Consider the following 1,153,433-nt stretch of genomic DNA (forward strand, 5'->3'; position numbering starts at 1 on the left):
ACCGCAAAGTAAAATACCGACGCAACCAAATGAGAATGTAGCTCGTAACCAAGGGAAGGGAAAATCCGGTAGGGGCGACCCAAGCCCAAAGAATGTTCAGTCCGAAACGGTCGTACACGAGTCACTGGAGGAAAAATCAGAAAGTTTACCAGGAAATCAGTCTGCTTGCGTTACAAGAGGAAACATCAGAAGTAGGAAAAAACGGGACAGTAACTAATAAACTAATTGAAGTGTTATTCCATGTTCAGTCATCCGAGGAAACTGTTACAGCTTAACTCAACCCTGAACCACAGGAAACTAAATTAGTTCGTCAAAACAACTACATAGTGACAGCACAATGACGCAATCTTATTCTGTCACCACTATAAACATAAATAAAATCACGACCGGTTTGAAATTATCGGCCCTTAAAGAATTTTTGTACGAATCCGCGACTGATATTGCCCTGTTACAAGAAGTTCTAATTTCGGATTTGGTAATTCCCGGTTTTGTCAGTTACATAAATGTGTCTCCCGAAACAAGTGTTGGAACAGCTATTTTGGTAAGGGAAGGGATTACAGTAAGCGAGGTGGAACGACTAGAATCCGGAAGGGGAATAGGACTAAATATCTATGATGTGACTATCATCAACTTGTACGCCCCTTCAGGAAGTTCTCATCGAGCTGACAGGGCACGTTTCTTCAAAGATGACCTGATATACTTGTTAAGGAAATCGCCAAGACAGTTATTACTTGGAGGTGATTTTAATTGTGTTTTAAATCGAAAAGATCAGTTACCTAATTTTAATTTCTCAAGTGAACTAAAACAACTAGTTACTGGTTTAGAATTAAAGGATATATGGTAAATCAAATACCCCTCCACTGTTGAGTTCACTTATGTCACGGCAACATCACGTAGCAGGATTGATAGACTATATATTCCTAAAAATCTTGAAACTTCCGTGACGAAAGTAGAAACCATTCCTACGTACTTTTCAGACCATTCAAATGTCTTAGCTTGCATAAATCTAAACAAGACAGCCGGTTCGCCGATTCAAGAATCAGTGGAATTTGAACACTTCGTTGTTAGTAAATCATGATTTAGAAGATCTGATTAAAGAAACATGGGCAATATGCCTGCGAGCCCGTAGTAGATATGCCACTGCTATTGACTGGTGGGTTAAAATGGCAAAATGGAAATGCCGTGTGGCTAGGGCCTCCCGTCGGGTAGACTGTTCGCCTGGTGCAAGTCTTTCGAGTTGGCGCCACTTCGGCGACTTGCGTGTCGATGGGGATGAAATGATGATGAAAGACACACAACACCCAGTCATCACGAGGCAGAGAAAATCCCTGGCCCCGCCGGGAATCGAACCCGGGACCACGTGCGCAGAAAGCGAGAACGCTATCGCAAGACCACGAGCTGCGGACTAAAATGGCAAAGCCAAAGTTGAGGAAAGTTCTTATTCAATACAGTGCCCAGAGCGGAAAATGCGCTATAGAGTATTACTATTCCGTTTTGAGAGATCTATATGATCAAGTCTCAGCAGGTTCCTCACTTCGGATAGCAGACATCAAAACGGTCAAAGCCAAGTTACTTAATATCAAGAGAAGTCAAATGGAAGGGTTGAAAATAGAACCGAAGGCAAATTCGGTGTCAGAAGATGAAACTACTTCCCTATATCATTTAGTGAAGCATACGAAAAAGGGGAGAAGGACTTTTGTTGATGAAATTCGAACAAAACACGGTATGATTCTCAGAACCCAGCAGGATATCATGGAAGAGATCTATCGCTATTATTGCGAGCTATATTCTGTACATCAAAGTAGAGATGCTTCCTTGGAAGAATTCCTTGACATCCTAGCCCCACAGCTGACAGAAGGTGACAACGAAAATTTTCTCGAGGTTGTCAGCGAAGAAGACTCTGTGCGCCTCATCACCAAAAAAATCTGCAGGACGGGATGTTCTGCCAGCAGAGTTTTACATCCGTTACTGGCCAATAGTAGGTGAGAAAATCACGAACATTGTAAATGAGGTTATTCAGGGTAAAATGATTCCGGCTGAGTTTAAGGAGAGTAAAATTGTTCTGGTGCCAAACAATAATGGAAACAAAGATTTAAATAATTTTCGTCCAATTTCACTGCTGAATTCTGATTATAAATTAATAGCTAGAATAGTAAACAAGAGAATTTTATGCCTTACAGATAAAATTATTAGTCAACATCAGAACCGTGCGCAAGGCAGTACCATTTTTCAAAATCTAGCGGAATTCAGGGATATCATTGCAATAACTTCTGTAACAAACATAAAGTGTGCTTTAATGTTTTTAGATTTTTATAAAGCGCTCGATGTAGTAAATCATGAATATCTTCTACAGACATTGAAGAAAATAGGTTTCAACGATAGGGTCATACAGTTCATTAAGAACATAGCAACTGGAATAAATGCTAAAATAGCGGTGAATTGTCAACAGTCCAGGCCGATGCAAATACAACGAAGAGTTCCTCAAGGAAGTCCTCTGTCCATGTCGCTCTTCGCCATTTCGCTGGAACCTTTCCTCCGACATGTCCATGCTAGATTAAAAGGCTTAACATTATCAGGAAATAAAACAGTTATAAGAGCCTATGCTGACGATATAGGGGTCATTATAAGGAATAATGACGAGGTAACCAAGCTAGCAACGGTGATTGATTCGTACTGTAGAGCATCTGGAGCCAATGCAAACGAAAAAAGAAGTAAGATGTTAAATCTCAGAGGTTTTGATAATATCAACGTCGAGTGGGCAAAATTAGTCCGACAACATAAAACACTTGGGATCACCCTGACAGCATTTCCTATGAAAATGACGGCTTTAAATTGGAAAGTTGCAGCAGATAAAGTGCAAGGAGCCATTGTAGAGAATTTAACTCGATATATGAACCAAGTTCAAAGAACACAGTATATCAACTCATGCATCCTTCTTGCTAAGACTTATTATACTGCCCAGCTGTTTCCAATGCCGAGAATGATAGCGAGGAGAATAATGTCCAAAATCACAAAATTTTTGTGGAGAGGTGAAGTGCTCAGAGTACCTGCTAAAGTAGCCACTTTAGATCCTAAAAATGGTGGACTAGGATTAACTGATATAGCGGATAAAGCCTCTGCTCTTTTTATCAAAAGGCAAGTTAATTTAATAACAGACTCGAGAGAAGGCATAACCAGCCAACTTTTCGAGATCATTAAACCTCCAAGCCTGCTTTCCCAGATTGACGTGCAGTATATCAACAGTCGCTTACAGCACGTGAGGATTTTCTATGTTGAGTTTAGTTATGTCAGTGTCGAACTCAGGCGGTCCCGACACTTAACATCGATTAGATTAGATTAATACTAGTTCCATGGATCATGAATACGATATTTCGTAATGATGTGGAACAAGTCGAATTTTCCAATACATGACATAATTAGGTTAATTTAACAACATACTTAAGTTAATATAACAACTTTATTTTTTTTGTTTTTCTTTATTTCTTATTTTTATTTTTTTTATTTTTTTTAATATTTTTGTTTTGTTTTTTTTTCCTTTTTTTTCTTAATTTATATCTAAAAATTCCTCTATGGAGTAGAAGGAGTTGTCATTCAGAAATTCTTTTAATTTCTTCTTAAATACTTGTTGGTTATCTGTCATACTTTTGATACTATTTGGTAAGTGAGCAAAGACTTTAGTGCCAGTATAATTCACCCCTTTCTGTGCCAAAGTTAGATTTAATCTAGAATAGTGAAGATCATCCTTTCTCCTAGTATTGTAGTTATGCACACTGCTATTACTTTTGAATTGGGTTCGGTTGTTAATAACAAATTTCATAAGAGAGTATATATACTGAGAAGCTACTGTGAATATCCCTAGATCCTTAAATAAATGTCTGCAGGATGATCTTGGGTGGACTCCAGCTATTATTCTGATTACACGCTTTTGTGCAATAAATACTTTATTCCTCAGTGATGAATTACCCCAAAATATGATGCCATATGAAAGCAATGAGTGAAAATAGGTGTAGTAAGCTAATTTACTAAGATGTTTATCACCAAAATTTGCAATGACCCTTATTGCATAAGTAGCTGAACTCAAACGTTTCAGCAGATCATCAATGTGTTTCTTCCAATTTAATCTCTCATCAACGGACATACCTAAAAATTTGGAATATTCTACCTTAGCTATATGCTTCTGATTAAGGTCTATATTTATTAATGGCGTCATACCATTCACTGTACGGAACTGTATGTACTGTGTCTTATCAAAATTCAGTGAGAGTCCGTTTACAAGGAACCACTTAGTAATTTTCTGAAAGACAGTATTGACAATTTCATCAGTTAATTCTTGTTTCTCAGGTGTGATTACTATACTTGTCTCATCAGCAAAGAGAACTAACTTTGCCTCTTCATGAATATAGAATGGGAAGTCATTAATATATAATAAGAACAACAAAGGACCCAAGACTGACCCTTGTGGAACCCCATTCTTGATAGTTCCCCAGTTTGAGGAATGTGCTGATCTTTGCATGTTACGAGAACTACTTATTTCAACTTTCTGCACTCTTCCAGTTAGGTACGAATTAAACCATTTGTGCACTGTCCCACTCATGCCACAATACTTGAGCTTGTCTAGCAGAATTTCATGATTTACACAATCAAAAGCCTTTGAGAGATCACAAAAAATCCCAATGGGTGGTGTTCAGTTATTCAGATCATTCAAAATTTGACTGGTGAAAGCATATATGGCATTTTCTGTTGAAAAACCTTTCTGGAAACCAAACTGACATTTTGTTAGTACTTCATTTTTACAGATATGTGAAGCTATTCTTGAATACATAATGCAGGAACGAAAGAAAAGCGAAGGAAGAAACAAAATAGAACGACAGTTTCCAAACATTGACTGGACTGAGATTTGGAACAACATTAGTTCTAATGTGCTCACGTCTAATATAAAAACGTCATGCTACAAGACACTTAACAACACAGTTAGCACCAATGAAAGACTGCACGCAATCGGATTCTGTGAAACAAATTTATGTCAACAATGCCATCTAGGTGACACAATAATTCGTAGATATACTTGCCGTGGCCACATGAATAGTTGGAAGTGGATCCTGGAGCAAACAGCTCTGATTACAAGAACATCCCCGGAGTATATATCGCTGTCATTGATACACAGGCCTGAAGCACGCCATTTTCCAGAAGCAAAAAATAACGCTGTGTACTGGTTGCTCGGAAATTTTGTTAACTACGTCCTTAACAAATTAGGATCCGACAGCATCATAGAGTTCAAGGTACACATGCTGTGTGAGTTCCACAAAATTAGAACCTATTCGAATCACAAGGAAAAGTTCGGTAATATGTTAAAAAATTGTATTTGAAAGAATAGGCATTGGTTAATATAAAAAAGAAGACTGTGTTGACAGTGATGTATTGTAGTTACCTTAAGGATACTATTTAAGATTTTACAGTATATTTATGATGTGTGCATTTTCTACTTCAGAGAGTAGTTTTTGCAATTTATAAGATAATGTACAGAACTTATGTGACATTGAGATTGTGTGTCTAATAGTTTCAAAACACAAAACATTAAGGGTGCATTATTGGCTTATACTAGAAATTTGGAAATAGACAGTTTTTATAGAAATGTCCTTACCGATTGGTTAAAACCATAAGATTCTATCTGATAAATGTAATATTCAATGGCTGGCACATTGCCCTGTTCATTTCTGCACTGTGATCTGTAAGTCAGTTTCGCAGTGAAAGACTGATTATATAGATCTGATCCAGTGAAAGACTGATTATATAGATCTGACCACTTCAGATGCTTAAGATTCAATTAATGTCCAGAAAGTGTAGTTGGAAGGTTAGTCAACTTTATTATATATCTCCTTTCCGCCATTCTCAGGTATTTCAGAAATTGTCTAATATGATTACTAAATTGTTTTATATTTAAAATTATCCCACCAACTTGCTGATATCCATCATAAAGAAATTATGCTTATGTAAAGATTGCAGCTCAGATTTTACTTCTTCAGGTTGAAGTTTGAATGTCTGTATAAAAAAAATTTTCTTGATGTTTAACCGAGTTCTTTCTGGTAATTAGTCAGTAACACAATCTTCTGTTGTCTTTCCTTAACGTCAGCGTAATTGAAATGATCAAACCGTTTTGTTTAAATAACTTCATGTATGTATAACTTAGTATGTATTTGGAGTGTAACATTGTTTCTTTAATAAATGTTTTTATATAAAAAAAGTGGTTATGATACTGGACTGTTGTATGGAGGGTCGTGAGTTCAAAACTCACTTCAACGGTAAAATTTTAATTTCTATATTCGGTTCCAGTACTTTCTAGGAGCATCCTCAAATGTCAAGAATCATTGTACTGGAATGTTCTGTAACTGTATATACAGGGTGTTACAAAAAGGTACGGCCAAACTTTCAGGAAACATTCCTCACACACAAATAGAGAAAAGGTGTTATGTAGACATGTGTCCGGAAACGCTTAGTTTCCATGTTAGAGCTCATTTTAGTTTCGTCAGTATGTACTGTACTTCCTCGATTCACCGCCAGTTGGCCCAATTGAAGGAAGGTAATGTTGACTTCGGTGCTTGTGTTGACATGCGACTCATTGCTCTACAGTACTAGCATCAAGCACATCAGTACGTAGCATCAACAGGTTAGTGTTCATCACGAACGTGATTTTGCAGTCAGTGCAATGTTTACAAATGAGGAGTTGGCAGATAATTTGATGTACGGATTAGCACGGGGCAATAGCCGTGGCGCGGTACGTTTGTATCGAGACAGATTTCCAGAACGAAGGTGTCACGACAGGAAGACGTTCGAAGCAATTGATCGGCGTCTTAAGGAGCACGGATCAATTCCATGGCCTCCACGCTCTCCTGATCTCAACCCTCTTGACTTTCATTTATGGGGCATTTGAAAGCTCTTGTCTGCGCAACCCCGGCACCAAATGTAGAGACTCTTCGTGCTCGTATTGTGGACGGCTGTGATACAATACGCCATTCTCCAGGGCTGCATCAACGCATCAGGGATTCCATGCGACGGAGGGTGGAAGCACGTATCCTCGCTAACGGAGGACATTTTGAACATTTCCTGTAACAAAGTGTTTGAAGTCACGCTGGTACGTTCTGTTGCTGTGTGTTTCCATTCCATGATTAATGTGATTTGAAGAGAAGTAATAAAATGGGCTGTAACATGGAAAGTAAGCGTTTCCGGACACATGTCCACATAACGTATTTTCTTTCTTTGTGTGTGAGGAATGTTTCCTCAAAGTTCGGCCGTACCTTTTTGTAACACCCTGTATATGGTATGTGTTCTGGCCAGAGGCAGTTCGCTCTGAAAATTGCAGATTTTATAATGAGATAAAATTCCGAAAATGTGAAATTTTTTTTCTATTCTAACTCACATAAATGACTACTCCCTACAAATTGCTCACATACGGACTGTGAGGATAAGACTAGAGTAATCACTGCATACACAGAGGCATTCAGTTAATCATTCTTCCCAAGCTCCATACGTGAATCGAACAGGAAGAAACCCTAATAATAACATCTACAATGGGACGGGACGCACACTCTGCCATGCACCTCACGGTGGTTTTGCAGCGCGTAAGTGTAGATGTAGATCTGTAGCGTCGTTTGTTTTACAAGAAAATGAATGTACTACAGAGATGCTTTATTATGCCTTGTGGATACAATCTGTGAGTTGTTGGTCACACACGTTATAAAACCCTCGATATAACATACACATTTTGTGCCACAGTGGTTCTTCGTAAAAATTGCCCAGGTACCAATTGGTCTCACTCACTGAGGGTTCCGTACAAACTTCATTATGTTTTCAGACAGTTCAGCAATTCCGGGAATCGTGAATCTAGGCCATTTTTGCCTGTTATCAACATTGATACTGGGAAGATATCGGTCCCAGGGAGTCCAAGATTTCCGAAAATGTTTTAATTTCAGTCAAGAAACGCAGCCAAACAATCAGGTGAAACAGAAAAGAAGGGAAGGAAAATAATCAGGAAAGTCTTGGGAACAAAATATGAGAATGGAAAATGGAAATTAAGAAGTAATATGGACAGTGTCTTGAAAGGAGGGTATAAGATGAACATCAATAAAAGCAAAACGAGGGTAATGGAATGCAGTCGAAATAAGTCGTGATACTGAGGGAATTAGATTAGGAAATGAGACACTTAAAGCAGTAAAGGAGTTTTGCTATTTGGGGAGCGAAATTACTGATGATGCTCGAAGTAGAGAGGATATAAAATGTAGACTGGCAATGGCAAGGAAAGCGTTTCTGAAGAAGAAAAATTTGTTAACATCGAGTATAGATTTAAGTGTCAGGAATTCGTTTCTGAAAGTTTTTGTATGGAGTGTAGCCATGTATGGAAGTGAAAGATGGACGATAAATAGTTTGGACAAGAAGGGAATAGAAGCTTTCGAAATGTGGTGTTACAGAAGAATGCTGAAGATTAGATGGGTAAATCACGTAACTAATGAGGAGGTATTGAATGGAATTGGAGAGAAGAGAAGATTGTGGCACAACTTGACTAGAACAAGGGGTCGGTTAGTAGGACATGTTCTGAGGCATCAAGGGATCACCAATTTAGTATTGGAGGGCAGCGTGGAGGGTAAAAATCGTAGAGGGAGACCAAGAGATGAATACACTAAACAGATACAGAAGGATGTAGGTTGCAGTAAGTACTGGGAGATGAAGAAGCTTGCATAGGATAGAGTATCATGGAGAGCTGCATCAAACCAGTCTCAGGACTGAAGACCACAACAACAACAACACGATTTACAATAAACTTTTCACTAATCTTTTCTCACACAGTTGGCTCTAGTTCTTCATATCTAGGGGTCACGTTCTTGAAGCTGAAATTCTCACATTTTGGGTTCTCATGGTTCAATCGATCTAAATAATTCTGAAAAATGTCTTTGCAGAATTGTTGTTTTCACGATAACTTGTTGTCTCACATTGTAATATATCACAGTGTCTTTTGAATTTTCACATTAACGAAGCCGAAATTACATTGATGTCCAAAGTATAAAAATACGTCCGATCACATCAGAGGCATGGTTTCTATTACTTCACTCGGCGGAGTAACGATATTCCAAATGGTTTACAATTTTTCTTGACAAATGAATTTCTATTAGTTTTAATTATTTCTTTATAAATCAATCTAGAAATAAACGTAATAAAAAGTACTAGATTGCATAATTAATAACAGAAATTTTAAATGTGCCAAATATTTTGTAATTTCAAATGTTTCTAAAAAAAAGCAATTTTAACTGTACATTCAGAGCTAGTACATATCGACTGTAACAGCGAAAACGAAGTAATTCCTTTTTCATAAATTTTAGCTTGAAATATAACATATTGTGTATTATAATATATGAAATTTTTCAGAAAAACAGCTGAGATAATTCTGACCTGTCCGAAATTCGAAAAATATTTCTGGTATCGACTACTACTGTTGAGGAAACATAATGCTAGAGGAGGATGTCCCTTAAACTCTGAAAATTATAAGACTTTTTTTAGAAAAACAGCTGAGATAATTCTGACCTGTCCGAAATTCGAGAATATTTATGGTATCGTCGTATAAAATTTCCTGGCAGATGAAAATTATGTGCCACGCAGAGACTTGAACTCGGGACCTTGAACTTTCACGGGCGAGTGCTCCAAACTGTATCCACAACACTACCGCAATCCCCGTTGGGTAACGCTGACGTTTTTGTATTTGTTTACTAACAGCCATTCATACAGTTGCAGATGACATTATGTATGCCCACAAAAACGGCAAAGAAAAAAAAACCGCACAAAATATGCTGGAGACAGCGGCAAAATATGTGAAACGCAACCAAACACACCGTGGCATAGACAGGGGTAGGGATGGGAGTTTTTGGTTAGAATGGTTTTCTTCATTTCCAGTGTAACATGACTGCTAAAATCACTCAGGATAACCTGTTTCTGGGATCACAGATCTTCAGTTTTTCATTCTTATAATTTCCAATAGCAAATGGAGACATCGCACAAAGGCTGAAATATTCTATGACTCTTCATACTTCTGCATTCTACATGTCCGCCAGCTTAGCTGAGTCGCCGGCACGGTAGGAGCTAATCGATTAACAACGAACTTAAACGGATGTCTTACGACGTTCGCCCCGAGCACATGCAACGAATGAAAGCGGACAAAATCAGAATTTAGAAAAAAGGTGGTAACGTGCTTGCCTCCCATGCAGCAGGGCCGGGTTCGATTCCTGGCTGGGTTGGAGAATTTCTTCGCTACTGGACTGATTGTTGTGTTGTCCTCATCATCATTTCATCCTCATCACCGGCACGCAAGTCGCCCAATTCCTTTCTTCATATCTAAGTGAAATATCAATTTTCATAAATTTAGCTTCAAAATTTTTTAATGTTTCTGTTGTGGTCTTCAGTCCAGAGACTGGTTTGATGCAGCTCTCAATGCTACTCTATCCTGTCCGAGCTTCTTCAACTCTCAGTACCTACTGCAACCCACATCCTTCTGAATCTGCTCACTGTATTCATCACTTGGTTTCCCTCTACGATTTTTACCCTCCACGCTGCCCTCCCTTGATGCCGGCCGGTGTGGCCGAGCGGTTCTAGGCGCTTCAGTCTGGAAATGCGCGACCGCCACGGTCGCAGGTTCGAACCCTGCCTCGGGCATTGATATGTGTGATGTCCTTGGGTTAGTCAGGTTTAAGTAGTTCTAAGTTCTCGGGGACTGATGACCTCAGCTGTTAAGTTCTGCTCAGAGCCATTTTTGATCCCTTGATGCCTCAGAGCGTGTTCTACTAACCGATCCCTTCTTCTAGTCAAGCTGTGCCACAAATTCCTCTTCTCCCCAATTCTATTCAGTACCTCCTCATTAGTTATGTGATCTACCCATCTAATCTTCAGCGTTGTTCTGTAGCACCACATTGAGAAAGCTTCTACTCTCTTGTTGTCTAAACTAGTTATCGCGCATGTTTCACTTCCATACATGGCTACACTCCATACAAATACTTTCAGAAACGACTTACTGACAAATCTATACCCGATGTTTAAAAATTTCTCTTCTTCGGAAACGCTTTTCTTGCCATTGTGAGTCTGCATTTTATATCATCAAAAAAAATGGTTCAAATGGCTCTGAGCACTACGGGACGTAACATCGAAGGTCATCAGTCCCCTAGAACTTAGAACTAATCAAACGTAACTAAGGGCATCACACACATCCATGCCTGAGGCAGCATTCGAACCTGCGACCGTAGTGGTCACGCGGTTCCAGACTGAAGCGCCTAGAACCGCTAGGCCACAGTGGCCAGATTTATATCCTCCCTACTTCGGTCATCATCACTTAGTTACTTTGCGTCGACTGAAATAACTCTTGCACTCGGCGGCCGAACTTCCCCGGACGTGGCCTCCCGGCCAACAAAGCCAAACGCTCATTTCACTTCATTTTGCATTATACGTTTCAAGATACATAGAATGAAAGTAGCGAATAAAATGGATAAATAAAAGAAAACTTAGTCCATATGCCTTTTACTGCTTTTATCGAAATGTAATGAGGGTTTGAATACTACAAAAAAAAAAAATTCGCCAGTATTCCGCTACTGATACTAATTTTTTAAATCTCTGTTAAAATGGTGTTGTAATCGAGGATCATACCACTACTTGGGAATTGCGAGTAGTCAGCGCTAAAGGGTGAAAACTGAGGCTGGGTAACTCTTTTTGTCGTCTTAAGTTACCCGTTTGCAATGATCGCGAGCAGATAAAGGCACAGTATGCATATACAGGCAGCAGATCAGCTAATTTCTATTGTTATTGTAGACAATTAATGAACTGTGAAGTTCTTAATTAATTAACCTTCTCATAACTTCCTTCCTTTTTAATTACTTCCCAGGCAAATAATACCTTTCGTGTACAATTTGTAATGTACTTTTTCTTTAACTTTCTTTCTTTCTTTGTCTGGGCCTTTGTCCCGCTCCAACACTGTGTCGGCTTTGTTATTACGGATGTAGCAGCGTTAGTTGCAGAGGGTGGCCGGATGGCCTTCCTGCCGCCACCCCGAACCCCCCGGGACGGAAGTAGCGAACCCCAGCTGTCTGCGTCCAGCGTAAGCCGTGGAATAGTGTGAATGTGTTTCAAATGTCTGCGAGTCGTGCAACTGAGGCGGAACTTGGGGACCAGCCCGGTATTCACCCAGCGGGATGTGGAAAACCGCTTAAAAACCACATCCAGGCTGGCCGGATTACCGGCCCTCGTCATTAATCCGCCGGGCGGATTCGATCCGAGGCCGGCGCGCCTACACGAGTCCAAGAAGCAGCATGTTAGCCCTCTCGGCTACCCTGGCGGGTCTGGACTTTTTCTTTAACTATTTCTAACGAAAATGCCGTTTTGAGTCACGTATGACAACCGTTCAGCAAGCAGTGCAACACTTTTTTCGGCCAATTTCTGTTGCAAAACTGCGGAATTTGTTATGGGATGTCCTGGAATATTCGCGCTTCAGCCCCTATAGTCTAATGAAGTTCCGTCAGGTGGCGGCGCTATGCTTTTTTTAATACTTATTACAAAACCACAATAATTATACAGGGCTATTACAAATGATTGAAGCGATTTCATAAATTCACTGTAGCTCCATTCATTGACATATGGTCATGACACACTACAGATACGTAGAAAAACTCATAAAGTTTTGTTCGGCTGAAGCCGCACTTCAGGTTTCTGCCGCCGGAGCGCTCGAGAGCGCAGTGAGACAAAATGGCGACATGAGCCGAGAAAGCGTATGTCGTGCTTGAAATGCACTCACATCAGTCAGTCATAACAGTGCAACGACACTTCAGGACGAAGTTCAACAAAGATCCACCAACTACTAACTCCATTCGGCGATGGTATGCGCAGTTTAAAGCTTCTGGATGCCTCTGTAAGGGGAAATCGACGGGTCGGCCTGCAGTGAGCGAAGAAACGGTTGCACGCATGCGGGCAAGTTTCACGCGTAGCCCGCGGAAGTCGACGAATAAAGCGAGCAGGGAGCTAAACGTACCACAGGATGGTGCTTCACCGCACTTCCATCATGATGTTCGGCATTTCTTAAACAGGAGATTGGAAAACCGATGGATCGGTTTCTGCAGTGCTCAGACGTGTGAACACACTCATTCGAGGTGACTGACGGATCAGAATCAGACATCTCGCTGCTCAACCGGTCGTCCCTGTTGGTAGCGCTCACCCTAGTGCCTACCATTTGTGGTACTCAAAGGTGTGTGCCCAGTGGATTCCTCGCTGGCTAACAGAAGAGGTGACTGTAACTATCAGACCAATTGTGCGATTGGATTGACGAGTTCCTAGATAACAGAACGCAGCATGTTATTCTCAATGGAGAGAAGTCTTCCGAAGTAAGAGTGATTTCAGGTGTGCCGCAAGGGAGTGTCGTAGGACCGTTGCTATTCACAATAAATATATAAATGACCTTGTGGATAACGTCGGAAGTTAACTGATGCTTTTTGCGGATGATGCTGTGGTATATCGAGAGCTTGTAACAATGGAAAATTGTACTGAAATGCAGGAGGATCTCCAACGAATTAGTTTTGGGAAGATGTGGTTCATCTCTAAAGGAGACCGCTTATAGAACACTAATACGACCTATTCTTGAGTACTGCTCGAGCGTTTGCGATCCCTATCTGGTCGGATTGAGGGAGAAGGAATTCAGAGGCGGGCTGCTAGATTTGTTACTGGTAGGTTTGATCATCACGCGAGTGTTACGGAAATGCTTCAGGAACTCGGGTGGGAGTCTCTGGAGGAAAGGAGGCGTTCTTTTCATGAATCGCTACTGAGGAAATTTAGAGAACCAGCATTTGAGACTGCAGTATAATTTTATGGCGCCAACTTACATTTCGCGGAAAGACCACAAAGATAAGATAAGAGAGATTAGGGCTCGTACACAGACATAAAGGCAGTCATTTTTCCCTCGTTCTGTTTGGGAATGGAACAGGGAGATATGCTAGTTGTGGTACGAGGTACCCTCCGCCACGCACCGTATGGTGGATTGCGGACTATGTATGTAGATGTAGACGCATAGTGCAAGGAATGGCAATTGAATCTCAATGTAGACAAGTGTAATGTGCTGCCAATACACAGAAAGAAAGATCCTTTATCATTTAGCTACAATGTAGCAGGTCAGCAACTGGGAGCAGCTAATTCCATAAATTATCTGGGAGTAGGCGTTAGGAGTGATTTAAAATGGAATGATCATATAAAATTAACCGTCGGTAAAGCAGACGCCAGACTGAGATTCATTGGAAGAATCCTACGGAAATGCAGTCCGAAAACGAAGGAAGTCGGTTACAGTACACTTGTTCGCTCGCTGCTCGAATACTGCTCAGCAGTGTGGGATTCGTACCAGATAGGGTTGATAGAAGAGATAGAGAAGATCCAAAGGAGAGCAGCGCGCTTCGTTACAGGATCGTTTAGTAATCGCGAAAGCGTTACGGAGATGATAGATAAACTCCAGTGGAAGACTCTGCAGGAGAGACGCTCAGTAGCTCGGTACGGGCTTTTGTTGAAGTTTCGAGAACATACCTTCGCCGAAGAGTCGAGCAGTATATTGCTCCCTCCTACGTATATCTCGCGAAGAGACCATGAGGATAAAATCAGAGAGATTAGAGCCCACACAGACACATACCGACAATCTTCCTTTCCACGAACAATACGAGACTGGAATAGAAGGGAGAACCGATAGAGGTACTCAAGGTACCCTCCGCCACGCACCGTCAGGCGGCTTGTGGAGTATAGATGTAGATGTAGATGTAGAAGAGCACAAAGAGCAATCAAGGACCATCTGTGCGGCGAACATATTCCCAGGTGATGAAAAGTTTTTCGCCACTTCGAAATGAAAACAAAACGGCAGTCCATGGAGTGGCACCATAGAACCTCTCCTCCAAAGAAAAAGTTCATAGCCGCACCCTCCGTCGGTACAGTCGTGGCGACGGTCTTCAGGAACACTGAAGGGATTATTCTGTTTGATATCCTCCCTCATGGTGTAACGGAAGTGTATTGTGCTAGCGTCAGGAAGTTCGATAAACAACATGTTCGGCGCCACAAAAATGGAAACGAACTCCTCTTCCTCGACGATAACGCCAGTCCTCACACGAGTGTGCACACCTGAATAAGCTCACAAAGCATCACTGGACTGTTCTTCCTTTTCCACCCTGCACCTCAGATCTCGCACCTTCCGACTTCCATATCTGTCTGACCCAGGGAAGGATGCACTCTGCGGCAAGCAGTACGTGGGGGATGGGGAAGTTGCTGTTGTATCAAGACTTTGGTTCCGACATCGACCAGTAAAATGGTATCATACGAGCCTACAGGCCTCCCAGTAAGGGGGAGAAAGGCCGTCACATTGAACATAGATGATGTTGGAAAACAGGATTTAACAGCCAAAAGATTGGGGAATGATATGGTGTGTTGGAAGCCTCAATGAAACCAACCTGCTTTCATAAGAAACAATGTTGTTTTACATATTGAACGCCCCGGATACGAGGGTCGTCCACAAAGTACACTACTGGCCATTAAAATTGCTACACCAAGAAGAAATGCAGACGATAAACGCGTATTCATTGGACAATTACATTATACCAGAACTGACATGTAATTACATTTTCACGCAATTTCGGTGCATACGTCCTGAGAAATCAGTACCCAGAACAACCACCTCTGGCCGTAATAACGGCCTTCATACGGCTGGGCATTGAGTCAGACAGAGCTTGGATGGCGTGTACAGGTGCAGCTGCCCGTGCACGACACCACAGTTCATCAAGAGTAGTGACTGGCGTATGGTGACGAGCCAGTTGCTCGGCCACCATTGACCAGCCGTTTTCAATTGGTGAGAGATCCGGAGAATGTGCTGGCCAGGGCAGTTCAGAAAGGCCCGTACAGGACCTGCAACATGCGGTCGTGCATTATCCTGCTGAAATGTGGGGTTTCGCAGGGATCGAATGAAGGGTACAGCTGCATCTGAAATGTAACGTCCACTGTTTAAAGTGCCGTCAATGCGAACAAGAGGTGAGCGAGACGCGTAACCGATGGCACCCCATACCATCACGCCGGGTGATACGCCAGTACGGCGATGACGAATACACGCTTCCAATGTGCGTTCACCGCGATGTCCCCAGACACGGATGCGACCATCATGATGCTGTAAACAGAACCTGGATTCATCCGAAAAAATTACGTTTTGCCATTCGTGCACCCAGGTTCGTCGTCGAGTACACCATCGAAGGCACTCCCGTCTGTGATGCAGCGTCAAGGGTAACCGCAGCCACGGTCTCCGAGCTGATAGTCCGTGCTGCTGCAAACGTCGTCGAACTGTTCGTGCAGATGGTTGTTGTCTTGCAAACGTCCCCATCTGTTGACTCAGCGATCGAGACGTGGCAGCACGATCCGTTACAGCCGTACGGATAAGATGCCTGTCATCTCGACTGCTAGTGATACGAGGCCGTTGGGATCCAGCACGGCGTTCCGTATTACCCTCATGAATCCGTATTCTGCTAACAGTCATTGAATCTCGACCAACGCGAGCGGCGATGTCACGATACGATAAACCGCAATCGCGATAGGCTACGATCCCACCTTTATCAAAGTCGGAAACGTGATGGTACGCATTTCTCCTCCTTACACAAGGCATCACAACAACGTTTCACCAGGCAACGCCGGTCAGCTGCTGTTTGTGTATGAGAAATCGGTTGGAAACTTTCCTCATGTCAGCACGTTGTAGGTGTCGCCACCGGCGCCAACCTTGTGTGAATGGTCTGTAAAGCTAATCATTTGCATATCACAGCATCTTCTTCCTGTCGGTTAAATTTCGCGTCTGTAGCACGTCACCTTCGTGGTGTAGCAATTTTAATGGCGAGTAGTGTGTTCCGTTTCTATTTCTATCCGCGGCAGCGCTACGAACGCAGTTCCGAGTATGCGCACCAGTTACTCTGACTCAAGGATCATGATGATGATGATGATGATGATGTTTGGTTTGTGGGGCGCTCAACTGCGCGCTCATCAGCTCCCATACAATTTCCCAACCTTTGCTCAGCCCAATCTCGCCCCATCATGAATGATGATGAAATGATGAGGACAACACAAACACCCAGTCATCTCGAGGCAGGTGTAAATCCCTGACCCCGCCGCAAATCGAATCCGGGACCCCGTGCTCGGGAAGCGAGAACACGACCGCCTGACTCGAGGAGAAGACATGTACGCCATTTTGAGATCGCTGCTGCCGACTTGTGCTTTGTAGTGCTTCTTTATGTCAGCCGAAATTGAAAATGCCGCCGCGTGTTAAATCAAATCTGTGATTCGTTTTCTAAATGCAAAGAAAGTTAAACCAAAGGAAATTCATTGGCAAATCTGCGAGGTTTACGGACAAAATGCTATGAGTGATTCAGTGGTTAGAAGATTGGTCACACTGTTCATTGAAGGACATGATCAAGTTTTAATATCCACGACACTATGTCCTAACCACAAGATGTTAAAATGAACTACGTGTACAAACTTCAACAAATATTATCGATACTACGAATAATAAAGACTGTATCGTGTAAAAATGACGATAATTATTTCATTATTTCTGTAATAATTTAATTTCTGTGTGAATTATAACTATTATCAGAGAAGTAAATGCATAGACAACGACAATTATAATTTTTTTGTTGTCTGTGTTAATTGTGGTTTAGTTGTTCTTCCTGTTCTGACGGATGAACTGTTCGGACGTGAGACGTGTGAGGTCTGTAAAGAGAAAACCTGTAATTATATTGTTAATTATTATTTGAAAAATAGGGTCGCTATTGTCTAGACGTGGATTTGTATTTATTTCAATTGTAATCCAATCTAATTAAGGCTTTTAAGTGTTAATTTTCAGCTCCACAATTAGGGGCGCAGCCATTAGCGCTAGTAATTTACAGCGGAGTTTACTAGCAGTCGATATAAAAAATATGATCATTTTTCGTAGAGAATAATTTTAAATGCTAAAGAATAGAGAACAAATGGCTTTAAGACTTTTATCTGAATATATTAACTTGATATAAAAGGAATCGAGAATAACAATATGTGGGGCGGCGGGTGGAGTTATTGTTATTATAAATATGTTTTGTTTGTTTTTCCCGGCGGATTAGCCATATGTGGGGCGGCGGGTGGAATTATTGTTATATAAAATGTTCCTATTATTTATTTAATGCTGTGTTGTTCGCCGTTCTCAACACTGGCTCTCTAACTACAATATTGGCAACCAGAAAGTGATTAGCAAAACGTGAAGCCTGTAATTAGAATTCCTAGTGCCCACTTCATCTGAGAAATACATTTATAGCTACAGCTTATAGCTCTGAGGAATTTGGAGATTGTCTGGGATTCATAATCAAAAACGATTCTCTCTAAAATGTTCACTATATTCTGAAAGTCACAGACCAAACAAGAATCCACACAATCCAACTACCAGAGCAGTTCAGAGTCTAATGCGCTGATGCAACTATAACTGTCCAAATTAAATGTTTAAGTGAATGCTCGCCATAATTTGATGACAATGCTCATCAAACGCCACGCTAATAATGGTAGAATGTCTGTCCTGCGGCGGCACGTGAAAATACGACATACGGAATCAGAAGATAGATCATTAAAGTCATCCCAGAATTATCACTTCTCTCGAAAATGATTTCATGGTTACGTGCATCCCGAGTAACTTATTACTGCATCCGAGGCTGTTTGTAGCAGTGATACCGACGAGACGCGACTCCCGCCACAGGTGGTGTGCTATTCAGCGTCTGGAGGGAACTGGGGCCTTCCTTCTTTCTCTCTCTCTTTTTTTTTTTTTTTTTTTTTTTTTTTAATGGACTTGTAGTCCGGGGTGGCGCAACGTTCTTATATATAAAGCCGCGGTGCGGACGGCTAAGGGAATGCCTGATCAAATCGGCTCTCCCGACTAGCCGCTGGGCTAGTAATGCACCGCGTTAAGTTATCGAATAAATCATTGCTTCCTTTGCTGATGGCCGATGAAGCTCTCAATTTAAATGTGCAATCAGCACACAGGTACGTAATCATAATAAATGTCTGACGTGGATAAATCAAATATTTTGGGCGAGAGAATTAATTTAATTACGCTACACGCAGTAGACGAGCTCTGAACTTGCCCTTTGGAGATACGCTATCGCTATAGTTTTATAGTTATTCAGTTGAAGCTTCCCATATCTTTATGATTATAGCGGATCTCCCTTCTACTTAAATTTAAACATCCTAGCTTTATTTATTCGCCTACTTAATCTATCTTGCTTCCTTAATTTTTAAGACAAAAACCAGAAAATCATGAATTTCAACTAAAATTTTAATTTGTGAGATCCAGAATACTGTTTCTACTAAATTGCTATGAAAAAGGAATCTAAATATAAATTTTAAAGTTTCTAGCTGTTTTCTGTTGCGCCAATGATTTTTACAGAAAAACGTCCAAATTTCGAAAATGGTTAAAGTTATTGAACTGATATTCAACACACATTGATTTAGTGTTACTCCCGACATGCTAGAAACGTTTCAGGTTATTTACTTGATTTTTAAAGTATTGCGCAACATTTATGACGTCAGAGCTAGTTACAGCGGACTGGCTGGCACACAATGGAAACCCTGATGTGAATTTTATACGGCGTGAGTAGGCTGCTTCCCTACAAATAGACAAACTGACTATCGTCTGTCTGCCGCCATCTTAACAAAAATATCTCCGTGACAGTTTTGAATCCAGAATTTTAACAAATATAAATGTTGTTAGATATAATTGAATGGAAGTAAATGTGCGCTGGTGGTCCCGAATCTACTTTAAAAGACAGAATTCAACTCAGATTGAATCCTTAAATACAGTGCTCACAGCACGTTACGTAATATCAATTTCTTATTTGCTGATGTATGAAACCTAATTATTTCGGACGAATTACATGAAATATCTTAATAGGAGACTACGTCAGTGTTGTGCGTGGGTAGTATTTGGTGACTAAATGTTCCCTTTGCTAGAGAAAAGTGTTTCCATCTTAAGTAACAGTTGTGTAAAATCTGATAAATTATATACAATTTAGTGCCACTCACACGACTTTACAGACAACATTTCTACACAGCGTCAAGTGGAGAAAATGGTTCATATGGCTCTGAGCACTACAGGACTTAACTTCTGAGGTCATCAGTCCCTTAGAACTTAGAACTACTTAAACCTAACTAACCTAAGTACATCACACACATCCATGCCCGAGACAGGATTCGAACCTGCGACCGTAGCGGTCGCGCAGTTCCAGACTGTAGCGCCTACAACCGCTCGGCCACTCACGCCGGCTCAAGTGGAGATTATTTAGCACAGTGACAAACATTAGCCGGGATAATCATTTTTGAGATCAAACGAATTGTTCCCTGTCAATAGGTAACTGGTTTTATCTACCTGAAATGTCATTTATAAGTAATTAAAGTCACGAAATACTATAAACCGGTTCCGCCACAAAGTGCACGGTGAAGAAAGAAATGGACGCCCGTCTGTGGTTACTGATAAACTGGTTCACACAATTGAAGAGGAGATTAAGCACAACCGTACGTTTACACCTAGTGCCCTTGCTACGGAAGTTCCGCAGATCTCACGATCAATAATTCATGAAATTGTTACTGAAAAAACCGAAATTTCGAAAACTTTTCTCACGTCGGGTACCCGGAATTCTTACTGAACAACAAGGATAACAACGGATGGGCTATGCACTTCAGTTTTTGACACGCTACAATGAAGAAGGCGATGGTTTTCTTTCTCGGATAGTCACGAGGGATGAAACTTGGGTATCACACGACACCCCTTAAACAAAAAGGCAATCAGTGAAATGGAGGCACACTTCATCCCCAACAAAGGTGAAGCCTAAGCAAATCTGGACATCTCGAAAACTCATGTGCACCGTTTTTTGGGATAGAAAAGGCATTTTGCTTATTGATTTCTTACCACGAGGCCGAACAATCAATGCACCTGGTTACTGCGAGACCATTAAGAAATTACGCCGCGCAACACAGAACAAGCGCCGAGGATTTTTTTCACGACAACGACGACCTCACACGGCGACTGTGACCAAACAACTCTGACGGGAATTTCAGTGGGACGCGCTTGATCATCCATCCTCCGTACAGCCCGGACCCCGCTCCTAGCGACTTTGATCTCTCCTTACACCTAAAATCTGTCCTTTGTGGTCAACACTTCAACGATGGTGACGCGCTGAAAGAACATGTTACCACACGGTTGAATACACAGGCGCCAATCTTCTCTGAAGAAGGCATACAAAAACTTGTGCCACGCTATGACAAGTGCCTACAAAATTTCGGAATCTATGTAGAAAAGTAATTTAACAGTTGTAGATTTTTGTACAATAAATATTTTTTCTGTGTCTGTACATGTTTGTTTTATATAACCAAACGGAACTTACTTTGTTGGATGTGAGGTCCGCCAGTTATGCAAAACACCTTTTTTTATTAGTACCCAAACATGTTTCGGCACGACTGTGCCACCATCAGTGGGTTTTCGTTTTTATATATTATGTAATGTGAACATTTTCGTTAAATGATTATAAAATTATGTGGATGTTTAGTTCAAACAATAGATTGTTTCTTTTTGTAAATACCTTCACATTTGAATCTTTCTGGCAGATTAAAACTGTGTGTCGGAACGAGTCTCGAACTCGGGACCTTTGCCTTTTGCGGTCAAGTGCTGTACTATCTGAGCTACCCTAGCACGACTCACGCCCCGTCCTCAAGCTTCACTTCTGCCAGTACCTCGTCTCCTATCTTCCAAACTTTACAGAAGCTCTCCTGCGAACCTAGCAGAACTAGCACTCCTGAACGAAAGGATATTGCGGAGACATGGCTTAGCCACAGCCTGGGGGACGTTTCCGGAATGAGATTTTCAGTCTGCAGCGGAGTGTGTGCTGATATGAAACTTCCTGGCTGATTAAAACTGTGTGCCGGGCCGAGACTCGAACTCGGGACCTTTACCTTTCGCGGGCAAGTGCTCTACCAACTGAGCTACGCAGGCACGACTCACGCCGTCCTCACAGCTTTACTTCTGCCAGTTCCTCGTCTCCTACCTTCCAAACTTTACAGAAGCTCTCCTGCGAACCTTGCAGAACTAGTACTCCTAAAAGAAAGGATATTGGGGAGGCTGCGAAAGGCAAAGCTCCCGAATTCGAGTCTCGGTCCAGCACACAGTTTTAATCTGTCAGGAAGTTTCATATCAGCGCGCACTCCGCTGCAGAGTGAAAATCTCATTCTTGAAACCTTTATATTTGGTGTGCATGAATTTTCCTTATCACTTGTGTGTTAATTACTACACTTACAAGGGAACCTCCCCATCGCACCCCCCTCAGATTTAGTTATAAGTTGGCACAGTGGATAGGCCTTGAAAAACTGAACACAAATCAATCGAGAAAACAGGAAGAAGTTGTGTGGAACTATGAAAAAAATAATCAAAATATACAAACTGAGAAGTCCATAACCAAGATAGGCAACATTAAGGATGGTATGAAATCAGGAGCGCCGTAGTCCCGTGGTTAGCGTGAGCAGCTGCGGAATGAGAGATTCTTGGTTCAAGTCTTCCCTCGAGTGAAAAGTTTAATTTTTTATTTTCAGACAATTATCAGAGTTCAGGAACTCACACTTAATCAATTTCGCTCTCCAAAATTCCAGGACATGTTCAGATTTGCTTGGACATATGCAGGATTTGACAGTCTACACACGGAAAAATTTGGAAACGTTAAAAACACATGTTTTGACAGAGCACAGGGAAAACTGTGCGACTGTGAAACTGTTGCATTCATTTGTTGCAGTTTATGTGACAAACTCTTATGTTTTCATCAAATCGGGCAAGGTAGAAGAATCTTCTTACCCATTCGCCAAGTGTACAAGTTAGGTGGGTCGACAACATAGTCCTGTCATGTGACGCACATGCTGTCACCAGTGTCGTATGGAATATATCAGACGTGTTTTCCTGTGGAGGAATCGGTTGACCTATGACCTTGCCATCAAATGTTTTCGGTTCCCATTGGAGAGGCACGTCCTTTCGTCTACTAATCGCACGGTTTTGCGGTGCGGTCGCAAAACACAGACACTTAACTTATTACAGTGAACAGAGACGGCAACGAACGAACGGACGGATCATAACTTTGCGAAAATAAAGAAAGAAAACTTTTCACTCGAGGGAAGACTTGACCCAAGGACCTCTCGTTTCACAGCTGCACACGCTAACCACGGGACCACGGCGCTCCTGAGCTCACACTGTCCTTGATGTTGCCTATCTTGCGCATGGACTACCCAGTTTGTATATTTTGCTTATATTTTTCATAGTTTTACACAACTTCTTCCTGTTTTCTCGATTGATCCCTGTTCAGTGTTTCAAGGCCTATCCACTGTGCCAACTTATAACTAAAGATGAGGGGGGTGCGATGGGGAGGTTTCCTTGTTTGGACATACCTTGTATATTGAGACCTACAGCTGTGAAGCGGCAGTAACGTTACACAAAGATGAATGAGGATGCAAAAACAGATGAAAATTTTAATGTTTGGATGTCTCTGGATGACACCTGTGTTCAGCAATGAATGATGAATGGCTGATGATGGTGACAGTCAACGCTAGCTTTGTAGCAGGGCCGAGGATTTCCCCGTCGACTTCGTATATGGGGAAGACCAACTTCCTCCCGTGGAGGTGACAGAGACCAACTCGACCCGCGCTTGCTGCAGCCACGTAACTGGACACACGTTGACGCAGGTTAGTGGGGGCCCCTACCACCCCTCCTCCCTCCCTCCCCCCCTTCCACCAACGGACTGGCTGTCTGCCTCGTTCGCCGTACCCAGCACTCCAGTAGCGTGCCGGACTTCCACGGAGACGCCGGCGTATGACGTCATCTGCCCCGGTCCAGGAGTTCGCGCTGTCTCGCCGACTCCAGCTAAGTCGAGTCAGTATTTTATGGCACATAGTTTTCTACTTTCACACGACACGGAGCTACGGCCACGATTCCCCTTCCTCGATCATCATCCGACGATGCTCTGTACCCACCGAAATTGTTTAAACAACTCTACGAGCTTTCTTCCCTACCTTTCGTTCGTGTAAGGCAGCGTTTCCCAACCTTTCTTGGACCATTAACCCTGAATGCAATTGGTGGTCATTATTCGCTAGCCCCCCCCCCCCCCCTCCGCGCTCCCTCTGCTGTCTATAGCCCCCCCACCCCCCCGGCCCATATTATGACCAACTTTTGCACCTATCTAAACTATAGAATGAAAGACTTTTCCTGGAATACTTTTATGTTTAAAATGATGAAACTGAATGATATTCACGTTTGTTTGTCTGGCCATCTTCCGCAGCAACTATATAAATACTTGTTTTGCAAATCGAACTGCCTTTTCCTGCTGCTATTTATTTCATTTAATCCATACGCGCTTCGCCTTCTACTGTTTTAAGGCATCATCGGTGGGATCTATAATGATGCAGTTTTGTTAGTTATAGATTATCAAACAGATCACTTCGCGATTTTTTGTAAAAATGTAATTACTTAGCCGGCCGGGGTGGCCGAGCGGTTCTAGGCGCTACAGTCGGGAACAGCGTGACCGCTACGGTCGCAGGTTCGAATCGTGCCTCGGGCATGGATGTGTGTGATATCCATAGGTTAGTTAGGTTTGAGTAGTTCTAAGTTCTAGGGGACTGATGACCTCTGAAGTTAAGTCCCATAGTGCTCAGAGCCAATTGAACCATTTGTAATTACTTACGATTTGCTGATTTGCGTTTCCCTAATCTGGTCTGGAGGTCGCACTACCACTTTTATCACCGTTCTATATTCACCTCTTCCTGTTTTCGCCATCCACACACTGCTCAGCATGTTTGTCATCCTTTTTTGTGGTGGACTATCGTTCTTCTCTCACTCGATACAACTATTTCGTCGTACACTTCTTTTCACAGCGTAAAAAAAAAAATCGGCTTTATCCCACCCCTCTCTCTCTCACACTCATACGCACACAGACGGTATAAACAGCATAACAGGGTAAAAAGAAGTTAGTAACGAACATATACTTCGTTAGGTTGGCGACACATAAGTAAACATACCAAAGACGATGAAACACGTAATGGAGTCGCAGTATTTACGCTGTGAAAAGAAGTGTACGACGAAATACTTGTATCGAGTGACAGAATAACGATAGTCCACCACAAAAAAGGGTGACAAACATGCGGAACAGTGTGTGGATGGAGAAAACACGAAGAGGTGAATATAGAACAGCGATAAAAGTCCTAGTGCGACCTCCAGACCATATGTGAGGAAACGCAAATCAGCAAATCTACATCTACATTTACACTCCACAAGCCACCCAACGGTGTGTGGCGGAGGGTACTTTACGTGCCACTGTCATTACCTCCCTTTTCTGTTCCCGTCGCGTACGGTTCGCGGGAAGAACGACTGCCGGAAAGCCTCCGTGCGCGCTCGAATCTAATTTTACATTCGTGATCTCCTCGGGAGGTATAAGTAGGGGGAAGCAATATATTCGATACCTCATCCAGAAACGCACCCTCTCGAAACCTGGCGAGCAAGCTACACCGCGATGCAGAGCGCCTCTCTTGCAGAGTCTGCCACTTGAGTTTATTAAACATCTCCGTAACGTTATCACGGTTACCAACTAACACTGTCACGAAAAGCGTCGCTCTTCTCTGGATCTCCTCTATCTCCTCTGTCAACCCGACATGGTACGGATCCCACACTGATGAGCAATACTCAAGTATAGGTCGAAGAGTGTTTTGTAAGCCACCTCGTTTGTTGATGGACTACATTTTCCAAGGACTCTCCCAATGAATCTCAACCTGGCACCCGCCTTACCAACAATCAATTTTATATGATCATTCCACTTCAAATCGTTCCGCACGCATACTCCCAGATATTTTACAGAAGTAACTGCTACCAGTGTTTGTTCCGCTATCATATAATCATACAATAAAGGATCCTTCTTTCTATGTATTCGCAATACATTACATTTGTCTAAGTTAAGGGTCAGTTGCCACTCCCTGCACCAAGTGCCTATCCGCTGCAGATCTTCCTGCATTTCGCTACAATTTTCTAATGCTGCAACTTCTCTGTATACTACAGCATCATCCGCGAAAAGCCGCATGGAACTTCCGACACTATCTACTAGGTCATTTATATATGTTGTGAAAAGCAATGGTCCCATAACACTCCCCTGTGGCACGCCAGAGGTTACTTTAACATCTGTAGACGTCGTAAGTAATTACATTTTTTACAAAAAATCGCGAAGTCAACTGTTTGATAATCTATAACTAACAGAACTGTATCATTATAGATCCACTGGTGATGCCTTAAAACAGTAGAAGGCGAAACGCGTATGGATTAAATAAAATATAGTCGCAGGAAAAGGCAGTTTGATTTGCAAAACAAGAATGATGTTCAGTTTGTGTGTATGTGTGTGTATGTGTATCTCTGTGTGTGTGTATGTGTGTGTGTGTGTTTTTTAGAATGAATTACGAAGGAATTCGTGGTGCATCGCAAGTGCTACACACAACTCCTTCTCAGAAAAGACAGCTAACTACCCACAGTGAGGGCAGACACTTGTTACAAAACAAGTTTCCCCTGCATTACTCCTCTCCATTGCGGCACTTGCTTGACCGGCTCACTGCAAACCCATTTAAAATCGACCAAGTTATAACGTATACACTATACTTACTGTTCGTAAATCATTCGATCGCTGCTCCTTATTTCTGACCGAGCGATGTGGCGCAGTGGTTTGCACACTGGACTCGTGTTCGGGAGGACGACGGTTCAATCCCGCGTCCGGCCATCCTGATTTAGGTTTTCCGTGATTTCCCTAAAATCGTTCCAGGGAAATGCCGGGATGGTTCCTTTGTAAGGGCACGGCCGACTTCCTTCACCGCTGTTCCCTAATCCGATGACCTCGCTGTTTGGTCTCGTCCCTCAAAACAACGCAACCCAACCTTATTTCTGAATTGTCAGAAATTGGAAGACTTGAGGCTGTTTATGCACTGTGCCTGACCATAGCCACTAATATTATTATTATTAATAATAATAATAATGAAATGTGTATAGCGCAGTAGTTGTCCTTATGTAGTTACTGCTATGCCGTGCTGTAAATGGATTCATTTATCTGTTTCGAAGCGAGTAATGAAGCAATTCCTGCACTACTGCGGGTACTAACTACAACTTGGAGAAGACCTTTTCTTAATATATTTAGTATTTGTTACCTATATGTCTCACTTTTATCATCGGCGATGTACGGGACAAAGGTCGGCCGTGGTGGCCGAACGGTTCTAGGCACTACAGTCTGCAACCGCGTGACCGCTACGATCGCAGGTTTGAATCCTGCCTCGGGCATGGATGTGTGTGATGTCCTTAGGTTAGTTAGGTTTAAGTAGTTCTAAGTTCTAGGGGACTGATGACCTCAGATGTTAAGTCCCATAGTGCTCACAAGGGAACCTCCCCATCGCACCCCCCTCAGATTTAGTAATAAGTTGGCACAGTGGATAGGCCTTTAAAAACTGGACACAGATCAATCGATAAAACAGGAAGAAGTTGAGTGAAACTATGAAAAAAATTAGTAAAATATACAAACTGAGTAGTCCATGTGCAACATATGCAACATTAAGGAGATTGTAGCATATGGAGCGCCGTGGTCCCGTGGTTAGCGTGAGTAGCTGCGGCATGAAAGGTCCTTGGTTCAAGTCTTGCCTCGACTGAAAATTTTACTTTCTTTATTTTCGCAAAGTTATGATCTGTCCGTTCGTTCATTGACGTGTCTGTTCACTGTAAGAAGTTTAGTGTCTGTGTTTTGCGACCGCACCGCAAAACCGTGCGATTAGTAGACGAAAGGACGTGCCTCTCCAATGGGAACCGAAAACATTTGATCGCAAGGTCATAGGTCAACGGATTCCTCTACAGGAGAACATCTGATATATTCTATACGACACTGGTGACGGCATGTGCGTCACATGACAGGAATATGTTGTACACTTAGCGAATGGCTAAGAAGATTCTTCTACCTTCCCCGATTTAGGTTTTCTTGCGGATGTGATAATCACTCCCAAAAAAGTGATGAAAACATAAGAGTTTGTCACGTAAACTGAAAATAAAAATTTAAACTTTTCACGCGAGGGAAGACTTGAACCTAGGACCTCTCGTTCCGTAGCTGCTCTCGCTAACCACGGGACCACGGCGCTCCGTGACACCCATTGTCCTTGATGTTGCCTATCTTCGCATGGACTACTCAGTTTGTATATTTTACTAATTTTTTTTATAGTTCCACACAACTTCTTCCGGTTGTCTCGATTGATCTGTGTTCAGTTTTTCAAGGCCTATCCACTGTGCCAACTTATAACTAAATCTGAGGGGGGTGCGATGGGGAGGTTCTCTCGTCAGAGCTATTTGAACCATTTTGCACGGGACAAAGCCCAAAATATGTGTATTATGGTCTCTGTTAGGAACCTGTAACCTCCATCGCTTTAATGCGATTATTGAAAACTTGTGTAATCAATACTAGATGATGATGATCATTGGTTTGTGGGGCGCTCAACGGCGCAGTTCTCAGCGCCCGTACAAATTCCCAACCTTTGCTCATTCCAATCTCGCCACTTTCGTGATCAGGACACCACAAACAGCGAGTCATCTCGGGGCAGGTGAAAATCCCTGACCCCACCGGGAATCGAACCCGGGACCCCGGGCTCGGGAAGCGAGGACGCGACCGTGAGAGCACGACATGCGGACATCAATACTAAAGTCTTGCAAAAATGTGATAATAGTAATGATCTTTTATAAGTAATTTAGTTTCGTGTCCGAAAAAGAATCCAAATCGTAGGGTGGGAAGCACTGATGTGGCATTATTCGCAATGACGTCGCTCGCGACATGTACGAAAGAAGCAAAAGGATGCTTTCTAGTCTATGTGCTGTGTCAATAGGACATACGAGTACCACAGAATATTCGTGTCGCAGTCGTGATTTTATTCCAATTCGGGATGCATTTCGAGTCCTAACGTCTCACCTTCAGTTGCTTTGACAATCTACATTGATTATTTGTCCATATTTAGGCTAATTCTGGTCCTAGTAAGACTACAAAGTTTACAAAACTAACACAAATCGAAAAGTAACGGTTTCCAATGGTGGATACATGGTTTTGAAGCACACTACGACTAAACATGTCTATGTACATATGTACACCTTTCATTCTGTAAATACAAGTCGAAACAAGCCAAATAATTTCGGATGTGAAGATGCTGCACTTCTACAAATACACGTGTGTTATTATTTCAGAGGAGATACAAAGCCATTATATTATTAGTTATACAGGATATTTGTGAATATGTGAAATGTGAATAATGTTAGCAAATGGTTGCACTATAAAATATTTGTTTCAGTAGGAAAGAAACTTCCGAAATTACTGAAAAAAATTGTGGCTCCTAAACTCTTGTTTGTTTATTCAACGTGTTTTCAGAAGATTTTTCTTTGTGTAACACTATTTTCTAATTGTTCTAGTGGATCAGGTTTTTTACCGTGGTATTCTGTGTTACAAAGAACACGCCTATGCTTTTAGACTTAACCACTTTGACAAATTTACAATAGCCAACCATACATACCTTAAGAGACACAGGCTAAGTGACATTCACAACAGCCTAAATGTATTCCACACAGAAAGCCATGGTAATAAGCTTGATTCATTAGAACAATGAAATAATGTTACACAAAGACGTTGAATGAACAAACAGAGTATAGTAGAAATTGTTTTTTCAGTAATTTTAAAAGTTTAATATTTCCTGAAGAAGCAAATACTTAATAGTGTGACTATTTGCTAACACAATTCACATTTTACCTATTCACAAAGAAATATTCGTTTTGTACATGACATCCTCTATAACTAATAATACACTGTAGAGCCAAAAAAACTGGTATACCTGCCTAATATCGTGTAGGCACACAGAAGTGCCGCAACACGACTTGGCATGGACCCAACTAATGTCTGAAGCAGTGCTCGAGGGAACTGACACCATGAATCCTGCAGCACTGTCCATAAATCCGTGAGAGTACGAGGGGGTGGAGATCTCTTCTGAACAGCACGTTGCTACGCATCCCAGATATTCTCAATAATGTTCACGTCTGGAGAGTTTGGTGGGCAGCGGAAGTGTCTAAACTCAGAAGAGTGTTCCTGGAGCCACTCTGTAGCAATTCTGGACGTGTGGGGTGTCGCGTTGTCCTGCTGGAACTGCCCATGTCCGTCGGAATGCACAATGGACACGAATGGATGCAGATGATCAGACAGGATGCTTACGTACGTCTTACCTGACACATCTACATCTACATCTACATTGATACTCCGCAAGCCACCCAACGGTGTGTGGCGGAGGGCACTTTACGTGCCACTGTCATTACCTCCCTTTCCTGTTCCAGTCGCGTATGGTTCGCGGGAAGAACGACTGTCTGAAAGCCTCCGTGCGCGCTCTAATCTCTCTAATTTTACATTCGTGATCTCCTCGGGAAGTATAAGTAGGGGGAAGCAATATATTCGATACCTCATCCAGAAACGCACCCTCTCGAAACCTGGCGAGCAAGCTACACCGCGATGCAGAGCGCCTCTCTTGCAGAGTCTGCCACTTGAGTTTATTAAACATCTCCGTAACGCTATCACGGTTACCAAATAACCCAGTGACGAAACGCGCCGCTCTTCTTTGGATCTTCTCTATCTCCTCCGTCAACCCGACCTGGTACGGATCCCACACTGATGAGCAATACTCAAGTATAGGTCGAACGAGTGTTTTGTAAGCCACCTCCTTTGTTGATGGACTACATTTTCTAAGCACTCTCCCAATGAATCTCAACCTGGTACCCGCCTTACCAACAATTAGTTTTATATGATCATTCCACTTCAAATCGTTCCGCACGCATACTCCCAGATATTTTACAGAAGTAACTGCTACCAGTGTTTGTTCCGCTATCATATAATCATACAATAAAGGATCCTTCTTTCTATGTATTCGCAATACATTACATTTGTCTATGTTAAGGGTCAGTTGCCACTCCCTGCACCAAGTGCCTATCCGCTGCAGATCTTCCTGTATTTCGCTACAATTTTCTAATGCAGCAACTTCTCTGTGTACTACAGCATCATCCGCGAAAAGCCGCATGGAACTTCCGGCACTATCTACTAACTCATTTATATATATTGTGAAAAGCAATGGTCCCATAACACTCCCCTGTGGCACGCCAGAGGTTACTTTAACGTCTGTAGACGTCTCTCCATTGATAACAACATGCTGTGTTCTGTTTGCTAAAAACTCTTCAATCCAGCCACACAGCTGGTCTGATATTCCGTAGGCCCTTACTTTGTTTATCAGGCGACAGTGCGGAACTGTATCGAACGCCTTCCGGAAGTCAAGAAAAATAGCATCTACCTGGGAGCCTGTATCTAATATTTTCTGGGCCTCATGAACAAATAAAGCGAGTTGGGTCTCACACGATCGCTGTTTCCGGAATCCATGTTGATTCCTACATAGTAGATTCTGGGTTTCCAGAAATGACATGATACGCGAGCAAAAAACATGTTCTAAAATTCTACAAGAGATCGACGTAAGAGATATAGGTCTATAGTTTTGCGCATCTGCTCGACGACCCTTCTTGAAGACTGGGACTATCTGTGCTCTTTTCCAATCATTTGGAACCCTCCGTTCCTCTAGAGACTTGCGGTACACGGCTGTTAGAAGGGGGGCAAGTTCTTTCGCGTACTCTGTGTAGAATCGAATTGGTATCCCGTCAGGTCCAGTGGACTTTCCTCTATTGAGTGATTCCAGTTGCTTTTCTATTCCTTGGACACTTATTTCGATGTCAGCCATTTTTTCGTTTGTGCGAGGATTTAGAGAAGGAACTGTCGTATCTAGACGTATCAGGGGCCCCATATCACTCCAACTGCACACGCCCCACACCATTACAGAGCCTCCGCCTGCTTGAACAGTCCCCTGCTGACATAGAGGGTCCTTAGATTCATGAGGTTGTCTCCGTACCCGTACACGACCATCCGCTCGATACAATTTGAAACGAGACTCGTCCGACCAGGCAACATGTTTTCTATCATTAACAGACCAATGTCGATGTTGATGGCTTCAGGCGAGGCATAAAGCTTTGTGTCGTGCAGTCATCGAGGGTACACGAGTGGGCCCTGAAAGCCCATATCGATGATGTTTAGTTGAACAGTTCGCACACTGACACTTATTGGCGGTCCAGCATTGAAATCTGAAGGAATTTGCAGAAGGGTTGGACTTCTGTATCGTCGAACGATTCTCTTCAGTCGACGTTAGTCCCGTTCTTGCAGGATCTTTCTCCGGCCGCAGCGATGTTGGAGATTTGATGTTTCACCGGATTCCCGATATTCACGGTAGAGTCGTGAAATGGTCGTACGAGAGAATCCCCAATTCATCGCTACCTCGCAGATGCAGTGTCCCATCGCTCGTGCGCCGACTGTAACACGACGTTTAGACTCACTTAACTCTTGATAACCTGCCATTGTAGGAGCAGTAACCGATCTAATAACTGCGCCAGACACTTGCTGTTTCATATAGGCGTTGCCGACCGCAACGCCGTACTCCGCCTGTTTACATATCTCTGTATTTGGATACGCATGCCTATACCAGTTTCCTTGGCGCTCCAGTGTATAATAGCTTTGTATCTCCAATAACAATACGCGTGTATCTGTAGAAACGCAGCATCTTTACATCTGAAATTTTTTTACATGTTTTGACTTGTTTACTGAATTGGCTGTAGAATAACGTGCACCAATCATAATCCCACCCCACACCATCAAACCACGACCTCCATACAGGTCCCTTTCAAGGATATTAAAGGGTCGGTATCTGGTTCCTGGTTCACGGCAGATGAAAACCCGGCGAGAATCACTGTTCAGACTATACCTGGTCTCGCCTGTGGATATAACCTGGGACCACTGTTCCAATGACCATGTACTGTGTTCTTGACACCAGGCTTTACGGGCTCTCCTGTGACCAGGGGTCAGTGGAATGGACCTTGCAGGTCTCCGGGCAAGTAAACCGTGTCTGTTCAGTCGTCTGTAGACTGTGTGTCTGGAGACAACTGTTCCAGTGGCTGCGGTAAGGTCCCGACCGAGGCTACCTGCAGTACTCCGTGGCCGTCTGCGGGCACTGATGGTGAGATACCGGTCTTCTTGTGGTGCTGTACACTGTGGACGTCCCGTACTGTAGCGCCTGGACACGTCTCCTGTCTGCTGGAATCGCTGCCATAACCTCGAGATCACACTTTGTGGCACACGGAGGGCCCGTGCTACGACCTGCTGTGTTTGACCAGCCTCCAGTCGCCCTAGTATTCTACCCCTCATAACGTCATCAATGTGTGTTCTTTGAGCCATTTTCAACACACGTCTGAAAACGTCTGCACACTTACTCGCTGCACCGTACTCAGACATGCACCAACACACCTCTGCGTATGTGGACTGCTGCCTGGCCGGCCGGAGTGGCCGAGCGGTTCTAGGCGCTACAGTCTGGGACCGCTCGACCGCTACGGTCGCAGGTCCGAATCCTACCTCGGGCAAGGATGTGTGTGATGTCCTTAGGTTAGTTAGGTTTAAGTAGTTCTAAGTTCTAGGGGATTGATGACCACAGCAGTTAAGTCTCATAGTGCTCAGAGCCATTTGAACCATTCGAACTAAACACAGCCTTCCGAAATGCCTTCACAAAAGAAGAGGAAGTAAATGTTCCAGAACTCGAATCGAGAACAGATGCCAACGAAAGTGAAGTAGAAGTAAATTCCTCGGAGTAGTGAAGCAACTTAAATCACTTAATAAAAGCAAGTCTTCTGGACCAGACTGTATACCAATTAGGTTCCTTTCGGAATATGCTGATGCAAGAGCTCCGTACTAAACAACCATATACAACCGTTCGCTCGACGAAAGATCCGTAACCAAAGACTGGAAAGTTGCACAGGTCACACCAATATTCATGAAAGGTAGTAGCAGTAATCCACTAAATTACAGTTATCGCTAACGTCGATATGCAGCAGGATTTTGGAACATATATTGTGTCGAACACCTCGAAGAAAACGGTCTATTGTCACACAGTCAACATGGGTTTAGAAAACATCGTTCCTGTGAAACACAACTAGCTCTTTATTCAAATGGAGTGTTGAGTGCTATTGACAAGGGTTTGCAGATCGATTCCGTATTTCTGGATTTCCGGAAGGCTTTTGACACTGTACCACATAAACATCTCGTAGTGAAATTGCGTGCTTGTGGAATATCGAATCACTTATGTGACTGGGTATGTGATTTCCTGTCAGAGAGGTCACAGTTCGTAGTAACTGACGGAAAGTCATAGAGTAAAACAGAAGTGATTTCTGGCGTTCCCCAAGGTAGTGTTGTAGGCCATTTGCTGTTCCTTATCTATATAAACGATCTGGGAGACAATCTGAGCAGTTGTTTGCAGATGACGCTGCCGTTTATCGACTAATAAAGTCATCAGAAGATCAAAACAAACTGCAAAACGATTTATAAAAGACATCTGAAAGTTGCGAAAAGTGGCAGTTGACCCTAAATAACGAAAAGTGTGAGGTCATCCACATGAGTGCTAAAAGTTATGCGTTGAACTTCGGTTACACGATAAATCAGTCAAATCTAAAAGCCGTAAATTCAACTAAATACCTAGACATTACAATTACGAACATCTTAATTTGGAAGGAACACACAGAAAATGTTGTGGGGAAGGCTAACCAAAGACTGCGTTTTATTGGCAGGACACTTGGAAAATGTAACAGACCTACTAAGGAGACTGCCTACACTACGCTTGTCCGTCCTCTTTTAGAATACTGCTGCGAGGTGTGGGATCCTTACCAGATACGACCGACGGAGTACATCGAAAAAGTTCAAAGAAGGGAAGGACGTTTTGTATTATCCTGAAATATGGGGGAGAGTGTTAAGGAAATGATACAGAATTTGGGCTGCACATCATTGAACGAAAGGCGTTTTTCGTTGCTCTCTCTGACTTCCACCTTTTTCGATCAGTGGCATACAGTCTGGCTGACCAGCACTTCCGATCAGATGAACAAGTGCAAAACTGAATAGAATCGCGGATCCCCACGAAAGAGGCCAGTTCTTCCGCCACGGGATTCGTATGCTGTCCGAAAGATGGGAGATTTTAGTGGCCAGCGGTGGGCAATACTATGAATCATCATTTTTTGGAAGTTTTTCACAATAAAGCCCCGGACTTCGAGAAAAAAGCGGAGGAAGCAAAGTTGTAGACCTAGTAGCTACGAATACTGTTGTAACAATTCTTCGATCGTTTGAAGTGAGTCCGTGATATCGTGAGTTGAAAAATAAATTTCATGTTAACGCAGGGGAACTAACTTTTCGGTAGCGACAAAACAAATGTGATTGACGTTATCACATGAAATAACCTTCAGATGCGAAATGCTTTGCGTTGCAAAATGTGCACGAAATTCATTGCACCGCAGTTACAACTCTCAAAAATATTTGGACCTGCTTCTACATCTACATCTACACCCATACTCCGCAAGCCACCTGACGGTGTGTGGCCGAGGGTATCTTGAGTACCTCTATCGGTACTCCCTTCTATTCCAGTCTCGTATTGTTCGTGGAAAGAAGGATTGTCGGTGTGCCTCTGTGTGGGCTCTAATCTCTCTGATTTTATCCTCACGGTCTCTTCGCTACATATACGTAGGACGGAGCAATATACAGCGTCACTCCTCGGTGAAGGTATGTTCTCGAAACTTTGACAAAAGCCCGTACCGAGCTACTGAGCGTCTCTCCTGCAGAGTCTTCCACTGGAGTTTATCTATCATCTCCGTAACGCTTTCGCGATTACTAAATGATCCTGTAACGAAGCGCGCTGCTCTCCGTTGGATCTTCTCTATATCTTCTATCAACCCTATCTGGTACGGATCCCACACTGCTGAGCAGTATTCAAGCAGTGGGCGAACAAGCGTACTGTAACCTTCTTCCTTTGTTTTCGGATTGCATTTCCTTAGCATTCTTCCAATGAATCTCAGTCTGGCATCTGCTTTGCCAACTATCAATTTTATATGATCATTCCATTTTAAATCACTCCTAATGCGTACTCCCAGATAATTTAAGGAATTAACTGCTTCCAGTTGCTGACCTGCTATTTTGTAGCTAAAAGATAAGGGACCTATCTTTCTATGTATTCGCAGCACATTACACTTGTCTACATTGAGATTCAATTGCCATTCCCTGCACCATGCGTCAATTCGCTGCAGATCCTCCGGCATTTCAGTACAATTTTCCATTGTTACAACCTCTCGATATACTACAGCATCATCCGCAAAAAGCCTCAGTGAACTTCCGATGTCATCCACAAGGTCATTTATATATATTGTGAATAGCAACGGTCCTACGACACTCCCCTGTGGCACACCTGAAATCACTCTTACTTCGGAAGACTTCTCTCCATTGAGAATGATACGCTGTGTTCTGTTATGTAGGAACTCTTCAATCCAATCACACAATTGGTCTGATAGTCCAAATGTTCTTACTTTGTTCATTAAATGACTGTGGGGAACTGTATCGAACGCCTTGCGGAAGTCAAGAAACACGGCATCTACCTGGGAACCCGTGTCTATGGCCCTCCGAGTCTCGTGGACGAATAGCGCGAGCTGGGTTTCACACGACCGTCTTTTTCGAAACCCGAGCTGATTCCTACAGAGAAGATTTCTAGTCTCCAGAAAAGTCATTATACTCGAACATAATACGTGTTCCAAAATTCTACAACTGATCGACGTTAGAGATATAGGCCTATAGTTCTGCACATCTGTTCGACGTCCCTTTCAGTACACATTTAAATGAATCTTTCAAAACAACAATAGAATTATCGTTACCACTGTCCACATTGTTCCTTTTACTTTTGTCTTCGCAAAAGTTGTCCCTCTCTATCTCTTCGTTTTTCTGTTCGCCCCGTTAGTGTTCTTCTACTACGCAAAGCCTTAAAAATATATAGTTTCCGTGTAAATAATAAGGAAAGTCGTAGCTATTCAAAATAAAGGAACTGAAAATTATAATCTTCAAATTCTGTGATTACCCCGCAAAATGAAAAACAAACGTAATTCCTTTTACGATTAAACATTGGTAAGTAAAAAAAAGGCGCCAATAAACAACGTTATGTAGGGCCTGTGTTGCCCACGATAGCTTCGTTGCTATGATGTTTTGGTTCAAATGGTTCAAATGGCTCTGAGCACTATGGGACTTGACTTCTGAGGTCATCAGTCCCCTAGAACTTAGAACTACTTAAACCTAACTAACCTAAGGACATCACACACATCCATGCCCGAGGCAGGATTCGAACCTGCGACCGTAGCGGTCGCGCGGCCGCAGACTGTAGCGCCTAGAACCGCTCGTCCACTCCGGCCGGCTATGATATTTTGTTTTCCTCTGCTGACAACATCAACGATCTGACAGTTGTGGCATCTTAGCAGTCCGGTATCCGTGTATTACTGCAAATGTACCATCTGCAGCATTTAAACACGAAAGTACGTAGAATGCGGTTTCACGAAACGTTGTTACTTTCGTGAGTTGTTTCTACCACAGCGCCTGAACCTTCCGCAGGTTGGAAGTTGGTAGCGGTGTGAGAGACGAGGAAAACTTCCCTCGTGTGTGTGTGTCTGCTTCCTTTTACCTCTCTTAACGGCGAGGTACACACATGATATTCTTTTTGTGCCATCTATTGCAAAGTACCTATCGAATTACATCTTTCTTATATAATTAAAGGTAAAAAAAAACGGTACTTCAGTTTTCGCTGCTCACGTATGATTATTATGTTTTTATTTTATAAGTCTTTGTAGCTTAACTGTTTACAGTGGTGCCTAATACGTATGCGTTCTGGGTGTTTACAAATTTTTAAATACAGATAAATATGAGAGTGTGAAATTAATAGCATATGCTGTATAACAGTAACGCTTATCACCATTACTACAAAACTTCAGCCACTGTCAATAATAATAATAATAATAATAATAATAATAACAGTAACAACAATAAAACCGTTTTAAAAATAAAATACTAAATTTGGAACGCTTGGAAAGCATAAGAAATTAAAAATCAGGACAGCATGGACAGAAGAAAGGAAGACACTTCATGGGAAGAAAATGAGGGAATACTGGAAAAATAGGAAACAACAACAAATGAAGAAGATGAATTGAAGTTGCTAACGTGATCCTAGTTGGTCAATACGACTGTATAATAATAATAATAATAATAATATGCATAACTTTTCTGGAAAAAGGAAGGCTCAAATGACTCTGAGCTCTATGGGACTTGACATCTGAGGTCATCAGTCCCCTAGAACTTAGAACTACTTAAACCTAACTAGCCTAAGGACAGCACACACATCCATGCCCGAGGCAGGATTCGAACCTGCGACCGTACCGGCCGCGCGGTTCCAGACTGTAGCGCCTAGAACCGTCGGCCACCCCGGCCGGCTGAAAAAAAGAAGATTTTTCTTTTTTTGTGAAATTTTGTTGTTTTGTATGTAATTAAGTACGGTTTATGGCAAGAACGCAATAATGAGCGAAGTAATGTTTAAGCTTTCGCTACTCTCCGCTTTGCATTTTTGTGTAAGTGGGAATTTTCGTGCTTTTTTTATTTTTTGGGAAAAATGTACAAGATCCCTATTTCATATATTAGTTAGCGAATTAACTTCCGGGCTGAAAACCAGGTATCCGCAGGTTGCACCCACACAACTCACGCTTATTATACACTTTTTTGTTAAATGTTCGCTTGTAGTCGCGCTTATTCGATTTCGTCGCTTTGTCGTACAACGCCCTGCTTCCTTTGCGGCTAACTTTTCCTGGTAATTTTTTTTCTGCTAGCGCTTAATACAGGTTCAACAGAGTTCATACTGACTCTGTACACGAAAGACGCTTCCTGCACAGTAAAAGACCAGCTCCAAACACAAACTGCCGTTTGCGGAAATTATTAAATTCAAATAGTACCATCACCCATGAGGGTCACCTGACTAGAATGCAAATGCGCTGAGAGCCATAAGGGCCAAAGGTACACCGTCTTCGATCCTCATGGTAGTAGTAGTAGTAGTAGTAGTAGTAGTGTGGTATTCTGCCTTACGGCAGGTCTTGTCATGGGTTAAGCCTCTTCCACTTTTGTCCGTCCATAGCCAGTCTTTTCATTTCTGAATATTTGTCTCCTTTGATATTGTCCAGCATTTGATATCTGCTTTTTCCTTTTCCCCTCCACCATTCCTTCTATTCCTTCCTTCAATAAACAGTTCCTCCTCAACGTCCAGTCCAGTTCTGTTTTCTCTTTCTGATGACTTTCAGAATGTTTCTTTCTTTTCCAACTCTTCTTAATACTTCTTCATTCTTTACTCGTTCTTCCCATTTCATTTTCTACATTCTCATCCACATCTCTAGTGCCTCCAATCTTCTTTCATCTTCCTCCCCCAATGTCCAGGTCTCCGCACCATACAGTGCAACACTCCAGATGTAACATTTGGCAAGTCTTTTCCTCATATTTGTTTAGTAGTCCACCAAGTAATTTCTCTTTGCTCTTGAATCCTTCTTTTGTGACTGCAATTCTTTTCCTAATTTCTGTTGAGCAAAACATATCATCCATTATTACACTTCCGAAGTAATTGAATTTATTCAGTTGCTCTATTTCCTCTCTCTCTATTTTCATACGGTATTTTCTCCCCTTTCCTCCAATTACCATGGCTGTTAATCTTCATTCCATATTAATCGACCCCCATATTTAAGTGAATGTCAGAGTACCCAGTGAGACAGGTTTTTGTGAAATTTCATATATATATGTACAATGTGGCCGTACAGGACAGATAAACCTGACCCGTCATAACATCAAGATGTCAGAAGCATGAATAAATGTTTCAGTCTTACAACCAACGACGATGTAGTTCCCGGTTCTCAGCACCTGAAATGGATGCTAAAATCCAAAATTTAATGTGCTATATTTCATTTAGAATCCAACAAAATAGGTTTTTCTGTCAGTATAACTATAACAGATACCGATGACCGATGTAATGTTACTGTATAGTGAGTGAATTGGCGTATCTACCTAGCGGGATTTATGCCAAGCGAACGTGGATAAAAGTCTGCTGCAGTGTGCTACCGCACCTGGTCGCATTGGTGTGATCTTTTAGATGAGTAGTAAGGCTTAGCAGTGTACGCCGTGAACCGTGCCCTTTGTTTGTCAAATACGTATGTTTTTGGCCCGTAAAGCAATTATCACACCAGTTGCGCATGCGCAGAAGCTCTTTAAAACTTGCACAACTTAAGTTATGCTCGCCACCCTGATGCCAAATTTCACGGAGTCTAGAGGAGTAGCAATGTAGCATGCCTGGTACAATTACTGCGTGTATTTCTGATTACCGCCTCTACATCACGTTTAACAGCATTCAAAGAAAAATAACCAATGAATCGGCAAGGTGTCAAAAGTTAAGACTGTTCATGTGCTCCTGTGGTCTTACACAACAACCGCCACTGACTGTTTATGCATTACGCTTCTGAGACCAAGATGGAACAGCAAAAATTTGGTACTGGACCAGTTTTTGTCAGTCTGGTTGGCAAGCCTGCTGCGCCATATCCACGACACTGAGCAGAGCCGCAAGCTTGTCCGACGTGCATCCAGGCAATGTTTCGCGGGCCCAAGTGGTGAGATCAAGTACCCTTTCCCTGTTCGTGCTGGGGATATTTGTGTAGGCGAAAAAAAGGTGCCATTTCTGCAGAAGTCTCCTGTATACTTCTTGAGCTGTTGCTGCTTCAAGTCTCCAATTCCTCCAGCTACATCTGCATACGTTCTCTGCAAACCACTACACGGTGCACTGTAGAGGGTACCTTGTACTGCTGCTCGCCGTTCCCTCTCCACTCCCACTCGCAAACGGAGCCAATGGAAGACGATTACGGATGATATATTTTGGTGGCGGTAGAATCGTTCTGCTGTCAGATTCAAATGCCGGTTTGGTTCAAATGGCTCTGATCACTATGGGACTCAACTGCTGTGGTTATCAGTCCAAATGCCGGTTTCTGTAAACTTTCTCAATAGTTCGCCGTCTATGCTAATATAAAGATGAGTCGTTACCAAAAATCTCGAAAAGTTCTTGGCCGACCTACATCAAATTTTTACACCACGGACATAGGCTACACAGTTCGGACGGACATAGGCTACACATTTTTAAGGTATATGCAATTCCTGGTGCATAGATATATGGTACGGGTGCAATCGATGTTGATGGAGCACTCTCAACACCGACATTTTTGAGATTCCCGATTCTCGCACAATTTGTCTGCTACTGATGTGCGTATTAGCCGCGACAGCAGGTAAAACACCTACTCGGGCATCATCATTTGTTGCAGGTCGTGGTTGACGTTTCACACGTGGCTGAACACTTCCTGTTTCCTTAAGTAACGTGACTATCCGGCGAACGGTCCGGACACTTGGATGATGTCGTCCAGGATACCGAGCAGCATACATAGCACACGCCCGTTGGGCATTTTGATCACAATAACCAAACATCAACACGATATCGACCTTTTCCGCAATTGGTAAACGGTCGATTTTAACACGGGTGATGTATCAGGAAGCAAATACCGTCCGCACTGGCGGAATGTTACGTGATACCACGTACTTATACGTTTGTGACTATTACAGCGCCATCTATCACAAAGCGAAAAAAGTGGTCCAACTAAAACATTCATATTTCTTTACATACTACTATGAATATGTAATAAAAAATGGGGGCTGCTATTTTTAAAAAAAACGCAGTTGATATCCGTTTGACCTGTGGCAGTGCCATCTAGCGGGGCAACCATAGCGCCATCTTGTTTCCCCCTTCAAGCCAGACAAGTTTCGATCTTTGTAGTTTTTTCGTTTCACGCTTATTTCGTGAGATATTTGGTCCGGTCACTATCAATGGACCACGATATATATATATATATATATATATATATATATATATATATATATATATATATATATATATATATATATATATATTCTTGATCGATTTACTTCAAATTTTTCCAATATTCTGTAATGAACATTCAGTGGGACATATATTGAGCAAGCAGTAAAGGAAAGAAAAGAAAAATTCGGAGTAGGTATTAAAATCCATGGAGAAGAAATAAAAACTTTGAGGTTCGCCGATGACATTGTAATTCTGTCAGAGACAGCAAAGGACTTGGAAGAGCAGTTGAACGGAATGGACAGCGTCTTGAAAGGAGGATATAAGATGAACATCAACAAAATCAAAACGAGGATAATGGAGTGTAGTCGAATTAAGTCGGGTGATGCTGAGGGAATTAGATTACGAAATGAGACACTTAAAGTAGTAAAGGAGTTTTGCTATTTGGGGAGCAAAATAACTGATGATGGTCGAAGCACAGAGGATATAAAATGTAGAGTGGCAATGGCAAGGAAAGCGTTTCTGAAGAAGAGAAATTTGTTAACATCGAGTACAGATTTAAGTGTCAGGAAGTCGTTTCTGAAAGTATTTGTATGGAGTGTAGCCATGTATGGAAGTGAAACGTGGACGATAAATAGTTTGGACAAGAAGAGAATAGAAGCTTTCGAAACGTGGTGCTACAGAAGAATGCTGAAGATTAGATGGGTAGATCACATAACTAATGAGGAGGTATTGAATAGGATTGAGGATAAGAGGAGCTTGTGGCACAACTTGACTAGAAGAAGGGATCGGTTGGTAGGACATGTTCTGAGACATCGATTGATCACCAGTTTAGTACTGGAGGGCAGCGTGGAGGGTAAAAATCGTAGAGGGAGACCAAGAGATGAATACACTAAGCAGATACAGAACGATGTAGGTTGCAGTAGGTACTGGGATATGAAGCTTGCACAGGATAGAGTAGCATGGAGAGCTGCATCAAACCAGTCTCTTGACTGAAGATCACAACAACAACAACAACATGCCTTTTCAAGAGCACATACAGATAATCACGCATAAAACCTATCAAAATTAGGCATTCGAATACAGGGAAACAAGTTTGGCAAAATCTGTTATGTCAAACACACAAACTCTGACCTCAGCCAATTGGAAAATGTGACAAAATCTGTTATGTCAAACACACAAACTCTGACCTCAGCCAATTGCAAAATGTGAAAGTCACATGACACGAAAGCAGCGCATTTGCTGCAGGGAATGCGAAACTGCCAAGACGCCTAAGTGAAATTTTCATACTTTCTGCTCTCGCACCTTATTTGTGTTTATATGGCAATATTTATACAGTAAGCACTCATTATGATATAATGCGTAGGCCCAAGCAGCGTTTCAGTTTGCCCATCTCTGGTTCACAGTATGCTCTTGGAGTGGTCGTGCGGGAAATCCCCTGCTTCGTCGCTGCCTTGGAGAGGATGTACCCCATCGCTGCTGCGTAGAATATGCCATTGTACTTATAGCCGCAGTAACCGATCAAACAACTGCGCGAGACACTTGCTGTCTTGTATAGGCGTTTCCGACAACACTCCCGTATTCAGCTTGTTTACATATCTCTATATTTGAATACGCATGCCTATACCAGTTTCTTTGGCGCTGCAGTGTAGTATTTAATGATAGTAAGTTGGATAAGCCCTGGCATGCTATTCAATATTTTCATGTAACATGCACATTCCATGTTGTTGTTATTGTGGTCATCAGTCCAGAGACTGGTTAGATGCAGCTCTCCATGCTACTCTATCCTGTGCAAGCTTCTTCATCTCCCAGTACCTACTGCAACCTACATCCTTCTGAATCTGCTTAGAGTATTCATCTCTTGGTCTCCCTCTACGATTTTTACCCTCCACGCTGCCCTCCAGTACTAAATTGGTGATCCCTTGATGCCTCAGAACATGTCCTACCAACCGATCCCTTCTTCTCGTCAAGTTGTGCCACAAATTTCTCTTCTGCCCAATTCTATTCAATACCTCCTCATTAGTTATGTGATCTACCCATCTAATCTTCAGCATTCTTCTGTAGCACCACATTTCGAAAGCTTCTATTCTCTTCTTGTCCAAACTATTTATCGTCCATGTTTCACTTCCATACATGGCTACACTCCATACAAATACTTTCAGAAACGACTTCCTGACGCTTAAATTTATACTGGATTTAAACAAATTCCTCTTCTTCAGAAACGCTTTCCTTCCCATTGCCAGTTTACATTTTATATCCTCTCTACTTCAACCATCATCAGTTATTTTGCTCCCCAAATAGAAAAACTCATTTACTACTTTAAGTGTCTCATTTCCTAATCTAATTCCCTCAGCATCACGCGTCTTATTTCGACTGCATTCCATTACCCTCGTTTTGCTTTTGTTGATGTTCATCTTATATCCTCCTTTCAAGACACGGTCCATACTTAGGTCTTTCAGTGCACGTTCCATATAAGTGATTACATCTAAGATATTCGCAATAAAATCAATACCAATAATTTTGGGGTGAAGCAAAACATAACAGGTGGATGGGATCCATCTGGTTTGTTACAACTCGTTACTAACAGCGCCCTGTCACGGACGCTTAGGTACCACATGAAACGCTAACGACTTCTGCTTTCACCACAGAGGAGAATTGCCTGCGTGGGCAGAACCGCATGTGAGATTAACATCGGCTCGGCAGTGTCGGCAAAGTTAGGCGGCTCTGAACTGAGCGACACGTGAGGCGAACGCTGCGGCTTTCGCCAGGGTCAGGCGAACCAGCCTTAGCGGAGAAACCGGTTGCCGCTCGCGGCACCGCAGGACCTGCGCCTCTGTGGTTTGGCCTTCGAGATCCTTTCTAGTAGCGACGTACGTCTCTTCCTAGTTGTTCCCCAAACGTCTCTGCGCAAATTTTGCAACGCAAAGGGTGCTACGTATTAGCCTGAGGGTCTCGATGTGTCATGTGGGGACACGTACACTACGTGATCAAAAGTATCCGGACACCCCCAATATCGTACATTTTTCATATTAGGTGCATTGTGCTGCCACCTACTGCCAAGTAGTTCATATCAGCGGCCTCAGCAGTCATTAGACATCGTGAGAGAACAGAGTGGGGCGCTCCGTGGAACACACAGACTTTGTAAGTGGTCAGGTAACTGGGTGTCACTTGTGTCATACGTCTGTACGCGAGATTTCCACACTCCTCAACATCCCTAGGTCCACTGTTTCCGATGTGACAGTGAAGTGGAAACGTGAAGGGACACGTACAGCACAAAAGCGTTGACTGACAGAGACCGCCGACAGTTGAAGAGGGTCGCAATGTGTAATAGGCAGACATCTATCCAGACCATCACACAGGAATTCCAAACTGCATCAGGACCCACTGCAAGTACTATGACAGTTAGGCGGGAGGTGAGAAAACTTGGATTTCATGGTCGAGCGGCTGCTCATAAGCCACACATCACGCCGGTAAATGCCAAACGACGCCTCGCTGGGCGTAAGGAGCGTAAACACTCGACGATTGAACAGTGGAAAAACGTTGTGTGGAGTGACGAATCACGGTACACAATGGCAGGGTGTAGGAATGCCTCAAAAATAAATAAATAAAAGGTTCAAATGGCTCTGAGCACAATGGGACTTCACATCTGAGGTCATCAGTCCCCTAGAACTTAGAACTACTTAAACGTAACTAACCTAAGGACACCACACACTTCCATGCCCGAGGCAGGATTCTATACTGCGACCGTAGCGGTCGCGCGGTTCCAGATTGAAGCGTGTAGAACCGGTCGGCCACACCGGCCGCCGTGGGAATGGCGGTGCCCGGTCAACATCATCTGCCAGCGTGTGTAGTGCCAGCAGTAAAATTCAGAGGCGGTGGTGTTATGGTGTGGTCGTGTTTCTCATGGAGGGGGCTTGCACCCCTTGTTGTTTCGCCTGGGGCTATCACAACACAGGCCTAGGTTGATGTTTTAAGCAATACCGTGCTTCCGACTGTTGAAGAGCAATTCGGGGATGGCGACTGCATCTTTCAACACGATCGAGCACCTGTTCATAATGCACGACATGTGGCGGCGTGATTACACGACAATAACATCCCTGTAATGGACTGGTCTGCACATAGTCCTGACCTGAATCCTATAGGACACCTTTGGGATGTTTTGGAACGCCGACTTCGTGGCAGACCTCACCGACCCACATCGATACCTATCCTCAGTGAAGAATGGGCTGCCAATCCCCAAGAAACCTTCCAGCACCTAACGTATGCCTGGGAGGGTGGAAGCTTTCATCAAGTCTAAGGGTGGACCAACACCATATTGGATTCCAGCATCACCGATGGAGGGCGCCAGAACGTGTAAGTCATTTTCAGCCAAATGTCCGGATACTTTTGGTCACATAGCGTATTTGGTACAGCCCCTTGAACACGTGAAGCACATGGCGCGGAGGATGCAGATCTGACCACAGATTTATCTGACTGTCTGACTGACAGTAGCGTCTGGATGATTCCCAGACTTACCTACCAGAATGGAGCAAACAAACTGAGAGGATGGGAGTCAAGGTATACCTCCTAATCTCGTGTCCGACTACCTCTTGACTGGGATGTTGTAGCAACTCCACGTGGCATAGACTCAGCAAGTCGTTAGAAGTCCCCTGCACAAATATTGTGCCATGCTGCATCTAAAGCCGTCCATAATAGCGAAAGCGTTGCCGCTGCTCTACTTTGTGCCTCGTTTATGTCCCATAAATATTCGAGGGACATTCATGTCGAGCGATGTGAACGGCCAAATCGTTGGCTCGACTTTTCCAGAATGTTCTTCAAACCAGTGGCTACATGGCTACAACACTAGGAGAAAGGATGATCTTCACTACTCAAAGTTAAATCTAAGTTTGGCTCAGAAGGGGGTAAATTATGCTGCCAAAAAAGTCTTAGGACACTTACCTAATAGCATCAAAAGTCTGACAGGTAGCCATATAGCACTGAAAAGGGAATTAAAAGAATTTGTTAATGGCAACTCCTTCTACTCATTAGGTGAATTTTTGGATACAGTAAGTGGGTAATTTTCCCAACCCCTACAAAAAAATTAAAAATATTAAGTGTCATGAAATATATTGTGTAATGTAATATCTTGTATAGACATCTTTTATTAACCTGACACGTTCCACATCATTACGAAGTGTCGTATTCATGATCTGTGGAACAAGTACTAACCTAACCTGTCGCGAACAACTGTTGCCAAGTGACATGGCGCATTGTCACCCATAAAAATTCCACCTTTGTTTGGAACACGAATGGCTGCAAATGGTCTTCAGGTAGCCGAACATAATCATTTCCAGTCGACGATCGCTTCAGTTGGACTAGAGGGCCCAATAAATTCCATGTAAACACATTTCACACGATTATGGAGGCACCACGAGCTTGCACAGTGCCTTGTTGACAAACTGGGTTCATGGCTTCTTGGATTCTGCGCCACACTCGAACCTTACCATCAGCCCTTACCAACTGACATTTGGACTCATCTGCCCAAGCCAGGAAAGGCGCTGCAGGCCATTTTGTGCTGTTAGCAAAGGCACTCGCGTCGGTCGTCTCCTGCCATACCCCATTCACGCTAACTTAAAAAAAAAGAAAGAAAAAAAAAGTGGTTCAAACGGATCTGAGCACTATGGGACTTAACTTCTGAGGTCATCAGTCCCCTAGAACTTAGAGCTACTTAAACCTAACTAACCTAAGGACATCACACACATCCATGCCCGAGGCAGGATTCGAACCTGCGACCGTAGCAGTCGCGCGGTTCCAGACTTTAGCGCCTAGAACAGCTCGGCCACACCGGCCAGCCACCAAACTTCGCCGAACTCATTTCACGCAGTGTTTCTCGGCTGTTATCACTGACAGCTCCACGCACACGTGGTTGCTCTTGGTCGTTAAGTGAAGGCTGTCGGACACTGTTGTCCATGGTAAGAGGTAATGCCAGTAATGTGGTATTCTCGACATACTCTTCGATTGTGGATCTCGCAATATACAGGGTGAGTCACTAACTATTGGCACCAATGATAGGAGCTGAAAAGTTTGTGGGACAAAAGTTGCATGGGATAACGGGGGCCATAATATGATGCTACTTTTTTGTTGCTAGGTGCGGTCGCTTCAGAGATGGTTCAAATGGCTCTGAGCACTATGGGACTTAACATCTAAGGTCATCAGTCCCCTAGAACTTAGAACTACTTAAACCTAACTAACCTATGGACAGCACACAACACCCAGTCGCTTCAGAGAAATCAGCCTCAGCTTTTTTTTTTTAATGGGATGCTATAGTTTGGTACTTATTTTCTGATAGCGGCTATCGAGACAAATCCAATGATGTGTAACAGTAAGGTCACAAAGGTGGCATGGACGTCCATTTACAGAAGGTGTTCCAAGTGATGACCATTGGTATCAATGCAGTGCTGCAATCTTCTTACCATGGATTGAGTGGTATTCCTTATCACATCGGTACTTGTCGAAGCACATGCTGTGACAATCCTCTCTCGCATATCTTCAGGTGTTGTTGGAACGTCTTTATAAACAATGTCTTTTACGAATCCCCACAAGAAAGTATCCAGAGGTGTCAAGTCTGTCGAACGAGCCGGCCACGACACATCTCCTCCACATCCAATCCAACGAATTGAGAATTGTCTCTGCAACTCATTTCTAGCCATCAGCGAAAAATGTGCCGGACACCCATAGTGTTGATACCACGTTCTGTTCCTTGTTCCTAAAGGTATTTCTTGCAATAAGAGACCTAACGTTTCTTGCAGGAATGTGGTGTACTTCCTACCGTTAAGATTCCCTTCGATGAAATACGGGCCTATTAGTCTGTCCTCCAGAATCCCACACAATACATTCACCGACCACGGTTTTTGGTGTGCAACTTACCGCAGCCAACATGGATTTTCAGTTGCCCAATAATGCATGGTATGCGAATTAACATTTCCATGGTTCGTGAATGTAGGCTCGTCAGTAAATAAAATCAAATTAATAAATGTGTCATCCCTCTGAATCTGAAGTTAAGCCCATCGGCAGAATTCAGTGCGGCGCATACAATCCGTAGCAGTTAATTCTTGGTGGAGACTGATGTGGTAAGGATGATATTCATGGCGATGCCAGATTCCCTTGCGATTTGACGCGAATTTAACACAAGCACCTCGAACCACAGTGGCAAGAGTTCAAATTTCCGTTTCCTCGATAGTAACTTTCCTTTGCCGGATATGTTTCCGATGCGTTAAAGATCCAGTTGTCGTCAATTTATTATACACATATTTAGATGTAGGACGGTTAAGGTGAATATGTTGAGGATATCTTTCAGCGTATCTCTAGCTCTCACTGAACTTCGTTGCCATTCTCCATAAATGAGAAGCATATCGACTTTTTCTTCGAAGGAATACATCACTCACATTCGCTTGATTAGACGATACTAGTCTTACTGTTCCTATTAGTGTCGTATTGCAAAACCGTCGAATGGCGTTTATACGAGGTACATTCAAGTTCTAAGGCCTCCGATTTTTTTTCTCCAGACTGGAAAGAGATAGAAACATGTGCATTGTTTTAAAATGAGGCCGCGTTCATTGTCAATACGTCCCAGAGATGGCAGCACCGTACGGCAGATAGAATTTTACCACCAGCGGCGAGAATGAGAACTGTTTTAAATACTTAAAATGGCGACGTTTTCCTTACTTGAACAGCGTGCAATCGTTCGTTTTCTGAATTTTCGTGGTGTGAAACCAATTGAAACTCATCGACAGTTGAAGGAGACATGTGGTGACGGAGTTACGGATGTGTCGAAAGTGCGTTCGTGGGTGCGACAGTTTAATGAAAGCAGAACATCGTGTGACAACAAACCGAAACAACCTCGGGCTCGCACAAGCCGGTCTGACGACACGATCGAGAAAGTGGAGAGAATTGTTTTGGGGGATCGCCGAATGACTGTTGAACAGATCGCCTCCAGAGTTGGCATTTCTGTGGATTCTGTGCACACAATCCTGCATGACGACCTGAAAATGCGAAAAGTGTCATCCAGGTGTGGGTGCCACGAATGCTGACGGACGACCACACGGCTGCCCGTGTGGCACGTTGCCGAGCAATGTTGACGCATAACGACAGCACGAATGGGACTTTATTTTCGTCGGTTGTGACAATGGATGAGACGTGGATGCCATTTTTCAATCCAGAAACAAAGCGCCAGTCAGCTCAATGGAAGCACACAGATTCACCGCCACCAAAAAAATTTCGGGTAACTGCCAGTGCTGAAAAAATGATGGTGTCCATGTTCTGGGACAGCGAGGGCGAAATCCTTACCCATTGCGTTCCAAAGGGCACTGCGGTAACAGGTGCATCCTACGAAAATGTTTTGAAGAACAAATTCCTTCCTGCACTGCAACAAAAACGTCCGAGACAACGCACTCGCACATCGAGCTAACGTTACGCAACAGTTTCTTCGTGATAACAACTTTGAAGTGATTCCTCGTGCTCCCTACTCACCTGACCTGGCTCCTAGTGACTTTTGGCTTTTTCCAACAATGAAAGACACTCTCCGTGGCCGCACATTCACCAGCCGTGCTGCTATTGCCTCAGCGATTTTCCAGTGGTCAAAACTAAAGAAGCCTTCGTCGCTGCCATGGAATCATGGCGTCAGCGCTGTGAAATATGTGTACGTCTGCAGGGCGATTACGTCGAGAAGTAACGCCAGTTTCATCGATTTCGGGTGAGTAGTTAATTAGAAAAAAAAATCGGATGCCTTAGAACTTGAATGCACCTCGTATGTCAACGACATGTTAGTTGGATACGCCGTATTCGACGAATATTTACTATTTGCACGATGTATGAGAGAGAATTGTCAGAGCATGTGCTTCGATAAGTGCCCCAGTGCTAAGGAATACCACTCAATCCATGATAAGAAGATTGTAGGACTGTACTGATACCAATGGTCATCACTTCGAACACCTTCTGTAAATGCCACCTTTGTGACCGTTGACCTCCAAAGATCTTACCGTTGTACATCATTGGATTCGTGTCGACAGCCGCTATCAGAAAATAAGTACCAAACTCTAGCGTTCAATTTAAAAAAACAAAATTGACCTTGCTATGCCGGCCGGAGTGGCCGTGCGGTTCTAGGCGCTGCAGTCTGGAGCCGCGTGACCGCTACGGTCACAGGTTCGAATCCTGCCTCGGGCATGGATGTGTGTGATGTCCTTAGGTTAGTTAGGTTTAATGAGTTCCAAGTTCTAGGCGACTGATGACCTCAGAAGTTAAGTCGCATAGTGCTCAGAGCCATTTGAACCATTTTTGACCTTGCTATCTCTGACGCGACGCCACCTAGCAACAAAAAACCAACGTCATATTATGGCCCCCGTTGTGCCATGCAACTTTTGTCCCACAAACTTTTCAGCTACTGTCATGCTTTCGGAGTTATTGTAGGTGGCAATAGTTAGTGACTCATCCTGTACAATTCCCTAACGATTTTCGAAATGGAATTACCCATGCGTCTAGCTCCACTTCGTCTGTTAGTTCACGTCGTGCGGCCATAATCACATCGGAAACCTTTCCACACGAATCACCCGAATACAAGGAAAGTTCGACCAATGCACTGTCCTTTTGTACGGGGTGTGCCAAAAGTCTCTCCACAGTGCCGTATGATTGTTAGCTGCGCGTGCCGTGTGTCGCAGTGAATATACCGAAATGAAACTCAATGAAATACAAGTTATTAATTTACTGATTATTCATTTTTACTTACAAATTTTCACACTGAATATTGAAAGTGTCCCCCCTGTTGTTCAATACACACTTCGTCTAATCACGTTCCCAAACTCAAGCTGTAACATTTCTTCTGTAACAGAAGCTTTGAAAGTGGATATTGCAGTTTTCAATTCATCGATGCATTTTGGACGGTTTTTATAGACAGTTGCTTTCGCTGCACCCCAGAAGAAAAAGTCAGGTGGTGTTAGGTTAAGCTATCGTGGAGGCTAAAGTCTCTGTGAAATTATGCGATCACCAAAAACATCAGCAAGCAGTGACATGGAAACGCGAGCTGTATGCGCGGTAGCACCATCTTGTTGAAAATAACCCTTCAGTATTTCACTTAACACAAGTTCTCTTATGAATGGGTACAGAATATCACTGCAGTATCGTTGTGCGCTTATTGTTTCGTCGAAAAATATGGGACCCACAATCCGACGTCTAGAAATTGCAATCCAAACTCCTATTTTCACAGAATGAATTGTTTCCTCATGAATACACAATGGATTTGCAGTACTCCACATACGAGAATTTTGCGAGTTCACGTATCCGGATAAATGAACGTACGCCTCATCAGTGAAAAACGTTTCATTAAGAATACCCCTTCCAGTTTGTTGAAAGAATGTTCTGAACCATTGACAGTAATGCAGTCTCTTGCCGTGATCAGTATTTTTCAGTTCTTGCACGACTGTCACTTTGTTTGGGAAAAGTTCTAATTTTTTTCCTTACAGCTGTGTGGGCCGTTCCGACACTGACATCGATTTCCTGGGCGAGTTTTCTTACTGACTTCTTCGGACCCGTGTACATTTTATCGGAAATATCGAGTAGTTTATCCTCAGACAAAACGCTATTACGACCACTTCTCGGCGCATCTGTCACTGAACCCGTACTTCGAAATTTGTTAATCAAATCACGCACAGTATCGCGATGTGGGAGTGTTGCCTTTTAATGTTTTACGAACTGAAACTGTGTATTTACCGCCAGCTTTTAACACTTGTTCGACTAAAAACACACGTTCTTCAACGGTTAGCATTTTAACAGTGACAAAAACGGAAACAAGCGAACGAAGCAACTAAACTTGAACGTCCATGACAACACGTAACGACACACACCAACGATACTACTGACGCTGGCAGAGATAAACGGAACAGTGGGATGTTGGGAGAGTCCACGTTGAAACCTTCACGTCTCCTCTATACCTCTTTTGTTAATGATAACCTTCCCTTTTACAATAAACTATGAAACCTTTCCTTAGGATTTCTATCTCTTGCTTAATAATAACAAATGAAATCTTCCCTTTGAAATTTATTCTCTTTTTCTATCTTCGCATAAAAATTTAAATGCTGCTAATTAAAAGTGATTTTCTGATTATTTCGACGAAACATAGAATGTGTCGTCGTCGTGGCCCTCAGTCGTTACCTGCAATAACCCAAAACTGTTCCTTACCTTTTTTTACTGTTACTGGATCGCCATCTGACTGCTACATCGACCTGCGACATGAATATACTTACTCTGGTTTACTATACTCTATTAGCTGCTGGTGGGCTGTGCTAATAAGTGGCTGTATTTATTACCAAAGCTGACGGTATTCTTTAACAGCAAAGCTGACGTTATTCTTTAATTAATTTGACTGAAGTTACGTAATTCATAGTTACACTTTTTCTTGACAACAATAAAATTTTGCAAAGTTTTACGTTGATGGTTTTTGGGGTGGATTATAATTAGAAATGCAATATTGCTGGCAAAAGTTAATTATATTCTGAATGAAATGATTTTACAAACGTTCAAATGGGACTTACTTTTTACAATAATCTTACAACTAGCAATGCGCAAACATACCATCAGTAGTCTTGAGCTTCGCAAAGAAAATAATTCAATAACATTAGTTCCTCTTACGATAATACGAGCTGATGTCTCTGTTCATCCGTTTATAATCTCTTGTAAATCACAGCTGGTGGCTGGCAGGCACACCGCTCCTCTCAACCTCTCGCTTCAGACCTGCTACCGACTCGCTTCACATCTCGCTTACTACTGACTTCCTACGAACGCTAAAGTGCCGTTTCTCCCGCCAACAGTGCTTTCTGGTGCAGACAATCCCTGCCACCATTACAAAATGTATCAGTGCGCGGTCTTTCCCGCTCTTTTCTTAAAATGTATCCATACGCGGTCTCTCCCGCCATTTTTTAAAATTAAATCAATGTGCGGTCTCCCCCGCCAACAATACTTTGGTGCAGACATTCCCCGCTACCACAATTATTTCCAATATGACAAATATTAATTATTCCTACTTAATCCTATTAGTAAAATATAGAGATGTTCATAAATTGTAATTTGACAATAAACAATAGGAATATACACGTCTTACGACTTGAAGGGAAGTAACCCAACAATCATACGGCAAGCGCGGCTAACAGTCACACTTGCACTGCGGAGAGACTTTTTGAACACCCTGTATGTTGCGTGACCTGTACTCCGGCCAAGCATATACGTGTATATCGCTATCTGATCAGTTTTACCACTTCAGTGTGCACTCGAAGAAAAAAAAAAGAAAGGAAGATGCACCATGAAAGAATTATCGGAATGAGACGGGTAACCAAATGATTATAATTTCAGAAAATTTGTATGATTTGTTCAAGAGAAAAAGTTTCACAAATTAAGTCATAACTCGTTGGTCTACCTCTGGCTCTTGTCCGCAGCTCGTGGTCGTGCGGTAGCGTTCTCGCTTCACGCGCCCGGGTTCCCGGGTTCGATTCCCGGCGGGGTCAGGGATTTTCTCTGCCTCGTGATGACTGGCTGTTGTGTGCTGTCCTTAGTTTAGTTAGGTTTAAGTAGTTCTAAGTTCTAGGGGACTGACGACCATAGATGTTAAGTCCCATGGTGCTCAGAGCCATTTGAACCTCTGGCTCTTATGGAAGCAGTTACTCGGCCTGGCATCGGAGCTGCTAGATGTCCTCGTGAGGAGTATCACGCCAGATTCTGTCCAACAGAATTGTGCAGGTGGTTCGATGAACCCTCTGCCAGGCACTTAAATGTGATTTGCAGAGTATCCACGTAGAAGTAGATGTAGACCATTAACGTCTTGCAACAGACGTCAATGTAAATGCGTTTGAATTTCGAAAGAGCGAATAATTTAGATATGTACCGGACGAGAGTGAGCCAAATTGCTGGCGGTGAGTTTTGTACGAAACAGGAGCTCCGCAGCGGAGCTGTTACCTCGCGTATGCAAGGGGGCAACTGCTTCCGAGAATCCAGTTTACGTCATCGGCGGCGCCTGAAGACCTGCGGCGCAGTGCGTGCAACATGCAGACACCTGCTGCCTACCACTGACTACACAGAAGAGAATAGCGAAGCGAAGCGAAGTACTCGGTAGTGAAGCCACTTTATAAAAAGGGATACGGGGATAATGTTGACAATTATAGACCTATTTCTATGCCATCGGTGTTTTTTGCTAAAGTTATCGAGATGGTTGTATACAGGGTGTTGCAAAAAGGTACGGCCAAACTTTCAGGAAACATTCCTCACACACAAAGAAAGAAAATGTGTTATGTGGACATGTGTCCGCAAACGCTTACTTTCCATGTTAGAGCTCATTTTATTACTTCTCTTCAAATCACATTAATCATGGAATGGAAACACACAGCAACAGAACGTACCAGCGTGACTTCAAACACTTTGTTACAGGAAATGTTCAAAATGTCCTCCGTTAGCGAGGATACGTGCACCCACCCTCCGTCGCACGGAATCCCTGATGCGCTGATGCAGCCCTGGAGAATGGCGTATTGTATCACAGCCGTCCACAATACGAGCACGAAGAGTCTCTGCATTTGGTACCGGGGTTGCGTAGACAAGAGCTTTCAAATGCCCCCATAAATGAAAGTCAAGAGGGTTGAGGTCAGGAGAGCGTGGAGGCCACGGAATTGGTCCGCCTCTACCAATCCAGCGGTCACTGAATCTGTTGTTGAGAAGCGTACGAACACTTGGACTGAAATGTGCAGGAGCTCCATCGTGCACGAACCACATGTTGTGTCCTACTTGTAAAGGCACATGTTCTAGCAGCACAGGTAGAGTATCCCGTATGAAATCATGATAACGTGCCCCATTGAGCGCAGGTGGAAGAACATGGGGCCCAATCGAGACATCACCAACAATTCCTGCCCAAACGTTCACAGAAAATCTGTGTCGATACCGTGATTGCACAATTGCGTGCGGATTCTCTCCAGCCCACACATGTTGATTGTGAAAATTTGCAATTTGATCACGTTGGAATGAAGCCTCATCCGTAAAGAGAGGATTGACACATTGTCGGATGAACCATTCGCAGAAGTGTCCCCCTGGAGGCCAATCAGCTGTACACGGTACGGAAACAACTGGTTCTCCCGTAGCACTGTCCATACAGTGACGTGGTCAACGTTACCTTGTACAGCAGCAACTTCTATGACGCTGGCATTAGGGTTATCGTCAACTGCACGAAGAATTGCCTCGTCCATTGCAGGTGTCCTCGTCGTTCCCCAGTCGCGAGTCATAGGCTGGAATGTTCCGTGCTCCCTAAGACGCCGATCAATTGCTTCGAACGTCTTCCTGTCGGGACACTTTCGTTCTGGAAATCTGTCTCGATACAAACGTACCGCACCACGGCTATTGCCCCGTGCTAATCAGTACATCAAATGGGCATGTGCCAACTCCGCATTTGTAAACATTGCACTGACTGCAAAACCTTGTTCGTGATGAACACTAACCTGTTGATGCTACGTACTGATGTGCTCGATGCTAATACTGTAGAGCAATGAGTCGTATTTCAACACAAACGCAGAAGTCAACATTACCTTCCTTCAATTGGGCCAACTGGCGGTGAATCGAGGAAGTACAGTACATACTGACGAAACTAAAATGAGATCTAACATGGAAATTAAGCGTTTCCGGGCACATGTCCACATAACATCTTTTCTTTATTTGTGTGTGAGGAATGTTTCCTGAAAGTTTGGCCGTACCTTTTTGTGACACCCTGTATACAAGGTTACTGGAACATTTAAATTCACATAATTTGCTGTCAAATGTACGGTTTGGTTTTAGAAATGGCTTAACAACTGAAAATGGTATATTCGCTTTTCTATGTGAGGTTTTGGACGGATTAAATAAAAGGTAGCGAACGTTAGGTGTTTCCTTTGATATAACGAAGGCTTTTGACTGTGTTGACCACAAAATATTACTGCAGAAGTAGGACCACTATGGAGTAAGGGGAGTAGCTTACAATTGGTTCGCTTTCTTACTTAAAGAACAGAAAGCAGAAGGTAATTCTCCACAACATTGAGAGTGGTAATGATGTTCAGTCGCAATGGGGCACTGTTAAGTGGGGCGTTCCCCAAGGGTCGGTGCTGGGGCCACTGCTGTTTCTTATTTATATAAATGATATGCCTTCTAGTATTACAGGTGATTAAAAAATATTTCTGTTTGCTGATGACCCCAGCTTGGTAGTGAAGGATCTTGTGTGTAATATTGAAACATTATCAAATAATGTAGTTCATGAAATAAGTTCGTGGCTTGTGGAAAATAATTTGATGCTAAATCACAGTAAGACTCAGTTTGTACAGTTTCTAATTCACAATTCAACAAGAACCGATATTTTGATCAGACAGAATGGGCACATTATAAGCGAGGCGGAACAGTTCAAGTTCCTAGGGGTTCGGATAGATAGCAAGCTGTCGTGGAAAGCCCATGTTCAGGATCTTGTTCAGAAACTAAATGCAGCTTTATTTACCATTAGAACGGTATCTGAAATAAGTGACATTTCAACACGATAAGTAGTCTACTTAGGATATTTTCATAAGCTTATGTCATATGGTATTATTTTTTGGGGTAATTCTTCTGATTCAAAAAGGGTATTTTTGGCTCAAAAACGGGCTGTTCGAGCTATGTGTGGTGTAAGTTCGAAAACCTCTTGTCGACCCCTATTCAATAGTCTGGGAATTCTGACATTGCCTTCACAGTATATATTTTCTTTAATGTCGTTTGTTGTTAGCAATATTAGCTTATTCCCAAGAGTTAGTTGCTTTCACTCAGTTAATACTAGGCAGAAATCAAATCTGCATGCGGAATGCACTTCCTTGACTCTTATGCAGAAAGGAGTGCACTATTCTGCTGCATCCATTTTCAATAAGCTACCACAAGAACTCAAAAGTCTTAGCAGTAGCCCAAACACTTTTAAGTCTAAACTGAAGAGTTTCCTCATGGCTCACTCCTTCTATTCTGTCGAGGAGCTCCTGGAAGAGCTAATACATTAAGCAAATTCCAGTGTTACATTGTTGATTTTCTTTATTTAAACTTACGACTTGTCGCCTGAATATGTTTCTTATATTTCATTTTATCTATTTCTACAATTGTGTTATAATTTCATGTACTGACTCGTTCCATGACCATGGAGACTTCTCCTTAATGTGGTCCCACGGAACAATAAATAAATAAATACAGATGGCGGTGGTATCGCGTACATAAGGTGTAAAAGAGCCGTGCATTGCCGGAGCCGCCATTTGTACTCACAAGGAGACGGCACGTCCGTGGGGCCGGGGATTTGTCCGAAATTTTTTGTGTGGTGAAAGAGGACCCCTAACACCTCACGTGGTTCAAATATTAGGACGCACTACTAGGAAAATCCCGAGAAAAATCGATCCAAAGTTTCTTACAAGGGAACCTCCCCATCGCACCCCCCTCAGATTTAGTTATAAGTTGGCACAGTGGATAGGCCTTGAAAAACTGAACACAGATCAATCGAGAAAACAGGAAGAATTTCTGTGGAACTATGAAAAAATAAGCAAAATATACAAACTGAGTAGTCCATGCACAAGATAGGCAACATCGAGGCTAGTGTTGGGTCAGGATCGCCGTGGTCCCGTGGTTAGCGCGAGCAGCTGCGGAGGGAGAGGTCCTTGGTTCAAGTCTTCCCTCGAGTGTTAAGTTTAATTTTTTATTTTCAGTTTATGTGACAAACTCGTACGTTTTCATCACTTTTTTGGGAGTGATTATCATATCCACAAGGAAACCTAAATCGGGCAAATTACAAGAATCTTTTTATCCATTCGCCAAGTGTATAAGTTAGGTGGGTCGACGACATATTCCTGTCATGTGACGCACATGCCGTCACCAGTGTCGTATATAATATATCAGACGTGTTTTCCTGTGGAGGAATCGGTTGACCTATGGCCTTGCGATCAAGTTGGTTGGTTGGTTGTTTCGGGGAAGGAGACCAGACGGCGAGGTCATCGGTCTCATCGGATTAGGGAAGGATGGGGAAGGAAGTCGGCCGTGCCCTTTGAATGGAACCATCCCGGCATTTGCCTGGAGCGATTTAGGGAAATCACGGAAAACCTAAATCAGGATGGCCGGACGCGGGATTGAACCGTCGTCCTCCCGAATGCGAGTCCAGTGTCTAACCACTGCGCCACCTCGCTCGGTGCGATCAAGTGTTTTCGGTTCCCATTGGAGAGGCACGTCCTTTCGTCTACTAATCGCTCGGTTTTGCGGTGCGGTCGCAAAACACAGACACTAAACTTATTACAGTGAACAGTAAACTTATTACAATGAACAGAGACGTCAATGAACGAAGGGACAGATCATAACTATGCGAAAATAAAAAAAGTAAACTTTTCACTTGAGGGAAGACTTGAACCAAGGACCTCTTCTTCCGCAGCTGCTGACGCTAACCACGAGACCACAGCGCTCCTGCACTAACGTTCTCCTTGATGTGACATATCTTGCGCAAGAACTACTCAGTTTGTATATTTTGCTTATTTTTTTCATAGTTCCACACAACTTCTTCCTGTTTTCTCAATTGATCTGTGTTGAGTTTTTCAAGGCCTATCCACTGTGCCAACTTATAACTAAATCTGAGGGGGGTGCGATGGGGAGGTTCCCTTGTTAGGTGCCTTATGAGTATAAAATGTTAGTCCACTCCCGAGACGCCGTAGCGGTACCTCAGCGTGCTCCGTCAGAGGGCTAGCTGCCGTCTGTAATAAAATAACTGAGTTAATGGATCAACAACGAACTGGAACGGGTGTCTTTCAATGTCCGCCCAGAGCAGATACAACGAATGAAAACGATCAAAATGAGATTAAAAAAAAAAGAAAAAAAAATATGTTTAGCTCTCGGACGCGGACTCTTACGCCAGAAGTCTCGGGTTCGGTTCTTGTACTTTTGTTTTTCCTTCTGTTTCATTTTCTTTTGTTATTACACCAATTGCTCAAATAGTTTCCCAAACCTACATTATTTTAGCTCAAGAACGTAAAGTTTTTCATTCAATGAAAAATATTCTTGCCTGTTGTTCTATGTCGTTTTACGGGGTTTCATGGTTTAGAGGGGCTTTGTAAGGGTCCCCTTGCGATTATAGCGGCCATCTGCCCATAGGACTGTGCGCGAGCCGCGAGAAGTAAAGGGCAGTTTGTTTTTCGATTTCGTCGTGAACAGACGTGCCTGTTTCAAATTTCAACGTGTTATTCCGAACCGAGGTTCAACATGTCCACTGAAGAAGTTGCTGGCTCATCTCGAATAGGAGAAGAAATTCCTGAAGACTCCATTCGTAGCGATCTATCAAAATTACGGTTGAAGGACGCAGTGGTGTATTATGAAAAGCTTTGACGGAAAATAATTTAATTGCAAAAAAAAGGATGTCGCCAACTGAAGAGAGAAAGAATATCTTTCACAATGGGAGAAAGATATTAAAAGTGGTGGTATGCGAATTGACAAATTTGAGGAGATAGATTCGTGGACCTACGACCGTTTCGTGGAAGCAAGACAGCAATATCAGCAAGTCACGACAAGAAATTTACAGCAATGGGCATTGGCTGCGGCTGCACAGTTCGTCGATTTCAAATTCGAGGCGTCTGATCGATGGGTCACGGCATTTAAACAGAAGCACAGAATTTCACAACGCAAGTTCACGAAACTGGTTTCGAAAAAAGAAGCGGCGTCAATGGAGGACATCCAGGCGTCTGCGGAGAACTTTCGTCGGCAGACGTGCCGTTTAATCCCTCAGTACCATAAGGATTATGTGATAAATACTGACCAAACGGTTAAATACATGTTTTCTGCGTACAAAATGTTTTTGCCGATGTAAAATATCAACGAGCATGACCACGAATATTTTTCAGTGAATGAAAAACTTTCCGTTCTTCAGCTGAAATAATGTTTTAAAAATAATTCAGGTTTGGGAAAGTTTTCGAATAATTGGTGGAATAACAAAAGAAAATGAAACAGAAGAAAAAAAAAGTGCCGGAGGAGGAACCGAACCCGAGACTTCTGGCGTAAAAGTCCGAGTCTGAGCCCTAACCTTCTAGGCCAGACGGCTGCTCGGCAATGGACGAACATTTTATACTCATAAGGCACCTAAGAAACTTTGGATCGATTTTTCCAGGGATTTTCCGAGTATTGCGTCCTAATATTTTGACCACGTGAGGTGTTAGGGGTCTCCTTTCACCAAACGAAATTTCGGACAAATGCCCGACCCCACGGTCGTGCCGTCTCCTTGTCAGCTGATTCGTGTGGAAAGGTTTCCGTCGTGGCTATGGCAGTACGACGGGGACTAACAGACTTTGAACGCGAAACGGTAGTTGGAGCTACACGCACAGGAGATTCGATTCCGGAAATCGTTAGGGAGTTCAATACTCAGAGATCCACAGGGTCGAGGGAATACCAAAGTTCAAACATTACCCCTCACCACGGACAACGCAGTGGTCGACGGCCTTCACTTAACGCCCAAGAGCAGCGTCCTTTGCGTACAGTTGTCGGTGCTAACAGACAAGCAACACTGCCTGAAATAACCGCGGAAATCAATGTGGAATGTTAGGACAGTACGGCGAAATTTGGCGTTAATGGCCTATGGCTTTGCTAACAGCACAACATCGGCTGCAGCGCATCTCCTGGCCTGGTGAACATGCCGGTTGTGAGACATAGTTGGTAGGTAGAGAGCGCACAGGTAAAGTCGTGGATGGGGCCATAAAGAGTTACTGTAAGTTGCACAATCAAACACACAACTTTATTTTTCTAAGAACCACTTATTTACACATTGGCTTAAAAGATCGCAAGTAGCCGGCCGCGGTGGCCGTGCGGTTCCAGGCGCTCCAGTCCGGAGCCGCGCTGCTGCTACGGTCGCAGGTTCGAATCCTGCCTCGGGCATGGGTGTGTGTGATGTCCTTAGGTTAGTTAGGTTTAATTAGTTCTAAGTTCTAGGGGACTGATGACCACAGCAGTTGAATCCCATAGTGCTCAGAGCCATTGGAACCATTTTGATCGCAAGCAAACAATACGGCTCAAGGCCTAGTTAAAGAAAACTTGAGGTGTTTTCTGGGCTGAAGGCCAAAAACCACACAGCAACACACAAGAACGGTTGAAGTCCTGGCTTAGAAATCAAAAGCAATTAAAAATAGAAGGTAAAAAAATTAAAAAATGCAATGAAAACAATTAACGGCTGGAGGCGTCTGCTACATATCTGAAGGAAAACTGTAATTAAGGCACATTAATAAACAATGTTTTTTAGCACTAAAATTTCTTTTTAAGCAGTACAGTCGAAACGTAATCAACTTATTGCATGGCTGAAGGCCACAAACAAATATGAAACAACGGCCGAAGGCCACAAACAAATATGAAACAACGGCTGAAGGCCTGAACAACAAGTGAGATAAATAATTTAGAATAAACCCCTTGCTTCTTACAAAAAAAAATTCCTTTGGAGAATACAAATGGCTCAAGACCATATTAAGGGGTTCAAGCAAATCCTGAGCTGAAGGCCAGACGTATGAAACGTCCCCTTTTTGAGGAATTATACAAGACTGTGCTTATCCTGACACACAATATTTTTAGCGCAACGCAATCTGACTTTCAAAAAATCCCTACAAAAGAATGGCCCTGACTAACATTAACCTATACCTTTCACAAATCACTTACCTCACAAAAATCTTCGTTACTGGAACTACTGCAATACAGCGAGCGCCACTACTGCCAGCTAAATAAAAGATTCAAACTACTGAAGGCACTAACTACTGATAGGCATAGTTAGCAAATGAAAGATTTTAATAGAGAACAAACAATGTATTTACCTTAAAAGTCATAATATATATAGCAGTTCATGACAGTCTTAGAAATTTCAAAACTCCGCCATCTCTCTCCCCACATCCACCACTGCTGGCGGCTCACCTCCAACTGCGCAACGCTACGCGCTGTTCACATCCAGCTGCCGCTGCCCAACACTACAATGGCAGACAACAATGCAAACCAGCCACAGACTTCACACAGCACAGCCAGTGATTTGCATACAGAGCGCTGCATTACGTTGCCAATAAGAAAACATAAACAGCCTACTTACACATAACACATGGAACAAGTAATGGGTTAGGACCTTGATTACAAACAATTTCAGATAGATCAATTTCTGTGAATAAAAAAAGAAATTCTAAAACAATCAATGCTCAAAATTTTAATTTAACACAGCTGAAGGCCTTTATGTAAAATTTAAAAAAACTGAATTAATACACGGCTAAAGGACTCGCACAATACTTCAACTAAAATGAAAATCACAATTTAAAACAAACAGAACAAGTGGTGCTCAGAAGTCACCCAAGGTCCAAAATGGTTCAAATGGCTCTGAGCACCGTGGGACTTAACAGCTGAGGTCATCTGACTGAAGCGCCTAGGACCGCTCGGCCACAGCGGCCAGCAGAGTTCCAAGGGTCGGCCTAGGAAGGTAGCTCAAACGTGAGGTGACGAGAGACAGGCAGCCAAAAGTTGATGTTAGGTAATCGGGTGGCAACCCAAACTAGGGACGGCCCAAGGACCGACCAAAAGTTTAACCAATTTCCTTCCGTTCGACCAACGGCACGATGATGGAGAATATTGGCCGAGGTCGAGGATATGAACAGCACTACGCCTCCAGAAATTGGCATCTAAAAACAGCCATGGGAACAATGACCACTCTAAGCAAATATGAACCAAACGAAGGCTGTCGAACCACTCGCTGTGCCGGACTGCATCAACATGACGAGGAAAGATTGTGTGATAATTGAAGTCACAAAAAGCAGCGTGATATTTCTATTTGTGTCACTTTTGTCAATCAAAGTAAGCATAGGGCGCTTAAATAATTTTGATTATGGTTCAAATGGCTCTGAGCACTATCGGAATTAACAACTGAAGTCATCAGTCCCCTAGAACGTAGAACTACTTAAACCTAACTAACCTAAGGACATCACACAACACCCAGTCATCACGAGGCAGAGAAAATCCATGACCCCGCCGGGAAACGAACCAGGGAACCCGGGCGCGGGAAGCGAGAACGCTACCGCACGACCACGAGCTGCGGACGATTTTGATTATGATAGTTTTGAAGAAACATTTCAGAAAATTTTCCTTTCTGTCAGTTTTAATGAATAAATTGAAATGTTCCGCTTCTGTGCCTTTTGTTATAAAAAGTTCATTCTTTTCTTATTTAGCATTGTTAGCTCTTCCAAAGAAACGGGACACCCTTGATTACGAAAGTAAGTCAATTATTATCCGTAATTTGGTTATATTTTTGTATATTTTGGTAGGACTGGCCTTTTACGTTGATGACGCATGCTTTGTTTATTTGTTGTTATATCTTTGCAATTTTAAAGCTGCTAGGTTAGTTTAGTTATCGCTGCCGTGGTGTTAATGATGGCCGCTCCGCTGTCTATTTGCACCAAAGAAGAGCAACGTTCAGCGATCCGTTTTCTGCGATCGGAAGGCGTATCAGGGGCCGAAATTCATCGAAGACTTTCGGTACAGTACGGGAACAATGTTTTGCCACAACGGAGTGTCTGGAAATGGATTGAAACATTCCGAAATGGTCGCAGAAGCACGATGAAGGAGCCGGACGACAGTTTACCGCCACAAATGAAGAAACCATTGAGCGTTCACGTCAAAAATGATTCTCTTAGACAGACGATTAACTACTGACGAAGTGGCACATCGTCTGCAAATTAGTCACGGTTCTGCCTACGAAATCATCCACAACAGACTTGGGTTTCATAAAGTTTGTGGAAGACGGGTCCCAAAAAAACTCACACAGTTGATAAACAAATGCGCTTGGACATCTGCAAGAAAACATTTGGATCGTTATGGTGACGAAGGGGGACAACTTCTTAGATAGGATCATTACCGATGACGAAACATGGATTCATCATTACGAGCCGGAGAGTAAACGGCAGAGTATGGAATGGAAACATCCCAATTCACCGTGCAGGGAAAAGTTTGAGACCCAACCGTCCGCAGGAAAACTGATGCTTACGGTTTTTTGGGACGCACAAGGTCCAGTACTGGAACATTATGCGGAAAGGGGGACAACAATAAACAAAGTGTACGTTACAGTGAGATGCTTACTGCCAGGCTAAAGCCTGCAATTCGAAGCAAACTGCGAGGATTGCCGTCAAAGGGTGTTGTGTTGCTGCAGACAATGTCTGTCCGCATACTGCTGCCCACACTGCTGAAACGCTCCAGAAACTCAAGTTTGAAGTGCTGCAGCATCCTCCATATAGTTCCGGTCTTGCCCCCTTCTGAGTATCGGTTGTTTGGTCCACTCAAACAGGCATTAAGGGGCCGTCCATTTGCCTCGGACGAAGCAGTGAAAGAAGCGGTGCATTCCTGGCTCGCAGCTCAACAGAGAACCTTCTTTTATGAGGGCATCAGGAAGCTTGTACAACGATGGACCAAGTGCGTCGAAATGCAAGGAGACTATATCGAAAAACGATGTTCTTGTGAGTTTCCGATTTGATTACAATAAAATTTCATAACTACTTTGCGGATAATAATTGACTTACCCTCGTATATTGTGAATTGTATTATTTGGGACGATTTATTGTTGTTATGAGTTGTTTCGCTATAGAATAATTATTTTCTAACTTTCTCAGTTGTGGAAGTTTTGAAGAAGTGGATTATAATATTTTGAGTTGTGTCATTTTTCAAGAATGTACTCATCGTTTTCTGTTCCCTTTTCATGCAGAATAATGGTGCTGTAATTAGTGTGTTCGCCTGTCATTTTGTAGGATAATACGGAGCATGGACATTATGCTGATCTAAATAGAAGCCCATGAAACAAATCCAAGGGTCAAGGAAGCAAAGGAAGAACATACTGAAATACCTTATGAATTAAATTGTCATCATCTCTAATGAATTCCTATAATGAAATAGGATCAGTTGTTGATGCTACCAGTTCCGATGCGGATAGAAGTGACGTTTTACTGTTGTATGCAGATCAAAAAGAAGATTGTTTAAAGCTTATTCTAATCCGTTTTCTCTGTCTGACAACAAGAAAAAACGGAATTCAACATCTCCAAACAATATCGTTCCAAATTCTTACTACTAATTATAAAGGCGTTCCCGGTATTAGCTGAATATTTGATCTGTTCGTTATGATTCCATCATTTTAGTGTGTGATAACTGTTTGACTTGCATAATGCTAAATGATACTACGACGGTTGACTGAAAAGTAATGTCTCCACCTTCGTAACTCTGCAACAGTTGGCAGCATTGATATGCGGCAGGTACTGGTTTGTTCCGTAGCCTCTTCTCTACAGCTCCAGTTGGCGGGAAGCCTTAGCATTGAACGGTTGTGTCGTTACAGTGTAAGGAAAGGAATCCTGCGTAGACGGTCGCTCAATGCAATTTAAGCAACGTGCAGTCACTGAATTCTTGACAGCAGAAGGTGTCACCCCAAAGGAGATTCATCAGAGATTGAAAGCAGTTTATGGTGATTGTGTTGATGTGAGTACTGTGCGTCTTCATTCTCTTAACGCTAGAGGAGTTCCTGGCAAATTTCAAGTCTGTGTGCTTTCATTTCAGGAGTCAGCATCCGGGGTACCCACCGTGCACATATCTTCCGATAGCCAAGCAAAGCAATAATGTTACCCACACGTTCTTGTGAAATGCCGATTGTGCTCCATAAACTGCTTTCATTCGCTGATGAATCTCCTTTGGTGTGACACTTTCTCCTGTCAAGAAATCAATGACTGCGCGTTGCTTAAATCGCATTGACCGACCATCTCAGCAAGATTCCATACTATACACTGTAACAACAGAACCTTTCAATGGCCAACTGGAGCTGTAGAGAAGAGGCTACGGAACAAGCCAGTACCAGCCGCATACCAATGCTGCCAACTGCTGAACAGTTACGAAGGTGGAGGCATTCCTGTTCAGTCAACGGTCGTATCATTTGACTTATGCATTCGAGTCCATGAAAGATTGTGTTAAATATGTCTTTGCAGCAATGGATACCAAAAACTTATTAGTCAAAATCTGTTCTACACAATTTGCGAATAATTAGAAATAAAGCATTATTAATAAGCACAAATGGATCATAAAAAGATGCATATGTATAAGTTTTATTCTCAAAAACTGCCAGAACTCTAAATAATCAACAACTGTATGTTTGATAACTATACTAAACGTGACATAACTGAACTGCTAGAAACTACTAAAACATCATTTGTCTTGGTGTTGTGTCCATTCTGTTTAGTGCTGATACATTTGTTTGTCTTAATAATATTTCGCTATTGCCAAATAATACGTTGGTTTACGGAAAACCTGACATTTTGAGTGGTGTCACTTTTGTAGCAAAAATGGTTCAAATGGCTCTGAGCACTATGGGACTTAACATCTGAGGTCACCAGTCGCCTAGAAGTTAGAACTAATTAAACCTAACTAACCTAAGGACATCACACACTGCCCGAGGCAGGATTCGAACCTGCGACCGTAGCGGTCGCGAATCCCAGACTGAAACGCCTAGAACCGCTCGGCCACAGCGGCCGGCTTTTTAGCAAGAGTGTGATATGTCGTTCATTGTGCATCACGGCCTTTGGAGTTGTTTCTTCGAGCATCCTATTTTCCGCAGAGTACATATAAACAGACTCTGGCCTAAATCCGCACAACTGAGGTTCGGCTTTGCTGTCTCTCGTATCTCAAGCTCAAATCATAGAGAACTGCAGCCATTACCAAGACTCTTAGATGTTTTCCATGGTGGCTCTCTCTTTTCGCTGCTTTTATCAATTAGCATACACATTCTAAGAAAAATGCGACGCACAAGGAAGAAATTATCCGAACGGAACGGAAATTCGTAGCAATGATGTACAAGTAGAGACAAAAAACGACTACATACTTTCAGAAAAATTGGATGATTTATTCAAGAGAAACAACTTCACAGATCGGGCAAATCGATAATACATTGGTGTACATCTGATGCTGACGCAAGTAGTTATTCCGCTTGACGTAGATTGACAGAGTCGTTTGATGTCCTCCTGGGGGTTACTGTGCCAAATTCTGTCCAATTGGCGCTTTGGATCGTCAGAATTCCGTGTTGGTTGGAGGGCCGCGCCCGTAAAGCTCCAAACGTTCTCAATTGGGCGGAGATCCGGCGCCCTTGCTGGCCAAGGTAGCAGTTGGAAAGCACGAACATACGTAGTAGAAATTCTCACCAAGTTCTGGCGGCCATTATCTTGCTGAAATGTAAGACCAGGATGGCTTGCCAAGAAGGGCACCAAAGCGCTGCGTAGAATATCGTCGACGTACCGATGTGCTGTAAGGGTATCACGGATGACATGATTCTACACTCATGTTCATAAATTAAGGATAATACTGATAGATGGTGAAACAACGTTCTGGTGGGCGGTTTGGGCTTTAAATCACCTCGGCGTACGACCGTGCGGTGCATTTGACCTGCGGTCGTCGCACGGTGGCGCTGGCAGCAGTCCACATACGCAGAGGTGTGTTGGTGCATGTCAGAGTATGGTGCAGCGAGTAAGTGTGCAGACGTTTTCAGACGTGCTAATGGTGACTGTGTGTTGAAAATGGCTCAAAGAACACATATTGATGACGTTATGAGGGATAGAATACTAGGGCGAATTGGGGCTGGAGAAACACAGCAGGTCGTAGCTCGGGCCCTCCGTGTGCCACAAAGTGTGATCTCAAGATAACGGCAACGATTCCAGCAGACAGGAAACGTGTCCAGGCGCTACAGTACGGGACGTCCACAGTGTACAGCACCACAAGAAGACCGATACCTCACCATCAGTGCCCGCAGACGGCCACGGAGTTCTGCAGGTAGCCTCGCTCGAGACATTACCGCAGCCACTGGAACAGTTGTCTCCAGACACACAGTCTACAGACGACTGAATAGGCGTGGTTTATTCGACCGGAGACCTGCAAGGTGCATTCCACTGACCCCTGGTCACAGGAGAGCCCGTAAAGCCTGGTGTCAAGAACACAGTACATGGTCATTGGAACAGTGGTCCCAGGTTATGTTTACCTACTAGTCTAGGTATAGTCTGAACAGTGATTCCCTCCGGGTTTTCATCTATCGTGAACCAGGAACCAGATAGCAACCCCTTAATGTCCATGAAAAGTATCTGTATGGAGGTCGTGGTTTGATGGTGTGGGGTGGGATTATGATTGGTGCGCGTACACCCCTGCATGTCTTTGACAGAGGAACTGTAACAGGTCAGGTGTATCGGGACGTCGTTTTGCACCAGTATGTCCGCCTTTTCAGGGGTGCAGTGGGTCACACCTTCCTCCTAATGGATGATAACGCACGGCCCCACCGAGCTGCCATCGTGGAGGAGCACCTTGAAACAGAAGAAATCAGGCGAATGGGGTGGCCTGCCTTTTCTCCAGACCTAAACCCCATCGAGCACGCCTGGAATGCTCTCGGTCGACGTATGGCTGCACGTCTTCAAACCCCTACGCCACTTCAGGAGCTCCGACAGGCACTGGTGCAAGAATGGGAGGCTATACCCCAGCAGCTGCTGGACCACCTGATCCAGAGTATGCCAACCCGTTGTGCGGCCTGTGTACGTGTGCATGGTGTTCATACCCCATACTGATGTCGGGGTACATGCGCAGGAAACAGTGGCGCTTGGTAGCACATGCGTTTTTCGGGACGGTTTTCTCAACTTACCACCAATACAGTGGACTTACAGATGTGTGTCGTGTGTGTTCCCTATGTGGCTATGCTATTAGCGCCAGTTTTGTGTAGTGCCACGTTGTGTGGCATCACATTCTGCAGTTGTGCTTAGTTTATGAGCATGAATGTAGTTCAGAAGCTGTGGATTGAAATTGCAGGTTTATTGGAAACAACAAGCAGGCAAAATCTTTTTCGGAAATTTTAGGTGTAAATTATAACCTTAAAAAACAGCTTGTTCAAGTGAGAAGGATGGCGTATCTAACGCTTAAAAGTTACTCTTTTTGCTCTTTTCTGGGTTCTGGTATGCAGACATTCGCTGACTACAGAATATTATTACTACTTGCTAGCGTTTTTATGCCAGTAGGGTAGCGATTCTGTTATATGAGGTGATTTGAAAATGTGGTGTTATGTGTGTCCACTTTTTAGTGCTTTACGTGTTCTAAATCTGAACTTTATGTTCCACGCGTATGCTAAATGACAGTCATTGAAGGTTAATTAACGTATGACTGCACAACTTCAATAAATTCAGCAAAACATAGCGTTTGTAATCTTGCTTTTCAGGGTCATCACTTATCTTCTTGAGTATGTAAAGCCGAAGACTCAACAGTGGAACACTTTCGCATAACGAAAGCTAATTTCGAGTACTTGTAGAGGCGTTATTCTAGCTCGGTTAAAAAAACCGACACTTACATTAAGGATGCAGTTCTGGCACAAATAAAAGTAGACGGGACACTAGACATCTGGCGATTACATCTTTCCACTACTGAAGCCTATATCAAAGTACTGAAAATCAGAATTCCGAAGTTTTTGTTTGATATGTTGGATGTGTGGTGTCACCGGCAGACGCCACACTTGCTAGGTGGTAGCCTTTAAATCGGCCGCGGTCCGTTAGTATACGTCGGACCCGCGTGTCGCCACTGTCAGTGATTGCAGACCGAACACCGCCACACGGCAGGTCTAGAGAGACTTCCTAGCACTCGCCCCAGTTGTACAGCCGACTTTGCTAGCGATGCTACACTGACAAAATACGCTCTCATTTGCCGAGACGATAGTTAGCATAGCCTTCAGCTACGTCATTTGCTACGACCTAGCAAGGCGCCATTACCAGTTACTATTGATGCTGTAAAACATGTACAGTCAAGAGCGATGTTCACCATTTATGGATTAAAGTTAAGTATTCCACAGCTACGTCCTTTTTTGCTAGTCTCATTTCCTTGACCTGTTCCAGACCTCACGCCAGCCTGCGTGAGCTAAAACGCGTGCCTTTCGGCTTCCTCTCATAACTGGTCTTGGCTCTCCTGCCAACCCACAACAGGATGCTTTTTATGATGCTCTGACGACTAAGTTAAACACTAATATCTTCATTCTTGCACACGAAATACTACGAAATTTTAAAATCTTCACTATGTGATCAAAAGTATCCCGACACCTGGCTGAAAATGACTAGCAAGTTCATGGCGCTCTCCATCGGTAATGCTGGAATTCAATATTGTGTTGGCCCATCCTTAGCCCTGATGACAGCTTCCACTCTCGCAGGCATACGTTCAGTCAGGTACTGGAAAGTTTCTTGGGGAATGGCAGCCCATTCTTCACGGAATGCTGCACTGAGGAGAGGTATCGATGTTGGTTGGTGTGGCCTGGCACGAATTCGGCGTTCCAAAACAACCCGATGTTGTTCTATAGGATACAGGCCAGGACTATGTGCAGGCCAGTCCATTGCAGGGATGTTATCGTCGTGTAACCAGTCCGCCACAGGCCGTGCATTATGAACAGGTGCTCGATCGTGTTGAAAAATGCAGTCGCCTTCCCTGAATTGCTCTTCGACAGTGGGAAGCTAGAAGGTGCTTAAAACATCAATGTAGATCTGTGCTGTGATAGTGCCACGCAAAACAACAAGGGGTGCAAGCCCCCTCCGCGAAAAACACGACCACACTATAACACCATCACCTCCAAATTTTACTGTTGGCACTACACACGCTGGCAGATGACGTTCACCGGGCATCCGCCATACCCACACCCTGCCATCGGATCGCCACATTGTGTACCGTGATTCGTCACTCCACACAACGTTTTTCCACTGTTCAATCGTCCAATATTTACTCTCCTTACACAAAGCGAGGCGTCGTTTGGCATTTACCGGCGTGATGTGTGGCTTATGAGCAGCCGCTCGACCATGAAATCCAAGTTTCTCACCTCCCGCTTATCTGTCGTAGTACTTGCAGTGGATCCCAATGGAGTTTGGAATTCCTGTGTGACGGTCTGGATAGATGTCTGCCTATTACACATTACGACCCTCTTCAACTGCCGGCGGTCTCTGTCAGTCAACAGACGAGGTCGGCCTGTACGCTTTTGTGCTGTACGTGTCCCTTCACGTTTCCACTCCGCTGTCACATCGGAAACAGTGGACCTAGGGATGCTTAGGAGTGTGGAGATCTTGGGTACAGACGAATGACACAAGTGACACGCAATCACCTGACCACGTTCGAAGTCCGTGAGTTCCGCGGAGCGCCCCGTTCTGCTCTCTCACGATGTCTAATGAGTACCGAGGTCGCTGATATGGAGTACCTGGCAGTAGGTGGCAGCACAATGCACTTAATATGAAAAACGTATGTTTCTGAGGGTGTCCGTATACTTATGATCACATAATGTACTTTATACCGAATTCTGAAGCTGTGCTTTGTGCAAGTACGCTAAACAGACGGTGTGGTATAGATGATTTCCTTCATTAAACGCTACACTCAGTCTGAAATAATACTGCCAACACAAACCTTGTTACTTTCTTTCTCAAATCCACTAAGCAAGTGCTTGAAGGGCATTGAAGTTTCCAGTACTAGAATCTGATTATCGAAATATTCTGCCAGTATTGCATTAATTTTCACCAGTAATGGGAAATCACATATCTATTTTTCATTAATAAAATAATACTTGCTTTCTCGCACTCAAATTTTATGCATCATATGGTAACAGAAACAACATGTACTTTCACCACGTAACCATTACGGCCTCATAACCTCACTGGCAAAACCTTCATAAACCGAAGTCGCACATCCCACCACAGTAGCGTAATAAACCGTACTCGGAGCTCGTCTGAGAGAGATCATTAATGCGATGTATCACCTAAACTACATATTTTCGTAATACATTCTTATAAGTATGGAATGCACCAAGAACGGCATGTTCGATTCAAAGGTCGCTGGTATTTAAAGCAGCGCCACGCGGAAGAACCGGGCAGTTCCCATTTGAATAGCGAACTCATAAAACGATTCCAGATTGAGATTTTCACTCTGCAGCGGGGTGTGCGCTGATATGAAACTTCCTGACAGATTAAAGCTGTGTGCCGGACCGAGACTCAAACTCGGGACCTTTGCGTTTCGCGGGCAAGTGCTCTACCAACTGAGCTACCCAAGCACGACTCACGACCCGTCCTCACAGCTTCAATTCAGCCAGTACCTCGCCTCCTACCTTGCAAACTTTACAGAAGCTCTCCCGCGAACCTAGCAGAACTAGCACTCCTTGAAGAAAGGATATTGCGGAAACATGGCTTAGCCACAGCCTGGAGGATGTTTCCAGAATGAGATTTTAACTCTGCAGCGGAGTGTGCGCTGATATGAAACTTCCTGACAGATTAAAACTGCGTGCCGGACCGAGACTCGAACTCTGGACCTTTGCCATTCGCGGACAAGTTCTCTACCAAGTAAAGGTCCCGAGTTCGAGTCTCGGTCCGGCACACAGTTTTAATCTGTCAGGAAGCTTCATAAAACGATTCTTTCTACACGTCATACGAACAACGAGTGCAAGTTAGTAAATTTTGAAGTGTTTACTGTAGGTATAAAATGGCGTGAAGTCTATGGTGACATGTGCTTCTATGACTAAAGCGTTGTTGTCTAATGTTTACCGCCTAATAAACTTATCATAGCTTACGAAAATGCCTAAGGATGGAAAGAGGAAGTATCACTTTTTGGATGATTACCGAAGAGAGTGTTGTTGTTGTGGTTTTTTATCAAGAGAGGAGATAATTATCAGGAAGCGTCGTGTGACATTTCTAGCTGTTTCACCACAGTAACTCACGGAGGTAAGGCAGATGTGAGGCATCACATTTCTACGAAGAATCGAACAAAGAGATTCGCGGTATCATCGACATTAAAGCCTGTTTCTACACACATGATTGCGCAAGATACCAAGGAAGAATTGCTCGTTGCTGATGCAGAACTAACAACAGCGTATAAAGTTGGCAAGCATTATCAATCCTTCAGTTCTCTTGACTGCGCCATGAAACTGAATGTCGCAGTGTATGCTGACTCCAAGGTCGCCACAAAGCAGTCTACAGCCAACACGAAAGAAAGATACAGCGATAATTTGCACAACGAAATTCTGTCTCGAAATCTGGCAGAAAACCCAAAGAGATTCTTCGTATATCCGTAATTGAAATGGACGATTTGGGACGTCAGCTAGTACAATATACAGGGTGAGTCACCTAACATTACGCCCGCAGCTCGTGGTCGTGCGGTAGCGTTCTCGCTTCCCACGCCCGGGTTCGATTCCCGGCGGGGTCAGGGATTTTCTCTGCCTCGTGATGACTGGGTGTTGTGTGATGTCCTTAGGTTAGTTAGGTTTAAGTAGTTCTAAGTTCTAGGGGACTGATGACCATAGATGTTAAGTCCCATAGTGCTCAGAGCAATTTGAACCTAACATTACCGCTGGATATATTTCGTAAACCACATCAAATACTGACGAATTGATTCCACAGACCGAACGTGAGGAGAGGGGCTAGTGTAATTGGTTAATACAAATCATACAAAAATGCACGGAAGTGTGTTTTTTAACACAAACCTACGTTTTTTAAAATGGAACCCCGTTAGTTTTGTTAGCACATCTGAACATATAAACAAATACGTAATCAGTGCCGTTTGTTGCATTGTAAAATGTTAATTAATCCGGAGATATTGTAACCTAAAGTTGACGCTTGAGTACCACTCCTCCGCTGTTCGATCGTGTGTATCGGAAAGCACCGAATTGCGTAGGAATCCAAAGGGAACGGTGATGGACCTTAGGTACAGAAGAGACTGGAACAGCACATGACGTCCACATGCTAACACCTTTTTATTGGTCTTTTTCACTGACGCATATGTACATTACCATGAGGGGTGAGGTACACGTACACACGTGGTTTCCGTTTTCAATTACGGAGAGGAATAGAGTGTGTCCCGACATGTCAGGCCAATAGATGTTCAGTGTGGTGGCCATCATTTGCTGCACACAATTGCAATCTCTGGCGTAATGAGTGTCGTACACGCCGCAGTACACCTGGTGTAACGTCGCCGCAGGCTGCCACAATACGTTGTTTCATATCCTCTGGGCTTGTAGGCACATCACGGTACACATTCTCCTTTAACGTACCCCGCAGAAAGAAGTCCAGAGGTGTAAGATCAGGAGAACGGGCTGGCCCCATATGGTTTGTATTAAACAATTACACTAGCCCCTCTCCTCACGTTCGATCTGTGGAATCGATTCGTCAGTATTTGATATGGTTTACGAAATATATCCAGCGGTAACGTTAGGTGACTCACCCTGTATGTTAAAAAATGACGAAATTCCTCCAGCTGTATTAAGGTGTTGGTTTTATTGGCGACTAGTTTCGATGTTGTTACAACATCATCTTCAGGTCCATACTTGTTGACAGCAACCGTATGTGTGTAACACTAGTAGTCAGTGGTGAGATAGGCGTGTTCCATGAGGAAGGCAGGTAGTAACTGATACGGTTGCTGTCAACAAGTATGGACCTGAAGATGATGATGTAACAACATCGAAACTAGTCGCCAATAAAACCAACACCTTAATACAGCTGGAGGAATTTCGTCATTTTTTAACAAGGAGATTACGGCCACACACAAAGCACACCAGCGGCAATGCGCAATCAATACCTTCACTGCGCGATAACAACGATGAAGTCACTGACGACAGTGCCACTAAACCAGAGTTATTAAACACAGTTTTCCGAAACTCCTTTGGCAAAGAAGACGAAGTAAATATTCCTGAATTCCAATCAAGAAACATAGAAATAGATATCCTCGAAGTAACAAAGCAGCTTATATCACTTAATAAAGGCAAGGCCTCCGGTCCAGATTGTATACCAGTCAGGTTCCTCTCAGAGTATGCTGATAAAATAGCTCCATATTTAGCAATTATATCCGACCACTCGCTCACAGAAAGATCCGCACCTAAAGACTGGAAAATTGCTCAAGTCACACCAATACCCAGACAGGGAAGTAGGAGTAATCCGCTGAATTACAGGCCTATATCACTAACGTCGATTTGCTGTAGGGTTTTGGAACATATACTGTATTCGAACATTATGAAGTATCTCGAAAAAAAACGATTTATTGACACATGGTCAGCACGGATTCAGTTAACACAACAAGCTCTTTATATTCTTGAAGTAGTAAGTGCTATCGACAGGGGATGTCAAATTGATTCCATATTTTTAGATTTCCAGAAGGCTTTCGACACCGTTTCTCACAAGCGTCTTCTAATCAAACTGCGTGCCTACGGAGTATCGCCTCAGTTGTGCGACTGGATTCGTGATTTCCTGTCAGAAAGGTCGCAGTTCGTAGTAATAGACGGAAAGTCATCGAGTAAAACAGAAGTTATATCCGGCGTTCCCCAAGGAAGTGTTGTAGGCCCTCTATTATTCCTGATGTATGTTAACGACATAGGAGACAATCTGAGGAGCCGTCTTAGATTGTTTGCAGATGATGCTGTCATTTATCTTCTTGTAAAGTCATCAGATGATCAAAACGACTTGCAACATGATTTAGATACGATATCTGTATGGTGCGAAAAGTGGCAGTTGACCCTGAATAAGGAAAAGTGTGAAGTTATTCACACGGGTACTAACAGAAATCAGCTAAATTTCGATTACGCGAAAAGTCACACAAATCTGAAGGCCGTAAATTCAACTAAATACTTAGGGATTACAATTACAAATAGCCTAAACTGGAACATCACGTAGATTCTGTTGTGGGTAAAGCAAACCAAAGACTGCGGTTCATTGGCAGAACACTTGGAAGGTGCAACAGGTCTACTAAAGAGACTGCTTACACCACGCTTGTCCGCCCTATTCTGGAGTACTGCTGTGCGGTGTGTGATCCGCATCAGGTGCGACTGACGGATGACAGCGAAAAAGTACAAAGAAGGGCAGCTCGTTTTGTATTATCGCGAAATAGGGGAGATAGTGCCACAGACATGATACGTGAATTGGAGTGGCAATCATTAAAACGAAGGCGTTTTTCGTTGCGACGGGATTTTCTCATGAAATTTCAATCACCAGTTTTCTCCTTCGATTGCGAAAACATTCTGTTGGCACCCATCTTCATAGGGAAAAATGATCATCATGATAAAATAAGAGAAATCAGAGCTCGCACAGAAAAATTTAAGTGGTCGTTTTTCCCGCGTGCCGTTCGAGAGTGTAACGGTAGACAGACAGCTTGAAGGTGGTTCATTGAACCCTCTACCAGGCACTTTATTGTGAATAGCAGAGTAACCAAGTAGATGCAGATGTAGATTGTTAAAAATATTCTCGCACCATATTCCGTGTCCGAAGGTGGGCATTAAAGACATTTTGCGGCATAGGCTCAAAAATGGCTCTGAGCATTATGGGACTTAACATCTGAGGTCATCAGTCCCCTAGAACTTTAGAACTACTTAAACCTAACTAACCTAAGGACATCACACACATCCATGCCCGAGGCAGGATTCGAACTTGCGACCGTAGCGGTCGCTCGGCTCCAGACTGTAGCGCCTAGAACCGCACGGCCACTCTGGCCGGCTTGCGGCATAGGCACCGACGCCTCGAAGCTCAATGCTGAAAGGTGTTTCCTTCAGTTTTTCTATACTGACGGAATCCAACAAAAGCTGTTGAAGTTTGAGTCGGTGAATAACGAAAGATCGGAGACAATTGCCAAGTTTTGTCTAGTCTCTTTAAGGGGAGGTTTACTATATTTGGCGCGAAAAAGGCATGTTCTTTGAGAATGTTTTTCTCGGTATGTGCTATGGATATCAATGTCAAATTTGGTCAAAATGTTTATTGATATTTGCCCCGATATCAACAAATTTCTTTTCTTCAGAAACGTTTTTCTTGCCATTGCCAGTCTACATTTGATATCCCCCCTCCTTCGACCGTCATCGGTTATTTTGCTCCCCAAATAGCAAAACTCGTCTACTACTTTAAGTGTCTCATTTTCTAATTCCCTCGGCATCACCTGAATTAATTGGACTACATTATATTATTCTCGTTTTGCTTTTGTTGATGTTCATCTTATATCTCCCTTTCAAGACACTATCCATTCCTTTCAACTGCACTTCTAAGTCCTTCGCTGTCTCTGACAGAATTACAATGTCATCGGCGAACCTCAAAGTTTTTATTTCTTCTCCATGGATTCTAATACCTCCTCCGAATTTTTCTTTTGTTTCCTTCACTGCTTGCTCAATATACAGATTGAATAACTTCGGGGAGGGGCTACAACCGTGTCTCACTCCCTTCCCAACCACTGCTTCCCTTTCATGCCCCTCGACTCTTAGGACGGCCATCTGATTTCTGTACAAATTGTAAATAGTCTTTCGCTCTCTGTATTTTACCCCTGCCACCTTTATTTATGTAGATGTCATTAATAACACAAATATTTGTGAATGTGGTAAATGTGCCTATATTTTCTGAAATGGTTACATAATTGAACACTTGTTTCTGTAGGAAACAAACCGAGTTTAGCAGTCACAATCTTTCCAGTTATTTTAAAAGTTTATTGTTTCCTACAGAAACAGGTATTTAATAATGTAACCATTTCATAAAATAGGGATACCATTATCACATTCACAAATATTTATATTATTAACGACATCTATGTAATAAAGTAACCTTGTAAATAATATCTGTGTATTTATAAGAAATGAAGCATCTTGATGGTCGAAATTCATTGACTTGTTTTGAATTGTGTTCGAAAATGTGCTGTGTCAAAATGTTTCTGCAAATGTGCTGTTCAATAGAAAGTGTATATTTGTACATAAACGTTCTCCAGTGCCATACACCTGCTACGAGAAACAGTAATTTACTTTTCGATTAATGATAGTTTTATAAATATATATTTCATAATGCGGCATTTTGTAATATGACAATGTTATCTAGCCAGGCCCAGAATTAAACGAAATGTAAAGTTGATGTAGACTCTCAAAGCTCCTGAAGATGAGCTCTCACGGATCTAAATGCATCATGCATTTTGATAAAATCACGATTTGAGGCTGAAGGTGGTTGTTCTTTATTATTACGAAGCTGAAATCTTTCGAAAAGTATTGTGTACCAATTAATTAAATAAATTTTTTACTTCATTTCTACACCCTCATTTCAGAGTGTCCCTACGAGGTCCCAGCTAGCAATGGCCACTCTAAAGGTAGCTTCTAGCAGGCTGGACGTTGCCGATATATAATACAAAAAGCTAACTACACTGAAGAACCAAAGAAACTGGTACACCTGCCTCATATCGTGTAGGGTACCCACGAACACGCAAAAGTGCCGCAACACGATGTGGCGTGGACTCGACTAATGTCTGGAAGTAGTGCTGGAGCGAAGTGACACCATGAATCCTGCAGGATTGTCCATAAATCCGTAAGAATACGAGGAGGTGGAGATCTCTTGTGAACAGCACGTTGCAAGGCATCCCAGATATGCTCAATAAAGTTCATGTCTGGGGAGTTTGGTGGCCAGCGGAAGTGTTCAAACTCAGAAGAGTGTTCCAGGAACCACTCTGTAGCAATTCTGGACGTATGGCTTGTCGCATTGTCCTGCTGGAATAAAATGGTTCAAATGGCTCTCAGCACTATGGGACAACTTCTGAGGTCATCAGTCCCCTAGAACTTAGAACTACTTAAACCTAACTGACCTAAGGACATCACACACATCCATGCCCGAGGCAGGGCCGGCCGGAGTGGCCGTGCGGTTCTAGGCGCTACAGTCTGGAACCGCGTGACCGCCTCGGTCGCAGGTTCGAATCCTGGCGGGCATGGATGTGTGTGGTGGCCTTAGATTAGTTAGGTTTAAGTAGTTCTAGGGGACTGATGACCTCAGAAGTTGAGTCCCATAGTGCTCAGAGCCATTTGAACCATTTTTGAACCCGAGGCAGGATTGGAATCTGCGACGGTAGCGGTCGCGCGGTACCAGACTGTAGCGCCTAGAACCGTTCGGCCACCCCGGCCGGCTGCTGGAATAGGCCGAGTACGCCGGAATGCACAATGGACACGAATGGATGCAGGTGATCAGACAGGATGCTTACGTACGTGTCACCTGTCAGAGTCGTATCTAGATGTATCAGGGGTCCCATATCACTTCGAATGCACGCTCCACACGCCATTACAGAGTCTCCACCAGCTTGAACAGTCCCCTGCAGACATGCAGGGTCTATGGATTCATGAGGTTGTCTACATACCCGTAGCGTCCATCCGCTCGATACAATTTGAAACGAGACTCGTACGACCAGGCAATGTGTCCAGTCATCATCAGTTCAATGAGGGGCTCAGGCGAGGCGCAAAGCTTTGTGTCGTGCAGTCATCAAGGGTACACGAGTGGGCCTTCGGCTCCGAAAGCCCATATCGATGATGTTTTGTTGAATGGTTCGCACGCTGACACTTGATGATGACCCAGAATTGCGATACGCAGCAATTTGCGGAAGGGTTGCACTTCTGTCACGTTGAACGGTTCTCTCCAGTTGCCGTTGGTGCCGTTCATTTAGGGCTTTTTCCGGCCGCAGCAATGTCTGAGATTTGATATTTTACCGGATTCCTGATATTCACGGTACACTCGTGAAATGGTCGTACGGGAAAATGGGCACTTCATCGCTAGCTCGGAGATGCTGTGTCCCATTGCTCGCAGACCGACTGTAACACCGCGTTCAAACTCAGTTAAATCTTGATAACCTGACACTGTAGCAGCAGTAAGCGATCCAGCAACTGCGCCAGACACTTGTTGTGTTATATGGGCGTTGCCGAAAAATGGTTCAAATGGCTCTGAGCACTATGGGACTCAACTGCTGAGGTCATTAGTCCCCTAGAACTTAGAACTAGTTAAACCTAACTAACCTAAGGACATCACAAACATCCATGCCCGAGGCAGGATTCGAACCTGCGACCGTAGCGGTCTTGCGGTTCCAGACTGCAGCGCCTTTAACCGCACGGCCACTTCGGCCGGCGGCGTTGCCGACTGCAGTGCCGTGTTCTGCCTGTTATCTCTGCATTTGAATACGCATGCCTGTACCACTTTCTGTGGCGCTTCAGTGTAAAAAGTTAACTAATACGAAAAATGCGACGTAAGGAGTAATAATAGCAGTACCAGTAGTGGCAGCTGTAATCGTAGAAGAAATGTAAACAGAAACTATACAGGGTAGTCCATTGATAGTGACCGGGCCAAATATCTCACGAAATAAGCATCAAACGAAAGAACTACAAAGAACGAAAGTAGTCTAGCTTGAAGGGGGAAACCAGATGGCGCTACAGTTGGCCCGCTAGATGGCGCTGCCATAGGTCAAACGGATATCAACTGCCGTTTTTTAAATAGGAACCCCCATTTTTATTACATATGCGTGTAGTACGTAAAGAAATATGAATGTTTTAGTTGGACCACTTTTTTCCTTTTGTGATAAATGGCGCTGTAATAGTCACAAACGTATAAGTACGTGGTATCACGTAACATTCCGCCAGTGCGGGCTGTATTTGCTTCGTGATACATTACACGTGTTAAAATGGACCGTTTACCAACTGCGCAAAAGGTCGATATCGTGTTGATGTATGGCTATTGTGATGGAAATGCCCAACGGGCGTGTGCTATGTATGCTGCTCGGTATCCTGGGCGACATCATCCAAGTGTCCGGACCGTTCGCCGGATGGTTACGTTATTTAAGGAAATGGGAAGTGTCAAGCCACATGTGAAACGTCAACCACGACCTGCAACAAATGATGATGCCCAAGTAGGTGTTTTAGCTGCTGTCGCGGCTAATCCGCGCATCAGTAGCAGACAAATTGCGCGAGAATCGGGAATCTCAAAAACGTCGGTGTTGAGAGTGCTCCATCAACATCGATTGCACCCGTACCATATTTATATGCAGCAGGAATTGCATGGCGGCGACTTTGAAAGTCGTGTACAGTTCTGCTACTGGGCACAAGGGAAATTACGGGACGATGACAGATTTTTTGCACGCGTTCCATTAAGCGTCATTCTCCAACAGCAGTAACGAAAACCGGCATAATACGCACTGTTGGGCAATGAAAAATCCACGATGGCTGCGACAAGTGGAACATCATTGACCTTGGCGGGTTAATGTATGGTGCAGCATTATAGAAGCAAGGGTAATTTTATCGATGGCAATCTAAATGGTGCAATGTATGCCGATTTCCTACGTAATATTCTACCGATGTTATTACAAGATGTTTCACCCTATGACAGAGTGGCGAAGTACTTCCAACATGATGGATGTCCAGCACATAGCTCGCGTGAGTTTGAAGCGGTATTGAATAGCATATTTCGTGACAGGTGGATTGGTCGTCGAAGGACCATACCGTGGCCCGCACGTTCATCAGATCTGACGTCCCCGGATTTTTTTCTGTGGGGACAGTTGAAGGATATTTGCTATCGTGATCCACCGACAACGCCTGACAGCATGCGTCAGCTTATTGTTAATGCACGTGCAAACACTACGGAAGGCGAACTACTCGCTGTTGAGAGGAATGTCGTTACAGGTATTGCCAATTGCATTGAGGTTGACGGACATCATTTTGAGCATTTATTGCATTAATGTGGTATTTACAGCTAATCACGCTGTAACAGCATACGTTCCCAGAAATGATAAGTTCACAAAGGTACATCTATCACGTTGGAACAACCGAAATAAAATGTTCAACGGTAGCTACGTACTGTATTTTAATTTAAAAAACCTACCTGTTACCAACTGTTCGTCTAAGATTGTGAGCCGTATGTTTGTGACTATTACAGCGCCATCTATCAGAAAGCGTAAAAAGTGGTCCAAGTAAAACACTCATATTTCTTTACGTCTACACGAATATGTAATAAAAATGGGTGTTGCTATTTAAAAAACGCAGTTGATATCCATTTGACCTATGGCAGCGCCATCTAGCGCGCCAACCATAGCACCATCAGGTTTCCCCCTTCAAGCTAGACGAGTTTCGTTCTTTGTAGTTTTTTCGTTTAACGCTTATTTCGTGAGATTTTTAGCCCGGTCACTATCAATGGACCACCTTGTATACATTTCAAGTATAAAAAAATACAGTGAAAGAGTAAAAAGGAACGGGTACCAAAAAGAACGATCACTGGACCACCCTGTGTATTGTGTCCTTCATTTCTAAGTTCTAAAAGTTGCAAGGTTCTTCGAGTGCAGTCGAGTGAACGTCTCTGGTAGCTTACGAGTATGCTGGCGACGTTTGCTGGTCTTTCCTACGCGCGTAGCATTCGCAGAATGCGTAATAGGGGCCCCCCGTGGGGGAAACAAGTCATTTCCTGTTGGGAAACAAATTCGCTCGCGGCGGAGAACGAACTCTCCTCTGGTTGTTTCCCGGATGCGGAAGGTGGCCGCAACGTAGGTAGCCCGGCGACGTCAAGGCGCGCTTCGCGGTAGGTCCGGCAACACAGCTGGCGACGCTGAAGCACGGGGCGTTTCCCCTCATTACGGAACAGTCTGGGGTACGAAATGTAGTTGACGCTGACAGCTATCGGCCTCACACGAGCTAAGATACACTCCAAGGAAAAAAAAAAAAAAAAAAATTATCCGAATGGGACGGAAATCGGTAGATGTTTTGTGCATGTTGTTGTTGTTGTGGTCTTCAGTCCTCAGACTGGTTGATGCAGCTCTCCATGCTACTCTATCCTGTGCAAGCTTCTTCATCTCCCAGTAATTACTGGAACCTACATCCTTCTGAATCTGCTTAGTGTATTCATCTCTTGGTCTCCCTCTACGATTTTTACCCTGCACGCTGCCCTCCAACGCTAAATTTGTGATCCCCTGATGCCTCAGAACATGTCCTACCAACCGGTCCCTTCTTCTGGTCAAGTTGTGCCACAAAATCCTCTTCTCCCCAATTCTTTTCAATACCTCCTCATTAGTTATGTGATCTACCCATCTAATCTTCAGCATTCTTCTGTAACACCACATTTCGAAAGCTTCTATTCTCTTCTTGTCCAAACTAGTTATCGTCCATGTTTCGCTTCCATACATGGCTACACTCCATACAAATACTTTCAGAAACGACTTCCTGACATTTCAATCTATACTCGATGTTAACAAATTTCTCTTCTTCAGAAACACTTTCCTTGCCATTGCCAGTCTACATTTTATATCCTCTCTACTTCGACCATCATCAGTTACTCTGCTCCCCAAATAGCAAAACACCTTTACTACCTTAAGTGTCTCATTTCCTAATCTAATTCCCTCAGCATCACCCGACTTAATTCGATTGCATTCCATTATTTTCGTTTTGCTTTTGTTGATGTTCATCTTATATCCTCCTTTCAAGACACTTTCAATTCCGTTCAACTGCTCTTCCAAGTCCTTTGCTGTCTCTGAAAGAATTACAATGTCATCGGCGAACCTCAAAGTTTTTATTTCTTCTCCATGGATTTTAATATCTACTCTGAATTTTTCTTTTGTTTCCTTTACTGCCTGCTCAATATACAGATTTAATAACATCGGGGAGAGGCTACAACCCTGTCTCACTCCCTTCCCAGCCACTGCTTCCCTTTCATGCCCCTCGACTCTTCTAACTGGCATCTGGTTTCTGTACAAATTGTAAATAGCCTTTCGCTCCCTGTATTTTACCCCTGCCACCTTCAGAATTTGAAAGAGAGTGTTCCAGTCAACATTGTCAAAAGCTTTCTCTAGGTCCACAAATGCTAGAAACGTATGTTTGCCTTTCCTTAATCTTTCTTCTAAGATAAGTCTTAGGGTCAGTATTGCCTCACGTGTTCCAACATTTCTACGGAATCCAAACTGATCTTCCCCGAGGTCGGCTTCTACCAGTTTTTCCATTCGTCTGTAAAGAATTCGCGTTAGTATTTTGCAGCTGTGACTTATTAAACTGATAGTTCGGTAATTTTCACACCTGTCAACACCTGCTTTCTTTGGGATTGCAATTATTATATTCTTCTTGATGTCTGCGAGAATTTCTCCTGTCTCGTACATCTTGCTCAGTAGAGTTTTGTCAGGACTGGCTTTCCCAAGGCTGTCAGTAATTCTAATGGAATGTTGTCCACTTCCGGGGCCTTGTTTCGACTCAGGTCTTTCAGTGCTCTGTCAAACTCTTCACGCAGTATCATATCTCGCATTTCATCTTCATTGAGCATGTAAAAACTATGAATTTTGATTTTTTTTAAATAATCCGAAATCTGATTCACGATATTTAAACAAATATCGTCATCTACATCTACTACATCTACATGATTACTCTGCAATTCACATTTCAGTGCTTGGCAGAGGGTTCATCGAACCACAATCGTACTATCTCCCTACCATTCCACTCCCGAGCAGCGCGCAGGAAAAACGAACACCAAAACCTTTCTGTTCGAGCTCTGATTTCTCTTATTTTATTTTGATGATCATTCCTACCTATGTAGGTTGGGCTCAACAAAATATTTTCGCATTCGGAAGAGAAAGTTGGTGACTGAAATTTCGTAAATAGATCTCGCCGCGACGAAAATCGCCTTTGCTTTAATGACTTCCATCCCAACTCGCGTATCATATCTGCAACACTCTCTCCCCTATTACGTGATAATACAAAATGAGCTGCCCTTTTTTGCACCCTTTCGATGTCCTCCGTCAATCCCACCTGGTAAGGATCCCACACCGCGCAGCAATATTCTAACAGAGGGCGAACGAGTGTAGTGTAAGCTGTCTCTTTAGTGGACCTGTTGCATCTTCCAAGTGTCCTGCCAATGAAACGCAACCTTTGGCTCGCCTTCCCCACAATATTATCTATGTGGTCTTTCCAACTGAAGTTGTTCGTAATTTTAACACCCAGGTACTTAGTTGAATCGACAGCCTTGAGAATTGTACTATTTATAGAGTAACCAAATTGCGACGGATTTCTTTTGGAACTCGTGTGAATCACCTCACACTTTTCGTTATTTAGCGTCAACTGTCACCTGCCACACCATATAGCAATCTTTTCTAAATCGCTTTGCAACTGATACTGGTCTTCGGATGACCTTACTAGACGGTAAATTACAGCATCATCTGCGAACAACCCAAGAGGAACTGCCCAGATTGTCACCCAGGTCATTTATGTAGATCAGGAACAGAGGTCCCAGGACGCTTCCCTGGGGAACACTACAGTTTTACTCGATGATTTGCCGTCTATTACTACGAACTGCAACCTTCCTGACAGGAAATCACGAATCCAGTCGCACAACTGAGGCCATACCCCATAGGCCGGCAGCTCGATTAGAAGTCGCTTGTGAGGAAATCTAGAAATACGGAATCAACTTGAGATCCCCTGTCGATAGCGGCCATTACTTCGTGCATATAAAGAGCTAGCTGCGTTGCACAAGAACGATGTTTTCTGAAACCGTGCTGATTACGTATCTATAGAATGTTCCGTTCGAGGTGATTCATAATGTTTGAATACAGTATATGCTCCAAAACCCTACTTCAAACCGGCTCTTGATGAACCGTAAAATAGCATCGGTATATCGGATGAGAAAATACCAACGTACATAAATATCGGCTGCACATTGTAAACATACTGTCGGTTTTAGAGCTGTGTATTTAAGCACTGGCTTTTTTTTCTCATCAGTTTTCTGACTGGATTGATGCGGCCCGCCACGAATTCCTGTCCTTCGCCGACCTGTTCATCTCAGAGTAGCACTTGTAACGTACATCCTCAGTTATTTGCTTGACGTATTCCAACCTCTGTCTTCCTCTACAGTTTTTGCCCTCTACAGCTCCCTCTAGTACCATGGAAGTCATCCCCTGATGCCATAACAGATGTCCTATCATCCTGCCCCTTCTCTTCAGAATCTCTTCATTCCTTACCTTATGAGTCCACCTAATTTTCAACATTCGTCTGTAGCTCCACATTTCAAATGCTTCGATTCTCTTCTGTTCCGTTTTTCCGCAGTCCATGTTTCACTACCGCACAATGCTGCGCTCAGTATAAATTTGAAAACTGAATAAATCACAGAATAATGTAGATAGAGAGGTACAAATTGACACACATGCTTTGAATGACCTGGGGTTTTATTAGAACCAAAAAAATACAAAAGTTCAAAAAATGTCCGACAGATGGCGCTTCATCTGATCAGATAGCAATAATTAGCATAACAAAGTAAGACAAAGCAAAGATGATGTTCTTTACAGGAAATGCTCAATATGCCCACCATCATTCCTCAACAATAGCTGTAGTCGAGGAATAATGTTGTGAACAGCTCTGTAAAGCATGTCCGGAGTTACGGTGAAGCATTGACGTCGGATGTTGTCTTTCAGCGTCCCTAGAGATGTCGGCCGATCACGATACACTTGCGACTTCAGGTAACCCCAAAGGCAATAATCGCACGGACTGAGGTCTGGGGACCTGGGAGGCCAAGCGTGACGAAAGTGGCGGCTGAGCACGCGATCGTCTCCAAACGACGCGCATCTGTCCGACATTTTGTGAACTTTTTTTTCGGTTCTAATAAAACCCCATGTGATTCCAAGCATGTGTGTCAATTTTTACCTCTCTATCTACATTATTCCGTAGTTTATTCAGTTTTCAAATTTATACTGACTTTGTGATCACCTGGTACATTCTCAGAAATTTCTTCCTCAAAAAAAAAAAAAAAAAAAAAAAAAAAAAGGTTCAAATGGCTCTGAGCACTATGGGACTCAACTGCTGTGGTCATAAGTCCCCTAGAACTTAGAACTACTTAAACCTAACTAACCTAAGGACATCACACCGCGTGCACCTAATGGAAAGTTGGGAAAAGCAATTGTCACCGAAGTTAATTTGTCGGTAAAGAGGGAGGAAAGGGTTACATCTAAATGAAAGGAAAAATGTAAATGAAACTGGTGGAAGTTAATTTTGAAAAGGGGTAAAGTTAATAAAGAAAGTAAATGTGCGGTCGTGACGTTAACAATTAATCGGCGTTAATTAGATATTTGAGATTTGGGGAAAATTACGGTCTCCAGTCCTATGGACAACTACTGTAATAACTGAAAATGAAAGATTAATGCACATATAATTAGCACTAAAAGCGTGGCAACTGAAGGTTGACAAGTATAGTGTGAAAACTGAATGTTTGTCAGAAGTAATAAATTTCGCTATACTCTGACTTAATTTAGCGAAAGACTTAATAAAACCGGAAAATTGGAAGTTAATTTAGTGACTGAAATTAATAGTGAACTTTGTTTGTGAATCACTACGAAATTCAATAAAATAAGGTTAGTCTTGGGCTACCTCAACAATCATTTCAGAAGCTACTTGAATCTAAGCAATTTAGAAAGAAGAGATTTAACTTTGAACTTGAATTAAATGATTCTGAACAATTAACAATAGAAATATTTTGTATGTACCAAGCTCAGCTGCAGTCACAGGTAAGCTAAAATATGGTAACAAAACTCGCACTCTTAATTTGTGCTTGCGTAATCTAAATATTGTAGTCAGCTAGGAATACTTTAACTGAACTTTGAAATTAAAGCAGTGAAATGGGATGATATTACTTTAATACTGGCGTTTGAATTTCAACGACACTCGGGTTCATTCCGGAAAAGGAAGGGACCCAGCTTGGCAATGCAATTGGTACAATGAGCAACAAAGGTTCATGCTACGTTGCTGTAATTTTGTGAGGCAAATGGAACAGTTTGAAAAGCTGAGGTCTGCCATACAGTTCTCAAACTTTACGTGGTTTTAGTCTTCCTTGTTGGCTGATTGAAGGTTTGAAGCCGTCGATCGAGGAGGTGGCGACAGTCCCTCATTGTCGGCCGTCGCTACTGCAGAAGCTGGATGTTGGCGCGCCTTCTTCTCGACACGGTCACCAGGCGAAACGGGCTCTTGATGTGCGCCAGCTAATGCTTCTCGCCCGCGACACCGTGCCAGAAAACTTTCATAGCAAGTCGAGCGCAATTACATGCTGCGAAACCCCGAAAGCGCGGTAACTCGCGGGAGCGTCACACAAGACACCTGCTCCACCGGCCTACTCCAGCCAGACTCCGCTCTGCGCACACTCCATGCGGCAGAGTTCACACTACCAAAGATCCTAAACACTTTGGTTCTCCACACGGCATATCGATGTAATCGTTCGATAGCATAGTTTTCCCTAGGCCAGACCCAGCGTAAAAATACAAAGAATATTTACAAAACAAACCAATTGTACATCGACATAAATGCATATATATATATATATATATATATATATATATATATATATATACACTCCTGGAAATGGAAAAAAGAACACATTGACACCGGTGTGTCAGACCCACCGTACTTGCTCCGGACACTGCGAGAGGGCTGTACAAGCAATGATCACACGCACGGCACAGCGGACTCACCAGGAACCGCGGTGTTGGCCGTCGAATGGCGCTAGCTGCGCAGGATTTGTGCACCGCCGCCGTCAGTGTCAGCCAGTTTGCCGTGGCATACGGAGCTCCATCGCAGTCTTTAACACTGGTAGCATGCCGCGACAGCGTGGACGTGAACCGTATGTGCAGTTGACGGACTTTGAGCGAGGGCGTATAGTGGGCATGCGGGAGGCCGGGTGGACGTACCGCCGAATTGCTCAACACGTGGGGCGTGAGGTCTCCACAGTACATCGATGTTGTCGCCAGTGGTCGGCGGAAGGTGCACGTGCCCGTCGACCTGGGACCGGACCGCAGCGACGCACGGATGCACGCCAAGACCGTAGGATCCTACGCAGTGCCGTAGGGGACCGCACCGCCACTTCCCAGCAAATTAGGGACACTGTTGCTCCTGGGGTATCGGCGAGGACCATTCGCAACCGTCTCCATGAAGCTGGGCTACGGTCCCGCACACCGTTAGGCCGTCTTCCGCTCACGCCCCAACATCGTGCAGCCCGCCTCCAGTGGTGTCGCGACAGGCGTGAATGGAGGGACGAATGGAGATGTGTCGTCTTCAGCGATGAGAGTCGCTTCTGCCTTGGTGCCAATGATGGTCGTATGCGTGTTTGGCGCCGTGCAGGTGAGCGCCACAATCAGGACTGCATACGACCGAGGCACACAGGGCCAACACCCGGCATCATGGTGTGGGGAGCGATCTCCTACACTGGCCGTACACCACTGGTGATCGTCGAGGGGACACTGAATAGTGCACGGTACATCCAAACCGTCATCGAACCCATCGTTCTACCATTCCTAGACCGGCAAGGGAACTTGCTGTTCCAACAGGACAATGCACGTCCGCATGTATCCCGTGCCACCCAACGTGCTCTAGAAGGTGTAAGTCAACTACCCTGGCCAGCAAGATCTCCGGATCTGTCCGCCATTGAGCATGTTTGGGACTGGATGAAGCGTCGTCTCACGCGGTCTGCACGTCCAGCACGAACGCTGGTCCAACTGAGGCGCCAGGTGGAAATGGCATGGCAAGCCGTTCCACAGGACTACATCCAGCATCTCTACGATCGTCTCCATGGGAGAATAGCAGCCTGCATTGCTGCGAAAGGTGGATATACACTGTACTAGTGCCGACATTGTGCATGCTCTGTTGCCTGTGTCTATGTGCCTGTGGTTTTGTCAGTGTGATCATGTGATGTATCTGACCCCAGGAATGTGTCAATAAAGTTTCCCCTTCCTGGGGCAATGAATTCACGGTGTTCTTATTTCAATTTCCAGGAGTGTATATATAGTAAAACAATTACAGTATATAAAGACACAGAAATATCATATATTCAGGTAACAAAATAAGGAAAAAAATTTATAGTACAATAGATGGAAATAGGAGGATATGCATTTCTGGCGTTACAAACTGTAACTGATCTGAATGCAACTTGTCTTACATTACATGCGCAACTAAAGTAAAACAATCATCTTGTGGTGTTGCAGTTCTTCTTATGTCCCTCCTTGCTATGAAAATAGGACGAGGAATTCCGCCTTATGCAAGACACCTTTACGGTTTCGTTTTACCCAGACATGTTTCAGCACTTTTTGTGCTAGCTTCAGTGGGTTATTCAAAAATGGTTCAAATGGCTCTGAGCACTATGGCACTTGACATCTGAGGTAATCAGTCCCCTAGACTTAGAACTACTTAAACCTAACTAACCTAAGGACATCACACACATCCATGCCCGAGGCAAGATTCGAACCTGCGACCATACAGCAGCGCGGTTCCCGACTGAAGCACCTGGAACCGCTCAGCCACAGCGGCCGGCCTCAGTGGGTTATTTTCTTACTGTAAAATTGTTGTTACATATTAACATTTAGAGAAACTTTTGGTACAAAATGTTTACAATTGTGAATGAAAAATTGTTGTACAATATTATACATCATTTGTTCACAGTTCACAGTTGAGATATGTATTAACGACCTCATGCACTGTGTGTTGTTTATAACATTATATCTAAAGTTCTAGTTGTAGCTTCATTGGCAAAAGAGGGTATGTATCATTAGTTTACATACCTTACGTGAAGCTATTTGATATTTATATTGGTAGCTAGTCTGCTATACAAAACAACTTCTCATCTACAAACAGCAAAACGTAATTTTTTTGTCTGTTTATTATGCATTTACAAATGGAAATGAGTATATATGACGTTTTTTGTGTGTAACTTACAGTTTTGATGTTGTAGTGTTTCCACATATGTTATTGGCAAGGTGAATATGGCCTTGTCCTCTACTCATTCCTGCTTAACCTTTCTATTTTTTAGGGGTCTGTATTCCCTTTCGCTTGCTTCATTTGCTGCATGCTAACATTTTCTGTCTTCCTCTATTAAATTCAACATCTGTGATATCTGGCGTTCCCAAAGGGAGTGTTAGAGCTGCTCTGTTGTTCCTAACCCATATAAATCACTTAAGAGACAATCTGCGCATCCCTCTTAGTTTGCAGACGATGGTATCATTTACTGTGTTGTAAAACCATCAAAAGATCACAACCAATAGCAAAATGATTTACGATGTGTATGTTTCTAAAAGTGGCATTTGACTCTATGTAATGAGAAGTATAAAGTCATCCACGTAAGTGCTAAAAAGGAATCCGTTAAATTTCGATCAGATGGTAAATCACACAAATCTAAAGTATGTCAATTCCACAAAATGGTTAGGCGTTTTAGTTACAAGCAAATTGAATTGGAACGAACGCATAGGCGCCTTCAGGTTATTATCTTTTCAGCTCCCTGAAGGCAGACACTAGTTGAATTAAATTTTCAGTCCATGAGAAGGTTCAGAAAGAGGTCCCAAAGTGGCGCAAGGAGTTGGCGGGAGGCTTCTTCGACAAAGGCACGAAGAAGATTGTGTCACATTTAAACACGTACATTGAACAAGTTGGCGATAATGTGAAAAAATAGTCAACCAGTACATCAACAATATCTTGTAATTTTTTCAAATACACTTTTTCGGAAAAATATAAAAATCTAGTATACTTATGTCCTGCGCATGCTACATAGAAAAATAGCCTACTGTCACCAAATTCTAACCCTTAAAAACATATATCGATCATTTATTTAACGACCTTTAAGTACGGATAATAATACACTACTGGCCATTAAAATTGCTGCACCACGAAGATGACGTGCTACAGACGCGAAATTTAACCGACAGGAAGAAGATGCTGTGATAGGCAAATGATTAGCTTTTCAGAGCATTCACACAAGGTTGGCGCCGGTGGCGACACCTACAACGTGCTGACACGAGGAAAGTTTCCAACAGATTTCTCATACACAAACAGCAGTTGACCGGCGTTGCCTGGTGAAACGTTTTTGTGATGCCTCGTGTAAGGAGGAGAAATGCGTACCATCACGTTTCCGACTTTGATAAAGGTCGGATTGTAGCCTCTCGCGATTGCGGTTTATCGTATCGCGACATTGCCGCTCGTGTTGGTCGAGATCCAATGACTGTTAGCAGAATATGGAATCGGTGGGTTCAGGAGGGTAATACGGAACGCCGTGCTGGATCCCAACGGCCTCGCATCACTAGCTGTCGAGATGACAGGCATCTTATCCGCACGACTGTAGCGGATCGTGCAGCCACGTCTCGATCACTGAGTCAACAGATGGGGACGTTTGCAAGACAACAACCGTCTTCAAGAACTTTTGCAGCAGCATGGACTATCAGCTCGGAGACTGTGGCTGCGGTTATGCACGACCGCATTTTGCAGGTCCTGTATGGGCCTTTCTGGATACAGAAAACGTTCGACTGCTGCCCTGGCCAGAACATTCTCCAGATCTCTCTCCAACTGAAAACGTGTGGTCAATGGTGGCCGAGCAACTGGCAAGTCACAATACGCTAATCACTACTCTTGATGAACTGTGGTATCGTGTCGAAGCTGCCCGGGCAGCTGTACCTGTACACGCCATCCAAGCTCTGTTTGACTCAATTCACAGGCGTATCAAGGCCGTTATTACGGCCAGAGGTGGTTGTTCTGGGTACTCATTTCTCAGGATCTATGCACCCAAATAGCATATATATGCCCAATGAATACCCGTATATCATCTGCATTTCTTCTTGGTGTAGCAGTTTTAATGGCCAGTAGCGTATGTGTACTGTGCATCGCATTTTGCAGTTATTTGTGAAACGTAGATCAAATAAAACTCTGTGGTTCCAGCGACCTTTTCGAGTCTTGAAAAACAGCTGTGCTGTATACGCGCAGAGTGAATTGACGAATCAAAATGTTTACCAAGGCCAGGTTCCGAACATGGGTCTACCCCTAACTAACAGATGCGGTAACGACTACGCCACCATGGCAGAGTGGCTTTGCACAACTGCTGTTCGAGTTTAGGGGGAATATCAAGGGCACTGAGGCGTGAATGGGAATTGGGATTGAGGGCGTGAATGGGAATTTGGATTGAGGAGTTGTGCAAAGTCAGGGTGGCGTAGTACTTAGCGTTGGGTGATTGGTTAATTTAAGGGAGGGGACCAAACAGCGAGGTCGTTGGTCCCATCACATAAGGGAAGGAACCATTCCAGCATTTGCCTGAAACGATTTAGGGAAATCACGGGAAACCCAAATCAGGACCGAGCGAGGTGGCGCAGTTGTTAGCACACTGGACTCCCATTCGGGGGGACGATGGTTCAATCCCGCGTCCGGCCATTCTGATTTAGGTTTTCCGTGATTTCCCTAAAGCGCTCCAGGCAAATGCCGGGATGGTTCCTTTGAAAGAGCATGGCCGACTTCCTTCCCTAATCCAACGAGACCGATGACCTCGTAGTTTGGTCTCTTCCCTCAAAAACAACTGTGGTGTGTGTACTGTAAGACCTTCGGTACACACACCATCAGATTATTTGACTTGTCGCTCTAACGAAGTATGCGAGTGTCAGCAATATTCCTCGTGGTCTTATCGTGGTGTGTTTATCTTCTGCCGTTAGGTCAGACGATAGAAATGCCACTTGCTCGCTTAGAGTAGCAGATTGACGGTGACCAACTTTAAACAGAACTTGATTAATTTTCACACACATTTATTAAAATAATAACAATCATAAACCTTACTTAACTTGTTCTGGATGCTATTTACAATTGACAATCTGAAGTTCCTTTGGTCTTGGTACGTTAATCTTATTCTCACATATCTCTGATACTTGACAAAGTGTCTATACATTTATCTTCATGGTTCAAATGGCTCTGAGCACTATGGGACTCAACTTCTGAGGTCATTAGTCCCCTAGAACTTAGAACTAGTTAAACCTAACTAACCTAAGGACATCACACACATCCATGCCCGAGGCAGGATTCGAACCTGCGACCGTAGCGGCCTCGCGGTTCCAGACTGCAGCGCCGGCTATCTTCATGGCTATGTACAGGAATATGATAATCTTCTTAGGTGCAGACTGAAACTTAACTATAGATTGGTACAGACTAATGCAGACTGACTAATTGGAGGTCTGTACACTCGTTATAATACCTCGCGCGTTCCGGTATCACTGCGTGAGTGTGATCCGCGAGGAGAAAAGGTTCTACATTAGCAGCAATCTCATTGGCTGCATTACACATTAATACGTGGATCGGCAGAAGCAGAATTTGGTCCGTCTCTGAGACAGCGCCATCTCGTAGTGCGGAGACGGACGAGCGCTGCGCCTGCGCTGTTGTGCTTAGCGGGACGCGCTCTAGTGGGAAAGTTGTGTACGCGCTGACTACGCGGGACTATGTACACAATAACAACCCAACCCCAAATCAGGATGGCTGGACGCAGGTTTGAACTGTAGTCCTCCCGAATGTCCAATGTGCTGAGTAACTCGTCACCTCGGTCGGTAGTAAACAGCACATCTGTCTAGCGAGCAGGAGGCTAGCGAGTAGGAAATCTGGGTTCGACTCCCAGTCTTCATACAAATATTTATTAGTAACTTTAGTCTGCATATATACACTGATAAGCCAAAACAGTATGACCACTGCCCAGTACGACATTGGATGCCACACGGTAGCATTGCAGGCACATGACACAGTACCAAAAGTACCTAAGTGGAGCACTCACAAACGGGGCATCACCCTAGTGAAGATGTGAGCTGAAAATGGGGAATTTCATTGGGATAATCCTCTTTGACAAAGGGTTGAATGTTATTACACAGAGCCTGTGAACGAGTGTGGCGAAACTGGTCGAATGTTCACGTGCTACTGTCGTATCTAAGGAAAGAGGTGGAAGGACAGTAAAACTAGGTGTCAAATGGTTGGATGTTCACGACTCTTCACAGAACATCAGAGGCCTGTCTACTCTGTATAATTAGATGGATGGTGATCTCTGGTATCTCTGCCGACAGAACGCAATGCTAGTGCACGCACAGTGGTTGGCACCCTGTTCATTGTAGGCTGTTGAACATGGAGCTCCTCAGTAGAACACCCATTCATGTTGACGCCACTACACCGTCAGTGACGACTGCAGTGGGCAGAGGACAACCAGGATTCGACCGTCGATCAATGGGAACGTGTCAGCTATTCGGATGAATCACACTTTTGCTACACTAGGTCGGTGGTCACCCCCACAAATGTCGTCATCGACGTGAACGGCGGCTCGAAACGAGAAGCGCGCCACAGACGCTATGGGAGGCATTCTCGTGCGCTTGAAGCGGATCTGTAGTAGCAATCGAAGACACGCTCCCAGCTGCGAACTACCTGCATCCCATCATGCTCCGACAGTGATATCGTCTCCCAGCAGTATAACTGTCCTTGTCTTGGAGCCAGAACTGTACTTTCGTGGTTTGAGGAGCGTTACATTGAAGTCACGTTAATGTCCCTGCGACCAGATTCGCGTGGTCCTATGTCACCCATCTCGGTAGCTATCGAGCGCTGCGTTATCACCACGTATGCAAAGCAGCGTCCCATTATTTATGTGAATTACGCACACTAAAAAAAGTTTTGCATACCCCAGTTACCAGAACTCCTGAAGATAGACCTTGACTGTGGGTATTGTATCACAGGCACAGTCTGGCTGTTTAGTCTGGTCGAGCGGCAGAGGCGTACATCGGCCCCACATAATGCGACCCCAAAACATCAGGGAACCTCCACCTTGCTGCACTCACTGGACAGTGAGTCTAAGGCGTTCAGCCTGGCCAGGTTGTCTGTTGGCTGTTCAGAGGTGTCACTAAAGCCGCCCAAAGACGTAAACAACCATGCATGAGCAACACCTATTACGTGGAGGGGGTCAGACAGCCGATCAGTTCCAGTCATTCCACCAGGAAGGAGGTACACGGCTCGTGTTTGTAGTTCAACCGTGCCTAGACAGTCAATACCGCGGTTCGGTCGCGTCTGCATTGTTACTTTGTCCCAGGGAGGGCTCCCAACAAGTGTCCAGGCGTCTTGGAGTGAGCCAATGCGAAGTTGTTTGGACGTCGATGTTGATGACATGCCTCGCTCAGGGCGCCTGAGGGCTACTACTAGAATGGATGAGTGCTACCTACGGATTATTAGGAACCCTGACAGCAACGCCACCATGTTGAATAATGCTTTTCGTGCAGCCACAGGATGTCGTTTTATGACTCAGACTATGTGCAATAGGCTGCATGATGTGTAACTTCACTCCCGACATCCACGGCGAGGTCAATCTTTGTAACCACAACACCGTGCACCGCGGTACAACAGGGCCCAGCAACATGTCGAATGGACTGCTCAGGACTGGCATGACATTCTCTTCACTGATGAGTGTTGCATATGCCTTCAACCAGACAATCGTCGGAGACGTGTTTGGAGACAACCTGGCCAGGCTGAACGCCTTAGACTCACTGTCCAGCGAGTGCAGCAAGATGGAGGTTCCCTGATGTTTTGGGGTCACATTACGTGGGGCAGATGTACGCCTCTGGTGCTCGACCAGAGTGGCCAGCATGTTCTGCAGACATGAACCCTATCGAACATGCCTGGGATAGATTCAATGGGCTGTTTATTATGTGACCCACCAACCTGAGGCAAGTACACCGAAGCACCCTTGAGAAGTGGGACAATCTGGGCCAACAGTTCCTTGATGAAGTAGTGGATAGTATGCCACAAGGAGACAGGCATGCATCAATGCAAGAGGACGTGCTACTGGGTATCAGAGGTACAGGTGTGTACAGCAATCTGGAGGTCTCGCTATATGGTGGTACAACATGCAATGTGAAGTTTTCATGAGTGATAAAAATGATGTTCATGTTGATCTCTATTCCAAAAATTCTGTGCAGGTTCCTGAACTCTCGAACCGAGGTGATGCAAAACTTTTATTGATGTGTGTATGTGGCCTATGCATAGACATGTAATACCACATACCTCCACAAATCTACCAACAAATTGCTGGATTCCTCATAGGCAGAATCCTTGGAGCATTTCGTACCAGATACAGACAAACAAGCTATTAAGCAGTTGGTCATAATGTTTCGGCTCATCAGTGTACATGAAACCTCTATGTAGTTAGCTGACATTGTTTGACAAGGTGCTAACCGTGTGTCGGGCTGTCTGCAGGATGCACGTGTGCTGGTGGCGGCTGATCGTGGCGATGGTGGCGCTGCCACTGGTGGCGGGCGTGGTCATCATCCTCATGTGCTTTGTCTGCTGCCCGCTGCTGTGGAAGGAGATACCCAATACGGAGCAGAGCGACTACTACCGCACGCCGCTCTACGTGGTGGGAGTGTTGGCGCTGTGGGTGCTCTTCGCCATCGGCATCTTCTTCCTCTGGTGGCGCCGCAAGCCCAAAGTGATCGTCGACGATTCCACTGAAGTGATCGTCGACGAGCCCATCAAAGTGATCTTCGACGAGCCCATCAAAGTGATCTTCGACGAGCCCGCCAAAGTGATCGTCGACGAGCCCGCCAAAGTGATCGTCGACGAGCCCGCCAAAGTGATCGTCGACGAGCCCGCCAAAGTGATCGTCGACGAGCCCGCCAAAGTGATCGTCGACGAGCCCGCCAAAGTGATCGTCGACGAGCCCACCAAAGTGATCGTCGACGAGCCCAGCAAGGTGATCGTCGACGAGACCACCTTGCTCCCTGCCGCCGTGGCGTGACGGCCCGTCCACTTGCCGGTACCTCCGAGACGCGACGTATGGCTGTGACATCAATGAGGCCACTTTGTCACGTTTTGGTAGGCCACTGGGATGTACATCTCTCCTGGAATTGCGACCTTCATATTGACGATCCAGCATTATATGGAACAAATCTCCACATTACTCTGCAAGTTTTCAGCTGACACACAGGTGTTTGTACCTGAGGCTCCAGTTGCGATTCGTGCTATGCGAAAATTTTTTGTCGATGCGGAGCTTCTCTTGCTACAAACAATGCAAAGAGCGCGAAAACACTGCAGGGGAAGGTCGATTTACTCAGTTGTATGGCACCCCATACTGTACCCTAATATGAAGAAAATACACTCTAAAACAGGAAAAGGAGACATGCCACGAAGAAATTATCCGAATGGGACGGAAATCGGTAGAAGTGATGTACACATGCATACACACTAATGATTGGATGTACCGCAAAACTGGATGATATTTTCACGAGAAAGTCCTTCACACACTGAACAAGTCAAGATCTCGTTAGTCCAACTTTGGCCGATATGCGGGCAACTTTTCACGACATCCCTAAGGAGGACATCCAGTAACGTAATCAATCCATCGCAAGCTGAATAACTGAGTGCATAAGGGTCAGAGATTGAATTCCTCAATTTGTTGAGTGCTTTCTGTTGAATAAATCATCCAATGTTTCTAAAATTGTACCTTTGTTTGTTTGCCTGTACACTTACATCGTAATTACCGTGTTCCGACTCATTCGGATTTTCTCTTGGAGTGTAAATTCTAAAACCGACATTTATAATTTTCTATTGTGCCATAAGAGGTTTTGTTTTATAGTTTCGTGAAATACAGATTGACAAATAACTGCACAATACAGGTGAATGTTTCTCAACCCATTCCCATAATGGTCACAGAGAGAAAGATGATGGCCATTGTGTTTTGAAGTCTGGTACGAGACTATGAATTTCTCTCACAGATGTTCTGATAGGCAGTCAGAAGTGGTTTTTACTCTCAGTAACACTTAAATAAAACTAGTTTGTGCATCATTCTCAGTAAGTTACAAATAACATTTTCAAAAATCACTGTACACATCCCACTACAGCGTTCAATAAAATATTTAAAACAACTGTAAGTTGATTTATTTAGATCCTATAAGAGCCACCCATGAAATGTTAAAGTAATTATTTGTAGAATGCACAATAAAGCAACACTAATGTACAAAGCTACTGGTACATGAGTTGTACGAGTACAACAAAAAGAGCACTTTCCACGCATGAGTGCAATATCCAAAACAAACCTCAAAAAGATGCAGACTGTAACACAATATATTTTTACATATTACGACTGGGAAATAAGTTAATTAACAGTGTTTAGCAGAGATTAGAGGAAGACGAAAATTAGTGTGATTTACCATGAGGGAGTTAGTTCTGAATTACGTTTTAGTACGATTTCGCGTAAGTTTCAGAAAGTAATTTCAGACAGTTTACGGCAATTCAACTTTCAGTGAAATAGACTGTAATGACAGGGAGGCCAATATTACACTGAGCGAGGTCGTGCAGTGGTCAGCATACTGGACTCGCATTCGGAGGTCTACGGTTCGAATCCGTGTCAAGCCATCCTGAGTTAGGTTTTCCGTGATTTCCCAAAATCGCTTTATTCAAATGCCGGGATGGTTCCTGTAAAAGGACATGGCTGATGTCTTTCTCATCCTTCCCTAATCTGATGAGACTTATGACCTCGCTGTTTGGTACCCTTCCCCCCCCCCCCCCCCCCCAAACCAATCAAATGGTTCAAATGGCTCTGAGCACTATGGGAGGTCATCAGTCCCCTAGGACTTAGAACTGCTTAAACCTAACTAACCTAAGGGACATCACACACATCCATGTCCGAGGCAGGATTCAAACTGCGACCGTAGCAGCCGCATGGTTCCGGACTGAAGCATTACCACTGCCGGCCCCAAATCAATCAACCAGCCAATATTACGATACAATTTGCAGTCTACCAAGGCACCTCAACATGAAACGACTGCTCGGCCTGAGGAATGCCACACCGATGGGAATCGTGAGTAGCAAAGTTGTTCATAGTGATTTTCCAGCACCTGCTCCTTCATGTAACGGTCAGGAATCTGTCAGTCGTCACCGATTTCCACGTCTAAGAATGAAGAACCTTCTGTACTGCGAGCATACGTCTCTCGTACAAATGTCTTCCATTATCTCGCAGAACAACCCACCCTCACAGATGCGATGTCCCCAACACGGAAGTCCAGAAATTCAATATTTGCAGAATATGGAATTTTTATGTGGTAAGTTCCTATGGGACCAAACTGCTGAGGTCATCGGTCCCTAAGCTTACCTAACTTAAACCAACTTACGCTAAGGAGAACACACACACACGCTTACCCGAGGGTCAGGGGAAGCCGCGCGAACCGTGGCAAGGCGCCTCGGACCACGCGGCTACCACGTGTGGCTACAGAATATGCTGCCCATTTTCATTTAATGAATTCGTGAACTATTTTAAGTAAAACTAGGCAGCGACACGAAAGTACGAGGGGGTTCAATAGGTGAAGCAGCTCATTTTGTTTTGTAGGCCTTCAAAATGGCGTCTGTAACGTAGGTGTACTCTAGGCAGAGAGCTGACACTGAGTTTCCTACGGCGGAAAACCAGAGCATCGTAGGTATTCGTAGGAGCTTGCTGAATGTCTACAGAGAACTGGCAGTGAACAAAAGCACGGGGAGTCGTTGGGCAAGACGTCTGTCAGGGTCGCACAAACCAGTCCGTTCTCCCCCTTGCCAGCCCGCCGCACACAGCTGTGACTCCTACAACGCCGGAACGTGTGGACACTCTCATTCGAGGTGATCCACGGATCGCAATCAAACACCTGGCTACTCAACTGGACGTCTCTGTTGGTGGTGCTGACACAGTCGCCCACCAGTTGGTGTACTCAAAGGTGTAGGTGTGTGTGTGTGTATGTGTGTGTGTGTGCGTGTGTGTTAGAATGAATGACGAAGGAATTCGTCGTGCATCGCAAGTGATACCTACCCCTCCTTCTCACATAAGAAAGCTAGCTACCCTCAGTGAGGGCAGAGACTTGTTACAAAACACGCTTCCCCTGCAATGCTCCTCTCTGTTGCGACACTTCTCCACGTGCACACTGCAACCCCATCTAAAATGAAACAAGTTCACATGTGTGCACTATGCTTATTGTTCGTAAATCACTTGATTGCTGCACTCTTTACTTCTCAACTGGCAGTAATTGCAAGACTTCAGGCTATTAATGCCACGAATAGTAATAATAATAAGAATAATAATAATGTGTACAGCAATATAGTAGCCCTTATGTACTAGGCTATTACAAATGACTGAAGCGATTTCATAAATTCATTGTAGCTCCATTCATTGACATATGGTCACGACACACTACAGATACGTAGAAAAACTCATAAAGTTTTGTTCGGCTGAAGCCGCACTTCAGGTTTCTGCCGCCAGAGCGCTCGAGAGCGCAGTGAGACAAAATGGCGACAGCAGCCGAGAAAGCGTATGCCGTGCTTGAAATGCACTCACATCAGTCAGTCATAACAGTGCAACGACACTTCAGGACGAAGTTCAACAAAGCTCCACCAACTGCTAACTCAATTCGGCGATGGTATGCGCAGTTTAAAGCTTCTGGATGCCTCTGTAAGGGGAAATCGACGGGTCGGCCTGCAGTGAGCGAAGAAACGGTTGAATGCGTGCGGGCAAGTTTCACGCGTAGCCCGCGGAAGTCGACGAATAAAGCAAGCAGGGAGCTAAACGTACCACAGCCGACAGTTTGGAAAATCTTACGGAAAAGGCTAAAGCAGAAGCCTTACCGTTTACAGTTGCTACAAGCCCTGACACCCGATGACAAAGTCAAACGCTTTGAATTTTCGGCGCGGTTGCAACAGCTCATGGAAGAGGATCCGTTCAGTGCGAAACTTGTTTTCAGTGATGAAGCAACATTTTTTCTTAATGGTGAAGTGAACAGACACAATGTGCGAATCTGGACGGTAGAGAATCCTCACGCATTCGTGCAGCAAATTCGCAATTCACCAAAAGTTAACGTGTTTTGTGCAATCTCACGATTTAGAGTTTACGGCCCCTTTTTCTTCTGCGAAAAAAACGTTACAGGACATGTGTATCTGGACATGCCGGAAAATTGGCTCACGCCACAACTGGAGACCGACAGCGCCGACTTCATCTTTCAACAGAATGGTGCTCCACCGCACTTCCATCATGATGTTGGGCATTTCTTAAACAGGAGATTGGAAAACCGATGGATCGGTCGTGGTGGAGATCATGATCAGCAATTCATTTCACGGCCTCCACGCTCTCCCGACTTAACCCCATGCGATTTCTTTCTGTGGGGTTATGTGAAAGAAACGTGCCAGAACTGCGAGCTCACATCAACGATGCTTTCGAACTCATTGATGGGGACATGCTGCGCCGAGTGTGGGAGGAACTTGATTATCGGCTTGATGTCTGCCGAATCACTAAAGGGGCACATATCGAACATTTGTGAATGCCTAAAAAACCTTTTTGAGTTTTTGTATGTGTGTGCAAAGCATTGTGAAAATATCTCAAATAATAAAATTATTGTAGAGCTGTGAAATCGCTTCAATCATTTGTAATAACCCTGTAGTTACTGCTGTCATACTGACAATTCATTTATCTCTTTCGAAGTGAGCAATGAAGCAGTTTCTGGACTACTGTAGGTACTATCTTCAAATTGGAGAAGACATTTTCTCGAGATATTTAGCATTTGTTAAGTACGTGTTTCACTTTTACCGGCAGCGACGTATGGGACACATCACAACGTATGTGAAGTGTGTGGACTATGTAAGGAACTTCTGACCTTCATTATACGGGGTGCTCAAAAAGTCTCTCTGCAGTGCCGTATGATTGTTAGCCACGCGTGCCGTATGACTTTTCGCCTGCCTGGGTTACTTCCCTTCACGTGGACTCTCCCAACATTCCATTAAGTGAAAATTTGTAAGTAAAAATGAATATTCGATAAATTAAAACTTGTATTGTACTGAGTTTCATTTCGGTATATTCACTGCGGCATACAGCACGCGCGGCTAACAACCATACGGCACTGTGGAGAGACTTTTTGAACACCCCATATTAATGATACTGATTGAAAAAAGTAATTATATTCTAGCAAAACTGTGGTAAAAGTAATGATCTGTAGCAAATTATGTAGTTTCTTGACTGAAACAGAAACGAATCTTTTAGTTTTTACCCCTCAGAAAATTTCATTTTACCTCTCAGGGAGTAATTAGGCCCAAGTTGGGAACCACTGCTGCAGACAATACACTGATAAAAGCTAGGTCGCTATAAACGGTATCAATTATACATTGAACTTTTCTATAACTTTGAGTCTTAATCTGTTTTAACAGAGTTGTACAGTATCTGATTTTTAATTCAATATTGTTTTAACAAAAAACTGTCCTGCCAAGGTAGCCGAGAATGCAGTCGCACTGCTTCCTGGACTCAGGTAGGCGCGCTGGCCCTGTATCGAGTAAGCCTGGCGGATTAACGACGACGACCGGTCTGCCGGCCAACCTGGATGTGGTTTTTAGGCGGTTTTCCACATCCCACTAGGTGAATACCGGGCTGGTCCCCAAATGCCACCTCACTTACACGCCTTGCAGACATTTGGATACGTTCGCGCTATTAGATGGCTTACACTGGACGCAGACAGATGGGTGTACACTAATTCCACCCCTGGTGGTTCAGGGTGTGGGCAGGAAGGGCTTCTGGCCACCCTCTGCAACTACACTGCCAAATCAATAGTAACACAGCCGAACATGTGTGATGCGGGACTAAGGCTTCAAGCAAGAAAGAGCGGTTTTTACAGAAAACTAATACATACTTTTAATTTTTTCTACTGTAATCACTTCTGTTGCATTTAATAAATAACAGTTACTTGTTTTTGTACACGAAACTATACAGGAGAGCCCATACGACAGTTTGTAGGTGAGGTGGGCATGGGCTAGACCTGGGGTATGGAGTATTTTTAATATTTTGGACGACGAATGGCGACTTTTAAGTAGCCATAACAAAGTTCCATTTCTGACTGTTCTAAAGACCAGTGTAACATCATTTTCTATACAGAAAAGCAACTGACTACATTACATTTTTATCTCTCCCTGAGAGCTAGGGGTGGAGGGGATTACCGTCCAGCTCTTGCCCCAAGTATGGGCCCACATGCAGTATAGGTTTTGCTAATATCCGGTTTTTTAAACCAGATTTCTCAAAACGACATCGGTAATCAGGCATAACTGGTAATCAGGAATCGACAGATCCTCAATCATACCGGATTATCAAGGTCCTACTGTATTTGTCACGTAGCTGCCTCAGTTGCGCTCTCATAGATCCATGGTATTCACCAAGGCGACGAAAGTCACTGGATAGTGGTATGCACATTGACAGGTGGCTATAGTATCATGTAGACAAGGTATTAAAGGTCAGTGCAGTGGCGAGTTGTCATTTGTAGTCAACTGATTTACTGAAATGTTGTTGTTGTGGTCTTCAGTCCTGAGACTGGTTTGATGCAGCTCTCCATGCTACTCTATCCTGTGCAAGCTTCTTCATCTCCCAGTACCTACTGCAGCCTACATCCTTCTGAATCTGCTTAGTGTATTCATCTCTTGGTCTCCCTCAACGATTTTTACCCTCCACACTGCCCTCCAATACTAAATTGGTGATCCCTTGATGCCTCAGAACATGTCCCACCAACCGATCCCTTCTTCCAGTCAAGTTGTGCCACAAACTCCTCTTCTCCCCAATTCTATTCTATACCTCCTCATTAGTTATGTGATCTACCCATATAACCTTGAGCGTTCTTCTGTAGCACCACATTTCAAAGGCTTCTATTCTCTTCTTGTCCAGACTGTTTATCGTCCATGTTTCACTTCCATACATGGCTACACTCCATACAAATACTTTCAGAAACGACTTCCTGACACTTAAATCTATATTCGATGTTAACAAATATCTCTTCTTCAGAAACGCTTTCCTTGCCATTGCCAGTCTACCTTTTACATCCTCTCAACTTCGACCATCATCAGTTATTTTGCTCCCCAAACAGCTAAACTCCTTTACTACTTTAAGTGTCTCAGTTCCTAATCTATTTCCCTCAGCATCACCCGACTTAATTCGACTACATTCCATTATCCTCGTTTTGCTTTTGTTGTTGTTCGCCGGTCGCGGTGGTCTCGCGGTTCTAGGCGCTCAGTCCGGAACCGCGCAACTGCTACGGTCGCAGGTTCAGATCCTGCCTCAGGCATGGATGTGTGCGATGTCCTTAGGTTAGTTAGGTTTAAGTAGTTCTAAGTTCTAGGGGACTGATGACCTCAGATGTTAAGTCCCATAGTGCTCAGAAGCATTTGAACCATATTTCGGCCCTCAGTAGTCCGGCCTCTCACAAGGGAACCTCCCCATGGCACTCCCCTCAGATTTAGTTATAAGTTGGCACAGTGGATAGGCCTTGAAAAACTGAACACAGATCAATCGAGAAAACAGGAAGAAGTTGTGTGGAACTATGAAAAAAATAAGCAAAATACACAAACTGAGTAATCCATGCGCAATATAGGCAACATCAAGGATATGAGCTCAGGATCGCCATGGTCCCGTGGTTAGCGTGAGCAGCTGCGGAACGAGAGGTTCAAGTCTTCCCTCGAGTGAAAAGTTTACTTTCTTTATTTTCGCAAAGTTACGATCTGTGCGTTCGTTCATTGACGTCTCTGTTCCCTGTCATAAGTTCAGTGTCTGTGTTTTGCGACCGCACCGCAAAACCGTGCGATAAGTAGACGAAAGGACGTGCCTCTCCAATGGGAACCGAAAACATTTGATCGCAAGACCATAGGTCAACCGATTCCTCCACAGGAAAACACGTCTGATATATTCTATACGACACTGGTGACGGCATGTGCGTCACATGACAGGAATATGTTGTCGACCCACCTAACTTGTATACTTGGCGAATGGGTAAAAAGATTCTTATACCTTGCCCGACTTAGGTTTTGTTGTGGATGTGATAATTACTCCCAAAAAAGTGATGAAAAACATAAGAGTTTGTCACATAAACTGAAACAAATGAATTCAACAGTTTCACACTCGCACAATTTTCCCTGTGCTCTGTCAAAAGATATGTTTTTTTTTTACGTTTTCAAATGTTTCCGTGTGTAGACCGTCAAAACCTGCATATGCCCAAGCAAATCTGAACATATCCTGGAATTTTGGAGAGCGAAGTTGTTCATGTGTGAGTGCCTAAACTTTTCACTCCAAGGAAGAATTGAACCAAGTACCTATCCCTTCGAAGCTGCTCACGCTAATCACGGTACCACGGCGCTCCTAACATCATATGATCCTTGATGTTGCCTGTCTTGCGCATGGACTACTCAGTTCATATATTTTGCTTATTTTTTTCATAGTTCCACACAACTTCTTCCTGTTTTCTCGATTGATGTGTGTTCAGTTTTTCAAGGCCTAGCCACTGTGCCAACTTATAACTAAATCTGAGGGGGGTGCGATGGGGAGGTTCCCTTGTCAGTAATCCGGCGCACGTGCACAATGAATTATCGTGCGCAACAATACTTAGTTAAACAATGCTTTATATACTGTATTTGAAATTGTAGCTTTCTTTACAGTTCGGAATCAGGTCTTGTAAAAGGAAACAAGTTACACTAGACCTCAAGCAGAAACTCAAAATTTCAGACAAGTTAAATCGAGGTTCTTCACAGAAAGCCATTGCTGCTGCGTTCAATGTTGGACGAGTAACTACTTATGACATCAAAAAGAAAGAAGATGTTATTCGACAGTACTCAACACAAATGGATAGTGAGGTGCGAAAACGGAAGGTTACGCAAAAGAGTGAGAATGAAGAACTGGACGTAGCTGTTTATAGATGGTTCGTACAACAAAGCAGTAAAGGAATTCCAGTGAGTGGCCCGACTATAAAGGAAAGCATTTAAGGTAACTTACTAGTGAACGGCTGGAAAAACAGCAACAGTTTTCATAAAGTTTATGATTGTCTAACTACATAACGTGAACCCTGAATACAAAGAAATTTTAGAACAATGAAAGTGTTTTAAGAATGAAGATTTTGGTATATGAATAATCAGAATAGCTTTGATATAAACTTTATTATACGGGGTGTTACAAAAAGGTACGGCCAAACTTTCTGGAAACATTCCTCACCCACAAAGAAAGAAAATATGTTATGTGTACATGTGGCCGGAAACGCTTACTTTCCATGCTAGAGCTCATTTTATTACTTCTCTTCAAATCACATTAATCGTGGAATGGAAACACACAGCAACAGAACGTACCAGCGTGACTTCAAACACTTTGTTACAGGAAATGTTCAAAATGTCCTCCGTTAGCGAGGATACGTGCATCCACCCTCCGTCGCACGGAATCCCTGATGCACTGATGCAGCCCTGGAGAATGGCGTATTGTATCACAGCCGTCCACAATACGAGCACGAAGAGTCTCTACATTTGGTACCGGGGTTGCGTAGACAAGAGCTTTCAAATGCCCACATAAATGAAAGTCAAGAGGGTTGAGGTCAGGAGAGCGTGGAGGCCATGGAATTGGTCCGCCTCTACCAATCATCGGTCACCGAATCTGTTGTTGAGAAGCGTACGAACACTTCGACTGAAATGTGCAGGAGCTCCATCGTGCATGAACCACATGTTGTGTCGTACTTGTAAAGGCACATGTTGTAGCAGCACAGGTAGAGTATCCCGTATGAAATCGTGATAACGTGCTCCATTGATCGTAGGTGGAAGAACATGGGACCCACCTCGAGACATCACCAACAATGCCTGCCCAAACGTTCACAGAAAATCTGTGTTGATGACGTGATTGCACAATTGCGTGCGGATTCTCGTCGCCCCACACATGTTGATTGTGAAAATTTTCAATTTGATCACGTCGGAATGAAGCCTCATCTGTAAAGAGAACATTTGCACAGAAATGAGGATTGACACATTGTCGGATGAACCATTCGCAGAAGTGTACCCGTGGAGGCCAATCAGCTGCTGATAGTGCCTGCACACGCTGTACACGGTACGGAAACAACTGGTTCTCCCGTAGCACTCTCCATACAGTGACGTGGTCAACGTTACCTTGTACAGCAGCAGCTTCTCTGACGCTGACATTAGGGTTATCGCCAACTGCACGAAGAATTGCCTCGTCCATTGCAGGTGTCCTCGTCGTTCTAGGTCTTCCTCAGTCGCGAGTCATAGGCTGGAATGTTCCGTGCTCCCTAAGACGCTGATCAATTGGTTCGAACGTCTTCCTCTCCGGACACCTTCGATCTGGAAGTCTGTCTCGATACAAATGTACCGCGCCACGGCTATTGCCCCGTGCTAATCCATACATCAAATGGGCATCTGCCAACTCCGCATTTGTAAACATAGCACTGACTGCAAAACCACGTTCGTGAAGAACACTAACCTGTTGATGCTACGTACTGATGTGCTTGATGCTAGTTCTGTAGAGCAATGAGTCGCATGTCAACACAAGCACCGAAGTCAACATTACCTTCCTCCAATTGGGCCAACTGGCGGTGAATCGAGGAAGTACAGTACATACTGACGAAACTAAAATGAGCTCTAACATGGAAATTTAGCGTTTCCGGACACATGTCCACATAACATCTTATCTTTCTTTGTGTGTGAGGAATGTTTCCTGAAAGTTAGCCGTACCTTTTTGTAACACCCTGTATAGACATTTATGTCGGTCAGTAATTTAAAATTTTTCCTGCCAGTCTACGTTTGAAGTCTATACACTTATTAACTACTTTTCTTAGATGCTTAAAACTTGATGCACACATTTATGGCATTGTTATCTAAAAAGTAGACTGAAATCAAATGATTTTAACCAATAGTTTTTATACTACAAATACATAAATTTGACAGTCAAAATTAAGGTAATTTTTCATAGTTAATAAGGTTATATTATTCCTCCTGGTGATAGTAAACTGGTGTCTGTAGTATACGTTTCTCGAAATGGTAGCCTGAAATATCGCAAAACATTTCAGACCTCTAGCTCAAACAGTTGCATAAAATAAAAATGTCAGAAAATTTGATTCTTGGGGAACTCAGTTTAAAGGTACGTTTCATTTGTTACTCATCTCTGTTGTTTTTAATGCCCTCCACTTGCATAATATTCTTGGTTTGTGTGCTCCTCATCTTCTATCTTCCTTTTCTTACTCCTCTTTGCTATTCTGGGCTCTTTAGTTGCCTCAAGAACCCATGTTTCGCCTTCGGTACCTCTCAAGGAATCAATTTCCATCAGTGCTTGTCTCATATTCAAACCAGGAGTTAGTCCCCGCAGCTCTAAAACATCACATCTGCTAACTGCCCCATCATTAAAGCAAATAACTGCATCTAATACACCTAATCTCATGGTATTGAGCCGGCCGCGGTGGCCGTGCGGTTCCGGCGCTGCAGTCCGGAACCGCGGAACTGCTACGGTCGCAGGTTCGAATCCTGCCTCGGGCATGGGTGTGTGTGTGATGTCCTTAGGTTAGTTAGGTTTAAGTAGTTCTAAGTTCTAGGGGACTTATGACGTAAGATGTTGAGTCCCATAGTGCTCAGAGCCATTTGAACCATCACGGTATTGAAGCCAACAAACACAGTTTTAGCCAGACTTTCCCATATCACACGGTTGTAACATTCATCAACATTTTTTGTGTTTCCATGTAAGCACCGAGCCAATAGTTTAGTGTCACTTAAGTCCCTGTAGATGGGTTTAATTGCTTCCAATACCTCAAATGGCAGCGAGTGATGGAGTCCATAAGTCTCACAATTTGCTATTGCTTTTTGTATCCACACCATGTGTCTACACCACTGCCGCAGAGGCTATCCTGTGGATGGTCATCCGTAGAGGCTTTATGGAAAAAGGCAGGCAATACTGCTTTCTTCATGGCCTCAGTACTGTCTCGATTCCTTCTTATGGCTAAACCATAATAGAGCTGCAGTTTGTCCACCTCTTCCTTAGTAAGACGACCCCGACCACCAGTTGGTTTGCCATCACAGAGTTTCCCCTCCATATCTCTTATTAGCTTACGTAAACGTGTGGACATGACTAACACACACTAACTGTTCAAGTCTTACAGTTCTTCCATAAGGCATATTTTCCAACACGTTTACAAACCCTTTGGACTCCAAGGCCGCATGTTGTTGTTGTTGTTGCTGTGGTCTTCAGTCCTGAGACTGGTTTGATGCAGCTCTCCATGCTACCCTATCCTGTGCAAGCTTCTTCATCTCCCAGTACTTACTGCAACCTACATCCTTCTGAATCTGCTTAGTGTATTCATCTCGTGGTCTCCCTCTACGATTTTTACCCTCCACGCGACCCTCCAATGCTAAATGTGTGATCCCTTGATGCCTCAGAACATGCCCTACCAACCGGTCCCTTCTTCTTGTCAAGTTGCGCCAGAAACTCCTCTTCTCCCCAATTCTATTCAATACTTCATCATTAGCTATGTAATCTACCCATCTAATCTACAGCATTCTTCTGTAGCACCACATTTCGAAAGCTTCTATTCTCTTCTTGTCTAAACTATTTATCGTCCATGTTTCACTTCCATACATGGCTACACTCCATACAAATACATTCAGAAACGACTTCCTGTAATTTAAATCTGTACTCGATGTTAACAAATTTCTCTTCTTCAGAAACGCTTTCCTTGCCATTGCAAGTCTACATTTTATATCCTCTCTACTTCGACCATCATCAGTTATTTTGATCCCCAAAAAGCAAAACTCCTTTACTACTTTAAGTGTCTCATTTCCTAATCTAATTCCCGCAGCATCAACCGATTTAATTCGTCTACATTCCATTATCCTCGTTTTGATTTTGTTGATGTTCATCTTATATCATCCTTTCAAGACACTGTCCATTCCGTTCAACTGCTCTTCCAAGTCCTTTGTTGTCTCTGACAGAATTACAATGTCATCGGCGAACCTCAAAGTTTTTATTTCTTCTCCATGGACTTTAACACCTACTCCGAATTTTTCTTTTGTTTCCTTCACTGCTTGCTCAATATACAGATTGAATAACATCGGGGACAGGCTACAACCGTGTCTCACTCCCTTCCCAACCGCTGCTTCCCTTTCATGCCCCTCGACTCTTATAACTGCCATCTGGTATCTGTACGAATTGTAAATAGCTTTTCGCTCCCTGTATTTTACCCCTGCCACCTTTAGAAATTGAAAGAGAGTATTCCATTCAACATTGTCAAAAGCTTTCTCTAAGTCTACAAATGCCAGAAATGTAGGTTTCCCTTTCCTTAATCTAGTTTCTAAGGTAAGTCGTAGGGTCAGTATTGCCTCACGTGTTCCAATATTTCTACGCAATCCAATCTGATCTTCCCCGAGGTCGGCTTCTACCAGTTTTTCCATTCGTCTGTAAAGAATTCGTGTTAGTATTTTGTAACCGTGGCTTATTAAACTGATAGTTCGGTAATTTTCACATCTGTCAACACCTGCTTTCTTTGGGATTGGAATTATTATATTCTTCTTGAAGTCTGAGGGTATTTCGCCTGTCTCATACATCTTGCTCACCAGATGGTAGAGTTTTGTCAGGACTGGCTCTCCCAAGGCTATCAGTAGTTCTAATGGGATGTTGTCTACTCCCGGGGCCTTGTTTCGACTCAGGTCTTTCAATGTTCTGTCAAACTCTTCACGCAGTATCGTGTCTCTCATTTCATCTTCATCTACATCCTCATCCATTTCCATAATATACTGAAATATATTTAAATTTGTTTTTAAAGATGTTCCCGATGTCCGAAGCGATTCATTCAACTACCGTTTTGTTCACAAAACTCTAAATATTGATTTAAGACGGAAGAAAACGAATTTTTGAAGCAGATTCACTAGTAAGTGACCTTAACAAACAACTTGGCGACAGTAACTTGTTTGCAGCGAGCGAAGGTTGGCTATCAAACTGGAAAAAGCGACATGGCATTCGGCAGCTGTCAGTCGCTGGGGGAAAGTCGCTCAGCTAATGATAAGGCTGCTGATGAGTTTGTAAGCAAGATACGGAGGATAATAGAGAGAGAAGATTTAACTGCTGATGCCTTGTATAATGCTGATGGAACAGGACCCTTTTACAAGATGCTTCCTTAAAATACATTAGCTGCCAGCAACGTGAAGGAAGCTCGTAGTTACGAGCAACAGAACCAGCGCATAATATCAATGCCGTGTTGTAATGCAAATGGAAGTCATAAACTGCTGCATATGGTGATTGGAAAATCCCAACATCTACGTTGCTCTAACACAGTGACATAAATACTCTACCAGTGCAGTATTGCGCTCAGAAGAAAGCGTGGATGGACAGACAAATATCCTCTCGGTGGTCCCAGAAAACATTTGTACCATCAGTGAGAGGACAGCTAAGAAGAAAAAAAAGCTTCCACTTAAAGCCATCCTTATAATTGACAATGCTCCCAGTCATCCTTCAGATGTTTCTCTAAGCCGGCCGCAGTGGTCTAGCGGTTCTAGGCGCTCAGTCCGGAACTGCGCGACTGCCACGGTCGCAGGTTCGAATCCTGCCTCGGGCGTGGATGTGTGTGGTGTCCTTAGGTTAGTTAGGTTTAAGTAGTTCTAAGTTGTAGGGGACTTATGACCACAGATGTTACGTTACATAGTGCTCAGAGCTATTTGAACCGTTTTGTTTCTCTAAAGTCCGATGGTATACAAGCACTCTTTCTGCCACGCAGTGTAACAACCCTAATTCAGTCCATGGGCCAGGGAATTTTGGAATCAATTAAACGTCATTATCGACTCTCACTACTCGTCTCCTTGCTCAACCAAAATGAAAACGGCTCTATCGAGACTATGCTGAAGGCGTGGAAAGCAATTAACATACGTCATGTTGTTTTTCAAGCAGCCAAAGCATGAGATGGAGAGCCGGAGAAAATTGTGGCCATCCACTGATGCCGAGTTGAATCCTGTAGTGAGTGACAGCGATGAGCCAGTCAGCACGGAATTATCAATTCAAAAATGGTTCAAATGGCTCTGAGCACTATGGGACTCAACATCTGAGGTCATCAGTCCCATAGAACTTAGAACTACTTAAACCGAGCAATCAAGAGACATCCATGCCCGAGGCAGGATTCGAACCTGCGACTGGAGCAGCAACGCGATTGAGGACTGGAGCGCCTAGAACCGCTCGTCCATAGCGGACCGCTGGAATTATCAATTACTTTGTACACTGACATGCTCCACAACCTTCCAGGAAGAGAAGAAATTGATGATGACGCTACTAAGTGGCTGAATGAGGAAAACTGTGATACGGACCAAAGTCTAACAGATGAAGAAATAATCAAAAGTGTTCAAAACAGTAATGATGAAAGAGATGAAGAAAAGGACGCAGGAGGAGAGAGCATAAAGATTTCTGCCACTGCTGCTGCTGAAGCTCCCGAGATCTTCCTGGAGTACATAATGCAACAACCAGGTACATGCAGTACCGATGTAATGCTCGTAAAGCGGTTGCGTGATAAAGTATGCCACCGTCGCGTATGGTCATTGTGACAGCTAAAAATTGGGGACATGTTTCATAGTGAGTGATACGACTACAGGGTGGTGCGTTGATCGCGACCGGGCCAAATATCTCACGAAATAAGCGTCAAACGAAAAAACTACAAAGAACGAAACTTGTCTAGCCTGAAGGAGGAAACCAGATGGCGCTGATAAATGGCTCTGTGACAGTCACAAACATATGGCTCACAATTTTAGACGAACAGTTGGTAACAGGGAGGCTTTTTAAATTAAAATACAGAACGTAGGAACGTTTGAACATTTTATTTCAGTTGTTACAATGTGATGCATGTACCTTTGTGAACTTATCGTTTATGAGAACGCATGCTGTTACACCGTGATTACCTGTAAATACCACATTAATGCAATAAATCCTCAAAATTATGTCCGTCAACCTCAATGCATTTGGCAATACGTGTAACGACATTCCACTCAACAGCGAGTAGTTCCCCTTCGGTCATGTTCGCACATGCATTGACAATGCACTGACGCATGTGGTCAGGCGTTGTCGGTGGATCACGATAGTAAATATCCTTCAACTTTCCCCACAGAAAGAAATCCGGGGACGGCAGATCCGGTGACCGTGCGGGCCACGGTATGGTGCTTCGACGACCAATCCACCTGTCATGAAATATGCTATTCAATACCGCTTCAACCGCACGCGAGCTATATGCCGGACATCCATCATGTTGGAAGTACATCGCCATTCTGTTAAAAAAAAAATGGTTCAAATGGCTCTGAGCACTACGGGACTTAACTGCTGAGGTCATTAGTCCCCTAGAACTTAGAACTAATTAAACCTAACTAACCTAAGGACATCACAAACATCCATGCCCGAGGCAGGATTCGAACCTGCGACCGTAGCGGTCTTGCGGTTCCAGACTGTAGCGCCTTTAACCGCATGGCCACTTCGGCCGGCTCGCCATTCTGTCATGCAGTGAAACGTCTTGTAGTAACATCGGTAGAACATTACGTAGGGAATCAGCATACATTTTACCATTTAGACTGCCATTGATAAAATGGAGGCCAATTATCCTTCCTCCCATAATGCCGCACCATACATTAACCCGCCAAGGTCGCTGATGTTCCACTTGTCGCAGCCAACGTGGATTTTCCGTTGCCCAATAGTGCAATACGTTACCGCTGTTGGTGAATGACGCTTCGTCGCTAAATAGAACGTGTGCAAAAAATCTTTTAACGTCCCGTAATTTCTCTTGTGCCCAGTGGCAAATCTGTACACGACGACAAAGTCGTCGCCATGCAATTCCTGGTACATAGAAATATGGTACGGGTGCAATCGATGTTGATGTAGCATTCTCAACACCGACGTTTTTGAGATTCCCGATTCGCGCGCAATTTGTCTACTTCTGATGTGCGGATTAGCCGCGACAGCTTCTAAAACACCTACATGGGCATCATCATTTGTTGCAGGTCGTGGTTGACGTTTCACACGTGGCTGAACACTTCCTGTTTCCTTAAATAACGTAACCATCCGGCGAACGGTCCGGACTCTTGGATGATGTCGTCAAGGATACCGAACAGCATACACAGCACACGCCCGTTCGGCATTCTGATCACAATAGCCAAACATGAACACGATATCGACCTGTTCCGCAATTGGTAAACGGTCCCTTTTAGGACGGGTAATGTATCACGAAGCAAATACCGTCCGCACTTTCGAAATGCTAGGTGATACCACGTACTTATACGTTTGTGACTTTTACAGTGCCATATGTCACAAAGCGAAAAAAGTGGTGCAACTAAAACATTCATATTTCTTTACGTACTACACGAATATGTCATAAAAAATGGGGGTTCCTACTTTTTAAAAAACGCAGTTGATATCCGTTTGAACTATGGCAGCGCTAACTAGCCGGCCAACCATAGCGCCATCTGGTTTCCCCCTTCAAGCTAGACGAGTATCGTTTGTTTTCGTTTGATGCTTATTTCGTGAGATATTTGTCCCGGTTACTATCAATGGACCACCCTGTATAATACAATGTACAGTATATTGTACACTCAAGTACTATGTTTTCTTTGAATATTAATGTGCTTTTGGATTTAATAAAGCATATCGTCTATGTGCTAAAATTGTATCCTTCGGTTTGATAAAGTACAGTACACTATATCCACTATGTTTACATAATAAAATGAATTTAAAAAAATTCCAAGACTCAATAATCCGGTACTTCCGCTAATCCGGCACCCATATGTACCAGGAATGGCCAGATTAGCGAGAGTCTAGTGAGTATTACATGAGAAACACACAGAAAACGATAAACACTTAACTTACAGCTCTGTAGCCGTGTATCAGCTGAGAGCTGGAGCATTACGTCAAATAAATCGCTCCGTTTCCGCATTGCGACGACTTTTGCAGTGTTTCCAGCGTCACCCCCGACACACTTTATGTGCCTTCACTGCTAGTGTGGCAGTAGCCGTCTGTGATTGGCCGTCGCACATTGAGGTCGAACATAGGTGGTAGTAACATTATTGTGACTGTACCGTGTATATTGCGCTTTAGGGGGAACAATTAATTTATGACTTCAGCTGCTATGATGCGTGGGAGCGTCGTCCACACCATGGGTAATTTCGGCTTAGGTCTTTCAGTGATCTGTCGAATTCCTCTCGCAATATCTCATCTTCACCTTCATCTTCTTCTTCTCATTATGTGATATTCTCTTCAAGTTAATTTACTGTGTAGAGCCTCTCTGTGTACGCCTTCGATCTTTCTCCTCTCCTTTCTTTCCTAAGTACTGGCTTCCCACCAGAGCTGTTGACAATCATACAGTTGCTTTTCTTATCTCCAAAAGTAATATTCCAGTTGCCTGTCTCTACCTTTCACCTAGTTATATCTGCTACTACAGCCTTGCATTTATCCTCTAGATATCCCTGCTTAGTCTTTCTACTTCCTGGCTATCTCATATTTTAGGCGACTGTATTGCCTTTCGCTAGCTTCATTTGCTGCATTTTCACATTTCCTGTTTTCGTCTATTAAATTCAACATCTTCTGTGATACGTACCGTTCCGAAAAGAAGTGTTATAGCTCCTCTACTGTTCCTAACCCATACAAATCACTTGCGAGACAATCTGAGCGTCCGTCTTAGACAGTTTGCTGACGATGGTATCATTTCAAAAAAAAAAAATGGCTCTGAGCACTATGGGACTCAACTGCTGAGGTCATTAGTCCCCTAGAACTTAGAACTAGTTAAACCTAACTAACCTAAGGACATCACAAACATCCATGCCCGAGGCAGGATTCGAACCTGCGACCGTAGCGGTCTTGCGGTTCCAGACTGCAGCGCCTTTAACCGCACGGCCACTTCGGCCGGCGATGGTATCATTTACCGTCTTGTAAAGTCATCAAAAGATCACAACCAATAGCAAACTGATCTAGGCAAGATATCTTTATGCTTCGAAAAGTGGCAGTTGTCTCTTTGTAATGAATAGTATAAAGTCATCCACGTGAGTCCTAAGAAGGAATCCGTTAAATTTCGATCAGATGGTAAATCACACAAATCTAAAGTATGTCAATTCAACAAAATGCTAAGGGATTGCACTTTCAAGTACGTTAAATTGGAACTAACACATAGGCACCTTCAGATTACTATCTTTTCACCTACCTGAAGGCACACCCTAGTGGAATTAAATTTTCAACCGATGAGGAGGTGCAGAAAGAGGTCCCAAATTGGGGCAAGGAGTGTCCTCCCAGGGGGGCAGAAAGAAGTTCCTGCCACAATTCACCACATGCACCAAAGAGAATAGCGATTATGTGGAAAAATATACAACAAGTGAATCAAGTATATCTTGTAATATTTTCAACTACACTTTTTTAAAAAAAATATATAAAAATGTAGTACACTTACATTGTGAGCATGCTTCGTAGAATATTAGTACATGTGATAGCCGATTCTCACAAAATTCTAACTCCAACAAGATATATGCACAATAAAATGTATCCTCTGCATCGCATTTTTCAGTTATTCGCTCTGTCTACGCTTCCTTTTGCTTCGTTTCCTGTTTTTCCCTTTGTTCATTTTCCCTTTCTTTTGGTTCCCTTTCTTGTCTATCGCGCTGTTTTTGTGATTTATAAGCTTCCCTTTCCAGAGTCTCCTGTTCTCTTTCTTGAAGAAAAATTCTTATGATTTCAAGCATCGAAAATTCTCTCGCTTGCTGTGACGACACGTCACGCACACTATCGTCGTCTGCCGCTTTCCACATTCGCGAATCGGGTCTGCCTTTTCCCGTCCGCGAACGTGGTGGGTATGGTTCAAATGGCTCTGAGCACTATGGGACTCAACTTCTAAGGTCATTAGTCCCCTAGAACTTAGAACTAGTTAAACCTAACTAACCTAAGGACATCACACACATCCATGCCCGAGGCAGGATTCGAACCCGCGACCGTAGCAGTCTCGTGGTTCCAGACTGCAGCGCCTAGAACCGCACGGCCACTTCGGCCGGCGTTGTGGGTATGACTTGACAGTTGTGTCATCACTGTTAGTCGGCTTGCATCTGTCATCTGCCATGTTTATTTTCAAGCTTGTGACGTAACTGCTCAGAGAAATCTTTTTCTGCACGACGATCGTCAACACTCTGTTGGGCACGCTGCGACGCTTTCTGATAGTCAAATGTCACACCGCGGTGGCTGACAATTGCACAGCTATGCCGGGTAGAAGACAAGATGGCACCTGGCTTTGAAAATAAGTGACAATCACCTACTAGACACTGAATCCTGCTATTATGTCATCCATCTTGTGTTCTTAACCGTAGTAACAATGGAGATGCCAATAATGCTAACAAATAAACTTTGCATAAAGGGATGATCAGAAACGAATTCTAACTACGTAGATAAACAATTCTGCAAGGAAATTGGCAGCGATAGGATAAAATGAAGCAGTAAGGAAAGAAATTCCGGAAATTAGTTTTTATATATACACTACTGGCCATTAAAATTGCTACACCACGAAGATAACGTGCTACAGATGCGAAATTTAACGGACATGTGATATGCAAATGATTAGCTTTTCAGACCATTCACACAAGGTTGGCGTCGGTGGCGACATCTACAACGTGCTGACACGAAGAAAGTTTCCAACCGATCTCTCATACACAAACAGCAATTGACCGGCGTTGCCTGGTGAAACGTTGTTGTGATGCCTCGTGTAAGGAGGAGAAATGCGTACCATCACGTTTCCGATTTTGTTAGAGGTCGGATTCTAGCCTATCGCAAATGCGGTTTATCGTATCGCGACATTGCTGCTCGCATTGGTCGAGATCCAATGACTGTTAGCAGAATATGGAATCGGTGGGTTCAGGAGGGTAATACGGATCGCCGTGCTGGATCCCAACGGCCTCGTATCACTAGCAGTCGAGATGACAGGCATCTTATCCGCACGGCTGTATCGGATCGTGCAGCCACGTCTCGATCCCTGAGTCACCAGATGGAGACGTTTGCAAGAGAACAACCATCTGCACGAACAGTTCGACGACGTTTGCAGCAGCACGGACTATCAGCTCGGAGACCGTGGCTGCGATTACCCTTGACGCTGCATCACAGACTGGAGCACCTGCGATGGTGTACTGGACGACGAACCTGGGTGCACGAATGGCAAAACGTCATTTTTTCGGACGAATCCAGGTTCTGTTTACAGCATCGTGAAGGTCGCATCCGTGTTTGGCGACATCGCGGTGAACGCACATTGGAAGCGTATATTCGTCATCGCCATACTGGCGTATCACCCGGCGTGATGGTGTGGGGTGCCATTGATTACACGTGTCGGTCACCTCTTGTTCGCACTGACGGCACTTTGAACAGTGGACGTTACATTTCAGATGTGTTACGACCCGTGGCTCTTCCCCTTCATTCGATCCTTGCGAAACCCTACATTTCAACAGGATAATGCACGACCGCATGTTGCAGGTCCTGTACGGGCCTTTCTGGATACAGAAAATGTTCGACTGCTGCCCTGGCCAACACATTCTCCAGATCTCTCACTAACTGAAAACGTCTGGTCGATGGTGGCCGAGCAACTGGCTCGTCACAATACGCCAATCACTACTCTTGATGGACTGTGGCATCGTGTTGAAGCTGCATGGGGAGTTGTACCTGTACATGCCATCCGAGCTCTGTTTGACTCAATGCCGAGGCGTATCAAGGCCGTTATTACGGCCAGACGGGGTTGTTCTGGGTACTGATTTTCCAGGATCTATGCACTCAAATTGTGTGAAAATGTAATGACACGTCACTTCTAGTATAATATATTTGTCCAGTGAATACCCGTAAATCATCTGCATTTCTTTTTGGTGTGGCAATTTTAATGGCCAGAAGTGTATATACAAGACACGAGATTTTATGCGTAAAGTAAACCGTACTTACATCCGTCATTTTGCTCACTGCTGTCATTTTTCGAAATTTTTAATACTTTCACGGTTTTGTTCAGTACTTCATTTATGGCTTTCCTATGTCCACCGGATGATGTCGTGATACAATAACCGAACAGATTAATTTTTTTTTATAAGACCGTGCTCGGGAGCCACATCTAGTATGATAAAAAAAATTAAATTAAATATTGAAATATTTCAATTTTTTCAATTTTAATCTAATACTTATGTAGGTGTTGTGTTTCACACTAGAATGTCGTGTTCCCAGTTTGGCATAGCTTTGCCACGGGAATCGCGAAAGAGGCAAAAGACGTCCTTCGTGTGTTCGGCTCCTGATCGTTGTCAGAAGGAGGCTAGTCTTTGATTACGCAAAGGCTACTATTATTTGGAAAAGAACAACCCGCATTTCTTTACGTAATCAGTATGAATTTTATAATTACCTAAGGGACATTTAACAATCATCAATAAAAATTGCATTTGCAAATGAAATCATTAATAAATGGGGCGGCTATGAGTTGTATAGAAGACAAGGGGCGGCCTTCTGTCTACGAAGAGGATACCGCAGTATTCTCTGCTGTAGTAAAGGCTGATTGACATTTATAAAAATAATATGAAATGGAGGTAAAAAAAAAGGAAAAGAATAGAATAAGAATTCTGGTAAACACTAAATATATTCAAATATTTCTCACAAGCAATTAGGGGTTATTTATAAACAGTATAAGTTATATAAGTAATTTTCTGACTGTTGGTGCGATAAGATATCAGCTTGTTCTTGGTTCACGTCTATATAAAAAATAACACTAATTATCTTTCTCTTTCGATGCAATTATTTCACTGTTCGACACTTTTATAACAAAAACTTGCCGATTTACGGTAGAGAACACAAATGACTAGACTTTTACCAATTAATAACTGCTGTCTGCACGCTGGCAAGACCGTTCATTGTTATGGCTCACAATCGACCTCTTTTACTCTTTCACATTACAAGAAGAAGTGCGGCAAAATCTGAAGATGCACAAAAGTTTTTACCGCCAAATTTTTTATTTAGTTCGAAGCGGAACGATCAGTTCAGCTTCTGTTAAAATGTTTCTCTAACTGCGCTGTGGATGTATTAGCGTTTGCGCTAGATGCGCATCTTTACAGTTACGTAAATTATACAAACCAAATGTCTTTCAAAGATTAGGTCTCATCTTGTAAGTTGATCATTTAATACGTAGCTTGGTGAATGCCTTTCCAAAGGTACTTACAGCTTTCATACGACGGAAAGTCCAATAATATTCCAAGGCACATGCTGGTGGGAGCAGCATTATGCTATGAGAGGCATTGTACTGTGCTTGCATAGGATCTGTGGTAGTAACTACAGGGCTATTACAAATGATTGAAGCGATTTCATAAATTCACTGTAGCTCCATTCATTGACATGGTCACGACACACTACAGATGCGTAGAAAAAATCATAAAGTTTTGTTCGGCTGAAGCCTCACTTCAGGTTTCTGCCGCCAGAGCGCTCGAGAGCGCAGTGAGACAAAATGGCGACAGGAGCCGAGAAAGCGTATGAAGTGCACTCACATCAGTCAGTCATAACAGTGCAACGACACTTCAGGACGAAGTTCAACAAAGATCCACCAACTGCTAACTCCATTCGGCGATGGTATGCGCAGTTTAAAGCTTCTGGATGCCTCTGTAAGTGGAAATCGACGGGTCGGCCTGCAGTGAGCGAAGAAACGGTTGAACGCGTGCGGGCAAGTTTCACGCGTAGCCCGCGGAAGTCGACGAATAAAGCAAGCAGGGAGCTAAACGTACCACAGCCGACGGTTTGGAAAATCTTACGGAAAAGGCTAAAGCAGAAACCTTACCGTTTACAGTTGCTACAAGCCCTGACACCCGATGACAAAGTCAAACGCTTTGAATTTTCGGCGCGGTTGCAACAGCTCATGGAAGAGGATCCGTTCAGTGCGAAACTTGTTTTCAGTGATGAAGCAACATTTTTTCGTAACGGTGAAGTGAACAGACACAATGTGCGAATCTGGGCGGTAGAGAATCCTCAAGCATTCGTGCAGCAAATTCGCAATTCGCCAAAAGTTAACGTGTTTTGTGCAATCTCACGGTTTAAAGTTTACGGCCCCTTTTTCTTCTGCGAAAAGAACGTTACAGGACACGTGTACCTGGACATGCTGGAAAATTGGCTCATGCCACAGCTGGAGACCGACAGCGCCGACTTCATCTTTCAACAGGATGGTGCTCCACCGCACTTCCATCACGATGTTCGGCATTTCTTAAACTGGAGATTGGAAAACCGATGGGTCAGTCGTGGTGGAGATCATGATGAGCAATTCACGTCATGGCCTCCACGCTCTCCCGACTTAACCCCATGGGATTTCTTTCTGTGGGGTTATGTGAAAGATTCAGTGTTTAAACCTCCTCTACCAAGAAACGTGCCAGAACTGCGAGCTCGCATCAACGATGCTTTCGAACTCATTGATGGGGACATGCGGCGCCGAGTGTGGGAGGAACTCGATTATCGGCTTGATGTCTGCCGAATCACTAAAGGGGCACATATCGAACATTTGTGAATGCCTAAAAAACTTTTTGAGTTTTTGTATGTGTGTGCAAAGCATTGTGAAAATATCTCAAATAATAAAGTTATTGTAGAGCTGTGAAATCGCTTCAATCATTTGTAATAACCCTGTAAAGACGGGGTGACATCTACGAGCCGCCTGCATGCTTTCATGCATAACTATCCCGACAGCGATATCATATTACAGCATTATAATTGTACTTGTCTCAGAACCGGGGTTTGAGGAACATTATAGTGCACTCCGGTTGATGTCTCAGCGACCAAATTCGCCTGATGTACACTTTGTGATGAAAGGTACAGACACCCCCAAAAACATACGTTTTTTCATATTAGGTGCATTGTGCTGCCACCTACTGGCAGGTACTCCATATCAGCGACCTCAGTAGTCATCAGACATCGTGAGAGAGCAGAATGGGGCGCTCTGCGGAACTCACTGTCTTTGAATGTGGTCAGGTGATTGGGTGTCACTTGTATCATACGTCTGTAAGCGAGATTTCCACACTCATCCCTGAGTCCACTGTTTCCGATGTGATAGTCAAGGGGAAATGTGAAGGTGGACGTACAGGACAAAAGCATAAAGGCCGACCGAGTCTGCTGATAGACAGAGACCGCCAATTGTTGAAGTGGGTGGTAACGTGTAATAGACCATCACACAGGATTTCCAGACTGCATCTGGATCCACTGCAAGTACAGTTAGGCGGGAGGTGAGAAAACAAGGATTCCACGGTCGAGCGGCTGCTTATAAGCCACACATCACGCCAGTAAATGCCAAACGACGCCTCGCTTGGTGTAAGGAGCGTAAACATTGGACGATTGAACAGTGGAAAAAAGGTGTGTGGAGTTACGAATCACGGTACACAATGTGGCGATCCGATGGCAGGGTGTGGGTATGACGAATGACCAGCGAACGTAATCTGCCAGCGTGTGTAGCGCCAACAGTAAAATTCGGAGGCGGTGGTGTTACGGTGTGGTCGTGTTTCTCATGGATGGGGCTTGCATCCTTTGTTGTTTTGCGTGGCACTACACAGGCCTACATTGATGTTTGAAGCACCTTCTTGCTCCCCACTGTTGAAGAGCAATTCGGGGATGCCGATTGCATCTTTGAACACAATCGAGCACCTGTTCATAATGCACGGCCTGTGGTGGAGTGGTTGCACGACAATAACATCCCTGTAATGGACTGGCCTGCACAGAGTCCTGACCTGAATCCTATAGGACATCTTCGCGATGTTTTGGAATGCCGACTTCGTGCCAGGCCTCACCAAACGATATCAACACCTCTCCTCAGTGGTCGGCCGTTCCCCAAGAAACCTTCCAGCACCTGAATGAAAGTATGCCTGCGAGAGTGGAGGCTGTCATCGAGGATAAGGATGGGCCAACAGTGTACTGAATTCCAGCATAACCGATGGAGTGGCCACGGACTTGTAAGTCAGTTTCAGGCAGATGTCCGGATGCTTCTGATCACATAGTATATATCCTGTGGAACCCACCAGAGTCGCTATCGGGTGCATGTAAAGCGGTGTGCCATTATTTACGCGATGTGTATGACCTATGCATAGACATCTAATGTCACATATCTCGCCGGCTGCTGTGGTCGAGCGGTTCTAGTCGCTTCAGTCCGGAACCACACGGCTCCTACGGTCGCAGGCTCGAATCCTGCCTCGGGCATGGATGTGTGTGATGTCCTTAGGTTAGTTACAGGTTTAAGTAGTTCTAAGTTCTAGGGGACTGATGACGTCAGATGTTAAGTACCATAGTGCTTAGAGCCATTTGAACCACTTGACATACCTCCACAAATGTGCCGTCAAACTGTGCCCTGATACGCAGAATAAGTGAGGTATTTCGTTCTAGAGATGGAGATGGACAAACAAGCTGTTAAGCAGGTGGTCATAATGTTTTTGCTCATCAGTGTACTGAAATTATTTGAGAAGGTGCTAACGGTGTGTGGGGGTGTCCGCAGGATGCACGTGTGCTGGTGGCAGCTGAGCGTGGCGATGATGGCGCTGCCGGTGATGGTGGGCGTGGTGATCATCCTCATGTTCTTCGCCTGGTGCCCGCTGCTGTGGGCCAATGTGCCCAATACGGAGCAGAGCGACTACTACCACACGCCGCTCCGAATGGTGGGGGTGCTGGCACTCTGGGTGCTGTTTGCCGTCGGCATCTTCTTCCTCTGGTGGCGCTGCAGGCCCAAAGTGGTCGTTGGCGAGCCCACCAAAGTGATCGTCGACGAGCCCACTAAAGTGATCGTCGACGAACCCACTAAAGTGGTCGTTGGCAAGCCCACTAAAGTGATCGCCAACGAGCCCACTAAAGTGATCGTCGACGAGCCCACTAAAGTGATCGTCAACGAGCCCACCAAAGTGATCGGCGACGAGCCCACTAAAGTGATCGTCGACGAACCCACTAAAGTGATCGTCGACGAGCCCACCAAAGTGATCGCCAACGAGCCCACTAAAGTGATCGCCGACGAGCCCACTAAAGTAATCGTCATCGAGCCCACCAAAGTGATCGGTGACGAGCCCACTAAAGTGATCGTCGACGAGCCCACTAAAGTGGTCGTCGGCGAGCCCACTAAAGTGATCGCCGACGAGCCCACCAAAGTGATCGGCGACGAGCCCACTAAAGTGATCGTCAACGAGCCCACCAAAGTGATCGTCGACGAGCCCACCAAAGTGATTGGCGACGAGCCCACAGCACACCTCTCTGTCTAGGCGTGACGGCCCGTCCTTTGCTGTTATCTTCAAGGTGTGATGTGTAGCTGTGAAATCAAAGGGACCACTTCGTCATGTTGTGGTATACCACTGGGATGTACATCTCCCCTGAAAACCGGGCTTTATATTGACGACCCACCATTATATGGAATAAATCTCCACATTACTCTGTAAGTTTTCAGCTGACAGTTTTTGTCGATAGCTGAGGCTCCGGTCGAGATTCGGGCTGTATGAAAATTTTTTGCCGATGCAGAGCTTCTCTTGCTACATATAAGCGCAAAGAGGGCAAAAAGATTACAGGGGAAAGTCTTTCCAACTTTGACGATTCATCCACTTGTAGGTCATAACTTACTGTATTCTAATATGACAAGAAATACACTCAAAAGCAGGAAAAAAGACACGTCACAAAGGAAGTATCCGAATGGGACGGAAATCGGTACAAGTGATGTACATATGCATACACACTAATGATTACATTTAGCGAAAAATGGGAAGATTTATTCACGAGAGCAAGTCGAGACGTCACTAGTCCAACTTTCGCCCACATGCAGGCAGTGATTGGATGTTTTCCTGAGGAATATCGTGCCAGATTCTATCCAATTGGGGCGTTTGGTCGCCAAAATCCCGAGACGGTTTGAGGGCCCTGCCCACAATGCTCCATACATTCTCAGTTTTGGAGATATCTGGCGACCTTGCTGGTCAATGTTGGGTTTGGTAAGCATGACGACAAGCACTAGAAAACAACTTTTGATGTTTCTGAGCAACAGTAAATGGACACACCGCCATTTGACTGTTTTACTGTTTATTTAAGTAAATCCAGGATTCGTCCTTTTGTACCATTTTCAAGCTGGTCCACATGCAAGTAGTGATAAGATTTAATCCAGATGAATATCATGCCAGATTCTGTCCAATTAAGCACTAGAGAACAGTTTTTGATGTTGCCGAGCAACAGTAAAGAAACACACCGCGAACATCAAACGGGCCGACTTGGAGCAGGAGAGGCACCACAGGATATTCCTATTTCCACTGTCTATGCTTTTACAAATAAATTCATAAAATTTTGAAACTTCCTGGCAGATTGAAACTGTCTCCGAGACTCGAACTCGGGACCGAAGGATTTCCACCCAATAATATCCAGACAGCAGACTCTGTACACACTTTACTAAATTGCCAATACTACACTCTTTTAAGTAACAACAAATTCATATAACTTATAGAACTTAAGAAATGTTTAAAAGAATGAGCTTTAAAAACAATAACAGCGGCTTACCACCATAAAATGAAAGAACCTTTTACAATAGTGCTTTTAGATTTTACCCAAGAGACAAAATCCAATAATAAGTTAACTTGGCAATACAACCTAAGATCATTTACAAAAACCTTTAAGAATGAGATTGACACCTGGCACCAATAATAATAATAATAATAATAATAATAATTGCAACTTGGCACCATGAAATAAGAGAAATTTCTTCTGCAAGAACGAATAACAACGGTGTTTCAAAAGATTTTACTCCACAGACCAAAATCCAATAATAAGTTAACTTGACATTACAATTTAAAATCATTTATATAAAAAAAACTTTGAAAAAGATAATGGCACTTGGCACCATAAAATCAAAGAAGCGCAACACACAACCAATAAATATAATAAGAAAATAATGCCAGAATGAGATTTTCACTCTGCAGCGGAGTGTGCGCTGGTATGAAACTTCCTGGCAGATTAAAACTGTGTTCCCGGCCGAGACTCGAACTCGGGACCTTTGCCTTTCACGGGCAAGTGCTCTACCATCTGAGCTACCCAAGCACGACTCACGCCCTGTCCTCACAGCTTTACTTCTGCCAGTACCTCGTCTCCTACCTTCTCCTACCTTGGAGGGTAGGAGACGAGATACTGGCAGAAGTAAAGCTGTGAGGACCGGGCGTGAGTCGTGCTTGGGTAGCTGAGTTGGTAGAGCACTTGCCCACGAAAGGCAAAGGTCCCGAGTTCGAGTCTCGGTCCGGCACACAGTTTTAATCTGCCAGGAAGTTTCAACAAAATAATGATTTGATACAACCAAAGGGCGAGGGCAACTCCCAACGCAATCACAGACGAGCGAGCTCTCGACACTTCGGAGCCTTGCCACTAGAAACGGTCCCCGAAATAAACCGCTGAGAGCTCCCCGACACGCCTCCCACAACTGCCCATCACCTACGCACCTTGGTTATGTTCTGTAACACACGACAGATAATATAAACAAAAGATAAAATTCAAAAATCAAATAACAATATAACATCCCGACGGCACATTATAACTACGGCGCCGTTGACTCGGGCGCTCTTAATAAGAGCCTCAAGGCACCACACACAAATCTTAAGAAACAATTCTCGCTTCTTAAAACAAAACAATAAAAGCCAAGCACACATGAATAGTCAAACGACAGTCTTAGAAGTGCCTTAACGACACCAAATGCGACTATTCCACCAAGTTAATAATAACACAGTGAGATAAAAATACGGAACTTACCACTAAATCCTGTTACACAAACCAAATTGGCGAGATCGTGTTGTTCAGCTCCCAGAAGACCACATATACCAAGCAGCAGTAATTCACTATACATTGTTGTTGTTGTGGTCTTCAGTCCTGAGACTGGTTTGATGCAGCTCTCCATGCTGCTCTATCCCGTGCAAGCTTCTACATCTCCCAGTACCTACTGCAGCCTACATCCTTCTGAATCTGCTTAGTGTATTCATCTCTTGGTCTCCCTCTACGATTTTTACCCTCCAAGCTGTCCTCCAATACTAAATTGGTGATCCCTCGATGTCTCAGAACGTGTCCTACCACCCGATCCCTTCTTCTAGTCAAGTTGTACCACAAACTCCTCTTCTCCCCAATTCTATTCAATACCTCCTCATTAATTATGTGATCTAGCCATCTAATCTTTAGCATTCTTCTGTAGCACCACATTTCGGAAGCTTCTATTCTCTTCTTGTCCAAACTATTTACCGTCCACGTTTCACTTCCATACATGGCTACACTCCATACAAATACTTTCAGAAACGACTTCCTGACAGTTAAATCTGTACTCGATGTTAACAAATTTCTCTTCTTCAGAAACGCTTTCCTTGCCATTGCCAGTCTACATTTTATATCCTCTCTACTTCGACCATCATCAGTTAGTTTGCTCCTCAAATAGCAAAACTCCTGTACTACTTTGTCTCATTTCCTAATCTAATTCCCTCAGCATCACCCGACTTAATTCGACTACATTCCATTATCCTCGTTTTGCTTTTGTTGATGTTCATCTTATATCCTCCTTTCAAGACACTGTCCATTCCATTCAACTGCTCTTCCAAGTCCTTTGCTGTCTCTGACAGAATTACAATGTCATCGGCAAACCTCTCCATTGATTTTAATACCTACTCCGAACTTTTCTTTTGTTTCCTATGCATATACTGTCCAAAACCGCATTTCTTAGGCAGCCTTTACCTAACGGATCAAATGCCGAATATACCACACATGAACGCAACTCTGCGCAGGTAACAGGCACCACCTACGTGAATTCCTTCAAAAAGGAACAAAAAGGCACCACCAAAGGTAATGCTGAGTGGACCGGGTGGGCAACCACCCACTCAGTGGGGTAACCAAAAGATACTCCAGTTGAGCAAATAAATTAGTACCAACACACACACAGCAAAAACTTCCAACAACGCCGTCCCAACAACGCCCCTCATCAGAATGGAGTTCAGAAACCGCTGCTGGAGCTTCCAGCGGAACATCTGACGAGCCAACCGAGCCCACACCCTAACCTGACAGACGACTCAAAAATTCAGCAACTACAATGAACTGAACACTCTCAGCTGCTTACAGGCGTTGACATACGTCAACGGGGACAGACGAAAATGTGTGCCCCGACCGGGACTCGAACCCGGGATCTGCTGCTTACATAGCAGATGCTCTGTCCATCTGAGCCACTGAGGGCACAGAGGATAGTGCGACTGCAGGGACTTATCTCTGGCACGCCTCCCGCGAAACCCACATTCTCAACGTATTGTCGCGCACTACATTCGTAGTGCCCCCGCCCATTGTACTCATTACTCGCGGTGCATTGTCGATTTCCGTAAGAGTTCGGGCAGTGTTTGTGCATCCGCACAGAAGAAGAAGATGGTAAAGTGTCCGGTGAGCCTTAACTAAATATATACTAAGACATGTCCGAAAGAACATATACCATCCTAGTATATATATATATATATATATATATATATATATATATATATATATATATATACACATTCGTAGTGCCCCCGCCCATTATACTCATTACTCGCGGCGCGTTGCTGATTCCCGTAAGAGTTCGGGCACTGTTTGTGCATTCGCACAGAAGAAGAAGATGGTCAAGTGTCCGGACACTTGACCATCTTCTTCTTCTGTGCGAATGCACAAACAGTGCCCGAACTCTTACGGGAATCAGCAACGCGCCGCGAGTAATGAGTATAATGGGCGGGGGCACTACGAATGTAGTGCGCGACAATACGTTGAGAATGTGGGTTTCGCGGGAGGCGTGCCAGAGATAAATTCATCTGTCCCCGTTGACGTATGTCAACGCCTGTAAGCAGCTAAGGATGTTCATTTCATTGTAATTTCATGTCCGAAAGAAGAGATACCATCTTACAAGGGAACCTCCCCATCGCACCCCTCTCAGATTTAGTTATAAGTTGGCACAGTGGATAGGCCTTGAAACACTGAACGCAGATCAATCGAGAAAACAGGAAGAAGTTGTGTGGAACTATGAAAAAAATAGCAAAATATACAAACTGAGTAGTCCATGCGCAAGATAGGCAACATCAAGGATGAAGTGAGCTCAGGAGCGTTGTGCTCCCGTGGTTAGCGTAAGCAGCTGCGGTTCAATAAGTCCTTGGTTCAAGTCTACCCTCGAGTGAAGAGTTTATTTTTTTGATTTTCAGACAGTTATTATCTGTCCGTCCGTCCGTCCGATGCGAGGTAACTGCGCCGTAGCATGAGGATGCTACACCTAAACAAACATGTAAATACACGACGTCAGACGACAACAGCGCACGGAAGAGTATTCCTGCTAACGAGTCTCCCTGGCTGGCAATTGACTGTTCGCTACTTTGGACGGGAGTGCATTAAATACGTGAGATGTATTCCGTGGGCAATATGAATCCAGCAAATATAGCTCGCGACTTCAATAACAAGGTCAATGAATATTTTCCGAACTGTAAGTTTGCGGTGCGGTCGCAAAACGTAGACACTAAAGTTATTACAGTGAACAGAAACGTCAATGAACGAACGGACAGATCATAACTTTGCGAAAATAAAGGAAGAAAAATTTTCACACGAGGGAAGATTTGAACCAAGGAACTCTTGCTCACGCTAACCACGGGACCACGGCGCTTCTAAGCTCACGTTCTCCTTGATGTTGCCTATCTTGCACATGGACTACTCAGTTGTCAGCGGCACAATCCGCCGCTCTTCAGCTGAGTGACACTACAACTAAAACAAGAATAAAATAATACATACATAAGGAGATAAAAAAGGGGAACATAAAACAGAGTAAGGGGAGAAAATGGAGGTAAAAATACACTGACATGTAGACGTTCATTGGGGACAGTTAAAAAAGGCACCAGAAAGTTAAAAAACACAGTTGGCGATTCTTAAAACACAGAGAAGACACTGGATGCGTATGCACAGGTTAAAAGTTGGCCACAGTATTAAAAACACTCCGAAACAACACACTTAAAACCCACTTGTATTAAAAACACTCCGAAACAACACACTTAAAACCCACTTGGAGTACACACGACGAAGAATAAAACTACCAGGTGGGACCTGCCGAGGGAAAGGTCAGAGAGGATGGAAAAGGAGGGGAGAGCATGGGGCAGCTGAGGAAGCGGCGGGATGAAGAGAGGAGGGGCAACCGTTGGCACACGAAGAGGCAGGAGACACGTGGGGCGGGAGAGGAAGAGGGAAGACAGGGCAGGAGGGAGTGCAGAGACACTGAAAGAAGGCACAAGAGATGGAGGGGGAGTAGGAGGGGAAAGCCGCTCAGAAGGAGGGAGGGGGAGGAGAGGGAGCCCTGAGGAGGAGGCAGGAAGAGGGGGTTAGAGTTGGTAGGATGCGATGGGGAAGTTCCCTTGTTAGTATATATATTCAGCAACTAGTTGTCTCCGGGCCAGAGTATCACAGGACCCCACCGGACCTCCACATCAGACAGGCGGGAAGAACGAGTACGCCGACTCCAATTCATCGCCACCGCATGGCCAGCACAGTGACGAGTCGCCTCCGCCCCAGACCACTCTGCTCATATTGCGAGGCCCAACAATCTTAGCGCTAGTCACCAGCAGGTCAGGCAGAGCGAACTTCACGTTCCGTGCGGTACCCGGAATCCGACTACCCTCTCGCTTTCCGCCAGCCACCGCAAATACACGCCAGCGACGTCATAGCAAATCAGCACCGGAGCGCCACCCGCACCAGTACAGCGAACTATAATCGATTATAGCGCGCGTTCTGAACAAGATCACAGGATGTCGGCGCGCACCATATCAAGACAAGCACTAGAGAACAGTTTTTGATGTTGCCGAGCGACAGTAAAGGAACACACTGCGAACATCAGACATGCCGACTTGGAGCAGGAGAGGCACCACAGAACATTTTAATTTCCACTGTCTATACTTTTACAAATAAATTCATTAAACTTTGTCAGCATGACCAGGAAATATTCAGGAGTCACACTCATAGCAGTAGAAGTTCAGAAACACAACAAAATATTTTATTTTAAAAAATTAGAAGTTCCATCAGTTTTTCACTTACTGTTGCCTGCATTTGCTGCTGTAGGTACATTACTCTTCATAAGTAAGAGACATTCTTCGATGACTTTATGAGCCTCCAACCAGCTTGGGATTTTAACGATGTGTCGCACCATTACGACAGAACGTGCTACGATATAGCTGAGGGGGACACCCAACTACTCGGTAAAACTCTCCAAAGCCGAATAACTGTGTGCGTAAAGGTCAGAGGTGGACCAATGTGCTGTTGACTTCCTCCATTTTTTGAGCTCTTTCCCTTGAATAAATCATCCACTGTTTCTGGGTTCAAATGGTTCAAATGGCTCTGAGCACTATGCGACTTAACTTCTGAGGTCATCAGTCGCCTAGAACTTAGAACTAATTAAACCTAACTAACCTAAGCACATCACACACAACCATGCCCGAGGCAGGATTCAAACCTGCGACCGTAGTGGTCGCTCGGTTCCAGACTGTAGCGCCTAGAACCGTACGGCCACTCCGGCCGGCCGCTGTTTCTGAAATGTTAACTATTAGTTTGTTTGCCTGTACACGTACATCAATCGACGGTTTCTCCACTCATTCGGATTTTCTCTTAGAGTGTAAATTCTAAAACCGACATTTATATTTTTCTAGAACTGGAGCTTGACAGAAACCTGTGGCTTGCATGCAGTGCCATTACAGTTTTTGTTTTATAGTTTTCTAAAGTACAAATTGTCGCATAACTGCATAATACAGGTTCAACAAGGAAACGTTTCTCAGCCTGTTGCAACTATGGTCAAAGAGAGAAAGATGGTGGCCATTGTCTTTTGAAGTGTGGTATGTGACTGAATTTCTCTCATTGACGTTCATTTTCTGATAGGCAGTGAGAAGTGGTTTTTACTTTCAGTAACACCGAAATAAAACTATTTTGTACCTCATTCTCAGTAAGTTACAAATAACATTTTCAAAAATCACTGTACACATTCCACTTCAGCGTTCAATAAAATGTTTAAAACAAGTGTAAGCTGATTTATTTAGATTCTGTAAGAGCTACCTATGAAATGTTAAAGTAATTATTTGTAGATTGAGCAAGAAAGAAACACTAATGTACAAAGCCATTGGTACATGAATTGCACAACGAAAATAGCGCTTTCTACGATAAGTGAAATTTCCAAAGCAGACCCCGAAAAGATGCAGGATGTAACACAATATATTTTTAGATATTACGACTGGGAAATAAGTTAATGAACCGTGTTTAGGAGAGTCTTCTTCTGAAGACGAAAATTAGTGTGATTCACCATGAGCGAGTTAGTTCTGAATTACGGTTGAGGACGATTTCATCTGTTTCAGAAAGGAGTTGCAGAGAGTTTACTGCGATCCAAGGTTCAGTGCTGATATCGCGTACACAACGCATAAAAGGCGGTGGATTGGCGAGATGTCATTTGTACTCAGCTGCTTCATGTGAAAAGGTTTCCGTCGTGATTATGGCCGCACCACGTGAATTGGCATACTCTGAACACGGAATGGCATTTGTAGACAGACGCACGTAACATTCCGTTTCGGAAATTGTTAGGGAAGTCTTAATTTTCCGAAACTCACAGTGTCAAAAGTGTGCTGAGAATACCACATTTCAGGCTTTACCTCCCACCACAGAAAACGCAGCGGCCGATAGCTTTCACTTAACGACCAGGAGAAGCAACTCTGCATGAAATAACCAGAAAACTAAAATCTGGGACGTGCGACGCACGTATTACACTCATGCTCATAAATCAAGGATAACGCAGATACATGGTGAAACAACGCTGTGGTGGGCGTTTTTTGGGTTTAAACCACCTCGGGGTCTGACCGTGCGGTGCATTTGACCTGCGGTCGTCGCACGGTGGCGCTGGCAGCAGTCCACATACGCAGAGGTGTGTTGGTGCATGTCAGAGTACGGTGCAGCAAGGAAGTTTGAAGACGTCTTCAGACGTGATAATGGTGACTCACAGAACACATATTGATGACGTTATGAGGGGTAGAATACCAGGGCGACTGCAGGCTGGTCAAACACAACAGGTCGTAGTACGGGCCCTCCGTGTGCCACAAAGTGTGATCTCAAGATTACGGCAACGATTCCAGCAGACAGGAAACGTGTCCAGGCGCTACAGTACGGGACGTCCACAGTGTACAACACCACAAGAAGACCGATATCTCACCATCAGTGCCCGCAGACGGCCACGGAGTACTGCAGGTAGCCTCGCTCGGGACCTTACCACAGCCACTGGAACAGTTGTCTCCAGACACACAGTCTACAGACGACTGAACAGACGTGGTTTATTCGCTCGGAGACCTGCAAGGTGCATTCCACTGACCCCTGGTCACAGGACAGCACGTAAAGCCTGGTGTCAACAACACAGTACATGGTCATTGCAACAGTGGCCCCAGGTTATGTTCACGGACGAGTCCAGGTGTAGTCTGCACAGTGATTCTCGCCGTGTTTTCATCTGGCGTGAACCAGGAACCAGATACCAACCCCTTAATGTTCACCGAGCGGGGTGGCGCAGTGGTTAGACACTGGACTCGCGATCGGGAGGACGACGGTTCAATCCCGCGTCCGGCCATACTGATTTAGGTTTTCCATGATTTCCCTAAATCGCTCCGGGCAAATGCCGGGATGGTTCCTTTGAATGGGCATGGCCGACTTCCTCACCCATGCTTCCCTAATCCGACGAGACCAATGACCTTGCTGTCTGGTCTCCTTCTCCACAAAAACTAACAACAAACCTTAATGTTCTTGATAGGGACCTGTATGGAGGTCGTGGTTTGATGGTATGGGGTGGGATAGGGATTGGTGGACGTACACCCCAGCACGTCTTTGGCAGAGGAACTGTAACAGGTCAGGTGTATCGGGACGTCATTTTGGGCCAGTACGTCCGCCATTTCAGGGGTGCAGTGGGTCATACCTTCCTCCTGATGGATCATAACGCACGGCCCCACCGAGCTGCCATCGTGGAGGAGTACCTTGAAACAGAAGATATCAGGCGAATTGAGTGGCCTGCCTGTTCTCCAGACCTAAACCCCATCGAGCACGTCTGGGATGCTCTCGGCCGACGTATCGCCGCACGTCTTCGAACCGCTGCGACACTTCAGGAGCTCCGACAGGCACTGGTGCAAGAATGGGAGGCTACATACCCCAGCAGCTGCTCGACCATCAGATCCAGAGTATGCCAACCCGTTGTGCGGCCTGTGTACGTGTGCACGGTGATCATATCCCATACTGGTGTCGGGGTACATGCGCAGGAAACAGCGGCGTTTTGCAGCACATGTGTTTCGGGACGGTTTTCTCAACTTCTCACCAGTACCCGGAACTCACAGATCTGTGACGTGTGTGTTCCCTATGTGCCTATGCTATTTGCGCCAGTTTTGTTTAGTGCCACGTTGTGTGGTACGTCATTCTGCAATTGTCCTTAATTTACGAGCATGAGTGTATTTAGGGCAGTGCAGCAAAATTTGGCGTAAATGGACTGTGGAAGCAGACGAGCGACGCGAGTGCCTTTGCTAACAGCACGACATCACCTGCAGCGCCTGTGCTGGACCCATGACGACATCGGTTGGACCCTACACAACTGAATAACCGTGGTCTGGTCAGCTGAGTCCCGATTTCTGTTGGTTAGAGCTGATAGGGTTCCAGTGCGGTGCAGAACCCACGAAGCCATGGAACCAAGTTGTCACCAAGCCACTGTGTCAGCTGGTGGTAGCTCCATAATGGACTGTGTCCTCTAGAGGTTCGGCTACTTGGAGACCTTTCGCAGCCGCTCATAGATGTCATGTTCCTAAACGACGACGGAATTTTTATGGATCAGAATGTTACGCGTCACTGGCCCACAATTATTCGCAAATGGTTTGAAGACCATTGCAGATAATTCGAGCGAATGATTTGGCCATCCAGATGGCCCGATATGAATCCCGTATAACATTTATGGGACACAATTGAGAAGTGAGTATATTCACGAAATCCTTCACCGGCAACATTTCCGAAATTATACACAGCTATAGAAGTAGCATGGCTCATTATTTCTGTAGGAACTTCCAACGACTTGTTGACTCCACGTGACGTCCAGTTGCTGTCCTACTCTGGGAAAATTAAGGTCCGACACGATCTACATCTACATCTACATCTACATCTACATGGATACTCTGCAAATCACATTTAAGTGCCTGGCAGAGGGTTCATCGAACCGCCTTCACAAGTCTCTATTATTCCAATGTCGTATTGCGCGAGGAAAGAATGAACACCTACATCTTTCCGTACGTGCTCCGATTTGCCTTATTTTATCGTGGTGATCGTTCCTCCCTATGTAGGTCGGTGTCAACAAAATATTTTCGCATTCAGAGGAGAAAGTTGACGATTGGAATTTCGTGAGAAGATTGCGTCGCAACGAAAAACGCCTTTGTTTTAATGATCTCCAGCCGAAATGCTGTATCATTTCTGCGATGCTCTCTCCCATATTTCGCGATAATACAAAACGTGCTGCCCTTCTTTGAACTTTTTCGATGTACTCCGTCAGTCCTATCTGGTAAGGATCCCACACCGTGCAGCAGTATTCTAAAAGAGGACAGACAAGCGTAGTGTAGGCAGTGTCTTTAGTAGATGTGTTACATTTTCAAACTGTCCTGCCAATAAAACACAGTCTTGGGTTAGCCTTCCCCACAACATTATCTGTGTGTTCCTTCCAATTTAAGTTGTTCGTAATTGGTAATTAGATATTAGGAGGCGTCCCAAGACTTTTGTGACCACTGTCTATGTTGCATAATACTGGAGCCAGCATTCTTCCCTCGGGAAGGTCATCCTTCTCCACTGCCCATCGACTATTTTTGTCATTTAGAGACACAAAAAAGTTGCAGCAGACACTGTTATTAGTTATTACATACAGCTTGTTTGTTAGTTTTTATGATTCATGGTGTGACAAGCATCTGTAAGACCGATAAAGTCAACTCGTGTAACCTGATTTCTTTCACACCTTTCCTCAATGTGCTGGGCTAAATTATGTAGGGGACTAGTACGGAACTGTACTGGTCTGAAACCTCATTGTTCTTTATCTTCCTGTCGACAGACTCACAAATGCTATTCAAAACTATTTTCTCCGGAACTTTAATCAGATGACACAGAAGTGATGCACATCTGGAAGTCTTGAGGTTATTTGTTTCTTTGCCTGATTTAAGCAATACGCCCACTTCTACCTTGCGCCAGATCTTTGGGCATTATCACGCTATCAACAAAAGTGTTCATCATTTTAAGGATACCGAACCGTGGCGGGACCTGCGCCAGTAAAGTGCGCGTCATTTGCGACGGCGGCCGTGTTTAGGTTCGTTCTGCGCATCTGACGTCACAAAACACAGTCAACCAATTAACAGAGAACGACGTTGCCAGAGCTCGACTGCAGTGCAGAGCTCGGCCGAGTGTCTTCAGTTTTAGAAACGTTCAGTCATAAATAAAGGAATTGAACAAAAGCAATGTGTTTGGACTCTGCTACTCACTCCAACTGCCATCTAGTGGCAGCTTCAGACTGGGCAGGTCAGACTGCCCAGTATAGTCTGCTCCCTGTCGGAAGAATTTGCAACCTACGTGCAGAAGTGGATCTCCCAGGTGCTTTGTGCACGCAGGTAGGATTAGCCGTTGTAACGGCCGAGAAGGTAGCTGCGAGACCCCGTAGCGGACGGGCGTGTATGTCTTCCAGCCAAGGCAGGAGCCGCAGTTGGCGCGCTGCCTGTGCAAGTTGTAACGTTTAATGTAATAAACACTTATACCGTACAACTTGTTCCGTCTAGTTATTGTGAGTGGAAACAAGGGGAGGACAGTGAGTCCTCTCGTACTATACATTCACACTCCAATGTGCCACCACGGGAAGAAGAGCTCGCGGCACACAATGTCTTGATAGCAGACTTTCTATAAAAGAAAGTTTGGAAAAAGAATTATTTATAGCAATTGCTTCATATGCTATTAATTAATTAAACCAAACAAGCAGTAAGCCTCCTAATTCAGCCGATAGCAAGGAAATTCATTCTCACTAACCGCTTTTTCGCAATAAAGAACAGCGGTAATTGTTTATTTGGTATTGTACTTCGACGAAACGCGAGTAATTCATAGTTATACCAACACTTGGTAGGACATGTTTTGAGGCATCAAGGGATCACAAATTTAGCATTGGAGGGCAGCGTGGAGGGTAAAAATCGTAGAGGGAGACCAAGAGATCAATACACTAAGCAGATTCAGAAGGATGTAGGTTGCAGTAGGTACTGGGAGATGAAGAAGCTTGCACAGGATAGAGTAGCATGGAGAGCTGCATCAAACCAGTCTCAGGACTGAAGACCACAACAACAACAACCAACACTGTGTGTCGGTTTTTTGCGTGAGTCTTTAAAGTGCTCCAGGAACTCAGTTGAATGTTGACCTGCGTTAGCGTAATGGTTAAGGTGTTTGACTGCTAAGCAGAAGGTTCTGAATTCTAACCTTATTTGGTGCTTAATATTTTCTTTATTTAAAAACAATATCGATATGTCTTACTTCATAAATTTTACTCGTTTGAATGTAATTTTTTGAAATTTCTAGTGGCAACTAAAATCGAACATACGGAAACCATATGCTGTGAACTTTTACCTCTGCAAACTCCTCAAAATTTAGTGCAATGGTTTACTACATTTAATGCTGTACAATAACTGCGTTGAACATCGAAACAAAATTCAGTCATTTATGGGGGAGGTATCAGTCAAGAAGATGTGTAAAAATCAAATTTTTGTGCCACATAGTTTTTGTTAAATTGAATGATAAGTGTGTCAAAGCAGTCGGAACTCCGTGTGTCTGCACAGGCGAGCAGTGCAGTGATGACAAAATCACGCACAGCGCGGAATGCGGGGAGCACGTCGCTGTAGCAGCGAAAGGGTTAATGCGGCCGTGGTGGCTTTACTTCATAAACTGCGCGCTCCCCCCTAAACGTAAGTTTGCGAACTATACTGTACTATGGCGCTGCTTCTCTTGGTGCGTGCGTCGTTTGCAAACTGGCAACGCAGCAATCTCCCGCATCTGGGCGGGCATGCGCGAGCCGCCAAGATAAAAGAATTCAACTATAGTATCTCTGACATGAGTACGATCGATTTCCTAAGTACAGAGGTTTGTCTTGGGGCTTGGGCCGGCTCGGGAGATAAGCGAGTGCCGACCGGGAGTAAAGAGGAACAACGCTTTCAGAACGGAAGGCGGAGGTGCGCGAGTCGGCGATTGGCTGAGGTCAGAAGCGAAGACGGCGTGCCCGAGGCCGGGCGGCGCGATTGTCACGTGGTTGTACTGGAGGCGGAGGGAGTTGACCGGCGCTGGGCATTCTCCGGCAACCGCGTGAGCTGTGGATGTGTCCGCTTCCTTGGAGGCCCACGCTGTTAAGGTCTTGCGAAGTGATGGTCTGACGTCTTCGCAAAACCACCCCAGCATCAAGACACCCAGTTAAGTACTGTAATTACTGAGAGCGCTTAGTTAACGCTGTAGTGACCAAATTATTTCCGGAAGTTGTAGACTTTTTATGAACACTTTATTGGGCTAAGAAACTGTTCCTAAAATCATAGTTTAAATCTTGAAAGTGAGAGTTTAGCCTACGAGTATAAAAAAATTAGTGGGAACTATTGTTCCCGCCGAACTCTGGAGTAACTTCACTTGCTGATTTAAAAAATGTATTTCCTTTATTTTTTAGTAGAAAAACATGTTAAACATTACATTTATATTTGTGTTGGTTCATACTGTCCTTTGAGTTCACTAAGGTGATGTATTACGGAACTTAGAGAAGCGTGGTGCTACACATAAAGGTACATGACAGTTGCTACACATTATTTTTGTTCTCTTTCTTTGTTCTTGGTGCTACATTGGCGGCATCTTCTGTGTTTTGTACCTTTTGTAGCGAAATGAGTTCCAACTTTCTCCAGACAAACTTCGTCTGATACTCCAGACACACCTCTTTTTGGTGTTTGAAAATGAACAGGCCTTCCTCTTCTCTTGCGACTTGAGAAGCCAGAGATAAGCTGCCTTGCCAAGTGCAGACTAAATGTTAGCTGGTCTGCTTCTGTCTTCTGTAGCTTCCACATAACGCAGGAATTGACAACTGCCAAATCCACAAGAAAGAAAAGCAGTTTGTGCCACCAGTTCCATGAACGACGGCCTACAGCATACCGTTCACGCAGCTGATCGAATCCATCCACTCCTCCCATTATTTTATAATACTCTGCCACAGCCAATGGGCAGAATACTTCACTTCTGCTTCCACTAACTTACCTTGTAATATTTATGCAATTTTCAGTCAAATCCAGCAAATATACACGAATACTATCTCCCTTATAAATATAAAAGTAGATAAATACAACACAAGTCAGTTCACACGCAAAAGGAAAGCACACTATCTAAAAAACGCTGTAGCGGTCGAAACAGTGGCTCCTTTCCATGTGGGAACTGCGCTTCTGCATTGATTAACTCATAAGGTAGAAATACAACAGCTTTCGCCTAACCGTTGACGATCTACACATAGTTAGCACACTCTAACAGAGATGGTAGCACAAGTTAGAAGTGGGATCACGGATTACCACTCAACTTACAGCGAATACAAATAAGTGGGAACTATAGTTCTCACTGGTCACTAAAGGGTTAACTGTGATTGTGGTCGCTCTCGGTACAGTAAGACTTTGCCGGACGCGTGATGTTACGTGATTTCGATTTAATTTGGTGCCTCCTACTAAGCGTGTGCTCTGCTTCCGCATAATATTGATGTATTTGCAGAATGTTGGTTCATTAGCTATTATTAGCAAGTGTTTAATTTGCTTTTGATACCGGTTAACCCATGTCAATATGTCCTATGCTGGTAATCTGAGTTTTTATTCCTAAAGGTTACCGTGTTAAGGTTGCCGATATGTGTGTCATTAAGTTCTAGTGAGTGTCGGTTCTCGTGAGCCAGTTCATTTCCCAGTCTTAGAGTTTGTTTATCAGGTACTGTTTCACCTTAAGAAAGGGCTTCCGAGCGAAATTAGTTGTTGTTGAGCCTTTATTTTATAGTGTTAATTTACTGGTCAATCTTGAATGTTAAAAGTAAGAAAGGTTATTTTGGGCCTTCCGTTGTCGTGTGTGGTCTGTGTTTCAGTGAGCTGAGGCAGTGTGTAACCGAAGCGCAGGGGTTCCCTTTAGATTACAACTCTGGCTTACGGGCGGTGGACTTCGGCTGAGCTCGTGTGTTCCTCTTCGGTGGTGTTTGCTGGGTATGCGTTTCAGTGGCCTACTCGACGTGGGGCTGCAAACGAAGCCACGCCTTGGTTCGAAGTTAAGTATTACTTCCCTCAGTCGGTTCCACCGTTCGTAGTTAAACTTTGGCCTTACAAACTTGGACGTTACTTCTGTGTTACACATTTATGATTGTACAAAGTTGCAACTTTCTATGCCTAAAAACCCATCTTACAGGCCAATGGGCATTTGATGATTTCGTGGTCCGCTCTGCAAGGTTCTCTAGTCTAAGTAATTTGCAAGGTTGCCCAAGTTACGTTTTAACAAATGTGTTCTAATTATTCGTGTTAAAATTGATGCTGTGTGTCCACTGTTATTCTACATGTAATGTTAAAGTATTGGAATTGAAAGGGTCCTAAATAACGTGTCTTAACTACAGTTTGTTTTGTTAAAGTTATGGTCAGATTGAGCCTTAGCGGCTTCTGTCAATTTTTACATGAGATCTTCGCTAATGGTTTATTAGTTTATTAGTTCTTTTATGCAGTCAGAGAGTATCTTAAATATTTTTTCTGAGTGGCGTTGCTCAATGTTTATGGGAGATAGTTCGCTAGTGATTTATTGACTTATGTTTTTATGTAATGAATGTTTTGTAAATAATCTTGTCTGAGTGGCGTCTGTCAAATTTTATGTGAGATTGTTGTTGGTAGCTAAGAAACACATGGAGAGAAGTCTTCTGAAGAAACAGTGATTTCAGGTGTGCCGCAGGGGAGTGTCGCAGGACCGCTGCTATTCACTATATACGTAAATGACCTTGTGGATAACATGGGAAATTCACTGAGGCTTTTTCGGATGATGCGGTAGTATCAGAGGTTGTAACAATGAAAAATTGTACTCAAATACAGCAGGATCTGCAACGAATTGACGCATGGTGCAGGGAATGGCAATTGAATCTCATTGTAGACAAGTGTAATGTGCTGCGAATACATAGAACGAAAGATCCTTTATCATTTAGCTACATTATAGCAGGTCAGCAACTGGAAACAGTTAATTCCATAAATTATCCGCGAGTAGGCATTAGGAGTGATTTAAAATTGAATGACCATATAAAATTAATCGTCGGTAAAGCAGATGCCAGACTGAGATTCATAGGAAGAATGCTAAGGAAATGCAGTCCGAAAACAAAGGAAGTAGGTTACAGTACGCTTGTTCGCCCACTGCTTGAATACTGCTCAGCAGTCTGGGATCCGTACCAGATAGGGTTGATAGAAGAGATAGAGAAGATCCAACGGAGAGCAGCGCGCTTCGTTACAGGATCATTTAGGAAACGCGAAAGCGTTACAGAGATGATAGATAAACTCCAGTGGAAGACTCTGCAGGAGAGACGCTCAGTAGCTCGGTACGGGCTTTTGTTGAAGTTTCGAGAACATACCTTCACCGAGGAGTCAAGCAGTATATTACTCCCTCCTACGTATATCTCGCGAAGAGACCGTGAGGATAAAATCAGAGAGAGTAGAGCCCACATAGAAGCATACCGACAATCTTTCTTTCCACGAACAATACGAGACTGGAATAGAACGGAGAACCGATAGAGGTAGTCAAGGTACCCTCCGCCACACACCGTCAGGTGGCTTGCGGGGTATGGATGTAGATGTAGATTGGAACTGAAATGTTCGCTTTATTGGGTGAGCCCTTCCACTCCCTTTAGATTTAAAGGTTAAACAAATCAGGAGTTAAGTAAACACGTTCCAGATACAGTTGACAGTAACGGGGCTAAAGTTCTTTAGTTTTTATTTCATCATCGCTAAAATCACAAGAGACGCAGGAGACAAGAATTCTGCACGGATGTTGCCGTTTCCTTGATTAGGGACATCCTAGAATTCATCACAAGTAATTTTCCGAAGCCAGTGGAAAATTAAATCAGGGTGTCTGGAGGTGTGTTAGTAACTTGATCTTCACATCCAAAGCAGTTTACATTCCACTAAGTCGTCAGCAACTAGGAGAGTGTTAATGAAACAATTGTTATACCCTTCACAGCCAATGGTGTTTATATAAATAGTAAATAGTAGTAAATAATATAAGGGACTTTCAATCCGTAATACAACACAGTTTTTCTGGAAGTAGGTTCGTTGTATTGAGGATTCCAGTACACCATATTATTCCTCGGTCTTTTGCCTATAATACCCTATCTTTCATCGTAATCTACGTTCCATGCGGCGGCCTTCAGCCACTTTACTTGGAGGATATGAATGCCCGCTTGGTTCCACTCCGCAGGTCTACGTGATTACTCTGTTATTCACAATAAAGTGCCTGGCGGATGGTTCAGTGAACCACCTTCAAGCTGTCTACCGTTCCACTCTCGAAAAGCGAGCACTTAAAATTTTCTGTGCGAGCCCTGATATCTGTTATTTTATCGCGATGGTCATTTCTCCCTATGTAGATGGGTGCCAGCAGAATGTTTTGGCAGTCGGAGGAGAAAACTGGTGATTGAAAACGCCTTTGTTTTAATGATTGCCGCTCCAATTCACGTATCATGTCTGTGACACTATCTCCTCTATTCCGCGATACTACAAAACGAGCTGCCCTTCTTTGTACTTTTTCGATGTCATCCGTCAGTCCCACCTGATGCGGATCCCACACCGCACAGCAATACTCCAGAATAGGGCGGGCAAGCGTGGTGTAAGCAGTCTCTTTGGTAGATCTGTTGCACCTTCTAAGTGTTCTGCCAATGTATCGCAGTCTTTGGTTTGCTCTAACCACAATATTATCTGTGTCGTCGTTCCAATTTAGGTTATTTGTAATTGTAATCCCTAAGTACTTAGCTGAATTTACAGCCTTCAAATTTGTGTAAATTATCACGTAATCGAAATTTTGTTAATTTCTTTTAGTACTCGTGTGAATAACTTCACACTCTTCCTTACTCAGGGTCAACTGCCACGTTTCGCACCACACAGATATCTTATCTAAATCATTTTGCAAGTCGTTTTGATCATCTGATGACTTTACAAGCCTGTAAATGACACCATCATATGCAAACAATCTAAGGCGGCTATTCAGATTGTCTCCTATGTCGTTAATGTATGTCAGGAACAATAGAGGGCCTATAACACTTCCTTGGGGAACGTCGGATTTTACGACGTCTCAAGCAACGTCTTGCTTCATCGGTAACCTCCCCATCATCCATATACTGCTTTTCGTAGACTGCTGCGCCGGCCGCAGTGACCGAGCGGTTCTAGGCGCTTCAGTCTGGAACCGTGCGACCGCTACGGTCACAGGTTCGAATCCTGCCTCGGACATGGATGTGTGTGATGTCCTTAGGTTAGTTAGGTCTAAGTAGTTCTAAGTTCTAGGGGACTGATGACCTTACAAGTTAAGTCCCATAGGGCTCAGAGCCATTTCGTGGAGTGCATCCTTCTTTGGGCCAAACAGATGGAAGTCGGAAGGTGCGAGAGCCGGCCTGTAGGGTGGATTAGGAAGAACAAAAAATGGTTCAAATGGCTCTGAGCACTATGGGACTTAACATCTGAGGTCATCAGCCCCCTAGAACTTAGAACTACTTAAACCTAACTAACCTAAGGACATCACACACATCCATGCCCGAGGCAGGATTCGAACCTGCGACCGTAGCAGTCCCACGGTTCCGGACTGCAGCGCCTAGAACCGCACGGGCATCGCGGCCGGCGGGAAGAACAGTCCAGTGAAGTTTTGTGAGAACGTCGTGGGCGAGAAGAATTGTGTGAGGTCTTGCGTCGTCATGGAGAAGAAGTTCGTTTGCATTTTCGTGGCGAGGAACCCGCAGAGGTCCTTTATTCAATATCCTGAGGGTAGCACTGTACACATCATAGTTGATCGTTGTCACTTTGAGGGAGGACGTCAAAGAGAACAAACCCTTCAGAGTCCCACAAGGGCGTTGTAATGGCTTTGCCAGTTGAGGGTGCGACTTTGAACTTGTTCTTTAGAGGAGACGACGTGTGGCGCCAGTCCATGGATTACCGTTTTCTTTTCGATGCGAAGCGATGGACTCATGTTTCATCGCTTGTGATGATGTGTGACAAAAAATTCTCACGGTCAGCTACGAAGCTCCACCCCCAGATGGTCTTTCGCTTCCCGTGCTTTATGATGTCCCATAGCAAATTCCGCATTTTTTTTTCAACGGGAACTGGCCGAGAAAGCAAAATGAGTTGGTTTACTTGTTGAAAGATGTAATGTCTCTTTCTGCTATAAGTTATATGAAGATTCTATTAAGTTCTGAAGTTAAATTTCGTAAAGCTATGTTTCATAAAACCTCGTCAGGAACAATTGTTGTTGTTATGGTCTTCAGTCCTGAGACTGGCTTGATGCAGCTCTCCATGCTACTCTATCCTGTGCAAGCCTCTTCATCTCCCAGTACCTACTGCAACCTACATCCTTCTGAAACTGCTTACTCTATTCATCTCTTCGTCTCCCTCTACGATTTTTACCCTCCACGCTGCCCTCCAATACTAAATTGGTGATCCCTTGATGCCTCAGAACATGTCCTACCAAGCGATCCCTTCTTCTGGTCAAGTTGTGCCACAAACTTCTCTTCTCCCCAATCCTATTCAATACTTCCTCATTAGTTATGTGATCTACCCATCTAATCTTCAGCATTCTTCTGTAGCACCACATTTCGAAAGCTTCTATTCTCTTCTTGTCCAAACTATTTATCGTCCATGTTTCACTTCCATACATGGCTACACTCCATACAAATACTTTCAGAAATAACTTCCTGACACTTAAATCTATACTCGATGTTAACAAATTTCTCTTCTTCAGAAACGCTTTCCTTGCCATTGGCAGTCTACATTTTATATCCTCTCTACTTCGACCATCATCAGTTATTTTGCTCCCCAAATAGCAAAACTCCTTTACTACTTTAAGTGTCTCATTTCCTAATCTAATTCCCCCAGCACCCACCGTCCTATTTCGACTACATTGCATTATCCTCGTTTTGCTTTTGTTGATGTTCATCTTATATGCTCCTTTCAAGACACTATCCATTCCGTAAAACTGCTCTTCCAAGTCCTTTGCTGTCTCTGACAGAATTACGATGTCATCGGCGAACCTCAAAGTTTTTATTTCTTCTCCATGGATTTTAATACCTACTCCGAATTTTTCTTTTGTTTCCTTCACTGCTTGCTCAATATACAAATTGAGTAACATCGGGGAGAGACTACAACCCTGTCTCACTCCCTTCCCAACGACTGCTTCCCTTTCATGCCCCTCGACTCTTATAACTGCCATCTGGTTTCTGTACAGTAGTTTACGCCTGCCAGCTTAAGAATTTGAAAGAGAGTATTCCAGTCAACGTTGTCAAAAGCTTTCTCTAAGTCTACAAATGCTAGAAACGTAGGTTTGCCCTTCCTTAATCTAGCTTCTAAGATAAGTCGTAGGGTCAGTATTGCCTCACGTGTTCCAACATTTCTACGGAATCCAAACTGATCTTCCCCGAGGTCGGCTTCTACCAGTTTTTCCATTCGTCTGTAAAGAATTCGCGTTAGTATTTTGCAGCTGTGACTTGTTAAACTGATAGTTCGGTAAACAATTGTAAATAAGCAATATTACATTTGCAGGTTGCCAAATTAAAATTAAAATTCTGATTAAAAACGAGCGTCAGGCTCCCTACCAATAATATCAGATGCGTTAGAGTAATAAAATTTATGCAAAGAGGCATCTGACCTATAATAAATTGTATCACTGAAAATAGTCACTTTATGACAAAATAAATCTTATGATTTGACGCCAATTAATTTTGGTAGTATTTTTAAATAAGTTCTTCCGCTCCGGCTTCGTCGTATTATCTGTGGAAAAAAAAAATTTAAATGCTGCGCGTAATGGCGGCCAACTTTCTCAGTCAAAGATGATCGCAGCTAGCTCCGTAGCAGCTGCAAAAAAATGCTACACAAACTCTTGCGTTATAACAGATGTGACGAGGGTTCCTTAAATAATTACTCTGCACTCCAGATTAGCTTATTATATTTTTCGTAACTCTTTTACACATCAGTTATGTGCTAGTAATTAAACGAGAGCAAGACAAAAGCTATCGCAATACAATCGTACCTTCTGCACTCAAACAATAGCTAAGCCACAACAAAACATCAGAAGATGACTAAGTTCATTGTCCTCCAGTCCTTTTATAATATAACAAAGATTATACTGTTCAGTTCTTTAGTTTCCACATGTGATCGTATGTCACGGCGGATAATATCTTTTTTCTATTATCAGAATCGATAAATTGTCTTTAAAGTTATTCCGTCACTTTGTCCGTATCACAATTAGGCATTAAAGTTCACACAACATTACACATGTATAGTTCTTTTGTCGTTATTTATATTGTTCATGTCAAATGTATGGAAAGGGACACTACAAAGAGTTGGAGAAGAAAGAAACATGCTGAAAGTCATCAGAAGAAGAAAACGGAACTGGATTGGACATTGTTTGAGGATGGAATAGAAGGAATGGTGGAAGGAAAAAGGGGAAGACGAAAAAGAAGATGTCAAATACTGGACAATATCAAAGGAGACAAATATTCAGAAATGAAAAGACTGGCTATGGACGGACAAAAGTGGAAGAGGCTTAACCCATGACAAGACCTGTCGTAAGGCAGAATACCACACTACTACTACTACTACTACTAATTTCTTGAAAGCCCATCATACTTTCGTATTTGCGCCAAGTTTTAATTAAAATGGTTCATTAATACAGTAGATAAAAAAGAATAGTACATTCTGTAAATAAAGATTCATTTTTAAAACTTCCGTGGTGCACGCTTAATACCTGTAGGGGTGGGTTGTTCTGTGAGATAATAGAAATCGGTGATGATTGGTGGTCAGTGTCCTGCTCATTACATGAAGGAGCAGACGCTGCAAAATCACTATGAACAACTGCCTGACATTTGAGCTTGTGTTAGCCCCAAATGGGAGTGCATCGTCTTTCTAAGATTTCGTTACCACGACGCAGTAGGATTGCGTGCTGTGTTCTAGTTTCGGGCTTGCTGCACGTTACAAGAATACGATTTGTGAGGCTTTGTTTGTAAAATGTTCGTTTTATCACAGCAGGACGTAATGCGAGAGTATGTAAAATCTTTCATCACGTTGCAGCTTTAATCCACATCGCATTAATGTCTGAAATGACAGATCAACCAAAAGCTGTTATGACGTCTTGTGACCCATTTCGTCTGCCTTTGCTTCAGTTTACTGCTTTTAATGGATTTTGGTAATATTTCAAAGGACTGACGTTGCTATTAGTAATACAGTTTTCCAGGTTTGTGATTGCATTTGAAAATGACGACTCAGTGAGTCCAAACTACACTCCTGCTCATAAATTGAGGATAACTGCAGAATGTGGTGCCACACAACGTGGCACTACACAAAACTGGCGCTGATAGCATAGCCACATAGTCAGTACACACGACACACATCTGTAAGTCCACGGTGTTGGTGATAAGCTGAGAAAACCTTCCCGAAACAGGTGTGCTACAAAACGCCACTGTTTCGTGCTTATGTACCCCGACATCAGTATGGGATATGATCACCGTGCACACGTACACAGGCCGCACAACGGGTTGGCATACTCCGGATCAGGTGGTCGAGCAGCTGCTGGGGTATAGCCTCCCATTCTCGCACCAGTGCCTGTCGGAGCTCCTGAAGTGTCGCAGCGGTTCGAAGACGTGCAGCGATACGTCGACCGAGAGCATGCCATACGAGCACGATGGGGTTTAGGTCTGGAGAACAGGCAGGCCACCCCATTCGCCTGATACCTCCTGTTTCGAGGTACTCCTCCACGATGGCAGCTCGGTGGGGCCGTGCGTTATCATCCATCAGGAGGAAGGTGGGACCCACTGCACTCCTGAAAAGGCGGACATACTGGTGCAAAATGACGTCCCGATACACCTGACCTGTTACAGTTTCTCTGTCAAAGACATGCTGGGGTGTATGTGCACCAATCATAATCCCACCCCACACCATCAAACCACGACCTCCATACAGGTCCCTTTCAACAACATTAAGGGGTTGGTATCTGGTTCCTGGTTCACGCCAGATGAAAACCCGGCGAGAATCACTGTTCAGACTATACCTGGACTCGTCCGTGAACATAACCTGCGAGCACTGTTCCAATGGCCATGTACTGTGTTCTTGACACCAGGCTTTATGGGCTCTCATGTGACCAGGGATCAGTGCAATGCACCTTCCAGGTCTCCGGGCGAATAAACCGTGTCTGTTCAGTCGTCTGTAGACTGTGTGTCTGGAGACAACTGTTCCAGTGGCTGCGGTAAGGTCCCGAGCGAGGCTACCTGCTGTACTCCGTTGCCGTCTGCGGGCACTGATGGTGAGATATCGGTCTTCTTGTGGTGTTGTACACTGAGGACGTCCCGTACTGTAGCGCCTGGACACGTTACCTGTCTGCTGGAATCGTTGCGATAATTGTGAGATCACACTTTGTGGCACATGGAGGGCCCGTGCTATGACCTGTTGTGTTTGACCAGCCTCCAGTCACCCTAGTATTGTACCCCTCATAACGCCATCAATATTTGTCCTGTGAGCCATTTTCAACACACAGATATGATACACGAGTTGGGATGGAAGTCATTAACGCAATGACGTTTTTCGTCGCGGCGAGATCTATTTACGAAATTTCAGTCACCAACTTTCTCTTCCGAATGCGAAAATATTTTGTTGAGTCCAACCTACATAGGTAGGAATGATCATCAAAATAAAATAAGAGAAATCAGAGCTCGAACAGAAAGGTTTAGGTGTTCGTTTTTCTCGCGCGCTGTTCGGGAGTGGAATGGTAGAGAGATAGTATGATTGTGGTTCGATGAACCCTCTGCCAAGCACTTAAATGTGAATTGTAGAGTAATCATGTAGATGTATAGATGTAGATGTATGCTCCTGGCACCATGTTTTACTCTTGTTTGCGTCTGCTGTCGCCACTAATGATTTCGCTATAGCAGCACGTCCACGAATTTTCACTTTATGGAGTTCTCGGTGGACAGTGTGGGTAGATACGGGATCTCGAAGATGGCTGTTGACCTCTGCAGTCACTTTAGCGCCGTAGTTTTGTGTTGTTTTGACACAATTCGTGTTAGCGTACGAGATCTCTGTCATTTAGTTTTGATCTGCGCCCACTATTACGCTTACAAGAGGATGTCTTTCCATGTTTTGTGTAGGCTGTCATGACTTGAAACAGTTGCTGTCGAAACATTCAGTAAGTTGGCTGTCTCGGTTATTGATGCTTCACCTAAACGGGCCCCCACAATCTGTTCTCTTTGGAACTCTGCTAGGTCTTTTATTGGGCGTCGACGTCGTCTTCTGAATGCAAATACGAAGCGTGCACTACCCGTAAACAGCCCGCACTGATGCCTAGCCCGTGCTGAACAAGCACAGTCCAGAGTGACACGTGCCTTACCGGCGATGTTTACCGTCAGACACAACCATCACATTACTACCACTATTCACATTATTTTGCCTGTCCCCTGCACAGAAACTCAGGTTATCCATCCATTTATTGGTGTAATTAAAACCACTTAACACGCTCATTATAACTGGCACCTGTACTTCGAGACACAAAGGAATAACAGAGATTGGCTGCAATGTGGAAAGTTATTCGCTGGAACAATATTTGAACCCATATCTCCTGCTATCTAGGCAGACGCGCCGAACACTGCGCCATACGTACACAGCGGTCATCGCAAATGCACGGACTGCTATAGCGCGACTCCGGTCAGACCCAGACACGCAACTTATCCACACACTATTCTCAATTATCCTCATTACTCACGATACTTCGCCGATTCCCGTAAGAGTTCGAACTTAGTATGCACCTGCACAGAAGACATCATTGGCCGTCCTCTGCTTGGTTCCATTTATGTTGTATCTGCTCTTTCGGACATGTCCAAAAGAATAGACACCACATATACGTATACTTCGAGTTACGATAATACTCGCTTTGTTGTTGTCGTTTTTGTTGTGGTCTTCAGTCCTGAGACTGGTTTGATGCAGCTCTCCATGATACTCTATCCTGCGCAAGCTTCTTCATCTCCCAGTACCTACTGCAGCCTACATCCCTCTGAATCTGCTTAGTTTATTCATTTCTTGGTCTCCCTCTACGATTTTTACCCTCCACGCTGCCCTCCAATACTAAATTGGTGATCCCTCGATGTCTCAGAACATGTCCTACCAACCGATCCCTTCTTCTAGTCAAGTCGATTCACAAACTTCTCTTATCGCCAATTCTATTCAATACCTCCTCATTAGTTATGTGATCTACCCATCTAATATTCAGCATTCTTCTGTAGCACCACACTTCGAAAGCTTCTTGTCTAAGCTATTTATCGTCCACGTTTCACTTCCATACATGGCTACGCTCCATACAGAAACTTTCAGAAAAGACTTCCTGACACTTAAATCTATATTCGATGTTAACAAATTTCTCTTCTTCAGAAACGCTTTCCTTGCCATTGCCAGTCTACATTTTATATCCTCTCTACTTCGACCATCATCAGTTATTTTGCTCCCCAAATAGCAAAACTCATCTACTACTTTAAGTGTCTGATTTCCTAATCTAATTCCCCCAGCACCACCCTACTTATTTCGACTACATTCCATTATCCTCGTTTTGCTTTTGTTGGTGTTCATCTTACATCCTCCCTTCAAGACACTGTCCATTCCGTTCAACTGCTCTTCCAAGTCCTTTGCTGTCTCTGACAGAATTACGATGCCATCGGCGAACCTCAAAGTTTTTATTTCTTCTCCATATATTTTAATACCTACTCCGACTTTTTCTTTTGTTTCCTTTACTGCTTGCTCAATACACAGATTGAACAACATCGGGGAGAGGCTACAACCCTATCTCACTCCCTTCCCAACCACTGCTTCCCTTTCATGCCTCTCAACTCTTATAACTACCATCTGGTTTCTGTACAAATTGTAAATAGCATTTCGCTCCCTATGTTTGACCCCTGCCACCTTCAGAATTCGAAAGAGAGTATTGCAGTCAACATTGTCAAAAGCTTTCTCTCAGTCTACAAATGCTCGAAACGTAGGTTGCTTTTCCTTAATCTATCTTCTAAGATAGTAGGGTCAGTATTGCCTCACGTGTTCCAATATTTCTACGAAATCCAAACTGATCTTTCCCGAGGTCGGCCTCTACCAGTTTTTACATTCGTCTGTAAAGAATTCGCGTTAGTATTTCGCAGCCGTGGCTTATTAAACTGATAGTTCGATAATTTTCACATCTGTCAACACCTCCTTTCTTTGGGATTGGAATTATTATACTCTTCTTGAAGTCTGAGGGTGTTTCGTCTGTCTCATACATCTTGCTCACCAGATGGTAAGGTTTTGTCTTGGCTGTCTCTCCCAATGCTGTCAGTAGCTCTAATGGAATGTTGTCTACTCCCGGGGCCTTGTTTCCACTCAGGTCTTTCAGTGCTCCGTCAAACTCTTCACGCAGTGTTGTATCTCCCATTTCATTTTCATCTTCATCATCATACTCGCTTTATTTTTCAATATGACGGTTTTTGACCACTGGCATTGTACATTATTTCTTGTATTTCACATATATTACTGTTTTCAGTTGTGACCATTTTATTTCCCTCTCTTTTTAATGTTTTTCTATTTGTTACTAAGTAGCGAAGACCTGTGTTCCGCATATCGTTACTACACATTGTAGAAATGGAACATAGTTCGTTACAATTTAAATAACGTAAATCTAGTAGAAAGTTCTTTACGCTGCTGTTCTGTATGTTATTACACAGCCACGACTCTGAACTTCACAGCAAACATAAACATAGCCATAGCCTTGCAGACAAACAAAAATTACACGAAGCCAAATGTAGTGTGAGGAGGGCAATGCGAGAGGCGTTTAATGAATTCGAAAGTAAAGTTCTGTGTACTAACTTGGCAGAAAATCCTAAGAAATTTGGTCTTATGTCAAAGCGGTAGTTGAATCAAAACAAAATGTCCAGACACTCTGTGACCAAAATGGTACTGAAACAGAGGATGACAGACTAAAGACCGAAATACTAAATCTCTTTTTCCAAAGCTGTTTCACAGAGGAAGACTGAACTATAGTTCCTTTTTTAGATTGTCACACAGATGACAAAATGGTAGCTATCGAAATAGATGACAGAGGGATAGAAAAACGAAATCGCTCAAAAGAGGAAAGGCCGCTGGACCTGATGGGATACCAGTTCGATTTTACACAGAGTACGCGAAGGACCATGCCCCCCTTCTTGCAGCGGTGTACCGTAGGTCTCTAGAAGAGCATAGCGTTCCAAAGGATTGGAAAAGGGCACAGGTCATCCCCGTTTTCAAGAAGGGACGTCGAACAGATGTGCAGAACCATAGACCTATATCTCCAATGTGGATCAGTTGAAGAATTTTGCAACACGTACTATGTTTGAGTATAATAACTTTTCTGGAGACTAGAAATCTACTCTGTAGGAATCAGCAAGGGTTTCGAAAAAGATGATCATGTGAAACCCACCTCGCGCTATTCGTCCACGAGACTCAGAGGGCCATAGACACGGGTTCACAGGTAGATGCCGTGTTTCTCGACTTCCGCAAGGCGTTCGATGCAGTTCCCCACAGTCGTTTAATGAACAAAGTAAGAGCCTATGGACTATCAGACCAATTTTGTGATTGGATTGAAGAGTTTCTAGATAACAGAACGCAGCATGTCATTCTCAATGGAGAGAAGTCTTCCGAAGTAAGATGAAATTCAGGTGTATCGCAGGGGAGTGTCGTAGGACCGTTGCTATTCACAATATACATAAATGACCTTGTGGATAACATCGGAAGTTCACTGAGGCTTTTTGCGGATGATGCTGTAGTATGTCGAGGAAATAGTACTGAAATGCAGGAGGATCTGCAACGAACTGACGCATAGCGCAGGGAATGGCAATTGAATCTCAATGTAGACAAGTGTAGTGTGCTGCGAATACATAGAAAGAAAGATCCTTTATCGTTTAGCTACAGTATAGCAGGTCAGCAACTGGAAGCAGCTAATTGCATAAATCATCTGGGAGTAGCCATTAGGAATGATTTAAAATGGAATGACCATATAAAATTAATCGTCGGTAAAGCAGATGCCAGACTGATTCATTGGAAGAATCCTAAGGAAATGCAATGTGAAAACAAAGGAAGTAGGTTACAGTACACTTGTTCACCCACTGCTTGAATACTGCTCACCGGTGTGGGATCCGTACCAGATAGGTTTGATAGAAGAGAGAAAGAGAAGATCCAACGGAGAGCAGCGCGCTTCGTTACAGGATCATTTAGTAATCGCGAAAGCGTTACGGAGATGATAGATAAACTCCAGTGGAAGACTCTGCAGGAGAGACGCTCAGTAGCTCGGCACGGGCTTTTCTTAAAGTTTCAAGAACATACCTTCACCGAGGAGTCAAGCAGTATATTGCTCCCTCCTACGTATATCTCGCGAAGAGACCGTGAGGATAAAATCAAAGAGATTAGAGCCGACACTGAGGCATACCGACAACCTTTCTTTCCACGAACAATACCAGACTGGAATAGAAGGGAGAACCAATAGAGGTACTGAAGATACCCTCCGCCACACACCCTCAGGTGGCTAGCGGAGTATGGATGTAGATTTAGATGTAGATGTAGTACGTCACTGGCTAGTAACGACACGTGACAGCGCTTTCGTATAGCAATAACGCTGCATAGCTGATGTGTGTTCGTAAGGTATGACAGCCATTATGTAGCTACTTGTTTGTTCCTGTAACACTGTGAGCGACGCACATGGCTACTGACAGACTGTATGTAACTACGACGAAGTACTTTAGCTAACTCCTTCCGTACAGCCCTCAGAAGACCAAACGGATCCGACCGACCGCCGTGTCAAAATGGCTCTGAGCACTATGGGACTCAACTGCTGAGGTCATTACTCCCCTAGAACTTAGAACTAGTTAAACCTAACTAACCTAAGGACGTCACACACATCCATGCCCGAGGCAGGATTCGAACCTGCGACCGTAGCGGTCTTGCGGTTCCAGACTGCAGCGCCTTTAACCGCACGGCCACTTCGGCCGGCTACCGCCGTATCACCCTGAGGCTATAGACGCCACTCGATACAAGTTACGGAGTGCAATGAAGTCAGCACACTGCTCCGCCAGCCGTTGTCAGTTTTCCTGACCGGAGCCGCTACTTCTCAGCCAAGAAGTTCCTCAAATGGTTCAAATGGCTCTGAGCACTATGGGACTTAACAGCTGTGGTCATCAGTCCCCTAGAACTTAGAATTACTTAAACCTAACTAACCCAAGGACATCACACACATCCATGCCCGAGGCAGAGAAAATCCCTGACCCCGCCGGGAATCGAACCCGGGATTTTGTAGGTCTCTATTTTGTCACGATCTATAGAAAATTTTTTAATTCTTACATGACAATAAAGCGATTCAGCTGAACAGGTTATGACGATGTATAAAGCCTGGTAGCTGGTATACAAGGAATGAAATAATAAAGTTTTATTGGCGTGTATCATACTTGTACATAGGTACTCCACAAGCAGACGGTCGGTGCGTGGCGGAGGGTATCCTATACCACTACTTGTCATTGCCTTCTGTTCCTCTAGCAAATAGATGGCTCTGAGCACTATACGACTTAACTTCTGAGGTCATCAGTCGCCTAGAACTTGTTGTTGTTGTTGTTGTGGTCATCAGTCCTGAGATTGGTTTGATGCAGCTCTCCATACTACTCTATCCTGTGCAAGCTCCTTCATCTCCCAGTACCTACTGCAACCTACATCCTTCTGAATCTGTTTAGTGTATTCATCTCTTGGTCTCCCTCTACGATTCTTGCCCTCCACGCTGCCCTCCAATGCTAAACTGGTGATCCCTCGATGCCTCAGAATATGTCCTACCAACCGATCCCTTCTTCTAGTCAAGTTGTGCCATAAACTTCTCTTCTCCCCAATCCTATTCAATACTTCCTCATTAGTTATGTGATCCACCCATCTAATCTTCAGCATTCTTCTGTAGCACCACATTTCGAACGCTTCTACTCTCTTCTTGTCCAAACTATTTATCGTCCGTGTTTCACTCCATACAAAAACTTTCAGAAACGATTTCCTGACAGTGAAATCTATACTCGATGTTAACAAATTTCTCTTCCTCAGAAATGCTTTCCTTGCCATTGCCAGTCTACCTTTTATATCCTCTCTACTTCGACCATCATCAGTTATTTTGCCCCCCAAATAGCAAAACTCCTTTACTACTGTAAGTGTCTCATTTCCTAATCTAATTCCTTCAGCATCACCCGACTTAATTTGACTACATTCCATTATTTTCGTTTTGCTTTTGTTGTTCATCTTATATCCTCCTTTCAAGATCCTGTCCATTCCGTTCAACTGCTCTTCCAAGTCCTTTGCTATCTCTGACAGAATTACAATGTCGGCCTAGAACTTAGAACTACTTAAACCTAACTAACCTAAGGACATCACACACATCCATGTCCGAGGCAGGATTCGAACCTGCGACAGTAGCGGTCGCTCGGTTCCAGACTGTAGCGCCTAGAACCGCACGGCCACTCCGGCCGGCCTAGCAAATAGAGCGACGGAGAAACGAATGTGTATATGCCTCTATATGAGCCCTAATTCTTCGTATTTTATCGTCGTGGTCCTTACGCACAATGTATTTTGGCGGTAGTAGAATCGTTCGGCAGTCAGCTTCAAATGCCGGTTCTCTAAATTTTCTCAGTAGTGTTTCTCGCAAAGAACGTCGCCTTCCCTCCAAGGATTCCGATTTGAGTACTCGAAACATCTCCGTAACATTTGCGTGTTGTTCGAACATACCAGTAACAAACCTAGCAAATCCGCTCCTCTATTGCTTGATGTCTTCCTTCAATCCGACCTGGCACGGTTCCCAAACGCTCGAGCAGTATTCAAGAATAGGTCGCACCAGCGTCCTAAATGCGGTCTCCCATACAGGTGAACCACTCTTTCCTGATCTTCGTTGATCCATTATGGATCGTGGGACGGAGGCTGGCATGAACTTCTTGATGTAATAATTTACCAACAGCCGTATGTATTGTAGAAATTTATTTTAATTTATGAACTTCTATGTGCACTGAAAGACCTAAGTCGAGGCAAGGCCCCCGGAGTAGACAACATTCCATTATAACTACTGACAGCCTTGGGAGAGCCAGTCCTGACAAAACTCTACCATCTGGTGAACAAAATGTATGAGACAGGCGAAATACCCTCAGACTTCAAGAAGAATATAATAATTCCAATCCCAAAGAAAGCAGGCGTTGACAGATGTGAAAATTACCGAACTATCAGTTTAATAAGTCACGGCTGCGAAATACTAACACGAATTCTTTACAGACGAATGGAAAAACTGGTAGAAGCTGACCTTGGGGAAGATCAGTTTGGATTCCGTAGAAATATTGGAACACGTGACACAATACTGACCCTACGACTTATCTTAGAAGAGAGATTAAGGAAGGGCAAACTTACGTTTCTAGCATTTGTAGACTTAGAGAAAGCTTTTGACAATGTTGACTGGAATACTCTCTTTCAAATTCTGAAGGTGGCAGGGGTAAAATACAGGGAGCGAAAGGCTATTTACAATTTGTACAGAAACCAGATCGCCCTCTGAAGAGTCGAGGGACATGAAAGGGAAGCAGTGGTTGGGAAGGGAGTGAGACAGGGTTGTAGCCTCCCCCGATGTTATTCAATCTGTATATTGAGCAAGCAGTAAAGGAAACGAAAGAAAAATTCGGAGTAGGTATTAAATTCCATGGGGAAGAAATAAAAACGTTGAGGTTCGTCGATGACATTGTAATTCTGTTAGAGACAGCAAAGGACTTGGAAGAGCAGTTGAACGGAATGGACAGTGTCTTGAAAGGAGGATATAAGATGAACGTCAACAAAAGCAAAACGAGGATAATGGAATGAGGTCAAATTAAGTTGGGTGATGCTGCGGGAATTAGATTAGGAAATGAGACACTTAAAGTAGTAAAGGAGTTTTGCTATTTGGAGAGCAAAATAACTGATGATGGTCGAAGTGGAGAGGATATAAAATGTAGACTGTCAATGGCAAGGAAAGCGTTTCTGAAGAAGAGAAATTTGTTAACATCGAGTATAGATTTAAGTGTCAGGAAGTCGTTTCTGAAAGTATTTGTATGGAGTGTAGCCATGTACGGAAGCGAAACATGGACGATAAATAAATGGTTCAAATGGCTCTGAGCACTATGGGACTTAACATCTATGGTCATCAGTCCCCTAGAACTTAGAACTACTTAAACCTAACTAACCTAAGGACAGCACACAACACCCAGCCATCACGAGGCAGAGAAAATCCCTGACCCCGCCGGGAATCGAACCCGGGATCCCGGGCGTGGGAAGCGAGAACGCTACCGCACGACCACGAGATGCGGGCGACGGTAAATAGTTTGCACAAGAAGAGAATAGAAGCTTTCGAAATGTGGTGTTACAGAAGAATGCTGACGATTAGATGGGTAGATCACATAACTAATGAGGAGGTATTGAATAGAATTGAGGAGAGAGGAGTTTGTGGCACAACTTGACCAGAAGAAGGGATCGGTTGGTAGGACATGGGTTGCGGCATCAAGGGATCACCAATTTAGTATTGGAGGGCAGCGTGGAGGGTAAAAATCGTAGAGGGAGACCAAGAGATGAATACACTAAGCAGATTCAGAGGGATGTAGGCTGCAGTAAGTACTGGCAGATGAAGAAGCTTGCGCAGGATAGAGTAGCATGGAGAGCTGCATCAAACCAGTCTCAGGACTGAAGACCACAACAACAACAATGTGCTACCAGTTTCGGCATTACATTGATGCCATCTTCAGGCCCCACACGTCATAGTCGTAAAATCGCTACACACGGAGACTCACACTGTGTCACCTGGCCACCAAGAGCTGTTGCATAACGATTTGATTCACGGATCCAGTTATTGGCTCCTTCCGTGTGTAGCGATTTTACGACTATGACGAGTGGGGCCTGAAGATGGCATCAATGTAATGCCGAAACTGGTAGCACATAGAAGTTCATAAAATAAAATAAATTTCTACAATACATACGGCTGTTGGAAAATTATTGAATCAAGAAACTCTTTCCTAAAGTTCTCCCAACAAACCAAAGTCGACCATTTGCACCGAGCGAGGAGACGCAGTGGGTAGCAAACTGGACTCGCATTCGGGAGGACGACGGTTCAGTCCTTCGTCCGGCCATCCTGATTTAGGTTTTCCGTGATTTCCCTGAATCACTTCAGGCAAATGCCGGGATGGTTCCTTTGAAAGGGCACGGCCGACTTCATTCCCCATCCTTCCCTAATTTGATGAGACCGATGACCTCGCAGTTTCGTCCCTTCCCCCAAATCAACCAATCGGACCATTTGCCTTCCCTATCACAGATCTCACATGCTCTTCCACCTCATATCGCCTTGCAAGGTTACGCTCAGATATTTAAACTTGACGATGTGAAACAGGACACTAGAAACACTGTATCCGGACAATACTGGTTCGTTCATACAACTCAGCGCGTTAACTTACATTTTTCCACATTTGGAGCTAGCTGCCATACATCACACCAACTGGAAATTTTTTGTAAGTCGTTTTGTATCTTCCTACAGACACTCAACTTCGACATCTTATCCTACACCACAGCATCATGAGCAAACAACCGCAGATTTGTGCCCCCCTACCTGGGTCCGCCAAATCATTTATGTATACAGAGAACAAAAGCGATCCTATCACACTTCCCTGGGGCACTTATAACGGTACCCTTGTCTCCGATGAACACTCGCCGTCGAGGACAAAACACTGAGTTCTATTGTTTAAGAATTCATCGAACCACTCACATATCTGTGAACTTGCTGCATATGCTCGTACCTTCGTTAACAGCCTGCGATGGGGCAGGATGTCAAATGCTTTCCGGAAATCTAGAAATATGGAATCTGCCTCTTGCCCTTCATGAAAGTTTAAGTATAAAATGTATTGCCATATTCTTCATTTCTTTATGCAATTTTCTCTATTTTAGATCTGAAGGTTGTTCGTCAATGAGCTGAAACTAGTTATCAAATACAGGAGTTTTAGCGATCTTGACCTAGAATTTTTTGTGCACATATATTGTATTTTAGTGTTCTTTGGACCCTGGTAAACAAATAAATCCTGGTGAGTCGATAAATACGAACCTTCTTTCTTATGCTTAGGGAGGATCACAAGTAACTAAACTAAACTAAAGGATCGTCAGGCGAACCCCTAACAAGTGTGATAGGACTGCTGTTCTCTATATACCGGGTGATCAAAAAGTTAATATAAATTTGAAAACTGAATAAATCACGGAATAATGTAGACAGAGAGGTACAAATTGACACACATGTTTTGGAATGACACGGGGTTTTATTAGAACCAAAACAATACAAAAGTTCAAAAAATGTACGACAGATGGCTCTTGATCTGATCAGAATAGCAATGATTAGCATAACAAAGTAAGACAAAGCAAAGATGTTCTTTACAGGAAATGCTCAATATGTCCACCATCATTCCTCAGCAATAGCTGTAGTCGAGGAATAATGTTGTGAACAGCACTGTACTTCCCCCATGAACCATGGACCTTGCCGTTGGTGGGGAGGCTTGCGTGCCTCAGCAATACAGATGGCCGTACCGTAGGTGCAACCACAACGGAGGGGTATCTGTTGAGAGGCCAGACAAACGTGTGGTTCCTGAAGAGGGGCAGCAGCCTTTTCAGTAGTTGCAGGGGCAACAGTCTGGATGATTGACTGATCTGGCCTTGTAACATTAACCAAAACGGCCTTGCTGTGCTGGTACTGCGAACGGCTGAAAGCAAGGGGAAACTACAGCCGTAATTTTTCCCGAGGACATGCAGCTTTACTGTATGATTAAATGATGATGGCGTCCTCTTGGGTAAAATATTCCGGAGGTAAAATAGTCCCCCATTCGGATCTCCGGGCGGGGACTACTCAAGAGGACGTCGTTATCAGGAGAAAGAAAACTGGCATTCTACGGATCGGAGCGTGGAATGTCAGATCCCTTAATCGGGCAAGTCGGTTAGAAAATTTAAAAAGGGAAATGGATAGGTTAAAGTTAGATATTGTGGGAATTAGTGAAGTTCGGTGGCAGGAGGAACAAGACTTTTGGTCAGGTGATTACAGGGTTATAAATACAAAATCAAATAGGGGTAATGCAGGAGTAGGTTTAATAATGAATAAAAAAATAGGAGTGCGGGTTAGCTACTACAAACAGCATAGTGAACGCATTCTTGTGGCCAAGATAGACACAAAGCCCATGCCTACTACAGTAGTACAAGTTTATATGCCAACTAGCTCTGCAGATGATGAAGAAATTGATTAAATATATGACGAGATAAAAGAAATTATTCAGGTAGTGAAGGGAGACGAAAATTTAATAGTCATGGGTGACTGGAATTCGTCAGTAGGAAAAGGGAGAGAAGGATACATAGTAGGTGAATATGGATTGGGGGGAAGAAATGAAAGAGGAAGCCGCCTTGTAGGATTTTGCACAGAGCATAACTTAATCATAGCTAACACTTGGTTCAAGAATCATAAAAGAAGGTTGTATACATGGAAGAATCCTGGAGATACTAATAGGTATCAGATAGATTATATAATGGTAAGACAGAGATTTAGGAACCAGGTTTTAAATTGTAAGACATTTCCAGGGGCAGATGTGGATTCTGACCACAATCTATTGGTTATGAACTGCAGATTGAAACTGAAGAAACTGCAAAAAGGTGGGAATTTAAGGAGATGGGACCTGGATAAACTGAAAGAACCAGAGGTTGTAGAGAGTTTCAGGGAGAGCATAAGGGAACAATTGACAGGAATGGGGGAAAGAAATACAGTAGAAGAAGAATGGGTAGCTCTGAGGGATGAAGTAGTGAAGGCAGCAGAGGATCAAGTAGGTAAAAAGACGAGGGCTAATAGAAATCCTTGGGTAACAGAAGAAATATTGAATTTAATTGATGAAAGGAGAAAATATAAAAATGCAGTAAATGAAGCAGGCAAAAGGGAATACAAACGTCTCAAATATGAGATCGACAGAAAGTGCAAAATGACTAAGCAGGGATGGCTAGAGGACAAATGTAAGGATGTAGAGGCTTGTCTCACTAGGGGTAAGATAGATACTGCCTACAGGAAAAATAAAGAGACTTTTGGAGATAAGAGAACGACTTGTATGAATATCAAGAGCTCAGATGGAAACCCAGTTCTAAGCAAAGAAGGGAAGGCAGAAAGGTGGAAGGAGTATATGGAGGGTTTATACTAGGGCGATGTACTTGAGGACAATATTATGGAAATAGATGAGGATGTAGGTGAAGATGAAATGGGAGATAAGATACTGCGTGAAGAGTTTGACAGAGCACTGAAAGACCTGAGTCGAAACAAGGCCCCGGGAGTAGACAACATTCCATTAGAACTACTGATGGCCTTGGGAGAGCCAGTCATGACAAAACTCTACCATCTGGTGAGCAAGATGTATGAGACAGGCGAAATACCCACAGACTTCAAGAAGAATATAATAATTCCAATACCAAAGAAAGCAGGTGTTGACAGGTGTGAAAATTACCGAACTATCAGTTTAATAAGTCACGGCTGCAAAATACTAACGCGAATTCTTTATAGACGAATGGAAAAACTGGTAGAAGCGGACCTCGCGGAAGATCAGTTTGGATTCCGTAGAAATGTTGGAACACGTGAGGCAATACTAACCTCACGACTTACCTTAGAAGAAAGATTAAGAAAAGGCAAACCTACGTTTCTAGCATTTGTAGACTTAGAGAAAGCTTTTGACAACGTTGACTGGAATACTCTCTTTCAAATTCTGAAGGTGGCAGGGGTAAATTACAGGGAGCGAAAGGCTATTTACAATTTGTACAGAAACCAGATGGCAGTTATAAGAGTCGAGGGGCATGAAAGGGAAGCAGTGGTTGGGAAGGGAGTGAGACAGGGCTGTAGCCTCTCCCCGATGTTATTCAATCTGTATATTGAGCAAGCAGTGAAGGAAACAAAAGAAAAATTCGGAGTAGGTATTAAAATTCATGGAGAAGAAGTATAAACTTTGAGGGTCGCCGATGACATTGTAATTCTGTCAGAGACAGCAAAGGACTTGGAAGAGCAGTTGAACGGAATGGACAGTGTGTTGAAAGGAGGATATAAGATGAACACCAACAAAAGCAAAACGAGGATAATGGAATGTAGTCAAATTAAATCGGGTGATGCTGAGGGGATTAGATTAGGAAATGAGACACTTAAAGTAGTAAAGGAGTTTTGCTATTTAGGGAGTAAAATAACTGATGATGGTCGAAGTAGAGAGGATATAAAATGTAGACTGGCAATGGCAAGGAAATCGTTTCTGAAGAAGAGAAATTTGTTAACATCGAGTATAGATTTAAGTGTCAGGAAGTCGTTTCTGAAAGTATTTGTATGGAGTGTAGCCATGTATGGAAGTGAAACATGGACGATAACCAGTTTGGACAAGAAGAGAATAGCAGCTTTCGAAATGTGGTGCTACAGAAGAATGCTGAAGATAAGGTGGGTAGATCACGTAACTAATGAGGAGGTATTGAATAGGATTGGGGAGAAGAGAAGTTTGTGGCACAACTTGACTAGAAGAAGGGATCGGTTGGTAGGACATGTTTTGAGGCATCAAGGGATCGCAAATTTAGCATTGGAGGGCAGCGTGGAGGGTAAAAATCGTAGAGGGAGACCAAGAGATCAATACACTAAGCAGATTCAGAAGGATGTCGGTTGCAGTAGGTACTGGGAGATGAAGAAGCTTGCACAGGATAGAGTAGCATGGAGAGCTGCATCAAACCAGTCTCAGGACTGAAGACCACAACAACAACAACACAGCACTGTAAAGCATGTTCGGAGTTACGGTGAGGCATTGGCGTCGGATGTTGTCTTTCAGCATACCTAGAGATGTCGGTCGATCACGATACACTTGCGACTTCAGGTAACCCCAAAGCCAATAATCGCACGGACTGAGGTCTGGGGACCTGGGAGGCCAAGCGTGACGAAAGGGGCGGCTGAGCACACGACCATCACCAAAAGACGCGCGCACAAGAGATCTTTCACGCGTCTAGCAATATGGGGTGGAGCGCCATCCTGCATAAACATCGTACGTTCCAGCAGGTGTTTATCAGCCAGGCTGGGTATGATGCGATTCTGTAACACATTGGCGTACCTGTCACACGTCACGGTAGCAGTTACAAAACCAGAATCACGAATTTCCTCGAAGAAAAAAGGCCCGATAACGGTAGATGTGGTGAATCCAACCCATACCGTGACTTTCTCGTCGTGCAATGGAGTTTCCACGACAGTTCTAGGATTTTCGGTAGCCCAAATTCTGCAGTTGTGGGCGTTGACAGACCCCCGGAGCGTGAAATGCGTTTCGTCGGTCCACAGCACGTTACTCAACCAATCGTCATCTTCCGCCATCTTTTGAAGCGCCCACACCGCAAATGCCCTCCGCTTCACTAAATCGCCACGTAACAGTTCACGATGCCGATGGATTTTGTACGGATAGCATCGGAGGGTACGCCTCAGTGCCAACGAAACAGTAGTGTATGGAATGCCGGTGCGACGTGCGGCTGCACGAGCGCTGACTTCCCCGTGCATAGATGAACCCGCTACAGTCTCCATTTCTCCCTGAACTGTCTCAGCAGCATTACGCCTTGTGCTCGGTCGGCCACTACGGGGTCTATCGTCTAAACAACCCGTGGCTTCGAACTTCGAAATCATTCTCGCCACAGCTGCATTTGTCAACGGACATTTACCCGTTCGAATCCCCTTCCTATGGCGATAGGATCGTAACGCTGAACTAGCACATCCCCCATTCTGATAATACAGCTTCACTAACAGCGCCTTTTCAGGTAACGTCAACATGCTGCGACTGTTGGCGCTTCTGATTCTATCTATCATCACAGCTCCTTTTATACACGATTGTCATTCGCAGTCACTGACGTTTTGCTGTCCGGCGCCATCTGTTGGACATTTTGTGAACTTTTTTTTTTGTGTTAATAAAACCCCATGTCATTCCAAGCATGTGTGTCAAATTTTAACTCTGTCTACATTATTCCGTGGTTTATTAAGTTTTCAAATTTATACTGACTTTTTCATCACCCGGTATATAAGTGATTTGGCGGATGGGCAGCAATTTGCGGTTGTTTGCTGATGATGCTGTCGAGTGCGGTATGGTGTCGAAGTTGAGTGACTGTAGCTAGACAGAAGACGAATTAGACAAAACTTCCAGTTGGTGTGGTGAATGGCAGCCAGCCCAAAATGTGGAAAAATGTAACTTAATGCGGATGAGTGGGAAGATCAAACCTGTAATGTTCGGATACGGTATTGCTAGTCTACTGCTTGACACAGTCAAGTCGTTTAAATATCTGGGCGAAACGTTGCAAAGCGATATGAGATGAAATGAGCATGTGAGTACTGAGGTAGGCTGGCTCGTTCAAATGGCTCTGAGCACTATGGGACTTAACTTCTGAGGTCATCAGTCCCCTAGAACAGAACTAGTTAAATCTAACTAACCTAAGGATATGACACACATCCATGTCCAAGGCAGGATTGGAACTGTGGTGGGGAAGGCGAATCGTCGACTTCAGTTTGTTGGAAGAGTTCTGGGAAAGAGTGGTTCACCTGTAAAGAAGACCACGTATAGGAAGCTGATGCGACCTATTCGTAAGTACTGCTCGAGTGTTTGGGATCCGTACCTGATTGTAATGAAGGAATACGTCGAAGCAATTCTGAGGCAGGCTGCTAGATTTGTTACCGGTAGGTTCGAACAATGGCCAACGCCCTTGCCGCAATGGTAACTCCGGTCACCGTCAGATCACCGAAGTTAAGCGCTGTTGGGCTGGGCTAGCACTTGGATGGGTGACCATCCGATCTGCCGAGCGCTGTTGGCAAGCGGGGTGCACTCAGTCCTTGTGAGGCAAACTGAGGAGCTACTTGAGTGAGAAGTAGCGGCTCCGGTCTCCTAAGCTGACATACGGCCGGGAGAGTGGTGAGCTGACCACATGCCCCTCCATATCCGCATCCAGTGACGCCTGTGGACTGAGGATGACACGGCGGCCGGTCGGTTCCGTTGGGTCTTCATGGCATGTTCGGAAGGAGTTTAGTTTTAGTTTTAGGTTCGAAGAACACAGGTATTGAGATGCTTTTGGAACTGAAACGGGAATCCATGCCCATCCGTATCTGCATCCAGTGACGCCTGTGGTCTGAGGATGACACGGCGGCCGGTCGATACCGTTGGGCCTTCATGGCCTGTTCGGAAGGAGTTTAGTTTTAGTTTTAGGTTCGAAGAACACATAAGCGTTATTGAGATGCTTTTGGAACTGAAATGGGAATCCATGCCCCTCCGTATCCGCATCCAGTGACGCCTGTGGTCTGAGGATGACACGGCGGTCGGTCGGTACCGTTGGGCCTTCATGGCCTGTTCGGGAGGAATTAAGTTTTAGTTTTAGGTTCGAACAACACATAAGCTTTGAGATGCTTTTGGAACTGAAATGGGAATCCGTGAAGGAAAGGCGACTTTCTTTTCTAGAAACACTGTAGGGAAAATTCTAAGAACAAGCATTTGAAGCTGACTCCCGAATGATTCTACTGCCGCCGATGTATATTTCGCGAAGGGACGCCGAAGATAAGATGCGAAAAATTAGGGCTGATACGAAGGCGTACAGACAGTCGTTTTTCCCTTGCTCTGTTTACGAGTGGAAAAGTAAAGGAAATGACTGGCAGTGGTACAAGGTACCCTCCGCTACGCACCGTACGGTGGCTTGCGGAGTATCTGTGTAGGCGAGGACGTATATGTAGATGACGTGTGACGGAGAACGCGCGTGGGAGCAGAAGGCGATGGTGTTGATCTCAAATAAACCATCCTGGCATGCTCCTAAAACAAAGTGGGGAGGTAATAGAGAAGATGAATGTGAAATTTCCTGGCACGTCAGAACTGTGTGTCGGACCGAGACTCGAGCTCGGGACCTTTGCCTTTCGCGGGCAATTAAATCTGTGAGGACGGGTCGTGAGTCGTGCTTGGGTAGCTCAGATGGTAGAGCACTTGCCCGCGAAAGGCAAAGGTCCCGAGTTCGGGTCTCGGTCCGGCAGACAGTTTTAATCTGCCAGGAAGTTTCATATCAGCGCACACTCCGCTGCAGAGTGAAAATCTCATTCTGAAGATGAATGTGGATGGTAAGGCAAGGGATATGAACCTCGTTCGTTCAGAACGCCGTGCTGCCTCGCTCAGTAGTAATGAAAGTGCACGTACTGACCACAAAGGAGGGTGTTGGAATAGCGGACAAACCTGCTGTAGCGGGAAGCGGCCGGTGGCTTTCTGCGAATTGGAAGCCGCAAGTAGCACGCCTTCGCGCGGACCAGTCCAGCGTGGTGGGAGTTGGGGGCAAAGACCCTCCTTGACCTCCTTCAACCGCGTCGGCACCTGGGTTCCTCGGCGATGTTCTGGTGCCCGACACAGTCAGCCACAGCCCTCTCACATGTCACGTTATTTAGACAAGCTTTGAATGAAGTGTGACCTAGTAGATAGTGTCGGAAGTTCCGTGCGGCTTTTCGCGGATGATGCTGTAGTATACAGAGAAGTTGCAGCATTAGAAAATTGCAGCGAAATGCAGGAAGATCTGCAGCGGATAGGCACTTGGTGCAGGGAGTGGCAACTGACCCTTAACATAGACAAATGTAATGTATTGCGAATACATAGAAAGAAGGATCCTTTATTGTTTGATTATATGATAGCGGAACAAACACTGGTAGCAGTTACTTCTGTAAAATATCTGGGAGTATGCGTGCGGAACGATTTGAAGTGGAATGATCATATAAAATTAATTCTTCGTAAGGCGGGTGCCAGGTTGAAATTCACTGGCAGAGTGCTTAGAAAATGAAGTCCATCAACAAAGGAGGTGGCTTACAAAACAATCGTTCGACCAGGCGCGGCTCGTAATTAAAGGCTCTGAGGCGGAGCCGCCCCAAAATATATGTTAAAGTAAATTTCGCAAGAACGTATTACATAATTTAAATTATCAGGACGAATTTCGCATATTTCCCGTTCCGATTAAAATAACGACGGTCAACATTTTTGGAACTGTTTGTATCGATAGATGTTTTCCGAATGGTTAGTAGTGTTTAGGCTGCGCCTTGAAACGTCCGTAAGCTGCATGTAGTAGCGGTTTGGGGGCGTGGCTTCTACAAAGTACTGCTCTTTATGGGCGACCCGAAGGCTCAGAGCTTGCAGCCTAAGGGTGTCGTACCAACTACCACATATTTTTCAGGTTCCACTATCTATGTAATAAAGGAATGGAGAGTGGCCGAAACTTTGCTATCCAATCTCTGTCTCTGCATATCTCTACTACGCTTCGATGCGTCATTAATCGACATTTAGTATTATTGTTTTGATAATGTTTTACATAGTTGTTTTGTTTCTGCTATTGGCTATTTTATCCACATTTAGAATAAGTTTGCAAATATCCCGCCAGAGTGCACTACACTACAGTAACGTACCAGTACTGCCATCTAGCGAGAGTTTCATAAATGGTTAGAGGACAACACGCGCGAAATTTGTCCCGTTACTTTACCTTCCTTGCTTGCTTGCTGATGCTGACTGCTTTTGTTGATACCGTGTGATATTAGCAAGTTTCTTTTTCGGAGTATATTTTGCAGGATTTTAGTGAGTTTTACTTGCTGGTGAATACCTGCAACATACCGCGAGTGTGAAACAAGCGCAATATGAATTCAGTGTGCAAATTAATAGGTAAAAACTTGGAACACGGCCATAGGATGAAAGTGAAAGAACTTGGTGCTTCCAGACCCGCATTAAAGATCTCTCCGAAACGCGTCTTTTCATATGATTTGCTGCAAAGTGTCTGAAAATGCAATAATGACGTATAAAAACACTAACCAAAGATTTTAACACGAAGTTAGCTTCTAATGATATTTAATACCTGATTATAGAAGATACAGTACGTAAAATTATGGGTAGAGCGTGATCTGCCCACCCCCTCCCCCTGAATTCTTAGTTGTTTACGTCAGACTAATCTGTAGCGTAACCCGAGGTCTATGTTGGCACTGATCAATAAATGCCACAGCCTTCCCCCGTATAGAAACCACGAGCCGCGCCTGCGTTCGACCTATACTTGAGTATTGCTCATCAGTGTGGGATCCGTACCAGATCGGGTTGATGGAGAAGATAGAGAAGATCCAAAGAAGAGCGGCGCGTTTCGTCACAGGGTTATTTGGTAACCGTGATAGCGTTACGGAGATGTTTAATAAACTCGATTGGCAGACTCTGCAAGAGAGGCGCTCTGCATCGCGGTGTAGCTTGCTCGCCAGGTTTCGAGAGGGTGCGTTTCTGGATGAGGTATCGAATATATTGCTTCCCCCTACTTATACCTCCCGAGGAAATCACGAATGTAAAATTAGAGAGATTAGAGCGCGCACGGAGGCTTTCAGACAGTCGTTCTACCCGCGAACCGTACGCGACTGGAACAGGATAGGGAGGTAATGACAGTGGCACGTAAAGTGCCCTCCGCCACACACCGTTGGGTGGCTTGCGGAGTATAAATGTAGATGTAGATGTAGAAGTACCACACGTGGCACGGGACGAAGAAGAAGCCATAAGTATGAGTCGAGGCGGGCAGAATTACACCAGGATGCAGCGCTGGATCTGCTATATTTCCGAACAAGGGGAAAAACTTGATAGTGCTGCCCCCCATAAACAAGCTGAATGGGGCGCTGCGGGCGACAACGTGTAGTGTTTCGGTAATTTAGGCGTAAATTCTAGACCCACTCGGCCTTATACCGTCTCGAGCACACGATATTTTAGATGTGAGAGTGGGATGATAGAATCCTACCTACTGCGCGTCGCATGTTCGTGTGTGCAGGTCTAAAAACAGTCACGAGCAAAAGGTGGACGCGGCGGCCGAACGGCGGCCGACAAGTACCTGCTGTACGATCCGTAAAGTGTCAGTGTATGTGTAGAGAAGAGTCCGAGCTATTCTCTGCTGGTTTACTGACTGTGATGATTGTTAAGAACAAATGAAGGAATGAGATTAGACCTTTTAAGTAATTCGTGTCTTGGACTTGCTAGAGGCAAGATATATTTTACGATATGTTTGCAGTAGACACATGTTCGTTCAGCCAACTCTTTTCCAAATGTACCTAAATCTTATATTGTAACAAATAAGCCCTCGGTCACAAATATTAAGTCAAAATTGACCTGGTTTCGACGCTACTATGAGCGTCGTCTTCAGAATTAGACTAACTGTACTAAAACATTAGGTATATAGTACATTAATAAAATTAAAGTTTGTACTGACTCGAAAAGATGCACCTCAGCCTTGTTGCAACCCTTGTCCACAGTACGAGCAGCCCTTAGCGGCTAGCCATCTCACAACTGTTCATGATGTCGCCTTTCCGGCTCAGATCTTTTTCAATATGTGACTTGTAAGTACTGCATCTTTTCCAGTCAGTACAAACTTGAATTTTATTAATGTTTTAGTACAGTTAGTCTAATTCTGAAGACGACGCTCATAGCAGCGTCGAAACCTGGTCAATTTTGACTTAATATTTGTGACCGAGGGCTTATTTGTTACAATATAATTCTGACACGGTCACTGAACCTTAGCAGGTATGTTCAAAGGACCTATATCTGTTTCTAATGTGAGACGATACGAGTTACTTACGACAAGTTAAATGTTTATATGCGAAGTGTGAACTTTGTTGTTATGAAGCTCAAATATACCAGTAGTCAATGAAAAGTATTCTTCGAGTACCAAATTATTTCGCAAGTAGTGAGAGATTCTTAAGGTTACTGAAACTAGCATCATTCTTCGGAGAAGTAGTTTATAGAGATTACAGCAGCCGGCTATCCAGAGGAGAAGAGCGGCTGTATACACCAAGGAAGTCGTCTAGTATAACACAAGTGCGAAGGTTGCAATTTCAACTGCACACATTCTTGTCGTCAAAAAACGTTAGAAATGCCTGTACAAGACAACAAGTGTCTGGCGCGGTTGCTAGATCAGTTACTGCCGCTACAATGGCAGGTTATAAAGATTTAAGTGAGTGTGGACGTGGTGCTATAGTCAGCGCACGAGCGATGGAACACAGCATCTCCGAGATAGCGATGAAGTGGGGATTTTCCCGTACGACCATTTCACGAGTGTACCGTGAATGCCAGGAATCCGGTAGAACATCAAATCTCCGACATCGCCGCGGCAGGAGAAAGATTCTGCAAGAATGGGACCGACGACGACTGAAGAGAATCGTTCAACATGGCAGAAGTGGTGCAGATTTCAATGTTGGGCCATCAATAAGTGTCAGCGTGCGAGTCATTCAAATGTTCAAATGTGTGTGATATCTTACGGGACTTAACTGCTAAGGTGATCAGTCCCTAAGCTTACACACTGTAACGCTGCGCTTTGGGGCACACGACACTCATTAAAGCCTGTACTATGGTAAGTTGACGGGCTTCACCTTATGAGAAAGGATTTTTGTATAGAAATTGACCGCGTGTACCTGAATGGAAGCAAATCAGACTTACACCCACTCGCTAATAACAATGATACGTCAAGCAAGTCCGAAATGCAACTACACGTCAGGACGGACAAGAAACAACACAGAAGATGCTACCAACTTGTTAATTATACGGTCGCCAGCCTAATTAGGCATTGACTGAGTTTCTTCCCTGTACAAGTTGATGTACGTTCATGCAAAACAACACGTAATAACACTGCATAATATGGTAAATTTTAGAACCAGAAAATCTACTGAACTGAACTGATAAATTCACTTTCTATACTGATATGAATAAACCATAAATACATAACACCACACTACAATGTTTACTACAAAACTTCGTAGTGGCTATTGATCTGATTAAAATCGGGCGTAGGTTACCCTAGAAATAGCACTTTCGAAACACACACACAATGTCAATTTTGATAAAGCTAAACACTGATAAATTTTTGTTTCTATTTTGGCTTTGACTTTGCTGGTCAAATTAGTTTAGAACACTTCAGAATTCAAATGAAAAAAAAGGGGGGGGGACCCTGAAACAGTTATGATCACTGTATTAAAACAATTAATTACTGAAATCATTATGCCCTCAAGATTTCCAATATTTGATTTACTACTCTTTTTGTCTTATTTCTTGCTCATTTAAATACCATTATATCTGTCTCGAAATAATTAAGTTTCATTACTAAATCAATATCAAAATTATCTTCCCACTTTGTCAGACCTTTGTTATTCGTCTATTAGTTCATTAACAAAAAAATTCTTTAATCATCATTCTAACATAGCTAGGTCTGCAGGTAATTATTATTAACACAAACTTTAATTTTTCATCTTGGGACACTCGGATTGCACAACATTTGGAAAGGACCCTGTCTAGGTTAGTTGTGAGGATAATTAAATGATAGGACAGTTCTGGTAAAATTTAAGTTGTTATTGAACAGTATGGAACAAAAGTAACACTGATCCACACGAATATAGTACTAAATGTTTCAACCTGTTCGTATCGATGTGGCGGTTGGCGGGCGGCGAGATGGCGAGGCACAGAGCACACATACAATCACAGCTATGGCTCTTGATGTATCGGCACTTTACTTCTTCATAGCGTCGCAATACTTTTCCATTTAGTGCCTATGGAATTTTGCCATGCTGTATAGGCGTCGGAACGGCATATCCGAGGCTCAGTGAAACTACGTCTTCCAGGAGAGCCTCCTCGCTCCAGAGGGTGTTGCTCGGACCAATGGCCAACTCCGACTACTACTGCTGAGCCCGTTGTGCCGTGCAGTGCCCGCGCGCATTTTCCCGCGCTCGCCTGCCATCCACCTTTTACCGCTCCCCTACAGACAGGGTATTCACCAGAGGTTTTGCATTCTACATATCCTAACACATTGCCTACGTATGGACCAGACACACAATTACTATTTTAACGTCTTACAATAGTTTCAACGTTTCTTACATTTCAATTCTGTTATAATATTGTTTGACATTTGACATAAACATTAATATTCACATCGAAATTTGTTTACAGTTTTCTTAACACAATGGCAAGAAACAAAAAAAAAAAAGAAATGAAATCAGAACATCACTTACACTAATTTATCGAAGAATCAGAAGAGAAAAAAAAACCCATAATATTTATATGTACAATAGTACAGCGTGGTTGTTGTTACAACACTACTTAACCTAAATTATCCTAAGGACAAACACACACACCCATGCCCGAGGGAGGACTCGAACCTCCGCCGGGACCAGCCGCACAGTCCATGACTGCAGCGCCCTAGACCGCTCGGCTAATCTCGCGCGGCGCGAAACATTCGACGAAACATCATCGACTTGGGCTTTCGGAGCCGAAGGCCCACTCGTGTACCCTTGATGACTGCGTGACACAAAGCTTTACGCATCGCTTGGTGCTGTCAATACCGACATTGGACTGTTGATGATTGGAAACACGTTGGTGGGTCGAACGAGTCTCGTTTTAGGTTGTAGCAGGGCGATGGACGTCTACGGATATACAAACAACCTCATGAATCTATGGACCCTGCGTGTCAGTAGGTGAGTGTTCAAGCCGGTGGAGACTCTGTCCCATGTTGTGGGGCGTGTGCAGTCGGAGTGATATCGGATTGCTGACACGTCTAGATACGACTCTGACAGGTGACACGCAAGTAAGCATCCTGTAGATTAGATTAGATTAGTACTTGTTCCATAGATCATGAATACGGCACTTCGTAATGATGTGGAACGTGTCAGGTTAATAAAAGATGTCTGTACAAGATATTACACTACACAAAATATTGCATGACACAAATGTTTAAGTTTTTCTCTCCCTTAATTTATATCTAAAAATTCAGCCAATGAGTAGAAGGAGTTGTCATCCAGAAATTCTTTTAATTTATTTTTAAATCTTAGTTGGCTATCTGTCAGGCTTTTGATGCTGTTTGGTAGGTGACCAAAGAGTTTTGTGGCAGCATAATTTACCCCTTTCTGTGCCAAAGTCAGATTTAACCCTGCATAGTGAAGATCATCCTTTCTTCTGGTGTTATAGCTATGCACACTGCTATTACTTTTGAACTGGGTTGGATTATTAACAACAAATTTCATAAGTGAACATATGTACTGTGAGGTTACTGTGAGAATTCCTAGATCCTTAAATAGATGTCTGCAGGATGACCGAGGGTGGGCTCCAGCAATTATTCTGATTACACGTTTTTGAGTAATGAATACTTTTCCGCTCAACGATGAATTACCCCAGAATATGATGCCATACGAAAGCAGTGAATGAAAGTAGGCATAGTAAGCTAATTTACTGAGAATCTTATCACCAAAATTTGCAATAACCCTAATAGCATACGTAGCTGAACTCAGACGTTTCAGCAGACCATCAATGTGTTGCTTCCAGTTTAGCCTCTCATCTGGACACACCTAAAAATTTTGAAAATTCTACCTTAGCTACAGACTTTCGTTCAAAGTCTATATTTATTACTGGAGTTGTGCCATTTACTTATGGAACTGTATATACTGTGTTTTATAACAATTTGTCCATTTTATTTGGTCTGTTGAGCTCCGTGGCCGTCGATAATGATATTTCACTGTAAAAATACAGCAACCAGCCACTTTTTAATGCGTTTTATTTATGCCAATATGCATTTCGCGTTTGCACCCATCTTTAGCTGGCAAATTACATGTATCTTCAGTGGTACAATCTCGACAGCAGTTTGGAAGCTGCAGCTGGCATTCTCCTCTCCTTGTTTTTTCTTGGCTTTTCTTCTTTTTTGCAACAACATAAACACTTTCTGTCACGTATTTTACACAGGCGCACTGCGTTAGTCGCCATGTTGTCGACATGGAGAAGAAATAAAAACTTTGAGGTTCGCCGATGACATTGCAATTCTGTCAGAGACAGCAAAGGACCTGGAAGAGCAGTTGAATGGAATGGACAATGTTTTGAAAGGAGGATATAAGACGAACATCAACAAAAGCAAAACGAGGATAATGGAATGTAGTCGAATTAAGTCGGGTGATGCTGAGGGAATTAGATTAGGAAATGAGACACTTAAAGTAGTAAAGGAGTTTTACTATTTGGGGAGCAAAATAAGTGATGATGGTCGAAGTAGAGAGGATATAAAATGTAGACTGGCAATGGCAAGAAAAGCGTTTCTGAAGAAGAGGAATTTGTTAAAATCCAGTATAGATTTAAGTGTCAGGAAGCCGTTTCTGAAAGTATTTGTATAGAGTGTACCCATGTATGGAAGTGAAACATGGACGATAAATAGTTTGGACAAGAAGAGACTAGAAGCTTTGGAAATGTGGTGCTACAGAAGAATGCTGAAGATTAGATGGGTAGATCACATAACTAATGAGGAGGTATTGAATAGAATTGGGGAGAAGAGGAGTGTCTGGCACAACTTGACAAGAAGAAGGGACCGGTTGGTAGGACATGTTCTGAGGCATCGAGGGATCACCAATTTAGTATTGGAGGGCAGCGTGGAGGGTAAAAATCGAAGAGGGAGACCAAGAGATGAATGCACTAAGCAGATTCAGAAGGATGTGGGTTGCAGTAGGTACTGGGAGATGAAGAAACTTATACAGGATAGAGTAGCATGGAGAGCTCCATCAAACCAGCCTAAGGACTGAAGACCACAACAACAACAACAACAACCTAAGGACATGACTCACATCCATGCCCGAGACAGGATTCGAACCTGCGACCGTAGTGTTCGCGCGGTTCCAGACAGAAGCGCCTAGAACCGCTCGGCCACCCCGGCCGGCATCATCAGTTTCACCTTTGACTGTTGGCGGCCGATTTTTTTTTTTGGGAGTGAAGAGTCGGAACTTCCGCATTGTGACGACTGGGATTGCAGTTCTGTCTCAAACTCTCGTATCCAGGTTTCTTCTAGTGCTGTTCTCCTTCCGTCCGATGACGTCGAAACAGTTCTGCGATTCTTTTGCGACCTGCTTTCTGCCCTTCGCTCAGATCATCTGGCAGCAACTTTTGTCATCTTAAACTTTTCAGTTATGTTTCTGTAAACTGAAGGGACACACATTCTTACACGCAATTTCCTCGCATGTTCTTCGTCGATCATCTGTCAAAATGACCTGAGAGGTATCGTCTGTTGCAGTTGATGGTCTTCCACTTATTTCCTCAGTGCTTATCATACATTCACTCAAACGAGCAAACCACTGTGATACTGCGCTACGATCCACTATGCTATCCCCGCACACCTCTCTCGAATGTCACAAAAAAAGCGACACATTTTGTACTTAAAATTGATACAGTAAATACGGTAAATGATTTACACCACCTGGTTGTCCATTATTGTTTTCCTTTTTTATTTACCCATCTGCTTCTTATAGAAAACTAAAATATCTACAACATTTCATCAGAAAAGTAAAACCGTACACTACACACACACACACACACACACACACACACACACACACACACACACACACACACACACACACACACACACACACACAAAAAAAAAAAAAAAAAAAAAAAAAAAAAAAAAAAAAAAAAAAAAAAATTGTGCATGAATTTTGTTGTAATAAAAGAAGCGACAGTCAACAATATTGTTTTAGACATTTCTTATTGCGCTGATTCTTACTGTCGAATCTGTTCTAGTTAATTACGGTGCTATGACACTGTATAGGTAACTGTCTGAGGCAGAAATACTTAGACACACAGAAGAGTTTGAGAACCTGCATAAACTGGAGGAAATTAGTCAGGAGACTGATGACTGGATTGAAGAGTTCCTACATAACAGAACGCAGCATGTCATTCTCAAGGGAGAGAAGTCTTCCGCACTAAGAGTGATTTCAGGTGTGCCTCAGGGGAGTGTCGTAGGACCGTTGCTATTCACAATATACATAAATGACCTGGTGGATGACATCGGAAGTTCACTGAGGCTTTTTGCGGATGATGCTGTAGTATATCGAGAGGTCGTAACAATGGAAAATTGTACTGAAATGCAGGAGGATCTACAACGAATTGACGCATGGTGCAGGGAATGGCAATTGAATCTCAATGTAGACAGGTGTAATGTCCTGCGAATACAAAGAAACAAAGATCCTTTATCATTTAGCTACAATATAGCAGGTCAGCAACTGGAAGGAGTTAATTACGTAAATTATCTGGGAGTAGGCATTAGGAGTGATTTAAAATGGAATCATCATATAAAGTTGATCGTCGGTAAAGCAGATGCCATACTGAGATTCATTGGAAGAACCCTAAGGAAATGCAATCGGAAAACAAAGGAAGTAGGTTACAGTACGCTTGTTCGCCCACTGCTCGAATACTGCTCACAGGTGTGGGATCCGTACCAGATAGGGTTGATAGAAGCGATAGAGAAGATCCAACGGAGAGCAGCGCGCTTCGTTACAGGATCATTTAGTAATCGCGAAAGCGTTACGGAGATGGTAGATTAACTCCAGTGGAAGACTTTGCAGGAGAGACGCTCAGTAGCTCGGTACGGGGTTTTGTTGAAGTTTCGAGAACATACCTTCACCGAGGAGTCAAGCAGTATATTGCTCCCTCTTATGTACATCCCGCGAAGAGACCATGAGGATAAAACCAGAGAGATTAGAGCCCACACAGTAGCATACCGACAATCTTTCTTTCCACGTACAATACGAGACTCGAATAGAAGGGAGAACCGATAGAGGTACTCAAAGCACTCTCCGCCACACACCGTGAGGTGGCTTGCGGAGTATGAATGTAGATGTAGATGTAGATGACCCCGTAGTTTGGTCCCTTTACTCCTGAAACCGACCAACCAAATTAGTGACACTCTCATGTATAAATTTTATCTGGATATGAACATAGCAACAATTGGTATACACTTACTGGCAATTTTCTCAAACATACTCCGAAATTTATCTAGCACTTCTCTCGTAAAAACATGGTCATAAGATCGCTGAAATTATCTTTACAATACAAGACCTCATAATACCATGTATCGATAGTTTTCAACATATAAAGTGTCTCATATCTATATGACATTTACAATTAGTACATTTGTTGTGCGTACCTATGAAAAGTAACTGGTGCTCCTTTCACATACTCCTCTTTACACCCGCAGCAACGACAATACTGCACCATAACTGTTGCTAAAACGCGCAAAAACGTATATAAAACAAGGCGAATACGTCTAATATTCAATTTTCGCTGTTACTGCAAATTGTACACGAGCAGCATCGTCCTAGAATCACTTGATCCGTCCAGTTTGATGTTGAGAACATGCGCAGTAGATTATGCTGACTCGCTATATACTTCGTTCATCATAAGAACAAACCAATGTAAACAAACACAAACGCGAACATTCCTCGGCAGCCGTAGCTCTCATACACTGGTTTTGTTCCAGTCTTATAAGTAGGTCCAACTTATGTACTGAATATCGTATCACTGTGTCACTGTAAATGAACTTTAAGACAGTCTGATGAATTAACAGTCATCAACCTTTTTCTTAATCATACTTAAGCTATCCCCCCCATGAACCATGGACCTTGCCGTTGGTGGGGAGGCTTGCGTGCACAGATAGCTGTACCGTAGGTACAACCACAACGGAGGGGTAAATGTTGAGAGGCCAGACAAACATGTGGTTCCTGAAGAGGGGCAGCAGCCTTTTCAGTAGTTGCAGGGGCAACAGTCTGGATGATTGACTGACCTGGTCCTGTAACACTAACCAAAACGGCCTTGCTGTTGTGGTACTGCGAACGGCTGAAAGCAACGGGAAATTACAGCCATAATTTTTCCCGAGGGCATGCAGCTTTACTGTATGATTAAATGATGATGGCGTCCTCTTGGGTAAAATATTCCGGAGGTAAAATAGTCCCCCATTCGGATCTCCGGGCGGGGACTATTCAAGAGGACGTCGTTATCAGGAGAAAGAAAACTGGCGTTCTACGGATCGGAGCGTGGAATGTCAGATCCCTTAATCGGGCAGGTAGGTTAGAAAATTTAAAAAGGGAAATGGATAGGTTAAAGTTAGATATGGTGGGAATTAGTGAAGTTCGGTGGCAGGAGGAACAAGATTGTTGGTCAGCTGGATACAGGGTTAAATATACAAAATCAAATAGGGTAATGCAGGAGTACGTTTGATAATGAATAAAAAAAAATGGGAGTGCGGGTAAGCTACTACAAACAGCATAGGGAACGCATTATTGTGGCCAAGATAGACATGAAGCCCATGCCTACTACAGTAGTAGAAGTTTATATGCCAACTAGCTCTGCAGATGATGAAGAAATTGATGAAATGTATGATGAGATAAAAGAAATTATTCAGGTAGTGAAGGGAGACGAAAATTTAATAGTCATGGGTGACTGGAATTCGACAGTAGGAGAAGGAAACGTAGTAGGCGAATATGGATTTTGGCTAAGAAATGAAAGGTGAAGCCGCCTGGTAGAATTTTGCACAGAGCATAACTTAATCATAGCTAACACTTGGTTCAAGAATCATAAAAGAAGGTTGTATACATGGAAGAAGCCTGGAGATACAGGTTTCAGATAGATTATATAATGGTAAGACAGAGATTTTGGAACCAGGTCTTAAATTGTAAAACATTTCCAGGGACAGATGTGGACACTGACCACAATCTATTGGTTATGAACTGTAGATTGAAACTGAAGAAACTCCAAAAACGTGGGAATTTAAGGAGATGGGACCTGGATAAACCAGAGGTTCTACAGAGTTTCAGGGAGACCATAAGGGCACAATTGACAGGAATGGGGGAAAGAAATACAGTAGAAGAAGAGTGGGTAGCTTTGAGAGATGAAGTAGCGAAGGAAGCAGAGGATCAAGTAGGTAAAAAGACGAGGGCTACTAGAAATCCTGGGGTAAGAGAAGAAATATTGAATTTAATTGATGAAAGGAGAAAATATAAAAATACAGTAAATTAAGCAGGCAAAAAGGAATACAAACGTCTCAAAAATGAGATCGACAGGAAGTGCAAAATGGCAGAGATGGCTAGAGGACAAAGGTAAGGATGTAGAGGCTTATCTCACTAGCGGTAAGATAGATACTGCCTACAGGAAAATTATAGAGACCTTTGGAGAAAAGAGAACGACTTGTATGAATATCAAGAGCTCAGATGGAAACCCAGTTCTAAGCAAAAAGAAGGGAAGGCAGAAAGGTGGAACGAGTTTATAGAGGGTCTATACAAGGGCAGTGTATTTGAGGACTATATTATGGAAATGGAAGAGGATGTAGATGAAGAGAAATGGGAGATATGATACTGCGTGAAGAGTTTGACAGAGCACTGAAAGACCTGAGTCGAAACAAGGCCCCGGGAGTAGACAACATTCCATTAGAACTACTGACGGCCTCGGGAGAGCCAGTCCTGAGAAAACTCTACCATCTGGTGAGCAAGTTGTATGAGACAGGCGATATACCAACAGACATCAAGAAGAATATAATAATTCCAATCCCAAAGAAAGCAGGTGTTGACAGATGTGAAAATTACCGAACAATCAGTTTAATAAGTGACGGATGCAAAATACTAACACGAATTCTTCACAGACGAACGGAAAAACGGGTAGAAGCGGACCTCGGGGAAGATCAGTTGGGATTCCATAGAAATATTGGAACACGTTAGGCAATACCGACCCTACGACTTATATTTGAAGCTAGATTAAGGAAAGGCAAACCTACGTTTCTAGCATTTGTAGACTTAGAGAAAGCTTTTGATAATGTTGACTGGAATACTCTCTTTCAAATTCTGAAGTTGGCAGGGGTAAAATACAGGGAGCGAAAGGCTATTTACAATTTGTACAGAAACCAGATGGCAGTTACGAGAGTCGAGGGGCATGAAAGGGAAGCAGTGGTTGGGAGTGAGACAGGGTTGTAACCTATCCCCGATGTTATTCGATCTGTATATTGAGCAAGCAGTGAAGGAAACAAAAGAAAAATTCGGAGTAGGTATTAAAATCCATGGGGAAGAAATAAAAACTTTGACATTGTAATCCTGCAGAGACAGCAAAGGACTTGGAAGAGCAGTTGAACGGAATGGACAGTGTCTTGACATGAGGGTGTAAGATGAACATCAACAAAAGCAAAACGAGGATAATGCAATGTAGTCGAATTAAGTCGGGTGATGCTGAGGGAATTAGATTAGGAAATGAGACACTTAAAGTAGTAAAGGAGTTTTGCTATTTGAGGAGCAAAATAACTGATGATGGTCGAAGTAGAGATGATATAAAATGTAGTCTGGCAATGGCAAGGAAAGCCTTTCTGAAGAAGAGAAATTTGTTAACATCGAGTATTGATTGAAGTGTCAGGAAGTCGTTTCTGAAAGTATTTATATGGAGTGTAGCCATGGATGGATGTGAAAGATGGACGATAAATAGTTTGGACAAGAAGAGAATAGAAGCTTTCGAAATGTGGTGCTACAGAAGAATGCTGAAGATTAGATGGGTAGATCACATAACTAATGAGGAGGTATTGAATAGAATTGGGGAGAAGAGAAATTTGTGGCACAACTTGACTAGAAGTAGGGATCGGTTGGTAGGACATGTTCTGAGGCATCAAGGGATTACCAGTTTAGTATTGGAGGGCAGCGTGGAGGGTAAAAATCGTAGAGGGAGACCAGGAGATGAATACACGAAGCAGATTCAGAAGGATGTAGGTTGCAGTAGGTACTGGGAGATGAAGAAGTTTGCACAGGACAGATTAGCATGGAGAGCTGCATCAAAGCAGTCTCAGGACTGAAGACCACAACAACAACAACAGTTAGGTTTAAGTAGTTCTAAGTTCTGGGGGACTGATGGCCTCAGATGTTGAGTCCCATAGTGGTCACAGCAATTTGAACCACTTGTAAACTATCTGCAAAACACGCTGGCTCATGCATCACCAGTTTCGGCAGTTCTTGGAAGAATTAGGAGAGGAGTACGGTGACATAGGTGACATACCGAAGGTAAAATGCTGAAAAGATCTTTAGATTGACTGAACTACATTTCTCAGATGAGAATCGAAACAATGAACCGAAATTAGAAGACCCTTGCTGGATATCAAACCTTACACTTTTCGTGAACATTACGTCTCACATGAACACCCTGAAGCTTTGCAAGGTGAACATAATTTCATTTATGACGTGTTGGAAAAAGTAAATGTTTATGAAACGAAGACTGCTCTCTGAGAGAGCCAACTATTGTCTGAAAACACTCCGCATTTCCCTGTTCTTGGTTTGGTCCACGAAAGTGCTCGAGTTCAAGAATTCGTGTCAGTAATTGTGAAAATTAAGGAGAAATTTTGCGCACGATTCGTAGATGCATCGAGTGCGGCTACTATCAATCTTTGCTTTGCACGGCCGTTTTCAGCATCAGTTGAAGATGTTCCGAATCATCTACTGATCGAAGTGCAGTCCAATACATGGCTGGAGGACAAGTTATTTGCAGTACGAAGTACGAAATAATTCTACGAAATTTCCATGCCTGCATCACCACGAATTCCATGTTCGGACTTACTTGTGTGTAGGAAAGATTTTTGTCTATAATGAAAATGAACAAATCAAGGCTAGATGTGACGACAGTCTTCGCAACTGCTTGCGTTTATCAACGTGCCTGACATTAATTTATCGTCTCTCATCACCAATGACAGACATGTTACGGATCTCTTTCTTTTTCTAATTTAAAATTGTTATTTACTATCTGTGCCTCATCCCGCTACAATTTTACATACGCGAACATTGTCATCTGAATAAACCGATTGTTCAATGTACGAGGTCAGTCTAAAAAGTATCCGACCTTTGATTTTCTGCAGCGAATTGACGCATGGTGCAGGGAAGGGCAATTGAATCTCAATGTAGACAAGTGTAATGTGCTGCGAATAGATAGAAAGAAATCCCTTATCATTTAGCTACAAAATAGCAGGTCAGCAACTGGAAGCAGTTAATTCCATAAATTATCTGGGAGTACGCATTAGGAGTGATTTAAAATGGAATGATCATATAAAGTTGATCGTCGGTAAAGCAGATGCCAGACTGAGATTCATTGGAAGAACCCTAAGGAAATGCAATCCGAAAACAAAGGAAGTAGGTTACAGTACACTTGTTCGCCCGCTGCTTGAATACTGCTCAGCAGTGTGGGATCCGTACCAGATAGAGTTGATAGAAGAGATAGAGAAGATCCAACGGAGAGCAGCGCGCTTCGATACAGGGTCATTTAGTAATCGCGAAAGCGTTACCGAGATGACAGATAAACTCCAGTGGAAGACTCTGCAGGAGAGACGCTCAGTAGCTTCGTACGGGCTTTTGTTGAAGTTTCGAGAACATACCTCCACCGAGGAGTCGAGCAGTATATTGCTCCCTCCTACGTATATCTCGCGAAGAGACCGTGAGGATAAAATCAAAGAGATTAGAGCGCACACAGAGGCATACCGACAATTTTTTTTTCCACGAACAAAACGAGACTGGAATAGAAGGGAGAACCGATAGAGGTACTCAAGGTACTCTCCGGCACACACCGTCAGGTGGCTAGCGGAGTATGGATGTAGATGTAGATGTAGATGTAGAACGTCACTGGCTAGTGACAGCGCTTTCGTATAGCAATAACGCTGCATAGCAGATGTGAGTGCCTAAGGTATGACAGCTATAATGTAGCTACTTGCTTGTTCCTGTAACACTGTGAGCGACGCACGTGGCTACTGACAGACTGTATGTAACGACGGCGAACTACTTTAGCTAACTCCATCCGTACTGCGCTAAGAAGGCCCAACGGTACCGACCGACCGCCGTGTCACCCTCAATATGGATGTCACTGGATGTGGACTATGGAGTGGTATGTGGCCAGCACACAGCTCTGTCGGCCGTTGTCAGATTTCGCGACCGGAGCCGCTACTTCTCAGTCAAGAAGTTCCTCAACTGACCTCACAAGATCTGAGGACATCCTGCTGACCAACGGTACTCAGCAGACCCGGACGGTCACTCATCAAAGTGCTAGTCGAGCCGGACGGCCCTTAACTTCGTGGATCTGATGGGAATCTGTGTTACCATGGCGACGAGGTCGTTGGAATTTTAGGTAAGATCACAGCTTGCGGAGTATGGATGTAGATGTAGATGTAGAAAATAGAGACTATAGCGCGGCGCCGCTGTACACAGTAGAGGAAGAGACGTTTATGCGCATGCGTGAATTTTGTCCCCGCCTTCCAGTGCGTCAGTGGTCGCCTGTCGGTTCCTGGATGAGGCGCTACACAGCGTGTTCGTCGGATTACCGATTCTCTCAAGGTGACTAAACGTGTTGAGCAAAGATATTGCATCAAATTCTGTCAAAAGCGAAACAATTCCTAAGATCCAGCAGGTCTTTGGAGAAGATGCGACGGGTGTAACACAAATTAAGGAGTGGTTCAACCGATTCAAAAATGGCCGCTCATCAGCGGAGAGTGACCAGCGTTCTGGCAGGCCCCAAACTGCTCGGATTGCAGCTGTTGTCGAGAGAGTGCAAAATTTGTTGATGGCAGACCGTCGTTTGACCGTGCAGGAGATTGCCCGAGAGGCTGGAGTGAGTAAACATTCTGCACGTGCAATTTTGCGTGATGCTTTGAACGTGCACCGAGTGGGTGCGAAATTTATTGTCCAAGTTGTTGTCGCCAGAACTAAAAGACCTCCATTTTGACGTTTGCACCTCTTCCGGACACCACCAACAGTGATCCTGGGTTTCTGAAGACTGTGATAACTGGAGACGAGTCATGGGTGTACAGGTATGACGCAGGAACCAAACGAGAGTCGTCGCAATGGAAGCATCCCGAGTCTCCAAGGCCGAAGAAAGTGCATCAGCTGCGAAGCAAAATCTAGATGATGCTGACTGTCCGTGGAATTGTGCATCACGAATACGCACCTGAAGGACAAACAGTGACGAAGGAGTACTATCGATATGTTCTTTGGCGACTCCGTGACGCAGTTCAGCGCAAAAGACCAGATGTGTGGACGTCGCAGAACTGCATCCAGACAACGCCCCCGCACATTCAACCCACTTGATCCAAACTTTCTTGGGCAAACATGGAATTACAGCCGTTCGCCAACCTCCCTACTCTCCAGACATGGCTCCTTGTGATTTCTGGTTGTTTCCAAAATTGAAGACGCCACTGATAGGATCCCGTTTCGAGAGTAGGGAAGAGATAATGTGGAACACGATGATGGAGCTGAACACCATTCCCAAAGAAGGTTTCCGAAGGTGTTTCCGGCAGTGGAAGGATTGGTGGTGTAAGTGTGTGCATGCACAAGGGGCCTACTTTGAAGGGGATTAGGGTCCCAACCCTGTTAGGTATTCAAAATATTTTTTGTGGCCAAAGGTCGGATACTTTTTCGACAGGCGTCGTATACTTACATGCTTAAAAATGATCCTTTAAGGGTGCCGGAACGATGAAAATGAAAAAAATTAACGTTTTTTTGGTTTCTTCATTATAACACTATTTGGAGTTTTCTGAATAAAACAAATCAAGTTTCACCCTTCTAAGTGAATTCTAAGTGTGTTTTTTATCGCTGGAAAGTTGACGTGCCGCGTAAATGGTTGTAGCGGCTCGGTGTGTCACCTCCGATGGTGCCGCTCGCTGGCTGCAAGCAGAGTATCTTTGTTTTGTTTTGTTTTCCAACGTTGTATGGCTTTATCTCTGTGACTGTTCATACTGGTAAACATAAACGCTATACCATGTGTGTCGGCTTGTGGAATTTGCTTTGTGTTGTTTAACTGTTCAATTTTGCATATTTGACGAATTTTGCTCGTACCTGTTTTACATATTAGGTTTGTGTATATCAATATGCCCCGTTTCAGCAATCGAGTGTTTAAGAAAAGGCATAATGAGTGGAAGAAGAAATCTTTTGTTGTTTCGAAGGGAGGTGCTCCTCAGACTGCTTCACCGACTGCTCCAAATGAATGTGATAGAACTTCTTCCAGCAAGAAACTTTGTGACAGCAAAGAAAAATTTGAAAACTATGAAAGTGACAGTAATGATGTGAATGAAGTAATTAACATTTCCGTGCTCTCTAATACACTCCTGGAAATGGAAAAAAAAACCACATTGACACCGGTGTGTCAGACCCACCATACTTGCTCCGGACACTGCGAGAGGGCTGTACAAGCAATGATCACACGCACGGCACAGCGGACACACCAGGAACCGCGGTGTTGGCCGTCGAATGGCGCTAGCTGCGCAGCATTTGTGCACCGCCGCCGTCAGTGTCAGCCAGTTTGCCGTGGCATACGGAGCTCCATCGCAGTCTTTAACACTGGTAGCATGCCGCGACAGCGTGGACGTGAACCGTATGTGCAGTTGACGGACTTTGAGCGAGGGCGTATAGTGGGCATGCGGGAGGCCGGGTGGACGTACTGCCGAATTGCTCAACACGTGGGGCGTGAGGTCTCCACAGTACATCGATGTTGTCGCCAGTGGTCGGCGGAAGGTGCACGTGCCCGTCGACCTGGGACCGGACCGCAGCGACGCACGGATGCACGCCAAGACCGTAGGATCCTACGTAGTGCCGTAGGGGACCGCACCGCCACTTCCCAGCAAATTAGGGACACTGTTGCTCCTGGGGTATCGGCGAGGACCATTCGCAACCGTCTCCATGAAGCTGGGCTACGGTCCCGCACACCGTTAGGCCGTCTTCCGCTCACGCCCCAACATCGTGCAGCCCACCTCCAGTGGTGTCGCGACAGGCGTGAATGGAGGGACGAATGGAGACGTGTCGTCTTCAGCGATGAGAGTCGCTTCTGCCTTGGTGCCAATGATGGTCGTATGCGTGTTTGGCGCCGTGCAGGTGAGCGCCACAATCAGGACTGCATACGACCGAGGCACACAGGGCCAACACCCGGCATCATGGTGTGGGGAGCGATCTCCTACACTGGCCGTACACCACTGGTGATCGTCGAGAGGGCACTGAATAGTGCACGGTACATCCAAACCGTCATCGAACCCATCGTTCTACCATTCCTAGACCGGCAAGGGAACTTGATGTTCCAACAGGACAATGCACGTCCGCATGTATCCCGTGCCACCCAACGTGCTCTAGAAGGTGTAAGTCAACTACCCTGGCCAGCAAGATCTCCGGATCTGTCCCCCATTGAGCATGTTTGGGACTGGATGAAGCGTCATCTCACGCGGTCTGCACGTCCAGCACGAACGCTGGTCCAACTGAGGCGCCAGGTGGAAATGGCATGGCAAGCCGTTCCACAGGACTACATCCAGCATCTCTACGATCGCCTCCATGGGAGAATAGCAGCCTGCATTGCTGCGAAAGGTGGATATACACTGTACTAGTGCCGACATTGTGCATGCTCTGTTGCCTGTGTCTATGTGCCTGTGGTTCTGTCAGTGTGATCATGTGATGTATCTGACCCCAGGAATGTGTCAATAAAGTTTCCCCTTCCTGGGACAATGAATTCACGGTGTTCTTATTTCAATTTCCAGGAGTGTATATTGAAACATAACATATCATACCAAGTTTGCAAGTAAAGAGGACTGGAATTGAAAATAACTTCACACATTGGTTTGGCATGTAAAATGTTATTGAAGTGTAACAAATGTGCTGCACAAGTTTCGTTTTCTAATTGTAACAGTATTCCTCGTAGTGATAATAGTGGAAAGAAGTTGTATGATATAAATGTTAGGCTAGTGTATGGCTTACATTGCATTGGCAAGGGCAGTGCTGCAGGGATGATGTTATGTGGAATTATGAACTTGCCAAAGCCACCAACCAAGTTTGGATTTTATAATGAATTGGTGGGATCTTCTGCTTAAGATATTGCTCAAGCAACAATGAAGAAAGCAGTTGAAGAAGCTGTGACAGATAATGGGAATTGTAGAGATTTAACTGTTGCTTTTGATGGATCATGGCAACGTAAAGGTCATAAATCTCTAAATGGAGTTGTGACAGTTACCAGTGGAGACAGTTGTAAAGTGACTGATGTCGCTATTCTCTCAGAACATTTTAGATGTAAGGGCAGTACCTGGGATGAACATGGTGAAAGTTGTGAAGCAAATTTTAACGGCACGAGTGGAGCGATGGAAGTAGAGGGTCACAGAAGTGGTATAATGTACAATACACTAACTATCTAGGAGATGGTGATTCTAAGGGATATAAAGCTGTAGAGGAACCTTATGGCAATGAAATTCACATTAAAAACAGGAGTGCATTGGACATGTGCTGAAGCACATTGGGGTTCACTTGTGCAAACTAAATCAGCCATTAGGATCCCAGAAGCTTAGTGATGGTAACACCCTTGAACAAAGAGGAAGATTGACAGATGAATCAATTGATAGATTGCAGAGGTATTATGGGTGTGCAGTTAGGCAAAATAGAAGAAGCATTGAGCACATGAGGAGAGAAGTATGGGCATTATTTTTCTACTGCATCAACAAATGAGCACCCACAACTCCACAACATGCACTGTCCCCCACAGGTGATGACTCATGGTGTAAGTACCAATCAGGAAAGGAATACGCCCATAAAAAAAGTTTGCCAAATGCTGTAATTGATGTACTTAAGCCCATATTTAGAGATTTGTCACATCCAAGTTTACTGGAAAAGTGTTTAAGTGGGAAAACACAAAATCCAAATGGATGTGTAAATAATTTAATTTGGATTAGGATTCCAAAAAACGTGTTTGTACAGGTAAAAACATTGCATTTTGGAGTGTATGACGCAGTGGCAACATACAATGAAGGAAATATTATCAAATGTGATGTGCTGAAACGTTTTGGTTTCCAACCAGGACACAACACCATTTCCACAATGTGCCTAATTGATGAAGAAAGGCTAAGAGGTGCAGATAGAAGAGACAAAACCCTACAACATGCAGCAAAAGGGAAGAAAAGACCAGTGAAAAGGAAACTAACACTGGAAAAAGAAGAGGATGCTGATAATCCATCATATGGGGCAGTAATTTAAAACTTTGGAAGCCATTTCCCGTAACTTTAAAATTTTCATCTTTGAGGAACATTTTCTCAAAAACTGCTAACATTATATCAATGAAATTTATACACAATGTTGTCTACTTCTTTTCCTTCATTTTTATAACAAATTGTAAAAGATATTGTATAATTCAAGAGTTACAGAAGAAAAAGTGCAAAATTTTAGAGAAAAAAATAAGCATCTGTTTAAAAAAAATTGTAAAACAAAAACCAATAAATATTTCTTAACATGGCATTATAACTTTGTAGAGAAATATTCACTGAACATGTAGTCCAAATTTCAGAGCAATATGTTTAATGGTTTTAGAAAAATTGTTCCTTCCATTTGCTAAAATTAACATGGAGGAGATGGATCGTTCTGGCTCCCCTTAATTATTGAGAGACATGTTTGATAACTGTACCATGAAGGATATTTAGGTACCTAACATGGGAGTAAAACCAATTCAGAATATTTATGCACCATTTACGTTTGTGTTTTGTTTTAGAAGTACACTGTGAAAAGAGCACGAGACTGCCGCAGGTTCAGTGTATCCCAGATAGTGGGCAAGGTGAAGTGGCATCTGTGCTTAGACATACATTAAATGAGCAGTTTCGGTACGGTTTCCTTGTTTACATGTCTGGAAAGTGAGCACACTGTGATCATGAAGTTGCATGTGTGCAACAGCTCCGCATGAGTGCAGAATTTCTGGCGGCCATAGTTAACGATGAGTGATATGCTCTGTGGTAAACAATAAAGAAACTCCAAAGGAAGCACAGACATATAGGAAGATGCTGAATGGAACATGTTTGGATGTCAAGAGGGCAATACGAGAAGCCTTCCACGTGTACTATAGCAGAGTGTTTTCGAAGGATTGCTAAGAAAACACAAAGAAATTCTGTTCATATACAAAGGCTTTTAATGGTGCCAAAGACGACACAGGGAGTGAAATCGAGGATAGTAAAGCGAAAGTAAAAAGGGCGAACTCCATTGCAAAATCTTCCTTTACAGCGGAAAATCCAGGACTATTGCCCCAATATAATCCTCACACCACTGAAAAATGTAATGGTACAGAGGAACAGCATGTTCTATCGGTTGTAGAGTCATCAACAGATGTAGAGGTGCCCCAGTTAAGTGTTACAGAATCCTTGGTCTTCATGTTGTATGTTAATGATCTTGCTGGCAATGTTAATAGTAACCTCAGACTTTTCTAGATGATGCATTTATCTACAAGGAAGAACTGTCTGAAAACGTCAGGACAAATATTTAATTGTATCTTGATAAGATTTTCAAGTGGTGCAAAAATTGGCAATTTGCCTTAAATGTTCAAAAAATGTAAAACTTTGCACTTCACAAAACGGAAAAATGCAGTATTAACGCGTCACAGGTGGAATCGGTCACCTTGTACAAGTACAGGCTGTAAAAATGTGTGTGGATATGGAACTCAACGATCATTTAGACTCAGTTGTGGGTGAAGCAGATCGCAGACTTCGTTACTGGGGAAGTGGTAGTCAGAGTGCAAAGGAGATTGCTTACAAATCACTTGTGTGACACTTTCTAGAATATTGCTCTAGTGTGTGGGACTTGTAGCGAATAAGACTGATGGAGGATATTTAATGTACACAGAGAAAAGCAGCACAAATGGTCACAGGTTCTCTGGACTCATGGGAGAGTGTCACAGAGCTGCCAAAGAAATTTAACTGAAGGACACTCAAATCTGCCACGCAATTCACATCACTTGTAGACTATGGAAGCAGTGACTATTCCATCTTTCCCTATAATAAAAAAAACATCAAAATTCCAACACTCACTACAAACTATTGCAATACTCTTGTGATTATCTCTCCAAAGTTTTAAGCCACATTTACTTCATATATTGAATGTAAATTGTTAAAACTTCTATGAAGTATGTACAAGCTGCAAAGTAATTCTATAGCTGGTGTAATTTCAAATTTCTGCATTGTATATTTTATGCACCTATGTGGATAGTGTGAAATATTGTCAAATTATTGTACAGACTCTTTCTATGAAGATATTTTTATAGATGTCTTTATATTTTCATTATGTTGTCAGTGATATGGTTCAATAAATGCAAACTAATTTATGACAGTGAGCTTAACAGTGGATGAAGCCTAACCAGGTCAGCTTGTTGTAGTGTACCGTTTTATTCAAATACATGGTGTGTGTAACAGGGCAACAACACTGCTCTCAGGGGACACTAAACAGAAAACTAAAAGAAAAGTGTCACAAGCAGGTACTTACTGATATTTACTGCTATCACAGAAAACATGTAACTGGATTGTTTTCTGTCTGGCATACAATTTTTACTTGCCACATAAAATTCTGTGAATATGCTGGTATATGTGGATATCTTTCTTGCCAGTGATCAAAAGAAAATGTAACTATGAGACACTGATTGGCACAGATCTTTATTAAGGTGTTGAAGTTGTTAGTAATGCAAATTTATTCACTTGAAATATAAAACCAGATGTGAATAAATTTTTAAACATTTCAGAAAGACACACCCATTTTTCAGATATTCAGTTATCATTCCTACGTACAGTTTGCAATGCAAGTACATAGAGAAAAGAAAGAAAATTAGATAAATTACTTATAAAGAGGATAATCTATCCAAGTAATGGTTTAGAAGAGTGTGTGATAGTATATGACATTTACACAGGAGAAAATTATAAAACTCTTGAGATGTAGGAATAAATAAACTGTAACAGAGTGCAAAGAATTTTTATCTTATGTCATTATCACAAATTAGCCAGTCTGCATGTAAATTACACACAGTAGATTTTTACAACCACCAAAGTAACAGTTATCAAATTTCATAAACATAGAATACAGGAAAAATTTAGGTGATGAGATTGAAATAACAATTCTATAAATCTGAAATACTTTTACATTTGAAAAAATAGCTGCAATTGTACAATGAATCTTGTAAACTTGCTGCTGAAATATAAATTTATTTTATTTTTTCCTCCTTGACTATAAATCAATGTATTTCATTTTTCCTCCTTGACTACACAAAATAAGCGGTTTGGGTTGTAGTATGACTTAAAAGCTGAAATCTGAATATAGGAAAACCTACAAATAGTAAAACACTTAAAGGTATCTGCACTGCCTATCCATACACATCACATCTTCTGGAATTTCAATCTTATTGCTTACAAACATATTTTGGTTGCCAAATGTTACAAAATTTCAGGAGGAAGATAAAAAGTTTTCAATGCGCTTAAATTATTTATTTTACAAATGATTTGTCAATGAATAGAAAGTGTTCATACATGTGACAGTTCAATCTAAATTAGTTACTAATTATCTCATTTCCAGGAATTGCAGGTAATTTGTAGTATATAGCACATGAACTTTTTTACATGCAATACCTAAAATAAAAGTTTTACTGGCTTTGCATCAAAACCTTTAGGATGTTGAGTACTTTTATTTCATCACCTCTTGTATAAAAAGTAAAAGGAAGTAATTTTTAAAAGCATAGTTGCTAGCTGCTGTACACTTTGGTAAGTACTTCACCTATAAAATACCAGTACAATAAAAAACAATTTAAAAAATTATATTATAAAATTGTACTTAATTGTTTGATGTTTAAGACACTGGCACAAGCCACGTGATTACAGGGAGAGACTTCCTGTTACAGACTATTTCCCAATACAGACGCAAAGGTATATCTTTACTCGTAAGTACTGCCTACAGCATTAGAGAAATAGTCAATCTTAATCATATGGTGTAATATTGAGACACACTTCTAAATAAGTGTGGCAATACAGTTTGACATCTATCCATTCTCAAGCAAAGAGAACGCCATAGGTGTTTTATTTTGTTCTAAGAATAAAGCACAGTTTCTAACATACTTTTAAAAACTTTTTTGGTGTAATATATTGAAAACGTGAGTCTGTGTTCAAAGAAAATCAAAATATCTAGGTTGGAGTAAATCTCAGTTTTTTTAAACGTTGATTAGATATTAGTTCCAGACAAACGTATTGTAAGTTAAGCTTGATATTGCAAAATGGAAGCAACTGCAAAAAATCTGCCAGTAAATTATGAAAATAATATGTGCTGTCTGTCTTCTATAAAATAATGAATACTGTAGTGAACTGTGGTAGAAACAACCTGCAACAGTAATTCTCTTTAATTGTTCTTCTTTACGTGAAAACAGATTGTATGCAGGAAACTTGCATAGAGAATTAATTATAAAGTATATTCCTAATTATCTTATTTGTATTGGCAACAAAATTATGATCTCCCTAGACAACATTTTTTTTTTTTTTTTTGCGTTAGGAACTGTTTGCATTATCTTCAAACAACAGACTCACATTTCATGTGTAACTTGGAAAAGACAATTTTCACTATTTTCATTATGTATGCAAAGATGTTGCCCTTTCATGCACTATGCAATCATTTAAATCTATAAACAAAGCACTGATTCATGGGGAAAATGTACAAGACACTGCAAAGACCCCATTATTGTTATTAAATTGAAAAAAATTACTCTCAGTCAACCAGCAAGGTAACTCAGTCAATGTGCACACTCACCATCCCATACACACACTACACTATAGTAGTTTTAATACCTGGAAAACCCACCAAAACATGTGAGCAATGATTTATTTCTAGCGGTACTAATTCTTGCGGAATATCTTAACAATAATAATATCAACAAGGAAAAAGATTATACAATATTTTAACAATAACATACAATAGACTCTAGAAAAAATCAAACAATGTGCATTATCACAGTGAAAAATGATTTGTTACATTTGTAACAAAGAACAAACTATGCCACAAAAACATTACTGCGACAAATAAAGTCGCAGACCATATGTATCAAATTGATTAAAATAGGATGTGTAAAAAGTAAAGTGCATTAAATTTCTTCCCCTTAACCACTATTAAAACCCCGTCACACAACCGTTTGAGTTAAACTTTCGAAGCATGAAAAAGGACGAAATGCTTTTCTGAGTACCAACATGATATTATTAAAGGAAGAAGTTCTAAGGCTTGCAAATATTGGCTATAGTTGTTATCATGAAATATTTTCGTGTTGTATCGGTTTTTCTCCTCTCATATTATCTTTACTTCACAAAAACTGTAGCATTTACATTTTAGTTCATCTTATTGTACTTGTTTTAGGCAACAATTTCTAAAAGAGCTTTATTAAGAAAAAACGATATGCTCTTTTTTATGCAGTCACTAATATCATAAAGACAGTCCCATTCAACATCTCTGGAACACAGTTAATACATTTCCAAAACGTTTGATAATATCATAAATATCACAATTATGTTGGAAATTGAAAGCACAACACCTGGAAGTCTGTTATTGATAAATTTCTTCACGTCATCAGAATGTTTGTCAAAAGATCCTTTCTTTAAAATATTTTAACAACCACATGGTAAAAACATTCCATAAACTAGATACAAACATGAACTACACAGCATTATAAGGTAGACAGATGGCAATAGGTTACATTAGTATGACAATAAATGTTTAATTTTTTGTTTGTGGAAAAGTAACACGCAAATTGAATACTGTTAAGAAAAAACAGCAACACTAATCCTTTGTGTCATTGTTACCTGGGTTTTCAAGCAGGCACTGAATTGTTGTTGCAAGCGAGTTGCCATTTATACAAAATAAGTTAGCAGTTTCTGCATTGTAATTATATTTAACAATTTTGGCAGTACTAGAATTAGCAGCTTAATTTGAAGTTTATATAAACTGCATAGTTGTCTTGAATGGTATCAACTGCAAAGTAGCTTTTTGTATCAAAGAGGCAGAATCATTTGCAATTAAAAATTATTTTGATGGTAGTCTGAAGTTATAAGTTTCTTGCTGGAAATGACATGAAATACACTTCTAGATATCTGTCTCCAGCATATATATTTATTGTTACTTTCTAATAGAATACTAGCTGAGTTATGCCTTTTTTCCATAACTTCAACTTGCATTTCGCAAATATGTCTTTCGTAGTGCAAAAACATCTCTGATTCCAATGACAGATGAGGTGCCATAATTTCATAGCTATATCAATTATTCTACACAGTGCCCCTTTAAATTAGCCTCAATCTTCTCACTCCTACATCAACAAACAACTACACAAGCTACAGAAGATTTTTTAAATTAATGTCACATTTCCAGAATGGGTCGGATCTTCTGACAGCAATGAATGTTGTTTGTTATTGTTAAAAACAGTGAATTGTGAGTGTAGTTTTAATTCTGTTTGAAATATTTTTGTTGCCCTTGACATAAAGTCCACAGGCCACACATACCATTGTGATTTATCAAAGGCAGAAATATGCCAATTGTATTCTCAGCACTAGAAAAGTTTGGAAGAAAAAAGTACTTGATTAAAATATTTAAGATTAGTCAAAGCAAAAGTTTAAACAAATTCATAGAAAGATCTGCAGGCAGTATTTTTCTGCAGCAGGATTGTTCTTTTGAAGCAGTGCTATTGGATAATATAGTATCGAAATGATTTTCTAGTTACTGTTTAAGTCTATTTAATCACTGAAAGTACTGAAATAATATAGATATGATGAAGAAAAATATTAGAAAGAGGGCTATCAATATATAAGCTTGAGCAAGTTTTAGCTTTCAAAAGAATTAATTAAAAGTTCACTCTTTGATTACAATATATGGACTGTATACTGATTTTCAGTACTACACACATACAAATAGTGAATATAAGTGGTATTAGAGGAAAAGCACAAGCCCATATGGAAAATATGGAGTGCAAAAAATGATGTGTATTGCAATAATGATGTATGATGCTTTGGCACATACACTCAACTGAGCAAAAGTGGCTGTTGAAAACAAAATTTGGTGTTGATTGAAATTATATTATTCTTCAGACACATAAAAGATAAAATCTTCAAATAATGGAGTTTTAGGGATTATAGCCACCTGTTTTGTGTATTAAGAACTCAGTGCAAATTAATGTACACAAGAAGAAAATTATGTTATGGTGGCTAAAAATGGTTCAAATGGCTCTGAGCACTATGGGACTCAACTGCTGAGGTCATTAGTCCCCTAGAACTTAGAACTAATTAAACCTAACTAACCTAAGGACATCACAAACATCCATGCCCGAGGCAGGATTCGAACCTGCGACCGTAGCGGTCTTGCGGTTCCAGACTGCAGCGCCTTTAACCGCACGGCCACTTCGGCCGGCAAAATTATGTTATAATTTTGTTATTTTTCCATCTTCAGTTCAATTACTGAGTGACTATTTAAAATTGTGTAAGGTCAAGTGGCTTTACACTACAATCATTTTGGGCTCTTCTGTTTTTCAATAATTGTTTGACATCTCAACTGAACGTTTTTTAAGAGGGAGAGGCACGCATGCATATTGAGAAAAGGCAAGAAATTATTATCAGGAAAAATAACAAGAATTTTAACAGCATCTATGGACATCTGACTAAATAATTTTTGTCTGGTGTTTCTTCATACAGTAACACAGATTGATGGTATTTATTTCTCATTACCAGTGAAAGATCTCTTATGTATATCTGCAACTTGCTGGAACCGATTTTTTTCCTCTTTTGTTTCCATTATATGAATCTTTCTCATACAACAATAACTTGTTAGAGGCTTTTCATTTTATTTATACATTTACTCCACAGAGTGTGATACTGCATGTGAATTAACATTCTTCATAGTCCTGTCAGCTGTTTCTTGTAAGAAAATTCCAATATAACACCAACTTGCTTCACAGAATCCAACAGCCACCTATGGATATATTCAATGAGTAAATGCAATGAGCTTTATGCAGTGCTTTTGACAACAATGCCAAAGCCTTAACACACTGTTGAGACAGTTTTAATGCAATGAAATGAAATGTATGCTGTTGAGATATAATGGACTTAGATGAGTATAATGTTTGTGGGGCATGAGAATACGGAGAACAGCAGGTGACCGATATGTACCAACCCGATTATTCTTGGTTGAAACAACAAGTAACTCAATAAAACTGTCCTGATATCAGTCCTCTATGAAATTGTTAAAACAAGGAACTCTGTGGACAAGTCATTATCTTTTCATGTTGCTGGATTGATTCTCATGATACACGCATTTTGAGAGTCAGGTGTTTTCAGTTTAAGAAGGAAGTGTCTTTAGAGAAAAATGGCTCAGATTGTGACTTCAATTCAACTATAGTGCTGGTTAATCTCATGGATTGAGGATCACAGTTCTTAAAGTGCAACATCGAGAATTCAAACACCAGTAAAGATAAATACAAGGCTAATTTTCTTTCTTCTGACTAATATATGTTCCAGTATGTTCCATAGAATTTGTACACAACTGGGAAATTACAATACTTCTAATTTTTAAAAAAATTTAAAAATCGTAACTGATGATGAAGAGTTAACAGAAACAAGTAGTATTTTTTGGACCAGTCTGCTTGGACTTTTTTTGGCCAGAGCTTGAACCACCTTCCCCTTGGATGCCAGTACATCTTCTATGAAAAATTGGATGATTTCTTACAAGATATGCTGATATAACGAGCAGTTGTGAGCCACTTTATACCAAGGAAATAAAGTGTGAAAAGACTATTCTGTAGGCATATCTTTCAAGTGCAGTAGTATTTCCTAATATGTTTCATAATTTTAACATCTGACAGCTTTTTTACATGCATTTATCAATGATTTATTTTATAACTGATTTTAGAAATGTTAGTAACACAAAACTTTAAGGGTGATGTATAACAGAAAGAAATTGGTCTTCACATATATGGCATTTAATGGACTTTAAGTTTTTATAGTTCAAGTTATAGTACTTGTAAAGAATATTGACAACAGAAGAAAAACAGTATCTTGAAATATTTTAATTTATTGAAGTTGTTATTTATTGTAAATGACGACTGAGACCAAACAGAACTTTCTTCATAGCAGTTAGCTTATATGTATGTGTATGTGAAGTAAGACTGTTGTATGGTTCATGCTTCCAAATTAAAATGTGTTTGCTACCTACACAGTCCTCTGACTAAGCTTTCATATTTCTGGACATGATAAATTGATGCTTTTCCATACGTCTTATTGAGTTCTGGATGTGAGGTATTCACGTGTAGATCAAAATTACTAATTATCAACTTTCCCTCTTGGTGGATGTCTTTTGATACTTGTCCAGTATTTTGCCATTCTCTTCACTATACTTGCAGATTGTCCCATAAGATATAAATATTGAAAGGGAAAAGACAATGTAAATGGTAAGAGAAGAATTTGAGGTAACGTTATTGTTGTTACCAGGGAAGAAACTGTAGGGTGTTCAATATTCCTTATGATATTGTATCTGACTCCTGAAAGATGGCAAATATTTGTAATGAATCAGACAATAAATACAGTTATATATTACTCGTTTCCAGTAACCCAAACAAAAATATTCATGTTGCTGTCAAATCAAAGTTCAGAATAACTAATTCACCTGTGCAATCAGAATACATTATGCAATCCAATACTTGGATACTTGGATACTTCATTAAGTGACATCTAACGTAGGTACTGGGACGTTTCATGGATTTTGTGATGCTATTTTATCTATTCAAGATGTAGAAATGTGTTTTATTACCTATGGAGATTACAGAATGAAGGAAAGTCATACAGCTGGTTTCTGCAGTTGGCTATCTGTGTAAACAATTTAGCTCAGTATTAAATTGTACACATGAGAGACCTGTAGTGACTTCCAATGGCAATCTGTGCCTGCAAGACATCAGATCAGAAGTGTTTCCACCAGAAACTGGCTCACCAGTTCTAAGAAAAACGAGAGGGAATATCCCTGGGCACTATGCTGCTACAGTCTTGGACAGAAAGACAATCGTTTATACATTGACCTGTAATTGAAGGCTTGTCTCCATGGGAGAGATGTAAAGATGTAAACACACACACACACAAACACACATGCATATACATACATGCTGTCAGAAGGTTTCCCACTCTAGACAGGTTAATTTTACTTTACATTTCACTCTTGAAAATCTGGACTAATGTAGAAATACTGATAAACTATAAAATTTGCATGTGCGATCTTTACACTGATCTTGATTCTGTCATCATGTGTTGTTAGGTAGCTCAGCAGTATTTCCTGTCACAGCATCTGCTTTGAAAGTCTAATACAATGGAAGCAGACTCCTAAACCAGAAGTGCAGCTCACAGAACTTCCTGTTGTTGATAACATTGTCAAGAAGGTAAGGATCATTGCTTGCGTCAGAAATCTCTAGGGCATCTCGGCAAATGTCTTTGGTAGTAAAGCATGTCCTTCACAAGTCCTTACATGGAGACATTATAGAGTGTGTGTCAAATTTAAAAGTTTTTGGGACTTCCATTTGGCAAGGAGATGCATCTGCTCACACTTGATTATGTATGTAGAGTTATATATAGTATGAATGCAGAGCTATAGTGTACAGTACTTTTGAAAATACAAGATCTGTACTATAATGATACTGCCAGTTGAATGAAGTATGTCCATGATTCAGGGTAATTGATGTAAGATTACACATCATAGATAGTTTTCTTGGATGTTTCGTTTCTCCTGCAAATGTGGCCCTGTACATGTAAGTGTGGTACTTCATGCAAAGTTGTATGGTTACACGATTTTCAGAAATCTATAAAAGAACATAAATTCCACGTTTGCACTGCAGAATAGAGTATATGTTCAAGATGATACTGCCAGTAGAGTTAGGAAAGCCCACGGGACAGAGGAATGGATACAGGATGTCACACACATTAAAGCAATTGATACAGAAATTTATCCACACACACCTAGGCACAGATTTTCATATATGTTTATAGGATTACAGGAATTCCAGATATCCATAAAAAACTGCAAATTTACGGATCTGCACTGTCAACAAAGCTCATGAATTTTCAAAATGATAATGCAAGTTGAATCAAGAAATAAAGCAACTGATGAAGTGTACCACAGATTGAATAATGCTGCTGGATGTTTACTTCAATGTGAAAATGTATCCCTGCACATCAGATTATGGAGTTTGAGATCCTGTTGTAAGATTACAGGAGTCTCAGGTATCTTAAAAAAGTAGGAGTTACTCGGTTTGCAGGAAATTTCCCAAATGACCCTGTCAATTGAGTGAAGACTCTTATGGCATGGAGAACTTAATTTAGAATGTCAGAAAGCTGATAATTCTGTTGAGAGTTGCCTTTGTTATGCAAGTACATCTGCGTTTATCTATGTGCGGTGATACATGTAGTGTTGCAGAGTTAAAGAACTTCGAGATATTCATAAAATGGTAGAAATTAGTGGGTTTTCGCTGGAAATTTCCGATAAGCATACTGCGAGATGATTCTCAAAAGCCCGCAGCACAGAAAAATTGATGTACTACGTGACAGATAAGATAACACAGTGTTTGTGTCACACAATGTGTAGTTTCCTTGTCGGGTTTCTGAAAATCACTAACGATTTTCACATATCTTCCATACAAATCAGGCAAATTTGTAGGCATATATACAGTGCTGAGGTAAGTGACTGCACTTGTCCTCCGAGGAACTAATGATGGGAATATTCTGTGAGATGTCACCTCCAGCGGTTGAATGTGACGCAGCACTTCTGGGTCGCTGGCACAAAAGGTTAATGTTTATAGGCTTTCCACAATGGTATCACAGTTGTCCGTTAAAGAATGTTGGCTAGATATGGAGACACACTCACAAGCACCAAACAGTGCTTCACCAGAGGAGGATAGGTCATGACCATGAATCTGGTCTCCAATGATTAATCAAGGCACTCCACTCCAGATCCCGTATGGTTCTGTGGGAACACAACCACAGCTGGTCGCTGATGTGATGGAGGCTGGGACCAAGAGTCTGGCCCCCAATGATCAATCAAGGCACACTCGAGGTCTCACAGTACCCACAGTTGAGTAGCCGGTGTGGTGGTGGTCAGCCTCGCGGCTCAATTGTTCTCTTCCCACCAGCTCTCGTTGAGGCAGGCACCGTAGCTCTCCGCAGCAGCTGCGACGGCCGCGTCAGTGGACAGCGACGAAAAGAGCAGTGGGAGTGTCTCGTCCTCGTCGTCGTCAGCAGCGCCACTGGTGCAGCCACCCCCGACACGGCCACTGCCACCCCCCACTCCACCTCCGCAGCAGCCGGCAGGTGCCGACGAGGTGGACCCGTGGTGGTGGTAGGGCTGATGCTGGTACTGGTAGGCCCCGTAGGTGGCGCTGGGGTCTGAAGCCCCCAGCACGGAGGAGTAGCCGGGGGCGGAGGCGGAGGCGGGGCCGGCGAGCACCGGAAGCAGGTCGCCCACCCCGCCATCCTGTGGGCATACGAGGTCAAGCGCATTATTTCATTTCATTTTAGTCTTAATCCATAATAGACACACTACTGATCATTAAAACTGCCCCTCCAGAAAAGATAACAAATGACAAATTATGCATGGGCACTACAATTGTAAGATTAAATTTGTGGGTGGTTTTGGGCACACAGGATGCGAAATTCAGGACACAGAGCTGTCATATCTGCCAGTAACAGTGGCTCTAACCCAGTTCCACACCAAGTTGAACTAAACTCGGATGACATAAGGACGTGTCATTCAATGTTGCTTCAACTCTTTGTCATGGTTCATCAACTGTAGTGGCTGATGAGTGCTAGCGTGTCAGTGTCTCGGCAACCCGTGACCAGATGTTCTCATTGTGTGAAAGATTCTGGAGAACGTCCTCACCAGGGCAACATTCAAACATTCTCTGTAACGATGCAAGTCAGGGCAACACAGGCGACATAAGGTCTTGCGTTGTATTGTTGAAAGGTAATATCACGGAGACCTCAAAGATGGGACAGCTGATGGCTCCTGTTCAAACTATCAGTGAAGAAAAAGAGAGATGATTATGTTGTGTACCCAGTAGCACCCCATCCAACCATGCTTGGTGTTGATCCCAGATGATGATGACAAATGCAGTATAGCAATGTTCGATTCCATCACAGTCTCCACACATGGATATCTCCATTGAGATCCTGTATCCAGAAGTGAGACTTACCTGAAAAGATTTCATGGTGCAACCCCTCTGTCCACCATTGTCATTAGGCACCCCACTAGATTAACATCTACATACGTGCTCTCAAACCCACCATATGGTTTATGGTGTAGTGTACCATGTATGGCTGCTAGTGATTTCCCTTCCCATTCCATCCGCAAAAGAAGTGAGAGAAAAGTGACTACTGCATCAAGGGAAGCTACAACGTGGTCACTGTCCTTACAGTCTGTGTTTTTTTTTTTTCAAATTTCATTGCATTATTTGCGAGGATGCTTGTCTTGCTATAGAACAAATTTATTTCATGATTAAGCACACATAATGTGATCATACAATCCTGCGTGGCTGAGCTAAAAATATCAGTCCTCTTGGGCGCTAGTCAAGTGGTGTCAGTGACATGATGAATGATATAGATACTTACCATGACATTCACAAGATCAGCATTATCAAAGAACGATAAAATCTAGTTTCAATAGGCCAACATACTGCTTGTCTCGAATATGCTGGTAACAGTTTATGCATCTTACATAAGGAACAACATGATCTTCATACAAACAAACAACATTCAAACAGGATATCTGAATGACAAATTCACTGCCTAATAGTTCCTTGTACACGGTATGTGGATGGCCGACCTACTCTGAGCAGTTGTGCTGAAATGGTAACAGCTGATATCAAAATATGTAGCACACTTGATGCCAATTGGATGACTGTTGCAGGCCTTGATGGACCTGTAATTTTAAGGGCAAACAGTTTATTAGGTGAGTGGAGGGAGGGATCACTAAAATAAAAAACTGTAGTTGGTAACATGGAGGCTACATCAGATCAGCAGGCTGATGAACCACCATGAAGATCGAGTGGAGTATACAATGAGGAGAGCAATGTCCTAGGGAATACGTGTTACCTGAGTCAGCCGAGGTCACTGGATGGTGCAGAAGGGCAGTTTCTGGGCCTGACTGCTGAGTTGCTGATGGTCGGCGTCCTCGTCCTTGGGCGAGCCATCAGCGCCCCCTCCGGGTCCCCCGGGGGGGCACATTGATTGTCATCTAAGCGCCAGGGTGGACACCATGGGTGGCCTCGCTGGCTTGTTGTCCAGGATGCGCTCCAGCTCTGCCATTGTGCTGCTTGTCAGCTTTGGCACCAGCTGTGGCACAGTAAACATAGTATCACAGTCATGTCATCCCTAGGTGCGACATAACACACACTAAAATTAACCACTCTCCAATTGGTGATTACAACTTATTTTGTGTATGAATTAGCTGGCTCAATGTGCTTCTTTGAAAGGACTAGATACCGTCTTTGAATTGGGCTACCAATAGAGTTTCTATAATTTCTGATGCACTGAGCTCTTTGTTAAGACAGTACAGAGTGCACGTTATTTGGTTGATTGATGGACCGACCAGTTGATATACTGATGAACTGACTAACTGATGGATTGACCAACTGAGAGACTAATGGCTTGAGTAAATGGCTGATGGACTGAGCAAAAAGTCAAGTGATTGACTGATTATACAGTGGGTGGATGGCTGGACCAACAGATGGATGAATGGGTGAATCGACAGAGGAACAAATCAATGGGTGATTCGATGACTTGTTGGAGATATTGATAGACTTTGTGTATGAAATTAATGAATGAAGGGTGATTGAGTGATGATAGACTAATTGATAGATTGCATTGCCTGATTATACAGTGGGTGGATAGGTGAATGTGTAGATGGACCATTAATAAACGGTCACAACGCCCATATAGTACTAGCGACAGAAAGTTGGCTGAAACCAGACGTACACAGTAATGAAATCCTAAACTCAGATTGGAATGTATACCGCAGAGACAGGCTGGACAGTGAAGGGGGAGGCGTGTTTATAGCGATAAGAAGTGCAATAGTATCGAAGGAAATTGACGGAGATGCGAAATGTGAAATAATTTGGGTGAAGGTCACGGTTAAAGCAGGCTCAGACATGGTAATTGGATGTCTCTATAGGCCCCCTGGCTCAGCAGCTGTTGTGGCTGAGCACCTGAAGGATAATTTGGAAAATATTTCGAGTAGATTTCCCCACCATGTTATAGTTCTGGGTGGAGATTTTAATTTGCCGGATATAGACTGGGAGACTCAAACGTTCATAACGGGTGACAGGGACAAAGAATCCAGTGAAATTTTTTTAAGTGCTTTATCTGGAAACTACCTTGATCAGTTAAACAGAGAACCGACTCGTGGCAATAACATATTAGACCTTCTGGTGACAAACAGACCCGAACTATTTGAAGTAGTTAACGCAGAAGAGCGAATCAGCGATCATAAAGCGGTTACTGCATCGATAACTTCAGCCGTAAATAGAAATACTGAAAAAGGTAGGAAGATTTTTCTGTTTAGCAAAAGTGACAAAAAGCAGATTACAGAGTACCTGACGGCTCAACACAAAACTTTTGTCTCAAGCACAGATAGTGTTGAGGATCAGTGGACAAAGTTCAAAACCATCGTACAATATACGTTAGATGAGTATGTGCCAAGCAAGATCGTAAGAGATGGAAAAGAGCCACCGTGGTACAACAACCGAGTTAGAAAACTGCTGCGGAAGCAAAGGGAACTTCACAGCAAACATAAACATAGCCAAAGCCTTGCAGACAAACAAAAATTACGCGAAGCAAAATGTAGTGTGAGGAGGGCTATGCGAGAGGCGTTCAATGAATCCGAAAGTAAAGTTCTATGTACTGACTTGGCAGAAAATCCTAAGAAATTCTGGTGTTATTTCAAAGCGGTAGGTGGATCGAAACAAAATGTCCAGACACTCTGTGACCAAAATGGTACTGAAACAGAGGATGACAGACTAAAGGCCGAAATACTAAATGTCTTTTTCCCAAGCTGTTTCACAGAGGAAGACTGCACTGTAATTCCTTCTCTAGATTGTCGCACAGGTGACAAAATGGTAGATATCGAAATAGACGACAGAGGGATAGAGAAACAATTAAAATCCCTCAAAAGAGGAAAGGCCGCTGGACCTGATGGGATACCAGTTCGATTTTACACAGAGTACGTGAAGGAACTTGATCCCCTTCTTGCAGCGGTGTACCGTAGGTCTCTAGAAGAGCGTAGCGTTCCAAAGGATTGGAAAAGGGCACAGGTCATCCCCGTCTTCAAGAAGGGACGTCGAACAGATGTGCAGAACTATAGACCTTTATCTCTAACGTCGATCAGTTGTAGAATTTTGGTTAAAAAAATGGTTCAAATGGCTCTGAGCACTATGGGACTCAACTGCTGTGGTCATCAGTCCCCTAGGACTTCGAACTACTTAAACCTAACTAACCTAAGGACATCACACACATCCATGCCCGAGGCAGGATTCGAACCTGCGACCATAGCAGTCGCACGGTTCCGGACTGCGCGTCTAGAACCGCGGGACCACCGCGGCCGGCGTAGAATTTTGGAACACGTATTATGTTCGAGTATAATGACTTTCCTGGAGACTAGAAATCTACTCTGTAGGAATCAGCATGGGTTTCGAAAAAGACGGTCGGGTGAAACCCAGCTCGCGCTATACGTCCACGAGACTCAGAGGGCCATAGACACGGGTTCACAGGTAGATGCCGTGTTTCTTGACTTCCGCAAGGCGTTCGATACCGTTCCCCACAGTCGTTTAATGAACAAAGTAAGAGCAAATGGCCTATCAGACCAATTGTGTGATTCGATTGAGGAGTTCCTAGATAACAGAACGCAGCATGCCATTCTCTATGGAGAGAAGTCTTCCGAAGTAAGAGTGATTTCAGGTGTGCCACAGTTGAATGTCATGGGACCTTTGCTGTTCACAATATGCATAAATGACCTAGTGGATGACATCGGAAGTTCACTGAGGCTTTTTGCAGATGATGCTGTTGTGTATCGAGAGGTTGTAACACTGGAAAATTGTACTGAAATGCAGGAGGATCTGCAGCGAATTGACGCATGGTGCAGGGAATGGCAATTGAATCTCAACGTAGGCAAGTGTAGTGTGCTGCGAATACATAGAAAGATAGATCCCTTATCATTTAGGTACAAAATAGCAGGTCAGCAACTGGAAGCAGCTAATTCCATAAATTATCTGGGAGTACGCATTAGGAGTGGTTAAAAATGGAATGATCGTATAAAGTTGATCGTCGGTAAAGCAGATGTCAGACTGAGATTCATTGGAAGAATCCTAAGGAAATGCAATCCGAAAACAAAGGAAGTAGGTTACAGTACGCTTTTTCGCCCACTGCTTGAATACTGCTCAGCGGTGTGGGATCCGTACCAGATAGGGTTGATAGAACAGGTAGAGAAGATCCAACGGAGAGCAGCGCGCTTCGTTACAGGATCATTTAGTAATCGCGAAAGTGTTACGGAGATGATAGATAAACTCCAGTGGAAGACTCTGCAGGAGAGACGCTCAGTAGCTCGGTACGGGCTTTTGTGAAAGTTTCGAGAACATACCTTCACCGAAGAGTCAAGCAGTATATTGCTCCCTCCTACGTTTATCTCGCGAAGAGACCGTGAGGATAAAATCAGAGAGATTAGAGCCCACACAGGAGCATACCGACAATCCTTCTTTCCACGAACAATACGAGACTGGAATGGAAGGGAGAACCGATAGAGGTACTCAGGGTACCCTCCGCCACACACCGTCAGGTGGCTTGCAGAGTATGGATGTAGATGTAGATGTAGATTTTGATGAATGGGTGAATCGACAGAGGAATAAATTAATGGATGGTTAGATGATTTGTTGGAGAGATTGATGGACTTTGTTACTGATAGACTTCATGAGTGAAGGATATTTGATAGAGTGATGATTGACTAACTGACAGACTGATGGTTGGCCAATGACAGAATGAGGTATGGCGTAGTTGCTTGATAGAAGGGTTGACCAGTTGACTGGCTGATGGATTGATTCACAACCCAAATAATTGACGAAAGGGTGGATAAATAGATGGCTAGAAGGATGGATGGATGAGCTGAAGTAGGAATGAATTAATGAATGGAGAGATTGATGAACTGTATGACTGACAGAATGATACATCGATTAATTAATTGATTATTGGTTGCTTTATGTAAATTATTGATCAGATAGCTGAATAAGATCTTTTTCACATCGTCCTTATTTTCATTTTCTTCTGAGAACATTCCAGATCACTTGAGAATGTCATAAAGATAAACATTCAGAAAAATCGTAAAAATTTTAATATTTCATGTTCAAAAATAATCTCGAATATTCAATAATACTCATGGATACTAAATCCACTTCATTATTCGATAACACCCTAATTTTAAACAGAGTAAAGTGTCATTCAGTTATTCAGTTCTTTATGAAACACCAAAAGTATACAAAAAACAAACATAAATATTCGAGAACGTTAAAACTTGTAATGAAATGACTTTGATGGAGACAATTCCAATGGCAATGATCTCGTGTAACACATTCCCAACTGGTTCCCAGACTTCCTGTAAGAAGGCCATGGACTGAAGCCCTTTCTACACACCCATATCTCCGAACTCAAACCCTGCAGTTCGGAACGGAAATCTTTTTCAAAGATGGGAATGGAGGGCTGCCAATTCATATAACTGCAGGGGTGGGTCTCAGAGTTTCAGGAGAAGGCATGAACAAATTGTGCTAACATTTATTATATACATTGATTTAAGTGACTATTGATGTATGGATGGATCAAATAACTGATTGATTGGTGTATTAATTGATTATAGTTTTTTTTCAGTGAAAATAATCTGGAACGAGTCACTTTACAGGATACATGTAAATGATAACTCCTAAAATAAATGAACATATTATTTTTCGATCGTACACTGTCATTAGACTTAGAAACTGTGTTTTTCTGAGTACAGTTGGATGACTGACTGGGCTTCCTTGAAGGGACTGTACACCTCTGTAGATCTGCTCAGCAGTTGGAACCCTCACACCAAATGCATCCAAAAAGGATGTGTACTCCCACACAGGAGAAGGATACTGGTACCCCTGCATCAGACTACACACACTCTTTGCCTTGAGCTCATAGGTGATCCACTTTAGGGTACAGATTAGGTGGTTAGATGGATCCACCTTCAGGGACGTACAGCCAGTTCACACATACAGACTCCAGTAGCAGATAGTGGAATCCATCTGTGCTGAGACCTTAAGCAGTGACTAGCTGGTTACGAGAACAGATTGGGCTCACCAGGAGGTTAGATATGCTTAATATCCTTAATAAGATTCATCAAGAAGGAATATGTGCTCAAGGAAATACAGTCAAACCTCCATATAACAATTACCAATACAACGACAAAACCCGGTACAGCGATAATTTTATATTTCTCCGGCTACTATGTACTATGTTAATTACCCCCCCCCCCAATTACAATGATGAAGTAAATTTGGCAACACCCTGCTATGTTTTTGTTGTTGTGGTCTTCAGTCAAGAAACTGGTTTGATGCAGCTCTCCATGCTACTTTTTCCTGTGCAAGCTTCTTCATCTCCCACTACCTACTCCAACCTACATCCTTCTGAATCTGCTTATTGTATTCATCTCTTGGTCTCCCTCTACGATTTTTACCCTCCACGCTGCCCTCCAATACTAAATGAGTGATCCCCTGATGCCTCGGACGTGTCCTAACAACCGATCCATCCTTATAGTCAAGTTGTGCCAAAAATTTCTCTTCTCCCCAATTCTGTTCAATACCACCTCATTAGTTACGTGATCTAGCCATCTAATTTTCTACTTTCTTCTGTAGCACCACATTTCGAAAGCTTCTAATCTCTTCTTGTCTAAACTATTTATCGTCCATGTTTCACTTCCATATATGGCTACACTCCATGCAAATACTTTCAGAAAAGACTTCTTGACATTTAAATCTATACTCTATGTTAACTAAATTCTCTTCTTCAGAAACGCTTTCCTTGCTATTGCCTGTCTACATTTTATATCCTCTCTACTTCGACGATCATCAGTAATTTTGCTCCCCAAATAGCAAAACTCCTTTACTACTGTAAGTAGCAGAACTGATTTACTATTTTAAGCGTCTCATTTCCTGATCTAATTCCCTCAGCATCACCCGACTTAATTCGACTATATTCCATTATCTTCGTTTTGCTTTTGTTGATGTTCAGCTTATATCCTCGTTTCAAGACACTGTCCATTCCGTTCAACTGCTCTTCCAGGTCCTTTGCTGTCTCTGACAGAATTACAATGTCATCGGCGAACCTCAAAGTTTTTATTTCTTCTCTATGGATTTCAATTCCTACTCCAAATTTTTTTTTGTTTCCTGTACTACTTGCTGAATATACCGATTGAATAACATCAGCGGTTGGCTACAACCCTGTCTCACTCCCTTCCCAACCACTGCTTCCCTTTCATGCCCCTCGACTCTAGTAACTGCCATCTGCTTTCTGTACAAATTGTAAATAGCCTTTCGCTCCCTGTATTTTACGCCTGCCACCTTCAGAATTGAAAGAGAGTATTCCAGTCAACATTGTCAAAAGCTTTCTCTAAGTCTATAAATGCTAGAAACGTAGGTTTGCCTTTCCTTAATCTATTTTGTAAGATAAGACGTAGGGTCAGAATTGCCTCAAGTGTTGCAACATTTCTACGGAATCCAGATTGATCTTCCTCGAGGTCGGCTTCTACTAGTTTTTCCATTCGTCTGTAAAGAATTAGTATTTTGCAGCCGTGGCTTATAGTTAGGGTAATTTTCACATCTGTCAACACCTGCTTTCTTTGGGATTGGAATTATTATATTCTTCTTGAAGTTTGGGGGTATTTCGCCTGTCTCATATATCCTGCTCACCAGATGGTAGAGTTTTGTCAGGACTGGCTGTCCCAAGGCTGTCAGTAGTTATAATGGAATATTGTCTGCTCCCGGGGCCTTGTTTCGACTTAGGTCTTTCAGTGCTCTGTCAGACTCTTCACGGAGTATCCTATCTCCCATTTCATCTTCATCTTCCTCTTCCATTTCCATAATATTGTCCTCTATATAGTCCTTCTATAGAATAGCGTACTGCCCCGGGCGTTCTGTGCTGAGCGGCAAACGTCAAAAGCTCCTTTGTTTGTTTCAAACACTGGTTCAGTTTAGTTTGTCCGTTGTTGAGCTTCAGTAGCAGACAGAAATGTTTTGTCGAGCTGATAAGCTTATCTCTGCGATTTTTGCATCCTGTGAATGTTTTTAGTTGATGCAAACGCCTTGGACTTCGCTAAGATTTGGACCGTGGCTGGAAATCGGAAACGAATAAGGTTGGAGACAAAAACGGAGGTTTTTAAAAAACATTGATAGCGGAATGAAGCAAGTAGACGTGGCGAGGAAGTATGGACTTGCACGATCAACGTTAGCTACATTCCTTAAAAACCGAAAAGAAATTGAAGAAAGTTTTGCAGGTGGCAAACTTGAAGAAAAAGAAGCTAGTGCTGACTGTGTAGACAGGGGTACAGTGCGGTGGTTTCCTGAGATGCGTGCGCAGAATGTACTAATTAATGGTCGGTTGATACGCCAAAAGGTCTTAGATTTCCCTAAGTTGCTTGGCGATTCTAATTTTAAGGCAAGTGACGGATGGTTGGAATGATTTAGGGACAGGCATGGGGTCATTTTTAAAGTGATTTACGGAGAAGAAAAATCACCACCTTCAGTCGATGCAGAACTTTGGAGGAAAAACTGCACGTGTAAACTGTTAGAAAAATACAGTCCTGAAAACTTGTACAGATGAGACGGGATCCTTTTATGAACTGGTGCCAGAGAACACGATGGCCTTTAGAGGGGAAAAGTGTAAAGGAGGGAAGCAGTCTAAAGTACGCTTAACTGTAGCAACGCGTCAGGGACACATAAATTGACACGGCTGGTCATCGGACGATCAGCAAACCCACGGTACTGACATTCAAAGTGATCTGGAGATTTATTCAGCAGTTACTGGTAAAACCATAGATGTCTTAGTAGTTCAATACTTGTCAGTGGATGATGAGGCAGCCAGCCGCTGTGGCCGAGCGGTTCTAGGCGCTTCAGTCCGGAACCGCGCTGCTGCTACGGTCGCAGGTTCGAATCCTGCGTCGGGCACGGATGTGTCTGATGTCCTTAGGTTAGTTAGGTTTAACTAATTCTAAGTCTAGGGGACTGATGACCTCAGATGTTAAGTCCCATAGTGCTTACAGCAATTTTTTTGATGATGAGGCGTTGGTGTTTGAAGCATGAACCGACGAATCTATCATGGAGGAGTTAAAAGGTAATGACGATGAAAGTGAAGTGATAAGTGCGAATCACCGTCCTCTGTTGGAGCCAATAGGTCAGTTGGAAACCATTCAGCATCTTCAATACCCAGTGTTTCAGGGCAGCGAATGATTGCTTTAGAGGAGATAAAGACAGTATTCACAAGAGAATCTTCAACAAAAAATAAATAAATGAAAATAAGTGCATTTGTATGAACCCAAAAGTAAGAAATACCACAGGTAAAGTGTTAATAAATGAAGTGAACAAAATGTGTTTCATTATTTTTCTTTTACGTTATTTTTCATCAGAAAAGCACTACAGTAATGTACTTCTCGTAACAAAACCTCATTATGACAACAACCCTGGTACAGTAATTTAATTTTCATGGTCGCATGAAATCATTATGTCGATGTTTGACTGTATGCACACCTGCCTCGAACATGCAGGAGACTCATTTTGGAATATGGGTTAGTTGGATAAATGGTTAGATACACCTCCTCTTATAGCTGATACAACAGGAGGTGGAAAAATATGGAGACAGCAAATACACAACACATTACCGTCTCTAATATGCTGTAGGAACACCAAAACAGCTTCCAGTCCCCTCGGAATGGATAAATACAGGTTCTGTACGATTTTCTAGAGAATCTCATGCTACTGTTCTTGCAAAATACTGGCAATGGCAGCTAAAGATGATGGAGCTGGATAGCGGTAACAGGCCGGCCGGAGTGGCCGAGCGGTTAAAGGAGCTACAGTCTGGAACCGCACGACCGCTACGGTCGCAGGTTAGAATCCTTGGATGTGTGTGATGTCCTTAGGTTAGTTAGGTTTAGGTAGTTCTAAGTTCTATGGGACTTATGACCTCAGCAGTTGAGTCCCATAGTGCTCAGAGCCATTTGAACCATTTTGATAGCGGTAACACACCCATCTCTCGAAAGTAAACCACAAAGGCTCAACAATAATGAGATATGGTGACTCTGGTGACTAGGAGACATTCGACACTTCGCCCTCCTGCTCACAAAACCAGTCGTGGACGATGCGAGCTGTCTGGAAGGGGCTCTCAGAATTTAAGAGAGCGTTGGAAGACTTAGGATCAAACAAGGCAGAAGGGATAGATAACATTCCATCAGAATTTCTAAAATCATTGGGAGAAGTGGCAACAAAACGACTATTCACGTTGGTATGTAGACTCTAAAATAGATTAAGGAAAGGCAAACCAACGTTTCTAGCATTTGTAGACTTAGAGAAACCTTTTGACAATGTTGACTGGCATAAGAAGAAATAAAAGCTTTGAGGTTCGCCGATGACATTGCAATTCTGTCAGAGACAGCAAAGGACTTGGAAGAGCAGTTGAACGGAATGAACAGTGTCTTCAAAGGAGGATATAAGACGAACATCAACAAAAGCAAAACGAGGATAATGGAATGTAGTCGAATTAAATCGGGAGATGCTGAGGGAATTAGATTAGGAAATGAGACACTTAAAGTAGTAAAGGAGTTTTGCTATTTGGGGGGCAAAGTAACTAATGATTGCCGAAGTAGAGAGGATATAAAATGTAGACTGGCAATGGGAAGGAAAGCGTTTCTGAAGAAGAGAAATTTGTTAAGATCGAGTATAGATTTAAGTGTCAGCAAGTCGTTTCTGAAAGTATTTGTATGGTGTGTAGCCATGTATGGAAGCGAAACGTGGACGATAAATAGTTTGGACAAGAAGAGAATAGAAGCTTTCGAAATGTGGTGCTACAGAAGAATGCTGAAGATTAGATGGGTAGATCACATAACTAATGAGGTATTGAATAGGATTGGGGAGAAGAGGAGTTTGTGGCACAACTTGACCAGAAGAAGGGATCGGTTGGTGGGGCACATTCTGAGACATCAAGGGATCACAAATTTAGTATTGGAGGGCAGCGTGGAGGGTAAAAATCGTAGAGGGAGATCAAGAGATGAATACACTAAGCAGATTCAGAAGGATGTAGGTTGCAGTAGGTAATGGGAGATGTAGAAGCTTGCACAGGATAGAGTAGCATGGAGAGCTGCATCTAACCAGTCACTGGACTGAAGACCACAACAACAGCATGTAGAATGTATGAATCTGGCAACATGCCATCTGACGTTTGGAAAAATATCATACTTCCTGGCAGATTAAAACTGTGTGCTGGGCCGAGACTAGAACACGGGACCTCAGCCTTTCTCAGGAAAGTTTGGAAAGTAGGAGACGAGGCACTGGCGGAATTAAAGATGTGAGGACGGGGCCTAAGTCGTGCTTGGGTAGCTCAGTTGGTAGAGAACTTGCCTGCGAAAGGCAAAGGTCCCGTGTTCGAGTCTCGGTCCGGCACACAGTTTTAATCTGGCAGGAAGTTTCATATCGGCGCACACTCCGCTGCAGAGTGAAAATCTCATTCCGGAAACGTCCCCCAGGCTGTGGCTAAGCCATGTCTCCGCAATATCCTTTCGTTCAGGAGTGCTAGTTCTGCTAGGTTCGCAGGAGAGCTTCAGTAAAGTTTGGAAGATAGGAGACGAGGTACTGGCAGAAGTAAAGCTGTGAGGACGGGGCGTGAGTCGTGCTTGGGTAGCTCAGATGGTACAGCACTTGCCTGCGAAAGGCAAAGGTCCCGTGTTCGAGTCTCGGTCCGGCACACAGTTTTAATCTGCCAGGAAGTTTCATATCAGCGCACACTCCGCTGTAGACTGAAAATCTCATTCTGGAAACATTCCACCATGTCTCCGCAATATCCTTTATTCCAGGAGTGCTAGTTCTGTTACGTTCGTAGAAGAGGTTCTATGAAATTGGGAAGGTAGGAGACGAGGTACTGGCAAAATTGAAACCGTGAGGATGGGTCGTGAGTCGTGCTTGGGTAGCTCAGTCGCTTGAGCACTTGCTCGCAAAAGGCAAAGGTCCCGAGTTCGAGTCTCGGTCCGGCGCCCAGTTTTAATCTGCCAGGAAGTTTCATATCAGCGTACACTTAGCTGCACAGTGAAAATCTCCTTCTGGTATCTTACACAGAATTCCGAAGACTGCAACAGCTGACAAGTGCGAGAAGTATCATACAATCAACTTAACAGCTCATGCATCCAAGTTGCTGACAAGAATAATATACAGAAGAATCGAAAAGAAAGTTGAAGATGTGTTGGATGAAAATCACTTTCGCTTTAGAAAAGGTAAAGGCACCACAGCTGTGGCCGAGCGGTTCTCGGCGCTTCAGTCCGGAACCATGCGGCTGCTACGGTCGCAGGTTCGAATCCTGCCTCGGGCATGGATGTGTGTGATGTTCTTCGGTTAGTTAGGATTAAGTAGTTCTAAGTTCTAGGGGACTGATGACCTCAGATGTTAAGTCCCATAGTGCTGAGAGCCATTTGAAACATTTTAAAGGCACCAGAGAGGCAAATCTGACGGCGCGGTTGATAATAGAGGCAAGGCTAAAGAAAAATTAAGACATGTTCTCAGGAGTTGTCGACTGAAAAAAATGTTGGGTAACTTAAAATGGTACAAGATGTACGAAATTCTCAGAAAAGTACGGGTAAGCTGCAGGGAGACATGGATGATATACAATGTGTACACGAGGTGGTGGTGGTTAGTGTTTAACGTCCCGTCGACAACGAGGTCATTAGAGACGGAGCGCAAGCTCGGGTTAGGGAAGGATTGGGAAGGAAATCGGCCGTGCCCTTGCAGAGGAACCATCCCGGCATTTGCCTGAAACGATTTAGGGAAATCACGGAAAACCTAAATCAGGATGGCCGGAGACGGGATTGAACCGTCGTCCTCCCGAATGCGAGTCCAGTGTGCTAACCACTGCGCCACCTCGCTCGGTTATGTGTACACGAGCCAAGAAGGAATAATAAGAGTGGACGACAAAGAAAGAAGTGTTCGGATTAAAAAGGGTGTAAGACAGGGATGTAGTCTTTCGCTCCAATCTGACATCGAAGAAGCAATGATGGAAATAAAAGAAATATTCACGAGTGGAGTTAAAATTCAAGCTGGAAGTGTATAAATGATACAATTCGCTGATGACATTGCTACCTTGAGTGAAAGAGAAGAAGAATTACATGATCTGCTGAATGGAATGAACAATCTATTGAGTGCGGAATATGGACTGAGAGTGAATCGAAGAAAGACGAAAGTAATGAAAACAGCGAGAAACTGAACACAAGGAATCATGGTCACGAGGGAGATGAAGTTAAGGAATTCTGCTACCTAGGCAGCAAAATAACCAATGTGATTCTTGAGTTTCTCCCGGCGTATTTGATAATCAAAATATCCACGGGTGTGCTGCCGGTCTATAGTGTCCAACGGGCACAATATTTCGGCGATCATACATGTCGCCATCATCAGGTGAACTGACGGACTGAGCTCCTGTGAACGTGCCGGCACGGAGATCCGTACGCTATGGCTGCTCAGAGGGAACTGGGTTCGGTCGCGGCGGCGGCCGATTTAAATACCCTCGGCCCGCGGCGCGCTCCCTCCGCCGTCCGCGCCCCGCGCCACGGTCGCGCGGTGGAACAGATTGCGACGGCGTCTGAGATGACGTCGGAGTGATGGCTCTGTCCGCCGTGGTCGTCACAACTATACGTTTGCTCGATTTATTCTCGATTAACCCAATCGCTGGTTCCCAAGCCTTGCTAAGATTATAGCCACAGTCACGGTTTATGAGGTCGTCATTGGTGCGAATTTCGATGGCCTCTCTAACAACGCTGTCCCAGTATCTCGACGTCTGTACCAGAATCCTCGTGCGGTCCTACTCCATGGCGTGATTTTCCGACAAACAATGTTCAGCGACCGCCGACTTGCTCGGATACATCAGTCGAGTGTGCCTCTGGTGTTCACGGCATCGATCCTCGACGGCACGCATCGTCTGACCAATATACGACTCGCCACATTGACACGGAATCTGGTACACGCCGGCCTTCCTCAAACCGAGGTCATCTTTGGCGCTCCCCACCAGTGCACGAGTTTTATTTGGAGGACAAAACACAGTTCCGACCCGGTGTTTCTTCAGAATGCGGGCGATTTTCCCCGAGAGTGCGCCAGTGTATGGAATAAATGCAGTGCCTACCTCCTCCCTCGTGACTTCATCCATCTCAACAGGTTGTGCTGCAGTGGTTGGGCGGAGAGCACGTCGAATCTCCCACTCTGAGAACCCATCTTGTCGAAATACAGTTCTCAGATGTTCCAATTCCTGGGGTAGACTCTCTGCGTCAGAGATAGTGCGCGCCCTATGTACTAGAGTTTTAAGTACCCCGTTCCTCTGTGAAGGGTGGTGGCAGCTGTCTGCGTGAAAATACAGATCAGTGTGCGTTGTCTTCCGATACACCCCATGACCTAGGCTGCCGTCAGCCCTTCTCTTGGCCAAGACGTCAAGGAAAGGTAATTTACCCTCCGTTTCAGTCTCCATAGTGAATTTGATGTTGGGGTGTATGGAGTTTAGATGTGTAAGGAAGTCAAGGAGTTTATCCATACCATGTGGCCAGATGACGAACGTGTCGTCCGCGTAACGGAAAAAGCAAGTACGTTTCCATACGGATGACGACAGGGCTTCCTCCTCGAAGTTCTCCATGTACAACGGTTTCAAATGGTTCTGAGCACTATGCGACTTAACTTCTGAGGTCATCAGTCGCCTAGAACTTAGAACTAATTAAACCTAACTAACCTAAGGACATCACACACATCCATGCCCGAGGCAGGATTCGAACCTGCGACCGTAGCGGTCACGCGGTTCCAGACTGAAGCGCCTTTAACCGCACGGCCACACCGGCCGGCTAAAGTCTCCATGTACAAATTCGCTACCACCGGTGAGAGTGTGCTACCCATGGCGACTCCCTCCGTTTGTTCGTAGTATTCTCCATTAAAAAGAAAATACGTGGAAGTCAAGACATGCCTAAAAAGTTCAGTGGTGTTCTCGTCAAACTTCTGACTAATCAATTCTAGTGACTCTCGAAGGGGTACCCTCGTAAACAAGGAAACGACGTCAAAACTCACCATGATATCTGACTCATCCAACCTGAAGCTATGAAGGCGTTTAAGAAAATCCACGGAATTACGGATGTGATGAGGGCATTTACCCACATAAGGACTTAATATTCCCGTCAGGTATTTGGCCAACAAATATGTAGGTGCCCTGATGTTGCTGACAATGGGGCGTAATGGTACCCCCTCTCTGTGAACCTTCGGGAGTCCATATAGTCTAGGCGGTACCGGACCTTGGGGTAACAATTTCTTAGCGTCACCCTCCGGTAAATCTGCGTCATTGAGAAGCGCCCTCGTCTTGTTCTCCACCTTCTTTGTAGGGTCAACGCTGATCTTCCGGTAGGAATCGTCATTTAGCAGGCTCTGCATCTTATCAGTGTAGTCCTTATGGGAGACAACAACTGTAGCATTGCCTCTGTCAGCCGGTAAGACAACAATTTCAGAGCGCTCCCTCAGATCACGAATGACCGCTCTCTCTGTACTGCTGATATTTGACTTCATCGGTTTGGATTTCGTCAACGCACGACAAGTTTCACGACGTATTTCCTCGGCTGATTCTGGCGGAAGTCGAGCTGCAACCTGTTCAACAGCACTAACAATTTCTGCGACCGGAGTGAACTTGGGGGTGGGAGCGAAGTTGAGACCTTTCTGCAGAACCGAGACTGCATCATCACTCAACACTATGCCACTCAAATTGATGACAGTCTTGCACGGAACCTGCAGAGATGGTTTGTCAAGGAGACGTGAGAACTTAGCTGTTTGACGTCCCGTAGCCTTCTTATGGGCGGAATCAGCTGACACCCAGGTGACACCATCAATCCAATCCCAGGAACAAGAAGTGAACTTACTAGCCAGTTGCAAATGTAGTTTGAGTAATTCCTGTGAGATAAACTCAAGGCTCCGGCGGGTGAGTTGCACTCTGTCACGTACCAATGCGAGGCTGGCTCGTTTCTTGATTCTCTTAGCTGCTGCAGAATCGATGTGATGCATAACCTTAGCAAAATTTGGAACAACATTCTCGGAACGACATCTCTTTAGAAAGGCAAGAGTACTTAGCAAACGACATCTACGGTGGCGCAACTTTCAAATATTGTGCCCGTTGGACACTATAGACCGTGTAACGTCTAGAGAAACAAAAACAATATATTATGTAGTAATTAGAGAATTATATGTATCATATTGTGTTATTGTATAAAATTATGTATTTTTTTTATTATTTATTTTCGAGAATATCTGCGTCGGTGAGTAATGAAACCGCCACAGACGATAAATGTCGAACAAAGATTAAAATAAGTAACTAGTATATAATACGTGACGAATAGCAATTTCTTTGTCTTCTTCATCTGGGAGTCGAACGAGTAAGATATCCTGTGTCGTAGTAGCGAACGCTAGTGTAGCATTCTTTTGTCGAGACTAAGCAATGTACGCCATTACGTGTGAATTCACAAAGGTCTGTAATCACTGAGATATTTAAAGGTTTTAATAGAGTTGTTTAAATGAAAACTTGTATTATTTATTGTTAAGCTTGCTTGCATATTATCCCATCCTGTTGAGACATTTTTCAGTTATATAAATATTATCTGTGGTGCTGAGCTGCGTGGAGAACGAAGAGCCGCTGCCGCGGCGTATTTAAACGACTTACAATATAGTCGAGCATACCGCAAGGAAGCGGTAAAATAATAGTAAAATAATATTATTTCTTTTAGCTCCCAGACTGGCAGTGAAGATCAGCAGATTTTATGATGTGTTGCAGATTGACGCGGGCTGCTGATAGGATATAATTTACAGTGCAAATAATTTAATGTACCTTCAGAATCTGATAGGAATCTTGCTGTGCTCCGTTCTGATCTGGCAAACTTTATAGTGACAACGTATTTTTTAATGAGAGTCTCATGTTCTTGGGCTAGTCGTGGTATGAAATAGCATTTTAACGAGAAATAAAATCCACTGCGAACTTGTGTTTTTGAACGATCACACGGACTGTAACATCAGTGCTCATAACAAAGTAATTTCAGCTTTTAATCACTATGAAGTAGGGAAGATATATTGATTCTTAGCATGAGTTGCAGTTACGAAAAATCGTTCCTTAAATTGTAGGCCAGATACAGAACAATAAGACTTCCATATATACATTTTATTCCGCTAAAGGGTAATGATGATAAAGAAAAGCAAAGCACAGCATTGCTAAAAGTATTTCACGTAACTCTTTTCGTATATGCGATAATAAAAAACGTGAAAACCGGCAGCACACCCGTGGATATTTTGAATATAACCAGTGGTAGACGGAGCAAGGAGGACATAGAAAGTAGACTAGTAATGGGGAAAAGAGCATTCCTGGCCAAGAGAAGTGTACTAGTGTCAAACATAGGCCTTAATTTGAGGAAGAAATTTCTAAGCATTTACGTTTGTAGCATAGTATTGTATTATAGTGAAACATGGACTGTGGTAAAACCGGAAGAGAAGAGAATCGAAGTATCTGAGATGTGGTGCTACAGACGAATGTTGAAATTTAGGTGGACTGATAAGACAAGGAAATATGAGCTTAGAATGAAATTTTCACTCTACAGCGGAGTGTGCGCTGATATGAAACGTCCTGGCAGTTTTAATCTGCCAGGAAGTTTCAATGATGAGCTTGCTCACAGAATTGGAGAGGAAAAGAGAATGTGGAAAAGACTGACAAGGAGTAGGGACAGGTTGGTAGACATGTGTTAAGACATCAGGGAATGACTTTCATGGTACTAGAGGGAGCTGTAGAGGGCAGAAACTAAAAGGAAGACAGAGATTGGAACACATCGAGCAAATAATTGAAGACGCATGTTGCAAGTACTACTCTGAGATAAAGAGGTTTGCACAGGAGAGGAATTTGGGGTGAGCTGCATGAAACCAATCAGGAGACTGATGACTCAAAAAAAAAGTGAAAGGGCTGTCCAAATTGTCACCAAGATCCCACTGTGTTGCACCCTTGGGAGGAGAACACGGGCAGAAGTTGAAACAAGCCTCATCCGACCAAATGACTTTCCTCAGCTGCTCCACAGTGCAGATTTCATGGCTTTGTCACCGCATTATCCTGTTATGGGCTTTTGCATCACTGATGAGTAGTTTTGGAATCCCACCTCGCCTTGTAATTCCCATCTTATGGAGTCCCCATTCTGTTGTTTTGATGCTGATAGGGTTTGTGAATGAGACATTCAGTTGTGGGTCCTCTTACTTTCTGTCACACTCCTCTTCAATGTTTGTCTGTCACGAGCGCGCAAGACACACGTTCGTCCTTATTGTGATGCAAGCGATGATGTTTTCCCACTTTCGCTGTACACAGTATAAATCTTCTCTGTGCTGCCTCTCGAAAGACCAAACACTTCGGATATCTTGGGTCTAGAAGCATCCACCATAACAAGCATCCACAATTTGCGCACATTTCTGACATAATGCACTCACATCTACACTGAAGACTGTTTCGACCACGACTGACACCTGCATGATATTGACGACATTACAAATCAAATGGTTCAAATGGCTTTGAGCACTATGGGACTTAACTTCTGAGGTCATCAGTCCCCTAGAACTTAGAACTACTTAAACCTAACTAACCGAAGAACATCACATCCATGGCCGAGGCAGGATTCGAACCTGCGACCGGAGCGGTCGCGCGGTTCCAGACTGAAGCGCCTGGAACCGCTCGGCCACCACGGCCAGCGACGACATTACACTGGTGCCATTCGTGGTCCAACAGGTTTGGCTAGCTTCGGCATTTATGTTCAAGCATTTGTCATGTGGTTTGCATATTTTTGTCCAACCCTCGTACATAGAGACTCCAGTAACTCGTACTGGAGACCCTCAGTGTTGAGTCCTGAAGACCTGACATGCTGTTTTTGAGAAGAGATTCGATAACTCATTGGGCTTACCTACAAGGACTACACAACTGGCCATTAAAATTGCTACACCAAGAAGAAATGCAGATGATAAACGGGTATTCATTGGACAAATACATTATACTAGAACTCATTTTGTGATTACGTTTTCACGCAATTTTGGTGCATAGATCCTGAGAAATCAGTACCCAGAACAACCACCTCTGTTAATAACGGCCTTGATACGCCTGGGCATTGAGTCAGAGCTCGGATGGCGTGTACAGGTACAGCTGCCCATGCAGCTTTAAAACGATACCACAGTTCATCAAGAGTAGAGACTGGCGTATTGTGACGAGCCAGTTGGTCGGCCACCATTGACCAGACGTTTTCAATTGGTGAGAGGTCTGGAGAATGTGCTGGCCAGGGCAGCAGTCGAACATTTTCGTATCCAGAAAGGCCCATACAGGACCTTGTAATGGTACTTGAATTACGTAACCATTACGGCACCTCAACTCAACCTCTCGATACCAGCAATATTCTACTGTGTTTCTGTTAACTACTTAACATATTTCTGAGACAACATTCAGATTTGATTTCATTTTTCATACATCGATATGTTTATATTGCAATGATATTATTCTTATGTGTATTCTTTCTCTTGTCACTACGATCATTGACGTACTTGTAACTCTGATTTTTGGGCGCGTAAGCGATTATTAGTTAGTTGTTAGAGAGTCGGACCTTGAAAAAGTCAAGTCTTGGACGTCATGTTGGAAAGACGCATATTGTAGTCAGCTTATAAAATGTGAACAGTGAGGAAGATGTTTCCAAGTATGTTTTGTATTGTGAAGTGATGTTTTGTGTGTTACGTGATATTACAACAAAAGCAATAAAAAGGAAGTGTAACTTAAATTCGGAGTGCTGATTTTTTTTTTTACATCACCATTGCGCTAACTTTCAAAGGTTTAAACTTCAAAAATGGTTTGTGAAACACATCTATAAAACTTTTGAATATAGCAGAATAAAACTTATGCCTCTTTGCATCCGAGCTTGGAATCATCACCACCTAGATTTTCGACGATTGAGCCACGATTTTACAACGAGACCAGCGTGGGAAACACGAAAAGATGAGTGCCTAGTTTATTCGTTATTAGACGAAATGAGTTTATTAACTGTGCTCTAATGACACCTGCCACATAATAACTTTGTTGTTGCCCGAAAATGCAGTATTTAGCAGCGTGAGCAACACCACAACCATTATTAAATTTTGATCTTTTTTGTGGTAGGGTTGTTAGAACCTGCAATATGGGGTCGTGCATTATCCTGCTGAAATGTAGGGTTTCGCAGGGATCGAATGAAGGGTAGAGCCACGGGTCGTAACACATCTGAAATGTAACGTCCACTGTGCAAAGCGGCGTCAATGCGAACAAGAGGTGACCGAGACATGTAACCAATGGCACCCCATACTATCACGCCGGGTAATACGCCAGTATGGCGATGGCGAATACACGCTTCCAATGTGCGTTCACCGCGAAGTCACCAAACACGGACGCGACCATCATGATGCCGTAAACAGAACCTGGATTTGTCCGAAAAAATGACGTTTTGTCAATGGTGCACCCAGGTTCGTCATCGAATGCACCATCGCAGGCACTCCTGTCTGTGATGCAGCATCAAGGGTAACCAAAGCCACGGTCTCCGAGCTGATAGTCCCTGCTGCTGAAAACGTCATCGAACTGTTCGTGCAGATGGTTGTTGTCTTGCAAACGTCCCTCAGGGATCCAGACGTGGCTGCACGATCCGATACAGCCGTGCGGATAAGATACCTGTCATCTCGACTGCTAGTGATACGAGGCCGTTTGGATCCAGCACGAAGTTCCGTATTACCCTCCTGAAGCCAGCGATTCCATATTCTGCTAACAGTCATTGGATCTCGACCAACGCGAGTAGCAATGTCGCGATACGATAGACCGCAATAGCGATAGGCTACAATCCGCCCTTTATCAAAGTCGGAAACATGATGGTACGCATTTCTCCTCCTTACACGAGGCATCACCAGGCAACGCCGGTCAACTGCTGTATGAGAAATGGGTATGAAACTTTCCTCATGTCAGCACGTTGTAGGTGTCGCCACCGGCGCCAACCTTGTGTGAATGCTCTGGAAAGCTAATCATTGGCATATCACAGCGTCTTCTCCCTGTCGGTTAAATTTCGCGTCAGTAGCACGTCATCTTCGTGGTGTGGCAGTTTTAATGGCCAGTAGTGTATACACATCAGTGGATTTGGCCAGCAATTGGAAGCCCCATACTAGGGTTGTGTTTGAGTACATCTGAACAGCAGAAGCATACGTTGTACACCATATTAGTTGACCCCACAGTAGATCTGACCTGCCGTCGAGGTTTTTTGGACAGATACACCCGCTTCCTCAAGCCCGTAGGTGATCTGCTTTGACTTATTGGCTAGTCGGCCGGCTGCACCCACCTGGAGGGACTGTATGCTCTCGTAGAGCTGGTCGGCGGAGGCGGCGCCCAGCAGCAGGCACTGGACGCTCTCGTTCTTGAGCCCCCACGCGATGGCCAGCTGCTGCACCGAGCAGCCCAGCCGCTCCGCCAGCTGCGCCACGTCCCGCACCTTCTCCTGCTGCGGCCGCCGCGCCGGTGGGGCGGGCTCGCGGGGCGTGTCGTCGCCTCCGCCCCCGCCTCCGCCCCCGCCGCCTCCACTGCGGTCCTTGACCCACGTGAAGCCCTGTGCGGCCACGGGTGCGTGGACCGGAGCGGCGTGCAGTTGGCAGGTACGCAGTGTTACACACCACACTGTCACTATCTACAGCAACAGCGGCAGCAGCGAGCGGCAGCGACAGCGGTACGAGGTAGGCTGTTCCAGCTCACCACCCTGCCTGGGGGCGCCCGGGCAGACACGGGTACAGGTGGGCAAGGGTGGGCGAACGGATGACAGGGGGGCCTCGGAATTGGGCCGTAGCGTTTACAATCACAGCTCATTGGCTGAGTGCCTGTGAACAGGGGTGGCCTACCAGTTTGTGTATGTGGTACATGGCTGTCTGGTGGGAACTCTACACTTCAAGTACCATTCACGAGTATGTTGAGATGTGGATGTGGGCACCCTTGCCCCAAGGGGGGCCTTGCAATTGGGCCGTAGTGTTTACGATCACAGCTCATTGGCTGAGAGCCTATGAACAGGGGTGGCCAGCCAGCTTCCACATGTACAATATGGTCATCTGGTGGGAAGTCAACAATTCAAGTACCTGTTTACGAGTATGTTGAGAGGTGGATGTGGGCACCCATACCCTATGGAGTGCATCGGTACAGCATGGGTGCAGATGGACAAGGGTGGGCAAACAGCTGACATGGGGGTCTTGGTATTGGGCTGTAGCGTTTATGATCACAGTTCATTGGCTGAAAGCCTGTGAACAGGGGTGGCCAACCAGCTTGTGCATGTGCAACATGGCTGTCTGGTGGGAAGTCTACACTTCAAGTACCTGTTCACGAGTATGCTGAGAGGTGGATGTGGGCACCCTTACCCCATGGAGCGCACTGGAACAGCCTAGTATATGGGATGGCTGTAGGAGTGTCTGTGTCGTTCCGTTTTCATGTTTTTGGATTCCAGAGGTGTTAAAAAGCTGGGAAGACCATAGTCTACTGTACGATACTGCAGTGCCTGTGTTGTTCATCAGTATTGTGCAACATTATGTCAGACATGCACTGTTATAAAATACGTGAAATGCATTTTCTGTCGCGAATATGAACAACCATCAGTGGAATGATGGAATGACGAAAATGGTTTACAGTGTAAGGAAGTTTGCGATAAGTGGCAAAACTGGGCTCGCACCCCAGTCCAGCATAAATATCAGTATGGTCATTCCATTATACAGCTGATGGTCATCCAACTGCAAATATATTTCATTTTCATCTATGATATCCCAAAATTAATCATTGGCTAGGTTCGACAACTGAATATACAGAGTGAACCCAAACTCCAATGACAGAATTTCGGAAGCTATTTAGTGAAATTTTCAGAGTATTTTGGTACAGAGGACACTCGGTTACCAGTCGGTCTTTACAGAGCAATAATGCTCCCAAGCTTATTCACTGACAACGAATTCCTTGATATCAGTTGTATTATTTGTAGGTATACTAGTCACCAGTGACATATGAAAATTTCTGCCGGAAGCGGTCTTCAACCCGATTTGCTACTTATCATGACTGGTCATCTTAACCACTTTGGCTGTCCATGAATCCTCTCTGGACCGACCCAAACTTCCATATGTCACACTGTCTCTATCCTTATGTCATAGTCCACTAAATTCATACCTACTGCTCGCAATATTACTTGAATTCCCGCAACAGGGGAATGAAGAAACGCGAAATCGATAGCAATGTTGTTATCATCTTATGCCCACATATATTACAAGCCTACATAGGTGTATAATGACACAGTATTTCTCTTGATTCCCCGTTTTTCCACTCTCCCTGTTCCGGAATCCAAATAATACTGCTAGCAGTAGGTAATGAATTTAGTGGACTACAATATAAGAACAGAGACAGTGTGACATATCGAAGTTTGGTTAGATTTAGGGAGCGTGCACGAATACTCAAAGTGGTTGAGTGAAGCACTCGCAATAATTGGGAAATCTGGGTCCGAGTACTGTTCCGGCACAAATTTTCATATATCACTGTTGGACAGTAGACCTGTGACTAATGTAGAAAATGACAAGGAATTCGTGATCAGCAAAGAAATCTTGCAGTATTTCGTAAGGCTGTGGCTTGTCACCAGTGTGTGTGTTCTTTCAGACATACATGTGTACACTAATAGTGTTCTTATGATTTATTCAGTATATTATCCCAATTGTCTTTATTCCTCTGACAATAATTTCGCAATAGTGTAAACGCCTGTCACGTGCAAACTACAGAATAACTAAAACATACTGAGACATTGTTCGTGTCGCTGATGGAACAGCTCAGCATATCATCATCACGTTGTTTTCCTTTTTAATTCAGTAAATGCATACACAAGGTACATGTCGGACAACTCTCCAACAGTAAGCCTATCCGTGCTGCTGTGTATTACCATGAACGTAGAAGTAACATTGCTGGAAAAACAAATCTAAGAAAGGACTGAGCAGTGCTGAATGCAAGCTTGAGGTAAAAAGAGTATCGTGGGCATAATGGCTGTCAACAGTGGGTACCTGACAGAATGGGCCGAGTTTGTTTCCAAATAAGGCATATAGCATATGACATCAACATTTATACTGCTGCAAACATATTTTCAGTGCAGTACAGATGCCAACATAAATAGGGGTAAGAAATCAAACGAAATGCAACTGCTATGTAGCGAACCAGTGCAGGCTACACATCCTTCAAACTAAAATGCTCAGAAACACATCTGCACTTTTCTCAGTGTGAAGTGTATAGTTGATGTAAACTGTTCATGATGGCAATTTAGTGACGCTGTCGTGAAAGGGTATAATGCCATCCTTTGAATGTGATTCGGGTGGTTTATCAAAAAGCAGAGTCGTATGTCACTGAAAGTGTGTAGGTCGCCACACCCACAGTCAGATGACACACAAGCTTTCTAGGTGGAGAACCCCTCATGTTGTAAAATGCAGAGTGAGCACAAAGTCCTACCCTGATTATAAAAATGTATAACATAATAAGTCACATAGGTTAGTGTTACTAGTTGTTGTGACCAATAGATGGCGCTAGTGCTCCACAACACCGACGCGGTCTGTTAGGTCACGTTAGTTGCTGGCGAAATGGCGTCGAAGCTGGAGGAAGCGCAATGTGTGCTTTGGTTTCACGAAACGAAATCGCCCATTCTAACATTCTGCGTGGTGTCTGTTTGTTCTAAGTCGTGTCTCCCTACCACTTTCGCGCAACGACGCTCTGAGCGTGTTTTTTAGGGAATTGACTAGTTTGAACCTGGGACCTGTTGCTGGTAAGGAGACGACAGACCACACATGACACGTAGAGTTCAGAAGAGTTCAATGAGACTAGCGATGATATAACCAAATACTTAATGATTTCAGCGTCAGCTCCACTGCACTCCTTGTAAAAGAATCTTAATACTAACTAAATTTAGTGGAAGGGGTTCAAGGCTTTCCTATTTTTAGTTAGCTGGTAAAATAAAGTCGAAAAAGCAGTTAAGTTTACCATTGGAAATTTTATTCTACTCACAAAACATTGTTTATAAATTGCACTATTGATAAAAGGAGCCGGTCGGAGTGGCCGAGCGGTTCTAGGCGCTACAGTCTGGAACCGCGTGACCGCTACGGTCGCAGGTTCGAATCCTGCCTCGGGCATGGATGTGTGTGATGTCCTTAGGTTAGTTAGGTTTAAGTAGTTCTAAGTTCTAGGGGACTGATGACCTCAGACGTTATGTCCCATAGTGCTCAGAGCCTATTCATAAAAGGAAATGTTTTAATATAGGATGATAAAAACCAACTGCGTCCAACAAAAATGTGAACGAATATTCCCTGAATGGGTTTCCAAGTTCTACAATGGATCGAAGGATGACCTATGCCATATCACATCTATAATCTAGGTTTAAATTAAGTTTCACAAAAGAGAAAACTATGAAAATGGTCTACAGTGACCCTCAATTATCGTTAATTACTTACCTAACTTGTCGTAAATTACAGTGGCTGATGTGGCTTCTCAATAACTATATAACAGAAAAAATCATTGCGTTTCAGATTTTTTACTTCAAGTGGCAAATGTGAACACCATGAGCTTTAATTGACGATCGACACTAGTATTACGCAAAAAGGGGGTGTAACAGATGAGACTTCTGCAGTTCTGAGAGAAGCGTTATGTGCTCAAAAATGCGGCATCGTGTGCCTTCATTACCTTGTCGGTGTTCGTCAGGGGGCGACGGGCAGCACAGCTCCGCTCACCTCGCCGTCTCGGAAGCAACTCTCTCCTAACTTCTCCTTACTATAATTTACCGAAGTTGGTCTAAAAAAAAACTATCTGGCTGTGTTTTCATCTGACCAATCAGGGTCTCAATGTTAACCTTAAGCTCTGCCTACAAAAATTCTGTCTATCCAATGAGAAACGTTATACTTTTCGTGGTGGGGCAATGTTTTTAACGTTTGCAACGTAACAGAGACGCGAAAAAGACTCGCGCTAAAACTTGCAGCTGGTGTGGTCCTTTAGTGTTATCGGAAGATCTATACTGTACTTCTGGAGGACTCTATCTTTTAACATGGGCTGGGGGGTGGTCCTAACGTAACAGAGATGCGAAAAAGTCTCACGCTAAAAGTTGCGGGTGGTGTGGCCCTTTTAACGTTATCGTAAGATCTATACTGTTCTTCAGGAGGGCTCTAGCTTTTAACATTGGCTGGGGGGTGGTCCTGACGTAACAGAGACGCGAAAAAGTTTCACGCAAAAACTTGCAGCTGGGGTGGTCCTAGTGGTTAGCTGGCAACGTGGATGTCCAGTCCGTCCCTTATCATAGGGCCTTCTAGCTTAACACGGTTCTGCTCTCGGCTTCTGTTCTCGTTTCTCCCCTCGGAACTGCGTCTGTCTCACGGTGGGAAGGTATGACATGCATTTAGGCATTCTTGTGTTAGTCTGTGGTATTCCATTTGCTCACTCGTTACTCGTATTACTTTGGTTAATTTAATGTCACGATTTATTCGGAGCTATGTGACATACTACTGGATTTGCTTATCATGTCAGGGTTTTCATGGAAGGTGTTGGATTTGCCTGACACCTTACGCCCTGAGTGTTCAGCGTAAATTTCGGGCTTCTTGTGGACGTAGCCCTCCTGACGTTAAATCAGTAAAGCAAACTTTAACGAAACAGGCAGCGTTGGAGATCGTCCTCGAAGTGGCAGGCCTCGTGTGAGTGAAGCAACTGTTGATCGTGTTCGGAAATCGTTTCAACGGAGTCCGTCTAAATCAACTCGTCAAGCATCACGTGAACTTCACATACCGAAAGCAAGGGTGGTGAACATTCTTCATGAAAGGCTTAGGTTGCATGCATACAAAGTGCAAATCGTGCAGGCCTTGCAACCGAATGATATGCTGACACATGCTGAATTTGCAACTGAGATTCTCAACAGGATTGATTGCCCTAACGATAACTTAGAACGCATATGCTTTACCGGTTGAATCCACCTTTCATGTCAGTGGAATGGTAAATAGGCATAATGGGGTTCATAGTCTCCACATGCTACTGCACCGTTACAGCGAGACAGCGAAAACGTGAATGTTTGTTGCAGCCTCATGCATAACAAGGTTTTTGGACCGTTTTTCTTCGTGGAAAAATCCATTACCGCTAACATTTACTAAGATGTTTTTCAACAGTTCATTGCCCCACTGTTAGAAGAATATCAACCATAGATAATTTTTCAGTAAGATGGAGCACGCCCCCACTGGGCTTTGATGGTGTGTGCGTGATTTTCTGGATGAAACATTTCCGGATCGGTGGATTGGAAGGAACGGTCCAACACCCTGGCCACCCCCCTCTCCAGACATTACGCCCCTTGACTTTTTTTTCTGGGCTATATCAAGGTCAGAGTCTTCGCCACACCTGTTGCTGACGTCGACGAACTGAAGGCTAGGATACAACCTGCTGTGGGTACCGTAACAGAACACACTTTACGAAACACCCGGTGGAAAATGGAATACCGCCTCGACGTTCTCCGAGCTACCGAGGGAGCACACGTTGAGGTTTACAAACGTAAGTGGTCTTAAAAAGCTAGTAACGCTAACCTATGTAACGGCATCAAATGTAAATTATTACGTCAAACGGTTATTCTGTAATAAATTGTTATAATCAGGGCAAGACTTTGTGCTCACCCTGTAAATTAACTGTGACCAGATGGATAAAGCTGACATTTCGGCCACACTTTCAGTGGCCATCATCTGTGTGTGCTAATGGAGAAAATTATGTACCATGTTGGCGAACTCTCACACACATTTCGTCATGACTCCCGTACTAGAAATAGCATCACGTCACATTTGGTTTCCTATGTTGGAAGCAGTGGGAAATTTATCTTAGTTCCCTCTGGGGGAAGCAGTCTTCATATGTCTGTTGCTGCTTTCACTACAATGGATGATTGCCAATCATCAGTAACTTGGATGCTGACTGCCGTGAGTAATGATTAGATATGTCACTGAATAATGGAAATAAGCGTACGGCATTGTGGGCTGGGAGTCCCCCATTCGGGGAAGTTCGGCCGCTGAGGGCAAGTACTTATTGCATTCGACGCCACATTGGGCGACTGGCGCGCCGGATGGGGATGAAATGATGATGATGAAAATACAACAACCAATCCCTGAGCGGAGAAAATCTCCTGCCCCAGGCGGGAATCGAACCAGGGCCCCTTGGCGTGGCATTCCGCAGCGCTGACCACTTTTTTTCCAACTTTTATTTATTTACTTATTTATTTGCACTTTGTTCGTCATTGATCGTCGTGTTTGGTCATTGCGAACGTCGCAAGACATCCTGTTCAAGTTAGGTGGTTGATCCTTTCACTCAGTTTTTTTATTACAGCGGCCAACCAGCTCTCTGACCAAACACGCTGAGCTACCGTGCCGGCACCACTCAGCTAACGGCGGCGGTGTAGATACGTCATTGATGACTTGGAGACTTCCATTATGAATTAAGTCCAAAAAGCTGCTTCTTTTTTTTTTTTGAGATGTTTATTTAATCACGACAGGCCTGTTTCAGCACTATTGCCATCATCAGGCGATTTGAAAGTAATGGTTTTATTATATACTATTTTCTAGGGCAGACGGTAGCCTACTTGTCATTTATGAAATTGACAACTATACATTTATGGAATTCTTAACTTCCTATAACATCGGTGGTTAGTCACTTAAGCGTTTTTGTTACGTCTTTTAAAGTTATTTTATGACGTAGCTTTCATAGGCTATCTGTTTTGGAAGTTATAGCCTGAATTTTATTTGTTGTGTGTGACAATTTTTTGATCGACGTTTAACCAACGATGTTATAAGTTAACATCAGAGCAGTTACTTATCGATTTTCCTTAGTTACCGTGTTGTTTATTTTTATCTGTGAATGTGTGGTTGGTTTGGCTTAGCTTATGTCTTTGCTCGTTTATCCGTTTTCATGATCGATGATTTGAATAAAGTTTTCTATATAGTGTTTATGTTTTAGATCTAATTGCTCGTGGTGTATTTCTTGTGGATATTTGTGTGCATTCATCGATCATGAAAACGGATGAACAACCAAAGACGTATGCTAAGCCAAACCAATCACAAATTCACAGATAAAAATAAACAAGACGGTAACTAAGGGAAATCGATAAGTAACTGCTCTGATGTAAACTTATAACATCGTTGGTTAAAGGTCAAACAAAAAATTGTCACACACAACAAATAAAATTCAGGCTATAACATCCAACAAATATAGCCTATGAAAGCTACGTCATAAAATAACTTTAAAAGACGTAAGAAAAACGCTTAAGTGACTAACCAGCGATGTTATAGGTAAGTCAGAATTCCATGAATGTATGGTTGTCAATTTCATATATGACAAGTAGGGGGACTAGTGCAGCAGGGGATACAACCCGTCGGCTTTGAACAATGACGTCACAAGTCGCCAGAGAGCATGTATTACAGAGATGAAAGAGCTGAGGAGAATGTTGAGAAACAAAGGAATGCGAGAGAGATAAACATTGATCTTGTCAAAAGAATAAGTGTTTTTTGACTTAAAAAAAAATCTCACGAGATAGAATAAACTGATCCTACTTTATCAATCTATATCTTGTCAAAAGCCGAGAAGCGATTGTTCTTAATGTTCTAGCTCCCTGCAGTACGTAATAAGTGGTTTTTGACTTTTTAAAAAAAAAATCTCACGAGATACAATAAACTGATCCTACTTTATTAAGGAGCTCCCTTCAGTACCTAATAAGTGTTTTTTGACTTTTAAAAAAAAAAAATCTCACGAGATAGAATAAACTGATCCTACTTTATTAAGCAATATCTTGTCAAAAGCCGAGAAGCGATTTTTCATAGTGTTCTAGCTCCCTTCAGTACGTAATAAGAGTTTTTTGGCTTTTTTTAAAAAAAATCTCACGAGATAGAATAAACTGATCCTACTTTATTAAGCAATATTTTGTCAAAAGCCGAGAAGCGATTCTTCTTAGTGTTCTAGCTCCCTTCAGTACGTAATAAGAGTTTTTTGGCTTTTTTTTAAAAAAAATCTCACGTGATAGAATAAACTGATCCTACTTCATTACGCAATCAGTAAAGAAACGAAACTGAAACATAACAGCAAAAGCACCCAATATCAAGCGATCGCTTTTAGACTTACATTCAATTATTTTAATGACAGTGCTTATTAGAACACAGAACTGCTTTATTATCTATGCCTCGAAGTGAAGACATTACGATCTATGACTAAGGAATGACGTCATTGTTCAAAGCCGACGGGTTGTATCCCCTGCTGCACTAGACCCCAAGTAGGCTACCGTCTGCCCTAGAAAACAGTATATAATAAAACCATTGCTTTCGCATAGCCTGATTATGGCAATAGTGCTGAAACAGGCCTGCCGTGATTAAATAAACATCTCAAAAACAGAAGCAGCTTTTTGGACTTAATTCATAATGTCTTTACACGACATATATCGAGCTGCAGGCCCATTGGAAACAAAAATTTGAGACTTCCGGTGGAAGGTTCAGCCATCTAATTTGAAAGATTCTCCTTCGTCATGCTGCATGGCACCATTCCATCATAAAGTGTGAGTGTTGCGTTGTAAGTCCATCTGTCGAGTGAAGTGACTATGGAGAGTGCATGTGGAATTTTAGTGTTGTATTTGTGATGTTAAGGATGAAAGTGAAGGACTGAAGTGTACAAGTTACTCTTTTGGAACAAGAGCTGGGGGGATGTTGACAGATGGGTCTACATCAACTCTGCGACAGACCCTCACTCCATCAGGCACTGTGACGAAATTTAGAATTTAGCACAAGGCATTTGTGCAAAGCCTGGTGATCATGAACTGTCCCATACCACCTTCCCTCAACTTGTTGCACAAATACTGTCACTGAGAATTTCTTCCACCATCGTAACCAACTGTTACCTACACTTCATGCTCAATCATACAATCGTATATTAGTGATTTGGTTATGGAGTCACTTAGCAGTGACACTTGCTCATCAGCAAATTGGAAATATCCTTAATAGTGTGTAATTTTTTTGCCATAGACCATAACAGACACCCCCCGTGGGACACTCCCATTATGAAGTTTTTAATTTTGCCACATATTTGTTGAGATCAAAGCTCTAATCTTTGGAACCGTATTCTCTAGGTATTTGGTACCACACTTTTACATTAATATCAGAATTACATAAGTACGAGGGTCACTCCAAAATAAATGCACACTATTTTTGTAAAAATACAGTTTTCACTCTGCATCTGTCAAAGTTTTACAGTGTGTAGATACATCCTTCCCGCTTGTTTTCAAACTTAGTTCGACCTGTTCCCGTGAGCGCCGCCGTCACAGCATGTCTTCAAGATGGCTGCTACACTTGACGTTCGTCAGAAGCAACGTGCTGTCATAGAATTCCTGCGCTGTGAAAACGAGACAGTGGGAAACATCCACGAGAGGTTGAAAAAGGTGTACGGAGATGCTGCTGTCGATCGCAGTACAGTTAGTCGGTGGGCACGCATGTTACGTGATGAAAGCGGGCACGGCAATATTGAGGATTGTCCTCGCAGCGGCAGGCCTCGTACTGCACACACTCCAGACAGTATGCAGAGAGCTAACGAATTGGTGACTGCTGACAGACGCATCACAGTGAACGAATTGTCACGCTACGCTGGGATAGGGGAGGGAAGTGGTTGCAGAGTACTGAAAGTGATGACGTGAAAAAAGGTTTGTACCAGGTGGGTTCCCAGGATGTTGGCAATGGGTCACAAAGAAACAAGAAAAACGGCATGGAGCGAACTTTTGGAACAGTACGAGAATGGTGGAGATGAATTTCTTGGAAGAATTGTGACAGGTGATGAAACGTGGCTCCATCATTTATCGCCAGAGACGAAGAGGCAATCAGTGGAGTGGCATCATGCAAATTCACCCAAGAAAAAAAATTCAAAACCACACCTTCTGCTGGAAAAGTTACGGCTACTGTGTTTCTCGATTCCGAAGGACTCTTCCTTGTGGACATCGTGCCAAGTGGAACCACCATAAATTCTGATGCATGTGTGAAGACACTGAAGAAACTTCAAGCTCGACTGAGTCGTGTTTGACCACTTCGGCAAAAGCAGGATGTTTTGCCGTTGCAGGAGAATGCACAGCCACATGTCAGTCAAAAAACCATGGAAGCGATCACAAAACTCGGATGGACAACACTGAAACACCCGCCTTACAGTCCTGACCTGGCTCCATGTCACTATCATCTCTTCGGGAAACTGAAAGACTCTCTTCGTGGAACAAGGTTTGAAGATGATGACTCCCTTGTGCACGCTGCCAAACAGTGGCTCCAATAGGCTGGTCCAGAATTTTACCGTGCGGGTATACAGGCGCTGGTTCCAAGATGGCGTAAGGCAGTTGAGAGGGATGGAAATTATGTGGGGAAATGAAAATATTGTTCCTAAAGGATGTATCTACACACTGTAAAACTTTCAAACGTAGAATAAAAGATGGATTTTTTAAAAATATAATGTGCATTTTTTTTTGGAGTGACCGTCGTATTATTGCATACTTTACATTTTCTAGGGATACACGAAACAAATGGGCACATCAACAGTTTGTACAGATCTGGAAGGAAGCATGCTTCACAGGTAACAGGAAATGTTATTCGCTAAACATGGCAGCTCACAGTACTCAGGCCACAAGCATATCTATGAGGCTACAGGGGAACCAACTACGTCTGAAAAGGAGCGAACAATGTTTGGTCTGACCTCTTTCTGCGTCTCGTCCTCTGTCCAGCTGAAGGAGGAGTACTTGTTCTGAAACAACACAAAACAACACGCGATGCACACAGTAGGGCCGTGTAGGCAAGTACTATACACTATGGAGGAGCACAGGAAACTGCTATCAACAACACTCAACTCTACAGGGTAACTGTACATGGAGAAATAATGAGCTAGATGCAGGTGTTATGCACTGGAGAAACAATTTGCAGTATTAAAGGTTGAGCATTTGACTACCAATTGGTTTATGCATAGAAGGAACATCAAGAAAAAGGGGATCATCTCAATGTATTTACAGAAATTGTACACTGAAGCACAAAAAAATTCTTTTACGTTATATGTCATTCTGGATGCCAATTAAAGTCTTATGGTTCTTCTAATATTTACAAGCGTCTTTTTATGTGATCCTTGCGCCTCGTGGAGATGAAAATGAAGGACAAATATAGAATATATATAAAAATTTATCAGGTTACCCTCCATTCAGAGGCAGGTGCACGCAGCGACTGTTATATTGAGTTGTAAATAATAGATTCTAGCTATCAGTCGTCCTTTTGAAATTTTATTGGCAGATCTAGATTTCAGCTATTCATTGAGTATTCAGTGAACTGTGGATGAAGCCCGACCAACAGGCATTACATGCATTGATCAAAAATGATAGTGCATTGAGAACGGCTAGTTTCTAGCTCAAATCTAGATCTGCCAATAAAATTTCAAAACGACGACCGATAGCTGAAATCTATTATTTACAAATAAAACTATATTATATACTTTGTATTATATTGTACAGGGTGTCCCAGCTATCTTGTCCACCCAAAATATCTCTGGAACAATAACAGCTATTGGAAAACGACTTTCACCAGTATCAATGTAGGGCTGGGGCCCATGAATGTACATATTTGGAAACATTGTAAAACGAAAGCATATGTGTTTTTTAACACAAACTTATGTTTTTTTTTAAATGGACCTCCTATATTTTTTCTTCAGCAATCCACAGCATGACAAAGCACATACAGAATGGCGTTGATTGCATCGCAATATTCCCATTACATCCCGAGATATTGAGACGCGAAGTTGACGCTTGAAACACCCGACATGCGCTGCTAGCGCACGTCCTGAGGCTCAGGCGTGAACCCCATGCTGCCCGTAATCGCGATGTGATTGACAAGTAAGTGTCCCTCTTGATAAGTATGGAGGTGTGATTACCCATGTCAATCACATCGCGATTACGGGCAGCATGGGGTTCACGCCTGAGCCTCAGGACGTGCGCTAGCAGCGCATGTCGGGTGTTTCAAGCGTCAACTTCGCGTCTCAATATCTCGCGATGTAATTGGAATATTGCGATGCAATCAACGCCATTGTGTATGTGCTTTGTCATGCTATGGATTGCTGAAGAAAAAATATAGGAGGTCCATTTAAAAAAAAAAACATATGTTTGTGTTAAAATACACATATGCTTTCGTTTTAGAATGTTTCCAAATATGTACATTCATGGACCCCAGCCCTACATTGATACCGGTGAAAGTCGTCTTCCAATAGCTGTTATTGTTCCAGAGATATTTTGGGTGGACAAGATAGCTGGGACACCCTGTATATTAATAAAACAAATTAAAGTTATTGACATGCCTTGGTTTCATTTACTACTAATCCCTGCTGTCTTCAGAATATCAAAAGGTGTGTTCCAGTAAACACTGTCAAAATCGTCTTCTAAATCTATAACCGAAGGTCTGCCTTTCTTCAGCCTATCTTCTAAGATAATCAGTACAGTCAGTATTGCCTTGTGTATTCTTACATTTCTCCAGAAGCCCAACTGATCTACCCCAAAGTTGTTTTCTACTAGTCTACCTATTCATCTGTAAATATTTCGTGGCAGTATTTAGCAACCATGACGTACTAGGCTGTTTGGCTTCACACCTGTCAACACATACCTTCTTTGGAATTGTCATTATGACATCCTTCTATAGGTCAGAGAATATTTAATCGAGCTCGTACACCGTACAAACCAGGTGGAATAGCTGAGACTGTTAATAACTGTTGCTCCTTTATAAAATGTTTAATCTCAGCAATGAGCATGATGGAGTTGAAGACATATTTCTGGAGCCACACTGGAGTCTAGAGCATTCCACCAGGTATGTGAGAGCTCTCTGTAGTGTGTATTGTAAAGTAGGAAGGCTCTTAATTTTTGAATTTTCTATTTTCTCTTTGCTAACCCTTAGTTTGGCTCCATTGCACACAAAAATGAGTAGTGTGGAATTTGGGCTCAACAGCAAAATGGGAAGGCATGACCCTTGCCAATGAGAAAAAAAGAAAAATCGTATAAAATTTAATTCATTTTATATCCCAAAAAATATCGTTAGGAAGTAGTTGGTTAACCAAAACATTATTGATTGCTACTTTAGTATTGATGTTGCAGTATTAATTTCAATAACAAGGAACTATTTACAGTATGTGGGAAGTAATATGACGAGAAAATCTCATTTTCCAAATAAAATTTTTAATTCTCCGACAAAATCTCGTTTCATGCTCTGTAAACTTACAGCGATACTCGGGGACAAAAAGAGGTACATACTGCGTCCGGTTTACCTGTTTTGTACGTTGTTTGTTATAGCCCTTTATGAACTCGATGCTTCTTTCAGCCACACCGTTTGCAAATTTCAGTTTAATAACCAAGTGTACAACGTTGAAGGAATTTTAATACCACAGTGATAAGTCTGTGTTAAGGAACTTAATACTCAAATCAAACCTGGAAAAAAATTGTCGTATTTTATTAGAACGACGTTATTGATGATTTATGGGATTTGGTAGATTGATGCTTGAATTTTATCAATATTTTTGTGTTATTTTACTGTATGACGATTTACTTCACTGACCATTTTCGTCTCTGATTCAAAAGACTAAATAGCATCAAAGATAGTTAAAGCGACATAGCAGGAAACAGAGGTCGTAAATGATTTTTTAATTTATGTAAAAGTGCACGAACGATGTCTCGATAGACAGTACGATATTTATTAAGGTTTGAAAATATACTGAAATCAAGGTCCCGATGACTGATCAATAACTGACCATCTTCAGTAAAATGAAATGAAAATGTTGGCATAACATTGTTGGCCGGGAGATTTCGTCTGGAGAGTTTAGACACCAGGTGCAAAATCTTTCTGTTTGACGCCCGTTCGCCGACTAGTGTGTCGATAAATATGAGATGAACTGGACAGGGCAACACAAACACTCAGTCCCCGTGTGAGGACGATCTCCGACCCGGTCGGGAATCGAACCCAGGACCCTGCGATCTAGAGGAAGTGGCGTTAACCACACCTAAAGGCGTGGACATCTCCAGTGGTAACGATCCTCAGAGCATTAACGTGTGCTACGTCCACAAATAACGCAAGAAATTCCATTTCTATTCACTTATGAATCTCTGACTACCTTGCAGAAAATTTCGTAGTTGCCCCCATTTTTCATACGAAGCTTCTAACTTTTTATATGTTTTCTCATCACCTGCACTGGAATTCTTAGTTTTCACAGTACAGGATTATTTCTAAAACAGTTTGTGTAGTACTTTTATGGACAATTAACTTAACCTCAAACTGTACATCTACATCTACATCTACATTTATACTCCGCAAGCCACCCAACGGTGTGTGGCGGAGGGCACTTTACGTGCCACTGTCATTACCTCCCTCTTCTGTTCCAGTCGCGTATGGTTCGCGGGAAGAACGACTGTCTGAAAGCCTCCGTGCGCGCTCGAATCTCTCTAATTTTACATTCGTGATCTCCTCGGGAGGTATAAGTAGGGGGAAGCAATATATTCGATGCCTCTCGAAACCTGCACAGCAAGCTACACCGCGATGCAGAGCGACTCTTTTGCAGAGTCTGCCACTCGAGTTTGCTAAACATCTCCGTAACGCTATCACGGTTACCAAATAACCCTGTGACGAAACGCGCCGCTCTTCTTTGGATCTTCTCTATCTCCTCCGTCAACCCGATCTGATACAGATCCCACACTCATGAGCAATACTCAAGTATAGGTCGAACGAGTGTTTTGTAAGCCACCTCGTTTATTGATGGACTACATTTTCTAAGGACTCTCCCAATGAATCTCAGCCTGGTACCCGCCTTACCAAAATTTAATTTTCTACAATCATTCCACTTCAAACTGTTCCGCACGCATACTCCCACATATTTTACAGAAGTAACTGCTACCAGTGTTTGTTCCGCTATCATATAATCATACAATAAAGGTTCCTTCTTTCTATGTATTCGCAATACATTACATTTGTCTATTTTAAGGGTCAGTTGCCACTCCCTGCACCAAGTGCCTATCCGCTGCAGATCTTCCTGCATTTCGCAACAATTTTCTAATGCTGCAACTTCTCTGTATACTACAGCATCATCCGCGAAAAGCCGCATGGAACTTCCGACACTATCTACTAGGTCATTTATATGTATTGTGAAAATCAATGGTCCCATAACACTCCCCTGTGGCACGCCAGAGGTTACTTTAACGTCTGTAGACGTCTCTCCATTGATAACAACATGCTGTGTTCTGTTTGCTAAAAACTCTTCAATCCAGCCACACAGCTGGTCTGATATTTCGTAGGCTCTTACTTTGTTTATCAGACGACAGTGCGGAACTGTATCGAACGCCTTCCGGAAGTCAAGAAAAATAGCATCTACCTGGGAGCCTGTATCTAATATTTTCTGGGTCTCATGAACAAATAAAGCGAGTTGGGTCTCACACGACAGCTGTTTCCGGAATCCATGTTGATTTCTACAGAGTAGATTCTGGGTTTCCAAAAACGACATGAAATCCATTAAAGTATGTTTGACAGATTGCAGTTAACTCGTAGTCATTTCACGCGAGTAATTCTGGAGCGAAAACGTTATGTCGCATAAACAAACTGAAGACATTTATCATGCAGAGATAATACTTTGCTAATGGTGTGGCTTTTCTACACGCCAGGATAGCCGAGAGCCCTAACGCGCTGCTTCCTGTACTCGGGTAGGCGCGCCGGCCCCCGGATCGAATCCGCCCGGCGGATTAGCGACGAGGGCCGGTGAGCCGGCCAGCCTGGATGTGGTTTTTAGGCGGTTTTCCGCATCCCGCTAGGTGAATACTGGGCTGGTCCCTCACGTTCCGCCTCAGTTACACGACTCGAAAACATCTGAACAAGTTCGCACTATTGCGTGGATTACACTAGACGCAGACAGCTGGGGTACACTAATTCCGTCCCAGGGGGTACGAGGCGGCGGCAGGAAGGGCATCTGGCCTCCCCTTAAAACTGACCTTGCCAAATCCGTTGTAACCACGCCGACCCTGCTATCGCTGCGGGACTATGGCGTAAGCGAAAGAAAGAAAGAAATTTTGTGGTTTTTCTATTTTTTTGTATTTTCCGTTTTTGAAGGCTCAGAGGCACCCTTTCCCCTTTATCCCATTGAGCCGAATTGTCACACAGGTCGTTTTTCGTGGAATGTAACGAAGTTAAGGGCAACCCAGGAATAATTACTATGAATTTTGGAAAGTGCCTTATAAGGGCTGCTCTGAGTGTTGAGGGCAGACTCACCTTGAAGGAGGGCCTAGTGAAGAGAGGCATGCCGCTATCGTCCACCTTGCCGGACACCAGCCCCATGGTGAGAGGGGACCACGCCATCAGGCCCACCCCTGCAACCAGAGCACGGCACCACTTCACCACAGCAGGTCGGTCGATTCACTACCGCACACCGTGAATATCAGCACTACCTGGCACTTCAAAGTGGCTGCAAAACTAATGGAAAATTTAATGATGTTGTTCAGTGAAAAGAGACTGAAGGAGATACTGAATACGTCAAGGGAGGCTTGGTCTATGGGGAAAGTCTTTGGTTGGTAACCAAAATGTCCTCGGTCCTTCGCTCAAACCCAGCCAGTGCTTAAATTTTAAACAAAAACCATCAGGATTGATGACAGAAGATTTTAGGTGTAATGAATCCCCCTCAATCTGCCAGCAGTCTTGTCGAACAGGGCAAAGAAGTGGAGAGAGTCTCAGGGCAATATCTTGCCCTTGCAATGGGAAACTACCCCTAAATCAGTCTATTGGAAAAAGATTCCTAACGAAGTCACCATTTGGATCTGCAGGAGAGTGCCAATTGGGAGGTAACCATGAGAAAAAGATTGTAAACTATAATCAACCCAAGGGTACACTTATCAGTGTGGATTGTCAGAAGCTGAACATGGGAGTGAAGCTAGCAAATCTGGAGAGGGAAATCTAAAGGCTCAATCTGGATATAATGGGGTAAGTGAAATGAAATGTTAACTGAATAAGTTCCAAATAATTAGTCCATTTTCACTTTTGTCATTATCATTCTGTTATTTATTTTTTTGACATATATATTGCTTACATGCTTATTCTAACAAATTTCATAAGAATGTCTCATTGCCTTTGGTAACATACAAGTTTATTGCTGATTGGTACTCATCATCTAATATATTGTCAGTGTTGATAAACAACTATATAGTAATTTCCCAAACACTACAAATGCTGGAAACAATCTAATTGAAGTAAAATTACCACCAGCTAAGTTAGTATAGAGTGGCTGCAATGTATCCAGTGTACAGGTGCATGGCTAGTGATACACGGATGAAGTGTATTAACGAACATGAGTGATCCAGGCTAGTGTCAATGAATTAATTTCATACGTAAAAACTATTTGTATTCAGAGAACCTCAAACAATTAATGTAATATCACTTTAAGTGATCAGGACCACATCACAGTGTGCTATTGAGAAGTACTTTGTCACCTGCACGTCTTTCAAAATTTTCTCGCTGCTCTGGCATGCCTCTGACAGTAGCTAATCAGTGGTGTACTGTAATTATAATTCTGAGCAAAACATTTAGCCAATATTTCACTTTTGTGTGCACTTTTGTTGCTTTACAACTGGGAACCAAATGTGCACATTTACACATGCAAACATTTTGACCAGTTAGTGCTTTGTGTGGTCCCTGCCATCATCAGTTGTGAATCTGGTACGCAGCTTAATTTCACCAATATATGTGTAACATTATTAAATGCATACTGGCCTTGTGCTGCATCCCATCTAAAGTGAGGCAAGTCAGTGTGTGCATGTCAATTATAGCGACGGGTATACTACGACAACAACAATTGTCGCATCTTATGATCGAACCCTTGTACAGAAGAGGGAAAAATTAGTCATTCTCAAAGTGAAGTTAGCAGAAATAGTTATATTCTTTTGATTTCCATACCCTAGGATTCATATACACAATACATTTCTCCCTGAGGGAGAAGTACAAAATTTTCAGAAGGTTGAGATGCACTGTCCCTTTAAAGACTAGCAGGATCACAGTACTTACTTTTTTCAATGAGAAAGCTACAACACTGAATACAAAAAAGGGTTTGCACATTAGCAGTCTCATCTCTTTAGAGTATGGGTCACTCAGCACTTTGGAAACACCAGAAGAAATTCCTGTTGTCTGTGAAGCTATACACATTTGCAAGCTGAAGTCTTTGGAGGAAGATTATTAATGAAACTTCCTGGCAGTTTAAAACTGTGTGCCGGACCGAGACTCGAACTCGGGACCTTTGCCTTTCGCGGGCAAGTGCTCTACCAACTGAGCTACCCAAGCACGACTCACGCTCCGTCCTCACAGCTTTACTTCTGCCAGTACCTCGTCTCCTACCTTCCAAACTTTACAGAAGCTCTCCTGCGAACCTTACAGAACTAGCACTCCTGAAAGAAAGGATATTGCGGAGACATGGCTTAGCCACAGCCTGGGGGATGTTTCCAGAATGAGATTTTCACTCTGCAGCGGAGTGTGCGCTGATATGAAACTTGCTGGCAGATTAAAACTGTGTGCCCGACCGAGACTCGAACTCGGGACCTTTGCCATTCGCGGGAAAACGCTCTACCAAACTCTGCCAGGAAGTTTCATATCAACGCACAGTCCGCTGCAGAGTGAAAATCTCATTCTGGAAACATCCCCCAGGCTGTGGCTAAGCCATGTCTCCGCAATATCCTTTCTTTCAGGAGTGCTAGTTCTGGAAGGTTCGCAGGAGAGCTTCTATAAAGTTTGGAAAGTAGGAGACGAGGTAATGGCAGAAGTAAAGCTGTGAGGAGGCTGTGTGAGTCGTGCTTGGGTAGCTCAGTTGGTAGACCACTTTCCCGCGAAAGGCAAAGGTCCCGAGTTCGAGTCTCGGTCCGGCACACAGTTTTGGTTCAAATGGCTCTGAGCACTATGGGACTTAACATCTATGGTCATCAGTCCCCTAGAACTTAGAAGTACTTAAACCTAACTAACCTAAGGACATCACACAATACACAGTATTAATCTGCCAGGAAGTTTCATTGCACACTCCACTGCAGAGTGAGAATCTCATTCTGGTAAGATTATTAATAGCTTTGGAATCGGCAGAAGAAACTCTAATGACGAGCCGAGACTAGTTATGGCCATCCATTGGTCAGCACTCGAATAGCTTTCGGCCAGTCATGACTCATTGAAATTGGGAGAGTGTCTCAGCTGAACACATTGGCGTGATGGTGACTGGATCTGATCACTACTCAAATGAACGTTATATGAGTCAAGCGAGCGTCTGGTATGTGTTATTAGCTGAAGTAGCATCGGCCATATTTGCCAAGTTTTCCCAAGCCATGCCCTCTCTCTCTGGAAGTAGCACACTGGACTCGCATTCGCGAGGACGACAGTCCAAACCCGCATCCGGCCATCCTGGTTTAGGTTTCCCATGAGTTCCCTAAATGGCTTCAGGTGGATGCCAGTACGGTTCCTTTGAAAGGGCGCAGCTGACTTCCTTCCCCATCCTTCGCTAATCCGATCAGACCTCGCCGTTTGGTCCCTTCTCCCAAATGAACCGACCATCCAGCTGTCTGGCACACCGCAGCCCAGCGCAGAGTGCTTCTTGGGTGTGGCTGGCGCCCGCACTCACCTATCTTGTTGTAGAGCTCGGGCATGTAGAGCTCGGTCTTGTCGCGGCAGAACATGTGGTACTCGGCCTGCTCGCAGATGGGCGTGACGCAGTTGAACTGCCGGCAGTTGGTGTAGGCCTCCATGACCTCGACGGGCGTCCAGCGCGCCGTGCCCCAGTACATGGCCCAGCCCTGGCTGATCACGTGGTTCATGGCGCGCACCACCTCTGCAACATGCAAGCAGACACAGCTGTTTGGCACCCTCTCGTGTTCACCTGAGCCGGTGAAACATTGCACTTACGAGTTCGCGTCATGTCAAGTTAGGTTGGCTACACTGCACTAGCGATGTCGCAACAAAAGCCCCATCACACACAGCAGGTGATACAGATTTCCGTTCCACCACGTAAACGTAAGCTACTCAGCATAAAAACTCGTTTTTGAGTTGCTACCGCAGTAAAAAAACAACAACAGCATAATACTGTAGCTATAAGTATAACAAAGCACGCGCTTTAGATAACAGAGCAAAGAAATACAGGTAACAAGCTTTTGATCGTGACCAATATTTTGAAAACAGTATGGTCATGGGTGACTGGAAATCGACAGTAAGAAAAGGGAGAGAAGGAAACATAGTAGGTGAATATGGATTGAAGCTAAGAAATGAAAGAGGAAGCCGCCTGGTAGAGTTTTGCACGGAGCATAACTTAATCATAGCTAACACTTGGTTCAAGAACACATGGAAGCATCCTGGAGATACTAGCAGGTATCAGATATATAGTATAATGGTAAGACAGACAGATTATATAATGGTAGGGCAGAGATTTAGGAACCAGGTTTTAAATTGTAAGACATTTCCAGGGGCAGATAGGGACTCTGACCACAATCTACTGGTTATGAACTGCAGATTAAAACTGAAGAAACTGCAGAAAGGTGGGAATTTAAGGAGATGGGAGCTGGATAAACTGAGTAAACCAGAGGTTCTACAGAGTTTCAGGGAGAGCATAAGGGAACAATTGACAGAAATGGGGGAAAGAAGTACAGTAGAAGAAGAATGGGTAGCTCTGAGGGATGAAGTAGTGAAGGCAGCAGAGGATCAAGTGGGTAAAAAGACGAGGGCTCGTAGAAATCCTTGGGTAACAGAAGAAATATTTAATTTAATTGATGAAAGGAGAAAATATAAAAATGCAGTAAATGAAGCAGGCAAAAAGGAATACAAACGTCTCAAAAATGAGACCGACAGGAAGTGCAAAATGGCTAAGCAGGGATGGCTAGAGGACAAATGTAAGGATGTAGAGGCTTGTCTCACTAGGGGTAAGATAGATACTGCCTACAGGAAAATTAAAGAGACTTTTGGAGATAAGAGAACGACTTGCATGAATATCAAGAGCTCAGATGGCAAACCAGTTCTAAGCAAAGAAGGGAAGGCAGAAAGGTGGAAGGAGTATATAGAGGGTTTATACAAGGGCGATGTACTTGAGGACAATATTATGGAAATGGAAGAGGATGTAGATGAAGATGAAATGGGAGATACGATACTGCGTGAAGAGTTTGACAGAGCACTGAAAGACCTGAGTCGAGACAATGCCCCGGGAGTAGACAACATTCCCTTAGAGCTACTGACAGCGTTGGGAGAGCCAGTCCTGACAAAACTCTACCATCTGGTGAGCAAGATGTATGAGACAGGCGAAATACCCTCAGACTTCAAGAAGAATATAATAATACCAATCCCAAAGAAAGCAGGTGTTGACAGATGTGAAAATTAAAGGAACTATCAGTTAAATAAGTCACGGCTGCAAAATACTAAAGCGAATTCTTTACAGACGAATGGAAAAACTGGTAGACGCCGACCTCGGGAAAGATCAGTTTGGAAACAGTAGAAATATTGGAACACGTGAGGCAATACTGACCTTACAACTTATCTTAGAAGAAAGATTAAGAAAAGGCAAACCTACGTTTCTAGCATTTGTAGACTTAGAGAATGCTTTTGACAATGTTGACTGGAATACACTCTTTCAAATTCTAAAGGTGGCAGGGGTAAAATACAGGAAGCGAAAGGCTATTTACAATTTGTACAGAAAACAGATGGCAGTTATAAGAGTCGAGGGGCACGAAAGGGAAGCAGTGGTTGGGAAGGGAGTGAGACAGGGTTGTAGCCTCTCCCCGATGTTATTCAATCTGTATACTCAGCAAGCAGTAAAGGAAACAAAAGAAAAATTCGGAGTAGGTATTAAAATCTATGGAGAAGAAATAAAAGCTTTGAGGTTCCCTGATGAAATTGTAATTCTGTCAGAGACAGCAAAGGACCTGGAAGAGCAGTTGAACGGAGTGGACAGTGTCTTTAAAGGAGGATATAAGATTAACATCAACAAAAGCAAAACGGGGGTAATGGAATGTAGTGGCATTAAATCAAACTGAGAGTTAGATTAGCAAATGAGACACTTAAAGTAGTAAAGGAGTTTTGATATTTGGGGAGCAAAATAACTGATGATGGTCGAAGTAGAGAAGATATTAAACGTAGACTGGCAATGGGAAGGAAAGCGGTTCTGAAGAAGAGAAATTTGTTAACATCGAGTATAGACTTAAGTGTCAGGAAGTCGTTTCTGAAAGTATTTGTATGGAGTGTAGCCATGTATGGAAGTGAAACGTGGACGATAAATAGTTTGGACAAGAAGAGAAAAGAAGCTATCGAAATGTGGTGCTACAGAAGAATGCTGAAGATTAGATGGGTAGATCACATAACTAACGACGAAGTAGGGAATAGAATTGGGGAGAAGAGGAGTTTGTGGCACAACGTGACAAAAAGAAGGGACCGGTTAGTAGGACATGTTCTGAGGCATCAAGGGATCACCAATTTAGCATTGGAGTGTTGGAGTGCAGCGTGGAGGATAAAAATCGTGGGGGGGGGGGGGGGGGGGAAACCAAGAGATGAATACACTAAGCAGATTCAGAAGGATGTAGGTTGCAGTAAGTACTGGGAGACGAAGAAGCTTGCACAGGGTAGGGTAGCATGGAGAGCTGCATCAAACCAGTCTCAGGACTGAAGACCACAACCGATGTAGCACTTCCCGCTCTAGGTTTTATTATGACAGTGATGGAATGAACAACCGATATCCGTAGCTTTGGGCTAATCATTTACGGCGACAATGGCTCAGTTCCATCCAGATCCCCATCGTCACTGTTGTCGGAATCAGCGCCGAATCCATGTCCATCATCATCATCACCAAGACAAATCATATGCTGTTGATGGTCACTAACGACACCTGCCATTGTCTGTGCTGCTCGAATAAGTTTTTCAAAGTGCTAGACCTTTTTCCTCCATGGCGCCGCATCCACAGTCGCAAGAGCTTTCCATCTCTGTTACGATTGTCCCTTATGTATGTCTTCACATCATTCCATAGCAACTGGGTGTTTTGAAGTGGCAGTGATATTGTGGCAGCCTTATTACAGTACGATGCTGCTCCACGGCGATTTCGTCTACTACATAAGTAGCCATCGCAGGTTTATTCTCTTTAACAAGCGAATATAACAAAAGGTTTGTCATGCTCATTTCCGCAGCAATATTTCGTGTCTGTAACGACTGCACCATTACTTCTTTGCGGTGGTCTGTCGTTGGGACTTAGTTCAGTACCACTAAATTGTGTGGAGCATCGTCCATTACAATTGTTGTAGGGACAGAAAGCTGTTTTAGAAGGTTCCTCAGCCACTCAACAAATCGTTTGTGCTCCATGTCTTCATCGTAATCACCTGTCATTTTCGACAGAAAAACCGCAAGTGCATCGGAAACAAAACCAATGGAAGAACCTGCATGGACACTACATAGTCTTGCTTCTCTTCCTGCCGCCTGATGATCACTACTGTTTGGAGTGTCAAATGGTTCAAACAGCTCTGAGCACTATGGGACTTCAACATCTGAGGTCCTCAGTCCCCTAGAACTTAGAGCTAGGCCTACTTAAACCTAACTAACATAAGGACATCCCACGCCCGAGGCAGGATTCGAACCTGCGACCGTAGCGGTCGCGCGGTTACAGACTGTAGCGCCTAGAACCACTCGGCAACCCGGCCGGCTTGAAGTGTCATCCGTCCAGCATTTACTGATAGTTTCTCCGGCATTAACCCACGTTTCGTCTAGTCATATTAAGGAATGAATGCCCTTGCTCTCAATTTTGTACAACAATAAGATTCGAGCCGTTACAATGTGCGCCTTTTCTAACAGGCCTTCCCGTCCGCCTACCGCTTTATACCGAAAAACCCATATTTTTCGGCACGATCTTCGGTGAAGTTTTCCCACCCTTGAAAAGTTCTCTTCCTGTTAGCGACACTAGGATACTCTTTCCTGCTGTGGTGAGCACCAACACGCCTGCGAACTGCACCAGTCTGCAAAGAATCGCAGTCTGTGACGAGTGTGGCTGCTTTGTTTTTTTCTTTCTAAGAGCCCCTAAAAATATACACTGCTGGCAATTAAAATTGCTGCACCAAGAAGAAATGCAGATGATAAACCGGTGCACATAGGACAAATATATTATACTAGAACTGACATGTGATTTCATTTTCGCGCAATTTTGGTGCATAGATCCTGAGAAATCAGTACCCAGAACAACCACCTCTGGTCGTAATAGCGGCCTTGATACGCCTGGGCATTGAGTCAAACAGAGCTTGGATGGCGTGTACAGGTACAGCTGCCCATGCAGCTTCAACACGATACCACAGTTCATCGAGAGTAGTGGCTGGCGTATTGTGACGAGCCAGTTGCTCGGCCACCATTGACCGGACGTTTTCAATTGATGAGAGATCTGGAGAATGTGCTGGCCAGGGCAGCAGTCGAACGTTTTCTGTATCCAGAAAGGCCCGTACACGACCTGCAACACGCGGTCGTGCATTATCCTGTTGAAATGTAGGGTTTCGCAGGGATCGATTAAAGGGTAGAGCCACGGGTCGTAACACATTTGAAATGTAACGTCCACTGTTCAAAGTGCCGTCAATGCGAACAAGAGGTGACCGAGACGTGTAACCAATGGCACCCAATACCATCACGCCTCGTGATACGCCAGTACGGCGATGACGAATACACGCTTCCAATGTGCGTTCACAGGTATGTTGCCAAACACGGATGCGACCATCACGATGCTGCAAACAGAAACTGGATTCATCCGAAAAAGTGACGTTTTGCCATTCGTGCACCCAGGTTCGTCGTCGAGTACACCATCGCAGGCGCTCCTGTCTGTGATGCAGCGTCAAGGGTAACCGCAGCCTCGGTCTCCGAGCTGATAGTCCGTGGTGCTGCAAACGTTATGATTGAAATTCTTTTCTTTTTCTATTATTTTTCTGCTATAGATTTCCCTCTATTTGTCTCTTATTTGTATTTCGTAAGTTACTACTTGTGGAGGGGCTTGGGACATTTCATGAATTTATATTTCGAGTGCATGGGAGGTAATTTGGGAGCTATTTTCGTTTATTAACACCGAGAGGAGGATATAAGATGAACATCAACAAAAGCAAAACGAGGATAATGGAATGTAGTCTAATTAAATCAGGTGATGCTGAGGGAATTAGATTAGGAAATGAGACACTTAAAGTAGTAAAGGAGTTTTGCTATTTGGGGAGCAAAATAACTGATGATGGTCAAAGTAGAGAAGATATAAAATGTAGATTGGCAATGGCAAGGAAAGCGTTTCTGAAGAAGAGAAATTTGTTAACATCGAGTATTGATTTAAGTGTCAGGAAGTCGTTTCTGAAAGTATTTGTATGGAGTGTAGCGACGTATGGAAGTGAAACATGGACGATAAATAGTTTGGACAAGAAATGAATAGAAGCTTTCGAAATGTGGTGTTACAGAAGAATGCTGAAGATTAGATGGGCAGATCACATAACTAATGAGGAGGTACTGAATAGAATTGGGGAGAAGAGGAGCTTGTGGCACAACTTGACTAGAAGAAGGGATCGGTTGGTAGGACATGTTCTGAGGCATCAAGGGATCAGCAATTTAGTACTGGAGGGCAGCGTGGGGGGTAAAAATAGTAGAGGAAGAGATGAATACACTGGATAGATTCAGAAGTATGTTGGATGCAGTAGGTACTGGGAGATAAAGAAGCTTGCATAGGATAGAGTAGCAAGGCGAGCTGCATCAAACCAGTCTCAGGACTGAAGACCACAACAACAACAACAACAACATCGATCGGAGGATGGAATTCACGTATCGTACAGCCGTTACGCCGCCTTCCGTGACCACCAGCGGCGTACGTCGGCCCCACATAATGCCATCCAAAACAGCAGGGAGCCTCCACCTTGCTGCACTCGCTTGACAGTGTGTCTAAGGTGTTCAGCGGTTGCTGTGTCTTATGGTTTGTGTGTGTGTGTCTATATTCACAGAGTGTTTCAGAACCGATTGTCAATAATTCACACATGGAAGGTACAGGCCTAAAGTAGCTAAAAAGCTCCAAACACGTCTCCTACCATTGTCTCGTTGAAGGCATATGTAACACTCGTCGGTGAAGAGAAAGTGATGCCAATCCTGAGCGGTCCATTCGTCATGTTGTTGAGCCCATCTGTACCGCGCTGCATGGTGTCGTGGTTGCTAACAAGAACCTCTCCACAGGCGTCGAGAGTGAAGTTGCGCATCATGCAGCGTATTGCGCAAAGTTTGAGTCGTAACACGACGTCCTGTGGCTGCACGAAAAGGATCATTCAACATGGTGGCGTTTCTGTCTGGGTTCCTCCGAGCCATAATCCGTAGGTAGCGGTCATCCACTGCAGTAGGAGCCCTTGGGCGGCCTGACATCGACAGTTTCTCTCTCTGTATGTCATCCATGTCCTGACAACATCGCTTTGGTTCACTCCGAGACGCCTGGACACTTCCCTTGTTGAGAGCCCTTCCTGGCCAAAAGTAACAAAGTGGATGCGATCGAACCGCGGTATTGACCGTCTAGGCACGGCTGAACTACAGACAACACGAGTCGTGTACCTCCTTCCTGGTAGAATGACTGGAACTGATCGGCTGTCGGACCCCCTCCATCTAATAGGCGCTGCTCATGCATGGTTGTTTACATCTCTGGGCGGGTTTAGTGACATCTCTGAATAGTTAATGGGTCTTTGATACAATATCCACAGGCAACGTTGCCTTCACGAGTTCTGGGAACTGGGGAGATGCAAAACTTTTTTTGTTGTGTACATATGACAACAACATGAGAGAGAGAGATTAGAACGAATAGACAGGAATAAAGACAGTTTTCCCTCTCTCTTCATGTGAATGGATAGGGAAGAAAATAGGAAATATTGGGCCGAAGTGCCTTCCGCCACGTGCGGTTGCAGTCGCTTATGGAGTGTATGTGTGTGCGTGTGTGTCTACATACACAGAGATCAAAAAGGTTCAAATGGCTCTGAGCACTATGGTACTCAACTGCTGTGGTTATCAGTCCCCTAGAACTTGGAATTACTTAAACCTAACTAACCTAAGGACATCACACACATCCATGCCCGAGGCAGGATTCGAACCTGCGACCGTAGCAGTCGCACGGTTCCGGACTGCGCGCCTAGAACCGCGAGACCACCGCGACCGGCATACACAGAGTGTTGCAGAAGTGATGGTCAATAGTTCACACATGGAAAGTACAGGCCAAAAGTAGCTAAAAAGTTCCAATAAACATGGGTCCACAAAACTGTTGTCGAGATACAACACGTTCTCTGTTGCCTTTCATTAGTGCCTCGCAACACATGACATCTCTAAACGTTAGAGTAGGTGTTCGAAATGTTGTCCGAGCCTCTGAGTGCAACACTGATAAAATATGTGACACATTAACTAGTGAACTATACACAAATTGCAACAGTTGGTAATAGAAGAAAACAAATTGAAAATTAACTTTACTGACATGTTACAAGAGTCTCGCCGAACAAAATAGTATTGACCTTAATAGATTCTAAATTACAAACAGATAAGATATACTGGTGAGATGAAGGAGGTATGTGAAACAGCTGTGAATATACAAAAGCAAAATTTTTAAACAGAGCAAGAGAAATTATGGCAACTGAAATAAAAGAATAGGGGGCATGCGAATTAAGTGGGGTTAGAAGTGGCCAGTGCCGGAACTATGTCTGGCTATACAGCACAAAGATCACGCAGACTTATACACGAAGACCGTTTGAAGAGTCCGTGCAAAAATAAAAACTACTTACGTGTTTGGGGTAAACCATTTTTATTTTTCGACATAGTCTCCTCTTAGACTTATAAACTTCGTCCGACGCTGTTCTAATTTGTTAATCCCTTACGAATAATAGGAATTGTCCAAGTCTGCAAAATACCTATTAGTTGCTACAATCATCTCCTCGTTTCAATCAAATCTTTGTCCCGCCAGCCAATTCTTCAAATTGGGGAACAAATAGTACTCTGAGGGAGCCAGGTCTGGAGAACAGGGGGGATGTGAAACGAGTTGGAATCCTATTAATTTTACGACGACAACTGCTGAAGTCTGTGCTAGTGCATTGTCGTGATGGAAAAGGATTTTTTTGCGGTCCAATCGCCGGCGTTTTTCTTGCAGCTCGGTTTTCAAACGGTCAAATAACGATGACTAATATGCATCTGTAACAGTTTTACCCTTTTCCAGATAGTCGATGAGGATTATCCCTTGCGAATCCAAAAAGACAGTCGCCATAACCTTTCCTTTGGATTTTTTGGTGCAGATTCTCCCTTGGTAACCCATTGTTTAGATTGTTGTTTGGTCTCAGGAGTATAGTAATGTATCCATGTTTCATCCACAGTGACGAAACGACGCTTAAAGTACTGCGTATTCTTCCTGAACAGCTGCAAACCATCCTTGCAACACTTCACACGATTCCGTTTTTGGTGAAGCGTGAGCAATCGGGGAACCCATCTTGCGGATAGCTTTCTCATGTCCAAATGTTTATGCAAAATATTATATACCAGTTCATTCGAGATGCCCACAGCACTAGCAATCTCATGCACCTTCACTCTTCTGTCATCCACCACCATATCACGGATTTTATCAATGATTTCTGGAGTCGTGACCTCCACAGAGCGTCCAGAACGTTCAGCATCACTTGTGCCCATATGGCCACTCCGAAAATTTTGAAACCACTTATTAATTGTTCTAATCGAAGGTGCAGAGTCACCGTAATGTTTATCAAGCTTCTATTTGTCTCCTGAGGCGTTTTGCCTTTCATAAAGTAATGTTTAATCACACACGAAATTCTTATCCCTCCATTTTTTGACAATCACTCGACTTCCTTGATTGACACGAATGCCAGACAAAATAAATAGACCAATATGGCTGAAACTTGGTATGTGGTCTTTCCATAGATGCTACTAATTAAACATGACGTCCATATGCGCCCGTGGTGTCAAATGGCTCTGAGCACTACGGGACTTAACTTCTGAGGTCATCAGTCCCCCAGAACTCAGAACTACTTAAACCTAACTAACCTAAGGACATCACACACATCCATGCCCGAGGCAGGATTCGAACCTGCGACCGTAGTGGTCTCGCGGTCCCAGACTGAAGCGCCTAGAACCGCTTGGCCACAACGGCCGGCGCCCGTGGTGTCATTTCTCGGATTTTGCACGGACTTTTGTAACTCCCCTCATATTTATTAATCTCCATTATCTGAAGATAGCCCGTATTCATTCCTTTATGGATAGAACGTAATACTTCATATTGCACTTCGTGACTATGGCCTTCTTTAAGCATGTGGTCTGTAAAAGTAATCGCCTCTTTTCTAAGTTTCCAACTACCGTGGTGTCCGTTCAAGCGGGTCCATGTTTCCCTGCCATCCTGACCTATTGTAGATGTGTGATTGTAAATGTTTCACTTGACTGCACTAAGAGACGATGACGTGATGTGTCGCAAGGTGGAGAGAAAAATTTCATGAACTATTGGATGATATAAGGGCGTGAAACATGTGCCGAGTCTTTCATTTGCCAACTAGTGCCTCGCTCGCTAACGGCGTTTGCTCCGTAACGTGTGTTAAGCGTAACAACTTTGACGTCACAACTTACGGTGCACTTTGACGGTTTTCGCAAGGTATGAAATTCAACAAAAGCAAAACGAGGATAATGGAATGTAGTCGAGTTAACTCGTGTGATGCTGGGGGAATTAGATTAGGGAAAGAGACACTTAAAGTAGTAAAGGAGTTTTGCTATTTGCGGAGCAAAATAACTGATGATGGTCGAAGTAGAGGATATAAAATGTAGACTGGCAATGGCAAGGAAAGCGTTTCTGAAGGAGAGAAATTTGTTAACATCGAGTATAGATTTAAGTGTCAGGAAGTCGTTTCTGAAAGATTGGTTCAAATGGCTCTGAGCACTATGGGACTTAACATCGGTGGTCATCAGTCCCCTAGAACTTAGAACTACTTAAACCTAACTAACCTACGGACATCACACACATCCATGCCCGAGGCAGGATTCGAAACTGCGACCGTAGCAGTCGCGCGGTTCCGGACTGAGCGCCTGAACCGCTAGACCACCGCGGCCGGCGGTTTCTGAAAGTATTTGTATGGAGTGTAGCCGTGTATGGAAGTGAAACGTGGACGATAGATAGTTCGGACAAGAATAGAATAGAAGCTTTCGAAATGTGGTGCTACAGAAGAATGTTGAAGATTAGGTGGGTAGATCACATAACTCATGTGGTGGTATTCAATAGGATTGGGGAGAAGAGGAGTTTGTGGCACAACATGACTAGAAGAAGGGATCGGTTAGTAGGACATGTTCTGAGGCATCAAGGGATCACCAATTTAGTACTGGAGGGGAGCGTGGAGGGTAAAAATCGTAGAGGGAGACCAATAGATGAGTACATTAAGCAGATTCAGAAGGATGTAGGCTGCAGTAGGTACTGGGAGATGAAGCAGCTTGCACAGGATACAGTAGCATGGAGAGCTGCATTAAACCAGTCTAAGGACTGAAGACCACAACAACAACGACAACAACAACAACAACAACAACATGAGACAGATAGGACTACTGTCGGAAACATAACTTATGAGGAGAAAAAAAATCAGCGCAACGGCGTTGCTGCAGTGGATACACCGGTTCCCGTGTGATCACCGAAGTTAAGCGCTGTCGGGCGTGGTCGGCACTTGGATGGGTGACCATTCGGGCCGCCATATGCTATTACCATTTTTCAGGGTGCACTCAGCGTCGTAATGTCAATTGAGGAGCTACTCGACCGAATAGCAGCGGCTCCAGTCACAGAGAACCATCATAACGACCGGGAGAGCGGCGTGCTGACCATGCGCTCCTCCTATCCGCATCCTCAGTGAGGATGACACGGCGGTCGGATGGTCCCGGTGGGCCACTTGTGGCCTGAAGACGGAGTGCTTTGCTTATAAAAAAATAGGTAGAACTCTATAAATTCGCAGCTTTCCGCAGTATGGGAACCACCAGCGATGCCTGGATGAATGAGTAACTAGCCAGTATTTGGCCTGGCGGTTCACTACTGTAGCAGCCGCAGCGTGGGTGGGCTACGCACCTTCCATGGGGCACATGGGGTCGGCCTTGTGCACGATGACGACGTCTATGTAGGTGAGCTGCAGGCGCTGCAGAGACGCCTTCACGGACTCGATCACGTGCTTCCGGGACAGGCCGCGCTCGTCAGACCTGCAAAGCAAACCAGACAGACCAGCTTTCCTTTAGCGGGGCTCACATGGCAATGACTATGTTCTAAGAAATAAAATTAAAAAAGTAAAAAATGACGCACCACAGAGGAATTACCTGAATGGCATGAAAATCGACAGATGTGGTGTACATGTACAGACAAAAAATGAATACAGTTGCAGAAAAATTGGATGATTTATGCAAGAGAAAGAGCTTGACAAATTGAGCAGGGCAGTAGCGTGTTATTCCTCCTGTGGCCGTTATGCAAGCAGCTACTGGGCTGGGCATTGATTGGTGGAGTTGTTGGATGTCGTCCTGAGGGATGTTGTGCCAAATTCTGTCCAATTGGAGCTTTAGATCGTCATAATCCCGAGGCTTGGAGAGTCCTGCCCATAAAGCAACAAACGTTCTCCATTTGGGAGAGATCCGGTAACCTTGTTGGCCAAGGCGAGGTTTGCAAGCAGTTAAGAATCTTGCTGTGTGCGAGTGGGCATTATCTTGCTGAAACGTAAGCCCAGGATGGCTTGCCATGAAGGGCAACAAAATGGGGTGTAGAATATCGTTGACGTACTACTGTGCTTTAAGGGTGCGGCGGATGACAACCAAAGGAAAATTGGATGATTTATGCAAGAGAAAGTGCTTCACAAATTGAGCAGGGCAGTAGCGTGTTATTCCTCCTGTGGCCGTTATGCAAGCAGCTACTGGGCTGGGCATTGATTGGTGGAGTTGTTGGATGTCGTCCTGAGGGATGTTGTGCCAAATTCTGTCCAATTGGAGCTTTAGATCGTCATAATCCCGAGGCTTGGAGAGTCCTGCCCATAAAGCAACAAACGTTCTCCATTTGGGAGAGATCCGGTAACCTTGTTGGCCAAGGCGAGGTTTGCAAGCAGTGAAGAATCTTGCTGTGTGCGAGTGGGCATTATCTTGCTGAAATGTAAGCCCAGGATGGCTTGCCATGAAGGGCAACAAAATGGGGTGTAGAATATCGTTGACGTACTACTGTGCTTTAAGGGTGCGGCGGATGACAACCAAAGGAAAATTGGATGATTTATGCAAGAGAAAGTGCTTCACAAATTGAGCAGGGCAGTAGCGTGTTATTCCTCCTGTGGCCGTTATGCAAGCAGCTACTGGGCTGGGCATTGATTGGTGGAGTTGTTGGATGTCGTCCTGAGGGATGTTGTGCCAATTTCTGTCCAATTGGAGCTTTAGATCGTCATAATCCCGAGGCTTGGAGAGTCCTGCCCATAAAGCAACAAACGTTCTCCATTTGGGAGAGATCCGCCAACCTTATTGGCTGAGGTGAGCTTTGGCAAGCAGTAAAAAGTCTTGCTGTGTGCGGGCGGGCATTATCTTGCTGAAATGTACGCTCAGGATGGTTTGCCATGACGTACCACTGTGCTGTGAGGGTACGGCGGATGACAACCAAAGGAGTACTGGCTTTTTTGGAGTCACCAGTCTTCCGACCGTAGCACTTGTAACCCTACATCCTCAATTATTCCCAGGATGTATTCCAATCCCTGTCTTCCTCTGCAGTTTTTGTCCTCTATAGCTCCTTCTAGTACCATGGAAGTCATTCCCTGATATCTTAACACATGTCCCATCATCCTTCCCTTCTCAATGTTTTCCACATATTCCATTCCTTTCTGATTCTGTGCAGAACCTCCTCATTTTTTATCTTATCAGTCCACCGAATTTTCAACATTCTTCTTCAAATACTTTGATTCTTATCTGTTCCGGTGTTAGGAGTGTGTCACAACTCTCCGTTACATAAAACAGCATAATCAACTTAACGCTATTCTTTGCATCGTGTAAGCACTCAGATATCGATAATAACAATCTGAGGGCGAAACATGGGAGCGCGATTCTAAGCATTGTTGTGAGACGAGAGGGGAAGTAGTACTGTCGGTCGAAAGCTCGGAAACAGACGTGTCACGATTCCCTCACGTCGGTGATGGCAGATCCTACCACACTCAAGGTGTGATTTCATTTATATAGCCGGGAGAGATTTAGATGGCTTAACTACGCTTGAAGATGGAAGTTGTTGTGGTCTTCAGTCCTGAGACTGGTTTGATGCAGCTCTCCATGCTACCCTATCCTGTGCAAGCTTCTTCATCTCCCAGTACCTACTGCAGCCTACATCCTTCTGAATCTGCTTAATGTATTCATCTCTTGGCCTTCCTCTACGATTTTTACCCTCCACGCTGCCCTCCAATACTAAATTGGTGATCCCTTGATGCCTCAGAACATGTCCTACCAACCGATCCCTTCTTCTAGTCAAGTTGCGCTCCCCAATCCTATTGAATACCTCCTCATTAGTTATATGATCTACCCATCTAATCTTCAGCATTCTTCTGTAGCACCACATTTCGAAAGCTTCTATTCTCTTCTTGTCCAAACTATTTATCGTCCATGTTTCACTTCCATACATGGCTACGCTCCATACAAATACTTTCAGAAACGACTTCCTGACACTTAAATCTACACTCGATGTTAACAAATTTCTCTTCTTCAGAAACGATTTCCTTGCCATTGCCAGTCTACATTTTATATCCTCTCTACTTCGACCGTCATCAGTTATTTTGCTCCCCAAATAGCAAAACTCCTTTACTACTTTAAATGTCTCATTTCCTAATCTGATTCCCTCAGCATCACCCGACTTAATTTGACAACATTCATCCTCGTTTTGCTTTTGTTGATGTTCATCTTATATGCTCCTTTCAAGACACTGTCCATTCCGTTCAACTGCTCTTCCAATTCCTTTGCTGTCTCTGACAGAATTACAATGTCATCGGCGAACCTCAAAGTTTTTATTCCTTCTCCATGAATTTTAATACCTACTCCGAATTCTTCTTTTGTTTCCTTTACTGCTTGGTCAGTATACAGATTGAATAACATCGGGGATAGGCTACAGCCTTGTCTCACTCCCTTCCCAACCACTGCTTCCCTTTCATGCCCCTCGACTCTTATAACTGCCATCTGGTTTCTGTACAAATTGTAAATAGCCTTTCGCTCCCTGTATTTTACCCCTGCCACCTTTAGAATTTGAAAGAGGGTATTCCAGTCAACATTGTCAAAAGCCTTCTCTAAGTACTAATGCTAGAAACATAATTTTGCCTTTCTTTAATCCATCTTCTAAGATAAGTCGTAGGGTCAGCATTGCCACAAGTGTTCCAATATTTCTACGGAATTCGAACTGATCTTCCCCGAGGTCGGCGTCTACCAGTTTTTCCATTCGTCTGTAAAGAATTCGTTTTGATATTTTGCAACTGTGATTTACTAAACTGATAGTTCGGTAATTTTCACATCTGTCAACACCTGCTTTCTTTGGGATTGGAATTACTATATTCTTCTTGAAGTCTGAGTCTTCTTGAAGTCTTGAGTCTCAGATATCTAAGGCCGAAACATGGAAGGCAGAGGGCATGTAACTTGGGGAACGTCGGATATTACAACGTCTCAAGCAACGCCTTGCTGCATCGGTAACCTGCCCATCATCCATATACCTCTTTTCGTAAACTGCGCCGGCCGCAGTGGCCTGGAACCGCGCGGCTGCTACGGTCGCAGGTTCGAATCCTGCCTCGGGCATGGATGTGTGTGATGTCTTTAGGTTGGTTAGGTTTAAGTAGTTCTAAGGTCTAGGGGACTGATAACCACAGATGTTAAGTCCCATAGTGATCAGAGCCATCTGAACCATTTTTAATTCATAAATATGCTGTGGTTTATTAAATGTTAATGTAACTTTGAAATTGAAATTATTAGTTAATCTGGCACTCAGCTATTATTGATACGTATATCATTGTTATTGTCACCATCTATTATTGGTTATGATGATTCTGAAGTTTTAAATAGACTTAATTTATGAAATCCATTCTGACAAGTTATTTAGTAGCTAACAGGACCCAAGTAAACTCCTATTAAATTCATTCTTAGTAACAATAAGCTTTAGCCGCTGTTGCTGTATGCTGCTGCGAATTGCTGTAAACCACATGGAAAACATGTGTGTGAAATCTTCTGGTACCTAATTGCTAAGGTCATCAGTCCCTAAGCTTACACACTACTTAACCTAAATTATCCTAAGGACAAACACACGCACCCATGCCCGAGGGAGGACTCGAACCTTTGCCGAGACCAGCCGCACAGTCCATGTCTGCAGCGTAAACCACATGGACAAGAGGTGAGTGTAAAACTTAGGGCAAAACAGACACACTGACACACCACAACACGTCACGTACTCTAAGCCAGTAAATTCCGTTGCACAAGACAGATACTGTATCACTTGTAAATTCTTATTCAAATACGCAGTCAAATAGCTTATCCAAATGTTAGTTTTAAGTTTCTTATGTAACGATATGTCGAGGGTTTAAATGACAGTGAAACTGACTCTCACACAACATGCGAACAGTGTTATGCAGGTTAGATTCCGTTTACTGATAGCTCAGGTTGTTTATCCAGTCCATTTTCACAGACGAACATAGGCGTATTTGTTGTAGGAACGCCACATATTGGTTGCATATACGTTACACCGGCTTTCTCACCGTCCATGTTTTACTATCATACAATACTATCCTTCAAAGCTAAACCTTTAGAAATTTCTTCCTCAAATTAAGGTCTATGTTTGACACTAGTAGACTTCCCTTCCTCAAGAAAGGCCTTTCTGCCAATGCTGGTCTGCTTCTAATGTCCTCCTTGCTCCGTCTACCGTTGGCTATTTTGCTCACTAGGTAGCAGAATTCCTTAACTTCATCTATTTCGTGACCATCAATGCGACGTTACGTTTGTCGCTGTTCTCATTTCTACTGCTCCTCATTACTTTCGCCTTTCTTCGATTTACTCCCAGTCTATAATCTGAACTCATTAGACTGTTGATTCCATTCAGTAGATCCCCTAATTTTTCCTTACTTTCACTCAGGATAGCAATGTCATCAGCGAATTGTATCACCAATGTCCTTTCACATTGAATTTTAATGCAATTCCTAAACCTTTCTTTTATTTTCATCATTTCTTCTTCAATGTACAGATTGAACAGTAGGGGCGAAAGACTACATCACTGTCTTACACCGTTTTAAATCCGAGCACTTCCTTCTTGGTCGTTCACTCTTATTATTTCCGCTAGGTTCTTGTACGTATTGTATACTATCCGTCTTTCGCTATAGCTTACCCCCATTTTTCTCAGGAGTTCGAACACCTAGCACCATTTTACATTGTCGAATGCTTTTTCGAGGTCGACAAATCCTATGGACGTGTCCTGATTTTTCTTTTAGTGGTTCCATTATCAACCGCAATGTGAGGCTTTTTGAGGATGATGCTGTAGTATGTCGAGGTGTTGTAACAATCGAAAATTGTACTGAAATGCAGGAGGATCTGCAAAGAATTGGTGCATGGTGCAGGGAATGGCAATTGAATCACAGTGTAGACAAGTGTAATGTGCTGCGAATACACAGAAAGGAGGATCCCTTATCATTTAGCTACAATATAGCAGGTCAGCAACTGGAAGCAGTTAATTCCATAAATTATCTGGCAGTAGACATTAGGAGTGATTTAAAATGGAATGATCATATAAAATTAATCGTCGGTAAAGCAGATGCCAGACTGAGATTCATTGGAAGAATTCTAAGGGTATACAATCCGAAAACAAAGGAAGTAGGTTACAGTACGCTTGTTCGCCCACTGCTTGAATACTACTCAGCAGTGTGGGATCCGTACCAGATAGGGTTGATAGAAGAGATAGAGAAGATCCAACGAAAGGCAGCGAGCTTCGTTACAGGATCATTTAGTATTCGCGAAAGCGTTACGGAGACGACACATAAACTGCAGTGGAAGACTCTGCAGGAGAGACGCTCAGTAGCTCGGTACGGGCTTTTGTTGAAGTTTCGAGAACATACCTTCACCGAAGAGTCAAGCAGTATATTGCTCCCTCCTACGTATATCTCGCAAAGAGACCACGAGGGTAAAATCAGAGATATTACAGCCCACACAGAGGCATATCGACAATCTTTCTTTCCACGAACAATACGAGACTGGAATAGAAGGGAGAACCGATAGAGGTACTCAAGGCACCCTCCGCCACACACCGTCAAGTGGCATGCGGAGTATGGATGTAGATGTAGATGTAGAAAGTTGCCTGATATGAAATAAAATCCTCCGACCGATAGTGCAACCGTATCGGCAGCATATTGGTGAGGCATTCGCCTTCGTGGACGACAATTCGCGCCCCCATCGTGCACATCTCGCAAATGACTTCCTTCAGGATAACGACATCGCTCGATTAGAGTGGCCAGCATCTTGTCCAGACATGAACCCTATCGAACACGCCTGGGATGGGTTAAAAAGGGCTGTTTATGGACGACGTGACCCACCAACCACTCTGAGGGATCTGCGCGGAATCGCCATTAAGGAGTGGGACAATCTGGACCAACAGTGCCTTGATGAACTTGTGAATGGTATCCCACGACGAATACAGGCGTGCACCAATGCAAGAGGACGTGCTACTGGCTATTAGAGGTACCAGTATGTACAGGAATCTGGACCACCACGTCTGAAGTTCTCGCTGTATGATGGTGCGACATGCAATGTGTGGTTTTCATGAGCAATAAAAATGATGTTTCTATTGATCTCTATTCGAATTTTATGGACAGTATTCGGAACTCTCGCAGTGCAAAACATTTTCTACATCTACATCTACACCCATACTCCACAAGCCACCTGACGGTGTGTGGCGGAGGGTACCTTGAGTACCTCTATCGGTTCTCCCTTCTATTCCAGTCTCGTATTGTTTGTGGAAAGAAGGATTGTCGGTATGCCTCTGTGTGGGCTCTAATCTCTCTGATTTTATGCTCACGGTCTCTTCGCGAGATATACGTAGGAGGGAGCAATATACTGCTCGACTCCTCGGTGAAGGTATGTTCTCGAAACTTTGACAAAAGCCCGTACCGAGCTACTGAGCGTCTCTCCTGCAGAGTCTTCCACTGCAGTTTATGTGTCGTCTCCGTAACACTTTCGCGATTACTAAATGATCCTGTAACGAAGCGCGCTGCTCTCCGTTGGATCTTCTCTATCTCTTCTATCAGCCCTATCTGGTACGGATCCCACACTGCTGAGCAGTATTCAAGCAGCGGGCGAACAAGTGTACTGTAACCTACTTCCTTTGTTTTCGGACTGCGTTTCCTTAGGATTCTTCCAACGAATCTCAGTCTGGCATCTGCTTTACCGACGATTAATTTTATAAGGTCACTCCATTTTAAATCACTACCAATGCCTACTCCCAGATAATTTATGGAATTAACTGCTTCCAGTTGCTGACCTGCTATATCGTAGCTAAATGATAAAGGATCTTCCTTTCTGTCCGCAGCTCGTGGTCGTGCGGTAGCGTTCTCGCTTCCCACGCCCTGCTTCCCGGGTTCGATTCCCGGCGGGGTCAGGGATTTTCTCTGCCTCGTGATGACTGGGTGTTGTGTGATGTCCTTAGGTTAGTTAGGTTTAAGTAGTTCTAAGTTCTAGGGGACTGATGACCATAGCTGTTAAGTCCCATAGTGCACAGAGCCATTTGAACCATTTTCTTCTTCCTTTCTGTGTATTCGCAGCACATTACACTTGTCTACACTGAGATTCAATTGCCATTCTCTACACCGTGTCAATTTGTTGCAGATACTCCTGCATTTCAGTACAATTTTCGATTGTACAACCTCTCGATATACCACAGCATCATCCGCAAAAAGCCTCAGTGAACTTCCGATGTCATCCACCAGGTCGTTTATGTGTATTGTGAATAGCAACGGTCCTACGACACTCCCCTGCGGCGCACCTGAAATCACTCTTACTTCGGAAGACTTCTCTCCACTGAGAATGACATGCTGCGTTCTGTTATCTAGGAACTCTTCAATCCAATCACACAATTGGTCTGATAGTCCATACGCTCTTACTTTGTTCATTAAACGACTGTGGGGGGCTGTATCGAACGCCTTGCGGAAGTCAAGAAACACGGCATCTACCTGGGAGCCCGTGTCCATGGCCGTCTGAGTCTCGTGGACGAATGTATATATCTTGATGTATGTATCTTCGATTTAAAAAAAAATATGGAGAGGAATTGGAACGAATAAGTTACGCTCTTGTTGTGTAATTGTATGGATGCAAAGAGGGTAGACATTGTCAGTGGATGCCGGCGTGGAGTGCCTGTAGCGGTACGCACTTGGTGTTCCAGTAGATCTTGGTGGTGACGATGTAGGAGGAGCGCTTCCAGCCGTGCCGCTGGAGGATGCGTCCCAGCTCCAGCTCGGCGCGCGGCCCGCTGTACGCCTCGGACAGGTCGAACACGTTGATGCCCGAGTCGTAGGCGAGCAGCACGATCTGCTCGGCCGCCTCCTCCGTCACGCCGGAGCTGAATGTCACCCAGGTGCCTGTCCACAGAGGTAGAGAGAAGAAAGGCGTGAGCATTTGTAGCAAAAGCCGTGATCACACGTATCAGGCCAAAAATGTTCCACTTTGCGCTGTCACAGCTGTGTCGGTAGTCAACATGTCCAAAAGTGTAAGTCTGGCTCGTCCGCGCGTGCAGCTATAACTGTGCAACCTGCCCGCACAGTCCCATGGGTCTTCTGTAGTTCAAATGGTTCAAATGGCTCTGAGCTCTATGGGACTTAACATCTATGGTCATCAGTCCCCTAGAACTTAAAACTACTTAAACCTAACTAACCTAAGGACAGCACACAACACCCAGCCATGACGAGGCAGAGAAAATCCCTCACCCTGCCGGGAATCGAACCCGGGAACCCGGGCGCTGGAAGCGAGAGCGCTACCGCACGACCACGAGCTGCGGGCTCTTCTGTAGTGTGGCAGTCCTCTATCCACCATCTCTGAAGAAGGTTACCGTCAGAACTGCACACATTCGGTTCGAAGATAAGGGTGTGAAAAGAGGGCGTCGCACCAAAGGACTTCTTGACGGAACTCGGTGAACCATTTGGGAATGGCGAGCCGAAATGGCTGAGATTGGCCAGAATGTTCCTTCCAGAATGTTCGAAAGTGTCGGCCTTCCAAACCGCTTGGGACTACTCGACAGCCTTCGAGGCTTTTGAGATTCTTCCAGAAGGTTTGAAGATGTCACAGAGTGTTCTAGAATTTCCCAGAATTTTCGAGAATGTTGCGTTACCCTGTTGTGATAGAGAATTATACCAGTTCAAAAGAACATTATATATATACAGGGTGAGTCACCTAACGTTACCGCTGGATATATTTCGTAAACCACATCAAATAATGACGAATCGATTCCACAGACCGAACGTGAGGGGAGGGGCTAATGTAATTGGTTAAAACAAAGCATAAAAAAATGCACGGAAGTATGTTTTTTAACACAAACCTACGTTTTTTTAAAATGGAACCCCGTTAGTTTTGTTAGCACATCTGAACATATAAACAAATACGTAATCAGTGCCGTTTGTTGCATTGTAAAATGTTAATTACATCCGGAGAGATTGTAACCTAAAGTTGACGCTTGAGTACCACTCCTCCGCTGTTCGATCGTGTGTATCGGAGAGCACCGAATTACGTAGGGATCCAAAGCGAACGGTGATGGACCTTAGGTACAGAAGAGACTGGAACAGCACATTACGTCCACATGCTAACACCTTTTTATTGGTCTTTTCCACTGACGCACATGTACATTACCATGAGGGGTGAGGTGCACGTTCGACGGGCGTTTCGTAGGACGTGGAGGACGCATAAATTGGTCAGCCCGTTCTCCTGATCTTACACCTCTGGACTTCTTTCTGTGGGGTACGTTAAAGGAGAATGTGTACCGTGATGTGCCTACAACCCCAGAGGATATGAAACAACGTATTGTGGCAGCCTGCGGCGACATTACACCAGATGTACTGCGGCGTCTACGACATTCATTACGCCAGAGATTGCAATTGTGTGCAGCAAATGATGGCCACCACATTCAACATCTATTGGCCTGACATGTCGGGACACACTCTATTCCACTCCGTAATTGAAAACGGAAACCACGTGTGTACGTGTACCTCACCCCTCGTGGTAATGTACATGTGCGTCAGTGAAAAAGACCAATAAAAAGGCGTTAGCATGTGGACGTAATGTGCTGTTCCAGTCTCTTCTGTACCTAAGGTCCATCACCGTTCCCTTTAGGCCCTACGTAATTCGGTGCTCTCCGATACACACGATCGAACAGCGGAGGAGTGGTACTCAAGCGTCAACTTTAGGTTACAATCTCTCCGGATGTAATTAACAGCCGGCCGAAGTGGCCGTGCGGTTAAAGGCGCTGCGGTCTGGAACCGCAAGACCGCTACAGTCGCAGGTTCGAATCCTGCCTCGGGCATGGATGTTTGTGATGTCCTTAGGTTAGTTAGGTTTAACTAGTTCTAAGTTCTAGGGGACTAATGACCTCAGCAGTTGAGTCCCATAGTGCTCAGAGCCATTTTTGATGTAATTAACATTTTACAATGCAACAAACGGCACTGATTACGTATTTGTTTATATGTTCAGATGTGCTAACAAAACTAACGGGGTTCCATTTAAAAAAAGGTAGGTTTGTGTTAAAAAACGTACTTCCGTGCATTTTTTTATGGTTTGTACTATCCAATTACACTAGCCCCTCTCCTGACGTTCTGTCTGTGGAATCGATTCGTCAGTATTTGATGTGGTTTACGAAATATATCCAGCGGTAACGTTAGGTGACTCACCCTGTATATATAGGGTGTCTCAGATATCTTGTCCACGCAAAATATCTCTGGAACAATAACAGCTTTTGGTAAACGACTTTCACCGGTATCAATGTAGGGCCGGGGCCCATGAATGTACACATTTGGAAACATTCTAAAACGAAAGCATATATGTTTTTTAACACAAACTTATGTTTTTTTTTAAATGGAACTCCTATATTTTTTCTTCAGCAATCCACAGCATGACAAAGCACATACACAATGGCGTTGATTGCATCGCAATATTCCCATTACATCCCGAGATATTGAGACGCGAGGGTTGACGCTTGAAACACCCGACATGCGCTGCTAGCGCACGTCCTGAGGCTCAGGCGTGAACCCCATGCTGCCCGTAATCGCGATGTGATTGACATGTGTAATCACACTTCCATACTTATCAAGAGGTCCGAAACGAATAATACGGTCTGCTGCCATCAACTCTCATAAGCACATAATGGTTTCCCTCTTCCACGTTTTACGTATCTACGTACACAATATGAACCAGTACCGATCGGTGTACACCCGTCAGGTTGTCTTATTTATCCTGCACACCCAAAATAAGGTTTATCTAATGCGTTATATGACCCATTGTGCCTGTCGCGCAGGGTCTGGCTCTACCTAGTAAAGTGTCCATCGTAGTTCCCACTACTGCCACAGTTACCACTTCGCCTTGTTTATGATTTGCGACCCATGCAAACTCCTGTACTCCACCACCCTCCGAGCATCCCATTTGTTGTTGCTTTGGCGTGCAGTACACCGCTTGCCAGTGTTGTCGTGCATCAGAGTAATCTAGTGACGGCACGGAGGTAGTACACATTGTGAATAAATGTTGTGTTGTGGAACTTATACTGTACAGTATAATGTACACACATGAAGATATGGTAGAAATGCTGCTCATCTATGGAGAATGTACGTTGACGGGAAATACGTTATGAGATTGCTTGTTTGTTGATAGTACTGTTAGCGAACATTGTGATTATTAAGTAAATATGTCTGTTTTCTACCCTACTCTACATACCTGTACTGTACCCTGTTGTAGGTGGACGAAATGCTGTTCAGGCAGAACGACTGTACAGAAGACGATTCCCTGACAAGCCATCGCCTTCGCGCCGGATGTTTGCTCGTCTCACATCTCGTCTACGTGAAACGGGAAGCTTAAATCCGAGACCTCGACATCGTCCTAGAACACGCACAGATGAACGTGCTGAAGTTGCTGTGCTCGCTACCATAGCTGTGAATCCTCAAATCAGCACACGTCAAATTGAACGTGATGTTGGTGTGTCGAAATCAAGTGCACAGCGTATTCTTAAACGTCATAAATTTCATCCTTACCATGTTAATTTACACCAGGGTCTTCATGGAAATGACTTCCGCAATAGGGTAACATTTTGTCGGTGGGCTCAGCAAAAACTTCTGACTAATCCAAATTTTTTTCGCAGATGTTCTCTTTACCGACGAGGCATCATTCTTCAACAAAGGAATTGCCAATATGAGGATTATGCATTATTGGTCCGCAGACAATCCAAAATGGCTCCGTCAGGTAGAGCATCAACGTCCGTGCAAAGTTAATGTTTGGTGTGGGATTATCGGACCTTTCTTTATAAATGGCATCCAAAATGGCAGACAATACTCCAGATTTATACGACACAATCTTCCTGTTCTCTTGGACACCGTACCTCTGAACCGGAGAATGGTCATGTGGTATCAGCATGACGGATGCTCCGCACATAACGCCTAACGAGCACGACGACTTCTGAACCGTAAGTTCGCTGGTAGGTGGATTGGACGAGGTGGCCCAGTTAGGTGGCCTGCCCGATCTCCGGACCTTACACCGCTGGATTATTTTCTTTGGGGAGCAGTGAAGGATGCTGTTTACCAACATGAACCAACAACACCAGAGGACATGAAGCAACGCATTATTGATGCTTATACAGCCATCAAAGAGGAAACAGTAGCACGAAGTGGGGCATCCTTCATCCGCAGACTGACCCTATGTATGCAAGCCAATGGGCATCACTTTGAGCATGAGATGTGAACGCTATGTTTAGTATGTACTGCTGGTATCACAGTGGAAGTTTCTACAAAGGGCCATTTTACCCAGTGATGTTAAGAAACATTTGTTTGCAACAATTTGTCATTTAACGCATTAGATAAACATAACATTCATAATTATGTGATAATAAAACTGTTTGGTTAAACATGTTTACATTCATCTTCTATGTCCTATCTGAACTTCCCAAATCAAAACATTTTTACCTAAACAGCGGTAAAACTTTTAGCTCACTTGCTCGTTTCACTAAAACCATCAACATGAATTTTACTATTACGAGTGAATGATTAACTGTCACTTGCGCTAGATCTACAGTAAAGTTTTAACGTTGAACGGCATTACCTTTTTAGTAACGGATTAACGATAAGCGAAGTTAACTTTGTGACTAACGTTGCGGTACACAGGTATGCTACAGAACCGCGTCACCCCTAGCCTATGGGATAAATACCTGCTGGAATGTACGACGTTAATGCAGGATGGCAACAGGCCGTATTATTCGTTTCGGACCTCTTGATAAGTATGGAAGTGTGATTACGCATTTCAATCACATCCCGATTACGGGCAGCATGGGGTTCACGCCTGAGCCTCAGGACGTGCGCTAGCAGCGCATGTCGGGTGTTTCAAGCGTCAACTTCGCGTCTCAATATCTCGGGATGTAATGTGAATATAGCGATGCAATCAACGCCATTGTGTATGTGCTTTGTCATGCTGTGGATTGCTGAAGAAAAAATATAGGAGGTCCATTAAAAAAAACATAAGTTTGTGTTAAAAAACACATATGCTTTCGTTTTAGAATGTTTCCAAATGTGTACATTCATGGGCCCCAGCCCTACACTGATACCGGTGAAAGTCGTTTTCCAGTAGCTGTTATTGTTCCAGAGATATTTTGGGTGGACAAGATAGCTGGGACACCCTATATATATATATATATATATACACTCCTGGAAATTGAAATAAGAACACCGTGAATTCATTGTCCCAGGAAGGGGAAACTTTATTGACACATTCCTAGGGTCAGATACATCACATGATCACACTGACAGAACCACAGGCACATAGACACAGGCAACAGAGCATGCACAATGTCGGCACTAGTACAGTGTATATCCACCTTTCGCAGCAATGCAGGCTGCTATTCTCCCATGGAGACGATCGTAGAGATGCTGGATGTAGTCCTGTGGAACGGCTTGCCATGCCATTTCCACCTGGCGCCTCAGTTGGACCAGCGTTCGTGCTGGACGTGCAGACCGCGTGAGACGACGCTTCATCCAGTCCCAAACATGCTCAATGGTGGACAGATCCGGAGATCTTGCTGGCCAGGGTAGGTGACTTACACCTTCTAGAGCACGTTGGGTGGCACGGGATACATGCGGACGTGCATTGTCCTGTTGGAACAGCAAGTTCCCTTGCCGGTCTAGAAATGGTAGAACGATGGGTTCGATGATGGTTTGGATGTACCGTGCACTATTCAGTGTCCCCTCGACGATCACCAGTGGTGTACGGCCAGTGTAGGAGATCGCTCCCCACACCATGATGCCGGGTGTTGGCCCTGTGTGCCTCGGTCGTATGCAGTCCTGATTGTGGCGCTCACCTGCACGGCGCCAAACACGCATACGACCATCATTGGCACCAAGGCAGAAGCGACTCTCATCGCTGAAGACGACACGTCTCCATTCGTCCCTCCATTCACGCCTGTCGCGACACCACTGGAGGCGGGCTGCACGATGTTGGGGCGTGAGCGGAAGACGGCCTAACGGTGTGCGGGACCGTAGCCCAGCTTCATGGAGACGGTTGCGAATGGTCCTCGCCGATACCCCAGGAGCAACAGTGTCCCTAATTTGCTGGGAAGTGGCGGTGCGGTCCCCTACGGCACTGCGTAGGATCCTACGGTCTTGGCGTGCATCCGTGCGTCGCTGCGGTCCGGTCCCAGGTCGACGGGCACGTGCACCTTCCGCCGACCACTGGCGACAACATCGATGTACTGTGGAGATCTCACGCCCCACGTGTTGAGCAATTCGGCGGTACGTCCACCCGGCCTCCCGCATGCCCACTATACGCCCTCCCTCAAAGTCCGTCAACTGCACATACGGTTCACGTCCACGCTGTCGCGGCATGCTACCAGTGTTAAAGACTGCGATGGAGCTCCGTATGCCACGGCAAACTGGCTGACACTGACGGCGGCGGTGCACAAATGCTGCGCAGCTAGCGCCATTCGACGGCCAACACCGCGGTTCCTGGTGTGTCCGCCGTGCCGTGCGTGTGATCATTGCTTGTACAGCCCTCTCGCAGTGTCCGGAGCAAGTATGGTGGGTCTGACACACCGGTGTCAATGTGTTCTTTTTTCTATTTCCAGGAGTGTATATACGAGATGCGGGAATAAAGTAATGAGACTGATTTTCTTTGCAAGATGTGGCAACCATGCATGCTTGTGTGGGCACAATATCTTTGACCTCGGTCTATAAGCTGCTTCTAGTCCAAGCGGCACACCGATGCAACTGCTCAGCCATGAGTTGTGTTGTAATAAGTTAACACGTGTTTGTGTCTCTCGTCACGGAAATGTGGCAGCTGATCTGTTAGAGCAAACGGAAATCAATCCAGAATTGTTGAGCCGTGTTATCACTGGTGATGAAAGTTGGTTCTTTCAGTACGATTCAGAGACAAAACGCCAAAGTTTGGAGTGGCGCTTAAAGGGATCACCCAGACCAAAAAAAGCATGTCAAAGTCAAGAGTGAAATGCATGCTTGTGTGCTTCTTTAATTTCAAGGAAATTGTTCATAAAGAGTGGGTGACTCCTCGACAAACAGTTTACAAATATTACTACAAAGAAATTTTAGAAAGACACCGTAAAAGAGTTCTTTGTGTCCGTGCCAACATAGCTAATAATTGGATTCTGCATCACGATAATGCGCCATCACGTACTGCTCTGTCAGTACAGCAATTTTTAACCCCAAAACAAATTTCGGTACTACCACAGCCACCTTATTCACCAGATATCACTCCGTGCGACTTTATTCTACTTCCAAATTTCCAAGAGTCAAAACGGTGGTCAAGGGACATCATTTTCAAACAACACAAGATATCCAAAAAGCTGTGACGAGGGGCTTTGAGGATATTACAGAAGATGAGTTCCAGAAATGTTACTATGAATGGCAGAAGCGTTGGAAAACGTGTGTGCAATCAGAAGGGAACTACTTTGAAGGAGACAACACTAAACTGCACTAAAACAGTAAGCAACATTTCTTTTCACATGAGACTCATTACTTTATTGTCGCACCTCGTACATATACAGCCAACTCCGGCTATCAATTCTTCGTTCTGAAGTGACTCTTCGTCCCACAAGAAAAATTTTCAGTTTTGGAATGAGATGGATGTCTGACGGAGCCATATTAGGTGAATAAGGTGGGTATGGCAACAATTCATATCTTAGTTCGTGTAATTTCACCAGCCCATGTACACATATAGGGGTTGGTGAAACGGGTATGTCGGAAATTGATTAGAGCAGATCAGAAAAAACTGAAACTAACAGAAAGTGAAATAAATTGAAGTGAAAGTGAATTACTTAAACGGCTGAGAAGTATGTTAACTAGAACTTTAATGTATTAAGTAGGGGAGAGCGTTGTACCTGGAGTACAGTGTACCTAGGAGGAACACATGATGTTCTCAGGTGGCTGTTTGAGTCAATGCACTAATTTTAGAATCACATGAAGGAATACACACTAGAAACCGCCATATGTAGTTTGCAGCATTACCTACAGCTTTTGTTGTTGTGAGACATGAGGTTGTCTTTTGTGGAGCGTTTGTAAATATTGCGAGGTGTACATACAAGGGTGGTTTGAAAAGTTCTCGGAACGGAATAGGAAAAAAGTTCTTACATCACTGCTACTTTTTTTTATTTTTCAATGTAGTCTCCTTGTAGATTAATGCACTCGGTCCAACGATGTTCCAGTGCCTTGATCCCATCTCTAAAATCAGTTTCCTCCGGGCCTGCAAGATAGTTGTCAACTCCGGCTATCAGTTCTTCGTTTGAAGTGAATCTTCGTCCACCAAGAAAAATTTTTAGTTTTGGAGAGAGATGGAAGTCTGACGGAGCCATGTTAGGTGAATAAGGTGGGTGTCGCAACAATTCATATCTTAGTTGGCGTTATTTTGCCATGGCGACGGCACATGTGTGAGGACGCGCATTGTCTTGATGGAAGATGACTTTCTTCCTTGCTAAACCTGGACTTTTCTCGCGCATCTTTTGTTGCAATTCGTCCAGAAGGTTAGCACAGTATTCTCCAGTAAATGTTTGACCAGTGGGGAGATAATCTACAAACATGATCACCTTCGAATCCAGAACACTGATGCCATGTCCTTCCCCGCTGAAGGAATTGACTTCGCTTTCTTTGGTGGCGGAGAATCAGCATGTTTCTACTGCTTTGACTGTTGTTTTGCGTCTGGGGTATAGTAGTGCACCCAAGTTTCATCTGTGATCACAAACCGGCGCAAAAAATCTCGTTCGTTTCTCCTAGCCGGCCGCTGTGGCCGAGCGGTTCTAGGCGCTTCAGTCTGGAACCGCGCGACTGCCACAGTCGCAGGTTCCTCGGGCATGGATGTGTGTGATGTCCTTAGGTTAGTTAGGTTTAAGTAGTTGTAAGTTCTAGGAGATTGATGACCTCAGATGTAAAGTCCCATAGTGCTTGGAGGCATTTGAACCATTTGAACTATCGCTTGCGCCTTTATCCCACGGCTGTGCAGCGTCGGTGTCGTTAGGTATGGATTTGACAATGTCAATATTAAGGGATGGCCAGATGCTCTTCCTGCCCCCATCCCGTACCCCTGGGATGGAATCAGTGTACTCTAGCTGTCTGCATGTAGTGTAATCGATGGAATACTGTGAATGTGTTAAGATATCTGCGAGTCATGTAACTGAGTCGGGACGTGGGGACAAGCCCGGTATTCACATAGGGGGATGTGGAAAACCGCCTAAAAACGACATGCACCTGGCGGATTCTATCTGGGGCCGGCGCGCCTACCCGAGTCCAGGAAGCAGCGCACCCTCAGCTAACCTTGCGGGTATTATTCCATATTACTGAATGAAAATAAGCAAAATATGTCAACTTACTGATTTCTCTCTCTCTCCAAGATTCCCAAGATCTGCTATGATTCTAAGTGCAAATGTGGCTGAACCAAGTTGTTTTAGGAGTGCCAAAACGTTTTTTCTTTCCAATTTAAATTCTGATCAATATGGACACTTAAGAATTCTGAAGTTTTCATCCTATGTACTATTTCATCACAATGTGTTACACTTATCACTGGTGCAGTACCCCTAGGGGTGCAGAGCTGAATATGATGTGTCTTTGTGAAATTCAGCGTGAGACCATCCACAGAAAACCAGCCAATGATACTTTTGAGAACTTTGTTCACTATTTCTTACATTTCTGTATGTATACGTGGAGTGATTACAATACTGGTGTCATCTGCGAAAAGAACTAATTCTGCTTGTTGTACATTAGACGGAAGATCATTTACATATATGAGAAACAGTAGTGGACCTAAGACTGAGCCTTGGGGAACCCCAGATGTGATTTCTCCCTAGTCAGAATTATGTCCCTGGATTCTGTTGGTTGGTTGGTGTAGTCTAACGTAATGTTTGTTTTGTATGAGACAAGGGAGACTGTGTTGTGGCTCCATCAACAAACTCAAACATTCTATGAAATAGTCTCCTGTTGGGAGATACATGCTCATCGCCCGGGTGACTATGTTAAGAAATAAGCACGTAGACATAAAGAATGAAGATGTAGAATGTCATTAAAATTTATTTCATTGAAAAAGCTCTAAGAATTTTGACATAAAAAGTTCGGAGACATTACTTTTCCGCGCGCCCTCGTATAAAGAAGAAATATTATCTCCAGAAATCTCGAAAAGTTCTTCACTGATTTGGGTCAAAATTTACATGATGCTCTAATAAGCATTCGGGCAGACATAGGCCATAGGTTTTTTTCAGACGACTGTTTACAGGTTTTCTGTAAAAACAGATTGCCAGGAAGAAAATGATGAACTCTGCTGAGAAAATGTGCATTTTCGTTTTCTCTTTTGCCATCAGTTTCAACTGGGATAGCACACTATTCAAACCATTAGACAAATTGTCTTTCTCATGTTTCTACTTTTATGTACACATTGTATACATTATCATGTGTTCTTTTCTTTCTCTTTCGCAGTTGGATTGAACAGAAAATTTGTATATTACGAAGGTTGTACTTCCATACTGTTGTGTTATGATTAGAGTACTGTTGCACTATCTGATTCGTTACTAACTTTCGAATGCTACCTGATCGAAGATTGAAACTTCGGAAATAAATGTGACGGAAGTAGATGTTACTCTAGTAGCGGGAGCGGTCTTTGCCAAACCCGCTGCACTAATGATCCCAATCCATTTACCCTTAAGTTCGCCGGCCGAGGTGGCCGTGCGGTTCTGGGCGCTTCAGTCCGGAGCCGCGAGACTGCTACGGTCGCAGGTTCGAATCCTGCCTCGGGCGTGGATGTGTGATGTCCTTGGGTTAGTTAGGCTTAAGTAGTTCTAAGTTCTAGGGGACTGATGGCCTCAGATGTTAAATCCCATAGTGCTCAGAGCCATTTGAACCATTTTGAACCCTTCAGTTCAAGCCAATAAAGGTTCCGCTTGCAGTAACGATAGGGAATGCTCATTCAAACAAGTTCGAACTGATTGGTGATCAGAGGCATTTCACTAACTCTCACCATATAATATGCCAAAAAATAAAACTGTATACTCCATACTATTAACACATAGCGTGTATATATTATGTATACAACTGCATGCACAACATTATACGAGGGCTATTCAGAAAAAAGGGAATGTTTCCGTCTGACGCCGCTAGGCGCGCGGCGATCGCTAGGCAGCTCAGTCGGCATCCATCCGTGACAGCGGCAACGTCTCTGCGCGTCTGGTTCTTTCGATATTCGAATCTGAAATGTGCGCTGCAATCGAAAATCCTGCCAACTGTGAGGTGCGGTCTGTGATACGGTTTTTGTTGGCAAAAAAAAACCTAAAACCCATAGAAATTCATCGTGAAGGGAGTGAAGTGTCCGGAAACAACGTAATGAGTGAATGTTCCATCCGGAAATGGTGCGTTCGATTTAAAAATGGCCGAACCAAGCGTTCATGATGAAGAGAAGAGTGGACTCCCGAGCATTGCGACTGACGATCTTGTCGCTAAATTTGATAAAACGATTCGTGAAAACCGTCACAATAACGGAGCTTTCGCTTTCTTTTCCACAAGCTTCACGAACTTTGTTGTTTGAAATTTTCACTCAAAAGCTGGGCTACCACAACTTTTATGCACGATGGGTGCCCAAAATGCTTACAGAGCGCCATGAAGAACAGCGAATGGGGGGCAACGTTGACATTTCTGGAGGCCTACCACAAACATGGTGATTCGTTACCGGATCGATTAGTAACCGGTGACGAGACTTGGCTGAAACACGTCAGTTGCGAGTGAAAATTAGAGTCCATGGAGTGGGGGCACACAAGGTGCTCCCAAGAACCAAGAAAATGTTTGCAAACCTTGTCAGCAAGGAAGTTGATGGCGACAGTGTTTTGGGATAGGCAAGGTGTGCTTCTTATTTATTTTCTCGAACGTGGGCCAACCACAAATTCTGCCTGGTACTGTCAAACTTTGGACAGCCTTAGAAGAGCACTTGAAAACGAACGCCGAGGAAAGCTGAAGTCCAAAATTTTGTTTTTGCACAACAATGCCCGACCTCGCACGGTAAACCGCACTAGAGAACTCCTTAATTCATTCAAATGGGAAATTTCTCCTCAACAGCCCTACAGTTCCGATCTTGCACCAAGCGACTTCCACTTGTTCCCCAAGATGAAGAACTGGCTTGCAGCGCAGCACTTTGATGACGACGTGGAACTCCAGGCGGTTGTGACTCACTGGCTGGAGTCTCAGGCGGAACAATTTTACGACGAAGGTCTTTCGAAGCTTTACCACCGCTGTGATAAGGGCCCCAGTGTGTTTGGTGACTATGTGGAAAAGTAGTATGTCAGTCGCTCTTTAAGACGTATATAATAAAATGTATTTCTTGCACTTTTTTAATGCCAAAACATTAGCTACTTTCTGAATAGCCCTAGTATATACAATAATGGCCATTAAAATTGCTACACCAAGAAGAAATGCAGATGATAAACGGGTATTCATTGGACAAATATATTATACTAGAGCTGACATGTGAATACATTTTCACGCAATTTGGGTGCGTAGATCCTGAGAAATAAGTACCCAGAACAACCACCTCCGGCCGTAATAACAGCCTTGATACGCCTGGGCATTGAACAGAGCTCAGATGGCGTGTACACGTACAGCTGCCCATGCAGCTTCAGCACGATACCACAGTTCATCAAGAGTAGTGACTGCCGTATTGTGACGAGGAAGTTGCTCGGCCACCATTGACCAGACGTTTTCAATTGGTGAGAGATCTGGACAATGTGCTGGCCAGGTCAGCAGTCGAATATTTTCTGTATCCAGAAAGGCCCGTACAGGACCTGCAACATGCGGTCGTGCATTATCCTGCTGAAATGTAGGGTTTCGCAGGGATCGAATGAAGGGTAGAGCCACGGGTCGTACCACATCTGAAATGTAACGTCCACTGTTCAAAGTGCCGTCAATGCGAACAAGAGATGACCGAGACGTGTAACCAATGGCACCGCATACCATCACGCCGTGTGATACGCCAGTATGGCGATGACGAATTCACGCTTCCAATGTGCGTTCACTGCGATGTCGCCAAACATGGATGCGACAATCATGATGCTGTAAACAGAACCTGGATTCATCCGAAAAAATGACGTTTTGCCATTCGTGCACCCAGGTTCGTCGTCGAGTACACCATCGCAGGCGCTCCTTGTCTGTCATGCAGCGTCAAGGGTTACCGCAGCCACGGTCTCCGAGCTGATAGTCCATGCTGCTGCAAACGTCGTCGAACTGTTGGTGCAGATGGTTGTTGTCTTGCAAACGTCAACAAATGTAGACTCAGGGATCGAGACGTGGCTGCACGATTCGTTACAGCCATGCGGATAAGATGCCTGTCATCTCGACTGCTAGTGATACGAGGCCGTTGGGATCCAGCACGGCGTTCCGTATTACCCTCCTGAACCCACCGATTCCATATTCTCCTAACAGTCATTGGATCTCGACCAACGCGAGCTGCACTGTCGCGATACGATAAACCGCAATCGCGATAGGCTACAATCCGACCTTTATCAAAGTCGGAAACGTGATGGTACGCATTTCTCCTCCTTACACGAGGCATCACAACAACGTTTCACCAGGCAACGCCGGTCAATTGCCGCTTGTGTATGAGAAATCGGTTGGAAACTTTCCTCATGTCAGCACGTTGTAGGTGTCGCCACCGGCGCCAACCTTTTGTGAATGCTCTGAAAAGCTAATCATTTGCATATCACAGCATCTTCTTCCTGTCGGTTAAATTTCGCGTCTGTAGCACGTCATCTTCGCGGTGTAGCAATTTTAATGGCCAGTAGTGCACATATATATTGTATATAGAACAATATAGAGGGTGTTGGGGATATACATGCAGATACTTTCATCACTGATACCTTAATGTGTACTCGCTTTAGGTGGTTTTTTTTTATCTGTCTAACAGTCCTCCTGCAAACGCATCACATAATTTACTATCCGATGTTTATGCATGCTCATACCTGCGCCTCTGAATATAGTCTTCTCGTTTTGTGTCCAAGTGTCCACATTTCAACACACGACCTGCTGCCCTGGAGAAAACAACCATTAATGGTTTTTCCTGTGTGACTCTTATATCGCGGTGGTAGACAACATAAACAGCTATAATTGTCAGTCTGCAAATGAATTAAATGCCGGACCGGCCGGTGTGGCCGTCCGGTTCTAGGGGCTTCAGTCTGGAACCGCGTGACCGCTACAGTCCCAGGTTCGAATCCTGCCTCGGGCATGGATGTGTGTGATGTCCTTAGGTAGGTTTAAGTAGTTCGAAGTCTAGGGGACTGATGACCAAAGATTTTAAGTCTCATAGTGCTCAGAGCCATTTGAACCATTTTTTTGAACTAAATGCCAATGTAATCTTATTCAGTACGTTGTCCTCAGTCAACAACAGAGACAGCTGCACTTATAGCCCTACCACTACACACACACACACACACACACACACACACACACACACATACACACACACATCACAGACAACGCAGTGGCCAACGGCTTTCACTTAACGACCGAGAGCAGCTGCGTTTGCGCAGAGTTGTCAGTGCTGACAGACAAGCAACACTGCGTGAAACAACGGCAGAAATCCACGTGGGACGTACGAATAAATTATCCGTTACGGCAGTGAGGCGAAATTTAACGGGATACGGCATAGACGGTGTGTTATTTTTTCCTTCCTTGCAATAATTTCCACTTATGATAGCAGAGCAGGTAAAAAGTTGGACAAATTTTTCGTGTCACGAGCTGTATGTTGCCCTTTCACAGACTGGTATTTCAGTTCATACTCTTGCCACAGAGTATCTAAAAGACGAAAAATGTTGTGTATTCCCAAGTTTCGTGAATGTATTGCGTAAAAAAATTTTTGGAACAATCTTAAAACAATAAAACCGAAAAATGAAGGCACAGGAGTCTTTTTCATTTATATTCTATACGATATATAATGATTTCGACGTCCATTCCTTCATAGTGGGCCAAGTCACATCGAAGAGGCGAAATTTGTGTCCTGACGCAGATTAGAACCGAAACCAAATTCTCATCCCCATGGGGCTTATGCAGTATGGTGAGCTTCCATCGCCCATCCATCAAAAAGGTTTCTGCAACTGAACCAACTGATTTCTTATGGGAAGTAGCTAAAGATGCTGGAAATCTAGTGCCGATACTGCCAAGGCTGTCCTGAATGTTTCCTCTATAATGTTCAAGAATGTTGCAGAATGTTAGAAGACGTTCTACGATATTCCAGATGTTCAAGTATGTTCTCGGTGGTTCAGATATCCTGTTCTTGACAGGGTACGTTCCGGCTCAGAAGGGTATGTATAGGCAAAGGCGACAAGCACGTGTCCGTATACTTTTGCAAATCGATTAGAGCGGATCAATGAAAGTGACAGTGGTAGAAAGCGAAATAAATTTAAGTGGAAGTGAACTGCTGTAGGTACTTAACAGTGTATTAACAGGAATTGTAGTGTGTTAAGTAAAATAAAGTTTTAAGAGGTTGCCAAAACGTAAAGCGGGTGGAGTTCTCGCCAGTGGTGAACTGAGAAGATGGAAACAGAAAGAACAGCGAAGGAATGAAATTCAGAACAACGCAAAATCCTCATGACTGGCTAAGTTTCACGGAATATCGAAATTTAGTGCGGACGTCAATGCGAGATGCTTTTAATAGTTTCCACAATGAAATATTGCCTCAAAATATATTAGAAAACCCAAGTCGATTCTGGCCGTATGTAAAGTACACCAGTGGCAAAAAATAGTAAAAACCGTCACTGCACGATAGGAATGGAAATGTTACCGATGATGGTGCCACTAAGGCGGAGTTACTTCCGTAATTCCTGCACGAAAGAAGACGAAGTAAATATTCCAGAATTCGAAACCAGAACAGCTGTTAGCATGAGTGACACAAAAGTAGACATCTTAGGTGTTGCGAAACAACCCAAATCACTTAAGAAAAGCAAGTCTTCCGGTCCAGACGGTATACCAATCAGGCTCCTCTCAGAGTATGCAGACACAACAGCGCCTTTCTTAGCGATCATATACAACCGCTCACTTGACGGAAGGTCTGTTCCTAAAGACTGGAAAGTAGCACAGGTCACACCAATATTCAAGAGAGCAAATACGAGTAACCCATTGAATTACAGACACATATCACTGACCTCAATTTACAGTAGGATTTTGGAGCATATACTGTACTCGAACATTATGAATCACCTTGAAGAAAATGACTTATTGATACATAACCAACACGGATTCTGAAAATATCGTTCTTGTGCAACGCAGCTAGCTCTTTATTCCCATGAAGTAATGAGTGTTGTCGACAAGGGATCTCAGATCGATTCCATATTCCTAGATTTGCAGAAGGCTTTTGATACCGTTCCTCACAGGCGACTATTAATCAAATTGCGTGCATATGGAGTATCGCCTCAGTTGTGTGACTGGATTCGTGATTTCCTCTCAGAGAGGTCACAGTTCGTAGTGATGGACGATAAATGATCGAGTATAGCAGAAGTGATATCTGGCGTTCCGCAAGGTAGTGTCATAGGCCCTCTGCTGTTCCTGATTTACATAAATGACCTAGGTGGTAATCTAAGCAGCCCCCTTAGACTGTTTACAGATGACGCTGTAATTTACCATCAAGTAAAATCATCAGACGATCAATTCCAATTACAAAATGATCTAGAGAGAATTTCTCTATGGTGCGAAAAGTGGCAATTGGAACTAAACAAAGAAAAGTGCGAGGTCATCCACATGGGTACTAAAAGGAATCCGATAATTTTTGTGTATACGATAAATCGCACAAATCTAAGGGCTGTCAATCCGACTAGATACCTAGGAATTACAATTACGAGCAACTTAAATTGGAAAGTCACATAGATGATATTGTGGGGAAGGCGAGACAAAGACTGCGCTTTGTAGGCAGAACACTTAGAAGATGCGTCAAACCCACTAAAGAGACAGCCTACAATAGACTTGTCCGTCCTCTGCTGGAATATTGCTGCGCGGTGTGGGATCCTTTCCAGGTAGGACTGACGGAAGACATGGAAAAAGTGCAAAGAAGGGCAGCTCGTTTCGTGTTATCGCGCAATAGGGGTGAGAGTGTCACTGATATGATACGCGAGTTGGGGTGGCAGTCACCGAAACAAAGGCGGTTTTCTTTGCGGCGAGATCTATTTACGAAATTTCAATCACCAACTTTCTCTTCCGAATGCGAAAATATTTTGTTGACACCCACCTACGTAGGCAGAAATGATCATCACAATAAAATAAGAGAAATCAGAGCTCGAACGGAAAGATTTAGGTGTTCCTTTTTCCCACGCGCCATTTGAGAGTGGAATGGTGGAGAAGTAGTATGAAAACGGTTTGATGAACCCTCTGCCAGGCGCTTACGTGTGGATTGCAGAGAAACCATGTAGATGTATAAAAAGATGAGGAGCGAGAAGTACGTTTAGCTTCACAGCGGAAAGGGATGAATAGGCTGACAAGGACAGATTTCCAGCAGTGGGATCGACATTCTGCAATCAAATATACGGTGATGTAGGTTAAGATCCTATGTATCAGATGCTGCAGCCATTCAGCCTGACAAAAAAAAAAGTTCGGAAATTTTCGTGATACGCTATAACATCAGACAAGTAGAAATATGTAGGCTGGTTGCATGGTTAACAGATCTAAGTGTGTAGTAGAAAAGGGACCACACGCGCCAACAGTTGTGATGTTCCACAAGTATCGCCCGACATCAGAGCTGGCGCCAGTTTACATTGTCAGTATCCCACGCTCGTTAAACTTTATCCGAAATTATTATCTCAGTAAAAGCTACATAGCAACAGACGTCATAAAACACGGAAAAATTCGTAACGAGTCCACAGTTCTTAAAGGAATACCAATTCGTAATAAACTGGAGGTGCGACTACCAAAGCAAAACTGGAAAATCGTATGGGAAAATTTGACTATGAAAATAATACCAGAAGGCGCCAGATCGACTTGGTACAAAGTGATAAATCAAACAACAGCAACCAGCTCCAAGCTTTACTCCATCCAGTTAACACCGTCAGCCGCATGTGGAGATTGTAATTCGGAGGACACAACCGAACATCGTTTTGAGTGCCCGAAATTGGTCGACACATGGCACACAGCAAGGGACATTAATCGACTGATCAATAGAACGGACATATGCAATATACAGATTTCTAATGCCATAATACCCGAATGGAAACTGTTTGCCAAAGAAAGCGACACGCAGCAATGTGGATCATGGCACACACAGTTCATACAATTTTTGGATTTAAATCAACGGCCATACGTAGGGGATGAATACGATAAAGTGACTCGTCATCCTAAATACAGGCTTAATGTACTGTGAATTCTGCAAAAGTGTCATCTGATACATGACTCAATGGAAAATTTGCTGCAGATTTCTGTACAAAAGGCTGAAATGTGAAACTGTTGTAATTTATATGATTATTTTTGAGACGAGTTTGTTTTCTGTTACTATGTGAAACTGTTAAATGCTAAATAAATGTCTATTTAAGAAAATAGGATAATAGCCGCAAGTGCAAAAGGCCGTGGGTTCGAATCTCATCAAATGCAGTAATTTTTGTTGTTGTTAAATCTTTATCGAATTTACTTTGATCATTATTTTTATTCAATTAATTGCTGTTAAATCTTTATCGAATTTACTTTGACCATTATTTTTATTCAATTACTTGGTTTAAAAGTGATTTCTTTATTTCTGTGCCTTTGTCACCTTATTTTAATCATTATATCAGATGATGCTTTTCTACAATTCACAGTACATTACATTTAGCCTGCATTTAGAATGATGAGTTTTTTCTCGTGTTCATCCCCTATTATTAACTTTTTTCATTTGTTTAACTTTTCCATTATAGCATTCTTCTTCCAATTGGAATTTTTCTAAATGAATTTCATTATATTCATGTACTACAATATTCAATTATTTAAAAATTTCCGATCTATCAGAAAAAAGGAAGAGCGAATAATCTATCTATATTGGCTGTACAGAGGTGTGAAGATTGTATTTTTTCACCAAATGTGCACTTCTTTAGTATGGTAATCGTCATAAACACATTTAAAACATAACCTATATACCTACTGTACTATGGACAAAATAATGAAATTGAAGATTTAAATGAAAGAAGGGTTTATAAGCATAACGAAATTAAAACATAATGAGAAATAGATATGATGAACACAATAATGTGGGCAAAAAATGGAGTGATAAAACAGAAGAAATTAAATCGAAATTAATACATAAAAATAATTAAAAACACATGAACAAAGATTCAAAGTGGAAAAGAATCATATGAAGAAAAATGAGAGGAAATCAGTTAGTTCATATTATGATTAAAATGCTGTGACAAAGGAACGTAAATAAAAAAAAATACATTTACATCAATTAATTGAATAGAAATGGTGAACAAAGTCATTTCGATACAGATTTAAAAATAAAATAAATTTACTGCACGCGATGAAAATCGAACCTAACGGTTTCTGCATGGGAAGTTACTATTCTATACATTATGCCACGAAAGCAAACTATTTCATGCAACTTTTTTAACGTTATTGAGTGTCACACAAAATTCCGAAATATTTTTCGTCAATTACTAGCAAACGTGGGCCGACGAGGGTGAATGGCTGCAGTATGCGACACCTAGGATCTTAATCCATATAACTATATAGATGGTTTCGGAAAGTCGTTCGAGCCTCTTGGGACATCTCCTTGTGAGAGAAAAAGTTAATAAATGAACAACGAGATGGAATCAAACAAGAGGAGTGAAAGAGTCAGCAAGCAGACGTAGAGAGTCCGCTGAAGATAGAAGATTACAAAATGAACTAAGTGGAGCTGCAATGAGTGAAGTTTGTGAAAAACAACGATCAGAATAGCATGAACGAAACATTAATGTGCGACAAGTGCAAAACAGTAAAAGTAGAGATTACAGTTTGGCAGGTGAAGCATTCCGCTATGATCCCACTAAAGAGTACAACAAACACAAACACATGTTGTCACTGGCACTAATTCAGTAGAGAAACACAACAAATGTATGCCATTGGCAGCATTGAATGTGTATCTACCACAACTATTACATTACATTTCTGGAGAAAATTGAATAGGTATGTTGTTATATTTTATAAGTGAAGCAAAGAAGGGAAAGCAGAAAGGCGGAAGGAGTATATAGAGGATCGACAAGGAAGATGTACTTGGGGGCAATATTATGGAAGAGGACGTAGACGAAGATGGGGTTACATTTTATAAGTGAAGCAAAGAAGGGAAAGTAGAAAGGTGGAAGGAGTATATAGAGGATCGACAAGGAAGATGTACTTGGGAGCAATATTATGGAAGAGGACGTAGACGAAAATGGGATGGGAGATATCACACTGCGTGAAGAATTTGACAGAACACTGAAAGACTTAAGTATAAGCAAGGCCCCGGGGAGTAGACTACATCCTATTAGAACTAGTGATAGCCTTTGGAGAGCCAGCCACGAGAAAACTCTTCCATTTACTGAGCAAGATGTATGAGACAGGCGAAATAGCCTCAGACTTCAAGAAGAATATAATAATTAACAAGGAAAGCAGGTGTTGACAGCTATGAAAATAACTGAACTATGAGTTTAATAAGCCACGGCTGCAAAACACTAACACAGAAGAATGGAAAAACTGGTAGAAGCCGACCTTGGATAAGATCAGTTTAGATTCCAGAGAAATGTAGGAATGCGCGAGGCAATACTGACCCTACGACTTATCTTAGAAAACAGATTAAGGGAAGGAAAACCTACGTTTATAGCATCTGTAGACTTAGAGAAAGCTTTTGACAATTCTGACTGGAATACTCGTTTTCAAATTCTGAAGTTGGCAGATGTAAAATACAGGGAGCGAAAGGCTATTTATAATTTGCAGAGGAACGAGATGGTAGTTATAAGAGTTGAGGGGCATGAAAGGGAAGCAGTGGTTGGGAAGGGAGTGAGACAGGGTTGTAGGCTATCCCCGATGTTATTCAATCTGTATACCGAGCAAGCGGTAAAGGAAACAAAGATCAGTTTTGCGTAGAAATTAAAGTTCACGGAGAAGAAATAAAAACTTTGAGGTTGGACGATGACATTGCAATTTTGTCAGAGACAGCAAAGGCCTTGCAACAGCAGTTGAACGGAATGGTCAGTGTCTTCAAAGGAGGATATAAGATGAACATTAATAAGAGCAAAACATTCCAATGTAGCCGAATTAAATCAGGTGATGCTGAGGGAATTAGATTAGGAAATGACACGTTTAAAATAGTAAATGAGTTTCGCTATTTGGGGAGCAAAATAACTGATGATGGTTGAAGCAGAGAGGATATAAAATGTTGACTAGCAATGACAAGAAATTTTTTAACATCGAGTATAGATGTAACTGTCACGTAGTCTGTTTTTAAAGGTATTTCTATGAAGTGTAGCCATGTATGGAAGTGAAACATGGACGATAAACAGTTTAGACAAAAAGAGAATAGAAGCTTTCGAAATGTGGTGCTACAGAAGAATGCTGAAGATTAGATGGGTAGATCACATAACTAATGAGGAGGTTTTTAATAGAATTGGGGAGAAGAGGAGTTTGTCGCACAACTTGACTAGAAGAAGGGACCGGTTGGTAGGACATGTTCTGAAGCATCAAGGGATCACCAATTTAGTATTCGAGGGCAGCGTGGAGGGTAAAAATCTTAGAGGGAGACCAAGAGATGAATAAACTAAACAGATTCAGAAGGAAGTAGGTTGCAGTAGGTACTGGGAGATGAAGAAGCTTGCACAGGATAGAGCAGCATGGAGAGCTGCATCAAACTAGTCTCTCGACCGAAGACCACAACGGCAACAAGTGAAATACGAACATTTTTGCAACCTTTTGTGTTCCCAGAAAAGAAAAGAAAATAAAGGCCGGTTTCCCAGAAAAGAAAAGAAAATAACGGCCAAACAAAGTGGGTCTTTCTTCAGAAAGTATATGAAGTAATGAGAGGTGGGCCGTTTGAGAAGCAACAGGTCCTTCGGAAGGGATGAGGAACGCTCACTCAGTCTTTGTTCCCATACCGTTCTCGCTCTGTCGGTCTCAATCTTTATAGCCTGTTCAGTACAGAGCTGTAGTTCCTTTTGGTCACTGCGTTCTCCCGTTCTGGATCAGTTTCCATTCTACAGCCGATGGTTGTCCATATTCTGAGTTGCGAATATACAGTGTAGCCCATTGATAGACCGGACCAAATATCTCACGAAATAAACGTCAAACGAAAAAATTATAAAGAACTAGTCTAGCTTGAAGGGGGAATCCAGATGGCGCTATGATAGGCCCGCTAGATGGCGCTGCCATAGGTCAAACGGATATCAACTGCGTATTTTAAAATTGGAATCTCCATTTTTATTACATATTCGTGTAGTAAGTAAAGAAATATGAATGTTTTAACTGGACCACTTTTTTCGCTTTGTGATAGATGGCCACAAACGTACAAGTACGTGGTATCACGTAACAATCCGCCAGTGCGCACGGTATTTTCTTCGTGATACATTAACCGTGTTAAAATGGACCGTTTACCAATTGCGGAAAAGGTCCATATCGTGTTGATGTATGGCTATTGTGATCTAAATACCCAACGGGCGTGTGCTACGTATGCTGCTCGGTATCCTGGACGACATCACCCAAGTGTCCGGACCGTTCGCCGGATAGTTACGTTATTTGAGGAAACAGGAAGTGTTCAGCAACATGTGAAACGTCAACCACGACCTGCAACAAATGATGATCGTCAAGTAGCTGTTTTAGCTGCTGTCGCGGCTAATCCGCACAACAGTAGCAGACAAATTGCGCGAGAGTCGGGAATCTCAAAAACGTCGGTGTTGAGAATGCTACATCAACATCGATTGCACCCGTACCATATTTCTGTGCACCAGGAATTGCATGGCGACGACTTTGAACGTCGTGTACAGTTCTGCTACTGGGCACAAGGGAAATTACGGGACGATGCCAGATTTTTTGCACGCGTTCTACTTAGCGACGAAGTGTCATCCACCAACAGCGGTAACGTAAACCGGAGTAATACCGGGTGTTACAAAAAGGTACGGCCAAACTTTCAGGAAACATTCCTCACACACAAAGAAAGAAAATATGTTATGTGGACATGTGCCCGGAAACGCTTGCTTTCCATGTTAGAGCTCATTTTATTACTTCTCTTCAAATCACATTAATCATGGACTGGAAACACACAGCAACAGAACGTACCAGCGTGACTTCAAACACTTTGTTACAGGAAATGTTCAAAATGTCCTCCGTTGGCGAGGATACGTGCATCCACCCTCCGTCGCACGGAATCCCTGATGCGCTGATGCAGCCCTGGAGAATGGCGTACTGTATCACAGCCGTCCACAATACGAGCACGAAGAGTGTCTACATTTGGTACCGGGGTTGCGTAGACGAGAGCTTTCAAATGCCCCCATAAATGAAAGCCAAGAGGGTTGAGGTCAGGAGAGCGTGGAGGCCACGGAATTGGTCCGCCTCTACCAATCCGTCGGTGACCGAATATGTTGTTGAGAACCGTACGAACACTTCGACTGAAATGTGCAGGAACTCCATCGCGCATGAACCACATGTTGTGTCGTACTTGTAAAGGCACATGGTCTAGCAGCACAGGTAGAGTATCCCATATGAAATCATGATAACGTGCTCCATTGAGCGTAGGTGGACGAAAATAAAATAAACTCTAACATGGAAATTAAGCTTTTCCGGACACATGTCCACATAATACCTTTTCTTTATTTGTGTGCGAGGAATGTTCCTGAAAGTTTGGCCGCACCTTTTTGTAACACCCTGTATACACTATTGGGCAACGGAAAAACCACGATGGCTGCGACAAGTGGAACACAGCTACCTTGGCGGGTTAATGTATGGTGTTGCATTATGGGAGGAAGGATAATTGGCCCCCATTTTATCAATGGCAATCTGAATGGTGCAATGTATGCTGATTTCCTACGTAATGTTCTACGGATGTTACTACAAGATGTTTCACTGCATGACAGAATGGCGGTGTACTTCCAACATGATGGATGTCCGGCACATAGCTCGCGTGCGGTTGATGCGGTATCGAATAGCATATTTGATGACAGGTGGATTGGTCGTCGAAGCACCATACCGTGGCCCGCACGTTCATCGGATGTGACGTCCCCGGATTTCTTTCTGTGGGGAAAGTTGAAGGATATTTGCTATCGTGACCCACAGACAACGCCTGACAACATGCGTCAGCTTATTGTCAATGCATCTGCGAACATTACGGAAGGCGAACTACTTGCTGTTGAGAGGAATGTCGTTACACGTATTGCCAAATGCATTGAGGTTGACGGACATCATTTTGACCATTTATTGCATTAATGTGGTATTTACTGGTAATCGCGCAGTAACAGCATGCATTCTCAGGAATGATAAGTTCACAAAGGTACATGTATCACATTCGAACAACCGAAATAAAATGTTCAAATGTACCTACGTCCTGTATTTTAATTTGAAAAACTAACCTGTTACCAACTGTTCGTCGAAAATCGTGAGCCATAAGTTTGTGACTATTACAGACCCATCTATCACAAAGCGAAAAAAGTGGTCCAACTAAACATTCATTTTTCTTTACATACTACACGAATATGTAATAAAAATAGGGGTTCCTATTTTTAAAAACGCAGTTGATATCCGTTTGACCTATGGCAGCGCCATCTAGCGGGCCAACCATAGCGCCATCAGGTTTCTCCCTTCAAGCTAGACGAATTTCGTTGTTTGTCCTTTTTATGTTTGATGCCTTATTTCGTGAGATTTTTAGCCCGGTCACTATCAATGGACCACCCTGTATACATTTCATGTATAAAAAAATGGACAGTGAAAGAGTAAAAAGGAATGGGTACCAAAAAGGACCGATCAACGAATTTCCAAAGGTGAACGAGTATAGTCATTTCTAGAAATTTCTGAGAATGTACGTTTGAAGCACAGCGTTATTTGGTAGCAACTGAAGGAAAACCGGATTCTGCTCCTATTTCTCGAACATATCCGCATCCCCTACACTTCCCGCCTCTCCTCTCCCGCCCCCACCCCCTGCCACACCTTCACTGTTGTGTCCCCCCTACCCTCCACCTCTACACCCTACATCTCCTTTCCCAAGGTGGCTTCCATCAACTCCCCCTCCCAGATGATGCCCTCTCTCCCTCCATTTACCCCTCCTATCAACTCTGATCCTCACTCCCCCTCCTTTCCTCTGTCCTTTTCCCGGGCTCCCTCTCCCCACCTTCCACCATCTTTCTTCCCCATCTCCCCTCTCTTTGCCCCCTTCTCTCCCCCGAGTCCTTTTACATTTCCCTCCTCTGCCTCCTCTCATTCCCTCTCGTGTCTTCCCTTCTCCCCCTTTATTAGTCCCCTCCCTCCTTGGTTCCCCCCCCCTTTTTCGTTTTTTCCTCTCCTCCCTCCTTGCTTTTCCCCCTTCTCCATGTCCCCCCCCCCCCCCCATCTGCCTTTGGATCGGGAGTACCATATTTGAGCCGCCATTTTCGTGCAGTGTTTTACAGTGTGTTTTTCCAGTGAGTGTTCCATGTTGTGTCTTTTGGGAAGTGTAGCGAACAGCCATCATACTGTCGCTGGGTGTGAATTTTTTTATCTCTTGCGAACAGAAACCAGACTGTCGCCATGTTTTTTAATTGTGTGTTTACTATTACTTGTCTGATTCCTGTATATTTTATCAACATTGCCAACCCCTTTTGCTTTATGTTTTAACTTTCCGCATTTTTACGCCATTTTACACTTTAAATCACCATTTTATCGCCTCTTTTTTCTTGTTTCTTTCTTCTTCCTTTTCTAAAAATAAAAGTCTGTAGGCTGTAGAGCAGCGTAATAAGCTGCTGCCAGCCCGCCCCCTTCGGGGGGAATTGAAAATCAATAAAGGAAAAAAAAAAGGAAAACCGGAATAGTAGAGGATAGACGCATTTGAGATGTGGTTACAAACGGATGTTGAAAATCAGGTGGACGGACAAGATGAAGAATGAGGAACCGCGCACAATCCCGTCTCTAATGACCGCAGGGGGGATGTTCCGAAGAACGGACGCAGAAAGGAGTATATGGAAAACAGGAGAAGGGAGAGGATGGTAGGACATCTGTTAACACATCAGGGATTGACTTCCATGGTACTAGGGGGAGCTGTAGAGGGCAAAAACTGTAGAGGAAGACAGAGATTGGAATACATCCGACAAATAATTGATGACGTAGGCTGCAAGTGCTACTCTGAGATGCACAGCAGAGGAATTCGTGGCTGCCTGCATCAAATCAGTCAAAAAACTGATGACGTCACAAAAGGAATATCACTCCACTTTGGCTGTATGATACACCTTGGTTATTCCGTGAAGCACGATATGTTATTGGGGCACCCCCATTTTCGTGCACACTTGCCTTTAACAGTTACAGCTGCACACATGAAAAACTTTAACAGGAATATAATACGCGGAAAAATAAGACAGTAATATCATTACAGTAGAACTACTGCTCCTGGGTCTCTCAAATTAAGTACTAAACCAGTATGGTTGAAAAGCAATGCGAGTTTTCACAGGTAAACGTGTGAAGTGAGGAGCCACATGTTTTAGTGTAAAAACGTCCAGAAGTTCGTATCTACCGCTACACTCACTGCCGCTGACCATGCTTGCAATATGAGTAAAACACCTATCATTGAACACGCAAGCCAGTCACACACGATGAGCCGGCCGTTGTGGCCGAGCGGTTCTAGGCGCTACAGTCTGGAACCGCGCGACTGTTACGGTCGCAGGTTCGATTCCTGCCTTGGGCATGGATGTGTGTGATGTCGTTAGGTTAGTTAGGTCTAAGTAGTTCTAAGTTCTAGGGGACTGATGACCTCAGATGTTACGTCCCATAGTGCTTAGAGCCATTTGAACCATTGACCCACATCTCTACTGAAGTAGTTATAAGTTACGAAACATGTTATGCAACGAATTTAATAATTTTTAACGTGGTTTATGTTTAGTACTATAAAAAAGAAGGGAAAGCACAGATGGAAGGAGTATATAGAGGGTCTATACAAGGGCGATGTACTTGAGGACAATATTATGGAAATGGAAGAGGATGTAGATGAAGATGAAATGGGAGATACGATACTGCGTGAAGAGTTTGACAGAGCACTGAAAGACCTGAGTCGAAACAAGGCCCCGGGAGTAGACAACATTCCATTAGAACTATTGACGGCCTTGGGAGAGCCAGCCCTGACAAAACTCTACCATCTGGTGAGCAAGATGTATGAGACAGGCATAATATCCTCAGACTTCAAGAAGAATATAATAATTCCAATCCCAAAGAAAGCAGGTGTTGACAGATGTGAAAATTACCAAACTATCAGTTTAATAAGTCACAGCTGCAAAATACTAACGCGAATTCTTTACAGACGAATGGAAAAACTGATAGAAGCCGACCTCGGGGAAGATCAGTTTGGGTTTCCTAGAAATGTTGGAACACGTGAGGCAATACTGACCCTACGACTTATCTTAGAAGAAAGATTAAGGAAAGGCAAACCTACGTTTCTAGCATTTGTAGACTTAGAGAAAGCCTTTGACAATGTTGACTAGAATACTCTCTTTCAGATTCTAAAGGTGGCAGGGTTAAAATACAGGGAGCGAAAGGCTATTTACAATTTGTACAGAAACCCGATGGCAGTTATAAGAGTTGAGGGGCATGAAAGGGAAGCAGCGGTTGGGAAGGGAGTGAGACAGAATTGTAGCCTGTCCCTGATGTTATTCAATCTGTATATTGAGCAAGCAGTAAAGGAAACAAAAGAAAAATTTGGAGTAGGTATTAAAATCCAGGGAGAAGAAATAAAAATTTTGAGGTTCGCCGATGACATTGTAATTCTGTCAGAGACGGCAAAGGCCTTGGAAGAGCAGTTGAACGGAATGAACAATGTCTTGAAAGGAGGATATAAGATGAACATCAACAAAAGCAAAACGAAGATAATGGAATGTAGTCGAATTAAGTCGGGTGATGCTAAAGGAATTAGATTAGGAAATGAGACACTTAAAGTAGTAAAGGAGTTTTGCTATTTGGGGAGCAAAATAACTGACGATGGTCGAAGTAGAGAGGATATAAAATGTAGACTGGCAATGCCAAGGAAATCGTTTCTGAAGAAGAGAAATTTGTTAACATCGAATATAGATTTAAGTGTCAGGAAGTCGTTTCTGAAAGTATTTGTATGGAGTGTAGCCATGTATGGAAGTGAAACATGGACAATAAATAGTTTGGACAAGAAGAGAATGGAAGCTTTCGAAATGTGATGCTACAGAAGAATGTTGAAGATTAGGTGGGTAGATCACATAACTAATGAGGAGGTATTGAACAGGAATACGGAGAAGAGAAGTTTGTGGCACAACTTGACTAGAAGAAGGGATCGGTTGGTAGGACATGTTGTGAGGCATCAAGGGATCGCCAATTTAGTATTGGAGGGCAGCGTGGAGGGTAAAAATCGTAGAGGGAGACCAAGAGATGAATACACCAAGCAGATTCAGAAGGATGTATGTTGCAGTAGGTACTGGGAGATGAAGAAGCTTGCACAGGATAGAGTAGTATGGAGAGCTGCATCAAACCAGTCTCTGGACCGAAGACCACAATAACAACTGTAAAAAAGATATTCCATTTTGTACTTCGCTCTCTTAGGGAACGAATTTTTCTTTTTTACTTTCTAAAGTAACCTATTTCCTTCCTTGGGAATCAAGCTATCACCATACAGTATTTCATCTAAATTGGTTCAGCGTTGTAGTCGTGAAAAAGTAGGGAAGGAGCAGTTTCTCGCACGTATTATACACTGACGGCAAAAAGTCGGGGCACCGAAGGACAGTTACGGTACAGTGATGAAATTTCGGATATGCCTCTGTGTAGGTAACATATTGAAGCGATTAATATTGCAAGATGCAGGTTTATGTAAGCGCGAGATAAGCCATTGCAAATGTGAAATGCTGGTACATTAATAATGGGTGTACCTGCCGGAATGTTGAATGCGTGCAACCTGCTTGCGTTGTGTTGTACAGGTGCGACGCGTCAGCTTGTGGGATGGAGTTCCACGCGAGTTGCACTTGGTCAGTCAATACAGGGACGGTTAATGCTGAAAGCTCATCACACAAGCTTTCATTATGCTGCCAGTACCACCTCGTACTTTAGCATAAGGAATGTCTATTGAACCAAAAATACCCTGACACCGCCGATACATCTACATCTATACTCCGCAAGCCACCCAACAGTGTGTGGCGGAGGGCACTTTACGTGCCACTGTCATTACCTCCCTTTCCTGTTCCAGTCGCGTATGGTTCGCGGGAACAACGACTGCCGGAAAGCCTCCGTGCGCGCTCGAATCTCTCTAATTTTACATTCGTGATCTGCTCGGGAGGCATAAGTAAGGGGAAGCAATATATTCGATACCTCATCCAGAAACGCACCATCTCGAGACCTGGCGAGCAAGCTACACCGCGATGCAGAGCGCCTCTCTTGCAGAGTCTGCCACTTGAGTTTGTTAAACACCTCCGTAACGCTATCACGGTTACCAAATAACCCTGTGACGAAACGCGCCGCTCTTCTTTGGATCTTCTCCATATCCTCCCTCAACCCGATCTGATACGGATCCCACACTGATGAGCAATACTCAAGTATAGGTCGAACGAGTGTTTTGTAAGCCACCTCCTTTGTTGATGGACTACATTTTCTAAGGACTCTCCCAATGAATCTCAACCTGGTACCCCCCTTACCAACAATTAATTTTATATGATCATTCCACTTCAAATCGTTCCGCACGCATACTCCCAGATATTTTACAGAAGTAACTGCTACCATTGTTTGTTCCACTATCATATAATCATACAATAAAGGATCCTTCTCTCTATGTATTCGCAAGGCATTACATTTGTCTATGTTAAGGGTCAGTTGACACTCCCTGCACCAAGTGCCTATCCGCTGCAGATCTTCCTGCATTTCGCTACAATTTTCTAATGCTGCAACTTCTGTGTATACTACAGCATCATCCGCGAAAAGCCGCATGGAACTTCCGACACTATCTACTAGGTCATTTATATATATTGTGAAAAGCAATGGTCCCATAACACTCCCCTGTGGCACGCCAGAGGTTACTTTAACGTCTGTAGACGTCTCTCCATTGAGAAAAACATGCTCTGTTCTGCTTGCTAAAAACTCTTCAATCCAGCCACACAGCTGGTCTGATATTCCGTAGGCTCTTACTTTGTTTATCAGGCGACAGTGCGGAACTGTATCGAACGCCTTCCGGAAGTCAAGGAAAATGGCATCTACCTGGGAGCCTGTATCTAACATTTTCTGGGTCTCGTGAACAAATAAAGCGAGTTGAGTCTCACACGATCGCTGTTTCCGGAATCCATGTTGATTCCTACAGAGTAGATTCTGGGTTTCCAAAAACGACATGATACTCGAGCAAAAAACATGTTCTAAAATTCTACAACAGATGCATGTCAGAGATATAGGCCTATAGTTTTGCGCATCTGCTCGACGACCCTTCTTGAAGACTGGGACTACCTGTGCTCTTTTCCAATCATTTGGAACCCTCCGTTCCGCTAGAGACTTGGCGGTACACGGCTGTTAGAAGGGGGGCAAGTTCTTTCGCGTACTCTGTGTAGAATCGAATTGGTATCCCGTCAGGTTCAGTGGACTTTCCTCTGTTGAGTGATTTCAGTTGCTTTTCTATTCCTTGGACACTTATTTCGATGTCAGCCATTTTTCGTTTGTGCGAGGATTTAGAGAAGGAACTGCAGTGCGGTCTTCCTCTGTGAAACAGCTTTGGAAAAAGAAGTTTAGTATTTCAGCTTTACGCGTGTCATCCTCTGTTTCAATGCCATCAACATCCCGGAGTGTCTGGATATGCTGTTTCATTCCACTTACTGATTTAACGTAAGACCAGAACTTGCTAGGATTTTCTGTCAAATCGGTACATAGAATTTTACTTTCAAATTCACTGAACGCTTTACGCATAGCTCTCCTTACGCTAACTTTCACATCGTTTAGCATCTGTTTGTCTGAGAGGTTTTGGCTTGCAGTGAAGCTCTCTTTGCTTTCGTAGTAGTTTCCTAACTTTGTTGTTGAACCACGGTGGGTTTTTCCAGTCCCTCAAAGTTTTACTCGGCACGTACCTGTCTAAAACGCATTTTACGATTGCCTTGAACACTCAACATTGTCAGCGTCGGAACAGAAATTTTCGTTTTGATCTGTTAGGTAGTCTGAAATCTGCCTTCTATTAACCTTGCTAAACAGATAAACCTTCCTCCCTTTTTTTATATTCCTTATTAACTTCCATATTCAGGGATGCTGCAACGGCCTGATGCAGGAAAGTCTTACAGCCTGAGAAACGCCTATGTTACTCCGTTTTTCCTTCTGTGGAGATTGTCGGGGAATATGAGGACAGCGCCTGCTGCCACAAACAGCAGGTAAGTCTTTGCAGCAACATGCGGTATTTCGAGCATGACTACAGTGGTGAGAAGACCTCTTCCGGACGAGTCAGAGACACAATCACACTGCAAGATGTGTAGGTCATAACGAAAAATCTTCATCATTATTGTACATGTTACGAAATTCATTCAGCATAATTCTATCTTAGAAGCTAGATTAAGGAAAGGCAAACCTACGTTTCTAGCATTTGTAGACTTAGAGAAAGCTTTTGACAATGTTGACTGGAATACTCTCCTTCAATTTCTGAAGGTGGCAGGGGTAAAATACAGGGAGCGAAAGGCTATTTACAATTTGTATACAGAAACCAGATGGCAGTTATAAGAGTTGAGGGGCATGAAAGGGAAGCAGTGGTTGGGACGGCAGTGAGACAGGGTTGTAGCCTATCCCTGAGGTTATTCAATCTGTATATTGAGCAAGCAGTGAAGGAAACAATTGAAAAATTGGGAGTAGGTATTAAAATCCATGGAGAAGAAATAAAAACTTTGAGGTTCGCCGATGACATTGTAATTCTGTCAGAGACAGCAAGGGACTTGGAAGAGCAGTTGAACAGAATGAACAGTGTCTTGAAAGGAGGATATAAGATGAACATCAGCAAAAGCAAAACGAGGATAATGGAATGTAGTCGAATTAAGTCGGGTGATGCTGAGGGAATTAGATTAGGAAAAGATACACTTAAAATAGTAAAGGAGTTTTGCTATTTGGGGAGCAAAATAACTGATGATGGTCGAAGTAGAGTGGATATAAAATGTAGACTGGCAATGGCAAGGAGAGCTTTTCTGAAGAAGAGAAATTTGTTAACATCGAGTATAGACTTAAGTGTCAGGAAGTCGTTTCTGAAAGTATTTGTATGGAGTGTAGCCATGTATGGAAGTGAAACATGGACAATAAATAGTTTGGACAAGAAGAGAATGGAAGCTTTCGAAGTGTGGTGCTACAGAAGAATGTTGAAGATTAGGTGGGTAGATCACATAACTAATGAGGAGGTATTGAATAGAATTGGGGAGATAGGAGCTTGTGACACAACTTGACTAGAAGAAGGGATCGGTTGGTAGGACATGTTCTGAGGTATAAGGGATCACCAATTTAGTATTGGAGGGCAGCGTGGAGGTTAAAAATCGTAGAGGGAGACCAAGAGATGAAAACACTAAGCAGATTCAGAAGGATGTAGGCTGCAGTAGGTACTGGGAGATGAAGAAGCTTGCACAGGATAGTGTAGCATGGAGAGCTGCATCAAACCAGTCTCAGAACTGAAGACCCCAACAACAACAACAATTCTTATTCAGCAGGAGCGACGAATGCCAAGTTTTCTGATGTTACGAATTTTCTATCGCTATAGATTGGTTTGCAACAAACATATTGAGTTATGTTGTGGAATTACTAAATGTTTCATTGGTCAGTATATTATTTCCTTACTTGGGCTAACTATCAGTCAAGTTTAAATACACAATTTAGCTGTATTAAGGTCGCAACATTTCGATTAGATGTGTGTTTTGGGATGCTAGATACAAGATTTAGCTAACTTCCCCTGAGCACTGTGGTTCAAGCATTCTGATATTCTTACGCAACAGCAGGCCCCAACTTTCAGAGCTGGAAACCGTGGCCGAGCGGATCTAGGCTCTTCAGTCTGGAACCGCGTTGCTGCTACGGTCGCAGGTTCGAATCCTGCCTTGGGTACGGATGTGTGTGATGTCCTTAGGTTAGTGAGGTTTAATTAGTCCTAAGTTCTAGGGGACTGTTGACCTCAGAGCCATCTGAACGAACCTACATTCAATTTTATCCACTACGTATGAATAAATGAGAGAAATGTATCTAGCATTGACCATTGTGGGGTATCAATGTTGTCCAGTACTGGTAAAGCGTTTTCCAGCAGAGCGGATAAGATCTCACAGTGCGTCTTGTGCAGTGCTGGTGAATAAATAAAGAGAAGTGGATCTAACATCGACCCCTGTGGCATGCACCAGTACTGTACAATGCAGCTAGAGCAATTTTGAGCTCTTTATACAGGTACTGATGAGAATCGAACCGTCTGAGATGTGGTGCCACAGAAGCATGTTGAAAATTAGGTGGACTGGTAAAATAAGAAATGGGGGAACTTTCTGTAGTGTCGATGAGTAGGAAAACGTATACAAAACAGAAACAATATGAAGGGACCAGACGGTGGGTCATGTATTAAGAGGTCAGGAAATAGCCAGAAATATACTAGAGAGAGCTGTAGACGAAGGGAAGTGTAGGGGAAGATAGAGATTGGAATACATCCAGCAAAAATTTGAAGATGCGTGCAAGTTCTACTCTGACAAGTAGAATATACTGAGAGTATCTTCATATGGGATTTGAACTGTAGTGCCCAGACATCAAATGCCTACAGCAGTTGTACACAATACTCAGGAAAACACTAAACGCTAAAAAAATAGCCATTGAAGATTAGAAGGTTTCTGACCATCATTAAGTTCAGGACATTCCAAGAATTTCAACAAACTGACTCTAGTTGAATGGGTTAGAAGATGAACCGCAGTTCATCAGTAGTATACTACACTCATGTTCCACGATAGTCAGTGTTGCAACAACTTCTCTTTTATCCATTAATCTGTAATGGCTAAGGACTCATAGTCAAAACGTCAAGAACTCGGGTTTTATCTAGACATTCTATGAAATTAATAGAATTGGATGTCTTCATAACACTTTGTCTTGTTCAAAATGGTTCAAATGGCTCTGAGCACTATGGGACTTAAGATCTGAGGTCATCAGTCGCCTAGAACTTAGAACTGCTTAAACCTAACTAACCTAAGGACATCACACACATCCATGTCCGAGGCAGGATTCGAACCTGCGACAGTAGCGGTCGCGCGATTCCAGACTGTAGTGCCTATAACCGCTCGGCCACTCAGGCCGGCCTTTGTCTTGTAGTTGGACATAGAGAATTTGGCTGGATGTAGTACCTAGGTGACCGAAAACGGCAAAGAAAAAAAATCACATGAATCATAAGAAATAGGAAAGCACACAGAAATAGCAGCGAGAAACCAAAGACTTACCACCATGAATCAACACTGGGTGTGGATGCAAAATTTTTGAGAAACCAGCGGTTTGCAAGGAAACAAAATCCGAAATAAAACAGTAGCTAAAATGGACAGAAGAATGTAGAACGAAAACACAAGCTGCTCAGCAGAAATGACTGCACATTGTACTTTTTACAATAAATTATGTTTATATTACAAAAAGTGTAGTGTTAAAATTCAGTAAGCATGAAGTTCCTGGTTCGACTCTTGCTAGAAGCAAATTTCTCTTTATTTAAATTCTACATTTGTTACGAAATGAAAAAGTTAATTCTCAAACATTTTAATTTTTGTTTTATGTCATAGTTAATATTTAACTGGGCTTAGCACTCATTGCTTTGCTCGCATTTGCATAGTAATTATAAAAAAAATAATTTTATAAATATAAATTAGGCCTACAGAAAAATTAGTGTGTTAAAGATCTGGTTGCTTTTCTCTGCAATTCTGACCACGACACTTTCTCGTGCTGACTGTTAGCCTTCTTTGATTTATTTCACAAACTGCAACACCATTCAAATTTTTCACGCTAATTATAGTCGCTGAAGTACGGTCTTTCCTGAATCTACTTCTGACCAAAAAGCGATTCTGGTGGCTGAAGTTGTAGGTCTTCGTTAATTCACCCTCGTGAGCTCTTGTGGAGGTATTTCCATAGAAGCTTTCATCGTCTAACACATATTTCTTTACTTCTAATTGAGAATTCACATACCAGTTTTCATACATTTAGCTTTATAAATGTTTCTGAATAACGAAGTATTTTCATAAAAATTTTCATCCCCTATTTCCTACCTTTATCAGTTTAACTTCCATAAACAATGAAATACGTTTTTTTTTTGCTAACTGAGAAGTCAAATACCAGTTTTCGTAGATGAGACAATAAAATTGTTTTGTGAGTTCTTTAAGAATGATTTATCAAATAAAAGTTCACTCATCATTTCAACCCCTTAGTGGTCGAATTCCCAAAAGTTCTGGAACACATATTTCTTTATTTCTGACCAACAAACTGCATAACAATTTTCACAGTTCTGGCTTCAAAATTGCCTTAATAGCGACATATGTTTAAAAACCCACACATCCCTAATTTGAGCCCTTTAGGAGAGGAATTTCGAAATATCCCTTCTTAAACAATCACTACAGTGTTAGATCAAAGAGCAAAATCCTCTCCGGGTTTTTTTTTTTTGGAATTTTGGCCGGGTGATGATGTGTCAGTAAGTCAGGACGTTTCCTTTTATATATAGAGTTCAATTAAGTACATAATTTAATTAATAACTGCATGCATATGCGATTATTCATATTAAATTTAAATGTGCTACAAAAATACAAAACATCAAATATAAAATGAAAACACTATATTTTATTTCTAGAGACTAAATAAAGTATTAATATATATATAATATTTTCATTTAACATTTCGCAGCCTATATCAAATTTTAAATTATTTTCATGCCATTAATAATAAAAATAAAATATAGTTACACTACATCGTATTTACGAAGAAATTATAATTTAGTATTTGTTAAATAACATTTAAATTTCACAATAAACACACAACTTAAACACAGAATCGAACCAGCAACTTCTCAGTTACTAGTCTGTCGAGGTACCATCCATCTTGTTGAAATACTTCAAATGTTTTATTTTTAACGAAGGACCAAAGTCTTCTACTCTTCAAAGGCCCTTATTTCCAATTTTTCTTTAAGAATTGTGTAGTAGTGCTTTACGAAACTGATGTCCAGCCTCTAGCCATCAGTCTCATATGTATGAAGAAGAAGATCAGATAGATACCCTTGACAGATGAAGTTGGCGTAGGAGAAAAGGTCAAGACAGGCCGCATCAAACCAACACTGGACTGATGATAAGAAAAGAAAAGTGCTGGCAGTGAGGCAATAAGATAGACATGCTGTGGGACACCAGTGTTTAATCGATAGTGCTGATAGAGCACTTCTTAGCTGTTTGACCTAGATGTCACAGCATATCTTAACCAATACAGATGAATGAGTAAAAGAGAAACACACCTGAGACTTAGTATGAAGGCTTTCACAACCAGATGACATATCTTCTGGTAAACCTTCCGGGATGTAAGGTCGTGGTCCATGAAGCTCTTCAGCTCCTAACGTTGAACATCTGAAGCACGCTTTTGAGAAAAATGGCTCCTCAAAGAAAGAAGTAAGCAGAATTCTGCATCCCAACAACAAAAAGCATAAGGACAAGCCCGAAAAACGATGGAAGAATACAGTCTCGCTCCCTTTCATAAAGAAAGTAACGGATCAGATTGGAAAGATTTTAAGTAAACATGATATTAGACCTGTTTTTAGACCAACAAAGAAAATTTGTCATGTTCTCCAGTCTGTAAAAGACAAACGCGCTCCTCTATCAGCCAGTGGCGTATATAAAATTCCGTGTACATGTGGAAAAGTTTATATTGGAACAACAAAAAGAAGAGTAAATACACGGTTAAAAGAACACAGAAGTCTTTGCCGACTTGGAAAAACAGATAAATCGGCTGGAGCAGAACACGAAATCATCAAGTGAGGTTTTCCGAAACAAAAATTTTATCTACGACGACGAACTATTACCCACGGCTTTGTAGAGAAGCAATTGAAATATATAAACATAGGGATAATTTTAATCAGAAAGAAGAGATCATGAAACTTAGTGATATTTGGACAGTAGCACTACAGAATTGCTAGACAGTTTTATCCGTGACGAGATTACGATCGATAGTTTTTATCTTTGACAAAGATTATCTCTGCATATCACGTGTAACTCTGGTCACGCCCACTTTCTACGATATATAAGTCGCTCTCAGACGTCCGACCCGTCAGTCGGCAAGACTTACCGGAGGAGAAAACACCCCTCTGAAGATGTCCAGCGCAGCTCTGGACGAAACGCTAGGAGCTGAAGAGTTTCATGGACCACGACCTTACACCCCGGGAGGTTTACCAGAAGATGTAGACCTAAGACTGACATTTGTGAGACACTAGTTTTGTATACACTTGAATCAGATATCACAGCATACCTTATCAGACATACAGATGATTCAAATTGATCGAAGACTGATCCCTATGGAACAGCAGTCTTGTAAATAGTGTTGGTAGAGAACTATTGCGCTGTTTGAAACACACATCACTCCATGCTTAGGCAATGCAGATGAATGAATGAAAGAAGAAGGGATGCAAGAGTAGACCCTAAGGTGTTGTACAGCAGTGGTAAAGGAGTTTGTAGTAGGTATCACAGTATACCTTATCGATTATACTTACAAAGTAATGGAAGAGTGATGGAGCTGACTTTCACCACTGTGGGAGATGAGAGCTGTACAATGCTGCTAGAGCAGTTCTCGGCTGTTTAGAGCAGATATTTCAGTCTACCTTGTCCAACATCGACGTGTGAATGAAAGAGAATTGGACTCAGCACATCCCTTTGGGATCTCTATGATTCACACTGCTACTAAAGCAGTTCTGAGCTGTTTATAGTAGATACCACAGCCTACATTGTCTAGTACAGATGGATGAATGGATAGAAACTAGACCATACATTGACCACAGTGTCGATACTAGTGTATCACAGTGCTGCTTGAGTGTTTCTGAACTGTTGTGAGTAGATATAACCACCTACCTTGTGCCATACTCGTGGATAAATAAAAGAGAGCTAGTCTGAACATAGACTCCTGTGGAACACCAGTGTTGTACAGTGCTGCTAGAGCAGTTCTGAGCTATTTAGAATAGCTATCATGGGCTGCTTAGAGAAACAGACCCAATATTGATCCTTGTGGGTCACCAGTACTGTACAGTGCTTCTAGAGCAGTTCTGAGCTGTTTAATGCATATATGACAGGCTATCTTGTTCAGTACTGATGGATAAATAAAACAGAACTGGACAGAAGAGTAACCTCTGAGAGTCACAAATATGATATAGTGTTGCTAAAGAAGTTCTGAGCTGTTTAGATATGACAGACCATCTTTTCTAGTACTGATGGAAAAATGAAAGAGAACTTGACCCATTGTTGAGGACTGCACAAGTGTTTTGTAATAGTGGCAGAGCTGTTCTGAGCTCTCTAGATATCAGAGCCTACCTCATCCATTACTGACAGGTGAATAAAAGAGAACTGGACCCAAAATTGATCTCTGTAGCATACCAGTGTTATATAATGCTGCTAGAGCATTTCTGAGCTGGTTGGTTGGTTTTGGAAAACAAACAGCGAGGTCATTGGTCCCATCGGATTAGTGAAGGGTGGCGAAGGAAGTTGGCTGTGCCCTTTCAAAGGAATCATCTGGGTATTTGCCAGATGTTATTTAGGGAAATCACAGAAAACCTAAATCTGGATGGCCAGTCATGGGTCTGAACTGTCATCCCCCTAAACGTGAGTCCAGTGTGCTAACCACTGCACCACCTTGCTTGGTCATTTCTCAGCTGATAAGAATAGATATCACAACCTAACTTGTCTAATACTAATAGATGAACTGAAAGAGAGTTCGATCCAACATTGACCCCTGTGGAAAATGAATGTTTTGTAGTAGTGCTGCAACAGTTCTGAGTTGTCTGGAGAAGATACCACTGTCTACCTCGTCCACTGCCGATGGATGAATGAAATGAACCCAAAATCTACAGCTACATCTACATGATTACTCTGCAATTCACACTTAAGTGCTTGGCACAGGGTTCATCGAACCACCTTTGTGTCAGTGAGTGCCACCCCAAATTGCGTATCACATCAGTGACACTCTCACCCTATTGCGCGATAACACGAAACAAGGTGCCCTTCTTTGCAATTTTGAGATGTTTTCCAACAATCCTACCTGGTAAGGGCCCCATACTGCGGGACAATATTCTAGCAGAGGCCGGACAAGTGCAATGTAGGCTATCTCTTTAGTGGGTTTGTCGCATCTTCTAAATGTTCTGCCAACAAAGCGCAGTCTTTGTTTCGTGTTCCCCACAATATTATCTATGTGGTCTTTCCAATTTAAGTTGTTCATAATTGTAATTCTTAGGTATTTAGTCGAATTGACAGCCCTTAGATTTGGGCAATTTATCGTATATCCCAAATTTATCGGATTTCTTTTAGTACCCAAGTGGATGACATCGCACTTTTCTTTGTTTAGTGCTAATTGCCACTTTTCGCATCATACAGAAATACTATCTGTGTATCAGTTCCGTCTCTTATTAACTTATGCCGTATGAATCTATCTATTGCTGTCTATACTGTATCTTTGAATGTGGGCCGTATCTGGTCAACACTTACATAATTAGCTTGGAAGGAATGGAGACTCTCTCTCTTAGGAGGGCTTCAAGCGAATTTTTATCTGCTGATTTAAATATATATATATATATTGCGTTTATTTTAGTGGATATGGTTGATATGATTTTGACCCTCGCTACAATGACTTTGAGTTGGCTAATCGCTGTATCCGTCATGACGCTCTCTATTAGTTCAGGATTATTTGTGGCTAAGAGGTCAAGTGTGTTTTCGCAACCATTTACAATTCGTTCGAGCTCATCAACTCATTGTTCAAAGTAATTCTCAGAGAAAGCATTTAGTACAATTTCGGAAGTTGTTTTCTGTCTACCACTGGCTTTGGAGATGTATTTCCACCAACAAATAGAGGTTAGATTGAAGTCTCCACCAATAGTGATCACTATCGCATGACGCTGCTAGAAAGGTTCTGACCTGTTGATAGTACATGTCAAGCTTAACTTGTTCAATGATGACAAAGGAATGTAAGAGAACTAGGGCCAACAGCGACCCTTATGGGACGTTAGTGTTATAGAGAGTGGGTAGAACAGTTCTGACCTACTGAGGGTAAATATCCAGTCTAACTTCTTTAGTGATGACAAAAGAATAAGAGAAAACTGGATCCGACACTGACCCCTGTGGAACATGAATGTCTTATAGTAGTGCCGCAGCAGTTCTGAGCTGTCTGGAGAAAATTCCACAGTCTACCTCGTCCACTGCCGATGGATGAATGAAATGAACCCAACAGTGACCACTTTTGCACAGTGCTGCTAGAGCAGTTCTGACCTGTTGAGAGTACATGGCAAGGCTAACTTGTTCAATGATGACAAAGGAATGTAAGAGAACTAGGACCAACAGTGACCCTTATGGGACAGTACTGTTGCAGAGAGCGGCTACAGTAGTTCTGACCTACTGAGGGTAAGTATCCAGTCAAACTTCTTCAGTGATGACAAAAGAATACAAGAAAATTGGATCTAACACTGACCCCTGTAGTACACCACCACTGCTGTGGCAGGCCACACAGTGACCCTTATGGGACGGTAGTGTTACAGAGAGTGGCTAGAGTAGTACTGACCTACTGAGGGTAAATATCCAGTCAAACTCCTTCATTGATGACAAAAGAACACAAGGAAATTGGATCCAACACTGACCCCTGTGGTACACCACCACTGCTGGGGCAGGTCCCACCGTGACCCTTGTGGGACGGTAGTGTTACAGAGAGTGGCTAGAGGAGTTCTGACCTACTGAGGGTAAATATCCAATCTAACTTCTTCAGTGATGACAAAAGAATACAAGAAAATTGGATCCAACACTGACCCTTGTGGGCTGGGGCAGGTCACACAGTGACCCTTATGGGACGGTAGTGTTACAGAGAGTGTAGTTCTGACCTACTGAGGGTAAATGTCCAGTCTAACTTCTTCAGTGATGACAAAAGAATACGAGAAAATTGGATCCAACATTGACCCCTGTGGAACATTAATGTTTTATAGCAGTGCTGCAGCAGTTCTGAGCTGTATGAAGAAGATACCACAGTCTACCTCGTCCACTGCCAATAGATGAATGAAATGAACCCAGCAGTGACCACTTTTGCACAATGCTGATAGAGCAGTTCTGACCTGTTGTGAGTACATGTCAAGCCTAACTTGTTCAATGACGACAAAGCAATGTAAGAGAACTAGGGCCAACAGCGACTCTTATGGGACAGTAGTGTTACAGAGAGCGGCTCAAGCAGCTCTGACCTGTTGTTGACGTTGTGATCTTCAGTCTTGAGACTGGTTTGATGCAGCTCTCCATGCTAGCTTCTTCATCTCCCAGTACTTATTGTAGCCTACATCTTTCTGAATCTGCTTAGTGTATTCATCTCTTGGTCTCTCTCTATAGTTTTTACCCTCCACACCGCCCTCCAATTCTTAACTGGTGATCGCTTGATGCCTCAGAACATGTCCTACCAACTGATCCCTTCTTCTAGTCAAGTTGTGCCAGAAATTACTCTTCTCCCCAATTCTATTCAATACCTCCTCATTAGTTATGTGATCTACCCATCTAATCTTCAGCATTCTCCTTTAGCACCACATTATGAAAGCTTCTCTTCTTGTCTAAACTATTAATCGACCATGTTTCAGTTCCATACATGGATACACTCCATACAAATACTTTCAGAAACGACTTCCTGATACTTAAATCTATATTGGATGTTAACAAGTATCTCTTCTTCAGAAACGTTTTCCTTGCCAATGTCAGTCTAAATTTTATATCCTCTCCGACCACCATCAGTTATTTTGCTCCCCAAATAGCAAAACTCCTTTACTACTTTAGGTGTCTCATTTCCTAATCTAATTCCCTCAGCATCACCCGACTTAATTCGACCTCATTCCATTATCCCCTCCTTTCAAGAGACTGTCCATTCCGTTCAGCTACTCTTCCAAGTCTTTTGCTGTGTCTGACAGAATTACTATGTCATCGGCGAAGTTCAAGGTTTTTATTACTTCTCCATTGATTTTAATACCTACTCCTAACTTTTCTTTTGTTTCCTTTACTGCTTGCTCAACATACAGATTGAATAATATCGGGGAGAGGTTACAACCCTTTCTCACTCCCTTGCCAACCACTGTTTCCCTTTCATGTCCCTCGACTCTTATAACAGCAATCTGGTTTCTGTAGAAATTGTAAATAAACTTTCGCTCCCTTTATTTTACCCTGCCATCTTCAGAATTTGAAACTTCTGACCTACTGAGGGTAAATATGCAGTCTAACTTCTTCAGTGATGGCAAAAGGATACAAGAAAATTGGACCCAACACTGACCCCTGTGGTACACCACCAGTGCTGGGGCAGGTCGCACAGTGATCCTTATGGGACGGTAGTGTTACAGAGAGCGGCTAGAGTAGTTCTGACCTACTGAGGGTAAATATCCAGTCAAACTTCTTCAGTGATGACAAAAGAATACAAGAAAATTGGACCCAACACCGACCCCTGTGGTACACCACCACGGGAGACTCACCGAGCCCCACGTTGGAAACGCGCAGGCCGCTCTTGCCCAGGTTGCGGTAGCGCAGCCCCGGCGTCACCGTCGTCTGGCGGGCCACCGCGTGCTCGCCCAGCTGCCCGCCCGACTGGCCGCCGCGCACCGCCGCCAGCGCCCCCGCCGCCCCCGCGGCCGCCGCCGCCGTCACGCCCGCGGCGCCACCCCCACCGCCTCCGCCCCCTCCGCCGCCGCCTCCGCCGCCCCCGCCGCCCCCCGTCAGCAGCGCCTCCTTGGTGTTGGCCGCGGGCGCCGACGGGTCGGATGCGCCCGACCCGAGCACCGCCCCCGTGCCGAACTCCTCCATGCAGTCCAGGCTGGCGATCGGCGCCCGGCAGCTGAAACCACACGTACACGTTGCACGTCCAGTGTCTCCGTTACACTCGCTGTAGGCGCTAACCCCTTTTACAGGGTCTACATCTACAACGAGGATAATGGGATGTTGTCAAATTAAGTCGGGTGATGCTGAAGGAATTAGATTAGGAAATGAGACACTTAAAGTAGTAAAGAAGTTTTGCTATTTGGGGAGCAAAACAACTGATGACGGTCGAAGTAGAGAGGATATAAAATGTAGAATGGCAATGGGAAGGAAAGCGTTTCTGAAGAAGAGAAATTCGTGTCTGGAAGTTGTTTCTGAAAGCATTTGTGTGGAGTGTAGTCATGTATGGAAGTGATACATGGACGATAAATAGTTTGGACAAGAAGAATATAGAAGCTCTCGAAATGTTGTGCTATAGAAGAATGCTGAAGATTAGATGCGTAGATTACGTAACTAATGAGGAAGTATTGAACAGAATTGAGAAGGAGTTTGGGGCACAACTTGACTAGAAGAAGGGATCGGTTGCTTGGACATGTTCTGAGGCATCAAGGGATCACCAATTTAGCATTGGAGGGCAGCGTGGAGGGTAAAAACCGTAGAGGGAGACCAAGAGATGAATACACCAAGCAGATTCAGAAGGATGTAGGTTGCAGTAAGTACTGGGAGATGAAGAAGCTTGCGCAGGATAGAGTAGCGTGGAAAACTGCATCAAACCAGTCTTACGACTGAAGACCACAACAACAACAACAACGATGCTGAGGGAATTAGATTAGGAAATGAGACACATAAAGTAGTAAAGGAGTTTCGCTATTTGGGGAGCAAAATAACTGATGACGGTCGAAGCAGAGAGGATATAAAATGTAGACTGGCAATGGCAAGGAAAGCGTTTCTGAAGAAGAGAAATTTGTTAACATCGAGTATAGATTTAAGTGTCAGGAAGCCGTTTCTGAAAGTATTTGTGTGGAGTGTAGCCATGTATGGAAGTGAAACGTGGACGATAAATTGTTTGGACAAGAAGAGAAGCTTTCGAAATGTGGTGCCACAGAAGAATGCTGAAGATTAGATGGGTAGATCACATAACTAATGAGGAGGTATTGAATAGAATTGGGGAGAAGAGGAGTTTGTGGCACAACTTGACTAGAAGAAGGGACCGGTTGGTAGGACATGTTCTGAGACATCGAGGGATCACCAATTTAGTACTGGAGGGTTAGCGTGGAGGATAAAAATCGTAGAGGGAGACCAAGGGATGAATACACTAAGCAGATTCAGAAGGATGTAGGCTGCAGTAGGTGCTGAGAGATGAAGAAGCTTGCACAGGATAGAGCAGCATGGAGAGCTGCATCAAACCAGTCTCAGGACTGATGACCACAACAAAAACAACAACAACAACATCTACATCTACATGGATGCTCTGCAAATCACATTTAAGTGCCTGGCCGAGGGTTCATCGAACCACCTTCCCAATTCTTCAAAAATGTTCACATGTGTGTGAAATCTCATGGGACTCAACTGCTAAGGTCATCAGTCCCTAAGCTTACATACTACATAACCTACATTATCCTAAGGACAAACACACACACGCATGCGTGAGGGAGGACTCGAACCTCCGCCGGGACCAGCCGCACAGTCCATGACTGCAGCGCCCCAGACCGCTCGGCTAATCCCGCGAGGCGATAGGGCATTTCTTAAGGAATCAAGGAATGAGTTCTATGGTACTAGAGGGAGACGCAGAGGGCAAAAACTGTAGGGAAAGACAGAGACAGGAATACATCCAGCAAATAACTGAGGGTGTAGGTTGCAAGTGCTACTCTGAGATGAAGAGAGGAATTACTCATCAAGTGCTCTATAGTGAGAGCACTTCAATCATAATTTCGAGTATTTCTTAATCTTTTTCTCGTTTACGTGATTAACGTCTAATATTTAGCACATTAACTCCCAAGGGAACTGTCCAGTCCGGTATGTCGAAATATGTCCTAAAATTTTTATATTGGAAGAATACAGCGATAGAAAGAAATGTTCAAGCTTGCCAAATCCAATAGCTCGCCAGATAGCAAGAGAAGTGTACACCCCTGCCGTAGCAGTGGCGGAAAGCGCATGCGCAACACGGCGGGCACATATTCCGGATCGACGGCACACTAGTAAAGAGATAACGCGCCATAACGCGATCGTAATTTATAAAGTGAATTTCATTTTCCGTTGATACTTTCTCTGACACAGTTGTCACAGTTACTGCTCACTCGAATTTGCAACTCATTTAATACCAACAATAATTAGCAGTTCCCTTTGTGGTATCGCTAAGTGTTAGCAATGGTGACAAAACTGAATTAAGTTTGTTTGCGATTTCTTCGCACATGGTTCCCAATAGCATCTGTCTTTTTGCAGGTTCAAAAGTTTCACAGTAATTTCGAATCCAACTTGCAGAGATAAAATATGAGGAACTGAACTGAAATCACCTACTTCTTCTGAAGACCTACAGTCCATGACTGCAGCGCCTTAGACCGCTCCCAATTGTCTGTTATTCGAATCTCGTATAGCGCGCGGAAAGAACGAACACCTATATCTTTCCGTACGAGCTCTGGTTTCCTTTATTGTACCGTAGTGATCGTTTCTCTCTACGTAGCCGGGCTCGGTGGCCGAGCGGTTCTAGGCGCTTCAGTTTGGAACCGCGCGAATGCTACGGTCGGAGGTTCGAATCCTGCCTCGGGCATGGATGTGTGTGGTGTCCTGAGGTTAGTTAGGTTTAAGTAGTTCTAAGTCTAGGGGACTGATGACCGCAGCAGTTAAGTCGCATAGTGCTCAGAGCCATTTGAACCAAAATTATTGGTTAGGCTGACAGAAGGAGGATTGAGGAGCTGATTCCCCACTTTTATGTTAGAGTCTTTTAAAAAGAAGTACTTTCACCTTTTTTAAGCGCCGACAGGAGAATTTTTCCGTTAGTGTAAATAAATGCATGCAAATGCCCATATCACAGAGGCAAAGCTCGAAAGTGTTTGATAACAAGCGACGTGGTGAACACCTCGACACGTTTGGTACTTACAAGGCAAACTCCCCATCGCATCCACCTCAGATTTAGTGCTAAGATAGTCCAACGGATAGCCTGTCAAAACTGAACACAGATCCAAATATGAAAACAGGAGGTAGGTGTACTCAACTGTGGAAAAAGGAATCAAAACAGAAGCAGTGATCGATCCAAGATCAATACGTGCAATATTGAGCGATTTTGGACAACCGTGGAGTTATGGTCATGTGGTGACGTTGGTGGGTTGCGAAGGGGGAGTCCCGGGTTCAAATCCCCTAATGCCCAATTTTTTGTTCACAAAAGTGTCAACCGTCCGTCCGGCTATTGAAGTGTCTGTTCGCTGTATTCAAATTTGCGCCTTTATCGTGGCGTACATCTACATCTACATGGATACTCTACAAATCACATTTAAGTGCCTGGTTGAGGGTTCATCGAACCACCTTCCCAATTCTCTGTTATTCGCTGTTATTCGAATATCGTATAGCGCGCGGAAAGAACGAACACTTATATCTTTCCATACGACCTCTGATTTCCCTTATTGTACTGTACTGATCGTTTCCCTCTATGTAGCCGGCCGCGGTGCCCGAGCGGTTCCAGGCAATTTAGTCCGGAATCGCGATACTGCCACGGTCGCAGGTTCGAATCCTGCCTCGGGCATGGATGTGTGTGATGTCCTTAGGTTAGTTAGGTTTAAGTAGTTCTAAGTTCTAGGGGATTGATGACCTCAGATGTTAAGTCCCATAGTGCTCAGAGCCATTTGAACCATTTTTTGGACAGAACGTGCTGCCCTTCTTTGAACTTTTCCGATGCACTCGTGTCAAACCTATCTGGTGAGGATCCCACATCGCTTAGCAGTACTCTATAATAAGACGGACAAGCGTAGTGGCTCAAATAGTTCCAATAGCTCTGAGCACTATGGGACTTAACATCTGAGGTCATCAGTCCCCTAGAACTCAGAACTACTTAAACCTAAGTAACCTAAGGACATGACACACATCCATGACCGAGGCAGGATTCGAACCTGCGATCGTACCGGTCACGCGGTTCCAGACTGAAGCGCCTAGAACCGCTCGGCTACACCGGCCGGCCCGATAAGCGTAGTGTAGGCAGTGTCCTTAGTAGGTTTGTTACAATTTCTAAGTGTCTTGGCAATAATACGCAGTCTTTGGTTAGCCTTCCCCACAACATTTTCGATGTGTTCCTTCCGCTTTGCCGCGCGAAATGACCGTGCGGTTTGAGGCACCATGTCACGGACTGCGCGGCCCCTCCCGCCAGAGGTTCGAGTCCTCCCTCGGGCATGGGCGTGTGTCTTGTTCTTAGCATAAGTTAGTTTAAGTAGCGTGCAGGTATAGGGACCGATGACCTCAGCAGTTTGGTGCTTAGGAGCTCACACACATTTGAACATTTTCGACCTTCCATTTCAAGTTGTTCGTAATTGTAATTCCTAGGTATTTAGTTGAATTTACGGTCTTTATATTTGACTGATTTATTGTCTAACCGAAGTTTAACGGATTCATTTTTCCACTCATGTGGATGAGCCCGCACTTTTCATGATTTAGGGTCAGCTGCCACTTTTCGCACAATTCAGATATCTTTTCTAAATCGCTTTGCAGTTTGTTTTCATCCTCTGATGACTTTATTAGTCGATATTGACAGCGTCATCTGCAAGCAACCGAAGACGGCTGCTCAGATTGTCTCCCAAATCGTTTATATAGATAAGGAACAGCAAAGGGCCTATAACACTACCTTGGGGAACGCCAGAAATCACTTCTGTTTTACTCGATGACTTTCCGTCAGTTACTACGAACTGTGACGTCTCTGACAGGAAATCACAATTCCGGTCACATAACTGAGACGATATTCCATAAGCACGCAATTTCACTATTGCCTGCTTGTGTGGTGCAGTGTCAAAAGCCTTCCAGAAATCCAGAAATACGGGATCGATCTGAAATCCCTTCTCAATAGCACTCAACGCTTCACGCGAATAATGAGTTAGGTGTGTTTCACAAGAACCATGTTTTCTAAACCCATGTTGAGTGTGTGCCACTAGACCGTTTTCTTCGAGGTAATTCATAATGTTCGACCACAATAATTGTTCGAAAATCCCGCTGCATATCGACGTTAACGATATGGACCTGTAATATAGTGGATTACTGCTACTACCTTTGTTGAATGTTGGTGTGACCTGTGCAACTTTGCAGTCTTTGGCTACGGATCTTTCGTTGAGCGAACTGTTGTATATGATTGTTAAGTATGGAGCTAATGCATCAGTGTATTCTGACAGAAACCTAATTGGTGCCTCACAATAAGATATTTCACTACTTTCCGGGAATTGTCTTAAATGATTAATCATGACATTTTATGCTCCTAACATACATTCCTCTTGAATTCCAGTATTTTTTTTTATAAAAACGGAAATGAAATTCAATTAATTTTAAAGCCAGCTAAAACGCTCTATTCGAGCCATGTGATGCCTGTGACGTCACTGGCTAGTATGCTGCTCCGACTGTCATAAGGCTAATTCACAGTGATGTCTTGTTTTAGAATTTACGTTTCGGAAAACGGGTTACAAATGGTATGTAGTATCATAATGTAGAAATACGTCTATAAAAATTCCTGAAAAGTTATTTTCGAGTATTCCTGAGGATGAAAACGTACATAAAATGTGGTTGCGCTGCACAAGTAAATTGCCACCACGGCGATGCAAAAGTTCACTAACTTAATTAGAAATATGTTGCGCTGTGAAGTTAACATTGATTCATCTCCGAGATATGGTTTCCCACTGTTACATGGAAGGATAGGATCATTCAGCGAAATTAAACTCTAAATGAAAATTGTCATTTTACTCAACTCCACACAAATTATTCGGTAACTCAGCAGATTGTCGAACATAAAAGATGATGTGCACAGATCGCTGGTTGGAACCCAGCCTGAAAGAACGTTTTAACTATTTGTAAACCGACTCGACAGTCCTGTCATATGATAAGCAAATCTCAACTAGAAAATTTCACCACACCGATCGGAAACAGAATGTTATTGCGTTTTCCTTGCTGTTTGTACATGGTTACATTTGCAACCGATGCTCACACAGGTCACGTTCAAACAGATATTTTCTGGTTAATGAACCCCTTTTTATATTATTAGAAAGAATGTTTGTTTATCTTCCTACGGTCCAGGTGGGATCCTTATTGTTTTAAACTTTTCCAGTTCCATCATCTTACATAAAGATGAAGTAAGTCTGCTTGACACACTGACGTTAGTTTACACTCACAAACATCACAGCCCTTACTTTTGTGTAACCTGTCATGTTGTACACGCTTTATATCTATCCGTATAGAAAACTTCATCGTCCTACACCTCGTTGTACTGCGGACATATAGTGATATCTTCACTATTAGCAATGCTTTCCAAAAGAGAAAATTGGTGTTCGCCAAGTACCAGGTGATCAAAAAGTCAGTATAAATTTAAAACTGAATAAATCACGGAATAATGTAGATAGAGAGGTACAAATTGACACACATGCTTGGAATGACATGGGGTTTTATTAGAACCAAAAAAATACAAAAGATCACAAAATGTCCCACAGATGGCGCTTCATCTGATCAGAATAGCAATAATTAGCATAACAAAGTAAGAGAAAGCAAAGATGATGTTCTTTACAGGAAATTCTCAATATGTCCACCATCATTGCTCGACAATAGCTGTAGTCGAGGAATAATGTTGTGAACAGCACTGTAAAGCATGTCCGGAGTTATGGTGAGGCATTTGCATCGGATGTTGTCTTTCAGCATCCCTAGAGATGTCGGTCGATCACGATACACTTGCGACTTCAGGTAACCCCAAAGCCAATAATCGCACGGACTGAGGTCTGGGGACCTGGGAGGCCAAGCGTGACGGAAGTGGCGGCTGAGCACACGATCATCACCAAACGATGCGCGCAAGAGATATTTGACGCGTCTAGCAATATTTGCTTTTTTTTGTTCTAATAAAACCCCATGTCATTCCAAGCATGTGTGTCAATTTTTACCTCACTATCTACATTATTCCGTGGTTTATTAAGTTTTCAAATTTATACTGGTTTTTGATCACCCAGTAAATGCAATTATCCTCTGTTGTCCATTTCTCAGAGTAAGACTAATCTGAAGCTATATATAATACATCCCAAAATCGACACAACTGCTACAATTAGTTCTTGCTAAAGCTATTTTCGTATGTCGTGTAAAACTCTGAAAGTATATGACACTTCCCACAACTGAACATGTAACCTATATATATACGCAGCCAGATGTGCTACCCATTGCGTCACCGATCGCGTGATTCGAATTGTATCTCTTTTGTCTTCTAAACAGGAAATCGCCGCTACGTTTTGCCAAAAATAATTGTATAGTGCTCTTGGTCTTAGCTCATAACTGATGGTCGACAATCTAGTTGCAATATAAGGACACATATGCAAAAGTTCTACAATTCTTTAGTTTTGAGCGAGTTTATTGACGCTGCAGGGAGCAGGGAAAAGAATGTCCGTCACTGCACATATCGCCGCTCTAAGTTGGTAGAGCATAAACACAACAGTTTTCGCAGGTTTCCACTGCCAGAGTTCACAAAATCCTTTTCTATTGTCACTTAAAAGTTGCAGTTGCATTTTCCATCATTAAATAGCTAAACTGTTTGCAGAAAACGTACGTAAAAACCTCGTAACTTCGGAGAACACTCCTGTAACACGCACATAGCTTCGTCTTACTCCTAGTCTGTGACGTCACAAGAGCACCAGCCAATAACACAGCGTTTTCGATCACGTGATCAAATCTTCATGTTTAATGATTTTTAAACTTCAATTACATAAAAGTAACAGGTATTTTGGGAGAATATTAATTGTAAATGTTGTTTGAACGTTATAATAACTCAGAATAACAAACATAGGAACCATATTTTCTACACAGGAAAATAGCCTATTCCTAGCACATGGTTATAGAGCGTACTTAGTATCGCAGACAAAGTTTTAACAAGGCAACCACATTCGAAAATTTACCGTTTTGATATAAAGTACAGTGGTGTGCAAAACTTAAGGACAGTAGTAAATTCCGCGTCACTGCAGACTAACATAGCTCGATGTAAACTGGAGCATAACTAGAAAGAAATTCTGTAACTGAAAGAAATACTCCAGGAAACGAAATGGACACCGATGACATTTTTATTAAAGAAAATAATTACGCTGAAGTTACCACGGCTCATGTAGGTTTCCTGGACTTTACAAAAGGCGGGACATCGTTCTTAAACCTTAACACACCAAGCGGAGTCGTGTAGGTAATCTACTTAGAGAGTGATTTTTGGTCATACTGCTGCAACTATAAGAAGTAATTTTGTTTTTTATATCTGCCCTGCTTCCGTTTAAGATACGTATTACATGATTAGATCTATGATGCATTCCTCAAAATACACTACTCGCCATTAAAATTGCTACACAAAGAAGAAATGCAGATGATAAACGGGTATTCACTGGACAAATATATTATACTAGAACTGACATGTGATTACATTTTCACGCTATTTGGGTGCATAGGTCCCGAGAAATCAGTACCAGCACAACCACCTCTGGCCGTAATAACGGCCTTGATACGCCTGGGCATTGAGTGAAACAGAGCTTGGATGGCGTGTACAGGTACAGCTGCCCATACAGCTTCAACACGATACCACAGTTCATCAAGAGTAGTGACTGGAGAACTGTGACGAGCCAGTTGCTCGGTCACCATTGACCAGACGTTTTCAGTTGGCGAGAGGTCTGGAGAATGTGATGGCCAGGGCAGCAGTCGAACATTTTCTGTATGCAGAAAGGCCCGTACAAGACCTGCAGCATGTGGTCATGCATTATCCTGCTGAAATGTAGGGTTTCGCAGGGATCGAGACGTGGTTGCACGATCCGTTACAGCCATGCGGGTAAGATGCCTGTCATCTCGACTGCTAGTGATACGAGATCGTTGGGATCCAGCACGGCGTTCCGTATTACCCTCCTGAACCCACCGATTCCATATTCTGCTAACAGTCATTGGATCTCGACCAACGCGAGCAGCAATGTCGCGATACGATAAACCGCAATCGCGATAGGCTACAATCCGACCTTTATCAAAGTCGGAAACGTCATGGTACGGATTCCTCCTCCTTACACGAGGCATCACAACAACGTTTCACCAGGCAATGCCGGTCAACTGCTGATTGTGTATGAGAAATCGGTTGGAAACTTTCCTCGTGTCAGCACGTTGTAGGTGTCGCCACCGGCGCCAACCTTGTGTGAATGCTCTGGAAAGCTAATCATTTGCATATCACAGCATCTTCTTCCTGTCGGTTAAATTTCGCGTCTGTAGCACGTCATCTTCGTGGTGTAGCAATTTTAATGGCCAGTAGTGTATATATACAAAAAATAAAAACACATTTGGGGTCCCAGCAGGACCCCACTTGGTATACATCACTACATATTTTCATAGATTTTTTTCTGAATGTGAATGCAATACATTTTCAAAAATAGCCTGCAGTCAAATCTCAGACGATGAGATTATCCAGCTTCCGGATGAATGTGATCTCAGTGACCCAAAAGCTGTACTGAGTGAATCTGTTGACAACAAGATGTGTCAGAATTGACAGATAAACCGGAAGTGAATTCAGAAGGAAGTGACACCGCCAGCGAAAACTCTGATAGGGATTCCGACGAAAGAGATGAGTTCATTGTAAAGTCAGGACGAAAGTGGAAAGTTCAACCCTCCCAGTAACTCGCTGTCTATATTCGCATATTTTACTGTTCGCGTCGCTTCTTCTGTACAATATTTCATTGATTGTATCAAAACTGTTTGTATTATGATACATTCTGAAATTTCGAGCATCCGCAAGTTCAAAATGGTTCAAATGGCTCTGAGCATTACGGGGCTTAACGTCTGAGGTCATCAGTCCCCTAGAACTTAGAACTACTTAAACCTAACTGACCTAAGGACATCACACACATCCATGCCCGAAGCAGGATTCGAACCTGCAACCGTGGCAGCAGCGCGGTTCCGGACTGAAGCGCGTAGAACCGCTCGGTCACCGCGGCCGGTCATTCACAAGTCCCACGGTAAAGTAGTATTGTTATCGTTCATTGTTGGCTTAAACTAAATTGTGCTTTTTTTAAATTTTTAAGCACTGTAGGCCTACCCTCATTCAAAACAATCTTTCTCTAATTTCATTGTACAGTCACATGAGAAATAGGTTAGTTTCAGAATTTTCGGGCGGTTAGAAAGCTATATTTTCGTAAGTTAATGGTACGAGTGATTAGGATAGGTAACTTAATTTATAGCATATCAGCCTTTGTGGTTCACAATTGAGACAAAGTATACATCACCCCTGAACTTTATTGTATATCAACGCAAATAAAGGTGCGTGTTTGACAAGTTTCGTAAGTTTCCATTGTCCTCTATATTATCTACGAGCAATTCCAAACAAACCAGGGTTTGTGATTCAGTTACTGTAGCGATTTTCTAACTCACATTTTGTGTTACATCTGGTTTTCCTTAAGAGGAGTAGCCCTATGTAGTACCTGCATTTATCGTAAATTAATTCGCTTTTCGAGTTTGCTAACAACTGCAATTAACATCAAAAAGTTTCAGGAAACTAGTACTTTTTACGACAGGTTTTTGTGTTGCCTGAATAGAAATGTCGTTTTGTATATCTGCTCCAATTCTTATAGGGAATTAGCCACTTTCTAGCGCTACAGATTGAAAGATAATCATCCGGTTTAATTTAAAGCCCTTTGTTCACTGCCTTGTAACACTCTGCTACAGCCAAAATGCAGGCCCACTGTGAATGCTGTTCTCAAAAATGGGATGAGTTGGCTGAAGTTCGCAAGCATCTGGACATCGCAGTGCTTATTCTAGTATTTGTAGACTTAGAGAAAACTTTTGACAATGTTGACCGGAATGCTCTCTTTCACAATTCTGAAGGTGGCAGGGGTAAAATACAGGGAGCAAAAGGCTATTTACAATTTGTACAGAAACCAGATGGCAGTTACAAGAGTCGAGGGACATGAAAGGGAAGCAGTGGTTGGGAAGGGAGTCAGACAGGGTTGTAGCCTCTCCCCGATGTTATTCAATCTGTATACTGAGCAAGCAGTAAAGGTAACAAAAGGAAAATTCGGAGTAGGAATTAAAATCCACGGAGAAGAAATAAAAACTTTGAGGTTCCCGATGACATTATAACTCTGTCAGAGACCGCAAAGGAACTGAAAGAGCAGCTCAACGGAATGGACAGTGTCTTGAAAGGAGGGTATAAGATGAACATCAACAAAAGCAAAACGAGGATAATGGAATGTAGTCGAATCAAGTCGGGTGATGCTGAGGGAATTAGATTAGGAAATGAGACACTTAAAGTAGTAAAGGAGTTTTGCTATTTGGGGAGCAAAATAACTCATGGTCGTCGAAGTAGAGAGGATATAAAATATAGACTGGCAATGGCAAGGAAAGCGTTTCTGAAGAAGAGAAATTTGTCAGCGTCTAGTACAGATTTAATTGTCAGGAAGACGTTTCTGAAAGTACTTGTATGGAGTGTATCCATGTATGGAAGTGAAACATGGACGACAAATAGTTTAGACAAGAAGAAAATAGAAGCTTTCAAAATGTGGTTCACAATGGTTCAAATGGCTCTGAGCACTATGGGACTTAATATCTGTGGTCATCAGTCCCCTAGAACTTAGAACTACTTAAACCTAAGTAACCTAAGGGCATCACACACATCCATGCCCGAGACAGGATTCGAACCTGCGACCGTAGCGGTCACGCGGTTCCAGACCGAAGCGCCTAGAACCGCACGGCCATACCGGCCGGCCAAAATGTGGTGCTACAGAAGAATGCTGAAGGTTAGATGCGTAGATCACATAACTAATGAGGAGGTACTCAATAGAACTGGGGAGAACAGAAATTTGTGGCACAACTTGACTAGAAGTGGGGATGGCTTGGTAGGACATGTTCTGAGGCATCGAGGGATCACCAATTTAGTATTGGAGGGCAGCGTGGAGGGTGAAAATCGTAGAGGGAGACCAAGAGATGAATACACTAAGCAGATTCAGAAGGATGTAGGTTGCAGTAGGTACTGGGAGATGAAGAAGCTTGCGCCGACTGCATCAAACCAGTCTCTGGACTGAAGACCACAACAACAACAACAACAACAAAAACAACTGTCAAACGATTGTCAGCTGCTGCGAATCGGTGAGCTGGAACAGTCTCGACAGTCATGTACCTCTGATACCTGTACCAGAGGTACCTCAATTCTACCCTTTCCTGTGGAACCTGTCTCCTCTAGAAAGTACATGATCCTTCATTACCCTCGACTGTGAGTAGAGTGTCAATGGCAGGTCTAGGCGTCCTGTGCAGGTTGAACAGGGGCTGGGGAGGACTCAGCGTGTTGTACCGATCCCCCTAAACAGGTGCTGTCCTTCACTGCAGCTGAAACTGAGCCGCTGGGACTCACCTCACCAGTGCTGGGGAAACCTGTTTTGTTCGGAGTAACGAGAAGGCAAGGGCAAAAAAGGTTGGAATCTATTAACTTGCGGCAGTTCAAACGTACATTGAAACATTGTATCCCTTAGGGAAATGGCAGCAAGGGACAGAAAATGATACGAGGTCCACTCAGTGTGTATGCTTGGCGGTCTCATTCAATATCTTGAGGAAGCTATTCCAGCAGCCATTGAAGGAACAGGTTGCAACCAACTGCAGACTGTGGCGCACGTTGGAACAAATGATGCCTGTCGCCTGGGCTCCGAAGTCATTCTTGAGTCGTTCCAATGACCGGCAGCGAAAGCTGAGAAGACCAGACTTGGGCGTGGAGTTTCAACGAAGCTCAGAATTTGCAGCATTTTCACTGAATTCACTGGTTGCGAGTCGAGTGGAAGGATTGAACCAGAGACTTCGAAAGTGCTGTGACAAGCTAGGCTGCGACTTCCTCGACTTGGAGTCATAGGGTTGAGATCTGTAGTGTCCCCCTAAATAGGTCACACATGCGCTATACGTCAGAGGCTTCTACTCAAGTAGCTGACTGTGTGTGGGATACATACAAGGGTTTTAGAGACTGGGCGACTCTCCATCCAATCCATATAACGATAGCTGTAGGAAACTCCAAAGTATCAGTGTAAGATCGAAAGGAATGCCACCCAAAAACGAGAGTATTTAAGTGCTAATGGTAAATTGCCGAATCTTTCGCAACAAATTGCCAGAGTTTGAAGCACTCATGGCAAGCAGTGAAGCTCACATAATACTAGGAACAGAAAGCTGGTTGAAACCTGAAATTGATAGCATTGGGGTTTTTGGGGCAAGGAAAGGAAAGGCAAATGGGAAATGGAGGTGGTGTATTTGTTGCAGTAGATAAAAAACTAAAATCCAGCGAGACAGAAATTGAAGTTGAATGTGAGATTGTTTCGACAAGACTCACTATGAGGAGTGGGCATCACCCACGAGACTCATCTCCTGATGTATCCCAAAACTTCATAGAAAACCTCAGTTCACTTGTACGTAAGTTCCCCGCTCATACTATGACCATTGGTGGAGACATAAATCATTCAACAATGAATTGCGAAAATTACAGTTTTGTTAGTGGTGGGCTTGAAAAGACATTCTGTGAAACTTTACTAAATGCCTTCTCTCAAAACTACCTAGAGCGGATAGTTAGGAACCGTACTCATGACGGAAATATACTGGATCTAATGGCAAGAAATATACCTGACGTCTTTTAGGATGTCCACATCGAGATTGATATCAGTGAGCATGACGCGGCAGTGGGAATAATGATTACCAAACGACAACTAAAACAAACAGATATATATATACAGGGTGAGTCACCTAACATTACCGCTGGATATATTTCGTAAACCATATCAAATACTGACCAATCGATTCCACAGACCTAACGTGAGGGGAGGGGCTAGTGTAATTGGTTAATACAAACCATAAAAAAATGCACGGAAGTATGTTTTTTAACACAAACCTACGTTTTTTTAAATGGAACCACGTTAGTTTTGTTAGCACATCTGAACATATAAACAAATACGTAATCAGTGCTGTTTGTTGCATTGTAAAATGTTAATTACATCCGGAGATATTGTAACCTTAATTTGACGCTCGAGTACCACTCCTCCGCTGTTCGATCGTGTGTATCGGAGAGCACCGAATTACGTAGGGATCTAAAGGGAACGGTGATGGACCTTAGGTACAGAAGAGACTGGAACAGCACATTACGTCCACACGCTAACACCTTTTTATTGGTCTTTTTCACTGACGCACATGTACATTACCATGAGGGGTGAGGTACACGTACACACGTGGTTTCCGTTTTCAATTACGGAGTGGAATAGTGTGTGTCCCGACATGTCAGGCCAATAGATGTTCAATGTGGTGGCCATCATTTGCTGCACACAATTGCAATCTCTGGCGTAATGAATGTCGTACACGCCGCAGTACATCTGGTGTAATGTCGCCGCAGGCTGCTACAATACGTTGTTTCATATCCTCTGGGGTTATAGGCACATCACGGTACACATTCTCCTTTAACGTACCCCACAGAAAAGAGTCCAGAGGTGTAAGATCAGGAGAACGGGCTGACCAATTTATGCGTCCTCCACGTCCTACGAAACGCCCGTCGAACGTGTACCTCACCCCTCATGGTAATGGACATGTGCGTCAGTGAAAAAGAACAATAAAAAGGTGTTAGCATGTGGACGTAATGTGCTGTTCCAGTCTCTTCTGTACCTAAGGTCCATCACCGTTCCCTTTGGATCCCTACGTAATTCGGTGCTCTCCTATACATACGATCGAACAGCGGAGGAGTGGTACTCAAGCGTCAACTTTAGGTTACAATACCTCCGGATGTAATTAACATTTTACAATGCAACAAACGGCACTGATTACGTATTTGTTTATATGTTCAGATGTGCTAACAAAACTGACGTGGTTCCATTTAAAAATCGTAGGTTTGTGTTAAAAAAAAATACTTCCCTGGATTTTTTTATGGTTTGTATTAACCAATTACACTAGCCCCTCTCCTCACGTTCGGTCTGTGGAATCGATTCGTCAGTATTTAATGTGGTTTACGAAATATATCCATCAGTAATGTTTCACCCTATATATATATATATATATATATATATATATATATATATATATATATATATATATATATATATATATATATACGATCAGTAAACTACATAAAACACCTTGAAGAATGGATAGACATTGGACTGACCGAAAAAGAAGCAATGAGAGCACGAATAAACAAAATGAACTTAGCATAAAAACTATCGACACCTAGAATAAGAAGAATATTTCGATAAATGCAAAAGCGAAATTACCGAACAGTGATCCGCCCTGAAGCTCTGTATGCAGCAGAAACTCTCACCTTAGCAAGAACCGGAGTGATCAAGAGGCTAGAACTGATAAAACGAAAGATTCTCAGGAATATATTATGACCTCGAAGAACAGAACATGGTCAATTTAGAAACCGAGCCAACCAGGAACTGTACACCAAGATAGAAAAAATTTCTGACCTCAGCAGGAAAAGAGGAAGCATGCTCTTCAGACACACCCTCAGAATGGACCATGGTAGGTTAACACGGCGAATCACACAATTTATGATGGACAAGAACACTAAAGTAAGATGGATCCAAGAGATACATAGACATCCCGAAGAAATAAGAATACAGGAAACAGAGATATACAACAGGGTGATGTTTAAATAAAAAAATCAGGCCTTCAGAGCTTTCGAAGACAGAACGAGAACCAGAACAAAATCTTTTTGGAGAGAAGAAGTATGAGAATGAAAGTATGTTGGGAAAGAAGAAAGACCAGAAGAAACGAAGCTGAATTGAATTAACGTGGTCCTAAGATAGCCAAAACGAAAGAAGAAGAAGAAGAAGAAGTAGAAACTAGATACATAACTGGCCATTAAAATTGCTACACCACGAAGATGACGTGCTACAGACGCGAAATTTAACCGACAGGAAATAGATGCTGTGATATGCAAATGATGATTAGCTTTTCAGAGCATTCACACAAGGTTGGCGCCGGTGGCGACACCTACAACGTGCTGACATGAGGGAAGTTTCCAACCGATTTCTCATACACAAACAGCGGTTGACCGGCCTTGCCCGGTGAAACGTTGTTGTGATGCCTCGTGTAAGGAGGAGAAATGCGTACCATCACGTTTCCGACTTTGATAAAGGTCGGATTGTAGCCTATTGCGATTGCGGTTTATCGTATCGCGACATTGCTGCTCGCGTTGGTCGAGATCCAATGACTGTTAGCAGAATATGGAATCGGTGGGCTCAGGAGGGTAATATAGAACGCCGTGCTGGATCCCAACTGCCTCGTATCACTAGCAGTCGAGATGACAGGCATCTTATCCGCACGGCTGTAACGGATCGTGCAGCCACGTCTCGATCCCTGAGTCAACAGATGAGGACGTTTTCAAGACAACAACCATCAGCACGAACAGTTCGACGTCGTTTGCAGCAGCACGGACTATCAGCTCCGAGACCGTGGCTGCGGTTACCCTTGACGCTGCATCACAGACAGGAGCGCCTGCGATGGTGTACTCGACGCCGAACCTGGGTGCACGAATCCAGGTTCTGTTTGCAGCATCATGATGGTCGCATCCGTGTTTGGCGACATCGCGGTGAACGCTCTTTGGAAGCGTGAATTTGTCATCGCCATACTGGCGTATCACCCGGCGTGATGGTATGGGGTGCCATTGGTTACACGTCTCGGTCACCTCTAGTTCGCATTGACGGCACTCTGAACAGTGGACGTTACATTTCAGATGTGTTACGACCCGTGGCTCTACCCTTCATTCGATCCCTGCGAAACCCTACATTTCAGCAGGTCCTGTACGGGCCTTTCTGGATTCAGAAAATGTTCGACTGCTGCCCTGGCCAGCGCATTCTCCAGATCTCTCAGCAACTGAAAACGTCTGGTCAATGGTGGCCGAGCAGCTGGCTCGTCACAATACGCCAGTCACTACTCTTGATGAAGTGTGGTATCGTGTTGAAGCTGCATGGGCAGCTGTACCTGTACACGCCATCCGAGCTCTGTTTGACTCAACGGCCAGGCGTATCAAGGCCGTTATTACGGCCAGAGGTGGTTGTTCTGGGTACTGATTTCTCAGGATCTATGCACCCAAATTGCGTGAAAATGTAATCACATGTCAGTTCTAGTATAATATATTTATCCAATGAATACCCGTTTATGATCTACGTTTCTCCTTGGTGTAGCAATTTTAATGGCCAGTAGTGTAAAAAATCGGTAACGTCTCAGTTAGGAAACTGAAACTTTGAGCACAGGTCAGAAGCATGTAGAGGAACTCTAGCTCCAGTTTAAAAGAATAGTTGACCACGCGCTGGGTTGATATGTATCCAATAGAACAGTTCTTAATCGGATGGAACCTCCACGGTATACAGTCACTGTAAAGAAACAGAAATTACTGCACAATAGATGTAAAACAAAGCGTAGGGCTATCGATAGAGAGATGCCAATGAAACACGTTTGGCTGTCAAAAGAGCAATGCGTGATGCCTTCAATGACTACCGTAGCAGAATATTGTCAAGTGACATTTCACAAAATGCAAAGAATTTCTGGTCGTATGTAAAGGTTATTAGTGACACCAAACTTAGTGCCCAGTCCCTAGCGAATGAGACAAGAGTTGAAATTGAGGGCCGGCCGCGGTGGTCTAGCGGTTCTAGGCGCTCAGTCCGGAACCGCGTGACTGCTACGGTCGCAGGTTCGAATCCTGCCTCGGGCATGGATGTGTGTGATGTCCTTAGGTTAGTTAGGTTTAAGTAGTTCTAAGTTCTAGGGGACTGATGACCACAGATGTTAAGTCCCATAGTGCTCAGAGCCATTTGAACCATTTTTTTTTTAAATTGAGGGTAGCAAAGCAAAGGCTGAAATCCAGAATGAGATTTTCACTCTGCAGCGGAGTGTGCGCTGATATGAAACTTCCTGGCAGATTAAAACTGTGTACCCGACCGAAACTCGAACTCGGGACCTGGCAAAGGTCCCGAGTTCGAGTCTCGGTCGGGCACACAGTTTTAATCTGCCAGGAAGTTTCAAAGGCTGAAATGCTTAACTCCGTTCTCAAAATGGCTCTGAGCACTATGGGACTTAACATCTGAGGTCATCAGTCCCTTAGAACTTAGAACTACTTAAACCTAACTAACCTAAGGACATCACACACATCCATGCCCGAGGCAGGATTCGAACCTGCGACCGTAGCGGTCGCGCGGTTCCAGACTGAAGCGCCTAGAACCGCTCGGCCACACCGGCCGGCTCCGTTCTCAAATGTTCCTTTACAAAGGAAAACACAGGATATTGCCCAATTTAACCCTTATACCACTGAAAAGATGAATGAAATAAGTATCAGTGTGATTGTTATTGAGAAACAGCTGAAATCGTTAAAATTGACCAAAGCTCCATGTCCCGATGGAATACCTGTCAGATTCTATGCTAAATTTTCGGCTTAGTTAGCCCCTCACTATAATTTATTGTAGATCCCTCGAAGAAAAAACCGTGCCCAGATCTTGGAAAAAGGCACAAATCACACCCATGTATAAGCAGCGCAGCAGAAGTGATCCACTAAACTATCGTCCAATATCCTTGCCATCGATTGCTGTTAGATCTTAGATCATATTCTGAGCTCAAACATAATGAGGTATCCTGAACAGAATGATCTCCTCAGTCCCAGCCAGTATGGATTTCGAAAACAGTGATCACACGAAACCCATCTCGCACTTTTCTCACATGACTACTCAAAGCTTTGGATCAAGACAACCAGGTAGATGCAGTGTGGTGTTTTTGGATTTCTGAAAAGCATCTGACTCAGTACTGCAACTACGCTTATTGTCAAAAGTACCATCATATGGGGTATCAAGTGAAATTCGTGACTGGGTTGAGGACTTTTTGCTTGGGAGGACACAGCATGTTATCTTGGATGGAGAATCATGGTCAGATGTAGAAGTAACTTCGATTGTGCCTCAGGGAAGTATGATGGGATTCTTGCTGCTCATGTTGTATGAGTATATTAATGACCTTGCAGACAATATTAATAGTAACATGAGGCGTTTTGTAGGTGATGCAGTTTTCAATAATGAAATACTATCTGAGAGAAGCTGCATAAATTTCGGTCAGATCTCGATAAGATTTCAACATGGTCCAGAGATTGGCAATTTTTCTAAATGCTCAGGAATGTAAAATTTTCCACTTCACAAAACGAAAATATGAAGTGTCCTATGACTATAATATCAATGAGACAATGTTGGAGTTGCTCAACTGATACAATACAGTGCCTGGGTGTGACACTTTGTAGGAATATGAAACGGAATGATAACATTGGTTCAGTCGTTGGTAAAGCAGGTGGTAGACTTAGATTTATTGACAGAATACTGGGAAAGTGCAATCAGTCTACAAAAGAAATTGCTTACAAATTACTCGTGCGACCGGTTCTAGAGTATTGCTCAAGTGTATGGGACCCATACAAGATAGGACTAACAGGGATAGAGTAAGTTAGTTTAAGTTCGATTAAGTAGTGTGTAGGCTTAGGGACCTATGACCTCAGCAGTTTGGTCCCGTAAGACCTTCCCACAAATTTCCAATTACTAACAGGGGATACTGAATGTATACAGAGAAGGGCAGCACGAATGGTGACAGGTTTATTCAATCAGTTGGATGGTATCACAGGGATACTCAAGGAACTGAAATGACAGACTCTTGAAAACAGACGTATACTATCAAATGGTTCAAATGGCTCTGAGCACTATGGGACTTAACATCTATGGTCATCAGTCCCCTAGAACTTAGAACTACTTAAACCTAACTAACCTAAGGACATCACACAACGCCCAGTCATCACGAGGCAGAGAAAATCCCTGACCCCGCCGGGAATCAAACCCGGGAAGCCGGGCGTGGGAACGTATACTATCCCGAGAAAGTCTGTTAACAAAGTTTCAAGAAGCAGCTTTGAAAGATCACTCTATGGATATGCTACAATCCCCTACATATCGGTCACAGAGGGATTATGAGGATTAGATTAGAATAATTACTGCACGCACAGAGGCATTGAGACAATCTCTTTTCACGCTCCATACGTGAATGGAACAGGAAGAATCCCTAATGGGGCGTAACCCGCTGTCATGCAGTTCACATGGTTTGCAGAGTACATATGTAGAAGTAGATTGTACCAAAGCTTTAAAATATCCCCAGAGAAAAAATCCATGTGTTGAAATCGGGGCTTGAGAGGGTATGGCATTGTCGAGCCACAGCCGATATACTTGAAGCCCAAACGCCATTTACCAGTACTTAGGTGTCTGGAATGATGATGAAATCGAACTAGGGAGTTAAACACTTTGTAATTATGCCACACTTGTGGTATTTCAAAATTGGCCAATATGTACACACAGGAATTATGAAGGATAAGTTTTGCATACTTCGTTTCACTCATATCGCATTATTATTCCAGATATGTCTTCCAGTGAAAAGAACTGAACGAAAAGTTATGTGACAGACCATTTACCTGGAACCAATGAATAATACAGTTGTATATCTCATTTACTGCTCGTTCTCCTGTTGCAGATCTGTTGGACTTCATTACAATGGTTGTATCACAGCAAAACAGAATAATTTCTACTTTATAGGTATATGATAGAAGATTATTTATATATACAGCAAGAACAGGAGTGAGCCCAGAATCGAACCTTATGGAACGGCAATATTATTTTGTCCCTATTCAGAAGAAGAGTAGTTATCACGATAGCTACATGAGCTGCCTAATATGATCCGTTGATTCCAATCAGTCTGATATGAAACGACCCAGATACTGATTACACCTCGAAAACCGTCATCGAATTTGTCCGTAAATGCCAATTTTTTCCCCATATATTTCCTAGAACAAAGCCATCTCGCTCAAAGAGGGAACTGACAATGGCATAGTTTAGTCTATCTGAAAAGATGCTTAGTAAAAGTGTTGCATTAAATGTACGCCTGAGTATCGTAGTTATACTATGTGATCAAAACTATCCGGACACCTGGCTGAAAATGGGTTACAAGTTCGTGGCACCCTCAATCGGTAATGCTGGAATTCAGTGTAGTGTTGGCCCACCCTTAGCCTTGATGACAGCTTCCACTCTCGCAGCCGGCCGAAGTGGCCGTGCGGTTAAAGGCGCTGCAGTCTGGAACCGCAGGACCGCTACGGTCGCAGGTTCGAATCCCGCCTCGGGCATGGATGTTTGTGATGTCCTTCGGTTAGTTAGGTTTAACTAGTTCTAAGTTCTAGGGGACTAATGACCTCAGCAGTTGAGTCCGATAGTGCTCAGAGCCATTTGAACCACTCTCGCAGGTATACATTCAATCAGGTGCTGGAAGGTTTCTTGAGGAATGGCAACCCATTCTTCAAGGAGCGCTGCACTAAGGAGAGGTATCGATACCGGTCGGTGAGGTCTGGCACATCCCAAAAATGTTCCATAGGATTCAGGTCAGGAGTCGGCGCTGGCCAGTTCATTACAGGGCTGTTATTGTCGTGTAATTATTCCCCCTCCAGCCCCCCCTCCCCCCCGAGGCCGTGCATTGTAAACAGGTGCTCGATCATGTTGAAAGATGGAATTTCCAATCCCGAATTGCTCTTCAACAGTCGGAAGCAAGAAGGTGCTTAAAACATCAATGTAGGCCTGTGCTGTAATAGTGGCACGCAAAACAACAAGGGGTGCAAGCCCCCTCGATGAAAAACACGACCACACCATAACACCAGCGCCTCCGAATTTTACTGTTGGCACTACACACGCCGGCAGATGACGTTCACCGGGCATTCGCCACACCCACACCCTGCCATCGCATCGATACATTCTGTGATTCGTCACTCCACACAACGTTTTTCTACTGTTCAATCGTCCAGTGTTTACGCTCCTTACACCAAGCGAGTCGGCCGCGGTGGTCTAGCGGTTCTAGGCGCTCAGTCCGGAACCGCGGGACTGCTACCGTCGCAGGTTCGAATCCTGCCTCGGGCATGGATGTGTGTGATGTCCTTAGGTTAGTTTAAGTAGTTCTAAGTTCTAGGGGACTGATGACCTCAGATATTAAGTCCCATAGTGCTCACAGCCATTTGAACCATTTTTGCACACCAAACGAGGCGTCGTTTGACATTTACCGGCGTGATGTGTGGCTTATCAGCAGCCGCTCGACCGTGAAATCCAAGTTTTCTCACCTCCGGTCTAAGTTTCGTAGTACTTGCAGTGGATCCTGATGCAGTTTGGAATTCCTGTGTGATGGTCTTGATAGATGTCTACCTATTACACATTACGAACCTCATCAACTGTCGGCGGTCTCTGTCAGTCAACAGACTAGGTCGGCCTGTACGCTTTTGTGCTGTACGTGTCTCTTCGCGTTTCCGTTTCACTATCACATCGGAAACAGTGGACCTAGGGATGTTTAGGAGTGTGGAAATCTCGCGTACAGACGTATCACACAAGTGACACCCAATCACCTGACCACGTTCGAAGTCCATGGATTCCGCGGAGTGCCCCATTCTGCTCTCTCACGATGTCTAATGACTACTGAGGTCGCTGATAGGGAGTACCTGGCAGTAGGTGGCAGCACAATGCATCTAACATGAGAAACGTATGTTTCTGGGAGTGTCCGGATACTTTTGATCACATAGTGTATATCAGAACACTGTGTCAGAGTAGTAGTAGTAGTAGTAGTTTCTTGGAGAGCAGTACGCAGTTGGAGGACTGATAAACTGAGGTGGAAATAGTCATGGGATAGCGTTATGCACATGTACAGATGGTAGCATATCGCGTACACAAGGGCGGTGTACTGGCGGAGCGGTCATTTGTAGACAAGTGATTGACTTGGAAAGGTTTCCGGCGTGATCACGGCCGCATGTCGGGAAGTAACAGACTTTGAACGCGGAATGGTAGTTGGAGCTACACACATGGGGCATTTGATTTCGGAAATCGTTACGGAATTCAGTACTCTCAGATACACAGTGTCAAGAGTGTGCCGAGAATACCAAATCTCAGGAATTACCTCTCACCAAGAACAACGCAGTGGCTGAAGGCTTTCGCTTAACGAGCGAGAGCAGCGGCGTTGGTGCAGAGTTCTTACAAGGGAACCTCCCCATCGCATCCCCCTCAGATTTAGTTGGCACAGTGGATAGGCCTTGAAAAAATGAACACAGATCAATGGAGAAAACAGGAAGAAGCTGTGTGCAACTATGAAAAAAATAAGCAGAATATACAAACTGAGTAGTCCATGCGCAAGATAGGCAACATCAACGAAAGTTTAAGCTCAGGAGCGCCGTGGTCCCCTGATTAGCGTGAGCAGCTGCGGAACGAGAGGTCCTTGGTTCAAGTCTTCCCTCGAGTGAAAAGTTCAATTTTTTATTTTCAGACAATTATTTTGCGGAACTGCACAGGTACACAGAGCAGTATTGTTTACGTGATCGTGTGTGAATTATCAAAGTTCAGGCACTCACACATAATCAGCTTCGCTCTCCAAAATCCCAGGACATGTTCACATTTGCTTGGACATATGCAGGATTTGACGGTCTACACACGGAAAAGTTTGAAAACGTTAAAAACAAATGTTTTGACAGAGCACAGGGAAAAGTGTGTGACTGTGAAACTGTTGCATTCATTTGTTGCAGTTTATGTGACAAACTCTTATGTTTTCATCACTTTTTTGGGAGTGATTATCACATCCACAAGAAACAAAAATCGGGCAAGGTAGAAGCATCTTTTTACCCATTCGCCAAGTGTACAAGTTAGGTGGGTCGACAACATATTCCTGTCATGTGACGCACATGCCGTCACCGGTGTCGTATAGAATATATCAGACGTATTTTCCCGTGGAGGAATCGGTTGACCTATGACCTTGCGATCAAATGTTTTCGGTTCCCATTGGAGAGGCACGTTCTTTCGTCTACTAATCGCACGGTTTTGCGGTGCCGTCGCAAAACACAGACACTGAACTTATTACAGTGAACAGAGACGGCAATGAATGAACGGACAGATCATAACTTTGCGAAAATAAAGAAAGTAAACTTTCCACTCGAGGGAAGACTTGAAGCGTCGTTCCGCAAGCTGATCACGCTAACCACGGCACCACGGCGCTCGTAAGCTAACACGCTCCTTGATGTTGCCTATCTTGCGCATGGACTACTCAGTTTGTATATTTTGCTTATTTTTTTCATAGTTCCACACAACTTCTTCCTGTTTTCTCGATTGATCTGTGTTCAGTTTTTCAAGGCCTATCCACTGTGCCAACTTGTAACTAAAGCTGAGGGGGGTGCGATGGGGAGGTTCCCTTGTTAGTGGTAACAGAGAAGGAACACTCCGTGAAATAACCGCAGAAATAAGCGTGTACAGTATGACGAATGTAGCCTTTAGGACAACGCGGCGAAATTTGGCGCTGATGGACTACGGCAGCAGATGGGCTACACGAGTGCCTTTGCTAACAGCACGACATCACCCTGCAGCGTCTCTCCTGGGCTCATGGCCGTATCGTTTGGACCCTAGACGACTGGAAAACCGTGGCCCCGGGAAGCCATGGGCGCAAATTGTCAACAAGGCACTGCGCAAGTTGGGGTTGGGGGGCCGTAATGGTGTGGGCTGTATTTACAGGGAATGGACTGGGTCCTCTGGTACAAGTGACCCGAACTTTGACTGTAAATGGTTATTTCAGTTACTTGGAGGCTATTTGCAGTCATTCATGATACTAAACGACCGCCCCCCGTAGCTGAGTGGTTTGTGAATTGGATTCGCGGACATGCCATTCACTACCTATTTGGACAAACTGTAGACTCTGTACTCGATTTTTGGACATACCTCAATGACCGTCATTATGTCGTTGTCCGTCACCCAAAATACAGACAATTTTTCTCGAACTTCCTTGGGAGTGCTTTCCACGACCCGCCTCGCAGCTGCAATGTGTTAAGCCAAGAGAGAAGAAGGTTTCCTGTTTGAACCAATGAACATTTCTGAACAATTGAACGGAACACATCAATTTCGAGGAGACGTGACTCAACATATTCGCAGCGGGGCGCAGAAGGCCTCTGATCAATTACAGAACAACACTAAACAAACAAACAAACAAAAAAAGTGGTCAGCGCGACAGAATGCCAATCCTCAGGGCCCGGGTTCGATTCCCGGCTAGGTCGGAGATTTTCTCCGCTCAGAGACTGGGTGTTGTGTTGTCCTAATCATCATCATTTCATCCCCATCGACGCGCAAGTCGCCGAAGTGGCGTCAAATCGAAAGACTTGCACCCGGCGAACGGTCTACCCGACGGGAGGCCCTAGCCACACGACACTTACATTCATGATACTAAACAACGACTGAACTTTTATGGATGACGATGCACCATGTCACCGCGCCACAGCCGTTCGCGTTTGGTTTGAAGAACATTCTGGACAACTCGAGCGAATGGTTTGGACACATGAATACCGTCGAACGTTTATGGGACGTGATATAGAGGTCAGTTCGTGTACAAATTGCTGCACTGGGAACACTTTCGCTGTTATGGACGGCTTTAGAGGCAGCGTGGCTGAATATTTCTGCAGGGGATTTCCAATGACTCTTTGAGTCCGTACCATGTCGCCGGGAAAAAGGAGGTCCGATACTATACTGGGAGGCATCCCATAATTTTCGTCACCTCAGTGAATATGGTCTGTGCCTGGTTAGTTTAGATTTGATTAGATTAATACTTGTTCCATAGTTTATGAATACGACACTTCGTAATGATCTGTAACGTGTCAGGTTTATAAAAGATGTCTGTACAAGATATTACACTACACAAAATATTGCATGACACTAATCTTTAACTTGTTGTTGTTTTTTTCCCCCTTAATTTATTATATCTAAAAATTCAGCCAATGAGTAGAAGGAGTTGTCATCTAGAAATTCTTTTAATTTATTTTTAAATGTTAGTTGGCTATCTGTCAGGCTTTTGATGCTGTTTGGTAGGTGACCAAAGACTTTTGTGGCAGCATAATTTACCCCTTTCTGTGCCAAAGTGAGATTTAACCCTGCATAGTGAAGATCATCCTTTCTCCTGGTGTTATAGCTATGCACACTGCTATTACTTTTGAACTGGGTTGGATTATTAGCAACAAGTTTCATAAGTGAATATATATACTGTGAGGTTACTGTGAGGATCCCTAGATCCTTAAATAGATGTCTGCAGGATGACTGTGGGTGGGCTCCAGCAATTATTCTGATTACACGTTTTTGAGCAATGAATACTTTTCTACTCAACGATGAATTACCCCAGAATATGATGCCATACGAAAGCAGTGAATGAAAGTAGGCATAGTAAGCTAATTTACTGAGATTCTTATCACCAAAATTTGCAATAACCCTAATAGCATACGTAGCTGAACTCAGACGTTTCAGCAGACCATCGTTGTGTTGCTTCCAGTTTAACCTCTCATCAATGGACACACCAAAAAATTTTGGAAATTCTACCTTAGCTACAGACTTCTGTTCAAAGTCTATACTACTGGAGTTGTGCCATTTACTGTATGGAACTGTATATACTGTGTTTTATCAAAATTTAAAGAGAGTCCGTTTGCTGAGAACCACTTAATAATTTTGTGAAAAACATCATTTACAATTACATCACTTAGTTCTTGGTTTTTGGATGTTATTACTATACTTGTATCATCAGCAATAAGAACTAACTTTGCATCTTCATCAATGTGGGATGGTAAGTCATTAATGTATATCAAGGACATTAAAGGACCTAAGACCGAACCCTGTGGGACCCCGTACTTGATAGCCCCCCAGTTTGAAGAATCAGCTGTTGTTTTAACATTACATGAACTACTTATTTCAACTTTCTGCATTCTTCCAGTTAAGTATGAATTAAACCATTTGTGCACTGCCCCACTCAAACCATAATGATTTAACTTATCTAAAATAATTCCATGATTTACACAATCAAAGGCCTTTGAGAGATCACAAAAAATACCAATGGGTGAGTTGTGAGTAAGAGGAAACCTCGCAACCTATCGAGCGCGCCCAACTTTACCGGTATCTGTGTGTGCAAATCGTGAAGTTATACGCTCCTTAAAAAAAGAAGAAATAGTCGAGGCCGGCTGCGTGAGAATTTAGTAGCGCGCTCTGCGGGCACGAATTGATCGCGCGACCTTTGACGTTTGCAGGCCAAACAAAGACCCACTCACACACGCACACACACACACACACACACACACACACACACACGAGTAGCCTTTCTACCCGTAATACCTCTTCACACTAAGTGGACGTGCGTTTCGATCCGTTCTGTATCTGTCCGCTGACGTCACCCACTCCTGTAACGTGATAACACTTTGGTTCTCGAATAGCGTCCGACCGAACACAATCGAACGCTTAGACCACAGGGAAACACACAGACTGCGCACGCACGCCTCTATCTACGCCGTGTTGAGGTTTCAAACTATCAACAGTCATGTGACGCAAGACACGAACCCGAGAGCCAGTCGTTAAGCGCTGTGCGAAGCGAACCAAATAATCACTGTTTTTCTCATTTGTAGCTGAAACCAAGCTCTGATTTCAACAGTTGACCGAGTTAAATTAGTATTACGCATGTAGCAATACAGTTAAACTAATTTCTCAGAAATTCCCACTGTCAATGTGATGATTGTCTTTTCTACATTTCGTCAGGTGAAACGGTAAGAAACTGAAACACTGTACAGGCAAATATTCTCCTTTTTAGAAGCCACAGAATTATACTTCTCCGCTGGATTCCTGTATTTGTTGCAATGTTTATGCGTGCTTATGGAATTTCGCCTCAGTTATGTGACTGGATTTCCGATTTCCTGTCAGAGAGGTCTCAGTTCGTAGTAATTGACGGAAAGTCATCGAGTAAAACAGAAGTGGTTTCTGGCGTTCCCCGAGGTAGTGTTATAGGCCCTTTGCTGCTCCTTATCTATATAAACGATTTGGGAGACAATCTGAGCAGCCGTCCTCCATTGTTTGCACATGACGCTGTCGTTTACCGACTAATAAAGTCATCAGAAGATCAAAACAAACTGCAAAACGATTTAGAAAAGACATCTGAATGGTGCGAAAAGTGGCAGTTGACCCTAAATAACGAAAAGTGTGAGGTCATCCACATGAGTGCGAAAAGGAACTCGTTAAACTCCGGTTACACGATAAATCAGTCGAATCTAAAAGCCGTAAATTTAACTAAAAAAATGGTTCAAAATGGCACTGAGCACTATGGGAGTTAACATCTGAGGTCATCAGTCCCCTAGTACTTAGAACTACTTAAACCTAACTAACCTAAGGACATCACACACATCCATATCCGAGGCAGGATTCGAACCTGCGACCGTAGGAGTCGCGCGGTTTCGCTCGGCCACCGCGGCCGCCAAATTCAACTAAATACCTAGGTATTACAATCACGAACAACTTAAATTGGAAAGAACACATAGAAAATGTTGTGCGGAAGGCTAACCAAAGACTGCGTTTTATTGGCAGGACGCATAGTAAATGTAACAGACCTACTAAGGAGACTGCCTACAGTACTCTTGTCCGTCCTCTTTTAGAATACTGCTGCGCGGTGTGGGATCCTTACCAGATAGGACTGACGGAGTACATCGAAAAAGTTCAAAGAAAGGCAGCACGTTTTTTACTATCGCGAAATATGGGAGAGAGTGTCACATAAATCATACAGGATTTGGGCTCGACATCATTCAAAGGAAGGCGTTTCTCGTTGCGATGAAATCTTCTCACGAAATTCCAATCACCAACCTTCTCCTCCGAATCCGGAAATATTTTTTTGACACCGACCTACATAGGGAGAAACGATCACCACGATGAAATAAGGGAAATCAGAGCTCGTACGGAAAGACACAATTGTTCATTCTTTCCGCGCAATATACGAGATTGGAATAATAGAGAAATGTGAAGGTGGTTCGATGAACCCTCTGCCAGGCACTTAAATGTGATTTGCAGAGTATCCATGTAGATGTAGATTTAGCTCACTGCCTCCACAGCAATATTTCACTCAAAACAAGCGTTTATGTTTTATGACATTTGCTAAATCTAGTACAGAGATGGAAAGAGCATGAAGATAAGAATCATAATATATTACAAACCGCCGACTGTATAGGAAACATTTGAAGCGAGTCGTATATTAACTTTCTCTCGTCTCACGATCTTTGTCACTCATCAGGTTTTAGAACTGAGGAGCGTAGACTTTTTTCCTTCGCCAGTTTCGGTTGAAAAAATGTGGAATTTGTTGTGGGACATTGTGGAATATTCCCGCATCAGCCGCTGTACTTTCATGGCGTTCCGATAGGTGGCTAATAAAGAAGGACTAAGAAAAAGAAAACTGAGGATGTGTTCGATGATGATCAGTTCGGCTTTGGGAAAGGTAAATGTTCCGGCGTGACGAGATACGTAGCCTTCAAAATGGCGTCTATAACGGAGATGTTTTCCCAGCAGACAGCTGCCGTTGGGTTCGTTATCGCAGGAAGCCAGAGTATCGCAGATATTCATAGGCGCTTGCAGGATGTCTACGGAGACCTGGTAGTGAACAAAAGCACGTCGAGTCGTCGGGCAAGGCGTGTGTCATCATTGCAACAATGTCGCGCAAAACCTGTCCGATCTCCAGCGTCCCGGCCTGGTGCGCACAGCTGGAACGTGCGGACACTCTCATTCCAGGTGATCGACAAATCACAATGAGACACCCCGCTGCTCAACTGGTCGCCCCTGTTGGTAGTGCTGACACATGCGGCCACCAGTTGGTGTACTCAAAGGTGTGTGACCGCCGGATTCCTCACTGACTAACAGAAGGCCAAAAGAGCAACGAAGGGCCATTGGTGAGCAATTGCTTGCGCCTTACCAGGATGATAACGACATTTTTTTCTGTCGAGCATCATCACAGCCGATGAAACACCGGTTCGTCACTTAGAACCAGATACAAACCGGCAATCCTCGGAGGGTCGCTTCACCACATCCCTTCAGAACAAAGACTTCAGAGCCGCACCATCAGCCCATAAAGCCATGGCGACGTCCTCCTTGAACTCTGAACGGGTTATTCTGTTTGATGTCCTCCCTCATGGTGCAACATTAAACAGTCAAGTGTACTGCGCTGCCGTCAGGAAATTCAGGAAACAACTTCGGCGTGTTCGTCGCCACAGAAAAGGAAACGAACTTCTCCTTCTCCATGACAACCCAAGGGCGGATACAACGAGTGTGGGCACAGGACATGAGCTCACGAAACTTCACTGGACTGTTCGTCCACCGCGCAGGTCGGATCTCGCGTCTTCTGACTTTCATCTGTTTGGCCCAATTGAGGATGCACTCCACAAGACGCAGCATGTGGACGATGGTTACTGACGCAGCGAGATGTTGGCTCCAACGTCGACCAGTAGAGCGTTACCAAGTGGGCATACAGGCTGTACCAGCAGGTGGCGTAAGGCCGTCAAACTGCACGAAAATTACACTACTGGCCATTAAAATTGCTACACCAATAAGAAATGCAGATGATAAACGGGTATTCATTGGACAAATATATTATACTAGAACTATATTATACTAGAACTGACATGTGATTACATTTTCCCGCAGTTTGGGTGCATAGATCCTGACAAATCAGCACCCAGAACAACCACCTCTGGCCGTAATGACGGCTGCGATACGCCTGGGCAATGAGCCAAACACAGCTTGATGGCGTGTACAGGTACAGCTGCCCGTGCAGCTTCAACACGATACCACAGTCCATCAAGAGTAGTGACTGCCGTATTGTGACGAGCCAGTTGCTCGGCCACCATTGACCAGACGTTTTCAATTGGTGAGAGATCTGGAGAATGTGCTGGCCAGGGCAGCAATCGAACATTTTCTGCATCCAGAAAGGCCCGTACGGGACCTGCAACATGCGGTCGTGCATTATCCTGCTCAAATGTAGGTTCCTCAGGGATCGAATGAAGGGTAGAGCCACGGGTTGTAACACACCTGAAATGTAACGTCCACTGTTCAAAGTGCCGTCAGTGCGAACAAGAGATGACAGAGACGTGTAACCAGTGGCACCCCATACCATCACGCCGGGTGATACGCCAGTATGGCGATGACGAATACACCCCTCCAATGTGCGTTCACCGCGATGTCGCCAAACACGGATGCGACCATCATGATGCTGTAAGCAGAACCTGGATTCATCCGAAAAAACGACGTTTTGCCATTCGTGCGCCCAGGTTCGTCGTCGAGTACACCATCGCAGGCGCTCCTGTCTGTGATGCAGCGTCAAGGGTAACCGCAGCCACGGTCTCCGAGCTGATAGTCCGTGCTGCTGAAAACGTCGTCGAACTGTTCGTGTAGATGGTTGTTGTCTGGCAAACGTCCCCGTCTGTTGACTCAGCGATCGAGATGCCTGTCATCTCGACTGCTAGTGATACGAGGCCGTTGGAATCCAGCACGGCGTTCCGTATTACCCTCCTGAACCCACCGATTCCATATTCTGCTAACAGTCATTGGATCTCGACCAACGCGAGCAGCAATGTCGCGATACGATAAACCGCAATCGCTATAGGCTACAATCCGACCTTTATCAAAGTCGGAAACGTGATGGTACGCATTTCTCCTCCTTACACGAGGCATCACAACAACGTTTCACCAGGCAACGCCGGTCAACTGGTGTTTGTGTATGAGAAATCTGTTGGAAACTTTCCTCATGTGAGCACGTTGTAGGTGTCGCCACCGGCGGCAACGTTGTGTGAATGCTCTGAAAAGCTAATCATTTGCATATCGCAGTATCTTCTTCCTGTCGGTTAAATTTCGCGTCTGTAGCACGTCATCTTCGTGGTGTTGCAATTTTAATGGCCAGTAGTGTATATTACGCAGAATTCTAAATGGTTCAAATGGCTCTGAGCACTATGGGACTTAACAAATGGCTCTGAACACTATGGGACTTAACATCTTAGGTCATCAGTCCCCTAGAACTTAGAACTACTTAAACCTAACTAACCTAAGGACATCACACACATCCATGCCCGAGGCAGGATTCGAACCTGCGACCGTAGCAGTCGCACGGTTCCGGACTGAGCGCCTAGAACCGCGAGACCACCGCAGCCGGCCCAACAAAAGCAAAACGAGGATCATGGAATGTAGACGAATTAAGTCTGGTGATGCTGAGGGAATTAGATTAGGAAATGAGACACTTAAAGTAGTAAAGGAGTTTTGCTATTTGGGGGGCAAAATAACTGATGATGGTCGAAGTAGAGAGGATATAAAATGTAGTCTGGCAATGGCAAGGAAAGTCGTTCTGAAGAAGAGAAATTTGTTAACATCGAGTATAGATTTAAGTGTCAGGAAGCCGTTTCTGAAAGTATTTGTATGGAGTGTAGCCATGTATGGAAGTGAAACATGGACGACAACTAGTTTGGACAAGAAGAGAATAGAAGCTTTCGAAATGTGGTGCTACAAAAGAATGCTGAAAATTAGTTGGGTAAATCATATAACTAATGAGGAGTTACTGAATAGAATGGGGGGGAAAGGAGTTTGTGGCAGAACTTGACTAGAAGAAGAGATCGGTTGGTAGGACATGTTCTGAGGCATCAAGGGATCACAAATTTAGCATTGGAGGGCAGCGTGGAGGGTAAAAATCGTAGAGGGAGACCAAGAGATGAATACACTAAGCAGATTGAGAAGGATGCAGCTTGCAGTAAGTACTGGGAGATGAAGAAGCTTGCGCAGGATAGAGTAGCATGGAGAGCTGCATCAAACTTAGTCTCTGGACTGAAGACCACAACAACAACAACAACAACAACAAGAACAACGTGATCAAAAAGTGGAATAAAAAACGTTTGACGGTATTGGATCACTGTTGGTATACGAGACTATGTCGCATCCCTTGTTAGTTGTATTCAGACGTTTGAAGCTGTTTTGTACTTGGCTGTTCTTTTTTCTTTTTTTTTTTTAGATCGTTGGTTGGGAAGGGGGGGAAGGTAGGGTGTGTTGGAGGGGGTGTGCGGACATTTGCCACGATTCTACCTGCTCCGAAGGGTTGGGTCCCTTGTCTCTCCCTCCTCCTCCTCTCTTACTGAGCCTTTCCGCTGGTTTACTTAAGATAGAACCAGAATCTCTTTGGATATTCCGCCACATTTCTAGAGAGAGTTTCGTTGCGGAAGCTATTAAATGCATCTCGCATTGAAATCCGCACCAAGTTTCGAGCCTCAGTAAAACTTCATCAATCTTGGAGATTTTGCGTTCGTCTAAAATAAACGTGCCTTTTTCAATGCTCCTGCAGCAGCTTTCTGTCGTGTTTTGTGTATCATGGGGGATCAGTTCCGTCTGTTATTAATTTATTTGGGATGAATCTCTCGTGTGCTGTTGAAACTATTTCTTTGAACTTAAGCCACATATGGTCCTCATTTACATAGTTTGGAAGGAATGGAGACTATCTCCTGGGAAGACGTCAAGCGAATTTTTAGCTGCTTTTATAAATAGATATATTTCGCGTTTAGTTTTGGTGAATTTCTTTGTTACGGAATTGAGCCTCGCTACGACTGCGTGTTCACTAATCCCTGTATCCGTCGTGATGCTCAGGATTATTTGTGGCTAAGAGGTCAAGTGTGTTTTCGTAACCATTTACAATTTGAATGGCCTCGTGAACTAATTCTTCAAAATAATCTTTAAAAAAAAGCATTTATAACAATTACGGAAGTTGTTTCTATCTACAATTGGGTCTGAAAATGTATTTTTGTCAACATGCGGAAGTTAGACTGAAGTCAAATGGTTCAAATGGCTCTGAGCACTATGGGACTCAACATCTTAGGTCATAAGTCCCCTAGAACTTAGAACTACTTAAACCTAACTAACCTAAGGACATCACACACACCCATGCCCGAGGCAGGATTCGAACCTGCGACCGTAGCAGTCGCGCGGTTCGGGACTGCGCTCCTAGAACCGCGAGACCACCGCGGACGGCAGACTCAAGTCACTGCCAACTATAATTGTATCAGTAGGGTACCAATTTGTGATGACACTCTAGTTTTCTTTTCTTTGAACTGTTCAGCAACTGTTTCATCTGACACCAGGAGTCGGTAAAAGGAGCCAGGTATTAATTTATTCCGTTTGTCGAATATAGCCTCTGCCCATACTAAGTCACAGAACCTATCTGCTTCAATGCCGCTTGTGAACTGGAACACTCATTAGATTATTTTTCCTTAAGTTGTGCTTCTTGTTTCTGTTGTAGTGCAGATGATTACAATTACGGCTTTTCCCTCCAAAACGTAGGATGCTTTCTCTGTGACCCTGTAGATACCAGAGCTAAACAATGTAGAACAACAACGTACGTTACAAGCGTAGCATTCTGTATTACTTCATTTCCTTGTTTCTAACATTCTAAAATTGTATGTCGACTTTAGATGACATGTCGATCATAGATGATCTTATCTCTATTTAGTGAACATATTTGCAGTCATGTTTTGAACACTGTCCCGCTACACTTTATTAACTAATGTTTCGCCGCAAGGGATATCGCATTTTAGAGAGTAAATAATATGGAGTATGTCGTTCTTCTTTATCAAACATTCACATACCCATTTCTTCTTTCCTTGTTGTCTTTTGGGCATGCAGTTGTAGTAACTAAAGTAGGCACAAATGCAGCGATAAAAAAGAAATGATTAGCGTACATTCGCATTCTCTTTACATCGTTCCTTTCTTGTTAGACTGTTTCTATCGCAATTAGTAAACGTGAACGGAAGCTATCGTACAGACAGAGAGACCTATATTTATACTTGGCAGAACTAATTACATACTGACATAATCGTCGGTATTGCTTTCGTTTCCCAAAAGTTATGAATATTTCGATTTCTGAAAAGAAGCTCTGTACATGGCCAAGAAGAAGGAGGTCCCTTATGTACTGGTTGTATCGAGTTAGATGTGAAGACAGCGGTTTGAAAGCGGACAGAAGAAGTACGAAGAAGGGCGTCCCTTACCTGAGGGCTCGCTACTCAAGCTACCTGGCGAAGGGGCAGGTGTGGCAAATGTCCGGCATTCGTTGGAGGGTAGGCGCGGCGGTTTTTCCGATAGTGATTCGAGCGCTCACGGATGCTTTCCAAGGGCCGATACTTTCAGGCACCTGTCTTGAAAGAAACGGGGGTGTTGGGAAAGACAACAGTGACACGAGAAAGTGTCCCGCGCCACATGCCGGAAGGCAAACACCGGAGTGTAAACATCGGCGTAGGGCTGGACGCAGGTGTCGACGTGCGTACAGAAGGAATGTGAAAGTACGCACTGCGGGCGGGACGTTCGCTCAATGCGAGCTCCTGGAAATCCGCGTCGCCTGGTCGCGTTCTCCGGAGAGGTTCCAGCTGTTGTTGGCGACGTTCCAGCGATCGTTACACCCGGCCTGGAGCTGGAGGTCACCTTATCCGCAGTCTGCCTCGCCCCCCCTCTCCGGCAGACTCCGGCACTCGGCGCTATCTCTCTGTACCGCGATGTCTCTAGTAGCCCGTCCCCTTGAAACACGGCGGCGGTCTCTTTGATGCAGGGGCGCCCCGGCACGATCCCCGTACGCGACTGCGGCAGATCGGTAGCCACTGTGCGAAGGCGGCGTTGCCTATCGATACAGAGAGTCGTAGTTACTCGTCCCAGTTGCTCACCAAGTTTCACATTTTTTGTTACTGTTGTCAGTCTGCCAGAAGCGATATGCCACTAGTTGTGTATCTTAAGAGAGTCCTCGTTACTCCTGCCAAGGGTTCCTTCAATTTGCTGATGTGATTTTCCTTGTGACGAGGCATTGGCTACCCTAAGACACTCATAGTTACACCTCCCAGTTGCACAACATATTCCACATTTTCACGTTCGCCACGAGAAAAAACCTGATCTAAACATCAGACCGTGCTAAGAATAAAGCTGATGTAAACATTACGCCCTGTGTTCTTCGGCGTTTGCTTGAAATCTCATTGGATTTCGTTTCGCGTGGGAGCGGCGGAAATCAATCTGTGTCCAGTACAGGCAAGTACTATCATAATGATACGTTTTAGGTCGCATTACAAGCACACAAACTGATGGATAATGCGGGACCACAGCTCTGCCTAGCCAGCTGGTGCCACTACGCTGCCACGATGTGAGAAGTTGCAGGTCAGACGTAAAAAGAGACGAGCAAAGGAGCAATATATCTTCTAAAACATTCTCAGGTTTCAAGCCGCGTCAAGTGATTTGTTGCCCCCTATCCTGCAGTATAAATGATTCAAATCGCTCTGAGCACTATGGGACTTAACATGTGAGGTCATCAGTCCCCTAGAACTTAGAACTACTTAAAGCTAACTAACCTAAGGACATCACACACATCCATGCCCGAGGCAGGATTCGAACCTGCGACCGTAGCAGCAGCGCCGTTCCGGACTGAAGCGCCTAGAACCGCTCGGTCACAGCGGCCGGCGCCATATCACATTTAATTCTCTTCTTTTAAGACGTGCCGTTTTTTATCCTGCAGTGACGTGTGAAAAAGCTGCGTGCGTTAGTTCCACTAAGTCTGGCAGCTTAACAGTCTTCTTACTTCTCTGGCCAAATCCCGTAACTTGGCTCCAGACCAGATCTGCTGGGTTCATATTGCAATGGTACAGTGGCAAATGTAAAAATGCAGTATTTGAAACGTGTGCTCCATGAAGTGAAAATCATTATTTTTCATGTTTCTACGATACTTTTCTACCTCTGTACTATAAAACGAAGGTCATAGCCCAAATAAGGAGGATTTGGTTTTGAGTTTTGCCCTAAAAATTAAATTATTATGTTTAATTCATTTAAGTAACAATTATTAACAGTCTTTCATAAAATATCGATAATTGAGAATTTATATTTGAAAGGAAAACAGGAATTTCACGTGCAGTATGTAATTAAATACAAGAAGACGTGCATTATTCATAAAAATGATGATGAATTTTACAATTACGAGATGTAGCTATTTGACTGAACGAAAAAAAATGGATCACCAAGGCTATACCTGAACTACTTATCCATGAACGACGCCATATTATCAATGTACTACTCTACTGATTCCTCTATACATCCTACCTGTATTCGTATTTCAACTGTATCACGTAAAGTCCCTCAGAAGACTACAAAGCCGATTTTTTCTGTAAATTTAAAAATACATTAGGAACAACCTGTTTGTCAGCACTTTTTAACCGTGTTCCCCCACGCGTGTTTCACTACGGAACAGGCTCTGCCATTTTCATTCTGCACATTAACAGCGCGACAATCAGAGCACAACAGCACAGAGACTGTGACTGTACACGAAATAAAAACCACACAGCTAAAGCGTGATTAAGATAAACGTTGACGACTGTTGATACATTAGAATATTTTAAAGTTAGACCCTGAAGAAGGCCGCTGCAACCGTGGCCGAAACGTTGTTTTTTCTCCAGCAGCAGTAGTTTTATACATTATCACGCGGTACCACACCCAGAAAAGTTTTATATCGACTGACTCTGGACGCGGAAGCCTACGCAATTATATTTTAAACTTTCTTTTAACCTAACTTAGTAATAAGATACCTAATACGTAAGTAGGACCTACTTCCAATGATGTAGCTGGCTTCTGACCAATCATCGCGTTTGTCTTTGTTTACATCGTCATCATTCTTATGATGAACAGACTGTAGCTAACGCTTACGCCGCGCGGGATTAGCCGAGCGGTCTTGGGCGCTGCAGTCATGGACTGTGCGGCTGGTCCCGGCGGAGGTTCGAGTCCTCCGTCGGGCATGGGTGTGTGTGTTTGTCCTTAGGATAATTTCGGTTAAGCAGTGTGTAAGCTTAGCGATTGATGACCTTAGCAGTTAAGTCCCATAAGATTTCCCACATTTGGTACATTTGGATTTGGCTGACGCTAACGAGATGCGGTTTAGTACTTCTAAATTTCCTTATTTCTTTGTTGGTTGTGATGATACAGTTGACTTTGCTGTATCATTACGTGTCTGATCACAGTAACGACATACGGTAAGTAGCAGTAACTAGTCATTTTAAATATTCGGCAGTAAACTGAATTTTCCTGTAAGTTACTTGCAAATTTTATAGAAAACTTCAAAACGTTGTTTGTTTGTTTTCGGTTTCATGGAGAGGCTCAGCAGCTAAGTGGAAGCCGAAGATGAGCTACACACGAAATCGGGACGCTGGCGTCGCCCTACCTAACGTTTAACGAGCCGATGGCCACGGTAAAGAAGCTGCACGGTGCTACACTTGTTCGCCACGTCCACTGTTTTTAACACTGCAAACTTCTGAAGAAAATGTTATACGAAACAGCAAGCTGTACTCGGCCACACTTCGATGTGGCTCAGTCTGCTTAATGTGCTTGGGAACTGGATATACCCCCTTATCTCCTTGTCTACCCTGTCCCCATCCACTTTCTCCTCCCCCCATTTCTCTCTCTATCTCCACCTCGCCCTTTCTGTGTCCGTCTTATCTACCCCCTCCCCACCCTCTCATCACTCCATCTCCTCCGACCCACTCTCTCTGTCCATCTCCTTCTGCTTCCCCTCTGTCCCCCTCTTTGTACATCACCTCCCCCCCCTCCATTTTATCTGTCCTGTTTGCTGACAATATATATATACAAGGGCGGTTCAGAAAGTAACCTCCGATTGGTCACAGTGCGGGTTGTGGGGGGAGTAGCGACGCCATCTGTGCGTTCACGCACTCAACAGGTCAGTCGGCATCAAGCCGTGGTCGAGTGAACGTTGTACCTGCGCTAGTTTAGTTTTTGTGGCTGTTTGAAATGTGTGCTGCAATAGAAAACCCCGCCAAATGTGAAGTGCGTGCTGTCATAAGGTTTTTTACAGCCAAAGGATATTCTGCAGCAGCTATTCATCGTGAGCTTTGTGCCGTGTACGGACCAGGAGTTATGAGTGAAGGAGTTGTCCGTGAATGGGTACGTTTATTTAAAAGTGGACGAGAAAACGTTCATGATGAAGAGAGGAGTGGTAGACCATCATTGGTGACTGACGAACTCGTTCAGACAGTTGATGCAAAAGTTCGTGAAAATCGACGTTTCTCAATGTCGGAGTTGTCTACTGGTTTTCCACAGATTTCTAAGACTCTCTTGTACGAGATGGTGACAGCAAGATTGGGTTACCGTACGTTCTGTGCACGATGGGTGCCCAAAATTCTTACCGACCACCACAAAACTCAAAGAATGGCCTCTGCATTAGACTTTCTGTCACGTTATGAGGACGAAGGAGAACCATGGTAAAACAGAATCGTGACCAGTGACGAAACCTGGATTAAGTACGTGAACCCTGAGACAAAAGAACAATCAAAGATGTGGGCACATTCAAATTCGCCTACCAAACCAAGAAAAGCCTCGCAAGATTTTTCTGCCAGAAAACTGATGGCAACGGTGTTTTGGGATGCCAAAGGGGTGTTGTTGGTTGAATTCATGGAACGTGGTACGACCATTAATCAAGACGTGTACTGTGAAACAATAAAAAAGTTACGACGGGCTATACAGAACAAACGCCGTGGTATGCTGACTTCCGGTATCGTTTTTTTGCACGATAACGCCCGTCCTCACTCTGCTCGCAGAACAACGGCCCTTCTTGAGTCCTTCAAGTGGGACGTTATCAACCATCCACCTTACAGCCCAGACCTGGCGCCAAGTGATTGTCACGTCTTCATGCATTTGAAGAAATGGCTCGGGTCACAGCGGTTTGATGACGACGAAGAGCTCAAAGATGCGGTCACAGGCTGGCTCCAGGCACAAGCAGGTGATTTTTATGCAGAAGGAATTTCAAAGCTTGTGAAGAGATACGATAAGTGCCTCAATCGCTATGGAGACTATGTAGAAAAATAGTGCTAAGATGTAGTTGTAAGACGTATATATTAAAATATTTTTATTTAACTTCGTGTATTTTTTAAAATCAACCGGAGGTTACTTTCTGAACGGCCCTCGTATATATATATATATATATATATATATATATATATATATATATATATATATATAGGGTGGTCAGAAAATGTGTGAAATGCTTGTAGGGATGTTACAGGGCAGGTTGTACTGAGACATAAACGTTAAGAAAGAAATTCGATACGTTGCTCCGTTTCCGAGTTATTTAGCATTGAAGTAAGCCAATCGGGGCGTCGCGCGGTCGCATTCAAGCGGCCTGCCAGGGGCGGTGTTGCCCAACGAGTGCTCCCTTTGTCTCGTTAGCTGAAACTTGGAAGTTACGCGCTAACTGCAATGCTAAATAACTCGGAAACGGCGCAACATATCGAAGTTGTTTTCTTTTTTTTTTTTTTTTTTTTTTGTAACATTCGTATCTCAGTACATCCTGCCCTGCAACAACCCTAGAAGCGTTTCAGACATTTTCTGACCACACTGTATATGGGTGGGTGGGTGTGTGTTTTGCATCACCCCGGTTCCTAGAACTCCTGAAGATAGACGTTGACCGTGGATATTGTACCACAGACACAGTCCCTTTGACTGTTCAGAGATGTCACTAAACCCGCCCAAATATGTAAACAACCATGCATGAGCAGCGCCAACTAGACGGAGGGGGTCCGACAGCCGATCAGTTCCAGTCACTCCACCAGGAAGGAGGTACACGGCTCGTGTTTGTAGTTCAACCATGCCTACACGGTCAATACCGCGGTCTGATCGCGTCCGCATTGTTACTTTGTGCCAGGAAGGGCTCTCAACAAGGGACGTGTCCAGGCGTCTCAGAGTGAACCAAAGCGATGTTGTTCGGACATGGAGGAGACACAGAGAGACAGGAACTGTCGATGACATGCCTCGCTCAGGCCGCCCGAGGGCTACTACTGCAGTGGATGACCGCTGCCTACGGATTATGGCTCGGAGGAACCCTGACAGCAACGCCACCATGTTGAATAAAGCTTTTCGTGCAGCCACAAAACGTCTTGTTGCGACTCAAACTGTGCGCAATAGGCTCCACGATGCGCAACTTCACTCCCGACGTCCATGACGAGGTCCATCGTTGCAACCATGACACCGTGCAGCGCGGTACAGATGGGACCAACAACATGCCGAATGAACCGCTGAGGATCGGCATCAGATTCTCTACAGCGACGAGTGTCGCATATGCCTTCAACCAGACAATCGTCGGAGACGTGTTTGAAGGCAATCCGTTCAGGCTGAGCGCCTCAGACACACTGTCCAGCGAATGCAGCAAGGTGGTTTCCATTTAGCGACCGATCGGAGCTTACTTTCTGGACAATTCTCGTATAAAATACTTAGTGGTACATGGGGTACACTGCGACGAATGTGAGTTGGCGCACCAAAGACGAGACGTACAGAAACTTGTAAGTGCAGCCACACCTGCGGGGGCCCATTGGAATCTTTTTGCTGTGTAATGTGTGGGTAAATATTTTTGTGCAGTAGCACGGGGGGACTCCCAGCTGATACCGAACATGTCAACAGTTCCGCACTTTGATTTTCGGCGAGTTGATGAGAGATGATGATGAGGTCCTCGCTATGGTGGCGATTTTGGCATCGAGGGACGTGAGGCAATACTGACCTTACGACTTATCTTAGAAGAAAGATTAAGGAAAGGCAAACCTACGTTTCTAGCATTTGTAGACTTAGAGAAAGCTTTTGACAATGTTGACTTTCAAATTCTAAAGGTGGCAGGGATAAAATACAGGGAGCGAAAGGCTATTTACAATTTGTGCAGAAACCAGATGTCAGTTATAAGAGTCGAGGGGCACGAAAGGGAAGCAGTGGTTGAGAAGGGAGTGAGACAGGGTTGTAGCCTCTCCCCGATGTTATTCAATCTGTATATTGAGCAAGCAGTAGAGGAAACAAAAGAAAAATTTGGAGTAGGTATTAAAATCCAGGGAGAAGAAATAAAAACTTTGAGGTTCACCGTTGACATTGTAATTCTGTCAGAGACAGCAAAGGACTTGGAAGAGCAGTTGAACGGAATGGACAGTGTCTTGAAAGGAGGATATAAGATGAACATCAACAAAAGTAAAACGAGGATAATGGAATGTAGTCGAATTAAGTCGGGTGATGCTGAGGGAATTAGATTAGGAAATGAGACACTTAAAGTAGTAAAGGAGATTTGCTATTTGGGGAGCAAAATAACTGATGATGATCGAAGTAGAGAGGATATCAAATGTAGACTGGCAATGGCAAGGAAAGCGTTTCTGAAGAAGAGAAATTTGTTAACATCGAGTATAGATTTAAGTGTCAGGAAGTCGTTTCTGAAAGTATTTGTATGGAGTGTAGCCATGTATGGAAGTGAAACATGGACGACAACTAGTTTGGACAAGAAGAGAATAGAAGCTTTCGAAATGTGGTGCTACAGAAGAATGCTGAAGATTAGATGGGTAGATCACGTAACTAATGAGGTGGTATTGAATAGGATTGGGGAGAAGAGAAGTTTGTGGCACAACTTGACTAGAAGAAGGGATCGGTTGGTAGGACATGTCCTGAGGCATCAAGGGATCACAAATTTTGCGTTGGAGGGCAGCGTGGAGGGTAAAAATCGTAGAGGGAGACCAAGAGATGAATACACTATGCAGATTCAGAAGGATGTGGGTTGCAGTAGGTACTGGGAGATGAAAAAGCTTGCACAGGATAGATTAGCATGGAGAGCTGCATCAAACCAGTCTCAGGACTGAAGACCACAACAACAACGTTTCCTATTTATATCGGTATGCTTCGGAAAGGAATTCGATATATCGAGATTTTACCAATAGCCCAACCACGGACGCGCACGAAGGCTGGAGGTGTCTTGCTCCCATTTACGTAATCACCTGGCGGACGTGAAACTGGACGTTAAAAGCTTCAGAGGCAGAGCGATGATGATGATGAGGTCCGACACTCCGAGGAGCGTAGGGGACGATGCGGTAGACCTGCACCGCTGTGCTAGGCAAGGTCGTAGCGGAGGTGGTTTGCCATTGCCTTCCTCCGACCGTAATGGGGATGAATGATGATGATGAAGACGACACGACAACACCCAGTCATCTCGAGGCAGGGAAAATCCCAGACCCCGCCGGGAATCGAAGCCGGGACCCCGTGCGCGAGAAGCGAGAACGCTACCCAAAGACCACGGGCTGCGGACTGATGAGAGAGATTGTAGTTTATTTCGTCGTCCGCACCACATGCACATTCCCATACAACCCGTCCGGTCGCAGGAGAGAAATGTTCAGTGGGCCAGTGACCTCTGGCGGTGGCTAGGTTGGCGCCTGATGGCCGGGTGGAGTGCGGCATTCCAACGTCTGTCGTACGAAGAGCTGTCGCCTGCACGGTAGTGTGGCCGCAGAACACATATGTATTGTTGGTTGCCGGCTGAGTAGGGGCAGGCCTCGACACAGCATTACCGTGGCAGTGTAGTGGTGTGTGTTGGTAGTTGGCTGTGCAGAACCAGCACAGTGGAATCGGTGGATGCGGAGATGTGAGGCAACGGATGAAAGCAGCTGTTGAGTTTGGATCTGCCCAACGCCCAACACAGACTGTCCAACGTGTGTACGAGCAATGACGCACCAGTAGCAGTCATGTAACACGGCACAAAACCAGTGATTCTATTATATACAGAGGTTACTCCACAGGAGTGTTAGTTCTGCAAGGTTCGCAGGAGAGCCTCTGTGAAATTTGGAAGGTAGGAGACGAGGTACTGGCAGAAGTGAAGCTGTGAGGACGGGACGTGAGTCGTGCTTGGGTGGCGCAGTTGATAGAGCACTTGCCCGCGAAAGGCGAAGGTCCCGAGTTCGAGTCTCGGTCCGGCACACAGTTTTAATCTCTCACGAAGTTTCATATCAGCGCACATTCCGCTGCAGAGTGAAAATCTCATTCCAGTCTACAAGGAAATAGAACCGGTAATGAGTACAATCAGGAAGAAACGCATTTCATTTTTCGGACATTTAATCAGAACACCAGAGAACAGGATCATCAGGAGTATAGTAGAAAAGTTGTGGAATAGTAAGTGCAACATTAAGTGGATTACAGAAATCATGGAAGATATGGATGAGCTCCAGATTACACTGGAAGACCTAAGGAACAAAAACTGACAAAATCAGGAAACTCACAGACAAACAAGTCAGGCTGCAAACGATAGTCCACAAACAGACAATGGCAAGGGCGACTGCCGATGAAGAAAGAAGGATGAGATCCGAGAGAACGAAGAAGTACTGGGCTGGCCGGAAAATGAAAAATTCCTTCTATAAAGTTGGCTAGAGTGGTCCAATGAAGGCTGTAAAATGTAAATAATAATAATGCAGAGTGTTTCCGTAAGAGCGTGCAAAATGGAACTGGACATAGAGAACGCTTCACTAATCAATTTGAGATAGAGAACGTGGGGTCTGAAAAGTCAGCTTAAGGAGATATGGAAGTACGCTTGTCTACCACTTTGTGTAACGTTAACGTTTTCCAGCTTATTTACAACTAACATGCGTACGAGTCTACACGTACTGTTCTGTTTATTTAAATGTTAATTCTTTATTTCCTGCAAGGGAACGAAGATGACGAGCCTGATTAGCAGAAGGTCATCATGCAGGTTTCAAAAAGTTCAAATGGATCTGAGCACTATAGGATGTACCATCTGAGGTCATCAGTTCCCTAGAACGTAGAACTACTTAAACATAACTAACCCAAGGACATCACACACATCCATACCCGAGGCAGAATTCGAACGTGCGACCGTAGAAGCAGCGCGGTTCCGGACTGAAGCACTCACGGCCGGCCGGAGTGGGCGTGCGGTTCTAGGCGCTACAGTCTGGAGCCGAGCGACCGCTACGGTAGCAGGTTCGAATCCCGTGTCGGGCATGGATGTGTGTTATGTATTTAGGTTAGATAAGTTTAATTAGTTCTAAGTTCTAGGCGACTAATGACCTCTGAAGCTAAGTCGCATAGTGCTCAGAGCCATTTGAACGCAGGCACCTAGAACCGCTCGGGCACAGCGGCCGGCGATTTAGGTTTTGTTTACTTTACTTGTCCATCAGGTGGCTCTGTGGTATCGTATTTACATTGTCCCATGACAAAACTTGCTATGAATCAACGACAGACCCATTCATTATTCAGTCCTGTTCAGAGACGTACAGTACAACACGATGGAGCAGTACCGGTACAGTTTCGCAGAACTCACTGACATGCACCTCGTGTATGGGGAAGGACGCTGCAATGCTCTCATTGCTGAAAGGCTGTATAGGGAACGATTTGTTAACAGGGATCATCGGTCAATAGGAGTGTTTATTTCCCTCCGGCGACGAATGCGGGAGACTGGTTCATTGAAAACAAGAAACGAGGGACCTGGCAACATGAGGCCCACTCGCACGCCAGATTTTGAAGAGGAGGTGCTGGAAAATGTTGCTGCAGACCCCACTACAAGTACTCGTCGTATGACAGGTGACATGGCCGCTGCACAACTACCGTGTGGCGAGCACTCCACGAACAACAATTACACCCAAATCACCCACAACGAGTCCATGCAGGGCTTGTGACTGGCTTTGCACCGAGGATCGCACAGGGTAAGTGGTTGCTCCAACAATGGTATAATCGACCCGATTATCTCCAGATCGAGTTGTTTACTGATGAGGTCTCATTTCATCCCGATGGTATTTCGAATAGCTGGAATAGCCGTGTGTGGGGTGAGGAAAACCTTCACACTGTAGTGGCGTTACCCTATAAAGTACACTACTGGCAATTAAAATTGCTGCACCAAGAAGATGACGTGCTACACACGCGAAATTTAACCGACACGAAGAAGATGCTGTGATATGCTAATGATTAGCTTTTCAGAGCATTCACGCAATGTTGGCGCCGGTGGCGACATCTACAACGTGCTGACGCGAAGAAAGTTTCCAACCGATCTCTCATACACAAACAGCAGTTGACCGGCGTTGCCTGCTGAAACGTTGTTGTGATTACTCGTGTAAGGAGGAGAAATGCGTACCATCACGTTTCCGACATTGATACAGGTCGGATTGTAGCCTATTGGGATTGCCGTTTATCGTATCGCGACATTGCTGCTCGCGTTGGTCGAGATCCAATGAGTGTTAGCAGAATATGGAATCGGTGGGTTCGGGAGGATAATACGGAGCGCCGTGCTGGATCCCGACGGCCTCGTATCACTAGCAGTCGAGATGACAGGCATCTTATCCGCACGGCTGTAACGGATCGTGCAGCCACGTCTCGATCCCTGAGTCAACAGATGGGGACGTTTCCAAGATAACAACCATCTGCACGAACAGTTTGACGACGTTTGCAGCAGCACGGACTATCCGCTCGGAGACCGTGGCTGCGGTTACCCTTGACGCTGCATCACAGACAGGAGCGCCTTTGATTGTGTACTCGACGACGAACCTGGGTGCACGAATGGCAAAACGTAATCTTTTCGGATGAATCCAGGTTCCGTTTACAGCATCATGATAGTCACATCCGTGTTTGGCGATATCGCTGTGAACGCCCATTGGAAGCGTGTATTCGTCATCGCCATACTGGCGTATCACCCGGCGTGATGGTATGAGCTGCCATTGCTTACACGTCTCGGTCACCTCTTGTTCTCATTGACGGCATTTGGAACATTGGGCTTTACATTTAAGATGTGTTACGATCCGTGGCACTACCCTTAATTCGATCCCTGCGAAATCCTACATTTCAGCAGGATAATGCACGACCCCATATTGCAGGTCCTGTACGGGCCTTTCTGGATACAGAAAATGTTCGACTGCTGCCCTGGCCAGCACATTCTCCATATCTCTCACCAACTGAAAACGTCTGGTCAATGGTGGCCGAGCAACTGGCTAGTCACAATACGCCAGTCACTACTCTTGATGAACTGTGGTATCGTGTTGAAGCTGCATGGGCAGCTGTACCTGTACACGCCATCCGAGCTCTGTTTGACTGAATGCCCAGGCGTATCAAGGCCGCTGTTACGGCCAGAGGTGGTTGTTGTGGGTACTGATTTCTCAGGATCTCTGCAACCAAATTGCGTGAAAATGTCAATTCTAGTATAATATATTTGTCCAATGAATATCAGTTTATTATCTGCATTTCTTCTTCGTGTAGCAATTTTAATGAACAGTAGTGTATGTTTTGCTGTGAATATCAGGAACAGTATTGAAGGCTACAAACGCATTGAGCCATATCTTCTACCTGGCCGTCTGATTACCCAACCTGTACTCGATGTTCGAGCAAAGAGCCCTACATGAATTGTTGGAGAACGTACCCTTGTCTGTTCGTGAGAGGATGTGGATACAACTTGACAGCGCACCGAATGACTTCACTGCACATGTCCGCAACCATCTGAGTGTTGTATTTCCCGGTCGCTGGGTTGGAAAGGGAGGTCCTATTCCGTGGCCTGCGAGGTCATATGACCTGAATCCCTTTGATTATTTCCTATGGGGATGTCTGAATGGCTTTAAGGCCCAATAGGACTTAACTTCTCAGGTCATCAGTCCCCTAGAACTTAGAACTACTTAAACCTAACTAACCTAAGGACATCACACACATCCATGGCCGAGGCAGGATTTGAACCTGCGACCGTAGCAGTCGCGCGGTTCTGAACTGAAGCGCCTAGAACCGCTCTGCCACTTATAAACTGTTCTGATCGAAGGTGCAGAGTCACTTAATGTTTATCAAGCTTCTCTTTAGTCTGCTGAGGCGTTTTTCCTTTCATAATGTAATGTTTAATCACCACACGAAACTCTTTTTCGACCATTCTTTGACAATCACTCGACTTCCTTGATTCACACGAATGCGAAACACAAATAAATAGACCAATATGGCTGAAAGTTGGTGTGCGTTCTTTCCAATGATGCTACTAACTAAACATAACCTCGATACGCACCGGTGGTGCCATCCCTCGGACTTTGCGCGGACTTTTCAAACGCCCCTCGTACTTGTTTCACACAGTCAAAGAGAAAGACTGGACGTGATGAAAGCTCAAAAAGCAGTAATACTCCTTCACACAATGGAAGTAGGTTCTACTATAATTTCAGATGAACAACTTGAAATATTTACCGAAAATTTCGAAAAGATGTATGATAAAATACAAATATCGGCACTCGATGTTGCCAAACCGATGTCGCCATATCGATATATCGTAGGCAATGTTTACCGCAATATTACGATATCTTTTGGAAATTCTTTCGAAATATCGATAATTAGTAATCGGCCATAGCTGTAATTAGGATAGCTGCTTAGGAATATATATATATATATAATTAATCGTTGTTGTTGTTGTGGTCTTCAGTCCTGAGACTGGTTTGATGCAGCTCTCCATGCGACTCTATCCTGTGCAAGCTTCTTCATCTCCCAGTACCTACTGCAACCTACATCCTTCTGGATCTACTTAGTGTATTCATCTCTTGGTCTCCCTCTACCATTTTTACCCTCCACGCTGCTCTCCAATGCTAAATTGGTGATCCCTTGATGCTTCAGAACACGCCCTACCAACCGATCCCTTCTTCTAGTCAAGGTGTGCCACAAACTCCTCTTCTCACCAATTCTCCTCAATACCTCCTCATTAGTTATGTGATCTACCCATCTAATCCAGCATTCTTCTGTGGCACCACATTTCGAAAGCTTCTCTTCTTGTCCAAACTCGTTATCGTCCATGTTTCACTTCCGTACATGGCTACACTCCATACAAATACTTTCAGAAACGACTTCCTGACATATCTATACTCGATGTTAACAAATTTCTCTTCTTCAGAAACGCTTTCCTTGCCATTGCCAGTCTACATTTTATATCCTCTCTACTTCGACCATCATCAATGATTCTGCTTCCCAAATAGCAAAACTCCTTTACTACTTTAAGTGTCTCATTTCCTAATCTAATTCCCTAAGTATGACCCGCCTTAATTCGACTACATTCCATTATCCTCCTTTTGCTTTTGTTGATGTTAATCTGATATCCTCCTTTCAAGACACTGTCCATTCCGTTCAACTGCTCTTCCAAGTCCTTTGCTGTCTCTGACAGAATTACAATGTCAGCGGCGAACCTCAAAGTTTTTATTTCTTCTCCCTGGATTTTAATACCTACTCCGAATTTTTCTTTTGTTTCCTTTACTGCTTGCTCAGTATACAGATTGAATAACATCGGCGAGAGGCTACAACCCTGTCTCACTCCCTTCCCAACCACTGCTTCCCTTTCATACCCCTCAACTCTTATAACTGCCATCTGCTTTCTGTACGAATTGTAAATAGCCTTTCACTCCCTGTATTTTACCCCTGCCGCCTTCAGAATTTGAAAGAGAGTATTCCAGTCAACATTGTAAAAAGCTTTCTCTAAGTCTACGAATGCTAGAAACGTAGGTTTGCCTTTCCTTAATCTTTCTTCTAAGATACGTCGTAGGGGCAGTATTGCCTCACGTGTTCCAACATTTCTACGGAATCCATACTGAATTTTTTAATCAGTGAAAGAAATAAAAGGGGCCGCGATTGTCGCACGACTGTTATTTGCTGGGCATCGGCTCTTGTCTTATTAGGAAGCTACAAACTGTAGGCGACTCTAGCGTGACTGAGTCGCGAGCAGCGTTCCTTGGCAGCGTAGAGCAACACCTGCACCTGTACAAGCCGTGCGACGCGGCGCCGTATTGATTGCGTTATGTAATCTGCGGTCCCGTTACACGGATTCCCGCCGCTCGGTTGCCTTAACTTCTAGCTCCACCCCCAGCTCTCCATCCCTCCCCCCACCCCCAGCAACGCCGCGGCTGCCTCGCGGTGCCATAATTCGCACCGCTTCAGCCAATTACGGCGCTACGGCTTCTGCAGGAAGCGCCAGCCACCTCACACACCCAAAAGCGGCTTCCCACGCCCGCCGTACTTGCCCGCCAAACACTAAGCAAACGGCGACGAGAATTCGGTAAACGTTGATGCATTAGCCAAACAAGCGGCAACCTTAGGCACCATCCGGGATCTGCACCTTCCTTATACAGACTAGTTACAGTGTGGCCACTCGGTTAAAGGCGCTTCAGTCTGGAACCGCGCGACCGCTACGGTCGCAGGTTCGAATCCTGCCTCGGGCATGGATGTGAGTGATGTCCTTAGGTTGGTTAGGTTTAAGTAGTTCTGAGTTCTAGGGGACTGATGACCTCAGATGTTAAGTCCCATAGTGCTCAGAGCCATACTTACGTGAAGTCGAGGATCACGCAAGACAACAATGGCAGGAAATGTGGAACGTTTCTCAACAGACAACACTCATTCTCAATGGAGAGAAGTCCTCCGAAGTAAGAGTGATTTCAGGTGTGCCGCAGGGGAGTGTCGTAGGACCGTTGCTATTCACAATATACATAAATGACCTTGTGGATGACATCGGAAGTTCACTGACGCTTTTTGCGGATGATGCTGTGGTATACCGAGAGATTGTGACAATGGACAATTGTACTGAAATGCAGGAGGATCTGCAGCGAATTGACGCATGGTGCAGTGAATGGCAATTGAATCTCAATGTAGACAAGTGTAATGTGCTGAGAATACATAGAAAGAAAGATCCCTTATCATTTAGGTACAAAATAGCAGGTCAGCAACTGGAAGCAGTTAATTCCATAAATTATCTGGGAGTACGCATTAGGAGTGATTTAAAATGGAATGACCATATAAAGTTGATCGTCGGTAAAGCAGATGCCAGACTGAGATTCATTGGAAGAATCCTAAACAAATGCAATCCCAAAACAAAGGAAGTAGGTTACAGTACGCTTGTTCGCCCACTGCTCGAATACTGCTCAGCACTGTGGGATCCGTACCAGATAGGGTTGATAGGAGAGAGAGAGAAGATCCAACGGAGAGCAGCGGGCTTCGTTACAGGATCATTTAGTAATCGCGAAAGCCTTACGGAGATGATAGATAAACTCCAGTGGAAGACTCTGCAGGAGAGACGCTCAGTAGCTCGGTACGGGCTTTTGTTGACGTTTCGAGAACATACCTTCACCGAGGAGTCAAGCAGTATATTGCTCCCTCCTACGTATATCTCACGAAGAGAACATGAGGATAAAATCAGAGAGATTAGAGCCCACACAGAAGCATACCGACAATCCTTCTTTCCACGAACAATGCGAAACTGGAATAGAAGGGAGAACCGACAGAGGTACTGAAGGTACCCTCCGCCACACACCGTCAGGTGGCTTGCGCAGTATGGATGTAGATGTAGATGTAGACAAAAGGTGATTATTACGCAGTGCTACAACCTCGGATTCTTTCACAGACGTGGTTCATGAGGACACATCTGGACCGATCCACGATTTCTACCATCAGAAGACTCCGCTTCAATCATGCCTCTTTCCCACACAACATCTACATCGGATCAACGTTTACAGTTCACCAGCATGTGAGAGTGATCCTGAGTCGGAAGCTGATGTCAACCACATCTTATTTATGTGTCCCAAATTTGACCGTGAACGGTTGGTCTTTCTGAAGACATTGCTGAGTATAGGCTACCATCTTCCTCAATCAGCTTCTTCTCTTTTGTGTACTAAAGACGTTCGTCATTATAAAGTGATAGTTGACTTCATCAAGAGTACTGGTCACAATCTGTAGGTTTTAATGGTGTACGTAAATTATAAATATGTCTTGCTGATGAAGATATTTCAGAATTGGTGTGAATTGTAAGCCAAGGCGCTTTTAACTATTTTCCAATTCAATTCAATTCAATTTTTAAAACAAAACTGTAACAGTTAAGCTTTTTATTCTTGTAAATATGCATTTCTGTATTTGTTTATTCAATTATGTGTGCATTGTCACTATGTGTTGCCGATGGCTAAATTGAGTACACACTCAAAGGCCAAATAAACAAAAAAAAAAAGTAACAACTCTTCCTACAGCTGTTTTTTTCCTTTTCAGTCATCAGTCTTCTGATAGGTTCGATGCGGCCCGTCACGAATTCCTCTCCTGTGCCAACCTTCTCATCTCGCAGTTGCGCTAGACCTTATCAGTATTATTTTTTGGACATACTACTATCTCTGTCTTTATTTAGAGTTTATACAGTGGATCAAGTAGGTAAAAAAGACGAGGGCTAATAAAAATCCTTGGATAACAGAACAGATATTGAATTTAAATGATGAAAGGACAAAATACCAGGTGATCAAAAACTCAGTACAAATCTGAAAACTGAATAAATCACGGAATAATGTAGATAGAGAGGTACAAATTGACACACATTCTTGGAATGACATGGGGTTTTATTAGAACCAAAAAATTACAAACGTTCAAAATATGTCCGACAGATGGCCCTTCATCTGATCAGCATAGCAATAATGAGCATAACAAAGTAAGACAAAGCAAAGATGATGTCTTTTACAGGAAATGCTCAATATGTCCACCATCGTTCCTCAACAGTAGCTGTAGTCGAGCAATAGTGTTGTGAACAGCACTGTAAAGCATGTCCGGAGTTATGGTGAGGCATTGGCGTCGGCTGTTGTCTTTCAGCATCCCTAGAGATGTCAGTCGATCACGATACACTTGCGACTTCAGGTAACCCCAAAGCCAATAATCGCACGGACTGAGGTCTGGGGACCTGGGAGGCCAAGCGTGACAAAAGTGGCGGCTGAGCACACGATCATCACCAAACGACGAACGCAAGAGGTCTTTCACGCGTCTAGCATTTTTTTTTGTTCTAATAAAGCCCATGTCATTCCAAGAATGTGTGTCAATTTTTACCTCTCCATCTACATTATTCCGTGGTTTATTAAGTTTTCAAATTTATACTTTTTGATCACCCGGTACAAAAATGCAGTAAATGAAGCAGACAAAAAGGAATACAAACGTCTCAAAAATGAGATCGACAGGAAGTGCAAAATGGCTAAGCAGGGATGGCTAGAGGACAAACGTAAGGATGTAGAGGCATATATCACTAGGGGTAAGATAGATACTGCTACAGGAAAATAAAGACACCTTTGGAGAAAAGAGAACCACTTCTATGAATAACAAGAGCCCAGATGGAAATCCAGTTCTTAGCAAAGAAGGGAAAGCAGAAAGGTGGAAGGAGTATATAGAGGGTCTATACAATGGACAATACTATGGAAATGGAAGAGGATGTAGATGAAGATGAAATGGGAGACATGATACTGCACGAAGAGTTTGACAGAGCTCTGAATGACCTAAGTTGAAACAAGGCCCCGGGAGTAGACAAAATTCCGTTAAAACTACTGATAGCCTTGGGAGAGCCAGCCCTGACAAAACTCTACCATCTGGTGAGCAAAATATATGAGACAGGCGAAATGTCCTCAGACATCAAGAAAAACATCATAATTCCGTAGAAATGTTGGAACACGTGAGGCAATACTGCCCCTACGACTTATCTTAGAAGAAAGATTAAGGAAAGGCAAACCTACGTTTCTAGCAATTGTAGAGTTAGAGAAAGCTTTTGACAATGTTGACTGGAATACTCTCTTTCAAATTCAGAAGGCGGCAGGGGTAAAATACAGGGAGTGAAGGGCTATTTACAATTTGTACAGAAACCAGATGGCAGTTATAAGAGTCGAGGGACATGAAAGGGAAGCAGTGGTTGGAAAGGGAGTGAGACAGGGCTGTAGCCTATCCTCGATGTTATTCAATCTGTATATTGAGCAAGCAGTAAAAGAAACAAAAGAAAAATTCGGAGTAGGAATTAAAATCCATGGGGAAGAAATAAAAACTTTGAGGTTCCCTTATGACATTGCAATTCTGTCAGAGACAGCAAAAGACCTGGAAGAGCAGTTGAAGGGAATGGACAGTGTCTTTAAAGGATTAACATCAACAAAAGCAAAACGAGGATAACGGAATGTAGTCGCATTAAATCAAACGATACTGAGAGAGTTAGATTAGCAAATGAGACACTTAAAGTAATAAATGAGTTTTGCTATTTGGGAAGCAAAATAACTGATGATGGTCGAAGTAGAGAGGATATAAAATGTAGACTAGCAATGGCAAGGAAAGCGTTTCTGAAGAAGAGAAATTTGTTAACATCGAGTATAGATTTAAATATCAGGAAGTCTTTTCTGAAAGTATTTGTATGGAGTGTAGCCATGTACGGAAGTGAAACATGGACAATAAAGAAGAGAATAGAAGCTTTCGAAATGTGGTGCTACAGAAGAATGCTGAAGATTAGATGGGTAGATTACATAACTAATGAGGCGGTATTGAATAGAATTGGGGAGAAGAGAAATTTGTGGCACAACTTCTGAGGCATCAAGATATCACCAATTTACTATTGGTGGGCAGTATGGAGGGTAAAATATGCAGAGGGAGACCAGGAGATGAATACACTAAGCTGATTCAGAAGGATGTAGGTTGCGGTAGGTATTGGGAGATTAACAAGTTTGCGCAGGATAAAGTATCATAGAGAGCTACATCAAACCAGTCTCTGGACTGAAGACTACAACAACAACAACAACAATCCTCTATAGCTCCCTGAAGTAACCAGGAAGTTCCTTTTTGATATCTCAATACAGTCCAAAGATCCTGTCCTTGTAAACGTTTTCGATCTCTCCTTTCTATTCAAGGTGGAAACTCCTGATTCCTTACCTTATCAGTCCACCAAATTATCAACATCCTTGTGTAACACCATACCTGAAACACTTCGATTCTCTTCTGTTCCCATCTTCCCATAGTCCATGTTTCACTACAGTACAGTGCTGTGCTGCAAACCTACATTCTCAGAAATTTCTTTCTCAAATTAGCGCCGATGTGTGGTCCTACAATAATTTTTTGCCCTCCAATGCCCTCTTTGATTGCGCTTTTCCGCTTTTTGAATCTTCCTTCCTTATTCCTGCTTGTATTATTTTGCTTCCAAGGCAGCAGAATTCCTCGTGACCACCAATTACGATGACTACTTTATCGATAACCCAATTTTAATTTCCGTCATTACTTTCGTTCTTCTTCGCTTTACCCTAAATTCATAGTCTGTGCCTTCATAATGGAGACAAGACTGAAGAATAATCAAAACACGCTCATAGGTTTTCTCGACCAGGAAAAAGCGTTCGACAATGTAAAATGGTGTAAGATGTTCGAAATTCTAGCAAAAACAGCGGTAAACTATAGGGAGAGACGGGTGATATACAACATGTCCAAGAGCCAGGAGAGAAAAATAAGAGTGGACCACCAAGAACGAAGTGCTCGGATTAAAAAGGGTTTAAGACAGGGATGTAGTCTTTGGCCCCTACTGTTCAATCTGTACATCGAAGAAGCAATTCTGGAAACAAAAGGAAAGCTCAATAGTGGAACTAAATATCAGGGTGACAGCATATCAATGAAACGATTCACTGATGACATTCCTACCCTGAGTGAAAGTCAACAAGAATTACATGATGTGCTGAATGGAATGAACAGTCTAATGAGTACAGAATATAGACCGAGAATAAATCGAAGAAAGTAAAAAGTAATGAGAAGTACCAGCCGGCCGCTGTAGCCGAGCGGTTCTAGGCGCTTCAGTCCGGAACCGCGCTGCTGCTACGGTCGCAGGTTCGAATCCTGCCTCGGGCATGGATGTGTGTGATGTCCTCAGGTTAGTTAGCTTTAAGTAGTTCTAAGTTATAGGCGACTGATGACCTTAGAAGTTAGTCCCATAGTGCTCAGGGCCATTTGAACCATCTAGGGGACTGATGACCTCAGAGGTTAAGTTGAAAAATGGTTCAAATGGCTCTAAGCACTATGGGACTAACTTCTAAGGTCATCAGTCCCCTAGAACTTAGAACTACTTAAACCTAACTGACCTAAGGACATCACACACATCCATGCCCGAGGCAGGATTCGAACCTGCGACCGTAGCAGCAGCGCGGTTCCAGACTGTAGCGCTTAGAACCGCTCGGCCACCACGGCCGTCTCAGAGGTTAAGTCCCGTAGTGCTTAGAGCCATTTGAACCATTTGAGAAGTAGCAGGAATGAAAACAGCGAGAAACTTCACATTAGGATTGATGGTCACGACGTGCGCGAAGGAATTCTGCTACCTGGCAATAAAATAACCATTGACAGACGGAGCAAGGAGGATATAAAAGCAGGCTAGCAATGGGAAAAAGGGCATTCCTGGCCAGGAGAAGTCCACTGTTATCAAATATCGGCCTTAATTTGAGGAAGAAATTTCTGAGAATGTACGTCTGGAGCACAGCATTGTATGGTAGTGAAACATGCACTATGGGAAAACCGGAACAGGAGGGAATCGAAGAATTTGAGATGTGGTGCTACATACGAATGTTGAAAATTAGGTGGACTGATAAGGTAAGGAATGAGGTGGTTCTCCGCAGAATCGGAGAGGAAAGGAATATGTCGAGAATACTGAGAAAGAGAAGGGACAGGCTTATAGGACATGTGGTAAGACATCAGGGAATGACTTCCATGGTACTAGAGGAAGCTGTAGAGGGTAAAGACTTTAGAGGAAGACAGAGACTGGAATACTCTGAGATGAGGAGGTTGGCACAAGAGAGAAATTCGTGGCGGCCCGCATCAAACTAGTCACAAAAAAAAGCTCTTACACTGTTCATTCCATTCAGCACTTGTTACACTTCACTATTAGTGAATATAGCTGTATCTTCAAGGATTCTTACTGCTGATGTTCTTTCTCCCTGAATCTCAGTCCCATTCTTGCACGCTACTTCTATTTCCGTCTATGCTGTTCCGATGTGCCTGTAAATCGAACAGTAGCAACAGAAGGCTACATCCCTGTCTCACACCCATTTCAATCCAAACGCCTTGTTCTTCGTCATCCATTCCTACTGTTCTCTCTTCGTTCCAGTACATAGGCACTACTGTACAACACCTGTCTCTCCCTAAGCTTCTCCAATTATTATCAGAATTTCTAACATATTAACAGATTACTCTCCAAGTCTTGTTGCACAGCGACGAAGCCGATGAACTTGTCCCGATTTTTATTGACTCTTGCTTCCAATAACAATCGCAACGTCAGAACTGCCTCTGTGGTGACCTCATCTTTCTGAAACGCAAACTCATCGTCGACTTACACATTTTCAGTTTTCTTTTCCATTCCTATATACACCAGCTGTTGACACAGGGATCGAGACGTGGCTGCACGATCCGTTACAGCCGTGCGGATAAGATGCCTGTCATCTCGACTGCTAGTGAAACGAGGCCGTTGGGATCCAGCACTGCGTTCCGTATTACCCTCCTGAAGCCACCGATTCCATATTCTGCTAACAGTCATTGGATCTCGACCAACGCGAGCAGCAATGTCGCGATACGATAAACCGCAATCGCGATAGGCTACAATCCGACCTTTATCAAAGTCGGAAACGTGATGGTACGGATTTCTCCTCCTTACACGAGGCATCACAACAACGTTTCACCAGGCAACGCCGGTCAACTGCTGTTTGTGTATGAGAAATCGGTTGGAAACTTTCCTCATGTCAGCACGTTGTAGGTGTCGCCACCGGTGCCAGCCTTGTGTGAATGCTCTGAAAAACTAATCATTTGCATATCACAGCATCTTCTTCCTGTCGCTTAAATTTCGCGTCTGTAGCACGTCATTACCGTGGTGTAGCAATTTTAATGGCCATTAGTACGTATATAGTTACTATGTGATCAAAAGTATGCGGACACCCCATAAAACATACGTTTTTCATATGAGGTGCATTGTGCTGCCTCCTAGTGACAGGTACTCCATATCAGCGACCTCAGTAGTCATTAGACATCGTTAGAGAGCAGAATGGGGCGCTCCGAGGAACTCACAGACTTCGAACGTGGTCAGGTGATTGGGTGTCACTTGCCTCGTACGTCTGTACGCGAGATTTCCGCACTCCTAAACACCCCTAGGTACAGTGTTTCGGATGTGACAGTGAAGTGGAAACGTGAAGCGACACGTACAGCACAAAAGCGTACAGACCGACCGCGTCTCTTGACTGACGAGGGTCGTAATGTGTAATAGTCAGACATCTATCGAGATCGACACGCAGGAATTCCAAACTGCATCGAGATCCACTGCAAGTACTGTGACAGTTGGGCGGGAGGTGAGAAAACTTGGATTCCACGGTCGAGCGGCTGCTCATAAGCCACACATCACGCTGGTAAATGCCGAACGAAGCCTCGATTGGTGTAAGGAGTGTAAACATTGGACGACTGAACGGTGGAAAAACGTTGTGTGGAGTTACGAAGCACGGTACAGAATGTGGCGATCCGTTGGAAGGGTGTGGGTATGGCGAATGACCAGCGAACATAATCTGCCAGCGTCTGTAGTGCCAACAGTAAAATTTGGAGACGGTGGTGCTATGGTGTGGTCGTGTTTTACATGGAGGGGGATTGCACTCCTTGTTGTTTTGCTTGGCACTATCACAGCACAGGCCTACACTGATGTTTTAAGCACCGTTTTGCTTCCCACTGTTGAAGAGCAATTCGTGGATGGCGATTGCATCTTTCAACACGATCGAGCACCTGTTCATAATGCACGGCCTGTGGTGGAGTGGTTACACGACAGTAACATCCCTGTAATGGACTGGCCTGAATGTTATAGAACACCTTTGGGATGTTTTGGAACACCGATTTCGTGCCAGGCCTCACCGACCGACATCGATACCTCTCCTCAGTGCAGCACTCCGTGAAGAATGGGCTGCCGTTCCCCAAGAAACCTTCCAGCACCTGACAGAACGTATGCCTGCGAGAGTGGAAGCTGTCGTCAAGGCTAATGGTGCCAACACCATATTGAATTCCAGCATTACTGGTGGAGGGCCCCACGAACTTGCAAGTCATTTTCAGCAAGGTGTTCGGATACTTTTGAACACATAGTATATAGAGGTTATTACAAATGATTGAAGCGATTTCACAGCTCTTCAATAACTTTATTATTGAAGATATTTTCACATTGCTTTGCACACACATACAAAAACTCAAAAAGTTTTTTTAGGCATTCACAAATGTTCAATATGTGCCCCTTTAGTGATTCGGCAGACATCAAGCCGATAATCAAGTTCCTCCCACACTCGGGGCAGCATGTCCCCATCAATGAGTTCGAAAGCATCGTTGATGCGAGCTCGCAGTTTTGGCACCTTTCTTGCTAGAGGAGGTTTAAACACTGAATCTTTCACATAACCCCACAGAAAGAAATCGCACGGGGTTAAGTCGGGAGAGCGTGGAGGCCATGACATGAATTGCTGATCATGATCTCCACAACGACCGATCCATCGTTTTTCCAATCTCCTGTTTAAGAAATGCCGAACATCACGATGGAAGTGCGGTGGAGCACCATCCTGTTGAAAGATGAAGTCGGCGCTGTCGGTCTCCAGTTGTGGCATGAGCCAATTTTCCAGCATGTCCAGACACACGTGTCCTGTAACGTTTCTTTCGCAGAAGAAAATGGGGCCGTAAACTTTAAACCGTGAGATTGCACAAAACACGTTAACTTTTGGTGAATTGCGAATTTGCTGCACGAATGCGTGAGGATTCTCTACCGCCCAGATACGCACATTGTGTCTGTTCGCTTCACCATTAAGGAAAAAATGTTGCTTCATCACTGAAAACAAGTTTCGCACTGAACCCATCCTCTTCCATGAGCTGTTGCAACCGCGCCGAAAATTCAAAACGTTTGACTTTGTCATCGGGTGTCAGGGCTTGTAGCAACTGTAAACGGTAAGGCTTCTGCTTTAGCCTTTTCCGTAAGATTTTCCAAACCGTCGGCTGTGGTACGTTTAGCTCCCTGCTTGCTTTATTCGTCGACTTCCGCGGGCTACGCGTGAAACTTGCCCGCACGCGTTCAACCGTTTCTTCGCTAACTGCAGGTCGACCCGTTGATTTCCCCTTACAGAGGCATCCAGAAGCTTTAAACTGCGCATACCATCGCCGAATGGAGTTAGCAGTTGGTGGATCTTTGTTTAACTTCGTCCTGAAGTGTCGTTACTCTGTTATGACTGACTGATGTGAGTACATTTCAAGCACGACATACGCTTTCTCGGCTCCTGTCGCCATTTTGTCTCACTGCGCTCTCGAGCGCTCTGGCGGCAGAAACCTGAAGTGCGGCTTCAGCCGAACAAAAATTTATGACTTTTTCTACGTATCTGTAGTGTGTCGTGACCATACGTCAATGAATGGAGCTACAGTGAATTTATGAAATCGCTTCAATCATTTGTAATAGCGCTGTATATATAAGTTTGACTTTATCTGTTTGTTTTATATAAGATTACGAGTTGTATTTATCTTGCTAAAGCGAGTCTCATAATCAGTGAGCGTATATTCTGTTATAGTTTGAGGTTGCTGAAAAGCGTGCGATTTATGTTCTCAGTTGATTGCGAAACACGCGAGTCTACCTTGGTGCTCGCAGCCGTGACTTCTTGGCCGCTACCTCGGCGGCATCCTCGCCTACGCCCGAAGTCTAAGTTACAGCCGCGGGACCGCCTTGGGGCATCGTCTCTCATACCCAGCTAAAGTTGAGTAGTCGTCTTGTCCCCTGTAGCTACAGGTTGAGCCACTGCTGTCATGGCTATAGGCTGTGGAGTTTCCGGGGATTAACTTTCTAACTTTTGTAAATTAAGATTCATTCTTACTGTCATAGAGTCAGATCCTTTGTGTTTATTGAATACTGTTTTCTTTTGCCTATATTGGTCAATTTCAGTAGTTTGTCACTTTATATGTCACTGTTATTCTGATGGCGTTCATGTTATTAATCTGGAATTTAACTGATCAGTATGTTTTTCTCAAATAAATATTGTTGTTGTTGTGGGCTTCAGTCCAGAGAGTTTGATGCGGCTCTCCATGCTACTCTATCCTGTGCAAGCTTCTTCATCTCCCAGTACCTACTGCAGCCTACATCCTTCTGAATCTGCTTAGTGTATTCATCTCTTCGTCTCCCTCTACGATTTTTACCCACTGTGCTGCCCTCCAATACTAAATTTGTGATCCCTTGATGCCTCAGAACATGTCCTACAAACCGATCCCTTCTTCTAGTCAACTTGTGCCACAAATTCCTCTTCTCCCCAATCCTATTCATACCTCCGCATTACTTGTGTGATCTACCCATCTAATCTTCAGCATTCTTCTGTAGCACCACATTTCGAAACCTTCTATTCTCTTCTTGTCGAAACTAGTTATCGTCCATGTTTCACTTCGATACATGGCTACACTCCATACAAATACTTTCAGAAACGACTTCCTGACACTTCAATCTATACTCGATGCCAACAAATTTCTCTTCTTCAGAAACGCTTTCCTTGCCATTGCCAGTCTACGTTTTATATCCCCTTTACTTTGACTATCCTCAGTTATTTTGCTCCCCAAATAGCAAAACTCCTTTACTACTTTAAGTGTCTCATTTCCTAATCTAGTTCCCTCAGCATCACCCGTCTTAATTCGACTACATTCCATTATTCTCGTTTTGCTTTTGTTGATGTTCCTCTGATATCCTCCTTTCAAGACACCGTCCAGTCCATTCAACTGCTCTTCCAAGTCCTTTGCTGTCTCTGACAGAATTGCAATTTCATTGGCGAACCTGAAAGTTTTTATTTCTTCTCCATGGATTTTAATTCCTACACCGAATTTTTCTCTTGTTTCCTACACTGCTTGCTCACTATACAGATTGAATAACATCGGGGAGAGGGTACAACCCTGTCTTACTCCCTTCCCAACCACTGCTTCCCTTTCATGTCCCTCGACTCTTATAAATATTAATTTGGTGAAAACGTCGAACTATCTGATGGGGCTCCCTTCCACTTGTTGATGTTTGGTCCTTTCCTACCGTGAACCCGTTGCCTGGGTTTCATAACATATTATGTATAAAATTATATCAAGCAGCTGAGATAATATTCATGTGTTCAAAATGGATCAAATGGCTCTGAGCACTAAGGGACTCAACATCTGAGGTCATCAGTCCCCTAGAACTTAGACCTAACTAACCTAAGGACATCACACACATCCATGCCCGAGGCAGGATTCGAACCTCCGTCCGTAGCCGTCGCGCAGTACCAGACTATAGCGCCTAGAACCGCTCGGCCACACAGTCCGGCAATATTGTTGTATCCAAAATTCGAAAAATAATACTGTTGAGGAAAAATAATTCTAGAGGAGGATGTCCCGTTTGTCTTCATTTTAAAGTAATAAAAATACCGCTGTTTGCCCAGATACAGATTAATAACAAGTTAGTTTACAGTAATGAGACGTATGGAACATTGCAGTACAACAGTGTTTAGCTACGATTATTTTGTGTCTTCCAGACATGCAGTAAAGAATAACATTTCATTTTAAAAGCAAAAATATGCCGCTGATATACGCCTAATGTGGTGTTTATCTCACTACACTTCGAGCCAAATCTGTTTACGATTGCGGAAAACGGGAAGGTAGTTTGTAACACAATACCTACATTATTTAACGTACGAAATAAGCCCAAGGCATCAATTCCGCAGTGTCTGGTACAACACAGAGAGAGAGAGATCCAAGTAGCGGACATGACAGCCATTATCGTCGTTTGAAAAAGAAGTAATTACGTAACCAAAAAAATTCGTGTGTTTGAAAGACCAGTCAAATGAGAAAAAGTGTAAATCTTTATTCTCCGTGAAAAGTTTTTATGTGAAATATATGCTGTTTGTAAAAATAACAACTGAAAGCAATATAAATACATGTTCCGCGTTCTGGCTCAGATAATCCAATCGGGACCCTAGAGACCGCCAAGTCATCCTATTCCAGCGTCCTCATTCGATGCTAATTAGAGGGGTGTGGAGTGAGGATTCTGCTCTTCAGGCCGTTGTAGGTTTTCTAAACCTTGGAGGTGCTACTTCTGTGAATCGTAGTAACACAGATACTTCTGCGAATGAGAAGTAGCGCCTCTAACTAGCTCCCAAATCGGCCTCAGCAGGCGGAATTCACACCGTTCAAGTGCATCCACCGAGGAAAACTCGCTGTTAGTGCCGGATAGCAAATCTCCTTTTGTCTGTAAATATGTGTGGGGGAGTCTTGTTTTATGACGCGTTATAGTATCTCCTCGCTCTTGACCTACGGAAGAGAAAACCTACTTAATGTAATCTGGTAGTTAACGAAGTCCCATTGAGCAGCGGTAGGTCCCCAGCAGCGCGATTGACTTATTGAGACTATTTATACGATTATCCAGTTTGCGAGTAATTGACGAAAAAAAGCGGAATTTTGTGTGACATTCAGAAGGGTTAAGAAAGGTGAATTATATAGTGTGCTTATGTGGTATAATGTATAGAATAAAAGCTCCACATGAAGCAGGTTGTGTGCTCGAATCTCATCAGGTGTACTAATTTTTTTTATTTTTAAGTCTTTATGGAAACAGTTTCGATCATTATTATTATTCAGTTAATTGGTTAAACGAAATTTTTTATTTCTGTTCCTTTGTCACATCATTTTAACCATCATATGAACTACTTCATTCGTTTCATCTTTTTCTTTATATCATTCTTTTCCTTATCGCATTTTTTGTGAGTATGAATTTAATTATATTTACCTACTACAATATCCCATTATTTGGCCAGCCGCGGTGGCCGAGCGGTTCTAGGCGTTCCCGTCAAGAACCGCGCGACGGCTACGGTCGCAGGTTCGAATCCTGCCTGGAGCATGGATGTGTGTGATGTCCTTAGGTTAGTTAGGTTTAAGTAGTTCTAAGTTCTAGGGGGCTGATGACCTCAGAAGTTAAGTCCCACAGTGCTCAGAGCCATTTGAACCATTTTTCGGTGGTTGTTCCGGGTACTGATTTCTTAGAATCTATGCACCCAAATTGCGTGAAAATGTAATCACATGTCAGATCTAGTATAATATATTTGACCAATGAATAACGGTTTATGATCTGCATTTCTTCTTGGTGTAGCAATTTTAATGACCAGTAGTCTACTTTTGAACCATTCTATTATTTGAAGATTTCAATCTATTGGTTAAGAAACAAATAACCAAATAATCGTATTTGTGCAACGTTGGGAAAACTCTATTTTTGTTAGTAGATGTGCCATTTTTGCTCAGTAATACTTATACCAACATTTAAAACATTATCTAAATACCTACTGCACTAAGGACAAAATAATGCAAATGAAACTTTAAATGAAATACGGGTTTGTGAGTAAATCGAAAGTCAAGCAAAATTAGAAATAATATAATGTGGACGAAAAGACAGGGTGAGAAAAAGAAATGAAATCGAAATTAATACAAAAAATTAATTAAAAACACATGAACGAAGATTTCAAGTGGAGAAAGAGCAAGATATGTAGTTGATATTATCATTATTAAGGAATAAAAATAAAACATTTGAACCAATTAACCGAATAAAAATAATGATCGAAGTCATTTGGATAAAAATTTAATAATGAAAGCATATAGAGCGCCTGAAAGAGTCGAACCGACAACCTTCTGTAGGTGAAGCTGTTATCCTATCCATTATACCACGCAACCAGACGGCATAACCGAACTTTTTTAAAGCTATTGCACACAAAATACCGAATTGTTTTTCGCCAATTAGTCATAAACGAGTGCCTACCAGGGTGAATGCAGTGTGTGATACGTGGGATCTTAAGCTACATCACCGTATAGATGGTTTCAATAAGCAGATCACACCTCTGGGGACCTCTCCTTGTTAATTCCAGATGCAGAAAAAAAAAACCATTGTACACCGCTACAAAAGAACGAGTCGCTCGCACCTTGTTTCTGTGAGACTAGAAAGTGCCACAGAGATCCATCCGTCTCGGTGGGTACACTTGGCGATTCTCTTTAAGTGGCCCGCAGCCGTACATATGTGCAACACGTGTGTGCGGAGTGGGTGAGGGAGGGGGGAGAGTGAAGTATGTAGAAATTGGCAGCGGTACAAAGAATTCTGGTCTCGACTCTGTCCCGCTCGGAATGGTGCCAAGTGTCTGGTGTGTGTGTGTGTGTGTGTGTGTGTGTGTGTGTGTGTGTGAGCCGACCGCAGGAACTCTTTTATCTGGCTGCGGTGTCGCCTGCCAAAGACGCAGCCTCTATACCGCAGCTGCGAGCCCGATATCTTCCTTCCACATCTGCGTGCTCACTGAGGTGAGGAAAAGTCACGGGATAGCGACATTAAGGAAAGGCAAACCTACGTTTCTAGCATTTGTAGACTTAGAGAAAGCTATTGACAATGTTGACTGGAATACTCTCTTTCAAATTCTCGAGGTGGCAGGGGTAAAATACAGAGAGCGAAAGGCTATTTACAATATGTATAGAAACCATATGGCAGTTATAAGAGTTGAGGGGCATGAAAGGGAAGCAGTGGTTGGGAAGGGAGTGAGACAGGGTTGTAGCCTCTCCCCGATGTTATTCAATTTGTATATCGAGCAATCAGAAGGAAACAAAAGAAAAATTCGGAGTAGGTATTGTGGTGTCACCGCCAGACACCACACTTGCTAGGTGGTAGCATTTAAATCGGCCGCGGTCCGTTAGTATACGTCGGACCCGCGTGTCGCCACTATCAGTGATTGCAGACCGAGCGCCGCCACACGGCAGGTCTAGAGAGACTCCCTAGCACTCGCCCCAGTTGTACGGCCGACTTTGCTAGCGATGGTTCACTGTCTACATACGCTCTCATTTGCCGAGACGACAGTTCAGCATAGCCTTCAGCTACGTCATTTGCGACGACCTAGCAAGGCACCATTATCAATTGCTATTTATCTTGTGATGCATGTACCGTCACACCGATGGTCACCAATTATGGATTAAAGTATTCCAGAAGCTACGTACGTTTTTTGCTAGTTTCAATTCCTTGTCCTGTTCCAGACCTCACGCCAGCCTGCGTGAGCTTAAACGCGTGCCTTTCAGCTTCCTCTCATAGTGGGTTGGCTCTCTTGCCAATCCACAACAGGTATTACAATCCATGGAGAAGAAATAAAAAATTTGAGGTTCGCCGATGACATTGTAACTCTGCCAGAGACAGCAAAGGACTTAGAAGAGCAGTTGAACGGAATGGATGGTGTCTTGAAGGGAGGATATAAGATGAGCATCAACAAAAGCAAAACGAGGACAATGGAATGTAGTCGTACTAAGTCGGGTGACGCTGCGGGGATTTGATTAGGAAATGGGACACTTAAAGTAGTAAAGGAGTTTTGCTATTTGGGGAGCAAAATAACTGACGATGGTCGAAGCAGAGAGGATATAAAATGTAGACTGGCAATGGCAAGAAAAGCGTTTCTGAAGAAGAGAAATTTGTTAACATCGAGTATAGATTTAAGTGTCAGGAAGTCGTTTCTGAAAGTATTTGTATGGAGTGTAGCCATGTATGGAAGTGAAAAGTGGACGATAAATAGTTTAGACAAGAAGAGAACAGAAGCTTTCGAAATGCTGTGCTACAGAAGAATGCTGAAGATTAGATGGGTAGATCACGTAACTAATGAAGAGGTATTGAATAGAATTGGGGAGGAGTTTGTGACACAACTTGACTAGAAGAAGGGATCGGTTAGTAGGACATGTTCTGAGGCATCAAGAGATCACAAATTTAGCATTGGAGGGCAGCGTGGAGGGTTAAAATCGTAGAGGGAGACCAAGAGATGAATACACCAAGCAGATTCAGAAGGATGTAGGCTGCACTAAGTACTGGGAGATGAAGGAGCTTACACAGGATAGAGTAGAATGGAGAGCTGCATCAAACCAGTGTCTGGACTGAAGACCACAACAACAACAACAGCGACATGCAGATATGCAGATGGCGGTAGTATCGCGTACGTAAGGTATAATAGGGCAGCGCGTTTGCGAAGCTGTCTTTTGTACTCAGTTGGCCTGCGTGAAGAGGCTTCCGACTCGATTGCGGTAGCACGATGCGAAAACACACTTCGACAGCGGAATGGTAGTTGGAGCTAGACGCAGGGGACGTTCCAATTCGGAAATCGTTGGGGAATTGTACATTCCCAGATCCAGAGCGTAGAAAATGACACATTTCAGGCAATGCCTTCCGCCGAGGTCAAACCAGTGGCGCACGGCCTTCACTTACCGACGGAGAGCAGCACCGTTTACGAAGCGATGTCGGTGATGACAGACAAGCAACAGTCCGTGAAATAACCACAGATATCAATGCGTAATCGTTTGGACAGTGTGGCGAAATATGGCGGTAATACGATATGGCAGCATGATGATGATAAAGATGATGATGATGTTTAGCTTATGGGGCCCTTAACTGCGCAGTTATCAGTGGCCATACAATGTCCGTCTGCATCTACATCTACATCTACATCGATACTTTCGCAAGCCACCTGACGGTGTGTGGCGGAGGGTACCTTCAGTACCTCTGTCGGTTCTCCCTTCTATTCCGGTCTCGTATTGTTCGTTGAAAGACGGATTGTCGGTGTGCCTATGTGTGGGCTCTAATCTCTCTGATTTTATCCTCACGGTCTCTTCGCGAGATATACGTAGGAGGGAGCAATATACTGCTTGACTCTTCGGTGAAGGTATGTTCTCGAAACTTCAACAAAAGCCCGTACCGAGCTACTGAGCGTCTCTCCTGCAGAGTCTTCCACTGGAGTTTGTCTATCATCTCCGTAACGCTTTCGCGATTACTAAATGATCCTGTAACGAAGCGCGCTGCTCTCCGTTGGATCTTCTCTATCTCTTCTATCAACCCTATCTGGTACGGGTCCCACACTGCTGAGCAGTATTCAAGGAGTGGGCGAACAAGCGTACTGTAACCTACTTCCTTTGTTAGCGGATTGCATTTCCTTAGGATTCTTCCAATGAATCTCAGTCTGCCATCTGCTTTATCGACGATCAACTTTATATGATCATTCCATTTTAAATCACTCCTAATGCGTACTCCCAGATGATTTATGGAATTAACTGCTTCCAGTTGCTGACCTGTAATTTAGTAACTAAATGATAAGGGATCTATCTTTCTATGTGTTCGCAACACATTACACTTGTCTACATTGAGATTCAATTGCCATTCCCTGCACCATGCGTCAATTCGCTGCAGATCCTCCTGCATTTCAGTACAATTTTCCATTGTTAGAGCCTCTCGATACACCACAACATCATCGGCAAAAAGCCTGAGTGAACTTCCGATGTCATCCACAAGGTCATTTATGTATATTGTGAATAGCAACGGTCCTATGACACTCCCCTGCGGCACACCTGAAATCACTCTTACTTCGGAAGACTTCTCTCCATTGAGAATGACATGCTGCGGTCTGTTGTCTACGAACTTTTCAATCCAATCACACAATTGGTCTGATAGTCCATATACTCTTACTTTGTTCATTAAACGACTGTGGGGAACTGTATCGAACGCCTTGCGGAAGTCAAGAAACACGGCATCTACCTGCGAACCCGTGTCTATGGCCCTCTGAGTCTCGTGGACGAATAGCGCGAGCTGGGTTTCACACGACCGTCTTTTTCGAAACCCGTGCTGATTCCTACAGAGTAGATTTCTAGTCTCCAGAAAAGTCATTATATTCGAACATAATACGTGTTCCAAAATTCTACAGCTGATCGACGTTAGAGATATAGGTCTATAGTTCTGCACATGTGTTCGACGTCCCTTTTTAGAAACAGGGATGCCCTGTGCCTTTTCCCAATCCTTTGGAACACTACGCTCTTCTAGAGACCTACGGTACACCGCTGTCCCAGTCTTTACACAGTCTAATCTCCCACGTTGACAAATGATGCTGAAATAATGAGAACAACACAAACATGCAGTGCCCAGGTAAGTCAGCAGACGAGATCGCCTGCAGAGCCTCTCCTGGACTCCAGACCATATTGGATGGACTGTAAACGACTCGAAAACTGTGGCCTGGTCACATGAATCCCGATTTCAGTTGGTAAGAGGGGTGGTAGGGTTCAAGTGTGGCGCAGGCCCCACGAAGCCATGGACACAACCGGCCGAGCGGTTCTAGGCGCTACAGTTTGGAACCGCACGACCGCAACGGTCGCAGGTTCGAATCCTGCCTCGGGCATGGATGTGTGTGATGTCCTTAGGTTAGTTAGGTTTAAGTAGTTCTAAGTCTAAGGGACTGATGACCTGAGAAGTTAAGTCGCATAGCGCTCAGAGCCATTTTTGAACCATGGACACAAGCTGTCAACTAGCCACGGTGCAAGCTACAATGGTGTGCACTGTCTTTACATGGGATGGACTGTGTCCCCTGGTCTGACTGGAGCGATCATTGACTGGATACGGTTATGTCCGGCTACTATAGTTCAGTTCTTTTATCTTGGCGGCTCGCGCATGCCCGCCCAGATGCGGTAGATTGCTGCGTTGCCAGTTGTACGCGCCAAGAGAAGCAGCCCTATAGTATAGTATAGTTCGCAAACTTAGGTTTAGAGGGGAGCGCGTAGTCTATGAAGTAAAGTCACCACGGCGGCATTAACCCTTTCGCTGCTGCACAGACGTGCTCCCCGCATTCCGCGCTGTGCGCGTTTTTGTCATCACTGCACTGCTCGCCTGTGCAGACACATGGTGTTCCGACTGCTTTGCCACACTTACCATTCGATTTCACAAAAACTATTTGGCCCAAAAATTTGATTTTTACACATCGTCTTGACTGATACCTCCCCCCCCCCCCTCCCATAAATGACTTAATTTTGTTTCGAAGTTCAACGCAGTTATTGTGCAGCATCGAATGTAGTAAACCATTGCACGAAATTTTGTACAGTTTGCAGAGGTATAAGTCCATAGATACACTTTCCGTATGGTCGATTTTAGTTGCCACAATGTTGAGAATCAAATGTGGACAAGATACCTAAATTTCATATAAAATTTACTGTATAACAATATCTCGTTTAAGTATGGATAGGTGTCGTATGTAATATTGAGAAATGTTCCGTCTTTCGCGACTTTAATAAAAGTTTTATTTATACCAGTGTCATTTCTCTTTTTTCTAAAACGTTCTGATTAAAACAAAGTTGCCAAAGTACACAAAACTGAATTGTGGACATACTAAAACGTAGAAATTAAAATATATTGTCAGTGAGGCGCAGTGAGCAAACAATTTGTGTTTGTCACAACAGACAACAAATACTTGCTAAAACATGGATCAGTCTGCGAAAACATTCAATATGATGTTGCCAAAGCAGCGAAGCAAAGAATTGCGTCAGACAAACAAGTAGCTCGACTACGTACGAGCCGAAATTCTACTCTAAATAATACTTTTAATACTGTCGCAAAAGAATATATCTCAATATTAATAGTAAAACAGCGACTGAGGAAGAGAAGATGTACAAACAAAACAGAAAACATGAATACTGCATGTGTGCCTTTTCATTGTTTTTAATTGCTGTGAAAAGAAATATTGGAGGACAAAATTAGAAAAACCGAAAACTTATTATGATTATAATGAGGAGACAAAGCACTAGAAATTTCGAAAAATTACATTCAAACGAATAAAATTCATGGTGTAACACACTTCGATATTGTTTTTAAATAATGGAAATATAAGCACCAAAAAAGGTTTTTTTTTAAATTCTCATTTTGTTCGTTTTTGTTCGTTGTATGTGCTTGGGGCAGACGTCGTAAGACATCCGTTGAAGTTCGTCTTTGATAGGTTAACTCAGTTTTTTCAATACAGAGGGCTGCTAACCCTCTGACCGTACACACTGAGCTACTACGCCAGCAATTCTCGGAACCTTTCGCTTAGCAGCCAAACAACTTAACCATTATGCTAATGCAGCCCATCGTTGAACTCAATTACTGAAACATAACACGCAAAATAACGACAAACATTGTTGGTATGACTATGAGTTACTCACGTTTCGTCGAAGTACAATAGGAAATAAAGAATTACCGCTGTTCTTTATTGCGAGAAAGCGGTTAGTGAGAATGATACAAACACCTTTCCTTGCTATCGCCTGAATTAGGAGGCTTATTGCTTGTTTGGTTTAATTAATTAATAGAATATGAAGCAATTGGTATAAAGAAAGCTTTTTCCAAACTCTCTATAAAAGGAAGTCAAAGTAATAGAATAAAATCAATGTCTTGAAGCTTTCTAAAACTGAAGATACTCGTCTGTGCTCTGCACTGCAGTCGAGCTCTGGCAACGTCGTCCTCTGTTCATTGGCTGACTGTGTTTTGTGACGTCAGATGCGCAGAACGAAGCTAAACTCGGCCGCCATTGTAAATGACGCGCACTATAGTCGTGCTGGAAACAGAAGAATGGAGGCTTCACAAGTAGAAGAAGATGATGATGATGATCTGAGGTGAGTCGTGCTGAACAGGATGGTCATCAGTGCACTGACGAAAAGCCAGCATGAGAAACCCATGGGTGGAGACGAAGGCTGTCCCCACTTACGGAGTACTATATAAAGCATTGAAGTTTGTATCCCTTCCCCACCAATTTAGGGATGAGGCCTGACAGTGCACGCCGCCGTCAGCAGCTCGTGGTCTCGCGGTAGCGTTCTCGCTTCCCACGCGCGGGTTCCCGGGATCGATTCCCGGCGGGGTCAGGGATTTTCTCTGCCTCGTGATGACTGGGTGTTGTGTGATGTCCTTAGGTTAGTTAGGTTTAAGTAGTTCTAAGTTCTAGGGGACTGATGACGATAGATGTTGAGTCCTATAGTGCTCAGAGGCAATTTTTTTGAGTTCACGCCGCCCACTGTGGCCGAGCGGTTCCAGGCGCCTCAGTCTGGAACCGCACTGCTGCTACAATCGCAGGTGTGATGTCCTTAGGTTAGTTAGGTTTAAGTAGTTCTAAGTCTAGGGGACTGATGACCTCAGATGTTAAATCCCATATTGCTTAGAGCCATTTGAACCATTTTTGAGAGTTCACAAATTGTCACTAGTCTTCTAAAAGTGGAATCAGTATCTGCGAGGATGGTGGGCAGATTTCCACCGAGACTCAGGGCTGCCCCATGTCAGTATGCAGGGCACACGTTGCGAATATATGCTGAACTGAAGGTGGCGCACCACAAATCTCGCTGACTGGTGGATCCTCCCGCCAAAGGAGGACGCCACGTGTTGAAGGGCTATGCCCGATGCACAGCCTGGTGAGCAGAACCTCCTTCCAGCGGTGAGGCTGACATGGAGTCCACCGTGCCTATGTGGTCAATCTGAGTGACTGCAGTTTGTTTTCTGGCACCTGCAACCAACTCCCAATGACACATGATGTGTCTGTCAGAAAATGAGGTGATGGTGTCCAATGGGATGGGAAATTACTGGACACGCTTCCTCAGCAGCTTTGTCAGCCATGTCGTTTCCCTGTATCCTGATATGGCCAGGTACCCAGCCAAAGATAATCTCTTTTACATGGTGCTGGAGCCACTTTAAGGAGTCATGGATCAGCTGAATCGGCTTGGCTGGTGGTTACATTTGGTGAAGTCCTTACAGTGCACAAAGTGAGTCACAACAGACAAGAAACCTTGTATGACGGTGCCCTTGAATCCTCTCCAATGCCATCATAATGACATATAACTCTACATCGTAATTTGTAGCCGGCCGCTGGTGGCCGAGCGGTTCTAGGCGCTTCAGTCTGGAACCGCGCGACCGCTACGATCGCAGGTTCGAATCGTGCCTCGGGCATGGATGTGGGTGATGTCCTTAGGTTAGTTAGGTTTAAGTAGTTCTAAGTCTAGGGGACTGATGACCTCAGATGTTAAGTACCATAATGCTCAGAGCCAATTGGGCCATTTTTTCAACATAATTTGTAAATTGCTCCAGAAGACATACTTTGAAAACCCTATCAGGGAAAACAGCGGAACAACCAGGGACATGCCTTGATGGGATCCATCTGTATAAATAACGATGAAATGGAAGAAAACAGAGTTGTAAAAACGTAATCTGGAGTACAAGTTTTCTAGTACCATGTCTAGCCTAAAATCGGTTTGGGCCTCTGAAGACAGCCGGCCGCGGTGGCCGAGAGGTTCTAGGCGCTTCAGTCCGGAACCGCGCGACTGCTACAGTCGCAGGTTCGAATCCTGCCTCGGGCATGGATGTGTGTGATGTCCTTCGGTTAGTTAGTTTTAAGTAGTTCTAAGTTCTAGGGGACTGATGATCTCAGATTTTGAGTCCCATAGTGCTCAGAGGCATTTGAACCATCTTTTGAATTCTCTGGAGGTCATTCTGCAAGTTCCTACTATCTTCTGGCGTTGCTACTTTGTTGTAGACAACCGTGACATCTGCGAACAGTATCAGAGAGCATCCGACCCGTCTACTAGATCATTTACATATACTGTAACCAGTAACGATCTTATCACACTTGCTCGGGGTGCACCGGAAATTACGTTTACATCTGTCGATTTTGATCCGTTAAGAGCGACGTGTTGAGTTCTGTCTGCAAGGAAGTCTTGAATGCAGTCGCAATTTTGCTCCGATACTCGATAAACTCTTATTTTTATCACTAAACGGGACGGTGTATGAGGAGCATAATGTTGCATGAATGGAACAGGGTGAGGATTGTACAAGTCATTATATTTACTAATAGGGAAAAGTTAAAAAAAGTCATAGAGAATATAAAACTGCCTGGCAGAATAAAACTGTGTGCCGGACCGAGACTCGAACCCGGGACCTTTGCCTTTCGCGGGCAAGTGCTCTACCAACTGTTTTTTTTTTTTCTTTCATTTTGTTCGATATAGTTCGTTGCGTTTGGTCTGGGCGGACGTCACAAGACATCCGTTCAAGTTGATCGTCGTTCCCTTGACTCAGTTTTTTGATTACAGATAGCACGCAGCCCTCTGACCGAACACGCTGAGCTACCGTGCCGGCAAACTTTTCACTCGAGGGAAAACTTGAACCAAGGAACTCTCGCTTCGCAGCTGCTCACGCTAACCACGGGACCACGGCGCTGCTAACCAACTGAGCTACCCAAACACGACTCACGCCCGGTACTCACAGCTTTACTTCTGCCAGTACCTCGTCTCCTACCTTCCAAACTTTACAGAAGCTCTCCTGCGAACCTTGCAGAACTAGAACTCCTTAAAGTAAGGATATTGCGGAGACATGGCTTAGCCACAGCCTGGGGGATGTTTCCAGAATGAGATTTTCACTCTGCAGAGGAGTGTGCGCTGATATGAAATTTCCTGGCAGATTAAAACTGTGTGCCCGACCGAGACTCCAACTCGGGACCTTTGCCTTTCGCGGGCAAGTGCTCTACCATCTGAGCTACCGAAGCAAGACTCACGCCCCGTCGTCACAGCTTTACTTCTGCCAGTACCTCGTCTCCTACCTTCCAAACTTTACAGAAGCTCTCCTGCGAACCTTGCAGGACTGGCACTCCTGAAAGAAAGGATATTGCGGAGACATGGCTTAGCCACAGCCTGGAGGATGTTTCCAGAATGAGATTTTCACTCTGCAGCGGAGTGTGCGCTGATACGAAACTTCCTGGCAGATTAAAACTGTGTGCATAGAGATTATAGCTTTTTCTATGCGAGCTAAATGCTCATCATCGGCCATTATATTGAGATGTCTCCCAACCCCAGTCACTCGCTCCCACCCACCACAGATTCGATGAAACACGTTCAGGGCTCTATCATCATTACGTTCCATCGTGAGCGAAACTAAAAAATTTTCACCTATATGCTAAAGTTCGTAAGCCATATATTATTCAGCTTCACCTAAGAGTATTACTTCATATTTCTCGGATTTTTGCCCACCACACTCGTCCACTCCCAAGCACCGGGACCAAATTACCGCAATCAGACTATAACTGCATTTATAATATCCTTAATGAGATAAACATCTGCGTCCATTTCGTGATACACATGCATTCTCCCATGCCATGGCCAACTCCGGCTTTCTCAGCTAGTCGTAGGCCTATATAAAAATGGAGAATTTGGAAATTTGTGGTTAGGTATTATGGGACCAAACTTCAAAGGCCATCGGTCCCTAGGTTTACACACTAATTAAACTAACTTAAACTTACGCTAAGGACAACACACTCACACCCATGCCCGAGGGAGAACACCAAGCTCCGACGGGGGAACCGTCCGGACCGTGACAAGACGCCCTAGACCGCGCGGCTATCCCGCGCAGCATATAAAAATGTGTGACAAGTATACAGTGTATAAATTTTAAGTTGACAAACCAGAACAACTCGAAAAGTAAGCTTCACACGGAAAAATGTGTAGAATCCAAAGTTGATTATTTTCGAGGGGCGCAGCATATAAAAATGTATGAGAAGTATACAGTGTGTAAATATTAAGTTGACAAACCAGAATAACTCGAAAAGTAAGCTTCACACGGAAAAAATGTGTAGAATCCAAAGTTGATTATTTTCGAGGGGCGCATCTGCTGGTGCTAAAATTAGCCTGGGGGTAGGGCGGGAGGCAACTTTAAAATTTCAAATTGGAACCCCCATTTTTTACTGCAGAATCAGATTCTACATTAAAAAAAAACTACGTACATTTTGTCTTAAACATTTGTTTTGATTCTTAATAGTTGGCGCTGTAGATCAAGAAAATCCGTGTTCAAAAATGTTCAAATGTGTGTGAAATCCTATGGAACTCAACTGCTAAAGTCATCAGTCCCTAAGCTTACACACTACTTAACCTAAATTATCCTAAGGACAAACACACACACCCATGCCCGAGGGAGGACTCGAACCTCCGCCGGGACCAGCCGCACAGGCCATGGCTGCAGCGCCCTAGACCGTTCGGCTAATCCCGCGCGGCTAAAATCTGTGTTCTAATTAGGTTCGTGAGTCAGTTAGTGTTTTCGTTAACGAGTTCACTCGTTAGTAAGTAGGATGTTTGGTTAGTTAGTTAGCTAGTCAGATGATATGCTTGATAATTGAAAGATGTGTGACCCCATGACCACGAAACAAACAAAACTTATCCGAATCTGCGGAAAAAATTAATACAGTATTTGGGTCAACATTTGTAAAACTCTAATTCCTCTCTCTCAAACCCCACCCTATGAGGAGGGAGGGAGAGTTTTAGTTCTAGCGAATCAAAATTTACGAAGTAAATAAATATTTTATATTTGTTCGTAACCATTTTCCACGGAAAAATGAGAACGTGGATTTTCTTGAATTACAGCGCCAACTACCAAGAATCAAAACAAATGTTTAAGACAAAATGTACGTAGTTTTTTATGTAGAATCTGATTCTACAATAAAAAATGGGGGTTCCCATTTGTAATTTTAAAGTTCCCTCCCGCCTCTCCCCCAGGGGGCTGGGGTGGCGGGTTAATTTTAGCACCAGCACATATCCCCTCGAAAATAATCAAGCAGGCCGGAGTGGCCGATCGGTTCTAGGCGCTACAGTCTGGAGCCGCGCGACCGCTACGGTCGCAGGTTCGAATCCTGCCTCGGGAATGGATGTGTGTGATGTCCTTAGGTTAGTTAGGTTTAAGTAGTGCTAAGTTTTAGGGGACTGATGACCTGAGAAGTTAAGTCCCATAGTGCTCACAGACATTTTTTTGAATCAACTTTGAATTCTACACACTTTTTCGTGTGAAGCTTACTTTTCCAATTATTCTGGTTTGTCAACTTAAAATTTACACCCTGTATAGTGAATGAAAAATTTGTACCCTAGAAATCACCAAGGGGCAATTGCCCCCTCCTTGTAACCTACTTGCGTATGCTTATGTCAGGTGGTGTAATGTAATACAACACCACTCGCCGACCCAAAAGTGAGTGTTTTTCGGTCTCAAACACAGAAAGGGGATTTCGGAAATATTTATTGCCGCTTCTAAACCTGGCCTAACGGTTGTGTGTACGTCGGATCTGGCAACCGGTTTGTTGTCGTTAGCACTTGCACAACTCGCGATGGTGGGCCATAGACCTCAAGTGTTTATTTCCACTCCACGGCGCTTTCCCCCGGCACCCACCGCATATTGCCCGATTCGAGTGCGGTGCGAGAGCTTAATCGACCAGCACGACGTAGATGACCCGCGAATTCGAGGATAAAAATGAGAGCTCAGGCTCAGCCGAAATCTTCACCAACGTAGGAACCCAGTAGCAGACACTTGCCGTCGCATCGTTTGCGACATGCCGAGCTGAATAACCTCTTCCATGCCGACCAGCACAACTGCCGTGTCTCGCTATAGTTTTGTGGCCTCTGTGAGACAACGGTGGGCCTTTGATGCGCCACTGTGTGAGATTACCAGATCTTACAGATCATATGACTGCCCGTATCGCTATTGTCTATTTAACACTACCCAGGCGGCACGTGTAGCTTAAAGAATGCTGCGGAGTTAGGATTGTTGGTATTTTTAAAAATACCGGGCATCTGATAAATCGATATTTAAAAAAAGTATCACTGTCGTCTCTCGGTTGACCGATATATCGATGGAAAAACTATCGACTTATTGGCCTATAAAAAAATCAGCTCCATATTGCAAATATAGTGCCGCATTTAGAGCTCTGTATTTAGCACTCCGTATTCAGGCCACAAGTGGCCCATCGGGACCGTCCGACCGCCGTGTCATCCTCAGTGGAGGATGCGGATAGGAGGGGCGTGGGGTCGGTACACCGCTCTCCCGGTCGTTATGATGGTTTTCTTTGACCGGAGCCGCTACTATTCGGTCGAGTAGCTCCTCAGTTGGCATCGCGAGGCTGAGTGCACCCCGAAAAATGGGAACAGCGCATGGCGGCCCGGATGGTCACCCATCCAAGTGCCGGCCACACCCGACAGCGCTTAACTTCGGTGATCTGACAGGAGGCCGTTGCCTAGCTCTATATTTAAGTTCTGATTTATTAGCAGATATTCTGCGCATCTAGAACCTAGCAGCCTGCCTATCCCCTTTAGAGCAAGAATTGAAAAGAAGACGATGCACGTTCACGGTTATCGATAACGACTTTGCTAACAGTGGTAACTGATGTAAGTGACACAATAAAAGGTGTCCGATGGGCGGGCCGATGTGGCCGAGCAGTTCTAGGCACTACAGTCTGGAACCGCGCGACCGCAACGGTCGCAGGTTCGAATCCTTCCTCGCGCATGGATGTGTGTCATGTCCTTAGGTTAGTTAGGTTTACGTAGTTCTACGTTCTATGGGACTGATGACCTCAGAAGTTAAGTCCCGTAGTGCTCAGAGCCATTTGGTGTCCGATGGGTCCGTCGTTCGGTTTCGTCACATATCGCATTTGTCTGGAACACTTCATGTCGAGTTCCCTATTGTTTCGTATTTGCCAAAACCAAAGACCCAGCAGCTGTACTGTTAAAACTGCGAGGTGGAGCTGAAGGCTGCAGTTTCTGTTGGTAGCGCCGATTACGTCAGCATTTCCCCTCGCGGGTCTCCGTCCACCGCAAAGACCAATTTTGTCATTCAAATTTTTGTCCACCATTTTCAGCAATTGTTTCTGATGAAAGCCGATGCGAAGAAATACCGCACTAGTTGCGTTAAAAATGGATTTTTGCGCAACTGGTGTACTAGTTCTTACAATGAAATGAATACCCCTGGCTGCATACAGCCAGGGGTCTCCAAACTTTTTAGTCCGCGGGCCACATTGACTCCTCCACGAAGCCATAAGGGCCAAGATCTACCTAGTGGGATTAAAGAACCCTAGCACTCCATGATCACCGTAATCTAAGGCTAAAGGAAAGATGAAATCGCAAAAACCTAAGGTTGTGGGAATACCTAGCACTGAAACCACTGAAACGAACTACGATTTTTATTTAATTACATAATTTTGATTGGTGACGTACCTGACCGAAATTCTGTTTTTTTTTTTTTTTTTTTTTTTTTTTTTTTTTTTTTTTTTTTGGCGAATTTCACCGACAAAAAAGTATGTCACTGCACATTTTTCACGAAAGCGTCCTGCAAAGTTAAAGAAGTATCAAAATCATTGTTAGCAGCACTATTACTGCAAGACATAACAGAGGTAGATTATGCCAACGCGTTGTTATTTCAAGCGGCGCAACAACAAGTTTAGTTATGTAGTCTTGTAGCGAGTAGCAGAGCCAATGTCGCGGTGTATTGGTCGCGATAGGCTTCGAAACTCAGTTGTTGGCAGTACAGGTACCACCTCAAATATTTGGCGGGCCGGATGCCGGGGATGTCCGGACAGCTAACGCGGGCCGTAGTTTGGAGACCCCTGGTATAATAAGTTAACGGTGGCAGCTGAAAATGTGTGCCACGTCCGGGACTCGAACCCGGGATCTCCTGCTTACATCACAGACGCTCTATCCAACTGAGCCACCGAGGACACAGAGGATAGCGCGACTGCAAGGACTTATCCCTTGCACGCTTCCCGTGAGACCCACATTCCCAACTTATTGTTCCGCACTATATTCACAGTGCTCCTGCCCATTACACTCATTACTCGCGGCTTTACTGCCGATTCCCATAAGAGTTCGGGCACTGTTTGTGCAGCCGCACAGAAGAATATGGTCAAATGGACGGTGAGCCTTTACCATTTACATTAACTGACACAGTCTCCAAGGTTAAATTTATGGGGGATATCTCGGAACCATCTGAAATCCAAACTGGAGTGCGACAGGGTGACGGACTTTCACCATTACTCTTTAATATCATTCTTGAAAAAATCATCAGGACATGGGAAAAAGAAGTCAAAGGAATCCAAATTGGCATTAGAAAAGATAATAGATTCAATGTGAAGTGTTTAGCTTTTGCAGATGACCTTGCAATCCTCACAAATAATAGAAATGAAGCCACTAACGCCATAGAGAAGTTACACGAAATTGCACAAAGAACTGGCATGCAAATCTCGTATGAGAAAACCCAGTACATAGAAAGAGTGCCACAAGACAAATTGCCTATTGTGACATCCAATGGGAAAATCGTACAAGTACCACATTTTAAGTACCTGGGAGAAATCATCCAGCCATCAGGGATCAACCTAAAGGCCAATGAGGAAAGAGTAAAAAAACTACAGAAAGCATATAAACTCACGTGGAACTATTATAACAAAAATTCCATATCCATTAACGCAAAATTGAGGCACTACAACACTGTCGTACTTCCGGAGGCACTGCATGCATCTGAAACAACACAAATAGGTGGGCAAACTAAAATCAAAGAAATAGAGAAACAAAAAAGGAAAATTCTCAGGAAAATTTTTGACCTGATACAAGAGCAAGGAATCTGGAAGAAGAGACCAACATCAGAATTATATAAATACACAGACAAGATTACGGATACAATAAGGAAAAGAAGAATGCAGTTCTACGGACATATCCACAGGATGAATGAAAACAGAATTTCAAAGCGAATTCTTAAAGTCATCAACTCAGGCAGGGGAAAAACAAAATGGATAAAAGAAGTTGAAGAGGACCTCAGACAAGCACACATAACAGTAAACGATGCAGAAAATAGAACTGAATTCAGGAACATCATCAAAAAACATAAATTTGACACCACAACACAGAGGAGACCAGGATGCAAATGCACAGCGGAGCGAAAGAAACAACACAGTGAATACATGAAGAAAATTTGGGCCCAGAAAAAACATAAACAATCACGATGAAGGATTTCAAGTTCAAACGCTCTCTTAAAGGGCTCTGGAAAGGCTCAAAATCATGAAAAGTTCAATTTTTACTTTTTTGCGTTTTCTGAATCTGCAGACTATTACCTTTTAATAGATATATAATTTATTCAATTCCGAAGACTACAACTATTTTTGAATTTTTTTTGAAATGTGTTCTACGTGGGCGTGACCCACTGTGGCGCTGTTAAACTGGTGTCAAATGGTGTTATTATTAACGTCCGTGTTCATCAGGTACATTGCAGTGATGTGAGATAAAGTATGTGTTGTGGCTAACCTGTGATGGTTCAATATATATCGCCGGTGTGATTGTCGATTGTTTCATGTTTATTTACTCTGTCGTTACCTCGAAAATATTCGTAATTAATTCTGTTTCTTGAGTCTCTGTTTTGTTGAAGTATAATAATGAGTAAAAGTAAAGTTATTAGAAATCCTCTGAAGGCTTTTAAGAAAAGGAGAAATGTTGGAAAGCCAAAGGTATGTGTTATTACTGTAAACAATAAAGACGATAACCAAGTGAGTGAACCTAACCTCTCAAGTACACCTGCCCATGGCAGTCAAAGTGGGAAAGAAAATCCTTCACAGAAGAAGCTTGGTTCCATGAGTGAAAACTATGAATGTTTTATGGGCGAATCGGATGTGAATGAAATATTTGATATGTCGGTTCTCAAAGGAATTTTTTCAAACTGTGTAAGATGTATTCATTGTAGTGAAGTTGGTCTGGAACTCTCCATAATAAAGCACGTAGGACATGCTAGTGAAATACAACTGAAATGTGATAAGAGTTCATACATGACCACCTTTTGGAACAGTGTTGCAGTAACTGCAACTGAAGAAAATGGTAGCAAAATCTACGAACACAACAACGAGCGATGCTTGCTTTAGACAAGGAACGCCTTCGGGCTGCAGACAGGGCTGTAAAGAGTCTAGAAATACAAGCAAGAGTAAACAGGAGGAGGAACCAGAGGAAGCTGGAGGAGGAGTTTGCAGAGGATGAAGATAATCCATCCTATTTACCTGGAATGCACTAAAAAGTTAATCCAATCTTTATCGCTCGATTCCCAAAACTTTTATTTTCTCATACTAATTACATGTTTTCTAAGGATCTTCCAAACATATTTGTTTCAAACTTTCAGTAAATGTTACACAGTACCTTCTGCATAATTTAACACAGCCTTTTTCCAAAAAACTGTATATTTTTGAATATATAAGTAAAAAATTGCAAAAAAATGTTGTGAATTTCCATTACAATTGAAAAAAAAATCATCTTTAATAACTGAACTAAAATTTTGTAAAATCCCTGTGTTAAGTTGTAGCCCATATTCCAATAAATAATCTGCAAAACGTTCAACTTCCTACCTCAAATACTTTGTGAGGAAAGATGTAATTTATAAGCGTTGTTTTAACATTGCAAGTATAGGGCGTTCCGGAGCCCCTTAAATGGGAATAATCGAAAATAATAATAATAATAATATGAACATGGTATCTGTTCTTTCGAACATGTCCGAGAGAACAAAAATGGTTCAAATGGCTCTGAGCACTATGGGACTTAACTTCTGAGGTCATCAGTCCCCTAGAACTCAGAACTACTTAAACCTAACTAAACTATCACACACATCCATGCCCGAGGCAGGATTCGAACCTGCGACCACAGCGGTCGCGCGGTTCCAGATTGTAGCGCCTAGAACCACTCGGCCAACCCAGCCGCCGAAAGAACAGACACTTCACATATATACTAGTTATTCATATGGGGCCGGTCGCTGTGGCCGAGCGGCTCTAGGCGCTTCAGTCTGGAACCGCGCGACCGCTACGGTCGCAGGTTCGAATCCTGCCTCGGGCATCGATGTGTGTGATGTCCTTAGTTTAGTTAGGTTTAAGAAGTTCTAGGGGACTGAAGACCTCAGTCCCATAGTGCTCGGAGCCATTTGAACCATTTTGAACCGGACTCCGGGCAGCCACGTGGCACTACCGAGAGCGAAGAGCGTCTTGTTCGGCTTACGGCTCTGGCGCATCGAACTGCATCTGCAGCAGCAACTTGAACAGGAGTTCAAGCCGATTAGTTCAAGGACAGCTCCGACCCAGGCACCCTGCAGTGTGTTTTCCACTGACCCCAAACTACCGCCATTTGCAGCTTCAGAGGCGTCAAGCGAGTACTCACTGGAGGCCGGGTTCGAGGTCTCTTGTGACTTCTGATGAACGATGGTTCCGCGTCGGTGCCAGTGATGGCCGTGTGTGGGTAGAAGCAAACGGTTGAGGGCCTACAGCCAACGTGTCTGCGTGCTACACACACTGGGGTGCGATTCCGTATGAGAGCAGGAACGGTCTCGTGGTTTTCCCACGCAGCCTGATTGCAAATTTGTACTTCAGTCCCGTGATTCGATGTGTTGTGCTGCCATTCCTGAACAGCATTCCACGGTGTTGCTTTCCAGCAGGATAACGCCTGGTCACATACCGCTGTTGTAACCCAACACGCGCTATAGGGAGTCAACGCGTTGCCTTGGCCTGCATTATCACCAGATGTGTCTCGAACGATCGCTCCAGCGTTACGCACAACCAGCAATAACCGTCCCTGTACTGACCGACCACGTGGAACAAACGTGGAACTCCCTCCCACAAACTTATATCCAGCACGTGTACAACACAATTCATGCTCGTTTGCACGCTTGCATACAACATTCTGGCGGTTACATCCGTTATTAATGAGGTTATGTAATAAAATACATGACAGTGGTGAATGGTCCAAAGACTTTCTGACAACAGTAATGATTCCATTACCGAAAAAACAAGGAACCAAAAAATGCAGCGAGCACAGGACAATCAGCCTCATTTCACATGTAGCCAAAGTGATGTTAAGAATAATTAATAAAAGACTTGGAAAAGTAATGGAGGAGAGTCTTGGCGAAGAGCAGTTTGGCTTTAGACGGAATACGGGCACCAGAGATTCAATAGGGAATCTTGGGAGAAAGGTTTACTGAAAAAGGGAGAGACCTATATATGTGCTTCATCGATCTAGAGAAGCCATTTGACAGTGTGGTTTGGGACAAGCTGGCGACTATAATGAGGGAAAAGAGTGGACTGAAAAACTCATTATATCTTAATCAAAAAGTTTCAGTTTGTTGTATCTGCTCGTGACAGGCAACACATCGTCCGTAATTGGCGATCAGTCTGTACTCGGGGCCGGTTTTCCGTGCGCCACCCTATATTATTTCCCTGCGATCAGCCGCACAAGGATACGGTTCGCTAAACGAGAAGTTCTGCAGAATCACAGAAATTACTTCTAAAAGTGTGTAAGAATTCTGTAATGAATAAAATCTCTACTGCATGGGAGAGGCAAGTGCCCCCTCTTGGTGCCCTCCATCCTTCAGTCACCTACACTACAGTTTCTCATAAGAACCATATACCGAGCACAAATGAACGGTGAACGAGTAAAAATGAACGGTTCCCAAAAAATAACGATCAGGAGTGAACTAGTCCCCAAGGATGAACGAGTTTGCCCACTCTATCTCACATGCCTCTATACCGCTTTCCACTTTTAATATTTTTTTTGTATTCAAAAAATTTAAAAACCTCTCTCACACCAGTGTGATTTAGCTTCACTGATCAGGATAGTAAAAACATGCGTATGTTAAGGGAATTTTCATTCACAAAGCAGGCTTATCACATTCACACAGTTCAATACTGTTCTATCCTGATTAAATTAAGCTTAACTTAAATTGCATAAGGCAGTGAAGCAATTACGAAGTCTCGGTGCGACGAAAATTGTCAGTCGATCTCCTGGAAACATTTGTAATAATAATTAACTTTCGGTGATCACATGGGGAAGACCGGAGATCTGCTGGTAAGACCGTGTTAGCCTATTTATTTGAAGTAACTGGATATCTTGAGCATACAAAACGGCAGGTTCGTCCAGTGTAAATCAGAGGTTCCCCACTGATCCCGTGCAACACAGCGTAGTAAGCAGACACTGTCAATAATAATCATCTAAGTAATACGCGAACACACTTACTTCAGTTTAGTTCATGTATTAAATTCCTTCTCATACAGAATCTCATCAAGATGGCGACTAGCTCAACAATACATGCATATACATCCTCCTTCTTTCACGGCTAATCGGAAAGATCTGAATCATTCTTTTCATAAGAGAAAACGTAGATAGCAGAGAAGCTATTCCATGGAGTAAATGGACGCTCCAAGTAATAATAGGGCTTGAAACTACTTTGCATTGATAATCATCGTATATTAAAGTTTAGGAATCAGTAAGAAAAGAAGAGATATTTCGAGATATGTACTGAGTTATATAATTTATAAAATTTCTGAAAATATCGCGGAGAGACCGCTGCAAGAGACATTACACACTGCTGCAGCTGTAGGGATGCGGCAGTGAATTCGCCGGCCCCAGGTGGCTGGCACAGGTAGGCGGCGGCTGGGCGCCGAGTTGGCAGAGTGGCGCAGCGCACGGCACGGCCACGGCCCGCCACAGCTCGGGGCTGCGGTCTAAATGTGTGGCCGGCCCGCCACAGCGGCGCTTTGTGCGGTCCGGCCAGATAGCGCGGGCGCGCTTTTTGTGCGCCCTGTAGCGCAGATGGACCTGCAGAGGGGGGAGGGAGGGGGGGAGGGGGGGGCGACAATCTCTGGACACGCGCCGTCACAGCCCGCGCTAGCAGCAGCTAAACACACCGCGATAAAACTGGCGACCCCGCCAGGACCCAAACATTTCACAACGCGCCCCAAAAGCCGGTAGTTCGGAAGAGTTTCATCCGATCTAGCAGTTCTACTCTGTTTAATCACTAGTATCCGGACACCCCTATATAATGCAGAATTAACAACTAGATTACCCGAGAGGCAACTGCCAGTATAGAAGGAGGCAGCCTACAGTGCTGATGATGAAATATCGATACATATAGATTATTAAATGGGAGATACGACATGGCGTGAAGAGTTTGACAGAGCACTGAAAGACCTGAGTCAAATCAAGGCCCCAGGAGTAGATAACATTCCATTAGAACCACTGATAGCCTTGGGCAACCCAGTTCTGACAAAACTCTACCATCTGGTGAGCAAGATGTATGAGACAGGCGAAATTCCCTCAGACTTCAAGAAGAATATAATAATTCCAATCCCAAAGAAAGCAGGCGTTGACAGGTGTGAACATTACCGAACTATCAGTTTAATAAGTCACGGCTGCAAAATACTAACACGAATTCTTTACAGACGAATGGAAAAACTAGTAGAAGCCGACCTTGGGGAAGATCAGTTCGATTCCATAGAAATATGGGAACACGTGAGGCAATACTGACGCTATGACTTATTTTAGAGGCTAGATTAAGAAAAGGCAAACCTACGTTTCTAGCAAATGCAGACTTGCAGAAAGCTTTTGACAATGTTGACTGGAATAGTCTCTTTCAAATTCTAAAGGTGGCAGGGGTAAAATACAGGGAGCAAAAGGCTATTTACAATTTGTACAGAAACCAGATGGCAGTTATAAGAGTCGAGGGGTGTGAAAGGGAAGCAGTTGTTGGGAAGAGAGTAAGACAGGGTTGTAGCCTCTTCCCGATGTTATTCAATCTGTATATTGAGCAAGCAGTAAAGGAAACAAAAGAAAAGTTCGGAGTAGGTATTAAAATCCATGGAGAAGAAATAAAAACTTTGAGGTTCGCCGATCACATTGTAATTCTGTCAGAGACAGCAAAGGATTTGGAAGAGCAGAATGGATAGTGTCTTGAAAGGAGGGTATGAGATGAACATCAACAAAAGCAAAACGAGGGTAATGGAATTAAGTCTGGTGATGCTGAGGGAATTAGATTAGGAAATGAGACACTTAAAGTAGTAAAGGAGTTTTGCTATTTGGGGAGCAAAGTAACTGATGATGGTCGAAGTAGAGTGGATATAAAATGTAGACTGGCAATGGCAAGGAAAGCGTTTCCGAAGAAGAGAAATTTGTTAACATCGAGTATAGATTTAAGTGTCAGGAAGTCGTTTCTGAAAGTTTTGTATGGAGTGTAGCCATGTATGGAAGTGAGACATGGACGATAAATAGTTTAGATAAGAAGAAAATAGAAGCTTTCGAAATGTGGTGTTACAGAAGAATGCTGAAGATAAGGTGGGTAGATCACGTAACTAATGAGGAGGTATTGAATAGGATTGGGGAGAAGAGAAGTTTGTGGCACAACTTGAATAGAAGAAGGGATCGGTTGGTGGACATGTTCTGAGGCATCGAGGTATCACCAATTTAGTACTGGAGGGCAGCGTGGAGGGTAAAAATCATAGAGGGAGACCAAGAGGTGAATACAGTAAGCAGATTCAGAAGGATGTAGGCTGCAGTAGGTACCGGGAGAAGAAGAAGCTTGCACAGGATAGAGTCGCATGGAGAGCTGCATGTATGGAAGTGAGACATGGACGATAAATAGTTTAGATAAGAAGAAAATAGAAGCTTTCGAAATGTGGTGTTACAGAAGAATGCTGAAGATAAGGTGGGTAGATCACGTAACTAATGAGGAGGTATTGAATAGGATTGGGGAGAAGAGAAGTTTGTGGCACAACTTGAATAGAAGAAGGGATCGGTTGGTGGACATGTTCTGAGGCATCGAGGTATCACCAATTTAGTACTGGAGGGCAGCGTGGAGGGTAAAAATCATAGAGGGAGACCAAGAGGTGAATACACTAAGCAGATTAAGAAGGATGTAGGCTGCAGTAGGTACCGGGAGAAGAAGAAGCTTGCACAGGATAGAGTCGCATGGAGAGCTGCATCAAAGCAGTGTCTGGACTGAAGACCACAACAACAACATTGCTTCATTTTTTGTGACACATAAGCTTTAAAATTTTTTGTTTTTAAATTCAGTCTTAATCACACCACGTATGTTACAAGAACATAGGTGACCGTTTTCGTTCATATCACATGACCATCGTCAGACCCATGGCATCCTTCGAAGATGGTAGGCAGCTGAGAAGAGTGCTCCACCTACCATCTTCGGAGGATGCCATGGGCCTGACGATGGTCATGTGATATGAACGAAAACGGTCACCTATGTTCTTGTAATATACGTGGTGTGATTAAGACTGAATTTAAAAACAAAAAATTTAAGAAAATTTTGATCACTGTTCCAAAAATGTTTATTAAAACATTACCTTTAGATTCTCTAATGATGACGTCTAAAATGACAATTGATTCAGAGAACTGCAGTCCTGTGTCACTAATAAATATTTGCACCAGAATTCCACAATACGTCCACAATTCAAACATTATGTGTAGAACAAACTAATCTTCTGCACAACAATCAACTTGGATTCGTAAAATATACACTGCCACATTAATGTGAACACCTGTCACAGAAAGCTGAATAAGCACTTTTCGCAGCACAGAGCACTGCAAGACACGGAGTGGGGTTCTGGAAGGTACCGACAGGGCTGTGGAGCCGTGTTTACTCCAGTGCCGTGTCCAGCCACGCTACACTACGTGATCAAAAGTATCCGGACACCGCCACAAACATACGTTTTCCATATTAGGTGCATTGTGCTGCCACCTACTGCCAGGTACTCCATACCAGCGACCTCAGTAGCCATTAGACATCGTCAATGAGCAGAACGGGGCGCTTCGCGGAACTCACGGACTTCGAACGTGGTCAGGTGATTGGGTGTCACTTGCGTCATACGTCTGTAAGCGAGATTTCCAGACTCATCCCTAGGTCCACTGTTTCCGATGTGACAGTGAAGTGGAAAAGTGAAGGGACAGGTACAGCACAAAAGCGTACAGGCCGACCTCGTCTGTTGACTGACAGAGACCGCCGACAGTTGAAGAGGGTAGTAATGTGTAATAGGCAAACATCTATCCAGACCATCACACAGGAATTCCAGACTGCATCAGGATCCAGTGCAAGTACTACGACAGTTAGGCGGGAAGTGACAAAACTTGGATTTCATGGTCGAGCGGCTGCTCATAAGCCACACATCACGCCGGTAAATGCCAAACCACGCCTCGCTTTGTGTAAGGAGCGTAAACATTGGACGACTGAACAGTGAAAAAACGTTGTGTGGAGTGACGAATCACGGTACACAATGTGGAGGTCCGATGGCAGGGTGTGGGTATGGCGAATGTCCGGTGAACGTCATCAGCAAGCGTGTGTAGTGCCAACAGTAAAATTGGGAGGCGGTGGTGTTATGGTGTGGTCGTGTTTTTCATGGAGAGGGCTTGCACCACTTGTTGTTTTGCGTTGCACTATCACAGCACAGGCCTACATTGATATCTTAAGCACCGTTTTGCTTCCCACCGTTGAAGAGCAGTTGGGAGATGGTGATTGCATCTTTCAACACGATCGAGCACCTGTTCATAATGCACGGCCTGTGACGGAGTGGTTACACGACAATAACATCCCTGTAATGGACTGGCCTGCACAGAGTCCTGACCTGAACACCTTTGGGATGGTTTGGAACGCCGACTTCGTGCCAGGCCTCACTGACCGACATCGACACCTCTCCTCAGTGCAGCACTCCGTGAAGAATGGGCTGCCATTCCCCAAGAAACCTTCCAGCACCTGATTGAACGTACGCCTGCGACAGTGGAGGCTGTCATCAAGGCTAAGGGTGGGCCAACACCATACTGAATTCCAGCATTACGGATGGAGAGCGCCACGAACTTGTAAGTCATTTTCAGCCAGGTGTCCGGATACTTTTGATCACATAGTGTAGGTGTCTCGGTTGACGATCCATGGCGCGAACATCCCGATCCAGGTGGTATGACAGGTTCTCGATTGGCTTTAAATCGCGGGTGTTTGGTCGCCATGGAAGTAGGACTCTTCCTGTCGCTCTCTGAGCCATGTGACACGTTGCATTGTCCTGCTGGAATATGCCATCAAAGCTAGGAAAAATAAGCTGCATGTAGGTATGGACATGGTCTCCAGGGATAGAGGCATACTTATGTCGATCTGCTGCGCCTTCCAGAAAGACGAGATAACCAAAGGAATGCCACGGAAACATTCCCCAGGCCGTAACGCATGCGGAGTGTTTGGTTTCAGACGTTTCACACCATAGACGTCAACAGCCATCTTTCCGACGGAGCGAAAACGTGATTCATGTGAAAAGGCCACCTGTCGGCACATCCAGTTCCGGTACTGGCGTGCACATTCCAGCCCTCGTGGCCGCTGTACAGCAGTCAGTACGGGTGCATGAAGCAGGTGTTTGGTGCAGAGGCCCATACGCGGCAACGTTCGCTGAATGGTCGTTGAGAAGGCACGGTTGTCGGTTCATCTGGGTGCTAAGTTGCTCACCCGTGTCATCTATTTTTTTTTCTTTGTTGTATTTCAATTCCCCTTGGGGGTGGGCTGGCAGCAGCATATGCGCTGCTCTTCAGCCGAAAGACATAGAACAAACAATAGAAGACATTTTAAAAAAACAATGGAGAGAATATGGTGAACATAGATATAAAAAAGGGGAACATCATGGAAGGCCATAGACAAAAAAACGGGGTGACTGTAAAATGGAGATAAAAAACTGTTTAAAAGTAGCACACACAAAAAGCCACACACTGCGACAATTAAAAGAACACCAGGCACAGTATGACTGGAGCATAAAAGGTATCGACAGATGGCGCAGCACATAACAAACACTAACGGCGAACCTCATGGCAGTACACAATTAAAATCACATCTCTTGATGCACAAGAGAAACAGCACTAAACACAACACTGACGTGGCACACCGACGATGATCACAACGGAGTATCCGCCAGGCGCAAGGAGATGACCCCTGACATCTACGAGGCGTGTTTTGTAAGTTAGTACCTTTTTGTCACACCGCGTCCGCAGCGCTGCGGTCGGCGTTCTGCACATGCGCACCGGGTACCTACACTACTGGCCCTTAAAATTGCTACACCACCAAGATGACGTATTAGAGACGCGAAATTTAACCCACAGGAAGCAAGTGCTGTGATATGCAAATGATTAGCTTTTCAGAGCATTCACACAAGATTGGCGCCGGTGGCGACACCTACAACGTGCTGACATGACGAAAGTTTCCAACCGATTTCTCATACACAAACAGCAGTTCACCGGCGTTGTCTGGTGAAACGTTGTTGTGATGCCTCGTAAGGAGGAGAAATGCGTACCATCACGTTTCCGGCTTTTATTAAGGTCGGATTGTAGCCTATCGCGATTGCGGTTTATCGGATCGCGACATTGCTGCTCCCGTTGGTCGAGATGCAATCACAATATGGAATCGCTGGGTTCGGGAGGGTAATACGGAACGCGGTGCTGGGTCCCAACGCCCTCGTATCACTAGCAGTCGAGATGACAGGCATCTTATCCGCACGGCTGTAACGGACCGTGCAGCCACGTCTCGATTCCTGAGTCAACAGATGGGGACGTTTGCGAGACAACAACCATCTGCAGGAACAGTTCGACGACGTTTGCGGCAGCACGGAGACCGTGGCTGCGGTTACCCTTGATGCTGCATCACAGACAGGAGCGCCTGCGATGGTGTACTCGACGACGAACCTGGGTGCACGAATGCAAAAAAGTCATTTTTTCGGATGAATCCAGGTTCTATTTACAGCATCGTGATGGTCGCATCCGTGTTTGGCGACATTGCGGTGAATGCACATTGGAAGCGTGTATTTGTCATCGCCATACTGGAGTATCACCCCGCGTGATGGTGTGGGGTGCCACTGGTTACACGTCTCAGTCACCTCCTGTTCGCATTGACGGCACTTTGAACAGTGGACGTGACATTTCAGATGTGTTACGATCCGTGGCTCTATTCTTTATTCGATCCATTCGAAAACCCTACATTTCAGCAGGATAATGCACGACCGCATGTTGCAGGTCCTGTACGGGCCTTTCTGGACAGAGAAAATGTTCGAGTGCTGCCCTGGTTAGCACATCCAGATCTCTCAGCAACTGAAGAGTCTGGTCAATGGTGGCCGAGCAACTGGCTCGACACAATACGCCAGTCACTACTCTCGGTGAACTGTGGTATCGTGTTGAAGCTGCATGGGCAGCTGTACCTGTACACGCCATCCGAGCTCTGTTTGACTCAATGCCCAGGCGTATCAAGGCCGTTATTACGGCCAGAGTTGGTTGTTCTGGGTACTGATTTCTCAGGATTTACGCACCCAAATTGCGTGAAAATGTAATCACATGTCAGTTCTAGTATAATATTTTTTTCCAATGAATACCCGTTTATCATCTGCATCTTTTCTTAGTGTAGCAATTTTAATGGACAGTAGTGTACATCTGTTGTCTACGCACTGACGCCATTACAGTCTGATTCTTCCTTGTTTACTTGTGTACTGAGTTCTTAAGATGCCTCCGATCCGCCAACTGTGAAGTACAGGTCGTTATAAGATTCCTTAGTGCTAAAGGCCTAAAAGCGATCGATATTCATCGTGAGATCTGTGCAGTTTACGGAGAGAACATTACGAGTGATGGAATGGTAAGAAAGTGGGTGAGAGAGCATTTAAAGATGGCCGCACAAATGTGCACGAAGAACAACGGAGTGGGTGTCCTTCGGTCGTTAATGAAGGTCTGGTCCAGGAAGTGGACAATAAGGTGAGAGGAAACAGACGCTTTACGATTTACTCCTTGCAGGATGACTTTCCTAATGTTTCTCGTAGTGTTTTGTATGCCATTCTGACCGAGCACTTTGTAATTAGGCTGTTTAGGTTTTTATGTTGGTAACGCCATGTAGGGCTCTGTATGAAAATAACTGACTGTGCTGTGTGTAGTCTGTGGCTGGTTTGCATTGTTGGAATTTGCTATTGTAGTGTTGGGCAGTTGTCTGTTAACAGCGCGTAGCGTTGCGCAGTTGGAGGTGAGCCGCCAGCAGTGGTGGATGTGGGGAGAGAGATGGCGGAGTTTTGAGAGCGGACGATCTGGACGTGTGTCCATCAGAGACAGTATCTTTGTAAGATTGGATGTCATCAACTGCTATATATATTATGACTTTTGAACACTATTAAGGTAAATACATTGTTTGTTCTCTATCAAAGTCTTTCATTTGCTAACTATGCCTATCAGTAGTTAGTGCCTTCAGTAGTCAGAATCTTTTATTTAGCTGGCAGTATTGGCGCTCGCTGTATTGCAGTAGTTCGAGTAACGAAGATTTTTGTGACGTATGTGATTCATGAAAGGTATAGGTTATTATTAGTCAGGGCAATTGTTTTGTAGGGATTATTGAAAGTCAGAATGCGTTGCGCTAAAAATATTGTGTGTCAGTTTAGTGTTGATCAGAATAAGTAAAGAGAGTAATGTCTAAGTACGTTCAGTTCTGCTCAGCTGTTTGAAAATCAAATAACGTAAGGGGTTTACCAGCACAGTAATTCAATAATTTTCCTAAGGGGATGTTTCAACTTGAATTACGGAAAATTGTGCGCACGTTGGGTACCGAAAATGTTGACGGATGTGCACAAAACCAAACCAGTGCATTGACTTCCCTTGAGCGGTACCACAACGACGGTGATGATTTCTCGAGCCAAATTGTTACGGGCGATGAAACGTGGGTGGCGTACGTCACACCAGAATCAAAGCAACAGTCCGTGGAAGTTGAGCAAGGGCATCGTTTTGCTGCAAGACAATGCCCGTCCGCATGTGGCCAATCAGACCAAAGATCTCATCACATCTTTTCGATCGGAAACTCTAGATCATCCTCCGTACAGCCCCGATCTTGCGCCCAGTGACTACCACCTGTTCCTGCACTTGAAGAAACACCTGGGCGGTCAGCGTCTTCGAGACGATGACGAAGTCAAAACGGTGGTGATGCAGTGGTTAACAAGTCAGGCGGCAGACTTCTATGAGGAGGGTATTAAAAAACTGGTACAACGTTATGACAAGTGCCTCAATACTGAAGGAAATTATGTAGAAAAGTAAGGTACAGGCTTTGTAGCAGGTGTACCGGTATGAAATTAACGTTAAGATACAAATGTGTCGATAGGGAACATTTTTTGTCAACGAGCCTTAATTTTTTTTTTGTTAGGTTGGTATGACACCTGTCAAAGATATTTAGTACAGATCAAGTCATGGAACAAACAACATCATATGTTTTCATCGTGTTAACAATGTCAAATTTTGTACCAGAAAATGATGATTTGCGGGAAGGATTAATTTTTTGTTTTCATTTGAAAAAAAGTGCTGCAGAGTCGCATCGAATGCTTGTCGAGGCATATGGTGATCGTGCTCTATCAGAAGCAACGTGCAGAAGATGGTTTCAACAGTTCAGAAATAATGATTCTGATGTAAGAAATGAAGAACGTGGAAGACGACCAAAAAAGTTCGAAGACGCCGAATTGCAAGCAATATTGGATGAAGAAGCAAACGGCAGCAATGCCAAATGTTGCACAACAAACAATTTCTGACCGTTCGAAAGCTATGGGAAAGATCCAAAAGTGCGGAAAATGGGTGCCACGTGAATGAATTAAAGACAGAAGGAAAACCGAAAAACCATTTGTCAAATTTTGCTTCAAAGACATGAAAGAAACTGAATTTTGAATCGAATTGTTACTGGCGATGAAAAATGGATTTATTTTAAGAATCCTTAGCGGGAAAAATCACGGGTTCATCCGGCACAACCATCAACATCGACTGCCAAACCAGATCGATTCGGCAAGAAGACAATGTAATGATAATTAAATGGACACCCTAGCTGCAAGCAGGCGTTAATACACTTCTCTATCCATCTGAGCCACCGCGGGCACAGAGGATAGTGCGGGTTCGAGTCCCGGTCGGGGCACACATTTTCAACATGTCCTCAATGAAATGTATTAACGCCTGCTTGCAGCTAGGGTGTCCATTTAATTATCATTTCATTTCTAGCAAAGCTGCATGGTCATTGATGGTAACTGTTCTTTCGGGAACAGATACTACCGTCATATATAGTTAAGACGACAATGTGTTTGGTGGGATCAGAAAGCTGTGGTGTATCATGAGCTTCTAAAACCCGGTGAAACTGTGAATAATAATCGCTACAGACAACAAAAAGATCAATTTGAACTAAGCATTTATCGAGAAAAGACCAGAATGGGCCAGAAGACATGGCAAAGTAATTTCTTTACACGACAATGCACCTGCACACAAAGCAGAACTGGTTCAGGATACAATCAAAACACTTGGCTGGGAGCTGCTACCCCACCCGCCGTATTCACCAGACTTGGCCCCTTCCAGATGGTTCAGATGGCTCTGAGCACTATGGAACTTAACTTCTGTGGTCATCAGTCCCCTAGAACTTAGAACTACTTAAACCTAACTAACCTAAGGACATCACACACATCCATGCCCGAGGCAGGATTCGAACCTGCAACCGTAGCAGTCCCGCGGTTCCGGACTGCGCGCCTAGAATGGCCCCTTCCGACCACCATTTGTTTTCATCAGTGGGACACGCATTGGCTGAGAAACACTTCGATTCCTACGAAGAAGTCGAAAATTGGGTGTCTGATTGGTTTGCTTCAAAAGACGAACATTTCGATTGGCGTGGTGTCCACAAATTGCCAGAAAGGCGGTCAAAATTTCTATGGTCAGTACTTTGAATAAAATGTTTTTACTTTTCAATTCAAGATTAGTGTTTCATTTTCACAAAAATAAACGCTCATTTCATACCGGTACAGCTGGCAAAAAAAAATTATTCAGATATCTTAGCACTTCTTTTTTTATATTTCAAAATGGTACCTGCTAAAAGAACACGCCTCGTATGTTCAGTGTACACCGCAGTTGTCTCTGCGCCGCTTTTGGATAGCGCCATTTTGCCATGCACGGTACACTTTAACCACTGCACTACGCGAACAGTTTACAAACACCTCTGTCTCGGAAATGCTTCCAACCTTTGCCCGAAAGCCAATGATCACGCCCTTTTGGACGTCAGACAAATCCCTCCGTTTGCGCATTACGACAACGACTGCAGGGTTTCTGCCGTCCAGCCGACGCGCTTTACGTAACATCGGCAGCTAGTGCTGCTAGACAGTGACGTCCGTTGTGTTATTGTACTGTAAGGCGCCACGTATACCGCTTGTATCCTATACGTGTATGTCGTCGTTGTCTTCCCGTTCTTCCCTCGTCGATATCAAAGCATGAGCAATGTTTATGTTAGTGTTTAGCTAATTGTTGTCGACAACACACAGCTACACGGGCACGATATCACCTGATTCCGGAATAGCTATAGCTTAATATACACTACTAGCCATTAAAATTGCTACACCAAGGAGAAATGCAGATGATAAACGCGTATTAATTGGACAAATATATTGTGCTAGAACTGACATGTGATTACATTTTCACGAAATTTGGGTGCATAGATCCAGAGAAATCAGTACCCAGAACAACCAACTCTGGCCCTAATAACGGACTCGATACGCCTGGGCATTGAGTCAAACAGAGCTTGGATGGCGTGTACAGGTACAGCTGCCCATGCAGCTGCAACACGATACCACAGTTCATCGAGAGTAGTGACTGGCGTATTGCGACGAGCCAGTTGCTCGGCCACCATTGACCAGACGTTTTCAGTTGGTGAAACATCTGGAGAATGTGCTGGCCAGGGGAGCAGTCGAACATTTTCTGTATCCAGAAAGGCCCGTACAGGACCTGGAACATGCGGTCGTGCATTATCCTGCTGAAATGTAGGGTTTCGCAGGGATCGAATGAAGGGTAGAGCCACGGGTCGTAGCACATCTGAAATGTAACGTCCACTGTTCAAAGTGCCGTCAATGCAAACAAGAGGTAACCGAGACGTGTCACGCCGGGTGATACGGCAGTATGCCGCTGAGGAATACACGTTTCCAATGTGCGTTCACCGCGATGTCGCCAAACACGGATGCGACCATCGTGATGCTGTAAACAGAACCTGAATTCATCCGAAAATATGACGTTTTGCCATTCATGCACCCAGGTTCGTCGTCGAGTACACCATCGCAGGCGCTCCTGTCTGTGATGCAGCGTCAAGGGTAACCGCAGCCACGGTCTCCGAGCTGATAGTCCGTGCTGCTGCAAACGTCGTCGAACTGTTCCTGCAGATGGTTGTTGTCTCGAGAACGTCCCCATCTGTTGACTCAAGAATCGAGACGTGGCTGCACGATCCGTTACAGCCGTGCGGATAAGATACCTGTCATCTCGACTGCTAGTGACACGAGGCCGTCGGGATCCAGCACGGCGATCCGTATTACCCTCCTGAACCCACCGATTCCATATTCTGCTAACAGTCATTGGGTCTCGACCAACGTGAGCAGCAATGTCGCGATACGATAAACCGCAATCGCGATAGGCTACAATCCGACCTTTATCAAAGTCGGAAGCGTGATGGTATGCATTTCTCCTCCTTACACGAGGCATTACAACAACGTTTCACCAGACATCGCCGGTCAACTGCTGTTTGTGTATGAGAAATCGATTGGAAACTTTCCTCATGTCAGCAAGTTGTAGGTGTCGCCACCAGCGTCAACCTTGCTCGAATGCTCAGAAAAGCTAATCATTTACATATCACAGCATCTTCTTCCTGTCGGTTAAATTTCGCGTCTGTAGCACGTCATCTTCGTGGTGTAGCAATTTTAATGGCCAGTAGTGTAGTATAAAGATACTGGGTTTCGATGGTGCGTTATTTGAGTGTGATATTATTCTTCACTTAACCTTTGAGACTTTAAGAACCAGCTACTCTCAATCAGTTCCAGAACTCTACTTGCAACGAGAACACTTGCGATCAGTCTGTCACAATATTAATAATATCTAAGGCTCTACACCACTATAAGAAAGGATCACAGTTCATGACATAACAAAATATACGAATAAACTTCTTTATATTTTTCATTTTTATTTAATCAAATGCTTTCAAATGTTTACTTCGCGCCCTCAAATCATCCACACCTCGCTGTAGAATTTAAACGTTTGCATGAAAGATAGTACACTGTTTCTGCTGATAACCACGTACGAGCTTTTTGGTTGCTAAACTACTTCGATCAACAGGATTTATATTGGATTTTGAAAATGATCTTTCTATCCAAACTTACATCCTCCACAATGGCTCATCAAATATTCTACCCTTTCGCGATAATTAGGACTTCGCGTAAATTGTATTTTCGCGTGTTAAAAGCAAACCATCGACGGCGCGAAAGTGACAAACTCGCGACGCTTACTAGCCTGTCGCGAAATTTACCTGCATACACCTACAACCAATTCCAAGGTCATGATTCGCCCTGCACGACTGTGGGCAATTGAACTTCAAATAATCATTGTTGCTAATGTTAATAATTGTCAACGGCCTTGCCGAGTGGTAACACCGGTTCCCGTCAGATCACCGAAGTTAAGCGCTGTTGGGCTGGGCTAGCACTTGGATGGGTGACCATCCCGCCTGCCGAGCGCTGTTGGCAAGTGGGGTGCACTCAGCCCTTGTGAGGCAAACTGAGGAGCTACTCTACTGAAAAGTAGCGACTCCGATCTAGTAAAGCGACAAACGGCCGGGAGAGCGGTGTGCTGAACACATGTCCCTCCATATCCGCATCCAGTGACCCCTATGGGCTGAGGATGATACGGCAGCCGGTCGGTACCTTTGGGGCTTCATGGTCTGTGTGGGAGGAGAGAGAATATTAATAATTACTATTGTTAATGTTAATAATTATTGCTGTTAACGAAAAAGCGTGATCAACTAAAACCGCATCTTGTAGCATGCCGAGTGTTCTCGATTGTAATCCACGCAACGTGATATGTAATTTCAGTTCTGGCGACAGTGCTTCATGCATTGCAGTACCTATATTCCTTATCGCATAATTAACTCTATTTAGAAGAAACGTGAACAGTTCTGGTGACATTCTAAGATAATTAAAAGAACTTCTTGGGTCTTCCATTACAAATTATTTCAGCAAGGATGCTGAGCAAGCCGGCCGAAGTGGCCGTGCGGTTAAAGGCGCTGCAGCCTGGAACCGCAAGAGCGCTACGGTCGTAGGTTCGAATCCTGCCTCGGGCATGGACGTTTGTGATGTCCTTAAGTTAGTTAGGTTTAACTAGTTCTACGTTCTAGGGGACTAATGACCTCAGCAGTTGAGTCCCATAGTGCTCAGAGCCATTTTTTTGATGCTGAGCAATCGAGATGACGTCTTTTTTTCATCCAGTCACGAATCGAAACACATTTCTTCTTATTATTTTTTTCTTATGCAGCGATTCCACGCAACAAGCTTTAACTCCATCACAACTCGTGCGACGTGCAGCTGCCAAAACTTTTATTTCAGGCACGACTCAGGAGCCCACACGACGAAACTGAAGTGTATACTGGTTTCACTGTCTCTTCAGTCAAAATATGAAACCATTTTCGTGCAACTCATTTCACGCAACGAGTGGCGCAACCCAATGTCGTCGTGTAAACTAGGTCCTAATGTCGTGTACGGCCCATGCGAGCGCGCAGAAGTGCCGCAACACGACATGACAAGGACTCGACTAATGTCAGAAGTAGTGCTGGAGGGAACTGACACCACGAATCCTACAGAGCTACCTATAAACTCGTACGACTACGAGCGGGTGCAAGAAATCCCATATGTGCTTAACAATGTTCATGTCTAGGGAGTTCGGTGGCCAGCGGAAGTGTTTACACTCAGAAGAGTGTTCCTGGAGCCACTCCCTAGCAATTTTGGTCGTGTGGGGTGTCGCATTGTCCTCCTGAAATTGCCCAACTCCGTCGGAATGCACAATGGACATGAATGGATGCAGGTGATCAGACAGGATCCTTACGTATGTGTCACCTGTCACAGTCGTATCTAGACGTATCAGGGGCCCCATATCACTCCAACTGCACACGCTCCACCAACTTGAACAGTCTCTTGCTGACATGCAGGGTCCTTAGATTCATGAGGTTGTCTGCATACCCGCACACGTCCATTCACTCGATACAATTTGAAACGAAACTCGTCCGACCGTGCAACATGTTTCCAGTCGTCAAGAGTCCAGTGTCGGTTTTGACAGGCCCAGGCGAGGCGTAAAGTCTTGTGTCATCCAGTCATCAAGGGTACACGAGTGGGCCTTCTGCTCCGGAAGTTTCGTTGAATGGTTCGCACCCTGACACATGTTGGTGGCTCAGCAATGAAATCTGCAGCAGTTTGCGGAAGGGTTGTACTTCTGTTCCATTGAACGATTCTCTTCAGTCGTCGTTGGTCCCGTTCTTACAGGATCTTGTCCGGCCGCAGCGATGTCGGAGATCTGATGTTTTACCAGATTCATGATATCGTCGTACGGGAAAATTCCCAATTCATCGCTACCTCGGAGATACTGTATCCCATGTTCAAACCCACTTAAATTTTCATAAGCTGCCTGTGGTGTCACCGCCAGACACCACACTTGCTAGGTGGTAGCCTTTAAATCGGCCGCGGTCCGTTAGTATACGTCGGACCCGCGTGTCGCCACTGTCAGTGATTGCAGATCGAGCGCCGCCACACGGCAGGTCTAGAGAGACTTCCTAGCACTCGCCCCAGTTGTACAGCCGACTTGGCTAGCGATGGTTCACTGACAAATTACGCTCTCAATTGCCGAGACGATAGTTAGCATAGCCTTCAGCTACGTCATTTGCTACGACCTAGCAAGGCGCCATTATCATTTGCTATTTATCTTGTGATGCATGTACCGTCAGACCGATGTTCACCAATTATGGATTAAAGTTAAGTATTCCAGCAGCTATGTGCCTTTTTTGCTAGTATAACTCCTTTAACTGTTCCAGACCTCACGCCAGCCTGCGTGAGCTTAAACGCGTGCCTTTCGGCTACCCGTCACTGTGGATTGGCTGTCTTGCCAGTCCACAACACTGCCATTGTGACAGCAGTAACCGATGTAACATCTGCTTCAGATCCTGGTCGTCTTACGAGGCTTGGAACTTAAATAGTGGCAAATATTTATTCACAACCGATACAAAAGAGTTACATGTTTGCTCCTGTTGCTGTCCGTCAAAGTAGTCACCAGCGTTGTGTAGAACCCATGCCAGCGATGTGGGAGGCGTAGTATACCGTTAGCAGATGGTGCGAATGGAGCTAAAGCTATGGCGATTCTCGTGTACGGCTGTGATGGTGTTATGCTAACGCATTAGGTTCCTCCACGGCAGACCGTCAACGCACAGTATTACTGTTCGTTTTTGGAGCATCACCTGCGGCCAGCTTTGCAAAAGAAGCGGTGACACTTTCTGCGCAACCCACGCATCATTCTGCACGACAATGCGCGGGCGCATACAGCGCAAGCTGTGGCTGCTCTGTTCGGTCCATGGGACTGGGAAGTACTGTATCGTCCACCATACTCCCCCGACCTAAGTCCTTGTGACTCTGATTTGATTCCGAAGATGAAGGAACCACTTCGTGGCATTCGCTTTAGGTTGCAGAGATTCGACAGGTAGAAGACCGCTCCATTCGCACCATCAACAGAACACGCTCTGCCAACGGCATGCTACGCCTTCCACATCGCTGGCATGGGTTCTACACAACGCTGGTGACTACTTTGAAGGACAGCAACAGGTGCAAACACGTAACTCTTTTGTATCGGTTGTGAATAAATAGTTGCCACTTTTTAAGTTCCAACCCTCGTATATAGGCGTCGCCATATTCTGGCTGTTTACATATCTCTGTAGTTCAAAATGGTTCAAATGTCTGTGAGCACTATGGGACTTAACTTCTGAGGTTATCAGTCCCCTAGAACGTAGAACTACTTAAACCTAACTAACCTAAGGGCATCACACACATCCATGTCCGAGGCAGGATTCGAACCTGTGACCGTAGCAGTCTCCGCGGTTCCGGACTGAAGCGTCCAGAACCGCACGGCCACACCGGCCGGCTCTCTGTAGTTAAATACGCATACGAATACCAGTTTCTTTGGCGCTTCAGTGTAGATCACACGGCGGATTTACACTGGAGCGAATACAAGCGAACATGCATCAACGATCGAAGCTTCTCTCGGGAGTAAAAGGTAGACAAGCGCGAGGGAGCTGCATTCGGCCGTATTCGGTTCGCATTCGCTACTATTCGCTCGTGTTCCTCTGGTTGTCGGTCTTGTAGCGAACCATCGAAGGGAGTTCATGTGCTGCCGCGCGCGGTTAGCCGATCGGTCTGAGGCGCTGCAGTCATGGAATGTGCGGCTGGTCCTGGCGGAGGTTCGAGTCCTCCCTCGGGCATGGGGGTGTGTGTGTTTGTCCTCAGGATAATTTAGGTTAAGTAGTGTGTAAGCTTAGGGACTGATGACCTTAGCAGTTAAGTCCCATAAGATTTCACGCACATTTGAACATTTGAGTTGATGTCCTCTCCGCTTCGGCGCTAGCAGTACACAAAGCTTCCGTCTGCTGCCTTGTCTACATCTGGTGTTGTTTTGACATGAGTTGTGTCAGAGATGGAGTGGTCTAAAGAGAGATTAATGTTGCTGACACAAATATGATATGTGCGTCTGAATTCCAAGAGATCTTCACTAGAAATTTTGAAGGAAAATAAATTTGACTGGTAGAAAATTACCGAAGAACTCGAAATTGTAGTTCCAGTTTTCGTTTGCATTATCCGAAAACACTGCACACATAGCGGTTGACGTTTTCGCTGGCCTTCCAATATAATATTGAGGGAGAAATTTAAAAGCAGAACACCAATTAGCGAAGCCGAAAATAACGAGAAAAAGGGATAGCGTTTACGCTCTGGTCATTACCTACTGGAGAAATGTATGTTACTGTAGTGATTTAAAAAATATGGCATTTTAGTCTTTGATCGCTAATTTCTTTTGTTTTCAATAACCGGTTTAAGGCTAGCTGCCCATCTTGATACCTGCTAGAGAAAGTTAAAGAAATATAATTACATATCTTTAACTTTATCTAACAGATCTGAAGGTGGGCAGCTAGCCTGAAACCGATAACTGAAAATAAAAAGATTAGTGATCAGAGACGGAAATGCCATATATTTATTCAAAGAAATATCACGGCTAGCCCAGTAAGACAATCATGTCTATTTTTGATAAACTGTAGTGATTGTTTTGCATTTCAACACGAGCTATATCTCAGACACCTTCTGACGTTTGCAGTCGTGAATGCGAAGTGATTCAAGGTTTTTATAAAAGAGGCAGAGAAACATATATCAACGAAATATGATTAATGATATGTCAAGTATACATAAAGCCAAGTTTTTGTAAATTTGACTCAACATTGTAGTCACCGAAATAGGATCACATACCCGGCAAGCCGCGAATTTTCATTTTGTTTCCTGTTTCCCGTCTTGGTATGTCACTGTTTCTGTCAAGCGGTGTGTATGATACAATGAAAAGCATCCTTTGCTCGCCCTTACCATTTGTTCACTGAGTATAGATGCAAATGTAAACAAGGCCAGTTAATTTTTTCAAAAGCTATACAGTTAAGAAAAGTTCACGTTCCACGGGCCCTATGATCCCCCAATATGTCGCATCCTGTAAATGGACGAAGGTGATTTTCAAAATTCATGATCTGCATGCGTTTCTGTTAATTTTTCTATGGAAGACGACTACGTCGCGAAACATGCGCATAGTATTGACGGAACTGGTTTCTTCACAGATGTGTAGTATTGCTATGTTTCGTGCTTCCATTCGGATTATCAGTCTAGTGTTCTAGACGAAATAGGCCTATGTATTAACATTACACTGTGAAATTTCATAGATCGCAGAAAATTCACTGGTCTAAAGGTCATATATTTAAATGCTTTCTTTTTTTACAATTTTCGTGTCACTTTGGATCACTCTACACTTGCGGTTCCTAGATTTTTGTTGCATGCGTAACATCAGCACTAAGGCGCGGTTGACACCTTTCAAAAACAACGGAGGTAAGAAAACTCCGTATCCGCTTATTCAAGAATCCGTGGTACTACTAATATCTCTTGTTTCTACTCGCATTTCACTCAATCAAGCAGAAATGTATTAAAATTACACTGTAAAATTTCATAGACTGGATACAATAGTCTTGCACTGATCTAAAGATTACACAGTTCGAAATATTTATTTTCCATCTTTTATGATATTTTTATAGAATCCTATACTTACAGTACAACTGTTCGAGATAACTATTTCGCGTGTTATGTACGCCTGTAGGAGACGGCAAGCACATTATAAAATCGATAGTTGAGAAAATTTCGGATTCACGTGATTTCAAACTGGACGTCTGACAACATTGCACATTCTGTTCCCATGCAGCACATTCTCTAACGGTCGGCAGTAACTGAATTACGGTAGAAATGTCATACGTTACAGAAAAAATGTCTTGCACTACTTCGAACTATTGACTGTTTTCATTTCTATTAGTTGCGAATCATCTGAGTATTTGCGACTTCTTGATTCAGTACAAGTAGACCTATTTTAAACATTACATTAGCTCTTGAATCTGACTGCATACGTATTATGAAAATCCGTAGAGTTTAGCAACATAAGTCTGTGCAATCTTGCTACATCCCTCACTCCTGTTCGAATTTCACGCAGTCTCAATATGTAGGCCAATGACCTTCAGTTAGAAATCCTGCGGAACTGCCAGAAACTCCAATTAAAAGTGAAATGCGTATTTCATAGATCCCAGAAAAAAATTGCCTCACGCTACTTACTTCCAACTGGTGACTGTTTTCATTTACGTTAGTTAGGACTACATACTCAGTAGTTGCAATTTTCTGATTTACGACAAGTACTTCACGAGTTTTTACAGATCGGAGCTGTGTGCTTACGTGTTTTGAAAATCGGTACAGCTTAGAAAATTTTGGAATGTAAGTTCACTTACCTAGAGCTGTGATGTCTTGCTATATCCCATATTTCTACACGAATTTCGCGCAATCACGACATTTATGATCTTCAGTTAAGAATCTTGTAGAGATGACAGAACTGCCTATTAAAATAACACTGCAAAATTTCATAGGTCGCAAAAAAAGAGATGTGTCACATCACGTCACACACAACAGAGTCAAACAATGTGCGTAGGAAGATTTTTTTAACTAAGTGGTCCGTTAACAATTTTAAAATATATTTGTCGATAATACGGTGTACGCAGAAGCTAAAGAGACGCTGCACTGACTTAATATACGGCACGCAACTTATTTGTTGCGTCCCGGTAATGTTTCGTAGTTGTCACGCATCGAAGGCGAATATTACGCTAGCGTACGCCAAAGACGCGAAGTCGCCCGCTCGCCAGTGATATTAATACTGCGGCAGCGGGCAGAGATGCGCTCTAGAGCGCGCACCGCACCAGAGATGTTACGCAGCCCGGGCGATTAGCTGTACTGGAGCATCGCAGGCGTGTAGTTGCCGGCGGCGCCACCGTCGGCGCTGGTGTTGGCGCAGTGCTGCGTCTGGCGCGGATTCAGCCGCAGTCAGCGCACAAGCGCTGAACCGCTGCCAAAAACGGAGACGGGAATGTGCCTTCCGGAATAGAGATGTTTCGCGGAGGATGCTAGCCACTTCCGAGAAGAATTAGCATAGTTATTCTGCGAGGAGGGATGCGGATTATTAACTCCGCCATCTATAATTCTGCCTCTATAGCCATTTCTGCGAAACTGCCTATTTCGACGTTGTCCTCTTTCTGTCAGATACATCGTTATGTAACAAGAATCGAAGAGACAACTACGCATCTGTTATACGACTATCATATTTTGCTGCGTTTATTTTTATTCATGAACCTTAGAGAGAGATTCGTTACTGTTTGCATTTACCTGGGCTCGCTGCGTTGTTGTGCATCTTATGAGAGCAAAGACGCTGCTGTGTTTGATTATATTGTTTATTGCTATAGGCACGAACGCCATATTCATGTTATCTGTGGAAAGTATATCGTTCGCTACAATATTTCAAATATTTAAATAATAATTTAACCTGTTATACATGTTGTTTCCGTGAGAGCGTGCAAAAATGTAACAAGACATAGAGAATGCTCCACTGACCAATTTGAGATAGGGAACGTGGGGCCGGAAAAAAATGGTTCAAATGGCTCTGAGCACTATGGGACTGGTCCGCAGCTCGTGGTCGTGAGGTAGCGTTCTCGCTTCCCGCGCCCGGGTTCCCAGGTTCGATTGCCGGCGGGGTCAGGGATTTTCTCTGCCTCGTGATGACTGGGTGTTGTGTGATGTCCTTAGGTTAGTTAGGTTTAAGTAGTTCTAAGTTCTATGGGACTGATGACCATAGTGCTCAGAGCCATTTGAACCATTTGAGCCACTATGGGACTTAACATCTGAGGTCATCAGTCCCCTAGAACTACTTAATCCTAACTAACCTAAGGACATCACACACATCCATGCCCGAGGCAGGATACGAACCTGCGACCGTAGCGGTCGCGCGGTTCCAGACTGAAGCGCCTAGAACCGCTCCGTCACTGCGGCCGGCGTGGGGTCGGAAAAGCCAGCTTAAAGAGATATGGAAATAAACTTGTCTACCGCTTTGTCTAGCATTACTGTTTTCCAGCTTATTTAGAATTAACATGCATAATAGTTTACAAGTACAGTGCTGTTTGTTTGCATGTAAATTCTTTGTTTCCTAAAAGGAAATAACGAGGACGTGCCTTATTACTGAGAAGTCATGATGCAGGTTTTGTTTACTTTACTTGTCCACAAGGTGGCTGTGTTGTATCGTATTTACATTGTCGCATGACAGAACGTGGTATGAATCAACGACAGACCGATCCAACATGACCCATGCACCTGCCCTCTTCAGTGTGGATGTCCCGCAGTCATCTCAATGCCGTATTTCCTGGTCACTGGATTGGGAAGTCCTATTCCATGGCCTGTGAGGTCACCTGAATATCCTTGATTCTTTCCTATGGAGATATCTGAAGTCACGAGTGTATGAGAGCCCAGTGGATATGCAGATAGAATCGGTTGCCAGAATTGTAGCTACCTGTGATGTAACGCTTAACACACCGGGGATATTTGCGTCAGAATCTTGTTCGCCGATGTCATGCTTGCACTGAGGTTGACGGCCGTCAGTTTCGCCAGATTTTTTAAGGGGCTCCGGAACGCCCTGTACTTGCAATGTTAAAATAACGCTTATAAATTACATCCTTCCTCACAAAGTATTTGAGGTAGGAAGTTGAACTTTTTACAGATTATTTATTGGAATATGGGCTACAGCTTAACACAGGGATTTTACAAAATTTTAGTTCAGTTATTAAAGATGATTTTTTTTTCAATTGTAATGAAAAATACACAACATTTTTTTGCAATTTTTTATTTATATATTCACAAATATACAGTTTTTTGGAAAAAGGCTGTGTTAAATTATGCAGAAGGTACTGTGTAACATTTACTGAAAGTTTCCAAACATATTATGTTTGGAAGATCCTTAGGAAACATGTAATTAGCATGAGAAAATAAAAGTTTTGGGAATCGAGCGACAAAGATTGGATTAACTTTTTAGTGCATTCCAGGTCCATAGGATGGATTATCTTCATCCTCTGCAAACTCCTCCTCCAGCTTCCTCTTGTTCCTCCTCCTGTTTACTCTTGCTTGTATTTCTAGACTCTTTACAGCCCTGTCTGCAGCCCGAAGGCGTTCCTTGTCTAAAGCAAGCATCGCTCGTTGTTGTGTTCGTAGATTTTGCTACCATTTTCTTCAGTTGCAGTTACTGCAACACTGTTCCAAAAGGTGGTCATGTATAAACTCTTATCACATTTCAGTTGTATTTCACTAGCATGTCCTACGTGCTTTATTATGGAGAGTTCCAGACCAACTTCACTACAATGAATACATCTTACACAGTTTGAAAAAATTCCTTTGAGAACCGACATATCAAATATTTCATTCACATCCGATTCGCCCATAAAACATTCATAGTTTTCACTCATGGAACCAAGCTTCTTCTGTGAAGGATTTTCTTTCCCACTTTGACTGCCATGGGCGGGTGTACTTGAGAGGTTAGGTGCACTCACTTGGTTATCGTCTTTATTGTTTACAGTAATAACACATACCTTTGGCTTTCCAACATTTCTCCTTTTCTTAAAAGCCTTCAGAGGATTTCTAATAACTTTACTTTTACTCATTATTATACTTCAACAAAACAGAGACTCAAGAAACAGAATTAATTACGAATATTTTCGAGATAACGACAGAGTAAATAAACATGAAACAATCGACAATCACACCAGCGATATATATTGAACCATCACAGGTTAGCCACAACACATACTTTATCTCACATCACTAAAATGTACCTGATGAACACGGACGTTAATAATAACACCATTTGACAGCAGTTTAACAGCGCCACAGTGGGTCACGCCCACGTAGAACACATTTCAAAAAAAATTTAAAAATAGTTGTAGTATTCGGAATTGAATAAATTATATATCTATTAAAAGGTAATAGTCTGCAGATTCAGAAAAAGGAAAAAAGTAAAAATTGAACTTTTCATGATTTTGAGCCTTTCCGGAGCCCCTTAAGATACAGTACAAATTGAACCTTCGCTGTGTCAGTGATGGTATTTGCAGTTAATTAAAGTAAACTAAAAAGTATACATTAATGTGATTTTGTTCCTATTATCTCCTTAAGTTGGCTCCTGCGACCACAGGTTCCCTACCTCAATGTGTTCAGTGGAGCATACTCCTGTTAAACTTTTGCGCACTCTTACGAAAACACCCTGTACTATTATGGTTTGCTACGTACATCGGTTGGTCTTGATATCTATAATCCATGTATGTCACAGTTCCTGTCACACACCTATATAAATTTACTCCTTTCATGCTGTCGGTGTTACAGTAGACAGATTATTTGTTGGAGTAGTTATACAGGGTGTTCGGAAATTCCCGTTACAAACAGAGAAGAGTCGGCACACAATAGACTACTGGCCATAAAAATTGCTACACCAAGAAGAAATGCAGATGATAAACGCGTATTCATTGGACAAATATATTATACTAGAACTGACATGTGATTACATTTTCATGCAATTTGGGTGCATAGATCCTGAGAAATCAGTACCAAGAACAACCACCTCTGGCCGTAGTAACGGCCTCGGGACTCCTGGGCACTGAGTCAAACAGAGCTTGGATGGCGTCTACAGGTACAGCTGCCCGTGCAGCTTCAACACGATACCACAGTTCATCAAGAGTAGTGACTGGCGTATTGTGACGAGCCAGTTGCTCGGCCACCATTGACCAGACGTTTTCAATTAGTGAGAGATCTAGAGAGTGTGCTGGACAAGGCAGCAGTCGAACATTTTCTGTATCCAGAAAGGCCCCAACAGGACCTGGAAAATGCGTTCGTGCACTATCCTGCTGAAATGTGGGGTTTCGGAGGGATCGAACGAAGGGTAGAGCCACGGGTCGTAACACATATGAAATGTAACGTCCACTGTTCAAAGTGTCGTCAATGCGAACAGGAGGTGACCGAGACGTGTAACCAATGGCACCCCATACCATCACGCCGGGTGATACGCCAGTATGGCGATGACGAATACACGGTTCCAATGTGCGTTCACCGCGATGTCGCCAAACACGGATGCGACCATCGTGATGCTGTAAACGGAACCTGGTTTCATCCGAAAAAATGACGTTTTGCCATTCGTGCAACCAGGTTCGTCGTCGAGTACACCATGGCAGGCGCACCTGTCTGTGATGCAGCGTCGACGGTAACCGCAGCCACGGTCCCCGAGCTGATAGTCCATGCTGCTGCAAACGTAGTCGAACTGATCGTGCAGATGGTTGTTGTCTTGCATTGTCCCCATCTGTTGACTCGGGGATCGAGACGTGGCTGCACGATCCTTTACAGCCGTGCGGATAAGATGCCTGCCATCTCGACTGCTTGTGATACGAGGCCGTTGGGATCGAGCACGGCTTTCCGTATTTCTCTCCTGAACCCTTCGATTCCATATTCTGCTAACAGTCATTGGATCTCGAACAACGCAAGCAGCAATGTCGCGATAGCACAAACCGCAATCACGATAGGGTACGATCCGACCTTCATCAAAGTCGGAAACGTGATGGCACGCATTTCTCCTCCTTACACGAGGCATCACAACAACGTTTCACCAGGCAACGCCGGTCAACTGCTGCTTGTGTATGAGAAATCGGTTGGAAACTTTCCTCATGTCAGCACGTTGTAGGTGTCACCACCGGCGCCAACCTTGTGTGAATGCTCTGAAAAGCTAATCATTTCCATATCACAGTATCTTCTTCCTGTAGGTTAAATTTCGCGTCTGTAGCACGTCATCTTCGTGGTGTAGCAATTTTAATGGCCAGTAGTGTATTTTAAATAAATACTGTTTCAAAACACGTTTGTTAGACAAGTATGCATGAGGGTAGCCATGATGGGGAGGGGGGGGGGGGGTGGTTACGTTGGATGTGCCGATGTAACTTGACGTCTTCCTAACGGCGTGCCCTTGTTCGAGCCTCATTCAAGTGTCTGTGACTGTCAGAGCGACGCGGTTGAGTACAAGTATGCAGAATACACCGGTGTGATCCTTGTGAATGGCGGAGCTCATGGTAATGAATGAGCTGCTGGCCGCCTTCGTCAAGATCGTTATCCACAGCGTCCGACTCCATCGCGTACCCTTTGCGCCACACTTAAGGAACAGCTTCGAGAAACGGGTACCTTCACCGTAAGCGGGCGTGAGTTTGGTGCTCCAAGGAGACGCCGCACACGCGAAGTGGAAGAGGCCGAACTGCATCACGTTGAAGAGAACCCGACAAGAGCACACGAGTAATTTCATTGGCTATTAGTGAGTGGATCTGTAAAACAAGCGACGTACTGTGTCACGCCTAGTCAGTTACTTGTAAAAGTGATCGCGTTACCAGCATGTTGTCAAACAGCCGTAGCACGGAAACAATACATTTCCAGAAATGGGGTCCAGTTCAAAATATTGTGTACTCACTCCTCTCTGCAATGGCCGCTATCGACAGGGGATCTCAAGTTTATTCCGTATTTCTAGATTTCCGGGAAGCTTCTGACACCGTTCCTCACAAGCGACTTCTAATCAAGCTGCGGGGCCTATGGGGTATCGTCTCAGTTGTGCGACTGGATTCGTGATTTACTGTCAGGAAGGTCGCAGTTCGTAGTAATAGCCGGCAAAGCATCGAGTAAAACTGAAATGATATCAGGTGTTCCCCAGGGAAGCGTCCTGGGACCTCTGCTGTTCCTGATCTATATAAATGACCTGGGTGACAATCTGAGCAGTTCTCTTAGGCTGTTCGCAGATGATGCTGTTACCGTCTAGTAAGGTCATTCGAAGACCAGTATCAGTTGCAAAGCGATTTAGAAAAGATTGCTGTACGGTGTGGCAGGTGGCAGTTGACGCTAAATAACGATAAGTGTGAGGTGATCCACACGAGTTTCAAAAGAAATCCGTTGGAATTCCATTACTCGATAAATAGTACAATTCTCAAGGCTGTCAATTCAACTAAGTACGAACAACCTCAGTTGGAAAGACGACATAGATAATATTGTGCGGAAGGCGAGCCAAAGGTTGCGTTTCATTGGCAGGACACTTGGAAGATGCAACAAGTCCACTGAAGAGACAGCTTACACTACACTCGTTCGTCCTCTGTTAGAATATTGCTGCGCGGTGTGGGATCCTTACCAGGTGGGATTGACGGAGGACATCGAAAGGGTGCAAAAAAGGCCAGCTCGTTTTGTATTATCACGTAATAGGGGAGAGAGTGTGGCAGATATGATACGCGAGTTGGGATGGAAGTCATTACAGCAAAGACGTTTTTCGTCGCGGCGAGATCTATTTACGAAATTTCAGTCACCAACTTTCTCTTCCGAATGCGAAAATATTTTGTTGAGCCCAACCTACATAGGTAGGAATGATCATCAAAATAAAATAAGAGAAATCAGAGCTCGAACGGAATGGTTTAGGTGTTCGTTTTTCCCGCGCGCTGTTCGGGAGTGGAATGGTAGAGAGATAGTATGATTGTGGTTCGATGAACTCTCTGCCAAGCACTTAAATGTGAATTGCAGAGTAGTCATGTAGATGTAGATGCTACAAGTTTGTAACGGGAATTTCCGAACACCATAAATATGTAGATGTCGAATTATGAAAGTTTATTATATAATGCCGGCCGCGGTGGCCGAGCGGTTCTAGGCGCTTCAGTCCTGAACCACGCTGCTACTAGGGCCGCAGGTTCGAATCCTGCCTCGGGCATGGATGTGTGTGATGTCCTTAGGTTAGTTAGGTTTAAGTAGTTCTAAGTTCTAGGGGACTGATGACCTCAGAAGTTAAGTCCCATAGTGCTCACAGCCATTTGAACATTTGAACTACTAACGACCAGCTGATCAGTTATCAGTTCAATGGGGTGCATGCCAGCCTCGAACTCTTACGGCATTCGGCGAAATCCCGCGAAAATGAAGATAATGGCCAAGGGCCAATACATCTACATCTAAATGGATACTCTGCAAATCACATTTAAGTGCGTCGAAGTGGGTTCATCGAACCACCTTCTCTCTTATTCCAATCTTGTATAGTGCCCGGAAAGAATGAACACCTATATCTTTCCGTACGAGCTCTGATTTCTGTTATTTTATCGTGGTGACCGTTGCCCCCTATGTAGGTCGGTGTCAACAAAATATTTTCGCAATCGGAGGAGAAAGTTGGTGGCTGGAATTTCGTGAAAAGAATCCGTCGCAACGGAAAACGACTTTCTTTTAATGATTTCCAGCCCAAATCCTGTATAATTTCTGACACTCTCTCACATTATTTCGCGATAGTACAAAACTTTGAACTTTTGCGATGTACTCCGTCAGTCCTATCTAGTAAGGATCCCACACCACGCAGCAGTATTCTAAAAGAGGACGGACAAATGTAGTGTAGGCAGTCTCCTTAGTAGGTCTGTTACATTTTCTAAGTGTCCTCCCAATAAAACGCAGTCTTAGGTTACCCTTCCCCACAACATTTTCTATGTGTTCCTCCAATTTAAATTGTTCATAATTGTAATACCTAGGTATTTACTTGAATTGACGGCTTTTAGATTAGACGCATTTATCGTGTAACCGAAGTTTAACGAATTCCTTTTAGCACTCATGTGGATGACCTCAGACTTTTCTTTATTTAGGGTCAACTGCCACTTTTCGCACCATTCAGATATCTTTTCGAAATCGTTTTGCAGTTTGATTTGATCTTCTGATGACTCTATTATTCGATAAACGACATCGTCAAATGTTAATTTGACGATGCCACTACGGCTGCAGTACATTAGGACTTTGTTTTTATGAAACAGATCTGATGATGGTCATTAAAGACCGAAACCGGTAATCTGTTAACAAAAAGTTTGTGACCATAGACGTAAATTAAAGGAAACTTATTACTTTTATTAGTTTCGGATTATTCACCTGCACAGTACTGAAAACGTTTGATATTACGCTTAACGTTAGCTGGAAGTCACTAAAAGCTCTCACAAGAGGAGGCCGCCAATTGTGAAATTCAGATTCGATTCATACTGCGCATAATAAAAGCTCATGGCTAAAGGTGTAATGTGGCAAACCACCAAGATGCACTTCTCAGCCGTTGTCGAGAAAATCGACAGTTAAAAGAAACCGTTGCGGTGAAATACTCTCTACGATTAGCAATTTTCTACAGCGTCGTGGCGCAGCGGAAAGCGCTCGGGTTAGTAATCCGAAGGTCGCCGGATCGAATCTCGCGCCATGCAACCTTTTTTTTTTATTATTAGTTTTTGGTAATTCATATATATATATATATATATATATATATATATATATATATATATATATATATATATATATAGTATTAATGAATTGCTTACGCATGTTGGTGAAGGCGGATCGCCCTCCAATTGTACCGCCTCGATTTTTCCCTTTTTTTTAACAGGGTGTACCAAAGCTCTCCCGTCCGCACTGATTTTCGACGATGTTATAAGTTGCGCTAAGGACCGCATCTACCTTCTTTCGAAGTTAGCAGGCGACTACGCTGTTATGCGGCGGCTCGTTTCGGCCCATTCAACATCTGTCCTTCAAGTGTAACGAGCGAGTAACGGAGTTTATATTTCATACCTGCCACAGCAAATTTGTGTTCGTGGTGTCAATACTCTAATTCGAACGTTTGACTTACGCTATACGTATTCGTTTCGGAATATCGTTTCTACGTCTTCCGTTAACTGTACGTGGATAACATTATGAAGATAATTAATAACATTTGTGAAATACAACTTTGTTTGCGGAAAAGATAATGATGTTCGAAGTCGCCAGTTTTTCCACGACAAACGACTTTCAACAACTTATTATACACATAATTGTTGCAACTGATTGCCGGGAATTATATATATATATATATATATATGAATTATGAATTACAAAAAACAAATACTAAAAAAAAAAGAAAGGTTGCATGGCGCGAGATTCGATCCGTCGACCTTCGGATTACGAACCCAAGCGCATACCGCTGCGCCACGACGTTGTAGGAAATCATTAATCGTAGAGGGTATTTCACCACAACGGTTTCTTTTAACTGTCGATTTTCTCGACAACGGCTGAGAAGTGCATCTTGGTGCTTTGCCACATTACACCTCTGGCCATGAGCTTTTATTATGCGCAGTATGAATCGAATCTGAATTTCACAATTGGCGGCCTCCCCTTGTCAGTCTCAAGTACTCGATGAGATAGCGTGGGCAGTTTGCATTCAGTTTTAAGCCGTGTCGGCACTGGTACAGATTCACCTCCGGCCGGTATTTACGAAAATACGATCATTCTGTATGGCACGTCTTTCTGAAGAGTTTGACACATAAAACATACGCGTTCGAGGAAATGTAAGACATGTTATTTGGTCCTAAGTGTCCCAGAGTGGAATGCCACGCCCCCTTCACGCAGCGTTCTTCTATGGTACGTCACTGCAGTTCGCTCTGTGGAATTCAAGCGTGTATACTTTGTAATGGAGGCCATCGAAACTGTATTTAGGACAGCGGAAATTAAAATGCCCTGTGGTGCTTCTCCTGCTCCCAGTCCGCCGGTTTGACATCCTGCAACTCTTTTTTATTTTATTGCTTAAAATAAAAAAAACCTCGCTATTAATACTGGGTGGGATTATTTTTGACCGGGAGAATAAGAACTCTTCAGGAAATTTGCTCTCTTTATTGCCTGTTTAGCTAATAACTTTGTCTTTTATCTGACATAAAATTAAATGTAGGCAACATAAAAGCAGTAAAGACAAGAGACAAGAAAGACAGTACACATTTCTTCAGTCCTTAGGTTTCAGCTTTTTCTTTCTCTCTAATCTTGCTACGCCGTTACACGGCGTGCTGTCCTTTCTACGAAAGAATCTATTACGTCACCGAAGTTCGTCGAGCTGTATTGCTACATGAAAAATTAAAATGTCGTTATCTACTGCTGAAAAAGCTGTTAATAGAGCTGGTCTGATTTCTCGATTTGGTTACGTCTATTTTCTCACTGTCTGCCAGATAAATAGTACAGCAGTTGTTGGATGTGAGGTCCGCCAGTTATGCAAAAAACTGTTTTCCTCAGTACCCAAACATGTTTCGGCACCACTGTGCCATCATCAGTGGGTTTTCGTTTTTATTTATTCTTTACATTTGGTGTGCATGAACTTTCTGGATCACTTTTGTGTTAATTACTACAGGTAAGCAAGCGCTTCCATTCTCCACATCATGCTGAGATGTTATGATACATACGTAACTATAACAAGTATTTCCCACAAATAACGTAGTAAAATACTTTTTCACTACACAAGAACACAGACACATTTGAAACATACAAAAAAAAAAAAAAAATTGCATAAGATTCACGTGTTACGTCAGTGCATAATGATACACAAAAAGCTAAGGCATTATTTTCATGGTTCCGAGCCTAGGTATGTATAAACGGAATACTTACGGGATCGATTTGCAGTCCCTCCTTTTGTCTGTCTCAGCGACTGTTAAGATCACTTTTTCTCAGGACCAAGCAGACGTATCAGGTTCGAATCTCTGTCATGTATTAAGGTCTACAGTCCATTCAAGCTTCCAAGACATTACAATCAAAAGATACGACCATTTGTATCAAATATTTTCATATTAGCAACTCACACATCAGAATGTATACGGTACTTCCCGTTGACGTTGAATCACGAAATTTGGCAAGGAGCATGGTTTCACAACAGAAGTAAAGCAGAAATGCCTTAAAATTGTGAAATTGTAATTACATCAAACTTTGACATGTGAACATACGTTGATTAAACATCCTTCAAAAGCACTGTAGGCGAACATTGCGGCGTGCAAACATAAAACATAAGGTGTAGTCTAGTTCTGGCAAGTAAATAAATATATTGTATTAAATCTGCTATACCTACATAATATATATATACCTACATAATATATATATACCTACATAATATATATATATATATATATATATATATATATATATATATATATATACTACTGCCCATTAAAATTCTGATACGCAAATGATTAGCTTTTCAGAGCATTCTCAGCACAAGGTTGGCGCCGGTGGCGACACGTACAACGTGCTGACATGAGGAAAATTTCCAAACGATTTCTCATACACAAACAGCAGTTGACCCGCGATGTCTGGTGAGACGTTGTTGAGATGCCTCGTGTACGGAGGAGAAATGCGTAGCATCACGTTTCCGACTTTGATAAAGGTCGGATTGTAGCCTATCGCGATTGCGGTTTATCGTATCGCGACATTGCTGCTCGCGATGGTCGAGATTCAATGACTGTTAGCAGAATATGGAATCGGTGGGTTCAGGAGGGTTATATGGAACGCCGTGCTGCATCCCAACGGCCTCGTATCACTAGCAGTCGAGATGACAGGCGTCTTATCCGCATGGCTGTAACAGATCGTGCAGCCACGTCTCGATCCCTGAGTCAACTGATGGGGACATTTTCAAGACAACAACCATCTGCACGAACAGTTCGAAGACGTTTGCAGCAGCACGGACTATCAGCTCGGAGACCGTGGCTGCGGTTACCCTTGACGCCGCATCACAGACAGGTGCGCCGGCCATGGTGTACTCGACGACGAACCTGGGTGCACGAATGGCAAAACGTCATTTTTTCGGATGAATCCAGGTTCAGTTTACAGCATCACGATGGTCGCATCCGTGTTTGGCGACATCGCGGTGAACGCACATTGGAAGCGTGTATTCGTCATCGCCATACTGGCGTATCACTCGGCGTGATGGTATGGGGTGCCACTGGTTACACGTCTCGGTCACCTCTTGTTTGCATTTACGGCCCTTTGAACAGTGGACGTTACATTTCAGATGTGTTACGACCCGTGGCTCCACCCTTCATTCGATCCCTGCGAAACCCTACATTTCTGCAGGATAATGCACGACCGCATGTTGCAGGTCCTGTACGGGCCTTTCTAGATACAGAAAATGTTCGACTGCTGCCCTGGCCAGCACATTCTCCTGATCTCTCACCAATTGAAAACGTCTGGTCAATGGTGGCCGAGCAACTGGCTCGTCACAATACGCCAGTCACTACTCTTGATGAACTGTGGTATCGTGTTGAAGCTGCATGGTTAGCTGTACCTGTACACGCCATCCAAGCTCTGTTTGACTCAATGCCCAGGCGTATCGAGGCCGTTATTACGGCCGGAGATGGTTGTTCTGGGTACTGATTTCTCAGGATCTATGCAGCCAAATTACGTGAAAATGTAATCACATGTAAGTTCCAGTATAATATATTTGTCCAAAATGATCTGCATTTCCTCTTGGTGTAGCAATTTTAATGGCCAGTAGTGGGTATATATATGTTGAGTCACTAACTATTGCCACCAAGAATTGCTCCGAAAGTATGATGGGAGCTGAAAAGTTTGTGGGACAAAAGTTGCATGGGACAACGGGGGCCATAATATGATACTGCTTTTTTGTTGCTAGGTGTGGTCACTTCAGAGATATCAACCTCAACTTTGTTTTTCTAAAATGGGATGCTATAGTTTGGTACTTATTTACTGATAGCGGCTATCGAGACAAGTCCAATGATGTGTAACAGTAAGGTCTTTGAAGGTCAGCAAGGTGGCATGGACGTCCATTTACAGAAGGCGTTCGAATTGATGTCCATTGGTATCAGTGCAGAGCTGCAATCTTCTTATCATGGATTGAGTGGTATTCCGTATGACATCGGCACTTATCGAAGCACATGCTGTGACAATTCTCTCTCGCATATGGTCAGGTGTCGTTAGAACGCCTTTATAAACGATGTCTTTTACGATTCCCCACAACAAAAAATCCAGAGGCGTCAAGTCCTGCGAACTATCCGGCCACGACACATCTCCTTCGCGTCCAATCTAACGATTTGGGAATTGCAACTCATTTCGAGCCATCAGTGAAAAATGTGCTGGACACCCATCGTGTTGATAGCACATTCTGTTCGCTGTTCCTAAAGGTATTTCTTCCAGTAACAGACCTAATGTTTCTTGCAGGAATGTGGTGTACTTCCTATCATTAAGATTTCCTTCGATGAAATAGGGACCTATAATTCTGTCCTCCAGTATCCCGCACCAAACATTCACCGACCAAAATTTTTGGTGTGCATAGCCGCAGCCAACATGGATTTTCAGTTGCCCAATAATCCATGTTACGCAAATTAACATTTCCATAGTTTGTGTATCTAGCTTCGTCAGTAAACAAAATCAAATTAATAAATGTGTCATCCCTCTGAATCTCAAGCTGAGCCCATAGGCAATGCGACTCATACAACCCGTACCAGTTAATTCTTGGTGGAGACTGATGTGGTAAGGATGATATTTATGGCGATGCAGAACACGAACAACACTACTCTGGCTCATGTCGGATTACCTTGCGATTTGACACGAACTAACACAAGGATTTCGAACCACAGTGGCAAGAGTACCAATTTCCATTTCCCCGTTAGTAACTTTCCTTTGCCGGATATATTTCCGAAGTGTTAAAGATCGAGTTGTCCTCAGTTTATCATACACATATTTAAATGTACGACGTGTAGGGTGAGTACGTTGAGGGCATCTTTCAGCTTGTAAGTCTCTAGCTCTCACTGAATTTCGTTGGCATCCTCTGTGAATGAGAAGGAGTACATCATTCACATTCGCTTCATTCGACGATACTAGTCTTACCGTTCCTATTAGTGTTGTACTGCGAAATCGTCAATGGTGGTTACATGTCAATGGTACGTTAGATGGATACGCCGTACTCGGCGAATATTCACTATTTGGACGATATACCAGAGAGAATTGTCGGAGGATATGCTTCAGTAAGTGCCGATGTGATAAGGAATACCACTCAATCCATGATAAGAAGATTGCAGCAGTGCATTGATACCAATGTCATCACTTGGAACGCCTTCTGTAAATGGACGTTCATACCGCCTTTGTGACCTTCGTTGACCTTCAAAGACCTTACTGTAACGCATCAATGGATTCGTCTCGATAGCCGCTATCACAAAATAAGTACCAAACTATAGCATCCCATTTAAAAAAAAAAAAAAACAGAGTTGACCTTAATATCTCTGACGCGACTCCACCTAGTAACAAAAACCCAACGTCATATTATGGCCCCCGTTGTCCAATGCAACATGCTACACTTGTACCACAAACTTTTCAGCTACTATCATACTTTCTGAGTTATTCTAGATGGCAAAAGTTAATGACCCACCCTATACACATACACACACACACACACACACATATATATATATATATATATATATAATCAGAGTAGTCAGAACATACAAAAAGAAGGGGTCTACGGACTTCGCTATATATATATATATATATATATATATATATATATATATATATATATATATATACTGGGTATTACAAAAAGGTACGGCCAAACTTTCAGGAAACATTCCTCACACACAAATAAAGAAAAGATGTTATGTGGACGTATCCGGAAACGCTTAATTTCCATGTTACAGCTCATTTTAGTTTGTTCTTCCACCTACGCTCAATGCAGCACGTTATCATGATTTGATACGGGATACCCTACCTGTGCTGCTAGAACATGTGCCTTTACAAGTACGACACAACATGTGGTTCATGCACGATGGAGCTCCTGCACATTTCAGTCGAAGTGCTCGTACGCTTCTCAACAACAGATTCGGTGACCGATGGATTGGTAGAGGCGGACCAATTCCATGGCCTCCACGCTCTCTGACCTCAACCCTCTTGACTTTCATTTATGGGGGCATTTGAAAGCTCTTGTCTACGCAGCCCCGGTACCAAATGTAGAGACTCTTCGTGCTCGTATTGTGGACGGCTGTGATACAATACGCCATTCTCCAGGGCTGCATCAGCGCATCGGGGATTCCGTGCGACGGAGGGTGGATGCATGTATCCTCGCTAACGGAGGACATTTTGAACGTTTTCTGTAACAAAGTGTTTGAAGTCACGCTGGTACCTTCTGTTGCTGTGTGTTTCCATTCCATGATTAATGTGATTTGAAGAGAAGTAATAAAATGAGCTCTAACATGGAAAGTAAGCGTTTCCGGACACATGTCCATATAACATATTTTCTTTCTTTGTGTGTGACGGATGTTTCCTGAAAGTTTGGCCGTACCTTTTTGTAACACCCTATATATATATATATATATATATATATATATATATATATATATATATATATATATACGAGGGCCGTTCAGAAAGTAACCTCCGGTTGATTTAAAAAAATACACCAAGTTAAATAAAAATATTTTAATATATACATCATACAACTACATCTTTGCGCTATTTTTCTACATAGTCTCCATAGCGATTGAGGCACTTATCGTATCTCTTCAAGAGCTTTGAAATTCCTTCTGCATAAAAATCACCCGCTTGTGCCTGGAGCCAGCCTGTGACCGCATCTTTGAGCTCTTCGTCGTCATCAAACCGCTGTGACCCGAGCCATTTCTTCAAATGCATGAAGAGGTGATAATCACTTGGCGCCAGGTCTGGGCTGTAAGGTGGATGGTTGATAACGTCCCACTTGAAGGACTCAAGAAGGGCCGCTGTTCTGCGAGCAGAGTGAGGACGGGCGTTATCGTGCAAAAAAACGATACCGGAAGTCAGCATACCACGGCGTTTGTTCTGTATAGCCCGTCGTAACTTTTTTATTGTTTCACAGTACACGTCTTGGTTAATGGTCGTACCACGTTCCATGAATTCAACCAACAACACCCCTTTGGCATCCCAAAACACCGTTACCATCAGTTTTCTGGCAGAAAAATCTTGCGAGGCTTTTCTTGGTTTGGTAGGCGAATTTGAATGTGCCCACATCTTTGATTGTTCTTTTGTCTCAGGGTTCACGTACTTAATCCAGCTTTCGTCACCGGTCACGATTCTGTTTAACAATGGTTCTCCTTCGTCCTCATAACGTGACAGAAAGTCTAATGCAGAGGCCATTCTTTGAGTTCTGTGGTGGTCAGTAAGAATTTTGGGCACCCATCGTGCACAGAACTTACGGTAACCCAATCTTGCTGTCACTATCTCGTACAAGAGAGTCTTAGAAATCTGTGGAAAACCAGTAGACAACTCCGACATTGAGAAACGTCGATTTTCACGAACTTTTGCATCAACTGTCTGAACGAGTTCGTCAGTCACCAATGATGGTCTACCACTCCTCTCTTCATCATGAACGTTTTCTCGTCCACTTTTAAATAAACGTACCCATTCACGGACAACTCCTTCACTCATAACTCTTGGTCCGTACACGGCACAAAGCTCACGATGAATAGCTGCTGCAGAATATCCTTTGGCTGTAAGAAACCTTATGACAGCACGCACTTCACATTTGGGGGTTTTCTATTGCAGCACACATTTGAAACTGCCACAAAAACTAAACTAGCGTAGGTACGACGTTCACTCGACCACGGCTTGATGCCGACTGACCTGTTGAGTGCGTGAACGCACAGATGGCGTCGCTACTCCCCCCACAACCCGCACTGTGACCAATCGGAGGTTACTTTCTGAACCGCCCTCGTATATATACCGTATTTACTCGAAGCTAAGCCGCACTCGAATCTAAGCCGCACCTGAAAAATGAGACTCGAAATCTAGGAAAAAAATTTTCCCGAATCTAAGCCGCACCTGAAATTTGAGACTCTAAATTCAAGGGGAGTGGAAAATTTTAGGTCGCACCACCAAATCTAAACAAAGTTGGTCCATTGTAATATGAGACACATATTAGGTCGAATGAATGACAATACAGCTACAGTAGTTTGGTTCGAGTCGTTAGCTTAGCAGTTAAGCTTTACCAGGTAGCCATCGCTATGCGTCAGGCCCTCCGTCTGTATTTATACGGGTACCCTTCCTTTTTCACGTGCTTCCTCCGGTTTGAATCGATTGCTTATTTTTCTTTGATCTGATAAGTGCTCTTCTCTTTGTTATAGGTGTTTACGTCAGACTAAGCTGAAAATGCATTACTGTACTGTGTCATGCATTGTTTGTCGCATTCTGATAATGTGTGTTTACGACCTGTCGCCACTCGTGGCATGGCTAACTTTTGAGCGCGCTACCGATGCTTTCAATTAAAAAACAAAAGAGAGGAATTTTCTCATTAGCGAAACAATAGCAAGAGGCTGTTGTTACTTACACTGCTGCTTTCTTCGATAATCATCAAGAAGCAAATAATAGACTGCGTATGATAGAAGATGTTCTGAACGAGAGTTTAGCGAAAATTTTTCCCCGTTTGAAAATCTTTGCAGACGCCTCTTTAGTACATTACATTCTGCACAGAAATCGGAGTCATCTTAGATTTAAAACTGTAGTCAATTGCCGTGCTTCATTTCTGATTGTACCACTATTATGCATAAGAATAATACGAAAATAAACATGACACGATATGTACATTCTTCCGCGTTTGCTGTTGTCTCACTCTAGTTTCGTAGTCTATTAGGCAGACAGGATTTAAATGAGATAGCAGCAAACACGAAACAATACATGGCAAAATGTTTATATTCGTATTATTCTTATGGTGAAGACAATACTGCATGTGATTCACAATACATAAAAGTTCCTATTAGCAATCATCTCACAGGTAGGAAAAAATTCAGAACGTAGAGGTGGCCATACTGACAAACATCCCAAACAGTCTTGCCAGTCGGATTTTCGTAGTACATTGAAATGCTGCTACATTCGAAGATGAACAATACGGAATTTGTATTTATTTCATCGGATAATGTATGAAAATGCAGTGGTCGAAACTCGGGGCGGAGAAAAAAAGCTCATCTTCCACTTTTTTTAAAATTTATTTACTGACGCAGAGATTTTGGCGCCAGTATTCATCTTTGTGTAGCGCTACATATATCCGACGGCAGAAGCTAGTTGTGGCGGCACCTACCAACATTTTTCAGAACTTCCGCTTACTTTGCACTCGATTCTAAGCCGCAGGCGGTTTTTTGGATTACAAAAACCGGAAAAAAAGTGCAGCTTGGATTCGAGTAAATACGGTAAGTTCGCAAGGAACCCCAGGTGCGCGAGTCTTACTCGAATGTGGCCAATTTTTCATATCCAATAGAGCTCCATCTCTCTGGTGGAATAATGTCGAGTTATCTACTAAAATGTAAAAACGAAATCTTTATCTCAAATATAAAACTGAGTTACACTGTTATCATGCAGGTTGATGTTAAAACAAGTAAAGAGTACCTGGGAACAAACATCTGGAACATATAAAGAAAACTTAAAAAAAATACGACTAGTGCACTCATATAAAAAATTGCCGCTCTCTAGTGCTATATACTGGATGTTTTGTCCTCAGAGGTTGCAAAAATGTAACAGGACATAAGTAATGCTTCACTGAACACTGTGAGGCAGGGAACCTGGGGTCAGAGAAGGCATCTACATCTACATGATTACTCTGCAATTCACATTTAAGTGCTTGGCAGAGGGTTCATCGAACCACATCTCCCTACCATTCCACTCCCGAACAGCGCGCGGAAGTAAACGAACACCTAAACCTTTCTGTTCGAGCTCTGATTTCTCTTATTTTATTTTGATGATCATTCCTACCTATGTAGGTTGGGCTCAACAAAATACACTCCTGGAAATTGAAATAAGAACACCGTGAATTCATTGTCCCAGGAAGGGGAAACTTTATTGACACATTCCTGGGGTCAGATACATCACATGATCACACTGACAGAACCACAGGCACATAGACACAGGCAACAGAGCATGCACAATGTCGGCACTAGTACAGTGTATATCCACCTTTCGCAGCAATGCAGGCTGCTATTCTCCCATGGAGACGATCGTAGAGATGCTGGATGTAGTCCTGTGGAACGGCTTGCCATGCCATTTCCACCTGGCGCCTCAGTTGGACCAGCGTTCGTGCTGGACGTGCAGACCGCGTGAGACGACGCTTCATCCAGTCCCAAACATGCTCAATGGGGGACAGATCCGGAGATCTTGCTGGCCAGGGTAGTTGACTTACACCTTCTAGAGCACGTTGGGTGGCACGGGATACATGCGGACGTGCGTTGTCCTGTTGGAACAGCAAGTTCCCTTGCCGGTCTAGGAATGGTAGAACGATGGGTTCGATGACGGTTTGGATGTACCGTGCACTATTCAGTGTCCCCTCGACGATCACCAGTGGTGTACGGCCAGTGTAGGAGATCGCTCCCCACACCATGATGCCGGGTGTTGGCCCTGTGTGCCTCGGTCGTATGCAGTCCTGATTGTGGCGCTCACCTGCACGGCGCCAAACACGCATACGACCATCATTGGCACCAAGGCAGAAGCGACTCTCATCGCTGAAGACGACACGTCTCCATTCGTCCCTCCATTCACGCCTGTCGCGACACCACTGGAGGCGGGCTGCACGATGTTGGGGCGTGAGCGGAAGACGGCCTAACGGTGTGCGGGACCGTAGCCCAGCTTCATGGAGACGGTTGCGAATGGTCCTCGCCGATACCCCAGGAGCAACAGTGTCCCTAATTTGCTGGGAAGTGGCGGTGCGGTCCCCTACGGCACTGCGTAGGATCCTACGGTCTTGGCGTGCATCCGTGCGTCGCTGCGGTCCGGTCCCAGGTCGACGGGCACGTGCACCTTCCGCCGACCACTGGCGACAACATCGATGTACTGTGGAGACCTTACGCCCCATGTGTTGAGCAATTCGGCGGTACGTCCACCCGGCCTCCCGCATGCCCACTATACGCCCTCGCTCAAAGTCCGTCAACTGCACATACGGTTCACGTCCACGCTGTCGCGGCATGCTACCAGTGTTAAAGACTGCGATGGAGCTCCGTATGCCACGGCAAACTGGCTGACACTGACGGCGGCGGTGCACAAATGCTGCGCAGCTAGCACCATTCGACGGCCAACACCGCGGTTCCTGGTGTGTCCGCTGTGCCGTGCGTGTGATCATTGCGTGTACAGCCCTCTCGCAGTGTCCGGAGCAAGTATGGTGGGTCTGACACACCGGTGTCAATGTGTTCTTTTTTCCATTTCCAGGAGTGTATTTTCGCATTCGGAAGAGAAAGTTGGTGACTGAAATTTCATAAATAGACCTCGCCGCGACGAAAAACGTCTTTGCTTTAATGACTTCCATCCCAACTCGCGTATCATATCTGCCACACTCTCTCCCCTATTACGTGATAATACAAAACGAGCTGCCCTTTTTTGCACCCTTTCGATGTCCTCCGTCAGTCCCACCTGGTAAGGGTCCCACACCGCGCAGCAATGATCTAACAGAGGACGAACGAGTGTAGTGTAAGCTGTCTCTTTAGTGGACTTGTTGCATCTTCCAAGTGTCCTGCCAATGAAACGCAACCTTTGGCTCGCCTACTCCACAGTATTATCTATGTGGTCTTTCCAATTGAAGTTGTTCGTAATTTTAACACCCAGGTACGTAGTTGAATTGACAGCCTTGAGAGCTTAAGGAGATACGGAACTGAACTTGTTTACCGCTTTGTCTAGCATTACTGTTTTCCAACTTATTTACCACTAACGTGCGTACACGTTTTCACGTACTGTGGTGTGCATTTACATGTACATTCTTTTTTCCTGCAAGGAAACAAGGAGTACGAGCCTGATTACTAGGAAGTCATGATGAAGGTTTTGTTTACATTACTTGTCCGTAAGGTGGCTCTGTTGTACCGCATCTACGTTGCCTCATGACAGAACGTGCTATGAATCAATGACAGAGCGATTCGTTACTCAATGCTGTTCAGAGACGCAGGGTACAATACAGTGTAGCACTACAGAGAGAGTATTTCCTGGTCGCTGGGTTGGAGGGGGAGGTCCTATTCCATGGCCTCCGAAGTCACCTGACCTGAATCGCCTCGATTACTTCCTATGGAGACACCTAAAGCTATTTCTGTATGGGACGCCAGTGGATATGGAGATGTAACTAGTGCCAGAATTTAGCTGCCTCTGATATTCACAGTCGCAGGATAAAGATTTATTGAAATCCTTGACCACGGTTTCAGTATGTCTAAATATACCTTCATCAGAAGCCAAAATACACTGAAATCACATCCTGCAGTGGAGGTGCATAAAACAACCGTGCCAAAGGCCTCATAAATATGCTGTACAGATGGAGGTGAAATTTTAATTTTAACTACTGACGACGTAGAACAGAAGTAATATCCGGAGTTCCCCAAGGAAGTGTTATAGGCCATCTGTTGTACCTGATCTATATTAACGACGTAGGAGACAATCTGAGTATCCGTCTTAGATTGTTTTCAGATGATGCTGTCATTTACCGTCTTGTAAAGTCATCACATGATCAAAACGACTTGCAAAATGATTTAGATAAGATATCTCTAAGGTGCGAAAAGTGGCAATTGACCCTGAATAAGGAAAAGTGTGAAGTTATTCACATGAGTACTAAAAGAAATCAGCTAAATTTCGATTACTTGACAACTCCCACAAATCTGAAGGCTGTAAATTCAACTAAATACTTAGGGATTACAATTAGAAATAACCTAAATTCGAACGATCACATAGATAATATTGTGGGTAGAGCAAACCAAAGACTGCGATTCATTGGCAGAACACTTAGAAGGTGCAACAGGTGTACTAAAGAGACTGCTTACACCACGCTTGTCCGCCCTATTCTGCAGTATTGCTGTGCGGTGTGGGATCCGCATCAGGTGGGACTGACGGATGACATCGAAAAAGTACAAACAAGGGCAGCTCGTTTTGTATTATCGCGAAATAGGGGAGAGAGTGTGGCAGACATGAAATTTCAATCACCAGTTTTCTCCTCCTATTGCGAAAACATTCTGTTGGCACACACCTACATAGGGAGGAATGATCATCACGATAAAATAAGAGAAATCGGGGCTCGCTCAGAAAAATTTAAGTGCTCGTTTTTCCCGCGTGCCGTTCGAGAGTGGAACGGTAGAGAGACAGCTTGAATGAAGGTGGTTCATTGAACACTCTGCCAGGCACTTTACTGTGAACAGCAGAGCAATCATGTAGATGTAGATGTAGACGATTGTTTTATGCACCTCCACAGCAGGATGTGATTTCAGTATATTTTTTCTTCTGATGGAGGTATATTCAGATATACCGAAACCGTGGTCAAGGATTTCAATAAATCTTTATCCTGCAACTATTTGGCTATTGTCATTTACCGTGAAGATTTTCGACAGTTGCTGCTTCAGCCATGTTTAACATTTTGTCTGTGATATGATTGGAAACACATCAGGGATATTTGTCAGGATGTGTCAGAGTCTTGTTCATCGATGTCATGCTTGCAGTGAGGTTGATGGCCATTAGTTTCAGCATGTTTTGTAAGACAGTGTACAAACGGTACGTTCATTGTATCGATGAGGTATTTGTAGTTAACTGTAACTAATGTAAATAAAAAAAGTACACAGTAATGTGGTTCTATTGCTATTATCTCGTTAAGCTGGCGTCTCGGATCACAGGGTCCGTACCTGAAATTGTTCAATGGAGCATCCTCTATGTCCTGTTGAATTTTTGCACGCCGTTACGGAAACACCGTGTATAAGGGTGGCAGACATCGGATGTATCCCTTATCAGTCGACACACCTTCTCTATTTGACAAGATGGTTTTCAACAAGCTCCCAAAAGTAGGAATTTTTTTACCAGCATCTGCTCATTAAGCAGGTAGACGCTGGAAGATCTGTGAGGGCAAAATATCTTGGTCTCTTCCAGAAGATCACCCCTGAAATTGTTCAATGGAGCATCCTCTATGTCCTGTTGAATTTTTGCACGCCGTTACGGAAACACCGTGTATAAGGGTGGCAGACATCGGATGTATCCCTTATCAGTCGACACACCTTCTCTATTTGACAAGATGGTTTTCAACAAGCTCCCAAAAGTAGGAATTTTTTTACCAGCATCTGCTCATTAAGCAGGTAGACGCTGGAAGATCTGTGAGGGCAAAATATCTTGGTCTCTTCCAGAAGATCACCCCTGAAATTGTTCAATGGAGCATCCTCTATGTCCTGTTGAATTTTTGCACGCCGTTACGGAAACACCGTGTATAAGGGTGGCAGACATCGGATGTATCCCTTATCAGTCGACACACCTTCTCTATTTGACAAGATGGTTTTCAACAAGCTCCCAAAAGTAGGAATTTTTTTACCAGCATCTGCTCATTAAGCAGGTAGACGCTGGAAGATCTGTGAGGGCAAAATATCTTGGTCTCTTCCAGAAGATCACCCCTGAAATTGTTCAATGGAGCATCCTCTATGTCCTGTTGAATTTTTGCACGCCGTTACGGAAACATCGTGTATAAGGGTGGCAGACATCGGATGTATCCCTTATCAGTCGACACACCTTCTCTATTTGACAAGATGGTTTTCAACAAGCTCCCAAAAGTAGGAATTTTTTTACCAGCATCTGCTCATTAAGCAGGTAGACGCTGGAAGATCTGTGAGGGCAAAATATCTTGGTCTCTTCCAGAAGATCACCTCACGAAAGTATAATCGCAGAAAGGACGCCTCATGACTCTTTATAACTTATGGCACATATTGATGAAACGTGCTGCATAAAACTTCCGTAAATTGGTTTTAACCCTTTAGACTCATTATAAGGCTGTACTGGCTTGGTTCAAATGGCTCTGAGCACTATGGGACTCAACTGCTGTGGTCATAAGTCTAAGACTGTACTGCACTGTAGTTCCTTCTCTAGATGGTCGCACAGACGACAAAATGGTAGATATCGAAATAGACGACAGAGGGATAGAGAAACAATTAAAATCGCTCAAAAGAGGACAGGACGCTGGACCTGATGGGATACCAGTACGCGAATACGCGAAGGAACTTGCCCCCCTTCTTGCAGCGGTGTACCGTAGGTCTCTAGAAGGGCGTAGCGTTCCAAAGGATTGGAAAAGGGCACAGGTCATCCCCGTTTTCAAGAAGGGACGTCGAACAGATGTGCAGAACTATAGACCTATATCTCTAATGTGGATCAGTTGTAGAATTCTGGAACACTTATTATGTTCGAGTATAATGACTTCCCTGCAGACTAGAAATCTACTCTGTAGGAATCAGCATGGGTTTCGAAAAAGACGGTCGTGTGAAACCCAGCTCGCGCTATTCGTCCACGAGACTCAGAGGGCCATAGACACGGGTTCCCAGGTAGATGCCGTGTTTCTTGACTTCCGCAAGGCGTTTGATACAGTTCCCCGTTTAATGAACAAAGTAAGAGCATATGGACTATCAGACCAATTGTGTGATTGCATTCAAGACTTCCTACATAACAGAACGCAGCATGTCATTCTCAACGGAGAGAAGTCTTCCGAAGTAAGAGTGATTTCAGGTGTGCCGCAGGGGAGTGTCGTAGGACTGTTGCTATTCACAATATACATAAATGACCTTGTGGATGACATCGGAAGTTCACTGAGGCTTTTTGCTGATGATGCTGTGGTATATCGAAAGGTTGTAACAATGGAAAATTGTACTGAAATGCAGGAGGATCTGCAACGAATTGACGCATGGTGCAGGGAATGGCAATTGAATCTCAATGTAGACAAGTGCAATGTGCTGAGAATACATAGAAAGAAAGATCCCTTATCATTTAGCTACAATACAGCAGGTCAGCAACTGGAAACAGTTAATTCCATAAATTATCTGGGAGTACGCATTAGGAGTGATTTAAAATGGAAAGATCATATACAATTAATCGTCGGTAAAGGAGATGCTAGACTGAGATTCATTGGAAGAATCCTAAGGATATGTACTCCGAAAACAAAGGAAGTAGGTTACAGTACCCTTGTTCGCCCACTGCTTGAATACTGCTCAGCAGTGTGGGATCCGTACCAGATAGGGGCGATAGAAGAGATAGAGAAGATCCGACGGAGAGCAGAACACTTCGTTACAGGATCATTTAGTAATCGCGAAAGCGTTACGGAGATGATGGACCAACTCCAGTGGAAGAGTCTGCAGGAGAGGCGCTCAGTAGCTCGGTACGGGCTTCTGTTGAAGTTTCGAGAACATACCTTCATGGAGGAATCAAGCAGTATATTGCTCCCTCCTACGTATATCTCGCGAAGAGACCGTGAGGATAAAATCAGAGATCAGAGCCCACACAGAGGCATACCGACCATCTTTCTTTCCACGAACAATACGAGACTGGAATAGAGGGAAGAACCGATAGAGGTACTTAAGGTACCCTCCGCCACATACCGTCAGGTGGCTTGCGGAGTATGGATGTAGATGTAGATGTAGAAGACTCAGTGCAATCACACACGGAAAGCCACATATCCTTTACGACTTTCTTTGCATGTAAATTGTGTTGATTTTCATACGCATTTATATATTCACTAGATCTAATTTCCTTATCGCGTATATACCGTATTTTAAGATTCATTTAGTGGTTACGGTCTTCAATAAAATTAAAATATGGCTTCTGGAATTTACACTCCAACAGAGGGCACTACATGTCTTCGATGATGCGCAATTCATGCAGTTTGGTTCAAATGGTTCAAATGGCTCTGAGCACTATGGGACTTAACTTCTGTGGTCATCAGTCCCCTAGAACTTAGAACTACTTAAACCTAACTAACCTAAGGACGTGACACACATCCATGCCCGAGGCAGGATTCGAACCTGCGACCGTAGCAGTCGCGCGGTTCCAGACTGTAGCGCCTAGAACCGCTCGGCCACTCCGGCCGGCTCATGCAGTTTGCTTTGGTTCTAATTAATGGTCTGTTTTATTTCTGCCGTGTAGAGGCTGTGTCATTTCTGACAAGTTTATGGTCTGACATGTTGCTTCCCGTGTGACTGTTCTGGTAATGTTATGCTAGTGCTATGTTCCTACTTACATGGATTTGTACAACAGCGTTATATACATATCTGCTACCTGTTCTGAATCTATCTGTTTTTGTATTTTAGCACTGATGATGACTATGTTATAGTCAGAATCTAGATCAGAAATAAACTACCGATTTATTAGAATTATATTAATACCTTCAGATGCTGACGGGCGTTGATATATATCAACGGGGACAGATTTAAATGTGTGCCCCGACCGGGACTCGAACCCGGGATCTCCTGCTTACATGGCAGACGCTCTATCCATCTGAGCCACCGAGGACGCAGAGGATGGCATACGCACGCCTACTGCGAGACCCACATTCTCACCTTGTATGTCCACACACTACATTTGTAGCGTCCCACCCCAACACACTCATTACTCGTGGAAGACACTCTTACCATGTCCGAAAGAACAGACACCATATCCATATAAGTATATAGTTCTGGCAACACCAGCCATGGCCTCCTTCTTCTGTGCGGATGCACACATATTCCCCGAACTCTTACTGGACTTGGTAAGAATGTCTTCCACGAGTGCTGAGTGTGTTGGGGTGGGACACTACGAATGTAGTGTGAGGACATATAAGGTGAGAAATAGTCCCTGCAGTCGCACTATCTGTGCCCTCGGTGGCTCAGATGGATAGCAAATAAAAAAATAAAAAAAGATGGATAGAGCGTCTCCCATGTAAGGAGGAGATCCCGGGTTCGAGTCCCGGTCGAGACACACATTTTCATCTGTCCCCGTTGATATATATCAACGCCCGTCAGCAGCTTAAGGTATTAATATAATTCTAATTTCGTTCTAGACGGCTGCAGGTCATCAATGGTGTCTGTTCTTTCGGAACAGTGGGGTGTCAGCGATTGACAATTAGGGCAGCTTGTTGGAGTGACAGGTGAGTTGCACGTTAAAATAGCGCCAAATTGTTTGCATGCTAAAAGTTTTTGAGAAGGTAGGATGGGTAACTGGTAGCACATTTTTCACTCAGAGTCTTTTAAACAGGAGCATATTCTCCTTCTTTCTGCTGTGATATCAGTATTTTTCCGCTGGGTTGAATGTTGTTGGTTTGTGAGAAGAATGTAACGAGGACAAACACCCGCCAGTACCAGACGGAATTTTACAGCGGCAGTATTGTCACATATCAAGACTGTGGTTTATCATTCAGGCATATTGCTGCTCACTCTGGTTGAGTTACCACAATTGTGATGACAGTATGGAACGGATGGGTTAAGGGGAGCATACCCATCACCATACAGGATCTCAACAGCTGTACACGACTAGCGCCCGAGAGGATAGACGTTGTATTCAGCTGAGGAGGTCTGTGCAGCTACGTCATGTACCCTGCGTCAGGAAATGGGCTTGTTTGCACTAAGACAAGTATTCTCACAGGCAGTGCGTCGACGTCTGGAGCACCAGGGACTGTCAGCATGGAAGCCAGCAGCAGAGAGAGGTGTGCCGAGAGTGACTCCCAACAACAGCACTCGACAGTGGAATGCCACCACAGAGACTTTTCAGACGACTGCAGCAAGCTCTGCGTACAGCATCACAATGGGTGTATCCCTGTGTCGAGGCTCCAACGAGACCTAATGTTGGCAGATTGCATTCTTCATTGATATACGGGCGCAGTACCTGGCATGACAATATGGGATACCAACATGTTCACAAAAGTTCACTTGCGGTTGGCGTAGGCGAAATTTGGATAGCACACATTTAATTTCTGATGTGTAGGGGCCAAGGACTGTGCCATAACTTGTAGGTCTCTGTGAAGTCATCTTCCAACACGATAATGCACGACTGCCCGTTGGCTGAGGACCAGCCCAATGCACACACTGGACTCGCATTCAGGATGCCGATGGTTCAGTCCCGCGTCCGGCCATCCTGATTTAGATTTTCCGTGATTTCCCTAAATCACTTCAGGCAAATGCCAGAATGGTTCCTTTGAAAGGGCATGGCCGACTTCCTTCCCAGTCCTTCCTTAATCTGATGAGACCAATGACCTTGCTGTCTGGTCTCCTCCCACAAACAACCCAACCCAACTACCCCAATGCATTACATTTCTGATGTATTAAAGCCGGTGGCTCTGGGCTGCCTTCTAAATCTCTTTGAAGTTAACTTCCAACAAGATATCGCCAGACCACACACTGCTCTTGCTGCCCTACCTGTGCAGAGGGTGCTGTGGTGCCGCCCTGTCCAGCACGACCCCCAGACCAGTCAGCCACTAACCACACACGGTCACTGGCTGCAAAGAGTCTGTCGCGGCTCCACTCGTCGCATAACGTGGCTGGAGGACTCTGGAAAACAGCTGGAGGAGCACACAGTGATGGGCCCGTATCGTCTCACATCACAGCTCAGTCCGACTCGGTACCTAGCAGCCATTACTGGTGACAGACTTAATGTCAGAACTGAATTTTGCGCCCTTAATACCCCCCAGATCAGTTATAAATTCAATCAGGTATTCTTCCCCCTATACTATATACACATATAAGTAGACTTGCGTTCTTCGCTGTACCTCCTGGATGTTGTTGTTGTGGTCTTCAGTCCTGAGACTGGTTTGATGCAGCTCTCCATACTACTCGATCCGGTGCAAGCTTCTTCATCTCCCAGTACCTACTGCAACCTACATCCTTCTGAATCTGCTTAGTGTATTCATCTCTTGGTCTCCCTATACGATTTTTACCCTCCACGCTGCCCTCCAGTACTAAATTTGTGATCCCTTGATGCCTCAGAACACGTCATACCAACCGATCCCTTCTTCTAGTCAAGTTGTGCCACAAACTTCTCTTCTCCCCAATTCTATTCAGTACCTCCTCATTAGTTATGTGATCAACCCATCTAATCTTCAGCGTTCTTCTGTAGCACCACATTTCGAAAGATTCTATTCTCTTTTTGTCTAAACTATTTATCGTCCACGTTTCACTTCCATACATGGCTACACTCCATACGAATACTTTCAGAAATGACTTCCTGACACTTAAATCTATACTGGATGTTAACAAATTTCTCTTCTTCAGAAACGCTTTCCTTGCCATTGCCAGCCTACATTTTATATCCTCTCTACTTCGACCATCATCAGTTATTTTGCTCCCCAAATAGCAAAACTCCTTTACTACTTTAAGTGCCTCATTTCCTAATCTAATTCCCTCAGCATCACCCGACTTAATTAGACTACATTCCATTATCCTTGTTTTGCTTTTGTTGATGTTCATCTTATATCCTCCTTTCAAGACACTGTCCATTCCATTCAACTGCTCTTCCAAGTCCTTTGCTGTCTCTGACAGAATTACAATGTCATCGGCGAACCTCAAAGTTTTTATTTCTTCTCCACGTATTTTAATACCTACTCCGAACTTTTGTTTCCTTTACTGCTTGCTCAATATACAGATTGAATAGCATCAGGGAGAGGCTGTCTCACTCCCTTCCCAACCACTGCTTCCCTTTCATGTCCTTCGATTCTTATAACTGCCATCTGGTTTCTGTACAAATTATAAATAGCCTTTCGCTCCCTATATTTTACCCCTGCCACCTTGAGAATTTGAAAGAGGGTGTTGCAGTCAACATTGTCTACAGCTCCTGGTGTTCTGCACTTGTAATGTCCAGTCTCGCGAGAATAGAGTGGCCACGTGTCGGCGCCCCTTGACCCTTGGCGCCTCTTGGCCACTAATTGGCGGGAATGGCGCTGCCTGTTGCTCGCCTCGCCTGCAATTAGCCGCTGCCACTTGGCGCGCGCCGATTGGCCAGGGAGATAGGACACGTCAGCGCCCGGCCAATGAGATCGCGACTCCGGTGACCCGCCACGGCCCACATCCAGTGCTCTAATCGAGTTAGAAAAAAGTTGAATGCAGCACTGTCATTGCAAAGCAAAATGTACTGATGCGGGATTACTATTCACTAATGTACAAAATAACCACTGGCATTACCGTATATCTCTATAGCTGCATATGTTGCATTTCCCCTTGTAGTAGAGGCTCCTTCTACCGACCCCCACACTCCGATGATATCGTTGCTGAACAGTTCAGAGAAAATTTGAGTCTCGTAACAAATGAATACCCCACTCATACGGTTATAGTTGGTGGGGACTTCAACCTTCCCTCGATATGTTGGCAAAAATACTTGTCCAAAACCAGTGGTAGGCAGAAAACATCTTCCGAGATTGTCCTAAATGCTTTCTTCGAAAATTATTTCGAGCAGTTAGTCCACGAAACCACGCGAATTGTAAATGGTTGCGAAAACACACTTGACCTCTTAGCCACAAACAATCCAGAGCTAATAGAGAGAATCATGACTGATACAGGGATTAGTGATCACAAGGTCGTTGTAGCTAGGCTCAATACCGTTTCTTCCAAATCCACCAGAAACAAACGCAAAATAATTTTATTTAAAAAAGCGGATAAAGTGTCACTAGAAGCCTTCCTAAGAGACAATCTCAAAATGGCTCTGAGCACTATGGGAATTAGCATCTATGGTCATCAGTCCCCTAGAACTTAGAATTACTTAAACCTAACTAACATAAGCACATCACACAACACCCAGTCATCACGAGGCAGAGAAAATCCCTGACCCCGCAGGGAATCGAACCCAGGAACCCGGGCGCGGGAAGCGAGAACGCTACCGCACGACCACGAGCTGCGGACGAGACAATCTCCATTCCTTCCGAACTGACTATGCAAATGTAGACGAGATGTGGCTCAAATTCAAAGATATAGTAGCAACAGCAATTGAGAGATTCATACCTCATAAATTGGTAAGAGATGGAACTGCTCCCCCATGGTACACAAAACAGGTCCGAACTCTGTTGCAGAGGCAACGGAAAAAGTATGCGAAGTTCAGAAGAACGCGAAATCCCGAAGATTGGCTAAAATTTACAGACGCGCGAAATTTGGCACGGACTTCAATGCTAGATGCCTTTAATAGGTTCCACAACGAAACATTGTCTCGAAATTTGGTAGAAAATCCGAAGAAATTCTGGTCGTATGTTAAGTACACAAGCGGCAAGACGCAGTCAATACCTTCGCTGCGCAGTGCCGATGGTACTGTTACCGACGACTGTGCCGCTAAAGCGGAGTTATTGAACGCAGTTTTCCGAAATTCCTTCACTAGGGAAGACGAATGGAATATTCCAGAATCTGAAGCACGAACAGCTGCTAGCATGAGTTTCTTAGAAGTAGATACCTTAGGGGTTGCGAAGCAACTCAAATCGCTTGACACGGGCAAGTCTTCAGGTCCAGACTGTATACCGATTAGGTTCCTTTCAGATTACGCTGATACAATAGCTCCCTACTTAGCAATCATATACAACCACTCGCTCACCGATAGATCTGTACCTACTGATTGGAAAATTGCGCAGGTCGCACCAGTGTTCAAGAAGGGTAGTAGGTGTAATCCTTCGAACTACAGACTTATATCATTGAAGTCGGTTTGCAGTAGGGTTTTGGAGCATACACTGTATTCAAACATTATGAATCACCTCGAAGGGAACGATCTATTGATACGTAATCAGCATGGTTTCAGAAACATCATTCTTGTGCATCGCAGCTAGCTCTTTATTCGCACGAAGTAATGGCCGCTATCGACAGGGGATCTCAAGTTGATTCCGTATTTCTAGATTTCCGGAAAGCTTTTGACACCGTTCCTCACAAGTGACTTCTAATCAAGCTGCGGGCCTATGGGGTATCGTCTCAGTTGTGCTGCTGGATTCGTGATTTCCTGTCAGGAAGGTCGCAGTTCGTAGTAATAGACGGCAAATCATCGAGTAAAACTGAAGTGATATCAGGTGTTCCCCAGGGAAGCGTCCTGGGACCTCTGCTGTTCCTGATCTATATAAATGACCTGGGTGACAATCTGAGCAGTTCTCTTAGGCTGTTCGCAGACGATGCTGTTACCGTCTAGTAAGGTCATTCGAAGACCAGTATCAGTTGCAAAGCGATTTAGAAAAGATTGCTGTATGGTGTGGTAGGTGGCAGTTGACGCTAAATAACGAAAAGTGTGAGGCGATCCACACGAGTTCCAAAAGAAATCCGTTAGAATTCGATTACTAGATAAATAGCACAATTCTCGAGGCTGTCAATTCAACTAAGTACCTGGGTGTTGAAATTACGAACAACTTCAGTTGGAAAGACACATAGATAATATTGTGGGGAAGGCGAGCCAAAGGTTGCGTTTCATTGGCAGGACACTTAGAAGATGCAACAAGTCCACTAAAGAGACAGCTTACACTACACTCGTTCGTCCTCTGTTAGAATATTGCTGCGCGGCGTGGGATCCTTACCAGGTGGGATTGACCGAGGGCATCGAAAGGGTGCAAAGAAGGGCAGCTCGTTTTGTATTATCACGTAATAGGGGAGAGAGTGTGGCAGATATGATACGCGAGTTGGGATGGACGTCATTAAAGCAAAGACGTTTTTCGTCGCTGCGAGATCTATTTATGAAATTTCAGTCACCAACTTTCTCTTCCGAATGCGAAAATATTTTGTTGAGCCCAACCTACATAGGTATGAATGATCATCAAAATAAAATAATAGAAATCAGAGCTCGAACAGAAAGGTTGAGGTGTTCGTTTTTCCCGCGCGCTGTTCGGGAGTGGAATGGTAGAGAGATAGTATGATTGTGGTTCGATGAACCTTCTGCTAAGCACTTAAATGTGAACTGCAGAGTAATCATGTAGATGTAGATGTTGTTTTGTTGTGATGGTTTTCTGTGTGAACACTGCTTTGATGCCGCTCTCGATGCAAGCCTCTCCACCTCTGCACAACCACATCCACTTGAATCTGCCTACTGTATTCGAGCCTCGATATTCCTCGACAGTTTTAACCCTGACACTTTCCTCTATTAGCAAACAGGGAGATCCCTGATGTCTGACAATGTGTCCTGTCAAGCGATCCCTACTTTTAGTCAAGTTGTGTCACAAATTTCTTGTCTCCCTAATTCTATTCAATACATCCTCACTAGCTACTCCATCTGTCCATCCAATCTCCAGCATTCTTCTGGAGCACCACATTTCAGAAGTTTCTATTCTCGCCTCGTATGAGGGAACTGTGTATTGTCCACGGGACTTCCACACAAGGTTACAATTCAGACAAATACCTTAATAAGACACTTCCCAACACTTCGATTTTTTCAAATTTCTCTTTTTCAGAAACATTTTGTTGCTACTGCCAGTTCACAATTTTTAGCATCTCTACTTCATCTACACCTGCATGGATACTCTGCAAATCACATTTAAGTTTCTGGCGGAGTGTTCATCGAAACACTTGCACAATAATTCTCTATTATTCCAATCACGTACAGCGCGCCGAAAAAATGAACACCTGTACCTCTCAGTGCGAACTCAGATGTCCCTTATCTTATCATGGCGATCGTTTCTCCGCATGTAGGTCGGCGTCAACAAAATATTTTCGCATTCCGAGGAGAAAGTTGGAGATTGGAATTTCGTGAGAACATTCCCCTGCAACGAAAAACACTTTTGTTTCAATGATGTCCACCACAAAATCCTGTATCATTTCAGTGGCACTCTCTCCCCTGTTTCGCGATAATACAAAACGTGCTGCCCTTCTTCGAACTTTCTCGACATACTCCGTCAATCCTGTCTGGTAAGGATCCCACACCGCGCAGCAGTATTCCAATAGAGGTCGGACAAGCGTAGTGTAGGAAGTGTCCTTAGTAGATCTGTTACATTTTCTAAGTGTCTTGCCAATTCAAATTGTTCGTAATTGTAATTCTAGATATTTAGTTGAATTTACGGCCTTTAGATTAGACTAATTTATCGTCTAATCGAAGTTTAATGGATTACTTTTACCAATCACATGGGTGACCTCACCTGTTATCAGCTACTGCCCATGTGCCACTCAGCATGCAGTTGTTTCAGTGGCTTATTTGCTCATCTAATTCCATCTGCATCACATGATTCAGTTCCAATACTCTCCACTAACCTTGTTTAATTTTTGTATAATGTCTTTTCAAGACACTATCCATTCCATTCAAATAATATTCCATTGCTTTTTTGTCTCCACAGTTACAGTTCTGTTTCGAAATATTTCCTCCGTTTGTTTTATTAGACACTTCTGCCATGCCCCACTCACTTCTTAACTACTGCTTGCCTTTTATGTAGTCTACTTGCATTGCAGTCTAGTTTCTGTACAAATTGCAGATATCGTTTTGCTGTCTGATTTTTGTTTGTGATACCTTCTGAATTTCAAAGAAATTGTTTGAAACGTGTTCAACGCGGCAAGTAGCGGTTCTCACAGCAAGAAATGGGATTATTTTCAACAGTTCCGAAAATAGTGAATGTTTCCATTAACCTGCACCAATGCAAGGTGAAAAATTGGTCATGATATCTGTTGTTTGGCACATCAGTAGAATGCTCCCTTCTTTAATTAAAGCAAATAATTTTTCAAAAAGACACTACACTATTTTTAGCTCGTCTGCACATAATGACTTGCTCAGTGGAGTATCTTTAAATGGACTCTCATATGTGGAACAGTTTTGTCTTGGTTTCTTTGGTATTCCGGAATTCCAGGTCTGCATGAGAGAAGCTCTAATGGTTTTGCAATGATGGCATCTGTACATCTACATCTATACTTCGCAAGCCACCTTACGGTGTGTGGCGGAGATTACTTTGTGGACCTTGTCACTTCCCCCTCTTCCTGTTCCTGGAGCGAATGGCTCGCGACAAGAGCGATTGCTGGTAAGCCTCCCGTGTCGGCTGGAATCCCTCTGATTTTACCCTCGCGGTCTTTTCACCATACGAGGGTGAGTCAAAGGAAAGCCTTAAATATTTTTTAAAATATTATTTATTGTGCAGAAGTGGTACAAAGCTGTATCACTTTTTAACATAATCTCCCCCACGCTCAATGCAAGTCCTCCAGCGCTTACAAAGCGCATAAATTCCTTTAGAAAAGAAATCTTTTGGTAGTCCCGGAACCATTCGTGCACCGCGTGGCGTACCTCTTCATCAGAACGGAACTTCCTTCCTCCCATTGCGTCTCTGAGTGGTCCAAACTTATGGAAATCACTTGAGGCAAGGTCTGATGACTATGGTGGATGAGGAACACATTCAAAATGCAGGTCTGTGAATGTTGCAACTGTTGTACGGCCAGTGTGGGGCCTTGCATTGTCATGTTGCAAAAGGACACCTGCTGACAGCAATCCACGTCGCTTTGATTTGATTGCAGGCCGCAGATGATTTTTTAGGAGATCTGTGTATGATGCACTGGTGACAGGGGTCCCTCTAGGCACGTAATGCTCCAAAATGACGCCTTTTTCGTCCCAAAAGAGAGTCAGCACAACCTTCCCTGCTGATGGTTTTGTTCGAAACTTCTTTGGTTTTGGTGATGAGGAATGGCGCCACTCTCTTCATTTCCGGTTGGTGGAAGTGAACCCAGGTTTCGTCCCCAGTAACGATTCTTGCAAGGAAGCCATCACCTTCTCGTTCAAAGCGCCGAAGAAGTTCTTCACAAGCATCGACACGTCGTTCTCTCATTTCAGGAGTCAGCTGCCGTGGCACCCATCTTGCAGACACTTTGTGGAACTGGAGCACATCATGTAAAATGTGGTGTGCTGACCCGTGACTAATCTGTAAACATGCTGCAGTGTCATTCAGTGTCACTTGGCGGTTTTCCTCCACTGTGGCTTCAACTGCTGCCATGTTCTGTGGAGTCACAACTCGTTGTGCCTGACCTGGACGAGGAGCATCTTCCACTGAAGTCACACCATTTGCGAACTTCCTACCCCATTCGTAGACTTGCTGCTGTGACAATTATGCATCTCCGTACTGAACCTTCATTCGTCGATGAATTTCAATAGGTTTTACACCTTCACTATGCAAAAACCAAATAACAGAACGCTGTTCTTCCCTGGTGCAAGTCGCAAGTGGGGCGGCCATATTTATACTGGTACTGCGACGGTATGTGTGCATCTGCCCTATGCTGCCACCTACAGGCCATTCTGCACGCTGTTTCTAGCACGCTTACCAACTTACAGGATGACGGCGCGAAATTTCGATTTGTTATTACAAATTTAAGGTTTTCATTTGACTCACCCTCGTACTTAGGAGGAAGAAATGTGCTGGCTCACTTTTCTAGGAACGTACACTCTCGTGAGTACCACAGTAGATCACACGAGCATACAGAACGCCTCTCTTGCAGCGTCTGCCCCTGGGATTGGCTGTGCATCTCCTTCACGCTTTTGGGTTTATTAAACGAACCTGTGGCGAAACGTGCTGCTCTTCTTTGGACCTCCTCTGTTTTGTCTGTCAGTTCTATCCAGCACTCTTCCCAGACTGGCGAGCAGTATTGGTCGAACGATCGTTCTGTAAGCCACCTCCTTTGTGGGTGGGTTACATTTCCGGAGAATTCTTGCAGTGAATCTGTGTGGCATCTGCCTTAGCAGTGATTAACTTTATGTGGTCGTTCCACTTCAGATCGCTCCGTACGCTTGTTCCCAGATATCTTTTTCAAGAAACTGCGTCCAGTACCAAATCATGTAACCATACAGTATTGGGTCTTTGCGCCCCTGTAAGCGCCGTACGTCACATTTGTTGATGTTGACGGTCAGTCGTCAATCCCTATTGTAAACGTCGGCCCTCTGCATGTCTTTTTGCATTTCGCTACAATTCTCTAGCGTTGCGACTCCTCTGCGTACAGCAGCATCATCCGCGGAAAGCCGCGTGGATCATCCGACGTTATCTACTGAGTCACTTACACATGTAATGTGAAGAAGTATAGCACTCCCTTGGGGATACACCGGAAGTTACTTTTACGTCTCAAGACTTAGTTCAGAATGACATACTGTATCTAGTTTCCTAGAAACTTTTCAGTCCAATCACACAGTTGGTCTAATATTCTGTACGATCGGATTTTGTTCAGTAGGAAGCATTACGAAGCCCCGAAATCAAGGACCACAGCATCTACCTGGCCACCGCGAGCTGGCCTTCATAAGTCTACATCTATGTGATTACTCTGCTATTCACAATAAAGTGCCTGGCAGAGGGTTCAGTGAACCACCTTCAAGCCGTCTCTCTACCGTTCCGCTCTAGAACGGCACGCGGGAAAATACGAGCACTTAAATTTTTCAGTGCGAGCCCTGATTTCTCTTATTTTATCGTGATGATCATTTCTCCCTACGTATGTGAGTGCCAACAGAATGTTTTCACAAACGGAGGAAAAAACTGGTGATTGAAATTTCATAAGAAGATCCCGTCGCAACGGAAAACGCCTTGTTTTAATGATTCGCACTCCAATTCATGTATCGTGTCTGTGACACTATCTCGCCTATTTCATGATAATACGAAACGAGCTGCCCTTCTTTGTACTTTTTCGATGTCATCCGTCAGACCCACCTGATGCGGATCCCACACCGCACAGCAGTACTCCAGAATAGGGCGGACAAGCGTGGTGTAAGCAGTCTCTTTAGTAGACCTGTTGCACCTTCTAAGTGTTCAGCCAATGAATCGCAGTCTTTGGTTTGCCCCACCTACAATATTATCTATGTGACCGTTCCAATTTAGGTTATTTGTAATTGCAATCCCTAAGTATTTAGTTGAATTTACAGCCTTCAGATGTGTGTGACTTATCGCGTAATCGAAATTTAGCTGATTTCTTTTAGTACTCGTGTGAATAACTTCACACTCTTCCATATTCAGGGTCAATTGCCACTTTTCGAACCATACAGATATCTTATCTAAATCATTTTGGAAGTCATTTTGATCATCTGACGGTAAATGACAGCATCATCTGCAAACAATCTAAGACGGCTACTCAGATTGCCTGCTATGTCGTCAATATAGATCAGGAACAATAGAGGGCCTATGACACTTCCTTGGGGAATGCCAAATATTACTACTGTTTTACTCGATGACTTTCCGTCTATTACTGCGAACTGTGACCTCGCTGACAGGAAATCACGAATACAGCCGCACAACTGAGGCGATACCTGTAGGCAAGCAGTTTGGATAGAATACGCTTGCTTTCGCAATACATTTTGTTCCACGCCAATAGAGGTGATTTTCAGTCTCCATAAATGTCGTAATACGTGAGCATACAATACACTGAAGAGCCAAAGAAACTGGTACACCTGCCTAATACCGTGTAGGGCCCCCGCGAGGACGCAGAAGTGCCGCAACACGACGTGGCATGGACTCGACTACTGTCTGAAGTAATGCTGGAGGGAAGTGACGCCACAAATCCTGCAGGGCGTAAATCCGTAATAGTAAGAGGGGTGGAGTTCTGAACAGCAGGTTGCAAGATATTCTCAATAATGTTCATGTCTGGGAAGTTTGGTTCCCAGCGCAATCAGAAGAGTGTTCCTGGAGCCATTCTGTAGCAATTCTGGACGTGTGGGGTGTCGCATTGTCCTGCTGGAATTGGCCAAGTCTTCGCAATGCACAATGGACACGAATGGATGCAGGTGATCAGACAGGATGCTTACGTACGTGTCACCTGTCAGAGTCGTATCTAGACGTATCAGGGGTCCCATATCACTCCACCTGCACAAGACCTACATCATTGCAATGCCTCCGCCAGTTTGTACAGTCCCCTGTTGACATGCAAGGTCCATGCAGTCATGAGGTTGTCTCCACAACCGTACACGTCCAACCAGTCGAGAAAATTTGAAACGACACTCGTCCGACCAGACAACATGTTTCCAATCATCAACACTCCCAATGTCTGTGTTGACGGGCCCAGGCGAGGCGTGAATCTCTGTGTCGTGCTGTCATCAACGGCACACGAGCGGGCCTTCGGCCTTCGGCCCCGAAAGCCCATATCCATGATGTTTCGTGGAATGGCTCGCACGCTGACATTTGTTGATGACCCGGCTTCGAAATCTGCAGCAATTTGCGGAAGGCGCACAATGCTCGTCTGCTGATGGGCATGTGGGATATGCTGCAAGCGGCTTCATGTCCACAATCACGTTATTGTTTCCGGATGAGACATTTTACCCCAAGACTCGAACCAACTCCGTCACCTGGATACGTGGACATGCGGTCCATTACCTCTGTCGTGACGGACACAAGAATTTCCTTGACTTCTGCCTCTTTTTTTTAAAAAAAAAAATCTTTATTCCATTAAATTATTTCTTACATGTTAACCCACCACCTAATACATTAGTGGGTCTTACATCTACATTACAATTTTTATTGAATATTAGCAGCATTTTTACTTCTATTCTAGTGTTAGTGAACTTACTTGCTACAGGAGATAAGAGTTAGTTTCTTGTTGGGTAAGATCTAATTCTACACTTTGCTAACTAATCTAGGGGCTACTTCCTGCAGCGTTACAGGCGTGCCAGATGTTTGTATAAACCTACTGTGTGGCCGTGCCCACTGAGCTAATCCCAGTGAGCATGCCCCTGGCACTGCGCTGGCCTTTTGAAGATCGCTACAGGTTCTGTTGAGATTTTCTATCTACTATCTACTTAAGGTTGAACTATTACTAAGTCGGCAACGGCCTTGCCGCAGTGGATACACCGGTTCCCGTGAGATCACCGAAGTTAAGCGCTGTTGGGCGTGGCCGGCTCTTGGATGGGTGACCATCCAGCCGCCATGCGCTGTTGCCATTTTTCGGGGTGCACTCAGCCTCGTGATGCCAATTGAGGAGCTACTCGACCGAATAGTAGCGGCTTCGGTCAAGAATACCATCATAACGACCGGGAGAGCGGTGTGCTGACCCCACGCCCCTCCTATCCGCATCCTCCTCGGAGGATGACACGGCGGTCGGATGGTCCCGGTAGGCCATTCGTGGCCTGACGACGGAGTGTGTGTTTATTACTAAGTCGTAATCGGTGAGCAATTGTCAATTTCGGGTGTTGGCGCTCCCTCCCCCTGATCCAGAGCGTGGCGGATTCCTACCGTCACGGCGATTGGCCAGTCCACGCCCCGGTGGAATGGGATGGGTCGCCTTCAGTCATGTCATGTCCGGCGGTTCATATGTTTTCCCTTAGATATTCTCGCAGGACCTTTGCTGATACCTCGCTGGCAAGGCGGTTTACTATGTTAAATGTGGTGGGATCTCTGATTAATTGATACGTGTTGTTGTGAGGCAACTGGTGTCTTAGGTCACTGGCTACATCATCGAAGATGGGGCACTCATAGATCACGTGGTCCGGAGTACCCCATTCAGCTCCGCAGTCACACGAGGGGGTAGCCCTTTTCCCCGAATCGGCAAAGATATGCCGGATACGGTCCATGTCCTGTGAGGAAGTGCAACAGTCCCTTACTTGGCTGGAAATGCGAGAGCTGGAGACGTTCTTTGATGTTTGGGAGCAGCTGGTAAGTCCTTCGGCCTGTTGTGTCAGCATCCCAGAGTTCTTGCCATAACTCTTCTCCTCTCCTCTTGATTGCATACTTGTCCCCCACCCGCACTCCCAAGATACTTTCAGTCTTATCTACATCTCCCCCTTTCACCCAGTACCAGGCTGCTTCTGGCTCTATTTGCAAGAAAGACATCATGCTATTTCCGGGCATACCAGATATCGACAGTGCTTCGCGAACTACCTATGGAGTGCCTTTCACAGCCCGCAGTGGAGCTGGAATGTTCCAGGCAGAGGCAGATGAGGTCAGAACGAACTGCAAACGAGCATGTATTGAATAATCTTTATCAGTGGGCGCAGTCGCTCGGAAGCCTAACTACGACGTGCTAGCTTTCTTTTCATATTATTTATGTTTCATATCTTCGATGGTGTCTTCATTCTGCTTTAGTTTTCCAGGCTTCATTAACTATGACTGTTCGCACATTGATATCTATATACATAAAAAAGATTTTAAAAAAGTGGGCAGGACACCTGCGCTCGAATCCACATAAATACACAAGAACAAAATAAGAACAAAATGACCAACAAATTAAATAAAATGAAGTATTATACCCTTTTATTTAAAAAAAAAAAAAAACTCTACATTTGGAAACATCCAGGCAGCTTTTCAGCAAGCAGGAAAAGAGTGTGCGGTAACAATCTAAAATAAGAAATTTTTTCTTAGCTTTCCATTACACTTCGTCCGTTTTTGAACTCTAGATGCCACAAGTTAGAAAGCGCTTCATACCTTTCGTATTTTTTATTTATTTTGTAGATATTGGAGTACTAATTCTAGTAATTAAATTATTCGAAAATGAAAACAGTCCTTATTGCCCATATAGTGCACTAAACATTTATCCTTCAGATTTAGCTCTTCTGCGGTTTATGAATCGCTTCACACGTTGCTCCAATTATTTTCATTAATGTGCACTGGGGTATTCCAGTGCTGTATTGTAAACTAGTAGCGCTTTCTTGTATCAAGAAATCACTATGTTACGGTGAGCTTGTTTTCTGCATATATGCCATTTCTCATTATTCTGTTCTGCAATTGAAGTAGCCACTTGACTGAGCAAATATTGAAAGGCACTCTCATACATACCTAAGCAATTTATACAGGGCAAGTCAGTATTGCCACCAAGAATAATTCCGAATGTACAGGGTTATTACAAATGATTGAAGCGATTTCACGGCTCTACAATAACTTTATTATTTGAGATATTTTCACAATGCTTTGCACACACACATACAAAAACTCAAAAACTTTTTTTTAGGCATTCACAAATGTTCTATATGTGCCCCTTTAGTGATTCGACAGACATCAAGCCGATAATCAAGTTCCTCCCACACTCGGCGCAGCATGTCCCCATCAATGAGTTCGAAAGCATCGTTGATGCGAGCTCGCAGTTCTGGCACCTTTCTTGGTAGAGGAGGTTTAAACACTGAATCTTTCACATAACCCCACAGAAATAAATCGCATGGGGTTAAGTCGGGAGAGCGTGGAGGTCATGACACGAATTGCTGATCATGATCTCCACCACGACCGATCCATCGGTTTTCCAATCTCCTGTTTAAGAACATCACGATGGAAGTGCGGTGGAGCACCATCCTGTTGAAAGATGAAGTCGGCGCTGTCGTCTCCAGTTGTGGCATGAGCCAATTTTCCAGCATGTCCAGATACACGTGTCCTGTAACGTTTTTTTCGCAGAAGAAAAAGGGGCCGTAAACTTTAAACCGTGAGATTTCACAAAACACGTTAACTTTTGGTGAATTGCGAATTTGCTCCACGAATGCGTGAGGATTCTCTACCGCCCAGATTCGCACATTGTGTCTATTCACTTCACCATTAAGAAAAAATGTTGCTTCATCACTGAAAACAAGTTTCGCACTGAATGGATCCTCTTCCATGAGCTGTTGCAACCGCGCCGAAAATTCAAAGCGTTTGACTTTGTCATCGAGTGTCAGGGCTTGTAGCAATTGTAAACGGTAAGGCTTCTGCTTTAGCCTTTTCCGTAAGATTTTCCAAACCGTCGGCTGTGGTACGTTTACTTCCCTGCTCGCTTTATTCGTCGACTTCCGCGGGCTACGCGTGAAACTTGCCCGCACGCGTTCAACCGTTTCTTCGCTCACAGCAGGCCGACCCGTTGATTTCCCCTTACAGAGGCATCCAGAAGCTTTAAACTGCGCATACCATCGCCGAATGGAGTTAGCAGTTGGTGGATCTTTGATGAACTTCGTCCTGAAGTGTCGTTGCACTGTTATGACTGACTGATGTGAGTGCATTTCAAGCACGACATACGCTTTCTCGGCTCCTGTCGCCATTTTGTCTCACTGCGCTTTCGAGCGCTCTGGCGGCAGAAACCTGAAGTGCGGCTTCAGCCGAACAAAACTTTATGAGTTTTTCTACGTATCTGTAGTGTGTCATGACCATATGTCAATGAATGGAGCTACAGTGAATTTATGAAATCGCTTCAATCATTTGTAATAGCCCTGTATAATAGGAGCTGTAAAGCATGTCGGACAAAAGTTGCGTGGGACAACCGGGGGCATAATATGACGTTGTTTTTTTGTTGCTAGGTGGGGGTCGCTGCCCGCATCTCGTGGTCGTGCGGTAGCGTTCTCGCTTCCCACGCCCGGGTTCCCGGGTTCGATTCCCGGCGGGGTCAGGGATTTTCTCTGCCTCGTGATGGCTGGGTGTTGTGTGCTGTCCTTAGGTTAGTTAGGTTTAAGTAGTTCTAAGTTCTAGGGGACTGATGACCATAGATGTTAAGTCCCATAGTGCTCAGAGCCATTTGAACCATTTTTTTTGGGGGTCGCTTGAGAGATATGAAGGTCAACATTTGTTTTTTTTTTTAAATGGGATGCTACAGCTTAGTACTTATTATCTGATAGCGGCTATCGAGATGAATCCAATGATGCGTAACAGTAAGGTCTTTGAGGGTCAACCAAGGTCCCAAAGGTGGCATGACGTTCATTTACAGAAGGTGTTCCAAGTGATGACATTGGTATCAATGCACTGCTGCAATCTTCTTATCATGGACTGAGTGGTATTCCTTATCACATCGGCACTTATCGAAGCTCATGTTCTGACAGTTCAATCTCGCTAATCTTCAGGTATGGTTGGAATGTCTTTACAAACAATGTCTTTTACGAATCCCCACAAGAAAAAATCCAGAGGCGTCAAGTCTGGCGGACTAGCCGGTCACGACACATCTTCTCCGCGTCCAATCCAACGATCTGCGAATTGTCTCTGCAACTCATTTCGAGCCATCAGTGAAAAATGTGCTGGACACCCATCGTGTTGATAGCACATTCTGTTCGCTGTTCCTAAAGGTATTTCTTCCAGTAACAGACCTAATGTTTCTTGCAGGAATGTGGTGTACTTCCTGTCATTAAGATTTCCTTCGATGAAATAGGGGCCTATAATTCTGTCCTCCAGTATCCCGCACCATACATTCACCGACCAAAATTTTTGGTGTGCATAGCCGCAGCCAACATGGATTTTGAGTTGCCCAATAATGCATGTTACGCAAATTAACATTTCCGTAGTTTGCGTATCTAGTTTCGTCAGTAAACAAAGTCAAATTAATAAATGTGTCGTCCCTCTGAATCTCAAGCTGAGCCCACAGGCAGAATTTAATGCGACTCATACAACCCGTAACTGTTAATTCTTGTTGGAGACTGATATGGTAGGGATGATATTTATGGCGATGTAGAACACGAACAACACTACGAGGTGCATTCAAGTTCTAAGGCATTCGATTTTCTTTCTCCGGACTGGAAAGAGATAGAAACATGCACATTGTTTTAAAATGAGGCCGCGTTCATTGTCAATACATCCCAGAGATGGCAGCACCGTACGGCAGATGGAATTTTACCGCCAGCGGCGAGAATGAGAACTGTTTTAAATACTTAAAATGGCGACGTTTTCCTTACTTGAACAGTGTGCAATCATACGTTTTCTGAATTTGCCTGGAGTGAAACCAATTGAAATTCATCGACAGTTGAAGGAGACATGTGGTGATGGAGTTACGGATGTGTCGAAGTGCGTTCGTGGGTGCGACAGTTTAATGAAGGCAGAACATCGTGTGACAACAAACCGAAACAACCTCGGGCTCGCACAAGCCGGTCTGACGACACGATCGAGAAAGTGGAGAGAATTGTTTTGGGGGATCGCCGAATGACTGTCGAACAGATCGCCTCCAGAGTTGGCATTTCTGTGGGTTCTGTGCACACAATCCTGCATGACGACCTGAAAATGCGAAAAGTGTCATCCAGGTGGGTGCCACGAATGCTGACGGACGACCACACGGCTGCCCGTGTGGTACGTTGCCGAGCAATGTTGACGAACGACACCACGAATGGGACTTTCTTTTCGTCGGTTGTGACAATGGATGAGACGTGGATGCCATTTTTCAGTCCAGAAACAAAGCGCCAGTCAGCTCAATGGAAGCACACAGATTCACCGCCACCGAAAAAATTTCGGGTAAGCGCCAGTGCTGAAAAAATGATGGTGTCCATGTTCTGGGACAGCGAGGGCGTAATCCTTACCCATTGAGTTCCAAAGGGCACTACAGTAACAGGTGCATCTTATGAAAATGTTTTGAAGAACAAATTCCTTCCTGCACTGCAACAAAAACGTCCAGGAAGGGCTGCGCGTGTGTTGTTTCACCAAGACAACGCACCCGCACATCGAGCTAACGTTACGCAACAGTTTCTTCGTGATAACAACTTTGAAGTGATTCCTCATGCTCCCTACTCACCTGACCTGGCTCCTAGTGACTTTTGGCTTTTTCCAACAATGAAAGACACTCTCCGTGGCCGCACATTCACCAGCCGTGCTGCTATTGCCTCAGCGATTTTCCAGTGGTCAAAACGCCTTCGCCGCTGCCATGGAATCATGGCGTCAGCGTTGTGAAAAATGTTTACGTCTGCAGGGGGATTACGTCGAGAAGTAACGCTAGTTTCATCGATTTCGGGTGAGTAGTTGATTAGAAAAAAAATCGGAGGCCTTAGAACTTGAATGCACCTCGAAAAATTGGCTCATGCCAGATTCCCTTGCGATTTGACGCGAACTAACACAAAGATCTCGAACCACAGTGGCAAGAGTACCAATTTCTGTTTCCTCGTTAGTAACTTTCCTTTGCCTGATATGTTTACGATGCGTTAGAGATCCAGTTGTTCTCAATTTATCGTACACGTATTTAAATATGCGACGTGTAGGGTGAGTACGTTGAAGATATCTTTCAGCTTGTAAGTCTCTAGCTCTCACTGAATTTCGTTGGCATTCTTCGTAAATGAGAAGTATATCGACTTGTTCTTCGAAGGAGTACATAATTCACATTCGGTTAATTCGACGATACTAGTCTTATCGTTCCTATTAGTGATGTACGGCGAAACCGTTGAATGGTGTTTACATGTCAATGGCACGTTAAATGGATACGCCGTGCCGGCCGCTGTGGCCGAGCGGTTCTAGGCGCTTCAATCCGGAACAGAGCGACTGCTACTGTCGCGTGTTCGAATCCTGCGTCGATCATACATGTGTGTGATGTCCTTAGGTTAGTTAGGTTTAAGTAGTTGTAAGTTCTAGGAGACTGATGACCTCAGATGTTAAGTCCCATAGTGCTCAGAGCCATTTGTGGATACGCCGTATTCGGCGAATATTTACTATTTACACGAGAATTGTCGGAGGATGTGCTTCGTAAAGTGCTGAAGTGATGAGGAATACCACTCAATCCATATTGATGGCAGCACTGCACTGACACCAATGGTCATCACTTCGAACACCTTCTGTAAATGGACGTTCATGGCACCTTTTTGACCTTCGTTGACCTTCAAAGACCTTAATGTTACACATCATTGGATTCGTCTCGATAGCCCCTATCAGAAAATGAATACGAAACTATAGCATCCCATTTAAAGAGAAACAAATTTGACCTTCGTATCTCTGAAGCGTCCCCACCTAGCAACAAAAAACCAAGGTCATATTGTGGCCTCCGTTGTCCCATGCAACTTTTGTCCCACAAACGTTTTAGCTACTATCATACTTTCGGAGTTATTCTAGGTGGCAACAGATAGTGACTGAACCTGTATATGAGTTGATGTCCTCCACTTGCAGCTCTTGCAACAAATTTTGCTGAATGCTTATCTCTGGCTTCACCCAAGTACATTTCCTTTTTATCCCCTGCTTTTTCTTCCAAACGCGCACACAGTGCAATTACTGTACAAGCGACTGTAGCGCATAATAACAAGTTCTTGTTGTCCGCCATTTAGAAACTTGACGAAACATATGACGACATTGTAATACCCCTTTCAAGTCTTCGGCAAAGATCTTTGCCGGCCCGTGTGACCGAGCGGTTCTAGACGCTTCAGTCTGGAACCGCGCGACCGCTACGGTCGCAGGTTCGAATCCTGCCTCGGGCATGGATGTGTGTAATGTCCTTAGGTTAGTTAGGTTTAAGTTGTTCTAAGTTCTAGGGGACTGATGACCTCAACTGTTAAGTCCCATAGTGCTCAGAGCCATTTGAACCAGAGATCTTTGTCAAAGTAATTTGAAGAATATTTGATCGTATTTCAATGTCAAAGAAATACCAGTATGATAGTGTAATGCCGGCCTTGATGCCGCAGTGGGTCGACTAGGTAGGGCAGGTTAACTTGTGTGTATCTGCGTTGCTTAGCAACGGAAGCTGTTGCTTGACTGTAGTGCAGGAGGCCGAGGTGGAGGGGTGACTGAGGCTGTGTAGGAGGAGGGGGTGGGGTTTGGTTGAGTGGAGAGGGGTGGAGGGAGGGAGCAGTGTCACAACAGAGCGCTCCACTGCGACAGCCGCTAGATGTCAGCACCGCAGCGTCTGGCTCTCACACGCCTTTGCTGCGCGGGACGGTATCAGGCGACATTGCAGGGGCTAACACGGAGAAAGCAACTGGCCTGGCTTACGCCGGAGCGAATGGAGGCGACAACAAGCGAACGCTCATTCGCTGACAAATTCACTTGTATTCAACGCCATTCCCCAGTGTCTATCAACAAGCGTTTACATCGGAGGGAACAGAAGATAACACGAGGTAAAGAGCGTAGCCTATGGACTCTGCGTCATTGTTTACTTGATGCTCATAACTTGCGCGTATGCATAGTTAGAGCCAAGATACAAATCGGCGAGCGCACTTTTTTTATGTAGTGGGCAAAATGGCGTACGGAGAGGGGAATTTGGATGTCTCAGTTTGTATGTAAGCGTGAAATGCGCGGAGGTAGAGCATTTAAGATCGAATTGCAGCTCCAGCCTTTGTTAACGTCATGTGTTTGAGGATCGTTTTCTCAACTGATCACCAATACCGTGGACTTAGAGATGTGTGTCGTGTGTGTTCCCTATGTGCCTATGCTATTAGCGCAAGTTTTGTGTAGTGCCACGTTGTGTGGCACCATATTCTGCAATTATCCTGAATTTATGAGCATGAGTGTATATCGCTTGACTGTCTTTGTTACCAACAAAATCTTACACTGCGGTGACGAAAGCCGTGGGATGCCTGCTAATAACGTGTCGCACCTACTTTGCTGGGGAGATGGGCTCAACAAGTGATTGGAAGTCCCCTGCAGAAATATTAAACCGCGCTGCCTCTATAGCTGTCGAAAATTGCGGAAGGTCCAACAAACCTTCGACGGGACACACACCGGGCGATTTGGATGGCCAAACCATTCGCCCTAATTGTCCAGAATGTTCTTCAACTCCGAATAGTTGTGGCACGGTGACATAGAGCATTATCATCAGAAAAATACAGTCGTTGGTTCGGAGAATGAAGACCATGAATGGTTCAAATGGCTCTGAGCACTATGGGACTCAACTGCTGAGGTCATTAGTCCCCTAGAACTTAGAACTAGTTAAACCTAACTAACCTAAGGACATCACAAACATCCATGCCCGAGGCAGGATTCGAACCTGCGACCGTAGCGGTCTTGCGGTTCCAGACTGCAGCGCCTTTAACCGCACGGAGACCATGAATGGCTAACATGGTCTCCAACTAGACGAACATAACAGTTCCCAGTCAACAGTCAGTCCACTCCACAGTCAACACTCAGATCATTTCACATAAACACAGCCCACAACATTATGGAGCTAGCACCAGCTTGCACGATGCCTTGTTGACGACTTGGGTCTACAGCTTCGGGGTCTACGCCACACTCGAACCCTACTGTCAGTTCTTACCAAACTGAAATCTGGAATCATCTGACCAGGCCAAGGTTTCCCATTCTTCTAGGATCCAACCGATATGGTCATGAGGCCAGGAAAGGCGCTGCTGTTAGCAAAGACACTCGCGTCGGTCGCCTGCTGCCACAGCCCGTTAACGGAAAAGGTCGACGCACCATCCTGACGGATACGTTCGCCGTACGCCCCACATTGACTTCTATGGTTATTTCACGCATTGTTGCTTGTCTGTTAGCACTGTACTGCACTGCACTCCATGCAGACGCGGCTGCTCCTCGTCGTTAAGTGAAGGTCATGGCCCTCTGCGTTGTTCGTGGTGAGAGAGGTAGTGTCTGAAATTTGGTTTCTCAGCACAGTCTTGACACTGTGGATCTCGGAATATTGAGTTACATAACGATTTTACATGTGGAATATCTCCAGCTACCTTTTCGCGTTCAAATGGTTCAAATGGCTCTATGCACTGTGCCACTTAACATCTGACGTCGTCAGTACCCTGGGCTCAGAACTACTTAAACCTAACTAACCTAAGGACATCACACACATACACGCCTGAGGCAGGATTAGAACCAGCGATCGAAGCAGCAGTGCAGTTCCGGACTGAGGAATGCTTGTGTTGACTTTGTCTGTGGTACGTTCAGTATTTAGACAACTGGTCATTAAAATTGCTATACCAAGAAGAACTGCAGATGATAATGGGGTATTCATTGGGCAAATATATTATACTACAACTGACATATGATTACATTTTCACGCAATTTGGGTGCATAGATCCTGAGAAATCAGTACCCAGAACAACCACCTCTGGCCGTAATAACGGCCTTGATACGCCTGGGCATTGAGTCGAACAGAGCTCGCATGGCGTGTACAGGTACAGCTGCCCATGCAGCTTCAACACGATACCACAGTTCATCAAGAGTAGTGACTGCCGTATTGTGACGAGCCAGTTGCTCGGCCACCATTGACCAGACGTTTTCAATTGGTGAGAGATCTGGAGAATGTGCTGGCCAGGGCAGCAGTCGTACATTTTCTGTGTCCAGAAAGGCCTGTACAGGACCTGCAACATGCGGTCGTGCATTATCCTGCTGAAATGTAGGGTTTCGCAGGGATCGAATGAAGGGTAGAGCCGCGGGTCGTAACACATCTGAAATGTAACGCCCACTGTTCAATCCGCCGTCAGTGCGAACAAGAGGTGACCGAGACGTGTAATCAACGGCACCCCATACCATCACGCCGGGTGATACGCCAGTATGGTGATGACGAATACACGCTTCCACTGTGCTTTCACCGCGATGTCGCCAAACACGGATGCGACCGTCATGATGCTCTAATCTGAACCTGGATTCACCCGAAGAAATGACGTTTTGCGATCCGAGCACCCAGGTTCTTCTTTGAGTTCACCATCGCAGGCGCTCCTGTCTGTGATGCAACGTCAAGGGTAACCGCAGCCACGGTCTCCGAGCTGATAGTCTATGCTGCTGCAAAAGTGGTCGAACTGTTCGTGCAGATGGTTGTTGTCTTTCAAACGTCCCTATCTGTTGACTCAGGGATCCGTTACAGCCGTGCGGATAAGATGCCTGTCATCTCGACTGCTAGTGATACGAGGCCATTGGGATCGAGCACGGCGTTCCGTATTACCCTCCTGAGCCCACCGATTCCATATTCTGCTAACAGTCATCGGATCTCTACCAACTCGAGCAGCAATGTGGCGACACGATAAAGCGCAATCGCGATAGGCTACAATCCGACCTTTATCAAAATTGGGAAACGTGATCGTACGCATTTCTCCTCCTTACACGAGGCATCACAACAACGTTTCATCTGGCAACGCCGGTCAACTGCTGTCTGTGTATGAGATATCGGTTGGAAACGTCATGTCAGCACATTGTAAGTGTCGCCACCGGCGCCAACCTTATGTCAATGCTCTGAAAAGCTAATCATTTGCATGTCACAGCATCTTCTTCCTGTCGGTTAAATTTCGCGTCTGCAGCAATTTTAATGGCCAGTAGTGTATATTGTGCGAGTTAATGATCTCAGAAGTTCGCGGGAGTAGTGGTGGGAGATTTAGGGTCACCGAAACGTCTGGGTTGGGTGAGGGAGGTGGAAAAGGTGGAGGGGGTAGAAGTGTGGACGCAGAACAGTTGGCGGTGGCGGGCAACTTTATGGCGAGGGGAACCTTGCGAGGGGTTTCGTGGTGGTGGAGGGGCGGTGCGTAGCGGCGTTGGAGGCGGGGGCGGCTGCGAGATCGATGTGTGGCGGCGGGCAGTCTGCGAGGTCAAGCAGCGGCGGCGGCGGCGGCGGCGTCTGCGTGGACGGGCCTGCGAGGGCCCCCGAGGGCCGCCAAGAAAAACCGCCGCCACAGGGCAGAGGGGTGAGGGGAGAGGGCCGCCTCGACAAACAAGTGACGGCGGCGGGGCGGCCTCTGCCGCTGACGCGCCGCTCAGAGTGTGCGAGAGTGGGGGGGGGGGGGGGGGGGGAGGGGAGGCGCTGACTGGCACACAAAGGGACACCACACACACTGCGACGCGAACACTGACACGGGAACACCTAGCACACACAGAGGCACACTCGGCCTACACATTCTGACACCACACAGAGTGATAGTCGCAAACACACAGTCAGGCACACACAAAGACAGGCAAACTAAAAAAAAAACAGAAACATTCTGACACACACTGCCGCAAACACGTCTTACACACACAAACACACACACACACAGACACACACATACACAGTCACAGCGACAAACACATACAGGGTGAGTCACCTAACGTTACCGCTGGATATATTTCGTAAACCACATCAAATACTGACGAACCGATTCCACAGACCGAACGTGAGGAGAGGGGCTAGTGTAATTGGTTAATACAAACCATACAAAAATGCACGGAGGTATGTTTTTTAACACAAACCTACGTTTTTTTAAATGGAACCCCGTTAGTTTTGTTAGCGCATCTGAACACATAAACAAATACGTAATCAGTGCCGTTTGTTGCACTGTAAAATGTTAATTACATCCGGAGATATTGTAACCTAAAGTAGACGCTTGAGTACCACTCCTCCGCTGTTCGATCGTGTGTATCGGAGAGCACCGAATTACGTAGGGATCCAAAGGGAACGGTGATGGACCTTAGGTACAGAAGAGACTGGAACAGCACATTACGTCCACTTGCTAACACCTTTTTATTGGCCTTTTTCACTGACGCACATGTACATTACCATGAGGGGTGAGGTACACGTACACACGTGGTTTCCGTTTTCAATTACGGAGTGGAATAGAGTCTGTTCCGACATGTCAGGCCAATAGATGTTCAATGTGGTGGCCATCATTTGCTGCACACAATTGCAATCTCTGGCGTAATGAATGTCGTACGCGCCGCAGTACATCTGGTGTAATGTCGCCGCAGGCTGCCACAATACGTTGTTTCATATCCTCTGGGGTTGTAGGCACATCACGGTACACATTCTCCTTTAACGTACCCCACAGACAGAAGTCCAGAGGTGTAAGATCAGGAGAACGGGCTGGCCAATTTATGCGTCCTCCACGTCCTATGAAACGCCCGTCGAACATCCTGTCAAGGGTCAGCCTAGTGTTCATTGCGGAATGTGCAGGTGAACCATCATGCTGATACCACATACGTCGACGCGTTTCCAGTGGGACATTTTCGAGCAACGTTGGCAGATCATTCTGTAGAAACGCGATGTATGTTGCAGCTGTTTGTTACAACACGCAGCTGAACGTCGGAGCTTTCAAGCGTCAACTTTAGGTTACAATACCTCCGGATGTAATTAAAATTTTACAGTGCAACAAACGGCACTGATTACGTATTTGTTTATATGTTCAGATGTGCTAGCAAAACTAACGTGGTTCCATTTGAAAAAACGTAGGTTTGTGTTACAAAACATACCTCCGTGCATTTTTGTATGGTTTGTATTAACCAATTACACTAGCCCCTCTCCTCACGTTCGGTCTGTGGAATCGGTTCGTCAGTATTTGATGTGGTTTACGAAATATATACAGCGGTAACGTTAGGTGACTCACCCTGTATATGCACACAAACGGAGGCATACTCAGCCGTGCAGGATTACCCGAGTGGTGTAAGGGTCATGGGCTGTGCGGCTGGTCCCAGCGGAGGTTCGAGTACTCGCTCGGGCATGGGTGTGTGAGTTTGTCCTTAGCATAATTTAGGTTAAGTAGTGTGTAAGCTTAGGGAGTGATGACCTTAGCAGTTAAGTCCCATAAGATTTCACACACATTTGAACATTTGTTGGAGGCATACTCACAAACTACAAACTTTCTGCATTATGGGACACACTGACGCAAACACATCTTACACACACACACACACACACACACACACACACACACACACATACAGACACACACACACAGACACCGGGCGAGGTGGCGCAGTGGTTAACACACTGGACTCGCATTCGGGAGGACGACGGTTCAGTCCCATCTCCAGCCATCCCGATTTAGGTTTTCCATGATTTCCCTAAATCGTTTCAGGAAAATGCCGGGATGGTTCCTTTGAAAGGGCACGGTCGATTTCTTCCCAATCCTTCCCTAACCCGAGCTTGCGCTCCGTCTCTAATGACCTCGTTGTCGACGGGACGTTAAACACTAACCACCACCACCACCACCACTATAAACACAGACATACTGATACAAACATGTGCGTTCTGACACACTCAAATTCAAATGGCTCTAAATACTACGCAACTTAACATCTGACGTCAACAGTCCCTTAGACTTAGAACTACTTAAACCTAAATAACCACACATCCATGCCCGATTCGAACCTCCGACCATAGCAGCAGCGCCGTTCCGGACTGAAGCGCCTAGAACCGCTCGGCCACACGGCCGACAGACACACTCAGAAACACACACACACACACACACACACACACACACACACAAATACATAGACACTTATAACACAGAGGCACCCTCACATCTAGATCTACATCTACGTGATTACTCTGCTATTCACAATAAAGTGCCTGGCAGAGGGTTCAATGAACCACCTTCAAGCTGCCTGGCGACCGTTCCAATCTCGAACGGCATGCAGGAAAAACGAGCACTTACAGTGTTTCTGTGCGAGCCCTGATTTCTCTTATTTTATCGTGATGACCATTTCTCCCTATGTAGGTGAGTGCCAACAGAAAGTGTTCGCAATTGGAGGAGAAAACTGGTGATTGAAATTTCATGAGAAGACCCCGTCGGAACGAAAAGCGCCTTTCTTTTAATGATTGCCACTCCACGTATCATGTCTGTGACACTATCTCCCCTATTTCGCGATAATGCAAAACGAGCTGCCCTTCTTTGTACTTTTTCGATGTAATCCGTCAGTCCCACCTGATGTGGATCCCACACCGCACAGAAATACTCCAGAATAGGGCGGACAAGCGTGGTGTAAGCAGTCTTTTTAGTAGACCTGTTGCACCTTCTAAGTGTTCTGCCAGTGAATCGCAGTCTTTGATTTGCTCTACAAATACTATAAATATCCTGAAATACATGCACAGTGGTGCAAAAACACACACACACACACACACACATACAGTCTCAGGCACTAATACACACATAGGTACACTTCACAAGCAGAAGCGCACTCAGGAAGTACACACATTCTGACACCCCAACAAAGATACACTGACACAAACACACCAAATGCACTCACACACACACACACACACACACACACACACACACACACACAGTCTCGGACACAAACACACATACTTACCTATGTGGTGGTACACTCTTGAAGTACACTCATTCTCACACATACACAAAGACACACTGACACAAAATGTACTTGTACACAGAAAAGCATAAATACACAGCACACACACTCTGAGACACACCCACCCGCCCACCCACACACACACACACACACACACACACACACACACACACACACACACACACAGAGTTACTCACAAACGCACATGTGCTTGCATACTAAGACACACCCATTCAGAAACACACATTCTGACATACACAAACACACAGTCACAAGTGCACCTTCACTCACGTGCACTCAGTCACATTCTGGCACAATTACACATTTGGAGAGACATGCAACTTGTTGTGTACAGAAACTTAAATGATACCTACGCGCAGATCATGCCTATCACTGCCCTGTTGAGTGTGAATCCAACATCTGAGTCATGTCAAGTTTCTAAAAATGGTTCAAATGGCTCTGAGCACTATGGGACCTAACATCTCTGGTCGTCAGTCCCCTAGAACTTAGAACTACTTAAACCTAACTAACCTAAGGACATCTCACAACACCCAGTCATCACGAGGCAGAGAAAATCCCTGACCCCGCCGGGAATCGAACCCGGGAACCCGGGCGCGGGAAGCGAGAACGCTACCGCACGACCACGAGCTGCGGACTGTCAAGTTTCTGTCATTACATTTTGTACCAACTGGAGACGACGGTTTAAGTTTTATCTCATTTATACCTGAAATCAAGCTATGATTTTAACGATGTGTTGCATTTATATTACAAATGTTGTAGTACAATTAGCCTAATTTCCTGTAAATTCTCTACACTAACGTGACTGTTCTCGTTTTTAGAGTCGACCAGGTGAAATGGTAAGAAACAGTTTGAAACACTGTACTGACATACTTGTCTTTTTAAAAATGAGAGTTTTACAGGTTTTTAGTTATTGGTGTTTTTCTTGCACTGTCAGTCGCTTATTTAGCTTCCACAGAAGCAGAAGACCATAAATGGGTCTGAAACGAAATATTCATTTTTCTACGACTCTGGAACGATAGGTTTGGATACTTTATTACAAGCTCATTAGAAAACTACCTATTTCTACCCACAGTGTACTCCTTTTACAAAAAACAGCATGATCGACGTTCTCCGGCTTTTGCTTAATCCAGTACAGATACCGAAACAATACCAAGGTAAGAAACTTCCTGGCAGATTAAAACTGTGTGCCCGACCGAGACTCGAACTCGGGACCTTTGCCTTTCGCGAGCAAGTGCTCTACCATCTGAGCTACCGAAGCACGACTCACGCCCGGTACTCACAGCCTTACTTCTGCCAGTACCTCGTCTCCTACCTTCCAAACTTTACAGAAGCACTCGTGCGAACCTTGCAGAACTAGCACTCCTGAAAGAAAGGATATAGCGGAGACATGGCTTAGCCACAGCTTGGGGGAGGTTTCCAGAATGAGATTTTCACTCTGCAGCGGAGTATGCGCTGATATGAAACTGGAAGGTAGGAGACGAGATACTGGCAGAAGTAAAGCTGTGAGTACCGGGTGTGAGTCGTGCTTCGGTAGCTCAGATGGTAGAGCACTTGCCCGCGAAAGGCAAAGGTCCCGAGTTTGAGTCTCGGTCCGGCACACAGTTTTATTCTGCCAGGAAGTTTCATATCAGCGCACACTCCGCTGCAGAGTGAAAATCTCATTCTGAATACCAAGGTAAGATTTTTATTTATTTATTTAGCGTATGGCTAATATAGACATATCATGAAATTAAATTATATATACATATGTACATATTGACACACAAGAAACTTAAGTTTGTCTTTACAACTGAATATCCAGTCCTTCAATCCAGCGCAAGGTAAGAAGTATAATATGTTAGGAAACTTTGGTTGTAGAGAAAACTCTCGTAGTGAGTCAGACATAACTTTGTGTCGTCATTCATCGGGTTTATATTTGAGGGCCAACATACGTTGCAGATAAAATAAAAAAAAACTAATTTGCCATTTTTCCTTTTCTTAAAATAAATCTACCGGCGTAACTAAATATAACCTGCTTTGATATATCTTTCAGTGCAATTAAATGCTGCACAAGATTCCACCACTGTAATAAAGAAACCTTTACTAAAAGTACTACAAAAAAGGCAAAGATAAATTGACCATTATTCCAGGAGTCGCCTTCAAATGGATGGCATAACGAGTCAGCTGATGAAGATATTGCTTTCAATTTTTTTTTTTTTTTTTTTTTTTGGTCATCAGTCTACTGACTGGTTTGATGCGGCCCGCACCGAATTCCTTTCCTGTGCTAACCTCTTCATCTCAGAGTAGCACTTGCAACCTACGTCCTCAATTATTTGCTTGACGTATTCAAATCTCTGTCTTCCTCTACAGTTTTTGCCCTCTACAGCTCCCTCTAGTACCATGGAAGTCATTCCCTCATGTCTTAGCAGATGTCCTATCATCCTGTCCCTTCTCCTTATCAGTGTTTTCCACATATTCCTTTCCTCTCCGATTCTGCGTAGAACCTCCTCATTCCTTACCTTATCAGTCCACCTAATTTCCAACATTCGTCTATAGCACCACATCTCAAATGCTTCGATTCTCTTCTGTTCCGGTTTTCCCACAGTCCATGTTTCACTACCATACAATGCTGTACTCCAGACGTACATCCTCAGAAATTTCTTCCTCAAATTAAGGCCAGTATTTGATATTAGTAGACTTCTCTGGGCCAGAAATGCCTTTTTTGCCATAGCGAGTCTGCTTTTGATGTCCTCCTTGCTCCGTCCGTCATTGGTTATTTTACTGCCTAGGTAGCAGAATTCCTTAACTTCATTGACTTCGTGACCATCAATCCTGATGTTAAGTTTCTCGCTGTTCTCATTTCTACTACTTCTCATTACCTTCGTCTTTTTCCGATTTACTCTGAAACCATACTGTGTACTCATTAGACTGTTCATTCCGTTCAGCAGATCATTTAACGCTTCTTCATTTTCACTCAGGATAGCAATGCCATCAGCGAATCGTATCATTGATATCCTTTCACCTTGTATTTTAATTCCACTACTGGACCTTTCTTTTATTTCCATCATTGCTTCCTCGATGTACAGATTGAAGAGTAGGGGCGAAAGGCTACAGCCTTGTCTTACACCCTTCTTAATACGAGCACTTCGTTCTTGATCGTCCACTCTTATTATTCCCTCTTGGTTCTTGTACATATTGTATATGACCCATCTCTCCCTATAGCTTACCCCTACTTTTTTCAGAATCTCGAACAGCTTGCACCATTTTATATTGTCGAACGCTTTTTCCAGGTCGACAAATCCTATGAAAGTGTCTTGATTTTTCTTTAGCCTTGCTTCCATTATTAGCCGTAACGTCAGAATTGCCTCTCTCGTCCCTTTACTTTTCCTAAAGCCAAACTGATCGTCACTTAGCGCATTCTCAATTTTCTTTTCCATTCTTCTGTGTATTATTCTTGTAAGCAGCTTCGATGGATGAGCTGTTAAGCTGATTGTGCGATAATTCTCACACTTGTCAGCTCTTGCCGTCTTCGGAATTGTGTGGATGATGCTTTTCCGAAAGTCAGACTCATATATTCTACACACCAACGTGAATAGTCGTTTTGTTGCCACTTCCCCCAATGATTTTAGAAATTCTGATGGAATGTTATCTATCCGTTCTGCCTTATTTGACCGTAAGTCCTCCAAAGCTTTTTTAAATTCCGATTCTAATACTGGATCCCCTATCTCTTCTAAATGGACTGCTGTTTCTTCTTCTATCACATCAGACAAATCTTCACACTCATAGAGGCTTTCAATGTATTCTTTCCACCTATCTGCTCTCTCCTCTGCATTTAACAGTGGAATTCCCGTTGCACTCTTAATGTTACCACCGTTGCTTTTAATGTCACCAAAGGTTGTTTTGACTTTCCTGTATGCTGAGTCTGTCCTTCCGACAATCATATCTTTTTCGATGTCTTCACATTTTTCCTGCAGCCATTTCGTCTTAGCTTCCCTGCACTTCCTATTTATTTCATTCCTCAGCGACTTGTATTTCCGTATTCCTGATTTTCCCGGAACATGTTTGTACTTCCTCCTTTCATCAATCAACTGAAGTATTTCTTCTGTTACCCATGGTTTCTTCGCAGCTACCTTCTTTGTACCTATGTTTTCCTTCCCAACTTCTGTAATGGCCCTTTTTAGAGATGTCCATTCCTCTTCAACTGTACTGCCTACTGCGCTATTCCTTATTGCTGTAGCTATAGCGTTAGAGAACTTCAATATAATGCCACCATCGTACACTCTGTGCAACGCACAGAGTTTTCGATTTTCTTCTGCAGTGTTTCTGCTATCGATTGTATCGATATGTATACTTGGGCGTCTGTCGTCACCCTCCTCGCCTTACATACATACATTACGCGCGGAGCCTGTTCAGTCTAACAAAGGCCATATCCATTATTTCCTTTGTCAATCAGTCTCCTGGCTTCCTTTCTATTGTAGTTCAAGACTTTTTTATTAGGTTTTCTTTCCTGTCTCATTCCATTGATATGATTACTGGACCGCTTATGCATTTATCCGCTTTTCACCAGCATCTACATTCAACTCATTTCGAACATATTCGTCCTTGTAATTCTTCAAGCTTTACCAGCGAGGCTTTGTCATTAATTTATTAATCGGGTTTCTGCCGGTTATTCGCGTCTATCCCGCGCAATATTTCCAATCTCTTTATGGAAAGATTTGAAGAAGACGCACTTACATCGGCCCCAGATCAACCGAAATGGTTTTTTAGATACATGGATGACACCTTTGTCATATGGCCCCATGGGAGGGAAAAGCTGGATGTTTTCTTGGACCACCTAAACTCACACCACCCTAACACTAAATTCACCATGGAACTGGAGAAGTAAGGAGTCCTCCCTTTCCTAGATGTACTAGTTAGGAGGAAGGGAGACGGTACCTTCATCATGGTGTGTGCCGCAAACCCACTCACACCGACTTTTACCTGCAGGCTAGCAGTTGCCACCACCCGGCACAGAAAAAAAAAAGTACTCAGAACACTGGTTCACCAGGCACGACCTTTTGCCAGATCTGGATAATTTGGCGACGGAGATAGAACATCTACAATCTGTGTTTTGCCACCACCCGGCACAGAAAAAGAAACCTACTCAGAACACTGGTTCACCGGGCACGAACTCTGTCAGATCTGGATAATTTGGCGATGGAGATAGAACATCTACAATCCGTGTTTTGCCACCACCTGGCACAGAAGAAAAAATGTACTCAGAACACTGGTTCACCAGGCACGAACTCTGTCAGATCTGGATAATTTGGCGATGGAGATAGAACATCTACAATCCGTGTTTTGCCACCACCCGGCACAGAAAAAGAAACCTACTCAGAACACTGGTTCACCGGGCACGAACTCTGTCAGATCTGGATAATTTGGCGATGGAGATAGAACATCTACAATCCGTGTTTTGCCACCACCCAGCACAGAAAAAGAAACCTACTCAGAACACTGGTTCACCGGGCACGAACTCTTGTCAGATCTGGATAATTTGGCGACGGAGATAGAACGTCTACAATCCGTCTTTTACTACCACCCGGCACAGAAAAAAAACCTACTCAGAACGCTGGTTCACCAGGCATGAACTCTTGTCAGATCTGGATAATTTGGCGACGGAGATAGACCGTCTACAATCCGTGTTCTACAAAAATGGGCACTCTTCTCGAGATCTTCAAAAGGCGCTGCATCCTGTTTCCCCACGAGAGGTTCCTGAAGTAATACAAGAAGAAACGCACAAGGTTGCACGTTGCGATGTGCTGGGCCGATATCTGCCAAAATCAGCAGAATTCTCCGCATACATAATTTTAAAATAGTGTTCCATCCACCCACCAAGATTAAGGCTCTGCTAGGGAGTGTGAAGGATGACCTGTGTCTACAGAAGCCGGCGTTTACCATGGCCCATGTGAATGTGGGTTAGCATACATCGGCCAGACGACAAGGACCGTTGACATCAGGCGCAAAGAGCACCAGAGGTACACCAAACTGAGACAGGCGCCCAAGTCAGCGTTGGCCGAACATTGTTTAGAACTCAATCATTCTATGAAGTATAAAGATGCCAAGATTTTAACACAAACATCGAGATACTGGGACAGCGTCATCAAAGAATGTATTGAGATTAAGGTTGCGGAGAATCTCATTAACCGGGACTCCGATAATGTGTGTGAAATCTTATGGGATTTAACTTCTAAGGTCATCAGTCCCTAAGCTTACACACTACTTAACCTAAATGATCCTAAGGACAAACACACACACCCATGCCCGAGGGAGGACTCGAACCTCCGCCGGGACTAGCCGCTCAGTCCACGACTGCAGCGCCTAAGACCGCTCGGCTAGTCCCGCGCGGATAACTGGGACACCAGTTTCCAGCTGAGCTCGGCCTGGAACCCAGTACTCGATCTTCTGAAGACGCAACGTAGACAACATCCAGACCCCAAGGGACATAAGTATAAGGACGGAATTAGATATGACAGCCCAGTACATGTAACTAAGGACATACATGAAATGGCACCTCCGACAACAGACACAGTATCTGAGGACGCTCTTCCGAGTCTCGAGCGACGATTTGAAGACAATCGGCCTGAAAATGACGCTGCAGCCGCTCCTAGGGCTTAAGAACTTGGGACGGAACGCCTAATGCGACACAGCGCGGTAGCAGAACGTCCTAATTTACGGAAGGACTCAAATGACGACAATCGGAAGATAAAACGTCCAGCATAGCTTCGACGCCACTCAGAACTTAATTCAGTCATACTGACAACGGATAATAACCACAGTGTACGCGTTGGTCGGCGATCACGACGGACAGAGCGCGAGGCGCGGCGCGGACGGCAGAGGGAACGCCTAGCACAAAGTAGGCATAAATACCGGACTAGAATCAGTATCAGACAGTGTTGTATTCTCCAACAGTTTATTGAACGTAACTTCTTCTACAATACAATTGCTGGCTGTACAGGGTGTTACAAAAAGGTACGGCCAAACTTTCAGGAATGATGTTGTGTGGACATGTGCCCGGAAAAGCTTAATTTCGATGTTAGAGTTCATTTTAGTTTCGTCAGTATGTACTGTACTTCCTCGATTCACCGCCAGTTGGTCCAATTGAAGGAACGTAATGTTGACTTTGGTGCTTGTGTTGACATGCGACTCATTACTCTACAGTACTAGCATCAAACACATCAGTACGTAGCATCAACAGGTTAGTGTTCATCACGAACGTGGTTTTCCAGTCAGTGCAATGTTCACAAATGCGGAGTTGGCAGATGCCCATTTGATGTACGGATTAGCACGGGGCAATAGCCGTAGCGTGGTACGTTTGTATCGAGACAGATTTCCAGAACGAAGGTGTCCCGACATGAAGACGTTCGAAGCAATTGATTGGCATCTTAGGGAGCACGGAACATCCCAACCTATGACTCGCGACTGGGGAAGACCTAGAACGACGAGGACACCTGCAATGGACGAGGCAATTCTTCGTGCAGTTGACGATAACCCTAATGTCACCGTCAGAGAGGTTACTGCAGTACAAGGTAACGTTGACCACGTCTCTGTATGGAGAGTGCTACGGGAGAACCAGTTGTTTCCGTACCGTGTACAGCGTGTGCAGGCACTATCAGCAGCTGATTGGCGTCCACGGGTACACTTCTGCGAATGGTTCATCCGACAATGTGTCAATCCTCATTTCAGTGCAAATGTTCCCTTTAAGGATGAGGCAACGTGATCAAATTGTAAATTTTCACAATCGACATGTGTGGGCTGACGAGAATCCGCACACAATTGTGGAATCACGTCATCAACACAGATTTTCTGTGACTGTTTGGGCAGGCATTGTTGGTGATGTCTTGATTGGGCCCCATGTTCTTCCACCTACGCTCAATGGAGCACGTTATCATGATTTCTTACGGGATACTCTACCTGTGCTGCTAGAACATGTGCCTTTACAAGTACGACACAACATGCGCACGATGGAGCTCCTGCACATTTCAGTCGAAGTGTTCGTACGCTTCTCAACAACAGATTCGGTGACTGATGGATTGGTAGAGGCGGACCAATTCCATGGCCTCCACGCTCTCCTGACCTCAACCCTCTTGACTTTCATTTATGGGGGCATTTGAAAGCTCTTGTCTACGCAACCCCGGTACCAAATGTAGAGACTCTTCGTGCTCGTATTGTGGACGGCTGTGATACAATACGCCATTCTCCAGGGCTGCATCAGCGCATCCGGGATTCCATACGATGGAGGGTGGATGCACGTATCCTCGATAGTGGAGGACATTTTGAACATTTACTGTAACAAAGTGTTTGAAGTCACGCTGGTACGTTCTGTTGCTGTGTGTTTCCATTCCATGATTAATGTGATTTGAAGAGAAGTAATAAAATGAGCTCTAACATGGAAAGTAAGCGTTTCCGGACACATGTCCACATAACATATTTTCTTTCTTTGTGTGTGAGGAATGTTTCCTGAAAGTTTGGCCGTACCTTTTTGTAACACCCTGTACAATAGATGTAGACGTCCGTCGATCTAGCCGGAGATGTAGTTCCTCTCGGTTGGCTGGTACTTCGATCGGCGGAGCAGTACAGCGGCTTCGGTAATATCTCCTCGGAGACTCTGCTATAGCGGTTGCCACTAGCAGCGGACGAAGACTGGTCTGCCTTCGACCGGCCGGGCCTATATAGTGAGCTGGAGCCAATAGAAACCCGGCGTAGCAATCCGTGACCGGATATGTCGCGGCGACCTCTGCGACGAAAGGTGCCTATTAATCGACTGGAATCTTCGGCGTGTTTACTGATGTCTTCGCCTGTTTGGCTGTTGGTTTTTGTTTCCCTCATGGCGTGGCTGTTATGCGGTGCTGCCTGCCATTTAGGGGAACCCGATGGCAGACAGTACAGACAGCATGTGAAGAAGAGTGCGATTCACGCAGTTGAAATATCGTGCAGGAAAGACGCGAATAACCGGCAGAAACCTGATTAATCGACATGATCTTCGTCCTTTATTAAATCGCTCCGTGTGCAACTCTTAACTCTCCTCATGAACCTCATCTCTCCTCTTTGCATTTTACTCTCTGCTTTCTTTCCACTGACTCAACTCTCACTCCCAGACAACAGTACTTGTACCTATATTTAAATGCATTAATCAATATGAGATACGAACACAAATGTTCGGTAAATGTTTTGAATGTCACTTCTTTTCATTGTATCGTATTATACACTCATGTTCAGAAAAAGAAACAGAACATCTTGAACGATAATGATAGGACGTTCTGCTGAAATTATTAGCATTTGAACTATGTCGGCCCACAGGTTCAAGTTCAGCATCTATATCGCGGCACAACATCCCCTACTGGTGAGATGTGCCCGCAGCGCTCGTTGTCGCTACAAACTGAAGGTCACAGATCTGTGAATTGGGCAGACGTGCAGAATGCCTCGCAGACATACGCACCAATGGCGCCATCAAATCAGTGAGTTTGAAATAGTTTACACGAGAGAATATGATGCATCCATCCGAGAAATTGCTGGCCGTGTGGGACGAAGTGTTTCGTCAGTAGAATCGGAGTGTGCAGAACGAATGACGGAAGGCCGGGAACACGCAGAAATGGGTTGGGTCGCAACAGCCAGAACACACCGGGAGAAGGTCGACGCCTCAACCGAATGGCATTCCAGTACAGATCTGTGTTCTCCTCGGCTCTGGCGCAACAGTGGAACAGTGTAACACACCGTACAGTATTAGGGATAACAGTCTCTCGCCGTGTATTACGACATGGCTTACGTGTGCGTCATCCACTTCTCTACACATCTACACAAATGACCAGCCAATTAACTCTTCAACTAAGGCATTCATATACGCTAATGATACAGCACTAGCTGCCCAATGTGAGACCTTTGAGGAAGTAGAGGTGAAACTGACAACAGCTCTTGAAAATCTGGCCAAGTATTACGATGAAAAATACCTGAAACTGCGGTGTGCATACTGTAAGACCTTCGGTACACACACCATCAGATTATCTGACTTGTCGCTCTAACGAAGTAGGCAAGTGTCAGCAATATGTCTCGTCATCTTATCATGGCGTGTTTATCTTCTGCCGTTAGGTCAGACGATAGAAATGCCACTTGCACGCTCAGAGTAGCAGATTGACGGTGACCAACTTTAAACAGAACTTGGTTAATTTTCACACACATTTATTACAATAATAAATAACATAGACATTACGTAACTTGATTCTGGATGCTGTTTGCAATTGACAATCTGATGTTCCTTTGGTCTTGGTACGTTAATCTTATTCTCACATATCTCTGATACTTGACAAAGTGTCTATACATTTATCTTCATGGCTATGTACAGGAATATGATAATCTAATTAGGCACAGACTGAAACTTGACTATAGATTGGTACAGACAAATGCAGACTGGTACAGACTAATGCAGACTGACTAATCGGAGGTCTGTACACTCGTTACAATGCCTCGCGCGTTCACGTATCACTGCGCGAGTGTGATCCGTGAGGAGAAAAGGTTCTATGCGATCAGCAATCTCATTGGCTGCATTACATATATTTGGTCCGTCTCTAAGGCAGCGCCATCTCGTAGTGCGGAGACGGACGAGCGCTGCGCCTGTGCTGTTGTGCTTAGCGGGGCGCGCTCTAGTGGGAAAGTTGCGTACGCACTGACTACGCGGAACTGTGTACACAACAGAAACCGAACCCTGGAAAGACCCAAGTCAGTGCATTACATCTTAGAAATAGGGAAGCCAAAAGGAAACTGAACATCACTTGGAGAGGAGAACAACTACTCCACTGCAAAATTCCTAAAAACCTTGGGGTGAAGATCGACCGTTCCCTCACATTCAAAGCCCACTGTGAAGAAACGAGCCTCAAAGTAACAGCGCTGAACATCATCATCCGCAAACTTACAGGAACCATCTGGGGTGCCCAGCGAATAGTGCTCAGAACATCTGCCCCGGTGCTATGTTTCTCCGCTGCAGATACGCAGCACCCGTCTGGCAAAACTGTGCACATGCTAAAAATGTAGATACACGCCTGAACCAGACAGGACGCCGGCCGGGGTGGCCGAGCTGTTCTTGGCGCTTCAGTCTGGAACCGCGCCACCGCTACGCTCGCAGGTTCGAATCCTGGCTTGGGCATGGATGTGTGTGATGTCCTTAGGTTAGGTAGGTTTAAGTAGTTCTCTGTTCTAGGGGACTGATGACAGAAGTCGTCCCATAGTGCTCAGAGCCATTTGAACCATTTTTTTTTGAGACAGGACGCATTGTTACAGACTGCTTACGACCTACTCCTGTCAGTAAGCTGTACCAAATTATGGTTATAGCACCGCCACGCATTCAAAGGCAAGCTGCAACAGAAGTGGAGAAGAAACCACAAGAAATCGACCATAGACATCCTTTGTTCTGACATGACCCTCGACAGCTAAGACTGAGGTCAAGAAAAAGCTTCCTACAGAAAAGTATGGCAATTCGTTCATCTCCCACAACTCGCAGAGTGGAGCGTTGGCGAAACTCCCTAGCTGAAGACCATCACATAACGGTCAAGGAGTAAATAGCCGAAGGTTCACACCTGCCACTTGTGACCTGTAAGGCTTTGAACAGACTGCGAGTTGGGGTGTCAGGGCGCAAAGCCGACCTCAGGGAGTGGGGCTTCAGTAATGGGGAGGAAACTTGTCAGAGTGGTGACGTATAGGACGAACAACACCTGCTAGTCTGCAGGAACCTACCGGCTGCATGCACCATCTGTGATCTCGCTGCAACCAGCGAAACTGCTCTGATAACCGCCGAATACTGGGCCCGTCACAAAATATAATCATCTTGCTGCTTGTGTATCTGCTGCTTGTTTGTATACAGGGTGTCCCAGCTATCTTGTCCACCCAAAATATCTCTGTAACAATAACAGCTATTGGAAAACGACTTTCACCGGTATCAATGCAGGGCTGGGGCCCATGAATTTACATATTTGGAAACATTCTAAAACGAAAGCATATGTGTTTTTTAACACAAACTTATGTTTTTTAAACGGACCTCCTATATTTTTTCTTCAGCAATCCATAGCATGACAAAGCACATACACAATGGCGTTGATTGCATCGCAATATTCCCATTACATCCCGAGATATTGAGACGCGAAGTTGACGCCTGAAACACCCGATATGCGCTGCTAGCGCACGTCCTGAGGCTCAGGAGTGAACCCCATGCTGCCCGTAATCGCGATGTGATTGACATGCGTAATCACACTTCCATACTGCTGCAAACGTCGTCGAACTGTTCGTGCAGATGGTTGTTGTCTTGCAAAAGTCCCCATCTGTAGACTCAAGGATCGAGACGTGGCTGCACGATCCGTTACAGCCGTGCGGATAAGATGCCTGTCATCTCGACTGCTAGTGGTACGAGGCCGTTGGGATCCAGCACGGCGTTCCGTATTACCCCGCTGAACCCACCGATTCCATATTCTGCTAACAGTCATTGGATCTCGACCAACGCGAGCAGCAATGTGGCGATACGATAAACCGCAATCGCGAAAGGCTACAATCCGACCTTTATCAAAGTCGGAGACGTGATGGTACGCATTTCTCCTCCTTACACGAGGCATCACAACAACGTTTCACCAGGCATCGCCGGTCAAGTGCCGTTTGTGTATGAGAAATCGGTCGGAAACTTTCCTCATGTCAGCACGTTGTAGGTGTAGCCACCGGCGCCAACCTTGTGTGAATGCTCTGAAAAGCTAATCATTTGCCTATCACGGCATCTTCTTGCTTTGCGTTAAATTGCGCGTCTGTAGCACGTCATCTTCGTGGTGTAGCTAATTTAATGGCCAGTAGTGTAACATGCACATATGTGAAGCCACAAGCCACTTCAGAGCCTCGGCGGTAAGCTGTAGGTAGCGCCAGGGTATCGATCGTGAAGCAAATCACCTCGTGCTCGTCGTAACTTCTTCCACTCCTTTTTTTTCTGTCCAGCCCCGCCGCCGAAACTCGTAAATTTTGATATCGATCGGCGGCGGTGGGTCGGCGGTGGCGCAGGGATGATGCGAGGAACAATGGGACCGCGACCGCCGCGGCCGGCGAAATTAATTCCTGGCTGCGCGCCGGAGACTGTGGCCCTGGGACACGAGGGGGCGGGGGGCGGGATTTAATACCGCGCTCACAGGCGCAAACAGGGGCGGGGGGTGGCGGCCGGATCAATGCGATGAGCCAGACAGGAGGAAAAGGAAGCGGCCAGGTCTCTGACCCCACCCGGGTCGCCCTAAACTGTTGGTGGCAAAAAATAAAGTAACAGACAGAAATAATCTGTTACTGATAACAAACAGTTACTGTAACAAACGCTCATCTTTACCAGCACTAGGACAGACTTAGGGCAAAATGAGTTCTTGCATGGTGACTTTTTCCACTGTGTACAAACCCTATTGATCGATGAGAGGACACGGTACAAAAACGGTCTCTTGAACTTACTTCCAGAAGTGCATGGTTTCCATGCTAGAGACCATACTTTGTTACAGAGACAGCAGTCTAATGCGCTCTGTATCATGTAGCCACATTTGTTGTTGTTGTTCCTGTTGTTGTGGTCTTCAGTCCTGAGACTGGTTTGATGCAGCTCTCCATGCTACTCCATCCTGTGCAAGCTTCTTCATCTCCCAGTACCTACTGCAGCCTACATCCTTCTGAATCTGCTTAGTGTATTCATCTCTTGGTCTCCCTATACGATTTTTACCCTCCACGCTGCCCTCCAGTACTAAATTTGTGATCCCTTGATGCCTCAGAACACGTCATACCAACCTCGTTTTGCTTTTGTTGATGTACATCTGATATCCTCCTTTCAAGACATTGTACATTCAGTTCAACTACTCGTTCAGATCCTTTCCTGTCTCTGACAAAACAGCAATGTCGTCGGCAAAGCTCAAAGTTTTTATTTCTTCAATATGGTTCAAATGACTGAGCACTACGGGACTCAACATCTGAGGTCATCAGTCCCCTAGAACTTAGAACTACTTAAACCTAACTAACCTAAGGACATCACACACTTTCATGCCCGCGGCAGGATTCGAACCTGCGCGGTTCCAGACTGAAGCACCTAGAACCGCTCGTCCACAGAGGCCGGTTCTAGGTTTATATAGTTTTGTTTAATGTATGTAGCTGTCTGATCAGATTGTGTATTTGACTTGTAGCTCTGAAGACGACCACAGGCGCGGTCGAAACCGGTTACCAGAATAAATAAATTTGTGATCAAGACTGTTTTCATTAGTAGCTGTTAGTAATAACATAGATCACTGTGTGCTCCAACGATGTACAGAGCTATTATAAATGATTGAAGCGATTTCATAAATTCACTGTAGCTCCATTCATTGACATATGGTCACGATACACTACAGATACGTAGAAAAACTCATAAAGTTTTGTTCGGCTGAAGCCGCACGTCAGGTTTCTGCCGCCAGAGCGCTCGAGAGCGCAGTGAGACAAAATGGCGACAGGAGCGTAGAAAGCGTATGTCGTGCTTGAAATGCACTCATATCAGTCAGTCATAACAGTGCAACGACACTTCAGGACGAAGTTCAACAAAGATCCACCAACTGCTAACTCCATTCGGCGATGGTATGCGCAGTTTAAAGCTTCTGGATGCCTCTGTAAGGGGAAATCAACGGGTCGGCCTGCAGTGAGCGAAGAAACGGTTGAACGCGTGCGGGCAAGTTTCACGCGTAGCCCGCGGAAGTCGCCGAATAAAGCAAGCAGGGAGCTAAACGTACCACAGCCGACGGATTGGAAAATCTTACGGAAAAGGCTAAAGCAGAAGCCTTACCGTTTACAATTGCTACAAGCCCTGACACCCGATAACAAAGTCAAACGCTTTGAATTTTCGGCGCAGTTGCAACAGCTCACGGAAGAGGATACGTTCAGTGCAAAACTTGTTTTCAGTGATGAAGCAACATTTTTTCTTAATGGTGAAGTGAACAGACACAATGTGAGAATCTGGGCGGTTACAGGACACGTGTATCTGGACATGCTGGAAAATTGGCTCATGCCACAACTGGAGACCGACAGCACCGACTTCATCTTTCAACAGGATGGTGCTCCACTGCACTTCCATCACGATGTTCGGCATTTCTTAAGCAGGAGATTGGAAAACCGATGGATCGGTCATGGTTGGAATCATGATCAGCAATTCATGTCATGGCCTCCACGCTCTGCCGACTTAACCCCATGGGATTTCTTTTTGTGGGGTTATGTGAAAGATTCAGTGTTTAAACCTCCTCTACCAAGAAACGTGCCAGAACTGCGAGCTCGCATCAACGATGCTTTCGAACTCATTGATGGGGACATGCTGCGCCGAGTGTGGGAGGAACTTGATTATCGGCTTGATGTCTGCCGAATCACTAAAGGGGCACATATCGAACATTTGTGAATGCCTAAAAAAACTTTTTGAGTTTTTGTATGTGTGTCCAAAGCATTGTGAAAATATCTCAAATATTGTAGAGCTGTGAAATCGCTTCAATCATTTGTAATAACCCTGTATTCAAAAATGACTCTCTATGACGACTGTTACTACCCTCATCACGTATAGAGTGTGCAGGGTTTCTTAGCAGCAGAGTTTCCACATCGGGACTAATTCTGTCACTGGTTTCATCAGCAGGCAAACACGATGCCATCCTATGCACAAATGGGGCCACCTTTATGCCGAGTGGAATCGTCAGCTTTCATAATGGTCATCTGTGGGATCGTATGCAGAACCCCCACCGTATGGCGACAGCGAATCATCGGCATCGGTGTAGCTGGACTGTGTTGGCCGGCATAATTGGCGACCGTATTTTGGGACCAGTCTTGCTTGCACGTCGCCTAACGGGCCGGAACTCTCGGCGTTTCTTGCGGCTGATTTTTGCCTCCCCTGCTGGGAGAGGTGCTGTCGATGATTCGAAGGGTTATGTGGCTGCTACACGATGGTGCTCCTGTCCACTTCGCCTTTTAATGTCTGGACCCATCTCAGTCGTGTCCTCCCCTGGTCAGTGGATCTGACGAGGGGGTCCAGCTACGTGGCCTGCTCCTTGACCTGATCTCAAACCGTGCGATTTATGGCTATGGAGACATCTCAAAAGTATCGTCTATGCAGAGCCCATTTCAGATCTGGAGACAGTAGACCAGAGTATTAATGCTGCCTTTGAGATTGTTTGGATGCAGCCTGGCCGATGTAAACGCGCGAGACAGAACATAGTACGGTGCGTATACCCATGCGTCGAGACGCATGGAAACCGTTTTCTAAATACAGGGTGATTCAAAAAGAATACCACAACTTTAAAAATGTGTATTTAATGAAAGAAACATAATATAACCTTCTGTTATACATCATTACAAAGAGTATTTAAAAAGGTTTTTTTTTCACTCAAAAACAAGTTCAGAGATGTTCAATATGGCCCCCTCCAGACACGAGCAATATCAACCCGATACTCCAACTCGTTCCACACTCTCTGTAGTATATCAGGCGTAACAGTTTGGATAGCTGCTGTTATTTCTCGTTTCAAATCATCAATGGTGGCTGGGAGAGGTGGCCGAAACACCATATCCTTAACATACCCCCATAAGAAAAAATCGCAAGGGGTAAGATCAGGGCTTCTTGGAGGCCAGTGATGAAGTGCTCTGTCACGGGCTGCCTGGCGGCCGATCCATCGCCTCGGGTAGTTGACGTTCAGGTAGTTACGGACAGATAAGTGCCAATGTGGTGGCGCTCCATCCTGCAGAAATATGAATTGTTGTGCTTCTTGTTAGAGCTGAGGGAACAGCCAATTCTCTAACATCTCCAGATACTGTAGTCCAGTTACAGTAGCACCTTCGAAGAAAAAGGGACCAAAAACTTTATTGGGTGAAATGGCACAGAAAACGTTCTGTAAACTGTTTATACCAACGTTTAATACACCATCTATCAGGAGGTTTAACACCATACTTCGTTCGAAATGCACGCTGAACAACTGTCGTCGATTCACTTCTGCCGTACTCAATAACACAAAAAGCTTTCTGTTGAGCGTCAACTGACGCTGACGCCTAGTCAACAGCGCCTCAAGCGAACAAATGTACAACTAAATGAAACTTTATAGCTCCCTTAATTCGCCGACAGATAGTGCTTAGCTCTGCCTTTTGTCGCTGCAGAGTTTTAAATTCCTAAAGTTGTGGTATTCTTTTTGAATCACCCTGTATACTGTAACTGTGCCCGCACGGTACAGCGCACATAAGACCGCAGTCTCTGTAACAATGTAAGGCTGAATAAATGGCCTCTGGCATGGAAACCACGCATTTCCGGACGTAAGTTCATTAGACCTTTTTTGTTCCATATCCTTTCATCGATCAATCCCTGCAGTATGGACACCGTGGAAAAAAATCACGCTGTATATACCGCCAAAACTATCACAGCTAAAATAGTAAATCTTAAGAGTGCTGTGTACAATATAATGGATGATATTCTGTGCAATTATATTTTGGAAATGCTTATCGACATACATTGTAGAACGATTTGAATTTTTGATTAACCTTGTTTCTGTTATGTGCCTTTTCTCGTAAACTAATCAAGCAATCAAACTCGAATTTCACAGTTTACATCTGCATAAGAGGCTAATGAAACATGTGCAACCGGTTTTTGCTTAAGGTGACAGTTGCCCTGAATTAAATTTTTCAGTTTTGTGTTACCCAGCAGTGTTGTATTTTTCTCAAATTTCAAAAGGGAATTTTTCTCAGGGAGTCCGCCCCGATAGCTGAGTGGGCAGCGCGGCGGTCTGTCACGCCAAGGGGCCCGGGTTTGATTCCCGGCTGGGTGGGAGATTTTCTCCGCTCAGGGACTGGGTGTTGTGTTGTCCTCATTATCATTTCGTCATCATCAGTGGAAGGCAACGGTAAACCACCACTGGAATCACTTCCCTAGACGCCCAAGCGGTGGACCCCTCTGATGAGGCTTCCCCCATCGCAAGACCTGCCGTAAAGCGGAACACAAAGTTCAAGTTTCTCAGAGAATGGATAACGGAAAAGTAGTGCACAAGTTTATTCAGTAAGTAACTCTTAATAATTTTTTCGTATTGTGGGGCCACAGTCATAATATATTTCTTTAAAGTGAGTACCGCCATTAGACTGTTTTTTTTTTTTATTTGCAGTGTTACATTTACACGATCATGATTTCGGCTTGAAATGCCATTATCAAGTGTTCTAATGTTATACAGAGCCTACGATGGCATACTGTCGTATTTAAAATACGCTGTTGGACACATTGTCTAAGGCTCAATATTTCTGGTCATTCAGTCAAGATGGTATACTAAGTTGTTCGACTGCTGCCCTGGCCAGCACATTCTCCAGATCTCTCACCAGTTGAAAACTTCTGGTGAATGGTGGCCGAGCAACTGGCTCGTCACAATACGCCAGTCACTACTCTCGATGAACTGTGGTATCGTGTTGAAGCTGCATGGGCAGCTGTACATGTATACGCACATCCCAGCTCACTTTGACTCAATGCCCAGTCGTATCAAGGTCGTTATTACGGCCAGAGGTGGTTGTCCTGGGTACTTATTTCTCAGATCTATGCACCCAAATTGCGTGAAAATATAATCACATGTCACTTCTAGTATATCTGTCCAATGAATACCCATTTATCATCTGCATTTCTTCTTTGTGTGGCAAATTTAATTTCCAGTATTGTATAAAAATGGATGGGCATATACACACTCTGTGGAAAAATGTCGTAACACCAAAAAATAATTAATGTAATGTAGTAAGTTGGACAAGGTAACATATTTAAGTGATCAGCACAGTGAAGATGTGAGGTTAATCGAAGCACGAGATAAGCCACTGCAAATGTGGTGATGATAATGTTTGGTTTGTCGGGCTCTCAGCTGCGCGGTCATCAGCGCCCGTACAAAGTCCCAAGTTTTGCGCAGTCCAATTTTTTCACAATCCAACTCAGCTACTGTCACGACTGATGATGAGAATGACATGATGAGGACAACACAAACAAACAAACACACACACACGCACACACACCCATGCCCGAGGGAGGACTCGAACATCCGGCGGTAGGGGTCGCACAATCCGTGACATGGCGCCTCAAACCGCGCGGCCTGGTGTGTTTCGAAACACATCACAGGCAGCTACAACTCTGGCAACTCCGTATCCACTGGGGTTTCATACACAACTGACTTCAGATATCCCCACAGGAAATAATCGAGGGGACTCGGGTCAGGTGACCTCGCAGGCCGTGGAATAGGACCTGTCCTTCATAACCAGCGACCAGGAAATACAGCACTGAGATGGTTGTGAACATCCACACTGAAGTGAGGCGGCGCACCTTCGTGTTGTTGATTCGTGGTACGTTCTGTCAGATTTCCTTTCTTTCTTTTGCTAACACCTTTATCCCGCAGTGTGCATAGGGTCGGCAGGGCTAAGTACGGATTTGGCATAGTTAATTGTATCGGGTGGCCGGATCCCCTTCCTGCCGCCACCCCGTACCCCCCATGACGGAATTAGTGTACCCTAGCTGTCTGCGTCTAGCGTAAATTGTGAAATAGTGCGAATGTGTTTCATATGTCTGCGAGTCGTGTAGCTGAGGTCAGACGTGGGGACCAGCCCGGTATGTGGATGTGGAAAACCGCCTAAAAACCACATCCAGGCAGGCACGCGCACTGGGGATTAGATCGGTGGGCAGGCCAGAAAAAGTAGGTTTGTAGTACAACTGGCGCACCTGTAACGCTGCAGAATGGACTAGGATTTAGAGTAGATTAGTAGGCAGACACCAATTAAAGTATAAGCTGCATTTGACATTGTAATAATTAAAGTCCCACTAATTAGTTTAAAAGAAATGGCTCTGAGCACTATGGGACTCAACATCTATGGTCATCAGTCCCCTAGAACTTAGAACTACTTAAACCTAACTAACCTAAGGACAGCACACAACACCCTGACCCCGCCGGGAATCGAAACCGGGAACCCGGGCGCGGGAAGCGAGAACGCTACCGCACGACCACGAGCTGCAGACTAATTAGTTTAGGTGGTGGGTTGTTTTGCATAATCATCATTGTATTGTATTGTATCAATAATTTAAAAAAAATACCTTGTTGTGCGAGGCGAAGGGTACGTTACTTTGTTATCACTACCACTTTCCCGTTCCAGAAGCCTCCGTGTGCGTTCGAAGCTGTCTAATTTTATCATCATGGTGTTTTAGCGAGATGTACGTAGGAGGAACGAATATGTTGGTTAATTCTTCTGGGAATGTCTGTCACTGGTATTTTAACATCAAACCATACTGTGATGCAGAGTAGCTTTCTTTTAGCGTCTGTCACTGCAGTTCTTATACTTTCTAAAGCTAACCTGAAACGAAATCCGCTCCTCTTCTCTGGATGTTCTCTATTTCCTCTACCAGTCCTACCTGGTACATGTTCTACACTGGTGAGCAATGTCGATCGAATGAGTGCTTTGTAAGCCGCCTCCTTCTTCAGTGGACAACGTCTCCTCAGCATTCTTGCATCCAGTGTTACACTTCACAAATAACTCTGCTAACAAACCTACATTACTGCACAGGTGACCATGAAAGGAAAATACTTATTACCTCAGACACAGACAATTTCCTTCAGACAACACAATCTTACCTGTAGCAACCGGTAATTATTTGTTGAAGGGGTAGAAAATCCTTCACATACTTGTAATTCATCAATACCGCTTCTGTTTGTATAAGTGACTTTCCATTTGAACAACACAACTCTCTCTCTCTCTTTTCAAGCATTAATCCCGACTTGCGGGGTCCCCTATTATGGTGAATTGGATGTGGCATGTTAATTTTAAAGGGGGGCCAGATGCCCTTCCGGACAGAATGTGTGTACCCCAACTGTCTACGTCTAGTGTAATCCATGGAATGGTGCGAATGTGTTCAGATGTCTGCGAGACATGTAACTGAGGTGGAATGTGGGATCAGCCCAGTATTCACCTAGTAGGGTGTGGAAAACCGCCTAAAAACCACATCCAGGCTGGCCGGCACAACGGCCCTCGTCGTTAATCCGCCGGGCGGATTCGATCCGAGGCCGGTGCGCCTACCTGAGTCCAGGAAGCAGCGCGTTAGGGCTCTTGGCTACCCTGGCAGGTTGGTCCGTTGTGTCATGGGACAATGTAAATGCTACACATCAGAGCCACCTTATGGACAAGTTAACTGGCTTCCTAGTAATCAGGGTTGTCCTTGGTTCAAATGGCTTTGAGCACTGTGGGACTTAACATCTGTGATCATCACTCCCCTAGAACTTAGAACTACTTAAACCTAACTAACTTAAGGACAGCACACAACACCCAGTCATCACGAGGCAGAGAAAATCCCTGACCCCGCCGGGAATCGAACCCGGGAACCCGGGCGTGGGAAGCGAGAACGCTACCGCACGACCACGTGCTGCAGGGTTGTCTTTCTTGTTTCCTTGCAGGAAATAAGGAATTTGCACGTAAATAAACAGCACAATACGTGCAAACTTGTACGCTTGTTGGTTGTAAAACAGAATGCTAGGCAAAGCGGTAGACAAGTTTACTCCCATATCTCCTTAGGTTGGCTGTTCCGACGTGAGGTTCCCTACCTCAAATTGTTCAGTGGAGCGTTCTCTATGTCCTACTACGTTTTTGCACGCTCTTACAGAAACATCCTGTGTATGAAATGCATACGCAAATAAAGCCAGGGGTAAAAAGCTTGTCCTAAACCTCTAGATCGATTTCAGCCAAAATTGGTACAGGTACTAGTTACTATCTCGAAAGAAATACTGTGGCAGTAAGAACCATCAACGTCCTATTGGGGTAGGGGTGATTACGAGAAGGGGGCAGGTAGAGATGAATAAGGGGTAGGACATGTACACACATACAAGGGAGGAGGAGATAGAAACAGGGTAATGGGAAAGGGACAGAAGAAGAAAAGACGAAGAGATGAACAGGGAGGGGGGAGGAAGTGATGGACTAAGAGAGGTTGTAGAAGGAGACGGGAAGGACGAAATGGATAGAGAAAAGACAGAGCGATAGAGAGACAGAGTGCAGTGGGAGATGGACTGAGAGAGGGGAGATAAAGGCTGCCAGGAGGATGATGACGATGATGATGTTTGGGTTGTGGGGCGCTCAACTGCGTGGTTATCAGCGCCCGTACAATTATCCAATCTTTGCTCAGTCCAATTTCGCCACTTTCCTGGATGATGATGAAATGATGAGGACAACACAAACACCCAGTCATCTCGAGGCAGGTGAAAATCCCTGACCCCGCCGGGAATCGAACCCGGGACCCCGTGCTCGGTGCCAGGAGGAGATCAGCTGCAGGCCGAGTTGGACACGGGGGGGGGGGGGGGGGAAGAAGGAGCAGATGCACAGAGAGAGTGACGGGGAGCTGGTGGGCGGAGAGCGGGGCAGGAGGAGATAAAGATTGTGGACAGAGGTGGATAGAAAAAGACACAGAAGGAGAAGGACAAAGAGGAGGGCAGAGAAGACGGACAGACTACGAAGGGGGAGATGGACTGACAGAATTGGAAGAAATACGAAGGTAACTGCAAAAGAAATGCACACTATTTTTCTAAAAATACAGTTTTCATTCTGCATGTGCGAAAGTTTTACAGTGTGTAGATACATCCTTCCCGCTTGTTTTCAAACTTAGTACAACCTGTTCTCGTGAGTGACGCCGTCACAACATGTCTTCAAGATGGCTGCTACACTTGACGTTCGTCAGAAACAATGTGCTGTCATAGAATTCCTGTGCTGTGAAAACGAGACAGTGGGAAACATCCACAAGAGGTTGAAAAAGGTGTACAGAGATGCTGCTGTCGATCGCAGTACATTTAGTCGGTGGGCGAGCAGGTTACGTGATGAAAGCGGGCACGGCAATATTGAGGATTGTCCTCGCAGCGGCAGGCCTCGTACTGCACACACTCCAGACAATGTGCAGAGAGTTAACGAATTGGTGACTGCTGACAGACGCGTCACAGTGAACGAATTGTCACGCTACGCTGGGATAGGGGAGGGAAGTGTTTTCAGAATACTGAAAGTGTTGGCGTTAAAAAAGGTTTGCGCCAGGTGGGTTCCCAGGATGTTGACAGTGGCTCACAAAGAAACAAAAAAAAACAGCATGCAGCGAACATTTGGAACAGTACGAGAATGGTGGAGATGAATTTCTTGGAAGAATTGTGACGGGTGATGGATGAAACATCATTTTTCACCAGAGACGAAGAGGCATCATGCAAATCCACTCAAGAAAAAAAAATTCAAAACCATTCCTTCTGATGGAAAAGTTACGGCTACGGTGTTTTTCGATTCCGAAGGACTCTTGCTTGTGGACATCATGCCAAGTGGAACCACCATAAATTTTGATGCATATGTGACGACACTGAAGAAACTTCGAGCTCGACTGAGTCGTGTCCGACCACATCGGCAAAAGCAGGATGTTTTGCTGTTGCACGACAATGCACGGCCACATGTCAGTCAAAAAACCGTGGAAGCGATCACAAAACTCGGATGGACAACACTGAAACACCCGCCTTACAGTCCTGACCTGGCTCCATGTGACTATCATCTCTTTGGGAAACTGAAAGACTCTCTTCGTGGAACAAGGTTTGAAGACGATGACTCCCTTGTGCACGCTGCCAAACAGTGGCTCCAACAGGTTGGTCCAGAATTTTACCGCGCGGGTATACAGGAGCTGGTTCCGAGATGGCGTAAGGCAGTTGAGAGGGATGGAAATTATGTCGAGAAATGAAAATATTGTTCTTAAAAGATGTATCTACACACTCTAAAACTTTCAAAAATGTAGAACATTAGGTTCGCAGGAGAGCTTCTGTAAAGTTTGGAAGGTGGGAGACGAGGTACTGGCAGAAGTAAAGCTGTGGGGACGGGGCGTGAGTCGTGCATGGCACCTGCCCGCGAAAGGCCAAGGTCCCGAGTTCGAGTCTCTGTCCAGCACAAAGTTTTAGTCTGCCAGGAAGTTTCATGTAGAATGAACGATGGATTTAAAAAAAAATAGTGTGCATTTCTTTTCGAGTGACCCTTGTACATACCTGGGCAACGCCAGGTAGTCAGCTAGTGCATTAATAATCCTCATATGATATGTTGCTGCTGCCGGCTGCTGTGGCCGAGCGGATCTAGGCGCTTCACTCCGGAACCACGCTGCTGCTACGGTCGCAGGTTCGAATCCTGCGTCAGGCATGGATGTGTGTGATGTGCTTAGGTTAGTTAGGTTTAAGTAGTTGTAAGTCTAGGGGACTGATGACCTCAGATGGTAAATCCCAGAGTGCTTGGATCCATTTGCACCATTTATGTTGTTGCTGTTGTTGCCTGTTAGGTAACGGCTCTCTCAGATTCTGTTTTCATCTGTATGCGCTGTATCTCTTGTTTCCATTCGCTCACAGTACCTGCCATTGGCAACAAGACTTTCTGTGCAAATTAAGTTGGCACTCGGAGCGGTGGCTGATGGGAGCAATGGGAGCAACGTAAACAGGAAATGCCTTTGCGTCGCTCCCGTAAGCCACCGAGCCGAGTGTCATCTGCCGGCCGGAGTGGCCGTGCGGTTCTAGGCGCTGCAGTCTGGAACCGCGTGACCGCTACGGTCGCAGGTTCGAATCTTGCCTCGGGCATGGATGTGTGTGATGTCCTTAGGTTAGTTAGGTTTAAGTAGTTCTAAGTTCTAGGGGACTGATGACCACAGCAGTTAAGTCCCATAGTACTCAGAGCCGTTTGAACCATTTTCGAGTGTCAACTTAACTTGCACAGACAGTATTGCTCTCGCTGACTTGTTATTATCCAGTGTTTACTCACATGGGAACCGCGCCCCTTAATCGTCAACAATTTCGTCCACATTTATGGTATATGCAGGGCTTGGCCGGAAGGCAAAATGACGGAAATGGGACTTCCAATGGTCAATCATCCAGGAAAAGTGACATTTTTTATGCGCTAGGGATGAGGCGGGAGCCAATTATGCTAACCTAACAGCTACGGAGTAATTAGTGCAGCGGTCGCTGTGCAGAACGGAGAACTTCTGTGGAATCTTTTTTTAATTTTTAGTTTTTACTTTATCTGCAGCGCAAATGAACAGAAATAATGCTCAATATATTTTATGTTTTAATATTTTTATAAACTTCAGTCAAAAGAAAATTTGGAATAAATGATAATTAATTGAAACCCTCAGCTGCCGACGGTGTTGTTGACATACCTCGATGGGGACAGATGAAAATGTGTGCCCCGACCGGGGCTCGAACGTAGGATATCCTGCTTACATGGCAGACGCTCTGTCCATCTGAGCCACCAAGGACACAGATGAATAGTGCGATTTATCCCTTGCACGCTTCCCGTGAGACCCACATTTCCAGCTGTCCACAATCTCCATACGTAATGTTCCTAATAGATACTTTGCCCATCCATCATACTATCTTCATATATAAATTTAGAATAGCAACTAAATTTCCAAGAAATGGTTTTAGCTACCAGCGTCCTTGTTGACTCTGCAAACTCCGAGGAGGAATTGCAATTGAAGCGTACAAGACTTGGTATTCCGTTAATTTCATTTTTGACATTCCAGCAGCCCATCGAAAGCTCCATGCAAACAATATGTTCCCAGTACAGATTAAATCAGCCCAACAACAAATACACTGAAGAGCCAAAGGAACTGGTACACCTGCCTAATATCGTGAAGTGCCCCAGCGAGCACGGAGATGTGCCGCAACACGACGTAGCGTGGACTCGACTAGTGTACAAGTACCTCTGGAGGGAACTGACACCATACACCCTGCTGGGCTGTTCGTAAATCCGTTAAGAGCATCAGGGGGTGGAGATCTCTTCTGAGCAGCACATTGCAAAGCATCCCCCCCCAAAAAAAAAAATGGCTCTGAGCACTAAGGGACTTAACATCAGTGGTCATCAGTCCCCTAGAACTTAGAACTACTTAAACCTAACTAATCTAAGGACATCACACACATGCATGTCCGAGGCAGGATTCGAACCTGCAACAGTAGCGGTCACGCGGTTCCAGACTGCAGCGCCTAGAACCGCACGCCCACACCGGCCGGCAAATCATTTCAGATATGCTCAATAATGTTCAGGTGTAGGGAGTTTAGTGGCCAGGGGAAGTGTTTAAAGTGATTATGTCACGGTAAGGAAAGGAAATCAACCATGGCCTTGCAATGGAACCATTCCGGAATTTGCCTGGACCGATTCGGGGAGATCACGGAAAACCCAATTCTGCGTGCCAGAATGAGATTTTCACTCTGCAGCAGAGTGTGCACTGATATGAAACTTCCTGTCAGATTAAAACTGTGTGACGGACCGAGACTCGAACTCGGGAACCTTGCCTTTCGCGGGCAAGTGCTCTACCAACTGAGCTACCCAAGCACGACTCACGCCCCGTTCTCATTGCCTTAATTCCGCCAGTACCTCGTCTCCTACCTTCCAAACTTTACAGAAGCTCTTCTGCGAACCTTGCAGAACTAGCACTCCTGAAAGAAAGGATATTGCGGAGACATGGCTTAGCCACAGCCTGGGGGATGTTTCCAGAATGAGATTTCCACTCTGAAGCGGAGTGTACGCTGATATGAAAATTCCTGGTAGATTAAAACTGTGTGCCGGACCGAAATTACAAATCGGAAACTTTGCCTTTGATGGGCAAGTGCTCTACCAACTGAGAGGGCAGAGTGAAAATCTCATTCTGGAAACATCCCCCGGGCTGTGGCTAAGCCATGTCTCCGCAATATCCTTTCTTCAAGGAGTGCTAGTTCTGCAAGGTTCGCAGAAGAACTTCTGTGAAGTTTGGAAGGTAGGAGAGGAGGTACTGCCAGAAGTAAAGCTGTGAGGACAGGGCGTGAGTCATGCTTGGGTTGCTCAGTTGGTAGAGCACTTCCCCGCAAAAGGCAAAGGTCCTGAGTTCGAGTCTCGGTCTGGCACACAGTTTTAATCTGCCAGGAAGTTCCTAATTCTGCGTGGCTCGACGCAAGTTTGAAGCATCGTCCTCCCGAATGAGAGTCCAATTTGCGAACCACTGCGCGACCTCACTCGGCACGTACATCCATTTTTATACTAAGTACGGATAAGTATGGATTACCTGTTACAGGTAATTTCTAGAGAAGACATTCAAAATTGGCTCAAATGGCTCTGAGCACTATGGGACTTAACATCTGAGGTCACCATTCCCCTAGAACTTTGTTGTTGTTGTGGTCTTCAGTCCTGAGACTGGTTTGATGCAGCTCTCCATGCTACTCTATTCTGTGCAGGCTTCTTCATCTCCCAGTACCTACTGCAACCTACATCCTTCTGAATCAGTTTAGTGTATTCATCTCTTGGTCTCCCTCTACGATTTTTACCCTCCACGCTGCCCTCCAATACTAAATTGGTGATCCCTTGATGCCTCAGAACATGTCCTACCAACTGATCCCTTCTTCTAGGCAAGTTGTGCCACAAACTCCTCCCCAGTTCTATTCACTACCTACTCATTAGTTATGTGATCTACCCATCTAATCTTCAGCATTCTTCTGTAGCACCACATTTCTAAAGCTTCTATTCTCTTCTTGTCTAAACTATTTATCGTCCACGTTTCACTTCCGTACATGGCTACACTCCATACAAATACTTTCAGAAACGGCTTCCTGACACTTAAATCAATACTCGATGTTAACAAATTTCTCTTCTTCAGAAACGCTTTCCTTGCCATTGCCAGTCTACATTTTATATCCTCTCTACTTCGACCACAATCAGTTATTTTGCTCCCCAAATAGCAAAATTCCTTTACTACTTTAAGTGTCTCATATCCTAATCTAATTCCCTCAGCATCACCCGACTTAATTCGACTACATTCCATTATCCTCTTTTTGCTTTTGTTCGTGTTCATTTTATGCTCTCCTTTCAAGACACTGTCCATTCCGTTCAACTGCTCTCCCAAGTCCTTTGCTGTCTCTGACAGAATTACAATGTCATCGGCGAACCTCAAAGTTTTTATTTCTTCTCCATGGATTTTAATACCTACTCCGACCTTTCCTTTTGCTTCATTTATTGCTTGCTCAATATACAGATAGCATCGGCGAGAGGCTACAACCCTGTCTCACTCCCTTCCCAACCACCGCTTCCCTTTCATGTCCCTCGACTCTTATAACTGCCATCTGCTTTCTGTACAAATTGTAAATAGCCTTTCGCTCCCTGTACTTTATCCCTTAGAACTACTTAAACCTAACTAACCTAAGGACATCGCACACATCCATGCCAGAGGCAGGATTCGAACCTGCGACCGTAGTGGTCGGGCAGTTCCAGACTGTAGCGCCTTGAACCGCTCGGCCAGAAGACATTCAGTGATGTCTCGCAGGGCGTCTTGTTGTTGGGTTTCGCACGACTTTAGAGCCACGCAGTATGAATGAACTCTGATGCCGTTTCAAGCCCTGTTCACACCGTAGAGTACTGTTTTTACTGTCGCTGTTACTGCCTCTCTCTTTTTCCCTTGACGGGTGCGTTCCCACACGCACACGTAACCGCTCTTCTGCGCCTGTTATAGAAGCCATCGCGTGCCCAGCTGGCCGGAATGAATTTTTACTGCGCCCGACCCTAGCTTTCCCTCAGAGTGGAGTGGTCCCCTTCCGTCCTCCCTCCCCCTCCCCCCCCCCCCATCCCTTCGGATGAAAATTTACGGCACCGATTGAGTGAGGAGAGAAACGTAAATAACTTCCCCGCTATGCAGACGTAGTGTTGCCCTGTGAATACATCCGTCCATATCTCTTCGTATGTTTATTTATGACGTCGTTTCGGCTATTGCCATGGCCAGTTGAAGACTTAGAACAGTTCAAACAACACTTACAAGGGAACCTCCCCATCGCACCCCCCTCAGATTTAGTTACAAGTTGGCACAGTGGATAGGCCTTGAAAAACTGAACACAGATTAATTGAGAAAAGAGGAAGAAGTTATGTGGAACTGTGAAAAAATAAGCAAAATCTACAAACTGAGTAGTTCATAGGAACATATGGAACATCAAGGACAATAGGATCGCAGGAACGCTATGGTCTCGTGGTAACGTGAGCAGCTGCGGAGCGGAAGGTCGTTGGTTTAAATCTTCCATACAGTGAAAATTTTTATTTTCAGTTTATGTGACAAACTCTTATGTTTTCATCACTTTTTTGAGAGTGATTATCAGATCCACAAGAAAACCTAAATCGGGCAAGGTAGAAGAATCGCCAAGTGTACAAGTTAGGTGGGTCGACAACATATTCCTGTCATGTGACGCACATGCCGTCACCAGTGTCGTATAGAATATATCAGATGTGTTTTCCTGTGGAGGAATCGGTTGACCTATGGCCTTGCGATCAAATGTTTTCGGTTCCCATTGGAGAGGCACGTCCTTTCGTCTACTAATCGCACGATTTTGCGGTGCGGTCGCTAAACACAGACACTGAACTTATTACAGTGAACAGAGACGTCAATGAACGAACGGACAGATAATAACTATGCAAAAATAAATGAAGTAAAATTTTCACTACAGGGAAGACTTGAACCAAGGACCTCTCGTTCTGCAGCTGCTCACGCTACCACGGGACCACGGCGCTCCTGAGCTCAAATTGTGCATGATCTTGCCTATGTGGCCCATGGACTACTCAGTTTGTATATTTTGCTTATATTTTTCACAGTTCCACATAACTTCTTCCTGTTTTCTCAATTGATCTGTGTTCAGTTTATCAAGGCCTATCCACTGTGCCAACTTATAACTAAATCTGAGGGGGGTGCGATGGGGAGGTTCCCTTGTTAGTTTCGGTATCAATAAAACCTGGTTCTAAGCCCCTGGCCCGCTCAGACCTAGGTTTTATTGTTACCGAAACTAAGAGTCACAGCTAAAGCGATACCAGACAGATCTCATCTACTGACGGAAATGAACTGTCAACCATTGCGGAGGGTGCCTGTGACAAAATCGCATGGAACCGGACAAAGGAATCACTCATGGGTCCCAAAGTGCTACCAGCAGCCATCATGCACAGTGACTGTGCATATGGAGTTAAAATAGATGGCATACAGTGATCGAGCAAATCCTCATAAGCAAGTCGTTCCTGCAGTCAGTGGTAAGCGACACTTGAGGTGGTGTAAAGACTGGACGGAGGGTGACGGGAAACGTGTGAATTGGAGTGATGACTCACGCTAGATCTTGTGCCAATTCGGTAGAAAGGTTTGGCTAACACCTGGAGAATGTTACCTGCCATCATGCGTGGCGCCGACAAATGAAGTACAGGGAAGGTGATGCTGTGGTGGGGGGGGGGGGGGTGCTTTTCGTGATTAGGGTGTGACGTAGGACTGCTGATATTTGTACAAACATCGGCAATTCGATACACCGATAAAAATATATCACTATTGTCCCTGATATACAGGGTGATTCAAAAAGAATACCACAACTTTAAAAATGTGTATTTAATGAAAGAAACATAATATAACCTTCTGTTATACATCATTGCAAAGAGTATTTAAAAAGGTTTTTTTCACTCAAAAACAAGTTCAGAGATGTTCAATATGGTCCACTCCAAACACACGAGCAATATCAACCCGATACTCCAACTCGTTCCACACTCTCTGTAGCATATCAGGCGTAACAGTTTGGATAGCTGCTGTTATTTCTCGTTTCAAATCATCAGTGGTGGCTGGGAGAGGTGGCCGAAACACCATATCCTTAACATACCCCCATAAGAAAAAATCGCAGGGGGTAAGATCAGGGCTTCTTGGAGGCCAGTGATGAAGTGCTCTGTCACGGGCTGCCTGGCGGCCGATCCATCGCCTCGGGTAGTTGACGTTCAGGTAGTTACGGACAGATAAGTGCCAATGTGGTGGCGCTCCATCCTGCTGAAATATGAATTGTTGTGCTTCTTGTTAGAGCTGAGGGAACAGCCAATTCTCTAACATCTCCAGATACTGTAGTCCAGTTACAGTAGCACCTTCGAAGAAAAAGGGACCAAAAACTTTATTGGCTGAAATGGCACAGAAAACGTTCACCTTGGGCGAGTCACGTTCATACTGAGTTGTTTCCCGCGGATTCTCAGTGCCCCATATACAGACATTGTGACGGTTGACTTTCCCGTTAGTGTGGAAAGTTGCTTCATCACTAAACACATTGAAATGAAAGATTCATCTGTTTCCATTTGAGCAAGGATAAAATCACAGAAATCGATTCTTTTAATCTTATCAGCTGCAGACAGTGCTTGAACCAATTTCAGACGATAAAGTTTCATAACTAACCTTTTTCGTAGGACTCTCCATACAGTTGATTGTGGGATTTGCAGCTCTCTGATAGCTCTGCGAGTCGATTTCCCTGGGCTGCGAACAAATGCTTGCTGGATGCGCGCTACATTTTCATCACTCGTTCTCGGCCGTCCAGAACTTTTCCCTTTCCACAAACACCCATTCTCTGTAAACTGTTTATACCAACGTTTAATACACCACCTATCAGGAGGTTTAACACCATACTTCGTTCGAAATGCACGCTGAACAACTGTCGTCGATTCACTTCTGCCGTACTCAATAACACAAAAAGCTTTCTGTTGAGCGGTCGCCATCTTAGCATCAACTGACGCTGTCGCCTAGTCAACAGCGCCTCAAGCGAACAAATGTACAACTAAATGAAACTTTATAGCTCCCTTAATTCGCCGACAGATAGTGCTTAGCTCTGCCTTTTGTCGTTGCAGAGTTTTAAATTCCTAAAGTTGTGGTATTCTTTTTGAATCACCCTGTATCTAAAAAATAGGAGTGCATCGATACATCGGTAGAAAAAATATCGATTCACCAGACAAAAACAAATCAGCCACATGTTGTAAATATGGTGCCAGTATTTGATATGTATATTTAGTTTTCTCTCTTTCTCTCTGCCTTGTCCAGCGCCAATGCCGGGTCGCCGCTGTTATTACAGATTAGGCAGTGTTAGTTGCAGAGGGTGGCCAGATGCCATTCCTGCCGCCCACCAGGACTTAAGCAGTGTACACCAGCTGTCTGCATGTTGTGTAATCCACGAGATAATGCGAACGTGTTCAAATGTCTGTGAGTCGTGTAACTGAGGCGGAACGTGGGGACCAGACCAGTATTCACCTAGCGGGATGTGGAAAACCGCCTAAAAACCACATCCAACTGCTGTTTGTGTATGAGAAATCCGTTGTAATCTTTCCTCGTGTCAGCACGGTGTAGGTGTCGCCACCGGCGCCAACCTTGTGTGAATGCTCTGAAAAGCTAATCATCATTTGCATATCACAGCATTTTCTTCCTGTCGGTTAAATTTCGCGTCTGTAGCACGTCATCTTCGTGGTGTAGCAATTTTCATGGCGAGTAGTGTATAAAGAACTGGGTGTTCTAGCAGACTCTGGGCAGGGGTTACCGTGGAGTAGGATCGCTTCACGCAGTCTTCCTGTTCGTTGTTCTCGGATTGCGTCTGCAAGACACCTCAGTTGCTGACAGCAAACGTTAGCAGTGATGGTTACACCTCTGGGAAACGATTCGTAGTACGCCATACCGCCCCTGTTCCACCAGATGCATAATACTATCTTCTGTTGATACTCGGAGGTACGGCGAGCTGCTGCTTTGTTTGGGCTCAATCTTTTCCTTGTATTACCATGAAGACGACGTTTCTCGTCACCAATTGCGATACAGGACAGGAATAGTCGGTTTGTTGATGGATCAGTGGGCGCCAATTGTTGTTTTTTGTGATTTTTAGCTTATAGCTTGCGGTCCTCATACGCTCGACTTTTGAACCTTCTGCACTGCTTGAAAATGTCGCACCATGGTGGAATGATCACAGTTCATCATATTTGCCAGTTCTCGAGAACACTTACGTGAATCATTGTGGTTTAATGCGTTTAAACGATCTTCATCAAACGCCGAACGACTTCCTGAAAGTGGAGACTGACTTAAGTCAAACCTTTCCTCCTTAAGGCGAGACGGAAGGCAACTGGGCTTCGTAAATTCCATTTTTACTTTTCAGCATACTTCAAATGCCTCGTCTTTCCTGCGTGAAGCAGTTTTTGTTTTATATAAATACGACCATTTTTTCGTGAGACATGATTGTTTTCCTGACGCTCCGTGCAATCTGGGACCTGTAACAGCAAAGCTTATGACCGCGTATGAGCAGAACAACCCTACAGTCCTAATGTCACAACTTCTAAATTAGAGTGCATTGGGCATGTCCAGAAGAGAATGGGGTCCAAGTGGAGAAGTTTGTTGAAAGAAAAGTCAAGAATAGTATTGGAAGATGGTAAGAAGATAGGTGGTAAAGGTCGCCTGACAAATGTTGAGATTACTGAATTATTATGGCTTGGTGTGGTGTGCATACTGTAAGACCTTCGGTACACACACCATCAGATTATTTGCTTGTCGCTCTAACGAAGTAGGCGAGTGTCAGCAATATGTCTCGTGGTCTTGTCATGGGGTGTTTATCTTCTGCCGTTAGGTCAGACGATAGAAATGCCACTTGCACGCTTAGAGTAGCAGATTGACGGTGACCAACTTTAAACAGAACTTGATTAATTTTCACACAAATTTATTAAAATAATAAATAACATAGACATTACGTAACTTGATTCTGGATGCTGTTTACAATTGACAATCTGAAGTTCCTTTGGTCTTGGTACATTAATCTTATTCTCACATATCTCTGATACTTGACAAAGTGTCTATACATTTCTCTTCATGGCTATGTACAGGAATATGATATTCTTATTAGGTTCAGACTAACGCAGACTAATGCAGACTGACAGATCGGAGGTCTGTACACTTGTTATAATACCTTGTGCGTTCATGTATCACTGCACGAGTCTGATGCGCGAGGAGAAAAGGTTCTACGTTAGCAGCAATCTCATTGGCTGCGCTACATATTAATACTCGGATCGGAGGAAGCAGAATTTGGTCCGTCTCTAAGGCAGCGCCATCTCGTAGTGCGGAGACGGACGAGCGCTGCGCCTGCGCTGTTGTGCTTAGCGGGGCGCGCTCTAGTGGGAAAGTTGTGTACGCGCTGACTACCCTGAACTATGTACACAACACTTGGTCATAAGAAGAAATGTAAGGAATTTAGAAAATATGAAAAAAGCTGTATGGGCTATCTTTTTCCATAAACTTTCCACAAATGAAAATCCAATGCACGGTCTTTGCCCAAATGATCCTGACATTTGGTGCAGGTACAGGAGAAGTGCCCCAGATATGACCACAAATATTCTTTAGCTGCATTAGTAGTGAATCAAATAAAACCCATATTTAGAGACGTTTGTAAAGACACCTTGTTGAAGAAATGTCTTCATTGGAAAACCCAAAATTTAAATGAATGTGTGAATCCTGTCATTTGGAACTGGTTACCGAAAACTGTATTTGTTCAGCTTACAACCCACAAATTTGGTGTCTATGATGCTATTTTATGCTTCCGTGATGGTGTAATTAGAAAACTGGATGTTTTGCAATTATTGGGCATAAAATCTAGTGGAAATACTGCAAAATCCTTGGTGCAAATAGATAAAGAGAGAATGCGCAAAGCAGATATTGCTAATTTAAAATGCACAAAAGAAGCCAGACAGGAAAGAAGAGAGACCAAGAGAAGAAAATAAGATCAGGATGATGCGCAGTATGGTACAGGAAAATATTAGTGGTAAGTAATTCGCATCAGTAACTGTACTAGAATTGCAATATTAAACTTTAAATGGATTTTTCTCGAAACTACGCTTTTTTACTTTCAGGTACCATTATTTGATAAACAAATGGGTTACAAACATGAAACTTGGTCAATTTGTACTGCAGATGGTAATAAGTTATTACAAGTAAATTGAGAACCACCAAACAATCAGAAACTGTTTTGTAATAATTAACGTACAAAAAGAGTTATATTTAACTAGTGAAAGAAAAAAAATTTTTTCTTGGAAACCATAAGGGGTATTATGTTCATTTTAGTTGAAAATTGAGGCAAATATGTTATATACAGGGTGTTACAAAAAGGCACGGCCAAACTTTCAGGAAACATTCCTCACACACAAAGAAAGAAAATATGTTATGTGGACATGTGTCCGGAAACGCTTACTTTCCATGTTAGACCTCATTTTATTACTTATCTTCGAATCACATTAATCATGGAATGGAAACGTACAGCAACAGAACGTACCAGCGTGACTTCAAACACTTTGTTACAGGAAATGTTCAAAATGTCCTCCGTTAGCGAGGATACGTGCATCCACCCTCCGTCGCATGGAATCCCTGATGCGCTGATACAGCCCTGGAGAATGGCGTATTGTATCACAGCCGTCCACAATACGAGCACGAAGAGTCTCTACATTTGGTACCAGGGTAGCGTAGACGAGAGCTTTCAAATGCCCCCATAAATGAAAGTCAAGAGGGTTGAGGTCAGGAGAGCGTGGAGGCCACGGAATTGGTCCGCCTCTACCAATCCGTCGGTCATCGAGTCTGTTGTTGAGAAGCGTACTTCGACTGAAATGTGCAGGAGCTCCATCGTGCATGAACCACATGTTGTGTCGTACTTGTAAAGACACATGTTCTAGCAGCTCAGGTAGAGTATCCCGTATGAAATCATGATAACGTGCTCCATCGAGCGTAGGTGGAAGAACATGGGGACCAATCGAGACATCACCAACAATGCCTGCCCAAACGTTCACATAAAATCTGTGTCGATGACGCGATTGCACAATTGCGTGCGGATTCTCGTCAGCCCGCACATGTTGATTGTGAAAATTTACAATTTGATCACGTCGGAATGAAGCCTCATCCGTAAAGACAACATTTGAAATGAAATAAGGATTGACACATTGTCGGATGAACGATTCACAGAAGTGTACCCGTGGAGGCCAATCAGCTGCTGATAGTGCCTGCACACGCTGTACACGGTACGGAAACAACTGGTTCTCCCGTAGCACTCTCCATACAGTGACGTGGACAACGTAACCTTGTACAGCAGCAACTTCTCTGACGCTGACATTAGGGTTATCGTCAACTGCACGAAGAATTGCCTCGTCCATTGCAGGTGTCCTAGTCGTTCTAGGTCTTCCCCAGTCGCGAGTCATAGGCCGGAATGTTCCGTGCTCCCTCAGACGCCGATCAATTGCTTCGAACGTGTTCCTGTCGGGACACCTTCGTTCTGGAAATCTGTCTCGATACAAACGCACCGCGCCACGGGTATTGCCCCGTGCTAATCCATACATCAAATGGGCATCTGCCAACTCCGCATTTGTAAACATTGCACTGACTGCAAAACCACGTTCATGATGAACACAAACCTGTTGATGCTACGTACTGATGTGCTTGATGCTAGTACTGTAGAGCAATGAGTCGCATGTCAACACAAGCACCGAAATCAACATTACCTTCCTTCAATTCGGCCAACTGGCGGTGAATCGAAGAAGTACGGTACAAACTAACGAAACTAAAATGAGCTCTAACATGGAAATTAAGCGTTTCCGGACACATGTCCACATAACATCTTTTCTTTATTTGTGTGTGAGGAATGTTTTCTGAACGTTTGGCCGTACCTTTTTGTAACACCCTGTATATGCAGTAAATATTTCATTGTTTTATCACATATAGTTGTTCTGAAAAGTGTACCTATTCAAAGGGTAAAATAGTATTGGCAGAACAGGGATAAAAATTGCCTTCCGCCTCCCCTTAAAGCGAGAAAACCGTGCTCTGTTCAACAACTCTGTTCCCAGACACGGCGCAAATGTTTCTCCGCTGCTGTCACTCTTCTACTGAGCTTAAACAGAAGAAAATGTCGGAAATGCGCACATTTCTCTATTTGGCACTGCATTTTCTAACATCCACAGCTGTACTCTCTATCTCCAAATGATAACGTATAACATTAAAACTCATATAGCAATCGATAAATAAGTCCATAGCAGCCAGAATCCCAACATGCAAAACAAAAACGGCACAGACACGCACAAACCTAATATTATAGATATACTAAGATGGTATACCATCAGTGACCAAGCAGCTCGTTAGAATGAAATTACAATGAAATGACAACCCTTAGCTGCGTACAGGTGTTGACATACGTCAACGGGGACAGATGAAAATGTGTGCCCCGACCGGGACTCGAACCCGTGATCTCCTGCTACGAATGTAGTGCGGGACAATACGTTGAGAATCTGGGTTTCGCAGGAGGCGTTTCAGAGATAAACCCCTGCAGTTCGGCTGCGGTGGGGCGAGGACGTCCGCTGCGCCCCGCCGTGCGCGACCGTGAGCGCTTGCTTGTGTTTACCTTCTCGCGGCGCGAGTTGTATTTGTTCCAAGTTCAGTCCGATTATGGCACACACATGGCGCCACGATACGATCAGAATTACTTTCCAACCAGATCACGCGCGTCCTCGAGCCTATGAAATAGAACAGTTCATACGCGACGATCTACGTTTAGATCCGGCGACTGTCGTCGGAATACATTTTTCTATAACGGCGAGCGTGGTTTATGTTAAAATGACCAGTGCAGAGGTCTGCGCGACAGTGGTTTCTAAATACTCGAACTCTCTCCGATTCAAACATCCTGACGGGCATATCGGTGCAGTGACGGTGGATCATGCAGGCATGGGCCTAAGGACTGTAAGAGTTTTTGAGCTCCCCTTCGAGGTCCCAGAGGAAGTTGTCAAGGACGCCTTCCGACCATATGGCAATGTTATCAGCCACGTTGCAGAAAAGTGGCAAACTTTCTCGACGTATAAGGTCTACAATGGTGTGCGCCAAATTAAACTTGAGCTCAAGAAACATGTGCCGTCCTATTTGAACATCGGTGGCTGTCGTGCAATCATAATGTACGACGGTCAACCGCGTACCTGTTCCGGATGTGCGCAGGAAGGCCATGTTCGATCGAGCAGCTTACAACGTAGAATTACGCAGATACCAGTGGGAGACCCCGTTTCCCCGACGGGGACGACAATCCTGCCCCTCACGTACGCTCAGACGACGATGCGCACCATAGTTGAGAACGAAACGGGCGATCAGACACATCCATCGACGCCAGAAGTACCACGGGAGGACGAGGAAGGACCCTCGGTGCCAACCCATATGTCGCCCCCTCCACAGCAACAACAGCAGCAACAGTCCCACGGACTCCAGACGCAACATAACATTCAGAACGCGATGGACGTGGACGCGAACATTGTCCCGACCGCGGCTTTCCTAGCGGAAGGTGATACGACGCTGGATTGCCTCCCACATTCGGATACGGATGTCCACGTTCGAAAGCAACGTTCGCCTCGACGACGCAAGCGACGTCGGCGGACCCCTTCTGACGATTGCCTCCTACACACGGCCGGTCAAGAAGGTGACATCTCATCAGACAGCATGGATGCTGCGCCTGCTGAGGATCTAAGTGGTGTAGACGGTTCACTTGCCCATACTACGAGTGCCCGGTTACTTCCTGCACCACAAACGCGGCAGGTCGCGTCGATGGATGGCGATCCGTCTACCTCTACCAAAGACGACGTACGTGAGAGAGATTTAGGTGCCGATCAGCCACACAGTATCGTGTTGCACCCACTGTGGTAGGACGATGTTGAGCGACTTCCAGAAGAGGGCACGGGTGACAGGGGAGGGGGCGGCATTGGGGCTGCCACTACTAGCGTGAACGACTCATAATTTGTAACGGGTTTGGTGGGTCCGGCATCTCTTGCGGTTAGCTTTTATTGCCATGGCGTCTACCCTAGGTGAAGAGGCTAGGCAGCACACCTTTCGCCTTGCCACAATCAATATCAACGCGATAAGGGCACCACACAAACTGACAATGCTACAACGCATGCTTGATGCGGCGGACATCGACGTGGCCCTCTTACAGGAAGTATGTGTCGCTAGTTTCCCTGACTTCTACGGATATACCGCCCACATCTCCCACGCCTCTTCTACCGATTGTGGTGTGGCTGTTCTGTTACGGGACGGTTTGGCGGCTACGGACGTACTGTACTTACCGAGTGCAAGAGCCATGGCAGTAACTGTCAACGGTGTACGACTCATCAATGTATATGCCCCTTCAGGATCAGGGAGACGGAGAGATCGGGCCCGCTTTTTTTCGGAAGATATTACGCGTCTATTTATGGGCCACATAGACGATATGGTGATCGGAGGAGATTTTAACTGTACGTTATCTCCATCTGATCAGCAGCCACATCACGTCCCGTGTGCGGAATTGGAAATGCTAGTGCGTGACCTCCACCTGATTGACACGTGGCGCCACATCCATGGCCCAGCTCCTGGTTACACCCATTATACAAGCCATTCATCAAGTCGGTTGGACAGGATTTACGTCACAAGCACCCTTTCGACGGCGACGAGAGGAGCAGAGCTCTGGCCCACTGCATTCACCGACCACACAGCCTATATTTGCACCATTGCCCTCAAACCTGCACGTGTGTGGCGCAGTAGGCCCCCCTGGAAACTGAACGTCGCCCATCTGGACGAGCCGGCATGTAAAGGTGCTGTCGAAGAGTCGTGGACCGCGTCCTTACGGCGTCGTGGTCGGTACCGATCGACCCTCAGTTGGTGGATTGAATGTGCGAAGCCTGCTCTTAGACGCACCTTCATGGCTTACGGCCGGGAAGCAGCGGCATGGAGGAGGAGCACGGAAAACTTTTATTACACCGTCCTACGGGAATGTCTTGCTATGGAGCCCTCACCAGACAGGCAGATCACAGTCAACCGCGTGAAAGCGCAGATCGTCTCCTTAGCACGCCATCATTTACAAGGCGCTGTTATACGGTCGCGTGCTCCAGACATGATACAATCAGAAAGGCCATCTATGCACCACGTGCTCATAGAACGCAGGAGGCGCCGCAGGGCACTGGTAACCGACATGATAACCGACGACGGTCGACATGTGGTAGAACAAGCAGATATAGCAGAAGCCTTCTATGGGCATTACGCTCAACTTTATTCAGCAGTGCCCCCTGATATGGCGACGGTAGACACCGTTTCCGCACATGTCCACGGTACAGTTCCACCAGACATGGTACCGAATTTACTGGGAGAAGTGACAGAAGAGGAAGTGCTCGACGCCATTGGTAAAGGTGCTCCCCATAAATCACCAGGAATCGATGGGTTACCATTAGGCTGCGTTCACACTGGCGGCCGGGCCGGGCCGGGCTGACGCGTACTGGCTCGGCTCGTGCCTATCCTGCTCAGGCCGACGAGTAGTGCATTCACACTGCGCGCCGCGCCGAGCCGGGTCGGCGAAATGGGGGAAAATCCACTTCTCCGATTTTCATGTTCTAAAAATTCTTAGCGGCATATAAGACTGCGCCACATCGTTTTATGAACTCATTTTTTCCTTAAAAGCGTTACTTACGTCGTGAAAAATGAAAAAGTCTACTTTTCGTTTCGCGTGATTTCTTAGTTTCGTAACGCTTCCCAACCGATTTTGAAGAAAGTATGCGGCTAAAAAATCTGATTTTTGTACACGTGCTAGTGTAACATCTTAGCTTCGTATTGAATCATTTATCTTTTCATATTTCTTAACAGTCATTGTGAAATGATGCTATTTGTCAACGTTGTGCACTTGATTTACAAATCTTGTAGTGAAAAAGTTATGTAGCGGGTAGCTTACTGTTAGATGCGTTTTACACCATACATTGTTGCGAATGAAATGTAGCTAAAAGTACCAAAAAGTTTTTGAAATGATAATGACACTGATATCTGTCTCTGGTCACAAGGAATGCGAGATATTCAGTGGCGTCAGTGCCGCGTCCGCAAGCCACGGAGTTCGAGCGGTTACAGCTTGGTTTAATGTAGTCATATAATGCAGGACAGAAAAAAACTAATTACTAGTGATCAGTGGTGTAAAACTAATCACAAAAACAAACTGGAGATTTGTGATACGTTTACTGCAGAAACTGAAGCGCAATTCTGTAGTCTCGTTGTCTACTTTGACAGAAAAAATAATGGAGAGTTAATGAAACTACTGTACATCGACACAGATGTGCGTTTCATTGTTCTTCATTGTTTTTTTTTTCTTCCTTGGCGGGCTGCGCTGCACTGTCAAGGTAATACCCACTCTTTGGCTAAATGGATGTCAGCTGCCGGAGGCCAAATAAATAAATTTTAAAAAATCCCCACCCTTCGACAGCTGACAAGCAAGTCAGTAGAAAACGCAGCTGCAGCCAACAGCTGCTCGCCTTTACCTAGTCTGTGCTGTGTAGAACAATGTCTTCACTCTTTTATTGGTATTGTTTTGACTCTGCATTTAGGAGAGTTTTTCTCTTTATATGAAGAACTTAAAAACTATCCTGAAAAATTTTATTCAAATTACAGAATGAATCATCATACATTTCAGTATGTGCTGCAGAACATTCAAGACAAAATTTCTAAACAGAACACAAATTTTCGCAGAAGTATAACAGCAGAAGAAAAATTGTGTATAACGATAAGGTAAGATTCGTTAGTACACACTTTTTGGTTTACAAAAAAAAAAAATGGCTCTGAGCACTATGGGACTCAACTGCTGTGGTCAGAAGTCCCCTAGAACTTAGAACTACTTAAACCTAACTAACCTAAGGACAGCACACAACACCCAGCCATCACGAGGCAGAGAAAATCCCTGACCCCGCCGGGAATCGAACCCGGGAACCCGGGCGTGGGAAGCGAGAACGCTACCGCACGACCACGAGATGCGGGCTTTTGGTTTACAGTAGAACTTTGTACAGCATTCGCTACCTCCAGTTACTTGTAGTCATGCTTTTGTATTTTAAATTTCACAAACACTAACCTCTGAGGGGAAGAGAGTTTATGGGACTCCTGAGAATCATTAGGAAGTAATTAGCTTCGTCATTTTGGGTAATGTCTTGCTGTGCCTTCAACGAAGAATCGCAGAAATACTCCTTCAGAATTTTCCAACTTTTATCTTCTTTTTTCTTCATGATGCAGCGCTTGGCAGTGGTGATGGTTCATCATGTGGAGCCACTGATGACCTCACAGAATTCTTTTCATTACCTTGTAAGATAGACAGATTGATAGGCGAAGAGTTTTGAGATAATGCCCTTTGACTCAGTGGTTCTACCTCCACTGATAAGGAACTGCCACAGCATGACTTTACAATGCATTATCATCTGGTAGGGACACCTTTCCGTCCCTCAGTGACACTCATATCTGTCTCCGTTTACAAGTAAATGCGAACTATTCAGTGGCGGCAATGCCGCGATCGCTGGCAAGCTATTGTTGTAAATGCATTATACGGTAGATTAAATAAATGAAATAAAAGTAATTTCGCATGTATCATCATAATAAACGTAATTTTTCCTCACTGATTGTGAAATGTGAGGTAACATCTTAAAATAAAAGACGTGTGCAGTCACACTTGTGAAGAAAGCAGAAGGGAGACGTGTGAGGCGTGTACTGCAGAAGCTGTAGTGCTGCTCCACAGGCTCGCGCCTGCGGTCGGCTTAGAGTTCTATCGAGCCTTTACACAACTGTTGCTACCGTGTTTGATCGAAATTTGCCAGGAATTGATGTCCCCGGATATAACATATGCCTGCACCATTCTTGGAAGGTCTGATTGTCCCCATCCATAAGCCGAAGGGACGGAATCATGTCCGCGACTATCGTCCCTTAACGTTATTGAACAGCGACTTCAAGATCTTTTCGAGGCTGCTATCAGAACGTATTCGCGGCACACTATTGCACGTCTTGTCCGGCGATCAGACGTCCTTGGGGGGACCCAACAACATCAGAACTGCGTTATGTCGTTACCGAGATCTCATCTCCCTTGCACGGGTGAGACGTTTGCCGGCAGCCCTCGCGTCTATCGACTTTAGCCAGGCTTTTGACCGTGTGGGCCACACTTTCCTCACGGCCGTTCTACGGCGCATGGAATACCCCGACCCCTTTATCACAGTGCTGACACGCCTACTACATGGTGCAACTTCTCGAGTTCTTGTCAATGGAAGACTGACGGCACCCATGCCGATCCGCCGATCAGTACGACAGGGATGTCCATTATCAACATTGTTATTTGCATTGGCCTTAGAACCCTTGTTGTGTGGTCTCCGAGACAGGCTCACTGGGATACAGTTCGGCGGCTCCATCTATCGCTGCGCCGCATATGCGGATGATTTGATGATCGTCATACGAGGAGCTGACGATATGTCCGCGGCTTTGGACTGGATTGCAACCTACGGTACAGCTTCTGGTAGCCAAATCAACGTTGACAAGTCCGTCGCCTTGAGCATCGGGATTGGGCTACCGCAGGAACACATTGCCCCCTTACGCTTCAGTGATACTGTACGCTGCTTGGGCTTAGATTTCATGAACGACATGCGACGCGCGACGACGCTCAATTATCGACGCCTTCTTAACCAAATTAGGGCCGGAATTGCAAATCAGCGCTTGCGATCCCTCAACATCGTTCAGCGGGCGTATTATGCCAATGTATACCTTGCGTCCCGCATACCGCATGTCGCCCAAACGCTACCCATTCCGAAGCCCTTGGCTCGTAGCATTATGGCAGCGCTGGGATACTTCGTCACCACTGGTATGTTACTGAAGATCAGATACGTATCTCTTACCCTCCCCAAGGAAAGAGGTGGTCTCGGCCTAGTTAACGTCCATGATAGGGCCATTGCCCTCTATGTTAGCTCACATTTATGTCTGCTGCGCCGTTGTCCTACGAGCCTCACGAGTCTGCTTCTGACGGCGCTACGTCCTGCTTCACTAAGAGCGCCGGTGCCACTACAGGACATCCCAGCGCCCCTCTTTTGTATAGGACGTTTCTATTTAGAACAAAGTTATTGCAGTGTCGCGCTCACGACACCACAAATGGCCACAACTCGACGCCTCTATCATGACATGCTGCAACGCCGCCCCCTAAATGTGGTCGAACTAAAATATCCTGACGTACGGTGGCGCGTGGTGTGGAAGACTGTACACGATGCCATGCTTGATTCCGATGTTGTTTCTCAATGGTACGTCGTCGTGAATGGGAAGCTCGTGACGCAAGAACGTCTCTACAATATCCACATGACAGAATCTCCCAATTGTGTGGGTTGTAATACAGTAGATTCTGACGAGCACCGCCTCAGCTGTGGAGAGGCGGAACCGGTTTGGCACCTAGTGCGGCAGATGCTGGCTTATCTCTTGCGAGTTAGGCCGGAGCATATATCTGCACGCACGTTATTGTTTCCGGATGAGACATTTTACCCCAAGACTCGAACCAACTCAGTCACCTGGATACGTGGACATGCCGTCCATTACCTCTGTCGTGACGGACACAAGGATTTCCTTGACTTCTGGCTCTATTTGCAAGAAAGACATCATGCTATTTCCGGGCATACCAGATATCGACAGTGCTTCGCAAACTACCTATGGAGTGCCTTTCACAGCCCGCCGTGTAGCTGGAATGTTCCAGGCAGTGGCAGATGAGGTCAGAACGAACTGCAAACGACCATATATTGAACAATCTTATCAGTGGGCGCAGTCGCTGGGAAGCCTCACAACGACGTGGTAGCTTTCTTTTCATGCTATTTATGTCTCATATCTTCGATGGCGTCTTCATTCTGTTTTAGTTTTCCAGGCTTGGTTAACTGTGACTGTTCGCACATTGAAAAAAAAAAAAAATAAAAAAAAAAAAAAAAGTGGGCAGGAGACCTGCTTTCAAATCCAAATAAATACACAAGAACAAAATAAGAACAAAATGAACAACAAATAAAATTTAATAAAGTATTATACCCTTTCCTTTCTTCTTTCATTTTATTTTTTTTGTACAAAGTTCAGAGGCATATTTAATTTTTGTTCGTTGGCGGAACCTGAAGTGGCGGCGAACGGCCGTCCTAGTTAGCTTCAGGATGAAAGTGGCGGTGGCACTAGCTTTGTTTTTGTTTTTAGGCTAGATAGGTTTTTGGGGGTAGTATGGGTGATAGGGGCCAACGCCTGAAGTGGAAGAGGTAAAAAAAAAAAAAAAAAAAAAACAAGGATTAAAAAAAAAAAAAAAGATGGATAGAGCGTCTGCCATACAAGCAGGAGGTCCTGGGTTCGAGTCCCGATCGGGGCACGTATTTTCATCTGTCCCCGTTGACGTATGTCAACGCCTGTAAGCAGGTAAGGGTGTTCATTTCATTGTAATTTCATTCTAATATTATAGATTTGTCCTTACAGCGTATCGACACAACGAATTTGATTTGACTGTAATACAATCTCACTGGTACATTCGAAAATGCGATACGTCTCTTTAGTTGTTTGTGCATTAAAATTTCACAAACGCTTTTAATTGTCTCTTACTAGTTAATAAAATTTGGATACAGACAAATGATGTGATAATTGGAGACAGGGGGGGGGGGGGGGGGGGGAGGGCAATTAGAACAGCTTTTCCGAAGAAAAAAAAAAAACATATAAATGTGCAATAAATGGTTGAAATGGCTCTGTGCACTATGGAACTTAATATCTGAGGTCATCTGTCCCCTAGAACTTAGAACTACTTAAACCTAACTAACCTAAGGACATTACACACATCCATGCCCGAGGCAGGATTCGAACCTGCGACCGTAGCTGCTGAGCGATTCCGGACAGAAGAGCCTAGAACTGCTCGGCCACAGCGACCGGCAAAATTGAGCAGTATTTTGAACATTTATTCGCTTTCGTTACTTTCAGAGGTTATGCAGTGCACCCATACTAGCAGCAATGTTAACTATGGCACTGCGTCTCTCACATTAGTCTTAACTCCAAATAAATTTTCCGGCTTCGCGGCGCGTTTTTCCTTACTGGGACGCCGCCTGGGCACTTTACCTCGCTGTTTACTTGTTACCGTGGGTACGGGCGCAAAGTTGCCCGGCAGAAATGGGGTCGGGCGTCCCACGCCTCTGCAGAAGAGCTTACGGCTGCAAATGGAAAAAAAATACAAAAAGATAAAAAGAAAACGGACAAACACGGCACTTCGTTTCCAGGTCCGGGCAGCGATCGATGACCCAGTTTTCGGCCAGACGAGATTGGTGTGGGACAAACAACGGGCAGGTACGAGAAACAACAGAACTGTTGTTTCTGTCTCTTCCACTCTACGTAGATGTCTCCCGCAGTCTCACCAAATACTGCTGTTGCCTTTTCTGCCCCCACTGCGAGAGAAAAATTTTTCAAATTTCATTATTGTAATGTACTTACGATAATTTGTGTCCTAACGTATTTCTACGAATGTGTTTCTTTCTGTAGAAGCGACGGGAAAATGCATTTGCCTCAGTACCACCCAACTTTTATTAACAGAATTACCACTACACGGGGCAACAAACGATATTTCTGACTGAGCTGAGAATTTCTTGTCAAGGAGGACACAGCACATTATCTTGGATGTAGAGTCATCGGCATATACGGGGTGATTCACGAATATATACAAATATTTTAATATGTTATTCTACAATTAAAACTAAAGAAAAAAGTTCATACAAACATAGGTCAGCAAATTTTTAGTTACGGAGTTAAGGCTAATAAAAGATTTTGCCTGAAATTTAGCAATTTCGCTAATATGAAGCCATCACAGAACTGTACGAGATTAAAGTAAAGCACGGTTTCCATTTATTTTGTTGCTATTTGACTGGTGAATCTAATGAAACATGTCGCTGGTTTCCCAGAACAAGACACTCAGAACAAAATTAAAAAAAAAAAAAAAAAAAAAATTGGAGGCATTACTTTTGAGCACGCCAACGTATTAGGGTGTATATTACAAAAAAAGCTGCACAAATATTCCGTCATCGTGGTAAGACTACAAAGTCGTATACACATCTAAAAAATTTTGCATCAACTCGGTTCCGAGAGTTCCAGAACCTGTACAGAAAGTTGGAATAGAGATTAACACAAACATCATTTTCGCCCGTTTTATTGCTCACGGAAACCTCACATTGCATGTTGCACCACCATACAGCGAGACCTTCATAGGTGGTGGTCCAGACTGCTGTAAACACCGGTACCTCTAATACCCAGTAGCACGTCCTCTTGCATTGATGCATGCCTGTATTCGTCGTGGCATACTATCCACAAGTTCATCAAGGCACTGTTGGTCCACATTGTCCCACTCCTCAACGGCGATTCGGCGTAGATCCCTCAAAGTGGTTGGTGGGTCACGTCGTCCATAAACAGCCCTTTTCAATCTATCCCAGGCATATTCGATAGGGTTCATGTCTGGAGAACATGCTGGCCACTCTAGTCAAGCGATGTTATCCTGAAGGAAGTCATTCACAAGATTTTCATGATGGTGGCGCGAATTGTCGTCCATTAAGACGAATGCCTCGCCAATATGCTACCGATATGGTTGCACTATCGGTCGGAGGATGGCATTCATTCACGTATCGTACAGCCGTTACGGCGCCTCCCATGACTACCAGCGGCGTAAGTTGGCCCCATAAAATGCCACCCCAAAACAGCAGGGAACTTCCACCTCGCTGCACTCGCTGGACAGTGTGTCTAAGGCATTCAGCCTGACTGGGTTGCCCCCAAACACGTCTCCGACGATTGTCTGGCTGAAGGCATTTGTGACACTCATCGGTGAAGAGAACGTGATGCCAATCCTGAGCGGTCCATTCGGCATGTTGTTGGGCCCATCTGTACCGCGCTGCATGGTGTCATGGTTGCAAAGATGAATCTCGCCATTGAGTCGGGACTGAAGTTGCGCATCGTGCATCCTATTGCGCACAGTCTGAGTCGTAACTCGACCTCCTGTGGCTGCACGAAAAGCATCATTCACCGTGTTGGCGTTGCTGTCAGGGTTCCTCCGAGCCATAATCCGTAGGTAGCGGTCATCCACTGTAGTAGTGGCCCTTGGGCGGCCTGAGCGAGGCATGTCGTCGACAGTTCCTGTCTCTCTGTGTCTCCTCCATGTCCGAACAACATCGCTTTGGTTCACTCTGAGACGCCTGGACACTTCCCTTGTTGAGAGCCCTTCCTGGCACAAACTAACAATGCGGACGCGATCGAACCGCGGTATTGACCGTCTAGGCACGGTTCAACTACAGACAACACGAGCCGTGTACTTCCTTCCTGGCGGAATGACTGGAACTGATCGGCTGTCTGACTTGCTCCGTCTAACAGACGCTGCTCATGCATGGTTGCTTACATCTTTGGGCGGGTTTAGTGACATCTCTGAACAGTCAAAGGGACTGTGATACAATATCCACAGTCAACGTCTATCTTCAGGAGTTCTGGGAAACGGGGTGATGCAACACTTTTTTTCCGTGTGCGTATAATGGAATCATACTTTCAGCAACAACTATAAAACATAATGGTACGTTGACAATTTTTATTTTTGGATCGCCTAACTACAACTGAGTGAAACAGAATTTTCCTGCCATAGGCATTCCGCCTCTATTCTTTGCAAGGCGTTTTCAGTGGTAGGTTCCGTGGTTGATGTTCTACACGTCGTGTTTTTGTTCCGTTTTAGCGCTACAGATCAAACTTTATTAATAATTACAGTACAGGGTTACATCACCAGTTAGAGTTACATTCTCAGCAAGTACACCAAGTCCTTTCATCCATACATGTATTTTTTCATCATTACTAACTTTACGACAGGAGCGGGTATACAAAGTAAAAGGCATATTACTATATACATAACTAGGTCGAGACTGGGACTTAGCATCTACTCCACAATGCCAGGTCTTGTAAGCGATGACATCTCGGTCGGCAAATGATTCAAGTCCAGGTAGCGACGCATTCTCACATCGGACGATAGCTACAGTCAAACCATCCACTTCCGGTACTCCCTGTACCAGCATCAAGACTGAAACTAACTCGACATCCACGGAAAAATATGGGTCCATTTAATATAACACTTTGTGCGGTTCCACACTTGATAGCACTAGGAACTCAACGCTTGTTTCGATGCATCAAAACAAGTGTTGAGTTCCTAGTGCGGTGAGGTGTGGAAAACATAAACCCCAATGGCTGTAGCATAGCGTCAAAACAAGTGTTCAGTTTCTAGCGCTGTGAGGGGTGGAAAGTAAAATCCACAGTGGCACTTATAAGAAGAAGAACAGCGCCAAAAATGGAATAAAAACACAACATGTAGAACATCACCCACGGAAGCTGCCACTCGAGATACCTTACAAAGAATAAAAGCGAAATGCGTACGGCAGGGAAATTGTTTTCATTCAGTCGGTGTCAGACAGTCGAAAAGTAAAAATTATCAACATACCGTAACACTACACGCAAATGAGGACGACAGAACTACACGGCTATTACAAATGCTTGAGGCGATTTCATAAATTCACTGTAGCTCCATTCGTTGACATATGGTCACGACACACTACAGATACGTAGAAAAACTAGTAAAGTTTTGTTCGGCTGAAGCCGCACTTCAGGTTTCTGCCGCCAGAGCACTCGAGAGCGCAGTGAGACAAAATGGCGACAGGAGCCGAGAAAGCGTATGTCGTGCTTGAAATGCACTCACATCAGTCAGTCATAACAGGGAGAAGTTCGACAAAGATCCACCAACTGCTAACTCCATTCGGCGATGGTATGCGCAGTTTAAAGCTTCTGGATGCCTCTATAAGGGGAAATCGACGGGTCGGCCTGCAGTGAGCGAAGAAACGGTTGGACGCGTGCGGGCAAGTTTCACGCGTAGCCCGCGGAAGTCGACGAATAAAGCAAGCAGGGAGCTAAACGTACTACAGCCGACGGTTTGGAAAATCTTACGGAAAAGGCTAAAGCAGAAGCCTTACCGTTTACAATTGCTACAAGCCCTGACACCCGATGACAAACTCAAACGCTTTGAATTTTCGGCGCGGTTGCAACAGCTCATGGAAGAGGATGCTTTCAGTGCGAAACTTGTTTTCAGTGATGAAGCAACATTTTTTCTTAATGGTGAAGTGAACAGACACAATGTGCGAATCTGGGCGGTAGAGAATCCTCACGCATTCGTGCAGCAAATTCGCAATTCACCAAAAACTAACGTGTTTTGTGCAATCTCACGGTTTAAAGTTTACGGCCCCTTTTTCTTCTGCGAAAAAAGCGTTACAGGACACGTGTATCTGGACATGTTGGAAAATTGGCTCATGCCACAACTGGAGACCGACAGCGCCGACTTCATCTTTCAACAGGATGGTGCTCCACCACACTTCCATCATGATGTTCGGCATTTCTTAAACAGGAGATTGGAAAACCGATGGATCGGTCGTGGTGGAGATCACGATCAGCAATTAATGTCATGGCCTCCACGCTCTCCCGACTTAACCCCATGCGATTTCTTTCTGTGGGGTTATGTGAAAGATTCAGTGTTTAAACCTCCTCTACCAAGAAACGTGCCAGAACTGCGAGCTCGCATCAACGATGCTTTCGAACTCATTGATGGGGACATGCTGCGCCAAGTGTGGGAGGAACTTGATTATCGGCTTGATGTCTGCTGAATCACTAAAGGGGCACATATCGAACATTTGTGAATGCCTAAAAATACTTTTTGAGTTTTTGTATGTGTGTGCAAAGCATTGTGAAAATATCTCAAATAATAAAGTTATTGTAGGGCTGTGAAATCGCTTCAATCATTTGTAATAACCCTGTACGAAAGTTGAAGATGTGAATCTCTAAAACGGCTTGTATCATACGGCAGTTTGAACGCTACCTCTGAAACCACTAGTGTCAGAAGCCTCGAAGAACTCTAATGCGGAGATGGTGCATCTGTCACTTTTTGTCACATAAAAGTTGTTCCTTTTATCTTCTCTAAAAACTCTAAAATGTTGTATAGGAATTTCTTTTACACCCTGTAACTATTCAACACTTTTCGTGAAAGACGGCAACCCTCTCTCCCACCTCATGGAAGAAACGATTGTGTGTGGAATCACGGAAGGGTCGAAGTCCTGGATAGACCATAGTGTTACTAATTTCATTTATTCAGTTCAAGAGAAGCATGCTTCCTCCTTTATTAGATATTAGATACATACACAGAGGTGATAAAAATCATATCATACTGATATGCACCTATACATGTGTGGTGTGCGTACTGTAAGACCTTCGGTACACACACCATCAGATTATTTGACTTGTCGCTCTAACGAAGTAGGCGAGTGTCAGCAATATGTCTCGTGGTCTTGTCATGGGGTGTTTATCTTCTGCCGTTAGGTCAGACGATAGAAATGCCACTTGCACGCTTAGAGTAGCAGATTGACGGTGACCAACTTTAAACAGAACTTGATTAATTTTCACACACATTTATTAAAATAATAAATAACATAGACATTACGTAACTTGATTCTAGATGCTGTTTACAATTGACAATCTGAAGTTCGCCCGCATCTCGTGGTCGTGCGGTAGCGTTCTCGCATCCCACGCCCGGGTTCCCGGGTTCGATTCCCGGTGGGGTCAGGGATTTTCTCTGCCTCGTGATGGCTGGGTGTTGTGTAACGTCCTTAGGTTAGTTAGGTTTAAGTAGTTCTAAGTTCTAGGGGACTGATGACCATAGATGTTAAGTCCCATAGTGCTCAGAGCCAAGCCATCTGAAGTTTCTTTGGTCTTGGTACATTAATCTTATTCTCACATATCTCTGATAGTTGACAAAGTGTCTATACATTTCTCTTCATGGCTATGTACAGGAATATGATATTCTTATTAGGTTCAGACTAATGCAGACTAATGCAGACTGACAGATCGGAGGTCTGTACACTCGTTATAATACCTTGTGCGTTCATGTATCACTGCACGAGTCTGATGCGCGAGGAGAAAAGGTTCTACGTTAGCAGCAATCTCATTGGCTGCGCTACATATTAATACTCGGATCGGCGGAAGCAGAATTTGGTCCGTCTCTATGGCAGCGCCATCTTGTAGTGCAGAGACAGACAAGCGCTGCGGCTGCGCCGTTGTGCTTAGCGGGGCGCGCTCTGGTGGGAAAGTTGTGTACGCGCTGACTACGCGGAACTATGTGCACAACAACATGTGGCTGTAGTATCGCGAACACAAGGTATAAAAGGGCAGTCCATTGGTGAAGATGTCATTGGTACTCATAGGTGATTCATATTACAAGGTTTCCGATATGATCATGGCCGCATGACAGGAATCAACGGGCTTCAAAGGCGGAATGGTAGGTGGAGCTAGACACATCGGACATTCCATTTCGAAAATCGTTAGGAAATCCCATATTCCGAGAGTCACACTGTCAAGATTGTGCTGAGGATACCAAATTACAGGCATTGCCTCTCACCGTGGACAGTGCAGTGGCCAACAGCCTTCACTTAACGACCGAAAGCAGCGGCGTTTGTATAGAGTTGTCAGTGCTAACAGACAAGCAACCCTGCGTGAAATAACCGCAGAAATCAAGGTCGGACGTATGACGAGTCCGCTGGAGTACTGCAGCGAAATTTGCAATTAATGGGCTGTGGCAGAGAGGATGCTACTGTTATTGAAGATCCAGGGAATATAAAGGATCTCTGGGAAGAACACTTTAAGAAACTGTTAAACGCTGAGGAGCAGGTACACGAGTAAACAACAAATAATGGAGAAATTGAGAGATGTTGGGAAGCAGAATTAGGACAAATTACACACGAAGAAATGGAAAGAGCTGTGAAGAGGATGAATGGGGGGAAAGCCCCAGGACCTGATGAAGTATCAGTGGACATGATAAGAGCAACAGCTCCAGTGGGAATGCAGTGGCTGTATAGAGTACTGTCATGTATGTGGAGAAATAGTACAATACCTGATGACTGGAGAAGAGGAGACACTGTTCCCATCTTCAAAAAAGGCAATAAAAGACTTCGTAAAAGCTGCAGAGGAATAACTCTTATGAGTCATACAGCCAAGATTTTTGAAAGAATTTTACTAAATCGAATAAATGAAAAGACAGAAAAGGAGCTGAGTGAAGAACAGGATGGGTTTAGGAAAGGAAGAAGTACAATCGACCTCATATTTTCTATCTGTCTACTGATAGAAAAAAGTTGTGGGTATAACAAAAGGGTGATAATGATTTGATAGACATAGAAACAGGGGAATACTCTGGGAAGAAATGAAGAAAATATATATAGAAGATGGACACATTAATGTAATAAAGACAATGTACAAAGGGCACAATTGTAGAATTAGAGCATCATTGGGGAACTCTGAATACTTTTAAATAATACAAGGACTTAAACAAGGAAGTATTCTATCTCCTGCACTTTATAATGTTGTGATGGAGGGAATGAATAGGGCAGTTAAAGATAAAGACAAAAATATGACTTTTGCAGATGATATGGTAATATGGGGCGATAAAGAGGTAGATGTACAGTTACAACTTGATGCGTGGAAAGAAATAATGTAAAGGTATGCATCAAAAATAAGTAAAGATAAGAGAGAAGTAATGGTATTTGGTAGAGACAAAGGGATCAACAGGAATATTACTTTCAATGGAGAACTCCTCAAAGTGGTAGAGAGTTTCACTTATTGAGGGAGTGAAATATCTAGTGATGGAAGAATAACCAACGACATTAATAGGAGGTTACAGAAGGGAGGCAATTTCTACCGAACAATAAAACACCTGATTTGGAATAAGCAAGTTTCAGAAAAAGAAAAACTCCTTACGTATAAGAGTTATTACTTCCCTATTGTTACTCATGGAGGAGAAACATGGACAATGACAGAAAGGGACTAGAGCAGACTGCAAGAAGGGGAAATGAAATTTCTCAGAGCAGTTAAGGGAAAAACAAGATGGACAGAGTAAGGAACGTAGATATCAGAAAGGACCTTAAAAAAAGTATGAGAGAAGAAATTGAAAAAAAGAGATTAAGATGGTATGGGCATGCTAAGAGGATGTGTGGGCAGAGACTCCCCAAAATTATGGAAGAACTAAAGATGGATGGATAAAGACCTAGAGGGCGCCCAAAAAGACGGTGGAAAACGCAGTGGACGACCATCAACCTCACAGTTCGATGTCAACTTGGCCAGGGTGCTTGAACTCGTACGATCTGATTCAAGATTATTTGTGAAAACGATTGCAGAAGAACTGAACGTCAGTCGAGAAACGGTTCGTCTAATAATAACTGAAGATCTTGGTATGAGAAAGATTTGTGCAAAAATGGTCGCAAAAAATCTCACACCAGAACAGTGAGAAACATGGAAAAATGTCGCAGCCGATCTGTTAGAGCAAACGGAAATCAATCCAGAAATGTGGAGCCGTGTTATCACTGGTGATGAAAGTTGGTTTTTTCCAGTACGATCCATAGACAAAACGCCAAAGTTCGCAATGGTGCTCAAAGGGATCACGAAGACCAAGAAGAGCTCACACGTCAAAGTCAAAAGTGAAATGCACGCTTGCGTGCTTCTTTGATTCCAAGGTAATTGTTCATAAAGAGTGGGTGCCGCCTGGACAAACAGTTAACCAATATTACTACAAAGAAATTTTAGAAAGACTTCGTAAAAGAGTTCCTTGTGTCCGTGCCAACATTGCTGATAATTGGATTCTGCATCACGACAATGCGCCATCCCATACTGCTCTGTCTGTACAGCAATTTTTAACCTCAAAACAAAAATCACTACTACCACAGCCACCTTATTCACCAGATATCGCTCCGTGCGCCTTTTTTCTACTTCCAAGAGTCAAAACGGCGGTCAAGGGACACCATTTTCAAACAACACAACATGTCCAAAAAGCTGTGACGAGGGTGTTGGCGGATATTACAGAAGATGAGTTCCAGAAATGTCACCGTCTATGGCAGAAGCGCTGGAAAAAGTGTGTGCAATCAGAAGGGAACTACTTTGATGGAGACAACACTAAACTTGACTAAAACGGTAAGCAACAATTTTTTTTTACATCAGTCTCATTACTTTATTGTAGCTCCTTGTATGTTTTGAACAGAATATCGTTCGGCCAGTGATCACTTCACACTTCCTTCCGCAACATGCTTGAAGAAGCTTGGAGTGATTAAATAGCTACCAACACATCAATAGTAGTGGATCAGATTTTGAAACATTGAATTCGGATCACTCCCTTTCTCCTTCTCACGAATTCACTGATATAAGTAGATAAATTGTACCCTTTCTTTATTAAATACAGAATTTTTCGGAAGCAGCTCTCAGGCTTCAGAAAGCAACTGTGCTGAAACTACAAGACACACAGAAAAATGATCCTTATTTATTTAATCTGATATGATTAGGGCCCTCAGGCCCTGCCTTACATCAGACCACCGTTTCACACATCTGCACCTTTTTGCGTCAGAGTTACATAAAAATAACAATAAATTTAATATGACAAATAGTATTAAAATACACGTGAGGCAATACTGACCCTACGACTTATCTTAGAAGCTAGATTAAGGAAAGGCAAACCTACGTTCCTAGCACTTGTAGACTTAGAGAAGGATTTTGACAGTGTTGACTGGAACACTCTCTTTCAAATTCTGAAGGTGGTAGGGGTAAAATACAGGGAGCGAAAAGCTATTTACAATTTGTACAGAAACCAGATGGCAGTTATAAGAGTCGAGGGACATGAAAGAGAAGCAGTGGTTGGGAAGGGAGTGAGACAGGGTTGTAGCTTATCCCCGATGTTGTCCAATCTGTATATTGAGCAAGCAGTAAAGTAAACAAAAGAAAAATTCGGAGTAGGTATTAAAATCCATGGAGAAGAAATAAAAACTTTAAGGTTCGCCGATGACATTGTAGTTCTGTCAGAGACAGCAAAGGACTTGGAAGAGCAGTTGAACGGAATGGATGGTGTCTTGAGGAGAGGATATAAGATGAACATCAACAACAGCAAAACGGGGGTAATGGAATGCAGTCGAATTAAGTCGGGTGATGTTGAGGGTATTAGATTAGGAAATGAGACACTTAAAGTAGTAAAGGAGTTTTGCTATTTGGGGAGCAAAATAACTGATGATGGCCGAAGTAGAGAGGATATAAAATGTAAACTGGCAATGGGAAGGAAAGCGTTTCTGAAGAAGAGAAATTTGTTAACATCGAGTATTGATTTAAGTGTCAGGAAGTCGTTTCTGAAAGTATTTGTATGGAGTGTAGCCATGTATGGAAATGAAACATGGACGATAAATAGTTTAGACAAGAAGAGAATAGAAGCTTTCGAAATGTGGTGCTACAGAAGAATGCTGAAGATTAGATGGGTAGATCACATAACTAATGAGGAGGTGTTGAATAGGATTGGGGAGAAGAGAAGTTTGTGGCACAACTTGACCAGAAGAAGGGATCGGTTGGTAGGACATGTTCTGAGACATCGATGGATCACCAATTTAGTATTAGAGGGCAGCGTGGAGGGCAAAAATCGTAGAGGGAGACCAAGAGATGAATACACTAAGCAGATTCAGTAGGATGTAGGTTGCAGTAGGTACTGGGAGATGAAGAAGCTTGCACAGGATAGAGTAGCATGGAGAGCTGCATCAAACCAGTCTCAGGACTGAAGACCACAACTACAACAGTATTAAAATGGCATGAGCATCTCTAGAGAAATGTGAATAAATAATACTGATTAAAAGCTAAAAAAGTCAATGCAGTACTTCTACTACTGCTGCTTCCAATAATGATTATCACAATAATAATAACGTCGTGCAAATATCGTGTGACTTGGGCCTCCGGTCGGCTAGACCATTCGACGGGTGCAAGTCTTTCGATTTGTCGCCACTTCGTCGACTTGCGCGGCGATCGGGATGAAATGATGATGATTAGGACAAAACAACACCCAGTCCCTGAGCGGAGAAAATTTGCGATCCAGCCGGGAATCGAACCCGGGCCCTTACGATTGACAGTCTGTCGCGCTGACCACTCAGCTACTTTTTTTTTATAAAAACATTTATTAAAGAAACAATGTTACACATTCCATATACATACTAAGTTCATGTACTAACCATGGACACTTGTTATACATGAAGTTACTTAAACAAAAACAGTTTCATCATTTCAGTTATGCTGATGTTAAAGAAACACAACAGAAGATTGTGTTGCTCCCTGAATTACCAGAAGGAATTAAGTTAAACACCAAGAAAAGTTTTTTGAAAGACATTCAAACTTCAACATGAAGAAAGAAAATCTGCACTTTGAATTACATGAGCTCCAATCTTTACAGAAGCATAAATAGTTGAGAATTGCGGAAAGGAGATATATAATAAAGTTGACTAGCCTTCCAACTACACTTTCTGGACATTAATTGAATGTTAAGTATCTGAAGTGATCAGGGCTGTACAGGGTGCTACAAAAAGGTATGGCCAAACTTTCAGGAAACATTCCTCACACACAAATAAAGAAAAGATGTTATGTGGACATGTGTCCGGAAACGCTTACTTTCCATGTTAGAGCTCATTTTAGTTTCGTTCTTCCACCTACGCTCAATGGAGCACGTTATCATGATTTCATAAGGGATACTCTACCTGTACTGCTAGAATATGTGCCTTTACAAGTACGACACAACATGTGGTTCATGCACGATGGAGCTCCTGCACATTTCAGTCGAAGTGTTCGTACGCTTCTCAACAACAGATTCGGTGACCGACGGATTGATAGAGGCGGACCAATTCCATGGCATCCACGCTCTCCTGACCTCAACCCTCTTGACATTTATTTATGGGGGCATTTGAAAGGTCTTGTCTACGCAACCCCGGTACCAAATGTAGAGACTCTTCGTGCTCGTATTGTGGACGGCTGTGATACAATACGCCATTCTCCAGGGCTGCATCAGCGCATCAGGGATTCCGTGCGACGGAGGGTGGATGCATGTATCCTCGCTAACGGAGGACATTTTGAACATTTCCTGTAACAAAGTGTTTGAAGTCACGCTGGTACGTTCTGTGGCTGTGTGTTTCCATTCCATGATTAATGTGATTTGAAGAGAAGTAATAAAATGAGCTCTAACATGGAAAGTAAGCGTTTTCGGACACATGTCCACATAACATATTTTCTTTCTTTGTGTGTGAGGAATGTTTCCTGAAAGTTTGGCCGTACCTTTTTGTAACACACTGTATAATAAGTCTTTCACTGCCAATCTGACTTACACATCACAGTGCAAAAATGAACAGGGCAATGTGCCAGCCATTAAATATTACATTATCAGATAGAATCTTATGGTTTTAACCAATCGATAACGACCTTTCCATAAAAACTGTCTATTTACAGATTTCTAATATAAGTCAATAATGCGCCTTTAATGTTTTGTGTTTTGACACTATTGGACACACAATCTCATTGTCACGTAAGTGTACTGGGGGCAGATTAATAACAATGACTGTGGGAACAGTAAATTTAGGGGGATTGCACCACCTAAGAACACTGGGAAATGAGTAAGATCTGGTTGGAAAGAAGGAGCTAAAGGGTTAATGAGAGCATACAGGGGCAATGACAGTTATTGTTGTTGCTACAGTAGATATGTCACTATGCGCCTTTTGAAACTGGAGATGTTACTTATTTCTAGAATACAATTTATTTATTTAGTTATTTATTGTTCCGTGGGACTAAATTACGGAGAAGTCTCCATGGTCATGGAACGAGTCAAATACCTGAAATTATAACACCATAGTAGAAACAGATAAAATGAAATATAAGAAACGTATTCAGGCGACAATTCGCAAGTTTAAATAAAGAAAATCTACAATATAGCACTGGAATTTGCTTAATTTTTCAGCTCTTCCAGGAGCTCCTCCACAGAATAGAAGGAGTGAGCCACGAGGAAACTCTTCAGTTTAGACTTAAAAGTGTTTGGGCTACTGCTAAGATTTTTGAGTTCTTTTGGTAGCTTATTGAAAATGGATGCAGCAGGATAGTGCACTCCTTTCTGCACAAGAGTCAAAAAAGTGCATTCCACATGCAGATTTGATTTCTGCCTAGTATTAACTGAGTGAAAGCTGCTAACTCTTGGGAATAGGCTAATATTGCTAACAACAAACGACATTAAAGGAAATATATACTGTGAGGGCAATGTCAGAATTCCCAGACTATTGAATAGGGGTCGACAAGAGGTTCTCGAACTTACACCACATATAGCTCGAACAGCCCGTTTTTGAGCCAAAAATACCCTTTTTGGATGAGAAGAATTACCCCAAAAAACAATACTATATGACATAAGCGTATGAAAATATGCGAAGTAGACTACTTTTCGTGTTGAACTGTCACTTATTTCAGATACTGTTGTAATGGTAAATAGAGCAGCATTTAGCTTCTGAACAAGATCCTGGACATGGGCTTTCCACAACAGCTTATTATCTACCCGAACGCCTAGGAACTTGAACTGTTCCGTCTCGCTTAAAATATGCCCATTCTGTCCGATCAAAATATCGGTTCTTGTTGAATTGTGAGTTAGAAACTGTAAAAACTGAGTCTTACTGTGATTTAGCATCAAATTATTTTCCACCAGCCACGAACTTATTTCATGAACTACATTATTTGATAATGTTTCTATGATACACACAAGATCCTTCACTACCAAGCTGGTGTCATCAGCAAACAGAAATATTTTTGAATCACCTGTAATACTAGAAGGGATATCATTTACATAAACAAGAAACAGGAGTGGCCCCAGCACCGACCCTTGGGGAACGCCCCACTTAACAGTGCCCCATTGGGACTGAACATCACTACCACTCTCAATATTGCAGAGAATTACCTTCTGCTTTCTGTTCTTAAAGTAAGAGGCGAACCAATTGTAACCAATGAGAAAAGTTACTTCAGAGTCAGGTTCCTGCTACTGAGTACGAGACAGTGGCTGAATGATGAAGTAGAGATAGAAAGGAATTTGCTCTGAAGGGACCAGTTGTTTCTGCAATGTTATTCAGACAAGAGCGTTAAGAAAGTTATTCGCAACTGTGAAATCTTTCTGACAGGTGTGAAGGTATTATCTATTGCCGACACATGGATATTTTTGCCCAACCAGGTCTTGAACCCAGGCTTCCCACTCCAGCTTTCCAAGCCCACTTCCTGGACCGACCCGGATTTCACATGTCATACTGTCTACGACACCATCAGTTGTGACTTCACCCGGATTCCCACGACGAGGTTTCAAGGAGACAAACATAGTCAACGCTAGTATCACGATAGTCATTTGACCTGTCCAGGCTTGCAGTGCTTATTTTTAACAATTTCTGTAAAAAACAGACATTCGTGGAGACCCCACAGCTGCATTAAATTTATTGAATGTATTCGCAATTGCAGAATCTTTCCGACATTTACCTTCCTTAGATATGAATATACGAGGTGCATTCAAGTTCTAAGGCCTCCGATTTTTTTCTCCGGACTGGACAGAGATAGAAACAGCGCATTGTTTTAAAATGAGGCCGCATTCATTGTCAATACGTCCCAAAAATGGCAGCACCGTAAGGCAGATGGAATTTTACCGCCAGCGCCGAGAATGAGAACTGTTTTAAATACTTAAAATGGCGACGTTTTCCTTACTTGAACAGCGTGCAATCATTCGTTTTCTGAATTTGTGTGGTGTGAAACCAATTGAAATTCATCGACAGTCGAAGGAGACATGTGGTGATGGAGCTATGGATGTGTCGAAAGTGCGTTCGTGGGTGCGACAGTTTAATGAAGGCAGAACGTTGTGTGACAACAAACTGAAACAACCTCGGGCTCACACAAGCCGGCTGATGACATGATCGAGAAAGTGGAGAGAATTGTTTTGGGGGATCGCCGAATGACTGCTGAACAGATCGCCTCCAGAGTAGGCATTTCTGTGGGTTCTGTGCGCACAACCCTGCATGACGACCTGAAAATGCGAAAAGTGTCATCCAGGTGGGTGCAACGAATGCTGACGGACGACCAGACGGCTGCCCGTGTGGCATGTTGCCGAGCAATGTTGACGCGCAACGACAGCATGAATGGGACTTTCTTTTCGTCGGTTGTGACAATGGATGAGACGTGGATGCCATTTTTCAATCCAGAAACAAAGCGCCAGTCAGCTCAATGGAAGCACACAGATTCACCGCCACCAAAAAACTTTCGGGTAACCGCCAGTGCTGAAAAATGATGGTGTCCATGTTCTGGGACAGCGAGGGCGTGATCCTTACCCATTGCGTTCCAAAGGGCACTACGGTAACAGGTGCATCCTACGAAAATGTTTTGAAGAACAAATTCCTTCCTGCACTGCAACAAAAAACGTCCGGGAAGGGCTGCGCGTGTGCTGTTTCACCGAGACAACGCACCCGCACATCGAGCTAACGTTACGCAACAGTTTTCTCGTGATAACTTTGAAGCGATTCCTCATGCTCCCTACTCACCTGACCTGGCTCCTAGTGACTTTTGGCTTTTTCCAACAATGAAAGACACTCCCCGTGGCCGCACATTCACCAGCCGTGCTGCTATTGCCTCAGCGATTTTCCAGTGGTCAAAACAGACTCCTAAAGAAGCCTTCGCCGCTGCCATGGAATCATGGCGTCAGCGTTGTGAAAAATGTGTACGTCTGCAGGGCTATTACGTCGAGAAGTAACGCCAGTTTCATCGATTTCGGGTGAGTAGTTAATTAGAAAAAAAATAGGAGGCCTTAGAACTTGAATGCACCTCGTATTATCTAGTGGAACCATAAGAAAATTTGGTGCCGCACCAGGACTCGAACCCGAATTTCTTGCTTGTGTTATATATTACAAGCCTTGATGGGGGAAATGTCGGCAGTGATACTGAAGTTCAACGCGTTTGTTTCCTTGAAACCCCGTAATTGGAATCCAAGCACGATATATGAAAGTTTGGGTCGGTCCTGGAAGTGTGCTCGGATAGTCAAAGTGGTTTAGGTGCTCACTCGCGACAAGTGAGAAATCTGGGTTCGAGTCCTGGTGTGTGATGTGAGACAAACATAGTCAACATGTGAGACCTATAGGTAATACCTTCATACATAATGCAGCAAATGTCAGAGGGATTCCGCGACTGCGAGTAAATTTCATAAATTCAGCACTGCTGCAAGATCGTCACCAATGTCTGTTTCTCTATACATTGTTAAAAATAAGAGTGTTAAGGTAGAGGGGAGATAGAGGGACAGTGTACATTGATAAGATAGTATAGGGAACTAGGGATACTAACTACTGCTTCCCAATATATTTATTCCTTAATGAAATTTGTCATTAAAAATATATCACTTTTTCAAACCAACAGCTCAATTCATGGAATCAATACTAGAAATAAGAATACTCTTCACAAGGATTTAAAGTCACGTAGTCTTGTACAAAAAGGTGTGCATTATTCAGGAACACACATTTTCAATAACTTGCCAGCAGCCATAAAAAGCTTAACAACCAATGAAATTCACTTTAAGAGAAGCCTAATGGATTTATTGGTGGCCAACTTCTTCTACTCCATTGATGAATTTCTCAGCAAAACCAACTGATTTATATATATATATATATATATATATATATATATATATATATATATATATATATATATAGAAGTACAATATAACTTCTGCGCAATTTCAGTGCAGTAATGTGTGTGTTTGTGTGTGTGTGTGTGTGTGTGTGTGTGTGTGTGTGTAAGTACAATCTAACTTCTGCACCATTTCAGTGCAGTAATGTGTTCGTTGTAAATAAGTATTATAGTATTTGTATTACATGTTTATTACCTTATAAATAAAAAAAACACTTTTTTATTTTAAATTCAGTGCATTAGTATTTGTAAAATGACTTTCATACAGTGTTCATTAAAAAATGACGATCATTCCACTTGGGACCTGTGGAATGGTACATTAGCTTATTTGTTTTAGTTGTAAATATTTGTCATGTATTGTTGTTTTTCTGACATGTTCCACATCCTGGAGGACCTCCTCACTACGGATCAATTGGAATGAAAGTGAATCTAATCTAATCTACGAGACCGAGAATTTCGAAATCTCTGTGTTTGTCTTAGGGCAACCAAGATACCTGTCCATTTGGTGCTGGAATATGATCAAAGAGTCAAACGTCACAGACACATTGAAAACAAGCATTCATTCCATAAACCGCTCCAGTGACCATGAGCTTTTCTGAGAAAGTCTTTGCACGGTAATATCACTGTATTCAATAACTGAAAATACAGGTGGCTGTACAATTTTCTACTTGGGGCCGAGAGAGAAGAGCTTTTTATATCTGGAGAATTGCTGATGCCTTCTCGAGCATTGCAGTTACGAGGGGCGTTTGAAATCCTGTGCAAAGTCCGAGAGATGGCACCACCGGCGCGTATCGAGGTCATGTTTAGTTAGCAGCACCTCTGGAAAGAACGCACACCAAGTTTCAGCCATATTGGTCTATTTCTTCGTGTTTGGCATTCGTGTGGATCAAGGAAGTCGAGTGATTGTCAAAAAATGGACGAAAAAGAATTTCGTGTGGTGATTAAACATTACTTTATGCCGGCCGCGGTGGTCTAGCGGTTCTAGGCGCTCAGTCCGGAACCGCGCGACTGCTACGGTCGCAGGTTCGAATCCTGCCTCGGGCATGGATGTGTGTGATGTCCTTAGGTTAGTTAGGTTTAAGTAGTGCTAAGTTCTAGGGGACTGATGACCACAGATGTTAAGTCCCATAGTGCTCAGAGCCATTTGAACCAGCCATTACTTTATGAAAGGCAAATCGCCTCAGGAGACTAAAGAGAAGCTTGATAAACATTACGGTGCCTCTGCACCTTCCATCAGAACAGTTTATAAGTGGTTTTAAAATTTTCCGAGTGGCCATATGGGCACAAGTGGTGCTGAACGTTCTGGACGCCCTGTGGAGGTTACGACTCCAGAAATCATTGATAAAATGCGTGATATGGTGATGGATGTCAGAAGAGTTAAGGTGCGTGAGATTGCTAGTGCTGTGTGCATTTCGAATGAACGGGTACATAATATTATGCATAAACATAAGTACATGACAAAGCTATCCGCAAGATGCATTCCGCGATTGCTTGCCCAAAACAGAATCGTGTGTGAAGTGTTGCAAGGATGGTTTGCAGCTGTTCAGGAAGAATCCGCAGGACTTTAAGCGTCATTTCGTCACTGGATATATGGATACATTACTGTACTCCTGAGATCAAACAACAATCTAAACAATGGGTTACCAAGGGAGAATCTGCACTAAAAAGGCAAAGACCATTCCTTCGGTCAGAAAGGTTATGGCGACTGCCGTTTGGGGTTCGCAAGGGATAATCAAAAATTGGTTCAAATGGCTCTGAGCACTATGGGACTCAACTGCTGTGGTCATCAGTCCCCTAGAACTTAGAACTAATTAAACCTAACTAACCTAAGGACATCACACACATCCATTCCCGAGACAGGATTCGAACCTGCGACCGTAGCAAAGGGATAATCCTCATCGACTATCTAGAAAAGGGTAAAACTACTACAGGTGAATATTATTCATCGTCATTGGACCGTTTGAAAACCGAGCTGCAAGAAAAACGCCGGCGATTGGACCGCAAAAAAGTCCTTTTCCATCATGACAATGCATCAGCACACACCTCAGCAGTTGTGGTCGCAAAATTAATGGGAATAGGATTCCAACTCATTTCACATCCCTCCTACTCTCCAGACTTGGCTCCCTCGGACTGCTATTTGTTCCCCAATTTGAAGAAATGGTTGGTGGGACAAAGATTTTATTCAGATGAGGAGGTGATTGCAGCAACTAATAGCTATTTTGCAGACTTGGACAATTCCCATTATTTGAAAGGGATCAACACATTAGAACAGCTTTGGACGAAGTTTACAAGTCTAAAAGGAGACGTGTGGAAAAATAAAAAAGGTTTACCCCAGACATGTAAATAGCTTTTACTTTTTCACGGACACTTTCAAACGCCCCTCACACATAGTCAATTCAATTTATATTTTTGTCTATTCTTAGTCCTGGAATCTTTACTGAGGCAGAAAATTTTATATTTGTCGCACTTAAGATTAATGATGCTAGAAATTCTCGATATTTTGGGATAGTGAGATTAGTATGACCAACCAGTACTGCTTGAGTTTTGGATGGGTTGTGCTTTAACCCTACATTCTGTGCCAATTTCAATATTACCAACAGATCAGAATTGAAATTCTCGATACATGTGTAAAGTTTTATTATTTCTGCACTCAGATACATTTGGAGGTCATCAGCATACATGTGGTATTAGATTGGTGCATAAGTTCATAGCGTTATCCCGTAAGTTTAACAAACACAACACATAACAGAGACTTTAGTCATCAATGATACATTCTACAAGCGAGGTGGCGCAGTACGAGGTGCATTCAAGTTCTAAGGCCTCGATTTTTTTTCTCTGGGCTGGAAAGAGATAGAAACATGAGCATTGTTTTAAAATGAGGCTGCGTTCATTGTCAATACGTCCCAGAGATGGCAGCACCATACGGCAGATGGAATTTTACCGCCAGTGGCGAGAATGAGAACTGTTTTAAACACTTAAAATGGCAACGTTTTCCTTGCTTGAACAGCGTGCAATCATTCGTTTTCTGAATTTGCGTGGTGTGAAATGAATTGAAACATCGATAGTTGGAGGAGACATGTGGTGATGGAGATACGGATGTGTCGAAAGTGCGTTCGTGGGTGCGACAGTTTAATGAAGGCAGAACATCGTGTGACAACAAACCAAAACAACCTCGGGCTCGCACAAGCCGGTCTGACGACACGATCGAGAAAGTGGAGAGAATTGTTTTGGGGGATCGCCGAATAACTGTTGAACAGATTGCCTCCAGAGTTGGCATTTCTGTGGGTTCTGTGCACACGATCCTGCATAACGACCTGAAAATGCGAAAAGTGTCATCCACGTGGGTGCCACGAATGCTGACGGCTGACCACACAGCTGCCCAGGTGGCACGTTGCCGAGCAATGTTGACGCGCAACGACAGCACGAGTGGGACTTTATTTTCGTCGGTTGTGACAATGGATGAGACGTGGATGCCATTTTTCAATCCAGAAACAAAGCGCCAGTCAGCTCAATGGAAGCACACAGATTCACCGCCACCAAAAAAATTTCGGGTAACCGCCAGTGCTGAAAAAATGATGGTGTCCATGTTCTGGGACAGCGAGGGCGTAATCCTTACCCATTGCGTTCCAAAGGGCACTGCGGTAACAGGTGCAGCCTACGAAAATGTTTTGAAGAACAAATTCCTTCCTGCATTGCAACAAAGACGTCCGGGCAGGGCTGCGCGTGTGCTGTTTCACCGAGACAACGCACCCGCACATCGAGCTAATGTTATGCAACAGTTTCTTCGTGATAACAACTTTGAAGTGATTCCTCATGCTCCCTACTCACCTGACCTGGCTCCTAGTGACTTTTGGCTTTTTCCAACAATGAAAGACACTCTCCGTGGCCGCACATTCACCAGCCGTGCTGCTATTGCCTCAGCGATTTTCCAGTGGTCAAAACAGACTCCTAAAGAAGCCTTCGCCGCTGCCATGGGATTATGGCGTCAGCGTTGTGAAAAATGTGTACGTCTGCAGGGCGATTACGTCGAGAAGTAACGCCAGTTTCATCGATTTCGGGTGAGTAGTTAATTAGAAAAAAAATCGGAGGCCTTAGAACTTGAATGCACCTCGTAGTTAGCACACTGGACTTGCATTCGCGAGGACGACATTTCAAACCCACGTCTGGCCATCCAGAGTTGGTTTTATGCAATTTCCGTAAATCGCTGGGATGGTTCCTTTGGAAGGCTAAGGCTGGTTTCCTTCCCATCCTTGACACAATACGAGCTTGTGCTCCATCTCTGATGACCTCGTTGGGGATGGGACGTTAAACCCAACTTTACTTTCTCTATTTACATCACTCTGCCAACACTGGGCTACCTTTTGGATCCTGTGACTGTAGAAATCACGTGGATGTAAGCGGAAGAACTAATCGAGCCATGATCAGTGCGCATTGTCATCCTGGAAGGAAGTTCGTTGAAGGCTGCTTGATACAGAGCGGAAAGCGTGAAAATCTCAGTATGCAAGAGCAAGTGAATAGGGTGAGTGCGGAATTTCTTCCCAACATAACTCCTATTGAATGGGGGCTGGTGCTATCTTGGAGTAGCATCACTCCATGCAGTCTTCCTCGTCATTGTTTACATGATGGTTACACCTTGGGGGAGGAATTCGTAGTACACATCACCACTGCTGTTCCACCAGATGCATAACATCATCTTATATAGATGTCTGCAGGTCTTTGCATGGGTAGTTGGTGGCTTGTCCCTTTTTTCTTTATGTTAGCATAAAGACATTATTTCTCACCACCGGTAATGATACAGGATAGGAATTGCTAGTGTTGTTCAAGAGCCAACTGATGACTAGCAAGGAGAGATACACATATGAAGGGCTTATTTCAATAGTGGTACATTTTTGTTCATTGTGAGATACAGAGTCCTATAGTTAAATGAGAGCGGAAAAGTCTGCAGTTGAGATACCAGAAATATTCAAGCATATGGCTTCTTGCTAGAGATGAACCTTTCTTTCTGTTTGTTTGGATCATTAATTTCAGAAGCATTATAGGCAGAAAAGTGGAGGTAATGGGCTTGTATCCTTCATATGGCCACCTGCTGAGTTTTGTGATTTTGACATACAGCATGAGGTATCCATACACCTGATTAATGAACATTCCCCATTGCATGCGAAATATGCATGATGATGGAATGACCATAGTTCTTCACATTTTCTGCCTGCTGGTGTGGCCAAACAGTTCTAGGCACTTAAGTCTGGAACCACGTGACAACTACGGTCGCAGGTTCGAATCCTGCCTCAGGCATGGATGTATGTGTGATGTCCTTAGGTTAATTAGGTTTAAGAAGTTCTAAGTTCCAGGGAACTGATGACCTCAGATGTTGTTAAGTCCCACAGTGCTCAGAGCCATTTGAACTACATTTGTTCTCAAGTACACTGAAGTGGAGAATTGTGGATTGATGCTCTTAAACGATCTTCATCAAACAGTAAAGCTCTTTCTCAACGTGGAGAGTCATTAATATTGAAATGATCCTCCTCCACATACATGGCACAAATGTTTCTGGCTGTCACCCCTCTATTGAAACTGAACTCCAACAAAGGATATGTTGGAAATGTTCACATTTCTCCATTTGGCACTCCATTTCTGGCATCCACAGCTCTACTCACTATCTCCAATGACAATATGGCCATATGTAAATTCAGACAGCAACATTGAACTACAATTAAAAAACGACAATCGGTAAATAAACTCATAGCAACCAGAATACCAACACGCAAAACCAACGCTACAAACTTATGGATCAACCTAATATTACAGATTTGCTCTTATAGCACATAAAAACAATAAATTTGATTGGACTGTAATGTAATTCCATTGTTACATTCAAAAGTCGATACATTTCTTTAGTTGTTTATACATTAAAATTTGACAGGTGCTTACGAGCAGCAGGACAAAACTGATGACACGTAATTGACGTGTAATGAAAACAGTATAGGGCCTAATACTGAACCCTGGGGGACGCCTGATACTACCCTCCTCCATTGTGACTTCACGGTGCCAGATATGACGCACAGCTGGTGAGCAAAACCATTACACAGTACTTGCGAAAACTTTGGCTGCCTAGTTTGCCAAGTAAAATGTTAAAGTCGACAGTGCAAAAGGCTTTGCTGAATTCCAAGAGGCGTACGAAAGTCACCTCTTGTCCATGTCGGTACATGGAAGGGTCAGGTCATCTCTTACCGCTCAGGAAATAGAGCAACTCGCCCAGTTTCGATTTTTAACAAGTAAGACTGGCATAGTTGCGGGGCATAGCACTAGGGCACAGGTGTATCAGAAGGTGTAGACAAATCATCCACTCCATATTCCCGCAATGAATTAATTCACGCCTGCAGATAGTCAAACTGACGGACAGACTTCCTATGGCAATTTGTGTCAACAAATTTAATGAATTGCATGCACGTACTTGCGTTTGCCACCTCATAAACAGACCCCATATTGAACACTTGCAATGTGAGTCAAAAACATGGAGATACACTCTATCCACTAATATGTATCTGTTTTCCATATGTCTTGTAATTTACTCACAGCCATCTTAAGAAACCCTGGAGGTACTGGGTGTAGTGAACCTTACTTCGTCGCACTGATAACAGCTCTACTATGAGGTGACAGAAGTCATGGATAGCAATTTGCAAATAAACACAAATAAAGGTAGCATCACGTACACAATGTGCATTGAGGAGCTGTCATTTGTACTCAGGTGATTCACGTGAAGAGGTTTCTGATGTGATTATGGTCTCTCCCCCCCCCCCCCCCCCCCACCCCACCCCCAACTCCCCAGAGGAATTAACACACTTACAACATTAAGTGGAGGTTGGACCTAGATGGATGGGACATTCCACTTTGTAAATCGTGAGGGAAATCTATATTCCAAGATCGACAATGACAAGAGTGTGCCAAAAATACCACATCTCATGGATCATGGCAATTGAATCTCAATGTAGACAAGTGTAATGTGCTGCGAATACATAGGAAGAAAGATCCCTTATCATTTAGCTACAATATACCAGGTCAGCAACTGGAAGCAGTTAATTCCATAGCCGGCCGAGGTGGCCGAGCGGTTCTAGGCGCTACAGTCTGGAACCGGGCGACCACTACGGTCATTGGTTCGAATCCTGTCTCGGGCATGGATGTGTGCGATGTTCTTAGGTTGGTTAGGTTTAAGTAGTTCTAAGTTCTAGGGGACTGATGACCTCAGAAGTTAAGACCCATATTGCTCAGAGCCATTTGAACCAGTTGAGTTAATTCCATAAATTATCTGGGAGTACGCATTAGGGGTGATTTAAAATGTAATGATCATATAAAGTTGATCGTCGGTAAAGCAGATGCCAGACTGAGATTCATTGGAAGAATCCTAAGGAAATGCAATCCGAAAACAAAAGATGTAGGTTACAGTACGCTTGTTTGCCCACTGCTTGAATACTGCTCAGCAGTGTGGGATCCGTACTAGATAGGGTTGATAGAAGAGATAGAGAAGATCCAACAGAGAGCAGTGCGCTTCATTCATTTCGTAATCCCGAAAGCGTTATGGAGATGATAGATAAACTCCAGTGGAAGACTCTGCAGGAGAGACGCTCAGTAGCTCAGTATGTGCTTTTGTTGAAGTTTCGAGAACATACCTTTATCGAGGAGTCAAGCAGTATATTGCTCCCTCCTACGTATATCTCGCAAAGAGACCGTGAGGATAAAATCAGAGAGATTGGAGCCCACACAGAGGTATACCAACAATCCGTCTTTCCACGAACAATACGAGACTGGAATAGAAGGGAGAACCGATAGAGGCACTCAAGGTACCCTCCGCCACACGCCGTCAGGTGGCTTGCGGAGTATGGATGTAGATGTAGATGTAGATTACTTCTCAATAAGGGCAACACAGTGGCCAACGGCTTTCACTTAATTACCGAGAGCAGCCGTGTTTGTGTGGAGTTTCCAGTGCCAACAGACAAGTAACACGGCATGAAATAATCGCAGAAATCAGTGTGGGATGTACTATGAACGTATCCGGTAGGACAGTGTGGTGAAATTTGCCGCTAATGGGCTATGGCAGCAGGTGACCAAAGTGAGGGCCTTTGCTGGCAGCACGACATTGCCTACAGTGCCTCTCCAGTGCTCGTAACCACATTGGTTGGACCCTAGACGACTGGAAAGCTTTAGCCTGGTCACGTGAGTCGCAGTTTCAGTTGTAAAGAGTTGATGGCAAGGTGTGAGTGTGGTGCAGCCCCCTGAAGCCATGGACTGAAGTTGTCGACAAGGCGCTATACAAACTGGTGATGGCTCCACATCAATGTGGGCTGTTTGTATGTGGTATGGACTGGGTCCTCTGGCCCAACTGAACCGATCATGGACTGGAAATGGTAATGTTCAGCTACTTGGAGACTATCTGCAGCCATTCGTGGAGTTCATGTTCCCAAACAAGGATGAAATTTTTATGGATGACAATCTGCCATATCACTGGGTCACAATTGTTCGCAAACAATTTGAAGAACATTGTGGACAACTCTAGCGAATGATTACGCCACCCATCGAACATATGTGGGGCTTAACCGGGGGGTCAGCTCGTGCACAAAATGTTGCACTGACAACGCTTTCGTAATTATGGATGGCTATAGATACATCATAGGTCAACTTTCAAATGGTACATCTGAGGTCATCAGTCCCCTAGACTTAAAAAATGTTCAAATGTGTGTGAAATCCTATGGGACGTAACTGCTAAGGCCATCAGTCCCTAAGCTTACACACTACTTATCCTAAATTATCCCAAGGACGAACACACACACCCATGCCCGAGGGAGGACGCGGATCTCCGCTCAGGAGCAGCCACACAGTCCACGACTGCAGCGCCTTAGACCGCTCGGCTAATCCTGCGTGGCCCCTAGACTTAGAACTATGCAAAGCTAACTAACCTATAGACACCACACACATCCATGCCTGAGGCAGGATTCGAACCTGCAACCATAGCTGCCACGTAGTTCCAGACTGAAGCGCTGGAACCGCTCGGCCACAGCGGCCGGCCAAAATTAGGGGTTATTCCATGAGTTTTAAAAAAACTCCTCCTGAACAGGCCATGAAGGCCCAACGGTACCGACCGGCCGCCGTGTCATCCTCAGCCTACAGGCGTCACTGGATCGGATATGGTAGGGCATGTAGTCAGCACACCGCTCTCCCGGCCATATGTCAGTTTCCGAGACCGAAGCCACTACTTCTCAATCGAGTAGCTCCTCAGTTTGCTTCACAAGGGCTGAGTGCACCCCGCTTGCCAACAGCGCTCGGCAGACTGGATGGTCACCCATCCAAGTGCTAGCCCAGCCCGACAGCGCTTATGTGATCTGACGGGAACCGGCAAGGCTGTTGGCATCCCATGACTTTTGACACCCGTAAAAATCCTTATCTATTGCACTCTAGTGATTAGTTGCAAATCAAAGAATGCTTCGCTCTAAAACGTTTTAACCAATCTGATACTCACCGGTAAATTGTGGGCACAGGGAAGGCGTCCTCGTCCTCATTGTTGTTGTTGGTGTCATTGTTGTTGGCGTTGCTGTTGCCAAGGCTACAAAGAACAATGGACGACATGGTCCCCTGGTTATCCCCCACACCAATATTGGTCACACTCCAAACGACTTACAAAACGCGTTAAAAGGCAAAGGTGAAAGACTTTGTGGTAGCGCTGAGCTCGCCCTTGACAGCGAGGTATCAACGAATCTGCTCGGCCACAATACGTGTGTGTAGGAGCTAACAATTAAAAGCTACACGGCGTCTGTGAAGGCAGACATTCGCTATTGGTATGGTACCGTACAATACAAGAATATCACCGCATTAAAACGTCCCGCTTGTGTTCGGAACTGTAGCAACGAACAGGAAAGCCGTAACGTTAATATTTGAGCGATAGTACGTTTGTTTATTTAACTGTACAAAAATGTTTTACTTTATAAAGTGAATCTCTTTTGGTAAGCCTGGCCTGGAAATATAGCTTCGTGCTCTCGATATAAAATTTCTTACATCTAAAATATGCGTGAGCAAATGTAAAAATGATGTACTTTTCGAATTATCTTCTACAAAAATACTTTGCGAAATACGTTATAAATTTGCGGCATTACTTAGTGATTTTTGTTTGGGGGTGGGGGCAGATATTGGGAGACTTTAAATCTCTAAAAGCACTTTTCCTGGATATGACGTAGTTAATACCGTTGCAATCTACAATTGCGCTAGGAGACTTAGATGCTACCTTGTAATTTCACACTGGCTTTTGATCTTTCATATAATTAACGTAAGCGAGTTGTCTGTAACAATGAGGCTAATATGGAGCTATTGAAATGCTGCTGAACTCCAACAAATTTAGTTGCCCTCAATCGGATTACAATAAAATTTGGATTCGTTTATTGTCAACAATATCTAAAAAGACAGTGAGTTAATTAATGTGTGATTTATGGCCAGAAAACTTGGTGAACCGAAGTACAGTGAGATAGATTAAATGCAAACTCACTTTACTACACAGGCTAGCTTGGACACCTATAATGAACGTAATATCTAGGACGACGAAATATGTAGTGAATCAATTGAAAGCCTGAACTATTTAAATCTATTGACGATTCAGTACTTTTCTCCGTAAATTTGGGACAGTTTCTAAAGCTGCTGTTTAGCTATAACGATTGTGCGCTATATTTGTAGTCATCTTGTTGACTACTATTAGCAGGGCTGATTCAAAAATTATAAAGAGTATCGGAAGAAAGCGAGATGATTTACGCTTCAACTGACAAAATATGGTCTTGTTGTAGTGATTAGAATAGTTAAGGCCCCAATAATACAAAAGTGCTCAGTTTCCTCCCAGAAAAGTGGAGAACAAAGACATCTGAACACCTTTTATTTGGAAGCATTGACATTTAGATCCTTAAAGGTACGACAAATAAGTTGTGCCGTCTGTTAAGGAATAATTTTTATGCGTTCGTTTCAGTTAGTGGTCCAAACATTTACACGCAATCCTAAGGTCGCCACTCCTTTGGGTACTGAGAAGCAATCATTCTTACACAACGAAAATACTGATTTAACGCGATTTGCCGATATGTTTACCTTTTTTTTAGGACTCTTTTAGTTTGATCTAAACGACCTGATTCTCACATTTACTAGCAACACTCTCGAATATTACGAAGCTTTAGTCTGTATGTTACGGAACGACGGTAAAAGGGGGTCGGAACCAAAATTTTCGTTGTATGAATGTGACTATAGCGGGAACTGAAACAATTTTAGGCAATCACTTGGAGTGCTACCAATTCCTGGCGAGGTTGGGAAGATTTTTGAAAGCGTAAGAGAGATGTACAAAGTTGGCAACACCCTTGGCAGTCAGCCACCGCTCGCAACAATGCCTTCCACCACAACAATGACACGTCGAGGCCACACGCAAAAAAGATAACCACACGCGCACACACAGACGGAGCAGTTCACTGGTTGCGACGGACAGACGTCAGAGACCGAAGCGGAAAGAGAAAGTAAAAAAAAATAAAAAATTGTAGAACTTTTTTTTTTTAGTAACGGTTCTGGCACGACGACAGCGGCGAAGACGACGACGTAGACTGCGCGCGGCGCTGGCGACGGGATTGTTGTGACAAATTTAGAAATGCCTGGACGCCGTGTTGTTTAATCGGCCACATTCAGATTTTTTTTTTTTTTTTTTTCTCTGGACGGAGTTTCAGTGGCGCGCGGCGCGTTGCTCAGCTGTCGCTCGGAACACTGGCAGCGATTTGAAAAGTTGTAGCGTTCGGCGCTCGCTCCCTGCTGCTTCTCCTTCCCCCCCTGCGCGCGGCGGATTCGCGCTTTCACTGCTCCGGCATATTACACCCGCAGCGCGTCTTAACCTCGCGGCCCACCCCACACGTTGTGTCTGCAGCTGTTCCCGTGCGGTCCGTCACTAGAGGCGTGCGCCATTGGACCGGCGCGAAGGCAGCCGAGCGGCGCCTTCGGCCGTTTCCGGCGGCCGCCAGGCGGCAGCAGCGTCGCCGGCCCGCCGTGTGACCTACACACGGCGCCGCAGCGCTGCGCCTCGCCGCACTGCCGACAATCGATAGCGGCTGGCGGGGGGTCCCCCTACCTATTTTCCCCCCTCCCCCCCCAACCGCCGCTGCACGCCAGCAGCAACTCAGCGCGCAGAGCAGACGACCCGCATTCCGCACGCAAACAGCGCGCAGAACCCGACCCTTCGTAAACCGGCTTAAAGTAGTTATCGTGGCGTCCGCTCCTTATCTTAGCTTGCCGTCGCAGCTGCGTATCTTGTTAATAAATAAAGCTTTCCGCGACGTGAGGGCCGGATCGAACCAACACCGACTCAAAGGAAGGCCGCGGCGCTTGATCGTGCCGTCACGTCAGCTAGCGAACGCCAGGTCTGTCGCAGGCATACTCGTAATGGTGGTGTCTCCCTCTCTGACACAGGAAAATGTGAAACTATTGGTGGTAGTTGACCAACACACATTGTTCTCAGAGATTTCTGGAATCAATTAATTGTGCAATTCTACATCTACATCTACATCCACCTGGCGGTGTGTGGCGGAGGGTACCCTGAGTACCTCTATCGGTTCTCCCTTCTATTCCAGTCTCGTATTGTTCGTGGAAAGAAGGATTGTCGGTATGCTTCTGTGTCGGCTCTAATCTCTCTGATTTTATCCTCACGGTCTCTTCGCGAGATATACGTTGGAGGGAGCAATATACTGCTTGACTCCTCGGTGAAGGTAAGTTCCTGAAACTTTAACAAAAGCCCGTACCGAGCTACTGAGCGTCTCTCCTGCAGAGTCTTCCACTGGAGTTTATCTATCATCTCCGTAACGCTTTCGCGATTACTAAATGATCCTGTAACGAAGCGCGCTACTCTCCGTTGGACCTTCTCTATCTCTTTTATCAACCCTATCTGGTACGGATCCCACACTGCTGAGCAGTATTCAAGCAGTGGGCGAACAAGCGTACTGTAACCTACTTCCTTTGTTTTCGGATTGCATTTCCTTAGGATTCTTCCAACGAATCTCAGTCTGGCATCTGCTTTACCGACGATCAACTTTATATGATCATTCCATTTTAAATCACTCCTAACGCGTACTCCCAGATAATTTATGGAATTAACTGCTTCCAGTTGCTGACCTGCTATTTTGTAGCTAAATGATAAGGGATCTATCTTTCTATGTATTCGCAGCAGATTACACTTGTCTACATTGAGATTCAATTGCCATTCCCTGCACCATGCGTCAATTCGCTGCAGATACTCCTGCATTTCAGTACAATTTTCCATTGTTACAACCTCTCGATATACCACAGCATCATCCGCGAAAAGCCTCAGTGAACTTCCGATGTCATCCACAAGGTCATTTATATTTATTGTGAATAGCAACGGTCCTACGACACTCCCCTGCGGCACACCTGAAATCACTCTTACATCGGAAGACTTCTCTCCATTCAGAATGACATGCTGCGTTCTGTTATCCAGGAACTCTTCAGTCCAATCACACAATTGGTCTGATAGTCCATATGCTCTTACTTTGTTCATTAAACGACTGTGGGGAACTGTATCGAACGCCTTGCGGAAGTCAAGAAACACGGCATCTACCTGGGAACCCGTGTCTATGGCCCTCTGAGTCTCGTGGACGAATAGCGCGAGCTGGGTTTCACACCACCGTCTTTTTTATTACACTTCTTAACAGATAGTGTAGTCCTGAATTTAAATTTCCACCTGTTTTAAGGATTGACATAGAAAAAGAACTTCATGGTCCAGCAGCAACAGAATTCGCGCTTCTTTACCTTATTTGTAAATCTGAGGAAGTTACTTTTGTACTGGGTTGCTTTTACAAGAAACTGTGAACGTATTGGTGCTCTTCTATAGGTATCTTGGTTGACTACGCGGTGAGGAGCACTGAATGTTAATGAAATATCTTGCGGTTGTACACGTTGGGGGAGGCGGTGAGGGACAGAAGAGGCAAAAGAGAGATACTTGTTTTATCAAATAAAATTTTTTTGTCTTATAAAGTTTCTCCTTTCAGTTGCAAGAGGGGAATATTTATCTGTTCTAATGGGCATGTTTAAAAAAGTTTAAGCTCAGTAGTATTTTCGATGTATGAAGCTATTTTGTTTCCTGTTTAGAATTCGTTTTGTTGAAAACGACTGTAATCTAATGACTGGCAACAGTTGCACTTTTACACATGTAAATTAGTTCACATTTCCAGTGACGATGTCAAACGAAAATAAATAAATAAACAAAAGAAACGAGTTAATTGTAAGGGGGTTGGGGTAAGTTCCGATAACAAAATGGATCAAGTAAATATAGTTACTTGAATGTAAAATTTCCGTAGCTTGCAATGGGACAAAGCATCTTCTCATATTGATCTGCGTTTGTTTCGACAGGATTCAGTAATATAGAACTATGATCTTCATTTGTAGCTTTACGATAGTAAGAAAATCTTTCATCTAAACAAAACTGCAGAATCCAAAACAATACCAAACATTCTGTCCAAAAATAACAAATTTATAGTGATAAGCCCGCCCAGGCGTTTCTGCCTGCAACAGGCATGGCGTTCGCCGTGCCTAGCTGACGTGACGTCACCGACAAGCGCCGAGGCATTCCTTTGAGTTGGTGTTGATCGAACACAGCGTGATCATAGGCTTCCGCAAGGGGGGGGGGGGGGAGTCGCTTGTTCCTGAAATACGCCGTTACATCCTTTATATCAGCGGAAAAATGCTCCTATCGGAGCATAAAAAAGGTAATATGCTCCTGATTGACTGAAAATTTGGGTCACAACTGCCTCAATCTTCCTTCCTCAGCATTTTTTAAGACTTTTCCCAAAAATTTTGGCATGTGAACATATTCGTGCTCTTGAAACCCACCTGTCACTTCGACAAGCTCCCTTAACTGTAACTGGCTCACAACCACTATTCCACCACAGTCAGTCGCTCATACACATCCACTCCACTTGCCCATTCTCACTCACTCTTCATCCCACCTCATTGTCATTATATCTTTGTGTCACAGCCACTGTCCCCTTTTTTTCTGTCATACGACTACTCTCTCCTTTCACTCTCACTGTCTCCCTCTTGCTTTCTCTTGCTGCTACTGTCTCCTTCATTTCATCTCACTGCTGCTCTTCCCTCTCAATATCACTACCTCTCTCTTCCTCATTCTCATTGTCATGTACCCTGTCTCTCATTATTACTGGCTCTCACCTACTTCCACATTCTCCATCTCTTTATTCCTCTCCCACTGTCTGCTTCACTCTTTTCCTACCACTGTTCTTTCACTGTCAACTATGTTCCACTGCCATCGTGTCCCTGTCTTTCTTTCACACTGCTATTCTCTCCTTCACTCTTACTATACCACAACCTCTGTCTGTTATCTTCCAGTATTTATTACTTTTTCGTCTCTTTCCCCTGTCACTGTCTCCTTCTCCCTCAACATAAAAGAGTGTGAATGTGCTTGCCTGCCGAAATTTTTGTTAAAATTTTTAAGGTTGTTATGAAAGGTAGAATGAGGCATTTGTTACCCAACTTTTCAGTGAAACTGAAATAATGCAAAACTAATTGTACACCTCAAATCAGAATTTATGTACACAAAAACCTTTCATGAAGTTCAGTACTACAGGGGCTCCCAGAACACTTCTGATGGTATCAGAGAAACTTAACAGTATATTTCACCATGCTACATCACTTTATAAACTATCGTTTCCGCCTTACACCGGATTTTACATGTCTGTTTTACATGTGCAAGTAGGTTGATTTTTGAACCTCAGTATCTCGGAAATGGATAAAAATAAGTAGAAAATTTTCAAGGTTGTTTGACATTGGGATCTCAGATACATATCGTGAAAAAATTATACTTGTTTGGTGTCTATAGATGTACTAGAATACCCTCCTCAGTTTTGGTGTCCAAACACAATGTTTTTTGGGTTGTTTCTCTATGTCAGAGAAAGATGTATCAAAACAGGAAGATGACACTGCTAAGTAAATGCCTTGAGAACATCATGTTAAATTTTTGACAATTTTTTGCGATTACTTATTACTTACGAGGTGCGACAATAAAGTAATGAGACTGATTTTCTTTGCAAGATGTGGCAAGCCTGCAGGTTTGTGTAGGCACAATATCTTTGACCTCGGTCTACAAGCTGCTTCTAGTCCAAGGGTCACATCGATGCCACTCTGTTGTGAGTTGTGCTGTAATAAGTTAACACGTGTTTGTGTCTCTCGTCACGGAAATGGACGGCCATCAACATCACCGACGGATGTCAACCTCACCAGGGTGCGTGAACTCGTATGATCTGATCGAAGATTATCCGTGAAAATGATTTCAGAAGAACTGAACATCAATCAACAAATGGTTCATCAAATAATAACTGAAGATCTTTGTATGAGAAAGATTTGTGCAAAAATGGTCCCCAAAAATCTCACAGCAGAACAGCGAGAAACACGGAAAAATGTGGCAGCCGATCTGTTAGAGCAAACGGAAATCAATCCAGAATTGTTGAGCCGTGTTGTCACTAGTGATGAAACTTGGTTTTTCAGTACGATCCAGAGACAAAACGCGAAAGTTCGCAATGGTGCTCAAAGGGACCACCCAGACCAAAAAAAAGCTCACATGTCAAAGTCAAAAGTGAAATGCATGCTTGTGTGATTCTTTGATTCCACAGGAACTGTTCATAAGGAGTGGGTGCCTCCTGGACAAACAGTTAACCAATATTACTACAAAGAAATTGTAGAAAGACTTTGTAAAAGAGTCCTTCGTGTCCGTGCCAACATTGCTGATAATTGAATTCTGCATCACGATAATGCGCCATCGCATACTGCTCTGTCAGTACAGCAGTTTTTATCCTCAAAACAAATTTCAGCACTACCACAGCCACCTTATTCACCAGATATCGCTCCGTGCGACTTTTTTCTATTTCCAAGAGTCAAAACGGCGGTCAAGGGACGCCATTTTCAAACAACACAAGATGACCAAAAAGCTGTGACGAGGCTCTTGGAGGATATTACAGCAGACGAGTTCCAGAAACGTTACCATCAATGGTAGAAGCGCTGGAAAAAGTGTGTGGAGTCAGAAGGAAACTACTTTGAAGGAGACAACACTAAACTTGACTAAAACAGTAAGCAACATTTTTTTTTTCATATCAGTCTCATTACTTTATTGTCACACCTCGTATGTGTCACCTCATACTGGATTTTATGTGTACGTGTAATATTTTACGTCGAATGTTTTCCAATTTATCTACATATTTATTCTCAAAACTTCCAAACTTCATGGACAAAAAACTATTTTTAAAGCATGAGATATTCCAAATATGATTAGTTAAGAAGATAGATACTGCGTATTTCCAAACGTCATGGACAAAAAACCATTTTTAAAGCATGAGATAGTCCAAATATGATTAGTTAACTTTCGATACTGCGTACAGGAAAATTAAAGAGACCTTTGGAGAAAGGAGAACCACTTGCATTAATATCAAGAGCTTTGATGGAAACCCAGTTCTAAGCAAAGAACGGAAAGCAGAAAGGTGGAAGGAGTATATAGGGGGTCTATACAAGGGCGATATACTTGAGGACAATATTATGGAAATGGAAGAGGATGTAGATGAAGATGAAATGGGAGATACGATACTGCGTGAAGAGTTTGACAGAGCACTGAAAGACCTGAGTCGAAACAAGGCCCCGGGAGTAGACAACATCCCATTAGAACTACTGACAGCCTTGGGAGAGCCAGTCCTGACAGAACTCTACCATCTGGTGAGCAAGATGTATGAGACAGGCGAAATACCCTCAGACTTCAAGAAGAATATAATTATTCCAATCCCAAAGAAAGCAGGTGTTGACAGATGCGAAAATTACCGAACTATCAGTTTAATAAGTCACAGCTGCAAAATACTAACGCGAATTCTTTACAGACGAATGCAAAAACTGATAGAAGCCAACCTCGGGGAAGATCAGTTTGGATTCCGTAGAAATGTCGGAACACGTGAGGCAATACTGACCCTACGACTTATCTTAGAAGAAAGATTAAGGAAAGGCAAACCTACGTTTCTAGCATTTGTAGACTTAGAGAAAGCTTTTGACAATGTTGACTGGAATACTCTCTTTCAAATTCTGAAGGTGGCAGGGGTAAAATACAGGGAGCGAAAGGCTATTTACAATTTGTACAGAAACCAGATGGCAGTTATAAGAGTCGAGGGGTGTGAAAGGGAAGCAGTGGTTGGGAAGGGAGTGAGACGGGGTTGTAGGCTATCCCCAATGTTATTCAATCTGTATATTGAGCAAGCAATAAAGGAAACAAAAGAAAAGGTAGGAGTAGGTATTAAAATCAATGGAGAAGAAATAAAAATTTTGAGGTTCGCCGATGACATTGTAGTTCTGTCAGAGACAGCAAAGGATTTGGAAGAGCAGTTGAACGGAATGGACAGTATCTTGAAAGGAGGATATAAGATGAAGATCAACAAAAGCAAAACTAGAATAATGGAATGTAGTCGAATTAAGTTGGGTGATGCTGAGGGAATTAGATTAGGAAATTAGACAATTAAAGTAGTAAAGGAGTTTTGCTATTTGGGGAGCAAAATAACTGATGATGGTCGAAGTAGAGAGGATATAAAAAGTAGACTGGCCTTGGCAAGGAAAGCGTTTCTGAAGAAGAAAAATTTGTTAACATCGAGTATAGATTTCAGTGTTAGGAAGTCATTTCTGAAAGTATTTGTATGGAGTGTAGCCATGTATGGAAGTGAAACATGGACGATAAATAGTTTAGACAAGAAGAGAATAGAAGCTTTCGAAATGTGGCGCTACAGAAGAATGCTGAAGATTAGATGGGTAGACCACATAACTAGTGAGGAGGTATTGAATAAAATTGGGGAGAAGAGGAGCTTGTGGCACAACTTGACTAGAAGAAGGGATCGGTTGGTAGGACATGTTCTGAGACGTCGAGGGATCACCAATGTAGTATTGGAGGGCAGCGTGGAGGGTAAAAATCGTAGAGGGAGACCAAGAGATGAATGCACTAAGCAGATTCAGAAGAATTTAGGCTGCAGTAGGTACTCGGAGATGAAGAAGCTTGCACAGGATAGAGTAGCATGGAGAGCTGCATCAAACCAGTCTCAGGACAGAAGACCACAACAACAACAATAACAACTTGCCTTGTTGCTATCTGGTGTTAAAAGATTTCTGGATCAAAATGGACAGCAGCACCTTTTACTAACTAACATAATAATAAAACATATTATTTATGTAGTGTATGAATTCCTGTGACAAATAATAGTCAAAACCATAATGTCAGTGGTGTCATACTGCACAATTAGACTCTTTGTTATCACGTAAGTTCAAAATGGTTCAAATGGCTCTGAGCACTATGGGACTTAAGTTCTGAGGTCATCAGTCCCCTAGAACTTAGAACTAGTTAAACCTAACTAACCCAAGGACATCACACACATCCATGCCCGAGGCAGGAATCGAACCTGCGACTGTAGCGGTCGCGCGGTTCCCGACTCTAGTTACCACGTAAGTGACAGTGTCACCTACAGCTATTTGATAGTCAAACTGTAAACTTCACTGATACATGAAATGTTTAATTACTTTGTCGGTTAGTGTAAGTTAGCTGCTGTCTGTATTGGTCTGAAAATCTTTGACACTAGTTAGCGACAAGGAAAATTAGCTAATCGTATTTGGACTGTCGCATGTTTTAAAAGTGGTTTTTATCAATGAAGTTTGGAAGCTTTTAAAAATAAATGCATAGGGGAAACATGAGATACATGTAACATTCAACGGTAGGTCATATTACGTAAAAAAAATTTCAGATTTTATGATGCCGCCTAGATATTATGTGACATGTAGTCTTGGATGCTGTTCGTTCGATAACTGTATATCATATGAGATGAAATGTTATTTCAGGATGTTGTGACTGGATACTAACGTTACTACATCAGTGGTATGTACAGGGTGTTTCAAAAATGACCAGTATATTTGAAACGGCAATAAAAACTAAACGAGCAGCGATAGAAATACACCGTTTGTTGCAATATGCTTGGGACAACAGTACATTTTCAGGCAGACAAACTTTCGAAATTACAGTAGTTACAATTTTCAACAACAGATGGCGCTGCAAGTGATGTGAAAGATATAGAAGACAACGCAGTCCGTGGGTGCGCCATTCTGTACGTCGTCTTTCTGCTGTAAGCGTGTGCTGTTCACAACGTGCAAGTGTGCTGTAGACAACATGGTTTATTCCTTAGAACAGAGGGTTTTTCTAGTGTTGGAATTCCACCGCCTAGAACACAGTGTTGTTGCAACAAGACGAAGTTTTCAACGGAGGTTTAATGTAACCAAAGGACCGAAAAGCGATACAATAAAGGATCTGTTTGAAAAAGTTCAACGGACTGGAAACGTGACGGATGAACGTGCTGGAAAGGTAGGGCGACCGCGTACGGCAACCACAGAGGGCAACGCGCAGCTAGTGCAGCAAGTGATCCGACAGCGGCCTCAGGTTTCCGTTCGCCGTGTTGCAGCTGCGGTCCAAATGACGCCAACGTCCACGTATCGTCTCATGCGCCACAGTTTACACCTCTATCCGTACAAAATTCAAAAGCGGCAACCCCTCAGCGCCGCTACCATTGCTGCACGAGAGACATTCGATAACGATATAGTGCACAGGATTGATGACGGCGATATGCATGTGGGCAGCATTTGGTTTACTGACGAAGCTTATTTTTACCTGGACGGCTTCGTCAATAAACAGAACTGGCGCATATGGGGAACCGAAAAGCCCCATGTTGCAGTCCCATCGTCCCTGCATCCTCAAAAAGTACTGGTCTGGGCCGCCATTTCTTCCACAGGAATCATTGGCCCATTTTTCAGATCTGAAACGAGTACTGCATCACGCTATCTGGACATTCTTCGTGAACTTGTGGCGGTACAAACTGCCTTAGACGACACTGCGAACACCTCGTGGTTTATGCAAGATGGTGCCCGGCCACATCGCACGGCCGACGTGTTTAATTTCCTGAATGAATATTTCGATGATCGTGTGATTGCTTTGGGCTATCCGAAACATACAGGAGGCGGCGTGGATTGGCCTCCCTATTCGCCAGACATGAACCCCTGTGACTTCTTTCTGTGGGGACACTTGAAAGACCAGGTGTACCGCCAGAATCCAGAAACAATTGAACAGCTGAAGCAGTACATCTCATCTGCATGTGAAGCCATTCCGCCAGACACGTTGTCAAAGGTTTCGGGTAATTTCATTCAGAGACTACGCCATATTTTTGCTACGCATGGTGGATATGTGGAAAATATCGTACTATAGAGTTTCCCAGACCTCAGCGCCATCTGTTGTTGAAAATTGTAACTACTGTAATTTGGTCATGTAAAATCTGGAGTCAGGTTAAAGGAGAAGATCTTTTCTAAAGAAGGCAACTGGTCTGCCCTGACTCAGTTGCAACATTTCCACTGATAATGGCTTAACGACACCTCATTCTCTCGAGGGGCTCGCCATTTTGTTTTACGTCGTCTACTGGCGTGCTATGGTACTAAAAAAGGTATTACTGAACAGGGCTGTTGATAAGATATCGATATCTTTTCCAGAAACCATTGATGTATGCTGGTTGTATGTTTCTTATCAAAAAAATGGTTCAAATGGCTCTGAGCACTATGGGACTTAACATCTGAGGTCATCAGTCCCCTGTAACTTACAAGGGAACCTCCCCATCGGACCCCCCTCAGATTTAGTTACAAGTTGGCACAGTGGATAGGCCTTGAAAAACTGAACACAGATCAATCGAGAAAACAGGAAGAAGTTGTGTGGAACTATGAAAAAATAAGCAAAATATACAAACTGAGTAGTCCATGCGCAAGATAGGCATTACAAGGAGAACGCGAGCCAAGGAGCGTGGTGGTCCCGTGGTTAGAATGAACAGCTGCCGAACGAGAGGTTATTGGTTCAAGCCATGCCGGCACGGTAGCTCAGCGTGACCGGTCAGAGGGTTAGCTGCCCTCTGTAGTAAAAAAACTGAGTGAATGGATCAATAACGAACTTCAAAGGGCGTCTCGGAACGTCCGCCACGAACAATTGCAACGAACTATAACGAACAAAATGAGATTACAAAAAAAAAAAAAAAAAAAAAAAAAAAAAAAAAAAAAAAAAGCCTTCCCTCGACTGAAAATTTTAATTTTTTATTTTCGGTTTACATGACAAACTGTTATGTTTTCATCACTTTTTTGGGAGTGATTATCACATCCACAAGAAAACCTAAATCGGGCAAGGTAGAAGAATCTTTTTACCCATTCGCCAAGTGTGCAAGTTAGGTGGGTCGACAACATATTCCTGTCATGTGACGCACATGCCGTCACCAGTGTCGTATAGAATACTTCAGACGTGTTTTCCTGTGGAGGAATCGGTTGACCTATCGCCTTGCGATCAAATGTTTTAGGTTCCCATTGGAGAGGCACGTCCTTTCGTCTACTAATCGCACGGTTTTGCGGTGCGGTCGCAAAACACAGACACTAAACTTATTACAGTGAACAGAACGAACGGACAGATCATAACTTTGCAAAAATAAAGAAAGTAAACTTTAGGCTCGAGGGAAGACTTGAACCAAGGACCTTTCGTTCCGCAGCTGCTCACGCTACCCACGGGACCACGGCGCTCCTGAGTTCATACTATCCTTGATGTTGCCTATCTTGCGCATGGGCTATTCAGTTTGTATATTTTGCTTATTTTTTCATAGTTCCACACAACTTCTTCCTGTTTTCTCGATTGATCTATATTCAGTTTTTCAATGCCTATCCACTGTGCCAACTTATAACTAAATCAGAGGGGGTGCGATGGGGAGGTTCCCTTGTTAGAACTACTTAAACCTAACTAGCCTAAGGACATTACACACATCCATGCCCGAAGCAGGATTCGAGCCTGCGACCATAGCGGTCGCGCGGTTCCAGATTGTGGCGCCTAGAACCGCTCGGCCACCCCGGCCGGCTGTTTCTTATCAACAGTTTCTATTACTCAAGACGTACTGCAAGGAACCAGACTGCCATCTAGCGTATTAGCATGGAAAATACGCCAACAATCAGAGAAAGAATGGATTAAGGAGCGGATAGTAACCCAAAGAAAGAAAAAACGATTTTATGCGCGTATTTAGCGGAGAATCGTGGTTTGATCGAGTCACAATGACTAAGCGGCATTAAAACTTGGTAATACGAAAGCGGTTACAACATGGATGTTACTTTAGTCTTTTCTATAAAATTGAAGTTATTGATTCACCAGATGTGCTGTAACGACAGCGAAGAAGAAGCCGACTTCAATCGCGTAATAATAGCACCAACTAAATGCAGAACACAGCTAACAAACCGAAAAGTTGAAGCAGCAGAAGGTTCCGTTAGCTACGTCTAGAACTGACATCTTGATATACGGATATATTACACTAGTGGCCATTAAAATTGCTACACCACGAAGATGACGTGCTACAGACGCGAAATTTAACCGACAGGAAGAAAATGCTGTGATATGAAAATGGTTAGTTTTTCAGAGCATTCACAGAAGGTTGGCGCCGGTGGCGACACCTACAACGTGCTGGCAAAACGTCATTTTTTCGGATGAACCCGGGTTCTGTTTACAGCATCATGATGGTCGCATCCGTGTTTGGCGACATCGCGGTGAACGCACATTGGAAGCGTGTATTCGTCATCGCCATACTGGCGTATCACCCGGCGTGATGGTATGGGGTGCCAATGGTTACACGTCTCGGTCACCTCTTGTTCGCACTGACGGAACTTTGAACAGTGGACGTTACATTTAAGATGTGTTACGACCCGTGGCTCTACCCTTCATTCGATCCCTGCGAAACCGTACATTTCAGCAGGATAATGCACGACCGTATGTTGCAGGTCCTGTACGGGCCTTTCTGGACACAGAAAATGTTCGACTGCTGCCCTGGCCAGCACATTCTCCAAATCTCTCACCAACTGAAAACGTCTGGTCAATAGTGGCCGAGTAACTGGCTCGTCACAATACGCCAGTCACTACTCTTGATGAACTGTGGTATCGTGTTGAAGCTGCATGGGCAGCTGTACCTGTACATGCCATCCAAGCTCTGTTTGACTCAATGCCCAGGTGTATCGAGGCCGTTATTACGGCCGGAGGTGGTTGTTCTGGGTACTGGTTTCTCAGAATCTATGCACCCAAATTACGTGAACAGGTAATCACATGTCAGTTCTAGTATAATATATTTGTCTAATGAATACCCGTTTATCATCTGCATTTCTTCTTGGTGTAGCAATTTTAATGGCCAGTAGTGTAGCTTCTGTGCTGGGGGATACCACCCGAAACCATTACTTAAATACATAATGAAAATTTACTCTGCATGATGAAAAGTGTGAGGTCATCGACATGAACAGTTAAAGGAATCCGTTAAATCCCGGTTACATGATAAATCACACAAATACAAAAGCTGTCAATTCAACAAAAACCCAGGGATTGTTATTATCGGCAATTTAAACTAGATCGTTCAGATAGACAATGTTGTTGGGAATGCAAATCAGAAACTATGTTTTGTTCGCAGATCATTTAGAATATGCAAGTAATGGACGAAAGGGACTACTTACACTGCACCTGCCCGTTCTTTACTGCGCAGTATGGTAAGCTTACCAAGCAGAATTTTCGAAGGACATTAAAAAGTTCGACCATTATACCTGTGACGTTATATGGATGTGAAACATTAATATTTAGAAAGAAAGATGAAGAAAAACTGTTAATATTCGAAAGGAAAATTTTTGGACCTGTATACGACGAAAATAACTTGGAACGGAGAATAAGAAGAAATGAAGAATGAAGAGGGCTGTACAAACACCGTAACGTCGTCGAAGTGCCGAAGAGGAGAAGGTTGAATTGGGCAGGCCATATAGCAAGAAAGGACAGAGAATAGACTACCTAGAATGGCATTCAGCAGAGCAATAGAAGGAACGAGAGGAAGAGGGAGACCCAGAATCTGATGGCGGGATAACATTCGGGAGGACACAACTAGGATGAACAGCAGCAGCAGCTGGACAAACAGCGCATTGGACAGAAGGAAGTGGAAGAGGCTCATAGAGCGGGCGTATGGTCGATAAGGCCCTTCCCACACGTAAAGTAAAGTAAAGTTGTTGTTGTGGTCTTCAGTCCTGAGACTGGTTTGATGCAGCTCTCCATGCGACTCTATCCTGTGGAAGCTTCTTCATCTCCCAGTACCTACTGCAACCTACATCCTTCTGAATCTGCTTAGTGTATTCATCTCTTAGTCTCCCTCTACGATTTTTACCCTCCACGCTGCCCTCCAATCCAGTGATCCCTTGATGCCTCAAAACATGCCCTACCAACCGGTCCCTTCTTCTAGTCAAGTTGTGCCACAAACTCCTCTTCTCCCCTATTCTATTCAATACCTCATCATTAGTTACGTGATCTACCCATCTAATCTTCAGCATTCTTCTATAGCACCACATTTCGAAAGCTTCTATTCTCTTCTTGTCCAAACTATTTATCGTCCATGTTTCACTTCCATACATGGCTACACTCCATACAAATACTCTCAGAAACGACTTCCTGACATTTAAATCTATACTCGATGTTAATAAATTCCTCTTCTTCAGAAACGCTTTCCTTGCCATTGCCAGTCTACATTTTATATCCGCTCTACTTCGACCATCATCAGTTATTTTGCTCCCCAAATAGCAAAACTCCTTTACTACTTTGTCTCATTCCCTAATCTAATTCCCTCAGCAACACCCGACTTAATTCGACTACATTCCATGATCCTCGTTTTCCTTTTGTTGATGTTCACTTATATCCTCCTTTCAAGACACTGTCCAATCCGTTCAACAGCTCTTCCAAGTCATTTGCTGTCTCTGACAGAATTACAATATCATCGGCGAACCTCAAAGTTTTTATTTCTTCTCCGTGGATTTTAATACGTACTCCGAATTTTTCTTCTTGTCACGTTGTTTCACAGACTCCTCTTCTCCCCTATTCTGTTCAATACCTCCTCATTAGTAAAGTAAGTGTTAAAAAGTTTGAAGAAGGGCAGCTCGTTTAGCACTATCGCAAAACAGGGGAGAGAGTGTCACAATACGATATGTAAGCCGGGGTGGCATTTTACATTGACCGGATCGTTTTGCGAAATGTGAATCTCCAACTTTCTCCTCCGAATTTGAAAATATTGCATTCACGCCGGCCTGTATACGGTAGGGAGGAACGGTCATCATAACAAATTAAGAGAAATCAGTGCTGTCACGGAAAGATTGAGGTGATCGTTTTGTCCCCCGTAGTGTTAGAGTGTAGAACGGTAGAGAAATAGTGTGGAACTGGATTTCGTAGTAGTCGTATAGATGTAGATGGAGATAAATACTGTAGCACAGGGATTTCAACGTGTAACATCATCGCAGACATGCACCAGCGAAGAAAAAAAATTGGTAATGTAACTTTTTTTTTTCGACATGATAATTAAAAATCTCCTGGCTTCCCTTCGTTTTACTGGGGAATGGTTTCGTCCGCCGAAGCGGCCAGACGCCGTGTGCGGGCAGCCATTATAACGTCCTTATCGTAACGGGCGAACCGTGGCTGCGCATACTGTCACGTGACGTCACGCTAGTCGGACTTCCCGGCATGCCGTGCGGCATGCGACGTGCGTGACGTCACAGCTTATTGTTGCATGCCATGTCCCTTGGCGGCCACGTCTTCTGGAGGTTCCCGGCTTTGCGCAGTTGTCAGACGGGTGAACAAGGCACACGTATTTGCACGGAAGTCGAATGTGTTACACCATAAACCACTTCATGCCACGAAAATGGAATGTGTTACACTGCCGTATAAACCACTTGACCGAACGCTACCAAACTGACACTCAACTACCCTCATACCTGTAGCACTGACAAGGAATCCCTTGAGGGGTAAGGGGTAGATCACAAAGTTCGGTCTTTAGTATGACTCATCTGAAACTTCTGTTTCAATAATTATGACAGGAAAAATAGTAGCTGCTAATGATTCGCCATCTGCATCAGAAGGGCAACAGAGAATGACTGTCTGAGAGGTGTTTACATCAACTTCCTAGGGGACGTGTGTACACTACTGGCCATTAAAATTGCTACACCAAGAAGAAATGCAAATCATAAACGGGTATTCATTAGACAAATATATTATATTAGAACTGACATGTGATTACATTTTCACGCAATTTGGGTGCATAGATCCTGAGAAATCAGTACCCAGAACAACCACCTCTGGCCGTAATAACGGCCTCGATACGCCTGGGCATTGAGTCAAACAGAGCTTGGATGGCATGTACAGGTACAGCTGCCCATGCAGTTTCAACACGATACCACAGTTCATCAAGAGTAGTGACTGACGTACTGTGACGAACCAGTTGCTCGGACACCATTGACCAGGTCTTTTCAGTTGGTGAGAGATCTGGAGAATGTGCTGGCCAGGGCAGCCGTCGAACATTTTCTGTATCCAGAAAGGCCCGTACAGGACCTGCAACATGCGGTCGTGCATTATCCTGCTGAAATGTACGGTTTCGCTGGGCTCGAATGAGGGGTAGAGCTACGGGACGTAACACATCTGAAATGTAACGTCCACTGTTCAGAGTGCCGTCAATGCGAACAAGAGGTGACCGAGACTTGTAACCAATGGCACCACATACCATCACGCCGGGTGATACGCCAGTATGGCGATGACGAATACACGCTTCCAATGTTCTTTCAACGTGATGTCGTCAAACACGGATGCGACCATCATGATGCTGTAAACAGAACCTGGATTCATGCGAAAAAATGACGTTTTGCCATTCGTGCACTTAGGTTTGTCGTCGAGTACACCATCGCAGGTGCTCCTGTCTGTGATGCAGCGTCAAGGGTAACCGCAGCCACGGTCTCCGAGCTGATAGTCCATGGTGCTGCAAACGTCAAAAATGGCTCAAATGGCTCTGAGCACTATGGGACTTAACATCTGAGGTCATCAGTCCCCTAGAACTTAGAACTACTTAAAGGTAACTAACCTGAGGGCATCACACACATCCATGCCCGAGGCCGGATTCGAACGTGCGACCGTAGCAGTCGCGCGGTTCCGGACTGAAGCGCCTACAATCGCTCGGTCACCGCGGCCGGCCTGCAAATGTCGTCGAACTCTTCGTGCAGATGGTTGTTGTCTTGCAAACGTCCGCATCTGTTGACTCAGGGATCGAGACGTGGCTGCACGATCCGTTACAGCCACGCAGATAAGATGCCTGTCATCTCGACTGCTAGTGATACGAGGCCGTCGGGATCCAACACGGCGTTCCGTATTACCCTCCTGAACCCACCGATTCCATATTCTGCTAACAGTCATTGGATCTCGACCAACGCGAGCAGCAATGTCGCGCTACGTTAAACGGCAATCGCGATAGGTTACAATCCGACCTTTATCTACGTCGGAAACGTGATGGTGCGCATTTCTACTCCTCACACGAGTCATCACAACAACGTTTCACCAGGCAACGCGGGTCAACTGCTGTTTGTGTGTGAGAAATCGGTTGGAAACTTTCCTCATGTCAGCACGTTGTAGATGTCGCCACCGGCGCCAACCTTGTGTGAATGCTCTGAAAAGCTAATCATTTGCACATCACAGCATCTTCTTCCTGTCGGTTAAATTTCGCGTCTGTAGCACGTCATCTTCGTGGTGTAGCAATTTTAATGGCCAGTAGTCTATTTTGAGCTGGTGCCTCCAAGCGTCGATTACGTCGGAAATGCCCCCCCCACCCCCCCCCCATCCCACACACACACACACACACACACACACACACACACATCTCCGCCCACTGCAAAGACCAGTCCTGTCATTTAGATTCTTGTTCATAATTTTCAGCAACTGTTTTTGAAGAATGCTGATGTGAAGAAATAGCACACTAGTTGTGGTAAAAATGGTGATCAAAGCTCAAAATGTAATAACACTCTTTCATACAGTGTAAGTCAGAAGATAAATCTCAAATATAGATCTAAAATCGAAAATAGTGAAAGAATATAATGTTGTTCTTGTGGTCTTCAGTCCTGAGACTGGTTTGATGCAGCTCTCCATGCTTCTCTATCCTGTGCAAGCTTCTTCATCTCCCAGTACCTACTGCAACCTACATCCCTCTCAATCTGCTTAGTGTATTCATCTCTTGGCCTCCCTCTACGATTTTTACCCTCCACACTGCACTCCAATACTAAATTGGTGATCCCTCGATGTCTCAGAACATGTCCTACCAACCGATCCCTTTTTCTAGTCAAGTTGTGCCACAAATTTCTCTCCTCCCCAATTCTATTCAATACTTCCTCATTAGTTATGTGATCTACCCATCTGATCTTCAGCATTCTTCTGTAGCACCACATTTCGGAAGCTTCTATCCTATTCTTGTGCAAACTGTTTATCGTCCATGTTTCACTTCCATACAAACACTCCATACAAACACTTTCAGAAACGACTTCCTGACATTTAAATCTGTACTCGATGTTAACAAATTTCTCTTCTTCAGAAACGATTTCCTTGCCATTGCCAGTCTACATTTTATATCCTCTCTACTTCGACCATCATCAGTTATTTTACTCCCTGATTAGCAAAACTCCTTTACTACTTTAAGTGTCTCATTTCCTAATCTAATTCCCTCAACATCACCCGACTTAATTCGACTACATTCCATTATCCTCGTTTTGCTTTTGTTCATGTTCATCTTATATCCTCCTTTCAAGACACTATCCATTCCGTTCAACTGCTCTTCCAAGTCCTTTGCTGTCTCTGACAGAATTACAATGTCATCGGCGAACCTCAAGGTTTTTATTTCTTCTCCATGGATTTTAATACCTTCTCCGAATTTTTCTTTTGTTTCCTTTACTGCTTGCTCAATATACAGATTGAATAACATCGGGGAGAGGCTACAACCCTGTCTTACTCCCTTCCCAACAACTGCTTCCCTTTCATGTCCCTCGACTCTTATAACTGCCACCTGTAAATAGCCTTTCGCTCCCTGTATTTTACCCCTGCAACCTTTAGAATTTGAAAGAGAGTATTCCAGTCATCATTGTCAAAACCTTTCTCTAAGTGTACAAATGCTAGAAACGTAGGTTTGCCTTTCCTTAATCTTTCTTCTAAGATAAATCGTAAGGTCAGTATTGCCTCACGTGTTCCAATATTTCTACGGAATCCAAACTGATCTTCCCCGAGGTCGGCTTCTACCAGTTTTTCCATTCGTCTGTAAAGAATTCGCGTTTGTATTTTGCAGCTGTGGCTTATTAAATTGATTGTTCGGTAATTTTCACATCTGCCAACACCTGCTTTCTTTGGGATTGGGATTATTATATTCTTCTTGAAGTCTGAGGGTATTTCGCCTGTCTCATACATCTTGCTCACCAGATGGCAGAGTTTTCTCAGGGCTGGCTCTCCCAAGGCCGTCAATAGTTCTAATGGAATGTTGTCTACTCCGGGGGCCTTGTTTCGACTCAGGTCTTTCAGTGCTCTGTCAAACTCTTCACGCAGTATCATATCTCCCATTTCATCTGCATCTACATCCTCCTCCATTTCCATAATATTGTCCTCAAGTACATCGCCGTTGTATAGACCCTCTATATACTCCTTCCACCTTTCTGCTTTCCCTTATATAATTAAAATGATGGCACTCGATATTGCCCTTTTGTTATCGATATATGGATGCATCTAGGTAGGATGTGTCATTGCAATATATCGATATCCTTCAATGAAATATCATTGGATCGATGTTTCATCAACGGGACTACTTCGTACGTAGGTTTGTAGGGTACGCATCATCTCAGACCCTCAGATTCGCCAGGTGAGTTAGCCCATCTCGCCCCCGAAGGTTTTAGTGAAAGAGGGATCAGATGTGCGTTGCGCTATCGACCAATCGTAAAAGCTTCAGTGATGAAAATGACGAGGTGGCACCAATGTCTGCGGCCCTTTGACCTTGTGCAAATAGCATTTCCTGTGGGTCTGGTCATATTCTGTGGAGATACGGTGCGAAGTGTGGTTTTCGACCACCGCCTAAGATTAGAGCCTGTAATGACTGATTTCGGTTCGCATAAGGCGGGAGTCTACCGTGTCCTATCCAGTCGTGTGCTTTGGTGAGAGCGTCAGGACAATGGGTGATCACTGTATCAAGTCTCACACGCCCACAACAGTCGAGGAAATCGGCTGTAGCAGGGCACTGCCTTGACACCGCTCTTCCTATGGAATACGACACGGAGATTCTGCAGTGCGTTCCCAGCTATTTGACAGTGTTCTGGAGGAAGCAGCTGAGATAAAGTTAGCATGTGATCTTACGTGCATACATATATCCATACATTAATCCTTGTTCCATAGATCATGAACACGACAATTCGTAATGATGTGGAACCTGTCGCTTTAAAATAAGTATTCTTTACACAAAATAATTAATTTTTTTTAACAGTTACATGACAAAACTCTACCATTTGGTGAGCACGATGTATGAGACAGGCGAAATACCCTCAGACTTCAAGAAGAATATAATAATTCCAATCCCAAAGAAAGCAGGTGTTGACAGATGTGAAAATTAACGAACTATCAGTTTAATAAGTCACAGCTGCTAAATACTAACGCGAATTCTTTACAGACGAATGGAAAAACTGGCAGAAGCGGACCTCGGGGAAGATCAGTTTGGATTCCGTACAAATGTTGGAACACGTGAGGCAATACTGACCTTACGACTTATCTTAGAAGAAAGATTAAGAAAACGCAAACCTACGTTTCTAGCATTTGTAGACTTAGAGAAAGCTTTTGACAATGTTAACTGGAATACTTTCTTTCAAATTCTGAAGGTGGCAGGGATAAAATACAGGGAACGAAACGTTATTTACAATTTGTACAGAAACCAGATGGCAGTTATAAGAGTCGAGGGGCATTGAAGGGAAGCAGTGGTTGGGAAAGGATAGAGACAGGGTTGTAGTCTCTCCCCGATGTTATTCAATCTGTATATTGAGCAAGCAGTAAAGAAAACAAAAAAAAAATTCGGAGGAGGTATTAAAATTCATGGAGAAGAAGTAAAAACTTTGAGGTTCGCCGATGACATTGTAATTCTGTCAGAGACAGCAAAGGACTTGGAAGAGCACTTGAACGGAATGGACAGTGTCTTGAAAGGAGCGTATAAGATGAACATCAACAAAAGCAAAACGAGGATAATGGAGTGTAGTCGAGCTAACTCGGGCGATGCTGACGGTATTAGATTAGGAAATGAGACGCTTAAAGTAGTAAAGTAGTTTTGCTATTTAGGCAGTAAAATAACTGATGATGGTCGAAGTAGAGAGGATATAAAATGTAGACTGGCAATGGCAAGGAAATCGTTTCTGAAGAAGAGAAATTTGTTAACATCGAGTATAGATTTAAGTGTCAGGAAGTCGTTTCTGAAAGTATTTGTATGGAGTGTAGCCATGTATGGAAGTGAAACATGGACGATAACTAGTTTCGACAAGAAGAGAATACAAGCTTTCGAAATGTGGTGCTACAGAAGAATGCTGAAGATAAGGTGGGTAGATCACGTAACTAATGAGGAGCTATTGAATAGGATTAGGGAGAAGAGAAGTTTGTGGCACAACTTGACTAGAAGAAGGGATCGGTTGGTAGGACATGTTTTGAGGCATCAAGGGATCACAAATTTAGCACTGGAGGGCAGCGTGGAGGGTAAAAATCGTAGAGGGAGGGAGACCAAGAGATGAATACACCAAGCAGATTCAGAAGGATGTAGGTTGCGGTAGGTACTGGGAGATGAAGAAGCTTGCACAGGATAGAGTAGCATGGAGAGCTGCATCAAACCAGTCTGAGAACTGAAGACAACAAAAACAACAACAACATGTACAATAGACACAATATCAACAACTATAAATTACACTCCTGGAAATTGAAATAAGAACACCGTGAATTCATTGTCCCAGGAAGGGGAAACTTTATTGACACATTCCTGGGGTCAGATACATCACATGATCACACTGACAGAACCACAGGCACATAGACACAGGCAACAGAGCATGCACAATGTCGGCACTAGTACAGTGTATATCCACCTTTCGCAGCAATGCAGGCTGCTATTCTCCCATGGAGACGATCGTAGAGATGCTGGATGTAGTCCTGTGGAACGGCTTGCCATGTTATTTCCACCTGGCGCCTCAGTTGGACCAGCGTTCGTGCTGGACGTGCAGACCGCGTGAGACGACGCTTCATCCAGTCCCAAACATGCTCAATGGGGGACAGATCCGGAGATCTTGCTGGCCAGGGTAGTTGACTTACACCTTCTAGAGCACGTTGGGTGGCACGGGATACATGCGGACGTGCATTGTCCTGTTGGAACAGCAAGTTCCCTTGCCGGTCTAGGAATGGTAGAACGATGGGTTCGATGACGGTTTGGATGTACCGTGCACTATTCAGTGTCCCCTCGACGATCACCAGTGGTGTACGGCCAGTGTAGGAGATCGCTCCCCACACCATGATGCCGGGTGTTGGCCCTGTGTGCCTCGGTCGTATGCAGTCCTGATTGTGGCGCTCACCTGCACGGCGCCAAACACGCATACGACCATCATTGGCACCAAGGCAGAAGCGACTCTCATCGCTGAAGACGACACGTCTCCATTCGTCCCTCCATTCACGCCTGTCGCGACACCACTGGAGGCGGGCTGCACAATGTTGGGGCGTGAGCAGAAGACGGCCTAACGGTGTGCGGGACCGTAGCCCAGCTTCATGGAGACGGTTGCGAATGGTCCTCGCCGATACCCCAGGAGCAACAGTGTCCCTAATTTGCTGGGAAGTGGCGGTGCGGTCCCCTACGGCACTGCGTAGGATCCTACGGTGTTGGCGTGCATCCGTGCGTCGCTGCGGTCCGGTCCCAGGTCGACGGGCACGTGCACCTTCCGCCGACCACCGGCGACAACATCGATGTACTGTGGAGACCTCACGCCCCACGTGTTGAGCAATTCGGCGGTACGTCCACCCGGCCTCCCGCATGCCCACTATACGCCCTCGCTCAAAGTCCGTCAACTGCACATACGGTTCACGTCCACGCTGTCGCGGCATGCTACCAGTGTTAAAGACTGCGATGGAGCTCCGTATGCCACGGCAAACTGGCTGACACTGACGGCGGCGGTGCACAAATGCTGCGCAGCTAGCGCCATTCGACGGCCAACACCGCGGTTCCTGGTGTGTCCGCTGTGCCGTGCGTGTGATCATTGCTTGTACAGCCCTCTCGCAGTGTCCGGAGCAAGTATGGTGGGTCTGACACACCGGTGTCAATGTGTTCATTTTTCCATTTCCAGGAGTGTATTTGTTGCAAGTGAGGTGTCTAGCAACAGAAAGTGCCTTTGTTTCTTTTACTAATAACGATTTAATGACGATTTTTAATGTATGACAGTCTCTTTTTATATTTTCTGAAATATAATTATTTCAACTATGTGCCGAAAAATGCTCTACATGTAGACGTTTGCTTAGGTCACTTAAAAAACTGGCATGTAAACATTTCACATGTGCGACTATTTTCCCTGCAATCCAAATAAATAATTTTGACTACAGATGGTAAGCCATCACAATGTGAACGTATTCTCTGGGTTCGAAAGGGAGACAGAAATACCCCTGTATGTGCCGTGATTTTTCCCAATACACGTATTGCAAAACATTTATGTGTATTATAAAAATAGTTTGAGTGTCAGTAGGTATACATTTATCCGCGAGGTTTCTTCTTCTTTTCAAATTTTATTTTTCAAGGCACCACAAGAAGATTGTATTTTCTGAGTTAGAGTAGGAAAGATAAATAAATGCGCAGCAGTTTCTCCAGTTACTCAACACGGTAATCTTGTGTTGATCGACAGACACAATAAACAGTGCAAGTCTGTCTATTATTCTTGCCAACTTTCATAGCTTTTTTTATTTTTACACATTTTATACAACTCCATATTTTAAAGGCAGACGATTCGATGACAACTCCTTTCCCACAAAGGCGCATACGGTAGGTATTACTGCGCTCGTCTCCTTTCCTGCATGCGCGGCGGTCAGTAGCCAACAGTATAGACTTGGCCACTGTTTCAATGTTTCGATACAGTGTATCGATACGTGGAACTGTTTCAGTGTTTCGGAACGGCTGTCGTTCACTGTTTCGAAACAGTGGTGTTTCATTCCGCCCCTGTCTCGGATAACCGGACCAGATTCGATCTCGAGCCAGACACAGAAACTGTATCGTTGTTTCAAAATAAGGCTGTTTCAGTCCACCTGTGCTTGGAACGGACTGATTGTATCGAAACAGTGATGTTTCATTCCGCTCTGTGTCGGACGAGATTCGGGCTCGGCACAGGTACTGAAACACAACATGCCACTTCGTGAAGCACTTTCAAGAGTGTCGAAATCTTTTTGACAAGCAATAGCATTAAGCTTAAGATATCCGAAAATAAAGATTCGTTTCTATCCGACTGTCCTATTCCTAAATGGTGTAACATCTGCTTTATAAACACTAACCAAACAATAAAACAACGATACTATTCACATTCAAAATAATAAATATGTGAAAATCGTTCAGTTAAATTACACTTTTTTTTGTAACATAAGCTTCTCTGTTAATGTACAGTAATCATATTAAGAAACGCAAGTAAGCCTACAACATTTTGAATAAAAAAAGGCGTAGAGTGACAGTTATTAGACATATACATAAATCTGATGTATATATAATTGCAAGCAACCTGTTTGACATAACACTGATAGTGTAATGGTGAACGGGAAGGGCTGGGAAGCATGGTGAATTTGTAGTAACGGTTCGATACACCTTGAAAGACAAAATTTTTTCTGTTGTATTTTGTTATTTATTCGAATTATTTGGTGTTCTTTGTGAGGCTATAGTCACTGTGCCTATTATCCACAATGATTCCCTTTGTGTGCATGGAAATTAGCAGGATGGGTATATTACCCATACTAGCGGAATGTGGGAATCCCAGTAGCATATCCGTTGTTTCTGCAGTTTGCTCCCACCTCCAGTTCCGTTCGTGGTGGTTCTTCTGTCTCCAGCTACGGCTGTCCTCAACCGATTGAAAAGTGTGAAAGTCACACGACACGAAAGCAGCGCATTTGCTGCAGGAAATACGAAACTGCCAAGACGCCTAAGTGATAGTTTCATACTTTCTGCGACATGATTAGCGCTCTCGCACCTCATTTGTGTTTATATGGACGTACTTATACAGTAGACATTCAAGATGACAAAATGTGTAGGTTTATTAGTTTACAAGCCACAAGCTGTTTCACTGTTTCGAAACAGCGTATCGAAACATTACAATGTACTGTTTCATTTGTTTCGAAACAGTTACGTGTTTCAGTTTGCCCATCTCTACAACAGTTGAATGGAGAGGAAACGCACAGTGTGGCTACATTGCCACTGCTGGCAGCTGCCCCCGCCCCCCCCCCCCCCCACCGCCACCACTACCTGCTGGCTGCGCAGAACTCCCCCACCACCCGCCAAGATACGTGATGCCCGCTTAGCAGTGAATGAAAATAGCCATAGTAGGCTAATTTACTGATATGTTTATCACCAAAATTTGCAATAACCCTAATAGCATAAGTAGTTGAACCTAACCGTTTCAGCAGATCATCAATGTTTTTTTTTTTCAATTCTATTTCTATTCAATGCACACAGGCAGAAATTTTGAGTATTCTACCTTAGCAACAGACTTCCGTTCATAGTCTATATTTATCAATGGTGTTATGCCATTTACTGTACATAATTGTATAAACTATGTTTTCTCAAACTTTGGTGAAAGTCCATTTGCAGACAACCACTTAATAATTTTCTGAAAGACATTATTTGCAATTTCCTCAGCTGATTCTTGCTTCTTGGGTTTAATTACTATACTTGTATCATCATCAAAGAGAACTAACTTTGCATGGTTCTTCTGAAAGGGCACGGCCGACTTCCTTCCCCATCCTTCCCTAATCCGATGAGACCGATGACCACGCTGTCTGGTCTCCTTCCCCAAACCAACCAACCAACTAACTTTGCATCTTTATGAATGCAGAGTGGCAAGTCATTAATATATATTAAGAACAATAAGGGACCCAAGACTGAACCCTGTGGGACACAATTCTTGATACCTCTCCAGTTCGGGGACTCTGCTGGTTTTTGTAGACTATCTGTACTGTTAATTTCAACTTTCTGCGTTCTTCCAATTAAGTATGAATTAAACCATTTGTGCACTGTCCCACTCATACCACAATACTTAAGCTTATCTAGAAGATTTTCATGATTCACACAATCCAAAGCCTTTGAGAGACCACAGAATATCACAATGGGTGATGTACGGTTATTCATTGCATTTAATATTTGATCAGTAGAAGCATATATAGCATTTTTTGTTGAAAAGCCTTTCTGAAAACCAAATTGACATTTTGTTAGTACTTCATTTTTACAAATATGCGATGCTACTCTTGAATACATTACTATTTCAAGAATTTTGGATAAAGCTGTCAGAAGTGAGATTGGGAGGTAGTCGTTAGCATCTGATCTATCACCTTTTTTATGCAATGGTTTAACAATAGCATATTTCAGTCTATCTGGAAAAATTTGCTTAGAAGTGGAGGTGGAGGCCTTTGTATATGTCCCACTTTCAATCCTGCTGTCTACCTGATGAAACAACCGGTAACTAATAGTCACTGTCGAGGACTTCCAAAGTCGGCCATCTGTGATTGGTTGGCTATGTGATTGATTGATTTGGGGGAGGGGACCAAACAGCAAGGTCATCAGTCCCACCGGATTAGGGAAGGATGGGGAGGGAAGTCGGCTGTGCCCTTTCAAAGGAACCATCCTGGCATCTTTGATTGTTAGCTGGCACTAGTCTGTATTATGTGTGTCTGTGTGTGTGTGTGGAGGGGGGGGGGGGTTGCGTGTGTATTTTGTCTTTCGGCATATGCCGTCCATAATGCGGTTTTTAGTTTCCTTCAACAGCGCTCCCTAGTTCCATATGTGCATGTTCAGCTGTCGGAAATATCGGCGGTGTCGATAGCGTGATTCGGCTGCAGTTCTGCAAGTTGTTATGAACTTGGGAAACGCTTTCTCTACATCTTGAAGCGCTATACTTGTAGGTTTCCCTTTCCTCGACCTATCTTCTAAGTTGTAGGGCCAATATTGTCTCGTGTTCTCCTACGTTACTGGTGGATCCAAATAAGCCTTCTCCGACCACGACGTGTAGCAGTTTCTTCATTCTTCTGTACATAACTCGTGTCACGCAGGCATCAGATAGAGATGGTGGTAGTTTCTAGTACACAATGTAAACAACTGGCCATTAAAATTGCTACACCACGAAGATGACATGCTACAGACGCAAAATTTAACCGGCAGCAAGAAGATGCTGTGATACGCAAATGATTAGCTTTTCACAGCATTCACACAAGGTTGGCGCCGGTGGCGACACCTACAACGTGCTGACACGACGAAAGTTTCCAACCGATTTCTCATACACAAACAGCAGTTGACCGGCGCTGCCTGGTGAAACGTTGTTGTGATGCCTCGTGTAAGGAGGAGAAATGCGTACCATCACGTCTCCGACTTTGATAAAGGTCGGATTGCAGCCTATCAAGATTGCGGTTCGTCGTATCGCGACATTGCTGCTCGCGTTGGTCGAGATCCAATGACTGTTAGCACAATATGGAATCGGTGGGTTCAGGAGGGTAATACGGAACGCCGTGCAGGATCCCCACGGCCTCGTATCAGTAGCAGTCGAGATGACAGGCATCTAATCCGCATGGCTGTAACAGATCGTGCAGCCACGTCTCGATCCCTGAGTCAACAGATGGGGACGTTTACAAGACAACAACCATTTGCACGAACAGTTCGACGACGTTTGCAGCAGCATGGACTAGGCTCGGAGACCGTGGCTGCGGTTACCCTTGACGCTGCATCACAGACAGGAGCGCCTGCGAAGGTGTACTCGACGACGAACCTGGGTGCACGAATGGCAAAACGTCATTTTTTCGGATGAATCCAGGTTCTGTTTACAGCATCGTGATGGTCGCATCCGTGTTTAGCGACATCGCGGTGAACGCACATTGGAAGCGTGTATTCGTCATCGCCATACTGGCGTATCACTCGGCGTGATGGTACGGGGTGCCATTGGTTACACGTCTCGGTCACCTCTTGTTCACATTGACGGCACTTTGAACAGTGGACGTTACATTTCAGATGTGTTACGACCCGTGGCTCTACCCTTCATTCGAACCCTGCGAAACCATACATTTCAGCAGGATAATGCACGACCGCATGTTGCAGGTCCTGTACGGGCCTTTCTGGATACAGAAAATGTTCGATTGCTGCCCTAACCAGCACATTCTCCAGATCTCTCACCAATTGAAAACGTCTGGTCAATGGTGTCCGAGCAACTGTCTCGTCACAATACGCCAGTCACTACTCTTGATGAACAGTGGTATCGTGTTGAAGCTGCATGGGCAGCTGTACCTGTACACGCCATCCGAGCTCTGTTCGAGTCAATGGCCAGGCGTATCAAGGCCGTTATTAAAGCCAGAGGTAGTTGTTCTGGGTACTGATTTCTCAGGATCTATGCACCCAAATTGCGCGAAAATGTCAGTTCTAGCATGATATATTTGTCTAATGTATACCCGTTTATCATCTGCATTTCTTCTTGGTATAGCAATTTCAATGGCCAGTAGTGTATTAAAGGACAGTGCATTGGCGAGCTGTAACTTCTACTCAAGTGATTCATGAGAATACGTTATCGACGTGATTGTGGCCGCATGACGGGAATTATAACAGTCTTTGAACACGGAATGGAAATTGGATGTAAACACATGAATATTTCCGTATCGGAAATCGTTAAGGAATTGGATATTCCGAGATCCACATTGTCAAGAATGTGCCGAAAATATCAAAGTTCAAGCATTGCTTCCGCCATGGACAATTCAATGATCTACAGCACTTAACTACCGAGAGCAGCGGTGTTTGCATACAGTTGTCGGTGCTGACAGACAGGCAACACTGCGTGAAATAACAGCTGAAATCGACGTGGGACGTACGACGAACGCATTCGCCAGGACAGTGCGGCGAAATCTGGCGTTGATGGGCTATGGCAGCAGACGACCGACTGAGTGCCTTTGCTACCAGCAGGACGTCGTCTGCGGCGCCTCTCCTGGGCCCATGACCATATCAGCAGGATCCTAGACGACTGCAAAACCGTGACTTGGTCACATAAGTCACGATTTCATTTGGTAAGAGCTGATGGTAGCGTTCGAGTGTGGCTCAAATCCTACGAAACCATGAATCCAAGTTGTCAACAAGGCACTGTGCAATCTGGCAGTGGCTCCACGACGGAGTGGCTATTGTTTCGTGGAATGGACCGGGTGCTCTGGTCCAACTGAACCGATCGTTGACTGAAAGACGGTGTACAGCCATTCACGGACTCTACGACCCGCAACGATGGAAATTTTATGAATGGCAGTGCATGTCACCAGGTCATTAGTTTCAAGAACATTCTGGACAATCGCCCGACATGAATAACATGGGACCTACGGGACATAATCGAGAGGCCAGTTGGCGCACAAAATCCTGCACCCGCAGTTGTGGACGGCTATAGAGGCAGCATCGCTGCAGGGGCTTCCGAAGACTTGTCAATTCCGAGGCATGCCCAGTTGCTGCATAAGCACGTTCCATGAACCAGCTCCAGCATTCGCTATGCGCAGTCATGCCCAGCGCGATGTGACGATGTTGCCTCATGTAGTAGTTGCTAGTGCAGTATTTGTGTCGCTCCACTGGACTGGGATTCATTAGTCCACTGCTGCACCGACAGCAGTTCCCTGAACCAGCTCCAGTGTTCGCTATGCGCAGTCATGCCCAGCGCGATGTGACGATGTTGCCTCGTGTAGTAGTTGCTAGTGCAGTATTCGCGTCGCTCCACTGGACTGGAATTCATTAGTCCACTGCTGCACCGACAGCAGTTCCCTGAACCAGCTCCAGCGTTCGCTATGCGCACTCATGCCCAGCGCGATGTGACAGTGTTGTCTCGTGTAGTAGTTGCTAGTGCAGTATTCGCGTCACTCCACTGGACTGGGATTCATTAGTCCACTGCTGCACCGACAGCAGTTCCCTGAACCAGCTCCAGTGTTCGCTATGCGCAGTCATGCCCAGCGCGATGTGACGATGTTGCCTCGTGTAGTAGTTGCTAGTGCAGTATTCGCGTCGCTCCACTGGACTGGAATTCATTAGTCCACTGCTGCACCGAAAGCAGTTCCCTGAACCAGCTCCAGCGTTCGCTATGCGCACTCATGCCCAGCGCGATGTGACAGTGTTGTCTCGTGTAGTAGTTGCTAGTGCAGTATTCGCGTCACTCCACTGGACTGGGATTCATTAGTCCACTGCTGCACCGACAGCAGTTCCCTGAACCAGCTCCAGCGTTCGCTATGCGCACTCATGCCCAGCGCGATGTGACAGTGTTGTCTCGTGTAGTAGTTGCTAGTGCAGTATTCGCGTCACTCCACTGGACTGGGATTCATTAGTCCACTGCTGCACCGACAGCAGTTCCCTGAACCAGATCCAGCGTTCGCTATGTGCAGTCATGCCCAGCTGCGATTCATTAGTCCACTGCTGCACTGACAGCTGTTCCCTGAACCAGCTCCAGTGTTCACTATGCACAGTCATGCCCAGTGTGATGTGACGATGTTGCCTCGTGTAGTAGTTGCTAGTGCAGTATCCACATCACTCCACTGGACTAGGATTCATTAGTCCACTGCTGCACCGACAGCAGTTCCCTGAACCAGCTCCAGCGTTCGCTATGCGCAGTCATGCCCAGCGCGATGTGACGATGTTGCCTCGTATAGTAGTTGCTAGTGCAGTATTCGCGTCACTCCACTGGACTGGGATTCATTAGTCCACTGCTGCACCGACAGCAGTTCCCTGAACCAGCTCCAGCGTTCGCTATGCGCAGTCATGCCCAGCGCGATGTGACGGTGTTGTCTCGTGTAGTAGTTGCTAGCGCAGTATTCGCGTCACTCCACTGGACTGGGATTCATTAGTCCACTGCTGCACCGACAGCAGTTCCCTGAACCAGCTCCAGCGTTCGCTATGCGCAGTCATGCCCAGCGCGAAGTGACGATGTTGCCTCGTGTAGTAGTTGCTAGTGCAGTATTCGCGTCGCTCCACTGGACTGGGATTCATTAGTCCACTGCTGCACCGACAGCAGTTCCCTGAACCAGCTCCAGCGTTCGCTATGCCCAGTCATGCCCAGCTGTGATTCATTAGTCCACTGCTGCACTGACAGCAGTTCCCTGAACCAGCTCCAGCGTTCACTATGCACAGTCATGCCCAGCGCGATGTGACGATGTTGCCTCGTGTAGTAGTTGCTAGTGCAGTATCCACATCACTCCACTGGACTAGGATTCATTAGTCCACTGCTGCACCGACAGCAGTTCCCTGAACCAGGTCCCGCGTTCGCTATGCACAGTCATGCCCAGCGCGATGCGACGATGTTGCCTCGTGTAGCAGTTGATTCACATCGTGCAGTCGCGTGGAGCAGGTGGACTGTGTTGGCTGGGTGATAGTTGTTGAAGTTACAATAGCGGATCAAAACACACAACGTAAAACTAAAGAGGAACAATTACAAGGTATGTTATTATTGTTTGTGTGTGCTATCATATTGTGTAGCGGTAATAAGAAAATATTCATTCCTGTACGTTTGACATCGAACTTCACAGATATGTTTCAATCGGAGGAGGAAGTTGACAATCAAGGACATGATAGAGAGCGACTCGATGTTTGTGACGGTTTTGGAAATGTCCTCAGTACCAGGACCATCTGAATCCTCATCGTCCCCTCATAATGTGATCCGTATGAAAGGCAAAAAGCGTTTGAGGAACGAGAGAGATTGGAAACGGAATGCAAGAAAACAGAGATGTGCTAAAGAAAAAGAATATGTAAATGTTAAGGGCAAGATTACACCTCAAAATGAATGCCGAATGGGACCATGTTCTTGTATGAAGCAATGCCACCTAAATATAAGTGCAGACAGGCAGTGTAAAATATTTAATGATTATTATGGATTGGCGAACTTCGATTTGCAATCGGCATTTCTATTGATTAGCATCCGTGTTTGTAAAACATCACGAACGTATACCACGTTCCTTTCTCGACGGAAAAATATGAGGCAAAAGTTTTTGCTTGATATTCATGGTAATGATGTGCAAGTGTGCAAACCATTGTTTTTAGAACACTTTGTCACTATCTGCAGGCCGAATAGACAGAAAGGTGTTAGCGTAACCGCTCCACTTGACCGACGAGAACGATGTGAATCTGCCAACGAAACACCGTCAGATAAAATAGCTTAAGTGAAGTGTTTTGTTGACAAATTTCCAGCGTATGAAAGTCACTATGCCATACACAAATCGAGTAGAAAGCATTTGGCACACGATTTAAGTATCAGTCTTATGTATTCATTATATTGCAAAGAAACAGTGAACCCAGTATCTGATCATATATTTCGCAAAAATCTTCAATGAACAGTTTAATTTATCTTTCCACCCACCTATTTCGGATTCATGTAAGAAATGTGATTCTTTCCAGATCAAAATAATGGCCTTACCAAACGACAGTTCGTTTATCTCGCAGAAAGACGAACTTTTGAGGAAAGCTGAGTGTGCACGTAAAGGTTTACGGAACAATATTTTGCTTGCTAAATCAAATGATAATGTTACAGTTACAGGGGTCTGCTATTACAAAAGACAAATGTGGACCTATTGCCTCGGTATTCATAACGTACGGGATGATCATGTTCACACGTTTCTTTGGAACGAGTCGATACCATGTAGAGGTCCTCAGGAGATTGGCTCATGTTTGTTGTACAATGTGAACCATTTTGTGAAATCTTCCCGGTTAATTATGTACTCGAATCAGTGTGGAGGTCAAAATAGGAATATTAAACTCTCACTCATGTGACAGTACATAGTTTCCAATCCTATTTACATAGTAAATGAAATCGATCACAAATTTTTACTCAGTGGTCATTCGTATTTACTCGTACCTTGTGATCAAGATTTTGGCTTGACTGAAAAACATAAGAAGTATTTCAAAAACGTTTACATTCCAGAACACTGGAATGAGATTATTGAGGCTTCTAGGAAGAAAAAGCCTTTCAAATCAGTTCACATGGGTAAAGATGACTTTTTTTTAACAAAAACGCTTGAAAGGAATGTTGCGAACCGCAAAATGTCGGTTAATCAAGCCAAAGTAGAGTTTTGTGGAAAAGCTGCCTTTTGATATACTTTTTAAATATTCCAATGAAACAGGTGTCGTATTTAATGAAGTCGAGGTATCCAAGAGGTAATACACACGCGGAATGCATCCAATATAAAAAAACATGTTTTTGGGGGCGTCCGTATACCTTTGATCCCATAGTGTATTTTGCTGGAAGTACGTACAATATCATAGTATTGTACGAGACATAATTCAAGAGATACAGTGTCACAAACAAAGAGATGCGTGAAAAACTGCAGCATCGCATTTGACATTTAAATTTATTAAATTCTTCCTACTAACTCCACTCGCAACACATCTAGCAGACAGTATTCACATATGTATGAGTGAACTGAAGAAGAAAAATGTACTGAGACTACTGGACTTCATCCCACCAGTTCACCATGGTTTTTATAAGAACCTGAGGACAGCTATTGCAAAGCCTCGTCTCTTGCGCATATCGTACCTTGATAGTAAGGATTATGATGTGCAATAACAGTTTGTGGAAACCTTTGCGGTTGTTGTAATTGCATTACTTCGCGACATTGTTTCTTAAAGCTGTTCAATGATGTAAACAAACTACACATCCTATTCCTGTACAATAGTATATAAAGAACAATAACTGTTCGTATTCTCACTATTTTGTAGCTCTTTTAATGACTACATTGTATTTCATTCCTCATTGTATTTGCTTATTTATTTGTTTCGTGAATATTACTTCACTTTCTTTTCCAATGTCGATGTTTTCATACTCGGATTGCACAGTACACAGTTCGAAATACGTCTGAATCCAAAAGTAAACGGAAGTGGTTTTGTGAAAAGAGGCTGTACACTTACTGCAACAGTGACTATCTGCTGAAAGTCACGTTATGCGTAATGCAAAAGTCGACTAACCCACATAAAAATCGGGAATTTTAAAGGTCAAGATGTAATTTGGTTGTATAATCCACTTACGAGACCTGCAATACTGCTTGGAGCTAAAAGTTGTAACATAGAATGACCGAGCAAAGAACAGAATACGTTTGCTAGATCCAGTATCTTTCTACCTTGAATGAGACATTCACTCTGCAGCAGAGTGTGCGCTGATATGAAACTTCCTGGCAGATTAAAACGTTGTGCCCGACCGAGACTCGAACTCGGAACCTTTGCCTTTCGCGGCCAAGTGCTCTACCATCTGAGCTACCGAAGCACGACTCACGCCCGGTCCTCACAGCCTTACTTCTGCCAATATCTCGTCTCCTACCTTCCAAACTTCACAGAAGCTCTCCTGCGAACCTTGTAGAACTAGTAGTACATGCAGTCCGCACAGAATGCCGTGACTGGGGACACTGGGGGGAGTGACGGTGGTGGGGGCTGCGGGCAGGCACCGTAGGGGAAATGCCGAGCGCTAGAGGGGAAGTGCCGTTCTAAAGTGAAGCCTACACTCACATTTGTTGTGAATATTAAGTGGGGCGCATTCGTGCTCACACTTGCGTTGTGACCATTCAAAAAGATCTACGGACATGTCTGCTTTGGTTAGTATCTAAAAAGAATTGCGCTGTAAATCCAGCAATTCAGTTTCGCCTAGCTTGTTAACCATTGTAACTTTCAGAGAAGTGTCAAGAGAGGCGAATTTTGAGCAAAAGTTACACATTTCTCTCGTTGCCATGTTAAAATTTAATTCTTTTACCAAAACATAGCGGAGTGTACACAACCTCACTTCACTAACATGTGCAAATGCAGTTGCGAGAGATTTCTCAAACAGTGGTTTATCAAGTTTATTAATTGAGGAACGAAAATAAACGTTAGTAGCTTCCATAAAATCACATCTTCAGTACAAAAAAGCGTATAATGCCTTTACTAATTTTGCTCCAAAACCCATAGCACTTTTCATTTCACCAGCTATCGATGCCAATTAAAAATTACATTCTTTCTTCGAAGAAGTCTTTACTTATTGGAATGACACGATAGATAATGAAGTTTTAGATAGTAAAGATATGGTAAAATACTCTCATCAGTCTTCACTTATTGGAATGTCATGGTAGATAGTAAAAAATGTAAATGCCGTGTGACTAGGGCCTCCCGTCGGGTAGACCGTTCACCGGGTGCAAGTCTTTCGAGTTGACGCCACTTCGGCGATTTGCGCGTCGATAGGGATGGAATGATGGTGATGAGGACAACACAACGCCCTTAGGATTGACTTTCTGTCGCTCTGGCCACTTTTTGCTATCTGATTTTGTTCGCTGCATTTTTTCGGGGCGGACATCCCAGAACACCTGTTCAAGTTCATCGTTTATCCTTTCACTCAGTTTTTCATTGCAGAGCGCAGCTAACCCTCTGACCGGACACGCTGTTTCAAAAGGCTCTAAGCACTATGGAACTGAACATATGAGGTCATCAGTCCCCTACACTTAAAAACTACTTAAATCTATTTCACTCAGCTACCGGGTCCGGCCATGGTACATAATGAACGTTTAGATAATAAGGATGTAGTAAAATACTCTCCTCCTTGCCTGCTATCATTTGCCAAAATCTTATTTCGATATCTAAAACTGTTTATGAAATATGAGGAATATTGTGGATATTTCAGTCGGGCTTTATCACTGGCGCGGCGCGATAGCAAATGAATGTGCTAGATCACATCAGTTTTCTCGAAACTGGTGACAGATATGTACCTCTAACCAAGTCTAAAGAAAAATTAAATACAGTAGCTAAATTTCATATGCAACGACATATTACGTAATTCGCACCAAAAGCAAAATCATAATGACCTCTATTCTTCATTAGACACCTCTCCAAATTTCGGGCAGTGTCTTACCACAATAACTGTGACGATTAACGAGATGATGCGCACATCATTATGAACCTCACATATAAAGCTATAACTAAAGCAAAAATGAAATATTTTTACCGACCACTCCCAAAGAAAGTAGGTGTTGACACATATGAAAATTACGGAACTAACAGTTTAGTGAGCCACGGCTGCAATATACTAACACGAATTCTTTGCAGACGAATGTAAAAACTGCTAGAAGCGATCTCGAGGAAGATCAGTTTGGATTCCGTAGAAATGTTGGAACACGCGAGACAATACTGACCCTACGACTTATCTTAGAAAATAGATTAAGGAAAGGCAAACCTACGTTTCTACCATTTGTGGACTTAGACAATGTTGACTGAAATAAAGAAAAATTCGGAGTAGGAATTAAAATCTATGGAGAAGGAATAAAAACTTTGAGGTTCGCCGATGACATTCTAATTCTGTCAGAGACAGCAAACAATCTGGAAGAGCAGTTGAACAGAACGGACAGTGTCTTGAAAGGAGGATATAAAACGAACATCAACAAAACCAAAACGAGGATAATGGAATGTAGTCGAGTTAACTCAGGCGATGCTGACGGTATTAGATTAGGAAATGAGACGCTTAAAGTAGTAAATGAGTTTTGCTATTTGGGGAGCAAAATAACTGATGATGGTCGAAGTAGAGAGGATATAAAATGTAGACTGGCAATGACAAGGAAAGTGTTTCTGAAGAAGAGAAATTTGTTAACATCGAGCATAAATTTAAGTGTAAGGAAGTCGTTTGTGAAAGCATTTGTATCGAGTGTAGCCATGTATGGAAGTGAAACGTGGACGATAAATAGTTTGGACGAGAAGAGAATAGAAGCTTTCGAAATGTGGTGCTACAGAAGAATGCTGAAGATTAGATGGGTAGATCGCAAAACTAATGAGGAGGTATGGAATAGAATTGGGGAGAAGAGAAATTTGTGGCACAACTTGACTAGAAGAAGGGACCGGTTGGTAGGACATGTTCTGAGGCATCAAGGGATCACCAATTTAGTATTGGTGGGCAGCATGGAGGGTGAAAATCGTAGAGGGAGACCAAGAGATGAATACACTAAGCAGATTCAGAAGGATCTAGGTTCCACTAAATGCCGCGCGAGATTAGCCGAGCGATCTAAGGCGCTGCAATCATGGACTCTGCAGCTGATCCCGGCGTAGGTTCGAGTCCCCATACGATTTCACACACATTTGAACATTTATTGGTTCCACTAGATACTCGAATAAGCTTGCAGAGGACAGAGTAGCATGGAGAGCTGCAAAGTTTGGAAGGTAGGAGACGAGGTACTGGCGGAAGTAAAGCTGTGGGTACCAGACGTGAGTCGTACTTCGGTAGCTCAGTTGGTAGAGCACTTGCCCGCGAAAGGCAAAGGTCCCGAGTTCGAGTCTCGGTCGGGCACACAGTTTTAATCTGCCAGGAAGTTTCATATCAGCGCACACTCCGCTGCAGAGTGAAAATGTCATTCTGCATCAAACCAGTTCCAGGACTGAAGACCACAAAACAACAACAACAACAACAACAAAATTTTCTGCAAAATCTATGGGGAAAGACTCCAGGGTAAGCGCCTACCGGCGGAAAGGTGGAAAACACTTATTGGCTTCCCTTTCCGAACAAACGAGTGAACTCGGCCAGAGCTTTCGATGGAAACTGGTCATTGCGCATTGGCCACCATACTGTGCGCGGACTACACATGTTGTGTCATCAGGGACCAGTGGGAACCATCTGCTTGCTGCAGGATTAACATCACGTGTGCCTCCGGCCAGCCTACTGCTGACACCACACTGTCAGTCAAGGCTAGTCTGGTATGATGAAAGATGATGATGATGATCATGATGCTGTTTGGTTTGTGGGGCGCTCAAATGCGCGGTTATCAGCGCCCGCACAAATTGCGAACCTTTGCTCAGCCCAATCTCGCCACTTTCATGATGATGATGAAATGATGAGGACAATACAAACACCCAGTCATCTCGAGGCAGGTGAAAATGCCTGACCCCGCCGGGAATCGAACCCGGGACTCCGTGCTCGGGGAATGGTGAAAGAGTTGACTGGAGAGTGACATTGATGAAGGTGGGTTCTGCCCATCTGCGAGTGATGGGTGTACGCGCCTACAGCGTAGACCAGGTGAGCAGCCTATCCCAGAGTGCATCCGCACACGACGTGCGGACACCACCACCAGCTTCATGTCTGGTTGCCATTAGTTACAACTCGTGACCACATTTGGTGTCTCTGCACGGTACTGTATCCAGCGGCCGCCAGATGGCATAGGCTGTTATGCCTGTGCTACGGCCATTTCTTTGACTGGAAGGCGATGGGCTTTTTCAGGAGGACAATGCACTTCCACATGCGCCTGCTGCGACGGAACAGGCTCTTCGTTGTGTAGAACAACTGTCGTTGCCAGCAAAATCACCAAATTTCTCGTAGGTTGAACACGCGTTGAATCTGGTGAAGTGGAAAGTTTCTGATTCTCCAGAGCCTGCAAATACCATCCCCGAACTGCAACGAATGTTTGGGAAAGTCCATCGCAGGACGCCATTCGGCACCTTCATGCTCGCTTGCATGCGAGAATACACCCATAAATTGCCGCCAGAGGGGGTAAACTGTGTGTTGATGCGACTCTTCGGGCACCCTTTACTGTGACATGCGCATTTTACTTGGTCTGAATTCGTTATCACATATTCACATACTCCCACATTGATGGAATACTGGACACCTCACTTGTCAATAAAATGGCCTTGTCCTTGAAGGCATCGAGCATTTTTTTCCTTTTCTTTTGTGGAAGCGCGACGTGCACGTGAGGTGTACTAGTTTTGTCACGGCTGGCTCTCTTAATGATAATAACATCTCCCACAACTATTGGAAAGTTTGAGAGAGACAGCCGTGATAAAACTACGCACATCATCACCCTGGTTCCCACAACTCCTGAAGACAAACGTTGACTGTGGACTTTCTAGCACAGTCACACTCCCTTTGACCACAGATGACACGCAGGCCGCGGTGGCCGAGCGGTTCTAGGCGCTTCAGTCAGGAACCACGCGACTGCTACGGTCTCAGGTTCGAATCCTGCCTCGGGCATGGATGTGTGTGATGTCCTTAGGTTAGTTAGGTTTAAGTAGTTCTAAGTCTAGGGGACTGATGACCTCAGATGTTAGGTCCCATAGTGCTTGGAGCCATTTGAACAGATGTCACTAAAACCGCCCAAAGATCTAAAAAACAACCATGCATCAGCAGCGCCTATTAGACAGAGGGGGTCCGACAGCCGATGTCCCAGACATTCCACCAGGAAGGAGGTACACGACTCGTGTTGTCTGTAGCTCAACCAGGCCTAGACGGTCAGTACCGCGATTTGCTCGCGTCCGCATTGTTACTTTTGGCCAGGAAGGGCTCTAAACAAGTGTCCAGGCGTCTGGGAGTGAACCAAAGCGATGTTGTTCGGACATGGAGGAGATGCAGAGAGACAGGAACTGTCGACGACATGCCTCGCTCAGGCCGCCCAAGGGCTACTGCTGCAGTGGATGACCGCTACCTACGGATTATGGCTCGGAGGAACCCTGACAGCAACGCCACCATGTTGAGTAATGTTTTTCGTGCAGTCACAGGACGTCGTGTTACGACTCAAACTGTGTGCGCAATAGGCCGTATGATGCGCAACTTCACTCCCGACGTCCATGGCGAGGACCATCTTTCTAACCACGACATCATGCAGCGCGGTACACATGGATCCAAAAACATACCGAATGGACCGCTCAGGGTTGGCACCACGTTCTCTTCACCGATGAGTGTTGCATATGCCCTCAACCAGACAACCCAGTCAGGCTAAACGCCTTAGACACACTGTCCAGCGAGTGCAGCAAGGTAGAGGTTCCCTGCTGTTTTAGGTCGCAGTATGTGGGGCCGACGTACGCCGCTGGTGGTCATGGAAGGCGCCGTAACGGCTGTACGATACGTGAATGCCATCCTCCGACCGATAGTGCAACCATATCGGCAGCATATTGGCGAGGCATTCGTCTTCATGGACGACAGTTGGCGTCCCCATCGTGCACATTTTGTGAATGACTTCCTTCAGGATAACGACATCGCCCGACTAGAGTGGCCAGCATGTTCTCCAGACATGAACCCTATGGAACATGCCTGGCCTGTATCTGGACGACGTGACCCACCAACCACCCTGAGGTATCTACGCCGAATCGCCGTTGAGGAGTGGGACAATCTGGACCAACAGTGCCTTGATGAACTTGTGGATAGTATGCCACGACGAATACAGGCATGCATCAGTGCAAGAGGACGTGCTACTGGGTATTAGAGATACCGGTGTGTACAGCAATCTGGACCACCACCTCTGAAGGTCTCGCTGTATGGCGGTACAACATGCAATGTGTGGTATTCATGAGCAATAAAACGGGCGGAAATCATGGTGATGTTGATCTCTATTCCAGTTTTCTGTACAGGTGCCGGAACTCCCGGAACCGATGTGATGCAAAACTTTTTTTGATGTGTGTATTTCCTGTGTGCCATTCGCGAACGAAAGAAAAGAAGCAACGTTTGGGTTCAACGGTTTGGCCCATTCAGGAGATGCTCCCAAGTTGGATTGTGAGAAACACTCTTCTCGTCCAACAAAGGAGTAGTCTGTGGCATTCTGAGGATGGAAAATATCACAGCTTAGATGTGTCCGAATCCACAGTCTGAAATGGCTATTTCATTGGTAACCACAGGTAACAAGCAAAGGTAAATCTAAATTATTCACTTAAAATTAACTGATAACACAAACTGAAGGTTGCTATGATTTTTGAGAAAACTTAGTTAAAAATTTTACCCTGCTCATCATATTACTTCTCAAGGTTTAGTTTGAAATCTTATACTGACTAGGGTTGTAGTTCAACTGCAGTTAGTAACAGATACAGAGCAATCTCGATATTTTTTGAACAAGGTATTAAATAGAATCAAGGAAAAATGGGTTGCCAGATGGTTCTGACTGGCCTTTCTTAAATTTTCTGAAGTTGGATTGCTCTCCATATTAACAGAACGTTTCTCTTCTGATCCTTATTGATACATAACCAACACGGATTCAGAAAATATCGTTCTTGTGCAACACAGCTAGCTCTTTATTCCCATGAAGTAATGAGTGCTGTCAACAAGGAATCTCAGATCGATTCCATATTCCTAGATTTCCAGAAGGCTTTCGATACCGTTCCTCACAGGCGACTATCAATCAAATTGCGTGCATATGGAGTACCGTCTCAATTGTGTGACTGGATTCGTGATTTCCTCTCAGAGAGGTCGCAGTTCGTAGTGATGGACGGTAAATCATCGAGTAGAACAGATGTGATATCTGGCGTTCCGCAGGGTAGTGTCATAGGCCCTCTGCTGTTCCTGATTTCCATAAATGGTCTAGGTGATAACCTGAGCAGCCCCCTTAGATTGTTTGCAGATGACGCTGTAATTTACCGTCTAGTAAAATCATCAGGCGATCAATTCCAATTGCAAAATGATCTAGAGAGAATTTCTGTATGGTGCGAAAAGTGTCAGTTGGCACTAAACAAAGAAAAGTACGAAGTCCACCACATGGGTACTAAAAGAAATCCGATAAATTTTTGGTATACGATAAACCGCACAAATGTAAGGCCTGTCAATTCGACTAAATTCCTAGGAATTAGAATTACGAGTAACTTAAATTGGAAAGATCACATAAATAATATTGTGGGGAAGGCGAAACAAAGACTGCGCTTTGTTGGCAGAACACTTAGGAGATGCGACAAACCCGCTAAAGAGACAGCCTACATTACACTTGTCCGTCATCTCCTGGAATATTGCTGGGCGGTGTGGAATCCTTACCAGGAAGGATTGACGGAGGACATCGAAAAAGTGGAAAGAAGGGAAGCTCGTTTCGTGTTATCGCGCAATAGGGGTGAGAATGTCACTGATATGATACGCAAGTTGGGGTGGCAGTCTGAAACAAAGGCGGTTTTCTTTGCGGCGAGATCTATTTACGAAATTTCTCTTCCGAATGCGAAAATATTTTTGTTGACACCCACCTACGTAGTGAGAAATGATCGTCATAATAATATGAGAGAAATCAGAGCTCGAACGGAAAGATTTAGGTGTTCCTTTTTCTTACGCGCCATTCGACAGTGGCATGGTAGAGAAGTAGTACGAAAATGGTTCGATGAACCCTCTGCCAGGCACTTAAGTGTGAATTGCAGAGTAACCATGTAGATGTAGATCCTCATTTATTCGTAGAATTTGTCTGGGGATCGCGATAACAGAAATGGTTATACACTCCTGGAAATTGAAATAAGAACACCGTGAATTCATTGTCCCAGGAAGGGGAAACTTTATTGACACATTCCTGGGGTCAGATACATCACATGATCACACTGACAGAACCACCGGCACATAGACACAGGCAACAGAGCATGCACAATGTCGGCACTAGTACAGTGTATATCCACCTTTCGCAGCAATGCAGGCTGCTATTCTCCCATGGAGACGATCGTAGAGATGCTGGATGTAGTCCTGTGGAACGGCTTGCCATGCCATTTCCACCTGGCGCCTCAGTTGGACCAGCGTTCGTGCTGGACGTGCAGACCGCGTGAGACGACGCTTCATCCAGTCCCAAACATGCTCAATGGGGGACAGATCCGGAGATCTTGCTGGCCAGGGTAGTTGACTTACACCTTCTAGAGCACGTTGGGTGGCACGGGATACATGCGGACGTGCATTGTCCTGTTGGAACAGCAAGTTCCCTTGCCGGTCTAGGAATGGTAGAACGATGGGTTCGATGACGGTTTGGATGTACCGTGCACTATTCAGTGTCCCCTCGACGATCACCAGTGGTGTACGGCCAGTGTAGGAGATCGCTCTCCACACCATGATGCCGGGTGTTGGCCCTGTGTGCCTCGGTCGTATGCAGTCCTGATTGTGGCGCTCACCTGCACGGCGCCAAACACGCATACGACCATCATTGGCACCAAGGCAGAAGCGACTCTCATCGCTGAAGACGACACGTCTCCATTCGTCCCTCCATTCACGCCTGTCGCGACACCACTGGAGGCGGGCTGCACGATGTTGGGGCGTGAGCGGAAGACGGCCTAACGGTGTGCGGGACCGTAGCCCAGCTTCATGGAGACGGTTGCGAATGGTCGTCGCCGATACCCCAGGAGCAACAGTGTCCCTAACTTGCTGGGAAGTGGCGGTGCGGTCCCCTACGGCACTGCGTAGGATCCTACGGTCTTGGCGTGCATCCGTGCGTCGCTGCGGTCCGGTCCCAGGTCGACGGGCACGTGCACCTTCCGCCGACCACTGGCGACAACATCGATGTACTGTGGAGACCTCACGCCCCACGTGTTGAGCAATTCGGCGGTACGTCCACCCGGCCTCCCGCATGCCCACTATACGCCCTCGCTCAAAGTCCGTCAACTGCACGTACGGTTCACGTCCACGCTGTCGCGGCATGCTACCAGTGTTAAAGACTGCGATGGAGCTCCGTATGCCACGGCAAACTGGCTGACACTGACGGCGGCGGTGCACAAATGCTGCGCAGCTAGCGCCATTCGACGGCCAACACCGCGGTTCCTGGTGTGTCCGCTGTGCCGTGCGTGTGATCATTGCTTGTACAGCCCTCTCGCAGTGTCCGGAGCAAGTATGGTGGGTCTGACACACCGGTGTCAATGTGTTCTTTTTTCCATTTCCAGGAGTGTATGATGCTCGCCACATTCCTCTTGAGACAGATACGCTGTAGCTAACCTCATTCGTATGCATCCGGCGTTGTTTAAGAGCAAAAGCCGCAATGCAGGATTCGCCTCTTTAAGCACACAAGCGCCGCCGCTTCCATCCAACCAAAAACAGTCGATGAAGATTGGACTACGGATTTGCAACGTTGGCACGTCATTGACGCTGGTTCCAACAACGATGGTCCATAACAATACACGAGAAAACAACGACATTTTCAAGAATGACGTTAAATTACGAATTTATAGCATGGCGTACAACGCTACATACAGCTACATCTAATCGACATGCACTCGACAGCATGCGCGCGCCAAAAAACCGGTTTTTTCCGGTGCTCATATCTCTGCATCTGTTGGCAATAAAAAGGTAAAGCTAAGCGTTTCGATAGCTGTTGGGACTGTTTGTAAACCGAACTGAAGGATCGCCTTAGTGTTAAACAGTACAGGTTCAAAGTATGAATATTACAAACTTCCTTCCACTTAGGCAAAAGGAGCAAAGCGGTTGGCTCTTTTTGCATTTGACGTGGTCTAAGGTAGGCTTTATGAGAGTTTTGGAGGCTCCATTAGTTAGTTGGCAGTACTTCGGAAAACTCCACAAAACAGGTTTTGTTACTACGAGGGTTGGAACTTTAATTGTGGCAACTATTTATTTACAGCTCGCACAAAATAGATACGTGATTCAAAGTTTCACTGACCCTCAGAGTAGTCACCAGCGTTGTGTATAACCCGTTGCCAGCGATGTGGAAGTCGTAGGATACTCTGAGCAGTGCCAGTTGTGTTGACAGTTCGAGTGGCGCGGTCTGTTGCCCGACGAATTTGTAGCAGTTCTGAAGCAAATGTTGTGAAGTGTTTCCTTCGGTTTAGAAATCGAGTTTAACTTACGAGGTCATAAGTCAGGGGAGTGCAGCAGGTCGTATAGCACTTAGAAGCCCCATCAGTCAAACAAATCAGTAAACAGCTTGCACTGTACGTGCTTGAGCATTGTCCTGCAAAATGATGGTCTGGTCCCGCAGAGTGTGTCATCACTTCTGTTTCAAAGCTGTTCATAGTTCGTGTTCCAAAAATGAACAGCATAGAGACAGAAGTGATGACACTTTCTGCAGGACCTGACCATCATCTTGCAGGGCAATGCTCAAGCACGTACAGTGCAAGCTGTTACTGATTTGTTTGACTGATGGGGCTGCTAAGTGCTGTACCACATACAGCACTCCCCTGACTTAAGCCCTTGAGAGATCGATTTCTAAACTGAGGTAAACACGTCTTGGCATTCGCTTCAGAACTGCTGCAAATTCGTCGGGCAATAGAGCGCGCCGCTCGAACTGTCAACACAACTGGCACTGCTAAGAGTAACCTACGACTTCCACATCGCTGACTACGGGTTATACACAATGCTGGTGACTACTCTGAAGGTCAGTGAAACTTTGAATCACGTATCTATTTTGTGCGAGCTGTAAATAAATAGTTGCCACTATTAAAGTTCCAACCCTTGTATATTTTTGGCGTCAACACTGGACCAAAACACAGCCGAGGTTTTCAAAACAGCTCAGCGCAGAATATGGCTGCCATTATTACGATTTATTCCTAAGATCCCGATCTCGAAAAGTCCTGAAAATTTTCTCGAAATCTTTATCCGTTTCCAAGATACAGAGGTTTTAGTTACCCTACTTCCGCGCGTAAAATTCAGTATGAGGCGAAATCCAAATAATAAATAATCGCCGAAAATTGTTCAAATTTTAGCGATATATGCTCTAGGCATTTATCTAGAATAGCCATCTCTTCGTTTTAAAAAATCTTTATCTCAATTAACAAAGTGTTACTATGCCGAAGTCGAATGGATTTCACTTTAAAACCGAACGTTTCGTCCGCCAATTGCGGAGGACATTTTGAAGGAGGATCATAGCTTGAATGTCCGATTCACACCCTGGCTCGCTACTGACTGCAGCAAAATTCCGCTTCCGGGCAGTGGCGTGACGTCACATGTTTTGAATACGCGAGCGTAACTGGCCGTTGTCGGCTGCCGTCGCCCATTGTTGCTTTCATCGCATCGTGGAGGACTGGTTCACGTCTTCTTCAGCATCGGGATCCAGTTATCATTCAGTTTCACGCCCTCTTCCTTCCTGTTAAAAGTCCTGGGTTGTTTTACAATCTCTGTGGCCTCTCTGTATAACCTTTCATAGTATTCGCTCGTGGTTGCAAAGCATGTTGCGCAACAGCTGATCTCTCGATCTCCCCTCTTCTACAATTGTCCTTGTGCTTTTCTTGCTGTTTGTGGGCGTTCTTTTTGTAGTGCCCACGTACATTTCCCCTCAACTACACGGAACCATATAAATTCCGGCTTTCTCCAGCGGTTGGCTAACATCCTTGCCCGATTTTATGTGATCTTGTCTCGTCAACGCGTGTTTCTATATTACAGCAATGTTCCGCTTTCTCAAGATTGTTCCTCTGCAGCCAGTAACGTTAACGAAAAGTAGGAAAGCTTTCGATTTCACCAGCTCTTGAGCACGGCTATCATTTCTAGGCGATGGTCTTAACTCTCTCTTGACCTCACTAAACATTCTTGAGCAATGAATTCGTGAGGTGTTTTGATCCTGCTTTAAGCAGCTCTGGTTCGCAGATTTTCCTTCCTCTGTCCGCCAACGCTTTTATGGTCCCTCGCCTTTGTTGTGGGTGGTGGTTCGAAGCCCGGCGTAGGTAACGGTATGTTAACGTTATTGTCGGTAAACCGTCTGGCTCAAGCTACCATCTTCCTTCCTGAAAAGTAACACATCAAGAAAATTCGATGTTCCGCCTACCTCCACCTCCTCCATGGAAAATTGAACTCCGGATTGATCCCGCTGAGATGTTTGTGAAAAGGATCCAATTCTAAACTAAACTAAAAGCCAGCATCGTCTTCCGAGATGGCTACACACAGACGACAGATATAATGAGTACCATATACTCTTGAGATGCCCATCTGGAACAACCTTGGACAATTTCTTCATATCTTTATCCGTTTTCGAGGTATAGAGGTGCAAAGTTACCCTACTTGTACACGTAAAATCCGGTGTGAGGCGCAAACATAGTTTATGAAGTGAGCTCAGAGAGAAGAAGACAGTGGGAGTGGCATAGAGGCGCGGTCGCAGGTTCAAATCCTGCCTCGGGCATGGATGTGTGTGATGTCCTTAGGTTAGTTACGTTTAAGTAGTTCTAAGTTCTAGGGGACTGATGACCTCACATGTTAAGTCCCATAGTGCTTAGAGTCATTTGAACCATTTTTGAAGCATAGAGACGGAAAAGTAATAAATACTGGAACACAGCAGACAATGGTTGTGTTATAGTAAGAGCGAAGGAGACAATGATAGTGTTAGAGAAAGAGAGGGACTTGACTAGCAGTGGAACGTAGTTGACAGTGACGGAACAGTGCTAGGAAAAGAGTAAAGGAGACAGTACCAGTGGAAGAGGAATAAAAAGAAACTAGAAGTGGGTGGGAGCCAGTGCTGATGAGAAACAGAGTATTTGACAGTAACAACGAGGACGAGAGAGAGAGAGAGAGAGAGAGAGAGAGAGAGTGAGAGAGTGAGAGAGTGAGAGAGTGAGAGAGTGAAAGAGAGAAGAGAGAGTCGGAGTGGGAATGAATGAATGAGATAGTAGCAGTAAGAGAGAGCAAGAGGGAGAGTGTCAGAGCGAAGGGGATAGTGGCTGTGAGACACAAGCCAGTGACAGAGAGACAATGAGATGGGTTAATTGATTGACAATGGGCATCTGGGAGTGGACGGGTGTGAATTATTGCTGTAAATAAATTTTCAGATATATATATTTTATCCATAATAATCGATACGTATCGATGACATATTCGACAATACACTGATATCGATATCGAAAAGCAAGCACAAGGCGCCGATATTTGTATTTAATATTATATTTTTTCGCAATTTTCGGTAAATATTTGAAATTGTAGTAAAGCATAATTCTTTTTTAACTTTGTGAGGGAGTCTCGCTACTTTTCGAGATTTCATCACGTCCAGTCTTTCTTTTTGACTGTGTGAAGCAAGTACATCGGCAAAAAAAAAAAAAAAAACAAAAAAAAACAGGAACTCCTATTGCACTATGGGTGGCGGTGTGAATGGAATAACAAGATTTTCGATGTGAAGAATTAGCACACCAGTTGCGTTAAAAAACAATTTTAACGCAACAGTGGGCTATTTCTTCACATCGTCGTCCTTCAAAAACGGTTGCTGAAGGTGATGAACAAAAATCTAAATGACAAGATCGGTCTTGGGCGGAGACGAGTGAGTCGAAATGCTGACGTAATCGGCGCTACGCGCTACGAACACACCGCGCGATTTTGACGCTACAACTGCTTGGTCACCGGTGTCGGCAAAAATGAAAAAACAGGAAAGTAGACATGAAGTGTTCCAGAAATCCGATATGTGAATATTGATATATCGGATTCCCAATATTTTTAAAAATATCAACATGTCTATTGTGAACGACTTACGGCAGCAAGAGAGGGGAAGAAAACCAATGTGCACTGCGTGTGCATACCGGGGGGAGTCATTCCAGATGTGGAAAAGGTCCTTCCGGATGCCATGAAGGATACAGGGTGCACCCATCTGCAGGTGGTCGCTCGTGTCGGCACCAATGATGTGTGTCGCTATGGATCGGAGGAAATCCTCTCTGGCTTCCGGCGGCTATCTGATTTGGTGAAGACTGCCAGTCTCGCTAGCGGGATGAAAGCAGAGCTCACCATCTGCAGCATCGTCGACAGGACTGACTGCGGACCTTTGGTACAGAGCCGAGTGGAGGGTCTGAATCAGAGGCTGAGACGGTTCGCGCCATAGGGTGGTGGGGTTTCAGGTTCCGCTGGATAGGTCAGGAGTCCACTACGCGCAACAAGCGGCTACACGGGTAGCAGGGGTTGTGTGGCGTGGGCTGGGCGGTTTTTTAGGTTAGATGGCCTTGGGCAAGTACAGAAAGGGCAACAGCCTCAACGGGTGCGGGGCAAAGTCAGGACATGCGGGGATCAAGCAGCAATCGGTATTGTAATTGTAAACTGTCGAAGCTGCGTTGGTAAAGTACCGGAACTTCAAGCGCTGATAGAAAGCACCGAAGCTGAAATCGTTATAGGTACAGAAAGCTGGCTGAAGCCAGAGATAAATTCTGCCGAAATTTTTACAAAGGTACAGACGGTGTTTAGAAAGGATAGATTGCATGCAACCGGTGGTGGAGTGTTCGTCGCTGTTAGTAGTAGTTTATCCTATAATGAAGTAGAAGTGGATAGTTCCTGTGAATTATAATGGGTGGAGGTTACACTCAACAACCGAGCTAGGTTAATAATTGGCTCCCTTTACCGACCTCCCGAGTCAGCAGCATTAGTGGCAGAACAACTTAGAGAAAATTTGGAATACATTTCACATAAATTCTCTCAGCATGTTATAGTCTTAGGTGGAGATTTCAATTTACCAGATATAGATTGGGACACTCAGATGTTTAGGACGGGTGGTAGGGACAGAGCATCGAGTGACATTATACTGAGTGCACTATCCGAAAATTACCTCGAGCAATTAAACAGATAACCGACTCGTGGAGATATCTTGGCCCTACTGATAACAAACAGACCCGAACTTTTCGATAATAAGGCCGTTGCAGCATCCCTGAATATGGAAGTTAATAGGAATATAAAAATAAGGGAGGAAGGTTTATCTGTTTAGCAAGAGTAATAGAAGGCAAGTTTCAGACTACCTAGCTGATCAAAACGAAAATTTCTGTTCCGACACTTACAATGTTGAGTGTATATGGAAAAAGTTCAAGGCAATCGTAAAATGCGTTTTAGACAGGTATGTGCCGAGTAAAACTGTGAGAGACGGAAAAAACCCACCGTGGTACAACAACAAAGTTAGGAAACTACTGCCAAAGTGAAAAAGACCAATAAAAAGGTGTTTACCGGCCGCGGTGCTCTCGCGGTTCCAGGCGCTCAGTCCGGAACCGCGCGACTGCTACGGTCGCAGGTTCGAATCCTGCCTCGGGCATGGATGTGTGTGATGTCCTTAGGTTAGTTAGGTTTAAGTAGTTCTAAGTTCTAGGGGACTGATGACCACAGCTGTTAAGTCCCATAGTGCTCAGAGCCATTTGAACCATTTTTAAAAAGGTGTTAGCATGTGGACGTAATGTGCTGTTCCAGTCTCTTCTGTACCTAAGGTCCATCACCGTTCCCTTTGGATCCCTACGTAATTCGGTGCTCTCTGATACACACGATCGAACAGCGGAGGAGTGGTTGCATTTAAAAAAAGTAGGTTTGTGTTAAAAAACACACTTCCGTGCATTTTTGTATGTATAAACCAATTAACCTAGCCCCTCTCCTCACGTTCGGTCTGTGGAATCGGTTCGTCAGTATTTGATGTGGTTTACGAAATATATCCAGCGGTAACGTTAGGTGACTCACCCTGTATAAGAATATATAGCCTACAGTTGCAGGTTAACTTTGTCGTTTATCTAGCTTTCAACGTTAGTAATAACGTCTTCTTCAGAACCTGCAAAAAGTTAATATTATAATGTGCTAGTAAATTATATTAGATATGCTCATCCTACAGGATGCAACAATATTATTTAAATGTTTGCCTAAAACAAGCCATGTCCTAAGTCAACTTCATAAAACTTGATGCACAACCATAAGGTTTTTTCGCTTCTATTAAACAAGCTGTAGCAAATTCACTTTACGCCCGTTGTATGGGCCCTCGTCGTGTGACTAGAGGCTGCCAACCACGATGGCTTCGCGGTCTGCCTCACAGAGGGCGACGCGCATGGTTCAAATGGCTCTGAGCACTATGCGACTTAACTTCTGAGGTTATAAGTCGCCTATAACTTAGAACTACTTAAACCTAACTAAGCTAAGGACATAACACACATCCATGCCCGAGGTAGGATTCGAACGTGCGACCGTAGCGGTCGCTCGGCTCCAGACAGTAGCGCCTAGAACCGCACGGCCACTCCGGCCGGCGCGGCGCGCATGCGCGAGACGTATGGAATCAAACTCTTATTACGCACGCGTCACATAACCTTTTCGCTACGAATTGATTTTATACTTCACTATTGTAAGTTAATTACAGTATCCAACATGACCACGTTTTACATTCTACTACAGAACCTTATAAACTGACCAACAAATCTCGTATGAACATCTGTAGGAAAGGTTCTATTATTACAGAAACTGTAATGGTCACATGCATTATGAATTATTGTAAACCTAGTATAGGCTGTAAGCCTTCGAAGTATGCCCTATTTTTTAGACACAGTTGATCGTTCAGTAAATTGCCTCTATCTGTAATTAGGTGTGCATAAATTTGTAGTTCCTCAAGCGTGTAGAGTCTATATCCCTTAACTTCATGATGTAGTAGCTCTGTGTCACGTAAAGGTTTAGGTGTATGAGCCATTTGCACCAGATGTTCCGCAAAGGCTGACCCCCGTGTTCATACGCCCTTTATTGGAAGACGGTTCTGAAGAAGACGTTATTACTAACGTTGAAACCTAGGTAAACGATAAAGTTAACCTGAAACTGTAGGCTGTATATTCAAAGATCTCTGTCAACTTGACGAATTGTTGTTGTTGTTGTTCTGGTCTTCAGTCCTGAGACTGGTTTGATGCAGCTCTCCATGCTACTCTATCCTCTGTAAGCTTCTTCATCTCCCAGTACCTACTGCAACCTACATCCTTCTGAATCTGCTTAGTGCATTCATCTCTTGGTCTCCCTCTACGATTTTACACTCCACGCTGCCCTCCAATACTAAATTAGTGATCCCTCGATGTCTCAGAACATGTCCTACCAACCGATCCCTTCCTCTCGCCATGTTGTCCCACAAACTCCTCTTCTCCCCAACTCTATTCAAAACCTCCTCATTAGTTATATGATCTACCCATCTAATCTTCAGCATTCTTCTGTAGCACCACATTTCGAAAGCTTCTATTCTCTTCTTGTCGAAACTATCGTCCGTGTTTCACTTCCATACATGGCTACACTCCACACAAATACTTTCAGAAACGACTTCCTGACACTTAAATCAATACTCTCTTTGCCAAAGAAATGTGACAGTTAATACCGGCCTTAGATCGGGTCCCAGAGTGGAGTAGGAGAGGTGGTGGAACGACAATGATTCCTCCGCAAACACCCAGGTCTGTGTGTTGGCGGTGCATCGACGCGGATGCGCAAAACTGGTCCCGATCTGACCCAGCAGATCTTGGCGGGTAACGAACCGAGGAGCGCCTGTGAATGCGTTAGCAGACACGTCCGAACACCCTGTATGCGACCCACGTGGCACAGCAGGTTAACGCGAATGCGACGTCCTTATCGATCCCCTACTCTTAGCACGTGGGTACTGGAGGTGGGGGGAGGTGCGGTCAGTACAGCATTGGGAGGGGGGAGCGAGAGGGTGGGTACTGAGAGAGAGAGAGAGAGAGAGAGATTGAGAGGGGTGGGGGGAGGGGAGAAATAGGGGAGGGCTGCAAGGACACGTAGTATGGGCCACTGCGGGCACTGCTGCCGCAGAACACACCTGCATAACAAGGTTACGCACTTGGCGGGCGCAGTCGATGTTGAAGTCGGGACAGGTAGAGTACCGGATACGTTCATTAGCGTCACTGCCCTGACTTCCGCTTGAGTGCCAGTACGTCAGAAGCAAAATGACGCGTCGCGTTGGAAGCAGGTCCGATATAAGACGGAAACTGTACCAGAGGCAACGAAAGACCGAGTGCTCGGATTGAAAACATTATCAGACGGGAATACAGGCTTTCACCCCTAGTGTTCTAGCCTCAGCGGACAAAAAGTTGTTCGCCCCTAGAGAAAACCGAGCGAGGTTGCGCATTGGTTAGCAAACTGGAGTCGCATTCGGGAGTTTCAAATGGTTCAAATGGCTCTGACAAGGGAACCTCCCCATCGCACCCCCCTCAGGTTTACTTATAAGTTGGCACAGTGGATAGGCCTTGAAAAACTGAACACAGATCAATCGAGAAAACAGGAAGAAGTTGTGTGGAACTATGAAAAAAATAACCAAAATATACAAACTGAGTAGTCCATGCGCAAGATAGGCAACGTCATGGATAATATGAGATCAGGAGTGCCGTGGTCCCGTGGTTAGCGTGAGCAGCTGCCGAGCGAAAGGTCCGTTCAAATGGTTCAAATGGCTCTGAGCACTATGGGACTCAACTGCTGAGGTCATTAGTCCCCTAGAACTTAGAACTAGTTAAACCTAACTAACCTAAGGACATCACAAACATCCATGCCCAAGGCAGGATTCGAACCTGCGACCGTAGCGGTCTTGCGGTTCCAGACTGCAGCGCCTTTAACCGCACGGCCACTTCGGCCGGCGAAAGGTCCGTGGTTCAAGTCTTCTCTCTAGGGAAAAGTTTAATTTTTTATTTTCAGACAATTATCAAAGTTCAGGCACTCACACATAATCAACTTCGCTCTCCAAAATTCCTGGACATGTTCAGATTTGCTTGGACAAATGCAGGATTTGACAGTCTACACACGGAAAAATTTGAAAACGTTAAAAACATATGTATTGACAGAGCACAGGGAAAACTGTGCGACTGTGAAACTGTTGCATTCATTTGTTGCAGTTTATGTGACAGACTCTTAAGTTTTCATCACTTTTTTGGGAGTGATTAACACATCCACAAGAAAACCTAAATCTGGCAAAGTAGAAGAATCTTTTCACCCATTCTCCAAGTGTACAAGTTAGGTGGGTCGACAACATATTCCTGTCATGTGACGTACATGCCGTCACCAGTGTCGTATAGAATATATCAGACGTGTTTTCCTGTGGAGGAATCGGTTGACCTATGACCTTGTGATCAAATGTTTTCCGTTCCCATTGGAGAGGCACGTCCTTTCGTCTACTAATCGCACGGTTTTGCGGTGCGGTCGCAAAACACACACACTAAACTTATTACAGTGAACAGAGACCTCAATGAACGAACGAACAGATCATAACTTTGCGAAAATAAAGAAAAACTTTTCACTCGAGGGAAGACTTGAACCAAGGACCTCTCGTTCCGCAGCTGTTCACGCTAACCACGGGACCACGGCGCTCCTGGACGCACGCTATCCTTGATGTTGCCTATCTTGCGCATGGACTACTCAGTTTGTATATTTTGCTTATTTTTTTCATAGTTCAACACGACTTCTTCCTGTTTCCTCGATTGATCTGTGTTCAGTTTTTCAAGGCCTATCCACTGTGCCAACTTATAACTAAATCTGAGGGGAGTGCGATGGGGAGGTTCCTTTGTGAGCACTATGAGACGTAACATCTCAGGTCATCAGTCCCCTAGAACTTAGAACTACTTAAACCTAACTAACCTAAGGACAGCACACACATCCATCCCCGAGGCAGGATTGGAACCTGCGACCGTAGTGGCGCGCGGTCCCAGACTGAAGCGCCTAGAACCGCTCGGCCACCGCGGCCGGCCGCATTCGGGAGGAAGGCGATTCAAATCCGCGTGCTACCACGCCGGTTTACGTTTTCCTTGATTTCCCCAAATTGCTTCAGGCAAATGCTGGGATGTTTCCTTTGAAAGGGCGCGGCCGATTTCCTTCCTCTTTCCTCTCTAATTCGATGCGATCCATGATCTCGCCGTTTGGTGCCCTCCCCCAAATCAACGGACCAACCAAACACAGAGAAATCGTTACAAGCATCATTTAACACTTGAACGGCGGAGTTTCTGACAGTCCTAAAACGGCGTGAAGGGGCATTTTGACCCTCAAATAAAATGTGTTCATATTAAACAAGTACTTTTTATAGTATTTGTTAATCCATACTTTGTTTCTACTAATGACAACAATTATTTACAATAATAATTACTAATTTATTTGAACAACAATGTATCATACAAATTTATTCTTGGTACTTCTAGCAAAGCAGTTGAACAGAATGGACACTGTCTTGATAGGAGGATATAAGATGAACATCAACAAAAGCAAAACGAGGATAATGGAATGCAGTCGAATTAAATAGGATGATGCTGAGGGAATTAGAATAGGAAATGAGGAACTTAAAGTAGTAAATGAGTTTTGCTATTTGGGGAGCAAAATAACTGATGATGGTCGAAGTAGAGAGGATATAAAATGCAGACTCGTAATGGCAAGGAAAGCGTTTCTGAAGGAGAGAAATTTGTTAACATCGAGCATAGATTTAAGTGTCAGGAAGTCGTTTCTGAAAGTATTTGTATGGAGCTGAAACGTGGACGATAAATAGTTTAGACAAGAAGAGAATAGAATCTTTCGAAATGTGGTGCTACAGAAAAATGCTGAAGATTAGATGGGTAGATGTATAGGGAGACCAAGAGATGAATACACTGAGCAGATTCAGAAGGATGTAGTCTGCAGTAGGTACTGGGAGATGAAGAAGCTTGCACAGGATAGAGTAGCATGGAGAGCTGCATCAAACCAGTCTCAGGACTGAAGACCACCACAACTACAACTTCACATATTGGTTGAGAGCACCGATGATAGCTGTTAATCAGTTGAAATCGATTTGAAAAGTGAATAAATAAAACACGACTTTGCGACTGGTTGCTGCATATTTGGTAATTTTAACGTCTAACAAGTTGCTTAACAACAGATTTCAATTTATTAACTATTCATACAGCCTCCTAGACACATTTAGCATATTTGGTCCATTATACTCTGACATGTGTCTTACAAACAGATCTGTATTACTTTTCACGCAAGTCATTTGAAGCTGCTACATGCACTTAGCACAGGTGATTTCTGTTTCATGCGCACATATTCCGCACTCGGATTTTGTGGCACTTTACACGGTTTTCGCTGGTCTGGTTGCCTTTGCAGAAGCTATTTGGCACTTCCTCCGCCTTCTTGGTGATTACAGTTCCATATCCTCTTCCTTTGCCTGACGTTCTTGCTCTTTCGTTCCACTGGGTTCATTTGCCAGTTGAGGTATGAACTTCTTCCTTTCCATTTTCTTGTTTGTTACTGTGTTATACAAGGGGCGTTTGAAAAGTCCGTGCAAAAATAAAAACTACTTACGTGTTTGGGGTATTTTTCGACTGTTCGAGTCTGCAAAATAGCTATTAGTTGCTGCAATCAACCCCTCGTTTGAATAAAATCTTTGTCCCGCCAGCCATTTCTTCAAATTGGAGAACAAACAGTAGTCCAAAGGAGCCAAGTCTGGAGAATAGGGGGAATGTGAAACGAGTTGGAATCCTATTTCCATTAATTTTGCGACCATAAATGCTGAGGTGGGTGCTGGTGCATTGTCGTGATGGAAAAGGACTTTTTTGCGGTCCGATCGCCCGCGTTTTTCTTGCATCTCGGTTTTAAAACGGTCCAATAACGATGAATAATATTCAACTGTAATAGTTTTACCCTTTTCCAGGTAGTCGATGAGGATTATCCCTTGCGAATCCCAAAAGACAGTCGCCACAACCTTTCCATCCGAAGGAATGGTCTTCGCCTTTTTTCGTGCGGATTCTCCCTTGGTAAACCATTGTTTCGATTGTTGTTTGGTCTCAGGAGTATAGTAATGCATCCATGTTCATCCACAGTGACGAAATGACACTTAATGTCCTGCGGATTCTTCCTGAACAGCTGCAAACCATCCTTGCAACACTTCACACGATTCCGTTTTTGGTCAAGAGTGAGCAGTCGCAGAACCCATCATGCAGATAGCTTTCTCATGACCAAATGCTTATGCAAAATATTATGTACCCATTTACTCGAGATTCCCACAGCACTAGCAATCTCCCACATCTTAACTCGTCTGTCATGCATCGCCATATCACGGATTTTATAAATGATTTCTGGAGTCGTAACCTCCACAGGGCGTCCAGAACGTTCAGCATCACTTGTGCCAATATGGCCACTTCAATAATTTTGAAACCACTTATAAACTGTCCTAATCGAAGGTGGAGAGTCACCGTAATGTTTATCAAGCTTCTCTATAGTCTCGTGTGGCGTTTTGCCTGTCATAAAGTAATGTTTAATCACCACACGAAATTCTTTTTCGTCCATTTATTGACAATCACTCGACTTCCTTGATTCACACGAATGCCAAACACAAAGAAATAGACCAATATGGTCTAAACGTGGTGTGCGTTCATTCCAAAGACGCTACTAACTAAACATGACCTCGATACGCGCCGGTGGTGCCATCTCTCGGACTTTGCACCCACTTTTCCAATGCCCCTCATAGATGACCCAAGCATTTATTGCCGCCATGTCCAGCATGTTGTAGAAGACGTGCATTGGCTATCTCCTACATACAACCTTGGTAGTATATTTATGGGTCATTTGATCAGCCACATCCACCCCATAATTGGCTGCATTGTAGAACGTTACAGTTTCAGGTTTTCTCATTCCTTGCTTGCTTATTGCTACTTCAGCATGCAGCGTACTTAGAAGAATGACATTTTTATTCTTCTTTCCTTGGTATACAGTCAAGGTGCAGTCTGTGTTGCCACTATTGCACAGAATTATGGTGGAGTGCATTTGAGCATTCGGCTTCCTCACTTCATCGGGGTTTCACGGCGGATCTTGTTTATTCTTCCAACTAATGAAGTTTTCTTTTCCTTGAGTTCTTTTAGCAAGTTGAAGAGACGTAAAGAAATTGTCCGTGGTCACATTTCTTCCTTGATTTACAAATCGTTCCATGAGACGCAGAGCGATGTACTCTCCAAGTGATTGTTTCTCTTTATGCATGGCCTCTTTGCCGAGGTATGCGAAAGCCTTACGTATATACTTTGTCCTTACACCAACAGCCAACCAGAATTTGAGACCATTTTTGTCTCGTTTGTTGGACATGAACTGAGTAAACCTACATGTTGCTTTGTTAGGTAACAGTTCCTCGTCAATGGTTATATCTTCTCAAGGGCGGTAAGTGTGAATAGTATTTTCAATGAACTTTCCCCATATTTCAGATAGAAGAGCGAATTAGTTGGCAGCCAGGCGTTCAGCCCAGCCTGATTTTTCATCAAAATGGAGGAATCTGAGAAGCTCTTGAAATCCGTCCCTTGGCATAACGTCCTTGATAAAAGCAGGCCCCCCAAGATTGCGACCAGAGATTATCCACAGACATACCCTTTCGGGCACAACCCTCCCCCCCCCCCCCTCCAAACATACGTGATGGCTATTAGTTTCTCCACTTCCTCAAGTGACACAGTTCAAATGGCTCTGAGTGCTATGGGACTTAACATCTGAGGTCATCAGTACCCTAGACTAACCTAAGGACATCACACACATCCATGCCCGAGGCAGGATTTGAACCTGCGACCATAGCAGCAGCGCGGTTCCGAACTGAAGCGCCTAGAACCGCTCGTCCACAGCGGCCGGCGACACAGTCCAGTCATTGCTTTTTAGTACTTTTCGAGCATTTAATTCTTTGTCTTTCTTCATGAGAAGTAGCATTGCCTCATCAAAAATAAGAGAGAAGGCAATGATGACAGAGCTGTCTACTCGCTGCCAAGCACAACCAGTGGGACCTCCCCCCTCCTTCAGAACATCCACAGCTGACTGCCTTCCAGAAGATGAATAATTTCCAATCTCCCACACGGTTTCAGCCCTTGCAATCACATTTGTACACGCTTCCAACTGTACCTGCTGTGGTGGAACAGATGGTGATTGATGTACGAGGGTCCCATACAGACGAACAGTACTCGAAGACTGGACGAACTAACGTATTGTAAGCTATTTCCTCTGTTGACGAACTGCATCGCTTCTGGATTCTACCGATAAACCGCAATCTAGAGTTCGCGTTGCCCGTTACTTGTGTAATCTGATCATTCCATTTGAGATAATTTCGAACAGTCACACCCAGGTAATTGACGGGTGTTACCGCTTCCAAAGACTGGGCATTTATTTTGTACTCGTGCATTAATGGGGATTTTCGCCTTGTTATACGCAGTAGGTTACGCTTACTAATATTGAGCATGTCTTCAAGATGGCTGCTACACTTGACGTTCGTCAGAACCAATGTGCTGTCATAGAATTCCTGTGCTGTGAAAACGAGACAATGGGAAACATCCACAAGAGGTTGAAAAAGGTGTACGTAGATGCTGCTGTCGATCGCAGTGCAGTTAGTCGGTGGGCGAGCAGGTTACGTGATGAAAGCGGGCACGGCAATATTGAGGATTGTCCTCGCAGCGGCAGGCCTCTTACTGCACGCACTCCAGACAATGTGCAGAGAGTTAACGAATTGGTGACTGCTGACAGACGCATCACAGTGAACGAATTGTCACGCTACGTTGGGATAGGGGAAGGAAGTGTTTGCAGAATACTGAAAGTGTTGGCGTTAAGAAAGGTTTTTGCCAGGTGGATTCCCAGGATGTTGACAGCGGCTCACAAAGAAACAAGAAAAACGGTATGCAGCGAACTTTTGCAACAGTACGAGAAAGGCTGAGATGAATTTCTTGGAAGAATTGTGACACGTGACGAAACATGGCTCCATCATTTTTCACCAGAGACGAAGAGACAATCAGTGCAGTGGCATCATGCAAATTCACCCAAGAAAAAAAATTCAAAACCACACCTTCTGCTGGAAAAGTTACGGCTACGGTGTTTTTCGATTCCGAAGGACTCCTCCTAGTGAACAACATCATGCCAAGTGGAACCACCATAAATTCTGATGCATATGTGACATCACTGAAGAAACTTCAAGCTCGACTGAGTCGTGTTCGACCACATCGGCAAAAGCAGGATGTTTTGCTTTGCACGACAATGCACGGCCACATGTCAGTCAAAAAACCGTGGAAGCGATCACAAACTTCGGATGGACAACACTGAAACACCCGCCTTACGGTCCTGACCTGGCTCCACGTGACTATCATCTCTTTGGGAAACTGAAAGACTCTCTTGGTGGAACGAGGTTTGAAGATGATGACTCCCTTGTGCACGCTGCCAAACAGTGGCTCCAACAGGTTGGTCCAGAATTTTACCGTGCGGGTATACAGGAGCTGGTTCCAAGATGGCATAAGGCAGTTGAGAGGGATGGAAATTATGTGGAGAAATGAAAATATTGTTCCTAAAGGATGTATCTACACACTGTAAAATTTTCAAACATTTAGAATAAAAGATGAATTTAAAAAAAATAGTGCGCATTTCTTTTGGAGTGACCCAAGTACAGTACCATCTGAATCCTCTTCCACTAATCGCGCCTCGTTCACTATGATTTCATCTCCACTTGTGACAGGTACATAATCATCATACTCATCAGTGAAGTCAATTCCCGATTCAGTTTCGGAATTCTCTAAGAGGTGTAACACTTATTCATCAGAAAGTACACGCTGGCAATACATGTTCGGAAATGTGTTTCACGGACAATGGTTGCCTGAGCGACACAGCAAAAGCTGTGGCGGACTGGAATGTACACGTGCCAAGTTGCAACAATGGGGAGCAACTGCTCTGCGTTACTGCTCACTGTTGCCACTATATTGCTGGATTATTCAGAAGAGAAATTACAGTGGGGTCAAACTGGCGCCTTCGGCCGTTCTAGCTATACTGAATGAAATGGGGAAGAAAATTAAAATATTTTGTAAGTACTAAAACAGACCCCAACAACTATCGCGGAACCTCTTTATTGTCAATAAGATACAAAAGTCTGTCTAAAGCCCTACTAAACAGAGCAGAACCTCAGCTGGATTCAAAACTAGGCGAATACCAAGGTGGGTTCAGAAAAGGTCGATCATAGTGTAGAACAAATTCTTAACTTGAAAAACTCGATGAAGTATTTGCATAGTACTTCAAACAAAAGTTATGTCATCACGTTTGTCGACTTTAAGAAAGCATATGAGAGTATAGACGACAATCCCTTTTTGAAGTGCTGGCAGAATTTGGACTAGATCAAAAGACAACAAACATCATTAAAGAAACACTCACGGAGACCAAATCCAGAGTGAAATTTATGGGAGAATTGAGCACAGAATTTGAAATAGACACAGGAGTACGACAAGGGGATGGACTGTCCCCAGTGCTCCTCAATTGTGCTCTTGAACAAATTGTTCGAGGATGGAGAAAATCAGACTGGGACCAAAACGTAAGGTCATAGAATTAGACTGATTAGCATTTGCTGACGAGATGGCACCGATCGCCCAAGACATTACCAATGCACAGAAACAGCTAGAATTATTACAAGAGCAGGCAGCAAAAATATGATTAGAAATTTCATGTGAAAAAACAAAACTTATGACTGACACCAAAATGCACCTTCTGATCTCAAAATTGGTAATAACTACATCCCCCGAGTAAAAGAATTTAAATATTTAGCTGAATGTGTAACAACAACAACGCTGTACTATTCTGCAAATAAGTAATTTTTTTTCTTCTGATTTTTCGATAAACTTGTGTAATTAATGTTCTGCTTTCATTTCTTTTGTGTTTCATGCCATTGTGTTAAGAAAACTGTAAACAAATTCAATGTGAATATTAACGTTTATGTCAAATGTAAAGCAATATTGTAATAGAATTGGAGTGTAACAAATGTTGAAACTGTTGTAAGATGTTTAAAATTGTAACTGTGCGTCTGGTCCATACGTAGGCAATGTGTTAGGGTATGTAGAATGCAAAACCTCGGGTGAATACCCGGCTTGTAAGGGAGCGGTAAAAGGTGGATGGCAGGCGAGCGCGGGAAAATGCACACGGGCACTGCACGGCACAACGGGCTCAGCAGCAGTAGTTGGAGTTTGGCATTGGTCTGAGAAACACCTTCTGGAGCGAGGAGGCTCTCCTGGAAGACGTAGGTTCACTGAGCCTCGGGTATGCCGTTCCAACACCCACACAGCATGGCAAAAGTCCATAGGCACTAAATGGAAAAGTATTGCGACGCTAAGAAGAATTAAAGTGCCGATACGTCAAGAGCCATAGCTGTGGTTGTATGTGTGCTCTGTGCCTCGCCATCTCGCCGCCCGCCAACCGCCGCATCGATACTAGCAGGCTGAAACTTTTAGTACTGCATTCGTATGTACCATAGAGTGAAATGTTCAATAATAACCTACATTTTACCAGAACTTTCCCATCATTTAATTATCCTCACAACTAACCTAGACAGGGTCCAACATTTGGAAAATGTTGTGCAATCCGAGTGTCCCGAAATGAAAAATTAAATTTTGTGTTAATAATAAATACTTGCAGACCTAGTTATGTTAGAATGGGGTTTAAAGAACTGTTTTGTTAATGAACCAGTAAACGAATAACGAAGGTCTAACGAAGTTGAAAGATAACTTTAATATTGATAAAGTAATGAAGTTTAATTATTTCGAGACAGATATAAAGGTATTTAAATGAGAAGTAAATAAGATAAAAAGAGTAGTAACTCATATACTGGAAATCTTGAACACATGATAATTTCAGTAATCAATTTTTTTTAATATAGTGATCATAACAGTTTCATGGTTCCACCCCCCCCCCCCCCTTTTTATTCATTTGAATTCTGAAGTATTCTAAATTGATTTGACCAGCAAAAGTTAAAGTCACTATATAAGTCAAAATTTATCAGTGTTTTATCTTTATCAAAATTGACATTTTGTGTGTGCCTCGAAAGTGCTATTTCAAGGGTAACCTATGCCCGATTTTAATCAGATCAATAGACAGTACGAAGTTTTGTAGTATACATTATAGTGTAGTGTTATGTATTCACTGTTTCTCCATATCAGTACAGAACGTGAAACTATCAGTTCAATAGATTTTTTGGTTCTAAAATTTTACTATATTATGCAGTGTTACTACGTGTTGTTTTGCATGAATATCTACCAACTTTTACAGGGAAGAAACTCAGTTAATGCCTAATTAGGCTGGCGACCGTATTATTATCTAATTGGTAGCATCTTCAGTGTTGCTTTTGGTCCATCCTGACGTGTAATTGCATTTCGGACTTGCTTGACGGATCATTGTTATTACCGACTGGGTGTAAGTCTGATTTGCCACCGAGCGAGGTGGCGCAGTGGTTAGACACTGTACTCGCATACGGGAGGACGACGGTTCAATCCCGCGTCCGGCCATCCTGATTTAGGTTTTCCGTGATTTCCCTAAATCGCTCCAGGCAAATGCCGGGATGGTTCCTGTCAAAGGGCACGGCCGACTTCCTTCCCCGTCCTCCCCTAATCCGATGAGACCGATGACCTCGCTGTCTGGTCTCCTTCCCCAAACAACCCAACCAAACCCCTAGAATTCGCCATTCTGATTTGCCACCATTCAGGTACACGCGGTCGATATCTACACGAAAATCGTTTCTTGTAAGGTGAAGCAAGTTCACTTACCATAGTACAGGCTTTAAGGAGTATTGTGTGCCCCACGCGCACGTTGCAAATGGATTGCAGAAAATTGCAATGAAAAGAAATCTGTCACATCAAGAGTCCATAAGATGGAGACGGCGTTTCAGTTAAAAAAAAAACACTTATAACAAAATGAATCTCTCGTGGAACTGCAAAATACGACACTACACCACAGTAATTAAACCCGAAGCTCTCCACGCGTCTGAAACACTAAATCTTCAACACAGAACACTAGAAGGGGAATCAGAAGTGAACGAACGTAAAATAATGAAGAAAATCCTACGACCAAGAGCTAAAGATGGTGTGCATTATCCAAACCCCAATGCAGAAATATATAAAAATATCTGCAAAATAACAGACACAATGCGCATGACAAGAATCCAATTCATGGGGCATTTAGAAAGAATGGACTCAGACAGAACAAAACTACAAGACCGAACTGGTACAAACAGACGGGAAAAGACCTGAGAGAATTAAGGTATCCAGATCCACGTGACAAAAACGAAATCAGAGTAATCACAAACACACGGGGTTTTGAGGAAGAAGAGAGAAAAACTAACCGACATACGTGGTCTACGCAATGAAAGCTAGCCAATTCGTTGCGTATGAAGGAGTACTGGGCGAAAAGGAAGGCCAACAAATATTGATTACGCGTGGTCCTAAGTGATCCATCCGCGAAGAAGAAGAAGAAGAAACATCTTCAGAAAGAGGAAAAAAAAATTTAGAAAAAGTCGTGTAATTTCGCTAACGAAGTATGCAGATTGGATATCAGAATGAACGATAAACTTATGACAGAGGTCAGTTTGAACCCTTTCGCCGTTGTACAGTTAATGCCGTGCATTTGCGGAAGCGAGTCTACAAGGTTGTGCAGGTACAGGGTGTTCAAAAAGTCTCTCCGCAGTGGCGTATGATCGTTAGCCGCAAGCGCCGTATGCCGCAGTGAATATGCCGAAATGAAACTCAGTGAAATACGAGCTATTAACTTATTGAATATTCATTTTTACTTACAAATTTTCACATTAAATGTTGAAAGTGTCCCCCCTGTTGTTGAATACACAATTCGTCTAAACATGTTTCCAAACACAAGCTGCAACATTTCTTCTGTAACAGAAGCAGTGAAAGTGGATATTGCATTTTGCAATTCATCGATGGATTTTTGACAGTTTTTATAGACAGTTGCTGTCGCTGCACCCCAGAAGAAAAAGTCACGTGGTGTTAGGTCAGGCGATTGTGTAGGCCAAAGTCCCTGTGAAATTATGCGACCACCAAAAACATCAGCAAGCAGTGGCATTGAAACGCGAGCTGTATGCGCGGTAGCACCATCTTGTTGAAAATAACCCTTCAGTATTTCACTTAACACAAGTTCTCCTATGAATGGGTACCGAATATCACTGCAGTATCGTTGTGCGTTTATTGTTTCGTTGAAAAATATGGGACCCACAATCATACGGCACGCGTGGCTAACAATCATACGGCACTGCGGAGAAAATTTTTGAACACCCCTTACAATCCTCTCGCTCAGAATTTGATCGCGCAGTTGCACCAAATTGCGGAGATGCTGATGTCGGTATTTTAACTACCAACATGTCCCACAGATTTTTTTACAGTGTTCAAACCACGTAATTCTGCAGGCCAATCGAGATGTAATAGGGTGGGTAGTGATCAACAAACCAGTCTCATATTCTTCCAGCAGGATTACGTATGCTGTTGTCGTCCTGCGGATATGGACCGGAACGTAACACCTCATCTTTCACAATGATTCAGTAATAGAGGTCACCTCAGCGAGCGGACCCAATGCATAATAAGAAAAACTCCCAATGCATCACAGTCCCACCTCCGCTTCGACCCGATGTTCCACGCATTCAGGATCTACATCTACATATATACTCCGCTAGCCACCAAGCGGTGTGTGGTGGAGGGCACAATTCGCACCAAACTCATATTCCCCCTCCCCCCTCTCTGTTCCACACACGGATCGCACGAGGGAGAAACGACTGTCTGAACGCCTCAGTACGGTTTGTAACGCTCTCGCGACGGCTAAATGCACCAGTCACGAATCTTGCCGCTCTTCTTTGGACCTTCTCAATATCTTGAATCAGACCCAACTGGCAAGCGTCCCAAACAGGCCATCAATACTCTGAGACTGGACGAACTAACATATTGTAAGCAATTTTCTTTGTTGAAGAACTGCATCGCTTCAGGATTCTACCAATAAATCGCAACGTAGAGTTCGCCTTGCCCGTTACTTGTGTACTCTGATCATTCCATTTGAGATCATTTCGAATAGTCACACCCAGATACTTGACGGATGTTAGCGCTTCCAAAGACTGGGCATTTACTTTTCACTCGTACATTAATGGGGATTTTCGCCTTGTTATACGCAGTAGGTTACACTGACTAATATTCAGAGATAACTGACAGTCATTAGACCACGTATTTCTTTTCTGCAAATCCTCATTGATTTGTTCACAACTTTCGTGTGATACTAGTTTCCTGTAGACTACAGCATCACCAGCAAAAAGTCTAACGCCGCTGTCATACCATCAACCATATCGTTTACGTAAATCGTAAAAAGCAGAGGACCTATTACGCTGCCCTGGGACACACCTGAAGTTACGCTTGTTTCTGTTGATGTCACCCCATTCAGGACGACATACTGCTCTCTGTATGTTGGAAAACTTTCTATCCAACCGCATACATTATCAGATAGACCGTAAGCGCGTACTGTTTGGAGCAAGCCACAGTGCGGAGCTGAGTGGAACGCCTCTCGAAAGTCGAGAAATATGGCATCAACCTGGGAGCCGCTATCTAGAGCCCGTTGTATATGATGCACAAAGAGGGCCACCTGTGTCTCGCATGACCGCTGTTTCCTAAAACCGTGCCAGCCGGTGTGACCGAGCGGTTCTAGGCGCTTCAGTCTGGAACCGCGGGACCGCTACCGACGCAGGTTCGAATCCTGCCTCGGGCATGGATGTGTGTGATGTCCTTAGGTTAGTTAGGTTTAAGTAGTTCTAAGTTCTAGGGGACTGATGACCTCAGATGTTAAGTCCCATAGTGCTCAGAGCCATCTGAACCTATAACCGTGCTGGTTTCTGCAGATGAGCTTCTCAGAATCTAGAAACGTCATTATGTCTGAACACAAAATATGTTCCACGATTCTACAACAAATCAATGCCACTGAAATTGGCCGGTAATTACGTGCATCCCATTTTCTACCCTTTTTATAGACTGCTATGATCTGGGCCTTCTTCCAGTCCCGTGGAACTTTCCACTGTTCCAATGACCTCTGATAGATGATGGATAAGAACGGTGCTATATTTGTAGCATAGTCCACATACAATCTTACGGGGATACCGTCAGGGCCAGATGCCTTCCTAACGTCTAAGGATCTTTACTGTTCTACAGTCCCAGATACACTAGGCACTATTTTCTCTTATTTTATTTTGATGATCATTCCTACCTATGTAGGTTGCGCTCAACAAAACATTTTCGCATTCGGAAGAGAAAGTTGGTGACTGAAATTTCGTAAATAGATCTCGCCGCGACGAAAAACGTCTTTGCTTTAATGACTTCCATCCCAACTCGCGTATCATATCTGCCACACTCTCTCCCCTATTACGTGATAATACAAAACGAGCTGCCCTTTTTTGCACCCTTTCGATGTCCTCCGTCAATCCCACCCGGTAAGGATCCCACACCGCGCAGCAATATTCTAACAGAGGACGAACGAGTGTAGTGTAAGCTGTCTCTTTAGTGGACTAGTTGCATCTTCCAAGTGTCCTGCCAATGAAACGCAACCTTTGGCTCGCCTTCCCCACAATATTATCTATGTGGTCTTTCCAACTGAAGTTGTTCGTAATTTTAACACCCAGGTACTTACTTGAATTGACAGCATTGAGAATTGTACTATTTATCGAGTAATCGAATTCCAACGGATTTCTTTTGGAACTCGTGTGGATCACCTCACACTTTTCGTTATTTAGCGTCAACTGCCACCTGCCACACCATACAGCAATCTTTTCTAAATCGCTTTGCAACTGATACTGGTCTTCGGATGACCTTACTAGACGGTAAATTACAGCATCATCTGCGAACAACCTAAGAGAACTGCTCAGATTGTCACCCAGGTCATTTATATAGATCAGGAACAGCAGAGGTCCCAGGACGCTTCCCTGGGGAACACCTGATATCACTTCAGTTTTACTCGACGATTTGCCGTCTATTGCTACGAACTGCGACCTTCCTGACAGGAAATCACGAATCCAGTCGCACAACTGAGACGATACCTTATAGGCCCGCAGCTCGATTACAAGTCGCTTGTGATGAACGGTGTCAAAAGCTTTCCGGAAATCTAGAAATACGGAATCAACTTGAGATCCCCTGTCGATAGCGGCCATTACTTCGTGCGAATAAAGAGCCAGCTGCGTTGCACAAGAACGATGTTTTCTGAAACCGTGCTGATTACGTATCAATAGATCGTTCCCTTCGAGGTGATTCATAATGTTTGAGTACAGTATATGCTCCATAACCCTACTGCAAACCGACGTCAATGATATAGGTCTGTAGTTCGATGGATTACTCCTACTACCCTTCTTAAACACTGGTGCGACCTGCGCAATTTTCCAATCTGTAGGTACAGATCTATCGGTGAGCGAGCGGTTGTATATGCTAAGTAGGGAGCTATTGTATCAGCGTAATCGGAAAGGAACCTAGTCGGTATTCAATCTGGACCTGAAGACTTGCCAGTATCAAGCGATTTGAGTTGCTTCGCAACCCCTAAGGTATCTACTTCTAAGAAACTCATGCTAGCAGCTGTTCGTGTTTCAAATTCTGGAATATTCCATTCGTCTTCCCTGGTGAAGGAATTTCGGAAAACTGCGTTCAATAACTCCGCTTTAGCGGCACAGTCGTCGGTAACAGTACCATCGGCACTGCGCAGCGAAGGTATTGACTGCGTCTTGCCGCTTGTGTACTTTACATACGACCAGAATTTCTTCGGATTTTCTACCAAATTTCGAGACAATGTTTCGTTGTGGAACCTATTAAAGGCATCTCGCATTGAAGTCCGTGCCAAATTTCGCGCGTCTGTAAACTTTAGCCAATCTTCGGGATTTCGCGTCCTTCTGAACTCTACCGTAAACGAGTTTTTGAAAGCTAGGTTTAGAATTTGGGCCATCAAATGCTTGGTTTGGCCTTCGGTGCACTAGACGTCATGCTTGTCTGGAATAGTCAGTAACGTGACTCGTGATCACATTACGTCCCCCCAGCCAAGTACTGTCAGCTACATTGCCTGTGTCTGTAGTGGTCTCTTGCAAATGAAATGCATTGCGTGGCTAGGGCCTCCCGTCGGGTAGACCGTTCGCCTGGCGCAAGTCTTTCGAGTTGACGCCACTTTGGCGACTTGCGTGTCGATGGGGACGATGTGATAATGAAGACGATACAACATCCAGTCCCTGAGCGGAGAAAATCTCCGACCCAGCTTGGAATCGAACCTGGGCCCCTTTGCATGGCATTCTGTCACGCTGACCACTTCCCTTATTTTTTATCTTATTTTGTTCGTTCTATTTGCTCGGGGGCGGACGTTCAAAAATGGCTCTAATCACAATGGGACTTAACATCTGAGGTCATCAGTCCCCTAGACATAGAACTACTTAAACCTAACTAACCTAAGGACATCACACGCATCCATACCTGAGGCAGGATTCGAACCTGCGACCGTAGGAGCAGCGCGGTTCCGGACTGAAGCGCCTACAACCGCTCGGCCACAGCGGCCGGCGGGGTGGACGTCCCATGACGTTTGTTCAATTCATCGTCGTTCGATTAACTCAGTTTTTTTTTTTTTTTTTTAACTGAGGTTGGCTAACCCTCTGACCGAACACGCTCAACTATTGGGGCGGACAGAGCCCTCTTGGAGCTGACCGATTCCAGATGTTCAGTGCGTGCGGTCCCAATGTTCTCTCGCTTACAGGATGGGATGGACCTTCATTCACACCCTGCAGCAATTCCTGTCGGGTTTGGAAGCGATTCCGACTCACAATCGGTGCAGCGCGTCTCCGGTCCATGTCAGTCATTTTTCAGACCACAGTCCAGACGTCATCCTCCGTGGCGACCTTTGCTACATCACTGCTTTTAGACACGAAACACTAACAAACCCAGGAACTTCACACACCGTGTGGCATTAGGCACAGCCAAACACGATTGCCCCTTTTTGTCGCTCTGTCACCTCAGTCCATTTACCCCTGTTTACAAACAATGTCCACTCCAAACATAGATGTCTCACTGATGATTACTGTCTTAGGCCAGTATTACACTATCAAATTTCTTTGTCAAATATCTTTGTCCAATATCTTTGTCAAAGATGTTCGATGGTGTAATAGGGAACTTTGTCAAATGTCGTCCAATATTTGATCAAATCTAGGGCCTCGCTGTAGATTTGATCAAAGAAGTCGCTTGTCTTCTGTTCACTGCAATGTGACATGTTACCGCGTGAAGCGCTAGCATCGCTGCATTCCGTCGTCTGTAGTGTTTTTATAAACATTGCCGGTAAACACAATTGGCGTGTGCCGACAACTACAAAATTAATAGAGATGTCTGAAGCTGATGAGGCGCTTTACAACGTGAGGACACGCTGAATACAAAAATAGATTAGGAAGATTGGAGACCTGACCTGACCTGACCTAACCTAACCTAACCTAACCTAACCTAACCTAAACTAACTCTCTCCTGTGGCAAGGAATAGGAGTGTTACAGTGAGCCCATCTTCTGCAGATATAGCAGTTCTCAAGTGAGCATTGTGCTTTGAGATATGAGGATACACTTCACTGGGCACATACAGAAATGTATGCTCATCCATTCTTAAGTGATTGAAGCACGACTTGACATGTCCTCCACTGTAAGCTCACGTAACAAGTTTTGTTGAATGCTTATATCGTGTCGTCGTAAAACCCACGGCTCCACCCAGGTATGTTTCCTTTTTTTCCCCCGCTTCTCTTTCGCATATACACACAGTGCAATTGTGGTACATGCAACTGCTGCGGTTAATAACAAGTTGTTGTTGTCAACCATCTTGAACTTTGAAGAAAAATATGATGACAGTGTAATACCCCTTCTAGCGTCAAAGATCTTTGTCAAATATATTTGACGGAATATTTGTTCACATCTTTGATCAAATCTTTGGCAAAGAAATTTGATGATGTAATATCGGCCTTATGCTCACGTAGAGGCGATGCGTGTGCAGTTGGGCACGTGACTCGATTGCTGCGGTATCTGTAAAGGCTCTGGAAGTGCGCACAGGGGTAACTAATTTGGTCTTCGTATATCCATAATTAAAACGGACGACTTGGGACGTCAGCTGGTATAATATATGTTAAAAAATGACGTAATTCCTCCAGTTGTATTAAGGTGTTGGTTTTATTGGCACAGTCGCAGGTTCGAATCCTGCCTCGGGCATGGACGTGTGTGATGTCCTTAGGTTGGTTAGGTTTAAATAGTTCTAAGTTCTAGGGGACTCTTGGCCTCAGATGTTAAGAGCGATAGTGCTCAGAGCCATTTGAACCTTTTTTTTTTTTTTTTTTTGGCTCAGAGCCATTTTTATTGGCAAGTAGTTTCGATGTTGTTACATCATCATCTTCAGGCTCATACTTGTTGACAGTAACCGTATGTGTCTAACACTAGTAGTCAGTGGTGAGATAGGCGTGATCCATGCGGATGGCAGGTAGTTACCATCTTTGAACCACTAGTTTTAACTTCATATCAGTTACTAGCTGCCTTCCGCATGGAACACGCCTATCTCACCACTGACTACTAGTGTTAGACACATACGGTTACTGTCAACAAGTATGAGCCTGAAGATGATGATGTAACAACATCGAAACTACTTGCCAATAAAAATGGCTCTGAGCCAAAAAAAAAAAAAAAAAAAAATGGTTCAAATGGCTCTGAGCACTATCGCTCTTAACATCTGAGGCCATGAGTCCCCTAGAACTTAGAACTATTTAAACCTAACCAACCTAAGGACACATACGGTTACTGTCAACAAGTATAGGCCTGAAAATGATGATGTAACAACATCGAAACTAGTTGCCAATAAAACCAACACCTTAATACAGCTGCCGGCCATGGTGGCCGAGCGGTTCTAGGCGCTACAGTCTGGAACCGCGCGACCGCAACTGTCGCAGGTTCGAATCCTGCCTCGGGCATGGATGTGTGTGATGTCCTTAGGTTACTTAGGTTTAAATAGTTCTAAAGTTCTAGGAGACTGATGACCTCAGAAGTTAAGTCCCATAGTGCTCAGAGCCATTTGAACCATTTTTTTTAATGCAGCTGGTGGAATTACGTCATTTTTAACATACCTCATTTTGTGTCCGCAAACGATTAATTTCCATGTTAGAGCTAATTTAATTTCGTCAGTATGTACTGTACTTCCTCGATTCACCGCCACATGTGTGGGCTGACGAGAAACCGCACGCAAATGTGCAATTACGTCATCAACACAGATTTTCTGTGAACGTTTGGGCAGGCATTGTTGGTGATGTCTCGATTGGGTCCCATGTTCTTCCACCTACGCTCAATGGAGCACATTATGACGATTTCATACGGGATACTCAACCTGTGCTGCTAGAACATGTGCCTTTACAAGTACGACACAACATGTGGCTCATGCACGATGGAGCTCCTGCACATTTCAGTCGAAGTGTTCGTACGCTTCTCAACAACAGATTCGGTGACCGACGGATTGGCAGAGGCGGACCAATTCCGTGGCCTCCACGCTCTCCTGACCTCAACCCTCTTCACTTTCATTTATGGGGGCATTTGAAAGCTCTCGTCTACGCAACCCCGGTATCAAATGTAGAGACTCTTCGTGCTCGTATTGTGGACGAATGTGATACAATACGCCATTCTCCAGGGCTGCATCAGCGCATCAGGGATTCCATGCGACGGAGGGTGGATGCACGTATCCTCGCTAACGGAGGACATTTTGAACATTTCCTGTAACAAAGTGTTTGAAGTATCGCTGGTACGTTCTGCTGCTGTGTGTTTCCATTCCATGATTAATGTGATTTGAAGAGAAGTAATGAAATGAGCTCTAACATGGAAAGTAAGCGTTTCCGGACACATGTCCACATAACATATTTTCTTTCTTTGTGTGTGAGGAATGTTTCCTGAAAGTTTGTCTGTACCTTTTTGTAACACCCTGTATCTACAGAGGGCAACATCGGTCCCACCACACTTCCCTGGGGTACTCCTGACCATACCCTTGCCTCTGATGAACACTCGCTGTGGAGGACAACATTCTGAGTTTGCAAGATCCCCTCGCTTCTACTGATACTGTTATTACTGAGCTTAGCCACGAGTCCGTAGAGTGTGGTATATGTGACGTACAGTACGACTGGTCAGCATTTCCACACGGAATTTGCGAGTATAAGTCGCACCTTCTTTGATCCGCCTCGGTAGTTCGTGTCGTCGGATGTCCTCCTACCTGTGCGCGGTGCAGCTCCCGTAAATGTCGTCCCGTGCAGATTCTTCATTGGGGAACTGGATGTCTCTGTCTGTGGAAGCTAATTGGCTCAAATGGCTCTGAGCACTATGGGACTTAACATCTGAGATCATCAGTCCCCTAGAACGTAGAACTACTTAAACCTAACTAACCTAAGGACATCACACACATCCATGCCCGAGGCAGGATTCGAACCTGCGACCGTAGCAGTCTCGCGGTTCCAGACTGAACCGCCTAGAACCGCACGGCCACCGCGGCCGGCTGGAAGCTAATTATTTGAAATTGCTGTCGGTCATGTCGGTCAACTTTGGGGTAACTATTTACTCGAAACTAACATTCAGAATGCCGTAATATCACTTTTATTCCTTGTTGTTGTTGTCTTCAGTCCTGAGACTGGTTTGATGCAGCTCTCCATGCTACTCTATCCTGTGCAAGCCTCTTCATCTCCCAGTACCTACTGCAGCCTACATCCTTCTGAATCTGTTTAGTGTATTCATCTCTTGGTCTCCCTCTACAATTTTTACCCTCCACGCTGCCCTCCAGTACTAAATTGGTGAACCCCTGATGCCTCAGAACATGTCCTATCAACCAATCCCTCCTTCTAGTAAAGTTGTGCCACAAATTTCTCTTCTCCCCAATTATATTCAATAGCTCCTCATTAGTTATGTGGTCTACCCATCTAATCTTCAGCATTCTTCTGTAGCACCACATTTCGAAAGCTTCTATTCTCTTCTTGTCTGAACTAGTTATCGTCGATGTTTCACTCCCATGCAAATACTTTCAGAAACGAGTTCCTGACACTTAAATCTATACTCGATGTTAACAAATTTCTCTTTTCAGAAACGCTTTCCTCGCCATTGCCAGTCTACATTTTATATCCTCTCTACTTTGACCATCATCAGTTATTTTGCTCCCCAAATAGCAAAACTCCTTTACTACTTTCTCATTTCCTAGTTTAATTCCCTCAGCATCACCCGACTCAATTCGACTACATTCCATTATCCTCGTTTCGCTTTTGTTGATGTTCATCTTATATCCTCCTTTGAAGACACTGTGCATTCCGTTGAACTGATCTTCCAATTCCTTCCGTGTCTCTGACAAAATTACAATATCATCGGCGAACCTGAAAGTTTTTATTTCTTCTCCACGGATTTTAATATCTACTCCGAATTTTTCTTTTGTTTCCTTCACTGCTTGCTCAGTATACAGATTGAATAACATCGGGGAAAGGCTACAACCCTGTCTCACTCCCTTCCTAACCACTGCTTCCCTTTCATGTCGCCGGCCGCGGTGGTCTAGCGGTTCTAGGCGCTCAGTCGGGAACCGCGCGACTGCTACGGTCGCAGGTTCGAATCCTGCCTCGGGCATGGATGTGTGTAGTGTCCTTAGGTTAGTTAGGTTTAAGTAGTTCTAAGTTCTAGGGGACTGATGACCACAGATGTTAAGTCCCATAGTGCTCAGAGCCATTTGAACCATTTTTTTGAACCCTTTCATGTCCCTCGACTCTTATAACTGCCATCTGCTTTCTGTATAAATTGTAAATAGCCTTTCGCTCCCTGTATTTAACCCGGCCACCTTCAGAATTTGAAAGAGAGTACTCCAGGCAACATTGTCAAAAGCTTTCTCTAAGTCTGCAAATGCTAGAAACGTAGGTTTGCCTTTCCTTAATCTAGCTTCTAAGATACGTCGTAGGGCCCTGTATTTTACCCCGGCCACCTTCAGAATTTGAAAGAGAGTACTCCAGGCAACATTGTCAAAAGCTTTCTCTAAGTCTGCAAATGCTAGAAACGTAGGTTTGCCTTTCCTCAATCTAGCTTCTAAGATACGTCGTAGGGCCAGTATTGGCTCACGTGTTCCAAATTAGATCAATAATGAAACACTCGTGTCACGAACTACTCGTAACCGAGAGCACGGCTACCATCGAACAAGACAGGAAGAGCTCTTAACGCCGACTGCCGGCTTTGGCGCGGAGTCCGTATCTCTTACTAGTTTCGTCACAGTCCGTGGATTTCCGAACAAGATCGTATTTACTAAGAGATGCATTTGTTAATGAACGGGTGTGAATTTTAACGAGAAAAAATTACGATAAATAGTTTTAAACATCCAGAGGCTCCTCCTAGTATTCATGTTGTCATAAATTACTTTAGTTATTAAATATAGATAAACAAAATCGGTGACTTTGGCGCCAAGATGGCGGTACTTCCCGTCACGTATACTTCCCAGGCTGACGCTTGTCGCTGTGGTCCAGCGCAGAGCCCCACCCCACTTCTCTTCTTCTGTAGTGGTCAATCCAAGGATTGGTTTGCAACAGCTACAATGGCAGCTTGTCTCCTTTCCGTGCGTCTTTCAGCTTTTCTCTTCATTCCTCTATAGACGTTACATCCCACATCTTTCACGATTTGACCCATGTACCTCAGTCGTGGTCTCCCTCTTGGTCTTTTTCCCTCGACATATCCCTCTATGATTGTGTTCAGGAGTCCTTTATGTCTTAATAGGTGGCCTGTAAATTGCACTCTTCTTTTAACAATGGAACTCCAGAAGCTTCTCTTCTCACCTGCTCTTTCCAGAACCACTTCGTTTGTGACCTTGTCGATCCATTTTATTTTGAGCATGCGTCTATAGCACCACATTTCAAAAGAATTTAGCTTCTGCTGTTCCTCTGTCCCGAGAGTCCACGCTTCACACCCGTAGCGTGCCACACCCCACACATATGATTTCAAAAATATTTTCCTGGTTTCAAGGCTGATGCTCTTAGATGTTAAGATGTTTTTCTTCTTGTTAAAAGCAGCCTTTGCTTGAGCAATTCTACTTCTCACTTCTGCCTTGCTCCTTCCATCCCTGGTAATATTACTGCCCAGATAAGTAAATTTATCAACTTGTTCAAGCAGTTCATTGCCTACATGAACTTGGACTTCCACTTGATCTTCTTTGTCGCATGCCATTACTTTTGTACGCGCGACATATGGTCGCTTCGTCACCTAGCCAGCCAGCCAGCCGGCGTGGGAAATGCTCTCCTACTCGTGGCCGGCTGCTTACAGCACTTCCTAACCATCGTGAATACATCAATAAGAGACAATAATTTATTAAAACTGGTAAAAATGTCTTCCTCACGTAAGAGGCACCTTAGACGTTCCATAACTTAGGTAGTCTTCGAGCCACTTACACATCTGGGAACCTGTTCCATACTTTCGTGCCTTCTTTGACGGCCTGCAATGCGGCAACGTGCAAAATACTCCCCAGGAATTTAGAAATATGGAATCTGCCTGCTTCCCTTCAGCCATAGTTCACAACATATCATGTGAGAAGAGAGCAAACTCAGTTCCGCACGAGCGATGCTTTCTAAAACCATGCTGATTCGTGGACATATGACCAACTATCTCAAGGAAGTTGATTATCTGGGAGTAGGATTAGGAGTGATTTAAAATAGAATGATCATATAAAGTTGATCGTTGGTAAAGCAGATGCCAGACTGAGATTCGTTGGAAGAATCCTAAGGAAATGCAATCCGAAAACAAACGAAGTAGGTTACAGTACGCTCGTTCGCCCACTGCTTGAATACTGCTCAGCAGTGTGGGATCCGTACCAGATAGGGTTGATAGAAGAGATAGAGAAGATCCAACGGAGAGCAGCGCGCTTCGTTACAGGATCATTTAGTAATCGCGAAAGCGTTACGGAGATGATAGATAAACTCCAGTGGAAGACTCTGCAGGAGAGACGCTCAGTAGCTCGGTACGGGCTTTTGTTAAAACTTTCGAGAACATACCTTCACCGAAGAGTCAAGCCGTATATTGCTCCCTCCTACGTATATCTCGCGAAGAGACCGTGAGGATAAAATCAGAGAGATTAGAGCCCGCACAGAGGCATACCGACAATGCTTCTTTCCACGAACAATACGAGACTGGAATAGAAGGGAGAACCGATAGAGGTACTCAAGGTACCCTCCGCCACACACCGTCAGGTGGCTTGCGGAGTATGGATGTAGATGTAGATGCAGGTTATATTCGGACTGCAAGGATCCTGCAGGAAACCGATCTTAGGGATATTGGTCTGTAATTTTGTGGGTCTGTCCTCTTGCCCTTCTTACGCACAGGCGCCAAAATGGTCCAAATGGCTCTGAGCACTATGGGACTTAAAATCTGAGGTCATCAGTCCCCTAGACTTAGAACTACTTAAACCTAACTAACAAGGGAACATCCCCATCGCACCCCCCTCAGATTTAGTTATAAGTTGGCACAGTGGATAGACCTTGAAAAACTGGACAATCGAGAAAACAGGAAGAAGTTGTGTGGAACTATGAAAAAAACAAGCAAAATATACAAACTGAGTAGTCCATGCGAAGATAGGCAACATCAAGGATAATACGGGCACAGGAGCGCCGTGGTCCCGTGGTTAGCGTGAGCAGCTACCAAACGAGAGGCCCTTGGTTCAAGTCTTCCCTCGAGTGAAAAGTTTAAATTTTTATTTTCAGTTTATGTGACAAACTCTTATGTTTTCATCACTTTTTTGGGAGTGATTATCACATCCACAAGAAAACCTAAATCGGGCAAGGTAGAAGAATCTTCTTACCCATTCGCCAAGTGTACAAGTTAGGTGGGTCGACAACATATTCCTGTCATGTGACGCACATGCCGTCACCAGTGTCGTATAGAATATATCAGACGTGCTTTCCTGTGGAGGAATCGGTTGACCTATCACCTTGCGATCAAATATTTTCCGTTCCCATTGGAGAGGCACGTCCTTTCGTCTACTAATCGCACGGTTTTGCGGTGCGGTCGCAAAACACAGACACTAAACTTCTTACAGTGAATAGACACGTCAATGAACGAACGGACAGACCATAACTTTGCGAAAATAAAGAAAGTAAAATTTTCAGTCGAGGCAAAACTTGAACCAAGGACCTTTCGTTCCGCAGCTACTCACGCTAACCACGGGACCACGGCGCTCCTTATGATACAATCTCCTTGATGTTGCCTATCTTGCACCTGGGCTATTCAATTTGTATATCTTGCTTATTTTTTTCATAGTTCCACACAACTTCTTCCTGTTTTCTCGATTGTTCTGTGTTCAGTTTTTTAAGGCCTATCCACAGTGCCAACTTATAACTAAATCTGAGGGGGGTGCGATGGGGAGGTTCCCTCGAAAGGACAGCACACATACCCATGCCCAAGGCAGGATTCGAACCTGCGAGCGTAGCAGCAGCGCGGTTCCGGACTGAAGCGCCTAGAACCGCTTGGTCACATCGACCGGCCACGGTGGTCGCCTGCGCTTTTTTCGAGCCGCTCGGGACTTTGCGTTCGGCGAGAGATTCGCGATACATGCGAGCTAAGTAAGCGACAAATTCCGTAGAGTACTCTTTGAAATAACGAATTGGGATTGACTTACTTGTTTTCAGTAACGTCAGTTGTTTCTGTATTCCAGGGATGCTCATTACTGTGTGGTTACGGCAGTCTGTTCGATGGTCAAAGGACGATATGTTCGCACGATTCGCTTGCCTGAACGATTTCTTGAGCGTGAAATTTAAAACTTCCGACTTTCATTTTGCTGGATTCAACTGCCACACCCGACTCATCACTTAAGAAAGGCAAGTCTTCCGGTCCAGATGGTATACCAATCAGGTTCCTGTCAGAGTATGCTTTACTATAGCGCCTTTCTCAGCAATCATATACAACCGCTCACTTGACGAAAGGTCTGTTCATAAAGACTGGAAAGTAGCACAGGTCACACCAATATTCAAGAGAGCAAATACGAGTAACCCATTGAATTACACACCCATATCACTGATCTCAATTTGCAAGAGGATTTTGGAGCATATACTGTACTCGAACATTATGAATCACCTTGAAGAAAATGACTTATTGACACTTAACCAACACGGATTCAGAAAATATCGTTCTTGTGCAACGCAGCTAGCTCTTTATTCCCATGAAGTAATCAATGTTGTCGACAAGGGATGTCAGATCGATTCCATATTCCTAGATTTCCGGAAGGCTTTTCTCACCGTTCCTCACAAGCGGCCATTAATCAAATTGCGTGCATATGGAGTATCGCCTCAGTTGTGTGACTGGATTCGTGATTTCCTCTCGGAGAGATCACAGTTCGTAGTGATAGACGGTGAATCATCGAGTAGAACAGAAGTGATACCTGGCGTTCCGCAAGGTAGTGTCATAGGCCCTCTGCTGTTCCTGATTTACGTAAATGAGCTAGGTGACAATCTGAGCAGGCCGCTTAGAGTGTTTGCAGATGACACTGTAATTTACCGTCTAGTAAAATCATCAGGCGATCAGTTCCAATTACAAAATGATCTAGAGAATTTATGTATGGTGCGAATAGTGGCAATTGGCGCTAAACAAAGAAAAGTGCGAGATCATCCACATAGTTACTAAAAGGAATCCGATAAATTTTGGGTATACGATAAATCGCACAAATCTAAGGAGTCTCAATTCGACTAAATACCTAGGAATTACAATTACGAGCAACTTAAATTGGAGAGTGCACTTAGATAATGTTGTGAGGAAGGCGTAACAAAGACTGCACTTTGTTGGCAGAACACTTAGAAGATGCGACAAACCCACTAAAGAGACAGCCTACATTACACTTGTCCGTCCTCTGCTGGAATATTGCTGAGCGGTGTGGGATCCTTACCAGGTGGGATTGACGGAGGACATCGAAAAAGTGAAAAGAAGGGCAGCTCGTTTCGTGTTATCGCGCAATAGTGGTGAGAGTGTCACTGATATGATACGCGAGTTGGGGTGGCAGTCACTGAAACAAAGGCGGTTTTCTTTGGGGCGAGATCTATATACGAAATTTCAATCACCAACTTTTTCTTCCGAATGCGTAAATATTTTGTTCACACCCACCTACGTAGGGAGAAGTGATTATCATAATAAAATAAGAAAAATCAGAGCTCTAACGTAAAGATTTGGATGTTCGTTTTTCCCACGCGCCATTCGAGAGTGGAATGGTAGAGATGTAGTCTGAAAATGGTTGGATGAACCCTCTGCCAGGCGCTTAAGTGTCATCTGCAGAGTAACCGTGTAGATGTAGACGTAGAAGGGACTGAATGGACGCTTTAGCCCCTTTTAGCGATTTTACATACGACCAGAATTTTCGCGGTTTCTCTGATAGATCTTTTGATGAGGTATGACGGTAATTGTAGTTATATCCTTCGTGCGTAGATCTTTTCACAGAAGCAACAAATCTCTACTATCCTTTGCTTGTCATTTGCGCGTTCTCTTTAGAACCGAGAGTGCAACATCCTCTGCTTCCTCAGTACAGGGTGATCAAGAAGTCAGTATAAATTTGAAGACTTAATAAAGCACGGAATAATGTAGATAGAGAGGTACAAATTGACACACATGCTTGGAATGACATGGGGTTTTATTAGTACCGAAAAAAAACAATGTTCACAAAATGTCCGACAGATGGCGCTGGACAGCGATACTGCTACCGTGACGGGTGAGAGGTACGCCGATATGTTACAGAATCGCATCGTCCCCAGTCTGGCTGATAAACACCTGCTGGAACGTACGATGTTTATGCAGGATGGCGCTCCACCCCATATTGCTAGACGCGTGAAAGATCTCTTGCGCGCGTCGTTTGGTGATGATCGTGTGCTCAGCCGCCACTTTCGTCATGCTTGGCCTCCCAGGTCCCCAGACCTCAGTCCGTGCGATTATTGGCTTTGGGGTTGCCTGAAGTCGCAAGTGTATCGTGATCGACCGACATCTCTAGGGATGCTGGAAGACAACATCCGACGCCAATGCCTCACCATAACTCCGGACATGCTTTACAGTGCTGTTCACAACATTATTCCTCGACTACAGCTATTGTTGAGGAATGATGGTGGACATATTGAGCATTTCCTGTAAAGAACATCATCTTTGCTTTGTCTTACTTTGTTATGCTAATTATTGCTATTCTGATCAGATGAAGCGCCATCTGTCGGAAATTTTTGAACGTTAGTATTTTTTTGGTTCTAATAAAACCCCATGTCATTCCAAGCATGTGTTCCAATTTGTACCTCTCTATCTACATTATTCTGTTATTAATTCAGTTTTCAAATTTATATTGACTTTTTGATCACCCGGTATTTCCAAATCTCGTTATTAACTCATTCTGTTTCTTTTCCGTCCTTAACTCGCCTCTAGGCACATAATTCTGCAGACTGCCCTAATTTACAATTACAAAATGCGAGCTTACACCTCTTAAAAGGAAACAACCACGAAATTTTAGAAATACAGGGTGTCCCAAAAAGAATGACCCGATTTTGAATAGAACTATTCATTAGGAAGAAGGGCTTAACACCAACAAATTGCGTACTAAATTACTCAGAAAAGACAGAAGTTTATAAAAATCCATCATAAATGTTGAATATGTCCTCCATTGGCTGCACGGACGACATCTAGCCATCAGCCGAATTCATCTCAAACTGAGCATAAGGTGTCTTCTGTCACTGAAGCTACAGCAGCTGATATTCTGGTTTTTAGTTCACCAGTGTCACGAGGTAAGGGACGGACGTAAACACACTGTTTAACATATCCCCACAGGAAGAAGTCACATGGTGTTTAGTCAGGGGACCTAGGAGGCCAAGAGTGTAAAGCCTGTTGTCGCGGTCCTGTACGCCCTATCCAACGTTGAGGCACGTTGGTGTTGAGGAAACCGAGCACGTTGTTGTGCCAGAGTGATGGTGCTCAATCTTGCTGATAGATGAAACTGTCAGAGTCAAGTTGTGGGAATAACCACTTCCGTAGCATTGCAAAAAAAATGTTCAAATGGCTCTGAGCACTATGGGACTCAACTCCTGAGGTCATTAGCCCCTAGAACTTAGAACTAGTTAAACCTAACTAACCTAAGGACATCACACACATCCATGCCCGAGGCAGGATTCGAACCTGCGACCGTAGCGGTCTCGCGGCTCCAGACTGCAGCGCCTAGAACCGCACGGCCACTTCGGCCGGCGTAGCATTGCAAGATATGTTTGTCCTGTAACGGTTTCTTCCTCAAAAAAGTAAGGTCTATAAACTTTGCTTTGTGAAACAGTACAAAAAACTTTCACTTCTGGTGAGACACGATTGTGTTCAATTGTTTCATGAGGCTTTTCGAGCCCCGATATACGCGCATTATGACGGTGAACCGTACCGCTAATATGGAAAGTTGCCTCATCGCTGAATAGCGACCGTGACATAAAAGTGTCATGTCCTCTAGGATAGCATTGCTAAAGTACACTCGCTTCACTTCAGTATCTCAAAGAGCTTGTACCAGTTGTAATGGGTATGGGTTGAGGGCTAAACTACGCAGTAACGCAAGTTCTCGGCCAGCACGACGCGTACACTTGCGGAGCTCTGCTGGAATGCTCGTCGGATTTGTTCCACTGTTTGTTCAGGAACGCGTGGCCGGCCAGGACTTATGCCTTTACAGAGGCTCCATGTTTCTTGACTGTTTATACCACCGCCGAATATTCTTTGGCAGGCGCGGCTCGTAATTAAAGGCTCTGAGGCGGAGCCGCCCCAAAATATATGTTAAAGTAAATTTCGCAAGAACGTATTACATAATTTAAATTATCAGGACGAATTTCGCATATTTCCCGTTCCGATTAAAATAACGACGGTCAACATTTTTGGAACTGTTTGTATCGATAGATGTTTTCCGAATGGTTAGTAGTGTTTAGGCTGCGCCTTGAAACGTCCGTAAGCTGCATGTAGTAGCGGTTTGGGGGCGTGGCTTCTACAAAGTACTGCTCTTTATGGGCGACCCGAAGGCTCAGAGCTTGCAGCCTAAGGGTGTCGTACCAACTACCACATATTTTTCAGGTTCCACTATCTATGTAATAAAGGAATGGAGAGTGGCCGAAACTTCGCTATCCAATCTCTGTCTCTGCATATCTCTACTACGCTTCGATGCGTCATTAATCGACATTTAGTATTATTGTTTTGATAATGTTTTACATAGTTGTTTTGTTTCTGCTATTGGCTATTTTATCCACATTTAGAATAAGTTTGCAAATATCCCGCCAGAGTGCACTACACTACAGTAACGTACCAGTACTGCCATCTAGCGAGAGTTTCATAAGTGGTTAGAGGACAACACGCGCGAAATTTGTCCCGTTACTTTACCTTCCTTGCTTGCTTGCTGATGCTGACTGCTTTTGTTGATACCGTGTGATATTAGCAAGTTTCTTTTTCGGAGTATATTTTGCAGGATTTTAGTGAGTTTTACTTGCTGGTGAATACCTGCAACATACCGCGAGTGTGAAACAAGCGCAATATGAATTCAGTGTGCAAATTAATAGGTAAAAACTTGGAACACGGCCATAGGATGAAAGTGAAAGAACTTGGTGCTTCCAGACCCGCATTAAAGATCTCTCCGAAACGCGTCTTTTCATATGATTTGCTGCAAAGTGTCTGAAAATGCAATAATGACGTATAAAAACACTAACCAAAGATTTTAACACGAAGTTAGCTTCTAATGATATTTAATACCTGATTATAGAAGATACAGTACGTAAAATTATGGGTAGAGCGTGATCTGCCCACCCCCTCCCCCTGAATTCTTAGTTGTTTACGTCAGACTAATCTGTAGCGTAACCCGAGGTCTATGTTGGCACTGATCAATAAATGCCACAGCCTTCCCCCGTATAGAAACCACGAGCCGCGCCTGTTCTTTGGTGATGGTGGCTTAACACGAAATCGAATATGAAACGCCCGCTGAACTGCGATCACTGATTAAGTACGACTAAATTCAATAAGGCAATACACCTTCTGTTGTGCGGACGCCATATTGCGCGGATTTTTTATGAACCTCTAGGCCATGCCGATGATGCCGGTATTACACATCAAATTTCTTTGTCAAAGATTTGATCAAAGATGTGATCAAATAGTCCGTCAAATATATTTGACAAAGATCTTTGACGTAGCGCTTGAAGGGGTATTACACTGTCATCAAATTTTTCGTCAAAGTTCAAGATGACTGACAACAACTTGTTATTAACCGCAGCGGTTGCACGTACCGCAATTGAATTGTGTGCACATGCGGAAACGAAGTGGGGGAAAAAAAAAGGAACCGTAAATACGAGGTTGACAGTCTTAAATTTCTGGGATTACAACTTGATAATAAATTCAGTTGGCAGGAGCACACCACAGAACTGTAGAAACGCCTTAACAAATCTGTATTTGCAACTCGAGTGTTAGCAGACATAGGCAATACAAAAATGAAAAAGCTTGCATACTTTGCCTACTTTCATTCCATAATGTCATATGGTGTAATATTTTTGGAGCAACTCTTCAAGTCAAACAAAAGTTTTCAGAGTACAAAAGCGTGTAATACGTATTACGTGTGGAGTAAATTCACGGACGTCCTGTAGAAACCTCTTCAAAGAACTGGGTGTACTAACTACTGCCTCTCAGTATATTTACTCCTTAATGAAATTTGTCCTAAATAATGTATCCCTTTTTTTCAAAGAAACAGCTCAGTTCATACATACAATACCAGGAACAAAAATGATCTGCACAAGGACTTAAAAGCACTTACTTTAGTTCAAAAAGGGGTCCACTACTCAGGAACACGCATCTTCAATAATTTGCCAGCAAACATAAAAAATTTAGTTACAAATAAAGATCAGTTTTAAAGGAGCCTGAAAGACTTACTAGTGGCCAACTCCTTCTACTCCACTGAGGAAATTTTTAATATAAACAAATGATTTATTGTATTTATTCATACTATTACTATTGTTATTTCAGCTTAAAAAAAATATTGGCTTGTTCCACATCCACGAAGATCTCCTCAGCACGGATCTATGGAACGAAAAACTAATCTAATCTGGATGAAGCCGTGGGTTTTATGACGACACAATATAAGCATTCAACAAAACTTGTTACGTGAGCTTACAGTCGAAGACGTCAAGTCGTACATCAACTACTTAAGAATGGATGAGCATACATTTCAGTATTTGCTCAGTGAAGTGTATCCTCATATCACAAAGCACAATACTCACTTAAGAACTGCTACATCTGCAGAAGACAGGCTCAGTGTAACACTCCGATTCCTTGCTACAGGAGAGGGTTATGTTAGGTTAGGTTAGGTTAGGTCAGGTTAGGTCTCCAATCTTCTTAATCTATTTTTGTATTCAGGGTGCCTCACGTTGTAAAGTGCCTCATCAGCTTCATACACCTCTATTAATTTTGTAGTTATCGGCACACACCAGTTGTATTTACCGGCGATGTTTATTAAAACACTACAGACGACAGAACGCTGCAGCGATGCTAGCGCTCCATGTGGTAACATGTCACATTGCAGTGAACAGAAGACAAGCGACTTCTTTGATCAAATCTAGAGCGAGGCCAAAGATTTGATCAAGTATTGGACGACATTTGACAAAGTCCCTATTACACCACCAAATATCTTTGACAAAGATGTTGGACAAAGATATTGGACAAAGAAAGTTGATAGTGTAATACCGGCCTTACATCTAGCGCTGTTTCAGTTGCCTAGTGACATTTTTCTCAATATTATTGCAAGTTAAAATCGGGTCATTCTTTTTGGGACACCCTGTATACTATGAGGAAAAGACAAACACTAGCTTGCCGCTCTATAGCCGTGTATATTTGCCGAAAGCTGGAGCCTCACAGACTGGCCTACTAAATGAAAGGATGCTTGTCTTCGAAACAAAACAAATGAGCAACTACTGCGATACAGCCTGAATGAATTTACACTTACAAATACGCGAGGTTAAACCTCTTAAACAGATCTGTCTTCTCAAGATGTTTTGAATGCTTTCACAAAAGTATATTGCAGGGTCAGTATCTCGCGTGTTAGAGGGAGCTAAGAGTGTTATGTAAGAGAGGTGGATTTGGCAATCTAGCTATTTCCAGCAGTATCCCAGGTCACACCAATATTCAAGAAAGGTAGTATGAGTAATCCACTAAATTACAGGCCCATATGGTTAACGTCGATATGTAGCTGGATTTTAGAACATATATTGTCTTCGAACATTATGAATTACCTCGAAGAAAACTGTCTATTGACACACAGTCAACATGGATTTAGAAAACATCGTTCCTGTGAAACACAACTACCTCTTTATTCACATAAAGTGTTGAGTACTATTTACAAGGGATTTCAGATCGATTCCGTATTTCAGGATCCGGAAGGCTTTTGACACTGTACCACATAAACATCTCGTATTGAAATTGCGTGCTTGTGGAATATCGTCTCAGTTATGTGACTGGATCTGTGATTTCCTGTCAGAGAGTTCACACTTCGTAGTAACTGACGGAAAGTCATCGAGTAAAACAGAAGCGATTTCTGGCGTTCCCCAAGGTAGTGTTATAGGCCGTTTGCTGTTCCGTATCTTTATAAGCGATTTGGGAGACAATCTGAGAAGCCGTCTTCGGTTGTTTGCAGATGACGCTGTCTTTTATCGATTAATAAAGTCATCAGAAGATCGAAACCAAATGCAAAGGCTAACCAAAGACTGCGTTTTATTGGCAGAACACTTAGAAAATGTAACAGACCTACTAAGGAGACTGCCTACACTAGCTTGTTCGTCTTTTAGAATACTGCTGCGCGGTGTGGGATCCTTACCAGATAGGACTGACGGAGTTCATCGAAAAAGTTCAAAGAAATGCAGCACGTTTTGTATTATCGCGAAATATGGGAGAGAGTGTCACAGAAATGATACAGGATTTGGGCTGGAAATCGTTAAAAGAAAGGCGTTTTTCGTTGCGACGGAATCTTTTCACGAAATTCCGATCACCAACTTTCTCCTCCACGATAAAATGAGGGAAATCAGAGCTCGTGCGGAAAGATATGTGTGTTCATTCTTGCCGCACACTGTACGAGATTGGAATAATAGAGAATTGTGAAGGTGGTTCGATGAACCCTATGCCAGGCACTTAAATGTGATTTGCAGAGTATCCATGTAGATGTAGATGTAGATGTAGATGAACATCGAAGAAAGACTGGAAAATTCTTAGACTCCCGCAAACTTTTGCATTATAGGCCTACGTTTCAAAATGTCTTGAATCAAAACATCAAATAAAATAAGTAGGTAAAAAAACCTTAGTCCATGCATTGTTTGCTCATTTTTCGAAAAGTAACTGAGGAGCTGAGTACTATAAAAAAATCAGCATTATTCTTCTCACCTGAAAAACCATATCATAATCGAGGATTGTATCGAAAGATGAAAAATCAGGTTGAAGAAATCTATTTTTTGTGTTACGTCGTCTGTTTCCATAGGCCACAAACGGGTAAAGGCGTAATATGTAGACATAGTCAGTAGATCAACTAATTTCCACTTTTATTAAAAACAGTCTAAGAATTGTTGAGTTTTCAGTTTATTACTGTTGCCTTAATCTCCTTTTTCTATTTTTATTTGATGGGAATGGCAAAGAAATGATAAAATTTTGTATAAAATTTATACTGTTCTTTACTTTTAATTATTTCGAATGGTAACCCATTTTGTAGTCTAACAAATTTATTTCTTTTTAATGGGAATTTGTATACAATTGACGTTTTGATGACGTAACTAGACGTGCTCTTTCAAAAAATTCAAATGAGCATTGAAGGTAGCGGGGGAAGAAGATCATTTATCAGCTGTAGTTAGTTGACCATACTCAAGTACTTACTGTCTAGTCTGTTTATAAATAGTTGTTCTATAAGGTGTACATCTGTAAGCCGACTTCTTTCATAAGACGCAAGATCATTCAAAGACAATACCAGTCCATCTGAAGCCACCGAACTTCCTAAGAATGATACGAGGCGTGTTTTTTTTTTTTTTAAGTAAGTACCGTTTTGAAATTGAAAAAAGACGTGCTAAGATATCTCAATAATTTTATTTTTACATTAAACCCTGTACCTTAATCTACGCACTGATACCATTACAGTCTGATCCTTCCTTGTTGACGATAATCGTGAGTCCCGCAGACTGTGAAGTACGGCCTGTTATAAGATTTCTTAGTGCTGAAGGCCTAAAAGCGATCGAAATTCATCGTGAGATATGTGCAGTTTACCGAGAAAACATTATGAGTGATGGAATCGCAAGAAAGTGGGTGAGAGAGCGTTTAAAGATGGCCGCACAAATGTGCACGATGAACAACGGAGTGGGCGTCCTTCGGTCGTTAATGAAGGTCTGGTGCAGGAAGTGGACAATAAGGTGGGAGAAAACAGACGCTTTACGATTTCCTCCTTGCGGGATGACTTTCCTAATGTTTCTCGTAGTGTTTTGTGCGGCATTGTGACCGTGCACTTGAATTACCGAAAATTGTGCGCACGTTGGGTACCGAAAATGTTGACGGATGTGCACAAAACCAAACGTTTAGACAGTCCATTGACTTCCCTTGAGCGGTACCACAACGACGGTGATGATTTGTCGAGCCAAATTGTTACGGGCGATGAAACGTGGGTGGCCTACGTCACACCAGAATCAAAGCAACAGTCCGTGGAAGTTGAGCAAGGGCATCGTTTTGCTGCAAGACAATGCCCGTCCGCATGTGGCGAATCGGACCAAAGATCTCATCACATCTTTTCGATAGGAAACTCCAGATCATCCACCGTACAGCCCCGACCTTGCGCCCAGTGACTACCATCTGTTCCTGCACTTGAAGAAACACCTGGGCGGCCAGCGTCTTCAAGGCGATGACGAAGTCAAAACAGTGGTGATGCAGTGGTTACAAAGTCAGCCGGCAGACTTCTATGAGGAGGGTATTCAAAACCTGGTACAAAGTTATGACAAGTGCCTCAAATGGCTCTGAGCACTATGGGACTTAACAGCTGTGGTCATCAGTCCCCTAGAACCTAGAACTACTTAAACCTAGCTAACCTAAGGACATCACACACATCCATGCCCGAGGCAGGATTCGAACCTGCGACCGTAGCAGTCGCGCGGTTCCGGACTGCGCGCCTAGAACCGCGAGACCACCGAGGCCGGCAAGTGCCTCAATATTGACGGAAATTGTGTAGAAAAGTAAATTAAGGCACAGGCTTTCTTGTAAAAATAAAATTATTGAGATATCTTAGCACGTCTTCTTTCTATTTCAAAACGGTACTTACTTAAAAAAACACGCTTGGTAAATATTTTTGTGCTACTTCGCCAAAAAAAAAGAAAAAACACAACAAAAATACGGAACGATTTCTGGCTAGTAGAAGACAACAGGTGCGTTATGTCTCATCAGTGCTATACCGATTCTCGTATCATGTGTTTGTTGCTTGTTTCTGTTAGCATTGTTCTTAAAATAACTCGTCTCGCTTTTCACATTTTTTTCTTATATGCCAATGTTTCAAAGCAAAGGAAATTTCACGAATAAATATGACTCCTTTTTAAGGAAGTTTAAAAAACAAAAAAATTGGCCTCACTGCTATGACAAATTGACGTATTGGTTTCTTTATCCGGTTATTAGAAAAAAATACAAACCTGTTATAAAGGGACCAAACAAATACCGAAAAGCACCGGTTATGCAGAAACAGAATAGCGGTATTGGTTGTAAGCAGCTGGTTTCTCACATCCCTAGCGAGTAGTTAAATGGGCCCTGCTGCCTCAGGTTTACACGCGCAAGCTGCGCGGCCTTTTAAACCGCCACGGGCCGCATGTTATTGCGACCGTCTTTTGTTTGGCGGCTCCTCTGTCGCGGATCAAAGACGCGACGCGCGCAAACAAACGCCGATCGTAGCAGACGGCGCGCGCATGCGCGGATGCGCTCCCCGCCGCTGTTTATCAACGTACAAGCCGCGCGTGTCAGAGGTGTTACTCTTGCCGCAGACACACTCGTTTGTTTTCCCTTGGTTTTTCCTCCTTTCTGTCAGAGCGAGAACCGCGCGAGGCGAGAGACGAACGAGTGAAGATGCAAGTATGGCACCAAACACATATATAGGATCCATATGCACGTACATCTATATTCTGCAAGCTACCTTATTGTGCTGATACCTGTCATGTCCTAAACACACTGGCAAACGAGAGGTATCACATAAGAACACGAGGGAATTCATTACGAACCATAATAGTCAATGAACAAAAACCCGACAAAGACTGAAGTGCAGCTGCCCAGTCCCGCCGGGCAAGGAATGACCCGTAGCCGTTTACGAGCGAGGTCAGGATCGGGCAGGCAGGTGTATCAAAAATCATCACCAGTTACAGCACTTCCATTTACGAGGGGCGTTTGAAAAGTCCGCGCAAAGTCCGAGAGATGGCAGCACCGGCGTGTATGGAGGTCATGTTTAGTTAGTAGCGTCTTTTTGGAAAGAACGCACAACAAAGTTTGAGCAATATTGGTCAATTTCTTTGTGTTTGGCCTCCCTGTGAAGCAAGGAAGCCGAGTGATTGTCAAAAAAAGGACGAAGAATAATTTCGTCTGGTGGTTAAAAATTAACTTATGAATGGTAAAACGCCTCAGGAGACTAAGGAGAAGCTTGATAAACATTACGGTGACTCTGCACGTTCGATGAGAACAGTTTATAAGTGGTTTCAAAATTATCGGAGTGGCCATATGGAGTTCCCAAGTGATGCTGAACGTTCTGGACGCCCTGTGGAGGTTACGACTCCAGAAATCATTCATAAAATCCATGATATGGTGTTGGATGGCATAAGAGTTAAGGTGCGTGAGATTGCTAGTGCTGTGGGCATCTCGAATGAACGGGTACATAATATTTTGCGTAAACATTTGGACATGAGAAAGCTATCCGCAAGATGGGTTCTGCGATTGTTCACGTTTGACCAAAAACTGAGTCGTGTGAAGTGTTGCAAGGATGGTCTGCAGCTGTTCAGGAAGAATCCGCAGGACTTTGAGCGTAGTTTCGTCACTGTGGGTGAAACATGGATACATTACTATACTCCTGAGACCAAACAACAATCTAAACAATTGGTTACCGGGGGAGAATCTGCACCAAAAAAGGCGGAAACCATTCCTTCAGCGGGAAAGGTTATGGCGACTGTCTTTTTGGATTCGCGTGGCATAATCCTCATCGACTATCTGGAAAAGGGTAAAACCGGCAATTGGACCGCAAAAAAGTCCTTTTTCATTACAACAATGCACCAGCACACACCTCAGCAGTTGGCCGGGCGAAGTGGCCGTGCGGTTAAAGGCGCTGCAGTCTGGAACCGCAAGACCGCTACGGTCGCGGGTCGAATCCTGCCTCGGGCATGGATGTTTGTGATGTCGTTAGGTTAGTTAGGTTTAAGTAGTTCTAAGTTCTAGGGGACTGGTGACCTCAGCAGTTGAGTCCCATAGTGCTCAGAGCCATTTGAACCACCTCAGCAGTTGTGGTCGCAAAATTAATGGAAATAGGATCCAACTCGTTTGACATCCCCCCTGTTCTCTACACTTGGCTCCGTAGGACTTGTTCCCCAATTTGAAGAAATGGCTGGCGGGACAAAGATTTTATTGAAACGACGAGTTGACTGCAGCAACTAATAGCTATTTTGCAGATTTGGACAGTACCTATTATTCGGAAGGGATCAACAAATTAGAGCAGCGTTGGACGAAGTGTATAAGTCTAAAACGAGACTATGTCGAAAAATAAAAAAGGTTTACCCCAAACACGTAAGTAGTTTTTACAACACTGGCGATTAAATTTTCTACACCAAGAAGAAATTCAGATGATAAACGGGTATTCATTGGACAAAAATATATTATACTGCAACTAACATGTGATTACATTTTCACGCATTTGGGTGCATAGATCCTGAGAAATCAGTACCCAGAACAACCACCTCTGGCCGTAATAACGGCCTTGGTACGCCTGGGCATTGAGTCAAACACAGCTTGGATGGCGTGTACAGGTACAGCCGCCCACGCAGCTTCAACACGATACCACAGTTCATCGAGAGTAGTGACTGGCGTATTGTGACGAGACAGTTGCTCGGCCACCATTCACCAGACGTTTTCAATTGGTGAGAGATCTGGAGAATGTGCTGGCCACGGCAGCAGTCGAACACTTTCTGTGTCCAGAAAGGCCCGTACAGGACCTGCAACATGCGGTCGTGCATTATCCTGTTGAAATGTAGGGTTGTAACACATCTGAAATGTAACGTCCACTGTTCAAAGTGTGGTCAATGCGAACAAGAGGTGGCCGAGACGTGTAACCAATGGCAGCCAATACCATCACGCCGGGTGATATGCCAGTATGGTGATGACGAATACATGCCTCGGCGCTCAAATGGTTCAAATGGCTCTGAGCACTATGGGACTTAACATCTGAAGTCATCAGTTCCCTAGACTTAGAACTACTTAAACCTAACTAACCTAAGGACATCACACACATCCACGCCCGAGGCAGGATTCGAACCTGCGACCGTAGCAGTCGCGCGGTTCCGGACTGCGCGCCTAGAACCGCGAGACCACCGCGGCCGGCAATGGGCGTTCACCGCGATGTCGCCAAACACGGGCGCGACCATCATGATTCTGTAAACAGAACCTGTATTCACCCGAAAAAATGACGTTTTGCCATTCGTCCACCCAGGTTCGTCGTCGAGTACACCATCGCAGGCGCTCCTGTCTGTGATGCAGCGTCAAGGGTAACCGCAGCCATGTTCTCCGAGCTGACGGTCCATGCTGCTGCAAACGTCGTCGAACTGTTCGTGCAGATTGTTGCTGTCTTGCAAACGTCCCCATCTGTTGGCTCGGGGATCGAGACGTGGCTGCACGATCCGTTACAGCCGTGCGGATAAGATGCCTGTCATCTCGACTGCTAGTGATACGAGGCCGTTGGGATCCAGCACGGCGTTCCGTATTACCCTCCTGAACCCACCGATTCCATATTCTGCTAACAGTCAGTGGATCTCGACCAACGCGAGCAGCAATGTCGCGATACGATAAACCGCAATCGCGATAGGTTAGAATCCGACCTTTACCAAAGTCGGAAACGTGATGCTACGCTTTTCTCCTCCTTACACGAGGCATCACACCAACGTTTCACCAGGCAACGCCGGTCAACTGCTCCTTGTGTATGAGAAATCGGTTGGAAACTTTCCTCGTGTCAGCACGTTGTAGGTGTCGCCACCGGCGTCAACCTTGTGTGAATGCTCTGATAGGTTAATCATTTGCATGTAACAGCATCTTCTTCCTGTCGGTTAAATTTCGCGTCTGTCGCACGTCATCTTCGTGGTGTAGCAATTTTAATGGCCAGTAGTGTAATTTTGCACAGACTATTCAAACACTCCTCTTAGATACTAGGTATTAGAAGTCTAAATTAGAATGTTGATATAAACTAACAATACTAACACGATTAGGGACTGCAGCGACCCAAAGTAACTTCGGCCAGCCCAGTGTCAGGGACACCCCCACTGGGTTTAGCTTGGTGGGCAGGCCACAAAAAGTAGGATTGTAATACAACTGGCACACCTGTAACGCTGCAAAACGGACTAGGATTTAGAGTAGATTAATAGATTTGCTTTAACCTTGTCCATAGAAATAGTGTCAGACACCAATTAAAGTATGAGCTTCATTTGCCATTGTAATACTTAAAGGCCCACTAATTAGCTAAGATCGTGGGTTATTTTGTATAATTATCATTGTATTGTATTGTATCAAAAAATTTCCTTTTTTTAAAAAAAAAAAAAAAAAAAAAGAACTACCTTATTGTGCGAGGCGAAGGGTACTTTACTTTGTTATCACAGCCACTTTCCTGTTCCAGAGGCCTCCATGTGCGTTCGAAGCTGTCTAATTTTATCATCATGGTGTTTAAGTGAGATGTACGTAGGAGGAATGAATATGTTGGTTAATTCTTCTGGGAATGTCTTTCACTGGAATTGCAACAGTTAACCATACTGTGACGCAGAACGGCTTTCTTTTAGCGTCTGTCACTGCAGTTCTCATACATTCTAAAACTAACATGAAACGATACATGCAGCTCTTCTTTGGATGTTCTCTATTTCCTCTACCAGTCCTGTCTGGTACATGTTCCAAACTGACGAGCAATCTCGATCAAATGAGTGCTTTGTAAGGTGACTCCTTCTTCAGTGGACAACGTCTCTGAATCATTCTTGCATCTAGAATTACACTTCATAAATAACACTGCTAAGCTAAACAAACCTTCATTACTGCTCAGCTAACCATGAGAAGAAAATCTCCACAAAAATACTTTTTACCTCAGACAGAGACAATTTCCATCAGACAACACACTCTTACCTTTAACAACCTATTCTTGAAGTGGTAGAAAATCCTTCATATATATTTGCAATTCATCAATAGCACTTCTACTTGTAAAACTGACTTTCCATTTGAGCAACACAACTCTCTTTCCAAGCATTAATCCCGACTTGCAGGGTCTGCTATAATGGTTAATTGGATGTGGCATGTTAATTTTAAGGGGTGGCTGGATGCCCTTCCGGACAGAATGTGTGTACCCCAACTGTCTGCGTAGAGTGTAATCCATGGAATAGTGCGAATGTGTTCAGATGTCTGCGAGCCATGTAACTGAGGTGGAATGTGGGATCAGCCCAGTATTCACCTAATAGGATGTGGAAAACCGCCTAAAAACCACATCCTGGCTGGCCGGCACACCAGCCCCCGTTATTTGTTCACCGGGCAGAATCGATTCGGGGCAGAATGTGTGTACCCCAACTGTCGGCGTCTAGTGTAATCCATGGAATAGTGCGAATGTGTTCAGATGCCTGCGAGCCATGTAACTGAGGTGGAATGTGGGATCAGCCCAGTATTCACCTAGTAGGATGTAGAAAACCGCCTAAAAACCACATCCAGGCTGGCTGGCACACCACCCCTCGTTTTTAGTCCACCGGGCGGAATTGATTCAGGGACAGAATGTGTGCACCCGAACAGTCTGCGTCTAGTGTAATCCATGGAATAGTGCGAATGTGTTCAGATGTCTGTGAGCCATGTAACTGAGGTGGAATGTGGGATCAGCCCAGTATTCACCTAGTAGGATGTGGAAAACCGCCTAAAAACCACATCGAGGCTGGCCGGCACACCAGCCCTCATTATTAGTCCACTGGGCAGAATCGATTCGGGGACAGAAAGTGTGTACCCCGTCGTCGTCTAGTGTAATCCATGGAATAGTGCGAATGTGTTCAGATGTCTGCGAGCCAAGTAACTGAGGTGGAATGTGGGATCAGCCCAGAATTCACCTAGTAGGATGTGGAAAACCGCCTAAAAACCACATCCAGGCTGGCCAGCACACCAGCCCTCGTTATTAGTCCACCGGGTGGAATCGATTCGGGGACAGAATGTGTGTACCCCAACTGTCTGCGTCGAGTGTAATCCATGGAATAGTGCGAATGTGTTCAGATGTCTGCGAGCCATGTAACTGAGGTGGAATGTCGGATCAGCCCAGTATTCACCTAGTAGGATGTGGAAAACCGCCTAAAAACCACATCCAGCCTAGCCGGCACACCAGCCCTCGTTATTACTCCACCGGGCAGAATCGATTCGGGGACAGAATGTGTGTACCCCAACTGTCTGCGTCTAGTGTAATCCATGGAATAGTGTGAATGTGTACAGATGCCTGCGAACCATGTAACTGAGGTGGAATGTGGGATCAGCCCAGTATTCACGTAGTAGGATGTGGAAAACCACCTAAAAACCACATCCAGGCTGGCTGGCACACCAGCCCTCGTTATTAGTCCACCTGGCGGAATCGATTCAGGGACAGAATGTGTGCACCCCAACAGTCTGCGTCTAGTGTAATCCAAGGAATAGTGCGAATGTGTTCAGATGTCTGTGAGTGATGTAACTGAGGTTCAATGTGGGATCAGCCCAGTATTCACCTAGTAGGATGCGGAAAACCGCCTAAAAACCACATCAAGGCTGGCCCGCACACCAGCCCTCATTATTAGTCCACTGGGCAGAATCGATTCGGGGATAGAAAGTGTGTACCCCGTCGGCGTCTAGTGTAATCCATGGAATAGTGCGAATGTGTTCAGATGTCTGCGAGCCAAGTAACTGAGGTGGAATGTGGGATCAGCCCAGTATTCACCTAGTAGGATGTGGAAAACCGCCTATAAACCACATCCAAGCTGGCCGACACACCAGCCCTCGTTATTAGTCCACCGGGCGGAATCGATTCGGGGACAGAATGTGTGTACCCCAACTGTCTGCGTCTAGTGTAATCCATGGAATAGTGCGAATGTGTTCAGATGTCTGCGAGCCATGTAACAGAGGTGGAATGTGGGATCAGCCCAGTATTCACCTAGTAGTATGTGGAAAACCGCCTTAAAACCACATCCAGGCTGGCCGGCACACCAGCCCTTGTTATTAGTCCACTGGGCAGAATCGATTCGGGGACAGAAAGTGTGAACCCCATCGGCATCTAGTGTAATCCATGGAATAGTGCGAATGTGTTCAGATGTCTGCGAGCCATGTAACTGAGGTGGAATGTGGGATCAGCCCAGTATTCACCTAGTAGTATGTGGAAAACCGCCTAAAAACCACATCCAGGCTGGCCGGCACACCAGCCCTCGTTATTAGTCCACCGGGCGGAATCGATTCGGGGACAGAATGTGTGTACCCCAACTGTCTGCATAGAGTGTAATCCATGGAATAGTGCGAATGTGTTCAGATGTCTGCGAGCCATGTAACTGAGGTGGAATGTGGGATCAGCCCAGTATTCACCTAGTAGGATGTGGAAAACCGCCTAAAAACCAGTCTGGCTGGCACACCAGCCCTTGTTATTAGTCCACATGTTGGAATCGATTCGGGGACAGGATGTGTGAAGCCCAACTGTCTGCGTCTAGTGTAATCCATGGAATAGTGCGAATGTGTTCAGATGTCTGCGAGCCAAGTAACTGAGGTGGAATGTGGGATCCGCTCAGTACTCACCTAGTAGGATGTGGAAAACCGCCTAAAAACCACATCCAGGCTGGCCGGCACACCAGCCCCCGTTATTAGTCCACCGGGCAGAATCGATTCGGGGACAGAATGTGTGTACCCCAACTGTCGGCGTCTAGTGTAATCCATGGAATAGTGCGAATGTGTTCAGATGCCTGCGAGCCATGTAACTGAGGTGGAATGTGGGATCAGCCCAGTATTCACCTAGTAGGATGTAGAAAACCGCCTAAAACCACATTCAGGCTGGCTGGCACACCACCCCTCGTTTTTAGTCCACCGGGCGGAATTGATTCAGGGACAGAATGTGTGCACCCGAACAATCTGCGTCTAGTGTAATCCATGGAATAGTGCGAATGTGTTCAGATGTCTGTGAGCCATGTAACTGAGGTGGAATGTGGGATCAGCCCAGTATTCACCTAGTAGGATGTGGAAAACCGCCTAAAAACCACATCGAGGCTGGCCGGCACACCAGCCCTCATTATTAGTCCACTGGGCAGAATCGATTCGGGGACAGAAAGTGTGTACCCCGTCGTCGTCTAGTGTAATCCATGGAATAGTGCGAATGTGTTCAGATGTCTGCGAGCCAAGTAACTGAGGTGGAATGTGGGATCAGCCCAGAATTCACCTAGTAGGATGTGGAAAACCGCCTAAAAACCACATCCAGGCTGGCCAGCACACCAGCCCTCGTTATTAGTCCACCGGGTGGAATCGATTCGGGGACAGAATGTGTGTACCCCAACTGTCTGCGTCGAGTGTAATCCATGGAATAGTGCGAATGTGTTCAGATGTCTGCGAGCCATGTAACTGAGGTGGAATGTCGGATCAGCCCAGTATTCACCTAGTAGGATGTGGAAAACCGCCTAAAAACCACATCCAGGCTAGCCGGCACACCAGCCCTCGTTATTACTCCACCGGGCAGAATCGATTCGGGGACAGAATGTGTGTACCCCAACTGTCTGCGTCTAGTGTAATCCATGGAATAGTGTGAATGTGTTCAGATGCCTGCGAACCATGTAACTGAGGTGGAATGTGGGATCAGCCCAGTATTCACGTAGTAGGATGTGGAAAACCGCCTAAAAACCACATCCAGGCTGGCTGGCACAGCAGCCCTCGTTATTAGTCCACCTGGCGGAATCGATTCAGGGACAGAATGTGTGCACCCCAACAGTCTGCGTCTAGTGTAATCCAAGGAATAGTGCGAATGTGTTCAGATGTCTATGAGTGATGTAACTGAGATTCAATGTGGGATCAGCCCAGTATTCACCTAGTAGGATGCGGAAAACCGCCTAAAAACCACATCAAGGCTGGCCGGCACACCAGCCCTCATTATTAGTCCACTGGGCAGAATCGATTCGGGGACAGAAAGTGTGTACCCCGTCGGCGTCTAGTGTAATCCATGGAATAGTGCGAATGTGTTCAGATGTCTGCGAGCCAAGTAACTGAGGTGGAATGTGGGATCAGCCCAGTATTCACCTAGTAGGATGTGGAAAACCGCCCATAAACCACATCCAAGCTGGCCGACACACCAGCCCTCGTTATTAGTCCACCGGGCGGAATCGATTCGGGGACAGAATGTGTGTACCCCAACTGTCTGCGTCTAGTGTAATCCATGGAATAGTGCGAATGTGTTCAGATGTCTGCGAGCCATGTAACTGAGGTGGAATGTGGGATCAGCCCAGTATTCACCTAGTAGTATGTGGAAAACCGCCTTAAAACCACATCCAGGCTGGCCGGCACACCAGCCCTTGTTATTAGTCCACTGGGCAGAATCGATTCGGGGACAGAAAGTGGGAACCCCATCGGCATCTAGTGTAATCCATGGAATAGTGCGAATGTGTTCAGTTGTCTGCGAGCCAAGTAACTGAGGTGGAATGTGGGATCAGCCCAGTATTCACCTAGTAGGATGTGGAAAACCGCCCATAAACCACATCCAAGCTGGCCGACACACCAGCCCTCGTTATTAGTCCACCGGGCGGAATCGATTCGGGGACAGAATGTGTGTACCCCAACTGTCTGCGTCTAGTGTAATCCATGGAATAGTGCGAATGTGTTCAGATGTCTGCGAGCCATGTAACTGAGGTGGAATGTGGGATCAGCCCAGTATTCACCTAGTAGTATGTGGAAAACCGCCTTAAAACCACATCCAGGCTGGCCGGCACACCAGCCCTTGTTATTAGTCCACTGGGCAGAATCCATTCGGGGACAGAAAGTGGGAACCCCATCGGCATCTAGTGTAATCCATGGAATAGTGCGAATGTGTTCAGTTGTCTGCGAGCCAAGTAACTGAGGTGGAATGTGGGATCAGCCCAGTATTCACCTAGTAGGATGTGGAAAACCGCCTATAAACCACATCCAAGCTGGCCGACACACCAGCCCTCGTTATTAGTCCACCGGGCGGAATCGATTCGGGGACAGAATGTGTGTACCCCAACTGTCTGCATAGAGTGTAATCCATGGAATAGTGCGAATGTGTTCAGATGTCTGCGAGCCATGTAACTGAGGTGGAATGTGGGATCAGCCCAGTATTCACCTAGTAGGATGTGGAAAACCGCCTAAAAACCAGTCTGGCTGGCACACCAGCCCCGTTATTAGTCCACATGTTGGAATCGATTCGGGGACAGGATGTGTGAAGCCCAACTGTCTGCGTCTAGTGTAATCCATGGAATAGTGTGAATGTTTTCAGATGTCTGCGAGCCAAGTAACTGAGGTGGAATGTGGGATCCGCTCAGTACTCACCTAGTAGGATGTGGAAAACCGCCTAAAAACCACATCCAGGCTGGCCGGCACACCAGCCCTCGTTATTAGTCCACTGGGCGGAATTGATTCGGGGATAGAATGTGTGTACCCCAACTGTCTGCGTCAAGTGTAATCCATGGAATAGTGCGAATGTGTTCAGATGTCTGCGAGCCATGTAACTGAGGTGGAATGTGGGATCAGCCCAGTATTCACCTAGTAGTATGTGGAAAACCGCCTTAAAACCACATCCAGGCTGGCCGGCACACCAGCCCTTGTTATTAGTCCACTGGGCAGAATCGATTCGGGGACAGAAAGTGTGAACCCCATCGGCATCTAGTGTAATCCATGGAATAGTGCGAATGTGTTCAGTTGTCTGCGAGCCAAGTAACTGAGGTCGAATGTGGGATCAGCCCAGTATTTACCTAGTAGTATGTGGAAAACTGCCTAAAAACCACATCCAGGCTGGCCGGCACACCAGCCCTCGTTATTAGTCCACCGGGCAGAATCGATTCGGGGACAGAAAGTGTGTACCCCATCGGCATCTAGTGTAATCCGTGGAATAGTGCGAATGTGTTCAGTTGTCTGCGAGCCAAGTAACTGAGGTGGAATGTGGGATCAGCCCAGTATTTACCTAGTAGTATGTGGAAAACTGCCTAAAAACCACATCCAGGCTGGCCGGCACACCAGCCCTCGTTATTAGTCCACCGGGCGGAATCGATTCGGGGACAGAATGTGTGTACCCCAACTCTCTGCGTCTAGTGTAATCCATGGAATAGTGCGAATGTGTTCAGATGTCTGCGAGCCATGTAACTGAGGTGGAATGTGGGATCAGCTCAGTATTCACCTAGTAGGATGTGGAAAACTGCCTAAAAACCACATCCAGGCTGGCCGGCACACCAGCCCTCGTTATTAGTCCACCGGGTGGAATCGATTCGGGGACAGAATGTGTGTACCCCAACTGTCTGCGTCTAGTGTAATCCATGGAATAGTGTGAATGTGTTCAGATGTCTGCAAGCCATGTAACTGAGGTGGAATGTGGGATCAGCCCAGTATTCAGCTAGTAGGATGTGGAAAACCGCCTAAAAACCACATCCAGGCTGGCAGGCACACCAGCCCTCGTTATTAGTCCACCGGGCGGAATCGATTCGGGGACAGAATGTGTGTACCCCAACTGTCTGCGTCTAGTATAATCCATGGAATAGTGCGAATGTGTTCAGATGTCTGCGAGCCATGTAACTGAAGTGGAATGTGGGATCAGCCCAGTATTCACCTAGTAGGATGTGGAAAACCGCCTAAAAACCACATCCAGGCTGGCCGGCACACCAGCCCTCGTTATTAATCCACCGGGCGGATTCGATTCGGGGACAGCACCCTTACCGAAGTCTGGGAAGCAGCGCATTAGTGCTCTGAACTAACCTGGCAGGTCATCTGAACAGCACAACTACAATCTCAATAATCTGTACATTTCCTCAGAACTGGTACTAAATATTTCATTTTATAATCCATAACTTCTACTCTTGGATGTAAAAAATTCTGGTGTTCAACGCTGTAGACCTGTTTCACCAATCTGTGTTTCACTTCCAAAATTTCGCATTGAGAAACAATAGTTTACCGAAACTACAATTATTATTTTTTTTGCGAGGTGGACAGATTAACGGTGTGCTTAGTATGTTCAGAAAGACGTCCCAGCTACTTCTTTTAAGTGAACAAACCTTAGTACTGCAGCAGCGGTATGTTACGTGCGATGTGACTCATTGCTTACGGCCGGAATTACAAGTCATAGTGCATACCTGCCTCGTATTGATACGTACAATATGTGATCAAAAGTATCCGGACACCTAGGTGGCGCCCTCCATCGATAATGCTGGAATTCACTATGGTCTTGGCCCACCCTTCGCCTTGATGACAGCTTCCACTCTCGCAGGTATGCGTTCAATCAGGTGCTGGAAGGTTTCTTGCGGAATGGCAGCCCATTCTTCACGGAGTGCTGCACTGACGAGAGGTATCGATGTCGATCGGTGAGGCCTGGCACGAAGCTGGCGTTCCAAAACATTCCAAAGGTGTTCTGTAGGATTCAGGTCAGGACTCTGTGCAGGCCAGTCCATTACAGGGATGTTATTGTCGTGCAACCACTCCGCCATAGGCGGTGAATTATGAACAGGTGCTCGATCGTGTCTAAAACTGACTTTTGGTTTGTAATTTGAGAGCCTATTGTCCATGTGAAAAGTAGATACCTCACTTTTGTGAGGGTTCGGTTTCAAATGCCATTTCTTATTCATCCACGAGTATAAGGTCTTGGTTGAGGAAATTCTCTGCTTCTGCAAAATTAGTGCGTTGAACAGTGAGGTTGATATCATCTGCATATATGATTTGAGGGAGAGTGTGTTAGGCAGATCAATAAAAATTGTGGTCTTCAGTCCTGAGACTGGTTTGATGCTGCTCTCCATGCTACTCTATCCTGTGCAAGCTTCTTCATCTCCCAGTTCCTACTGCAACCTACATCCTTCTGAATCTCCTTAGTGTATTCATCTCTTGGTCTCCCCCTACGATTTTTACCCTCCACGCTGGCCTCCAATGCTAAATTGGTGATCCCTTGATGCCTCAGAACATGTCCTACCAACCGATCCCTTCTTCTGGTCAAGGTGTGCCACAAACTTCTCTTCTCCCCAATCCTATTCAATACTTCCTCATTAGTTATGTGGTCTACCCATCTAATCTTCAGCATTCTTCTGTAGGACCACATTTCGAAAGCTTCTATTCTCTTCTTGTCCAAACTATTTACCGTCCATGTTTCACTTCCATACATGGCCACAACCCATACAAATACTTTCAGAAATGACTTCCTGACATTTAAAACTATACTCGATGTTAACAAATTTCTCTTGTTCAGAAACGCTTTCCTTGCCGTTGGCAGTCTACATTTTATATCCTCTCTACTTCGACCATCATCAGTTATTTTGCTCCCCAAATAGCAAAACTCCTTTACTACTTTAAGTGTCTCATTTCCTAATCTAATACCCTCAACATCACCCGACTTAATTCGACTACATTCCATTATCCTCGGTTTGCTTTTGTTGATGTTTATCTTATATCCTACCTTCAACACACCATCCATTCCGTTCAACTGCTCTTCCAGGTCCTCTGCTGTCTCTGACAGAATTACAGTGTCATCGGCGAATCTCAAAGTTTTTATTTCTTCTCCATGGATTTTAATACCTACTCCGAATTTTACTTTGTTTCCTTTACTGCTTGCTCAATATAGAGATTGAATAACATCGGGGAGATGTTACAAATTGTAAATAGCCTTTCGCTCCCTGTATTTTACCCTGCCGCCTTTAGAATTTGAAAGAGAGTATTCCAGTCAACATTGTCAAACGCTTTCTCTAAGTCTACGAATGCTAGAAACGTAGGTTTGCCTTTCCTTAATCTTTCTTCTAAGATAAGTCGTAAGGTCAGTATTGCCTCACGTGTTCCAGTATTTCTACGGAATCCAAACTGATCTTCCCCGAGGTCGGCTTCTACTAGTTTTTCCATTCGTCTGCAAAGAATTCGTGTTAGTATTTTGCAGCTGTGGCTTATTAAACTGATTATTCGGTAATTTTCACATCTGTCAACACCTGCTTTCTTTGGGATTGGAATTATTATATTCTTCTTGAAGTCTGAGGGTATTTCGCCTGTTTCATACATCTTGCTCACCAGATGGTAGAGTGAGTGTATAAATTGAAAAGTGCTGGAGAGAGGACCGAACCTTGTGGCAGACAATTACTCAGTTTGCGGAATGAGCTTCTGCTGTTTTCTGAGTAAACTTGGATTAGTCTGTTACTTAGCATATTTTCGATTAAAGTTGATATCTTCACCTCGATCAGTTTTAATAAAAGACCTTCCTTGCAAATGGTGTCGTAAGATGCTGTGAGATCAAGGAAGACAGAGACGCCCTTCAACTTCTTCTCAAAGCCAGCTTCCACAAAAGTGGTCAGTGAAAGCACTTGATCACAGCAATCACGAGCGGAGCGGAATCCCGCTTGATCTGGAACTAACTCTTCGATTGCTGGTGCTATTTTATTCAATATCAGCCTTTGGTTCAAATGGCTCTGAGCACTATGGGACTCAACTGCTGTGGTCATAAGTCCCCTAGAACTTAGAACTACTTAAACCTAACTAACCTAAGGACAGGACACAACACCCAGCCATCACGAGGCAGAGAAAATCCCTGACCCCGCCGGGAATCGAACCCGGGAACCCGGGCGTGGGAAGCGAGAACGCTACCGCACGACCACGAGATGCGGGCAATATCAGCCTTTCCAGAAGCTTGTACGTGACAAGGCTATTGGTCGATAACTTTGAAGTAAGTTTGGATCTTTTCCTGGCTTCAAGATAGCAATGATTTTGGTCAATATTGCGGGTAACTTCCCTGATTGTAATATGATACTATATAACAATGCCAATCATTGTTTTGTAGCCGGGCAGCAGTTCTTTAGTAGTTTCGGATAAATCCCGTCTAATCCTGCTAATTTTACCAGTCTGCTGAGCTTCTTATCGTTGGGCGTTCTAGAGGTATTAACCAGATAATTAGCTACTGCATTAACATTGCCAGGTGTGCTCTTCTTCGATGGTATGGGAGCAGAATCTAATTTCCGTATCAGTGACCACGCTTTCCTGCTGGAATAATCTCGATATTATTTGTCAACTGAGTGTTATCTTTCTGGGTATTCCCCTGTCTGTCTGCGGTGTGTGTGCTGCCACGATATGTGAAACATACGGGCCTCATGTTCGGTCTGCACTTGCCACAGTCATATTCTGAATGTAATTTTAATGATGTGTCTTGGCCTAGTGAACTGTTAACAGGGGTTGTATCTTTTTATGTTTCTTGTACTGTTCCTTATTTTTCGGTATTGTGATATACATATGTGTTGGGATCGCAGAGGTATGTTTGTTTTCTGATTATTTTGCTAGATTGCGCCCCCCTCCCCCCCCGCCCCCTTCTGTCCGGAACTGCGCTGCTGCTACGGTCGCAGGTTCGATTCCTACCTCGGGCATAGATGTGTGTGACGTCCTTAGGTTAGGTTTAAGTAGTTCTAAATCTAGGGGACTGATGACCTCAGATGTTAAGTCCCACAGTGCTCAGAGCCATTTGAACCATTTCAGATTCCCGCTACGTTGGTAAAAAACGTCCTCTTCCAGCTCTTCTACTCGCAGCAAAAGTCCGGTCTGAAAGACCGCCCACTGGAACATTTCTTGTTCTATCTGCCTTCCTACATGGTAGTCAATGGCTCCCTGCACACACGTGTCGTCTTCGTATGTACGCACATGCCGTCCTCGTAATCACTGATGTTGAAATATCTTTGCTGTACTGTGTCACACGTTTGCAGCGATGTAAGGTTGATCGTTTCAAGACGTGCTGTACCCACATGTTGTCACCAAGAGACCGCACTCCGCCTATAGATGGATACTACAATCTGTGATCAAAAGTATCCGGACACCTGGCTGAAAATGACTTAAAAGTTGGTGGCGCCCTCCATCGGTAATGCTGGAATTCAATATGGTGTTGGCCCACCATCAACCTTGACGACAGCTTCCACTCTCGCAGGCATACGTTCAATCAGGAGCTGGAAGATTTCTTACGGAATGGCAGCCCATTCTTCACGCTTGTTCGTCCGATTCTTGAGTATTGCTCATCAGTATGGGACCCTTGCCAGGTTGGATTAATAGAAGAGATAGACATGATCCAGCGAAAAGCAGCGCGATTCGTCATGGGGACATTTAGTCAGCGCGAGAGCGTTACGGAGATGCTGAACAAGCTCCAGTGGCGGACACTTCAAGAAAGGCGTTACGCAATACGGAGAGGTTTATTATCGAAATTACGAGAGAGCACATTCCGGGAAGAGATGGGCAACATATTACTACCGCCCACATATATCTCGCGTAATGATCACAACGAAAAGATCCGAGAAATTAGAGCAAATACGGAGACTTACAAGCAGTCGTTCTTCCCACGCACAATTCGTGAATGGAACAGGGAAGGGGGGATTAGATAGTGGTACAATAAGTACCCTCCGCCACACACCGTAAGGTGGCTCGCGGAGTATAGATGTAGATGTAGATGCATAGTGCTGCGCTGAGGAGAGGTATTTACGTCGATCGGTGGTGTTCCAAAACATCCCAAAGGTGTTCTAAAGGGTTCAAGTCAGGACTCGGTGCAGGCCAGTCCATTAGAGTGATGTTATTGTCGGGTAACCACCCCGCCACAGGCCGTCCATTATGAACAGGTGCTCGATTGTGTTGAAAGATGCAGTCGCCATCCCCGAATTGCTCTTAAACAGTGGGAAGCAAAAATGTGCTTAGAACGTCCATGTACGTCTGTGCTGTGATAGTGCCACGCGAAACAACAAGGGGTGCAAGCCCCCTCCATGAAAAACACGACCTCACCATAAAGCCACCGCCTCCGAATTTTACTGTTGGCACTACACAAGCTGGCAGATGATGTCACCGGGCATTCGCCATAGCAGCACCCTGTCATCGGATGGCCACATTGTGTACCGCGATTCGTCACTCCACACAGCATTTTTCCACTGGTCAGTCGTCCAATGTTTACGCTGCTTACGCCAAGCGAGGCGTCGTTTGGCATTTACCGGCGTGATGTCTGGCTTATGAGCAGCCGCTCGACCATGGAATCCAAGTTTTCTCACCTCCCGCCTAACTGTCATAGTACTTGCAGTGGATCCCGACGCACTTTGGAATTCCTGTGTGATGGTCTGGAAAGATGTCTGCCTATTACACATTGCGACCTTCTTTAACTGTCGGCGGCCTCTGTGAGTCAACAGACGAGGTCGGCCTGTACGCTTTTGTGCTGTACGTGTCCCTTCACGTTTCCACTTCACTATCACATCGGAAACTGTGGACCTAGGGATGTTTAGGAGTGTGGAAATCTCGCGTACAGACATATGATACAAGTGACACCCAATCACCTGACCACGTTCGAAGTCCGTGAGTTCCGCGGAGCGCCCCATTCCGCTCTCTCACGATGTCTGATGACTACTGAGGTCGCTTATATAGAGTACCTGGCAGTAGATGGCAGCACAATGCACCTAATATGAAAAACGCATGTTTTTGGGGGTGTGCGGATACTTTTGATCATATAGTGTGTAACGTGCGCGTGGGGCGCACAATACTCATTAAAGCCTGTACTATGGTAAGTCAGTGGGGTTTGAGACAGGATTTTTGTATAGATATTGACCACGTGTACCTGAATGGTGGCAAATCAGACTTACACCCACTCTGTAATAACAATGATACGTCAAGCAAGTCCGAAATGCACAAGAAACAACACATCAGATGCTACCAATTTGTTAATAATACGGTCGCCAGCCTAATTAGGCATTAACTCTGTACAAGTTGATGTACATTTATTCAAAACAACACGTAGTAACACTGCAAAATATAGTAAATTTTAGAACTAGAAAATCTATTGAACTGATAGTTTCACTTTCTGTACTGATATGGAAAAACCATGAATACATAACACTACACTATAATGTATACTACCAAACTTCGTACTGTCTATTGATCTGATTAAAATCGGGCATAGATTACCCTAGAAATAGTAATTTCGAGCCAGAAACAAAATGTCAATTATAATAAAGATAAAGCACTGATAAATTTTGGCTTTTATATTGACTTTAACTTTTGCTGGTCAAATCAATTTAGAACACTTCAGAATTCAAATGAATAAAAAAAAAGGGGGGGGGGGGAACCTTGAAACTGTTATGATCACTGTATTAAAAAATTTAATTACTGACACCATTATGCGCTCAAGATTTCCAATATATGAGTTACTACTCTCTTTATCTTATTTCCTACTCATTTAAATACCTTTATATCTGTCTCTAAATAACTAAACTTCATTACTAAATCAATATTAAAGTTATCTTCCAACTTTGTCAGACCTTCGTTATTCATTTATTGATTCATTAACAAGACAGTTCTTTAAACACCATTCTCACATAGTTAGGTCTGCAGGTAATTATTATACACAAACTTTAATTTTTCATCTCGGGACACTCGGATTGCACAACATTTGGAAAGGACCCTGTCTAGGTTAGTTGTGAGGATAATTAAATGATAGGACAGTTCTGGTAAAATTTAAGTTGTTATTGAACAGTATGGAACAAAAGTAACACTGGTCCACACGAATACAGTACTAAAAGTTTCAACCTGTTCGTGTCGATGCGGCGGTTGGCGGGCGGCGAGATGGCGAGGCACAGAGCACACATACAACCACAGCTATGGCTCTTGCCGTATCGGCACTTTAATTCTTCTTGGCGTCGCAATACTTTTCCATTTAGTGCCTATGGAATTTTGCCATGCTGTGTGGGTGTTGGAACGGCATACCCGAGGCTCAGTGAACCTACGTCTTCCAGGAGAGCCTCCTCGCTCCAGAAGGTGTTTCTCAGACCAATGCCAAACTCCAACTACTACTGCTGAGCCCGTTGTGCCGTGCAGCGCCCGCGTGCATTTTCCCGCGCTCGCCTGCCATCCACCTTTTACCGCTCCCTTACAAGCCGGGTATTCACCCGAGGTTTTGCATTCTACATACCCTAACACATTGCCTATGTATGGACCAGACGCACAATTACAACTTTAACATCTTACAACAGTCTCAACATTTGTTACACTTCAATTCTATTACAATATTGTTTGACATTTGACATAAACATTAATATTAACATTGAAATTTGTTTACAGGTTTCTTAACACAATGACATGAAACAAAAAAAAGAAATGAAATCAGAATATCGATTACACTAATTTATCGAAAAATCAGATGGAAAAAAAAAATTACTTATACGTACAATAGTACAGCGTTGTTGTTGTCACAAGTGTATGTTTTTTTCTTGCACGTACGGTTTCTTTACATATGTGTTCTATACCTGTATTGATGGACGGCTTTAGTGTCTGATCGTTGTAGCTGTACTCCATATTAGTGAGCGTTATTGGTGATGTAATATTTGCTGCGCTCTGTTTGCTTCTCCTGGATAAAGAGTGAATCGAAGAAAGACGAAAGTAATGAGGAGTAGCGGAAGTGGGAACAGCCAGAAACCTAACATCAGGACTGATGGTCACGAAGTAGAAGACATACAAGGAATGCTACTGTCTAGGCGGCAAAATAACCATTGGCGGACAGAGCAATAAGCACATCAAAAGCAGACCACCACTGGCAGAAATGACATTCCTGGCCAAGAGAAGTCAACTAGTGTCAAACATAGGCCTTAATTTGAGAAAGAAATTTCTGTGAATGTGCGTTTGGAGCACAACATTGTATGGTAGTGAAACACAGAGAGTGGGAAAACCGGAAAACAAGAACATCGAAGCATTCGAGATGTGGCGCTACAGACGAATGTTCAAAATTAGGTGGAGTGATAAAGTAAGGAATGAGGAGGTTCTGCCCAGAATCGGAGAGGAAAGGAATGTGGAAAACACAGATAAGGAGGACAGATTGATAGAACATCTAAACATCAGGGAATGACTTCCATGGCACAAGTCGGAGCTGTAGAGGGCAAAAACTGTAGAGGAAGACAGAGATTGGAATACATCCAGCAGATAATTGAGGACGTCGGTTGTAAGTGAAATGAGATGAAGAGCTTGGAGAAAAATACGAGGCAGGCCACATCAAACCAGACAGAAAAAAAGTCAGGCCCCCTGCCTTATTTGACAGTGGCTAGACTGGATTGTGTAAAAATTGGACTGTGTAAACTTTGGGACTCCTGTTTACATACTTGCCGGTTGCGGTGGCCGAGCGGTTTTAGGAACTTCATTTCGGAACCGCGCCTCTGCTACAGTCGCAGGTTCGCATCTTGCCTCGGGCATGGATGTGTGTGATGTCCTTAGGTTAGTTAGGTTTACGTGGTTCTAAGTTCTAGGGGACTGATGACCTCCGATGTTAAGTCCCATAGTGCTCAGAGCCGTTTGAACCATTTGTTTCTATATTTCCATGGTATATCTGCAGCTATGACTTCCTCTCGGTATTCATCTACATCTAAATTTATACTCCGCAGGTCACCCAACGGTGTGTGGCGGAGGGCACTTTACGTGCCACTGTCATTACCTCCTTTTCTGTTCCAGTCGCGTATGGTTCGCGGGAAGAACGACTGTCTGAAAGCCTCCGTGCGCGCTCTAATCTCTCTAATTTTACATTCGTGATCTCCTCGGGAGGTATAAGTAGGGGGAAGCAATATATTCGATACCTCATCCAGAAACGCACCCTCTCGAAACCTGGACAGCAAGCTACACCGCGATGCAGAGCGCCTCTCTTGCAAAGTATGCCACTTGAGTTTGCTAAACATCTCCGTAACGCTATCACGCTTACCAAATAACCCGGTGACGAAACGCGCCGCTCTTCTTTCGATCTTCTCTATCTCCTCCGTCAGCTCGACCTGGTACGGATCCCACACTGATGAGCAATACTCAAGTACAGGCCGAACGAGTGTTTTGTAACCCACCTCCTTTGTTGATGGACTACATTTTCTAAGGACTCTCCCAATGAATCTCAACCTGGCACTCGCCTTACCAACAATTGATTCTGTATGATCATTCCACTTCAAATCGTTTCGTAAGCATACTCTCAGATATTTTACAAAAGTAACTGCTACCAGTGTTTGTTCCGCTATAATATAATCGCACAATTAAAGATCATTCTTTCTATTCATTCGCAATACATTACATTTGTCAATGTTAAGGGTCAGTTGCCACTCCCTGCACCAAGTGCCTATCCGTTGCAGATCTTCCTGCATTTCGCTACAATTTTCTAATGCTGCAACTTCTCTGTATACTACAGCATCATCCGCGAAAAGCCGCATGGAACTTCCGACAATATCTACTAGGTCATTTATATATATTGTGAAAAGCAGTGGTCCCATAACACTCCCCTGTGGCATGCCAGAGGTTACTTTAACGTCTGTAGACGTCTCTCCATTGATAACAACATGCTGTGTTCTGTTTGTAAAAACTCTTCAATCCAGCCACACAGCTGCTCTGATATTCCGTAGGCTCTTACTTTGTTTATCAGGCGACAGTGCGGAACTGTATCGAACGCCTTCCGGAAGTCGAGGAAAATGGCGTCTACCTGGGAGCCTGTATTTAATATTTTCTGGGTCTCGAGAACAAATAAAGCAAGTTGGGTCTCACACGATCGTTGTTTCCGGAATCCATGTTGATTCATACAGAGTATTATGGCCTCTTGGGGCATGCCTTCGCACATTTTCCACAGATTTGTTCTTTACCGCAATATTTTTGCGGGTGACCTAGTCCCCCAGCAATCTTAACATTTCTGAACAGCCATAAAATCTTTGAGGTATAAGGAATCGTACCGCGTATGGAGTCTTTCCCTTTGCAGCAGCAGGAAACGAAGCCTTGGTGTGACATCCAGGACGCTATTAACTGTTCGTTTACCTTTTGGGCCTGTTTTGAACTTTATTTTGACTACTCGTAGAACTCTTCCTTACAAGGGAACCTCCCCATCGCGCCCCCTCAGATTTAGTTATAAGTTGGCACAGTGGATAGGCCTTGAAAAACTGAACACAGATCAATCGAGAAAACAGGAAGAAGTTGTATGGAACTACGAAAAAAATAAGCAAAATATACAAACTGAGTAATTCATGAGAAGATATGCAGCATCAAGGGTAATGTAAGTTCAGGAGCGCCATGGTTCCGTGGTTAGCGAGATCACCTGCGGAACGAAAGGTCTTTAGTTCAAGTCTTCCCTCGAGTGAAAAGTTTTAATTTTTTATTTTCAGACAATTATTATCTGTCCGTCCGGCCGTCCGATGCGATCACTCTTTTGAGAGTGATTATCACATCGACAAGAAAACCTAAATCGGGCAAGGTAGAAGAATCTTTTTACCCATTCGCCAAGTGTACAAGTTAGGTGGGTCGACAACATATTCCTACCATGTGACGCACATGCAGTCACCATTGTCGTATAGAATACAGCAGACGTGTTTTCCTGTGGAGGAATCGCTTGACCTATGACCTTGCGATCAAATGTTTTCCGTTCCCATTGGAGAGGCACGTCCTTTCGTCTACTAATCGCACGGTTTTGCGGTGCGATCACAAAACACAGACACTAAACTTATTACAGTGAACAGAGACGGCAATGAACGAACGGACAGATCATAACTTTGCGAAAATAAAGAAAGTAAACTTTTCACTCGAGGGAAGACTTGAACCAAGGACCTCTCGTTCCGCAGCTGTTCACGCTAACCACAGGACCACGGTACTCTCAATCTAACTTTAACCTTGTATTGCTTATGTTGCACATGGACTACTCAGTTTATATATTTTGCTTTTCTTTTCATAGTTCCACATAACTTCTTCCTGTTTTCTCGATTGATCCGTGTTCAGTTTTTGAAAGCCTATCCACTGTGCCAACTTATAACTAAATCTGAGGGGGGTGCGATGGGGAGGTTCCCTTGTTAGAGATGTATTCGCTAAAGTTCATCGCATACAAGGCCTGTTCAAAGAATCCTGGAATTTTGTCTACAAAACTTTTCTACGCTTTCCTTTTACTTTTGTGGATGGTCTCTATCGAAATACTCTCACCCACAATTGATACACCGCTTCCACTTTCGGAAGCAGTCTTCGTAAGCCTCTTGCTCGATCACGCCAAGCACCGTCTGCGAATTTTCTTTTATCTCGTCTATCGTAGCAAATTTGCGCCATTTCAACGGGGAATAAAAAAATCCGCAGGGGCCAGGTTCTCACTTGACGATGTAAAATCTCTTTATAGATTGTGAGGCGAAGATCTTTCTGGTCTTGACTCACGAGCAGTGGGACGAACTTGGCAGCAACACGATGCATTCCAAGATGCTGTGTCGATATTTCATGGCATGATCCAACGCTGTCTTGTTGACGTTCCTGATCACGAAAGTCGTCGATAGGCGTCGAATGGCTTCCTGAACGAGGGTCACCTTCAACTTCCGTCCGGCCGTTTTTAAACCTAGGCTTTCTGCATCATTTGGTGTGTCTCTGTTGTAATGGTACTTGAATTATGTAACCATTACGGCACCTCACCTGAACCTCTCGATACCAGCAATATTCTACTGTGTTTCTGTAAAGTAGCTGACATATTTCTGAGACAACATTCAGATTTGATTTCATTAATGTAGAGATAATTTGATGCATCGATATGTTTATGTTGCAAAGATATTATTCTTATGTGTATTTTTTCTTATGTCACTATGAGCTTTGACGTACTTGTAACTCTGATTTTTGGGCGCGTTAGCGGTTATTAGAGAGTCAAGTCTTGGTCGTCATGTTGAAGAAGACGCAAATTGTAGTCAGTTTATGAAATGTGAACTTTAACAGTGAGGAAGATATTTTCAAGTATTTTTTATATTGTGAAGTGATGTTGCAACAAAAGTAATAAAAAAGAAGTGTAACTTAAATTCGAAGACCGGCCGGGGTGGCCGAGCGGTTCTAGGCGCTACAGTCTGGAACCGCGCGACCCCTACGGTCGCAGGTTCGAATCCTGCCTCGGGCATGGATGTGTGTGATGTCCTTATGTTAGTTAGATTTAAGTAGTTCTAAGTTCTAGGGGACTGATGACCACAGATGTTAAGTCCCATAGTGCTCAGAGCCATTTGAACCATTTTTTTAAATTCGGAGTGCTGATTACCTTTTTACATCACCATTGTCTTAACTTGCAAAAGTTTAATCTTCAAGAATGGTTTATGAAACACATCTATAAAACTTTTCAATGTCCCAGAATAACACCTAGGCCTCTTTGCATCTGAGCTTGGAATCATCACTATCTAGGTTTTCGACGATTCAGCCATGAGTTCACAACGAGACCAGCGTGAGAAACAAAACTTTTCAATGTCCCAGAATAACACCTAGGCCTCTTTGCATCCGAGCTTGGAATCATCACTACCTAGGTTTTCGACGATTCAGCCATGAGTTCACAACGAGACCAGCGTGAGAAACAAAACTTTTCAATGTCCCTGCCTAGGCCTCTTTGCATCCGAGCTTGGAATCATCACTACCTAGGTTTTCGACGATTCAGCCATGAGTTCACAACGAGACCAGCGTGAGAAACAAAACTTTTGAATATCACAGAATAACACCTAGGCCTCTTTGCATCCGAGCTTGGAATCATCACTACCTAGGTTTTCGACGATTCAGCCATGAGTTCACAACGAGACCAGCGAGAGAAACAAAACTTTTGAATATCGCAGAATAAATCCTAGGCCTCTTTGCATCCGAGCTTGGAATCATCACTACCTAGGTTTTCAACGATTCAGCCATGAGTTCACAACGAGACCAGCGTGAGAAACAAAACTTTTGAATATCACAGAATAACACCTAGGCCTCTTTGCATCCGAGCTTGGAATCATCACTACCTAGGTTTTCGACGATTCAGCCATGAGTACACAACGAGACCAGCGTGAGAAAGAAAACTTTTGAATATCGCAGAATAACACCTAGGCCTCTTTGCATCCGAGCTTGGAATCATCACTACCTAGATTTTCTAAGATTCAGCCATGAGTTCACAACGAGACCAGCGTGAGAAACAAAACTTTTGAATATCACAGAATAACACCTAGGCCTCTTTGCATCCGAGCTTGGAATCATCACTACCTAGGTTTTCGATGATTCAGCCATGAGTTCACAACGAGACCAGCGTGAGAAACAAAACTTTTCAATGTCCCAGAATAACACCTAGGCTTCTTTGCATCCGAGCTTGGAATCATCACTACCTAGATTTTCTAAGATTCAGCCATGAGTTCACAACGAGACCAGCGTGAGAAACAAAACTTTTGAATATCACAGAACAACACCTAGGCCTCTTTGCATCCGAGCTTGGAATCATCACTACCTAGGTTTTCGACGATTCAGACATGAGTTCACAACGAGACCAGCGTGAGAAACAAAACTTTTGAATATCGCAGAACAACACCTAGGCCTCTTTGCATCCGAGCTTGGAATCATCACTACCTAGGTTTTCGACGATTCAGACATGAGTTCACAACGAGACCAGCGTGAGAAACAAAACTTTTGAATGTCACAGAACAGCACCTAGGCCTCTTTGCATCCGAGCTTGGAATCATCACTACCTAGGTTTTCGACAATTCAGCCATGAGTTCGCAACGAGACCCGCGTGAGAAACAAAACTTTTGAATATCACAGAATAACACCTAGGCTTCTTCGCATCCGAGCTTGGAATCATCACTACCTAGATTTTCTAAGATTCAGCCATGAGTTCACAACGAGACCAGCGTGAGAAACAAAACTTTTGAATATCACAGAATAACACCCAGGCCTCTTTGCATCCGAGCTTGGAATCATCACTACCTAGGTTTTCGACGATTCAGACATGAGTTCACAACGAGACCAGCGTGAGAAACAAAACCTTTGAATATCACAGAATAACACCTAGGCCTCTTTGCATCCGAGCTTGGAATCATCACTACCTAGGTTTTCGACGATTCAGACATGAGTTCACAACGAGACCAGCGTGAGAAACAAAACTTTTGAATATCACAGAATAACACCTAGGCCTCTTTGCATCCGAGCTTGGAATCATCACTACCTAGGTTTTCGATGATTCGGCCATGAGTTCACAACGAGACCAGCGTGAGAAACAAAACTTTTCAATGTCCCAGAATAACACCTAGGCTTCTTTGCATCCGAGCTTGGAATCATCACTACCTAGATTTTCTAAGATTCAGCCATGAGTTCACAACGAGACCAGCGTGAGAAACAAAACTTTTGAATATCACAGAATAACACCTAGGCCTCTTTGCATCCGAGCTTGGAATCATCACTACCTAGGTTTTCGACGATTCAGACATGAGTTCACAACGAGACCAGCGTGAGAAACAAAACTTTTGAATATCGCAGAACAACACCTAGGCCTCTTTGCATCCGAGCTTGGAATCATCACTACCTAGGTTTTCGACAATTCAGACATGAGTTCACAACGAGACCAGCGTGAGAAACAAAACTTTTGAATATCACAGAATAACACCTAGGCCTCTTTGCATCCGAGCTTGGAATCATCACTACCTAGGTTTTCGATGATTCAGCCATGAGTTCACAACGAGACCAGCGTGAGAAACAAAACTTTTCAATGTCCCAGAATAACACCTAGGCTTCTTTGCATCCGAGCTTGGAATCATCACTACCTAAATTTTCTAAGTTTCAGCCATGAGTTCACAACGAGACCAGCGTGAGAAACAAAACTTTTGAATATCGCAGAACAACACCTAGGCCTCTTTGCATCCGAGCTTGGAATCATCACTACCTAGGTTTTCGACAATTCAGACATGAGTTCACAACGAGACCAGCGTGAGAAACAAAACTTTTGAATATCACAGAATAACACCTAGGCCTCTTTGCATCCGAGCTTGGAATCATCACTACCTAGGTTTTCGACAATTCAGCCATGAGTTCACAACGAGACCCGCGTGAGAAACAAAACTTTTGAATATCACAGAATAACACCTAGGCTTCTTTGCATCCGAGCTTGGAATCATCACTACCTAGATTTTCTAAGATTCAGCCATGAGTTCACAACGAGACCAGCGTGAGAAACAAAACTTTTGAATATCACAGAATAACACCTAGGCCTCTTTGCATCCGAGCTTGGAATCATCACTACCTAGGTTTTCGACGATTCAGACATGAGTTCACAACGAGACCAGCGTGAGAAACAAAACTTTTGAATATCGCAGAACAACACCTAGGCCTCTTTGCATCCGAGCTTGGAATCATCACTACCTAGGTTTTCGACAATTCAGACATGAGTTCACAACGAGACCAGCGTGAGAAACAAAACTTTTGAATATCGCAGAACAACACCTAGGCCTCTTTGCATCCGAGCTTGGAATCATCACTACCTAGGTTTTCGACAATTCAGACATGAGTTCACAACGAGACCAGCGTGAGAAACAAAACTTTTGAATATCACAGAATAACACCTAGGCCTCTTTGCATCCGAGCTTGGAATCATCACTACCTAGGTTTTCGATGATTCTGCCATGAGTTCACAACGAGAGCAGCGTGAGAAACAAAACTTTTCAATGTCCCAGAATAACACCTAGGCTTCTTTGCATCCGAGCTTGGAATCATCACTACCTAGGTTTTCGACAATTCAGACATGAGTTCACAACGAGACCAGCGTGAGAAACAAAACTTTTGAATATCACAGAATAACACCTAGGCCTCTTTGCATCCGAGCTTGGAATCATCACTACCTAGGTTTTCGACAATTCAGCCATGAGTTCACAACGAGACCAGCGTGAGAAACAAAACTTTTGAATATCGCAGAACAACACCTAGGCCTCTTTGCATCCGAGCTTGGAATCATCACTACCTAGGTTTTCGACAATTCAGACATGAGTTCACAACGAGACCAGCGTGAGAAACAAAACTTTTGAATATCACAGAATAACACCTAGGCCTCTTTGCATCCGAGCTTGGAATCATCACTACCTAGGTTTTCGATGATTCTGCCATGAGTTCACAACGAGAGCAGCGTGAGAAACAAAACTTTGCAATGTCCCAGAATAACACCTAGGCTTCTTTGCATCCGAGCTTGGAATCATCACTACCTAGGTTTTCGACAATTCAGACATGAGTTCACAACGAGACCAGCGTGAGAAACAAAACTTTTGAATATCACAGAATAACACCTAGGCCTCTTTGCATCCGAGCTTGGAATCATCACTACCTAGGTTTTCGACAATTCAGCCATGAGTTCACAACGAGACCAGCGTGAGAAACAAAACTTTTGAATATCGCAGAACAACACCTAGGCCTCTTTGCATCCGAGCTTGGAATCATCACTACCTAGGTTTTCGACAATTCAGACATGAGTTCACAACGAGACCAGCGTGAGAAACAAAACTTTTGAATATCACAGAATAACACCTAGGCCTCTTTGCATCCGAGCTTGGAATCATCACTACCTAGGTTTTCGACAATTCAAACATGAGTTCACAACGAGACCAGCGTGAGAAACAAAACTTTTGAATATCGCAGAACAACACCTAGGCCTCTTTGCATCCGAGCTTGGAATCATCACTACCTAGGTTTTCGACAATTCAGACATGAGTTCACAACGAGACCAGCGTGAGAAACAAAACTTTTGAATATCACAGAATAACACCTAGGCCTCTTTGCATCCGAGCTTGGAATCATCACTACCTAGGTTTTCGACGATTCAGACATGAGTTCACAACGAGACCAGCGTGAGAAACAAAACTTTTGAATATCGCAGAACAACACCTAGGCCTCTTTGCATCCGAGCTTGGAATCATCACTACCTAGGTTTTCGACAATTCAGACATGAGTTCACAACGAGACCAGCGTGAGAAACAAAACTTTTGAATATCGCAGAACAACACCTAGGCCTCTTTGCATCCGAGCTTGGAATCATCACTACCTAGGTTTTCGACAATTCAGACATGAGTTCACAACGAGACCAGCGTGAGAAACAAAACTTTTGAATATCACAGAATAACACCTAGGCCTCTTTGCATCCGAGCTTGGAATCATCACTACCTAGGTTTTCGACGATTCAGCCATGAGTTCACAACGAGGCCAGCGTGGGAAACACGAAAAGATGAGTGCCTAGTTTATCCATTATTTCAAGTAATGACTTTATTAACTGTTCTCTAATGACACCTGCCACATAATATAACTTCGTTGTTGCCCGAAAATCAATATTTAACGGCGTGAGCAACACTACATTCATAATTAATTTTTGACCTTCGTTGTGGTAGGGTTGTTAGACTGTAACTTTTTTTTTGTTTTTTGTTTTTTATTTTGTTTCTTAGTCACGCGAAATTCGCAAACTCTGCTTCACAACTTTCTACTGATTACAGTGCTGAACCACAATGACGTTGCCGGGAGTTAGACATTAAACATACGCGTGTGTAAGGATGTCAACCGCATTGCGCTCCAGTACACCATTGACGCGAAATTACGAATGTTCCAGAATTTTTTGAACAGACGTCGTATAGTTCCTCCTGGAAGTCCTGATCAATTAGAGTAGTCGCGACCTGACACATCGGAAGGAGTGACAGGTATTTCCTCGGTTCTTCACATCTAACATCTTTTAGTTGGCCCGTCGTTTCAATGATTTTCTTTTTATGTACTTGTGTTTCCGTTTCTAACATAACTCTGTTTGCTGTGGAACAGAAGTGATTTCAGGCGTTCCCCGAGGTAGTGTTATAGGCCCTTTGCTGTTCCTATATCTATATAAACGATTTGGCAGACAATCTGAGCAGCCGTCTTCGGTTCTCTGCAGACGACGCTGTCGTTTATCGACTAATAAAGTCACCAGAAGATCAAAACAAACTGCAAAACGATTTAGAAAAAGTATCTGAATGGTGCGAAAAGTGGCAGTTGACCCTAAAGAACCAAAAGTGTGAGGTCATTCACAAGACTGCTAAATGGAACTCGTTAAAACTTCGGTTACACGATAAGTCAGTCTAATCTAAAAGCAGTAAATTCAACTAAATACCTAGGAGGATCGAATAGGTAGAAAGACAAGGGCTAGTAGAAATCCTTGGGTAACAGAAGATATATTGAATTTAATTGATGAACTGAGAAAATATGAAAATGCAGTAAATGAAGCAGGCAAAAAGGAATACAAACGTCTCAAAAATGAGATCGACAGGAAGTGCAAAATGGTTAAGCAGGCATGGCTAGAGGACAAATGTAAGGATGGAGAGGCTTGTCTCACTAGGGGTAAGATAGATACTGCTTACAGGAAAATTAAAGGGACCTTTGGAGAAAAGAGAACCACTTGTATGAATATCAAGAGCGTTGATGGAAACCCAGTTTTAAGCAAAAAAGGGAAAGCAGAAAGGTGCAAGGAGTATATAGAGGGTCTATACAAGGGCGATGTACTTGAGGACAATATTATGAAAATGGAAGACCATGTAGATGAAGATGAATGGGAGATACGATACTGCGTGAAGAGTTTGACAGAGCACTGAAAGACCTGAGTCGACACAAGGCCCCGGGAGTAGACAACATTCCATTGGAACTACTGACGGTCTTGGGAGAGCCAGTCCTGACAAAACTCTACCATCTGGTGAGCAAGATGTATGAAACAGGCGAAATTCCCTCAGACTTCCAGAAGAATATAATAATTCCAATCCCAAAGAAAGCTGGTGTTGACAAATGTGAAAATTACCGAACTATCACTTTAATAAGTCACGGCTGCAAAATACTAACGCGAATTCTTTACAGACGAATGGAAAAACTGATAGAAGCCGACCTCGGGGAAGATCAGTTTGGATTCCGTAGAAATGTTGGAACACGTGAGGCAATACTGACCCTACGACTTATCTTAGAAGCTAGATTAAGGAAGGGCAAACCTACGTTTCTAGCATTTGTAGACTTAGAGAAAGCTTTTGACAATGTTGACTGGAATACTCTCTTTCAAATTCTGAAGGTGGCAGGGATAAAATATAGGGAGGGAAAGGCTATTTACAATTCGTACAGAAAGCAGATGGCAGTTATAAGAGTCGAGGGACATGAAAGGGAAGCAGTGGTTGGGAAGGGAGTGAGACAGGGATGTAGTCTGTCCCCGATGTTATTCAATCTGTATATTGAGCAAGCAGTGAAGGAAACAAAAGAAAAATTTGGTGTAGGTATTAAAATCCATGGAGAAGAAATAAAAACTTTGAAGTTCGCCGATGACATTGTAGTTCTGTCAGAGACAGCAGAGGACTTCGAAGAGCAGTTGAACGGAATGGATAGTGTCTTGAAAGGAGAGTATAAAATGAACATCAACAAAAGCAAAATTAAGTCGGGTGATGCTGAGGGAATTAGATTAAGAAATGAGACACTTAAAATAGTAAAGGAGTTTTGCTATTTGGGGAGCAAAATAACTGATGATGGTGGAAGTAGAGAGGATATAAAATGTAGAGTGGCAAAGGCAAGGAAAGCGTTTCTGAAGAAGAGAAATTTGTTAACATCGACTATAGATTTAAGTGTCAGGAAGTAATTTCTGAAAGTATTTATGTGGAGTGTAGCCATGTATGGAAGTGAAACATGGACGATAAATAGTTTGGACAAGAAGAGAATAGAAGCTTTCGAAACGTGGTGCTACAGAAGAATGCTGAAGATTAGATGGGTAGATCACATAACTAATGAGGAAGTATTGAATAGGATTGGGGAGAAGAGGAATTTGTGGCGCAACTTGACTAGAAGAAGGGATTGGTTGGTAGGACATGTTCTGAGGCATCAAGGGATCACCAATTTAGTATTGGAGGGCAGTGTGGAGGGTAAAAATCGTAGAGGGAGACCAAGAGATGAATACACTAAGCAGATTCAGAAGGATGTAGGTTGCAGTAGGTACTGAGAGATGAAAAAGCACAGGATAGAGTAGCATGGAGAGCTGCATCAAACCAGTCTCAGGACTGAAGACCACAACAACATCACCTAGGTATTACAATTATGAACAACTTAAATTGGAAGCAACACGTAGAAAATGTTGTGGGAAAGGCTAACCAAACACTGCCTTTTATTGGCAGTACACTTAGAAAGTGTGACAGACCTACTAAGGAGACTGCCTACACTACGCTTGTCCGTCCTTTTAGAATACTGCTGCGCAGCGTGGGATCCTTACCAGATAGGACTGACTGAGTACATCGAAAAAGTTCAAAGAAAGGCAGCACGTTTTGTATTATCGCGAAATTGGGAGAGAGTGTCACAGAAATGATACAGGATCTGGGCTGGAAATCACTAAAAGAAAGGCGTTTTTCGTTGCGACGGGATCTTCTCACGAAATTCCAATCACCTACTTATCCTCCGAATGCGAAAATATTTTGTTGACACCGATCACCACGAGAAAATAAGGAAAATCAGAGCTCATACTGAAAGATACAGGTGTTCATTCTTTCTGGGCGCTATACGAGGTTGGAATAATAGAGAATTCTGAAGGTGGTTTGATGAATCCTCTGCCAGGCACTTAAATGTGATTTGCAGAGTATCCATGTAGATGTAGATGTAGGTCTGATTCCTTTTGTTTTTACTTTATCTTGTCTGGGACTAATTGTGTTAGTAATTGTTTGACATATGGCTTTGGCGTTTTAATTGTTTTCCGATTCGAAGAAGAGGATACGCGGCTGTTTTGATTTGGTTTGCTGTATGCGTTCTTCTGCGTTGCTCTTCGGCTTTGAATCGGAGCCAGCGGCCGCAACCGTCCGCAAAAAGTACAGCTGACTGACTTTCTGTTCGTAATCATTGGTTTTTTGATTTGAGATCGGTTATTACTGATTCCAGACGGTGAATTCATTCCAGCGCATCTGGTGCATTGCCGCCAGCTAACTCCTTACGTAAACGCCCATTTTCTTTATTTTACCGCTCATCGTCCCCTTATGAGTGATGGGGAGCACCCAGATTTTGTTTTTCATTGTTGGTGCTATAACTGTTAAGATTCTTCTATGGCTCAGTTATTTTTGAAGCTCCGTATTAATATCGTCGACTACTGCGATCATTTCCGCAGTCGACGCATCTCCAGGTGTCATTTCAGCAGGAGTACTTCGTTTTAATAGCGCCTGTTTTTCTGCAGCTCGGTGTGTTGTGCGTCAGACATGGTAAGTGTCTCCGCATAGCAGTTGCGATGTACGTTTCTGCAAAGTCGTAGTTTCCGCCGCGAGTTCATACTCCGAGCAGAATATGGTGCTGCCATCTCGTGGTGCGCAGCGGAACTCCGCCACGTTCCGCCGATACGGGCCGCCTCTGCCATCTGCCGGCGTTACTGAGAACTACTTACGGCCAGGTGCGCTATCGCGGCTCGGAATTTCGGCAATTTTCCCGGCGTGCTTCGTAAGTTTCATGAGCAGCGATAAAGCTGGAAGGAGGCGAAACGCGAGCAGAATATTACAACGCCAGGCAGTGCTATCTCGCTCACGCCAAGTTACGACTGCAGCCTTGGTATCCCTCTGCTGTATCTGGATGGAGGGTTCTTTAACGGGCGACTCCACTGCGAAATGGCAGAGAAGGGTACTAAAAGCTGAAACTGGTCATCCAGCTGCAGTTGATACGTCAGTATTTTTAAATTCGGTTTCCATTACGTCCACCACTTGGAATAGCGCAGTTGTGCTGTAGATCCTAGGACGTAAAACGTAACGAGGCTTTTTAATTTACAGAATCAAATATCAGTACCCCAAAACATTCTCGGAAAAGTCGCTATTGAAGTTTTCCGACCGTCTTTAATATTCGAAACGGAGGTCTTTTTCGTGTGGCTTTGAGGAATTATGCTACTAGCCCGCCACGTGAGTGATGCAGGTGCGAATCGCTGGCAGTGATAAAAATTTGAGCATAGCTTCTTGTTCCATGAGCACTTCCGCGAAGTGTAAAACACATAAGGGTGGAAAAAAAATTACTACCTTTTTTACTTTAAACAATCTCAGTAGTTAAAAAACAATACCTGGAATGGAAACTGGATTTCTAGGCGCGATATAGATAAGAAGAATAAAAAGGTATGTGTTAATTAACATATATTTTATGAATTTATAATAAATGGCTCTGAGCACTATGGGACTCAACTGCTGAGGTCATTAGTCCCCTAGAACTTAGATCTAGTTAAACCTAACTAACCTAAGGACATCACAAACATCCATGCCCGAGGCAGGATTCGAACCCGCGACCGTAGCGGTCTTGCGGTTCCAGACTGCAGCGCCTTTAACCGCACGGCCACTTCGGCCGGCAATTTATAATAAAATGATGTTTAAATTCGAACTGAACAGAAAATAAAAATTGACTAGGAGCTAGCAGGGTTCCGTACAAACTTCGTTACGAATAGCGACAGTTCATCCATCCCAGGAATCGAGTATTTTGCGATTTTTGCCAGTTAACGTTACTGATACTGACAAGATATAAGTCTAATAATTTCAAGAATGTTTTAATTTTAAGTTTGAATTCGGGTAACAAATGACAAATAAAGTACTTATGTCACATGATGTAATTATAAATTAAGAATTTTCTGACTTTTTTTCCCTTTACTCGTACTGTGAAACCTTGCTTCTTCCGATTTCTTGATTCTAGGCCAACGGGAAGTATGCTATAGGTTTTGATCAATGAATTTGCGACTATCAAAGTATGTAACATAAATGCCCGTATCTTTTCAGTGCACTGACTTAGCAGCTTAAGTGTTTTACACCGCCATAGGACTATACAACTTAATATGTGACATAAATTTGGACTTTATACGTTTACCGGTTCACGACAGGAAAAAGGGGTGTTAATTGACATACAGACACATAGTCGGATATGAAAAAAAAATTTGGTGTGATTTAATTAAAAGTTACAAATTAACAATCCTCGCTTTTTTTTTACTTTACTTCTGCTGTGACAATTTATGTTTTGCCAAATTTCGTGACTCTAGAGCAACGCGAAGCACTCTACAGATTTTGATGAGTGAGCTTTATCAAAGTATGTGACATAAATGGTCGTAACTTTTCATTTTATTGACTTAGGAGATTAAAATTTGTACATCGCCAAGGGACCATAGACCTCAGTGTGTGACGTAAATTTCTATTTTATATTTGAACCAATTCCTTAGCAAAACGGCTTTTAACAGGCCAGCAGGCAGGTAGACAATACCTTGATCTTATAAGGGTTCTGCTTTTAGCCATTGAGGCACGGAAATCTAAAATAAAAATAAACAAACAAACAAATGAAACTATGACCGAAAAGAGACTCGAAAAAGCGATTAAAACTCTCCAGGTTTACTAACTTATTTTTTATCTTTGTGTGTTTTACGCTTCACAGAAATGTTCGTAGACCACGCAACTCTGTTTAAAAATTAGCATAAGAAAAATTCGAACCCTGGACCCCTACACGCCAGCAAAGCATTCTACGAGGATTGCTTGAAAAGTTCTCGAAATCACCACGAGAGGTCAGCACTAGCGCAACGAGTTGTTCACGTGATATTCATTGGACTGTTGCCTGTAAACTAGAGATGGGCGAACTGAAACACGTAACTGTTTCGAAACAAATGAAACAGTACAATGTAATGTTTCGATACGCTGTTTCGAAACAGTGAAACAGTTTGTGTTTTGTAATCTAATAAACCTACACATTTTATCATCTTGAATGTCTTACTGTACAAGTATGCCCATATAAACACAAATGAGGTGCGAGAGCGCTAATCATGTCGCAGAAAGTGTGTACCTGTCATTTAGGCATTTTGGCAGTTTCGTGTTTCCTGCAGCAAATGCGCTGCTTTCTTGTCGTGTGACTTGCATATTTTTCAATTGGCTGAGGACAGCCATAGCTGAAGACAGAAGAACCACCACGAACGGAACTGGAGGTGGGAGCAAACTGCAGAAACAACGGATATGCTACTGGGATTCCCACATTCCGTTAGTATGGGTAAAATACCCATCCTGCTAGTTTCTATGCACACGGAGGGAACCATTGTGGATAATAGGCACAGTGACTATAGACTCCCAAATAACGCCAAATAATTCGAATAAATAACAAAATAAAACAGAAAAAAATTTTGTCTTTCAAGGTGTTTCGAACCGTTACTATAAATTCACCATGCTCCCCAGCCCTTCCCGTTCACCATTACACTATCAGTGATATGTCAAACAGATTGCTAGCAATTATACCTACATCAAATTTATGTATACGTCTAATAACTGTCACTCCACGCCTTTTTTTATTCCAAATGTTGTAGGCTTACTTGCGTTTCTTAATATGAATGCTGTACGTGACCAGAGAAACGCATGTTATAAAAAAACTGTAATTTAACTGAATGATTTTCACATATTTATTATTTTCAATGTGACTAGTATGCGTTGTTTTATTGTTTGGTTAGTGTTTATAAAGCAGATGTTACGCCATTTCGGAATAGGACAGTCAGATAGAAACGAAGCTTTATTTTCGGATATCTTAAGCTTCATGCTATTGCTTGTCAAAAAGATTTCGACACTCTTGAAAGTGTTTCACGAAGTGGCATGTTGTGTTTCAGTACCTGTGCCGAGCCCGAATCTCGTCCGACACAGAGCGGAATGAAACATCGCTGTTTCGATACAATTAGTCCGTTCCGAGCACAGGTGGACTGAAACAGCCTTATTTTGAAACAACGATACAGTTTCTGTGTCTGGCTCGAGATCGAATCCGGTCCGGTTATCCGAGACAGGGGCGGAATGAAACACCACTGTTTGGAAACAGTGAACCACAGCCGTTCCGAAACACTGAAACAGTTCCACGTATCGATACACTGTATCGAAACATAGAAACAGTGGCCAGGTCTATACTGTCGGTTACTGACCGCCGCGCATGCAGGAAAGGAGAGGAGCGCAGTAATACCTACCGTATGCGTCTTTGTGGGAAAGGAGTTGTCATCGAATCGTCTGCCTTTAAAATATGGAGTTGTATAAAATGTGTAAAAATAAAAAAGCTGTGAACATTGGCAAGAATAATAGACAGACTTGCACTGTTTATTGTGTCTGTCGATCAACACATGATTACCGTGTTGAGTAACTGGAGAAACTGCTGCGCATTTATTTATCTTTCCTACTCTAACTCAGAAAATACAATCTTCTTGTGCTGCCTTGAAAAATAAAATTTGAAAAGAAGAAGAAACCTCGCGAAAAAATGTATACCTACTGACACTCAAACTATTTTTATAATACACATAAATGTTTTGCAATACGTGCGAGTATTGGGAAAAATCACGGCACATACAGGGGTATTTCAGTCTCCCTTTCGAACCCAGAGAATACGTTCACATTGTGATGGCTTACCATCTGTAGTCAAAATTATTTATTTGGATTGCAGGGAAAATAGTCGCACATGTGAAATGTTTACATGCCAGTTTTTTAAGTGACCTAAGCAAACGTCTACATGTAGAGCATTTTTCGGCACATAGTTGAAAGAATTATATTTCAGAAAATATAAAAAGAGACTGTCATACATTAAAAATCGTCATTAAATCGTTATTAGTAAAAGAAACAAAGGCACTTTCTGTTGCTAGACGCCGGCCGAAGTGGCCGTGCGGTTAAAGGCGCTGCAGTCTGGAACCGCAAGACCGCTACGGTCGCAGGTTCGAATCCTGCCTCGGGCATGGATGTGTGTGATGTCAAAATGGTTCAAATGGCTCTGAGCACTATGGGACTCAACTGCTGAGGTCATTAGTCCCCTAGAACTTAGAACTAGTTAAACCTAACTAACCTAAGGACATCACAAACATCCATGCCCGAGGCAGGATTCGAACCTGCGACCGTAGCGGTCTTGCGGTTCCAGACTGCAGCGCCTTTAACCGCACGTCCACTTCGGCCGGCTGGGACTTAACAGCTGTGGTCATCAGTCCCCTTGAACTTAGAACTACTTAAACCTAACTAACCTAAGGACATCACACACATCCATGCCCGAGGCAGGATTCGAACCTGCGACCGTAGCAGTCGCACGGTTCCGGTCTGCGCGCCTAGAACCGCGAGACCACCGCGGCCGGCCGTTCAAGTTTAGTTCCTTTGTTTGTCTGTTTCGTTTTTGTCACGGCTAATCATTGAAGAACGTGTCGAACAACTGTTCAAAGCGGGCGGTAAATACACAATTTCAGTTCGTCAAACATTTAATTCAGTTTTCCCGGAGACAACACTCCCACACAGTTTCTCGCTCCCTACGCAGTTACCGGTCATTATTATCGTTTGTTTCACGAGCTCCCGCCAACAACGGTTATTGTGTTACACGTATACATTGTGTTACACATATACATTATTTTTATAGACTGCAGACTAGAGATAATTTATATGGCAAAACAACGTTTGCCGGGTCAGCTATAACATATAAGGATTTTCAGAAGCGGAACGAAGTTCGCCGGATATACATTGTGTTACACGTATACATTATTCTTATAGACTAGTGATAATTTATACGGCAAAACAACGTTTGCCGGGTCAGCTGTAACATATAAAGATTGTCAGAGGCGGAACGAAGTTCGCTGGGTACAGCTAGTACCCATTATAAAATTAACTGTTACTTGCATCACACAAGGACATTATTTTCAAACCGTATTTACCAGGCTTCTTTGTCATGTAGAACGCAAATGAGCATTTACCACGGACGGAAACTAGTTGCTTATCTACAGTAACACATGTCCCTAAACTGAATTCTCTGCCTCGTGATGACTGGGTGTTGAGTGATGTCCTTAGGTTAGTTAGGTTTAAATAGTTCTAAGTTCTAGGGGACTGATGACCATAGATGTTAAGTCCCATAGTGCTCAGAACCATTTGAACCTAAACTGAAATATTTTTGGGAATTTTCCACAGTTTTTCTAAAGAGAAAAGAGGCTGCTGCCATTTTGTCAACTTTGACACTCTCAAACCATAAGCAGTTCAACAACATTAGGAATCGGTTCCTAGACATCACGCTTTTGAACATTTCCCGACCTGAACCATCAGTTGCAAATATATAATTTACATTTTCGTGGTAGTATTTGAAGACAGAAAAATATATCAGAAGTCCTAAAAAAGCCACTGAAACAGTTCCACGTATCGATACACTGTATCCAAACATAGAAACAGTGGCCAAGTCTACTGTAAACGCGTGCCACGTCTGTGCTCTTGAGAGAGAGTTGTGGCGGTGACCTGGCTCTGTTGTTGTTCCCGCGTAGTGATTTGAGAAGATGGAAAAAAAGATTCGAGCAGTGATTAAGTACTTAGCAAAGAAAGGTATTAAAGAAAAGGACATTCATCCCAATTTCCAGAATACACTGGAGGACTATGCTCCTTCATATTCAGCTGTTGCCAAGTCAACAAATGAATTTAAATTTGGTCGGGCGAGCGTAGATGATGATTCGTGTAGTGGTCGGCCAAGATGTGTCACGACTCCAGAAATAATTGCAAAAGTGCACAAAATGGTTATGGAGGTCCTTGCCAGATGTCATCTGAAAGGGTATATCACATTTTGACTGAAGAATTATAAATGAAAAAACTATCTGCAAGATGGGTGCCGCGACAAGACAATGCGCACCCGCACATATGTGCCGTCACCACGGCGAAATTACACGAAATGGTTCTGAGCACTATGGGACTCAACATCTCAGGTCATCAGTCCCCTAGAACTTAGAACTACTTAAACCTAACTAACCTAAGGACATCACACACAGCCATGCCCGACCCAGGATTCGAACCTGCGACCGTAGCGGTCGCGCGGTTCCAGACTGTAGCGCCTAGAACCGCTCGGCCACTCCGGCCGGCAGTTACACGAACTAAGGTATGAATTGTTGCCACACCCGCATTATTCACCTGATATGGCTCCGTCAGACTTCCATCTCTTCCCAAAACTGAAGATTTTTCTTGGTAGACGAAGATTCACTTCAAATAACGAATTGATAGCCGGACTTTAGAACTGTTTTGCAGGCCTGGAAGAAACTCATTTTCGAGATGGGATCAAGCCATTGGAACATCTTTGGACCAAGTGCATTAATCTGCAAGGAGACTACATTGAAAAATAAAAAAAGTTTCACGGATGTAAGTAGACTACTGACCATTAAAATTGCTACACCACGAAGATGACGTGCCACAGACGCGAAATTTAAGAGACAGGAAGAAAATGCTGTGATATGAAAAAGATTAGCTTTTCAGAGCATTCTACCAAGGTTGGCGCCGGTGGCGACACCTACAGCATTCACAAATGGCAGTTGACCGGCGTTGCCTGGTGAAACGTTGTTGTGATGCCTTGTATAAGAGGGAGAAATGCGTACCATCACGTTTCCGACTTTGATAAAGGTCGGATTGTAGCCTATCGCGATTGCGGTTTATCGTATCGCGACATTGCTACTCGCGTTGGTCGAGATCCAATGACTGTTAGCAGAATATGGAATCGGTAGGTTCAGAAGGGTAATACGGAACGCCGTACTGGATCCCAACGGCCTCGTATCACTAGCAGTAGAAATGTCAGGCATCTTATCCGCACGGCTGTAACGGATCGTGCAGCCACGTCTCGATCCCTGAGTCAACAGTTGGGCACGTTTGCAAGACGACAACCATCTGCACGAACAGTTCGACGACGTTTGCAGCAGCACGGACTATCAGCTCGGAGGCCGTGGCTGCGGTTACCCTTGACGCTGCAGACAGCAACGCCTGCGATGGTGTATTCGACGACTAACCTGGGTGCACGAATGGTAAAATGTCATTTTTTATGATGAATCCAGGTTCTGTTTCCAGCATCATGTTGGTCGCATCCGTGTTCGGCGACATCGCGGTGAATGCAAATTGGAAGCGTGCATTCGTCATCGCCATACTGGCGTACCACCCGGCGTGATGGTATGGGGTGCCATTGGTTACACGTCTCGGTCACCTATTGTTCGCATTGACGGCACTTTGAACAGTGGATGTTACATTTCAGATGTGTTACGACCCGTGGCTCTACCTTCATTCGATCCCTGCGAAACCATACATTTCAGGAGGATAATGCACGACCGCACGTTGCAGGCCCTGTACGGGCCTTTCTGGATACAGAAAATGTTTGACTGCTGCCCTGGCCAGCACATTCTCCAGATCTCTCACCAACTGAAAACGTCTGGTCAATGGTGGCCGAGCAACTGGCTCGTCACAATACGCCAGTCTATCAAGACTGTGGTATTGTGTTCGAGCTGCATTGGCAGCTGTACCTGCACACGCCATCCAAGCTCTGACTCAATGTCCAGGTGTATCAAGGCCGTTATTACGGCCAGAGGTGGTTGTTCTGGGTACTGATTTCTCAGGATGTATGCACCCAAATTGCGTGAAAATGTAATCACATGTCAGTTCTAGTATAATATATTTGTCCAATGATTACTCGTTTATCATCTGCATTTCTTCTTGGTGTAGCAATTTTAATGGCCAGTAGTGTACTTAAACCTAACTAACGTGAGGACATTACACACATCCATGCCCGAGGCAGGATTCGAACCTGCGACCGTAGCAGCAGCGCGGTTCCTGAGCCAGCTAGAACAGTTCCTGGCTGATATTCAGCGTCCATGGTTTCATGAGGATGTCTCCCTACCCATACACGTCTATTCGCTCTATATAATCTGATACGAAACTGCTCCGACCAGGCAAATTGTTTCCAGTCACCAACAGTCCAATGTCGGTGTTGACGGACCCAGGCAAGGTGTAAAGTTCTGTGTCGTGCAGTCATCAAGGGTGTACCAGTGGGCTTCGGCTCCGAAAGCCCATATCCATGATGTTTCGTTGAATGGTTCGAACTCTGACGCTTGTTGATGGCCCAGCATAGAAATCTGCAGCATTTGCGGAAGGGTTGAACTGTGTCACGTAGAACGATTCTCTTCAGTCGTCGTTGGTCCCCTTCTTGCGGAATCATTTTCCGGCCGCAGCGATGTCGGAGATCTGATATTTTACCGGATTCGTGATATTCACGGCGTACTCTTGAAATGGTTGTACAGGAAAATCCCTACTTCATCGCTACCTCGGATATGCTGTGTCCCATCGCTCGTGCGCCGACCACAAAACCACTTTCAGACTTACTTAAATCTTGATAAACTGCCATTGTAGCAGTAGTAACCGATCTAACAACTGCACCAGACAATATCTATGTATTTGAAAACGCATGCCTATACCAGTTTCGTTGGGGCTACAATGTATATGCAGCAATTTTACATATACCCTCCCTCCTTCCCTCTCTCTCTCTCTCTCTTTCTCTCTCTCTCTCTCTCTCTCTCTCTCTCACACACACACACACACACACACCCATCATTCCCATAGCGCCAGTGAATTTAGATTCGAGTAATTACAGCGTGCAGAGGGGAATGTATATAACTTCTTGGGATTTTTTCTGCAACAACATTTCCCTACTATTAAATTTATAAAACATTTTATATCACATACATTAAAAATAGGTATATAAAAACGTACATATATTCGAATGCAACGTTGTGTCAAGATTTCAAAGCATTCGCTCAGACACTTTGGGAGGTCTGTGATTAGAAACATTTACACTTTCCATATAAGTAGAAACATAGATGTTTGTTTCTTCAAAATCTCAAACCTCCAAAAGTTCTTCACGTTTTGCTTTAAAATTTTCACACAACACCGCACTCGCATATCGACATGTTTTTATATACTTGCGGCAACGCAGTCTGATGTGTATGTAATAAAAGGGAAAACATTATAAAAATGTAAATGTTGGTTTGTTCAAAATCGTTATCCAACGAAAGATCTAGACCGATCGTTTTGAAATTTTGACACAACGTTGATTTCTAATACGGGCGTGTTTTAGGTACCTAATTCTTTAATATATGTGTATTTTTAATACACATAATACACACACACACACACACACACACACATATATATATATATATATATATATATATATATATATATATTAAAAATCTGCCTTTCAGATTTACTGCAAATTTTTACCCTTTACTGTAATACACGTTAAGAGACATATAGACCATATACTTCTTAATGTTTGTGTATATACATGTCTAAACGTCGTTTATTCCAGTATATATACAGGGTGAGTTAGGAGAAAAGGTACATGGGTTGACGGGTGATAGTATTAGCGATTCTCAACAAAAAACTTCAAATGGACGTATGCCCTATTCCGAATGGTTTTCGAGATAGAACAAAAATGGTTCAAATGGCTCTGAGCACTATGGGACTCAACTGCTGAGGTCATTAGTCCCCTAGAACTTAGAACTAGTTAAACCTAACTAACCTAAGGACATCACAAACATCCATGCCCGAGGCAGGATTCGAACCTGCGACCGTAGCGGTCTTGCGGTTCCAGACTGCAGCGCCTTTAACCGCACGGCCAGAGATAGAACACATTTAATATCACTTTTGTACGTTTTTCTTGAATAACTCGAAAACCGCACCTTCCAGCGAAAACGTGTCGTAGTACCACATTAAACTGTATTAAATTTCCTACACGAAAGGTACTATTCATTTTTTTCTGTGGAACTATTGGTTTGTGTGAAGTGTTGAAAAACTCGCTCGACGCATATGCGCTCTAGCTTACGTAGTTTTTGTAGGCCAGTTTGAGGTAGTTTTCCGACAGACCACAAGTGTCCCGCATCAAATTGTTCGTCTCAGCTTGCTACCTCAATATGCTACCTCAAATTGGGCTACAAAAACTGCGGAAACTACAGGGAGTTTTTCAATATCCGCGGGCTGTCTTCGCACAGACCATTAGTTCCAGAGAAAAAAAAAATGAATTGGACCGTTTTTGTAGGAAATTTAATACAGTTTAACTTTGTATTGCGACACGTTTTCGTTGGAAGGTGCAGTTTTCGAGTTATTCAAGAAAAACGTACAAAAGTGATATTAAATGTGTTCTATCTCGGAAACCATAAGGCATAAGTCCATATGAAGTTTTTTGTTCAGAATTACTATAATCAGTTCATTGTTAGAATAAACCTGATGTAAACATTGCACTATGTATTCTTCCGCGTTTGCTGGAACCTCGTTGGGTTTCCGTTTCACGTGGGACTGCAGCCAAGCTGTCTCGAGTACTGTCGAGTACGATAATAAGGGTACAGTTTGTGCTGTGCATTACGCGCACATCGGCTTAGCGGTAATGCGGGCAACGGCTTTAGCGGCGCATTTGACTCGGACAGCACTGGCCAGTCAGCTGGTACAGCTAGCCTGCAGTGACGTGGTCAGCTGCAGTTCACACGTAAAAAGAGACGAGCAGAGGAGCAATACAGCTTCGAATGTCATTTAATTTTTAAGCAGGATGGAATAATACACTGCAGATCTCCCACAATACGCTTCTTAGACGACTAGACGAAAACCGCAACTTGTTATCGTTTTTAGCTAATGTACTATTGTAATTAAAAACAAAACGATGAAAATTTGTGACTTAACCACAGGGTATATTTTCTGCGTATGCTGTGTGTAAGGTAAGAGGCTATTGAAGGATTTCACCGTATAGTTAAATATTGAAGCCACTGAAGGTATTACTTACAGTCAGTCGTCAGGTAATCGCTTAGCTCCTTCCTTACCCGAATCCGATAAATACATTTCAGTTCTTGAAGTGTCACCTGCTACGTTGATAACGAGCGTATCAACAACAGAATTCCCGAAGACAACCAGGCGCCGCATTTTCTCCTCTTCTTTTATGAACTGCTCTTCTATATTCCGCCAGCGTTCGGTAGCGCCGTGTGAAAAAGCTGCGTGCGTTACTGCCAGTACGTCTGGTACTTTAACAGTCCTGTTATTTCTCGCGACAAATCCCTTATCCCTTAACTTGGCTCCAGATCAGTTCTGTTGGGTTCATACTGCAATGGTGCAGTGGCAAACGTAAAAATGCAGCATTTGTATGGTATGCTCGATGCTGTGAAAATGGTTATTTTTGATGTTTCTACGATACTTATCTACCTCTGTGGTATAAAACGATGGACATAGTCAAATAAAGAGAGGATTTGGTTTTTTTATTTTTGCCTTAAAAATTAAATTGTTATGTTTTCTTAATTTAAACAATTTTCATCAACAACAGTGCTCCACAAGAATTAGTATTTGAAGTGGAAACAGGAATTTCGCGTCCAATATGCAATTAGAAGCAAGAAGTCATGTATTGTTCATAAAAATGGTGATGAGTTTTATAATTACGAGATGTAGCTATTTCAAATTGAACCAATGCAAGCCGGCCGTTGTGGCCGAGCGGTTCTAGGCGCTACAGTCTGGAACCGCGCGACCGCTACGGTCGCAGGTTCGAATCCTGCCTCGGGCATGGATGTGTGTGATGTCCTTAGGTTAGTTAGGTTTAAGTAGTTCTAAGTACTAGGGGACTGATGACCTCAGATGTTAAGTCCCACAGTGCTCAGAGCCATTTGAACCATTTTTTTGAACCAACGCACGAATAACTGCATTTGGTTCACATTCCAATACGCTACCGAGTGCGCCGCACGTTGAATGTGGGTTTGAATATCAGCTGCCTTATATACAATGCTGGGAAAACTTCAAAACCGTTTACCTCCGTAAATGTATTACAAACATTCCGAACAGCCTATTTCTCGCCACTTTTTAACCGTGTTCGAGCACGTGTTTTGCTACTGAACAGAAAGCAGCCTCAGCCATTTTCACACTGAGCATTAACGGTGCAACAATCAGAGCACAACGTTGCAGAGGCTGTGACTCTATATGATTTTTTAAATAAAAACTACGTAGCTAAAGCGTCATTAAGAAAAACGTTGATGGCTGTTAATACATTTGAATATCTTAAAGTTTCATTTAACGTAACTTTTGTTGTTGTTTTGTCTTCAGTCCTGAGACTGGTTTGATGCAGCTCTCCATGCTACTCTATCCTGTGCAAGCTTCTTCATCTCCCAGTACCTACTGCAACCTACATCCTTATGAATCTGCTCGGTGTATTTATCTCTTGGTCTCCCTCTACGATTTTTACCCTCCAAGCTGCCCTCCAATACTAAATTGGTGATCCCTCGATGCCTCAGAACATGTCCACCATCCGATCCCTTCTTCTAGTCAAGTTGTGCCACTAACTTCTCTCCAATTCTATTCAATACCTCCTCATTAGTTATGTGATCTACCCATCCAATCTTCAGCATTCTTCTGTAGCACCACATTTCGAAAGCTTCAATTCTCTTCTTGTCTAAACTATTTATCGTCCACGTTTCACTTCCATACATGGCTACACTCCATACAAATACTTTCAGAAACGACTTCCTGACACTTAAATCTATACTCGATGTTAACAAATTTTTCTTCTTCAGAAACGCTTTCCTTGCCACTGCCAGTCTACATTTTATATCCTCTCCACTTCGACCATCATCAGTTATTTTCCTCCCCAAATAGCAAAACTCCTTTACTCTTTTAAGTGTCTCATTTCCTAATCTAATTCCCGCAGCATCACCCGACTTAATTCGACTACATTCCATTATCCTCGTTTTGTTTTTGTTGATGTTCGTCTTATACCCTCCTTTCAAGACACTGTCCATTCCATTCAACTGCTCTTCCAAGTCCTTTGCTGTCTCTGACAGAATTACAATGCCATCGGCGAACCTCAAAGTTTTTACTTCTTCTCCATGGATTTTAATACCTACTCCGAACTTTTCTTTTGCTTCTTTTATTGCTTGCTCAATATACAGATTGAATAACATCGGGGATAGGCTGCAACCCTGTCTCACTCCCTTCCCAACCACTGCTTGCCTTCCATACCCCTCGACTCTAATGAGTGCCATCTCGTTTCTGTACAAATTGTAAATAGCCTTTCGCTCCCTGTATTTTACCCCTGCAACCTTCAGAATTTGAAAGAGAGTATTCCAATCAAAATTTTCAAAAGCTTTCTGTACGTCTACAAATACTAGAAACGTAGGTTTGCCTTTCCTTAATCTTTCTTCTAAGATAAGTCGTAGGTCAGTGTTGCCTCTCGTGTTCCAACATTTCTACGGAATCCAAACTGATCTTCCCCGAGGTCGGATACTATCAATTTTTCCATTCGTCTGTAAAGAATTGGCGTTAGTATTTTGCAGCTGTGACTTATTAAACTGATAGTTCGGTACTTTTAACATCTGTCAACACTTGCTTTCATTGGGATTGGAATTATTATATTCTTCTTGAAGTCTGAGGGAATTTCACCTGTCTCATACGTCTTGCTCACCAGATGGCAGAGTTTTGTCAGGACTGGCTCTCCCAAGGCTGTCGGTAGTTCTAATGGAATGTTGTCTACTCCGGGGGCCTTGTTTCGACTCAGGTCTTTCAGTGCTTTGTCAAACTCTTCACGCAGTATCACATCTCCCATTTCATCTTCATCTACATGGTCTTCCATTTTCATAATATTGTCCTCAAGAACATCGCCCCTGTATAGACCCTCTATATACTCCTTCCACCTTTCTGCTTTCCCTTCTTTGCTTACAACTGGGTTTCCATCTGAGTTCTTGATATTCATAGAAGTAGTTCCCTTTTTTTCCTGTAGGCAGTATCTGTCTTACCCCTAGTGAGATAAGCCTCTACATCCTTACATTTGTCCTCTAGCCATAGCTGCTTAGCCATTTTGCACTTCCTGTCGATCTCATTTTTGAGATGTTTGTATTCCTTTTTGCCTGCTTCATTTACTGCATTTTTATATCTTCTCCTTTCATCAATTAAATTCAATATTTCTTATGTCACCCAAGGATATCTACTAGTCTTCGTCTTTTTACCTACTTGATCCTCTGCTGCCTTCACTATTTCATCCCTCAGAGCTACCCATTCTTCTTCTACTGTATTTCTTTCCCCCATTCCTGTCAATTGTTCCCTTATGCTCTTCCTGAAACTCTGTACAACCTCTGTTTCTTTCAGTTTATCCAGGTCCTTAAATCCCCACCTTTTTGCAGTTTCTTCAGTTTTAATCTACAGTTCATAACCAATAGATTGTGGTCAGAGTTCACATCTGCCCCTGGAAATGTCTTACTATTGAAAACCTGGTTCCTAAATGTCTGTCTTACCACACGTAACTTAGTAATATCTAATAAATAAACGGGCCCTACTTCCAAGAGCATAACAACACCAATGTATATGTGCTACGGCTTCCGACCAGTCGTCGGGTTAGTTTTGTTTGCTTCAGCTTTATTCTTATGACGAACGTATTATAATACTGTCACCCCTCAAAGCATGTACCTTTCCTCCTCCAATGACAATCAACGAGGTTCAGGTATCAAAGAGGAGAGAAGCGGAGATGGATAGAGAGGTGGGAAGAAATGAACATAAGAGACAGGGAAGGAGCAGGTGGACGGAGAGGGGGGAACAAGGAGGAGGTGCAGAGATGGGGAGGGGAGACAGACAGAGACAGGTTAGGTCGGTATTACACTATCAACTTTCTTTGTCCAATATCTTTGTCCAGCATCTTTGTCAAAGATATTAGATGGTGTAATAGGGAACTTTGTCAAATGTCATCCAATATTTCATCAAATCTTTGGCCTCGCTCTAGATTTGATCAAAGAAGTAGCTTGTCTTCTGTTCACTGCAATGTGACATGTTACCGCATGGAGCGCTAGCATCGCTGCAGCGTTCTGTCGTCTGTGGTGTTTTTATAAACATCGCCGGTAAATACAATTGGTGTGTGCCGACAACTACAAAATTAATAGAGGTGTATGAAGCTGATGAGGCGCTTTACAACGTGAGGCACCCTGAATACAAAAATAGATTAAGAAGATTGGAGACCTAACCTGACCTAACCTAACCTAACATAACCCTCTCCTGTAGCAAGGAATCGGAGTGTTACAGTGAGCCTGTCTTCTGAAGATGTAGCAGATCTTAAGTGGATATTGTGCTTTGTGATATGAGGATACACTTCATTGAGTACATACAGAAATGTATGCTCATCCATTCTTAAGTAATTGATGTACGATTTGACGTCTTCCACTGTAAGCTCACGTAACAAGTTTTGTCGAATGCTTTTATCGTGTCGTCGTAAAACCCACGACTCCACCCAGATTAGATTAGTTTTTCGTTCCATAGATCCGTGCTGAGGAGATCTTCGTGGATGTGGAACAAGCCAATATTTTTTTTAAGCTGAAATAACAATACTAATAGTATGAATAAATACAATAAATCATTTGTTTATATTAAAAATTTCCTCAGTGGAGTAGAAGGAGTTGGCCACTAGTGAATCTTTCAGGCTCCTTTAAAACTGATCTTTATTTGTAACTAAATTTTTTATGTTTGCTGGCAAATTATTGAAGATGCGTGTTCCTGGGTAGTGTACCCCTTTTTGAACTGAAGTAAGTGCTTTTAAGTCTTTGTGCAGATCATTTTTGTTCCTGGTATTGTATGTATGAACTGAGTTGTTTGTTTGAAAAAAGAGATACATTATTTAGGACAAATTTCACTAAGGAGTAAATATACTGAGAGGCAGTAGTTAGTTCACCCAGTTCTTTGAAGAGGTTTCTGCAGGGTGTTCGCGAATTCACTCCACAGATAATACGTATTACACGCTTTTGGACTCTGAAAACTTTTGTTACCCCAAAATATTATACCATATGACATTATGGAATGAAAGTAGACAAAGTATGCAAGCTTTTTCATTTTTATGTTGCCTATGTCTGCTAACACTCCAATTGCAAATACACATTTGTTAAGGCCTTTCTGCAGTTCTGTGGTGTGCTCCTCCCAACTGAATTTATTATCAAGTTGTAATCACAGGAATTTAAGACTGACAACCTCGTATTTATGGTTCCTTTTTTTCCCCCACTTCGTTTCCGCATGTGCACACAATGCAATTGGAGTACGTAGAACTGCTGCGGTTAATAACAAGTTGTTGTTGTCAGCCATCTTGAACTTTGACGAAAAATATGATGACAGTGTAATACCCCTTCTAGCGCTACGTCAAAGATCTTTGTCAAATATATTTGACGGAATATTTGAGCACATCTTTGATCAAATCTTTGACAAAGAAATTAGATAGCCTAATACCGGCCTAGAGAAGGAGACTACGACATACACCTAATTCTCACACACATTAGAGACGTGTGCTTTCCCTTCATTTCTTTTCCATTTAAAGAGACTGAACCACAACAAAGCGTGGCCGAGTACAGCTAGTCTAAAATAAAATAGTCTTATTTATAGAATTCGGAGAATATTCCAGAACATTCGAGACCGTTTAAGGAATTCTGGAACTTTCAAGAACATTATAAAATGTAGAACATTCGAGAATAGTGTGGATCATTCGAAAACGTTCGTTAACATTCAAAAATATCCATAAATGCATAGAGAAATCTCGAAATTTTCCCCTTTAAATATACAATGATGCGAAAGAGACGGAAAAATTCCTGGCGGCAACCGCCATGCAACAGCGACCACTTCCAACATTCGTGTCTACAGAAACACAACAGCTACCGCCACACAACCACTATAGTACGCAACAGGGGGCACAAAAACCAGTGAATCGCGGAAGGTGATGTGTATCACACACACACACACACACACACACACACAGATGGCGCTATGGTTGGCCCGCTAGATGGCGCTGTCATAGGTCAAACGGATATCAACTGTGTTTTTTTAAATAGGAACCCTCATTTTTTATTACATATTCGTGTAGTACGTAAAGAAATATGAATGTTTTACTTGGACCACTTTTTTCGCTTTGTGATAGATGGCGCTCTAATAGTCACAAACGTATAAGTACGTGGTATCACGTAACATTCCGCCAGTGCGGACGGTATTTGCTTCGTGATACATTACCCGTGTTAAAATGGACCGTTTACCAACTGCGGTAAAGGTCGATATCGTGTTGATGTACGGCTATTGTGATCAAAATGCCCAACGGGCGTGTGCTATGTATGCTGCTCGGTATCCTGGACGACATCATCCAAGTGTCCGGACCGTTCGCTGGATAGTTACGTTATTTAAGGAAACTGAAAGTGTTCAGCCACATCTGAAACGTCAACCACGACCTGCAACAAATGATGATGCCCAAGTAGGTGTTTTAGCTGCTGTCGCGGCTAATCCGAACATCAGTAGCAGACAAATTGCGCGAGAATTGGGAATCTCAAAAACGTCGGTGTTGAGAATGCTACATCAACATCGATTTCACCCGTACCATATTTCTATGCACCAGAAATTACACGGCGACGACTTTGAACGTCGTGTACAGTTCTGCCACTGGGCACAAGAGAAATTACGGGACGATGACAGATTTTTTTGCACGCGTTCTGTTTAGCGACGAAGCGTCATTCACTAACAGTGGTAAAGTAAACCGGCATAATATGCACTATTGAGAAACGGAAAAATCCACGATGGCTGCGACAAGTGGAACATCAGCGACCTTGGCGGGTTAATATATGGTGCGGCATTATGGGAGGAAGGATAATTGGCCCCCATTTTATCGATGGCAGTCTAAATGGTGCAACGAACGCTGATTTCCTACGTAATGTTCTACCGATGTTACTACAAGATGTTTCACTGCATGACAGAATGGCGATGTACTTCCAACATGCTGGATGTCCGGCACATAGCTCGCGTGCGGTTGAAGCGGTATTGAATAGCATATTTCATGACAGGTGGATTGTTCGTCGAAGCACCATACCGTGGCCCGCACGTTCACCGGATCTGACGTCATCGGATTTCTTTCTGTGGGGAAAGTCGAAGGATATTTGCTATCGTGATCCACCGACAACGCTTGACAACATGCGTCAGCGCATTGTCAATGCATGTGCGAACATTACGGAAGGGGAACTACTCGCTGTTGAGAGGAATGTCGTTACACGTATTGCCAAATGCATTGAGATTGACGGACATTTTGTGCATTTATTGCATTAATGTGGTATTTGCGGGTAATCACGCTGTAACAGCATGCGTTCTCAGAAATGATAAGTTCACAAACGTACATGTATCACATTGGAACAACCGAAATAAAATGTTCAAATTTTAATTTAAAAAACCTACCTGTTACCAACTGTTCGTCTAAAATTGTGAGCCATATGTTTGTGACTATTACAGCGCCATCTATCACAAAGCGAAAAAAGTGGTCCAGCTAAAACATTGATATTTCTTTACTTACTACACGAATATGTAATAAAAAATGGGGGTTCCTATTTAAAAAACGCAATTGATATCCGTTTGACCAATGGCGGCGCCATATAATGCTGATACATAGTGAAACAACGCTCTGGTGGGCGGTTTGCGGGTTTCAATCACCTCGGGGTCTGACCGAGCGGTGCATTTGACCTGCGGTCGTCGCACGGTGCCGCTGGCAGCAGTCCACATACGCAGAGGAGTGTTGGTGCATGTCAGAGTATGGTGCAGCGAGGAAGTGTGCAGACGTTTTCAGACGTGCCAATTGTGACCCACAGGACACATATTGATTACGTTATTAGCGGTAGAATACTAGGGCGACTGGAGGCTGGTCAAACACAGCAGGTCTTAGCACGGGCCCTCCGTGTGCCACAGAGTGTGATCTCAAGATTACGGCAACGATTCCAGCAGACAGGAAACGTGTCCAGGCGCCACAGTACGGGACGTCCACAGTGTACAACAGCACAAGAAGACCGATATCTCACCATCAGTGCCCGCAGACGGCCACGGAGTACTGCAGGTAGCCTCGCTCGGGACCTTACCGCAGCCACTGGAACAGTTGTCTCCAGACACACAGTCTACAGACGTCTGGACAGACACGGTTTATTCGCCCAGAGACCTGCAAGGTGCATTCCACTGACCCCTGGTCACAGGAGAGCCCGTAAAGCCTGGTGTCAAGAACACAGTACATGGTCATTGGAACAGTGGTCCCAGGTTATATTCACGGACGAGTCCAGGTATAGTCTGGACAGTGATTCTCGCCGGGTTTTCATCTGCCGTGAACCAGGAATCAGATACCAACCCCTTAAGGTCCTCGAAAAGGAACGTATGGAGATCGTGCTTAGATGGTGAGGGGTGGGACTATGATTGGTGCACGCACACCCCTGCATGACTTTGACAGAGGAACTGTAACAGGTCAGGTGTATCGGGACGTCATTTTGCACCAGTATGTCCGCCTTTTCAAGGGTGCAGCGGGTCCCACCTTCCTCCTGATGGATGATAACGCACGGCCCCACCGAGCTGCCATCGTGGAGGAGTACCTCGAAACAGGAGGTATCAGGCGAATGGAGTGGACTGCCTGTTCTCCAGACCTAAACCCCATCGAGCACGTCTGGGATGCTCTCGGCCGACGTATCGCTGCACGTCTTCAAACCCCTACGACACTTCAGGACCTCCGACAGGCACTGGTGCGAGAATGGGAGGCTATACCCCAGCAGCTGCTCGACCACCTGATCCAGAGTATGGCAACCCGTTGTGAGGCTTGTGTACGTGTGCACGGTGATCATATCCCATACTGATGTCGGGGTACATGCGCAGGAAACAGTGGCGTTTTGTAGCACATGTGTTTAGGGATGGTTTTCTCAACTTACCACCAATACCGTGGACTTACAGGTCTGTGCCGTGTGTGTCCCCTATGTGCCTATGCTGTTAGCGCCAGTTTTGCGTAGTGCCACGTTGTGTGGCACCAACTTCTGCAATTATCCTTAATTTATGAGCACGAGTGTAGAAAGCTTTTCTTTGTTTTCACTATATTTCATATTTAATCAACTTATTCTATCACAATACAACACACAGAAATAAAATATCCTCATCTCATCGTTTCTGTTGGAACAAAGAACACACTTAGAAAGAAATGAAGTGAGTGTGGGGCATTGTTGGCCGGGAGGCCGCCTCAGGAGAAGTTCGGCCGCTGAGTGCGAGTCTTATTTCAGTCGACGCCTCATTGGACGACTCCCGTGCGGGTGATGAGGATGAAATGATGACGAAGGCAACACAACACCCAGCCCACGAGTGGAGACAATCTCCAACCCGGCCGGGAATCGAACCCGGGTGCGCCGCATGGTAGGCAATTATGTTACCACTCAGCTACCCAGCGGACACTTAAAAAGAAAAAAAAATCTGTTTCTCTGATACACACTGTCGTCTTCTGTTACCTATTCCATCTATTTAATCATTAATATGGGTCATACAAATTTCCGAAGTTATAAAATATTTAATCAGTATGATTTGCAATGAAGTTTATTACTCAAAAATTTAAGTATCTCCTACCAGTACGAAAGTAGTTAGTTCTATTCAAAACGTTATTTGAAGAAAAATTAACAAAAATGAGAACATGTACAAAAAAAGACATCACAAAGATTTCAGCCGGCCGCTGTGGCCGAGCGGGTCTAGGTGCTACAGTCTGGAACTGCGCTGCTGCTGCAGTCGCAGGTTCGAATCCTGCGTCGGGCATGGATGTGTGTGATTTCCTTAGGGGACTGATGACCTCAGATGTTATGTCCCATAGTGCTTAGAGTCATTTGAAACATTTCTGAACAAAAATTTGTACATAGATGCAAGTTATTTGAATTACTTGTCATACGTCTTAATGGAAATATTATCATATCTGCTGACGAAAGAATAAACTGTTTCAGCCAACAAACATTTCTTTCAAAATTACTTTTTACAAAAGACTCTCTCATTTCAGAAATTTCAACGATGAATTTGAAATTAATCTAAATAACTCGCAATATCCTTTTCCCGAGGACATGCAGCTTTACTGTATGATTAAATGATGATGGCGTCCTCTTGGGTAAAATATTCCGGAGGTAAAATAGTCCCCCATTCGGATCTCATGACGGGGACTACTCAAGTGGACGTCATTATCAGGAGAAAGAGAACTGGCGTTCTACGGATCGGAGCGTGGAATGTCAGACCCCTTAATTGGGCAGGTAGGTTAGAAAATTTAAAAAGGGAAATGGATAGGTTGAAGTTAGATATAGTGGGAATTAGTGAAGTTCGGTGGCAGGAGGAACAAGACTTTTGGTCACGTGATTACAGGGTTATAAATACAAAATCAAATAGGGGTAATGCAGGAGTAGGTTTAATAATGAATAAAAAAATAGGAGTGCGGGTTAGCTACTACAAACAGCATAGTGAACGCATTCTTGTGGCCAAGATAGACACAAAGCCCATGCCTACTACAGTAGTACAAGTTTATATGCCAACTAACTCTGCAGATGATGAAGAAATAGATGAAATGTATGACGAGATAAAAGAAATTATTCAGGTAGTGAAGGGAGACGAAAATTTAATAGTCATGGGTGACTGGAATTCGTCAGTAGGAAAAGGAAGAGATGGAAACATAGTAGCTGAATATGGGTTGGGGGGAAGAAATGAAAGAGGAAGCCGCCTTGTAGAATTTTGCACAGAGCATAACTTAATCATAGCTAACACTTGGTTCAAGAATCATAAAAGAAGGTTGTGTACCTGGAAGAATCCTGGAGATACTAAGGGGTATCAGATAGATTATATAATGGTAAGACAGAGATTTAGGAACCAGGGTTTAAATTGTAAGACATTTCCAGGGGCAGATGTGGATTCTGACCACAATCTATTGGTTATGAACTGCAGATTGAAACTGAAGAAACTGCAAAAAGGTGGGAATCTAAGGAGATGGGACCTGGATAAACTGAAAGAACCAGAGGCTGTAGAGAGTTTCAGGGAGAGCATAAGGGAACAATTGACAGGAATGGGGGAAAGAAATACAGTAGAAGAAGAATGGGTAGCTCTGAGAGATGAAGTAGTGAAGGCAGCAGACGATCAAGTAGGTAAAAAGGCAAGGGCTAATAGAAATCCTTGGGTAACAGAAGAAATATTGAATTTAATTGATGAAGGAGAAAATATAAAAATGCAGTAAATGAAGCAGGCAAAAAGGAATACAAACGTCTCAAAAATGAGATCGACAGGAAGTGCAAAATGGCTAAGCAGGGATGGCTAGAGGACAAATGTAAGGATGTAGAGGCTTGTCTCACTAGGGGTAAGATAGATACTGCCTACAGTAAAATTAATGAGATCTTTGGAGAGAAGAGAACCACTTGTATGAATATCAAGAGCTCAGATGGCAACCCAGTTCTAAGCAAAGAAGGGAAGGCAGAAAGGTGGAAGGAGTATGTTTGTTGTTGTGGTCTTCAGTCCTGAGACTGGTTTGATGCAGCTCTCCATGCTACTCTATCCTGTGCAAGCTTCTTCATCTCCCAGTACCTACTGCAACCTACATCCTTCTGAATCTGCTTAGTGTATTCATCTCTTGGTCTCCCTCTACGATTTTTACCCTCCACGCTACCCTCCAATACTAAATTGGTGATCCCTTGATGCCTCAGAACATGTCCCACCAACCGATCCCTTCTTCTGGTCAAGTTGTGCCACAAACTTCTCTTCTCCCCAATCCTATTCAATACTTCCTCATTAGTTATGTGATCTACCCATCTAATCTTCAGCATTCTTCTGTAGCACCACATTTCGAAAGCTTCTATTCTCTTCTTGTCCAAACTATTTATCGTCCATGTTTCACTTCCATACATGGCTACACTCCATACGAATACTTTCAGAAATGATTTCCTGACACTTAAATCAATACTGGATGTTAACAAATTTCTCTTCTTCAGAAACGCTTTCCTTGCCATTGCCAGCCTACATTTTATATCCTCTCTACTTCGACCATCATCAGTTATTTTGCTCCCCAAATAGCAAAATTCCTTTACTACTTTAAGTGCCTCATTTCCTAATCTAATTCCCGCAGCATCACCCGACTTAATTAGACTACATTCCATTATCCTTGTTTTGCTTTTGTTGATGTTCATCTTATATCCTCCTTTCAAGACACTGTCCATTCCATTCAACTGCTCTTCCAAGTCCTTTGCTGTCTCTGACAGAATTACAATGTCATCGGCGAACCTCAAAGTTTTTATTTCTTCTCCATGAATTTTAATACCTACTCCGAATTTTTCTTTTGTTTCCTTTACTGCTTGCTCAATATACAGATTGAACAACATCGGGGAGAGGCTACAACCCTGTCTTACTCCCTTCCCAACCACTGCTTCCCTTTCATGCCCCTCGACTCTTATAACTGCCATCTGGTTTCCGTACAAATTGTAAATAGCCTTTCGCTCCCTGTATTTTACCCCTGCCACCTTTAGAATTTGAAAGAGAGTATTCCAGTCAACATTGTCAAAAGCCTTCTCTAAGTCTACAAATGCTATAAACGTAGGTTTGCCTTTCCTTAATCTTTCTTCTAAGATAAGTCGTAAGGTCAGTATTGCCTCACGTGTTCCAGTGTTTTTACGGAATCCAAACTGATCTTCCCCGAGGTTGGCTTCTACTAGTTTTTCCATTCGTCTGTAAAGAATTCGTGTTAGTATTTTGCAGCTGTGACTTATTAAGCTGATAGTTCGGTAATTTTCACATCTGTCAACACCTGCTTTCTTTGGGATTGGAATTATTATATTCTTCTTGAAGTCTGAGGGTATTTCGCCTGTTTCATACATCTTGCTCACCAGATGGTAGAGTTTTGTCAGGACTGGCTCTCCCACGGCCGTCAGTAGTTCCAGTGGAATATTGTCTACTCCGGGGTCCTTGTTTCGACTCAGGTCTTTCAGTGCTCTGTCAAACTCTTCACGCAGTATCATATCTCCCATTTCATCTTCATCTACATCCTGTTCCAGTTCCATAATATTGTCCTCAAGTACATCGCCCTTGTATAGACCCTCTATATACTCCTTCCACCTTTCTGCTTTCCCTTCTTTGCTTAGAACTGGGTTTCCATCTGAGCTCTTGATATTCATACAAGTCGTTCTCTTATCTCCAAAGGTCTCTTTAATTTTCCTGTAGGCGGTATCTATCTTACCCCTAGTGAGATAGGCCTCTACATCCTTACATTTGTCCTCTAGCCATCCCTGCTTAGCCATTTTGCACTTCCTGTCGATCTCATTTTTGAGACGTTTGTATTCCTTTTTGCCTGTTTCACTTACTGCATTTTTATATTTTCTCCTTTCATCAATTAAATTCAATATTTCTTCTGTTACCCAAGGATTTCTACCAGCCCTCGTCTTTTTACCTACTTGATCCTCTGCTGCCTTCACTATTTCATCCCTCAAAGCTACCCATTCTTCTTCTACTGTATTTATTTCCCCCATTCCTGTCAATTCCTCCCTTATGCTCTCCCTGAATCTCTGTACAACCTCTGGTTCTTTTAGTTTATCCAAGTCCCATCTCCTTAAATTCCTACCTTTTTGCAGTTTCTTCAGTTTTAATCTACAGGTCATAACCAATAGATTGTGGTCAGAGTCCACATCTGCCCCTGGAAATGTCTTACAATTTAAAACCTGGTTCCTAAATCTCTGTCTTACCATTATATAATCTATCTGATACCTTTTAGTATCTCCAGGGTTCTTCCATGTATACAACCTTCTTTCATGATTCTTAAACCAAGTGTTAGTTATGATTATGTTGTGCTCTGTGCAAAATTCGACCAGGCGGCTTCCTCTTTCATTTCTGTCCCCCAATCCATATTCACCTACTATGTTTCCTTCTCTCCCTTTTCCTACACTCGAATTCCAGTCACCCATGACTATTAAATTTTCGTCTCCCTTCACAATCTGAATAATTTCTTTTATTTCATCATACATTTCTTCAATTTCTTCGTCATCTGCAGAGCTAGTTGGCATATAAACTTGTACTACTGTAGTAGGCGTGGGCTTCGTATCTATCTTGGCCACAATAATGCGTTCACTCTGCTGTTTGTAGTAGCTTACCCGCATTCCTATTTTCCTATTCATTATTAAACCTACTCCTGCATTACCCCTATTTGATTTTGTATTTATAGCCCTGTAGTCACCTGACCAGAAGTCTTGTTCCTCTTGCCACCGAACTTCACTAATTCCCACTATATCTAACTTCAACCTATCCAGTTCCCTTTTTAAATTTTCTAACCTACCTGCCCGATTAAGGGATCTGACATTCCACGCTCCGATCCGTAGAACGCCAGTTTTCTTCCTCCTGATAACGACATCCTCTTGAGTAGTCCCCGCCCGGAGATCCGAATGGGGGACTATTTTACCTCCGGAATATTTTACCCAAGAGGACGCCATCATCATTTAATCATACAGTAAAGCTGCATGCCCTCGGGAAAAATTACGGCTGTAGTTTCCCCTTGCTTTCAGCCGTTCGCAGTACCAGCACAGCAAGGCCGTTTTGGTTATTGTTACAAGGCCAGATCAGTCAATCATCCAGACTGTTGCCCTTGCAACTACTGAAAAGGCTGCTGCCCCTCTTCAGGAACCACACGTTTGTCTGGCCTCTCAACAGATACCCCTCCGTTGTGGTTGCACCTACGGTACGGCTATCTGTATCGCTGAGGCACGCAAGCCTCCCCACCAACGGCAAGGTCCATGGTTCATGGGGGGGGGGGGGGGGGGGGGGGGGAAGGAGTATATAGAGGGTTTATACAAGGGCGATGTACTTGAGGACAATATTATGGAAGTGGAAGAGGGTGTAGATGAAGACGAAATGGGAGATAAGATACTGCGTGAATAGTTTGACAGAGCACTGAAAGAACTGAGTCGAAACAAGGCCCCGGGAGTAGACAACATTCCATTAGAACTACTGATGGCCTTGGGAGAGCCAGTCATGACAGAACTCTACCATCTGGTGAGCAAGATGTATGAGACAGGCGAAATACCCTCAGACTTCAAGAAGAATATAATAATTCCAATCCCAAAGAAAGCAGGTGTTGACAGATGTGAAAATTACCGAACTATCAGTTTAATAAGTCACAGCTGCAAAATACTAACGCGAATTCTTTACAGACGAATGGAAAAACAGGTAGAAGCGGACCTCGGGGAAGATCAGTTTGGATTCCGTAGAAATGTTGGAACACGTGAGGCAATACTAACCTTACGACTTATCTTAGAAGAAAGATTAAGAAAAGGCATACCTACGTTTCTAGCATTTGTAGACTTAGAGAAAGCTTTTGACAATGTTAACTGGAATACTCTCTTTCAAATTCTGAAGGTGGCAGGTATAAAATACAGGGAGCGAAAGGCTATTTACAATTTGTACAGAAACGATATGGCACTACTTAGAGTCGAGGGGCATGAAAGGGAAGCAGTGATTGGGAAAGGAGTGAGACAGGGTTGTAGCCTCTCCCCGATGTTATTCAATCTGTATATTGAGCAAGCAGTAAAGGAAACAAAAGAAAAATTCGGAGTAGGTATTAAAATTCATGGAGAAGAAGTAAAAACTTTGAGGATCGCCGATGACATTGTAATTCTGTCAGAGAGCAAAGGACTTGGAAGAGCAGTTGAACGGAATGGACAGTGTCTTGAAAGGAGGCTATAAGATGAACATCAACAAAAGCAAAACGATGATAATGGAATGTAGTCAAATTAAATCGGGTGATGCTGAGGGAATTAGATTAGGAAATGAGACACTTAAAGTAGTGAAGGAGTTTTGCTAATCAGGGAGTAAAATAACTGATGATTGTCGAAGTAGAGAGGATATAAAATGTAGACTGGCAATGGCAAGGAAATCGTTTCTGAAGAAGAGAAATTTGTTAACATCGAGTATAGATTTAAGTGTCAGGAAGTCGTTTCTGAAAGTATTTGTATGGAGTGTAGCCATGTATGGAAGTGAAACATGGATGATAACTAGTTTGGACAAGAAGAGAATAGAAGCTTTCGAAATGTGGTGCTACAGAAGAATGCTGAAGATAAGGTGGGTAGATCACGTAACTAATGAGGAGGTATTGAATAGGTTTGGGGAGAAGAGAAGTTTGTGGCACAACTTGACTAGAAGAAGGGATCGGTTGGTAGGACATGTTCTAAGACATCAAGGGATCACCAATTTAGTATTGGAGGGCAGCGTGGAGGGTAAAAATCGTAGAGGGAGACCGAGAGATGAATACACTAAACAGATTCAGAAGGATGTAGGTTGCAGTAGGTACTGGGAGATGAAGAAGCTTGCACAGGATAGAGTAGCATGGAGAGCTGCATCAAACCAGTCTCAGGACTGAATACCACAACAACAACAACAGGAAATAATAGTTTCCAAAACGTATATATTTGTTGAAAGTTATGTTTTAATAAAGAGAGTGTTGTAATTAAAGAGAGCATTTTTCTACAATAGCTATATTGTACACAGGAGAAAAACGCTCCACCTGCAGTTATCAGTCCCCTAGAGTTAGAACTACTTAAACCTAACTAACCTTAGGACACCACACACATCCGTGCCCGAGGCAGGATTCGAACCTGTGACAGTAGCGGTCGCGCGGTTCCGGACTGAAGCGCCTAGAACCGCTCGGCCACACGGGCGGCGCTGCAGTTCAGTCGGTAAGGTTTACTTACTCTCTAGTTCTCAGTTCATACATATGAAAAAGATTCACTTTTGAAGATGAGTTTCGAAAAATGTTTTTCTCGTGTATTTTTTGAGTGTATTGGAAGAAAATAAATGTCAAAAATTAAAATGGTGAATAGAGCTTCCATTAACACAACAAACTCGCCACTCTCTATAGAATGAGATGGGAAGAAGCTGCAAATGATCACCAAGAGAGCTAGAAAGGGCAAGTACAAAAATCTCTTTAGCACTTATAATTACGAGTATTACATCCCTGCTATAATACGGTACAACATTGGGAATAAGATACACCAAAAATGTATTTTTTTATTTTTATTTTGCAGGTTTATAGTAACCACTACTATTTGGGAAGAGATACATTACAAGACACCCGCTAAGAAAGGAATTCTTTTTAAAAAAATCAGCGTCTCAAAGCTTGAAATGAAGTTTGAAGTTCTTTTCGAACTGCCACCCTGCGTTAACGATTGCTCAAAGAAAACTGATCCAGCGGACTGAACGATAGTACGAAATAAGTTGTCCTCGATCGTCTGAAGAATTATGTAGGCATCTTCTTCTTTCCTAACATTATACATCAGATTCCTAACGGATTTTTGATCTTGAACTTTTTTAACTTCAGCTTCTTCCTGTTTCATCGTACATTAACCGAATGTGCAACCTTTGGCAACGTGAAATGCGTTTGGTACACTGATATCGCGGAAATACACTATGCGATCAAAAGTATCCGGACACCTGCCTGAAAATGACTTACAAGTTCGTGGCGCCCTCCATCGGCAATGTTGAAATTCAATACCGTGTTGGCCCACCCTTAGCCTTGATGATAACTTCCTCTCTCGCATGCATTCGTTCAATCAGAGATGCTGGAAGGTTTCTTGGGGAATGGCAGCCCATTCTTCACGGAGTGCTGCACTGAGGAGAGGTATCGATGTCGATCGGTGAGGCCTGGCACGAAGTCTGCGTTCCAAAACATCCCATAGGTGTTCTATAGGATTCAGGTCAGGACTCTGTGCAGGCCAGTCCAGTACTGAGATGTTACTGTCGTGTAACCACTCCGCCACAGACCGTGCATTGTGAACAAGTGCTAGATTGTGTTGAATTGCTCTTATCAGTCAGAAACAAAAAGTTGCATATAACATCGGTGTAAGCCTGTGCTGCGATAGGGCCACGCAAAACAACAAGGGGTGCAAGCCCCCTCCATGAAAAACACGACCACACCATAACATCACCGCCTCCGAATTTTACTGTTGGCGCTACACACGCTGGCAGATGACGTTCACCGGGCATTCGCCATACCCACACCCTGCCATCGGATCGCCACATTGTGTACCGTGATTCGTCACTCCACACAACGTTTTTCCACTGTTCGATCGTCCAGTGTTTACGTTCCTTACACCAACCGAGCGTCGTTTGCCATTTACCGGCGTGATGTGTGGCTTATGAGCAGCCGCTCGACCATGAAATCCAAGTTTTATCATCTCCCGCCTATCTGTCATGGTACTTGCAGTGGATCATGATGCAGTTTGGAATTCTTGTGTGACGGTATTGATAGATGTCTGCCTATTACACATTACGATCCTCTTCAACTGCCGTCGGTCTCTGTCAGTCAACAGACGAGGTCGGCCTGTACGATTTTGTGCTGTACGTGTCCCTTCACGTTTCCACTTCACTGTCACATCGGAAACAGTGGACCCTGGGATGTTTAGGAGTGTGGAAATATCGCGTACAGACGTATCACACAAGTCACACCCAGTCACCTGACCACGTTCGAAGTCCGTGAGTTCCACGGAGCGCCCCATTCTGCTCTCTCACGATGTCTAATGACTACTGAGGTCGCTGATATGGAGTACTTGGCAGTACGTGGCAGCACAATGCAACTAATGTGAAAAACGTAGGTTTTTGGGGGTGTCCGAATGCCTTTGATCACTAGTATAAGTAGAAACTAGATCGTTAAGCAGTCAAGGCGAACATGGTAATTTGTTGTACATAAGCTTACATTTCATCAAAACTATCAGGTCAACACACTCCAGCAATAGTTGTAACCAAAGGGCATTTCTCTTTTTTTATAGTCCGATTTACACATTCTTTTCCTCGAAGAATTCTCAAAGTCGACACGGAATATCTCAATGATTTTGCCATGATGGTGCAACGACCAAAGTGTCGAAAACGTACTATCTACACTGCTGGCCACCGTAAATGCAACACCCTGAAGGAAGCATCCGAATCAAGTGAAATTTACACCATGGGTTTGCAGCGATGAGATATGCAACTGATTAGAATTTCAGCGCAGACGCACATCACGCGCGCCTGTGGCGCCACCTCATAGCGCCATTTACGGCTTGGCGATTTCGACGAGTGTACGTTCGGCACGTGTGTTTACCTTGTGGTTGTTTCACAAGACGATCAGTTATGCCTCATAGACAGCTGCGAACATCGTTTGATCAAGTATCCGAGTTCGACAGAGGAAGGATAGTGGCTTACCGAGATTGTGGATCATCATACAGAGAAATCGCTAGTCGTGTTGGACGAAACCAAACAACCGTAATGCGGATATGTGACCGTTGGATGCAGGAGGGTACGACGGACCGACGTGGTCGGTCGCATTCACCTCGGTGCACCACTGCACGTGCTGATAGGCAAATTGTGCGCATGGCAGTGACGGATTGCTCAGTGACATCCCGAACCATAGCACAACACATTGCGTCTGTAACGCATTATCCAGTGTCTGCGGGTACCATTCGACGCCGTTTGCAGCAGAGTGGTCTGTCCGCAAGACGTCCATTGCTTCGTCTACCATTGACGCAGAACCACAGACGGATGTGGACGGCAGAATGGAATGACGTTGTCTTTACTGACGAGGCACACTTCTGTCTGCAGCACCACGATGGTCGGATTCGAGTGTGGAGACACCGTGGAGAGAGGATGCTGGACAGCTGCATTATGCACCGCCACACTGGTCTTGCACCGGGTATTATGGTATGGGGCGGTATTAGATATTACTCTCGCACGCCTCTAGTAAGCATTGCCGGTACTTTAAATAGCCGGCGCTACATATCCGAGGTGCTGGAGCCAGTTGTCCTTCATTACCTTCAGGGCTCGGCCACAGCCATATTTCAACAGGATAATGCGCGACCACACGTGGCACGGATTGTCCAAAGGTTCTTCGACAATAACCAGATTGAATTGCTTCCCTGGCCGGCTCGCTCTCCGGATCTTTCGCCGATAGAAAACATGTGGTCCATGGTTGCTCAACGAGTGACCCAGGTTACATCCCCAGCTGCCACACCAGATGATCCTTGGCAACGTGTGGAAGCTGCTTGGGCTGCTGTACCCCAGGAACACATCCAACGTCTCTCTGACTCAATGCCGAGACGTGTGGCAGCGGTGATCTCCAACAATGGCGGCTACTCTGGCTACTGATTCTGGCAGGAACCACATGTCACAGACGTCTGTAAACGTAATCATTTGATACTTGGTCAACATGTTTTCTACAAAATAAATTTTGTTGTGCTACCTCTTGTCTTTCTTGGTGTTGCCTTTACGGTGGCCAGCAGTGTACTTTTTTCCGAAAGAATGTGTCACACTTCATCTAAGAGTTTTATACGAATGCACCAGATATGTGATAATCCAAACCATTATGACTATCTCCTTAATAGCTTGTTTAGCCGTCTTCGGAACGGAATACATCACTCACTGTGCGTATCAGGGATCCGACAGTTGACGGCCACTGTGGCCGAGCGGTTCTAGACGGTTCAGTCCGGAACCGCGCCGCTGCTACGGTCGCAGGTTCGAATCCTGCCTCAGGCATGGACGTGTGTGATGTCCTTAGGTTAGTTAGGTTTAAGTAGTTCTAAGTTGTAGGGGACTGATGACCTCAGATGTTAAGTATCTTGGTGCTTAGAGCCATTTGATTCGACAGTTTGTTGGTAGATTTGTGGAGGTATGTGGAATTATATGTCTACGCACACGTCATATAATTCGCGTAAATAATGGGACGCTGGTTTGCGTACGCGGTAACGCCGCTGGTTAGCGACCCAGACGTGTCCGATGGGATTTACCTTCGGCGAATTTGGTGGCCGAGACATAAACGTGATTTTACTATAATGCTCCTCAAACCACCGAGCACGGTTCTGCGTCCGAGACACGGACAATTACAGTGCTGAAAGATGACATCGCCGACGGGGAAGAAATCAAGCGAGAAAAGCACAATTCTTGCTCTAAGGGGGATAAGCAGCCTGCTATCTTGATGATGTAGAGAATATCTATTACTAAATCAGTATTTAAATATACGAGGTTTGTCTGGAAAATACGTATAAAAGTTGAATAATGTCTTTATGTTACAGGTTGCAGTCACCGCCAGGTGGGACTACTGCTGTAATCAATCTCGTCAACGCTCAGTTCGAGTCAGAGCACTCTGCGTGGAGGTGGGAGTGTGCGGCAGCTTGTTGACAGTCACCCTTTGTCACCTGCCGTCGGCATGCAGCTCTCTCTGATTGAGGAACAGCGCGCCAACATCAAGTTTCTCGCGAAGCTAGGCGAGAATGGCCGTGAGATTTTTGAGTGTTTGAAACAGGTTTACGGAGACAATTCTCTGAAGGAACCGGCCGTGAACAAGTGGTTAAGAAGGTTCCGGGATGGCCGAGAAGAAGTGAACGGTGACCCTCGCCAAGGACGCCGGTCGACATCGAGTTCCGATGCAAATGTTGAACGAATTCGGGCTTGTGTTCTCAGAGACCGTAGATTAACAGTCAGAATGATAGCTGACGAGCTGTCAATCCCCAAAACAATAGTTCACGAAATCCTGACACAAAACCTTGAAATGAAGAAATTGTGTGCTCTTGACGCCAGAACAGAAAGCAATGAGGGTCGAGTGCTGTGAGGATTGGTCGGAAGCAGAGGAACGAGGGGACTTTCTCAACCGAGTCATCACTGGAGACGAGTCCTGGTTTTACGAATTCGATGTGGAGCTCAAATCTCAAAGCAAGGAATGGAAACTAGCAGGAGAACCGAGAACAAAAAAGTCGCTAAAATCGAGGTCCAATGTGAAGACAATGTTGATTGTTTTCTTTGATTCTAGGGGCATTGTTCACAAGGAATTTGTCCTTCCCGGCCAGCGAGTGGACGCTGAAGTTCTGACACGTCTCAGAGCTCTGGTGGCGCGAGTTCGACCTGAGTTGGCAAAAGGGGGCAGGTGCATCCTTCATCACGACAATGCGCCCGCTCACACGTCGCTCGTGGTGCGCGAGGTTTTGGCCCGAAGCTCACTCACCGTGACAGACCACCCGTCTAATTCACCCGATTTAGCCCCGTGTGACTTCTTCATGTTCCCGAAATGCAAAATGGTGCTTCGGGGGTGGCACTTGGGAGATGTGGAAGCCATCAAGGTGGAAACGACACACTCGTGATGACTGGGTGTTGTGTGCTGTCCTTCGGTTAGTTAGGTTTAAGTAGTTCTAAGTTCTAGGGGACTGATGACCATAGATGTTAAGTCCCATAGTGCTCAGAGCCATTTGAACCATTTTTGAAACGACACGGCAACAGAACATCACCACAACCGAAGACTTTCAGCAATGTTATCAAAAATGGTTCAAATGGCTCTGAGCACTATGGGACTCAACTGCTGTGGTCATAAGTCCCCTAGAACTTAGAACTACTTAAACCTAACTAACCTAAGGACAGCACACAACACCCAGCCATCACGAGGCAGAGAAAATCCCTGACCCCGCCGGGAATCGAACCCGGGAACCCGGGCGTGGGAAGCGAGAACGCTACCGCACGAACGAGATGCGGGCAGCAATGTTATCAACAGTGGCACCGGCGTATCGCCTCTCAGGGCGAGTACTTTGAAGGAGGCCATATTGTAATACCTGAATAATTGTGAAATAAAGTTATTATTCAACTTTTATACGTACTTTCCGGACAAACCTCGTACGCCTCCAAAACTGGCAGTACATTTACAACGTGCAGCCGATTTTTTTTTCGATGATTTTTTTTTCGATAAATCGACGGCTGATCACGATATTTCTTTAATTATCGATATATCGGATTGCCGATATTTTTAAAAATATCAACCGTCCTATCGCGTACTCTGGTTTTCCCTTGCTGTAGCAGAGGGTTCTCCGCGTGTGGGCGAACTGTTCGAATTCGTTCTTTCAGTTTCCTGAACTGTTTCTTCTGCACTGACGCAGTTACCTTAACACTCCACAACGTTAAACCCTGCAATTGGCAGCCATCTACCGGCAGAGGGTTGGAACTTGCTTTAGCCAAGCGGGAAAGTTGACAGAATAATACGTGTGACATGTCCTTCTGACCCGATGTTGAGGCCACAGTAAGAAGTTCGGAGGAATGAGTTTTCAGCACGCTCTAGTAAATGCATTTTTAATGCACGGTTTCTCCCCACGCCTACGAAATGGTTATATTGTTTGATTAAAAGTTAATTTATAATTTCCCACGTCGTCAGCTTCCTAACTGGCCAAATATTCTGAGAAAGTTATCAGCACCAAACTCCGGCGAATGAAATGTTGTGTACTTCCTGTACAGTTACAGTTACAAGAGTCAGAAGACATCATAGTGAAGAAGTGGCTGGACAGGTGAGTCAGGATGTAGCGTGTCCCAGATGTTATTCAATCCGTGCCTTGAAAAGCTGAGAAGGAAACTAAGGAAACGAATAGACGATGACATTATAATAGCGCCAGAGACAGACTTTGATCAGTAGAACGCAATGCGTAGTGTCTTGGAAAGAAGTTATAAGATGAACGACGACAGAAAAATAGAGTAATTGAATGTAATCGAATTAAAGCAGGTGGTGCTGATGGAATTAGATTACGAGATAAGACATGAAATGAGTAGAGGTATCAGCTGGCCATGGCAGAACTAAACAGAAGACTAGCAATAGCTCGGAAAGTACTGGGACCTAATAGAAAATACCGTACCTTAAAGAAATCAGCTACAGACGTAGGTAGTTTGTTGGTATTAAGACAAACGAAAAGGTGAGTTCACTGCGATATGGATAAGACATAAAACAGGATTTACTGTATCCCGGTTACAGAGAGGACCAAAAAATGGTGCGCATTTTCGACTGTTGAGCGGGTGGCAGACGAGCGAGAATATCTAACGACTCGGTTCGAATAATAATAAGAAGAAGAAGGAGAAGAAGAAGCGGAGATGAAAGAGAAGGGAAAACTTGGCAGACGCCGCCGTTTGAGTATTGATTTCGTTTTCAGCGCCGGCAAGAGATACAGCGAGCGTCTAGCCCGCGGTACGTAGTTGGCTCGGCGACCGCTAGATGGCAGGAGGCGCCGCGTTAGCCGATTCAAACGGGTTAACGGCTGAGCGCTTCGCGGGAAGCTAATTGTTGCCAACTAGTCGCCGCGAAATTGCGCTGCGAGCGCCGTTCGATAACGGAGTTAGATCGCGCGGGGTTTTCAAGCTAGCGGCGAATGAAGTTCGCGGAATTGCGGAGAGCGCGAACGTTTTTACGCGACGCTGGCTGCGGTGTCCTGGGTGGGGGTTCGGTTTACTCGCGCACTGCAATTCTCTCTTGCGAACGGTGCGAAAAATTTTTGCGGAGCGCAAAAAGGAAAAGAGAAAAGGAGGGGACCAACAAAAGGGATGCTACATGCTGCAAGAGTGGGCAACAGACGTCCGAATTCGCATTTTCGAGAGCTGTATCATCAGATCTAGTGCAGTTATTACAAGGATGAGGAGTCGTTACGTTTTATCACTTGGGAAAAAAAAAAATTCCGTGTATGTAGTTCGGGATTGCGCCGTAAATTTTTCGTGAAAATGTCAAGATAAAAATCATGAGAAGTGTTTCGTAGACCTTTTCATTTTCTTTTCGACGCTGCCGCAACACTTGCATTCGCTCGGCACAGGATTTTTTAGGCTTGTTGCATACCTTTCGATGTGAGCTTTCCCTTGTCTTCCATTATTCTATAATTCTGAGCGTGTTTACGAGACATATAAGAGGACATATCCCATTATTTTTGTAATATTAAATTTAATAACGATTTCTACCTATATTTCGGAGAACGTTTTTGTCGTCTCACTCCGAGTCATATAAGCAGTACACAACAAGCTCTTCACAATGACACCCGAATCAGTGTCCCAGCTAACCGCATTCTCAAAACTACTGTGAAACGATCAGTACACCACCGATCCTTTAAAGAATCGAACTCACACGTATGAAACAGATTCAAAGTCTGGTTACAGCCGAATTAGAGTGTTAAATATTCGCGTTAAGCACGAAAGGGAGAAAAAGTTCTGTAAAAGCCTCAAATTTGGTTAAGGTTTGTTGGAGCAAGTTCTTCATGCGTCTCAGTGCTTAGGATGTAATATATACTGAACTAAGAATATTTCTGCAGTTAAATTAAGTGATGTACGCTATGTGATCAAAAGTATCCGGACACCTAGCTGAAAATGACTTACAAGTTCGTGGCGCCCTACATCGGTAACGCTGGAATTCAATATAGTGTTGGCACCATTAGCCTTGATGACAGCTTCCACCCTCCCAGGCATACGTACACTGAGGTGCTGGAATGTTTCTTGGGCAATGGCAGACCATTCTTCACGCAGTGCTGCACTGCGGAGAGGCATCGATGTCGGTCAGTGAGGCCTGGAAAGAAGTCGGCGTTCCAAAACATCGCAGAGGTGTTCTGTAGGATTCAGGTCAGGACTCTGTGCAGGCGAGTCCATTACAGGGATGTTACTGTCGTGTAACCACTCCGCCAAAGGCCGTGCATTATGAACAGGTGCTCGATCGTGTTGAAAGATGCAATCGGCATCCCCGAATTGCTCTTCAAGAGTGGGAAGCAAGAAGGTGCTGTGCTATGATAAGTGGCGCAAGTCCTATTCATGAAAAGCACGACCACACCATAACACCACCGCCTCCGAATTTTACTGTTGGCACTACGCATTCGCCATACCCACACCCTGCCATCGGATCGCCACATTGTGTACCGTGATTCGTCACTCCACACAACGTTTTTCCACTGTTCAGTGGACCAATGTTTAAGCCCCTTACACCAAGCGAGGCGTCGTTTGGAATTTGCCGGCGTGATGTGTGGCTTATGAGCAGCCGCTCGACCATGAAATCCAAGTTTTCTCACCTCCCCCCTAACTGTCATAGTACTAGCAGTGGATCCTGATGCAGTTCGGAATTTTTGTATGATAGTCTGGATAGATGTCTCCCTATTACACATTACGACCCTCTTCAACTGTCGGCGGTCTCTGTCAGCCAACAGACGAAGAGGTCGGCCTGTACGTTTTATTGCTGTACGTGTCCCTTCACGTTTCCACTTCACTATGACGTCGGAAAGAGTAGGCCTAGGGATATTTAAGAGAGCGGAAATCTAGCGAACAAGCGTATGACACAAGTGACACCCAATCACCTGACCACGATGGAAGTCAGTGAGTTTCGCGGAGCACCCCATTCTGCTCTCTCACGATGTCTAATAACTACTCAGGTCGCTGATATGGAGTACCTGCAGTAGGTGGCAGCACAATGCGTATGTTTTTGGGGGTGTCCGGATACTTTTGATCACATAGTGTATGTGGATATTGTCTGCAAAATATGTTGCGAATGGAGTTGGTAAAGGAGTAATAAAGTAAAAGGTAATGACCGATGGTGAAGTTTTATGTCACGCCATTTCAAGCAGAAGGTAGTAAATGTCTATGACGTGATATGTGCACACGCAAGATGAGGAGGCGGATGCGCAGTTACCATTTTTCGTCCAAAGCGCTGGGCGAGTCCATTCGTTTTTTCGGAAGGGGAGGCCGCGGTAAGTGTTTGCCACATTTCGGCCAATCAGAGATGACGAAATCGTGGGGCACGCCCTGCAATCTTCCTCAAACGATTGTTACAGAAACTGTTTGGTATAAAAATCATTTGTCCTTTACTTGTAACTTTATATGTCAGATTCACTACGAAGCGTTCATAATTTCGTTAACGGTGATAGTTAATCTGTGGAAGTAAGACACTGTGCGAAATTCAAAAAAGGTTGCAATGAAAACATGGAGCAGCTGTGATTTTGCTTTTGGTGCATATTACACACTACGTTGCTGCATACAAAATTTAGGTAACGTTTTGCATTTTCCTTCAGACTTGGGTGGAAGTCTTTATCTTCTTCAATCTCGAGAAGATTTACCTGACATAGCACACTCATATGGGATAGCGATGTGCCAGCTAGAGAGCCAGAGTGAAATATCCACAATGTACCTATTATTTAATAACGGTTTCAGATATCGAAATGAGGTTTTGGCAAATGATAGCACACCAAGAGGAGAGAGTATTTTGCCATATCTTTATAACGTAAAACTTCGTTATCTACAGTGTTATTCCGCTAACGACAGACTTGAATGATGTAAGAATGTAATTTTTAAGGGTCATAAACTGCTGGTGAAACGAGAAATGCTTTGAGTTTTGGAACAACACGAGTCAAGTCATCACACGTTTAGTTTGTAGCGAGGATGCATTTTTTCACAAGATACTGAACTCACTTATTCACTTAATGAACTTAATAAACCAGTGTTTGAGAATTCTTTCGTAATTGCATAATCTCCGCTGCATTTTGCCAAAAGAAGCAAACTTTAACGTGACAACATGAAAAACATGTATGTTTTACTCAAAATTGTCACTCATGATGCTCTGATAGTTACAAATGACTGACAAGCCAGGCGAAAATAAATCACTGCAATTTTGGCGTAGTTCTGTTTAGATACTAACCAATCAAGGGTGACTGTAGATCTTTTTGAATGATTACCAAGCAGTTACTGTATTTATACATGTTAACCCACTACCTAAATACATTAGTGGGTCCTAATTTCATACTTTACATGTTTGCACCTGTCATTTCTACACGACAGGTAAGTACTTATAGCTATTCTACCGCTACAGGGATCTCTAGTCCTCTATTTGTTAGTTTCTATCTATGTCTGAATTTTGGTTATTTATGTATCTTTCTATACATTCTGTTAGTATTAAGATGCATCTACTTTATCGTATGAGCCTATGATACCTGCAGTACCTATGCTACATGCAGTTTTGCAGGTATACGAGGTGTGGCTAGAAAAAAACCGGACTAGTACTGGTGAAACAATAAAACGAATGCAATAAGGCTGAAAGTCGCGTGGCCTGTCACGTGACTCTCGCTCCGCCTACTGCTCGAGTTTCATCTGCCTCCTGCACTCAGTCTGCCCGTGGCGTCTGTTTTAAGTAGTTGACGTTTGAAAATGTTGAGTGTACAGAAAGAACTGCGTGTTAACATCAAATTTTGTTTCAAACTAGGAAAATCTGCAAGTGAAACGTTTGTAATGTTAGAACAAGTGTACGGCGATGATTGTTTATCGCGAACACAAGTGTTTGAGTGGTTTAAACGATTTAAAGATGGCCGCGAAGACACCAGTGATGACACTCGCACTGGCAGACCATTGTCAGCAAAAACTGATGCAAACATTGAAAAAATCGGTAAACTTGTTCGACAAGATCGCCGTTTAACAATCAGAGCAGTGTCTGAGTTAACAGGAGTTGACAAGGAAAGTGTTAGGCAGATTCTTCATGAAAGTTTCAACATGAACAAAGTGTGTTCAAAAATGGTTCCAAAGTGTCTCACAATTGAACAGAAGGAACGCCGAAGAATGATTTGTTCTGACATCCTGGAAAACATTGAAAGTGATCCCACCTTCTTACAAAATGTTATTACTTGCGATGAATCGTGGTTTTTTACTTACGATCCCGAAACTAAACGCCAATCGATGCATTGGAAAACTCTTGGTTCTCCACGACAAAAAAAAGCACGAATGTCAAAATCGAAATTCAAGGCAATGATGATTGTTTTTTTTTTTTTGACATCAAAGGGACTGTGCACATTGATTGGGTACCAGAGGGACAAACAGTGAATCAGCATTACTACATTAGCGTCCTGGCTGCCCTACGTGAGCGAGTACGGAGAAAACGGAACGATTTGTGGAGAAAAAAGTCATGGATCCTTCACCAAGACAATGCCCCAGCTCACAGTGCGTTGTCAGTGAAGACGTTTTTGGCAAAACACAACATTCCCATCTTAGATCATCCACCCTACTCACCTGATTTGGCCCCCTGTGACTTTTTTCTTTTCCCTAAAGTCAAGTCAGCTTTGGAAGGAACTAGATTTGAGACTGTTGAAGCAGTAAAAGAAAAAGCGACGGAAGTAATGTATGGACTTACCGAAAATGATCTGCAGCATTGCTATGAACAGTGGAAAATTCGTATGGAGCGGTGTAGAGACCGAGGAGGAGAGTACACTGAAGGAGATAACATGAAATTGTAAATAATTGTAAATAAATGTTTTTTCCAGCATCAGTCCGGTTTTTTTCTAGCCGCACCTCGTATTCAGTGGCATACGTGGACACTGTGTGGAAAGTGTGTTGCAAATAGAGTTACTACATTTGGAGTCACGAACGATGGCGGTCGAGTTTAGGCTTTTCTGAGCATTTACGTCACGCATTCTCCGACAGCCAATGAGCGTTCAGCATCATTGTGAGCGTTCTGCTGTTAATGCCGTAGCTAATGCGAGCATTAGGCGTCATCGTTGCCAGTTATTTCGTGAATTTTTATTCCATTTGTTGAGAGTCGTCACGGCTGATGGATACGGTATGTGACAAACGCGGCACAAGCAAGCAGGAGACATACAAGGTGTACAACTTTGCTTCCGCCGTTTTTTCCCCAACATTGGAGGCTTCAATGAAACAAACTGGTTACACATGTGACATTATTCAAAGTATTTTCCATCGCTGGTCACTACTTTCTCCCATCTTTTGGGTAGTGTATGACTACCGTGTCTAAAATATTATTCATCGTTTGAAGCGATCCACGAATCGATCCAGTTTGTGACTTCTTCATGAGACTGGAAGTGTTGGTCAGCCAGGCCATGCGCCATTGATCTAAACAGATGATGGAACAATGTCTGGAGAATACGGCGGGTGAGGTAAGTATGTTTTGACCTCTTTTGCAACGTGTCACGCTGCAAAATCACTTTATCGTGCCTCTCGCTCTATTGCGGCCGTTTGTCTTTTAATGCTCTGCTCAGACGCGTTAATTGCGTTCGACAACGAGCACCTGTGATTGTTTCACTCGGTTTTAACGCCTCATAGTACACGACGCCGAGCTGGTCCCACCAAATGCAGAGCATGATCTTGGAGCCGTGAATATTCGGTTTGGCCGTCGACGTGGGAGCATGGCCGAGATATCGCCATGATTTTTTGCGTTTAGGGTTATCGTAATGAACCCATTCTTCGTCCACGGTCACAATGCGATGCAGAAATCCCTTCCGTTTTTGCCTCTGAAGCAACTGTTCGCAAACACAGAAATACGAGGGCAGTTCAATAAGTAATGCAACACATTTTTTTCTGAAACAGGGGTTGTTTTATTCAGCATTGAAATACACCAGATTATTCCCCAATCTTTTAGCTACACAACACTATTTTTCAACGTAATCTCCATTCAATGCTACGGCCTTACGCCACCTTGAAATGAGGGCCTGTATGCCTGCACGGTACCATTCCACTGGTCGATGTCGGAGCCAACGTCGTACTGCATCAATAACTTCTTCATCATCCGCGTAGTGCCTCCCACGGATTGCGTCCTTCATTGGGCCAAACATATGGAAATCCGACGGTGCGAGATCGGGGCTGTAGGGTGCATGAGGAAGAACAGTCCACTGAAGTTTTGTGAGCTCCTCTCGGGTGCGAAGACTTGTGTGAGGTCTTGCGTTGTCATGAAGAAGGAGAAGTTCGTTCAGATTTTTGTGCCTACGAACACGCTGAAGTCGTTTCTTCAATTTCTGAAGAGTAGCACAATACACTTCAGAGTTGATCGTTTGACCATGGGGAAGAACATCGAACAGAATAACCCCTTCAGCGCCCCAGAAGACTGTAACCATGACTTTACCGGCTGAGGGTATGGCTTTAAACTTTTTCTCGGTAGGGGAGTGGGTGTGGCGCCACTCCATTGATTGCCGTTTTGTTTCAGGTTCGAAGTGATGAACCCATGTTTCATCGCCTGTAACAATCTTTGACAAGAAATTGTCACCCTCAGCCACATGACGAGCAAGCAATCCCGCACAGATGGTTCTCCTTTGCTCTTTATGGTGTTCGGTTAGACAACGAGGGACCCAGCGGGAACAAACCTTTGAATATCCCAACTGGTGAACAATTGTGACACCACTACCAACAGAGATGTCAAGTTGAGCACTGAGTTGTTTGGTGGTGATCCGTCGATCATCTCGAACGAGTGTGTTCGCACGCTCCGCCATTGCAGGAGTCACAGCTGTGCACGGCCGGCCCGCACGCGGGAGATCAGACAGTCTTGCTTGACCTTGCGGCGATGATGACACGCGCTTTGCCCAACGACTCACCGTGCTTTTGTCCACTGCCAGATCACCGTAGACATTCTGCAAGCGCCTATGAATATCTGAGATGCCCTGGTTTTCCGCCAAAAGAAACTCGATCACTGCCCGTTGTTTGCAACGCACATCCGTTACAGACGCCATTTTAACAGCTCCGTACAGCGCTGCCACCTGTCCGAAGTCAATGGAACTATACGAGACGAAGCGGGAATGTTTGAAAATATTCCACAAGAAATTTCCGGTTTTTTCAACCAAAATTGGCCGAGAAAAAAAATGTGTTGCATTACTTATTGAACTGCCCTCGTATCGTTCAACTTCTCTTGGTTTCAGCTCACACAGGACCCAAGTTCCTTCTTTCTGAATCATACCCACAGCCTCGAGAGTTTTGAAATGGTTTGCTGTGTCACTCCCACTAACCGTGCCAATTCTTCTCGAGTTTGACGCGAGTCTTCACCCTGCAATGTCTCCGATTCTGCACCTTCGTAAACATTCTCAATTCCACCACTATGCCGGTCTACGACGTTAAAATCACCGTTCTTGAAGCGTTGAAACCACTCACGACACGTTCTTTCACTAATAGCCTCTTCACCATACGTACTTGAGAGCATTCGATCAGACTCAGCGGCTGTTTTCTTCATATTGAAACATAACAGAAACACCTCCCGCATATGACGAGAATTAGGCTCGTGAACTGACATTTTCAATCAAGAACAAATTTATGATGCAATCACAAATCGGCTAATGTTTGAGTGAGGTTATGTTGACCGAGGTCCAAGCTAACTGCCTGACGTCTGCGATCTGTTTCTTTCGACCGCAACTTACCGTTGTCGCCACCTATCGGCAAACTGCGGAAGCAAAGTTGTACATCTTTTAATTTTCAGCTTTCTTCAAACGTGTTGCACAAGTCTACACTTACCGTAGTCGTCGCTTAGAACTGGCCACAATGCAGTCCCCATCCGTGTTTCGAGCTGCACGAACTGTCATTGTTCGTGGATCAAGCCACAGGGTGTCCCATTCAAACCTCCCTGATTTCAAAGACCCAGGAAAAAAACACGGTAGATACGACAATGAAAAATGTACCACGTTGTAGAGCATCGCAAATAGTTTATTTATCATCAATACACCTCTACATGTGAACCATTTGTAGCGCGAAGAATATCGAGTCTATATTCTATTTCTCGCCAAGTTCTTTGTAACATTTCCTCTGCTAGTGTTGCAATCGCATTAGTGATATGATGTCGCAATGTAGGACTATTGTCCACTTTGGTTGCATACAAGCGGACCTTCACGAATCCCCGCATGAAGAAACCAAGCGGAGTAATGTCGGGTGAACGTGGTGGCCAGGCAATGGATCCTCCGCGTCCGATCCAATGACTGGGAAATTTCCTGTCCAGGAACTTGTGAACAGGTGTTAACCAATGCGGCGGAGCTTCATCTTGTTGAAAAATGATGTTGGGTTGCAAGGCTTGTATCTGAGGGTACACAAACTGCTCCAACATGTCCAGATACACTGACTCATTCACTGTTTGTTCCACAAAGAAGAACAGTCTAACGGCCCTGTCGTGCATTAGCCCACACCAGACGTTTAGGGCTATCACGAACATGTTCAATGACAATGTGCCGATTTTGCGAACTACAAATCCGAACATTATGCTGATGTGTTGGCGGAAGAGCCAACACTGTGTTGCTAGAGGAGGCCGAAATGCACGCGTTTAAGCTCACGCAGACTGGCGTGAGGTCTGGAACAGTTAATGGAATTTATAGTAGCAAATAAAGTACGTAGTTGATGTAATACTTAACTTTAATCCATAATTGGAGAACATCGCTCTTGTTGATACATTAATAACAATCTCAATATAAACTGGTAATGGCGCCTTGCTAGGTCGTAGCAAATGACGTAGCTGAAGGCTATGCTAACTATCGTCTCGGCAAATGAGAGCGTATTTTGTCAGTGAACCATCGCTAGCAAAGTCGGCTGTACAACTGGGCGAGTGCTAGGGAGTCTCTCTAGACCTGCCGTGTGGCGGCGCTCGGTCTGCAATCACTGACAGTGGCGACACGCGGGTCCGACGTATACTACCGGACCGCGGCCGATTTAAAGGCTACCACCTAGCAAGTGTGGTGTCTGGCGGTGACACCACATATGCCTATTAACCCTTACTGATAGATGAAAGGTTGCCTCAGCTGAGAATAAACATCTTTCCATATCAATACGCTGCAGCATATCCGCATCAAATCGTTATCGGTGTGGTTTGTCGTCAGATGTTGCAGAATTTGCAATTTGTAAGAACACATATGAAGACGCTGGTGAACTACACGATGCAATGTTGATCGAGAAACATCAAGTTGCCTAGATGCTTGACGAATTGACTTACGTGGGCTTCTGAGAAACATTTGTCTGATGTCCTCCACTGTCTCTTCTCAAACTCAGTAACGTGCACGGCCAGAATTTTCAGAACACTTCCTGTTGTCAGAAACTTCCTATACCATTCCTTAATTGACACGGCAGGATACGAAACTGTGACCGTAGCAGCAGAGCGGTTCCGGACTGAAGCGCCTAGAACAGCTCGGCCACAGCGGCCAGCGAAGGGGAGGTCCTATTGCATGGTCTGCGAGGTCACCTGACCTGAATCTGGTTGATTATTTTCTATGGGGACCCCAGTGGATACAGAGATGCGATTAGTTGCCAGAATTGTAGCTGCCTGTGATATAATTCAGAACACACCAGGGATATTCGTCAGGGTGCGTCAGAATCTTGTTCGCTGGTGTCATGCTTGCATCGAGGTTCATGGCCGTCAGTTTCAGCACATTTTGTCAGACACAGTAGAAACGGTACGTTCATTGTGTCGATTATGGTATTTTCAGTTAAGTAACGTGAAATGTTCAAATGTTCAAATGTGTGTGAAATCTTATGGGACTTAACTGCTAAGGTCATCAGTCCCTAAGCTTACACACTACTTAACCTAAATTATCCTAAGGACAAACACACACACCCATGCCCGAGGGAGGACTCGAACCTCCGCCGGGACCAGCCGCACAGTCCATGACTGCAGCGTCTCAGACCGCTCGGCTAATCCCGCGCGACAAGTAACGTGAAACGTCCCCTTGGAAAAATTATTGAATTACTGTGCTGATAAATGTCTTACATTATTTGATTTTCAAACAGCTGAGCAAAACTGAACGTACTCAGACATTTCGCTCTTTGCCTATTCTGATCAACACTAAACTGACACTCAATATTTCTTTAGCGCAACGCAATCTGCCTTTCAACCATCCCTACAAAAGAATGGCCCTGACTAACATTAACCTATACCTGTCATGAATCACTTACCTCACAAAAATCTTCGTTACTCGAACTACTGCAATACAGCGAGTGCCACTACTGCCAGCTAAATAAAAGATTCCAACTACTGAAGTCACTAAATACTGATAGGCATAGTTAGCAAATGAAAGATTTTAATAGAGAACAAACAATGTATTTACCTTAATAGTGTTCAAAAGTCATAATATATACATCGGGTCATGACATCCAGTCTTACAAATTTACTGTCTCTGATGGACACACGTCCAGATCATCCGCTCTCAAAACTCCGCCATTTCTCTCCCCACATCCACCACTGCTGGCGGCTCACCTCCAACTGCGCAATGCTACGTGCTGTTAACAGCCAACAGCCCAATACTACAATAGCGAATATTACAACAATGCCACCCAGCCACAGACTGCACACAGCACAGCCAGTAATTTTCATACAGAGCGCTACGTGGCGTTACCAACATAAAAGCCTAAACAGCCTACTTACAAACGTAAATACACTACTGGCCATTAAAATTGCTACACCACGAAGATGACGTGCAAATGATTAGCTTTTCAGAGCATTCACTCAAGGTTGGCGCCGGTGGCGACACCTACAACGTGCTGACAGGAGGAAAGTTTCCAACCGATTTCTCATACACAAACAGCAGTTGCCTGGTGAAACGTTGTTGTGATACCTCGTGTAAGGAGGAGAAATGCGTACCATCACGTTTCCGAATTTGATAAAGGTCGGATTGTAGCCTATCGCGATTACGGTTTATCGTATCGCGACATCGCTGCTCGCGTCGGTCGAGATCCAATGACTGTTAGCAGAATATGGAATCGGTAGGTTCAGGAGGGTAATACGGAACGCCGTGCTGGATCCCAACGGCCTCGTATCACTAGCAGTCGAGATGACAGGCATCTTATCCGCATGGCTGTAACGGATCGTGCAGCCACGTCTCGATCCCTGAGTCAACAGATGGAGACGTTTGCAAGACAACAACCATCTGCACGAACAGTTCGACGACGTTTGGAGCAGCACGGACTATCAGCTCGGAGACCGTGGCTGCGGTTACCCTTGACGCTGCATCACAGTCAGGAGCGCCTGCGATGGTGTACTCGACGAAGAACCTGGGTGCACGAATGGCAAAACGTCATTTTTACGAATGAATCCAGGTTCTGTTTACAGCATCACGATGGTCGCTTCCGTGTTTGGCGACATCGCGCTGAACGCACATTGGAAGCGTGTATTCGTCATCGCCATACTGGCGTATCACTCGGCGTGATGGTTTGGGGTGCCATTGGTTACACGTCTCGGTCACCTCTTGTTCGCATTGACGGCACTTTGAACAGTGGACGTTATATTTCAGATGTGTTACGACCCGTGGCTCAACCCTTCATTCGATCCCTGCGAAACCGTACATTTTGGCAGGATATTGCACGACCGCATGTTGCAGGTTCTGTACGGGCCTTTCTCGACACAGAAAATGTCGACTGCTGTCCTGGCCAGCACATTCTCTACATGTCTCACCAATTGAAAACGTCTGGTCAATGGTGGGCGAGCAACTGGCTCGTCACAATACGCCAGTCACTACTCTTGATGAACTGTGGTATCGCGTTGAAGCTGCATGGGCAGGTGCACCTGTACACGCCATCCGAGCTCTGTTTGACTCAATGCCCAGGCGTGTCAAGGCCGTTATTACGGCCAGAGGTGGTTGTTCTGGGCACTGATTTATCAGGATCTATGCATCCAAACTGCGTGAAAATGTAATCACATGTCAGTTCTAGTGTAATATATCTGTCCAATGAGTACCCGTTTATCGTCTGCATTTCTTCTTCGTGCACTAATTTTAATAGCCATTAGTGTAAAAACGTACACAGTAATGTGATTTTATTCCCATTATCTCCTTAAGGTGGCTTCTCCGACCCCACGATCCCTATCTCAGTGCAGCAGCCTCTGGTGCCTGTTGAATTTTTGCACACTCTCTTCGGAAACACCTTTCATACTGCAGCAGTGCTTTCTAGACATGCTTCGCACACAGTTGTATTTCCCCTCTCTTGGTGTTATTAATGTCCTCTACGAAAATAAATCGTCCTATAACAAAGGGAACCTGATTTAGCACCACGGCTGGTCGGAAACACGACAGCTACCGCCGGCTGTTGCGTAAGCAGTGGGTGTCTCTTATCTGCCAGCGATGCGCGCCTATTTGTGGATTCACGAGGATATTTCCGCAGTGGCGCCGCATAATACCCACACAGTGACACCATCCCGTGCTTCACAGACAAAGACGGTGATAAGACACGCGAGTCTCCGCAGGAGTCAGAAAACAATGGCAATGAATCGTTCGTATCGACAGTTTTCTTGCTGGTGCGAGATAATTGAGACGAAGTACGCTCACTTTGTGCTGCGGTTGTTGTCGTGTTGGTAAATTCCTGGTTGTCTCGTAGGCAATATCGAAATGTAGCTGAATAGCCTTATTTACGAGAGAACGTCTACATAACCACTTACCACTGCCAGCCTCTCCCTCTCGCAAACAGAGCGAGGGAAAAACGACTGTCTATATGCCTCTGTATTAGACCTAAAATTCTCCTATGTTATCTTCATGGTCCTTACTCGCAATGTATGTTGGGGGCAATAGAATGGTTCGGTAGTCAGATTCAAATGCCGGTTCTCTAAATTTTCCCTATAGCGTTTGCATGGGGGCTTAATTAAATATGATTGAAAATACTTTTTAAATTTCGTAGCTGTATGTCCGATTACGCTGTGTCTCGTAATCGGTTGGCCCTGACTAGTATTATTACGCTATCTGACTGCAAAGAACAACAACAAGAATGAAATGAAATTTTTGGTTAACACAATTAATTAATTAAGTCCCCAGCAACTATAAAACCTACGAAGCCAATAAGCACAAGAGTAACTGTTCTGTGTGTGGGAGTGTGACTCAACGTACACATCTGGCACGGTTCTTCTTCAACAAGACAAGAAATTTTAAATACCATTTATACTGAAGTAACTAAAGGAAATAAAAATACCATAATTACTCAAGAAAACCAGAATTACACTCTAATACAAGAACACAAGCCAGATGCTTTGTTGACTGAACCTGTCATGACGCATTATTTAAAACATGGAAATAATGAAAAAACACGCAAAATGTTACCTTCAAATATATTGACGAAAAGCACTCTGATCGTTACAATATCTTCATTAGAATAACGTCTGCTATCTCTCCCATCAAATAACTGGATAAAACATGGAACAAGCACTCCTTACTACAACATCTCGACAAGCCTTGCCCACTCGCACATCTCAACACGAACTGTCTTCTACGAGCTCTGCCCACGCACTGACTACCACGAGTTCTCTCCAAGCACAGTGGAGGCGGCTTAATAATACTCTTTGGCGCAATCTCTGGCGCAGTGGCTCAGTGTAGCCACCTTTCATATGCCCCTCCTCCACAGCCCAGAATTTGATGGTATTTTTGCCAGCATTGGTGGTGAAAATACCACCAAATTCGCCCACAAAAATACAGACAAAACAAAAGATAATATTAATACCTAAATATCACATAATTAGTTAAAATTTTGGCTTTGCACTGACCTTTCACTAACCTAATATATGAAATACAGTAAGCAATACAACTTCTTTTCGTACATGTGACTTTACATAAGAGTTCACACAATACACAAAAAATCAGTTTATACAAATGTTCACATAAAATGCTTTCAATGATTAGTTTATACAAAAAGAAGACACCAACAGGTGACATCTTTTCAGTAGAAGCAGTCCATCAGTGGCACCCAGTAAAGTTTAGCAGGTACACCCAGCAACAAGTCACATTAGTTCAGTAGAAGCAATCCATCAGAGGCACCCAGCAATGTTGAGTAGGTGCAGACAGCAACAAGTGACTTCATTACAGTAGAAACAGTTCATCAGTTGCACCCAGCAATGTTGAGAGCAGGTGCAGACACCAACAAGTGACATCAGTTCAGTAGAAGCAGTCCATCAGTTGCACCCAGCAATGTTGAGCAGGTGCAGACACCAACAAGTGACATCATTTCAGTAGAAGCAGTCCATCAGTTGCACCCAGCAATGTTGAGCAGGTGCAGACACCAACAAGTGACATCATTTCAGTAGAAGCAGTCCATCAGTTGCACCCAGCAATGTTGAGCAGGTGCGGACACCAACAAGTGACATCATTTCAGTAGAAGCAGTTCCATTAGTGGCACCCAGCATTGTGGAACAGGTGCAGACAGCATGAAGTGACTTCATTTCCATACATGTAGTCCATCAGTTGCACCTAGCAATGATGAGCAGGTCCAGAGAGCAGTCCATGATATTCACTATCACTGATCACACAGTTCATCAGCAGAAATTAATCATTCCTAAGTGTCACACATTACGTTGAAAAGTGCAGGTAACAGTCCATAATATTTACCATCACTAATCAGACAGTTCAGGCATGAACAATAGTTTGAATGCACATACAAATGCTTTTACACTAAACATACAAATCATAACAAACACACAAATGATGTCAGATAATTTTCATATTAACTATTACAAATACTCAAATATCAGTAAACCTATAATATTTATGGGTGTCAGTGCAAGCCACTACAACCAAATAAAATAATATTTAGGAGATAGGTGGGTAGGATGAGGAAAGGAAAACACACAAAACACACTCATTCATCTTTCATCCACATTAAGTACTACTGTGTAATTGAATAGTGTTAACTGTGTAAATGTAATTCTGTCAAAATCTGATGTTCATCATGTGTATCAAGTAGTAATGGCAGCAATGTATAACAGTCAATAATAGTTAAGTCAACGTCATAGTCATCATGTCAAGACCAATGTTTGCCAAGCCAGATCAAATGTACTGTTGTTGAACAACTGTCAGTGAGCCAAGATATGCAAATACTTCCTCTCTTCAAAAAAAAAAGTATATACTGCTTAGTGATTTAACAAAGTGTGTGTATAGACTATCTTCCTTCTACTTTAGTGTTCTAGTCTGCTATCTTCATCCTCCTTGTTCCATAAGACCAACAAAAAAAATATGCATCTCACTTACTTTACCTCTTATCCACCAAAACTCCAATAATCATCAACTTCACACAATCTCAATAATACCTCAATAATACCTCTTCAATGCGTCGATACATATAAACCTTATTGCCAATATCAACTTCACACAATCTCAATAATACCTCTTCAATACGTCGATACATATAAACCTTATTACCAATATCATCTCACTTCCAACACAACTCTTTCCTCTAGTCAGTCTCCTCGAACAAGTACAGATAAAATCCTAGTGCAAACGTCAGTTCATCCTCCCATACAATCCGAAGACACATTGTCAACACACAACCTCTGTGTAATCCATCTGACCCAAATCTTCTACTCATTATGAATTATAAACAAAGAAAAGCATACATGACCTCTAACAGACTTAGTTCGAATAACTCTCAGTAATTAAGTACGATAACGGAGTGTGAATGATCATAATATTTCACAGTGTGTACATCACTTCAAGAATTATGGCAAAAGCAAACATGTGGAGTATTTTTTGTGTCAAGTGTCACTTACTATTTCAATTGCTCACGAAAAATGCAGTGTAATAACTGTCAATGGCCTAAACCTAGTTTTGGTATGTCATGTCGTTAGCTTCCTTCCTATTAGCATAAATTTATACAGCTTCCATAAAACCTCCAGCTCATGTGACTTCTATGAAGTTTCTTGTACTAATGTTGTTCGTCGAATTATAGCAGTTCATTTTCTTATCTTAAAAATATAAGGCACTGAGCGTAAGCAAAACATGCAATAGCGAGTAAATATACCAGTAGAGAACAGAATGTCAACAAGTGGATGCAGCACAATTCTTACAATGAGGCTCTGCCAAGCGAACAATCTATAATTAATCCAATAGTGTGACCTAAACTCTCTGTTTGTACACAGAATATCAGCATTTCTATACACCAAATTAAAGAGTAGTTATGACAACAAAACAGAAATGTATAAATATGCAATCCATACGCATAGCAGCAAACATATGTTATCTAACATAATAAACAGGTCATTAGCATCATATCAGCATAAGCAAATAAATGTTCATATGTCATCTTAATAAGTAAACATGAAGGCGCAAGCAGATAAACCACAAAGTATAACTTACATACCTAACCACATCAGCACAATTAATCAGGTTACAATTATAATTTAAATAAATAAGCACAGCAGGCACATAGTTAAAACGTATGACATCAGTGAAAAAGCAGTGCAGCTAAGCGATGCATAATATATACAAATAACAATCCTGTTCATTAATAAAACATTGACAAAAATCAGAAAATGTACGCAAGCACGTCGCTTCACACGTAAATTCATAGAACATGAAATTAGCACAAAGTATGAATCACGTAATCGCGAGCAGCAAATTACGTCTAAAGTACGTACCTAAGTGGAAATATGTTACCTGAAAAATGAACTCAATTAATAGTTACCTTTTTAGTTTATTAGTTTCTTCTTGGAAATTACATTCTTTCTGAAAATTTCTCGATAGCAAGTCCTCTTAACGTCGGAGACACACAGAATTTACCTGAAGTTCTTAAATATTTTATAGAACCGTATCCTGAAAAATACTGAATGTTAATAACATAATTCATCAAGTCACTATAGCTTTATACTGAATTTAGTCGGAGAAATTAAACTGTGTATTTGTTTACGGCTGTCAGTGCATTCGCACTGAGCGCTCGATCAGCTGTAGGCGCGTGACGTAGGAAGCAATTGTTCGCGGTCAACGACTGCCTTGTGCGGCGCGCAGACTTGACTGTTGCTTTGAGTATATGCCGCCGCCAAAACACAGCGCGGTATCCTTGTACTCTCCGCATGTTTACATGTAGCTGTTAGTTTCTCTAAAGTATGTCATTCCACAAAAATTTTTCAAAAGTATGTCATTCCACAAAAATTTTTACGTTAGATATATGATGTATTCCTTTAGAGCGTCGAGATTTAAGAGTTTCTACTTCGACAGTGTTATCATGAATAATTTTACGAATTCTATATGGACCGTTATAAAGCAGAAAAAATTTGCGACACAAGCCTTTTCCTTTGTGAGACAAACGGTGGGACTTAATTAACACCTTCTGACCAACTGACAAATTTTTTAAACGACCAGGACGCTTAGCTGATCTCTCTCTTCTAGCAGCCGCAGATGCAATATTTCGTAGAGCCAGGTTGACAACCTCAGAATGCCGCAGTTTCCGTGAAGGCGGAAAAGGAACGATTTCAGAAATGCGATTTGTCGGTGCTTTGTTTTTTAATACCAGTATAGGCGGTAAAGAAGTTGAATCATTAGGGAGTCCATTCAGAATGTTTTGAAAAATATGAAGATACTGATCCCAAGTTCTGTGATTCTGATGACAATAAAGACGACACAATTTATTGATTTCCTTCATCCATCTCTCTGAAGCGTTAGATTGAGGGTGAAAAAGTGAAATGAAGATTGGTTTAATTTTACGACGTCGTAGAGTACGAAGCCAAATTTTAGAACGAAACTGTGATCCATTATCTGATATAACCTTATCAACATGACCCACTTCTTTAAGAAAATGTTTGATAAAAGCGTTAGATACTGAACGAGCTGTTGCTTTGCGTAAAGGTGTAAAAGACACATATTTTGATGTCAACTCCACTGCTACGAAAATGTACGCAAAACCATTAGTAGAACGAACCACTGGACCGAACAAATCGACTGCAGCCATCTCCTTTAATTTCGCTGGAATGATAGGAAACAACGGTGCTCTGTGAGAAACTGTTGGCGGCTTACCTTTTGACATAATTTGCATTTGGCCAGAACAGATCGAATACGTTTTTCCATATTACTGAAATGACAATTTTCTCGTAATTTATGAAAGCATTTTCTGGGACCAAAGTGTGCATAACTGAAATACGTACACCAAATCAGCTTATTAACCCACTCATCAGGAATACAAACTAACCAAACAGAGTTGTCGACCGATTTTCGTTTAAAAGGAATGTCATTGCGAACTGAATAGCATCTAGTTTCTCTGGATCAGGAAGAATACCTTCTGTAGCAATAATGTGACCGAGAAATTTCACCTGAGAACGACCAAATTCTGATTTTTCCAAGTTCACTGTCATGCCAACTCGTGCAAAAATACGTAATAATGAATCCAAAATTTTGTTGTGCTCACTCCAAGAGCGTTTAGCAATAAGAATGTCGTCAACATATGAAGTAATATTGTCACGAAGATAAACAGGTAAAATTTCGTTTAAGCTACGAATGAATGCTGCTGAATATACAGTAAGTCCAAACGGTAATTTCCAAAGTCACTTTTGGGTAAAACAGTCATATCCGGTTATTGTTCACTTATTCACTAGATAGATTGATAGTCGAAGAATTGGTTTGACAGATGCAAAGAATAGTAAAAGAGTAGGTAGCGGTGCAGAAAACTAAAAGGGAAATAGCACCACTACAGCTCGGGGCCCTATGCTCGCTACGGCACATATTCACTTAGAGTAGTGAATCCCCTGAGGACTTTAATAGCCGCACATAATTTCCGGTTTGTGTCTTAGAGGCAAATTTGGCGGAAGTGCGTATATAAATTGATCTAACCATGCACATGGATGTATGTCATTCTTAGAATTGCGGAAGATCTTAAATTTCCGAACAGTCAAAAAGTGTTTATAGTCAAAGTTTTCGCCTCGTGGCGACAAAGACCTACCGCGACTGTCCCAGTCCCAATGACGATTATTGTTAAATTCACGCGCCTGGCGCTCTCTTGTTGCATCCCGTAAATGAAATAAATTACTTTCTTCAAACCCCTCTGCTAAACTAAGACTTGTCAATTTATCTGAGATCTCCTCAACTCTTTCCGACGAGTCACTTAATTGTCCTTTCTGTTTATTTACGTCTTCCGTACGTGTCGCGACTCGGGTTTCGGTATTGTCACATTTAGTAGTTAACTGTTCACACTGTTGCGTTAAGTTATTTATTCTGTCATTTGATACAGACTCTTCGATTCTCTCAAGTATTTCTTCCTTATCGTGTGCACGTTGTAAATTTAACTCTGAAAATTTCTGTACTATCGCGCGATCTTTTTCTTCCTGTTCCCTGCCCTGTTCCTCTTGTCTGATTTCTGTTGAAATTAAACTATGATTTTCGCATTCAGAATCGGCTGTACTTCTTCTCTACTTTCTTTCTTTGATTCATCTATCATGTTTTTGAAATACGTCCCTGTTCGTGAGCCTAACTGCATTGTCAAAGTTTCTATCTTCGTGTTAATTCTTCCTATTTGTGATCCCATTGTTTTTAATTCAGATCGTAACTGTGATCCCATTGTTTTTAATTCAGATTCCAACTGTGATCCGAAATTTAATATAGCACCCATCAACTGCTCCATAGTAACTGGTTCGAAATTCTTTTCGCCCCTAACATTTCCCACAAAACTAACTTCCTTCTAAAAAAATGGCTCTGAGCACTATGGGACTTAACATCTATGGTCATCAGTCCCCTAGAACTTAGAACTACTTAAACCTAACTAACCTAAGGACAGCACACAACACCCAGCCATCACGAGGCAGAGAAAATCCCTGACCCCGCCGGGAATCGAACCCGGGAACCCGGGCGTGGGAAGCGAGAACGCTACCGCACGACCACGAGATGCGGGCTAACTTCCTTCTGCATAGCCATAAAGCTATCTGTGTTCGATACTATTTCAGAATTTTCTATCCTTGATCTCGTATTCTGTGAATTTTCTGATTGAGAAAAATTTTGAAAAGGTTCCGGACTATTTTCCCGACTTATTACATTGTTTTCCACTTCATTATTCATCACACTGTTTTCCTCTGTTGGCGAGTTCGCCATGTTAACAATTTCGTCATTCTCACTATCCATAATTTTTGCCTGTTTCATTGATCACGTAATCATTTACAAAACATACAAAACTCGTCACTGTACGAAAATTACACACAATGACTCCTCATCTCCAACAATACCATTCACACGAGATGTTTCCCTCAAACACGATTAACGAACAATTGAAATAATTGCACTACATTGTCAAACGCGTATACAAGACAACAAATCAAATTGTGAGAAAAAATACCATTAGAAGAATGACAATTACCAAATCTACACATGCAAAATAGACTACAATTACTAAACTCAAATTACTACAACAATACTACCATCTACTATTTTTACAATCAGAAGATTCCAAGGGACGATCCGAAGCAGCGGTTGCCACGTGCATGGGGGCTTAATTAAATATGATTGAAAATACTTTTTAAATTTCGTAGCTGTATGTCCGATTACGTTGTGTCTCGTAATCGGTTGGCCCTGACTAGTATTATTACGCTATCTGACTGCAAAGAACAACAACAAGAATGAAATGTAATTTTTGGTTAACACAATTAATTAATTAAGTCCCCAGCAACTATAAAACCTACGAAACCAATAAGCACAAGAGTAACTGTTCTGTGTGTGGGAGTGTGACTCAACGTACACATCTGGCACGGTTCTTCTTCAACAAGACAAGAAATTTTAAATACCATTTATACTGAAGTAACTAAAGGAAATAAAAATACCATAACTACTCAAGAAAACCAGAATTACACTCTAATACAAGAACACAAGCCAGATGCTTTGTTGACTGAACCTGTCATGACGCATTATTTAAAACATGGAAATAATGAAAAAACACGCAATATTTTACCTTCATATATATTGACGAAAAGCACTCTGATCGTTACAATATCTTCATTAGAATAACATCTGCTATCTCTCCCATCAAATAACTGGATAAAACATGGAACAAGCACTCCTTACTACAACATCTCGACAAGCCTTGCCCACTCGCACATCTCAACACGAACTGTCTTCTACGAGCTCTGCCCACGCACTGACTACCACGAGTTCTCTCCAAGCACAGTGGAGGCGGCTTAATAATACTCTTTGGCGCAATCTCTGGCGCAGTGGCTCAGTGTAGCCACCTTTCACGTTTCTCGAAGGGAACGTCGCCTTTCACCCAGGGATTTTCCGCCCCCGGTAGCTGAGTGGTCAGCGCGACAGAATGTCAACCCTCAGGGTCCGGGTTCGATTCCCGGTAGGGTCGGAGACTTTTCTCCGCTCAGGGACTGTTGTGTTGTCCTAATCATCCTTCATATCATCCCCATCGACGCGCAAGTCGCCAAAGTGGCGTCAAATCTGGCGAACGGTCTACCCGACGGGAGGCCCTCGTCACACGACATTTATTTATTTGCGCAAGGATTCCCTTTTGAATTCCCGAAGCATCTCTGTAACATTTGTTCGAACCTACGGGTAACAAATCTAGCAGCTCGAGTCTGAATTGCTTCCATGGATTCCTTCAATCCAGCCTTTTACGGATCCCAAACTCTCGAGCAGTACTCAAGAATAGGTCGCACCAGCGTCTTACGAGGGGCGTTTCAAAAGTCCGTGCGAAGTCTGAAAGATGGCACCACCGGCGCGTATCGAGGTCATGTTTAGTTAGCAGCATCTTTGGAAAGAACGCACACCGAGTTTCAGCCATATTCGTCTATTTCTTCGTGTTTGGCATTCGTGTGAATCAAGGAAGTCGAGTGATTGTCAAAAAATGGACGAAGAAGATTTTAGTGTGGTGCTTAACATTCTTTATGAAAGGCAAAACGCCTCAGGAGACTAAAGAGAAGCTTGATAAACATTACGGTGCCTCTGCACCTTCCATCAGAACAGTTTATAAGTGGTTTCAAAATTCTCGGAGTTGCCATATGGGCACAAGTGGTGCTGAACGTTCTGGACGCCCTGTGGAGGTTACGACTCCAGAAATCATTCATAAAATCCATGATATGGCGATGGATGACAGAAGAGTTAAGGTGCGTGAGATTGATAGTGCTGTGGACACCTCGAATGAACGGGTACATAATGTTTTGCATAAACATCTGGGCATGAGAAAGTTATTCAGAAGATGGGTTCCGCGATTGCTCACGCTTGACCAAAAACGGAATCGTGTGAAGTGTTGCAAGGATGGTTTGCAGCTGTTCAGGAAGAATCCGCAGGACTTTAAGCGTCGTTTCATCACTGTGGATGAATGGTTCAAATGGCTCTGAGCACTATGGGACGTAACATCTGAGGTTATCAGTCCCCGCCGGCCGAAGTGGACGTGCGGTTCTAGGCGCTGCAGTCTGGAACCGCGAGACCGCTACGGTCGCAGGTTCGAATCCTGCCTCGGGCATGGATGTTGTGATGTCCTTAGGTTAGTTAGGTTTAACTAGTTCTAAGTTCTAGGGGACTAATGACCTTAGAAGTTGAGTCCCATAGTGCTCAGAGCCATTTGAACCATCATCAGTCCCCTATACTTAGAACTACTTAAACCTAACTAACCTAAGGACTTCACACACACACATCCATTCCCGAAGCAGGATTCGAACCTGCGACCGTAGCAGCCACGCGGTTCCGGACTGAGCGCCTTGAACCTATGGGCCACCGCGGCCGGCCTGTGGATGAAATATGGATACATTACTATACTTCTGAGACAAAACAACAATATAAACAATGGGCTAACAAGGGAGAATCTGCACCAAAAAAGGAGAAGACCAATCCTTCGGCCGGAAAGGTTGTGACGACTGTCTTTTGGGATTCGCAAGGGATAATCCTCATCCACTATCTGGAAAAGGGTAAAACTATTACAGGTGCATATTATTTATCGTTATTGGACCGTTTGAAAACCGAGCTGCAAGAAAAACGGCGGCGATTGGACCGCAAAAAAGTCCTTTTCCATCACGACAATGCACCTGCACACATCTCAGCAATTGTGGTCGCAAAATTAAGGGAAATAGGATTGCAACTCGTTTCACATCCCCCCTATTCTCCAGACTTGGCTCCCTCGGACTACTATTTGTTCCCCAATTTGAAGAAATGGCTGGTGGGACAAAGATTTTATTCAAACGATGTCATTTCAGCAACTAATAGCTATTTTGCAGGCTTGGACAAATTCTATTATTCGGATCAAGATATTAGAACAGCGTTTGACTAAGTGCACAAGTCTAAAAGGAGATTATGTCGAAAAATAAAAACGGATTACCCCAAACAAGTAAGTAGTTTTTATTTTTGCACGGACTTTTCAAACGCCCCTCGTACACGCAGTATCCTTTACAGGTGAACCACTCTTTCCTAAAATGTTCCCAATGTACCTAAGTCGACGATTCGCCTTCCCTACCACATTTCTCACATGATTGTTCCACCGCATATCGCGTTGCGACGTTACGCCCAGATATTTAAACGACTTGACTGGTCAAGCAGGACACTGTTAACATTGTATCCGAATATTATGGGTTTGTTCTTCCTACTCATCGGCATTAAGTTACATTTTTCTGCATTTAGAGTAAGCTGTCGTACATCACTGGAAATTATGTCTACGTCGTCTCGTATCTTCCTGCAGTCACTCAACTTCGTCACCTTACCGTACACCACTGCATCATCAGCAAACAACCGAAGGTTGTTGCCCACCCTGTCTGCTGAATCATTTACGTATACAGAGAACAACGGCGGTCCTATCACACTGCCCTGAGGCAGTGGTGGGCACATATGGGGGGCGCGTGGGGCGCGCCCGCCCCGCTTGCGGAGCCGCCCGCATTCCCACCCCCACCGCCCCCGCCAATCAGCCCGCATGCTATTATTCGTTCGTTTCTTTCGTCAGTCGACTCGACTGAATCCTGAGTTAATAACGAGCATCAAAACCGAACTGCCCTCTCTAGTCTCGAATCGTCATATGAACATGTAATTATAGCAGGTGAAACTAACATTAATTTTCTGTGCAATAGTCCTTCCACTGGGAAATTTAAGAGGATGCATTCTTCCTCAAATGTGACGCTTCTTCAGCTGGCACCTACTCATCACACGACTACCAGTCACACTTTCATAGATATATTCGCAACGAAATCTCCGAACAGAATAATCCGCACCTCTCAAATATCTGCGCCTGGCATGTCTGCCCATGACATCATTTCCATGACGTATTCACTAGAATGCCCTAGAAAGAACCAAAAACTGTCTACATACCGAGACCTCAAACGCATAAATTTGCCTGAACTCGAAACTGAGGCACAAGAAATAGTTTGGAGGATGACCTCTACTCCCCTCATGGACATAAACGACAAACTCCACGATTTCACTAACAAAATTACTCAACTATATGACAAATATGCTCCAATAAAGACCAGAAAAGCAAAAAGGCAACCTGCACCTTGGCTGACTGATGAACTAAAACAGCTCATGAATCTCAGAGATGCTGCACATCGAGCATGCAAGATACACCCTACACCTGAAAATCACGCTGTTTACAAGCAGAAACGAAACAAAGTCAGTCAAGCGGTGAGAAACGCTAAGCTCAGACATGCCCGTACATTAGCTGACAATAGATGTAGACCAGCTATCCTGTGGAAAAATCTCCGTAGTCTCGGTTTAGGCAAAATAAAAGTTGCAGAAAATCCCATGGTCCCAGCTGAAGAACTAAACCTATTCTTCACATTACCTGCAACCAAAATTGATGCGCAAAAAAAACAGAGAATCATTGATTACTTCATGGGGATGAACGACCGTAGCAAAGAAAAATTCTATCTACAGCACGTCACTTGCAGTACTGTCAAGAAAGCCATAATGCGGATTAGATCAGCATCTACTGGGCATGATGGTATCACTATCCAGCTGGTAAAAGTTATTATTGATCAACTACTGCCCTCTATAACAGACATTTTCAACGATTCATTAATCACAAGTGTCTTCCCTGAGGCCTGGAAACTGGGACAAATTAAGCCACTGCCTAAAAAGGACATCGCCACAGCACCCTCTGACTACCGCCCCATCTGCCTTCTTCCTGCACTATCAAAGGCCTTAGAATATATAGTTCATGACCAGCTCACCAACTACCTAACTACTAACAACCTACTAGACGAATACCAATCAGGTATCCGTAAACATCGAAGCAGAACATCCGCTCTGATAAAGGTGACCTGAAACTTGCCATGGACAGACAAGAAGCGACTATCATTTGCTTCTTAGATTTCAGCAAAGCATTTGATACTGTCGACTTCGACATCTTACTAGATAAACTTAGCGGTCTAAATTTCTCACCAAGCGCAGTGCAATGGTTTCGCTCATATATCACGTCTCGTCAGCAACGCGTCCTGTCTGGGGATATAAAATCAGAATGGCGGCAGGTAGTGTCAGGCGTTCCCCAAGGCTCAGTACTAGGTCCCACACTCTTCTCTCTGTATGTCAATGATGTGTCATCGGTCCTGACCTATTGCAAATACCATATGTATGCTGATGACCTTCAGTTGTATCCAAGTGCGAAACCAAGCAATCTCAAGAAAGCTGTTGAAAATTTCAATACTGACCTCGATGCACTGTCAAAATGGGCACAGGACGTAGGTCTAAAACTAAACCCATCTAAAACCCAAGCGGAACTTGTTGGTCACTCTATGCTCATTAGCCCAAAACATCGGGAATCCGTACCACCTCTTATCCTAAATGGAACAAATATTAACTTCTCTCCCTTACCAAAGAGTTTGGGAGTAATAATAGATGAAAATCTAAATTGGACAGAGCACGTAACTGCAGTGTGCAAAAAAGCATCAGCATCCCTTCATGTCCTACAAAAATATAAAAAACTCTTCCCTTTCGACCTGTAAAAGAAATTTGTACAAACACTTATATTCGCAATCATTCACTACAGCGATATTACCCTACAAGGCGTCTCTCAGGCAAATTCGCGACGTCTGGAACTGGTCACGAATGCCTACGTCCGATATATCTGTGACGTTCGACTTTTTGTGCACATTTCACCAGCATATGCAAAACTGTGCTGGCTGCGTGCAGACAAAAGCAGAGATTTCCATACACTCTGTCTCATCTACTGCCTTATAAATGTACACTGTCCCTCATATCTCTCCTCGTCCTTAACGCTCACGTCCGAACAACATGACAGAAACACACGTTCCCATCATAATAAAATCCTCTCTGTTCCACTGCATCGCTCAGTCGCCTTCTCCAAGTCCTTTACAGTAGTGGGAACCCGACTCTGGAATAACTTCCCTCGTTATGTTAGAGAACTTAAAAACGTGTCCGGCTTCAAACAACAGTCAATGACGTATCTACTTAAGCAACAGTAACGCCTTCCTCTGTACACGAATGCACTTCACCTCATTACTTCCCTCTTTCCCCCTCCTTAAACCTCCCCTCCGCAAAACTCGCTATACTAGTAAACATCTACTTTACACACCAAGATATTAATGTACATCTGGACAAACCTTCATTACTATTGCCAATGTTTCTCATGTTTATCATTATTATTTGATTTTTTTTTACTGTTATTATTACTGCTTTTATAAATAATCTGTATGTATAGCGCCTGTTGTAAAAATACTGCCAGCATTTACTTTATTAGGTCTTAGTCACTACTATTTATTCATATTGTCACTAGAGTAAGCTAATTTTCTCATTTAAACTATGTTCATGATGTTACTCTGATGTGTGAAATGGTGCTTGTGTGGAACACTGGTCCGATGTAAGAGACGGCTTGATGGCCCTAATCTGATCAGGTTAAATAAATAAATAAATAAAACCGATTCAGGGATTAGTGAACACAGGGTTGTCGTAGCGAGATTGGATATTGTAACCCCCAAATCGTCCAAAAATAAACGAAAAATATACCTATTCAAACAAGCAGATAAAAATTCACTTGACTCCTTCCTGAGAGACAATCTTAACTCATTCCGAATTAATAATATAAGTGTAGACCAGATGTGGCTTAAATTCAGAGAAATAGTATGGGCAGCAACTGAGAGATTTATACCGAATAAATTAACAAACGACGGGGCTGATCCTCCTTGGTACACAAAACGGTTTAGAACACTGTTGCAGAAACAACGAAACAAACATGCCAAATTTAAACAGACGCAAAATCCCCAAGATTGGCGATCTTTTACAGAAGCTCGAAATTTAGCGCGGACTTCAATGCGAGATGCCTATAACAGTTTTCAAAACGAAACGTTGTCTCGAAACCTGGAAGAAAACCCAAAGAGATTCTGGTCGTATGTGAAGTATGTTAGCGGCAAGAAACAATCAATGCCTTCTCTCCGCGATAGCAATGGAGATACTATCGAAGACAGTGCTGCCAAAGCAGAGTTACTAAACACAATCTTCCGAAATGCCTTTACAAAAGAAGACGAAGTAAATATTCCAGAATTCGAATCGAGAACAGCTGCCAACTTGAGTAACGTAGAAGTAAATATCCTCGGAGTAGTGAAGCAACTTAAGTCACTTAATATAAGCAAGTCATCTGGTCCAGACTGTATACCGATTAGGTTCCTTTCGGAGTATGCTGATGCATTAGCTCCATACTTAACAATAATATACAACCGCTCCCTCGACGAGAGATCCGTACCCAAAGACTGGAATGTTGCACAGGTCACACCAATATTCACGAAAGGTAGTATGAGTAATCCACTAAATTACAGGCACATATCGTTAACGTCGATATGTAGCAGGATTTTAGAACATACATTGTTTCCGAACATTATGAATTATCTCGAAGAAAACGGTCTATTGACACACAGTCAACATGGGTTTAGAAAACATCGTTCTTGTGAAACACAACTAGCTCTTTATTCAAATGGACTTCTGAGTACTACTGACAACGGATTTCATATCGATTCCGTATTTCTGGATTTCCGGAAGGCTTTTGACACTGTACCACACAAGCGGCTCGTAGTGAAATTGCGTGCTTATGGAATATCGTCCCCCCATCAACCATGGACCTTGCCGTTGGTGGGGAGGCTTGCGTGCCTCAGCGATACAGATAGCCGTACCGTAGGTGCAACCACAAAGAAGGGGTATCTGTTGAGAGGCCAGACAAACGTGTGGTTCCTGAAGAGGGGCAGCAGCCTTTTCAGTAGTTGCAGGGGCAACAGTCTGGATGATTGACTGATCTGGCCTTGTAACATTAACCAAAACGGCCTTGCTGTGCTGGTACTGCGAACGGCTGAAAGCAAGGGGAAACTACAGCCGTAATTTTTCCCGAGGACATGCAGCTTTACTGTATGATTAAATGATGATGGCGTCCTCTTGGGTAAAATATTCCGGAGGTAAAATAGTCCCCCATTCGGATCTCCGGACGGGGACTACTCAAGTGGACGTCATTATCAGGAGAAAGAGAACTGGCGTTCTACGGATCGGAGCGTGGAATGTCAGACCCCTTAATTGGGCAGGTAGGTTAGAAAATTTAAAAAGGGAAATGGATAGGTTGAAGTTAGATATAGTGGGAATTAGTGAAGTTCGGTGGCAGGAGGAACAAGACTTTTGGTCACGTGATTACAGGGTTATAAATACAAAATAAAATTGGGGTAATGCAGGAGTAGGTTTAATAATGCATAAAAAAATAGGCGTGCGGGTTAGCTACTACAAACAGCATAGTGAACGCATTATTGTGGCCAAGATAGACACAAAGCCCATGCCTACTACAGTAGTACAAGTTTATATGCCAACTAGCTCTGCAGATGATGAAGAAATAGATGAAATGTATGACGAGATAAAAGAAATTATTCAGGTAGTGAAGGGAGACGAAAATTTAATAGTCATGGGTGACTGGAATTCGTCAGTAGGAAAAGGGAGAGAAGGAAACATAGTAGGTGAATATGGATTGGGGGGAAGGAATGAAAGAGGAAGCCGCCTTGTAGAATTTTGCACAGAGCATAACTTAATCATAGCTAACACTTGGTTCAAGAATCATAAAAGAACGTTGTATATCTGGAAGAATCCGGGAGATAATAAAAGATATCAGATAGATTATATAATGGTAAGACAGAGATTTAGGAACCAGGTTTTAAATTGTAAGACATTTCCAGGGGCAGATGTGGATTCTGACCACAATCTATTGGTTATGAACTGCAGATTGAAACTGAAGAAACTGCAAAAAGGTGGGAATTTAAGGAGATGGCACCTGGATAAACTGAAAGAACCAGAGGTTGTAGAGAGTTTCAGGGAGAGCATAAGGGAACAATTGACGGGAATGGGGGAAAGAAATACAGTAAAAGAAGAATGGGTAGCTCTGAGGGATGAAGTAGTGAAGGCAGCAGACGATCAAGTAGGTAAAAAGACAAGGGCTAATAGAAATCCTTGGGTAACAGAAGAAATATCGAATTTAATTGATGAAAGGAGAAAATATAAAAATGCAGTAAATGAAGCAGGCAAAAAGGAATACAAACGTCTCAAAAATGAGATCGACAGGATGCGCAAAATGGCTAAGCAGGGATGGCTAGAGGACAAATATAAGAATGTAGAGGCTTGTCTCACTAGGGGTAAGATAGATACTACCTACAGGAAAATTAAAGAGTCCTTTGGAGAGAAGAGAATCACTTGTATGAATATCAAGAGCTCAGATGGCAACCCAGTTCTAAGCAAAGAAGGGAAGGCAGAAAGGTGGAAGGAGTATATAGAGGGTTTATACAAGGGTGATGTACTTGAGGACAATATTATGGAAATGGAAGAGGATGTAGATGAAGACGAAATGGGAGGTAAGATACTGCATGAAGAGTTTGACAGAGCACTGAAAGACCTGAGTCGAAACAAGGCCCGGGGAGTAGACAACATTCCATTACAACTACTGATGGCCTCGGGAGAGCCAGTCATGACAAAACTCTACCATCTGGTGAGCACGATGTATGAGACAGGCGAAATACCCTCAGACTTCAAGAAGAATATAATAATTCCAATCCCAAAGAAAGCAGGTGTTGACAGATGTGAAAATTACCGAACTATCAGTTTAATAAGTCACAGCTGCAAAATACTAACGCGAATTCTTTACAGACGAATGGAAAAACTGGTAGAAGCCGACCTCGGGGAAGATCAGTTTGGATTCCGTAGAAATGTTGGAACACGTGAGGCAATACTGACCTTACGACTTATCTTAGAAGAAAGATTAAGAAAAGGCAAACCTACGTTTCTAGCATTTGTAGACTTAGAGAAAGCTTTCGACAATGTTAACTGGATACTCTCTTTCAAATTCTGAAGGTGGCAGGGGTAAAATACAGGGAGCGAAAGGCTATTTACAACTTGTACAGAAACCAGATGGCAGTTATAAGAGTCGAGGGGAATGAAAGGGAAGGAGTGGTTGGGAAAGGAGTGAGACAGGGTTGTAGCCTTTCCCCGATGTTATTCAATCTGTATATTGAGCAAGCAGTAAAGGAAAGAAAAGAAAAATTCGGAGTAGGTATTAAAATTCATGGAGAAGAAGTAAAAACTTTGAGGTTCGCCGATGACATTGTAATTCTGTCAGAGACAGCAAAGGACTTGGAAGAGCAGTTGAACGGAATGGATAGTGTCTTGAAAGGAGGATATAAGATGAACATCAACAAAAGCAAAACGAGGATAATGGAATGTAGTCAAATCAAGTCGGGTGATGCTGAGGGAATTAGATTAGGAAATGAGACACTTAGAGTAGTAAAGGAGGTTTGCTATTTAGGGAGTAAAATAACTGATGATGGTCGAAGCAGAGAGGATATAAAATGTAGACTGGCAATGGCAAGGAAACCGTTTCTCAAGAAGAGAAACTTGTTAACATCGAGTATAGATTTAAGTGTCAGGAAGTCGTTTCTGAAAGTATTTGTATGGAGTGTAGCCATGTATGGAAGTGAAACATGGACGATAAATAGTTTCGACAAGAAGAGAATAGAAGCTTTCGAAATGTGGTGCTACATAAGAATGCTGAAGATAAGGTGGGTAGATCACGTAACTAATGAGGAGGTATTGAGTAGGATTGGGGAGAAGAGGAGTTTGTGGCACAACTTGACTAGAAGAAGGGATCGGTTGGTAGGACATGTTTTGAGGCATCAAGGGATCACAAATTTAGCATTGGAGGGCACCGTGGAGGGCAAAAATCGTAGAGGGAGACCAAGAGATGAATACACTAAGCAGATTCAGAAGGATGTAGGTTGCAGTAGGTACTGGGAGATGAAGAAGCTTGCACAGGATAGAGTAGCATGGAGAGCTGCATCAGACCAGTCTCAGGAGTGAAGACCACAACAACAACAACATGGAATATCGTCTAAGTTACGTGACTGGATTTGTAATTTGCTGTCAGAGAGGGGACACTTCGTAGTAACTGACGCAAACTCATCAAGTAAAACAGTAGTGATTTCTGGCGTTCCCCAAGGTAGTGTTATAGGCCCTTTGCTGTTCCTTATCTATACCTTGTGGTCAGAAAAGTCTGAAACGCTTGTAGCGATGTTGCAGAGCAGGTTGTACTGAGATATGAATGTTACGAAAAAATTCGATACGTTGCTCCGTTTCCGGGTTATTTAGCGTTGCAGTTAGGCAATCAGATCGTCGCGCGCGTAACTTCAAGTCCCAGCTAACGAGACAAAGCACTCGTTGGGCAGCACCGCCCCTGGCAGGCCGGTATTCTGTGAGCACGCGACGCCCCATTTGGCTAAATTCTATGCTAAATAACTCGGAAACGCAGCAACGTATCGAATTTCTTTCTTAACGTTTATGTCTCAGTACAACCTGCCCTGTAACATCCCTACAAGCATTTCACATATTTCCTGACCACCCTTTATAAACGATTTGGGAGACAATCTGAGCAGCCGTCTTAGGTTGTTTGCAGATGACTAATAAAGTGATCAGAAGATCAAAGCAAACTGCAAAACGATTTAGAAAAAATATCTGAATGGTGCGAAAAGTGGCACTTGATCCTGAATAACGAAAAGTGTGAGGTCATCGACATGAGTGCTAAAAGGAACTGGTTAAACTTCTGTTACACGATAACTCAGTCTAATCTAAATGCCGTAAATTCAACTAAATACCTAGGTATTACAATTACGAACAACGTAAATTGGAAGGAACACATAGAAAATGTTGTGGGGATGGCTAACAAATGACTGCGTTTTATTGGCAGGACACTTAGAAATGTAACAGACCTACTAAAGAGACTGCTCACACTTTGTTTGTCCGTCCTGTTTTAGAATACTGCTGCACGGTGTGGGATCGTTACCAGATAGGACTAACGCAGTACATCGAAAAAGTTCAGAGAAGGGCAGCACGTTTTGTATTATCGCGAAATATGGGAGAGAGTGTCACAGAAATTATACAGGATTTGGGCAGGAAATTGTTAAAAGAAAGGCGTTTTTCGTTGCGGCGGAATCTTCTCACGAAGTTCCAGTCACCAACTTTTTCCTCCGAATGCGAAAATATTTTGTTGACTCCGACCTACGTAGGGAGGAACGATCACCAAGATAATATAAGGGAAGTCAGAGCTCGTACGGAAAAATATAGGTGTTCATTCTTTACGCGCGCCTTACGAGATTGGAATAATAGGGAATTGTGAAGGTGGTTCGATGAACCCTCTGCCAGGCACATAAATGTGATTTGCAGAGCATCCATGTAGATGTAGATGTAGATGGATCGAGTTATCGAGTAGTTGTACTTTCCTATGTAGCACGCGCGTCCGCGTCATCGTATTTTATACGTTTCTGTCTGACACATAGATAGCTAAAGTGCGCGTCATTTATGTTGGCGGCCGAGTTTAGGTTCGATCTGCGCATCTGACGTCACAAAACACAGTCAGCCAATGAACAGAGAACGACGTTGCCAGAGCTCGACTGCAGTGCAGAGCACAGACGAGTGTCTTCAGTTCTAGAAACGTTCAGTCATAAATAAAGTAATAGAACAAAAGCAATGTCTTGATAGCACACTTTCTTTTATAGAAAGTTTGGAAAAACTATTCTTTATACCAATTGCTTCATTTTCTATTAATTAATTAAACCAAACAAGCAATAAGGCTCTTAATTCAGGCGATAGCAAGGAAAGGTGTTTGTATCAATTTCACGATCCGCTTTTTCGCAATAAAGAACAGCGGTAATTGTTTATTTCCTATTGTACTTCGACGAAGCGCGAGTAAGCGCCAGCACGCTAGCTCAGCATGTTCGGTCAGAGGGTTAGCAGCCCTCTGTAATAAGAAAACTGAGTTAATCGATCAACAACGAACTTAAACGGATGTCTTACGACGTCCGCCCTGAGCAGATGCAAGGAACAAAAGCGAACAAAATGAGATTTAAAAAAAAAAAAAAAGGCGTTGGGTTAGTAAGCGATAGGTAAAGAGTTCAAACCTTGTGCGATGCTGAATGTTTTTTTTATTTTAAATCAATATCGAAGTGTCTTACTTCATGAATTATATTCGTTTGAATGCAATTTTTGGAAATTTCTAGTGGCTTGTCTCTTCATTAACCCTTTCGCTGCTGCAGTCACGTGCTCCCCGCATTCCGCGCTGTGCGCAATTTTGTCATCACTGCACTGCTCGCCTGTGCAGACACATGGTGTTCCGATTCCTCAGACACACATATCATTCGATTTCACAAAAACTATTTGTCCCAAAAATTAGATTTTCACACATGTTCTTGATTGATACCTTCCCCCCATAAATGACTTAATTTTGTTTCGATGTTAAATGCAGTTATTGTGCAGCATTAAATGTAGTAAACCATTGCACGAAATTTTGTAGAGTTTGCAGAGGTAAAAGTCCATAGCGTATACTTTCCGTGTGGTCGATTTTAGTTGCCACAATGTTGAGAATGAAATGTGGACAAGGTACCTAAATTTCATATAAAATTTACTGTATAACAATATCTCATTTAATTTAAGTACCACATAGGTGTCGTATGTAATATTGAGAAATATTCCGTCTTTCGCGACTGTAATAAAAGTTTTATTTACACGGGGCGCGTTCGGCTTTATTTTAAAGCACTTCAGTCAGTGAAAGGAAGTGGGGGGAAGGTATCAGTCAAGAAGATGTGTAAAAATTTAATTTTTGGGCCAAATAGTTTTTGTGGAATCGAATGATAAGTGTGTCAAAGCAGTCGGAACACCGTGTGTCAGCACAGGCGAGCAGTGCAGTGATGACGAAATGGCGCACAGCGCTGAATGCGGGGAGCACGTCTCTGTAGCAGCGAAAGGGTTAATGCGGCCGTGGTGGCTTTACTTCATATACTACGCGCTCCCCCCTAAACGTAAGTTTGCGAACTATGCTGTACTACGGCGCTGCTTCTCTTGGCGCGTGCGTCGTGTGCAACTGGCAACGCAGCGATTTTCCGCGTCTGGGCGGGCATGCGCGAGCCGCCAAGATAAAAGAACTGAACTATAACACATACCTACGAGAAAAGTCGCGGCCTTTCTAGTGATATCGATACGTTATTCTGTCTGGCATCTATTGCCACAGTAAAAGAAGTTTTTCGACTTTGCGGCGTACAATGACGTGGCTGAGGTCGACAATGAAGGGGGATCGACTTATGGCTTAGCTCTGTTGAACACTCACCCTGACATTGATTGTCCTATTGACGGTGTAATTAACCAATTTTCCAGGAATACTAGGTGCATAGAATTCATCATTTAGGGAAGAGAACCACAATTGTGCATTTTTTATATAATAAGATGCCATTCTCTTGTATGTGGGTATGTTCAGTTTAAATGTTCTCCCCCGGTAGCTGAGTGGTCAGTGCGACAGTATGTCAAGGTCCGGGTTCGATTCCCGGCTGGGTCGGAGATTTTCTCCACTCAGGGACTGGGTGTTGTGTTGATCATCGTCATATCATCCCCATCCACGCGCAAATCTCCGAAGTGGGGTCAAATCGAAAGACTCGTACCCGGCGAACGGTCTACCCGACGGGAGGACCTAGTCACACGACGTCTACATTTATATTAGTTTAAATGAAACTTTCTCAAACTTTGCATGTGACTTGATTATTTTTTACTACGGTAATAGTAAAGGTAGCTCAAGATATCTTTAGCGCCCCCTCCTTGAGGTTTTTCTGTATCCATCACTGCCCTGGGGCAATCCTGACGATTCCAGGGTCAGGCAGACATCTAAATACTGGAACAGCGTCATTAGAGAGGCTATAGAAATTCGTGAAGTGAAGTGATATCAGGTGTTCCCCAGGGAAGCGTCCTGGGATCTCTGCTGTTCCTGATCTATATAAATGACCTGGGTGACAATCTGAGCAGTTCTCTTAGGTTGTTCGCAGACGATGCTGTAATTTACTGTCTAGTAAGGTCATCCAAAGACCAGTATCAGTTGCAAAGCGATTTAGAAAAGATTGCTGTATGGTGTGGCAGGTGGCAGTTGACGCTAAATAACGAAAAGTGTGAGGTGATCCACACGAGTTCCAAAAGAAATCCATTGGAATTCGATTACTCGATAAATAGTACAATTCTCAAGGCTGTCAATTCAACTAAGTACCTGTGTGGTAAAATTACGAACAACTTCAGTTGGAAAGACCACATAGATAATATTGTGGGGAAGGCGAGCCAAAGGTTGCGTTTCATTGGCAGGACACTTGGAAGATGCAACAAGTCTACTAAAGAGACAGCTTACACTACACTCGTTCGTCCTGTGTTAGAATACTGCTGCACGGTGTGGGATCCTTACCAGGTGGGATTGACGGAGGACATCGAAAGGGTGCAAAAAAGGGCAGCTCGTTTTGTATTATCACGTAATAGAGGAGAGAGTGTGGCAGATATGATACGCGAGTTGGGATGGAAGTCATTAAAGGAAAGACGTTTTTCGTCGCGGCGAGATCTATTTACGAAATTTCAGTCACCAACTTTCTTTTCCGAATGCGAAAATACTTTGTTGAGCCCAACCTACATAGGTAGGAATGATCATCAAAATAAAATAACAGAAATCAGAGGTTGAACAAAAAGGTTTAGGTGTTCGTTTTTCCCGCGCGCTGTTCGGGAGTGGAATGGTAGAGAGATAGTATGATTGTGGTTCGATGAACCCTCTGCCAGGCACTTAAATGTGAACTGCAGAGTAGTCAGGTAGATGTAGATGTAGGTGTAGAACCGAGATTACAGTTGTGTGGGCCGTTCCGACTCTAACATCGATTTCCTGCGCGAGTTTCCTTACTGACTTGTTCGGACTCGTGGGCATTTTATCGGAAATATCGAGTAGTTTATCCTCAGACAAAACGCTAGGACGGCCACTTCTCGGTGCACCTGTCACTGAACCCGTACTTGCAAATTTGTTAATCAAATCTCGCACAGCATCGCGATGTGGGAGTGTTGTGTCCGGGTAAACTGAATCAAATGTTTGACGAACTGAAACTGTGTATTTACCGCCAGCTTTGAACACTTGTTCGACTAAAAACACACGTTCTTCAATGGTTAGCATTTTAACAGTGACAAAAACGAAACAAAGGAACTAAACTTCAACGTTCACGTCAGCACGTAACGACACACACACCAACGACACTACTGACGCTGGCTGAGATAAGCGAAACAGTGGAATGTCGGGAGAGTCCACTTGAAGGGAAGTGACCCAGGCAGGCGAACAATCATACGGCACTGCGGAGAGACTTTTTGAACACCCCGTGTAATAACAAAATAGAATTTAGATAATATTAACGCATAGAAATATGCAAATGCCTGAAGACTATATACGGTAAATTGAGTTCATGGTTGAGAGTAGTTTCAGGGGTAAGACAAGGCTGCAACCTGTCTCCACTGTTGTTCATATTATTTATGGATCATATGTTGAAAACAATAAACTGTCTGGGTGAGATTAACATATGTGAACACGAAATAAGCAGTCTCGCATATGCGGATGACTTAGTTGTGATGGCAGATTCTACTGAAAGTTTGCAAAGTAATATTTCAGAGCTAGATCAGAAATGTAAGGACTATGGTATGAAGATTAACATCTCCCAAACGAAAGTAATGTCAGTGGGGAAGAGATATAAACGGATTGAGTGCCAAATAGGAGGAACAAAGTTAGAACAGGTGGACGGTTTCAAGTACTTAGGATGCATATTCTCACAGGATGGCAACATAGTGAAAGAACTGGAAGCGAGGTGTAGCAAAGCTAATGCAGTGAGCGCTCAGCTACGATCTACTCTCTTCTGCAAGAAGAAACTAAGTTATCTGTGCACCATTCAATCTTTCGACCAACTTTGTTGTATGGGAGCGAAAGCTGGGTAGATTCAGGTTACCTTATCAACAAGGTTGAGGTTACGGATATGAAAGTAGCTAGGATGATGGGAACAATGACAGGAGGGTGTCCACAATGAGGAAATAAAAAAAAACTGGGAATGAACTCTACAGATGTAGCAGTCAGGGCGAACAGGCTTAGATGGTGGGGTCATGTTACACGCATGGGAGAAGCAAGGTTACCCAAGAGACTCATGGGTTCAGCAGTAGAGGGTGGGAGGAGTCGGGGCAGACCAAGGAGAAGCCGGCCGGGTGTGGCCGTGCGGTCTCGGCGCTTCAGTCTGGAACCGCGTGACCGCTCCGGTCTCAGGTTCGAATCCTGCCTCGAGCATGGATGTGTGTGATGTGATTAGGTTAGTTAGGTTTAAGTAGTTCTAAGTTCTAGGGGACTGATGACCACAGCAGTTAAGTCCCATAGTGCTCAGAGCCATTTGAACCATTTAGACCAAGGAGAAGGTTCCTGGATTCGGTTAAGAATGATGTTGAAGTAATAGGCTTAACATCAGAAGAGGCACCAATGTTAGCACTGAATAGGGGATCATGGAGGAATTTTATAGGGGGGACTATGCTCCAGACTGAACGCTGAAAGGCATAATCAGTCTTAAAAGATGATGTTGATGCTGAAGACTATTTTCTGCAAAACATTCATTGGAAATGGTTAACATTTGGGATAAAAATGTTGGCGCTGATATTAGTACGACAAACCTATGTTAAATGGATTTTAAAATTTTACTAAAAAACAAATGCTAGTACGCACGGTACGTTTTCCCTTCCTGCTCCCGTAAGGTTTCGTCTTCTTGTAATTTCAAGACCAGTCTTTGACCTTGAATTTTTTCTCACCAGGCGGCATCTTGTGGACTGGTTGATCCGTTCACAGTCAGAGGCGGTGTAGCAACACAAAGATGTTCTAGCAACAGTCAAAGATTACTGAGCTTCATGGTTTTCCTCTATGTGAGCTATGCATATCGATATTTAAGTAAGAAACATAATTTAGAAAGGGACCAAAATAATATACACGAATCCAGGTGCATACTTGAGACGGTAGATCATAGATACTGATATTGTCTCCTAAATCGTTTTCATAAACGAGCCGGTGTAAATTGAAAGTATTTACCGTCTGGGTACTATAATATCTGCGACTATATTTTATTCAGGACAATATTCACGACAACATTGTGTGTGAAGTCTGAGTGAGCATTGTGATATTAATAAAAAAGAACTTCATCGACACTAAAACAAAAATAATAAATAATTATTGTCAGAGACATAATTTAATTTTCTGTAAAACATTATATCTCAGACAATACTCACGGAAAAAAATAATGAAAATCTCCATCTTTTGTTATCTACGATTCTTCTAGAACAATCCTTTTCTCGTTCGAACAGTTGCAATGATCGGACACATCTTGTAACACAGGGGTCGGTAAAAAACTGTATTTTACTGCAAATTTAATATTTGAATAATGGACCTTATCTGTCGTTGAAATAAATCTTCTTGTTGGAGTTTTATTTCATTGTGATTCTCATCATATATACACCACTGCCCATTAAAATTGCTACACCACGAAGATGACGTGCTACAGACGCGAAATTTAACCGACAGGAAGAAGATGCTGTGATATGCAAATGATTAGCTTTTGAGAGCATTCACACAAGGTTGGCGCCGGTGGCGACACCTACAACGTGCTGACATGAGGAAAGTTTCCAACCGATTTCTCATACACAAACAGCAGTTGACCGGCGTTGCCTGGTGAAACGTTGTTGTGATACCTCGTGTAAGGAGGAGAAATGCGTACCATCACGTCTCCGACTTTGATAAAGGTCGGATTGTAGCCTATCGCGATGCGGTTTATCGTATCGCGACATTGCTGCTCGCGTTGGTCGAGATCCAATGACTGTTAGCAGGATATGGAATCGGTGGGTTCAGGAGGGTAATACGGAACGCCGTGCTGGATCCCAACGGCCTCGTATCACTAGCAGTCGAGATGACAGGCATCTTATCCGCACGGCTGTAACGGATCGTGCAGCCACGTCTCGATCCCTGAGTCAACAGATGGGGACGTTTGCAAGAGAACAACCATCTGCACGAACAGTTCGACGACGTTTGCAGCAGCACGGACTATCAGCTCGGAGACCGTGGCTGCGGTTACCCTTGACGCTGCATCACAGACAGGAGCGCCTGCGGTGGTGTACTCGATGACGAACCTGGGTGCACGAATGGCAAAACGTCATTTTTTCGGACGAATCCAGGTTCTGTTTACAGCATCGTGATGGTCGCATCCGTGTTTGGCGACATCGTGGTGAATGCACATTCGAAGCCTGTATTCGTCATCACCATGCTGGCCTATCACCCGGCGTGATGGTATGGGGTGCCACTGGTTACACGTTTCGGTCATCTCTCGTGGGCATTGACGGCACTTTGAACAGTGAACGTTACATTTCAGATGTGTTACGACCCGTGGCTCTACCCTTCATTTGATCCCTGCGAAACCCTACAATTCAGCAGGATAATGCGCGACCGCATGTTGCAGGTCCTGTGTGAGCCTTTCTGGATACAGAAAATATTCGACTGCTGCCCTGGCCAGCACATTCTCCAGATCTCTCACCAATTGAAAACGTCTAGTCAATGGTGGTCGACCAACTGACTCTCACAATACGCTAGTCACTACTCTCGAACTGTGGTATCGTGTTGAAGCTGCATGGGCAGCTGTACCTGTACACGCCATCCAAGCTGTTTTTGACTCAATTCCCAGGCGTATCAAGGCCGTTATTACAGCCAGAGGTGGTTGTTCTGTCTACTGATTTCTCAGGACCTATGCACCCAAATTGCGTGGAAATGTAATCACATGTCAGTTCTGGTATAACATATTTGTCCAATGAATACCCATTTATCATCTGCATTTCTTCTTGGTGTAGCAGTTTTAAGGGCCAGTAGAGTAAATGTTTAGTTTTCTGATCAACAACAAGGGAGCGCAGCCACTAGCGCTATTGAGCTACAGCACGGATTAATTGTAAGTGCTGAATAATAAGTGATTAACGTGGAGAAATACAGTTAAATGCTAATGCATGTAGTAAAGGTACAGAAAAGTTTAATGTATGTTATTTGTTGATAGTAAAACAATGCCTGAACCAGATTTGGTAAGGGATTGTTTTACGTTGGCCGCCGTCTTAGTGAAATATTACAGCGGCCGTTTTAAATTAAACTACGTGGGTTGTCCAGAAAGTAATTTACGATTGATCGCGAAATGAAAATCACAGTGAAAATCAGAAATGTTTCATTTGTAACAGTCAACTACACCTTTCAGCTACTTCTCTACTTAGTCGCTGTTCTGACGCAGACATTCGTCGTGGCGTTGTACCAACTTTCCAATACCCTCATCATAGAAGGCAGTCGCCAGTGCTTTCCGCCAATTCTCTACGCTGGCCTAAAGCTCGTTGTCTGTGCCAAAATGTTGTCTTCATAGCCAGCGGTTCGTTTGAGCAGAGATGAAACTCAATGGGAGACAATTACGGGCTGTATTGTGGGTAACCAAACATTTCCAATTGAAACGATGCAGGAACATCTTCATTGCCCCTGCAGAATGAGGCTGAGAATTGTCTTGAAGAAGAAACCGCACGACAGTTATGTAATGTTGGTTGCATAGCTTCAGGGGAAAATTCTCACCAGGCCCTCGTACTTGGCGGGAGACACTATTTTCTATAACATCTTTACGCGCTCACTAAGAGCCCAGGAATGAAAAGAGCGACATAATTCTACCTAGAGTCATACTAGAGACACTGCCTAACACATTTTTGCAAAGCTTTATCGGATTTTCATAGTCGTTTCCATTTCGCGACCGATCGTAACTTACTTTCTGGACAGCCCTTGTACTAAGCATGAATGTTGATGGTCAATTTTTACGATAATAATTGTGTGTTGGTGGCCCAGAACGCACTCAGAAATACTAAATTCGACTTAGATTGTGAATAATCTTTAAATATGGGGGAAACAGCATCTTACGTGGTACAATTGTTCTGTGCTAATTTTTTAACCCTGATTATTTCGCAAGAACGTTTATGAAATATTTTTGTCAGGAAAGAATAGATTGTGCGTGTGGTATTGTGTGTGAAAATAGTTCATTTTGTTTAAGGAAAAGCGTTGCAACCTTGAATAATAGTTCGATAAATTGTATGAGATCACTCTTGTGCAAAACCTTTAGTGCCATTTAGACTGCTTGACACACAACATTGGTACACATTCCCTGGTGGAGATTTCTTTAACAGGATAACTATCTTTAGCCGGGAGAGGCAGCGATTAAATGAAACCTCATGTTACGCTAATAATAAGTAATTGGTTTCATTGTAGTCCTGCCAACGATTTGTAAAACACCGCAATCCTAACCACACCCCACAGTACGCAGCCTTACAGGAATGATATTCAGGCTTCCTTCCGCAGGATTTGCGTTGTCATCAGTGTTACAGTGTCATGCGAACAACTCTGAAATGGTTATCTGCGGTGCTGCTCCACGCCGTCGTGAATACAGTTGACCGTCACATTGAGAATGTTCCTAACCTAGAAAGCAAACATAGTACGCAGTTAACAAATATGGAATGAAACTGTGTTTCTTTCGTTGGGTCATTCGTTACTTCTCCTGCGCGGCAAATATATCCACAAAGTTTCTTTGTCCTACGATTACACGTTTTTCATGCCGGACCCGTGAAGTGGTGAAAGTTTTATTACAACAAGCGTATAGATTAAGAACAGTATGGTCCCGTGGTAATACCCGTGGTCTAGGCTTAGCGTCTTTGATACATAATCAAAACGTCTTCGGTCCTCGGGAGGACGACGGTTCAATCCCGTCTCCGGCCATCCTGATTTAGGTTTTCCGTGTTTTCCCTACATCGCTTCAGGCAAATGCCGGGATGGTTCCTTTGAAAGGGCACGGACGATTTCCTTCCCCATCATTCCCTCGCCCGAACTTGCGCTCCGTCTCTAATGACCTAGTTGTCGACGGGACGTTAAACACTAATCTCCTCCTCCTCCGTCTTCGGTCCCGTGTTCGATCCCCGCCACTGCCTAAATTTTGATAAATAATCAGCATTGGCGGCCGAAGACTTCCGGCATAAGAAGTCAGCCTCATTCTGCCAACGGCCTTATCAAAGCGGATAGAGGTTCAGGGCACTCTCTTGTCCTAGGGGTGGGAAATTGCCCCCAGAGGTGGAAGAATCAGCAATGATCAACGACATGAGGATGCAGAAGGCAATGGAAACCACTGCATTAAACACACGTAACGTGTATCCACAGGACAGGTGGCCTGTAATTGAAGAAGTGTCATGATGATCTCTCCATTGGCAAAACATTCCGGAATAGTCCCCCATTCGAATCTCCGGGAGGCGACTGCCAAGGGAGAGGTTACCATGAGAAAAAGATTGAATAATCAACGAAAGGATAACGTTCTACGAGTCGGGGCGTGGAATGTCAGAAGCTTGAACGTGGTAGGGAAACTAGAAAATCTGAAAAGGGAAATGCAAAGGCTCAATCTAGATATAGAAGGGGTCAGTGAAGTGAAGTGGAAGGAAGACAAGGATTTCTGGTCAGATAAGTATCGGGTAATATCAACAGCAGCAGAAAATGGTAGAACAGGTGTAGGATTCGTTATGAATAGGAAGGTAGGGCAGAGGGTGTGTTACTGTGAACAGTTCAGTGACCGGGTTGTTCTAATCAGAATCGACAGCAGACCAACACCGACAACGATAGTTCAGGTATACATGCCGACGTCGCAAGCTGAAAATGAACAGATAGAGAAAGTGTATGAGGATATTGAAAGGGTAATTCAGTATGTAAAGGGGGACGAAAATCTAATAGTCATGGGAGACTGGAATGTAGTTGTAGGGGAAGGAGTAGAAGAAAAGGTTACAGGAGAATATGGGCTTGGGACAAGGAATGAAAGAGGAGAAAGACTAATTGAGTTCTGTAACAAGTTTCAGCTAGTAATAGCGAATACCCTGTTCAAGAATCACAAGAGGAGGAGGTATACTTGGAAAAGGCCGGGAGATACGGGAAGATTTCAATTAGCTTACATCATGGTCAGACAGAGATTCCAAAATCAGATACTGGATTGTAAGGCGTATCCAGGAGCAGATATAGACTCAGATCACAATATAGTAGTGATGAAGAGTAGGCTGAAGTTCAAGACATTAGTCAGGAAGAATCAATACGCAAAGAAGTGGGATACGGAAGTACTAAGGAATGACGAGATACGTTTGAAGTTCTCTAACGCTATAGATACAGCAATAAGGAATAGCGCAGTAGGCAGTACAGTTGAAGAGGAATGGACATCTCTAAGAAGGGCCATCACAGAAGTTGGGAAGGAAACCATAGGTACAAAGAAGGTAGCTGCGAAGAAGCCATGGGTAACAGAAGAAATACTTCAGTTGATTGATGAAAGGAGGAAGTAAAAACATGTTCCGGGAAAATCAGGAATACAGAAATACAAGTCGCTGAGGAATGAAATAAATAGGAAGTGCAGGGAAGCTAAGACGAAATGGCTGCAGGAAAAATGTGAAGACATCGAAAAAGATATGACTGTCGGAAGGACAGACTCAGCATACAGGAAAGCCAAAACAACCTTTGGTGACATTAAAAGCAACGGTGGTAACATTAAGAGTGCAACGGGAATTCCACTGTTAAATGCAGAGGAGAGAGCAGATAGGTGGAAAGAATACATTGAAAGCCTCTATGAGGGTGAAGATTTGTCTGATGTGATAGGAGAAGAAACAGGAGTCGATTTAGAAGAGATAGGGGATCCAGTATTAGAATCGGAATTTAAAAGAGCTTTGGAGGACTTACGGTCAAATAAGGCAGAAGGGATAGATAACATTCCATGAGAATTTCTAAAATCATTGGGGGAAGTGGCAACAAAACGACTATTCACGTTGGTGTGTAGAATATATGGCGATATACATCTGACTTTCGGAAAAGCATCATCCACACAATTCCGAAGACGGCAAGAGCTGACAAGTGCGAGAATTATCGCACAATCAGCTTAACAGCTCATGCATCGAAGCTGCTTACAAGAATAATATACAGAAGAATGGAAACGAAAATTGAGAATGCGCTAGGTGACGATCAGTTTGGCTTTAGGAAAAGTAAAGGAACGAGAGAGGCAATTCTGACGTTACGGCTAATAATGGAAGCAAGGCTAAAGAAAAATCAAGACACTTTCATAGGATTTGTCGACCTGGAAAAAGCGTTCGACAATATAAAATGGTGCAAGCTGTTCGAGATTCTGAAAAAAGTAGGGGTAAGCTATAGGGAGAGACGGGTCATATACAATATGTACAACAACCAAGAGGGAATAATAAGAGTGGACGATCAAGAACGAAGTGCTCGTATTAAGCCCGCATCTCGTGGTCGTGCGGTAGCGTTCTCACTTCCCACGCCCGGATTCCCGGGTTCGATTCCCGGCGGGGTCAGGCTTTTTCTCTGCCTCGTGTTGGCTGGGTGTTGTGTGATGTCCTTAGGTTAGTTAGGTTTAAGTAGTTCTAAGTTCTAGGGGACTTATGACCTATGACGTTAAGTCCCATAGTGCTCAGAGCCATTTGCTCGTATTAAGAAGGGTGTAAGACAAGGCTGTAGCCTTTCGCCCCTACTCTTCAATCTGTACATCGAGGAAGCAATGATGGAAATAAAAGTAAGGTTCAGGAGTGGAATTAAAATACAAGGTGAAAGTGTATCAATGATACGATTCGCTGATGACATTGCTATCCTGAGTGAAAGTGAAGAAGAATTAAATGATCTGCTGAACCAAATGAACAGTCTAATGAGTACACAATATGGTTTGAGAGTAAATCGGAGAAAGACGAAGGTAATGAGAAGCAGTAGAAATGAGAACAGCGAGAAACTTAACATCAGGATTGATGGTCACGAAGTCAATGAAGTTAAGGAATTCTGCTACCTAGGCAGTAAAATAACCAATGATGGACGGAGCAAGGAGGACATCAAAAAGACTCGCTATGGCAAAAAAGGCATTTCTGGCCAAGAGAAGTCTACTAATATCAAATACCGGCCTTAATTTGAGGAAGAAATTTCTGAGGATGTACGTCTGGAGTACAGCATTGTATGGTAGTGAAACATGGACTGTGGGAAAACGGGAACAGAAGAGAATCGAAGCATTTGAGATGTGGTGCTATAGACGAATGTTGAAAATTAGGTGGACTGATAAGGTAAGGAATGAGGAGGTTCTACGCAGAATCGGAGAGGAAAGGAATATGTGGAAAACACTGATTAGGAGAAGGGACAGGATGATAGGACATCTGTTAAGACGTGAGGGAGTGACTTCCATGGTACTAGAGGGAGCTGTAGAGGGCAAAAACTGTAGAGGAAGACAGAGATTGGAATATGTCAAGCAAATAATTGAGGACGTACGTTGCAAGTGCTACTCTGAGATGAAGAGGTTAGCACAGGAAAGGAATTCGTGGCGGGCCGCATCAAACCAGTCAGTAGGCTGATGACAAAAAAAAAAATGGTCCCGGAGGACGTTCGAGTCCTTCCTCGGGCATGGGTGTGTGTGTGTTTGTCCTTAGGATAATTTAGGTTAAGTAGTGTGTAAGCTTAGGGACTGATGAAGTTAGCAGTTAAGTCCCATAAGATTTCACACACATTTGAACATTTGAATACGAACAGTAGAGGACTCACAATACTTGATTGCGGAGCCCCACATATGAGTGGAGTTTCACTAGATGACCGCCGTCACATACTACGAACTGCCAGTATAACTTTTCTGGCAGGAAATCACATATCCATTCGTACAGCCGAGGCGGTATTCTACAGGGTGGTCCATTGATCGTGACCGGGCCAAATATCTCACGAAATTAGCGTCAAACGAAAAAACTGCAAAGAACGAAACTCGTCTAGCTTGAAGGGGGAAACCAGATGGCGCTATGGTTGGCCCGCTAGGTGGCGCTGCCATACGTCAAACGGATATCAACTGCGTTTTTAAAAATAGGAACCCCCATTTTTATTACATATTCGTGTAATTGTTTTAGTTGGACCACTTTTTTCCCTTTGTGATAGATGGCGCTGTAATAGTCACAAAAATATGGCTCACAATTTTAGACGGACAGTTGGTAACAGGTAGGTTTTTTAAATTAAAATACAGAACGTAGGTACGTTTTAACATTTCATTTCGGTTGTTCCAATGTGATACATGTACCTTTGTGAACTTATCATTTCTGAGAAGGCATGCTGTTACAGCGTAATTACCTGCAAGCACCACATTAATGCAATAAATGCTCAGAATGATGTTCGTCAACCTCAATGCATTTGGCAATACGTGTGACGACATTCCTCTCAACAGCGAGTAGTTCGCCTTCCGTAATGTTCGCTCATGCATTGACAATGCATCGGTGGATCACGATAGCAAATATCCTTCAACTTTCCCCACAGAAAGAAATCCGGGAACGTCAGATCCGGTGAACGTCCAGCTGTCATGAAATATGCTATTCAATACCGCTCCAACCGCACGCGAGCTACGTGCCGGACATCCATCATGTTGGAAGTACATCGCCATTCTGTCATGCAGTGAAACATCTTGTAGTAACATCGGTACAACATTATGTAGGAAATCAGCATACATTGCACCATTTAGATTGGCATCGATAAAATGGGGGCAAAATTATCCTTCCTCCCCTTATGCCGCACCGTACATTAACCCGCCAAGGTAGCTGATGTTCCACTTGTCACAGCCACCGCGGATTTTTCGTTGCCCAATAGTGCATATTATGGCGGTTTACGTTACCGCTGTTGGTGAACGACGCTTCGTCGCTAAATAGAACGCGTGTAAAAGATCTGTCATCGTCCCGTAAATTCTCTTGTGCCCAGTGGCAGAACCGTACACGACGTTCAAAGTCGTCGCCACGCAATTCCTGGTGCATAGAAATATGGTACGGGTGCAATCGATGTTGATGAAGCATTCTCAACACCAACGTTTTTGATTTCCGATTCTCGGGCAATTTGTCTGCTACTGATGTGCGGATTTCGTTTGATGCTTATTTCGTGAGGTATTTGGCCGGGTCACTATCAATGGACCACCCTGTATAGGCGGGATATTTGGTTAGATGCCGCTTGTAAGGAACTATGTAAAAAGCTTTCGGAAAAGTATAAATATGGACTTAGCTTGACATCCGCTGTCCATAGTACCCATTACTTGGGGTTTCACAACAACGATATTTCCTACGTCCGCGGCGGTTATGTGTCAACAGATCGTTTTCAACCAAATTCTCGTAATGTTTGTTGGTCGATTCGGGAGAGGGGACCAAACGGCAAACTCATCGGCGCCCTCGGATTAGGGAAAGATGGGGAAGGAAGTCGGCCGCGCTGTTTCACATCTACATCTCCGTGATTACTCTGCTATTCACAATGAAGTGCCTGGCAGAGGGTTCAGTGAACCACCTTCAAGCTGTCTCTCTACCGTTCCACTCTCGAACGGCACGCGGGAAAAACGAGCACTTAAATTTTTCTGTGCGAGCCCTTATTTCTCTTATTTTATCGTGATGATCATTTCTCCCTATGTAGGAGGGTGCCAACAGAATTTCGCAATCGGAGGAGAAAACGCCTTTGTTTTAATGATTGTCACTCCAATTAAACGTATCATATCTCTGACACTATCTCCCCTATTTCGCGATGATACAAAACGAGCTGCCCTTCTTTGTACTTTTTCGATGTCATCCGTCAGTCCCACCTGATGCGGATCCCACACCTCACAGCAGTACTCCAGAATAGGGCGGACAAGCGTGGTGTAAGCAGTCTCTTTAGTACACCTGTTGCACCTTCTAAGTGTTCTGCCAATGAATCGCAGTCTTTGGTTTGCTCTAGCCACAATATTATCTATGTGATAATTCCAATTTAGGTTATTTGTAATTGTAATCGCTAACTATTTACCTAAGTTTACAGCCTTCAGATTTGTGTGATTTATCGCGTAATCGAAATTTAGCTCATTTTTTTTAGTACCCGTGTGAATAACTTCACACTTTTCTTTATTCAGGGTAAATTGCCACTTTTCGCACCATACAGATATCTTATCTAAATCATTTTCCAAGTCGTTTTGATCATCTGGTGACTTCACAAGACGGTAAATGATAGCATCATCTGCAAAAAATCTGAGACGGCTACTCAGATTGTCTCCTATGTCGTTAATATAGATGAGGAACAATAGAGGGCCTATAACGCTTCCTTGGGGAACGCCGGATATTACTTCCGTTTTACTAGGTGACTTTCCGTCTGTTACTACGAACTGTGACCTTTCTCACAGGAAATCACGAATCCAGTCGCACAACTGAGGCGATACTCCGTAGGCACGCAGTTTGGTTAGAAGTCGCTTGTGAGGAACGGTGTCGAAAGCCTTCTGGAAATCTAAAAATATGGAATGAATTTGACATGCCCTGTCGATAGCACTCATTACTTCATGAGTGTAAAGAGCTAGTTGTGTTTCACAACAACGATATTTTCTGAATCCGTGCTGACTAAATGTCAATAAATCGTTTTCTTCGAGGTACTTTATAATGTTCGAATACGGTATATGTTCCAAAACCCTACTGCAATTCGACGTTAGTGATCTGGGCCTGTAATTCATCGGATTACTCCTACTTCCCTTTTTTGGGTATTAGTGTGACTTGAGCAATTTTCCAGTCTTTTGGTACAGATCTTTCTGTGAGCGAGTGGTGAGAGCAGATGATCTGGACGTGTGTCCATCAGAGACAGTAAATTTGTAAGACTGGATGTCATTAACTGCTATATATATTATGACTTTTGAACACTAGTAAGGTAAATACATTGTTTGTTCTCTGTCAAAATCTTTCATTATCTAACTATGCCTACCAATAGTTAGTGCCTTCAGTAGTTTGAATCTTTTATTTAGCTGGCAGTAGTGGCGCTCGCTGTATTGCAGTATTTCGAGTAATGAAGATTTTTGTGGGGTAAGTGATTTGTGAAACGTATAGGTTAATGTTAGTCAGGGCCATTCTTTTGTAGGGATTTTTGAAAGTCAGATTGCGTTGCGCCAAAAATATTGTGTGTCAGTTTAGTGTTGATCAGAATAGGCAAAGAGCGAAATGTCTGAGTACGTTCAGTTCTGCTCAGCTGTTTGAAAATCAAATAACGTAAGGGGTTTATCAGCACAGTAATTCATTAAGTTTTCTAAGGAGACGTTTCAAGCGATATTAACGCGAGTTTTCCGTGGGATCGCTTCGGCACAAACTTCTCCAATCTACAGACGCGCAAGCAGCTGCATACGCCTTCTGCCACGGCTCCAGACTTCCGCTCGCTTCCATCTTCCGAAACTTTGCAGCTTCGCTGGAGAATACCGATGCTGTTAAAAAGTTTCCACACGAGCCACACATCCTCACACTTCCCAGTCCGCCCAACACCTGGCGCGGGAAAATGGAAGCGGTAATTTCATCGGCTTTGGTCAGCCTGCGACAGCAGGTAAAATCGCCAACATTTACAGTACACGCCGACCACCTGGAAAAATCAGTTTTGAATTCTTCAATTGTGTGACCATATTGTCCGTAGCTGCTTTACAATTCCTGAGAGTATTTTCGTTCTTTCCTTGCAACCACAAAAATTCGTGTTTTTTTCACCAGATGCGTTTCGCTTTATTGAAGTAAAGCGTCATCAGTGGTCTGTAATTAAAGATGTTTATAACTTGATTTGTTTTTAAGATCGAAAAACAGTTCTGTAACAGTGTGTTGCTTTTTACTTTCGGTGGTTTTCCACTTGGTTTCTCGCCTACATCGGTAAATGCCTTCTGCTAGCATATCTTCGGTGCTTTCCTTTTGCTGACACTAATAGCTGTACTCTAACTTTTAGTCGCTCTGCAGACCTACGCATTTCTCACGTTTTACACAGCACACGTTTTCGCACACTACTGTTTTGTGTTGATTTTTATACTTCTAAGTATGTGTTGTGTTTTGTGTTTTGTACTGTTGCAAACATAACATTGCCACTACTCTCTTTTTTATTTAGTAAATTTTATGTGTGTTATTCTATTTCAGCCGGCCGCTGTGGCCGAGCGGTTCTAGGCGTTTCAGTCCGGAACCGCGTGACCGCTACTGTCGCAGGTTCGAATCCTGTCTCAGGCATGGCTGCGTGCGATGTCCTTGGGTTAGTTAGGTTTAAGTAGTTCTAAGTTCTAGGAGACTGATGACCTCAGATGTTGAGTCCCATACTGCTCAGAGCCATTTGAACCTTATTGACAGTGTCAGTATAGAAATGGGGATTGGCGGTCAAGACGGCATTAAAGCAACTGTGATTACGAAACTCAAAAAAAGAGTCAAGAAGGCTAGGAGAGTGTTTGTGCTAGACAGAGCAGATAAGCAGTTATTAACATCTCACTTAGACAGTGAATTGGTATCACTTACTTCCAGTGAGATGGATGTAGAAGAACTTTGGGCAAAGTTCAAGGAGACTGTAAATAGTGATCTGGTGAGTTACGTACCTAGCAAGTGGACAAAGGATGGGAAAGACCTACCATGGTTTAAAAATGAAATTCGGAGGATGCTGAGAAAGCAGACGCTGTTGCACTCTCGGTTCAAAAGGGAACACACATAGTAGAGATTAGTGCGTCTGTAGAAAGATATGTGCCCGAAGCATACAACAACTACCATCGTCACACCTTAGCAAAAGCAGAGAACTCGAGAAAATTCTGGTCTTACGTAAAATCGCTAAGTGGGTCTCAAACTTATTTGTCAGTCTAGTCTGCAAGTCGAAGATAGCAAAACGAAAGCCGAAGTTTTAAATTTCACGTTCAAGAAATCGTCCACATAGGAAAATCTTACAAACATACCGCTATTTAACGATTGGAAAGACTACCGTATGAACAACATAGCACAGTACTGGCCATTAAAATTGCTACACCAAGAATAAACTGGTATTCATTAGGCAAATATCTTATACCAGAACTGACATGTGATTACATTTTCACGCAATTTCGGTACATAGATCCTCAGAAATCAGTACCCACAACAACCACATCTGGCCGTAATAACGGCCTCGATACGCCTGGGCATTGAGTCAAACAGAGCTCGGATGGCGTGTACAGGTACAGCTGACCATGCAGCTTCAACGCGATACCACAGTTCATCAAGAGTAGTGACTGGCGTATTGTGACGAGCCAGTTGCTCGGCCACCATCGACCAGACGTTTTCAGTTAGTGAGAGATCTGGAGAATGGGCTGGCCAGGGCAGCAGTCGAACATTTTCTGTATCCAGAAAGGCCCGTACAGGACCTGCAACATGCGGTCGTGCATTATCCTGCTGAAATGTAGGGTTTCGCAGGGATCGAATGAAGGGTAGAGCCACGGGTCGTAACACATCTGAAATGTAATGTCCACTGTTCAAAGTGCCGTCAGTGCGAACGAGAAGTGACCGAGACGTGTAACCGATGGCACCCCATACCATCACGCCGGGTGATACGCCAGTTGGCGATGACGAATACACGCTTCCAATGTGAATTCACCGCGATGTCGCCAAACACGGATGCAACCATCACGATGCTGTAAACAGAACCTGGATTCATCCGAAAAAAATAACGTTTTGCCATTCGTGCACCCAGGTTCGTTGTCGAGTACACCATCGCAGGCGCTCCTGTCTGTGATGCAGCGTCAAGGGTAATCGCAGCCACAGCCTCCGAGCTGATAGTCCGTGCTGCTGCAAACGTCGTCGAACTGTTCGTGCAGATGGTGGTTGTCTTGCAAACGTCCGCATCTGTTGACTCAGGGATCGAGACGTGGTTGCACGATCCGTTACAGCCGTGCGGATAAGATGCCTGTCATCTCGACTGCTAGTGATACGAGGCCGTTGGGATCCAGTACGGCTTTCCGTATTACCCTGCTGAACCCACCGATTCCATATTCTGCTAACAGTCATTGGATCTCGACCAACGCGAGCAGCAATGTCGGGATACGATAAACCGCAATCGCGATAGGCTACAATCTGACCTTTATCAAAGCCGGAAACGTGATGGTACGCATTTCTCCCCCTTACACGAGGCATCGCAACAACGTTTCAACAGGCAACGCCGGTCAACTGCTGTTTGTGTATGAGAAATCGGTTGGAAACTTTCATGTCAGCACGTTGTCGGTGTCGCCAGCGGCGCCAACCTTGGGCGAATGCTCTGAAAAGCTAATCGTTTGCATATCACAGCATCTTCTTCCTGTCGGTTAAATTTCGCGTCTGTAGCACGTCTACTTCGTGGTGTTGCAATTTTAATGGCCAGTAGTGTAATAAGCATACCTGGCGTAGAGAGACAACTGGAAGATTTGAAAGCAAATAAGTAACCAGGTCCGGAGTGAACCACAGTTCGATTTTACAAAGTGTACTCTACGGCTCTGGCCCCTTACTTAGCTGGCATTTATCACGAACGTCTCATCCAGCACAAAGTCTCAAGCGACTGGAAAAAAGGCGCGTATGACTGCAGTGTAAAAGAAGAGTAAAAGAATGCAAAATTTGCTGCAGAATGGTTGAACACATTCTCAGTTCTAATACAATAAACTTTCATAAGACTGAGAAGCTTAGTCCGGGAATCAGAACGGTTTTAGATAGCATCGCTCGAGCAAAACCGAGCTTGCCATTTTCTCACATGATATCGTGCGAACTATGGATGTAGGGAAACAGGCAGGTTCCACATTTGTGGATTTCCGGAAAGCATTTGACTCGGAGCCCCATTGCATGCTGTTAACGGAAGTATGAGGATATGGAATAACTTCACAGGTACGTGATTGGCTCGAAGACTTCTTAAACAATAGAGTCCAGTATGTCGTCCTCGATGGGAAGTGTTCGTCAGAGACAAGGGAACGTCAGAAGTGCCCCAGGGAAGTGTGATAGGACCGATGTTGTTCAGTATGTACATAAATGATTTGTCAGACAGGGTGGGCAGCAATCTGCGGTTGTTTGCTGATGACGCCGTGGTGTACGGTAAGGAGTCGAATGGTTCAAATGGCTCTGAGCACTATGCGACTTAACTTCTGAGGTCATCAGTCCCTTAGAACTTAGAACAACTTAAACCTAACTAACCTAAGGACATCACACACATCCATGCCCGAGGCAGGATTCGAACCTGCGGCCGTAACGGTCGCTCAGCTCCAGACTGTAGCGCCTAGAACCGCACGGCCACTCCGGAAGGCGGTAAGGAGTCGAAGCTGAGTCACTGTACGGAGACACAAGAGAACTTAGAAAAAATTTCCAGTTGGTGTGATGAGTGGCAGCTGGCTATCAATCTGGAAAAATGTAAGTTGAAGCCACGTCTTTTAAATATCTGTGCGTAACTATGAGATGGAACCAGAATGTGAAAACTGTCGTAGGAAAGGTGAATGACCGACTTCGGTTTACTGGGAGAATTTTAGGAAAGAGTGGTTCACCTGTAAAGGAGACAGCACATAGGACGCTGGTGCGACCTACTCTTGAGTACTGCTCGAGTGTTTGGGATCCGTATCAGGTCGGATTGAAGGAAGACGTCGAAGCATTCCTAGATTTGTTACCAATACGTTCGAACAACACGTGAGTGTTACGGAGATGCTTCGGGAACTCAAATGGGAATCCCTGGAGGAAAGGCGACGTCTTTTCGAGAAACGCTACTGAGAGTATTTTTAGAGAACCGCCATTTGAAGCTGACTGCCGAACTATTGTACTATCGCCAACATACATTGCGCTAAGGGCCACGACGATCGAGAAATTAGGGCTCATACGGAGCCATACAGACAGTCGTTTTTCCATCGCTCTGTTTGCGAGTGGAACAGGAATGGAAATGACTAGCAGTGGTACAAGGTACCCTCTGCCACGCACCGTAGGGAGGCTCGCGGATTATCTAAGTAGATGTATATGTAGCGATGATGGAAGTAGATAGCAATCACACACCCTTCCCTCCAAATTACGCGGCCAGGCTCAGTAAATATCGATACATATCGAGATCTGGTGAGAGTGCTGGTCAAGGAAGGTGCGAAAATTCTTCCTGACGATGCGATACGTCTGAACAGTGGCCGTGACATGACGGAACACAGCATCACCGTTGGGGAACAAACATGGCGTGGAGGTTTGGAAGGCCCAACGGTACCGACCGGCCGCCGCGTCTTCCTCACCCCACAGGCGTCACTGGATGCGGGTATGGAGGGGCGTGTGGTCACGACTCAGCTCTCCGGGCCGTTTGTCAGTTTACGGAAACGGAGCCGCTACTTCTCAGTCAAGTAGCTCCTCAGTTTGCCTCACAGGGGCTGAGTGCTCCCCGCTTGCCAACAGCGCTCGGCAGGCAGGATGGTCACCCATCCAAGTGTTAGCCCAGCCTGACAGCGCTTAACTTCGGTGATCTGACGGGACACGGGGTTACCACTGAGGCATGGCCGTTTGCATGACGTGGACCTGATCAGCCAAAATGGTCACATATCCTTGGCAATAGTGCAAGCTTGCAGAGTAACGATGAGGCTCATTGGCTACGATGATATGGCTTCTCAAATCATCACCTAACCCCCCCCCCCCCCTCCCCCCATGATTCACTCTTGGGACTGGGGCTGCCACAGCTCCGTTCGTACTATTTTGGTGCTGACAGGCATGGAGTTTCCGAATTCTGCAGCTATCTTCCTCTTATTTTTCGTTACGGTCCTCTTCAACGACCATGTGTCACTGTCGCTCAACACACACTTTTGTCCGAGTTGTAACTTAGCTTTTTCTGTATTCGCTACAAATATTCTTTACGGTGTCTCCTGAAACACCAAACACTTCCGTTCCCTCGGTTACAAAATGGTTCAAATGGCTCTGAGCACTATGCGACTTAACTTCTGAGGTCATCAGTCCCATAGAACTTAGAACTCTTTAAAGCTAACTAACCTAAGGACATCACACACATCAATGCCCGAGGCAGGATTCGAACCTGCGAGCGCAGTGGTCGCGCGGTTCCGGACTGTAGCGCCTAGAGCTATTCGGCCACTCCGGCCGGCCCTCGGTTACAGAAGCACCCACTATACATGGTGTTTCCAGTAAGAGTGATTTCAGGTGGGCCGCAGGGGAGTGTCGTAGGACCGTTGCTATTCACAATATATATAAATGACCTTGTGGATGACATCGGAAGTTCACTGAGGCTTTTTGCGGATGATGCTGTAGTATATTGAGAGGTTGTAACAATGGGAAATTGTACTGAAATGAAGGAGGATCTGCAACGAATTGACGCACGGTGCAGGGAATGGCAATTGAATCTCAATGTAGACAATTGTAATGTGCTGAGAATACATAGAAAGAAAGATCCCTTATCATTTAGCTACAATATAGCAGGTCAGCAACTAGAAGGAGTTAATTACATAAATTATCTGGGAGAAGGCATTAGGAGTGATTTAAAATGGAATGACCACATAAAATTAATCGTCGGTACAGCAGATGCGACACTGAGATTCATTGGAAGAATCCTAAAGGAATGGTCCGAAAACAAAGGAAGTAGGTTACAGTACACTTGTTCCCCCACTGCTTGAATACTGCTCAGCAGTGTGGGATCCGTACCAGATAGGGTTGATTGAAGAGATAGAGAAGATCCAACGGAGAGCAGCGCGCTTCGTTACAGGATCATTTAGTAATCAAGAAAGCGTTACGGAGATGATAGATCAACTCCAGTGGAAGACTCTGGAAGAGAGATGCTCAGTAGCTCAGTACGGGCTTTTGTCGAAGTTTCGAGAACATACCTTCACCGAGGACTCAAGCAGTATATTGCTCCCTCCTACGTATATCTCTCTCTACCGAGCGAGGTGGCGCAGTGGTTAGACACTGGACTCGCATTCGGGAGGACGACGGTTCAAGCCCGCGTCCGGCCATCCTGATTTAGGTTTTCCGTGATTACCCTAAATTGCTCCAGGCAAATGCCGGGATGGTTCCTTTCAAAGGGCACGGCCGACTTCCTTCCCTATCCTTCCCTAATCCGATGAGACCGATGACCTCGCTGTCTGGTCTCCTTCCCCAAAACAACCAACTACATATATCTTGCGAAGAGACCATGAGGATAAAATCAGAGAGATTGGAGCCCACACAGAGGCATACCGACAATCTTTCTTTCCACGAACAATACGAGACTGGAATAGAAGGGAGAACCGATAGAGGTACTCAAGGTACCCTCCGCCACACACCGTCAGGTGGCTTGTGGAGTATGGATGTAGATTTAGATGTAGATGTAACTAAAAATTGGCGGACCTATGTTTATATGAACTTTTTTTTGTTATAATTGTAGAATAACATATTAAAATATATGTATATATCGGTGAATCACCCCGTATACGCCGATGACTCTACATCCAAGATAACGTGCTGTGTCCTCTTTGACAAGAAATTCTCAGTTCAGTCAGAAATATCGTTTGCTGCCCTATGTAGTGGTAATTCTGCTAATAAACGTTGGGTGGTACTGAGGCAAATGCAAAAATTTAATAGGACATGGACTATGCTCCACTGAACGATTTGACGTAGGAAACCTGAGGTCAGAGAAGCCACCTTAAGGAGATGATAAGAATAAAATCACATTACTGTGTACTTCCTTACTTACATTACTTACAGTTAACTGCAAATACCCGCCAGTGAAGCAGAGATCGCTAACGAGCTGCTTCCTGGACTCGGGTAGGTGCGCCGGCCTCGGATCGAACCCGCCCGGCGGACTAAAGACGAGAGCATGTGTGCCGGCCAGCCTGGATGTGGTTTTTAGGCGGTTTTTCACATCCCACTAGGTGAATACCGGGCTGGTCCCCACGTTCCGCCGCAGTTGCACGACTCACAGACATTTGCAACACGTTCACACTCTTCCACGTCTTACAACAGACGCAGGCAGCTGGGGTACACTGATTCTGTCCCGGAGGGTACGGGATGGCGACAGGAAGGGTATCTGGCGACCCCGTAATATTAACATGCCACGTCCGTTTAACCGTAATAGCAGACCCCGCATGTGGGTATTCCTGCTTGGGAAGAGAGAGAACCACGTATGTCACAATGACTGTACCATTTGTACCGTATCCTACAAAATGTGCTGAAACTGACAGCCGTCAACCTCAATGCAGGCGTGACAGTGGCGAACAAGATTCGTGGGGAGAGAACAAGGCCCATTTACGTTAATGTGACCGCCTGTCAAAAGCTTGAGCAACCACCTTTTGTAGCGATGACAGCTGCGAGACACGCAGGAAGAGAGTCACTGAGGTTCTGGAATGCGCCGACACGAATCTGGAGCCTTGGCGACTCCAGCGCCATGGCTAGCTGCGCTAGGCTTCCTGGTTCAGGATCCAGGATGCAGACAGCCCGATCGAGCTGATGCCACAGATTCTCGATTGGGTTCTAATCCTCGCAGTTTGTTGTTGGCGGTGGGAGCACGGTAAACACCTGCTAGTGCTCTTCGAACCGTGCGCGAACACTGCGAGCCGTGTGACACGTTTCGTTGTCCTGCTGGTAAATGGCATACCTGTGCTGATCCATTGTACCTTCGAGAACAGTGGTTCCCAACCCGGCGGTAATTACGCCCTGAGGGGTAAAATGAAATTTTCTGAGGGGACAAAAACTAAACGATTCGATTGTGTTTCATTCACGAAACTAAATTACTTTAAAAAGATTGAGAGGCGGCCATTGTCTTTGGCAATGGGAACTCTCATTTATATTTCTAACAATGTAACAATACTTTATTGATTGACGACTCCATGGAGTGCTGTGTGCGCCACGACCATATATGTTATATTAAAAGGAAGGTCAGCATTGGTCGTAATATTGATATTTTATTGATAGCAGAATCGATTTTTGATCAAATAATGATCATCTTCGGTGCTGGAAGTTAAAATTTTTTTTACATAGCGATCAGTGAGTAAAAACTAAAACCACAAATACACCTGAGTATAAACAACAAACTCAGACACTGGCATCAAGTTATCAATAACCAAAACTGAGAAGCGATTACCATAACTGAAGCCGCTGTTTACATTCATCTATACAGCAGACTTCGGTGTGACAGGATCTTGGAACGCCCTCTATGTGGCGTGTGTCACGTGAAGACTTAATGTAACAATACTTAATGCAACTGATCGTCGTGTTCTTCTGAAAACACGAGTTTGGTGGAAATAACATCGTTTTTGATCATAATGATATCATTAATTTAGTAAGCACAGATTTACTGTCGGTGTCTGCAAACCAACACCAAGTTATAAAAGAATGACCAGCGGAATCGAACTGCTTTTATCGATTGAATAAGTTAAGATTCCGTAGAAGTTTGGATTCCGTACAAATGTTTGACCACGTGAGGCAATACTGACCCTACGACTTATCTTAGAATATAGATTAAGGAAAGGCAAACCTACGTTTCTAGCATTTGTAAACTTAGAGAAAGCTTTTGACAATGTTGACTGGAAAATTCTCTTTCAAATTCTGAAGGTGGCAGGGGTAAAATACAGGGAGCGAAAGGCTATTCACAATTTGTACAAAAAGCAGATAGCAGTTATACGAGTCGAGGGGCATTAAAGGGAAGCAGTGGTTGGGAAGGCAGTGAGACAGGGTTGCAGCCTATCCCCGATGTTATTCAAACTGTATACTGAGCAAGCAGTAAAGAAAACAAAATAAAAATGTGGAGTAGGAATTAAAATCCATGGAGAAGAAATTAAAACTCTCAGGTTCGCCGATGACATTGTAATTCTGTCAGAGACAACAAAGGACCTGGAAGAGCAGCTGAACGGATGGACAGTGTCTTGAAAGGACGCTGCAAGATGAACATCAACAAAAGCAAAACGAGGATAATGGAATGTAGCCGAATTAAATCGGGTGATGCTGAGGGAATTAGATTAGGAAATGAGACACTTAAAGTAGTAAAGGAGTTTTGCTATTTGCGGAGCAAAATAACTGATGATGGTCGAAGTAGAGAAGATATAAAATGCAGACTGGCAATGGCAAGGAAAGCGTGTCTGAAGAAGAGGAATTTGTTAACATCTAGTATAGATTTAAGTGTCAGGAAGTCGTTTCTGAAAGTATTTGTATGGAGTGTAGCCATGTATGGAAGTGAAACATGGACGATAGATACTTTGGACAAGAAGACAATAGAAGCTTTCCAAATGTGGTGCTACAGAAGAATGCTGAAGATTAGATGGGTAGATCACATAACTAATGAGGAGGTACTGAATAGCATTGGAGAGAAGAGAAATTTGTGGCACTACTTGACTAGAAGAAGGGATCGGTTGGTAGGACATGTTCTGAGGCATCAAGGGATCACCAATTTGGTACTGGAGGGCAGTGTGGAGAGTAAAAGTCGTAGAGGGAGACCAAGAGATGAATACACTACGCAGATTCAGAAGGATGTGGGTTGCAGTAGGTACTGGGAGATGAAGAAGCTTGCACAGGATAGGGCAGCATGGAGAGGTGCATCAAACCAATCTCTGGACTGAAGACCACCACAACAACAACAAGTTAAGAATCCCAGTGTTTCCTATATTTCCTTATGCTACTGAGTCCACATCAATAGAGAGAAGGAAACGAATGTATGAAAATAATTGCAGGAAGAATGTTTGGGGAGAGAATAAGGATTGAACGATATTTAGCGACTGAAGGTGTACGATAGGCAGCGATTGTGGAAGCTCTGAAACTTCATCCTTTGGCTGTAGCGAGGTGTAGGGAAACTGTCGTTTCAGTCTTTGGGAGGCAAAGAGCGGGATCTTGCCCATTATGTAGAAGGGAGGTTTGACCGGCAACTTTAAACCTGGGAAATTCTGAGCTGATGACTGGTTGGGAGCCGCCCCCACCATGAGCGGTCAGGCGAGCAAAACTGTGGCGTGGGTTCAAGTCCGGACTGCTGCTCAACACTTGGACGAGAGAGGATGCTTGTCTCAGATGGGTCGAGCCATGATCGATTTATGTGTGGGAAATGTTGTAAGTAGGCTGTTTATGTTTTCTTATTGGCAACGTTACATAGCGCTCTGTGTGAGAATCACTGGCTGTGCTGTGTGCAGTCTGTGGCTAGTTTGCATTGTTGTCTGCCATTGTAGTGTTGAGCAGCGGCAGCTGGATGTGAACAGCGCGTAGCGTTGCGCAGTTGGAGGTGAGCCGCCAGCAGTGGTGGATGTGGGGAGAGAGATGGCGGAGTTTTGAAATTTGTCATGAACTGCTATATTTATATATGATGATATCAAGGTAAATACATTGTTTGTTCTCTATTAATATCTTTCATTTGCTAACTATCCCCATCAGTAGTTAGTGCCTTCCCTAGTTTGAATCTTTTATTTAGCTGGCAGTAGTGGCGCTCGCTGTATTGCAGTAGCTTGAGTGGCGAAGATTTTTATGAGGTAAGTGATTTGTGAAAGGTATAGTTTACTGTTAGTCAGGGCCCATTCTTTCGTAGGGATTTTTTGAAAGTCAGATTGCGTTGCGCTAAAAATATTGTGTGTTAGGTTAAGCACAGTCTTGTATAAATTTTTCTAAGGGGACGTTCCATATGTCGACCCTTAGCCGATGATACCTCACTGGAATCTTCTGATTTTTTCTTGTAGTTTGTGTAATTAGTGTAATTTTGTTTATTGCTAGCGCGTAATTGTAGAGAGAATCTCCTTTGTAGTTGCAGTCTTTCATTGTTGTACAGTAAAACAGTTGTGGCATGCATGTAGATTTGCACCAAGTATTTCGCAGCTGCGCTGGCAATTAAATAGACATTATTTCCATTGCTATGTTATTTTATTTTGCTCTTCAAATTGTGCTTTTCTGTGTTATCGTGTGAAATATTGTGACAATTATGGCGTGTGAAAAACGTAATACTAGGCTCCAAAGTAAAGTGAGAAATGACAGTGAAAATGAAAGCAGTGTGTTAGCGCCATCGAGTAATGAATTAACTGATGTTCAAAGTAGTAGTTTGGTAATTGTGCATAGGGAAATGGAGCGGGCGGCAAACAATGGCGTGGACAGTGAAACAATTAGTGAAGAGGGAAGCATTATCGATCGATCGGTCGGCAACAGCTCGCCTCAGGAATCCGAAATGACAGGACACAATCTTGCAAATACTGTAGATTCAGGTTTTGCGTCCTCACCCTTTTCTCAAATAAGTCAAGACACATTTTCTGCTATTCAAACTGCGAATATTGCCGGTTCAAATGTGTTGCCGAAAAGCACTGAGGAACATGTTTCAGACACCAGTGCATTGTTATTACAATCAATGCAACAAATGGGACAAAAGCTTGAAAAGTTAGACACAACGGAACAAAATCAGAGACAAACACAGCAACAGTTAGACACAATGGAACAAAATCAGAGACAAACACAGCAACAGTTAGACACAGTGGAACAAAATCTTAAAAAGTTAGACACAATGGGACAAAATCTTCAAAAGTTAGACACCACACTTGAACAAACACGTGAAGATTTGACTACTGAGTTACATAACATTGAATCGAAATGTCAAAAAGTCTGTAATGACGTAAAAACACAAATTTGTGAGCATTTCCAACCTATTTTTTCGCGTCATGAAAATGCATTACAGAATCACGAAGCAGCCATAAGAGAACTGCAAACTATTGTTCATGAAAATCACGGCACCTTGCAAGCTAAAACTGACTCAGTTGCATCTACCGATTCGGTTACGCAACTTGCAAAAACTCAAGAAAACTTAAAGGACACAGTAGATTCGATTTCAACACAAATGGACACTCTGAAACTTGGTTCAGAAAAACACACTGTGGAAATGTGTTCACTATCGGAGAAAGTAGCCAAACTTTCGGATCAGGTCACTAACTTATCTACAAAGGTAGATGATGATCTGAATGACACAAGACCTGTAGCCTTCACTGACACAGAAGAGTATGAACAAATTAGAAAATTCAAACAGAATCAAAATCAAATCAATACACAGTACAAAAGAGAAATCCGGGAAGTACAAGATCAGCTGACACAGGTAATACAAGAATTACGTATTTCAGAGGATACTCGCGCCCCAATACGGGAAGAGGGACACAGAAATACGGAACAGCCACAAAATATTAACACAGGGCATTTCGGAAGTTATGAAAGAAATTGGCAATGTGCACCGAATTTTGAGATGGAACGGCCGACACGACCTAACAATGACCGATATGCGACTCGCCGACATGATGATTTTGACTATAAGCTGTTCATGACTACACGTAAATTCAAAACATTTAAAAATTCTGGCAACGACATTCATCCACAAGCGTGGCTCCATCAATTCTCTCATTGTTTTCCTCCCAACTGGTCGTTAGAACACAGATTAGAATTTATGTGTGGCTACTTGGAGAATGAACCAGCTGTAAGAATGCGATCGGTCATTCACGATTGTCACAATGAGGGAGATTTATATCATGCCTTCCTCTCAGCATATTGGTCTCAAGCTACACAAGACCGAGTAAAACATAGCATCATAATGATGAAACATTTCGAACAATCTGAATTATCCAGTCTTGTGAAATATTTTGAAGACATGTTGCACAAGAATCAGTACCTGTCAAACCCATACAGCCCCTCAGAACTCATCCGCATTTGTTTAATCAAACTGCCTGAACATTTGCGACATATTATTCTAGCAGGACGTTGCAAAGACGACATTGAAGCATTTCAGGGACTCTTACAAGAATTAGAAATTGACACTGACAATCGCGGAACGTGAAACCAGGAGCACAACAATTACAGGTCACATCCGTCGCAATTCCGCGATGAAAGAAGTAATAACTTGACACGACAAGGCTATTCTCACAACACAAATCGTGACCAAAACAGACACCACCCGTATGACAACCGATGGCAGAGTAGTAATAACTACAGGGAAAGATCACCTCTCCATGGTAATGACTATCACAGAGACAATAAGAGAAACAGACAATATGGGAACCAAAATAAATACTATCAAGGGAGACAGAATAACTTTAGACGCAACGGACCAGCGCGCAGTTACGATTCAGGGAGAAATTCTCCACCATGTGACCGACAAGAAAGAAACTATAGAATCTACTGACATGACGACAGACGATATGATCGTAACGACAGACCTGAATTGCATCAGAACTGGCGGGATTCAAACAGAGCAAGGCCCTCTCGTCACGGTGAATTTGTAGAAGTTAGGTCTCCTAATCCCAATAACAACGCGCGCCAACAAAGAGACAGACAATGACTCGCGCCACAGGCACCCACGTGCGCCGGCTGGCTCAGAGAAAAATAACATAGAAGCTAACCTTGAGAAAAATTCCAGTATTCTTTACCGACGTATACCGCCTGACAATTGCATTCAAGTTCAAACTCTGCGTACTAGGAAGAGTAAAGGTTTACACCACATTTCACATGTAAAACTGCCGGCCCAAGTGGCCGTGCGGTTAAAGGCGCTGCAGTCTGGAACCGCGAGACCGCTACGGTCGCAGGTTCGAATCCTGCCTCGGGCATGGATGTGTGTGATGTCCTTAGGTTAGTTAGGTTTAACTAGTTCTAAGTTCTAGGGGACTAATGACCTCAGCAGTTGAGTCCCATAGTGCTCAGAGCCATTTTGAACATGTAAAACCGTTTATTGAAAGATAATCTGCTTTTTAACTTTGTCTTTGCCATACAACTTTTCACTTCACATTACTAGTATGCTTCAGAAACTGTTACCATGCAACAATGTTTGAAGTTAAATATCCAGTCAAGAACCAAGAGAACTTATTTAAACAGAAATTACGAATGCATTGTCATAGTGAACAGATGACACAGTGTTGTATTTGTACATTCTTGCTTGTTAGTTGCACGATTACATAACGACTATCAGGCTTACATACTTAGAACATTTACCAGTAGTGCTAATGAGATTTTAATGCAACATTTTGGTTTACTTGAAAATACATTCTGGGTTTAAAGTACTTTCTGTGAGATACCAGACGACAGAGTGATTAGTTTATGTGACAGATACACGATTTTATCACGACGCTACTAATGAGTGACAATTTACAATGTTGCTTTTGCGCTATATCTGTTTTATATCTGCACAGTTTTCTGTTTTATTCTGGAAAGTAAAACATGTTTTAGTAGTAACTTTTGTGGTATAGCTACAAAGAGACAGCCTTTTCCATAGCACAACAATACGTTACAGCACAGTACTTTCATCATCACAACAATAAGCGTAATAACTAAGATATCTCTACGCAAAGCATTTCACTTTTGTGTATCATGAGGTAAGTACATTGACTTCTGCAGAACTCAGCTTTCGGAGGAAAATAACTACGACACTTCCACAGAGATTATGTTACAACAAGATGCACATTTAGCGCTACAGGACACGCATTTCAGTGATTAATGTTATACTTAAAACATTTATTTTTAAAGATTTTTGAATTACAAAGAAAGTTTTCCGTGATACATTTCATTCCATTGCTGTATTCTGTAACACCTGAGGGTGTAATTACATTAATCCTCAGGGGGGTACACGCTTACTTTGTGTACCATGTGTGTGGCAACCACAAGGAACCCTAGCTAATATGGTATTTGCTTATACAACTTTACACATCGGTACCATATTTCTCTAACACACAAATTACACAGCTATCTGATCATGTAACTGAGAGATAAACATTTTTTTACTACATCAGTGACACATGTTTACGCAATACACAGTTGGGTAACTTCACACTTATGAAACTGTATTTTGTCTGTACTTTGTAAACTGTTCATATTTTTTCGGAATCATTGTGATACTATGAGAGCTTTGAATGATGTATTTGGTAAGGGAGCATGATTTTAAAGTACGTTTGAGGTAGATGACACTATTGAAATGAGCAGAGAATTTTTTTTAGGTTTTGAAATTATTGCAGAAAGCTACGACGTTTTTGAGATTTGACTGAGGTGTTATGATGTTATTATTATGATGACGATGTGTACTATGCTGTTGAGATATGTTTATGATCAATAAGATGATGCTACCGTATATGAGGAATAAAAAGTATGTTGGAAGCCAAGAATCGTACTTTAAGAGTTATGAAATGTGCGTAAATGCGTGACTGTATCACAATGCTGACGAATATTTTATTTGGACACTTATATTTATAGGATTTTCTTTCTACAGATTTGCAATGCTAATTCTTGACCTGTGAAATATTTTTATGTGAGACTGCCACTGTAGCGGAAACTGCTGTCGTAAATATTTCCGTAAGAAAGTTAAGTGACCACCTGCACGTAATGCGTCATGGGCACGCAGCTGTGTCAAACACCTGGAGAACAAGTCATTAGTGAGTGCCTCATCGGAAGCACAGGTAGAAAAAAAAAAGGGGAGGCCATTATCCTCACTATTGACATTTCCTTGTTGAAAGCATACTGTGGAGCTCGTAATTTATGATATTTACTGAAATGCCTAATGAAATGACGAGAAATATTTTTACATCTGCACACCTGATTACGACAAGCGTCTTTCTACGAGAGTTGAGAGAATTTCTACTAACTTATGAAATGTCACATGACTATTGAATGATATTTGTATGCTTTGGTTTGCGTAATTGCTTATTTCATTTGACATCTGTTTTCCAGCTGTGTTGCAGCATTGGTTTCATAAAATAAAATTAAATGCATTTGCTAATGTGAACACTTTCTGTCAACAGATCTATTAAATAATAATTTTGTGATCCACATTCTTAAAAAAAGGAGCACTTGGAAAGGAAAGAACAATAAGAAGGGACTAGTAACAGTAATTGGACACATAATTTTCTTTTCAAGTACTTGGTAATTTCTTTTGTAGAATAATTTGTGGTGCACCACTTTAATTACATAGACATTAAGATGTGAATATACATTTCCCTTATCTGCATTGTTATCTTTAGTGTACTATTTTTTCTGCTTGAGCTATGTCATGTTTAGATATAAGCTGCTGTTTGCCAGGCATAGTGCTACTGAACTTTAATTTGTGTTACTCTGCTAAGCCAGATTTATTTTTTTGTTTGCTGCGCATTGCCTCATATTAGTTGTAATGTTGAATTGCTTGGTAATTTAGATTTACTGTAGCTTGCTTTGCGATTTTCCATTTTTTTTTTCATTGCTGTTTATATTAATTGTTTTGTGCTGCTGCATTGCCTCGTCCCTTAGTTTAGCATCTGAGCTCAGTAGATTTAAGTTAGCTTAAGAGGGGTAGACTATATAAGAAACTGACTATGGAGAATAGGTAAAGAATGCGTTGCGAAGTTATATGAAAAAGATTTGGGCCAAAATGAGTATTGTACACTGAGAAATAATTATATTGAAAGAAATATGAAAAGAATACAGAAAGCAGGTATAGATAGGACTTTTTGGGAATAATGATGAATGAAGGGAGATCTCCAAGAAGTAAAGGAAGTTTTGTTTGCAAAATACTACAGTAAAACAGACCCTGTCCTTTCCTTTTGTATTATTCCGCTATATGTGTGTATACTCTTGTGTATTTGTGTTTTTCCTGTCTTTATGTGTTTAGCTAATACGATTTATGTTGTAGAATTTTTCTAGTACTAAGCTATATTCACTATGAGGAGGAATACTGTTATCCTCAAATATAAGTTGCATTAATAATATGTTATTTTCTTTGTAAAGTTGTTTACAATTCTGTTCTGTTTCAATGTTCATGTGTGAAATTAATGTTTCGAAAACTATTCTCATTATTTTATATATTTACTTACGTCATAATTCCTGTAACTCTGATGGATATGTTATTTCGATTCTTTTGTAAAGCCTGTACTACAAATGTTACCTGTATTGTTATGTTCTTTAATGATGTATTTTGTACCTTTCTAATTTTATTTTCATGTTGTAAATTTATAATTGTATAGACACCAGTTCTTCAAATTAAGTATCATTTCACTGCACGCGTTTCTGTTGGTCATAGTATATGGACAATATGTGAGAAGTAGGGACTGTTAGTGTTTGCACGTGTGTTAATAATTCTGCAAGGGACTGGATAACAGCATTGCTGGTTCTAAGGACAATTCCAAAAACTTTGTGAGTGCACAAGTGGTGGTTATGGACTTGCTATATTATCCGCAAGACTCTTCAATGGTGATTGTGCACCTGAACAGTCACAACAGATGGCTGCTGGCCATCTCTACAAGGACTACAGTGGGTCTGCATCTTTGATGACCCACCAATACCATTATTTCTACAAGGACTACAGTGGGTCTACACCCTTGCTGACTCACCAATACCATTATTTCTACAAGGACTACAGTGGGTCTACACCCTTGATGACTCACCAATACCATTATTTCTACAAGGACTACAGTGGGCCTACACCCTTGCTGACTCAGCAATACCATTACTGCAGTGGGTCTGCGCCTCTGGTTGCCCACCAATATCGTAATCTCTACCAGGACTACAGTAGGTCTGCTCTGTGATGACCTACCAATACTCTTCAAAACTTCGATTGACTCTGCTGTGGGTTTGCTCTGTTGTGGCCCATTACCTGTCTGCATGTCAAGAGTCAGCACTGTCTTTCCATTGGGAGGACAACACTACTTCTTCAAGACAGCATGGAAATCCACTACTTCTGTGTGCATTTTCTTTTACTGCTCAGACTTTGAGAATAACACTGCTATTCTACTGTGATGTACGATTAGGACTGTCTTTATAGACTGTTAGAAAATTTTAGCTTTTGACCAACATTGTATCAATAAGTGTGTGCATTTGGTATCTTTGTTATTGTAATTATGAAAAATTTTATCAAATCATTGCTGGCCACTGCCCAAAACAATTTGTAAAATTTTTTGTGGGGAGCGTGAGGGCTATGTAAGTAGGCTGTTTATGTTTTCTTATTGGCAACGTTACATAGCGCTCTGTGTGAGAATCACTGGCTGTGCTGTGTGCAGTCTGTGGCTAGTTTGCATTGTTGTCTGCCATTGTAGTGTTGGGCAGCTGGGTGTGAACAGTGCGTAGCGTTGGCAGTTGGAGGTGAGCCGCCAGCAGTGGTGGATATGGGGAGAGAGATGACGGAGTTTTGAAATTTGTCATGAACTGCTATATTTATATATGATGATATCAAGGTAAATACATTGTTTGCTCTCTATTAATATCTTTCATTTGCTAACTATCCCTATCAGTAGTTAGTGCCTTCAGTAGTTTGAATCTTTTATTTAGCTGGCAGTAGTGGCGCTCGCTGTATTGCAGTAGCTTGAGTGGCGAAGATTTTTGTGAGGTAAGTGATTTGTGAAAGGTATAGTTTACTGTTAGTCAGGGCCCATTCTTTCGTAGGGATTTTTTGAAAGTCAGATTGCGTTGCGCTAAAAATATTGTGTGTTAGGTTAAGCACAGTGTTGTATAATTGTTCAAAGGGGACGTTTCAATGTGCTATATTTATGATTAATGGTTTCACGTTAGGTGAACAACCTTTTCTCGCAGATAGACGTAAAGTAATATTAATATTCTGGGGAACGAAAGTTACACTATTGGCCATTAAAATTGCTACACCACGAAGCTGACGTGCTACAGACGCGAAATTCAACCGACAGGAAGAAGATGCTGTGATATGCAAATGATTAGCTTTTCAGAGCATTCACACGAGGTTGGCCCCCCTGGCGACACCTACAACGTGGTGACATGAAGAAAGTTTCCAACCGATTTCTCATACACAAACAGCAGTTGACCGGCGTTGCCTGGTGAAACGTTGTTGTGATGCCTCGTGTAAGGGGGAGAAATGCGTACCATCACGTTTCCGACATTGATAAAGGTAGGATTGTAGCCTATCGCCATTGCGGTTTATCGTATCGCGACATTGCTGCTCGCGTTGGTCGAGATCCAATGACTGTTAGCCGAGTATGGAATCGGTAGGTTCAGGAGGGTAATACGGAACGCCGTTCCGGATCCCAACGGCCTCGTATCACTAGCAGTCGAGATGACAGACATCTTATCCGCACGGCTGTAACGGATCGTGCAACCACGTCTCGATCCCTGAGTAAACAGATGGGGACGCTTGCAAGACAACAACCATCTGCACGAACAGTTCGACGACGTTTGCAGCAGCACGGACTATCAGCTCGGAGACCGTGGCTGCGGTTACCCTTGACGCTGCATCACAGACAGGAGCGCCTGCGATGGTGTACTCGACAACGAACCTGGGTGCACGAATGGCAAAACGTTATTTTTTTCGGATGAATCCAGGTTCTGTTTACAGCATCGTGATGGTTGCATCCGTGTTTGGCGACATCGCGGTGAATTCACATTGGAAGCGTGTATTCGTCATCGCCATACTGACGTATTACCCGGCCTGATGGTATGGGGTGCCATTGGTTACACGTCTCGGTCACCTCTTGTTCGCATTGTCGGCACTTTGAACAGTGGACGTTACATTTCATATGTGTTACGACTCGTGGCTCTACCCTTCATTAGATCCCTGCGAAACCCTACATTTCAGCAGGATAATGCACGACCGCATGTTGCAGGTCCTGTACGGGCCTTTCGGATACAGAAAATGTTGGTCTGCTACCCTGGCCAGCACATTCTCCAGGTCTGTCACCAATTGAGAACGTCTGGTGAATGGTGGCCGAGCATCTGGCTCGTCACAATACGCCAGTCACTACTGTCGATGAACTGTGGTATTGTGTTCAAGCTGCATGGGCAGCCGTACCTGTACACGCCATCCAAGCTCTGACTCAATGCCCAGGCGTATCAAGGCCGTTATTACGGTCAGAGATGGTTGTTATAGATACTGATTTCTCAGGATCTATGCACCCAAAGTGCGTGAAGATGTAATCACATGTTAGTTCTAGTGTAATATATCTGTCCAATGAATACCAGTTTGTCATCTGCATTTCTTCTTGGTGTAGCAATTTTAACGGCCAGTAGTGTATATGTGGGCATATTGCTTTAAAACTATGGGTGATACAAAAAACTAAGGATTTGGATTGAGCTCATAAAAATGTATCAAGATCAACAATCAAAGTGAAAAAAGCTTTTCAAAAAAAATTTTCGTTGGCCTGTGTGATGTGTAGAAGGGAGGTGAGGAATGGCGGGGCTACTAGTTATTGGCTGATTGCATTCAGGGGTAAGAGTCTAAGAAAGGTTGGCAACCACTGTACTAAAATGATGTGATTATCCAGGGAACGTTGAGAAACCTTCCACAGAATACAACGCTCCCTTCTCCGACCTGGAGCCTTCCGACGGTTGTTACAGGTTGTTTGCTTTCAGACGTTTCACGCCGTACACGCCAACGGCCAGCTGTCAGATGGAACACAAAACGTGATTCCGTCCCCGATAGCTGAGTGGTCACCGTGACACACTGTCAATACTAAGGGCCCGGGTTCGATTCCCGGCTGGGTCGGAGATTTTCTCTGCTCAGGGACTGGGTATTGTGTTGTTCTTACGATCATCCTCATCGACACACAAGTCGCCGAAGTGGCGTCAACTCGAAAGACTTGCACCAGGCGAACGGTCTACCCGACGGGACGCCCTAGCCACACGACATTTCCATTTCATCTGACAGTCCACCTGTCGGCACTCTGCGGATGTCCAGCTTCGTCGCCAAAGAAGAGTGGTCGGCATGAACCAGGCGCCCACTGTGGGGACACATACGCAGCGACATTCGCTGAACGGTCGTTGACGGGACACCGTTGGTAACCCCTCGGTTCATCTGGGTGGCCAGTTGCTCAACAGTTGTACATCTGGCCACCCGTACACATCTCGGCAGCCGTCGTTCAGCCTGTCACTAAGCCTACGGTACACCACTGCTGCGTCGGCGCCAGTTTTGGGTAGCGCCATTGAGCCGTGGTTAAAATTGCTGTTTTGAAGGGCGCGCCGCAGCGCGTAGTGTGAAGCAGTCGCCCTCCGTTTCTGGCGGTGGCACCGCTGTGGCAATCGCAGCTTTGGTGTCTCCCTCTGGTGGGAAAGGAGAAAGGTTGGCTGTTCACGTGCATTTAAGGGGCGCTACGAGCTAGGCAGTTGTTTTTCCTCTCCTTCCTCCTTGTTTTTCCCCCTCCTGCAGGCCCCCCCCCCCCCCCCCCCCAATCTGCCTATGGATCGGGAGTGCCATATTTGTGCCGCCTTTTTCGTGCAGTGTTTTACGGTGTGTTTTTCCAGTGAGTGTTCCGTGTTGTGTCTTTTGGGAACCGTAGCGAACAGCCATCATACTGTCGCTGGGTGTGCCTTTTTTTTTATCTCTTGCGAACAGAAACCAGACTATCGCCATGTTTTTTAATTGTGTGTCTACTATGTTACTTGTCTGATTCCTGTGTATTTTATCTACATTGCCAACCCCTTTTGCTTTCTGTTTTAACTTTCCGCATTTTTACGCCATTTTACACTTTAAATCACCATTTTATCGCCTGTTTTTCCTTGTTTTCTTTCTTCTTCCTTTATTTAAAAAACGTCTGTAGGCCGTAGAGCAGTGTAGAAAGCTGCTGCCAGCCCGCCCCCCTTCGGGGGGAATTGAAAATCAATAAAGAAAAAAAAAAAAAAACTAGGCAGTTGGTCAGTCTGTGAGTCTGTCAGTCTCGGCGAGTCTGGTCAGTTGGTCAGCCGGGTGAGTCTGGGGCAGTCAGTGTCTGTCTGTCGTCCAGAGTGCCAGTATGTGTTATGCTCGGTTTACACTAGCAAGTTATTGCAGCAATTTATTCGAGCGGAGGAACTTGCCGCGCGATTTGCGAGTGTAAACATATCGCCAAGTCGACTTAGATTAGATTAGATTAGTTTTTCGTTCCATAGATTCATGGATCCATGCTGAGGAGATCCTCGTGGATGTGGAACATGTCAACTTTTTTTTTTCGCTGAAATAACAATACTAATAGTATGAATATATACAATACATCATTTGTTTCTATTAGAAAATTCGTCAATGGAGTAGAAGGAGTTGGCCACTAGGAAGTCTTTCAGGCTCCTTTTAAACTGATCCTTATTTGTAACTAAGTTTTTTATGTTTGCTGGCAAATTATTGAAGATGAGTTTTCCTGAGTAGTGGACCCCTTTTTGAACTAAAGTAAGTGCCTTTAAGTCCTTGTGCAGATCATTTTTGTTCCTGGTATTGTATGTATGAACTGAACTGTTTGTTGGAAAAAGACATATATTATTTAGAACAAATTTCATTAAGGAGTAAATATACTGAGAGGCAGTAGTTAGTATACCCAGTTCTTTGAAGAGGTTTCTACAGGAAGTCCGTAAATTTACTCCACAAATAATACGTATTACACGCTTTTGGACTCTGAAAACTTTTGTTTGACTTGAAGAGTTACCCCAAAATATTACACCATATGACATTATGGAATGAAAGTAGGCAAAGTATGCAAGCTTTTTCATTTTTATGTCGCCCATGTCTGCTGTCACTCGAATTGCAAATACAGATTTGTTAAGGCGTTTCTGCAGTTCTGTGGTGTGCTCCTCCCAACTGAATTTATTATCAAGTTGTAATCCCAGGAATTTAAGACTATCAACCTCTTCTATCTGCTCTTCTTCATACTTTATGCATATGCTGGGTGGAAACCTCTTACAGGTTCTGAATTGCATACAGTGAGTCTTTTCAAAGTCTAATGTCAATGAGTTGGCCTTAAACCATTTATTAATATCCATGAAAATATCATTAGCAGATCTTTGTAGAACTACACTCGACATACTATTTATTGCAATACTTGTGTCATCTACAAACAAACTTGCGACAGTAGCAATTTGTTGCGGAACTGATTTGCTGCACGTTTTCCGCTTCCAGTGTGAACACCACGCAAGAAGTATCTGCAAGTAACTCGCAGCTTTTAGGATTTATTTCTATTTCCTGCAAGTAGGAAGCGCAAGTTATACTAAGTATGTCGTCTGCATAACACTCATACTTAACATTTTACTTAATGTGGTGACTTAATTTTACGCAACCATCTTACGTATTGTATGCAAACAAATTTCAGTAATGGAGGAGAAACGGGAATGGATGAAGCAGGCTACAGAACATTTTATTGAAGCCGTGGAGAGCTACCCCGAAATATGGAACGTGCATAACCGAGACTTAAAGGATAGAGTGAAGAAGATGAGCGCATTCAATGAAATCTCGTCGATATTCGACACATCTACAGGGTGTTACAAAAAGGTACGGCCAAACTTTCAGGAAACATTCCTCACACGCAAATCAAGAAATGATGTTGTGTGGACCCGTGTCCCGAAACGCTTAGTTTCCATGTTAGAGCTCATTTTAGTTTCGTCATTCCAACGTGATCAAATTGTAAATTTTCACAATCAACATGTGTGGGCTGACGATAATCCGCACGCAGTTGCGCAATCACGTCATCGACACAGATTTTCTGTGAACGTTTGGGCAGGCATTGTTGGTGATGTCTCGATTGGGCCCCATGTTCTTCCACCTACACTCAATGGAGCACGTTATCACGATTTCATACGGGAGACTCTACCTGTGCTGCTAGAACATGTGCCTTTACAAGTACGAGACAACATGTGGTTCACTCACGATGGAGCTCCTGCACATTTCAGTCGAAGTGTTCGTACGCTTCCCAACAACAGATTTGGTGACCGACGGATTGGTAGAGGCGGACCAATTCCGTGGCCTCCACGCTCTCCTGACCTCAACCCTCTTGACTTTCATTTATGGGGGCATTTGTAAGCTCTCGTCTACGCAGCCCCGGTACCAAATGTAGAGACTCTTCGTGCTCGTATTGTGGACGGCTGTGATACAATACGCCATTCTCCAGGGCTGCATCAGCTCATCAGGGATTCCGTGCGACGGAGGGTGGATTCACGTATCCTAGCTAACGGAGGACATTTTGAACATTTTCTGTAACAAAATGTTTGAAGTCACGCTGGTACGTTCTGTTGCTGTGTGTTTCTATTCCATGATTAATGTGATCTGAAGAGAAGTAATAAAATGAGCTCTAACATGGAAAGTAAACTTTTCCGGACCCATGTCCACATAACACCTTTTCTTTATTTGTGTGTGAGGAATGTTTCCTGAAAGTTTGGCCGTACCTTTCTGTAACACCCTGTATAAAAGAAAGTAGCATAACTTGAAGACAAGACCCCTTTGCCACCTGCATCCACTCACTTGTTGTTCTAGGAGTCTAGCAAAAGACGATGTGTAATTATTACATATTCTATTTACTCAGCTTGTCACTTCCCATTTTATGAGCATTAGGAAAAAAAAACATTTTTATAAGCATATCATTCTGTAAAATACAGTTTATTTAAATAAAAATTTAATTTCATTGTTGTGTTTTCACATACCTTCAAATAATTTTCCCTTTTCAAGATGTTAAAAATGGCTCTACATACATCGGGTACGATCAGAGAAATCGTGCTGACGGGAATGTGAAACAAGTGCATTAGGGACTTGTATGAGTCTCCTACAAAGAAAACATTTCAAAATTCAAACTTTTTTTGGTTGTATGTTTCACATAAATAAATGAAATGCCTATTTTATTCGTAGCTCACCGGTAGCTATAAATCATAGAGTGACTAGCAAACGTTCCTTTGCTGAAATAGCATCAACAAATACTCCAGATCAATTGAGGACATCCTGCAAAAGTTTTCAAAAGTATCCATGCTCTCGATACTAAGTTCTTGCAAAAGTTTATCACAGGCACCATTTTTCCATCTACTCTCTAACCCAAATACTTCTCTTTTTCTTTTTCACGTTTTGCATTACAATTACAAGAGCTGCAGCATATCTCACCCGCCTACTTGTCATTTTACACTTCGGCTGACACTCGTAGTGGTACTGAAAGCATATGTAAACAGTATCAGCAAGTTGTTGGCGCAAGTTTCTTGCCAAAGAACTTGCAGAACAATCTTGCTTAATTCTTGCGCTGCTGTGTAAACACAGCTGCAAGCGGTTAGCAATAACTTGCAGCAATAACTTCTGCAAGCGACTTGCTAGTGTAAACCCAGCTGTAGACCGCCAGTCTGCTCGAGTTTGCTCAGGCAACGGTCATTGACGGTTGGATGGATCGGTCGGTCGGTCGCGCACTGAGACACGAGATGACTTGTCCGTCTTGAGCGTCGGCGCACGTGAGGTCGCCACATGAGTCCAGTGGGCCGCGCCGTATAGCGAGGGGTAGTGGCTTCGCGGCCGACAAAAGAGAGCAACAGGAGTCAACCCACGACGTCGGTCTGGTCGGTGCGAGCTGCGACGCCGTGAGACGGGAGATCGGCGCGCCTTCCTGCGTCCGTTGAAGCGGCTGGCATCGGACGGTTCGGGAGAGCGATTTGGGGGTTGCTAAGCCAGGTCTTCTCGAGAAATCGCAGTTTATTAGAAGTTAAGTGATTGGTGATATGTTGTTTCATTTACTTGTTAAATTCTACTTGTTTTCTTGGTCAGTCTCTCGTCCCCAGCTTGCTCGTCTGTCTCTCGTCCGCATTTGTTAGGCAGTTAGTGTCTGTCTGTCTATCTGTCAGTCTGCCGTACGTTAATAGCTGCCTCTGTCATGTTTGTGGGATTCGGTGTTAACGAATTTATTGCTTAAGGTTCAAATGGCTTTGAGCACTGTGGGACTAAACATATGAGGTCATCAGTCCCCTAGAACTTAGAACTACTTAAACCTAACTAACCTAAGAACAGCACACACATCCATGCCCGAGGCAGGATTCGAACCTGCGACCGTACCGGTCGCGTATTGCTTAAGGTGTAAAGGCCGAATTCCTGAAATATTTTTCTATCTTGCCTATCATCTTGCGAGGTGGTATATGAGTAATGTAGAACATATTGGTACATTTTATGTAAAACTGCATTTCATGGATTTCATTTAAATGGTCATTTTAGTATATAAACATGCCACCCTTCCACCGTAAGAGTTCTTTTAGAACAAGTTGCACTTTCAGTGGCAAATAATTTTAATGTGAGTGTTTTGTACCATTTCCATCTCTCTTACAGGGTACATACGAGGTGCATTCAAGTTCTAAGGCCTCCGATTTTTTTTCTAATTAACTACTCACCCGAAATCGATGAAACTGGCGTTACTTCTCGACGTAATCGCCCTGCAGACGTACACATTTTTCACAACGCTGTCGCCATGATTCCGTGGCAGCGGCGAAGGCTTCTTTAGGAATCTGTTTTGACCACTGGAAAATCGCTGAGGCAATAGCAGCACGGCTGGTGAATGTGCGGCCATGGAGAGTGTCTTTCATTGTTGGAAAAAGCCAAAAGTCACTAGGAGCCAGGTCAGGTGAGTAGGAAGCATCAGGAATCGCTTCAAAGATGTTATCACGAAGAAACTGTTGCGTAACGTTAGCTCGATGTGCGGGTGCTTTGTCTCGGTGAGACAGCACACGCGCAGCCCTTCCTGGACGTTTTTGTTGCAGTGCAGGAAGGAATTTGTTCTTCAAAACATTTTCGTAGGATACACCTGTTACCGTAGTGCCCTTTGGAACGTAATGGGTAAGGATTACGCCCTGGCTGTCCCAGAACATGGACACCATCATTTTTTCAGCACTGGCGGTTACCCGAAATTTTTTTGGTGGCGGTGAATCTGTGTGCTTCCATTGAGCTGAGTGGCGCTTTGTTTCTGGATTGAAAAATGGCATCCACGTCTCATCCATTGTCACAACCGACGCAAAGAAAGTCGCATTCGTGCTGTCGTTGCGCGTCAACATCACTCGGCAACGTGCCACACGGGCAGCCATGTGGTCGTCCGTCAGCATTCGTGGCACCCACCTGGATGACACTTTTCGCATTTTCAGGTCGTCATGCAGGATTGTGTGCACAGAACCCACAGAAAAGCCAACTCTGGAGGCGATCTGTTCAACAGTCATTCGGCGATCCCCCAAAACAGTTCTCTCCACTTTCTCGATCGTGTCGTCAGACCGGCTTGTGCGAGCCCGAGGTTGTTTCGGTTTGTTGTCACACGATGTTCTGCCTTCATTAAACTGTCGCACCCACGAACGCACTTTCGACACATCCATAACTCCGTCACCACATGTCTCCTTCAACTGTCGATGAATTTCAATTGGTTTCACACCACGCAAATTCAGAAAACGAATGATTGCACGCTGTTCAAGTAAGGAAAACGTCGCCATTTTAAGTATTTAAAACAGTTCTCATTCTCGCCGCTAGCGGTAAGATTCCATCTGCCGTACGGTGCTGCCATCTCTGGGACGTATTGACAATGAACACGGCCTATTTTAAAACAATGCGCGTGTTTCTATCTCTTCCCAGTCCAGAGAAAAAAAATCGGAGGCCTTAGTACTTGAATGCACCTCGTAGTTTATGTGTTTGTGTGAGTTCTTAAAATTAAAAAAATAAAATGGCTCTGAACACTATGGTACTTAACTTCTGAGGTCATCAGTCCCTTAGAGCTTAGAACTACTTAAACCTAACTAACCTAAGAACATTAGACACATCCATGCCCAAGGCAGGATTCGAACCTGCGACCGTAGCAGCAGTGCGGGTCCGGACTGAAGCGCCTAGAACTGCTCGGCCACAGCGGCCGGCTCGGTAGACGTGAAAGTCGTCCTAAACAAGGGTCATCTTTAACTTCCGGCCATTTTTAAACCGTGTGATCCACTCGTCACACCGAGTACGGCTTAACCACCCATCACCGTAGCTTTCCTGCATCATTTGGTGTGTCTCCTTATAGGTTTTCTCGAGTTTCACGTAAAATTTAATGCAAACGTGTTGTTCTTCTGGCATCTCGAAATTCGGAAACTGTGCGACAGAACACTCTACTCAGTACAACATTGAACAATAACTAACAGACATACAGTTGTTCGATACAGTTCCGCACTGTCGCCTGATAAACAAAGTAAGAGCCTACGGAATATCAGACCAGCTGTGTGGCTGGATTGAAGAGTTTTTGGCAAACAGAACACAGCATGTTGTTATCAATGGAGAGACGTCTACAGACGTTAAGGTAACCTCTGGCGTGCCACAGGGGAGTGTTATGGGACCATTGCTTTTCACAATATATATAAATGACCTAGTAGGTAGTGTCAGAAGTCCCATGCGGCTTTTCGCGGATGATGCTGTAGTATACAGAGAAGTTGCAGCATTAGAAAATTGTAGCGAAATGCAGGAAGATCTGCAGCGGATAGGCACTTGGTGCAGGGAGTGGCAACTGACCCTTAACATAGACAAATGTAATGTATTGCGAATACATAGAAAGAAGGGTCCTTTATTGTATGATTATATGATAGCGGAACAAACACTGGTAGCAGTTACTTCTGTAAGATATCTGGGAGTATGCGTGCGGAACGATTTGAAGTGGAATGATCATATAAAACTCATTGCTGGTAAGGCGGGTGCCAGGTTGAGATTCATTGGGAGATTCCTTAGAAAATGGAGTCTATCTCAAAGGAGGTGGCTTACAAAACAGTAGTTCGACCTATACTTGAGTATTGCTCATCAGTGTGGGATCCGTACCAGGTCGGGTTGACAGAGGAGATAGGGAAGATCCAAAGAAGAGCGGCGCGTTTCGTCACAGGGTTATTTGGTAAGCGTGATAGCGTTACGGAGATGTTTAATAAACTCAAGTGGCAGACTCTGCAAGAGAGGCGCTCTGCATCGCGGTGTAGCTTGCTGTCCAGGTTTCGAGAGGGTGCGTTTCTGGATGAGGTATCGAATATATTGCTTCCCCCCACTTATACCTCCCGAGGAGATCACGAATGTAAAATTAGAGAGTTCTTCCCGCGAACCGTACGCGACTGGAACAGGAAAGGGAGGTAATGACAGTGGCACGTAAAATGCCCTCCGCCACACACCGTTCGGTGGCTAGCGGAGTATAAATGTAGATGTAGATGTAGATGTAGACAGCAATGAAACTGCCGGCAGCTACTCATTAAACACTGGCGTGTGTAGGAATGCCAACCACACTTCGCTCCAACACACCATTGGCGCGAAATTGTCAATGTACCGGAATTTTTTGAACAGACCTCGTAAGGGTCTCAGTGGCCCAAGTTACGATACCAGTGACACTGACAAAACACCACACAACCAATAACGTCTCGCGAAATGACCAACACGAGGAAATGTAAGAAGTTAGGTTTAATACGGACATTGAGCAACAGGTCTTCTTCCCGCGCACTATTTTCCCAAATGGATGTAATAAGTATGCTCTGCCACACGCCACAGACTGGATGTTGGAGTAGATGTAATTAAAAGCGTTTCAGAACTGCGCCACCTCCTGAAAGGAAAAATGTTAGAATTACAAGCTGTGAGAGTAGTCTGGAAATATTAATGGCCCTAGAACAGTGCCCTGGGGGAACGATACTTAACGGCTTTTATAGGAGCCTTTTAGTGCCGCCTGAGACGCGAACGTAAGCGTCCCTCGTGTGCAGACATCCTTAATGCCCTGTAACGAGGCTGGCGCGATTCCAGCCTCTAAACCACTTGGTGCAGCCGCCCGAGACGAAAGGTTAATGCAGCTGCTGAGAAAGAACGGGCTACGCTCATTTGTCAGCGCTGCGCTGTTATGTAAACAAGCATTGTTTCCGGCCGTAGCTGGGAAAACAACGCACGTATTCATGTCGGACAGGGCGGATTATTCGGTCGCTTGATTCCAAAGAGGCGAGCTCCATTCATCGTATGCCAACTGTGTTACAATGCTACCACACGTCACCTGTTTACACGTGCAAACTGCAATCTGTCGTGCTCAACGAACCGTCATAGCAGACGTCTCAAACTCTTGTAGGGAGTCCCGACGGCATTGATGCCTTCCACAACATACTTAACAATTTGTACGTCTGTAGACCAGTGGCGAAGCGTGACGTTCAAAGCAAAGGAAGCTACAAATAATAGTTTTAATTAAAATAACACAAAATAATGAATGTCGTATCTGTGATTTTTTTTCCTAACCTCGTTAAAAACATATGTAAATAGATTAATACGAGGTGTGTTTTTTCAAGTAAGTACCGTTCTGAAATTAAAAAAAGACGTGCTAAGATATCTCAGTAATTTTATTTTTACATGAAAGCCTGTACCTTAATCTACGCACTGACGCCATTACAGCCTGATTCTTCCTTGTTTACGTTGTCTTCTGAGTGTTTAAGATGCCTCCGATCCGCCGACTGTGAAGTACGGCCTGTTTGTAAGATTTCTTCGTGCGGAAGGCCTAAAAGCGATCGATACTCATCGTGAGATATGTGCAGTTTACCGAGAAAACATTATGAGTGATGGAATGGTAAGAAAGTGGGCGAGAGAGCATTTAAAGATGGCCGCACAAATGTGCACGATGAACAACGGAGTGGGCGTCCTTCGGTCGTTAATGAAAGTTTGGTGCAGGAAGTGGGCAATAAGGTGAGAGGAAACAGACGCTTTACGATTTCCTCCTTGCCGGATGACTTTCCTAATGTTTCTCGCAATGTTTTGTACGGCATTGTGACCGAGCACTTTAGTTACCGAAAATTGTGCGCACGTTGGGTACCGAAAATGGTGAAGGATGTGCACAAAACCAAACGTTTAGACAGTGCATTGACATTCCTTGAGCGGTACCACAACGACGGTGATGATTTCTTAAGACAAATTGTTTCGGACGATGAAACATGCGTGGCCTACGTCACACCAGAATCAAAACAACAGCCCGTGGAAGTTGAGCAAGGGCATCGTTTTGTTGCAAGACAATGCCCGTCCGCATGTGGCGAATCAGACCAAAGACCTCATCACATCTTTTCGACGGGAAACTCCAGATCATCCTCCGTACAGCCCCGATCTTGCGCCCAGTGACTACCATCTGTTCCTGCACTTGAAGAAACACCTGGGCGGTCAGCGTCTTCGAGACGATGACGAAGTCAAGACAGTGGTGATGCAGTGGTTAGCAAGTCAGGCAGCAGACTTCTATGAGGAGGGTATTCAAAAACTGGTACAAAGTTATGACAAGTGCCTCAATATTGACGGAAATTGTGTAGAAAAGTAAATTAAGGTACAGGCTATCATGTAAAAATAAAATTATTGAGATATCTTAGCACTTCATGACACAAAAATTCGCTGTGCAAGCAAGGACTTTTCACTGATGATAGAAGCTAAAGAAGAAAATCTGACTCTGAGTATTTCGAAGATAGCTCTTCATTGCTAAGAATGACCTCTCAGTAGTCGAACTAGGTGCTGGTATGGTAATTACTGAAAATACGAGTTTATGTAGTTCTGGAAACACAGACTCTAAGGCCGCTTATCTCGAGTACTGATGTAATTTCGGCAGTGTCCTTACGCATTTCAATGTCTCTAACACAATTTTCTCAAAATTGCAAAATAAAAGAATTTGCTACAGCTGTTGTGCAAGTTCATTAAAACTAGCTGAGTATAAAATTTCAGTTTCTCTAAGTCAGTAAATCTAGAACCATTGCCCTTCATTACCTCAACAATTTTCAGCGACAATCTCTTATACGAAGTTGATACATTTTCCCCTGGTATAATGTCTACTGTAGGTGTTTAGTTTGGGTCGAAAGTATCACATACATCAAATAGTTGTGCCACGTAGATTCAAAATAATCTCTGACTTTCATAAGATGCACTGAAAATCTGTCAACTTGTTTAGGGCAAAACTCAATATCAAAAGGTTTCTTTTGCACTATTGGAAACAATATGTCAGCGTGATGAACTATACAAAAGAAAACACGAGGGAAAAAGTTGAAATCATACCCACGTAATGTTGGAAGAAGACCTTATACTGTTTCCGGATCCCAACTGTCTGAATTTTCGACCACCGAGCTTGGCAGGTTTTCTACACCTTGTTTATGTTCGTACAGAATTTGTGATGGCCTGTTAGCATAATTCCTATTGTTGAAGCTTATGTCCGAAATGCCTTATTTATTTCACAGTCGAGTGCCTCCACTTGCTTTGTTGATTTAGGAAGGCGAATTACAAAAACAGAAAGTGAAGCAAAAAATATTTTACGCAGTTTAATAAAGGTCACAACTTGTGACAAAACAAAATTCAGTCTATCTGCATAGGAATGCACATAACAGCCTTTGGGTGGTTTTTCTCTCTGAAGACCGCTCTGTTCCCCTGACAAGCGCAGCCATCCCTCCGTATGTCTGTGACACCATTTGCTGTTCTGTCGACAACAGAACAGGCCATGAAGGCCCAAAGGTACCGACCGACCGCCGTGTCATCCGCAGCCCACGGGCGTCACTGGATGAAGATATGGAGGGGCATGTGGTCAGCACACCGCTCTCCCGGCCGGAGCTGTTGCTTCTCAATCAAGTAGCTCCTCAGTTTGCCTCACAAGGGCTGAGTTCACCCCGCTTGCCAACAGCGCTTGCCAGACCGGATGGTCACCCATCTAAGTACTAGCCCAACCAGACAGCGCTTAACTTCGGTGATCTGCTGGGAACCGGTGATACCACTGCGGCAAGGGTGTTGGCTCTCCCAACGAGAGACCAGTTTGTTGATACCGTCACTGTAGAATGTACGACTTTGTTGACGGTGCCACAATCTCACCTCTGCCTGCATCGCTTCATCACCATCAAAGTGATGTCGCCGAAAGTGTTTTTTTAAGTCTTGGAAACGAATGAAAATCGGATGTGGCCAAGTCAGGACTGTATGGAGGGTGATCGATGACAGTAGACCAAAGGCGTCGGATTGTTCTGGTTGTCGCAGCGCTCGTGTGAGGTCAAGCGTTGTCATGCTGAAAGAGAGGGTGGTCCACATGTGAACGAAGTCTTCGACATCGATTACAGCACGCAGTTTCTCACACACCGACTTACTCAACGTTACACACTAATATGTTACGCTCTACTATTCGGGACCCTTAGCCGAGCGGTCTAAGGCGCTGCAGTCATGGGCTGTGCGGCTGGTCCCGGCGAAGGTTCGAGTCCTCCCTCGGTCATGGGTGTGTGTGTATTTGTCCTTAGTTTAGGTTAAGTAGTGCGTAAGCTTAGGGACTGATGACCTTAGCAGTTAAGTCCCATAAGATTTCACACACATTTGAACATTTTATTCAGGACCCTCTAGCGGCAGAGTGTTGCAAATACGTAGAAACGAAGAACGGTGATGTGCAATGTTAATGATGTATGTTTTATTTAAAGAGCTTTAAGAATGTGTATATAAAAATTCGGAGGCATTACTCTTCACCACGCCCTCGTATGTGTGACAGGTAGTTGTGATTTCGTTGTAATATCTGTTACCACATGTGCAGTAATTCCAAGAAAATACCTCTCAGAAATTTCCTTCTTTATTTCGTTTGTTATGAGATCCGAAACAGTATAAATAATATCATTCTACGCTTCACTGGGCAACCCTGAAAAAAAGCTGACGAATTTGACTAGCGATTAGTGTACATTACAATGAAATGAAAACTTTTAGCTGCATACAGACGTTGACATACGACAACGAGGAGAGAAAAAAATTGTGTGCCCCGACCGGGACTCGAACCCGCGACCTCTTGATTACATGGCAGACGCTCTATCCATCTTTTTTTTTCTTTTTTGTAATTGATCTCATTTTGTCGTTTGTTGTATTTGTTCGTGGCGGACGTCCGATGACACCCATTCAGGTTGTTCGTTGATCAGTTCACTCAATTTTTTACTATAGAGGGTAGCTAAACCCTGCTGAGCTGCCGTGCCGGCATCCATCCGACCCACCAAGGGCACAGAGGTTAGCGCCACTGCAGAGATTTAGCTCTGGCACGCCTCCCGCGAAACCCACTTTCCCAACGTACTGTCTCGCACTACATTCGTAGTGCCCCGCCCATTATACTCATTACTCGCGGCTTTACTGCCGATTCCCGTAAGAGTTCGGGCAGTGTTTTTGCATCCGCACAGACGAAGAAGATGCTCAACTGGCCGGTGAGCCTTAACTATGCATTTACTAAGATGATATCTGTCCTTTTGGACATGCCCGAAAGAACAGATACCATCTTAGTGTATGTAAGCGTACATCACTACTCTCTAAGTCCCTCAACATTTCTGTATATTTCCTCCGTCCAAAGGGTTTTCGCACTATCATGTCCACGAAGCGCGTGTTCCTGCTTTCCCAAAAAGCATACTACCTTTATAATTTCAGAAAGGATTTTCCCCCTTACTGTTCACGTTTCCACTGTGCTTGTGTATTGTGAGCAGCTATTGTTCTCTTAAACACGATTCAATCCGCGTTTTTCCGAAGTGCGTGAGTTGTTCGAGACAAATAATGTGATTCTGCGTTGCTCGGTGGCTCTCCTGAGCGTTGCGTAAATTGCTAAAGTCGTCAAAACATGCGTAACTCCGACTGTTTTTTTTTTTTTGTGGCGAAAATAGCAAACACGGACGGCAAAACAATTTTCGTTACCTATGACACCCATATGACCATGAAAATGTATCACACATACTTTCTTTCGACTGACGCTTAAATGCTTTAATAACGTAGCTTTCCATGCCGATATCATTACCAGTCCAGTAAATGAAGCAGGCAAAATGGGATACAACCGTCTCAAAAATGAGATCGACAGGAAGCGCAGAATGGCTTAGCAGGGGTGGCTAGAGGACAAATGTGACGATGTAGAGACATATCTCATTAGGGTAACATAGATACTGCCTACAGGAAAATTTAAGTGATCTTTGGAGAAAAGAGAACCACTTGTATGAATATCAAGAGCTCAGATGGAAACCCAGTTCTAAGCAAAGGAGGACAAGCAGAAAGGTGGAAGGAGTATATAGAGGGTCTATACAATGGCTATGTACTAGAGGACAAATTTATGGCAATGGAAGAGGATGTAGATGAAGATGAAATGGGAGATATGATACTGCGTGAATAGTTTGACAGAGCACTGAAAGAACTGAGTCGAAACAAGGCCCCGGGAGTAGACAATATTCCATTGGAACTACTGACGGCCTTGGGAGAGCCAGTCCTGACAAAACTCTACCATCTGGTGAGCAAGATGTATGAAACAAGCGAAATACCCTCAGACTTCAAGAAGAATATAATAATTCCAATCCCAAAGAAAGCAGGTGTTGACAGATGTGAAAATTACCGAACCATCAGTTTAATAAGTAACAGCTGCAAAATACTAACACGAATTCTTTACAGACGAATGTAAAAACTAGTAGCAGCCAACCTCGGGGAAGATCAGTTTGGATTCCGTAGAAACACTGGAACACGTGAGGCAATACTGACCTTACGACTTATCTTAGAAGAAAGATTAAGGAAAGGCAAACCTACGCTTCTAGCATTTGTAGACTTAGAGAAAGCTTTTGACAATGTTGACTGGAATACTCTCTTTCAAATTCTGAAGGTGGCAGGCGTAAAATACAGGGAGTGAAAGGCTATTTACAATTTGTACAGAAACCAGATGGCAGCTATAAGAGTCGAGGGACATGAAAGGGAAGCAGTGGTGGGGAAGGGAGTGAGACAGGGTTGTAGCCTATCCCCTATGTTATTCAAACTGTTTACTGAGAAAGCAGTGAAGGAAACAAAAGAAAAATTCAGAGTAGGTATTGAAATCCATGGAGAAGAAATAAAAACTTTGAGGCACGCTGATGACATTGTAATTCTGTCAGAGACAGCAAAGGACTTGAAAGAGCAGTTGAACGGAATGGATAGTGTCTTGAAAGGAGGATACAAGATGAACATCAACAAAAGCAAAACTAGGATAATGGAATGTAGTCGGGTGATGCTGAGGGAATTAGATTAGGAAATGAGGGACTTAAAGTAGTAAAGGAGTTTTGCTATTTGGGGGGCAAAATAACTGACGATGGTCGAAGTAGAGAGGATATAAAATGTAGACTGGCAATGGCAGAAAAACGTTTTTGAAGAAGAGAAATTTGCTAACATCGAGTATAGATTTAAGTGTCAGGAATTCGTTCCTGGAAGTATTTGTGTGGAGTGTAGCCATGTATGGAAGTGAAAAGTGGACGATAAATAGTTTAGACAAGAAGAGAGTAGAAGCTTTCGAAATGTGGTGCTATAGAAGAATGCAGAAGATTAGATGGGTAGATTAGCCAACTAATGAGGAGGTATAGAATAGAATTGGAGAGAAGAGGAGTTTGTGGCACAAGTTGACTAAAAGAAGGGATCGGTTGGTAGGACAGTTCTGAGGCATCGAGGGATCTCGAATTTAGTACTGGAGGGCAGCGTGGAAGGTAAAAATCGTAGAGGGAGACCAATACACTAAGCAGATTCAGAAGGATGTAGGTTGCAGTAGGTACTGGGAGATGAAGAAGCTTGCACAGGATAGAGTAGCATGGACAGCTGCATCAAACCAGTCTCTGGATTGAAGACCACAATAACAACAACAACTTCTTCTTGGTGTTGTGATTTATTTTTCCGCCAGGGGATAGGTAAAAATAATGTGAACAGTGGTAGTAATGGGATGGCTGTGTCTGGTGGTCAACAACGCAGCTAAGGCACGTGTCGCTCTGGACTGTGCGTGTTCGGTACGGGCTAGGCATCCGTGCAGGTTGTTTACGGGTAGAGCACGCTTCGTATCTGCATTCAGAGGCCGAGGTCGACCTAAGAGAGTTCCAAAGAGAACAAATTGCGGGGGCCCGTTTAGCTGAAGCATCAGTAACTGAGACAGCCGACTTATTGAATGTTTCAAGAGCAGCTGTTTCAACAGTCATGATAGCCTACACAAAACATGAAAAGGCATCATCGTGTAAGCGTAATAGTGGGCGCAGATCAAAACTAAATGACACAGATCGTCGTACGCTAACACGAATAATGTCGAAACAACACGAAACTACGGCGGCTAAAGCGACTCCATGGCTCAGTAGCCATCTTCGGGATCCGGTATCTACCGACACTGTCCGCCGAGAACTCCACAAAGCGGATATTCATGGACGATCTGCTATGCCGAAACCATGGGTGACGACAACCAACGTGAAGAAGCGTAAAACATGGTGTCACGAGCATAAATCCTGGACGGCTGATCAGTGGAAATACGTCATGTGGTCCGAGGGCGACGTTCTCGTTATTTCCAACATCGGGCCGGGTTTACTACTGGAGAACGCCAAAAGAAACCTACAATCCCGATTGCTTGATTCTAAAGGTTAAGCATGGAGGTGGAAGTGTGATGGTGCAGGCGGTCATATCATGGTATTTTGGTGGTCCCATCATTACTCTCAAAGCCCGTGTTACAGCCAGCGGATATGCGAACCTTCTACATCTACTCCGCAAGCCACCTGACGGTGTGTGGCGGAGGGTACTTTGAGTACCTCTCTCGGTTCTCCCTTCTATTCCAGTCTCGTATTGTTCGTGGAAAGAAGGATTGTCGGTATGCCTCTGTGTGGCCTCTAATCTCTCTGATTTTATCCTCATGGTCTCTTCGCGAGATATACGTAGGAGGGAGCAATATACTGCTTGACTCCTCGGTGAAGGTATGTTCTCGAAACTTCAAGGAAAGCCCGTACCGAACTACTGAGCGTCTCTATGTATTCGCAGCACATTACAATTGTCTACATTGAGATTCAATTGCCATTCCCTGCACCATGCGTCAATTCGTTGCAGATCCTCCTGCATCTCCGTAACGCTTTCGCGATTACTAAATGACCCTGTAACGAAGCCCGCTGCTCTCCGTTGGATCTTCTCTGTCTCTTCTATCAACCCTATCTGGTACGGATCCCACACCGGTGAGCAGTATTCATGCAGTGGGCGAACAAGTGTACTGTAACCTACTTTCTTTGTTTTCGGGCTGCATTTCCTTAGGATTCTTCCAATGAATCTCAGTCTGGCATCTGCTTTACCGAAGATTAAATATATATGGTCATTCCATATTAAATCACTGCTTCCAGTTGCTGACCTGCTATTTTGTAGCTAAATGATAAGGGTTCTCTCTTTCTATGTATTCGCAGCACATTACACTTGTCTACATAGAGATTCAATTGCCATTCCCTGCGCCATGCGTCAATTCGTTGCAGATCCTCCTGCATTTCAGTACAGTTTTCCATTGTTACATCCTCTCGATATACAACAGCATCATCCGCAAAAAGCCTCAGTGAACTTCCGATGTCATCCACAAGGTCATTTATGTATATTGTGAACAGCAACGTGTTGTGGACTGGCAAGACAGCCAATCCACAATGACGGGTGCGAGGTAGCCGAAAGGCACGCGTTTAAGTCACGCAGGCTGGCGTGAGGTCTGGAACCGGTAAAGTAATTATACTATCAAGAAAAGTACGTAGCTTCAGGAATAAACTTTAATCCATAATTGATGAACATCGGTCTGACTGTACATGCATCACAAGATAAATAGGAATTGACAATGGCGCCTTGCTAGGTCGTAGCAAATGACGTAGCTGAAGGCTATGCTAACTATCGTCTCGGCAAATGAGAGCGTAATTTGTCTGTGAAACATCGCTAGCAAAGTCGGCTGTACAACTGGGGCGAGTGCTAAGAAGTCTCTATAGACCTGCCGAGTGGCGGCGCTCGGTCTGCAATCACTGACAGTGGCGACACGCGGGTGCGACGTATACTAACGGACCGCGGCCGATTTAAAGGCTACCACCTAGCAAGTGTGGTGTCTGGCGGTGACACCACACAACGGTCCTACGACACTCTCCTGCGGCACACCTGAAATCACTCTCACTTCGGAATTCTCTCTATTTACGATGACATGCTGCGTTCTGTTATCTAGGAACTCTTCAATCCAATCACACAATTGGTCTGATAGTCCATGTGCTCTTACTTTGTTCATTGAACGACTGCGGGGAACTGTATCAAACCCCTTGCGGAAGTCAAGAAACACGGCATCTACCTGTGAACCCGTGTCTATGGCCCTCTGAGTCTCGTGGACGAATAGCGCGAGCTGGGTTTCATATGATCGTCTTTTTCGAAACCCATGCTGATTCCTACAGAGTAGATTTCTAGTCTCCAGAAAAGTCATTATACTCGAACATAATACGTTCAAATGGCTCTGAGCACTATGGGACTTAACAAAATGGCTCTGAGCACTATGGGACTTAACATCTATGGTCATCAGTCCCCTAGAACTTAGAACTAATTAAACCCACCTAACCTAAGGACACCACACACATCGATGCCCGAGGCAGCATTCGAACCTGCGACCGTAGCAGTCGCGCGGTTCCGGACTGAGCGCCTAGAACTGCTAGACCACCGCGGCCGGCTGAACATAATACGTGTTCCAAAATTCTACAACTGATCGACGTCAGAGATATAGGTCTATAGTTCTGCACATCTGTTCGACGTCCCCTCTTGAAAACGGGGATGACCTGTGCCCTTTTCCAATCCTTTGGAATGCTACGCTCTTCAAGAGACCTACGGTATACCGCTGCAAGCCGGCCGGAGTGGCCGTGGGGTTCTAGGCGCGGCAGTCTGGAACCGTGAGACCGCCACGGTCGCAGGTTCGAATCCTGCCTCGGGCATGGATGTCTGTGATGTCCTTAGGTTGGTTAGGTTTAACTAGTTCTAAGTTCTAGGGGACTGATGACCTCAGAAGATGAGTCCCATAGTACTCAGAGCCATTTTTGAACACCGCTGGAAGAAGTGGGGCAAGTTCCTTCGCGTACTCTGTGTAAAATCGAACTGGCCCCATCAGGTCCAGCGGCCTTTCCTCTTTTGGGCGATTTTAATTGTTTTTCTATCCCTCTATCATAACCTTGTAGGTGATCACGTGCACGCCATGACTGAAATGTTGTTCCCCAACAATGATGCCGAATTTCAGGGCCCACTCACACAGCCAGGACACTATAATTCTGTTATGAGGAGCACGCAACTGAACTGGGCGTCTTCGCCGGACTTTATCATTATGGAACTCTTGTGGGGAGTATTCGAGTGCAAACTCCGGAGTAGATAGTCGCCTCCCTCGTCACTACAGGAGGTAGAAGGGGTTCTGATCGAATAGTGGCATAACATTCCACTGGAGTACTATTATACTATTATTTCAAGAAGAATTGCAGCTGTATTACGGGCAAATGTTGCTCCAACCCCTTATTAACAAACCATTCCCAAGTAAGTGAACGTGTTCACACTACTTTGCGTATCCCCTGTAAATGTTGTTGCATCTAACTCGACTGTTTGACGTAGACCTCAGGAGTAAGGTTCGTATAGCAATGCGCTGGAATATTCCCGAAATTACCTTTACGTCGGTAAATTTCGTCACGTTAACAAAGACGATCCCTTGTTACACCGAGAGGATATAGGTGACTCCGATATATAGGGTGTTTCAGAAGTGATGGTCAATAATTCACACATGGAAATTACAGGTCAAAAGTAGCTATAAACCTACAATAAACGCGATCAACATAGCAACCGTTGTCGAGATATAAATTTTCTGTTGCGGTTCATCAGTGTCTAGGAACACATGCCATTTCTAAACGCTAAATGCAACACTGAACTCGTCTCTGCCGGCTGCTGCGGCCGAGTGGTTCTAGGCGCTTCAGTCTGGAACCGCGCGACCGCTACGGGCGCAGGTTAGAATCCTGCCTCGGGCGTCGAAGTGTGTGATGTCCTTAGTTCGGTTTAAGTATTTCTAAGTCTAGGGGACTGATGACCTCAGATGTTAAGCCCCATAGTGCTCAGAGCCATTTGAACCATTTTTTTATTACGGGTACAGGTTCGAATCCTGCATCGGGCATCGATGTGTGTGATGTTCTTAGTTAGGTTTAAGTACTTCTAAGTCTAGGGGACTGATGAACTCAGATGTTAAGTCCCATAGTGCTCAGAGCCATTTGAACCATTTTTTATTACGGGTACAGGTTCGAATCCCGCATCGGGCATCGATGTGTGTGATGTTCTTAGTTAGGTTTAAGTAGTTCTAAGTCTAGGGGACTGATGACCTCAGATGTTAAGTCCCATTGTGCTCAGAGCCATTTGAACCATTTTTTATTATGGGCACAGGTCTGAATCCTACATCGGGCATCGATGTATGTGATGTTCTTAGTTAGGTTTAAGTAGTTCTAAGTCTAGGGGACTGATGACCTGAGATGTTAAGTCCCATAGTGCTCAGAGCCATTTGAACCATTTTTTATTATGGGCACAGGTTCGAATCCTGCATTGGGCATCGATGTGTGTGATGTTCTTAGTGTAGTTCTGAGTCTAGGGGACTGATGACCTGAGATGTTAAGTCCCATGGTGCTCAGAGCCATTTGAACCATTTTTTATTACGGGCACAGGTTCGAATCCTGCATCGGGCATCGATGTGTGTGATGTTCTTAGTTAGGTTTAAGTAGTCCTAAGTCTAGGGGACTGATGACCTCAGATTTTAAGTCCCATAGTGCTCAGAGCCATTTGAACCATTTTTTATTACGGGCATAGGTTCGAATCCTGCATCGGGCATCGATGTGTGTGATGTTCTTAGTGTAGTTCTAAGTCTATGGGACTGATGACCTGAGATGTTAAGTCCCATAGTGCTCAGAGCCATTTGAACCATTTTTTATTACGGGCACAGGTTCGAATCCTGCATCGGGCATCGATGTGTGTGATGTTCTTAGTTAGGTTTAAGTAGTCCTAAGTCTAGGGGACTGATGACCTCAGATTTTAAGTCCCATAGTGCTCAGAGCCATTTGAACCATTTTTTATTACGGGCATAGGTTCGAATCCTGCATCGGGCATCGATGTGTGTGATGTTCTTAGTGTAGTTCTAAGTCTATGGGACTGATGACCTGAGATGTTAAGTCCCATAGTGCTCAGAGCCATTTGAACCATTTTTTATTACGGGCACAGGTTCGAATCCTGCATCGGGCATCGATGTGTGTGATGTTCTTAGTTAGGTTTAAGTAGTTCTAAGTCTAGGGGACTTATGACCTCAGATGTTAAGTCCTATAGTGCTCAGAGCCATTTGAACCATTTTTTATTACAGGTACAGGTTCGAATCCTGCATCAGGCATCGATGTGTGTGATGTTCTTAGTTAGGTTTAAGTATTTCTAAGTCTAGGGGACTGATGACCTGAGATGTTAACCATTTGAGCTCCTCTCTGAAATGAGTTACGATTTCTCTCAGTCACTCCTGTAGAATTCTGCAAATGCTGTGAGGCTGGTTCTATACGCAAGCGTAATTCCTGAAGAGAGTAGACCTCAGTAGCGTAGACCAGGCTTTTGACATGACCTTCCGCACACAGAAATCCGTGGAGATTTAAATTCGACACCTCTGAGGCCATGGCAAAGGCCGTCCCCTACCTGTCCAATGTCGACCATACTTCCGAGTTAGAAGCTGGCACACTGGTCATGCGTGAACCACATGTTCAGGCGTTGGTTCAATGGGACATCATGGTATACATCTGCAAGCGCAGTCAGCAGAAACCGCATGTACTTCTGTCCAGTTTAGTCTCTGTGGTAGGAAGTGTCGTCCAATTACGCGACCTCTGAGCAGTCGTGTCAAGACGAACAACGCTGCTGATGCCGTGATGTGCGTGTTGCATTAGGACTGACGTCGACCCAAGTGTGACGGTTATGGTAGTTAAAAATACAGTGAAGGTTAAATACGGCCTCATCCGTGAACCGAATACTGCATAGAAACAGGGGTATTCAGGGTACACTATTGTCGCACCCATTGGCGTAAATTCTCTCTAGGAAAGAAGTCTGAATTGTTGAGGGCTAGCACTCGCTGGATATGATATGGATAGAGTACTCGCCGATGAAAAATCGGCCATACACTGGTATGACTCAGGACACGCTTCGGGTAGCAATCAGCCTTATTAAAGAACTCGGACGTTTGTGTACAATGCGTAACACCCTTTGCTCAACATCTGGTGTTACGGATGTGGGTCTCGTACGTGGTGTGCGAAACTCCCGGTTTCTCTAGGGCGTTGATGTACGCCTGTCGGGCTGCCTGCAGAGAGGGAAAACTTCTTTATAGAACCGTGCAGCCTCAAGGGTACTGCCATTCGCTTTGCCATACGTGAAGTGGATGTCAACGTGCGGTGTAACATCTACGCACGGTGGCTTCACGTCCGTGACCGATTGCGAGGCTGGTACGACACAGTGTGCGGAGGGTGAAAGGGAAGTAGCTGGGCGTGTGTAGAAAAACATATAGTCGATCCCAAACTATGAGATGTACATCTAGATCTACATGGTTACTCTGCAGTTCACACTTAAGTGCCTGGCAGAGGGTTCATCGAACCATTTTCATACTACTTCTCAACCATTTCACTCTCGAAAGGCGTGTGGGAAAAACCAACACCTAAATCTTTCCGTTCGAGCTCTGATTTCTCTTATTTTGTTATGATGGTCATTTCTCCCTACGTAGGTGGGTGTCAACAAAATATTTACACATTGGGAAGAGAAAGTTGGTGATTGAAATTTCGTAAATAGATCTTGCCGCAAAGAAAACCGCCATTGTTTCAGTGACTGCCACCCCAACTCGCGTATCATATCAGTGACACTCTCACCCCTATTGCGCGATAACACGAAACGGGCTGCCCTTCTGCGCACTTCTTCGGTGTCCTCTGTCAATCCTACCTGCTAAGGATCCCATACCTGAAACTTCCTGGCAGATTAAAAGAGTGTGCCGGACCGAGACTCGAACTCGGGACCTTTGCCTTTCGCGGGCAAGTGCTCTACCATACTGAGCTACCCAAGCACGACTCACGCCCCGTCCTCACAGCTTTACCTCTGCCAGTACCTCGTCTCCTACCTTCCAAACTTTACAGAAGCTCTCCGGCGAACCAAGCACAACTAGCACTCATGAAAGACAGGATATTTCCAAGACATGGCTTAGCCACAGCCTGGGGGATGTTTCAGAATGAGATTTTCACCGCTGCAGAGTGAAAATCTCATTCTGGATCCCATACCTCTGACTTCCGTATAAGGCTACACTACCGAAAAATGCGTTCAGACAAGATTTCGTAACAATTGTGTTTCATCTCGGAATCCACTCGGGATAGGACAACGTAAATACCGCAGTATCTAGCTACGTATACAGTTGGTTACCAACTCGAATTAATGCGATACGTCGGCCACGGTTGATTTGCGGACCCACGTTTATGAGAGCTTTTCGGCTACTTTTGGCCTGTACCCTCCATGTGTGAATCATGTGTGTTGGGCGCCTCTAATGAGCTGGCCTCCCGGTGTGGCGACCTACCGCCGACTCCCCCTGGGAAGTGGGCTCTGCTGACACACGAGCCCGTGTTTTGTTCCCTCCCCGCTCCTTTTTCTCTTTTTTCGCCGCCTGTTGCTGGCAAGCGCCCGCCGGCAGGTTATTAAAATACTCCGGCACACATGACGACACGCGCGCGAGGACAGATTCTTGGAAACTGGCCGGCCTTGGACACGGGACGCCCGACAGCTGACTGGAGCACGTCCAGCTAGCAGGGAGCTCTCTCCGGCCCGTAGGGAGAGCTACAGGCACTATAGTTCAATTCTTTTATCTTGTCGGCTCGCGCATGCCCGCCCAGACGCGGGAGATTGCTGCGTTGCCAGTTGTACGCGCCAAGAGAAGCAGCGCCATAGTATAGTATAGTTCGCAAGCTTACGTTTAGGGGGGAGCGCGCAGTTTATGAAGTAAAGCCACCACGGCCGCATTAACCCTTTCGCCGCTACAGAGACGTGCTCCCCGCATTCCGCGCTGTGCGCGATTTCGTCATCACTGCACTGCTCGCCTGTGCAGACACATGGTGTTCCGATTCCTCAGACACACATATCATTCGATTTCACAAAAACTATTTGTCCCAAAAATTTGATTTGTACACATCTTCTTGGCTGATACCTTCCTCCCATAAATGAATTAATTTTGTTCCGATGTTCAACGCAGTTATTGTGCAGTATTAAACGCAGTAAACTATTACACGAAATTTTCAAGAGTTTACAGAGGTAAAAGTCCATAGCGTATACTTTCCGTATGTTCGATTGTAGTTGCCGCAATCTTGAGAATTAAATATGGCCAAATGGCTCTGAGCACTATGGGACTCAACTGCTGAGGTCATAAGTCCCCTAGAACTTAGAACTACTTAAACCTAACTAACCTAAGGACAACACACACATCCATGCCCGAGGCAGGATTCGAACCTGCGACCGTAGCGGTCGCGCGGTTCCAGACTGTAGCGCCAGAACCGCTCGGCCACCAACGGCCGGCTAATATGGACAATATACCCAAATTTCATATAATGGTTCAAATGGCTCTGAGCAGTATGGGATTTAACGTCTGAGGTCATCAGTCCCCTAGAACTTAGACCTACTTAAACCTAACTAACCTAAGGACAAAAATGGTTCAAATGGCTCTGAGCACTATGGGACTCAACTGCTGAGGTCATTAGTCCCCTAGAACTTAGAACTAGTTAAACCTAACTAACCTAAGGACATCACAAACGTCCATGCCCGAGGCAGGATTCGAACCTGCGACCGTAGCGGTCTTGTGGTTCCAGACTGCAGCGCCTTTAACCGCACAGCCACTTCGGCCGGCTAACCTAAGGACATCACAAACATCTGTGCCCGAGGCAGGATTCGAACCTGCGACCGTAGCGGTCGCGCGATTCCAGACTGAAGCGCCTACAACCGCTTGGCCACTTCGGCCGGTAAATTTCATATAAAATTTACCGTATAACAATATCTCTAATTTGAGTACTAGATAGGTGCCGTATGTAATATTGAGAAATATTCCATCTTTCGTGAGTGTAATAAATTTCTGCCCGGGTTCCCGGGTTCGATTCCCGGCGGGGTCAGGGATTTTCTCTGCCTCGTGATGACTGGGTGTTGTGTAATGTCCTTAGGTTAGTTAGGTTTAAGTAGTTCTAAGTTCTAGGGGACTGATGACCATAGATGTTAAGTCCCATAGTGCTCAGAGCCAATAAAATTCTGTTTATACCAGAGTCACTTCGCTTTTTTCTACAAAGTTCTGATTAAAATTGGCGATGTGCACAAAACTGAATTGTGGACGTAATAAAACATAGAAACGAAAATATATTGTCAGTGAGGCGCAATGCACAAAAAATTTGTGTTTGTCACAAAGGACAGCAAATACTTGCCAAAACATAGATCAGTTGACGAAAACATTGAATATGATGATGTTGCCAAAGCAGCGAAGCAAAGAATTGCGTCATAAAATCAAGTAGCTTCGCAACTTACGAGCCGAAATTCTAATCTAAATAATATTTTTAATACTGTCGCAAAGAATGTATTTCAATATGAATAGTAAAACAGCGACTGCGGAAGAGAAGATATACAAACAAAACAGATAACATGAATATTGTATGTGTGCCTTTTCATTGTTTTTAATTGCTGTGAAAAGAAATATTGGAGGACAAAATTAGAAAAAGCGAAAACTTATGATTATAATGAAGATACAAAGAACTAGAAATTTCAAAAAATTACATTCAAACGAATAAAATTCATGAAGTAAGACACTTCGATATTGTTTTTAAATTAACAAAATATGAGACATCGAATTAGGTTTGACCTCAGGACCCTTCGCTTAGTAGTCAATCACCTTAACCATTACACTAACGCAGCATGTCATTCAAACAAATTCCTGGAAGACTCTAAAATATCACGCAAAATACCGACAAACACTGTTGGTATAACTATGAATTATTCACGTTTCGTCGAAGTACAATAGGAAATAAAAGATTACCGCTTTTCTTTATTGTGAAAAAGCGGTTCGTAAGAATGATACAAGCACCTTTCCTTGCTATCCCCTGAATTAGGAGGCTTATTGCTTGTTTGGTTTAATTAATTAACAGAATATGAAGCAGTTGGTATAAAGAATGCGTTTTCCAAACTTTCTATAAAAGAAAGTGTGCTATCAAGACATTGCTTTTGTTCAATCGCTTTATTTATGACTGAACTTTTCTAAAACTGAAGACACTCCTCCGTGCTCTGCACTGCAGTCGAGCTCTGGCAACGTCGTTCTCTGTTCATTGCCTGACTGTGTTTTGTGACGTCAGATGCGCAGAACGAACCTAAACACGGCCGCCGTCGTAAATGACGCGCACTAGAATAGCAGTCGCAAGTACCCGAGGTGAAACTCCCATCGTGGTATAGGTTTTGCATTTAATTGTTGTTGTGGTCTCTCTCCACAATTTTTAACCGCACACTTCTTCTCCATAACCAAATTCACCATAGCTTGGTGCCTCAAAATATGTTCTATCACGCGATCCCGTCTTTTACTCAAGTTGTGCCATAAATTTCAGTTCCCCCTCAATTCTGTTCAGTGACTCCTCTTTAGCTACGCGATCTACCCATATAATCTTCAGCACTCTTCTATAGCATCACATTTCAAAACTTTCCATTTTCTTCCTATCGTCCACCTCTCCCTTCCATATAAGGCTACACTACCGACAAATGCTTTCAGAAAAAATTTTGTAACACTTAATTGTGTTTCATCTCGAAAACCACTTAGGATAGGGCATGAAGTTTTTCTTCAGAATCCCTATTACGCCAAGGTGCTACTCCAGGCAGGTGTAAAATGAATGTGCACAACGGAAAAAAGTAAACGCCACAATGAAGATTTGGCCCTGTCTGACTACCCCCTGAAGCAGATCTTACGATCTCTTAATTCTATAAATTACAATCTAAACATAAATGAATGATGAAGGCAACTAATCATACTAAATAATAAACGTTGTCCTTGCTTATATATTTATTGTAGATTAAAAAAAACCTTTATATTACAAAGTTTATATTTCCTAAGTAAAATTACTAATCAATTGCCCAACTCTGCCCCTTATTATGACTGCGCGGTCTAATATCAACAACGCCAAATGACTGACAATATCTACGTACCAGGCACTAGAAGACACTACTTTCAAAGATGATCTACGGTGGTGTGGGACCTCAGTGGAAATAAAGTAATGTGATCACAGCTGTTAGGTTTTATAGCCCTAATAAGCCGAAGCAATTTGCGGTATCACCGTATGTACTGTGCCCAGTCCGTCGAAGTGATGGTTCTCGTACGCGTCTGCGACGATGGAAGAACTCCAGCCACAAATAAACTATTTCAAACACTAGGACGGCAGAAGGCGGTCCTCTGACTAACATACTCTAAAACTGTCTTCTCCTCTCTGTGTTCTACAGACGAGAAACGCCAACACCCAACCACAAGGACGGAGTTCAGATAACGTCGTGAGTATAGGCAGAGGAAGTGCTCTCAACTGCTGAACGCTGCGTACTCAACGACGACTTCCAACCCGGAGGTGAAGTCCAGAATCGTATAGGGTCGCAGCAGTACAGTGCCTAACTGTTCTAACTAAAAAACTCTACTGAGAGCAAAGACAGCAAGTCCGTCTGTACCAACAAAGCTGATATTGGGCGACCGTCACACACGGGCGCTCACAACGGAAGGCCTCGTCTCTCCACCGCTGGCTTCCCAGAAAGGCTCAGCTCCCCACCATCGTAATTCCGAAAACGAATCATATTTCAGTAACCACGGAATATTCTCCCTCTCTACAGATTCTTCCGAACGCCGACCAACCATATTTTAGTCTTTTGTCGTCCAGCGCGGTAAGTTTGCGAGGGAAAACCTATAGTCGTACAATGGTACGCTCCTGAGTAAAAATCCTTGGAAATAACCCAGCCTGCGTGGTTTCTCTGGTGACGCTTCCTCGTTCCCCTCAGCTGCCTCCAAGAGTTTCGTAGTTCCCGAAGTATAATCCTTCCGGTTCGTCTACAAACCGGCCGGTCGCGACTCAATTGTGCCCCAGCGCTTAGGAGCTACGGTGTGCGTCTCCTACTTCCTGTGTTTAAGCAGGACCAACACAACTGTTTGGGCCTTCCACCCAGGGCTTCAGTTCCGTCTGCCGTTTCATCTCTACTAGTATGATAATAAAGACACTCCATAACCTTTCATGCAATATCCATTAACAATTATTTGCAACGCATACGTGACAATGTCAGTCTCCTTTGTATGTTAATATATATACGATGTGCTACCTATCAAATAATCCCTAATCTGTTTGTAGATCACGGCAAAGTGTGTGGATGGGTGCTTGTAAGGTGCGAAATTATAGCCACCTTACATTACCATCACCGCCCAAAGCATGTGCCTTCCTCCTGACTCACCCGGTATATGAGTTTCCCTAAGGGTGAACGGAGATTAAAAATATGGCAGCAGAAGGTAACAATAGAAGGAGTTTCTCACTAAAAATATTTCAAAATTAGCTGCGTGTCACAGATCCATATTCATGTTTTCCGAGGCATTTTCAGTTTGGTTGCTTGGCAAGCCGTTTTGCAATTTCGCAGCAGGATAATTTTTTGAAATAGTACGAGGTGTGTTCAATAAGTAATGCAACATATTTTGTTTTTTGGAAACTTTTTGGTTTTATCCAGGATTGTAATACACCATATTGTTCCCCACTCTTGTTCGCCTCCGTAGCACAGTGGTAGCGTTACCGCTTACCACACAAGGGGGCCCGGGTTCGATTCCCGGCAGGGGACTGGGTGCTGTGTGTCCTTCATCATCATTGACACGCAAGTCGCCGAAGTGGAGTCAAGACTTGCAATGAGGCTGCCGAACCCCGAAGGGGATATTTCGGCCAATAAATGCCATGCCATCATTTCATTTCCCACTCTTTTGGCTAAAATACCCAATTTTTCAACACAATCCCTGTTGAAATCGACGACCATAAGCGACATTACTGGGAGGGGTTGTATGCACACATGCCACCACTCCACTGGTCGATGTCGGAACCAATGCCTTGCTGCATCACTAACCTGTGGAGTGCATCCTTTATTCGGCCAAACAGGTGGATGTCTTCTGCCAGATGGCGAGAAACCCTGTGGGCACAAACCTGTGAGTACCCCAACTGGAGAACGACTGTGTGTGAACACTGCCAACAGATGTGTCCAATTGTGCAGCGAGGTGTTTGGCAGTGATCCGTCGGATCACCTCGAATGAGAGTGTCCGCACGTTCCAACTCTGCAGGAGTCACAGCCGGCACGCGGGCGACTGCGCAGGTTAGCGCGATCTTGTTGCGATGGTGACAGACGCCTCGCCCAACGACTCACCGCGCCTTTGTTCACTTCCAGGTCTCCGTAGATACTCTGCAAGCGCCTACGAATACCTGCGGTGCGAAACAAAGTCAATGCTCTCTGCTTCGAAGGCAGCTCCGTTACAGACGTCATTTTGAAGGCTATGTAATGCGAGCCACCTATCGGACCTTCAGTGGAACTACAGGGGCAGAAGCGGGAACATTCCACGACGCCCCACAACAAATTATACATTTTTCAACCGAAACTGGTCGGGAAAAAAAACGAGTTGCAGTACTTACTAAACACCTCTTCGAGTTGTTCTGGAAAAGCGTACGAAAGTAATAATGAATGTGTTGCATATCAGAAACCAGTCGGATCAGGGCGTATGTCCATATGAAGTTTCTGTTCCGTATCACTAATACTATCACCCATCAAGGCACATACATTTCCTCCTGACACATCGTATATACAGGGTGGTCCATTGATCGTGATCGGGCCAAATATCTCACGAAATAAGCTTCAAACGAAAAAAACTACAAAGAACGAAACTCGTCTAGCTTCAAGGGGGAAACCAGATGGCGCTATGGTTTGCCCGATAGATGGCACTGCCCTAAGTTCAGACGAGACGGATATCAACTCGGTTTTTTTTAAATAGCAGCCCCCATGTTTTATTACATGTTCGTGTAGTACGTAAAGAAATACGTAAGTTTTGGTTGGACCACTTTTTTCGATTTGTGATAGATGGCGCTGTAATAGTCACAAACGTATAAGTACGTGGTATCACGTAACATTCCGCCACTGCGGACGGTATTTGCTTCGTGGTACATTACCCGTGTTGAAATGGACCGTTTACCAATTGCGGAAAAGGTCGATATCGTGTTGATGAATGGCTGTTGTGATCAAAATGCCCAACAGGCGTGTGCTATGTATGCTGCTCGGTATCCTGGACGACATCATCCAAGTGTCCGGACCGTTCGCCGGATAGTTACGTTATTTAAGAAAACAGGAAGTGTTCAGCGACATGTGAAACGTCAACCACGACCTGCAACAAATGGTGATGCCCAAGTAGGTGTTTTAGCTGCTGTCGCGTCTAATCCGCACAACAGTAGCAGACAAACTGCGCGAGAATCGGGAATTTCAAAAACTTCGGTGTTTAGAATGCTACATCAACATCGATTGCACCCGTACCATATTTCTATGCACCAGGAATTGCATGGCGACGACTTTAAACGTCGTGTACAGTTCTGCCACTGGCCACAAAAGAAATTACGGGGCGATGACAGATTTCTTGCACGCGTTCTATTTAGCGACGAAGCGTCATTCACCAACAGCAGTAACGTGAACCGGCATAATATGCACTATTGGGCAACGGAAAATCCACGATGGCTGCGACAAGTGGAACATCAGCGACCTTGGCGGCTTAATGAATGGTGTGGCATTACGGGAGGAAAGATAATTGGCCCCCATTTTATCGATGGCAATCTAAACTGTGCAATGTACGCGGATTTCCTACGTAATCTTCTACCGATGTTACTACAAGATGTTTCACTGCATGACAGAATGGCGATGTACTCCCAACATGATGGATGTCCGGCACATAGCTCGCGTGCGGTTGAAGCGGTATTGTTGTTGTTGTTGTGGTCTTCAGTCCTGAGACTGGTTTGATGCAGTTCTCCATGCTACTCTATCCTGTGCAAGCTTCTTCATCTCCCACTACCTACTGCAACCTACATCCTTCTGAATCTGCTTACTGTATTCATCTCTTGGTCTCCCTCTACGATTTTTTCCCTCCACGCTGCCATCCAATGCTAAATTTGTGATCCCTTGATGCCTCAAAACATGTCCTACCAACTCATCCCTTCTTCTAGTCACGTTATGCCACAAACTTCTCTTCTCCCCAATTCTGTTCAATACCTCCTCATTAGTTACGTGATCTACCCACCTTATCTTCAGCATTCTTCTGTAGCACCACATTTCGAAAGCTTCTATTCTCTTCTTGTCCAAACTAGGTATCGTCCATGTTTCACTTTGATACATAGCTACACTCCATACTAATACTTTCAGAAACGACTTCCTGACACTAAAATCTATACTCGATGTTAACAAATTTCTCTTCTTCAGAAATGCTTTCCTTCCCATTGCCAGTCTACATTTTATATCCTCTCTACTTCGACCATCATCAGTTATTTTGCTCCCTAAATAGCAAAACTCCTTTACTACTTTAAGTGTCTCATTTCCTAATCTAATTCCCTCAGCATCACCTGATTTAATTTGACTACATTCCATTATCCTCGTTTTGCTTTTGTTGATGTTCATCTTATATCCTCCTTTCAAGACACTGTCCATTCCGTTCAACTGCTCTTCCAAGTCCTTTGCTGTCTCTGACAGAATTACAATGTCATCGGCGAACCTCAAAGTTTTTACTTCTTCTCCATGAATTTTAATACCTACTCCGAATTTTTCTTTTGTTTCCTTTACTGCTTGCTCAATATTCGGATTGAATAACATCAGGGAGAGGCTACAACCCTGTCTCACTCCTTTCCCAACCATTGCTTCCCTTTCATGCCCCTCGACTCTTATAACTGCCATCTGGTTTCTGTACAAATTGTAAATAGCCTTTCGCTCCCTGTATTTTACCCCTGCCACCTTCAGAATTTGAAAGCGAGTATTCCAGTTAACATTGTCAAAAGCTTTCTCTGAGTCTACAAATGCTAGAAACGTAGGTTTGCCTTTTCTTAATCTTTCTTCTAAGATAAGTCGTAAGGTTAGTATTGCCTCACGTGTTCCAACATTTCTACAGAATCCAAACTGATCTTCCCCGAGGTCCGCTTCTACCAGTTTTTCCATTCGTCTGTAAAGAATTCGCGTTAGTATTTTGCAGCTGTGGCTTATTAAACTGATAGTTCGGTAATTTTCACATATGTCAACACCTGCTTTCTTTGGGAGTGGAATTATTATATTCTTCTTGAAGTCTGAGGGTATTTCGCCTGTCTCATACATCTTGCTCACCAGATGGTGGAGTTTTGTCATGAATGGCTCTCCCAAGGCCATCAGTAGTTCTAATGGAATGTTGTCTACTCCCGGGGTCCTTGTTTCGACTCAGTTCTTTCAGTGCTCTGTCAAACTCTTCACGCAGTATCTTATCTCCCACTTCGTCTTCATCTACATCCTCTTCCATTTCCATAATATTGTCCTCAAGTACATCGCCCTTGTATAAACCCTCTATATACTCCTTCCACCTTTCTGCCTTCCCTTCTTTGCTTAGAACTGGGTTGCCATCTAAGCTCTTGATATTCATACAAGTGGTTCTCTTTTCTCCAAAGGTCTCTTTAATTTTCCTGTAGGCAGTATTAATCTTACCCCTAGTGAGACAAGCCTCTACATCCTTACATTTGTCCTCTAGCCATCCCTGCTTAGCCATTTTGCACTTCCTGTCGGTATCATTTTTGAGATGTTTGTATTCCTTTTTGCCTGCCTCATTTACTGCATTTTTATATTTTCTCCTTTCATCAATTAAATTCAATATTTCTTCTGTTACCCAAGGATTTCTATTAGCCCTCGTCTTTTTACCTACTTGATCGTCTGCTGCCTTCACTACTTCATCCCTCAGAGCTACCCATTCTTGTTCTACTGTATTTCTTTCCCCCATTCCGGTCAATTCTTCCCTTATGCTCTTCCTGAAACTCTCTACAACCTCTGGTTCTTTCAGTTTATCCAGGTCCCATCTCCTTAAATTACCACCTTTTTGCAGTTTCTTCAGTTTCAATCTGCAGTTCATAAGCAATAGATTGTGGTCAGAATCCACATCTGCCCCTGGAAATGTCTTACAATTTAAAACCTGGTTCCTAAATCTCTGTCTTACCATTATATAATCTATCTGATACCTTTTAGTATCTCCAGGATTCTTCCAGGTATACAACCTTCTTTTACGATTCTTGAACCAAGTGTTAGCTATGATTAAGTTATGCTCTGTGCAAAATTCTACAAGGCGGGTTCCTCTTTCATTTCTTCCCCCCAATCCATATTCACCTACTATGTTTCCTTCTCTCCCTTTTCCTACTGACGAATTCCAGTCACCCATGACTATTAAATTTTCGTCTCCCTTCACTACCTGAAGAATTTCTTTTATCTCATCATACATTTCATCTATTTCTTCATCATCTGCAGAGCTAGTTGGCATATAAACTTGTACTACTGTAGTAGGCATGGGCTTTGTGTCTATCTTGGCCACAATAATGCGTTCACTATGCTGTTTGTAGTAGCTAACCCGGACTCCTATTTTTTTATTCATTATTAAACCTACTCCTGCATTACCCCTATTTTATTTTGTATTTATAACCCTGTAATCACCTGACCAAAAGTCTTGTTCCTTCTGCCACCGAACTTCACTAATTCCCACTATATCTAACTTTAGCCTATCCATTTCCCTTTTTAAATTTTCTAACCTACCTGCCCGATTAAGGGATCTGACATTCCACGCTCCGATCCGTAGAACGCCAGTTTTCTTTCTTCTGATAACGACGTCCTCTTGAGTAGTCCCCGCCCGGAGATCCGAATGGGGGACTATTTTACCTCCGGAATATTTTACCCAAGAGGACGCCATCATCATTTAACCATACAGTAAAGCTGCATGCCCTCGGGAAAAATTACGGCTGTAGTTTCCCCTTGCTTTCAGCCGTTCGCAGTACCAGAACAGCGGTATTGAATAGCATATTTCATGACAGGTGGATTGGTCGTCGAAGCACCATACCGTGGCCCACACGTTCACTGGATCTGACGTCCCCGGATTTCTTTTTGTGGGGAAAGTAGAAGGATATTTGCTATCGTGATCCACCGACAACGCCTGACAACATGCTTCACCGCATTGTCAGTGCATGTGCGAACATTACGGAAGGCGAACTACTCGTTGTTGACAGGAATGTGGTTACTCGTATTGCCAAATGCATTGAGGTTGACGGACATCATTTTGAGCATTTATTGCATTAATGTCGTATTTACGGGTAATCACGCTGTAACAGCATGCGTTCTCAGAAATGATAAGTTCACGAAGTTACATGTATCACATTGGAACAACCGAAATAAAATGTTCAAACGTACCTACGTTCTGTGTTTTAGTTTAAAAAACCTAACTGTTACCAACTGTTCGTCTAAAATTGTTAGCCATATGTTTGTGAATATTACAGCGCCATCTGTCACAAAGCGAAAAAAGTGGTCCGACTAAAACATTCAAATTTTTTTACGTACTACACGAATATGTAATAAAAAATGGGGGTTCCTATTTAAAAAAACGCAGTTGATATCCGTTTGACCCATGGCAGCGCCATCTAACGGGCCAACCATAGCGCCATCTAGTTTCCGCCTTCAAGCTAGACGAGTTTCGTTCTTTGTGGTTTTTTCGTTTGATGGTTATTTCGTGAGATATTTGGCCCGGTCACTATCAATGGACCACCCTGTATGAATTTCCCTAAGGGTGAATGAAGATTAAAAATATGATTGCAGATAATAAAAACAGAAGGATTTTGTCTCTAAAAGTATGTCACTAATTTACTGCATGTCACAGCTCTGTGTTTCACATTTTTCGGAATACTGTCACTCTGACGTATTTGTGAAGCCATTTTGCGTTTGAAATGCTATCAACAGAAACGAGTAGTCGGTCTGTGTTGTAGACTCTCTGGGATTTCGTGGGAGGGAATTTAAGACGAATTCATGTAGCAAAGGGATAAATTCGGAGTCTACGGACAAACACGCGAGTTTAATCGTTGGGTGGGGACGGAAGACGAATAGACTGGATGAAACAGGGATGTACCGTGCGCTACAGTTCCGTTTATGGTGATAGCGGTCTCAAGTTGGTCGCGATATTTGCACGGTGCAAATGCTGAATAATCTACTCCCGTCTCCAGAGGATCTGAATTAATCAAACTCGATTAAGCGCGCGCTTCTTTCGGCGAACTCAATTTCTTTTTCTAATTTCCAGCGTCTTCTCGTTCTCTCGTTACAGTGCCTTAATCGAATCACGATCTTTTCCATTACTGTGTAACGAGATTTTACGAGGAGTAGTCATAATCTTTCAATTATCACCTCGCAAAAAATGAAGCTGTGACGATGAAAATTGGTGATGAGTGTTGAACCGGGTGGTTATAATTGAAGCATAGCTGTTCAAGGAGGTCAACCGTGGGCCTCAATTATCTTGTGTCACCGAAACTAGGTAGGTGTGCTGACGCATTAATGAGATACCGACCTGCACTGGGGAAAGTTAGTTCCACTTTTGGCCACGAGATGCAAATTTGGCGCTGTGTATTGAGTATCGCCTAAAGCTCTGTATAAGGAAAGTATGGCCATTCTTTTCCCCTGCGTTTGGCGCCGTCTGCAGTTCAGGATTGGTTTAAACCGCGTCACGTGACATTAGCAACCATTGTGGGTCCAAGCGTTATGGATGAAGTATAGGAAGTATTGTATATCTTCGAAGTTGTAAGCGCAATAATGGCCCAGTGCTTTGCTTTTCGCTGTCCGTTTCGAGGCGAAAAGGGGGGGAAAACTGTACAGAATTCCTTCCGAAGGGAGGCATGCAACAAGAAGGAGAATATTGGTCGCAATGGGAAAGGTTGCAGGAACTCGACTTAACCACTCAGTTAATTTTATTCATTTCTGGCCTTTTGTCTTTGTCTCCCTGTTACATTGCTGTTGCTTAATTTGCAACCCACTGGAACAGCAAATAAAAGAAGAGCTAATAGGATAGTTTAATCCTAATTTAATTACAAAATAGAAACCTTAGAGATAAAGCTGCCACTTTTAGCACATAAAACGAAAAATAGTGAGTGGTACCGTACAAAGTTATCATGACTAAAAAATTTGACCTGATTGGCTGTACAGTATGGTTTATACTTATATTTAGGATGCTCACAATAATAAATTGTCCTTTGTTCCACACAATGTAACGTGCAAAAAGGAAAAAAAAAATTGCACTAGGCAAGTATCGAACCGACGACCTTTCGTTCAGTACCCATTATTTTTAGTTTTTTTTTTAAATTTCATTTTGTTCGTTTTCGTTCGTTGTATCTGCTCGGGGCGGACGTCGCAAGACACCCGTTTCAGTTCGTCGTTGCTCCATTAACTCGGTGTTTTTTATTACAGAGGGCAGCTAACCCTCTGACCGAACACGCTGAGTTACCGTGCCGGAAAAATATAACAATGACCCGGCATTAACACTACCACCAGATTACTATTACTGTTGCAGTTGCGGCGTCAGTTAATTTTATATTGCTACGAACACAGTTGTTACTGTTTCGTACAGCCTAGTATTTATCATAGGCCTAGCTTTATTCCAACACATTTTAATAATTGTATTCTCTTGTACTTTCGTAATCATTCTCCTAATGTCATAGAACAATTTGCAGACAAAACTGTATGGGATTGATCTGACAAAAATATGAAGCATGCGTAACCATATAGGCACGTTCATCGATTCTATTTACTAAGGTCCCCATCATATATATATATATATATATATATATATATATATATATATATATATATATATATATATAAATGCAATGCTCTATTTTGTCTAACAAAAGACACATTGGGCGACTTTTCGTACTACGGAGTAGCAGGAACGAGAAGTAAGTCGATATAGAGCTTTAAATTAGCGATGGATTTTTCCCTGCACTTGCCAACTAATATTGGTTCTCGTTTGTCCTACAGACTATTGGATAGGACCAATTTAACGCTAATTACGAAAACAGGTATTCAGCTTCGATACCGCAACAAGAACTGCGAAACCTGCTTTCGCTGTAAATAAGGGATAGCAGGGAAAGGAACTGTGTTTCATGCTCACCACAACAAATAATTTTTGGCTCAATTATCTTAAATTTGTTGAAATTTTTTGTTGCTAAATACCCGACACGTTTTGTTCGAATCCACTGGTCAGTTTTAGCAGTGCATCAGACGGCTGAGCGCACTTCATTAATATTACACAGCTAAACATGCTGCAGAAGTCAGTGTATGATCACCGCCGCAGTGGGCCAAAAATGGCGGCCACTGGCAAGTTGCCCATACTTGCCCTGTACAGAGCTTTAAGTATCGCCGACTGAAAGGTCTGCGTAGAGCCCCGATGTCATTAAACGGTTCAAAGAAGTTGATAATGAAATACAGAAACACGGATGAGCTTCGTGTGGCACCTTGAAGAGAAGGCGTCCTCTCCCAGTTACTGAAGAGGCTGCCGGTGCACCACGTAGCACGTGTCCCGGCTAGTGCTAGCGCTCGTGCAGTGTCAAAAGAATTGACCAACCCATGGTCAACAGTATGGGGCGTTTAGCGGTCTGTTTTATACTATTTTCCCCAAGGTAGTGTTATAGGCCCTTTGCTGTTCCTTATCCATACAAACGATTTGGGAGATAATCTGAGCAGCCGTCTTCGGTTGTTTGCAGATGACGCTGTCATTTATCGACTAATAAAGTCATCAGAAGATGAAAACAAACTGCGAAACGATTTAGAAAAAAATGTCTGAATAGTGCGAAAAGTGGCAGTTGACCCTGAATAACGAAAAGTGTGAAGTCATCCATGTGAGTGCTAAAAGGAACTCGTTAAACTTCGGTTACACGATAAATCAGTCTAATCTAAAAGCCGTAAATTCAACTAAATACCTAGGTATTACAGTTACGAACAGCTTAAATTGGAAGGAACACGTAGAAAATGTTGTTGGGAAGGCTAACTGACGACTACGTTTTATTGGCAGTACACTTAGAAAATGTAACAGATCTACTAAGGAGACTGCCTACACTACGCTTGTCCGTCCTCTTTTAGAATACTGCTGCGCGGTGTGGGATCCTTACCAGATAGGACTGACGGAGTACATCGAAAAAGTTCAATGAAAGGCAGCACGTTTTGTATTATCACGAAATATGGGAGATAGTGTCAATGGAATGATACCGGATTTAGGCTGGAAATCACTAAAAGAAAGGCGTTTTTCGTTGCGACGGGATCTTCTCATGAAATTCCAATCACCTACTTTCTCCTCCGAATGTGAAAATATTTTGTTGACACCGACCTACATAGGGAGGAACGATCACCACGACAAAATATGGGAAATCAGAGCTCGTACGGTAAGATAAAGGTGTTCATTATTTCCGCGCGCTACACGAGATTGGAATAATAGAGAATTGTGAAGGTGGTTCCATGGACCCTCTGCCAGGCACTTAAATGTGATTTGCAGAGTATCCATGTAGATGTAGATGTAGATGTACCCGTACAAGGTGCAGACAGTGCAGCGGAAGAGACCTCATGATCTGCAGCATCGTTCTGAATTTGCTCTTCGATTTCTGGCACGCATCAAAGTTGAAGTCTGACGCCGGGCAATGCTCTGTAGGGATGACGAGGTACATTTTACACTACAGGGTGCAGTGAATACAAAGAAATGACGAATGTTGGGTACTGTTAACTCGTGTGCTGTGCAGGAAGAGCCATTCCACCTGGGGTATGCGGAATGGATTCCCTAGCACCTTTATTCTGGGTCTGTTCCTCTTTGAAGAGAATACCCCCAGTCGGCTGCACCGTAACGTCTGCACGTTGTCGAGACCTCCTTGTACAGCACGTGATTCCCGCTTTAGAAGAGCCCAACTGCGTGGATACCACGGTTTTCATGCTACATAGGGCAACAAGTTGAACGGAATGGACAGTGTCTTGAAAGGAGGATATAAGATGAACATCAACAAAAGCAAAACGAGGATAATGGAATGTAGTCGAACTAAGTCGGGTGATGCTGAGGGAATTAGATTAGGAAATGAGACATTTAAAGTAGTAAACGAGTTTTGCTATTTGGGGAGCAAAATAGCTGATGATGGTCGAAGTAGAGAGGATATAAAATGTAGACTGGCAATGGAATGGAAAGCGTTTCTGAAGAAGAGGAATTTGTTAACATCGAGTATAGATTTAAGTGTCAGGAAGTCGTTTCTGAAAGTATTTGTATGGAGTGTAGCCATGTATGGAAGTGAAACATGGACAGTAAATAGTTTGGACAAGAAGAGAATAGAAGCTTTCGAAATGTGGTGCTACAGAAGAATGCTGAAGATTAGATGGGTAGATCACATAACGAATGAGGAAGTATTGAATAGGACTGGGGAGAAGAGGAGTTTGTGGCACAACTTGACAAGAAGAAGGGACCGGTTGGTAGGACATGTTCTGAGGCATCAAGGGATCACCAATTTAGTATTGGAGGGCAGCGTGGAGGGTAAAAATCGTAGAAGGAGACCAAGAGATGAATACATTAAGCAGATTCAGAAGGATGTAGGTTGCAGTAGGTACTGGGAGATGAAGAAGCTTGCGCAGGATAGAGTAGCATGGAGAGCTGCATCAAACCAGTCTCAGGACTGAAGACCACAACAACAACAACAACAACAACAACAGGGCAACATCTTCAAGTCACACGCCCAGTGGAAGATCTGCGTAGAGCAATCTTCCACGAACGTCTTATCACCAGATATTTTACACATGAGTAGCTTGCAAGATCAAATGATCTGAATCCGTAAGACAACGGTCGGACCGCGGAGGGTAGGTAACTTGGCCTGGCAAAAGTATTCTGAAACTGCACTGAAGAGCCAAAGAAACTGTCACAGCCATCTAAATAGCATAGGCCCGCCGTCAGCACGCAGAAATGCCGCAAAACGACGTGGAATGGATTCGACTAATCTCTGAAGTACAGCTGGAGGAAATTGATGGTTCACAATCAAACTGCTCTGAGCACTACGGGACTTAACTCCTGAGGTCATCAGTCCCCTAGAACTTAGAACTAGTTGAAACTAACTAACCTAAGGACAGCACACACACCCATGCCCGAGGCAGGATTCCAACCTGCGACCGTAGCGGTTGCGCGGTTCCAGACTGTAGCGCCTAGAACCGCTCGGCCATAGAGGGGCGGCCAGGAAATTGACACCATCAATCCTGCAGGGCTGTCCGTAAATCGATAAGAGTACTATGGGGTCGAGATCTGTTCTGAGCAGCACGTTGCAAGGCATCCCAGATATGCTCAATAATGTTTGGTAGCCAGCGGAAGTGTTTAAACCCAGAAGAGTGTTCCTGGAGCCACTGTTTAGCGACTGTGGACATGCGGGGATCGCCCGAGTCCGTCGGAATGCACAGCTGACATGAATGGCTGCAGGTGATCAGACCGAATGTTTAAGTACGTGAAGAGGAATGGACATCTCTAGAAAAGGCAATCACAGAACCTGGAAAGAAAAATGCAGGTACAAAGAAGGTAACCGCGAAGAAACTTTCAGAAGAAATACTTGAATTGACCGGTCAAAGAAGGAAGTACAAAAATGTTCACTGAAATTCAGTAATACAGAAGAACAAGTCACTAAGGAATGAAATAAATAGGAAGTGCAGTGAATCTAAGGCGAAATGACTCCATGAAAAATGTGAAGGAATCAAAAAGGAAATGACTGTATGATTGTCCGGAGGACTGACTCAGCATATAGAAAATTCAAAACAATAGTTGGTGAAATTAAACGCAAGGGTGATAACATAAAGAGTACAATGGGAATTCCACTGTTAAATGCAGAGGAGAGAGCGGATAGGTGGAAAGGCTTCTACGAAGGGGAAGACTTGTCTGATGACGTAATAGAAGAAGAAACAGGAGTTGATATATATAGAGAGAAGGGGTATCCAGAATGAGAATCAGAATTTAAAAGAGCCTTGGAAGACTTAAGACCAACTGCGGCACAAGGGATAAACAAAATTCTATCGGCATTTCTAAAGTTATTGGGGGTACGGGAATAAAACGACTATTCATGCTGGTGTGTAGAATGTATGAGGCTGGCTGTGTACCATCAGATTTTCGGAAGAACATCATCCAATCAGTTCCGAAGATAGCAACATCCGACAAGTGCGAGCATCATCGCACAGTCAGCTTAGCAGCTCATTCATCCAAGTTGCTGGCAAAGATAAGGTACAGACGAATGGAAAAGAAAAGTGAGAATTAGTTGGGTAGGGATCAGTTTGGCCTTAGGGAAAGATAAACGCACCAGAGCGGCAGTTCTGTCGTTGGAGGTCATAGTGGAAGCAAGAATCTAAATGTGTATCACTCCAAATGTACACACCACCAGCTTGAACAGTCCCCGGCTGACACGCCCCCGTACTTTGATTCATGAGGTTGTCTCCACAACCGTCCACGTCCATCCGCTCGATACAATTCGAAACGAGACTCGTCCGTCCAGCCAACATGTTTCCACTAATCAACAGTCCAATGTCGGTGCTGACGGGTCCACGCGAGGTGTAAAGCTTTGTGTCGTGCAGTGGTCAAGGATACACGAATGGGCCTTCGGCTCTGAAAGCCCACATCGATAATGTTTCGCACGCTGACACTTGTTGAAGGCTCAGCATTGAACTCTGCAGCAATATACGAAAAAATGGTTCAAATGGCTCTGAGCATTATGGCACTTAACTTCTGAGGTCATAAGTCCCCTAGAACTTAGAACTACTAAAACCTAGCTAACCTAAGAACATCAGACACACCCATGCCAGAGGCAGGATTCGAACCTGCGACCGTAGCGGTCCCGCGGTTCGAGACTGTAGCGCCTAGAACCGCACGGTCACAACAGCCGGCGCAGCAATTTGCGGAAGGGTTGCATTTCTCTCACGTTGAACGATTCTCTTCAGTCGCCGTCGGTCCTGTGCTTTCGGGATCTTTTTCCGGCTGCAACGATGTCGGAGATTTGATGTTTTACCGGATTCCTGATATTCACGGTACACTCGTCAAATGGTCGTACGGGAAAATCCTCACTTCATCGCTACCTCGGAGATGCTGTGTTCCATTGCTCGTGCGCCGACTGTAACGCCACATTCAAACTCACTCAAATCTTGATATCCTGCCATTGTAGCAGCAGTAACCGATCTAACAACTGCGCCAGACACTTGTTGCCTTATACAGGGTGTTACAAAAAGGTGCGGCCAAACTTTCAGGAAACATTCCTCACACACAAAGAAAGAAAATATGTTATGTGGACATCTGTCCGGAAACGCTTAATTTTCATGTTAGAGCTCATTTTAGTTTCGTCGGTATGTACTGTTCTTCCTCGATTCACCGCCAGTTGGTCCAATTGAAGGAAGGTAATGTTGACTTCGGTGCTTGTGTTGACATGCGACTCATTGCTCTACAGTACTAGCATCAACCACATCAGTACGTAGCGTCAACAGGTTAGTGTTCATCACGAACATAGTTTTGCAGTCAGTGCAATGTTTACAAATGCGGAGCTGGCAGATGCCCATTTGATGTACGGATTAGCACGGGGCAATAGCCGTGGCGCGGTACGTTTGTATCGAGACAGGTTTCCAGAACGAAGGTGTCCCGACAGGGAGACGTTCGAAGCAATTGATCGGCGTCTTAGAGAGCACGGAACATTCCAGCCTGTGACTCGCGACTGGGGAAGACCTAGAACGACGAGGACACCTGCAATGGACGAGGCAATTCTTCGTGCAGTTGACGATAACCCTAACGTCAGCGTCAGAGAAGTTGCTGCTGTACAAAGTAACGTTGACCACGTCACTGTATGGAGAGCGCTACGGGAGAACCAGTTGTTTCCGTACCCTGTACAGCGTGTGCAGGCACTATCAGCAGCTGATTGGCCTCCACGGGTACACTTCTGCGAATGGTTCATCCGACAATGTGTCAATCCTCATTTGAGTGCAAATGTTCTCTTTACGGATGAGGCTTCATTCCAACGTGATCAAATTGTAAATTTTCACAATCAACATGTGTGGGCTGACGAGAATCCACACGCAACTGTGCAATCACGTCGTCAACACAGACTTTCTGTGAACGTTTGGGCAGGCATTGTTGGTGATGTCTCGATTGGGCCCCATGTTCTTCCACCTACGTTCAATGGAGCACGTTATCACGATTTCATACGGGATACTCTACCTGTGCTGCTAGAACACGCGCCTTTACAAGTACGACACAACATGTGGTTCATGCACGATGGAGCTCCTGCACATTTCAGTCGAAGTGTCGTGCGCTTCTCAACAGATTCGGTGACCGACGGATTGGTAGAGGCGGACCAATTCCATAGCCTCCACTCTCTCCTGACCTCAACCATCTTGACTTTCATTTATGGGGGCATTTGAAAGCTCTCGTCTACGCAACCCCGGTACCAAATGTAGAGACTCTTCGTGCTCGTATTGTGGACGGCTGTGATACAATACGCCATTCTCCAGGGCTGCATCAGCCCATCAGGGATTCCGTGCGACGGAGGGTGGATGCGTGTATCCTCGCTAACGGAGGACATTTTGAACATTTCCTGTAACAAAGTGTTTGAAGTCTCGCTGGTACGTTGCGTTGCTGTGTTTTTCCATTCCATAATTAATGTCATTTGAAGAGAAGCAATAAAATGAGCTCTAACATGGAAATTAAGCGTTTCCGGACACATGTCCACATAACATATTTTCTTTCTTTGTGTGTGAGGAATGTTTCCTGAAAGTTTGGCCGTACCTTTTTGTAACACCCTGTATAGGCGTAACCGACCGCAGCGGCGTATTCTGCCTGTTTCTATACCTCTGTATTTGAATACGCATGCTTGTACCAGTTTCTTTGGCACTTCAGTGTATAAATTACGTACTCTTACTATTAATTTTTTTTTCTATATTACAGTTCGTTTGAGCGTACAATTACCTGCTGATGAATTAGAATTTGTAATGCTTAGTTATAGGTGCATGTAGGAGAGTGCGCTTAAGAGCGGGGGCGGGAGGGAATAAAGCTGAACGGCCGGCGCTACAAGTAATGTCGATCCACGTAAAAGCTCTGTACTCACCAACACAACACGAGAATTTTATTTCAGGAACACGGAAATTTTACAAATCGGTTTCAGACCCTGGTAGTTTCTAACACCCTTTTTTTGTTCTCCTAACTCGAGCGGTAGCTAATGCTATTTTGTGAAGATCTTTGACCACGAAGCAGAATATTGTGGGGAAGGCGAGCCAAAGGTTGCGTTTTATTGGCAGGACACTTGGAAGATGCAAGAAGTCCACTAAAGAGACAGCTTACACTACACTCGTTCGTCCTCTGTTAGAACATTGCTGCGCGGTGTGGGATCCTTACCAGGTGGGACTGACGGAGGACATCGAAAGGGTGCAAAAAAGGGCAGCTCGTTTTGTATTATCACGTAATAGGGGAGAGAGTGTGGCAGATATGATACGCGAGTTGGGATGGAAGTCATTAAAGCAAAGACGTTTTTCGTCGCGGCGAGATCTATTTACGAAATTTCAGTCACCAACTTTCTCTTCCGAATGCGAAAATATTTTGTTGTGCCCAACCTACATAGGTAGGAATGATCATCAAACTAAAATAAGAGAAATCAGAGGTCGAACAGAAAGGTTTAGGTGTTCGTTTTTCACGCGCGCTGTTCGGGAGTGGAGTGGTAGAGAGATAGTATGATTGTGGTTCGACGAACCCTCTGCCAAGCACTTAAATGTGAATTGTAGAGTAATCATGTAGATGTAGATGTAGATGTAGAAGCGCCTCCTATGCAGTGCGGCTCCTTAGCGATGAGGCAGCATACACTTTGACACGGAAGTCACTCCTTTGGAGTGCATCGATACGTGCTGCGTGCCAGGCGTCGGTATTTCACGAGGAAAGAATGTACTGTGAAGCGCCAAAGAAACTGGTATAGGCAAGCGTATTCAAATACAGAGATATGTAAACAGGCAGAATACGGCGCTGCATTCGGCTATGCCTATATAAAACAGCAAGTGTCTGGCGCAGTTGTTAGATCGGTTACTGCTGCTACAGTGGTAGGTTATCAAGATTTAAGTGAGTTTGATCGTGGTGTTACAGGCGGCGCACGAGCGATGGGACACAGCATCGCCGAGGTAGCGATGGTGTGGGGATTTTCCCGTTCGCCATTTCACGAGTGTACCGTGAATATCAGGAATCCGGTAAAACATCAGATGTCCGACATCGCTGCGGCCGGGAAAATATCTTGCAATAACGGGCTCAACGACGACTGAAGAGCCGGCCGGAGTGGCCGAGCGGTTCTAGGCGCTTCAGTCTGGAACCGCGCGACCGCTACGGTCACAGGTTCGAATCCTGCCTCGGTCATGGGTGTGTGTAGTTCTAAGTTCTAGGGGACTGATGACCTTAGAAGTTAAGTCCCATAGTGCTCAGAGCCATTTGAACCATTTTTGAGTGTCAAATAAGCGCTGACATAAAGGTAGAAAATTCATGTTTTTGAGTCCAGAAAGCTCTATGCAACAGAAACTGCAGATCATTTTATTTATTTATTTATTTATTTAACCTGATCAGATTAGGGCCATCAGGCCCTCTCTTACATCGGACCAGTGTTCCACACATGCAGCATTTCACACATCAGAGTAACATCATGAACATAGTTTAAATGAGAAAAATTAGCTTACTCTAGTGACAATATGAATAAAGACTAGTGACTAAGACCTAATAATGTAAATGCGGAAGTATTTTTACAACAGTTGCTATACATACAGATTATGATAAAAGCAATAATAACAGTAAAACAAAAAAATCAAATAATAATGATAAACATGACTAAGACCTAATAAAGTAATTGCTGGCAGTATTTTTACATCAGGTGCTATACATACAGATTATGGTGAGAGCAATAATAATAACAGTAAAAAAAATCAAATAATAATGACAAACATGAGAAAGATTCGCAATAGTAATGAAGGTTTGTGCAGATGTACATTAATATTTTGGTGTGTAAAGTAGATGTTTACTAGTATAGCGAGTTTTGGGTAAGGGAGGTTTAAGGAGGGGGAAAGAGGGAAGTAATGAGGTGAAGTGCACTCATGTACAGAGGAAGGCATTACTGTTGCTTAAGTAGATACGTCATTAACTGTTTTTTGAAGCCGGTCATGTTTTTAAGTTCTCTAACGTAACGAGGGAGGTTATTCCAGAGTCGGGTTCCCGCTACTGTAAAGGAAAAGGTGACTGAGCGATGCAGTGGAACGGAGAGGATTTTATTATGATGGGAACGTGTGTTTCTGTCATGTTGTTCCGAGGAGAGATATGAGGGACAGTGTACATTTATAAGGCAGTAGATGAGACAGAGTGTATGGAAATCTCTGCTTTTGTCTGCACGCAGCCAGGACAGTTTTGCATATGCTGGTGAAATGTGCTCAAAAAGTGGAACGTCACAGATATATCGGACGCAGGCATTCGTGACCAGTTCTAGACGTCGGGAATTTTCCTGAGAGAGGGCTTGTAGGATAATATCGCTGTAGTCAATGATTGGGAGTATAAGCGTTTGTACTAATTTCTTTTTCAGATCGAAAGGGAAGAGTTTTTTATATTTTTGTAGGACACGAAGGGATGCTGATGCTTTTTTGCACACTGCAGTTACGTGCTCTGTCCAGTTTAGATTTTCATCTATTACTACTCCCGAACTCTTTGCTGAGGGAGAGAAGTTGATATTTGTTCCATTTAGGATAAGAGATGGTAGGGATTCCCGATGTTTTGGGCTAATGAGCTTAGAGTGACCAACAAGTACCGCTTGGGTTTTAGATGGGTTTCGTTTTAGTCCTACGTCCTGCGCCCATTTTGATAGTGCATCGAGATCAGTATTGAAATTTTCAATAGCTTTCTTGAGATTGCTTGGTTTCGCACTTGGATACAACTGAAGGTCATCAGCATACATATGGTATTTGCAATAGGTCAGGACCGATGACACATCATTGACATACAGAGAGAAGAGTATGGGACCTAGTACTGAGCCTTGGGGAACGCCTGACACTACCTGCCGCCATTCTGATTTTATATTCTCGGACAGGACGCGTTGCTGACGAGACGTGATATATGAGCGAAACCATTGCACTGCGCTTGGTGAGAAATTTAGACCGCTAAGTTTAGCTAGTAAGATGTCGAAGTCGACAGTATCAAATGCTTTGCTGAAATCTAAGACGCAAATGATAGTCGCTTCTTGTCTGTCCATGGCAAGTTTCAGGTCATCTGTCACCTTTATCAGAGCGGATGTTCTGCTTCGATGTTTACGGATACCTGATTGGTATTCGTCTAATAGGTTGTTAGTAAATAGGTAGTTGGTGAGCTGGTCATGAACTATATACTCTGAGGCCTTTGATAGTGCAGGAAGAAGGCAGATGGGGCGGTAGTCAGAGGCTGCTGTGGCGATGTCCTTTTTAGACAGTGGCTTAATTTGTCCCAGTTTCCAGGCCTCAGGGAAAACACTTGTGATTAATGAATCGTTGAAAATGTCTGTTATAGAGGGCAGTAGTTGGTCAATAATAAGTTTTACCATCTGGATAGTGATACCATCATGTCCAGTAGATGCTGATCTAATCCGCATTATGGCTTTCTTGACAGTACTGCAAGTGACGTGCTGTAGATAGAATTTTTCTTTGCTACAGTCGTTCATCCCAATGAAGTAATCAATGATTCTCTGTTTTTTTTGCGGATCAATTTTGGTTGCAGGTAATGTGAAGAATCGGTTTAGTTCTTCAGCTGGGACCATGGGATTTTCTGCAACTTTTATTTTGCCTAAACCGAGACTACGGAGATTTTTCCACAGGATAGCTGGTCTACATCTATTGTCAGCTAATGTACGGGCATGTCTGAGCTTAGCGTTTCTCACCGCTTGACTGACTTTGTTTCGCTTCTGCTTGTAAACAGCGTGATTTTCAGGTGTAGGGTGTATCTTGTATGCTCGATGTGCAGCATCTCTGAGATTCATGAGCTGTTTTAGTTCATCAGTCAGCCAAGGTGCAGGTTGCCTTTTTGCCTTTCTGGTCTTTATTGGAGCATATTTGTCATATAGTTGAGTAATTTTGTTAGTGAAATCGTGGAGTTTGTCGTTTATGTCCATGAGGGGAGTAGAGGTCATCCTCCAAACTATTTCTTGTGCCTCAGTTTCGAGTTCAGGCAAATTTATGCGTTTGAGGTCTCGGTATGTAGACAGTTTTTGGTTCTTTCTAGGGCATTCTAGTGAATACGTCATGGAAATGATGTCATGGGCAGACATGCCAGGCGCAGATATTTGAGAGGTGCGGATTATTCTGTTCGGGGATTTCGTTGCGAATATATCTATGAAAGTGTGACTGGTAGTCGTGTGATGAGTAGGTGCCAGCTGAAGTAGCGTCATATTTGAGGAAGAAAGCATCCTCTTAAATTTCCCAGTGGAAGGACTATTGCACAGAAAATTAATGTTAGTTTCACCTGCTATAATTACATGTTCATATGACGATTCGAGACTAGAGAGGGCAGTTTCGAAGCAGGCGAACCCACCTACTTTAGGAGGTTGTAAAGGACACATATTAAGCACTTTCTGTTAAGTGATTTGATCTCTACGAACATATATTCCACTTGTTTATCTACATTGTTGTCGGATGTGTGTAGTACAGTAGGTGACAAATCAGAGCGTATGTAGGCCCCTACTCCGCCCCCTCGTCTGTTGCATCTGTCGTGCCTGAGAAAGATATAGCCATCTAGGTTTACGGAAGTTGTAGGAATACTTGGTTTGAGCCAAGTCTCTGACAAAAGTATTACGTGTACATCAGCAGTTTGAAATATATATTTGAAGTCGTCGAAGTGAGCTGGCAGAGACTGGACATTTGCATGTACAATATGCAGCTTGGTGCGTTCGGGTGTTGATTGCCCGAGGAGGCTGCCGACCGATGTTTGCGGGTCGTGGTTGGCGGTGACAAGAGGGTCTGGCATGAGGAATGCGGAAGGCGTGTGAAGGAGGGGGGTGAGGGAGTGTCCTCCCAGTTCTGTGCAGCGAAAGCAACCGGGAGGGGGAGGGGGTAGGTCCCCGGGGAGGCAACGGGATCTGCGGCCAACGTCAACGAGGTCTGCAACGGTTATGGAAGTAGCCGTGGGCTGGCAGGGGAAGGAATTTCGCTAAATACAACGGGAGTAATCTGCACGTTATGACAGAGTGTGATATTAATTGCACTTATGAGGATAACAACTAAATTTTAATTGCGAAAGTGCCGGCTTATTCATGTCTGGGGAAGTAATAGAGGACTGTTTTCCTGGGTTGTCTGCTAGTGTAGTGAAAGGTGTATGCTACTGCAAGGGAAGTCTGGTTTATTTTCGGTTCTAATCTCGATGGAGGCAGGTAGACTATCAGTAAAGCAATTTTAATAAATTCTCGCGTCCCCAATACTTTTTATTGTCACCTTTATTCTGCACTGGCGCCCTGTGGGTGTCAGTATGAAACTCTTGTAGAATTTAGTACTTGTTACTGCCTACTTTTTCCACTTCTGTCAGTAATTGAATTGAGTGAAGTGTGGCACTGAATGGTTTTCAACTGAATTTCGTTATGAATCTTCACACATTGCTAAATTTGCACACTTTCATGGTAGGTCAGCAACGGAAATCCAGTATGACTGGTCTGAATGTTGACACGGTCCGTTTCGCGGCCGAATGCGCGTAATATTTTTCTAATTCGTAACGATCTGGGGTACTGTGTCTTACTAAAACAGTTATGTTATCTCGATAAGCTGAAATTCATTTTTACTAGTGCAGTTCATACTAATTAGCGTTTCTTCTTTCATTTATATCTTATATTTACGTGTTTTGGTTAACACTCTAATCAGCATTAATATAGTCTTCCACTCGATTGAAAACAGTGTGACAAAGTTCGGAAAGTTTTCCAGTTTCACTGCTGTGCATAGAAAAGGTATGGTTACATCCTTCTAAAACAGGGATTTCACTTATCTGGAGACTAGAAATCTACTCTGTAGGAATCAGCATGGGTTTCCAAAAAGACGGTCGTGTGAAACCCAGCTCGCGCTATTTGTCCACGAGACTCAGAGGGCCATAGACACGGGTTCCCAGGTAGATGCCGTGTTTCTTGACTTCCGCAAGGAGTTCGATACAGTTCCCCACAGTCGTTTAATGAACAAAGTAAGAGCATATGGACTATCAGACCAATTGTGTGATTGGATTGAAGAGTTCCTAGATAACAGAACGCAGCATGTCATTCTCAATGGAGAGACGTCTTCCCAAGTAAGAGTGATTTCAGGTGTGCCGCAGGGGAGTGTCGTAGGACCGTTGCTATTCACAATATACATAAATGACCTTGTGAACGATATCGGAAGTTCACTGAGGCTTTTTGCGGATGATGGTGTGGTATATCGAGAGGTTGTAACAATGGAAAATTGTACTGAAATGCAGGAGGATCTGCAGCGAATTGACGCATGGTGCAGGGAATGGCAATTGAATCTCAATGTAGACAAGTGTAATGTGCTGCGAATACATAGAAAGAAATATCCCTTATCATTTAGCTACAATATAGCAGGTCAGCAACTGGAAGCAGTTAATTCCATAAATTATCTGGGAGTACGCGTTAGGAGTGATTTAAAATAGAATGATCATATAAAGTTGATCGTTGGTGAAGCAGATGCCAGACTGAGATTCATTGGAAGAATCCTAAGGAAATGCAATCCGAAAACAAATGAAGTAGGTTACAGTACGCTTGTTCGCCCATTGCTTGAATACTGCTCAGCAATGTGGGATCCGTACCAGATAGAGTTGATAGAAGAGATAGAGAAGATCCAACGGAGAGCAGCGTGCTTCGTTACAGGATCATTTAGTAATCGCGAAAGTGTTACGGAGATGATAGATAAACTCCAGTGCAAGACTCTGCAGGAGAGACGCTTAGTAGCTCGGTACGGGCTTTTGTTGAAGTTTCAAGAACATACTTTCACCGAAGAGTCAAGCAGTATATTCCTCCCTCCTACGTATATCTCGCGAAGAGACCGTGATGATAAAATCAGAGAGATTAGAGCCCACACAGAGGCATACCGACAATCCTTCTTTCCACGAACAATACGAGAATGGAATAGAAGGGAGAACCGATATAGGTACACAAGGTACCCTCCGCCACACACCGTGAGGTTGCTTGCGGAGTATGGATGTAGATGTAGATGTAGATATGGAAACAGCGAATGAAATGCATGCACGAACATAAATGGAGTTGCTAGCAAAGCCTGCTGAAGGATTATGTGACTGTTTTAACTGAGCATGTCCATCCCATGGTGCAATGTTTATTCCCCAATGGTGATCTTGTGTTCCAAGGTAACAGGCGCACTGTTCAGACAGCCCGAATGCCCGGGACTGCTTTTGTGAGCACGAGGATGAAGTTTTCCATCTCCCCTGGCCATCTCGGTCACCACATCTCAGTACAGGGTGCTTCAGAGAGGACTTTGCAACTTTAAACTTTCATATGAATTTATGGAGAGAAGTTATAGACCCAGATCACATAAGAAACAGATAGTTTTCCCGTCGGTCAACAGATGTCGCAGGCGACGCTACAATGCTAACTGACCTGTCCATGTCAGGGAATTGGCAACGCTGTATATTCGGTGACGTGAATTAGGCTGATTTGTGTTCGGCTAGAGGGCTGCGCGCGAAATGAATTCGTCACACAGCTGACTGTAGCTCATGATCGGCTGTGGTTTTTCCCGAGTTTTCAGTCGAAGAATGTAGATTAGCCCCTGTAATTCTACAAACCAAGTTTATTTCTACTGTAGGGATACTTCTCACAATCATATGTGAAATGAAATAAATGAAAAGCAACACACAAACATTTCTCGCGAGTTACTTTTGAAATGCAGACTGTATTGCAGTCGCATAGGTTTTACACTCGTCTTCCATGCCGTCTATTTCCTCTCTGTTATACAGCTCTTCTGATGCGGATTATGGTGGTAAAAAAGATCTCCACGTGCAGGTTAACACTATAAAGCTTTCAAAATCTTCTCAACGTCTTTGAAATATAATCAGTTAATTTACTGACAAATACTGTACCGAGCAGTGGGTTTCGCGTCCTGACATTATCGACAGAATTATTTATTTTGCATAGAGTATGTATAGGGATTAGGTGAGTTATAACGACAATATATTTTTCACATTGAGATTGTAAATAAGTTTAAGAAACAGATTTTGCTTCCTTTCTAAGTATTTATGTAAGCGTTCTTAAGTATAACAACATTTTGCATTTCATTACTGTTAGTTGTATATGAATATAATTTCATGTACTCACTTAACAACGGTATCTTCGAAAAAAATAAAGGAAGGGCTGCCACATTATATCAGAATAAAAGGTCGACAAAATTGAGATAGGATCGAATGCTTAGGGCTCTTTATTAATTCTTACTCGCAACTAATTCATTGATTTACCTGGATTTAAAATCCACTTCTGTAACCTTTATCTTTGACGGGAAATCTGAACATTTTTAGTTCAGGATTTGTCCGTCTACTCCATCCACAGCTGATACACTCGCAGGCTCTTGGCATGACCACTCGATCTACTACCACCGGTGTGTCAGAAACAGCTGTACTTCACAGACGCCAAACAGTGGAAAGCTGCAAGCGTTCAGACGATGTTGCCACATGTTTCACAGAACGGAGTGCCATCTAGTGGTTGGTGTCACAAGGGTTGACAAGGGTTGCCTGCTAGACCAAGCGATCGGGCAGTCTGTTTCTTATTTGATCTGGGATATAGACCTGGGTTTAGTGTTATTTTGTAGGGAAACACTTCAGGTTTCTTTTACCTTACACTAAAGGTATTGTATGTGGCTTCCGTTAGTTATCCTGCACACATCCCGTTTCTAGTCAATTTCAACCCATACACGCTGTAGCGTTGCAGGTGTAACTTGCTCATTCACGGCATAAATTCTTGCCCCATCCATAATGCCACTTCCAACACCTTCTACCCCTCTGCAGGTGTGCCCCAGGGCTCTGTCCTCTCCCCTCTCCTCTACCTCCTGTACACAGCAGATATGCCCCAAACCCCCCCCACCAGTACACCTCTTGCAATATGCTGATGACACCGCATTCCTCGCCCTCGCTCCTACCCTCCAACGGTCCCAACGCCTTCTCCAGAATCGCCTTGACCTTTTTGCTGCATGGTGTAACCCGTGGCTCCTGAAAATCAATCCTTCCAAGACCCAGGCAATCATCGTAGGTCGTACCACTCACTCCTTCCGGCTCCTGGATTTCTCCTTTACTGTCTGCGCCCGTCCTCTCCGCCTCACCCCCACCCTCACCTACCTCGGCCTCACCATTGACCGTCACCTCACCCAGATCCCTCATCTCCGCTCTATCCAATCCAAAGCCCACAACCACCTCCGACTCCTCAAACTCCTCTCTGGCACGACATGAGGGTTGCACCCCTCCACCATCCTCCACACCTACAAATCCTTAATCCGTCCCATCCTCTGTTATGCCAGTACCGCCTGGATGTCTGCCCCCCCCCCCAAATTCTATAAGTCCCTCCAGATCTTCAAGCGTCATGCACTCCACCTCGCCTTCCGTATACGCCTCCCATCCCCCACGCAGATCCTCTATGACCTCATTCCATTCCCCCATCTGCTCCTATTCCTCAAACATATCGGCATCCTCTACACCTCCCGCCGTCTTGAACCCCCTCACCCCCTGGTTGCTCCTCTCGTCTCCCATCCCCGCCCCCTGCCACGCCTTCACTGTTGTGTCCCCCCTACCCTCCCTCTCTACACCCTTCATCTCCTTTCCCAAGGTGGCTTCCATCAACTCCCCCTCCCAGTTGATGCCCTCTCTCCCTCCATTTATCCCTCTTATCAACTCTGATCCTCACTCCCTTTCCTCTGTCCTTTTCCCGGGCTCCCTCTACCCCCCTTCCATCCTCTTTTTTCCCCACCTCCCCCCTCTCTGCCCCCTTCTCTCCCCCGAGTCCTTTTGCATTTCCCTCCTCTGCCTCTTCTCATTCCCTCTCGTGTCTGCCCTGCCCCTCCCCCTCCTTATGAGTCCTTTCCCTCCCTGATTCCCCCCATTTTCGTTTTTTCCTCTCCACCCTCCTTGTTTTTCCCCCTCCTCCAGGTCCCCCCCCCCCCATCTGCCTTTGGCTCGGGAGTGTCATCTTTGTGCCGCCATTTTCGTGCAGTGTTTTACAGTGAATGTTCCGTGTTGTGTCCTTTGGGAAGTGTTGCGAACGGCCATCATACTGTCGCTGGGTGTGATTTTGTATCTCTTGCAAACAGAAACCAGACTGTCACCATGTTTTTAATTGTGTGTCTACTATGTTACTTGTCTGATTCCTGTGTTTTTTATTAACATTGCCAACCCCTTTTGCTTTCTGTTTTAACTTTCCGCATTTTTCCGCCATTTTACACTTTAAATCACCGTTTTATCGCCTGTTTTTCTTGCTTCTTTTCTTCTTCCGTTTTTAAAAAAGTCTGTAGGCTGTAGAGCAGCGTATTAAGCTGCTGCCAGCCCGCCCCCTTTGCGGGGAATTGAAAATCAATAAAGGAAAAAAAATTCTTCCCCTAGGTTCAGGTAGAGAAGGCGGCACAGGGGGTACAAACACGATATCCTCGATGAATTCCCATAAAAAAATCGAGTGGTGCCCCTTTCTGGGGAACGTGGGGGCCATGCAGTCGGTGCATCACGGCCAATCCATTGACCTGGAAAGCGGTCACTGAGAAAATCCCGGGCGTCAGAAAGGTAGTACAGTGGTGCACCATCTTGAGCGAAGTACACATTTCGTTCTCGGTCATCCCCGTCGATCCGTGGTATGAATAATTGTTGTAGCATATCCAGGTACACTACCCTGTTGATGGCGTGGCACTATCACCACTATCCCAGCGCAGGCCTACAATGATGTTTTAAGCACCTTCTTGCTTCTCACTGTTGAAGAGCAATTCGCGGATGGCGACTGCAGCTTTCAACACGATCGAGCACCTATTCGTAATGTACGGCCTGTGGCAGAGTGGTTACACGTCAATAACATCCGTCTAATGGACTGGCCTGCACAGAGTCCTGATCTGAATCCTATAGAACACCTTTGGGATGTTTTGAAACGCCGACTTCGCGCCACGCCCCACCGACCGACATCGATACCTCTCCTCAGTGCAGCACTCCGCGAAGAATGGGCTGCCATTGCCCAAGAAACCTTCCAGCACCTGACGACATATGCCTGCGAGAGTAGATGCTGTCATCAAGGCTAAGGGTGGGCCAACACTATATTGAATTCCAGCGTTACCGATGGACGGTGCCACGAACTTTTAAGTCATTTACAGCCAGGTATCCCGATACTTTTGATCACATAGTGTAGCAGTAAGATGTAATGGTGTTGCAAATCAGATTCAGATGACAAATTGTAGGACATACAGCAGTCAAAACAGCTCTGAAAATCGGCCTAAAGAAAGTCCAGTGTCAATCCCTTCAAGGAAACCTAGTGCGGAAATGAGAAAAGCAGTTTTTCTTTTTGCACCCTGTGAAAATTCTAAAATTTTCTACACATAGTTTTTTGCACGCCGTATGGATGAAAGTGATCTCCTCAAACAAATACATCTCAAATTCCTGCTGCCCCCTTTTTCCCCCGTTTTTATATCCTTCTTTTATCCGTCAAATAGTTATATTCTCTTTTCTTTTAAATACCTTAACCAAACTGAACTGTTTTCTCCAGCTGTCAAACAAACACACATCTGTTATTTCATATTTGCTGAAATTCGTAACATGCATCCAATCAGTTATTATTAAACAGAACAAACGGAAAACACGGTTCCGTGAATCTTAGATACAGAAAATTATTATCTCACTTTCAGAATAACAGATTTTTAACATCTCCACCCGGTTCTTGCAGTACTGCTCCAACTACGGCATGAGCTTCTCTGAGTTTAAAACAGAACTGAATCAAAATCACAGCGTTAGTAATAGACTAGTAATTACAAACAAACGTCAGACAGCTCAGAATAATCTCATTTATTAGATACATGTTGGGCAAAGTACACCAAGGTGTAAGTAAGGTGAGATGACATTTATTCAGTGATGGCTTACTTCAAGGCTCTGTTGTTGCTCCAGGGTAATTCAGTCTCTACACAGCAGAACTGCCGAACATGATCAGTCGGAAATTCGAGTATGCATATGACCTTGCAATTTCCTGTGAGAGTGAAGATCTTTCTGCATGTCACGAACACCTAAAAAACGGCCTTACCGAATTTTATGCATATTTTACGACGTGGAGACTAATGTTTCTGAAACAGAAGTACGTGTTTTCCACCCCTCTAATCGTATAGCATCAGCAAGGATGATTTTTTTATTTATTTACACGTCAAGTTCCGTAGGACCAAATCGAGGAGCAAATCTCCAAGGTCATGGAACGCGTCAGTACATGAAATTACAACATAAAAGTAATAACAGATAAAATTAAATCCTCATCAACCTGAAAAGAGTCAGTCCATAAGTTTAAGTAAACGCTATCAGCAATACAATAAGAATCAGCTTAATTTTTCAAGGAACTCCTCGACGGACTAGAAGTACTGACCCATGAGGAAACTCTTCAGTTTCGATTTGAAAGCGCGTGGATTACTGCTAAGATTTTTGAATTCGAGTGGTAGCTTATTGAAAATGGATGCAGCAGTATATTGCACACCTTTTCTGCACAAGAGTTAAGGAAGTCCGATCCAAATGCAGGTTTCATTTCTGCCAAGTATTAACTGAGTGAAAGCTGCTTATTCTTGGGAATAAACTTTGGTAACAAGAAACAACAATAAGGAATATACATATTGAGAGGCCAATGTCAAAATACCTAGACTCGTGAACAGGGGTCGACAAGAGGTTCGTGAACTCACACCACTTATTGCCCGAACCGTCCGTTTCTCAGCCAAAAATATCCTTCTAGAATGGGAAGAGTCGCCCCAAAATACAATACCATACGACATAAGCGAATGAAAATAAGCAAAGTAGACTAATTTTTGTGTCGATAGATCACTCAAAAAAATGGTTCAAATGGCTCTGAGCACTATGGGACTCAACTGCTGAGGTCATCAGTCCCCTAGAACTTAGAACTAGTTAAACCTAACTAACCTAAGGACATCACAAACATCCATGCCCGAGGCAGGATTCGAACCTGCGACCGTAGTGGTCTTGCGGTTCCAGACTGCAGCGCCTTTAACCGCACGGCCACTTCGGCCGGCGATAGATCACTCACTTCTGATACCGTTGGAATAGTAGAAATAGCAGTAGTAAGTCTTTGAACAAGATCCTGGGCTTTCCACGAAAGCTTACTATCTACCTCAACACCTAGAAATTTGAACTGTTCTGTTGCACTAATCATATGACTGTTCTGTGAAATTAAAACGTCAGGTTTTGTTGAATTGTGTGTTAGAAACTATAAAAACTGAGCCTTACTTCGATTTAACGTTAGTTTATTTTCTACAAGCCTTGAACTGAGGTCATGTGCTACACTATTTGAAACCCAGCCAATGTTGCACACAACATGCTTTACTACCAAGCTAGTGTCATCAGCAAACAGAAATATTTTAGAGTTATCTGTAATACTAGAAGGCATATCATTTATATAAACAAGGAACAGGAGTGGCCCCAACACTGATCCCTGGGGCACCCCCCACTTGACAGAACCCCACTCAGACCGCACATCACAGCCGTTATCAATATTGTGAATAATGACCTTTTGCTGCCTGTTGCTAAAGTAAGAGGTGAACTAATTGTGAGCTACTCCCGTATTCCGTAATGGTCCAACTTCTGGAGCAATATTTTGTGATCAACACAATCAAATGCCTTAGTTAAATAAAAAAAATATGCCAAGCGTTCAAAACCTTTTGTTTAGCCCATCCAGTACCTCACAGAGAAAAGAGAAAATAGTATTTTCAGTTGTTAAAAAGCCAAACTGTACATTTGATAGACCACGGTTCGGCCCTCTCCACCTAGTCAAGTGCAGCGATAAGCCAAAACACCTTAGCGTCACATTAGACAATAAGCTGACGTACGGCAAACACCATTCTGACAAATTAAGGAGGTACAAACGTGAGTGGAGGGGCACTACACGAGGAGCAAAAACATGAGTTCTCTGTGGAGGATCCCTTGCGTTGGCACACTCTGGAGCAGGATATTGGGCACCAGTTTGGAATCGCAGCGCTCTTGTCAAGATAGCTGACTTTCATTTGAACGCAGCTATGAGAACCAATAGCGGCGCAGTCAAATCTAGGGCTACGCAATGGCTACTAACACTATCGAACAGCTGTCCAGCTCATCTTCGTCGAAGGATGGCTCTCTACAAAGTTGGCCTGCGAGTTTCTAAAAAAAAGAATCAATCGCTCTGCACAGAGGTTTACTCTCGCTGCCTCAAATCCAGAACAGCAGCATATGAAGTAGGAGTCAAAGTGGTGTCCATTTGGTTCAACCGCAACGCTGAGCGGAAACGTGATTGGCAAGCCACGAGAACCCGGAACCACAGACTTACTGACAAAACACCTTAGGTTTTCGTTGTACTAGGGAGGTGTGGGGTACAGCTCAGTAGATTCCGGACTGGAGAGGGTACGTTGAAATAAACAAGACGCACAAATGGAGCTTTCGCAATGGACAGTACCTGTAACTGGGCTGACATTCGGATAATGGGCCGCATTGTAAATGAATGCTCAGACACGCATTTCGCTGGTGGAATTTACATGAAGCATCCCATGAGGCACTCCGCTGAACTGAGTGTTCCGACATTTTTGTATACTCTGCGCCGTTGCATGTTTATACAGGTCAAATACACTGATGCTCATAAATTAAGGATAATTGCGGAATGTGGTGCCACACAACGTGGCACTACACAAAACTGGCGCTGATAGCATAGCCACATAGGGAACACACACGACACAGATCTTTAAGTCCACGGTATTGGTGATAAGTTGAGAAAACCGTCCCGAAATACATGTGCTACAAAACGCCACTGTTTCCTGCGCATGTACCCCGACATCAGTATGGGATATGATCACCGTGCACACGTACACAGGCCGCACAACAGGTTGCCATACTCTGGATCAGGTGGTCGAGCAGCTGCTGAGGTATAGCCACCCATTCTTGCACCAGTGCCTGTCGGAGCTCCTGAAGTGTCGTAGGGGTGTGAAGACGTGCAGCGATACGTCGACCGAGAGCATCCCAGATGTGACGGATGGGGTTTAGGTCTGGAGAACAGGCAGGCCACTCCATTCGTTTGATTTTTTCTGTTTCAAGGTACTCCTCCACAATGGCAGCTCGGTGTGGCCGTGCGTTATCATCCCTCAGGAGGAAGGTGGGACCCACTGCACCCCTGAAGAGGCGGACATACTGGTGCAAAATGACGTCCCGATACACCTCACCTGTTACAGTTCCTCTGTCAAAGACATGCAGGGGTGTACGTGCACCAATCATAATCCCACCCCAAACCATCAAACCACGACCTCCATACAGGTCCCTTTCAAGGGCATTAAGGGGTTAGTTCCTGGTTCACACCAGATGAAAACCCGGCGAGAATCACTGTTCAGACTATACCTGGACTCGTCCGTGAACAGAACCTGGGGCCACTGTTCCAATGACCATATACTGTGTTCTTCACACCAGGCATTACGGGCTCTCGTGTTATCAGGGGTCAGTAGACTGTACCTTGCAGCTTTCTGGACGAATAAATCGTGTCTGTTCAGTCGTCTGTAGACTGTGTGTCTGGAGACAACTGTTCCAGTGGCTGCGGTAAGGTCCCAAGCGAGGCTACATGCAGTACTCCGTGGCCGTCTGCGGGCACTGATGGTGAGATATCGGTCTTCTTGTGGTGCTGTACACTGTGGGCGTCCAGTACTGTAGCGTCTGGACACGTTTCCTGTCTGCTGGAATCGTTGCCATAATCTTGAGATCACACTTTGTGTCACACGGAGGGCCCGTGCTACGACCTGCTGCGTTTGACCAGCCTCCAGTCGCCCTAGTATTCTACCCCTCATAACGTCATCAGTATGTGTTCTTTGAGCCATTTTCAACACACAGTCACCATTAGCACGTCTAAAAACGTCTGCACACTTCCTCGCTGCACCGTACTCTGACATGCTCCAACACACCTCTGCGTATGTGGACTGCTGCCAGCGCCACCGTGCGACGACCGCAGGTCAAATGCACCGCATGGTCAGACCCCGAGGTGGTTTAAACCCAAAAAACGCCCACCAGAACGTTGTTTCACCGTGTGTCAGAATTATCCTTAATTTATGAGCACGAGTGTAGTTTTTAGTTAAATACAAATTCTTTTGCTGTAACTGATGCATAGAATAATAACAATAATAATAATAATAATAATGGGCTCTAAAACGGCTCACCTCGAAGGAATTATCCAAAGCGGCGGAAATAGGTAAATATGATGTGCATGTACAGATAAACAAACTATTGTGGTTTCAGAAAAGTTGGATGATTTTGTTCACGAGAAAGAGCTTTACAAATTGAGAAAGTCAAAAACGGTTTGGTCCACCTCTGACCCTTATGCAAGCAGTATTTCTGCTTGGCAAAGATTGATAGAATTGTTGATTGCTCTCCTGAAGGACATCGTGCCAAATTCTGTCCAGCTGGCCAAAACTCTATTTGGTTGGATGGCCATGTCCACAATGCTCCAAACTTTCTCAATTGGGGAGAGATCCGACGATCTCGCTATCCAAGGTAGGGTTTGTCAAGCACGGAGAGAAGCAGTAGAAACTCTCGCCGTGTGCGGTCTGTCATTATCTTGCTGAAATGTAAGCCCATGATGGCTCGCCATGAATGTCAACAAAAGGTGGCGTAGTGTATCATCGACTTACCGTTGTGGTGTGAGGATTCAGCGGATGACAACCAAAGGGCTCCTGCTGTGAAAAGAAATGGCACCCCACACCATCACACCTGTTTCTTGGGCCATACGACTTGCAACAGTCAGGTTGATACCCCACCGATGTACGGGGCGTCTCCAGAAAAGTTTCCGCTGATCATCGCAGCTCAGTTTGAAGTGGGGCTTATCACTGAAGACAATTTTACTCCAGTGAACGAGATTCCGGGCCGATGAAGTGCCTAGAGATGCCCCAGTCAGCGGGGGATACCAACTTGACTGCGCACATTATACGATTGCCAAACTCTACCTTGACCACCAAGGTCGCCGGATCTTTCCTCAATTGAGAACGTTTGGAGCATTATGGGCAGGGTCCGCCAATCAGCTCGTAGTGTTGATGATCTAATGTGCGAATTAGACAGAATTTGGCGCGATGTCCATCTGGGGATCATCCAACAACTATCAATCAACGCCAAGCTGCATAGCTGCTTGTTTAATGACCAGAGGTGGACCAACACGTTACTGACTTGCTCAATTTGGGAAACTCTTTCTCTTGAATAAATCATCCAATTTTTCTGTAATTGTAATGATTTTTTTCTCTGTATTTGTACATGACGTCTTCTGCATTCTGCCCCTTTCGGATAACTGGGTCTACACAATCCTGGCTTGAGCCCTTACAATGTTCACAGATTGCCCTTCCATCCACTGGCAACACGATCCTACGAGTGTTTTTCCACATATTGTCCACAAACAATCCAGCAAACAAGAAATGTCAGTGCATCTTGTTAACCATTTCCTTACTATTTTTTTTTTAAAGGAATCTGATTTATCTTCGCTACATACTTACATTTATTATGTTTTTGTAACTGAATTCGCAACTTATTCCCACTGCCTCTGGGGGAAAAAACTTTGTTGTATGTCTGAGAAAAGTATTTCCTGACTCGAACTCGAGACCTTTGACTTTTGCAGGCAAGTGGTCTACCATCTCAGCTACCGAAGCACGACTCACAGCCTGTCCTCACAGCTTCAATTCTGCCATTACCTCGTCTTGTACCTTCCAAACTTCACAGAAGCTTTTAGGCGAACCTTGCAGAACTAGATCTCCGAGAGAAAGGTTATTATGGAGACATGGCTTAGGCACAGCCTTGGAGGATGTTTCCGGGATGAGATTTTTCCCTCTGCAGCGGAGTGTGCGCTGATATAAAAATTCTAGAGGCAACGGTCCGGCGCACAGTTTTAATCTGCCAGGAAGTTTCACATGGGTGCACACTCCGCTGCAGAGTGAAAATCTGATCATGGAAACAGATCTTCCACGTGTCGTGTCCCACCGTAGCGGTCGAAAGATACCTGTTAGAGAATGGACTGTTAGGAAGTCTAATGCTGTTTCCTGGATGTTGTGTACATAGTTCCGCGTAGTCAGCGCGTACACAACTTTCCCACTAGAGCGCGATCCGCTAAGCACAACAGCGCAGGCGCAGCACTCGTCCGTCTCCTCACTACGAGATGGCGCTGCCTTAGAGACGGACCAAATCGTGCTTCCACCGATCCACGTATTAATATGTAACGCAGCCAATGAGATCGCTGCTAACGTAGAACTTTTCTCCTCACGGATCACACTCGCGCAGTGATACGTGAACGCGCGAAGTATTATAACGAGTGTACAGACATCTGATTAGTCAGTCTGCATTAGTCTGCAGTCAAGTTTCAGTCTGCGCCTAATAAGATTACCATATTCCTGTACATAGCCATGAAGATAAATGACTAGCCACTTTTGTCAAGTATCAGAGATATGTGAAAATAAGATTAACGTACCAAGACCAAAGGAACTTCAGATTGTCAATTGTAAACAGCATCCAGAATCAAGTTACGTAATATCTATGATTTTTATTATTTTAATAAATGTGTGTGAAAATTAATCAAGTTCTGTTTAAAGTTGGTCGCCGTAAAGACGCTAATCTAAGCGAGCAAGTGGCATTTCTACCGTCTGACCTAACGGCAGAAGATAAACACGCCACGATAAGACCACGAGACATGTCGCTCTACTTCGTTAGAGCGACATGTCAAACAATCTGATGGTGTGTGTACCGAAGGTCTTACAGTACGCATGCCACACTGGATCTACAAGGTCGCTTACCATACAGAAAATTTACATCTGGAATAAAAACATCTGCGTAGTTGGGAAATATCAAGCACGAGGGATACAGTGGTGTGGGGCAAAGATGGCAACACTTGTTTTCCTTTAAAAACTGGTGACTAGAAGATGAAGGGCGTGACTCACATGGACTGGAGCGATGAGGACCTGCACTCCCGCTGCTGTTGTTGCTGGTACTGCTGTTGTTGCTGCTGCTGCAGTTGTTGCTGCTGTTGTTGTTGTTGGTACTCCATCTCCCTCATCTCGCGGTCCAGCTCCCGTTGTTCTCGCTCCAGCGCCCGCTGCGCCCTATGTTGTTGTTGTGCCTGAAACACAACGGAAAAAGGCGGATCGACAACTTGCCATGTATCGTTACAAAGTCACAGGTTTTCAAAATACTGTCACTAAGTAATTGCAACCATCTGCTGGCTGGCGGTCGGTTTGGCTTTAGAAAAGGTATCAGATAGGCAGTTCTACATCTACATCTACATTTATACTCCGCAAGCCACCCAACGGTGTGTGGCGGAGGGCACTTTACGTGCCACTGTCATTACCTCCATTTTCTGTTCCAGTCGCGTATGGTTCGCGGGAGAAACGACTGCCGGAAAGCCTCCGTGCGCGCTCTAATCTCTCTAATTTTACATTCGTGATCTCATCGGGAGGTATAAGTAGGGGGAAGCAATATATTCGATACCTCATCCAGAAACGCACCCTCTCGAAACCTGGACAGCAAGCTACACCGCGATGCAGAGCGCCTCTCTTGCAGAGTCTGCCACTCGAGTTTGCTAATCATCTCCGTAACGCTATCGCGCTTACCAAATAACCCTGTGACGAAACGCGCCACTCTTCTTTGGATCTTCTCTATCTCCTCCGTCAACCCGATCTGGTACGGATCCCACACTGATGAGCAATACTCAAGTATAGGTCGAACGAGTGTTTTGTAAGCCACCTCCTTTGTTGATGGACTACATTTTCTAAGCACTCTCCCAATGAATCTCAACCTGGTACCCGCCTTACTAACAATTAATTTTATATGATCATTCCACTTCAAATCGTTCCGCACGCATACTCCCAGATATTTTACAGAAGTAACTGCTACCAGTGTTTGTTCCACTATCATATAATCATACAATAAACGGTCCTTCTTTCTATGTATTCGCAATACATTACACTTGTCTATGTTAAGGGTCAGTTGACACTCCCTGCACCAAGTGCCTATCCGCTGCAGATCTTCCTGCATTTCACTACAATTTTCTAATGCTGCAACTTCTCTGTATACTACAGCATTATCCGCGAAAAGCCGCATGGAACTTCCGACACTATCTACTAGGTCATTTATATATATTGTGAAAAGCAATGGTCCCATAACAGTCCCCTGTGGCACGCCAGAGGTTACTTTAACGTCTGTAGACGTCTCACCATTGATGACAACATGCTGTGTTCTGTTTGCTAAAAACTCTTCAATCCAGCCACACAGCTGGTCTGATATTCCATAGGCTCTTACTTTGTTTATCAGGCGACAGTGCGGAACTGTATCGAACGCCTTCCGGAAGTCAAGGAAAATAGCATCTACCTGGGAGCCTGTATCTAATATTTTCTGGGTCTCGTGAACAAATAAAGCGAGTTGGGTCTCACACGACAGCTGTTTCCGGAATCCATGTTGTTTCCTACAGAGTAGATTGCGGGTCTCCAAAAACGACATGATACGCGAGCAAAAAACATGTTCTAAGATTCTACAACACATCGACGTCTGAGATATAGGTCTATAGTTTTGCGCATCTGCTCGACGACCCTTCTTGAAGACTGGGACTACCTGTGCTTTTTTCCAATCATTTGGAACCTTCCGTTCCTCTAGAGACTTGCGGTACACGGCTGTTAGAAGGGGGGCAAGTTCTTTCGCGTACTCTGTGTAGAGTCGAATTGGTATCCCGTCAGGTCCAGTGGACTTTCCTCTGTTGAGTGATTCCAGTTGCTTTTCTATTCCTTGGACACTTATTTCGATGTCAGCCATTTTTTCATTTGTGCGAGGATTTAGAGAAGGAACTGCAGTGCGGTCTTCCTCTGTGAAACAGCTTTGGAAAAAGGTGTTTAGTATTTCAACTTTACGCCTGTCATCCTCTTTTTCAATGCCATCATCATCCTGGAGTGTCTGGATATGCTGCTTCGAGCCACTTACTGATTTAACGTAAGACCAGAACTTCCTAGGATTTTCTGTCATGTCGGTACATAGAATTTTACTTTCGAATCCACTGAACGCTTCACGCATAGCCCTCCTTACGCTAACTTTGACATCGTTTAGCTTCTGTTTGTCTGAGAGATTTTGGCTGCGTTTACACTTGGAGTGAAGTTCTCTCTCTCTCTCTCTCTTTTTTTTTTTTTTTAAACTCTGTATGACGGAAGTATCTGTTCCCGAAAGAACAGTTACCGTGGATGACCATGCAGCTTTGCTGGAAATGAAATGAAAATTAAATGGACACCCTAGCTGCAAACAGGCGTTGATGTACTTCATTGGGGACATGTTGAAAATGTGTGCCCCGACCGGGACTCGAACCCGGGATCTCCTGCTTACGTGGCAGACGCTCTATCCATCTGAGAAGCCGCGGGCACAGAGGATATTGCGTCTGCAGCGACTTATCCCTTGCACCCTCCCAGCGGTGGCTCAGATGGATAGAGGAGATCCCGGCCATTGACCTTCCTGTGTGAACGCACACGCTATGCCCGAACTCGTACGGGTCTTGGTAGATTAATCTGCCACGAGTAATGAGTATGATGGGCAAACATCTATTAGGCGAATGTAGTGGTGTGGACATGTTGGGAATGTGGATCTCACGGGGAGCGTGCAAGGGATAAGTCCCTGCAGACGCACTATCCTCTGTGCCCGCGGTGGCTCAGATGGACAGAGCGCCTGCCATGTAAGCAGGAGATCCCGGGTTCGAGTCCCGGTCGGGGCACACATTTTCAACATGTCCCCAATGAAGTACATCAACGCCTGTTTGCAGCTAGGGTGTCCATTTAATTATCATTTGAAGCTCTCTTTGCTTTCGCAGTAGTTTCCTAACTTTGTTGTTGAACCACGGTGGGTTTTTCCCGTCCCTCACAGCTTTACTCGGCACGTACCTGTCTAAAACGCATTTTACGATTGCCTTGAACTTTTTCCATAAACACTCAACATTATCAGTGTCGGAACAGAAATTTTCGTTTTGACTGTTAGGTAGTCTGAAATCTGCCTTCTATTACTCTTACTAAACAGATAAACCTTCCTCCCTTTTTTTATATTCCTACTAACTTCCATATTCAGGGATGCTGCAACGGCCTTATAATCACTGATTCCATGTTCTGCACTTACAGAGTCGAAAAGTTCGGGTCTGTTTGTTATCAGTAGGTCCAAGATGTTATCTCCACGAGTCGGTTCTCTGTTTAATTGCTCGAGGTAATTTTCGGATAGTGCACTCAGTACAATGTCACTCGATGCTCTGTCCCTACCACCTGTCCTCTGTTCTGACATTGCGCTTGAGAACGGAGGCAGCGGAAGACGGGTAACAGAAATACGAGGGGCGTTTGAAAAGTCCGTGCAAAGTCCGAGAGATGGCGCCACCGGCGCGTATCGAAGTTTCGTTTAGTTAGTAGCATCTTTGGATAGAATGCACATAAAGCTTCAGCCATATTGGTCTATTTCTTTGTGTTTGGCATTCGTGTGAATCAAGGAAGAAAAAGAATTTTGTGCGGTGATTAAACATTACTTTATGAAAGACAAAACACCTCAGGAGACTAAAGAGAAGGTTGATAAACATTACGGTGACTCTGCACCTTCGATTAGAATAGTTTATAAGCTGTTTCAAAATTTTCGGAGGGGCCATATGGGCACAAGTGATGCTGAACGTTCTGGACGCCCTGTGGAGGTTACGACTCCAGAAATCATTCATAAAATCCACGAGATGGTGATGGATGACTGAAGAGTTAAGGTGCGTGAGATTGCTAGTGCTGTGGGCATCTCGAATGAACACGTACATAATGTTTGCATAAACATTTGGACATGAGAAAGCTATCCGCCTTGAAAGGATATGGATCCTGTACACCTCCCATAAACTTGATCCTCCTCACCCGCTCGTATCCCCGATCCTCTCCCGTCCCCGCCCGCTGCCGCGCCTGTATTCCCACGTCCCGCCCGGTCTCCATCTCTCCACCTTCCTTACCCTCTCCCAAGGTGGCTTCCGCCAACTCCCTCTCCCTGATGTTGTCCTCGTCCCCTCCATCTACCCCTCCTATCAACTTTGACCCTGCCCCACCCCCCACTTCCGGTGTCCTTTCCTTTCGGCACTCTCCCTCCCTTCTCTTCTCTTCCCTTCTTTTTCCTTTTCCCCGTCCCCTCCCTCCCTCCCCCCCTCTCTGCCCTGCCCGTGGCATCTCTGCTCTCCCCTCTCGCTCTCCCACTCCCCTTCCTCCTCCTCCTCTCTTGGCAGGTCCCTGGACTCGCACACGCATAGTGAACATTCGCGTGCCGGGGATCATCGCCTTCTGTGTCTCGTGTGTGTGACGTCGTTTAGTGTTTTTTGGTGTCCGCCGTCCCACTACTACATTCACTTGTGCCGTCGGATTCATCAGTGTTCTGTTCACCGTGCCAACGTGTTTTCAGTGTTGTTATCGCCACGTGTGAACGACTACGTGTTTTTTGTGTCTCTGTGACCACTCTCTTTTGCCCGTCACTTTGTTCACTATCATTCTCCGTTCTTATACTATTGTAAATGCTATGGCTGAAGAGCGGCGTAGTGTGCCGCTGCCAGCCTACCTGATTTGTACAGGTTTTACAATAACAATAAAGTAAAAAAAAAAAAAAAAAAAAAGCTATCCGCAAGATGGGTTCTGCGATTGCTCACGCTTGACCAAAAACGGAATCGTGTGGAGTGTTGCAAGGATGGTTTGCAGCTGTTCAGGGAGAATCCGCAGGACTTTAAGCGTCGTTTCGTCGCTGTGGATGAAACATGGATACATTACTATACTCCTGAGGCCAAATAACAATCTAAACAATGGGTTACCAAGGGAGAATCTTTCCTTCAGCCGGAAAGTTTATGGCGACTGTCTTTTGGGATTTGCAAGAGATAATCCTCATAGACTACCTGGAAAAGGGTAAAACTGTTACAGGTGCATCTTATTCATCGTTATTGGACCGTCTGAAAACCGAGCTGCAAGAAAAACGTCGGCGATTGGACCGCAAAATTTCCATCACGACAATGCACCAGCACACACCTCAGCAGTTGTGGTTGCAAAATTAATGGAAGTAGGATTCCAACTCATTTCACATCCCCCCCTATTCTCCAGACTTGGCTCCCTCGGACGACTATTTGTTCCCCAATTTGAAGAAATGGCTGCTGGGCCAAATATTTTATTCAAACGATGTGATTGCAGCAACTAATAGGTATTTCGCAGACTTGGATAATTCCTATTATTCGGAAGGGATGAACAAATTAGAACAGCGTCGGACGAAGTGTGTAAGTCTAAAAGGAGACTATGTCGAAAAATAAAAAAGGTTTACCCCAAACACGTAGGTAGTTTTTATTTTTGCACGGGCTTTTCAAACGCCCCTCATACTAGATACATGGTGCGTGTGTCAGATTAGCATTCTTTCTTCGCCAGGTGCCGCTGCTACCACCTGGACGGGTTTATATCGATAGTAGGTCGGTGGTCATATTGTTCTCGCTGATCAGTGTATACGAAGAAGATGGAAACAAAAGAAATGTCCAAGAGTTGCACAGAAATTCGTTGATAACATTGCTGCTCTCACTGAAAGCGAAAAAGAATTACAAAAGCTGTTGAATGGAATCGACAGTCTAGTGAGTACACACTATGGACAGAGAGTAAAGCAAAGAAAGATCAAAGAAAGGAGCAGTAGCAGGAAAGAGATTAGCGATGCACTTCACATCAAAATTGGGGACCATGAAGTAGATGAAGGTAAGGAATTCTGCTACAATGGAAGCAAAATAACACACCATGTACGAAAGAACAGAGACTCAAGCAGCAGACTAGCTTAGGCAAAGAGGGCATTCCTGACCAAAATAAGTCTATTGCACTGCCTGAGAAAAGCGTGAAGCACCAAGAAGGAAGGAAATAGCGAAATGAAACTGATCCATGATCTATCGGAGCTGGAACTGGAACAGCGGAAAGTTCCACGGGACTGGAAGAAGGCCCAGATCATAGCAATCTATAAAAAGGGTAAAAAATCGGATGCACATAATTACCGGCCAATTTCACTGACACTGATTTGTTGTAGAATCGTGGAACATATTTTGTGTTCAGACATAATGACCTTTCTAGACTCTGAGAAGCTGATCTGCAGAAACCAGCACTGTTTCAGGAAACAGCGGTCGTGCGAGGCACAGCTGTCCCTCTTTGTGCGTGATATACAACAGGCTCTAGATACCGGCTCCCAGGTTGATGCCATATTTCTTGACTTTCCAAAGGCCTTCGACTCAGTTCCGCACTGTCGCTTGCTACAAAAAGTGCGCTCTTACGGTCTATCCGGTGACATATGCGGTTGGATAGAAAGTTTCCTAACAGTTTTCTGCATGGGGTGACTTCAACAGAAACAAGCGTAATTTCTGGTGTGCCCCAGGGCATCGTAATAGGTCCGCTGCTTTTTATGATTTACATAAACGATCTGGTTGATGGTGTTAACAGCGGCATTAGACTGTTTGCCGATTGTAGTGTCGGCAGACTTGCCAACACTACGCACACTAATTGAAAGAGGCGGCCAAGATGCACGCGCTAACTCACGCAGGCGGGCGTTAGGTCTGAAACAGGATACGTAATGAATGCTATAAAGAAAAGTACGTAGCTGCTGGAATACTTAACTTTAATCCATCATTTGTATACAGCGTTCTTGATGATACAAGTGAGACTCTCTCTAGATAAATGCAATATAATGCTAATGGCGCCTTGCTAGGTCATAGCCATGGATTTAGCTGAAGGTTATTCTAACTATCTCTCGGCAAATGAGAGAAAGGCTTCGTCCGTGTAGTCGCTAGCAAAGTCGTCCGTACAACTGGGGCGAGTGCTAGTAAGTCTCTCGAGACCTGCCGTGTGGTGGCGCTCGGTCTGCGATCACTGACAGTGGCGACACGCGGGTCCGACATGTACTAATGGACCGCGGCCGATTTAAAGCTACCACCTAGCAAGTGTGGTGGCTGGCGGTGACACCACACCGATGATGCTGTACTCTACAGGAAAGTAGTATCACATGAAAGTTGTGAACAAATCAATGAGGATTTGCAGAAAATAGTGTGTAATTTCTGGCAGTTACCTCTGAATATTAGTAAGTGTAACCTACTGCGTATAACAAGGCGAAAATCCCCATTACTTACTAAATAAATGCCCAGTCTTTGGCAGCGGTAACATCCGTCAAGTATCTGGGTGTGACTATTCGAAATGATCTCAAATGGAACGATCAGAGTACACAAGTAACGGGCAAGGCGAACTCTAGATTGCGGTCTAATGGTAGAGTCCTGAAGCGATGCAGTCCTTCAACAAACGAAATTTTTTACAATACGTTAGTTGTTCCAGTCTTAGAGTATTGTTCGTCTGTGCGGGACCCTTACGTGTTGGCTCTGATTCAAGAGATTGAGAAGGTCCAAAGAAGAGCGGCAAGATTCGTGACTGGTACATTTAGCCATCGCGAGAGCGTCACAAATCTCATAGAAAGTTTGAGGTGGCACGCATTTGCTGGCGCGCTAAATAGAAGTGGCTGCTCACTAAATTCCGAAATCCGATCTTCGCCGAGGATTTAGAGCATATATTATTACCACCAACTTACAAATTGCGCAAAGACCACCATTCAAAGATAAGGGAAATTAAAGCTCGCACTGAGGCGTTCAGACAGTCGTTTTTCCCTCGCGCGATCCGCGAGTGGAACAGAGGGGGAGAAATGTGACTTTGGCGCGAATTGTGCCCTCCGCCACACACCGCTTGGTGGCTAGTGGAGTATATATGTAGAGGGTATTTGATGTTAGTTTAGTGGTTAAAAATCGATTCAGATTTACAAAGGACTCGGCAGTATGAGCCCATGACTTTGAACCCATCTAGCCTTGGTCCGTGCACTGATCTGCGACTAGATTCACGACTTCCTAACAAACAGAACTCAACACCTCGCTCTTACCGGAACAAAATCGACAGATGTAAAGGTAATTTCCGGAGTACCCGAAGGAAGTGAGGAAGAAGCGCTTCTGTTTATCATGTACATAAATGAACAAGCGGAAAGCGTCGGAGGTTCTTCAAGACTGTTCGCAGATGATGCGTTTCTCTACAAGAAAGTAGCAACACCAGAACACACTATCGATCTGCATAGAATTGATGATCGGTGCAGGCCCTGGCAGTTGAACTTGAACGTAAATAACTGTAAAATATTGTCCATATGAAGGAGAGGAAATCCCTTACTGTACGGCTACACTTGTTGTTGTTGTGGTCTTCAGTGCAGAGACTGGTTTGATGCAGCTCTCCGTGCTACTCTACCCTTTGCAAGCTTCTTCATCTCCCAGTACCTACTGCAGCCTACATCCTTCTGAATCTGCTTAGTGTATTCATCTCTTGGTCCCTCTCTACGATTTTTACCCTCCACGCGGCTTTCCAGTACCAAATTGGTGATCCCTTGATGCCTCAGAAAATGTCCTACCAACCGATCCCTTCTTCTAGACAAGTTGTGCCACAAACCTCTTCTTCCCAATCATATTCAGTACCTCCTCGTTAGTTATGTGATCTACCCATCTAATCTTCAGCATTCTTCTGTAGCACCACGTTTCGAAAGCTTCTATTCTCTTCTTATCTAAATTATTTATCGTCCACGTTTCACTTCCATACATGGCTACACTCCATACAAATACTTCCAGAAACGACTTCCTGACACTTAAATCTATACTCGACGTTAACAAATTTCTCTTCTACAGAAACGCATTCCTTGCCATTCCCAGTCTACATTTTATATCCTCTCTACTTCTACCATCATCAGTTATTTTGCTCCCCAAACAGCGAAACTGCTTTACTACTTTAAGTGTCTCATTTCCTAATCTAATCCCCTCAGCATCACCCGCCTTAATTCGACTACATTCCATTATCCTCGGTTTACTTTTGTTGATGTTCATGTTATATCCTCCCTTCAAGACACCATCCATTCCGTTCAACTGCTCTTCCAAGTCCTTTGCTGTCTCTGACAGAATTACAATGTCATCGGCGAACCTCAAAGTTTTTATTTCTTCTCCATGAACTTTAATATCTGCTCCGAATTTTTCTCTTCTTTCCTTTACCGCTTGCTCAATATACAGATTGAATAACATCGGGGAGAGGCCACAACCCTGTCTCACTCCCTTCCCAACCACTGCTTCCCTTTCATGTCCCTCGACTCTTATAACTGCCGTCTGGTTTCTGTACAAATTGTAAATAGCCTTTCGCTCCCTGTATTTTACCCATGCCACCTTCAGAATTTGAAAGAGAGTATTACAGTCAACATTGTCAAAAGCTTTCTCTAGGTCTACAAATGCTAGAAACGTAGGTTTGCCTTTCCTTAATCTTTCTTCTAAGATAAGTCATAAGGTCAGTATTGCCTCACGTGTTCCAACATTTCTGCGGAATCCAAACTGATCTTCCCTGAGGTCGGCTTCTACTAGTTTTTCCATTGATCTGTAAAGAATCCGCGTTAGTATTTTGCAGCCGTGACTTATTAAACTGATACTTCGGTAATTTTCACATATGTCAACACCTGCTTTCTTTGGGATTGGAATTATTATATTCTTCTTGAAGTCTGAGGGTATTTCGCCTGTTTCATACATCTTGCTCACCAGATGGTAGAGACTGGCTCTCCCAAGGCTGTCAGTAATTCTAACGGAATGTTGTCTCCTCCCGGAACCTTGTTTCGACCCAGGTCTTTCAGTGCTTTGTCAAACTCTTCACGCATTATCGTCTTTCCCATTTCATCTTCATCTACATCCTCTTCCATTTTCATAATATTGTCCTCAAGTACATCACCCTTGTATAGACCCTCTATATACTCCTTCCACCTTTCTGTTTTCCCTTCTTTGCTTAGAACTGGGTTTCCATCTGAGTTCTTGATATTCATACAAGTGGTTCTCTTTTCTCCAAAGGTCTCTTTAATTTTCCTGTGGGCAGTATCTATCTTACCCCTAGTGAGATAAGCCTCTACATCCTTGCATTTGTCTTCTAGCCATCCCTGATTAGCCATTTTGCACTTCCTGTCGATCTCATTTTTGAGACGTTTGTGTTCCTTTTTGCCTGCTTCATTTACTGCATTTTTATATTTGCTCCTTTCATCAATTAAATTCAATATTTCTTCTGTTACCCAAGGTTTTCTATTAGCCCTCGTCTTTTTACCTACTTGATTGCTGTCTTCACTATTTCATCCCTCAAAGGTACCCATTCTTCTTCTACTGTATTTGTTTCCTCGCTTCCTGTCAATTGTTCCCTTATGCTCTCTCTGAAACTGTGTGCAACCTCTGGTTTAGTCAGTTTATCCAGGTCCCATCTCCTTAAATTCCCATATTTTTGCAGTTTCTTCACTTTTAATCTACAGTTCATAACCAATAGATTGTGGTCAGAGTCCACATCTGCCCCTGGAAATGTCTTACAATTTAAAACCTGGTTCCTAAATCTCTGTCTTACCATTATATAATCTATCTGAAACCTGTAAGTGTCTCCAGGCTTCTTCCATGTATTCAACATTCTTTTATGATTCTTGAACCAAGTGTTAGCTATGATTAAATTATGCTCTGTGCAAAAGTGTACGAGGCCGCTTCCTATTTCATTCCTTAGCCCCACTCCATATTTACCTACTACGTTTCCTTCTCTTCCTTTTCCTACCATTGAATTCCAGTCACTCATGACTATTAAACTTTCATCTCCCTTCACTACCTGAATAATTTCTCTTACCTCATCATACATTTCATCAGTTTCTTGATCATCTGCAGAGCTAGTTGGCATATAAACTTGTACTACTGTAGAAAGCGTGGGCTTCGTGTCTATCTTCGTTTATTGTTGAAAATATTACTTACTTTTTTGGGTTCGTAGCCATTATTAACTGCAATACTTTTGATCAAATTTATTTCTGAATCAATATTTTCGGTGTATAAGAGAATAGAAATAGCTCTATGGACAACTGAATGAATGGAAGCTTCTTTTTATGAAGCTGGGGCTATGTTGAAGTAAAAGGTACTGTTTGATCAGTGCAAGTTTCTTTAGGGAAGGTATTAATGGAAATTTTGTCATCTACTATTGTCGGAGTAAGGTCTAAGCAGCGCGTAAGTGCCGGAATTAGTTCAGATGGCTCTGAGCACTATGGGATTTAACTACTTAAACCTAACTAACCTAAGGACATCACACACATCCATGCCCGAGGCAGGATTCGAACCTGCGGCCGGAATTCGTTTTCAAGCTCGCAGGTGAACGTAATTTTTTAGTGAAGCTCGTTGAACATTTTGTATAGGTGATCAGTCCCACTTATTCGGTTCTCTATAAGTAATGAAAATATCGCCAACATACCTAGAATATGAAATAACGCCTAAGGCAGCAGCTGATTGGTGATATAACTGTCTATTGAACTCGAAATAATTATATTTAGCTACGATTTGAAGCAAACCCATGAAATCAGTAATTTGTTCGTCATAAATGACTTTTTTGAAGAACCGTAAATTTTTTTCTTCTTTGTCCAACGCTGTTTTTTTTTAATGTCGAAAGAAATTAACATAGTGTCTTGATCACATTATAAGTCTTTCATTTTATTGACTACGTTTTGACTGTTGGTGATAGAATAATTATTCCGGAAAACAAAAGATTTCTTCAATTTTTCGTATAGAAACCTAGCTATTCATACTAACCGGAACGTGATATTAATTAACTGCCTTTTTTGGTAAGGTTTAAGTAAAAATTTAGCATCGTTACCCGCGGTTTTGATTTATTTTTGCAAAACACAGAAAGTCGTACACCTGCCTAATATCGTGTAGGGCCCCAGCGAGCACGCAACACGACGTGGCATGGACTCGACTAATGTCTGAAGCAGTGCAGGAGGGAACTGACACCGTGAATCCTTCAGCGCTGTCCATAAATCCATAAGACTACGACGGGGTGGAATCTCTTCTGAAACAGAACATTGCAAAGCATCCTAGATATGCTGAGTAATGTTCATGTCAAGGGAGTTTGGTGGCCAGCGGAAGTGTTTAAAGTCAGAAGAGTGTTCCTGGAGCCACTAGCTATTCTGGACGTGTGGGGTGTCGCATTGTTCTGCTGGAATTGCCCGAGTCCGTCGAAATGCGCAATGGACATGAATGGATGCAGTTGATAAGACAGGATGCTTACGTACGTGTCACCTGTCAGAGTCGTATCTATACGTATCAGGGGTCCCATATCACTCCAACTGCACACGCCCCACCATTACAGAGCCTCCACCAGCTTGAACAGTTCCCTGCTCACATTCTGGGTCCACGGATTCATGAGGTTGTCTCCATACCCAAACACGTCCATCCGCTCGATAAAATTTGAAACGAGACTCGTCCGACTAGACATGTTTCCTGTTATCAACAGCTCATTGTCGGTTTCGACGGGCCCGGAGAGGCGTAAAGCTTCGTGTCGTGCAGTCAACAAGGCTACACGAGTGGGCCTTCGGCTGCGAAAGCCCATATCGATAATGTTTCGTTGAATGCTACGCACGCTGACTCTTGTTGATGGAGCAGCATTGAAATCTGAAGCAATTTGCGAAGGGTTGCATTTCTCTCAAACTGAACAATTGTCTTCAGTCGTTGTTGGTCCCGTTCTTGCAGGGTCTTTTACCGGCGGCAGCGATGTCGGAGGTTTGATGTTTTAACGATTTCCTGATATTCACGGTCCACTCGTGAAATGGCTGTACGGGAAAATCCCCACTTCATCGTTACCTCGGCGATGCTGTGTCGCATCGCTCGAGTGCCGACTGTAACACCACGTTCAAACTCACTTAAATCTTGATATCCTGCCATTGTAACAGCAGTAACCGATCCAACAACTGCGCCAGACACTTGCTGTCTTATATAGGAGTTGGCGACCGCAGCGCCGTATTCTCCCTGTTTACAAAAATGGCTCTGAGCACTATGGGACAACATCTGAGGTCATCAGTCCCCTAGAACTTAGAACTCCTTAAACCTAACTAATCTAAGGACATCACACACATCCATGCCCGAGGTGGGATTCGAACCTGCGACCGTGGCGGTCGCGCGGTTCCAGACTGAAGCGCCTAGAACCGCTCGGCCACAACGGCCGGCTCTTGTTTACATATCCCTCTACAAGGTGTTACAAAAACGTCCGGCCAAACATTCAGGAAACGTTCATCACACACAAAGAAAGAAAATATGTTATGTGGACATGTGTCCGGAAACGCTTAATTTCCATGTTAGAGCTCATTTTATTACTTTTCAAATCACATTAATCATGCAATGGAAACACACAACAACAGAACGTACCAGCGTGACTTCAAACACTTTCTTACAGGAAACGTTCAAAATATCCTACGTTAGCGAGGATACATGAATCCACCCTTCGTCGCACGGAATCCCTGTTGCGCTGATGCAGCCCTGGAGAATGGCGTATTGTATCACAGCCGTCCACAATACGAGCACGAAGAGTCTCTACATTTGGTACCGGAGTTGCGTAGACAAGAGCTTTCAAATGCCCCCATAAATGAAAGTCAAGAGGGTTGAGGTCAGGAGAGCGTGGAGGCCACGGAATTGCTCCGCCTCTACCAATCCATCGGTCACCGAATCTGTTGTTGAGAAGCGTACGAACACTTCGACTGAAATGTGCAGGAGCTCCATCGTGCATGAACCACATGTTGTGTCGTACTTGTAAAGGCACATGTTCTAGCAGCACAGGTAGAGTATCCCGTATGAAATCATGATAACGTGCTACATTGAGCGTAGGTGGAAGAACATGGGACCCAATCGAAACATCACCAACAATGCCTGCCCAAACGTTCACAGAAAATCTGTGTTGATGACGTGATTGCACAATTGCGTGCGGATTCTCGTCAGCCCACACATCTGGATTGTGAAAATTTACAATTTGATCACGTCGGAATGAAGCCTCATCCGTAAAGAGAACATTTGCACTGAAATGAGGATTGACACATTGTCGGATGAACCATTCGCAGAAGTGTACCCGTGGACGCCAATCAGCTGCTGATAGTGCCTGCACACGCTGTACACGGTACGGAAACAACTGGTTCTCCCGTAGCACTCTCCATACAGTGACGTGGTCAACGTTACATTGTACAGCAGCAACCTCTCTCACGCTGACATTAGGGTTATCGTCAACTGCACGAAGAATTCCCTCGTCCATTGCAGGTGTCCTCGTCGTTCTAGGTCTTCCCCAGTCGCAACTCATAGGCTGGAATGTTCCGTGCTCCCTAAGACGCCGATCAATTGCTTCTAACGTCTTCCTGTCGGGACATCTTCGTTCTGGAAATCTGTCTCAATACAAACGTACCGCGCCTCGGCTATTGCCCCGTGCTAATCCGTACATTAAATGGGCATCTGCCAACTCCGCATTTGTAAACATTGCACCGACTGCAAAACCCCGTTCGTGATGAACACTAACCTGTTGACGCTACGTACTGATGCGGTGGATGCTAGTACTGTAGAGCAATGAGTCGCATGTCAGCACAAGCACCGAAGTCAACATTACCTTCCTTCAATTGGGCCAACTGGAGGTGAATCGAGGAACTACAGTACATACTGACGAAACTAAAATGTGCCCTAACATGGAAATTAAGCGTTTCCGGACACATGTCCACATAACATCTTTTCTTTATTTGTGTGTGACGAATGTTTCATGAAAGTTTGGCCGTACATTTTTGTAACACCCTGTATTTGAATATGCATGCCTGTATCAGTGTCTTTGGTGTTTCAGTGTGTAAGTATAATGATACTGAGATCTGAGAATGTAGCCACATTGCTACATAGTTATAAAACAGTATTGGGGTCATTCATTGCTAGTCCCAACGTTTCAGTCCTCCGTTCTTTCTGCCACGACAGATACCCGGCGCTAAATTTCCGCAATGTGCGCACCCCGTGTCCACCCATCCGCCATTCGCTAATGAAGCATCCGTCTCCCAGTGGACGATGCCGTTACGCTTTGGCCTTTCGCCGCAGTGGGCGTGGTCGCTACTGCGGAAGTTACTGCCGACAAACAACAGGATGACAGCGAGGGGAATGCCACAGTCAGTTACACGGCAATCTACATCTAAATCTACATCCATACTCCGCAAGCCACCTGTTGGTGCGTGGCGGAGGGTACCTTGAGTACCTCTATCGGTTCTCCCTTCTATTCCAGTCTCGTATTGTTCGTGGAAAGAAAGATTGTCGGTATGTCTATGTGCGGGCTCAAATCTCTCTGATTTTATCCTCATGGTCTCTTCGCGAGATATACGTATCTGGGTGAAGGTATGTTCTCGAAACTTCAACAAAAGACCGTAGTGAGCTACTGAGCGTCTCTCCTGCAGAGTCTTACACTGGAGTTTATCTATCATCTCCGTAACGCTTTCGCGATTACTAAATGATCCTGTAACGAAGGGCGCTGCTCTCCTTTGGATCTTATCTATCTCTTCTATCAACCCTATCTGGTATGGATCCCACAATGCTGAGCAGTATTCAAGCAGTGTACTGTAACCTACTTCCTTCCTTGTCGGATTGCATTTCCTTAGGATTCTTCCAATGAATCTCAGTCTGGCATCGGCTTTACCGACGATCAACTGTATATGATCATTCCATTTTAAATCACTCCTAATGCCTACTCCCAGATAATTTATGGAATACACTGTTTCCAGTTGATGACCTGCTGTATTGTGGCTAAATGATAAGGGGTCTTTCTTTCTGTGTATTCGCAGCACATTACACTTGTCTACATTGAGATTCAATTGCCATTCCCTGCACCATGCGTCAATTCATTGCAGATCCTCCTGCATTTCAGTACAATTTTCCATTGTTACAACCTCTCGATATAATACAGCATCATCCGCAAAAAGCCTCAGTGAACTTCCGATATCGTTCACAAGGTCATTTATGTATATTGTGAATAGCAACGGTCCTACGAAACTCCCCTGCGGCACACCTGAAATCACTCTTACTTGGGAAGACGTCTCTCCATTGAGAATGACATGCTGCGTTCTGTTATCTAGGAACTCTTCAATCCAATCACACAATTGGTCTGATAGTCCGTATGCTCTTACTTTGTTCATTAAACGACTGTGGGGAACTGTATCGAACTCCTTGCGGAAGTCAAGAAACACGGCATCTACCTGTGAACCCGTGTCTATGGCCCTCCGAGTCTCGTGGACGAATAGCGCGAGCTGGGTTTCACACGATCGTCTTTTTCGAAACCCATGCTCATTCCTACAGAGTAGATTTCTAGTCTCCAGAAAAGTCATTATACTCGAACATAATACGTGTTCCAAAATTCTACGACTATTCGACGTTAGAGGTATAGGTCTATAGTTCTGCACATCTGTTCGACGTCCCTTCTTGAAACCGGGGATCACCTGTGAAATCAGTGCTAGACGGGCGCAAAGTCCATGTACACCACGGGAACTCCCCAAGGCCTCACGATCACACGTAATCCCTCTCAACATCTGTGCCAAATTTCTGCTCTTCACTGTGACTCACCGAAGTTCCCGCGAGCACAGGTACCCTGCTGAGCCAGAACGCTGTATCCACTGCCCGTCTCAAACCTGAACACCACGTGGTGGCATTGCGGTCATACAAAATTAATTGACCATATAAAATTAATCGTAGGTAAAGCAGATGCCAGACTGAGATTCATTGGAAGAATCCTAAGGAAATGCAATCCGAAAACAAAGGAAGTAGGTTACAGTACAATTGTTCGCCCACTGCTCGAATACTGTGTGTGGGATCCTTACCAGATAGGGTTGATAGAGAAGATGCAATGGAGAGCGCCGGATTAGCCGAGCGGTCTCAGGCGCTGCAGTCATGGACTGTGCGGCTGGTCCTGGCGGAGGTTCGAATCTTCCCTCGGGCATGGGTGAGTGTGTGTGTGTGTCCTTAGGATAATTTAGGTTAAGTAGTGTGTAAGCTTAGGGACTGATCACCTTAGCAGTTAAGTCGCATAAGATTTCACACACATTTGAACATTCCAATGGAGAGCAGCGCGCTTCGTTACAAAAAAGGAAAAAAAGAGACCGGTTCAAATGGCTCTGAGCATTTTCGCTTTCTATATATGAAACACTCTTGCACTTCCTGTGGCTAAGTTCTTTGACGATAACCTAAATGTTACTGTATGAGCAACATCTTTACATGTGCTACATGTAAGTTCTTTGACCACAGTTTACATGTTTGTACGTAAACATAGCGCATTTCACGAGTGCACATCGTAATAGTGAAATATGAAGCTATACTTGGTAAAACTGAAATATGGACGTGAAAATGATAATAAGTGTGTAACTAAGTAGCAAAACTTCCACCACAGCGTAACTGTAATAATAGTGGTTTATCTTTATGCAAGTACACACGTATATTTTCGTCAAATGCTGCCTTGCCACTTACAATTGTCGCACTTGTATCTGTGTAGTCACCAGCAAATAATTTTTTTGTATTTATACAGTGGTCTCCAACAGTATAAACATGTACATGAATGTATAAACACCTGAGGATGGGCGCAAGCCCGAAACTGGTCGTGCGACAAATAAATAACCTTTTATTGTGACCCGTAGCGGATATTTTTCTACATCCTAAAATGGTTCAAATGGCTCTGAGCACTATGGGACCTAACGTCTATGGTCATCAGTCCCCCTACAAGTTAGAGATACTTAAACCTAACTAACCTAAGGACATCACACAACACCCTGTCATCACGAGGCAGAGAAAATCCCTGACCCCGCCGGGTAGTCCCAGTCTTCAAGAAGGATCGTCCAGCAGATGCGCAAAACTATAGACCTATATCTCTGACGTCGATCTGTTGCAGAATTTTAGAACATGTTTTTCGCTCGAGTATCATGTCGTTTATGGAAACCCAGAATCTACTATGTAGGAATCAACATGGATTCCGGAAACAGCTGTGTGGCTGGATTGAAGAGTTTTTAGCAAACAGAACACAGCATGTTGTCATCAATGGAGAGACGTCTGCAGACGTCAAAGTAACCTCTGGCGTGCCACAGGGGAGTGTTATGGGACCATTGCTTTTCACAATATATATAAATGACCTAGTAGATAGTGTCGGAAGGTCCATGCGGCTTTTCGTGGATGATGCTGTAGTATACAGAGAAGTTGCAGCATTAGAAAATTGTAGCGAAATGAGGAAGATCTGCAGCGGATAGGCACTTGGTGCAGGGAGTGGCAACTGGCCCTTAACATAGACAAATGTAATGTGTTGCGAATACATAGAAAGAAGGATCCTTTATTGCATGATTATATGATAGCGGAACAAACACTGGTAGCAGTTACTTCTGTAAAATATCTGGGAGTATGCGTGTGGAATGATTTGAAGTGGAATGATCATATAAAATTAATTGTTGGTAAAGCGGGTGCCAGGTTGAGATTGATTGGTAGAGTCCTTAGAAAATGTAGTCCATCAACAAAGGAGGTGGCTTACAAAACACTCGTTTGACCTATATTGGAGTATTGCTCATCAGTGTGGGATCCATACCAGATCGGGCTGACGGAGGAGATAGAGAAGATCCAAAGAAGAGCGGCGCGTTTCGTCACAGGGTTATTTGGTAACCGTGATAGCGTTACGGAGATGTTTAACAAACGCAAGAGGCAGACTCTGCAAGAGAGGCGCTCTGCATCGCGGTGTAGCTTGCTGTCCAGGTTTCGAGAGGGTGCGTTTCTGGATGAGGTATCGAATATATTGCTTCCCCCTACTTATACCTCCCGAGGAGTTCACGAATGTAAAATTAGGGAGATTAGAGCGCGCACGGAGGCTTTCAGACAGTCGTTCTACCCGCGAACCATACGCGACTGGAACAGAAAAGGGAGGTAATGACAGTGGCACGTAAAGTGCCCTCCGCCACACACCGTTGGGTGGCTTGCGGAGTATAAATGTAGATGTAGTAGATGTAGATGGAATCGAACCTGGGAACCCGGGCGTGTGGGATCTACATCCTATTTCCGTAAAATCGTTTGATAAAGATTGCAAGGCGTGCGCCTTGATTCTGTCATCGCTGGACTGCCGGAAGCTGGAAAACGCTTGTCGGCCTCCCCTTCCGAACAAACGAATGAACTCGGCCAGCGCTTCGGACGCCGCAAACTGGCAACTGCGCGACTGCAACCTTATTCGGAGCGCACTCGCCCCCTCTGTAGAGCAGAACAGGCGGCGGTCAGCGGCAGATCTGAAGGCAGCGTACGAGTACAGAACAAGTGTTTCACACCACCTGCACAAACGAAAGGTTACGTCGGACTGGCCTAAGCGCTTCTCATTTGTGCCAAAAACATGTCTTAAAGAGAGAGACGTGCTTCACACGGCTGACACGAACTCCGCAACTTTAACCTGTTGAGCACACGAACTACCACAACTCGGCAAAAACCGTCCTGGCGGTCAGTCGTAGCATGAACTCCGCGACTAACTTGCATACTCGTAATTTTCTCTTGAGGATCAGTAAGCCACATACAACAAATGTAGCAATTTCATTACATTTTACTACAAAATGTACAAAAACTAGAAAACATTGTCTTAAATTTCGAAAGGGAAAGAAAGGTCGTGGAATAAAGTATATAATAATGAGCTTTTTTGGACATTTCTACCGAATGGATGGAAATAGACTAACAAAACAAATACTTCTGTATTTCTGCAAGAAGAAATCGTTAATAGGATGGATTACAGAAGTAAGAAAAGATCTTGAAAGAAACAACATCAAAGAATCAGATATAGCAGAAAGAAACCGTTTTAAAAACAAAATACTAAATTTGGAAGGCCTTCAAAGCAGAAGAAATAAAAAATCGGGAACAGCATGGACAGAAGAAAGGAAGAGACTTCATGGGGAGAAAATGAGGGAATACTGGAATAATAGAAAACAACAACAAAGGAAGAAGAGGAACTGAAGTTGTTAACGTGATCCTAGTTGGTCAATACGATTGTAAAAAAAAAAAGAGCTTCAGTTGCGATCACTTTTATTCAGTAAATAATCTGAAGCTAAAGGAGACATTTAAGTTTTATGTGAAATAGACTTCAAAAAGAGCAGTCTGTCAATTTCACAATTTTGAAATTGCACGATTTTTTTTTTCTGGATGAATATTTGCCTGTCTATAGTTTTTTTGCCGATTTTAGTAAGGAACCACAGCCAACACCATTTTGCTGCATGTAAGAGTCTGTTTGTACTGTGCTAAAGGTGATCGAAATGGAAATGAGTGTTTGGCGTCATTGGCCGATAGGCCCTTTGCGAGACAGGTCCGGCCGCCTTGGTGCAGGTCTCACTACATTCGACGCCACATTGGGCGACCTGCACGCCATGTGGGGATGAAATGATGATGAAGACAACACAACACACAGTCCCTGAGCGGAGAAAATCCCCGACCCATGCGGGAATCAAACCCGGGCCCGTAGGACCGCAGTCCGTCACGCTAAACATTCAGCTATCGGGGTGGACTCTTCTAAAGGTGATGAACAAGTAACAAAGAACAGTTAAATCTTTGCGTTATGGTAAACAGCCTTGAAGAATCTGTCGACAGCCGGCCGGAGTGGCCGAGCGGTTCTAGGCGCTTCAGGCTGGAACCGCGCGACCGCTATGGTCGCAGGTTCGAATCCTGCCTCGGGCATGGATGTGTGTGATGTCGTTAGGTTAGTTAGGTTTAAGTAGTTCTGAGTTCTAGGGGAATGATGACCTCAGATGTTAAGTCCCATAGTGCTCAGAGCCATTTCAAATCTGTCGGTAACACATTGTATCAATAGATTATTTCAAATTTATGTCACCTACATGTACATCTACATCTACATGGATACTCTGCAAATCACATTTAGGTGCCTGGCAGAGGTTTCTTTGACCTACCTTCACAGTTCTCTATTATTTCAGTCTCGTATACCGCGCGAAAAGAATGAACACCTATATCTTTCCGTGCGAGCTCTGATTTCCCTTATTTTATCGTGGTGATCGTTCCTCCCTATGCAGGTCGGTGTCAATAAAATAGTTTCGCATTCAGAGTACAAAGTTGGTGATTGGAATTTCGTGAGAAGATTCCCTCGCAACGAAAAACGCCTTCCTTTTAATGATGTACAGCCCAAATCCTGTATCATTTCTGCGGCACTCTCTCCCATATTTCGTGATAATACAAAACGTGCTGCCCTTCTTTGAACATTTTCGATGTACTCCGTCAGTCCTATCTGGTAAGGATCGCACACCGCGCAGCAGTATTCTAAAACAGGACGGACAAGCGTAGTGTAGGCAGTCTCCTTAGTAGGTCTGTTACATTTTCTAAGTGTCCTGCCAATAAAACGCAGTTTTTGGTTAGCTTTCCCCCACAACATTTTCTATGTGTTTAGTTGTTCGCAATTGTAATACCTAGGTATTTAGTTTAATTTACGGCTTTTAGATTACACTGATGTATCGTGTAACCGAAGTTCAACGAGTTTCTTTTAGCACTCAAGTGGATGACCTCACACTTTTCGTTATTTAGGGTCAACTGCCACTTTTCCCACCATTCAGATATTTCTTCTAAATCGTTTTGCAGTTTGTTTTGATCTTCTGATGACTTTATTAGTCGATAAACGACAGCGTCATCTGCAAACAACCGAAGACGGCTGCTCAGATTGTCTCCCAAATTGTTTATGTTGATAAGTAAGAGCAAAGGGCCTACAACACTACCTTGGGGAACGCCAGAAATCACTTCTGTTTTTCTCTATGACTTTCCGTCAGTTACTACGAACTGTGACCTCTCTGACAGGAAATCACAAATCCAGTCACATAACTGACGCCATATTCCACAAGCACGCAATTTCACTACGAGCTGCTTGTGTGGTACAGTGTCAAAAGCCTTCCGGAAATCCAGAAATACGAATTCGATCTGAAATCCCTTGTCAATAGCACTACCCACGAGGTAGTAGGCGATGTCAATTAGCGTACTCTCTCCAAAGTTCTTGAACGACCGTGAGCATCCTGTCTGTGCATATCCACGAAAACGTGCATTTTATGACACAAATTTTTAATTTTTTATAATCTCCTGGTGTTACGAGGAATATCACCTACCATATTAACAAAGAATCTTAATCCACCTAGAACGAGAGGCGCATTTTGGTTGGCAGCACAATTTTTACTGTCTGCAGAATCTTTTTACTACCGCGAAGTCGAATTACGGAGGCAGACCTAACTTCTGCATTTAAATGACAGTTCTCAGTAACGGAATCCTTTTATATGACTAGCATAATAAAAAAGCAAGGTCAGCCATCATGTGGGATAAAAGTAGATACAAGCTATGTGCAGACCTTTAATGTTTGACATCAGAAAACCGTCTATGTCCGTGAGTATTCTTTAGATCCAAAGCAAAACTGGGGACTGTTTCTGGAGTAAGATAAAAAGAAGAAAAAACCTGGAATGGATGAAACATGGAGCCCACAACTTCACTCTGAGAATAGACAGAATTAGCAGGTCCGTAGATTGCCACGTCAGAATTAAAACCCAAGTTTGCCGTTCGAAACACATTCCTTTGTTTCAACAATCGCATTCTGTTTAACATAGGCCACAACACTAACGTAAGTTGCCATGTTCTTACCCTTCAAATGACAGAAAAGCAATACGATCAGCGTTCCATCGCTATACCTATGAACTCTAAACAACTGAAAATAAAATTCTGAAGCATTATCAAACGCTCCAGCCATTGAAACTATGTCCTTCTCACGTAAGTAATGAAGATCTGATTTCGTTGAAAAAATTATCAAACCTCTCTCAGGATCATTTTTAGTAAAAATTCTTTCAACGTCTTTGTGCTCATAAAGCTGACAGCTACGTGTACCTCTTTGCGTCAATTTGGACAATTTCGGATGGTATCTAAGTCCTGTATTGTGAATATTGTATGTTATATCTCGATGAGTGAACACGCTGACCAAACCACTGTATTCCTCCATCTCCTTATAGATAGGTTTTGCCGGCAGCTCGTCCATGAGATCGGCATCTCTCCTTTTATTGTATTGGTCACCGATTTTATTTTTAACTCTTGTACTGATTGTGGGTCAAGAAAATGATTTCCGTCCCACCTAGAGAAAACATAAGCGCTCTACTGCAAAACTTTGACATTACAGACCTACTTGTTAGAGTATCTCCAGCCCTATTCGCCAGTCGTTCTCACTTGCTGATAACACTGTGCAACAATGAAAATAGCCAATTCTTGTCAGTTCTAATGTGCTGATCGCGAATATCACACAGACAATTCAAAATTAACTATAGTTTTCATTTTACACTGTTTCATTAGGGTGAGATAATTATATACGAATTCTTATGTTAAATTTAAAATCAAATGTTATAATGGTTTGTCAAAGTCATAATAACTACTAACAATGGATTATATTATTGTCCCTAGTCTTATTTGTGTGCAATATTTCGGATATAAACATTTTAATACCAATTTTAGTGACTTGTTTGTCTTCCTTCTCTTCAATTTCAGTGATTTTATTAATGCATGTAATAACTTTTGCACATTTGTGTCCATATTAACTACCAGTTGTTCAAGTTGACTGCTATTGAATTGAGCAAAAATGCCATAGTTTGTGTTAACAGTGCTGACACATTTCGCTATGCATGTGGAGAAGTGACATTCGCTTCACAAAAACAGCGAATAGCTCCACTGATTAAAAAAGCTCACAGTTGTTGTTTTGGGTGCAAATTATGTGATCAGGATAAACCTTGGGCTCCACATGTGATCTGCAACACTTGTGCCAGCAACTTCAGGAAGTGGATGCATAGGAAAGGGCGTTCAATGTCCTTTGCAGTACTCTTGAAATGGCGTGAACCAACTAACCAGGTCAGTCACTGCTACTTTTGTATGGTTCCTCCTATCAAGAAGGGAATGTGTAAGAAGAAGAAGCGAACAGTGATCCATCCTAACATTTCATCTGCCATACGTCCACGTCTACATGGGGAAGGATTGCCAATACCTGAACCATGGACAGAGTACGAGATTAATTCTGATGGGGATTTTGAATATCCTGAACCATCTACATCACAAGATCCAGAGTTTCTTCCAAATATATCATCAACTGATGATCCACGGAAATTGTCTCAAAATGAGTTAAGTGATCTCATTAGAGATTTGGAACTCTCTAAAGCTAAGGCTGAGATTTTAGCATCAAGATTGCAGCAGCGCAATTTTCTGGAAAGGAATGTAAATGCTTCATTCTACCGCAGAAGAGAGAAACAAATCACTCCTTTTCTTAACATGCAAGATAGTGTTGTGGCATGTGTAGACATAAATGGTTTAATGAAGGCTCTCAGAATTAATTACAACCCTGATGAGTGGAGACTCTTTATTGATCTATCAACGTTGAGCTTAATATATTGGTAATGAGCTTCCTTCTATTGCAGTTGGACATAGTGTGCATATGAAAGAGTCACACCAAAACATGAAAATTTTACTAGAAGCCATCAAGTATAATGGCTCTCAGTGGCAGAATTGTGGTGACTTGAAAGTGGTATGCAGTTAGGGTATACTAAGTGTAGCTGCTTTCTCTGTGAATGGAATAGCCGAGCTCGCGCAACTCATTACAGTAAACGTGAATGGCCCACCAGAAAATCTCTTCAACCAGGTATAAAGAACATTAATAGAGAACCTCTACTAGACCCTAAGAAGATTCTGCTCCTGCCCTTGCACATCAAGTTGGGGCTCTTGAAAAACTTTGTTAAGGGAACGAACAAAGACAGTGACACAAATAAGTAGTTAAAATTCCCTTACTTAAGTGATGCCAAAGTAAAGGAGGGCATCTTTGTAGGCCCACAGATTTGAGAGCTTTCTGGAGACCATACTTTGATGGAATCATGCAAGGTGATGAGAAGCATGCATGGGAATGTTTTAAGACAGTCTGTTTACAGTTCTTAGGGAACAAACGAGCAATAAATTACAAGGAGATTGTAGATAACATGTTGTCATCTTATGAAAAACTTGGTTGCAACATGTCATTGACAAAACATTTCTTGCACAGTCATCTTGCCTTCTACCCCAAAGATTATGGTGCAGTAAGTGATGAACATGGGGAACGATTTCATCAAGATATTGCCACATTTGAGAAGAGGTTTGCCGGAAAGTGGAGCCCTACTTTTCTAGCAGATTACTGCTGGACTGTCATAAGGGATGTTCCCAAGTTTGTGTATAAACGTTAGGCAAGCGAAAACGGTCACCTTCTGAATTTATCTCTGAATAAAATATGTAATTGTATATACTGTACATACTGACATTTAACATTTGTGATCATTTGTACACATTTGTGACCAGGTAATTTATATATTGTTCTGTGCTTTACATAGTACTGGTACTAAGCAGACTTACAAAGTATTTTCATTCATGTAATATTCTCTTAGATTTTTGGACAACATCATTAATATTCTCTTAATTTTCGCTTAATATTTTAATTTTGTACTTCCAGAATGGCACTGGCATTTATCAATGCATAGCACATAACATAATTAAAGCAATTATTCACTCAAAATTTGTTATGCTGAATCTTGGAACATGAATATATCTTTAGTTGGTTAGTTATTTATACAAAAATGTAGATAATTTAAAAAAAAACTAGAGTTATTTATGAGGATGATGATTTTGTATTATTTAATACTGAAATAAATATAAGTAACTCAAAATCACGCAATTTATACACTTTCACTTCAAATTTGTTGTTCAGTGTAATGTCTGAATGTAAAGTTTTTATAAAGGGAGAGAGCCTGGTACCGTTCATTATAAGCTACCTTTCGATACCTTTCCTTTGTTCTCCGTCTTCAGTATCACTGTACTAGAAGTTTGAGGAAACTTTTCAGAAAAAGTATCCTGCCACTAGATTCAATCTGTGCCAGCAGATACGTGCTTACTGGGTCTAAGGCTACGCAGCTGTTCCCACCCGTTAGCGGGTGGTCCCAGGTATGACCTCTTCTACTGTAGACAAAGGAATGGAATTCGTGTTTGGGCGCTATCGCGACCTCATCTGAGTTGCAGAGTTCATGTCTGTGGGCTCCACAGAATCATACGGTGGCCATATGGGAAGTTGGAAATGGCTGACACAAATACTGCTGTCTCAGTTGGACAACTTGATATACAGGTGAAATCATGTGATGTTTTAGGGTTTGATACAAAGTTTTCCCAAACTGTATAAATCATATGGTCAAATAGTGACTTCATCAACTACATATTTAGCCATCACGAAAAAGACAAATTCACAGGCTTCAAGCTATATGTTGTTGTTGTTGTGGTCTTCAGTCCTGAGACTGGTTTGATGCAGCTCTCCATGCTACTCTATCCTGTGCAAGCTTCTTCATCTCCCAGTACCTACAGCAGCCTACATCCTTCTGAATCTGTTTAGTGTATTCATCTCTTGGTCTCCCTCTACGATTTTTACCCTCCTCACTGCCCTCCAATACTAAATTGGTGATCCCTCGATGTCTCAGAACATGTCCCACCGACCGATCCCTTCTTCCAGTCAAGTTGTGCCACAAGCTCCTCTTCTCCCCAATTCCGTTCAATACCTCCTCATTAGTTATGTGATCTACGCATCTAATATTCAGCATTCTTCTGTAGCACCACATTTCGAAAGCTTCTATTCTCTTGTTGCCCAAACTATTTATTGTCTATGTTTCACTTCCATACATGGCTACACTCCATACAAATACTTTCAGAAATGACTTCCTGACACTTAAATCTATACTCGATGTTAACAAATTTCTCTTCTACAGAAACGCATTCCTTGCCATTGCCAGTCTACATTTTATATCCTCTCTACTTCCACCATCATCAGTTATTTTGCTCCCCAAATAGCAAAACTCCTTTACTACGTTAAGTGCCTCATTTCCTAATCTAATTCCCTCAGCATCACCCGACTTAATTCGACTACATTCCATTATCCTCATTTTGCTTTTGATGATGTTCATCTTATACCCTCCTTTCAAGACACTGTCCATTCTGTTCAACTGCTCTTCGAAGTCCTTTGCTGTCTCTGACAGAGTTATAATGTCATCGGCGAACCTAAAGTTTTTATTTCTTGTCCCTGGATTTTAATACCTACTCCGAACTTTTCTTTTGTTTCCTTTACTGCTTGCTCAATATACAGATTGAATAACATCGGGGATAAGCTACAACCCAGTCTCACTCCCTTCCCAACCACTGCTTCCCTTTCATGCCCCTCGACTCTTATAACTGCCATCTGGTTTCTGTACAAATTGTAAATAGCCTTTCGCTCCCTGTATTTTAGCCATGCCACCTTCAGAATTTGAAAGAGAGTATTCCAATCAACAAACTATATATGGATCTGGAATACTTGAAACAAACGTGTTATGATTGAGAAGAGAAAATATTTGGAAAGGGCCCCGGGCTTGTAGCTGGCAATGGCGGTGTTTATATATATCTAATGATTATGTGTAGGTTGGAGGGGGGGGGGGGGGGGAGGGCGCTCAGCTGCGCGGTTATCAGCGCCCTTAAGAATTCCCAACCTTTGCTCAGTCCAATCTCATCACTTTCATGAATGATGATGAAATGATGAGGACAACACAATGGCACTGTGGTGTGCGTACTGTAAGACCTTCGGTACACACACCATCAGATTATCTGACTTGTCACTCTAACGAAGTAGGCGAGTGTCAGCAATATGTCTCGTCATCTTATCATGGCGTGTTTATCTTCTGCTGTTAGGTCAGACGATAGAAATGCCACTTGCACGCTCAGAGTAGCAGATTGACGGTGCCCAACTTTAAACAGAACTTGGTTAATTTTCACACACATTTATTAAAATAATAAAAATCGTAGATATTACGTAACTTGATTCTGGATGCTGTTTACAATTGACAATATGATGTTCCTTTGGTCTTGGTACGTTAATCTTATTCTCACATATCTCTGATACTTGACAAAAGTGTCTATACATTTATCTTCATGGCTATGTACAGGAATATGATAATCTTCTTAGGCGCAGACTGAAACATGACTACAGACTGGTACAGACTGGTGCAGACTGGCTAATCGGAGGTCTGTACACTCGTTATAATACCTCGCGCGTTCAGGTATCACTGCGCGAGTGTGATCCGCGGAGAGAAAAGGTTCTACGATAGCAGCAATCTCATTGGCTGCGTTACATATTAATACGTGGATCGGCGGAAGCAGGATCTACATCTACATCTACATCCATACTCCGCAAGCCACCTGACGGTGTGTGGTGGAGGGTACTTTGAGTACCTCTATCGGCTCTCCCTTCTATTCCATTCTCGTATTGTTCGTGGAAAGAAGGATTGTCGGTATGCCTCTGTGTGGGCTCTAATCTCTCTGATTTTATTCTCATGGTCTCTTCGCGAGATATACGTAGGAGGGAGCAATATACTGCTTGATTCTTCGGTGAAGGTATGTTCTCGAAACTTTGACAAAAGCCCGTACCGAGCTACTGAGCGTCTCTCCTGCAGAGTCTTCCGCTGCAGTTTATCTATCATCTCCGTAACGCTTTCGCGATTACTAAATGATCCTGTAACGAAGCGCGCTGCTCTCCGCTGGATCTTCTCTATGTCTTCTATCAACCCTACCTGGTACGGATCCCACACTGCTGAGCAGTATTCAAGCAGTGGGCGAACAAGTGTACTGTAACCTACTTCCTTTGTTTTCGGATTGCATTTCCTTAGGATTCTTCCAATGAATCTCAGTCTGGCATCTGCTTTACCGACGATCAACATTATATGATCATTCCATTTTAAATCACTCCTAATGCGTACTCCCAGATAATTTATGGTATTAACTGCTTCCAGTTGCTGACCTGCTATTTTGTAGCTAAATGATAAAGGATCTATCTTTCTGTGTATTCGCAGCACATCTCTACATTGAGATTCAATTGCCATTCCCTGCACCATGCGTCAATTCGCTGCAGATCCTCCTGCATTTCAGTACAATTTTCCATTGTTACAACCTCTCGATACACCACAGCATCATCCGCAAAAAGCCTCAGTGAACTTCCGATGTCATCCACAAGGTCATTTATGTATATTGTGAATAGCAACGGTCCTATGACACTCCCCTGCGGCACACCTGAAATCACTCTTACTTCGGAAGACTTCTCTCCATTGAGAATGACATGCTGCGTCCTGTTATCTAGGAACTCTTCAATCCAATCTCACAATTGGTCTGATAGTCCATATGCTCTTACTTTGTTCATTAAACGACTGTGGGGAACTGTATCGAACGCCTTGCGGAAGTCAAGAAACACGGCATCTACCTGTGAACCCGTGTCTATGGTCCTGTGAGTCTCGTGGACGAATAGCGCGAGCTGGGTTTCACATGACCGTCTTTTTCGAAACCCATGCTGATTCCAACAGAGTAGATTTCTAGTCTCCAGAAAAGTCATTATACTCGAACACAATACGTGTTCCAAAATTCTACAACTGATTGACGTTAGAGATATAGGTGTATAGTTCTGCACATCTGCTCCACGTCCCTTCTTGAAAACGGGGATGACCTGTGCCCTTTTCCAATCCTTTGGAACGCTACGCTCTTCTAGAGACCTACGGTACACCGCTGCAAGAAGGGGGACAAGTTCCTTCGCGTACTCTGTGTAAAATTCAACTGGTATCCCATCAGGTCCAGAGGCCTTTCCTCTTTTGAGCGATTTTAATTGTTTCTCTATCCCTCTGTCGTCTATTTCGATACCTACCGTTTTGTCATCTGTGCGGCAATCTAGAGAAGGAACTACAGTGCAATCTTCCTCTGTGAAACAACTTTGGAAGAAGACATTTAGTATTTCGGCCTTTAGTCTGTCATCCTCTGTTTCAGTACCATTTTGGTCGCAGAGTGTCTGGACATTTTGTTTTGATCCACCTACCGCTTTGACATAAGACCAAAATTTCTTAGGATTTTCTGCCAAGTCAGTACATAGAACTTTACTTTCGAATTCATTGAACGCCTCTCGCATGGCCCTCCTCACATTACATTTCGCTTCACGTAATTTTTGTTTGTCTGCAAGGCTTTGGCTATGTTTATGTTTGCTGTGAAGTTCCCTTTGCTTCCGCAGCAGTTTTCTAACTCGGTTGTTGTACCGCGGTGGCTCTTTCCCATCTGTTACGATCTTGCTTGGCACATACTCATCTAACACATATTGTACGACGGTTTTGAACTTTGTCCACTGATCCTCAACACTGTCTGTACTTAAATCAAAACTTTTGTTTTGAGCTATTAGGTACTCTGAAATCTGCTTTTTGTCACTTTTTCTAAACAGAAAAATCTTCCTACCCTTTTTAATATTCCTATTTACGGCTGAAATCATCGATGCCGTAACCGCTTTATGATCGCTGATTCCCTGTTCTGCGTTAACTTTTTCAAATAGTTCTGGTCTGTTTGTCACCAGAACGTCTAATATGTTATCGCCACGAGTCGGTTCTCTGTTTAACTGCTCAAGGTAGTTTTCAGATAAAGCACTTAAAAAAATTTCACTGGATTCTTTGTCCCTGCCACCCGTTATGAACGTCTGAGTCTCCCAGTCTATATCCGGCAAATTAAAATCTCCACCCAGAACTATAACATGGTGGGGAAATCTACTCGAAATATTTTCCAAATTATCCTTCAGGTGCTCAGCCACAACAGCTGCTAAGCCAGGGGGCCTATAGAGACATCCAATTACCATGTCTGAGCCTGCTTTAACCGTGACCTTCACCCAAATCATTTCACATTTCGGATTCCGTCAATTTCCTTCGATACTATTGCACTTCTTATCGCTATAAACACGCCTCCCCCTTCACTGTCCAGCCTATCTCTGCGGTATACATTCGAATCTGAGTTTAGGATTTCATTACTATTTACATCTGGTTTCAGCCAACTTTCTGTCCCTGGTACTATATGGGCGTTGTGACCGTTTATTAATGAGAGCAGTTCTGGGACCTTTCTATAGACGCTCCTGCAGTTTACTATTAGCACATTAATATTGTTATTCCCTGTTGCATTTTGCCTACTCCTACCTTGCTGCGTCTCAGGAGGCGTCTTGTCGGGCCTAGGGAGGGGATTCTCTAACCTAAAAAACCCACATGTGCACTCCACACGTACTCCGCTACCCTTGTAGCCGCTTCCGGCGTGTAGTGCACGCCTGACCTATTCAGGGGGACCCTACATTTCTCCACCCGATAGCGGAGGTCGAGAAATTTGCACCCCAGATCTCTGCAGAATCGTCTGAGCCTCTGGTTTAAGCCTTCTACTCGGTTCCAAACCAGAGGACCACGATCGGTTCTGGGAACGATACTACAAATAGTTAGCTCTGATTCCACCCCGCGAGCGAGGCTTTCCGCCAACCGCCTGTATGAACTGAGGATGACCTCTGAACCCAGACGGCAGGAGTCATTGGTGCCGACTTGAGCAACAGTTTGCAGTCGGGTGCACCCAGTGCTCTCTATGGCCGCCGGCAGGGCCTCCTCCACATCTCGGATGAGACCCCCTGGCAATCAGACAGAGTGAACACTGGCCTTCTTCCCCGACCTTCCCGCTATTCCCCTAAGGGGCTCCATCACCCGCCTAACGTTGGAGCTCCCAATCACTAATAAACCCCTCCCCCCGTGTGCCTGCTCGGACTTCGCCGAAGGAGCGGCCACATGTCCACTCACAGGCAGAGCGGGCGATGCCACACGGCCAGCCTCCACATTGACCCTCCGCCTCGTGCGCCGCGGACGCTGCTGAACCCGCCACTCCCCTCGGGGAGAGGGTGGCCCAACCGCGCCCAGTAGCCGCGAAGATGTCTCGACAGCAGGGACAGTGGGTGACGCATGTGTAAGACCTGGGGTGTACCATGCGACGCACCAGACTCCCCACTGCCGCTACACTCCGAGGTAGCAGCCTGAAGACGGCTGACCGCGGCCATCAACACGCTCAGCTGTTCGCGAACAGTGGCCAGCTCCCCCTGCGTCCGTACACAGCAGTCACACATCTTATCCATCCTAAGGAATTAATTTACTGAAGAGAGTTCATCAACTTTTAACTAGACTGCTAATCCAGTAAAGGCGGCTGATAGCTGACTAAACTGTGGTTGCTAGGCACTTCTTGTAGAATACAATGAAAATAGCATTACCTGTGTCTGGACTGTATTCAAAACACTAGCACTACTGGCACTATGGCTGACTAAAGGGACTCTCTCTGACTGCATTCAAAACAAACACGAAATCTATGGAACACTATTAATAGCACCCGACAATTAAAGCTTCCTAAAAGCAAATACACACGGAAGAAGAAGTGACAAGTAAGAAAAATACAGTTAATACTTAAATTAAGGTAGCTCGCTGCACAGCAGACGTGAAGCAGACGGCAGTTACGACGTCTCTAAGACAGCGCCATCTCGTAGTGCGGAGACGGACGAGCGCTGCGCCTGCGCTGTTGTGCTTAGCGGGGCGCGCTCTAGTGGGAAAGTTGTGTACGCTCTGACTACGCGGAACTATGTACACAACAGACACAAACACCCAGTTCCCAGGCAGAGAAAATCCTCAACCCAGCCAGGAACCTAACTCGGGCCCCCATGAATTTATAAATATACAGGGTGTCCCAAAATAGTATATACACTCTTTGAAACAGAATATCTCTTTAATTAAAGGAGACAGAAATACAATTTTTATAGGTAATGATTTAGAAGGCTGTGAAAAACATATCAATACTATCTTTTGTTTCACGATTGTCAGCGAACATGACTTTATCGTTTGAACAACGGAAATGGATGCTAAAGTGTTACTGGAAAACATAGAATATGAGTGCGGCAGGCCGACGTTGGGGAGTTGAATTTGGAACACCACCGCTGACATGACTAACAATTACAAGAATCAGCGATAAGTTTGAAGTCGAAGGAACGGTGCATGATATGAAGAAGGCACATAGCGGATGAAAGAGGAGTTCAGCAGACAAGGGGAGTGTTGGCACAGTAATCCAGGCAGACTCACGATCCCCGAGAAAATCTCTGAGGCAATCCTCTCGTGACACTCGTGTCTGCAGAAGCAGTGTTCACAGAATTTTTGGGGTCTCAGAACTTTAAGCCTTACGTTCCAAGACTTATCGACGCTCTTATCCTGACAGGCGAAGCGAATTTTGTGAGTGGTTCATTAACATATGTGAAGAAGAGTGACGTTTCCGAGATCGAATTTTTCGGTCAGATGAAGCGATGTTTAAACGTGATGGAACAATTAACCGCCATAATTGCGTGTACTCGGCCAGGGAGTATCCATACATAACCGAGGAAAGGCACGTTAATCTATCAGAAGTAACAGTCTGGAGTGGTCTGTCTTCTAGATGGTTAATCGGGCCGTACTTCTTTGACAACTCTGTCACGGATGACTCGCACTTGGAAATGTTGGAAATGACAGCTCGTGGTCTTAACGTTATGTCTGGAAATGAAGATTACTACTTTCAACAGGATGGGGGCGCCACCTCACTTTCACCTGGATGTGAGGGCATTTCTCAATCGTACATTCCCTGCCAGATGGATAGGACGGAGTGTGGAGTAACCCGCTTGATCTCCAGAATGACCTCGTCTAGACGTCTTTCTGTGGGGCACTCTCAAGAACACAGTTTCCGCTGCGAGACCACACACACTGTATGATCTCAGAGAGCAAATTGAGCAAGTGTGTGATGCTATTCCGTTGGAAACAATAGAGTTGGCATGTCGCTCAGTCGTAAGTCGTTGTCGACAGTGTATTGCGATGGATGGACACCAGCTTGAACATTTACCACCTTAAGTCGGACCATGAGGCACGTAACACCACTAAAATTGTATTTCTAACCCCTTTCATTAAATAAATGTTCAGTTTCAAAGAGTGTATACATTATTTTGGGACACCCTATATACACGGTGTTACAAAAAGGTACGGCCAAACTTTCAGAAACATTCCTCACACACAAATAAAGAAGTTATGTGGACATGTGTCCGGAAACGCTTAATTTCCATGTTAGAGCTGATTTTAGTTTCGTCAGTATGTACTGTACTTCCTCGATTCACCGCCAGTTGGCCCAATTGAAGGAAGGTAATGTTGACTTCGGTGCTTGTGTTGACATGCGACTCATTGCTCTACAGTACTAGCATCAAGCACATCAGTACGTAGCATCAACAGGTTAGTGTTCATCACGAACGTGGTTTTGCAGTCAGTGCAATGTTTACAAATGCGGAGTTGGCAGATGCCCATTGATGTACGGATTAGCACGGGGCAATAGCCGTGGCGCGGTACGTTTGTATCGAGACAGATTTCCAAAACGAAGGTGTCCCGGCAGGAAGACGTTCGAAGCAATTGATCGGCGTCTTAGGGAGCACGGAACATTCCAGCCTATGACTCGCGACTGGCAAAGACCTAGAACGACGAGGACACCTGCAATGGACGAGGCAATTCTTCGTGCAGTTGACGATAACCCTAATGTCAGCGTCAGAGAAGTTGCTGCTGTACAAGGTAACGTTGACCACGTCACTGTATGGAGAGTGCTACGGGAGAACCAGTTGTTTCCGTACCATGTACAGCGTGTGCAGGCACTATCAGCAGCTGATTGGCCTCCACGGGTACACTTCTGCGAATGGTTCATCCGACAATGTGTCAATCCTCATTTCACTGCAAATGTTCTCTTTACGGATGAGCTTCATTCCAACGTGATCAAATTGTACATTTTCACAATCAACATGTGTGGGCTGACGAGAATGCGCACGCAATTGTGCAATCACGTCAGCAACATAGATTTTCTGTGAACGTTTGGGCAGGCATTGTTGGTGATGTCTCGATTGGGCCCCATGTTCTTCCACCTACGCTCAATGGAGCACGTTATCACAATTTCATACGATATACTCTATCTGTGCTGCTACAACATGTGCCTTTACAAGTACGACACAACATGTGGTTTATGCACGATGGAGCTCCTGCACATTTCAGTCGAAGTGTTCGTACGATTCTCAACAACAGATTCGGTGAAACATGGATTGGTAGAGGCGGACCAATTCCGTGGCCTCCACGCTCTCCTGACCTCAACCCTCTTGACTTTCATTTTTGGAGCATTTGAAAGCTCTTGTCTACGCAACCCCGGTACCAAATGTAGAGACTCTTCGTGCTCGTATTGTGGACGGCTGTCATACAATACGCCATTCTCCAGGGCTGCATCAGCGCATCAGGGATTCCATGCGACGGAGGGTGGATGCATGTATCCTCGCTAACGGAGGACATTTTGAACATTTCCTGTAACAAAGTGTTTGAAGTCACGCTGGTACGTTCTGTTGCTGTGTGTTTCCATTGCATGACTAATGTGATTTGAAGAGAAGTAATAAAACGAGCTCTAACATGTCCACATAAAATATTTTCTATCTTTGTGTGTGAGGAATGTTTCCTGAAAGTTTGGCCGTACCTTTTTAAGCAACGACAAACTTGGTCTGAAGAATATATCAACCTTATAGTGTATATATATATATATATATATATATATATATATATATATATATATATATATATATATATATATATACGCATATGAGGCCCCGGGCTTGTGAACTCCAACACCATAGGACAATTTCAGATAGACCACATTACGATATCGATGAAAAAGACCAGAGAAATTACGAATGTAAGAACAAGGAAAGGATTTTTCGTATCCGAGCATCACCTATTCCAAATTGAAGCGAAATTTATACCTAGCAGACATATAAAGAGAAGTAACAGAAATTTCCGAACAGACCCAGAGTACCTACAATTTAACAAGAAAAAGAAAAAAATCGACTGTAACGACTGGACAGAACTGTCAGAAAAGGTAAAGGAACTGATAAAACTGGGGCAACCACCGAGAAAGAGGCAACAGATGGTGCAACATGACATGTGACAAAGCCATGTAAGAAAGAATGCAAGCCTGGAAAAGATTTAACAGTCATACAACATCCGAGAAATGGTTGAAGAATTGAAAAGGTACAGAAGACCACTTAGGTTATAATCTGTAGAGGAAAAGGAGGTCATCAAAACAACAGACTGAAAGAGATACAAGATGACTTCAACAAAAAAGAAATTTTTACAGAACAATTAGAGAAAGTATGACAGGATACCAACCACCGAGCAGTTCTCAAGGGTACATGTTTGTGCCTTCGGCTCCGAAAACCCATATCGATGATGTTTCGTTGAATGGTTGGCATGCTGACACGTGATGGCCCAGCACTGAAATCTGCAGCAATATGCTGAAGGGTGGCTCTTCCGTCACAATGAGCGATTCTCTTCAGTCGTCGTTGGTCCCATTCTTGCAGGATCTTTTTCCGGCCACACTGATGTCGGAGAGTTGATGTTTTACGGATCCCTCATATTCATTGTACCCTCGTCAAATAGCCGAACGGGAAAATCTCCACTTCATCGCTACCTCGGAAATGCTGTGTCTCATCCCTCGTGCGCCGACTGTAAGACCACGTTCAAACTCACTTAAATCTTCATAACCTGCCGTTGCAGCAGCGGTTACCGATCTAACAACTGTGCCAGACACTTGTTGTCTTACATAGACGTTGCATGTTTACATATCTCTGTACTCGAATACGCATGCCTATATCAGTTTCTTACCAGATGGCAGTTATAAGAGTCGAGGGGCACGAAAGGGAAACAGTGGTTGGGAAGGGAGTGAGGCAGGGTTGTAGCCTCTCTCCGATGTTATTCAATCTGTATATTGAGCAAGCAGTAAAGGAAACAAAACAAAAGTTCGGAGTAGGTATTAAAATCCAAGGAGAAGAAACAAAAACTTTGAGGTTCGCCGATGACATTGTAATTCTCTCAGAGACAGCAAAGGACTTGGAAGAGCAGTTGAGCGGAATGGACAGTGTCTTGAAAGGAGGATATAAGATGAACATCAACAAAAGCAAAACGAGGATAATGGAATGTAGTCGAATTAAGTCGGGTAAATTTCTAAAATCATTGGGGGAAGTGGCAACAAGACGACTATTCACGTTGGTGTGTAGAATTATGAGTCTGGCGATAGACCATCTGACTTTCGGAAAAGCATCATCCACACATTTTCGAAGACGGCAAGAGCTGACAAGTGCGAGAATTATCATACAATCAGCTTAACAGCTCATGCATCGCAGCTGCTTACAAGAATAATATACAGAAGAATGGAAAAGAAAATTGAGAATGCGCTAGGTGACGATCAGTTAAAGGGACGAGAGAGGCAATTCTGACGTTACGGCTAATAATGGAAGCAAGGCTAAAGAAAAATCAAGACACTTTCATAGGATGTGTCGACCTGGAAAAAGCGTTCGACAATATAAAATGGTGCAAGCTGTTCGAGATTCTGAAAAAAGTAGGGGTAAGCTATAGGGAGAGACGGGTCATACACAATATGTACAACAACCAAGAGGGAATAATAAGAATGGACGATCAAGAACGAAGTGCTCGTATTAAGAAGGGTGTAAGACAAGGCTGTAACCTTTCGCCCCTACTCTTCAATCTGTACATCGAGGAAGCAATGATGTAAATAAAAGAAAGGTTCAGGAGTGGAATTAAAATACAAGGTGAAAGGATATCAATGATACGATTCGCTGATGACATTGCTATCCTGAGTGAAAGTGAAGAAGAATTAAATGACCTGCTGAACGGAATGAACAGTCTAATGAGTACACAGTATGGTTTGAGAGTAAATCGGAGAAAGTTGAAGGTAATGAGAAGTAGTAGAAATGAGAACAGCGAGAAACTTAACATCAGGATTGATGGTCACGAAGTAGATGAAGTTAAGGAATTCTGCTACCTAGGTAGTAAAATAACCAATAACGGACGGAGCAAGGAGGACATCAAAAGCAGACTCGCTATGGCAAAAAAGTATTTCTGGCCAAGAGAAGTCTACTAATATCAAATACCGGCCTTAATTTGAGGAAAAAATTTCTGAGGATGTACGTCTGGAGTACAGCATTGTATGGTAGTGAAACATGGACTGTGGGAAAACCGGAACAGAAGAGAATCGAAGCATTTGAGATGTGGTGCTACAGACGAGTGTTGAAAATTAGGTGGACTGATAAGGTAAGGAATGAGGAGGTTCTACGCAGAATCGGAGAGGAGAGGAATATGTGGAAAACACTGATAAGGAGACGGGACAGGATGATAGGACATCTGCTAAGACATGAGAGAATGACTTCCATGGTACTAGAGGAAGCTGTAGAGGAAGACAGAGATTGGAATACGTCAAGCAAATAATTGAGGACGTAGGTTGCAAGTGCTACTCTGAGATGAAGAGGTTAGCACAGGAAAGGAATTCGTGGCTGGCCGCATCAAACCAGTCAGTAGACTGATGACAAAAAATAAATAAATAAATAAATAAAATGCTGAGGGAATTAGATTAGGTTCAAATTGTTCAAATGGCTCTGAGCACTATGGGACTTAACTTCTGAGCTCATCAGCCCCCTAGAACTTAGAACTACTTAAACCTAACTAACCTACGGACATCACACACATCCATGCCCGAGGCAGGATTCGAACCTACGACCGTAGCGGCCGCGCGGTTCCAGACCGTAGCGCCTAGAACCGCTCGGCCACTCCGGCCGGCCGGAATTAGATTAGGATATGAGACACTTGAAGTAGTAAAGGAGTTTTGCTATTTGGGGAGCAAAATAACTAATGATGGTCGAAGTAGAGAGGATATAAAATGTAGACTGGCAATGGCAAGGAAAGCGTTTCTGAAGAAGAGAAATTTGTTAACATCGAGTATAGATTTAAGTGTCAGGAAGTCGTTACAGAAAGTATTTGTATGTAGTGTAGCCATGTATGGAAGTGAAACATGTACGATAAATATTTTAGACAAGAAGAGAATAGAAGCTTTCGAAATGTGGTGCTACAGAAGAATGCTGAAGATTAGATGGGTAGATCACATAACTAATGGGGGTGTATTGGTTGGTTGGTTGGTTGGTTTGGGGAAGGAGACCAGACAGCGTGGTCATTGGTCTCATCGGATGAGGGAAGGATGGGGAAGGTAGTCGGCCGTGCCCTTTCAGAGGAACCATCCCGGCATTTGCCTGGAGTGATTTAGGGAAATCACGGAAAACCTAAATCAGGATGGCCGGACGCGGGATTGAAACGTCGTCCTTCCGAATGCGAGTCCAGTGTGTGGGGGTGTATTGAATACAACTGGGGAGAAGAGGAGTTTGTGGCACAACTTGACTAGAAGAAGGCATCGGTTGGTAGGACATGTTCTGAGGCATCCAGGGATCACCAATTTGGTACTGGAGGGCAGCGTGGAGGGTAAAAATTGAAGAGGGAGACCAAGAGATGAATATACTAAGCAGATTCAGAAGGATGTAAGCTGCAGTAGATGAAGAAGCTTGGACAGGATAGAGTAGCATGGAGAGCTGCATCAAACCAGTCTCAGGACTGAAGACCACAACAACAACAACAACAACAAATCAGTTTCTTAGGCGCTTCAATGTATGTATATATAATTAACGTTAATTTCCGATTAAGGAGGGAGCTAAAACACAATCAGCTTTCGAGGTATTTTTTTCTGTACCTTTCTTGTTTCTTCGCAAAAACCTCTCATTTATTCACTTTGCTTCTTCTTCCTCGCTTCAGTCCACTCCTTTCCTGTTCTCTTCTCTTTGGGCGTGTGCTGAAATTTCTGTTTTCTGATTTTTTCTCTATATTTTTTCCTGTCTGTCATGTCCGCTGTGAAGATATTCAGATCTTGAGGTCTTCATGGTTTCCATTACCCAGTCGGTTTCCATTGTATTAGTCACTAAGTTAAAAATTTTCTTGGACAATCAATTTTCGTTCGTTCTATGTATGTGTCCGTAGTTGCCTTTCTTTTCCTGGTGTTGTTTGTAATCGTCTCTGTTTGTTTGCACAGTTCTTTTATCGCTCTCTTTATCCGGATCTCCTCTTTCTGAAATGGCCTGTAAGTCGGGTAATGCTTAGGGAATTAGATTAGGTTCAAATGGTTCAAATGGCTCTGAGCACTATGGGACTTAACTTCTGAGCTCATGAGCCCCATAGAACTACTTAAACCTAACTAACCTACGGACATCACACACATCATCTCCTTAATTTTCGTTCTTCCCTTGATTGCTGTTGTTTCTGAGGCATACAAGGGCTCTGGTAAGACTACTGTACTTCTGTGCCTGAATGTGGCAGTGATGGAAATAGTTCTTTTGTTGTAATCGTTCCATGTAGATGTGTGTGCTTCTTATTGTCTTTTTATCCGTTCTTCATTGGAGGTTACGTTCACTCCGGTTTTTGTACAATCTCTCCCAGGTATTTGAAACTATCTACTCGTGTTATCTTTCCACTTTTCTTTGCCAGTGGGTGTCTGCCTGTGGATTTTCTGTCCGTGTATTGCGTTTTTTTCACACGAGGCAAGTCCTCTTTTGGCTGAGATTTCGAGTAGTGCATCTAGAACCTCCTTGGCACCTTTCCTGTTACTTGTTGCAATGGTCATACCATCGGCAAAGGTCAGACATTTTATATTAACGATTCCGTCCTTGTGCCTCTTTAGGTGTACCACACTGACTCCTTCGCTCATACCCTGACCATTTTCTCCATAACCGAGTTAAACAGAATGGGTGACAGGTCATCTCCCTACCTCACCCATGTCTTGATCTCGAATGGTTTCTGGGATGTCTGCCGTAAACTTCATTTTTGATATCATAACTTAATCATAGCTAACACCTGGTTCAAGAATCATGAAAGAAGGTCGTATACATGGAAGAACCCTGGAGATACTAAAAGGTATCAGATAGATTATATAATGGGAAGACAGAGATTTAGGAACCAGGTTTCAAATTGTAAGACATTTCCAGGGGCAGATGTGGACTCTGGCCACAATTTATTGGTTATGAACTGTAGATTAAAACTGAAGAAACTGCAAAAAGGTGGGAATTTAAGGAGATGGGACCTGGACAAACTGACTAAACCAGAGGTTGTACAGAGTTTCAGGGAGAGCATAAGGGAACAATTGACAGGAATGGGGGAATGAAATACAGTAGAAGAAGAATGGGTAGCTTTGAGGGATGAAGTAGTGAAGGCAGCAGAGGATCAAGTAGGTAAAAAGACGAGGGCTAGTAGAAATCCTTGGGTAACAGAAGAAATTTTGAATTTAATTGATGAAAGGAGAAAATATATAAATGCAGTAAATGGAGCAGGCAAAAAGGAATACAAACGTCTCAAAAATGAGATCGACAGGAAGTGCAAAATGGCTAAGCAGGGGTGGGTAGAGGATAAATGTAAGGATGTAGAGGCTTATCTCACTAGGGGTAAGATAGATACTGCCTACAGGAAAGAGACCTTTGGAGAAAAGGGAACCACTTGTATGAATATCAAGAGCTCGACCTTTTCCCGACGTGAACCTGGGCCGTTTGTCTTTTGTCTCGCCGGAATTGGCTTGTAAGTCAGCCCCTGACAGCAGCTGCCGTGTGACGTAATATAACGTCTCCGTTCCCGTGTTGGCGCTGCGACACATCGACTTCCTGTCTGGAGGAGCAACAGGTCTATCGACTCCGCCCCCTCCAAAGGTCCAAACTGCCGTCACACCTGTCGAGGCTGACCTCGTAAAATGAACACAGTGTCTGCGAGGGAAGGACCATTCTCCAGCACAAAGGTATCTATCAGAAAAAGCTTTTATTACCAGCTGCAATTTCCTACGATCCTTTTTTATCTCTTTTTTATCTTTTCCAAGTAAACTCTGTCGTGTCCTAACCAATCGTCGTGACTGAGCCGTGGAAAAAAAATTGCTGTTTTGAAGAGTGCGCCGCAGCGCGTAGTGTGAAGCAGTCGCCCTCCGTTTCTGGCGGTGGCGCCGCTGTGGCAATCGTAGTTTTGGTGTCTCCCTCTGGTGGGAAAGCGGAAAGGTTGCCTGTTCACGTGCATTTATTTATTTTTTTCTTTCTTTATTGATTTTCAATTCCCTCTGAAGGGGGCGGGCTGGCAGCAGCTCTACAGCCTACAGACTTTTTTTAAATAAAGGAAGAAAGAAACAAGGAGAAACAGGCGATAAAATGGTGATTTAAAGTGTAAAATGGCGTTAAATTGCGGAAAGTTAAAACAGAAAGCAAAAGGGGTTGGCAATGTAGATAAAAGACACAGGAACCAGACAAGTAACATAGTAGACACACAATTAAAAAACTTGGCGACAGTCTGGTTTCTGTTCGCAAGAGATAAAAGGCACACCCAGCGACAGTATGATGGCCATTCGCAACAAGTCCCAAAAAACACAACACGGAACACTCACTGTAGAACACTGCACGAAAGTGGCAGCACAAAGACGACACTCCCGAGCCAAAGGCAGAGGGGGGGGGGGGGCCTGCAGGAGGGGAAAAAACAAGGAGGGAGGAGAGGAAAAAACGAAAAGGGGGGGGAACCAAGGAGGGAGAGGACTAATAAAGGGGGAGAATGGCAGACGCGAGAGGGAATGAGAGGAAGCAGAGGAGGGAAATGTAAAAGGACGTAGGGGAGAGAAGGGGGCAAAGAGAGGGGAGGTGGGGAAACAAGAGGATGGAAGGGGGGGAGACGGAGCCCGGGAAAAGGACAGAGGAAAGGAGGGGGAGTGAGGATCAGAGGATAGGAGGGATAAATGGAGGGACAGAGGGCATCATCCGGGAGGGGGAGTTGATGGAAGCCACCTTGGGAAAGGAGATGTAGGGTGTAGAGATGGAGGGTAGGGGGGACACAACAGTGAAGACGGGGCAGGGGGCAGGGATCGGAGAGGAGAAGAGCAACCAGGGGGTGAGGGGGTTCAAGACGGCGGGAGGTGTGGAGGATGCGGATATGTTCGAGGAATAGGAGCAGATGGGGGAAAGGAATGAGATTATAGAGGATCCGCGTGGGGGACGGGAGGCGTATATGGAAGGCGAGGCGGAGTGCATGACGCTCAAGGATCTGGAGGGACTTATAGAATTTGGAGGGGGGGGCAGATATCCAGCCAGGACTGGCATAACAGAGGATGGGATGGATGAAGGATTTGTAGGTGTGGAGGATGGTAGAGGGGTGCAACCCCCATGTCCAGCCGGAGAGGAGTTTGAGGAGTCGGAGGCGGTTGTGGGCTTTGGATTGGATGGAGTGCATTTAAGGGGCGCTATTGAATTTAATTGATGAAAGGACAAAATATTAAAATGCAGTAAATCAAGCAGGCAAAAAGGAATACAGACGTCTCAAAAATGAGATCGACAGGAAGTGCAAAATGGCTAAGCAGGGATGGCTAGAGGACAAATGTAAGGATGTAGAGGCTTATCTCACTAGAGGTAAGATAGATACAGCCTACAGGAGAATTAAAGAGACCTTCAGAGAAAAGAGAACCAATTGTAAGAATATCAAAAGCTCAGATGGAAACCCAGTTCTAAGCAAAGAAGGGAAAGCAGAAAGGTGGAAGGAGTCTATAGAGGGTCTATACAAGGGCGACATACTTGAGGACAATATTATGGAAATGGAAGAGGATGTAGATGAAGATGAAATGGGAGATGCAATACTGCGTGAAGAGTTTGACAGAGCACTGAAAGACCTGAGTCGAAACGGCCCCGGGAGTAGACAACATTCCATTAGAACTACTGACGGCCTTGGGAGAGCCAGTCCTGACAAAACTCTACCATCAGGTGAGCAAGATGTATGAGACAGGCGAAATACCCTCAGACTTCAAGAAGAATGTAGTAATTCCAGTCCCAAAGAAAGCATGTGTTGTCAGATGTGAAAATTACCGAACTATCAGTTTAATAAGCCATAGTCGCAAAATACTAACGCGAAATCTTTACAGACGAATGGAAAAACTGATAGAAGCCAACCTCGGGGAAGATCAGTTTGGATTCCGTAGAAATGTTGGAACACGTGAGGCAATACTGACCCTACGACTTATCTTAGAAGAAAGATTAAGGAAAGGCAAACCTACGTTTCTAGCATTTGTAGACTTAGAGAAAGCTTTTGACAATGTTGACCGGAATACTCCCTTTCAAATTCTGAAGGTGGCAGGGGTAAAATACAGGGAGCGAAAGGCTATTTACAATTTGTACAGAAAGCAGATGGCAGTTATAAGAGTCGAGGGGCATGAAAGGGAAGCAGTGGTTGGGAAGGAAGTGCGACAGGGTTGTAGCCTGTCCCCGACGTTATTCAAGCTGTATATTGAGCAAGAAATAAAGGAAACAAAAGAAAAGTTCGGAGTAGGTATTAAAATCCATGGAGAAGAAATAAAAACTTCGAGGTTCGCCGATCACATTGTAATTCTGTCAGAGACAGCAAAGGATTTGGAAGAGCAGTTGAACGGAATCGACAGTGTCTTGAAAGGAAGGTATAAGATGAACATCAACAAAAGCAAAACGGGGATAATGGGATGTAGTGGATTTAAGTCGTGTCATTCTGAGGGAATTACATTAGGAAATGAGACACTTACATTACTAAAGGAGTTTTGCTATTTGGGGAGCAAAATAACTGATGATGGTCGAAGTAGAGAGGACATAAAATGTTGACTGGCAATGGCAAGAAAAGCGTTTCTCAAGAAGAGAAATTTGTTAACATCGAGTATAGATTTAAATGTCAGGAAGTCGTTTCTGAAAGTGTTTGTATGGAGTGTTTGTATGGAAGTGAAACATGGACGATAAACAGTTTGCACAAGAATAGGATAGAAGCTTCCGAAATGTGGTGCTACAGAAGAATGCTGAAGATCAGATGGGTAGATCACATAACTAATGAGGAAGTATTGAATAGAATTGGGGAGAAGAGAAATTTGTGGCACAACTTGACTAGAAAAAGGGATCGGTTGGTAGGACATGTTCTGAGACATCGAGGGATCACCAATGTAGTATTGGAGTGCAGTGTGGAGGGTAAAAATCGTAGAGGGAGGCCAAGAGATGAATACACTAAGCAGATTGAGAGGGATGTAGGCTGCAGTAGGTACTGGGAGATGAAGAAGCTTGCACAGGATAGAGTAGCATGGAGAGCTGCATCAAACCAGTCTCAGGACTGAAGACCACCACAACAACAGACCCGCCAGGAGGGCAGTCTTGATCAGTCTGTCTGTCTGTCTCTCGTCCGCATTTGTGAGGCAGTTAGTGTCTGTGTGTCGTTCGGATCAACCTTTAAAGCCGGCAAGATGAGAGTCTTTCCACTCCGCCAGTAAGAGAACTCAGCGAGTGGTCGCCCGGTCGGGGCTGAGTTCCCGCATCTGAGTCTGCACGTTAGGCCGCCAGTCTGCTCGAGTTTGCTCAGGCAGTGGTCATTGACGGTTGGATCGGCCGGTTGGTCGGTCGCGCACTGAGACACGAGATGACTTGTCCGCCTCGAGCGTCGGCGCACGTGAGGTCGCCACGTGAGTCCAGGGGGCCACGCCGTATAGCGAGGGGTAGCGGCTTCGCGGCCGACACGAGAGCAGCAGGAGTCAACCCACGACGTCGGTCTGGCCGGCGCGAGCTGCGACGCCGTGAGACGGGAGATCGGCGCGCCTTCCTGCGTCCGTTGGAGCGGCTGGCAGCGGACGGTTCGGGAGAGCGATTTGGGGGTGCTGCGCCAGGTCTTCGCCAGAAATCGCAGTTTATTAGAAGTGATTGGTGATATGTTGTTTGATTTACTCTTTTTAAATTCTACTTCTTTTCTTGTTGAGGTCACCAGCCTCTTTGTTTTGGGGTCGTCCCAGCGTTCTTCTCCGTTTGCCCACCCACGGGAAGGTGGTTATTTGTGAATTGGGTGGTCCGTTTTTCCCTTGTGGAGTAGGGGCGGGTTAGAGCAATCTGCGGTTCTGGGTGTTCGGTAATCTCCCTATCAATCTACCGTACTTTAGTAGCTGCCCCTGTCATGTTTGTCGGATTTGGTGTGTTAACGAATTTATTGCTTGGAGTGTAACGGCCTAATACCTGAAATATGTTTTGATCTTTGGAAACTAATATTATTGCCTATGCCTTTCACAGGCGGTATCTGTGTACTGTAGAGCATCTTAACTATTGTTTGGCCAACCTTGTAGAATTTTATATAAAATTCCATTTCATAGCCGGCCGAAGTGGCCGTGCGGTTAAAGGCGCTGCAGTCTGGAACCGCAAGACCGCTACGGTCGCAGGTTCGAATCCTGCCTCGGGCATGGATGTTTGTGATGTCCTTAGGTTAGTTAGGTTTAACTAGTTCTAAGTTCTAGGGGACTAATGACCTCAGCAGTTGAGTCCCATAGTGCTCAGAGCCATTTTTTTTCCATTTCATGGGCTTTTATTGAAATGATCATTTTAGTATATGAAGTTGCCACCGTTTCACAGTAAGACTTTTCTTAGAAGTTAAAATCAAGTTGCACCTTCGGTGGCAAGGTTAAAATTTTAATTGTTAGTGTTTTGTACCATTTACGTCCCTCCTACGGGGGATGCATAGTTTGTGTGCTTGTGTAAATTGTTAAAACTCTTAGTTTAAAGTTATCTGGTGTGTTCCAGATTTGCACCAGTGTAGTCTTTCAGAGGCTGTTGGGAGCGGTCGTAACTACGGCCATGTCAAAAGGGAGCCTGAATGCTCATACAGTCAAAAGTTGTTTATTTCTGCCCCCGAATAAATTGTAACTTTGATATTTAGAGGGTGCTTTCTGATTATAATTTTAAATCTGTTTGTTTCAAAAAATGCTTTTAGGCACTATTGAAGTGTTAAAAGGAATTTGATTACGATTTCATCAGTTACTCCCTGGCAGCTACTTCCATGCTTACATAGTGTGATTAAATGTGTTTTGATGAATCACTAGTAAATAAAATAAATTCTTAAGAATATTCTTTGAAAACAAATCACGGTTCAGTGACGTTGCATTATTTTGCAACCCCTCGGCATTGTTCTCACTGTGGGAACTGAACCAGAGCACTATGGCGGTCTCGAGTCACGTGCGAATCTAAAAGTGAAAGGGCCAACGAGAGGGTAATGTACTCAACGCCACCACAGAACATTTTACTCAAAGCGTTTATGGTTCTCTCTGTCCCTGCAGCTGAATTGGAAAGCGTAGATGGCTGCAGCACGGAGCACCCAGATTCGATTCTCGGTGATGTCGAGCATCTTTCCTTGGCAGGAAGAATGGTGTGTGGGGTACTCAGCCACTTGATTCCAGCTGCTCGTCTGAGAAGTAGCGCCTCCGGAGTCTAGAAAGTCTGCGAAGCAACCGAGAGACCAGTGTGTTGGCTGTACGCCCTTCCATATCATATCTGTATGACGTCACAAGGCAGAGGAGGACACGGCGGCCGGTAGACAACTATTGGGCCTTCAGGGCTTCAGCGTGGTGCCAGTTCATAATTCTGAATTGGCTGCTGGCCGTAAAAATTTCAGCCCCCCAAAAGTGCGACAGAAGAAACGTCAAAATGGCATGAAGGTACTTAAAAACTTGCATATCCAGGTGACTGCCATTTACGCACAACCACACAAAGCAGGCATACGAGGTGTGGCTAGAAAAAAACCGTACTAGTACTGGTGAAACAATAAAACGAATGCAATAAGGCTGAAAGTCGCGTGGCCTGTCACGTGACTCTCGCTCGGCCTACTGCTCGAGTTTCATCTGCCTCCTGCACTCAGTCTGCCCGTGGCGTCTGTTTTAAGTAGTTGACGTTTTGTCTGTGCGTCGGAAAATGTTGAGTGTACAGAAAGAACTGCGTGTTAACATCAAATTTTGTTTCAAACTAGGAAAATCTGCAAGTCAAACGTTTGTAATGTTACAACAAGTGTACAGCGATGATTGTTTATCGCGAACACAAGTGTTTGAGTGGTTTAAACGATTTAAAGATGGCCGCGAAGACACCAGTGATGACACTCGCACTGGCAGACCATTGTCAGTAAAAACTGATGCAAACATTGAAAAAATCGGTAAACTTCTTCGACGAGATCGCCGTTTAACAATCAGAGCAGTATCTGAGTTAATAGGAGTTGACAAGGAAAGTGTTAGGCAGATTCTTCATGAAAGTTTCAACATGAACAAAGTGTGTTCAAAAATGGTTCCGAAGTGTCTCACAATTGAACAGAAGAAACGCCGAAGAATGATTTGTTCTGACATCCTGGAAAACATTGAAAGTGATCCCACCTTCTTACAAAATGTTATTACTTGCGATGAATCGTGGTTTTTTACTTTCGTTTCCGAAACTAAACGCTAATCGATGCATTGGAAAACTCCTGGCTCTCCACGACAAAAAAAAGCACGAATGTCAAAATCGAAATTCAAGGCAATGATGACTGTTTTTTTTTACATCAAAGGGATTGTGCACATTGATTGGGTACCAGAGGGACAAACAGTGAATCAGCATTACTACATTAGCGTCCTGGCTACCCTACGTGAGCGAGTACGGAGAAAACGGAACGATTTGTGGAGAAAAAAGTCATGGATCCTTCACCAAGACAATGCCCCAGCTCACAGTGCGTTGTCAGTGAAGACGTTTTTGGCAAAACACAACATTCCCATCTTAGATCATCCACCCTACTCACCTGATTTGGCCCCCTGTGACTTTTTTCTTTTCCCTAAAGTCAAGTCAGCTTTGAAAGGAATTAGATTTGAGACTGTTGAAGCAGTAAAAGGAAAAGCGACGGAAGTAATGTATGGACTTACCGAAAATGATCTGCAGCATTGCTATGAACAGTGGAAAATTCGTATGGAGCGGTGTAGAGACCGAGGAGGAGAGTACATTGAAGAAGATAACATGACATTGTAAATAATTGTAAATAAATGTTTTTTCCAGCATCAGTCCGGTTTTTTTCTAGCCGCACCTCGTATAAGGAAGGATTACGAAGCAGTATCGCGTTGTACGACTGTATTCGTGATTTCCTGTCAGGAAGGTCACAGTTCGTAGTAATAGGCGGAAAGTCAAAGAGTAAAACACAAGTAATATCCGGCGTTAGCCAACCAAGTGTTATAGGCCCTCTATTGTTCCTGATCTATATTAACGACATAGCAGACAATCTGAGTAGCCGTCTTATATGATACTGTCATTTACCGTCTTGTAAAGTCATCAGATGATCAAAACAACTTGCAAAATGATTTAGATAAGATATCTGTATGGTGAGAAAAGTGGCAATTGACACTGAATAAGGAAAAGTGTGAAGTTATTCACGTGAGTACTAAAAGAAATCAGCTAAATTTCGATTACGCGATAAGTCACACAAATCTGAAGGCTGTAAATTCAACTAAATACTTAGGGTTTGCAATTACAACTAACCTAAATTGGAACGATCACATAGATAATATTGTGGGTAGAGCAAGACCAAAGACTGTGTGATTCATTGGCAGAACACTTAGAAGGTGCAACAGGTCTACTAAAGAGACTGCTTACACCACGCTTGTCCGCCCTATCCTGGAGTATTGCTGTGCGGTGTGGGATCCGCATCAGGTGGGACTGACGGATGACAACGAAAAAGTACAAAAGAAGGGCAGCTCGTTTTGTATTATCGCGAAATACGGGAGATAGTGTCATAGACATGATACGCGAATTGGAGTGGCAATCATTAAAACAGAATCGTTGCGACGGAATCGTCTTATGAAATTTCAATCACCAGCTTCCTCCTCCGCTAGCGAAAACATTCAGTTGGCACCAACCTACATAGGGAGATATGATCATCACGATAAAATAAGAGAAATCAGGGCTCGCACGGAAAAATTTTAAGTGCTCGTTTTTCCCCCGTGCCGTTCGAGAGTGGAACGGTAGAGAGACAGCCTGAAGGTGGCTCATTGAACCCTCTGCCAGGCACTTTAGTGTGAATAGCAGAGTAACTACGTAGATGTAGATGTAGCAGGTCTCTCATTGAGAAATCTCATCTGAGCGTTGTTTGTTTGTCAGGAGATTGTGTCATGTCTCGATTAAGGATGGTTCAAATGGCTCTAAGCACTATGGGGCTTGACATCTGACGTCATCAGTCGCCTAGACTTAGACTACGTAAACCTGACTAACCTAAGGACATCACAGACATCCATGCCCGAGGCAGGATTCGAACCTGCGACCGTAGCTGTCGCGCGGTTCAGACTGAAGCGCCAAGAACCGCTCGGCCACAGTGGCCGGTTCCATTAAGGAAGAGCAATACTTTATAAAATGGGCTATTACACCGTGATCTAATGGATTTCACTTTAGAACCCAACGTTTCGTGCACATCTGAACAGGACCCCAAGCAGCATCGTAGCTTCTCTGAATGGCCGATTCACACCCTCGCTCGCTACTGACTACAGCAAAATTCCGCTCTGCTCAGTGGCGTCGGGTGACATATTTTGCGCGAGCCCAATTGGCAGTTGTCGTCTGTCGTCTTCCGCTGTTGGTGTCACCCCGTGGAGGAAGACTGGTGCACGTCTTCAGCAGCTGCGGAATCCAGATGTCATTCAATTTCACGCTCTCGTCCTTCCTACTGAAATTTCTGGGTTGTTTTGCAATCTCTATGGCCTCTCTGTATGGCCTAGCAGGGGTATCCTCTTGTGGCTGTCACTACTTGAGTCCTGTCAAAATGAATGTGGAGGTCCCGTGGCTGCAAAACACGATTCGCAACAGCTTATCTGTCAGTCTCCCCTCTTCTACAATTTCCCTGGTGATCTTCTCCTCGTTTTTGGGCTTCTTTTTACACAGTACCGGCCATTAAAATTGCTCCATCGAGAAGAAATTCAGACGGTAAACGGGTATTCATTGGACAAATATACTAGAGCTGACAGGTGATTACATTTTGACGCAATTTGGGTGCATAGATCCTGAGAAATCAGTGCCCAGAACAACCACCTCTGGCCGTAATAACGGCTTTGGTACGCCTGGGCATTGAGTCAAACAGACCTCGGATGGCGTGTACAGGTACAGCTGCCGATGCAGCTTCAACACGATACCACAGTTCATCGAGAGTAGTGACTGGCGTACTGTGACGAGCCAGTTGCTCGGCCACCATTGAACAGACGTTTTCAGTTGGTGAAAGATCTGGAGAATGTTCTGGCCAGGGCAGCAGTCGAACGTTTTCTGTATCCAGAAAGGCACGTACAGGACCTGCAACATGTGGTAGTGCATTATCCTGCTGAAATGTAGGGTTTCGCAGGGATCGAATGAGGGTAGAGCCACGGGTCGTAACACATCTGAAACTTAACGTACACCGTTCAAAGTGCCGTCAATGCGAACAAGAGGTGACCGAGACGTGTAACCAATGGCACCCCATACAATCACTCCAGGTGATACGCCAGTATGGCGATGACGAATATACGCTTCCAATGTGCGTTCACCGCGATGTCGCCAAACATGGATGCATCCGAAAAAATGACGTTTTGCCATTCGTGCACAAAGGTTCGTCGTCGAGTACACCATCGCAGGCGCTGCTGTCTATCATGCAGCGTCAGGGGTAACCGCAGCCACGGTCTCCAAGCTGACAGTCCGTGCTGCTGCAAACGTCGTCGAACTGTTCCTGGACATGGTTGTTGCAAACGTCCCCATCTGTTGACTCAGGGATCGAGACGTGGCTGCACGATCCGTTACAGCCGTGCGGATAAGATGCCTGTCATCTCGACTGCTAGTGATACGAGGCCGTCGGGCTCCTGCACGGCGTTCCGTATTACCCTCCTGAACCCACCATATTCGGCTAACAGTCATTGGATCTCGACCAACGCGAGCAGCAATGTCGCGATACGATAAACCGCAATCCCGATAGGCTACAATCCGACCTTTATCAAAGTTGGAAACGTGACGGTACGCATTTCTCCTCCTTACACGAGGCATCACAACAACGTTTCACCAGGCAACGCCCGTCAACTGCTGTTTGTGTATGAGAAATCGGTTGGAAACTTTCCTCATGTCAGCACGTTGTAGGTGTCGCCACCGGCGCCAATCTTGTGTGAATGCTCTGAAAAGCTAATCATTTGCATATCACAGCATCTTCTTCTTGGCGGTTAAATTTCGCGTCTGTAGCACGTCATCCTCGTGGTGTAGCAATTTTAATGGCCAGTAGTGTAGTATCCACGTACACCTCCCCACAGCTACACGGAATCCTGTAAATCCCAGTTTTTTCCGCGGGTGGCGAAGATCCTTGGCCGATTTATGATGTATCTTCCTTGTTGGTGTGTAGATTACGGCGATGTTTCTCTTTTTCAAGAATTTTTCTATGCAGTGTGTAACGTCCTTAATGAATGGCAAGAACTTTCGATTTCACCGGCGCATGGGGCATCCCTATGGTTTCTACGCTGTGGTCTTAACGCTCTTTTCATTTCAGCGAGCTGCGCGGGGTAGCCGCGCGGTCCAGGGCGCCTTGTCACGGTCCGAGCGGCTGCCCACGTCTGAGGTCAGAGTCCTCCCTCGGGCATGGGTGTGCGTGTTGTCCTTAGCGTGAGTTACTTTAACTTACATTAAGTAGTGAGTAAGCCTAGGGACCGATGACCTCAGCAGTTTGGTCCCAAAGGACTTTACCACAGATTTCGATTTCAGCTTACAAATAACCATTCTTGAGCAATCAATTGCTGATTCTGCGTCAAGCAGCTCGGGTGCAGATTTATCTTGCTCTATCCGCCAACGTCTTTTTTGTGGGTGGTGGTTCGAATCCCTGTGTAGGTAACTGTTTGTGTGCGTGGGTTTTCGGTAAATCGTGTAGCCCCAGCTAGTATCTTCTTTCTTGAAAACTTGGTGAGATCCAGTTGACCACGGCATAACTGGCCGGACCAACGGCCGTGCCGCAGTGGTATCACCGGTTCCCGTCAGATCACCGAAGTTAAGCGCTGTCGGGCTGGGCTAGCACTTGGATGGGTGACCATCCAGTCTGCCGAGCGCTGTTGGCAAGCGGGGTGCACTCAGCCCTTGTGACGCAAACTGAGGAGCTACTTGATTGAGAAGTAGCGGCTCTGGTTTCGCAAAGTGGTAAAACGGCCGGGAGAGCGGTATGCTGAACACATGCCCCTATGTATCCGCATCCAGTGACACCTTGAGGATGTCACGGCGGCCTGTGGGTACCGTTGGGCCTCCATGGCTTGTTCGAGCAGAGTTTAGTTTCTATTTTATTAATTGTGACTTTTCAGCCGTGAAAATTTTCATTTTACAAGGAGAAGAAATTCCTACCAGCAGGTGTCAGTATTAGACCAGCGGCAGCACGGTGGCCAGTGGGGACCGTGGGTTATAGTTCTGCGATGTTGACGCTCGCATCCCAAGCGACTGGAAAAAAGTGCAGATGACTCCAGTATATATGACAAGGGTAAAAGGACTCGCAAAATTACAGGCCAATATCCGTAACTTCTGTTTGCTGCACAATCCTTGAAGGTATTCTCTCTTCGGATATAATGAACTTTCTTGAGACAGAGAAAAATATGTCCACGAATCAGCATGGTTTTAGAACGCACCGTTCGTGCGAAACTCAGCTCGTCCTTTTCTCACATCGTATACTGACAAGGGAACCTCCCCATCGCACCCCCCTCAGATTTAGTTATATGTTGTCACAGTGGATAGGCCTTGATAAACTGAACACAGATCAATTGAGAAAACAGGAAGAAGTTGTGTGGAACTGTGAAAAAATGAGCAAAATATACAGACTGAGTAGTCAATGGGCCACATAAGCACCATAATGGACTCGATGAGATCAGGAGCGCCGTGGTCCCGTGGTAGCGTGAGCAGCTGGAAAACGAAAGGTCCTTGGTTCAAGTCTCCCCTCGACTAAAAATTTTACTTTCTTTACTTTTGCATAGTTATTATCGGTCCGTTCGTTCATTGACATCTCTGTTCACTGTAATAAGTTTAGTGTCTGTGTTTTACGACCGCATCGCAAAACCGTGCGATTAGTAGACGAAAGGACGTGCCTCTCCAATCGGAACCGAGAAAATTTGATCGCAAGGTCATAGGTCAACCGATTCCTCCACAGGAAAACACGTCTGATATATTCTATACGACACTGGTGACGGCATGTGCGTCACATGACAGGAATATGTTGTCGACCCACCTAACTTGCACACTTGGCGAATGGGTAAAAAAATTCTTCTACCTTGCCCGATTTAGGTTTTCTTGTGGATGTGATAATCACTCCCAAAAAAGTGATGAAAACATAAGAGTTTGTCACATAAACTGAAAATAAAAAATTAAACTTTTCACTCGACGGAAGATTTGAACCAAGGACCTTTCGTTCCGCAGCTGCTCACGTTACCACGACACCACGGCGCACTTGCGTTCCTGTCGTCCTTAATGTTGCCTATCTTCCCTTGAACTACTCAGTTTGTATACTTTGCTTATTTTTTCACAGTTCCACACAACTTCTTCCTGTTTTCTCAATTGATCTGTGTTCAGTTTTTCAAGGCCTATCCACTGTGCCAACTTATAACTACATCTGAGAGGGGTGCGATGGGGAGGTTCCCTAGTGAGAACTATGGATGAAAGACAACAGGCGGATTCGATATTTCTAGATTTCCGTAACCATTTGACACGTTGCCCCATTGGAGGCTGTTAACGACGGTACGAGCGTATGGAATAAGTTGTCAGATGTGTGAGTGACTCGAAGACTTCTTAAGTAACAGCACCCAGTACGTTGTCCTCCACGGCGAGTGTTCATCAGAGTCAAGGGTAACATCAGGAGTGCCCCAGGGAAGTGTGACAGGACCTCTGTTGTTCTCTGTATGCGTCAGTGATTTGGCCGACAGGGTGGGCAGCAGTCTGCGGTTGTTTACTGATGATGGCGCGGTGTACGGTAAGGTTTAGAAGTTGAGTGACTGTAGGGAGATACGAGATGATTTAGACAAAATTTCCAGTTGGTATGATGAATGGCAGCTAGCCCTAAACGTGGAAAAAAGTAAGTTAATGCGGATAAATTGGAATATCAAATTTCCGGATACAGTATTAATAGTGTTGTGCTTGACACAGTCAAGTCGTTTAAACAGCCGGGAGAAATGTTGCAAAGCGATATGAGCATGTGAGAACTGTGGTAGGCAAAATGGATGGTGGACTTCGGTTTATTGGGAGAATTTTAGGAGTGACAGGTTCACCTGTAAAGGAGACGCCATATAGAACACTGGTGCGACTTGTTCTTGAGTACTGGTCAAGTGTTTGGGATCCGCAGCAGATCGGATTAAAGGACGACATCGAAGCAATTCAGAGGCCGGCTGCTAGATTTGTTACCGGTGGGCTGAAGCAACACTCAAATATTAAGGAGATATTTCAGGAACTCAATTTGGAATCACTGGAAGGAAGGCAATGTTCTTCTCGAGAAACGCTATTCAGAAAATTTAGAGAACCAGAATTTGAAGCTGACTGCCGAACTGTTCTACTGTCGCCAACACATGCGTGTAGGGACCACGAAGATAAGGTTCGACAAACTGAAGCTCATATGTAGACACATACACTCCTGGAAATGGAAAAAAGAACACATTGACACCGGTGTGTCAGACCCACCATACTTGCTCCGGACACTGCGAGAGGGCTGTACAAGCAATGATCACACGCACGGCACAGCGGACACACCAGGAACCGCGGTGTTGGCCGTTGAATGGCGCTAGCTGCGCAGCATTTGTGCACCGCCGCCGTCAGTGTCAGCCAGTTTGCCGTGGCATACGGAGCTCCATCGCAGTCTTTAACACTGGTAGCATGCCGCGACAGCGTGGACGTGAACCGTACGTGCAGTTGACGCCGAATTGCTCAACACGTGGGGCGTGAGGTCTCCACAGTACATCGATGTTGTCGCCAGTGGTCGGCGGAAGGCGCACGTGCCCGTCGACCTGGGACCGGACCGCAGCGACGCACGGATGCACGCCAAGACCGTGGGACCCTACGCAGTGCCGTAGGGGACCGCACCGCCACTTCCCAGCAAATTAGGGACACTGTTGCTCCTGGGGTATCGGCGAGGACCATTCGCAACCGTCTCCATGAAGCTGAGCTACGGTCCCGCACACCGTTAGGCCGTCTTCCGCTCACGCCCCAACATCGTGCAGCCCGCCTCCAGTGGTGTCGCGACAGGCGTGAATGGAGGGACGAATGGAGACGTGTCGTCTTCAGCGATGAGAGTCGCTTCTGCCTTGGTGCCAATGATGGTCGTATGCGTGTTTGGCGCCGTGCAGGTGAGCGCCACAATCAGGACTGCACACGACCAACGCACACAGGGCCAACACCCGGCAGCATGGTGTGGGGAGCGATCTCCTACACTGGCCGTACACCACTGGTGATCGTCGAGGGGACACTGAATAGTGCACGGTACATCCAAACCGTCATCGAACCCATCGTTCTACCATTCCTAGACCGGCAAGGGAACTTGGTGTTCCAACAGGACAATGCACTCCGCATGTATCCCGTGCCACCCAACGTGCTCTAGAAGGTGTAAGTCAACTACCCTGGCCAGCAAGATCTCCGGATCCGTCCCCCATTGAGCATGTTTGGGACTGGACGAAGCGTCATCTCACGCGGTCTGCACGTCCAGCACGAACACTGGTCCAACTGAGGCGCCAGGTGGAAATGGCATGGCAAGCCGTTCCACAGGACTACATCCAGCATCTCTACGATCGTCTCCATGGGAGAATAGCAGCCTGCATTGCTGCGAAAGGTGGATATACACTGTACTAGTGCCGACATTGTGCATGCTCTGTTGCCTGTGTCTATGTGCCTGTGGTTCTGTCAGTGTGATCATGTGATGTATCTGACCCCAGGAATGTGTCAATAAAGTTTCCCCTTCCTGGGACAATGAATTCACGGTGTTCTTATTTCAATTTCCAGGAGTGTAGATAGTCGTTTTTCCCTCGCTCTCTCAGCAAGTGGAACAGGAAAGGAAATGACAAATAGTGACATAGGATACCCTCCGCCATGCACCGTACGATGGCTTGCGGAGAATCTGTGTAGCTGCAGATCTAGTGCACTTTCCTCAATTTTTTCAAAACTCGTCTTTTACCGCTGTTTTCTCTTTTGCGGACCACATTCCTTCTTCTTAAACTCGTCTTTGATGCGTCAATCCATCTTGCTATATGTCTACCTCTTGTCCTCAAACTTAATCTCTGTCATAAGTTTTCTTCCATTCTCTTTACGTGTGCAAAAGCTTTTCACCTATTCTTCTCAGTTTTCGCCCTCATCTTTTCTACTTCCATTTCATTCGTAACATCTTCATTTCTCACCCTGTCCCTTCTCGTTTTCCTTAACATACTACTTAGGAAATTCATTTAACAGGCTTGGATTCGAGACTCCACTCCTTATCACTGTCCGGGTCTGAGTTGTATATGTCAGAATGGATGTAATGTACGTCTTGTACAGGACTGTCTTACACTTCATTGACCGAGCGAGGTGGCGCAGTGGTTAGACACTGGACTCGCATTCGGGAGGACGACGGTTCAATCCCGCATCCGGCCATCCTGATTTAGGTTTTCCGTGATTTTCCTAAGTCACTCCAGGCAAATGTCGGGATGGTTCCTCTGAAAGGGCACGGCCGACTTCTTTCCCTAAACCGATGAGACCGATGACCACGCTGTCTGGTCTCCTTCCCCAAACAAACAACCAACCAACACTTCATTGGCACCTCCCTTCTCCAGAATAAGCACGTCACACACTGGTAAAATGCATTGCTCTGTTGTACACTGCCGCTAACATCTGTCTCCATTCTTCCATTTTCCGTTATCACACTTCCTGGATATTTAAAGTTTCCCACAATTTCAGTACCCTGTCCTTCAATGTTAATTTTCCCCTTGCCTTCCCTGTCTCACCTGGTTACCACCATAGTCTCGCTCTTCTCAACGCTGTCTGCCCCCAAATCACCTGCAATTTAATGGTGTATTTTTCCTGCTATACTGTATAACATTTCGTTTGTTTGCTATCCTTGCAGGTCTTCCACTTTTAACGCCCACCACTGTAGACAAATTGCACAGACATACCACCATTCTAATCACGGTCTTCACTGACTTGAATGTCAACTTCACTATCAGTAGTCTCTTCATGGCACGCAGCATTTTAGCCGCTGTTCTCTCAAAGTACGTTGTCAATACTGGGCATCTTGTCAGATGGAGTGAGAGTAAGATCATCCTCTAAAAAACGCTCGAGATACGTGTAGAGTTTTCGGAGACAGTCTGTAAGCGACGGTATTCGGCGCCTCTAGTTTTTAAGTCAGACCTCCTTGTATAACGACTACAATAAGAGTCGACGGGAGAGCATCCCTGCCAGCTTAGTAGTGCTTTGACAGCTTTGAAATACCAAGCGCAAACGTCTTGCAGGCGGAAACAGTAGTCATCTGTAGAACTGCGACAACACTACGGTGCTTCTACACAAACGTATTTTTATGTCTTTATTTATTATTGTAGATCAGACGCCGTCGTCTTGTGAATCTAAGGCCGGTAGTTATTTTCTGTAAATTTCAATTTGACGCTGAGTGTACAATAGATAGTGTATTCTCCAATCATTACTTAAAAATTTCTGGTTTATTATGATTGCTTTAAAGCAATTACATACTTTCTCTCAAAACTACACCTCACACTCATCCGTTTGGTAACCCCTTTTTCGTATTCCCACTCTTCATTTGGCTATGGAAACTCAGGCAAGAATTCATTGTGTACTTGTTTCTCCAATGACCAATTTTCTTAATTACTCTGATTAATTTAAAGCAATAAATTCTTGTCATGTAAAACTAGACTTCACATTAGTCATGCAAGCACATCCAAAGGAACATTTGATTGAAATATACACACACCATAAAATACAGACATTGCCCTAATATCCTTCACGCCAAAGCAAGGCAATCTTGCAAGAAAAATATTGTCCCTCCCTATGCAGAATTAATACCATTTTTATGCGAGCAGTACGGTCCATAGATACTACGACATATTGAAGATTGGATCTGGTCATGAGTCGTGCACAGATGTCCAAAGTGCTCACGGGAAGTGGGAGATCTGTATTCGAGTCCCGATCTGGCACAAATTTACATATGTTACTAGTAAACAGTATAGCTGGTGTACAATTGTATTAACAATTTCCCAATACATTTTATAATTTGGTATCTTATTTGTTCATGTAACACTCTGCATTTGCCTACTACAGTTCAGACAAGAACTCATTGCGTGACGATTATCCAATCACTAATTATGAATTCCTTGATTACTATGATTACCTTAAGGCAATTGAACCTTTTTCTCGTTACACTGGAATTCGCACTGGTCTTTTTGATACTACACTGCTCCACTTCCCACTCTTCGTTTGGTTTTCAGAATTCAGTCAATAATTCATTGTGTTGTTTTTCCAATCACTAATTATGATTTGCTTAATTACCCTAATTTAAAGAAGTTTAATGTTTTCTTGTTAACCTAGACCTCATGCTGGTTACTTTGACACTACATTGATTTATTTCCCACTCTTCGTTTCACTATAAAATATTGGACAAATATTCATTACATAGTTGCTTTCCATAATTACTAATTACGATATTGTTAATTCCTATGATTATGGCTCAAATGATTCAAATGGCTCTGAGCACTATGCGGCTTAACTTGTGAGGTCATCAGCCGCCTAGAACTTAGAACTACTTAAAGCTAACCAACCTAAGGACATCACACACATCCATGCCCGAGGCAGGATTCGAACCTGCGACCATATTGGTCGCGCGGTTCCAGACTGCAGCGCCTAGAACCGCTCTGCCACCCCGGCCGGCCCGGCCAGAGAATATGTAAGTGTCTGTGTGTGATGGTTCCACATACTTTGGTTCACAAATATCGGTTCAATGAATGGTAGCGACAGTTAAGCTAACTTTTGCGTAGAGCTTAAGCAGAATTCTGCTGGGCCAGAGAGACGTTAGGTACACCGGTCAGCAGTACTGTAGAGATTGATACAGGTAGCCAGGATGTATTTCCTGTGAACATTTCCACTGGTACCTATGGACTCCAAGCTGGAAGCATGGCACGGGATTGTCCTCTGTGGCTTCAGTAAGTGAGGGTGTCTGTTCAGGTTGCAAGAGGTCCGAGCAGATGTAATTTCGATGTATTGCTCATGCGCTGCCTGCGATATGCAAGGTCTCTGACCAGAGAGCAGTGTTGACTGCAGTAGGAACTGTGTAGCTGTAGCAGTAAGTTGTTGCTAGTCTGCAGTCTGCTCTGGTCTGGTCTGGTCTGGTGTATCGTGTTGGCTGGGCCGGTCGCGGTGCAGCGATGTCGGAGGCTGAGTATTATTGTATAAGGTAAAAAAGCAGTCTCGCGCATATCTAGTAATGTCATCTCAAGTCCCATGTAAATGTTATAAAACTCTCGTAATAATAATCTTCCTCATAAAAAGTAACTTTTAACAACCATTCATTTCAATTTAAAGAATTTACTAATTTCTCCCATCCATGATCATCCCGATTATTGCAATAGAAAAATCAGTTGCTTCCTTTCATAAATGACAGATAGGTCGGCCAGCATTGCACAGAGCTGTGCCGGAAAAATTCATTGTAAGAGCAGATATATCCGGCGACTTCATTGAGGTAAGAATTTTTCCTTTTTTTTATTTAGAATGATCTTTCAGGGCCATGACGCAGCACTGCTGTCGTCCAAAATTTACCAGGTTAAATTCACAGTGAATTATTGAAAAGTCATAAGTGAGCGACAATTTAATTGAGAGGTTAGGTACATTGTTTTATTACCAGGTTACTGAATTTATTTTCTTATTGGGACGTTACACTGAATGTGAACGACATAATTATAATTTTTACTGTTGAGAGGTTTAGGAATTTTTCTGTTTTGAGGTTACGCTAAATGTGAATGAATTTTGAGCTTAGATTAAATCAGAAAGAATTTTGTGAGTAGATTAAGTGTAAACGAATTGTGTGTGGAGGTTAATGTGAAAAGAATTTTGTAAGGAGGTTATAAATGTAAATGATTTTTGTGGGGAGGTTACACTGTGAAAGATTTTTGTTTTGAGGTTACACTAAATTAGAATTATATTCATATTATTTACATTAAATTTTGTGGGGAGGTTACAAGGTCATCTCTAGTAATGTATACTACTGTCCTATAGTACCGCACGTCCCTAAAGAATTTTGAAAATTTTGGTACACGCATAAGTTGTATAGGTTAATTGCACATGCCATGTCACCGATGATATTGAAGTTAAATAGTAAATATTTTGATGAAATTTACATTAGGTTTGGTCATACTGTACAATGGCAACGGACCTTCCGCAGTGTGAGCTCCGGTTCTCGTCAGATCGATGAAGTTAAGCGCTGTCGGACTGGGCTAGCACAGCATGTATTGGGAATACATAGCGTGCTGTCACCGCCAGACACCACACTTGCTAGGTGGTAGCCTTTAAATCGGCCGCGGTCCGTTAGTATACGTCGGACCCGCGTGTCGCCACTATCAGTGATTGCAGACCGAGCGCCGCCACACGGCAGGTCGACTTCCTAGCACTCGCCCCAGTTGTACAACCGACTTTGATAGCGGTGGTTCACTGACTACTTACGCTCTCATTTGCCGAGACGACAGTTTAGCATAGCCTTCAGCTACGTCATTTGCTACGACCTAGCAAGGCGCCATATTCAGTTCTCGTATTCTGAACAGATAATATTGTGACTCATGTACCGTCAAGAGCGACGTTCATCATTAATGGATTAAAGTTGAGTATGAAGCTAATTACGTCCGCTTTCTGAACTCTAATTCCTTGTCATGTTCCAGACCTCAAGTCAATATCGTCCTTCCCTCCTCACGTCAACCTGCGTGACCTAAAACGCGCGCATTTCGGCCTCCATTAGTAACACGGTGTTGGCTCTTCTGCCAACACTACACATAGAAAGAAGGATCCTTTATTATATGACTATATGATAGCGGAACAAACACTGGTAGCAGTTAATTCTGTAAAATATCTGGGAGTATGTGTGCGGAACGATTTGAAGTGGAATGATGATATAAAATTAATTGTTGGTAAGGCGGGTACCAGGTTGAGATTCATTGGGAGAGTCCTTAGAAAATGTAGTCCATCAACAGAGGAGGTGGCTTACAAAACACTCGTTCGACCTATACTTGAGTATTGCTCATCAGTGTGGGATCCGTACCAGGTCGGGTTGACCGAGATGATAGAGAAGATCCAGAGAAGAGCGGCGTGTTTCGTCACAGGGTTATTTGGTAAGCGTGATAGCGTTACGGAGATGTTTAGCAAACTCAAGTGGCAGACTCTGCAAGAGAGGCGCTCTGCATCGCGGTGTAGCTTGCTGTCCAGGTTTCGAGAGGGTGCGTTTCTGGATGAGGTATCGAATATATTGCTTCCCCCTACTTATACCTCCCGAGGAGATCACGAATGTAAAATTAGAATGATTCGAGCGCGCACGGAGGCTTTCCGACAGTTGTTCTTCCCGCGAACCATACACATCGCATTCCTTGTACCTGCGGCATGGCATATATTGGTCAAACTATCAGCACCGTGGAGGACCGATGTACTGAGCATAAACGGTACACACGATTACAGCAGCCAAGTAGATCTCCTATTGCCGAACATTGCTTGGATACTGCTCACCCCATGCTCTATAACAACACCGAGATTTTGGCATGCGCGCCCAGCTATTGGGACAGTGTTAGTAACGAGACAGTTGAGATTAAATTAGCGAGTAACCTTGTAAACAGGGATGAAGGTTTCTGTTTAAACTCTGTTTGGAATCCGGCTCCCTCCCTTGTCAAAAAACAGAGGGACAGAGTCAATGCTACCTTAGCTTCGTAGTCTCACTATCGATCTCTGACTCTGGTCATCTTTGGTGTCACTAGTGTTCAGTGTGTGTTATCTTTCCTGCATCACTTTGAGAACAGAGGTTTTATGTTTGTCTACACATCGCTTGTCCGTTGCAATTTGCTCGTTGAAAATGGCGGGGTGTACTCCCGCCGAAATATCGGCGGTCGCTGAAAATATTGCCTGGCTGAATGTCCGTAAGTTGTTCCAATACTCGTATTCTATGCCCCCGGAGCGAAGAAATGCGTGTGCGCCGGCTACGTGGTAAATTTTCCGTATTTCCTATCGCCATCAGCTTCCGTCGATTTCGAGAAGCAGCTGACCTCTGACAGTTTACTCTCTTCGCTACTTCAGTGTTGATTACGACTTCGTTCTGTAAAACCTCAAAGCATTTTGTCTTTAAAGGAGTTAATTCATGAGTTTCTTCACAACGGTAAATGCAAACACGCACAGAAGGAAGAAAATTTTAAAAAATCCAGCTGTACTTTCAGATCGGTGCTAGTGAAAGTCAGACCTCATTTCGGCAGTATGAGATCTCATGGTTACTAGGTCTTGTCACAAGGAACCCGCCCCAAAGAAAGTAAATACATACACATTAACTAACAAAAGAACACCACTGCAATCAATGGCGCTCAATAGTTTAGAACCGTAGTGTTAGGAAGGTGGAACGACTGGTTTAGTTTGAGATGCTAATGCGTTTCTATGTGACGTAGCCATGGTAAATCGTACCATAGAATTTATTTCATTTAAGGAGTATATTTCTTTTTTTTGAGTCATCAGTCTGGCTTGATGTGGTATGCCACGAATTCCTCTCCTACGCCAACCTCTTCTACATCTACATCTACATTTATACTCCGCAAGCCAACCAACGGTGTGTCGCGGAGGGCACTTTACGTTCCACTGTCATTACCTCCCTTTCCTGTTCCAGTCGCGTACGGTTCGCGGGAAGAACGACTGCCGGAAAGCCTCCCAGCGCGCTCGAATATCTCTAATTTTACATTCGTGATCTCCTCGGGAGCTATAATCAGAGGGAAGTAATATATATTCGATACCTCATCCAGAAACGCACCCTCTCGAAACCTGGACAGCAAGCTACACCGCAATGCAGAGCGCCTCTTGCAAAGTCTGCCACTCGAGTTTGCTAAACATCTCCGTAACGCTATCACGGTTACCAACTAACACTGTCACGAAAAGCGTCGCTCTTCTCTGGATCTCCTCTATCTCCTCTGTCAACCCGACATGGTACGGATCCCACACTGATGAGCAATACTCAAGTATAGGTCGAACGAGTGTTTTGTAAGCCACCTCCTTTGTTGATGGACTACATTTTCTAAGGACTCTCCCAATGAATCTCAACCTGGTGCCCGCCTTACCAACAATTAATTTTCTACGATCATTCCACTTCAAATCGTTCCGCACGCATACTCCCACCTATTTTACAGAAATAACTGCTGCCAGTGTTTGTTCCGCTATCATATAATCATACAATAAAGGATCCTTCTTTCTATATATTCGCAATACATTACATTTGTCTATGTTAAGGGTCAGTTGTCACTCCCTGCACCAAGTGCCTATCCGCTGCAGATCTTCCTGCATTTCGCTGCAATTTTCTAATGCTGCACCTTCTCTGTATACTACAGCATCATCCGCGAAAAGCCGCATGGAACTTTCGACACTATCTACTAAGTCATTTATATATATTGCGAAAAGCAATGGTCCCATAACACTCTTCTTTGGCGCGCCAGAGGTTACTTTATTGTCTGTGGACGTCTCTCCATTGAGAACAATATACTGTGTTCTGTTTGCTAAAAACTCTTCAATCCAGCCACACAGCTGGTCTGATATTCCGTAGGCTCTTACTTTGTTTATCAGGCGACAGTCCGGAACTGTATCGAACGCCTTCCGGAAGTCAAAGAAAATGGCATCTACCTGGGAGCCTGTATGTAATATTTTCTGGGTCTCATGAACAAATAAAGCGAGTTGGGTCTCACACGATCGCTGTTTCCTACAGATTCCTACAGAGTAGATTCTGAGTTTCCAGAAATGACATGATACGCGAGCAAAAAACATGTTCTAAAATTCTACAAGAGATCGATGTCAGAGATATAGGCCCACAGTTTTGCACATCTGCTCGATGACCCTTCTTGAAGACTGGGACTACCTGCGCTCTTTTCCAATCATTTGGAACCTTCCGTTCCTCTAGAGACTTGCGGTACTCGGCTGTTAGAAGGGGGGCAACTTCTTTCGCGTACTGTGTGTAGAATCGAATTGGTATCCCGTCAGGTCCAGTGGACTTCCCTCTGTTTATTGATTTCAGTTGCTTTTCTATTCCTTGGACACTTATTTCGATGTCAGCTATTTTTTCGTTCGTGCGGTGATTTAGAGAAGGAACTGCAGTACGGTCTTCCTCTGTGAAACAGCTTTGGAAAAAGGTGTTTAGTATTTCAGCTTTACGCGTGTCATCCTCGGTTTCAATGCCATCATCATCACGGAGTGTCTGGATATGCTGTTTCGAGCCACTTACTGATTTAACGTAAGACCAGAACTTCCTAGGATTTTCTGTCAAGTCGGTACATAGAATTTTACTTTCGAATTCACTGAACGCTTTACGCATAGCCTTCCTTACGGTAACTTTGACATCGCTTAGCTTCTGTTTGTCTGAGAGGTTTTGGCTGTGTTTAAACTTGCAGTGAAGCTCTCTTTGCTTTCGCAGTAGTTTCCTAACTTTGTTGTTGAACCACGGTGGGTTTTTCCCGTCGCTCACAGATTTACTCGGCACGTGCCTGTCTAAAACGCATTTTACGATTGCTTGAACTTTTTCCATAAACACTCAACATTGTCAGTGTCGGAACAGAAATTTTCGTTTTGATCTGTTAGGTAGTCTGAAATCTTGCTAAACAGATAAACCATCCTCCCTTTTTTTATAATCCTATTTACTTCCATATTCAGGGATGCTGCAACGGCCTTATGATCACTGATTCCCTGTTCTACGCTTACAGAGTCGAAAAGTTGGGGTCTGTTTGTTATCAGTAGGTCCAAGATGTTATCTCCACGAGTCTTCATCTCAGAGTCGCAGTTGAACCTACGTCCTCAATTATTTGCTTGACGTATTCCAATCTCTGTCTCTCTGTACCGTTTTTACCCTCTACAATTCTCTCCAGTACCATGAAAGTAATTCCCAGATGTCTTGACAGATGTGTTATCATACTGTCCCTTCTTCTTGTCAATGTTTTCCACATATTCCTTTCCTCTCCAATTCTAACCTGAAGCTCCTTATTCCGTACCTCATCAGTCCACCTAATTTTCAACATTCTCCTGTAGAACCACATCTCAAATGCTTCGAATCTCTTCTGTTCCGGTTTCCCATGTTTGACTACCATACAAAGCAGTGCCCCAAACGTACATTCTCAGAAATTTCTTACTCAAATTCTGGTCTATGTTTGGAACCAATTGACTTATCTTGGCCAGGGATGCCTTTTTTGCCAGTGCTAGTCTGCTTTGTCCTCCTTTCTCCGTCCGTCCTTGGTTATTTCCGCCGCGCGGGATTAGCCAAGCGGTCTCAGGCACTGCAGTCATGGACTGTGCGGCTGGTCCCAGCGGAGGTTCGAGTCCTCCCTCGGGCATGGGTGTGTGTGTTTGTCCTTAGGATAATTTAGGTTAAGTAGTGTGTAAGCTTAGGGACTGATGACCGTAGCAGTTAAGCCCCATAAGATTTCACACACATATGAACATTCAGAACAAGAGGGAATAATAAGAGTGGAAGACCAAGAACGAAATGCTCGGATTTAAAAGGATGTGAGACAGGGATGTTGTCTTTCGACCCTTGCTGATCAATTGATGGTCACGAAGTAGATGAAGTTAAGGGATTCTGATACCTAGGTAGTAAAATTTGAACATTTTTTGGTTATTTCACCACCTAGGTAGCAGAGTTCCTAAACTTCATCTGCTTCGTGACCATCAATCCTGATGTTAAGCTTCGCACTGTTTTCATTTCTGCTACTTTTCATCAATCTTTCTCTTCGATTCAATCTCAATGCATATTCTGTACTCATTAGACTGTTCATTCAATTCAGTAGATCATGTAAATCTTCTTCAGTTTCACTGAGGATAGCAATGTCATCAGGAAATCGTATCATTCATATTCTTTCATCTACAACTTTAATTCCACTGTTGAACCTTTATTTTATTAGCGTCATTGCTTATTCGATCTATACACTGAACAGTAGGGACGAAAGTCTACATCCCATCTTACACCTTTTTTTAATTCGAGCACTTCGTTCTTGGTTGTCCACTCTTATTATTCCCTCTTGGCTCTCGTACGTATTCTATATTGCCCGTCTCTCTCTATAGCTTACTCTTATTTTTCTCAGACTTTCGAACATGTTGTGCCATTTTACATTGTCGAACGCTTGTTCCAGGACGACAAATCCTATTAACATGTGTTGATTTTTCTTTAGTCTTGCTTCCCTTATCGACCGCAACGTCAGAACGGCCTCTCTGCTGCCTTTACCTTTCCTAAAGCCAAACTGGTATCATCTAACACATCTTAAATTTTCTTTTCCATTCTGCTATGTATTATTTTTGTCTGCACCTTGGAAGTACGAGCTGTTAAGCTGTTTGTGCGATAATTCTGGCTCTTAGCTCTTGCAGTCTTTGAAGTCTTCGAAATTGTGACGACGATATTTTTCCGAAAGTCAGATGGTAGGCTATGTAGCCATTCCGCACACGAGTGTGAATCGCCGTTTTGTTGCCCCTTGCCCCAGCGATTCTAGAAAATCTGATGGAATGTTATATATTCATTGTGCCTTATTTGTTCGTAATTGGGAGTACTATTATGCTTGAAATTTCCTGGCAGATTAAAACTGTGTGCCCGACCGAGACTCGAACTCGGGACCTTTGCCTTTCGCGGGCAAGTGCTCTACCAACTGAGCTACCGAAGCACGACTCACGCCCCGTCGTCACAGCTTCACTTCTGCCAGTACCTCGTCTCCTACCTTCCAAACTTTACAGAAGCTCTCCTGCGAACCTTGCAGGACTAGCACTCCTGAAAGAAAGCAGACAGTTTTAATCTGCCAGGAAGTTTCATATCGCCGCACACTCCGCTGCAGAGTGAAAATCTCACTCTGGAAACATCCCCCAGGCTGTGGCTAAGCCATGTCTCCGCAGTATCCTTTCTTTCAGGAGTGCTAGTTCTGCAAGGTTCGCAGGAGAGCTTCTGTAAAGTTTGGAAGGTAGGAGACGAGATACTGGCAGAAGTAAAGCTGTGAGGATAGGGCGTGAGTCGTGCTTCGGTAGCTCAGTTGGTAGAGCACTTGCCCGCGAAAGGCAAAGGTCCCGAGTTCGAGTCTCGGTCGGGCACACAGTTTTAATCTGCCAGGAAGTTTCATATCAGCGCACACTCCGCTGCAGAGTGAAAATCTCACTCTGGAAACATCCCCCAGGCTGTGGCTAAACCATGTCTCCGCAGTATCCTTTCTTTCAGGAGTGCTAGTTCTGCAAGGTTCGCAGGAGAGCTTCTGTAAAGTTTGGAAGGTAGGAGACGAGGTACTGGCAGAAGTAAAGCTGTGAGGACGGGGCGTGAGTCGTGCTTCGGTAGCTCAGTTGGTAGAGCACTTGCCCGCGAAAGGCAAAGGCCCCGAGTTCGAGTCTCGGTCGGGCACACAGTTTTAATCTGCCAGGAAGTTTCATATCAGCGCACACTCCGCTGCAGAGCGAAAATCTCACTCTGGAAACTATTATGCTTCTTTACCATTCCTTTCCTTAAGTCGTTTGTTCGTGTTACAGGAACTTAGCGATGCGAGACTGCTTTGACGAAGCAACATCCCATATGAGTTAGTGTAAGTCTCTTATGCCTGAATGTGTTTCCTGTATGTTTGCATCATAATTGTTTTTCTGTAGTTGAATTTTATTTCATTGCTCGAGTTTCGTGTTTCTAGTAGCGTGTGAACTGGTGATAGCAACCACATGTTTAGCATGTGGTGTACTAAACCTTCGGCTGTGCTAATTGACCTTCTCATAGCGTAACTTCTTTTAATAACAATCTGCGTGAGTGTAACTTCATTTCATTCGAATATCATTCGGTGTTTTACATGCTGTTTGTTATCTGGATTAGACCAGAAGCATTTCCGCCACGTAGTGAGCCCTCACCTCAATGTTACCATTTCTTCAAGTTGGTTGTTCAAGCTGAATTTCAAATCGAGTGCCACTTTGCGTTTATTCTAAATGTTTGCGAGTTTTTTGTACTTGCGAAATCAGGACTTCCTATGCGAGCTGCTGATCACGCCGTTGACTGATGAAGCTGCTTACTCTCTGGCCCATCGTGGGTAAGTTTTGTATGGGATTATATTTATGGTCTCTTCTTTGTGTGTGTGTGGACTGTTGCCGCGAATGGGAATGTGCGTGCAGTTTGGCGAATCCTTCCTTCTCACTTACGCTGTATTCTTTCCCATCTGCTGAGATACAGTTTGTGCAGTGAATACTGTGTTATAATGAGTATCGAGCATCCCCCTGCAATTCTGATTTTTACTTATTCTCGTTGTGTGATTCATACTATAAATAAATGTTCAGTAGTTTCTCAGTTGTGATCGTGGCTTTACTCAGGGCAACACAAGCAACTTTTCAGTTTAGCTTCTTCAAAGCAGTCTGATTATCAATGACAATTTGGTTTTTAATATTTTATTTGCTGTGTTAATACGAGGGTGAGTCAAATGAAAACCTTAAATGTGTAATAACAAATCGAAATTTCGCGCCGTTATCCTGTAGGTTGGTAAGCGTGCTACAAACAGCGTGCAGGATGTGAATGTATGCTTTCCCGGCGTATGCAGCTGGCGAAGAGTTCTCGGGCTTCCAGCCGGGTGGCGGTGTCTTCAAACTGCGACGTTCCGACGAGTGACATACTCATCATCTTCTGGCGAAGTGCCGAGACTTTGCGGATGCCGGTCCCTTTATGCCTGCGGTGTGCCCCCCACCACCTGGCCGCGGGAGGCTGGGTCCAGAAGCGCGTGCGCCGTTCGTGTCTCCGTCAGAGCATTCTGATCGCGTCTCGTGAGCTGGACGGTTCGTGTTGCGTTCCTGGCGTACTGCGGCTAATGCTGGATTCCAGGCCGCGCTCAGTTGATAGCCTTCGTCCCTGTTCACAAGATTCTCGTGGACCCGTATTTCTATTGATTCTTTAATGACGCTATCCCAATAGCTCCCGGCTCGGCACAGCACTCTGGTGTTTTCGAAATCAAAGGTGTGGTTTTCTTTGATGCTATGTTCGGCTATAGCAGATTGCTCTATCTGTCCAAGTCGAACATGCCTGATGTGTTCCTCGCACCTTTTAGAGATGCAGCGCTGCGTTTGACCAATGTACTGCACACCACATTCGCAGGCAATGCTGTATATACCAGGTGTGTTTACTTTGAGTGGGTCTTTAGCTGAGCCCAGCAGCTCTTCGGCGGTGGTCGGAAGACGGTATTTATGTTAGATTTTCTTAATAGCCTCCCGATTTTGGCTGATGTGGGCCCCAAATATGGAAGAAAGGCGAGTCTCTTGCTAACTTCCTCTTCCTCTTCCTGAAATTTGTCAGCCTGTCTCCTCTTGAAGGCCCTGCCAATCTGTGTTTCACTGTACCCGTTTTTCCGAAATACCTCTCTTAGGTGGTGTAATTCGTCTGAGAGGCTTTCTTTGTCACAAATGACGTGCGCCCTATGTACCAAGGTGGTCAGTACTGACTGGCGTTGCGCCGGATGGTGGCAGCTGGTTGCATGGAGGTACAGGTCTGTGTGCGTCTTTTTTCTATATACTGAATGGCCCAGCGTGCCATCCGCTTTCTTCCTGATCAGTATGTCCAGGAATGGACATGCATTAACCGCAATACGCCAGGAACGCAACAAGAACCGTCCAGCTCACGAGACGCGATCAGAATGCACTCGCTTCCCCCTCCACCTCGCCCGCCGGCTCCGCTGGACCCAGCCTCCTGCGGCCAGGTGGTGGGGGGCACACCGCAGGTATAAAGGGACCGGCATCCGCGAAGTCTCGGCACTTCGCCAGAAGATGATGAGTATGTCACTCGTCGGAACGTCGCAGTTTGAAGACACCGCCACCCGGCTGGAAGCCCGAGAACTCTTCGCCAGCGTGCAGAATGGCCTGTACGTGGCAGCATAGTGCAGATGCACACATACCGTTGCAGTATCAGTATAAAGATGGCCGCCCCACTTGCGACTTGCACCAGGGAAGAACAGCCTTCTGTTATTCGTTTTTTTGCGCAGTGAAGGTGTGAAACCTATTGAAATTCATCGACCAATAAAGGTTCAGTACAGTGAGGCATATTTGTCACAGCAGCAAGTCTGCGAATGGAGTAGGAAGTTGGCAAATGGTGTGACTTCGGTGGAAGATGCTCCTCGTCCAGGTCAGGCACAACGAGTTGTGACTCCACAGAACATGGCAGCAGTTGAAGCCATAGTGAAGGAAAACCGTCGAGTGCCACTGAATGACACTGCAGCATGTTTACAGATTAGTCACGGGTCAGCACACAACATTGTGCACGATGTGCTCCAGTTCCACAAAGTGTGTGCAAGATGGGTGCCACGGCAGCTGACTCCTGAAATGAGAGAACGACGTGTCGATGCTCGTGAAGAGCTTCTTCGGCGCTTTGAACGAGAAGGTAATGGCTTCCTTGCAAGAATCGTTACTGGGGACGGAATCTCGGTTCACTTCCACCAACCGGAAATGAAGAGAGCGAGCAAGAAATGGCGCCATTCCTCATCACCAAAAGCGAAGAAGTTTCGAGCAGAATCATCAACAGGGAAGGTTATGCTGACTCTCTTTTGGGACGAAAAAGGCGTCGTTTTGGAGCATTACGTGCCTAGAGGGACCACTGTCACCAGTGCATCATACACAGATCTCCTAAAAAATCATCTGCGGCCTGCAATCAAATCAAAGCGACGTGGATTGCTATCAGCAGGTGTCCTTTCGCAACACGACAATGCAAGGCCCCACACTGCCCGTACGACAGCTGCAACAATCACAGACCTGCATTTTGAGTGTCTTCGTCATCCACCATACTCACCAGACATTACCTCAAGTGATTTCCGTATGTTTGAACCACTCAAAGACGCAGTGGGAGGAAAGAAGTTCCGTTCTGATGAAGAGGTACGCCACGCGGTGCACGATTGGTTGCGCGGACTACCAAAAGAATTTTTTTCTGTCGAAATTTATCCACTTTGTAAGCGCTGGAGGACTTGCATTGAGCGTGGGGGAGATTATGTTGAAAAGTGATGCAGCTTTGTACCACTTCTGCACAATAAATAACGTTTTTAAAAAAAATATTTAAGGTTTTCATTTGACTCACCCTCGTATGAGAGTTTTAATTTTGGGCATGATCAAATGCTAATCACGGAGATAACCTTTTAGCGTCTCAATGTAATCTTAATTTATTCAATTAGTTACGAATTTATCTACTGAGACTTACTCCGGACAGTCGCGTACTTCTATCACTTGCAGTATGACGACTGAGTGAGAAGCGTTAGTTGAAGACGGGTACGCACCATCCAGCAGGAAGTGTGTGTGTGATACTATTTTCTTTTTATTGTTCGGTGCGTTAATCTCCTGTTTTTTAAGCATACACTGCCGCTTTTCGGAACCACTTTCTCGAGAAAATCCTTTTGTCACCATTTCTTAAAATTCTTTGCTCGATTAACCATCGCAGGATTCAGCTAGGCAAGTGTGGGGGAACCGCCCGAAAGCGACACTCTTACAGGTAGGTCGGGAACTGACCAAAAGTCTGGTTTCACTTGAAAAGAAATGTAGAAGGGGCTGTGCGTCGCGCGAGGGATTTCAAGGGGACCGAGAGAGGTGGCGCAGTGGTTAGGCACTGGACTCGCATTCGGGTGGACGACGGTTCAATCCCGCGTCCGGCCATCCTGATTTAGGTTTTCCGTGATTTCCCTAAATCGCTCCAGGCAAATGCCGGGATGGTTCCTTTCAAAGGGCACGGCCGACTTGCTTCCCCGTCCTTCCCTAATCCGATGAGATCGATGACCACGCTGTCTGGTCTCCTTCCCCCAAAAACCACCACCATTTCGAGGGTGTGCGCATCCAAACGCAGTTGTTTAAAGTAGGGGGAGTGATGTAAAAGTCGTGTTTCCGCAGTATGACAGTACGGAAGGCAATTGGGCGGGCCGAGGGCAGAATGTTCCAGCTGAACGACGAGTGCCGGCGCGTAGATGAAGGGCGAGGCACGGCTGTGAGGCGACGCCGGCCAAGAGCACGCCGACTGGGACGACACCACTGCAGGGGCGCCCTCTGTCCAAAGAGAATAACAGCAAAGCGCCGCGTAGCCCCGGCCCCCGGACACACTACGACGCCACCGGCAACTCCAGCGACACGTTCGTAATTTGCTCGCGGCTAAGAAACGCCGGGACTGGCGACAGACATGCGCCCGTTTAAATGCTACCCTCCCAATCCACTCGTCCAAGTTCTGGTCAGCCTTCCGTCGCCTTACCGGAACTAAACCCTCCCCCTACTATCCTCTTCTCCACGATGATCACCCCTTCCCTGACACCCTTAGGAAGGCCAACCACTTTGCCTCCTACCTCTCCGATGTATTTTCCATCCCCGATGATCCCCAGTTCGATTACTCCCTGTTCCCGGATATCCACGATCGAACTGACACCTCCGTCCTCCCCTCGCCCCGGGTTTCCAGTACTTGGACAACATTGCACACACGGAACTCAATGCCCCTATCACTACACAGGATCTCATTGCTACACTCCGCACAAAGCGCAACACCGCTCCTGGTCACGATCGTGCCACCTACCGTCACCTTCGTGAAGCTCCTGTCTCTTTCCTCTCCACCCTGGCCAGGCTCTACAATGTAGTCCTGTCCACCGGTTACTACCCCGACCTGTGGAAAACCTCCCGTATCCTCATGTTCCTTAAACCTGGCAAACCGCCGTCTGCCGTCTCCTCCTACCGTCCCATCAGCCTTACCTCGGTCTTCAGCAAGGTCCTGGAATCTATCCTCACCCGGCGCATCCACCAGCATCTCCGCCTGCACCGCCTCCTTCCCGTTACCCAGTGTGGCTTTCGGCCGTCCTTCTCTTCCGACGATCTTCTCCTTCACCTCACTCATCTCCTTTCCGAACAGCTTAATTCCCGTCGCTCCGCAATCTTCCTCTCCCTGGACCTCGAACGTGCCTATGACCGCGTATGGCATTCCGGTCTCCTCTTCAAGCTCCAAACCTTCGCCCTTCCCATTAACTACGTCCGTCTGATCGGCTCCTTTCTCTCCCGCCGTCCTTCCTATGCCACCATCCATAACACCGATTCCTACACCTTTTTCCCCTCCGCCGGTGTGCCCCAAGGCTCCGTCCTCTCCCCCCTTCTGTACCTTTTGTACACGGCGGACATGCCGCCGCCGTCACCTCCCGTCCACCTCCTCCAGTTTGCCGATGACACCTCGTTCCTTGCACTTGCCCCCACCCTGCAGCGCTCGCAACACCTTCTCCAATCCCATCTTGACCGGTTCACCGCTTGGTGCAACCGGTGGTTGCTCGAGGTCAATCCCTCCAAAACCCAGGCGATCATTGTAGGCAAAACCACCCCTTCCTTCCGCCTCCTTGATTTCTATCTCACCATCTATGGCCGTCCTATCGCCCTCACTCCCACCCTTAAGTACCTTGGCGTCACCCTCGACCGTCGCCTCTCCTGGACTCCCCACCTCCGGACAATCCAAGCCAAGGCACGCTCCCGACTCGGTCTTCTCAAGCTCCTCTCCGGCCATACGTGGGGTCTGGACCCCTCCACCATCCCCCACACCTATAAATCCCTCATCCGCCCTATCCTTTGTTATGCCCATCCGGCTTGGATCTCCGCCCCCCCTACCTTTTATAAATCCCTCCAAATCATTGAACGTCATGTTCTCCGCTCGCCTATCGCATCCGTCTCCCCTCCCCCACGCGGATCCTGTATGATCTCATCCCCTTCCCTCACCTCCTCCTTTTCCTTGATATGGATCCTGTACACCTCCCGCAAACTCGATCCTCCTCACCCGCTCGTCTCCCCGATCCTCTCCCACCCCCGCCCGCTGCCGCGCCTGTATTCCCAAGTCCCACCCGGTCTCCATCTCTCCACCCTCCTTACCCTCTTCCGCCAGCTCCCTCTCCCTGATGATGCCCTCCTCCCCTCCATCTACCCCTCCTACCAACTTTGATCCTCCCACCCTCCTCCTGTACTTACTCCTCTGGGCACCCTCCCTCCCTTCTCTCCCTTTTCCCTCCCTCCTCCTTTTCTCCCCCCTTCTCCCCCAGGCCTCCCCTCCCCTGTCCCTCACCTCCTGCCCCCGTCTCCTAAGCCATTGGCATCCTTTTTTTTTCTCCCCTCTACCCCACCTCACCCCTGTTCCCCTCTTGGCAGGTCCCCGGACTCGCACACGCTCAGTGGACATTCGCGCGCCAGAGATCACCGCCATCAGTGTATCGTGTGTGCCGTCATGTTTAGTGTTCAGTGTTCACCGTCACACTCCATTGTTCACCAGTGCCATCGTATTCTTCAGTGTTTGTGCGTCGTGTCAACAGTTCGTAGTGTGGATTGTCATCGACTGTGAACGGCTTCTTGTGTTTTTATGTTCATGTGTCTCCTGTTTTTTCCCGCCGTTTTTCTAAGTGATGTCTCTTCTCTGTTTATCTCATTGTACTCTCTTCGGCTGAAGAGCGGCGTATTGTGCTGCTGCCAGCCTACCTGATGGTTCAGGTGTAAAAATAACAATAAAGTAAAAAAAAAAAAGTAAAAATAGCCTCAGCCGCACTAGAAGAGCCGCACTGGAAAACGAGCCATGGCTTGTGAACAATATCATTTACTTGCATGGAAACTGTATACATTAAAGGGCATTGACTACTTGCATGTCGCCCATTGCTTGCGACCAATGTATGTAAAGACGCCAGTGAGCCATAGCTGGCTCGTCTTGCGCTTGTCTTCGGTCACACCATGGTTGCAGTCCTGTGCTTTTACACTACTGGCCATTAAAATTGCTACACCAAGAAGAAATACAGATCATAAACGGGTATTCGTTGGACATATATATTATACTAGAACTGAAATGTCATTACATTTTCACGCAATTTGGGTGCATACATCCTGAGAAATCAGTACCCAGAACAACCACCTCTGGCCGTAATAACGGCCTCGATACGCCTGGGCATTGAGTCAAACAGAGCTTTGATGGCGTGTACAGGTACAGCTGCCCATGCAGCTGCAACACGATACCACAGTTCATCGAGAGTAGTGACTGGCGTATTGCGACGAGCCAGTTGCTCGGCCACCATTGACCAGACGTTTTCAGTTGGTGAAACATCTGGAGAATGTGCTGGCCAATGGAGCAGTCGAACATTTTCTGTATCCAGAAAGGCCCGTACAGGACCTGCAACATGCGGTCGTGCATTATCCTGCTGAAATGTAGGGTTTCGCAGGGATCGAATGAAGGGTAGAGCCACGGGTGGTAACACATCTGAAATATAACGTCCACTGTTCAAAGTGCCGTCAATGCGAACAAGAGGTGACCGAGACGTGTAACCAATGGCATCTCATACCATCACGCCGGGTGATACGCCAGAATGGCGATGACGAATACACGCTTCCAATGTGCGTCCACCGCGATGTCGCCAAACACGGATGCGACCATCGTGATGGTGTAAACCGAACCTGCATTCATCCGAAAAAATGACGATTTGCCATTCGTGCACCCAGGTTCGTCGTCGAGTACACCATCTGTGATGCGGCATTGAGGGTAACCGCAGCCACGGTCTCCGAGCTGATAGTCCATGCTGCTGCAAACGTCGTCGAACTGTTCGTGCAGATGGTTGTTGTCTTGCAAACGTCCCCATCTGTCGACTCAGGGATCGAGACGTGGCTGCACGATCCGTTACAGCCGTGCGGATAAGATGCCTGTCATCTCGACTGCTAGTGATACGAGGCCGTTGGGATCCAGCACGGCGTTCCGTATTACCCTCCTGAACCCACCGATTCCATATTCTGCTAACAGTCATTGGATCTCGACCAACGCGATCAGCAATGTCGCGATACGATAAACCGCAATCGCGATAGGCTACAATGCGATCTTTATCAAAGTCGGAAACGTGATGGTACGCATTTCTCTTCCTTACACGAGGCATCACAACAACGTTTCACCAGGCAACGCCGGTCAACTGCTGTTTGTGTATGAGAAATCGGTTGGAAACTTTCCTCATGCGAGCACGTTGTAGGTGTCGCCACCGGCGCCAACCTTGTGTGAATGCTCTGAAAAGCTAATCATTCTCAGCATCTTCTTCCTGTCGGTTAAATTTCGCGTCTGTAGCAAGTCAGCTTCGTTGTGTAGCAATTTTAATGGCCAGTAGTGTAGTTCTAAGTCTAGGTGACTGATGACGTCAGATGTTAAGTTCCATAGTGCTTAGAGCCATTTCAACTATCTTAATCAAATTGTCTGCCAACCAAGTCCCAATTTCTTCTGTATTAACACTGTTCGAAAATCCGGAAGTGTCGATAACTATCACAATCTCGTCAAATTTCATACCGTGTCCCTTGTTTAAGTGATGTTCTGCTACCGACTATTTTTGCGGCTATTTTAGCCTTGTTTGACGGCAAACTTCCGTGCACCTGTCCTGAACTGTGTGAGTCGAAAACTCTGACACAGAGTTTCATAAATGCCACGCTCCCTAAGCCCCAAACCATCCTTCACACAGAAGATTAGTGCCCTAATATTCGAAAATGCACAGAACACACTCTTATTGTTAAAACTCCCAGGCGGCCGGAGTGGCCGACCGGTTCTAGGAGCTACAGTGTAGAACCGTGCGACCGCTATGGTCGCAGGTTCGAATCCTGCCTCGGGCACAGATGTGTGTGATGTCCTTAGGCTAGTTACGTTTAAGTAGTTCTGTTCTAGGGGACGGATGACCTCAGAAGTTAAGTTCAAATGGTTCAAATGGCTCTGAGCACTGTGGGACTTAACTTTTGAGGTCATCAGTCGCCTAGAACTTAGAACTACTTAAACCTAACTAACCTAAGGACATCACACACATCCATGCCCGAGGCAGGATTCGAACCTGCGACCGTAGCGGTCGCTCGGCTCCAGACTGTAGCGCCTAGAACCGCACGGCCAGTCCGGCCGGCAGGAGTTAAGTCCCATAGTGCTCAGAGCCATTTGAACCATTTAAAACTCCCAAAAATTCTTCAAGTCTTAAACGATATGCCCCCAGCATAAGGGATAATGGCCAGACATCCATGCTCCTCTTCATGCACCTCTGAAGATTGTCCAAACTAAATAGCGCGACGTATCTGTTCCCAGAGTATCCATTTTCCTTAAACACAGGCGTCAGACGTGCAAGTTCTTGAGTTAAACCGTCCGCATCGGAAATAGCATATGGTATGCGTACCAGAGTCTAAGAACGACGTTGCGTTGGTACGACGGATGGTGACTCATCCATGCAGATTTTTTTTTTTTTTTTTTTTTTTTTTTTTTTTTTTTTTTTTTTTTTTTTTTTTTGTACACCTTGAAGTTCAAAATTGGGAGCATCGTTTTGAACCTTCGTTTTAAATTTAATGCTGGGATGAAGACAGCTGACGTGGTCAAAAAATCTGTCGAGAGAATCACGTCCATGAGGCCATACGAAACAGGAATCATCTACGTTGCTTCCAAAGCTGAAGTCATCAGTGCCGTATCCTCAAAGTTCTCCACAAATAAATTGGAAACTATGGACGATAAAGGACTACCCGTAGCCACTCAGTCATTTTTTAAAAAATGTAACCATTAAATGAAAAATACGTGGATGTCAGCGCATCGCGGAAAAGCTTCACCAACTCTTCATCCAGTTTTTTCACTTTCAAACTCAAGGAACTCTTCCAGAAAGACTCGTGTAAATAGAGGTACCACAAATAAAATTCACTAGTCAGTCCCAAGGACCCACACTCATGATTTCAACCATCTAATGAAATCGACCAAATTGAAGATTTGTTGATCATACTTGCCAGCATTGGGTTAAGAATGGATGTAAGTCGGTGCACCCAGGCCTACGAAGTACATCTACATCCATACTCCGCAAGCCACCTGGCGGTGTGTGGCGGAGCGTGCTTTGAGTTCTCCCTTCTATTCCAGTCTCGTATTGCTCATGGAAAGGAAGATTGTCGGTATGTCTCTGTGTGGCCTGTAATCTCTCTGATTTTATCCTCATGGTCTCTTCGCGAGATATACGTAGGAGGGAGCAATATACTGCTTGACTCCTCGGTGAAGGTATGTTCTCGAAACTTCAACAAAAGCCCGTACCGAGCTACTGAGCGTCTCTCCTGCAGAGTCTTCCACTGGAGTTTATCTATCATCTCCGTAACGCTTTCGCGACTACTAAATGATCCTGTAACGAAGCGCGCTGCTCTCCGTTGGATCTTCTCTATCTCTTCTATCAACCCTATCTGGTACGGATCCCACACTGGTGAGAAATATTCAAGAGTGGGCGAACAAGTGTACTGTAACCTACTTCCTTTGTTTTCGGATTGCATTTCCTTAGGATTCTTCCAATGAATGTCAGTCTGGCATCTGCTTTACCGACGATCTACTTTATGTGATCATTCCATTTTAAATCACTCCCACTGCCTACTCCCAGATAATTTATGGAATTAACCGCTTCCAGTTGCTGACATGCTATATTGTGGCTAAATGATAAAGGATCTTTCTTTCTGTGTATTCGCAGTACATTACACTTGTCTACATTGAGATTGGATTGCCATTCCCTGCACCATGCGCCAATTCGCTGCAGATCTTCCTGCATTTCAGTACAATTTTCCATTGTTACAACCTCTCGATATACCACAGCATCATCCGCAAAAAGTCTCAGTGAACTTCCGATGTCGTCCACAAGGTCATTTATGTGTATTGTGAATAGCAACGGTCCTACGACACTCCCCTGCGGCACACCTGAAATCACTCTTACTTCGGAAGACTTCTCTCCATTGACAATGACATGCTGCGTTCTGTTATCTAGGAACTCTTCAATCCAATCACACAATTTCTCTGATAGTCCATATGATCTTACTTTGTTCATTAAACGACTGTGCGGAACTGTATCGAAGAAACACGGCATCTACCTGGGAACCCGTGTCTATGGCCCTCTGAGTCTCGTGGACGAATAGCGCGAGCTGGGTTTCGCACGATCGTGTTTTTCTAAACCCATGCTGATTCCTACAGAGTAGATTTCTAGTCTCCAGAAAAGTCATTGTGCTCGAACATAATACGTGTTCCATAATGCTACAACTGATCGACGTTAGACATATAGGTCTATAGTTCTGCACATCTGTTCGACGTCCCTTCTTGAAAACGGGGATGACCTGTGCCCTTTTCCAATCCTTTGGAAGGCTACGCTCTTCTAGAGACCGACGCTACACCGCCGCAAGAAGGGGGCAAGTAACATCAGGAATAGAGCAAAATGGCACAGTGGTTAGCACACTGGACTCACATTTGGCAGGATGACGGCTCAAACGCGCTTCCGGCCATCCTGATTTAGGTTTCTGTGATTTCCATAAATCGCTTCAGCCATCTGTCAGGATGGTTCCTTCAAAGTGGCTCAGCCAACTTCCTTCCCCATCCTTCCCCAATTCGATGGAGCCAATGACCTCACTGTTTGGTCCCCCGCCCCCCAGATCAAGCAACCAATCAATCACATCAAGTCAGACGACTGACTGATCTCCCCCAATCCATAACACCCCGTCTTCCCCTCCCGCAGAAAAAACGGATGTGAGAACGTTTCGGCGTGCGCGCGGCGTGGCGTCTTCAGGACTGACCTGCTGCTGGAAGTGCTCGGCCCGGGCGAGCGCCTCGGCGGCCTCCTTCTTCTCCTTCTTCTCCTCGTCGGTCTGCGAGCGGCTGGAGCCGCTCGTGGGGGGCGGGTAGGAAAACCAGAACTGGTGCGCCATGCCGACTCGGCCTCCTCAGCGCGCGCTGCCGGCTGCGGGGGCGGAGGCGGAGGCGGGCTGCGGGGGCGGCTACGCTCCTGCCAACACAGCACGGAGGCACGAGCGTCAGTCAGCAGCTGCACCAGTCGCAAAGATCCCGCATCTCATCACCTACAACAGTTATTGTGGTGTATAACAGATGTGGCGTAATTGGCGAAATCTTCTCAGTTTATCAGCAGAGTCGTAGCGCCCTGCATTCACAACGTTTCGACGAGTTTGCTACTCACCATCTTCAGGCAAAAAGTGCACTTTGTTACCTTACGGGGAGGTGTACTATCTTTGGCCCGAAAAAAACCATGTTCTTTGAGAATTTTTTCCCAGGATGTGTTATAGATATCAATGTCAAATTTGGCCAAAATATTGATTGATATTTCCTTTACAAACGGGAATTTTTTCGACGGGAAATGTCGAAAGACAAAGGCGTAAGTGCCGTGGGAACGAAACAAAATTTTGATGTAGACCTTCTAATGGTACTTGAATAATGTAACCATTACGGCACTCACCTCAACCTCTCGATACCAGCAATATTCAACTGTGTTTCTGTAAAATAGTTAACATATTTCTATGAGTGACAGATTTCAGATAGATTATATAATGGTAAGACAGAGATTTAGGAACCACGTTTTAAGTTGTAAGACATTTCCAGGGGCAGATGTGGACTCTGACCACAATCTATTGGTTATGAACTGTAGATTAAAACTGAAGAAACTGCAAAAAGGTGGGAATTTAAGGAGATGGGACCTGGATAAACTGACTAAACCAGAGGTTGTACAGAGTTTCAGGGAGAAAATAAGGGAACAATTGACAGGAATGGGGGAATGAAATACAGTAGAAGAAGAATGGGTAGCTTTGAGGGATGAAGTAGTGAAGGCAGCAGAGAATCAAGTAGGTAAAAAGACGAGGGCTAGTAGAAACCCTTGGGTAACAGAAGAAATATTGAATTTAATTGATGAAAGGAGAAAATATAAAAATGCAGTAAATGAAGCAGGCATAAAGGAATACAAACGTCTCAAAAATGATATCGACAGGAAGTGCAAAATGGCTAAGCAGGGATGGCTAGAGGAGGCATGTAAGGATGTAGAGGCTTATCTCACTAGGGGTAAGATAGATACTGCCTACAGGAAAATTAAAGAGACCTTTGGAGATAAGAGGACCACTTGTAGGAATATCAAGAGCTCAGATGGAAACCCAGTTCTAAGCCAAGAAGGGAAAGCAGAAATATGTAAGGAGTATATAGAGGGTCTATACAAGGGCGACGTTCTTGAGGACAATATTATGGAAATGGGAGAGGATGTAGATGAAGATGAAATGGGAGATACGATACTGAGTGAAGAGTTTGACAGAGCACTGAAAGACCTGAGTCGAAACAAGGCCCCGGGAGTAGACAACATTCCATTGGAACTACTGACGGCCTTGGGAGAGCCAGTCCTGACAAAACTCTACCATCTGGTGAGCAAGATGTATGAGACAGGCGAAATACCCTCAGACTTCAAGAAGAATATAATAATTCCAATCCCAAAGAAAGCAGGTGTTGACAGATGTGAGAATTACCGAACAATCAGTTTAATAAGCCACAGCTGCAAAATACTAACACGAATTCTTTACAGACGAATGTAAAACCTAGTAGAAGGCGACCTCGGGGAAGATCAGTTTGGATTCCGTAGAAATATTGGAACACGTGAGGCAATACTGACCTTACGACTTATCTTAGAAGAAAGATTAAGGAAAGGCAAACTTACGTTTCCAGCATTTGTAGACTTAGAGAAACCTTTTGACAATGTTGACTGGAATACTCTCTTTCAAATTCTAAAGGTGGCAGGGGTAAAATACAGGGAGCGAAAGGCTATTTACAATTTGTACAGAAACCAGATGGCAGTTATAAGAGTCGAGGGACGTGAAAGGGAAGCAGTGGTTGGGAAGGGAGTAAGACAGGGTTGTAGCCTCTCCCCGATGTTATTCAATCTGTATATTGAGCAAGCAGTAAAGGAAACAAAAAAAAAAACTCGGAGTAGGTATGAAAATCCATGGAGAAGAAATAAAAACTTTGAGGTTCGCCGATGACATTGTAATTCTGTCAGAGACAGCAAAGGACTTGGAAGAGCAGTTGAACGGAATGGACAGTGTCTTGAAGCGAGGATATAAGATGAACATCAACAAAAGCAAAACGAGGATAATGGAATGTAGTCGAATTAAGTCGGGTGATGTTGAGGGTATTAGATTAGGAAATGAGACACTTAAAGTAGTAAAGGAGTTTTGCTATTTGGGGAGCAAAATAACTGACGATGGTCGAAGTAGAGAGGATATAAAATGAAGACTGGCAATGACAAGGAAAGCGTTTCTGAAGAAGAGAAATTTGTTAACATCGAGTATAGATTTCAGTGTCAGGAAGTCATTTCTGAAAGTATTTGTATGTAGTGTAGCCATGTATGGAAGTGAAACATGGACGGTAAATAGTTTGGACAAGAAGAGAATAGAAGCTTTCGAAATGTGGTGCTACAGAAGAATGCTGAAGATTAGATGGGTAGATCACATAACTAATGAGGAGTACTGAATAGGATTGGGGAGAAGAGGAGTTTGTGTGCACAACTTGACCAGAAGAAGGGATCGGTTGGTAGGATATGGTCTGAGGCATCGAGGGATCACCAATTTAGTATTGGAGGGCAGCGTGGAGGGTAAAAATCGTAAGGGGAGACCAAGAGATGAATACACTGAGCAGATTCAGAAGGATGTAGGTTGCAGTAGGTACTGGGAGATGAAGAAGCTTGCACAGGATAGAGTAGCATGGAGAGCTGCATCAAACCAATCTCAGGACTGAAGACCACAACAACAACAACATTCTGTTGGCACGATTTTCTTCGGTTCAGCAGAATAGTTGTCAAGACTGTTCATCCGTCGCTGTCGGTCAGTGGTTTACAAAGAGCACTCTACAGCTCTGGTCCATTACTTAGCATTGGCCCCTTACCTAGCTTGCATTTGTCGTGAATCTCTCGCCCAACGCAAAGTTCCAATCGAGTGGAAAAAGGCGCAGGTGACTCCAGTATTTAAGAAGGGTGAAAGAACAAACCTGCAAATTTACAGACCAATATCCTAAACTTCTGTTTGCCGCTGAATCCTTGAACATATTCTCAGTTCTAACATAATAAACTGTAAAAATAAAAGCGTAAGTAGGCTGTTTAGGTTTTTATGTTGGTAACGCCACGTAGCGCTCGGTATGAAAATCGATGGCTCTGCTGTGTCCAGTCTGTGGCTGGTTTGCGTTGTTGGAATATTCGCTGGTAGAGATGGGCAAACTGAAACACGTAACTGTTTCGAAACAAATGAAACAGTACAGTGTAATGTTTCGATACGGTGTTTCGAAACAGTGAAACAGTTTGTGTTTCGTAATCTGATAAACCTACACATTTTATCATCTCGAATGTCTCGCAAATGAGGTGCGAGAGCGCTACACTTGGGCGTCTTGGCAGTTTCGTATTTCCTGCAGCAAATGCGCTGCTTTCGTGTTGTGTGACTTTCATACTTTTCAATTGGCTGAGGACAGCCGTAGCTGGAGACAGAAGAACCACCACGAACGGAACTGGAGGTGGGAGCAAACTGCAGAAACTACGGATATGCTACTGGGATTCCCACATTCCGCTAGTATGGGTAATATACCCATCCTGCTAATTTCCATGCACACAAAGGGAATCATTGTGGATAATAGGCACAGTGACTATAGACTCACAAATAATGCCAAATAATTCGAATAAATAACAAAATATAACAGAAAAATTTTTGTCTTTGAAGGTGTTTCGAACGGTTACTATAAATTCACCATGCTTCCCAGCCCTTCCCGTTCACCATTACACTATCAGTGATACGTCAAACAGAATGCTTGCAATTATATATACATCAGATTTATGTATATGTCTAATAACTGTCACTCTACGCCTTTTTTTATTTAAAATGTTGTAGGCTTACTTGCGTTTCTTAATATGATTACTGTACATGAACAGAGAAGCATATGGTATAAAAAAAGTGTAATTTAACTGAATGATTTTCACACATTTATTATTTTGAATGAGAATAGTATGCGTTGTTTTATTGTTTGGTTAGTGTTTATAAAGCAGATGTTACGCCATTTCGGAATAGGACAGTCAGCTAGAAACGAAGCATTATTTTCGGGTATCTTAAGCTTCATGCTATTGCTTGTCAAAAAGATTTCGACACTCTTGAAAGTGTTTCACGAAGTGGCATGTTGTGTTTCAGTACCTGTGCCGAGCCCGAATCTCGTCCGACACAGAGCGGAATGAAACATCACTGTTTCGATACAATTAGTCCGTTCCAAGCACAGGTGCACTGAAACAGCCTTATTTTGAAACAACGATACAGTTTCTGTGTCTGTCTGGCTCGAGATCGAATCTGGTCCCGTTATCCGAGACAGGGGCGGAATGAAACACCACTGTTTCGAAACAGTGAACCACAGCCGTTCCGTAACACTGAAACAGTTCCACGTATCGATACATAGAAACAGTGGCCAAGTCTATTCGCTAGTGTAGCGTTGGGCAGTTGGATGTGAACAACGCGTAGCGTTGGGCAGTTGGAGGTGAGCCGCCAGCAGTGGTGGATGTGGGGAGAGAGATGGCGGAGTTCTCAGTGGTTAATATGAGCGGACGATCTGGACGTGTGTCCATCAGAGACAGTAAATTTGTAAGACTGGATGTCATGAACTGACTTTTGAACACTATTAAGGTACACTCCTGGAAATTGAAATAAGAACACCGTGAATTCATTGACCCAGGAAGGGGAAACTTTATTGACACATCCTGGGGTCAGATACATCACATGGTCACACTGACAGAACCACAGGCACATAGACACAGGCAACAGAGCATGCACAATGTCGGCACTAGTACAGTGTATATCCACCTTTCGCAGCAATGCAGGCTGCTATTCTCCCATGGAGACGATCGTAGAGATGCTGGATGTAGTCCTGTGGAACGGCTTGCCATGCCATTTCCACCTGGCGCCTCAGTTGGACCAGCGTTCGTGCTGGACGTGCAGACCGCGTGAGACGACGCTTCATCCAGTCCCAAACATGCTCAATGGGGGACAGATCCGGAGATCTTGCTGGCCTTCTAGAGCACGTTGGGTAGCACGGGATACATGCGGACGTGCATTGTCCTGTTGGAACAGCAAGTTCCCTTGCCGGTCTAGGAATGGTAGAACGATGGGTTCGATGACGGTTTGGATGTACCGTGCACTATTCAGTGTCCCCTCGACGATCACCAGTGGTGTACGGCCAGTGTAGGAGATCGCTCCCCACACCATGATGCCGGGTGTTGGCCCTGTGTGCCTCGGTCGTATGCAGTCCTGATTGTGGCGCTCACCTGCACGGCGCCAAACACGCATACGACCATCATTGGCACCAAGGCAGAAGCGACTCTCATCGCTGAAGACGACACGTCTCCATTCGTCCCTCCATTCACGCCTGTCGCGACACCACTGGAGGCGGGCTGCACGATGTTGGGGCGTGAGCGGAAGACGGCCTAACGGTGTGCGGGACCGTAGCCCAGCTTCATGGAGACGGTTGCGAATGGTCCTCGCCGATACCCCAGGAGCAACAGTGTCCCTAATTTGCTGGGAAGTGGCGGTGCGGTCCCCTACGGCACTGCGTAGGATCCTACGGTCTTGGCGTGCATCCGTGCGTCGCTGCGGTCCGGTCCCAGGTCGACGGGCACGTGCACCTTCCGCCGACCACTGGCGACAACATCGATGTACTGTGGAGACCTCACGCCCCACGTGTTGAGCAATTCGGCGGTACGTCCACCCGGCCTCCCGCATGCCCACTATACGCCCTCGCTCAAAGTCCGTCAACTGCACATACGGTTCACGTCCACGCTGTCGCGGCATGCTACCAGTGTTAAAGACTGCGATGGAGCTCCGTATGCCACGGCAAACTGGCTGACACTGACGGCGGCGGTGCACAAATGCTGCGCAGCTAGCGCCATTCGACGGCCAACACCGCGGTTCCTGGTGTGTCCGCTGTGCCGTGCGTGTGATCATTGCTTGTACAGCTCTCTCGCAGTGTCCGGAGCAAGTATGGTGGGTCTGACACACCGGTGTCAATGTGTTCTTTTTTCCATTTCCAGGAGTGTAAATTGATTGTTTCTTCTCCATCAAAATCTTTCATTTGCTAACTATGCCTATCAGTAGTTAGTGCCTTCAGTAGTCAGAATCTTTTATGTACCTGGCACTATTGGCGCTCGCTGTATTCCGTAGTTCGAGTCACGAAGATTTTGTGATTCATGAAAGGCATAGGTTATTGTTAGTCAAGGCCATTATTCTGTAGGGATTATTGAAAGTCAGACTACGTTGCGCTAAAAATATTGTGTGTCAGTTTAGTGGTGATAAGAATAAGTAAAGAGAAAACTGTTTGAGTACGTTGAGTTTTGCTCAGCTGTTTGAAAATCAAATAACTTAGAAGTTTTCCAGCACTGTCATTCATAATTTTTCAAAGGGGACGTTTCAAAATTAATGCAACGACAGCCCTCGTTGGGGAAGTATTTGACCTAGGTTTCGCCAATACGATGACTGCCTCCATCGGAAGTAAAAGATTCAAACTAGCAGGTCACGTATAAAATAATTATCAAGTGATAAAGCTTCAGGCACAAAATTTTTGAAATAGAATACATAGGAGGAATACATAGGCTGCTCACACACGCCCACTCTGATGCTACCGTAGCTCAGCATGTATGAGCAGCCCATAGTGGCTTGCCTCCTATACATTCTATTTCAAAAATTTTGTGCCTGAAGCTTTATCGCTTGATAATTATTTTATACGTGACCTGCCAGTTTGAGTCTTTCACTTCTGATGGAGGCACTCATCGTAGTGCTGAAACCTAGGTCAAATACTTCCATTTTGCGACCGAGGGCTGATATTGCATTAAATTTACTTTGTAAACGGTCGCTGACCACGCAGCCATGTTCAAAAATTTATATTAAACTTCCTTGAGACTGAGAAGTTTATGTCCACGAATCAGCACGGTTTTAGAAAGCATAGCTCGTGCGTAACTCAGCTTGCCCTTTGCTCACATGATATACTGAGAAGTACGGCCCGGGTTCGATTCCCGGCTGGGTCGGAGATTTTCTCCGCTCAGGGACTGGGTGTTGTGTCGTCCTAATCATCATCATTTCATCCCCATCGACGCGCAAGTCGCCAAAGTGGCGCCAAATCGAAAGACTTGGACCCGGCGAACGGTCTACCCGACGGGAAGCCCTAGTCACACGACATTTCCATTTAACAGACTGATTCCATATTTCTAGATTTCTGGAAAGCATTTGACATGGTGCCCCATTGGGGGCTGTTAAAGAAGGTACGAGCATATGGAATAAGTTAACAGATATGTTAGTGGTTCCAAGACTTCTTAAGGGGCTCCGGAAAGGCTCAAAATCATGAAAAGTTCAATTTTTACTTTTTTGCGTTTTCTGAATCTGCAGACTATTACCTTTTAATAGATATATAATTTATTCAATTCCGAAGACTACAACTATTTTTAAATTTTTTTTTTGAAATGTGTTCTAAATGGGCGTGACCCACTGTGGCGCTGTTAAACTGCTGTCAAATGGTGTTATTATTAACGTCCGTGTTCATCAGGTGCATTTTAGTGATGTGAGATAAAGCATGTGTTGTGGCTAACCTGTGATGGTTCAATATATATCGCTGGTGTGATTGTCGATTGTTTCATGTTTATTTACTCTGTCGTTATCTCGAAAATATTCGTAATTAATTCTGTTTCTTGAGTCTCTGTTTTGTTGAAGTATAATAATGAGTAAAAGTAAAGTTATTAGAAATCCTCTGAAGGCTTTTAAGAAAAGGAGAAATGTTGGAATGCCAAAGGTATGTGTTATTACTGTAAACAATAAAGACGATAACCAAGTGAGTGAATCTAACCTCTCAAGGACACCTGCCCATAGCAGTCAAAGTGGGAAAGAAAATACTTCACAGAAGAAGCTTGGTTCAATGAGTGAAAACTATGAATGTTTTATGGGCGAATCGGATGTGAATGAAATATTTGATATGTCGGTTCTCAAAGGAATTTTTTCAAACTGTGTAAGATGTATTCATTGTAGTGAAGTTGGTCTGGAACTCTCCATAATAAAGCACGTAGGACTTGCTAGTGAAATACAACTGAAATGTGATAAGTGTTCATACACGACCACCTTTTGGAACAGTGTTGCAGTAACTGCAACTGAAGAAAATGGTAGCAAAATCTACGAACACAACAACGAGCGATGCTTGCTTTAGATAAGGAACGCCTTCGGGCTGCAGACAGGGCTGTAAAGAGTCTAGAAATACAAGCAAGAGTAAACAGGAGGAGGAACAAGAGGAAGCTGGAGGAGGAGTTTGCAGAGGATGAAGATAATCCATCCTATGGACCTGGAATGCACTAAAAAGTTAATCCAATCTTTGTCGCTCGATTCCCAAAACTTTTATTTTCTCATACTAATTACATGTTTTCTAAGGATCTTCCAAACATATTTGTTTCAAACTTTCAGTAAATGTTACACAGTACCTTCTGCATAATTTAACACAGCCTTTTTCCAAAAAACTGTATATTTTTGAATATATTAATAAAAAATTGCAAAAAAATGTAGTGTATTTTTCATTACAATTGAAAAAAAATCATATTTAATAACTGAACTAAAATTTTGTAAAATGTCTGTGTTAAGTTGTAGCCCATATTCCAATAAATAATCTGTAAAAAGTTCAACTTCCTACCTCAAATACTTTGTGAGGAAAGATGTAATTTATAAGCGTTATTTTAACATTGCAAGTATAGGGCGTTCCGGAGCCCCTTAAGTAAGAGAACCCAGTATGTTGTCCTCGACGGTGAGTGTTCATCAGAGACAAGGGTATAGCCATGAGTGCCCCAGGGGAAGCATGATAGGACAGCTGTTGTTCAGTATATACATAAATGGTTTGGCGGACAGGGTGGGCAGCAATCTGTGCTTGTTTGCTGATGCTTTGGCGTACGCTAAGGTGTCGAAGTTGAGTGACTGTAGGAAGACACAAGACGACTTAGACAAAATTTCCAGTTGGTGTGATGAATGGCAGCTAGCTCTAAATGTGAAAAAATGTAAGTTAGTGCGGATGAGAAGGAAACAACACCTGTAAAGTTCGGATACAGTTTGACAAGTGTCCTGCCTGACACAGTCAAGCCGTTTAAATATCTGGCCGTAACGCTGAAATGCGATATGAGGTGCAGCGAGCGTGTGAAGCTGAGGCGATTGGTCGATTTCGGTTTATTAGGAGAATTTTAGGAAAGTGTGGTTCAGTTGTAAAGGAGACCTCATGTAGGAAGCTGGTGCGACCTATTCTTGGGTACTGCTCCAATGGTCGGGACACGTACCAGGTCGGATTGAAGGAAGATATCGAAGGAATTCAGTGGCGGGCTGCTAGATTTGTTACCGTTAGGTTTGAACATCACGTGAGTGTTACGGAGATGCTTCGAGAACTCAAATGGGAATCCCTGGAGGGAAGGCGACGTTCTTTTCGAGAAACACTGTTGAGAAAATTTGGACAACCGGCCTGAGAAGCAGACTGCCGAAAGATTCTTCTGACGCCAACGTACATTGTGCGTAAGGACCACGAAGAGTAATAGCAAGAGTAATAGAAGGCAGGTTTCAGACTACCTAACAGACCAAAACGGAAATTTCTGTTCAGACACTGACAATGTTGAGTGTTTATGGAAAAAGTTCAAGCAATCGTAAAATGCGTTTTAGACAGGCACGTGCCGAGTAAAACTGTGAGCGACGGGAAAAACCCACCGTGGTTCAACAACAAAGTTAGGAAACTACTGCGAAAGCAAAGAGAGCTTCACTGCAAGTTGAAACACAGCCAAAACCTCTCAGACAAGCAGAAGCTAAACGATGTTAAAGTTAGCGTAAGGAGGGCTATGCGTGAAGCGTTCAGTGAATTCGAAAGTACAATTCTATGTACTGACTTCACAGAAAATCCTAGGAAGTTCTGATCTTACGTTAAATCAGTAAGTGGATCGAAACAGCATATCCAGACACTCCGGGATGATGATGGCATTGAAACAGAGGATGACACGCGTAAAGCTGAAATACTAAACACCTTTTTCCAAAGCTGTTTCACAGAGGAAGACCGCACTGCAGTTCCTTCTCTAAATCCTCGCACAAATGAAAAAATGGCTGACATCGAAATAAGTGTCCAAGGAATAGAAAAGCAACTGGAACCACTCAACAGAGGAAAGTCCACTGGACCTGACGGGATACCAATTCGATTCTACACACAGTACGCGAAAGAACTTGCCCCCCTTCGAACAGCCGTGTACCGCAAGTCTCTAGAGGAACGGAGGGTTCCAAATGATTGGAAAAGAGCACAGGTAGTCCCAGTTTTCAAGAAGGGTCGTCGAGCAGATGCGCAAAACTATAGGCCTATATCTCTGACGTCGATCTGTTGTAGAATTTTCGAACATGTTTTTTGCTCTCGTATCATGTCATTTCTGGAAACCCAGAATCTACTCTGTAGGAATCAACATAGATTCCGGAAACAGCGATCGTGTGAGACCCAACTCGCTTTATTTGTTCATGAGACCCAGAAAATATTAGATACAGGCTCCCAGGTAGATGCCATTTTTCTGGACTTCCGGAAGGCGTTCGATACAGTTCCGCACTGTCGCCTGATAAACAAAGTAAGAGCCTACGGAATATCAGACCAGCTGCGTGGCTGGATTGAAGAGTTTTTAGCAAACAGGACACAGTATGTTGTTCTCAATGCAGAGACGTCTACAGACGTTAAAGTAACCTGTGGTGTGCCACAGGGGAGTGTTATGGGACCATTGTTTTTCGCAATATATATAAATGACCTAATAGATAGTGTCGAAAGTTCCATGCGGCTTTTCGCGGATGATGCTGTAGTATACAGAGAAGTTGCAGCATTAGAAAATTGCAGCGAAATGCAGGAAGATCTGCAGCGGATAGGCACTCGGTGCAGGGAGTGGCAACTGACCCTTAACATAGACAAATGTAATGTATTGCGGATACATAGAAAGAAGGATCCTTTATTGTATGATTATATGAAAGCGGAACAAACACTGGTAGCAGTTACTTCTGTAAAATATCTGGGAGTATGCGTGCGGGACGATTTGAAGTGGAATGATCATATAAAATTAATTGTTGGTAAGGCGGGTACCAGATTGAGATTAATTGAGAGAGTGCTTAGAAAATGTAGTCCATCAACAAAGGAGGTGGGTTTCAAAACACTCGTTCGACCTATACTTGAGTATTGCTCATCAGTGTGGGATCCGTACCAGATCGGGTTGACGGAGGAGATAGAGAAGATCCAAAGAAGAGCGGCGCGTTTCGTCACTGGGTTATTTGGTAAACGTGATAGCGTTACGGAGATGTTTAATAAACTCAAGTGGCAGACTCTGCAAGAGGGGCGCTCTGCATCGCGGTGTAGCTTGCTGTCCAGGTTTCGAGAGGGTGAGTTTCCGGGTGAGGTATCGAATATATTGCTTCCCCCTACTTATACCTCCCAAGGAGATCACGAACGTAAAATTAAAGAGATACGAGCGCGCACGGAGGCTTTCCGGCAGTCGTTCTTCAGGCCAAATATACGCGACTGGGACAGGAAAGGGAGGTAATGACAGTGGAACGTAAAGTGCCCTCCGCCACACACCGTTCGGTGGCTTGCGGAGTTTAAATGTAGATGTAGATGTAGAAGATGATACGAGAAATTAGAGCTCATACGAAGGCATATAGACAGTCGTTTGTCTCTCGCTCTGTTTGTGAGTGGAACAGGAAAGGAAATGACAAGTAGTGCTACAGCGTACGCTCCGTCAAGCACAGTACGGTCGCTTGCGGAGTGTCTACGGAGATGTGTTGCGTGTAAATCGTATAAAGGAAGTTCACTTCTCCGAAGGCTGTTGGCACAAAAATAGGCAGCTACCGATCTATCGTCGCTATCCTTACAAGGGGAGGCCGCCAATTGTGAAATTCAGATTCGATTTATACTGCGCATAATAAAAGCTCGTGGCCACAGGTGTAATGTGGCAAAGCACTAAGATGCACTTCTCAGCCGTTGTCGAGAAAACCGACAGTTAAAGAGAAACCGTTGCGGTGAAATACTCTCTACGATTTACAATTTTCTACAGCGTTGTGGCGCAGCGGTAAGCGCTCGGGTTCGTAATCCGAGGGTCGCCGGATCGAATATCGCGCCATGCAACCTTTTTCTTTTAGTATTTGTTTTTTGTAATTCAAATGTGTATATATATACACACACACATATATAAAATTCCCGGCAATCACTTGCAACAATTATGCATGTAATAAGTTGTTGAAAGTCGTCTGTCGCGGAAAAACTGGCGACTTCGAACATCATTATGTTTTCCGCAAACAAAGTTGTATTTCACAAATGTTATTAATTATCTTCATAATGTTAACCACGTATAGTTAACGGAAGACGTAGTACCGATATTCCGAAACGAATAAGTATAGCGTAAGTCAAACGTTCGAATAACAATAGAGACCCCACGAACACAAATTTGCTGTGGCAGGTATGAAATATAAACTCCGTTGCTCGCTCGTTACACTTGATGGACAGATGTTGAATGGGCCGAAACGAGCCGCCGCATAACAGCTTAGTTGCCTGCTAACTTCGAAAGAAGGTAGATGCGGTCCCTAGCGCAACTTATAACATCGTCGAAAATCAGTGCGGGCGTGAGAGCTTTGGTACACCCTGTTAAACAAACGGAAAAATGGAGGCGGTACAATTGGAGAGCGATCCGCCTTCACCAACATGCATAAGCAATTCATTAATTCGCGGCATGCAACTTTTTTTATTATATATATATATATATATATATATATATATATATATATATATATATGAATTACAAAAAACTAATAATAAAAAAAGTTGCATGTCACGGGATTTTTTTTTTTTTTTTTTTTTTTGTTTCACTAGAAACAGTAACAAAAATGGCTACAATGAAATAACATAAATAAGGTGACAGATAATTGCAGTCATGAATTACAGATTCAAAAAATGAGTCTTTAGTAGTAGCACAATTTAGCACCTTCACTGTCACCTTCAACTGGTGGCAGTTCAGCACGCACATTTTCTTCTTCTGCAGCCGGTTCCTCTTCATCATTTCCCAGGCCCAAATTAATCATTCAGTAAATCCTTGATATGTGTTTTTTCCAGGGTAAATTACAGGGACAGAAGAGAAGTCCCGAACAGCGACATCGCAAAATATTTCACTGCCTTGTTATTTTTGTCAGTTCCAGCCTTCTAAACGCACCTATAGGGAGTTCATGATCTTCCTTTATATCAGACACCAGATGTTTCTCGCCGTATTCTTGTATCTGCTGTACTGCTGATTTATTTTTCATGTGCGACTTGCAGGTGAGGTTAGGGTCGGGAACGTGACCCAATCCATTCCCTCTCTACTAGGAATCCAGTTCCTAACCTATGCCCATTCGGTTGAAGACAATTCGGAGCATGTTACCATATTTCTTATTGTGATTCTGATATTTGAGTATTTTCTCGAATTCATTTTCCATATACATCTTGTATTCAATATGCTCATCGCTCCCAATATTGTTAAAAACATAACTTGTATATTTGCCCATTAACCAAATCACAGCGTTATTTTTTGCCTGAGGGTAGTTGCATTGCGCGACCTTCGGATTATGATCCCCAGCGCTTACCGCTGCGCCACGACGCTATAGAAAATTACTAACCGTAGAGAGAATTTCAAGGCAACGGTTTCCTTTAACTGTCGATTTTCTCGACAACGGCTGAGAAGTTCATCTTAGTGCTTTGCCACATTACACCTCTGGCCATGAGCTTTTATTATGCGCAGTATGAATCGAATCTGAATTTCACAATTGGCGGCCTCCCCTTGTTAGAAGATGAATGAAAACTGCGGAGCATAAGGGTGAGAACTCACAATATGTATTATGTAGTCGCACAGTCCACGGGCACCGCAAATTTGCTATGGAAGGGCATTATAACAGCATGCAAAAAAGAATTTAAAGATCGGGTTGGTGATGAAAGAACTGAAAATCATAACGACTGACAGACAACTTGTCTACATGAAGAACTACTTTCTGATAAATATGCTGGCGTGTAACTCGTGACGGAACTGATGGTGCAAGTGGAAACCTTGCTGAAGTAGGCACGCATTATTACGTCATCAACTGCAACAGATTTCTGTCGAACTGCAGAAACAATATGCAGATACTATAAGAAATCTGTTTAAAAAAATAGGAAACTTCGTCTACATACTGTTTCTAATCATACTTTTTACTCATTGTGCACGGTCTCATTCGAAATACTCTCCTCCACAATTGATACACGGCCCCCAACGCCGTTTCCACTTCGCGAAGCATTCTCAGAACGCCTCTTGCTCGATCGCGCGGAGAGCCGTCTACATCTACATCTACATTTATACTCCGCAAGCCACCCAACGGTGTGTGGCGGAGGTCACTTTACGTGCCACTGTCATTACCTCCCTTTCCTGTTCCAGTCGCGTACGGTTCGCGGGTAGAACGACTGTCTGACAGCCTCCGTGCGCGCTCTAATCTCTCTAATTTTACATTCGTGATCTCCTCGGGAGGTATAAGTAGGGGGAAGCAATATATTCGATACCTCATCCAGAAACGCACCCTCTCGAAACCTGGCGAGCAAGCTACACCGCGATGCAGAGCGCCTCTCTTGCAGAGTCTGCCACTTGAGTTTGTTAAACATCTCCGTAACGCTATCGCGCTTACCAAATAACCCTGTGACGAAACGCGCCACTCTTCTTTGGATCTTCTCTATCTCCTCCGTCAACCCGATCTGGTACGGATCCCACACTGATGAGCAATGGTCAAGTATAGGTCGAACGAGTGTTTAGTAAGCCAGCTCCTTTGTTGATGGACTACATTTTCTAAGCACTCTCCCAATGAATCTCAACCTGGTACCCGCCTTACCAACAATTAATTTTATATGATCATTCCACTTCAAATCGTTCCGCACGCATACTCCCAGATATTTTACAGAAGTAACTGCTACCAGTGTTTGTTCCGCTATCATATAATCATACAATAAAGGATCCTTCTTTCTATGTATTCGCAATACATGACATAATCTATCAATTTTCTTTTATCTCGTCTGTCGTTGCAAATCTTTGTGCTTTCAAAGATGGTCTAATTTTTGCAAATTAATAAAAGTCCCAAGAGGTCAGGTCTGGAGAGTTCAAAATGGTTCAGATGGCTCCGAGCACTATGGGACTTGACTTCTGAGGTCATCAGTCGCCTAGAACTTGGAACTAATTAAACCTAACTAACCTAAGGACATCACACACATCCATGCCCGAGGCAGAATGCGAACCTGCGACCGTAGCGGTCGTGCGGTTCCAGACTGAAGCGCCCAGAACCGCTCGGCCACAGCGGCCGGCGTCTAGAGAGTACGGACTATGATGCAGCACAGTGATTTCGTTTTTTGTCGAACAGTCACGCCCCAACAGGGATGAACGTGCGAGTGCGTTATCGAGACGCGAGAGCCACGAATTGTCTCGCCACATTTTAGGCCTTTTCCTTCTCAGATTTTCTCGCAGGCGTCGCAACAGGTCCCAATAGTTCCATCGATTCACAGTTTGTCGCTATGGCAAGAATTCATGATGAACTAATCCTTCAAAGTCAGTCACCAAGGGTTGCAGGGGGGTAGGGAGTGGGTTGTTTGGGAGAGGAGACCAGACAGCAAGGTCATCGACCTCATCAGATTAGGGAAGGATGAGTGTAAGTAGGCTGTTTAGGATTTTATGTTGGTAACGCCACGTAACGCTCTGTATGAAAATCACTGGCTGTGCTGTGTGCAGTCTGTGGCTGGTTTGCATTGTTCGAATATTCGCTTGTGTACTGTTGGGCAGTTGGATGTGAACAGCGCGTAGCGTTGCGCAGTTGGAGGTGAGCCGCCAGCAGTGGTGGATGTCGGGAGAGAAATGCCAGAGTTCTCAGAGGTTAATATGAGCGGACGATTTGGACGTGTGTCCGTCAGAGAAAGGAAATTTGTAAGACTGGATATCATGAACTGATATATATACAGGGTTATTACAAATGATTGAAGCGATTTCACAGCTCTACATTAACTTTATTATTTGAGATATTTTCAAAATGCTTTGCGCACACATACAAAAACTCAAAAAGTTTTTTTAGGCATTCACAAATGTTCGATATGTGCCCCTTTAGTGATTCGGCAGACATCAAGCCGATAATCAAGTTCCTCCCACACTCGGCGCAGCATGTCCCCATCAATGAGTTCAAAAGTATCGTTGATGTGAACTCGCAGTTCTGGCACGTTTCTTGGTAGAGGAGGTTTAAACACTGAATCTTTCACATAACCCCACAGAAAGAAATCGCATGGGGTTAAGTCGGGAGAGCGTGGAGGCCATGACACGAATTGCTGATCGTGATCTCCACCACGACCGATCCATCGGTTTTCCAATCTCCTGTTTAAGAAATGCCGAACATCGTGATGGAAGTGCGGTGGAGCACCATCCTGTTGAAAGATGAAGTCAGCGCTGTCGGTCTCCAGTTGCGGCATGAGCCCATTTTTCCAGCATGTCCAGATACACGTCTCCTGTAACGTTTTTTTCGCAGAAGAAAAAGCGGTCGTAAACTTGAAACCGTGAGATTGCACAAAACACGTTAACTTTTGGTGAATTGCGAATTTGCTGCACGAATACGTGAGGATTCTCTACCGCCCAGATTCGCACATTGTGTCTGTTCACTTCACCATTAAGAAAAAAGTTTCGCACCGAACGCATCCTCTTCCGTGAGCTGTTGCAACCGCGCCGAAAATTCAAAGCGTTTGACTTTGTCATCGGGTGTCAGGGCTTGTAGCAATTGTAAACGGTAAGGCTTCTGCTTTAGCCTTTTCCGTAAGATTTTCCAAACCGTCGGCTGTGGTACGTTTAGCTCGTCGACTTCCGCGGGCTGCGGGTGAAACTTACCCGCACGTGTTCAACCGTTTCTTCGCTCACTGCAGGCCGACCCATTGATTTCCCCTTACAGAGGCATCCAGAAGCTTTAAACTGCGCATACCATCGCCGAATGGAGTTGGCAGTTGGTGGATCTTTGTTGAACTTCGTCCTGAAGTGTCGTTGCACTGTTACGACTGACTGATGTGAGTGCATTTCAAGCACGACATACGGTTTCTCGGCTCCTGTCGCCATTTTGTCTCACTGCGCTCTCGAGCGCTCTGGCGGCAGAAACCTGAAGTGGGGCTTCAGCCAAACAAAACTTTATGAGTCTTTCTACGTATCTGTAGTGTGTCGTGACCATATGTCAATGAATGGAGCTACAGTGAATTTATGAAATCGCTTCAATCATTTGTAATAGCCCTGTATATATATGATGACTTTTGAATGCTATTAAGGTAAATACATTGTTTATCCTCTATCACAATCTTCCATTTGCTAACTATACCTATCAGTAGTTAGTGTCTTCAGTAGTTAGAATCTTTTGTTTAGCTGACAGTATTGGCGCTCGCTGTATTGCAGTAGCTCGAGTAACGAAGAATTTTGTGAGGTAAGTGATTCATGAAAGGTATAGGTTATTGTTAGTCAGGGCCATTCTTTTGTAGGGATTATTGAATGTCAGATTGCGTTGCGCTAAAAATATTATGTGTCAGTTTAGTGGTGATCAGTATAAGTAAAGAGAAAACTGTGTGAGTACGTTGAGTTTTGCTCAGCTGTTTGAAAATCAGATAACGTAAGAATTTTTCCAGCAATGTCATTCTTTTCATACAAAAGGGGAAGTTTCATAAGGAAGCAAGTCGGCGGTGCCCTTTGAAAGGAACCATTCCGGCATTTGCCTGGAGGGATTTAGGGAAATCACAGAAAACCTAAACCAGGATGGCCGGACGCGGGATTGAACCGTCGTCCTCCCGAATGCGAGTCCAGTGTGCTAGGCACTGCGCCACATCTCTCAGTCATGACTCTGAGGTTTTACGTGACATAAAGTGCTTATTTTGGTCTTGGAGAACGTTTCCCGACCCATTGTGGAGGCTGAACCTTGGTCTCAACGTGGTCACCATAAATCCGCGTTTTATCACCAATTACGAGGGCAGTTCAATAAGTAATGCAACACATTTTTTTTCTCGGCCAATTTTGGTTGAAAAAACCGGAAATTTCTTGTGGAATATTTTCAAACATTCCCGCTTCGTCTCGTATAGTTTCATTGACTTCCGACAGGTGGCAGCGCTGTACGGAGCTGTTAAAATGGCGTCTGTAACGGATGTGCGTTGCAAACAACGGGCAGTGATCGAGTTTCTTTTGGCGGAAAACCAGGGCATCGCAGATATTCATAGGCGATTGCAGAATGTCTACGGTGATCTGGCAGTGGACAAAAGCACGGTGAGTCGTTGGGCAAAGCGTGTGTCATCATCGCCGCAAGGTCAAGCAAGACTGTCTGATCTCCCGCGTGCGGGCCGGCCGTGCACAGCTGTGACTCCTGCAATGGCGGAGCGTGCGAACACACTCGTTCGAGATGATCGACGGATCACCATCAAACAACTCAGTGCTCAACTTGGCATCTCTGTTGGTAGTGCTGTCACAATTGTTCACCAGTTGGGATATTCAAAGGTTTGTTCCCGCTGGGTCCCTCGTTGTCTAACCGAACACCATAAAGAGCAAAGGAGAACCAACTGTGCGGAATTGCTTGCTCGTCATGTGGCTGAGGGTGACAATTTCTTGTCAAAGATTGTTACAGGCCATGAAACATGGGTTCATCACTTCGAACCTGAAACAAAACGGGAATCAATGGAGTGGCGCCACACCCACTCCCCTACCGAGAAAAAGTTTAAAGCCATACCCTCAGCCGGTAAAGTCATGGTTACAGTCTTCTGGGACGCTGAAGGGGTTATTCTGTTCGATGTCCTTCCCCATGGTCAAACGATCAACTCTGAAGTGTATTGTGCTACTCTTCAGAAATTGAAGAAACGACTTCAGCGTGTTCGTAGGCACAAAAATCTGAACGAACTTCTCCTTCTTCATGACAACGCAAGACCTCACACAAGTCTTCGCACCCGAGAGGAGCTCACAAAACTTCAGTGGACTGTTCTTCCTCATGCACCCTACAGCCCCGATCTCGCACCGTCGGATTTCCATATGTTTGGCCCAATGAAGGACGCAATCCGTGGGGGGCACTACGCAGATGATGAAGTTATTGATGCAGTACGACGTTGGCTCTGACATCGACCAGTGGAATGGTACCGTGCAGGCATACAGGCCCTCATTTCAAGGTGGCGTAAGGCCGTAGCATTGATTGGAGATTACGTTGAAAAATAGTGTTGTGTAGCTAAAAGATTGGGGAATAACCTGGTGTATTTCAATGCTGAATAAAACAACCCCTGTTTCAGAAAAAAAAATGTGTTGCATTACTTATTGAACTGCCCTCGTATTAAGATTGTCTTAACGAACGTCTCCTTCTCATTTGTGCGATCCAAACGCTCCCCAGAGACTGCGAGGCGATGGTCTTTCTGGCGCTGGCTCGTGAGGCGTGTCACCAACTTGGCGGCAACACGATTCACTTCAAGACGCTGTGTCAGGATTTCATGACGCGATCCAACTGAAATGTTACATTCTTCTCCACTCTCTTGGACAGTCACTCTTCGATTGACGCCCACAATTTTACTGACGTTCCTGACACGAGTGTCGTCAGTAGATGAGGGCGTCCTGAACGAGGATCATTTTTAACTTTCGTCCGGCCATTTTTAAATCGTGTGAACCATTCGTAACACCGAGTACCGCTTCAGCACTCATCGCCGTAGGATTCCTGCATCGTTTTGTGTGTCTCTGGAAAGGTCTTCTCGAGTCTCGCAGCAAAATTTAATGGAGACGCGTTACTCCTCTAACTCTGCCGTCTCGAAATTCGCAAACTGTGCGTCGCAACTCTCTGCCCAGTACAGCACTCAACAATAACTAGCAGACGTACAACAGTGGAACGAGCGGTGTTTACACAACACACAGACGCGCACGCACGGATGCCAACCGCATTTCGTTCGAACTGACCACTGGCGCGAAATTACGTATGATTAGGAATTTCTTGAACAGACCTCGTACATTATTACAAGTTTCGTTAGTTAAATCGAAGGACGATTTTTCGATTTAACTAACCTAGTTTCTGAAGAAAGAACAAAAGCAACAACGAAAGTTAGAACGTTCGGAATTTACTGAAGACCTTCGTTTTAAAGAGGGCTGACTGTAGACAGTGCACAGTAAGACACTGCAAGGTGCGAAGCGACTTATGAGGGCGCCCTGAAGAGTAACACACGAGAACTTTGTATAGCTGTGTATCTCAAAGCTCTTAAATATTTTTAAATGAAACAAACGTTATTAAATGGTTCAAATGGCTCTGGACACTATGGGACTTAACATCTGAGGTCATCAGTCACCTAGAACTTAGAACTAGTTAAACCTAACTAACCTAAGGACATCACACACATCCATGCCCGAGGCTGGATTCGAACCTGCGATCGTAGCGGTCGCGCGGCTCCAGACTGTAGTGCCTAGAACCGCTCGGCCACACCGGCTGGCATGGTGGATGAGGAAGACACTCGAAATGCAGGTCTGCGATTGTTGCAGCTGTCGTACGGGCAGTGTGGGGCCTCGCGTTGTCATGTTGCAAAAGGACACCTGCTGACAGCAAATCCACGTCGCTTTGATCTCATTGCAGGACGCAGATGATTTTGTAGGAGATCTGTGTACGATGCACTGGTGACAGTGGTCCCTCCAGGCCTGTAATGCTCCAAAATGACGCCTTTTTCGTCCCAAAAGAGAGTCAGTATAACCTTCCCTGTTGATGGTTCTGTTCGAAACTTCTTTGGTTTCGGTGATGAGGAATGGCGCCATTCATTGCTCGCTCTCTTCGTCTCTGGTTGTTGGAAGTGAACCCAGGTTTCGTCCCCAGTAACGTTTCTTGCAAGGAAGCCATCACCTTCTCGTTCAAAGCGCCGAAGAAGTTCTTCACAAGCATCGACACGTCGTTCTCTCATTTCAGGAGTCAGCTGCCGTGGCACCCATCTTGCAGACACTTTGTGGAACTGGAGCACATCGTGCACAATGTGATGTGCTGACCCGTGACTAATCTGTAAACATGCTGCAGTGTCATTCAGTGTCACTCGGCGGTTTTCCTTCACTATGGCTTCAACTGCTGCAATGTTCTGTGGAGTCACAACTCGTTGTGCCTGACCTGGACGAGGAGCATCTTCCACCGAAGTCACACCATTTGCGAACTTCCTGCTCCATTCGCAGACTTGCTGCTGTGACAAACACGCAACACCGTACTGAACCTTCATTCGTCGATGAATTTCAATAGGTTTCACACCTTCACTGCGCAGAAACCGAATAACAGAAGTCTGTTCTTCCCGGGTGCGAGTGGCAAGTGGGGCGGCCATCTTTATACTGATACTGGGACAGTATGTGTGCATCTGCACTATGCTGCCACCTACAGGCCATTCTGTACGCTGTTTGTAGCACGCTTACCAACTTTCAGGATAACGTCGCGATTTGTTATTACAAATTTAAGGTTTTCATTTGACTCAGCCCTGTAGAAAGCAGTTTTGCATTTCACTGGTCCATGTTCCCTTGTGTGTTCACAAAATTGCACAAACTCACTCCAGAAAGAGAGCGTGTTCTTATATGTATACAATATCAAATATCATATGACATGATACTGTTAACTTAAATTTATACGAAAGTAAGAAAATGTTTTAGAAAACATCAAGATAAAGAAGAAATGTTTGAAGATAGCAGGATACAAACCTGTTATTCTCATGCTCATAACTCCATGCATGTATCTACTACACTATAGTAAACTACTCTTATGAATAATGAGACGGCTTAACGAGTTATCTACATCTACATACCTACTCCACAACCCACCATACGGTGCGTGGCGGAGGGTACCTCGTACCACAACTAGCATCTTCTCTCCCTGTTCCACTCCCAAACAGAATGAGGAAAAAATGACTGCCTATATGCCTCTGTACGAGCCCTAATCTCTCTTATCTTTGTGGTCTTTCCGCGAAATAAGCCTCAAATGCTGGTTCTCTAAATTTCCTCAGTAGCGATTCACGAAAAGAACGCCTCCTTTCCTCTAGAGACTCCCACCCGAGTTCCTGAAGCATTTCCGTAACACTCGCGTGATGATCAAACCTACCAGTAACAAATCTAGCAGCCCGCCTCTGAATTGCTTCTATGTCGTCCCTCAGTCTGACCTGATAGGGATCCCAAACGCTCGAGCAGTACTCAAGAATAGGTCGTATTAGTGTTTTATAAGCGGTCTCCTTTACAGATGAACCACATCTTCCCAAAATTCTACCAATCAATCGAAGACGACTATCCGCCTTCCCCACAACTGCCATTACATGCTTGTCCCACTTCATATCGCTCTGCAATGTTACGCCCAGATATTTAATCGACGTGACTGTGTCAAGCGCTACACTACTAATGGAGTATTCAGACATTACAGGATTCTTTTTCCTATTCATCTGCATTAATTTACATTTGTCTACATTTAGAGTTAGCTGCCATTCTTTACACCAGTCACAAATCCTGTCCGAGTCATCTTGTATCCTCCTACAGTCACTCAACGACGACACCTCCCCGTACACCACAGCATCATCAGCAAACAGCCGCACATTGCTATCCACCCTATCCAAAAGATCATTTATGTAGCTAGAAAACAAGAGCGGACCTACCACACTTCCCTGGGGCACTCCAGATGATACCCTCACCTCCGATGAACACTCATAATCGAGGACAACGTACTGGGTTCTATTACTTAAGAAGCCACTCACATACTTGGGAACCAATCCCATATGCTCGTACCTTAGTTAGGAGTCTGCAGTGGGGCACCGAGTCAAACGCTTTCCGGAAGTCAAGGAATACGGCATCCGTCTGGTACCCTTCATCCATACTTCGCAAGATATGTGAAAAAAGGGCGAGTTGCGTTTCACAGGAGCGATGCTTTCTAAAGCCGTGCTGATGCATGGACAGCAACTTCTCTGTGTCAAGCAAATTCATTATATTCGAACTGAGAATATGTTCGAGAATCCTGCAACAAACCGATGTTAAGGATATTGGTCTGTAATTTTGAGGATCCGTCCTTCTACCATTCTTATTTACAGGCGTCACCTGCGCTTTTTTCGAGTCGCTCGGGACTTCACGTTGGGCAAGAGATCGCGATAAATGCAAGCTAAGTAAGGAGCCAATACAGTAGAGTACTCTCTGTAAAACCGAATTGGAAACGAATTTGACAAATAAATAGGTTTTTCTATCTTCAACTCCAAAGACTTAACATGCTTAACGCCAAATATATAACCCATCAACTCACTCGTAAAATAATCAAATATTTAAAGCTGTTTTGCACCTAAGAGATCTTTTATAAAAAAAAAGAAGAAAAGAAAAGAAAAGAAGAGAAAAGAAACGTTGTCGGTGGTGATGGGGAAGCGGCTGGGACGTAACCGTTTGAATACTAGCTTCCTTCACGCACCATCACCCGTGTAAGCATATCTCACATACATTCAACCGAGTCACATCGTCTTTGGCGCCAAAAGAGGCAGACAAAATTATTGGCTCACTGCAGACCTCAAATACAAATACACTGAAGCGCCAAAGAAACTGGTATAGACATGCGTATTCAAATACAGAGATATGTAAACAGGCAGAATACGGCGCTGCGGTCGGCAACGCCTACACAGGGAGTTACAAAAAGGTACAGCCAAACTTTCAGGAAACATTCCTCACACACAAATAAAGAGAGGATATGTGGACATGTGTCCGGAAACGCTTAATTTCCATGCTAGAGCTCATTTTAGTGTCGTCGGTATGCACTGTACTTCTTCGATTCACCGCCAGTTGGCCCAATTGAAGGAAGGTAATGTTGACTTCGGTGCTTGTGTTGACATACGACTCATTGCCCTACAGTACTAGCATCGAGCACATCAGTACGTAGCATCGACAGGTTAGTGTTCATCACGAACGTGGTTTTGCAGTCAGTGCAATGTTTACAAATGCGGAGTTGGCAGATGCCAATTTGATGTACGGATTAGCACGGGGCAATAGCCGTGGCGCGGTACGTTTGTTTCGAGACAGATTTCCAGAACGAAGGTGTCCCGGCAGGAAGACGTTCGAAGCAATTGATCGGCGTCTTAGGGAGCACGGAACATTCCAGCCTATGACTCGCGACTGGGGAAGACCTAGAACGACGAGGACACCTGCAATGGGCGAGGCAATTCTTCGTGCAGTTGACGATAACCCTAATGTCAGCGTCAGAGAAGCTGCTGCAGTACAAGGTAACGTTGACCACGTCACTGTATGGAGAGTGCTACGGGAGAACCAGTTGTTTCCGTACCGTGTACAGCGTGTGCAGGCACTATCAGCAGCTGATTGGCCTCCACGGGTACACTTGTGCGAGTGGTTCATCCGACAATGTGTCAATCCTCATTTCAGTGCAAATGTTGTCTTTACGGATGAGGCTTCATTCCAACGTGATCAAATTGTAAATTTTCACAGTCAACATGTGTGGGCTGACGAGAATCCGCACGTAATTGTGCAATCACGTCATCAACACAGATTTTCTGTGAACTTTTGGGCAGGCATTGTTGCTGATGTCTCGATTGGGCCCCATGTTCTTCCACCTACGTTCAATGGAGCACGTTATCACGATTTCATTCGGGATACTGTACCTGTGCTGCTAGAACACGTGCCTTTACAAGTACGACACAACATGTGGTTCATGCACGATGGAGCTCCCGCACATTTCAGTCGAAGTGTTCGTACGCTTCTCAACAACAGATTCGCTGACCGACGGATTGGTAGAGGCGGACCAATTCCGTGGCCTCCACGCTCTCCTGACCTCAACAGTCTTTGATTTATAGGGGCATTTGAAAGTTCTCGTCTACGCAACCCCGGTACCAAATGTAGAGACTCTTCGTGCTCGTATTGTGGACGGCTGTGATACAATACGCCATTCTCCAGGGCTGCATCAGCGCATCAGGGATTCCATGCGACGGAGGGTGGATGCGTGTATCCTCGCTAACGGAGGACATTTTGAGCATTTCCTGTAACAAAGTGTTTGAAGTCACGCTGGTACGTTCTGTTGTTGTGTGTTTCCATTCCATGATTAATGTGATTTGAAGAGAAGTAATAAAATGAGCTCTAACATGGAAAGTAAGCGTTTCTGGACACATGTCCACATAACATATTTCCTTTCTTTGTGTGTGAGGAATGTTTCCTGAAAGTTTGGCCGTACCTTTTTGTAACACCCTGTATAAGGCAACAACTGTCTGGCGCAGTTGTTAGACCGATTACTGCTGCTACAATGGCAGGTTATCAAGATTTAAGTGAGTCTGAACGTGGTGCTATAGTCGGTGCACGAGCGATGGGACACAGCATCTCCGAGATAGCGACGAAGTGGAGATTTTCTCGCACCGTGAATATTAGGAATCTGGTAAAACATCAAATCTCCGACATCGCTGACGGAAAAACATCTTGCAAGAACGGGGCAAACGGCGACTGGTGAGAATCGTTTAACGTGGCAGAAGCGCAACCCATCCGCAAATTGCTGCAAATTTCAAAGCTGCGCCACCAACAAGTGTCAGCGTGCGAACCATTCGATGAAACATCATCGATATGGGCTTTGGGAGCCGAAGGACCACTCGTGTACCCTTGATGACTGCACGACACAAAACTTTACGCCTTGCTAGACCCGTCAACGCCTAAATTGGACTGTTGATGACTGGAAACATGTTCCCTGGTCGGACGAGTCTCGTTTCAAATTTTATCGAGCGGTTGGACGTGTACGGGTATGGAGACAACCTCATGAATCCATGGACCCTGCATGTTACCTGGAGACTGTCCATGCCGGTGGAGGCTCTGTGTGGGGCGTGTACAGTTGGAGTAATATGGGACCCCTGATACATCTAGATACGACTCTGACAAGTGACACGTACGTAAGCATCTTGCCTGATCACCTCCATCCATTCGTGTCCACTGTGCATTCCGACGGGCTTGGGCAATTCCAACAGGACAATGCGACACCCCACTCGTCCAGAATTCCTGTAGAGTGGCTCCAGGAAGAGTGTTCCTGAGTTTAAAGAATCCCGCTGGCCACCAAATTCCCCAGACACGAACATTGTTGAACATATCTGGGATGCCTTGCAACGTGCTGTTCAGAATATATGTCCACCCCCTGGTACTCTTGCAGGATTCATGGCATCAGTTCCCTGCAGCACTACTTCAGACATTACTCGGGTCCATGGCACGTCCTGTTGCGCCACGTGCTCGTGGGGGCGTACACGATATTAGCCACGTGTACCAGTTTCTTTGGGTCCTCAGTGTGTAACTACACTACTGGCCATTAAAATTGATACACCAAGAAGAAATGGAAATGATAAACGGGTATTCATTGGACAAATATATTATACTAGAACGGAGATCTGATTACATTTTTACGAAATTTGGGTGCATAGATCCTGAGAAATCAGTACCCAGAACAACCACCTCTGGCCGTAATAACGGCCTTCATACGCCTGGACATTGAGTCAAACAGAGCTTGGGTCGCGTGTACAGATACAGCTGCCCATGCAGCTTCAACACGATACCACAGTTCATCAAGAGTAGTGACTGGCGTATTGTGACGAGCCAGTTGCTCGGCCACCATTGACCAGACGTTTTCAATTGGTGAGAGATCTGGAGAATGGGCTGGCCAGGGCAGCAGTCGAACATTTTCTGTATCCAGAAAGGCCCGTGCAGGACCTGCAACATGCCGTCGTGCATTATCCTGTTGAAATGGGAATGAAGGGTAGAGCCACGGGGCGTAACACATCTGAAATGTAACGTCCACTGTTCAAAATGCCGTCAGTGCGAACAAGAGGTGACCCACACGTGTAACCAGTGGCACCCCATACCATCACGCCGGGTGATACGCCAGTAAGGCGATGACGAATACACGCTTCCAGTGTGCGTTCACCGCGATGTCGCCAATCACAGATGCGACCATCCTGATCCTGTAAACAGAACCTGAGTTCATCCGAAGAAATGACGTTTTGCCATTCGTGCACGCAGGTTCGTCGTCGAGTACACCATCGCAGGCGCTCCTGTCTGTGATGCAGCGTCAAGTGTAACCGCAGCCGTGGTCTTTGAGCTGATAGTCCGTGCTGCTGCAAACGTCGTCGAACTGTTCCTGCAGACGGTTGTGTTGCAAACGTCCCAATCTGTTGACTCAGGGATCGAGACGTGGCTGCACGATGCGTTACAGCCATGCGGATAATATGCCTGTCATCTCGACTGCTAGTGATACGAGGCCGTTGGGATCCAGCATGGCGTTCCGTATTACCCTCCTGAACCCGCCGATTCCATATTCTGCCAACAGTCATTGGATCTCGACCAACGCGAGCAGCAATTTCGCGATACGATAAACCGCAATCGCGATAGGCTACAATCCGACCTTTATCAAAGTCGGAAACGTGATGGTACGCATTTCTCCTCCTTACACGAGGCATTACAACAACGTTTCACCAGGCAACGCCGGTCAACTGCTGTTTGTATATGAGTAATCGGTTGGAAACTTTCCTCATGTCAGCAAGTTGTAGGTGTCGCCACCGGCGCCAACCTTGTGTGAATGCTGTGAAAAGCTAATCATATCCATATCACAGCATCTGTTTCCTGTCGGTAAATTTCGCGTCTGTAGCACGTCATCTTCGTGTTCGTCAATTTTAATGGCCAGTAGTGTATTTGCCTACAAGTGTAATTCAGTCAAAACTAAATTCGGTGTCTCTTACTCTGGAATTGTTCAATTAAAATGTCTGCATGAGTGAGGAATGGATACAACGCAAGACTGGTGTTGACAAATTTTAAATCAGTTATTCTTTCAGCTCGGCGACAGCTTGTGTGCATTCACTACTCGCCAGGCCAGTGTTACTCGCCTTAACCACTCACAACTTCCCATGTACTCACTCAGACTCTGGGATGCAACACATCTGTGCGGCTGGTCCCGGCGGAGGTTCGAGTCCTCCCTCGGGCATGGGTGTGTGTGTGTGTGTGTTTGTCCCTAGGATTATTTAGGTTGAGTAGTGTGTAAGTTTAGGGCTTAGCAGCTAACTCCCATAAGATTTCACACCCATTTTTGTGCAACACATCTACACAGATACTCTGCAAGCCACGGTACAGTGAATAGCAGGTCAGAAATTCAAATGCAGCAGATTTTCCAAAAACAAGTAATAACAAGATTATTCCTCAGTTGCACCCCTAACTCCATCGCTCAGCAAACGTTTTTAGTGCAACATTTCATTACCGTATTGTAACCTACCACTTCACCAGAGGATAAAAAAAGGCATGTATAGGGGATTTAGTTGGGCAACTACAAAATGAAGATCGTAATGACAACAGGGCTAAAGGCAGTGATGATGATGACAATGATGACAACAATGACGACAAGGTAGGTGTAAATGATACACAATGTGATCAAAAATATCCGGACATCTAGCTGAAAATGACTTAAAATTCGTTGCGCCCTCCATCGGTAGCGCTGGAATTCAATATGGTGTCGGCCCACCCTTAGCCTTAATGACAGCTTCCACTCTCGCAGGCATGCGTTCAATCAGGTGCTGGAAGGTTTCTTGGGGAATGGCAGCCCATTGTTCAGGAGTGCTGCACTGAGGAGAGGTATCGATGTCGGTCGGTGAGGCCTGGCACGAAGTCGGCGTTCCAAAACATCCCAAAGGTGTTCTATAGGATTCAGGTCAGGACAGTCCATTATACTGATGTTATTGCCGTGGGACCACTCTGACGCAGAACGTGCATTATTAACAGGTGCTCGATTGTGTTGAAAGATGCAATCGCCATCTCCGAAATGCTCTTCAATGGGGGAAGCAAGAAGGTGCGCAAAACGTCAATGTAGGCCTGTGCCGACACCCCCGGGATAACAAGGCCGCCCAGCAGTGTTAGTGACGTCACACTAAGCGGCCCATAGCCGACGCAGCAGTCCACGGACACCTCCGTACAGACGCGCCTGGTGCTAACCATCTTCTGTCCGTCATACAGAAAGGAGCGAAACAAAGACCAAATTATATATATTCTTGTAAACAGCATAAAGGTTCATAACGAAATACCGATTACATATACGGGCTTGTTTATCTTCAGTACCAGAATGAACATCAAACTGTCAGGTTTTCTAAATAGAAAGGCACTTTGTTAGTAACAGACAGCAATAATGAGACTTGCAGTTGGTGATTTCTACGTGGAAAATCTGTAGAGAGATTGAAAATGGCAAGTAAAGAGAGCCTCAGCCTTTTGCTCACATTCTTACATGTAATGCACTTGGTTGTTTTTCATTTCCTTACCTTTCATAACATTTTTAAAATTGTTTCAAGAAGTGTATCTTCAATAGCAGAGTGAACTTCAAATTGTCAGGCTTTTCTTAAAGGAAAGAGCAGTCCCTTAGTATCACAGTGCAAGACAGAATGTTGAGTTCAGTGATGTCTATGTTAAAAGGAGAATATTTGATATCTATCTTTTGTTTCCATTCTTTATTACTGGGGATACACTTGTAAAAACTCTTGAAAAGAGCTGTCACCATGAACATGTGAGTAAATTCACAATAGTCATGTGTTTTATGAGATAAAGGGAACTCTTGTTACCTTATTGTAAACGAAAGTTGTCAGGGTTTCGCTATGTACGACAGTGTTTAAGATAATTTACTTTCAGTGTAATAGCTCGAAAATGTTAGGTCCTGCTATCAGTTGGCATTTGTCACCACCTGTATGCGAGTTTTAAAGCTAAATAGTGTTCTGACAATTATAAAATAGTGGCAAAGTTCCTCAATCGATTAAACTTATTCCTGCCCGTATATGTAATCGGTATTTCGTTATGAACCTTTATGCTGTTTACAAGAATATATATAATTTGGTCTTTGTTTCGCTCCTTTCTGTATGACGGACAGAAGATGGTTAGCACCAGGCGCGTCTGTACGGAGGTGTCCGTGGACTGCTGCGTCGGCTGTGGGCCGCTTACTGTGACGTCACGAACACTGCTGGACGGCCTTGTTATCCCGGGGGTGTCGCCTGTGCTGTGATAGTGCTGCACAAAGCAACTAGGGGTGCGAGCCCCCTCCACGGAAAACACGACCACACCATAACACCACCGCCTCCGAATTTTACTGTTGGCACTACACACGTCGGCAGATGACGTTCACCGGGCATTCGCCATACCCACACCCTGCCATGGGATCGCCACACTGTGTACCGTGATTCGTCACTCCACACAACGTTTTTCCACTATTCGATCGTCCAATGTTTACGCTCCTCACACCAATCGAAACATCGTTTGGCTTTTACCTGAGTGATGTGTGACTTATGAACAGCCGCTCGACCGTGAAATGCAAGTTTTCTCACCTCCCGCCTGACTGTCATAGTACTTGCACTGGATCCTGATGCAGTTTGGAATTCCTGTGTGATGGTCTGCATAGATGTGTGCCTATTACACATTACGACCCTCTTCAACTGTCGGCGGTCTCTGTCAGTCAACAGACGAGGACGGCCTGTACGCTTTTGTGCTGTACGTGTCCTTTCACATTTCCACTTCACTATCACATCGGAAACAGTGGAAGTAGGGATGTTTAGGAGCGTGGAAATCTCACGTACAGACGTATGGTACAAGTGACACCCAGTCACCTGACCACGTTCAAAGTCTGTGTGTTCCACAGAGCACCTCAGTCTGCTCTCTCACAATGGATAAAGACTGCTGAGGTCGCTGATATGGAGTACCTGGCAGAAGTGGCAGCACAATGCACCTAATATGAAAAACGTATCTCTTTAGGGGTGTCTGGATACTTTTGATTACATAGTGCAATACGATAATCGTTCCGAAAGCAGTGCGTCCTATTTTTTTGCGGTGATTTTGGAGGCCAGGTCCAGACGTAGTTCATGTAGTGGTAATGCTTCAAGCTTCCTCTTCCATTTGCAGATGGTTCCGTTGTTCTGCGGTAGCTGGCGCCAGCAGAGGTGTGTTCCAATATGGTGTCTGATATGGATGCCCATATAAAACAGCGATGTGGGACGGAATTCCTCCCTACTGAAGAAACTGATCCGACTGAAATCCGTTGGCGCTTGCTAAAGGTATGGAGACGATAGAATAGACTTGAGCAGCGTGGGGCGACGGGTTCGGCATTTTCGAGGTGGCAGAAAGGGCGTGCATGACAAGTCACTACCCGGTCGACCCTACACAGCTGTCGTCCCTCGCAGTGGAGAGCGTCTCGATCAACTCGTCCGTGCTGGTCGGCGGATGACGACCGGAGAACTGTGTGCAAAACTGAATGTCGGCTGTAATACTTTGGAAACGGTTTTGAAGCATCTCGGTTATCGCAAAGCCTGTGCGAGATGGGTCCCTATAATGGTACTTTGCGGGCAGGCGTGTCAATTAGCATCATCATATTACCAGAATGAGATTTTCACTCTGCAGCGGAGTGTGCGCTGATGTGAAACTTCCTGGCAGATTAAAACTGTGTGCCGGACTGAGACTCGAACTCGGGGCCTTTGCCTTTCGCGGGCAAGTGCTCTACCAACTGAGCTACCTAAGCACGACTCACGCCCGGTGCTCACAACTTTACTTCTGCCAGTATCTCGTCTCCTACCTTCAAAACTTTACAGAAGCTCTCCTGCGGACCTTGCAGAACTAGCACTCCTGAAAGAAAGGATACTGCGGAGACATGGCTTAGCCACAGCCTGGGGGATGTTTCCAGAGTGAGATTTTCACTCTGCAGCGGAGTGTGCGCTGACATGAAACTTCCTGGCAGATTAAAACTGTGTGCCCGACCGAGACTCGAACTCGGGGCCTTTGCCTTTCGCGGGCAAGTGCTCTACCATCTGAGCTACCGAAGCACGACTCACGCCCGGTGCTCACAGCTTTACTTCTGCCAGTACCTCGTCTCCTACCTTCCAAACTTTACAGAAGCTCTCCTGCGAACCATGCAGAACTAGCACTCCTGAAAGAAAGGATACTGCGGAGACATGGCTTAGCCACAGCCTGGGGGTTGTTTCCAGAATGAGATTTTCACTCTGCAGCGGAGTGAAAAAAATGAGCTCAAATGCTCTACCAAGAGCACTTGCCCGCGAAGGGCAAATGTCCCGAGTTCGAGTCTCGGTCGGGCACAGAGTTTTAATCTGCCAGGAAGTTTCAGCACCATATTAATTAAAATCGGGTATAAATAGACTTCATTTTGGAAGAATTAAAAAGGGGAAAGTAATACGAAACTTAAATAACTGCACAGTATTACTAAAAAGCAATAGAATGAAAAGTAGTAAAAAGCAAAGTAGCAAAGACCAAGCGGGACTGAAAGATGTAGGGGCGCGTTTGTTTTTTAATGCATATAAAAGAACATGTAACACATTATTGAACTCTCTACCTTCAGTTATCGCGATCGGGCTAGTCGATGAAAAAGTGGTACGCGACTGCGAAATTCGTTAGGGAGATTATTTAAAGACTCTTCAAGCACGTTTGAAGTACATTACGTGTGACGAAGCGATCAGAGACGTTTATTGTCGGTTGAAGTGAAAATGATTCCGACAACATCATTGGAACTTTGTGTTAGCTGGGAAACTATTATGGTTGTGGAAACCACGAAAGTTGTGCGCAACGGAAAGCTATAGTTTACGTAATTCTGCATTTTATAAAATGGTGAAACGCGTGTGCGCGGGACATTAATAGAATCTCATCCTTGGACGGTTACGGCGGTAACTGATACAATCAACGCGCCAGCATAAAACATAGTTCGCTTATTAACTACCAAATATTAATTAACGGGGACCTAAAACACTAAAAACAGTGCATACACCGTTAAACTGAACCCTACGTGTGAATGACAATCACATCGAACATTTCGAGAGCGAAGAATAGACATTTAAGTGCCGAATTCACAGCCTTGGTCGTGTCGATATTTGGACATTATATGACACGCGTTGTTCAGAACACGATATCGACCACTCTAATACTGAAAAGAAGGATAGGATCATCGCCTCCAACCCCGATTCATATTTCATATTTAGTAAGTGAAAAGAAAAGTGTTAATACAAGAAACTACATTTCAATTTTATCCACGATTTCGGCTTCATTACGTAGTCTCGACTACATGAGCAACAATATCTGTGGAAGCTGTATGCAACGTATCGTCATAATACTTAGCCAACCAATATCGTGGGACGCCAAAACTGTAAATGGATGAAATTGTTGTTACAGCAGATGTATAATGTGTGAGTGCGACGAACTATATTGAGAAACTGAACATCCATTCCGCACTTGCATGTTCATCTGCGAGAATGCTCCTTGTCGGTACATCAGCATAGAGTTCGAATAGAATCGCTGGAACATTCCGAACCATTCAGGTTAATCGAACATCTTAATACGCATAATGCTGGTATTACCAGGATGTGTTCTTTCTCCTCACCCCCGTGGCAGTAATTGAATTAAGAGTCAGCCGGGAAATACATTTAAGGGGCTCCGGAACGCCCTATACTTGCAATGTTAAAATAACGCTTATAAATTACATCTTTCCTCACAAAGTATTTGAGGTAGGAAGTTGAACTTTTTACAGATTATTTATTGGAATATGGGCTACAAGTTAACACAGCTATTTTACAAAATTTTAGTTCAGTTATTAAAGATGATTTTTTTTCAATTGTAATGAAAATTCACAACATTTTTTTGCAATTTTTTATTTATATATTCAAAAATATAAAGTTTTTTTGTAAAAGGCTGTGTTAAATTATGCAGAAGGTACTGTGTAACATTTACTGAAAGTTTGAAACGAATACGTTTGGAAGATCCTTAGAAAACATGTAATTAGTATGAGAAAATAAAAGTTTTTGGAATCGAGCGACAAAGATTGGATTAACTTTTTAGTGCATTCCAGGTCCATAGGATGGATTAACTTCATCCTCTGCAAACTCCTCCTCCAGCTTCCTCTTGTTCCTCCTCCTGTTTACTCTTGGTTGTATTTCTAGACTCTTTACAGCCCCGTCTGCAGCCCGAAGGCGTTCCTTGTCTAAAGCAAGCATCGCTCGTTGTTGTGTTCGTAGATTTTGCTACCATTTTCTTCAGTTGCAGTTACTGCAACACTGTTGCAAAAGGTGGTCACGTATGAACTCTTATCACATTTCAGTTGTATTTCACTAGCAAGTCCTACGTGCTTTATTATGGAGAGTTCCAGACCAACTTCACTACAATGAATACATCTTACACAGTTTGAAAAAATTCCTTTGAGAACCGACATATCAAATATTTCATTCACATCCGATTCGCCCATAAAACATTCATAGTTTTCACTCATTGAACCAAGCTTCTTCTGTGAAGTATTTTCTTTCCCACTTTCACTGCTATGGGCAGGTGTACTTGAGAGGTTAGGTTCACTCACTTGGTTATCGTCTTTATTGTTTACAGTAATAACACATACCTTTGGCTTTCCAACATTTCTCCTTTTCTTAAAAGCCTTCAGAGGATTTCTAATAACTTTACTTTTACTCATCATTATACTTCAACAAAACAGAGGCTCAAGAATTAATTACGAATATTTTCGAGATAACGACAGAGTAAATAAACATGAAACAATCGACAATCACACCAGCGATATACACTGAACCATCACAGGTTAGCCACAACACGTACTTTATCTCACATCACTAAAATGTACCTGATGAACACGGACGTTAATAATAACACCATTTGACAGCAGTTTAACAGCGCCACAGTGGGTCACGCCCGTGTAGAACACATTTCAAAAAAAAATTTAAAAATAGTTGTAGTCTTCGGAATTGAATAAATTATATATCTATTAAAAGGTAATAGTCTGCAGATTCAGAAAACGCAAAAAAGTAAAAATTGAACTTTTCATGATTTTGAGCCTTTCCGGAGCCCCTTAAATCAATTGACGACCACTGAGCTAGAGTCACCAATTCTCAAACGTCCACTGCCATGTATGAAGGCGAATGACGCCACGAGTACTAACGTCGATCGAGGGGTGTCGTCGTGGTCGTACTGAATGACATTGAGCGGTCACATCCCACAGACGCTTACAGAAGAACACGAAGTTCATCAAGTGGAAATTTGTCGGGACCTGCTGGACCAATGTGAAACTGAAGTTGACAATTATCTGAACAGCATCGTCACCAGAGATGACACGTGGTGTCACACAAAAGACAATCCACGGAATTTCGACGTACGAATTCTCTGTCAATGAAGAAATTCGAGACACAGTCGTCTTGTAACGGAACATATTAAAGGTTTTACTTTACCGAAGTATGCGATACCCTCCAAATTCAACCAGTTTAACGAGTATTTATGATTATAGAAAAGTTATTGTGTATGTTAACAATGATTGCATAACATGTCTCCATAAACAGTCAACCCATTAAATTATACTGAATAACTGACCTACACAAAAGTTAATATAACTTGATCACTGATACAGCAAATGTCATCATGTAAAAACACTAAGTTCATCTTAAATAATTAATATGAAGTACGAAAAATAGTGGCCAACTTAGGTATTTTGGATCTCCTTAAATAAAAATCACCCAGTGAAACCTACTTGTTCACTAGGAACGTTTTCACTCAGTATTCATGTAATCAATCCTATTTTAGACGAAAGCCAATGTAATTCTCAATAATTCATGTTATTTACTTATTTATGCAAATTAGAGAAGTCAATTGACAAACTTCTAAAAAACGGCCTTTTTGTAACAAAGAATTATTCTGTCAAGTCAACAAGTCTGTCTGTCTTTTTAATAACATGTTAAATTATGTCACTCGATGCAAATTAATAACTTTTCTGCACAAATTATGATAACAGATGTACATGTGACTTATAAACTATATCTCTTTTTAGTAGTTCTTTGACAGTGTTATAAATACCAGCAGCAAAAAGGGTCGGGGGCGCAGTCGGAATGTCACTTTGGTAAAGTGGATTTGTGTGTTATTGTTTGAGGTGGATAAACAATGCAAAGAACATGTAAAGGAAGTACTACTTTGTGTCGTATCATGGTCTTTGGTGGACAGTGGAATTAAGATGGCCACCAAAGTAATAAATATTTGAAGTTTACATATTTGTTGGTTTCACTCGTTCTTTATCATCAAAAGCACATAAAAAACACGGGACCTCATGTTTTTAACCCTGGACAACCAGATTTAGAGCCAGCATCAGCATCGAGACACAGCAGCGATCCAGCAAGCAGCAGCGATTACCACAATGCATTTTAATGGTGCCAACCTAACATCAAGTGCTAACAAGCTCCATAAATGGGAGTGAAATAGTGCGAGTACAGCAATTAGGAATATCTACGACTAGGCGACCATTACAGTCTTCAGGCAAAGTGGCGTGTAGAGTCTTCTGGGGCAGCTAGGGTGTGGTTTCTGTGGATGTCCTGGAGCGTGGAGAGACTGTCAGTTCAGCACCCTACAAGACGGCACTGACTGAGCTGAAAGCCCGAATTTCCAGCTTAAAGCCAGAGGAAAGACCAATTTCCAACTGCAACATGATGACCCCAGGCCCCATACCAGTGTCGCGGCCACCCAGCTCGCTGCAAAATTTGGCCGTACTGTCTTACGACATCCACGATAGAGTCCCCATTTAGCGCCTTCAGACTTTTATCTCTTTGGACCTCTGAGAGATGGACTATGTGGCGACCAATTTGCTGTTGTCAAAGCGGTTAGGAAGTGGTCAGCTCCAGCTGGTCTGATTTCTTACAAGCATGGCACTCAGTCTCCAGTCCATCGTTGGCAAAAGTGCATAATAAATAATGGTGACTATGTGGAAAAATGATAGTCTGAAGCTGAAATATTGCTGTATTTAGCTATGCTGTTGTTATTTGTGGATATCCTGTACTTTCCACGAATAAAATTATGAGGCATTACTTTCCGCAGCTCGTGGTCTTGCAGTAGTGTTCCGACTTCCTGCGCACGGGGTCCCGGGTTCGATTCGCGGCGGGGTCAGGGATTTTTCCTGTCTCGTAATGACTGGGCGTTGTTGTGTAATCGTCATCATCATTCACCACCATTACGGTCGGAGGAAGGCAATGGCAAACCCACTAGGACTCTGCCTAGTACAGCGGTGCTTGTCTCCCGTATCGTACCCTACGCTCCTCGGAGTATGGGACCTCATAATTACTTTCGGAATGACCCTCGTATTTGTGAGGAAGATGGACATTGGTAACTGTCATGGAAATGGTGAGAGCTACAGCGACAGTGGCGCTGATGAAGACAATGGCGACTGCTACAGTGATGGGACTGACAGTGACGACGAGAATGGGTGAGTAGCAGTGAGGCGTGCAGTGGAGGGCGGCCCTGCCATGCTGGTGTGTGTGTGGGTGGGTGGGTGGGTGGGCTGTGTTTCCATTAGCAGGGCCCAGGGCCCAGGGCCCGGAGTTCCAGGAGGGCTCTCCAGCCGGCAAAGAGGAGCGGCCGCCCCCGGAGACTCTCCACTCGCCGCCTGGAGGGGCCTCGCTTGGCTCGCTCGTTATCCCGGAGCGGGCAGCAGGATACGCCAAAGCGCTCCCCAGCCTCGGTGTGTCGCACGCCGCGCTGCTTGCCCCGCAGTGTATCCGCCGCCCCGCCACGAACACCGGCCGGCACTCTCGGCAATGTACTGCGCACATCGTCCTTCAGCTCAGCAGCTGAGAGTGCGGTTCGTGCAGAGACCCACAGTACAATTTTTTTTTCCCTCTATTGTATTTCGATTGCCCCCGAAGGGGGCGGGCTGGCAGCAGCTTATTACGCTGCCCTGCAACCTACAGACTTTTTAAAACGTAAGAAGAAGTTAAGAAACAATAAAAGCAGGCGATAAAACGGTGACTTAAATTGTAACACGGCGGAAAATTGGGGAAAGTTAAAACATAAAGCAAAGGGTTGGCAAAGCGAATAAAAATACACAGGATGCAGACAGGTAACATAGTAGACAGACAACTAAAAAAAACATTTTTCCATGCGTAGACCGTCAAATCCTGCATATGTCCAAGCAAATCTGAACATGTCCTGGAATTTTGGAGAGCGAAGTTGATTATGTGTCAGTGAAAGAACTTTGATAATTGTCTGACAATAAAAATGTAAACTTTTCACTCGAGGGAAGACTTGAACCTAGGACCTCTCATTCTGCAGCTGCTCACGCTAATCACGGGACCACGGCACTCTTGAGCTCACTATTTCTGTTACGTTGCCTATGTTGCGCATGGACTACTCAGTTTGTATATTTTGCTCATTTTTTCATAGTTCCGCACAACTTCTTCCTGTTTTTTCGATTGATCTGTGTTCAGTTTATCAAGGCCTATCCAATGTGCCAACTTATAACTGAATCTGAGGGGGGTGCGATGGGGAGGTTCCCTTGTTAGTGGCATTCTGGTCTCTCTTGTTGTAAGCTTCTGTGGACGACCGTGTCGTTCTCTGTTTATTACTACATATCTGTCCTTATATTGCTTAATGATAGACTGCACAGTCGCTTGGCTTCGACTTATGATGTTGGCAATTTCGGCATACGACTTGTGTTAAAGATATTGGGCGACAACGATGTTTCGTTCCCCACTGGTCGTTTCCTTCCCCTTGCGGCCCAGTCTGCTGTTCCACGGTACCCACATCCGACGTGCTGTTGCTTCACGGCCGCCATGCATTCCGGGGCTGCGTCAGCCGTTTGTTTGGTTGAAAGTAGTCCGCTGTATGAATACGTTTTGCCCTGTCGTAGACCGTGCGGAGTGTAACAGAATAGATTCATGGCATACGGGAAGCCTCATTACCAAGAACACGGTTATCTGACGCTACATCATCGTACTTATTCGTATCGGCGCTGTGGGTGATTTACTATCCCAACACTCCATCGTAGTTTGTCAAAAAATGATTCAAATGGCTCTGAGCACTATGGGACTTTACATCTGTGGTCATCAGTCCCCTAAAACTTCGAACTACTTAAACCTAACTAACCTAACGACATCACACACATCCATGCCCGAGGCAGGATTCGAACCTGCGACCGTGGCAGTCGCGCGGATCCGGACTGAGCGCCTAGAACGTAGTTTGTCACCACTTCCTGTATGAATACTTATTTCCATGACTGTAGCTGACGTGGTCGCAGGAACTAATTTCGTTGCTTTGTTAAATTTCACTGTAAAAACCTATTGTATGTATAAACTAGGGGCGGGCAGGAATCCCGCACGGGTGCAGTGCACTTGTACGCGTGCAGTTAACATGTGTTCTGCGTGCACACGGGGGCAGGCTGGCCACCCGCTTCTCCACCCTCCCCACCTTCCTGTGTAATGAGTTATGTTTCCTAGCTTGCTTTATTGAATGAAGGAATAAGGTTAGCAGGAGTGCTTGAAAGAAATCATCGCTCAAAAGAGGAAAGGCCGCTGGGCCTGATGGGATAGCAGTTCGATTTTACACAGAGTACGCGAAGGAACTTGTCCCCCTTCTTGCAGCGGTGTACCGTAGGTATCTAGAAGAGCGTAGCGTTCCAAAGGATTGGAAAAGGGCACAGGTCGTCCCAGTTTTCAAGAAGGGACGTCGAACAGATGTGCAGAACTATAGCCCTATATCTCTAACGCCGATCAGTTGTAGAATTTTGGAACACGTATTATGTTCGAGTATAACGACTTTTCTGGAGACCAGAAATCTAGTCTGTAGGAATCAGCATGGGTTTCGAAAAAGACGGTCATGTGAAACCCAGCTCGCGCTATTCGTCCACGAGACTCAGAGGGCCATAGACACGGGTTCCCAGGTAGACGCCGTGTTTCTCGACTTTCGCAAGGCGTTCGATACAGTTCCCCACAGTCGTTTAATGAACAAAGTAAGAGCATATGGACTATCAGACGAATTGTGTGATTGAAGAGTTCCTAGGTAACAGAACGCAGCATGTCATTCTCAATAGAGAGATGTCGTCCGAAGTAAGTAAGACTGATTTCAGGTGTTCCGCAGGGGAGTGTCGTAGGACCGTTGCTATTCGCAATATACATAAATGACCTTGTGGATGACATCGGAAGTTCACGGAGGCTTTTTGCGGATGATGCTGTGGTACATCGAGAGGTTGTACTGAAATGTAGGAGGATCTGCAGCGAATTGACGCATGGTGCAGGGAATGGCAATTGAATCTCAATGTAGACAAGTTTAATGTGCTGCGAATACATAGAAAGAAAGATCCCTTATCATTTAGCTACAATGTAGCAGGTCAGCAACTGGAAGCAGTTAATTTCATAAATTATCTGGGAGTAGGCATTAGGAGTGAATTAAAATGGAATAATCATATAAAGTTGATCGTTGGTAAAGCAGATGCCAGACTGAGATTCATTGGAAGAACCCTAAGGAAATGCAATCCGAAAACAAAGGAAGTAGGTTACAGTACGCTTGTTCGCCCACTGCTTGAATACTGCTCAGCAGTGTGGGATCCGTACCAGATAGGGTTGATAGAAGAGATAGAGAAGATCCAACGGAGGGCAGCGCGCTTCGTTACAGGATCATTTAGTAATCGCGAAAGCGCTTCGGAGATGACAGATAAACTCCAGCGGAAGACTCTGCAGGAGAGACGCTCAGTAGCTCGGTACGGGCTTTTGTTGAAGTTTCGAGAACATACCTTCACCGAAGAGTCAAGCAGTATATTGCTCCCTCCCACCTATATCTCGCGAAGAGACCATGAGGATAAAATCAGAGAGATTAGAGCCCACACAGAGGCATACCGACAATGCTTCTTTCCACGAACAATAAGAGACTGGAATAGAAGGGAGAAGCGATAGAGGTAGTCAAGTTACCCTCCGCCACACACCGTCAGGTGGCTTGCGGAGTATTGATGTAGATGTTGATGTAGATGGTTTGAAAGAGTACCTGTTACGTACGATACGTTTTATTTAATTATCACAGGTGGAGTTTACAGTACGTTTAATGTCTGGAACAAAATTTCTACGTACAGACAAACGCAAACAGCTACGCAAATTTTCATAACAGAATAAAAACTCTCACAAACGTATGTCGAGCCAAACATTGACATTATCTTCGCGGCTCTCTGTCCAAGCAAATCTGAACGTGTCCTGGAATTTTGGAGAGCGAAGTTGATTATGTGTGGAAAGTCGTGATAAAAGTCAATTACAGGTCTTGCCAAAAGGAACTTCTCTCTCAGATGAGAATTACACTGTAGATCTATTAATTCCATTTGCAAATTGGGATGAATGTCATCTACAGAAACATCAAATGGTCTCGAGAACCATACAAAAGGTTAGGATAAATATGATAAATCGCCAAATCGCTTGAGATATTCCTCTTTTATTGCACTGAGCACGGAAACATATTCTTTGCAATTTTGTTCTCACACAGTAGACAGAGTAGGGAAATGCACCGCGCTCCCTGACGAGAGCTGTCGTTGCCACAGCTCAAGCTTGCTAGTCTAAGCTTGCACCTTTTCAACCATTTCACAAATTAGCTGATTTTCTCCTTGCAAACTTGTGTTCATTGCATTCATGTGTCCGGTAATGTCCACTAAGAATGCAAGGTCGGCAACCCCCTCTGGATCTTCTAACTTGGGTCGTACCGTCCTTTAAAAATTGATTTATTAGTATTCTCAGCTCAAAAATGTTTTGAGTGCATTACCGCGGCTGAGCCAGCGGACTTCACTGCGATATGGTATGTCACCATGCTCTTCCTCAATTTCAGCTAAATACACTCCTGGAAAAGGAAAAAAGAACACATTGACACCGGTGTGTCAGACCCACCATACTTGCTCCGGACACTGCGAGAGGGCTGTATAAGCAATGATCACACGCACGGCACAGCGGACACACCAGGAACCGCGGTGTTGGCCGTCGAATGGCGCTAGCTGCGCAGCATTTGTGCACCGCCGCCGTCAGTGTCAGCCAGTTTGCCGTGGCATACGGAGCTCCATCGCAGTCTTTAACACTGGTAGCATGCCGCGACAGCGTGGACGTGAACCGTATGTGCAGTTGACGGACTTTGAGCGAGGGCGTATAGTGGGCATGCGGGAGGCCGGGTGGACGTACCGCCGAATTGCTCAACACGTGGGGCCTGAGGTCTCCACAGTACATCGATGTTGTCGCCAGTGGTCGGCGGAAGGCGCACGTGCCCGTCGACCTGGGACCGGACCGCAGCGACGCACGGATGCACGCCAAGACCGTGGGATCCTACGCAGTGCCGTAGGGGACCGCACCGCCACTTCCCAGCAAATTAGGGACACTGTTGCTCCTGGGGTATCGGCGAGGACCATTCGCAACCGTCTCCATGAAGCTGGGCTACGGTCCCGCACACCGTTAGGCCGTCTTCCGCTCACGCCCCAACATCGTGCAGCCCGCCTCCAGTGGTGTCGCGACAGGCGTGAATGGAGGGACGAATGGAGACGTGTCGTCTTCAGCGATGAGAGTCGCTTCTGCCTTGGTGCCAATGATGGTCGTATGCGTGTTTGGCGCCGTGCAGGTGAGCGCCACAATCAGGACTGCATACGACCGAGGCACACAGGGCCAACACCCGGCATCATGGTGTGGGGAGCGATCTCCTACACTGGCCGTACACCACTGGTGATCGTCGAGAGGACACTGAATAGTGCACGGTACATCCAAACCGTCATCGAACCCATCGTTCTACCATTCCTAGACCGGCAAGGTAACTTGCTGTTCCAACAGGACAATGCACGTCCGCATGTATCCCGTGCCACCCAACGTGCTCTAGAAGGTGTAAGTCAACTACCCTGGCCAGCAAGATCTCCGGATCTGTCCCCCATTGAGCATGTTTGGGACTGGATGAAGCGTCGTCTCATGCGGTCTGCACGTCCAGCACGAACGCTGGTCCAACTGAGGCGCCAGGTGGAAATGGCATGGCAAGCCGTTCCACAGGACTACATCCAGCATCTCTACGATCGTCTCCATGGGAGAATAGCAGCCTGCATTGCTGCGAAAGGTGGATATACACTGTACTAGTGCCGACATTGTGCATGCTCTGTTGCCTGTGTCTATGTGCCTGTGGTTCTGTCAGTGTGATCATGTGATGTATCTGACCCCAGGAATGTGTCAATAAAGTTTCCCCTTCCTGGGACAATGAATTCACGGTGTTCTTATTTCAATTTCCAGGAGTGTATGTGTTAAACTGTCTATGTGTAAGCCTGTGGGATCTCAAATAATTAACTGCCCGAATAACCACTTGCATGATGTCCCCCATTTTTGCTGCTTTTGCACGGAGTACTTCTTGGTGCAAAATGCAGTGGATGCTGTATAATGATTCTTATGTCGGCTGTAGCTTTTTCCTTAGTAATCCAACAAATCCCATTTGTTCACCGAGCGAGGTGGCGCAGTGGTTAGACACTGGACTCGCATTCGGAAGGACGACGGTTCAATCGCGCGTCCGGCCATCCTGATTTAGGTTTTCCGTGATTTCCCTAAATCACTCGAGGTAAATCCCGGGATGGTTCCTCTGAAAGTGCACGGCCGACTTCCTTCCCCGTCCTTCCCTAATTCGATGAGACCGATTACCACGCTGTCTGGTCTCCTTACCCAAACAACCAAACCAAACCAACCCATTTGTTCCCCTTTTCATTGCAGGTGCTCCGTCTGTTGTCACTGACACCAAACGTTCCCAGTGTAAACCAGCTGAATCGACAGCTTCTTCAACGGCTTTTAGGGTGTCCGCGCCGATGGTCGTGCTTTTTAAAGATACCTGAAAAATCCTCTGTTATGTGCAGAGCAGTGTCCACGCCGGACATAAATCACTAATTGCGCGGTGTCTGAAATATCTGTGGACTCATCAAGTGCAATGGAAAATGCAGTAAATTCCTGCACTGTACTGCTTAATTGACGGTAAACGTCACCTGCCATGGCACTTATACGACGACTTACAGTCCGCCGAGAAAGAGTGATAGCTCGAAACTGATTTGCATTCAGTGGGCAAACTAAATCAGTAGCGTCATTGATGCACTTCTTTATAAACTCACCTTCAGCAAATCGTTTCCAGCTCTCGCTATATTAAGCGCAATCTTATGACTTGCACGTACCGCTGCGCTATCATTGTTGTCCTCCTGAAAAAACAGTGCTCCATAAAATGTTAAATCAGTTAGATGAGAGATATGACGAAAGAAAGTCGCAGATCTCTCGTGACACTAGCAGCTTACGTCAGATTCATGTAGCGTCGTCATATCGCTCTTCTTAAGCTCAAAAGGGGAGGCCGCCAATTGTGAAATTCAGGTTCGATTCATACTGCGCATAATAAAAGCTCATGGCCAGAGGTGTTATGTGGCAAAGCACCAAGATGCACATCTCAGCCTTTGTCGAGAAAATCGACAGTTAAAAGAAACCGTTGCGGTGAAATACTCTCTACGATTAACAATTTTCTGCAGCGTCGTGACGCAGCGGTAAGCGCTCGGGTTCGTAACCCGAAGGTCGCCGGATCGAATCTCGTGCAATGCAAATTTTTTGTATTATTAGTTTTTTGTAATTCATATATATATATATATATATATATATATATATATATATATGAATTTCATATATAACTTGTGTTCATTGCATTCATGTGTCCGGTAATGTCCACTAAGAATATATATATATATATATATATATATATATATATATATATATATATATATGGCGCGAGATATATATAAACTATCAATGAATTGCATATGCATGTTGGTGAAGGCGGACCGCTCTCCAATTCTACCGCCTCCATTTTTCCGTTTGTTTAACAGGGTGTACCAAAGCTCTTACGTCCGCACTGATTTTCGACGATGTTATAAGTTGCGCTAGGGACCGCATCTACCTTCTTTCGAAGTTAGCAGGCAACTAAGCTGTTATGCGGCGGCTCGTTTCGGCCCATTCAACATCTGTCCTTCAAGTGTAACGAGCGAGTAACGGAGTTCATATTTAATACCTGCCACAGCAAATTTGTGTTCGTGGGGTCTCTATTCTAATTCGAACGTTTGACTTACGCTATACGCATTCGTTTCGGAATATCGTTTCTACGTCTTCCGTTAACTATACGTGGTTAACATTATGAAGACAATTAATAACATTTGTGAAATACAACTTTGTTTGCGGAAAACATAATAGTTTTCGAAGTCGCCAGTTTTTCCACGACAAACGACTTTCAACAACTTATTATATGCATAATTGCTGCAACTGATTGCCGCAAATTATATATATATATATATATATATATATATATATATATATTTGAATTACAAAAAACAAATACTAAAAGAGAAAGGTTGCATGGCGCGAGATTCGATCCGGCGACCTTCGGATTACGAACCCGAGCGCTTACCGCTGCGCCACGACGCTGTAGAAAATTATTATTATTAATCGTAGAGAGTATTTCACCGCAACGGTTTCTTTTAACTGTCGATTTTCTCGACAACGGCCGAGAAGTGCATCTTGCTGCTTTGCCACATTACACCTCCGGCCATGAGCTTTTATTATGCGCAGTATGAATCGAATCTGAATTTCACAATTGGCCGTCTCCCCTTGTCAGTAAATTTCCCCATCCGCTCAGAATCCGAGAATAAATTGTACTCGTCCTTGTGAAATTTATTATAACGGCCTTCAATACTAAACCTCCGCTGACCAGCGAGAATACAGCCACTTATTAAAGATTTCGAATGTACAGGTTTTTGCACAAAGAAAAAGTCATTCTCCCATTCCCTTTTAAAAGATAGCAAATCTCCACGTCTGCGTTTCCTTGATTCACTCTGATTTTTCCGGTTCTTGAAATACAAAGTTCACTACGTAGTGGTCGCTTCGCATCGACGTCCGCAGCTTAGGCCGGTATTACACTATCAAATTTCTTTGTCAAAGATTTGATCAAAGATGTGATCAAATATTCCGTCAAATATATTTGACAAAGATCTTTGACGTAGAAGGGGTATTACACTGTCATCAAATTTTTCGTCAAAGTTCAAGATGGCTGACAACAACAAGTTGTTATTAACCGCAGCGGTTGCCCGTACCGCAATTGCATTGTGTGCACATGCGGAAAAGAAGTGGGGGAAAAAAAGGAACCATACATACGAGGTTGACAGTCTTAAATTCCTGGGATTACAACTTGATAACAAATTCAGTTGGGAGGAGCACACCACAGAACTGCGGAAACGCATTAACAAATCTGTATTTGCAATTCGAGTGTGAGCAGACATAGGCAACATAAAAATGAAAAAGCTTGCACACTTTGCCGACTTTCATTCCATGATGTCATATGGTATAATATTTTGGGGTAAGTCTTCAAGTCAAACAAAGGTTTTCAGAGTCCAAAAGCGTGTAATACGTACTATTTGTGGACTAAATTCACGGACGTCCTGCAGAAACCTCTTCAAAGACCTGGGTATATTAACTACTGCCTCTCAGTATATTTACTCCTTAATGAAATTTGTCCTAAACAATATATCTCTTTTTCCAACAAACAGCTCAGTTCATACATAAAATACCAGGAACAAAAATGATTTGCACAAGGACTTAAAAGCACTTACTTTAGTTCAAAAAGGGGTCCACTACTCAAGAACACTCATCTTCAATAATTTGCCAGCAAACATAAAAAATTTTTGACAAATAAATATTAGTTTAAAAGGAGCCTGAAAGACTTACTAGTTGCCAACTCCTACTCCATTGACGAAATTTTTAATACAAACAAATGATGTATTGTACTTATTCATACTATTAGTATTGTTATTTCAGCTTAAAAAAAATTGACATGTTCCACATCCACGAGGATCTCCTCAGCACGGATCTATGGAAGGAAAAACTAATCTAATCTGGGTGAAGCCGTGGGTTTCACGACGACACGATACAAGCATTCAACAAAACTTGTTACGTGAGCTTACAGTGGAAGACGTTAAGTCATACATCAATTACTTAACAATGGATGAGCATACATTTCTGTATGTGCTCAGTGAAGTGTATCCTCATATCACAAAGCACAATATTCACTGAAGAACTGCTATATCTTCAGAAGAGAGGCTCACTGTAACACTCCGATTCCTTACTACAGGGGAGGGTTATATTAGGTTAGGTTAGGTTAGGTTAGGTCGGGTCAGGTCTCCAATTCTCTTAATCTATTTTTGTATTCAGGGTGCCTCACGTTGAAATGCGCCTCATCAGCTTCATACATCTCTATTAATTTTGTAGTTGTCGGCATACACCAATTGTATTTATGGGCAATGTTTATAAAAACACTACAGACGACAGAACGCTGCAGCGATGCTAGCGCTCCATGCGGTAACATGTCACATTGCAGTGAACAGAAGACAAGCGATTTTTTTGATCAAATATTGGACGACATTTGACAAAGTTCCTATTACACCATCAAATATCTTTGACAAAGATTTTTGACAAAGATATTTGACAAAGATATTTGACAAAGAAATTTGATAGTGTAATACTGGCCTAAACAACATAGACTGGCTATGGCACCGCCATCTTTGAAGCAACTTGAAAACTGAGCCGCAATATCTTGTAACATCAAGGTGCAGCCTACACGTCGTCTGCTAATACTGAATGTTGTTATTGTTTACTACGCATGGCGTAAAAAAAAGCCAATATGCACTGACAATCTGATTTCTCTACTGTAAAACATATAGTGATGAAGGCTAAAAGAAATGAAACACACTTCTGACATCAATTAATTGAAAAGTTTATTACGAAATGTTGCAGTTCATTCCGCTGCAGTGTCATATGGATTGGGTCAAAAACAATTTTAAATAGTTCAGTGGGTCCAAAAACGACCAACTGACAGCGCAGGATGGGGTAATTTAACAGACTTCCTCAAATAATTATAAACTCTGAAGGAGTAAAAAATGAGTGTAAGGGCAAATTGTCTTATTTCTTTAGTATATTCAGGAATTGAACATATGTTTTGCATTGCAAAAAGTGCTTCAGAATATCACTATTTTTGTCACATCTTATCACTTCAGAAGCACAGTCTTGAAGTCTCTTATTTAGGCCTACAACCACTGTTTTATATGTCACAATTTGTTTCTACTTTCTAGAAACACTTTGCCTTGCATGTTCCGCTTGCTTCCTCAGCTTCTCAGTCCTTTTCTGTCATGCCCGATAATTCTGTTTCAATTTTTTGGGGCTAGGTAAACAATAAGAATGATCTGTATGATCATTATGATTCACTCTTTCACCTACAAAAATGAAGTCTTACCATTAAGCTTTATTTTTCTTTAAACATAGATTGATTAATAGTAAAATTCACACATAACCCATATAGCAAATAAATAACAGGAAAACTATTTAACCTAGTTAATTTGATAAGGAAGCTGATTGTTCACTGACAGGCCGTTTCCTTGGTTGTCTCTATACTATAGTTGTTTTCTGCAGATGGTCAGGAAACGTAAATATTGTCGGTACTGCGTTTGCCAGAAGTCGCCTTTTCTCGTTTGTACTATACATGTATCTATCTTCGAAGTGAAACGAGCATATGTAACTATATTGAGTCGGCTGCCACTTTTCTCGCCTCATATTGGCTACCCACAGACTTGACAGCTCTTTCTTTTTCAGAGGAAATCTAAAAATAAAGAGACGTGTATACAATAGCTTATTTACATTTCGTATACAGCTTAAACACGAAAATTATGCACAAGACACTAAGTACAACACGCATTTAGATACTCACCTGAAATATGATATTCCAGTTGTTTTATCACTTCTATTAGCGCAATTGTACGCTGCACATACACTGGGCATGATTCGCGATCGGTCAATAAGACTTTTAAAAGAAATTACAACTGGAAAACAGTGATTTTCTAACGCCAGTACTGTACACCAGATGTAAATATACTGACATGTAGACGTTTCAAAAAATGGAGGCCGGTGTTGCTTTTTGCTGGCGCTGGGAGTGCTGTTACCTCACAGATAGCCACTCTATGTAGTTTACATACCTCCTTGGCGAGGCCCTAGATTTGATCAAATATTGGACGAAATTTGACAAAGTTCCCTACTACATCATCAAATATCTTTGACAAAGATATTGGACAAAGATATTTGACAAAGAAATTTGATAGTGTAATACCGGCCTTAGCCAGGTACTACGCTGCCGCAACCTGCCGGCTGTCGCCACTGACACGGACGACGACTGCACGCGAGCAGCACACGTGCAGCGCTGTGCGCTCATGAGCCGAGAGCGACGTTTGCCCGCCCCTGGACTATAAACAATTGTCTGGTCAGTGTGTTGTTGAAACCAGTCTGCTGGGGCAGAGTGGCAGGACAGACACACGAGCGACTTCGCAGGTGGCTGCTCGCCTTTGCGCTCTGCCCCTTTGGACTCCTGGCTCGCAACATCTACATCTACATTTATACTCCGCAAGCCACCCAACGGTGTGTGGCGGAGGGCACCTTACGTGCCACTGTCATTGTCTCCCTTTTCTGTTCCAGTTCGCGTATGGTTCGCGGGAAGAACGACTGTCTGAAAGCCTCCGTGCGCGCTCGAATCTCTCTAATTTTACATTTGTGATCTCCTCGGGAGGTATAAGTAGGGGGAAGTAATACATTCGATACCTCATCCAGAAACGCACCCTCTCGAAACCTGGACAGCAAGCTACACCGCGATGCAGAGCGCCTCTCTTGCAGAGTCTGCCACTCGAGTTTGCTAAACATCTCCGTAACGCTATCACGCTTACCAAATAACCCTGTGACGAAACGCGCCGCTCTTCTTTGGGTCTTCTCTATCTCCTCCGTCAACCCGCTCTGGTACGGATCCCACACTGATGAGCAATACTCACTCGAACGAGTGTTTTGTAAGCCACCTCCTTTGTTGATGGACTACATTTTCTAAGGACTCTCCCAATGAACCTCAACCTGGTACCCGCCTTACCAACAATTAATTTTATATGATCATTCCACTTCAAATCGTTCCGCACGCATACTCCCAGATATTTTACTGAAGTAACTGCTACCAGTGTTTGTTCCACTATCATATAATCATACAATAAAGGATCCTTCTTTCTATGTATTCGCAATACATTACATTTGTCTATGTTAAGGGTCAGTTGCCACTCCCTGCACCAAGTGCCTATCCGCTGCAGATCTTCCTGCATTTCGCTACAATTTTCTAATGCTGCACCTTCTCTGTATACTACAGCATCATCCGCGAAAAGCCGCATGGAACTTCCGACACTTATCTACTAGGTCAGGTCGCTAACACTGCAGCTACGACGACGCCGCGCATTGCTTACTCCTGGGACCTTCGCCGCCCGCGTTAACTGCTCGTTAAGGGCTGGCCCTCGGCCAGGCGGCCCTTCGCTTCTTTCTGCCTCGCCGCCGCTGCCGCCCCACCCTGACGCTATTAATATCCCGCCGGCCGCTTAATGGATCCTCCCACTCTTACGCCCCCCCCCCGCCCCCACCCCCCCCGGCTCCATCGCTAACCTGCGAGTCCACGCTTCTGTAGAGACGGGGTAAACATCTCTTACGCTATGCTCAAACTGAGAAGCGCACAGCACGTGTGACGCGACCCAGTTTCATCACTCAAAGCTCACGTTCCACACGTGTCGTGCAGCCCTGCTCGTACTGAGACGTGAATACCGAGTGTGGCGCAGACATGCCGGACGCCGGTTACTAACCTACTGCTCGCCAAACCGAAAATATACGATTCGCAAATAAAATTATTATCGCTAGAGTTACGAATCAGATTCGGATACTAATGCTAAATACAAGAGTTGCATTATAGATTAATGAATAAATAACTCAAACCATCAAATACACAACTGGCCATTAAAACTGCTACACCACGAAGATGACGTGCTACAGACGCGACATTTAACCGACAGGAAGAAGATGCTGTGATATGCAAATCATTAGCTTTCCAGAGCATTCACACAACGTTGGCGCCGGTGGCGACACCGACAACGTGCTGACATGAGGAAAGTTACCAACCGATTTCTCATACACAAACAGCAGTTGACCGACGTTGCCTGATGAAACGTTGTTGTGATGTCTCGTGTATGGAGGAGAAATGTGTATCATTACGTTTCCGACTTTGATAAAGGTCGGATTGTAGCCTATTGCGATTGCCGTTTACCGTATCGCGACATTGCTGGTTGCGTTGGTCGAGACCCAATGACTGTAAGCAGAATATGGAATCGGTTGGTTCAGGAGGGTAATACGGGAATCCCAACGGCCTCGTATCACTAGCAGTCGAGATGCCAGGCATCTTATCCGCATGGCTCTAACGGATCGCGCAGCCACGTCTCGATCCCTGAGTCAACGGATGTGGACGTTTGCAAGACAACAACCATCTGCACGAACAGTTCGACGACGTTTGCAGCAGCACGGACTATCAGCTCGGAGACCACGGCTGCGATTACCCTTGACGCTGCATCACAGACAGGAGCGCCTGCGATGGTGTACTCGACGACGAACTTGGGCGCACGAATAGCAAAACGTAATTTTTTCGGATGAATCCAGGTTCTGTTTACACCATCATGATGGTCGCATCCGTGTCTGGCGACACCGCGGTGAACGCACATTGGAAGCGTGTATTCGTCATCGCCATACTGGCGTATCACCCGGCGTGATGGTATGGGGTGCCATCGGTTACACGTCTCGGTCACCTCTTGTTCGCATTGACGGCATTTCGAACAGTGGACGTTACATTTCAGATGTGTTACGAACCGTGGTTCAACCCTTCATTCGATCCCAGCGCAATCCTACATTTCAGCAGGATAATGCACGACCGCATGTTGCAGGTCCTGTACGGGCCCTTCTGGATACAGAAAATGTTTAACTGCTGCCCTGGCCACCACATTCTCCAGATCTCTCACCAATTGAAAACGTCTGATCAATGGTGGTCGCGCAACTGGTTCGTCACAATACGCCAGTCACTACTCTTGATGAACTGTGGTATCGTGTTGAAGCTGCATGGACAGCTGTACCTGTACACGCCATCCGAGTTCTGTTTGACTCAATGGCCAGGCGTATCAAGGCCGTTATTACAGCCAGAGGTGGTTGTTGTGGGTACTGATTTCTCGGGATCTATGCACCCAAATTGCGCGAAAATGTAACCACATATCAGTTTCAGCGTAATATATTTGTCCAATGAATACCAGATTATCATCTGCATTTCTTCTTGGGTGTAGCAATTTTAATGGCCAGTACTGTAAATATAAGAGGGTGGTTTGAGAAAGCTCTCGGAACGGAATAGAAAAAAAAGTACTTACATCACCGCAACTTTTTCTGTTTTTCAATGTAGTTTCCTTGTGGATTAATGCACGTGTTCCAACGATGTTCGAGTGCGTTGATCCCATCTCGAAAATGAGTTTCCTCCAGGCCTGCAAGAAAAATTTCCAGTTTTGGGAAGAGATGGGAGTCTGACGGAGCCATATCGAGTGAATGAGGAGGATGTGCCAACAAGTCATACCTCAGTTTGTGTGATTTTTGCCATGGCGACGGCACATGTATGCGGGCGCGCATTGTCTTGATGGAAGATGACTTTCTTCCGTGCTAAACCTGGCCTTTTCTCGCGTATCTTTTGTTGCAATTTGTCCAGGAGGTCAGCATAGTATTCTCTAGTAATTATTTGCCCATTGGGGAGATAATCCACAAACAGAATCCCCTTCGCATCCCAGAACACCTTTACTGTTTGAGTAATTGACTTTGCTTTCTTTGGTGGCGGAGAGTCAGCATCTTTTCACTGCTTTGACTGTTGGTTTGTCTCTAGGGTATAGCATTGCATCCAAGTTTCATCTGTGGTCACAAGCCGGCCCAAAAAATCTTGTTCGCATCTCCTAAAATGGCACAAACATTGTTCCGATATGTCCGTTCTCGTGCGTTTTTGATCCAGCGACAAGAGTCGAAGCATCCATCTTGCAGATAATTTTTTTCATTTCTAATTCTTCAGTCAAAACGTGACATACCCTTTCGGATGACATTTGGCAAGCGTGAACAATTTCACGCACTTTCAATCGGCGATCCTCCGTGACCATTTTGTGCACTTTTGCGATGATTTCTGCAGTAGTGACACATCTTGGCCGACCAATGCGCGGATCATCTAAGCTCTTCCGACCAAATTTAAATTCATTTGCGCTCTTGCCAACAGGTATGAAGGAGTAGAGTCCCCCAGTGTATTCTGGAGATCGGCATGAATGTCCTTTCGTTTCATACCTTTCTTTACGAAGTGCTTGAGCACTGATCAAATCTTTTGTCCATTTTCGCAAATCAACAGGCGGGAACAACAACACAGCCACGTCACCGCCACAGGTCTCTCCCAAGAGCAATGACGTGGCACGCGTTTACAGGCAACAGTTCAGTGAATGTCACGTCAACAACTCGTCGCGCTACCGCTGACCTCTCGTGGTGATTCCGAGAACTTTTCACACCACCCTCACATTTTGTTTGAGAGAAAAAATACAGTTTCAAACCGCGACTAAGCTGAGTGATACGGATTTTACAAATCACTTGAACGTGTAGAACGAAATTTTCACATTGCAGTGGAGCGTGCTCTGATATGAAACTTTCTGACAGATTAAAACTGCGTGCGGGATCGGACTCGAACCCGGGGACCCTTGAATTTGGCGGGCAAGTGGTCTACCGATTTTTTTTCCCATTATTGTTCGTTGTATTTGGTCGTAGCGGACGTCATATGACAGTTGGTTATTGATCCATGATCAGTGACATCCATTTTCTTTATTTAACGAATGATAAAATGTTGGACCGATGTATCTAGGTATTTTCTTTTCAAACCCCGATGCAAAAGGTTTCCCTCAATGTCTTTATAAACTTTCCTTTTGCGGTTGTGAAAAGTACGAGGTCCAAGAACTGCATCTTCACTGGAATACGCTATTATGGAGTGTTACTGTTTATTAGTCCTACAACGATCGGAAGTCCAGAGGCTTATTTAGTGATGTGCGCTTTTATAAATGGACATTTGCCCGAAGTAGTTTTAAATGCCCAATATCTCGACATTTATAAGAAAGTAATTCTTAAGGCTTTTACTTTTAGAATGTATTATTTACTAGTTAAAATAAGAGATGGGACAATACTTCCGATACTGAAAATAAGTAAACGTATACACTTAAGCTTACATATGTCATTCATTGTCTTTATTACTAAGAACGAAAGAAAAAAAGTGATAAGCTTTTTTATACTAGCATATCAATCTGGTGTACCAAGGTGTTTAGTGATAGACGGAATATAGACGGCCTATATGTATAGAGTCGTAGGTCGTCGCTTTGTAATGTGCACACTTTATAATCGGCGTCAAATCTCTGAGTATTACTGAAGAATGATTAATGACAGCAAAATTATTACTGAATGTATTTAACACCTGGCATGTGTTTCTTGATGACAAATGTATTCTTAAATGTTAGACAGTTTTCAATGAAGAAAAACAAAACTTTCATTGTTTGAGTTCATCTATAATTTTCTGTTCTGCTCCTTTCTTTACCTACGTCTGTGTGGCTGCACTGTCGAGAAGATAAAATTGACCTCATTAAACATGCAAAACGTTTTACAGTGCAATTTATTTCCACTAATGACTCTCGCCTAACTCTCAGCCAGCTTCTTCGACTCGATTGCCCAACCACCAAAGACACACTGTTGCAAAACGCTTTTTCCGATACGAACTATCAGCTTAAAATTTCTGTGTAAACGTCGCTTGTCAATTAATATTTAAAATGCATAAATGCCCAGGCATTTACGAATTTTGGTCATTTGCCCCGGCATTTACATTGGGCATATGCCCCGACTTGTCAATCCCCAGGCGTTTTACTGATTAGTCACGGCTGTACTGCAATGAAATTAAAATCGTGCCAAAATCATCGTCGGCTGCTTGAGGCACCACATCAAGTATGAAATTAGGACCGTTAAGCAGAAGAGATCTTTTTTTTGGTCATCAGTCTACTGACTGGTTTTATGCCGCTCGCCACGAATTCCTCTCCTGTGCTAACCTCTTCATCTCAGAGTAGCACTTGCAACCTACGTCCTCAATTATTTGCTTGTCGTATTCCAATCTCTGTCTTCCCCTACAGTTTTTGCCCTCTACAGCTCCTTCTAGTACCATGGAAGTCAATACGGTTCAAATGGCTCTGAGCACTATGGGACTTAGCTACTGAGGTCATCAGTCCCCTAGAACTTAGAACTACTTAAACCTAACTAACCTAAGGACATCACACACATCCATTCCCGAGGCAGGATTCGAACCTGCGACCGTAGCGGTCACGCGGTTCCAAACTGAAGCGCTTAGAACCGCTCTGCCACATCGGCCGGCCCATGGAAGTCATTCCCTCATGTCTTAGCAGATGTCCTGTCATCCTGTCCCTTCTCCTTATCAGTGTTTTCCACATATTCCTTTCCTCTCCGATTCTGCGTAGAACCTCCTCATTCCTTACCTTATCAGTCCACCTAATTTTCAACATTCGTCTATAGCACCACATCTCAAATGCTTCGATTCTCTTCTGTTCCCGTTTTCCCACAGTCCATGTTTCACTACCATACAATGCTGTACTCCAGACGTACATCCTCAGAAATTTCTTCCTCAAATTAAGGCCGGTATTTGATATTAGTAGACTTCTCTTGGCCAGAAATGTCTTTTTTGCCATAGCGGGTCTGCTTTTGATGTCCTCCTTGCTCCGTCCGTCATTGGTTATTTTACTGCCTAGGTAGCAGAATTCCTTAAGTTCATTGACTTCGTAACCATCAATCCTGATGTTGAGTTTCTCGCTGTTCTCATTTCTACTACTTCTCATTACCTTCGTCTTTCTCCGATTTACTCTCAAACCATACTGTGTACTCATTAGACTGTTCATTCCGTTCAGCAGATCATTTAATTCTTCTTCACTTTCACTCAGGATAGCAATGTCATCAGCGAATCGTATCATTGATACACTTTCACCTTGTATTTTAATTCCACTCCTGAACCTTTCTTTTATTTCCATCATTGCTTCCTCGATGTACAGATTGAAGAGTAGGGGCGAAAGGCTACAGCCTTGTCTTACACCCTTCTTAATACGAGCACTTCGTTCTTGATCGTCCACTCTTATTATTCCCTCTTGGTTCTTGTACATATTGTATACGACCCGTCTTTCCCTATAGCTTACCCATTCTTTTTTCAGAATCTCGAACAGCTTGCACCATTTTATATTGTCGAACGCTTTTTCCAGGTCGACAAATCCTATGAAAGTGTCTTGATTTTTCTTTAGCCTTGCTTCCATTATTAGCCGTAACGTCAGAATTGCCTCTCTCGTCCCTTTACTTTTCCTAAAGCCAAACTGATCGTCACCTAGCGCATTCTCAATTTTCTTTTCCATTCTTCTGTATATTATTCTTGTAAGCAGCTTCGATACATGAGCTGTTAAGCTGATTGTGCGATAGTTCTCGCACTTGTCAGCTCTCGCCGTCTTCGGTATTGTGTGGATGATGCTTTTCCGAAAGTCAGATGGTATATGGCTAGACTCATATATTCTACACACCAACGTGAATAGAGGTTTTGTTGCCACTTCCCCCAATGATTTTAGAAATTCTGATGGAATGTTATCTATTCCTTCTGCCTTATTTGACAGTAAGTCCTCCAAAGCTCTTTTAAATTCCGATTCTAATACTGGATCCCCTATCTCTTCTAAATCGACTCCTGTTTCTTCTTCTATCACATCAGACAAATCTTCACCCTGATAGACGCTTTCAATGTATTCTTTCCACCTATCTGCTCTCTCCTCTGCATTTAACAGTGGAATTCCCGTTGCACTCTTAATGTTACCACCGTTGCTTTTAATGTCACCAAAGGTTGTTTTGACTTTCCTGTATGCTGAGTCTGTCCTTCCGACAATCATATCTTTTTCGATGTCTTCACATTTTTCCTGCAGCCATTTCATCTTAGCTTCCCTGCACTTCCTATTTATTTCATTCCTCAGCGACTTGCATTTCTGCAACATGTTTGTACTTCCTCCTTTCATCAATCAACTGAAGTATTTCTTCTGTTACCCATAGTTTCTTCGCAGCTACCTTCTTCGTACGTGTGTTTTCCTTCCCAACTTCTGTGATGGCCCTTTTTAGAGATGTCCATTCCTCTTCAAGTGTACTGCCTACTGCGCTATTCCTTATTGCTGTATCTATAGCGTTAGAGAACTTCAAACGTATCTCGTCATTCCTTAGTACTTCCGCATCCCACTTCTTTGCGTATTGATTCTTCCTGACTAATGTCTTGAACTTCAGCCTACTCTTCATCACTACTATATTGTGATCTGAGTCTATATCTGCTCCTGGGTACGCCTTATACAATCCAGTATCTGATTTCGGAATCTCTGTCTGACCATGATGTAATCTAATTGAAATCTTCCCGTATCTCCCGGCCTTTTCCAAGTATACCTCCTCCTCTTGTGATTCTTGAACAGGGTATTCGCTGTTACTAGCTGAAACTTGTTACAGAACTCAATTAGTCTTTCTCCTCTTTCATTCCTTGTCCCAAGCCCATATTCTCCTGTAACCTTTTCCTCTACTCCTTCCCCTACAACTGCATTCCAGTCGCCCATGACTATTAGATTTTCGTCCCCCTTTACATACTGCATTACCCTTTCAATATCCTCATACACTTTCTCTATCTGTCCATCTTCAGCTTGCGACGTCAGCATGTGTACCTGAACTATCGTTGTCGGTGTTGGTCTGCTGTCGATTCTGATTAGAACAACCCGGTCACTGAACTGTTCACAGTAACATATCCTCTGCCCTACCTTCCTATTCATAGCGAATCCTACACCTGTTATACCATTTTCTGCTGCTGTTGATATTACCCGATACTCATCTGACCAGAAATCCTTGTCTTCCTTCCACTTCACTTCACTGACCCCTACTATATCTAGATCGAGCCTTTGCATTTCCCTTTTCAGATTTTCTAGTTTCCCTACCACGTTCAAGCTTCTGACATTCCACGCCCTGACTCGTACAACGTTATCCTTTCGTTGATTATTCAATCTTTTTCTCATGGTAACCTCCCCCTTGGCAGTCCTCTCCCGGAGATCCGAATGGGGGACTATTCCGGAATCTTTTGCCAATGGAGAGATCATCATGACACTTCTTCAAATACAGGCCACATGTCCTGTGGATACACGTTACGTGTCAGAAGAGACTAAATGCTATAAACAAGCCGTTTCACCATTTATGTCGAGCGTAGATCTTAAATTAGAGCAAACTTCTAAGTTCTGTATATCATGCTAGTAGTGGTAACTGGTAAGACTCCATAATTCCAGTAGATCATATAATCCTCGTCAATACGTAACCACCCAGTCTCGAGTTAATAGGTGGAGAAACGCAGTTTGCCTGCTGAGCTGACCGAGTGTGAGACATCTGGCCTGCTCCCCGTGATGTACGCTCTCGTGGGGCTTAACACACCCTGATGCGAGAGGTAGAATCTGCTACGTCAGATTTTTGCCCTGTGGAGAGCAACCTGGCGAACGAGATAACATATCGGCCAACGAGATAACGTATCGGTTTTACGTCACAGTGGAGAACTTAGGAGACGCCATGTTTTGTTACTCCGTACATAGCTGAACTATACAGGGTGAGCCACTAACTGTTGCCACCTAGAATAACTCCCAAAATACGGAAGAAGCCTGGAAGTTTGTGGGACAGATGTTGCATTGGACAACGGGGGCCATAATATGACGTTGGTTTTTTGTTGCTAGCTAGGGTCGTTTCAAAGAAATGGTCAACTTTTTCTTTATTATTTTTTTTATGGGATGCTATACTCTACCAAGATGTATGAAACAGGCAAAATACCCTCAGACCTCAAGAAGAATATAATAATTCCAATCCCAAAGGAAGCAGATGTTGACAGATGTGAAAATTACCGAACAATCAATTTAATAAGCCACAGCTGCAAAATACTAACACGAATTCTTTACAGACGAATGGAAAAACTAGTAGAAGCCGACCTCGGCGAAGATCTGTTTGGATTCCGTAGAAACACTGGAACACGTGAGGCACTACTGACCCTAAGACTTGTCTTAGAAGAAAGATTAAGGAAAGGCAAACTTACCTTTCTAGCATTTGTAGACTTAGAGAAAGCTTTTGACAATGTTGACTGGAATACTCTCTTTCAAATTCTGAAGGTGGCAGGGGTAAAATACAAGGAGCAAAAGGCTATTTACAATTTGTACAGAAACCAGTTGGCAGTTATAAGAGTTGAGGGACATGAAAGGGAAGCAGTGGTTGGGAAGGGAGTAAGACAGGGTTGTAGCCTCTCCCCGATGTTATTCAATCTGTATATTGAGCAAGCAGTAAAGGAAACAAAAGAAAAATTCGGAGCAGGTATTAAAATCGGCGGAGAAGAAATAAAAACTTTGAGGTTCGCCGATGACATTGTAATTCTGTCAGAGACAGCAAAGGACTTGGTAGAGCAGTTGAATGGAATGGACAGTGTCTTGAAAGGAGGATATAAGATGAACATCAACAAAAGCAAAACGAGGGTAATGGAATGAAGTCGAATTAAGTAGGGTGATGCTGAGGGAATTAGATTAGGAAATGAGACACTTAAAGTAGTAAAGGAGTTTTGCTATTTGGGGAGCAAAATAACTGATGATGGTCGACGTAGAGAGGATATAAAATGTAGACTGGCAATGGCAAGGAGAGCGTTTCTGAAGAAGAGAAATTTGTTAACATCGAGTATAGATCTAAGTGTCAGGAAGTCATTTCTGAAAGTATTTGTGTGGAGTGTAGCCATATATGGAAGTGAAACATGGACGATAAATAGTTTGGACAAGAAGAGAATAGAAGCTTTCGAAATGTGGTGCTACAGAAGAATGCTGAAGATTAGATGGGTAGATCAAATAACTAATGAGGAAGTATTGAATAAGGTTGGGGAGAAGAGAAGTTTGTGGCACAACTTGACTAGAAGAAGGGATCGGTTGGTAGGACATGTTCTGAGACATCAAGGGATCACCAATTTAGTATTGGAGGGCAGAGTGGAGGGTAAAAATCGTAGAGGGAGACCAAGAGATGAATACACTAAGCAAATTCAGAAGGATGTAGGCTGCAGTAGGTACTGGGAGATGAAGAAGCTTGCACATGACAGAATCGCATGGAGAGCTGCATCAAACCAGTCTCAGGACTGAAGACCATAAGAACAACAACATACTTTGGTACTTATATTCTGAAAGCGACTATCGAGACGAATCCAATGATGTGTAACAGTAAGGTCTTTGAAAGTCAAAGTAGGTCAACAAGGTGGCATGGACGTCCATTTACAGAAGGTGTTCCAAGTGATGACCATTGGTATCAGTGCAGTCCTGCAATCTTCTTATCATGGTTTGAGTGGTGTTCCTTAGCACTGGGGCACTTATCGAAGCACATGCTCTGACAATTCTCCCTCGTACATCGTGCAAATAGTAAATATTTGCCTAATACGTCGTATGTATGTAACGTGCCAGTGACATGGTGCAAATGCAAATGGCTCTGAGCACTATGGGACTTAACATCTATGGTCATCAGTCCCCTAGAACTTAGAACTACTTAAACCTAACTAACCTAAGGACATCACACAACACCCAGCCATCACGAGGCAGAGAAAATCCCTGACCCCGCCGGGAATCGAACCCGGGAACCCGGGCGTGGGAAGCGAGAACGCTACCGCACGACCACGAGATGCGGGCCCAGTGACATGTAAAAACCATTCGACGGTTTCGCAATGTAACACTAACTAGTATCGTCGAATCAAGCGAATGTGAATGATGTATTCCTTGGAAGAAAAAGTCGATATGCTTCTCATTTACGGAAAGTTAGAGACTTATACGCTGCAAGTTATCTACATCAACATATACAGGGTGTTACAAAAAGGTACGGCCAAACTTTCAGGAAACATTCCTCACACGGAAATAAAGGAAAGATCTTATGTGGACATGTGTCCGCAAACTCTTAATTTCCATGTTAGAGCTCATTTTAGTTTCGCTCAATGTAGCACGTTATCATGATTTCATACGCGATACTCTACCTGTGCTGCTAGAACATGTGCCTTTACAACATGTGGTTCATGCACGATAGAGCTCCTGCACATTTCAGTGGAAGTGTTCGTACGCTTCTCAACAACAGATTCGGTGACTGACGGATTGGTAGAGGCGGACTAATTCCATGGCCTCCACGCTCTCCTGACCTCAACCCTCTTGACTTTCATTTACGGGGGCATTTGAAAGCTCTTGTCTACGCAACCCCGGTACCAAATGTAGAGACTCTTCGTGCTCGTATTGTGGGCGGCTGTGATACAATACGCCATTCTCCAGGGCTGCATCAGCGCATCAGGGATTCCGTGCGACGGAGGGTGGATGCACGTATCCTCGCTAACGGAGGACATTTTGAACATTTGCTGTAACAAAGTGTTTGAAGCCACGCTGGTACGTTCTGTTGCTGTGTGTTTCCATTCCATCATTAATGTGATTTGAAGAGAAGTAATAAAATGAGCTCTAACATGAAATTAAGCGTTTGCGGACACATGTCCACATAACATATTTTCTTTATTTGTGTGTGAGGAATGTTTCCTGAAAGTTTGGCCGTACCTTTTTGTAACACCCTTTATACTCTGCTAGCCTCCGAGCGGTATGTGGCGAAGGGCATAGTTCGCGCCAAAGTCATATTTCCCCACCCTCTGTTCCATTCGCGGATCGCGCGAGGGAAAAACGCCTGTCTGAACGCCTCAGTGCAAGCTCTGCGTTGCCATATCTTCGAATGGTGATCATTGCGCGATTTGAAAGTTGGTGGTAATAATATATGCTCTACATCCTCGGCAAAGATCGGATTTCGGAATTTAGTGAGCAGCCCCTTATGTTTACCGCATTGTCTATCTGCAAGTGTGTCCCACTTCAAACTTTCTATGACATTTGCAACGCTCTCGCGATGGCTAATGTACCAGTCACGAATCTTGCCGCTCTTCTTTGGACCTTCTCAATCTCTTGAATCAGACCCAACGGGTAAGGGTCCCAGACAGACGAACAATACTCCAAGACTGGACGAACTAACGTATTGTAAGCTATTTCCTTTGTTGAAGGACTGCATCGCTTCAGGATTCTACCATTAGACCGCAATCTAGAGTTCGCCTTACCCGTTACTTGTGTAATCTGATTATCTCATTTGAGATCATTTCGAATGTCACACCCAGATACTTGACTGATGTTACCGCTTCCAAAGACTGGGCATTTATTTTGTGCTCGTACATTAGTGGGGATTTTCGCTTTCAGAGATGAGATAACTGACAGTCATTACACCACGCATTTATTTTCTGCAAATCCTCATTCATTTGTTCACAACTTTCGTGTGATACTACTTTCCTGTAGACTACAGCATCATCGGCAAACAGTCTAAGGCCGCTGTCATTACCATCAACCAGATCGCTTATGTAAATCGTAAAAAGCAGAGGACCTATTACGCTGCCCTGGGGCACACCTGAAGTTATGCTTGTTTCTGTTGAAGTCACCCCGTTCAGGACGACATACTGCTCCCTGTCTGTTAGAAAACTTCCTATCCAACCACATATGTCGTCAGTTAGACCGTAAGCGCGCACTTCTTGCAGCAAGCGACAGTGCGGAACTGAGTCGAACGCCTTTAGAAAGTCGAGAAATTTGGCATCAACCAGGGAGCCTGTATCTAGAGCCTGTTGTATGTCATGCACAAAGGGGGCCAGCTGCGTCCCGCATGACCGATGTTTCCTGAAACCGTACTGGTTTCTGCAGATGAGAGTCTAGAAAGGTCATTATGTCTGAACACAAAATATGTTCCAGGATTCTGCAACCAATCGATGTTAGTGAAATTGGCCGGTAATTATGTGCATCCAATTTTCTATCCTTTTTATACACTCCTGGAAATTGAAATAAGAACACCGTGAATTCATTGTCCCAGGAAGGGGAAACTTTATTGACACATTCCTGGGGTCAGATACATCACATGATCACACTGACAGAACCACAGGCACATAGACACAGGCAACAGAGCATGCACAATGTCGGCACTAGTACAGTGTATATCCACCTTTCGCAGCAATGCAGGCTGCTATTCTCCCATGGAGACGATCGTAGAGATGCTGGATGTAGTCCTGTGGAACGGCTTGCCATGCCATTTCCACCTGGCGCCTCAGTTGGACCAGCGTTCGTGCTGGACGTGCAGACCGCGTGAGACAACGCTTCATCCAGTCCCAAACATGCTCAATGGGGGACAGATCCGGAGATCTTGCTGGCCAGGGTAGTTGACTTACACCTTCTAGAGCACGTTGGGTGGCACGGGATACATGCGGACGTGCATTGTCCTGTTGGAACAGCAAGTTCCCTTGCCGGCCTAGGAATGGTAGAACGATGGGTTCGATGACGGTTTGGATGTACCGTGCACTATTCAGTGTCCCCTCGACGATCACCAGTGGTGTACGGCCAGTGTAGGAGATCGCTCCCCACACCATGATGCCGAGTGTTGGCCCTGTGTGCCTCGGTCGTATGCAGTCCTGATTGTGGCGCTCACCTGCACGGCGCCAAACACGCATACGACCATCATTGGCACCAAGGCAGAAGCGACTCTCATCGCTGAAGACGACACGTCTCTATTCGTCCCTCCATTCACGCCTGTCGCGACACCACTGGAGGCGGGCTGCACGATGTTGGGGCGTGAGCGGAAGACGGCCTAACGGTGTGCGGGACCGTAGCCCAGCTTCATGGAGACGGTTGCGAATGGTCCTCGCCGATACCCCAGGAGCAACAGTGTCCCTAATTTGCTGGGAAGTGGCGGTGCGGTCCCCTACGGCACTGCGTACGATCCTACGGTCTTGGCGTGCATCCGTGCGTCGCTGCGGTCCGGTCCCAGGTCGACGGGCACGTGCACCTTCCGCCGACCACTGCCGACAACATCGATGTACTGTGGAGACCTCACGCCCCACGTGTTGAGCAATCCGGCGGTACGTCCACCCGGCCTCCCGCATGCCCACTATACGCCCTCGCTCAAAGTCCGTCAACTGCACATACGGTTCACGTCCACGCTGTCGCGGCATGCTACCAGTGTTAAAGACTGCGATGGAGCTCCGTATGCCACGGCAAACTGGCTGACACTGACGGCGGCGGTGCACAAATGCTGCGCAGCTAGCGCCATTCGACGGCCAACACCGCGGTTCCTGGTGTGTCCGCTGTGCCGTGCGTGTGATCATTGCTTGTACAGCCCTCTCGCAGTGTCCGGAGCAAGTATGGTGGGTCTGACACACCGGTGTCAGTGTGTTCTTTTTTCCATTTCCAGGAGTGTAGATAGCTATGATGTGAGCCTTCTTCCAGTCCCGTGGAACTTTCCACTGTTCCAATGATCTCTGACAGATGATGGATAAGAATGGTGCTACATTTGTAGCATAGTCAACATATAATCTTACGGGGATGGCGTCTGGGCCAAATGCCTTCCTGGCGTCTAAGGATCTTAACTGTTTTACAATCCCAGATACGCTAAACAGTGTCAGCCATTCTTGCGTTTGTTCGATAATTGAAAAGGGGAATGGTGCTGCAGTCCTCTACCGTAAAGCCGGCCATTGTGGCCGAGCGGTTCTAGGCGCTTCAGTTTGGAACCGCGCGACCGTTACGGTCGCAGGTTCGAATCCTGCCTCGGGCATAGATGTGTGTGATGTCCTTAGGTTAGTTAGGTTTAAGTAGTTCTAAGCTCTAGGGGACTGATGACCTCAGATGATAAGTCCCATTTGAGCCATTTGTGCCTCTACCGTAAACGAGTTTTTGCAAGCTAGGTTTAGAATTTCGGCCTTCTGTTTATCATCACCAGTTACATTACCCGTACTGTCAGCAAGAGAAGGTATTGAATTGTTTGTAGTGTTTATAGATTTTACGTACGACCAAAATTTTTGGGGGTTATTTTTAGAATCTGCAGATAAAATATTGCTTTCAAATTCGTTAAAAGAATCCCTCATTGTCCTTCTGACAGCTGCTGTCATTTCGCGTAATTTCTGTTTGTCAGCGGGGCTGTGACTATGTTTAAAACGACTCTGCAAAATTCTGTTCAAAAATGGCTCTGAGCACTATGGGACTCAACTGCTGAGGTCATTAGTCCCCTAGAAGTTAGAACTACTTAAACCTAACTAACCTAAGGACATCACAAACATCCATGCCCGAGGCAGGATTCGAACCTGCGACCGTAGCGGTCTTGCGGTTCCAGACTGCAGCGCCTTTAACCGCACGGCCACGTCGGCCGGCAAAATTCTGTGCTTTCTCAGCAACTTCCTAATAAGTTTTCTCTTCGTACATCCATATTTAAACTGGATGAATGTGGGACACGGCTGGTATAATTTTTATTAAAAATGATACTCTTCCAGCTGTACTTAAGATTTTATATTTTTTTTAGCTACTAGTTTCGACGTTGCGTCAACGCCATCTTCAGGCCCGTACATTTTGATGAAATCAGTTGTGTGTGGCTCAGTCTAGAAGTCCGCGGTGAGACCAACACGTGCTCCATATGGATGGCGGGCAGTAACTGCAAAGTCGAAACTAGTAGCGAAGGAAATGCAAAATCTTAAGTACAGCTGGAGAACTTTCATTTTTAATAAAAATCTTATTAAGTTTGTCGTACCAAGGTGGATCCTTTCCCTCCCATATATTTTTGCTAGGCACATACTTCTTTAGCACGTGGTGGACAATACCTTTAAATTCCGACACAAGATGCTCAATATCTTTGTGTCCCGCGGTGAATGCTTGGAGCTGACTATGAAGATATGCATTAATGGCACTTTTATTTGCTTTCCCAAACAAGAAAACTCTACGCCGTTTTTTTTAACTTCCACTGACATAGAAACCACAACGACATTACGGTCGCTAATACCTTCTTCTAGAGTAACTTCCTCAAAAAGATCAGGTCTGTTTGTCGCCAAGATATCTAATACGTTCCCATCTTGAAATGGAGCGAAATAAAATGACAAAATGTTAGAATGTGTGTGAATTCCTAAGGGGACCAAACAGCTGAGGTCATCGGTCCCTAGACTTACACACTACTAACACACACACCAATGCCCCAGGCAGGACTCGAACCTCCGGTGGGAGGGACCTCCAGTGACATGCCATAGCGGAATGCTGTGTGAAGAGGCGTGGCACTGCACTTTGGCAGTTTTATGACCGAACGACATGTCTTACATTTGGTCGAACAAATATGTTTTATATATCATACTTTCAGAAATATGTGCGCTATAAAACTGACATATTTTATAAAAATCGATTTTTTTTAAATTTTTGACGTCCTATCTCAAACTTTCGGGGGAGGGGTGGGGATGGGGGGAGATGGGAGCGCCACTATAAACGTGTTGCGCCGATTAGGAAATGTCGTAGATCTGGGGCTCGTAACTTAAGGGGACCTGGACGTGAAAATAACTGAAAAATCATCGAAAAAAATTTTGCCGCCATCTGAACGACAAATTTCTCCATTTTCCAAAAATGTATAGTTTATTAACTTTTAAGTGTTATTAAAGTCGTAAGTGCTCGTTGAATAAATGTCTGCACACTGGCTTCACCATGAACATTCCATGCCTGGCACAGTCATGGAAACAATAAAGCCAATATACAGGGACCTTGCAGATAAAAAAATTACTTAGCAAATGTCTACATGGCCGTACACAAAACCCTAATGAGAGTTTTAACAGCTGCGTGTGGTAACGAGTACCAAAAAACAGTGTTTGTTAGATGGATAGTAGTCAAAATGAGTGTGATAGATGCTGTCAATTCTTTCAATGGTTGTGTAATCAGAGAACAAAAGTAATGGACAAATTAGGCATACATCCAGGAAATAATATTATAGCTGCTCTGACTGCCACAGATCGTCAGCGACTAGTTGAAGCTGAAAGGGCTGTGGAAGCCACCGCTAAAGAGTCCGGAGTAAGGGAAAGGCTCCTGAAGAAGTGTACAGAGGATAAAGAAGCTGTTGGCCAGCAAGATTATGCTGCTGGAATGTTCTGAAAGAGGCATACGGTGAGTCAAAAACACTGTGAACACTCTTTTCTCATTTTCTCGACAGTACATTTTCAGAACATTAGGTACATATAACATCACAATGGTTTTATCCATGTTCAACAAGTTTCTCTCAAGTCAAGAATGGTATAATATCTTTGTATTATGCCTAATGCATCGCAGAAATTATCATTGTTTGTCATTCTGCATATAATTTATCGGTAGTTTTTAGACAAAATAATAATGTGCCATAGTAAGGCTTTTTCTGTTTTCTCAGATATATGAATGCTGACAGCAACCTGCCACAGCTTGAATGCTATTAGACTGATAATGGAAAACAACCAGAACGGGAACTTGTATTATAAAAACATCTACACTCACGCTCATAAATTAAGGATAATGCTGATACATGGTGAAACAACACTCTGGTGGGCGGTTTGCGGGTTTAAATCACCTGGGGGTATGACCATGCGGTGCATTTGACCTGCGGTCATCACACGGTGGCGCTGGCAGCAGTCCACATACGCAGAGGTGTGTTGGTGCATGTCAGAGTACGGCGCAGCGAGTAAGTGTGCAGACGTTTTCAGACGTGCTAATGGTGACTGTGTGTTGAAAACGGCTCAAAGAACACATATTGATGACGTTATGAGGGGTAGAATACCAGGGAGACTGGAGGCTGGTCAAACACAGCAGGTCGTAGCACGGGCCCTCCGTGTGCCACAAAGTGTGATCTCAAGACTATGGCAACGATTCCAGCAGGCAGGAAACGTGTCCAGGCGCTAAAGTAATGGACGTCTACAGTGTACAACACCACAAGAAGACCGATATCTCACCATCAGTGCCCGCAGACGGCCACGGAGTACTGCAGGTAGCCTCGCTCGGGACCTTCAGCCACTGGAACAGTTCTCTCCAGACACACAGTCTACAGACGACTGAACAGGCACGGTTTATTCGCCAGGAGACCTGCAAGGTGCATTCCACTGACCCCTGGTCACAGCAGAGCCCTTAAAGCCTGGTGTCAAGAACACAGCACATGGTTGTTGGAACGGTGGTCCCAGGTTATGTTCACGGACGAGTCCAGGTACATCTGAATAGTGACTCTCGCTAGGTTTTCATCTGGCTTGAATCAGGAACCAGATACTGACCCCTTAATGTCCTTGAAAGGGGCCTGTATGGAGGTCGTGGTTTTATGGTGTGGGGTGGGATTATGACTGGTGGACGTACACCCCTGCATGTGTTTGACAGAGGAACTGTAACAGGTCAGGTGTATCGGGACGTCATTTTGCACCAGTATGTCCGCCTTTTAAGTGGTGCAGTGGGTCCCACCTTCCTCCTGATGGATGATAACGCACGACCCCACCGAGCTGCCATCGTGGAGGAGTACCTTGAAACAGAAGATATCAGGCGAATGGAGTGGCCTGCCTGTTCTCCAGACCCAAACCCCATCGAGCACGTCTGGGATGCTCTCGGTCGACGTATCGCTGCACGCCTTCAAACCTCTTAGGACATTTCAGGAGCTCCGACAAGCACTGGTGCAAGAATGGGAGGCTACACCCCAGCAGCTTCTCGACCACCTGATCCAGAGTACGCCAACCCGTTGTGCGGCCTGTGTACATGTGCACGGTGGTCATACCCCATATTGATGTCGGGGTACATGTGCAGGAAACAGTGGCGTTTTGTAGCACATGTGTTTCGGGACGGTTTTCTCAACTTATCACCAGTACCGTGGACTTACATACCTGTGTCGTGTGTGTTCCCTATCTGCCTATGCTATCAGCGCCAGTTTTGTGTAGTGCCACGTTGTGTGGCACCACATTCTGCAATTGTCCTTAATTTATGAGCGTGAGTGTACTAGGCAAATACTGTAATTCTGAAAATATAACAGATATTTCAATAAATTTTCTTTTACAACTTGAGTTAATGTCATTCAAGGTCGGTAAAAAACCACAACTTCTTCCGCATTGTAGATCAAGAGTAATGTGCACTGAGAGCGAGGTATAATAATGCAGCCCGTTCACGTCCAGGCGTCCTTAATGGTGGCGTATGAGAATACGGAATTTAAGGAGAAGGGACCTGGATAAACTGAAAGAACCAGAGGTTGTACAGAGTTTCAGGGAGAGCATAAGGGAACAAATGACACGAATTGGGGAAAGAAATACAGTAGAAGAAGAATGGGTAGCTTTGAGGGACGAAGTAGTGAAGGCAGCAGAGGATCAAGTAGGAAAAAGACGAGGGCTAGTAGAAATCCTTGGGTAACAGAAGAAATATTGAATTTAAATGATGAAAGGAGAAAATATAAAAATGCAGTAAATGGCTCTGAGCACTATACGACTTAACTTCTGAGGTCATCAGTCGCCTAGAACTTAGAACTAATTAAACCTAACTAATAACCTAAGGACATCACACACATCCATGCCCGAGGCAGGATTCGAACCTGCGACCGTAGCGGTCGCTCGGTTCCAGACTGTACCGCCTAGAAACGCACGGCCACTCCGACCGGCAATGCAGTAAATGAAGCAGGCAAAAAGGAATACAAACGTCTCAAAAATGAGATCGACAGGAAGTGCAAAATGGCTAAGCAGGGATGGCTAGAGGACAAATGTAAGGATCTAGAGGCTTATCTCACTAGGGGTTGGATAGATACTGTCTACAGGAAAATTAAAGAGGCCTTTGGAGAAAGGAGAGCCACTTGTATGAATATCAAGAGCTCAGATGGAAACCCAGATCTAAGCAAAGAAGGGAAATCAGAAAGGTGGAAGGAGTGTATAGAGGGTCTATACAAGGGCAGTGTACTTGAGGACAATATTGTGGAAATGGAAGACGATGTAGATGAAGATGAAATCGGAGATATGATACTGCGTGAAGAGTTTGACAGAGCACTGAAAGATCTGTGTCGAAACAAGGCCCCCGGAGTAGACAACATTCCATTAGAACTACTGATGGCTTTGGGAGAGCCAGTCCTGACAAAACTCTACCATCTGGTGAGCAAGATGTATGAGACAGGCGAAATACCCTCAGACTTCAAGAAGAATATAATAATTCCAATCCCAAAGAAAGCAGGTGTTGACACATGTGAAAATTACCGAACTATCAGTTTAATAAGCCATAGTCGCAAAATACTAACGCGAATTCTTTACAGACGAATGGAAAAAGTGATAGAAGCCGACCTCGGGGAAGATCAGTTTGGATTCCGTAGAAACGTTCGCACACGTGAGGCAATACTGACCTTACGACTTATCTTAGAAAATAGATTAAGGAAATGCAAACCTACGTTTCTAGCATTTGTAGACGTAGAGAAGCTTTTGACAATGTTGATTGGAATACTCTCCTTCAAATTCTGAAGGTGGCAGGGGTCAAATACAGAGAGCGAAAGGCTATTTACAATTTGTACAGAAACCAGATGGCAGTTATAGGAGTCGAGGGGCATGAAAGGGAAGCAGTGGTTGGGAAGGGAGTGAGACAGGGTTGCAGCCTATCCCCAATGTTATTCAATCCGTATATTGAGCAAGCAGTAAAGGAAACAAAAGAAAAGTTCGGAGTAGGTGTTAAAATCCACGGAGAAGAAATAAAACCTTTGAGGTTCGCCGATGACACTGTAATTCTGTCAGAGACAGCAAAGGACTTGGAAGAGCAGTTGAACGGAATGGACACTGTCTTGAAAGGAGGGTATAAGATGAACATCAACAAAAGCAAAACGAGGATAATGGAATGTAGTCGAATTAACTAGGGTGATTCTGAGGGAATTAGAATAGAAAATGAGACACTTGAAGTAGTAAAGGAGTTTTGCTATTTGCGGAGCAAAAGAACTGATGATGGTCGAAGTAGATAGGATATAAATGTAGACTGGCAATGGCAAGGAAAGCGCTTCTGAAGAAGAGAAATTTGTTAACATCGAGTATAGATTTGTCAGGAAGTCGTTTCTGAAAGTATTTGTATGGAGTGTGGTCATGTATGGAAGTGAAACGTGGACGATAAATAGTTTGGACAAGACGTTAATAGAAGCTTTCGAAATGTGGTGCTACAGAAGAATGTTGAAGATTAGATGGGTAGATCACATAACTAATGAGGAGGCATTGAATAGCATTGGGGAGAAGAGGAGCTTGTGGCACAACTTGACTAGAAGAAGGGATCGGTTGGTAGGACATGTTGTGAGACATCGAGGGATCACCAATTTAGTATTGGAGGGCAGCGTGGAGGGTAAAAATCGTAGAGGGAGACCAAGAGATGAATACACTAAGCAGATTGAGAAGGATGTAGGCTGCAGTAGGTACTGGGAGACGAAGAAGCTAGCACAGGATAGAGTAGCATGGAGATCTGCATCAAACCAGTCTCAGAACTGAAGACCACAACAACAACAACAATCGGAATACGACCATGATCGACCTGGTGTAGCAAGAAACGTGATTCATCAGATCAGCAACACGTTTCCATTGATCCAGGTCTTGTCCCAACTATCCCCTGGCCACTGCAATCGTAATTCATGATGTTGCTGCAGCAACGGGAAGATGTAGCGGTCGTGTGCTGGATGGAGCTCTCCGGAACACCTGTGTCTGCGCCAGTACTGTACTGCGCCATCAGACCCGCCACCTGTCGCCGCCTATCCTGCTCTACAGAGTGGACAAGCCTCCAACCTCCACGTTGTAAGATGTGGTGTGCATGTGAACATATCGGCTACTCGTGGTCTCTCCATACGTCATCCACTTTCCACAGATGCCACCCACAGCACACCAACACCCCACCAGCTGCATCATTCCCCAAACGCCATTTTCCTGAACCCCAGACGTAACAGCCTGCCATTTCCCAAAGTCGCTCATGACACTGGATTGGTTGGTTGGTTGATTCGGAGGATGGGACCAAAGAGCGCATCGGATCAGGGAAGGATGGGGAAGGAAGTCGCCCGTTCCCTTTCAAAGGAACCATCCTGGCATTTGCCTGAAACGATTTAGGGTTCAAATGGCTATGAACATCTGAGGTCATCAGTCCCCTAGAACTTAGAACTACTTAAACCCAACTAACCTAAGGACATCACACACATCCATGCCAGAGGCACGATTCTAACCTGCGACCGTAGCGGTCGCGCGGTTCCAGACTGAAGCGCCTAGAACCGCTCGGCCACTTCAGCCGGCAGGCTTTTCGTAGACGCTACACTTACGTACAATGAAGCGCTAAAGCAACTGGTATAGGCATGCGTATTCAAATACAGAGATACGAAAACAGGCAGAATACAGCGCTGAGGTCGGCGACCCCTATATAAGACAGCAAGTGTCTGGCGCAGTTGTTAGATCGCTTACTGCTGCTACCAAGGCAGGTTATCAAGATTTAAGTGACACGAGCTATGGGACACAGCATCGCCGAGGTAGGCATGAAGTGGGGACTTACCCGTACTACCATTTCACGTGTGTACCGTGAATATCAGGAACCCTGTAAAACAAGAAATCTCCCACATCGGTGCGGTCGGAAAAAGAACCTGCTAGAACGAGACCAACGAATACTGAAGAGAATCGTTCAACGTCACAGAAGTACAATCCTGGGCAATCGCCAGCGTGCGAACCATTCAACGAAACATCATCGATATGGGCTTTCGGAGCCGAAGGCCCGCTCGTGTACCCTTGATGACTGCACCCCACAAAGCCTTACGCCTCGCCAGGGCCCGTCAACACCGACATTGGACTGTTGATGACTGGAAACATGTCGCCTGATCGGACGAGTCTCGTTTCAAATTGCATCGAGCGGATGGACGTGTACGGCTATGAATCCATGAACCCTGCACGCCTGCAGGTGACTGTTCAAGCCGGTGGAGGCTCTGTAATGGTGTGGGGCGTGTGCAGTTGGAGTGCTATAGGACCCCTGATACGTCTACATACGACTCTGACAGGTGACACGTACGTAAGCATCCTGTCTGACCACCTGCATCCATTCGTGTGCACGCCCGAGTTCCCGGGTTCGATTCCCGGCGGGGTCAGGGATTTTCTCTGCCTCGTGATGGCTGGGTGTTGTGTGCTGTCCGTAGGTTAGTTAGGTTTAAGTAGTTCTAAGTTCTAGGGGACTGATGACCATCGATGTTAAGTCCCATAGTGCTCAGAGCCATTCGTGTGCACTGTGCATTCCGACAGACATGGACCATTCCAGCAGGACAATGCGACACCCCACACGTCCAGAACTGCTACAGAGTGGCTCCAGGAATACTCTTCTGAGCTGGCCGGGGTGGCCGAGCGATTCTAGGTGCTTCAGTCTGTGATGTCGTTAGGTTAGTTAGGTTTAAGTAGTTCTAAGTTCTAGGTGACTGATGACCTTAGAAGTTGAGTCCCATAGTGCTCAGAGCCATTTGAACTCAGAAGAGTTTAAACATTTCCGCTGGCCACCAAACTCCCCAGACATGAACATTATTGAGCTATCCGGGATGTCTTACAACAACCTGCTGTATCTGCACCCCCCCCCCCCCCTCGTTCTCTTACGGATATATGGACAGCCTCGCAGGAGCCATGGTATCAGTCCTCTCCAGCACTGCTCCAGACATCAGTGGGGTCCAGGCCACGTCGTGTTGCGGCACTTCCGCGTGCTCGCGGGGGTCCTACACAATATTAGGCGGTGTGTAGTTTCTTTGGCTCTTCAGTGTAAAAAGGGATTTGGTAGTATCCAGTCACATTTTTAAGGTTTCAAAGTGATACAAAGCTATAGCTATAATTGTTCAGAAAAGTATATCTATGCATTTCACGAAACGAAAAAAATGTATCCTGTGACTGCAAGATCACTGAGTCATAACTGGAATAAGCAAATGCGTACAAATACCTGGGTGCAACAGTTTGTACAGATATGAAATTGAACCGTTAGGCAAAACAAGCTTCTCCCCATTGGCATTGGGAAAATGCAGTAAGTCTATAAAACAATCCTGTGACTCATCTTGGAACGTTGCTCAAGTGTGTGCGAACCGTACCAAATAGGACTAACAGGGAATATTGAGCGGACACAGAGTAGCGCAGCACGAAAGATCACAGAATTACCTGAGTCTCGGGACAGCCTCACAGTATTATTTAAAGAACTCAACTGGCACGTGCCTGAAAATGAAGCCAGTTATCCCCCAAAAACCTGTTTACAAACATTTTTGATATTGCGTGTTAGAGCCACAAATGTATTTGCAACACAGTTCAATTTTCTAACATGGCTGTATTACGATGACACAGTTATCCCTTTGAGACGATTACCTGATATCCGAGAAGTGTCATTTTCAAGTGATTGCTGATATCCTGGTAATTTTGCAGAGTAATCGTGTGAGGATTATGCAGTGTACGGTAGAACAGGAACGAGGACGACATGGCAGAGGCGTTGACGCGTAGAGAACTTTGGTCTCGTTCGCGTCTACGGGTCTAGTTTAGCAGGGGATACAACCCGTCGACTTTGACCAATGACGTCAGAACTCGCCAGAGAACATGTATTACAAATATGAGAGAGCTGAGAAGAATGTTCAGAAACAAAGGAATGCAAGAGAGAAAAACTGTACTTCACATACACTCCTGGAAATGGAAAAAAGAACACATCGACACCGGTGTGTCAGACCCACCATACTTGCTCCGGACACTGCGAGAGGGCTGTACAAGCAATGATCACACGCACGGCACAGCGGACACACCAGGAACCGCGGTGTTGGCCGTCGAATGGCGCTAGCTGCGCAGCATTTGTGCACCGCCGCCGTCAGTGTCAGCCAGTTTGCCGTGGCATACGGAGCTCCATCGCAGTCTTTAACACTGGTAGCATGCCGCGACAGCGTGGACGTGAACCGTATGTGCAGTTGACGGACTTTGAGCGAGGGCGTATAGTGGGCATGCGGGAGGCCGGGTGGACGTACCGCCGAATTGCTCAACACGTGGGGCGTGAGGTCTCCACAGTACATCGATGTTGTCGCCAGTGGTCGGCGGAAGGTGCACGTGCCCGTCGACCTGGGACCGGGCCGCAGCGACGCACGGATGCACGCCAAGACCGTAGGATCCTACGCAGTGCCGTAGGGGACCGCACCGCCACTTCCCAGCAAATTAGGGACACTGTTGCTCCTGGGGTATGGGCGAGGACCATTCGTAACCGTCTCCATGAAGCTGGGCTACGGTCCCGCACACCGTTAGGCCGTCTTCCGCTCACGCCCCAACATCGTGCAGCCCGCCTCCAGTGGTGTCGCGACAGGCGTGAATGGAGGGACGAATGGAGACGTGTCGTCTTCAGCGATGAGAGTCGCTTCTGCCTTGGTGCCAATGATGGTCGTATGCGTGTTTGGCGCCGTGCAGGTGAGCGCCGCAATCAGGACTGCATACGACCGAGGCACACAGGGCCAACACCCGGCATCATGGTGTGGGGAGCGATCTCCTACACTGGCCGTACACCACTGGTGATCGTCGAGGGGACACTGAATAGTGCACGGTACATCCAAACCGTCATCGAACCCATCGTTCTACCATTCCTAGACCGGCAAGGGAACTTGCTGTTCCAACAGGACAATGCACGGCCGCATGTATCCCGTGCCACCCAACGTGCTCTAGAAGGTGTAAGTCAACTACCCTGGCCAGCAAGATCTCCGGATCTGTCCCCCAAATGGTTCAAATGGCTCTGAGCACTATGGGACTCAACTGCTGAGGTCATTAGTCCCCTAGAACTTAGAACCAGTTAAACCTAACTAACCTAAGGACATCACAAACATCCATGCCCGAGGCAGGATTCGAACCGGCGACCGTAGTGGTCTTGCGGTTCCAGACTGCAGCGCCTTTAACCGCACGGCCACTTCGGCCGGCGATCTGTCCCCCATTGAGCATGTTTGGGACTGGATGGAGCGTCGTCTCACGCGGTCTGCACGTCCAGCACGAACGCTGGTCCAACTGAGGCGCCAGGTGGAAATGGCATGGCAAGCCGTTCCACAGGACTACATCCAGCATCTCTACGATCGTCTCCATGGGAGAATAGCAGCCTGCATTGCTGCGAAAGGTGGATATACACTGTACTAGTGCCGACATTGTGCATGCTCTGTTGCCTGTGTCTATGTGCCTGTGGTTCTGCCAGTGTGATCATGTGATGTATCTGACCCCAGGAATGTGTCAATAAAGTTTCCCCTTCCTGGGACAATGAATTCACGGTGTTCTTATTTCAATTTCCAGGAGTGTATATAAGGGCCAGTAGTATTTTCACGTTAACGATATCGCGTGTTTGTATCTTAGTATTTCTCCGCAAAATACAATGGAAAGAAATGAATGGAATATATTACTATCAAAGAATACATCACGTTACATGTACGTCAGTTGTATCTCGAAACTCTTTCGAAGTGTATTGCGTAAGTGCAGTACGGGATACAAGTTCAGCGTACTTGGATTTCTTAGTTTCAACTAACATTGCTGTCCTGTTGTTCACTTGAACTATGCAACACCTGCTTCACTAAACCGTAAATGAAACAGCTCCTGTCTGGGAATACGCTGCGCCTACACGCCTGCGCCGTCTGCAGCTCATACAAAACAAAGTACTCAAAATCATAAGCAACGCTCCGCGATACACCCGCATCGCGGACCTTCACCGGGAATACCGACTTGAGACTCTCACGGAGGTAATCCACAAACTCACCACAAGACTATGCAGAAACTCCAGACATTCGCAGAACCCGTTTATTCTGAATCTGGGGGACTACGACCACAACCATAGATGGAAACATAAAAGACCAAAAGACATACTTGCAAGGACATAACATCTATGGCCAAGCATACGCAAACATAACGGCACAGGCGAGCCCCTGTTAATGAGACGCCACTACTGGATATCCAGCTGGAATACACTGCCGAATAACTGGCACCACACAGGGAAGCCGTACCGTACACTGCATGCAAACAAGCTCCACACATCCCCCACACAGTGAGATGATCTGTGGGCGATCTCCCACTACTGTATAACGATCTCGATTGTTCCAGGAATATAGCAGCTGCAGCAGCTGGGACACATCGCCATCGCTTGCTACGGTAATGATGCACGATACCCATACTAACAAACCCAACCTCGCGGCTATTAAGCCACTACTGCTCTTACTACCCATCCCACTGTCGCAGAGGTTTTTTTCCCACGGCACGAGCCATGGCACTTTTTTCCCTCTGCTCTTCAAACCGCTACCCTCACTCGCGTTCCGTCCACTATCTATCACCTGATGGACCGTGTTAATGCGTAGCCTTACCCAGACGCACGGACAACATCACAGCCCAGCATCCTGTGATCCACCTACTAGAAAACTAACATGTTTACGGAGGTGACAGTAGAACTTTTGGTTTGGTCACCATGTTGGTGCGGGCGTGGAGGGGCCCCATCTCTATAAACCCGATGCAAATTTAAAAGCTCATTCGAAGTGTGTTGCTTAAGTACAGTAAGGAATACGAGTTTGTCGTAAGTCGATTTCTTCGTTTTCACCAGCATTACTGTCTTGTTCTTCACTTTAACGATGTATCCTCCGCTTCAGTAAACCCCAAGTGGGACACGCGATACAAATTGTAGATGCTTATTTCGTCTCCGCTATTACTAACGGTCTTTTGTTACGTACATATCAGTACTACTGATGACAGAAGGGCTTACGTATCTAATATACACTCCTGGAAATTGAAATAAGAACACCGTGAATTCATTGTCCCAGGAAGGGGAAACTTTATTGACACATTCCTGGGGTCAGATACATCACATGATCACACTGACAGAACCACAGGCACATAGACACAGGCAACAGAGCATGCACAATGTCGGCACTAGTACAGTGTATATGCACCTTTCGCAGCAATGCAGGCTGCTATTCTCCCATGGAGACGATCGTAGAGGTGCTGGATGTAGTCCTGTGGAACGGCTTGCCATGCCATTTCCACCTGGCGCCTCAGTTGGACCAGCGTTCGTGCTGGACGTGCAGACCGCGTGAGACGACGCTTCATCCAGTCCCAAACATGCTCAATGGGGGACAGATCCGGAGATCTTGCTGGCCAGGGTAGTTGACTTACACCTTCTAGAGCACGTTGGATGGCACGGGATACATGCGGACGTGCATTGTCCTGTTGGAACAGCAAGTTCCCTTGCCGGTCTAGGAATGGTAGAACGATGGGTTCGATGACGGTTTGGATGTACCGTGCACTATTCAGTGTCCCCTCGACGATCACCAGTGGTGTACGGCCAGTGTAGGAGATCGCTCCCCACACCATGATGCCGGGTGTTGGCCCTGTGTGCCTCGGTCGTATGCAGTCCTGATTGTGGCGCTCACCTGCACGGAGCCAAACACGCATACGACCATCATTGGCACCAAGGCAGAAGCGACTCTCATCGCTGAAGACGACACGTCTCCATTCGTCCCTCCATTCACGCCTGTCGCGACACCACTGGAGGCGGGCTGCACGATGTTGGGGCGTGAGCGGAAGACGGCCTAACGGTGTGCGGGACCGTAGCCCAGCTTCATGGAGACGGTTGCGAATGGTCCTCGCCGATACCCCAGGAGCAACAGTGTCCCTAATTTGCTGGGAAGTGGCGGTGCGGTCCCCTACGGCACTGCGTAGGATCCTACGGTCTTGGCGTGCATCCGTGCGTCGCTGCGGTCCGGTCCCAGGTCGACGGGCACGTGCACCTTCCGCCGACCACTGGCGACAACATCGATGTACTGTGGAGACCTCACGCCCCACGTGTTGAGCAATTCGGCGGTACGTCCACCCGGCCTCCCGCATGCCCACTATACGCCCTCGCTCAAAGTCCGTCAACTGCACATACGGTTCACGTCCACGCTGTCGCGGCATGCTACCAGTGTTAAAGACTGCGATGGAGCTCCGTATGCCACGGCAAACTGGCTGACACTGACGGCGGCGGTGCACAAATGCTGCGCAGCTAGCGCCATTCGACGGCCAACACCGCGGTTCCTGGTGTGTCCGCTGTGCCGTGCGTGTGATCATTGCTTGTACAGCCCTCTCGCAGTGTCCGGAGCAAGTATGGTGGGTCTGACACACCGGTGTCAATGTGTTCTTTTTTCCATTTCCAGGAGTGGAGATGCAGACACATATACTGCAGCTGAAGGTAATGTGAAACCGTCCGAAACGAATAAACAATCTCTGCTTCATAGGAACGCAAAGCAATGTTTGAACCACGCCCTAAGAATGACTTCGCTTACCTGCGGAACAACAGAAATGGAGCTCTACGTTCCAGTTGATACCTGCATTGGTTGTAATCACCTGCTTTTGAGATTATGTAAGTAAATGTCGCCAGGTGCTGTGCGAGTAGTCCATAAGGCACTGAACCATCGACTAATGGTCGGATCACGGGAGCTGCAGCCCGTGTCCACATAATCTTTCTCAGAAACTTCTGAACAGACAAGTGGTATGTGGTGACTCAGCAAGGAATGACTTGAAAATTACTGTGATTTAGTCGTGTATTAACCACGAACTACTAACAAAATTATAAATTATAAACATGTCTCGACTGATGATCATTATTATTAACAACTAGCAGTACACGGCCATGCTTCGTTGTAGCTTAGTCTTCTTCATTGGAAAAGGGAGAAAAGAGGAAGTAAACGTTTCTAATATACAGGGTGTTACAAAAAGGTACGGCCAAACTTTCAGGCAACATTCCTCACACACAAATAAAGAGAAGATGCTATGTGGACATGTGTCCGGAAACGCTTAATTTCCATGTTAGAGCTCATTTTAGTTTCGTCAGTTTGTACTGTACTTCTTCGATTCACCGACAGTTGGCCCAATTGAAGGAAGGTGATGTTGACTTCGGTGCTTGTGTTGACATGCGACTCATTGCTCTACAGTACTAGCATCAAGGACATCACCACGTAGCATCAACAGGTTAGTGTTCATCACGAACGTGGTTTTGCAGTCAATGCAATGTTGACAAATGCGGAGTTGGCAGATGCCCATTTGATGTACGGATTAGCACGGGGCAATAGCCGTGGCGCGGTACGTTTGTATCGAGACAGATTTCCAGAACGAAGGTGTCCCGACTGGAAGACGTTCGGAGCAATTGATCAGCGTCTTAGGGAGCACGGAACATTCCACCCTATGACTCGCAACTGGGGAAGACCTAGAACGACGAGGACACCTGCAATGGACGAGGGAATTCTTCGTGCAGTTGACGATAACCCTAATGTCAGCGTCAGAGAAGTTGCTGCTGTACAATGTAACGTTGACCACGTCACTGTATGGAGAGTGCTACGGGAGAACCAGTTGTTTCCGTACCGTGTACAGCGTGTGCAGGCACTATCAGCAGCTGATTGGCCTCCACGGGTACACTTCTGCGAAGGGTTCATTCGACAATGTGTCAATCCTCATTTCAGTGCAAATGTTCTCTTTACGGATGAGGCTTCATTCCAACGTGATCAAATTGTAAATTGTAAATTGTAAATTTCACAATCGACATGTGTGGGCTGACGAGAATCGGCACCCAATTGTGCAATCACGCCATCAACACAGATTTTCTCTGAACGTTTGGGCAGGCATTGTTGGTGATGTCTCGATTGGGCCCCATGTTCTTCCACCTACGCTCAATGGAGCACGTTATCATGATTTCATACGGGATACTCTACCTGTGCTGCTAGAACGTGTGCCTTTACAAGTACGACACAACATGTGGTTCATGCACGATGGAGCTCCTGCACATTTCAGTCGAAGTGTTCGTACGCTTCTCGACAACAGATTCGGTGACCGACGGATTGGTAGAGGCGGACCAATTCCGTGGCCTCCACGCTCTCCTGACCTCAACCCTCTTGACTTTCATTTATGGGGGCATTTGAAAGCTCTCGTCTACGCAACCCCGGTACCAAATCTACAGACTCTTCGTGCTCGTATTGTGGACGGCTGTGATACAATACGCCATTCTCCAGGGCTGCATCAGCGCATCAGGGATTCCATGCGACGGAGGGTGGATGCATGTATCCCCGCTGACGGAGGACATTTTGAACATTTCCTGTAACAAAGTGTTTGAAGTCACGCTGGTACGTTCTGTTGCTGTGTGTTTCCATTCCATGATTAATGTGATTTGAAGAGAAGTAATAAAATGAGCTCTAACGTGGAAAGTAAGCGTTTCCGGACACATGTCCACATAACATATTTTCTTTCTTTGTGTGTGAGGAATGTTTCCTGAAAGTTTGGCCGTACCTTTTTGTAACACACTGTATATGCGTATTAGGGCACGCGAATGCATAGCCAGACATTACCTCATTTGCTAAGTTCTGAGCTGTAGAAACTGCTTTTCGAAATCAACACGGCCAAAACACCACCTCCAACGTTAGCCATGGACGTGCTAGCCAGCGCAGTGTTACAAACTTCCGCATCAAAGGGTCTGCTCTGCACGTGTACTCAGGAAACACGCCCTCTGCAGCGAAGCCCACATCTGCGGTAGAATGCCAAGTACCCTCCACCACGCACTTCACAGTAGTTTCCACAGTCCGAATGGAGACGTATATAGGTGTGTTTGAAAGCAAGACGCAATGCGTTCGAAATGGGAAAATAGTGTCAATATATTTGATCGGCCGCAGGCAATTAAAAGCCCATTACTTCTTCCCTGTTACGAACGCCGGGCAGGGAGAGATTTTCAGATGGGAAGACGCGCCTGATGTGTTGCAGGCCCGTCTCTCCTTTTTTATGACCTTCCACTGACGCGCTCTATGAATAGACGGGGACCCCCTTCTCCCTTCCGCCGCAGATAGCGTTGGACAGACCCGCTGGCCGCGCGGTATATATATAGCACAGCCTCTGGAAGCGTTCCTGACAGCGGCCGGAAATATGCGGGCCTCATAAAACGCTCTCCCCAGTCGCTAAACTTCCACGTCTAACTCCACTCCGCGTTCCTTTAATCGCCGGGTGTGCTGCAGCTGATTCTGTCTACTGTGATCTCATCCAGCTGTCATTCAACGGATTATTCGACGATTAAATGTAAATCTGCTCCTGCACATCGGCAAGCCACTTGCAACGGTACGTGAGCTAAACACACCTGAGCACAGAGTGAGGTTTAAATACGAAAATAATCTCGATTTTAAGCGAGCCTCTAGGATGTGGCACCAAACCAAATACACTACTGGCCATTAAAATTGCTACACCACGAAGATGACGTGCTACAGACGCGAAATTTAACCGACAGGAAGAAGATGCTGTGATATGCAAATGATTAGCTTTTCAGAGCATTCACACAAGGTTGGCGCCGCTGGTGACACCTACAACGTGCTGACATGAGGAAAGTTTCCAACCGATTTCTCATACACAAACCGAGGTTGACCGGCGTTGCTGGTGAAACGTTTTTGTGATGCCTCGTGTAAAGAGGAGAAATGCGTATCATCACGTTTCCGACTTTGATAAAGGTCGGATTGTTGCCTATCGCAATTGCGGTTTATCGTATCCCGACATTTCTGCTCGCGTTGGTCGAGATCCAATGAGCAGAATATGGAATCGGTGGGTTCAAGAGGGTAATACGGGACGCCGTGCTGGATCCCAATGGCCTCGTAGCACTAGCAGTCGAGATGACAGGCATCTTATCCACATGGCTGTAACGGATCGTGCAGCCACAGCCCGATCCCTGAGTCAACAGATGGGGACGTTTGCAAGACAACAACCATCTGCACGAACAGTTCGACGACGTTTGCAGCAGCAGGGATTATCAGCTCGGAGACTGTGGCTGCGGTTACCCTTGACGCTGCGTCAGAGACAGGAGCGCCCGCGATGGTTCACTCGACGACGAACCTGGGTTAACGAATGGCAAAACGTAATTTTGTCCTATGAATCCAGGTTCTCTTTACAGTATCGTGATGGTCGCATCCGTGTTTGTCGACATCGCGGTGAACACACATTGGAAGCGTGTATTCGTCATCGCCATACTGGCGTATCACGCGGCGTGATGGTATGGAGTGCCAGTGGTTACACGTCTCGGTCACCTCTCGTTCGCATTGACGGCACTTTCGACAGTGTACGTTTCATTTCAGATGTGTTACGACCCGTGGCTCTACCCGTCATTCGATCCCTGCGGAACCCTACATTTCAGCAGGATAATGCACGACCGCATGTTGCAGGTCCTGTACGGGCCTTTCTTGATACAGAAAATGTCCGACTGCTGTCCTGGCCAGCACATTCTCCAGATCTCTCACCAATTGAAAACGTCTGATCAATGGTGGCCGAGCAACTGGTTCGTCACAATACGCCAGTCACTACTCTTGATTAACTGTGGTATCGTGTTGAAGCTGCATGGGCAGCTGTACCTGTACACGCCATCCGAGCTCTGTTTGACTCATTGGCCAGGCGTATCAAGGCCGTTATTACGCCCAGAGGTGGTTGTTCTGGGTACTGATTTCCGAGGATCTATGCACCTAAATTGCGTGAAAATGTAATCACGTGTCAGTTCTAGTGTAATATATTTGTCCAATTAAAACCCGTTTATCATCTGCATTTCTTCTTGCTGTAGCAATTTTAATGGCCGGTAGTGTAGGTGGAAAGTTCGGTAGCAATTTCTTCCTTTCGTCATCAGACTTGTTTGATTTCACCCACAAAGAAATTCCTCTCCTGTGATAACCTCTTTATCTCAGAGTACCACTTGCAACCTACCTCCTCAGTTATTTGCTCGATGTATTCTCCAACCTCCGGCGTCCTCTACGTTTATGACCTCTACAGCTCGCTCTAGTACCATGGAAGGCATTCCCTCGTGTCTTAACAGATGTCTCCTCATCCTGTCCTCCTCATCAGTATTTTCCACATACTCCTTTCGTCTCCGATTCTGCCCAGTAGCTCCTCATTCCTTACCTTATCAGTCCACCTAATTTGTAACATTCGTCTGTAGCACCACATCTCAAATGCTTCGATTCTCTTCTTTTCAGGTTTTCCCACAGTCCATGTTTCACAACCAGGGCCAATATTTGATATTATTAGACTTCACTTAGCTAGGAATGTCCTTTTCGCTAGTGCTAGTCTGCTTTTTATGTCCTCCTTCGCCGGCCGCTGTGACCGAGCGGTTTAGGCGCTTCAGTCCGGAACCGCTCTGCTGCTACGGTCGCAGGTTCGAATGTTCTACGTCTAGTAGTAAATATTGGACAATTCGAAACCAGAACAGCTGTTAGCATGAGTGACATAAAAGTAGATATCTTAGATATTGCGAAGCAAATCTCTTAAGAAAGGCAAGTCTTCCGGTCCAGATGGTATACCAATCAGGTTCCTCTCAGAGTATGCAGACACTGTAGCACCTTTCTTAGCAATCACATACAACCTCACACTCGACGGAAGGTCTGTTCATAAAGACTGGAAAGTAGCACAGGTCACACCAATACTCAATAAAGGAAACAGGAGTAACCCATTGAATTACAGACCCATATCACTGACCTCAATTTGCAGCAGGATTTTGGAGCATATACTGTACTCGAAAATTATGAATCACCGTGAAGAAAATCACATATTGCTACATAACCAACACGGATTCAGAAAATATCGTTCTTGTGCAACGCAGCTAGCTCTTTATTCCCATGAAGTAATGAGTGTTGTCGGCAAGGGATCTCAGATCGATTCCATATTCCTAGATTTCCAGAAGGCTTTTGATGCCGTTCCTCACAAGAGACTATTAATCAAAGTGCGTGCATGTGGAGTATCGTCTCAGTTGTGTGACTATATTCGTGATTTCCTCTCAGAGAGGTCACAGTGCGTAGTGATAGACGGTAAATCATCGAGTAGAACAGAAGTGATATCTGCCGTTCGGCAAGGTAGTGTCATAGGCCCTCTGCTGTTCCTGATTTACATAAATGACCTAGGTGGTAATCTAAGCAGCCCCCTTAGACTGTTTACAGATGACGCTGTAATTTACCATCAAGTAAAATCATCAGACGATCAATTCCAATTACAAAATGATCTAGAAAGAATTTCCGTATGGTGCGAAAAGTGGGAATTAGCACTAAACAAAGAAAAGTGCGAGGTCATCCACATGGGTACTAAAATAAAGCCGGCCGTTGTGACCGAGCGGTTCTAGGCGCTACAGTCTGGAACCGCGCGACCGCTACGGTCGCAGGTTCGAATCCTGCTTCGGGCATGTTTGTGTGCGATGTCCTTGGGTTAGTTAGGTTTAAGTAGTTCTAAGTTATAGGGAACTGATGACCTCAGATGTTAAGTCCTATAGTGCTCAGAGCGATTTTGAACTAAAACAAATCCGATAAATTTTGGGTTACGATAAATCGCACAAATCTAAAGGGCTGTCAATTCGACTAAATACCTAGGAATTACAATTACGAGCAACTTAAATTGGAAAGACCACATAGATAATATTGTGTGGAAGGTGAAACAAAGACTGCGCTTTGTTGGCAGAACACTTAGAAGGTGCGACAAACCCACTACAGAGACAGCCTACATTAGACTTGTCCGTCCTCTGCTGGAATACTGCTGCGCCGTGTGGGATCCTTACCAGGTAGGATTGACGGAGGACATCGAAAAAGTGCAAAGAAGGGCAGCCCGTTTCCTGTTATTGCGCAATAGGGGTGAGACTGTCACTGATACGACATGCGATTTGGGGTGGCAGTAACTGAAACAAAGGCGGTTTTGTTTGCGGCGAGATCTATTTACGAAATTTCGATCACCAACTTCTTCTTCCGAATGCGAAAATATTTTGTTGGGACCCACCTACGTAGGGAGAAATGATGATCGTAATAAAATAAGAGAAATCAGAGCTGGAATGGAAAGATTTAGGTGTTCATTTTTCCCACGCGCCATTCGAGAGTGGAATGGTAGAGAAGTAGTGTGAAAATTGTTCGATGAACCCTCTGCCAGGCACTTAAGTGTGAATAGCAGAACAACGATGTAGATGTAGGGGAGTGATGACATCATATGTTAAATCCTATGGTGCTTAGAACCATTTTTGTCCTCCTTGATCTGTCGGTCATTGGTTATTTTGCTGCTTAGAAAGTACAATTACTTAACTTCATCTGCTTCGTTCCCATTTCTGCTGCCTCTCATTACTTTCGCTTCTCTTCGAGTTACTCTCAATCCATATTGTGTACTCATTAGGATAGCAATGCCGTCAGCGGACCGTATCATTGATACCCTTTCACCTCGAATTTTAATTCCACTCCTCAACCTTTATTTCCATCATTGCTTCTTCGCTGTACTGATTGAACAGTAGGGGCGAAAGGCTACATCCCTGGCTTATACCGTTTTTAACACAAAAACTTTGTTCTTGGTTTTCAACTCTTATTGTTCCCTCTCGGCTCTTCTACGTATTGAATACTACCCATGTTTCCTGATAGCTGATCCCTACTTTTCCCAGAATTTAAAACATGTTGTATCATTTGATAACATCCAACGCTTTTTCCAGGTCGTCAAACCCTATGAAAGTGTCTTGATTTTACTTCCTTATTCTTGCCATTGTGTTCAATATATTCGCTTGCTCGCCTACTCAAAGGAGAAACTTCTCATTCCTTACCTTATCAGTTCGTCTAAGTTTTCAACAACCGTCTATAGCATCACATTTAAAACGCTTCGATCCTCTTCTGTTCAGGTTTTCCCGAAGTGCGTGGTTCCTACCACACAATACTCTGCTCCAAACGCACATTTTCACAAATTTCTTCCTCAAATTAAGAACGGTGTTTATCACTAGTATACCTGTTTTGGCCCAGCCTTCTTTTCTAGTGGTATCAGGCTACTTTGTGTCCTCCCTGCTTCATCCATCTTGTGCAATTATGTTTCCAGGGCACCAGAATTTCTTCATTTCATGTACTCGGAAGTAAGGCTGTTGATAAGATATCGATATATCGATATTTTATTCAAAAAGCATCCAAATATACCGCACTTTTCTCTCTGATATATCGGTATACAGGGTGTTACAAAAAGGTACAGCCAAACTTTCAGGAAACATTGCTCACACACAAATAAAGAAAATATGTGGACATGTGTCCGGAAATGCTTACTTTCCATGTTAGAGCTCATTTTATTATTTCTCTTCAAATCACATTAATCATGGAATGGAAACACACAGCAACAGAACGTACCAACGTGACTTCAAACACTTTGTTACAGGCAATGTTCAAAATGTCCTCCGTTAGCGAGGATACATGCATCCACCCTCCGTCGCACAGAATCCCTGATGCGCTGACGCAGCCCTGGAGAATGGCGTATTGTATCACAGCCGTCCACAATACGAGCACGAAGAGTCTCTACATTTGGTACCGCGGTTGCGTAGACGAGAGCTTTCAAATGCCTCCATAAATGAAAGAGGGTTGAGGTCAGGAGAGCGTGGAGGCCACGGAATTGGTCCGCCTCCACCAATCCGTCGGTCACCGAATCTGCTGTTGAGAAGCGTACGAACACAACGACTGAAATGTGCAGGAGCTCCATCGTGCATGAACCACATGTTGTGTCGTACTTGTAAAGGCACACGTTCTAGCAGAACAGGTAGAGTATCCTGTATGAAATCATGAAAACGTGCTCCATTGACCGTAGGTGGACGACGAGACTAAAATGAGCTCTAACATGGAAATTAAGCGTTTCCAGACACATGTTCAAATAACATCTTTTCTTTATTTGTTTGTGAGGAATGTTTCCTGAAAGTTTGGCCATACCTTTTTGTAACACCCTGTATAGACGTCTGAAGGGCAATATCGAGCGCCGATATTTTTATTTTATATTATATTTTTTTCACAATTTTTGACTAATATTTGAAGTTTTTCTGTGTAAATTGTTGGAGAACATAATTTTACTTTCATTGTTTTGAAGGAGCCTTACTACCTTAGAAGCTTTCATTACGTCCAGTCTTTCTCTCATCTGTGGCACGAAGAAGAAGTCTGATTGCAGTGAAGGGTGGCGGTGTGGATTGATGATGATGATCATGTTGTTTGGTTTGTGGGGCTCTCAACTGCACGGTCATCAGCGCCCGTACAAATCCCCAATCTTTACACAGTCCAATTTTTACACAGTCCAGTTTTTACACGGTCCAGTTTTTACACAGTCCAGTTTTTACACAGTCCAGTTTTTACACAGTCCAGTTTTTACACAGTCCAGTTTTTACACAGTCCAGTTTTTACACAGTCCAGTTTTTACACAGTCCAGTTTTCACACCAGTTTTTACACAGTCCAATTTTTACACACTCCAAACTAGCCACTGTCCCTGCGCAGAGAAAATCCCCAAGCCTGTCGGCAATCGCACCAGGGACCCCGTGATCGAGAGGCAGCAGCACTAGCCACTAGACCACGAACTGCGAACTGGTGTGAATGGAAGACGCCCGACTGGGCCGCTACTGCACTTGACACTTTGGATGAGCTGACTTCGGATCACCTGATGACCAGAGGAAAGGCGAAATGCACGACTCGCCAGACGACACTGGACGTCTCCAGTGAGGTACTGTCCAGTTTCTGTGCTGTTTGGACCGCTGGAGACGTGCCGTCACGAGCAACATGACGCATAGACGCAATGTAATCACAAAAAATTACAAGCCTTAGCTAACATAGACCACGGCAGGCGCCAGCTATTGTGTTGTGTTTGGCAGCAACATCTTCCTAGTGAGTTGGCTAGATCTGCAGTAGCAGCAGACACTTATGTGATAAAGGGGTTACCCACTCCCAAGCTGGAAATTTTTTGTCAGGATGGTGACCAAGGAAGCTGTGTGGCATGACGAGACACACTAAAACATGACAAAATATTACTTCTTTTATTCCTCGGAATACATCTTGTTGCCATGTCTTCTGTAACACTTGGTGCCCTTTTCAACCAGAGCGGAGCTGAGTCCGGAGGAAGAATCAGGGCTGCCATACGAGGTGGGACAATAAAATAATGACACTGATTTTCTTTGCAAGATGTGGCAACCCTGCAGGCTTGCAAAGGCACAATATCTTTGACCTCGGTCTATAAGCTGCTTCTAGTCCAAGCGGCACATCGATGCAACTGCTCAGTCGAGAGTTGTGCTACAATAAGTTAACAGGAGTTTGTGTCACGGAAATGGAACCGCACAATATTGTGCAACAGTATGCCATTTCTTTTCGCGTTAAATTGGGTGAAAACGGTACGGTAACTTACGGTAAGCTTCAGAAGGCTTTTGGAGAGGACGTTATGTCAAGAGCTCAAGTTTTTCGGTGGCATAAAATGTTAAGTGAAGGCAGAACGAATGTCGAAGGTGAAGACCGCAGTGGACGACCATCAACCTCACAGACAGATGTCAACCTGGCCAGGGTGCATGAACTCGTACGATCTGATCGAAGATTATCCATGAAAATGATTGCTGAAGAACTGAACATCAATCGAAAAATGGTTCGTCTCCTAATAACTGAAGATCTTGGTATGAGAAAGATTTGTGCAAAAATGGTCCCCAAAAATCTCACACCACAACAGCGAGAAACACGGAAAAATGTGGCACCCGATCTGTTAGAGCAAACGGAAATCAGTCCAGTATTGTTGAGCCATGTTATCACTGGTGGTGAAAGTTGTTTTTTTCAGTACGATGCAGAGACAAAACGCCAAAGTTCGCAGTGGTGCTCAAAGCAATCACCCAGACCAAAAAAAGCTCGCATGTCAAAGTCATAAGTGAAATGCATGCTTGTGTGCTTCTTTGATTCCAAGGGAATTGTTCATAAAGAGTGGGTGGCTGCTGAACAAACAGTTAACCAATATGACTACAAAGAAATTTTAGAGAGACTTCGTAAAAGAGTTCTTTGTGTCCGTGCCCACATTGCTCATAATTGGATTCTGCATCACGATAATGCGCCATCCAATACTGCTCTGTCAGTACCGCTAGTTTTTATCCTCAAAACAAATTTCACTACTACCACAACCACGTTATTCACCAGATATCGCTCCGTGCGACTTTTTTCTATTTCCAAGAGTCAAAACGGCGGTCAAGGGACACCATTTTCTAACAACACAAGGTGTCCAAAAAGCTGTGACGAGGGTCTTGGATGATATTACAGAAGATGAGTTCCATAAATGTTACCATCAACGGCAAGTGTGTGCAATCAGAAGGGAACTACTTTGAATGAGACAACACTAAACTTGACTAAATCGGTAAGAAACTTTTTTTTTCACATCAGTCTCCTTACTTTATTGTCACACCTCATACATCGCTGCATTGGCCCCGAGTGCCGGATGGCGACTGGAGTGTGGGGGGTTCGATACTCGTTTGTTCTGAAGCGCTTCTCGGCGGCTGGTCTGCTACTGATGAGGCTGTGACTCCAGCACATGCGTGTGTGGCTCACACGCCGTCCTGAGAATGCCCGTCTCCCTCAGGTCACTGCCCGTGTTGTCCCATCAGATGAACTGTAATGTCATGCTGAATGCCGATCCTGGCATTCTAGTTCAGCAGACCATCTGACCCAAATGATGTTGAACATTAGGAGCAGCTGGTGCCCTGAACTGGCCGTAAGTGGCGGCTTCAGTACAACGTGTTCTCGTTCCCTCCCTCCCTTTCTTCCTGTGTCCCTCCCCTCCTCTCCCTCTACCCGTAAAACCCCAATACACATTCTGTTATTCATAAACACAAATACATTACTGGCCATTAAAATTGCTAGAGTAAGAAGAAATGCAGATCATAAACGGGTATTCATTGGACAGATATATTTTACTAGAACTGACATGTGATTACATTTTCACGCAATTTGGGTGCACAGATCCTGAGAAATCAGTACCCAGAACAACCACCACGGCCTCGGTATGCCTGGGTATTGAGTCAAACAGAGCTTGCATGGCGTGTACAGGTACAGCTTCCCATGCAGCTTCAACACGATACCGCAGTTCGTCAAGAGTAGTGACTGGCGTATTGTGACGAGCCAGTTCTTCGGCCACCATTGACCAGACGATTTCAATTGGTGAGAGATCTGGAGAATCTGCTGGCCAGGGCAGCAGTCGAACATTTTCTGTATCCAGAAAGGCCAGTACGGGACCTGCAACATGCGGTCGTGCATTATCCTGCTGAAATGTAGGGTTTCGCAGGGATCGAATGAAGGGTAGAGCCACGGATCGTAACACAACTGAAATGTAACGTCCACTGTTCAAAGTGCCATCAATGCGAACAAGAGGTGAACGAGAAGTGTAACCAATGGCACCCCATACCATCACGCCGGGTGATACGCAAGTATGGCGATGACGAATACACGCTTCCAATGTGCGTTCACCGCGATGTCGCTAAACAAGGATGCGACCATCACGAAGCTGTAAACAGAATCTGGATTCATCCGTAAAAATGACGTTTTGCCATTCGTGCACCCAGGTTCGTCGTCGAGTACACCATCGCAGGCGCTCCTGTCTGTGATACAGCGTCAAGGGTAACCGCAGCCACGGTCTCCGATCTGATAGTCCATGCTGCTGCAAACGTCGTCGAACTGTTCGTGCAGATGGTTGTCGTCTTGCAAACGTCCCCATCTGTTGGCTCAGGGATCGAGATGCCTGTCATCTCGACTGCTAGTGATACGAGGCCGTTGGGATCCAGCACGGCGTTCCGTATTACCCTCCTGAACCCACCGATTCCATATTCTGCTAACAGTAATTGGATCTCGACCAACGCGAGCAGCAATGTCGCGATACGATAAACCGCAATCGCGATAGGCTACAATCCGACCTTTATCAACGTCCGAAACGTGATGGTATGCATTTCTCCTCCTTACACGAGGCATCACAACAACGTCTCACCAGGCAACGCCGGTCAACTGCTGTTTGCGTATGAGGAATCGGTTGGAAACGTTCCTCATGTCAGCACGTTGTAAGTGTCGCCACCGGCGCCAACCTCGTGTGAATGCTCTGAAAAGCTAATCAATTGCATATCACAGCATCTTCTTCCTGTCGGTTAAATTTCATCTTCGTGGTGTAGCAATTTTAATGGTCAGTAGCGTATTTAAAGGCGCGCCAGATACACGAGGTAGTATCGAATGTAAAATAAAAACTCATTAGGAAACTGTAATTTTCTTTTATAAATATACATTCTCTTTTTATAGCGAATTAATGTGCTTTGCTATTCCTTCAAAATAACATGGCTACTGACTGGTGGTCTTCCCATAAGGTAGCTAGTGTATGACCAATACTAGCACAATCTCGCACGAGACGATACAGTACAATAATCAGAGGATGTAGTGCGAACAACACGAACACCATCAATCCTCCTGATTGACTGATTCTTAGCTACTGGGGTGGAGCATTTATGGTGTCAAGAATCAGCTTCATACCTAGCGCTTCTTACATAATGTTATGAGAGTTACGCAGACAGGTTGGTCGACATTTGTCTTGCACTTTCCCATTGAGCTCCCCCGGACTCGCACATGGATTTGTTAATGTCACAGTCCTGGTGACCGACTAACTGTATCGAAATGTTTCCACCTACCGGCTGGCTGGCTTGTGTTGGTACTTCTGTGTGTTTGAGCAATGCTGAGGTGTGGAAATTTTCTCTCTCCTATCCCCTTACTATCGGGGTGTAACAGTGTCTGCTGACAGGAACTTTCCAGAGAGAGCTCCGGGTGGACTACGAGGTACTGGCAGAAGTAAAGCTGTGAGGACGGGTCGTGAGTCGTGCCTGGGTAGCTCAGATGGTAGAGCACTTGGCGGCGAAAGGCAAAGGTCCCGAGTTCGAGTCTCGGTCCGGCACACAGTTTTATTCTGCCAGGAAGTTTCAGCTCCAGAGAGGAGAGCTGAGCCATAGTCAGGGAGATTGCCTATACGAGGTTGTGGATCAGCTGAGGTTCGGCCCTAAAGGTGCGCTGCCTACTACGTCTTGCCCTTGTATTCTACTGCACATTACTGAGAATGAGTAACTCTTATTTCGAAGTTAGTTTCAGTCCTTAATACACTGAATGTAATACATAGGTGACTGTACACACTGCGTCCAAATTCTTAACTGAGTTATGAGACGTTTTACCCCAACCCCTCATCCCAAGTGTACTATTTGTTTGGTATGTTAAACTTATTATAAGAAACCTAGTTCTTCTCTTGAAGTAGCTTCATTCGCAGTATCCTAAGTTTCCTGCAGAGTCTCTTACTTCACTTTACTTTACGTGTGGGAAGGGCCTTATCGACCATACGCCTGCTCTATGAGCCTCTTCCACTTCCTTCTGTCCAATGCGCTGTTTGTCCAGCTGGTGTTGCTGTTCATCCTAGTTGTGTCCTCCCGAATGTTATCCCGCCGTCTGATTCTGGGTCTCCCTCTTCCTCTCGTTCCATTTATTGTTCTCCCGAATGCCATTCTAGGTACTCTGTTCTCTGTCATTCTTGCTATATGGCCTGCCCAATTCAACCTTCTCCTCTTGAGCACTTCGACGACGTTACGGTGTTTGTACAGCCCTCTTCATTCTCCATTTCTTCTTATTCTCCATTCCATGTTATTTTCGTCGTATACAGGTCCAAAAAAATTCCTTTCGAATGTTAGCAGTTTTTCTTCATCTTTCTTTCTGAATATTAGTGTTTCACATCCTTATAACATCACATTTGTAATGGTCGATTGATATAAGCGGATTTTGAAGTTAGTGCTTAGTGATCTTTTTCTTAGAATTTTGATGAAACTAAAAAGTGTCTTGTTTGCTGTTGATAAACGGGCATCTATTTCTAAGTATGTTCTGTTGTTATTACTAAAAAGGCTTCCTAGGTACTTGAAGTGGTCAACAATCTTGAAATTGAATCCATCTACAGTCAGAGGTGCATCTTTTCTGGTTTTCTTACTTATGGGCAGGTATTCTGTCTTTTCTTCATTATCATGTAACCCTGTTTTCTCAGCAATTTTGTAATAGTTTTGCATCATTCTGATTAATTCTCTTTTGGAACTACTTATTAGTGCTACATCATTGGCATAGGCAAGTCTTGCAATGTTCACATCCTGTAGCTGGATCCCTTGTGGACTGATTATAGAAAATTCTCTATCGATCTTCTCTAGGACAAGGTTAGATAAAATAGGTGAAATGACATCCCCTTGTCTCAGTCCAGTGTACACCTTAAAATCTTCAGTTTCTCCTACCGGTGTCTTCATGCGACTTAAAGTTTTATCTATACACATTTTAACTAATCTGATTAATTTTGATGGTACTTTAAATTCCTTCATTATATTTAGGAGTGTCTGTAGGTGTATGCTATCATAGGCGTTTTTAAAATCTACGAATAATATGTGGACATCTACATTGAATTCCCACACCTTCTCAGTGAATAAGTGATCTAATGTGGATGTGTTTCTGCGGAAACCGCACTGGTAGTCAGTTCTTCTGTTATTGGTATCAGTCTGTTTAATAGGCAGCTCGATAAGATTTTATAGGTGACATCCAGTAAGTCAATCCCTCTGTAGTTATCACAAACAAGTGGATCATTCTTCATAAATATGGGGCACTAAACTGCAGTTTTCCAATCTGCAGGCCTGCCCGAGTGGCCGAGCGGTTCTAGGCGCTACAGTCTGGATCCGCAAGACCGCTACGGTGGCAGATTCGAATCCTGCCTCGGGCATGGATGTGTGTGATGTCCTTAGGTTAGTTAGGTTTAAGTACTTCTAAGTTCTAGGGGACTGATGACCTCAGAAGTTGTCCCATAGTGCTCAGAGCCATTTGAACTGTGGTGTCACAGCCAGACACCACACTTGCTAGGTGGTAGCCTTTAAATCGGTCGCGGTCCGTTAGTATACGTCGGACCCGCGTGTCGCCACTGTCAGTGATTGCAGACCGAGGGCCGCCACACGGCAGGTCTAGAGAGACTTCCTAGCACTCGTCCCAGTTGTACAGCCGACTTTGCTAGCGATGCTATACTGACAAATACGCTCTCATTTGCCGAGACGATAGTTAGCATAGCCTTCAGCTACGTCATTTGCTACGACCTAGCAAGGAGCCATTACCAGTTTATATTGATATTGTAATTCATGTATAAACAAGAGCGATGTTCTCCCATTATGGATTAAAGTTAAGTATTCCAAGAGCTCCGTACTTTATTTAGTAGACTCAACTCCTTTAGCTGTTCCAGACCTCACGCCAGTTTGCGTGAGCTTAAATGCGTGCATTTCGACCTCCTCTAGCATCACGGTGTTGGCTCTTCTGCCAACACATCGTGAACCATTTGAGCCAATCTGCAGGAATTGTTTCTGTCTCCCAAATTGTTTCTATTAACGCCTGTATTTATAATTCCAGTTGTGGGCCTCCATTCTTTAATAGCTCAGCGTGTATCTTGTCCTACCACAAGTCTTGTTATTCTTTAATTTCTTTATTGCTTGCTGTATTTCATTTACTGATGGGGTAGTAACTGTATCAGCTGTATCAATTGTATCAGATTCTTCCAATTTAAAGTAAGAGTGTGGGTCATTGCAGTTGAGAAGTTGTGAAAAGTATGTCTTCTATTTGTTTTGTATGTCACTTTTGTTGGTCAATATTTTCCCATACGGATCCTTTATAAACTGTTCCCTTTTATTGAATTTACCAAAGGATTTTTTTTATATTTTGATACATCTGCCTTGTCCTGTGATGTTGGAAATCATGCTCTGCTTCTCTGATCATATTGTTGTAGTATTCCCTTTTCTCTTGTCTTAGGGTCCTTTGCGTTTCTTGGCGGAGTTTATAGTATCTTTCCTTCAATGTCATATTGTCCCTTTCTGTAATCCATGCATTCTTCGCATTTCAGCAGAGTCTCTAGCATCACAAAAATTTCAACTTTAGCCTCACAAACTGTAGCTACTGTTGGAGAATCTCGCCACTGTTTTGTTGACTTCCTGAAACCGCTCACAGGACACAATAGGTGTAAGCGTCACGTTGTTTTGGTATCAGCAAACCAGCGACCTGAAAAATGGCCTCCAAATGCCCACTGCACACAATTCCTTTCACAGAGGTAACCAGCTAACTGGTTGGTATGGGCCTCCACTCAGTGACTTAAGCAATTCCTGTTGGATTTGAAACCGATTTTTTAATCATTAAACCAGTCCACACCACTGTGTACCGCTGTTGATGCACTGCTGGAAAAATAAACCCGGGACAGAACCGACCAGTAGTGAACACAAGCTTGAAGAAGAAGACTCAAGTGGGTACTACTGGTGACAACGGCATGTATAGTGAGTTAACAGGTCTGTTGCCAAACAAGGCATTGAGCGCATATCGTCGATATCTGTGTTGTTGTCAAGATAATCACAAAAGTCGATTTCATTGTCTCCAGTGTCACCGTCTGGAATACTTTCCGCAGCATGACGGGTGTCAAACGCATCAGCCCAACCTCAGCTATATCAACATCTGAAGAAGCCCAGAAACTTCGATATTTCAACATGAGTTAAGCAACTCATTACAGAAGATTACTATTCCAGACTTGAACGTGATCAGTCCCGTTCCAACACTGATGCTCACACCTACAATATATGACAAAAGTATCCGGTCACCTGGCAGAAAATGACTTGCAAGTTCGTGGCGCCCTCCATCGCAATGTTGGAATTCAGTATGGTGTTGGCCCACCCTTACTCTTGATGACAGCTTCCAATCTCGCAGGCATACGTTCAGTCAGGTGCTGGAAGGTTTCTTGGGGAATTGCAGCCCATTCTTCACGGAGTGCTGCACTGAGGAGAGGTATCGATGTCGGTTGGTGAGGCCTGGCACGAAGTCGGCGTTCCAAACCATGCCAAAGGTGTTCAGGTCAGGACTCTGTGCAGGCCAGTCCATTACAGGGATGTTACTGTCGTGTAACCACTCCGACACAGGCCGTGCATTATGAACAGGTGCTCGATCGTGTTGAAACATGCAGTCGCCATCCCCGAATTGCTCTTCAACAGTTGGAAGCAAGAAGGTGCTTAAAACATCAGTGTAGGCCTGTGCTGTGATAGTGCCACGCAAAACAGCAAGGGCTGCAAGCCCCATGCATGAAAAACACGACCACACCATAACACCACCGTCTGCGAATTTTACTGTCGGCACTACACACGCTGGCAGATGACGTTCACCGGGCATTCGCCATACCCACACCCTGCCATCGGATCGTCACATTGTGTACCGTGATTTGTCACTCCACACAACGTTCTTCACTGTTCAATCGACCCATGTTTACGCTTCTTACACCAAGCGAGGCGTCGTTTATCATTTAGCGGCGTGATGTGTGGCTCATGAGCAGCCGCTCGACCATGATATCCAAGTTTTCTCACCTCCCGCCTAATTGTCATAGTACTTGCAGTGGATCCTGATGCAGTTTGGAATTCCTGTGTGATGGTCTGGATAGATGTCTGCCTATTACACATTACGACCCTCTTCAACTGTCGGCGGTCTCTGTCAGTCAACAGACGAGGTCGGCCTGTACGCTTTTGTGCTGTACGTGTCCCTTCACGTTTCCACTTCACATCGGAAATAGTGGACCCTGGGATGTTTAGGAGTGTGGAAATCTCGCGTAAAGAGTATGACACAATTGACACCCAATCACATGACCACGTCCGTGAGTTCCGCGGAGCGCCCCATTCAGCTCTCTCACGATGTCTAATGACTACTGACGTCGCTGATATGGAGTACCGGGCAGTAGGTGGCAGCACAATGCAACTAGTATGAAAAACGTACGTTTCTGGGGGTGTCCGGATACTTTTGATCACATAGTGTACCTTGCACAATATGCTGTGGACGTATGGTAAGCGCCTGCACTGCTTACAGTCCGCTCTACATGTGCCAGTAGATCCTGAATCGATGGGCGCGGTCTGCTAGTAACACAATTACGGGGAAACGTCGGGGTGGCGGTCGAAAAAATCTTGAAGTTTGTATATTACAGAATTCGAATGTATACACATCGAACAATTATTCCCGAAATTATTATGAGCGAACTCCAAAAAGTAACAATTCTGCATCCTTTTGAAGCTAAAGCAAGGCGAATAGGAAAGTTATAAACACAAAACATGTCGTTATCGATGGATGCCATACCCCCTATTTCTACCGATCTCAGTAAAGCAGATTTGCTGGAGCGTCGTTTGGGCGGTTACACTCAAAATTTGAACGAAAGTTTGAACAGTCTCATTTGGAGATAAGCTCCAAAAAAAATGGCTCAAATGGCTCTGAGCACTATGGGACTTAACATCTATGGTCATCAGTCCCCTAGAACTTAGAACTACTTAAACCTAACTAACCTAAGGACATCACCTACATCTATGCCTGAGGCAGGATTCGAACCTGCGACCGTAGCAGTCGCGCGGTTCCGGACTGAGCGCCTAGAACCGCTAGACCACCGCGGCCGGCGATAAGCTCCAAAAACAACATCGAGCCGAAGCGAACTTGTCAGCATTACTTCAAATTTAGCCGTACGTCTAGTCAATGTAGGACATACTGCATTAACGCACGTGGCAAATGCCCTTCAAATCAAAATCGGCGATGAAATGAGCCGATTCTGCGAAGAGAGAGGTTCCATCGGCGATGCGCTCAGCTTTGAAAACGAAAATCAGGGATTAGGAGGTCGAAGTAGCAGACAGCGGCCATCCACTAACCGCTGCGATAGTTGCTATGGACCGGGCATCCATGATATGTCGTAAGCTGCAAGCTTTGTCCCTTTTTAATATATGATAAATACTTGTCAAACTTCAAACGCGTTTTTTCTTAAATCCAAGTTTTTCAACCTGGCTGTCGTCGCCCACGCCACAATTTTCATCCGATTTCAGTGACTTTTGGTCTCCCTTGAAGCAAACTGAATTCCCTTCAGTTCACCGCAACCGATATTTTCATGTTGACATTTAGTATTTTATTCGGCAAAAAACGAGGGGTCCAAACATTGGCAATTTTTTTCAAATATCTATAATTTTACGAAAAAAAAAATTGTTTTCCAAATACCTACGATGAACCAAAATTAGACCTGTAAGGATCAGGGTGATAGGTTAATTTCATGTTTCAGATAAACACAACCAGAGTTACGACAACCGTCGATCTATCTCCTTTCAGAGCTGTCTCGGGAAAATACCACTTACACAGTGAAGATATTAATATTTTTCAATAAAAATACCAATAAAAACTTTATTGTATTCTTTCTTCATTGCGGCAAACCCCATTTGTCTACTACGTTCGAGCACGTAGCAAAAAAAAAAAAAAAAAAAAAAAAAAAAAAAAAAAAAAAAAAAAAAAAATTCCTAAATTTGAGCAATATTTTCGTCCGTCACCCTGCCGTTCCACCTTAATACGAAGGCATTTCCATAACGTGCGTTACCAAGAGGAGGTACTTTACGTCCAACCGAAAAACTCTAAAAAAGGATTCGTAAATTGTTAGTGTATTAGATTAACAAAATACATTTTAAACACCTATTGATGTGTAACTAGGGTACTAGGGTCCAGAACCTTTTAGGACATCTTGGCAACATCAGCGTACCTTCAGTTACATCTTTTGCCGTTTGCACAACCACCACAATAAAATTAAAAAACACAAATTTCGTTCATCGCTGTTGGCTTTTACTTTCATCACACTTTTTCAAGAGATACTGATGTGTAAGTAAGCCCCTGAACGTCGAAATATTGAATACGACACTCGATGGGGAAAGTGACGTCTGCTACGGAAACTTAAATTTTGGGGTTAAGTTTAACCTAAAAATTTAAAACACATATGGAACCTGATAGAAGAAGTCATTACAAACAATTAATATTTTTTTAGAAAATTTTAACATGGAAATTAACTGATAGATAGCAATACCCACACCTTGGTATTGCGAAGGTTAATGGTGGGACAAGTGGTGTAGGTTTGTGGTTATTCATCAGTTCACCATCAAGTGACTACAGCAGAATAACACAGCTTTAGAATGAGCTGTCAACGATCGTCAGCGGGGAGGTGCCACATTTAAGAGTTCAATCACCTTCCCATCCACACTGGGAAGCCGGCCGGTGTGGCCGAGCGGTTCTAGGCGCTACAGTCTGGAACCGCGCGACCGCAACGGCCGCAGGTTCGAATCCTGCCTCGGGCATGGATGTGTGTGCTGTAGTTAGGTTAGTTAGGTTTAAGTAGTTCTAAGTTCTAGGGGACTAATCACCTCAGATGTTAAGTCCAATAGTGCTCAGAGCCATTTTTTTTGACACTGGGAACGTCACTGATAACACCACACAATTTCGTTCTTCCTAGCCACTGTTTGTAGGAACGTATTTTACATAAAAACTCGCTAAGCAACTGGAAATAAGTACTCATTCAATACACTGAAAATAGCTCGACTACATAAACACGAGCTTAGTGAAGTTATCTGGTCTGCTCACATCAGAGAAATGGACAGGGTAGGTTGGGGAGCTATGGCATGTCTGTAAACCAAGAACGCGAGCATTGATTACGTTGGGGGAAGTCGCCTCTCCTGGAAGAACACCACAGCTGCCTAACAGGGTCACTAAGAATCAATTGAAAACGTCTGGTCATTGGTGGCCGGGCAACTGGCTCCTCACAATACGCCAGTCACTACTCTTGATGAACTGTGGTATCGTGTTGAAGCTGCATGGGCAGCTGTACGTTGCGCGCTATCCAAGCTCTGTTTGACTCAATGCCCAGGCGTATCGAGGCCGTTATTACGGCCAGAGGTGGTTGTTCTGGGTACTGATTTCTCAGGATCTATGCACCAAAATTGCATGAAAATGTAATCAGATGTCAGTTCTAGTATAATACACTCCTGGAAATGGAAAAAAAAACACATTGACACCGGTGTGTCAGACGCACCATACTTGCTCCGGACACTGCGAGAGGGCTGTACAAGCAATGATCACACGCACGGCACAGCGGACACACCAGGAACCGCGGTGTTGGGCGTCGAATGGCGCCAGCTGCGCAGCATTTGTGCACCGCCGCCGTCAGTGTCAGCCAGTTTGCCGTGGCATACGGAGCTCCATCGCAGTCTTTAACACTGGTAGCATGCCGCGACAGCGTGGACGTGAATCGTATGTGCAGTTGACGGACTTTGAGCGAGGGCGTATAGTGGGCATGCGGGAGGCCGGGTGGACGTACCGCCGAATTGCTCAACACGTGGGGCGTGAGGTCTCCACAGTACATCGATGTTGTCGCCAGTGGTCGGCGGAAGGTGCACGTGCCCGTCGACCTGGGACCGGACCGCAGCGACGCACGGATGCACGCCAAGACCGTAGGATCCTACGCAGTGCCGTAGGGGACCGCACCGCCACTTCCCAGCAAATTAGAGACACTGTTGCTCCTGGGGTATCGGCGAGGACCATTCGCAACCGTCTCCATGAAGCTGGGCTACGGTCCCGCACACCGTTAGGCCGTCTTCCGCTCACGCCCCAACATCGTGCAGCCCGCCTCCAGTGGTGTCGCGACAGGCGTGAATGGAGGGACGAATGGAGACGTGTCGTCTTCAGCGATGAGAGTCGCTTCTGCCTTGGTGTCAACGATGGTCGTATGCGTGTTTGGCGCCGTGCAGGTGAGCGCCACAATCAGGACTGCATACGACCGAGGCACACAGGGCCAACACCCGGCATCATGGTGTGGGGAGCGATCTCCTACACTGGCCGTACACCACTGGTGATCGTCGAGGGGACACTGAATAGTGCACGGTACATTCAAACCGTCATCGAACCCATCGTTCTACCATTCCTAGACCGGCAAGGGAACTTGCTGTTCCAACAGGACAATGCACGTCCGCATGTATCCCGTGCCACCCAACGTGCTCTAGAAGGTGTAAGTCAACTACCCTGGCCAGCAAGATCTCCGGATCTGTCCCCCATTGAGCATGTTTGGGACTGGATGAAGCGTCGTCTCACGCGGTCTGAACGTCCAGCACGAACGCTGGTCCAACTGAGGCGCCAGGTGGAAATGGCATGGCAAGCCGTTCCACAGGACTACATCCAGCATCTCTACGACCGTCTCCATGGGAGAATAGCAGCCTGCATTGCTGCGAAAGGTGGATATACACTGTACTAGTGCCGACATTGTGCATGCTCTGTTGCCTGTGTCTACGTGCCTGTGGTTCTGTCAGTGTGATCATGTGATGTATCTGACCCCAGGAATGTGTCAATAAAGTTTCCCCTTCCTGGGACAATGAATTCACGGTGTTCTTATTTCAATTTCCAGGAGTGTAGGTGAATCTTTTCCGTTACTGTGTAAGCGACCTTTTTCGTAGTAAATTTAATGTAGTTTAACTCTGTGTTGGGTGAAATTTTCCTAGGAGCCGCAGTTTTCGAGTTGTTGGAGAAGAGTATAAAAGGTGACTCTTAAACACCCGAGCACCGCCACGCTCGCACCATGCCGATGGGGATTTTTAGTACGCTCTTCATGACACTCCCTACTACCACTGTAGAAAAAGTGGTTCAAATCGCTCTGAGCACTATAGGACTTAACATCTGAGGTCATCAGTCCCCTAGAATATAGAAATACTTAAACCTAACTAACCTAAGGGCATCACACACATCCATGCCCGAGGCAGGATTCCATCTTGTGGATGTAGCGCTCGGATTGGAACCTGCGGATGTAGCGGTCGCACGGTTCCAGACTGAAGCGTCTAGAACCGATGACACACCGGCCGGCTTACAACTGTACAAAAATATGCGACTGCACGATTTTTTGCCCTAATTTTTGTTCCTTGACTGGACCATAGAAATAGAATGGAAAAGCGAATTTAGTCTACGAAGGAGACTGTTTACAAATCGCTTGTGCGTCCCGTTTTTGATTACTGATTAGGCGCGTGGTTTTGATACCGAGTAAGACAAACAACGGAAACTGAACATATACAAAGGACAGCACGAACGGCTACAGGTTTGTTTGACCCGTAGGAGAGTGTCATAGAGATGCAGAAGAAAACCGAGGTGGCAGACGCTTCAAGATAGACAGATACTATGCTGAGAAAACCTATTTACCATCCTGCGAGAACGAGTATCAAGTGATATACTCCAGCCCCATACACATGGGGAGCGGGACTAATTACAACATGAACAGAGGAGCTGAAGAAGTCATTTGTTCCGCTCTCCGTATGCATATGCAACGGGAACAAACATTAACTTCTGATAGCGTGCTAACAAGGGAACCTCCCCATCGCACCCCCCTCAGATTCAGTTATAAGTTGGCACAGTGGATAGGCCTTGAAAAACTGAACACAGATCACTCGACAAAACAGGAAGAAGTTATGTGGAACTATGAAAAAATAAGCAGAATATACAAACTGAGTAGTCCATGCGCAAGATAGGCAACATCAAGGGCGATGTGAGCACAGGAGCGCCGTGGTCCCGTGGGTAGCGTGTGCAGCTGCTGAGCGAGAAGTCCTTGGTTCAAGTCTTCCCGCCGGCCGCGGTGGTCTAGCGGTTCAGGCGCTCAGTCCGGAACCGCGGGACTGCTACGGTCGCAGGTTCGAATCCTGCCTCGGGCATGGATGTGTGTGATGTCCTTACGTTAGTTAGGTTTAAGTAGTTCTAAGTTCTAGGGGACAGATGACCACAGATGTTAAGTCCCATAGTGCTCAGAGCCATTTGAACCAACCAAGTCTTCCCTCGAGTGAAAAATTTACTTTCTTTATTTTCACAAAGTTACGATCTGTCCGTTGGTTCATTGACGTCTCCGTTCACTGTAATAAGTTTAGTGTCTGTGTTTTGCGACCGCGCTGCAAAACCGTGCGATTAGTAGACGAAAGGACGCGCCTCTCCAATGGGAACCGTAAACGTTTGATCGCAAGGTCATAGGTCAACCGATTCGTCCACAGGAAAACACGTCTGATATATTCTATACGACACTGGTGACGGCATGTGCGACACGTGACATGAATATCTTGTCGACCCACCTAACTTGTACACTTGGCGAATGGGTAAAAAGATTCTTCACCTTGCTCAATTTAGGTTTTCTTGTAGATGCGATAATCACTCCCAAAAAAGTGATGAAAACATAAGAGTTTGTCACATAAACTGCAACGAATGAATGCAACACTTTCACAGTCGCACAGTTTTGCCTTTTAACGTTTTCAAATTTTTCCGTGTGTAGACCGTCAAATCCTGTCCAAGGAAATCCGAACATGTTCTGGAATTTTGGAGAGCGAAGTTGATTATATGTGAGTGCCTTAACTCTGATAATTGGCTGAAAATAAAAAAGTAAACTTTTCACTCGAGGGAAGACTTGAACCAAGTACCTCTCGTTCCGCAGCTGCTCACGCTAACCACGCGACCACGGCGCTCCTGAACTCAGACTGTCCTTGATGTTGCATATGTTGCCCATGGACTACTCAGTTTGTATATTTTGCTTATTTTTTCGTAGTTCCACACAACTTCTTCCTGTTTTGTCGAGTGATCAGTGTTCAGTTTTTCAAGGCCAATCCACTGTGCCAACTTATAACTAAATCTGAGGGGGGTGCGATGGGGAGGTTCCCTTGTAAGTACCCTCTGCCATGCCCGCCTGGCTAGCCGCGCTGTCTGACGCGCTGCTTCCCGAGTAGGAAGGCGTGCCGGTCCCCAGCACGAATCCGCCCGGCGGATTAGTGTCGAGGTCCGGTGTGCCGGCCAGCCTGTGGATGGTTTTTAAAGCGGTTTTCCATCTGCCTCGGCGAATGCGGGGTGGTTCCCCTTATTCCGCCTCAGTTACACTATGTCGGCCATTGTTGTGCAAACACTGTCTCCACGTACGTTTACACCATAATTACTCTACCACAGAAACATTTAGGGTTACAGACGTCTGGTATGGGACGTTCCCTAGGGGGTCCACTGGAGGCCGAACCGCACGATAACCCTGAGTTCGGTGTGGGGCGGCGGTGGGGTGGGTGGACTGCTGTAGCCTGTTGTGGGGTTGTGAACCACTGAGGTCTACGGCGGGGACGAAGCATCTCCTTCGTTTCTAGGTCTCCAGTCCAGTACAATACAATACTCTGTGCCATGCACTTCTCTGTGGTTTGCTGATGCAGATGTAAATACCACGTGATCAAAAACTCAGTATAAATCTGGAAACTGAATAAATCACGGAATAATGTAGATAGAGAGCTACAAATTGACACACATGCTTGGAACGATATGGGGTTTATTAGAACCAAAAAAAAAAAAATAAAAAAAAATACAAAAATTAAAAAAATGTCCGACAGATGGCGCTTCATCTGATCAGAATAGCAATACTTAGCATAACAAAGTAAGACAAAGCAAAGATGATGTTCTTTACAGGAAATGCACAATATGTACACCATCATTCCTCAACAATAGCTGTAGTCGAGGAATAATGTTGTGAACAGCACTGTAAAGCATGTCCGGAGTTATGGTGAGGCATTGGCGTCGGATGTTGTCTTTCAGCATCCCTAGAGATGTCGGTCGATCACGAAACACTTGCGACTTCAGGTAACCCCAAAGGCAATAATCGCACGGACTGAGGTCTGGGGACCTGGGAGGCCAAGCGTGACGAAAGTGGCGGCTGAGCACGCGATCATCACCAAACGACGCGCGCAAGAGATCTTTCACGTGTCTAGCAATTTTTTTGGTTCTAATGAAACCCCATGTCATTCCAAGCATGTGTCTCAATATTTACCTCTCTATCTACATTATTCCGTTGCTTATTAAGTTGTCAAATTTATACTGACTGTTTGATCACCCGGTATATGGGCACGAGAATAATAGGAGACTGGTTACGCCTTGTACAGAGGAATATTTATCTTCCGATCCGTTAATCCATACAGACACGAAGTGCGTAGACTGGTGCAAAGCACTCTCTCTCACACACACTACCGTGGTACAGTTAAATTGACTTACAACGACGACGAGGCGGATTCCCTCAAACACACACACACACACACACACACACACACACACACAAATACAGATACGCAGATCTCCGAGAGTATTCAGCTACCAATCACAGTGAGTTCCTGGTTCTATCCGCTCCCCCCTCCAGTTCCCTCCTCCTTCTGCCCTCCCTCCATACCCTCCCCCCCCCCCCCAGCTCACCCCCTGACGGAGCCACTGTTTTATTGAATCGCGTGATCGGACCCATACACCTCCTCACTGCACTCCAATCACACGCGCCAGAAGCGACAGCGGTATTTTTTTCCCTCTCTCTCTCTTTTTCAGATCGCTCGTTTGCCCTCCATTGCGTGATTACAGACTCCACTGGGTCAGCGGCAGTCGCTGACATAAAAAAAACAAGGAGGCTCAGCTTTTTTGGCAAAAAGTGTGGTTTTTTTCATCCAGCACCGTATTTATTTCCATGTGTTCGGTAAAACCCTTGCCGAGTCGGAATGAAAATATCTGGAAAACGAGACTGCTCGTGACAGAACAGATATCGGTATGGCTTACGAGGGCCGCCGAACGCGTATGATGCAGTTCCGTTCTCTCTCTCTCTCTCTCTCTCTCTCTCTCTCTCCCCATCTGCCCATCACATTCCTTCATTATCTCTTCATTTTTCTTTTTTTTGTAGTTTCCGTGTGGTCCATCTGTTGAACGTAGCTAATTACTTAAGTGACACAAAAACCGGCGTGTGCCACAACCACTTCGTGACGTCACAGCCTTGTGGGATTTCCGTCATACGTACAGCTTCGGTAGCATCTTCATAGCTTTACTGTCACATATCTGACAGATATGTAACGTTCTCGTTGGTAGTTACATCCAGCGAAGTAACGCCAATTTGACAAATTTGCGACTCGGTTGGAAACGTTACTTAGGTTTTTCGAAAATAAAAATGTTTTTAGGCACACCCATTTCGACTAGCAATAGAAAGCAATGCCAAACAACACAGTGCGCTGTCTTATTGCTTGCTACTCAAACCCTTCAGTTTCTTTAGAAGTATCAGAACACATTTACTTCGTACCTTTTTCATAACTTGCTGAGATGATAGTGACCAACATTACGAAGGTAATTTATAATAACAAATCGAAATTTCGCGCCGTTATCCCGTAAGTTGGTAAGCGTGCTACAAACAGCGTGCAGAATGGCCTGTAGGTGGCAGCACAGTGCAGATGCACACATACTGTCCCAGTATCAGTATAAAGATGGCCGCCCCACTTGCGACTTGCTCCATGGAAGAAAAGCGTTCTGTTATTCGGTTTTTGCGCAGTGAAGGTGTGAAACCTACTGAAATTCATCGACTAATGAAGGTTCAGTACGTTGATGCATGTTTGTCACAGCAGCAAGTCTACGAATGGAGTAGGAAGTTCGCAAATGGTGTGACTTTAGTGGAACATGCTCTTCGTCCAGGTCAGGCACAATGCGTGTTTGCCTAGAGGGACCACTGTCACCAGTGCTCCATACACAGATCCCCTAAAAAACACCTGCGGTGTCCTTTTGCAAGATGACGATGCAAGGCCCCACACTGGCCGTACAACAGTAGCAACAATCACAGACCTGCATTCTGAGTGTCTTCCTCATCCACCGTACTCACCAGACCTTGCCCCAAGTGATTTCCGTATGTTTGGACCACTCAGAGACGCATTGGGGGGAATGAAGTTCCGTTCTGATGACGAAGTACGCCACGCGGCGCACGAGTGGTTGCGCGGACTACCAAAACAATTTTTTTCTAAACGAATTTATGAATTTTGTAAGCGCTAGAGGGCTTGCGTTGAGCGTGGGGCAGATTATGGTGAAAAGTGATACAGCTTTAAACCACTTCTGCGCAGTAAACAATATTTAAAAAATATTTAAGGTTTTCATTTGACTCACCCTCATACCTCACTGTTTCTTCAGATTTCTGTGCAGTGCAGAATATTTATTTACTTACGTTATTATAAATTTTTTATGCCCAATGTATCCTACCTATCAAGTCAAATTTCCTGAATTTGCAGCTTTAATGACTGTAGTGTGGTCCATCCCGTTAACCTAAATCTCCCCAATTATTGTTAGTTAGTCAAAGTAACAATGCACCCATTTCAAGCCCATAGGTCGTTGGATGATCACAGAATGGTGGACAGAGACCTGGAGAAAATTTTCCCTTGGTGCAGTGCATAGCAGCTCTCTGTGTTAATAATTGGCAACCAATGGTGTACAATCGCAATAAAGTCATGAGATGTTCAACTGACTCTTTTATTAGAACATGTTACGCGTTTCGGGATTACACCCATCTTCGGATATCACAAACTTCAACTCCTTCCTAACCAACCAGGCGTTGTCAAGGCTGTACGCCTGGTTGGTTAGTAACAACATGTCTGAAGATGGGTGTAATCCCGAAACGCGTAACATGTTCTAATAAAAGAGACAATTGAACATCTCATGACTTTATTGCGATTGTACAACGTCGGTTGCCAATTATTAACATAAAAATGATCGCAGGCCTCAGACGGGATTTTATGTTCTGTACATCACCTCTCTGTAACGGTCTTGCCGCAGTGGATACACCGGTTCCCGTGAGATCACCGAAGTTAAGCGCAGTCGGACGTGGCCGGCACTTGGATGGGTGACCATCCGGACCGTCATGCGCTGTTGCCGCTTTTCGTGGTGCACTCAGCCTCGTGATGCCAATTGAGGAGCTACTCGACCGAATAGTAGCGGTTCCGGTCAAAGAAAACCATCGTAACCCCCGGGAAAGCGGTATGCTGACCACACGCCCCTCCTATCCGCATCCCCAATGAGGATGACACGGCGGTCGGATGGTACCGATGGGCCACTTGTGAGCTGAAGATGGAGTGCTATATCAGCTCTCTGTGTGGATAACTGTGAGAGGATGTCCACAGCTTCAGTCCGGAACAGCGCGACTGCTATGGTTGCAGGTTCGAATCCTGCCTCAGGCATGGATGTGTGTGATGTCCTTAGGTTAGTTAGGTTTAAGCAGTTCTAAGTCTAGGGGACTGATGACCTCAGATATTAAGTCCCATAGTGCTCAGAGCCATTTGAACCATTTTTTGGATGTCCGCAGCAGAGAGAAAGAGCTCACTACTTTCCAATTACAAGGTTAGTGGTGAACATGTTGAGTGTCTAATATCACCTAAGTATTTATGGGTAATGCTAAGACGCTATTTTCAAAAGTCTTCCAAAGGAACTGAAAAAAATTGAGTCATAAATGCCAAGAACTCAAACCCAAGTTGAAAGCTATCCTTGTCCTTCACTCTTATTCTAAAGAGAAGTTACTTATAGCAGTCGAGACATTTGCTCTGTACGGTGCTACTTATTCGTATAGGCATGTTTCTTTGTCTTTTATTGGTCCTTTGAGTATCAATACTTAATCAGCATTCTGCAAACTATGTACTCACTCGATTTACGACCAAGAAGCGTTGGCTGTAATGGCCCCAACGAACCTGACAAGTAAATAAATCCATATATACAGTTGTTTGGTAAAGATCTCCCTAGTTTTAATGTGTCCTAGAATCTGTAAAAAGTGATATACACTATTGTATTTTGTGGTGTTTGATTTATCAACTCTCCAAGTGTGGCTCCCCTGCAGGTGGCAGGTGTGCTTGACTTTGAGACAGCTCCAGAGTTGTCTTTTCCCTCTGTTCTCTCAGTTCAGTCTAGGCATGTGCGCTGTGCAGTGCAGAGCAACTCAGCAACAATGTGTACTCCGCAAACAGAAAGCGGAGTGTGTTATTTAGATTGTGAAAACTGAGTCAGTTATAACAGTGCAACGTAATTTTAGACGTCAGTATGCTGGTGAACCACCTACAGCAAAAAGTATCCGTCATTGGCTAAAGTCTTGCAAGGTAACCGGTAGTGTTTTAAGAGCAAAATCGCCAAGTATACCGCGAGATTCTGAAGGTGTTACTGAGCCGATCCGTGTTTCGTGTGTTTGGAGGCCGAAGAAGTCATTGACCAGACGTAGTCTACAATTAGGATAGTCTAAAGGTACTGTGTATGATGATGTGCGTAAAAGACTTAAGTTGTGTGCCTACAAATTTGCAGCTGTTACATGAAATAAAACGTACTGATAAAATCGAAAAGTATGACTTTGCTGTTTACTTTCTACACAGAATTGATGATTATATCAATTTTTTTAAAAAAAGACTCTCTTCTCTGATGCCAGTTACGTTGGTGAATATGTGGCGATAAGTGGGATATCGTCTCGACGTGTGCAGCACAACAAATGGATCACAAGTTAACGTCTACTAACATTAAACAAAACTTGAAGGGATTCTCTTTCATGATATATACTCACTGATTTAATTTTTCGCCGGCCGCTGTGGCCGAGCGGCTGTAGGCGCTTCAGTCCGGAACCACGCTGATGCTACGGTCGCAGGTCCGAATCCTGCCTCGGGCATAGATGTGTGTGTTGTCCTTAGGATAATTAGGTTTAAGTAGTTCTAAGTTCTAGGGGACTGATGACCACAGATGTTAAGTCTCATAGTGCTCAGAGCCATTTGAGCCAAGCACTAGAACTCCCCGCATAACTATCATAGTACTTGCAATGGATCCTGATGCAGTTTGGAATTCCTGTGTGATGGTCTGGATAGATGTCTCCCTATTACACATTACGACCCTCTTCAACTGTCGGCGGTCTCTGTCAGTCAACAGACGAGGTCGGCCTGTAAGCTTTTGTGCTGTACGTGTCCCTTCACGTTTCCACTTCACTATCACATCGGAAACAGTGGACCTAGGGACATTTAGAAGTATGGAAATCTCGCTTACAGACGTATGACACAAGCGACACCCAATCACATGACCACGTTCGAAGTCCGTAAGTTCCGCGGAGCGCCCCATTCTGCTCTCTCACGATGTCTAATGACTACTGAGGTCGCTGATGTGGAGTACCTGGCCGTAGGTGGCAGCACAATGCATCTAATATGAAAAACGTATGTTTCTGTAGATGTCTGGGTACTTTTGAGCACACAGTGTATCTTTAAGTTCAGGGAGACAGTTTATAAAGATGGTTCAATTTACACAGCCACTACAAATTAGGAAACCACAAATCTGATTTCTGCCCACAGAAGTTTAGAGTATTAGGTATAATGTGCCTATTTTTAAATTTTCATTCTTTAAATCAGATAGCAAGAAGAACATCCTGCAGTTGAGGATGGCACTGTTTAAATAAGTTTGCAACTCACTGTTTTGGGCTATGATAAATACACTCCTGGAAATGGAAAAAAGAACACATTGACACCGGTGTGTCAGACCCACCATACTTGCTCCGGACACTGCGAGAGGGCTGTACAAGCAATGATCACACGCACGGCACAGCGGACACACCAGGAACCGCGGTGTTGGCCGTCGAATGGCGCTAGCTGCGCAGCATTTGTGCACCGCCGCCGTCAGTGTCAGCCAGTTTGCCGTGGCATACGGAGCTCCATCGCAGTCTTTAACACTGGTAGCATGCCGCGACAGCGTGGACGTGAACCGTATGTGCAGTTGACGGACTTTGAGCGAGGGCGTATAGTGGGCATGCGGGAGGCCGGGTGGACGTACCGCCGAATTGCTCAACACGTGGGGCCTGAGGTCTCCACAGTACATCGATGTTGTCGCCAGTGGTCGGCGGAAGGTGCACGTGCCCGTCGACCTGGGACCGGACCGCAGCGACGCACGGATGCACGCCAAGACCGTAGGATCCTACGCAGTGCCGTAGGGGACCGCACCGCCACTTCCCAGCAAATTAGGGACACTGTTGCTCCTGGGGTATCGGCGAGGACCATTCGCAACCGTCTCCATGAAGCTGGGCTACGGTCCCGCACACCGTTAGGCCGTCTTCCGCTCACGCCCCAACATCGTGCAGCCCGCCTCCAGTGGTGTCGCGACAGGCGTGAATGGAGGGACGAATGGAGACGTGTCGTCTTCAGCGATGAGAGTCGCTTCTGCCTTGGTGCCAATGATGGTCGTATGCGTGTTTGGCGCCGTGCAGGTGAGCGCCACAATCAGGACTGCATACGACCGAGGCACACAGGGCCAACACCCGGCATCATGGTGTGGGGAGCGATCTCCTACGCCGGCCGTACACCACTGGTGATCGTCGAGGGGACACTGAATAGTGCACGGTACATCCAAACCGTCATCGAACCCATCGTTCTACCATTCCTAGACCGGCAAGGGAACTTGCTGCTCCAACAGGACAATGCACGTCCGCATGTATCCCGTGCCACCCAACGTGCTCTAGAAGGTGTAAGTCAACTACCCTGGCCAGCAAGATCTCCGGATCTGTCCCCCATTGAGCATGTTTGGGACTGGATGAAGCGTCGTCTCACGCGGTCTGCACGTCCAGCACGAACGCTGGTCCAACTGAGGCGCCAGGTGGAAATGGCATGGCAAGCCGTTCCACAGGACTACATCCAGCATCTCTACGATCGTCTCCATGGGAGAATAGCAGCCTGCATTGCTGCGAAAGGTGGATATACACTGTACTAGTGCCGACATTGTGCATGCTCTGTTGCCTGTGTCTATGTATCTGTGGTTCTGTCAGTGTAATCATGTGATGTATCTGACCCCAGGAATGTGTCAATAAAGATTCCCCTTCCTGGGAAAATGAATTCACGGTGTTCTTATTTCAATTTCCAGGAGTGTATAACCGCAAAAGTGGTACAATTTATGCATCTCTACCCTACAACTGGCATCATAAAGACACGGGGCCGATTGGCCGTATTACTACGTAAAAAGATACATTACAGCTCTTCAATATAACAGTCATCATACTATTTTCGTAATGTTACATTCAACAAAAAACAGAAATTTAGATTCGGGTCATATTGATCTACATATACGTTTACATGGATACTTCGCAAATCACAGATTTATGGCAGAGGGTTCATGGAAGCACCTTCACAATAATTCTCTATTATTCCAGTCGTATATCGTCCCGTGCGAGCACTAATTTCTCTTATTTTATTATGATGATCGTTTTTCCCTATATATGTCGGCCTCAGCAAAATGTATTTTCACATTCAAAGCAAAAACTTGGGGATTGAAATTTCGTGAAAGATTCCGCCCCAACAAAAACGCCTTCCTTTTAATGATGTCCACCTCAAAGCCTATATCATGTCAGTGACACACTCTTACTTATTTCGCGATAGTACAAAACGTGCTGCCTTTCTTTGAACTCTTAGGATGTACTCCGTCAGTCCTATCTGGTAAGGATTCCACATCGCGCAGCAGTATTCTAAAAGAGGGTGGACAAGCGTAGTGTAGGCAGTCTCCTTAGTAGGTCTGTTACATTTTCTAAGTGTCCTGCCAATAAAACGCAGTCTTTGGTTAGCCTTCCCCGAACATTTTTATGTCTTCTTTCCAATGTAAGTTGTTCGTAATTGTAATTCCTAGGTATTTAGTTGAATTTACGGCCTATGACAGGTTTGTTGTGTAACCTAAGTTTAACGGATTGCTTTTAGTATTCATCTCGATGGCCCCACACTTTTAATTATTTAGGGTCAATTGCCAGCGTTCGCACCATTCAGATATCTTTTCTAAATCGTTTTGCAAATTATTTTGATCTTCTCATGATTTTACTAGACAATAAACGACAGCATCCTCTGCAAGCAACCTAAGACGGCTGCTCAGATTGTCTCCTAAATCGTTTATATAGATAGGAAACAGCAAAGGGTCTATAACACTACCTTGGGGAACGTCAGAAATCACTTCTGTTTCACTACGAATTTTGACCTCTCTGACAAGAAATCAGAAATCCAGTCACATAACTGACAGGCATGCAACTTGACTACAAACTGCTTGTGTGGTACAGTTCCAAAAAGTCTTCTGGAAGCGTATAAATAAGGAATGAATTTGAAATCTCTTCTCATTAGCACTCAACAATTCGTGTGAGTAAAGAGTTAGTTGTGTTTCACAAGAACGATGTTTTCTAAAGGCACGTTGAATGTATGTCAATAGGCCATTCTCTTCGAGGTAATTCACAATGTTCGAACACAATACATGTTCCAAAAATCCTCGTGCATATCGACGTTAATGATATGGTTCTGTAATTTAGTGGATTACTCCTACTACCTTTCTTGAATATTGGTGTGACCTGTACAAGTTTACAGTTTTTGGGTACGGATCTTTCTTTGAGTGAGCGGTTGTATATGATTGTTAAGTATGGAGCTAATGCATCAGCATACTCCGAAATGAACCTATCTGGTATACAGTCTGCACCAGAAGACTTGCTTTTGTTCAAATGTGTGTGAATTCCTATGGGACCACCTGCTGAGGTCATCGGTCCCTAGACTTACGCACTATTTAAACTGACTTATGCTAAGAACAACACACACACACACACATATGCCCGAAGGAGGACTCGAAGCTCCGGCGGGAGAACTTCCTTTTGTTAACTGATTTAAGTTGCTTCACTACTGCGAGGATATCTACTTCTAAGTTACTCATGTTGGCAGCTATTCTCGATTCGAATTCTCGAGTATTTACTTCGTCTTTTTTTTGGTGAAGGAGCTTCGGAAGGCAGTGTTTAGTAACTGGTTTGGCAGCACTGTCGTCGATTGTATCTCCATTGCTATCGCACAGAGAAGGCACTGCTTGTGTCTTGCCGCTAACATACTTCACATACGACCAGTATCTCTTGGAATTTTCTGCCAGGTCTGGTACTGGCATTGCGGAAAACCATGAAAAATTTTAGTACGAGGTAAATATAAAACTGAAGAAAAGGTCATTAGATACGACTGACTCAGAAGGAGAAAGTCATATATTTTCAAAATAGTGTAGAGCACTCCGTCTTCAGGCCACAAGTGGCCCATCGGGACCGTCCGACCGCCGTGTCATCCTCAGTGGAGGACACGGATAGGAGGGGCGTGTGGTCAGCACACCGCTCTCCCGGTCATAATGATGGTGTTCTTGACCGGAGCCGCTACTGTTCGGTCGAGTAGCTCCTCAATTGGCATCACGAGGCTGAGTGCACCCCGAAAATGGCAACAGCGCATGGCGGCTGGATGGTCACCCATCCAAGTGCCGACCATGCCCGACAGCGCTTAACTTCGGTGATCTCACGGGAACCGGTGTATCCACTGCGGCACGGCCGTTGCCTTCAAAATAGTATAGGGGGTATCAAAAAGAATCATTGCATTTGTCATGTCTATATTTGTGAAACTAATAACGTGTACAGTGAATTTTATTTTTTGATGAACGGGAAACCCAAAAAGCTTCTTTCATACATTTTCGTAGGTGTTCAATATCCCCCCTCTCCTTAGAGATGTACGTCACATGTCAATGCGGTATTCAGATTGTTCCCACACTGCAGCGAGTATGTCTTGAGCTACAGCTTCCACAGCTGCTGTTATGTCTCAGTTCGCTCATTGTCGTTTGTAACGAAGGCACATAAACACAGTCTTTTATAAACCCCCACAAGAAATAATTATAAACACTCAGGTGTGGTGACCTTGGAGGCCAGTACTGTAAGGCTGAATCACGATCCATCGTTCAGTGATCCTCTGATTTAAAAATTCCCACACTTCCAGATGTCAGTGTGACGCTGCCCCAGCCTGTTGGTGAATGAAGTCGTTCGAATCAGTCTCCAACTGTGGGAAAAGAAAGTTCTCAAGCATATCGAGATACGTGCTTCCTGTAACAGTGTTCTCGGCAAATAAAAATGGACCATACAGCAGGTGTTGACAGATGTGAAAATTACCGAACTATAAGTTTAATAAGTCACAGCTGCAAAATACTAACGCGAATTCTTTACAGGCGAATGGAAAAACTGATAGAAGCCGACCTCGGGGACGATCAGTTTGAATTCCATAGAAATGTTGAAACACGTGAGGTAATACTGACCCTACGACATATCTTAGAAGAAAGATTGAGGAAAGGCGAACCTACGTTTCTAGGATTTATAGACTTAGAGAAAGCTTTTGACAATGTTGATTGGAATACCCTTTTTCAAATTCTGAAGGTGGAAGGGGTAAAATACTGAGAGCGAAAGGGTATTTACAATTTGTACAGAAAGCAGATGGCAGTTATAAGAATCGAGGCACATGAAAGGGAACCAGTGGTTGGGAAGGGACTGAGACGGGGTTGTAGCCTATCCCCGATGTTATTCAATCTGTATATTGAGCAAGCAATAAAGGAAACGAAAGAAAAGTTCGGAGTGGGTATTAAAATCCATGGAGAAGAAGAAAAAAACTTTGCGGTTCGCCGAGGACATTGTAATTCTGTCAGAGACAGCAAAGGACTTGGAAGAGCAGTTGAACGGAGTGGACAGTGTCTCGAAAGGAGGGTATAAGATGAACATCAACAAAAGCAAAACGAGGATAATGGAATGTAGTCGAATTAAGTCGGGTGATGCAGAGGGAATTAGATTAGGAGTCCGCATCTCGTGGTCGTGCGGTAGCGTTCTCGCTTCCCACGCCCGGTTTTACGGGTTCGATTCCCGGTGAGGTCAGGGATTTTCTCTGCCTCGTGATGACTGGGTGTTGTGTGCTGTCCTTAGGTTAGTTGGGTTTAAGTAGTTCTAAGTTCTAGGGGACTGATGACCATAGATGTTAAGTCCCATAGTGCTCAGAGCCATTTGAACCATTTGAACGAATTAGATTAGGAAATGAGACACTTAAAGTAGTAAAGGAGTTTTGATATTTGGGGAGCAAAATAACTGATGATGGTCGAAGTAGAGAGGATATAATATGTAGACTGGCAGTGGCAAGGAAAGTGTTTCTGAAGAAGAAAAATTTGTTAACATCGAGTATAGATTTAAGTGTCAGGAAGTCGTTTCTGGAAGTATTTGTATGAAGTGTAGCCATGTGTGGAAGTGAAACGTGGACGATAAATAGTTTGGACAAGAAGAGAATAGAAGCTTTCGAAATGTGGTGCTACAGAAGAATTCTCAAGATTAGATGGATATAACTAATGAGGACGTATTGAATAGGATTGGGGAGAAGAGAAGTTTGTGGCACAACTTGACTAGAAGAAGGGATCGGTTGGTAGGACATGTTCTGAGGCATCGAGGGATCACCAGTTTAGTATTGGAGGGCAGCGCGGAGGGTAAAAATCGTAGAGGGAGTCCAAGAGATGAATACACTAAACGGATTCAGAAGGATGTAGGCTTCAGTAGGTACTGGCAGATGAAGAAGCTTGCACAGGATGGAGTAGCATGAAGAGCTGCATCAAACCAGTCTCAGGACTGAAGACCACAACAACAACAACAACAACAACAACAACATCTTTTCCCGTGAAACTGCAAAACTCACATTAAATTTTGGAGAGTCCCTCTCATGTTGTACAACATTGTCACATGATGATGATCAACGTTTCCATTTAAATGGAATGTTGCCTCGTCACTAAACACTAAGCGTGGAAGCAAACTGTCACCCTCCATCTTGCCAAGTACGAAATTACAGAACTCCACACGTTGTTGTTTGTCACCTTCAAGATGAGACTGTAGTAGCTGTATTTTGTAAGGTTTCATGTGTAAACGTCGACGTTACACAAGCGAGACGGACATCGTGGACATGTTGATGTGTTGAGTTGCAGGACGAACGGATTTCTGCGGACTCCTTGTGAAACTATGCGTTCGACGTCTGTGTCAGACACTCGGGGACGGCCCGGCGGTTTGCCTTTACCCAAACAACCTGTTTCTCGCTACTGTTCATGCCATCGTGTAATGCTTTGTGCTGTAGCAGGATCCACACCGTACCTAGTACGAAAGTCACGTTGAACAGTTATTACTGAACCCGCACTGCGCGAAATAATACAAAACTCTTAGTGTTGTCCCGACACAATTCTTAATAGAACTGAAGTCGGCGCACAGTGCTGCTACCTAGCGCGAACCTTGTAAAACCCGAGAGTTCGCTCTTTCCGACAGAACGTTGTTCACGCACATATCTCAAATAAGATATAACTTGCGATGTTCTTAAAATCGGATGATTCTTTTTGATACACCATGTAGTTTTGAAACGTAGCACTCCGTCTTCAGGCCACGAGTGGCCTACCAGGACCGTCCGACCGCCGTGTCATCCTCAGTGGAGGACGCGGATAGGAGTGGCGTGGGGTCAGCACACCGCTCTCCCGGTCGTTATGATGGTTTTCTTTGACCGGAGCCGCTATTATTCGGTCGAGTAGCTTCTCAGTTGGCATCACGAGGCTGAGTGCACCCCGAAAAATGGCAACAGCGCATGGCGGCCTGGATGGTCACCCATCCAAGTGCCGGCCCCGCCCGACAGTGCTTAACTTCGGTGATCACACGGGAACCGGTGTATCCACTGCGAAACATAGGGAGATACGTATTCCCAATGTGCTTATGGACACGAGGAGGTTTAAAAGTCTTAGGTCCCGTGGAGATGTTAGCAGCACGACGTGCGCCGTGTGGAGCCGACAAAGACACCATCTGAACTGCAGGACGAACACTTCAAAGCCGGATTAGGAAAGGTAAATGGACGACGTGGAACTGTTCAAAGTATTCTCGCAAAATGTAGTGCATCTGCATACCAAATCACATAGAAGACACTAGTGCGACCAATTGTAGCGTACTGTTCAAGTGTTTGGAGTCCTTATCAAGTAGACTGTGACAGAAGAGATGAAACCAGTCCGCAGATATGGTGTTAGGATAGTAACATTTCGATACATCGCGTCCGATAGTGTAACAGGATTGCTCGCGGAACTTAAGCGGGAATTCTCGGAAGGAAGGCGATGTACTTGTCGAGAAATACTGTTGGGTAAATTCAGATAATCTACATCTACAGCTACATATATACTCCGCTAGCCACCAAGCGTTGTGTGGCGGAGGGCACATTTCACGCCAAAGTCATATCTCCCCCCGTCTATTCCACTTGCGGACCGTGCGAGGGAAAAACGACTGTCTGAATGCCTCAGTACGAGCTCTAATTTCCCTCATCTTCAAATGGTGATCATTGCGCGATTTGTAAGTTGGTGGTAGTAATATATGCTCTACATCCTCGGCGCGGATCGGACTTCGGAATTTAGTGAGCAGTCCATCCCGTTTAGCGCGCCGTCTATCTGCAGGTGTGTCCCACTTCAATCTTTCTATGAGATTTGCAACGCTCTCGCGGTGGCTAAATGTACCAGTCACGAATCTTGCCGCTCTTCTTTGGACCTTCTCAATCTCTTGAATCAGACCCAACTGGTAAGGGTCCCATACAGACGAACTAACGTATTGTAAGCCATTTCCTTTGTCGAAGGACTGTATCGCTTCAGGATTCTACCAATAAACCGCAACCTAGAGTTGTCCTTGCCCGTTACTCGTGTAATCTCATCATTCCATTTGAGATCATTTGCAACAGTCACACCCAGGTGCATGATGGATGTTACTGCTTCCAAAGACTGGGCATTTATTTTGCACTCGTACATGAATGGGGATTTTCGCTTTGTTACATGCAGTAGGTTACACTTACTAATATTGAGAGATAGCTGCCAGTCATTACACCACGTATTTATTTTCTGCAAATTCTCATTGATTTGTTCACAACTTTCGTGTGATACTACTTTCCTGTAGACTACAGCATCATCGGCAGACAGTCTAATGCCGCTGTCATTACCATCAACCAGATCGCTTATGTAAATCGTAAAAAGCAGAGGACCTATTACGCTGCCCTGGCGCACACCAGAAGTTACGTTTGTTTCTGTTGAAGTCACCCCATTCAGGACGACATACTGCTCCTTGTCTGTTAGAAAACTTTCTATCCAACCGCATGTGTCACTGGATAGACCGTAAGCGCGCACTTTTTGGAGCAGACGACAGTGCGGAGCTGAGTCGAACGCCTTTCGAAAGTCGAGAAATGTGGCATCGACCTGGGAGCCGGTATCTAGAGCCTGTTGTATATCATGCACGAAGAGGGCCAGCTGTGTCTCGCATGACCGCTGTTTCCTAAAACCCGTGCTGGTTTCTGCAGATGAGCTTCTCAGAGTCTAGAAACGTCATTATGTCAGAACACAAAATATGTTCCATGATTCTTCAACAAATCGATGTCAGTGAAATTGGCCGGTAATTTTGTGCATCCGATTTTCTGCCCTTTTTATAGTTTGCTATGACCTGGGCCTTCTTCCAGTCCCGTGGAACTTTCTGCTGTACCTATGATCTCTAATAGATGCCGCTCTCCATGCTACTCTATCCTGTGCAAGCTTCTTCATCTCCCAGTACCTACAGCAGCCTACATCCCTCTGAATCTGCTTAGTGTATTCATCTCTTGGTCTCCCTCTACGATTTTTTCCCTCCACGCTGCCCTCCAGTACTAAATTGGTGATCCCTCGATGTCTCAGAACAGGTCCTACCAACCGATCCCTTCTTCTAGTCAAGTTGTGCCACAAGCTCCTCTTCTCCCCAATCCTATTCAATATCTGCTCATTAGTTATGTGATCTACCCATCTAATCTTGACAATTCTTCTGTAGCACCACATTTCGAAAGCTTCTATTCTCTTCTTGTCTAAACTATTTATCGTCCACGTTTCACTTCCACACATGGCTACACTCCATAAAAATACTTACAGAAACGACTTCCTGACATTTAAATGTATACTCGATGTTAACAAATTTTTCTTCTTCAGAAACGCTTTCCTTTGCATAGCCATTCTACATTTTATATCTTCTCTACTTCAACCATCATCAGTTATTTTGCTCCCCAAATAGCAAAACTCATTTACTACTTTAAGTGTCTCAGGTCCTAATCTAATTGCCACAGCATCATCTGATTTAATTCGACTACATTCCACTACCGTCAATTTGCTATTGTTGATCTTCATCCTATAACCTTCTTTCAAGACATTGTCCATTCCATTCAACTGTTCTTTCAAGTCCTTTGCTGTCTCTGGCAGAATTACAATGTCATCAGCGAACCTCAAAGTTTTTATTTCTTCTCCATAGATGATGGATAAGAATGGTGCTATATTTGTCGCATGTATTCCAAGATCACTTGTGCGTCCATTATGCTCATGAAGGGATAATGAGAACAAGATAAGCGAGGTTAGAATCTCACTGAATACACGAGTGACAGGGAATAGACAATCTTTAAAACTAATATGAAACATCCTCCGTCACACACTTCACAGTGGGTTGAAGTGTATCTATGTAGATGTGGACATAACTGGGATGTAAGATGCTTTGGATGCTACTCGGAGCAATGCTTTCCTCTTATTATAATTTTTTATCAAGATGGCAATTTTAATTCTATTAATAGCTGTTTTTCTACAGCCATCACGAGATACGACATCAGGTTTCTTTCTTCAGATGATGATGGCTACAGGCAGAACTAGTTATCACTGAAATTAGATCACCGATCTTGACAAGATATTGCGATCAGTAAAATCGGACGCGTAACGGCGGCCTCACAGTCATATGAGGTGCTTTCAAGTTCTAAGGCCTCCGATTTTTTTTTCTCCGGACTGGAAAGAGATAGAAACATGCGCATTGTTTTAAAATGAGGTCGCGTTCATTGTCAATGCGTCTCAGAGATGGCAGAACAGTACGGCAAATGGAATTTTACCGCCAGTGGCGAGAATGAGAACTGTTTTAAATACTTAAAACGGCGACGTTTTCCTTACTTGAACAGCGTGCAATCATTCGTTTTCTGAATTTGCATGGTGTGAAACCAATTGAAATTCATCTACAGTTGAAGGAGATATGTGGTGAGGGAGTTATGGATGTGTCGAAAGTGTGTTCATGGGTGCGACAGTTTAATGAAGGCAAAACATCGTGTGACGACAAACCGAAACAACCTCGGGCTGGCACGAGCCAGTCTGACGACACGATCGAGAAAGCGGAGAGAATTGTTTTGGGGGATCGCCGAATGACTGTTGAACAGATCGCCTCCAGAGTTGGCATTTCTATGGGTTCTGTGCACGCAATCCTGCATGACGACCTGAAAATGCGAAAAGTGTCATCCACGTGGGTGCCACGAATGCTGACGGACGACCACACGACTGCCCGTGTGGCACGTTGCCGAGCAATGTTGACGCGCAACGACAGCACGAATGGGACTTTCTTTTCGTCGGTTGTGACAATGGATGAGACGTGAATGCCATTTTTCAATTTAGAAAAAAAGCGCCAGTCAGCTCAATGGAAGCACACAGATTCACCACCACCAAAAAAATTTCGGGTAACCGCCAGTGCTGAAAAATGATGGTGTCCATGTTCTGGGACAGCGAGGGCGTAATCCTTACCCATTGCATTCCAAAGGGCACTACGGTAACAGGTGCATCCTACGAAATTGTTTTGAAGAACAAATACCTTCCTGCGCTACAACAGAAACGCACATCCACCAGCCGTGCTGCTATTGCCTCAACGATTTTCCAGTGGTCAAAACAGACTCCTAAAGAAGCGTTCTCTGCTGCCATGGAATCATGGCGTCAGCGTTGTGGAAAAATGTGTACGTCTGCAGGGCGATTACGTCGAGAAGTAACGCCAGTTTCATCGATTTCGGGTGAATAGTTAATTAGAAAAAGAATCGGAGGCCTTAGAACTTGAATGCACCTCGTACATTGTCAACGGCTGACGGAATCTCTCTCTTTGGCTTCCCAGAGTAACGCCCCGTCATTTATCTCCAAGTTGGCTCACTGCGCACCGCACTGAGGTCCACCTTCTCCTATTGTGGAAAAATTTCCCCAGACTTGGGAGCTTTTAAGTTTTCGTCGGCTGAAGTTAGAGCGACGACAAAGAGTCGCCCCAGTAACGAGAACCGCCATTAAAACCCGTGGCCTGGAACGGGCAGCTCCTACGCGCAGAGGTGGCCCTTTTCATGCCCTCGTGGCAGAGCGAACGAGTAAAAAATTCATAAGCTCATTCCCCTCCACCAGCCGAAGGCCCTGCGAACGAGAATTGCAGCCTACATTATTGATAGCGATTTCCCCCCTCCCCTGTATTACTCCCGAGTGCGGAGGCGCTCGATAATCATTTTCGATTACACACCGCTGTATGCAGGGACTTCCGGAAATGTTTATCGTGTAGGGAAATGCGTCAGGCGGTAACAGCTAGAAGCTGCACGGTGAGACGCAGACAATACAACGAGTCTACCTCTCGACCTACACTGCTGCGCGATCCGTTCTAGTGTAGATGGTCGCACACTTTGTCCTGTGGAACGGCTTGCCATGCCATTTCCACCTGGCGCCTCAGTTGGACCAGCGTTCGTGCTGGACGTGCAGACCGCGTGAGACGACGCTTCATCCAGTCCCAAACATGCTCAATGGGGGACAGATCCGGAGATCTTGCTGGCCAGGGTAGTTGACTTACACCTTCTAGAGCACGTTGGGTGGCACGGGATACATGCGGACGTGCATTGTCCTGTTGGAACAGCAAGTTCCCTTGCCGGTCTAGGAATGGTAGAACGATGGGTTCGATGACGGTTTGGATGTACCGTGCACTATTCAGTGTCCCCTCGACGATCACCAGTGGTGTACGGCCAGTGTAGGAGATCGCTCCCCACACCATGATGCCGGGTGTTGGCCCTGTGTGCCTCGGTCGTATGCAGTCCAGATTGTGGCGCTCACCTGCACGGCGCCAAACACGCATACGACCATCATTGGCACCAAGGCAGAAGCGACTCTCATCGCTGAAGACGACACGCCTCCATTCGTCCCTCCATTCACGCCTGTCGCGACACCACTGGAGGCGGGCTGCACGATGTTGGGGCGTGAGCGGAAGACGGCCTAACGGTGTGCGGGACCGTAGCCCAGCTTCATGGAGACGATTGCGAATGGTCCTCGCCGATACCCCAGGAGCAACAGTGTCCCTAATTTGCTGGGAAGTGGCGGTGCGGTCCCCTACGGCACTGCGTAGGATCCTACGGTCTTGGCGTGCATCCGTGCGTCGCTGCGGTCCGGTCCCAGGTCGACGGGCACGTGCACCTTCCGCCGACCACTGGCGACAACATCGATGTACTGTGGAGACCTCACGCCCCACGTCTTGAGCAATTCGGCGGTACGTCCACCCGGCCTCCCGCATGCCCACTATACGCCCTCGCTCAAAGTCCGTCAACTGCACATACGGTTCACGTCCACGCTGTCGCGGCATGCTACCAGTGTTAAAGACTGCGATGGAGCTCCGTATGCCACGGTAAACTGGCTGACACTGACAGCGGCGGTGCACAAATGTTGCGCAGCTAGCGCCATTCGACGGCCAACACCGCGGTTCCTGGTGTGTCCGCTGTGCCGTGCGTGTGATCATTGCTTGTACAGCCCTCTCGCAGTGTCCGGAGCAAGTATGGTGGGTCTGACACACCGGTGTCAATGTGTTCTTTTTTCCATTTCCAGGAGTGTATGTGGACACCCCCCAAAACATACGTTTTTCATATTAAGTGCATTGTGCTGCCAGCTACTGCCAAGATATGAAACTTCCTGGCAGATTAAAACTGTGTTCCCGACCGAGTCTCGAACTCGGGACCTTTGCCTTTCGCGGGCAAGTTCTCTACCATCTAAGCTGCCGAAGCACGACTCACGCCCGGTCCTCACAGCTTTACTTTTGCCAGTATCTCGTCTCCTACCTTCCAAACTTTACAGAAGCTCTCCTGCGAGAGCTCTCGGTCGGGCACACAGTTTTAATCTGCCAGGAAGTTCCATATCAGCGCACACTCCGCTGCAGAGTGAAAATCTCATTCTACTGCCAGGTATTCAGCGACCTCGGTAGTCATCAGACATCGTGAGAGAGCAGAATGGGGCGCTCCATGGAACAAACGGACTTCGAACGTGGTCAGGTGATTGGGTGTCACTTGTGTCATACGTCTGTACGCGAGATTTCCACACTCCTAAACATCCCTAGGTCCACGGCTCCCGATGTGATAGTGAAGTGGAAACGTGAAGGGACACGTACAGCACAAAAGCGTACAGGCCGACCTCGTCTGTTGACTGACAGAGATCGCCAGCAGTTGAAGAGGGTCGTAATGAGTAATAGGCAGACGTCTATACAGACCATCCCGCAGCAATTTGAAACTGCACAGGATCCACTGCAGGTACTACGACAGTTTGGCGGGAGGTGAGGAAGCTTGGATTTCGTGGTCGAGAGGCCGTTCATAAGCCAGACAGATCACTCACCAATTGAAAACGTCTGGTCAATGGTGGCCGAGCAACTGGCTCGTCACAATACGCCAGTCACTACTCTTGCTTAACTGTGGTATCGTGTTGAAGCTGCACGGGCAGCTGTACCTGTACACGCCATCCGAGCTCTGTTTGACTCAATGGCCAGGCGTACCAAAGCCGTTATTACGGCCAGAGGTGGTTGTTCTGGGTACTGATTTCTCAGGATCTATGCACCAAAACTGCGTGAAAATGTAATCACATGTCAATTCTAGTATGATATATTTGTCCAATGAATACCCGTTTCTCATCTGCATTTGTTCTTGGTGTAGCTGTAAGTAGGCAGTTTAGGTTCTTATATTGGTAACGCCACCGCCACGCAGCGCTCTGTATGAAAATCACTGGCTGTGCTGTGTGCAGTCTGTGGCTGGTTGGCATTGTTGGAATTTGCTATTGTAGTGTTGGGCAGCTGGCTGTGAACAGCGCGTAGCGTTGCGCAGTTGGAGGTGAGCCGCCAGCAATGGTGGATGTGGAGTGGGAGATGGCGGAATTTTGAGAGCGGACGATCTGGACGTGTGTCCATCAGAGACAGTAAATTTGTAAGACTGGATGTCATGAACTGATATATTGATTTTTTAACACTACTAAGGTAAATACATTGTTTGTTCTCTATGAAAATCTTTCATTTGCTAACTATGCCTATCAGTAGTTAGTGCCTTCAGTAGTTTGAATCTTTTATTTAGCTGGCAGTAGTGGCGCTCGCTGTTTTGCAGTAGTTCGAGTAACGAAGATTTTTGTGAGGTAAGTGATTTGTGTAAGGTATAGGTTATTGATAGTCAGGGTCATTCTTTTGTAGGGATTATTGAAAGTCAGATTGCGTTGCGCAAAAAATATTCTGTGTCAGTTTAGTGTTGATCAGAATATGTGAAGAGAGAAATGTCTGAGTACGTTCAGTTCTGCTCAGCTGTTTGAAAACCAAATAACGTAAGAGGTTTATCAGCACAGTGATTCATTAATTTTTCTATGGGGAGGTTTCAAGTTCTGAAGCGAAAGTCACGAAGGTGTGCCTGTATCTTAGGAACCAAGATAAAGCCACAAGGGGTTGAAGTGTTGTGGGTGGTACAGCACTTCACAGCCCCATACGTCGAAGAAACCAGCCACAGCTTGCGCCGCTAGCGCCTGATCATTGTCCTTGAGAATGGTGGGCAGCTCGTGCAGAAAGCGCCGCCGCTTGTGTCTCTAAAGTGGTTGCAGGCTGTGTTCCAAAAACGAACAGCTTACAGAAAGAAGCGGCGACACTTTCTGCAGTAGCCGCCCATTATTCTACACGACAATGCTCGGACGCTAACGGCGTATGTTGTGAATGATTTGTTCGGTCAGTTAGGCTGACAAGTGCTGTAGCACACACGGAAGCAGTTCCTGGCAGTCGCTTCAGAACTGTTAGAGAGCTTCATTGGCCAATACACTGCTCCATTCGAACTATCACAACAACTGACACCGTTGAGGGCTTTCTATGACTTCCACATCATCCCTGGCATCGAGTTAATGCTGGTGACTACTCTCAAGGACACCAAAACATTGAAACATTTATATATAGGGTGGCTACAATTAGACTTTCCCTATTTCCATTACTAGCCATTAAAATTGCTATGTAACATCCCCTTAGAAAACTTAATGAATTACTGTGCCGATAAACCTCTTACATTATTTGATTTTCAAACAGCTGAGCAGAACTGAACGTACTCAGACATTTCTCTCTTCACATATTCTGATCAACACTAAACTGACACAGAATATTTTTTAGCGCAACGCAATCTGACTTTCAACAATCCCTACAAAAGAATGGCCCTGACTAACATTAACCTATACCTGTCATGAATCACTTACCTCACAAAAATCTTCGTTACTCGAACTACTGCAATACAGCGAGCGCCACTACTGCCAGCAGAATAAAAGATTCAAACTACGGAAGGCACTAACTACTGATAGGCATAGTTAGCAAATGAAAGATTTTAATAGAGAACAAACAATGTATTTACCTTAATAGTGTTCAAAGCTCATCATATATATATCTATCAATTCATGACATCCATCTTCACAAATTTCATTTTTCTGGTGGACACACGTCCAGATCGTCCGCTCTCAAAACTCCGCCATCTCTCTCCCCACATCCACCACTGCTGGCGGCTCACCTCCAACTGCGCAACGCTACGCGTTGTTCACATCCAACTGCCCAACACTACAACAGCGAGTATTCCAACGATGCCACCCAGCCACAGACTGCACACAGCACAGCCAGTGATTTTCATACAGAGCGCTATGTGGCGTTACCAACATAACAACCTAAATATCCTACTTACAAACTGTTACAGAAATTGGAAATTTGCGGTAAGGTCCTATGCGACCAACCTGCAGAGGTCATCGGTTCCTGAGCCTACACACAACTTAATCTAACTTAAACTACGAGGTGCATTCAAGTTCTAAGGCCTCCGATTTTTTTTCTCCGGACTGGAAAGCGATAGAAACATGCGCATTGTTTTAAAATGAGGGCGCGTTCATTGTCAATACGTCCCAGAGATGGCAGCACTGTACGGCAGATGGAATTTTACCGCCAACGGCGAGAATGAGAACTGTTTTAAATACTTAAAATGGCGACGTTTTCCTTACTTGAACAGTGTGCAAATCATTCGTTTTCTGAATTTGCGTGGTGTGAAACCAATTGAAATTCATCGACAATTGAAGGAGACATGTGGTGATGGAGTTAAGGATGTGTCGAAAGTACGTTCGTGGGTGCGACAGTTTAATGAAGGCAGAACATCGTGTGACAACAAACCGAAACAACCTCGGGCTGGCACGAGCCAGTCTGACGACACGATCGAGAAAGTGGAGAGAATTGTTTTGAGGGATTGCCAAATGACTGTTGAACAGATCGCCTACAGAGTTGGCATTTCTGTGGGTTCTGTGCACACAATCCTGCATGACGACCTGAAAATGCGAAAAGTGTCATCCAGGTGGGTGCCACGAATGCTGACGGACGACCACACGGCTGCCCGTGTGGCACGTTGCCCAGCAATATTGACGCGCAACAACAGCACGAATGGGACTTTCTTTTCGTCGGTTGTGACAATGGATGAGACGTGGATGCCATTTTTCAATCCACAAACAAAGCGCCAGTCATCTCAATGGAAGCACACAGATTCACCGCCACCAAACAAATTTCGGGTAACCACCAGTACTGAAAAAATGATGGTGTCCATGTTCTGGGACAGCGAGGGCGTAATCCTTACCCATTGCGTTCCAAAGGGCACTACGGTAATAGGAGCATCCTACGAAAATATTTTGAAGAACAAATTCCTTCCTACACTGCAACAAAAACGTCCGGGAAGGGCTGCGCGTGTGCTGTTTCACCGAGACAACGCACCCGAACATCGAGCTAACGTTACGCAACAGTTTCTTCGTGATAACAACTTTGAAGTGATTCCTCATGCTCCCTACTCACCTGACCTGGCTCCTAGTGACTTTTGGCTTTTTCCAACAATGAAAGACACTCTCCATGGCCACACATTAACCAGCCGTGCTGCTATTGCCTCAGCGATTTTCCAGTGATCAAAACAGACTCCTAAAGAAGCCTTCGCCGTTGCCATGGAATCATGGCGTCAGCGTCGTGAAAAATGTGTACGTCTGCAGGTCGATTACGTCGAGAAGTGACGCCAGTTTCATCGATTTCGGGTGAGTAGTTAATCAGAAAAAAAAATCGGAGGCCTTAGAACTTGAATGCACCTCGTAACGTACGGTATCGACAACACACACACTCATGCCCGATGGAGGACTCCAGCCTCCGACTGTTACAGATTCGCCAAGCAACACGATGCTGGACTCGAGATTTCCACAAAACTGGCGATGCGGTGAGCATCCTCTAGCTGCCACATCATTACCTTCGGGTTACGCATAATGATGGAGCCCCGTGGTCTAGGGGGGGGGGGGCCTTGTCACGGTCCGTGCGGCTCCCCCTGCCGGAGGTTCGAGTCCTTTCTCGGGCATGGGTATGTGCGTGTGGTCCTTAACATACGTTAGTTTAAGTTAGATTAAGTAGTGTGTGAGCCTAGGGACCAATGACTTCAACACGTTGGTCCCATAAGACCTTAGCACAGCTCAGAAAAACTTTGAAACGTGTATCTATTTTGTTCAAAACGGTTCAAATGCCTCAGAGCACTATGGGACTTAACTTCTGAGGTCATCAGTCGCCTAGAACTTAGAACTAATTAAACATAACTAACCTAACGACATCACACACATCCATGCCAGAGGCAGGATTTGAACCTGCGACCGTAGCAGTCACTCGGTTCCAGACTGTAGCGCCTAGAACCGCACGGTAACTCCCGCCGGCATCTATTTTGTGTAAGTTCCAAATAAATGATTGCTACTATCAAAACTCCAAGCTACCTACAATACAAACATAAATCTGACAAACATAAATCCGACCCAGTAACTTCTTGTGGCTATAAAACGCTTATCCGAGGACAGATCTTAATGTTACACACGGTGGTCCATTGATAGTCACCGGGCGAAATATCTCACGAAATAAACTTCAAACGAAAAAACTACAAAGAACGAAACTCGTCTAGCTTGAAGGGGGAAACCAGATGGCGCTATGGTTGGCCCGCAAGATGGCGCTGCCATAGGTCAAAAGGATATGAACTGCGTTTTTTTTAAAAATAGGAACCCCCGTTTTTTATTACGTATTCGCGTAGCACCTAAATATGAATGTTTTAGTTGGACCACTTTTTTCGCTTTGTGATAGATGGCGCTGTAATAGTCACAAACGTATAAGTACGTGGTATCACGTAACATTCCGCCAGTGCGGACGGTATTTGCTTCGTGATACATCACCCGTGTTAAAATGGGCCGTTTACCAATTGCGGAAAAGGTCGATATCGTGTTAATGTATGGCTGTTGTGATCAAAATGTCCAACAGGCGTGTGCTATGTACGCTGCTCGGTATCCTGGACGACATCATCCAAGTGTCCGGACCGTTCCCGAATAGTTACGTTATTTAAGGAAACAGGAAGTGTTCAGCCACATGAGAAACGTCAACCACGACCTGCAACAAATGATGATGCCCAAGTAGGTGTTTTAGCTGCTGTCTAGGCTAATCCGCACATCAGTAGCGGACAAATTGCGCGAGAATCGGGAATCACAAAAACGTCGGTGTTGAGAATATTACATCAACATCCATTGCACCCGTACCATACTTCTATGCACCAGGAAATGCATGGCCACGACTTTGAGTGTCGTGTACAGTTCTGACACTGGACAGAAGAGAAATTACGGGACGGTGACAGAGTTTTTGCGACGAAGCGTCATTCACCAATATCGGTAACGTAAACCGGCATAATATGCAGTATTGATCAAAGGAGAATCCACTATGGCTGCGATAAGTGGAACATCAGCGACCTTGGGGGGTTAATGTATGGTGCGGCATTATGGGAGGAAGGTTAATTGGCCCCCATTTTATCGATGGCAATCTAAATGGTGCAATGTATGCTGATTTCCTACGTTATGTTCTACCGATGTTACTACAAGTTGTTTCTCTGCATGACAGAATGGCGATGTACTTCCAACATGATGGATGTCCGGCATATAGCTCGCGCGCGGTTGAAGCGGTACTCAATAGCATATTTCATGAGAGGTGGATTGGTTGTCGAAGCACCATACCGTGACCCCCAAGTTCACCGTATCTGATGTCCCCGGATGTCTTTCTGTGAGGAAAGTTGAAGGATATTTGCTATCGTGGTCCACCGACAACGCCTGACAACATGCGTCAGCGCATTGTCAATGCATGTGCGAACATTACGGAAGGCGAACTACTCGCTGTTGAGAGGAATGTCGTTACACGTATTGTCAAACGCATTGACGATGACGGACAACATTTTGAGCATTTATTGCAGTAATGCGGTATTTACAGGTAATCACACTGTAACATCATGGGTTCTCAGAAATAATAAGTTGACAGAGGTACATGTATCACATTGGAACAACCGAAATAAAATGTTCAAAGGTAAATACGTTCTGTATTTTAATTTTAAAAAACCTACCTGTTACCAACTGTTCGTCAAAAATTGTAGCCCTATGTTTGTGACTATTACAGCGCCATCTATCACAAAGCGAAAAAAGTGGTCCAACTAAATCATTCATATTTCTTTACGTACTACACGAATATGTAATAAAAAATGGGGGTTCCTATTTTAAAAAAACGCAGTTGATATCCGTTTGACCTATGGCAGCGTCATCTAGCGGGCCAACCATAGCGCCATCTGGTTTCCCCCTTCAAGCTAGACGAGTTTCGTTCTTTGTAGTTTTTTCGTCTGATGCTTATTTCGTGAGATATTTGGCCCGGTCAGTATCAATGGACTACCCTGTATACGTTAAATTATAGGGAATATAAAGGAGGAACTGTTTTCAAAATATTTTTGCTATATCATCAATAGCTTTTTAGATACCCGTATTTTAAGAGACGTCCATTTTCGCCATTTGCAAAAATGGTGGCGTAAATCCAACCCTCTATTTGTTTGGCTGATTTTGCACACAAACAGTTCTAAATGAACGGTTTTTTATGGAAATAATTATAAGCAATTATGTTTTTTACATAAAACAACAAAATGTATTCAAAAAATTTCAATGTTTAGAGTACTAAATGTACTGAAAGTTAAGTGAATGTAAATTTTAATTGAAAAAAGATGTTTTCATTGCATGGCGGTGCAACAGCAATGCCGATCTCGCAATGTTGAAATCACGAGCGACAGCTCGTAAAGACATTCCCATTTGCACTGCAGGAACTGCTAGGCGAATATCGTTTTGATTGCGTTTTGCCGTTTTTCATTTGTTATTTGCTACCATTTTCGTAAAAATAAACAAAAATTCACTTTAGTAAATGAAAAACACCAGTTTGCTTTTGTTCTACAATATTACTTTTACCGTTAACCGGTTTTCGGCTTACAAGGCCATCTTCAGGCATTAAATGTCTGATGATGGGCTTGTAAGCCGAAAACCGGTTAGCAATAAAAGTAATATTGTAGAACAAAAGCAAACTCGCGTTTTTCATTTATTATAATGTTGTTCAATCAAGAACCGTCGGAAGATTCTGTTAACATAAAAATTGACTTTGTTTACATAAATAAATAATTCCATACACATAAACGATAAAAAATATGCGGTCTGATTTACCCCACCGTTTAGCACTCGGATTTTCCGCACCATGCCATGTTTCGTGTAACACACATAGAAACAATTTACACGACATTTCCAACAAAAACGAAACATACACTGAATATGGCACTAAATATACTACACAATAACCTACCGCTTGTTTTGCGATCGTTTTATTTGATAAGGTAAATCTAGTGATGCAATATACACAAAAATTAAATTGAAACAATCGAATACACACTTGTTGTCTTTTGGGTGTCTAAATGTTAATTGCAGCAAAGTTGTCAAGGAGACATTTTCGTTATTTAGAATGCTCAATGTGGTAACACTAATGAGAAATCGTTCCACTTTGCCGTTTCTCACAAATAGAGGGCGGTTAGGTTTACCCACCCGGTCGCATTTACCCCAGCCCATTGGGGATGCTGAGGGAATTAGATTAGGAAATGAGACACTTAAAGTAGTAACGGAGTGTTGCTATTTGGGAACCAAAATAACTGATGATGGTCGAAGTAGGGAGGGTATGAAATGTAGACTGGCAATGGCAAGGAAAGCGTTTCTGAAGAAGAGAAATTTGTTAACATCGAATATAGATTTAAGTGTCAGGAAGTCATTTCTGAAAGTATTTGCATGGAGTGTACCCATGTATGGAAGTGAAACGTGGACGATAAATAGTTTAGACAAGAAGAGAATAGAAGCTTTCGAGATGTGGTGCTACAGAAGAATGCTGAAGGTTAGAAGGTAGATCACATAACTAATGAGTTTTCCAGTCTCTGGAAAAAAAAAAAAACCTACATATTCATCACAATCAGCTACACTCCTCAAATACACCTACGACACAACCCTCACAGATCTTCAAGGACAGGCGCCATTTTGAATGGTAGAAGAATACAACTGGAAAGAAGAGAAATTTGTGGCACAACTTGACTGGAAGAAGTGATCGGTTGGTTGGACATATTCTGAGGCATCAAGGGATCACCAATTTAGTATTGGAGGACTGTGTGGAGGGTAAAATTCGTAGAGGGAGACTAAGAGATGAATACACTCAACACATTCAGAAGAATGTAGGTTGCACAGGAATAGCATGGAGAGCTGCATCAAACCAGTCTCTGGAAAAAAAAAAAACCTACATATTCATCACAATCAGCTACACTCCTCAAATACACCTACGACACAACCCTCACAGATCTTCAAGGACAGGCGCCATTTTGAATGGTAGAAGAACACCTTTTTCAACAGACGGCTGAAACCACCCTGAACAGGCGGGTAGCACAGTGGTTACCATACTCGACTTGTAAAAGGTCCGAGCAGATGTAATACAGATGTAATTTTATGTAAGAGGTCCGAGCAGATGTAATACAGATGTAATTTTATGTAAGAGGTCCGAGCAGATGTAATACAGATGTAATTTTATGTAAGAGGTCCGAGCAGATGTAATACAGATGTAATTTTATGTAAGAGGTCCGAGCAGATGTAATACAGATGTAATTTTATGTAAGAGGTCCGAGCAGATGTAATACAGATGTATTGCTCATGCGCTGCCTGCGATATGCAAGGTATAAGAGAATCTCTGACCAGAGAGGAGTGTTGACTGCAGTAGGAACTGTGTAGCTGTAGCAGTAAAGTTGTTGCTAGTCTGCAGTCTGCTCTGGTCTGGTCTGGTGTATCGTGTTGGCTGACCCGGTCGTGGTGCAGCGATGCCGGAGCCTGAGTATTATTGTGTAAGGTAAAAAAAGCACCCTCGCGCATATCTAGTAACATTGTGTAAACTCACATGTATATCTTTTAAAAATGTCCTAATAATACCAAGCATTCATTTCAATTTAAAGAATTTAATTTTTTTTTCAATGCATGATCATTCCGATTGTTGCAAAAGAAAAATCATTTGCTTCCTTTCATAAATAACAATTGTATAGGCCAGCATTGCACAGAGCTGTGCCGGAAAAGAGCTATTGTAAGAGCAAATAGTTGCCGACTTTATCGGCGTGAGAACTTTTGCTTTTTATTCAGAATGATCTTACAGGGCCATGACGCAGCACTGCTGTCGTCCAAATTTTACCAGGTTACTGAATTTATTTTTTATTACGAGCTTTAGGAATTTTTCTGTTTCGAGCTTATATTAAATGAGAAAAGGATTTTGTGGGTACATTAAATGGGAACCAGTTTTGTTGTGAGGTTACACTAAAATTAGAATCATTAACCAAATAATATTTAATTATATTTTGTGGGGAGGTTACAGACTTTGTAATCTCCACTCTTCTTTTTACCTCCATCTATTGTCCACATTAAGCAATAATCAAAGTCTTTTATGAAGATCTGAGAGGAGCGAAGATTACAATAAACTTTCTAGTTTACTTAGCTTGTCGTTTTGAGATGGCTCCAGTTCTCCTTGTTTAGGGATCTGATTCTTGAAGCTGAAAATCTCACATTTTAGCTCCTTGCGGTTGGATTGAGCTAAATAAATTTGAAGATTGTTATTGCACAATTTTTGTTTCTACATAAGCATATTTTCTCACATTATAATACATCACACAGTCTTTTGATTTTTCACAGTAACAAAGCCGAAATTGCATTGTTCGCAGAAAAATACACAAATACGTCGAATCATATCAGAGCCATGCTTAAGACTCCTACGCTCTGCGGAAATAGCACTATTCCAAAGCGTTTACGGTTTTTCTTAACAAATGAATTTCTACTAGTTTCTGTTACATTGTTACTTTCGATTATTACATCATAAATGAAACCAGAAACAATGGTAGTAAACAGTAGAGGATTGCGTAATTAATAATAGAAATATATAAGTGTGCCAGTAGGTCGTAATTTTAAATGTTTCTATAAAAAATAAATTTAACTATACATTCAGAACTGGTACTTATCCGTTATAAAATATAAACTAAAGCATTTTATAAAGTAATTAATTTTCATAAATTTTAGCTTGGAATATAACATATTGTGTATAAAATTATATGAAAGTTTTCAGAAAAGCAACGGACGTAATACTGACCTGCCCAAATTCGAAAAATAATACTGCTATCGACAACTGGTGAAAACTTGCAACATTCGGGAGGATTATGGTTCGAACCCGCATCCAGCCTTCCTGATTTAGTTTTTTTGTGATTTCCCCTAAATCAGTTAAGGCAAAGAACACAGCCGAATTCCTTCTCCATTCTTCTCTAATCCGAGCTTGCTCTCCATGTCTTAACACCTCGCTATCAGAGGCATGTTAAACACTAATTCCCACATTCTGAAGCCACCCCTTAGGGCCGCGACGTCGAACCTCTTGGCTTACATGGGCCTTATTGCAAGAAGACGACTCTGCTTGGACGACACATAATATACTTAAAACTAACAACGACCAGTGAGCGGAGAAAAAAAAAAAACAATGAGAGAATATCACTGTGTGCCAGAAGTTTCAAACTGGAAATACTCAATGTATTTCTATATTTTTGACACATTAATTAAGCGCAATATACTTAGGAATTACATTATTAATACAAATGTGATTGAGTCCTTGAATGTTAAGTATCGACTTTTTTCGCATCATGTGACAGATGCTCATTTCTTGGGCCACATTGATACCTGCTTTGTGTCACATGTGGCCCCTGGGCCGTGGGTTGGACATCCAAGCATTAGGATCTCCCAGCCAACAATGCCATACCAGTTTACTTGTACTTTTTTTTGTCGCACCTTAAGTGAGAGAGGCAACGGCCTTGCCGCAGTGTATCCATCGGTTCCCGTGAGATCACCGAAGTTAAGCGCTTTCGGGCGTGGCCGGCACTTAGATGGCTGACCGTCCAGGCCGTCATGCGCTGTTGCTATTTTTCGGGGTGCACTCAGCCTCGTGATGCCAATTGAGGAGCTACTCGACCGAATAGTAGCGGCTCCGGTCAAGAATACCATCATAAAGACCGGGAGAGCGGTGTGCTGACCCCACGCCCCTCCTATCCGCATGCTCCACTGAGGATGACACGGCGGTCGGATGACAGATGCAGCTGCCTGCCCTGTTTCAGAGGATGATTCTCAGCCTTCAAGGTCCGGGCAATCGCAGAAGGTGGGCTTATTAGTAGTTGGGAGCTCCAATGTTAGGCGCGTAATGGGGCCTCTTAGGGATATGGCTGCTAAGGAGGGGAAGAAATCCAGTGGACACTCCGTGTGCATTCCGGATGGAGACATTCCTGATGTGGTAAGGGTCCTTCCGGATGCCATGAAGAGCACAGGGTGCAGCCAGCTGCAGGTGGTGGCACATGTCGGCACGAATGACGTGTGTCGCTTTGGACCTGAAAAAATTCTCTCTGGATTCCAGCGGCTATCTGATTTGGTGCTGGTCTTGCTTATGGGATGAAGGCAGAGCTCACCATCTGCAGCATCGTTGACAGAATCGACTGCAGACCTTTGGTGCAGAGCCAGGTGGAGGGGTCTGAATCAGAGGCTCAGACTGTTTTGCGACCGTGTTGGCTGCAGATTCCTTGACATGCGCCATAGGTTGGTGGGGTTTCGGGTTCCGCTGAATAGGTCAGGAGTTCACTACACTCAGCTGGCGGCTACACGGGTAGCGGAGGCTGTGTGGCGTGGACTGGACGGTTTTTTAGGTTAGAAGGCCTCGGGAAAGTACGGGGTGGGCTGCAATCTCAAAGGGTGCATGGAAAATACAGGACGTGCTTGGATCAAGGAACTGTCGGAATTGTGGTTGTAAATTGTTGTAGTTGTGCTGGGAAAGTCCCTGACCTTCAAGCTCTAATAGAAAGCACAGAAGCTGAAATCTTTATAGGTACAGAAAGCTGGCTAAAGCCTGAAATAAGTTCTACAGAAATTTTTACGAAGTCTCACACGGTGTTCAGGAAAGATAGATTAGGCAGAATTGGTGGTGGAGTGTTTGTGTCTGTCAGTAGTGGTTTATCTTGTAGTGAAGTCGAAGTAGATACTCCGTGCGAATTGGTATGGGTGGAGGTTATACTTAACAGCCGAACTAAGTTAATAATTGGCTCCTTCTACCGACCCCCAGACTCCGATGATATAGTTGCTGAACAGTTCAGAGAAAATTTGAGTCTCGCAACAAATACGGTTATAGTTGGTGGGGACTTCAACCTTGGCAAAAATACTTGTTCAAAACCGGTGGTAGGCAGAAAACATCTTCCGAGATTGTCCTAAATGCTTTCGCCGAAAACTATTTCGAGCAGTTAGTCCACGAACCCTCGCGAATTGTAAATGGTTGCGAAAACACACTTGACCTCTTAGCCACAAACAATCCAGAGCTAATAGAGAGCGTCATGACTGATACAGGGATTAGTGATCACAAGGTCGTTGTAGCTAGGCTCAATACATTCTTCCAAATCCACCAGAAATAAAAGCAAAATAATTTTATTTAAAAAAGCGGATAAAGTGTCACTAGAAGCCTTCCTAAGAGACAATCTCCATTCCTTCCGAACTGACTATGCAAATGTAGACGAGATGTGGCTCAAATTCAAAGATATAGTAGTAACAGCAATTGAGAGATTCATACCTCATAAATTGGTAAGAGATGGACCTGATCCCCCATGGTACACAAAACAGGCCCGAACGCTGTTGCAGAGCCAACGGAAAAAGCATGCGAAGTTCAGAAGAACGCAAAATCCCGAAGATTGGCTAAAATTTACAGACACACGAAATTTGGCACGGACTTCAATGCGAGATGCCTTTAATAGGTCCCACAACGAAACATTGTCTCGAAATTTGGTAGAAAATCAGAAGAAATTCTGGTCGTATGTAAAGTATACAAGCGGCAAGACGCAGTCAATACCTTCGCTGCGCAGTGCCGATGGTACTGTTACCGACGACTGTGCCGCTAAAGCTGAGTTATTGAACGCAGTTTTCCAAAATTCCGTCACCAGGGAAGAATATTCCAGAATTTGAAACACGAACAGCTGCTAGCATGAGTTTCTTAGAAGTGATTAGGGGTTGCGAAGCAACTCAAATCGCTTGATACGGGCAAGTCTTCAGGTCGAGATTGTATACCGATTAGATTCCTTTCAGATTACGCTGATACAATAGCTCCCTATTTAGCAATCATATACAACCGCTCGCTCACCGATAGATCTGTACCTACTGATTGGAATATTGCGCAGGTCGCACCAGTGTTTAAGAAGAATAGTAGGAGTAATCCATCGAACTACAGACCTATATCATCGACGTCGGTTTGCAGTAGGGTTTTGCAGCATATACTGTATTCAAACATTATGAATCACCTCGAAGGGAACGATCTATTGATACGTAATCAGCGTGGTTTCAGAAAACATCGTTCTTGCCCAACGCAGCTAGCTCTTTATTCGCACGAAGTAATGGCCGCTATCGACAGGGGATCTCAAGTTGATTCCGTATTTCTAGATTTCCGGAAACCTTTTGACACCGTTCCTCACAAGCGACTTCTAATCAAGCTGTGGGCCTATGGGGTATCGTCTCAGTTGTGCGACTGGATTCGTGATTTCCTGTCAGGAAGGTCGCAGTTCGTAGTAATAGACGGCAAATCATCGAGTAAAACTGAAGTGATATCAGGTGTTCCCCAGGGAAGCGTCCTGGGACCTCTGCTGTTCCTGATCTATATAAATGACCTGGATGACAATCTGAGCAGTTCACTTAGGTTGTTCGCAGATGATGCTGTAATTTACGTCTAGTAAGGTCATCCGAAGACCAGTATCAGTTGCAAAGCGATTTAGAAAAGATTGCTGTATGGTGTGGCAGGTGGAAGTTGACGCTAAACAACGAAAAGTGTGAGGTGATCCACACGAGTTCCAAAAGAAATCCGTTGGAATTCGATTACTCGATAAATAGTACAATTCTCGAGGCTGTCAATTCAACTAAGTACCTGGGTGTAAAAGTTACGAACAACTTCAGTTGGAAAGACCACATAGATAATATTGTGGGGAAGGCGAGCCAAAGGTTGCGTTTCATTGGCAGGACACATGGAAGATGCAACAAGTCCACTAAAGAGACAGCTTACACTACACTCGTTCGTCCTATGTTAGAATATTGCTGCGCGGTGTGGGATCCTTACCAGGTGGGATTGACGGAGGACATCGAGAGGGCGCAAAAAAGGGCAGCTCGTTTTGTATTATCACGTAATAGGGGAGAGAGTGTGGCAGATATGATACGCGAGTTGGGATGGAAGTCATTAAAGCAAAGACGTTTTTCGTCGCGGCGAGATCTATTTACGAAATTTCAGTCACCAACATTCTCTTCCGAATGGGAAAATATTTTGTTGAGCTCAACCTACATAGGTAGCAATGATCATCAAAATAAAATAAGAGAAATCAGAGCTAGAACAGAAAGGTTTAGGTGTTCGATTTTCCAGCGCCCTGTTCGGGAGTGGAATGGTAGGAAGATAGTATGATTGTGGTTCGATGAACCCTCTGCCACGCACTGCCGCAGATAGTAGGCATGGCAGTTTTTGCTGAAACAACAGGTTTCTGGTTATATCGCTTTTTTCCACGCCACTTTGGCTCTAAGCACTATGGGACTTAACATCGGAGGTCATCAGTCCCCTAGAACTTAGAACTACTTAAAGCTAACTAACCTAAGGACATCACACACATCGATGGCCGTGGCAGGATTCGAACCTGCGACTGTAGCAACAGCGCGGTTCCGGACTGAAGCGCCTGGAACCGGTCGGCCACAGCGGCCGGCCCACGCCACTTTAACCTGACTGTTATAACTATTCAAAAAGAACCTATTTCTTAAATAAACGATTGTTGGTTTTTTTTCCTGTTATTTCCTGTAATAAACGTAGACGTCAGAGACAGAGACTGAAAAATTTTGACTCACTATGTTTCATGATACATAGAATCAAAATATTAAGTTAAATAGGCAAATAAAAGAATACTTAGTCGGTCCAGTGCTTCCTGCTTTCCTTGAAAAGTGTTCACCAATATTATCCTACTGATTTTTATTTTTTGAAACTTGCTTCAAAAATCTTGCTGTAATTGGGGATCATGCCACTATTTGGGAATTACGAATAATCAGTGTTAAATGGTGAAACTGAGGCTGAGGAAGTCTATTCTTCTTCTTAATTTGTCTCTTTTCAGGAGGTACAAGTAAACGTAGGCATATTATAGAAACGAAGGCAACTGATCAGCTGCCTTCTATATTGATTGTATACTATGAACTGTTGTTAAGTTTTTAACTTATTATTGTTATCATAATTTCCTTCTTCCTTTACTATTTTATGGAAACGATAGACAAACTTCCAATCTTTTGTAGCAAATAAAGCATTGAACTTCATTCCTATGCCAGTTAGTAAAAATCTTTCCAGACCAGGGTTGGTGCCATTCTGCAATACAACGGATGTCTGGCGAAGACAGCGCGAAACTGCCGTACAGACCAGGTGGGGGCAAGTGCTGCACACTGCACATACACGTGTACACTATGTGATCAAAAGTATCCGGACACCTGGCTGCAAATGAGCTACAAGTTCTTGGCGCACTCCACCGGTAATGTTGGAACTCAGTATGGTGTTGGCCTACCCTTAGCCTTTATGACACCTTCCAGGCATACGTTCAATCAGGTGCTGGAAGGTTTCTTGGGGAATGGCAGCCCATTTTTCACGGAGCGCTGCACTGAGGAGAGGTATCGATGTCGGTCGGTGGGGCGTGGCGCGTAATCGGCGTTCCAAAACATCCCACAGACGTTCTATAGGAATCAGGCCAGGACTCTGTGCAGGCCAGTCCGTTACAGGGATGTTATTGTCGTGTAACCACTCCGCCACAGGCCGTGCATTATGAACAGGGGCTCCATCGGGTTGAAAGATGCGATCGCCATCTCCGAATTGCTCTTCGAACAGTGGGAATCAAGAAGGTGGTTAAAACATCAATCCAGGACTCTGCTGTGATAATGCTATGCAAAACAATAAGGGGTGCAAGCCCCCTCCATGAAAAACACCATCACACCGTAACACCACCGCCTCCGAATTTTACTGTTGGCACTACACACGCTGGCAGATGACGTTCACCAGGCTTTCGCCATACCCACACCCTGCCATCGGATCGCCACATGGTGTACCGTGATTCGTTACTCCACACAACGTTTTTCAACTGTTCAATCGTCCGATGTTTACGGTCCTTACACCAAGCGAGGCGTCGTTTCGCATTTACCAGCGTGATGTGTGGCTTATGAACAGCAGCTCGACCATGAAATCCAAGTTTTCTCACCTCCGCCTAACTGTCATAGAACTTGCAGTGGATCCTGATGCAGTTTGGAATTCTTGTGTGATGGCCTGGATAGATGTGTGCCTATTACACATTACGACCCTCTTCAACTGTCGACAGTCTCTGTCAGTCAACAGACGAGGTCGGCCTGTACGCCTTTGCGCTGTACGCGTCCCTTCACGTTTCCACTTCAGTATCACATCGGAAACAGTGAACCTAGGGATGTTTAGGAGTGTGGAGATCTCGCGTACAGACATATGACACAAGTGACACCCAATCACCTGACCACGTTCGAAGTCCGTGAGTTCTGCAGAGCGCCCCATTCTGCTCTCTCACGATGGTTAATGACTACTGAGGTCGCTGATATTGGAGTACCTGGCACCAGGTGGCAGCGGAAGGCACCTAATATGAAAAATTTATGTTTTTGTGGGCCTCTGGATACTTTTGATCACATAGTGTACCTCGGGTCACAACACATGGGAAGAGGGACATTATTGTGTCTGGAATGCTGTAGCAATTCTTATGCGATGTGTTTGTTGCTCATTTCTGTTGGCATTGTTATTAAACTAGGACCAATTGGTTTTCCTTTTCCTATAATAACACAATATTTCAAACCAACGAAAATCTTACAAATATAAATTATTCCTTCTTTAACAAAAGGTTTATTTAAGAACGAAAAATTTTAGCACTGCTGCTATTGCTAACTAATGTTTCAGTTTACTACTCGCTTATTAGTAGAAAAAAAAACTACCTGTCACAACCGATATGATACAAATGCCGAAAAATACCGGCTGTTGAGAATTAAAATACCGGTGTTCGTTTTAATAAGTCGCTTTTCCCTTCCTTAACAGAGAGCAGTTTCATGTGACTGAAATAACTAACTGAACAGAAAATTAGTGAATTGCCCAGCTGGTCATTGAAGTGTGTCTGTTGTCGCATCACTACTATGGTGCGTTTAGAATTAGTTGCGATTTTTGAAGTTTCACTCATCGGAGGGCAGGTGACTCCGTTGCCCAGGTAACCAATGGCGGGGCCGCTTTACCCGTACAGCACCAGCAGTTCAGTTGGTAAACTGGCGCTGTTCCCACGCCGTAGATAAACAGTAACACGTGGTGTCGTGCATTAGATGCACCTGCGATCATTATAGTGCGCGTCATTTACGACGGCGGCCGAGTTTAGGTTCGTTCTGCGCATCTGACGTCACAAAACACAGTCAGCCAATGAACAGACAACGTCGTTGCCAGAGCTCGACTGCAGTGCAGAGCACGGACGAGTGTCTTCAGTTTTAGAAACGTTCGGTCATAAATAGAGTAACTGAAGAAAAGCAATGTCTTGATAGCAGACTTTCTACAAAAGAAAGTTTGGAAAAAGTATTATTTACACCAATTGCTTCATATTTTATTAATTAATTAAAGCAAACAAGCAATGAGCCTCCTAATTCAGGCGATAGCAAGGAAAGGTGTTTGTATCACTCTCACGAACCGCTTTTTCACAATAAAGAACAGCGGCCGGCCGAAGTGGCCATGCGGTTAAAGGCGCTGCAGTCTGGAACCGCAAGACCGCTATGGTCGCAGGTTCGAATCCTGCCTCGGGCATGGATGTTTGTGATGTCCTTAGGTTAGTTACGTTTAATTAGTTCTAAGTTCTGGGGGACTAATGACCTCAGCAGTTGAGTCCCATAGTGCTCAGAGCCAGCCAATAAAGAACAGCGGTAATTGTTTATTTCGTATTGTACTTTGACGAAACGTGAGTAATTCATAGCCATACCAACTGTTTGGTGGTATTGTGTGTGTTATTTTAGAGTCCTCCAGATGTTCTGTTGAATGAGAAGCTGTGTTAGCGTAGTGATTAGCCGGCACAGTAGCTCAGCGTGTTCGGTCAGAGAGTCGGTTGGTCTCTGTAATAAAAAAACTGAGTGGAAGGATCAACAAACGATCTTTAACGGATGTCATGTGACGTTCGCAACAACCAAACACAATGATCAACAACGGAAAAAAAATAGTAATGATTAAGCTGTTTGGCTGCTAACTGAAAGGTCCTGAGTTCAAACCTAATTCGATGCTTAATATTTTCTTTATTTAAAAACAATATCGAAGTGTCTTACTTCATGAATTTTATTCGTTTGAATGTAATTTGACATTTCTAGTGCTTTGTCTCTTCATTATAGTCATAATAAGTTTTCGGTTTCTTTAATTCTGTCCTCCAATATTTCTTTTCACAGCAATTAAAAACTATGAAAAGGCACACATACAATATTCATGTTATCTGTTTTGTTTGTATATCTTCTCTTCTGCAGTCGCTGTTTTATTATTCATATTGAAATATATTCTTTTGCGACGGTATTAAAAGTATTATTTAGAGCAGAATTTCGGCTCGTACGTTGGCGAGCTACTTGATTGTCTCATGCAATTCTTTGTTTTGCTGCTTTCGCAACATCATCATATTCAATGTTTTCGTCGACTGACCTACGTTTTGGCAAGTATTTGCTGTCCGTTGTGACAAACACAAGTTGTTTGTGCACTGTGCCTCACTGACAATATATTTTAGTTTCTGTGTTTTATTACGTCCACAATTCAGTTTTGTGTACTTCGCCAACTTTGTTTCAATCAGAACTTTGTAGAAAAAAGTGAAATGGCTGTAGTAAAAATAAAACTTTTATTACAGTCGCGAAAGATGGAAGATTTCTCAGTATTACATACGACACCTATCTGGTACTTAAATGAGATATTTTTTTACAGTAAATTTTATATGAAATTTAGGTATCTTGTCCACATTTCATTCTCAACACTGTGGCAACTAAAATCGACCGTGCGGAAAGTATACGCTATGGACTTTTACCTCTGCAAAATCTTCAACATTTCGTGTAATGGTTTGCTACATTTAATGCTGCACAATAATTGCGTCGAACATCGAAACAAAATTAAGTCATTTATGGGAGGGGAAGGTATCAGTCAAGATGATGTGTAAAAATCCCATTTTTGGGACAAACAGTTTTTGTCAAATCGAATGATAAGTGTGTCAAAGCAGTCGGAACACCGTGTGTCTGCACAGGCGAGCAGTGCAGTGAAGACAAAATCGCAACAGCGCGGAATGCGGGGAGCACGTGACTGCAGCAGCGAAAGGGTTAATGCGGCCGTGGTGGCTTTACTTCATAAACTGCGCGCTCCCCCCTAAACCTAAGTTTGCCAACTATACTGTACTACGTCGCTGCTTCTCTTGGCGCGTGCGTCATTTGCAACTGGCAACGCAGCAATGTTCCGCGTCTGGGTGGGCATGCGCGAACCGCCAAGATAAAAGAATTGAACTATAGCTCTCGTTATAAAGCGTTATTTTGTGGGCGAAGTCGTCATATATTGTGAACAAGTGTTTAGTGTCGGGGTCGCACTAATAATAACAGTTCAGCACGTCTGAACACGCTGTGAAGTTGTGTATCGAAATAACCTTCGGATCTGGCGGACAATGCGCCATAGCAGACTCTTGTAATGGATAGAGCTCCAACAATGCAGTGGAGGAAACAGGATATTTTGCTCTGGGTGCAAAGAAATATTCCACTGGTTCAAATGGCTCTGACCACTATGGGACTTGAACTTCTGAGGTAGCGGTCGCGCGGTTCCAGTCTGTAGGGCCTAGAACCGCTCGGCCACTCCGGCTGGCATATTCCACTGGATAAAGCTGAACCTAGCACGTGTAAGGTGGAGTTTATGGAAGCTGTAGTGCTGTACGCGGCGAAAGCTACACGCTATGAGGTCGATAAACTGCCTGACACTGTAGGACATACTTTCATCACGCTTCCTCCGTATCTCGCTCATTTAAATAGGACTGAGAGTGTGTGGGTCTACGTGAGAAGTAACATGTCAAACAGGACGAGACGTTTATGCTCAGTGAGGTTGAAATGTTGACAGAACAGCGACTGCAAATGTTACACCACAGGACTGGTCTTGAATTGTCAGACATACCAAGAAGGTAGTTGAAGACACACGGATTCTTGAAGGACTGTTACGAGTTTTGAGTAACATATAACTTCTCTTGTCATGTTAAAATACGCTTCCTTTGCCAAAACACTGCAGAGTTTACAAATATTCATCCCTCCAGCGTTTTAGTTCAGTTGAAATGGCGACAGGAACCGGAAACATTGTATTATTCAACTAGCAACTGCGGGCAAGACAGGTAAATACATGGTGATTCAAAAAGAATACCACAACTTTAAAAATGTGTATTTAATGAAAGAAACATAATATAACCTTCCGTTATACATCATTACAAAGAGTATTTAAAAAGGTTTCTTTTCACTCAAAAACAAGTTCAGAGATGTTCAATATGGCCCCCTCCAGACACTCGAGCAATATCAACCCAATACTCCAACTCGTTCCACACTCTCTGTAGCATATCAGGCGTAACAGTTTGGATAGCTGCTGTTATTTCTCGTTTCAAATCATCAATGGTGTCTGGGAGAGGTGGCCGAAACACCATATCCTTAACATACCCCCATAAGAAAAAATCGCAGGGGGTAAGATCAGGGCTTCTTGGAGGCCGTCCAGAACTTTTCCCTTTGCACAAACACCCATTCTCTGTAAACTGTTTATACCAACGTTTAATACACCACCTATCAGGAGGTTTAACACCATACTTCGTTCGAAATGCACGCTGAACAACTGTCGTCGATTCACTTCTGCCGTACTCAATAACACAAAAAGCTTTCTGTTGAGCGGTCGCCATCTTAGCATCAACTGACGCTGACGCCTAGTCAACAGCGCCTCAAGCGAACAACTGTACAACTAAATGAAACTTTATAGCTCCCTTAATTCGCCGACAGATAGTGCTTAGCTCTGCCTTTTGTCGTTGCAGAGTTTTAAATTCCTAAAGTTGTGGTATTCTTTTTGAATCACCCTGTACTTTATGAAAAAGCCCACCCTCAGAATAAAGAAAAACTTGTAACTTCTTTAATTACGTTGTTTTTCGGGACTGGAGGCAGACAGCGATATACTTCCAAGTTTAAAGAATAATTCAATGTTATCTACATTTCATATACAGAAACATGCCAGCTGACACGTACCAAACGCAGTTTCGTAGCGCCCCCCGTTTTTCACCGCAAACTTTAGAAATTTCTTCAAGTAGTGTACCTAATACCGAAATATCACAGTAACTGTGACCCCTTACAAAATGATGGACAGTTCATCATGAAGCTGAGGAATTAAGGTACTCCAGGTGCAGAAGCATGAAACTGGAATTTGGTTGCAATAATTACACGTCTGTTGTTTGAAACTGATAAACAATATTGTATTCAAAATAATCTCCATTGCTATTTATACATTTCTGCCACCTCTCCGGCAGGCTGCTAATGCCACACCGATAAAACTGTTCTACATCTACATCTACATGGATACTCTGCAAATCACATTTAAGTGCCTGGCAGAGGGTTCTTCGAACAACCTTCACAATTCTCTATTACTCCAATATCGTATAGCGCGCGGAAAGAATGAACACCTACGTATATCTCTCCGTACGAGCTCTAATTTCCCTTACTTTATCGTGGTGATCGTTTCTCCCTATGTAAGTCGGCGTCAACAAAATATTTCGCATTCGGAGGAGAAAGTTGGTGATTGGAATTTCGTGAGAAGATTCCGTCGCAACGAAAAACGGTTTTTTCTGACGATTTCCAGTCCAAATCCTGTATCATTTCAGTGACACTTTCTCCCATATTTCGCGATAATACAAAACGTGCTGCCTGTCTTTGAACTTTTTCGATGTACTCCGTCAGTCCTACCTGGTAAGGATCCCACACCGCGCAGCAGTATTCTAAAAGTGGACAGACAAGCATAGTGTAGGCAGTCTCCTTAGTAGATCTGTCACATTTTCTAAGTGTCCTGCCAATAAAACGCAGCCTTTGGTGAGCCTTCCCCACAACATTTTCTACGTGTTCTTTATATTTAAGTTATTCGAAAGTATAATATCTAGGTATTTAGTTGAATTTACGGCTTTTAGATTAGACTGATTTATCGAGTAACCGAAGTTCAACGAGTTCCTTTTAGCACTCATGTGGATGACCTCACACTTTTCGTTATTTAGGGTCAACTGCCACTTTTCGCACCAGTCAGATATCTTTTCTAAATCGTTTTGCAGTTTGTTTTGATCTCCTGATGACTTTATTAGTCGAAAAAGGACAGCGTCATCTGCAAACAAGCGAAGACGGCTGCTCAAATTGTCTCCCAAACGCTTTATATAGGTAAGGAACAGCAAAGGGCCTGTAACACTACCTTGGGGAACGCCAGAAATCACTTCTGTTTTACTCGATGACTTTCCGTCAATTACTACGAACTGTGACCTCTCTGACAGGAAATCACAAATCCAGTCACGTAACTGAGACGATATTCCATAAGCACGCAATTTCACTATGAGCCGCTTGTGTGGTACAGTGTCAAAAACCTTCCGGAAATCCAGGAATACGGAATCGATCTGAAATTCCTTGTCGATAGCACTCAGCACTTCATGTGAATAAAGAGCTAGTTGTGTGTCAATAGATACTTTCCTTCGAGGTAATTCATAATGTTCGAACACAATATATATTCTAAAATCCTGCTGCATATCGACGTTAACGATATGGGCCTGTAATTTAGTGGATTACTGATACTGCCTTTCTTGAATATTGGTGTGACCTGTGCAACTTTCCAGTCTTTGGGTACGGATCTTTCGTCGAGCGAACGGTTGTGTATGATTGTCAAGTGTGGAGCTAATGCATCAGCATACTCCGAAAGGAACCTGACTGCTACTGTTGGCGGCTCACCTCCAACTGCGCAACGCTACGCGCTGTTAACAGCCAACTGCCCAACACTACAATAGCAAATATTACAACAATGCCAACCAGCCACAGACTGCACACAGCACAGCCAGTGAATTTCATACAGAGTGCTACGTGGTGTTACCAACATTAAAACCCAAACAGCCTACTTACACACGTACGAAACGCAATTTCGTAGTGACCCACGTTTTCCACTGCAAAATTTTGGAATTTCTTCAAGTTGTTTACCTGATACCGAAATATCACAATAACTACGACCATTTAGAAACTGATGGGCAGTTCATCATGAAGGTGACCAATTAAGCTACACCAGGCGTAGAAGCATGAATCCGGAATGTGGTTGCAATACTTACACGTCTGTTGTTTGAAACTGATAAACAATATTTCATTCAAAATAATCTCCCTTGCTATTTATACATTTCTCCCAGCTCTCCGGCAGGCTACGAATGTCACGCCAAAAAAAATGTTCTTTCGAAGCGAACAAATCAACGAGCCATTTCCGTACATTTTCATACCAATTGAGGCGTTGTTCAGAGAGAGCGTGTCCCAGTGACGCAAATAGACTGGATAATCGGACGGAGCCAAGTCTGGAGAATAAACTGCATGCCCCAGTTTTTTGCAACCGAACAGCTCGATCTCTTACGTGACCCGTTTTGCTGTGTGTGACGGTGCGTTGTCATGGAGCAACATGGCTCTGTGTTGCTTTATTCCACATTCCGGCCGAATTTCACGTAATGCTCGATTTAAATCGATCATTTGCAGTTGGTAGCGATCAGTAATAACGGTTTCGCCAGCTTTTAGAAGCTCATAATAGATGCCACCACTCCGGTCCCAGCAAACAAGGAGCATTGTCTTTTTTCCAAAGCAATTGACGTCGATGTTTTCCCTGGATTCAGCTATGATTCACGACGCTTAGGATTCTCAAAATATACCCATTTTTCATCGCCTCTCACTATTCGATGGAGAAACGCCTTTCTTTGTATCTGCCTAGCAGCATTTCACAAGTAGTCTTTCGAATTGCTTGCTGTCTTTCATTCAGTTCATTTTTCCACTTTCTGCACCTTTCCCATAGCTTTCAACCGAAGAGAGACGGCTTTCTGCGTCACATTAAGGGGAACCGGAGGTGGTCAAATCCAAAAAATTACAATTTTTTTTTTTTTGCTACCGAAAATTAATTGGAACATTCCTCTTTAATGTAAACTTGGAATTATTGTTGTACTCGCCCTAGAAGTGGAGTTATTACCATTTTCCCCCACGCCTGCAGAGGAAATGGGCGGCCGCTGAATGCATCTAACACCCTCTCGTGACTTCCTGGCGAACTGCTTGGGATTATCTCGGCCTGTTACGCATACAGCGCCTTATGTTACGCATAGAGCCAGTGTGCAGGGGTTGGCTACATTGTTTTCTGTGACAAATATTACCCGTATTTCCTTACAGCTTACTCCTATTTTCCTCAGAATTTCGAACATCTTGCTCCATTTAATATTGTCGTACACTTTTGTTCTGGTTACGATGCCACGTTTTAGTAACCGTGTATATAAGAAGAACGTAGGGAAAAGAAAATTAACACTAATACCAAGTTGCGATAAATACAGTGAATAAGAGCGCGGAACATCGTCTCTTTGCTGTTTACCGTTTCGAATTAGTTCAGTGTTGCGCCTGTTGTTGGTAGTATTATACTTCTTGTGTAAAGCGGGTAATATGCAGTATGTACAAGAATCAGGAGGGAACAATAAAACCAATTTTTCATGACTTAGCACAGCCAGAATTGTTACACAAATGTCTACACGGAAAGACGCAGAGTCCTAATGAGAGTGTAAACAATTTGATTTGGAAAGTGATTCCTAACAGGGTGTTTGTAAGCATAAAAACACTGCACTTTGGCATTTATGATGCAATAGCAACCTACAACCAAGGGAACAGTGTGAAGTTCTGAAGGCATTAGGATTTACAGCTGGGGCGAACACTGTACGAGCACTGAGAAACATTGACAGAGAAAGGATAAGAGGAGCAGAAAGAAGAGAAAGGCATATGAAGTATGATGGAACAACAGGCCAGAAAAGAAGACAGAAGAGGAAGCTTCTGGAGGATGAAGAAGAAGACCCTGATAATCCATCCTACAGTGCAGGAATGTACTGAGAAACTTTGATAGCCATTTCCCGTAAATTAGAATTTTTCGAATATAAGGAACATTTTCTCAAAATCCACTCAAGCTAGAGAGATGAAATTTTTATACAGCACTCCTAGTGGTCAAACTTACATTGTAACACAGCCATCTGGCAATATGTTCAGTAGTTTCATTTCAGTTTAGTTATAAAGCAATTATTTGTAAAAAAAATTTGGGTCAATAAAAAAAATAGTTGGAAGGAAACTAGAAAAGATACTCCAAAATCCCTCTGTCATAACTGCAATACTAAACCACTCTATATGTAAAAAAAATTCAAATTTTTCTATTTGGTAGTTTATTCATAAATGTTTCTCAAACCTAGTGATTTTAACATGGGCAGCATAGGCACCTCCGGCTCCCCTTACGTTGTTCCGCGAGTTACTATTGAGTTTGAGTACGACCTTTATCCAATGAAGCCTGCAATTCGTTGCCTTCGAACTTTTTTGGTGGTTTCCCGCGCTCTTCGTTTCACACGTTAGAATCACCGCTTGTGAATATTTTGAACCACTGTTCTCCCGAGAGCATGTTCGCCGAAAGCTTCGACGAGCGTTCGATGCGATTCTGCAGCAGTTTTCTGCAAATGAGAACAGAACACCAATGCTGTCTGCGAATCGTAGTTGGTGGGCACAAAACTCGACATCTTTACGGGTTTGTAACAGATACCGATGTATGGAACTTGGCTTACTGTGTGTCGTCATTCGCCGTCAGCCGTTAAAGGAAGCAGATGGCAGTGAAGACGCGGTCTCACGGACCGTACACTGACGTCTCGCACCTTCTGTAGGGGAACTCCGGTTTTATACTTCTACACCTGGTAACTTCGAATTTTACCTAAATAACTTATTAGTCATACGTGAAAAAGCAATTTAAAAAAAAAGTCGCTTTTAAGGGGACCACACCGAGGTTCAGGTCCAAAAAAATCTATTTTCGGTTTTCATCATATTTCGATAGATTAAGGTTTTATTTAAGTATTCTGAAAAGGAGTTAGCTGAAAAAAAATTTTTCGTGCTTTTAAAGAGCATTTTCCTACCACTTTTGTTTATGTGCCACGCCCACTTTTCTGTCACCCACTTTCCTGCATATATTTTAGATCTTTATATCCCCTACATTGCACGTTAGGGATTTTTTTTTTTTACTCCCGAGTGTGTTGGCTATGCTTGGAATGCAATGGTCGGTATTCTTTTGTTTCTGCTGTTTGTAAACAACACGCATTCAAACACGCAGGTAGTTTTGTTCAAGTGTGAAACTTAGTAGTTGTTATAGAAAACTTGCAGATATACACTCCTGGAAATGGAAAAAAGAACACATTGACACCGGTGTGTCAGTCCCACCATACTTGCTCCGGACACTGCGAGAGGGCTGTACAAGCAATGATCACACGCACGGCACAGCGGACACACCAGGAACCGCGGTGTTGGCCGTCGAATGGCGCTAGCTGCGCAGCATTTGTGCACCGCCGCCTTCAGTGTCAGCCAGTTTGCCGTGGCATACGGAGCTCCATCGCAGTCTTTAACACTGGTAGCATGCCGCGACAGCGTGGACGTGAACCGTATGTGCAGTTGACGGACTTTGAGCGAGGGCGTATAGTGGGCATGCGGGAGGCCGGGTGGACGTACCGCCGAATTGCTCAACACGTGGGGCGTGAGGTCTCCACAGTACATCGATGTTGTCGCCAGTGGTCGGCGGAAGGTGCACGTGCCCGTCGACCTGGGACCGGACCGCAGCGACGCACGGATGCACGCTAAGACCGTAGGATCCTACGCAGTGCCGTAGGGGACCGCACCGCCACTTCCCAGCAAATTAGGGACACTGTTGCTCCTGGGGTATCGGCGAGGACCATTCGCAACCGTCTCCATGAAGCTGAGCTACGGTCCCGCACACCGTTAGGCCGTCTTCCGCTCACGCCCCAACATCGTGCAGCCCGCCTCCAGTGGTGTCGCGACAGGCGTGAATGGAGGGACGAATGGAGACGTGTCGTCTTTAGCGATGAGAGTCGCTTCTGCCTTGGTGCCAATGATGGTCGTATGCGTGTTTGGCGCCGTGCAGGTGAGCGCCACAATCAGGACTGCGTACGACCGAGGCACACAGGGCCAACACCCGGCATCATGGTGTGGGGGGCGATCTCCTACACTGGCCGTACACCACTGGTGATCGTCGAGGGGACACTGAATAGTGCACGGTACATCCAAACCGTCATCGAACCCATCGTTCTACCATTCCTAGACCGGCAAGGCAACTTGCTGTTCCAACAGGACAATGCACGTCCGCATGTATCCCGTGCCACCCAACGTGCTCTAGAAGGTGTAAGTCAACTACCCTGGCCAGCAAGATCTCCGGATCTGTCCCCCATTGAGCATGTTTGGGACTGGATGAAGCGTCGTCTCACGCGGTCTGCACGTCCAGCACGAACGCTGGTCCAACTGAGGCGCCAGGTGGAAATGGCATGGCAAGCCGTTCCACAGGACTACATCCAGCATCTCTACGATCGTCTCCATGGGAGAATAGCAGCCTGCATTGCTGCGAAAGGTGGATATACACTGTACTAGTGCCGACATTGTGCATGCTCTGTTGCCTGTGTCTATGTGCCTGTGGTTCTGTCAGTGTGATCATGTGATGTATCTGACCCCAGGAATGTGTCAATAAAGTTTCCCCTTCCTGGGACAATGAATTCACGGTGTTCTTATTTCAATTTCCAGGAGTGTACTATGGGCAGGCAATTAGCAGAAATAAAGAAAATCTGGAGGCAATGAAGAGAGATGTTTGGGCCATATTCTTCCATAAGTCCTCTACTGATGATAAGCCATGTCATGGATTGTGCCCATCAGGAGAAAATTCGTGGTGCAAATACAATAGGGTCCAGGCAACTGGAGAATCTTTATTCTCACCAGCATTCTCTTCCTGCTGCTGTTATTACAGCAATTAAACCTATTTTCAGAGACTTGGCTCATCCTGGTCTTCTAAGGAAATGTCTGCGTGGGCAGACACAGAACCCAAATGAATGTTTCAACAGCATAATTTGGAACCGCCTTCCTAAAACTGTATTTGTAGGCATGAATACAATGAAACTAGGAGTTCACGATGCTGTTATTACATTCAGTTGAGGTAATATTGGAAACTGTTGGATACTGAAAAAGCTGGAAATTCATCCTGGTGAAAATATGATCACTGGGCTGCAACACTGTGATAAAATGAGGATACCCGATGCAGGCAGGTCTGCATCTAACATGGCCAAGAAAGCAAGACAAACATCCAGGAAGGTGAAAAAGAAGCTGGAAGACCTGCTGGAGGGGAAAGAAGGGCCATCATATGCAGCAGGACAGTTTTAATTAACTGTAAGTAATAAATTTCAAAGGTTTTTCTTTAAAGTCAATTTCCTGCAAACTAACATTTTCAGTGCATATGCCCTATTATACCAGAAACTATCGTAGATGAATGAATGAAATTTTCAGAGACTCCGCATAACATAAAAAGACACCTCTGGTACTACATTAATTAATATTCCCTCATTAGGAAGCTCACAAAAAATATTTTCTGCAGAAAAAAATTAATATTTTTTGTTAATAAATTTAAAAAAGTCTTTCTTAAAAACTATGAAATTGGTAAAGCAGATTTTAGTACAGCTGACTCTATTAGCATCACGTAACATAGAGTAAAAATATTAAGGTCCTACATCAAACAGTTTTTTTCAGAAATGGGTCAAATACTTGTCTAAATTAGCATGAGTCAGACAGGCAGGCTGTGGTCCCCTTAATAGCGCAATGAAATTTTTCGAGGGTTCAACTTTTGGAACCAACTTTCTGAAGCTGCTTAGATAACTACATTTCACATTAGCACGCGACCCTCATCTTGTATCAAACGCCGATAACCTCTCAAATGTCATTAACTAAAAGGTTCTGGAAACCTAGACAGCTCAAGATTGCTAGTCAGTTCAGCTTGACATTACGGCACAGTCCAACAGGTATCGCTGGCAGTAAATGATAACCGCACTAACTGTTAAGCCTAGTTTACACTAAGGCACTAGATTTCAGGACCGCAAGACCGCTACGGTCGCAGGTTCGAATCCTGCCTCGGGCATGGATGTTTGTGATGTCCTTAGGTTAGTTAGGTTTAACTAGTTCTAAGTTCTAGGGGACTAATGACCTCAGCAGTTGAGTCCCATAGTGCTCAGAACCATTTGAACCATTTTTGAACTAGATTTCAGGCAACTGCCCATCCGGCCACTGCGCATACGCGCCGCGCGTTTCCGCTACTCGTCGGTGAAACTAAACAGTTTCGTCGCGTTCCAACTTTGACGACACTAGTTGCACGAGTTTTGAGGTTACGTGCGTTCGCAGGGTGTAGACAAACTGAAACATGAAGTGGGGAACGGAGAACCATCTTCGCTTTTTGGATGTCTGTGCCTCGCAAAGGTGTTTGTGGGATTTCAGTGATGCTGGTTACAAAAATAAGCAACATATTGCTGCCGCTGAGACCGTCATGTGCCATCGTAACATGGATGGTTTGACAATATCTGAGCTGCAGGGCAAAATTTATTGAGTACAACTGAAATAAGAAAAATACAAAAAAAAAAAATGGTTCAAATGGCTCTGAGCACTATGGGACTCAACTGCTGAGGTCATAAGTCCCCTAGAACTTAGAACTACTTCAACCTAACTAACTTAAGGACATCACACACATCCATGCCCGAGGCAGGATTCGAACCCGCGACCGTAGCAGTCGCGCGGTTCCGGACTGTAGCGTCTAGAACCACTTGGCCACTACGGCCGGCAAGAAAAATACAAGCAAGTGTAATTCTAGCTCTGGCAATGCTCTCGTCTACAAGACTAAAATCCCATCGTTCGAGTTGGCCAACTCTTTGTTAAGGAATATTGTTGACAGGAGGGAAGAAGCTACATTCTTTATTCAATAATGCCGGCCGTGGTGGCCGAGCGGCTGTAGGCGCTTCAGTCTGGAACCGCGCGACCGCAACGGTCGCAGCTTCGAATCCTCCCTCGGTCATGGATGTGTGTGATGTCCTTAGGTTAGTTAGGTTTAAGTACACTACTGGCCATTACAATTACTACACCACGAAGATGACGTGCTACAGACGCGAAATTTAACCGACAGGAAGAAGATATGAGGAAAGTTTCCAACCGATTTCCCATACACAAACAGCAGTTTACCGGCGTTGCCTGGTGAAACGTTGTTGTGATGCCTCGTGTAAGGAGGAGAAATGTGTACCATCACGTTTCCGACTTTCATAAAGGTCGGATTGTAGCCTATCGCGATTGCGGTTTATCGTATCGCGACATTGCTGTTCGCGTTGGTCGAGATCCAATGACTGTTAGCTGAATATGGAATCGGTGGGTTCAGGAGGGTAATACGGAAAGCCGTGCTGGATCCCAACGGCCTCGTCTCACTAGCAGTCGAGATGACAGGCATCTTATCCGCATGGCTGTAACGGATCGTGCAGCCACGTCTCGATCCCTGAGTCGACAGATGGGGACGTTTGAAAGACAACAACCATCTGCACGAACAGTTCGACGACGTTTGCAGCAGCATGGACTAGGCTCGGAGACCGTGGCTGCGGTTACCCTTGACGCTGCATCACAGACAGGAGAGCCTGCGATGGTGTACTCGACGACGAACCTGGGAGCACGAATGGCATTTTTTCGGATTAATCCAGATTCTGTTTACAGCATCGTGATGGTCGCATCCGTGTTTGGCGAGATCGCGGTGAACGCACATTGGAAGCGTGTATTCGTCATCGCCATACTGGCGTATTACCCGGCATGATGGTATGGGGTGCCATTGGTTACACGTCTCGGTCACCTCTTGTTCGCATTGACGACACTTTGAACAGTTGACGTTACTTTTAAGATGTGTTACGAACCGTGGCTCTACCCTTCATTCGATCCCTCCGAAACCCTACATTTCAGCAGGTCCTGTACGGGCCTTTCTGGATTCAGAAAATGTTCGACTGCTGCCCTGGCCAGCACATTCTCCAGATCTCTCACCAACTGAAAACGTCTGGTCAATGGTGGCAGAGCAACTGGCTCGTCACAATACTCCAGTCACTACTCTTGATGAACTGTGGTATCGTGTTGAAGCTGTATGTGCAGCTGTACCTGTACACGCCATCCGACCTCTGTTTGACTCAATGCCCAGGCGTATCAAGGCCGTTATTACGGCCAGAGGTGGTTGTTCTGGGTACTGATTTCTCAGGTTCTATGCACCCAAACTGCGTGAAAATGTAATCAGATGTCAGTTCTAGTATAACATATTTGTCCAATGAATACCCGTTGATCTTCTGAATTTCTTCTTGGTGTAGTAATTCTAATTACCAGTAGTGTATTTCTAAGTTCTAGGCGACTGATGACCTCAGCTGTTAAGTCTCATAGTGCTCAGAGCCATATGAACCATTTTTTATTCAATATTCCTCTATTTAAAACGTCGCAGCTGTGCTCCCCATTCACATATGCTAGAATTTTGAAATATTGCCACTGTACACATCTGTCCTCAAGAGCGTAGTTTGCAAAACATTCTCTTGTTAATGCGGCCTGCTACGAATAATTACTGCTGTCAATGTTAATAATTATTACTGTTTATGTTAACTATTATTGGTGTTAATGAAAAAGCGCCATCACTAACTAGAATCGTATCTTATAGCATGCCGAGTGTTCTCGATTGTAATGCACGCAATGTGATTTCAGTTCTGGCGACAGTGCTTCACGCATTACAGTACCTGTATTCCTTATCGCACAAGTAACTGTTTAGAAGAAACGTGAACGGTTCTGGTGACATCCTAAGACAATTAAAAGAGCTTCATGGATCTTCCGTTATAAATTATTTCACCAAGGATGCTGTGCAACCGAGCTGACGTCTTTTGTTCATCTTGTCACGAATCGAAACACTTTTTTTATTATTTTTTTCTTCTGCAGCGATTCCACGCAACAAGCTTTAACTCCATCACAACCCGCGCGACGTGCAGCTGCCAAAACGTTCGTTTCAGATACGACTCAGGGACCCAGAGAACGACGAAACTAAAGCGTATACTGGTTTCGCCGTGTCTACAGTCAAATCTGAAACCATTTGCGTGCAACTCATTCCACGCAACGACTGGCACAACCCAATGTCGACGTGTAAACTAGGGTTACACTACTTTTCACACACCTGATTTAGGAACGCTATTGACCTTGGAGAGCAGCCGAGCGGTCTCGGGTGCTGCAGTCGTGGACTGTGCGGCTGGTACTGGTGGAGGTTCGAGTCCTCCCTCGGGCATGGGTGTGTGTGTGTTTATCCTTAGGATAATTTAGCTTAAGTAGTGTGTAAGCTTAGGGAGTGATGACCTTAGCAGTTAAGTCCCATAAGATTTCACACACATCTGAACATTTTTGAACCTTGAAGAGCTGGGCGGCCCAGTAGCTTCCTTATTGTCAGTCCGCTGCTTGTTGCCACGGCAGTCATTGTTGCAATTGCTGTGTTTGCTTTTGTTTCGTTGAAACGACGTCTACGGGACCGTGTTAGTGTAAAGGTGCGTTTACACTGCGATTTGTATCGGCACATGTATGAGATACATGTATATGCGACTTTGCGACATGTATCGCGATTTGTATGAGTTGACAAGTATCAACCCCATACATGTATGAGCGTGCGTTTACGCTGGTTGATATGTATCACTGTGCGATAGCTTCCGACGACGATTTGGAAGATTTCACGTTTTTATGTGCTGATACACTTGCTCTTTTGGAAGATGATAGGAAGAAAAGGCGGAGGAAGCGTAGATGGTGGCACAGAGAGTTTCTCGCGAATTAACGCTAGAGGATGGCGCGTATTTTAGAAATTATGTTAGGATGAGTATGGAGGATTTCCGCGGTTTGTTATCACTTGTGGCTCCTCTTGTGTCCAAAACCAACACAAACTTTCGGGAAGCGATTCCACCAGAGGATCAGTTGGCAGTAGCACTCCGTTTTTTAGCCACTGGGGATTCCTCGTAAAACGAAGATTTCATGACAAAACATTTGCATTGTCGCGCGATTGCTAATGCCAACGTCTCACACACGATTGTCGGCATTAGCATCCGTTGTCAACATTATCACGCGAGGCCGCCGGAATAACAGCAAAACATTGATATACGTGCCAGATGCATGAAAAAGTTATATAAAGTATTACATACTCTGATATATATAAAACTTTTACCTTCACTTCTTGGGATAAAACTTGCACAATGGCCTCGCAAACACGAAGAATAATATTGCATATGGCACTTTTTGATATTCTATGCAGATACATTAACGTCGAAACGACAGTCGGCACCTTCAAAACTCAAACAGCCGCCAAAGAGCCTGGTACTACGCATGCGCTAATCGTCGAAATAAGCGGCAGTCGACAAGACGACAGGAAATGATAGTACTGTGCATGTGCGAGTTCTTCAAATGTCGCTCATACATGTCGCGTATATGGCTAAAAAGCGATATACAAAATGTATACGTGACATGTATGAGCTGGAGGGTCCGCATACAAGTTCCGTGAATTTTTGTATGAGGTGATGTATCGCGACATGTCAAATTGACATGTCGCTCATACATGTCGCGATACATGTATCCCAGTGTAAACGTACCTTAACTAACATTTTTCCTTTTCGTTGTGCTTGTTTTGTTCTTTGCGTCTGTCGGTGACAACAACTTTGTAACTATGTCAGGTAACCCTAGTACTTCTTTTGTGAGAACAGACGATACAAATGTTGAAGAGAAACTTTCAAGAATTATTGATGAAGCGGGGAGCGACATATCCGATTTTGACTTTTCTGATGTCGAGGATGGAGATTTTATACATAGTGAACATGATTCGGAATCCAGTGTGTCTGGCGAGAGTGAAAGCGACGAGGAAATATCTGAAGGAGAGTCGGATAGCGATGAAGATGAGGAATGCGCTAGGAAATGCTTCTATGCCAGAAATAGGATCAAGCGGTCGGCAGTAGAACCAAACAGGCATGTCAGAATTCCAGCTCATAATATACTGAAGATACCAGCACTTCGACACGAACTCAGAGGACGATCACAGATCAACCCACTGACTGCTTGGAGCTATATTTTCAGTGATGCTATGCTGAACGAAACTTGAAAAAATTCGTGGAAAATACGCGAATACGGAGAGAACAGAAATCAGACCTTGTACAATGTCTGAAATGAAGAGTTTCATCGGCCTTCTTATATACACTGCAGTATTCAGATGGAATAACGAAGACATAAGTTCACTCTTCTTTACAGACGAATGGAAAAACTGGTAGAAGCGGACCTCGGGGAAGATCGGTTTGGATTCCGTAGAAATGTTGGAACACGTGAGGCAATACTAACCTTACGACTTATCTTGGAAGAAAGATTAAGAAAAGGCAAACCTACGTTTCTAGCATTTGTAGACTTAGAGAAAGCTTTTGACAACATTCTAAAGGTGGCAGGAGTAAAATACAGGGAGCGAAAGGCTATTTACAATTTGTACAGAAAGCAGGTGGCAGTTATAAGAGTCAAGGGGCATGAAAGGGAAGCAGTGGTTGGGAAAGGAGTGAGACAGGGTTGTAGCCTCTCCCCGATGTTATTCAATCTGTATATTGAGCAAGCAGTGAAGGAAACAAAAGGAAAATTCGGAGTAGGTATTAAAATCCATGGAGAACAAATAAAAACTTTGAGATTCGCCCATGACATTGTAATTCTGTCAGAGACAGCAAAGGACTTGGAAGAGCAGTTGAACGGAATGGACAGTGTCTTGAAAGGAGGATATAAGATGAACATCAACAAAAGCAAAACGAGGATAATGGAATGTAGCCAAATTAAATCGGGTGATGCTGAGGGGATTAGATTAGGAAATGAGACACTTAAAGTAGTAAAGGAGTCTTGCTATTTACGGAGTAAAATAACTGATGATGGTCGAAGTAGAGAGGATATAAAATGTAGACTGGCAATGGCAAGGAAATCGTTTCTGAAGAAGAGAAATTTGTTAACACCGAGTATAGATTTAAGTGTCAGGAAGTCGTTTCTGAAAGTATTTGTATGGAGTGTAGCCATGTATGGAAGTGAAACGTGGACGATAAATAGTTTGGACAAGAAGAGAATCGAATCTTTCGAAATGTGGTGCTACAGAAGAATGCTGAAGATAAGGTGGGTAGATCACGTAACTAATGAGGAGGTATTGAATAGGATTGGGGAGAAGAGAAGTTCGTGGCACAACTTGACTAGAAGAAGGGATCGGTTGGTAGGACTTGTTTTGAGGCATCAAGGGATCACAAATTTAGCAATGGAGGGCAGCGTGGAGGGTAAAAATCGTAGAGGGAGACCAAGAGAGCAATACACTGAGCAGATTCAGAAGGATGTAGGTTGCAGTAGGTACTGGGAGATGAAGAAGCTTGCACGGGATAGAGTAGCATGGAGAGCTGCATCAAACCAGTCTCAGGACTGAAGACCACAACAACAACAACAAGTTCTCTCTTTTGTACTGAAGGGACTGGCTGTGATATTTTCCGTATCACTATGTCATGAGCAAGATTTGCTGTAATTCTCAACTGGCAGAGATTTGACAGCCCTGATGGCAGGGAGTTACGCGAGGTTTCTGACCCAGCAGCTGCTATAACAAACATTCTACATAAATTCAATGAAAATTTGCAGCGATCCTGTATTCTTGGAACTAGTGCTATAGTTGATGAATTGCTAATCGGTTTCAGAGGACGCTGTAAATTCAAAATGTATATTCCATGTAAACCGGCGAAGTACGGCCTGAAGTTTCAATGCCTGGCCGACTCCAGGACTTCTTTAACACCTATGTCTACTGTGGAAAAGGTACTGACGGAGCAGGACTTTCCCGAGACGAGAAGAAATATGCCGTTCCCACTCAGGCTGCCCTCAGATTGTGCAAGCCAAGAGCACATACTAACCGAAACATTACTGCTGGTACGTGACAATCGAACTTGCTACGGAAAAATGGTTTGACCACAGTGGGAACAATGCGGAAGAACCGAAAGGAAATTCCGGCATCTTTCTTACGTTGCCGTAGACGTGAAGTTGGAACAACGCTGTATGACAGCTGGCCGGCCGGTGTGGACGTGCGGTTTTAGGCGCTTCAGTTTGGAACTGCGCGACCGCTACGGTAGTAGGTTCGAATCCTGCCTCAGGCATGGATGTGTGTGGTGTCCTTGGGTTAGTTAGGTTTAAGTAGTTCTAAGTTCTAGGGGACTGATGACCTCAGAAGTTTAGTTGGCTGGCTCTGAGCACTATGCGACTTAACTTCTGAGGTCATCAGTCGCCTAGAACTTAGAACTAATTAAACCTAACTAACCTAAGGACATCACACACATCCATGCCCGAGGCAGGATTCGAGCCTGCGACCGTAGCGGTCGCCCGCTCCCAGACTGTAGCGCCTAGAAACGCACGGCTACTCCGGCCTGCAGAAGTTTAGTCCCATAGTGCTCAGAGCCATTTGAACCATTTGAACATCACGCTGATTTCGCATGTGCCTAAGACAGGAATAGCAGTAATTCTTATATCATACAATGCATCACTCCATGGAAGATGACGTGGAAAGTAATAAACCTGTAATAATAGCCCACTATAATAACGCAAAGGGTGGTGTTGATACTGTAGACGAAAAGTGTGCCAAATATTGTTCAAGTCGCCTCACACAACGCTGTACCATGGCCTTGTTTTTCCGTATTCTTGACATGAGTGTTGTCAATGCATATATTGTTCATCAGTCATTCAAGGAAACAACTGTGCTTACCAGGATGAACTTCATGAAAGCCCTTGGGAAAGAACTGATCGAACCTTCACTCCGCGAAAGGATAACGAATGAACGCCTCCCACCAGAAATGAGATTTTCTATCGGTCGAGTTCTAGGAACTGAAGTACATCTCCATGAAGAGCTGGAAAACGAGGAGAAACTACGTAGGGATGGAAGGAAGACATGTCGCATTTGTCCACCAAGAAAGAAGAGAAAGACAAGTTATTTGTGTCGCAAGCGCAAGGCCCCAATTTGTTTGGAATGCTCTTGTAAGGTGTGTCCGCAGTGCGAGTAAGGTGGTCCGAAATGTGGCCACTTTCAGTAGTGCAGATTTTTTCTGTTTAATTCCCTGTCAAGAATACTCGTCACATTTAACACTGATGGTACTTGATCAACATTAAGCTGTAACAACCAAGTTTCAAGTGACGAACTACACTTAGATATTTCGATATTTGTCCATCACTGAAAAATTTCGATGATAATTTAGAGTGCAATATGAATAGGTCTTTTTCACAGTAGCAAAACAATATTTTGTGTATATGTTACCATTTATGTATAACTGAAGAATAAATACGTAGTACTAAATTCAAAAAGTAGCGCTAGATTGGTGATTTTTTACGTATTTTTCCCGACTTCTGAACGCGGTCCACGCGACCGCACGACTGTAGTTGCTTGAGGAGTACTCACGACTGTGATTTAGGGTTAAACGCAGTATACAGGGTGAGTCAGCTAACGTTACCGCTGGATATATTTCGTAAACCACATCAAATGCTGACGAATCGATTCCACAGACCGAACGTGAGGAGAGGGGCTAGTGTAACTGTTTAATACAAACCATAGAAAAAAGCACGGAAGTATGTTTTTTAACACAAACCTATGTTTTTTTTAAATGGAACCCCGTTAGTTTTGTTAGCACATCTGAACATATAAACAAACGCGTAATCAGTGCCGTTTGTTGCATTGTAAAATGTTAATTACAAACTAAAGTTGACGTTGAGTTGCGTGTTGCAACAAACACGGGCCACGGTCGGCGAGCAGCATCTGCAGGGACATGTTTACGATGACGACCGTGTTCACGAGTGTGCCTGTAGTGCACTGTTGTGGTTTGGTCTGGCTGTCGCGGTGTCCGCATGTAGCGCTTGCTGCTATTGTTATTCTGCATTCCTCTCCGTACGCATACCAACTGTAGCACACCGTGTTACCAGACGTCTGTGATAGTGTAGTGTTGTAGGAACTGTGACCATGGTGTATTCGAACTCTGAAAAGGCGGAGATGATACTCATCTATGGCGAGTGTCGACGAAATGCAGCTGAAGTCTGCAGGGTGTACGCAGAACGGTACCCGGACAGAGAGCATCCAACGTGCCGCACATTGCAAAACATCTACCGCCAACTGTATGCAACAGGTATGGTCGTAGCACGCAAACAGGTCCGTAACAGGCCCGTCACAGGAGAAGCGGGTGCAGTTGGTGTGTTAGCTGCTGTTGCCATGAACCCACACATGAGTACACGGGACATTGCGAGAGCCGGTGGACTGAGTCAAAGGCCGGCCGCGGTGGCCGTGCGGTTCTGGCGCTGCAGTCCGGAACCGCGGGACTGCTACGGTCGCAGGTTCGAATCCTGCCTCGGGCATCGGTGTGTGTGATGTCCTTAGGTTAGTTAGGTTTAAGTAGTTCTAAGTTCTAGGGGACTTATGACCTAAGATGTTGAGTCCCATAGTGCTCAGTGCCATTTGAACCATATTTTGAACTGAGTCAAAGTAGTGTCATGCGCATACTGCATCGTCACCGCTTTCACCCGTTTCATGTATCGCTACATCAGCAATTACATGGTGATGACTTTAATCATCGAGTGCAATGGGCATTAACAGAGAATGAGTTGCAGTTCTACCTGTTTACCAATGAAGCGGGTTTCACAAACCACGGGGCAGTGAATCTACGGAACATGCATTATTGGTCCGTGGACAATCCTCGCTGGCTCAGACAAGTAGAGCGACAGCGACCGTGGACTGTAAATGTATGGTGCGGAATCATTGGCGACCACCTCATTGGTCCTCACTTCATTGCAGGGGCCCAAACAGCTCCAACATACATCTCGTTTCTACAGAATGATCTGCCAACGTTGCTCGAAAATGTCCCACTGGAATCGCGTCGACGTATGTGGTATCAGCATGATGGTGCACCTGCACATTTCGCAATTAACACTAGACTGACCCTTGACAGGATGTTCGATGGGCGTTTCATAGGACGTGGAGGACGCATAAATTGGCCAGCCCATTCTCCGGATCTTACACCTCTGGACTTCTTTCTGTGGGGTACGTTAAAGGAGAATGTGTACCGTGATGTGCCTACAACCCCAGAGGATATGAAACAACGTACTGTGGCAGACTGCGGCGACATTACAGCAGATGTACTGCGGCGTGTACGACATTCATTACGCCAGAGATTGCAATTGTGTGCAGCAAATGATGGCCACCACATTGAACATCTATTGGCCTGACATGTCGGGACACACTCTATTCCTCTCCGTAATTGAAAACGGAAACCACGTGTATACTTGTACCTCACCCCTCATGGTAATGTACATGTGCATCAGTGAAAAAGACCAATAAAAAGGTGTTAGCATGTGGACGTAATGTGCTGTTCCAGTCTCTTTTGTACCTAACGTCCATCACCGTTCCCTTTGGATCCCTACGTAATTCGGTGCTCTCCGATGCACACGATCGAACAGCGGAGGAGTGGTACTCAAGCGTCAACTTTAGGTTACAATATCTCCGGATGTAATTAACATTTTACAATGCAAAAAACGGCACTGATTACGTATTTGTTTATAAGTTCAGATGTGACAACAAAACTAACGGGGTTCCATTTAAAAAAACGTAGGTTTGTGTTAAAAAACATATTTCTGTCCATTTTTTAATGGTTTGTATTAACCAGTTACACTAGCCCCTCACCTCACGTTCGGTCTGTGAATCGATTCGTCAGTTTTTGATGTGGTTTACGAAATATATCCAGCGGTAATGTTAGGTGACTCACCCTATATAGCCAGAGGCGGAGATGCCGGATTCACACTGTGGCCCTTTTGCCTTTTTCGCCGCCTGCCTGCTCACGCACACCGCTAGCTAGACACACACACACACACACACACACACACACACACACAGAGAGAGAGAGAGAGAGAGAGAGAGAGAGGACGGAATTCGCCGCCAGCCGTCAAATGGGGCGGCAGACCACGCGCGCTGTGCCGTACCCCGCAGCGCCGGATTCCGGTAATGGCGGCCTGTGACGTCACAGGGTGGCGCGCCGTTGAATGGGGCCGCCGCCGCGGCTACAGAAGCGCGGGCGGGCCCCGCCGCTGCCCGGCTGCAGCTGCGTGTAGCCTTTGTGCGCGCAGGCACAGGCAGTCAAAGGCAAAGGCAGGCAGGCAGGCAGCCGGGCGACCCCTGACCTTTGGCTGGCGGCGGTGCTCCGTCTGACAGCGTGCGCTGCTGCTACTGCTGCCGCTGGTGCTGCAGCCGCTGCTGCTGCGCGTGCCTCCGTGGGCTGTCAACATACGGGGACGGCGGTTACCGCTGAAGCGACCGGTGTTCGCTTACACTGGCTCTTTTTGACTCGTGTTTCACCTGCCCGTTAAAACCTCTCAAAATAACCGGTTTCTGTATTAACCGATTTTCTGTTCTCTTTATTGCTGCTTCCGCGCGGCATTAACCGAGCGGTTTAGCGCGCTACACTCTTGCATTGTGCGGCTGGTCCCGGCGGAGGTTCGAGTCCTGCCTTGGGCATGGGTGTGTGTGCTTGTACTTACAAGGGAACCTCCCCATCGTACCCCCCTCAGATTTAGTTATAAGTTGGCACAGTGGATAGGCCTTGATAAACTGAACACAGATCAATTGAGAAAACTGGAACAAGTTGTGTGGAACTGTGAAAAATAAGTAAAATATACAAACTGAGTAGTTCATGGGAAGATATGCAACATCAAGGACATTGAGAACGCAGGACCGCCGTGGTCTCGTGCTAAAGTGAACAGCTGCGGAACGAAAGGTCGTAGGTTCAAATCTTCCATCGTGTGAAAAGTTTAATTTTTTATTTTCAGTTTATGTGACAAACTCTTATGTTTTCATCACTTTTTTGGGAGTGATTATCACATCCACAAGAAAACCTAAATCGGGCAAGGTAGAAGAATCTTTTTACCCATTCGCCAAGTGTACAAGTTAGGTGGGTCGACAACACATTCCTGTCATGTGACGCACATGCCGTCACCAGTGTCGTATAGAATATATCAGACGTGTTTTCCTGCGGAGGAATCGGTTGACCTGTGACCTTGCGATCAAATGGTTTCGGTTCCCATTGGAGAGGCACGTCCTTTCGTCTACTAATCGCACGGTTTTGCGATGCGGTCGCAAGACACAGACACTAAACTTATTACAGTGAACAGAGACGTCAATGAACGAACGGACAGATAATAACTATGCAAAAATAAAGAAAGTAAAATTTTCACTTGAGGGAAGACTTGAACCAAGGACCTCTCGTTCCACAGCTGCTCACGGAACCACGGCACCCCTGAGCTCACGATGTCCATGATGTTGCCTATGTGGGCCATGGACTACTCAGTTTGTATATTTTGCTTATTTTTTCACAGTTCCACACAACTTCTTCCTGTTTTCTCAATTGATCTGTGTTCAGTTTATCAAGGCCTATACACTGTGCCAACTTATAACTAAATCTGAGGGGGGTGCGATGGGGAGGTTCCCTTGTTAGGATAATTTAGGTTAAGTAGTGTGTAAGCTTAGCGACTGATGCCCTTAGCAGTTAAGTCCCATAAGATTTCACACAGAGTTGAACATTTTTTTATTGCTGCTGCTTGCAGTAATAAACATAAATTCCGAACAGACATTTACAATTCTGATGGGATGAACGAGTAAGAGATCTCAATCGATAGTGCGTTGAGGCTGCATTCTTCATCAAAGATTGCAAAGGTGAATCAGACGGACGTGCTGACAGCGACGACGAAAAGTCGTAAGTCAAATACTTTTTATTCCAGTCTTTGATCACAATATCAATTCTTCTGACGATGACCGGTTTCAGTCCGTAATGACCATCCTCAGAGCTACAATACACAAATACACTACTCGCCATTAATAATGTCGTGTGATCAGGGCCTCCCGTCGCGTAGACCGTTCGCCTGGTGCAAGTCTTTCTATTTGAAGCCACTTCGGCGACTTGCGTGTCGTTGCGAATGAAATGATGATGATTAGGACAACGCAACACCCAGTCCCTGAGCGGAGAAAATCTCCGACCCAGACGGGAATCGAACCCGGCCCTTGGGTTGACATTCTGTCGCGCTGACCACTCAGCTACCGGGGGCGGACAACTGGCCATTAAAATTGCTACACCAACAAGAAATGCAGGTGATAAACGGGTATTCATTCGACAAATATACTAGAACTGACATGTGATTACATCTTCACGCAATTTGGGTGCATAGATCCTGAGAAATCAGTACCCAGAACAACCACCTCTGGCCGTAATAACGGCCTTGATACGCCTGGGCATTGAGTCAAACAGAGCTCGCATGGCATGTACAGGTACAGCTGCCCGTGCAGCTTCAACACGATACCACAGTTCATCGAGAGTAGTGACTGGCGTATTGCGACGAACCAGTTGCTCTGCCACCATTGACCAGAAGTTTTCAGTTGGTGAGAGATCTGGAGAATGTGCCGGCCAGGGCAGCAGTCGAACACATCTGAAATGTAACGTCCACTGTTCAAAGTGCCGTCAATGCGCACAACAGGTGACCGAGACGTGTAACCAATGGCAACCCATGCCATCACGCCAGGTGATACGCCAGTATGGCGATGACGAATACACGCTTCCAATGTGCGTTCACCGCGATGTCGCCAAACACGGATGTGACCATCATGATGCTGTAAACAGAACCTGGATTCATCCGAAAAAATGACGTTTTGCCATTCGTGCACCCAGGTTCGTCGTCGAGTACACCATCGCAGGCGCTCCTGTCTGTGATGCAGCGTCAAGGGTAACCGCAGCCACGGTCTCCCGGCTGACAGTCCGTGCTGCTGCAAACGTCGTCGAACTGTTCGTACAGATGGTTGTTGTGTTGCAAACGTCCGCATCTGTTGACTCAGGGATCGAGACGTGGCTGCACAATTCGTTACAGCCATGCGGATAAGATGCCTGTCATCTCGACTGCTAGTGATACGAGGCCGTTGGGATCCAGCACGGCGTTACGTATTACCCTCCTGAACCCACCGATTCCATATTCTGCTAACAGTCATCGGATCTCGATCAACGCGAGCAGCAATTTTGCGATATGATAAACCGCAATCGCTATAGGCTATAATCCGACCTTTATCAAAGTCGGAAACGTGATGGTACGCATTTCTCCTCCTTACACGAGGCATCACAACAACGTTTCACCAGGCAACGCCGGTCAGCTGCTGTTTGTGTATGAGAAATCGGTTGGAAACTTTCCTGATGTCAGCACGTTGTAGGTGTCGCCACCGGCGCCAACCTTGTGTGAATGCTCTGACAAGCTAATCATTTGCATATTACAGCTTTTTCTTCCTGTCGGTTAAATTTCGCGTCTGTACACGTCATCTTCGTGGTGTAGTAATTTTAATGGTCAGTAGTTTAAATCAAAGTCTGGTGAGCATCTTTGAACAACGAAGTTTGCTATTGGTACCACTGCTACGCATTTGGCAGTGCCGCACAATGAACATAAGGGACACCACTTGGCAATGTTGTACAAAAACTGAGATTTTCTACACGTCACTGACAAGAGCCTGGCAACACATCAAATCGTCAGAACGATTTTATTAACTGGGTGCTTTTTAGAAACTTTGATGGCTTCCTCGGATCGTCCAACCCGCTATGTGGTTGTGTGCGTGTTGTCTGCTCTGTTGACGACTGAAAGTTTAGCACTCTTTTCATCGTATTTGTCTGCGGCTCAACAATTACAACAGACATATTTACGCAACTTACTTTGATTTTAACCGTTTAAGGTTTCTGATTAACAGTACTTTCTCTCAAGGGTGCATTAAGTGGGAATTGTGGACGCCAGACATTCGCAGGGCTTCCCCATCTGCCACAGCAGCACACTTTACTATTACAATTTTCAGAATACAAGCTTATACAGGGTGTTACAAAAAGGTACAGCCAAACTTTCAGGAAACATTCCTCACACACAAATAAAGGAAAGATGTTATGTGGACATGTGTCCGGAAACCCTTACTTTCCATGTTAGAGCTCAATTTATTACTTCTCTTCAAATCACATTAATCATGGAATGGAAACACACAGCAACAGAACGTACCAGCTTGACTTCAAACACTTTGTTACACGAAATGTTCAAAATGTCCTCCGTTAGCGAGGATACGTGCATCCACCCTCCGTCGCATGGAATCCCTGATGCGCTGATGCAGCCCTGGAGAATGGCGTATTGTATCACAGCCGTCCACAATACGAGCACGAAGAGTCTCTACATTTGCTACCGGGGTTGCGTAGACGAGAGCTTTCAAATGCCCCCATAAATGAAAGTCAAGAGGGTTGAGGTCAGGAGAGCGTGGAGGCCACGGAATTGGTCCACCTCTACCAATCCGTCGGTCACCAAATCTGTTCTTGAGAAGCGTACGAACACTTCGACTGAAATGTGCAGGAGCTCCATCGTGCATGAACCACATGTTGTGTCGTACTTGTAAAGGCACACGTTCTAGCAGCACAGGTAGAGTATTCCGTATGAAATCGTGATAACGTGCTCCATTGAGCGTAGGTGGAAGAACATGGGGCCCAATCGAGACATCACCAACAATGCCTGCCCAAACGTTCACAGAAAATCTGTGTTGATGACGTGATTGAACAATTGCGTGCGGATTCTCGTCAGCCCACACATGTTGATTGTGAAAATTTACAATTTGATCACGCTGGAATGAAGCCTCACCCGAAAGAGAACATTTGCACTGAAATGAGGATTGACACATTGTCGGATGAACCATTCGCAGAAGTGTACCCGTGGAGGCCAATCAGCTGCTGATAGTGCCTGCACACGCTGTACACGGTACGGAAACAACTGGTTCTCCCGTAGCACTCTCCATACAGTGGCGTGGTCAACGTTACCTTGTACAGCAGCAACTTCTCCGAAGCTGACATTGGGGTTATCGTCAACTGCACGAAGAATTGCCTCGTCCATTGCAGGTGTCCTCGTCGTTCTAGGTCTTCCCCAGTCGCGAGTCATAGGCTGGAATGTTCCGTGCTCCCTAAGACGCCGATCAATTGCTTCGAACGTCTTCCTGTCGGGACACCTACGTTCTGGAAATCTGTCTCGATACAAACGTACCGCGCCACGGCTATTGCCCCGTGCTAATCCATACATCAAATGGGCATCTGCCAACTCCGCATATGTAAACGTTGCACTGACTGCAAAACCACGTTCGTGATGAACACTAACCTGTTGATGCTACGTACTGATGTGCTCGATGCTAGTACTGTAGAGCAATGAGTCGCATGTCAACACAAGCACCGAAGTCAACATTACCTTCCTTCAGTTGGGGCAACTGGCGGTGAATCGAGAAAGTACAGTACATACTGACGAAACTAAAATGAGCTCTAACACGGAAATGAAGCGTTTCCGGACACGTGTCCACATAACATCTTTTCTTTATTTGTGTGAGAGGAGTGTTTCCTGAAAGTTTGGCCGTACCTTTTTGTAACACCCTGTGTATACTGAAGAGCCAAAGACACTACCATGTCCGCCTAATATCGTGGAGAGCCCCGCGAGAATGCTGAAATGCCGCACCCCGACGTGGCCTGGACTCTACTAATATCTGAAATAGTTCTGGAGGGAATTGGCACCACAAATCCTGCAGTGGTGTCCATAAATCCATAACACTACTAGGGGGTGGACATCTCTTCTCAACTGCGCGTTGCATCCCAGATATGTGAGACCTTAACTTTTCCCGGCGAATTGAATGTTCAAATAGCTTACGGGTTTGCTGCCGGGTGACGTCGTCGACCACCGCCGATATTTCGACAGGAACACACCCTGCCATTCTCAAGGCACAACTGCGAGGAGAAAGCAATGTGCAAGGGAATTTAATACTTCGGTTCACGGAGGAGAAACAAGGAAGATACCGCACACAGAACAAGTAACCGCAGAGTCAACACACAACCAAAGATAACCAGCAATAACACTAGTTATACGAAGACAGTAACTTGTTCTCTAAAGAACAGTTACTGTTGATGACAGTAGAACAGCAGGAGATCCCGGATTCGAGTCCCAGTCGGGGCACACATTTTCAGCTGTCCACATCGAGGTATATCAACAACACTTGTCGGCAGCTGAGGTTTTCAGTTAGTCATCATTTAATAACACTAGTGTTATAAAGGAAGCTGTTGAAATCAAACTATCAAGCAACCCTATAAACAGAGATGGTGAATTTTAAATACTACTTGTAATCTGTCTATCAAAAAACAGAGGGACGGAATCAGGGCTACCTCACCTCTTGATTAATAGTCACCATCGATATTTCTGATGTTGGTTATCTTTGGTTGTGCGTTGACTCTGCGGTTACTTGTTCTGTGTGCGGTATCTTCCTTGTTTCTCCTCTGTGAACCGAGGTATTAAAATTCCCTTGCACATTGCTTGCGCCTTGCAGTTGTGCCCTGTGAACGGAAGGGTGTGGTCCTACCGAAATATCGGCGGTGGTCGACAACGTCACCCGGCACCAAACGCATAAGTTATTTGAACATCCCAGATATACTCAATAAAGATCTTGTCTGGGGAGTTTGGTGGCCAACGGAAGTGTTTAAACTCAGAAGAGTGTTCCGGGAGCCACTATGTAGCAATTCTGGACTTGTGGATTCTCGGATTGTCCTGCTGGAATTATCCGTCCCTCGGAATTCACAATGGGCATGAATGGATGCAGGTGATCAGACAGGATGCTTACGTACGTGTCGCCTGTCAGAGTCGTATCCAGACGTATCAGGTGTCCTATATCACTCCAACTGCACACGCCCCGCACCATTACAGAGCCTCCACCGGCTTGAGCAATCCCCTGCTGTCATGCAGGGTCCAAATATTCATGAAGTTGTCTCCGTACGCGTACACTTCAATCCTCCCGATACAATTTGAAACGAGACTATTCCAACCAGGCAACGTGTTTCCAGTCGTCAAAACTCCAATGTGACTACTGTTGGGCCCAGGCAAAACGTAAAGTTTTGTGTCATGCAGTCATCAAGACTGCACGAGTGGGTCTTCAGCTCTGAAACCCCATATCGAAGGTTTCGTTGAATGGTTCGCACACTGAAACTTGTTGTTGGCTCACAATTGACATGTGCAGCAACACACGGAAAAGCTCCACTTCTGTCACGTTGAACGTTTCTTTTCAGTCGTCGTTGGTCACATTCTTGAAGGATCTTTTTGCGGCCGCAGCGAAGTCAGACATCCAAAAGGTCTTCTATAGGATTCAGGTCAGGACGCTGTGCAGGTCGGTCCATTACAGGGATGTTATTGCCGTGTAACCACTCCGCCACAGGTCGCGCATTATGAACAGGTGCTCGATCGTGTTGAAAGGTGCAATCGCCATTCCCGAACTGCTCTTAACAGTGGGAAGCAAGAATGTGCTTAAAAGATCAAAGTAGACCTGTGCTGTGAATGCCATGCAAAACAACAAGGGGTGCAAGACCCCTCCATGAAAAACACGACCACACCATAACACCACCGCCTCCGAATTTTACTGTTGGCACTACACAAGCTGGCAGATGACGTTCACCGGGCATTCTCCATACCCACAGCCTGCCACATTGTGTACCGTGATTCGTCACTCCACACGACGTTTTTCCACTGTTCAGTCGTCCAATGTTTACGCTGCTTACACCAAGCGAGGCGTCGTTTGAAATTTACCGGCGAGCTCTGTGGCTTATGAACAGCCGCTCGACCATGAAATCCAAGTTTTCTCACCTCCCACCTGTCATAGTACTTGCAGTGGATCCTGATGCAGTTTGGAATTCCTGTGTGATGGTCTGGATAGATGTCTGCCTATTACACATTACGACCCTCTACAAATGTCGGCGGTCACTGTCAGTCAACAGACGAGGTCGGCCTGTACGCTTTTGTGCTGTACGTGTCCATTCACGTTTCCACTTCACTATCACATCGGAAACAGTGGACCTAGTGATGTTTAGGAGTGTGGAGATCTCGCGTATAGACGTATGACACAAGTGACACCCAATCACCTGACCACGTTCGAAGTCCGTGAGTTCCGCGGAGCGCCCCATTCTGCTCTCTCACGATGTCTGATGACTACTGAGGTCGCTGATATGGAGTACCTGGCAGTAGGTGGCAGCACAATGCAGATAATATGAAAAACGTATGTTTTTTGAGGTGTCCGGATACTTTTGATCACTTAGTTTACCTGGGCTACAGCAGGATTCCAGCTAGCCATTTGTGCCAATATTTGCGACTGGACAGTATTCTGTAACAGGCCTATTGCAAATTGTGTTCTCTTTTGGTTACAATATATGTATTTTCAAATTAACGTTTCACTAGGCCTTTCACCGGTATAGATTTACCCTCACTCTTTTTATAAGCGGCAGTCAAATGAAAGCAAGACAGATGGAAAAAAGGAAGAAGCTGTTTATGATTTCAAAAATAATCACCCTAACTCTTAATAGAGGTATACCATTGAGAGCCATGAAAGTCAATGCCCTGACGTAAAAACGTTTGCTGTAGCCTTCTGAACCATAATTCTACCCAGGGACGCACCTCTTCGCCTGAAGCAAATCGGCGGCAAGGAATGTCTTTCTTCACGGTTCCAAATATGCGAAAATCTCAAGGTGAGAGATCGGGACTGTATGGAGAATGTTTATGGGACTCGCATTTCTGCTAGGGCCCGAAACGTATTGACTTTCCAGAAGACGGCGCCACAATTAAAGCACAGTGCTACTTGGACACTTTGGGAAAACTGAAGTGCGTCTTCAATTCTAAACGCCCAGGAATATTGACGGACAGCACGATTTTCTTGCAGCATAACTTTTGCCCACGTATTACCAGTGTTGTATCGACTAGGCGGCAGAAGTTTAGCTGGAAAGCCCTTACACAAGACCCATACAGTCCCCATGTGTTCCCATACTATTTCCATAACTTTTGGAGCCCTGAAGAAGCTCATTCGTGGGCTCAGTTTCCGTAGGATGAAGAGGTGTACGCCTCAGTACGATTATGGTCCCTAAGGCAAAGACGAGGATTTATCCATGAAGGCATTGAACGTTTTGCGTCACAGTGAGATAAACGTATTCATAATTATGTATTCATTATTATGGTGATAAGATAATGAATTTAATTCATGAAAGGAGAAAATATAAAAACGCAGTAAATGAAGCAGGCAAAAAGGAATACAAGCGTCTCAAAAATGTGATCGTCAGAAAGTGCAAAATTGCTAAGCAGGGATATCTAGAGGGCAAATGTAGGGATGTAGAGGCATATAGCACTAGGAGTAACATAAATACAGCTTACAGAAAAATTAAAGGGAACTTTGGAGAAAAGAGAACCACTTATATGAATATCAAGAGTTCAGATGGAGCAAAGAGGGGAAAGGAGAAAGGTAGAAGGCCTACATAGAGGGTCTATAATGGTTCAAATAGCTCTGAGCACTATGGGACTTAACTTCTGAGGTCATCAGTCCCCTAGAACTTAGAACTACTTAAACCTAACTAACCTAAGGACATCACACAGATCCATCTTCAATAAAATTCTTCAGGGTATCAGACCGCATCGTCATAATTTTAAAATGCGCCGACGTTTCGGCCAGCGTTGCAGCTAGCCTACATCAGGGCCTTACGTTAACTGCTAAATGAACACACTTGGTTCCTTAAATAGCTGCACGAGAAAACCGTGTCGTTACTTGATTGGCTGTAAAAGGAGGAGGAGGAGGGGTGAAAGGTATGCTTTATTGGTGTTTCCTTTATTATCTGTCATTGGCTGAAATAGCTGTTTTCTATTGGTCTTTATATTAATCTACCCCATTGGAGGAGACGGACGAATAGCGAACAGGTGATGGCCGTGACGTCACACTGTTTCCATGCTGTCCAGAAGCCGGCTGCGGCGTGCCATTGCTCTGTGTGCTCGCGACCACTACCGCGGCTCTCCGCGTGTCTGCATGGGCCGCCACGGCTCTGCCGCCGCTCCGTAGCCCTGCTATTGCAGGCAGCCAAGACCTCGGAAGCTTGTACCCGTCCTCTCTATTCATGTTGGCGGGTCTTTTGGCTATTTCTATCGCCTCTCTAATCTTTCTTTTGAAAGTGAGAGGCTGTTTCGCCAGGACGCGGGCTTCTTGAAAAAATGTTGGTTTCCCGCACTCGTCTCGGTGTTCCGCCACTGCTGACTTAGTGTGTTGTTTCAGGCGGATATATCATCCATGTTCCGAGAGCCTTGTGCTAATCGGACGTCCCGTCTCACCTATGTAAACTGATGAAGGCTAGCTGCAACGCTGGCCGAAACGTTGGCGCATTTTAAAATTATGACGATGCGGTCTGATACCCTGAAGAATTTTATTGAAGAAGACAACGGCCGCGGAAGCCTACGCTTACACACAGATCCATGTCTGAGGCACGATTCGAACCTGTGACCGTAGCGGGCACGCGGTTCCGGACTGTAGCGCCTAGAACCACACGGCCACTGCGGCCGGCGAGGGTCTATGCAAGAGCGATGTACTTCGGGACAACATTACGGAAATAGAAGAGGACGTAGTTGAAGATGAAATGGGAGGTACGATAGTGCGTGAAGAATTTGACAGAGTACTGAAAGACCTAAGTCGAAACAAGTCCCCGGGAGTAGACAATATTCCATTAGAGCTACTGATAGCCTTGGGAGAGCCAACCCTGACAAAACTCTACCATCTGATGCGCAAGGTGTATGAGACCGGTGAAATACCCTCAGACTTCAAGAACAATGTAATAATTCCAAGCCCAAAGAAAACAGCTGTTGACTGGTGTGCAAATTACCGAACTATTAGTTTGATGAGTCACGGCTGCAAAACACTAACAAGAATTCTTTACAGACGAATGGAAGAACTGGTAGAAGTCGCCCTTGGGGAAGATCAATTTGGATTACGCAGAAATGTTGGAACACGTGAAGCAATACTGACCCCACGACTTTCTTTAGAACAACCAGATGACAGTTATAACAGTCGAGGGGCATGAAAGAAAAGCAGTGGCTGGGAAGGGAGTGAGACATGGTTGTAGCGTATGCCCGATGTTATTCAATCTGTACATTGAACGAGCAGTAAAGGAAACAAAAGAAAAATTGGGAGTAGGAATTAAAATCCATGGAGAAGAAATAAAAACTTTAAGGTTTGCCAATTACATTGTAATTCTGTCAGAGACAGCAAATGACCTGGAAGAGCAGTTGAGCGGAATGGACAGTGTCTTGAAAGCAGGATATAAGACGAACATCAACAAATGCAAAACGAGGATAATGGAATGTATTCAAATTAAATGGGGTGATGCTAAGGGAATTAGATTAGGAATGGTTCAAATGGCTCGGAGCACTATGGGACTCAACTGCTGAGGTTATTAGTCCCCTAGAACTTAGAACTAGTTAAACCTAACTAACCTAAGGACATCACAAACATCCATGCCCGAGGCAGGATTCGAACCTGCGACCGTAGCGGTCTTGCGGTTCCAGACTGCAGCGCCTTTAACCGCACGGCCACTTCGGCCGGCTTAGATTAGGAAATGAGACACTTAAAGTAGTAAATGAGTTTTGCTATTAGGGCGGCAGAATAACTGATGATGGTCGAAGAAGAGAGGATGTAAAATATAGACTGGCAATGGCTAAGAAAGCGTTTCAGAAGAAAGAAAATTCGTTTACATCGAGTGTAGATTTGAGTGTCACGAAGTCTTTTCTGGAATTATTTGTATGGAATGTAGCCGTGTATGGAAGTGAAAGATGGAGGATAAATAGTTTAGAGAAGAAGAGAATAGAAGCCTTCGAAATGTCGTGCTACAGAAGAATGCGGAAGATTAGATGGGTAGATCATGCAACTAACGAGGAGGTACTGAATAGAAGGGAGAATAGGAGTTTGTGGCACAACTTGACTAGAAGAAGGGATCGGTTGGTAGGACATATTCTGAGACATCAAGGGATCACCAATTTAGTATTGTAGGGCAGCGTGGAGGTTAAAAATCGTAGAGGGAGACCAAGAGATGAATACACTAAGCAGATTCAGAAGGATGTAGGTTGCAGTAGGTACTGGGAGATGAAGAAGCTTGCACAGGATAGAGTAGCATGGAGAGCTGCATGAAACCAGTCTCTGGACTGAAGACCACAACAACATTTTGGGGATTACTTTTGAATTAGCTTACTTTTTTCCATCTGTCTCGAGTTTCTTTGGCCACTTCTAATGTTAATTCTACCAAAAGTACACAAGAAATCCCCGTGGCGTAGGAGAAGAAGCTGGAATACGTACGCGATCAAAAGGACATGTGAGTCACTTACAATGTCTCTCTCTGACAAGGGAAAAATGTGACGTCATTAATCAATTTTAGTAGCCGCAGAGGTGTCAATTGCCTCGATCCGAGTGATTAACAGTTCTCCAATAGCTACAAGAGGCATACATTTGCCTGTGTACTTACACCGACTCAAAGGAAGGCCTCGGCGCTTGTTGGTGACGTCACGTCAGCTAGGCACGGCGAACGCCAGGTCTGTTACAGGCATACTCATAATGGTGGTGTCTCCTTCCCTGACACAGGAAAATGTGAAACTATTGGCGGTAGCTGACCAACACACATTGTTCTGAGAGATTTCTGCAATCAATTAATTGTGCAGTTCATTGCACTTCTTAACAAATAGTGTACTCCTGAACTTAAATTTCCACCTGTTTTAAGGACTGACATACAAAAACAACTTCGTGGTCCGGCAGCAACAGAATTCGTGCTTCTTTGCCTTATTTGTAAATCTGAGGAAGTACGTTTGTACTGGGTTGCTTTTACAAGAAACTGTGGACATATTGGTGCTCTTCTTTAGGTATCTTGGTTGACTATGGGGTGAGGAGCACTGGATATTAATGAAATATCTTGCGATTGTACACGTTGGGGGACGGGGTGGGGGACAGAAAAAGAGGCAAAAGGGAGATACTTGTTTGATCAAATAAAATTTTTTTATCTTATAAAGTTTCTCCTTTCAGTTCAAAATCAAATGGCTCTGAGCACCATGGGACTTAACATCTGTGGTCATCAGTCCCCTAGAATTTAGAACTACTTAAACCTAACTAATCTAAGGACATCACAAACATCCATGTCCGAGGCAGGATTCGAACCTGCGACCGTAGTCCGTTCAGTTGCGAGAGGGGAATATTTATCTTTTCTAATGTGCATGTTAAAAAAAGTTTAAGCTCAACAGTATTTTCGATGTATGAAGCTATTTTGTTTCCTGTTTAGAATTCCTTTCGTTGAAAACGACTGTAATCTAATTACTGGCAACAGTTGGACATTTACACTGTAAATTAGTTCACATTTCCAGTGACGATGTCAAACGAAAATAAATAAATAAATAAAAGAAACGAGTTCATTGTAAGGGGGTTGGGGTAAGTTTCGATAACAAAATGGATCAAGTAAATATAGTTTCTTGAATGTAAAATTTCCGAAGCTTGCAATGGGGAAAAGCATCTTTTCATATTGATCTACGTTTGTTTCGACAGGATTCAGTAATACAGAAGTATGATCTTCATTTGTAGCTTTACGATAGTAAGAAAATCTTTCATCTAAATAAAACTGCAGAATCCAAAACAATACCAAACATTCTGTCCAAAAATAAGAGATTTATGGCGATAAGCACGCCTAGGGTTTTCTACCTGCAACAGACCTGGCGTTCGCCGTGCCTAGCTGACGTGACGTCAACAACAAGCGCCGAGGCCTTCCTATGAGTCGGTGTTGGTGTTACTCGGTGTGACATTCACGTCAGCTAAGAAGCTACTAATTGATCCTAAATAGTATGCTGTTTACTATTCAGGAGAGATATGGCGGAGTGTAACCAAAACAACTGCCACCGTATTTCTAGCGCGCTGCTCCGGCGCTACGTAGCCTGTTGACAAACTTCTGGTGTCTCTGTCGGTACGAGTGGGGGACAGCATGCAAAGAGAAACGTGTAAGGGAGCGGGGTAAGGGGAGCGCCGGTGGCGGAGTGAGGAGAAGTTAACCCTAGGACGCCCAAAGGGGGGGGGGGGGTTTCGTTGAACCCGCAATTTTTTTATGTCCCCTGCTTTTGCCCAAGTAACTTTCATACTGCATATTCCCTTTGAGTTATTGTCTGTTGGCTATTTTATGAAGTGTTAGTGTCAATATATTTTATAGGAAATTCTTGCTTTGAAAGAAAAAATAAATAAACTTATTATGGGTCCAACAACCCCCCCCCCCTCCCCCCCTTAGGCTTCCATGCTATAGAAAATTTCCCTTAGTAGGATTTCGTATTTCTCATCTCTACAGCAATGCAAGTTAAGTTTCTTGTTGGTTGGTATTCTTGATATTCACAACAATCGGTTTACTTTCAGAGGAAGTGATTGTTGATGTCAGTCAGCTGTTACTTATCTTGTAAACTTGCAGTGAGTTAGTGCAGTTCCCAACACGTAGGCCTCCAGTAACTTTGGTGTCCTGCACAGCAAAAACGAAACCAAGTCAAAACTTACTGATGTTTGGCAACAGTGCATCAAGATAAAGGCACTGTTGGAGGAGAGAAGAATAAAACAGAGATAAATGCATATTATAATTCCACTAAACGTGGAATTGATACCATTGATCAAATGGCGCGTGTGTACACCTGCAAGAGGGGAACAAAGAGATGGCCTCTGTCTGTATTTTACTCTCTCGTCGACATTTGTGCTATCAATGCAACCACGATAGACATCCAGCAACATCCAAGATGGAACGAAAAGAAACACAACAAACGGAAACTTTATCTTCTGAAAGCTGGAATGACACTAGTGAAATTCCAGGTAGAAGAAAGAAGTGCCAATGCAAGAGGGTTATCGAACCGAATTGTTCAATCAAAGGAGACTATTGTACAAAAGAAAATCACGTGACAACAGAAGCACGTCAGCCTTCTGCAGGGAAAGGTCGGTGCCATATTTGTGTAAGAAAAGCTAAAGCAAAGAAGCAGATGTACAACAATCTAAGTAAACCAAAACAGTATTGTGGACAGTGTCATAAACATGTGTGTAACACACATTCAGAAAAAATTGTGAAGTGTGTCTCTTGCCTTGAAGTTGAGGACTCAGAGTAGTCTATTGTATATGAACACATCTGTATTTTGTATTTGCAATATGTCAATTTTTTATTCACTCAATCCAATATTTATAACAATTAACAACATTTATAAACCGATGCCTTAGTTAAAATACATAAAGCATTTTAAAAGATGTAATTCTTCGTCAGTAAACTAATTTAATACCTGTGGGCTCGCCGAACCCCCCCCCCCCCCCCCCTTAGGCATCCAAGTTAGAAAAAAAGGCTTGGGCGTCCTAGGGTAAACTGTGAAAAGGTAGCGGAAAAGCAGGCGCGAAGCCCCTGCTTACTGGCATCGCGGCTCCCGTGCGCTCGGATTTATTTTCGCTCTCCCGTCACCTCTTCAGAGGCATCTCCGACCTATCGCACTGCACAGGCCGGCCTGCCTTCTTCAGAAGGCCGGTATTACACCATCAAATTTTTTTGTCAAATATCTTTGTCCAATATCTTTGTCAAAGATATTTGATGGTGCAATATGGAACTTTGTCAAATGTCGTCCAATATTTGATCAAATCTAGGGCCTCGCTGTAGATTTGATCAAAGAAGTCGCTTGTCTTCTGTTCACTGCAGTGTGACATGTTACCGCGTGAAGCGCTAGCATCGCTGCATTCTGTCGTCTGTAGAGTTTTTATAAACATCTCTGGTAAATACAATTGGTGTGTGCTGACAACTACAAAATTAATAGAGATGTATGAAGCTGATGAGGCGCTTTACAACGTGAGGGACGCTGATTACAAAAATAGATTACGAAGATTGGAGACCTGACCTAACCTAACCTAACCCTCTCCTGTAGCAAGGAATCGGAGTGTTACAGTGAGCCTGTCTTCTGCAGATGTAACACCTCTTAAGTGAATATTGTGCTTTGTTATACGAGGATACCCTCCATTGAACACATACAGAAGTGTATGCTCATCGATTCTTAAGTAATTGATGTACGACTTGACGTCCTCCACTATAAGCTCACGTAATAAGTTTTGTTGTAAGCTTTTATCGTGTTCGAATCCTGCCTCGGACATGGATGTGTGTGCTGTCCTTAGTTTAGTTAGGCTTAAGTAGTTCTAAGTTCTAGGGGACTGATGACCTCAGAAGTTAAGTCCCGTAGTGCTCAGAGCCATTTGAACCATTATAGACCCTCTATGTACTCCTTCTACCTTTCTGCTTTCCCCTCTTTGCTCCATCTGAGCTCTTGATATTCATATAAGTGGTTCTCTTTTCTCCGAAGTTCTCTTTAATTTTCCTGTAAGCTGTATCGCTTCACCCAGGTATGTTTCCTTTTTTCCCCCGCTTCTCTTCCGCATATACACACAGTGCAATTGTGGTACATGCAACTGCTGCGGTTAATAACAAGTTGTTGTTGTCAGCCATCTTGAACTTTGACGATAAATATGATGACAGTGTAATAGCCCTTCTAGCGTTACGTCAAAGATCTTTGTCAAATATATTTGACGGAATATTTGATATCATCTTTGATCAAATCTTTGGCAAAGAAGTTTGATAGTCTAATACCGGCCGAAGAGATTCTGGTCGTATGTGAAGTATGTTAGCGGCAAGAAACAATCAATGCCTTCTCTGCAATGGAGATACTATCGAAGACAGTGCTGCCAAAGCAGAGTTACGAAACACAGCCTTCCGAAATGCTTTCACAAAAGAAGACGAAGTAAATATTCCAGAATTCGAATCGAGAACAGCTGCCAACATGAGTAACGTAGAAGTAAATATCCTCGGAGTAGTGAAGCAGCTCAAATCACTTAATAAAAAAATGTTCGAATGTGTGTGAAATCTTATGCTAAGATCATCAGTCCCTAAGCTTACACACTACTTAATCTAAATTATCCTGAGGACAAACACACACACCCATGCCGGAGGGAGGACTCGAACCTCCGCCGGGACCAGCCGCACAGTCCATGACTGCAGGGCCTGAGACCGCTCGGCTAATCCTGCGCGGCCAAGCTTAATAAAAGCAAATCTTCTGGTCCAGACTGTATACCAATTAGGTTCTTTTTGGAGTATGCTGATGCATAAGCTCCATACTTAACAATCATATACAACCGTTCGCTCGACGGAAGATACGTACACAAAGATTGGTAAGTTGCACAGCTTCTAACAATACCAGCACTTGCAAAGTAGGTTAGAAATCAGATTAATAATGTTGCCCACGCAGCATACGTTCGCTTTATCGGGCAACAACAAAGTTATTGACTGTGGATGGTATCGTCAGAATGGAAATAATGAACTCACTGTAAAAAAATCATTAATTTTGGCATTTATCTTGAATGGATTCCGTCGAAGTTGTTATGGCTCATTTCGTTGATTTTAGGGTGATTCCACTTTGACTGCTAGAAGGTCCAGATCTGTATTTTAGCCATATTTGAAGACCTAAGAAATGCGTTTTTCAGGAAATTCTTAATGATCAAACAATCCCAGATCAGAACAATGGTGTGGTTGAAATAAGTTTTGACTTGGTGTTCACGATCCACATTTTTATTAAACTTCTTGTAAATTCACATATACTTCTTAATTGTCACATCATCAAGAAAACAGTTTTGTATCAATCTTCATGTATTTAACACAAGACTTGACTGTTCTTTTGCAAAGCGAAATAACAACTTAACTTCTGCAAAGTGAAACAAAGACTGCTCTCTGCGCATTCGTGACAAAACGGTTACAAGTAAGTCAAAGATTATGAAAGTCTCACAGAAATGAATACACACAAGAACCATATCACTGTAATATTTCGATACATCGGAGTACATAAACATTAATAAAACCAAATGTGAATATTGCCACAAAAATATGTCTGTTGCTTCGCAGAAAAGTATGACGATATTATTGGTATCGAGAATTGAGGTTGGAGTGCCGTAATGGTTACGTAAATAAAAAACAATTACAAGGTCACACCAATATTCGAGAAAGGTAGTAGGACTAATCCACGAAATTACAGGTCCATATCGTTAACGTCGATATGCAGCAGGATTTTAGAACATATATTATGTTCGAACATTATGAATTACCTCGAATGAAACGGTCTATTGACACACTGTCAACATTGGTTTAGAAAAGATCTTTCCTGTGAAACACAACTAGCTCTTTATTCACATAAAATGCTGAGTGCTATTGACAAGGGATTTGAGATCGATTCCGTATTTCTGGATTTCCGGAAGACTTTTGACACTGTACCACACAAGCGGCTCGTAGTAAAATTGCGTGCTTATGGAATATCGTCTCAGTTATGTGACTGGATTTGCGATTTCCTGTCACAGAGGTTTGCAGTAATTGAAGGAAAGTCATCGAGTAAAACAGAAGTGATTTCTGGCGTTCCCAAAGGTAGTGTTATAAGGCCTTTGCTGTTCCTTATTTATATAAACGATTTGGATGACAATCTGAGCAGCCGTCTTCGGTTGTTTGCAGATGACGCTGTCGTTTATCGACTAATGAAGTCATCAGAAGATCAAAACAAACTGCAAAACGATTTAGAAAAATATATCTGTATGGTGCGAAAAGTGGCAGTTGACCCTAAATAACGAAAAGTGTGAGGTCATCCACATGAGTGCTAAAAAGAACTCAAACTTCGGTTACACGATAAATCAGTCTAAGCTAAAAGCCGTAAATTCAACTAAAGACCTAGGTATTACAATTACGAACAACTTACATTAGAAAGAACACACAGAAAATGTTGTGGAGAAGGCTAAGCAAAGACTGCGTTTTATTGGCAGGACATTTAGAAAATGTAACAGACCTACTAAGGAGACTGCCTACACTACGCTTGTCCGTCCTCCTTTAGAATACTGCTGCGCGGTGTGGGATCCTTACCAGACAGGACTGACGGAGTACATCGAAATTTCAGAGGTTTTGAATAAATCTGTTGCACACACATATATTGGCCTTCATAGAATCCACATGGCATGTTTCAGTATTGAACTACTGAGCATTTTCGGCGAGCAGTTTATTTTTTAGAAATCCACAAGAAGGACCGAATGTAGTAACTCAAATTAGTGGTGCAATTAATGACTGTGAAAACGTTGTTTAATTTGGATCGGGTTTGGACATATTTCTGGCTGCTGTGCGTGTGAAATGTGTGTATGAATGGTGAACTGGAAGGAAATACCCAATAGTTTAAATAAGGACTGAATAGTATCTTTTTTTGGTTGTTGGTGTTGTTGTCTTGAGTCCTGAGACTGGTTTGATGCAGCTCTCCATGCTACTCTATTCTGTGCAAGTTTCTCCATCCCCCAGTACCTACTGCAACCTACATCCTTCGGAATCTGCTTACTGTATTCATCTCTTGGTCTCCCTCTACGATTTTTACCCTCCACACTGCCCTCCAATGCTAAATTGGTGATCCCTTGATGCCTCAGAACATGTCCTACCAACCGATCCTTTCTTCTAGTCAAGTTGTGCCACAAACTTCTCTTCTCTCCAATCCTATTCAATACCTCCTCATTAGTTATGTGATCTACCCATCTAATTTTCAGCATTCTTCTGTAGCACCACATTTCGAAAGCTTCTATTCTCTTCTCGTCTAAACTATTTATCGTCCATGTTTCACTTCCATACATGGATACATTCCATAAAAATACTTTCAGAAACGACTTCCTGACACTTGAATCTATACTCGATGTTAAAAAATTTCTCTTCTTCAGAAAGGCTTTCGTTGCCATTGCCAGTCTACATTTTATATCCTCTCTACTTCGACCATCATCAGTTATTTTGCTCCCAAATAGCAAGACTCCTTTACTACTTTAAGTGCCTCATTTCCTAATCTAATTCCCTCAGCATCACCCGACTACATTCCATTATCCACGTTTTGCATTTGTTGATGTTTATCTTATATCCTCCTTTCAAGACACTGTCCATTCCGTTCAACTGCTCTTCCAAGTCCTTTGCTGTCTCTGACAGAATTACAATGGCATCGGCGAACCTCAAAGTTTTTATTTCTTCTGCATGGATTTTAATTCCTACTCCGTATTTTTCGTTTGTTTCCTTCACTCCTTGCTCAATATACAGATTGAATAACATCGGGGAGAGGCTACAACCCTGTCTTACTCCCTTCCCAAACGCTGCCTCCCTTTCATGCCCCTCGACTCTTATAACTGCCATCTGCTTTCCGTACAAATTGTAAATAGCCTTTCGCTCCCTGTATTTTGCCCCTGCCACTTTCAGAATTTGAAAGAGAGTATTCCAATCAACATTGTCAAAAGCTTTCTCCTAGTCTACAAAAGCTAGAAACGTAAGTTTGCCTTTCCTTAATCTAGCTTCTAAGATAAGTCGTAGGGTCAGTATTGCCTCACGTGTTCCAATATTGTTACGGAATCCAAACTGATCTTCCGCGAGGTCGGCTTCTACTAGTTTTTCCATTCGTCTGTCAAGAATTCGCGTTAGTATTTTGCAGCAGTGACTTATTCAACTGATAGTTCGGTAATTTTCACATCTGTCAACACCTGCTTTCTTTGGGATTGGAATTATTACATTCTTCATGAAGTCTGAGGGTATTTCACCTGTCTCATACATCTTGCTCACCAGATGGTAGAGTTTTGTCAGGACTGGCTCTCCCAAGGCTGTCAGTAGCTCTAAGGGAATTTTGTCTACTCCCGGGGCCTTGTTTCGACTCAGGTCTTTCAGTGCTCTGTCAAACTCTTCACGCAGTATCTTATCTCCCATTTCATCTTCATCTGCATCCTCTTCCATTTCCATAATATTGTCCTCAAGTACATCACCCTTGTATAGACCCTCTATATACTCTTTCCACCTTTCTGCTTTCCCTTCTTTGCTTAGAACTGGGTTTCCATCTGAGCTCTTGAAATTCATACAAGTGGTTTTCTTTTCTCCCAAGGTCTCTTTAATTTTCCTGTAGGCAGTATCTATCTTACCTCTAGTGAGATAAGCCTCTACATCCTTACATTTGTTCTCTAGCCATGTCTGCTTAGCCATTTTGCACTTCCTGTCGATCTCATTTTTGAGACGTTTGTATTCCTTTCTTTGGTTATCAAGGGCAAAATAAACATTATTGTGTGGAAATTTCGGACATTATTTTCCAGAAGCCAATCCATTTTCTTATTGCCGATAAAGTTGGATGACTATTTCTACAGAACTTTCTTTCGTAACTAGAGTTGTGTGGGCTCAGTAATTGTAGATATTAGGTGGCGTTTTTATCAACACTGCTTTTACATCGTCTTGTATCTACGTTGTCAAGTGAAGGGACATTGAGCAGACGCCGTTCTGAGGTAGGTGAATTTAAAAAAAATGGTTCAAATGGCTCTGAGCACTGTGGGACTCAACATCTTAGGTCATAAGTCCCCTAGAACTTAGAACTACTTAAACCTAACTAACCTAAGGACATCAAACACACCCATGCCCGAGGCAGGATTCGAGCCTGCGACTGTAGCAGCCTCGCGGTTCCGGACTGCAGCGCCAGAACCGCACGGCTACCGCAGCCGGCGGTGAATTTTAATTTGTAGCCTGCAGAGTGACGACTAGGAATAGACCGACCCGCCGCAAACCCACGTATTATATTTTGGATATAAGAGACTACTGAAAAATAAGTGGATCGATATTAAAAACAGTTTCGTATAAAAAGTGTTGCCGGCCTTTCCCTGAAGGGAGAACGACAAGGTGACTGTCGATAAAACTCAAAAAAAAATTTTTTTTTTTCAACACGGAATTCGTATGTACCGGGTGATCAAACAGTCAGTATAAATTTGAAAACTTAATAAACCACGGAATAATGTAGATAGAGAGGTAAAAACTGACACACATCCTTGGAATGACATGCGGTTTTATCAGAACAAAAAAAAAAAAAAGTTAACAAAATGCACGACAGATAGCGCTGGACAGCAAAACGTTAGTAACTGCTACCGTGACGGGTGAGAGGTACGCCGCTATGTTACAGAATCGCATCGTCCCCAGTCTGGCTGATAAACACCTGCTGGAACGTACGATGTTTATGCAGGATGGCGCTCCACCCCATATTTCTAGACGCGTGAAAGATCTCTTGCGCGCGTCGTTTGCTGATGATCGTGTGCTCAGCCGCCACTTTCGCCACGCTTGGTCTCCCAGGTCCCCAGACCTCAGTCCGTGCGATTATTGGCTTTGGGGTTACCTGAAGTCGTAAGTGTATCGTGATCGATCGACATCTCTAGGGATGCTGGAAGACAACATCCGACGCCAATGCCTCACCACAACTCCGGACATGCTTTACAGTGCTGTTCACAACATTATTCCTCGACTACAGCTATTGTTGAGGAATGATGGTGGACATATTGAGCATTTCCTCTAAATAACATCATCTTTGCTTTGTCTTACTTTGTTATCCTAATTATTGCTACTCTGATCAGATGAAGCGCCATCTGTCAGACATTTTTTGAACTTTTGTATTTTTTTGATTCTAATAAAACCCCATGTCATTCCAAGCATGTGTGTAAATTTGTGCATCTCTATCTACATTATTCCGTGAATTATTCAGTTTTCAAATTTATACTGACTTTTTGATCACCCGGTATCTACAGTGAAGATTTATTCCGCAAAATATTTCGCGCCAACTCCAAACAGTAACTATTCTGTGAGCGTTTGAAGCAGAGCGCGCGTAACACAAAACGACATTGCCACAGATGATTATCGATGCCATCACCCCCGTTCATACCGATCTGAGTAAACCTGATTTTCTGCAACTTTGTTTGGGCGGTTTTACTCAAAATGTGAACGAAAGTTCCAGTAGTCTCATATGCACATACGCTCGAAAAATGACGTCCGGCCGAAGAAAAATTGTCAACATTGATTCAAATTTGGCCGTATGTCTATTAACTGTACACCATACTGCTTTAACGCAAGTGGCAAATGCCCTTCAAACCAAAAATCGGCGATGAAATGTGCCGCGTCTGTGAAGACAGAAACGGCAGCGACGATTTGCTCAGCGGCGAAAAGGTCTTTGAAGACGAAGATGAGGGCTTATCAGGTCGAAGTAGCAGATAGCGGCCATCCACTCGCCGGGGCGATAGTTACTATGGACCAGACAGCTATGATATCCCATAAGTTCCAAGCTTTGTTCCTTCTTTTTTAATGACAAATCACTTGTAGAACTTCAAACGCGTTCCTTGCAAAACTATGTGTTTCGGCATGGTTTTCTTCGCCCAGACTACAATTGTCGTCCGATTTTAATGATTTCTGGTCTCCCTTGAAGCAATCTGAATTCTCTCCATTCATCGTAGCTGAATTTTTATGTTGATATCTAATATTTTTTCGGTCACAAACGAGGGGTCCAAAAAACAACCCTTTTTTTTCAAGTATCTGTAACTTCACCAAAAAAAAAAAATAAAATAAAAAATTCGTAAATCCCTAGATGAATTACATCTACATGGTTACTCTGCAATTCACACTTAAGTGTCTTGCAGAGCTCTCATAGAACCATTTTCATACTACTTCTCTGCCCGCATCTCGTGGTCGTGCGGTAGCGTTCTCGCTTCCCACGCCCGGGTTCCCGGGTTGGATTCCCGGCGGAGTCAGGGATTTTCTCTGCCTCGTGACGGCTGGGTGTTGTGTGCTGTCCTTAGGTTAGTTAGGTTTAAGTAGTTCTAAGTTCTAGGGGACTGATGACCATAGATGTTAAGTCCCATAGCCCTCAGAGCCACTACTTCTCTACCATTCCACTCTCGAATGGCGAGTGGGAAAAAGGAACACCTAAACCTTCCCGTTAGAGCTCTGATTTCTCTTATTTTGTTATGACGATCATTTCTCCGCACCTAGGTGGGTGTCAACAAAATATTTACGCATTCGTAAGAGAAAGTTGGTGATTGAAATTACGTAAATAGATCTCGCCGCAAAGAAAACCGCCTTTGTTTCAGTGACTGCCACCTCAACTCGCGTATCATATCAGTGACACTCTCACCCCTATTGCGCGATAACACGAAACGGGCTGCCCTTCTTTGCACTTTTTCTATGTCCTCCGTCAATCCTACCTGGTAAGGATCCCACACCGCGCAGCAATATTCCAGCAGAGGACGGGCAACTGTAATGTAGCCTGTCTCTTTAGTGGGTTTGTCGCATCTTCTAAGTGTTCTGCCAACAAAGCGCAGTCTTTGTTACGCCTTCCCTACAATATTATCTATGTGGTCTCTCCGAATTAAGTGGTTCGCAATTGTAATTCCTAGGTATTTAGTCGAACTGACAGCCCTTAGATTTGTGCGATTCATCGTATACCCAAAATTTACCGGATTTCTTTTAGTACCCATGTGGATGATCTCGCACTTTTCTTTGTTTAGTGCCAATTGCCACTTTTCTCACCATACAGAAATTTTCTCTAGATCATTTTGTAATTGGAATTGATCATCTGATGATTTTACTTGACGGTAAATTACAGTGTCATCTCCAAACAATCTAAGGGGGCTGCTCCGATTATCACCTAGGTCATTTATATAAATCAGGAACAGCAGAGGGCCTATGACACTACCTTGCCGAACGCCAGATATCACTTCTGTTCTACTCGACATCTCTGAGAGGAAATCACGAATCCAGTCACACAACTGACAAGGGGAGGCCGCCAATTGTGAAATTCAGATTCGATTCATACTGCGCGTAATAAAAGCTCATGGCCAGAGGTGTAATGTGGCAAAGCACCAAGATACACTTCTCAGCCGTTGTCGAGAAAATCGACAGTTAAAAGAAACCGTTGCGGTGAAATACTCTGTACGATTAATGATTCTCTGCAGCGGTAAACGCTCGGGTTCGTAATCCGAAGGTCGCCGGATCGAATCTCGCGCTATGCGACTTTTTTTTTAGTATTTGTTTTTTATAATTCAAATATATATATATATATATATATATATATATATATATATATATCAGTTGCAACAATTATGCATATAATAAGTTGTTGAAAGTCGTTTGTCGTGGAAAAACTGGCGACATCATTATGTTTTCCGCAAACAAAGTTGTATTTCACAAATGTTATTAATTGTCTTCATAATGTTAACCACGTATAGTTAACGGAAGACGTAGAAACGATATTCCGAAACGAATACGTATAGCGTAAGTCAAACGTTCGAATTGGAATAGAGACCCCACGAACACAAATTTGCTGTGGCAGGTATGAAATATAAACTCCGTTACTCGCTCGTTACACTTGAAGGACAGATGTTGAATGGGCCGAAACGAGCCGCCGCCAGCTAACTTCGAAAGAAGGTAGACGCGGTCTCTAGCGCAACTTATAACATTGTCGAAAATCAGTGCGGACGGGGGAGCTTTGGTACACCCTGTCAAAAAAAGACGGAAAAATGGAGGCGGTACAATTTGAGAGCGATCCGCCTTCACCAACATGCATAAGCAATTCATTAATACTTTGTATATATATATATATATATATATATATATATACTCCTGGAAATGGAAAAAAGAACACATTGACACCGGTGTGTCAGACCCACCATACTTGCTCCGGACACTGCGAGAGGGCTGTACAAGCAATGATCACACGCACGGCACAGCGGACACACCAGGAACCGCGGTGTTGGCCGTCGAATGGCGCTAACTGCGCAGCATTTGTGCACCGCCGCCGTCAGTCTCAGCCAGTTTGCCGTGGCATACGGAGCTCCATCGCAGTCTTTAACACTGGTAGCATGCCGCGACAGCGTGGACGTGAACCGTATGTGCAGTTGACGGACTTTGAGCGAGGGCGTATAGTGGGCATGGGGGAGGCCGGGTGGACGTACCGCCGAATTGCTCAACACGTGGGGCCTGAGGTCTCCACAGTACATCGATGTTGTCGCCAGTGGTCGGCGGAAGGTGCACGTGCCCGTCGACCTGGGACCGGACCGCAGCGACGCACGGATGCACGCCAAGACCGTAGGATCCTACGCAGTGCCGTAGGGGACCGCACTGCCACTTCCCAGCAAATTGGGGACACTGTTGCTCCTGGGGTATCGGCGAGGACCATTCGCAACCGTCTCCATGAAGCTGGGCTACGGTCCCGCACACCGTTAGGCCGGCTTCCGCTCACGCCCCAACATCGTGCAGCCCGCCTCCAGTGGTGTCGCGACAGGCGTGAATGGAGGGACGAATGGAGACGTGTCGTCTTCAGCGATGAGAGTCGCTTCTGCCTTGGTGCCAATGATGGTCGTATGCGTGTTTGGCGCCGTGCAGGTGAGCGCCACAATCAGGACTGCATACGACCGAGGCACACAGGGCCAACACCCGGCATCATGGTGTGGGGAGCGATCTCCTACACCGGCCGTACACCACTGGTGATCGTCGAGGGGACGCTGAATAGTGCACGGTACATCCAAACCGTCATCGAACCCATCGTTCTACCATTCCTAGACCGGCAAGGGAACTTGCTGTTCCAACAGGACAATGCACGTCCGCATGTATCCCGTGCCACCCAACGTGCTCTAGAAGGTGTAAGTCAACTACCCTGGCCAGCAAGATCTCCGGATCTGTCCCCCATTGAGCATGTTTGGGACTGGATGAAGCGTCGTCTCACGCGGTCTGCACGTCCAGCACGAGCGCTGGTCCAACTGAGGCGCCAGGTGGAAATGGCATGGCAAGCCGTTCCACAGGACTACATCCAGAATCTCTACGATCGTCTCCATGGAAGAATAGCAGCCTGCATTGCTGCGAAAGGTGGATATACACTGTACTAGTGCCGACATTGTGCATGATCTGTTGCCTGTGTCTATGTGCCTGTGGTTCTGTCAGTGTGATCATGTGATGTATCCGACCCCAGGAATGTGTCAATAAAGTTTCCCCTTCCTGGGACAATGAATTCACGGTGTTCTTATTTCAATTTCCAGGAGTATATATATATATATATATATATATATATATATATATATATATATATATATATTGAATTACAAAAAACTAATAATAAAAAAAATTGCATGGCGCGAGATTCGTTCCGGCGACCTTCGGATTACGAACCCGAGCGCTTACCGCTGCGCCACGACGCTGTAGAAAATTATTAATCGTCGAGAGTATTTCACCGCAACGGTTTCTCTTAACTGTCGATTTTCTCGACAACGGCTGAGAAGTGCATCTTGGTGCTTCGCCACATTACACCTCTGGCCATGAGCTTTTATTATGCGCAGTGTGAATCGAATCTGAATTTCACAATTGGCGGCCTCCCCTTGTGAGACGATACTCCATATGCACGCAATCTGATTAACAGTCGCTTGTGAGGAACGGTATCAAAAGCCGTCTGGAAATCCAGGAATATGTAATCGATCTGAGATCCCTTGTGGAAAGCACTCATTATTTGATGGGAATAAAGAGCTAGCGGCGTTGCACAAGAACGATATTTTCTGAATCCGTGTTGGTTATGTATCAATAAGTCATTTTCTACAAGGTGATTCATAATGTTCGAGTACAGTATATGCTCCAAAATCCTCCTGCAAAATGAGGTCAGTGATATGCGTCTGTAATTCAATGGGTTACTCCTATTTCGTTTCTTGAATATTGGTGTGACCTGTGCTACTTTCCAGTCTTTAGGAGCAGACCTTTCGTCAAGTGAGCGGTTGTATACGACCGCTAAGAAAGGCGCTATTGTGTCTGCATACTCTGACAGGAACCTGATTGGTATACCATCTGGACCAGAAGTCTTGCCTTTTTTAAGTGATCTGAGTTGTATCGCAACACCTAAGATATCTACTTTTATGTCACTCATGCTAACAGCTGTTCTGGTTTCGACTTCTGGAATATTTACTTCATATTCTTTCGTGAAGCAATTACGGAAAACTGTATTCAGTAACTCTGCTTTAGTGGCACCATCATCGGTAACATTTCCATCGCTATCGCGCAGTGACAATATTGACTGTTTTTTTTGCCACTGGTGTACTTTACATACGACCAGAATCTCTTTGGGTTTGCTACCATATTTTGAGACAATGTTTCGTTGTGGGAACTATTAAAATCATCACGCATTGACGTCCGCACTAAATTTCGAGCTTCCGTGAAACTTAACCAGTCTTGGGGATTTTGCGTTCTTCCGAATTTGGCATGCTTTTTTCGTTGCTTCTGCAACAGTGTTCTGACCTGTTTTGTGGATCAGTCCCACCTCTTATGAACTTATGCGGAATGAATCTATCAATTGCTGTCGACAGTGTATCTTTGAATTTGAGCCATATCTGGTCTGCACTTACATAATTAGCTTGGAAGGAATGAATACTCTCTCCTCCCCGGAAGGCACCAAGCGAATTTTTATCCGCTGTTTTAAACAGATATATTTTGCGTTTATTTTTGGTGGTTTTGGTTGATACGGTTTTAAGCCTCGCTGGAATAACCTTGTGTTCACTAATCCCTGTATCCGTTGTGACGCTCTCTATTAGACCAGGATTATTTGTGGCTAAGAGATCAAGTGTGTTTCGTAACCATTTACAATTCGTGTGGGCTCATGAACTAATTGTTCAAAGTAATTCTCAGAGAAAGCATTTAGTACAATTTCGGAAGATGTTTTCTGTCTGCCACCGGCTTTGAATATGTATTTTCGCCAACAAATAGAGAGTAGATTGAAGTCTCCACCAATTATAACTGTATGAGTGGGGCACATATCTGTAATGAGATTCAAGTTTTCTTTGAAAACTTCTGTAAGGATCAGGATGATGTGTTACGCTCTTCTTTCAGATAACGACAACTGGAGTTACAGCGCAAACCGTTGATCTACCTCCATTCAGAGCTGCCTTGGGGAAATCCCAATTACACAGTGAAGAGGTTAATATTTTTCAATAAAAAATACCAATAGAAACTTCAACGTCTTAATAGATGACCTGTCTTCCTGTCCCTTCCTATTGTCAGTGACTTCCATACGTATATTCCTTAGCAGAAGCTCCTCACTCCTTGCCTTATCTTTCCGCCTAATTTTCAACATTCTTCTATGCCACCACATCTCAAACGCTTCGGTTCTCTTCTCTACCAGTTTTCCCACTGTCCATGACTCATTACCGTACAACGCTGTATTCGCAAAACAAACGCAGAAAATCGCTTCGACCATTCAGCGAATCGAATCACCTGCAATCACATTGAAACGTGTGGAGTAATTTATGTCACTTTCGTTAAACGACAAAACGCAATACAGCTAATGAAAACGTTAATGTTTACTCTCGTATTCTAGATTACGAGATCGTTTACAGCGTACATCGAAGTGGGGGAATATATTGGAACGAATCCAATTGCAATGGAATGGTGGTCCTGTTACGCTGTCCGTCAAACCTTAACGTGCGTAGCTGCCTCCAGTGGTAACGATCGCATTCCGTTTGAATTAGACGCTCTAAACACGATAAATTAGAACTCACCATTTGTATTGTGTATCTAGTATTCGTTGTCCAGATAATGAGAATATTACATGCATTGTCCCGCATTCCAGATTCCACGTTCGCTTTTCCTAAAATTTCAAACCCAACTATTTACACTACATTACCTACCTTTCTGTTTGCTTGCATCTTTCAAAGAAATATACAATAAAATAATGTTGCAGCCTTACCAACTGCTGTGAAAACAAAACTAATTACGTGGGCAAACTAGGAACATAAACTATTTTCTTACTATGACGAAAGGATATCTGCGCCTGTTGGGACAGTGTGATATTAGTTGGCTCTTGTGCTACATTCCTGAAACGATTTTAAAGTAGCTTTTATATATATATATTCGCACCATACAACCAATTTCCTCAGCTTCATGGCGAGCATTTCGTAATGCTGATTGTGTTATCGCGAAATTTCGAAATGAAATAACCCACCATACGATATTTGATCCGGAACATGAGAACATCTTTTACCACAGTCTTAGGTATATCGACACATTTTCAATAACATGTTCTACGATCCTGGGCTACTTTATGCCCTCCCTATAAAATTTCTAAATTGCAAGTTTCGTTAACTGTTGTTGACTTTTACTAGCAACATACTTTTTAATTAAAGAGATAGTGGTGTGACAGTAAGGTCCTGAAGTTGAAAGTATTGAACATGGCCTTCACTGGGGAAAGTGATCAATGCAATAGAAACTTAAATTTTCGGGTTAAGCGTAACTGAAAAATCAAAAACTTTTATAGAGTCTGATAGAAGAATTCATTACAAACAATAAATAATTTTTCAAAATTTTAAAATATAATGTAACTGACTAGAGTAACATATTTTCAATAGGTCTTGTGAGGGTCATTACTGTGACGTCATTTTACTGAAACCACTTTAAGGTTATTTATTTCAAACAGCAATCACAAACTAAAAAGTACGCGAAATACAGTGATGTTACGTCAATCGTCTTTTTTTATTTTATTTCATTTTTTTGAAACTGAGATTTTCCTCTCCAACAGAACAAAGATCTGAATATTATTCGCGGCTGCTACGGTCGGAGGTTCGAATCCTGCCTCGGGCATGGATGTGTGTGAAGTCCTTAGCTTGGTTAGGTTTAAGTAGTTCTAGGGGACTGATGGCCTCAGATGTTAAGTACCTTAGTGCTCAGAGCCATTTGAGCCATTTGAAAATTATTATATGTGTTACATATGATCATAATGTCCCTCCAGGTGTTTCGATATTGTATATCTTCTTCCTTTGCATCAAGTCTTCTCATTGTTGATCACAAATATAGGAGCCATACGGTCATAGTGCGACCTCTTTCCTTCTTTCCCTCCGGTTCCCATTGTAGGATCATTTTCGGTATTATGGCTTCCTCCATTCTTCTTCCATGTCGTACCACAGTAACTTGCTTCTATCCACCACATCATTTATTCTTTCTCTTACTTCTATTTCTTTATTATTTCGTTACTTATTTTCTCTTTTCTAGAAATTCTTGCTGATCTTCTCCAGAAGTCAATTTCTACTGCATCTACTTTTTTTTTATGTGTTTCAGATTAGTCGTCCAAGTCTCCAGTTCACACGTAAATATGATCTCTACTATCGATGTATACAATTCCTTTGGTTCACTTTATTACATTTCTCCTCCGTATGATTGAGATGACCATCCCAATCATCTTCCTTTCACTGCTTATTCCTTTATTTTCCCTCCGTATCTAAAATTAATCCCAAAATTTTTAAAATTGCAAGTTCCGTTAACTGTTGTTGACTTTTACTAGCAACATACTTTTTAATTAAAGAGATAGTGATGTGCCAGTGAGGTCCTGAACTTGAAAATATTTGAACATGACCTTCATTGGGGAAAGTGACCAGTGGTACTGACACGTAAATTTTTGGGTTAAGCGTAACTGAAAAATTCAAAACTTTGATAGAAGAATTCAACTGCCATACTTTCGAAAGGTATTCCTCAAACAGGTGCAGTCACTTGACCCGTTTCAGAGGAAACCTCTGAGCCTGCAAGATCTGGGCAGTCACAGACGGAGGGTTTATTGGAAGATGGGAGCTCCAACGTTAGTCGCATTATGGGACCCCTTAGGGACATGGCTGCCAAGGAGGGGAAGAAAGCGAACGTGCACTCCGTTTGCACTCCAGGTGGAGTCATTCCAGATGTAGAGTGGGTCCTTCCAGGTGCCATGAAGACCACGGGGTGCAGCCAATTGCAGGTCGTGGCTCACATTGGGACCAATAATGTGTGTCCGTTTGGACCAGAAGAGGTTGTCTCTGGTTTCGAGCGGCTATCACGAGTGGTAAAGGGTGCCAGCCTTACTAGTGCGAGGAAAGCAGAGCTGACCATTTGCAGCATAGTCGACAGGACCGATGGCGGACCTCTGGTACAGAGCCGAGGGGAGGGTCTGAATGAAATGAAATGATCGTATGGCATTGTTAGCCGGGAAGCCCCATTCGGGGGAGTTCGGCCGCCGCGTTGCAAGTCCTTTTTAGCTGACGTCACTTCGGCGACTTGCGAGTCAATGATGATGAAAATGAAGTAAAAATATGGCATTTCAGTCTTTGATAGCTATTTTTTATTTTCAATGACCGGTTTCAGGCTAGCTGCCCATCTTCAGATCATATATTGCAGTTACAGAGTAACTTGTCAGTACAGAACTATCGGTTCACTCACAGTGGGGGGGAGATCAAAGACTGAAATGCCATATTTTTATTTAAAGAACGATCGCGGAAATCCCATTAAGACAATCATGTCTAGTTTTGATGATAATGAAGGAGACACAACACACAGTCCCCTGCTGGGAATCGAACCCGGGTCCCTTGCGTGATAGGCGGTAAGGCTACCGCTACGCTACGGAGGCGGACGAGGGTCTGGATCAGAGGTTCAAGTGGTTCTGTGACTGTGCAGGCTGCAGATTCCTAAACTTGTGGCATAGGGAGGTGACGTTTCGAGTTCCACTACATTGGAATCCTTTACTCGCAGGAGGTGTGGACTGGAATTTTTTTTAGTTTGGAGGGTCTCGGGGAAACACAAAAAGGGCTTCAGTCTCAAAATGTGCAGATCGAACACAGGAAGAACATGGTTACAGGAACCATCTGTATAATACTTGTGAATTGTCGTAACTGTGTTGCGAAGGCACCATAAAGCACTGATGCTCAAATCGTTATAGACACTGAAAGCTGACTAAAGATAGAGGTAAACTCAGGCGAAATTTTTGCGAAGGTCCTAATGGTATTCAGAAAGGATATACTAAATAAAGATGGCAGTTTGTTTTGTAACGAAACTGAAGAAGATAGTGTGGGTAGAGGTCATTCTTGGCAACCGGACTAAAATAATACGAGTAATTGAAAGGTTCAAAGAAAACTTCGGCCTAATTTCAAACACGTACCTGGCTCATACAAGTAGGGTTGGTGTGACTTCAATTTACTCTCAGTATATTGGCAGAAATACGAGGGCTATCCACAAAGTACATTACGTTTTGGAATTAAAAATAAATAAAGTATTGGAATTTTTTTTATTATATACAGATGAAAGCCACACTTAAATACTACTTTTCTACATAGTTGCCTTTTAAATTAAGGCACTTATCGTAGCGAGGGACGAGCTTGGAAATTCCTTCGTCGTAAAATTCGGCCGCCTGCGCCTTCAACCACGTGGTTACCTCTTCTCGCAGCTGTGCGTCGTCACCAAAACGCTGCACAGCCAACCACTTCTCCATTGCTGGGAATAAGTGGAAGTCGCTCGGTGCCAGGTCGGGACTGTACGGCGGATGAGGAAACAACGCCCACTTAAAAGATTCGAGAACTTGAAACACGTATGTAACGCAGCAGCGATGGCGAGGCATTGTAGCATCTGTGACCAGAGAGTATGCGCTTGACCGCGCGAGTGTTGCGAGCGGTTCTCAGTCAGTAGTAGTCTTTGCGAGTTAGTTGTCGCTATGCAGAGTAGCAGTCAGTCAGTCGTTGCGAGTCTGTAGCTCTGTCTAGTTGAGAGCAGTACTCAGTCTGTAGTCGTCATGCAGAGCGGTCGGTCAGTAGTAGCAGCCCAGTGCGGTTGTGTGATGTAGGCGGTCGGCAACAATGGTCAAGATGAGGAATAAGGTATACTGTTAATTAATATAATCATTAGATAATGAAAAATTTTATTTATTGTAATTATTCTCCAACAAGTCTCCCAATAATAATTTTTTATTTCAAAAGTATTTTTTCAAAAATTTAATTTTTTATTGAACTCAAGATTTCGTTGCACTTCCCATTTCATTCCACTTCTTTTGAAGAAAAATTCCACTAAAATCACAAAAAAAGAGAATATTATTATTTGCAATGCAGTTCCTCCAAGCGGTGCGCAACAACAAGAGCAGATATGTGACATCCATTTATTCTGAGGTAAGACTTTAATTCTGATTGTTTTTCACAGGGCCAAAGACCGATGTTTCGGTTTAATTGAATTTTCTTGTCACTGAATGGACTTTAATTTTGAAGGATTTATATTTGAGTCAGATTGCGTATTTTCACATTTTTGTTGCCATTGTCAGTACATTTGATTGTGGGCAAGTTACGCATAGAGTAATGTCCATCAGCATTTCTAATTAGTATCGTTATTTTCTTTTAAAATTTTTGTGGGGAGGTTACACTTGGCTCCCATTTCTATTAAGTATTGCTATATTTTCTTATAAAAAAATTGCGGTGGGGAGGTTACACTTGGCGACACCCAGTCCAGGATCGTATTTCGTTGAGAGTCTTTTGAGCGACAGTCAGATATCTGCTCTTATTTGCTTAGATAATTAGGATTTGGCGCAACGCTTTTAATAATATTGTGACTTTCTTTCTACAGGTCAACGGCAATTTGCTGCTTTGTTGTATTTGTGTGTTGCTTTTGCATTGTGCTTATTTGCTTTGTGAAAAATTTTGACTATTGTAAAAATGCCGCGAAAGACTGTGAATAGTGTATCGCGAAGTATTGTGAATGAAATTACCGACTTAAACAACGTGACCGATAGTAATTGTGATACGCAACGTAATGATGACAATCCTGCGTTCACTAACAATCAGTGCATTACAACCACTAATGATGACTTTTACCTTAATGATGAACAAACGAACTCAATTGTCTCGTCTGTTAACTTGACGACAATTGATGACGCGGAGCGGTCTATAGTAATGAGTGCTGCCGAGCTTAACATAACCGATTTAGTAAATTCACGTGACGAGCAGACAAATTTGTCTAATGAAGATGAACAGATTACACAAAGTAGGACGGATTTATTTAATTCCGAAACAATGACTGACAGTGTACGTCCGACTGATAAACCTTTTTGTAAATTTCAAAATGACCAAATGGTCACAGAAAGTGAAACAATTCCAGATCCACTATTGAACAGCACAGAGAATAGAAATGCTGACCTTGAGTCGAATCCAATTATGGCTTTGTTGCGACAAATGAGCAAACAACTTAGTGAACGGGACGAAAAACTTAATAAAATTAATGAAAAACTTGATAAGCAGAACAAACGACTGGAAAAAGAGAATAAACAATTTAGAGAACGGAACAAACAATTTTCTGAATGTATTAAACAGCCGAGGGAAAAACACGATAACCTTAATGAACAGAACAAACAAGCTAGCGAACAGATTACAGCTGTTACCATACAATGTCAGGACACTAAAGTACAATTACGTGTGAATACTAAGACTTGTGCTAATAACAGTAATGAAAAAGTTGGCACTGTTGCACAAGAATTAAGTAGCACACGTGTAGGCACAACAGAATCACATAAAGACGAAGTTAATGTAGTCACTGAACAATGTTCAGCAAACGCAACACTGATACACGAAATTAATGCAGTCACTGAAGAATGCCCTAAAAACGAAGTACAGATTCGCGACGAAATTAATTTAGAGTCAGTGGAAGTTTCACACACTCCGAATACGGAAGATGAAGAGAAATTTGCACGACAGAACAACCAAATTGACGAAAGTAGTAAAGTAACAGAATTAACAATTATTTCAGTCACCAATACGTCACAGAATCCGCCACGTTGCGAGCATTTATCAGAGTCACGCAGCGTGTATAATGTGAGCAATTTACAGAGACTACGCGAATTAAAATCTGAAAAGCTACGCAACTTGAAATCCGAAACGACACAGACAAACAGATTCACACACAAACCCGAACGTGTTTTCAAATTCAATGACGAGAATGTAGAGTACGAGCAATTTTTATCCGCAAGAAAATGTAAAGAATTTAATAATGACAGAACACAGGTACACGCTTTGAGCTGTATACGACAATTTGTTTTTATGCTTTCACCGCTATTACCTGTAATGCAGAAGCTAGCTTTGAACCAGATGCGACAATTTATTTTTGTATTTACGACAGCATTGTCTGTAATGAAGAAATTTGAATTAGCACGGATACAACAATTTGCCTTTGAAATTTTACCGCTATTGCCTGTAACACAAAAGCTAAAATTTATTTGCAGTGCGTAAATGACCTCAGGGGATTCATTACGCTTTAATGAATATGTGCCGTAGCGAGCATAGGGCCCCGAGCTGTAGTAGTGCTGTTTCATCTTTAGTTTTCTGCACTGCTGCCTTCTCTTCTACTATCCTTTATATCTATCAAAACTGCTCTTTAACTATTGCTCTACGTAGGATTAAGAATATGTAATGAAAACCAGATATGACAAACTTTTACCGAATGTGACAGTTATCAGTAGGCACTCCCGTAATGACAACTACCGCCGTAACTTTATTAACAGATAAAATCGTAATCATCAGTATGTACAAAATTTTCGGCAGTCGCAACCACATTTTTGGTAACAATAGATGTTTTTCACCACAATAGCATGAAAGTCAGCCGCTTAGCATACCTAACCAACAATGCAGTCTACAAGGTCAACCAAACTTTAATGTTTCGCCGCGTGCACGTATAGTCCCAGCTCCAACAAACAGTAACGCATGGCAGCAAGGAAATAACTACGTATAGATAACACACTATTTCAACTCGTATCACAATGCGCCGTATAGAAATTACTATCATGACAGACGTAAAAAAAAAAAAAAAAAAAAAAAAAAAAAAAAAAAATGATGAGCATAATTTTCAGCGTACATTTAATAACAGTCGATCTTTTCAGCAGCAAGAACATTAGCAACAACACATTATCATGAATGATCCAGACAATAGGTGTCATCCATAGCGTAACACGTCAGTATGAAATAACAGAACAGTTCATACAGTGGATATGCCACAACATTCTCCCGTAAATAATAACACGTACGATAGAATTTAACCAGATACAGCACAGATTGCATACTACAGTAACGCAAACATTACTTTTGACACGCAGAATTTTGTTCACGAGAATGTTATTTGAAACATGCTTTATTGAATGCTCTACTTTTATCGCACCCAGATCTCACCAGAAATTTTTCCATTGCCACTGACAGCTCTAACACCGCTTTAGGTGTACATATTTTTCAGGAAATTGAAGAAGATGGTTCTACAGTAATTAAAAACATCGCATTTGCAAGCCGCATTCTGTCACCTGCTGAGCGAAATTACTCTGTTACAGAATTGGAAACATTATGCGTTGTCTGGGCTTTTACGAGATTTCGGCACTTTCTTTATGGCAGACATACCACCGTTTACACAGACCATAGAGCTATACAATTTTTTTGCTTTCAGCTAAATTTACTCACGACAGATTAAGTAGATGGAAACTATATTTACAAGAAGTTAATTTTACGATTGTTCATATTCCCGGCACACAAAATGTTATAGCAGACGCACTATCGCGTTCTCTCGGCAACAATCAGCAAGACATCGCAACCAACTTCTGCAAAGCAAATTTCAGCGTCATGTACATTCAACAAGTTGCATTTGAAAATTTCATTTCGTCGTCATTACGAGACATAGTATTCTTTTTTTTCTTTCACATGCTTTGGTCAGCTGCACGAGCTAATGCTTCTGTCCGTCAGCTGTGTTGTCTTCTGCTGTCACTACCAATTTACGACACTCACAAAACACAAACAAATGTTTTTCAGAAAATGATTAATTTTGACACGTGCAAACTATTACGGATAGTAACAAAGTAGAATCGGAACACAAAAGAACATGTCCGACCTCACTACCATGTTTTTGCTACATCTTTGTCGCTGTTGAACTCACTTCAACATTTGTTACTTTCACTCCGTTACGCAAAGCTACTGCTAAAACTGTTTCGAAAGCATTTGTAAAACATTTTCTATCTCATGTAGGGCATGTAATGAAAGTAATTTCTGACAATGGATCTCAATTTCGTAGTAGTGTATGGACACGCATGTTACGAGCTAGAAACATTTCTCCGATCTATATATCCAAGTACCACGCTTCTTCGAACCCTTGTGAAAGATTAATGAAGGAAATTGGTAAGCTGTGCAGAATATACTGCCACAAAAGACATATTGATTGGGATACACACATACTCTCATTCCAAGATGTAATTAATTCCATTCCAAATGAATCCACTATGCTATCTCCGACTGTTATACTGAAAAACGTTGAACCACCGAACAAAATTAAAGAATTAATAGAATTCCCCAAAAATCGTCGCCTACGACACCACGAAATAATTGACATTGCGCTGAACAACATCAAACGTGCCGCAGAGCGCCGGAGAAGACAGCAAAAACAGGTTTGTACACGCCGCGACTTTCACGTTGGACAGAAGATATTAGTACGTACACACTATTTATCCAGCAAATTAAAAGGTAAGTGCAGTAAATTTGAACTTCTATACGCAGGTCCGTATCGGATTCGCAGCATCCCTCACCCCAATGTTGTACACGTCGAAACTTTGAAAACCAGAAAATCGAAAGGCAATCACCATATCTCAAACATTAAACCGTTTATTGAGTGAAACCACTGTATGATTCAACACACTATGATGCCATTTACTAATGCAATTAATTCACCTGACTAATTATTGATGATTATCGTATTTTTTTTCTTGGCAAGTGCCCGGCAAGGTAAGGTTAGCAGGTCGCTTTTCTTGTCGTCACACATCAGACCGTGCATATTTTTCCAGATGAATTTACACATTTACGACTATTTCTGCAATTATATTTATGTGACTACTTATTGATGATTATCGTATTTTTTTTCTTGGCAAGTGCCCGGCAAGGTAAGGTTAGCAGGTCGCTTTTCTTGTCGTTACACATCAGACCGTGCACATTTTCCATTTTTTTGTGTATATGACTGTACTCCAGTTTTGTTTGTATGCACTATGAAATAGTTAAGATATAACACACACCAGTCGACTTTGACATTTTTTTTTGCCTTATGACATCGCAACATCGTGACTGTTTCACATTTTTTTTTGCTACTGCATTGTATTATTCTGTGTACATTTTTTCGCATCCGAACACTGTCAATGTCTTGGACATATTACGTTTTCTGTCATGTTATGCTGTATGGTTAATTGTGTCATCATAAACCAGTCATTATTTAGTGGGTATAGGATTTAAATGCAAGACATTAATCTTTGTTCATCAATTTCAGAAAGGAATGATGATTCTAAGAAATAAATTTAACATAAATGGGAATTTCACCTACGGAATAAACGAAAGGAGATGCAATAACTTTATGAGGAAGAGTAAATGGATCAGGATTAACAAACATTAACAAGAATATACTATACTCATCGAAGAATAGCAGTCTTAACTAATTTTTTCTTTCAGAATACAAGGTGATTGATGCAGGCTGTCAGAGAGAACTACACATCTTAGTTTTAGTGATGAAGTATGCTAGAGATAAGGAATAGTTAGGTAATGAGTAATGAAGTGATTTTTTGCAGATGATAGTGAATACTGATGAATAATGATGAAGGAAATGGTATTATGAATAATGAAGTTTTTCTTTACAGGTGATGATAATGGTGAAGTTATGATGATATGGATAATGAAGTTTTTTTCTTTATGCCACGTAGTTATTTAAGTATTTGTTGCAGTTTGCTTTGACAGCAGGTGTTACATTGCATAGTAGGATGACAGAAAGTTTTGGAAAGGACAGCTATGGAACACATATTTTATACACATTTCACTACTTGTTAATTCGAAGTTCACTACTTTTCAGCATAGTGTGCGTTTCTTCTTTCAGGTCAATAATCCGTTTTTGTATTTTTTCCAGGAGAAGTTTTTCATGACACTTACTAAACCTGTTACTTATTATACCTGTTCTAGTACTTGCATTTTTATATTTTTTACCCATTTGTGTTTATCATTTATAAATGTGATCACATGTACTGCCTTGTTACATAATCTTGCTACAGCTGACTCATGACGAATGACGTTACCTATCCTCATTTGCAGCAATAGGTCAAAAGCAAAAAGTATTATGCCTCAGCAATTAATTATCGATCCCAACGCAATGCATTGCTACCAAAAAAAAAATGTATTACCAGTCCCACATAATGTCACTAGTTTATGATAATTCTGAATAATACTGATCAACTCTGAATAGCATGTCACTCGAGTAATGACCTCTTAATGAGACTATATTCAAAATAATGCTTTGTCACTAGCTAATAACTGCCACTGTTTATTGTAATGCCTGTGATTACTAATGATTTGACTGTAATTAACTGATTTTTAATAATGACTTTGTAATGATCTGAATAATACTGAATGATGAACTATGTTTTATTCTATTCAATACTTGATGGCCACTGAGTGCCAATAATTAATGTCAATCAACGAATTGTTATTAATTATGCCATTGATTAGCTCTTGTTTCCAATGTTGATACTTTGTTGTTGGAAATGAATGTGACTGTTTAATAATGCTTTGTAATTAGAAGAAGGCTAATGATTCTTAATAGATTGGAATGACAAATGATTAATTAACTGTAATTAGGAGAAGGTTAATGATTCTTAATTATACTCTGTAACTGAAAAGAATGCGATTATTTCATAATATTTTGTAACCAGGAAAAGAAGGCTACTGATTCTATGTAAAACTATTAATGAACATTTTTCTGTAATACTATATACTTGGTACAGAAATGTTCAATAACTGGGCTATGAATGCCACGAACTATCAATGAAGACTGTAATTGTCAATATTATGTGACTTGATGTCCTTCACCTCATAAGCTGACTACCCTGAATTACTGCAATGTCCATTTGTCCTGTTTATCCCAGTGATCATGGAGCACTATATTTGGTTTTGCACTAATTCTACGTTGGTGTGCCTTGTAAGAGTGTGGTGTTGACACGACATGCTGTCCACCACCATGAGCGATGAAGACATTATTATGGTCCCACTGTTTGGTGTACCTAATGTACTGCCAAAATGAAAACATGGAACATTACTACGACAGTTCAGTGTCTTGGCTACACTGATAAATTCTGATGGGAAAAGAACTTCAAGTTGTGTCACTTGGTGTTGTACTACTGTGGAAAGATATGGACTTTCAGAGCAGCTGTGTGCAATCTGAAGTGCTACAACCATGATGCAATCCTTCCCTTTCCTATCCTGATTCTTGTCACATAAAGAAAAAATTTTTTTGGTAACATCATTTATGTTCATAGGTTATACATTTTTCGATTCGCTAAACTCCAGTATGAGTACACTTATGTCACTGGTCGACATGATGTTTGCCATTAGGTTTATTTGTTGTGAAAATACTAAAGACATTTTTCAGTGCATGTGCACTTTGGACATGAACTTTTTTTTTTTTTTGCCATTATGTTTATTTGTTGTGAAAATGCTAAAGACATTTTTCAGTGCATGTACACTTGTCAACATAATATTTTTTGCCAGTCTGTTTATTTGTTCTGAATATGCTAAAGAATTTTTTCAGTGCCTGTGCACTTTGTTATCTGTCAAATAATTTGTATATACTTTTCTGATTTGCTACTATGTTTTGTACTTACATTTTGTCTTTGTCTGATATATTTTGTACTTAGTGCGTGTGCACAACATTTACTTTATGTACTACATCTAATTATTCTTGCCAGTCTGTTTATTTGTTCTGAATATGCTAAAGAATTTTTTCAGTGCCTGTGCACTTTGTTATCTGTCAAATAATTTGTATATACTTTTCTGATTTGCTACTATGTTTTGTACTCACATTTTGTCTTTGTCTGATATATTTTGTACTTAGTGCGTGTGCACAACATTTACTTTATGTACTACATCTAATTATTCTTGCCAGTCTGTTTATTTGTTCTGCATATGCTAAAGAATTTTTTCAGTGCCTGTGCACTTTATCTGTCAAAAAGTTTGTATATACTTTTTTCTGATTTGCTACTATGTTTAGTATTCACATTTTGTCCTTGTCTGATATATTTTGTACTTAGTGCGTGTGCACAACATTTAAATATTCTGTAAGTTGTAGGATTTTGTTAATTAAAGAAAAATTTTGCCGCGCTTGGCAAGTCCAAATGACTCACCATCGCTGCCAAATTTTTGCCCCCCGAGTGGAGGGTTATGAAACACGTATGTAACGCAGCAGCGATGGCGAGGCATTGTAGCATCTGTGACCAGAGAGTATGCGCTTGACCGCGCGAGTGTTGCGAGCGGTTCTCAGTCAGTAGTAGTCTTTGCGAGTTAGTTGTCGCTATGCAGAGTAGCAGTCAGTCAGTCGTTGCGAGTCTGTAGCTCTGTCTAGTTGAGAGCAGTACTCAGTCTGTAGTCGTCATGCAGAGCGGTCGGTCAGTAGTAGCAGCCCAGTGCGGTTGTGTGATGTAGGCGGTCGGCAACAATGGTCAAGATGAGGAATAAGGTATACTGTTAATTAATATAATCATTAGATAATGAAAAATTTTATTTATTGTAATTATTCTCCAACAAGTCTCCCAATAATAATTTTTTATTTCAAAAGTATTTTTTCAAAAATTTAATTTTTTATTGAACTCAAGATTTCGTTGCACTTCCCATTTCATTCCACTTCTTTTGAAGAAAAATTCCACTAAAATCACAAAAAAAGAGAATATTATTATTTGCAATGCAGTTCCTCCAAGCGGTGCGCAACAACAAGAGCAGATATGTGACATCCATTTATTCTGAGGTAAGACTTTAATTCTGATTGTTTTTCACAGGGCCAAAGACCGATGTTTCGGTTTAATTGAATTTTCTTGTCACTGAATGGACTTTAATTTTGAAGGATTTATATTTGAGTCAGATTGCGTATTTTCACATTTTTGTTGCCATTGTCAGTACATTTGATTGTGGGCAAGTTACGCATAGAGTAATGTCCATCAGCATTTCTAATTAGTATCGTTATTTTCTTTTAAAATTTTTGTGGGGAGGTTACACTTGGCTCCCATTTCTATTAAGTATTGCTGTATTATCTTTAAAAAAAAATTGCGGTGGGGAGGTTACAAACTTCACGAGTGACATTTTCCGTGTGGGCCCGGGCGTTGTCGTGAATCGGCAAGATCTTTGAGCCCAACATTCCCCTGCGCTTGTTTTGTATTGCTCTCCTGAGGTTGTGCAGAGTTTGGCAATACCTTTGAGAGTTTATTGCAGTGCCTCTTTCCAGGAAATCCACAAAAATCACACCTTTTCTGTCCCAAAAGACAGTCGCCACGTGGCTGAAGGCGCAGGCGGCCGAATTTTACGACGAAGGAATTTCCGAGCTCGTCCATCGCTACGATAAATGCCTTAATTTAAATGGCAACTATGTAGAAAAGTCTTGTCATGGTCCGCGCCGCTCCCCCTGTCGGAGGTTCGAGTCCTCCCTCGGGCGTGGGTGTGTGTGTGTGTATTGACCATAGCGTAAGGTAGTTTAAGTTAGATTAAGTAGTGTGTAGGCTAAAGGGCTGACGACCTCTGCTGTTAGGTCCCATGAGACCTTACGACAAATTAAAAAAAAGGGAAAATGGTGTTCCTCGTTTAATGTCACTAGAATGTACAGTTAAAATTTGATCCACTTGCTATGGTTAGTTAGTTAGATAATGGCGGCCAGCATTCCGAAAACGGCTGAGAACCCGTTCTTTGCGGTTTTCTGTATAGGTATGGTAACTTTGAGCTTCTTGATTTCAGCAATGGATAATGATATCGAGAAAGGTTTCCAAATTCCCGGAGAATGTTATCTTAATGCCATAGATTACGGCGATGAGCAATGATTAGAAATTGTACTAGCGGCCATCCCCAAAACTTGTGCTTTGCGTACTCGAATATCATGGTTTTTTGGGGTTTTGTCAGGAACCGCCCGTGAACAAATGGTATGTTTATCTTCGACTGAGGCCCACCTTAGACCACTCACAAAAAATAAAAAATAAAAACAAATCAACCAGTTTGCAGTATGTATCACAAAAAAAAAAAAAAAAAAATGAACCAGTTTGGACATTAAGTTTAAATTTTGAGTCAGTTCTGCAGGACAAGCGGTATCGAAAACACTTGTCTCTTATGTCTGTGATCAATGTTGTTGTTGTTGTGGTCTTCAGTCCTGAGACTGGTTTGATGCAGCTCTCCATGCTACTCTATCCTGTGCAAGCTTCTTCATCTCCCAGTACCTACTGCAGCCTACATCCTTCTGAATCTGCTTAGTGTATTCATCTCTTGGTCTCCCTCTACAATTTTTACCCTCCACGCTGCCCTCCAGTACCAAATTGGTGATCCCTTGATGCCTCAGAACATGTCCCACCAACCGACCCCTTCTTCTAGTCAAGTTGTGCCACAAACTTCTCTTCTCCCCAATCCTGTCCAATACCTCCTCATTAGTTACGTGATCTACCCACCTTATATTCAGCATTCTTCTGTAGCACCACATTTCGAAAGCTTCTATGCTCTTGTTATCCAAACTAGTTATCGTCCATGTTTCACTTCCATACATGGCTACACTCCATACAAATACTTTCAGAAACGACTTCCTGACACTTAAATCCATAATCGATGTTAACAAATTTCTCTTCTTCAGAAACGATTTCCTTGCCATTGCCAGTCTACATTTTATATCCTCTCTACTTCGACCGTCATCAGTTATTTTGCTCCCTAAATAGCAAAATTCCTTTACTACTTTCAGTGTCTCATTTCCTAATCTAATCTCCTCACCATCAGCCGATTTAATTTGAGTACATTCCATTATCCTCGTTTTGCTTTTGTTGATGTTCATCTTATATCCTCCTTTCAAGACATTGTCCATTCCGTTCAACTGCTCTTCCAACTCCTTTGCTGTCTCTGACACAATTACAATGTCATCGGCGAACCTCAAAGTTTTTATTTCTTCTCCATGAATTTTAATACCTACTCCGAATTTTTCTTTTGTTTCCTTTACTGCTTGCTCAATATACAGATTGAATAACATCGGGGAGAGGCTGCAACCCTGTCTCACTCCTTTCCCAACCACCGCTTCCCTTTCATGCCCCTCGACTCTTATAACTGCCACCTGCTTTCTGTACAAATTGTAAATAGCCTTTTGCTCCCTGTATTTTACCCCTGCCACCTTCAGAATTTGAAAGAGAGTATTCCAGTTAACATTGTCAAAAGCTTTCTCTAAGTCTACAAATGCTAGAAACGTAGGTTTGCCTTTTCTTAATCTTTCTTCTAAGATAAGTCGTAAGGTTATTATCGCTTCACGTGTTCCAACATTTCTACGGAATCCAAACTGATCTTCCCCGAGGTCGGCTTCTACCAGTTTTTCCATTCGTCTGTAAAGAATTCGCGTTAGTATTTTGCAGCTGTGACTTATTAAACTGGATCAATAGAACCCCAGATGTGCGCCTGTGATTATACAGCGAACCGGTTGCACATAACTGGTAGGTACATTGACCTAGGTTTGGACACATAGTAGACGTGTCATCATCAGAATGAAATTTATCTAAATCCTATAAAATAAGACATAGAAAATTAGGTATGACAAAATGGTTCAAATGGCTCTCAGCACTATGGGACTTAACTTCGGTGGTCATCAGTCCCCTAGAACTTAGAACTACTTAAACCTAACTAACCTAAGGACATCACACACACCCATTCCCGAGGCAGGATTCGAATCTGCGACCGTATCGGTCGCGCGGTTCCAGACTGTACCGCCTAGAACCGCTCGGCCACCCCGGCTGGATTAGGTACGACAAAAAACGCTTAACCAAGATGAAAATTTTCCATGACGCACAAAGGTTGCTAACGTGAAATTACATTGCTAACAGGCAGTAGTCAGAATCTGGCGCAGCTATGCTCGAGTCAAAAGTGAAACACAGCGTTGTAGCCTTTGGCACTTGTACCTAGCTGGGAACAACATCACACTGAGAGGCCCAGCGGCTTACATTGCTGTCACCAAAACAATACTAGCTGCGCCGCCTATCAGGCGCGGACAATAACATGTGCCCATTTGAAACATAATAACAGAAATACTTGAAAAGAAAACGACAGTTAATTTTAAAAACAAAATATAAAGGCAGAGGGTTTAATGAATTTTTGAAAATACACAATAGTTAAGCAGATTAAGTATAATAGAGCCATCTGCTAGGCTTTGGAAAAATTACTATTACGTGAGGAACAGGATGACATACAACAAATTTTACAAACAGCAGTACAATCCAGAAAATATTTGCATGAAGGTAGCTTCAGCAGTACATATCTATGAGATTCAAAGAAAATGATGTTTCGGAGCCAGAATCACGGAAATATATACTAAAAAAATAAATGAAAATTCCGCGAGCAGTGGATTAAGACCACTGAAAAAGTTTTGTTGCGTAATTCTGATTGCTCTATTTTCTACACTACTCGCCATTAAAATTGCTACACCACGAAGATAACGTGCTACAGACGCGAAATTTAACCAACAGGAAGAAGATGCTGTGATATGCAAATGATTAGCTTTTCAGAGCTTTCACATAAGGTTGGCGCCGGTGGCGACACCTACAACGTGCTGACATGAGGAAAGTTTCCAACCGATTTCTCATACACAAACAGCAGTTGACCGGCGTTGCCTGGTGAAACGTTGTTATGATACCTCGTGTAAGGAGGAGAAATCCGTACCATCACGTTTCCGACTTTGATAAAGATCGGATTGAGGCCTATCGCGATTCCGGTTTATCGTATAGCGACATTGCTGCTCGCGTTGGTCGAGATCCAATGACTGTTAGCAGAATATGGAATCAGTGGGTTCAGGAGGGTAATAGGGAACGCCGTGTTGGATCCCAAGGGCCTCGTATCACTAGCAGTCGAGATGACAGGCATCTTATCCGCACGGCTGTAACGGATCGTACAGCCACGTCTCGATTCCTGAGTCAACAGATGGGGACGTTTGCAAAACAACAACTATCTGCACGAACAGTTCGACGACGTTTGCAGCAGCACGGACTATCAGCTCGGAGACCGTGGCTGCGGTTACCCTTGATGCTGTAGCACAGACAGGAGCGCCTGCGATGGTGTACTCGACGAAGAACCTGGGAGCACGAACGGCAAATCGTCATTTTTTCGGATGAATCCAGGTTCTGTTTACAGCATCACGATGGTCGCATCCGTGTTTGGCGACATGGCGGTGAACGCACATTAGAAGCGTGTATTCGTCATCGCCATACTGGCGTGTCACCCGGCGTGATGGTACGGGATGCCATTGGTTACACGTCTCGCTCACCTCTTGTTCGCATTGACAGCGCTTTGAACAGTGGACGTTACATTTCAGATGTGTTACGACCCGTGGCTCTACCCTTTATTGTATTCCTGCGAAAGTCTACATTTCATCAGGATAATGCACGACCGCATGTTGCAGGTCCTGTACGGGCCTTTCTGGATACAGAAAATGTTCGACTGCTGCCGTGGCCAGCACATTCTCCAGATCTCTCACCAATTGAAAACGTCTGGTCAATGGTGGCCGAGCAACTGGCTCGTCCGAATACGCCAGTCACTACTCTCGATGAACTGTGGTATCGTGTTGAAGCTGCACGGGCAGCTGTACCTGTACACGCCATCCAAGCTCTGTTTGACTCAATGCCCAGGCGTATCTAGGCCGTTATTACGACCAGAGGTGGTTGTTCTGGGTACTGATTTCTCAGGATCTATGCACCCAAAATGCATGAAAATGTAATCACATGTCAGTTCTAGTATAATATATTTGCCCAATGAGTACCCGTTTATCATCTGCATTTCTTCTTGGTGTAACAATTTTAATGGCCAGTAATTATATTTTTCTCTGCTTCCTGATCATCAGATTTTGCGCCATTGTCCTGGTCTAAAGACGAATCCTCTCCATGTGACATTGTTGATGCCTGAAGCACCTTGTCACAGTCCGTGCGGCTCGCCCCGTCTGAGGTTCGAGTCCTCCCTCGGGCATGGGTGTGGGTGTTGTCCATAGCGTAAGGTAGTTTAAGATAGATGAAGTAGTGTGTGGGCTTAGGGACCGACGACCTAAGCAGTCTGGTCCCATAAAACCTTACTACAAACATTAAAAAAAAGAAAAAAGAAAAAAAAAATTCGAAACCGGGAAAATGGCGTTGAATGTCTCTAGAATGTGCAGTTAACATTTGATCCATTTGCTATGGTTGGTTAGTTAGACAATGGCGTCCCACATTGCGAAAACAGCTAAAAACATGTTTTTTTTTTGCGGTTTCCTGTTCAGGTATGGTAACTGTTGCTGATGATTCGTCTGTTGGATGGGTATGCTAAGCTTGGCGTCCCCCTTGGTGCTATTCGCAAGGAGTAGGGTTCCAGCTTTTCCGTTCTCTCATCATCATCATCATCATCATCACCATCATCATCAACAACAACAATATTACCACACAGTACAAATATTAGATTACTACATCTGACAATACGATTGATTTAATAATTCACAAGCTGAAATCTCTGTGGTATGTGGCAAGAGTGGTAAACACTACTGTCATATTGGGGGCGCGGTGTGTAGACGTATAGTTTCACATCAGCACACAGCACCCAATCGTCGTGAGGAAACACAGCTTGTGCTTCACGCGTAGCAAGAAATTGTTGGCTCGGACCCTACTTCCGTGCTGCAACGAAAACAAGCGTGTGTTTGTGCCCGTATACGGTCACACCTCGTACTGATGGTGATGGTGGACATGATTTCCGAATGCAATGAAAATATAATTATGTAATACTCATTATGAGGAACAGATCTCTGCGAAGAACCATAAATACCAGTATTACACGGATGTTTCCAGAATGAGATTTTCACTTTGCAGCGGAGTGTGCGCTGATATGAAACTTTCTGGCAGATTAAAACTGTGTGCCCGACCGAGACTCGAACTCGGGACCTTTGCCTTTCGCCCGCGAAAGGCAGAGGACCCGAGTTCGAGTCTCGCTCGGGCAAACAGTTTTAATCTGCCAGGAAGTTTCATTATACTGATGCTTCAGTAATACGAATTCTTTACAGCCGAATGGAAAAAGTGGTAGTAGCCGACCTAGGGGGAAGATCAGGTTGGATTCCCTAGAATTGTTGGAACACGTGAGGCATTACTGACCCTACGACATATCGTAGAAGATAGATTAAGGAAAGGCAAACCTACGTTTCTAGCATTTGTTGACTTAGAGAAAGCTTTTGACAATGTTAACTGGAATACTCTCTTTCAAATTCTGGAGGTGGCAGGGGTCAAATACAGGGAGCGAAAGGCTATTTACAATTTGTACAGAAACCAGATGGCAGTTATAAGAGTCGAGGGACATGAAAGGGAAGCAGTGGTTGGGAAGGGAGTGAGACAGGGTTGTAGCCTATCCCCGATGTTACTTAATCTGTATATTGAGCAAGCAGTAAAGGAAACAAAAGAAAAATTCGGGGTAGGAATAAAAATCCATGGAGAAGAAATAGAAACTTTGAGATCCGTCGACGACATTGTAATTCTGTCAGAGGCAGCAAAGGACTTGGAAGAGCAGTTGAACGGAATGGACTGTGTCTTGATAGGAGGATATAAGATGAACATCAACAAAAGCAAAACGAGGATAATGGAATGTAGTCAAATTAAGTCGGGTGATGCTGAGGGAATTAGATTAGGAAATGAGACACTTAGAGTAGTAAAGGAGTTTTGCTATTTGGGGAGCAAAATAACTGATGATGGTCGACGTAGAGAGGATATAAAATGTAGACTGGCAATGGCAAGGAAAGCGTTTCTGAAGAAGAGAAATTTGTTAACATCGAGTATAGATCTAAGTGTCAGGAAGTCGTTTCTGAAAGTATTTGTATGGAGTGTAGCCATGTACGGAAGTGAACCATGGGCGATAAATAGTTTAGACAAGAAGAGAATAGAAGCTTTCGAAATGTGGTGCTACAGAAGAATGCTGAAGATTAGATGGGTAGATCACATAACTAATGAGGAGGTATTGAATAGGATTGGGGAGAAGAGGAGTTTGTGGCACAACTTGACAAGAAGAAGGGGTCGGTTGGTAGGACATGTTCTGAGGCATCAAGGGATCACCAATTTAGCATCGGAGGGCAGCGAGGAGGGTAAAAACCGTAGAGGCAGACCAAGAGCTGAATACACTGAGCAGATTCAGGAGGATGTAGGTTGCAGTAGGTAGTGGGAGATGAAGAAGCTTGCACCGGTTAGGGTAACATGGAGAGCTGCATCAAACCAGTCTCTGGAATGAAGACCACAACAACAACAACAACAACTGATGCTTGAAGATGCAACGTTTCCCGCTTACGTCAGTGAAAATATTGTGTTATTCCTGCAGTGCACCTCTACTAAATACAGGTTAGTTGCTATGAGACCAGGACGGATACCGCGATTGTTTTCCGACGGAGCTAGTGCTCCGCCGGTAATGACGCTGGCGTCGGCGGGACGTCAGCTGTTGCCCTGGCTTCTCTGCACCTTCTCGGCTGGGTAGACCGCTGCGCCCGACTGCAGTGCAGAATTCCCTCTCTGCTGCGAGACTCCGTTTATGTCAGCTGAACACGCAAGCCACTGAAGGAATGGGTTTGCTCGACCCGGCTAGCGCAGACGTGACCTTCGGCAGACAACTGCTGCCTCTTTTACGTGTCATGGTGGCTGGCTGACGTTCATGACCTCATAACATAGGCAGCTTGGTCGTTAAGCCACCCACGAGGGTCATTTAATAACTAAAAACACAAATTGGTCTGGGTAAAAAACTGTTAGTAGAGTAAGTTTGTTACTTTCATGGCTTTAAGTTGGCATCACTGGGAGGAGCCCTGATCAGCTGATGTTGTTTTGTTTATAACCTTCGCTTGAAAAGTCCGTATCAGTTATTCGTTTTCTACTTGCTGAAGGCGAGAAACCAGTAAATATATACTATAGAAAGTCTAAAGATTATGGTGAATGTTGTATGAACCATGCAAAGTTTTACAAGTGGGTTGGTCTTCTCTGCGAGTCTTGATGTGTGTGTCTGTATTAATTACTAAAAGTTCCTGGAGTTCTTCACAAATAAAAAGCTTACTAAATGCTTTTTCCATGATTTCGGCATTTTTCTTGTCATTATGTGCCATTTTTACGTCTTCCCTTTTCAGCGTTGAAGTGAGAGGGGCAAATTTGTGTAATTGTCTTCCAAACATTCTGTAAAAGTCTCTAGAATTGGTTCAAATGTTCAAATGTGTGTCAAATCTTATGGGACTTAACTGCTAAGGACATCAGACCCTAAGCTTACACACTACTTAACCTAAACTATCCTAAGGACAAACACACACACACACCCATGCCCGAGGGAGGACTCGAACCTCCGCCGGGACCAGCCGCACAGTGCATGACACCACTCGGCTAATCACGCGCGGCTGGAATTCGTTTTATGGTAATTTTCTTCTATTGAGTCGATTAGATCTTTCTGCGATTGTGCCTTGGTTTGCCTCATAATTTGCGTGAACGTTTTCCTGATATTTTTGAGCTTGGTTGCATTTTCTTCTGTTTTGTTTGTTTGAAATATTATCCATGCATGAGGTCTTTCTTCATGAATTTTGTCACGTTTATGTGGGTTCAATGGGGATAAATTTTCTGCTTGTTGCCTGAGATTTTGAACCAGTTTTTCTAAATTATCTGTCAGTTTTATATTTTGTGTGACTTCTCTATATTTATCATTTCCGATTAATTGGTGGGGATCGAAGTTCCTCTTTCGTTTATTGCATTTTGGTTTCTTTTATACGACGTGCATTCAAGTTCTAAGGCCTCCGATTTTTTTTCTCCAGACTGGAAAGAGATAGAAACATGCACATTGTTTTAATATGAGGCCGCGTTCATTGTCAATAAGTCCCACAGATGGCAGCACCGTACGGCAGATGGAGTTTTACCGCCAGCGGCGAGAATGAGACCTCTTTTAAATACTTAAAATGGCGACGTCTTCCTTACTTGAACAGCGTGCAATCATTCGTTTTCTGAATTTGCGTGGTGTGAAACCAATTGAAATTCATCGACAGTTGAAGGAGACATGTGGTGACGGAGTTATGGATGTGTCGAAAGTGTGTTCGTGGGTGCGACAGTTTAATGAAGGCTGAACATCGTGTGACAACAAACCGAAACAACCTTGGGCTCGCACGAGCTGGTCTGACGACTCGATCGAGAAAGTGGAGAGAATTGTTTCGGGGGATCGCCGAATGACTGTTGAACAGATCGCCTCCAGAGTTGGCATTTCTGTGGGTTCTGTGCACACAATCCTGCACGACGACCTGAAAATGCGAAAAGTGTCATCCAGGTGGGTGCCACGAATGCTGACAGACGACCACACGGCTGTCCGTGTGGCACGTTGCCGAGCAATGTTGACGCGCAACGACAGCACGAATGGGACTTTCTTTTCGTCGGTTGTGACAATGGATGAGACGTGGATGCCATTTCTCAATCCAGAAACAAAGCGCCAGTCAGCTCAATGGAAGCACACAGATTCACCGCCACCAAAAAATTTCGGGTAACCGCCAGTGCTGAAAAAATGATGGTGTCCACGTTCTGTGACAGCGAGGGCGTAATCCTTACCCATTGCGTTCCAAAGGGCACTACGGTAACAGGTGCATCCTACGAAATTGTTTTGAAGAACAAATTCCTTCCTGCACTGCAACAAAAACGTCCGGGATGGGCTGCACGTGTGCTGTTTCACCAAGACAACGCACTCGCACATCGAGCTAACGTTACGCAACAGTTTCTTCATGATAACAACTTTGAAGTGATTCCTCATGCTCCCTACTCACCTGACCTGGCTCCTAGTGACTTTTGGCTTTTTGCAGCAATGAAAGACACTCTCTGTGGCCGCACATTCACCAGCAGCCGTGCTGCTATTTACTCACCGATTTTCCAGTGGTCAAAACAGACTCCTAAAGAAGCCTTCGCCACTGCCATGGAATCATGGAATCATGTGTACGTCTGCAGGGCGATTACGTCGAGAAGTAACGCCAATTTCATCGATTTCGGGTGAGTAGTTAATTAGAAAAAAAATCGGAGGCCTTAGAACTTGAATGCACCTGGTAGTGGTGTGAACGTAATTTTGATTTTGACAATGTAATGATCTGAACCTCTATCTACCCGTCTTAATACTTCAACACTGTAGATTTCTCTGTGGAAGAATTTGTCTATAAATTCGTGATCCAGCTGCCATTCTCTTTTCTCCGATCGGGATGTTTCCAAGTTTTACGTTTGTTTGGCCTTCTTTTGAAGTATGTGGACTTTGAGATCAGTTTGTGTTCCCTACAGAGTTCAACAAGTCTTTGACCATTATTATTAGTTTGTTACCGAGCGAGGTGGCGCAGTGGTTAGCACACTGGGCTCGCATTCGGGAGGACGACGGTTCAATCCCGTCTCCGGTCATCCTGATTTAGGTTTTCCGTGATTTCCCTAAATCACTTCAGGCAAATGCCGGGATGGTTCCTTTGAAAGGGCGCGACCGATTTCCTTCCCCATCCTTCGCTCACCCGAGCTTGCGCTCCGTCTCTAATGACCTCGTTGTCGACGGAACGTTAAACACTAATCTCCTCCCTTTATTAGTTTGTTTATGTGGAGCCCATTTCCCAATGATATGCCGGTATTTCTTTTCACTTCCGAGTTGGGCACTGAAGTCGCCTAACAGTCTCTTTAATTATTGAATGACCCTCGTACATTTAGATCTACACTGCTGGCCACCGTAAATGCAACACCAAGAAAGGCAAGAGGTAGGACAACAAAATTTATTTTGTAGATAACATGTTGACCAAGTATCAAATGATTACGTTCACAGACGTCTGTGACATGTGGTTCCTGCCAGAATCAGTAGCCAGAGTAGCCGCCATTGTTGGAGATCACCGCTGCCACACGTCTCGGCATCGAGTCAAAGAGACGTTGGATGTGTTCCTGGGGTACAGCAGCCCAAGCAGCTTCCACACGTTGCCAAAGATCATCTGGTGTGGCAGCTGAGGATGTAACCTGGGTCACTCGTTGAGCAACCATGGGCCGCATGTTTTCTATCGGCGAAAGATCCGGAGAGCGAGCCGACCAGGGAAGCACTTCAATCTGGTTATTGACGAAGAACCTTTGGACAATGCGTGCCACATGTGGTCGCGCATTATCCTGTTGAAATATGGCTGAGGCCGAGCCCTGAAGGTAAGGAAGGACAACTGGCTCCAGCACCTCGGATATGTAGCGCAGGCTATTTAAAGTACCGGCAATGCGTACTAGAGGCGTGCGAGAGTAATATCCAATACCGCCCCATACCATAATACCCGGTGCAAGACCAGTGTGGCGGTGCATAATGCAGCTGTCCAGCATCCTCTCTCCACGGTGTCTCCACACTCGAATCCGACCATCGTGGTGCTGCAGACAGAAGCGTGCCTCGTCAGTAAAGACAACGTCATTCCATTCTGCCGTCCACATCTGTCTGTCATCACACCATTGGCGACGGAGACGTCTGTGGTTCTGCGTCAATGGTAGACGAAGCAATGGACGTCTTGCGGACAGACCACTCTGCTGTAAACGGCGTCGAATGGTACGTGCAGACACTGGATGATGCGTTACAGACGCAATGTGTTGTGCTATGGTTCGGGATGTCAGTGAGCGATCCGTCACTGCCATGCGCACAATTTGCCTATCAGCACGTGCAGTGGTGCACCGAGGTGAATGCGACCGACCACGTCGGTCCGTCGTACCCTCCTGCATCCAACGGTCACATATCCGCATTACAGTTGTTTGGTTTCGTCCAACACGACTAGCGATTTCTCTGTATGATAATCCACAATCTCGGTAAGCTACTATCCTTCCTCTGTCGAACTCGGATACTTGATCAGATGATGTTCGCTGTTGTCTACGAGGCATAACTGATCGTCTTCTGAAACAACCACAAGGTAAACACACGTGCCGAACGTACACTCGTCGAAATCGCCAAGCCGTAAATGGCGCTATGAGGTGGCGCCACAGGCGCGCGTGATGTGCGTCTGCGCTGAAATTCTAATCAGTTGCATATCTCATCGCTGCAAACCCATGGTGTAAATTTCACTTGATTCGGATGCTTCCTTCAGGGTGTTGCATTTACGGTGGCCAGCAGTGTAGATTCAGCTAGCCACCTAACGGTGTGTGGCAGAGGGTACCGCTGGTTAACACTAATCTTGCTTTAGTCAGAAGAACGACTGTCAGTACATTTCCGTCAGAGATCTCATTTCTCCACTTTTGTCGTTGTGGTCATTCCGGCTAGGGTAAGTCTGAGAGGGTTGGACCATTGGCTGAGGTGGTCCAGTGGTGTATTTCACAAACGCACCGCCATAGAACAGCTCCCGTTACTTGTGAGGAAGGACTTTTGTGAACAACTGCGATGCAAACGTGTTGGTATTATTTTCATGTTGGCTCTGTAGAAACATCACATCATCTGTGCTGATAAGTCGAAAAATTTTGTCATGTAGTTATATGATTTCAGTATCAAGGCTCAGTTTGCTCAATATTGATACAGTTCTTTTACTGGGAGCTTGACAAATGTGGTGGCATGAAACCAACCTGAAATGGCCACCAAGTTCGCTACGTGCAGACAGAAGTCGGGATGGTCCATCCGTCCCAGACAATCGGTAGAGATGGACGAGTGTTATCTGCGAGAGATGGTCCACTTGTTTTAATGTCAGAGAGTTGGAGCAATAACAAATTTAGCTTCAAGGCATGTAGAATGATCTCACTAAAGATGGCCGCAGTCTCGGACTAGGTTTATTTGTTGGTAGATACGTCTGTGTCAACAAACGACAGAGCAGAATCTCACAGAGAGGCCAGTGAACCACTTTCAAGCTTATCCAAAGACCTAGTGATCCCAAACACACGGAAAGAGCAGAGTTATCCACTCGTGTCAAATTCCTTCACTGACCCAACTTCGGACTCCACTGCTACTAAACGTAAAGCTTCCAAGGTTTCCTCTTGAAAACTGAGTAGTCCTAAGGCAGTCCATAGAAAACTTTTTGCAAGAAATATCAGCTGCTCCTTCTACTGATAAAACTGTGAATTTTGATAGGAAGACAGCAACTGCGTCCAAGGGGCTAAACTCTACTGACAATACTGATACTGTAAAGGGAAACAGGGAAATGAAAAGAAAGGAAATAGAAGAAAGGAACGAAAATATCATGAAAGGGAAATACCAGTGATCTAAAATACTGCAAACGGCTGTCTCCATCAGATGCAGGAAGCTGTAACACTGCAGGCATAGTAGAAGATTACGAAAATAACTTTCATGACTGGGATGAACATGAATGTGTTGGGAGTGGTGAAAAGTATTACGAAAAAAATAAAAATAACGGTTGGATTCAGTATGTTTCCTGATCACGATGGCAACGGCCTTGCCGCAGTGGATACACCGATTCACGTGAGATCACCGAAGTTAAGCGCTGTTGGGCGTGACCGGCACTTGGATGGGTGACCATCCAGCAGCCATGACCTGTTGCCATTCTTCGGGGTGCACACAGCCTCGTGATGCCAATTGAGGAGCTACTCGACCGAATAGTAGCGGCTCCGGTCAAAGAATACCATCATAACCACTGGGAGAGCAGTGTGCTGACCACACGCCCCTCCTATCTGCATCCTCCGCTGAGGATGACACGGCGGTCGGATGGTCCCGGTAGGCCACTCGTTGCCTGAAGACGGAGTGAGAGTTGGTAATAATTGTAACTGTTGTGGTGAGAGAAAGACAGGTTAATGCTTGAGCAAAATCAACAACTCATTAGATAAGCCTAAGTTGAATCAAGATTTAAAATAAACTGACAAGATTGTTTTGGACTAAAATATTTAATAGTATGATGCTGTAAGAATTCTGTATTCCTTACTACATTTTTAAATAAAAAGATGTAATACAGACTTTTCTTCGTGTATAGCCATTTTTCATGCTGTTCTCCTCTCCCCATACACTGGTCCATCTCACCCATACACCTTTGCTGAAGAAAAAAAGTATTCCAACTGTCCCGGACTTACCCTACGTGCGGGAGGAAATAATTATGCTCTGTGTCTCTCCTTTAAACGTGATCACTCAGAATTACAACAGCAAATACGAGCTGCCTCGTCTATATTTCTGCAAATACTAAACATATACAATGAATTTACTTTCTTGATGAACGGGAATCTAAAATAGTTTTTTTTTCATACCTTTTCATAGGCGTTCAATATGGGCCCCTTGGGATGCAGGGCGTATGTCAATGCAGTATTCAAATTGTTACCACATTGCAGTGTGCATGTCTTGAGTTACAGCTTGCACAGCTGCTGTTATGTCTCAGTTCATTCATTGTTGTTGGTAACGGAGGCACATAAACAGAGTCTTTTATAAACACTGACAAGAAATAATGACATACAGTTAGGTCTGGTGACCTTGGAGGCCAGTAATGTAAGGCCGAATCATTTGGTCCACCGCGACCGATCCATCGTTCAGTAATCCTTTGATTAAAAAAATCCCACACTTTCAGATGCCAGTGTGGCGGTGCCCCATCCTGTTGGTAAATGGAGTCGTTCTCAAGCATATCGAGATATGTGCTTCCTTCAACAGTGTTCTCTGCAAAGAAAACTGGACCGTAGACCTTTTCCCGTGAAACTGCACAACACCCATTATTTCTGGAGAGTTTCTCTCGTATTGTATTATCACGTAATGGGGGCGAGAGTGTGGCAGATATGATACGCGAGTTGGGATGGAAGTCATTAAAGCAAAGACGTTTTTCGTCGCGGCGAGATCTATTTACGAAATTTCAGTCACCAAATTTCTCTTCCGAATGCGAAAATATTTTGTTGAGCCCAACCTACATAGGTAGGAATGATCATCAAAATAAAATAAGAGAAATCAGAACTCGAACAGAAAGGTTTAGGTGTTCGTTTTTCCCGCGCGCTGTTCGGGAGTGGAATGGTAGGGAGATAGTATGATTGTGGTTCGATGAACCCTCTGCCAAGCACTTAAGTGTGAAATGCAGAGTAATCTTGTAGATGTAGATGTAGATGTACTGTACAAAGCTCCTGCTGTCAGTCTTATATGGCTCCCTACTACACTTAGTAAAGGAAATGATAACATAAAACAAAAAATAATAAAAAAAAGAAAACTCTTCCCCACATCATCTGGAGACACACACACACACACACACACACACACACACACACACACACACACATACAGCAATATATAAACACCAAAATACACACACACACACACACACACACAGCACAAAAATATATATATCACACCAAAACACACACACACACACACACACAAACGCACACACAAATGCATACACGAACAGACCACATATACTTCAATAGTTACACTCATAAGTTTGGCAATAACATTCGATCTTTGGCAAAAACATTTGACAGTCGGCAACAGAAACCAAAACATTGCTTTAAAACAAGCGTTCAGTGCATAGTGTTGTGCAATGGGGAAAAAACGGCAAATTGGCGTTCATAAGAAGAAGAACAACACCAAATATGGAACAGGAGCGTAATACGTAGAAAATTGGCCACGCAACCTGCCACTGATGATGCCTTGCAGAAAATAAGGCCGAAACGCGTATGGCACTAAAATTGTGTTTTATTCAGTTGCTGTCAGACGGTCCATAAGTAAAAATTATTAATATACCGTAATATTACACGCAACTGAGGAAGACAGGACTATAAAAGTTGAAGATGTCATTTCAGTAAAGTTGTCTACCCATGCGTAAATAGTTTTCCATCTATACTGGCACAAGTACCGAAAGTTTAATAGTAACCAACCCTGTACACGAAAGTACGGTTCTCTAAACGATTGGGGGTGGGGAGTTACTGGTATGGATAATTCGAACAGGTATTTGAGGCTGTAAATGCAACATGCCTCTCCTAATACATTGTGTCTGGTTCAAAATGGTTCAAATGGTTCTGAGCACTCTGGGACTTAACTTCTGAGGCCATCAGTCCCCTAGAACTAAGAACTACTTAAACCTTACTAACCTAAGGACATCACACACATCCATGCCCGAGGCAGGATTCGAACCTGCGACCGTAGCAGGCGCGCGGTTCTAGACTGTAGCGTCCAGAACCACTCGGCTATCCCGGCCGGCCATTGTGTCTGGTGTTTACTATTTTACGCGAGACGACGACGCTTTCCCGGCTTGTTATTTCCTGACTGTACCATATTTACATCTGATAGGTTGTAAGTAGGCTGTTTAGGTTTTCTTATTGGTAACGCCACGTAGCGCTCTGTATGAAAATCACTGGCTGTGCTGTGTGCAGTCTGTGGCTAGTTTGCATTGTTGTCTGCCATTGTAGTGTTGGGCAGCGGCAGCTGGATGTTAACAGCGCGTAGCGTTGCGCAGTTGGAGGTGAGCCGCCAGCAGTGGTGGATGTGGGGGGAGAGATGGCGGAGTTTTGAAATTTGTAAGACTGGATGTCATGAACTGCTATATATATTATGACTATTAAGGTAAATACATTGTTTGTTCTCTATTAAAATCTTTCATTTGCTAACTATGCCTATCAGTAGTTAGTGCCTTCCGTAGTTTGAATCTTTTATTTAGCTGGCAGTAGTGGGTTGGGTTAGGTTAGTGTTGTTTAACGTCCCGTCGACAACGAAGTCATTAGAGACGGAGCTCGGGTTAGGGAAGGATGGGGAAGGAAATCGGCCGTGCCCTTTGAAAGGAACCATCCCGGCATTTGCCTGAAACGATTTAGGGAAATCACGGAAAACCTAAATCAGGATGGCTGGAGACGGGATTGAACCGTCGTCCCCCCGAATGCAAGTCCAGTGTGCTAACCACTGCGCCACCTCGCTCGGTGGCAGTAGTGGCGCTCGCTGTGTTGCAGTAGTTCGAGTAACGAAGATTTTTGTGAGGTAAGTGATTTGTGAAACGTATAGGTTAATGTTAGTCAGGGCCAGTCTCTTGTAAGGATTACTGAAAGTCAGATTGCGTTGCGCTAAAATTATTGTGTGTCACTTTAGTGAATGTTTGAGTACGTTCAGTTTTGCTCAGCTGTTTGAAAAGCAAATAATGTAAGAGTTTTATCAGCACAGTAATTCATGAATTTTTCTAAGGGGACGTTTCAAGGTGGATGTGGTAGAAAAGCACTTTTACTCAGCTCCTGAAGACGGTCCTTATAAACCGAAATTAATAACCTGACGTATAACATTGTGGCCCATAACTGCAGTAAAGACGTAAATAGTTGGGAAACATTGCGTAGAAATAAGCTTCTCGAAAGAATTGTACTGGGTGAGAAGTATTTAAACCGACAAACTCTGGGAGGTTGTAGGGGAGATCAAAACAAATATTTTTTCCTAATGTCATCTTTTCCTATAAGGATTAATTAAACTGGTGCAGGTCGTATTACGCTCTTCAGCTGTTAGAGGCGGTATTACGCTCTTCAGTTGTAGGCAACTGCTGTCCACCAGTATAGTAGCACATTGTCTCTGTTTACTAATGGAGCGTTACACCTGGAGTGAGTACACTGACACGGTTGGTGCGTACTACGTAGCGCACCACAACGGACGAGCTGCACAGCGGGTTTATCAACAACAATATCCTAATCGCCATATCCCGCATCATACGACCTTTGCTGCTGTGTACCAACGTCTGCGTGAGACCGGGCCATTTAGCAGATTACCTGGACAGGGACGCCGTCGCACGGTAAGAACGCTAGAATTTTCGGAAGCTGTCTTGCAGCTTGTGGAGCGGGATCCTTCAACCAGCACTCGTGCAATTGCACGTGACATGGGAGCGAATCAGACGAATGTAAGAACAGTCCTTCGAGACCAATTGTTACGTCCATTTCGCTTACAGTGTGTCCACAACCTGGAACCAGTTGATTATCCACCCAGAGCACAGTTTTCGCAGTGGTACCTGGAACAGTGTGAAATGCATCCTACATTGCCAACCTCTGTGTTGTTTACCGATGAAGCAACGTTCGGGGGTGATGGAGTCTTTAACATGCACAATTCGCATGTCTGGAGTAAGGATAACCCACATGTCGCAGTTACTAGCGCTCATCAAGTGCGGTTTTTCGTTAATGTGTGGGTCAGCATTGTTGGGGACTGTTTAACTGGGCCATATCTGCTACTTGGTTGTTGCCTCTTGGTCATAAAAAAAATGGAAAAGTGTTTGTTGGTTTAATTAATTTGCCGCCAGAGATATCTACTTCTATCAGATTAAATACTCCTCACAGGAAAAAATGACTTTAGGGAAAAATATTTGTTTTGATGTCTCCTACAACCTCGCAGAGTTTGTCGGTTTAAATACTTTTCACCCTGTAGGAACGTGAAGTCGAGTGTCTGGCATACTCTGTTGGGCAGTAATTGAGGACTGGATTTGTTACGGAATTATACATTGTAACACCCCACCCGTCACTTATCTGGATTTGGTGTGTGTTCACCTCAGGTAATTGACTAACAGATCAACAGAGAGTGCAAAACTGCCGCAATGACGGGTAACGCGAACAAAGTAATAAGGCCCTGTGACTCCTGATTGGACTGTGGTGGCAGTGTTGACATTAATTGATTCAGAATTGATCCCTTTTAATTAAAAAGGGGTGTACATTGATGTTATATTCAGCTATTGAACACCAGATGCAAATGTTGAACATAAAATTAATTAAGAAAGTGACTTGGGATTTCAACTACTTGATTGAAAACAGATGCAGTCGATTAGCACAGATTTATTTTAACTCACGACCTTCACATTACATGACTCTCCTAACAGGCAGTGGTAATAGATTGCATTTGCATGGAGTAAAGCGCGGTAAGTCAAAAGTAATTCCTATCGACTAACCTAGGCATAATGCAAAGTGCGAAAAGAATTCTACAATACACGGTCCACGAAATCCTCATGAAAACTTTGCCGACGTGATCCAACAAATTAATCAGTGGGTGGAGCGGGCGCAATATCACCGAATTCAGCGTGGCGGAGCGGTGTAGTTGTGTGGACGTCGGCCAACCTCGTGGTGCTGCAAGGCTGCGCTTGTCTATTCACTCCTAGCTATCTTGCTCAGTACATAGCTGAATCAAAACTTTCTATCTACAAGCTCAATCGTTCCATTTGCTAAGTCCTAAACTGCAGAGATGCTGGCTCTCTCTCAGGCAAGCTGAGTAAAGAACGCCACGTCCGCACTCTAGGCAAGCTGGGAACAGAAGACCTCTCTGGAGACTTCTCACAGTCAGCTCTTTGCATCGGTTTCCCCTCCAGCAAAATCACTTATGCCAATTGCAGCGCAAGTCACGTTAATTATGCGTCGCTTCCCAGCGCCGACCAATGCCTGCTCTGGGAAGTGAACAAATTCCCACAAAATTTCCCTTCTCAACTTCTGATATTTGGCTCCTCCCAGGCCACCCGTAAAGGTTAGCGTCTGCACAAAACACCAATTTTTCCGGAATTCTGACTCCCAGGAGAGTACTTCAAATTCCTCGCTCCAATGTTCCCATCGGAGGCCGGCGTATTTCATTCTGTCGCTCTTCACCCGATTTACTTCAGACTCTGCGGACCATGAATTGAGGGTGAAATGCTATAGTCACAAACATGCATATTTTGACCTCTGTTGACCGCTCCACCGTAGCTTTGCGCGGCTTACTCGCATGTTTCACTGAAAACGGGACGACGGGCATTTATCAACAGGCGTACAAGTTCTCCGTCTCGTTCCCTGTACACCAGCATGGGGTCAACCACCCACTGACTGTCACTCATCTTAAGGCAGCTGGAGGCCACGCCATGTTACCGCTTTCTCAGAGCTTGAGCCGCCCTAAGCTGCCTATTGTCGCTTCCCTTAGCCGTTCCCCCAGCGGCCACGGTCAACTCTGTATGCTTCCCTGGGATAAACTAGCCTCCAGTAAATCGATGCGTTACCACAAAGTTTTTCATGTCGTGTGAACTACTTTAAAACCATCACCCGACATTAATTATTCCAATACGTCCACACTATACCCTCTACAAGATGCATTGTGCCTTGTCAGTCATTTCTGTTCAGCCCTACTGTTCGCTCAACGTGAGTTAGGTGATCTTTAATGACTTCATGAAAGGGGCATAGTTCTTGCCATCTTACAACATTTATCTTTCACAATTTAAGTGCATAACAGAACATCATTACATCCTCGTTGATTTACATAACAAGATCTGGAATGTCCGACAGGATTCGATGACAAAATGGAAACAGTCATTGATCCCGTCATCCTGGGTGCTCTTCACTGGACTTTGAGAGCTTCAGTTACGTATATACCGGCCATTTGACCATCTTCTCCTGTGCGGATGCACAAACAGTGCCCGAACTCTTACGGGAATCGGCGGTGAAGCCGCGAGTAATGACTATAATGGGCAGGGGCACTAAGAATATAGTACAGGACAGTAAGTTGGGAATGTGGGTCTCACGGGAGGCGTGCCAGAGATAAGTCCCTGCAGTCACACTATCCTCCCCTATGGCTCAGATGGATAGAGCATCTGCCATGTAAGCAGGAGATCCCGGGTTCGAGTCCTGGTCGGGGCCCACATTTTCAACAGGCCCGGTTAACTTATATCAACGTCTGTATGCAGCTAAGGATATTCATTTCATTGTAATTTCTTCAATTACGTGTTTGACACTGCCTGCTTCATACGTTGCATACTCCATGTAAGTCTGCGGAGGTCACCCTGTAGCACCCGTTCCCATTCTGTGATGACAACCCATGAGCGTCTGTGGCGATAGAGGACGACCGCGAACACACCCGTCAAGCGTGTCCCACACATCCTCGATGGGGTTTAGGTCGGGACTCCCCGCCGGCCATGTCCAGACCACGCAAGACATCCCTGTTGACGCTCGCCACATCGGTACTCTGCAAATAACATTCAAGTGCCTGGCAGAGGGTTCATCGAACCACCTTCACAATTCTCTTCTATTCCAATCTCGTTCAGCACGCGGAGAGAACGAACACGTGTATCTTTCCGTACGAGCTCTGATTTCCCTTATTTTATCGTGGTGATCGTCCCTCCCCATGTAGGTCGGTGTCAACAAGATATTTTATCATTCGGAGGAGAAAGTTGGTGATCGGAATTTCGTGAGGAGATTCCGTCGCAACGAAAAACGCTTTTCTTTTAAAGATTTCCAGCCCAAATCCTATATCCTTTCTGTGACACTCTCTCCCATATTTCGCGATAATACAAAACGTGCTGCCTTTCTTTGAACTTTTTCGATTTACTCCGTCAGTCCTATCTGGTAAGGATCCCACATCTCCCAGCAGTATTCTAAAAGTGGACGGACAAGCGTAGTGTAGGCAGTCTCCTTAGTAGGTCTGTTACATTTTCTAAGTGTCCTGCCAATAAAATGCAGTCTTTGGTTAGGCTTCCCCACAACATTTTCTATGTGTTTCTTCCAATTTCAGTTGTTCGTAATTGTAATACCTAGATATGTAGTTGAATTTACGGCCTTTAGATTAGACTGATTTATCGTGTAACCGAAGTTTAACGAGTTCCTTTTAGCACTCACGTGGATGACCTCACACTTTTCGTTATTCAGGGTCAACTGCCACTTTTCGCACCATTCAGATATTTTTTCTAACTCGTTTTGCAGTTTGTTTTGATCCTCTGATAACTTTATTAGTCGATAAACGACAGCGTCTTCTGCAAACAGCCGAATACGGCTGCTCAAATTGACTCCCAAATCGTTTATATAGATAAGGAACAACAAAGGGCCTATAACACTACCTTGGGGAACGCCAGAAATCACTTGTTTTACTCGGTGACTTTCCGTCAGTTACTACGTACTGTGACCTCTCTGACAGGAAATCACAAATGCAATCACATAAACTGAGACGATATTCCATAAACACGCAATTTCAATACGAGCCGCTTGTGTGGTACAGTGTCAAAAGCCTTCTGGAAATCCAGAAATACGGAATCGATCTGAAACCCCTTGTCAATAGCACTCAACACTTCATGTGATTAAAGAGCTAGTTGTGTTTCACAGGAGCCATCTTCTCTGAACCCATCTTGACTGTGTGTCAATAGACAGCTTTCTTCGAGGTAATTCATAATGTTCGAACACAATATATGTTCTAAAATCCTGCTACATATCGACGTTAACGATATGTGCCTGTAATTTAGTGGATTACTCATACTGCCTTTGTTGAATATTTGTGTGACCTGAACAACTTTCCAGTCTTTGGGTGCGGATCTTTCGTCGAGCGAACGGTTGTATATGACTGTTAAGTATGGAGCTAATGCATCAGCATGCTCCGAAAGTAACGTAATTGGTATTGATTCTGGACCAGAAGACTTGCTTTTATTAAATGATTTAAGTTGCTTCACTACTCCGAGGATATTTACTTCTACGTTACTCATGTTGGCAACTGTCCTTGATTCGAATTCTGAAATGTTTACTTCGTCTTCTTTCGCGAAAGCATTTCGGAAGACTGTGTTTAGTAACTCTGCTTTGGCAGCACTGTCTTCGATAGTATCTCCACTGCTAATGTGAGAGAATGCATTGATTGTTTCTTGCCGCTAACATACTTCACATACGACCAGAATCTCTCTGGATTTTCTGCCAGGTTTCGAGACAACGTTTCGGTGTGGAAACTGTTGTTATAGGCATCTCGTATTGAAGTCCGTTTGCAACAGCGAGGTGTAACGAAGGGACCTCCAGACATATGTACCTTCTATTTGTTCTACACAATTACCACATATTATGACCCTTGCGTTCCGTTTGGGATGCTTTGCCTCTTGAATTCCTTTGTTGTAAGACAGGTCACACACGTTTATTTGCTGTTTCCATTTCTATGAGAGGTCTATCCGGCATCCCGCCTGCTCTCACAACGAATCGCATTTACTTGCGACGCTAATACAGCCTTACCACGTGACTCATTTTCTGTAACCAGTGTACAGTACGACAATTGCTGAGACTACAGAAGGAGAAGAGACTGGGCCATCTTATGACGACATGTGAGGGGAGTGCGACAGGGAAGTTTGCGTTGTTGGAGATAGTGCTAAAAGGCGATGTGAAATGAAACGATTACATAAAATCAACAGGGGAAAAAAGGTATCAAGATTTGCACTCCTTACCAGTGTTCTAGGGGAGTGCAGTATACCTGTAAAGGAAATCTCACCTCTTCTGCTAAAAGTATGGGAAATAATTTGCTTCTCTTGTAGCAGCAGTGTACCGTAGGTCGCTGGAGAAGTGGAGTGTAGATTGCAGAAAAGCACAGATCAATCCCGCTTTGAAGGAGGGTCTGAGAAAAGTTGCCCAAAACTATAAGTGTATACAGGGTGAGACACTAACTATTGCCACCAAGAATAACTGCGAAAGTATGGTAGGAGCTGAAAAGTTTCTGGAACAAAAGTTGCATGGGACAACGGGGGATATGATTATGACATTGGTTTTTTGTTGCTAGGTGCAGTCGCGTCAGAGGTATGAAGGTCACCTTTTTTTTATTTTATAAATGGGATGCTATAGCTTGGTACTTATTTTCTGATAGCGGCTATTGAGACGAATCCAATGACTTGTAACACTAAGGTCTTTGAAGGTCAACGAAGGTCCCAAATGTGACAGGGACGTCCATTTACAGAAGGTGTTCGAAGTGGTGACCATTGGTATCAGTGCAGTGCTGAAATTTTCTTATCATGAATTGATTGGTATTCCTCATCACTTCTGCTCTTATCGAAGCACATTCTCTGACAATTCTCTTCAGGTGTAGTTTGGCCGTCTTTATAAACAATGTCTTTTATGAATCCCCACAAGAAAAAATCCGGAGGCGTCAAGTCTGTCGAACGAGCCGGCCACGACACATCTCCTCCACATCCAATCCAACGAATTGAGAATTGTCTCTGCAACTCAGTTCTAGCGAACAGCGAAAAATGCGCCGGACACCCATCGTGTTGATACCACGTTCTGTTCCTTGTTCCTAAAGGTATTTATTCTAATAACAGACCTAATGTTTCGCGCATGAATGTGGTGTACTTCCTAAGATTAAAATTTCCTTCGATGAAATAGGGGCCTATAATTTTGTCCTCCAGAATCCCACACCATACATTCACCGACCCCGGTTTTTGGTGTATAACTTGCCACAGCCAACACGGATTTTCAATTTGCCGGATAATGCACGTTATGAAAATTAAAATTTCCATGCTTGGTGAATGTAGCCTCGTCAGTAAATAAAATCAAATTAATGAATGTGTCATCCCTCTGAATCTGAAGTCGAACCCATCGGCAGAATTCAGTGCGGCGCATACAATCCGTACCAGTTAATCCTTGGTGGAGACTGATATGGTAAGGATGATATTTATGGCGATGCAGAACACGAACAACACTACTCTGGCTCATGACGGATTCCCTTGCGATTTGACGCGAAGTAACACAACGGCCTCGAACCATAGTGGCAAGAGTACCAATTTCCGTTTTCTTTGCTGGATATGTTTCCGATGCGTTAAGATCCAGTTGTTCTCAGTTTATCACACACATATTTAAATGGACGACGTGTAGAGTGAGTACGTTGAGGGTATCTTTCAGCGTAAAAGTCTCTAGCTCTCCCCGACTTTCGTTGGCATTCTACACAAATGAGAATCATATCGACTTGTTCTCCGAAGGAATACGACATTCACATTCGCTTGATTCGACGATACTAGTCTTACTGTTACTACTAGTGTTGTATTGCGAAACCGTCGACTGGTGTTTACATGTCAGTGGCATGTAAGATGGATACGCTGTATTCGGCGAATATTTATTATGTGCACGATGTACGAGAGAGAATTGTCATAGCATGTGCTTCAGTAAGTGCTGAAGTGATAAGGAATGCCACTCAGTCCATGATAAGAAGATTGCAGCACTGCACTGATACCAATGGTCACCACTTCGAACACCTTCTGTAAATGGACGTTCATGCCACCTTGTTGACCTTCGTTTACCTTCAAAGACCTTACTGTTACGCATCAGTGGATTGGTCTCCATAGCCGCTATCAGACAATAAACGCCAAACTATAGCACCCGATTAAAAAAAAAGTTGACCTTCATATCTCTGACCCGACCCCACCTAGCAACTAAAAACGAACGTCATATAATGGCCCCCGTTCTCCCATGCAACAGTTGTCCTACAAACTTTTCAGCTACTATCATACTTTCGGAGTTATTCTAGGTAGCAGTACTTAGTGACTCACACTGTATAGTATAATTAGATCGGACAGCAATACATGCTACAGTTACACTGACAGAAAAGCCTGTTTTCTTGGTTTCTGAATGAGCTACAGTGTACTGAGTTATGAATTTTATCATACAGTAATTCACTCAAGCAACTGAGCACCATAAGGGCCTAAAACACATCATCGTCGATTGCAAAAGTGTGGCATTTATTCATGCTTTTGACATCTGTTGATCTTATGGTGGGTCAGGTTTTTCTGTGCTATAGGCCTACATTGCATCTAGGACTGTGGACGTTCATGAAAAGCTGCCTCAGTTCTTCTGATATTCACTTAAATGTGGAATCGACGACGGTGTGCTTTAGGCCCTTACGGTTCTCAGTGCCTCATTTGTATTCTAGTCCAGAGACCATGTTGGTAGGCATTGCTACCTGAATTTGATCATTTCCACAGACGGCAGTTTCTGTTTAGAGCAGGTTGTTTATAGTGTGCGAATGGCTTTCGTGCGCATTGTCCACGTGAACTCTGTTGAATCCCTTGCAAGTGCTAACAGAGAAGTAAATTACCAAGAAAGGTTAGTTGCAAAGGAACTAAGGCCTCCCAGACCAGATCTGTTCTTTGAGAAAATGACGAAACAAAGTAAGCCTGACTAAAGAGAACATATAAGAGGGGCGTTTGAAATGTCAGTGCAAAAATAAAAACTACTTATGTGTTTGTGGGAAACCTATTTTATTTATCGACATAGCCTCCTTTTAGACTTATACACTTCGTCAAACTCTGTTCTTATATGTTGATCCCTTCCGAATAACAGGAATTGTCCAAGTCTGCAAAATAGCTATTAGCTGCTGCAATCACCTCCTCGTGTGAATAAAATCTTTGTCCCGCCAGCCATTTCTTCAAATTGGGGAACAAATAGTTGTCCGAGGGAGCCAAGTCTGGAGAATAGGGGGGGATGTGAAACGAGTTAGAATCCTATTTCCATTAATTTTGCGACCGCAACTACTGAGGTGTGTGCTGCTGCATTGTCGTGACGGAAATGGACATTTTTGCGGTCCAATCACAGCCGTTTTTCTTGCAGCTCGGTTTTAAAACGGTCCAATAACGATGAATAATATTCACCTGCAACAGTTTTACCCTTTTCCATGTAGTCGATGAGGATTATCCCTTGCGAATCCCAAAAGACAGTCGCCATAACCGTTCCGGTCGAAGGAATGGTCTTCGCCTTTTTTGGTGCAGATTCTCCCGTGGTAACCCAATAGTTAGATTTATGTTTGGTCTCAGGAGTATAGTAATGTATCCGTGTTTCACCCACAGTGACGAAACTACGCTTAATGTCCTGCGGATTCTTCCTGAACAGCTGCAAACCATCCTTGCAACACTTCACACGATTCCGTTTTTGGTCAAACGAGAGCAATCGCGGAACCCATCTTGCGGGTAGCTTTCTCATGTCCAAATGTTTATACAAAATATTATGTACCCGTTCATTCGAGATGCCCACGGCACCAGTAATCTCATGCACCTTAACTCTTCTGTCGTCCAACACCATATCACGGATTTTATCAATGATTTCTGGAGTCGTAACCTCCACAGGGCGTCCAGAACGTTCAGCATCACTTGTGCCCATACGGCCACTCCAATAATTTTGAAACCACTTATAAACTATTCTGATCGAAGGTGCAAAGTCACCGTAATGTTTATCTTGAGTCTCCTGTGGCATTTTTCCTTTCATAAAGTAATGTTTGATCACCATACGTAATTCTTTTTCGTCTATTTTTTGAGAATCACTCGACTTCCTTGATTCACACGAATGCCAAACACAAAGAAATAGACCAATATGGCTGAAATTTGGTGTGTGTTCTTTCCAAAGATGCTACTAACTTAACATGACGTCCATACGCGCCGTAGGTGCCACCTCTCGGACTTTGGACGGACTTTTAAAACGCCGCTCGTAACAAAGGAGTTCACAATGCGTGTACGTTCCTGTGTGGATGCAACGTAAGAATGACCGTTTTTCAACCTAGAAATTAAAACGTGGACTCATGCAGGTGTTAGAGATATTGTATTGTCGGAAAAAAAAATAAAGCACGAAAAGTCGCACTTACACAAAAATGGGAAATAGAGAGCAGCGAAAGCTTACAGATTATTTCGTTCTTACCCTAAACTGTACTTAATTATGTACAAAACAACAAAATTTTCAAAAAAAAAAAAAAGAAAAAAACTTTTTCTTTTCTCAGACAAGTGATGCATATTATTATTATTTTTAATATTATTATTACTACACTACTGGCCATTAAAATTGCACACCACGAAGATGACGTGCTACAGACGCGAAATTTAACCGACAGGAAGAAGATCCTGCGATATGCAAATGATTACCTTTTCAGAGGATTCACAGAAGGTTGGTGCCGGTGGCGACACCTACAATGTGCTGACATGAGGAAAGTTTCCAACCGATTTCTCATACACAAACAGCAGTTGACCGGCGTTGCCTGGTGAAACGTTGTTGTGATGCCTCGTGTAAGGAGGAGAAATGCGTACCATCACGTTTCCGACTTTGATAAAGGTCGGATTGTAGCCTATCGCGACTGCGGTTTATCGTATCGAGACATTGCTGCTTGCGTTGGTCGAGATCCAATGACTTTTAGCAAAATATGGATTCGGTTGATTCAGGAGGGTAATACGGAACGCCGTGCTGGATCCCAACGACCTCGTATCACTAGCAGTCGAGATGACAGGCATCTTATCAGCATGGCTGCAACGGATCGTGCAGCCACGTCTCGATCCCTGAGTCAACAGATGGGGACGTTTGCAAGACAACAACCATCTGAACGAGCAGTTCGACGACGTTTGCAGCAGCATGGACTGTCAGCTCGGAGACCGTGACTGTGGTCGCCCCTGACGCTGCATCACAGACAGGAGCGCCTGCGATGGTGTACTCGACGAACCTGGCTGCACGAATGGCAAAACATCCTTTTTTCGGATGAATCCAGGTTCCGTTTACAGCATCATGATAGTTGCATCTGTGTTTGGCGATATCGCGGTGAACGCACATGTATTCGTCATCGCCATACTGGCGTATCACCCGGCGTGATGGTATGGGATGCCATTGGTTACACATCTTGGTCACCTCTTGTTCGCATTGACGGCACTCTGAACAGTGGACGTTACATTTCAGATGTGTTACGACCCGTGGCTCTACCCTTCATTCGATCCCTACGAAATGTAGATGTAGATGTAGATGAAACCTTACATTTCAGCAGGATAATGCACGACCGCACGTTGCAGGTCCTGTACGGGCCTTTCTGGATACAGAAAGTGTTCCAATGCTGCCCTGGCCAGCACATTCTCCAGATCTCTCACCAATTCTAAAAATCTGGTCAATGGTGGCCGAGCAACTGGCTCGTCACAATGCGCCAGTCACTACTCTCGATGAACTGTGGTATCGTGTTGAAGCTGCATGGGCAGCTGTACCTGTACACGCCATCCCAGCTCTGTTTGACACAATGCACAGGCGTATCAAGGCCGTTATTACGGCCAGAGGTGGTTGTTCTGGGTATGCACCAAAACCGTGAAAATGTAAGCACATGTCAGTTCTAGTATAATATGTTTGTCCAATGAACACCCGCTTCTTGGTGTAGCAATTTCAATGGCCAGTAGTGTATTTTTGGCAGTGGCTATAGTATAAATTTGTTCATAAGCATAACTGCTATACAGCAGATGCTATTAATTCCACACTCGAATTTCTCTGAATCTAAAAATTTGTGAACATCCAGAATGTATACTAGCGAGCCGCCACTGTACGTAGACGTGTGGAGACACACACAAGACGAGCGCGAGGCACTGCAGCGCATTCGCCGACTCCCGCCGCCATTGGAGGTGACACTTGCCAATAGGCTGCCTCAAGATCCGACGCATGCCCGTCGTGGTGGCGGGACCGGAACTGTTCGGGCAGATAGTGTGTTCCCCTACCAGCCACACACACACACGCTATTCGTGGCAATTGGACGCCTGCGAGGCGGTTCTGCTAGCGCTGCCAGATGCGCAGACACAGCTGCTGACGTGTCACTGGCTGAGGTCGCCGCACCTGCCCCTCTCTACTGTGTGACGTCACCCGAATCAGGCGGGCGCTTCTGACAGCTCTAGCTCGCCCGCAATCGCCAGAGGAATATGATGAACGTGTGCTGCGCCCTATTTTCAAGGCAGACAATAAATCGCAATGCTCTCATTACCGACAAATAATTCTGCTATTTCCTGTTACCGACTGAATGCCAAAATTGTAAACTAGAGATTAACGACAATAATGAAAGCTTGTATGTTGCAGGTCCATCGTGGTTTCAGGCTAGTATTACACTACCATATTTCTTTGACAAAAAAATACGACGGTCACTCCAAAAGAAATGCACACTATTTTTTTAAAAATACAGTTTTCATTCCGCATGTGTGAAAGTTTTACAGTGTGTAGATACACCCTTCCCGCTTGTTTTCAAACTTAGTTCAACCTGTTCCCGTGAGTGGCGCCGTCACACCACGTCTTCAAGATGGCTGCTACACTTGACGTTCGTCAGAAGCAACGTGCTGTCATAGAATTGCTGTGCTGTGAAAACGAGACAATGGGAAACATCCACAAGAGGTTGAAAAAGGTGTACGGAGATGCTGCTGTCGATCGCGGTACAGTTAGTCGGTGGGCAAGCAGGTTACGTGATGGAAGCGGCCACGGCAATATTGAGGATTGTCCTCGCAGCGGCAGGCCTCGTACTGCACACACTGCAGACAATGTGCAGAGAGTTGACGAATTGGTGACTGCTGACAGACGCATCACAGTGAACGAATTGGCACGCTACGTTGTGATAGGGGAAGGAAGTGTTTGCAGAATACTGAAAGTGTTGGCGTTAAAAAACGTTTGTGCCAGGTGGGTTCCCAGGACGTTGACAGTGGCTCACAAACAACCAAGGAAAACGGTATGCAGCGTACTTTTGGAACAGTACGACAATGGTGGAGATGAATTTCTTGGAAGAATTGTGACAGGTGATGAAACATGGCTCCATCATTTTTCACCAGAGACGAAGAGGCAGTCGATGGATTGGCATCATGCAATTTCACCCAAGGAAAAAATTCAAAACTACACCTTCTGCTGGAAAAGTTACGGCTACGGTGTTTTTGGATTCCAAAGGACTCTCGGTTGTGGACATCGTGCCAAGTGGAACCACCATAAATTCTGATGCGTATGTGACGACACTGAAGAAACTTCAAGCTCGACTAAGTCGTGTCCGACCACATCGGCAAAAGCAGGATGTTTTGCTGTTCCACTACAATGCACGGCCACATGTCAGTCAAAAAAACCATGGAAGCGATCACAAAACTGGGATGGGCAACACTGAAACACCCGCCTTACAGTCCTGACCTGGCTCCGTGTGACTATCATCTCTTTGGGAAACTGAAAGACTCTCTTCGTGGAACAAGGTTTGAAGATGATGACTCCCTTGTGCACGCTGCCAAGAAGTGGCTCCAACAGGTTGGTCCAGAATTTTACCGTGCGGGTATACAGGCTCTGATTCCAAGATGGCGTAAGGCAGTTCAAAAAGGGATATAAATTATGTGGAGAAATGAAAATATTGTTCCTAAAGGATGTGTCTACACACTGTAAAACTTTCAAACATGTAGAATGAAAGATGGATTTAAAAAAATAGTGTGCATTTCTTTTGGAGTGACGCTCGTATGATCGAATATTCGTTAAACTTCTTTGACATATATCTTTGACGTGGCACTAAAAAGGGACATAACACTGTCGTCATATTTTTCGTCAAATTTCAGCATGGCGGACAAAAAAAATACTGCTATCATGCGCTGCAGTTGCTTGTACCACAGTTGCATTGTGCGTGCACTCGCAAGAAAAGAAGCGGAAAAAAAGTAAACATAGTTGGGTGAAGAGATGGGTATTATGTCGAGACAATAAAACCATTCAGCAAAACAAATTACGAGAGCCGCAAGTTGAGGACGTCAAGTCTTATACAAATTATTTACGAATTATATGCAAGACTAAAATAACTTTCAACAAGAATATTTTCAAGATCCGAAAACTAACTAGCCCATTGTGGATTAGTGCATTTGTGTGAGGAATGTTAAAGATTGCTAAAGACTACCTGCATAAGATCAATGTATTTCCATCTGTATACAAGTGATTAATTTATACAATTTTGTCTAAAACTGACGTGGTGATACCGTGGCTGTGTAAAATTAATTGCTTTGCACGATATGGTGATGTGCAAATCAGATAAGCGCTGTATATATATTGGAATATTTGAAAAATACAATCCTGCAACTTCGCAACAAAACTGCGTGGAATTTTCGATGGCACCAACGCACCGAGAATATTTCGCCACAGTGGAAGAATAAAAATCGAAAACTGACGATTATGTAAAGTGCATCTTGTAAATCTTGTGAACAGCCGTCTGATGATGAACTTGTCAGTTCGAAACCGGTTACGGCGCTACTTACTCAAATAAATAGCAGTATTAATAGTGGTTGGTTGCTGTCTTCTTCTTTGTAAGAATCAACCTTCACTTAGTAATTTATCCTGTGGTTCAATGATTGAAAGGGAGCAGTTTACTACAAGGAAATAAATTCTTCACTTGAAGTCCTGTTTGAACAGAAAACTACTGGATACAGAGCAAAAATAAGTTTGGTGAATACTGTACCTAATTTTTACAAGCTCTTAACTGTATTTGAATTCAGTGCATATTTATGTATGCACATATAAAGGAAATTTTATGTGTAGTTTGCGCATTTAAGTACTGGATACAGTAAAAAAATAGTTGCTTAGTCAATTTAGCACTCTATTCTTTTAAAATGTTAATTGTGTTTGCATTCAGTGCTTGTTTATGTATGTATGTATGTATTAAAATTTTATATGTAATAAAAATGGATGCAGGTACGTTTCAGTATTTGCTTAGTAAAGTCAATTCTCATATTACAGAGCAGAATACTCACTTGACAAATGCTACATGCGCACAAGACAAGCTCCTCATGACATTGCGATTTCTTCATACAGGATAGAGCTACTCTTGTTTACAGTACAGCAGCCGAATATCAAAGTGCACATTAACCAAAATAGTTCCAAAAACGTGTGAAGCGATTTCTAAAGCACTGAAGGGGGAATACGTGAAGGTAAATAAATGTTTAGTACACTGTGTGAGCAATAAGAACTATTTTTATTTCTGACTAATTTAATTAATAGAATTAGCGTTCCAGCAACTACAAAAATAATAAGAAGTACTAAACAGATGAAGTGCTTATTAACTTCTGACATGCAGACTTCAAAATAGACAATATAGAATGGAAAGCAAAGATTTTTTTTTAATTTTAGACTGCGACCACCTCCTCTATTCCAGCTTGCTGAAAAGCTGCCTGGATATGAAGTCGCCTGCGGCAAATTTCAGCAGCCCGTCAGCACACGATTAATGGCACGAACTGCGCCTCTTGCTCACCCCCACCCCAGCCGAAGTTAGGTCATTAAAAAAGAGTCGAAGGGACGTATCACGTTTGCAGCCAGAGACGTCAAATAGATGTAGCGACGCCAGCGCTCCAATTCGTTACATTTCACATTGCAGTAAACAGAAGACAAACGACTCTTAGGATCATATCTATGGCGAGGCTCTAGATCTGATCATATTTCTTTGACGAAAGGCGAGATTTGACAAAGTTCCCTATTCAACTGTGAAATTCCTTTGATGCAGTAAGTGAAGCAGGCAAAAAGGAATACAAACGTCTCAAAAATGAGATCAACAGGAAGTGCAAAATGGCTAAGCAGGGATGGCTAGAGGACAAATGTAAGGATGTAGAGGCTTATCTCACGAGGGGTAAGATAGGTACTGCCTACACGAAAATCAAAGAGACCTTTGGAGAAAAGAGAATCACTTGCATGAATATCAAGAGCTCAGATGGAAACCCAGTACTAAGCAAAGAAGGGAAAGTAGAAAGGTGGAAGGAGTATATAGAGGGTCTATACAGGGGCGATGTTCTTGAGGACAATTTTGTGGAAATGGAAGAGAATGTCGATGAAGATGAAATGGGAGATATGATACTGCGTGAAGAGTTTGACAGAGCACTGAAAGACCTGAGTCGAAACAAGGCCCCCGGAGTAGACAACATTCCATGGGAACTACTGACGGCCTTGGGAGAGCCAGTCCTGACAAAACTGTACCATCTGGTGAGCAAGATGTATGAGACAGGCGAAATACCCTCAGACTTCAAGAAGAATATAATAATTCCAATCCCAAAGAAGACAGGTGTTGACAGATGTGAAAATTACCGAACTATCAGTTTAATAAGTTACGGCTGCAAAATACTAACGCTAATTCTTTACAGACGAATGGAAAAACTGGCAGAAGCCGACCTTGGGGAAGATCAGTTTGGATTCCGTAGAAATGTTGGACCACGTGAGGCAATACTGACCCTACGACTTATCTCAGAAGAAAGATTAAGGAAAGGCAAAGCTGCATTTCTAGCATTTGTAGACTTAGTGAAAGCTTTTGACAATGTTGACTGGAATACTCTCTTTCAAATTCGAAAGGTGACAGGGGTAAAATACAGGGAGCGAAAGGCTATTTACAATTTGTACAGAAACCAGATGGCAGTTATTAGAGTCGAGACATGAAAGGGTAGCAGTGGTTGGGAAGGGAGTGAGACATGGTTGTAGCCTATCCCCGATGTTATTCAATCTGTATATTGAGCAAGCAGTAAAGGAAACAAAAGAAAAATTCGGAGTAGGTATTAAAATCGATGGAGAAGAAATAAAAACTTTGAGGGTCGCCGTTGACTTTGTGATTCTGTCAGAGACAGCAAAGGACTTGGAAGAGCAGTTGAACGGAATGGACAGTGTCTTGATAGGAGGATATAAGATGAACATCAACAAAAGCAAAACGAAGATAATGGAATGTAGTCGAATTAAGTCGGGTGATGCTGAGGGAATTAGATTAGGAAATGAGACACTTAAAGTAGTAAAGGAATTTTGCTATTTGGGAAGCAAAATAACTGATGATGGTCGAAGTAGAGAGGATATTAAATGCTGTCGTTGCGCGTCAACATTGCTCGGCAACATGCCACACGGGCAGCCATGTGGTCGTCCATCAGCATTCGTGGCACCCACCTGGATGACACTTTTCGCATTTTCAGGTTGTCATGCAGGATTGTGTGCACAGAAACCACAGAAATGCCAACTCTGGAGGCAATCTCTTCAACAGTCATTCGACAATCCCCCAAAACAATTCTCTCCACTTTCTCGATCATGTCGTCAGACCGGCTTGTGGGGTCAACAGAAGCGTCCGATCTTACCCGTCGGCTTTGACCCGTGACGTAAGCGTGTTGTGGTGTGTGACGTCATTACGGCGCGGAGTTTGATTTGCGATTGTGGCGTGTTTGTAGATGTCTTGTTTTTGTTTGTCGTGCTCTCTGGTGGTGTGTTCATGGTTTTCGTTTGTTTCGTGTGGTGGGGTCAGTTTTCTGTTGCTCAGGTGTTGGATTTGAAGCGGAATTTCTATTAGTGAGTTAATGGTTAATTTAATGCTCATTGCTGTACGTCGGGTGAGTTTGTTATTGAGTGTATTTGGTTGTGGTTTTTTGTTCAGGAATGGATATGAAAGACCGCCTTAACAGTGTTCGGTTGAGGGCGATGATGGGGGAGACAGCTTTAGAGCTGATTAAATTTCTTCAGCTATTTGGCTTAAAAACATCCGATCTCACGCGTCGGCTTTGACCCGTGACGTAAGGGACCTACACATTGATCTGTAGGGTAGCCCTGAATACGAGGTTAGGTTGGGAGTTTTTTTTTGGAATGCGGCCGCGGCAGCGGCCGCCTATGATTCGAAAATATTGATTTGACACTAATGAACATGTATACGTAATATGAAGCAATTTGATGAACATATTGATCTGTAGCGTAGCCCACTTGAGGTTAGGTTGGGAGTTTTTTTTTTGGAATGCGGCCGCGGCAGCGGCCGCCTATGATTCGAAAATATTGATTTGACACTAATGAACATGTATACGTAATATGAAGCAATTTGATGAACATATTGATCTGTAGCGTAGCCCACTTGAGGTTAGGTTGGGAGTTTTTTTTTTGGAATGCGGCCGCGGCAGCGGCCGCCTATGATTCGAAAATATGGATTTGACACTAATGAAGCCTGTGGGGGGATGGGGGGGCACTGCAGACTCCCCCCACCGCATAACGACACATGATGATCAAATTTTGAAAAAAAATGAAAAATTTTTTCCGTACCTGCTAAACTGCATAAGTGCCGATGTATGTAGGTGTAAGGGAAGCTTTCGTTTCTTAGTTTTCTATTGGGGGATGTGATCGGTAGGTTCTGTTGAGCTATATAGGTTAAGGGAAGTGTCCGATTATGGATAGGAAT

The 1,153,433-nt window shown here is 44.1% G+C and overlaps 2 protein-coding genes, 2 non-coding genes and 2 pseudogenes across 7 annotated transcripts; 3 read left to right on the forward strand and 3 right to left on the reverse strand.

Moving 5' to 3' along the window:
• The first annotated feature begins 23,877 nt into the window (after positions 1-23,877).
• LOC126427120 (uncharacterized) lies at positions 23,878-99,471 on the forward strand. Of its 4 annotated transcripts, none has more exons than XM_050089346.1 (3): positions 23,878-23,986; positions 97,805-98,252; positions 98,301-99,471. In XM_050089346.1, exons 2-3 carry the CDS (start codon positions 97,806-97,808, stop codon positions 98,343-98,345), a joined length of 492 nt encoding a protein of 163 aa, XP_049945303.1. In that variant the 5' UTR covers positions 23,878-23,986; position 97,805; the 3' UTR covers positions 98,346-99,471. The 4 variants fall into 4 exon arrangements, with proteins under 4 accessions (XP_049945303.1, XP_049945304.1, XP_049945305.1 ...); XM_050089347.1 differs by having other exon boundaries at positions 97,805-98,228; XM_050089348.1 differs by having other exon boundaries at positions 97,805-98,204.
• Positions 99,472-191,952: 92,481 nt separating this feature from the next.
• LOC126426664 (voltage-gated potassium channel subunit beta-2) lies at positions 191,953-910,478 on the reverse strand. Its single transcript, XM_050088549.1, has 12 exons — positions 910,347-910,478; positions 830,160-830,236; positions 307,430-307,538; positions 307,180-307,300; positions 264,089-264,296; positions 255,782-255,909; positions 244,331-244,537; positions 240,961-241,058; positions 235,391-235,438; positions 223,980-224,243; positions 203,411-203,650; positions 191,953-201,794 (listed from the first exon to the last, which is right to left on the reverse strand). Exons 1-11 carry the CDS (start codon positions 910,476-910,478, stop codon positions 203,549-203,551), a joined length of 1,494 nt encoding a protein of 497 aa, XP_049944506.1. The 3' UTR covers positions 191,953-201,794; positions 203,411-203,548.
• Positions 437,953-438,026, reverse strand: Trnat-ugu (transfer RNA threonine (anticodon UGU)). The gene has a single exon. It is a non-coding gene; the product is annotated as a tRNA-Thr (tRNA).
• Trnat-ugu (transfer RNA threonine (anticodon UGU)) lies at positions 832,787-832,861 on the forward strand. Its single transcript has one exon. It is a non-coding gene; the product is annotated as a tRNA-Thr (tRNA).
• LOC126427480 (5S ribosomal RNA) lies at positions 882,583-882,700 on the forward strand (annotated as a pseudogene).
• A 114,491-nt stretch (positions 910,479-1,024,969) lies between the features above and the next one.
• LOC126427502 (5S ribosomal RNA) lies at positions 1,024,970-1,025,086 on the reverse strand (annotated as a pseudogene).
• Positions 1,025,087-1,153,433: the final 128,347 nt, after the last annotated feature.

Source organism: Schistocerca serialis, chromosome 11 (genome assembly GCF_023864345.2).
Source record: "Schistocerca serialis cubense isolate TAMUIC-IGC-003099 chromosome 11, iqSchSeri2.2, whole genome shotgun sequence".
Taxonomy (NCBI): domain Eukaryota; kingdom Metazoa; phylum Arthropoda; class Insecta; order Orthoptera; family Acrididae; genus Schistocerca; species Schistocerca serialis.

Excerpts from the sequence above, each read along its gene's own strand:
- LOC126427120 (XM_050089345.1), top strand. The coding sequence starts at position 97,806 with ATGCACGTGTGCTGGTGGCGGCTGATCGTGGCGATGGTGGCGCTGCCA.
- LOC126426664 (XM_050088549.1), bottom strand. The coding sequence starts at position 910,478 with ATGGCGCACCAGTTCTGGTTTTCCTACCCGCCCCCCACGAGCGGCTCC. Across the intron at positions 830,237-910,346 it reads CCGAGCACTTCCAGCAGCAG|GCACAACAACAACATAGGGC; the intron begins GTCAGTCCTGAA and ends GTTGTGTTTCAG. Across the intron at positions 241,059-244,330 it reads CGAGCTCTACAACAAGATAG|GGGTGGGCCTGATGGCGTGG; the intron begins GTGAGTGCGGGC and ends CTCTGGTTGCAG.